Below are 1,153,433 nucleotides of genomic sequence, written 5' to 3'. Positions count from 1 at the left end.
TGCAGGGCTTGAAACTTGAAGGGTTAGAGCTCTCGCCCAGCTCTGGTGGGGAGGGACCAGCCTGAAGGATGTGGGGCAGAAACCCCGGAGGATGATAGCAGTTATAACAGCCACCTTTTCTCCAAGGCCTTCTGTGAGCCCTGTGATCTGTCCAAGTCATAGCGCTGAATTCCTCAACAACCTTGCGAACGAGAGACTCTTACCAGTTCCACATTACATGTATCGCAGATGAGGCTGCTGAGGCACAGAGAAGGAAGAAATTTGCCGAAAGCCACACAGTCGGCGTGGCAGTCTGGAATGGGACACAGGCAGGCTGACCCTTGAGCCCCTGTTCTTCCCACCCCATCCAAGGGCTTCCAGTAATAACAATAGCACTTATGTAGTGCTTCCTATGTGCCAGACATACTTCTAAGTGTTTCATATATATACATATATATATATATATATATATGAAAATAAACTTATTTTATCTGTATGCAACCCTAAGAGGTAGTTACCACGATGAGGTACAGATGAAGACACTGATGCCCAGAACATTCTAGTAACTTGCTCCTAGAGTCACAAGTTAACACATGGAGGAATCAGGCCTCACAATTCGTGCTGTCTCCACCACACTATACAACGCTATATAGAAGGAACCTCAGTATACACACACACACACACCCTATTCGCCCCACATCCCACACCCCTCAGTCTGAGCCCTTGCTCTCTCCCAGGCGGTTGTTTAGGATTGTGTGGCCTAGGACAAATAAATCACTTCACCCTCATCTCTCTGGGCCTTGGTTTTCCCCTAGACACTGGGGTGATTGGACCAAGTGATCTGTAAGGACCTCCTCTACTCTGCCATATTATTGAGCCTAGACTTGATCCCCATGCCTCTGGCTGGGGCTAGGGCCTCAGGGCACCTCTCTTCTTTCCTCCACCCTCTCTCCTTCCCTAGGAGTTAGTAGTGGCTCAGGCCTGGGCTTTGCAGAAACAAAGGAAATTTAGTCCAGCCTGCCCTAGCCTAGGAAATGAGAGAAGGGTGGCACTGTGACCCACCAGGGTCCAGACCTTCTAGCCCCCAACCACCTCCTTACCTGTCATCCTGTCTCCTGGCCCATGTGAGGGTCTGCCAAGCCACTTTCCAGTCTCAAAACCTCAGGGCCCAGTTTCCCAAGCCCCTTTCTTCCAGTTGCGCAGCAGCCTATCTCCCCAGCTCTGTCTGCAGCTTTGATTCATTGTTGCACCTGGAACCTGGGGCCAGCAGCTGTCCGGCCAGCGCGACCCCTTTCTTGCCCTGAGCTGCTAACAATGCTGGCAGAGTCGCTAACACATAAGAATGTGCTTATTGCTGTGAGAGGAACATTCTGGGCACAGCAGCACAAAGAACACAGTCTGGCTGGAGAATGGCAAAATATCACCCTGGAGCTCAGCTTGGTCACATCCTAGATGTTTAGCTGGGTCAAGTTCCTCAACTTCTCTGAGCTTCTGCTTCCTCATCTCTACAGTGAAAAGCAGAATGACTCTCTCACTGAGTTGTTGGAAAGATTCAGTGTTACAGCAGATGACCATCTTAGGGCACAGTGCCTAGACTGCAGTAGTAAGAGGTCAACAAATTAGACTTAGCTTTGAATCCCACATCTGTATGATCTTAGGCAGGTCAATGAATCTCAGTTTTCTGAGCTCAGAGGCAAGTATAAAAATTCTTGTCCAGTGAGATTTTTATAAGGAAACAATGAGATAATGAATGTAAAATTCCTAGCATGGTGTCTGGCAGATGGTAAAAGATCAAAAATACGTTACCCTGCTCCACCTAGCTCCATGCACAGAGATGAAACTATTTGCCCCCAAACATACATAAATGCACAAAACTCGATGTGTCTTATAACATCAATATTACACAAATCCTCCCAGAGAATACAAAAAGAAGGAAATCTTCCCGACACTTCTTATGAGGCTAGCCAAATAACTAGACAAATCTTGATACCAAAACTAGGTAAAAACATAGTAAGAAAGGAATATTTCAGCTTAATCTCTCTTGTAAACATGGATGAAAAAACCCAAAGCCAAAATATTAGGAAACGAAATAAAAAAACATATTAAAAGAATAATGCATCATGACCAAGTGAGGTATATACCAGGATTTCAAGGGTGAAAAATCAGTGGAACAAAAAAGCTGATTCTTTGAAAAGATCAATAAAATTGACAAATCTCTGGCAAGACTGACACAGGAAAAAGAGAGAAGATACACATTACCGATATCAGGAATGAAACAGAGGATATCAATACAGACCCTGCAGACATCAAGAGGACAATAATGGAACACTATGAACAACACTACACACAAACTTGACAACTTAGATGAAATGGATTAATTCCTCAGGAAGCACAAACTACCACAACTCATCCAATATGAAACAGATAATTTGGATAGTCCTATAACTATCAAAGAAATTGAATTTGTAATTAAAAACATCCCCCCAAAGAAATCATTAGGGACATATGGCTTCACTGGAGAAGTCTACCAAAAGTTTAAAGAATAATGAACACTAATTCTAATCTCTTCCAGAAAACGAAAGAGGAGCAGAGACTTCCCAATTCATTTTATGAATCCAGCATTACCCTGATACCAAAACTGGATGAAGAGAGTACACAAAAAGGAAACCAAGACCAATATCCCTCATGAAAATAGACAGAAAAATTCTCAACAAAATATCAACAAATAGAATTCAGTAATATATAAAAAGAAGTATACCCCATGACCAAGTGGGGTTTATCCCAGGAATGCAAGGCTGGTTCGATGCTTGGAAATCAGTCAGTGTAATCCACCATGTTAACAGGCTAAGAAAGAAAGATCAGTGAACTTATCAACTGATATAGAAAACCATTATACCAAATCTAACACCCTTTCATTAAAAAAAGCACTCAAGTATTGAGAAGAGAGTAATTTCTTCAACTTGATAAAGACCATCTACAAAATTCTACATTGTATTTAATGGCAAAAGACTGAATGATTTTCACCTTAGATTGAGAACAAAGCAAGGATTCTACTCATTCAAAATAGTGATGGAAGTTCTAGTCAGTGCAATAAGGAAAGAAGTAGAAGGAGCAAAGAAAGTAAAAGAAAAAAGAAAAGGCATATAGATTGGAAGGGACGAAATAAAATGGTTCTCATTTGCAGATGATTTGATTGTCTACATAGAAAATCCCAAGGAATCTACAAAAAAATCTCCTAGAACTAATAAGTAAGTTCATCAAAGTCACAAGATACAAGATAAACATACAAAAAAGTCACTTGTATTTCTTTATACTAACAATGAACATGTGAACACCAAAATTTTAAATGCAATTCCATTTATAGTCTCTCCAAATATTAAAAAAATAATTAGGTATAAATGTAACAAAACATGTGTAGGACTTGTATGCTGAAAATTTTTAAATGCTGATAAAAGAAATCAAAGAAGATGTAAATAAATAGACACCCAGGTGTTCATGGATCGGAAGAATGACACAGTAAAGATGTCAATTCTCTCCAAATTGATATATAAGTTTAATGCTATTCCTATCAAAGTTCCAGCAAGCTTCTTAAATAGATATAGACAAGATTATTCTAAAATGTATATGAAAGGCAGAAGAACTAGATACAGTGTGAGGAATAACTCTACCTGATTTTCAGACTTATTATATAGCTACTATAATCAAGACTATGCAGTATCGGCAGAAGAAGAGATATACAGAACAGTGGAAGAAAAATAGATCCCAGAATAGACAGAAAAATAGAACCCAGAAACAGATCTGCACCAAATATGCCCAACTGATTTTTTGACAAAGGTATAAACGCATCTCAGTGGAGGAAAGATCACCTTTTCAACAAATGATGTTGGAGCAATTGGGCATTCATAGGCAAAAAGATGAACCTTAGCCTAAATTTCACACATTACACAAAAATTAACCAAGTGAATCACAGAGTTAAATATAAAACATAACACTAGAGATTGTTTGGAAGAAAACACGGGAGAAAATCTTCAGAACTTAATTATTGGTGAAGAATTCTTAGATATGAACCAGAAGCATGATCCATAAAAGACAAAAATGGATAAATTGGATTTCATCAAATCAAATATTTTTGTTCTGTAAAGAAATTGATGAAAGGACAAGCTACAAACTGGGAGAAAATATTTGTAAACCATGCATTTGACATGGGACTTGTATGTAGAATATATAAAGAACTCTTAAGACTCAACAGTAAAACAAGGGCTTCCCTGGTGACGCGGTGGTTAAGAATCTGCCTGCCAATGCAGGGGACACGGGTTCTAGCCCTGGTCCAGAAAGATCCCACATGCCACAGAGCAACTAAGCCTGTGCACCATAACTACTGAGCCTGCACTCTAGAGCCCACGAGCCACAACTACTGAGCCCGTGTGCCACAACTACTGAAGCCCGCATGCCTAGAGCCCATGCTTCGCAACAAGAGAAGCCACCACAATGAGAAGCCCGGACACCGCAACGAAGAGTAACCCCCTCCCACCTCAACTAGAGAAAGCCCGCGCTCAGGAACGAAGAACCAACACAGCCAAAAATAAAATAAATAAATAAATTTACAAAAACAAAACAGAACAAGACAAAACAAAACAAATAATCCAATTAGAAAATGGACAAAGGACATGAAGAGACAGCTCACCGAAGAGGATATACAGATGGCAAATAAGCACATGAAAGGTTAGTCAACATCATTAATGCAAATTAAAACCACAATGAGCTATAACTACATAGCTATCCAATTGCTAAAATTTCTTTACAAAGTGACAATACCAAATGCTAGTGAGGGTAGAGAAACCAGATCATTCATACATTGCTGGTGGGACTGTAAAGTGGCACAGCCACTCTACAAAACCGTTTGGAGTTTCTTATAAAACTAAACATTCAAGTACGATATGACCTAGCAACTGCACACTTGGACATTTATATGAGAGAATTTAAAACTAAGGTTCACACAAAAATTTGTACATGAATGCTTATGGCAGCTTGCTTTCTAATAGCTCCAAATGGGAATGGCCCAGATGGCCTTCAATGGGTGAGTGGATAAACAAACTCTGGTACATCCACACCATGGAACACTACTCAGCAACAAAAAGGAATATACGACTGACACATGCAACAGCTTGGATAAATCTCCAGAGGATTTTGTTGAGTGGAAAAGCCAATCCCATATAGTTACATACTTAATGACTCCATTATATAATGTTCTTGAAAAGACAAAATTATAGAAATGGCGATGAGTGGTTGCCAGGGGTTAAAAAGGAGTTGGAGCAGGAGGGAAGTGGGTATAGCTGTGAATGGGCAACACGAAGGATCCCTGTGGTGATGGACTGTATGAATGTCACTATCCTGCTGGTGATAATACTATATTTTTGTAAGATATTTCCATTGGGAGAAACTGGTTAATGTGTACATAGGACATCCCTGTATTATTTCTTACAATTGCATGTAAATCTACAGTGATCACAAAATAAAAAAGTTTACTTTAAGCAATTAACAAATGGAATTCAGCGATATATTAAAAAATAATTCATCATGACCAAATGCTTTTTAATCTGGGAATTCAAGAGTGGTTTAGCAATCAAATAAACAGAACCTAACACACCATTGTAAAGCAATTATACTCCAATAAAGATGTTAAAAAAAAAGAGTGGTTTACCAATCAAAAATGAATCCTTGTAGTTCACCTAGGAGGAAAAAGGATTAAAATTATGACGGATGCCTAACAAGTGCTTTACAAAATTCAACACCCATTCATGATAAAACTCTCAGCACACTAGGAAGAAGGAGATTCCTCAACCTGATAAAGGGCATCTATCAAAACCTTCAGCAAACAACATACTTAATGGTGAAATATTGAACGTTTTCATACACTGAGACTAGGTGTGAGACGAGAATGCTCACTCTCACCATTTCTATTCCATATTGTACTGGAGATCTTAGTGCAGTAAGGCAAGCAAAAGAAATCAAAGATTTGAAAGGAAGAAGTAAAATTGCCATTATTTGCACTTGATATGGTAGTGTATATAGAAAGTCCAGAAGAATCTATAGACAAACGATTAGAATTGATAAGTGAATTTAGAAGTATCACTGGGTATAAAGTCAATATGCCAAAATCCATTGTATTTCTTTATGCCAGCCAAAAAATAGAAAAAGAAAGTTTTAAAAACCCTACCATAGCATAAACATCAAATATTTAGGAATAAATCAAATAAATGATGTGGAAAGCCTCTGCACAGGAAACTAAAAGGAATATTATGGAAAGAAATGAAAGAAGACAAGTAAATTAAGGGATAAACCATATTCATGTATTAGAAAAGTCTATATTATAAAGATGTCAGTTCTTCCCAAATTAATCTACAGAGTCAATGTGATCTCACTTAAAAATCCCAGCAAGTTTTTTTTTTTTTTTTTGGTGATGGAAATTGACAAATTAGTCCTAAAATTCAGATGGGAATGCAAAAAGCCAAGAATAACCCAGGTAATCTTGAAGGAGAAGAACATAGCTGGAGGATTCTAACAGATACCAAGACCTAGAAATTTATAGTAATTAAGACATTGTGGTATTGGCATAAGGATATAGAAACCGACATATGGGAAGAATAGAAAATTCCAAACCAGACCCACACATACACAGTCACCTAATTTATGACAAAAATGACACTGTAGTACATTGGAAACTTTAAAAAAAAATGGTGCTGGGTCAGTTGGATAGCCATGTGGAAAAAAAATTTATCTTGACCCCTACCTCACGTCACACACAGAAATCAGTTCCAGATGGATTGTAGCTATAAATGTGAAATTCAAAACAATAAAGCTTTCAGAGGAAAATATAGGGGAACAACTTTGTGCACTTGGAGTAGACAAAGATTTCTTAAATAAGATGGAAAAAATGCTATCCATGAAGGAAAGAGTTGATAATTTGGACTATGTAAGAATAAAGAATTTCTGTCCATTCAAAGACTGTTTTCAGAGGGTGAAAAGAACACCCGCAGAAGAGGAGAAAGTGTTTACAACAGGTATATCTGACAAAGGACTCACAATCTAGAATAGATTAGGCAACCCAATAGAAAAATGTGCCAAGGACCTTGACAGACACTTCAGAAAATAAAGAATATTAAGGTGGCCAATAAACATACGAAAAGGTGTTCAATTTAATGAGTCAAAAGGAAAATACAAAATGAGATCATAATGAGATGCTACTGTACACCTACCAGAATGGGTAAAATGAAAGAAAATGGAAATGACCAACTCTTTGTGAAGATGAAGAACAACAAAAACTATCTTGCATCGCTGGCGGGGGGGAGTATAAACTGGTACAAATACTCTGGAAAACTGAGACATATCTACCAAAGCTGAACATAGGCTTATCCTACAACCCAGCAATTCAGTTACCAAAGGACACGTATGTGAATGTTTATAGTGGTCTTATTGCTAATAGCCAAAAACTTGAAGTTATCGTGAAGTCTAAACATTGGGGTCACCTGGGCAGCTGCGTGGAGGCCAAATTGGAGATGGAGAGACAGAAGACCGAGAGAGCAGGAGGAGGCTGTGGCGTGAGTCCAAGCAGGAAATGGTGGTGGCAGCATTGAGTGGCAGTGGCAGTGGGGAGGGCAGGAGCGCCACACGGAGACAGAGCCCACGTGACCTGGAGATGGGTGGGATCTGGGGGGTGATGGGGAAGCGAGAGCCCAGCTCAAGGCCCTCAAATCAATGCTTCCAAGAGGATGGCCGTCCATTCACTGTGGAAAGAAACCCCGGAGGAGGGAGAGGTGTGGGGTGGGTGTGGAGGAGGAGCTTGGTTTGGTCAGCTCGAAGGTTAAGGTGCCTGCGGAACCAGGAGAAAAGGCAATGCAGCGGTGTGTGGCGCTCCCTAGCTCCGACTCCTTTACCCTTAAGTCACTAGAAGGTAGTGGGCAATTGTCCTAATGAGAGGAGAGGTGGGCTCGAAGATGGGGGCCTGATCCAGGGCCACATGGAAGGCAGATGGCAGTCCAAGAAGCAAGACCAAGTGCTCTGTTCTGTAGTCCTATGGTCTGCCATCACTGGAGCAGCGCCTTTACATTTCCAGACCCCAGGCCCCAGCTCTGTTCCTTGCATTCTCTGGATTGGCTTTTGGTACCAGTGACGGGTGTCTCCTCTCTCTCTGCCCTTTCCCATAATCCCTCACTGCTCAAGGAGGCTCTCCACTGACCGCCCCCCTCCTCTCCAGACTGTGTTTTGAGGCCCTGCCCCCTGAAGAGAGAATCTGATCCATCCCCTCCCTCCCATCCCGTTCACAGAGTAAATACGAGATCTTCTAGCTTAGCTCTTGGAGGACACATAAGTTAGAGCCTTCAGTCTGCAGATGGGTAAACTGAGGCCCAGGGATAGGAAAGGACTTGTTGAAGGTTACTCAGAGAGAACGAATAGGGGGAAACTGGCCAGAACTTAGGTCTCCTAATGCCCAGGCCTTGATTTCCTTCTCTTCTGAGAAAGAGGAAAAAGGAGACATAGAAATAGAGAAAAAGGAGAAAGGTGGCAAGAAAGAAAGAATTAAAGAGGCACGGGGGGGCTTCCCTGGTGGCGCAGTGGTTGAGAGTCCGCCTGCCGATGCAGGGGATGCGGGTTCGTGCCCCATCCGGGAAGATCCCACATGCCGCAGAGTGGCTGGGCCCGTGAGCCATGGCCGCTGAGCCTGCGCGTCCGGAGCCTGTGCTCCGCAACGGGAGAGGCCACAACAGTGAGAGGCCCGCGTACCGCAAAAAAAAAAAAAAAAAAAAAAAAGAGGCTCGGGGAGGCAGAAAAGGGACAGGGACAAACTCCAAGAGCCAGATGAGAGAAAGGGAGGAGGAGGGAGGGGGGAGGAGGAGGGAGGGGGGAGGAGGAGGGAGGAGGGAGGAGGGAGGGGGGAGGAGGAGGGAGGAGGGAGGGGGGAGGAGGAGGGAGGAGGGAGGGGGGAGGAGGAGGGAGGGGGAGGAGGAGGGAGGGAGGGGGGAAACAGAGATACAGAAAGAGAAAGAACAAAAGAAGGAAAGAGGGAAAGAGAGAGAAAAGGAGAAAAGAGAGAAAGTGGAAAGAATGGGGCTGGCAAGCAAGTAGAGTGGGCTGGGCTTCCTACTTCTGCAGGGGCTGGCAGGAGCTGAGCCCACAGCCCTGTGGAAGGCAGAGATGGGTGGCCCCAGAAATCCTTACCTGCCAAACCCCATCAGCCCTCAGAGGCCCAAACCAGAACTGAGCAGTTGATCTAAACAGAAAACAAACAGAGCAAAATGAAAACACACTGGCTGTCCCCCACTCCCACACCCCCGCCCCGGCTGTGGCTCTGTGCATTCATTGGCCGCCGGGTGGCCACTGGGAAAGCAAGGCGCAGCTTTTGTAACCCTCCTCTCTCTGTGCACCCCCCATCCCACAGCCACCCCCCACCAAGAGCCAGAGACTCAGCCTTATTCAAGACGCCATGGTGGGAAGGGGGCAGGGTTCGTGGGCCCTGGGGGGCTGGAGGGGGCCTCGTGTTCCCTGCCCTTGGCCCGGCAGAGAAACAGCAAGGCGGATGGGGGGCTGTCAGGGAGGGAAAACAGTGGGGAGACAGAGTTCCACTCCCTCCCCCACACAGGGCTGGGGGTTCTTAACCAGCCCAAAGCCTGTCCTGCATGTGGCGGCGCTGAGAAGGCGGGCAGGAGGAGAAGGGTGGCAGACCATGATCAGGAAAAGGGCACACTGAACACCCACTGTTAGCCCCATGTGTTACTTTCTTTCTCCAGTCCCCACTAGGCTCTGGAGCTCGAATCCGTGAAGAGAGTTTCAGTTTACATGGTAACTGATTATTAATAACAGTACAAGTGATAACTAGTATGGGTCTTGTGCTTGGCCGTTATCAAACGCACACAGACAAACTCGCTGAATACTCAGCACTACCCTGCAGTATGGAAACTAACTCTATTTTACAGAAGGGAAAACGGAGGCCTGAGTAGATGAGAGTAGGCCAGTGGACTCTGGCTGGGAGGGAATGACCAGAGAGAGTGTTTTAGGGTAAAAAAGTGCCTCTTGAGACTCAGGGGCATTGCCCAGCCCGAGAACCTTCTCACATCATCCAAGGGAGCAGACAGTCGCTAGTGGTGTGGGTAGGGGAGGCTGGGAGACGGGACGCAGGGCATGAGTGACTATGGGCAGCTGGCAGGAGTCCTGGGAAGGGCCTACCCCAAGATCCAGGAAGGTGCTCAGGGGCTGGCATCTCCCCTCAGGGTTGAAGTGGGGAAGGCTCAAACAAAAGTATGTAGTCAACAAATATTTATTAGTAAGTACGTACAGTGAGAGCGGTTAAGGACACAGGCTACCTGGGTTTAAATTTTAGCTTCACTACTTACTGTGTGACCTTAGTCTAGTGTTTTAAGTTCTCTGTGCCCTGCTTTCCTCATCTGTATAATGGGGATAATGATAGTAACTACCTCAAGGAGTTTGTGAAGATTAAATGTGCTATTCCAAGTAAAGCAGTTGGAAGAGTGCCTGGCACATGGTAAGCCTCAAATATTAGCTCCTGATGTCCTTGTCACTGTTGGTTATTCTCCAGGCCTATCCTGAGCACTAGGGGAGCCTCAGTAAGCAAAAGCGGCTGTGGTCCCTGTCCTCATGGAGTGTGGTGAGGAAGTGGCCATTATCACAAAGTACACAACAGAAGTAAAATTGAATTAGTGAGAAGTGCTTTGGAGGATACGTCCCCGGTGCCTGGAGAGTGAAACACTGGGGATCATGTCTAGCCAGGGTGATACAGAGAGGTTTCCCTAAACAAGAGACACTTGAGCTGTGTGCTGAAGTAGAAGTACGAGGAAAACAGAAAAAGGGAAAGAAAATTATCCCAAGCAGAGGGCACAGCATGTGCAAAGGCCCAGTGGCAGGAGGGAGCTTGGTAAAGGATGTGGATGGAGAGGTAGGCAGGGATTATACAAGAGCAGACCCTGTAATCCGTGTCCAGCGGTCTTGCCTTTATTGTAAGAACAAAGGCAAACCATGGGAGGATTTTAAGGAAGGAGTAACATGATCAGAAAAAGACAGGGCCTAATGCTAGGTTAGGAGGGGTCTCCAGATGGGATGTGGGGAGAAAGACCACATACAGCAGGGTGGCTGGAGACTGCCATTGGTTCCCTCAACGTGTGGCCTTGGGCAAGTCCCTTCCCCTCCTGGTCTTCAGTTTCTATCTGTAATCCAAATCGTCTTTGAAGCCTACTTTAGGGGTCATCTTGTTCTTTTCTGTCCGTCCTTGGTCCCTATCCCTCATTAAGAGGAGGAGAAGGCAGGGAAGATGTTGTAAATAGGGCACAACCCCTCTCCCATCTTCCCCTCCTCTCGACACCACCCTGATGTCTGCCCTTCACACACATTCATCCAGGCTCTGTGCACAGGAAGGGCATTTGGAGGTCAAGTTCTCTCCTCCTTCTCCTCATCCACCCATAGCTTATCCCTGCCAGACTCAGGGCATTACAGGATGGGGTCCGCTCTCGTCTGGGACTGGAGAAGCTCAGAGGACCCCCATGGTGGTTGCTGGTGGCGCTGGAAGGCCCAGAACCACAGGCAGCTAGGAGAGGCTGCCCCCGCCAGGATGATGGAGTGGGTGTGACATAAATTTCTCAGGACAGGCAGCAAAAAAACATTTATAGCCCCTCCTTGCCAAGTCTGGTTCCAATCAGGCCCCTGGCCGGCCTGCTCTGCTCCCTACACCCGCCACACCAGGCTGGCTCCTCTGAAAGCCAGAGTCACTTAGGGCTTTTGTCTTTCTCCCTGCTTTCCTTACTGTTTAAGAAACATACCCAAAGACATACACACATACACGGCCCCCGCCCTTCCAGGCCTCTGCGTACCCACATGAGTGTATACATACGCACGTATCCATACACACAGATGGTCCCCTGGGGTTCTGTGTCCCCACACACATAGACAGATGAACAGATATACACACATACACACATACACACACGTGTGCGCATGCACGCACGCGCGCGCGCACACACACACACACACACACACACACACACACACACTGGAGACCAGCCCTGGGTGGGCTGAGGAAGGCCCTATCTTCAATTGCCAGCCATGAGCCCTGGACTGCAACATCCCCTCAGACTGGGCACCAAAGAATCCAGGAAGTGCCTTCCTTCAATAACAACCCCCAGGCCACTTCTCTCCTGCTCCTCTTCTCAGTCCCTGGGCTGCCATGGCAACGGCCTGCCAGCTCTGCCATCCCAGGCACAGGAATGCCTTCCCTGAGCAAGCACCGAGGGAAGCTGAGGCTGACTGAGGGTGCCTTGGAGGGCAGCCCCGCCAGGCACAGGAGCCCCAGCTCCCACTCAGCCCAGATGCCCGGGGGCCTCAAGCGAGCCCTACTCCAGCTCAACAGTACCTTCATTCCCAGGCTAATCTGGTACTCCACCCTGTTCCTGCCCTCAGCCCACGCCACCAAAGGCCTCACCTAGCCACCCAAGAAGTAAGTCTCTCTTTTTTTTTTTTGCGTTACGCGGGCCTCTCACTGTTGTGGCCTCTCCCGTTGCGGAACACAGGCTCCGGATGCGCAGGCTCAGCGGCCATGGCTCACGGGCCCAGCCGCTCCGCGGCATGTGGGATCTTCCCGGACCGGGGCACGAACCCGTGTCCCCTGCATCGGCAGGCGGACTCTCAACCACTGCGCCACCAGGGAAGCCCAAGAAGTAAGTCTCTTGATCTGAGCTGAACGAACTTTTCCTTTCACAGGCCTGTCTTGCCTACCTGAATGCTCAGGCCATTTGGTTCCTCCCGGTGAAGCCAGAAGGGGCCCTCTTGTTTACTCTAAATGCATAGATCTGGTCGTTACCCAGCAGGCCCTAGAAGCCAGGCCCAGCTCCTCCCCACCTCAATGGTCTTACACCTGTTGGCAGGCTGGGCAGCGGTGGGAGGGGAGTCACTCCAAGCACAGCTTGGGGAGGATGTGGGAGCTATTGGAATCCAATGACCGCTTTGCTCCTTCTCTTCCCAAAACAATCAGAATGGTGACCCTTAAGAACCTTAAAGGAGAGGCTGCTTTACATGGGAGGGTATCATCTTCCCTCCCTGGGAAGCAGCATGATGCAAGGCAAGATGTGGGCTTGAGGAAGCCAGACCTGGGTTCAGATCCCTCATTACCCAGTGCCAGCTGTGTGAACTAGGAAACCAAGTCGAACCTATTGATGGGGTTCTTGTCAAGATCTAACCTGCCCAGAACATGGGCCAGTAAATACTCAATCCACGCCCATTCCCGTTGCTTTCCACTGGCGTGGAGAGCCCCTGGGGAGAGGGACAGAAAGAAGAAGGGAACTGCTATTTGGTACAGTCCAGGCTTTGTACGTTCATCACTTCACTTAACACTCCGTGCATCTCTATGAGGTAGCTACTATCAGCATTCCAAGTTGGTTTCTGAGCTTACATGGGGACATTGTCCCATGCCAGGGAGATGGCAGAAGGGGGTTGCTGGGGTAGGAGGGTGCTTTAAACGCTGCTTTTGAGAGTGTTTCATCCTGGGGGAAGAGGGCTTGTCAGGCTCCCCCAGCCGCCTCCTTCCTCTTTGGACTTTGAGCAGACCAGCTGGCTGCCAGGGCCTGGCCACATGCTGGCTCCAGAGTGACTTGGAGGACGACTTTATGAGGAAGAAAATCCAGCATCGTCTCCTGGGAGCAGCAGCAGCAAAGTAGCTGGTCTGGCTTAGAGTGGAGGAAACCCCATCCCTACTGCCCAGATAGCACAGAGCCTGAGCGCATCTGGTCCCAGGCATTTCTCAGGTTCCTTGGGCAGGGAAGTCTCCAAGAAATGCTCCAGGGAGGCAGCTTTTAACCGAGCAGAAGGAAAGTCAGAGCTCCGCAAACCTGGACCAGTTGCTTGGAGGGGAGTGAGTCCCCCATCCCTGTAGGTATGTGAGCAGAGGCAAGCTAGGAAAGGGGTTAACCACTGACACAGGCCAGGGCTTCTTAGCCTGCAAGTGGCCTATGAAAGGGACCCACGAGGTTAAAGGGCTTCCTGAAATGATGTGCCACGTTTTGTGTGCTTTTATAGGAGATGGGCTCCTTGCTTTCACTGGGTTGTTCAAAAGTATGCAACCCCCAAAGTTACAGAGCTAAGGAGCCTTGGAGAGAGAGATAACCTCTTGGCTTCCTAACCGGCACATGGTTCCACACTGTTTTCCAAGATACAAGATACTGTTCCATCATAGTGTGGGTGTCTCTTGATTCTCAGGACAGCCCAGTGAGATGGGTACTCTTGTCGCCATCTTCCGGAGAAGGATTCTGGGGCCCAGAGAAGGATTTCGGGGCCCAGGGAAGGGAAGGGCCTTGCTTTGGTCCCACAGTCAGTGAGAGGAGAAGCTAGGACTAGATCCCAGGTCTCCTATTGATTGTTTTTCCCAAACAACTCCAACTCCGTGGCCTCTGGAAGGCTACCAAGCAGAGATGCCTAAATTGGGGTCTTATGTTCCTGCTCCAGCTCGCAGATCTCAAGACGCCTCATCCGCTCTTCCTTCTCTCCATATCCTGCAGGCCGGCCTCCCCATGCTGCCCCACAATTGTATTTGGGACAGGGGCCAGGGCTTGGAGAGGGCATGGGAAGAAGGGTGGAGTGCCAGCCGCCCCTCCCCTCCAGAGAACTTCTATTTCTATTTGAACCATGCTAGCAGCTAGTGTGACCCCCAAAGTGTGGATGTCCTGTGTAATCAGTAGTGGAGCAGCAGGATGCTGATCTAGGCAGGGAAAAGACGGGGCAGTGTCCTTTCCAGAGTCAAAAGTTCCAGGGCCCAATGTAAACGGTTCTGCCTATCTCCCTATACGCGGCCACCTCTCTGTTAGAACTGAAACACTAGCATCTTTGTGGAACCCCCAGAGACAGATGCTTTAGGACAAATGTCCTCCTCTGCTCCCACCTTTTGCTATGTCCCTGAGATCAGGCTGACAGGGGAAGCCCGACCACTGTCAGCCTCTGCTATTCCAGGGATAGGCTGTGGAGGTATGTGTCCAGAAAGGAGCTAGCAATGTGGGCCTTCCATGTAAGGGGCAAAGGCCAGAAAGTGTGGAGGTAGGCCATTAGCCAGGAGGTTCATCAAACAGGGGTAGGGACAGGCCCTGAGTGGGGGGCTATACCCAGACAGGCTAACAAACAGAAGATCACAAGGACCAGAGCCCTGCCCTCCAGGAGTACCACAGTCTATACAAACTGTGAAGTAAAGCTATCTCCAGCTGAGCCTGGGAGCCTCTGTGACCCAGCAGTGCAGTTTAATTTTTCTTAAAATCCCTGTGCGTTTTTGTTCTGATTACAAAAGCCAAAACTACTCAGAGTGGAGAATCCAGAAAATGATAAGTACAAAGCAGACAATGACCAACTGTGTGACCCGGGGCAAGTCACTCACTCTCTCCGAACCTCAGTCTCCTCATCTGTAAAATGGGGATTATACAGTGTTTATCTTGGAGGGTAGTTGTAAGGAGTAACCATACTTAAATCTATGTAAAAAGTGCTGAGAGAAAAGCTCCTGGCCCATCATAAGTGCTATTCAAATGTTGGCTTTTATTATTATAATCTACTACAATCCCACTACCTGAGTCAGACGCTACTAACAATGGGTTGATTTCCTTCTAGACTTTTTATTTGAATATTTATAGTTTATAAAAAATAATCAGGATTATACTGTATACATGAATTGGTATTTTGCATGTTCTAGCTTAGCATTATAACATGAGCGTTTTCCACATTATTATATGTTCTTCAAAACATCCTTAGAGATTGTATATAATTCTGTTTATTCCATTTTCTAATGTTGGACATTTAGCTTATTCCTGTTGTTTATGAATAGCTTTTATATACATTTTAACCCAAATTTGCAAGTATTTCTTTGGTACAGATTCCTGTCAGGGGAATTATTGGTTCAAAGTGTATACCTGTCAAAGCATATACAGACCTTGATATTTCCAAATTGCCCACCACAAAGGCTATACCAATTGACACTTCCACTGGTAGTGTGTGATATTGCCCATCTCACTGCAACCTTGCTGGCACTGATAACTATTTTTCTTTAAGTTTTGCTGAACTGAAGACAAAAAGTTATGTTCTTTATATTCCGCTTGACTGGAGTCAGGAATGAGACTCTGGATTGTGGGAAGGTCTGTGAGGTGAGGTTGGCCACGCAGGTTAGAGAACCTACTGAAGGGGCTGAGGAGCAGCAGGTCAGGACTGGGCCCAGATGTACTGCCTACCGGGGGAAAGGGCACGAACAGAAGAAAAGCTGTGCTCATGTGAGGTCACTCTAAGAAACTGAGAAAAAACCCCAGTGCTAGGGGAATGAGGCCCCTGGAGATGTGATTGCCAGTTCTTGTTGCAGCCGGCCAAAAGTCCTCCCCTAAATCTGTGTGGAGTGTACCCCCCTTCCCCCACCACACGCCAGGCTAGAAAGAATAATTATAATGTAAATTGGGCTTTGGAAACGCAATGTCAGTGCAAAGCTGGATGGAGTGACCTGGCTTCTGAACACTAGAGTCCTGGTGACTTGGGACCCTGGATGAAAAGGAATCACAGAAGCTTTCGGAGAAACAGAGGATGGGGAGGCCATAGCGCTCTGAGAGTAGCTGGGCAAGCTGTGGAAGGCAGGGTGGCCACTGGGAAAGAACGTGGAGCTGGAAGGCCCCAAGGAGGTACTGAGCAGGGAGGGGCTGCTCCCCAGATGGGGTGGGCCTCCTGGGACTGCGCAGATGCAGCCTGCGGCCTGGAGCTCAGGGCTGGAAGTAGAGGGAAAAATCTGAGCCCGTGTAACCTGAAGGCGAATGGGCTGGCCTGGGGAGGGTGTGAACCAATGAGCACAGTACCATCAAGATGCAGACTGACGTTATCAAATAGACTCCAATTCTGTTTATGGAGCGCCAACTCTCTGTCAGTCACCAAGGGAGGGGTGGATAGCTCTTACTGTACCTGGGGAAACTGGCACAGAATGAATAAGTAATATGTCCAAAGTTTTACAGGAAGTAACTGGCAGAGCCAGGAGCTGAGCCGGGCTCTTTGAACTCAGGCCCCTTTAGGCAATAGGTCTGGGCCCATCTTACTGATCTCCTTGGGTAGAGTGCGTGGCAAGGTCTCTTCATCCTTGTCTTAAGTATAGGAGTAAAGCTGGCTGGGGCTCCTGAAGGGATGTTATCTGAAGAACACTGAGAAATTGTCTGTATAAAATCTGGAAGGCCAACAAAACTAGAAAGAATGGGCTTAGCTAGCAGCAAGAACTTAGGAGAGACACCAGGAAAAAGTTCCTCAGAGCAAGAATCCTTAGATGCAGTGGGTACCAAGGAAAGCCAAGGGGCCTCTCTCTATTCTCAGCAGTTACCCTTTCCCACACTTTTCCCTCTCCTAACATCCCCCCACACCAGGAGTCCCCCATCTTTCATGTTCATGGTCAGTACTAGCAGGCTCAGAAATCCAAGGTCACTTGTGGGCAACGGAGCAGCTGGGATCCAGTGAAAACCATGGGTGATGTCTAGCTCAAGCCAGGAGCAGCCTGAACTTTTGTTACCCACATCTCTTGCCACTTTCTGCCCACTGTGCTCTGCTGTTTCATTCAGTGACCTTCCTAGCAGCCAGAGGGTTGGTCAGGGAAGCATCAGAGAGGGTAGGCTATGAAAAAGGCCGAGGGGTGCAATGGAAAGAGAAAGGACGTGTGTCATACAGACAGCATATCTTTTCGGCTACTACTGTTTGTGTGACATTAGACGAATGCATTCACCCCCCTGGGCCTCACTTCACAGCTCTGTAAAATGGGGCTGGTAATAATCTCTGTCTCATTGGGTTGCTGTGAGGAGGCCAGTGAGATTGCTTATTTGGTCACTAAGCACTGCTGGAGGACCTGTGTTCTGCCACGCCCAGTGCTAGGCAACTGGGGAGCACAAAGATGGAAAGGAAATCCAATGAGGGGGCTGATGTGAGTAACTGCACGCCCAACACAAAAGGGGCCTGGAGCAGGGGCTCAGCAGTATCACTTTCCTGGCTTTGTCTCACATGTGTGTAGTGTTCATGGTCTGCAAAATGCTTCCCTCACATCTGCTCATTTGATATGCACAACATCCCGGACCCTTGATGTTTTAGATGGGGAAATCGAGGCCCACAGTTGTCCAGATGGTGAATGGCAGAGGCTGGGTGCAGGACTGGGCCTCACTGGGACTACTTCCACTGAGGTTCCCCAATCACCTCCTGGCTTGTCCCTCAGACCACCCCCACCCCTCTTTAGGGAAGCTCCAGCCACTTCCACCTTAGCTACGTGGAGGGCCCCCTGGTGTTCTTGACCAGCCACCTGACCCATCCCTAGCCTGATTTTTCAAAAAATCATCAAATCCCCTCTAAGCTGCAGGACTAAAGGCCCTAGTGTCAGTGAGCTTGGAGGAGGAACGGGGAGGGGACTAGGAGAGCCCCTGGGTCCCCATCTTGGCCTTTTCTATGGAGTCCTGCCTTCAAGTATCCAGCATCTAGACTTATGGGATGAAATGTCTTAAGCTTTCTGTGGTGTGAAATTCTGGGTATATCTTTTAAAACCTCCATATTGCCAGAATGTCAGAAGAGGGGTTATCTTTACCCTAGCGAGCTCCCTAGGTGTGTGGACAAGAGACGTTGGGTTGATCTGAGCTGGTGGGTGCAAATGAGGAAGGCTGTTGCTCAGCCATTGGGTTCAGGGCCTATCATTCATCTGTTGATTCAAGTATGGGAGAAAGAGCCCTTCTTGGTCCTCCTTGCCCTGAGACAGAGAGCTTCTGGATCCCCAGATTCTCGACCTGAGAGGAGGTTGCTCTCAGCGTCTGCCTAAAGAGAAGGGGAAGAGAGAGCAAGCATGGCAAGGACCATGCCAGATGCGTTCACATCTGTGAGCTCCTTTCTTCCTCAAAACCATTCTGTGGGGTGGACGGTATTCCTATTTTATAGATGAGGAGACTGAGGCTCAGTGATGGGAGGGAGCTGGTCCAAGTTCCCCAAGCTAGAGCGAGGATTAAAGCCTAGATCTCAGTAGACTGCAGAGGCCTTGCTCTTTCCTCTATACCACACGCTTGGGAGAGAGACAAGACTTTGCGAGCGCTCCTGAGGTCACCAGTGGTGACAGCGACAGCCCGGGGTGGGCCAGGTTCCCACCTCAGGTGCATCCTCACCAGCTTTTCCTCAGCCATCTGTCTCTCCCCTTCGTAGAGTAAGGTTCAGAGGAAATGCCTCACCGTCCTCCAAGCACCCACTGGAGGCTGAGGATTTGTATCTAATAGGGGCCGAAAGAGGGCAGGTGACCTCAGCCCAGAGGAAAGCCCCTGCTTGAGCCCATCTGACCCTCTGGGCTCCCTCCCAGAGCTTCCCTGGAGCCCCTGGCAAGCTTCTCTGCTGGGGTTTTTCCAGAGGTCCGGGAAATTCCAGGAGTCAAGGATGTCAGTGTTTCTCACACGCAGTCACAGCATCTCACAAATGTGCTCAGTTGATCACACTCAGCTACAGTCTCTCTTTTGAATGTGGGTGTGTGAGCAGGCCTGTGGCACAGTCGTATACACACACAATGTGAGTGACCCACTAATTCCACAAGGCACCCGCAGAAGCCCATATCCTCTTTTCCTGTTTACACTTCAGTGAGTCACACCTCACGCTGCCCTGAGTGTGTGCAGGGGTCACAGTGATGCTTAGAGACCAGCTTCTGCCAAGGCCAAGCCTGGAGGCATTATCCCCTCCTCCTCCGATTTCTCTCTCTTCCTTTCTTCAGCCTCCCTCTTTCTCCCCCACCCTTTTTCTCCTCCCAGACAGAGTTGCCTCCCTCTTCCAAAGACCACCCGTGCTTAGCCACCCCTCACCTCAACACACACACATCATCACCACAGGTCCCATTGTCACAAAGAATAAAGCTGGGAGCTGAGTCTGCTGGAGGTGGGTGGCCATAGGCCCAGATCAACCAGGAGCAGCTGCTCCATTTGCCAGGCAGGTTGTAGGGAAGTGGGTGAGAGGAAGCATTTTACAAGCAGTAGGCCAGGCCAGAGAGCTCTGTTGGGTACTATGGGCCTAGGCAAGAGATCTACTTCCAGAAGATTCCATTAAGGAAATAAAGCTAAAGGCGATACAGCATCGTGGTTGAGAGCAGACTGGAGCCAGATTGTCATAGGACATAAGACAGTTACCTAATCTGTTTGTATCTCATTCTCCTTACCTGTAAAATTGTGAGAATGATAGTAACCTACCTCACTGGGTGGTTTTGAGGATCAGATGAATTGATCCATGTTAAATGCTTGCACAGGGCCTGACACAGAGGAAGCACTACACAAAGGTGTGCCGTTATTTTAAGGATCAGACATCAGCATCTCCCCACGACCCATCCCCACATAATCCACACATTTGCTCCTGCCTCTGCAGACATCAAATCAGCCAACAGATCTACAAGCCAGTCCTGGTAGAGGCCATATGACTTAAGCAGCATCACTCGTCCTCTATCTGCTGGCATTCAGCTTTACTCTCTTTCTAGCACTGCCCACTGATCAGGCTCCCAGGTTGCCCCTGGCCTCGTAGCTTTCCCCACCCCTGTACCCCTTGGTTCCCAGCCCCAGTCTTTTGCTCTTTTTAGCCTCTGGCCAGTCTCTCTCCAAGAACAAAACTCCTAATCCTGACTCCAAGACCAGAGCAGGGCTCACATTGGCTCAGGAGAACTGTTTGTGCACATGTCTTCCCAAATCCATGTTCAATGATGTCATGTTGATAGCTTGAATCCAGCCACTGTGGGAGTATTTACACCACGGTAATTGGCAAACACTGCAAATCAGGGCTTTTCTCCCTCTCAGTGAACAAGTTGTTGAACATTTACCAGCACAATCCCACTTGTACCAACCCTGGGGCCCTTCCCTAGATGATGATTGCACTTTTCCCAGACACTAGATCCACCTATAGCAGACTGCCTGCAGCAATGTTCCCCATCTGATTAATATCCAATGGTTATTTCCTCTTGGAACCTCGGGACTCACTGATGACTGAGTCCTGAGGTTTGCCCACTTGGAAGCTCCCTTCACTGACAGCCAGGCTTACTTCCCAACCTCCATCCTAATGGAGGATGGGAGTCTCATGCCAGGCCCTTCCACTTCTCTGCCTGCACAGTGTTGCCCCAAGGAGCCAGCAGCCTCATACCCAGACCCCGAGCAAGCCAGCATAAGGCAGATGCTATAGTCTGAAAAGCAGAGTCTAAGATTCAGCAAGTCTTATTGTTTGCTGTGCTTGGAAGTAGGAAGCCTAGCAGGGAGTCTAATCCAGGGCAGAAGTTGCCTTCTGTAGCTGGCTCTGAGTGAGCCAGTTCATTATTATTGTTCATGTATTCTTAAAATAAAAGCTGGGCTTCCCTGGTGGCGCAGTGGTTGAGAGTCCGCCTGCTGATGCAGGGGACACGGGTTCGTGCCCCGGTCCGGGAAGATCCCACATGCTGCGGAGCGTCTGGGCCCGTGAGCCATGGCCGCTGAACCTGTGTGTCTGGAGCCTGTGCTCCGCAACGGGAGAGGCCCCAACAGTGAGAAGCCCACGTACCGCAAAAAAAAAAAAAAAAAAAAAAAAAAAAAAAGCTGCATGATGGCAAGGGTTTGATGTCTGTTTGGTTTTCTGCTGTGTTCTCAGTGCTTGCATCAGTGCTGGGCACATAGTAAAGGTTCAAGAAAGATTGGTTGAATGAATGAATGAACGAATTTGGTCATTTAACAAATGCTTCCCCAAGCTTCTGTTCTGTACCAGGCCATCTGGGACCTTGGTGATACACGAACAAGAAGATATGTCCCCTGAGCTCAAGAAGCTTCTAGTCCCATGGGCCATGGAAGTGAACATTAATGGAGACCGGAAGTAACTGCAGGATGGCTTGTGAACTTGGGTGCTGACTGGAGTAGGGAAGAGGCTCACAGCTTCCAGGCGAGATGAGGCGCCGTGTGGGCCAGAGGAGGCCCAGTGTTTGTTTGCACTTGTTCAGTGGACTGTGCTGCCTGCTGGCTGAGGTGGCCGCCCAAGGCCTCTTGGCCAGGACGCAGCCCCCACTCCCTCCCCCCAGCCCCACCCACGCGAGGGAACTGAGCTGCTGGCCAGGAAAGAGGAGTCAGGCAGGGAATCCCAGCCCCTCCCAGCCCCAGACTGGGCCCAGAAGGGCCTGGCATGCTTCTAATATCAAGCAGCAAATTCAATCAGGCAGATGAGAATTCCTATTATTTTAATATATTTAGAAGAGAGTTTAAGGTGGATTTCGTTCCACGCTGTATATTTTTACAACATGAAGTCAGGCTGCTTTGATAAATGCTGTAGTGCAGGCGGGAGGGGGCCTTGGGAAAGGGTGAGTGAGAGAAAAAGTTAGGAAGGGGTGGGGGGAGAGACAGAGACAGAGACAGACAGATATACAGAGAGAAAGAAAGCCACAGAGACAGAGAGAGACAGTCAGAGGGAGAGAGAGCGAAGGAAAGGCTCTATGTATGTCTTGGATTTGTCTTTTGCACATGTGTCTATGACTCCATGTGTGTTTCTGTGTCTGTTTGTTGTTTGAGTAGACAAATCCATTTGGGGATAAATAGGATGATTTTTCCACCTGCAGGAAGCGAGGCAGCCAAAGGCTGATTGGGGCTGCTCCACTCTTCAGCTCTCAGAAGACCTTGGGCTGGAACTCATGTTGCTCCTGAGGCCAGGCCTCGGGCTCTGCTTAGAAATTGAGATGCAGGCAAGCTGCCAGAAAGGCAGGGGCAGTTCCCAGGAGCCTTAAAGGCCCTACTCTGAGGTAATCCTCAGCAGGAGAGAGGCCCTGGGCCCCCAGATGCCCCTCTGGCTCTACCATGTGGCTACTTCCTCACCATCCCCAGAGGGTTCCCCGTCCTGCTCTCAGAAGTCAGCACACATGGTTCCTAAGCTTTCCTGGGAAGGTGGCTGAGGCAAGCTGCCCAAGACCAGTGCCGCTGGAGCACAGGGACTTGCAGGTCCTTTCTTGAGACCGGAATGCATAAGCATGGCAGGAAGGGGTGGGCTACCAGGTTGAGAGAAAAGGTTTCCAGTCTGGAGACTGGGAGATGGATATGCTGACCTTCGGAGGGTTTCAGCAGTACAGAAATATTTGGCTGAAGGAAAGTTTTCTCCCACTGTCAAGACTGGGGGAAGAAGATTGGACGGGATTCGGCTTCTGGAGGACTTTCCCAAGCTCAGAGTCCCAGGGTAGCACCCAAGTGGCTGAAGCTGGCATTGAAAGTGCCCTGGTCCAGCGTGGGCCTGACAGGTGACCTGGGGTGCCACTGACTCCGCCCCTCTGCTTCTGGACTTGTGTACACTCATACAAACCAGCATGGCGTTCTCTGCCCTTGGGGCCTTAACCAGGATCCAGGAAGTCACCTCCATTGAAGTGACTGAGATGGGGTCAGCTTTGTAAACCTTTCCTCTGGGGAGGCAGAGGGATCTCCATCAACCTCCTCTGCCTCAATCCTTAGCTCCATGGGGCAGCCAGGTCACAGGAGGAACAGATCTGTCCCAATTACTTTTCCAGCCTAGCTTGGTGGCCTTTTCCCCCCGTTTTTGGAGGAAGGCCAGAAAATTGCCACATAAAGGACTAGAGGACAGAAAGAGTAAGAAGGAGAGAAGGAGAGAAAGAAGAGGAAGACAAAGGCCATATTTTTATCTCTTCCAAAGCACTAGATGCTTCTTTAAGCTGGATGACTGTCTGGCTTGCAGTCACCTCTAACTACGAGTGTAACCTTGGGATAGGCTTGGCGGCCTGCAAACAAAACTTCCGAGGCAAGGGAGACCTGTCTTTACTCCTACACGTCACCAGAAGACGGCATGTCGTTCTGTGGCTTGTCCTACCTCCCTTGCCATCTGCCCCATGCCATCATCCTGAGGATCAGACCCAACCACCCTCAGGGATCACATATGTGCCGAGGGCAAGTGAGCTGGCCAGCTCTTGGCACCTTAGAAAACTTTCGGCTGCCAGCATTCGAGAGCTGGGGATCAGGAGATATTCAGCTTCATGATTTCTTTTTCTAAAAAAAATTTTATTGAAATATAGTCGATTTACAATGTTCTGTTAGCTTCAGGTGTACAGAAAAGTGATTCAGTTATATATATATATATAAAAAACTGTGCTATAGAGTAGGTCCTTGTTGGTTATATATAGTAATGTGTATATTTTATATGTAGTAGTGTGTATCTGTTAATCCCAATTCCCAATTTATCCCTCCCACCTTTCCCCTTCGTAACCATAAATTTGTTTTCTATGTCTGTGAGTCTGTTTTGTAAATAAGTTTATTTGTATAATTTTTTTAGATTCAACATACAAGTGATATGTAATATTTGTCTTTCTCTGTCTGACTTAGTTCACTTATTATGATAATCTCTAGGTCCCTCCATGTTGCTGCAAATGGCATGATTTCATTCTTTTTTATGGCTGAGTAATATTCCATTGTTTGTGCGTGCGTGCGTGCGTGCGTGTGTGTGTGTGTGTGTGTATACATATATATATCATACACCAAATCTTCTTTATCCATTCATCTGTCGGTGGACATTTATGTTGCTTCCATGTCTTGTCAGCCTTATTATTTCTGTCTCTGTTACACCATCAACAAGCTTGCATCAGTGTGTCTTGTATACCATCGGGAAGGGAGACTTTAGCAGAGAGGGTAGGGAATGCTTAAGAGAACCCTCTCCAGGCAGAGGAAGTGTCTGGGTAGTGGGCTTACTGCAGAGGCCTGGAGCCAAATCCAGGGCAAAACGGGAAAAGGCCACATTGGGGTCTGGGTTACTGTGGCTGAATGGTCATGAGTTACAGTAAAGAGCTTGCTCTAGGAGTCGACAAATGGCCAGAAAGTCCCCTGGGCAGGGACCACTTTGTGGAGGGGAGTGGCAGAGGAGACTGGGGTACTCTTTAGCCTGGGCTTTTGTTGTGGCAGGTAGAAAGTCCCCCACAGTGTGGCATGGATGGCAGAAACGGGGACTAGGATGCCAGGTCAGAGGGGTCTGTGTAATTTGGTCCAGGCCAGGCCCCTGGGCTCTGGGCTAGAAGGACCCTGGAGGCATTGCAGCCTCTGACACTATGGCCTGGAGGTTTCTTCATACCCAGAGAGTATGCAGGTCTTCCCTCAAGCGTAAGCAAGACAGCTCCTGCGTGCAACGTGCGTGCCAGTTTCCTGTCTACGCACCAAAGGGGGCATGGGCAGCTAACCCTTGCCTGCAGCCTCCACAGTCTGTCAGAGCCCAAGAAGGTGTAGTGATGCCACCACCTGCCCAGCTCAATTCCAAACTTACAGCTCAGAAGCCACTGCTCTAAAGACGGTCCCCAGAGTGGGGCTGCCTAGTGTCTCCCTCCCACTTTACCGGCCTCTGAGGAGCCAGAGTATTTCTGTTTGGATCTCTGGGCAGTTTTCCGGAGTTCGGATCAGACCAAGCTCTCTGGAGACCCAGCCTGATATGGTCCCTTTACAGCTACTGCCTTAAACAAGTGTCTCTCTTCCCAGGGCTCCTAGTCATCTTGCCCTCCCTGTCCCTGTCCCCTGCCCTCTCCTCTTCTCCAGCTAATAGCTCTTCCCAACAGCCATCCAACCTATAGTCAGGCATCCTGTCATCTTTCAGTTTGGTGCCCCAGCTTCTCTCAGTGGCTGCCAACACTTTCTACCCCCTCAGAATTACCTCTCAGCCTCTGCCCACACTTGCCTCAAGTTTCTCACGTCCAATTCCTCCAAAGATCACCAAAGTCTAATTGCTCTCGCAATTACTGCTGCTGCAGTCTGCCCTCAGTCCTCTGGGTCGCCAGCAAATAAGAAAGATTTCTCTTCATGTGGTGACAAAGGAGTCCCAAGATATCTTTATCTCATTGTCATCTCTTTTCTTTAGGAAGCAGACCTTTGTGCCAGAAAGCCATGGCCCAGGTGTTAAAGCCCTGGGTTGCGGTCCCAGCTCTGTCACTGCCTCACCGTGTAGCCTTGGGCAACTGTTTCCCCTCTCTGCGCCTCCTGCTTCCCCAGCTGTCGTATGTTGGGACTGGACACAAGCATTTGCCATCGTCTTTTCAGCTCTGAGATGATCTCGGTCTGTCTGCATGGAGGGCGTGCTAGCCATGGCCATCACCCTATGCTGACTGTCACTGACACCAGTGCCTTTCTGACTCTCGGAAAGGCCCACATCATGGCAGAGGCCTGAGGCCCAGAGGAGGCAGCTCCCAGCCTGCTGGCTGCCGTGCCCGGGCCTCTTCAGTTCCGGATTCCCGGCTCCCACCCTCCTGTGCACCCCTTCCTGGCCTTGCTCCCCAGCCAGCCCCTGGCTGCTTTACGGGAACCCCTCCCTCCATCTGGCCCGTCTCCCTTCGCTGGCCCCTCACCTCAGCACGCCCTCCTGAAATGCTGGGCCCTGCCAGGGATGCACGGGCTCCTTCTCCCCCTCCTTTCTGGTGTTTCACAAGCCGGGAATTCCTTTGGAAACAGAGCCTGGAAATCCTCCCATCTTTGGGAAGCGCTGGCCACTACCCTGGCGGCCCAGCTGCCGAGCCCAGGCCTGCGGCAGGTGTGTGTGTGTGTCAGTGTCTGGCCCTGGAGATTTATAACCTGTGGCAGCAAGGAGGCGCTGCCTTTGGAAGCAGTTCTTCTGTCCTCAAACAAAGGCCCGTGGCCAGGGCCCCCAGGAGAACAAACAAGCACGGAGGAAGCAACAGGCCTCGCTCTCACCTCTCCCCTCACCGCCAGCCGCTCTTTTCTCCCAGCCTCTGCCTGGGCACCTGTCTCCTTCTGGCTGGCCCCCTCTGGGCTTGCTTCTTCACGTGGTGGCTCTTTCGCTCACCCTTGTACTTTGCTTCCCCTCTCCCGATCCCGCCCTTCCTATCACCGAAATGTCTCACATCTGTCCCCTCTTTCCCATGCCCATTGTTCCTCCTCGGGCCTCCTTCCTAAGCAGCCTCTCCTCACTACCTGTCCTCGATGTTGATAATATTGATAATATCGCCAGAGCGACCTTCCTAAAATGCAAATTTGATTATGTCACTCCTCTGCTCAAAACCCTTCAAGGGCTCCCTGTTGCCTACAGAGTAAAGTCCTGACTGATTCAGCTGGTACTCAGGGCTCCAGGCTTCCTTCCAGCACCATCCCCCAGCCTCTACAGTGATGAACTCTACACTTGAGCCACAAAAGGCTTCCCTTGTCTTCCCCAACAGGAACCTTTGCTCGATGCCCCACAGGCACCTAAGACTTTGTGTCCCAAACCACCCCATCCAGCTGCTCCCCCTCCATGGCATCCTGCCCCCTCAGTGGCCTCCTCACTCTCCCCCACACCGGGCATCTATTTGGGGCCCAAGCCTGTCAATCCATTATCTCTGCCATCTCCTAACGCACCCATACCATCCCCACTGCCACCACTGCAGAGTAGAACAGGATCATTCATCTCTTGCCTGACAAGTACAGTGGTCTCTCCTTGCAGCCTCATCGAGGTTTCAAACCAAGCTCTGATCCAGTTCTGTCCCTCCTTGAAGTTGACCACCTAGAGGACCCACTGTCTTCCCAGTCTTGCTTCCTAATTTACCCTCAGTTCTTGCCAGACTGAGCCCCTTGCCTTCTCTGAACCTGACTTACAATATCCTATTCCCTGTTCTTTGCTTCCACTATTACCTTCACTTAGAATGCCCTCCTATCTCTCTGCCTGTTCAAGTTCCCTGCAAGGCTCTTTGAAAATGCCACTTCCTCCAAGAAGCCTTCCCAGAGCCACCCTGTTGGAAATACCTGTCTCTCGTCTAAACCTTTGCTGAGCTTTCTGGCCAGGTTTAGTGTAGCAGTTAAGAGCACAGGCCCTGGAGTTAGCCTCCCTGGGTATGGAACCCCAGCTCGGACATTCCTTAGTTCCTAAGACAATTTACGTAACCTCTTCGAGCCACAGTTTCTTCACCTATAAAATGGAAATAGTTATAGTTACTGCCATACAGGGCCCTGATGAGGAGGAAATGATTAATCTGTGTGCAGTGCTTAGGAAAGTACCTGCCACTGAGCGAGTGCGATCATGGCATTATTATTGCTATTATTTAGTAATATGACTCTCTTTACTGGTCTGCCAGACCCACAAGGGCAGGAACCAAGTCAGACCCCTTTAGTCTCTCATATCAGAGCCGCTCAGAGACGTTTGTTGACTGAACCGAGGTGACATCTCCCCCTGCTCCCCACCACCTCAGGCCCCTGAAGTGCCCAGAAGGAAGGAGGGAGGCTGAGAGCCACAGGAAATGTCTTCCCCTTTCTGATGTTAGTGGAGCCTGGGGAACAGGCCAGCCCGCTGCAGCCCCCAAACCACCCCTCTCCTTTGAGGCCACTGTGCAGTTGAATGTCCCTGAACATGGGGGTGATGGAGACAAATTGAAGGAAATTCAGAGAAGCAAAGTCCCTGAGCCCTTGGGAAAGGGCAGGCCCAGCTGACAAGGGAGATGAAAGCAGTTCTATGTGTGTGGCTTGGCTGAAGGACAGCGCTGGGTGTGTCGAGGGACATGATAACTGGAGACAGGGATTCCAGCCGTGCAAACGAGCAGCAGAGGGGGTGGCGGGGAGCTCGGTGGGGCTGCTCTACTGAGGCAAACGGACGACTGAAATGCAAGCCTGAGGCTTCCTGCAGCCCCTCTTCCTACTGGACTGAACAGAGGACGCTCCACACTGGTTCCCAGGGCTGGCATTTCTGCCTGGCTGTGCAGTCCTGGCCCTGGGAGGGAGGCCAACCCCTTCCCTTGTCTGCCCATCGCTGGCTGAGGCTGGGCCCGGGGTGGGCTCAGCTGAGGCTCTGAGGTCCAAGCACTTGGCCCTCCCCACCAGTCTGCACCGCCCCACTCCGGGGGTGGCGTCCATTACCTGCGAGCCCATAACAAGGCCTGTGGGCCCTGAGCCCTCCCTCTCCCTTCTTCCCCTTCACCCATCCTCCCCCGGCTGAAAGCCATTGTTTTCAGACCATCGACCTCTGCCCTCTCCTCCCGGGTACTAAGGGGCATCTCAGGGGCATGGAGAGGCCGGGAGGAAATATTGGAAATGGCCTCTCCATCCTCCCCTCAGATCCGGGCTTCATCGTCCCTGGGCCAAGATAAATAAAGCAAGCGAGGGAGAGGCCTCTGCACACTCCGCACTGATGGCTAAAGCGGCCTGGTGGTGGAAGTGGCGGGTGGAGCGTCCAACTACCGAGGGCTGCCTGCAACCCTCCTCCGAAAGGAATGTGGCAGAAAGGTGGCCAGGCCAGATGCCCAGAAGTCAGCGGTCTGAGGAGCAAAGCAGAATCAGAATACCCCCCCAGTGCCCCTACCCTGGCACAGAGTTTTCTCGGAGTGCTGAGTCTGAGCGCTCTGGAGGGAGAGCCAGGGAACTGAGGAGGAAGGAGAAGTATGGAGATGGGGGCATGGGGGGGCGGGTAGAGTAGCAGGGGGCTGTTCCCAGCTAGATCCCCCAGACTCTGCTGGCATCTGGCTTGGTCTGGGCCCCAGGTCTGCTTGCTGTGGTCAGAGAGTCTGAGGGCCCTCACGGTGGGGAACCTGGAGGACCAACGTTCCAGAGCCCTCAAACTCAGGGTTCCCTGGTGGCCTCTGCTGGTCTCCTTCCACCTTGACCCCTAAGGGGGTCTCAGATTGCACCCTTAAGGTCATACCTTAGCAGAAAGAGCACGAGTCTTGATGAGATAGAGCTGAGTTCAAAACCAACTTCTGTGGTATATCATTGATGAGTCCTGGACAAGCCCCTTACTTTACAAGTAAAGCCTGACTTTCCCATATCTAAATGGAGAGCAAAATCTCCACCTCACAAGACTGTTGGCAGGAGTCGACGGGATGATGATGTGCAAGGGTCTGGTCCATGGTAGGTATGAACTAGTTTTCCTTTCCCTGCACTGGACGTGGCCCCCAGGCCACAATTTGGGGCATGAAACGACCATGCTCTGGAGGGAGGAGTTCTTGGCTGGCTATGACTCCTTGGGTCCTCTCAACCCAAGGTCATAGTGCGAGTCTGAGGGCACACGGTCCTTGCCACCTGGGCTAGGTGGACTCGCCTCTCTGACTCTCCAGGCACAGAAGTGTTTCTGAAGGAGGTTCTCCCCAAGTAGACCCCCAGCCCCTGGGCTACCCCTCTGTCTGCAGCCATCTCTGGCTTCCCAGCCTGGAGCATGGCCCTATCTGTAGTGTTGGGCAGGCCCTCTGTCAGCTCTCTGACTGAGTTTTGGCTTTGCCTGTGGAGCTCTTTCTTTGGGTTCCATGTTGTCAGGACCGTTGTTTGTCTTTTGGACTGCCACACTACCTCTATCCCATTCAAAGCTAAGAGCCCACTTCTGGGTCTGCTCTGTCCCCTGATTCATTTAGGAAGTCATTGGAACAAAGGATGGCCGGCAAAGGTCTGTCTATAATGGTGAGGGCCAAAGGAAAGAACTTGGCGGTGAAGTTCAGGAGATCTCAGGCCCAGTTCCAACTCCGCTACTCACTCCCTGGGCAGTCTTCATGAGCCACTTCTTCTTTGGACCTCTGTTTTTCCATCTACAAAATGGAGGTCCTATTTCTTGCATCTCAGGACTATTGGGAAGTGCTCAAATGTTAATGGACATAGGATCCTTCAAAGAATGTTTTGGCTTGAAGGCCTGGAGTTTAACCTTTTGTGCTTGGCTAGCTCAGTGCTATGGTGGTGGAAGATGTACAGAACAGGCAGGGACCACAATCCCAATTATTGTCACTCAGCTATTTCCATTTGGTAAGATGCCAAGATCCCCAGCTTTTTGCAGGTCACTGGTTCACCTCAATTCTTTGTGAGAAAAATGCTTCACTGATTCCAAATGTTCACCATTTGGGAATCCTATGTGATGAGCCCAAATCCTTCCTGCTATGGTTCCAACTGTGGTCTACACACCTCAGATACCTCCTAGCCTGCCTTTTCTTTCCTCTCCCCATCCACTGTTGTCCGATACTGAGATGGGAGTGTAAGGTTGAGGGCGAAGTCTGGCCTTGTACCTGGTCAGAGGGAATAGACCATGGGGGCAGCATCACTCTTCCAGAAGCCCTTCAGCGGCTCCACCCTCCTCAGCCTCACCCTTCTCTCACCCTGGCCCACACCAGCCCAGCTGGAATACTTGTGGTCTCTCACCACGCACTGGAACTAGGGCGCCAGTCTTGACTTTAATCTCCCCTGGCAGCTCCGTGGCATCGATAAGCCCCAAGTTTGTGGCAGAGGAAAAATGAAACCCACATTACTCCACCAGGGTCCAGCCCCCCACCCAGCAGAGTCAAGGATGTCCTCCAAGGGGCAGTGAGATTCTCCCACACAACCCGGCTACCCCCTTAAGGCATATGGAGTGGAGGTGGGGTTGCGTGGGAGTGAGTGGTGCTCCTGTGGTGAGCAGTACTTTCTTCCCTGAAGGCACAGGAGCAAACCCCCCCCCCTCCGCCTCCAGTCCTCCAGGCCCTGCATCTCTCCTCTCTCAACCAACCAACCGGGAGGGCTTCCCCCGGCATTTGCAATGGGGGCAGCTCCCTCCTGAGTTTGAGGTTAAAGGGGACGCCTTCTCCAGGAATCTGTAGCCAAATTGCTGAGCTGTTCACAGTGACCTGGAGATGATGTTTGGAAATCTGATTTGTGATAACATAATGTTCCTTTTAAGTAATGCTGGCTGGAGAGGGAAGGAGGAAAAAACGACCAAGAAAAACAACCTTATTGAGGTTTAAAAGGGGACGCTGTCGTGGCCGCCTCCTTAATCTCTCAAATCGTTTTCCTCTCTTCCCCCTCCTCCTCCAGCCCCAGACCTGCTTTTGTTTATAACAATCTCTTGGAAAGAAGATTGAAAGTGAAATCTGTTTCCTTGCTTAAATATATATATTTAAAGGAGGGAAGAAAGCCTTCTTTCCCCACCCGCCGCCTGCCCCTCGCCTGAGCGCTGTGGGTAATTGGAGGGCTGCCTGCTCTGGGCTAGTCGGTCAGCATGGGCTCTCCAGTGCCCACTCATCACCCCATCACAGAAGCATCATTAAGGCAGAAAAACAGGCTGGGGGTGAGATGCGAAACCTAGAGGAGGGGCGGCAAGGGCACCACTTAGTCACTGACTCCAGGCGCTATTTATGTAGTGGTTCATGAACAGCAGTTTGCTATCATCTCCAGAGGTGAATAAATACTGTATGAGGGGACAAAGTTAGACACAAGGCAGGACTGCCACTTTCATTGTTTAACATGCAGTGCGCTTGGCCCATGTAGTGAAGAGCTGAGAAATTTTAGCTGCATCCTCTGCTGAAGGAGTCACCCCACTCCCCACACCTCTCTGGGCTAGGACTTATTTTGTGATAGAGGGAAGTGAAATATCTGTATCACAGCAGGAGAGGATGGGGTGGCAACTGACAGGGCCTCTCATTGAGGAGGAGATGCTTGTGTGTAAAGATAGACCCAGTTCGGGGCAGGGGGTGGATATGCAGGGAGGGACCATCACACCTAGTAGAGGCCATCATGGCTCTTGTCCTACCAGCACTCCCCCCTCTGCTCCCCACCCCAACACACACATGTGCTCACTCTGCTTCTCTCCTCTGCTCTGCCAGGACACGTGCCTGACACCTCAGGTGGTACGTTATGCACCACCCACTCTCTGACCCTCACCCTAGCGTTCCACTGCTCCTGGCCCAGCCTGAAGTCAGCCAACAAGCTTAGTAGGGCAGGACAGGGCAGGCTGAAGGCAGAAGGAGGTGCCGAAAGCCTGCCATGCAGCCAGCATGGCTGCCTGCCAGCCCAGGATGGATTCCTCTAACCCCAGCTTCTCAAGAACACCTACTTCATTGGGCCTGGTGCTGGGACCCGCGCCTGCTGGGGGCAGTGCTTCAAGAGGAGGAACAGAGAGGATTTTTTTGGTGTTCTTTTCAGGGGGCCTTGCTCCCCCCTGCCCATCCAGGGCATGTTATTACTATCAGAAATATCAGACGTTTCAACTCAAATTAAAGTCAGGTTAAATGTCTCCACTGCAGAAATTCCACACAGTTCCAGATGGAGAGGAGGGACTCCCTCTCGGCCTTCTGCCTTCTCTCCCTCCCTCCCTAAGAGTGGAACAAAAGCATCAATTTATAGTATGCTTTTCAGACCATACAATCCAACCTTCTCAGCTTATAGATGGGGAAACTGAGGTCTAAGGTGAGAAGTGGGCTTGCTCCAGTTTACTCACAAAATTAGTGGCAGAGCTAGGACTAGAATCCACGTATCCTGATTTCCATCCCACAGCGTTTTTTTCACAGCACACATTGGCAACCCTGCCAGACCCACAACTTCCCTTGACCTTGAAAACTTCAAAATTGCCACCAGAGATGTCTTAGCATCTCTGATGCTAGGACAGAAGCAGGAGGCAGCTGCTCATAACTCCTGGCCTGCAAAAGTCACTTAATATTGCCTGATACCAAGGCCACTGAATCATGGGCTAGTGCCTACCCTTCTCAGGGTCTCAATTTTCTTAACCGTAAAATGAGAAATGCAGCAGACCATTGTTTCTACCTGCTCAGCATCCATTCCTTCTCTTCTAATAACAGCACCCCACATTTACATAGGAAACCACCTCTCCCACTCATGTGAGCCAATCAGAGCATTCCATCACACTGGATAGAGTGATTGGTTTATGCAGAGTCATGTGAGCCCAGCTTGGCCAATACAAATCTTCCCTGGAACTTTTGATAAAAGTATAAGGAAAGAGACTCTGGGGATTGATCAGCCAGAAGACATAATCCTAGAGTTTCGGGAGCTCTGTGAGAAGAGTCTACCTGCGAATGATGCCTACAGGGAGAAATGGGCTTCCAAGACATGGATAGACTTTATTTGGGTCTGGGATCTAGCATTGCCTGGCCAGACTACTCTTGTACTTTTCATTTATGTGAACTAACACGATCCCATTTTGGTTTAGACCAGTTTGAGTTGGGTCCCTGCCATTTGTGACCAAAAGGGGCCTCACTAAATTAAGAGAGATTGGAGATACCCTATATCACCAAACGGTGGAGTTAGAAGAGACCTTAGGTGATTGTCAGGTAGAGACTTAGGGAAAATGTGTTGAATGAATAAATGAGTCTGGGATAATCATGCCCTTCATGGGCTAGTATAACATCTGAGCCATTTTGTCAGCTGCATTCCTCCATCCCTTTTCCTGTAGTAGACAGAGTATAGGCTTTGCAATCAGATAGACCTGGCTTTGAACACTGGTTTCTCCATTTCCCGTCTATAGAGTCTGGGGCATGTCTGCTGTCTACACCCCAAGTTTAACCAAAACAGGTGTCAAAGAGCTGATTGGTCTAAACCAAGGAGCGTGGGATAAGGCATTATGACAAGACAAGACTTGGAATGTTAGGACAGCAGACATTTACTGGATGATTTGTAAGGGCAAAGGGATTGGCAAACGCCATTACAGGTAGCTGGGGCAGGGCTGAGTGGGGACACCTCCTAGGGTCGTGTTGCACAATTCCAGGGGTCGCCATTCACATAGTCTATGATGAGAAGGGAGTGCCCTAGAGCTGTGTAGTCCATAACCTCTACAAACTGACATGGTAGCCCTGGGGCTGAGGCCCACTGAAATTGACACCTGTGTCTTCTTCACTGAAGGCGTACTCAGTTTCACTGTTTTTTTTTAAACATCTTTATTGGAGTGTAATTGTTTTACAATGGTTTGTTAGCTTCTGCTTTATAACAAACCGAATCAGCTATACACATACATAATTCCCATATCTCCTCCCTCTTGTGTCTCCTCCCACACTCCCTATCCCACCCCTCTAGGTGGACACAAAGCACCGAGCTGATCTCCCTGTGCCATGCTGCTGCTTCCCACTAGCTATCTATTTTACATTTGGTAGTGTACCTATGTCCATGCCACTCTCTCACTTCATCCCAGCTTACCCTTCCCCCTCCCTGTGTCCTCAAGTCCATTCTCTACGTCTGCGACTTTATTCCTGTCCTGCCCCTAGGTTCTTCAGAACAATTTTCTTTATTTTTTTAGATTCCGTTCATATGTGTTGGCGTATGATATTTGTTTTTCTCTTCCTGACTTACTTCACTCTGTATGACAGAGTCTAGGTCCATCCACCTCACCACAAATAACTCAATTTCGTTCCTTTTTAAAATTTTTTTATTTATTTATTTTTTACAAAATTGTGCTAGTTTTATTTACATTGATCTAAAGGCTTTCAATAGACCAATATTCCTTAATACACACATTTTCTTAAAATTATCTTGCATATAATACAATCTAGTAGAGTTATGTTACTTGCAGCATAATTATAAGAATATTATTAATTAAAGCCATTATAGGTGTTGTGATCCAATACTGAGACACAGTTTAAAATTGTATAACTAATGTCTTCTCTTAATACTGTCAGTGGTTGTACCATTAAGGATCTGCCAAACTAAAAACATCTTGGTAAATTGGATCATACAAAATCCCCAAGTCACTTTACCACTTTGAATATAACTGAGTAACAGGCACTCCAGAACACTACTTAGCTGCCATGGAAAAAAGGCAGTGACACTACCAGTGATGATCAAAATGAAAACTTTCCAACGATACTGCCGTGTTAATGTAGACCGAGAGGCAGCAGCTTAGCAACTAGGCCAAGAGAAAGCACAATAAGTGCTTCTGATAGTCTTGTCTATGTGTGTTTTTTTTTGTTTGTTTTTGCTTTTTTTAAAACTGTTTCCTTTTTTTGGCTGAGTAATATTTCATTGTATACATGAGCCACATCTTCTTTATCCATTCATCTGTCGATGGACACTTAGGTTGCTTTTATGTCCTGGCTATTGTAAATAGAGCTGTAATGAACATTGAGGTACATGACTCTTTGAATTATGGTTTTCTCAGGGTATATGCCCAGTAGTGGGATTGCTGGGTCCTATGGTAGATCTATTTTTAGTTTTTTAAGGAACCTCCATACTGTTCTCCATAGTGGCTGTATCAATTTACATTCCCACCAACACTGCAAGAGGGTTCCCTTTTCTCCACAACGTCTCCAGCATTTATTGTTTGTAGATTTTTTGATAATGGCCATTCTGACTGGTGTGAGGTGATACCTCATTGTAGGTTTGATTTGCTTTTCTCTAATGATTAATGATGTTGAGCATCCTGTCATGTGTTTGTTGGCAATCTGTATATCTTCTTTGGAGAAATGTCTATTTAGGTCTTCTGCCCATTTTTGGATTGGGTTGTTTGTTTTTTGGATATTGAGCTGCATGAGCTGCTTGTAAATTTTGGAGATTAATCCTTTGTCAGTTGCTTCATTTGCAAATATTTTCTCCCATTCTGAGGGTTGTCTTTTTGTCTTATGTTTTCCTTTGTTGTGAAAAAGCTTTTAAGTTTCATTAGGTCCCATTTGTTTATTTTTGCTTTTATTTCCATTTCTGTAGGAGGTGGGTCAAAAAGGATCTTGCTGTGATTTATGTCATAGAGTGTTCTGCCTATGTTTTCCTCTGAGAGTTTTGTAGTGTCTGACCTTACATTTAGTTCTTTAGTCCATTTTGAGTTTATTTTTGTGTTTGGTGTTAGGGAGTGTCCTAATTTCATTCTTTTACATGTACCTGTCCAGTTTTCCCAGCACCACTTACTGAAGAGGCTGTCTTTTCTCCATTGTGTATTCTTGCCTCCTTTATCAAAAATATGGTGACCATATGTGTGGGAGTTTATCTCTGGGCTTTCTATCGTGTTCCATTGATCTATATTTCTGTTTTTGTGCCAGTACTATACTGTCTTGGTTACTGTAGCTTTGTAGTATAGTCTGAAGTCAGGGAGCCTGATTCCTCCAGCTCCGTTTTTCGTTCTCAAGATTGCTTTTGCTATTCGCGGTCTTTTGTGTTTCCATACAAATTGTGATATTTTTTGTTCTAGTTCTGTGAAAAATGCCGTTGGTAGTTTGATATGGATTGCACTGAATTTGTAGATTGCTTTGGGTAGTAGAGTCATTTTCAAAATGTTGATTCTTCCAATCCAAGAACATGGTATATCTCCATCTGTTTGTATCATCTTTAATTTCTTTCATCACTGTCTTATAGTTTTCTGCATACAGGTCTTTTGTCTCCTTAGGAAGGTTTATTCCTAGGTATTTTATTCTTTTTGTTGCAATGGTAAATGGGGGTGTCTCCTTAATTTCTCTCAGATTTTTAATCATTAGTGTATAGGAATGCAAGTGATTTCTGTGCATTACTTTTGTATCCTGCTACTTTACCAAATTCATTGATTAGCTCTAGTAGTTTTCTGGTGGCATCTTTAGGATTCTCTATGTATAGTATCATGTCATCTGCAAACAGTGACTGCTTTACTTCTACTTTTCTGATTTGGATGCCTTTTATTTCTTGTTCTTCTCTGACTGCTGTGGTTAAAACTTCCAAAACTATGTTGAGTAATAGTGGTGAGAGTGGAAAACCTTGTCTTGTTCCTGATCGTAGAGGAAATGGTTTCAGTTTTTCACCATTGAGAACGATGTTGTCTGTGAATTTGTCATATATGGATGGCCTTTATTATGTTGAGGTAAGTTCCCTCTATGCCTACTTTCTGGCAGGTTTTTTGTCATGAATGGGTGTTAAATTTTGTCAAAAACTTTTTCTGCATCTATTGAGATGATCATATGGTTTTTCTCCTTCAATTTCTTAATATGGTTTATCACATTGATTGATTTGCGTATATTGAAGAATCCTTGCATTCCTGGGATAAACCCCACTTGATCATGGTGTATGATCCCTTTAATGTGCTGTTGGATTCTGTTTGCTAGTATTTTGTTGAGGATTTTTGCATCTATGTTCATCAGTGATATTGGCCTGTAGTTTTCTTTCTTTGTGACATCTTTGTCTGGTTTTGGTATCAAGGTGATGGTGGCCTCGTAGAATGAGTTTGGGAGTGTTCCTCCCTCTGCTATATTTTGGAAGAGTTTGAGAAGGATAGGTGTTAGCTCTTCTCTAAATATTTCATAGAATTCGCCTGTGAAGCCATCTGGTCCTGGGCTTTTGTTTGTTGGAAGATTTTTAATCCCAGTGTCAATTTCAGTGCTTGTGATTGGTCCCTTTATATTTTCTCTTTCTTCTTGGTACAGTCTCGGAAGGTTGTGTTTTTCTAACAACTTGTCCCTTTATTCCAGGTTGTCCATTTTATTGGCATATAAATGCTTGTAGTAATCTCTCATGATCCTTTGTATTTCTGCAGTGTCAGTTGTTACTTCTTTTTCATTTCTAATTCTATTGATGTGAGTCTTCTCCCTTTTTTCCTTGATGAATCTGGCTAATGTTTTATCAATTGTTTTTATCTTCTAAGGAAGCAGCTTTTAGTTTTACTGAACTTTGCTATTGCTTCCTTCATTTCTTTTTCATTTATTTCTGATCTGATCTTTATGATTTCTTTCCTTCTGCTTACTTTGGGGTTTTTTGTTCTTCTTTCTCTAATTGCTTTAGGTATAAGGTTAGGTTGTTTATTTGAGATGTTTCTTTTTTCTTGAGGTAGGATTGTATTGCTATAAACTTCCCTCTTAGGTCTGCTTTAGCTGCATCCCATAGGTATTGGGTAGTCGTGTTGTCATTGTCATTTGTTTCTAGGTATTTTTTGATTTCCTCTTTGATTTCTTCAGTGATCCCTTGGTTATTGTTTAGCCTGTATGTGTTTGTATTTTTTACCGAGTTTTTCCTGTAACTGATATCTAGTCTCATAGTGTTGTGGTTGGAAAAGATACTTGATACGATTTCAATTTTCTTAAATTTGCCAAGGCTTGATTTGTGACCCAAGATATGATCTCTCCTGGAGAATGTTCCATGAGCACTTGAGAAGAAAGTGTATTCTGTTGTTTTTGGATGGAATGTCCTATAAATATCAATTAAGTCCATCTTGTTAAATGTATCATTTAAAGCTTGGGTTTCCTTATTTGTTTTCATTTTGGATGATCTCTGCATTGGTGAAAGTGGGGTGTTAAAAGTTCCCTACTATGATTGTGTTACTGTTGATTTCCCCTTTTATGGCTGTTAGCATTTGCCTTATGTTTTGAGGTGCTCCTATGTTGGGTGCATAAATATTTACAATTGTTATATCTTCTTCTTGGATTGATCCCTTGATCATTATGTAGTGTCCTTCTTTGTCTCTTGTAATAGTCTTTATTTTAAAGTCTATTTTTTCTAGTATGAGAATTGCTCCTCCAGCTTTCTTTTGATTTCCATTTGCATGGAATATCTTTTTCCATCCCCTCACTTTCAGTCTGTGTGTGTCCCTAGGTCTGAAGTGGGTCTCTTTTAGACAGGATATATATGGGTCTTGTTTTTGTATCCCTTCAGGCAGTCTATGTCTTTTGGTTGGAGCATTCAGTCCATTTACATTTAAGGTAGTTATTGATATGTATGTTCCTATTTCCATTTTCTTAATTGTTTTGGGTTTGTTATTGTAGGTCTTTTCCTTCTCTTGTATTTCCTGCCTAGAGAAGTTCCTTTAGCATTTGTTGTAAAGCTGGTTTCGTGGTGCTGAATTCAATTTTACTCTTTATATCTTTAATGAAATGGAACTTCAATAATATTACCATGAAGCCATTGTTGGAAATATAGTGCAATTATTGTTCGCTTGTGGCCAAGGGACGTGGGAACACCAAAATATTGCCCCAGACCAAAGCCGGCCCTCCCCACAAGGTTCCCAGGTGGAGATATACTCACACAGAACAATAACAATGGAAAGCAAAGTAGCACTTCATGGTTAGTTGGGCTTTGGGTCTCAAACCTCAGTACAAGCCCTGATGCACTTGGCTGGATCTTGTGGACTCTAGACTAGAGATCTCTTCCTACTGCAAGGCCAAACCTGAATCTCGGCTCTTAGCTCACTCTTATTGGCTTTGGGAAAGAAAGAGACAAAAAAGAGTCATGGCTGATCAAAAGCTGTTTCTAAGCTAGCACGTGGCTCCAGCTACATGGGCAAAAGAGAAAAAGAAAAATTGACACCTTTATCCTGACTGTGCTGCATAGTGACTTGACCTAATGATTGGTGGCCCAATCTGTGTCCCGATAATTGACAAATCTTCCCAGTGGTGACAGGGGAGCATAGAAAGGGATGGTAGAAGGGCAGTTTTCCCAGCCCTGGTCCACAGAGACCTGAGGTAAGAAACAGGTATGGGAGAGTAAAATGATGGACTGAGTAAACCTAGGACTCCTCATATCCCATACCTCTAGAAATGAAATATACTATGTATTTTAAAATATTGCCATTCTGGAATATACTTGACCAATACAAAGAGACCATGAAGAGAGTGAAATAAAGGCATTTTCTCGAATAAGTACTCAGAAATTTTATCAGTCACGAATCATCTCTGAAGTAATCAATAGTGGATATGTACAACTAAGAGACACCTACACAAGTAGGGTGTAAGAAGCAATGAAATCAGTCAATATGTAAGAGAAGATATCAATACAAGAAGTGATTAGGGTGGCAGCATGGGCAGTGGCTGGTAAAGAGGCAGCAGAGGTAAGAAAATGCAAATTATATTTCTTGCCTTGTTTAGAGGGAGACTAGAGATACAGATTAATGCTAAATGTTGACAGAAAATGTGTATGTCTTAGTATGTGTATTAATAATGTACAGGTAAACCTTAGAAAGAAAATGTATACTTTTTAAACCATTTACAAGACATGTATGTAAAACAAAATTACACAAAATGGTTGAAAATAAAAGAATTGAAAAATATACTCGAGCCATTACAAAGAATACAGATGTAGCAATATTAATGTCAGACAAAACAGAATTCAAAGCAAAAAGCATTTTAAAAGATAAAGGATATTTTATTGATGATAGGTACATGCCACCACAAAGATTTATGTATAAGCCTTTACAACATAGGTTTAAAATGGAGACCAGCAAGACCACAATTGTAGTGTGAAAAACCCAACTTCTTCAGAAATTGTCACATCAGGTGCTGACTTACTAACTAAACTACTAACTAAATAAGGACATATGGGAACATATGTAGATGTATAACTGATTCACTTTGTTATAAAGCAGAAACTAACACACCACTGTAAAGCAATTATACTCCAATAAAGATGTTAAAAAAATAATAAATAAAATAAAATTTAAATAATACAATTAACAAACTTGAACATATGTATGCTTTGTTCTAACTAACAAAATGCACACACTTTTCAAATGCACATTGAATACTTCCAAAAATGGATGATATATTAAGCCCAAAGGGAAATCTCAACAAATTCCAAATAATAAAAATCATATTAACCACAGGGGCAATAAAATTACATTTAGCAACAAAATAATGGTTTGAAATCCATGCCCCTGGAAATAAGAGGGGAAAGACACACTTCTAATCTGGTCAAAGACAAAATCAGATTGAAAATTACAAATCAATACAAGATGAAAAACAATAAGATCTATATATATCAATACCAGTGAGGTGTAGCCAAGTAGTACTCAGAGGAAAATGCATGGTCTTAAATGCATTTATTTTAAAAAAACAAGAAATATTGAAGAGAAGTAAATTAAGTTATTAAGAGCTAAGAAAAAAACACAAATAAGCTAAACAAAAGTAAAAAGAAGTAATTAATGATAAAAGCAGAAATCAATGGAAGAAAATACAAAAAATAGTTGAACAATAAATTAAAAACTGGTTCTTTGAAATGATCAATGAAATAGATGAATGTTCTTTCTGATAAAGAAAAAAAGAAGTAAGACATACATAATAATAGGAATGAACTTCAGCTCCAGAGAAAATTGTTTTATTTTACCAATAAATTTGAAAACCTGGATGAAATCACTTGCTAAGAAATCATAAATCATCAAAATTTTCTAAGAAGTATAAAACTGGTTAAACAATAACCATAGAAGGAACTGAAAGTATAGTCAAAGATCTACCTGTAAAAGTTGTGATAGACAGCTTCTAAAATGGCCCACAATAATCCCTATCTGCTCCTATTCACACCTTTGCTTAAGTTCCTTTCCTCGAGTATAGACTGGACCTTGTGACTTGTTTTTAGTAAATAGATTGTGGCAAAAGTGATGGGGTTGTCACTTCCATGATTCGGTTAGAAAAAGATTAGGTCACTTCTGTGTTGCTGGCACTCTTTGTTTTTTCGTTGCTGGCCTTGATGAAGCAAGTTGCTATGTCGTGAGCTGCCATGCCCTATGCAGAGGTTCACATGGCGAGGAACTGAGGAAGTCCTCTGGCCAACATCCAGTGAGGAACTGAGGTCCTTAATCCAACAACCCACAAGGAATTGGATTCTGCCAACAGCCACATGAGTGAGCTTGGAAGTAGATCCTTCCCCAGACAAGCTTTGATATGACTGCAACCCCAGTCAACACCTTGACTGTAGGTTGTGAGAAACCCTGAGCCAGAGGTATCTAGCTAAACTGTATCTGGTTTCTTGATCTATAAAAACTGTGAGATAATATACATCTGTTGTTTTAAGCCACTAAGTTTTAGGATAATTTATTGTACAGCAATATATAACTAATACAAATATAGACAACAGATATCTTTATTATATAAACTGTTTCTGAGCATAGAAAAAGATGGACAGCTATCCAACTCACTATAGGAAGTTAGCATAACCCTGATTCTGAAGGTGGACAAAAACAAGATATGCAAAGAATATTACAGCTAATCACACCAATGAAGAAGCCATAAATACATATTTAGTAAACAAAATCTAACAACATGAATCATAAGCCTGTAGAATTTACCACCAAGAAAGCAATAATTTTTAATAGTATTTAGTACTTATTATGTACTAAGATCTGTTCTGGGTTATAGTTTGTTTATATAATATATATTTTGTGTAATAAATTTATGTATGTGTGTATGTATGTATTTATTAATATTTTCTGCACAACAGCCTCATGAGGCAGCATCTATTGGTTAGAAAACTGAGGGTAGAGGTTACGTAAATTCACAGCTAGTAAGTGGAGGAAAAGCTGGGATTTAAACCCACTTCCCAGTGCTGATCAACATCAGAAATATGTATCAAGTAATTCACTATAATGTCATATTAAAGGGGAGTAATTACACCATTACTTTAATAGATGCTTTTTAAAAAAAGTTATAACATTGAATAGTCATTTCTTATTAAAACAAAACAAAACTCTCAGAAAATTAGATGAAACCAAAAATTTACAGCAAACATCACACCACACATAGTGGTTAATTATTAGATGTTTTCTTACCCAAATCAAGAACGAGACAAGTTGCCCACCACCATCATTCTTCTTCAACATTGTACTGAAGATCCCGGCCAATGTAATATAGTAAGAAATATAAATTTAAAAGTATAAATATTAGAAAACAATATATAAATTATCACTATCTGTTTGGATGATATTATTGTCTACCTAGAAAATCTAAGAGAAACAACTGAAAAATTATTAGAACAAGTAAAAATTCAGCTTTACCAAACATATTAAAACATTAAGATTAAAAAATCAATAGATAAGACTCAAATATTTGGAGATTACACAACACACTTCTAAATGACACGTGTCAGTCAAGGAAGAAATGTAGGGCAATTTAAAATTTTTTTGAACTAAATAAAAATGAAAATAAAGCATATCAAAATTTTTGAGATACAGCAAAATTGGTGGTAAGAGGAAAATGTATAGCTTTCAATGCATATAACAGAAAGGAAGAAAAATCTAAAATCTAGAATCTAAGCTTCCATCTTAGGACACTAGAAAAAAGAGGAGCTATTTAACCTAAAGAGAGAAGAACAGAAATAATAAATATTAGAACAGAATCAATGAAATTGAAAAATGGAAAACAACAGAGAAAATCAACAAAACCAAAAATTGGTCCTTTGAAAATATCAATAAAATTGCTAAACATCTAATCAGGCTAACATGAGAAAATACAAAATTACAAATATCAGAAATGAAAGAGGGATTACCACTGCTGATCTCACATACTCTTAAAAGTATAATAAAGAAATACTATGAAAAACTCTATGCCCACAAATTTGATAACTTGGATGAAGTGGAAAAACACATATCTGATAAAGGGCTTGTATCCAAAATACACAAAGAACTCAAAATGCAAAAATAAAACAAACCAATTAAAAATGGGTGAACAATTTGAACAGACAGCCTCATTAAGAAGATCTATGGATGGCAAATAAGCATATGAAAATATGTCCAACATCATATTTCATTAGGGAATTGCTTAAAACAACACGACACACCTATTAGAATGGCTAAAATTCCCAAACTGACCATACCAATTGCTGATGAGGATGTGAAACAATAAGAACTCTCATTGCTGCTGGGAATGCATAGCTTAGCAGTTTCTTACAAAGCTGAAGATTGTCTTAGCGTATAATCCAGCAATTGCACTCTTAGGTATTAACTGATTTGAAAACTTATGCCCACACAAAAATTTGCACACAAAGGTTTAGAGCAGCTTTATTCATAATTGTCCCAAACTGGAAGCAACAAAGATGTTCTTCAACAGGTGAATGGATAAACAAACTGGGATACATCCTGACAACGGAATATTATTTTGCTAAAAAGAAATGAGTTATCAAGCCACAGAAAGACATGGGTAAATCTTAAATTCATATTGTTAAGTGAAAGGAGCCAGTATGAAAAGGCTACATACTATATGATTACAATTATATGACATTCTGAAAAAGGCAAAGCTACAGTGACTGTCAGAGTAAAAAGGTCAGTGGTTGGCAGGGGTTCAAAGGATAGGGTAAGAGTTGAATAGGTGAAGCCAGGGGACTTTTAGGGTGGTGAAAATACCTGTATGATATGTAGTGGTGGATATATAACTGCATTTTTCAAAACCCATAGAACTTTACAGCACAAAGAGGGAATCTCAATGTATGCCAATTAAAAAAATCATTCAGGGGATTGGGGATCCCAGGATGGAATGCAGAATGTTACAAGAGAATCTAACCATACTGCAAACATATGAAACAATTTCACTGAAGGACAGTGAGGGGAAAAGGTATTGACCACAGTAACTTTGGAAATCAGCATAGTCTGTAAGACAATGTAAACAAACAAAAAAACAACAAAAAACAACCCTGTACATAAGCACTATACTCCAGTTGATAAAGTTGTTTCCCACAAGGGTATATGGGTTAACAATTCTAATACCACGATACATGTATAGTGTATGGGAATATATATATATATATGTATATACCCCAATATATATATACTGTACTCCCAAATGGTACAATATGGAAAGGGGGGAAAGTAACTTTACAGTGGAGAAACCTGGAGTATCTTATTGTTTCAGAGCCTTGTCAGCAATTGGTATGGTCAGTTTGGAAATTTTAGCCATTCTAATAGGTGTGTAGTATGGTAATCATCCATGTGGCAATGGATTAGAGTTGAGGACACCAGTGTGAACTCATGTTTAGCTTGATATATAGATCTGGATGGTTACATATAGAAATATTTATAGATATGTGTATACACATGGGCTAGTATACACACAGGTATTTCTTTGTTCTGTCAGCTGCGTGAGCCTAGAGGCAATGATACTTTGGTAGCAACGAGCACACCTAGTGCCCAGATCTTGTTTTGTAATACCATCCTCCAATAAAAGGAACCAGACATCCTTGAAGAAATGGCTGACTTCAGGGCTGGTGCAGGAATTATACAAGATAAACCTGGAGCATCTTATAGTATCAGAAAGTAAGATAGCACCAAAAAAACCCAAAAACCCAAAACAAGAAAACAAAACCCATACATTGTTGGGGGGATGTCAAAGGAGCACAAGAGCCAACTGTAAGAGTGACCAATGGACAAAGTAAAATTATGAGCAACAAAACAAAGAAAGTAGTATTGGATTTTACAACTCAAAGTATAAAATGAATATCTATGAGTCCATACTGATAGATATAATGACTGAATAAATTAATAAATGGAGAGGAGAGAAATCTCTTGGGCACAAGAATTCCGAATATTTTACATAAGTACTCTGCCCTCGAGGAAATGGATCATAGCTCCCCACACTTTAAGTATGGGCTGCCCGTAGTCATGTCTCCCAAAGGGTACAGTGTGGAAAGCGGGGACAGTAACTTTACAATGCGGAAAACTGACAAACATAAGTCAGCTAGATGGTCACAGTTAACATCAACAGTGGGAGGTCTTATTAATTGTTCCCTTTATATGTTGGATGAAAATGGCACTTTACCTCTGTGTGTTTCCTCCCCAAGACACATAACCGCAGTCTAATCAAGAGAAAAACATTAGGTAATTCCCAACTGAGGGACATTCTATAAATTATCTGACCAGTACTCCTTGAAACTGTCCAGGTCGTCAAAAACAAGGAAAGTCTGAAAACTGTCACAGCCAAGAGGAGCCTAAGGACACATGACAAGTAAACGTAATGTGGTGCCCTGGATGCACTCCTGCAACGGGAAAAGGACATTAGGGAAAAACTAAGGAATTATGAATGAACTCTGGACTTCAGTTAATAATAATGTACTAATATTGGTTCATTAATTGTAACAAATGTACTGTAGTCATGTTAAGTTGTTAAAAATAAGGAAAATGAGGTGTGAGGTATATGAGAACTCTCTTTACTATCTTTGGAATTTTCTATAAATCTAAAACTGTTTTAAAATGAAGTTAATTTGAAAAGAAATCAATAGAACCCGGCAACAACCAACTAGAAATAAAAGAGATAAATGGGCTCCTTTCACAAAAGCAACAAAACTGTAAAATATCTAGGAAAATCCAAACAAGAAGTATGCCAGATGTATAAAAAGAAGACTATAAAATTTTACTGAAGAACTTTTAAAGAGATCTAAATAAACGGAGAAACATACATGTTCCTGGATGGGAAGACTCAATATTGTAAAGATATCAATTCTTTCCAGGCTAATCCATAAATTTAATTCAATCACAGTCAAATTCCCAGCAGGAGTCTTCACAGAACTTGACAAATTGATTAGAAAATTCATGTGTGAGAGAAAATGTGCAAGAATAGCTAAGACAATTTTGAAAGGGAAGAACCATGAAAAGGGCGACTTGCTTTGCCACATATCAAAATATTTTATACATTTTGGGGAATGAAAAGTGTGTGCTAGGGCTCTTGTTCAAGATGGATAACAATGGGTGTGGCATAAGCTCAGACCAGTCAGAATGGACAAGGGCCCTGAATAGCCAATTTAGCCTCAGGCAGGATTACTGGCCTAATAATCAGACCTAGTGCAGGGATAGAGATGTAGAACAAAGCAACTGAATAGAGACCAGAAACACGTCCATGGGTACGGGGTAATCTGGTATTTAATGAAGGTGGCCTTTCAAATCAATAGGGAAAGAATGGTCTATTCAATCAACGGTATTGAGGCAATTGGCTATCCATTTAAGAAAAAAATTGGATCCTTTCTTCACACCACTTAAAAATCAGATTACAGACAAATTAAAAGCAAAAATGTAAAACACAAACTATGAAGCTATTCTAAAAATATTGAAAAGTATGGTTATAATATTGATGTAAGGGAAAATCTTCTTTTAAAGAAACCACAAGAAACAGAAGCTGTAAATGAAAAAGACATAAATTTGATGGCATCAAAATTCTGAAATGTCTATGTGAGAATAGACAACATAAACAAAGTTAAAACAAGTGACAGATTTGGAGGAATGATGGGCAACTTTTATTCACAGTGGTCTTCCTCCTGTTCCTCTATCACTCCTCCTTTTTTTTTTTTTCCACTTTAGCACATCTACAGTTGCTATTTCTGGTGTCCGAAATGGTACATCTGTCCCCAAATCCTCCTGAGGCCTGAATGACTCAAATTTCACCTTCTCAGACCACCAATCCAAAGAAGCCACGCCCACATTTCACAATCCATCTTGTCACCTTCTTGTCTTTTCCTCAGAGCACTTACTCTTATCAGAAAGCAGCGTGTCTGTGTATTTGTTCACTTGTTCCCTGGCCCCACTTAGATGTGTGCTCCGTGAGAGCGAAGACTTGGCCTATCTTGTTGCCTGCTGTATCTCCAGCACTTACCACATGTGTGGAATACAATAGGTGTTCAATTAATATTTGTTGAATGAATTAATGTATGGACCTATAATTTATAATGAACTCCTAGAAATGAATGTTTAAAAAGGCAAGCTGCCCAAAAGAAAAATAGGCAAAGATTTGATCATGGAATTTATAAAAGAGGAATTACAAATATGACCAATAAACATGTTAAAAGGTATTCAACCTCACAATGAATTAGGAAAATAAAATTAAAAAAAAATTTTGTGAATGTACATAGTTTGAAAGGCTTATAACAAAAACCAGATCTCTTCCCTAGTACTTTCTATACCCAATTCCCTCTCCTCGGAGGCAAATATTTTCATCCCTTTTAGCTGAAAAATATTTTTCTTATCTTCTTCTCCATTATTTCTAAATTATGTTCTGATATATCTTGATTTTTCAGGTTTAGATATCATCTATTGACCTTTCATTCTAGAAGACAAGGATTTCACTCTCTTCTCGTCAACCTGACTACACATAAGCACTTCCCTTCTTCCCATTGTCCTGATGTAGCTATATCAATCTTCAGTGCTGACATTAACATAACTATAAACCCTGAGGTGTCCTATGATTACATGCCCTTTATTGAATAAATTTTGTATTTCCCCAGAATTAATAACTGTCTCAATTTTGGTGTGTGTTTGATTGATTTTCTGTGTACTTATAACTAATCCATCGGCAAACTGTCTGCCAGAAGAGTAAATCTCATCTCAGTCTGTTCAAACATCTTTCCCTTGGAAGCACCTCTTCTGGAAGCCTCCAGAAAAGCAGGATGGTAGAATCACACAGTGACTCTCAAAACTTCTGCTCAAAAGCGGGACATGTCAATTCCACTCACCTTACATTGACCAAAATAAGTAACATGTCCAAATCTGATGTCAACAGTGCAGGAAATATAGACAGGCCTGATGGACATGGGTAACAAATATTTTGTCAATACCAGAAACTATCAGAATTCATGTTCGATGCTGTTCTGATCCTTGAGACTTTGTATGCACCTATTTTTTTTCTTTCTGGAAGTTTTTAGGACCTCTTTGTCAAGTGTACTAAAATTTCACAAAGGATGTGCCTTGTTATTGTCTTTTTGCATTGACTGTGCTGGATACTTGTGCCCTCTCAATTCAGAAATTTATATCCTTCCATCCTGAGAAATGCAATTGAACTATTTCATTACTAGTTTCTTATTCTTTCTTGTCTCTTTTCTTTCTTGGTGGTATTCCTTTTATTCAGATATTGGAGTGTTCTAATTTTCTCGATTTTTCATTCCTTTGTCTTTTTGCTGTCAACTTGATCTTCCTAACCATTTATTTAATTTTGTATTTATGTTCTCATATTGGTAATTTATAAACTCTCTCTCTCTTTTTTCTTTGACTGTCTCCTGGTTTTGTTTCATGAATTCTGATATATTCTGGTATTGACAAAATATTCGCTACACGTGTCCGTCAGGCCTGTCTATATTTCCTGCACTGTTGACATCAGATTTGGACATGTTACTTGTTTTGGTCAATGTAAGGTGAGTGTAATTGACATGCCCCACTTTTGAGCAGAAGTTTTGAGAGTCACTGTGTGATTCTACCATCTTGCTTTCCTCTCTGCTCTGAGCCTGATGATACCCCAGATAGCAGCTGCTCCTTCGATTCAGACCCTGGAGTGAAGACCACATAGAGCAGAACTTTAGTCAACATGCATATAACATATGACATGAGCAAAAGGTCATTTGCTGTTCCAAGCCACTGAGATGTTGTGGCTGTTTGTGTTTAGTTTTCTTCTGCTCCCTGCATTGTTTCTAATTTCTCTGAATTCATTTTCTGTTTGTTTTGCTTTCTGTCTTCTACATTAAAAGGTTTCCTCAAATGTCTGGTGATCCCTAAGTGTCAGCTCATTTTTAAGAGTAAGGAACTAAGAAGGCTGATCACAGTAGACTGAGTTCTCTGGTCTTTTTAGGGAACATCCAAATATCAGATTCCCCAGAAAGAAAGCCTCCAATCTCTTGCAGGGGAGTAGAAATGACATAGCATCATGGCTGCCAGTGTTCTTGGACTGGAGTGAGGAAGAGTATGCTGGAGACCTCACTGTTCAGCATGTCGGTGATCATCTTATTCTCCTGTTTCAGTGATGCATCCCTATCTTCAGCTGAGGCCGGCATCTCCACATCCAGCCTCTCTGGAGAGTAGATCTCTGGTGTTCTGCCAATGTGGAAGGAGGGATTTGGAAGTCTCATTTTTCTTACACAGACCTTCAACCAATCCACTTGTTTTCAGCCCCAATACACCACCACTTCCAGAGGTATCTGGTGAACCTCGTTCCTAAGCAGTTCTGGAGTTTTATGGAACAAATCAGTCTGCTTCTGGGCTTCCCACACTGCCACATTGGGTTTCCCCTTTCTCTGGTCCTCTTCTATCTGCTTGCCAACTTTCAATATTTTGTTGCAGTTGTCTGCCTCCTCTGCTATTCTCTTAGTCTTTTAACTTAATGTCTCTTCGAAATCTCTTTACTGTCATTTTAGTGGGACTTGGGGAGGGAACAGCACTAAATGTATTTATTCGATCTGCCATGTTTAACCGGAAGTCCTGAATGACGAATGAGCAGGAGAGTGCAAAAGAAAACAATAGTGAGATACAGTTTCTTACCTATCTTATTGGTAACATGCTTGATAAGTCTTTGTAAGACTCGCCCCAGATCACGTTAATGGCTCACAGCATAACCATGAATAACATACAAGGAAAATGGTGTGCTCGTGGTCTGATGAAGACAGCCGATCTGCCCTTCCCTCTGCAGATTGCAGAGATGAGGGTGATGGTGTCTGCAAAGAATCAGGTGGTTGCTAAGAAAGGAGGTCAGAGATAGTTTCAAGATTACGGGGAATCTCCACGGAAGGGAGTGAGGGTTTCAAAGGAATGAAAGGGCCGGTGGAGAGTCTGGTGAAGAATCAGCAAGAGGGAGGACAGGGAGGTTGGGAAGGCATATTGTTGAATGGGAATAAGGCTCTTGGGGGAGGATTGTGCCAGGAGGGCAGGGAAGGAGAGAGTGGAGGACAGAGAGGGAGGGTGAAAAAATGGTTTCTACTTGTTTTCCAGAACTGGGATGGGCCCAAGCTTTGGACTCTGTCTGTCCCCAATTCCTGTTCCTCAGTCAGGACCCTGACTCTATACATTCCCCTAAACTTGCTTCCCTACTTCTAAGATGGGAGTGATCCTGTTCGAGCAGGAAGGCAAGGTGACCATTTCTCTTTCTCCCATGACCAAGCAATGGGATGGCCAACATTCACACTCATGGTCAGTCAGCGAGGCTGAGAGGGGAAGGGCCCACCTGCACTTGCGCGTATGTTCTGGAGTCCCGGATTACTTTGCAGGGACCTGGCTGAGTAGGCAGATCAGATGTGCCCACCCATCCCCACCCCTCTCCTCCTCCCACCATCCAACAGAATTCCTTACCCCCTCCTCTAGACTGCCACAGCACTCTTTGTTTATTCATTCATTCATTCATTCATTCATTCAGTGCCAAGTGAGTACCAGACACTGTTGTAGGTCCTGGAGGTACAGCAGTGAACCAAACAGGCAAAAGACCCTACCTTCCTGGAGCTGACAGCCTTAGCCTCGGCTGGAGGGGCGGGCCAGGTCCTGGGAGCAGGTGGGGGCTGAGAGGGACTAAGAAGGGTATTCTGATACTGGGATACACTGTGTGTATTATTCTCACTAAAGAGGAAAGGTTGCCACAGCTCATTCTGGATTTGGTGGGGGAATCTGGACCTAGATTGTCAGAGTAGAAAGGGACTATGATGCCAGTTACTCCTCACAACCTCCACTGCCATGGTCTGAGCTACCATCACCTCTTGCATCGATGACGGCCATAGGTGGTGCTCAGAACAATACCTTCACTGGTCTCCCTGCTTCTCTCCTTAACCCTTCCTCCTGCAGCCTGTTTGCATGGCAGCAGCCAAAGTGCTCCTGTTAAAATAGTGGGCACTACCCTGTTCAAAACCCTGCACTGGCTCCCATTTAACTCACAGGAAAACCCAAAACCTTTCCCTGTCTGGTACAGCCTTGCCTGCTTTCCTGCTTGTTCCCTCTTCGTACTCATGTACCACTCCTATTCCCTTTGCTACACCTGCTTGGCCTTTTTTCTATACTTCAACACACCAAATACCCCCCAGCCCCAGGGCTGTTCCCGCTGCCTGGAATGCCCCTCCTCCAACTATCCACGTGGCTCGTTCCTTCATCTTCTTGAGGTGTTGACTTAAATGTCACTTTTCCAGGGGAGCCTTCCCTGACCACTCTAGTTTTCAATTGCAACCCCACTTCATGTTCATGCTTATCATTTGCTGTTTTATTTTTCTCCAGAGCACTTATTGCCATCCAATAGACTCTCTATATAATCTGTCTTTATTGTCTGTCTGCCTTCACTAAAGCACCAGCTCCACAAGAGCAAGGATTTTGTCTATTTTATTCACTGTTGTGTCCTCATCACTTAGTCTAGCCACATAGTAGGTGCTCGTTTGGTATTTGAATGAATGAATACACGAATGAATGAATTGAGGTGGAAGGTCACGTTGGCCTTGGTTGGTCACTTTGAAACTTTGTTTCAGCAGCAGATGCCAGGGTTGTCTGATCCCACCAGGCCCTTTTGCTGTGCCCTTCCACTTGGTGGGGAGAACTGGGAGGGGGTGAAACAACAGGCCTGCTCCTGAGTGGGGAGATCACTCGTGCCCGGGGAACCCCTCATCTGAATGTCCAGAGGACACAGACACACAACCACTTTCCAGCTGGAAGTCTCTGAGCCTTTGAGGTTATTTTTTCAAAATGGCAATAGTTTCATTGCTGTTTTCTTCTAATTATTAAAGTAATAAATGTTCACAGTAAACAAATTTCAAATATGAATGAGTTCCCCTCCCCAATCCTGACCCTCCAAGACCTCCTCTCCCAGAGCCCACATACCTGCAGTGTGGCAAACTGCTTTGATTCCCTTAACAACTGTATCAGGAATCTCTTTCCATATCAATACCTAAAGAGTGACATCATTGTTTTTAATGGCTGCTGTGTATGAATATGCCATAATTCATTTAAGCAAGCCCCTGTTTTTCACTATAATGAACAGCCTGAAAATGAACATCCTGGTACATACATCTTTGCTTTCTTGACCCATTATTTCCTTAGGATGAATTCCCAGAAGTGAAATTTCTGGGTCACAAGGGCTCCCCATATTGGAAGATTCCTGATACTATTGTCCACATGTGGGAGGACGCCAGTTCTAAAGGGATTGGGGCAACCCTCTGCCCTGTATTTCCCCCACACAACTCCCTCACCTCTCTCACACTCTGTTCTCTAATTGGTGCCCACGGAGGGCACATAATACTCACATAATACTCCTTCCGCATGAGTTATTGTATACTGTGTGGTGTTCTAGGCGCTTCACATATATCAACTCCTTGAATCCTCAGAATAATCTTAGGAGGTATGTACTATTAGCAGCTCCACTTTCCAGATGAGGAAACTGCGGCTAAGAGAGGGGAAGTAACTTGCCCAAGCTCACGTGGCTGGCAGGGAACCAGGGAGAGATTCAAAGCCGGTTGTCGCGGAGAACTTAGACTCTTAACCCCTCACTTTGCTATACTGTCTCCAAAGCCAGGGCTTTCGTGTACGATGGACCTGGGTCCCAATACGGCTCTGGGCGTCCTAGCTGCATGCTATTAGGCAAAGTACTTCACTCTCTGAGCCTCGGCTTTCTCAGTGTAAACCAAGTGTGAGCATTCCCACCTCACCTGGTATGTAGGAGGCGTCAGTGTGGAAACGTACAAGAGGCACAGCACAGAGTCAGTGCTGCAGAAATGAGCTGCAATCCCTCCCCACTCCCTGACCTCTCACACCTCCTCTCCCGGCCCCCATGACTGGAAATCCCGTGGGAAAGAAAAAGCAAGCTTGACTCTTCCCCTGAGGTTTCCGAGCCTTGTGTTCCTGGCTCTTTCTCACGACATCTCCCCCACAGGCCAGAGCCCAGGAAGCTTGGATTGCAGAAACTCTGCCCCTACCAGCAGCCAGATAACCCCGTGGTGGCAGACTGGGCCGACGGGGCAGGCCAACTCACACCCCCTTCCCAGCCTCCTGCCTTGGAGGTGGGGCCTGGAGGATGGCTGGCTCCCCTCTCCCTGCTCCCACCTTTCCTGCTCCCTAGTCCATGGGCCCAGCTCGCCTCAGATTCCAGGCCTCTGAAATCATTGCTCCAGCCCACCGGACTGGGCCCCAGGCCAGCTCCTCCAGCCCCAGGCTTGCCGGCAGAGTCTTCGCCTTTGCTCCCTGAAGACTAATCACTGTCCTGTCAGCTTGGCCCTCTTCCCCTGTATTATTGTACAGAAATAGCCCTGGGCCCAGCTCCCCCTCCCTCCCCGGCCCCCCCTGGCCCCAGCTCTCCACCACCGGACTCATCGTATTTCCTCCTCCTCCCTCTTCTCTCCTCTCCTCTGCTCCTTCGTGGCTGCGATTTGACCTCTACCTCCTGGAGCCAGGCACAAAGTAGATCGGGTCTGCAGGGCCGAGGAGCAGCTCCCAGCGCTCCTCCCCACACTCCTTCCACCCGCTAGGCTGGGAGGGGGAGGTTGGAGGGCATGCCAGTGGTGGGCAGAAGGCTTTCCTGGCTCAGCCTAAGCACTCAGCCATTGTACTTGGGTGTAGGAAACTCCTTATTTCTTTTTTCTCATGGTGCGGTGCCTTACCTACCCAACAGAGAGGAGAGCAGAGGAACCAGGTCTTTCCTGGGCCCGACAGGCTCTCTGAAGGACGGTGGCCCCAGTCAGTAGTAGGGGACCTGCAGGGGGCCATGGGATCTGCAGTCCCACAGGAAGTCGGAGGAGGACATGACCAATGGTAAAACGTCCAAGGGCAGGTGAGGAGGGAGTGGCAGGACCCCAATAGGGGCCGGGAGGCTGAATTCTAGTCCTTGAGAGGAGCAGCCAGGGCAAGGCAGAGCTTCCTCAGGGCTTTAGGGGACTGGGCAGGTCACCAAGGCATTAGAAAGGGTACCCAGGGACCAGAGCAGGGGTGAGCAAGGTTGGGACTGGGACACTGTTACCAATCAGAGCTCAGAACCAGGGTAGGAGATCAAGGTCAGACCCCAGGTCCACAGCCGCTAGCCTCACCTCTCCCAGTCCAGCCAACCTGTGGTGCTGGCCACAGGAGGATCAAGACCTCTGGGGGATTCACAAAGCAGGCCCGACAGTCAGACCCAGTCAAGGCCCTACCATGTGAGACTGAGCAGGGGTTGTTCCTGGTTGTAGGGAAGAGGTACTTTCGTATACAACCTTGCTGGAGTTTTCTTATTGCCCCGTTTTATAGATGAGGAGACTGAGGCTCAGAGGGATGAAATAGCTTGCCCAGGGTTCCACATATAACCAGTGAGTGGCAGGGCTGGGCTTCCTGGAGCTCTGCTCTGTCCCTCGGTCCATCAGAGGAGAAACTCAGGAAGCACCTCAGCTAGTCACCCAGATGGCTGCAAAACAAAATTATCTGGGTTCAAGTCAGGATCTGCCACTTATGGTACAACTTTGGGTAAGCTCCTAAACATCCCTATGCCTCAGTTTCCTCATTTTAAAAGCAGATACAGTGATAGTACCCACCCCGTGAAGCATTTGAGAAGAATTTTGAGGAATGGGGCTCCGGGCCTTTGGGAAGGCCTCCTTACTCCTCAAACCCACCCCAAGTGTGGCTGAGGAAATTCATTGTTTCCCCCAATCCTTCCAGTAATTTCTCAAATTCATCATTCCTTACTAGCAAGAAGGAGCCAGACCACAGTGGTTTGGAGGCAGGTCAGACCCTCATTGTAGCTTTGGGGGGCTTTGCCCAAATCTGTAAGCATGATCCTCCTTCCCTGGGACACCCCCCACTCCTCCAATCCCCCACTCTGCCCTGGATCTTCTAGCCAAAACATTTCCCCTCCTGAATCCCCAGCCCCAGGCCTTGCATCTCTAGATCTGGAAGATGGAGGGGCCCTTGCCCCAGCCTCTACAACCTCGGCATAACCAGCAAAGGGGGAAGAGAAAAATAAGGACGAGGGAAGCTGAGGGAGGTGGGTGGGGGAGGAGAGGGGAGGACAGCTCCAGTAAGAAGGGCTCCCGTCCTCCTCTACTCCTCCCCACCAGGAGCAGCCAGGGAACTTTGGTTTTGTGACTCTGGGCTCACCCTTAACCAAAATGAGCATGTGCTCCTGGATTGTTTCAAATGCCAGCTCTGCTTCTTCTGAGCCGTGTGTGCTGGACGGGGAACTCGAGTTTTCTGAGCCTAAGTCTTCTCATCTCTAACAAGATCACACTAATAGCTGGCATCTCATTGGCTCGAGGTAGGGTTTTAAATGAGACAAAACGTGTGTGTAAAGTGTCCAGATCTTTACTCTGCAGAGAGACTCGCTCAACAACAGCTACTGTTGTTGTTTTGTTGTTACTGGACCTTCTGGAATCTGGAACCAGCGACTCGCTTCACTGACGAGGACGTGAAGTGAGAAGACAGAGGGTAGCGGGCAGTGTTCCATGGGCTCTCTGCCTTCTATCAGTAGGTTAAATAATGTATGACTCATGAACTATCCGTATCCCTCTGGTCTGAGAAACATAGAGCTAGGGTCCTGCACCAGACATTGGCCAGGGGACTTTGGCCCTTTCCTCTCACAGGGCTTGGGGGGGCTGTGTCCCTCAGCTGGGGCAGCTTAGTGCCTGCTCCAACTGCCCTCTCTCGAGCTTATGAGCCCTGGCTTGGCTTGACATAGCCCTGCACCCTGCACTCCCGCCTTCCAGAGAACCAGGAGTAGGGGGCTCAAGCCCCTGGACGTGGCCAGGGCAAAGGGAAGGAGGAGCCCGGTTTGGGAAATGGGTTTGATGAGAAAACTAACCACGCCTTTGGTGGCAGCCCAGGTCCCAGTGCCCACCCGCCCTGACTCTCAGGGACTAACTCACCTACTGCTGCAACTTCTCTCTTTTGTCTTGCTACCCAGGAAGTCTTGTAAGTCCTACGGGATAAGAGAGGTCAGCCGGCCAGCTCAGCCTGCCAGCCCAGCACAGCTCAGGGAGTGGCTAATCCATGTTCCTTGACTGACTCAGCAAATAAGGGAACGGCTGGGGGACTGCTCCATGAGGGAGTACTACCAGAGACCGGCTCCGAAGGCCTCCAGTTTTCCTCCAGCCCCGAGAGAAGAGGAGTGTATGACTTTGACGTGGAAATCAGGCTGCTCCCCACAGCCCAGGCACTCCACCTCTTTTACCTTTATTCTGAGATTCTTCAGGACTCTGACCATATTTTGACCTACTTCCCAAACTCTATATAGAGATCAGTTTCTCTGTCCCTTTAGCATTTCAGGGTTAGAGCCTCCCCCTGGGCTTCTGTAGCCCCCTGGAATCGCCTGCACACAGGGCCATCCTGTGCGAGCCGTACACCGCCCCCCACCCCCGATGGGGAGCTCCTGAAGGGGTGGGCCCTGGATTCAGGACCTGGCACACAGAGAGCTCTCACTCCCACATCGAGTCCTGTTAGCTCTACTTTCCAAGCGTATCCAGAAGCCCTCCACCCTGGTCTGTGCCAACACCATCCCTCACCTGGGCCACCATCCGGCTTTTCCCCTTGCCCGTAGTCTATTCTCAGCTCAGCAGCCTAGACGATGTCTTAACATGGTTCCATCAGGTCGTGCCCCTCTCCTGCCTCCAAATCCCGCACTGGCTCCCATATGACTCAGAGAAAAAGCTAAAGTTCTTAGAATAGCCCACCACTCTCCTCATTGCTCTATCCAGCCAGACCCACCTCCTTGCTGCTCCTCAAACATGCCAGTATATCACCACCCCAGGGCTCGTGCACTTGAAGTTCCTTTCACCTGGAATGTTCTTCCACCGGATACGTGCATCGGTCACTCCCACACCTCCTTCAGTCCCTTGCTGAAGTGTTACTGCCTCTGTGAGATCCCTTACTACCCTATTTCAAACCTCTCTCCTCCTCCACCCCTCCCTTCACTATGCCCCTTCCCTGATTTATTTTTCCCCTTTGCCCTTCTCACTCTCTGTCTATTCTACATAACACTTCTGTTTATTATCTGTCTCCCTGACTGAGATGTCAGCTCCATGAGGGTAGGGATTTGTGTCTGTTTCTTTGCAACCACATCCCCAGTGCCTGGAACATAGTAGCCCCGCCAAGGCAATGGCCCAGGTGATTGTAACCCGGCTGGGAGTAGGCTTCGGGCTCAGACCTTGGCACCCAGCCCCTAACTGCCCTCGCTTCCCCTGTCTGTGGCTGAACAGGGCCCTCTCATGTGTCCTTTCTGCAGAGTTCCGCAGCAGCACGGCACTTCAGAGGGCTCTGGCTTCTTAAGCAGGATCCCAACCGACAGCAGCGTCAACTGTCTGGTCCCACACCCTTCAGCAGGAGGGGAGGGGTTTTCTATCCCAGGATGTGTCTGCACCTGACATTGTTCCTGACCTTCCCTCGCCCCCGCACCGTCCGGGACAACAACAAAACGTCTCCAGCCCCCCTTTGGAGTTGGTGCCGCCACCAGCCCCCCGCCTTGATTACAGTTGAAAGGGCTGGGCAGGAATGCCTGGCTCCAGGGCCTCTGCTCACATGACTGACAAACACTGTCTGGCCAAGTCAGGGACCCAAAATTACTGCCCAGTGTTGGAATGAGGCCTGTGCCCACTCGCCCCCAGGCAGGAAAAGCAGCGCCAGACTGGACCCAGGGCTCTTCCATGGAGGAAGGAAAGGAGAGAGGAGAAGGCCAAAGAGAGGGAGAAGGAAGGGAGGGAAGATGAGGCAGAAAGGGGGGTATGTGAAGAGGAAGCAGAGGCGTCTATTCAGAGATTGCCGGACCTGACAATGCCAGTGGTTTTCAAACTCTGTTCCTTGGAGGCTCCAAGATGCCTCCAGGACCTCTGGGGCACAAGTGGGAGCCCAGTGGGTGGGACTATAGGATTCTGTTGCCTCTGACCAGAACAAGGCCTCCATTACCTAACCCAACATTGGGCTTTCACGTAAGGTTTTGCTTGCTGAAAAGTTTCTGCTGCGAATACAGGAAGGAAGGGAGGGAGGGAGGGAAGGAGAAAGAGGAAGGAAGGAAGGAAGGGAGGGAGGGAGGGAAGGAAGGAGAAAGAGGAAGGAAGGAAGGAAGGGAGGGAGGGAGGGAGGGAAGGAGAAAGAGGAAGGAAGGAAGGAAGGGAGGGAGGGAGGGAGGGAAGGAGAAAGAGGAAGGAAGGAAGGAAGGGAGGGAGGGAGGAAGGAAGAAAGGAAGGGAGGGGAGGGGGGAAAGGAGGACGACTTGGGGTATGAGGGTTGGCTACTCGTCCATCCTCTGTGCTCAAACAGGGAGCTGAGTGAGGGGCTGGAGAGGAAGGCCTCCGCTCCCCTCCCTTCTGGCCCTGGCCTCTCCTAAAAGACTGTGGGCAGCCAAAGGAACAGGAGAAAAGAAGGTGCATTGCTTCTCTTGGGGAGGTTTTGGGGAGAGTTGCTGGAGAAGGAAGCTTTACCTGATATTCTAAGGAGCTCTGGAGGGTCTAGGGAGATGCTTCTAGGGTTCCACCCAAAAAGAAATATTTTCTACCACACTATGAAGACATAAATAGTCTGAGGAACTAATCAATTGTTTTGTTTTTGACTCTTTGACTTACTGGAGTCTTAATTCAGAACTATGTTTTGAAAAAGGGAAAGAAAAAAGCTTGAAAGCTACAGCTGCGGCCCAGCGCTCTCGGTGAACAGCTCATGAGAGGCAGCACCAAGGTCGCACTGGATTCCGCACCCTCCACTGCCCCTTCCTGCACCTGGGGTCTGAATAGTGGTGCCTGGGGAAGTGGCTTTGTAGAAATACAGCAGCCCTGCCTGAGACTTTGGGCAAGGAGAGCTGGGCATTGGACATTTGGCTGGAAATGGGAGTGGGGCGAGGGGGGATGGGGTAGGAGCACGTGGATAAGTGGGGGCTGCCTGGAGTTGGCGGGGTTGAGGAATCCAGGCTAGCCCTTGAAGGGAGGTTCCCCAGCCTAGTGGCTGTTGCTCGGCTGGCCAGCAGGCCTGGCCTCTCCAGCGTTGCCATAGTGCTCTGTGGGTCTTCCCAGCAGCCTGCCAGGCGGAATGTGGCCTGGACGGTTTCCCAAGGAATGTAATCAAGATGTAAATGGGGGGCCAGGAGGAGCTGGTCGATAGGGTTGTCACCTCTTCAGGCCTGTGTAGAGTTGGAGTGAGCATGGACTGGCCTAACCGGGAAAATCTCCTGGTTGGGCTCTGCTCTGGGGCAGAGAGGCTGTGAGTGCCAACTTCCCCCTCGGCAGGCCCTGAGAAATGGGAGATGCCTAGCGGGGTAAGCCCCGGGGTCCCACGTGGGCCCTCCTGCCCACCCTTTTCCCAGCACCCAGCGGGACATATCTCTCCCTGGGTGTGGGAGAACCGGGGACATCTGACAAAAATTTGCAGGGGCTTCAGGACAGCTTGGCCTTATTAGTGGAGTTCAAAGGAAAGCTCCCAGGAGGCCCAGCACTCACAAGTCCAAAGGCGTAAGGCAGGGGTTGCCCCAACCAGGACTGCCATCTTGGGTTCATCTGCCTGTGTCGGTGGGGACCAAGGCACTGGACTGTGGTGCTGGTTGGCACGCTCAGGCAGCCCTTTGTCTCCTCTGTGAGAGGCACGGCATAAACTCCTGGTCTTCCTGCTGCCCGGTGAGACACTGCTCCTGGATGAAGCTTGGGGAGGCACCTTGAGCCTGAGATGTCAGTGACCAAGGTCGCTGATTCCCCTTCATCCCCAGACCCTAGGACTGGCAGCTTTCAAGGGTCAACGTAGCAGTTATGCAGGAGGAATCTTCTGAGACAATCCCAGAAAGGCCTTCCTCGGAGGCCAGGATTTGGGGAATTAAAATGTTGAAGGCCTTTCTGGTGCCCCTGAACTCCCTCTGTGAAGCCCCCATCTGAGTTATTTCTCTGTTCCAGTCTCTGTCCTGTCACTTACGAGGTTTTGTGGCCCCGGACAAGTCAAGCCCTTTTCCCTCTCAGACACCATTTTCCTCATCTTTCGACTGAGGAACTAGGTTAGAACCCGACTGCCCTTGAGGCCGCTCCTGGCTATCACACTCCCTGTCAGACATTACTTGGGACTTGCCAGGCATGGGACCTCTGACCCCTCAGCCCTTTCTCTCCAGTAGGTCGGGGATTAGAGTCATCAGCCCTGTAACCAGACAGACCTGGACTGAAGTCCCACTGGCAGTTTCCTGGACGTGTGACTGCGGGAAAGTCACTTTTCCTCTCTGAGGGTCACTTCCTCCACTCTAAAATGAAGCCACTGAAGCTCTCTTGAGTGGTTTTGAGAATGAAAGGGAGCCACGTGTGGAGTAGCTAAATCAGTGCCGGGCAAAGAAGAGGCTCCTGGAGGTAGGAGCTTAGGGGGCATCACCACCCCCCACCCTCCTGAGGCATGGGGCAGCCCTGTGTCAGGCCTGGGAAAGAGCTCGCTTCCGTAGAAAGTGTAAAGGCAGCAAGGTCTCCCCCAGGCAGCAGTGTCTGCCTCTTGCTGCTCACCAGAGGATGAGGGCCTGCCCCCAAGTGGCCTCTAGCCAGTGCCCACAGCCCTGCCTCACCAGGCCTGGGACCAAAGAGGAAATGATGCCCCAGGCCTCAGACTTCTGGCCTTCTCATTTTGCTCTGCATGCAGATGGCCCACGGTTTGGCTGGAGCAAGCTTCAGCCTCGCCATCTCATCACCAGGGTGGGCACAAGCAGAGAAGGAGACAGAGGGGACCAAGGGCGCTGGCCGTATGCAAACACTTGATTCTTTTCCTCCCACGTCCTTCTCTCTCACTCACTCTCATTCCCTCCCCCTCCCTCCCCCTTTTTACTCTTTCTTCCTCTCCCATCTGTCTTTCTTCTCTGCACTCTGCCTCCCTCTCTGCATGATCTGTACCTGCTTGTCTTTGTCTTGACTTTGGCCCGTCTGGGTTTTCTTTAGCCCCTAGCCTTCCATGTCTGTACCTGGCCTTCCCTCAGAGTAAACACGTGGGAAGTGGAGCCAGTCCTGCTCCGGGCAGCAGGACCAGTGCCAGATGCTGGGCCAGCATTCTGGGTAGCAGGAGTTTCAGGGGCTCACAGACTCCAAAGGACAGCATGAGAAAAACAAATACGCACAACTTTCTTCATGGTACAGAGGACGTGCTCAAGAGATGTGAGTTCCATTCCTACCTTCCTTCTTAAGCCTTCCTTTTCTGGTATTTTGGTCCCTGAACTAGGCTCAGGCTTGGAAAATCTGAGGACTCACCTTTAGTCAAAAATCTCAGGGGCAGGCAGGGCAGTTTTTAGGGCATCAGACTCTTTGAACTTGTCTGTTCAGCTGCCACCCAGCTTCTCCCTGCAGGAGATGGGGTGAGATGAAAGGCAGAGAGTCATGATTTAAAAAAAGTCTCAGCTCTGAGCCAAGATTGGGAGAACAAGGGCCCTTGCTCTCTCTCCACCAAACTCTTGGTTTCCTTTTTTTTTTCTTTTTAATATCATCGGCACCTTGTAGAAGTTCTTGAACTTTAAATTTATTTATTTATTTGTTTATTTTTGGCTGCGTTGGGTCTTCGTTGTGGTGCGGGGTTTCTCATTGCGGCGGCTTCTCTTGCTGCGGAGCATTGGCTCTAGGCGCGCAGGCTTCAGTAGTTGTGGCACGTGGGCTCAGTAGTTGCGTTTCACAGGCTCTAGAGGGCAGGCTCAGTAGTTGTGGCACACGGGCTTAGTTGCTCCGCGGCATGTGGGATCTTCCCAGACCAGGGATCGAACCTGTGTCCCCTGCATTGGCAGGTGGATTCTTAACCACTGCACCACCAGGGAAGCCCTCTTGGCTTCCTTTTGCACATGGCCATCCCTGGACATAGATCACTGGCCTTTACTTTATCCATCCTTCTCTCCTTCCTTGGAAGCCCTTGCCCTCTTCTGAGAACACGTGTTAGAAAGTTCATCCATTCCACAGGGATTTAAGGGGCATCCGCTCTGCGTCAGGACCCATGGGCAGAAATAACCATGGCTCTGCCCTCATGGAGCTTCCTGTCCAGTGGGGGAGACAGACATTGGACAAAAAGTTACACCTGGATGAGCATTTCACTAGAGCATGACCAGAGTGCCCTGGTATTGAGACTGAGAGGCCTGTCCTAGGCTAAGGCTGAGAGGTGGCTTCCTAGAGGAGGTACTATTCAAGCTGAGGCTAGAAAAGTCAGCAGAGGCCAGACTGAGAAGGGTTCTAGAATTAGCCCTGTGTCCTAATAGTACAGTTTTGTGCCAAGCCCCAATTCAGTGTCTTACAACTCATTTAATGTTCTCAACTACCGTATTATTAACCCCATTTCTTAGATGAGGACACTGAGGTTCAGAGAAGTAAAACTGCTTACCCAAGGTCATGGTGCAATGTCACAGAAGGTGCAGAAGCAGGAGTCCAGCCAGTCTGGCTACAGAGCCTGATCTCTGTGCCAGACACTTCCTGAAACAGGGGGGAACTAGAAGCAATGGTTGCCACCGAAGGCTTTAAGCAGGGGCAGAGGTCTCATCAGTGATATGCCGATAAAAGCACCCCTGGCAGTGTGGGCAGTGGTCTGTAGGGTGGAAGGAGTGGAAACAGGGTGTCCAGTGAGAAGGCCACTGCAATGATCCAGATGAAACATGGGTGTGGCTTGGGCTAGAGCGGTGGCAGCAGAACGGGGACCAGGAAGATGGGTTTGGGAGTGATTCTGGAGGCAGGATTGACAGCACAAATGGTAATGTTTGCATAGCACTTTCCAGGTTACCCCACACTTCCATGGCATTATTTCCTTTAATCTACTCAAGGTCCCTGTCAAGTGTCCCTGTTCTAAAAGTAAGAAAAGTGAGGCATAGCAATTTGTTCAAGATCACAGCTACCCATGTGTGTGTTTCAGCTAATGCATGTGTTCCTAAGAGCGTGTGTGGGCATCTGCACCCATGCAATAACATGTGAAAACATGCCTGCACCACGCAGGTGCACAGGTTTGTGCTGGCACGTGTGCATGCAGGTGTATACATGCACCCTGTGTGTCTGTTACCTTAGGTTGGCTCCTGAGCTACTAACTGTGCCCTCGGTGGGCTCTTGGGAGGCTGAGTGTGCAAGAAGGGCACAACCAGCCGTGCCCACTGATGAAGACATAGGATTCACGAAGGAATCTGGGGGTTGCGACCACGTTCATTGGGAGTTGAGGATCCATGGCCCCTGGGGTGGAATTCAGGGGGCTCTGGGGTTGGTGAGTCCAACATAATAATAATCTTTAAAGTTATTGAGCACTTACTATGTGTCAGGCCCTGCACTCAGCCTGTTGCCTGTGTTATATCAGTTCATCCTTCCAACCCTGCAAGGTAGCTACAATGATCTCCATGTATACATGAGGAAACAGAGGCTCCGAGAGTGACTCAAGCGCCCAAGGTCATGCAGCTGGGCTGTGGAGTCTCAGACTTGGACACTTGTGCCATCTGACTCCGAAGCTCATGTTCTTTAACCACTCTACTGCTCCACGCAAGCACCCGCACGGACACAGACGCACAAGCGCCCGCATCCACAGACGTGCACGGAGACATACAGGGAACTGGCCCTGCGGGGTAACCTAGAAACAACCTCCAGAGCAGGGCACCACTCTCACCTCCGTGCATGGGGGGAAACAGGGCTGGAGCCCAGAGGTTCGGCAGCCCCGTGCCCGTCCCCCTACCCAAGGCCCGGGCCCTGAACCTGCTGCTCCTGCGATTGGCTGTCTTGGGACTCGCTCAGGTTTCCGGCCTCTGGCCTCCAGGCTCCGGGCTTCAAGCAGCCAGTGAAAATTTATGGCTTGAGAAAGTTCTTGCAAGTCCAATCCCTGCATCCCCCCCGTTCAACCTTGCATGGTTTATCAAGATACTGTGTTCCCCTCCACCTTCTCCTCCTCCTCCTGCTGCTGCCGCCTCCCTCCCCTGGCCCTTTGTCTCTGGCCAAGGCAATCCCCTTCAGCTCCCCCCTCCCTGCCTGCTGGCCTTGCCTACCTCGGTTGAACCCACTGCACAGCCTCAAACGGCAGATAAAATTCCTTCTCTCTTCCCCCTCGTCCTGGCCATGAACGCTGAGGAAGGGGTGCGTGTGTGAGACTGTGTCTGTGTGCCTGTGTGTCCAGCAGGGCTGGGTCAGAACCACGCCGGGTAGGGGATGTGCATCTGGGCTCTGGTGGAGAGGAAGCATTGCAAATATGTGGAGGGTGTGTCCTTTCATGTTGGTGGGGCTGGCACTGGGCCTGGGCCACTGAACACGAGCACTGATACTTGTGGCCTAAGTGTGTATGTGCTGGATGTGTGTGTATGAGCACGTACATCTCTCTCGTGGCTGTGGGGCTGTGAGCTCAGCCCTGATTGTGGAAGAAGCTGCAAGCTCTAGTCAGACAGGCAGTATGTTAAAGGGGTCCAGAGCATGGACCTTGGGCTGGATGGCCGTTTAGTAGCTGCACGACCTTAAAACAATAACTTCACCTTTCTGTACTTCAGTTTCCTCGTCTGTAGTATGAAGGTGGTAATAATAATGCCTCCGTCAAAGGCTGGCTGTGAGAAATATAAGAATACAAATGCTTCCGGCAGTGCATGGTACGTCGTAAGTGATCCGTAGTTGTTAGCTATTACTGTGCGGATGAGGGAGAGAAAATTCACACTGACCGGGCTCTTGCCACATGCCGGGCGTGGAACTTAGCACTTCACCTTATCATCTCATTTAGTTCCAGCACTTAGTACTGTGCCTGGCCCATAAAAATTCTTTTGTACGTATTCGCTGAATGAATAAGTGAAGCCTCATAAAACTCTACGAAGTGAGGATTATTACAGATGGGGAAACTGAGACTAAGAAAGGTAAGTTCCATGCAGAGTCGGCCTGATGCCTGTGGCTTTCGGTCACAGGAATGTGCTTACAACTGCTTCAGATAAACCGTGTGGGAGGAGGGGGTCAGGAAGTGACTTTCCCTCTCCTGGCACAGATAAGAATATGGGTAGAGGTGGAGATATGCATGGGCGCACACACAACACACACACTTAAGTGGCCCAGGCTCCCCCAGAAGTGGAGGAGGTTCTACGAAAGGTGAGAGTTGGTTCAAATTTGTACAGTCGAAGAGAGTTACTTCACAGGGAGGGAGGCCAGTGCGGGCAGCAGAACGATTGGCCCAAAAGCCCAGAGGTGGGAGAGTGACTTAGGATCAGCGTTCTCCTGGAATCTGGGCAAAGAAAACCAGAACCTGGAATATAATCTCCAACTGCTGGAATTTCACAATTGGAAGCATTCTTGGAGTTCACCAAGACCACCCTCCATCAGATTATTGATGAGGAAACAGAGGCCCAGAGAAGGCAAGGGGGTCAGACAGTAGGTTGGAGACATCCAGGCTCAGAAATGTCAGAAAAAGTCAGGTTCTGGGTCCTGGCTGGAGTGGTCATCCAAGGGAGAGAGGACAAGGGCTGGGCCCTGTCTGCATCAGCTAGAGACAGGCCTCGTCCCCAGGCCTGGCCCGGAGACCAGAGGTAGACGCCAGCATGGCTTTCCCTTACATCGAGGCCCAGGTCTTTGAAGGGAGAAGGGCAAAGTTGGGGGCAAGGGGCCTCAGCAGTTGCCCAGAATCTACCTCGGCTCACCCAGGGTCCCCAGGGGCACTGCCTGGCCCTGGCAGCCCGCACAGGGCTGGGGCTGCCCTGGCCTTGTTTGTTGACTCTCACTCCTGCCAAGGGGAAGCTGTTCTGGATGGAGACACAAGAGAGTGATTTGTCACTGGTTGCCCCTGGCTCCCAATCTGATCTGCCAGCCAACAGGGCAGCTTCCTGCTCCACACTTGCCCCACCTGCGAGGCCGCTGTGGTAACTCATTCCCTAGAGGGCCCGGAGCCAGGCCCTGGCTGCATTGCCCCTTGCTGGAGCGTCAAATATGGAGGCTTTTGCTCCCCCTGCTACTGCTCCTCCATCTTCTTGCACCCACGAAGTGGCCAAGCTGAGAGGTACCTCAAAGACCATTGGCACAGCCACCTCCAGCCCCACTTCCACACCACAGACAGGATCAGGGACTCAGCCAAGGGCACACGGAGTCCCCGGCACATCTGGGACGGGCAGCCAGGCTACCAGGCCCCAGGCCACAAAATTCCTGCTCCTAGAGCCGGCTACTCCTGGTGCTGAAGCCCCAGTCCCTGAGCTCACTGCCTGGGCCAGCCTGAGCCCCCGTGAACCCGGCTCCCCCAGGCCTGCTGTGGAGCACAGGGAGGAGCCCCGGGGGTGACATGGACCCCTGCAGTCCCGGCCCAGCTCCCCCGGGGCGGGGACTCCCTCCACCCCCTCTGCCCCCCCAGGCACGGGAGCATCTGGGCTGCTCTGGGGGGATTTGGATCTGGGCTAGGCCAGATGGGGCGGGGGAGATATGGGGAAATGGAGGCGGGAGGAGTAATAATAATAGCCCAATGTATTGAGCATCTACTATGCTCCAGGCACGGTGCTTTGCACACATGATCTCATGGCAAGGCTCCCAACGGCCAAATAACATGACCAAATAAGCTGGGGAGTGGGTCTCAATCAGCTCAGACCGACTTCCTGTCTATTGTTCTTTCCACTATATCATAAGTTTTCATACATTCTGATGACTGGCTGACGGGAGATTTGAAGTGTCAAGTAGTCCATGCTCCTGACCTCCAGCTTGCACACACTTGAGTCACCCAAGGACACAGAGACTGGACCCTGTCATTCCTGGGAGCTAGCACCAGATTGCCACTGCTTCTACACATACAGAGCAGAGCTGTCCCTGTGGGTGTCTCCCAGGAGCCAACCAAGCCCCAGTGTTCAGGGAGCTCACTTTCTGAGACAAACCATCCCTGAAACAGAGGGCAAGAGTCAAATGCCAACCGAGCCCTTGGTGGGTCAGTTTTTGACTGTAGGGGCAGCTCCTTGTGAACCAATGATGATGCTTTTGAAATCATCCCATCTTCTGACCCCTCAGGCCTCTGGGCTACCTGAAAGAGGCTTCACCCAGGAGGATTTAGAAGTGGGGAGGAAGCAACTTAGCTATGAGGATGTGAGAAAATATTTCAGACCTAGAGAGTATGAGAAGGAAGAGAGGGGAAGGTGTCCAGTGGGCCAATCCTCAAAGCAGGCTGGGGGCAAAATGGTTCCAGCCAGTGGGATGGAGAGAGGGCCAAAAGTGAGTGTTGCTGAGGGACATCTCTTGAGAACGGTAAAAGCCGACTGAATCATAGTGGTTTAGAAGGGGAGGGCAAGGTGGGCTGGCAAGGCAGAGGCTGAGAAGACGAACGGAGGTCTCGAGGCTGAGACGATGTTTCATGTCAGGCCATTGGCACCCATTCTGAATGGTTCTTCTGCTGAGAGAACGAGAGCCCAGGTGGGGACTAGGGAGAAGGGGATGAGGGAGAGGAGCTAGTGAGAGCGAGGCCCACCTGGTGGGGTTCAGATCTGGGCTTCACCTCTAGCAACAAGCCACAAAACTAATATCCATTTCCTGGACAGGGGGCGGGCATTGGGGGACGAAGATGCCAAATCTCACCCTAGCCTGGGCACAGTGCAGCAGAGACTCCTGGGAGTTCTGGTCCCCACTTCATCTCCCTTGGCCCTTTTTTGAACCAGTATTTCCCTACCTATGAAATGGCAAGAATAATAGCTACACTCACTGAGTACTTACTGAATTGCTTTACTTGGATTAAACTTCTCAACAACCCACCAAGGTAATTATTCCTACTATTCTGTTGTGCAGATGGAGACACTGAGGGACAGAGATGTGAAGTTACTTGACCTGAGGTCATCCAGCTAGGAAGCAACTGAGGCTGAGCTTGGATGTCTGGCACCAGAGTCCGTGTCCTCCACCACCGCACTACAGTGCCCCATGAGGATCAAACCAGGTGGCAAGTGTACAGCACTCAGCCCCATGCCTGGTCCAAATAATGTCCTTAAATGATGGTAGCTGTTCCAATTAAATGTTCACTACCTCTTGACCCCTAGCAGCTGCTGAGATGAGAGAGAGACCACAGAGGATGCAGGAAAGAGTGGCCCTGTTCGTAGAGCAGAGACTGAAATTCAGAGAGAGAGGCCCACCCCAGAAAGCCAGGGGCAGGATTTCAGAAAAAGCAAGATTCTCTGAGAGCAGAGGTCCTGGTGCAGGTGCCCAGAGATGATGGACTGATCAGGGCAGTTGAAAGTTGGTGACAGTGGCCCGTACCTACAGGAGGCCCTGGGGTAGGTAGCACCAGGGCCAGCTGTCCCGGAGACATCAGACAGGTCCCCTAACCTTTGGGTGGGGAGCAGTACAACCTGGAGCTGGGGACTAGTCAAAAAAAGCACTCTGGCCTCAAGAGTGCTGCTAACAGGCCTGGAGGGAAGCTCTGGCGGCCTCTCTCTGTGGTGGGTATAAGAGGGCAGAGAGGGTGCCCTGCGAGGAGCTGTTGTACCTGCCAGGACCAGCTCTCAGGTCCTGCCCAGCCTCCCTCCCACCACTCTCTTCCCTGACCTAGCTCCTATCCATTGGTTTCTTTGGACTTCCCAGCCCTGGGATGTTAGCTCTGTTTATTATCCCCATTTTTCAGAATAGGAAACTGAGGTCCAAAGTCGGTGATGGGGTGGCCAAGCTGGGAATTGAACTGAGGTCTGTCTGCCTTCCAGGCTGCTGCTTAGCCAGGGCCTGCTATTTCCTCCCATCCGTAGCCCACAGCCGGCCACTCAACCAGAGAACCCAGGTCACGTACTCCCAGCCCCAGCTCTGAGGTTGCGGCATGACCCTGGACAAGGTCTTTCTGCTCTCTGGGCCTACTTCTCCCAGGTGTACTCAGGGGGTTGGATGAGCTTCCCTGCAGCTTCCAGAGGCAGCCAAACTGTTCTTCCTTGTAGCCTCATGATTACAACATGTCCAGTTCCTGCCATGCGATCCCTGAGTACATAAACCATGGCTTCCAGTGAAAGGCAGAAACAGCCTTGGGGTAAGCCCTGCCCTACCACTTGCCTCTGAGGAATCTTAAGCAGGTTATTATCCATCTCAAGGTGCTCTCCCCATGCCCAGTGGTAGTGAGTCCTGCTTCAGCTGCACCCTCCAGAACCACTGGAGGCCTCACAGACAATGGGGGTGGATGCAGGCTTTGAACACTGTAAAGCACCTTGCCAGAAGCAGGCACTGGCCCAGGGTAGGCACAGTCACTTTCTCTAGCCCACATCTTCCCCCAGCCAAGGGTCACCTGGGTTGGTTCCCTGGATGCTTTAGTCCTGCTCTCTCTGAGACTCTGCCCCCTCCCACCTGCACCCAGAGGTCCCTGAGCCCAGTGCTGCTTTATTTTACTGTGGGATCAGGTTCAATCAAGCGTTGGTAGGGTCCCTGACATCACTGACATAAGGTAACCCAAAGACCTGGGGATAGGGCATGACAAACCCTGCCAGGCTGAGCCAATAATCCCACAGCGTTAGCCACATCTGCTGCGGCCCACAGAATTTACGCATGCTGATCCCTCTGCCGAGACCACTGTTCCTTTCTGCCCTGTCTTCTCCTGGATAATGCCATCTCACCTTTCTGTTCCCAGTTTAGATATCATCTCCTCCAGAAAGCCTTCCTGACCTCACATCTGGGTTAGTTCTTCTCCACTGAGCTCCCATAGCTCTCTGACCAAACTGTATTGTCATTATTTACCTGTCTTCCCCACTAGATAGGGAGTCTCTTGAGGGTGGGCCCTGTTTTACTCACAGTTGTATCCCTGGCACCTAGCACAGGGCTGGGCACATAGTAGAATTATTAGTGAATGAATGAATGGATGGATGGATGATTGGTTCCCCTCTGGGAGACCTGGGCTTTCCTCTAAGAGTGGGGAATTCCTGACCTCAGATCTTTTCTGGGCTCCCTCCACAGCTCAGATTTTTGGGTATCTGTTTTTCCCATAAGCAATTGGCAGGGGGGGCTGCCTTCTTCCACCCAGAGTTTGACCTCCATTCAGGGCTACCCAACCCATTTCCCAGTAGGCTTATCTGAGCAGGCCTAGGGCTATTGCCCTTCCCCCCACCAGAGTTCTGCTTCTTAACACCCTGACTCACTTCCTTGTCCCAGGACAACACCCTCCCCAAGCCATTTTGCCAGGCCCCACCTCACTCTCTAAAGCCCATTCACAGACCTCCTTTGGGACAGCAGCTCTCCAGGGGTGCTCCAGGGAATAGTGGTGGTCTGTGGGGCCTGTAAGTGGTCCATGGGCAAGTCCAAAATTCAAGGCATGCAAAAATGTGTGGTGGGGTGTTTGGGTTTTTTTTTTTTAAGTATATTTTCTATGGCAGATTCAAATTCGTATTTAAAATACCAACAATAGCTAGCTTTTCCGCACATTCACAATAATAGTTATTTACTCAGTCAAAGGGCCATCAGACCATTTGGCAATTGGGGCTGTGCCAGCACTTGAAAAGGTCTCCAAAGAAGCCCCTGAAACTAGAACATAAAAGCTCCAAGAATATTGCCCCCATTTTGCAAGTGGAAAAACTGAGGCTACAGTGCAGGCAAGGAGCTGGTCCCAATGAGCCTAGTCAACCAAGCCCTGTGGTAGGGTCGGCCCCAAAAGACATTTGTCAAACATCCTCCTAAGAGGGACTGTGGTGGCCTCAGTAATTAATTCTAGGACTGAAGTACACAGAGAATATATATCTGTGCTCCCACCCCAGATCAAAGGCTCTAGTGGTAGAGATGCCACAGGCTGCTGCCCTCTCTTTGGCCTCAGCCCACAGCTCACCCAACAGCCCTCAGAACTGTGGCCCTTTGGGGGATCCTCCACCGCCAGCTCCAGGCCAACCAGGCAGGCAGGCCCTCCCTTCCACACACACACACACAGACACAACCTGCATTCTTGAACAGCTGCCACAACTTCATTGGCCTCAGCCCCAAGAAAGAGTGTGGAATGTGCTTCCCTGAGCCATTAGGGAGTGGGTAGTATGGGGTGGGGGGAGATCCTGCAGGGAAGGAGCTGAGAATAAAGAGACAAGCTGTAGAAGAAGAAAGATGATCCCAAGAGACAAAGCCTCTGGGGGTGGGAGTCCATAGGCAGTGGCCCCAGGGCAAGGCCAGGAAGGATGGCCTGGACTTTTTCGCTGTCCCCTGTGCCCATACTCACAGGATAAAGGAGGTCGAGATACCAAGGTTCTGTGGGCACACCCCTAAGACTGTCCCCAACCAGAAATGGGGTAGGCATGGGTAAGGGGAAAGGCTGGAAGCAACTTTAGAAGGTGGGAGGAGATTGATCTCTGCAGGTATTAAAATGAAATCACTGTCCCAGCCTCCTCCTTTCTGAGAATTACAGTCTAGTCCTTCTCGGTCTCATTGTCAAGACACTCTGGGTGTTATGAGCTATTTATCACTCACTAATCATAGTTAAAGAGTTGAAGATTGTAAATTATTTCCTGTCTTTTCCTCTTTCCTTTTGTAAAAGCCAATTAGAGCAGATTCATGTTCTCCCTATGGCCTTTCTTAAATGGGATAAAAAGGTAGTAACAAAGGGGGACTTCTTCCAGATGAGAGGAGTAGACAGCCTTCTCCTGATTCCTCCTGCTAAGTACAGCTAAAAACTCTGGATGTCATACATAAAACAAATATAAGAAGATTCTGAAAGGCGGCGAGAAGAAGGCAGGCCAGCTAAGGAACTCAGGAACCAAAGAACAACATGGTGGTGAGTTCCCTGGATGCCAGGGAAGCCAGCAAACAGAAATACCAATGGGCACAACAACAGCAAACAACAACAAAAAAAAAAACAACAGAAAAAAAAATTAAAACATAGACCCAACAAATGCCTGTTCTCTTTTAGCCAAAGGACAAGAAAAGGACAGTATAGCAAAACAGTAAACTTTTAGACAATAACCACTCTACTCCAACCTAACACTATAGAAGAAACTGTGGAGGGACTTCCCTGGTGGTCCAGTGGCTAAGACTCCGTGCTCCCAATGCAGGGGGCCCAGGTTCGATCCCTGGTCAGGGAACTAGATCCCACATGCCGCAACAAAGAGTCCTCATGCCGCAACTAAAGATTTTGCTAGCCACAACTAAAGATCCTGCATGCCACAACTAAAAGATCCCGCATGCAACAACTAAAGATCCTGCATGCCACAGCTAAAAAGATCTTGCATGCCGCAGCGAAGATCCTACATGAGGCAATGAAGATCCCGCATGCCACAACCAAGACACGACACAGCCAAATAAATAAATAAGTATTTTTTAAAAAAGAAAATGCTGTGGCTCTACCCCCACTATGACAGCAAAGGCTGAGTAGGGAGCCTAGACTACAGCTTTTACCAGACTGTAACAAGATGTCCTAGTCCTGCCCCCTCACCCCTGACTGGGACGGTATCAGAGAAGGCTGAGTGGGCAGCTAGGACTTTTATCCCTACCTGGCAGTAACGAGGCCTTTCCTGCTCCTACTGTCAGTGGAGGTCTAGTGGGGAGCCTAAAATCCTATTATCTATCTAGCAGTAATGAGGCACTCCTTTCCACCTTGGGGTATCAAAGGAGGCAGAGTGGGGAAACTGGACTTTCACCCCAACCTGGCAGTAAGGAGGTGGTATTCTTCTTCCTCTACTAGTGCAGTGTTAGAGGACTCCTGCTAATAAAGAATATTTAACTAAATCCAGAGTCCCATAAGATAATATACAAAATGTCCAGGTTTTAATTTTAAAAAATCACCTGGCATACCAAGAACCAGGAAAATTTCAACTTGAATGAGAAAAGAAAATCAAAACTTGGATGCAAAAAATGACTTGAAACTGATATTAAAATTATCTGACAATAATTTTAAAGCAGTCTTCGTAAAAATCATTCAACAAGGAATTACAAACATACCTAAAACAAATGAAAAAATACAGTCTTAGCAAAGAAACAGAAGATATAAAAAAGAACCAAATGGAAATTGTTGAGTGGAAAAATACAATTAAATGAAAAATTCAATGTATGGGCTTAAAAACAATGGAAGAGAGAGAGGAAATAATTGAACTTGAAGACAGAGCAATAGAAATTATCCAATCTGAACAATGGAGAGAAAAATATATTGAAAATAATGAAGAGAGGTTCGGGGACCTGTGGGACTAGAGCAAAAGATCTAACATTTGGGCTTCCCTGGTGGCGCAGTGATTGAGAGTCCGCCTGCCGATGCAGGGGACACAGGTTCGTGCCCCGATCCGGGAAGATCCCACATGCCACGGAGAGGCTAGGCCCGTGAGCCATGGCCACCGAGCCTGCGCGTCTGGAGCCTGTGCTTCGCGATGGGAGAGGCCACAACAGTGAGAGGCCCACGTATCGAAAAAAAAAATCTAACATTCATGTCACTGGAATCGATGTCATGGAAGGAGAGGAGAATGCAGATGGGACTGAAAACCTACAAAAAATAATTAATGGCCCCAAGTCCCCCAAATTCGACAAAAGACATCAACAAGCTGAGTAAATCCCAAATGGGGTAAACCCAGAAAAATCCATACCAAGACACATCTAGTCCAACTTCTGAAAACTAAAGACAAAGAAAAAAAAATGTTAAAAGTAACAAGAGAGGAATGACACATTAGTTATAGGAGACAACAACTCAAATGGCAGTGAGTTTCTCTTCAGAAACCATGGAAGCCAGAAGGAAGTAGCACAGTATTTTCAAGAGCTGAAAGAAAAGACCTGTCAACCCAGAGTTCTATATCCAGCAAAATTATCATGCAGGAATGAAGAGTAAAAGAAGACATTCTCAGATGAAGGAAAACTAAGAGAATTGGCTGCTAATAGGTCCACAGTAAAAGAATGGCTAAAGGAAACTCTTAAAATGTAAAAGAAGTGATAAAAAACAGATATATTGGAATATCAGGAAAGAAGAAAGGATGACTGAAAGAGTAAAAATATGGGTAAATACAATGGCCTTTCTTTTTCCTCTTAAATTTTCTAAATTATATCTGAGAGTTAAAGCAAAAATTATAAAATGTCTAATGTAGCTCTCAGTGTAGGTAGAGGAAATATTTAAGAAAGTTATACGATGAATGGGAGAATTTTGAGGAACATAAAAGGAGGTAGGTTTTCTACACTTTACTCAAAACGGTGAAATGTTCACACCAGTTGATGACGATAGGTTATGTGTGTATATAGTACATTGAACTGAAGAAAAACGAAAACACAACATAAATCAAAATCTGTATAATGCAGCTGAAGCAGTGCTAAGAGTGAACTTTATAGCACTAACTGCTTACATTGGAAAAGAGAAAAAATCAAATCAATTATCTAAACTCTCACCATAAGAAATTAGAAAAAGAAGAGCAAACTAAACCCAAAAACAAACAGACGGAAGGAAATAATAAAATAAGCAGAAAACAATAAAATTGAAAATAGAAAAAAACAACAGAGAAAAATAATGGAATAAAAATTTGGTTCTTTGAAAAGATCAATAAAATTGACTAACCTCTAGCAAGACTGATGATTAAAAGGGAAAAGACACAAATCACCCCATATCAGAAATGCAATATGGGATACTACCACAAAACCTGAACTAATCAAAAGGATGAAAAGAGAATACTATGAACAATTTTAAACTCATAAGTTTGACAACTTAGATGAAATGGGCCAATTCCTAGCAAAGCACAGACTACAACAATACACACAATATGAAACAGATAATTTAATTAGCCCCAAAACTATCAAAGAAACTGAACTTGTTATTAAAAACTTCTCCCAAAAGAAGTCTCCAGGCCAAAATGGTTGTACTGGAGGGTTCTACCAAACTTTTAAGAAAAATCAACACCAAATTCTATACCATTTCTTCCTGAAAATAGAAGATTCTTACCCAACAAGGCCAATATTACCTTGATCCCGAAACCAGACAAAGAAAGCACAAAAAGAAAACTACAAATCAATATCCTTCATACTATAGAAACAAAATCTTTAACAAAATATTAGCAAATAGAATTCAGCAATGTTTTTAAACATATAATTACCAAGTGGGGTTTATTCCAGGGAGGCAAGTCTGGTTCAAAATTTGAACATCAATCAGTAAAATTTATCACATTAACAGGCAAAAGGAGAAAAATCACATAGTCACATCAATTGATACAGAAAAAGCATCTGGCAAAACTCAATACCCATTCATGATAACAACTCTCAGACAACTAAAAATAGAGGGGAATGTCCTCAACTTGATAAGGAACATCTACCAAAACCCTATAGCTAACATCATACTTGATGGTAAAATACTGAATGCTTCCCTCCTGTGATAAGAAACAAGGCAAGGATGCCCACTGTCTCCATTCTTACTCAACATAGCACTGGAAGTTCTAGCCTGCACAATAAGACAAAGAAAAAAAATAACAAGTATGTCAATCAGAAAGGAAGAAATAAAACTGTCCCTATTTGCAAGTGACCCTATGGTTGACATAGAAAACGCCATGGAACCTAAAAAAAATACAGAAACAAACTTCTATAACTAATAAGTGAGTTTGTCAAGGTCTCAGGATAAAAACTCAACATACAAAAAATCCAATTGCATTTCTATGAACAATTAATGAGCATATGACACAGAAACTAAAAATATAGTACTGCTTACAATCACTCAAAAAATGAAACACCTAGGAATAAATCTAACAAAACATGTATAGGACTTATACGTTGAAAACTACAAAATGTGCATGAAAGAAACCAAAGAAGATCTAGATAAATGGACAGTCACAGTGTGTCCATAGATTGGAAGACTCAACATGGTAAAGATGTCAGTTCTCTCCAAACTGAAATACAGATTTAATGCAATTCCTATCAAAATACCAGCAAGATATTTTTGTAGATATATAAAAGATTACCTTAAAATCCATATGGGAAGGCCAAGGAACTGGAATAGCTAAAATAATTTTGAAAAAGAAGAATATAGTGGGAGGACTCACTCTACATGATTTTAAACTTATATATGAACAGTAATCAAGACTGGTGCTGGTGGAGGAATAGACACATAGATCAATGGAACAGAATAGAGACCTCAGAACTAGACCCACGAATACATCCCAGTGATTTTTGACAAAGATGCAAAAGCAGTTCAACCCTGAGGAGCTAAGAGTTCATGTCCCACATCAGACACCCCAACTGTTGGGACCTGCACTGGAGACACAAGCCCCCAAAATGTCCAGCTTTGAAAACCAATGGGGCTGACACTCAGTAGGCCTAAAATGCCATGGAGAATGGAAAGCCTGCTCTTAAAAGGCTTGTACATAGACTTACTAGAAACTAGAAAACTTTTAAAATAAAACACAGGAGATAATCTGCAATATTTAAGGCTTGGTGAAGAGTTCTTAGACACAACGGCAAAAGCACAGTTGATTACATTAAAAAAATGGATAATTTGGAATTCATCAAAATTAAAATCTTTTGCTCTACAAAGGTCCCTGTAAAGAGGATTACAAGACAAATTACATTGTGGAGAAAAATATTTGCAAACCACATATCTAACAAAGAATTTCTATTTAGAATATACAAAGAAGTCTCAAAACTCAATAGTGAAACTCAAACAATCCATTTAGAAACTGGGCAAAAACATGAGACATTTCACTGAAGAAGATATGTGGATGGCAAATAAGCACATGAAAAGATGTTCAACATCAATAAGAATTCGGAATTACAAACTAAGGACATGATGAGAGATATCACTCCACATCTATTAGAATGGCTAAGATAAAAATTAGTGACAATACTAAATGCTGAAGAGGATGAAAATAAACTAAATCCCATACATTGCTGGTAGGAATGTGTAATGGTACAGCCACTCTGGAAAATAGTATGGTGGCTTCTTGAAAAGCTCAACATATACTTACAATCCAACTCATCGATTGCATCTCAGAGAAATGAAAACTTGTCCACACAAAAACCTGTGCATTATTATCCACAGCAGCATTATTTGTAATAGCCAAAAACTTCAAACAACCAAAATGACCCTAAATAGGTAGGTGGTTTAACAAACGTATATTTATACCATTAAATACTACTCGGGCATCAAAAGAAACAAATTCTTGATAGATGCATGGATGAATTTCTAGGGAATTATGTTGATAAATCCAATACCAAAGGTCTCATGGTATGTGATTCCATTTATATAACATTCTCAAAAGGACAAAATTACAGAGTTGGGGAGTAGATAAGTGACTGCCATGGGTTAGGGATAGTGGGGTAAATGAAGGAGGGTGTGACTCTAAAGAGGTAGCATGAAGATCTTTGTGGTGACGGAAGAGTTCTGTGTCTTGATCACGGCGGTGGTTACACAAACCTACATGTGATAAAATAGCATAGAACTATATGCATGCATCGTACCAATGTCAGTTTCCTGGATTTCATATTGTACTATATTTACGTAAGATATAGTCACTGGATGGAGGGCACATGGAACCTCTCTGGACTCTGTTTTTCTTATACAATTTTTATTGAGATATGATTAATATACCATAGTATTCACCCTTTAAAGTGTGCAATTCAGTATTTTTAGTATATTCAGAATGTTGCACAAATATCATCACTATCTAATTCCAGAACATTTTCATCACCCCATAAGGAAACTCAGTACCCATTAGCAGTCACTCCCCATTTCCTCCCAAATTCCCAGGGCCTGGAAATCACTAATCTACTTTCTGTCTCTATGGATTTGCCTATTCTGGACATTTCATATAAATGGAATCATATCATTTGTGGTCCTCTTGACTGGCTTATTTCACTTAGCATGATATTTTCAAGGTTCATCCATGTTGCAGCATGTATCAGTACTTCATTCCTTTTTATGACTGAATAACATTCCCTTGTATGAATATATCACATTTTTTTCTATCCATTCATCAGTTGATGGACATATAGGCTGTTTCCACATTTTGGCTATTATAAATAATGCTGCTATGAACATTTATGTACAAGGTTTTGTGTGAACATATGTTTCCAATTTCCTTGGATATCTACATTAGGAGTAGAATTGTTGGGTTGTACGGTAACTTATACTTAACATTTTGAGGAATGGCTAGACTGTTTTCCGAAAAGGCTGCACCATTTTACATTCCCATTAGCAAAGTATGAGGGCTTGAATTTTTCCATATCCTCTTCAATATTTGTTATCTGAATTTTTGATTCTAGTCATCCTAGTGGGTGTGAATTGGTATCTCATTGTTTTGATTTGCATTTCACTAATGACTAATGATGTAGAGCATCTTTTCATGTCTTATTGGTCATCTGTATATCATCTTTGCAGAAATGGATATTCAAATTCTTTGCCCATCTTAAAATTGTGTTTTCTTTTTATAGTTAACTTTTAAATGTTCTTTATAGACTCTGGATGTTAGTCTCTTATCAGATATATGATTTACAAATATTTTCTCCTATTCTGTGGGTTGTCTTTTCACTTTCTTGATAGTGTCCTTTGAGGCACAGAAGTCTTTATTTGGATCAAGTCTAATTTATGCTTTCTTGTTGTTGCTTTCCCTTTTGGTGTCATATCTAAGAAACCACGGTCTAATTGAAGTTCAAGAAGTTTTACACCTATGTTTTCTTCTAAGAGTTTTATTATTTTAGTTCTTAAATGTAGGTCTTTGATCCATTTTGAGGTATTTTTTTGTATATGGTATGAGGTAGAGGTCGAAATTTATTCTTTTGCAAGTGGATATCCATTTGTGCCAGAACCATTTGTTGAAAAGGCCATTCTTTTTCCCTGTTGAATGGTTTTGATGCCTTCATTGAAAATTAATTAAACATAAATTTATGGGTTTATTTCTAGACTCTCTATTCTTTTCTGTTCATCTACATGTCTATCTTTATGCCAGTACCACAGAGACTTGATTTAATGTAGCTTTGTAGCAAGTTTTGAAATTAGGAAGTTTCAAAGAACCAACTTTGTTCTTTTTCAAGATTGTCAGGGTTCTTCAGAGAAACAGAATTAACAGGATATAGATATAGATATAGATATAGATATACATATAGATATACATATACATATACATATTGGCTCATATGACTATAGAGGTTAGGAAGTCCCACAATCTGCCATCTGCAAGCTGGAGACCCAGGAAAGCTGGTGGTATAGTCCAAAGGTCTGAGAGCTGGAGAGCCAATGGTGTCCTTTCTAGTCCAATCTAAAAGACTGAGAACCAGGAACACTGAAGGTAGGAGGAAATCGATGTTCCAGCTGAGCAGTCAAGCAGAAAGTGAATTTGGCCATCCTTTGACTTTTTGTTCTATTCAGGAACTCAACAGATTGGATAATGCCTGCCCACATTGGAGAGAGCTGTCTGCTTTATTCAGTCCATCATTTCAAATGCTAATCTCTTCCAGAAACACCTTCACAGACACACCCAGAAATAATGTTAACCAGCTATCTGGGCATCCTATGGTCCACTTAAGTTGACACATAACGTTAACCACCATGATTGTTTTAGCTATTCTTGGCCCTCATATTTTCATTTGAATTTTAGTATCAGTCTGTCAACTTCTGCAAAAAAGGCAGTTGGGATTTTGTTAGGGACTGTATTGAATCTGTAGATCAATTTGATAAGTATTGGCATCTTAACAATATTAAGTCTTCCCATCCATGAACATGGGATGTCTTTCCATTTATTTAGGACTTAATTTCATTCAATATTTTGTAGTGTTCAACCTTACACATCTTTTGTTAAATTGATTCCTAAATATCTTATTCTTTTTGATGTTATTGTGAACAGTACCATTTTCTTAATTCTATTTTTAATTTTTACTCCAAGTGCATAGAAACAAAATTTTTATATTGATCTTGTATACTACAACTGTGCTGAACTTGATTATTAGCTCTAATAGCTTTTGTGTGTGTGTGTGTGTGTGTGTGTGTGTGTGTGTGTGTATGTGTGTGTTCCTTAGGATTTTCTTGAGTCAGTTTCAGTAGTTTGTGCCTTTGTAGGAATTTGTCCAATTTGTCATCTAGGTTTTCTAATTTGGTATAATACAATTGCCCATAGTATTACCATATAATCATTTTTATTTCTGTAAGGTTGGTAGTAATGTACACTCTTTCATTCCCAATTTTAGTAATTTGAGATTTCCAACTTTTTTTCTTGGTCAGTCTAGCTAAAGTTTGGACAATTTTGTTGATCTTCTCAAAGAACCAATTTTTGGTTCCTTTTATTTTCTCTGTCATTTTTCTACTCTCTATTTTATTTATTTCTACTCTAGTGTTTATTATTTCCTTCTTTCCACTTACTTTGGATTTAGTTTTATCCCTTTTTCTGGTTTCTTAAGTTGGAAGTTTAGGTTATTGATTTGAAATCACTATTTTTATATAAAACCATCTTCATTTATAAATTTTTCCTTAAGCTGCACCTCATAAGTTTTGGTATGTTGTGTTTTTGTTTTTATTTATCTCAAAATATTTTCTAGTTTACCTTGTAATTTTTCTTTTGACTTTTTGGTTATTTAGGAGTGTGCTGTTTAATTTTCATATATTTGAGATATCATCAAACTTCTTTCTGCTATTTATTTCTAATTTCATTTTATCATGGTTGGAGAATATAATTTGCATGATCTAAATTTTTCTAAATTTCTTGAGACTTCTTCTATGACTCAACATAGAGCCTATGTTGAGAATGTTTCATAGACATGAGCAGAATGTGTATTCTGCTGTTGTTGGGCAGAGTGTTCTATAGATATCTTTAGGTCTAGTTGCTTTATAGTGTTGTCTTCTATCTCCATGTTGATCTCCTGTCTTGTTCTATCCATTATGGAAAGTAAGGTATTGAAGTTTCCAACTATTATTTTTCCCTTCAATTCTGTCAGTTTTTGATTCATGTGTTCTGGGGTTCTCCTTTTAGGTGCATATATTTTTATCATTGTTATATTCTCTCGATGGGTTGACACTCTTTTATCATTATAAAATAGTCTTCATCTCTAGTAACAAGTTTTGTCTGTTTTGTCTTATATTAGTATAGCCATTCCAGCTCTCTTTTGGTTATTGTTTGCATGGTATATCTTTCTCCATTCTTTTACTTTCAATCCATTTTTGTCTGATTCTAAAGTTTGTCTCTTGTATATAGCATATATAGCTGGATCCTGTTTTTTTTTTTTAAATCCATTTTGCCAATCTCTCCCTTTTAATCAGAGTATCTAATCCATTTGTTTTAATGTAATTACTGACATGCTAGGATTCATATCTGCCATCGTGCCACTTTTTCATATATATATATATATATATATATATATATATATAAAATGTCTTTTTGTTCCTTTATTCCTCCATTGCTGGCTTTTTTTGTGTTAAATAGGTATTTTCTGGTGTATCATTTTAATCCTCTTTTTGGTCTTTTTTTACTATATATATTTTTAGTTATTTTCTTATTGGTTGCCCTGGGGATTATAATAAACATCTTAGTTATAACAATCAAGTTCAGATTAATACAACTTAATTTCAGTAGTATACAAAATCTTTGCTTCTATAGAATTCCATTCCCTCCTCCCTCCTTTATGCTTTTATTGTCATACAAGTTACACTATTATATATTGTATACCCATCAACACAGATTTATAATTATTGTTTTTTTGCAGTTGTCTTTTAAGTCAGATGGGAGAGAAGAAACATTGCAAACAAAAAATACTGGTGTTCCTTATTTCTTCATGTGGATTCAAGTTACTGTCTAGTGCCCTTTCATCAACATCTGTATTATTCTCTTTAGTATTTCTTACAGGGCATGTCTGGTAAAGATAGATTTTCTCAGTTTTTGTGTATCTGAAAATATTTAAATTTTTACTTCATTTTTTGAGGGATTGTTTTGTTGGATATAGAATTCTTGGTTGGCAACATTTTTCTTTCAGCACTTTGTATATGTTATCCGACTTCCTTTTGGCCTCCATTATTTCTAATGAGACATCAGCTCTTAATTTTATTGAGAATTCCTTTTATGTGATGAGTCACTTCTCTCTTGATGCTTTTGAGATTCTGTCTTTGGCTTTGGTTTTTGACTGATTACAAAGTGTCTAGGTGTGGATGCCTTTGAGTTTATCCTACTTGACTTCATTAAGCTTCTTGGATGTGTAGATTATTGTTTCTCCTCAAATTTGAGAAGATTTCAGCCATTATTTCTTCAAATATTCTTTCTGCCCCTTTCTCTCTCAATTGTCTTTCTGGGACTCCTATCATGAATATGTTGATATGCTTGCTGGTTTCCCACAGAACTCTGAGGCTCTGTTCACTTTTCATTATTCTTTTTTCTTTCTCTTCTTCAGACTGAATAATCTTAATTCACCTATCTTCAGCTTCGCTGATTCCTTCTTCTACGTGCTTAAATCTGATGTTGACCCCTTAGTAAATATTTCATTTCAGTTATTATAACATATATTTGGTCCTTGTATATAATGTATCTATTTTTATATTCTCTATGTGGTGAGACATCGTCATTATATTTTTCTCTAATTATTTAGACTTCATTTCCCTTAGTTCTTTGGACATATTATAAAAGGCTTTGTCTAGTGAGTGCAATGTCTGGGCTTCCTCAGGGACAGTTTCTATGAACTGCTTTTTTTCCTGTTTATAGACCATACTTGTTTCTTTGCATGTTTCATTTTTTTTGTTGCTCAAAACTGAACATTTTAAATAATATGATATGGCAACTATGAAAAATCAGACTCTCCCTTGTCATCAGGGTTTGTTGCTGTTGCTGTTCACTTGTTTAGTGAGTTTTCTGGAACTAATTCCAGAAAGTATGTATTCTTTGACATGTGTGGCCAGTGAAGTTTCTGCTTGTTTAGTGGTCAGATAATGATTAAACAGAAAGTTTCTTAAATGCCTGGAACTAATAAATTTCCCAGTCTTTGCCACAAGGTTGGGGGCACATCTTCAACATTCAGCCAGGCGGTTTACAACTCGACCTTATCCTTCACTTCCTGCTTGTGCAGAGCTTCAAAGTCAGCCAGAAGTGAATGTTTAGGACCTTCTCAATTATTTCAGTAACAGGTGCAAAGCCTGTGTGTCCTTCTAGATTTACAAGAATATATGAGAGATCTTCCAAGACCCTTATGGGCATATCATTATTTAGCTTTTCCTTTTAAGTTTTTTGGTTAGCCTATCATTTGTTCCAGATCTTATCTACTACCTCAGATAGCCATGATATTAAACAATTAAATGATTTCCACTGATTTTTTTCAACAAATACTTCTGAGGAAAAAGCTGTTTGCACTGGGTGAACTCTTAGTCTGGTTAAATAATGACAAGCCTTGCAAGCGGTGTCTTCATGTGAACCACCAGATAGGTCAAACAATGACAATTCTCGGAGAATGAGGTTCCGACCCTATTCTTCCTTCTCCAGTGGTTGCCAGGTTGCTGGTTTTCACTGTGATTTCAGGCTGTTCATCTTCAAGGCTACTGTAGATCTGGGGAGCATGGGTAGGAATGAAGCAAGTTATAATACCAAAAACTTCACTGTTCTTACCAAGATTCAGTCTCTTTTCTTCAATTAACACTCCCTGGATTGCTGAAAACCTTTGGTTAATTTCCAGAGTTGTAAAAAAGTTGATCCTGACTGTTTTGACCAGTGTTTTTGTTGTTTCTATGGAGGAGTGGTTTTTTGGAAGTCCTTACTCTGCCATTCTTGCTAATGTCTCTGTACTGTCTTTGTAATGCGACTATATGATCATTTCAAAGTAAAAAGCTAAACAATTGTTAGGGGAAAGCTAGGAGGTAGGTAAAATACCAAATGACCAGTCACCTGGCTTAAGCAATCAGTCTATATGATAACCCTATAAAGTGGACATTCCTAGGCCCATTTAACAGCTGAAGAAACTGAAGATCAGAGAGGTTCAATGATTTGCCCAAGGTTACAGAGCTAGAAAAGACTGAGCTGGAAATTCCAATCTATATGGGACCAATTCTCAAGCTTCCTTTCTACTGCTTTGATTCATTCACTTATCTAACAAACATTTATAAAACATCTACTATGTTCCAGGCACTATTGTAGATGCTGGAGACACAGCAATAAACAAAACAAAACACTATCCCTCATGGAGCTGATACCTTAGTGAAGGGAGACAGACAAATAAATAAATGAATAAACAAACAATATGCCTGATAGTGATGAGTGCTATAAGGAAAATGAGGCAGGGCAATGGTCAGATAGTAATAGTGGTGATGGATGGTGCTATTTTAGCTTGGGTGAATAGGGAAAGCTTCTCTGAGAAGGTGACATCTAAGCAGGAATCTGAATAAAGTGAGGGAGCTGGACATAGGTAGCTCCACAGGTAGCTGGAGATAAAGCAACTCAAGCAGTCAGAGCAGTAAGTGCAAAGGCCCTTGGGTGGGAGTGTTCCTTGAGTGTTTGAGGAACAGCAAGGGCAGTTTCTGGAGCAGGGTGAATGGGGGGAGAGTAAGAGTTAAAGTCAGAGAGGTAAGGGGGGAGGTGGAAACCGATCACAGGGGCAGTGGTTCTCACCAAAACTCATCTGGGGAGCTTTTTAAACTTCCCACACCCAGACTGCATCCCAGACCAATTAAGCCAGAACCTCTGGGGATGAGATTCAGGTATTGGTATTTTTTTTTTAAAAACTCCCTAGATGGCTCTGATGTGCAGCCAAGATTGAAAATCCATGATTTTGTGTCTATAAGTCACTATAAGACCTTTGGCATTTACTATGGCTGTTGAGAAGCCAAGGGATGGTTTTGAGCAGAGGCATGACAGGATGTGGTATATGTTTTAACAGGACCCTGCTGGCTTTTGTATTGAGAGTAGACTGAGGTGAGAAAGGGTGGAAGCAGGGAGATGAGTCAGGGGCTAGTGAAGTCATCCAGGTAAGAGATCATGGAGGCCAGGACTGTGTCATGGTAGAAATTCAAAATCTGAAGGTCAAAGAGAGGGAGGGACTGGCCCCGGTATTCATGGCCAGTCATCGGCAGTGTGAGAACAACATCCAGGCCTCTTGCCTCCCTAGGCATTCTGCACAGCTCCTAGTCTGCCCACCTGGGAATCCTCAGAAGGTGAGGCCAGACATGGGGTCATTTTCCAGCTCCCTTGATGCAGGGAATGCAAGCGGGGCTGGCCCACAGTCTGACCAAGGAAGCAGCCTGGGCAAGGCCATTGGGAGCTGGCAGGTGGGCTGGAACCCATGGAGAATTCCCAGGGTTTTTGCCCTCTGATTCCCATGAACGTGATTGGAAAGAAATTGCCAGAAGGCACTGACTCAGGGTGGCCACCCCTCCCTGGTCAATGGCAAATATCATTTTAAGAAACACAAGGGCAGCTGGCTTTTGTGACCAGCTCAGGTCACTGCTGTAAGTGCTGAAGGCTGGACTAGGGAAGAGGACTGGGGAAGGGCTCAGTCACCTGGGCCTCAGGATATGGGAAGAGGTCAAGTCACCTATGAAATAACTCCCAGGCCAGAAGCGGCCAAGTCTCAGCCCATAACTGCCAGGGCTCCTTTCTAGTTCCTCAGCACAAAAGGGTATGAGATTTGAACTCCCACTGTGTGCCAGAGAGTTCACTCCCTCTTGGGCCAAACCCTTCAAAAGCACCCTGTCAGGTAAGGACTATTTTACCGCTGAGGAAACTGAGGCTTAGAGAGGCTAAGGTTCAAGGTCACACAGCTGGAACTTGGCAGGGCTGAGATTTAAATGGTAGTCAGTCTGATGCCCACACCTGTGCTCTGTTCCCTACACCATTATCACCTACCCTTAAGTTGCTTCGGGGCTACTCAAGAGCATATGCACACACCAATCACTAATAAAAGACTGACTAGGGGCTTGCCTGGCGGCGCAGTGGTTGAGAGTCCGCCTGCCGATGCAGGGGACACGGGTTCGTGCCCCGGTCTGGGAAGATCCCACATGCCGCGGAGCGGCTGGGCCCATGAGCCATAGCCACTGGGCCTGCGCGTCTGGAGCCTGTGCTCAGCAACGGGAGAGGCCACAACAGTGAGAGGCTCGCGTACAGCAAAAAAAAATAAAATAAAAAATAAAAAAAATAAAGACTGACTAGGCAGCCATGGGAGAGGATGAAAAGAATGCCAGTGGGATTCCAGGGCAGAGGACATCAGGAAAGCCTGCCTGGAGGAAGTAACATGGGACAGCTGAAAGCCTTGGAGGCTGGGTAGGGTTTGGCTATGCAGAGAGAGTGGTGGAAAGGTTAGGGTAAGGGTTAGGGTTTAGGGAACCGAGTGAGCAGAGAAGCCTGGAGATGGGCATAGATCAGGCAGGTCCACATATTGTTTTTGTATCTGTTTAACAACGCTAATATGGCCCTTGCTCTGTGCCAGGCACTGTTCCAAGGGCTTTACGTAGAGTGACTAATTTAATCCTCACAATAATCCTATGGGGCAGGAAACCAATCTTTGATGAGTTCAGGTTGACTAAGGCATAAGATTTATTAGTGGGAAAATGGAGTCAAAGCTGGAAAAGTGGATTCGAGCTTTATGTAGAAAGCCCTGTATGGCAGGCTGAGGAGTTTGTACTTCATTCAGCAGACGGTAGGGAGTCACTGAGGCTTTCTGAGCAAGTGTGCAATAGGATCCGAGGTGTACATTTGGAAGATTCATCTGAAACCCATCGAGGGGGCTGAGGCAGCCAGTCTGGGTAGGGGGAGTAGAAGACTTGACCCCAGGGAAGGCACAGAGAGAATGCGGAGGTGCTGATGTATAAGCGGCGTATCTAGGAGCCAGAATCAACAGGCTAGCAGGGATGAGGGAGAGGGAGAAGCCCCAGGGATGGGATTTTGCTCCAGCTGAACAGACCTAGGAGTCAGTAAGCTGGGTCTCAAGGCCAGAACTGTCAAGAGCCTACAGTATGGTCCTGGACACATCCCTACCCTCTCTGGGTCTCAGTTTCCTCATCCACACTGTGGGAGGGCTGACTATGTTTATCACTGACAGCCTAGCCAGGGCTGATGTCCTTTGCCTGTGGTTCTAGATGTCAGGGAAGTGTGTCAAACTGTTGTCCAAGATGGGGCCTCTCAAAATAAAGAGAAGCTGCTGCTTATTTGGTGGTTAAGTGCTTGGGCTCCAAAGTGGGACCTCTTTGGATTCAGTGCTCACTCAGTAAACTGCCCAGTAGCCCAGGCTCCTCTTCTGTAAACTGGGGCAATAAAAACAATCCCTGCCTCAGAGGGCTATAGCAAAGCTTCAGTGGGATAGTGCAGCAGACAAACTCAGCAGCCGCTTACTATGTACAGTGGCTTCTCTCCTCATTTGCTCTCCTTCCTCTGGCTGGTGGGAGTGGAGGATATGAGAACCGGGCTCAGAGGCACTCAGGACAGGAACCCCCAGGAGCTGATGGATGACTTCCCAGTCCCGAGCCCCAGGGGCCCAGCACAGCACTTCTCAGTTTACAGGATTATTTTTCACCCCAATGAGCCTAGGAGGTAGAAATGGTGATGACCATTTTAGAGATGAGGCCTGGCTAGGATGTCAAAGAGGGAGAAACTAAGTGATGTATGACATGGGCAATTCTGTCAGTGCCCCAGAGCTGTGAAGGCCCCTGGAGAACCACCAGGAAACCCCTCGTGGTGCATCTGGGGAAACTAAGGTCTTCTTGGCCATCCCCAGAGCCACTGGGGATGCTGGACCCTGGGCAAGAGCAGGTGGCACCAGGAGCCCAGGCCTGGCTTTCATTTGCCACTGGGCTGGGTGCCATTCAGCTTGCCCAGGGCCATGATTTGGGCCCAAATTGGGGTGTTTGGTTCCTTTCTTTATGTCTCCTCTTGTAACTCCAGCTTAACATTCCCCAGATGGCCATTCCTGCCGGCTCCCTGCCCACTCCACCATTCAGATGGGAAAACAATCATTTTGCAGCCCCATTAATTAAAGACTAATTGCTGATTGGAAACACATTGACTGGGCCCTGAGCGGTTGTGGGCCCTCTGGCCCTGGTGAAGGCCTGGCCCTAACGAGCCTCTGGACCCCCAGCGACTTGCTCGCTCACTGCGCAGCAGCAGAATTGGGCCTGGACTTAGGCTAATGAGGTGTCAGCTGACTATTAGAACCACATTGATGGGGGAGGCTGGCGACTGGACCAGATAGAAGCTGCCACATGCAGCAGCCATTAGCTCTGAAGTTGCCCCCCGGGGGGCCACGTCTGCCCCCAACCCCTTTCCAGCCACTTAGCAAGGGGCTCATCTTCCAGCAAGGCCTCTCTCTGAGAAGGCCAGTCTCCCCTGACCCATGGTCTCCAGACCCCCCATTAAGCCACCAAACTCCTACTTGGTGCCAAGCCCTGGGGCTACAGAAATGAGTAATAATAGCTGTGTTTATTGAGCACTTACTGTAAGCTGAGCACTGTTCTAAGTGCTTTATGTGGACCCTCTCCTTTCTTTCTCACAAAAGCCAGGTTGATGCTATTATAATCCGTATTTTATAGAAGGAAAGTGAGGCATAGAGTGGCAAAGGGACTTAGTCAAGCGCCCACATCTACTACATGGCAGTTCCAGTGTTCAAAGCCAGGCAATCTGAGTCCAGAGTGCATGCTCTTAACCACTGCACCCTACCGGCCTTCGGTCCTGCCAGGGAGGAAGGCCGGTCTTGCAGGAGACTGCGAAGGAAGGGACTGTTATTGCAGGGTGCACAGGAAAGGACCATGGTGGAGGTGAGCCCAGAGAGTTCTGAGAATCCAGGGCAGGGGCGCCTAAACCAGCTATGGGAGGAGAGAAGTCAGGACAAGCTTCCAGGAGAAAGTAGCACGTGAACTGAGTCCTAAAGGATGTAAGGAGTGAGCTGGGCACTGAAAGGCGTGGAAGAGTGAAAGGACAGAGGCAGAAGCTGATGGGAAAGCAGACCCTTCAGGCGACAGGGAGTTGTTTGGAGAGTTCCCAGCAAATGAGTGGCTGTGAGCATGGGGTGGGGGTGACACAGTCAGCTCTGACCCTTTGGAAGTTCACTCTGGCTGCGGCCGGAGAGTGGATGGGAAGAGAGAAAGAAAGTGAGCAGGGAGACTTAGGTGGAAGATTCCTGCCATGGTCCAGCTGAGAGGAATGGGAGGGAGTCTGGATAAAAGGCAAGGCAGTGGGGATGGAGACCTATTTAGGAGGTGGGATCAACAGGCTTGGAGAGTGTAAGCTGTGGGGGGAGGAGGTGGAAGAGACTGCAATTCCCCTCCCATATCCCCTGGGCCACCTCCCTGTGGCCCAGAGGGCATGACAGACCAGGCCACTCCCCTGCTGAAAGCCTTCTCTGGCTCCCCAGCCCGCTGTCTCTCAACATGGACCTGGGGAAAATTCCAGCTCTTCCACTAGTTGTGCGGTTTGGGGCAATGGCCCAACCTCTGAACCTCAATTCACTCATTTATAATGACTGCCTCTGTAGTCTCGGGTTCACAGGATTGCTGTGAGAACTAACTGAGCTACTGCAGGCATGTCCTTCACAGGGTGCCAGGCAGGGACTAGGATCTCCAGAGATGAAGGGTCAGCAAATGTTAGTTCCCATCCCCTCTTCCACTGCTCCCCTCCATCACCCCAAGACCCAGCTGTACTCAACCATTCAAGTGTCCCAGCACACAACACGGACACGGCCACCTCCTTGCCTTTGTTACTTGTGTTGCTAACTGTACCCTCCCTTCCGCTCCCATCTCCATTCATCCAAAAGCCTGCCTATCCTTCCAGGCTCAAATGCAGCCTCTTCCTGGAAGCTTCCCCCGATTTCACTCTGGCCAGAAGAAATGCCCCTGTCCTCTACCATCCCAAAGCCCTTGATTTATGAGCAAAAATCCTGTCTGTGTCCCTGTCTTAAGTCCTGTGCTAGATGGGGTGGAGATAGAGAGAGGCCTGGGTGAATGAGCTGGAGGATAGATGAATACATAGCTAATGTTGGAGAGCTCATGTGGGTAGACAGCCACCTTGGCCCCCAGCCCTTCCCTAGGGCTCCCACTCTTCCCCAGGAGGCATTGGCTCAGATGCCCATTCAAGTGACAGGAAGCCACGGGGCAAGCAGTTTGCGGAATGGCAGCTGGAGCTCCAGCAGGGAGTGCTCAGGGCTGGGGTGAAATGGAGGCAACGTGCCCCATCTCCTGAATTTTTAGAGAGGAGCAGAAAATTGGGATCTTTACATAAAATCATCCCATTTTGCAATCTTGATGACTAATCTTAAACTTCCTAGAAATATTGTACAAGCTAAGCAAAACCTATATCTAGGCTGAGTTTGGCCTCTGGGCTGTACCCCATTGGGTACTCGACTCTGCCAGGCACTGCTGGACGCCGATTGACAAACAGACACAGGTCTCAGGGAGCTTAGGTTGCTGTGGGAGAGACCATGTCCACAGACCCTCAGAGGCCATGGCTTAGAGCGGTTATGAATGTGGGCCTCAAGTCAGACAGCTGTGAGTTCACGTCCTGGATCTGCCATGTACTAGCTGTGTGCCCCTCGGTAAGTTGCTCAACCTCTCTGAGACTCAGCTTTCATCTGTCAAGGAGGAAAAAGGTTAAAAATATCCATCTCCCAGGATTGTCATGCCTGCCAAATGAACTAATGGCTGGTGAGTCCTTTGTGAATCACGAGCTGTGCAGGTGTGTGTGGATGTTCCAAGGGGCTGGGATTAAAGGGCTGGGGCCATGCCTGGAACGGAGCTGAGCCTCTGATGTGCATCCAGATGTGCATGTGCATCTGGAAGCTGATGAAGAGCACTCTGGGTAAAAGAGGGCGAGAAGCCCCAGTTCAGATCCAAGTGGCAAGATACTGCCCACTGCCTCTTTCTGCCACCGTACTGGCAGTGTGTAAGGATTTCCTGACCAGATGCTGGGACAGGCAGAGATCCAGAGAAAGGAAAGTACCCTCTTAAGGTGGGGCAAATCCTAGGAACCCAGAAAGTCCATCTCAACTCCTCAGCCACCATCCTACTACCAATAACAACCGGCACTTATGCAGCACTTACTCTGCGCCAGGCACTGCTGTGAACACTTTTACATACATGGGCTCATTTAATCTCCCCATGAGCCTGTGAGCTACATACCACTGTTATCATCCCTAGCTTCCAGATGAGGACACTGAGGCACAGAGAGGTTAAGTAACTTACTCAAGTCAAACAGCAAGTAAACAGCAAAGCCAGGACCTGAAGCTGGGCTGTCTGACTCCTGAGTCTGTGCTACCCGATTAACCCCTGGATGAAACTTCCTCTGTGGAAAGACCTAGGATGGTTTCTGTTTTCCTGACTACATTTCGACAGACACAGTCCCCATCCGTGCTGTGGGGAAAGTGGAGTTGTCAGAGTGCTTTGATATGAATATCCCTTCCTGTTCTGATGGCAGCAGCCTCTGCCTGATCCCAGGCCCCCAGGAACACCATCATGCCAGGTCTCGGGGTCCTGGACTAGCGCGTGCTTACCTCTCTTACAACGGTCTTGAGGGAGAGGCTGCAAACCGGGTGGGAGTGACAAGGAGACTGAAGCTGCAGCAGAGAGGCAGGCGATCTCTGATGTGGGCTGCAGAACTGGGCCAACAGGTGTGCCCAACTTGGGTAGGGCAGGCTGAGGTCAGCTGGATCAGCAGAAGGGCCCAGAGGTTAGCCCGTGCTCCAGAACCTCACACACCCATCCCCACTCACAGACACATGCACACACCCAGCCCACTCCCATCGTGCATCAGGCACACGCATGCTCACATGTACTCACTCCCCGCCCCGCCGCAGTTTTACACACACACAGACATCGGTAAATACAAACGAGTCCAGACAGATACACACAGAAGCTCCTACAAACGCTGTCCTCCCCACACCTCGTTCGTCCAGACGTATGTGTGAGAACACAGGCACACATATGTGTGAACAACCACAAACATGTGTGTACCTTTCGGGGAGGCTTGGGAAGGATTGTTCCAGCCCAGCCCACAGCACTCCTTGCTCAGATCTCTCCTTTAGTCTTTGAGGGATGAAGACACTTACTGAATGGAAAAATGCCTCCAGCAAATGCCACCCACTTGTCGGCAGCTCAGCCTCCTTTCCTGTCCTCTGCCATTCAGGACACGGGCTGGTGTGAAAGCGCCAAGTTTCTACTTGGAAACATGCAAGTGGGGGAGGGGATGAGGCAAAAGAACATTTTTTTTAAATGAAGATAAAATCTAAAGACAATGGCCGACCTTCAGAGCCTGTGTGAGCTTGGAGTGCTAGGGTGGAAACTGGGGAAATGTGGGACATGTCAGAGGAATCGCTGGGCTATGAGTCAGGTGTGTTGGCGCAAATACGAACTTCACCGCAAACTTGCTGTATAAGTTTGGGAAGTCGCTCATGTCTCTGAGTTTTGTTTTCCTATCAGCATAGGGGTTAAGAGCACAAACTCTGGAGCCAGGATGCTTCAGTTTAAATGCCAGCTCTGTCTGTTATCAACTGTGTGACCTTGCGCAAAGTTATTTGACCTCTCCTGTGCCTCGATTTCATCACATGTATAAGGGGGATGATAACAATATCTACCTCATAGGATGGTCGTGAGGGTCAAATGATGCTCGTAAAGCTCTGAGAATAAGTGCCTGCTTTATAGTAAGCAACATGCAAGCTGCAGCTATTGCTACTGTTGTTGTAAAACGGGGATGCAAACATCTACTGCACAGCATTGTGGGAGGACTGTGTAAGACAGTCGCTTAGCAAGGGCTCCATAAGCTCTAGGATGAGTCTATATGTTCAGCCTGCACCTGGCCCAGAATTACTGGCTGATTTGAGGGCTGGGGTGGGGCTAGATGCTTGGCCTGAGCAGAAAGGACTCCATGCACATCTTAGGGCTCCCCCTGCCCCTGCATGTGTTCGGTGGCCAGCTCACGTCTGTCTGACCTTTCTGTGGCCACCCCTCTGCTTGCCAGCTATGATGACACCTCCACGGCCCCTGCCTACCCGCGCAGATTTTTAGAGCACACAAAACCCATCATCCTAGCTCCTCTGCCACTTGATCGGTTTGAGCTTGCCAGGATCACTGCGGTAGCCTCCTGACTGGTTCCCTGTCTATGCCCCTGCCCCCTCCAGACTCCCCCACTAAGGAGCCCATGAAGATCCCCTTACAACATAGCTTGAGATCCTCCCAAGGCTCCCCATCGCACTCAGAGTAAAAGTTATCTTCCCTACACTGGCCTCCAAACCTTCTGCAATCCTATCCTCGGCATCTCCAGCCCCTCGTCCACTGGACTTCAGCCACACCGGTCTCCTGGCTGTTCCCGAACCATGCCAGGCACACTCCCACCTCACAGCCTTTGCACTGACTGTTCCCTCTGTCCAAAACGATCTTCTCCCAGATAGCTGGATGGCTAATTCTCTTACCTCCTTGAAGTCTTTGCTCAAATCTCACCTTCTAGATGAGGCCTACCATGACCACCTTAAGTAATTCTGCACCCTGCCCCTCACTCTAGCATCCCCAATCCTTAGTACTTTTCTACTTTGATTTTTCCAAAATGTGTACCAGCTTATAACATGCCATATAATTTACTTATTATATTAGTGCTTGTTGTTCATCTCTTCCTGCTCCACTGTTAGCTCTTTGAGGGAACTTGGTTGTGTTCACCGATATATCCCAAGTGTCTAAAACTCTACCTGGCATGCAGTAGGACCACAATGAACTTCCTTGAATGAACACAGCTTTTTCAAGCTCCCTTGGCTGCAGTGAGGACGTGGGCCAGATGGGTGAACCTAGAGGCAGGAGAGAAGTGAAGAGGCTGCCAGAGTCCTGCCTGGGGCCTGACACAGAGCAGTGGCAGAGAGGGCCGCGTCGAGAAGGTGGGACCCATGTGGGCAGGAACCTGGTCCCGTTTGCTCATGGCTGGCTTCCTGAGGCCGGGCATGGAGCCTAGCAGAGTCCAGGCTCCATGACTGTTTGTCGAGTGAGCCGTTAAATGCACGAGCCATTGCAACATCTGCCAACTTGATTGGATGTGGGGGAAGAGGAATCATCCAAAGAAACCCCCCTTAGCTTGAGCCTGGGTAACCGAGAAAGTAAGTGGAAATGTTCCCAAGTGCTGGAATCAGACACCCAGAGCAGATTTCACACATCACAGCTTCAGACATCAGCCCAAACACCTCTTCCTCTTGAACATCTTTCCTGCTCCCCCAGATTAAACCAGGTCCGCCTGATTGACTCTCCCACAAGCCCATGAAGTTGGCCTTCTGAGTGCTGACCTCACTTGGATTTACTGTATCTCCAGGGCCTAAAAGAGTGTCGCAGGACTCAGGCAAGCCCTCCGATTGGCCCTCCATGCTCCACGCTTCCTCTCCTCCTATTCCTCTTTCTCCTCTTTCTCTTCCTCTTTCCCCTCCTTCTTTTTTTTCCTCCTTTCCTCCTGCTTCTCCCCTCTCCCCTTCTCCCCCTCCCACTCCTTCTCTTCCCACTGCTTCTCCTCTACCTCCTCCCACTCTGGTCATCAGAAGCCGAGTATTCAGGGAACTTCAGTTGATGGTTTGGATTAAACTGCAGGAACTGCAGGATGACCTGACCTACAGGGCAGGGGTGGAGTGGGAAGTGGGACAACTTATACAAGAATTTGGCCCCAATTCACCTGAAATTGGATACTCCCGGATCTGAGCTACAGGCACTGGGAACTGGGTTTGGGGTTTACGAACCTCACGCCACACAGGTCACAGCCTCCCAACAGACACATACACCTAGTAACACACAGCGTATCCCCCACTACACACCAGCACCGTGACACCCAAGTCTCCAAGAAGCCAAGTGTGAGGCAACCCCCCACAGCACCGCCACCTAGTGAGATAACACACCCATCAGAGCACCCACCGGACCCCAGACCACTGGCCCAGCACGCATCTGAGCCACAGCATGAGCACACACGGGACATAACGATACCTGACACACACAGCACACCCACAGCGTGACAGCCCTCCAACCTCTGGCACACAACACACGGAGTAAGTGCTTGGCGCTTGTACAGCACAGTGACAAACGAACAAACACGCCTGTGGCACCCAGCACTTTCTGACACAGTGACACAATACATACATTACCACCACCCCCGCTCATCTCCACACACACACACACACACACTGAAAAGAGAAAAAGAGCTTTTCTCCCCTCGCCCTCCCTCCCTCCCCATGTCTTGGCCACTGGGCCATGTCAGGCCTGCCTTAGGACCCTGGCTCCAGAACACAGGAGAGCTGGTGGGCCCCATTTCCTAGAAGGCTGCGGATTTGGCCTCAGCTGATCAAACACAGGCTAGGAGGTCCACATGTGAACTCTGGCTCCAGGGGCGGCTGGTAGTGGTCCGCACCAATGAACGGCAGTCAGCAGCTGACTGCCGTGGGACACTCACAGGGAGGGACCAACTGGACTGAGCTTTGATGTTGGGGGCCAGGCAGGAACCAAGCTGACTTGGGGTGAGGGGGCGTCCCGCGTTCAGGCTGCTTGTGGTGGGAGGAGCGCAAGGATGCCTCTGCAGCAGCAGGGGCCTGAGACAGAAGCTGAGTCAGGAGGTGAGAGGAGATGCTATGGTGGAAAGACAGGAAGACTGGTGGAGGGGAGACGGGTTGGAAGGACAGCCTCCATGCCCCTCTAGCCCGCCCTCAGGGAAGTGACAGGCAGGGGCTGGGAAACGAGGCAGGAGGAGCCAGAGCCAGAGGCTCGTACAGGGGCTTGGAAATGAGGCTTTCAGAGAAGAGCAAGAGGCTGAGGGTGGGGTACACAGGGAACAAAGGATAGAGAAATGTAGAGATGTACTTGGAGGCTGTGTCATCAGACTGGGGCATGTGTCAGGCATGGGCACCCTTGCTGCCCAGAAGTGGGAGTGGAGAATTAGACATTGGTCGGGAAGAAGAGGACCCACTGATGAGAGCGGAAAGTGTGAAGGAGTCGGCCACTATGGAGAGAAAGAAGAGTGAGCTGTTGATGAGGGAAGCCAGGGGGAAGTACACATGGGAGAAAGGAGACCATGGTGAGGGCTGTCATGCCACCAACACTGGGTTCACAGTCATGCAGGCAGAGGGTACCGCAAAGGACTGGGCCCCATCAGAGCTCCCAACGCAGCCAAAAAGCCCTACTCTGACTCTAGGCCACTCCGAAAGGCCTGGCCCATGGTTTCCTGTGGCAGGTGGGGAAGGACTGGCAATTTCAGATACTGGTCAAGTTCTGGCCTCAGTAGAGCCAGAGGGTGGGAGGAAGGAATGGAGGGAGGCCTTTGGCTTTTTGGGATTGTCATCTGGCTCAAGACGTCCCCAGGCAGTTGACTCAAACCCCATAATTGACATATTTACCTGTGACTTATGCCAAGGGACATAAATGAACGCCCCCTGTCCCACTTTACCCAAGCTGAACACGGATGGTCTCATGACTAGATTCCAATTTTATGTCCCCAGCCACCCCTGAGCCCCTGAATACTTTGGCCCTGGTATCCCCAAGGGGAAAAAAACCTGTGAGTTGGGCACTAACCCAGTCTCTAGGGACTAATCCTCTCCTCTTGCCATCCCAGACTAAGCTAATAAGCCCCCCATGTATCCAACACTTTGCATTTCCCAGAGCATGATCTCATCTGAGTCTCATTAAAACCCTGCGAGGCCAGCAGAGCAGGAATTATTACCTCTATTTTCAGATGAGGAAACTGAGGCCCAGAGAGGCTAAGCAATGATCAAAGTCACACCACTAGCAAGTCCTCTGACTCCAAACCTAGCACCCAGGCTGGAAGGGGTGCCTGCCCCTTTAACCTTCTGCAGACTTTCCCAGTCTCATGGGGAATGTGAGGAGGAGGCTCAGATGGCAAAGCTAGATGAGAAGGGTCTGTGCTCAGGGAGCCTGGAAATGGATTAGGCCATGCCTACTCTCTCCCCTTCGAAAAGGGATGAGGGAACAGGCAAGGAAAACAAATGCTTCTTGAACATCCACTAGGTGCCAAGTAGAATATTAGGTACCTTACATACATTATCTCATTTAATCCTTATAAAACTCTGGGAGGTAGGTCCTCATTTTACAGTGAGGCTCAGAGAGTGGCACCACTAGGTCTAAAGTCACACAGTGATTAAGTAATGAAGTTATGACTTGGCCCTTGTTCTGATTCTAAAGCCCATGCTATTTGGGCAACATTCTGTGCCCTCTTACCCTGGCATTGACCATTGCCTTGGTACCCATCCAGTTGCTACAGGAAGCTTATCCCTGATGGGCTTCAGTGAACTGCCTTCAGAAATCAGGGAACTGAGAGGAGGGAGGGGAAAGGAAAACTGTGGGGGACGTAAGAGCTCCAAGAGTCTGTGGGAGAAAGCAGATTCCTCCTGGGAACTGTGAGCATTGTCCCTCCCTCTTTCCTTCCTCTCCCTCCTTCTTACCACAGCCTGGCTGGGGTATGGGAACCATGGTCCTGAAGGGCGGCCTCTTGGCAGTCGCAGGCTGAAGGCAGTGCCACAGAGGCCCACATCCTGGGTCACCTCCCACTCAGAACCACAAGGAATCTGGACGAGAATGCCAACATTTCTGTAAACCACCAGATTACATTGCTTCTTCCTTTCCCAAACCTCCTCTTCTCATCTCCTAATCATTCGCTTCAGAGATGGAACTCCAGGGTTCAATAGACAAATCCACCTCCATTCCCTGCCTAGTAAGCCAAAGAATCAGACTCTTGAAGTTGGCCTGACCTACAGAGACCCCTTCCGTCCCGCCTTTAGGCATGATTCGTGTATACCAATGGGGGGTCTCTCTCTTGTTTTGCACTATCTCAAAGCTAGGACATTCTATAGGCTTCCTTGGGTAAATTTTCAGCATGGCATTCCTCACTGTTAGGATGTTCTTCATAATACCTAACTTTAGCCCATGATGCCAAGTCCTTGCTGTTTTGAATTTAGTGGAAATGGGGAAAGTCACTGCCTGAATTATGACTCTCCCAATGACAAACGAGACTGGGAGACCCAGCTACTCTTCTTGAAACCAACGGCTGTACAGCATCTTTACTGGTTGGCCCAATTTTCAAATTCTCCAGAATTTCAATGGAAAATAAGCTAGAGCTAAGATGGAGGGTATTGGAAGAAAAGTCCAGAATAATGTAAAAAACATTAGACCTTGTGAGTAGACCTATTGGACTCTTGGCTATCATAAATGTCATCACCGTCATCATTGTCAGTTGCTCCAGTCTTCATCACCATCACCATCACCGCTGCCACCACCATCTCCACCCCCATTGCCACGTTTATTGCTATCACAGCCATCAACATCACCATCCTCACCATCACCTCCACTACCACCTTCACCACCACTGCTTCCACCATTAGTCTCAACATCACTAACTCCTCCATCAATCACCGCCATCACCACCTCTAATATCACAAGCACCACATCTACCATCATCACCACCTTCCCCACCATTATCACTACCTCCACATTACTATCTCCACTTCCATCATCATCACTAACATTACCACTTCAACCATCATCACCCTCATCCTCTTCCTCGTCACCATTTCTATCTCTAACAACCATCACCACCTTCATCATTATCACTACCTCAATCACCATTACCAAGTCCATTAACACCATTGCCATTACCACATGTGCCATCACCATCATCACCTCTATCATCACCACCTCTATTGTCCTTCTCACCTTTACCTTCATCACTGCCATCACCGTCAACGCTATTATTGTTAACACCTTCCTTGCCACCATTGACACTGTCACTATATTCATTGGCAGTAATATTATGATCACCACCACCACCATTTTTATCATTAATGAAATATATTGTTGTGGTTCATGCCTTCAAGGACCCATAGACAATTAGTAGGTACTCAGGCAGAAAGTAAAGAGCATAAGGACAGAGAACAGAAGTGTGGGAATTTTGAAGTCCCCAGATGTCCATCTGAACTGTGGCCAGAGAAGTGTCCCCATTCAGGGGTGAAGCTCTGTCTTGGAGAGTGAGGGAAGCAGGACAGGACTTCAGACCTACAGTAGCAGATGGTAAGGGCAGCCAGCCACCACCTCCCAGAGTACATGGAAAGTCAGCCCCAGCTGAGCCTCAGAAATGACCAGGGCCAGGCCAGGCAAGATGGTGCCCTGAGAGACAGAAGCCAAAGGCCAGGGCATAGGGGTAGGCTAAAAATGCCATGGAAGGGCGCTAGGGAGATATAGACTGGTTGGCTCTTAGACTCAGTCCCTGGTTGAGGAGCATTTCTTCAACATATCCAGATGTCCCTGGATCACCCTGGAGTTTTGGTCACCTTCCATGTTCTCAGTCACTGGAGCATGGAACGGCCCTAGGACCAGCCTCTGTGATTCACTGAGAGGCTGCAACACCCAGCCTAAAGGAGATTCCACTAGACCCAAGGAGAGGGAGGAGGTGGCTTTCCCAGTGCCATTGCTTTCCTCTTCCCTCCCCTCCCTTCCAGAGCCTCCTGTTCTCTCCCTTCTTCTAATACCCCCTCCTCTCTCAACCCCTTCTCCCACTACTGCCTGCACACCTGGCACCATTCCCAGTCTCCCCTCCAGCCTGCCTCCCAGCATCTGCTCCTTAGTTCCCTGCTGTTTCTTCTCCATCTTCCCAGCTTTCTCTTATCCTCTGCTGGACAGGCAGGGCTTTGAAATGCATTGGGTGAGGACCACATAGCATCCTGGAAGAGACTGTTTCTTAAGCTAACAGGCTGCCCTGTTGAGGGCTGTTTCTTGAATCTCTGGATAAACTGTCCTTTGCCCACTTTCATGCCATGAATCCTGATGCTGAGAGGGGAAGAGGCTTCTTAAGTCATCAGCTCCATGCATCCAAGTCTAGGCTTCTCTCTGTGCATGTGGCCTTTGTTCCTGCTTCCTTCCAGGGGGACATCCCCAGGGTCTGCCCAACACCTCCAGCCTCTCCTATCGGGTCTTCCTTCACACACTCGGCCCCACACTGGCACGTACATGCGCATACTCACGCTCCCCAAACAGCAAAGGTGACCCTGACAGCCAAGCTCTCCACATACCAATTATCATCATCATCATCTTGTACACTCACCATGGGCTAGGTCATGTACTAGGACTTTCATCTACTTTCACACATTTCCTGCTATGTCCCTGTGAGTTGGGCATTTGTACCCCCTCTTTCTACAGAGGAAACTGGGACTTAGATAAATTCGGGGACCCATGTACCACCATACAAAAAGTGTAGAGCTGGGATTCCAACCCAGGTCTGTCTGACTTCGGAGTTTGTGCCTTGAACTCCAAACTACCGCACTCTCCTGCCTGCATCCGCTCCTGTGTAGACATACACAACAGCACGCCATATCCTCTTGCTCACATGTTAAACACATGTGGTACACATGCTCATAGAGCACACACTCCATACCCAAAGTGCACACATTTCATACACTATACACACACACACAGAACCCACCCCCAGGAAGAACACACCTGTTCAACCTACTCATTTGATAAACACTGATTGAATACCTACTGCGTGCCCACCCAAGTAGCTCTGCCCAACATCAAGCACTGCACTCACCCGAGAGAGGAAGAAAATGAGCAGTCCTGAGCGCCTACCATATGCCAGACCCCGTGTCAAAGGGAGTCCATGGTGTCAAAGGAACATGCATGAGCCCGCATATACCTGTGTGCACGCACACATGCACACACACATGCTCGCTCTAGCTAGAAGTAGTCCTGGGCCTGCCACTCCTGGGGCCCTGAGACCCAAGGCAGACAGAGGAGACGGGAATAGAACGTGATATAGGTACCGAGGGGAGGTGGAGAGGCTAGTGGTTACTGAACCCACTGAAATGAAATCTGAAGACTCCCAGACTGCGCAAGCTAGGAGGAAAGGACCTCAGAGGTCTTCCATTCCTGCCCCACCAATGAGTTATACTTGTTAACAAAGGCAGCCCAAACTGGGAAGTACTGTGTCCTGCCAGCCTTCACAGGCTCTGGAGCCCAAGCTACCTCTCTGGGCTCCAGGGACCCTGGGCGAGCATCTATCAGCTTTCTCGTGCTATCCCACCACTTTTGGCATGACTTCGCTCTACTTAGCTCCCCAGTAAGGGAAACAGACAGGAAATTAGAGATAACTAGGCAGTTTGAGAGGATTAAGGATAAGGGAAAGCAACATAATTATGTCATAGTTGCTATTGGACAGGAGAGCAGACCAAGGGAAATGTAAATGGCCTAAACCAGCCCATTACAAGAACAAAAGGGCAAGGCCAGCAAGCAGATAAGAGTCTTGAGCATATGGGACAGAAACATTTAATCACCCAGCAAGGCTGCAACCCCAGCCCAGCCTACCAGGGCAATGGACCCAAGTATAGAAAGTCAGAGAAGGATCTTGATGGGCTCGCATGGGGCAAAGAAGCTGCTCTGTGCCAGCTGACCTGGCAGAGCCTCTGACACAGGGAGAGAGGTGGGCTTCGTAGCTGGCATCCCTTTGGTCTGGGAGCTAAGCCAGTTCCTTCCATGTCTTGAAGGAAGAACTTTGAGCCCAAGGACTCCAAGCATAGGGGATCTCTAGTCAGTCAACGTCATGTACTAGAAAGGTCCCTGAACTGGGAGTCAATGGGCCTGGGTTCCACACCCAATCCTGTACCATCCTAGCTATGTGGCCTTAGACACCCTCTCTAGACTTGTACCTCCATTTTTTATTACAGCGAATGGGCTTTTAGAAGAAAATCAATTTCATAGTACTGGTTTTAAATCTTTTTTAAGTTTATTTTTATTTTAACCATCTACTTTTATAGATTCTTTTTCAGAAGTTTAAAATTTTGTACATACGTACATGTACATATTTGTTTAGTTTGGGTTCATTTCTATAGTATTTTGTAAGAATTAAAATAAACATTTGATCACCTGGCTAAAAAAAATAGAAGAAGGAAACGTATTGAAATAATAACAGCTCACATTTAGTGAGCAATTCCTCTATGAACTAGCACAGAGGTTGGCACATATTTTCTGTAAGGGGCCAGGGAATACAATCTCTGTTGCAACTACTCAACTCTGTTGTTGTAGCACAAAAGCAGCCAGAGACAATGGGTAAACAAATTAACCTGGCTGGTTCCAATAAAACTTTATTTACAAAAAGCAAGCAGAGAGACAGATGTAGCCTGCAGGTTGTAGCTTGCTGACCCTTGAACTAAACACTGTACTAACCGCATGAGATATTTACATGATCTCATCTGATCCTCAAACAACCTTGGGAAGTAGACACTACTCTTATTATCCCCATTTGTTAGATGGGGAAAATGAGGCGCAGAGAACGTAAGCAACTAGCCCAATGTCATACAGCTGGAAAGTGGCAGAGCCTGTCTTTGAACTCCATCAGTTTGGCTCCTGAACGCATGGTCTTAATCTGTACCACATGCCCTTCCAGGATAGGAACAATGGTAATATAACAATACTAATTATTACTTGCATTTCCATAGGACTTAAATGGTTGCAAAAGACCTACCAGAAACACCAGCCATTCTCCCTGAGGCGCTGTGACCATGACCCACTGGTGTGTCACAATCAGTTGCACGGTGTGTCGAAAGTCATTTGTTGCTAATAATAGCCTTAAAAATGATTTACGGCTATTTTAATAAACTAGAGTTGACCCAATGTTATCCCTCTAATAACGTCCCTCTCGCTCACTTGCATTCAGATATGTTTCCTGGAAAGAGCGAAAGGGCTGGAGTTCCAGCCGCCTTGCCAGGAATGCCTGGAGAGGATGGCGGTCAGAGGCTCGGCATCTGTCAGTTACTGGGAGAGAAGCAGGGGGCGGGCGAAGCACGGCTGATACGGCCAACTGCCCTGGATCGTCATCAAGGCTCAGGCAGTCAGGATAATTATTCCCATTGGACAGCTGAAGAAACCGAGGCTTATGGAGATGTAGCGAGGGGCCCGAGGTCACATAGGTAAGAATGTCAGACATACGCTATTGTGAACGGTAAGAGTCAAATATTACATTAGAGAAAAAGGCAAGGAGCCAGACAGAATGGTGTTCAAATCCTGCCTCTAGCACTTATGTGACCAGAATCTCTCTCGTTGGGCCTCAGTTTCCATATCTGTAAGATGGGGATATAGACACCACCACACATGACAGGTCTTGTTGGGAGGCTCAAAAATGAGATAATAAGGAATGTCTGAGGTTGCTGGGTTGTTTTGCCTGGACGAGTGAAAACTCAGAGAGAAGAAAGGGGGTGAGAACTCACCTTTAAGGAGCGTATACTGTGGGCCAGGAAAGCTCCCAAAGCTATCTCAAAAAATCCTCCTGGCAACTCGGAGGTGAGAATAGCTATCTCCATTTTACAGATAAAGAAATTGAGTCTTGAGGTCATCTGGCTGGAAAGTGTGGTAGACTGAGCTGTGAGTCCGGAGTACTCTGCGCCTCAGCAGACTTCAGTCATGTGGGTGGAGCACCAGATGGGAAAGCAGAGGGGTTCATGCAGTCATAGATATTGCTTGAGAGCTTGCTATGTGCCAGGCATTGTTCTAGGCACTGCGGATACAGCTCAGAACAAAACAAAGTCCCTGTCCCCATGGAGCCAGAACTCTGAAGGGCAACTATGCACACTTTGGGCTTTCTCCCATTTTGTGGTACCATTCCAGCTCCGCTATGATCCTGGGCCAAGTGTCTGCTCTCTTCCTCAGTGTACCCCCATAAACTCTTCCCAAGGGAAAGAAAAAGGAGCACTGTCTACCCCAAGCCCTCACCCCAGCAAAACATGGCATCCTGAGTGGCTGTCTGCCCAGCCAAGAACAAAGGCTGGAGGAGACATCATGTGCCTCATCCCAGGATGTGAGGGCTCAAGACACCATCCTGGCCTAGACCTGACCCTGGTGAGCTGTCCTTGGGAACAATGGTTCAGAGGCGTCTTCCCCAGGACTCCCACCAAGGATGGGAAGTAGGGTTCGGGACAGGCTGGCCTGGGCATTGTTTAGAAGGCACGTTTCCTGGCTGACTCGGCAGTCAGAGTGCCTGGGGTACTGGAGTGGGCTCAGGAGGGCCTACATCTTTCCTCCTGTCCTCCAGAACAAAGCCACTATTTCTACGATCATCTTCCTGCTCTTGGAGGAGGCTGCAGGGGCTGCAGAGCTGAGCTCTACCTCCTCTGGCCCAGGACACAGGCTTGCACGCGCCCACACTGCCACACAGGAGTTGCTGCCCTGAGCCAGGAGTCTGAGAGATTCAGACCCACCCACAGCACAGGCCATTTCTCACACACGCTGGAAGCTGGCGAGTGCCAGGCGGTGGGACAGCGGGATGCCTCACATAGCCAGGCCGCGGGCAGCTTGCCGGCAGGGCAGTCCTCCAACAGTGAGTCCAGGAAGCTCGTGGCCCATGGGTACACACACAACAGCGAGGTAAGGTGGCAGTCAGCTAGGAAGGGCTCTGACAGCTGGCCCAGCAAGTGATCCGCCAAGCGCTCACTAGCCAGGTAAGCAGCCTGCCCTTCGCTCACACTAGGTCTGAGTGGGGGCTACAGGCACAGGCCCCCGGTGAACACTGGGGAGGGGGCAATATCGAGGCATCCAGGCAACCAAGAGAAAGCACTAAACCCTCAGCAATGCAAAGAACTCACCCCCCACCCCCTGCCCCACCCAATGTTGTGCCTTTGATCACACACACAGGCCAGCCCTGGCCCTGCCTTCCACATGTCCACATTTCTTCTGCACATCTGGAAAGGGTGCTGGGCCTTTGGGCCTCACCTCTGTGTGAACCTCTTCTTTGATCACACCAGCCACAGGGAGAGAGAGAGAGTTTGGGAGGGGAGTGAGCAGAGAAATTCTCCCTTTCTCTGCCCCTCTGTACACAGCTCACTAAGGCTCAGAAAAGTCAAGTCACTTGCTGAAGGTCCTCCAGCAAAATATGCAACCACCGTTCTAAGTCCTGACCTTCCATGGGCCGAGGCCTCAAGGAATCCCATGGTATCAAGTGGAAAGGACTGGGGAATGTGCCCCCGGATGACAGAAAAGCAGAGAGCCACCTGTTTCTTCTTCTCCATCTTAACCATGTAGATAAATATAACACCCCTCCTGTTACAGCCCTTGGCTGTTTCCAGAGTGCTTTCAACTTGTTCCTCCATTTAATCCTCCCAACAGCCCTGGGAGGAGGGTATTCTTCTTCTCCCCATTGTATAGATGAGCAAACTGAGGCTCGTTCAGGCAAAGTGACTTGCTTGTCCAAGGCCACTCAGCATGGAAGAGTTGGCATCGGGATTTTAGATCAGATCTGTGGTCCGTAGAACACTTGAGTGGCCCCTCCACTTCCAGAGGAAAACTCTAAGGCTATAAGCGAGAAGGTCTGAACTGCTGCAAACAGGGTTTGAGCTTGAAATGGAATAGGTACTTACTGATGGGCTGCTTCCTAGGGTATTGTCATGTCCGACTGTTGATGCCAGCCTGCCAGGCCTCCCATTGATCCCCAGCCGTGGCACCTTGTCTGCAGTACTCCCAGCCCCTGTGGATGCTACCTGGCTGGCACTAGGAGCAGGGGCCTAGGCCTGCCTACCCAGCTCCTCGAGTCAGGCCGCCCCCTAGCTCCTCTCCCTGCTCTGCCTGTGGCATGGCTCAGGGGCTGGGGGTGGTGCTGGGAGGGAAGCCTGAGTTATCCTCAGGCCAGGAAGCACAATGTTTGGCAAGGTTCCTAGGCCCAGCTAAGGAAGGAGCAGGAGCATTGAGTTACAGAGGCCGCCTAGGGCAAGGGGGAGGCAGTGTAGAAGGGATGTCGGTGAGTCCGTGGAGATGGGGCACCCACAGCAAACTGAGGTCCACAGGCTCCAGCCAGGGAAAGGACCCAGGGAGCACTGGGGCCACCTGTCAGGGGCAAGGCACAGATTGGCCAGGGAGACCTTTATTCTGTCCAGCCCTCCTTCCCAAGCCAGGACCTCCAGCCAGGGCCCTCTCTCCCAGAGGAGCTGTGTGACAGCCAGGACCCTTCCAGAGGAGGGATCCCCTCAATCCCACCAGGGGAGGGTGCCACCTCCCGCCGCCTCCCTCCACCTCTTCCTGTCCCGTCCTTGGCCAGCAGTGTTTCAAAACTTACTGGTTCTTGGCTGGCTGTTTACCTAGGAGTCAGAAACATCAAGTTTCAAATTCATTCCCACAGCTTCAGCTCTCACCTCATATCAGACCAGGCCAGTCCAAACTGCTCCTTGAGCTCCAGGCCCACAGACTTGACAGCTGACTCGATATGTCCTCTGGGGTGACCTCCCATACCTCCAGCTCAACTGGGCCTAATCTAAACTCATCTGTCCCCAGCTCCGAAGATAAAATCCATCCTTTGTCTCCAGGAGTAATATCACCTTCCGTCAGCCATGCATCATTCTCGACGTGCCTCTCTCCTTCCTTCCTCCGGTGTTCATTGACCACATGCCAGTGCTGGGCACGGAGCTGGGAGACAGTGGTGAACAAGTGATTGCAATCCCTGCCTGTCTACAGCTGACAGAAAAATCCCTGTCCAGGTGACTAAGGGCTGAGATAAGAGCTGTCCAGGGGGTTGAGGGAGTCTGTAAGAGGAGTGGGGATTGTGGAGGACCTCCCAGAAAGCTGAGGCCTGATCAGTGAGGAGGCCGGAGCCCAGTATGTGGGGTTGTCGGGCTGGGGGAGGGGTGGCAGGGAGGGCACACTGGAGTATTCCAGGTGGAGAGGAGCATGTGCCAAAGGCAAGGGTAAGGGAGCGTGTGCAGCTAGTGGGGGACCGGGAGAAGCTGCATATAGCATACCTGGGAGGAGATGGAGTTGGAGAAATGGCTAAGCACCAGGGCACCTGGGCCTCGTAGGTCACTGGAAGTTTAGACTTTATTCTGAGAGCCGTCAGGAGCTGTTAGAATGCTTTAAGCAAGTGAGTGAAACTCTGATGGGAGTTTCACTCACTTGCTTACAGTCTTCCTCACGCTGACATTCAAGTAGTACAGCTCCACAATGGCTCTCTGCCACCTTTGATGCCTTCTGTCATCAACCTCATGGGCCTACACCCAGACTATTGCACTGGCCTCCATATGGCCCCTCGTTTTCAGGTCTTGGACCCTCCCATGCCCCAATCCAGCCTCCAACCGTGAGGGGAAAAAAATATTACATCTGTCAAATCAGATCATATCACTTACCCTGCTTCAAGTACATCCATAGCTCCCCATGGATTTCAGGATAAAGTCAGGTTTCTCATCCGGGTGAATACACAGACCTTCCGACTCCAAGCAGGCCCGCCCCCCGCCCCGGCTCTGTCATCCTTGGCCTGCTCACACCATGTGTTCTATCCACAAGGCCCAATGTGCCAGCTCCCCAAAACAGCAAACCTCTGGGCATTTGCCTCCACTTGTCCTCACTTGATTACTCTTCTCTGTCTTCTGCAATTTCTCCCTTGTGCTTCAGGGTCTTACTCCAATGTCACCAGCCTGCCATTTCCCATCCCCCTTCCTTTGCCCTCACCAAATCAGGGCAGTCAGCATCTCGCTGCAGTGCTCTCGGGAGCCTCACCTGTCATTTTCAGAGAGCTCCTTCCAGGGTTAACTCTGTGCAGCACGAATCTGCCTCTCAGCTTCATTCTGTTGGTGCCTCTGCTCTGTCCCTCTGGAAATGGCTTCCCAAGTTAGGCCTCAGGAATTGGCCCCGAAGTCCAGATCTGGCCTAACTTACTCACTTTCTTGCAGGCTTACTGTCAAACCCTGGCTGAACTGTGGCCTCTCCCATCTTGAATCCCAGCAGCTCCTGGGCTGGAGAAGTCTTCCTGGTCAGGGTGTTCCATGGAAGCGTGCTCTCTCCAGCCTCCCCTCTTCCTAGCGTTCTGTGGCTAAGCAGCATTGGCTGGCATTGCCTAGGCTGGGATCAGGGCTTGCGTGGCCCTGGAGAGCAGTGGAGGTGGGCGGGGGCTCTCCCTGGCGAGGAAGGCCCACAGTCTGCTATGGACACCTAAGGCCATCTTGGGGAGGGAATGGGGGAGCCAGGCTGGGTCTGCCCATTGAAGTCACCATTTTAGAGGGAGAGGTTAAGTTTGTCCCATGGCAGAGAAACCCATCTTTCCTCACCTACCCAGCTCCTTCCTTTCGCCGGACAGGGGGCCTGCTTAGGCCCAGGGTTGATCGGATTCAAGAGGTGTGGAGACCTTCACACACATTCCCCAAACTAGGGCCAGCTCAGGAAGCTATGGGCTCCTGCCCCTCCTCCCCAACTTCCACACCGCTGAGCCCCTCCTTCCACATCAGCTTGGGGCCTCTGGGTTGCTTTCAGGAAGGGGGTGCTTCTCTCTACAACACAGCTTGGAAGGGGGAGAAGGGGGAAAGATGGCTTGATATGGATTTTTGTGGTCGGAGGTGATTGGAATCCCAGCTGTGCTCCCCAGCCCCTCCCCTCTCCTTCACCAGCGCCCCTCCCCCTTCAGAGATGGGCAGGGGAGGGAAGGGGGAGAAGAGGGGCTCTGCTGTCCCCTCAGCGCTCTGAAATACCTCATGAGCGCTGCAGCCAAATTGGCCAAAATGACCAGCAGGCCCCGGGACCTGGCTGTGGGGCAAAATGTTTGAGGCAAAGACTATCCTGGGTGATTTCGGGCCTAGTGCTTCGGAAGCTTTCCCCAGAAAGTAGGCTCTAGTCAGAAGGTTCCCAAGGCTGGCTTCACATTAGAATCACCTGGGGAAGACTATTAAAATGCTGATGCCTGGGCCCCAGCCCAGAGGTTCTGTTCTAATTGATCTAGGCTGGAGCCCAAGACTTGGGTGTTTCTAAGGTGCACGCAGGGCAGAGAACCCTTGCTTCAGAGCAGAATTTCTCAACCTTGACACTACTGACATTTTCGGCCGGACCATTTTTGTTGTGTGGGGCTGTCCTGTGCATTTGTGGGGTGCTTGGCAGAATCCCTGGTCTCTACTTACTAGGTGCCACTAGCAGTTAACCTCCCTCCCCAGTCCCTCATATGTGACAAGCAAGAATGTCTCAAGGCATTGGAAATTATCCCCTGCGGAACAAAGTAGCCCTTGATCGAGAACGACTGCTTTAGCGTCAGGGACAGCTTTGAGGTGGAAGCAAACATCCTCTACAAGGGTGGAGCCTCCTTCAGAGCAGCCCCAGGGTCCTGCTGTCCTCCCCTGAGCCCCTCGGGAGGTCAGTGGTGACACAGCCTCTCTGATCCCTTGGAATCTAACCTCATTCTTTTCCCCTGGGGACAGAACTAGGAACCAAAAGTCACAGCCTACTTGGGGATCCAGGGACCCTAGAGGGGCCTCAGACTTCCTCTGTGACCATATATGCTTCGAACGCAATTTGACAAACATTTCTCAACCACCTGCCAACCAGTGGCCATTGTGCTGGGTGCTGAGGGCCCAGCAGTGAACCAGACAGACGCTGTCCTTGCCCTCGTGGGGGCACATGGTCTCGAGCAGGGGTCAGGAACCTTTTCCATAAGGGCCACATAGTATTTATTTGGGGCTTTGCAGTCAACTCTGCCGCTGTGGTGTGAAAGCAGCCTTAGACACTATGTAAGGGAATAGCCATGGCTGTGCTCCAATAAAACTTTATTTACAAAACCAGGCAGTAGGCCAGACTTGGCCTGTGGACTGTAGTTCACCAACCCCTGGTCTCGTGGAAGAAACAAATAAGTACCCAAGTATGTACAACCCAGGATGAATGATATGATACAGAGATCCACAGGGCAATGGAGGACGGTGGTAGAGGGGGGATCAGAGCCCACAGGAGGGGCATCTGACCTAGACTGGGGTGGGGGGGTGGAGAGAAATTCAGGAAGACTCCCAGGGAAGAGGTGACACCTGAGTTACATCCTAAAGGACACATATAGATTGATGTATAACCTGAGATCCAGAGGTTGAGGAGGAGTTAGCCAGGTGAAGGGTGAAAGGACAAGTGCTTGGGTCTGGGCAAGGCTCAGGAGCAGAAGATGGCCTGGCACACTCAACATGGCAGGGAAGGAGGAGAGCAAGGTGAGATCCTACAGGCTCTTGAATTTTATTGTTGACTCCTGGGATTTCTGAGCATGGCAGTGATGTGATCTGATTTGTCTTGGCAAACACTCCTTCTGACCACCTTATGGGTAAACAGGCTGGTGGTGGGGGGCAGAGTGGAAGCAGGAAGAGCGGAGGAGACAACCACAGGCAACAGATGGTGACGCCGAGACCAAGGTGGAAACCATGGAGCAAAGTGGATTAATTCAGCCTGTGTTGGAAGTAGGGTGGGAAGGACTTGCTGGTTGATTGGTTGTAATAGGCGTCAGGGGAGAAAGGTGTGGAGGATGCCTCCAGGATTCTGGTGGGGATGTAGTGATGCCATCCATTGAGAGAAGAGACACTGGAAGGAGTGCAGGCTCAAGAGGATGGCGGCTGCTGGATTTAGTTGGGACATGTTGAATTTGAGGTATGTAGGTAGGGGACATCCTGGTGGAGATGACCTGTAGGCAATTAGAAATGCTGTCTTTAAGGCCTTATCATAGATGAGCTCCCCTAGGGTGAGAAAAGTGGAAGAGAGAGGGGAGGGGCAGGGAGGGTCTGAAGTCCTGAGAGCCTCCAGTAGGAAAGAGATTATGAAACAGTGGCCAAAGGGTTGAGGAGAAAAGCTGGAGAGTGTTGGAGCCCCTTCCTCTCTCTGGTTCTTCTAGACTGCTCCTCAGAGCACTGAAAGGGTTCTCCTCACTCACCTCCAAGATCTCTCTCATTCTGTGGGCACAGCATCTAAGGACACAAGACAAGAGTGCGACAAAGTCTTCTGGGAGCACAGGAAGCCCTTCAGCTTTCAGGAACCAGAAGAGGCATCACAACTTTGAAGAATAAGGAGGTTTTCCACAGGCCCAGGAGGTGAAAAGGGATGGAAGTGGAAGGAGTGGGGCCGGACAGGGTGGGCTAGACATTCCACGCCAAAGGAGCTGGGTGGGAAAACACCCAGAGGCAGGACCACATAGAAACTGCTGCGGAAATCCTGAGCGGCTAGTCTCTCCCAGCGGGGACCCAGGATGCTGGGGGGAGAGTGGGAGGAGGTAGGGTGATGATAAAGAAGACTGAAGGGAGAGTGAGCACCTTGTGAAGTTGAAGCCTGTGTCAAGCCCACAGCTGTGTGACCTTTGGACACGTCACTAAACCTCATCTGCACTAACACTTTCCCATCCCTCTGGGGAGAGGATGGAAGAAAAGCCTTTTAGGCTGTGGAGTTGGTGTGTCTTCAACCCCTAGCTGGTTTTCTAGAAAGATCTCATAGATGGAGAATGTCAAGAAACTCCAGGCAGCAGCCAGATCTGGCCACAGAGTCACTCACGGGGACCCTGGCCCTGCCCCTACTGCCCCTTCCTGTCTTTGATGACAACTAGGTTTCCCAGCCTACGGGAAGGAGCCAGGAGAAAAAGAGACTGTACTGGGCTCAGGACAAGCCTGATGGAGGCTTCCCAAGGCGTTTTCTATTCCCACCCTTGCCAGCCACCATCTGCCTCACTTGGGTAGCCTTGGAGAGAGAAGACAGCAGGAGGGGCCTTCCATTGCCTGGGTGCCCACCGTGGACCTGACCTGGTGCTTTTTCACAGCTGAGTAAACGGCTAGGGAGCCAGGAAGCAGCGGGACCAGGACTGAAACCCAGTCTTCCTGACTCCCAAACCCATGCTTGCCCTTGTCACCCCAGCAACTGCATGAATTAGTTCTAGGAAGGCCTTATCTGTGGCCGTGTGTCTGGAGCAGTCTCTGCTGACTCCCTTTGCTCAAGATGGTCCACGGGTTCCCCTCAAAGCCTTCCCTCTCCTTCCCTTCATCTGACCTGTCCTTCCCTGGCACATACTCCCTGCAGCCTGCCACTCCCTGCGGCCAGTGGCTGCCCACTCCACTAGGACCCAGACAGATGACGGTGGAATAATTGAAGTGTGCTTCCCATGACCTTGAGCTCTGGCATAGCCAACTTCCCTTGTGGTGTTGGTGTTGATGACAGCTGAGTGGCAAGAGGACACAGAGAGACGGGCCACGTCAAAGTGGGCATGGCCAGGATATCCCAGCCTCCTGACAGGGCAGCTGCCTTCCCCTCCTCATGCAGACAGCTGGGAATACCCCCTGTCAAGTGACAGGGCTCAGCCACTGTCCTCCTCCCCCTCAACCAGCCGGGAACACCCGTGCCAACTGATGGGGCACAGTCATTTCCTACTGCCTTAGACAGATCCCCACGTCACCCCTGGGATATAGCCACCTCCTCCTGTTTCTGTTAGGCACCAAGGGATACCTCTGGCAGCCACACACAGACGTACACAACATTGGGGGCTTGCATGCAGAGCTGTGAGAGACACACGGGGCTCCCAGGAACCCTGTGAGGCTATAAAGATACCAGATTCCCTTGGGCTTGTGCACTGATGAACACAATTACCACCAGGCCCACACGCTGGGTCCTCACTGTGGACCACTGTAGCCAGTGCAGGGAGGAGGCTGCCTGAATGTATATGAATAATCCGGACCCCTCCATGGCCCAGCCCACTCTTCCAATTTGGGCTGCAGGTCCATGTGTGCATACACACATCCCCACACGCCCTTGCTCTCAGCTACCTCAACACACAAGTTGTGATGCCAACTCTGGGCAAGGCCCTGGGCTGGGACCTGGGGTAACAGAAAGGAACCAGGAAAGCCCCCCCACCCTCACAGAGCTCACAGGATAGGAAAGACCCTCTAGGTGATAAATCCGATGGGAACTTAGGTTCAACTGCAAGAACCATTGCGTGTGGAAGGAGCAAGGTGATATTCTGGCCCTCTGCAGCCTTGCCAAGACCCCACCAAGGGGACTGTGTCCAGTTATGGACCCCACACTAAGGGGTCACAGACCAGGCTCTTTGAGAACAGTCAGAGCTGAAGGGGCTATTTGGTTAGACTCAGGGGAACTTGAACTCTGAGTTCAGACCTCCAAGGGGCTGTCACAGGGAAGATGAGGTGTATGGCCCCAGGAGACAAAGCTAGGACCCATTGATGGAAGCCATAGGGAGACCGATTTCAGATGAAACTTCTAACAGATGGCTATGCTGAGATAAAACAAAATGTTATTAGAGGAAGCGAGCTTCCCATCACTGGAAGTATGCAAGCAGAATTTAGGTGATCACTGTGTAAGATGCTGCAGAGGGATTCAAGCTCTGGGTGGGGGTTCAGACTAGATGGCCACTAAGGGTACTTCCAACCTCAGGAGCCCATGTCTCTGGGATTCTAATCCAACCCCTTTATGCTACAGATGAGGAGACTGAGGCCCAGAGAGAGGCAGGGTTATGCTTAAGGTCACACAAAGAATTAGTGGTCTCAGAGGACTAGACCCAGAATTCCTCACTCCCCATCTTGGATCCCCCCCACTCCTCAGAAACTTCCTTGGAGGATCCGGAAGCTCCCCTCCCCACCCCACATCCTGGGTGGCCTGATACCCTGTGGTCTTCTTTCCCAGCTCCAGCCTGGGCTCAGCTGATGGATGAGCTCCTGGTTTGACTGCCTCTGGCTCCAGCTCCGGTTCCACAGGTGGACACTCTCGGGCCGGCTAGCTGAAAGGAAATCCACATTTGACCCGGAGCCAGATGTAGAGCGAAGGAAAATGGGGAAACGGGAGATCCAGAGCCTGGAGGGAGACTAGAGCCTGGGGGCCAGGCTGGGACCCACAGACCTTGCCAACCCTTCAATGCCTAGGTGTTGCTGAGTGAGGCAGGGAGCGTCTTCTGGAGCAGGGGCATTAGAAAGTCCAGTGGGCAATGCTAAGGGCCCCATAGACCCCAGTAGAAATTCCAAAGATATGGGAAACTTTCCTCATTCATTTCAGGCTTCCCTAGACCTCACCCTGGATATCCCCCAGACCTTTCTTCTTTGAACAGAACCCTACAATTCAGTCCTTTCCCTCTGCCTTCATCCTGCCAAACACAGAGGACTTCTGTCCTACCCATCAGGACATGGCAGGGCAACTTGCTAAACCAGGAAATTATATCTGTGGAAGAGGTTCTTCTTCTTGTCATTAAGAATGTTGTGGGCCCTCCCAAAAAAGAATCTACCCATGCATGCAACCCTTCACATTTCAAAAATTAAAAAAACAGAGGTTTGGGATTGGAGAGTGGAAAGGGATTGGCCAAGGTGACCCAATGACAGGATGGAACACTGACCACCCATCTCCTGTTCTGAAGATATTCTCACACCATCCCTTAGCATGTTCAGGTTAACAAACTACTTTCTGTGTCCTCCTGGGTCCTTTGCACTTACAGATGAGGTAAGCATGATTACCTTCATTTTAAGAAAAAGGAAACCGAAGCCAAGAGACTCTCAGTGACTTTCCAGCTACCTTTCATGAACAACCAATGATGTAACACGTGTTAATTGTGGGGGAGGAGGTACTACGGATGACGACTTAGAAAAGTGACCCTAATAGTGGACTTTCAGGCACCATTTCAGGCCCATGAGGGAGATGTGTGGAGCAGTCATTCCAAAACACCACCCTATAGATAAGAGCCTAAGAATCACCTGAGGAATTAACAAATATATGGTTTTGTGTGTGCATGCATGTGTGCACATATGTATTCTTGGGCTCTGTTCTAAATGATTTTGATTCCATAGCCATTAGGTATGCCCAGGAACCTTTATTTTTTTAATTATTATTTTTTTTTTTTAGTTTTATTGCTCTTTATGTTTTTTGAATATTTATTTATTTACTTGGCTGCGCCGGGTCTTAGTTTAGGCATGCAGGATCTTCCCTGCCGCTTGTGGGATCTTTGCTGTTGCATGTGCTATCTAGCTCCTGCCTTGGGAGCGTGGAGTCTTAGCCACTGGACCACCAGGGAAGTCCCTATTGTTCTTTTTTTTTTTTTGAATTTTATTTTATTTATTTTTTGTACAGCAGGTTCTTATTAGTTATCTATTTTATACATATTAGTGTATATATGTCAATCCCTTTATTTTTAACAAACACCTCAGGAGAATCTGACGTGTAGCCAGGATTGGAAGCAACTGCTTTAGGAGAGCCTTACGTTCTAAGGGCAGGGCGGAAATCTCTGGAGGACACATGTTTAAACCCCACTCCTGGTGCTAATATGAAAAAAAGGGTGTGTATGGATATTGGGTAGCTGACAGCAATTTGCCACCATTTCCTCTTTTCTATCAGAGCCAGAGCATGGGAAGCTGGGCTACAGGGGTTGAATCTTGGTTAGTCTAAGCCTATTTGACTCGCTTGGAGGGCTTTTAAAAAATATTGGTAATCAGGCCCCACCTCCAGAGATTAAATTGATCTGGGAGTGCAGTGTGGGTACCGGTAATTTTTAAAAGCACCCCAGGAAATTCTCATGTATAGCCAAAGTTGAGAATACTCCTCTAAGCCAGTCACGGTAATTCCAACCTTTCTACTGTGTGGTTGGGTTCAGCTTGGGCACGTGACACAATTCTGGCCAATGAGAGGCATGGACAGAGAGCTGCTAAAGAGGACATAAGGGAAGGTTGTTATGTCTTCCGGTCTTTGGATTTTGTTCAATTAGAGTGTGATACTCAGAGCTGCCACAACCACCTTATGACCATGAGGAGGCAGACCTAAAGACAAAAGCCAAGGGCTGTGAGAATGGTGGAACAGAAAGATGGGAAGAACTGGAGTTCTTGATTCTTAATAAATCAACCATCAAAGCACTCATCTTTAGGACTTCCCCTGTGGGATAATAAAAGTGCTTATTGTGTAAGCCATTTTGAGTGTGTATTCTGTTACTTGCAGCCAAATGCTATCCCCATTTCATGGGAGAGGAAACTGAAGATCAGAGAGATTAAGTTACAAACCAAGATCACAGAGCTAGTTAGTAGCAGAGCCAGATGAAGGCTATACCCTTTACTACTATCAAATACACACACACACACACACACACACACACACACACACCCCAGCCCTCAAACCCTAGGTGGTGTAGTATATTGGAAAACGCATTGAGCTATGAGAGGAGGCCTGGGGTGGAGAGATGGGGATAGAGGCCACTTAGCAGTGATTATCAGGTCAAGCATCCTGTGGGTGTCCCCTGCCTCCCAGCAGGGGGGTGGCAGCTGGTGCCTGTTCTGGCTCCATCAGCCATTAATTAAAACTTGACAAGAAGATTAATACGCAGGGGACAGTTTTAATTAGAGACTCCTGGAACGTTAGAGCTGGCACGGCCTTAAGAGACCAGGCATGTCAGTCTCCTTATTGTATAAATGGGGAAACTGAGGCCCGGAGAGGGGGAGGGACTGGCCTAGGGTTCCTCAGGGAGTCTGTGACTCAGGAGTCCAGGTGCTCTGTGTGACTCCCTGGCCAAGCCTCTTTCCTCTAACCTGGGATGCCTCACATATGGGACAGCTATAATTAACTTATTATCCCATTCAATTTGTCACTGATTCTCAGGGCCCCAGCAAAGGCCTACAACTAAAGCCCCCTTTTGTGCAAATTCTGCCTGGCTCCAGGGGGTTGATAGGATAAGGACAACCATTGAGGAGCCCAGGGCAGCTGAGTTTGACCACCTACTTCCCAGGGTTCGGCCCGACCAGGGCTCCGCACCTGGGAATAATCAGCGCTGAGACATTTCACTTTTTCCTCTTTCACAGGAGGGGTGGAAATATCACTAATCAGTTATCCTAACCTCTCAATTTGCAAAGTGCTGCCTATTATCTCATTGATATTCACATCAACACTGAGCATTAAGGTTTTCTTCCTTTTAAAAATACTTCTATTATTTTTTCAACAAAACATAGTCATTGTAGGAAAATTCACACCATGCCTGTGTATATGGCAAACACTAAAGTTCTCCTCATCCCCTATCTCTCCCCAGCACAACCACTGTTGACAGTTTGCCATCTATCTCTAGACTTCACACACCTGTGCGTGTGTGTGCGCGCGCACGCACACACACACACACACACACACACACACACACACACACACACACACACACACGCAGGTTGCATTTCCCCCTACTGTTATAATCTGCCCCACCTTGACGGGAACTCCAGGGCATAGCAGGGAAAGGTCATGGAGGGACCCTCCTCAGAAGCCTCCTGGAGAATGATTGCCTCTCCTTCATGCAGGCATCTAATCAAGGCCCCCAGGTAGCCCATATGGTGCTTGGTGACAATTTGAAAAAGGTGCCCCTCTGGGTAGACAGTTTAGAAATGGGTGCCCCCTACTGAGGGCAGACACCACTCTACGCCGGGACACACAGCTTGGCAGGAAGAGCAGGAGCAGAGCACTGGCTCTGTCTTCATGTCCTTTGGGGCTTCCCCCATCTCTGCCCCTTTCTGTCCACAGCCACTGTCACTGCCCTAAGTCAGGCTCCCACCACCCCTCCCTGGGATTCCAGCTGCCCTAGCCTTCTCACTAGTGTCCCTGTCTCACATCTGCCCCTCCAAGTCCCCTCCTCACTGCTGCCAGACAGATTGTTCTCAGGCAAAGCAGAGGCATGTCCCTCCTAGGCTAAGCCCCTCAGTTACTGCCTTTTGCCTCAGGATCAAGGCCATGCTCAAGGGTGGCACTTAAGGACCGTGGCACTAGCTGGCTTGGGTATGAATCCTGGCTCTGCCACTTACCAGCTGATGATCTCGGCCAATCCATTTACCTCTCTGTGCCTCAGTTTCCTTATCTAGAAAATGCTGATGATAATGACAGTATCTACCTCCTGGGATTGGAGGGAGGAGTAAATGAGGTAATACAGATAACAGAGCTCTGGACAGTACCTATGAGCTGAGGCACCAGCAGCGATAGAGCACTTGTGGCTCAGGCCCCAAAGAGGCCTCAGCCTGAGTGGGTCTCAGCCGCAACTCCATGCAAGTCAGAAAATGGAGCTGGAGGTGGAGGGAGGGAAGGAAAGTGCTGTGAGAGAGCCTGAACATGGCCTCATTTTCAGGGGCTGATAGGAAGATCTGGCCTTGGCTAGGCAGTTCACAGAGGGCAATGGAACTGTAAGCACAGGTTCCCAAGGCCCCTGCAGTCCCTGAATCCGGTCCTGGGAGGGAGAGAAGGAGGCTGGAATGCCCAGGGGCTCCCTGGCACCTCCTCAGCCTCAGTTTCCTCATCTGCAAAATGAGGGTTCAAATTACTTCATGGAGTAGCTGTGAGATTAAGGGAATAATGCAGAGAACCCCCAGCATAACACTTGGAGCGTCACAGGTACTCAAGAAACCCTTGGGGACGGGAGAAAAGAGGAGGGTGCAGACGCCTAGGCCGCAGCAGAGAGCCCAGTGCTTCCTGTCCATCCACCAGCTCCATAGGGGGTGAGAAGATGGGACACACCCCAGGTACTGCAGGAGCGTTGCTGGGCTTCTGTCGGAGCCAGTGTGGTGAGGGAGAAGGAGGTTTGGCCGCACCCCAGTGCCTATCAGGCATTGGAATGAGGGCAGCCAGGAGCCTCACATCTCTGAGCCTCAATCCCCTTAACTGTAAAGTGGGGATAATACCACCAGGCACCACAGGGTTACTGTGAAGCTGAAATAAGCTAATGAACAGAAAACCACATCATACAGAATGTGGGCAGTTTTCGGTTTATCATCTATGGAAGAATCAATTTAGAATCAGGGTTCAGAGCCTTGGCTTTAGAGTAAGACTGATTTAGGTAAAAGTCTGCGTCTCCCCTTCCTAGATATATAGTCTTAGGCAGATCACTTAACTTTCCTTGGTCTCAGTTTCCTCATCCGTAAAATGGGAATAATAATAGTGCCTACTTTACGGGATTTGTGAGGAAATTCACTGAGATCATTTCAATACACTTCGCAACCCATGTAAACATTCAATACATATTATTTTTTAAGATAATATTATTCCTCAAGGACAGAACCCAGATCTTCAACGTCTAAATTTCTGTCTCCAACCTCACCATTTAGCCCCAGTATACTCGATCTGGTACTCGATAAACCCGTGTTAGCTAAGAAGTCCTTAGCTCTCAGCCATTTTATGGCATAATGGACTATCAAACCTGGAGGAACCGTTGAATATTCATTATTCTAACCACTTCATTATACAGATGGGAAAACCGAGGCTCAGTGAGCGGAAGTGATAGGCCTCAAACAAAGTACATGAGTGTTGCATCTTAATCCAGAGGCAAGGTCTCCTGACCAGACTCCAACACCCCATGCCCACCAAGGTAGCCCCTTCTCTGGAGTTCTTTCTAAATGTGAGAGATGTCCCCCAAAGGCAGGAGGACACCTGCTATGGCTTGCCCAGAATCCTGCCAGCTTAGGACCTCTTCATTTCACTTTGCTGGACTTGCCCCAGGCCACACCTAGCTGGTGGCCTATCCCTGCCTCCGCCTGCCCTCCCTCCACTCTGAGCTCTTCGGCAGCCTAGGCCGGGTGGTCCGTAATTGCTTCCTGTCCTCACAGGCTCTGTTTGTTTGCTCTGTGGCTGCTTCCTCACACCCCAGCACACCGGAGGCGCTGACCAGCAGTGCAGGACTCCTGGGGCCAGGCCCCCAGCCAGCTCTCAGATGTTGGGCCAGCCCTCCCCAGACCCACCACCTGGAGCCCAGGAACCCAGCAAGGCCCTGGAGACACCCTCCCTCAGCACTTCCCCCAGCTTCCGCAGCCCGCCCCCGCCCCCCAGCAGCTGGTCCTGCCCCCAGCTGGGGGAGAAGCCAAAAAATCAACAGGTGGCGGTCCAGGGTGAAGCCCTGGTAGGACTTGGGCTGAAGGGGACGAAGCCCCCCTTGCCCTAGCCCACCCCCACTTGCAGCCCCTGCCCAGAGGGACTTGGACATTAGGTCCCAGTGACACCACCTCACATCTAGACTTTGAAACTCTGTTGAGGTTGGAATGTGTGTAGGGGAGGAGGTTGGCGGGGGGAGGGTTACTAAGTTTGACCCTGAAGGTCTCTGAGTCTAGGATACAACAACTCAACGCAGTGAAATAATAGACCTGGGCTTCAAACCTGCCCCTCGCTGTGTGACATTAAGGCGAGTTATTTACATTTTCTTAGCTTCCATTTTCTCCTCTGGAAAATGGGGCTGATACACTCTACCCCCTGCCCAGGATTGTTGTGAGGTTGACGGGAGCCATCCTGTGCACACTGCTTGGTAGGTGGGGTGGGTGGGGAGGGTGACCAACTGGTTTACCTGGGACTGAGGCGTTTCTCAGGATGTAGAACTTTTAGTGCTAAAGTCTCCACAGTCCTGAGCAAGCCAGGATGGGCTGGTCACCCTCAGAGCAGGTGTTAGGTGAATGTTCGTTCCTGAAAGCAGACCCCACCGCTTACCTCTGAAGACCCTCTCGCTTCTCCAAATAACTCCACGGCACTTGATATTCCTCAAAGCGTCTTCTCCCAGATCTGCCCTGATGCTTCTTCAGGAAGCCTCCCGGACTCACGTCATTCAGCACCGTCTTCTGCTTCCCCTTCCTCAGCAGTTGCGTCCACAGCCTCTCCCATGCTATCGGGCCTTCTCTCCTCCAGCCCCTCTGCCACCGGAACCCATTGTCTCTCCTCTGGACTCTTGTACCAGCTTCCCCTCCAAGCCCCCCGCATCCCATCTCGTCCCCGCCCCCAACACCCACCCTCAGACAAATGATCTCTTTTCCACTTTGTTGAGGCTCCCAGCCCCACCCATACCGCCACACACAAGCACCGTACACCATACACATCCCAGGACACCCACGCTGTCTGAGTCTCAGTACGAAGGATTTCAGGTTGATTTAGGAACCTTTTGACAGTGGGATAAGGCCTCAGAGGAGCTGAGAGGGGGAGGTCGATAAACTTTTCCCCTGAGGGTAGGGATTTTAAATATAGAACAATTGCACAGGGCTGGGTGTTGTCTGGATACAGAGGCACGGCTGCGATGATCTCTAATGGGTTCTTGCATCTACTGCCTTGTTTCCAAGGTCCCTGGGGTTGTTCCCGTTCCCAAAGCCCCTGCCCTTGAGGCCTACGCAGGCCAGGCCAGGAGAAACAGAACTGAATTCCACTTAGTTCGCTCCAGGCTGTAGATACTGCAGGGAAGTGTGTGCATTGTGTGTGTGTGTGTGTGTGTGTGTGTGTGTGTGGTGGGGGGAGTCGGTGGTGAGTAGGCAAAGCTGGGTGAGCAGTCCCTTGTGGTCTGTTCCTTTTTTCCAGCTAGGGAGACACTGTGCGCTGGCTGAGGGTCTGGGAAGGCAGGAGCATGAGCATGGAAAGGACACTGCCGTCTCCTTGGGGCCCCTGGCCGCCAGCTCACACTGCCCCTCCTCAGCCCCCGAGGAAAGCGCTGTCAGCAGAATTCCTCACATCCTGCTGCTGGGGCCATGTTTATCCAGTATAGCAAACCTCCCCAGAAGTGTCTTGTGGCAGCCTCAGAAACCCAGACTCAGAGCAGGCCCAAGAGCATGAGGGAGGGAGGCCCGAGGGAGAAGCTGAGAAAGAGACAAGAGAGTGAAGCTCAGAGATGGAGGGCAAGAGACATAAGCTAAGAGGGCACCCCTCTGGGGCAGCAAGATGGTGATGCAGCAAGATGGAGAAACAGGCAGGACTCAGGGGCTGAGATGGGAAACCAGACTGTGAGGGAGAACGGGGGCTGTGCAAGAGAGAGAGATGATGACAAAACCAAGACGGCAACAGAAACGGAGCCAGGTGTAGAGCAAAAAAAAAAAAAAGGAGGAGAAGGGAGAGGGAAATAAAGGGGATGGGAACAGAAGGAGTGGTGGGAAGACAGAAACAGGACTGCGGTGGTCAGAGGGCTAGGCAGGGAGGGGAGCAAAATGCAGCACTGGAGGCGGCGGGGTGGGCTGGATGGGGGCGGCCACAGTGCCCCCTCCACGCACAGACATACGGCCAGCCCAGCCCCAGCCAGGGCTGTTTGCAGAAGGAAGCCAGCTCTGTGGTCAGGGCGCCCCAGGCCCGGCGGCAGCCGCCCCCTGCACTTAATGAGATTCTTGTTCGGAACTGCGGGAGATGGGGCCGGGCCACAGAGGCCCCGCAGCGCCTCTGCTCTCACCCGAAGGGAGCCTGGGCCGGGGCTGGGGCCCGAGAGGCGGTAGGGGCTGTGCAGGAAGGCAACCAGACAAAGCCTGGCCGCTGAGGCTACCAGGCCTCAGGAATAGAGGGAATGGCAATGGCAGAGAGGCCTTGCAGCCTCTGCAGAGCTCTGGGGAGGAGGGTGCATGGGAAAGGGCCAGGGCTGGCCAGCAGGAAGAAGGCCTGGGTTCTAATCTTGACTCACTCTCCAACCCTGGCTGGGTGACCTTGGGCAAGTGCCCTCCTTCCTCTCTGGACCTCAGTTTCCCCATTTGTCCCCATGAAGGACCAACTCGGGCAGGTGTGGACCGTGGAGAAGCAGCGTATGTGCCCTGGCTAAGAGGGCAGCTGCCACTCACCTCCAGCTGTAGCCTTGTGAGAATGTGGACCTGGTGTTACTAGATCTTCAGATTTTTTAGACGTTATAAATCTGGATTTCTATGTAAAGCTCTCCTGAATTTTAAATGATGGCAGCTAATTTCTTCTCAATGTAGGTACTGCATGAGCCAAAGAAAACACTCTGAGGGTCTTAAGTGGCCCATAAGGTACCTGTTTATGTACAGGTACCTCAAAGGCACACACCAGCTCTGACAATTGCCACATCTGTGACTCCACCACCATCCTGAGTGGAGTCCAAACCTCACCCAAATCTCATGGTCTTGGAGAGCGGCCAGACGTAACACGAGGAGGAGGCTGCCGTGCCCTGGCATTGGGTGGTGGGGGGAGACATGACCCGAGAAGCTAGGCTTCTAGATGACCTGTTTACTGGCTGGTGATTTGCTTCCAAAGCCCCCACCTCTCCCTACCTCAGCTGAGCCCTTCAAGGCCTTCCTCTGAGAACACATCCTGCCTGCACCTGAACCAAGGACCAGGCAAGGTACTATGTAAAGCCCTCAGGACCAGGCTGAAGAGAGGCAGTTCCCCAGATGCAGGTGTGTCCTTCCTCTGCCACTCTGACTCCAGGGCCCGGGCTTGGTAAGCACCACCCAGGCCAGGGATTGGGGAAGATGGAGAGGGGGAAGCGGGGAGGGGGGGAAGGGGGTGGAGCGTCCTGGTGTATGCGGCCCCGCCCCTTCCCACTCCACAGTCCCTGAAGCCCAGCCAAGCATGACAAGGGTTAATTGGATACCCACAGCTGGAATCATAGAATCATAGGGCTGGAACGGACCTTGGAGGTCATCTGTCAGGGGAAGAGGAGAGATTTTAATTACTCAATTCAGCTGGGTTGGAAACACCCCCAACCCAGGTTGTTTACCTAGGAGGAGGGAAAGCTGGAAAGAGCTGCTAGGCTGGGAGCCTCCCGAAGGGTAGGACCTGGCCACTCGGGTCACATTCCTGTCAGTGCCACCCCCACCCCCAGCCGCGCTTCACTCTGAGGTGGGCACACAGACCTTGGCTGAATAATTGACTAACAGGCAGGACTCGTAGTACCAGGAGAGATCATGAGTGACAAGACCCTGAACCAGGAGGCAAATGACCGGAGCTCTAGGACTGACTCCGTTCAAGGTCACAGGGCTAGGAAGAAGCTGCACTGAGCACTTTCCCATGATGCTTCTTTTCGCAGGACTAGAGCAGGGACTTCAAGAGCAGCCAGGAGGAAGAAGCCAGCCACCTCAGCTCCCACTTCAGCAGACTCTGAGCCCCTTCAGGCTTCCTGGTCCAGCCAGTGCTTCCCAGTCTTCTAAGCTCCACTCATAGTATGATTTTTAAATAAGAAAACTTCCCCTCATGATTCTCTGCACAGAATCAGGAAAAAAATGAGTTGGTTACAACAGGAAGGCTTAAGGTCAGACACCAGGAAGAACTTCCTGAAGGTGGAACCCCTGAGAAACAGCAATCCAGGTGGACTCTGGAGTCTCCTGACCTGAATAGGAAGTGCAATAGGTGGCGGGGGGGGGGGAGTAACATTCAGAACTGGGCAAAGGCTGGCTGAGTGACTTTTCCACTTGTATCCCTCAGCCTAGAGCTCAGCGTTGACAGGTCGGGGGAGCTCCCCAGATCGGGGCAGGGGAATCAATTCACCTCATTTCCTATCACTAGTCATGAGCTAATGGCACCTAGGAATGCTCCCAGTCTAGCTCTGAGGCTGCTGATTACAGGTGGAAGCTCGAGGCCACCACAGCCTCTTTCTCCCCATAAGCCATCCAAGAACCCAGCTGAGGCAGACAGACCCAGGCCCCATCGTCTGTCTTCACTACAGAGAAGCCCAGAAATCAATGGTGGCCCCTTGGCTGAGAGCCCAAAATGTGGCTAGGCTGGAGGATAAAGAAGGGAACGGCAGCCATGACTGTAGACACAGTGTGGGAGGGGGGTCAGGGGTGGTGGAAGCGGCGGATGGGGGAACCACATGTCTCCATCCTAAGGCAGAGGGGACCGAGAAAGACACAGAGCTCCCTTGGGAATTCTCAATAGCTCTTTAAAGGGTGTTCATAGTTACCTTGCTCTCTGCTTTAGAAGTCCAGAGGGTTTAATAACACTTTTAAGTGGCATCTTCTGTGGGGAAGTTCCCCTTGGCTATAGGCCCAGCCTGTGCCATTTCCATCCCAACCCCTTCTCCACAGCCAAAAGGTAGATGTATCCCAGCCCCGGAATCGAAGTTCAAGCACTCTAGTTCCCCTTGATATCTATCCTTCATCCTTCCTGCTTCAGTACCCAGCTCTCTTTCCTTTTGCCCTGCCCCCAAATGGAAATGAAGTCCTCTTCGGTTCCTGAATGGACAAAGCTCAAATTAGAAAACCTCCTGCTGTTCAGGAGGTCATCCTGGCACCCTGCCACCTGTCATTCCCCACCACTCCCATCCCCAGCACATTCCCTCCTGGGAACTGGCCTAGGCTACAGGGACTAAAGGAAGTGTCTAGGACAAGTCAGGCTGAGAATCCGTTCCTGAGGATCTCGGGGAGAAGGGAAAGAAGGAGGGAGGGGTGGAACTCGGTGGCCTTTGGGCTAAGTCAGATAATAAACGTAAGCCACCTGCCGTTTGAGCCCAGAGTATAAATCGCTAATCGGTTTGGGATTGCACATCCGCTAATGAATTTCTCTCTATTCCCAGAAGGTCTCTCTGGAGCCGCCTCACTGGCAGGGAGCCAAGCAGGGAGTTCCTGGGGCTGGGGGCAGCTCTTTGCATCCTTCAGCCCTGCTTCTCCTATCCCCCATCCCCTTTCAGCCCCTCCCAGCCCCTGTCCTCCTTGCCGCTTGCCAGGTCGGAAAGCTCCAAGGGAGAGGGGAGAAGAGGCGATCAAAGACAGCCAGGGCTCCAGGGGCCCCAGATGAGGGCTCCCAAGCTCAGCTCTCTCTTTTCCCTGCACCACCCCAACGGCAAGCAGCTTTCTAAGTCTCTCCGAGAGGCTCATAGGGGCAATGGATAGAGCACTAGCTACGGGGTGAGGCCAACCTAACTAGGCTCCATCCCAGCTCAGCCTCTTGTCTCTTGCATGGCTTTAAGGGAATAACACAACCTCTCTGGGCTTTGGTTAATCCAGCTGTGAAATGGAGACCGTCATGCCTGCCTCATGGGGTTGTACGAGGATTAAATAAAATCATGTAAGAGAAGCCCCTACCCTAATGCCTGACACATAATTGGTGCTCAGTTCATGAACCTTATCTCCTTCTTCTCCTCTAATATCATCCAGAGACAGGGGCCAGCCATTCTTGGCCTCCAAGAAGGAATTATCAAAAGTGGAAGCTGAATGAAGTTGGGTGAGAAATGAAAATCTTCCTGACCAGGCCTGTCACCCCACCCCCAGCTTTGGCTTTTAATGTTAGCAGTTCCCACTGCCACCTGCCTGGACTTCAGAAGGGGCTATTGGCTCCAGAGGTGAGGGCTGGATGGACCAACCTCTCCCCTTCCAGTGCATCCTGTGGCCTAAGGCCTATGCGCACAGCCCTCTGGGCAACTCCTGGGTGCACAGGGGCTGCCTAGGAAAGGACCCTGGTCGCCACCACTGGGGAAGAGCTCCTCCAGTGTTGGAACACAGAGGGCCACAGCTGTGGGCTCCGGGCCATGGCTCTGCCTGCTTGCTCTGCCCATGCCCCTCCCTGTCTGGTACCCCTTGGTCCACACAGATTCTGACACAAAGCTGTGCCCCTGATGTGACATATGCAGGAGACAAGCAGAGATGCTACAGAAACTGTAAGCTGGGGTCCCCAGAGAGCTTGCATTTTGGCAGAGGGCAGGCCAAAGGAATCTAACTGAAGGACAGTATGCATCCTGGGAAGGACACCGATGTGGGCAAATCAAGGCCTCCCCATTGGCCCTCAAGCCAGCCACTCCCTCTTTGTGAGCTCAGCTCCAGGCTTCTTTGCAGGTGTATCTGGTGGTGCTGCTGGAGGAGGGGCAGGGGTTGGGCTCCCCATCTAGGCCTCCAACTATACAGTTGATGTGGCTAAAAATGTTTTCAAACCTTTGACTTAGAATAACCTCTCCTGGTGCCTTTCTGCTCTGACACTCTAAGATTTGATGAGCTTAGGGCCTTGCCAGGAAGTTCATCTACTTATCTAAACTCTATCCCATGCAGCCTCTGATTCTACTCACCCATAATCTCCAGAAAAACTAGAATAGAACCAATTGATCATTGCATCCCACCCAGTAATGTGGAAGAGATGGGCAATGTGAACTAATCCTTTCTTCCCTCCTGGCCTCTGTGTCTCCATCTGTACAATAGGAAGAATTGGATTCGATATTTTCTGAAGGCCCTACCACGACTGAGTTCCTCCTGCAGGCAAGAAGAGAGCCAGTCTCGAGGACTGGCAGGAACCCCATATTAGGTGCTGGTTCTGTCTTTATAAAGCTAAACTGAGTAGCTGGTTCTGAGCCAGAATAAGGTGAAACTAGTTCTGCCCAGTGCCAGGCTCTGGCGGGCCAGTCTCTGCTCCCTGTGACTCTCCCAGCAGGTGCCAAAATCAAATGCTCACATTCTCCAGGGTGTTGATAGATGCAACCCAGGCCCACAGAGGGCTCTCTGTGCAATGCAGCCCAGCCTAGCCCTACTATGGCCAGAGGCCCCACCAAGCCAGCGCCACACGAGAACCCATCTGGGCCTCAGCCCCAGGGGGGAGGGTCTGCTGGAGGAAAGGGTTGAGGACCACAAAGACAAAGAAGTCACAGGAGGAGTTCCCAGCTCCTCCATGGGTAGTATCCACCTTCCTTCCACCTGTATTCATAGAGACCTCAAGACAATCAGAGCTGAAAGAGGATATCTTGTACAGTCCCCCATAGTACAGGAGAAGAAAGTAAGGCCAGAAACAGGGGAAGGGACTTGCTCTGGCCTCTCGACATTCCTGCAATAATAATAGCTGATGTTCACGGGGGACTTCCCGTGGCTAAAGTCCTGGCGTGTGCACTGAACCCCAATGTGCTCAGTGAGGCCACACAAAAGGGTGATAAAATAGATTCTACTATTATCCCCATTTTATGGATGGGGAAGCCAGGACTCAGAGAGGAACTGGCTGGCCCAAATCCAGGCAGCCTGGAAGTGGCAAAATCTGGCTTTGAGCCTAAGGCTGTCTGCTGCCTACTTACGCTCTTAGCCATTGTTGTTCCAGGGCCCCTCCTGGATCTATCCCCACACCTACACCTGTGAGGCCGTGGACCTGCTGATGCACCAGGTACAAAGAGAAGCCTGGCAGAAACTCGAAGCTCTCCAAGTTCAGATCCCTGCCTTCAGGGTAAAGTAAAGAGCAGTGCAAAGACTACTTAATGATATAGAGAGATGCTTACGGTTTAATGATATATGGGAAACTCGGGGAACAAAACAGAATGGCCAAAAGAAGACATCCAAATGGCCAACAGGTACATGAAAAGTGCTCAACATCCCTCATCATCAGGGAAATGCAAATCAAAACCACAATGAGATATCAACTCACACCTGTGAGGATGGCCATTATAACAACAAGAGCGACAGAAAATAACAAGTGTTGATGAGGATGTGAAGAAATTGGAACCCTTGTGCACTGTTGGTGGGAATGTGAAATGGTGTAGCTGCTGTAGAAAGCAGTATGGAAGTTCCTCAAAATATTAAAAATAAAACTAACATATGATCCGGTAATTCCACTTTTAGGTATTTATCCAAAAGAATTGAAATCAGGATCCTGAAGAAATATTTGCACCCCCATGTTCATAGCAGCATTATTCACAATAGCCAAGACATGGAAACAACCTAAGTATACATCAACAGATAAATGGATAAAGAAAATGTGGCACCATGCACACAATGGAATATTATTCTGCCTTAAAAAAAGAAGGAGGGGCTTCCCTGGTGGCGCAGTGGTTAAGAATCCACCTGCCAATGCAGGGGATATGGGTCCAAGCCCTGGTCCAGGAAGATCCCACCTGCCGCGGAGCAACTAAGCCCGTGCGCCACAACTACTGAGCCCGCACTCTAGAGCCCGCATGCCCCAACTACTGAAGTCCACGCCCCTAGAGCCCGTGCTCTGCAACAAGAGAAGCCACCGCAATGAGAAGCCCGCGCACCTCAACGAAGAGTAGCTACCACTCGCCACAACTAGAGAAAGCCCACGCACAGCAACAAAGACCCAACACAGCCAAAAAAAAAAAAAAAAAAAAATTAAAAATAAATAAATTAAAAAAAAAAAAAAGAAGGAAATCCTGCCATTTGCAACAACATGGATGAACCTGGAGGACATTATGCTGAGTGAAGTAAGCCAGACACAGAAAGACAAATACTACATGATTCCACCTGTATGAAATAGCTAAAGTAGTCAAACCCTTAGAAATGGAAAGTAGAATGGTGGTTGCCAGGGACAGGGGTGAGAGGGAAATGAGGATACTGTTCAACGGGTATAAAGTTTCAGTTATGCAAGATGGAAAAGTTCTAGAAATCTGCTGTACAACATGCCTATGTTAGCAATAATGTATGTGTTTTTTACCACAATTAAGGGAAAAAAAACCCAGAATAGCCAATATGATCTCTTGGGTAAAAACAGGGATTGTGTGTATGTGCAGAGGAAAAAAGAAAACAACTAGAAAGAAAGATACCCCAAGTTAATAATATTTCTCCCTGGTTACTGGGATTCTAGGTGACGTTTTCTTGGTAATACTCTCTGTGGTTCTCAAATTATCTACAGTGCATACGTATGGCTTTTATCACCCTCCTCTCCTTCCTCAAAATGAGAAAGACTAAAAGAAACAGGAAAATTGGCAGATGCTTTGAAGCCTGACACACAGAGGGTCGTGGCCGTGCCTCCACCAGCTGGGGGACTGTGGACAAGCACCCAGGCTCTCTGAGTCTCAGCTGCCTCCCCTCTGAGATGAGCGCTGTGATCTCGCATTTCCTTGTCTTTGCTGTAGAGTCAACTTATCTTTTCTTTTGATCCCTCAAGGGAGATCAAGAACAAAGGTGGAGAAACTGGCATCCTTATCCCCAGACAAAGTCACCAGGATGCAAGCAAGTGCTGATGTGGCCCTCAGTCTCAACCAGAACCGCTTTCTCCTGCCAAATTAAGAGAAAGGGGAGGATGTGGCTGGGACCTCTTTGTGGTCTCAGTTTATCAACATGGAAAATGAGAGCACTTTGCGCAGGTCCGAACCCCGTGCTTGGAGCTGGGGAGGGGAATGCTCCTGGGTTGGGCAAAGCCTTCCTCACCAGGCCACAAGAGCCCCACTGAGAACAAGACCTGCACCCTGCGGGACTGGGAGTGGGAGGGGCGGGCGGGCCTGCAAGATGAGGTGGAGGGAGGAAGCACAGAGCACACTGGAGAGGACCTGCATGGGGAGACCCTCGCTTCTGCCGCAACTTGCCAGCCAGACAGATGCTCTGTCATCTTTGTTGCCACACTCCAGGTCTCTGGCGCTTGGGGCGGTGGCTGTGTAATCTCTGTGGGTCCCCACTCCAGCAGCACAGCAGGATGACAGGGCTCTGTTAGCCCTCCCCAAGCTGGCCTACTGTTGGGAAGCAGCGCTGGCCCCCACCACCTTCCTTTACCTTTTTTTTTTTTTTTTTTTTTTTTTGGTACGCGGGCCTCTCACTGTTGTGGCCTCTCCCGTTGCGGAGCACAGGCTCCGGACGCGCAGGCTCAGCGGCCATGGCTCACGGGCCCAACCACTCCGCGGCATGTGGGATCTTCCCGGACCGGGGCACGAACCCGTGTCCCCTGCATCGGCAGGCAGACTCTCAACCACTGTGCCACCAGGGAAGCCCTTCCTTTACCTTCTGATGGAGCTTTCAGTTGCTCGAGCAGGGTACAAGACTGTGTCTCACAGTGGCCAGGACTCCAGGCTGTCTAGGGGAGGCACAGCCATTGGGGTACCCAACCCCTACCCGGCAACCGTCCAAATGCCTGTAAGCAGACTAGTGGGGGCTCTGCAGTGATCCTAGGTAAGCCCAGTTCTCCTCTGCCCACTGGATCCTTCCTCTGCTCAGGACAAAGCAGTCCTCCTGCAGAGCTTTCTTCCACCCCCCGACTCTCAGACATCCAGTTGCGCTTTCCCCCAGAGACTGAGAATCTAACTTTTTAGCCTTCTCTACAGAAAAAATAAATATCCATACAGAGACTGGAAATTCTCAGCCTGTGCATTTCTGCACGTTGAGGGATCTCATTTTCTCCTGCCTTTCCTTAGACGAATTCTAGAACATTAGATGTGGAAGAGATTGTTAAATTCAACTCCCTGGCCCTAACCCTCCCAGACACACCCATTTTACAGAAAGACCTACTGAGGCCCCAAAAGGAGAAATGCCCAAACCCAGGTTCGAAGCTAAGTGGTGGTAGAGCTGGACCCAGAATCCAGAGCTCCTAAGTCAGGGCCCTTTCCTCAGCCTGGGTGGCTACGCCAGCCCTAGGGCCCCCCTTCTAGCACACTCTTAGCCCCCCTCTGAAGCAGCAGGGGAGTGGGACAAGCCCCAGGGGCTTCTGACCGAGGAAGTCAGGGACTCTGAAGTTCTGACCCCACCTCACCCATCTCCTGTACCCCAAGGGGCTCAGCCTTGCCCAGCGCAGGCCTTCTTCCCCCAGTCCTGCATCCCATGCCTTGGTGGGGAAGTAGCAGAAGGAAAAGTGAGTTGCTCTCCACCTCTGGTTTACAGCGGCACTCACACTCGCCCTCTCTCTAGCTCACAGACACCTTGAGGGCTCTCTCCATCTCTCTCTGTCTCAGTCGTCTCACAAATCTTGCTCTTGCCCTCATCTGTCGCTCAGTCCCCCTGTCTCTGTCTCTCACACATGCTGCCAGTCTCTCCCAATTCTCAGTTCCTCTGCCTTGGTACCCTCTGCCTCTCTGTATCTGACACTGTTTCCCTTTCTCCCACTTTCCCGGTCTCTGTCAGCTGGTGGAGGTTTCTCTCTCTGTGTCTGGATCTCTGGATCACACACCCTCTTTGTGTTTCTCTCTCTCTCTCCATCCCTCGATGAGTGCCGAGGATGACCATCACCTTGCCCCCTCCCCAGAGTGAGCGAGGGCACGTGGAACAGGTGCAGGTGATGCTTTCAGAGCCCCAGACTCCCGACCCGCCCAGGGCCAAGCTGAGCAGTGGCGGGGTGGGGACTGGGGGCAGCAGGCCCGGCTCTGCTTGGGAAACCCCTCCCCCCATGCCAGGCCCTTCCTGAGTCAAGTCCTGGGAACAACCACCCCAATTAAACCCTAGGGCCAGTTGAGAGGGAGGAATGGGCCTGGCACCCAGTCGGCCCTGGGGGCCTGGGAGTTAGTGCCATCCACTCCCCACTTTACAACCGGCCGAGTACTCTGATAGCCTCTGAGTTGATCATCACTGGAAACCTCTGGGGGGGCAGAGCAAGAGGTTCCTCTGTCTGCTTCATAGACAAGACCCCTGAGTCCCAAGAAGTCAAAGGACTTGGCCCAGGACATACGGCCCATGACAGATCTAGAGCAAGGGTAAAAACTGCCAAGCAAAGCTCAACAGCTCTGGATGTCCCACCCAACTCTGCTCCCGGAACCGTGGGCGTGCTGGGCAAAGGAGTGAGCAGGCGCTCTCTAATGCAAAGGCTCTGACACTGAAGACCCACTTTGAGCAAGGACCCAGGGAAATGCAAAGGCAGACACGAATAAACTAATCTCTGGAGAGAGCTTGACTATTTCTGAAGTACTCTCTCATTTGCCACCTTCCTAATAACCAAGGTAAGTGGTGATTAACCTTATGCCCACTGTCGGCTAAGGAGTAGATGACAGACAGAGGGTCAGAGCCTAGTGTACACCCCCTACTCCGGGGCTCTGTCTACCATGCCCCTCTTGGCAGCAGGGGGCCCAAGCCCCTACAACTGGGAAGGTTGGTGTTGGCCATGGATGGGGCTACACCAGGGCCAGCTCAGGCTGTACTCACAGGGCAAATCTCGGTCCACCTCAAGCAGGCAGAGCCCAGTAGTCAAGGTAGGACAGCATTCCCAGTCCAGGAACCAGACCCGAAGAATTGGTCACTGCATTCTAGCCTGAAATTCTGAACCAAGCCCAAGGTGGCCTAGAGCTGGCTGAGGAGCTGCTGTGAGAGAAGGGCATAGGGCTCCTCTCTGAGAGCAATGTCAGGGAGGAGAGGTCCTGGCATGGCCCAGAGAACCCTGGCCTTCCTTCCGGCCCCCATCCTCAAACTCTGGTTTATGATTTATACCTGCTTACTGTCTCTCTCTACCCTCACTATAATGTCAGCTCCATGAGGGCAGGGGTTTTTGCATTTTGTCCACTGCTCCATCCCCAGTGCCTTACAACAGTGGCTGGCACATAGCATGCACTCAATAAATCACTGAGTAATTATTGCGTGAATAAATGAATATTGAGTGAATAAATGAATGAATGTTATACCCCGTAAACGGGGAGGGGGAGGATTGCATGGCCTAGAAGATTTGCCCACCTCCTTCTCCTGGGCAGAACGGGAGAGGGCATCCCTTCTGCAGAGTTCAGACTCTGCTTATCCCAGAGCACCTGGCACAGACCCCTGTAACACCCCACTTTCTCCTGAGGACTCAGCCAGGCCTGAGAGGAGAGGAACAAGGGCTTCCCACATGTTCCCCCAGAACGCAGCCAACAGCACACCCTGTCCTAACTCATAGACTTGTAAGGTGTCTGGCTGCCCGAGCCCATTCCACAGTTGGGGAGACTGCGGCCTGCAGAGAAGAGTAAAGGAGCAGACCAAGGTCACTCTGGGTCGGTGTGGAGATAGGCTCAGAGGCCAGGGCTCCTGACTCTCCTGCTGGACTCTGGGAGGGATCTGGGAAGGGAAGGGGAAGGTAGGAAGGATGCCCTCAAGACTCCCCATCCTGGGTGCCCATGTCGGACCCACCATCTTTGGCATATTCATCACCCTCTATTTCAGACCCACATCACCTTTCGCCTTTCCTTAGGAGCTGGCATAGGGGCCAAAGTGGCTGTGAATAGGGACTTCCGTTTTTTTCGGGCCCCACTCTTGTCCCAGCCCTAGCCACACATCCCACCTTCCCACTCCCCTCCTCAGATGGAAACTCTATCTCCACTCACACTTGCTCCCTTTATATCTCTCCCCTCAGTTTTATGGGGTGGCTGTGGCAAGAAAGAATTGGGGGGGGGGGTGCTGTGGCTCAGAGACGGTCCTTTATTAGTTCTCTCTTCCCGGAAAATGAGGGGCTGCAGCTGGCCGGCGATATGGGCGGGGTGAGCTGGACTCTGGCTGCTGGGAAGACTGCACATCTGGGGGTGGGGGCCTGGAAAGGAGTCTGAGATGAATTATCTGTGTGTGCTAGGAGAATCAATTGGGCATGCGGGCACGCTGCCTGCCCCGCTGGAATTAGGGACCAGGGCTGGGGGCGCCAGCTGGGCACGTGGGAGCAGGTGGAGCCCCCAGAGAGGGGGCAGCAGGGCAGGCAGTATCAGAGCCTTGGAGAGGAAGCCCAGCCTCCCTGAAAAAGAAGAAAGAGCTCTTCTCAAACTCAGGGGAAAATCTTGATAAATGGAGCCTGCCATTCTCCATGGCACAACCTTCTAGCCACACTACCAGAGCCCCATACTACCCACTCCCCTCCCCACCCATCCCAAAGCCACTTCCAGCTGGGCCCTCCCGTCTCTGTTCCTCTGCCCAGATGGCATGGGTGCTCTGTGATGCATCCTGGCCCCTCGTCTGACATGCACGTGCACACGCACCCACAGGCAGGCACACATGCATTTTCACTTTCTTTCAAAACATTCCTCCCTCCCTGCCCCACTCCAAGGACATCGTTGACAACTCTGCCACTTATTAGCCAAATGTGACCTCAGTTTTCCTCATCTGCAAAATGGAGCAATCCTTCCAAAACAGAATGCTTTGAGCTTTGGAAATCATTAACGGGTAACACCTGGCCCTCAGCTTGTGTCCGTGGCTGGCAGTGAGGTGAAATGGGAAAAATATAGGAATGATAATACCCACCTTGTAACACGGCTGAGAGAACCTATAGTGAACATGTTTGGAAGAGTGAGTCCTTTCGCAAGCTGGGAAATGTGCTTCCAGGAGGTAGGACCCTCTCCCCATGATCCCCTCCTCCCTGCCCTCTACCCAGTGTCCTTGGAGGCCACCACAGGAATACACCCCCTCAGCTCCCAAGGCTCCAGGAGAGCTAGGAGGCGGCTAGGGGTCAGGAAGCCAGGTGGGCCTACCAGGGCCTGGGCCTTGAAGGTGGCTGCCTGCCTAACTGCTGAGGACAGTGGAGATAGCCCCCTCCTTCCCACACCTTCCTGCCCCCACCCCCATCTCTGCAGCCTTGCGTTCGGGTCCCTTGCGCTCCAGGAGACAGCCTCCTCTCTGACATCGTCTGCAGTCAATTCCCCTCAGGGCCATCCCAATTTTCATTTCCTTTCACTAATCCTCACTCACAGTCCCTTTGCACAGCCCAGAACAGCCTCTGTCCCAGAGCTGGCCCCGCTCACCAGATATTTGTTGCAACTCACAAACCTAGGTTTCTCAGCTGGAAGGGCCTTGCTGAGTTCATCATCTCTCGTCCCCTTCCTTCAACGCAAAGACTGGGACAGGACGTGGTGGAGGTGGTGGGAGGAGAGCTGGGACCCCCTCCCACCCATTCAGCACCTCTGTGCTAATTAGAAAAGGGCATCCCTTTAGGCAGATGCAGCCTGCACCAGTGCTCACATGATTGGTAAAGAGAAGGCAGGCTGGCTGTCAGCCCCCACTCACACCCTTGGCCAGACACCCTTGTGCAGTTTGCAACCTGTACAACCATACATAGTGGCTCTGGGAGATAGCCTGAGCCTTCTAACGCATGCTCAGAGAGCCTGGACTGGGCTCTTTTAGAGACCTTGCTTCAGGAAAAGCCAGGAAGGTTATATTAAGTCCTGGAGCCGTTCAAGAGATGGAAAAGCACCAAAGGGAGGTGATCTGCTCACTCCAAAGGCAGCCACGTCTGAAGCAAATGTGCAGATGGCAAGGGCATCTCTGGGACTCTGGTGGTTAGAGAGGGGACGCAGGACTGAGGGCATGCTGGCACAGCAGGCTCATAAATAAAGTGCACAATGAAAACCAAAGGGCTAAGGCCTGGAGTTCCGTTTGGAGAACAGGAGTCGAGGGCTGAGGTCCAGGTTCCAGCAGTGCAGTTAGGGCTGAGGATTGATGGAGGAATGGAGAGGTCAGTGCTGCAGATCTGAGGAGAGAGCGAACCTGCAGTCCTGTGTCAGGTCAGATCACTATCAGGGTAGGGGCAGTGGGCGGTGGCCCAGCAGGTCTGCGTGTGAGCGGGGCCCATTTGCCCAGCCCAGCAGTTCCCATTCATCTGCCTCCTTCTAGCCCCAGGATCCCAGGGTTGTAAACAAGCATTAGGACATTAAAACGCATTGGTTTAGCGCTTTCGCATTCCAGTTCCTCTGTGCCTTGAAGGGAGCAAATGTCTAGCCCCCTCCATCTTTACCCTGGCAGAGCCCTATTCATCTTTCAAGCCTAGTTCAAATGTCACTGCCTCTGTGAAGCCTCCTCTGAGCCCCTGCCCTGAGATCCTCTCAGCTCTCGCAACTTCTTGGACTCCAACTGTCACCACATGGATCTCATTGTACTGTATTCTCTCAGTTTTTTGTCTGTCACCCCCACCAGACTAAGGGCCCCTGAGAGCAGGGCCTCTGTCCAATTTGCCTTTGAGTCCCCAGGGCCTGGCACTGATCCTGGTGCTGGGAGGAGCTTAAGAAATGCATATTGGGAGGATGAATGAAGCAAAATGGATACACGTCACACACAGGTCACTGGTCGCCGGGTCTGGGAAGGACAGTGAACTCAACAACTGGGCCAGGGAGTAAAGATCCGTGACTGTTCTCATTGCAGGCCTCCAGGCCGTGTGTGGATCAGAATGAAAGCATGCAGCAGGGGCAGGGGGATGGGATGGGGCGGGGGCCATGGAGGGTGATTCCTGCTCATCACTGTCCCATCCTCCTGACTATTCCTCCCTCAACCTGGCCTCAAGCTCTGGACAAGCTCCAGGAAGCCAAGGCAGAGGATATCCAAGTGACATCTGACCAACCCTTCTGGTGGGCACCACGCCAATGTCCTGTCTTGCTTGGGATGTCAGAACACACCCAGCCGCCCCTTCTTCTCTGGCCATCTGGGAGGGCTCCATCTCTCCCACTACTCAAGTTCCTAGAGCGCCCTCACCGGGGGCTCAATCCCTGCTCTATATGACCCCTCCCACTCCCTTCCCGCCAAGCTGGGATGGGGACAGCACTACCAAGCCAGGTGAACTGAGGCCAGGGGGACCTGGCCTCTTGGATTCTTGATGTGGCTTTGCCATCAACCTGTCGGGTGACTGTGGTCCCATGTCTGGCCCCTGCTGACCCAGGATTGTCCCTGCTGGGGTCTGAAGGTCCCCAGGAGGGATAGCGGCTCCTAGGAAGCCCAGTGGAGAATTGACTTTGCTGCAGAAACATGGCTCTCACCCCCCCAGGGGCATCTGAAGGGCTTTTAAGGAAGAGAGCAGGACTGGGCATGGATGGTCCCACGGGCGGGACTTAGGCGAGCGGTGTCCGGCGCCCGCCAGTCCACCCGCCACCCGCCTGCCTGCCCGAGCCTGCACCCGCCTGGCCACAGGCTGAGGAAGCATAATCATGCTGGGCTATTTCAGACCCATTATCTCAGCTCAGCTCCTGCTTCCTGAGCAGGCCCCGAATTAGCCTGGCTCTTTGTTCTCAAGTGCATTTGTCAGATCGCTTGGCCTGTACCTCGGGAAGGAGGGAGAGGAGGGAGGGGAGGGCAGGGGCGGGGAGGGGGCGGAGAGGGAGCCGGAGGAGGAACTCGACGCTAATTAAGTCTCATTTAAAAAAAAGAAGGCAACAATGAGGAATAGGAGAAGAAGAAAGAGAAACGAAGTGGAGGGGGGAGGGAAAGGCTGCTGAGGAAGCAGAACAGCCGCCGGGAGAGACACACACACAGAAATGCACAGGCACACACATGCCCACAAAAAGACACACAAACACACACAGCTCTCCCTCCTGGCAGCCTGCAACCATCTTCTCCGTGCTCAGCCCTGCCTTGGCCCAACCTGGCCAGGTCAGAGGTAGGCACAGAAACCCGAGCCTCCCTTCTAGTGCCCAGGGTTGCAGGGCTAAGGACCAAGTTCAGCCCAGCTTCCAGTCCTGGCTAGGCAATTCAGGAGCTCTGTGGCCTTGGGCTAATCCCCTCTTGGGATCACATGCGACACATGAGGTGAATCCTTAGGCCCACTTTGCAAGGCTGGTGGGATGAATCGGGAGAACTCTGTGCAGAACCTGGGCACAGATGGGCTCCTCTACCACCAGCCTCTGCCTCTGGCCAATGTCCTCCCAGACTCAGACCCGGCTGAACTATTCCCAGAGCACTGCACGGGACCTGGGGGCCTGCTGGCCTGTGCCCCATCACCAGCACAGGCAGCCTTAATGGACTATTGCTTGGGCAACAGACAAAGCTGCCCGGGGCACGTCGGCCCCCCGTGTCTTTACAAAGGTCCCAAATATTCCTAATGAACTAACTCTAGCTCACTCACTTTCTCTCAGAATTCTTGGTCTCTTAGTAACTTACCTCTCCCAAAACAGGAGCCCAGCTCTGTGCCAAGCTCGCCTTTCACACTACTCCAGCCCAGCCTTGGGGGGGATGTTCAGAATGTCTACCCCATTCCTCCTCACTGGCTGACCTCAGCCTTCCCATCTGCAAGACATGTGACCTGCGCTCCCCTGCCCACCCGGGGGCAGGGGCTGCCATCTCCAGGCAGAAGAGTACTTCACGGGACGTTTGCCAGCTCCCAGCAAGTCTTTTGAAGATTTAACTTCATACAATATTCCTCTTTCTCTGTCTGACTATATCCTATATGTGGAATCTAAAAAGAAATGATACAAATTCACTTATTTACAAAACAGAAACAGACTCACAGTCTTAGAGAACGAACTTACGGTTACCAGGGGGGAAGTGTGGGGTGAAGGGATAGTTAGGGAGTTTGGGATTGACATGTACACACTGCTGTATTTAAAATGGTAACCAACAAGGACCTCCTGTATAACACACGGAACTCTGCTCAATATTAGGTAACAACCTAAATGGGAAAAGAATTTCAAAAAGAATACATACATGTATATGTATAACTGAATCACTTTGCTGTACACCGGAAACTAACACAACATGGTTAATCAACTATATTCCAGTATAAAATAAAAAGTTTAAAAAAGATTTAACTTCAATCTTTGCCTTTGGGGCTGGCATTGACACTCCTCCTAAGTTCGGAGGCATGAATTAGATGCCATTTCAAAAGCTCTCAGAGCCCGAAGCATTCATAAGAACAGCTTAGTGGCAAGAATCTTCATCTGGGAGTCAGATGGTCCTGGATTCAGATCTCTGCTCTGCAAATCACTGGCCATGAGACCTTGAGCAACTTAACTCTCCTTTCTGAGCCTTAGTGTCCTCCTCTGTAAAATGGTGTTAATGACCACAGCTGCCTCGTGGTATGCCTGCGAGGATGACACGAGATCACGTGTACACAGCATTTAGAAACCGTGCCTGGCACGTGCTAGATGCTCAATATATTGGACTATTTTTAAATTGAGATATAATTGACATATAACATTGCACTCGTTTTAGGTGCACAACATAATGATTTATTTACAGACATATATATTGTAAAATGACTACCACAATAAGTTTAGTTAACATCCATCACCACAGTTACAATTTTTTTTCCTTACGATGAGAACATGTTGGGCTATTATTATCACTCCTCTTGCCTCCATTTCCCCATATCTCCCCCACCCCATCTGGCCTAGCCCAGATCCAAATCCCCCCAGAGCAGCCCAGATGCTCCCGTGCCTGGTGGGGCAGAGGGCGTGGAGGGAGTCCCCGCCCCGGGGGAGCTGGGCCGGGACTGCAGGGGTCCATGTCACCCCCGGGGCTCCTCCCTGTGCTCCACAGCAGGCCTGGGGGAGCCGGGTTCACGGGGACTCAGGCTGGCCCAGGCAGTGAGCTCAGGGACTGGGGCTTCAGCACCAGGAGTAGCCGGCTCTAGGAGCAGGAATTTTGTGGCCTGGGGTCTGGTAGCCTGGCTGCCCGTCCCAGATGTGCCGGGGACTCCGTGTGCCCTTGGCCGAGTCCCCGCTTCTATAGGGGTGTCAGCTGGCACCCCTTCCCCAGCGGTGAGGCAGCAAGATCTCCAAGGCTGCAGAACTGGAGGTCACTGCTAAGGCCTTGCCCCGCTCAGTGCGGTCAGTCGGCAGAGGTCAGCTGGCATGTCCCATTCCCACTGTCCGCCCCTGCCCCCGCACTGCTCCTCTCCCCTCCCTGGCAAAGCTTTTTCTCGAAGGCTCTTCTGCAGCGCGCCCTCCGAGCCTTTCCGCCCGCATTCCTGTGCAAGCCTTCCAGCAGTCCCAGACTGAGCTGGGGGCTCGGATGGGATATGCACTGTGAGCTGAGTTCCCATTGTCCACAAATCGGGACCAGCTGTGAGCAGCCTGAGAGCCCCGGGCTCGTGGCCACCCCCACTCCCACTGCAGTTACAGAAGAAGGGAGTGGAGTGAGCCCACCGCCTGCCGGCCTGCCCAGGGCTCCCCCAACCCCAACACACACAGCATGATCGGCTCCCTAGCCAGGAACAATCAAGCATTATGAATAAAGATGTGCAGCTGGACAGAGAATTCCTCCACACCCACCTGGCCCACCCAGCAACTCCCAGCCTTCCTCCCCCATGCAGGCCCTTTCCACCTCAGGGGTACCCCACCCTGGCATGCATGCGTGCAGAGGCCAGCTTCTAGGGGCGGAGGACTGCTCCCGCCTGGCACTGTCTTCAGAAGAGCACCCTGGTCCTCTGGAAAGAGGTCGTTTGACCCTGTCATGTCATAAGTTGGGTGGGCTTGTGTATAAGGCTTGCTGTGACCTTGGCCATCAGGACTGGTGGGGAAGAAGGAGGCCAGACCCTGGGGAAGCTGAAGCCAGGAACCTGATTCCTGAGCAGGAAGCTTGGTCCAGTGGGGTGTAGACCCTTAACTTGGTCAGACTCAGTATTGGGGCATGTCCAGCGACAAGAAGCCAGGGGGTGGGTGCGTCTGTTGGTAGCAGAGTCAGAGGATTCTAGATACTCTGCACTGACAACAGCATTCTAGCCAGGGTCTGAGCACACTGGAAATAGCATCCAAGGCTTTGGGTGGGGAGGGCGCTTTGGGAAGAGCATCAACCCTGGGAGGAAGAGATGTGCTCCCCTGGACAACAAATCATAGGGTTTGGACCCATGTATGCCTGCGGGGTGGGGCGGAAGGGAAGCCACGCCGGACACAAGTTTGGCCCAGGATTCTGCTGTAGTGTCTGCCTAGCCCCAGGCACTACAGCCTATATAATAAGAGGAATTCCATATCCTTTCCCATCGCACCACTCCTCCCCTACTCCTGCCCCTGTGTCCTGACTCTATCCCAACCTCCATTCCCCACTCCTATCCCAAAAACCCAGTGGGACTGAGGTGGCCCAGGTCAGGATTAGCTTCAGACCTGAGGGCTGGGTCTCTAGGTCAGTGGTCTCAATCCTGGCTGCACTATTGAATTACCTAGGGAGCTTCGAAAAATCCCCAAGGACCAGGCTATACCCCAGACCAACTGAGTCGGGATCTCTGGGGGTAGGATCCAGCCATCAATAAGTTTAAAGCCCGCCAGGTGAGTCCAATATGCAGCCTAAGTGGAGACCACTGTTAGAGGCAAGGGCCCAGCAGAAGCAGAGCGGTTAAGAACGGGAGCTCAGAAAGCAGAGAGCCTGAGTCAGAATCCCAACCCTGCCGCTTCCTTGTGTGGCAGATTACCCAACCTCATCAAACCTCAGTTTCCTCATCTGTAAAATCGGACCTCCATGATTGTTGTGAGTATTACACAAGAAAATACACACAAAGATCTTAGCATGGTACACAGGAAATACTCAAACGATGTTGGCTATTATTATTATTAGCCGAAAGGGCTGATTCCGGCAGAGGCTGACACGTAGGTGGAAAAGTCATTCCCTCTTCATCCAGAGGCCTGTAAACTTGGGTTACAGGTTGGCAATGTCAATGGCGTCCCAGAAGAGACGGGCAAATTCATCAATGGTGGAGGAATAAAGTATCAGGACTGAGGCATTAGAAACCATTCACTCATGTTACAAAAATGGAAACCAAGGTGCAGGAAGGGAAAGAGACCAGAAAGCTGGTGTCTCGACTCTCATGTGTGTGCTCAGGTCAATGTACGTTTATCTACTATGTAGGTAAACACACAGTAGGGCATCTACTATGAAGCAGGAATTGTGTTGGCATGGAAGGAGCACAGAGGTGAATATGGCAGAGTCCCTGCTCTCAAAGGGCTCAGAGCCAGGCTTGTAGATCTGTTAATCACAAAGGATGGGAAGCGATCAGTTCCACCTAGACAGAGAAGTTGTATCCAGTTGGAGAATTCCAGAGAAGGCTTCAACAGCCAAAGGTGGGCCATGGAGAAGGCATTCCAGGCAAAGGAAAAGACATGGGTGAAGACACTGAAGGTTTTGGAGCAGGGTTAATCTTTCTAATCTTTCCAAAGAATAACTTAGCTTCTGCGTGGAGGATGGAGGAAAACGTAGAAGTAGGGAGGGGACCACTGCTCTAGCTCAGGGGACAATTGATGAGGATATGATTCAGTCCTTCTGTTTCTTCCCCAGTCCCCACCCCTCACTGTTGATAACCTCGCCTCATTATGTATTGAGAAAATGAGCGCCATCAGACAGGAACTTCCTTTTCTCCCCACAAATTCTATAGTCCCATTGCTCCTTCTTCCCCCATCACAATGGAGAAGGAGGCCTTCCTCCTATCTCAGACCAACCTTTCAAACTGCCCACCCTTCTCACCTTCCCAAGGCGTTTTTGGGTAGCCCCTTCCACTCTCTGTCTCATTCCCTTTAACAAAGACACAAGTTCTGTAACTTCCTTCTTAACAAAAACAGGCGGGAGAGGGGAGGGGAAGGGAAGGAAGAGGACAGAAGGGGAGGGAAGGGGAAAAGGGGACACTTTTTAAAGACTAGACTTTCCTTTGATCCACATCTCCCTCTAGTTATGGCCCCACATCTATGCTTTCCTTCACAGGGGAATTTCTCAAAAGAGCCATCTACACTCCATCTCTGCTTCCTTAGCGTCCATTCATCTGTCAACCACTGCATTCTGGCTTCTACCCTTGCCCCTTCACTAAAATCACTCTTGTCAAGATCACCAACAACTGCCGGATGGCCAAATCCAGCAGACACTTCTAGGAGCCGATATTATGACAGGCAGGACAGTGTGGTGGTTAAGACAGGGCTTCTGGAGAGAGCCTGCTTGCATTTGAACCCTGGCTCTAACACTACCCAACTGGAGGACCTTGAGAAAAATACTTAACCTCTCTGAGACTCAATATCCTAACCTCTAAATTGGAGGTGATAATCATAGCTCCTATCTCATAGAGTTGATGTGAGGAGTCAGTGAGGTAATACCTAACCCCCTGTGCCCAGCACTTGGCACACAGCAGGTGCTCCACATGGGTTTGTTCCATCCAGGCTCCATCTGACCTGACCTCTCAGCAGGTGTCCCAGCGCTGATTGACTTCTTCCTTCTGTGAAAAGTCTCTTCTCTCAATCCTGGGAGAACACGCTCTCCTGTTTTTTCTCCTACCTCACTGGCCCCTCCATTCACTCCTCCTCTATCCAAACTCTCCTCTCCTCTTTGCACTCTCTCTCGAGGTGAGCTCATCCATTCCTGTGGCTTCAAATGCCATGTATATGCTTGTCACTCCCAAATGTTCATGTCCATCCCAAACCCCCCTGATCTCCAGCCTCATTTAACCAACCACCTACTTGATATCCTCACTTGAACGCTTAAAGAAAACTCCAAATTAAACAGGTCCAAAGGAAAAATCTGAATTCAGCAGGAAGCCTGTTCCTCCCGCAGTCTTCCCATCTTAGTAAATGGTACCATTTACGAGTTGCTCAGGCCCAAACCCCAGGAGTCTTCCTTGGTTCTTTCCTTCCCCTCACTCCCCGCGTTCAATCTATCGACAGATTGTGTTCTACCTCAAGTATATCTCATCCATCCACGTCTCTCCACCTGCCCCACCATAACCATGTCTCTCTCCTGGACAGCTGCATAGGCCTCCTCGCTGCTCTCTTGCTCCTCTCTTAGCCTGTGGCAGTCTAGTCATTGGTTTTCGAAATGTGTTAGGAGACTCCTCCTCTCCCTAACTTAAAACCTTGCGGTGGTTTTGGATTGTACTTGGAATCAAAGGTAAGCTTCTTTCTCTGGTTTACAGGGCCCCGCAAGGTGTGGTCCCTGCCTCCCCCTCTGACCACATCTTGTCCCATTGACCCCCTCTTTCTCTTCACTTCAGCCGCAGTGGCATTCTTTCTTCTCCACAACACACTTGAGCTCTTTCTGGCCTCTGGATCTTTGCAGCTGTTGGTTCCTCTGCCTGGAAAGTTGACTCCTTAGCTCTTCACATTGCTGGCTCTTCGTCAGCCTCCAGGTCTTAGCTTAAATAAGGCCTCCTTAAAAAGGCTTCCTCTGAACAGCATACCTAAAATAGGTGGCCCTGTTGTTCTCTATCACAGCCATGCATTTACTGCCTTCCTAGCTCCTTATGTATTTATTCATTTGTTTCTTCACTACCTGTTTCCCTCACTAGAATGAATGTGTCATGAGGACAGACACCTCGACTGTCTTGTTCACCATGGATTCCCCAGAATCTGACACAGTGACTGTCACAGAGAATTCAATGACTGCTGAATGAATGGATAAATGAAGCAAAACAGAAAATAGGCCTGGAGAGAAGGGGACAAACTGGAGAGATATTGAGGAAGTAGACATGATAAAACTTGGTGATGGATTGGATGTGGGGGGTGAGAGGAAGGAAGGAGGCAGCGACGACTCCCAGGTTTCTGGCTTTATTAACTGAGTGGATGGTTGTACCATTTATGAAACTGGACAATAAGAAAAAAGACCAGTTTGGAGGAAAAGATGATACCTTCAGCTTGAGGCATTGAGTTTGAAGTCCCTGTCTGACATAAAATGAACATGCCCAGTAGGTACCTTGGGGCTTGAATTGAGTCTGGAACTGAATGAATGATCAGGGCTAGTGATGATAAATAATGGAATGTGATGAGAATGGCTGGAAGCAGGAGGATGGACATGACTGCTCTGGAGAGAGCATAGAGAGAGAAGAAGACAAAGACAAAAGTAGAGCAAAACTGGCCCATGTATGGCAAGAGTAGAGAGTAAAGGAGCTGCAAGATGCAAGAGACCTGAAGCCATTCGGTGTCTCCAAAGCCAAGGGAAGAGAGAATGGCAGGCAGGAAGGGGCGCGTGGTAGGGTCAGATGTGAGGATGGAAAAAGCCCACTCGATTTGGTGACAAGGAAGCCATTGGTGATCTTTAAAGAGCAATTTCAGGCAAGGGGGACAGAGGACCATAATGCAGTAGACTGAGGAGAGAGTGGGAGGTGAGGATGCAGAGGTAATGAGGGGAGACAATGCTTCCAAGAAGTTTGGCTGAGAAGGGAAGGCAAGAGAGAAGATGATAACTTAAGAGGGAGGCAGGGTCAAGGGAGGGTTTCTTTGAAGGATGGGGGAGAGCTGAAAATCCTTGTAGGCTGAGGAGGAAATAGCACTCAAACGAGGGGGAGAGATGGAGATATGAGATAAAGAGAATAATTGATGGAGTTAGAGGTTAGGTATGGAGCAGAGGGTAGACATGTCTTCCTAGGAGACAAAAGGGAGAGGGAGAAAGAGAGGGAGGGAGGGAGAGAGGGAAGGAGGGAGGGAGAAGGAGGAGAGAGAGAGACTGGGAGGGAGGACATACAGAAAATTTCTGAGATGGACAGCCTTTGTCTTAGCAAAATTGGAAGCCAAATATTAGGAGGTGTGTAGCCGTGAGGCTGGAATGTAAGAAAAGTGGAAGATGGGAATGGCAGTCCCCATGGGATGAGTTAAAGGATTGTGGAACATCAGTATCAGTAAGGGCCTCCTGTTGAGGCTGGCAAACTTGTAAGTTCTAGGAGCTAACCGACCAGGGCTGGGGGCAGCAGCAGAACCAGCAGAGGGTGTGCAAAGCTTGAATGGCTTTAAGCCACGAAGGTCATGGCTGGCATCAGGGTCTAGAGTAGACAACGCAGGGAGGTGAGGGAGGCCTGAAGAGGACTGAGGGCTGGTAGAACGGGGTAGGGAATTGCAATGAGAGACTGAAATGCTCAGGAGTGGGGGGACCAGTTCATTTTTTTTCATTAATCCAACAAATGGTTACTTAGCCCAGTGCCAAGCACTGGAACCAAGACCAGGTTTAGGAGGAATGAAGGAGCCAGTCATCTGAGGGGTGGGGGTAGAGGAGTGGAGGATCGGAAATCTTGGGCCTGAAGTCTTCCCAAGTAATGACAAGGCTGAAGATGTAGCCAAGTCAGTGGGAAGCTTCTATAGAGAGGATGTGTAGATGAGGTCATGAGCATTGTAGGATGGCTGGGGGTCGGGCTGAGGGGATGTCCATGAAGATGCTGAAGGCAGTGGAGAAGGCAGCAGTAGCCAGAGTGGAGAGAAAGGCCAGGGGCCTAGTGCTGTGGGAACTGAAGAGCAACCAATATTTTCTGGTGGGCAGTGGGGCTGAGAAAGGGGAGAGGGGTTTCTGGTCGATAGCATGGCTTTCTATGGAAGAGCGGGTGTTGGAAGTAGGCATGGGAGCCCTGGGCCATAAACAGCAATTGCAAACCTGGACTACAGCAGTCTCCCTACTGCTTCTAGAAGCCAAGCTGGGCAAAGGTAAAAGCAGGGCGTTCACTGGAGAGAGTTGCTGAAGGCAGACACAGGTTTCAGTTCTGATCTGAGGGTAAAGGGGGGATGATTTTGGAGGAAAGATGGAGGCAGGTGGCTTTGTGGCCAATAGAACGGTTTCCATGGAGAGCACTCAGGGTGTTGATGGGGTAAGATCAGACCTGGAGAGAAGGACGAGTGACTGGGCGATTCCTGAGAGAACCCTTTGTCCTTGGAATGTCATCACAGGTGGCAGGACCCGGGGTCAGGGAATGGGGCAGCCAGGGAGATGAGACTGGCCTCTGGGAGCATGACCACAGCAGCTGGTCCACCCTCTACTCCTCCCAGCAGAACCATGTGCAAGAGGCAACAAAGAGTAAGGCTGCCTGGGTCCCTGAGGCTGATCAGCACAAAGTGTGGCAAGCCTCCTGCCTTTTCCTGGAGGTTTCTCAGCTCAACCAGCCAACTCCACTTCACTTGTCAAGAAGTTGGCCCTAATATCTCCTGAACAGAATTGAGGTCAGGTGTTTGGTGGTGTAGACAGAGCACTGTATTGGCCCAGGACAGTAAGCAGGCCTGCGTAAGTTCTATTCTGCTGCTTTGTTCTCTGCACTTCATCAGTTTCCTCACCTGAAAAACCAGGGTAACATTGCTTTCCTCACAAGACGGTTATGACAATTAACTGAGAGAATGCTCTGATAAGTTTTTGTAAACCTTTAGTCACTGCAGAGATATCAGTTGGAAGCATCTCATTACCACTGGGAGGAGGGCTGTGGGCCCGAGGCACTCTGATGAAGGCCAGCGGACCCATTAGTTTGTCTGGCTGTCCAGCAGCCCATCTTCCCACTTGTCAGTACAGGAAGCTGGCCGTTAAGGACCTGTACCAACCTAGGCACCTGCTGCTCCTGGGCAGGTAGGAGTCCAGTGGAGAAAGGGATGGGACACCAGAATGCGGGGAGAGGGAAGCATGGGAGGATCAAGAGGAGGCATTCAACTGGCTGCCATCTAACCCTGTTCCCTAGAGACACCAGGACCTATTTGATTCCTATTTCTTGCCTTTCTGGCTAGTTGGGACCTCAGGCTGGCCAACTGGATGCTGGGCAGGAAGCCCAGCGGACCAGCCTGAGCTGGGGGGCATTTCTACAGGGGACCCTCGGGGACCTAGAGAATGCAGTGGGAGAGCCCTAGACTGAGCAGGGAGGGGCCTGCAGCCCCAGACTCATCCTGCCCGGGAGGGAGGGGATGTGAGTAAAACAGCTGAGCTGGAAATTGGGGAAATCAAACATAAACCACCTCAATAAACCTGTCAAGGCCAACAAACTCCCTCCTTTGTTCCCATTGCATGACCTGTACTTGGCTTATAAAGGCACAGCAAATTAACTCTGGTTTTGAGGCAAGGCCTCTGGTACCACTCCACCCGGGTTGGAATCCCGGCTCTACCACTTACTAGCTGTGAGACCTTGGACAGGTAAGTTAACCTCTCTGTTCCTTATCTGTAAAATGGGGTGTTGTGGGATTAAATGATTTAATATTGGTAAAGCAGTTAGAATGGTATCTGGCACAGAGTAAGCACTCTTTTTTTTTTTTTTTTTTTCGGTATGCGGGCCTCTCACTGCTGTGGCCTCTCCCATTGTGGAGCACAGGCGCTCCGGACGCGCAGGCTCAGCGGCCATGGCTCACGGGCCCAGCCGCTCCACAACATGTGGGATCCTCCCGGACCGGGGCACGAACCCGTGTCCCCTGCATCGGCAGGCAGACTCTCAACCACTGCGCCACCAGGGAAGCCCAACACTCTTAATGTTTCTAGAACACTAGAGTCTGGGCAGCAGAGGTTCTATGGAAAAAGCATTAGACTTGGATTCTGACAGATCTGGGTGCAAACCCTCCATATCTCACTTGACCTCTCTGAGCCTCAGATTCCTCATCTTTAAAGGAGGTGGTGGACTAACTCTTAGCCCACAGGACAGACTATAGATCAGATGAAGAAATGCCTATAGTTGTGTCTGGCCATCCCCAGCCCTTAGTAAGTGCTGAGTAAACGACAGCCTCCTGAAATCTCCCAAACACCTAGCACCATTTCCCAGAGACTATCCCAGATGTGTAATCACCAGTACAATGCAGGATCCCTTTTAGACGCTGCGGCCCGCCTGGTACCTATCTTTGCAGGGGTTGGGGCAATTCAAGGGCCTGAGACTTTTCTGCAAGTGCTTCCTGCTTCGTGTGTCTTAGAGCAACAGTGCTTCTCAAACTCTAGAGCCTATCGGAACCCCCTGGAGGACTTATGGAAACACAGATTGCTGGCCCTACCCCTAGAGTTTTTGATTTAGTAGAACCAGGGTGGGGCCTAAGAATTTGTATTTCTAACAAGTTCCGGAACTGCTGATGTTGCTGGTCCGGGGAGCACACTTTGAGCATCATTGCCTTAGAACAGCAACTGTGATGTGCAGACAGAGCACCTGGGGAAGTTGTGCAGCCGTGAATTCTGACTGAGTGGATCTGGGGTGGAGCCTGGGATTCTGTATTTCTAAGAAGCTCCCAGGTGCTACTGCTGCTGCTCCACTGACCACACTTTGGGTAGCTAGGCTCAGAGGAGTGCTTGACACTTAGTTCATCACCGGCCCTTCCCAACCGAGAGGCTAGCAGGTTAGCAGAGGCAAACAGACCCGGGGAGGGGAGTGCAGGGCTCACAGTCAGAAGTTCAGCCGAAAGGCAGTATCAGAGAGGAGGTGACAATGGAGAGCTTTGCTGGCAAGGTGAGAACAACACTGAGGGCAACAGGGCTTGATTCCAGGAATGGCGGGCAGCCTGCGTTTAAGGCGCTAACAGTGGCGTGTGCTCATCCGTGTGCACACACGAGAGAGAAAGCACAAAATTTTGAAATAATTTGATATTTGTTTTTCAAGCATCAAAGTAGTATCTTGGGAAAAATCAAAACTTTGTTGGACTTCTTTACATGTACTTTATAGGCTAGTATTGTTTTTAAGTTTAATTATTTATGGACAGTGGGGGGCAGGGGGTGTGCAGTCTGTTCAGAGCTTAAAGCCTCGAAAGTTCTTAAAACCCAACCCTGGTGGCCACTGAAGTCTCTGTCCCTGAGCTTTGGGGCGTAAGGTTGTGGCCAAGTGTGTGTTCTGCTGGCTGTCCCTCACTTCTCCCCCAGGAACTGCAGAGGAGATTCAACTTTCTTAGATGGAATACAAGTCATCATCAAAGGGGATTCAGGATTTGTAGATGGGGCACCAGATGTCACACCAGAATAAAGAGGGTCCAAGGGCCTAGAGAGGCATCAATGTCACTGAATCAAGGAACAAAGGAAGGGCACAGGTTCCCCGTGGACATTCCAATCAGCAGCCTCCCACACCAGCAGCTTGCTCCCCTGTACCATGAGAAGTACCCCCAGCCCTCCCAAAGGCAAAGAGGCCAAGGATTCCAAGTCACATTGACCAGCACGTGAAGCCCAGTTCCACCTCTTCTTAGCTGTATGACCCAGGACGAATGAACTTTCTATTCTCAGCCTTGGTTTCTTAATCTGTAAAATGGGAATAATAATAGTTTCTACCTTATAGGGCTGTTATGAGAACTAAATGAGTTAATATAAACAAGATGCTTAGAATATGCCTGGGACCTAGTGTGCTCTCAAAAATCATGGTTACTATAATTATCTAATAGTAGTCCTTATCATATTAATAGCACCATCTCAGTAGAAACAGAGATGAGTTTGGGCAATGGGAAACATCTGTTCAAGGAGACAAAGGGGCAGACGTGAGAGGTGAGTTGTGTTCAAGATGTGTCTGAAAGGAGCCTGCCAAGATTTCTCAGGGCCACCACCCACTGCCCAGTCCTGCCAAGTCACATGGGGTCCAGTGAGACCATCAGACAAAACCCAGAATTGTCCTGAGGGACCCAAAAACCCCAGTAATGGAACTGAAAACCTTGGGGACACAGGTCCTATTTCCATCTCTTCTCCTAGTTGAAAGTTGTTAAAACAGAACAGCAATAAGAGTTGGAGCTCGGTGTTCCCTCTCCAGACTGCTGTGGGCCTATAAGAATAGTGTCTGACCCACTAGTCAACACCAAAATGCTAGCATAGATCCCAAATACCCAAGGCCTTCCTTTTTCAAAAGAGCACACCTGCATTCAGATGTACTTGGGAGCCGTGAATCAGCTGAACAGTTCCCATTCCATCCCCACCAGGACACAAAAGTTGGCTGCAAAGGCGGTTTCAGGGAGTGATAACCTGGTCCCCACCTCCTCTCTCACCTGTGCCAGCCCGTCCAGGCCAGTGGGTCTCCCAATTAGCATCACTGGGAATCTCTTTCACCAGCTTCTTCAGGCTTTGAAAGATTCATTCTCCCAAACACTCAGAATTGGAGGCATAACAATTTATTTGTCTTCCTGGTTTTATCATACAGACATCCTGGGCTGCCAATCGAAGCTTCTGGCCAGCATGAGATTGGCCAAGAGCACACCGAGCTGCCATTGGAATGACAGCCCAGACCCGGGACAGGCCACCTGAAGTGCTGCAGCTGACTTTCAGATGCCTCTCCAGCTCTTCTCTTCACGGATGCTGGCTTGGGATGGGAACCATGGATCCTGCCCCATCCCTTCACATCCCCAAAATGGCCAGGGACTAACCTAAGGGTGTACAGGGATTTCTGGGAAGAAAAGCCAGGTCTTGGGCCTTCCGGCTCTTATAGCCATGTTACCGGACTGCCTCAAACTTTCTCAAACCTACCTCCAACTGTGCACGCAGTGCCTATTAAATCAGTCTTCTTGGCCTGGCCAAAGCCCTCCTCCCCCTTCCTCCGGGCCCTCCATCCTGCCTCACAGACCCCCTCCCCTCCAGCTTCAGGGCCTAATCCCAAAGTGTCCTTTTCACATCTGCACCCCTCCCCTCTCCCAGCCTGTTCTCCATAGGAATGGGCCTCCCTCAGCCTTCCCATCTCCTGCTTCCCACCCCCCTCACCCCCAGCACTATAGAGTGTCATAAATTCTAACGAAACCCCATCAGGGGAAGAAAAGGAGCAAAAAGTGCCTAATTGGCAGGGGCCTCGAAGCTCTTGGTCCCCGTGGTGGGATTGATAAGGTTCCTGGGAAGCAGTAGGGGTTTGGAGAGAGAAGGGGGGAGGCTGGGGGCCTGCCTGCCAAATGTAGCCAATTAATGTCAGTGCTGCCTTTCATGCCAGCCAATTAAGTCCCACATACTTGTCACCAGCCCTGGGAAGGGGGGCAGGGAGGGCGGGGCAGGGGGTTTCAAGGGAACAACTAATTTCCCTGCAGCCAGGATAATGCAGCCTTCAAAATGGGGAAAGGGTGCAGGGGGAGTTAGAAGGTGTCTGGGGGTCACCAGGGGCAGGCAGCTGGGGAGGGGGCAAAGTGCAGAACACTGGGGCTCTGTGGGGACTTTGTTTGGGGCCCTGGGAGAAATGGAAGCTGGGATTGGCTTCAGGGGCCAAGAGCTGCTGGGAACTGGAATGGGAACTCACTTTCTCACTTTGTGCCCTGAGCTAGCAGAGCCGGGCACTTGCCAGTTATGCCATTCAGTTTGTACAACTCCTGCGCAGCTCAGAGAGGTTAGGGAACCTGCTCAAGATGGAACAGCTATAAACGGCCAGAGTAACAAGGTATTGACCTGCCAAGGTCCACGGTAAATGTTCCCTAAGACCCCTGTAAAGCAGAGACAGTGGCCTAAGCATCCAGGAGCCCTAGCCACCTCCCTCCTCACCACCACCAACTGGACAGAGGATTCTAATGGAGGGCAGCACAGTCCAGGCTCCTAGACAGCAGGTTAGCCTGGGAGATGGTGAAAGATCTTTCGAGGCAGGGAGAAGGACGTTGGAAGGGGCACAGGAAACAGCGTCTCAGTGAAGGAATATCCTTGTGAAACTGGGGGTGCCCACTGTTAGCCCTCCAAGGATGCAGCTGGCTACAGATAGAAGAGATATTTCCAGACAGTCAGAGGTATCAAGAGGGTCTTGGAAGCTCTTCCCTTGGAAGGCCAATGCTTAGGAAAGTTGCCTTCTTGCTGGCTTGGGGGAAAATTCTGAGAGCTCCTGAAGGAGGGTCCAGTGGCTCAGGAGCAGGCCGACAGGGGGCTTCAGGGCTGGGGGAAAAAGACCACCCAGGGGTCCCTGGGAGCGAGCAAGTCTCTTTGGGGCAGCCTCTGGCTCAACATCAACCACTTACCCTCAGGAGCAAGTCAGGCTTCCCCCAGGCCTCCCCCGGGGAGAAAGTGAGTGAGTGAGACAGAGCCGAGTGCCGATCTTGGCTCCACCACTTGTGAGCTGAGCGACCTTAGGGGAGTCCTGGACCCTCTCTAAGCCTCAGTTGTCTCATCTGTGAAATGGGGTTAAGCAGAATCCCTACTGCCAGGGCTGCAGTGAAGCTCCCAGAAGAGATTGGATGGGAAAGGGTTTGTAATCTATGACTGACTAGCTAGGTTGGAGGTGCTTGTGAGCAGGCAGCTGGGGTAGGGGCATGTGCCCAGGAGCGGGGCTGCACAGTGCCGCCAGCTGCCCCTCTGCCCCGGGTGCAGGGCATAATATATGCATTGTCATGCAGATGCTTTTCTGGGCTGCCCACCCCCAGTGGGCCTATAATGACCTTGAGAGCTGGTTGGAGGCTGGGGCAGGCTAATTACATGGCCCCAAGCCCGCCAAGACCCAATAATTACACATCAACTTGTACAGAGAGGGTGGCTAATTGTGTGACAAGCTGTGAGGGGAGGGCCAGGGTGCCCCCCAAGCTAATGAGCTTCCCCCACAGTCCATGGAGCAGGGCCAGGGTGAGGGGATGTGGCATGCAGGCCCTTCCCATTCCCAGCCCCCCATGGTGCCCAGCTCCCTGGAGGGTGGCAGGGAGCGCAGGAGGGAGGCAAGCAGTGATTACGAGCAAAAGCTCACCTTAGGCCTGTCTCCTCTTGCCAAGTCTTGCTCAAAGACGCACCTGGTTGGGTGCTATGGGCCTGCTCTCTAAGGAGAAATGCCCCCCCACACGCCTCCCTCACCCCAGGATGGCTCAAGCTCTTCCAGGCTTGCCTTCCGCCCCTGGCCCCGACTGGCTGGCAGACTGGCCGTGACAAGGAGTAAAAGACAGGTCTGGGAAATCCTTGACCATCAGAGCTGGCAGGATCCACCAGGATCCCTCAGTCCAGCTCCTGCTTCTCACAGGGGTGGGAAACCAAAGCTCAGATCAGCCAGAGCCCTGGCGAGCTGGTGAGCTACTCTCAGGCCCACCCGACTGGGCTTCTTATTTCTTTTTCATTCAAAGTAGTCCTAGGTACTCTGAAGGCCGTGCGGTCGGCCATTTCTATGTTCAATTTTCTTTTTTAATATTTATGTATTTGGTTGCACCAGGTCTTAGTCGCGGCACATGGGATCTTCGTTGCCGCATGCGGGATCTTCAGTTGCAGCATGCAGGATGTTTAGTTGCGGCATGCAGGATCTCTTTTTTTTTTTTTCAGTTGTGGCATGCAGGATCTAGCTCCCTGACCAGGGATCGAACCCGGGCCCCCTGCATTGGGAGTGCAGAGCCTTAACCACTGGACCACCAGGGAAGTCCCTCTATGTTCAAATTTAGCCCTTTCACTTTCGAGCTGTGTGACTTTGGGCAAGTCACTTTACCTTTCTGAGCCCCAGTTTCCCCACCTATAAAATGACAAGGTTACGAGGATAACATGAGTTAATTCCAGTGAGTGAAACCTAGTGCCTGGCACCATGTGACCCTATCTAGTGTCCTCTTCATGCAGGTTCTTGACATCCCATCTGACGCCGAGTGCCACAGAACAACTGGCCCCACCCCCTTACAGCCACCTCCACCTCCTTTCCAGGCTCAGACTCTACCCCTATCCACCAGAGGTCACCCTGACTGTCCAAACCCACCCCAACCACTAATTCCTGCCTGGATACCTCTCTCTTTTCCCTGAGACTGGAGCAAATTGGAAGGGGCAGGGGTGTGAGGGCAGGGGACAAATTAGGCCGTCTCTCTTTCCTTCAGATGTGACACCCTATGGAGGTAAGGCTTCAAGGTGGAGAGAGGCCTGGGCATCTCCTGTTTCTCAGATGACCTCCACCTGTCTAGCTTGTCCCTCAACTCCTGACACTTTTGGACACCCCCCCCCCCCAAAAAAAAGCAAGCAGGAGGCAGAGGCATTGAAGTGGCTGCTGACAAGTTGGAACAGCTTAACAAATTACTCCTAATAAACTACTGGGGGAAAGAGGAGGGGAGGCCGGAAGCCAGCCTGCTCCCAAACGGCACCTCCATCTGTGCCCTAGCGGGCCTCGCGACTCCCAGGACAACCAGAGGCTTTCTTGCAGGGAGGCCTACACAGGCAACCTCTCCAGCCACTCCCACCCTGACCAGCCCCAACCCTGGGATCTGTGGTTCCCCAGGCCTCAGAACCATGGGGCTCCCCCAAGTCAGAGAGGCTTCTCACCTTAACTGAAGCCCCGGGCCTCAGGCCCACTCTGCTGGGCACAGAAGGAGAGGTAGCAAGGCCAAGGGCTCCCACCCCCAGACTGTCGGGTCCAGGGCCTCAGGTTGGAGGCCCCCAGCTTATCGGTACCTGACCGTTCTACCAGCATGTGTGTGGACAGGATTCCCTTTGCGGATCCAGCTCTGGCCACTGGCTGAGGCAAATCATCTCTTCTCTTGGACTTGCTGTCTTTCTTGTCTTTCACATGAAGGCTGTAAATCCCCCAAGGCCCCAGATAGCCCTCCGAGGGCTATCCTAGGCATTAAGTAAGATCATGGACAAGAAAGCACTGCCTCAGTTTTAAAGTGCCACACACGGGTTGGTTGTTGGAATGGCTGTTGATTATGACTGTTATTAGTTCTTGCCCCTTCTGTATTCTTCACTTCTTCCCGTAGTTGGACTGGACCACTGGGAGGAAACGGATGATGGACCCTCCCATCAATAAGGAACACTTGCAAAGCGCTTTCACTTACATTTTGTCTAATCCTCACATCAGTGCCTCAAGGGAGGAGTTACTATCCCCTTTCACGAAACCATCAGGTGGGCAGTTGGCCTCTGACCAGTATTGGCTACTGCCCCAGACACTTTAGGTCCTCTCCCAGGATTCCTTTCAGCATCACGGCAATACTTCTAAGCTCAGTAGGCAGGCTGGGGAAGAGACTTGGGCTAGGATGGAGGGGAAAAGGCAGGGCATAGACAGGAGCCTGAACACTCGGGCTCAGAGAGGTTATAGATAACTTACCTGAGGTTACACAGCTAAGAAGTGCTGTCTCAACCGCAAATCCATGCCCTTCCAATCAGCTCACTTTGTGGGCCTGGACCTGGCTAAGCTGGACAGGCAGGGGGTCTCCACGGTGGAGGCTCAAGATGCCAGGTTTCAGAGTGGGTCCTGACCAGAGGGTGTGGGCTCCATCCTGGAGAGCCCTGGAATGGGGATGTTCTCGAGGGGGAGCTGGGCACTGCTGGGACTGACCATGTGCCAAGGCCTGTAATCTGATTAAGCCATTAGAGTCTCTGCCCCAAGCACGTGCTGCCAGGCCGCCAAGTCCTTCAATTAATCCCCAGATTAATCTGCTCCTTGACCCTGTGCCCGCATCTCCACCACACCCCTGCACCCCCAGCCCCAAGAAGTTCATTACAGTCTGGAGGGGGAGGGAGGCCAGCCCCTGGGGCTTGTGGAGCTGCATCAGGGGCACTAGACAACCTCCCTCGGTTGCCATCACTGCTGCCCCTCAGAGAAGGGGGCCCGAGCTTCTCCGGCCACCTTACCTTTGGTCCGTCTTCCCCTGCAACCCACATCAGACCCTCTACTCCTTAAAGTTCTGCATTCATTCAACAATTGGTTGAGCACTTAGTATGTGCTAGGCACTGATCTTGGGGTCTAGTGGTAAAGAAGACAGACAAGGCCCCAGGGGCCCCCAGTGCAGGAGAGGAGAGAGAGAAATGCACGGGTGCTGACAGTCTCATGTGCTCCATGCTGCAGCAGGGGGCCCAGCAACTGTTGTTGAAGGAGGTCAGAGAAAAGAAGAGGGTCACTCTAGGCAGGGGAAATGTGTGCAAAAGCACAATGACTGGTGTGTAACACACAGCCTTTTTGAGGAAGGTGGCTCAGTTGGGATGGGGATGGAGAGGCAAAGCCTGGTGGAAGATGAGTCTGGGAGTGGGCTGTGGCCCATGGTGAAGGCTCTGCACGTGTAGGTATAAGATGGTGTGAGCCATGCATCGGTGTCCATGTGTGCACATTGCTGTAGACATGAGTGTGCATCTCAGCTTGTGGGCATGTACAATGATGACCACTTTGGCGATGGACTTTCGTATCTGAATGTGTATCTGAAGGCTCTTCCTTTGCTGATGTGTGAGTGTGTGTGTTTGGTTTCCTCAACCACACTCCCAGCACCCCGGGGACAGGACTGCGGATGCCACTTCTATAAATTACTTGCCCACCGAACGCCAAGGACTCGTAGTTTCCAACAGAGCATCACTAGATCTAAATCTTCATCAAATATGCCAGATTCCTGATGGGTAGGAACTTCCAGACCTGGATTCATACTCCCTTCTTAGACAGGGCCCTTCACTCTGCCCTGACTAACAATAGCCGGGGCCAGGCAAGCCTGGGAGGCTGGCAGTGATGGGGTCTTAAACCCGCCTCTCCACTGCCACCCTGGCTAAGCTCCCTTCATGTCTCACCAAGGTTGCTCCTCACTGCTCTCCAGCTTGACCCTGCCAAAGTCTAGTATCCATATAACAGTTTGGGGTGGGGGGAGGGTCCATTAAAACTAAGATCCTGTCATTCCTCTGTTGCAAGCCCTGCAGTGGCTCCCACCTCACTCAGAATAGAAGCCACCATTCCTTCCAAGGCCCTTACCACAACACTACAAGATGTGCCCTCCCCGCCCGCCATCACTTCTCTGACCTCTTCTCCTAACCCTCTTGCTCACTGCCCTCCAGCCACACACTTGTCCTCCAGCAACCAGGCCTTCTCCTGCCTCAGGGCCTTTGCACCTGCTGCTCCTTCTGCCCGGAGGACTCTTCCCTCAGATATAAACAAGGCTCACTGCCTCTCCTTCGTTTTTTGCTCATATGCCTCATGTCACCCTCTCAATGAGGCCCGCCAGGACCACTCTATCTAAAATTGCAGATCACCACCTACCCCATCCTGGCGCTCCCTATTCTCTGTAATCTGGTCCTTTTCCTCTCCACAGCACTTATCACATTCAAACACACTGCATGATTTACTCATTTATTATGTTTAGTATTTGTCTGTCTCCCCTCACTAGAATGTAAGCTCCATGAGATCTTTGTCAGAGCTAATCACTGATGTCTCCCAGCTCCTAAAACATTTTCTGGCATCTAGTAAGCACACAATGAACACTTCTTGAAAGAATGCCTCCTGTGGGAGAAGCCCCAAGGGTCAAGTTCTTCCCAAAGCTTGCTCTGAGCTCCAGGAGTTCCAGTCTTCATTCCCAATACTACCCAACCCCTTCTCCTCCCACCGAGATGCCATTAGATTGCTTGAAGCCCCAAATGGGATTAGAGTGATGATACACACAAATGCACGTATGTGTGGGCGCGAGCACACACACATTGCCCAGGTATGGCCACTGAAGTCAGGTTCTTTGCTTCCATTGCTGGCCGACAGAACTCCAGAGAGCCCCCAGGTCCTGCCCTTCCCCTCCCAAGTTTCTCTCAGCTGCTGCTCTTGTTTCCCCAACGACTCCCTTTTCCTCTCCAGGCCCCCTAGCCTCTGTCTGTCTGCCCTCTAGGTCTTCCTTGTTCCTCCTCTGACCCTCCCTCTGTGTCCCCAGGCCTTACCCCCTCCCCTTACTTGTCCCCATAGCCCCAGTGCCTCAGCCCTTGGTGTGCCTAGATCTTGGTCCTTCCCCTCATCCCCCGCCCCAGCCTGTGTGCCTCTGCTCTCAGGGTTGTCCTTTCAGCAACCCCCGTTATCCCTGCCCTTCTCTGCTTGGTGCCCCCAAATCCAGCCCTCTCCCTGCAATGCTCTCCCTCCCCGCTTACTGGCAAACACCCAGGCTTTGGCTCTCATAGCCTCTATGTGTTTCTGCCTGGCCTTTGTGCCACCTGCAGGCCCAGCGTCCCCAAGGGCTCTCCACACAGCCACTCACTAATTAGGTCAATTATGAGGTCAATTATCTAATCCTCTCCAATCCAGCTCTGCATTGCTCCACACACTCGCATCCTCAGGCATTTTCAGAGGCCCCAGGCAACAGATGCTCCAGCCCTTGCTACCTCTCATGTAGATGCCCTCCTCCTGGCCCCCTGGCTGAGCAGGTTCTGCTCATCACAGAAAATTTTGGAAGGGGCACTGAATGGTGGCTAGAAAGGCAGTGATTCCCAAGAGCAATGTGTAGGCAGCACCTCCCTAGGCAACACTGAGGTCACCATTCCAGGGATGTGACTTCATTTGGAGTCAATCCACAGTGCCTGGATTTGTGTGTGTGTATGTGTGGTTGGGGACTGGAGAATGGATCCTGCCTGGAGACAAGGGGAGGGACAAAAAGACCTCTAGGACAAGGCTCCTTAATCTTTTCCTGAAGTCACATGACTATTGAGCATCTTGATAGAAGAACTGGACTGGAGAAAGACACATCCACACCCGTTTGCAATTCATTTCAAAGAATTGGTCCCCAGACCCCTGGAAACTGTCCAGAGATCCTGGCCATAAACTTGGATCCAGAAACTCTGATCCAATGGCTCTTCCCAGAATAGTGCCACTCTCTCTCAGGAAAGATCACCCCTTCAGGATGAGGTCAAGAAATCCTCAACCTTCCCTGCCTCTTCCCAGAGCCTCAGTTTTTACTTCAGGAGCGCCTTGCCTGCCCACTCAGTTACCTGACAGCCAGTGCCACGAAAGCCCAGTATCACTGTAGCCTCTGGGGCAGCAAGAACTGCCCCAAGCCCTGGTGTCCATGGCAGATCTCTGCTGGAGCACTCCACCTTGCAGTCAAGGCCACAGCTCACTGGCAGTCTGACTGACCCAGTAAGAGAACCAAGGAGAAGCAGACCAGAGGAGGGGCAGGCAGAAGTGAGGAAATGAAAAAGGGAAATAGGGAGTCTAGGGAGGGAAGGAGATGGAGGCCAGAGAAAGACACTAAAGAGAATGAAAGCAAAGAAAACACTCAGAGAGAACAGTGTTTACATTGCCAGGGAAAACCCAAGAACTTCACCAAGTCTGATTTCCTCCACTGTACAGATGGGTAGATTCAGGCCCCAGAGAGAGAAAGGGACTTGCCCAAGACCCCACAGCCTGTCCCTGGCAGGGTTCCAAACACCCAAGGGGTGGACAGGCATAGGGCTGACAGCCTCCAAATCTCTGTCTCACTGGCCACATAGATATTCATTACAATAATCAGTATAATAGGGATATTTTAAAAATAACTTGAATATCCAACAATAGGGGATTGAGTATACAAATTCTAGTTTACCTATAGTGTTGAATGCTTTGTAACAAAAAGCACTTATAGATTAAATTTAGTATCAGAAAATGTTTACAGTACACTTTAAAGACCAGTTTATAAAACCAAACCATTAAATACATGCAGGGGGAAAAAAAAGGACCAGAAACAGGAAATACACCAAAATGTTAACACTTGTTATCTCTGACAAGGATATTGGAAATTATTGCTGTCTTCTTTTGGCTTGTCTACATTTGCCATGTTTTCTTTAATAAGCATGTATTACTTTTGCAATGAGAAAAAGCAGTAAAATGTTACATGTAAAGTACTTTTTAGAACCTTCATCTCCAGCTCAGACTTCTCTCCTGACCTCCAGGCTCCAAAACCCACTGTTGGTTGTCCCACCAGCTAGAGTCAGAACATGGGGCCGCAGGCTCCTCTCCCTCCTATGGCTTATCAACATTAGCTGTCCCTTTAGCTGTCCCCACCCTAAGCCCTTCCCAGCTTCCCCACAGCCACACCCAGGCGGGGCTACTGCAGCCTCTGCAATCACGTCTCTCCCACCTGCAAAGTGCCCATAGGAAAGGACCTATGGGCCTGCAGCTTCTTTGCAAACCTCATTTCCAAGGTTCCTGTCCCCAAAAGAGGAGGAACACACACACACACACACACACACACACACACACACACACACACACTTCCCACCTTTGCTCCTACTTGGCAAAAGCCCTACCAAGACTCTCCCTGTGCCACCCTCCCTACACACATGCCCTTTATTCAACTCCCAATCCATTTCTTCTGTCTGCCCTCATTTGGGCACTGGGTTCATCTTCCCTGGCCAGCCAGAGGCTGATTCTTGTGGTTCAGCAGTAGACTCTACTAGAGCCCAGCCTCCTGATGGAGGCAATTCCAAAGCGCAGCAAGGTGAGTCACAAAGTAGGGGCTGGGTGTGGGGCAAAGAGGACCGTGGGACTGTCTCATGGGACTGTAGAGCTCAGAATACATATGCACACGCAGCCCTGCACAGTCTGCACTCTCCCTCGTAGTAGCCGGCCCGTGCCTCCCCCAGTGCAGGGAGCTCTCATACTCGGCAGTAAGTCCACCAACATGCACCTCCCACAGCCTCTACCCACACGCACACCCCCAACACAGAATGTGCACATTTTCTCCATTCAAAGAAGCCTCTCCCCAGCCCTATCTTTCAGGGGTTAAAGACTTGGGGTGCACACCTGGAAACAAGCACACAACCTCACACCCTAGGATCTGCCCACCCTACAGTGGATGGACCCCGCTGCATACCAGGTGAGAACCGTTCAGTGTGGTAGTAAGAGCTGGGATGCGGGGCCACACCAGCTACCTGTACTCTTACTAGTGTGTGGCCTGGCGGCAGGTTACATCACCTCGCTGAGCCTACTCAACTGTAGAATCGGAATAATAGTAATGCCTACCTCAGAAAGCTGTTGTGCAGAGGAAATAAGTATGTATAAATACGTAAAGTGCTCAGAACAGTACCTGTCATGGAGCGTTATATAAGTGTTTGTTGTTATTATTATTACCTGTCATAAAAATATATACCTATATCCACACAATTCAGAACCTTTTTGTGAGAATGAGAGAGATGTGTGCATGTGTGCATGTGTGTGTGTGTGTGTGTGTGTGTGTGTGTGTGTGCTCTCACACATGTGCACATGTGACCTTATGAATAAGTGATTACCGAAGTGGTATGATTTAGAAGGGACTACCCACACCTCCACCCTTAATCAACACCATTGCCCGAAATTCCACCAATATAGTATATATCGTCTGAGTCTTGAAGGCCAGTTCTTTTCAACAATCTCCTATTAAAATGCACATACCCCTTGGGGGGTGTTAAGCCTTATCAACTAACACCTTAGTTGTCATCTAACACCTTAGTTATCAGCTAACACCTTAGATATCAGTTAACACCTTAGTTGGCAGCTAACACCTTAGTTGACAGCTAACACCTTAGTTGACAGCCAGCTGAGAGTAAGACCCTGCAGGACTGGATTTTGGAAGAAGGAGGACAGGGATAGTAGAAATAGAGGGGCTTGGAGAGGGTGGAGAGGAGGGCACCAGGGCCAAACCCCACCAAACTACCAATCTTGTCCTGCCCTGTAGCGTATGGAAGGGATGGAGTCCTTCCTTCCAGCCGATGTCACCAGGTGTGTGTGGGGGGGTGTGAGGCAGAAGGATAGGGAGATCATATGCCAGACATTCCCCACAGCAGCTGGTGAGTGTTGGCACAGCCAGCCCGAGACTTCCTGGGAAGGTGGGTGGAGGTGGGGAGCTGGAAACTTTGCATCCTACTGCCTCTCCTGCAATTCCCGCCCCTTCTCTACACACCAATCTCCCTCCAGGGGCTAATTGAAGGGAGTTGAAAGGAGGGAATACAGGTAGATGGTCTCGGTGACCTCCCCACCCCGAATTCCCACCACCCAGGACTGCCACTCTGGAAGCCCAGGGCTAGTCGCTGATTGGGCCCTAAGGGGCCACTTCCCTCCCATTGACCTTAGAGGTCAGCACCGCCAGCTTCTGCTCAGAGCCTCTGGCATTTATCATTCCATCCAAAGCCATTCCTGTTTCCTGCCTGGACCACTCCCGTGTGTAATGAAAGCCATAAGCTCATTAAGTTGGGGTGAGGAAGGACTTCCTTTGATTTGTCCTCAATTTACCTCCCTCAGACTTCAAAGAGGCCTCCCACGTGCACAGGGCTGAAGCTTCAATGGGCCAAGTAGAGGACCCTGTGTTCGCAGTGCTCACAGTTGGAATGGTTAAACTCCATTCATTTCTACAAACTTTGGAGACCCAGGATTCTTGGAATGTCAATGCTAGAAAGATGATCAGAGATCATCTAATCCCCTCTCCCCTCCCCCCAGCTCCCACACATTATTCAGATAAGGAGACTGAAGCCCAAAGAGGTTATTAGTCCCTTATTTAGGTCCACACTGGTAGGGTGGACAAAGCTCTTTCACGTGCATTCCCACATGGCATCCTTGGAACAATCCTGTAAGTAAGGGATGATTCACATGCCCAACTCAGAGAAGAGGAGATTGAGAGTCAGAACTGCCTAAGAACTTACCCAGGATCTCAGAGCAAAGATGTGGCAGATGTGGCCTCCAACCCAAGCCTTGTCTCAAAGGCACTTTCTCACACAAGGGAGGGTTAACAGCATGGGCTTTGGAGCCATACAAATGTGGGATTGAGTTCCAGTTACACCACCTCCAAGGGTGAGGACTTGGACTTTCCCAAAGCCTCAGTTTCCTCCTCTGAAAACCGGGGGTTACAGCTACCACTCTCATGGGGTTGTCGTCAGGATGAAGGGAGCTGATACATTGTAAAGTGCTTATTCATTCCGTCCACAAAGATTTAGTGAGCATCTACTATATGCCAGGCACTGCTCTAGGCCCCAGAGATATAGCAGTAAACAAAAAACAGACAAGCCCTGCTTTCACGGAACTTACTTACAGTCTCGCACAGTAGAGAAGCGTGTGAAGAAGCAAGTGAACAAGATAACTTCTGGTAGTGATGAGTGTTGGAAAGGAGATAAAACAGTGCTATGGGATAGAGCACACCTGGAACGGAAGCGGGAGGTGACTTTAGACTGAGGCGATGTTTGAGCTGAATGAGGACTGAGTGCTGGGCAGTGTCGGAAGAGCAGGTTCAAAGGCCCAAGGTAAAACCTCAGATCTCCTCCACGTTTATATCTCGTGCCCTGACGGTTGTACTGAGCTCCAGACAAGTGCCTACCAGTCACCCCTGCTTAGATGTCTAATAGGATCTTAAAGTTGACACGGCCAGAACAGAGATCCTGAGTTCCCCCAAACCTTCCTTCCCACAGTGCACCCCAGCTCAGTAAATGGTATCATCACTCTTTGTCCAGATGCTTTAGCCCCAAACCTGGGAGTTACCCTTGAATCTGTTTTTCTCACCTCCTACATCCAATCCATCAGCAAGTCCAGCCACTCTACTCCCAAAATATATCCTAATCCATCCACTCCTCAGCACCTCCCCCTCCACCAACCCGTCTCAAACCACCATGCTCACTCACCCCAAGAGATCTCCCCTCACCCCCACAGTCTATTCTCAACGCAGAGACCAGAGTGTCTTTTAAAAATGCAGATCAGATCAAGTTACTCTCTTGCTTACCGCTGGCCTCTCAATCTGACTTAGAAGAAAACCCCGAGTCCCCCACCCCTAGCCTACAGGGCCCTGGCCCTGCCTGTGTCTCCCACTCAACCCTTACTACTGCCTCCCTTGTCTGTTCACCTCCAACCCCACTGACCTCCTTCTTGCTGAGCCCTCCAACATGACAAAGCTCTTAGAATAATCACTCAGAAGATGTGAGGTGGTGGGTAAAAAGAAGGAGAAGCCTGAGAAGGTCTAGCAGAGAGAAAGGAGGACACAGAGGGCAGTTCTGAAGAAGCCCAGTAAGAAGGGGCCTGACAACTGTGTCCAAACTGGCAAGGGGGTGTTGTCCAAGCCCAAGTGGGGAGGAGATGACCTTTAGTCATCCAGACATCCTCGGCTTTTGCAGTGAGAAGGGAATGTAAGGCAAGCCAGACCAGAAGACAGTGAACGTGGATACTCAGCTGTGCAAGAGGAGGCAAGCAGGAGGGCGGGAGCTGGAGGAGCATGGAGGACAGGATTTTTTCAGGGGAAAACTGGAACATATTTGCAGGCTGAGGGCAGGGAGCCAGCAACAGAGAGAAAATTACTGGCGTGTGGTCCCCTGGGGAATGGGCTGGTTAGACTCAGGAGAAGGAGGGGAAGAGGGCAGTTGGGAAGGGGGAAGGGGGGAAAGGGGGCTCAAGCTCGTGGCCAACAGCCTCCTGTGTATCCCTTCGTTTCCTTGCCCTGCCAGGCTTTAACCACCAAGGGCAATGCCAGCCAGCAGTTCCAGCTCTGGCATTTACATTTAAGGGATGACAGGGGGCGGGGTGCCGGGCAATGAAGTGGGGTGCTAAAACCACCCCTTTGTTCTGCCCCGGGGCCTATGGGCAGAGTTGGCTCAGGTGACCAAGACAAGTGGAACCCATACCTGGTGTGGCCTTTCTCCCTGGCTCCTTTGTCAGATTTCCAAGTCCCAGACCAGTACCTTCACCAATCCCCACGCCTATCACCTTAACTCACACCCCTGCCTGAACGTGCAGGGGGAGCTAAGACTGGTCCTGAGACTAGGGACACTTTCGGGGATGACGCTACCAGCCCCAGCCCAATGGTCTCATGCTATTCTAGGCCCACAGGCTCTGTGCCAGGACTTTTGCATACATGAGCACCCACAGTTAATGCCCCCAAAGATCTTACGAGCAAGGTAGTTTTATTATGCTTGTTTTACAGTTGAGGGAACCGAGCCTAAAGAGATGCCATCAATTGCCTAAGGTTACCCACAGCCATTAACCAAGGGGAAAAGTCCCCCGGAATTGGGGACAACAGTCACTGAAGCAGGAAAGGCCCTCTGAGCTCACCTTAGGACAAAAAGTCCCAGGACAAACGGGAGAACGGAGGACCTGGCAGGGAGAGCGATTTGCGAAGGTCACGTGGTGAATGGAAGTCAGGCTCTGTGTCTCTCAGCTACCTGGCCTGTTGAGCTACCAGAGTGAACCGGCAGCACCAGGGCCAGCCACCAGCCCAACAGGGCCATGGAGGAGGCAGGATCTGTGAAACCATGGAGAAGGACACCCAAGAACGCACTAGGTTCAGTAGTCTTGGAGGCCAGGGACATATCTGCCTGTTTGGTGTCCTGATAAAATGCTTGGCGTGAGAGTCACGGCTCAGTGAATGTATGTGGGATAGATGGATGGAAGAATGGCTAGGTGGATACATGTCCGGAACAAACCCAGAGGAAGGCCCAGCCAGGATACTCCACACCGGTCCTGAATCCTCTCCCGGAGCCAAGACCTCACTCCCCACCCCACTATCTGGAGGCCGGAACCCAGGGATCCGACTCCGCCTGAGCTGGAGAGGCGTGGGGAGGAAGCTCTGACAAAAACTGGCCTGGGGTTTTGATTGAAAAGCCTGAAGAGTCACCATCAGTGCATCCCTCGGCCTCCTTTCCCACCATCATTCAAGGAACCCCTTCTGAAGCCCTCCTTGATCCTGCTGATGAAGCAGAAGCCCTTGCCCCTATACAAACACACACAGCCCACTGCCCTCCCGAGTTGGGCGCTAATAAAGCAACCCCCTTCTCAGTTCCCGGGGCACACAGGGAACAGCTTTGTGGCTGGGGCTGACACATCTGGTCTTCCTGTCTATCAGACCCCCAGGCCCGCTCAATTCTCTAGGGCCCACTCTCTTTCCCACTCTTCCCATCACCCTCTCACTCACCTTACCTGTTTCACCTGCCCTCCAGCATGTGCTCCAGGGGAGCACATTTCTGCTCAGAAGCAGAGAGCAGTAGGAACAAGTCCTCACACATGGGCACCAGCCCACAACCTTGCGCACACACACTCACAGGCACACACACTGCCCTGGTTATTCACACTCACGCCTATGTCACTACACACACATACTGGCATGTGTAGATAACCATGAACACATACAGGCTTGTACCAAAGATAGACACACATTTGAGTAGACCTAGGTATACACCTCTCCTGCCAGGGCCAGTCTGTGAGGTTTCTTTCCTGGGTGGACCCATCTGTGTTGAGGTGGAAGAGATAAGAAAACGTAGAGGCCGGGCAGGTATAATTGTGTATACCTGCGGGTATAATTGTGTCTCTTGTGGTTGGAAAAGGTTCTAGGGTCCAAAGAAAATGAGCCAGTGTTTGGACCTAACTCCCCCCAGCCCCCCATGCCCCAACCTCTGTGTTGGACTTATTCCCGAAACTCAGCTGCCTGCCCAGTGCCCAGCCTGGTGTTCTGGCCTGGCCCTGCCCCGCACGGTCCTCTGGGGTCCAACCATGTGCCCAGGGCTTAAGAGACTGGCCTTCTCATGCCCAGCCTGGGAGGCTGCTCAGTTGTGGAGGAAGACCCCTCCAGGCCAGAGGTCATCTTGCGCTCCCCTTCCTGAGAGAATGCAGCCCAGAGGCCTTCCCCAAAGAGAAAGCAGGAGGTTCCCTCAAGGAGGAAGCCATACTTCCCAGTATCAACAGGCCCAGCGTGGATCCTGCTAAGAGGAAGTGGAAAAGAGGCCATTGCAGCCAGCAGAGCTTCAGGTAAAGGGTCGGCTGCACTTCCTGACCCCTGCTCTACTGAGCCCCAACCAGGGATTCCCTAAGCCCCTCACTGCCCTCCCTGCCCGCCATACCATGTCTCTCCCATCCTGACTCTCCTCTCTCCACCATCCTTCTCCTGATCTTCTCATGAAAAATGGATGGAGCTTTTATTAAACTGTTTTCTCTTCAAAGGAGCTTTCAATTTTTAATGCTTTGCTGGGGTCGGGGAGACAGACTGGCCCAGACAGACCATGGGGAGGGGGCAGAAGAGGTCTGACCTGGAGTCGGGGTGGGAGGAGGGAGAAAGGGGGCTCTAGGCTTGCCTGAGGGTCAGGGAAGCGGGAAGCAGAAGAGATTAGTTTCTGGGGTGGAAATACTTTCCCAGGTGGGACACAACTCTGTCCTTTTCCCTCTCCTCCCCACCTTGGGCCGGGAGATCTGCAAGGGAAGTGGACCAGCTCATGTTGAACACCTACTGTATGACAGGGCAATGAAGTGGGCTGCTATAACCACCCCTTTGTTCCGCCCCGGGGCCTAGGGGCACATTTGATGTACAGATGCCCCATTGGCTCATGACACCAGCTCAGTCATGGGAGACAGTAAAACAGAGTGACAAAGAGCAAAGACTCCAGAGTCAGCCCGCCTGGCTTCAAATTCTGACATTGTTTGCTTGCTGTGTGATGCTTGGCCAATCACTTAATCTCTCTGGGCCTCAGTTTTCCCACATGTCAAATGGGGGAAGGAGTACCTGCCTTGCAGGGTTGCTACGGAGACGCAATGAGATCACATATGTCAAGTGCACATACCTATCTAACACTCAGTAAGCCCTAGATACGTACTTATGGTAATGGTATGATTACTTATGGTAATGGTATGATTACTTATGGTAATGGTATGATTATTAATGGTAATGGTACACATTACACATCTCACAGATGATGAGGCTGAGTCTCTAGGAGCTTAAGGGCTGACATTCAAAGTTTCATGGCCGCTAAACGGTTGAGCCGCACATCATACTGCCTCTCAAAGGGTAGAATTCTGCCTTCTTGAGCACTCCCCACAGCTGGCACATAGCTGGCAGTCAGAAAACCTGTGCTGAATAATCTCTCCCACCATCTTCGATTTTGCTGTCTTATCCCAACCTAGCCTTAATTTACTATGTGTCCCCTTAGACGAATCACTTTACTCTTCCGGTGATGGAGACCGAAGACCCCTACCTCCTTCCCTGGCTCTCTTGGCAGATATAGCCAGTGTGGAAAGGGGAGGGATGGGAGAAGCCCAGTTACTAGCTGGGAGAGTAAGCCCCCAGTAGGACCAGACAGCCCAGGACAGGGACCCACAATCCCAACCACAAAGTGCCTATCACAGTGTCAGATATGTAAGTTTGGTTCTGCATTTAGAGTATGTACTTTCATACTTTCTATTGCGGGATTTCAAAAGTAATGCGTGGTCATTGTAGGAAATTTGGAAACTTTGGAAAATTTTGGCAGACCTCTGAAAGAAGAAATCTACTTTGAATCCATAACAGCTATAGGGTTGATTTGACCTCAGTTGGTCCACACACAACTGTGAGAATTCAGAATTCTCTGAATTCTGATTCAGTATGGATATTGTGGTGAATGTGTGTAGACAAAGGCGACATAAGGCCCAGCTGAATTCAATTCAACCATGGACCCAGCGGCGCTCTGGGCAACTCCAGGGAGAAGGAGATGAGGACCTTTGTTCCAACCCATCTGGTCTGGCTCCAAGTGAAATGACAAAAAGGCTGGTTTTAAATGATAAACTAGAGAGAAATTCATACTCCCAGTCACTGGTTTTCCACATATTGATCATTTTGACTTACTGGGAGATACTTTAACAGATTCTTTGACAACGTAAAGCGCTTTCAGTGTATTGTCCATGCTGAGGGGAGGAGTTTGGTTTTTAGTCGTGGGGTGTTATCTCTGGCTCATTTAAACTCCTATTCTTCCTGGCCAGCTGCATTGGGGACGTTATCTCATTTTGTTGCAAAGATCAGTGTGTGCAGGGCCACTGGAGCAACTACTCTGAGCCTGGAATCTATACTGCTGCCACCCAGGAGAGGGGCCCAAACCAGTTTTTGAGGGAGGGCCCGTGTTGGAAGCACCAAGTGGCTAGGACAACATAGACCAACACTGAGGTGGCAGTATGTGGGCTGCAATGAACCATATGCCCTGATTCCTTCCAAGGGCTTCAGATGCCTCCTTCACCTCACACCCCACCTGGTGTGCCGTGTGTGTGGACATTAGGTCCACTGGCATTTTCCTTGCCAATATTTTCAAGCACCATTACACAAACAAAGCTCAGCCTAAGCCTGTCCCTGTCCCAGAAACCACATAGCACTTCAATTCTGACAGCGAGCAGCATTCCCAGTGGGAGCAAACGATTACCACAGAACAGTCGAGAAGATAGTAAGCGAAAGCCGCTTACACTGAAAAGGGGTGGACATTGAAATTGGTGAGAATATGGGCTGCAGAGAAAGTTGGCATTACTGGCAAAAACACTTATTTGAAAAACTTAAAGGCAGATCACTTGGAAAGCAGATTATATTGCATTTAAAGGTTATATATCCATCCTCAGTTGCACAAACTTAGGGAAGCCGGAAGCAGCAGATGGAAACTTCAGTTTCAACTTGTTGGCTTTTGGGGGCAATTTACTTAGAATCAGAGGTAAGATTTCAAAGTTCAGGGAAATACTTCTGAACCAACAGAGCAGGAAGACGAGTTGAAAATGAATTCCCAAATTATTCTCCCCAAAGATAAAAATGGAAGATTCCAGAAAACAGGCAAACATTCTCAAAGACTACAAAAAACTTCCCCACGGTGCCTGGAAATTACTATTACATGGAAAACCAGTGACTGGAAATATTTCTTTTCAACCAATTTATAATTTCAACTCATTTGCCATTGTCACCGCAAAGTTGTTTGACAAGTTTGTCTCTGACATGCTAGCAAATCCTCGAAGGGCTCCTGGTCTCAGGCCTGCAATGAGGAAGCAGACAGTACACTTCCGGGCTTCATACCCTGTGAGCCAACCACTCCCCCTCTCTGAGCCACAGCTTCCTTTTCTGTGAAATGGGGAGAAATGACCCATCCAGGCTCATTTCCAGGGCTATTACAGGGACCACACGAGATAGGGGAGTGTTAAGAAAGTGTGCTCAGGAATCGGTCTGCCTGGCTCTGCCACCTAGAAGCAATTTACTTAAACTTCCTGGGCCTGATTTTCCCCATCTACAGAATGGGGCCACACCTTCCTCAATGACATCTTGACATCTTACATGTAAAGTGCCTGGCATATAGTAAATGTTCAATAAATGTCTGTTATCACTATGGATGGAAAAGTCCGCTTTGGAGACTTGTGAGGCATTGTCACTTTTATATATGTCTCCCGACACAGTGCAGGAGTTGGGGGAAGGCAGGGACTTCTGCTGACCCAGATCCACCTCTAGGTATCTCCTAGAGAACAGCCGTTGGGTCCCTGGAGCGTCTTCTCCTTCCGTGGACACCTCTTTCCTTCCTTGCCAGGTGAACTCACCTGGGAAAGAAGGAACTTGTTCTACAGGTGCTGCAGACTGGAGCGAGAGGGGGTGGGGCGAGATGGGCAGGAAGCCAAGAACGGCCATCTCTCTATTCCCTCTTTCCTCTGAGAGGCTGCTGTGGGCAGGGGGAGCCCTAGACCAGCACAGGGGGTAGGGGTGGGAGGATCTAAGGTAGGCGTTGGGCATGGGGATAAGACCGCCAGGCTTGGCATCTGTCAGGGACTGGCTGCTGTATGAACTAACCTCCCTGGATGTCAGTTTACTCATCTGGGAGGTGGGCGGGATCTCCATCGTTGAGAGGATCAGAGGAGGTTATGGGTGAGAAAGTCCTCTGCAGGCTGTAAATTGCTGTGCCCTGAGCACATGCATACATGTACACGGAAGCCTGCATCCCAGCATGCTTTGGGCCCCTCCCGTCTGTCCTAATGCTCACACTTGAATGTGCATCAGAATCACCTGGAGGGCTTGTTAAAACACAGATTGCTGGGCCCCACCCTGAGTGATTCAGTAGAGCTGGGGTGGGGCCCAGGAATTTGCATTTCTGACAAGTTCCCAGGTGATGCTGAGGCTGCTGGTCCTGAGACCACAGTTGGAGATCCATGTGCAGAGGGTGTCACGTGCAAATGCTATCTGTGCATGTCCTTGCTGTGTGTGTTGCTCTAGGTCACAGTTCCCGTGAACCACAGGCACCCCCCTCCAGCTCTCACAGGGGCCTGCCAGGGAGAAATCACTTAGCTAGCTTGCCCTGTTCCCCAGGCAGCCCCTGTGCAGAGCACGAATGAGCAGTCAAGAGTTAGCCAGGAACCCCTCCCAACACACATTCAAACATATTCACACGTATAACCACAATGTACACACACTCATCTCACACCTGTATAACCTAATGGCTACATAACAAAGACTGAACAAAACTGCCCAAATCAGCCAGCTCCCCCGCTTCCTAATGTGTGACCTTGGACAAATCATTTAACCTGGCTGTGCTTCAGTCTCATCAGTAAAGAGAGGGGTAATAAGAATGCCTCATAGGGTTGTTGAGAGACTCAATGAGATAACAAATGGAAATCTCTTGGAAGAATGTTAAATGTTAGCTATTTTTAGCAGTGGGCTCCAAGCCCCCAAAGGAAGCCTCAGTAGCAAAACAAAAAATCCAGGGCAGTCCATAACCATGAACAAACCCACTCGGGTCAAAGCAGCCTCCTGGCTCCACCACAACCCCCTTGGAAGCCAGGAGACCTAGACCCCAGGTGTTTCTAAGTCACTCCCTGTGTGCCCGTGAGTCAATCCCTTTGCCCTCTCTGGCCTCAGCATCCCCATCTGTCCCATAGGGGCTAAGCTGGATCATTTGTCAGGGCTTTCTTCCAGCTCTGCCACATGGTGGGTTCATGCCCAGTGGTGCATGGCAGAGGCAACAGCCGCAATGCCACAGGCCCAGCCCATGGCCCAGTTTCAGCCTTTCTGGAGCTGAGAGAAGCTGCTCGCCCTCCCCGGAGCAGGAGACTGTCAGCAACTCTCCCACAGCCATCTCTTCCACTGGCTTCTCAGGCGCAAAGAGCCTTAGGGCTGCCAGAGGCCTGGGAAGGGATGCCAGAGAGAAGATTCGTGATAACCCCTTTAACTCTGGGCCCTGCCTGTCAGACTACAAACACTGTTGTGCCCATCATCTCACCATGGCCGCAGGAGGCAAGGAGCACAGGAAAAAATGGAGGCTCCGAGAGGTGGTTTCCTGCCCAAGGTACCAGGATTTGAACCCAGGACTACTAAAGCCCAAGTCCACTGGCCTGGGCTATGAAAGGCTGTGGGAATCAGACATGGGAAGAATCCCCATATAACCTCTGCTTTCTGCCTTCACGTTTTTAGTGAAATGTCAACATTCTCAATAAGGTCTCAAGCCAGCCCCACCCTGACAATCCTGACCCTCCTAATTGTGCTCTATTTTCTCTTCTTCTGTAGCTCAAATCACCTTCTAACATAATATATAAATTCTTTATTTATTATGTCTAGTGTTTATTGTGTGGCTCCAAGGGCAGGGAGCTTTGTCTATGTTGTTTATTGAGATATCTCCAGTGCTTACAACAGTGTCCGGAACTTAATAGGTGCTCAATAAATATTGGCTGAGGGCTTCCCTGGTGGCGCAGCGGTTGAGAGTCCGCCTGCCGATGCAGGGGACACGGGTTCGTGCCCCGGTCCGGGAAGATCCCACATGCCGCGGAGCGGCTGGGCCCGTGAGCCATGGCCGCTGAGCCTGCGCGTCTGGAGCCTGTGCTCCGCAACGGGAGAAGCCACAGCAGTGAGAGGCCCGCGTACCGCAAAAAAAAAAAAAAAAAAAAAAAAAAAATATTGGCTGAGAGAGCAGCACATTCTGAGTAGTGGCTCAGAATGGGGCAGTGGAAACTGAGTCTTAGCTGGTCTCCTGGCCTTGGCCCCGCACACTGCTCTGAAGATGTGGATGACTTTCCAAAACACCAAAGCTGATCAGGTCCCTCCCCTGCTTCCAACCTTTCCAGGACTCCTCATCAGTCCTGAGGTGAACTCCAAACACCTGGACCCTTCATGATTTGGCCTTCTGACCCCTCCAGCTTCATCTCTTAGGCCACCTGACATACCTCTGCCTTCCAACCCGAATAGATTATTTGTAGCTTCTCCAGAGTGCCCTGGTCTCACCTGCCTTTGTGCCTTTGCCCATGTGATTCCGTCTGCCCTCTGGCACCTCTACAGCCTAGCAAACTCTTAATCATCCTCTACCCCTAGCTCAACTCCTCATCTTGGAAGCATTTCTCAATGAGATGATGACTTAAATCATTTCCTGACTCTCACTGACCTCCTGCTTCCCACCCCTGGCTGCCTCTGTACTTCCCAAACACCCTGGAGAGGCCTGGGCTCCAGGATCTGTACCCGTGATTTCTAGTCTTCATGTATGTCTCGCTCAGTGAGTCAGGAGCCCCTTGATGGTTGGGGACCCATTGTGCCTTAGTTATCTCTGTGTCCCCAGTGCCCAGCCACAGAGTAGCTGCACGAAGGATGCGCGCATGAATGAAGAGGGGTCTGCAAAGGCATTAATGAACAGCCATGAGTATCTCAATTTTCAAAAGCCCTAAGGGAAAATGAACATTTCCTTATGGTAGGATTGCTCAGGCTAAGATATCAAGTTCTTTTTGCCTTGGGCTAGAATTATATCACCTCCATGAGGCAACCTTGGTTATCTTACGGAAAAACCAATCATATCTTTCATCTCACTCTCCGTCTGCCACCTATGTCTATCTTACCTGCCTATATTTATTTATCTAATCTGTCATATATATATTATATCCCCTAGATACCTGCCTATCTATCAGAGAGAGGCACACAGTGGAGTGAGGGTATAGATCCGGACTCGGATGGTAGAGGTTCCTTCCCAGGTCTACCAAGGTGTATGACCTAGGGTGAGTAACTTAGCCTTTCTGAACCTCAGTTCTCTCATCTGTAAAAGAGAGATGATAATAATGGTCCCTTTCTTATAGGGTGATTGTGAGATTAAGTAAGCTAATTCTTGGTAAGCACTGGTAACAGAAAACATTCACTAAATGATGATGCCTCTTACAACCGTAATTTATATCACAAGTTATTCATCAAAGAATTTGGGACAGCTGAACAAATGCCATAAAATAGAAAATGATAAAATGTGTACTTGAGAGAAATCAAGATAAAGAAAAATGAGGCAGGAAAATAGTAAAGCCAGAAGTAAGATTAACACACACACAAAATGCCTTCTCTAAAGTTCTATAGTTACTAGAGTCTGCATTTGGCTCTCAGCTCCCCTGGTAGCCACATGAAAGAGGGAAACATCATCAGCTATAAGCTTCACAGCATCTGTAACATAAAAATGAACCAAGTGTTCCAGGGAAGCATGGCTTTTCCTGGTCAGAAAAGAAATCACATCTTTCCCTTGGCCCTTCACAAAGAGGACCCTGGGAGAAGCGACCACCCTGTGTCCTCAACAACATCCCTGAAGCCAACGAGGACCAGGCTGACTTTCTCACAATGCTCCCTCCAGCTACCTGTTATGAGGACGCAGGGCAACTCTCCAAGAATAAAAATAAACAATAATAGCCACAATTTACTATGTGCCAGGCATAGAATCCCCCCTAAATCAACTCAGGAGGTGAGCATTGTTATTATCCCCACTTTACAGATGAGGAAACTGAGCGTCAGGTGAAATCACTGGCCCAAGGACGCACAGGCGGGAAGTGGTAGGGCTAGACGCAAACCCAGGTCTGTCCGTTACCAGAACCAAATTCATGATCACTATACTCTCCTCCCTCCGGAAAGACCCCAGTGTTGCTCTCCCAATACCCAGCCCTCTGATGAGCTGCCTTAAGCTAAGGATAATAAAAGACTCCAGGAGATAGGTGGACAGTCTGCTCTGTAGACAGCCGACCATAAATATTAGTTCTCTGGAATGAGCTCTTGATAAGGCTGGGGCATCAGGGGCTTCGAGGCTGAGTTATCTGGAGGGATCCCAGAGTGCCACAGTGGTGAGTCGCTGATGCTGGGCAGAGCCCCATGCTTGTTCAGAGAGCCCAGCAGATGGGAGGGCTTAGACGGATCAAGAGGGCCTAAGAGCGATTCTCACAGAAAGGCCCAGAAGGTTCCTACGGGTGAGGGCAGCGTTCCCCTGAAAAGAGTTCTGAATCTCCTCCAGTGTGCAAAGTTCTCCGCCATGGAGCCAGGCCTGCAGCCGTCTCTGTCTGGAACGTTTTCAAAGCAGGCGTTACCAATTGCCTCTGTGGCCATTTAAAAACTCTCAATAAAACACCCTGAGAACATCTAATTTAGGCAATATAGCTTCCTGGTGAACCCTCCAAGATGAATTAGTTGCAAATTGCACCCCCAGGTAACTGAATGATTTGACCTGTTGTATTACATTGTTGGAGAGAAACCAATTGGATGCCAGGGGCTGTCTGCCAATGCTGATGATCTGGGTTTTCGGGTAGTTGATCTTTAGGCCTGCTTTCTGAAAATAATTGAACAGTAGGATCAATTGTCTGTTGCAGTCAGTCCTAGGCCATGACAATAAAACCATACCAACAGCAGAGAGAAAAAGACTGATCTTTCTGTTCTCATTTGCAGGGTGCCGAGCCCTGGCATCTGGTTTGCCCAGAAGTCGCATCGAGTCATTCAAACTCAGGTTCAGAAAAAGCGGGGTCAGGAGAGAAGGTAAAATCCATACACCTCTCAAATGTGGTATCTGATTTCCCAGGAGACCAGCCTTCCCTGCTGGTTCTGTTGTATATTTTTTAAATGCAGAGTGTATGGTAGACAAGGTCTTTCCAAGCCTTCAGATTGAGCACGGGGGGAAGAGAGGAGTGGGGAGGAATAATTCAAAAGGACAGTCCTAGATGGTGAAATGGTTAAGGACCAGTGGCTCAGGGCACCTCTAAGGCCCCATTTAGCCTCATGAGGGTGGTCAGACCTGAAATGTCCCTCTAAACCTTCTCCCCCACAACTCCACCCCGCACATACACACACAAACCCCGCCCCTCCAGGTGCTTACTTTGAACCCATTGGCTTTGGAGATGAGTTAAACACCTGGAGAGGTGGGATTTGTGTGTATGGACATGCAGGGATTTTTTTTTGTTTTTGTGTTTTTTTGGTTGCTGTGGGGAGAGGTCATTCCAAGTGGGGGAAACTGCCTAAGCCAGGGCTTGGAAGCAGGTGAATTCTCATGGTGTTCCATTCTCAAGGTGATTTGTAGTGTGAGGAGGAGGAGGGGTGGGAGAGCCTCGAGTGGCGGCTTAAGGAATTTAGACTTTATCCTGTAGGTACTGGGGAGTCACAGACTGTTTCTAGGGAGGCAAAATGGCCAAGTGGGTGAGGTCAAACTCTGGAGTCAGACTATATGGGTTCAAATGCTTGCTCAACAGGGTACTGGCAAATGGGAGCTTTGGCAAGTTGCATAACGTCGGTGTGCCTCAGCATATCCATCTGTGAAATGGAAATGATAGTAGCAATACTTACCGTGGAAAACTGCACTGGAGATTAAATAAACTCTCACACATGAAATGCTTAGAACAGTGCCTGGCACACAGCAACCCCTCACTTGGTGTTAGCTTTTTTCATTATTAGCAGATTGGATGATGACAGAGGGCTTCCTCTGCTCCAGGCATGGTCCTATGTGCTCTATGTGCATGCTCTCAGCTCTTCCTCACAACCCCACGAGACAGGTCTGATTTTTATCCCCATCTTACAGAGGAAGCTGAGGCATAGAGAAGCTCTGTAACTGGATCTGGAACTGAAGGTCAGGCTGGCTTCAGTGTAGAAGATGAAGGCAATGTGGGACTAGGGAGGAGGCAGAGGCAGGGGACTGAGTGAGAGGCTGGGGGACTAGGGCACTAAGAACAGCGACAGGGAGATAGCAGAGACGGAGGGATGACAGGGGCCCCTGCTGTACAGGGAGGGCTCAAGATCTCACAAGTCCTGTCTAGGCATCCATTAGTCTTGAGGTAGTTGTGTCCCAGAAGCCTCATGACTCCCTATAAAATACAGTGGGTCTCAGACCCCACCATGGGGCTGGATGCGAAGACGGAGTAGCCCCACATGTTAGCCCTCTGGCCAGGACTGTCCAGCCAGGAGATGGAGGGGATGGGAAGAGCTGTCGGAGCCAGGGGCCACTGACTGAATCAAAGCCTTAGTCTCCTTATCCAGGGCCCTCGGTTTACCCAGTGATGAATTGGAAAGTTGGCTCCAGGGTGTTTCTGAACAGCGTCAAGCCAAGGTGCATGCCAGAGGATCTAGGAGAGAGGGGAGAGGGGGAGGAAAGGGCCAGGTGGGAGAGTGAGGGGAGAGGGACACACTTCACCGGCCTGCCCCTCCTCAGCAAAGCCAGACTGCTGTCAGGCACTGATCAAGCCTGCGTCCCGCCGCTGGGAGGAGGGACAGAGGACGGGGGAGGATTGTGTCCCTGACACCCAAGGGCCTTCCCCTCCTCCTGGCTACTGAGAATCACAGTGGCAAAGGAGGAAGCAGCTGCCAGAGGTCCACACACCTTTCCCTAGGGTAGGGCTGGCTGAAGGCAAATCCTTTCTGGCCCCCAGCATTGACCCCAACCCCTATCCCTGCCGTCCCCACCCCAGCTCCTGGCAGAGAGCTCTTGCTGCCCAGGATCCCGGGTAAAGACTGAACAAACGCAAGCAGCTGTGCCATGTGTGGGTGTCTGCGGGTCAGGTCAGAGGGGGGTGGCATCCAGCAGTCCCTTGCATGTAGCTGTGGTGGGAAACCGCTCTTACTCGGAGCTGTCCGCAAGATGGCAAATGGAAGGGGTTTTCATCTGAGGGTCAGAAGACCTGCGGCCAAGTCCCATATTCACCGCCACTTTCCCATATGGATGTGGGTAAGCCTTTTCTCCTCTCTGGACTGTGAGATTCAACTAAAAGGTCTCAGCTCATTTCTGCCTAAAAATCCATCACACTGTGCCTATCAGTGGGTCACATCCCCATCCAAGCATCCAGGGACTGACACTGTCCTTGGCAGATCAAGGTGAGGAGTGGAGAGAAGAAGACCCTTGGAAGCAGAAAGCCGAGTTTGAAACCCCAGAGCTGTCACTTAAAGCCTGTGACGCTGGGCGAGTCCTGTGGCTTCTCAGACATACCACGCCCATCAAAAAACAGGGATAATACCACCTCCTCATAGGATGATGGTAATGAGGATTTGATGAGGTGATACATTCAGAGAGCCCACAATGCCTCAGAAATCGCCCTCCCTGCTCAGCCTGCCACATCGCAGCGTAAAATGTTCCTGGGCCAAAGAGCCAGCCTAGCAAAGCAGGGGCTGGTGATGGCCAGGAGGCTGACCAAGACTGGGGAGGTGGGCAGAGGGCAAAGCAGGGAGCTTGGATGGGGATGGAGAGGGGCAGACAGGGTCTGGGGAAGGGGAGATGGAAGAAAAGGGGAGCCTCTGAGTGGGAAGGAAGGGAAAGGGGGGCAGGAGAGAGGAAGTTTATTATTCTTCCTGCAGACCAATCATGGGGCTCCTGGAGTGTCGAATTCCAGCTCCTGCAGCCAGATGTGACCTGTTCCTGTTATCGTGGAATATTAATCAGAGGGGCCCTTGGGTAATTGGGGAGTTTTGATTAGAGAAATAGCCCTTACAATAATAAGCAGGCAGGAGCTTGGGGAAACCCACCCCCACTCCTGGTCGCCCACCTCTTAGGCTCCATACTTCTGAGGGCTCAGGGACCCAGAGTGAAGAGTTGGGGAGTGCAGGAAGGGGGGTGGAACCAAAACTGGTTGTGGGGACCAGGATTGGACCTGGCGGGTGGGGAGAGGGGGGTGCAGGGATAGGTGGCTATGAAGGGGACTAGAGACTGAGGGATCTGGGGCCTGGCGCTGGCGTGGCTTCACTCACCTCCCCATCAATCATCACATTAGCTGTTCCTGGGGCTTCTCCCTCGCCAGGACCCCTCCCAGTCAGCCCGCAGCAGCCAGCACCGCTGCCTCAGCCTCTGGTCCTGCTGGGACCCCAGCTCTGTTGCAGGCTGCACATGGCCCCTGGGCTCTGTATATTTAGACGGTTAATGAATCTTCCTGTTTGGCTGGGCCAGGCTAGAGTTTGAGATGGAGGAAATGAGGGCAAGAATGGGGAGGAGGGGCAGCACAACTGCCCGAGCCCTGGAGATCCTCTGACCACAGGGACCCCAGACCCAAAGTACAGAAACAGCCCAGGCAGTTCAGCTCAAGGAATCCGGGTAGTTGCCCCAATCCTCAACTGTACCCCCAAGTCCCCAAGGGACCACAGTTTGAAGACAGAAGACCTGAGTTCTAGGTCCAAATCTTGCCTTGCCCTCTCCTGGGCCTCGGCTGCCTCTTCCCCATGTTGAGGACTTTGGACTAAATTTCTTTTCACCAGACTCACTCAGCAGCTACTATGTGCCAAGCTCTGTACCGGGCCCTGGAGGTTCAGAAAGAAAAAAAAAAAAGAGAACATAGTCCTTACCCTTCAAGACATCATGGTAATGACAGAGGCAGTCATGTAACTATCGCACATGGAGATAGTAATTGTAATTACAATACTACAATAGTGTTGACTGAACAGTCATGACATGCTGGGCCCTGTGCTAAGCGTTTCCATGTCTTATCTCGTGGCATCTTCTCAATGACCCAACGTCATTGGTAGTATCAGCAGCCCCATTTTACAGATGAGGAAACTGAGTTACTGAGAGGTGAAGAACCCAGTAAAAGGGTACCATTTTAGACTCTTGAGATATATATATATATATACACACACACACACAAATATAATTTTATATATATGCTATATATTGTATATTATATATAATAAATCATATATCATATATATGTGATATATAATTTACATATATACATATATATTGTTACCTAAGTGGCCTTCCAGAAAGGCTGTACCAGCTTAAACATCACCAGGCTAATGAGTGTAGAAAGAAGCCAGTTAGTGTAGCATCTTTCTTTCCAACAGTACCTGGAAACTCCAGTGTCTCTGCTTCGGATCTGGGCCTCTGGCTGCTGGAGCCTGGCTGGGGTTGAGCATGGATTCTGGGTGGGAGAGACACTCACTTATTCATGTGTTTATCAGCTCTTTACTGAGTGCCAGGTTCACTGCCCCAAAGGAACACACATTCTGATGGGAAGTGGTAGCTCTTTGCATCAAGGTATACTTGCTGCTTTTTACAAAGCAGTTTTGCTTACATCATTCCGTTCCCAATAAATGAAGAAGAAACCCAGGCCTCAAGTATGAGTGGCAGAGTCAGGCCTCAAATGCAGGGCTTCTGACTCTGACTCCAAGCTCCTGTGGGGGCACAGCTGACTGGGTGTTCCTCCCCTTTGGTTTACAGGAGTCAAGGCCAGGCCAGCCAAGCCCTGGGGCCTTGAGCTTGAGATGCAGGGAATGAGGGAAAGAATGGAGAGGAGGGGCAGCACAACTGCCCTGGCTCTGAAGATCACCTGACCACAGGGACCCCAGACAGAAAGCATGGAAAGAGCCCAGGCAGTTCAGCTCCAGGAATCAAGGAGGCTGCCCCCCCTCACCGCTGGACTTTCACTGGGGGCCATAGCGACCCAGGCCGAGGCTGAGGCCGAGGCTGAGGCCCAGAGAATCTCTGGTCACTGAGCCTCTGATTAAAGTGGCCACTCAGAGACCAGCCTGGAATGGTCTTGGCTGCCTATGGCTGGGTGACAGGAAGAAAGGCTGCCTCCGGACTCAGAAGCTAGCCGATGCCATGTACTGAGCAATCACCAGGGCCCTGTTCTCAGGGCTTTCTGTGTGTGCATTCACTTCATTCTCACTTCAGTCTCATGAGATGGCTGCTACTCTCAGCCCCATCTTACGGAAGAAGAAACCAGGAACACAGAGGGGTTTAAACGACTTGCTCAAGAATTCATAGCTAGACAGTGGTAAAGCTGGGATGTAAACCCTGGCAGCCTGATCCCAGAGTCTGGGCTCTGCACTACCGTATTAGACAGCCCCTGAAGCCATGTGTCTGACATCGAGGGTGCAGGCCACAGGACCCCACCTCACTCTCTCCCCATGCTGGTACCACCACCTCACGCCCCTCAAGCACCTAAGCGTTTGGACTCTGGATTCAGGCTTCTTGATTTCAAATCCTTGCTCTACAACTTCCTAGCCGTGTGCCCATGGGCAAGGTACTTTCCCTCTCCGAGCCTCCATTTCCTCATCTGTAAAACAGGGCTAATAGTGGTTCTACCTCAGATAAGGACCTCCCTTATGAGGCTCATGAGACTTGCGGTGTCCATGGAACAATGCATGTGACTAAGTTTTGAGCACGGTGCCTGGCCCGTAGTAAGTACTCAATAAATGTTTGCTTTCATTGTAGGGTAATATAATAAGGCGTTGACTCTGCCGATTGGCTGGACAGTAATGTGAGTAGGTAGAGGGCAGAGACAGAGCCCTGGGATGAGGTTCCAGCCCAGCTAAGCCCATTCAAGTGGACAGATGTTTCAAAGGTTCATTGATATTGCTCTGTGCTCAGGTCTGTTCTGGGCCCCACTCTAGGTAAGACACAGAGGTGGGGCACAGTTCCTGCTCTCCAGAAACTCCCAACCTATTGGGGGAAACAGACACAGGCACACAGTATAAGCAGAAGCACTGCGAGAGCTGAGAAGAGTAGCAACTTTGCCTGGATTTGAGGGTCAGAAGTGTCCATGAAGGATGCACAGGAGTTTGCAGGCCAGGGGCAAGGGGATGGGCATTTCTGGCTGATGGAAGTGCAAATCGAAAGACTCAGAGGCTTAAGGGTGCCTGTGCTGGTCAGGGACCCGTGAATAGGCTTGTGTGATTGGGGTGTAAGTTGAATGTGGTGTTGGAGGGGTTGAGGTGAGACACTTAAGAGGTGGGCAGGGGCCAGATCAACCAGGGCCCTGACTGCCATGATGAGGAATTGAGGGATGACTGACAATGTGAAATGGAAACTGAGATGACAAGATCAGGATGGAGTTTGGGAAAAATCACTTTGGCTGCTGTTTTGCAAGAGAGACGGACAGATGGAGGCGGGGAGAGAAGTTGGGAGGCGATTGCCATAGTCCCGGCAGGAGGACCGGAGTGTTGGCACTGGGGGTGGTCAGAAGTGGGCAGAGTCAAGAGATGCTGCAGAGGCAGAACTGAAGGATAACCCAGAAGTTTCTAGCTCAGGCCCATCTGTGGCAAGACCTCAGCTGAGCTGGGAGCAGACACCTGTGCTCTGTAAACTGGTCTCTTTTCCCCCTTTGGTGTTTATTTTCATTTCCTTGTAAAGTTCAATTCAGAAAATTCCGATCTTGTTTCAGCTGAACTGAAGAGAAGGAAGGTTTTTCCATACCCCAGATGGGATCTGGGTTCCTGGGGCCTCCCAGGGCCTCCCAGGGCCTCCCAGGGCCCAGGCTTTGCTGGTGGCAACTCCAGCAGGGTGATGTTACACAAAGCTGGGAAGATCTGTGGGGCTAGAGCCCAGGAGAAGGCTTGGCATGGCTTGGCAGGACTGCTGTGGGGGATGAGAGCAGTTTAGCCAGGATCGGGGGACTGGAGGGGGCTGTGCACAGAGAGAGAAGCGAGCAAATCCTGCCTGTTGCCTCTTTGAAAGGAGAAAGGCTCCCTTCCCTGGGCAGTGCCCCTAAGTCATGGACACCTCTGGCCTTTTCTTTTCTGGATTCCACGCTCCCAGGCTCCACTGAGGGGTGTCTTGGATGAGTGTCTGTGCTAGAGGGAGGGATCCCAGAGCCCACAATCAACAGCCCTGGATGGGTGTGGGGGTGGGGTGGGAGAAGGGGGATTGGGAGGCTGTGAGGTAATGTGAAGAGGCAATGGGCTGAAAGTCACAAGACCTGGGTGAGGGCCAGTCCCGGTAAACTCTCTGTGTGACTCTGGGCAGTTCCTTCTTCCCTTCTCTGGGCCTCAGTTTTCCCATCCATCCAACTAGGGGGCTGGACTAGAAGGTCTCTAAACGCCCTAACAGCTTGAAAGATTCCATTCTCTTCTCTGAATCTGCCCAGGGGGAGGCGTTGGGGGCTGGGGCACCGGCAGGGGCTGAGAATTCCATAGCAATTTGCATGTGAAAGCATGTTACTGCCATGGCTATTAGTGTGTGCAGGGGGGCTGAAGACAGGGCAAGGACAGCTAACTGTCAGGCTGTCCAGAAAGGCCCGCTGCCTGGGTGGGGGAGGGAGGGAGGGAGGGAGGCCCTGGAGGTGTGCAAGGGAGGCTGGACCACCACCTTGGGTTCCCAGGGAAGGGTGAATCCCGAGACCTTTAGGGACCCAAGCTCGAGATGCCCAATCCTGGGTCTGGCCCCTACAGGGACCTCCAAGCTGTCGTGTCGAGGAGTGACTTCAGAGCTGCGTGAGGTGCCACAGGAGAGGGGCCCCCAGGGAGGGGGACAAACTATTAGTGCATTTGCTTTTCCGGGTCTGCTCTTACCAGGCCTAAACCTCCCAGGACCATATTTTCCTCAGGTTTATAATGTGACCTTTTGGTAATTGCTTTGTATAAACTTACATAGTTTGTCAATATAAATACTCTGTGTGTGTGTGTGTGTGTGTGTGTGTGTGTGTATATATATGTTTGTTAGGTTCACTCACACAAACTCCTGGGGATTCTGGGAGAACAAAGCAGCTGTGTGCAAAAAGGGCTCACAGCTGTGGCCTGTGAGGAAAGAGAGGTGGCTCTGTCAGCACTCCCTGTGTGCCTTTAAGTCCCTTCCGGTATCTGGGTCTCAGTTTCCCCATAAGGGGTTTGATCTGGAAAGGAGCTCTCAGGAAAGTCCTAGCTCTGCCATTTCCTGGCCTCTGACCTCTCAGATTCTACTGAACAGGCATGAGGGCAGCAAGGGAGGCCACCAGCCAGTCCCCCCTGAGAACAAGGGCTCTTCCCCGCAGAATCCAGCTGGTGGAAAGGCCCTGGTGCAGGGTGGCTTCCACGGTCTCGGCTGCTCCTGGTACCCTGGAAGCAAAGGAGCCACCTGGAGCTCCTCCCTAGGGCCCTGGTCAGAAGCCAGGTCTTTACCCACTGCTCCTGCGGAGGCTGAGAGAGACCAGCCCACGGGGCCACAGGGGTAGGTAAGGGCTGAGGACACACACCTCTTCTACTTCGGCTTTGGGAGGTGTTTATCATGGGTATATTTTGCCCAGCCCCCAGTCCAGGTGGGACTGGGGCTGGGGGAGGCAGACTGGGATTGAGGCCTCAAGATAACTTCTGATGAGGATGTTTAGGAACTCTGTAAGAGGCCGGCTTTGGTCAGGGATGATGGGAACAGCCAGGGCTTGGGGGCCACTCTCAAAGCAAGAAGGATCCCTGGGAAGCCCAGCCCCAGAGTCCAACTGCCCACTCCACACCTCGTGAGAGAAGCAACAGCTATCACTTATTGGTGCCAGGCATGCAACACTTGTTTAAAAACTATGGATGAATGAACAAATGGAAGGCTAAGTTTAGTACCCAAGCTTTTAATCTGTGTATCCTCCATTCTGCCTCTCACATCACCACACAAGAACTTTAAGAGCTAATCAGGCACTTAAAGGCCAGTCTAGAATGTGAGGTCCCTGGGAGCAGGGACCTTGACTATCCTGTTCATCACTGTACCCTAGTGCCCAGATTGCTGACTGGCGTATAGTAGGTGCTCAGTAAATATTCTCTGGATAATTGAAGAAATCTAATCCCACTCCTCATTACCCAGACAGGGAAGTCGAGGCCCAAAGAGGCAGGGACCTGCTTGCAGCTGGTCAAAAAGTCACGGTAGACCTGGGACAGGCCCTGGGCTCCAGCCTCTCAGCACAGGGCTCTTTCCCCTGTACCAAAAGGCCCCCGTGGCAAACTCCTCCTGCCCTTCCCTATCCCTTCACGAATTCCTTATTCCCCGCACCCCCAGCTTTCCCTCTTTCCTTTCTCTTTGCCAGCTGGATAATTAACCACTGGAAACAAAACCTGTAATTACTGTCCTCCCCATGCCCTTAAATTGCTTTCAGTTTGGGCTCCATGACCCCCGTCCTGGGTGGGGGTTGGTCTCCCCCTTAGCAGCCTCCCAAAGGGGGAGTCAACCTAACAAGCACCAGCTGAGGCCCCAGCCCCCCAGATCCAATGGCCAGCTGTACAGGAGGCCGGCAGCAGATGGGCGAGGAGGGTCCCCTGGCAGGCTGGGGCTGACTCAGCTGGGGTGTCAGTGGGACTGTGACGTGCCCGGGCAGGACAGGAGGCCAGGCAGGCGGGCCGGATTTCCGAGAGTGATTGATGCCAGGTGGCCAAAGGGCCGCTGGCTCAGCAGGGACCAACTTAGGATGGTCCCAGTAGAGCCAGGTCTTTTCTTGGGTTCTTCAGCTCACCCTCATGCCCCTGCCTAGAGGGTGCCAGGCCATCCACATCCCTGGTGCCTCCGGGAGGCCTCCTGGGAGCTTAAAATGGATCAGCGCAATAAGTCCCAAGAGCCCTGGCCTTCCAGCTCCACAAGGCCCATCCCTTCGGGGAAACTGAGGCCTGGTTAGCACCTGCTCAACTTGGCTTCGTTGGTGATCTGGGCTCAGCCTGTGGAGGAAGCGAGGCAGCTCCACCCTCACCTGGGAAGCATCCTCTATCCCTGACTCACCAGGAGTTTGGGCCCAGCTGGGACAGGAAGGAGAGCTGAGGGTGGGGCCAGTCTGGGGCCCTACCACAGGAGGCTCACAACCCCTGCCTCCAGCTAGCTAAGCTTGTTCCGTTCCTGACCCACACAGAGGCTAAGGGAACGGCGGGGGGATGGTTCCCGTTCTTCAAGAGCCCCAAGGAAGCACGCTTGCTCAGTCCCACCCAAGACGGGGCAAGGAGCAGGGCGGTGGGCCGGAGGAGAATCACCTTCTAGCAACTTCTGTTTGCTCATGGTAGAGTAAAAACACCTGGACTTAAAGCCGCGTGCTTGCGTTCACTTGATGTGTGTTCTTGGGCAAGTCACTGCCCCTTGCAGAGGGTCTGTTTCCTCACCTCAAATATGGGGCAAAGAATTCCCCACCGTCCACCCTCACAGGGAAGCTTATGAAAGTCAATGAGATAACATGTGTAAGTGTTTTTATTTTTAAGTGGCAGGCACTGGCCGGGTGAAGGACACTGCCACAAGGGGCTACTGAGCAGTGCTGTGTGGCCGGCACAGCAGACACGGAGCTCAGACGAGCAGCGGCCACGGTGCCCAGGCCAGGGCACGTGACAACAGCAGTCACAAACCTTCTGGGCTGTTGGAGAGGCTGCCTTATACTCTGCTTTGCTGTCTCCCAGAGATTTTACTTCACACTCCTCACAGCTACTCCCAAGGGGCCCCCAGAAACTCGATCCTCCACTGAGAGGGTGGGGGCAGCCGTGTCCTGGGCTGGGCGGGGGACCACCCAAGGACACTCATTGGTGATGTGTGGGAAGGGCTCTACCCAACCCAGATCAGGCTCCCCCTCAGTTAGAGACATCAATCTGGCCTGAACCAGCCCTGAGTAGAGACCCCTGGCCCAGGCAGGGGCCCCCGCTCTGGGCAGGCAGTCAAGCAGCAGAGGCCCCATCTGATCCAGGCACTTCCTTTGGTTAATGAGAAACCAAATAAACAGCCTCTGCCCCAGCTGGCTTCGGGAGCACCCCAGCCGGGCCCAGCCCTGCCTGCTCCAGCCAGCCTCCCTCCCTTTCACCCTGCAGGTCCCGTGACTTTCCTCCCTTGCCTCCTCCGTGCGCTTCCCACTTCCCTCACAGCCCTGCCTGCTCCTTGGCTGGTGCGCTGGGGCTTCCTGCTCTGGATCGCTAACCAACCCTCCCCTTCCTTCCTCCTCCTCCTTTCCTCTAGTGCCTTCTTACCCATTTTTAGCTGCTGGGATCCCACTTGTCCTCCTCTCCTGACATCTGTCTCAGCCATCTCCATAAGGAGGGAGTCCCCCGCCCAGAAGACCTGCGGGCTGCTCCGGGCCTTGCCAGCCTGTGTCTCTGCTGTGGCAATGAGGCCAAACCCTCTTCAGGGCCCTCACTCCACTCTCAGACCATCAGCCTGCAGGAGGGAGATGCTCAGATGCTTGGGTGCTCGGGGCTGCTCTAGCTCGAGGGCTTTGTCAGCCGGAAGTCCCCGAGTGTGCCATGGTGAGAGCTCTGGTGTGCAGGAGAAGGAAGGCTCTTCTGGCTAAGAAGCGAACTGGACAGCCTGAAGCAGCCTCGTTACCCAGCGGGCCACAGCTGAGGCCCAGCTCTTGGGAAGTTATTTCTAGCCACCTCCAGGTGTCTTGAGGCAGGGCAGGGCTGGGCCTGCCAGCAGGTCCCAGATCTAGCCCCAGTGAGGTGGTGGCAGTACTTGCGGACACACCCAGGTCCCCATGGAAACACCTCCTCCCCCATCTACTCTCTCTAGCTGAGTCTAGTGCCAGACGGGGCAGATGCCCATGGCCTATGCCACAGTGGTGATAGGATAGACAGGGGGCTATGGTCACAGGGTCCAGCAGAACAAGAGGGTAGAAGAACTTGTGACGAAGAAGGGCACAGAGCATTTTCAACATCTTGCTCCACTAGGACAGCCACCATCTTCCCATACCAGACCAGATCACCAGTGTTTTGGGCACATGAAAATCACACACACGCTCTCTCTCTCTCTCTCTCTCTCTCTCTCTCTCTGTCTCTCTCTCTCTCTCTGTCTCTCTCTCTCTCTCTCTCCCTCTCTCTCTCTCTCTCTCACTCATATACTCACTCATACACTCACACGTCATTCCCCAACATCACGACACCATTTTACACCCATTTCTCCATGTGGTTAATTTTTTTTTTTTAGTTCTCATTTTTTCTAAGAAAAAAGCAACAAGAAAATAATTCAGAGTTTATACAAAACATCTTTACATTATTTTTTTTCCAAAAAAGACTAGTATTTACACAAATGGCAACAGAAACAAAAACAAAAAAAACCTTTCGACTGCCACCTGGAAGGGACTGGCTGTTCCGCTCCCTCTCCCACCTGGCAGTGGGGTGGGCACCTGGCCAGGAGGCAGTGTGGAAGTGGATGGTGGGAGGCCCAGCTCCTTCCATGGCCACTCTGGGAGTGCCTGCAAGGCGCTTGCTAGTGGCAGTCTGTTAGCAGCCGTGCTGGCAAGGAGCCGGGGTCAAAGTGCACGGCGTGCTGGCCCAGCCCTAGGCAAGCCTCTTCCTCTTTCCAAGCCCCAGCCCAAGACTGGGGGGCTAGCGGGAGCTGGGTTAGGGGGGCACCCACCTGAGCTAGAGCCCAGAAAAGAAGCAGGCTACCTGGCCTTATACCCGCTTAGTTCTCCGCCCTGGGCCTCTGTTTCCCCACCAGGCCGAAGGGTGCCAAAGGTGAGGGGAGAACAGGGCAGAGCGGAGAAGGGGGAACTCCCAGCTCTGCAGGGCAAATAGCCACCTGGGTACCTCACCTCCCTCCACCCCCCATGAGGTCATCTGCCTGCAGCAGCTCTCCTGTTCCCCAGGCAACAGCCAATTAAGACATTAATAACCGTGAGAGTGAGGGAGGCAGGATATGCCCAAGTATCCCACAGGAAGTTTTTTTTTTTTTTTTTTTGGTGGAAGGGTGGCAGCCACTACCCCATTGCCAAGATCAGCACTGTAGAAGGAGAGTCAGTGGGGGAGGGTGAGACACCTTGCCCAATGGCACTCTTGTCTTCCCTCGTGGGCAAGCACAGCCCTGGCCTGTCCCCTCCCCACAAAAAATACGCCAACAAGTTTATAAAAGAAATGCCATCCTATGCTTCCCGGCTGGCCACATCCTGCCCCAGGCCCCTGATACTGCGGAAGGCTGGGCTCAGAAAACCTGGGGAGGGGCTGTCTTTTCCATTTTTCCATTTTTCTTAAAAAAAAAAAAAAGAGAACAGATGAAAATGAGTTGACAGCTAAAAAAATGAACACAAAAACATTAAAAACAGTGATGATAGCGGACAAGAAGTCCTGGGAAGGGAGAAAGGGGGCGAGGGGGCACAGGGCCAGGGGGGGCGTCTCCCTGCCTGCTGTCCATCAGCGTCCGACCCTGCCCTCCAAGAAGGGGTGCCCCCGCAGAGCCCAAAGGCCTGGCCAGAGGGGGAAGGCACAAGAGCATGGGGGCTGGGGGCACAAGCACCCCCCTCTGAAGCCCAGGGGGCGGGGCAAAAGGGGGATTATAAAAGCCAAGAAACTACAAAACTAAATACAAAGATGGGCACAGCTGGCAAGGGGAGGGACGTGGGTGAGGATGGAGAGGTGCAGTCCCGGCTGACTGTCCCTCAGGGCCGAGGCTGCCAGGGCCCTCAGACCTTGTAGTAGATGTTCGCGGGGCTCTGGGGCGGCATCTCCTGGACGATGTAGACAGGGTGCCCGTAGTCCCCACTCACCTTCTCATAGTGGGGGCAGTAGTTGTTCTCTGTAGTCCGTAAGGGGATGATGATGTCGCTGGGCTCGGTGCCCGCCGTGCCACTGCCCCCCTTAGGACTGGCCAGGGTGCTGAGCGAGAGGGCGGGCGCCCGCTGCTGCGTGTGCTTGCGGTGCCGCTTGCGCAGCTTCAGCAGCAGGATGGTCAGGAAGATGATGATGAGCAGGAAGATGACGCAGCCGGCGCCCACGGCCGCAAACAATGCCACCTTGGAGTTGAAGAAGCTGTCGGGGTCCCCGCTGCTGCCTCCACTCCCACCGGAGCCGCTTTTCTCATCCTGGTTCACAGTCTCTGTGGACGGGGGAGGGAGGCAAGGGAGGGGAAGAAGGTCAGCCAGGGGTCCCAGGGACACATAGCAGATCTCGGGCCACGCCCTGCCTTCCTTCAGAGCTAGGGCCTGAAAGGGCAGCCGAGCAATGGCTTCTGCCCTCTGGGAGACTCCCATACACTCACCGTGCTTGCCGTCAGAGTCACCCAGGGAGCCCCGACCACTGGGGGCCTGTGTAGCCATCTTGATAGTGTTGTCTGCCTCCTTGCTGGGCCGGCTGGTAGTCAGCTGCTCGGGCGTCACAGCATTGGGGTCTGGGGGTGGGGAGAGAACAAGTGAAGGGGGAACTCCGGCAGCGTAGGTGCCTCAGTTACATAGCTCCCACCGGCCAAGAATGGCCCGGATACTGGACCTCAGATCCCCTATCCCTACTGCCCCCTCTGCCACTACTCCCCACGCCACCCCCCGCCACCCAGTGAGGAGCATCTGTCGCAAAAGCCTAGCTGAGGAGCCCTCGGCCTGGGTGCTCACCTTGCCCAACCTTCATGACAATCTTCATGGTGCGTGTGCGGCACACACCTCCCTCCCGGTTCTCCAGTCCCTCCAGGCTCCCATTGGATGTAGCTGCAGCAAGAGGCCAGAGCAGTCAGGAGGAGGAAGAGGTCTGCCAGCATTACCCAGAAGCCCTAGTGACGTCTAAGCCCTTAAGAATAGAACTGGGAACCAGGGAGTTGCAGGCAGCTCCCACCCACCCGTGAACCTTTCTACTTCTCTCCTCCCACTAGGAACAGAGTCCAGGAACTAGCCCCTCCCATGAGGATGCTGCTCCCCTACCATGACCAAGGCCACAGGCCCTTCTTTCTCAGTGGAAGCTACATGTGTCTCCTCATTGGGTGACGTTGCTCAGAGGCCAAGCAATCAGAACTGGCATGGTGAGGAAGACTTCTCCACAGACTAGAAGGAATCCTAGATTAGGTGTCAGGAGAACTGGGTTGGAAACCCAACCCGCTCCCTAACTCTCTGTGTGATCTAGGGCAAGAAGCCCCTTCACCTCTTGGGGCCTCCATTTCCCATGAAGAGAAAGGCTGAAGCTTTGCCAATTCTGCCATTCCCAAGGTTAGATCTTAGGTGGGCAAAGAAAATAAGAGAGAGAGCACCACGAATCAGAGTCGTCTCCCACCCAGCTCCTAGAGCCAGGGCGAGCTGGCAGCGGAGGCCCCTTGGTAAACGCTGGGGCCGGAATTCCAAGGCCACACTACGAGGAGAGCACGCCACTCTTCAAAGGGGACTGGATCAGGCTGGGCCTGAACTGTGTGCGGTCTCAGTGCGCTACTCAGAAGTTCCCACTGCTACAGGACAGGAAAGAACCATGCGGTGGGCAGGGACTCACAGGTAATATAGTAATCGTGGTGCTTCTTGAACTCCAGGCCCATGTAGTTGGGGCTGAACTCCTGGAACTTGATGGTGAAACGGATTTCCTGCTCTGGCCTATTGCAGGTGACCAGCACGTTGGGGTCGAGCACGGTGCTGCAGGCAGCTGCCTGCTCAGGCCGCACCAGGTACAGCTTGTAGTACTCATAGGGCCGCCCAGCTTCTGCTCGGGGGCAGATGATGTCCAGCTTGTCTCCAATCTTTGGGTAGATCACCAGGCCCTTCCCACTCAGAAACCTGCCCAAGAAGGAAGAGATGGTTAGCCTCAGGGTTGGGGGTCTCAGGCCATCCCCAGAACCAGGGGAGCAGACAATGAGGGCCAGGCTGGGCACACTGGGTGGAGATGGCGAGGACAGGCATTCTGTCCTTTTTCCATCCTTATGCTGGGGGTGGGGAAAGAGAACCATGCTGCCAGCAGGGTGTGGAAGGGGTGGCCCATGGGCAAGGCTGCCAGGCTTTGACTGCTCGGCAGGGTGGGGCACTGCCTGGCTGGGGGAGCCCTTTGTCCTAATGTGGCATTTCCGCAGGGGGGCTGACGTGGCAGATGGGCTGGGCACCTAGATGTCAGGCTTGGGTTGCCTGGATGTGGCGGCCCTGTCCTCCTCGCACTCCCAACATACTCACATTCCTTCACAGCCTCTGCTACCGGCCCTCCAGCACACACGCGTGTACATGCGCTCATGCGCACAGACACACACAAAGAAGCACACACACAATGAGCCCTAGAAACCACCCCCACAGCTCCCAGCCAACGGCTGGGGATGCACAACCTATCTTGGCCCCATGCCTTCTCCCCCATCCTTGCTAATCTTGGGCATGATGGGGAGATAGGAACAGGCCTTGCCTAGAGCCAAGGGATAATGGGCACAGTCTCCAGCCAGGTACAGCTCCACACAGCTCTCTCCACTCCCCACTCCCACTGCCTGGCATCCTACCAGGACTCATCCCACCCCCATAATGCAAAAGCCTGAATCCCCAAATCTGGCCAGTCTCACTGCAAAGGATAACAGAGAAAGGGGAGAAGAGGCCTGAGCAGGAACAACAGATCATACAAGACAGAGCCCCAGGAACCTCGCTCATCTGCCTTCTAATCCACTCCCACCACACACACACACACACACACACACACACACACACACACACACACACACACACACACACACACACAGCCTCTGCTCCCCATCCTGAGAGGAGATGGACAAATGCCTCCCGAGCCAGGTTCATCTTCTAATCCAGAAGGCCAGGCACTGGGAAATAGCAGGGGGAGGGCAGCTGCCTGGGGCCACCGATTCACATCATCCTGTCCTTGCCTAAGCACAGTAAGCGCTCTCGGCCATTTCTGAGCCTGGGAGCAAGTCGGTACAATGTAGGAGAAAGAAGACAGACTTTGGAATCAGATGGATGGTGGCCCTTACTAGCTCTGTGACCTTGGATGAGCTGCCTGATCTCCCTATCTTTCAGTGTCCTCACTTATAAACTGGGGATGGGAAGAGGCCCTCCTCCAAGGATGGTGGAGGGGAGGCATGATGGCATGTATAGAGCACATAGTTGGCACTCAACCGTGATTCCTGCTTAGAAATAGCGTGGTCTGCCAAGAGGCAGGAGGCCAGACACTAACACCAAGGACCTATGAGCCCAGTCTCGTTTCTTGGGTGGGAAAGAGGAAAAGATGATACAGCTCCATCCTCAAGGACTCTATTGTCCGGTGTGGTTCAGAAAAGTAAATGGCCCATGCCGCAGCAATGGATAGCACCAGGCTATCTGGAGGCTGTGTGAGAGGATGGTGGCTCAAAAGGCAAGGGCTGGACGCAGAGAGAGGAAGGAGACAGCTCATCGGACAGGACAGTCAGAAATGGTCCCACAGAAAGAGTGGGATGAAAGCAGATCCTGGGGGAGGAATAAGAAGTCAACATCCAGCAAGAGCAGACAGCAGTGGTTGGGACAAAAAACCCAGGCCAGTGACTGGCCCAGTGATGGGTAGAGAGGAGCAGAAGAAGAGGGGGTAAAGCTCAGCTGGGGCCAGACTGAAAGGCCAGGGTCACAAGAAGCAGTGTGGGTTTCATCCAGTGGGGGACAGACTCTCTAGCAGAAGGGACAATGAAGGGCCGAAGGCAGTGCTTCAAGGGAATGAAGCTAACGGTGGAAGAACATGGTTCTACTCCCTGAGGGCCCATTCCACAGTGGGGGCTACAAGGCACAAGGGCCTCCTGGGAGCCCAGTATCCTCACCGGATGGAGGGAAATGATACCCAAGGAGGTGACTAAGGGAACTAGACCAAGTAGATGGAGTGGATGAAGAACAGCAGCCCTCTCTCCACGTCCAGGGAAGCTCCACTAAGCTGGGACCTGCCATCCTTCTGTGCAGGAGGCTAAAAGCAACAACAAGGAGGTCTCACCCACCTTAGTACCTAGCTTTACCACACTCCAGAAGGCCAGAAAGGAAGCAGGCATGGGATGGAGGCCCACACAAACATTTGAGAGAAAACACCCCCAACTCCATGCGCTACAGAAAGCCAAGAAGTTTCACCAAAGCCTCTATAATTCCTAAGGCATTTTTCACTTTCCAATCTTCATACTGGTTCCATCCAGGCAGTAGGATTAGACAACTTCTAACATCTTAGAGATAGAAGGAACCTTCGAGACCTACTGAGTCCAGGCTCCTCATGTGAGGGAATGAGTAACCAGGTGAATGTTCCTGTTGAAGAGGGGTGCTCAAAGCCAACCCGAGGAGCCTAAACTCACCCAGGATGTTAACTCCTAGGGGTCTAAGAGTACCTTAAACATTGGCTGAATCCTTATAGAGCTGCACCTCCATAAGACCGTAACTGGAGATGACAGCAGGTAGAGGGCACGCAAAGGGGTACAGGCCAGCTCACTTTTCTAACCACTTGGCCCGCCTTACTCACCAGGGAGTCTTGTCTACCCTGAGCAGTCTCCCATCACCATTCAGGTTCTGGAGCCCTGGAACCCAGAGACAACCGAGGAAACAGATGTCTACATAGTGGGTGGGGGAGGGGGAGGAGAGAGGACTATTGCCCCCAACACCCCTCAGACTCTCGTCAACCTCAGAGAACAGAATTCATAAATATTCATGAGTTAATTTGCATAGCAGCTGGCAGAGGGAAACTCACCTTCCCCTAAAGTGCAGAAGGGAGAGGAGCCTGATGAGACCCACCTTCCCTGACCCTGGTCCCCCATGATGGTACCTTCTCAGCTTCTTCCCCACCACTGTGAAAAGTGCCTCTGGGCCTGTGAGAAGCCCCAGAAAGTGGTGAGAGGCCACGAGGTGTGGGTATGCAGCCCGTGAGAGTGAAGCCCAAGGTCAGGTATGACGCTAGTCATCCTGTACAGCGGGGACCCTGCTGGTCTCCCCTCGTACCCACCAGGTTAGGAGTAGGGGCCGACAGGAGGAGGAAGAGAGTACCTAGTTAAACTCTTTACCCCCCAGTTTTCAAAAACTACTACTCCCCCCATTATCAAACCAAGCTTTCCTGCCTGGGGCCACCCCCAGACAAAGCCCTTTTCTGGAAAATAAGGGGATTGACATGGCCCAGCAGGAAGCCTGCAGCAGGTCGCCATGGTAACCCCTGAGGCCTTCCCTCCTTAGCCTCTGATAGCTCCTGGGACCCCAGGGAGCCACCCCAGGGAGTAAAAGGACTTAGGGAGGCAGCCTGCCATTCAGTCTCTGTCTGTGGCCTGCCTCTTCCCCTCTACCCTAGCCCAAGTCTCTCCCCCAGCCTGCCTACTGAGCTTAGAAGTATCACCATGACTGCTGAAAAGAATCCTGGGAGAGAAGAAGCCTGAGGGTCTGGGGTAGTGGCCAGTGCTGGTCAGAGGCCAACTGCCCCCCCCCCGCTTCTTTGTCCAGTTAAGCCCCTATCCACCCATACACAGACAATCTATAGCAGAGAGAGTTTGGAGCTATGGGGGTCATGCCTAGAAAGCTGCCCACGTTCCACCACACTTCCTTCCCTCTCATCCTTCCCTCAGGCTCTAGGGACTTGCGGTCAGAGAGTGGCCAAAGGGAGAGCCTGGTCCTAGGCCATGCCAGCCCAGGTTTGGTAGAAGACTCTAGCCACAGCTTTGATTCAGTGACTCCGGCACCACTGCGCCTGCACCCCAGGGTGGCAGGACCAGCGGAGGACAGAACCCAAGCTGGAGCTCAAGTGTGCTCTCATCCCAGCAAGGGTGGGGAGACCCCAAATTAAAGGCTCCTCTTTCACTCCCCCAGCTCCACCCAGCCCCCGAGGCAGCAGGAGCAGGCCTGGCATGTCCCAGCAGTGCCCGCCCAGGCGTGGGTGGGCAGGAACAGCAGCTGGGTCCTGGCACACACACAGCACTGTCGGAGGCAGGGAAGCCAGGAGAGCCCCAGAGGAAGTCCCCCCCACACCTACACTGAACTATGCCTCCCCTCTGCCCCACCTGGCCAATGCTAGGGCCCACTGAGGGCTTAACAGCCCCTTCCTTGTTGTCTGCTTTCTGTGGGGTCCCTGAGAGGCAGTGAGATTCCTGGCCCAGAGAGGAACCAAGGCTGCTATTCAGAGCCCGGGAGGGAGAGTGCCAGGCATCGAGCTGGCTGCCTCTAGATCAGGTCACCCCGAGCAAGCGGCCCTCAGACGTAGGCCTAGTAAAATCAAATGAGGAAGCTGGAGCACTGCTCATCCCACGTGGGCAGGGCCTGAGTCACAAGGACAGATGCACACACACCTGTGAGGTGAGAGCGAAAGCCGGGGGCAAAAGCCAGCGCCTCCTCCGAAACCCAGTCTCTCCCAGATTCCAAGGCAGTGGGATGGTGTGGAAAGAATGGCACAAGGCACAGCTCTCCCCACTACGAGCTGACTGACTTTAAACAAGTCATTTTCCTTTTCTGGGCAAATGCCTCCTCGTCTGGAAAATGGGCAATTCCAACTTCCCAGGGCTGTTGGGAACATCCAGTGAGTTCATATCTGAGAATGCTTTGGAGGTAGCAAGGTACTGCCCAACTGTTAGTTAGCACACCAAGCACAGTACCATTTAGAAGAAGCTGAACGAGCTGACTACACTCCTGGCTGCTAGCACCGCCACCCAAAACAGCTACAACGAGAACCCACCCAGGAGGGGCTGCTACAGAGCCCAGGGCAAGGAACCCAGAACATGGCTGGTGAGCATTCCCTTACCTCAGCTCCCCTAATAATCACAGGGTGGACCCTCCCCGCAAACCTACTGTTCCCATGGCAACCAGCGGCCTCCTGGCTGGCCCACCCACTCCATACTCCCAACACCAGGAAACAGTGATGCGCAGTGGTATCCAGGGCCCACTCATCCCCATCCCTCATAGTTGGTGAGGCAGTGGAGAGCCTGAGGGGAGAAAGGAAACCCTGGATTCAGCCTCCAGTCCAGCCTCACCAGGCCCTTCTTGCCCCAGGTCTGGCTGCCTGGGGGTGGGGGAGGGAGGGAGGGGAACAGGGAACTTTAGAGGAGCTGCTGGCTTCCCATCACTTCCAGGCCCCCACCTGTGGCCAATCAGCCACAGAGTAGAAGAGGTCAGGTCCCTAGCCACCCCGGAAAGGGGCCCCCTGAGCTGGCCTCCCCAGGACTGTGAGCTGGAACAGCTGTGAGGGGGCTGGGACCTACACTTTGGCTTGTAACAGGCAAGCCTGGGTTGGGGTCTGCAGCTGCCCCCACCCATGCTGGATGGAGTCAAGGGTCCTGGATGCCAAGCTGAAGCCCCCACCCCCGCCCCTTGCAGGGAAGGTGTAATATGATCTCAGGCACATTCCCACTCTCTGGAGGTGGAGGAACCTGAGTGGGGGGCAGGAAGGGGTCAGAATGGGACTGAGAGACTGAACTGCAGCAGCTGGACTTGGCTGAGGACTCAAGTATGAGGCCTGCCGGCTGCCCCAAGTTCTCAGGGGAGGAGGCTGGAGGAGGGGTCTGCCCTGGGACCTTCCATCACAGCCCCCCCACCCCACACAAGCATGCCCATGTACTCTGGTTCCTCCCAACCTCTAACGGGCCCAGACCCACCTTCCCACCCTACACTTATCGGGCAAATCTGACAAGGGGCCAAGCTCTTGCCACCCAGGGACTACCACCCTGGAAGGCCACAGCACCAATTTGGGAAAGAGGCTGGGAGTCTGGAGTCAGCCCTTCCGGCTCCCCTCTCCCGGTCAGGGCTGGGGCTGCCCGTATCCTGGAACCTGGAAACATACCCCCAGCCCCACCACTTCTTTATTTTGATTTTTTACCAAGGAGGAAGCAATTAAGCAGGGTTTATAGGCGCTGGGAGATTTCGGGGGGGGGGGGTTGCCAGCTCCTGACAGGACTGAGGCGAGAGACCAAAAGCTGGGAGGAAGAGGGGAGGGAAGAGAGAAAATGAGCCTGTGAGGGAGAGCACGGGCATGTGCGAGAAACAAAAGGACTCGAGAAAAAGAGGCAGAGAGTGACTAAGAGTGAGAGGGAGTGTGAGAAAGAGGGAGAGCGGGCAAGCAGAGCTGGAGAGGGGAGGTGAACGCGGCTCACACAGGATGTGAGAGGGCGAACCGACAAGGGCCTGAGAGGGAGAAGTCAGGCAGGAGGAAAAGAGGGAGAGACGGACAGGAAAAGACCGTTGATTTGAAAGGCTGTGGCAGTCCCAGGCTGGGCGCAGTGGCAGAGACAGCCTCCCCGAGCTCAGAGTGAAGCTGAGGGCAGTGCCTTCCTCCTGTCCTCCTGCCCCCCCAAACCCGTGCCAACACACACAGACAGGCTGCATTCCAGACCCCTGAGCATAGACGGAACTCTGGAGGGGGTGCTGCGCGCAGGGGCACCAGTATGAGTCCCCCACCATTCCCAGGATCTGCTCAATTACAGGATGGAATTCGTGCAAGTCCTATTGAGGCCTCAGCCACCACTCCCACCACCCCCAGGATGCCTACCCTCAGCCTGAAGTGGATCGGGGAATGGGGCAGATCTCAAAAACCTGCAAACCGTTCCAGAGCACTCAGGCCTCAAGACACAAAAAGGGTGAAGCTCAGGGAGATCTTGTTTCTCCCAGCCACCCCCGACCTCACTCTGCAGGAGGGCTCCTTTCCAGCTGTGGAGCTGCCTGCTATCTCTGGTTAGAGACCCGAGAGAGCAATTAGGTCACTCCCATGAGCCCCTAGGATGGGCTACCCCAGGCTGATTTCAGCTCTCCTGGCTCAAGAGAGAGCATTTCCAGCCTCCACCTTTACAGGAGGGAACTGGGCACTTCACAGCCTTTCTCCTTGGTGTGAGCAGCCCGAGGCCCCCAGACCATTTTGAGTCCCTGCTGTTAGGAGAGCACTGGGCCCAGTTTGGCTTCTGGGTTAAGGAAAAATCGTTGTCAATCCCTTTCCTTGTACCCTGACCCTGGTTTAGACATCCCACTAACCAATAAATAGGACCGTACCTTAACCTAAGGAGAAGAGAAGTAAAGAAGCTGCCCTCTCCCACTCCAGGGCTGAGAGGTGCATGACCCCTGGAACCTAAGAGGTCAAGACAGGCAGGAGCTCGGGAAGTTAGCGGGGAGCCCATAAGAGTGGACAGGAAGAGATTCCAGGTACAGGAATCATAGAGCACAGAGGACAGGCCAAGGGCCCCCAGTTTCCCACTAAGTGGGGTGTCCGCACACTGCTGGGACCTCCAGAAAACAAGAAGGAAGAGCAATTTTGACCCTGGGTTCCAACCTGAGTCCTGGATGCCAAAAGAGAAAAAAGGTCCAGAGGTCACTACACAATCCAGCGACTCCCCACTAACAGCCCAGAAACCACTGAGCCACCGCCCTGAAAGGTGTGTGTGTTGTTGGGAGGTGGGGGAGGATTGTGAAGGGTAAGGAGGAGGGAGAAAAGAAAGGATCTCCTCTACATAGCTGCCTCCCCAACCCCTTTGGGAAAGCTAAGCACAACTCCCCAATCTGAGGACAGAAGGTGGGGGGGCCAGTGGGACCCGCCTGGGCAGGAATCCTTTGCTTGCCACCCACTTCCCTAGCCACCTCGGCCGCCACTCTCCACCCCGGCCAGCCCTGGAAGCTCTGCCACCGGCTCCATTGGACCCCCGACGAGCGCTGGATCGACACCCCCCCCCCAACAAAACCTCTCTCCCACTCCGCCCCTCTCCACCCGCCGCCTTTGTGAGCCTGGGAGCGGCGCCCGCCCTTCCACGGACCCAGCAGGGAGAAAGTCGGGGGTGGGGGGAGGCTAGGAGAGACGGCAAAGCGAAAAGCTAGGGAAGCAAACTGGGAAGAAAGAGAAATGAAAATGAGAGAAGCCCGAATGGAGATACAGGCACTGCCACCCGCCCCAAGCGCGAAGTCCCACGCCACGGTCCCTTCACAGCTAAACAAACGGGGAACCTGTGTTCCGGCCTCTTCCCCCGCCCAGGTCAAGCTCGCCCACCCCCCGCCCCCAGCGGCTCTTGGCGAAAACCGCCACGTTCCCAGGGGCCCCAGAGGGGGCTGCTTTCTCTCCCCGACCCAGCTCTCCGGTGCGCTCAAAGGCGCTCAGACTCCCAGCTCCGCCCGGCGCGACCACCTCGACTTGATCCGGGACGTGCGGAGGAGAGGGCCGGGAAGCTGAGGGGTCACAACCCAGCCAAGTGCCCCCACCCAACCCCACCGCACCCTTCCCCGCCCGGCCGCAGGGAAACACACTCGAAAAAGCCATAGACAAAATGGGGCGCCGCTCCTCCTCCGAACACCTTCCCACAGGCGCTCGGGGGCGCGCGGCCTCACCCCCAGGGACCAGAGCAGATAAGTTACTCACTTGGGGTTGAGGGAGCTCCAGGACACGGGCTCTAGATTCTTGGCCAGCGGGGTGGCGAGCCGGCACAGCGCCAACACGACCATCGCCACAAGCCACTTGCCGAGCCAACGCTGGCCAGGCCGGGCCATCTTCCCTGGGGCAGGCTGCACTTCGGGATGCCCTGGCGCCTCCTCAGCAAAGCTGGCCTCGCCTTCCCGTGCCGCGCTGCGCTCCGAGAAGCTCAGGCGCCCATCCTCCGCAGCCGCCGGCCTTGAAGTGCTCCCCTCCCGCCGGCTTCGGTGTCGCTCTTCTCCGCCCCGCCGGCCAGGAGGACTCACTGGGCAGCCGCCCCCAACCCGAGCATGAGCTGTGGCCTCCGAGGGCTCGCTCCACTGGCCTCTCCGCCGCACGAAGCACGACGGGGGCTCTGCGCCCCCGGGTGATCCCGTCCGATTCCGCTCGGCTCCCCGAGACTGTTTGGGACTGTGCGACCTCTCCCCGACGGGGTCTCACCGCTGGGGACTCGGTGGCCGCCCGGACGCCTCGACCGCCCCGGGATCGGCACCCCTGGGAAGAAGTGGGAGTCTCCCCACCACACGAGCTCGGTCTGGGGGCTCCCGACCGGGCCGCCCTAGCACGGGCTCCGTTCCTCCAGGCCACACTGGGACTCCGGGCTGCGCGCCCCCCGACAGCTTCGACTTCAGCGCGGGGCCCGCTCAGTGTACTTAGAAGAGCGCGGAGACACTGCCGAGCGAGCTAGTCCCATCAGTTTGCGCCTCTGAAGCCTAGGCCGGGTGGCCCGGCAGCCCAGTCGCCGAGTCCTAGCTCCCTGGCGATTGCGCCCGAGGCTCTACGGTCAGTGCGAGGCTCACACACCTCCCACTGCTGACCAGCGCGCATACACTCCCTCCGCCGCCGCTGAGCTGTCTACTCCCCTGCTCAGGCGTACGCAAGGCCAACCCTACGCATCTTAGCCAATAGCAAGCTCCGTCACGGGGTCCTTGCCCTGCACCACGCCCCCAGAACAGGAAGGAGGCGGGGTTTTAGGGAGCTCTTAAGGACGCCGCGCTCTCGATGGCACCAATCTGAGTGTGCGGCTCCTGCGGTTATGGATGGATCCTGCCTAGTCCTGTTCCCAGAGCGCTCAGCCCGTGGGAAGTTGGCGCTCCTCTAGAGCTATCGGCCTGCTCTCCTCCCCGAGCGCCTGGTCGACACTCCGGCCCACTGACCTGGGCCAAACAGGCTCAGTACTTTTCCCGGGAAAGTACTACCATTCTTTTTGTTACACACGCGAGCCCTGAAGTCCTTGCTCGGTGCCCACCTCCGTGACAAGGATAGCTTGTTTACTCCTGGTCCCATCTCGCATAGGGCTCTGGTGGGCTTTCCTCCTTCCGCCCTCGCCGTGCAGTGTCCGCTTGCACATGGACCCGGACCCGGAGTCCTGAACAAACGGATAGCGGTGGGCGGTGGCGTCTCAGAGGGGTCAAGTACGGGAAAGTTGGGAAGATGAGTTCTTGGCCCCTGGGGAGCAGGCCTTGGGAATCTCAACTTTGGGGAAGAGACTTGTGGGACACCAGGGGCCCAGATTTCGAGTCTTGTCCTGTCTGAAGGCGCGGGCAAGGCCCTGGGATAGGCCAGTGGGGATGAGAGGGCACCTCGATAAAGAAAGACACCTCGAGGGCAAAGAGGGAAGGGCGTAGGGCAGAGGAGCCTTTCGAAAAAGTAAAAGTTGGCGCCCTGGTCCCAAGACGCCGGACTCCAGCACCTCCCGGCCTCGCCATCTGGGTCTTTGTCTCCCAGCCCCTTCTCCCCGCCCCTCCTTGCTTCCTTGCTTATAACTTTGGCTCCAGCCCATAGCGCAGACCCTCCCGGTCCGACCCGCTCTCCCCAGTTGGACCTCGGCAGATGTACCCACGTGCTAATGTCTCCCCCTACTGGTCTTCTATAGCACCGCGGGTGCCTGGGACAGACTGAGAGCGCCCACTCCAACGGGAGCGTGGCACACACGAGCCTGGCACACGCGCTCGAGCACAAGACCCGGGACAGGGGTGGTGACCTTGGCTAGAACCGCGGCCCGGTATGGGGAGGAGGCGGGAGCACTAGGAGTAAGATCTGGGTTTGGGGTTGGCTCGGCGACTGCCGAGGACATAAAGTCTCCTCGCTGCTTCTTTATGGAGATAATTCGGTGAGCGACATTCCCAAAGTGCTCGCCATTTACACAGTTTCCTGTCCGTCTCTCACTTAAGTAGGAGGCTGATCTACTGAGTTCCTCACTGGATCCTCTGATGATCTCTTTGGTTCATAGAGTGGACCTCTGTTTGGGGGGAAATAAAGAGGGAGAAGTGTGTTCCTCCCACTTTCAGGGACAGAGCCCGGAGGATGAGAAGGATCTGTGTAGAAAGAGAAGAAGAGGAGCTGTTTAGGGTCTCTCAGCTCCCAGCTGGACCCCTTATTGGGGTGTGAGCAAGGAGAGACAAGAACAAGGTGCAGGGACACACCAATAGTCCAGCTTGGAGACTAGGATTGCCCGAAGTGCATGGCAGGACAGCAAAACCTGAGAATGGAAAACAGCCTGCCACTTACTGAGTGCCTACTATGTGCCAGGAACCATGGTAGAGGCATTTCCCTTCACAATCCTTTGAGATGAGTTCCACAATCCCTATTTTATGTAAGAGGGAAAACTAAGGCTCAGGGGGAAGTGACTCATCTGAGGTCATGGAGCTGATCGGTGGTAGAAGCAGGATTTGGCCCCAGACTTCTCTGTCTCCTAAGCCTGTGCCCAGTTCCCTATACCCTACTGACTCGCCACATTTCCAGCACCTTCTTGCTTACTTGCTTACTTAATTAATTCCTGGTTAAAAGCTCGTTCATGCCTGGAAAGCAGCAACCTTCAGGACGGCCAGGACTCCACTCTTCACTCACAGTCCTCTGAGAGGTTTCTAGGCCTAGGAAAGTTCATCTGTGTCCCTGGCCATGCCCCCAAGTTCCCAGCTAGAGTCACCACCACCAAGCCCAGAATCAGCCTCAGATTCCACTGCCAACATGTCCAGTGCCCCTCGGGAGGTGAGCCCAAGACCAGGTGGGAAATGGGGCCGATGAAGCTATGCTGCCAGACTTGGGAAGCCTGGGAAGACAGCAGCAGCTCCTGAGTGTGCCAACGCCTCATCCTGGGTGGGGAGGGCACAGAGGAAAGAAGAGAGGACTCTGTGTCTAGGCCTGCCCCACAAGCTGGTCACCCCTGGTCACGACATAGCCTTTCTGCCTCAACCTGCCTACCGGAGCCTCAGTAGCAGGGCTGGGCCTACTCCCTGCTGCAGCCAGGGCCAATGACTCCAGGCTCCCACCTCCTGCCCCACCCTAGCAGGGCTTCTGATGTAGTGATTCATGCCCCTGAGGTAGGGAAAAATTACTCCTCAGGGAAGCCAGAGAGGAAGTCAGGATCTGTGGGGGATGTTGGCCCTCTCTTATCCAAGCTCTCCCTATTCCAGTGGGAGTCACACCCCTCCCCAAGCCTCCCAGATCAGTGTCACCGAACACACACATCCCTCAGGGTTCAAGTCCACCAGCGTTTCCTGAGCACTGATCCTGTGCTTGCCTCTGAGCTGGGATCCAAAGAGGAGCCCACCAAGCCCTGCCTTCAAGGAGCTCCAAGCAGATGGAAATCAGTATGTGGGGGCCTCCTGGACCCAGGGATGCAGAACAACATCTAGCAGCTGCGGGAGGCCTCGGGTACCATAACAGCCCCCGGAGAGCTCAGCCTCCCACACCAATGGGAGGCAGGGGGAGTATGAACTTCAGAGCCATAGAGTTCACTGCTTATCAGTTGTGTCTCTTTGGGCAAGTCGCTTCCCCTGTGTGCTTCAGTTAACTCTTCTGTAACCTGAAGATCATCTCTTCTTCACGGAGCTGTGCTGAGTGGGGAGTGAGATATGCACAGAAAGGGCTTAGCTTCATGGCTGGCCCACCACGGTGCTTACTAAATGGAAACTATTATACCTCCGCAGAGCCTCCCACAGAGACATCCTCATTCCCGGTCACACATGTTCTCACCCGTTCACACATGCTTTGTGTGCCATGCACACATTTTTTAGCTCCTCTCGTTTTCTCACACGTGTACATATTCATACATGAACTTGCCGTCTTCCTCCCCTATCAGTTCACGCAGCACCAGCTGACAGGCTTGGTTCCTGCCTTCACGGGACGTGGAGCATAGTCCCCACATTTCCTCAAGTCACTGTCCTGCTCACGTGCATGGACATTCACACCCCCTCTCTATTACTGTGGCCCTTGTCCTTGACCTCTCCTTGCCTGCCTTGTACTCTCAGATAAGAGAAGTGAACTCCCTCACCTAAGGTCACACAGCCAGGAAGCAGAAGAGTCAGGATCCAAACCTGGGCCATTGAGCTGCACGACTTGAGCTTCTACACATGACTCTACTCGGACACCCCAGGGCTCTGGAAAGGAATGTGTGCCAAAGGGTGGACCTTGCACACTGAGGGCAGGAAGCCTGCCCCAAGGCCCGGGGCGATGCCAGCTGGGACCACTCCATGAGGCTAGCAGCCCTCTCTCCTACCTACAATCATCTCTGGCCTGTCCTAAGCCTCCTGTCTGTCCCTTCGAAGACCCACAACCTCTGCCTGCATCCTCCTCACAGATACACACGACCACTCCCTACAGGGCAAGGGAGAGCCATGTTTCTTGAACAACTTCTGTATGCCAGGCACTGTAGCCAGGTACTCTCACCCTTGGTCCTATGCTATCTTTGCTTAATTCACAGAACATCCCTGAGGTTGATATTGATAGGCCTATTTTAGAGAAGAGGAAACTGAGGCTCCAGGCTCAATCTGCCTGCATCCCCTGCCCCCGCCAACCTCAGCCTGCAAAGTCCTCTCTTGCCCAGCCAGATTTGTCCCGCCGCCCGCTTCTCTCCTTCTCTCCCTCTGCCTTCACTGCCCTCTAGCTGAGACCAGTTGGGGTCTGTGTTGAGCCCAGGCTGTCCTCCCTCCCCCACGAATACCTTGCTCTTCCCAAGTCACTCTATCTCTGGGTCAGGCTCAGGACAAGCCCAGGGTGGGACCTGAGCCCTCCTACTCCTCCTCCTGCCTGCTGGCTGCACCACATCCCAGATCAAGCCCCAGGTGGGTAAGCCCTGCTAGTCTAGTTTCACTGCAGCCATGGAGATTCTCAGTGGCTGGGGAAAGAGGGGCTGGTCCCAAAGGCCAAGGGTTCAACCAAACGTTCAACCCCCCCACCCCTCCCTTGTCCTTGCCCCAGCTTCATGCCTGGTTTATGGGTGTTTGCACTGAGATCACCTTGATCTTCCAAGTGTCAGTCACCAGAGATAGGAGGAGCCCTTCTCTTCCTGAGGTGGGCCTGCCCCGTCCCTCCCTCTCTCTTTATCCCCTCCTTATACCTCGTTACGCTTCCCTGGACTCCTAGAAATCTGTCCCAAGCCCATGGGCCCCACACAGGCAAATGGCCTCTGCCCCTGCTCCTCAAAAGAGCCTAGAGCAGAGCATCTGAGGGCCAGCGCATGGCTCAGTGTGGCATAGCAGGTGGCACAGGCTCTGGACTGCAGCCGGGACCCTCGGCTCCTTAGAGGCTTCATCTTTGGATATCCGTGCCCTGCTGTGTATCACTGATCTGGGCTCAACTTCCTCTAGCAGTCCCTCCTGTTCTCACTCTCCAGCCCTGTGGGGGACAGCTATGGGGGAAATCCTGCAGCACTCCAGCCCGGCCCACCTGTCACTCCCTCAACTCTGGTTACCTGGGGAGTGTGCAAAGAGGGACTGGGCCATTCATCACTGTCAGGGGCTCAGGAATTCAGGGGTGGGGGGCAGCCGTTGTCACCACCTGTCTCTGACCCCAGCCTAGCTCCCCATCTCGGAGAGCCAGTAAGCCCAGGGAAGGATGACACTGGCTGCAGAAATGACATCTTTGCCCAATTCTGCTCTTGGCTCCTTAGAGAACACACTGGACTTGTCAGGCCCCATAAACACAGGGAATAAAGTTCCCCTGGAGGAACACCCCAAGCAGACCAAATATTTGAACAACACGAGGAGCTGAGGGAAGGGGCAGTGCTTCTTCCTCTCTCCAGCCCTCCTAGCTCTGACCCCTCACTAGCCTATGAGATAACTTCCTGCCTTCCAACCTACCATAAATGCTAAAGGGTCAGGTTCTGGGCTTTCTCGACTGATAAACCCAAGCCTACTGTTACAAAGGTCATAAACCCCTGGGGGCATCCTGAGGATAGATAAGGGGCTGGACCCAGCTGGCCAGATAACCAATGGCAGATATATGGTACCCAGGCTCGCCACCCTCCAGCTGCCCCTGAGCCAACGGAGCCAGGATCTCTGACATTGAAACCTCTGCTCCCCACACGCACGACTTAGTCCAGCTTGGTTTAGAGACCTTCCTTCCCACCTTTTATCATCAAGGTCCCAGTGCCTGAGCTCAATGTACCTCCCAGTGCCCAGTTTCTTTCTAAGCCTTTAGTCTCCCCACCAACCTCTCCCACCGCGCCCCTGCCATACCCCCGCCTCCCCAGCGCTGCCCAAGTTGGAACTGGGGTGAGACCTCAATTGACAAACCACCCATCATCTTCCTCATGAGGAAGCCAACCCCCTCAGAAGAACATAAATTTCCCTGGCCTGGCTTGTTTTTCTTTCACAGCTGCTCTCCTGGACACAAACCAGAGACTATGGCAGCCTCTGGCTTTAGCCATGAGAGGTGGGGCTGGGGGTGGGGATGTGGAGAGGGAGGGAATTTTCCTCCTTAGACTGGTGTTCTGGGCAGGGGTGGGGAAGTCAGGAAGCTCTGGAGAGCTAAGAGTGTCTCTCTCGGGGGGATTAGGGCTCTATAGACGGTGGAGGAAGGAGGAGGGAATTTCAGAGGTAGGGAAATGAGACATTAGGCAGGTTGTTCAATCAAAGGGGTAGAATCTCCAAGGAAATCTGGCCCCAGTAGCCTCCATATTTCTCAATCTCTGTCGACCCCCAGTGGCCAGCCCAGTATTTGCATTCCAAAAGCTGACCCAGCACTGAGCCTGACCCCCAACAGCCCAAAGGGAGATGAGGGACACTCCCAGCTTCGGGTGCTGGCCTGCGCTGAGCTAAGCCAGGAACACCCTTTATCCTCCTCCCCCTCCTCCTCCCAGTACTAGAAATTCAATCTATCCAGGTCTACCGTAGCACCCACCTCTTCTGGGCAGCCTTCCTAGAAGGCCCTAGCCCACAGATCTGTTCCCTCCTTTGATCTCCATATCCTGACCGTATACCTCTTACTGGCACTTGGATTTTCAATATTTGTGTGTATCTGAGCTCTCCCACTACATGCTAACCTGGAGCAGAAACCACTGACTGCTTCTCCTTTATCTTCTGCATCAAAGCCAAGCATCAGGATGGGCATACAAGAGGTGAACAATAAATGCTAATGGTGTTGGAGTTGATGATGGTGGTGATGGTGGTGACAGGTACCATCTGCTGAGCACCTACTACGTTCCAGGTACTTTGTATCCATTCTCTCATTCAAAGTCATTTTATGCACAGATGAGAAAACTGGCGTTCTCAGAAGTCAAGTGACCCAAATAACATCTCATGTCTAGTAAGTGGCAGACCTACGTGCTAGACACTGCCTTTACCCCTGGAAGGGACACAGGGATGACAATGACACAGGTCCTGACAACATGGCACGGTGTGGGCCACAGCAAAGACCATAGCTCCATGGAGCACAGAGGGACTAGCTTTGCATCCGTCCTCCTTGTCCTCTTTCTCATCTCAGGGTACTTCTTCTCTAGTTTGCTCATTTGGCAGAAGGACAGATAGCTCACCCCAGATGGGCAGTCTCTCAGGTCCTGTCACCTAAGGAGGCTGTGGCCAACTAGGAGACTCCTATAGACAATGGACACCTGAAAAAGTCAAGAATCCAGGATCACAGAAGGAGGGTCCATCAGAGGTTGCTACTCATGAAATACCCAGACCCTCCCAGGAACCAACATGGGTCAGTTCAGTTTACGAACACTGCTGGGCCTCCCCTGGGAGCCAGCCAGGTGCTGGAATCTGAGAGCAAACTGCCCCAGGTCAATACGCACCATTGAGTAGAGGGCCCATCGACCTGAGCCTTACTCTTGTCCGTGGCCTCCCTGAGTCATTTCGCCTTTCTCCAGCCTGGTGACCTTGGTGGAAATCGAGGCACTCTTTCCTCTCCCCTTCCCCAGGTAAGCCACTCACCTGAGACTCTCTTTCAGTCACTTGGTTCTTGGTGTGAAGAATGCCTGCCCGGACTGAAAAGGAAAATAACCTGTTGAGGGGATCTGAGGTAATTCAACCCACACTCCCTTACCTGCGCCCACCACTAGGGTTCTCACAAGGCCCTGGCTTGGAGTTGACAGCTCTGGAAAGCAGGCAGCCTATTCCATTTCCCAGGCACATTCTCCAAGGAGAAGAGCTTGCAGGTTTCAGGTTGGACTTTCCCAGGGGCACTTCATGAAGGGATTTTATGGCTAAAGTGGATCGGTAACACCTGTTTTTAAAAAGGTCCAGACCGAAATGACCAGAGCCAGGTAATAAGGCACAGGCTTCTGTGACTCTGATTACACATTTTTCCTCATGTTGGTGCAGAATAGAACTGCTTCCTGCAAGAAATCTCAGCCCTGCCAGAAGGGCCTCCCAGGGCCCACTTCTGGGCAGAAGCACAGCGGTCTTCCTCTAGAAGCAGACGTGCCTTAGCCAAGCAACCCACCTTTCATCAGTAGCTGACAACCTCCCTCCCAGGCTAGCTGATTGCTAAGGCTGATTGGTGTGCATGGACCCCACCATACAGAATATCTGTACTACAGGAGCTCATTAGGGAAGATGAGCTCACATGCTGCCACCTAGCACATAGCTGAACCGTCATCACCATCACAAACATTTTTTGAGTGATTACCATATGCCAAGCTCCATGCTAAGCCCTTTATGGATATTATCTCATTAAAGTGGCCCAACCCTCTGAGCTGTTACTATTATTATCGCCATTTGCCAATAAGGAAGCTGTGGTACAGAGAAGTTAAGCAACTTGCCCACACTCACAGAACCAGGAAGTGGTGGTGCCTGCTTACTAGCTATATGACTTCAAATCCAGTATCCCTAACCACATCCATCAGCTTCTCCCTCACACAGTCCCGGGGATTGGGATTCAAGGTGCTGCAGTGGTTTTAGAAGCATCCTGATATGACTGTTCAGAGCCCAGGCTTTGAGATCAAATAGGCTTGGGTTTCAATTCTGTTTCTGACCCTTATTACTTTTGCAACCTCCCTGAGCTTCTGTTTGCTCTATGATGAATTGGGGAAAAACCGTTCCTTCATTCATAAGTGCCTACCATGTGCCAAGAAAATAACACTTACTTATGGGGGTGCTGTGCATCTTGAACTAGCTGATATATATATATATAAATCCCCTGGCCCATACTACATGCTTGCCAAATAGTGGCTATTATTATTGTTGTATAGTTGCAGTTGTTGGAGAGAAAGAGACAAAGGGGGAAATGACCAGGAGGTGTCCCATTTGGAGTGAGACCAGAGGCAGTCCCCAAGACCTAGGCTGATTCAAACGCCAGGGAGGCAATGGCACAGGCAGGCGGAGAAAGGCTAGGATCCTTGGCCAGGTTAGTAGAAGAAGGCTCTGCCAGCAGGGCCTTAGGCTGTAATCTCAGGCTGAATTTACACAAGGCGAACACACGAGGGCATGCGCCCCTCAAAATGGGCTGGTTCAGAGACTCACAGAAGCCAGGGCTCCTGCTCCCTGTTTTCACCTCTAGGGCAGCTGGCCCTGGCTCTGAGACTGAGAAGGAGGCTGAGGGAGGGAGGAGACATAGGAGATTAACAAGGTCCTCTCTGGGGCACAAAAGAGCAGATACAGGGTGTCGACCCCCTGAAGAGAATAAAAGGGGAAGTAGAACAGACTCAGCAGATCTGAAGGTTGAGGGGGGAAAGAAGTCACAATACAGGAGATCAGAATGACCTCTTAGCCTGGGGACCAGGCAAGTAAACAGCATCAGTCTGTTATTCTCTGTTTCTCTCTGTCTCTCTCTTTCACACACACACACACACACACATAAACACACACACACACACACACACACACACACACACACACACACACACACAGGTGTTATGAGGCAGTCCCAGATTTGGAGAAAGGAGCCTGAGTGAGGCATGAGATTGTCCAGCCAGGGGCATTTGGGGTCAGACACGATCTCAGTCTTCATGCAGTGATTATGAAAAATAAAGCGAGCAAAACTTTGTGTCTCTAAAGGGTCAGTTCGTGGGAAAGGCTAACTTGATATCTCTACTGAGAAAGGTCCAATGAAATCAAGCCAGTCCCAAGGTTAGGAATCTCAAAGAACTTCTAAAGCCTGAGCAGGATGGTTTAAACTTCAGAATGAAGGGAGAGCAAGGGATGGTAGCAAGATGCGCCAGCCTCGGTGTCAGGCACACTCACTACGCACTTGCTGGCAGTGTGGCCTTGGGCAAGTTACATAAACTCTCTGAGCTTCCTTCATCTTTCAAATAGGAATAATAATAATAGTACTACTAGGTAAGAGTTAAGTAAGATACTGGGTATGAAAGTGTCTGGCACACAGCTGGTGCCTAGAAAATGCTGGTTCTGCAGCTATCCATAAGGGAGTCTTGAGAACCAACTGAAATGGGAAACTTTGAGGCAGGTTGTCCTACCTGGGGGCAGCAGCTTACTGTCAGGAGGTGAAACCTATGTAAGATTGGACCTGGACTAGATAACCTTTAGGAACATTCTACTCCTGACACTCCATGGTCTGTCAGTCAGCAAATGCGATATGTAGGGCATTGTGGGAGATACAGAAAGATCCAGATTTGATCAGTCAGGTCTCAGCTCAATTGCCACTTCCTCAGGGAAATTTCTCCAACCATCCAGATGAAATTAGTGCCGTTCCCCCAACCCTTGTCTTCACCTAGGCCGTTAATTTATTTTATTTTCTTCATAAGTTCTCAGTCTAAAATGACTATTTTTCTTATGTGTTGATTTTCTGGCATACACACACACACAAATAATCTCAGTAAAATGTGTTGCTGTGATGTATAAGAAATGGACCCTAGCATCAAAGAGCTTATGAGATCGGTATGGGAGTAGTTGAGGGCTCATGTGTCAAGGACAGGGGCTCACTTCTAGCCAAGAGATATGAGTTCCAGGAGTTGTTGGGTCTTGAGCGAGGCTTTGAAGGATGAATAGCGTTGGAAAAAGTGGAGATAAGTGAGGGGAGAGGAGTCGATGAATGACAACAGAAAACGCAATTCTCATTTTCCGAACACCACAAGTTACCAGACCTGGTTCCCAGTCCTGCAATAGAGCAGTGAACAAGCCAGAGGAGGCTCTGCTTCTGGAATGGTACTCGCATCCCAGCAAGAGAAGACAGGACACGTTCAGATCATAATCAATACTATGGAGAGGATAATGCAGGGTAATGGGATGGAAAGAGGTCGAGATAGAAGTGGCAGGGGTTCCTTCAGAAGTGGGTATCACATCATCACGGGACCTTTGAAGTGGCCATGTCTGAGCTGAAATCAGCATGATTAAAAGGGTCAGGCATCCAGAATCCAATCCATCCTTTTACACATGGGGCTAATTCCCCCCACAATCAGCCCCTGCTACGTCTTCTCTTTCTCTGCCTTCTTCTGATCTTTCCCCAGAGCTTTCTTTGCTTTCTCTGGTCACTCTCTACTCTTTTTACTGTAAATCGGCCCTGACTTTCAAGGCCTCTTTCAATTTTCCTTTAGTCATTACTACCAGTTCAACAAACCAAAAGGCCCCAAATCAAGCCAGAAAACCCAAGAAGCTTTTTAGAAGTGGGAGGAGAATGGGGAAAGACAGTGAATCCTTAAGTCTCATTTTTTCCCCTGTCACCCTGGTGAAATTGAAAATAAGGAATAGCAACCTGACAGGAATGCTGTGGGGATTACCTTACGAGTACATAGCATGTACTCAGAATATGTTAATTCTCTCTCTCCTCTTTCTTGATATTTTAAAGCATGAAGTGTCTGACGTTAATTACATGTTCATCATAGAGTGTATGGAAAGAGCTGTAAAGCAGAAGAAAAGAAAAATATGAAACGATCTCCCTCACAAAACCCCACAACTCAAAGTTAACAACCACTTGTTAAATTTTTGGTGTGTTTCCTTCCAGGATTTTTTATACGTTCCTTTTTTTTTTAAACAACTCTATTGAGATATCATGCAAATCATAAAGTTCACTGTTTTAAAGTGTACAATATAATGTATTTTAGCATATTCCCAAAGTTGTGTGACCGTCATCACTAACTAATTTTAGAACATTTAATCACCCCAAAAAGAAACTTTATACCCATTAGCAGTCACTCCCATTCACCTCCACCTCACCTCCTGCCCTAAGTAACCATTCACATACTTTCTGTCTCTATAGATTTGCCTATTCTGAGAATTTCATAAAAATGAAGTCATACAATATGTGGCCTTTTGTGTCTGGCTTCACTTAGCATGATTTCAATGTTCATCCAAGTTGTAGTATGTATCAGTACTTCATTCCTTTTCATGGCCAAATAATATTTCATTTTATGTATATAGCACATTTTTTATCCATTCTTCAGTTGATGGGCATTTAGGTTATTTTCATTTTTGGCTGTTATGAATGATGCTGCTATGAACATTCATATACCAGTTTTTGTGTGGATATATATTTGGATATATACCTAAGAGTGGATATATACCTAGGAGTGGGCCTGCTGGGTCATATGTAACTCTATGTTTAATAGTTTGAGGAACTATCACACTATCAACATTTCTTTCTTCACAGTTATGGTGATGCTGTAATACAATCACCTATACTAGCTTTCTGAGACTATTTGATTTTCCCTAGTTTCTTAGTGAAATATTTTTTCAAATGTCCTTTAAAAACACATTCAATTCAATAAGGCATGGGATAAGCCCTGGGAATATAAACACGAATAAAAGCTGGCCACTGCCATCAAGCAGCCCACAATCTAGTGGGGAAAGCAGACTCAACAAGTTAAATCCCATGTGATCTGTGCTATAGTAGAGCAATGTACTAAATGCTTGGACAGCACAGGGGAAAGGGCAAAAATCTTCCTGTGGGGTGGTAGGGAAGGCCTCCTAGGGAAGGTGACATTTGCAGACTCTGGGAAGATGAGTGTGGCTTCATCAGGGAGATGAGGAGGAAGAAGAGGAGGAGAAGGAGAGGGGGAGGGAGAGGGGAAAGTCAAGCAGAGGCAACAAAACGTGCAAAAGCATGGAAGCATGAAAGAAAATGGTACCCAAGATGCTGCAAATAGATTGATGTGACTAGCGGCCCAGGTACTTTAAGGAAAAGAGCAGTAATGATGCTGGTAATGTAGGTCGGGGCCAGATGTTGAAGGGCTTTTAGTGACAAGGAAATAATTTATAGTTTAACATGTATCATTTGAAGGGGGGAGCCTTAGAAGGATTTGAGGCCAGGAGGGGACAGAGTTAGAATTACAGAGTTTAAAAAGTACTTTTGAAATCAAAATATTACACATGTATATGGTTAAAAATCAAAGAGCAGAAGTGTTCAATATAACAACCAACCATCCCTTGCCCCATCCTTTCCCATGCCAGACCTTCTCTTTTAGTGGTTTCTCCTGGTAATTAGTTTCCTCATTTATTCCTAATTTATATACATAAGCTGCTATTTCTTTATTTTTCTTCCAGTTTTATTGAGATATAACTGACATACAGCACTGTATAAGTTTAAGGTGTAGAGTATAATGATTTGACTTACATGCATCATGAAACAATTACCACAATAAGTTTAGCGAATACCCATCATCTAATACAGACACAAAATTAAAGAAATAGGAATGTTTTTTTCCTTGTGAAGAGAACTTTTAGAATTTACCCTCTTAACAAGTTTCATATATAACATACGGCAGTGTTAATTATATTAATCATGTCATACATTACATCCCTAGTACTTAATTTATCTTATAACTGGAAGTTTGTACCATTTGACCACCTTCATCCAATTCTCCCCCACCCCCAACCTGCCCCATTAACCACCTCTGGTCACCACAAATCTGATCTCTTTTTCTATGAGTTTGTTTGTGTTTGAAGTATAATTGACCTACAACACTATGTTAGCTCCTGGTGCATGATACAGTGATTCTATATTTCTATACATTTCAAAATGCTCATCACGATAAGTCTAGTTACCACTGTCACCATACAAATATATTACATAATTATTGACTGTATTCCCTACACTGTACATTTCATACCCATGACTCATTTATTTTGTAACTGGAAGTTTGTACCTCTTAATCTCCCTCACCTATTTTTCATTCCCTAACCCCTTCCCTCTGGCAACCACTTGTTTATTTTCTGTTTCTATGACTCTGTTTCTGTTTTGTTGTATTTGTTCATTTGCTTAGTTTTTTAGATTATACATATAAGTGAAATTGCAGAGTATTTGTCTTTCCCTGACTGACTTATCATAATACCCTCTAGGTCCATCCATTTTGTCATAAGTAGCAAGATTTCATTTTTTATGGCTGAGTAATGTTCCATTGTGTATGTACACCACATCTTCTTTATCCATTCATCTATCAGTGTGCATTTAGTTTGCTTCCACATCTTGACTATTGTAAGTAATACTGCAGTGAACATAGGGGTGCATATATCTTTTCAAATTAGTGATTCCGTTTTGTTTCGATAAATACCCAATAGTGGAATTGCTGGATCATATGGTAGTTCTATTTTTAGTTTTTTGAGGAACTGCTATACTGTTTTTCATACTGGTTGAACCCATTTACATTCCTACCAACAGTGTACAAGGGTTCTCTTCTCTCCACATCCTCTTCAACAATTTGTTATTTGTTGTCTTTTTGATGATAGCCATTCTGACAGGTGTAAGGAGATATCCCATCGTGGTTTTGATTTGCATTTCCCTGATGGTTAGTGATATTGAGCATCTTTTCATGTTGGTCACCTGTATGTCTTCTTTGCAAAAATGTTTATTCAGATCCTCTGTCCATTTTTTAATTGGGTTGTTTGTTTTTTGATACAAAGTTATATGAGTTCTTTGTGTATTGGGGATATTAACCCCTTATTGGATATATCATTTGCAAATATCTTCTCCCATTCAGTAGGTGGTCTTCACAGTTTTTGGATAGTTTCCTTCATCATGCAAAAGCTTTTTAGTTTGATGTAGTCCCATTAGTTTATTTTTGCTTTCATTTTCCTTGCTTGGGAAAACATATCCAAAATATATTGCTAAGACCAATGTCAAAGAGAATACTGCCTGTGCTTTCTTCTAGGAATTTTATGGTTTCAGGTGTTACATTTATCCCTCGAATCCATTATGAGTTTATTTTTGTATATGGTGTGAAAAAGTAGTCCAGTTTGATTCCTTTGCATGTAGCTATCCAGTTTTCCCAACACCATTGATTGAAGAGACTGTCTTTCCCCCATTGTATATTCTTGCTTCCTTTGTCATAGATTAATTGACCATATAAAGGTGGGCTCATTTCTGGACTCTCTATTCTGTTCCATTGATCTATGTGACTATTTTTGTGCCAATATCATACTGGTTTTGATTACTGTAGCTTTGTAGCATAGTCTGAAGTGAGGGTGCATGATGTTGCCAGCTCTGTTCTTTTTTCTTAAGATTGTTTTAGCTATTCAAGGTCTTTTGTGTTTCCATACAAATTTTAGAATTATTTGTTCTAGTTCTGTGAAAAATGCCATTGGTATTTTGACAGGGATTGCATTGAATCTGTAGATTTCCTTGGGGGGAATGGTCATTTTATCAATATTAATTCTCCCAATCCATGAGCACAGTATATCTCTCCATCTGTCTATGTTGTCTTCAATTTCTTTCATCAGTGTCTAATATTTTTCCAAGTACAGGTCTTTCATCTCCTTAGTTAGATTTATTCTTTTTGATGTGATTATAAATGGTATTGTTTTCCTAATTTCTATTTCTGATAATTAATTGTTAGTGTATAGAAACACTACAGGTTTCTGTATATTCGTTTTGTATTCTGCAGCTTTATGAATTCATTGATGAGCTCTAGTAGTTTTTTGGTGACATCTTTAGGATTTTCTATGTAGAGTATCATGTCATCTGCAAATAGTGACTGTTTAACTTCTTCCTTTCCAATTTGGATCCCTTTTATTTCTTTTTCTTGTCTGAATGCTGGGGCTAGGACTTCTAATACTATGTTCAATAAAAGTGATGAGAGTGGAATTAAGATAATTTAAAAAAACAAACCAAAAAAATGTGGTGAGAGTGGGCATCCTTGTCTTCTTCCTGATCTTACAGGAAATGCTTTGAGCTTTTCACCATTGAGTATGATGTTGCCTATAGACTTGTCATAAATGGCCTTTATTATGTTGAGGTATGTTCCCTCTATAACCACCTTGTTGAGAGACTTTATCATAAATGGATGTTGAATTTTGTCAAATGCTTTTTCTGCATCTATTGAGATGATCGCATGATTTTTTATTCTTCAATTTTTTTTTTTTTTGCGGTACATGGGCCTCTCACTGTTGTGGCCCCTCCCGTCGCGGAGCACAGGCTCTGGACGCGCAGGCCCAGTGGCCACAGCTCACGGGCCCAGCCGCTCCGCAGCATGCGGGATCTTCCCGGACCGGGGCATGAACCCGTGTCCCCTGCATCGGCAGGCAGACTCTCAACCACTGCGCCACGAGGGAAGCCCTCTTCAATTTTTTAATGTGGTATATCATATTGATTGATTTGTGGATGTCAAACCTGGGATAAATACCACTTGATCATGGTGTGTGATCATTTTGTATTTGGTTTGTAATATTTTGTTTAGGATTTTTGCATCTATGTTCATCAGAGATACTGGTCTGTAATTTTCTTTTTTTGTGATATCTTCGTCAGGTTTTGGTATCAGGGTGATGCTGGCCTCATAGTATGAGTTTGGAAGGGTTCCTTCCTCTGCAATTTTTTGAAATAGTTTGAGAAGGACAGGTGTTAACTCTTCTCTGAATGTTTGGTAGAATTCACCTGTAAAACCATCTGGTCATAGACTTTTGTTTGTTGGTGATTTTTTTGTTTGTTTTGTTTGTTTTTAATGATTCAATTTCATTCCTGGTAATCAGTCTGTTCATATTTTATATTTCTTCCTGGTTCAGCCTTGAGAGATTATATGTTTCTAGAAATTTGTCCATTTCTTCTAGGTTGTCCATTTTATTGGTGCATAATTATTTATAGCCATCTCTTATGATCTTTTGTATTTCTGTGGTATCAGTTGTAACTTTTCCTCTTTCATTTCTGTTTCTGTTTATTTGGATCCTCTCTTTTTTTTTCTTGATGTTTCTGGATAAAATTTTATCAATTTTTAAAATCTTTTAAAAGAACTATTAGTTTCATTGACCTTTTATATTTTTTTTGACCTTTTATATTTTTTATTCTCTATTTTATTTACTTCTGCCCTGATATTTATTATTTCTTTCCTTCTACTAACTTTGGGTTTTGTTTGTTCTTCTTTTTCTATTTTCTTTAGGTGTATGGTTAGGCTGTTGATTTGAGATTTCTCTTGTTTCCTGAGGTAGGCTTGTATCACTAAAAACTTTCCTCTTAGAACTGCTTTTGCTATGTCCCATAGATTTTTAATTGTTGCATTTTTGTTTTCCTTTGTCTCCAGGTATTTTTCTTATTTCCTCTGATTTCTTCAGTGATCCATTGATTGTTTAGCAGCATATATTTTAGCCTCCACATTTTTATGTTTTATACAGTTCTTATAGTTGATTTCTAGTCTTATAGCCTTCTGGTCAGAATAGATGCTTAATATGATTTTAATCTTCTTAAATTTACTAAGACTTGTTTCATGGCTTAGCATGTGATTTAAAATCTTGGAGAATGTTCCATGTGAACTTGAAAAGATGTGTAATCTGCTGCTTTTGGATGGAATGTTCTCTCTCTCTCTCTCTCTCTTTCTCTCTCCCTCTCTCTCTCTCTCTCTCTCTCTCTCTCTCTCTCTCTCTATATATATATATATATATATATATATATATATATATATATATATATATTCCTAGTATGTATGTTAAGGTTTTCTTTATCATGAAATGGTGCTGGATTTTGTCAAATTCTTTCTCAGCATCAATTGAGATGATCATGTGGATTTTTCCTTCATTCCATTAACATGGTATATTATAATTTTTTTTGACATAGAAAACAAATTTATGGCTACCAAAGCGGAAAGGTGAGGGGGAGGGATAAACTAGGAACCTGGGATTAGCAGATACACACCACCATATATAAAACAAACAACAAGGACCTATTGTATAACACAGGAACTACAAAATACTTAATATTTTGTAGTAACCTGTATAAGAAAAGAATATATATATGTATAAATGAATCACTTTGTTATATACCTGAAACTAACACAACATTGTAAATCAAATATATGTCAATTTTAAAAATTAATTAATTAAAAAAATACTTAAAGAGAATACTTACTTTTAACATATAGTCCTGATGTACCAAACCATTACTTCAAACAGCTGGATATTTTAAACAGTTATCTCCCCAGTGCCCTCCTACTGTTCTAAAAATCACCTCTCTTAAATAAAGAGACAAATAGGTCTCCTTTCTTGAGTGTGTAATTTTTATAAATTGCATCAGACCCGCAGTGAGTGTCTTTCTGGGAGTTTCACCAAAACCAAGAAGAAGTTCTGATATAAAACTGCAGCAGGAAATCAGGGAAAGTGTGTGGAACTGCAGGGTCATAGAACTGACCTGCGAGCTACCCTCAGCCAAACCCACAGATCGATACCCCAGGGGTGTGAGGGCCCTGGGGGCCAGCCAACAGCAAGGCTGGCCCTATCTCCCCTGCAGAGGTCTCAGGTGCAGCTCGCGTTCCAGCTGCTGGGCAATCAGGGTGCCCTGGATGGCCCCACAGCCTGGGTTGAACACGGAGTACCCGCTTTTCCCCCCTCTGTCTTCTCCTCAGGGCCTCATTTCCCCACATGCATCCAGTAGAAGAGGGACAGGACAAAATAGGCCAGACCAAATTCCAGTTCCACAAACAGTCCCAGCAGGACCAACCAGAGGAGCACCTTCAAGAAGGTGATGTCGGTCAGGGGAGACTGGCCCCCCTAGGGCAAGGGCGGCAGAGGTGGTGGCTTGGCTGGATTCCGCGGTGGCTGTGACATGCAGTCTACAGGCTAAGCTGCTCCCTGAGCAAGGCTGGGCTGGGCCTGGGCACTCAAGGGCCTCGGTTTCCACACCAAGAACTGTTTTAGCCAGCCTAGGGCTGCCTTTGGAGTTGCAGCTGCTTCCGCCTTCTCTCCCGAGGTTTGTGCACAGTAGCTCTGAAGTGCTGGGTTCTGCCGCCAACCTGGCTGGTTTCTGGGCCCTACCTCCAACTCAGCTAACCGCTGCTCCGTGGCACATGCCCTGTTCTCTGTGTGCCCAGGAGTGCATGTGCCCATGCTGGTGTATTATATTGATTGATTTTTATATGTTGAAAGACCCTTGCATTCCTGGCATAAATCACTCTTGGTCTTGGTGTATAATACTTTTAATATACTGCTGAATTCAGTTTGCTGGTGCCTTGTTGAGAATTTTTGGATATATATCCACAAGTGATATTGATCTGTGGCTCTCTTTTAATGTGATATATTTGTCTATCCTTAGTATCAGGGTAATGGTGGCCTCATAGAATGACTTAGGAAGTGTTCTCTCATCTTCTTTAGGAAGATTTTGAGAATTGGTGTTAACTTATTTTTAGGTGTTTGGCAGAAATAACTAGTGGAGCCATTTGGTCCTGAGCTTTTCTTGCTTGGGAAGTTTTTGATTACTGATTCAATGTCTTTATTCGTTATTGCTCTAATCAGATTTTCAATAAGCTATAACAATTATGAACATATATGCACCCAACAACAGATCCCCAAATATATGAAGCAAAAATTGACAGAATCAAAGGGAAGAATAAACAATTCTATAATAATAGTTGGAGATTTCAATACCCTGCTTTTATTTTTTTATAAATTTATCTATTTATTTATTTTTGGCTGCACTTGGTCTTTGTTGCTGTGCACAGGCTTTCTTTAGTTGCAGCAAGCAGGGGTTACTCTTTGTTGTGGTGCGCAGGTTTCTCATTGCGGTGGCTTCTCTTGTTGCGGATCATGGGCTCTAGGTGTGTGGGCTTCAGTAGTTGTGGCACGCAGGCTCAGTAGTTGTGGCTCACGGGCTCTAGAGCACAGGCTCAGTAGTTGTGTCACGTGGGCTCTGCGGCATGTGCTATCTTCCCAGACCAGAGATCAAATCTGTGTCCCCTGCATTGGCAGGCAGATCCTTAACCACTGTGCCACCAGGGAAGTCCCTCAATACCCTACTTTTAATAATGATAGGACAATCAGATAGAAGATCATTATGGAGATAGAGAATTTAAGCAACACTATAAACCAACTAGGCCTAACAGACATACACAAATCCTCCAACCAACAACAGCAGAATGCATATTTTTCTTCCAATTGCAGGTAGGACATTCTTCACAACAGAACATATGTTAGGCCACAAATCAGGTGTTAATAAATTCAAAAAGACTGAAACCATACAAAGGATATGCTCTGAACACAAAGAAATGAAACTAGAAATCAATAACATTAGGAGAACTGGAAAATTCCAAATATGTGGAAATAAAACCATACATTAAATAGCCAATGAATGAAAGAAAAAATTCAGAAGGGAAATCAGAAAATACTCTGATACAAGTTAAAATTAAAAACACAATATACCAAAACTTACAAGATGAAATGAAAGCCATGCTCAGATGGAATTTTATAGCTGTAAATGTCTACATTAAAAATGAAAAGAAATCTCAAATAAGCAACTTATCTTCATACCTTAAGGAAGTAAAAAAAAGAAGAGCAAATTAAACAAAAAATTATCAGAAAGAAAGAAATAATAAAGAATGGAGCTGAGAATAACAAAATAGAGAATAAAAACATAATAGAGACAGTCAATGAAACTAAAAGTTGTTTTTTTAGAGATTATTAAAACTGACTAACATTTATCTATACTTACCAAAGAGAGAGAGGGAGAGACAAAGAAGAGAGAAAGAACTAAATTTCTAAAATCATAGGCGAAAGTGGGGACATTGCTACTATACCTTACAGAAAAAAAAACTTATAGGAAAATATTATGAAAAATTGTTTGCCTACAAATTAGATAACCTAGATGAAATAGACAAATTTCTAGATACAAACTACCAAAAGTGATTAAAGAATAAATAAACATCTTAAATTTGTACCAATTAGTTTGAAGTAGTACCAGCTTAGCTTCATTACTGTACAAAAATATTGCTCTTATGCAGCTCCATCCCATCTTCCTCATGCTGTTATTTTCACAAATCACATCTTTATACATTGTATACCTATTAACATAGATTTGTAATTATTGTTTTATGTGTTTTTCTTTTAAATCGTATAGAAAAAAAGAGGATTTATGAGGTAGAAATCAATAATACTGGCTTTTATGTTTACCTACATAGCTACCTTTACCTTTGTTTTTTATTTCTTTATATGGCTTTGACTTACTGTCTAATGTTCTTTTATTTCAGCCTGAATTAGTACCATTAGCATTTCTTGTAGTACAGGTCTACCAGTGACAAACTACCTCAGTGTCTGTTTATCTGGGATTGTCTTGATTTCTCCTTCATTTTTGAAGGATATTTTTGTTGAGTATAGAAGTTTTGGGTGACAATTTTTTTTCTGTCAATATTTTAAATATGTCATTCCACTGTTTACTAGCTTCCATGATTTTTGATAAGAATATATATTCTGGGCTTCCCTGGTGGCGCAGTGGTTGAGAGTCTGCCTGCCGATGCAGGGGACACGGGTTTGTGCCCTGGTCCAGGAAGATCCCACGTGCCGCAGAGTGGCTGGGCCCGTGAGCCATGGCCGCTGAGCCTGCGCGTCCGGAGCCTGTGCTCCGCAACGGGAGAGGCCACAACAGTGAGAGGGCCGCATACTGCAAAAAAAAAAAAAAAAAAAGAATATATATTCTTCCCAAGTGCTCCTGGAGCAATTACCAGGATAGACTATTTAGTAGGCCATAAGAAAAACCTCAGTAAATTTAAAAAGATAGAAATCATATAAATTATGTTCTCTGACCACAGTGAATTGAATTTAGAAATAGAAAGATATTTCAGGAACTCACAAATATGTGGAAACTAAACAACAAACTCCTAAATAACCACTTGGTCAAAGAAAAAACTCAAAAGAAAAATTAGAAAATACTTTGAGATCAATGAAAATGAAGATGAAACATTCCAAAACTTAAGATGTGGTTAAAGCAGTGTTCAGGGGGAAATTTATAGCTGTAAATACTTATGTTAAAAAAGAGGAAATATTTCAAATCAGTAACCTAATTTCCACCTTAAGACACTGGAAAAAAAGAATAAACAAATGTAAAACAAGCAGAAGGAAAGAAATAATGAAGTGCAAATTAATGAAATAGAGAGTAGAAAATAGAGAAAATCAATGAAACCAAAAGCTGGTTCTTTAAAATGATTAACAAAATTGACAAACTTATAGCTATATTCACAAAGGGAAAACCATAGATGACTCAAATTACTCAATCAGAAACTAAAGAGAAGACATTCCTACAGATATTACAGAAATACAAATGATTAAAAAGGAATACTCTGAACAATTGTGTGTCAATAAATAAGACAATTCAGATGAAATCGAAAAATTCCTAGAAAGACACAGACCACCAAAACCAATTAAACAAGAAACAGACAATAAGAATGGATCTATAACATGAGTTGAATTAGTAATTTTAAAAAACAGCTACAAAGAAAGTATTAGCACAGATGGATTCATTGGTGAATCGTACCAAACATTTAAAAAAGAACTAATACCAATTCTTCAGAAACTCTTCCAAAAAAATAGAAGCGGAAGCAATATTTCCCAATTTCCCAACTCATTCTCTGAAGCCAGTATTACCCTGATACCAAAACCAGACAAAGAGATCACAGGAAAAGAAACCTAAAGACTAGCATCTCATAATAATAAAGATGCAAACATCCTCAACAAAACACTAGAAAAGAGACATCTATAGAACATTCCACCCAACAACAGAATATATATTCTTCCCAAGAACATATGGAACATTCTCCAGAACAGACCATATGCTAAGCCATAAAAGAAAACACTGACAAACCAAATTCAGCAACATAAATGATTTATACACCATGGTCAAGTGTGATTTATCACAGAAAAGCAAGGATGGTTTAATATCTGAAAAATAATTAATATACCATATCAATGGAATAGAAAATGAAAATCACAGCTATCTCAGTAGATACAGAAAAAAAACAGTCAACAAAATATAACACCCTTTTATGATAAAAACACTCAACAAACTAGGAATACAAAAGAACTTTATTAAGTATATAGAAGACATGTAAGATATCCCCGCATCTAACATCCATAAGATCAGTTATGAGACAAAGATATCTGGTCTTACCACTTCTATTCAACATGGTACTAAAGGTTCTAGCCTGGCTAATTGGGCATAAAAAAAGCAATAAAAGGCATCCAAAATGCAAAGAAGAAGTAAACCCATCTTTATTCACAGATGACAAGATCTTATACATAGAACATCCTAAGGAATCCACTAAATACCTGTTAGAACTAATAAACAAATTCAGTAAGGTTGCAGGATACAAGATCTATATACAAAAATAAACGGTATTTCTATATACTTGCAATGAACAATCTGAAAATGAAATTAAGAAAACAATTGCATTTACAATAGCATCAAAAAGAATAAAATATTTAAGAATAACTTTAATAAAAGGAGTGTAAAACTTATACATGCTCTAAAAACTACAAAATTTTGTTGGAAGAAATTAAAGATCTAAATACACATAAAAACATCCTGTGTTTGTGGATTAGAAGACTTAATATTTTTAAGACGGCAATACCCCCCAAATTGATTTACAAATTCAATGCAACCCCTATCAAAATCTTCGCTGCCTTATTTGCAGAAATTGGTAAGCTGATCCTAACATTCATATGGAAATGCAAGGGACCCAGAATAGTCAAAACATTCTTGAAAAAAGAACAAAGTTGGAGGTCTCACACTTTCTGATTTCAAAACTTACTACAAAGCTATAGTAATTAAGAACATATGGTACTGGCATAAGGATGGACATATAGATCAATGGAATAGAATTAAGAGTCCAGATATGAACTTATATGTCTATGGTTAACTGGTTTTCAACAAGGGTTCCAAGGTCATTCAATGGGAAAGAATAGTCTTTTCAAAAAATGGTACCATGACAACTGGATAGACATATGCAAAAGAATGAGATTGAACACTTACCTCACACCATATACAAAAATTAACTCAAAGACCTAAATATAAGGGCTAAAATTATAAAACTCTTAAAAGAAAACATGGAGATAAATCTGCATGACCCTAGGTTTAGAAACAGAATCTCATATATGACACCAAAGCATAAGAAACACAATCAAAATATATAAATTGAACTTCATCAAAATAAAAAACATCTGTGCTTTAAAGGACACTATCAAGAAAGTGGAAAAACAATCCCCACGATGGGAGAAATGTTTTCAATTTACAGGGAACTTGTATCTAGTATCCATAAGCGACTCTTAGAACTGATTAATAAAGAGACAACCCAATTTTAAAAATGGGCAAAGTATCTGAATAGACATTTCTCCAAAGAAGATATACAAATGACAGATAAGCACATGAAAATGTTCTCAGGGGAATGCATATCAAAACCACAATGGGATACCACTTCACTTCTACTGGAATTGCTATAATCAAAAAGCCAGATAATAACAAGTGCTGACAAGCATGTGGAGAAATCAGAACCCTCATACACTGCTGGAGGGAAAGTAAAATGGTGCAGCCACTTTGAAAACAGTTTGGCAGTTCCTTACATGGTTAAACATAGAGTTATCATATGACCCAGCAATTCCAATCCTAGGTATATACCCAAAAGAAATGAAAACATACATTCACACAAAAACTTGTTCATGAATGTTTACAGCAGCATTATTCAAAACAGCCAAAAGGTGAAAACAACCCAAGTATCTATCAACTGATGAATAGATAAATTAAATGTGTTATATCTGTACAGTGAAAATTTATTCCGCAATAAAAATAAATGAAGTACTAATACATGCTACAAGATGGATGCACCTTGAAAACATCACATTAAGTGAAAGAAGCCAGTCATACAAAGCCACTTATAGTATAATCCCAATTACATGAAATGTCCATTATAGGCAAATCCACAGACACAGAAAGTTGATTAGTGGTTTCCAGGAGTTGGAGACAGGGGGAAGGGGAATGCCTGCTAACAGGTATAGGATATCTTTTTGAGGTGACAAAGCATTCTAAAGTTGACTGTGGTAGTGGTTACACATATACTAAAAACAGTTGAATTGTATGCTTTAAATGGATGAATTGTATGGTATGTGAATTATATCTCAATAAAGCTGTTCTTTTTAAAGGAAGCTCCACTTCGAACATTAAAAAAAGAAGCTGTGATCCACTCAGACCAACTCAATTAGTGAAAAATTGGGAAAGAAACATGGGACTTGAAGAGACAGAACCTTAGGATGATCTGGCCTCATGGAGGTTGGAACTGAAGCCGAAGCTATTCTGGAGACCTCTGCAGCAGAACTTTATTCACTCTTAGCCTTTTTTTTCATTTTTTCAGATTCAACTCCCAGTTGAATCTCCCAGTCAGCTTCTTGATTTTCTCTAGTTCCCAGTTCAGAATCGTTTTTGCATAGAAGTTCCTGCCAGACAACTTTCAAGGCACCACCAAGCAGACTGCCCTTTGGTCAGATGGACAACTTGATCCAACTAACCATGCTCACCCTTACCCCACCTCACTGGATTCAATTACTTCCTCTTCTCTCCCTTGCTCCAACAGCACTCTGAACCTCTGTCTATTATATACTTTAGCCTCTTGGGTTCTGGCCAGTAACTATACATTTCTCTCCCAGAAACCTGGCCTAATTTTTCTCTACTTCCTGCAGGGCATCTGGTACAGCCAGGTACAATATATGTACTAAGAAAAAAGCATTCAAAAATAATGATAGGGCTTCCCTGGTGGCGCAGTGGTTGAGAGTCCGCCTGCCGATGCAGGGGACACGGGTTCATGCCCCGGTCCGGGAAGATCCCACATGCCGCGGAGCGGCTGGGCCTGGGAGCCATGGCCGCTGAGCCTGTGCGTCCGGAGCCTGTGCTCCGCAACGGGAGAGGCCACAGCAGTGAGAGGCCCACGTACCGCAAAAAAAAAAAAAAAAAAAAAAAAAATAATGATAATAGCACTTACCAAGTGTTTACAATGTGACAGGTATTAAGCCCTTTTCATGAATTAACTCATTCAATCCTCACATCAGCCCTATATGGTAAATACTATTATTATCCCCACAGTACTGATAAGGAAACTGTGGCTTTAGAGAAGTTAAGTAGCTTGCCTCAAATCACACAGCTAGTAAGTGGCAGACCATGGAATGAAGCACAAGCATCCTGGCTCTTGAGAATTTGCAAATTACATACAACCCAGAGGACTAGCAGATCCCTAGGATTATAGTGATTCAAGCTTCAGAGAGTTCTCTACAGGCTGAAATGATGAGTTGAAATGTTCTAGCACCAAATGCCCCAATCCAACTGCACAAGTCTAGGAAGAGGAAGATGGGCTTAGCAGCAGCAAATTTGGAAGCCCCTTTGAACTTTCCCTTTTCCCCTCAACCATTTGCCAAGTGAGGTTGCGGTCACTTCCATGATATTTGCCCCACCTTTGCCCTACTCTCCATTCTCACTGACTCTGCCCTAGTCTAAGACACCACCATCCCTTCCCTAGACCACAGAAAAGTCTCCTAGGTGACATTGCCTGCAGCCACCCCTTTCTCCACACCTAGGCAGATTATAAAACCCTACTTGGCACACTTCCCCTTTAAGACTTCTATCTATCCTTACTAAATTGTGAGTCCTTGAGGTAGAGTCCAGATTTGTTTATTTTTGTATTTCCCACCACCACCAAAAAAAGAAACACACACACACAAACACAAACACACACATACAATGTGCTCAGTGCCGTGCCTGGTATGCTGAATGCTTCTTAAGTTTCCTGGGTCTACCTAAGAGGGCAGATTTCTATTTCCTCACTGAGGATGGTAGGGGAAAGGCCTGCACCACCACCACCCTCATGTCCCTGTGCCCCCAACCTACCGTGACCCTGAGCATTGTTACCAGCTGATGAGGAAGTATCCTTTCCCTCCTTGTGTTGGGTCACCAGCAGCTCTGTATGTCAGATACAGACTCATCTTATCAACAATTAGGTGAAACCACTCAGAGTTTTATCCAAGGGCCAGACATACAGATGGCTAGTGGAGCTAAGTTGTTTCCACCTCTCAGGAAAGACTACACCAGGGTGGCATCCACCAAGGGCCTTGATACACTGCTGTAAGCTTTCCACGTCATTTTTATCTTTAAAAATGCTGTAAGGGAGGTAGGGCAGGGGCTTCATATTTCAAATGGGGAAACTAAGGCTCAGAGAGTGAACTGCCCCGAGTCAGCGAGGCTGCCCATGCAATCCTAACTCCGACACACACACGCAGTGCTGGAGCACGCTTGTGGATACATTAGCAGCAGTTTCACTCACAAGCATTCCTGCCATCCTGATAAGTGCAGGGACCTGAAATAGCAGATACAATCTGCATTGGTTAATCAGACTTGTTGGTCACACCACTGAAGAGCACCAGTCTCAGCTGAAAGGAAGTAAGGTGAAGCATGACACATAAGCCACCAAGAAGTAGCTCTGGGACTGTGACGGTGGATGTGCTATTTCTATGTGTGTATGTGGTGAAGGCAGGGGCTGAGTGGGACATGGGAAGAGATGGGACTGCAGGCGCCGTGCAATTCCAGGATCAGCCCAAACTCCAGGGTTGCCAGTTTGGTCGCTGGCTCCTCATTATAGCCTCCCTCCACTTGGAGGCCTGTTGGGGAGCTTGCTATTGCTCGCACCGCCAGTCCCCTCTACAATGTCCCCTCACCACAGGAAAGGCTTCTAACCTCCTGCAGGCCCATGACTCCCCTACTTGTAATTGAAACATATGCCCCTTCTAGCAACTTCTTAACTCCCTTCCCTCCTTAATTTTTCTCCATATATATATAACCATCTAGCAGTCTATAAATTTTATTTATTTTGCTTTTGGTCTGTCTCCCTTCACTAGAATGTGAGCTCCATGAAGGAAGGGATTTTTTTTTTAATTGAAGTATAGTTGGTTTACAATGTTGAGTTAGATTCTGGTATATACATACTTTTTCAGATTCCCTTCCCATTATAGATTATTATAAGATATTAAATATAGTTCCCTGTGCTATACACTAAATTCTTGTTGTTTATTTTATGTACAGTAGTTTGTATCTGTTAACCCCAAGCTCCTAATTTATCCCTACCCTCCTCTTTCCCCTTTGTAACCATAAATTTGTTTTCTATGTCTGTGAGTCTGTTTCTGTTTCATAAATATGTCCATTTGTGTCAATTTTTAGATTCCACATATAAGTGATATCATATGATATTTGTCTTTGTCTGTCTCACTTACTTCACTTAGTATGATAATCTCTAGGTCTACCTATGTTGCTACAAATGGCATCATTTCATTCTTTTTAATGGCTGAGTAATATTCCTATATATATATATATATATATATATATATATACACACACACCACAACTTCTTTGTCCATTCATCTGTCTATGGACATTTTTGTTACTTTCATGTCTTGGCTATTGTAAATAGTGCTGCAGTGAACATTGGGGTACATGTATCTTTTCCAGTTAGAGTTTTTGTCTTTTCTGGATATAAACCCAAGAGTGGGACTCCTGGATCATATGGTAACTTTATTTTTAGTTTTATAAGAAACCTCCATATTGTTTTCTATAGTGGTTGCACCAATTTACCCACCAACAGTGTAGGAGGGCTCATGAGGGAAGGGATTTTTGTATGTATTTGCCTCTTATATTCACTGCCGAGTTCCTCAGTGTATAGAATAGTGCCTGGCATAACATAGGTGCTCAACTAATATTTATGCAGTGAATGAGGTCTCACGAATCTCCCTCTGCCAGCCATCCAGGCTGCAAAATACCCCGGTGTGCAAAAGCACACAGCCAGCCTCCACAGTGGGGAATGAGCAGTGTGGTTACAGAGAACCATCTGGTTTGCTTGAAGAGCTAAATCTGGTGTCTTTCCTTCAGGTCTCCATGGCACAACACCCACCCACACCTGTGGCCTGGACCGGCTTCCCCTTCTCTCAACTCATGTAATCCTTCCTAGCAAGAACTTTGGCTTCCAGCCGAAACTCTGCTCCACTACCTCAAACTCTTTTCTAGTCCTATGCCGTTTCATTGACATCCCCATCTACTGCTTCTTTCCTGGATAGCAATTCAAGCCGATAAACATTGGCTTACTATGTATAAGGTACCAAGCCATTTCAACATTCATTCGACACACATTTATTAAGCACCCATATATAAAATGCCATACAAGGACAAAAAAGACATAATTCCTGTCCTCAAGGAGCTCCCAGTCTAGTGCGGGAGTCTGGAATGTAACCAGATAAATACAAGTCAGTGTGATCAGCTCAGTCACAAAGAGACACCCAAGGGTTGTGGGGACCCAGAAGAGGAACCGCCAACCCAGGCTGGCTCCCAGAAGGAGAGGTTGTATGAGACGAGGCTCAAAGGATGAGAAGGAGTTTGCCAAGTGATGAAGTAGGAAGAAAGAAGATGTTTTAGGCAGAGGAGGCAGCATGTGCCAAAGTCTGGAGATGGACAAGAGCTGTTTTGTAAGATAGGAGTGTTGCCATCTACAAGGGAAGTGGAAGAGATGAGGTTGCAGAGGAAGGCAAGCACCAGACCACACAGGGCCTTGGAGACCATGGAGAAGAGTTTGGACTTTAACTGGGGAGCACTGTTGAGCCATTGAAGGGTCTTTCAGGGGTGCGGAGTATGGGTTGGAGAACTCAAGCGTGAACTCAGGGAAACAGGAGGCACTATGTTATTCCGGTTGAGGGAGCAGGGAGAGGTAAATTAGGAGTTTGGGATTAACATATACATACTACTATATATAAAATAGATAAACAACAAAGTCCTACTGTATAGTACAGGGAACTATACTCAGTATCTTGTAACAACCTATAATGGAAAAGAATCTGAAGAAGAATATATATATATATATATATATATATATATATATATATATATATGTGAATCACTTTGCTGTACACCTGAAACTAACACAACATTGTAAATTAACTATACCTCAATAAAAAGAATATGGACGGGTGAGTGCTGAAAGATGATGATGGTGTGGTAGTAGCAGTGTGGATATGGAGGTGGGGACAGACTCAAACGTGAATGGTAAGGAGGAGAGAAAAACCCCTGGACTTGGGGACTGATTGACCAGAGGATCTGGCTCAAGAGGGAAGAGATGCTGAGTTGGGGTAGAACTATGGTGACTTTGAGGTGCTGATGGGACATCCAAGGGGAGATATCCAGCAGGCAGGGAGACTTATGAGTGCCAACATTTCCCTCCAGTAGCTCTGTCCTGTCCATCTTTGGATTCTCCCTTCTCTCATTTTCACCCCTTCGCCCTGTCATTTCTACCAGATCTCTTTGTTCATACCTCTCTTCCCTCTTCTTTGTGAGGCCATCTACTAGTCTGCCCACCTCCTTCCTGTTACCTTATTCTCTGTTCCACCCCAACTAAATATCCCTAAGTATGTCTGAGTACAACTGCATATTTCTAATGAATACATTACTCTTTCCTGTCAGTCAGTTTCTTCCCCATAGTGAATTTTTAACTGCAGATATGCACATTAACTCTTGACATAGCATCATCTGATCAGAGGCTTTTGGGTTACTAAATAGAAAGGCCCTTGGAATGTGAAGCTCAGAGAGGGGAATTGAATTGTCAAGGTCACACAGTGAGTCCATAGCAGAGACAGACTAGAACCTGGAACTTCTGTAGCCCAGGCTGGTCCTTGAATGCATAGAGCAGATTCTTCCTAGAATAAAACGGGTTCTTGAGATACTGAGCAAACACAGAGGGCGTCCACTTACCATGAAGACATGAAGAGGAGCTAGGAAATCTCGTCTTCCAAACTCCTTCAGCAGAGAGTCACTCTTCAGTTGACTCTGGCTCTCCTGCTTCAAGACAGGGGTTGTACTAGGCTAACCTCTGCCCCCCCCCATGTGTTCTCACTGGGGTAAATGTCACCTAGCAAGTATTAGGTAAGCTATTGGGACCAGCCCTTTGGAGGACAATGGAGACAGGCATCTTCTTCGCCGACAGTATCTCATTCAAGTAGAGACATCGGTGCCTTATCGGCCAGTTCAGAGATCACCTGGAGATGACACCCTTGTTCAAACAGTGGCTGCTGAGAGCCAAGAGCCCTATGGAGAGCAATGAAGGTTAATTATCCACAAGGACAGGTTCCATCTCTTCCAGACCTACCCTAGGGAGAGGGAAGGCATCACAATGGGAGTAGGGAACCCCTGGGGCCTCTAACCCACTTGGTGACCTCTCTGAGACCTGGAATCTGTTCCAGGATTCATCCAACTGACACAGAACTGCCCGTAATTATCACCCAGGGGCAGACCTGGAGCCAGATTTCTTCTCCAAGACTTAGTAGCTGAGTGATCTTGGGCAAGTTACCTAAATTCTCTGAACCCAATTTCTAACTCTGTAAAATAGAAGTAATTCGTGTCCACCTTACAATGTTGTGAGATGCTTAAAGAAGAGTGTGAACATGAAAGAGCTCTATAAATTATAAACCACTGCACAAATGAGAGGAAGTTTTATTGACAGAAATCTTCCTACTGTCTGACTAGCAACCCACCTCTATCATGAATGCCCCTTGTTGTAGTTTCAGCCCATACCATCTTGCTAGTCCTTCTTCTTCAAAGTGGAATGAGGTGTTGTCCAAACGGTACAACTGCCTTCCTGAATCTTGTGAAGCCCCCATATTCCTTTTACTTAAAAGTCAAGACTCAAGAGGACATGGTCTCTGACTTTATACCTTGAAGGTGTTGTCACAAGCAGAGCTCGTAGATGTGATCTTGGTGGCCCCAGGGTGGGAGAGGAAGGACCTATGCTCAAAATTTGCTTCTTCTCCCAGCTATCCTTCTTCTGATAGCAGAAAACCAGTCCCACAAGACCACCTCAGGAATTTGCATTTTGAACATGCACCTGAGATGATTCCAATGAAGAGTACCTCAGACTGGGCTTTAAGGACAGCTGCCCAAATTCCTCTACATGGCTGGAGCCAGTAATTAGCCCGCCTGTGTTTTTTGCAACTTAACACAAGGCAGTAATTTATCCCAAATGGTGGCAGTGAGACACTGTGAGTGACAGGTGGGAGTGGTATTTGGCATCCAGCCTCTCCACCTCTCTCAGGTGGTACCTCATGCATGTGACCACACGGGCCCATAGGTGCCTCTGCTACAGCTCAGCCTGGGGGAGCTGTGACCACCCTGGGAAGCACAGATCATGGGGAGGCAAAGAGTCAATTTTCACGAGCCTGGGAAGAACACACAGAGTGACTTCATGGAGGAAGACAGCAGGAAGCCCCTTTCAGAAAGGACGAAAGAGGAGTAAAGGAGATGGAGCAACTGAGAGAGATGGTCAGAGGGGCTCTGAGCCCAGGATGCATGTTCAGGGAAGTGTCTTTGAGGGGAGACCGATGGGAGCACAGGGCAGCGGACTGTGTGAGGGTGAGGCATGATACGATTTGCAAGCAGCTTGAGGGGAGTGTCACCCAGTTCCTTCCCTCCATGACTATATCAGTGACAGCAGAAACTGGTGCTATGTATGGTAACAGTGTCATCAGATACACACCAGACAGAGAGGCAGGAATACCAGGTGTGAGTGGCACCCCTACTATAGATGCATTAGGGACGGGGAGAGGGAAGGTATCTATGAACACGTTGCAGCTCTGCGTTTGCAGCCAGTGCAAGGACCTCCAGAAGAGCTGGAAAGCACTTGTCAAGGGTGCTGCACAAAAGACCCCCAATGCAAAATAAATGTGGAATCAGAAAACTTTAAAGTTTTTCTCAACCCTAAGTGTCTGTTTCTGTACCTCTATGCTTAATCCAATCAAGTTTTAGGAGATTTTCCAGGTGGGAGATAATAGTAAAAATCTAACATTCATTGAATATATTAATATTTTATGCTCCAAACTGTTCTAAGTCCCTTATGTATTGCTCTATTTATTCCTTATGCCCACAGGAGGTTGAGACTTTTATGAACCCAATTTTACAGACAAGGAAACTGAGACACAGAAAGGTTAAGTAACTTGCCCATGATTTCTATTTTAGGTAGCACAGGCCAGATTAGGCTACAGTAATAAATATCACCCAAATCTCAGTGACTTCAAAAGAAAGTTTACTCTCACTCATCTTATATGTCTACCGTGGTCAGCAGGAGGGTTCTAAGACCCAGGCTGGGGAGACAGCAACCATCTTATGACACCACATCTCCATGTGCACTTGCCCCATCACCAAGACTGTGGAAGAGAAAGATGGAGAATTGAAGACCTACAATTAAATGCTTAGGTTCTGATGTGACCCCTGTCACTTCTGCCCTCACTTCTTTGGCCAGAACAAGTCACATGGCCAAATCTAACTTCAAACAAGTGTGAACATATAATCCCTGTGTACCTGGAAGTACAGAGAACTTGACATTGATGAACCCTTGATGATGCCCATCACAATCCAAAGCTGACAAAGATTCAATCCCAGGCTGCCCAGTTTCCAAGCCTCCCTCTTTATCACTGCTCCACTGCTCTCCTCTGCACACCCGGGAGGAATGGCCAATAACCCCTCCTGTGAGACAGCCAGCAATGGACATGGCTTGGGGAAAGTGGGAGGGGTGGGAGATTAGGGCCTCTCCCTGACTGCTCAGTGTCTCTCCCATGACTCTTGCCACCTAATCCCTTATGGTCCCAGGGTGCTCTCTACCCCCACTCCTGGAAGAAGTCCCAGTCCAGTGTCCTTCTATTCTCTGACCTGGGAGAGGTAGGAGTACATAAGCTTCCAGGAAACCACACCTCACCCCTACCCTGTCACTAGCTCAGGTTCACAGAAATACTTTTCTGTTGTGTCCTCAGAGCTAAGTGATAGAGCAATGCAGACAGAAAAGCCAGAGGGAATTGGAAGCTCTTTGTCCTGGTGAGCAGAGGACATTAGCCAAAGTTCAGCTTGAAGTCTGAAGCTCCTACTACATCCTACCAAGGTGATGTCAGGAAGCTGAGGGGGGGCTGGTGTAAAGGAGTCTAGGGTGACATCGTCCTGGACTGCAGCAGGAGAGAAAGTTAGATGCTGAGGACTTCCTGATGACAAAGGCAATTCTTTCTTTATGCCTGTCTCCCTACTCCTTGAAGAAGAAACCGTTAAATTCATCTCTATATCCTCAGCACCCAGCAAAGGCCTGGAGCAGAGCAGGTGTTCAGAAAGTACTGTGGGGAAGGGCCACACTAGAAGCAGATTTTTAAGAACAAGGTGGAGATAGCCAGGCAGACTCAGGCCCCTTCCAGGTTAAAGACTCTCCCACTAAGTGCTCATATACCACGGGTTGCTCGATGAAAGGCAGAGCTGGGCTTAGGCCTGGGGAAGCTTGACAGGCTACTGTTGCTGTAGGAACTGAGCGGCTGGTTTCCTCTGCGGGGCTTCACTCTCCCCCCTTCCAATGGAGCCTGCAGTCCCTGACCCTTGGGTACCTGAAAGAGGATTAGGAAGAAACAAATCCTGCAGGGATCAATTTGCAGGATCAATCTCTTGCCCCAGTCATACCAGTCTCCTAATTCTTTAAGCATTCTAATCTCTTCCCCATCCTGAGGCCCTAGCTTGGTGTAGTTTCTCTTTCTGGAACATTGTTCCCTGCACTTTGATTTGGCTAACTCTTACGCATCCTTAAGTTCTTATTATGGGGTCTTTTCCTCATAGGGGATTTCCTTGACACTTCCCTCCCCACTCCCCGAATCTGAATTTGGCTCCCCTTGCTATACACTCTCAAAGCCACTTTAATTTTTTTCAGAGCATTTATCACACTTTGTAATTCGAGATCAATTTGGGGAATGATTTGCTTTATGTCTGTCTTTCCCAGTAGACTGTAATTTCATGAGGTCAGAGATTGTGGTTTTTCACTCTAATATCCCCAGTACCTAGCCCAATGCCTGACATAGTATGCTCGACAAATGTTTCTTAAATAAATGGATAAAATTATGAATAAATGAATGTCAAACTCTAAAGTCTTTGTTCTTTCCATCAAAGACTTCCCTTTGGTGCTTACCATGGCACCTGGCACATAAGTGAAGTTCAATAAAAATTTCCTCCCTTCCTCTCTCCCTTCTTTTTTCCTTCCCTCACTGACCCATTCCCTGGGAAACTTCTGCTTAGATATGTGTCTTCTTGTGCGAACTTCAGGCACTAAGACTCCAGATGAGTCAGCGGGAGAAAAGAGCGTGGCTGGGCCACCCCAAGCTCAGAATAGGCCAAATTAGGAGGCAGACAACAGGCTACCTGATCCCCAGCATCTCCCACTTCCACCAGGCTCAACTGTAAGAGTGGGCAGATGCCAAACCACAATAGGCTTCAGTGTCCAAGGCTGATCCTTCACCTAGCAACCAAGGCTACACTGAGGGTAGGGACTCAGGTGTACGGGACAGGTAGGGAGAATGACAGGAATATTAAAATGTCTCTCTGGACCACCCAGTAGCCCCAGGGGAAGCTTGTTGACCTGGCTGGGGAACTGCACTCCACTCTCCATCTATGGGGGAAATCTGTGGGGTTGTCTCTGGAGAAAGCTGGGCAGAATATCCATATCACAGCTCTCAAAGCAGAAAAGGACATGGGGATCCACCTAGTTCCTCTCCATGTCCACTGCCACTGGTATCCGATGCCCCAAACTCCTCTACAGCTTCCCCAGCAAGTGTTCTCACAGTGTCTGCTTGCACATCCCCAGCCACAGGGCACTCACTACTCCTGAAGAGGGAAAAACCTGGACACTCTGCTATTTCATCCAGGTGTCTCTCCCCACTGGACCATTCGGTCAAAGCTCAGATCCCATCTTGGGGATGGTCTTGATCCAGGGTACTGGTCTGTCCCTCAGTCAGGGGATATGGAGGTGTGGAGGGCTAGAATCTTTTGTCAGACCTCCAAAAGTTTGATGGACCTTGCTTAAGACCCTAGTATACAGGTCCAGCCAGAGGCCAGACAGAGCGGACTGTACAACCTGCCAACCTGATGGGCAAGGTGCTTATAGACACAAGAGCTTTTTGAGGGTGGGGACAACATCTTTCTTGTTCACCATTCCTATCATATGGCTGTTGCCCAGTAAAGGATAGGATTCAAGCTGTATTCATCTTTGTGACCAGCACAGTGCCTGAGCTTGTCTGTCAAATGAATGGAGGGATGAGTTCTCCTCCTTGGGTAAGTTACTTCAGTTCTCTGAGATTCATTTTCCTTATGCTTCAAATGAGCATCATAATTCTTGTCTCACCTAGCTCCTGAGGATGGTCGTTGGGAGGGGGAATGCAAAGTCAGTTGGCATACTTTGGAAAGGATCTGAGAAATCCTTGGTATTACCTGTCCTTTTATCCACCTTTTATTTCCTTCTATTTGCAGAGGAGTGTCGACCTCTCCTAACTGGTCCTCCTGTCTCTGGCTCCACACCTCTCCTCAGCAGGACCTCCCTCCCGCAACTTTCCTCCACCTGAAGCTTACAGGGGTCCCCCAGCCATGAACAAAAGACTCCCATCTCAAGGGCCCTCTTCCACCATTCTTGACCCCATAGTCTGGCTTCAGCTGCCCTTGCCCCCGCTCATTTCTGGAAGGATATGGTTTCCCACTGGGCCCTGGAAGGTATCCCTAAAGCTATTCTTGTGAGCCTCAACAAAGATTACTTCTTGGCAGCTACCACAGTGGTTGACAAGACAGGAATTGGGATTTGTCACCAAGAAGGCTAAAGCTATAAGCAGCCTGGAACTGGAAGGAAGAGTGTGTCAGCTCAGAGAGCAGACAAAAGTAATCCTAGCTATCGCTGAAATAAACTTCTCAAGGAGAACAAAAGCGACCCCCTTGGAGAGAGAATTTAGCACAAGATGAACTTTAAGAGTGCATATCAACAGTCTCCCTGCCTCTGTGCTGGGCTACCTTGAAACCATCTCAGGCTAAGGAGACTCTCTGCACTGTTTAAAACTTGGCAGTTTAAATTGGAAACAACCTAAACAGCCAACAATAGGGGGTTGTTTAAATTAATACAGCTCACCCACAGGATGGAACACTGGACGTTATTTTTTTGGAAGCTCCTTAATGGTATACTATATATAATATATAATATAATATCATAATATATGAAAGCCTGAAAAGAAATACACTAAAATGTGTACACTGATTTCCCGGGATGGTGGAGTTAAATATGATTTTTATTTTCTTCCCTGTACTGTCACTACTTAACAAATTTTATCCATTAAATATATGTAATATTGAAGTACTGATCCAGGCTACAACATGAATATACCTTGAAAACAACATTTGGGGGAGTGGCTTCCCACAAACTACAAAGTAAATACTCAGCAAATCTCTACTGGGTACCTAGGACCGAAGTAAATAATGAGTCCCGTGCCCCCGATGGATCTTGGGAGGGGAGGTGGAAAGCTTATTTGGTAGAGGAACGAGACTAGTCCCAGCTCTGCCTTGATCTCTCTGAGTTACCTCGGGGGCACAGTATTTGAAAACTCCCAATTCTCCGAACTGAAATGGGCTCTTAAATACCCTCTAGTCCAAAGAGCGTGGATAGGTGGCACATGTGCTATGCCTCCTCTCTCCCTCATCCATGGCAGATATCACTGGTCCAATCATGGAACTCTTTCTCCCTTAGTACAGATGCCCTCAAAATCTGCCTCCAGACAGTGTTTCAGGTAGCCAGTGCCTATTGGGCAAATTTTTCTCCCTAATCTATAAAGAAGATGTGATACGCAGTGGAATACTACTCAGCCATAAAAAGAATGAAATCTTGCCATCTGCAACAACATGGATGGACTTGGAGGGTATTATGCTAAGTGAAATAAGTCAGACAGAGAAAGACAAATACTGTATGATATCACGTACATGTGGAACCTAAAAAATACAACAAACTCTTGAATATAACAAAAAAGAAGCAGGCTCACAGACATAAAGAACGAACCAGTGGTTACCAGTGGGTGGCGAGGGGCAATGTACGGGTAGGGGATTAGGAGGTACAAAACAAGCTATAAGGATATATTGTACAACATGGGGACTATAGCCAATATTTTATAACTAAAAAGGGTATATTATTAATTATTAATGTTAATTAATTATTCATATATTTTATAACTTTAAAATTGTGAATCACTACATTGTACACCTATAAATTATATAATATTGTACTGCAACTCTACTTCAATAAAAACCCTTTTATCTCCAATCTGATCTAATCCCCTCATTTTACAGTTAAGGAGAAAAGTTTCTCAAAGCCACAGAATGAGTAAGTAGCCACACCAGGACTTGCACCTGGGACCCCTGCATCCCTGACCAATGTGTGTTCCACTTACCATCTCCCTCTCATAGTACTTCTCTATACAACTGGGGTTGGGAGGCAAATAAAATAATTTATCTGAAAGTACTTTCTAACTGTTAAATGTAATACATATATGTGGGAGAAGGATGACTGTTATTACAGAAATTTGATGACTTATCAGTCCATAGATATGGACTGTATATATATCAGTGTATGTATGTATATATATATCAGTGCCCAGGCTGTGCAAAGCTTTCTGGAGGATGAGAAATACACAGAAGAACACATGATTCTAGGAGAGGAGCTAGTGAGCAGAGGTGGCCAGTGAGAACAGATTCCAGACATGCAAATAAGCACCAGGCACAGGTCCAGTATCTGAAATAAATCAGGTGGTACGTGAGGATTTGCTGTTTCTCTGCTTCGTTTCTTCTTTGCTTTCTGTCTCAGCTTTTCACGGTCATGACTGCCATAGGCTGGGGCCATTCTGGAGTTCTGGAAGTATCTGCTACAGGAAATATACACATAAATTATTACAATTTGAAAGTTGGAGTAATTTGTATATACTTGCAGAGAGATGAATACACAGCCACCAGACTTGTGGCTCCCACTCTGGACCAGCCCCATTTCTTCTGGGCAGGATGCACCACTCCTTTATAAATTGTTTTGAAACATCTTTATGGTTTGTGAATATTTGTCTGCATAAGGAGCTTTGGTAATATTGTGGTGGTGTCCTCTCAGAAGTGTTTGGTAAGCGGCTGAATCCCAGGGTGTGCTTCGAAGGCACGTGCAGCCTTTAGGGCAAGGCTCACCAGACACAGTGGGCACCACCACCCATGGCGAGCAGAGGGTGTCTCTTCTAGACCAAGACTCTGAAAGGTGAGAGGGCCTGGGCCCTTCTGCGATAATAGAACAACTTCTCCCACAATGCACTGGGACCTGATCCCCAGGGTGGGAGCTTGAGCCTCAGGCTGTTTCCTGTTTTCTACCTTCCCTTCCTTTTCAAAGGCCTTGGCATTCTCATCTGCGACACGGGGATACTGACACTGCCCCACAGGGTAGCTGTCAAGGTCCAAAAGAGAAGGTGTCTGGAACACAGAGTACAGGGTTGCCTGTGGAGGGGCCGCAGTAATTGACCACTTCCTTTCCTTTCTCCAGGGACAGAGCCACTCAAGGGCCTTTGCTTCCCTAAACTGCAGCCTCACTCTCTAAGAGAGCCAGCCAATGGACGTGAGGAAACCAGCAAGTTACCGTCAGGTCTTAGTCAAGAGATTTTACTTCCACTGCCAGAGGCTTTTTTTTTTCTCTTCAGAGTTTTTATTAAGAATGAATGTTGAATTTTTTCAAAGGCTTTTTCAGAACTATTAATGTATTAATATAGTAGTTTATATTAATAGATTTTCTACTATTGAATCATCCTTGCATTTCTTCATAAACCCTCCTTGGTCATGATGTTTTCTTTTCTTTTCTTTTCTTTTTGCGATACGCGGACCTCTCACTGTTGTGGCCTCTCCCATTGCGGAGCACAGGCTCCGGACACGCAGACTCAGTGGCCATGGTTCACGGGTCCAGCCGCTCTGCGGCATGTGGGATCCTCCCGGACCAGGGCTCAAACCCATGTCCCCTGCATCGGCCTCTACTCCTCCCCCCACCCTGTTCTGTGTTGGGTTTGGCCAATGGGAGGCACTGGTGGGAGACTAGAGGACAAGACTAATTGGGTCTTTCTCCGCCTCTGTTTCTGCCTGGGGTGGTGGCTCTGGCAGTAGCTGTGTCTCTCCTCTATGCTCCATCTCTCACCGGACAACTCTCTGTGCTTCTAGCTTCCATTGGATTGGCCCAGCTTCCAGGTTCAAGTAACCCCCCTTTTCCCATTGTTCCCCCAGCCTAGGGGTGATAGCTGTCTCCTGCTGCTGCTAAACTGTGGGCTGCCTCACTCTCCCTTGTTTGGCTTCTCAGCTTTTCTGTCCTCTATGTAACCCAGTCCCCATGTTAAATTCCCTCTGTTTGGAAGACACAGAGTGGGTTGTTTTCTTAACTGGACTCTGCCCAATATACCTTCCCTATTGGTCTCTCTGAGTTGGCTCTTGCCTTCTTCCAAACCATCCTTTCCACAGAAGCCAGAATGATCTTTCTAAAATGCAAATCAAACCATGCACTCCCATGTACAGAACCTTCCAGTGGCTTCCTGTTGCCCTTAGATTCAAGTCCAGTCTCTGCCACGGCTTTCATGAGCTCTACCTGTCACATGTCCTCTGCTAGCCGTCTCTTCTGCTTTCACTATGCTCTAACCACATCGGGCTTCTAAAACACTCCAAATGTTTCCAGCCTCAGGGCGTTTGCCCATGCTGTTTCCGCTGCCTGAAACAGCCTTCTCCTGCACACCCACCCACCCCACTTTTACCTAATTAATTCCTGTTCATTCTTCAGATTTCAGTTTGTAACATTTTTCCGGTAAGCCTCCCTGGCCCTCCAAGGTAGGTTTGTTCTCCCTATGCATGCTTTCATTATGCCCCATCATTTCCCATTATAGAGCTCACCACAAATAACTGTAATTAACCATCTGACAGATTTACAGCTTGTCTCATCCTCTACTGTAAATTTCATAAGGGAGAGGGGCCACATTTCTTTTGTTCATCACTATATCCCCTGTGCCTAGCGCAGGAGAGACACTCAAAAATATTTGTTTGGATGAAAAAAGGGACCGTCCATCTCCGACTTTCCTAATGAGGTCAGGATGGCAGCGCCAGCTGGGCCTTTTTCAGCTTTTCTTTTTTGCCCTGCCTGTTGAGGCCTGGGGCAGACAGGGTGGGTGCCTGGCACCTGACAGCAGGAAAGTCCTCTGATCCTTCTTTCTCCCTCTCAGCGGTAACTGTTTCCTGACTCTCTGGGAGAGAAAGAAGCTGGCAGGGTCCCGAGGCTCAGCTGGCACTGTGGGACCCTAGACAGGCCTGGCTTCTTAAGTTCCTCTCCCAGTCTGGAGAGGCAGCTGGGAGCACCTGAGGGAGGACAAAGGAAGAAAGCTTTAAGAGCAATTCAGACAGGGCTTCTGAGTGTATGTGTGTGTGTGATTGTGAGCATGTGTGTATGAGCTCCAGTATGTCTCTGTGTGAGGCCTTGTGTCTCTGAAGGGCTGAGGTGTGTTGGCAGCTGCATGTGAAGGTTAGTGCATGGGGGGAGCAAGACCTCATGTGTATGTGTGCGACAGTATGTGAATGAGGGCATCTGTGACTGTGTGAGAGCAAGGAGGATGGGAGGGAGGGAGGCGGGAAGATGAGTGAGAGGCTGGCCTGTTTGCTGTCCCAGAGAGTTTGAATTATGGAAGGTTGGTCACCAACAAGAGGGGTGCTTCTGCCAGAAGAAGGTGCTGCTGCAGGGGGGAAGGAGAGGAGAAGAAATATGTTGACTTCTCTCCACTCCCCTTGTTGCAGCAAAAATAGAAATGAGACTTTTCTGATAAACAAGGAAAATAAGGGAACAATAAACAGGCTGGGGAAACCGCATAAACAGGCCTTAAAGAGTTAAGCAATCTTGGTTATCCTTTAGCTGTTACTACTAACAAATACTTGTAGCTAGACTTGTCCTTCACAAAGCAAATTACTCTCTGACTCCATATGAATTACACTCAGCACCTGGCATTCTTCTCCCCCTACACTCCCTTGTAGCACTCTTCATTTCAGAAAGGTCACAGGCCAAAAACTTCAGGGACACCAGACCCGGTTGCTGAGCCACCTGACAGCAACTTTGGCCGTGAATTTACAGAAGAAAAGGAAAAAAATGCAAGACCTTCATTACTCTGAGCCTTATTACCTACCTCAGACCATGAACGCTGGCTATAAAAACCTTTCCCTATTCCCCAGGGAAGGGGGGCACGGTCCTTGAGGTGCTAGCCTGCTGTGTTCCCTCTTTGCCTGGCAAAGAATAAAGCTACTCTCTCTTTCCTCCAAACTCTGTCTCTGCTTCTATTCGACATCAGTGCACAGAGAGCGAAGATTTTGGCATCACCCTCCCATCCCCTGCAGGTGCCTCCCATTGACTGAACCCAACAAGAGCCCAGAGGGCCAGGCAGACAGGTGATGTAGTCCCTAAGGGTCACCTGCCCCCTGCTTCCAGGGGGTAAATAGCAGGGGAAAGAATATAGCTGGGGGAGGGGGTTAGGAGCCAAATGGAGTTAATCAAAAAAGGCTTGCTGGAAGAAGTGAATTTTGAGGGAGAGGATAGGGAGCCAGCCCCTGAGAGCCTAGCAGTTGAGTTCAGATTGAGTGGAGTGAACAGGAAGTGTCAGGTTTGGGCCACTAGCCTAGTTCTGGGCAGGGTTGCGTAGAGGTCAATAAATGACACCATGCAGTCATATATTTGGGGGGAAGTTCTGGTCACTGTGCAGAGTGGGAGATGTCAGGGAATGCAGGCAGAGCTGTGCAATGGGGTGGGGCATCTCCCTCCAAGAGGGAGTCATCAGAGCAGGCCATCTGGGTGGGCACTGCTGGGCTGCACAGGGATTGCTCTCTCTCTGAATAAGAGCATCCTCCAGAGGTCTTAGAAAACCCTGGAATGCCAGCCAGAGAGAGAAGTACACGGTGGGAGATGTGGATGGAGATGTGGATGGAGCAAGTACATTCAGTTTCTCTTTGCTGCCCCGACACTGAAGTCACTTTAGGAATAAGACAGACTGGGACCTGGGACCCTTTACTGGAGTGCTTGCATCTGGGTAAATATCTCCTTGAGCAACAGAATATAAAGAAACTATAAGGGACTACAGATAACTGCATGCAAGCACAGTTGGGGAAAATTATGAACAAGATACAAAAAGGCCAAAACCCAACTGCCGCTTCTGAGGTGCTGGGAGCAAAAGCAGGCTACTGAGTGTGATCCCTGCACAAAGCACCACCAAGGGGGTGGGCAGACCACCTAAGCCACCCCTCCACCCTGACCCACTGATTCGCCCCACCTTCACGCCATTTAAGTAACCAGCTCGCCCCACACCCCCCAGGGAGCAAGCAAGGGCAACTGTTACTTGTTCTTGCTCCTTCGTGCTGTAGCACAAGTCCCAATAAAGCCTTGCCTGAATTTCTTGTCTGGCCTCTTATCAACTTCAAACACTGAAACAGTCACCCATGAGAGGGTGTGGGAGCTTGTGCCTGGAGGAGATGGCCTGCTGCTAGTAAGTCCACACAGAACCGGGAGTCAGGGAGCCTGCCTTCTGGGACCGGTTTCGCCACTGACTCTGATCTTGAAAAAAGTACGTTCTGGCCTTTGAACCTCAGTTTCTCCATTTATAACAGTGAAAGCTGTTCACTGTTATACCTTAACGAGTTTTATAAGGAGGAAATGGTGAATGGATGAGGAAGTATTTTTAAAACAATGAATCACCAGGTAAATCGGAAGTATGGTGAGAAACAGTAATCATACTGACAGGAGGCCCTGGGATCTCTCTGAGCAGGGGAACATATGTGTTCACCGGATGAATGAATGTCTCTGTATAGACACACATTTCTGTGTGTACCGAAACCTGAAGTATTCATAAGTTTGAACGCTCTACGGGCGTGGGGAGCATTTTGATCTAGAACGTATATACACTCTTGGGTGGAAATCTCTGTGAGAGCTGCAGTGTCTGGGGAGGGAGCAGCGTGGAGGAAAGAGACGCAGCCTGCTCAGAGCCAGCCCCGGAGGCACACACTGTGTTCAGTCTTATTGAAAACCTCACTGGAAAAAGCCAAGTGGCAGGCAGGGTCCCACAGCCAATTCCATCCTGCCTTAGCCGCTCTTCTTCCAGTTTGCCTTTGAGCTTCTCTGGGAAATGCATTGCCTTACTACGATTTGAGGCCCTGCCTGGGTTTGAGGAAGAGGGCTTAGATGTGAAAGTGAATGAGATATCATGTTATAATCAAAAGACCACTGGACCGGGAGGCAGAAATTCCTTTCCACTCCTGTTGTGCCATGTAACCTGGGCTAAGCTCCTTGCCCTACGTGGGCCCCTGTCTGAGAAGGTAGGAGAGGTTCTAAAGACCAAGTGAGCTGAGAGCAGCTGAGACTATCGCACAGTGAGGCCGAAGAAACCAGAATGTTGGAGTTTGGAGCAGAGAAATGTTTATTGCAGTGCCATGCAAGGAGATGGGTGGCCCAGGGCCCCAAACCCCCGAACTCTCCGAAGGGTTTCAGCAAAGCATTTTTAAGGCAAGGTGAGGGAGGGGTATGGTTGGTTGTTGCAAACTTCTTGGTATAGGAATCCTTTGTTTTTGCAGCTGTCCATGTAGGTTAGGTCACTCTCTGCTCTGCAACTTTTAATCTCTATATGGATGGAAAAGTGTTATACCCTTAAAGGCCAGAGCCTTGAGAATGGGCTATCCTGTACATTTCGGGCTATAGAAAACATTCGTAACTGGAGGCAAAAGGAATAGAATACAAAAGTTAAAGTAAAATAAACAGATCTAATATGGAGTCAGATTTATTCTTCCCTATTACAAGACCAGATAGGGAAGGGCCTGGAATTCCTGCCTGAGAAATGAGGCAGGTGAAGGTGAAGGGGAGCCCTGGATGCATTTGTCGAGGCGGGGGGTGGGTAGTACCTGCTGCACTTAGGAAGATGTGAGCTTCCGCATGGCCCCTACTTCTTCCTGAGTCTGTCCGCTGGAGATGTGGAAAGGGAGTTACTGACAGACTGTGGGCTCTGTGAGAGGCTGAGAGCTCCAGGAGAAGGTGTCCAGAGCAAATCCCCATCAGACTCCCACACTAGCCTTTAATTCACTTTGGGATGCCATCTGAGTCACTGACTGCTCCAGAAATTGGGCTTTCAAGCTGGATATTCAGACTATGCCTGTACACAGGCAGGCTTCCCTGCTGCCCTCCTCTTCCACCATCTAAGCAAGTAGCCAGAGATGCTTCAGTGCTCTCTCCACTTCAACACACTGCCTCCCCAGAGAGGCCTGCTCCTCTCGCCCCTCAGTGTCCTCTCCCCCTCCACTAGGGGTCTTATCAGCCACATGTGGTCTCTAGGCCATACAATTTGAGGCTGTAAAGGGGTTCACAGATCATCTAGGATAGTGGTCCTCAGTCCTGCTTGCACATTGGAATCGTCTGCAAAACTTAAAAGGAATACCGATGCCTGGGTTCCACATCCAGAGACCCTGATGTCATTGGTTTGGGGTGTGACCTGGGCATCCAGTGATTCTGATGTGTAGCCAGGGCTGAGAGCCACTGATCCAGGGTTTCCTAAACATCCCTGGTAAGAATCACCTGGGTTACTTGTTAAACATCCACATTCTCTCACTTTGTCACAGCTTACCCTTCCCCCTCACCATATCCTCAAGTCCATTCTCTAGTAGGTCTGTGTCTTTATTCCCATCTGACAAAGTGAGAGAGTGGCATGGACATATATACACTACCAAACGTAAAATAGATAGCTAGTGGGAAGCAGCCGCATAGCACAGGGAGAACAGCTCGGTGCTTTGTGACCACCTGGATGTGTGGGATAGGGAGGGTGGGAGGGAGGGAGACGCAAGAGGGAAGAGATATGGAAAGATATGTATATGTATAACTGATTCACTTTGTTATAAAGCAGAAACTAACACACCACTGTAAAGCAATTATACTCTAATAAACATGTTAAAAAATAAGACAGAGGAAAATAACAGTCAAAAAGCTCAGAGACTTTACAAAATCTGTTTCCAAAATCTTCTTTGGAGAAATGTCTATTTAGGTCTTCTGCCCATTTTTGGATTGGGTTGTTTGTTTTTTTAGTATTGAGCTGCATGAGCTGCTTGTAAATTTGGAGATTAATCCTTAGTTAGTTGCTTCACTTGCAAATATTTTCTCCCATTCTGAGGGTTGTCTTTTGGTCTTGTTTATGGTTTCCTTTGCTGTGCAAAAGCTTTTAAGTTTCATTAGGTCCCATTTGTTTATTTTTGTTTTTATTTCCATTCCTCTAGGAGGTGGATCAAAAAGGATCTTGCTGTGATTTATGTCATAGAGTGTTCTGCCTATATTTTCCTCTAAGAGTTTGATAGTTTCTGGCCTTTCATTTAGGTCTTTAATCCATTTTGAATTTATTTTTGTGTATGGTGTTAGGGAGTGTTCTAATTTCATACTTTTACATGTACCTGTCCAGTTTTCCCAGCACCACTTATTGAAGAGGCTGTCCTTTCTCCACTGTATATTCTTGCCTCCTTTATGAAAGATAAGGTGACCACATGTGCGTGGGATTATCTCTGAGATTTCTATCCTGTTCCATTGATCTATATTTCTGTTTTTTATGCCAGTACCATACTGTCTTGATTACTGTAGCTTTGTAGTATAATCTGAAGTCAGAGAGCCTGATTCCTCCAGCTCCATTTTTTGTTCTCAAGATTGCTTTGGCTATTTGGGGTCTTTTGTGTTTCCATACAATTTGTGAAATTTTTTGTTCTAGTTCTGTGAAAAATGCCAGTGGCAGTTTGATAGGGATTGCATTGAATCTGTAGATTGCTTTGGGTAGTAGAGTCATTCTCACAATTTTGATTCTTCCAATCCAAGAACATGGTATATCTCTCCATCTATTTGTATCATCTTTAATTTCTTTCATCAGTGTCTTATAATTTTCTGCATACAGGACTTCATTTCTAATTGTATTAATTTGAGTCCTTTCCCTCTTTTTCTTAATGAGTCTGGCTACTGGTTTACCAATTTTGTTTATCTTCTCAAAGAACCAGCTTTTAGTTTTATTTTTCTTTGCTATTGTTTTCTTTTTTCTATTTCATTTATTTCTGCTCTGATCTTTATTATATCTTTCGTTCTGCTAACTTTGGATTTTGTTTGTTCTTCTTTCTCTAGTTACTATAGGTGTAAGGTTAGATTGTTTATTTGAGATTTTTCTTGTTTCTTGAGGTAGGCTTGTATAGCTATAAACTTCCCTCTTAGAACTGCTTTTGTTGCATCCCATAGGTTTTGGATCATCGTGTTTTCATTGTCATTTGTCTCTAGGTATTTTTTGATTTCCTCTTTGATTTCTTCAGTGATCTCTTGGTTATTTAGTAACGTATTGTTTAGCCTCCATGTGTTTGTGTTTTTTACATTTTTTCCCCTGTAATTCATTTCTAATCTCATAGCGTTGTGGTCAGAAAAGATGCTTGATATGATTTCAATACTCTTAAATTTAATGAGGCTTCATTTGTGACCCAAGCTGTGATCTATCCTGGAGAACGTTCCGTGTGCACTTGAGAAGTGTAATCTGTTGTTTTTGAATAGAATGTCCTATAAATATCAATTAAATCTATCTGGTCTATTGTGTCATTTAAAGCTTCTGTTTCCTTATTTATTTTCATTTTGGATGATCTGTCCATTGGTGTAAGTGAGGTGTTAAAGTCCCCTGCTATTATTGTGTTACTGTCGATTTCCTGTTTTATAGCTGTTAGCAGATGCCTTATGTATTGAGGTGCTCCTCTGTTGGATGCATATATATTTATAATTGTTATATCTTCTTCTTGGACTGATCCCTTGATCATTATGTAGTGTCCTTGCTTGTCTCTTGTAACATTCTTTAATTTAAAGTCTATTTTATCTGATATGAGTATTGCTACTCCAGCTTTCTTTTGATTTCTATTTGCATGGAATATCTTTTTCAATCCCCTCACTTTCAGTCTATATGTGTCCCTAGGTCTGAAGTGGGTCTCTTGTAGACAGCATCTATATGGGTCTTGTTTTTGTATCCATTCAGCAAGCCTGTGTCTTTTGGTTGGAGCATTTAATCCATTCACATTTAAGGTAATTATCGATATGTATGTTCCTATGACCATTTTCTTGATTCCTTTGAGTTTCTTTTTATAGGTCATTTACTTCTCTTGTGTTTCCCACTTAGAGAAGTTCCTTTAGCATTTGTTGTGGAGGTGGTTTGATGGTGCTGGGTTCTCTTAGCTTTTGCTTGTCTGTAAAGCTTTTGATTTCTCCATCGAATCTGAATGAGATCCTTGCCGGGTAGAGTAATCTTGGTTGTAGGTTCCTCCCTTTCATCACTTTAAATATGTCATGCCTCTCCCTTCTGGCTTGTAGAGTTTCTGCTGAGAAATTAGCTGTTAACCTTATGCGAGTTCCCTTGTATGTTATTTGTCGTTTTTTCCCTTGCTACTTGCAGTAATTTCTCTTTGTCTTTAATTTTTGCCAATTTGATTAATATGTGTCTCAGCGTGTTTCTCCTTGGGTTTAACCTGTATGAGACTCTCTGCACTTCCTGGACTTGGGTGGCTATTTCATTTCCCATGTTAGGGAAATTTTCTACTATAATCTCTTCAAATATTTTCTCTGGTCCTTTCTCTATCTCTTCTCCTTCTGGGACCTCTATAATGTGAATGTTGTTGCGTTTAATGTTGTCCCAGAGGTCTCTTAGGCTGTCTTCATTTCTTTGCATTGTTTTTTCTTTATTCTATTCCACAGCAGTGAATTCCACCATTCTGTCTTCCAGGTCACTTATCTGTTCTTCTGCCTCAGTTATTCTGCTATTGATTCCTTCTAGTGTAGTTTTCATTTCAGTTATTTTATTGTTCATCTCTGTTTCTTTGTCCTTTAATTCTTCTAGGTCTTTGTTAAACAGTTCTTGCATCTTCTCGATCTTTGCCTCCATTCTTTTTCCAGCGTCCTGGATCATCTTCAGTATCATTATTCTGAATTCTTTTTCTGGAAGGTTGCCTATCTCCACTTCATTTCATTGTTTTTCTAGGGTTTTATCTTGTTCCTTCATCTGGTACATAGCCCTCTGCCTTTTCATCTTGTCTATCTTTCTGTGAATGTGGGTTTTGTTCCACAGGCTGCAGGATTGTAGTTCCTCTTGCTTCTGCTGTCTGCCCTCTGGTGGATGAGGCTTTCCAGGAGGCTTTTGCACGTTTCCTGATGGGAGGGACTGGTGGTTGGTAGAGCTGACTGTGGCTCTAGTGGGCAGAGCTCAGTAAAACTTTAATTCACTTGACTGCTGATGGGTGGGGCTGGGTTGCCTCCCCGTTGGTTGTTTGGTCTGAGGCAACCCAACACTGGAGCCTACCTGGGCTCTTTGGTGTGGCTAATGGCAGACTCTGGGAGGGCTCACACCAAGGAGTACTTTCCAGATCTTCTGCTGCCAGTGTCCTTGTACCCACAGTGAGCCACAGCCACCCCTCGCCTCTGCAGGAGACCCTCCAATACTAGCAGGTAGGTCTGGTTCAGTCTCCCCTGGGGCCACTGCTACTTCCCCTGGGTCCCCATGTGCACACTACTTTGTGTGTGCCCTCCAAGAGTGAAGTCTCTGTTTACCCCAGTCCTATCGAAGTCCTGCAATCAAATCCCACTAGCCTTCAATGTGTGATTCTCTAGGAATTCCTTCTCCCGTTGCCGGAACCCCAGGTTGGGAAGCCTGACATGGGGTTCAGAACCTTCACTCCAGTGGGAGGACTTCTGTGGTATAAGTGTCCTGCAGTCTGTGAGTCACCCACCCAGCAGATATGGAATTTGATTTTACTGTGATTGCACCCTTCCTATCATCTCATTGTGGCTTCTCCTTTGTCTTTGGATGTGGGGTATCTTTTTTGGTGAGTTTCAGTGTCTTCCTATCAATGATTGTCCAGCAGCTATCTGTGATTCTGGTGTTCTCACAAGAGAGAGTGAAAGCACGTCCTTCTACTCCGCCATCTTGGTTCAGACCCCTGAACTATGTTTCGGTGCATAACTCTTTTTGAAGTATGGCTTTCTCAGGGTATATGCCCAGTAGTTGGGATTGCTGGGTCATAGTGTAGTTCTATTTTAGTTCTCTATGGAACCTCCATACTGTTCTCCCTAGTGGCTGTATCAGTTTACATTCCCACCAACAGTGCAAGAGGGTTCCCTTTTCTCCACACCCTCTCCAGTATTTATTGTTTGTAGATTTTTTGATGATGGTCATTCTGACCGTTGTGAGGTGATACTTCATTGTACTTTTGATTTGCATTTCTCTAATGATTAGTGATGTTGAGCATTCTTTCATGTGTTTGTTGGCAATCTGTATATCTTCTTATTACTGTAGTTTGTAGTATAGTCTGAAGTCAGGGAGTCTGATTCCTCCAGCTCCGTTTTTATCCCGCAAGACTGCCTTGGCTATTCGGGGTCTTTTGTGTCTCCATACAAATTTTAAGATTTTTTGTTTTAGTTCTGTAAAAAATGCCATTGGTAATTTGATAGGGCTTGCATTGAATCTGTAGATTGCTTTGGGTATTATAGTCATTTTCACAATAGTGATTCCTCCAATCCAAGTACATGGCATATCTCTCCATCTGTTGGTATCATCTTTAATTTCTTTCATCAGTGTCTTATAGTTTTCTGCATACAGGTCTTTTGTCTCCCTAGGTAAGTTTATTCCTAGGTATTTTATTCTTTTTTGTTGCAATGGTAAATGGGAGTGTTTCCTTAATTCCTCTTTCAGATTTTTCATCATTAATGTATAGGAATGCAAGAGATTTCTGTGCATTAATTTTGTATCCTGCAACTTTACCAAATTCATTGATTAGCTCTAGTAGTTTTCTGGTGGCATCTTTAGGATTCTCTATGTATAGTATGTCATCTGCAAACAGTGACAGTTTTACTTCTTCTTTTCCAATTTGTATTCCTTTTATTTCTTTTTCTTCTCTGATTGCTGTGACTAGGACTTCCAATACTATGTTGAATAATAGTAGTGAGAGTGGACATCCTTGTGTTTTTCCTCATCTTAAAGGAAATGCTTTCAGTTTTCCACCATTGAGAATGATGTTTGCTGTGGGTTTGTTGTATATGGTCTTCATTATGTCGAGGTAGTTTCCCTCTATGCCCACTTTCTGGAGAGTTTTTATCATAAATGGGTGTTGAATTTTGTCAAAAGCTTTTTCTGCATCCATTGAGATGATCATATGGTTTTTCTTCTTCAATTTGTTAATATGGTGTATCACATTGATTGATTTGCATATATTGAAGGATCCTGGCATCCCTGGGATAAATCCCATTTGATCATGGTTTGTGATCCATTTAATGTGTTGTTGGACTCTGTTTGCTAGTATTTTGTTGAGGATTTTTGCATCTATGTTCATCAGTGATATTGGCTTTTAGTTTTCTTTCTTTGTGACATCTTTTTCTGGTTTTGGTATCAGGGTGATGGTGGCCTCATAGTATGTGTTTGGGATTGTTCCTTCCTCTGCAATTTTTTGGAAGAGTTTGTGAAGGATGGGTGTTAGCTCTTCTGTAAAGTTTTGATAGAATTTGCCTGTGAAGCCATCTTGTCCTGGGCTTTTATTTGTCAGAAGATTTTTAATCACAGTTTCAATTTCAGTGCTTATGATTGGTCTGTTTGTATTTTCTACTTCTTCCTGGTTCAGTCTCGGAAGGTTGTGCTTTTCTAAGAATTTGTCCATTTCTTCCAGTTTGTCCATTTTATTGGCAAAAAGTTGCTTGTAGTAATCTCTCATGATCCTTTTTATTTCCGCAGTGTCAGTTGTTACTTCTCCTTTTTTTTTTTTTTTTTTTTTTTTTTTTTTTTTTTTTTGCTGTACGCGGGCCTCTCACTACTGTGGCCTCTCCCGTTACAGAGCACTGGCTCCGGACGCACAGACCCAGCGGCCATGGCTCATGGGCCCAGCCGCTCTGCAGCATGTGGGATCCTCCCTGACTGGGACACGAACCTGCGTCCCCTGCATCAGCAGGAGGACCCCCAACCACTGCCCCACCAGGGAAGCCCAGTTACTTCTCCTTTTTCATTTCTAATTCTATTGATTTGAGTCTTCTCCCTTTTTTTCTTGATGAGTCTGGCTAATGGTTTATCAATTTTGTTCATCTTCTCAAAGAACCAGCTTTTAGTTTTATTGATCTTTGCTATTGTTTCCTTCATTTATTTTTCATTTATTTCTGATCTGATCTTTTTGATTTCTTTCCTTCTGCTAACTTTGCGGTTTTTTTGTTCTTCATTCTCTAATTGCTTTAGGTATAATGTTAGGTTGTTTATTTTAGATATTTCTTGTTTCTTGAGATAGGATTGTATTGCTATAAACTTCCCTCTTAGAACTGCTTTTGCTGCATCCCATAGGTTTCAGCTCGTTGTGTTTTCATTGTCATTTCTTTCTAGGTATTTTTTAATTTCCTTTTTGATTTCTTCTGTGGTCTCTTGGTTATTAAGTAGTGTACTGTTTAGCCTCCATGTGTTTGTATTTTTAGGGTTTTTTCCTGTAATTGATATGTAGTCTCATAGCATTGTGTTTGGAAAAGATACTTCATATGACTGCAATTTTCTTAAATTTACCAAGGCTTGATTTGTGACCCAAGATATGATCTCTCCTGGAGAATGTTCCATGAGCACTTGAGAAGAAAGTGTATTCTGTTGTTTTTGGATGGAATGTCCTATAAATATCAATTAAGTCCATCTTGTTAAATGTATCATTTAAAGCTTGTGTTTCCTTATTTGTTTTCATTTTGGATGATCTGTCCATTGGTGAAAGTGGGGTGTTAAAGTCCCCTACTACGATTGTGTTAGTGTCGATTTCCCCTTTTATGGCAGTTATCATTTGCCTTATGTATTGAGGTGCTCCTATGTTGGGTGCATAAATATTTACAATTGTTATATCTTCTGTTGGATTGATCCCTTGGTCATTATGTAGTGTCCTCCTTTGTCTCTTGTAATGGTCTTTATTTTAAAGTCTATTTTGTCTGATATGAGAATTGCTACTCCAGCTTTCTTTTGGTTTCCATTTGCATGGAATATCTTTTTTCATTCCCTCACTTTCAGTTTGTATGTGTTCCTAGATCTGAAGTGGGTCTCTTGTGGACAGCATATATATGGGTCTTGTTTTTGTATCCATTCAGCCAGTCTATGTCTTTTGGTGGAAGCATTTAATCCATTTACATTTTAGGTAATTATCGATATGTATGCTCTTATTACCATTTTCTGAATTGTTTTGAGTTTGTTATTGGAGGTCTTTTCCTTCTCTTGTGTTTCCTGCCTAGAGTAGTTCCTTTAGCATTTGTTGTAAAGCTGGTTTGGTGGTGCTGAATTCTCTTAGCTTTTGCTTGTCTGTAAACGTTTTAACTTCTCTGTCGAATTTGAATGGTATCCTTGCTGGGTAGAGTAATCTTGGTTGTAGGTTTTTCCCTTTCATCACTTTAAATATGTCCTGCCACTCCTTTCTGGCTTGCAGTGTTGCTACTGAAAGATCAGCTGTTAGCCTTATGGGGAGTCCCTTTTACGTTATTTGTTGTTTTTCCCTTGCTGCTTTTAATATGTTTTCTTTGTATTTAATTTTTGATAGTTTGATTAATATGTGTCTTAGTGTGTTTCTCCCTGAATTTTTCCTGTAGGAATGGGACTCTCTGTGTTTCCTGGACTTGGTTGACTGTTTCCTTTCCCGTATTAGGGAAGTTTTCAACTATAATATCTTTAAATATTTTCTCAGTCCCTTTCTTTTCCTCTTCTTCTTCTGGGACACCTATAATTCGTATGTTGGTGTGTTTAATATTGTCCCAGAGGTCTCTGAGACTGTCCTCAATTCTTTTCTTTCTTTCTTCTTTATTCTGCTCTGCAGTAGTTATTTCCACTATTTTATCTTCTAGGTCACTTTTGCATTCTTTTGCCTCAGTTATTCTGCTATTGATTCCTTCTAGAGAATTTTTAATTTCATTTATTGTGTTGTTCATCATTGTTTGTTTGATCTTTAGTTCTTCTAGGTCTTTTTTAGAAGTTTCTTGTATTTTCTCCCTTCTATTTCCAAGATTTTGGAACATCTTTACTATCATTACTCAGAATTCTTTTTCAGGTAGACTGCCTATTTCCTCTTCCTTTGTTTGGTCTGGTGGGTTTTTACCTTGCTCCTTCATCTGCTGTGTGTTTTTCTGTCTTCTCACTTTGCTTAACTTACTGTGTTTGGGGTCTCCTTTTTGCACGCTCAGTTTCGTAGTTCCCGTTGTTTCTGGTGTCTGCCCCCAGTGGCTAAGGTTTGTTCAGTGGGTTGTGTAGGCTTCCTGGTGGAGGGGACTGGTGCCTCTGTTCTGGTAGATGAGGCTGGACTTTTTCTTTCTGGTGGGCAGATCCACGTCTGGTGGTGTGTTTTGGGGTGTCTGTGGCCTTATTATGATTTTCGGCAACCTATCTGCTAATGGGTGGGGTTGTGTTCCTGTGTTTCTAGCTGTTTGGCATAGGGTGTCCAGCACTGTAGCTTGCTGGTCATTGAGTGTAGGTAGGTCTTAGCGTTCAGATGGAGATCTCTGGGAGAGCTTTTGCCATTTGATATTATGTGAACCCAGGAGTTCTCTGGTGGACACATGTCCTGAACTCAGCTCTCCCATGTCAGAGGCATAGGCCTGACACCTGGCTGGAGCACCACCACCCTGTCAGCCACACAGCTCAGAGTAAACAGGAGGAAAAAGAGAAAGAAAGAGAAAGAAAGAAAGAGAGAAAGGAAGAAAGAAAGAAAGAAAAGAAAAGTTATTAAAATAAAAAATAATTATTAAAAATTAAAATGTAATTTAAAAAAAGAAAAGAAAGAAAGAAGAGAGCAACCAAACCAAAAAACAAATCCAACAGTGATAACAAGTGCTAAAAAGTATACTAAAAAAATAAATAAATAAACTGACAGACAGAACCCTAGGACAAATGGTAAAAGCAAAGCTATACAGAGAAAATTACACAAATACACATACACACTCACAATAGGAGAAAAAGGGAAATATATATATCATTGCTCCCATAATCGACTGCCTCAATTTTGGGATGATTCATTGTCTATTCAGGTATTCCAGAGATGCAGTATACATCACGTTGATTGTGGAGCTTTAATTCGCTGCTCCTGAGGCTGCTGGGAGAGATTTCCCTTTTTCTTCTTTGTTTGCACAGCTCCTGGGGTTCAGCTTTGGATTTGGCCCTGCCTCTGCACGTAGGGCATCTGAGGGTGTCTGTTCTTCACTCAGACAGGACAGGGTTAAAGTAGCAGTTGATTTGGGGGCTCTGGCTCACTCAGGCCAGGTGAGGTGGTGGAGGGATGGGTACGGAATGCGGGTGAGACTGCGGTGGCAGAGGCCGTCATGACAGCGTGATGTTGCTCCAGCCTGAGGCACATCGTGTTTTCTCCCGGGGAAACTGTCCCTGGATCATGGGACCCTGGCAGTGGCGGGCTGCACAGGCTCCCAGAAGGCCAGCTGTGGATAGTGACATGTGTTTTCACACAGGCTTCTTGGTGGCTGCAGCAGCAGCCTTAGTGTTTCATGCCTGTCTCTGGTGTCTGTGCTGATAGCCGTGGCTCGCGCCCGTCTCTGGAGCTAGTTTAGGTGGTGCTCTGGATCCCCTCTCCTCATGCACACCTAAACAATGGTCTCTTGCCTCTTAGGCAGGTCCAGACTCTTTCCTGGACTCCCTCACAGCTAGCTGTGGTGCACTAACCCCCTTCAGGCTGTGTTCATGCAGCCAACCCCAGTCCTCTCCCTGGGATGTGACCTCTGAAGCCCAAGCCTCAGCTCCCAGCCCTCACCAGCCCCGGCAGGTGAGCAGAGAAATCTCTCAGACTGGTGAGTGCTGGTCGGCACCAATCCTCTGTGTGGGAATCTCTCCGCTTTGCCCTCTGCACCCCTGTTGCTGCACTCTCCTCCATGGCTCTGAAGCTTCCCCCCCACCACTCCCCCCACCGTCTCTGCCAGTGAAGGGACTTCCTAGTGTGTGGAAACTTTTCCTCCTTCACAGCTCCCTCCCAGTGGTGCAGGTCCCATCCCTATTCTTTTGCCTCTGTTTTTCTTTGTTCTTTTACCCTACCCAGGTACATGAGGATTTTCTTGCCTTTTGGGAAGTCTGAGGTCTTCTACCAGTGTTCAGTAGGTGTTCTGTAGGAGTTATTCCACATGTAGATGTATTTCTGATGTATTTGTGGGGAGGAAGGTGATCTCCACGTCTTACTCTTCCACCATCTTGAAGCTCTCCCCCATATTGTGGTTTTAATTTGCATTTCCTTAATGACTAGTGATGTTGAGTGTCTTTTCATGTACCTGTTGGCCTTTCATATATATACTTTGGAAACTGACTATTCAGGTCCTTTACACATTTTTTAATTGGGTTATTTGTTTTTTTGCTGTTGAGTTGTATGTGTTCTTTATATATTTTGAATATTTACCCCTTATCTGTTATATGGTTTGCAAATATTTTTTCCCATTCTGTAGGTTGTCTTTTCACTTTGTTGATTGTTTCTTTTGATGTATAGAAGCTTTTTAGTTTAATGTAGTCAAAGTAAACAAGTCAAACTTGTTTATTTTTATTTTGTTGCTTGTGCATTAGGTGTCATATCCAAAAAAATGTTACCAAGACCAATGTCAGGAAGATTTATTCCCATATTTTCTTTTAGGAGTTTCACATTTTCAGGTATTACATTTAAGTCTTTAATCATTTTGAGTTAATTTTTGTGAGTGGTGTAAGTTAGGGGTCCTGTTTCATTCTTTTACATGTGAATATCCAATTATCCTGGCACTATTTCCTGAAGAGACTATCTTTTCTCTGTAGGGTATTCTTGGCTCCCTTGTCATATATTAGTTTACCATATATGCTTGTGTTTATTTCTGGCATCTTGATTCTTTTCCTTTTTTTTTTTTTTCTGTTTTTATACCAGTACCATACTGTTTTGATGATTATAGCTTTATATTACAACTTGAAATCAGGAAGTGTGATGCCTCCAGCTCTGTTCTTCTCTCTCAGGATTTCTTTGGCTATTCGGGGTCTTTTGTGGTTCCATATAAATTTTAGGAGTGTTTTTCCTACTTCTGTAAACAGTGTTATTGGAATCCTGACAGGTATGCATTGAATCTATAGATGACTTTTGGTAGTATTGACATTTTAACAATATTAATTCTTCCAATCCATGAACTCAGGATACCTTCCCACTTATTTGTGTCTTCTTCAATTTCTTTCATTAATGTCTTATAGTTTTCAGAGTAGAGCTCTTTCACCTCCTTGGTTAAATTTATTCCTAAGTATTTTAATATTATTGATGTTATTGTAAATGGAGTCAATTTCTTTCTTTTTCAGAAAATATGTTGTTAGTGTATAGAAATGTTACTGATTTTTGTATGTTAATTTTGTATCCTGCCAAAATTATTGAATTCATTGATTAGGTCTAACAGTTTTATGCATGAGTCTTTAGGATTTTCTATATATAAAATTATGTCATCTGCAAATAGAGGCAATTTTACTTCTCCCTTTCTAATTCTGATAACTTTTATTTCTTTTTTGCCTAATAACTCTAGCTAGGACTTCTCGTAGTATGTTGAACAGGAGTGGTGAGAGTGGACACACTTATCTTATTCCTGATCTTAGAGGAAAAGCTTTCCACCTTTCACCATTGAGTAGAATGTTAGCTGTGGGCTTTTCATATATGGCCTTCAGTATGCTGAGATATACCCCCTTTATGCCTAATTTGTTAAAAATTTTTTATCATGAATGGATGTTTTATTTTGTCAAATGCTTTTTCTGCATCTATTGAGATGATCATATGATTCTTTCATTCTATTAATGTGATATATCACATTGACTGATTTGTGTATGTTGAGCCATTCTTGTATCCCAGGGATAAATCCCATGTGATCATGATGCATGATCCTTTGATGTGTTGCTGAATTTGATTTGCTAGTATTTTATTTAGAATTTTTTATCTATATTCATTAGGGATATTGGTCTATAGTTTTCTTTTCTAGCAGTGTCCTTTTCCGGTTTTGGTATCAGGTTAATGCTGGCCTTGTAAAAGGAGTTTGGGAGTACTTCCTCCTTTTTGGTTTTTTGGAAGAATTTGAAAAAGATTGGTGTTAATTTTTCTTTAATTGTTTGGTAAAATTCACCAAGGCAGACATTTGGTCCTGGGCTTTTCTTCATTGGGAGATTTTTGATTACTGATTTAATTGCCTTACTAGTAATTAGTCTATTGAAATTTTCTATTTCTTCCTAATTCAATCTTGGTAAGTTGTATGTTTCTAAGAATTTTTCTATTTCTTTTAGGATGGCCAGTGTGTTGGCATATCATTGTTCATAGCAGCCTCCTATGATCCTTTGTATTTCTGTAGTATTAGTTATAATGTCTCCTTTGTTAGTTATAATTTTGTTGATTTGGGTCCTATCCCCTTTTTCCTTGGTTAGTTTAGCTAACAGCGTGTCAATTTTATCTTTTCAAAGAATCAACTCTTAGTTTGGTTGATCTTTTCTGTTGTTTTTCTGTTCTCTATTTTATTTATTTCTGCTCTCATATATATCAGTTCCTTTCCTCTGCTAACTTTGGGCTCAGTTTGTTTTGCTTTATCTAGTTCCTTAAGGTGTAGTGTTTGGTTGTTTATTTCGAATCTTTGTTGCTTCTTAATGTAGGTGTTTAATGCTATGTACTTCCCTCTTAGAATTGCTTTTGCTGCATCCAATAAATTCAGGTCTATTGTGTTACCATTTTCATTCATCTCAAGAAAGTTTTTCATTTCCCCTTTAATTTCTTCTTTCATCCCTTTGTTTTTCAGGAGAGTGTTTAACTTCCATGTATTCATGAATTTTACAGTTTTCCTCTTATTAACTTCTAGTTTCATGCTATTGTGGTCAGAGAAGATACTTGGTATGATTTCAATCTTCTTGAATTTGCTGAGTGGTTTTGTGGACTAATATATGTTTTATCCTAGAAAACGTTCTATGTGCACTTGAGAAGAGCGTGTATTCTGTTGTTGTTGGATGGAATGTTCTATATATGTATGTTAGATACATTTGGTCTATAGTGCTATTCAAATCTGCTGTTTCCTTATTGATTCCCTATCTGGATGATCTATCCTTTGTTGAGAGTGGGGTGTTAAAGTCCCCAATTATTGTTGTATTGCTGTTTATTTCTCCTTTTAGCTCTGTTAGTTTTTGCTTTATATATTTAGGTGCTTTGATGTTGGGCACGTAAATATTTACAATTGTTACATTTTCTTGATGGATTTGACCCCTTTATCATTTTGTAATGACTTTGTCTCTTTTTAATATTTAAAGTCTATTTTGTCTGATATAATTAGAGCTACCCTGATTTTCTTTATTACCATTTTCTTGAAATGGCTTTTTCCATTCCTTCACTCTGTCTATTTGCATCTTTAAGGCTAAAGCAAGTCTCTTGTAGGCAGCATATCGTTGGATCTTATTTTTGTTTTTTTTAAATCCATTCAGCCATTCTGTGTCTTTTGATTGGAGAATTTAATCCATTTACATTTAAAGTAATTATTGATAGGTAAGGACTTACTATTGTCGTTTTGTTCATTGTTTTCTGGTTGTTTTCAAGAACTCTTGTCTTTTTTTTTTTTTTTTTTTTTTTTAGATCTCTTGTCTTTTATTTCTTGTCCTGATATCTTTTTATCATGTTTTGATGTATTTTGGTATTAGTACGCTTTGATTTCTTTATTATGTTCTTTTGTGAAATGTTCTTTTTGTGTAAAAACCTGTAGAGGTTTTTCCCTTGTGGTTACCATGAGGCTTATATAAAACATCTTAAACTTGTAATACCCTATTTTAAGCTGATAATAACTCATGGATAACAACTAGCTATGGTTATACTTACTACATTCATTTTTTTACTTTTAAACTGGAGTTGGAAGAGAATTATGCACCACCATTACCAATTACAGGATCTAACTTGGGATGTCCTATTCAAATAGAACTTGATAATAATACTCTTTTTTCAAGCTGAACATGTAATGGTTTGATTTTAGACCTTATAAAAATATCTTTGTGTCAAATACACCCATTAAAGCAGTCAGAACAAAATATTCCTGGTGTCCAAATGCATTCATCTAAGTAGCCAGGTCAAGATGTTATGTACGTGTGTGTGTGTGTGTGTGTGTGTGTGTGTGTGTGTCTGAGCCTCCGAGTGAGTATATGAGTGTCACTGACTACATGCTCTCTTTTGTGAGCATTTGGGCCAGGCCAGGTACCTGTAGGCCTGGGGACCTTGCTCAGTGTACGCAGAGTGTGTCCATGTGGAGAAAGGTGCCCATTGCCATTGCCTACAGCAGTAGCCTGTCAGAGTGCTTCCACACTTGACCAGAGTGTGGAAGTGAGGCTAATCCATGAGAAGAAGCACCCTCCTCACTGTCCAGCTAGCCTTCCCAACAAAATCCGTCCAGTGGGAGGTCATAAAATGCTTCGTAAAAGAGAAGGAAGCCTGGGGCCAGTTGTTCTCAGACTGCAAATCCTATTAGGGAGAAATGGAATTGAGGACTGTGGGCCTTGCGGGACCCCAGTCTTTCAAGATTTTAAGATGGAGAGAAGCCAGGAACCCAACCTCCTCGAGTGTCAGCACTGGCATCCTGGGCAGTCTGGAGGAGCTGGGGCTGGAAAGGTAGAATAGGGCTGGTCAGGGAGAGTGCAGGCAGACCTAAGGTAGGACTGGGCTGACAATGAGGGCTCAGTCCTGGGCTGTGGGCAGGCTTCAGGGTGCATGGACTGGGCCAATTCAAAGATGAGACAGGTTCCAATGCCACTCACCATCCCTGTTGTATCCCTGCTATGGGTGGGACCCTTAATTCTTCTGCCTAGATGATTGCAGTATCTCCCCTGATCTTCCTGAAGCTCTTCTTGCCCTCTCCAGTCCACAACCCACACAAGCATCCAGAGTGAGCCTTCCAAAACACTGGCCCAATCTTGTCACTCCCAGCCTGAAACCCTCTGCTGGTTCCCTTGAGTCTATGGCAGCAGTTCCCAAATTATGTGGCCTGGGATGATCATTGGGATCTGGTGACAAAAGGGGTTCCAAGGGCAAATAACTTAGGAGAATGCTTCCTTCAACAAAGTAAAACAGATGTCTTTGTTGTAGAACAGATCAGCATCTGTACTATGCTAATGTGTATGTCATCTACCACATCTTTCTCATAGGACATAGTGTTCAAAAGAACGCAGTTTGAGAAACACTGGCTCTACATGCCATATACGACCTGGTGCTTGCATGTACCTCCAGCCCCCTTGTCTTCACTCATGCTGTCCCCTAAACTAGAATGCCTTCCTTGGCCCTCCCATTGCCTGCCTAATTCATACTCACCTTTGAAGACTTTTAGACTGTGCCTCCTCCAGGAAGCCTACCTTGGCTTTCCCCACCCACTCCGCATCCTCACTCTCCAGGCTGTGCTTATCTCTGGCTTGTGAATTACTGCCATGTATTGAAACAATTTCCATATTTGCCTCCTTCATGGGATTTTGAGCTCCTTGTAGGCAGAGTCTGGGCTTTATTCAACTCTGGGCCCAGAGCCCAGCACAGGGCCTGCCAGTTCTCAGTGAATGCTGGATGGAGAGATGGGACAGAAACAGCAACAGAGAAAGAAGGAGAAAGAGAGTTTAAGAAGAGTAGAAAGAGGGAATGAGAGAGCAAAAGCAAGTATATGAAAGCTTTTGTCAGGAAGCACTCAGAATGCCCCAGGTTCTATGTGCCAAGCTAATGGACTTGAAACAGAAGAACAGTACATTATATAAGATGCTCTATGCAGCTTTACTAGAAATGGCTTATTGGCATCCAATGAGGCTGCAGCCCACACACAACCTTTCCACTCAAGCCAGCCCTCATGGGCCCTTCAGCACACCCACTGCCCAGGTAAGCCTCAAGCTCAGCCCTGCCCTTGTCCCTGAGTCTTCTCTGGCCTTTGGAGCCTCTTTGGCTCTCCCTCCCTGGTTCTTTCAGGACCTTTCCCTGGAGTGGCTGTGAGTGGTTTCTTTCCTTCTGGATGAGGGAGCAAGATGGAGAGGAGATAAGAAAAGGCTCAGCGAGTGTTGGGAAAGGCAGTCTCCTGCAGCTGTCCACCTCCCACCCCTGCTGGGCCTTGGACCTGGAATACTGTGCTGGGCTTACGGCCTCGTGAGGGACTCTCTCTCTGTTCTGGGCTTGATGTAGATTCCTTTGTTCTGCTTATGCTCCCACGTCAGTGGTCCTCAGGCACGCCCCCAGCTTTCTGTATTTCAGACCCTGGAGAGGGAGAGGGGAAGGATGTTGTCCTTCTTCTACAGCACGAAGTGGGGCGCCTGTAGTCACACTGCACGAGTTGGCTGCAGAACAGAACTTCCGGCCCTGGGGGACCCACACTCTGCAAGTTCCTGGATCTTGTGCAGTGTCTTTCTCCTCTGTTGCTGTAAGTAAAACCTGGTGTGCCTGTCCTCTGTTTTCAGCAACCTGGAATCACACGCTGGTCTCTTCCCCCAGTGGCACTTATTTGCCTTTTAACCTTGGCCACTCAGCCTGAGCACCCTGCGAACAATGACACAGTGAGACCCCTTCACACATTAGTTGGTGGTTTTCGCCCTTTGTATGTGGACGAACCAGGACAATGCAAGGCTGAAGGCCTGGGAAGCCCCCACTCAGAAGGAGATGTCACCTCAGATGTCCACAAAATTCTTGGCTACGTTGACAGGGCAAATCTGTGACACTTTCCTGGAGGCTGTCTAGGATGAGGGCTGCAGTCTGGGGGAAGGCTGGCAGGAGACCATGCCTCCGACTGCACCCCACCTGAGAGCTAGGCCTCCTGCCTGGGCAGCGCCGGCCTGCTGCACCACCTTGCTGAGGCTTACCTCCTCGCAGGAGGCTGGTTGGCAGTAAGCTCACACAGCTGCTCCTGGACACTGTCTTGGGGCTGAGATCCTTGTACGTTCTGTAAGTTCTCGATCCTATCCGCCCTTCTCCCCACAATTGCTCCAGCCAGGGAACAAAGAATCTGGAGTGTGTGTGTGTGTGTGTGACTTTGTGTGTGCGTGACTTTGTGTGCGCCCACATGAGTATGTGTGTGCAATGCACATGTCCCTGGACATGAGTGTGTATGCACAGGCCTACCTGCACCCAGGAGAGGGCCAGGGACTTCTTCCCAGGGAACAGGATCCCAGAAGCCCCCAAGTCTAGCCCCTGGGACTGGTGGAGGGCGTGGAACACATACCCTGGTTCAGCTTCCTAGACCCTGTGGGCTTGGAGGAAGAGCCGGGTGTGGGGGTCTTGCTCAGAGCAACAGAGCTAAGACCCCCCTATGGCTCCTGCTTCATGGAGCAGTGTTTTTTTATACTACCCCAGAGCAGAGAGAAGCATCTTCATCCTGCCTCTCCCTGGAGCACTGATGAAGCCCACAGGAGCCAGTGGACAGAGTGAGACTTGGTTAGATGTAAAGGGCCATGTGGCTGTGAGAGGTGACTCTGAGGCATTGTGTCTCCCTGGGTGCCTGGCAGAGTGTTGAGCCCCGGGAGGGCACTCAGTCCTGTCTACTTGCTTGCCCCTTCTAGGCACCTGCTCGACAAGTCTCTCCCTACATAGCTTCACTGTCTGGGAGGTCGGCTTTTTCAGAGCTCTGAGAGCAGGGCTGCATGGTACACAGTCGGTTCCTTATAGCCCTCCTTTTCTTCTCCCTTCACCTTCTCACTCTTGATCTCCTGGCTTTACAGACTTTGGTCACACTGGCCTTGGCCTGTTAACCCCAATCACGGCTGGAAGGCTTTGGGTTAGACCAGGGGTTTTCACCCTGATGTTTGGGGTGGTGAAATTCTTTGTTGTGGAGCCTGTCCCGTGTCCTAAGCAGCAGCATCCGTGGCCTCTCTGTGCCATTCTGTGTGTCACTAGCACACGCCTCCCCTCTGCCCCCTAGTTGTGACAACCAAAAACACTTCCAGATATTGTCAAATGTCCCCTGAGAGGCAAGATTGCCTTCTGTTGAGAAGCACTGGGTTAGACTGAAGGCAGCTACTGTGGTTCTGCCTCCCTTTCCTGGGAAGGCCGCCATGTGGGTGGTGAGCTAGTCCAGCTGCAAAGCTCCCAGTACCTCTTTGAAGCCCCTTCCCTGCCATGTTCCTTGCCTGGTTGGCACTAAATCCCATAACTCCAGGGCCAACATTTGGTGGCTAGGCCTGGGCACTCCCATCCATACAAGTCCTGAGGACTCAGAGGTTGCCTGGGGTAAGAGCTGGTAGGGAGGGAAGGGGGCAGAGGCTGGCGGAGGACACTGGGGCTCGCCAGTATATCAGTAGCGAAATTGTATGTGTTTGTAATGCCAAGCCCTAGGCCAATGCACCACTTACTTTTTGTACCCCAGCTGGGTCTTTTTAAGACTTTGCCTATCCTGCTAGGTGCTCACACCACTGCCGAGCCCGACAGCTCCTGGCTTTCTCCTCTCGAGGCTTTCTGCCATCACTGTGGGCAAGACCAGTGCCTCCGGGTGTGTCCCTGGGCTCCACCCTCCAACTCCTCTGCTGTCAGGGACCTGGAATGTGACAACATCAGTGGCCCGAGCAACTCCATTCTCAGCCTCCCTGCCCTTACTGCCCACCCTGCTTTACTACCCCTTGGGCACTTTCACCTTTCCAGTCCTGTGCTCGCAGGGCAGGAGTAGCCAAGGTTTTGAGTTTGTTCTTCCAGGGAATCTTGGAGGGACCTTGGCAAGTCAGAGCTCTGGGATGTTTTGGCCGAAGGGCCCTTGGAGAACCGAAGCCCAAATCCCTTACTGTGCAGATTGAAACACTGAGGCCGAGAGAAGGGGAGGGACAGTGACTCACTGGCTGTGCTTTTGTCGAGAACTGATGTCTCTTGGCTCCCTGGCCATGACTTTAACCTTCTCTTTCCAGGAGTCTTAGAAACAGCTTTCTCCTTGGGTTTTCTGTCTCCAGACCCTCCCCTTTCTCCCCTCCCCCCCACCACGCTGCCAGGTTTATCTTCCTTGGGCACAGCTTTGGCCAGACTCCTCTCCTACTCAAAAACCTTCAGTGGCTCCTAGGGAGTTCAAAGCAAATCTCCCTCTGGGCATGTAGGGGCAAGCCTCTGCTCCAGACCCATCCCCTCCTCTCTCCCTGCCCCCACTGTGTTCTCCTGCGAACCCAGTTCCTCAAGTTCCTCAGGTTCAACCCAGTTCCTCAAGTTCACCTCCCGTGCTTTCCTGACTCCAACCCTAGCTCACACTCTTCCGTCCTCCATGGTACCTCCTCCCATCCTCCTGATATTGTCCCCACATTTGCAGTTGTACCCACTCTTCTAGCCTCTTCCAAATGCTACCTTGGAATGAGGCCCCCTCTGCACTATCCCATTAGGTTGAAACCTTGCCCTCCTCTAAACACTGCCACTTGGCACATCTCCTGTGTTTCCTTTCATGTTCTAGTCCTGTCTGAGTCTGTTTCCCTGGCCTGTATGATGGGGCTCTAAGCTCTCAGCACATGGGACTGCTGTGAGATTCAGACCAAAGCAGCCTGTGTAGCATGAAAGTGTTTGACCGCGGTCTCCATCATCCTTCCTCATCTCACAGTCCCCAGCGGCCCAAGGCCTCAGCTGATGAGGTGCCTAACTCAGTGATGCTGTAGCGCTGTACACTGTACCACAGCCCCCATCTCGTGGGGGGACAAGAGCATGCAAATATTTCCAAGGGGCTGGGCCTCTCAGACCTGGACAGAGTAGGATGTAAGTTTGCCATTCAGGTGTAAACAGTGAAATACACAGTTGGGGGACAGACCTGGCCTGGGATGGGGAAGACAGTGAGAGGAATCTGGTGCTGGGGGCTCAGGCCCATTTCTTCTCCTTCCACCTGTAACTGGGAGCTGGTCTCCGAAGGAGAAACTCAGCCCTGCTGTTTGAGACAATTTAAGTCCTTGCATGTCCTCCCCAAAGTCTGATTCAATCTCCAAGCCTCAGGGGAATCATTTTAGACAGCCCCTGCTTCCAGGCAAGATGCTGCCAGGTAAGTGGTGCTTTAGTGATCCACAGAATGAGGAAGTGCTTCCCAACATCCAACCCCAATCTCTCCAGCCACTCCCTAGACCTACTTCCTCTCTTTCCTTCTGGACATGGAAACTTCTAACCACCCCTCTGGGTGAAGAACAGTCTCTGGCATTTGAGGTTCCTTCTTTGACTGGGCTCCGTCTTCAGCCCTCTCGCTCTGCCGAGTATATCCCACTGCGTCAACGCCCACTGCCCTGCCCAACCCCAGTTCCTCTTTGGTCTTTAGAGTCTGACAAACCAAGGTTCAAATCCAGGGTCTCTCATTGGCTAGCTCTGTGACCTCAGGGAGGTCCCTTCACCTCTCTGGGTTTCAATTGTCCTCATCTGTAAAATGGGGCTATTCATCACAGGAGTGTTGTGAAGAGTGAACGAGCAAATACACTTAAAGTACTCAAGCCAGTGCCTGTCATAATCAAAGCACACTAAGCACTAGAGGAGGAGAGACATGTAAAGTATGTAAGCGGTGCTTGGCATATAGTAAACATCAGCTACTAGTATGCTGATACCCACCCCAGAGTATTTTGGAAACAAATCAAGTGTACTTTATGGGAAACAGTGCAGATAAAAGGCTCTCCTGCCTCACTCACCCCCACCTCTCTGCCACCACCTAACTGACTGAGCTCTTCTCACCCACCCAACACTGAATCACACAGACCCAATTTGTTCAAATCTAACTCCACCACTAACAGAGAATCCCTAGTTGGGTATGATGTTGGGCAAGTGCCCTCCTTCACCTCTCTAAGCCTCAGTTTCTGCACCTCAAAAGTGGGGATAAAAGTGTACCTACCTTCAGGGTTTTGTGAACATGTAATGAGAAAACAGGTAGGCGAGCTGTGTCAACCACACCGAAGAGGGAGGGGCTGGGTTTCATTTCTGTAGTTCCCCCTCCTCGCCCTGGGCCCTGCCTCCCTTCTCAGCACCTTGCCCCCCACCCCCCATCTTTCACTCCCCTCATCTCTGCTTCCCCTTCTCATAAAGCTGTCACAGGCCAAGACATGGCCATTTCTTCTGCCTACATAAGCAGTGCTTGTTCATGCTGGTGTTCTTCTGTGACCTCTACAACATGTCCCACTCCAGGGACAAGCTGGAGCCACTGGTTCAGCTGACCCCCCCCGGGGGGCTGGTTGGAAGGAGGCCAGCCTCAGGTTGGGCCCAGCTCTTCCCCGGCCCCTCAGAGGAGAGGAAGCTGGGAACCAGGGGCTCTGCCGCCCAGTCAGGAGCCTGGGGCGATAAATCGCTCTCATTTGCCAGCAAGAAGTCGGTCCAAGGCCATAGGAGCCAGTTAGAGGCCCTGACAGGAACGTGCTTGCCTCTCTGGACTAGGAAGCATAGCTGAGGTGGAGCTGGGAAATGAGAAGCGGTGTCCACATTCACTCGTGTTCAATGCGCCCAAAGTGAATTGTAGAGACGGACACCCAGCTGCCCAGGCCTCAGGACCTCTCTCCCTCTGAGCAGAGTTGTTTTTACTCATTTATAGCTTCTGTGCTGCCCTCTGCCAGGGCCAGCTTATTGTTAGTTGTGTAGGTCCAGCATCTAGGGCCCAAGAAAATGTTTTAATTTTAATTTATTTTAACATCGGAAGAAAAAAATGAATATAATAACAGTGAATATATAATGATTAGTTCAGCCCAGAGAATATTTGAGTTTATACCAATGTAGTTGTAAAATATATATTAAAATATTGTTTAGGAAGGAAGGGCCTACGAAGGCAAAAGTAGGCAGGGCCATGAAAGCTCATATGCGGCCCTGGTCTCCGCACAATCACAGACCTTCCCCGTTGGCTTGAGACACCATCTGCCTGTCTAGAGGCCGTGGCAGCCCAAGGCCACCCTAGGGCCCTTCCTGGGCAGGGCAGGAATCCTAGGGACAGGGCAGACCAACCCCCAGCAGGCTGCGGGGGTGGCCTGGGGCAGAGAAAGGCAGCCTCGATGACCAGTGTGCATCCCTGCAGTCCTGCCCCTCTGCCCTGCGTCCTGGTCTCAGCTTTCCTCAAATGCTTTTCCTCCCTTGTTCAACAGCTCTCACACCTTCCACTCCCGGTTCCCTCCCCACTGTTCCGGCAGACACGCTGACGCTACCAGCAAGAGGTGGGAGCATCCTCTCCCTTCACTCTGGATGGCAGTGGGAAGAAGACAAGTTTGGGAATCTGGGCAGAAGTTCTAGCTCAACTGCTTGCTTGCTGTGGACCCCAGGGCAAGTTTCCTTGCCTCTCAGACTCTCAGATCTCCATCCAGGGAAAGGGGGTGCTAACACCGCCCAGGGGACTTTTGAGGTTAAAGGATATCCTGCGTGGGAAATACATGGCACAGGGCCTGGTATAGAGTCAGCGCTCAGTATCCACGTGCTCACTCCTGGGTGGCAGAAGTTTGATGCCATCCTCACTCACTCTTCCCCAGGTTCCTTTAAGCTCCAGGGCCCCTTTCCATCCTCACTGCCCCCATCTCATGTTCTCTCATGTCTCCCTGCTCCTACACACAAATATTTAACTGCATTCAGCACACACTCCCTGAGCTCCCTGACACTGGCTCTTCTAGACCAGATCCGGTGCTGGCCACTGGGGCTACAGAGATGCCTCTCACCTGGTCCCTGTCCTGGATGTCGTAACCTAGATGAGGAGATGAGCTTGTACATTTGATGTTAGTTTTATGTGACAAAATTCCACTCAAAAAGTACTTCATGAGCTCAGGGGCAGGTTGGTTGGGAGAGGCTGGCTGAGCCTGGAAGGGGGCAAACCTAGCTGGTGGGGGGGCTTGTAGCGCAAGGGCTTGGAGTAAAGGAGGCTACACAATAAACAGTGATGACGTGCTCCCTTTCTGCCTAGGACTGTACTGGGCACTGTGCTGGGTAGGTGGGTTCCTCACAACACCCTAGAGAGGTAGGCATTCCTGTACCCATTTTACAGATGAGAAAACTGAGGTTCAGAAAGTCAAGTTCACACTGCCAAGAAGTGGCAGAACCAGGACTTGAACCCACTTCTGTGTCTCCAGATGCCTTCCCTGGGCCTCCCTGCCTCCTCGAGCTGGGCACTATGAAGGACTCAGTGGTGAACCCCACCAGGATCCTGATCCCAGGTGCTCCCAGACTACTGGGGATACTGGCAACGTGACTGGTGCCCAAAAAACCCTAAGAGGAGGCATCAGTAAGATGGAGGTCTTAGATGCAAAGGGCAATGACAAGTCAGAGGAGGGATAGAACAAACCTTGCTGGAAGTTTTGGGAATGACTTCATGGTGGAGACATATTGGAATTGAGTATTATTGCCAGACTGGTGAGGTTGGACGGTGATAGCACTTTGCAATAATCAACCTACCTTGCTAAGTAATTCACACATCTCTCTGAACCTCATTTTAGTTATGTATGGGGAAACTGGGGCCCTGAAAGTTTAAATAATTTGCCCACAGCCCCACAGCTAACCACTGCCAGAGCTGAGACTTGAACCTGGGTCCTCTGAGTCCAAGACAGTCCTACTTCCACTCCTGGCAAAGGGAACTAAGGGAGCGTGCCTGGAACACAGCTGGAGAACAGAGGGTAAGGGGGAAGAAACTTGGTGGACAGGTCAAGGCTGCATTGTGGGGGGAGGGGAAGTGGAGGCATTGACAGTTTTTGAGTCAGAAAGACAGGGTGACACTCGACTTTAGAAAGATTGACCTGGTACTGGGTATAGGTGGAAAAGGGTGGGAGAGGAGAGACAAGAGATGAGGGCCTCTCCCGAATATCCAGGTGGAAAGGAATGCAATGTGAACTGGGCTCCTGCAGACACTGGGTCAGGGGCTGGAAGTGGGGACACCGTGCAAGGAGACTCAGCAAGACATGGCTACTTCCCCATTAGGCCCACGTGACCTGGCCCTACCTCTCTGACCCCATCTTCTCCCACTCTCCCCTGCTCCCTGCACCCTAGCCACTCTGACCTGGGAATGCCAACTTTGTCTCCACCTTAAGGTCATTATACTTGCTCAGTATTTCTTCTGCCCAGAACTCTTTACCTTAGATCTTTGCATAGCCCATTCATTTTCCCCAGGTCTTAGCTTCCATGTAACCTGCTTAGAAAGGCCATCTGTGACCACCCTATTGGAGCAAGTGCTCAGTCACTACTACCTCAGCCTGCTTTATTGCCTTCATCACCCTTATAATAGCTGAAGTTAGCTTGTGTGTTTATCATCCACCTCCCTCCACTCACCCATCTACTAGAATGTGCACTAAAGGCAGGTGAGAATCTTATGAGTCTTGTTCACTGATGTATTCTCTGTGCCTCAGCAGAGTCTGGCATCAAACAGACGTTCCACAACCACTTGTTGAAAAGCAGAATGGGTGAGAATTTGAATGGATGGATGGATGGATGCATTGGTTGAGAAGGAAGGTGGGATCATGGCTGATTTGGGGATCTGAGCTGTGCAGCCAGGAAGATAACATGTACCATGAACTGAGACAGAGCAGGCAGCAGGGAGAAGACTGTGTGTGGGAAGATGGTGAGTTTGCCTTGGGCCTGTTAATTTTGATATGCAGGTGGGGCCTTCAGGTGCAAAGGTCCATTCACGCAGTGATAAATACTGGCCAGAGCCAAAGGAAGTGATGGGCATCTTGGTAGTGATGGGGCGGGGGACGGCATCCGCACAGAGGTGTAAAGTGAAACAATGGATGTCAGCGAGGTCCCTAATGAGCAAGATGAGGCAGAGAGGACAGGATAAGGAAGGAAGGCTTCAAGACTAAAGCTAAGGCCATGGGGCCAAATTCTCAAGGAGGAGGTAGAGTGAAAACCAATCAGTAGTTAGGATGTAAAGAGGTCACTAGGATATTTAGAGCCTGGTGAAGGGGTAGCTGTGTCCAAAATGGTGTAAGCCGAAGTTGTGGTGGTCTGGCAGCCAAAAGGGTAGGTAGGGCCTTGATGCGAATCAGGAAATGATATGCATGTGCACCCCACTCCCACCCACCTAAGTCCAAGCCTTCCACGGAGTCTGGCAGGGAGGCGGCAGGGCAGGGGAGACTACCATTTATTCATGTCCGCCATGTCCTAGGCACTGTGTAGCCATATTCACAATCGCTGGCTCATTTAACCCTGATGACACCCTCGAGGAAAACCAAATCAGAAATGTTACATGTGCCACTTAAGGTCACAGAGCCAGGTGATGATATAGCTAGTTCTGAGCCTGGGTCTGTCTACCATCTACCCTCAGCCACTCTGGCAACAGGGCTCTGGAGACTAGAAAATAACAGATTGATGCTCGTGGACAGATTGTTCAGTTCCCACGTGGGATTCACCCACAGCCTGGTTTCACTGGGTCGGGGGAAGCATAAGAGTAGAACGTACAGGCAATGGGGTTGGGAATTTGAGGGTGAGAATTCTCTGGCACCAGGGAAAGGCCAACTCAAGGTGGATCAAGGTACAAGACTGAGGGTTAGAAATGGCCATGGGTGGTGCCTGCCATGTGTGGGAGTGAGTGGCCTGGGCGGCCTCATCATCGTGATACCCACTCCGATGTCTATAAGCCATGGCAGTCCATTCACAGACTGCATGGTGGGCCAGGCAGAGATGCCAGGATGGAGGAATGGAAGCTTCTGCTTTATGCAGGGGGGTAACACTGCATAAAGGCCCAGAGCAGCTCCCCTGCTTGGTACTACCTCTCCTAAAGTGCCAAACATAGAGGAGCCACGCTGGGCAACTGGTCCAGGGCCTCGGAGTCCAGAGCTGAAACACGGGAAATTCTCTGGCCCTTCCAAGAACCTCCTCCATAACTCTTTTCTGTCTCCTGGCATTTTCATGCCACCCATGAACAGCATGCTCAACCGTATCCTCTGTACCATCACCACGGCCTTCTTCCATGACCAGGTGGGGCAGTACCTGTGCCAAAAGTTCCCCTGGCTGCCTGCCTTGAAAAGTACTGGCTCGAGTTTCACACCGGTGTCCCCTAACACTAGAGCTGCTTGAGTGATCTCCCATCCTACATCACACACGGGGTGCCTTCATTGTTTTCCCAAAGTCAAGGGGCTGACAGGTTCTCTGCTCCACCTCACTCCCCTCCAGGTTTAGCCAAGACCCCCAGGCAGCAGCAGTGAGGAAAGGCCAAAGGCATGTAGGTACAGCTGAACCCAGAAGAAGAGACTGGAAGAAAGTGACAGAGAAATGGGACTTGACAGACACCGAGTGTAAGTGCTGAACACTTACTGAGCCAGACTTGTGATGAGGTGATCACTGGACTGTTTGGCCCAAGAGGAAGCTGAGGTTCAGAGAAAGAGAAAGAACAGGACTTGTTTACCCCGGGCTACTCAACAGCACTCAAACGATGCAAACAGATTGATTGCAAAGCCTGTACTCTCTCTCTAGCTGCCCCTCGGAGCTTGGGGATTTTATGGCTATAGCAATGTGGCAAAGAAAGCAGGAAGTCTATATGAGGGGCCTCTCTTTGCCGGCCACTGGAGCCAGGCCAGGGGCTGCCTTGAGGCACTGAGACCTGTATCAGGCTGGCTTATGGGTAGAACAGGGTCCCCAAGCCTCTTGAGCCTGGGTCTCCATTCTTCATCCTTCAGCTTGAGCCATGTGCAGCAGGGGAAGAAAGGACAGCATAGCAAAGGCATCCCTCCATAGGGCTATCGTCAGGATGCATGAGGTCATGTTGGAGGCTGCTCAGATAGGGGACCTGGTCAGGTCAGGGAATAGGGTTTGCGGCTTCTGCCCAAGCCCTGGCTTCTCAGAATCCTGCCTCTCCCAGCCCCAATCATCTCCCGAAGAGAAAGGCTGAGGCCCTTCCCCATTTCTCCTGCGGCCTCCCTCAAGTCCTACGTTGGTAACACGCACAACCTCTGACCCTAACACCGAAACTGCATCGTAATTTGCCTCTTGTCCCTGGCCCATCGTCTCAGCAAAGACAACCACACAGACAGAGTGCATCTGTAGGAATGCTTTATTGTTCCACTAGGGGTGGTCACATGGACCATGCTCTCCACCTCCCCTGTCTCATCTTAAGTGCCCTTCCCGCCGAGGCTTTCCAGACCCCTGCCCCCACCCAACAGATTATGGTACACTAATGATAGAATACGTGTGTGTGTGTGTGTGTGTGTGTGTGTGTGTGTGTATAGATGTGTGTGTGTGTATATATGTATCTATATATATACACAAATACATTTTTTATATTCTGACTGTACAGTATTTACAGATACAAATAAAATAGATAGGTTTAAACATTACAACTGACTGGCTGGAACCCATCCCACTCCAGTTTATTCAGCCAAAAACGATAATAAAGCACCAGCTGGCGTTTGGCATTTGACTTTGCACGTGAACCAAGATGGCTGGTGGGTGGGATAGGTCAGGTTTGGATCAAGCCCCAGCAGGCTGAGATGACATTATGCCCTTCCATCTGACTAGCTGGCTGCTTGAACCAGGGGCCAGGTCTCTGCTGGAGGAAGGGGCTGTCATATCAGCCTGCTAACGCAGGCAGGAAAAGCAGGAAAAGCGACGCGGACATCGATAGTGTCTCCTCACCACCATCTGCTTTTGCTCAGCCCGTGTGGTGGGAGCGAGGCTGTTTACCCTCTAGACATGGCAGTGCGTGGCCAACGGCTACACAGGACCCCAGGGAGTGGCAGATAAAGTATGGGGCCCGAGTCAGGGGAGATTGGTTCATTGGTCTCTTGAGATCTGAGAAAGGAAGGTTCCCCCCACTCTCACATCCCAAGCTACCCCAAATCGTCATGTCACCTACTGGGACCCATCAGTGCCTCCTCTTTAAATCAGCCTCATAAAAATCAGCATCATATTTACACAAATCAAACAGCTCATGGTGGCTGGGGCTGCTCTGTGCTCTGCCCCTGTGCCTATCCACTCCGGTCCAAATTCTCTGCAAAAACCAGTTTAGGACCAATGTTGGGCCCCAAGGCACTACCAGAACCTCCTGTCCAAACTCAAAGGGACCCTAGCACCAAACAGGATGGCTTGGCCTCTCAGAATGGCAGAGTGCTAGGAGCACACACTACTCTCTGCCTCCTCACCCCGCAGGCGGAGGAGCTGGGAAGGCTTCAGACTGACCGGTGGCTCCTTGGACTTGAAGGGCAGTAGCCGTCTTCCTGCTCCAAAAGTGACTCCTCTCTCTCGGGAGGGCAGAACACAGGTTTGGGGGTGGAGATGGAGTGGAGACAGGACACTGAAATTCTCTCTTCCTTCCCTGTACCTATGGAGGAGCTTCAGGAAGTAAGGGCGACCGCATGGCCTTGCCTCTACCCTTGGAAGCAGCAACCATCCGAGGGCGGCTCTGCTCTCATTCCCCCTCACTGAGGTGGTGCCAGGGGGCCTGAGTGGTGCCAATCTGGGACCAGGCCAAGGCTCACAACTTTGTCTCAGGGCCAGCTGCCTGCAGGGTCGGGAAGGAATCCCGGATCTTTGCCACCTCCATGGCACACAGGTGCCCGAAGACTTTGTTGTACCAGTCAGGAGAACGGCCCCTGGGGAAGTAGAAGCAGGAAGCCATGAGCCGTGGGTACTTCCCTGGAGCCCCTGCCAGGGACAAGGAAGACAGGACTTGCCCCCCAGGATCAGGGGCATGGGGTAGAGGTGGGGGGGGCGCGGGGCTGAGGTGGCCTGGTACCTGAGGTCAGCGCGGCAGATGTGAGTGAGCCGGGAGCGGCCCAGGCCGCAAGGTTCCATGAGGTACTGGGAAGTGAGCATCAGGGCCCGCACCCCCGACTCCGGCACGGGTTGCTCAGGATCCAGGGACTGAGAGACGAGGAGGCAACCCCCACGGGGCAGGTCAGAGCGCCACATCCTGTGGGGAAGGGACACACACATTCAGCTTCCTAGCGCCGGTCCCCACCCCACCTCCTCAGTCCCCCAAGTACAGCAGGGTGACAGCTCAAGCCCCTCACCGGAGCACCACAAAGTCGCGGCAGGGATGGGGCGCCATGCTGTCGGTGACGTAGTGGTACAGCTCCACACCCGGCATCAGGGCTTCCAACACCTGGGCCCGCAGAAGGTCCTCATCCCAGAGGGCCCTCTCCCGCAGGACACGGTGTAGCACCACGGCCGGAGGGGCAGCCACTTCTGTGGATGCCTTCCACACACACAGCGGGTGCCCGTCTGGTGCCTGCGAGCCACAGGAGTGGGGACGGGGGAAGCTGTCAGGGCTGGAGAACTCCCAATCCACCCCTGGGCCCCGGCCTGCCCTCACTCCAGCCCCCAACAAGGGAAGGAGGCAGGACTACTCCGCTAACCCCAGCCAGATCCAGACAGGCCAGCCCTGCGCTCCCTGTCCTCTTTCTCCTTTCCAAATTTCTGCTCCTCCGCCTGCTCAAGGGCACAAAGAGATGACAGGACACACATTCTCTGAGGCCTACTAGGCTCTACCAAGCAATGGGCACAGTGCTTGGAATTTCTGGAACTGAATATGGTGGTCATCCTCAAGAAACTCCCCGTCTAGTGTGGGAAGCGGAACACGTGCATGGCAACAAAAGCCGCCACTTCCTGAGCCTTTTGCATGTGCCAGGCCCTGTGCAAGCTTCTCACCCTGACCCTGTAAAGAAGCTTTTACTATGACCGGTTTATCCATGGCAAACCTTGGGCTTGCAGTGTTACTTATAATCAGAATCCGAGAAAGAACATGGCTAGTGCCAAGAGAAGGACAGAGAGAAGTCACCTCCAGCCTGGGGTATGACTGGAGGCTCTGAATGGAGGAGGGGCGTATCAAGCTGGGGCTGAAAATGGCTGCGGAAATATAATGCTTGGGGCAGGTCCAGGCAGGAGGACAGCAGGGGTGGAAGCACAAAGGTGGAAACGTGAGGAGCTCAGCGTGACTGCAGTGCAGGTAGGGATGGCAGGTGAGGCTCTAAAAGTAGTGACATGTCTGGAGTGGGCTTTCGGGAAGATAATTCCGGCAGGTGCTCCCTGAGAGAGCGAGCCCTGGTCTCATTTGCTTCTCACTTCCTTAAGGTCCTCGCTCTGCTGGCTGACATTCTCCAAGTATCAGGCGGAAGCACAGCGAGACAGGCGGGGGCAGCTCCTTCCCTGAGGATCCCTGCACACAGCCTGCACTCTGCCCTCTCCCGGCCCCATGGTCACCCTGGGCAGTGTGGTCCTCACCTTCTTGCAAGCCAGCTCCGTGTTCTGGGGCCCTGGCACACTCATCCAGCCCTTGAAGCGCTCAGCGGCATCGCGCAGCAGCTCCTGGATGCTCTCTTCCATGTAGAGGCACAGGCTCATGCCAGAAGCTCGGGCCTGCCGCAGCTCAGCCAGGGCTGGGCCCGGAGGGCTGAGCTCAGCTGCACTGTAGGAGCCACACAGTTGTAGCACCATGTCCTGGGGCACCTGGGAGAGCACACACACACCAGGCTGGGGGCCATGGGAAGCAGCAGAGTCAGGGACGCCCAGTCCCAGAGCCCACGGGGTCTGCCAGGTTCATTTTAAGGGAGCGGAGAGACCTGGCTACTGCGGTGTGGTAGATGAAAAACTTTGTAGGGGAAGAGCTGAAAGTAGGACATTGAAGCATTATGTGTCAAGATGCGCCCTATCCCTGACTTAGGGTGCAAAGGTCAGGCATGTTGGTTCTGCCGGGTCTGAGAAGTAGGCACCATGGCCTAGAGTGACTCACCTGGAAAAGTTTCTTGCAGTCACTGATCATGTGTGATAGGCCCTGGGTGGCAGCCATGTTCTCACTCAAGTCCTTAGGGCCTGGCCGGCCAACCAGGCTACGTTTGCTCTTGATCCTGGAGGGAAGGGCCAGGAAGAGAGGATGGCACGAGGGCACAAGTCAAGCTCCCCAGAAGCCTGTTTGCCAGTCCTGAACACAAAACAACCTTCTGCTTCACACCATCCAACCAGCCCAGGGCCCCTGAGGAGTCAGGCTGGCCCCTTGTGGTGATGCCTGGGAACTGCAGTGCCGAGCACCCAGGGCCAAAAAGCCAATGGGGCCCAAACCCTTCCTGCTTGGCCCTGCCATGCCTTGCCCTGTCTCACCTGGGGGAGGGGTTATCCTTCTTGGAGACGTTGAGGTGGAAGATGGAAGGTGCCAGGCACACAGCCAGGTTACCAGCTGTCATCTGGTTTTCCTCAGCTGAGGCAATGTCGCTCAGGAAATAGAGCAGGGTCTGTAGCACCTCTCGGTTCTCATCGGGGAGCAGCAAGGTGGCGGCTTGCGCGGCTGCCAACCATTGATCCTTGGGGAGGACTGTGAGGAAGGCAGACAGAAGGGCTTCCTTATTCCCCAAGAGCCTCTGGCAGCAAGCTTCCTGCTTCCAGGAATGCAGAAGGCACAGTGGTCCCAAGGGGAAGTTGGTGAGGGGGAAGGTGGACTCTGGGAGGTCTCTGGGTGCTAGATCAAGCCCGGCTGTAATGCGAAGCATGAGCTTGGGGAAGTCCCTGCCATTCCTCAGGGCCTCAGTCCATATAATGGGTTTGGGGAATAGAATGTGGTCTCTAAGGACCTTTCCAACTCGGCATAGTAAATCTTCCACTGAGCCCATTGGCGCAGCTACACTTGCCTGCACAAGGTTTATCCTCCACAAGCCCTAGGATTCAGGGAGGCCGAGAACCTGGCAGGTTACTGAGGATAGGTGCAGGCGACTCACGCTGGTAGATCTGTAGGAAAGTGGTAGTGAGCTTGCTGGTGAAGATTGGCTCAGGCAGGTCCCGGAAATACTGCTTCAGCAGGTCAGCCACATCATAGGCAGACTGGCCCTCGTAGCAGACGTTGTCGGGGGAGGTCTCGTTCATTTGACGCAGGTTCTGGATCCTGGACTTCACCCCGGATTTGCGGAAGATGCCCACCTGGCCCATGCAGGGGAGGGAGAGAGGGAGACATGCAGGGGTGGGAGGGAGACTGTGAGGCCAGCCCTAGACCGTGTGCGTTAGGAGTGGAGGCCACCCCAGAGACATCCAAGCCTGGCAAGCTTCCTGCTGGGCAGGGTAGGAGAGAAATGGCAAAACCAAAGAGCCTTGGGGCCAAGGAGAAAGATGGCTTTAGTGGAGATGAGTAGGAAAACGAGGACCTAGGCTAAGGCGGGCTCCTGGAAGGTGGGGGCTAATGCGCCTGGGCCAGAAAAAAGCTGGCACAGAGCCGGGCAGAAGGGAGCTTTGGGTCCATCCTTGTTGGGCCTTCCTGAGGATAGGAAAAGCTTCTGGTGGGCCAGCCCAACCCAGGGGGAAGGCCAGAGCAGCTCCCCTCCCTAATCCCTCAGCCTTGGACTTCCTTCCCATCACCACCTCTCTTCGTGCTCCCCAGAAGGCCTCACCTGGTCCAGGCACTGGCTACGCAGGTAGCGCATGGCTTGCTGAATGCTCTGGGGTAGTGGCTGGCCCGTGCGCTGCACATGGATGAGGGGCGGCACCCCAAACACATGCTGACCCCGGTAGTCCGGTGTCTTGCTCCTCTTCATGAACTTGGGCACTGACCTGTTTGGGGGAGGGACAAAAGATCAGGAACAAGGATGGGGTAGGCCCAGACACAGCTTGGAGACTCTGTCTGCAGTCTTGGGGGACTCAGGTGTGGGTGAGCAGGGTAAGAAACATGCCATCTCCCCACAGGCAACATTCATTGAGCACCTGCTCTGGGCCCAGTCCTAGGGAGTCCCAGAGGAACACAGGGAGCTCTCAGTCTGGTCAAGGAGATGACCGCACTGACAGGCAGTGACAATACACGTGGCCAGGAGTGTGCCAAGAACTTAGGGGAAGACCCACGAGGGAGGGGAATTGTATGTACCTAGGGGGTCAGGGAAGGCTTCAGAGAGAAGGTGGAAATTCAGCTGGCTCTTAAGGGATGGGTAGGCCTTGTCCCAGAGGATAAATGGGAAAAAGACATTCCAGGCAGAGAGAACAGCATGGGCAAAGGCAAAGAGGCAGGAACAAGAGCACGGTGCATTCAGATAAGGGTGACTAGTCTGCTGGCCTGTATGGTGGTGTTGCTTGGGTATGGCGGACTAAAGAGCCTGACAGATGAGGCGGGGTTGGAACGTGAAAGGATCATGATGGGAAGGAAACTGGACCGTATTCTTTGGCAATGGGGAGCCACAGGAGGGTATCTGTCAGGAGAGTGACCACCAAAGATGCATATTAGGACAATCTCCCTGGTGGCAGCATGGAAACTGGGATGGAGGAGGTATAGCTGGGGGGCCTGGGATCCCAACCCCCACCCCAGCCCTCCTCATTCATGGCACACACTCATGTGAATCCCATGTGCATCCCCCACAGACATACATTTGCCACCCAGAGCCACACTGACCTCTCCGGCCTCCTGGCGCATCCCACCACTCCATTGGCCTAGGGGCTCCACCTGCCTGCACCCACCTTCTGAGGGTGACCCTCCCAGGGCCCTGGAGTGGGGGCAGAGAGGGATCCAGGACTTGGATGAGCAGCTTGGTGCCCACCATGGCCCAGGACTCACCAGACCCAGCCCTGTTTGTGGGGGACAGTGTACTTCTCCATGAAGGCGGTGAGCCGCAGCAGTGAGCCCTTGTGCAAGAGGTGGATCTGGCTGGCAAACTGCCGGTTGATCTCCAGCGACTCTGAGTTGAGGCTGGGCCGGTGGGAGTTCTGGAAGCTGTGCCAGCGGAGCTTCCTGGTGAGGGGTGAGGGGGTAGAGAAGGCCAGAGGAGCAGGTTTCAGTAAACCTTAGTAAAATTGTGTTCTTCTGGTCTTTTTATTTTTCCCCAAAAGAAAAAATATACAAGGAGAAGGGACCACTGTCAGCAATGACGCTGGGCCCCAGGGTGGAGAAAGCTTAGTCTTGGTTTCCAGGGCTGCACAGCGGCCAGATGCTGTCAGAAAGGGTGGCACCGAGCTCAGGCCCATCTAGTGCCAGCAAACAGTATCAGTCCCCCTTCCTTTCAAGACTGCAGTGGAGGGGCTGCTCTGAGAAACCCAGAATAGTGAAGCTGGGGATCAGAGACCATCTCCTGTGATGCCCTTGATTTACACACGGGGCAACTGAGACCCAAAAGGAGCCACAGTTTGCGCAAGGCCATGGCAGAGGCGGGTCCTGAACCTCACATTCCAGATTCCTGATCCCATTACTCTTTCTATTTCTCTTCTGGGACTGGATTCCCAGGGGCAATCACTCAGCCCCTAAGAACTTGCCCCTGCGCCTTGTGATGAAGCAATTGGCTTGGGGGAGTGAGGAGGGAAAGAGGAAGGGAAGAGAGAAACGGGGTAGGGGAAGAGATGAAGGGAGGGAGAGGGGCAGGGAGATGGGGGAAAGAGAGAGAGGGACAACAGAAGCCCTGCCCCAACCCTACCCTGAACTCCCACCTGTAGGGTCTGGTAAGTGAGGCCCCAACACCTGAATCTCGTCGTTCACGGGGTGCTGATGCCTGGAGTCCAGCCAGGGACCCTGTGGCCTCAGTCTCGTTTGTGGAGTTCCCGCTACTGTCCAGCTCACTGGAGGAGGCCACAGTGTCAGAAATGGAGTGTCCTTCCACAGACAGACTGGAGGCAGAGGTGGGCTCCCCGCCTGAATTTGCCTCCTGCTCATGATCCTGAGCCAAGCCGGGGGCCCCGGCCTCTGCCAGTGCCAGAAGTTCAGCCTCAGCTGGGGCCTGAGCCTGAGCCGGGACTCCTGGCTGGACATCCGCCTGGCCCGGGGCTGAGGACTCCCTGCGGGCTGGAGCCTCTCCCTGGGCCCGAGCCTCATCGGTCTGGCCTTCCACTCCACTGGTGGCTATTTCTACTGATGAAGCGGCTTCCTCCTCTTCTTCCTCTTCCTTATCTCCAGGCCCCAGGTCTGGGTACATGGCCTGAGACCAGAGCTCCACCCGCTGCTGCAGCCCCCACACGTGCTGGAGGATGTCATCCAGGTGAGTATGGCTGTCCCCACCCTCCTCCTCCTCTTCAGCCTCGGCACCAGCCAGGACAGGCTCAGCTGGGTACAGCTCAGGCATGTTGTCATAGGTGCTGGCGTGGCTGCCCGTGGAGCCACAGGAGCCCCGGCGCCCTTCATAGCCCCAGCAGCTACCTGGCTGCCGATCTGCCAGGTGGTGTCCATCCTCAGGGCACAGGCTCTCAATGGACAGGGAGCGAGGGAATGTGCCTGGTTTGTGGTCCCTGGGCACGTGCACCAGGCAGTCACCCCAGTGTGCCCGCTGAGGACGCTGGAATGTGGCCACAGGCCAGGCCTCCCAGGCCCTCTGGGTCTCAGTGCCACTGCCACTGGCTGAGGTGGCCGCCCGGTTCTTGGCCCTGTAGAGGAAGCCACGGCGACTTCGGAAAGAGGCGGCTTTGGTGGCCTTCTCCGAGGTGGCTGAACTACGCTCTGGCTCTGCTTGCCGGCTGCCACCCTTTTCCTTCCGCCTCAGGGACTCAAGGTGCTTGAGGAAGCTCCGGGAACGGTGCTTCTTGGCTTTGCCTTGTGGAGTCTCCTGGTCCTGAGTGGGGCTGAGGAAGGGCCGGCCACTTGGGCTGGGAGCACAGCCTAGCAAGGGCAGGCCCACTGGCTCGGGTGGTAGGCTCACAGTGATGGCTGGCAGGGAGGTGGCACTAAGCTCAGTGAGGACGCTCTCACAGCTGGAGGTCACTGGCAGGCCAGGGCTCGGTGGGGCCAGCAGGTCAGAGGAGCCCACATGAGACCAGCGCTTACTTTCTCTCTGGAAGGCCCAGTGGTTGTTGATGGTACAATGCTCTTCCTCCTCTGAGTCTTCATTCTGGGAAGGGCGCCACAGGGTGGGGTCAGAGGTGTCCAGCCCACGAGCCCTTGCTTGGGCTCCACTCTCTGCCTCCAAACTCTTGGGGGACTTTGGGACAAAGGGCCCTGCTCTCTGGCTGAGAACACGTCCTAGGAGGGGGGAACTGGCTCTGGGATTGCCAGAAGAAGCTAGGAGTCATGGAGGAAGCCCAGATGGAGGGTAGTGGTCATCTGATCAATCAAATTCTTCCCCATTTTATAGATAGGGAAACCCAAACAAATGAGAAGCCACTTGCCCAAGGTCATACAATGTCTGCACTAAGTCGGTGACAGGGCCAGGGCTAGAATCCAAGCATCTTGACCTCCTGTTCTCAGCAGCCTCCCAGTGAGTCTCTAGCCTATACTCTTAGATTAGAATCCCAGAATGGCAGAGCTAGAAAGGATATTTTAGATTTTCTAGTTTTCTAATTTGCAAAGTGGGGAAACTGAGGACCAGAGACGGGAAGAGGCTTGTCCAAGGTCACTGAAAAGTCAGTGCAAAGCTGGGACCAGCCGCCAGGTGTCTCCTGCTTCCCGGGCCAGTGCTCTGGCAACTTGGAGATGGCAGGACTCTGGTAGGAAAAGCTCCAGAGAAAAGCCACAAAGCCTGACCCCGGGAAGGATGGGTTCATCCGGCCCACATTCCAGGGCTACATGCAGACCAAGAGCCCTCTCCGTTTCTACAATCGCAGATTGGCGGAGTCAGAAAGGCCTTTGGAGACTATTAATGCCACCCCCAATTCACTGCAGAGATGGAGAAAATGAGGCTCAGTGGGGTAAGACCCTGTGGGGTGAGGTTGGGGATCCTGACTTCTAAGACCATACAGGCCATGATTTTCCATCACATTATTCTGTCTCTGCCCCCTAGTCAAGGAATTTTTGCCATCACAGAGCAGTGTAGGCAGATGGATTTCCCTGAGGGACGGCCATCACTAGGTCAGGTTATTAGTAAGTCCAGGAGGTAGGGGTGGGCTGAAGGGGGTGGGTAAGGCTGCAGGCCAAGGTACTTGTTCTCACACCCCAACTTTGAGACCAGGCTCACCAAAACCCAACAGCCTCATACAGCCCCCTACACCCCACTCCCAGGCTGGAGCAAGGCACTGCTCCAGACAGCCCAGACTCACAGGACACTGGAGCTAGTTTCATAAGTGGTTTTTCTTTGACCTGGGTTCCCCACAAGACCACAGAGCCTACTCTTGTCCTAACTCACCTGCTTGCATTGAAAATGAACCTCCAGTTTCATCGAGGCACAACTGTTCAAGGTCATCAGCCTCCTGCAAGGAAACAAAGCAGGGTTCACTCAAGGGTCCCAAGCCCCAGAGCCTGCAGGGCATAGCCTGCCAGGACACTCCCAAGATGCCACCCACTGCTTTGCGTGCCCAAGACATCAAAACTTCTCCCAAGTCCCCATGTTCATGAAGGTTTCAGTGCCAGACATGATGCTGTGGAGATTATGGGCTCTGCCCTCTGGGAACATATAGATGTGGGAAAACCCACTACAGAGATGGGACATGTTCAAAAACAGAGTAGACAGAAGGCACAGCAGGCACACAGGGGGTGGGACAAGGAACTTCCATGAAGGCAGGGGAATGCAGTCAGGGAAGACTTGCTGGAGAACAGAAATAGGATTCAGAGGGAGAGAGAAACAGGGACTCATATACCAGGCTTCGATAAGAGCCTGTGACAATGTAGAGAGGGAAACGGTCAGTAAACAGACCAGTGTGTGTGTGAGGGGAGGACTGAGGCTGATAAGGTCAGTCAAAGCCAAGTTGCAAAAGGCCTCAGGTGTCATGCTGAAAAAGCTCTGGACTTCTCCCTGCAGACAGCGAGACATTTGAAGCATACGAGTACCCACTGGGAAGCTGACTCTGGTGGCTATAGGGACGTTGGATCACAGCAAGGAGGGGAATGCAGAGCGGGAAGGCCCGAAGGCCAGTTAGGAGGATGAATCCAAGAAGTCGTGGTTTGGCCTCAAACAAGTAGAGAGGGGACAAATCAGAGGAATGTTCGGAGGCTCTAACTGAAGGGAAGAAAGAATCAAGGCTAGACCTTGGCTTTCTAGTGCCTGGGTGGGTGAGGACGTCACAGACACAGTCGACAGAGTGAACAGCGTGACTGCACCAGATGACCTTTGTTAATAGGCAGGCTCCTCCTCTGTCAGAGGGGACAAGGATTGCTTTTTCCCATGAGGAAGCCCCAAGCCAGGCCCCTGACCTCCCAGGCCTGGCCCTTAGCACCCCTACCTGCACAAGGCCCCCAAAGAGTCCTCGTCCAGAAAACCGTGGTCCTTCTTCACAGAGCCAATATCCACAGGAAACGAACCTTCTGTATGCCAGAGAAAAGCCAAGATGAGTCGAGGGTGGCAGGTTAGAAACTCAGTGCCAGCGACCCTTGAGCGAGAAGAAGGGGGCCCAGGAAGCGGGGAGGCAGGCAGGCAGGAGAAAGGCTGCAGCGAAGAAGGGGCCCAGGGAGCTCATGGTTGGCCGTTGGGGGAAGGTCAAGGAAAGGATAGGAGGGTCAAGCTGGACAAGAGGACCCATCAGTCAGTTTTGGCAGGTCCATGGGGGACGGCAGGCTCGAGGCCCTGAGTGGCTGCCCAGAGCCCATGTGGGCTCCTCCAGTCCCCTCTGCATCTTGGGCTGCTCAGACAGGGAACCTCTTCCCTGACCCAAGGTGAACCGGGGAGACCAGGGAGAGAGCAAGGACAGTGTGCATGTGCAGCCAAACAACACCTCGCTTCCACTACCGCTCAGAGCAAGGGCACCCACTCCCTTGGGTCTGGGAAAGAGGAAGGAGTGGGGGAAGAGGAAATAGCATCCCCAAATCCCACACCTCTCTGCCTTACTGGTAAAACAAGCCCATGGACTCATTTACTATTATTAATTGAGCATCGACTTTGTGCCAGGCACTGGGGACACAACAGTGAATGAGACTAGACTGATCCAAGCCTACATGGAGTTTATATTGTCACAGGGGCAACAGACAGTGAACAATATGTGAGAGAAACAAACTATGCAGTTATAAATGCTAGCAAAGACATGAGCCAGGGTGACGGGGTAAAGAGAGGCCTTGCTAAGGTGGTGACTTCTGAGCTGAGCCCTGAAGAGCGAGAAGGGGTCAGCCGTGCAAAGAGCCTGGGAGAAAGTCCCAGGCAGGACCAAAACTAAGGCTCCAAGGAGGGCTAGAGCCTGGTGTGAGCAAGTGGTAGAAAGCAGCCCAGAGAGTAGTGAGCAAAGCAGAGAGAAGTATGTGGAAGCTGGGTGATGCAGTCTCGTTGGCGGGAACAAAGTGCTGACACTCACTTCATTCTGGGTGTGCTATGAAGCCAGCGGAGGAGTAACACAGAGCAGAGTAACCGAGTAATGTGGTCAGGACTGCACTTCCAGGGTCCCTCCAGCTGCTGTACATTCAGAGTAGAGGACGGAGCACAGAAAGGAGGCTGCAGCACTAGGCCAGGCGAGCGGGTCACACCTATGTGGCAGTGAAGGTGGTAGGAAGTGGATGGATTCAAGATATATTCTGGGGCTTCCCTGGTGGTGCAGTGGTTGAGAGTCCGCCTGCCGATGCGGGGGACGCGGGTTCGTGCCCCGGTCCGGGAAGATCCCACATGCCGTGGAGCGGCTGGGCCCGTGAGCCATGGCCGCTGAGCCTGCGCGTCCGGAGCCTGTGCTCCGCAACGGGAGAGGCCACAACAGTGAGAGGCCCGCGTACCGCAAAAAAAAAAAAAAAAAAAAAAAATATATATATATATATATATATATATATATATATATATATATATATATATTCTGGAGGGAGAAGGGACTTGCTGGAGGGTTAGATATGCGGACGAAGGAAAAGAGGAACGGAGGATGATGCCTGGATATGGGGTGCCATCAGGTGGTGACATCTGAGACATCTGTCAGACAGCTAAGCAGAGATACTGAATTCGGAGTTGAAGAGATGAATCTGGAGCTTGGGACTGAGGTCTGGACAGAGAGGCATTGGGGAGTCATCAGAATATATATGGTACTTGGACAAGGATCTCCTGGGAGAGAGATGTCGAGCGAGAAGAGGGGCCAGGATGGAGCCCTGGGACACCCTAACAACTAGGAGCAGTTAGAGGAAGCCAAGTCAGCTAAGGAGACTGAGAGCGGCAGCCAGAGAGACAGCCGGGAGAAGAGGACATTCTAGGAGCTGAAGTGAGTGGCCAACTGTGCTGAATGCTATTGAGAGACTAAGTCAGGACTGAGAAGTGACCGCTGAATTTGACCACGTTGGAGATCTCTGGTGAGCTTGACAAGGGCTGTTTTGTTGGCAAGGTAGGGATGAAGCCAGGGTACAGTGGGGGTGTGGGAAGAAGAGGGGAACTGAAAACAGCAAGTATGAACAACTCTAGAGAAAAACAGAAAAATGAAGGAAAGCAAAGAAATAAGGCCATGGGGAGGAAAGGTGAAAGCAGGGCTGCCAGGGTGCACCCTCCATGTTGCATCTATGTAAATAGGGTTCTCAGAAACAGTACAAAGCAGATGTGGTGGTACAAAGCAGCGGCCTGGCTTGAGACAAGATACTTTAACACACGGGTGACTGCAGAGCTTGTGAGAGCTGATGAGCATGCAGGAGATAGGACAGGATGGTGTAGGAGAGAGGTTGTGACTACGGGAGCAGGGCCAGGGTATGCAGCTTTTTGTGTGGTTGAAGAAAAGATCTGAGGGACCCCATTTTCCAGCTGAAAAATGGAGGGAGAAGGCAAGTTTGGGGATGGGGAGGGGGAGCCACTGAGTGGCCTTACCTTCAAAAAGCTGAGCATACTGAGGGAATCCTGTCGCTCGGAGCCACCTGCATGCGTTTTTGGCCTCAGCTTCTAAAACAGATGAGGGGGAGAGAGACAGAGAAAGGAGATTAGGGGGTGCTGGCGCCAAGCCGCCCTGGTGTGCGCCCCTGCACCTCCAGTAGGGAGGTACCTACAGCTCTGGTGACCTAGAAATGACAACAGAAGCACAAACAGGCTGGCACATTCACTCCATGTCACAGCTAGGATTTCCCCTCTGCTCCCCAAGCCCTACTCCCAGGATGTGCTGGGACACCTCTCTTATGCTTCATTACCTGTCCCAATCCCCCTCCCACTCTCCCACCCCTGCCCAAGAACAGGACCACCAGCAGCAGCAACTCCCAGGAACATCTGGGGTCAAGGAATACTACCAGGGGAAGAAACCACTGCTGTGTCTTCACCTCCCACCACCCCCGGGGAGCTACCCCCTTCCATGACCCAAGTAGACCGTCCTAGTACAGCTAGGGATACGCAATGTTCAACAGCTATTATTCTCTTTCCTATCATCATACCTAACATTCCCCAGCACTCTGATAAGCAAATCTCATTTAACACACACCATAAGCTGCGCAGATTTTAATATGCCCATTTTACATATCTCCAAACAGGCTCAGAAAGGAAGGGCTCGTCTACAAGTCTCGCACTTGACAAAGTAGAGTGCAGGGGCCGGAGTCCAAGCTCAGTCTGACTCCTGCTCGGGGTTCCGACCCCTTCTAACATGGCAGCTTCCCCAGTGCACTCCCTCCTCCCCCATTCACCAAGTCCCAGCCCTCCCTCCCCACGGGGCCTCCCAGGACTGTTCCGGCACTCTCCCGTGGCTTGGCCTCTTTGTGGCACAACTCAATGCTGCTTGCCAAGCTGACAGTGCTGGCCTATGGGAGTCTTGAAGGGCAATGGCTGGGTTAGCCTCCTACCTCTGCTCTGAGAGTGCCTGGCACAGGGTGGGGCACCCCTGCCAGCCTCAGTGGAGACTTGCAGCTGGACTGAAGCCACAAAGGAGGTCCTCCTGGCCATGGTAGGCTGAGTACCTGCAGCAGAACCCTGGGACTGCCAGTTCCCTACACAGGTGGTACCAGGAAGCAGTGGGGCTGGGAACATGGGACCTGGCATTGTGGTTGGGGGCACAGAGAGGCTGCTGGCTCAGCAGAGCTTCTCTGCCCATGGAGTCCTGCCCCCAACATTTCTTCTACTTCCTTAGTGCCTGTGACCAGGAGACTCCAAGGAGACTGGGGGTGGGGGGCGTTCTCCAAGACAGGAAGAGCTCTCTCCCCAGTGTTCTCCCACAAGGAAATACAAGATGAGATTCTGGTAGCCAGGAATCATAAGTTAAAGGACAAAAAGGTATTTCAGAGATGCTAGGTGGGTAGACAAGGGAGGGAACAGTGCGGGAAGGTGGAAGTCGGTCAGAAGAAATAACAGGCTCCTCAAGGGTCGCACACTAGTGAGGATTCGATGGGGAGAAGAGAAGGCTCTGAAGCTTCTGGAGCCCCTGAGGGCTTTGGGGGCAAACGGGTGGGGCGGGGATGAACACTTGTGCATTTCTGAAAGCATGTGCGTTGGTCGCTGCTGTCCCAGCATCTGTCTCTGCATGTAACTGTAGCCAAGTTTCCTCATGTCCATGATCCACATAGATCAGCATGGGACCATGAACCTGTGCACACTCCCCCACAGGCCCCTCGGTCTGTGCACGCACCTGCACCTGCATCTGTGTGCACATGTGTGTGTTTTATGTTACTACAACCTTCCAACCTACGATAGAAATCTAGGAATCACCAGGACCTCTGAGAGGTACTGGAAAGTGTTTGTTCCCGCAGAGCCCAGCTAGCAATACCTCAGCCCCTCTGGCAGGGGGCAATGCAAGCCCAGGAAATGATCCAGGTCTCTAGGCCAGTGATGATCTCCGGATGTGGTAAAAGTAGCCCAAAGGGACTTCACACCAGCCCAGGCAGCATTTGAGGGACATGGTTTTGCTGCTAGGACAGTTGAGCCGGCTGCCACAGCCACTTCCCTGTCTCCTGCTCCTACCACGCCCTCGTGAAAAGGCCCATCCCTGTCCTCAGAGCCCCTCCAGGCAACCAGCTCTGCTTTCCTGTCATTAGGACAAAGGGGAGGTGCCAAAGGAAGGACCAGGTCCGAGTTTCCAGAAAGGCAGACACAGAAGGAGACAGTGACCTCTAAAGGGCCACAGGTCTAGAATGGCCACCCAAGGCAGAGGAGCCAGTCCCCAGGAACAGGTCTGCATGTCAAGAACACACCCTTGAAGACCACTGCAGCCCTCGGTCACTCGTGGCTAGAGGCAGAACAAGGAGGAGGAGGGGGAGGAGAGAGGAATCTGACTGCCCTTCCTGAGCCTGGAGGTGGCGGAAGAGTGCAGTGATGAAGTCCTGATCTTACACATCTGTGCCTCCTGCCTGAGTCACAGGTCCCGTGGGAGAGGGGCAGGCTGCCCACTCCCCTAATGCTCGGCAGCGGCCCTGGCCAGGGTTGGCGGAAAGGGGACCAGCTCACTCAGGTGGGCGCCAAGTTTTTTCATTCCTATGTAGAGGCCTCTAGCCCCTGCTATTCAAAGCATGATCCCTGGACCAGCAGCAGCACTGGCATCACCTGGGAGCTTGTTAGAAAGGCAGAATCCCAGACCTACTTAATCAGAACCTACATTTAACTAGGTCCTCAGATGATCTGCATGCACATTAAAGTTTGAGAAGCGCTGGCATAAATCACCTACCTCAGGGCTTTTCACCCTTCGATGCACGTTAGAGTCAGCTAGGAAGCTTTGTAAAAATACCAATCCCCCGGGGCCCCGTCTCCGGAGGCCCGTTTAATTGATCTGTGGTGACACTCTCCAAATCAGTATTTTTTTAAAAAGCTACTGTATGGACTGGAAAGGGCCCAAGGGACTTTACCAAGTCACAGAGTTAAGTGTCACAACTGAGACTACGACCCTGATCTTTTAATTCCACGTCCAGCGCTCTTTCCACTGCATTATGGCACCTTCCTTCAGATGCCAGATAAACAAAGGGCTTAGACTCAAAGGAACCAACCCCAGGCCCCCAGACTTTTTTCTGCCCCTTCTGGTCTAGTGGAGTTACAAGTCTGAGTTCCAATCCTGGTTAGTCACTAGCTCTCTGACTAGCCCGTCACTAGCTCTCTGACTTTGGGCAAGTTGTTTAACCTCTCTATGACTCAGTATTCTCCTCTGTAAAATGAGAATAATAGAATCCACTTCTAATAGCTACTGAGAACATTAAATGAAATACCACACATTGTACCAAGCATTCAACAGAGAGTTCCTTCCCCACACTGACTGAAGGGTCCCAAGGAGAAAGAGAAAATGGGAGGAAGAGACTCAGCTAGTGTTCCCTTCTGGGTCTGGAGAGTGGCTGCATCTGTATCTCTGTCAGAATTGGAGCCAGATGGCTCAAGGAAGTGAGATTAAGAGGCAGAAGTTTCAAAGAGGCCACAATAGCTCCAAAAGACAAAGGAGCCAAGGAGTTAGAAGCAGGGCTCCGAATGAATCCCCAGCAGCCCTCCCTGGCAGGAATCTGGAGAATGTAATGGGTTATTACCCAACAGGATGTCAGGGACATTGGCTCCTGACAATACACCACCTCATGGAAGGCTGAGAGGCCCTGAGGCTCCCTCCCAGATGGAGCAGTCAAGGACGTAGGTCTCGGTGATTAAGGGCTGAGCTAAGGTGCTTTGCTTTGTCCCTCCCGCCCATCCCAGCCTGCCCAGGCCGGGGCCAGGAGTGACCACCTACGCCCAGGAGAGTCAATCCACCTGGGGCTGGGGCCCAGGCAGCCCAGACTGAGGATTGCCTTATGTGCCTGGCGGGAAGAGTGACACTGGGCAGGCTGAGGCGAGTGATGGAGGAATGTCTGTGGCCCCTGGTCCTGCCTCTGTGTCCAGATGTGCAGATTCCAGCAGTTTCAACCACTATGTTCTGCAGGCCATGTGCTGGCCAAGGCTAGGGTGATATGCCAGGACAGGTCAGGGACGGCACTCAGCTGGCACAAGCTGGATTCCACTGAGATTTAACCCCAGACTCTCTCCCTGGGGAGAAGCCCAACTGATCCCCTTAGGAGTTGGGGGAGACAACATACTAGAAAGCTCCAGAGTCAAATCAGGCCTCAGGGCCACACCCACAGGTCTCCCAGAGGGAGTGACAAAGAAGGAATAGCCGAGCAGCAGCGGATTGTCTCGGGGGTCAATGACAGTATCTACACCTACACTTCCACAGGCCACGTCCAGGGATCCTCTTAGCATGGCACATTTTTCTATGCAAAGATGGACAGAATGAGGAGAAATGCAGGGCTTCTGTTTTTGAGAAATGCTATATGAATGAGGGAAGAGTTTATGCACCCAGGAAAAGGGCAGCAATGTTTTCCACTGAGGAAATACAATAATGCCCAAAGATGACAACTGAGTTGGAGAAAAAGTTTTGTCCAATCACGCTGACTCCCCCACTTGCTGCCTAAGTCATCTTAGGCAAGTTGCTTTACTCTCTAAGCTTTGGTTTCCAAATCTATAAAATGGGGACTAACAACTTTCCTGCCTACCTCTGAGGTTACTGTGTGCATCTGGCTGGCTTCTGTCTGGTTTTGAAAGCAGCTCTATGAAAGTTATCGTCAGAGAGGGCTGTTTTGTTAAGACAACTTGAAATCTGCATTCACAGTCTTTAAAGTTCAGTTCCGATTGTGTCCTAGGTGTAAAGTGAGAAAGTAAGTGAGCTAGAAGGAGAATAAAAGGCAATCGGCAACAAAGCTGCCAGCGCTTAGGCCTCAGCCAGCCACTCTCTTCCCTCACCAATCCCCCCCACTTCCCTTCACACCACTATTGGGGAACTCAAGCCCTTTACACCTTTTGGTCACTCAGTGGGCTGTGAGACAGCTGCTGCCCAGGGCCCGGTTCAGCCTGCTCCCTCCCAACTCAAAGTCCAGCCCAGGCCTAGGGACCAGGCAAGATCCAGGGCCCAGATCAAAGTGTCCTTGTTACTGCTGGAGCAGTCACCTCTCGACGCAGGCTATACATTATAATCTGGGGAGCTTTAAAATGCCAGTGCCTGGGCCCCAATTAAATCATGACCAATTAAATTAGACTCTCTAGGGATAGAGTTAGTTTTTATGCTTTTGAGAGCTCTCCAGGTGATTCGAAAGCACAGCCAGGGTCAAGAACCGCTGCCCTAAACAGACACGACCAGCTAAAAAGCCACAGCATAGGTCTTTAGGAGGATTCTAGCTGGAGGCGATACTCAGGCCCGTTCTCATCACTGGCCTGCGTTTTCTCCGGGCCCAATGAACAGTGATCTGAACGCATGTGGTAGGACAGGAGAGGGCACATCTGTGGGTGTTTGTGAAGGTAATTTATTCAAAGCTTACTTACTCCATGAGGCAGCTTTCAACAAACATGTTGGTTTCCTTTCCCTTACTTAGTTGCCTATTTGGAAAGGTGTCTCCGCTGTGGCCCTCACTGCAGGATGGGTGTCTCCAGCGTGATCTCTCTCACCTTCAGTGAACCCAGAAGGTAGCGCCAGTGTTCAGAGGGGTAAAGAAAGACCTGGGAGGCAGCTGTCTATGTGACAACCCAAGTTCCGAAGGTGGGCTCTGAGGCCAAGCTGGTAGCCAAAGTAGGCAGAGGGGCCGCCTACCACTCCAGGTCCTGCTGCTGCACCTGGGAAATGCCAGGTTCTGGCAAACAGCTTCTCAGATCATTTCTCTTGGTTGATGCAAGTCTCAGTTCCTCTGCCCACCCCCACTCTTAGAGAGGGACCCCGCTTGAGGAGGAGATGTTGGCCTTCCAGCAGAGGGCTCATATCTCAGTTGGCCCCAAGTGCTCATGACCAGCTCCTTTCACCCTCCCATAAGGTTACACTAAGGGGCCTTGGCCACGAGAAGAGTGCCCACCCAGCCCCAAGGTGGTGTCTCATTTGAATCTGCACAAAGGGGTCCTCGAGTTTGGTAGTGACCCTGGCATAGGTGCTGCAACAGGTGACCACCTGGCTATGCCACCTCTCTCTCTGGGGGACTGAAGGAGAGGGGTCTTCACAAGGGCCGGTACTAAGAGCTGTCATGGATGCCACGACTGCCAAGCCTTCCCCTCCTGACCTTGAAGCGGACATTCAGGGGGGTCTACCATGCACTGTCCTCTGGGAGGTCAGGTGCACCCATCATCTCTCCTGCTCCTGCTGCTCTTAGCTGGAATCACAACTTTAACTAGATTGTTCCAGGGGAGGGAGGGAGAGGGAGGAAGGGAGACTGAGACCAAAATAGCTCTCATCCCACATTCCAACCCTCGCAGGAGGGGAGCCACAGCAAGGGCTGCCGATGTCAAGCGGCTGAGCTTGACAGTGCTGGACGCTGACCAGCCTCTGGCTTGTTAGGTCAGAACTCGGGGCCCCTGCTGCACCTGTTCGGATGCAATCCTTGGTCTCTCATCTGGAGCTACGGCAGGATGCCAAGGCCCTGGGCCCACGTGAGCAGCACTTTTGGAGCCTCCCCATCACAAGTGGGGCACCACCGAGGCAAATGGCCCAGGAGAATACACTACTGTGGGACTGGGTGGCAACAAAATGAAGACATCAAATCTTCTTGCTAGCCAGTAGCAGGTTCACACATGCAGCCCTCCCTCCTTAACACTCCATATCCATGTCACGGCCACAGGGCCACAGGGATTCTCAACCAGAGACAATTTTACCCTCCCCCCGGCCCCAGGAGCCCTTTGGCAATGTCAGGAGACATTTTTGGTCTTCACAACTGGGGGAGGATGCTGCTAGCATCTGCCAAGTAGAAGCCAGGGATGCTGCTAAACATCCTACCGTGCAAAGGACACCTCCCACAATAAAAGAAAGGCTGACTCCAGACCTGAAGTGCGAGACCAGGAGAGGCACTTTCCTTCCACCTTACCTGGGGGCCTCAAGTACCTCCAGGCATCCCCAGCCCACCTTGGGGATGTCCTGAGGAGTGAGGTGAAGGATGGATACAGTGTTCACTGGAGGTCCCTTGTCTTTGCACACTGTGGACCCCTTGCAGGGTCAGCCAAGGGGAGGTGACAGTTCTCGTTTTTGGAGTTTTTATAAATAAATACGGAAGTGACACAAGGAACCCTCCACTGTGTTCCCACACACAAACACAGACTGTGGCCTGAGCTCTAGTATGCAGCTGTAAATAGAGGAGGGTCATGAGGGCCCTGTGGCTAACCCAGACCTCTGGCTTGCTGGGGCTGCTTGACAATTTGGGTCCAAGGTTGGCCCAGCCTGTGGTCTCCTAGGCAAGCACTTGATGTAGCAGAGCCAAAGCAGGCAGCTGACATTCCTGCTTGGCCCAGGGCTTCCTTGTGAAAGCGAAGGTCAAAGCTGTCACGTGCTCTGCCGCAGCGGCTCCATTAGCTTTCTTGCCCTCAGGGGATCCTGTCCCAGGTGCTCTGACAAGGTCATGGTGACAAGGAAAGACAGGTGTTTTAATAATCCACGTGCTACTCCATCACTTCCAGTCTGGAGCCTGGAGGCAAGAGATGCCAGCCTAACCGGTCTGGGGCAGATGGAACCGCTCTCCACTGTGGTATGGGTGGAAAGAATATTGGATTGAAGGTCAGGACAACTACATTCTGGCCTTAGCTCCACTAGGAACTTGTCGGGTGACCTTGGGCAAGCCAGTACCTCTGTCTAAGTTGCAGTTTCCCCATCTTCTCATGGCCACTCACCAAAATCTAGACCCGGAACAGAAGTACGTGTAATTGGCAGTGGCTGGTTCGGTAGAGAGGGGAGCCTCTCCTGCACGTTCTCTTCTGGGAGACTCAAGAGAGGACCCTCTGTAGGGACCAAGAACAAACCCATCTTTCCCTCCCAATCCAGCTCTCCTGAGTTCCTGCCTCCAAAGGCACCAAACATCGAGGCTTAAACCTCCAGTCAGCCTGGTCCGTCCTCTCTCCGCTTGTGTATTTAGCCACCAACTCCTATCAATTTTTCCATCCAATGGTCACGGTTTCCCAGGCCCAACCATGCCCTAGACTCTCATGCCTGGATTACTTCAGCCCTGTAAGTTCCCAGCCTCCAGGCTCTCCTTTCAACAGGTCATCCTGCTAGCTTCTTCTCCCAAGAGCCCAGCTCTGACCTGGCCACTCTCCTACTCTGCAACCTAATGGGCTCCCCACTGCCCACTGCCCAGGGCAGACGTCAGACTGTTTTCCACCTCCACACTCTAGACCCAGCCTGGCTTGAAGCTGCAAATTCCTATTACTCCTCAAGATGGAGGTCAAACACCACCTCCCATGAAGCCTTCGTTCCCTGACCTCTCACCAACCCCCTACCACCCAATGGTTTAGTTAAATTAAGTGGCCCCCAGAGCATTTCCCATACCTTCTTGGCAGCACATAACCCTGTCTCCCCCATTCAACTGGAGCTACACCGCACTGGGGTCCTTTAGGTCTCAGTATCCCCACTGCTGTGTGGTATGGGCTACTGAATATTCTTGCAACACCTAGATAAGAAGTCCTGCTTCCCAACTCAACAGGGTGAAGACCTCTGACTGCACCCCCTCCTCTGGTATCCCCGTAGTGAGGACACAGAACTGAGCACACACCTGCGACCCAGCAGACTGGCTGACTGGCAACCCACCTTGCCCCAGGGCAGAAACCACACGGCCAGGAACCAAGACCCAGAGATGTGAGAAGGGAAAATGAACTCTGCCTGAGGGTGGAGGCATTCTGGCCTCAAGGAGCACTTAGTTCTCCCATGCCAAGCTCCCGTGAGGGCATCCAAGCTCACTTGAGAGCAGGGCTATGTGCCATCTCCTGCTTCCTTCTCCTGGCCTGCAAAGTCTTGGCGCTCGCCTGTTTTGACCCTGGGCCACCACATCTACATCCCACCCCCACTTCCTAGTCCTACTTCCCTTTCCTTTGGCTGAGGCCAAATATAAACTCCCGTGCAGGAAATGCCTTGGAGGAGCCTGGCCCCACCCTGAGATCCAGAGAAAATTGTCTCTGACAGAAAGGAAATGGGCTTGAGGGAAGTAGCCTCCTCAGGTGGGGCCTGCTCTCCCTCTGGAAGCCAGCAGACACAAGCCCGCGCGGAGCCCCACAGCAGCCAAAGGGAGGGCCAGGACGAGGAGCACAAAGGAGAGGGTCGGGGCAGGGGTGATGACAGGCATGCTCAGGCCATGATGGGGTGAAGGGAAGGAGAACCCAAAACAGTGGTCTAATGGCTGTGTTAAGACCTCAGAGCATAGAGGTTCTGGGGTACAGTGAGTGGGAAGAGTAACAGGCTAACGATCTGAAGACTTGGCTTTTAGCCCTGGCTCTGCTACTTCTCAGCTGTGGCTGTGATCATTATTGACAACAATATTTATGATACTAAATGTAATTATTAAGAATAATTCATAATAGACACTAATATTTACTGAGCACTTACTATGTGCCAGACCCTGGGCTAAGGACCTTACACAGATCATACTGTATAAGACAACTTCTCTATGCCTCAGTCTCCTCATCTGTCAAATAGCGTTACGATCATAGTACCGACAACATGAGGTATTTGCAAGTATAAAATGAGATAATAATAATAACAGCCAAAGGGTACAAGTCATCATTATGTCCCAGGCATTACTTTAGGTACTTTTTAGATGATTTATGTTACTGAATCTTCACAACAACCCTGTGAGGTAAATGCTCTGACAATATCTCTATTTGACCAATGAGAAAACTGAGGCCCACAGCTATCAGGTAATTTGCCCAAGATCAGCAGTGAAGAAGTGGTGGGCCAAGATGTACATCTAGGCAGTCTGGCTCCAGAGTCAGAGCCACTAAGTTAGAATCCTCCTCATTAAATAGGAGAAATCGCCTAGGCTATAGACACAAAAAACATATACCAGGGCTTTTGCAGCATGAACCCTTAACCTGAAGTAAGTTCAGAGTAGTGGAGAAAGCACCTAATCATCCCATATCTCTTTGGTCTCCACAACAGCCTTGTCCAAAGCAGGCCTGCCACACAAATGGGGAAACTAAGGCTATGGAAAGGCCAAGTGGCTTCTACTGGACTACAGATGGAGCCAGGAGCCTGCCTAAATACCCACCGCCCTCCTGTTGATCTGTTCCCATGTCAGCCTCCCCAGGCTCTCCCCTCCAAATCCACTCCCCCTTGGTTTTGTACTTATTCAACCACTACTACCTGAGCACATACTCCACACCAGGCCCTATGGTAGGCACCAAGGTCTGAAAACTGAACAAATGTTGAACTCTCCTGGAGTACTTGGCCAGAGCTGCTACCACACCCATCCTTCTCAAGGAGGCAGAGGCTAAGATGGAATGTCCTTTGAAGCACCCCCTGGAGCTTGTTTGGAGGCAAGTAACAGAGAATGAGCTCGAAAGCAATGGAGCTGGCAACTGGTACAGCCTGAGGGAAGGACGCCTGCAGCACCCAAGAGCCCTGAGGTGGGAACATTGTGGGGAGGACTAGAGTTTCCAGACAAAAGCCCACCACACACATACCCAATTTTAGCATGGGCCACACCAGCTGGAGGGCTCACAAAAGTGAATCCAGACAGCCTCCCGCCTGCCCCTAACCTTCTAAATAATGCAACCTGGTTGTGGAGATAGCTCATTAAAATGTCTCTTCTCCCCTGATGCCACCCAGCAGCCTGCTCTGTGCCCTCAGTGCTGGAAAGTGCTAACGAGGCAGGCCTGCTGCTGACATCGGAACAACCCCCAAATCCCTCCTGCACACACTCCCCCACCCCAGTGAAGCTCTGCTTTAGAGCATGGATACCCAGCCCTCAGTGTTTTCTTTGCTCTCCATCTGTCCACCTCGGGGGTCTGGGAGCAGGCAAGGGCCTGGGGACTGTCACTGCAACAGCAGTGACTGATTGCTGGTGGGTGCGGGGAGCAGTCAGGGGTAGAAGGGAGACCCAAGCTTCAGGTCGTGCCTCCCAGCCAGGCATGTGGGAAAGGGAAGGGGGAAGCATGACACAGTCACTAAGGGTGTGGGTGGTGGACTCAGACTGCCTGTGTCCTGATCCCAGCTCCATCATTCCCGAGCTGCTGGAGTGACCTTGAGGAAGTTCTTCTTTTAACCTCTCCTTGCCTCGGTTTCTTCATACATAAAATGGGGGTGACGACAGCAGTACCTACTTTGCTGAATTGTCATGGGAGCTAAGTAAATTCAAATGTGTGAAAAATTGAGAAGAGTTCACTATTATTCTTGGTGTTATCATCATTACTACAGCCTCTTGCAGTGTCATAAATGCCACTAAGGAGGCCAGAGGAAGGGAACCCTGTAGGCGGCCATGGCCAGGAAGAGCTTTTCGGGAGGAGGTGGAATCTGAAGTGACAGAAAAGTCCAGACCTATGCCCAGGAGGTGGCAGGTTTGTGCACAGCATGTCCCCAGGTCAGTGAGAAACAGTGAAGTGACAAGGTGGCAGAAAGTACTACTAAAAAACAATAACAGTGAGAGTACTACTTATATTATTGGATTTCATATTCAGCAACCCATGAGGTAAGTACATATCTCCATTTTATAGCTGACAAAATGGAGGCTCACAGAGATTACGTAATTTGCCCAAAGTCACCCAATGCTGCATTATACCAGAGTCCCCAGTCTTCACCATGACACTCTCCTGCCCCAGGCTCCGTGTGTACACTTCGGGGGGTGTTTTGCTTCGGCTCCACTCTGGCCACTTTCCCACATGCCCCTCTTTGTTGTTCCCATTTAGAAGGCCCTACTCAGGTGAGGGCGGCTCAGACCAGATGTTTGGGGCAAGGTGCTTCCCAAGCTCGCTGCCCCTGTCCCTCCTGACTTGACTTCAGCCTGGAGCAGAAAAGCTGGCTGCAAGTGCCTATCTCACACCTCAGACAGGCCTGCCTTTGGCCAGTCCAGATAAAGGACAGGAAATCCTCGGGCACCTCCCCTGGAGGTCACTCCCTCTACCATGGGAACAGAGTTGCAGCTTGGGCAGAGGTTCCTCTGTGGTGGGGAAGCTGCCAAGTCAGCCCCAGCCGCCCTGGCTGCCGAGTGTGGTTTGGGGGAAACAGGGAGGGCTGAGCGTCAGAGACCTGGGTTCCAAATCCTCCCTCCCTGGAGACTGTGTCCTTCCTCTCTCTGGGCCTCAGGTGGGGATCAGCCAGGATCGCACTGGGGGGATCACACTGTCTATCTGACTGGGCTCCTCTGAGAACAGAATGGGATCGTGGAACTGAAAGTGCCTTGGAAACTTTAAAGAAGTGGGAGGACGTGTCAATGTCATCGTCATCAACTGCTAGAGGCGTGGCTGAGTTGGTGTTTCTCCCCGTCTGATTCACCCTTCTAGGCCCCACTGTGGGCATGGCTCAGACTCATTTCCAGCTTCGATGCTCCTTAAAATATCCCCTTCCTCCACCCCCCGACCAGCTCAAGAGGCAAAAGCAAGTCACAGAAAAGCGGGCTATACGGGCACCCCACACACAGTACAATGCAGTCGGCCCATCCCAGTGAGCACCTCCTCCCCTCAGGCTTGCCCTCTGCTGTGGGAGCACTGAGAAGAAGGCCCTACCCTCCCAGGGCACCACAGTCATGGGAGCTGGCTGGACCGGAATGACAAACAAATCAGAGAGAACCGTATGAGGTGTTTGGACCCAGGACTCCTGGGGTTCAGAATCTACCTGAGATTCTGGAGTCAACCAGGAAAAGGTAATGGAGAAGTCTTCTGGAAAAGTTCAGGCTACAGAAAAACAGAGGAGACTGAGGAACTTCCAGAGCCCCATTTCGTGCCCCAGAGCCACAAAGGGTAGCGTGTGCAAAGGACAGTAATGAGGCTGGGAAGGGGACTGGTCCCTGGTCCCCTGAGGGTCACTTGGAGGAGCTGAGGCTGTTTGGCCTGGGGAAAACACAGGGGAACTTGGGCTCTGTCCTCAGACACCTACAGATCAGAGAGAACAGATAGGATCTAAGTGGTCCCGGGGGCAGAGCTGGGACTCAGGGGTAAAAGCCATAGGGAGACAGAGATCAGCTCAACATCAGAAAAAACTTTTGGAGATTACAGGGATGTAAGCAACCACCTTGAAACATTGCACTCCCAGTTATTGAAGATGGGTGACAGGAGCTGCACAAGTACTTGGAGGGGGAAGACCCGAGCTTCAGAAAGAGAGTCAGACCCACTGCCCTCTAAAGGTTCTTCTTCCCCAAGCTCTGTCTGCTTCCCACCTCTGGGGTATTGTGGGAGAAGCATAAAGGTGACTGGAGCTGGCTAGGCCCTCGGCTGATTCCCACAGAGACCTGGGATCTCAGGAGCACCTTGGGCTGGTACTACCCAGGGGGAGCAGGTCACTCATTAACTTGTGGCTGAATGGGTCAGAGGGTGGCCACCTGAGACAGATGGAAACATGAGGAGGGGCGAGAGAGCAAACTGCACAAAAGCCCATGCTCAAGGAAAACCCAAGCTCTGGCAGCTCAAGGCCCCGGCAGCCCTAACTGACGAGCCGGCTAAGAGTATTTAGTGATTGGCCCTGGCAGAATTTGAAGCCAGCTCACCTTTGCCTTGTGGATAAGAAAATGCTCTTGACTGGAAACGCATACTCTCATGGCTAAAAGGAAGCCTGGGAGACCACTGAGTCCATGCCATGGGCCCTGCATTTTAAAGATCTAGGTCCAGAGAAAGCAAATGTCTTCTCTGAAGTCACTCATGGAGAGGTAGCTATAGAGAGACACAACCAGAAGCCAGGTTTCCTGACCCTATCGTAGGCCCACAGGGTTCACTAAATGTTGTTTCCTTCCCGTCTCACTGAAACTGCAGAAAGCTTCTTGTGGTCTAGAGCTTTCTAAATTGGACCTGGGTCCTAGCTTGACCCTTCCCAACTCCCACTGCTTGTCAAGATACAGGTTCTCTGAGGAAGGTCTCCTCCTCCACTATGGAGGTCTCAGGCCTCATGTCCCAACCTGGTGTGAAGGGACCTACAGTGGACTGAAAACACACACACACAGCTCCACCCCAAAACCCAGTAATGGCAAACCCTTTGGGTGGGCATTTCTTGCTCTTTTAGACTTTCAGATTGAGATGAGGGAGTCAGCTGCTCCTGGAAACACCCCAACCCCCTTATGACTCCGATGCCTAAAAAAACCCCAAAAAACTCCTACCCCACTGTCCATCTGAATCCCTATTAACTCAACTCCCTGCCCCTCTCTGTAATACCACCCAAGTTGCATATGTGTCCTTCAAGCAATGTGAATGACTACTTCTGTTTGCTCAAGTGAAAACAGAGGAGCAGAAGTTTAATTGGCCCCAGAAGTTCCCATGACTGAATGTTCATTAATGTCCCCTTGGGGGAAGGTAAGGGCTCAGAAATGGGGTCCCTTTAAGGCCTGGGGTGGACAAAGAGTTAGTTAATGGCCATCCCTAGAGGTGACTTTCCAAAGTGGTTATTATGTGGCTCAATCATTAACCAAGCAGTGGCAGGACCCCAGGCTTGTTGGAAAGGAGCCACTCCTTTCCCAAGGACAGCCCAAGAGCAGGAGACTCTGGGGCAGCAAGGCCTGGATGAGGGAAGCTCTCTCTCAGCTCCACACAGGGGTGGAGGAAGGCTGGCCCGGATATGGAGGAAGTCAGCACACCCTTACTGGAGTGGGAGGGAAAAGCGAGACAGTGAGGGTTTTTATCATGAATGAGAGAGGAAGCTCCAAGCTGGGTCATGGTGATTAGATGACAAGCTGGGAAAGACGCTCATCCTGAATGCATCCTGTTTTGCTCTGAAATGGAACTGGCCTCAGGGGCCAGGGGCAGGGGAGGGGCCAGGAGGCAAGCAGCCTCCCAGGAATTCTCCCAGGCCTGCCGACCTCAAGATCCTGGGTGGCCCTGGAACTGGGGAGGCCAGCAAGAGAGTCAGAACTCTCATTTACTACTAGAGAACCAAAGCACGCATGTACTTTCCACAAGAAGCCTCCACAAGTCAGCCTTGGGAGCCCGAGCCCCAGAGCCAGAGCTTCAGAGATGGCAGCAGGCACTGTAAAACAAGGGGATAGGGCTCCATAATCCCTCCAGCTCAGACCTTTCCTGGGCCTCTCTTTCAAGGTTCAGCTCAAATGTCACTGCCTCTGTCAGTCCCTTCCCCTCAGTCAAAAGCCACTGCTCCCTGGTCAGGCCTCCCAGGGCAAAATATCCTCCTTAACAATTGGAAATATGAACACTGTTAGGATATTTGATGATATTAAGGGACTGTTTTAAAGTGTGATAGTGGTGCAGTGTCTATCATTTAAGTCCCTATCACATATATATATAATATATACATATATATTATATATATATGACTATTTATAGATAAATCAAAAGGTGTCTGGGATTCATGTCAAAATAACAAGAAAGAGAATGAAGTAGATGAAGGCATATACAGGGAAGGATTGGCCATGGGCTAACGGCTGTTGAAGGTGGGTGACAAGCACATGGGACCTTATTACATTAATCATCTCTACTTTTATGTATGTTCGAAATTCTCCATAATAATTTTTTAAAGCCCTCACTGAGGTAAAGACTTAGTGTGTCATGTATCATTCATGCCACTAACCCCCATCTACTAGATGGTAGGTTCCCTGAAGGTGGGGGTTACACTTTGTGTCCTCCACAAGACCTAGTACCAAGAACTTAATGACTAATAATTTATATAGCACTTGGTAGTTCACCAAGCACTTAGCCATGGATCCTCTTGTTTAATCCAGTAAAGTGGAAAAAAACGGGGAAAAATTAAGAGTCTGAGAGATTGAGTGGAGCAGCAGAGCCTGGATTTAAACCTCCATGAGTCCTGCTCCCATTCCCCAGTTCTTGGCCCCACACCATGCTGGACTCCTGAGGAACTTAACCTCCAGTTCTGCAGTCCCTGAGAGGTCTCGGGTAAATAGGGACAGCAACAGTGGGCATGCAAGTTCCCAAGGTGGCAGGCTGGGCAAGAGGAGACTCAACACACAAACACAGCACTTCAGACTGGTGACAAGGGCCCAGACTGGTGCCTCCTGTCCACTGATTCAAATTTACTAGGACCCGCTCCCCCTTAATATACACACATAAACCAAGGCCCCGGGTCACAGATGAATAAAGCTGTAATAAACACTTGACACCAATAACTGTGTTTCCAGCCCTGTGCTCAACTCCTCTGTTTAGGGTTGCAGGGTGGGGGAGTTCACACATCCCATCCTAGAGCCCTTGCATCTTTCAGATCCCCTATCTTTACTTTATCTGATAACAGCCTTCCAAAGGCCCAGGGCCATGACACTTCATCTTACCCAAACTGGGAGTCCAAGAAAAAAGTTCTCCTTATCCTATTCAAGCCAGAGGCAACTCCTTCTTCCAGTGAGAGACCCTATGCCCCACCTTCCCCAAGAAGGTGGAGGCACAGCCTGCCTTTGTTAAACCTGTCATCTGTTGAAACTGAACTTTCCAAGGCTGGAACAGGGAGCTCCAGGAGTCTCCGGGCAGAAAAGCACTGACTGCTGCCACAGCAGCCCCATTAAAGACTCGATCCTCTAAGGGAGGCCTTCCGGACTTTCTTGCTTTTGTGTTGCTGCTGTTATCCCTATACCCGGCTCCAGGGGTCCTCTGTTCCCTCTCCAATCTACAGCAATCCCGCTACTGGGCATATACCCTGAGAAAACCAAAATTCAAAAAGAGTCATGTACCAAAATGTTCATTGCAGCTCTATTTACAATAGCCCGGAGATGGAAACAACCTAAGTGCCCATCTCGGATGAATGGATAAAGGAGATGTGGCACATATATACAATGGAATATTACTCAGCCATAAAAAGAAACGAAATTGAGCTATTTGTAATGAGGTGGATAGACCTAGAGTGTGTCATACGGAGTGAAGTAAGTCAGAAAGAGAAAGACAAATACCGTATGCTAACACATATATATGGAATTTAAGAAGAGAAAAAAATGTCATGAAGAACCTAGGGGTAAGACAGGAATAAAGACACAGACCTACTGGAGAACGGACTTGAGGATAAGGGGAGGGGGAAGGGTGAGCTGTGACAGGGCGAGAGAGAGTCATGGACATATACACACTAACAAACGTAAGGTAGATAGCTAGTGGGAAGCAGCCGCATGGCACAGGGACATCGGCCCGGTGCTTTGTGACCGCCTGGAGGGGTTCGGATAGGGAGGGTGGGAGGGAGGGAGACACAAGAGGGAAGAGATATGGGAACATATGTATATGTATAACTGATTCACTTTGTTATAAAGCAGAAACTAACACACCATTGTAAAGCAATTATACCCCAATAAAGATGTTTAAAAAAAAAAGAATGGAATTTTTAAACCTCAAGAAGACAGACAGTGTCAAAGTTTGGACTTCTCTGTGCCACTTCCTTCACTCCTCTGTACAAACTCAGGAAGTGTTGTCTTCTGTCTTCCCCGCAAGACTCATGCCACCCGCCCCCGCCCCAGGACTCAAACAGGGTACACAGCCCTTTAGTGCAACTTCGGCCTCTTCTTGCCCTAAACACCTCCAGATATCATCTCCCTCTCCTCTCCAGATCAGGGAGAGGAGCTGCAGATGCACAGAGAGGTTTAGCATACTTCTCCAAGAACTGCTTACGGAGGGGAGAAAAGGCAAGCAAATAGGGGAAACCAGACTCTATCCATGTGGTGTTTTCTAACTACAGAGGTCCAGGGAATAGAAATTCCAAATCCCAAATCCAGAACATAGTTGGACAAAGGCCAAATCCTGGAAATGAGGACCAGCCCAGAATGTCCAGCAGTATGGTAGCTGTAGCTTTAGGGTGAAAGAATCCCCCACCCCTAAAACCATCATTCCCATCACATTCTTTTGGTTCACTCCATCAACCACTCAGAAACCACCTGCAGTCACCACCTTCTCTACGCCCTTGGGCTGCCTGCCCTCTCATTCCCCCGACAAGAACTGTCTCTCTTCTACTCCAGGAGGATGAAAGTGAAGGGAAAATTCAGAGAGCAGTAAGACAGACGGTGGGTGGGGACATCAACCCCTAGAGTGGGAGCAGGAACAGGTCCACAGTAGGAGTCAGGGTTTGAAAATAGCCCTGGGTGTGATTCATCACCGTCTCCTTCGGGGTCGGCAGACGTGGGTGCTCTGAGTGAGATGGAGACATGCCAGGGCCCTCCAGCCCAACCTCTGGGGCCCAGGGCTCTGCATTGGCCCCACAACTCCCCACCAGTCTGGCTGCTGTCCTGCTTGCCCTTCCCAACACCACTAGTTTTCCAGCTGGCTTAGCTGCATAATCACCACAAGGCTCTCCATCTGCAAAGCTCCTGTCGCCCCAAGCATCTCAGAAACAACCCTTTACCTGCCAGTTTAGGAGCCTGGACAAGTCACCAGATGTCAGGGTGGAAGAGACTGGCCCTTTAGATACCGAATTCCAGCCCACCACCCAAGGTGCAGTTGAAAACACTGTGGCCCACAGAAGTAGCATGACTCGCCTAAGGTCACATGAATTAGTGGCTGAGCCCTGGTTCCCTGAGTCGTAACTCAGTACTTTAAAGAGTTTGGGAGAAGAGAAATGGAGAGAACCTCAGACTATCTAATTGGGAAATCCCAAAAACTTCCACTAAAAGGCCTTTGCTCAGAGGTTCTCTAATCTAAACCCATTTTGGACTTCATGGGGAAACTGAGCCCTGGAAGAAGCGACTTATCCAAAGGTTTTCGCTTGATCCCCGCTGCCACCTCAATACCAGGAAAGTCCGGGCGTTTCTCAGAAGGAAGGCAGTGGCCGAGGGGAAAGCCCATGCCGCCCAACCAGGGGCTTCCTGGAAATGCGCTCAAAGCAGAGGAAGGAGGAGAGGAAAGGAAAAGCGGCGTGACCCGACCGCAAAGCCCAAGCCCCGCCACCTCGCCCAGTTCCAGCCCGTCTCCGAAGCCCCTGAGCTACGGCTCCGGGCTCCAGTCAGGCCCGGGGGTAATGGGCGGACAGCCGCCTTCCACCACCCCACTCCCGAGGCTTCCTAGGGAGAAGCGCGGCTGGCGGGCTCCGGGGTTCCCCCAATTTCGGCGACAGCGGCCTCAAATCCTGGGGACGCAAATGGCTCGGCTCGCTCCCTCCGCGTCTCCCGTGGACGCCGCGCAGCCGAACCGCTAAGAGCGGGGGCCGGAGCGCGCCGGAGAGGTGAGGCGAGGAGAGGCGAGGCGAGAGAGCCCCGGCCCCCCGCCGGCCCCGACCTCCCCTGGCCGTCGCCCCAACTCCTACCTGGAGGCCGCGTCCGTCGCTTTGGGTTCGAGACCCCGACGCAGCTGCCAGCGGGCGGGAGGCACGCGCGGAGCCTGGGGTTGGGCGGGGGTAACGGTGCCAGCCAGAGGAGCAGCTGCCGCGGCTGCTTAGCTGTTGTCAAGCCGCGGCCACTCTCTGCGCAGGTGGGGAGGGAGCAGCGGCGAGTCGGGGGGCGGGGACGCCCCGCCCACCTACGGGACCTTCGACCAATGAGGGCGCAGTCCGGCCCACCGAACTCCCCAGAAAGCGGCCCAAATTGTGGTGGGCGGGGCTCTGCCTTCGAGTTCTTCCAATCCCCGCGCTGCTGCCACTTCCTCCGGTCACACCAATGCGGGGGGGCTGGGACAAGGCACAAGCCCAGGGCCAGCAACTAAGGGTGAAGGAACCGGGTGGCCGGGCACGCAGACTAATATCTATTGAGCTCTGTAAGTGACTGGCACCGTGGCGGGGGGGGGGGGGGGGGGGGAATTTAAATACTTACGCCATGTGCACGGGAAGGTTCAGTGGCTTGCTGAGGATAATTTACAGGGAGTTCAGAAGACACAACTTTGGTGAGATCTCCAATTAGTTGGGGCAACCAAGAGAACATTAGATATTTGAGAAGGAAGTTGCCATTCCCACCTTGTTCAGGCCTCAGCATTCTGCAACTCCCCCACTCTCTGTCCCGTGTCCAGACTCTACCTCTGCAGAGAAATGCACGGAAAACTTGGGGCGTTTGCATTAATCATAGTAGGAGAGGGCTCCCAAGAGTTGTGACAGCAAGTACCACCAGAAAACCTGTTTAAATTCAGTAAGAAACCGAGTGTTAAGATTTGATTTCTCTCTTGCCTTTCCTCACAAGGGTCCAGCACAAGTTCACATTTTGATTTCATTGTTGACTTGGGGACTCCTATTAGCCAGGGATGGAAATACCCAAGACCCCATGCCATCCAATCACCATCCTCCACATTTACAAATACAGAAACTAAGAAGAGATGACTCACTCAAGTTTCCCCAGCAAATCCATGTCAGTAACAATACCTGCACACCGGTGTTCTAACAGATGGGAGATTTCATACCTAACAGATGGGAGAAACGAAGCTGAGATTCCTAGAAAGCAGGGACTGCATCCAACTTGTTGCCTAGGGTACCCAACACTGAGGAGAGCAAAAATTAATGTTTCTTAGGACTACAACTTTCTTAAGGTCGTCCGAGGCAATGGTAGAGCCAGACCTAGCCCCAGGTGACCCCTCTTGTCTGGCCTTCAGTACACTAGGCCAAATTGGAATTCTTCCACCTTCCTTCCCTGCCAGCCCTGATGAGAATCAGAGGAGAAACGGTGAAGCAAGGCTACCTCCAGTGTGTACTCCTCTTTTCCTCTCAATGGCATAACCACACACAGCTGGCACTTTGCTCCAGATGAGCCATGTCCCCTTGGGTCTTGGATGTGGATGAGGCCTGTATGCCAGAACTCACTCCTGGAAACAAAATCCTACCCAGAGTCCGAAACTTTTATGATGGGTGGGAAGAAACCTTTATGATGGGTCACTCAAGATGACCTTCCTGAGACTGGGCTGCTATATTTGTAAGTATCCCTAAGGCTCTGAGTTGGAGCCCAACTTATCTTGCTTCTGGAAAAGGCTAGAACAATATAAGAGTGTGGGTCCTGCAATGATCCTAGAGCTTCCCTAAGGGCAGGAAACCATGTCAGAGCAGATTCCATCCACCGCATGACACCAAGCACAGTGCCTACAGTAGCTTCTCAATAATGTTTGCTAATGGGTGAATGTATGTTAAAAGATACTCAAGGGACAACCACGAATAAATACAATCAAACGAATGATGAGCAAAAAACCCAATTTACCTTTTGGTATATACATTTAACTGAATCAGATATGATGGGTTCTGAGATACCCAATTCTTTAAAAAAAAAAAAAAGGCAATCAAACCTGAAAACTGCAAAAGAGAAAACTGCAGGAAGTACAAAAACTACAAAGAGTACAAAAACTACAAAAGGAGCAATTGCTATAAATAATGAGAACAAGAGCTTCACAGTGCCTGGCATAGACTAGGCACTCAATAAAAACATCTGGGGCTTCCCTGGTGGCGCAGTGGTTGAGAGTCCGCCTGCCGATGCAGGGGACACGGGTTCGTGCCCCGGTCCGGGAAGATCCCACATGCCGCCGAGCGGCTGGGCCCGTGAGCCATGGCCCTTGAGCCTGCACGTCCGGAGCCTGTGCTCCGCAACGGGAGAGGCCACAACAGTGAGGCCCGCGTACCGACAAAAAAAAAAAAAAAAAAAAAAAAATCTGGTAATGAGTGAACACAATAGTCAGCGAAAGCTACAATCCTAATATTTGCCATGCACACTGTGACATTCTGAAATGGCCCAAGCAATGTCTAGGCTATTTCTCTAGGTGTTTTTTGATCTTTCCCGTATCCCATGAGCTTCAGAAAAGCAAGGAGAGCTCAGCCTTGTCAGGAAAACAAAGATAGTTCATCTCCTTCAACCACCAGCAGCCCTTGTTCCCCAAGCCCCCCACCCCCAACCTAAGCCAGAGTCTTGCATAGAACAGATATTCGGTAATGGTGCCTGGAAGATGAGAACATGGTACCTTTTCACAGGTTCCTTTCTGGGCTGCAACTTGAATGACTCTAGAGATAACTGGAGCCTCCAGGTCTTTGCCATCCCTTTTTCCATAAACCCCCCTATTTCCTGTGTGTCCTATAGTGCTGCTGCCGCCCCGGATGTCAGCTCAACCATCAGGCAGAGAAATGTAGAGTCTTCATGGGGGTAGGCTGAGGGCAGCTGAAAAAGCCTCAGTGTGAATGCGTGTGTTTCTATGCCTGAGGCACAGCGCTTCCCTCATTCTACCACTACCACAGCCCAACTGTGTCATACAAAAGGCAGTACAATGGATTCTGGAGCCAGACAACCTGGGTACAAAGTGCAACTCTGCTACTTACTAGCTGTGTGACCTTGGGCAAATTACTTTCCAACTTTCCGTGCCTCAGTCTCCTCATCTGTAATGTGTGGACGATAATCATAGTCCTGACCTTATTCTGCTGCTAAGCAGATCCACTGGACTAAGTGACACTTAGAACAGTGGCTGGCACCTAGACAGTGCTTCTAAGTGTTAGATATGGTGACAGAGGCACTGAGCAATGGTAGAGTGAGCCCTGGATCAGGAAGTAGGAGAGTTGGGTGCTAGTCCCAGTTCTACAGCTTTCTGGCTGTGCCACCCAGGGAAAGTCATTGTGCCGCTCCAACCATCAGTTTCTTCATCTGTAAAATGAGGGGAGAGTACAATCCCTAGTGGGCAAAGTTGAGACAATGGATGTGAGGCTGTACTGTAAAAGGTGACAGGTGACAGGATAGCACTGAAGGTGTTGCAGAGCTAAGCTTTTTGCCAGGGCCAATCAGCTCTTTCCTTCTAGGCAGTGGCAGAGCGAAACTCTATATGCCCTTACCCTGAGCCTCACTCTGAGACACTTGCATCCCAATAAGCACCTATCTGAGGACTTAAAACAGTCCCTACACCCCTCCCTGCCCAGGATGGGGGTTCCTCAGGCTGTTGCAGGTAGACCCATAGCCCCACTCCAGAATGGCCCAGGGTAACGTCAGGTAGGAACCCAACAGACTCTTCCACTACTCTTTTCCATGCAGCTGAAGGTGCAGCAGCAAATAATTCCAGGGAACTCAGCTGGGAAGAAAAAAAGAGGAGTAGGAGCTGCGAGGGGAAAATCAATTGCCCTCAGACCAGCCCTGCCCAGCACAAGACCATGGGTGCCCTGACACACGCACTCACACTTGCACACATATTCCTGCAGGCCTCATGGAAAGCCCACCCATCAGGCCTGGGAGGGTAAAGGACCGCTCCCTGGTGGTTTAGGGCCCCCACCCAGCCTCATGAAAAGGGGCTATTGATCAGGCTGCCACAACGTGGGATTGTGACAGGTGGTAAAAAAAAAAATTCCTGAGGAGCTGTGGCCATGTCAGGGGAGTGTGCACTAAGGGGGCAGCTGGAGTAGGGCCAGATGTGGGGAGGGGAAAATGTAGTGGTGGGAGGGGCTTGCAAAGGTGAGGGGCACACAGACACCTCACTGAGCACTGCCAAGCGGGGGTGGGGGACAGAGAGCTATGTCCTGGGAGGAGCACAAAGACCCCCTGCCAGCTCACAACCCAGGGGTCTGCCATGGCTGTGCTCACCCCACACCCCAGAGCATTCTGCAGCAGGGAGCTCTGTGTTGGGCTGGGAGCCCTGGGCTGGCTGTGAGGGGAGTTGGAGCACTGGCCAAGCCAGGCACAGGCCAGGGGAGTTTCAAGGGTCACTTTTGCCCTTTCTGGGCTCTCCCTCCTTGAGCTAGGACACAGAGGCACTCATTCCCTCCCACCTTCCTTCTGCAGCCATCAAGAGGAGAGTGTTGGGGCAGCTCATGACTGCCTCCAGACATTTGGACTAGACAGCTGCAGGCAGAAAACCCAGGCCTACTCAGTCCCTGTCCGGGGCTCTTCCTCAGACATCCGAGAGCCTGTCTCCCTGTTCCTAACAAACACCAGATATAGTGTCAGCTTGATGGCATCCTGCAGCATCCACACAACAGACCCAGCGATGGGCCCCTTTCACACCCAGGATAGGACCCCTGCCTGGCTTTACTGGCCTATCTCAAAGGAGCTAGAGGTTTTCTGCTGCAAGCAGATGGTGCACCACCCCACAGTACTCTCCCCACCCCCCACCCCATTCCCTTGGGGAAGTCGGCCTGCCTTGGGCCAAACGAAATAGGTGGGGTCACACTGGGCACGGACACCCGGAGCAGGATGTCCACCCCCAGCCCCCACACCCCATGCCATTCCTGTCCTTCAGAGGAAGGTCACAGTGTGCTGAAGGGAAATGAGCAAAGGCAAGCCCACTTCCAGCTCGAACCCCTCACCTTGTCTCGCACCCTCCCATGCACACATACAAGCAGCTGAGGTCAGAGAAAAGTCCCTCTAACCTCCCCAACAGCTCCCTCTGCCTGATCTAGTTTCAGCCCTCAACTTGCTCCTTCCTGTCTAGGCTCAGTTTCCTCATCTGGAAAAACAGGGCTGGGTCCGGGTTTCTACGGTCCCTTCTTTCCAGATAATTCTCTGCTCCTGTGAGCTTCTCTGTGTGTCCCCAAGGGGTGGGGCTCCCAGAAACCCTACATGCATGGGGCTTCTGTAAAGGAAGGGGTAGTGGGGTGTGAGGGTCCTCTGAGGCTGGGGGTTAGCAGGCAGCCAGGTGAGAAAGAGCAGAGGAAAGTGCAATAAAGGAAGGGGTAGGGCTGAGGTGAAATGCAGAGAAAGCGAGGGGGCTGAGGCCAAGCTGGTCCAGATGGCTGGAGACCCGTCCTCTGCCTCCAGTGCTGTCCTCAGCTCACCCTGCAGCAGACACCCAGAAACCCTGAACAGAGCTCAGGATCCTGCCCCCTTGCCTGGGACCCTTCCACATGTCCCTCCCAGGAAGCAGCTCCCAAGACAAACTCTGGGAGGGTGAGGAGGAGATGAAGGAGGAGGAAAGAGGGGACTCTTCCTCCCCACCCACAGGCTCCACCACCAGCCCACCACAGCCTGACCTCATGCTGCAGCCCACAAAGTTGGAGGGCTGCTGGGGTGAGGGGGAGGATGGGGGCGGAGAGTAGCTTTTACAGGTCCTGCCCACAGCCTGGCCCAGACCAACCCTGTGATTGTGGGTCTCTGGGGCTTGGCAATCTCAATTCAGACAGACAGTGCCTGGCCCCTGGCCACCCATCCACCCTGCTTCCTTCCCCTGAAGGATAGCCCTTAGAGGCCCCAGGATGACATCAGAGAGGGCAACGGATGTGTGATGTGGCTCCAGGGCCACTCAGCAAAGGGTGTGGGTTCTCCTTGGCCTTGGAGTCCCTGTCTCATCTCAGTGGGCCCTTCGGCAAGCACAGCTCTCCCCCTCCTCAACATCCCTACACACACACACACACACACACACACACACACACACACACACACAAAAGTTCTGATCTGACCCTGAGCCAGCACCAGGGCTCCCCTACGCATACACATCAACCTGTCAGTCAACATAGACATCCAGGCACTGACAGGGGCTTGCGTGGGGAACAGGGTAGATAGGCCCAACAAGGGTCCCTACCTTCCTGGAACTCCCATGTCAGTGTAGGAGGCAATAGCAGCCCCGGATGGAGAATGCTCAACCCAGGCAGATGGGCAGCCAGGTTAGGTCCCAGAGGACAAGGAGACAGGAGGGGACAGCAAGGCTCCCAGGTTGCATATCTGATGTCTCTGGATCAACTGATCCCCAAGAAACACCAGGAAAGCAGCTTCTGGGTCCCACTCTCATGAAGGCTCCTGGATCAGGGGACAGGACACTGCAACTCTGGCTTCTATGCTGCTTCTACCACAGAGACGCTGTGTGACTGGACTGAGAGTCTTGCCCTCTCTGGGCTTCAGTGTCCACATATATACAATCAGAGGGTATGGTCTGAGGATCTCCACAGCCCCCATCCTTCAATGCATTGAAGTTCCATGACAAATCTAAACCTGGTTTGCTATTCCCTATATGCCTTTTGAGTGGGAGCAAGGGGAAAATTACCAGGGAAAAGGAACAGGCAGAGCCTGGAAGGTTTTTTTCCATGCTCAAAGAAACATATATTTTTTCCATTTTATTTTATTTTTTTAATTTTTTTTTTTTTTTTGTCGGTACGCGGGCTTCTCACTGTTGTGGCCTCTCCCGTTGCGGAGCACAGGCTCCGGACGCGCAGGCTCAGCAGCCATGGCTCACGGGCCCAGCCGCTCGGCGGCATGTGGGATCTTCCCGGACCGGGGCACGAACCCGTGTCCCCTGCATCGGCAGGCAGACTCTCAACCACTGCGCCACCAGGGAAACCCTATTTTTTCCATTTTAAAAAAGACAAAGTGACAGGGACTCTTGGAGGCCTGTTGGAGTGTTAACAGGCCCTGGGATGGAGCTTTTAAGCTTTACCAACTGACTAAAATGTGCTGCCAGGGTGGCTGGGCTGTGTCACACAACTAGGGGACAAAGTGGGGCAGAAAGGGGCCCTTGGGGTGATGGGGAGTGTAGGGAGCTACCGGCTAGGTAGTAAGACATGGAGACAAAACGTGGGATAGAAGGAAGGACAGATATTCGAACGAAGAGGTAAAAATACAGACCGAGGGTCAGACATATAGTGGAACAGGAAAACATAGAGGAGGGTGCAAGCGCCACGCCAGAGGCAGCGACAAAGAAAGTGCTGGAGGAATAAGGGGCCAGGAACATACTGTTTATTAAAACTGCCTACTATGTGTTAATAACCATAGTAGCCTGTTTTTGTTCTTTCTGAGAGGAGGATGCCCACACAGGGAGAGAGGTGGGTAGGAACGAAGCCAGTCAGACCATAGGGATCAAAGGATGGTGCACCCAGGGACTGAGAGAGCTGGCTAAGAATTAGAAGCAAGCAGGCTGCGGGGGTGGAACGTCTGAAAAAGGGGGCTGCCAGCCAGGCGCGGGGTTTAGACAAACGGACAGATGAAATCCACGAAAACGGGACTGGAGCAACAGACGAGGCGGCGAGGGGGCCGGGAGTGCAGAGCCGGCGGGTGGCAGCACGGGGACTCTGGGCTCAGTGCAGCCGAGCCCCGACCTCCCGCAGGGTCCGCCCGGCTCTGATCACCTGGTTTCCAGCTCGGCGGGTCCCAGCGGGTGTCCTTCACACCCCGCGGCGTCCACGTCCGGAGCTTTGGGAGCCGCAAGGCCTGTCCCCAGCCCTGCGCCTGGGCCATGAGTCCGCGGCGGCTCCGGCGCCTCGGGTGGAGGCCCCAGGACTGAGCCCGCGGCCGGGCAGCGCCGAGGAAGGGAGGGAGGGGCCGAGCTAGCCCCGCCCCCAGGGGCGACTAGAAAGTTCCCCGCCCCCACCTTGAGCAGAAACTCCCCCTTCTCTGTCCTACACCAGCCTCAAGTCATTTAGCTCCACTTCTCAGCCTCCCCATCGCCATCGGGCCTCCTCTTTGGGGTTGGAGTGCCCCTCCGGCCTTCTCCACCCGGGCCCCCTATTTGAGAGGTGTCTCACAACCCATACCACTTCTCCCACCCCAGTTCGAGATACTGAGGGTCTTTCTAGTCACCAGGTCAGCCCCTCCACCTCCTGTCCACTGGCCATCTCACCAACCACGTGACATAACGGCAGACCTTGTGCGACATCCAGATGCAGAAGGAAACAATGGCTCTTGCCATCTTGGCTGACTGACTCACTCCTGGGCCTCCTCCACCCCCATAGTTCTCGTTACCCCCCAACCCCGTTTTCTGTCTGTCTGACAAGAGCAACGGACCCTGGGTTCCAACAAGGACCCCTTGAAACCCTTCTAGTGCCAAGAATATCCTGGACCTTATGAGCGGAAGCATTCCTTAAAGACTTTCTTGTGTTACAAATCCAAAACTGAGGCCCAAGAATACAAATGACTTGGCCATCATCTAAGCAGGGGACAATTATCTCTCTGTTGCAGGACAGTTATGAGGATGTAAAGGGGCTGATCATGGTACCTGGCACAGAGTACAGTCTCCATAAAGAAAGGTTTGCTTTTATTCTCAAAGAGATCAGCACTGGGCATCCACCACCAAAAACAGCCTGGACCCAGGACCCTAAATTGCATAACCCATTCCCTTACCCCTAACCTCCATCTATGCCCCCGAGTCCCCGTGCTGCCACCCGCCGGCTCTGCACTCCCTGTCCTATCCCGCTTTGCTGATAATGGAGGGAAGGCAGTAAGATGCCAGTTCTCAGACCTGGCCATTTCCACTCCACTTGTGGTGGTGGCTAGTAAGGGGGTGGAGAGTCTAACAGTGGCTCTACGCTAACCGCAGCATAACCTGGGCCCATTTCCTCTCTGAGCCTCAATTTCCTCATCTGCAACATGAGGATAACAATCCCATGACACATGAGAATAAGGATAAGGGGATACACAGGTGAAGTTCACAGCCCCTCCCTCTACTGTCTCCTTCCCTTGTGCCACAAGACAAGGGCTTAGCAAACCCATATGTGAGGGACAGGCTGGGAAAAGGAAGAGAGGTTTGTGAATTGATTTGTTCTTATTTGTCTGAAATTTGCACCCACTTTTTATAGACTCAGTGGCAGAGCTGGAATAGAATGCGAGATTAGCATGTTGATGATCTCCATGTCATTTGCCCTTTCCCAAGGCAGTGCTGGCACACAGTAGGTGTTTACAAAATATTTATTGAATGAATGTATTCTTTACATGGGGAAGAGAACTTGCCCAAGGTCCCACAGTGAATTCATTTCAGAATCGAGACAGATCTCCTGTCTACTCCTTCCACTAGGCCATTCTGTCTCATGGAATTCTTTTTGTTTTTCTCTCATATGATCACAAACCAGTGGGGAGCCCATTCCTCTCTCCTAGCACCCTCTGGCCTATCAGGAGTCCCCATCCTGGATTAGCTCAGCCAGGATAAACAGCCATCAGGAGGCCCCTCTCGGTGCCCAGCTTAGTGCTTCCAAGCCTTTGACTTTTGAGTTTCCAGCAGCCATTACACAGTACCTGCCACAGGGGCAATTTCCCTTCTGAGGAAATGGAGGCCCTGGTCGGCTCCTTCCAAGCACAGGAGTTTCCCTTTTGCTCTCTGGTGGGGCGGGAGTGCAGGATACAGCCCCTTGCAGCAGCAGCCTAGAAGGAAGGGTGGCAGCAGCCATTTCCTACCCTGCTAAGGCATCTTCCTCCCTGGCCAGTCCCTCCCCTGTTTCCTGAGTTCCGCTTCTTGAGTTCCAGCCAGAACAGTAATATGAAAAGGCTCCAAAGTTTAACTTGAATCATAGGACCTGGGAACTGAGAAGGACCCCAGAGGTCATTTATTCCCACCTCCTCCCCACTGCAGTAATGCCCTCTGTTAATAAAGAGGAGGGGGCATCTGACTTAATCTCTTACAGCTTCAACTTCATGCCTCATCACATGGACAGGATGACACCCACCTGGCAATGTTGTTGTGGGAGGAAATGTGAGAATGGATTTAATAAAAGCTAATGTGTATTGAGCACTAACTATATGCCTGCCATTGTTCTAAGTGCTTTTTGCATACTAATCTATTTAATTCTTACTACAACCAGATAAAGCAGGTAATCATCATCATCATCACACCCATTTTACAGATGAAGAAACTGAGGACGACAAAGATAATGTAACTGGCTAAGTTCACACAGCTAACAAGTGGCGATGGCAGAATCTGAACCCTGATCCTCAGTTTTCACCCATATGATGCAGTGATCATCCTTACCCCGGGGAATGATGCATCATAAAGGTCCTGTGAGCTCACATGTGTTTGTGTGGCTGGAACTTTTGTACCCAAGGACCCTTAAGGCTGAGGGGGAAGAATGTGTAGAAACCCCGGGGGCTGAAGATGTAACCTGAAGCTTTGTCTCCAAGCAGGGAATGTCTTTAAAATCCCTGCTCTTAAACATCTACTTGAATTTTCCAGTTAACTCCAGTGTGCATCCATATTGTTTTCATATAAAAATGGGTGTTTTTCTCCTTTAAGCCTTTAAGGAAAGTTGACACTCCAGGAAGATGAGCCCCATTGGTCCTGTGCATCCATATGCCTCTAGGCCACTGCCTTTGACCCCAGGGGTTCCAGACACCTGACACACGGTAGGCCCTCAGTCACTGAGAATAGCTAACAACACTTATGAGGCACTTGTTATGTGAGTCAAAGTTCTAAGCACTTTCCACTTACGCTTGTGCTTTAATCATCGTGACAACTCTGTGAGGAGGTCAAGTTATTATCGTTGCCCTCATTTTTGGCGGGAAAACTGCAGCACAGAGAGATTAAGTAATTTGCCCGAGGCAGCGCAGTTGGGAAGTGACCACTGGGCTTTAAACCCAGACAAGCCTGTCAGCTTTGGCTAGTAATCACTATACATACTGCCTCTCCAGCCACAACAGAGCTTCTCACCCACACATCTCCACAACTTCAAACCAGGAAAATTCAGTTGATTCTTAGCAGAAGCAGACCTTATTCCAATGAGATGAGCAGCTCCTTGAGGGCAAAGATGTAGGGTCTCTCCCCCCAACTCAGCCTTCCTTAGATGGATGCTAAGCCAGGAGCTGGGCTGTGCAAAGGGCTGGCTCTCCATTCATGTGTGGCAGCTGACTGCTTCTTGGCTGGTGGCAGTCTCTTGGACCCAGCACCTGTTGGGCTGGTGAAAGAGCACTAGCATTTCACACAGGAGTCCTCTGCCACCCTCCATAGCAAAGATCCAACTTCAGAAAGGGCTGCCCGTCATCTACAGGGACAAGTTCACACTTCTGAGGTTGACATTCATAATTCCACACAAGGTCACCCAGCCAAAGCAGCTGGCCTTCCCAGAACACACTAAACGTCATTAACCCTCCCAATGTGTTACATGTGCTCTTCTCTCACACACACACAAAGAATGCTTATCCTTATTTCCTTGACTCATTTCACAAACGCTTACGTGGTGCTTTCAATGTACCTGGCACTATTCTAAGCTTTTTGCACATTTTAACTCATGGACTCATCACAGAAACCATGTAGGTACTATTATTATCCCATTTTACAGATGAGGAAACTGAGGTACAAAGAGATTAAGGTATTTGCCCTATCTCCTGCACCTGGCAAAGTCCCACAGATCCTTGTAGTCACTCCTATGAATAGCATAAGCCGTTCCCTTTCCAATTGCTCCTTCAGCTCAGTTTCATCAGCAATAATTCTATATTGAGTCGAGTTATCTGTATGTCTTCCTGTCCAATAAGAGTTTGGAAAAAAAAAAAAAAAGAGTTTGGATCCTCTGAGACCAGTGACTGAGTTTTATTATTTATGGCATATTCATTGATCAGGAAGGAGCTTGGCACAGAGTTGGCACTTAGGGAATATTTGTTCAAGGACTGAACGAATGACCCAGAAGCAGCCTTGCCCAAACTCAGTGGTGGCAGAAAGATTTGGGGTCTTCTTTCCCCAACATCACTGGGGTAGAGGAATGTCAAGATGGCTCGGTGACCAAGCATGAAATGCAACCACATTTGGTGAGAGGGGAAGAGAGAGAAGGCCCTTCCACCCTTTCGTGCCCTTTGTGTGGTTGACTCAAACCTGGCACCCTGACCGCAAAGCCATTTGGGCTGATGGGGCATCTACATCTAGCAAGCCACGAAAGCTGGCAGCTCCGGGGTCTGCTCCAGAGAACTGACCTCACTGGCTTCTGTGTTTCCCTCCCAAGGGCCCCATGACTCTGTGCAATTCAGAGGTTCATATGGAAAAGAGCAAAGGGTTTAAATGTCACCCCAGGGAGTTGGGGTTTGCTGCTTTGGGTCTCAAACATTATGCTTCACCCAATTTGCTCTAGCCTTCCCATGCTGGCCAAATGCACTCTGTGGACAACTAGAGGGCAGTTTGGGCACAACTCTGGCCTCAAGTCCTAGTTCCACCATTCAGTAGCTGTGTAACCTTTGGCAAGTTATTGAACCTCAGTTTCTTCACCTAGAAAATTGAAATATTTTTTTCTCTGCCCCACAAACCTCAAGATAATGGATCTGAGAGCACTTTTTAAGTGGAAAATGACCAGACGTAGGGAGAATAGCGGTGGAGTGCTGCTCGGAGCAGTGTTCTGCAGCTTTCCGACTAAAGGCAGAAAGGTGAAGGATGGAGCCTCAGTCTTTCCCATCTCCACCTGGCTGTGTCTGACTATGGCCCAATCATTAGCCTTTTCTGGGCCTTAGTAAAATGGGAAGGATCATTCCTAGGTCCTTGCAGCCAAGTCTTAGAAGAGCTACTGGATGGGCAGCAACAGTGTGTATGTTCTCCAGATTTTATCAGCTCCAGAGAAGGGGCCCTTAAGAACTGCAACTCTCAAAGCAGCCTGGGGTTTGAACTCCAGCTTCAACACTTACTAGAAGACACATCATATCACCTTTCTGGGCCTCAGTTTCCTCACTATTAAAGGGAGACGGTAACACCTACTTCCCGAAACTGTCATGTGACCCAAATGAGAAATCACTGATAAGATGCACTTGTCAGTGGCAAACTCACCCGTTAGCCTTTCGCCTGCCTGGCTACTTCCTTCCTGTCCTTGTGTCATGCAGGCTGCTCAATTTCATGTCTACTAATTCTTTTTGCCTTTATCTGGGAAGTAGTTACAGCACCCACCCACAGCTGCCCCTACTCCCACTCCTGGGCCTTAGCACACACCCCTCACCCTGATGGAACTTGCAGAAAGCCTTCCTCCTCTCCCCATCACCTGGCAAGGTGCAGCACCACCCAACAGGAACATGGACTCTGCAGCCCAGCTCAGGGATCCAGGGCTCGGTCCATTTGAGCAGCTGGCCCGGCCATGAACAAAAGCAGCTTTTGTGTCAGAGAAGGAGTTTGCAGTTTGGCAGCGGTGGTGGGGTGGGTCAGTCATCTGCCTCCTGCATCATCACCCTTGTGTGACTTGCCACGAGGGCTGGCAAGCCATGGCAGTGAACAGGCTTTGTCTGTATCTGTCACTTGGTGTGTTCCTTTAGGATTCCAGGCCACTGTGTGACAGAGTGCCCAAGTAGCTGGGGCCTCCACAGAAGCCCAGCCTGGAGTTGATGGGCCCTCAGAGAGCATCTGCTCCACCCCCTCATTATACAGATGGAGATCCTGAGGCCTGTGCAGGGAGGGGCAAGCAACTTAGGGCCCTGCACCCAGGTTTTGCCCTTCAGTATTTGCCCCTGACTTGCCCTGCCCTGCAGATTCAGTCATCTTCCAGAGGTCTTACGGGTCTAACTGGCTCAAACTATCAGGTCAGAAGGGATTCCAGAGAAGTCCCACAGTTCTCTAGGAGGAACATTTCTCCTCTGTGTGGTATCCTCAGGTAACCCACGCCAAAGTCTGAAAACAAAAACTGGCCACGCGCGGGTTCTTAGATAAACAGTGGTGAGTCTTGAACAGAGGGGGGCGTCCACACACATAGCAGTGAAAGGGATGGTGAGCCAGGCTGTCCCTCTGTACTTCCTTGACAACAATGCGTTGGAAGCCAGGCTGCTGTCCTGGAACCCCGAAGGAGAAGGAGCCTTGTGAAAATGTTCTCTCCCACCAAGAGTTCAATCAGAAGGCCTGAATGGCAGGATTTAGCCCCACATCAGCTGCATCCCCCAGACTGGAGAGCTCAGGGACAGGGACCACGTCCTTGTCAAAACAGAACCCCACACCCTGTGTAGTGAGAGGCTCCATGAGGACAGGACCTTGTCTTGTTGTCTTGAAGTCTGGGGTAGCCCCAGCCTGATAGGAAGGTCCAGAGGGGCTCTTCACACTCAGGGCCCAGGGGCAGGGCCTCTGGGTCAGGGTCTCCTCCCCTCCTGCTCACTCCTCCTTTCCTGGCTCTTCTCCACCCAAGCCTGGAAGTTCTATGTTCTAGTTTAACCAAGGAGGCTGTTCTCTTTGACCAAGTTACTGTCCTCCATGCCTGGTGGTGCCACCCATGCTCCCTTCTGCCTTTGACTTGCTGTATAACCTTTGGGCATGTCACTTGCCCTTTCAAGTCTAATGATATCTTCATCTGCGCATAAAAAGTTAGATGGACTAGGTCAGCAGGCTTGCAAATTGTGCCTCACAGTGGCTGGGGAGGAGCCTCAAGGCCTACCATGGGGATGTTGGGGGAGGGGAGAACAAGGGAAGGCTGAGCCTGGAAGCTCAGGTTCCCATCCCTACCCCACCTTGCTTCAATCAGAGCCATGTTGCTTTTTATCTGTTTTACACATTGAGCTTCCACACAGGATTCGGTTTGGGGGAAAAAAAGTCTGCGTCTAAGAAAAAGCAAATGGACTAGACATGTCCTTACACCTGGGCCTCAGTTCCCTTCTGAGTGATCATTGCAGGCCATAAAACAAGTCAAACATTTATAGCAGTGCCCAGCACGTAATGACGATGACAATAATAGCTACCATTTATTGAGCACTGTATGCTGGGCATCGCTTAAAGGCTGTACCAGGGTCAACTCATTTGCTCCTTCCAAATCTTCTCAAGAAGGCACAATTGATACCTTCATTTTACACATAGGACACTGAGGCACAGAGAAGTTAAGCAACTTGTCCAAGATCACACAGCTAATGGGGAGTACAACTGGGAATCAAATACAGGCATTTTGGCTCTAGTGCCCTCCTTCTTGATCGGTCCAACTATTGGCTCTCCATACATATTTAGTTATTTTTGTTATTCTTATGGTTATTTCCATTGGTATGTTCTCTTACGCTTCATCTGAAAGCTGCGCTGAGTTCACCTCTCAATGTGACTGTGCACCTAAAACCAGACCGTGGCTGTAGAGTGGGTACATTCCTGTTCTGACAGCCAGCCAGGCCAGGCTTCAGGGTGCCCTTGCCCCAAATCTGCAGAGATAAAGCCTATGGTCTGGGGCCACTTCCCCAAACAGTGGGCAGTGGGAAAAGACTGAGTTTGCTAAGAAAATAATGGACTTGAGGATATGGGGAGGGGGAAGGGTGAGCTGTGACAAAGTGAGAGAGTGGCACGGACATATATACACTACCAAACGTAAAATAGATAGCTAGTGGGAAGCAGCTGCGCATAGCACAGGGAGATCAGCTCGGTGTTTTGTGACCACCTAGAGGGGTGGGATAGGGAGGGTGGGAGGGAGAGAGACGCAAGAGGGAAGAGATAGGGGAACATATGTATATGTATAACTGATTCACTTTGTTATAAAGCAGAAACTAATACAACATTGTAAAGCAATTATACTCCAATAAAGATGTTAAAAAAAAAAAAAAGAAAAGAAGAACTGGCTCGCATGCTCAGAGCCTAGAAGAAGCCAGGGAGCAGACCGGTGGGAACCTGTAAGGTGGCTGGATGTCCCACAGGTGACAAGGCTCTGCTGACTTGCTCAGTTCAGCCCTTACTGACCCATCACTCTAAATGTCCTCCATTCACCCAGGTCAGCCTTCCTTCTTATATTTCTTCTTTTCTGGCCCCCTCTGTTTTTCTCTTCCTCTCCCTTCCCTCTCCTTGCTCAGCAAGGCTCATAATAACTTGCTAAACCACAACCCTCATATTTCTTATATTTCCACTTACCAGGGAAATTTCTCAGCTGGTCCTGACTGATTCTTCTAATTGATCCTCCCACTCTGGCCACATTCATCTCTTCTCGGGCCCCACCCATCTTCCCCAGGCTGGATCCCCTAACTTGAATCCTCCAGCCCAAAGCCTTGCTCCTTCTCCCTACCTTTACTTGGCTGTCAGAGCCACTAACTCCCTGGGTGAGTCCCTTCCCTTTTCTGGGTCTCAGTTTGTCCATCTGTTAAAGGTTGAAGGGGAGCAGTGATTGTACTAAATGATATCCGAGGAGTTTTCTAGCTTTAATTTGCAACCATTTTATATCTGGTCCATTTAGAAAATTGAATCTTCTTGGCCACTTTCCTCTCTCTCTCTCTCTCTCTCTCTCTCTCTCATATTTATATCTATGTATATGCACACACACACACACACACACACACACAAATGTGTGTGTGTGTGTGTGTGTGTGTGTGTGTGTTCTGAGAACTCTGAAAACACGCCCCACCTGACAGTCACCTCTTGCCTGTTCCAGACAAATTGTCAGAACTAGGGGCAATGGGGACCCAGCCCCAGATGGACCAAGGTTTCTGTTCTCAAGGTGCTTACAGTCAAATTGCAAAGACAAGCATGGAGATAAATAGAGCATCCCTTAGAGTTTCCAAAATGCTTTCATTTCTTTTGTCTCATTTGGTCCTTACAACAACCCTGTGAGATAGCAGGAGAGGAGCTGTTATCCCATTTTACAGAGCAGAGGACTGAGAGTCAACGAGAAGACAGATTTCACCCTAGCTGATCTGACCGACAAGTGGAGAGCTGAGACACAAACCCAGGTGTTTAATTTCTAGAGCCAGTGGTCCCTCCAAAGCATCATGCTCTCTCGCATTTTCAATAGCTTTGACAATAGAAGCTTTCTGGAAACTACCGGAAAAACTTCCTAAAGTTGGCTAATTCTTAAAAGTGGGAGTTAGGAGTTATAGGACTTTGGCTCTCCATTTTATATCCAGATATTCAGGTTAAAGTCTCTCCTCAGAGAATGTAGTTTATTTCTAATCCTTATGTGAAGGAAATAGCTCCAACACAGGCAGAACATGATCGGTGCTCTAAGGCAGATAAACAGTATGCAGAGGATTTGAAGGGGGGGAGGGGACAGTATTTGAACTGACTGTCAAAGAACGGCAAAGGTCTGAACAGATTGAGATGGGTGTGAGGAGTCTCAGAATCCCAGGGACCACAGCAGCTCTCCAGCCCAGCAGCTGTTGCTGACTTCTGCGACAGCAGCCCTGCCTAGAAGGAATTTTTCCTGAACAATTAGGTGCATAGAGTGGACAGGATTTCCTGTTTTCTTTCCTTTCTTCATTTTATATTGTGAGGTACCTGGCCCTGAGTCCCAGCCTTGGGAAACACCTGCTTCACCCACCTGCCCCTCACCTGGAACGTGATCACAAATTGCCCTGGAGATGGGCCAGTCCAGCCAGACCCAGGCAGAAGGAGCCATAGGGACCAGGAGGCAGAAGGGGTCCCAGCCAGGCCTCCCCACACTACTTTTCACTATATTCCAGGATTCAGTATCAAACTATCAGATGATCAGATTGATCACATTTTTGGAAAAACAAGGTCAAACCACTTTCCGATTAAGGGCCATACAACCATAGTGTGTAGGAGATGGAAGGGCCTTAGAGGTCACTCTATCCAATCCCCTCATTTTAATGATGGGGAAGTTGGGGCCCAGAAAGAGAAGATACTTGCCCAAGGCCACAGAGCTGCTAGCCACCAAGCCATCGTGCCTGATTGTAACTTTAGCCCAGCTGACGTGTGACCCTTGCTGTGAGCCAGGCCTCCACAGGGCTCATTGGCAGATATGAGAAAGCAAGCCCATCTGGTCTTTGGAGACTGGAAGTATACAGAGGCACGTCTGATACCTCCATCACTCTGCTCGAAGCTGCCTATACACACTGTCTCCCTGGAGTGGACCCCAGAGCCATTCAACCTGGGCCCTCCCCATCAGAGAGGCCCAGGGACTCATTCTTGAGGCCTCAGCTCCTGCCTTCTTAATCTCAAGTCACACTTCTGGACTGGAGAAAACATCTCTCCCTTCCCCCACTCTCCTGCTTGGACTGGTCATGATGGTCACGTTTATAATCATTTAATAACTATTATTTGTGTATTGCCTGGGAGATTATAGAGCCGTCTCACTCCCACTATCACAGTTAGTTCCCACAACAACCCAGGAATTGGGTGTTTGGATCTTTATTTTCAAAGTGAGAAAACTGAGGCTCAGAGAGGTGATCACATAGCTGATAAGTGACAGAGTCAGAATTCAGACCCAGAGCTGTCTGAGTTCTTCAGAAACTGAGCCCTTTTCATCAGCCTGAAGCCACCTTTTTCACTGGTTTCTTGGGGAGGATGGATAGGCTGATAGAAGGATGGAGCAAACAGTTCTTGAGTACTCTCTCTGTATTAGGCATGAGGATGCAGAGAGGAATGAGACAAAGTTTCTGCCCTCAGGGAGCCTACCAGTTCAGTGAGTGCTTCTCAAACTTTTGCACCAGAGTACCCCCAAACGACTGAACAGAATGAACTCGTTCCCCACACAGCCCCAAAGAGCCGGGGAGCCCATGTAGCCAGCCATAAGTGAGAAATTTCTTGGAAGTCTCCACTTTTATCTTACAAATTCATGTGAATTTTGCATGCTATTCCGTTACATATATTTATGCTTGTTCTAATTTAAAAATGATGTTTTCCCCCCAGATCTTTTAGGGAGAATGAGCTATTCCATACAGATGCTCTTGGAAACATCTGGGAAGAGGTTCTGCTTACCTCTGGCCCAAGGGGACACAGAGACCCCTTTGAGAAGCAAGAGACAGTAGCACGTTTTTGTGTGGTGAAGGTTAAGATTTTGGTGAAGAGGCTGTATGTGTGTGTGCATGCATTCACATATGTGACACATATAGAAGCTCTGTAGAAGCTTCAGAGGTGGCCAGAACTGTTTCTTTTGCAGGACCATGTTTCTCTGGCACCCAGATGATCCGCACTTCTACCCTGTCAACTAGCTGTGAACTAGCCATGTTCCTCAGCCCAGAGACCAGAACTGGAAAGGACACTAGGTGTTCTGGAAGGTTTTTTTTTTCCAAAAGACCTTTTGCTTTGGCCATTTTGGTAACTGTGGTTGGGAAACAAGATAGCACCCACTTCCCAGCAACAGAGAGCTGAGAGGGGAGAAAGTCAGGCAAATTTACAGCAGCTCATGTGGGGCAATGAAGTAATTATCCTGTGAGATACTTAGGGATTGGCAAATTGCTTCCCTGCTTTTGCTCGTTTTCTCAAGACAAGAAGCATGTACTTTGCAAAGTCTGAATGCTGTTCTGCCATTTGCATGTTCTGTTAATGAATTCATTATTCATTCTGGGTTTTTTGGCTTGGTTTTAAAGGAAGGTTCTAAGTGCCAGCCTACTTTGATGATCCTCAGGGAAACAAGAAAAGGTTCTTGGACCTTCTCTTGGGCCATAGGTTAAAGGGAACAGGGCATCTCTGGGGGCCAGATGTGCTGATAACAGCAGTGAGATCAAAGTATGATCAAAGTGCCACGTGGTAGATGCGGGGGGTGGGGGTTGGTGGCGGGGAGCATTGGAGATTCTGAAACAACTGCCCCTCCCCTCCTTAAGGGTCTCCTTTGGCCATTTTCTTTTTCCAAACCTTGAAGGGTTTTGTATTTTGTTTTTAATAAGGAGGCCATTCCCTTCCCCTGTGGAATGTATTCCCTGAAATATCCTGCTCTAGGGGCACATGGACACAGAGTTGGAAGCCTCTGTTCTCAGGAGCCCTACTTCCTATGTTTTCATTTTTCTTCTTGAAACGTAAACCAAATCAACTCTTCCTGTTTCTGGTTTGGGGATGTGGAGGGTCACACAGCAGGGACCCTCTAGCAAACAGGTCAGAAGGGGCCTCTGAAAGCTGCCCCTTGGCTGCCCTGCCATGGGAGGAGGGCTATAGGAATGGAATTTAGTCCCACGGAAAGAGGAGGAGAACAGCATCCAGGCTGTGATGAGGAAACAGCTCTGCTTGCGATGCCAGTTTGCTCGCCTTTGCCCTTACCTCAGGCTGATGGAAGCCTGTACACCACGGAGCTTTCACCAGCTGAGCTGCTGATCTTCAGCACTTGGGTACTGTCAATTGGGAGTAAGTTTAGGGAAGAGTCATCAGGACTGTGAGAAATTAGGAGTGGGAGCTGTTCATCCTGTGGAAAGACAGATTCTGGGAGAATAGTATACATGAGTGGGGACTTGGGTTCTGGCCTCAGTTTTACTGCTAAGTGCTCTCTGCTGTTTTTCAGATCACCTACCTTCTCTGAGCTTCAGGTTCACCAACTGCAATGGGAGTATTGGACTGTATGAGCTACAAGGTTCCTTCCATCTCAGACTTTGGGAAATTCTAAATGACATCAGATTAGTCATAGGGGAAGAATGAATAGAACAACTTCATGAGACTCCAAGGGGTGAAAACAAGACCACTGGGTGGAAGTTGTGAGGCAGATTCTGGCTGCATATAGAGAAGAACTTTCGACTGAGTACAGGATGAAAAGGGATGCTTGACGATACCTGGAGAGTTTGGTCTGAGCCTGACTGGGCACATAGCAGGAATGGTATAAAGGGAGCCTGTTAAGCAGGTGAGCACTGGACTAGAGCAGCGGTCTCCAATATCCACTTTTATGTGGCCAACTTCAGTCTCCAAATGAAATCTTTATGGAACTTCCAAGAGGTGAAATAGATTGGTTGAGTGAAGCAACCCCCCCCAAATCTGTCCTCTCCTCACATCTCCCAGTAAGTCTCTGGGGACTCTACAGTTCCTCGGGTCTCAGTTTGTAAGCCATTGATTAATACGAATACGGTCCTTAGGTGCCCTTCTTGCCCTGAGATGTAGGCAACCTCCAAGTTTCAAGGGTTTGGTGGAAACGTGTTTTACATGGATCTGTACCATTGGCTGCAACTGTTAAGCCCCTCAAAGCCCTGTCTCAAGACAATTTGTCATCTGGAGCCAGTGGGGGCTCTGTGTTCATCTGTAATAGCTAGTTCAGAGCTGAAATGATAGGGAAGAAAGTCTGCTGAGAAAGAAGTCACTAGTCTAATCACCAGAAGTTCCTTTGCTACGCCATCAAAAATAAAAGACAGTCCTTGGCAGATTCGTTGTTTATGTGAGGCCCTGTGCTTAGTTCTCGGAATACAGAGGTCAGTCAGATATAGTTATTGTACACGAAGAGCTCATGGTCCATGGAAGATACAGGAAAGAAAAGAAGCAAATGCAGAACTGCATGATGTGTTATAATAGAAATATGGACAAGATGGGCTTGTCCAGAGGACCAGAAGATGGCTTGACAAGCCAAGTAGAAGGACTGGCAAAGACACCCACAGTGGAGAGTCCAATATGAGAGTTCATTGTATGCGTAGGAAATTCTGAGTTGTCCCATGGGGCTCAGAAATGTGGGGATGTGGTGTGAGATGAAGTAAGAAAGATAGGTTATTAACTTGTGAAGAACCTTGATTGCCAACGCAAAAAATCTGGACTTTGACAAAAGGTAGGGAACAATCAAAGTTTTTTGAGCATGACCAAATTTTTCTTTTAAAGAGAGAACTCTGGCAGCAGTATGGGAGGTGGACTAGAAGGGAAAGCATGCTGGCAGGGAGACCAGTTAGGAACTGTAGCAACCATCCATGTCAGAGATGCTAAGGGCCAAGATGCAGGGCTATGGCAGTGTGGGTGGAAAAGAAGGGGCAGATTTGAGAAACATTACAGAGAAGTTTCATGGGCTTGATTTGGTGACTGCATGGTAGCGAATGAGATAGGGAGGAGCCCAAGCGATTTCCATGATTCTTGCTTGAGTGACTGGGTGGATGATGGTACATTAACCAAGCAAGAGAATCCCAGAGAAGGAGAAGGTTTCCAGGAGAATGATGAAGAACTATGCTCTTTAGTGTTGAGTTTGAAGGATTCATGTGACCTTCTGGTGGAAGCATCCAATAACGCTTTCCAGACCTGTCATTCCATCTGCAACTCCCATTCCCTCCCCAGCCCCTGGGTAGCTGTCCATGCCACGCAGCCCTTGCTCTGATCTTCTGGATTGGCCCAGGCTGTGAAAATGGCCAACTAAGCTGTGCCTCAGGACATTTGCTTGGCTCGTATCGGTAAGCCTGGACTTGGCTTTCTGTTTTGTACTCCTGACAGCAAGCATCGGGGACCTGGACTTCCCAGCCCATTTTGACCCCAAAGGAAGCTGTTACTCTCCTCCGTGGGTCTGGAAATCCTTCCCCTATCCCAAAGAACATCTTGAAACTGCCCTTTTCACTGACCTTATCCCTGCCTCTCCCTCCTTTCAGCCTGACTCTGGCAGGGACAGGGGGTGGAGGACGACACAGAGTAGAGTGCAAAGGACCTTGGGACCGTCTAGTTCAACCTTCTCATTTTTCATACAAGGAAACTGAGGTCCAGGCAGGGGAGGCAACTAACTCAAGGTCACAGAAGGAGTTAATGTCAGACTTGGGATTAGATCTTAGAATTTTCAACTCACAGTCCAGTGTTTTTTACCTTGGCTGAATTCACTGCAGACCATGGTTGAAAGATTTCCTGTCTCAAATGATAATCAATTCCAGATACCCCCTAAGTCGGTTTTTATACTATTCCAAGTTGCTGGGTAAAATATCTGTCAAATGCTAGATAAGCTATGCCCTGCAAATGTTCTTCATAAAATGGCAAATGTTAAATGGCCAGATCTGTCAAGAATTAGTTACAGTAATGATTTGGTCATTTTCAAAAGAGAGGAAGTTAATTGAATTATTATTATTCTGATGATTTTCATAGACTCAGTGTTTTGGGCTATTCTCCTCTTGAGCCTTAGAAGTGACGTCTAAGAGCAACTTAAATAAATGCATTTAAATAAATGTATTAGTTTCTATTTTTTCCCTTTTGAACTAGTCTCTCTGCCCTCTCAGAACTGGAGAGAGGGGTCTGGGCAACTGATGGACAAAGTCTGGTGCTGAGTCCAAGCCTGCAGCCAGGCTGGAGCCAGTTGGGTTGGGGAGCCAGGGCTCTTGTTACAGGCCAACTATTACCCCACAGGTCGCCTCAGCCACTTCAACAAGAGAGCTTGAAGAGAAGCCCTGAATGGCTCCAGGCAACAAAAGGAGCCTTGTGCACTGGGAGCAAGGGGCCTCAGGGAGGATTTGGTGCAAGGGCAATGGGAGGGAAGGTCAGCAGCCTTCTCACCTCTGTGGACTGCTGGGAAGGGGAGCTAATGAGTTAAACAGAAGTGTAGGGTCTGCAAGTCAAGAAGTCGTTGAATTTCAGAGCAGCAAGATACCTTAGAGGTCATTTAGACCAGACTCTTCATACTATAGTTGGGAACAGGAAGGCCCAGAGAGGGGAAGGGGCAGGCCCAAAGTCACACAGCTGGTCAGGGGCAGAGCCAAAACTGGAACCTAGAACTTCTGGTGCTCTACTCAAGTGTTCTCACTTCAATACCTGTGAGGCAGTTCAGAATTGTGGATTTTGTTTGGAGGGAAGGGGCTCCTTTTAGGTTCCAGAACCTATTTCCATCTCAGGAGCAATTCATCCCTAAGTAACACAGCATAAGGAGTATGGAGTGATGCAGGGAGCCCGGGAGCACCTAGTGAGTCTTGGAGTGAGCTCCAAAGGTCTAAAGGCCTTCTTGACCTGCCGGTTTGTGTTACCGCTACCTCTGTGGTTTCCAATGCTGGGTATATATGCATGGGATGGTTTGGAGTGATACACTGATGTTTTGAATTGTGATAGATATATTTTGAATTCAATATGCATTAGGAAAGCTGTAACTAGTACCTCAACCCCTCATTTCATAGATATTTACGGCTTAAAGTGAGGTTATTGTTTAAAATCGGGTTGAGTTAAAGAAACATAATAAGTACATAATGGCACAGGACGAAATAATGGCAAAAATTGTGAAGCTGGTTCACCAATAAGTGAAATTTGGGAAACATTGTGCTAGTGGATTCTTGGGCCATGATAGCAGGACGACCAAAGTTTATTCAGGCTATCCTCCTGGGCCTGGGCAGCATTACATATGTTGAAGCCAGTGGACATTCCTAATGTTCTCCTGTGCAGATGGTGCCAAAGGTTTGCTCTGTCAATGAAACCACTAGGACAAAAGCAGTAGTGTGGCAGAGAACCCTTTGATTGACTAATCTTAATAGGAAGAAGATTACATATGAAAAGCATACTCAATTATCAGCTTTGAGTCAGTGTATTGGCTTCTCCTTCTCTAAAATGTCCCTGGTCAGTCTTCCCCTCCACCACTTCTGCTCTACTCTGGTGGAACTTGTAAGACTGGCATATGAGAACACAACAGGCTCAATGTACAGATAGAACACTGAGAGTTAGAAAGGGGAAGGTTCTTAAGATCATTCAGCCATGAGTCATACAGTCAAGACTGGATCCCAGGTCTCTTGATTCCCAAACAAATGCTTATTCCACCACTGCTCCACATTTCCTGCCCCGCAATTCCTTCTCCATTGCCCCCCCCCTTTTTTTTTTCCGCGGTACGCGGGCCTCTCACTGTTGTGGACTCTCCCGTTGCGGAGCACAGGCTCTGGACGTGCAGGCTCAGGGGCCATGGCTCACGGGCCCAGCCGCTCCACGGCACGTGGGATCCCCCCCGGACCGGGGCATGAACCTGCGTCCCCTGCATCGGCAGGCGGACTCTCAACCACTGCGCCACCAGGGAAGCCCCATTGCCCTTTTTGCACACTCCCCTCAATCCTACTCCCAACCCAAATCAGGCATCTATCTACAGCCTCCACTGAAGTCTTGGCTAGTACAGCTCACTTCCTCTAGAGCTTCAAAATTCATCAAGGGCCCAAGAAGCTGGTAACATTGGTCACATCCAAGAGGATTGCTGGGTGGTGGAGAGACAGAAGTGGGGAGATTTTTATTTTCATACCTCCTGAATTTTAAAACAGGTGAAGTCATTAGCTAGTCCAAAAAATCAATAACTGAACAAACCAAGAGTTATCTCCCTCCTTGAGCTGTATCTCAAAAATAATCACATTTGCTCAGCACTTTGATGGGGTTTTATTGTGGTTTTTTTTGCCGTACGCGGGCCTCTCACTGTTGTGGCCCCTCCCGTTGCGGAGCACAGGCTCCGGACCCGCAGACTCAGCGGCCATGGCTCACAGACCCAGCCGCTCCTCTGCATGTGGGATCCTCCCGGACCGGGGCACGAGCCCGTGTCCCCTGCATCGGAGGGCGGACTCTCAACCACTGCGCCACCAGGGAAGCCCGTGCTTTGATGTTTTAATGCTCTACCTCTTGCGATCCATGCAAGACCCCCATGCAATAAGCTCCATTTTACAGATGTGGACACTGGTCCAGAGAGAGGAAGTTTCATGCCTGGGTCCACGCAGTGAATTGGTTATGAAATTTGGTATACAATCCAGGTCCTTTGATTGTCAGTGCCTCGCTGCTTCCCCTGCCACATCCGCATAAACTCTTAATTTGTACCAGATTGTCTTTGGATCAGCCTGAGACAATGTGTTCACACTTGTCCTTAAATAGACATTTTCAAACTTTAACCTAAAGAAGTAGCACAAAAATCAGTCCCAACTCAGTTCTGCAGGTGGCAATCTCTTCTGCCTGACCCTGCCCTCTAAAAGACACTCCTCTTTCCTCTAGAAACCACAGACCACCCGACCACCTGGTGCCCACCCTCCCGGGATTCAGCACTGGCAACTCGTCCTGGCACAGACATTCTAATGAGGCAACTTGGCAGTTGCTGAGAGTGCTTTTGTCTCGGGGGAGGGGGGGGGCGTCACTATTTCAGGGCCTGAGGGTTTCTTTTTAGCCTTTGCAGCTGGTGTCTCTGAAATGGAGAAGTTTGTCCTGCCCCCGGTATGGGCAGCCCAGAGATCTTGTGCCCCCAGAAGTCTCTATTGCAAAGCAGGAACTGTGCTCAGCAAGAAGCCCTGGAATGGTGACAGGGGAGGCTTGGGAGGGGGTGCGGCACAGAGAAACAGATGTATGCTGTATGCTGATCAAAGCAGTGTTCCTGCTCCAAAATAGGTCCCCTCTCATCTGCTGTCATGGCAATGTAAATAAACACCTCGCCCTGCTGGCTCTTCTTTTTGAGTCGCCACCACCCAAGAACTCAGGGTCCGAGGTGGAAAAGTCCTTGAGGGATAACCAGATCCCCTCTCTGCCTCCTGCTAAGACTGTGTCCAAACCAGCTCCAACAACTTGAGGAGGTGATCAGGAGCGAGGGCTCGGGTTGTCTCTTCCAACATCTTCCCAAGATGCCTCGCACAGGCGCTTAGCATGTCGCTTCTTAATTGGTGTCTTTCTGTTTCCATGACCCCCCAGCCCTAAGTGCTGTCTAGCAGCCATGCTCATTCAAGTCCTGAACTCATCCTGCTGAAAACCTGAAGCCAGTGGAAATGGCTGAGATCGGGCTGAAGCCAGGAGGATGACCTAGATGACCTCAGCAGAGCCTGGTTGATGCCAGGAGTCCAGGCTCTGGCAGCAAATTCATTCCTGGCCAACATCCTTCTTTCTCTTCCTCCCCAAAGAAGTCATCCCCCTCTAGACAACTGTGCCCTCTTCAATGGAAGGGAGTTGCTCCAGAATGCCACCCACTTGTCCACACCCAAGTAGGACACCAGAGGCAGAAGGCAGATAAGCAGTCAGCCCCAAAGAAACTTGTTAGAGAGGAAAGGGAAGGATTTTTCTCTCTCAAGCCTATATATATATATATATATATATATATATATATATATATATATATATATATATATATATATTTATCCCTTCAGTCCTAACTAACCCTCTTGGTAGACTTCCACACAAGGTAAGCATTGGAAATATCACACACTGAACTCCAAAAGCCAAGTCTCTTTCCTTCACCCTCATCTTACCTGTTCCCTTTCCCAACATATCTCCCACCCTAATATACTTCCCAGTAGAAAGAAGGCATCTGAGAACAAGGGAAGCATATGGGTGGCTGCCACTTGCTGATAGCTCTGTAGGGAGATCCTCCCCTGGCTCCCTGGCTGGAGAAAACCTGAGAAATACAGAAGTTCTGCATACCCACTCACTTCCAAAAGACCAGGCTGAGGAGCCCAGGAAATGCCCACTGGAGGGAGACAGAGAACATCTCCAGCTTCAGCATCTAGGACATCGGCTCCACGGCCCAGGGACCCGATCAGCTAGTCTGTGAGGACCACTGAGAAGCTCAGTGCCATTGCGTGCCACTTCTGAGCCCTACCTCATGCACTTACCGGCATTCTTCCTCCCCTGCAGCAATGGGAAGCACTGTAAAGGAAACAGAGAAGAAATTAAGGCATTGCAGAGCCCTACACAATATCAGAACTGGAAGGAATCTATGAAGTCAGCAAGTTCAATCTACCCATTTTACAGGAAGACACATGGAGGCCCACAGAAAAGGAAAATGGAGTACAAGTAGGGAGCAAAGTGGAGCTTAGAAGCCCAGACTCCTGACTGCCCACTGCATACTACTTTCTCCCACTCCACTGGCTGACTCCTCTGTTTCATGTCATTCTCATGGAATAAGAGCACCCCCAAGTCAGGAGATCAGAGGCAGTCTGTGCAGGTCACAGTACTGTTCCAAGGCCTGACAATAAAAATTATCAAAGAATCAGTCAGCATTTGCTTGGAACATGCCATCCTTGGTATAGCATCAACCAGGTTAGAAGCAAGGTATGTTGGTGGGAAAAGCAGTAATTGGAACTGGAAAGCTGAAGTTCAGGGCCACCTTCCCCTATTTATTGGTTATATAACATTGGACATCACCCATAACCTCTTGAAACTCACTTTCTGCATCCATAAGTCTAGGATAGTAATAATCCCAACGTCACAGATTTTGTGAGAAATTGATATACACAAAAGCATTTTTAAATGATAAACAATATTATAAATTAATTTATTCAACAAATATTTATAGAGCACCGATGCCCTACAAGACACTATAATAGGATGCTAAGGATATAGCATAGATTTAGACAGATAAGGTCCCTGTCCTCATGGAGCAGGGACAAACAATAAATAGGTAAACAAATAAATCAATAAGGAAATCACAGACATCTCTAAGAACCAAGAAGGAGAAACTTTAAAAAACATGATGAAGTAGAGAATGATAGGGTAGACAGAATAGGTGGGGATTGCTTTAGAAAAGGTGACCAGAAAGCATCTCTCAGGGGAGCTGAACTTTGAGCAAGGCCTGGGTGACAAGAAGGAGCCAGCGATGTGACTATCTGGGTGCAGAACGTTCCAAACAGAGGTTGAGAGAGTCAAGGACCAAATTTTGCAGGATTTTGAAGGCCAGGGTGAGGATTTTGGCTTTGATTCAAACGATGGTAGGTAGCCATTGGAAGGCATAGAACAGGAGAATGGCAAGATCTTACTTCCATCGTAGAGAGATCACTCTGGCTGCTGTGTGGAGAATGGATTTTGGAGCTACAGAGGAAGCAGGGAGGTCTCTTAGGAGGCTTTTGCAGTAGTGCAGGTAAGCAATGTTGGTGGCTTGGGCTAAAATGATAGTGGTATAGATGTGAATTCAATAGTTAAGGAAAGAAAGAAGGGCTCCTCTTAGAGGTAGAAGGGTTTTCTTGCCTATTCTCCTGGCTTCATGCAGCTAGTCTCTAAGCCAACCAAAATATTATAAGGAAAGGAGTTGCCACAGTACTTTTTATCTGTCTTATCACTGCACAATGATCGTCACACCAGGTGCAGACACTTGACTACAATGATTTCTAGTCCCAGGACATTAATCTCAGCTCTAGATCACTCTGAAATGACCAAAAGTCAGATCCACCCTTGTAGACCACACGACAAAATCTGGTGAATCTCCAACCCACAATTGGCCACAAGAGAGTGTAGGGGTAGGAGGTGTCCCCTCTGACTGTTCATTGGAAAAGTCCACAAGGGATGTTAATGTGAGGGACATGGACAGTTCTAGAATGAGATAGGTGTGAAGAGAGGGGAAAGACCAATCGAGAAAGAAAGATATGAAATTCTCCTATAAAGTTCCAAAGTGGACCCATGATTAAGCAAGTCAATATAATTCTCAGTGGTGGACAAAAGGGGAGTTAAAAAAAAAAAGGCTGAGGCGGTGGGAGGGAAGGTGGAAGCAGGGCCTTGTGAGGTTCTAAATGTGACAGTTCTGGAATATTAGGAGATGAACTGATGGGTAGGGCACACTGTTACTCTGTAATCCTGTTCTAGTCTTATTAAATTCCCTCGTCTCCCACCCTACCCCCAACGCACCATAGGTTTAAGAGAATTAAAGATCGTTCAGGAGCTAATTAAGCTTTAAATTTACACAGGAATTTACAGGTTACAAATAAGTAAACGTGTTTGGCTATCACAAACATGGTAGGTTTTCTTATACTCATGTGACACATAAAGAACATGAGGCCCAGAGAAGAGAAATGACTTTCCCAAGGCCACACAGCTAGTAAATGGCAGAACCAAGTTTACAGTTTAGGCTTATGGGGCTCCCAGTTTTATTGCATCCTATTCTTTTTCACTCTGGGTCCAGGATAACCTGGCCTAGACCAGGACCATGAAACCCACTTGTCTTTGGGCCCTGATCTTGGTGCTATTTTGGTAGCTGAGAGGCTTACAGGGGAAACTGAGGTATGAACTTTTACATCAGAGAATTTTGCTACAGGGCAAAGGTTCTTTTTGTTTCTGGGTTGTAGAACATATTCCTGTCATGTGGAGATTCTGGACAGAGGAGCCAGGAGTCCAGCAGTTGCAGAAATAGGCACTCTGGAACAAGGCCGGGATTGGTGGTGACAGTCTTCCCATCCAGTGTGCCATTCATTCATTCATTCGTTCATTTACTATGAGCCTCTAAAGGCCAGGCCCTTTGATAGGTACCCAGGGATTCAGATAAATTAAACATGTTCCCCGCCCTTGAGGAATTCACAGCCAGGTGGGGACAAGGGGGTAGGCCACAAGTACAAATCATCACAATTCCATGTAAGTACTGGAAAAAAAGCATGGCCAGAAGAGCAAAAAAAAAGTCAAAGAGGTGTGGAAGCATGAGGTTTAAGGAACTGTGTATAGTCTGGCTGGAGAGCAGAGTGCCAGACAGAGAGTAAGAACTATGTGTGGAGCAGTGGTCAGGGCCAGATCATGAAGAACCTTGTAGGTCAATGTGATAGAACTTGAACTTTATCCAGAGCCCAGTGGGGAGCTCTTGAAGGGGCCTAATCAGGGGAGTAACAGAGTCAGGTTTATGTTTCAGAATGTTACTCTATCTGTTGAGTGAGGAATTCATTGGGAATGGGGGTGGGGAAGGTTAGGCAAAACTTGACACGGGGAGGCTGGAGCAGATAGGGTCAGTGGCCTTTGGGATAGAAAGGAGGGGACCAGTATATGAACTGTCTATATAATGGAACCACAGTAAATGACAGGATATGGGAGTTGAAGAGAGGAGTCAAGGATGAGTCCAAGCAAGGTTTCTGGCCTGGGCAACCAGGTGGATGGAGGTGCTATTAACTGAGGTCAGGAACAGAGCAAAAGGCCTGGTTGGGGGTAAGTGGGAGGGGAATCTTCCTTTTGTAATGAATCTGGCTCTGAATCTCTTGGATTTGAAGCCTGTGTGCAGCATCGACTCAGAACTATGCAGTAGGTCCTGTGGTGGACCTGCAGATACAAACTTGCACAGAAGCAGATATGGACCTTACGCATGAGGCGCTTGCCATCTAGTGGGAGACAGAGTGGCTAGACAGAAAGAGACAGATCCAGAGTTTTTGACAGAAAAAGGGAATCCTGTTCAAAGAGTGAAAAAAGAGGGCCACAGCCCAAAGGGGGATGGAAACAGGAAGTTGGTTGCTGGGTGAGAAGTTGCGGGATCTGAGAGGGGTGGTTGGAGTAGCAAAGGCTACTGACAGGCTTTGTCCAGACCTGAGGAGTCCTCAGCATCATTGGCGGGTTTGGAGCTTGCTCTCCCAGCATCCTCTATGCCCAGCCCTTACCCTGCTATCTGAGCACAGGCTGGTGGGGACTTTTCGTCCTTTCCTTGCCTGGCTTCCCTGCTCCCCCTCAACCCCTGGCCAGCCCTGTGCCACAGGCCCCAGCCTGGATCTGGTCATGAGAGCACGTTCTTGACATTCCAGCCTCCCCCAGTCCTCTCAGCTGGGCCACACAGAGCCCTATTCACAGCCTGACCCCTCCCTCCCTCCTGAGTGGGCTCTCACTGCCCTCAGACCCAGCCTGTGTGTTGCCAACACAGACTATGGCCACTGTGAGAAGCAGACTCCCCTGATCCCTTGGTAGCTGATTCCTCTGTCTCTTGGGGTCTCTCCGTCGGGAGAAGGTGCAGTGGCTTTGGCTCCTTGTATGTGCATGAGAGTACATATATATTCTATGCACTCAGCCAACTTCCTCTAGGCTGGGCCTAAAATAGAGGCTGTGTCGGACTGGACACAGGGGTGGATAAGACACAGGCTGGGTCCTTAAAGGAGCTCACAGTACAGCTTGAAGGTAGCTGGGTACATGGACTGCAGTGTGCATGCTGGGGCTGGATTGAGCCTCAATTGGAGTATTAGTGTCATGGTGTCACTTTTAAACCCCATTCCATGGCCTGGGAACATGTGCTCATGTTCAGGGTGTGATATCTGCTGTGAGTGAGATGCTACAGCCCTGAGGGATGCCAATCTCTCCCCTGGGAAGGACAGGGGAGACATGGTTTAAAGTGGGACTGAGTGACATCAGGCATTCTGGGCCTGACCACATGCCTTTGACCAGTTCTTTGCCGGGCCTCAGACTTGTTGCCTGTAATAAGTGGGTCCCTGACCATTCTTATCCTTCCATCACAAGGAATAGGGTGAGGGACAGTCCCAGCTGGGAAAAGACACTGGAAGAAATGACTTCGAGATGGCCTTTGTAGAACTCAATCTGGGACAGCACTTTGAGGAATCCCCAGAGGGGATTTTTTTCCCTTCTCTGAGGGTGCGAGCTGTCCCAGACTAGCTTGGAATGTGAGCCTCTCAGAAGTCCTGACTCTCCTTTCCCACCCACCAGAACTACCATGGTCTAATACCCCACTCATCCACCCCCAAGAGGGGATCCGACCTGTAGCCTTAGGAATGCTGATCTGTATATCATTTTATAACTCACCCTGTGACAGATAGCCTGCTGCCTTGGGCTCTTTTTGCCCTGATCCCTTCCTGCCAGTCCTGGTGGGGTGTCCTTTGCTCCTTCCCCACTCCCCACTCCTCACCTGGCCTGAAGGGCCACTCCAGGCCTGGCTCCTTGCCTTTGAGCCCCTTTCCCCCCAGCCTTCTCCAGCCTCGTGACCTACTGCCCTCCCCTCCTCCACAGCAGGCAGAGAGCGGGCCAGAGAGGAGAGAGAGTGCAGCTGCAACCCCCAGGGGTTCTCTGGATAATCTCAGGAATGTCACATCCCAAAGACTTAACTTTCCCACCAGCCAACAGGGACCCTCCTTCCTGCCCAGAGCTTGGGAGTCCTTCTAGGAGAGGGGCCTTAGATGGGGTGAGTGCAGGAAGGGACTTGGAGGGAGGAGACGCAATGGTTCCAGGGTGGAATGGGGACTCTCTCCCAGACTCTGAACTAATTTGGCCCAGGGTGGGAGTAGGGGTGGGGATAGGAGGAGTGAGGGGAACGGCTTAAACAACTCACTTTCAAAGCCTCAGTGTAGTAACATCAGTGTTTCCTACTGTCTTTATCTCCACAGGATGTCCCCAAATCTAGGCTCTCCTCAGGCAGGTAGAATTTCTCCCTATTCTATGGATGAGGAAACTGAGGGCCCAAGCTATGAACCCAGAATCACCTAGAGCAACCAATTTTGAAGTGGAGACTATTATCCCCATGTTGTAGATGAGGAAACCGAGAGTCAGAGAGGGAAAGAAGAGGCCGAAGCTGGGCTTGTGGGTCAGCATTCCATTTCCGGCAGCTACTACATTGTATCATTATACCACATTCTTCTCTCAACTCTCAGGGGGACCGAAGCCAGAGTAGCTGGAAAGGCCAGGGAAAGTCCTCAACCCATGTTCATTTCCAGGGCCTCAAGCCCTATTCCCCAAATGCAGAACTTCCTTTCCTCTGTCCCTTGGCAGCTGCAGCCTTGGAGCTGCTGGTCTAGCTGGACTCCAAGGTCCCTAGCGGCAGCGGCAGCTCAGGGGTGGGCCAAAGGGATGCAGTCAAGGAGCTCCACTCCCCAACCCCACTGTGAAACCTCTGACCCCACATCCCAGCACAGACTGCCTGAGCTGCTGCTCCCTGTTATTGTTACTAGTGATTTGGAAATGCAGGCCAGGCCCTGGCTCCCAGAGCTTCCCAGCCCTCCAGCTCTTCTCCGGCCCTAGGAGCTGCTGGGAGGACCAGCCTCCAGGGCAGTTTCATTTCTCCGAACCTGGGCTCAGCTCCACTCCCCAGGGACCTTGAGTAGAAATCACTGACATTTGGGAGCAGTTCTTTTTTTCACTTGGCTTAAAGGTTCAGAGAAGAAACGCACAACCTAAAAGTTGAGAATTACGTTTTATTTGGCAGTCTTTCTGAGGACTTCAAGCCTGGAAGACAGCCTCTCAGACAGTTCTGAAGGACTGTTCTGAAGAGGTAAGGGAGAACCCTGGCTATATGGGGTTTTTGCAACAAAGAAGTTGGAACATCAAAGGATTACCGTTAATTAAAGAAAACCAGACATCTCAAGTTAATGCATTTAGCACTTTTCTATGTATGGGAAGATGCAAGAGTCCTGCTTTTTTTTTCAGTCAACAATATTAAATATAATGAGAGTACCGGAGCTGGAAGGACTTTCAGAGATAAATCAATCTAACCCCCTCATTTTATAGGTGGAAAAAACTGAGGCAGAGATTACATAAACATAGTGGATAGAACACGGGTTTTGGACTTCGATTACCTGCGTTTAAAATCCCAAGTTTATCACATAATAGCTGTGCGACCTTGGATAAGTTTCCTAAAAGTTCTGTGCTTCAGTAAAATGAGGATGATGAGAATAATAGTACTCACCTTGCAGAGTGATTGTGATGGTGAAATGAGTTAATATATGTCAAGGGCTTGGAACAATGTCTACCACATACTGTGTGCTCTATAAATGTAGCTAATATCAGTTCTAACTTTCTATAGGGCTTTGGGCAGGGGAAAAAAACCCTGGCACTGCCAATCTGCAGGCTTTTCCACTTCTTCTGCCTCCACCAGCCATATCATCAGGCCTGTCCTCTACCACCAGCAGCCCCCACTCATACTCCTTTTGGTACCAAAGAAGCTAAAGGCAAAGTAAGAATTTGTGTCCAACACATGAGTCAGAGTCAAAGCCTTGCTTCCTGCTCCCCATCTTACCTTGCCAGTGCCCATTGCCATCCTTTTGCCTTGAGGACTAGGTGGTTTTGCGCACACAGGAGGGGGTGCTTTAGAGTGTGTCCTTGGGTGAACTCAGGAGAGCCCTTGTGCACATCTGCAGTCATATGCCAGGCTGTGTGAGCACATGACTGGGGAAAAGCATGGTGTCGCTTGTTGGACTATAACTGGGTGGCCAACCTTGACAAAGCTTCCTAGTTTACAAGGGAATTTTCTATCTGTGATTTGCTTTGTCTCCCATAGAAGCAGTTAGGTGAGACAGGGTTATTACCACATGCCTTTATGTGCATGTGTGTGGCATGTCCCGCTGGTATTGCTGTTATATTCTACCAGAGACGAGCTGGGTTTGGATTTTGCCACAGAGCAGTAGGGAGACTACAGTCTACTACGCAGACCGTGTGTGGATCCAACTATGTCCTGACACCGTGTGTGACCTTGGGCACATCTCTTCCCCTCTTTGAGCCTCAGTTTCCTCATCGGTAGTTTGGAGGGAGGAAAAGGGATGAAGGAACAGATGACCTCTATGGACCTTGCCATCTCTGATATTGTGTGACTATCTACCTCTGTTATAAGGGGAAAGAACTGAGGGCCAGCAGGGAGTATTGTCCCTCTCAAAGTCACCTAGAGGTCATGGCTGAGATGGAGCTCCAGCTGGATTCTCTACCTGCCAGGCCAGTACCCTCCAGGACTTGATATGCCCACCTGATACAAAGACAGTAACATGAAAGAGTATCCATGTTCCAGGCACTCGTTATGTGCATCACACCATGCTAGTTGCTGGAATGGGGCAAAAGGACACATCAGAGAAACGGTCCCGTGTGTACGCGTGTGAGTGTGAAGCTGGGGGGACTCGCATGCATATATGGTACTCTGCTGAGAAGTCATGGATACCTTCTCAACACTCATTGGTGTCCAGGGAAGATACATCAGACACGGACGGAACTATTTACACTGGGTTCATCTCACATCCAAACGCCTTGCCCCTTGGCTACCCCTAACCCCAGTGCAGCTCAAAGCAGTTCTGGGCCTTGGCCTGACCTCTCGCCACCTTCCCAGTATCACTGAGGTGTCATCCTTCCGCTCCCAAACAGGTTGTTTCTGGTCCTGGAGTCAGACAGGGCCAGAGGAGAGGGCTGAAGGGGAGTTGTGGCAAAGGAGAAGACAAGACCTGAGACCTGAACCCTGGAATTGCCAAACATGGAATAACCTTGTTCTTTGCTTTGACACCCCCGGTGTACAGTTCTGAAATCTGTTTCCAACAAGTCATGTGTGTTGACCACCTACTCCACGCCAGGCACTTTAAAGACACAACCTCCCCGAATCCTCAGATCATCTCTGTGAGGCAGGCTCCGAATAGTGTCATTTTGCAGGCAAGGAAGCTGAGGCTCAGAAAGGACTTGCTCAAACGCACACAGCTAGTATGTGTGCTTGTGTGTATGGGGTGGGGGCTGGGATTCTAAGTTTCTCTGCTTCCTCCCTCCTCAAACCTCCTCAGTTGATGGACAGCTCCATGTGGTGCAGGATGCTGGGGGCTCGGTTTCCCTATTAGGACCACGAGAAGGTCGAATGAGACGTCTGAGATGGCCCTTTCAGCTATAGCAGGCTTGGCCACAGCCATGCCCCTCTCTGCAGGCAGCTCTTGCATTTGCCACAGCTCCCCTCCCGCACAGCCATGCAATTGCTCAGGAGGGGAGCCGGCTCAGAGAGGGAGGGTGGCTCAGAGCAGCCCATGCCCCTGAGGCCTCAAAGCAGCAGCGTTGGAAAAAGAGACACAAAACTCAAGGTGTGCGTTAGTCTGGCAGGCTGCCTCTTACCCCTGAGATCTAACCATGTGTTGATTCGCATCTGCCACAACACTGTGTGTGCACATGTGCCTTTCCACCGTGTGCATGCTTCTGTATGCCTCCATAATTGTGTGTGTGCCTGCAAGCTCGTGCATGGGAGGGTATGTATTTGTGTGCGTGCGTGCCTACCTCTGTATGTGCATGTGGGCACGTATGTGAGTCTACATGCTTGTGGATATGTAATATCTGTGTGTGCATATGTGATTGTGTGTGTGTTTGTCTCTATGTGCATATGTGTGTGTGCATACGCTTGAATGGCGTGTCTATGCATATGTGTGTGTAGCTGAGAGTGTGCAGAAACGCATGTGTAGGCTCCATCTTTGTGGACATGCACATGAGTGAATGTGTGCATGTGTGCTAGTGTCTGGGACCTGGGATAAAGGGCCCTGACTTTCTCTTGGGGCTGTCCGGCCCCAACAGTTTCTAAGAGGCTGACATGGGTTGGGAGCATTTGCTGGGAGTCTGACAGATTGGAGTAATGAGTGCAAAGGGATTTAAATCCATGCCAAGCACCCAGAATGGTTCTCCAGAGAGTGGACAGTGGTGCCAGTCTGGCATCCAACCTCACGGGTACTTTCACTTCCCACTTGTCCTGTTCTTATCATTAGACCCATCCCCCATCATCCCCTCCCCACCCATCCCCACTGCCATCGCAGCCACCTTCCTGGCCTTTGCATCACTACTTGGGCCCCTCCACACCATTTCCATCCAAGGCTGCTGGAGTGCTATTCTTAAAACTGTCCCCTTAATTATATCCTTACTTTACTGAAATCCCCCCATCCCCTAAAACAGCAGTCCCCAGACTCTGGAATTTCATGAACGAGGAAGATAATTTTTAAATAAATGAGGAGGGCAACAGTCAGGGTGTTGCAAACTTTTTTATTTTGCTGAGGACAGGTATTCTAAAAACCTCACACTCCTATTTCATAAGAGAAAGATCATTTGAACCCCACCCCTGTAAGAAGGTCATTATAATCTCTAAATAAGAATAGTCCTTTGAGTTGAATTAATTTAGCTTTCTGAAAACTGCACTGCATCAGCCCCATTCTTCTCCCGTTTTACCGCAGATGAGTGAAAAGCTCATTTGGGACCCTCACTAGGTGAGGACGATGAACACACAGATCAATTCCAAATTGTATGGGAGGCAGCCCCTGGTTCCCTCTCTCTAGCTCCTCTCCCCTCGAACCCGGCACTTAAGGCACATGATGAAACCAGCCCCTCCCCCAACCCAGAACTTGACTGCCTCCAGACTCTTGCTTATGAAGTTCCCTCTGCCAGGCATGCCTGGAATGCCCTTCCCCCCTTTTTGGACTGACAAACTTTTCTCTTCCTTCAAGCTCAGCCCAAATGTGACCTCCTGTGAAACCTTTCCAAGTCCCTCCAAGGATCCCAGCTTGACTTTCATCCTGTCTTGTATAGTCAGGCTAGTTGTTTAAAAGTCTCCCTACCGAGTCCAGCTGTGGGAAGCCATATACTGTCAAGAAGAGTATGGACTTACTTAGGAGTTCAGATCCCAACTCTGCCAGTCATATCTGAATGACCTTGTAAATATTTCTTAATCATTCACAGTGTCCATTCCCCATCTATAAAAGCAGAAAAACAATGGCTTGTGGTGAAAATCACCACCACAGTTTACGGACTGAAAGTGCCTGTGTCTGATACATACCAGATACTAAATAAATATCAGCTCCCTTGTTTTCTAGAGCAGAAACCATGCCCTCCACATCCTCATGGGTGATGCTGTGCTCGTATATTCCCCGTGTCCAGGATACAGCAGGCACTCAGCAAACATTTATTGGCCCACTAACCGTCTACCAGAGTGTCTGGCATATGGTAGGTGCCTGATAAAGATTTGTCATTTTCTTACCTCCTTTCTGAGGACAGAAGTCATGACCCTTTTGTTTTTTTGTGTAACTCCTATGGTGCCTAGACAGAAGCCATGTCCCTTTTGTTTTTTGTGTAACTCCTATGGTGCCTAGCACAGAGTAGGTACTTCATATATGTTGAAGGAAATTAGTAACAATAATCATAATAATAGTTACCATTACTCACATGGTATGGATGCCACATGCCAGGCATTACGCTAGGAACTTTACACATATTATCTCTTATATTTGAATACATTTAATATGTAAGCAATAACACCAACCTCACCACCCTATAAGGTTGGTGTCTCTATTGTCTTTATTTTAAAGCTGAGGAAACAGAGGCTCAGAGAGGTTAAGATTCTTGCCTTTGTGACAAGGCCAGGGAAGCAACAGAGGTAGGTTTTAGAAGAAGAGCCAGCTAGCCGACTTATTTTCGTGGGAAAGCAGCAGAAGATCACAGAGCTGGTGACAAAGGCAAGACTTGAACCCAAGCCTTTCTAGCTCCAAGGTAGTCTCAGAAGCCCATCTGCCTTCCAGCCAGCACACAGTGGTCCCCAGCTGCCTCCTTCAAACCAGAGCAGTGGGCTGGGCTGGGTCTGGGTAGCCTCTTACCTTCACTTTCCTGAAGCAAGCCCAAAACACGTCCAACAGAGGCATGGTGGGGTGAGGGGAGCTGGCAGGGCCCAGCAGAGCTCTGCTGGGCACAGGCCTCTCCCTCTCCGGGGACCAGGCTACCCGGGACCAGGGTCTCGGCAAGAGCCAGCCCTAGCCCTGCGCTCCATCAGCCAGCTCAGCTCGGAGAGGGAGGAGGCGGAGAGCAGCGGCCTGAGCTCAGCTCGCCTGCACTCCAGGCGCCTCCTGGAGGGCCCGAGGGAGGGAGGAAGAGAGGCTGAGGAGGAGGGACCAGGAGGCGGGTCACTGATTCAAACTCGGCACCGTTAACCAGTTGGCTGGGACTGGACAGCAATGCCAGTTGAAATTCCCCAAACATTACAGTTCCGAAGCTTGGAGCGTCCGCCCACTGTGGCTCACCCGCCGGTCCCGCCACCTGCACGCTGCCTCCTGCAAATGACACACCAGCCCTTCCTGGGGGCCTCTGGGTAGAACCCAGACTGCACAGGGGCATTGGAAAGAGTGCCAAGGAAAAGGACCCAGGGAGGAGAGCCCTCAACCTGGGCAGGACCCAGGCTGGTGTGGAGACAGTCACAGAAGGGGAAAGTCTGTGGCCTTAGGAAACCTTCTCTGACAGGAGGCTCTGGGCCCTGGGTCCCAGGGTCATTCTCCCACCCCGCTCTAACGTCATGAATCATGAGTCACTCTGGCACTTTGGGGAGACCCCTCCTTACTGGGCCTCAGTTTTCCCAGCTGTACAATGAGAGGCGGGCTCACAGGTTGCTAAGTGTCAAGTTTGTTGTATGGCGCCTGTTTGGAGTTAGGTACAGGGCAAGTCTGGAAGAAAGTCCCTTCTGGACAGTTACTGCTCCTCTCAGAACTAGTGTGCTGCCCCTGGGCATCCATGGGAAGCCAGGGAATGCCCCAAAGAGAATCCCAGCCCTCAAAGGTCATTTCCTCCATCCCCCTGCCTCAGGGCAACACAGCTCTCTCCCAGATCAGATAGCCTGGCTATATGTCCTTTTCTGAACATCTTCTAAGGCGATGATGGCTTCCCTTCCTTATCTACTCCCATGCTCAGAACTCTCCACATTCAGTTTAGCCTGGAATCTGATCTTAAACCCTCTGGATGCACTGAAGTCAGCTCTTTCAGTGGAAACAGAGTTAGCATCAGGCACTTCTAGAAGCTTTCTGGGCAGGAAGCCATTAAGAAGCAGTGATCCCCCCTGCCCCCAAGCCTCAGCAGGCAAGGTGCCATGGCTGGTGGCCAGAAGGCTCTCAGGGACCCCATGGCAGAGGGCCGGGCTTGGGTCTCTTGGGGCACATGTCATCACAGTCCCAGAATAACTTACTCCCTCTGGCCTCGCTTCCCTTTCTAAGACTCTAGCTGGTTAGGCAAAGGGCCAAATCCTGGGGCCCTAGAAGATCTTAAGCCTGCTTTGAGCAAGGCTCTGCCTATGTTTGAGGACTTTCCTCATCTGTGGTTTGGTCCAAAGGTTTGTCTTGAGGGTCTGTAAGGATCCCTCCACCTCTGCTTACAACTTACTCTGTGGCCCTCTGTTTCCTCATTTGGACCCTGGGGAGGTTGTGATAACGAATCTCTCACCTTCTCTCTAGCCTCTGGGCCGTCTCAGATGTTTGTTCTTTTGGGCCCTGTCAGAATGATAGTCAGTCAGAGGCAAGGCAAGTGGGTCCTTCCCACCTACCTCCAACTGCACACACGCTTATGAGGGGAAGCACCCTGCCTGGGGCAGGCGAGTAACACAAGGACCAAGAGTGGAGCAGTGTTCCCTCCTTGGAAGCGTATCTCCTCTTCCCCCACAGCCAGATGTTTGAGGATGGAGAGCCATGGAGGCTGCATGGCAGGAACCCAGGCCTCCTAGAATGACCCCCTTCTTTAGATTCAGGCCCCTGGGGGGCGGTGCACCAGCTGTGCCTTTGGACATTCATTCAGGAGGCAATAATGCACAGCATACTGACCTGAGAGACCAGGAGACTTTGGTTGCAGTTCTGGGCCTCTCACGCCAGTTTAGCCTTGAGGATATTAGCATGCATTGGTTAAGCCCACGAACTGTGGCGGTGGACTGCCTGGATTCAAATCCAAGTTCTGTTACCTTCTAACTGGGTGACCTTGGGCTGCCTTAGTTTCCCCACCTGTAAAATGGGGGATAATAATAGTACCTATCTGGTTGGGAGGTTTAAATTAAATGAGTTAGAGCACTTAGTATAGTGCCTGGCATACAGTAAGTTCTCAAGAAATGTTGTTCGGTATTATTGAAGAAGCTGAGGCTTTGGAACCAGACAGACTTAGATTTGAATGCTGGTTCTGCTACCTTCTAGCAGTGTGCCCTCAGGAAAGCCACCTCATTTCTGTTTCCTCTGTTTCCTCATCTGTAAATTGTGGGTCCCCCTTTTCCTCACCACAGAGGCCAGACACAAAAGACTGGGAATTCCTTATCCATTCCTCTCCCAGAGACAGAATACTACCATTTTAAATGAGGAGTTTTGGCAGATGAAAGGCAGCTAATCGTCTCTTTGCTACAAAATGCCCCTTGCCTTGGCAGGAATTTCCTCCTGCCCAAGGGAGGGGCCCAGAGATGGTTGGGAAATGGGATGGAGACTAGGGTTCTGTGTGTCACAGGACCATTAACAAGCAGCCAGAGACTGAGGCAGGCCTGAATATGATCTCCAGAAAAGCCATTAGATGCCCCTTGGAGAAGTGAAATTCCTGCTGTTAGAAAGTCTGGTCTCCCAGTCACCAGGGCCTCGGGTGGGAAATACAGACTTCCCAGCTCAGGAACGCAGTGTCCCTGCCCACTGCCACGGTGGCTCTGCCCATAAGTAGGTCAGCTTGGCACCTCCTAGCTCCTGTGGCCCCTACCCCAGCCAGCTTGATAGGCTGAGAGTCAGAGGCAGGGCAGGGGACACGAAATTCCCCAAGGACCAAGCTCTGCTACATTTCCTAGCCAGGCCCAGCAGAGCTCACCTTGGGCCAACCCACTCCACCTCTCTGGAGAGGCCTTCGGTTTCATTTCTAAGTGTGACGGCCGCTCAAGGCCACCACTGGCTTGGCAGGGCCTCACAGGAAGTAGTAGCGACCAAGGACTGAATCCCACGAGCATCTGATTATCAGCAGGGTTGTTGGTCATTATCGGCCCAGCACATGAGCAATTTCCTACATGAAGTAGTAGCTCCAAATGCTCTGACAAAAGGGCTGCTGTCTTGGCCCTCACAGGTCAGAGAGAAGCTGGCAGGGCTAAGCACAGGGTGGAAAATTGGCCAGCAAGGGAGGGGAGGGAAAGGGAGAAGGAGTCACAGATGAGGGTAAGGGGACTGAGAAACAGGGCAGGAGAAAGAAGAAAACAGGCTTGGAACAAGTTGTGGGCCAATGACACAGCGGAGACCTCCTAGGGCTCCAGGATGGCCCATAGACATGACTCAGGGAGACCCTGTGTTAGTGGCAGTGAATGCTTTAGAACTTCTTTGCCAGGCTTGGTGGGTGAATGAAATTCTTTGTCATGGGATAATGGCTTCAGCAAACCTGGATGCCCTGAGAGATGGCAGGACCTGGGCAGGCACTACAGGGTAAGCCTTGCTACACTTGCAGGAAAGCAAGCAGGACGGGCTCTCTGGGGAGCTGAGGCGACAACCAGGAGTGGGGACTCTCAGGGAGGCAGTGGAGGTCTTCAGTCTCATACAGTGTCTTGGGGGAGAGCATGGCAACTGAAAAGGAGTCCACGGGCAGGAAACGCGAAGTACTCTAGGGGACGACTGAAGATGTGGCAGCTGGAGTGGGGTGTCTGTCTGCAGTGGCAGGATTCCAGCAGGGGAAAAAGGGCCAGACTCTAGTCTGTGAGGGGACCAGTAAAGGCAAAGCAGGGCTCAGCTCTCAGGTCACCAAGGATGGAACCAGGGATCAAAGTGGGGACTTGGTCACTGTTACTAGTCAGAGCCCTGTGACTTGAACCAGGATGCAGGGCCAGGGCCAGGCCACAGCAAGGCTCTGATGTTGACTCCAGCAGGTGCGCCTGGGGCTGCCCAGTGCCTGGAGAAATGCCAGAGATGGGGCTCGGCCTACAGCTGGGATCAAAAGGTCTCAGCCTTGCAGGAAGGAGATCAGTAGTGTCCGGGTCCTGGGCAACATTAGATAGTAGACCCCACAGCACCAAGTCTAGCCCAGAAGTGTCGGTCTCCTTGAGCTTGGCACCACTCAGCTTGTGCAGCTTGACCCAGAGTCTGCCACAGTGGCCAAAAGGTCTCCCACGAGTCCCAGGCTCAGGGAAAGCAAGAAGCTGTGGTCTTCTTGGTAATTTGGTGAACTCTGAGACCTCGGACAAGCCACCGCTGGGCTTCTGGGCCTTCATTTCCCCATCTACCATGCATCCTTAGGGCTGGAGGAAGAAAAATACATGCAAGGAGAAGAAACCAAAATAAGAGTAATAATAATGAGGAGGAGGAGGATGAAATAAAATAAATAACAATAGAACAATAAGAAAAAAGTATAATGACGAGTTCTAACAAAATAACCACAATCATAGCTAACAATGCATTAAGCACTTACTTTGTGCCAGACACCCCTCCAAATGCTTTTCATGGATTGCTTCATTAACCCTCACAGAACTCCTGAGTGGTAGGTAGAAATGAGGAAACAGAGGCAGTTCAGTGACGTTTGCCTGAGGCCATATAGTTGGCAAGTGGTGGAGCCAGCTTTTTAATCCTGGCAGGTTGGCACCTGAACCTGCATAAGTAACTCTTATGCTCAGCGGTCTCCCACAAGGAGGCTCATGGGGAGAATAATAATAATAAAAAACAAACCCAGCTCCTCCCTCTAGCCCAGCAGCAGTTAGTAGGTGTGTCTCCACCAGTAGGCATGGCTTGGTTGTCATCCATGTTTATTTGTCAACAATAAACAAGTAAACATGTAATAAAAATTAAATAAAATGCCAGGTAGTGAGAGGGGCTATAAAAATACAACAGGGGAAGAAGATGAAAAATGATAGGGCTGGGAGGGCAGAGAGGCGGTTGTTTGCACTAGGGTGGTCAGGAAAGCAGGGGAGACGTGGGGATAATGGCCCCTTTAAGGGCTGTTGTTGAGGCTCAAAATATAAAGTGGTTAACGACTGTGGAAGCACTTTGGAAATTGTAAAACTGCCCAAAGGGGAGGAGTGGTTCCTACTTATCCTTAGTGCCGGGAGGGTCTGTTCTTTGCCTTTTACTTTTTGTCTTAACAGAGACTCCTTTCTTTCTCCCAGTTCCTGTCTCAGGAGTGTTTCCCTTCCCCTTGCCAGTCCTGTGATGGTTCCTCCCCAGGTGCCTCCGAAGGTCTCTTTTATAAGAAGGATGCTTCCCAAGGAAGGAGGCAGAGCAGATAGCAGGGACCTGGGGTGTGCTGCCCATGCACAGGGGAAGTGGCACTCCAGAGCTTCCATCTGGCAGGGTCAGAGAGTCAGGGTGGGAGCAGGGAGGACAGCAGGGGAAGGACCCTCCCTAGATAGCCAGCGTGACTCCCGGGAGTAGAGTAGAAGAGCTTGAAGGCGGGTATGCGGTGGGCTTGCCCTTCCCATGGGCAATGGGAGTCCCCTCGCTAGCCATTAGGAACAGAAGTTCAAGTTTGCCTGTCTTTCCTCTCCCTGCTCCCGTCACCCTGGGCTCTGGGCTCATGAACAGTAGTGCTGACCCCTGGTGGCAAGGCCAAACAATGGGTAGAGAGACTAGTTTTCTCCTAAGTTCCTGGAACTCACTAGCAGTGAGCTCCTCAGCTTACAGATGGGGGTGAATCTGTACCCCATTCAGAACGTCAGGCAGTCAGCAATTTTTTGAGCATCAGCCACCGTGGGTTTACCCAAGATGAATTAGACACAATCCTGCACTCAAAGAGCTTGCAATCTAGTCTCAGCAACAGAACAGACATTTCTATTGGAAGGGAAGGAGCCCTAGGCTGAGAGGCGATGCAGGTACCTTGTAGCCCAAGCGCAGTCCCAAGAAGCTGAGTAATCTTGAGCAAACCTCTGCATCACTCCATGCCTTGGTTTCCGCTCCTGAAAATCTGGATGACAATCTGTCTTGCTAGGATTATTTTTAAGATTAAATGATAGGATGGATGTCAAAGTACTGGGGCTCTCTAAAGTGCCATGCAAATTGAAGGGGGTATTTATCCTGGTCTGAACAACTAAGCTGGCTGTAGCTGAGGTTAACTGAGACAAGGGGAGTGTTGTGCTTTTCAACTCATTTACACTTTTTAAAAAAATTAAAATGGAACTCTTTATGAAAGCAGCTTGGCTTTCACAGCAACCTCTACTAAGTTAAATATTTAAATCAAATGCACAATTCACACATGGTTTTTAAATACACAAACAGATACAATTCTGTACTTTTCTCACTGGTCTTCAGCTGTTCTTAATCATAAGGATTAAAGTTAATACATGTGAAATGTTCTCTGTAAATTGGAAAACGTGATGGAAATGTGCTATTACTATCAAGTGTAGGCTCTGTTACATCTCCTAGACTCCTCTAATTTGAAATTAGGCATTCCAGTAGGGCTTAATTGTCTGGCAGCTCAGGTCATTTTGGCATCAAAGGTGAGCGCATCTTGTCATAGTGTTAGGATAGGATGGGTTCCTTGGACCCCAAGCTGCTACCAAGCTGCAGTTGATTGGGTCATAGTGGGGAGGGGGACTGACTGCTTCCCCACAGACAGAGAGGTCCTCAGAAGGAGAAGGATTTTGATGTGGTAGCATAAAGAATATAAGACCTTCAGTTCCCTCCTTGGCATTTGGAGTATAAAGACCAAAGAGTACAGGACCAGCAGGCTTTAGAGACAACACACAGCTTGCTGTGTCCACGTCTGTGCGCAGACTTGTCTCTGTTGGGAAAGGATTGGGGAGAAGTGGAAGGATACAGGTGAAATCTCAGGAGCTCCAAGGCTTCAGGAACTCCTCACTAATCTCTCCTGCTCAATTGTTCTCTCTGCTTGCAACTTCCCCACTTCTGAGAAATTCTTCACCCTCCTTTTTTTTTTTTAATGAAATCTGCCTAATTCCAAATTAGAGGATTCTAGAGGGAAATGTAACGGAGTCTACATTTGATGGTAATAACACATTTCTGTCATGTTTTCCAATTTACAAACAACATTTCACACTCATTAACTTGTTTAATCTTCACGATTAAGAATAGCTGAAGGCCAGTGAGAAAATAATAGAATTGTATCTGTTCATTTAAAAATTGTGTGTGAGTTTTGCGTTCTTAGATACCTAGTACTACCACTGCCTCTCAAAACATACTTCCTGACCATAGCTTATCAATCCAGAGACAGGTCTACGGATGGTTAGCTGACCTAAGCCTGGACCATCTAATTCTACCCTTTAACTTTTGTAACTGGAGCTTGGGAAAGGGATTCAGTCACTCTCAGGTTATGTGAGGCACAGAGGCCATGTTATCACGTGAAGAGGGCCAGTCTTGTCTTGTGTAGGAGAGACTGAAGATGGCATGCAGAGAGAAGCTGATAAGTGAGATACAGCTAGATTCAGGTCCTGGCAGTGTTCAAGAGCTCGGATCCAGTGGTTCCTGAGGCCCGGCTGTATCCCTGTCTCTCGAGTTTGGTTGTTCAGCCCTACATTACACTTTTTTGGCCTAAAGTTACTTTGAATTGAATTGGTCAATTTCTAACAAAATTCTCTATCCTTGGTTTTTCATCCTCAAACCTTTTATAGGCAGCACTGTCAAAGAGCCCTGAGAGAGAAACCAAGGCAACTCACTTTTTGGTCATTTTCTTATTTGACATGTTTGCTACATTTGACTATTGATTACTTCCTCTCTCTTGAAACACTTCTTATGTTGAAGACTCTTCATTTTCCTTAATCTCTTCTTCTGTCTCTGGTTCAGCCCTTCCCCATCTCCTTCAGGAAAACATCTTGCTCTGCCTATTCCACAACCACTGCTTTTCTCTAAAGTTCTATCCTAGGTTCACTCTACTCTCCCTAGATGACCTCACTCATTTTCAAGACATCAACCACAATTGATGTGCTGATGACTCCCAACCTTTGTTTTCAGGCCAGATCTCTCCTTCAGCTTCAGACCCATGTATACAGTTGTCTACTCAACACTGCTTCCTGAATGTGTCACAGGCACCTCAAATGCAACACATCCAACATTGAACTCCTCATTTTGTACTTTCATTTATTCCTCACCTTAATGAATAGCACCCACACATAAAAACCTGGGAATCCTCCAAGCTTCCTCTAATATCCAATCACCATGTTCCATTGTTCCATCAGTTCCACCTGCTCTCTCAGTTTTTCAGTTGTCTTCCTTTACTTAGTGTTAAAGGTAAGGGAGTTATCTGTAGTAAATTAGAATTAGAAATGGTCCCCAAAATGCCTCCTCTTACTGACAAAATTGTAACACTTTGTAATTAGCTATCTGAGTTATTATCATGATTGGTCTACCAAACATACCACATACAACTAATTCTAGAATCTTCTCAGCCTCTCAATTCCTACCATCCTTGGGCTGGATCAGGCCTCATCCTCTACCTGGGGTGGGCAGAAGGGTTCAAAGTCCTCTGATATGGAAGCATATCAGGCCACCATGAGGGGGAGGGAAAGTGTCAGAAGATAGGGCTCTAGACCCCACTCCTGCATCAACAGTCCTGATCAATTAGTTGATTCCTTGATTTATATACTGGGATCCAGGAAAATTTCATGGAATAAAGGGTTCCTACTGCCCAAGAAAAGAGAGAGAGAGAAAGAAGAAAGGAAGGAAGGGAGGGAGAAGAAAGAAAAATGAAAACCATTGAACTAAATATTGTAACAGCTTCCTAACTGGTCTCTCCACCTCCAGTCTCTACCTTTCCAATCTGCTTTCCAATGTTGCTTATAAATTTTTGTTTATGCAATAATGTTTTTAAACATTTTTAAAGGATATATACTACAGAATATGGCTCAGCACCATTGACATTTTGGACTGGATTCTTCTTTGCTGTGGAAGCTGTCCCATGCCTTGTAAGTTGTTTAGCAACATCTCTGCCTCTGTCTGTTAATTGCCAATAGCACTCTCCCAGTTGTGACAACTAAAAAAAAAAACATCTGGAGACATTAGCAAATATCCCCTGGGGTGAAAAATCTCCACATGTGGAGGACCACTGCTAAAGAGTAAAAAGTGTGCATGTCCCCCTTCACCTCTTCCAATCCTACTCTCCTCCTCAGAGATGATTCTTAGTATCAGTTGACATCTGTCATTCCAGAACTTTTATATATGCAGTTGACCCTTGAACAACAGGGTTTGAACTGCACAGGTCCACTTATTCACAGATATTTTTCAATAGTAAATATTACAGTACTACATGATCCACAGTTGGTTGAACCATTGGAACAGTGTATATGGAGGAACCGTGTATACTGAAGAATCACAAATATGGAAGACCAACTATAAATTATACTTAGAGTTTCGACCGCATGAGGGTCGGTGCCCCTAACCCCAGCTCCCACGTTGTTCAAACTGTTATCGAACCAATCCTGGACCTGCTCGCCTGCACCCAGTAAAGCCAATCTACTGATACCAGGTTGTGGTGAAGGAAAGTGCAGCATTTATTGCAGGGCACCAAGCAAGGAGTCCAGGCAGCTAGTGCTCAAAAGACCTGAACTCTCTGATGGCCTTCAGGGAAAGGTTTTTCAAGACAGGGTGAGAGAGGGTGATTGTGGGGTGCATGGTCAGCTCATGGACCTTCTTCTGATTGGTTGGTGGTGAGGTAATTGGGAGTCAACATCATCAACCTTCTGGTTCCATTCGGTCTGGGGTCTACATATTGGTGGGCAGCATACAGTTAACTTCTTCTACTTGTTGGGACTTTCAGTATCTATAAAATAGTTCATAGGATATGGCTAAGAATGTTATCTATCATCTTTGAGGAGTAACTAAAGGTCCTTGACTTTGTTTAATGGCTAAACTATTATTATTTTGTCTTGCTTGACTGTTTTCCTTTCTGCATTTTTTTCACTTCTCTGATTAAATGTATTCCTTGGAACTTGGGGAAGGCCTAGGTGGCTAAAGTTTTACTACAGACAAGAGGTAGGCAGAGGATATTTGGGGGAGGGGGGGTTGTTTTCCTGGGAAGGCCCCATAAGGTCCTGCTCAGTTACAAAAGCTCAACTGTACTTGCATACATATATATAAACATAGCGATGTGATCTTTCAAAAATGCAGATCTGATTATTAGTTCTCTGATCCAGTTTCTCCCAAATAGTTTGTAGAAGAAAATGTAAAATTCTTAGCCAGACATATAAGACTTTCAGAACCTGGTTCCTTCAGGCTCTTTTCCTGTCACCTCTCCCTGTGGAAGAGCCTCCCACTATAAAGTCTGAAAACTCCATATACTCACCTTCCCTCCCTCCCTTGCATTTAGGGCATGGGCAGGGGGGACTGGAAGGGGTGTCTGATGGGTAGCTTCAGGGAAAAGTTTTCCTGCCTACTAAAAGGACACAAGTGGAATGAAGTGGTCCTCCTGTTCTTCACTGGATGTAGCTATGCCTGCATGTGACAAAATAACCATCTTGCAATCCAGAAGAGAGACATTGTTGACAAAGCAAGGATGATAGAGAAGAAGGATAAGAAAGCCTCTGGGTCCTTGATGACAACATTGAACCACTGAACTTACCTGGGAACCACCTTTGGACTTTTTGTCATGTGAGATAATAAACCAACTATTGTTCATGTGTTCATGATACTTTTAGTTGGATATTCACTTACAATGGAAAGCATCCTAACTAATACACACCATACTCAACAATTTATAGTTGCCAGGACACACTAGTACGTGCCTTTGTGCATGCTGGTTCCTCTGCCTGGAATGCATTCTCCTGTATGTGCATAACAAATACTCATATATCAAATCCCATCTTAAGTGTCACCCTCTTCACTATGAAGCCTTTCTAACCAGCCACTTATACCCAGAAGTGGTGAACATCCCTCCTTCATGAATCTATTTAACCTTGCTCATATTTTATTATAAAATGTATCACACTGAATTGCAATTTATTTATGTCTCTCTCCCATTAGACTGAGATCCTTGAGGGATGAGATTATATCTGATTCCTTTCTAAATAAATATGCTCATCACAAGACTAGGCATAGAGCAAGGGACTTAGTAAATGTTTACTTAGTAGATACATGGTTAGATGAATTAGTGAATGAATGAAGAAACAAGTGAACTAACCAGGGAGGGGGGAATGGGGAATGGTAAATAGTCCATTTCTCTGAATTCCTTGCTTCAGCCCATGCTGGTTGGGACCCTCAAAAATCAGGATAGGGGAGGGGTGTATGGATAGGAGAGGTCCTCACAGGACCTCTGTCTGTTCATTCTGCAACTCTGCCACCACTTCCCTGACCAGAGTAGGTCACTATCCCTTTTATTCTCACTACCAGACTCTGACTTTTAGTTGAAGTAGAGGGGCATAGCAGTCAGCCCCTTGTTCCAGAAGAAGTAATCATCTCAAGGCACATGATTCCAGTGAGGTCATCTAGCCACTTGTTCCTCAAAGTGCCCAGGAGTGTGTTAGAAATGCAGAGTCTCAGTCTCCACCCTTGACATTTGAATCAGAATCTGCATTTTAACAAGGTCCCCAAGTGATTCTTATGCACACTTAAGTTTGAGGAACATGGCAGTCCATCTCTCCATGGAAGGAACATGGCATTTGCTCAAATGCAAGCAAGTAGGACTTCTCGTATTCACCAAGACCTCTGTGGAAAACCATTCCATAACTTGTCTTCATCACAATCTTAAGATGTCTTTTCAACTTCTCTGTTCAAGGTGTTCTTCATAGCCCATCTACCGCCATGGTTTGCCATGCTCCAACCTGGCACTGTTAGGAACTGCCTGATAACTGCAGGGCCCAAAGGAGCACACATGCCTAGCAATCGCTATTTACATGTATCTGAACAAGCTGCCCTGGAAAGGAGTGAGCACTGGCTGAGGCATGACTCTCCAGGTCCAGGGAAGGAGAGTCTTCTAGGTTTTTCTAAGAGGATTGGCCTTCTAGAAATCCTGGGTAATAATAACAATAACCATCAGATAGTGATACTCTAAATATTCCACAACTGCTGTGGCCCAAGCTCTGACCAATCAGAATGGACCCCATACCAGTGTGAACTCACAGAATATCAGACTTGACCATGAGTGATATTTGTGGAGTAGTGAACACTGTCCTAACCCCTTTCACATATCTTCTGTTGCTTGATCTTTACAACATCCCACAAGGCAGAAGATATCTATGTTTTCTGACAAGTAAAGTAAGGCTCAGAAAGGTTATGCGACTTGCTTAAAATCACAACAGCTGAAAAGTGGTGGAGCCAGAATTTGAATCCATTTGTCTGCCCCTCAATTCTTTCTTTCCCCCACCATGCCATAATTCTTCCTCCCTTCCTTGCCTGCACACATATACCTCATTCTTCTAAGGTACTTGCTCAGTTTCAAGGACAGGGCATTCACATGGTGCCTAATTGGGGGAGCTGGAGAAGGGGACAGGTAGGGCAGAAATGTCTCCTCATATCACATACCAAATGGAAGAATTGGAATATACTCTTGAGAGGAAAGAGGCTGAGCATGGTCCGTAGAACCAGAAAGGACTTAAACTCTTTTAGTGAGTCTCACCAGTGGTTTTACATCTGCGGAGCATTGAAGACTGGGCTGACTTTTGAGAGAATTGAAATTGCTTCATTCTGTGATCCTAAATTTTATATTCACTGTATTCCCTAAAGCATACCTTAATAAATATTTTATGACCAGAAAAATTTAAAAAATCATTTAGTTTAACATCTTTTCCTGTCACTCCCATTTTATAAATAAGAAAACAGTGACCCAGAGAGAACTGACCTGGCTGACAGCGCAGGGTAATGACAGAGCTAGGGCTTAAATCCAGGTCTCCTTATGGATTCGAGTCACGGCTCGCTCTATAATTCCATTCTGATCTCCTAGACATTAATTTCGCATAACAAAACAGGAGACTCCATCTATGCCATAAGAAGCACTTTTAAAAGGAGTCTCGCTCATTGCTCAGCGTTAATTGGAAAGGAATATTGCTGAAAAGGTCCTGGTAGGAGAATAAAAAGAAAGAGAAACACACTTCACAAAGCCTTCCACTTTCTAACCTTTTGGAATTTTAAATCCATTTGATCCTGCCTCATTTTTATTCGTCATCTGGAATTTTCCAAAAGGGCATTTCACATTGTAGTCAATTATGTTACTTTTAATGCCACCTTGTATAACAATCAGACAATTCCATTTTCCTTACCCATGGAGAAATGCTGACTTTTGGACAGTTTGCAGCTTTCTTCCTTGAATTGTTTTCCATTCCACCTTTTCTATCCTCCTTTCCTCCCCAGTATGTAAGAGCCAGAACCAGGGCTGATCAAGGGAAGAGAGGGGAAAGGAGGAAAGATACAGACCCACAGCCCCAGCCTGGAGCCTTCTCATAGACCCAAGCCCCCTAATCTACGCCATAGGATAAAAATTCTCATATGGAGAGAGCAGCAGGGGCTCACAGGCATCTCCAGAAAACCGTACAGTATCAATCTCCCTCTGGCTCTGGAGCCTGGAATCAGGTTCGTATGGCCTTGGAAATAATATCTGAACTCTGCCACTCACATTCAACTCTCTGAACTTCCATTTCATCATGTATAAAATAAGAGTAAAAATGTGCATGGGGTTGTCATGTTGAGACATGGCAATAGCACGTGTGAAAAGTATGTGGTGAATAGTATAAAGGAGTCACACTTCTATGAGATGCGTCACATCTCTTGGTGTATATGTGTCTCTGCTGGCAGGGAAGTGGGATGGAACTGGGTCAGGTTTAACTGAATCTCTTAGCCCTGCTCCAGGCTGACATACAAAAGGAGCAGTACCCTGAAACCTCACCTTACTGGGCTCACTGCTGCCCCTAGGGGACCACTCCTAGTCCTCTGAACCAGCCTTCCTGGGGGCTACATTTATATTTGGAGGGATGGAGGAGGGAGGGGGAGTCTGGCTATGAATCCCAGGACCCATTCTGAAACAAACACATACTGGAAAAATGGAGAGAGGCTTTCCCTTGGCTAGGTTGAGGGCAAATGACTTGTGTGAACTCTTTTAGATCTCTCTGCAGGCTTCTTGTTCCAGGAATTCCCTACTACCATTCTCCTTTCCCCCAGGTAGGCAGGAAGGAAATAGCACAACAGATAACTATATAGAACAAAGGAGAAATTATCTAAATATTATCAGTATGTCCATGTAAAAGTTAAACTACAGATGGCAAAGTTGGGAAGAAATCTGAAGTAAAAGGTAAGGGAGGATTTTTTTTTAACAACTTTAATGGAGTATAATTGCTTTACAATGCTGTGTTAGTTTCTGCTTTACAACAAAGTGAATCAGTTATACATATACATATGTTCCCATATCGCTTCACTCTTGCATCTCCCTCCCTCCCACCCTCCCTACCCCACCCTTCTAGATGGTCTCAAAGCACCGAGCTGATCTCCCTGTGCTATGCGGCTGCTTCCCACTAGCTATCTATTTTACATTTGGTAGTGTGTATATGTCCATGCCACTCTCTCACTTTGTCCCAGCTTACCCTTCCCCCTCCCTGTATCCTCAAGTTCATTCTCCAGTAGGTCTGCATCTTTATTCTCGTCTTGCCCTTAGGTTCTTCTGACAATTTTCTTTTCTTTTCTTTTTTTTTTGTTTTAGATTCCATATATACGTGTTATCATACGGTATTTGTTTTTCTCTTTCTGACTTACTTCACTCTGTATGAGAGTCTCTAGGTCCATCCACCTCACTACAAATAACTAAGTTTTGATCTTTTTAATGGCTGAGTAACATTCCATTGTATATATATGCCACTTCTTCTTTACCCATTCATCTGTTGATGGACACTTAGGTTGCTTCTATGTCCTGGCTATTGTAAATAGAGCTCCAATGAACATTTTGGTACATGACCCTTTTTGAATTATGGTTTTCTCAGAGTATATGACCAGTGGTGGGATTGCTGGGTCATATGGTAGTTCTATTTTTAGTTTTTTAAGGAAGCTCCATACTGTTCTCCATAGTGGCTGTATCAATTTACACTCACACCAACAGTGCAAGAAGGTACCATTTTCTCCACACCCTCTCCAGCATTTACTGTTTGTAGGTTTTTTGATGATGGCCATTCTGAGCGGTGTGAGATGATATCTCCTTGTTGCTTTGATTTTAACTTCTCTAATGATTAATGATGTTGAGCATTCTTTCATGGGTTTGTTGGGCAATCTGTATATCTTCTTTGGAGAAATGTCTATTTAGGTCTTCTGCCCATATTTGGATTGGGTTGTTTGTTTTTTGAAATTGAGCTGCATGTGTTGCTTGTATTTTTTGTAGATTAATCCTGTGTCAGTTTATTCATTGGCAAATATTTTCTCGCATTCTGAGGGTTATCTTCTCGTCTTCTTTATGGTTTCCTTTGCTGTGCAAAAGTTTTTAAGTTTCCTTAGGTCCCATTTGTTTATTTCTGTTTTTATTTCCATTTCTCTAGGAGGTGGGTCAAAAAGGATCTTGCTGTGATTTATGTCATAGAGTGTTCTGTCTATGTTTTCCTCTAAGAGTTTGATGGTGTCTGGCCTTACATTTAGGTCTTTAACCCGTTTTGAGTTTATTTTTGTGTATGGTGTTAGGGAGTGTGCTAATTTCATTCTTTTACATGTAGCTATCCAGCTTTTCCAGCAACACTTATTGAAGAGGCTGCCTTTTCTCCACTGCATATTCTTGCCTCCTTTATCAAAGATAAGGTGACCATATGTGCGTGGGTTTATCTTTGAGCTTTCTATCCTGTTCCATTGATCTATCTTTCTGTTTTTGTGCCAGTACCATACTGTCTTGATTACTGTAGCTTTGTAGTATAGTCTGAAGTCAGGGAGCCTGATTCCTCCAGCTCAGTCTTTCTTTCTCAACATTGCTTTCGCCATTTGGGGTCTTTTGTGTTTCCATACAAATTGTGAAATTTTTCGTTCTAGTTCTGTGAAAAATGCCAGTAGTAGTTCGATAGGGATTGCATTGAATATGTAGATAGCTTTGGGTAGTAGAGTCATTTTCAGAATGTGGATTCTTCCAATCCAAGAACATGGTATATCTCTCCATCTATTTGTATCATCTTTAATTTCTTTCATCTTTGTCATAATTTCCTGTATACAGGTCTTTTGTCTCCTCAGGTAGGTTTATTCCTAGACATTTTATTCTTTTTGTTACAATGGTAAATGGGAGAGTTTTCTTCATTTCACTTTCAGATTTTTCATCATTACTATATAGGAATGACAGAAATTTCTGTGCATTAATTTTATATCCTGCTACTTTACCAAATTCATTGATTAACTCTTGTAGATTTCTGGTAGCATCTTTAGGATTCTCTATGTATAGTATCATGTCATCTGCAAACAGTGACAGCTTTGCTTCTTCTTTTCCGATTTCATTTCCTTTTATTTCCCTTTCTTCTCTGTTTGTTGTGGCTAAAACTTCCAAAACTATGTTCAATAATAGTGGTGAGTGTGGGCAACCTTGTCTTGTTCCTGATCTTAGTGGAAATGCTTTCAGTTTTTCACCATTGAGGACAATGTTGGCTGTGGGTTTGTCATATATGGCCTTTATTATGTTGAGGAAAGTTCCCTCTATGCCTAATTTCTGGAGGGATTTTATCATAAATGGGTGTCAAATATTGTTGAAAGCTTTCTCTGCATCTATTGAGATGATCGAATGATTTTTCTCCTTCAGTTTGTTAATATGGTGTATCACGTTGTTTGGTTTGAATATATTAAAGAATCCTTGCATTCCTGGGATAAACCGCACTTGATCATAGTGTATGATCATTTTAATGTGCTGTTGGGTTCTGTTTGCTAGTGTTTTGTTGAGGATTTTTGCATCTACGTTCATCCGTGATAATGGCCTTTAGTTTTCTTTCTTTGTGACATCTTTGCCTGGTGTTGGTGTCAGAGTGATGGTGGCCTTGTAGAATGAGTTTGGGAGTGTTCCTCCCTCTGCTATATTTTGGAAGTTTTAGAAGGATAGGTCTTAGCTCTTCTCTAAATGTTTGATAGAATTCGCCTGTGAAGCCATCTGGTCCTGGGCTTTTGTTTGTTGGAAGATTTTTAATCACAGTTTCAATTTCAGTGCTTGTGATTGGTCTGTTCATATTTACTATTTGTTCCTGGTTCAGTCTCAGAAGGTTGTGCCTTTCTAAGAATTTGTCCATTTCTTCCAGGTTGTCCATTTAATTGGGATAGCATTGCTTGTAGTAGTCTCTCATGATCCTTTGTATTTCTGCACTGTCAGTTGTTACTTCTCCTTTTTCATTTTTAATTCTATTGATTTGAGTCTTCTCCCTTTTTTTCTTCATAAGTCTGGCTAATGGTTTTTCAATTTTGTTTCTCTTCTCAAAAAGCCAGCTTTTAGTTTTATTGATCTTTGTTCTCATTTCCTTCATTACTTTTTCATTTATTTCTGACTGGATCTTTACGATTTCTTTCCTTCTGCTAACTTTGGGGTTTTTTGTTCTTGTTTCTCTGTTTGCTTTAGGTATAAGGTTAGGTTGTTTATTTGAGGAGTTTCTTGTTTCTTAAGGTAGGACTGTATTGCTATAAACTTCCCTCTTAGAACTGCTTTTGCTGCATCCCATAGGTTTTGAGTTGTTGTGTTTTCATTGTCATTTGCTTCTAGGTATTTTTTGATTTCCTCTTTGATTTCTTCAGTGATATCTTGGTTATTAAGTAGTTTGTTGTTTGGCTTCCACGTGTTTGTATATCTTACAGATTTTTTCCTGTAATTGACATCTAGTCTCATAGTGTTGTGGTCGGAAAAGATACTTGATACAATTTCAATTTTCTTAAATTTACCAAGGCTTGATTTGTGACCCAAGATATGATCTATCCTGGAGAATGTTCCATGAGCACTTGAGAAGACTGTGTATTCTGTTGTTTTGGGATGGAATATCCCATAAATATCAATTAAGTCCATCTTGTTTAATGTACCATTTAAAGCTTGTGTTTCCTTATTTATTTTCATTTTGGATGATCTGTCCATTAGTGAAAGTGGGGTGTTAAAGTCCCCTACTATGAATGTGTTACTGTCAATTTCCCCTTTTATGGCTGTTTGTATTTGCCTTATGTATTGAGGTGCTCCTATGTTGGGTGCATAAATATTTACAATTGTTATATCTTCTTCTTGGATTGATCCCTTGATCATTATGTAGTGTTCTTCTTTGTCTCTTGTATTACTCTTTGTTTTAAGGTCTATTTTGTCTGATATGAGAATTGCTACTCCAGCTTTCTTTGATTTCCATTTGTATGGAATATCTTTTTCCATCTCCTCACTTTCAGTCTGTGTGTGTCCCTAGGTCTGAAGTGGGCCTCTTGTAGACAGCATATATATGGGTCTTGTTTTTGTATCCATTCAGCAAGTCTACGTCTTCTGGTGGGAGCATTTAATCCATTTACATTTAAGGTAATTATCAATATGTATGTTCCTAATCCCATTTTCTTAATTGTTTTAGATTTGTTATTGCAGGTATTTTACTTCTCTTGTGTTTCCTGCCTAGAGAAGTTCTTTTAGCATTTGTTGTAAAGGCTGGTTTGGTGGTGCTGAATTCTCTTAACTTTTGCTTGTCTGTAAAGCTTTTAATTTCTCCATCAAATCTGAATGACATCCTTGCTGGGTAGAGTAATCTTGGTTGTAGGCTTTTCTCTTTCATCACTTTAAATATGTCCTGCTGCTCCATTCTGGCTGCAGAGTTTCTGCTGATTGATCAGCTGCTAATCTTATGGGGATTCCCTTGTATGTTATTTGCTTCTTCTCCCTTGCTGCTTTTAATATTTGTTTTTTGTATTTAATTTTTGATAGTTTGATAAATATGTGTCTTGGTGTCTTTCTCCTTGGATTTATCCTGTATGGGACTCTCTGTGCTTCCTGGACTTGATTAACTATTTCCTTTCCCATATTATGGAAGTTTTCAACTATAATCTCTTCGTATATTTTCTCAGTCCCTTTCTTTTTCTCTTCTTCTTCTGGGACCCCTATAATTTGAATGTTGGTGCGTTATTGTTGTCCCAGTGGTCTGTGAGACTGTCCTCAATTCTTTTCATTCCTTTTTCTTTATTCTGCTCTGCAGTAGTTATTTCCACTATTTCATCTTCCAGGTCACTTATCCATTCTTCTGCCTCATTCTGCTATTGATCCCTTCTAGAGAATTTTTAATTTCATTTATTGCGTTATCCATCTCTGTTTGTTTGCTCTTTACTTCTAGGTCCTTGTTAAATGTTTCTTCTATTTTCTCCATTCTATTTCCAAGATTTTGGATCATCTTTACTATCATTATTCTGAATTCTTTTTCAGGTAGACTGCCTCTTTCCTCTTCATTTGTTAGATCTGGAGGGTTTTTGCCTTGCTCCTTCATCTGCTGTGTGTTTCTCTGTCTTCTCATTTTGCTTAAGTTACTGTGTTTGGGGTCTCCTTTTTGTAGGCTTCAGGTTCGTAGTTTCCATTGTTTTTGGTGTCTGTCCCCAGTGGCTAAGGTTATTTCAGTGGGTCGTGTAGGCTTCCTGGTGGAGGGGACTAGGGCCTGTATTCTGGTGGATGAGGCCGTATCTTGTCTTTCTGGTGGGCAGTTCCATGTCTGGTGGTGTGTTTTGAGGTGTCTGTGGCCTTATTCTGATTTTAGGCAGCCTCTCTGCTAATGGATGGGGTTGTGTTCCTGTCTTGCTAGTTGTTTGGCATAGTGTTTCCTGTACTGTAGCTTGCTGGTCATCGAGTGGAGCTGGGTCTTGGCATTGAGATTGAGATCTCTGGGAGATATTCACCATTTGATATTATGTGGAGCTGGGAGGTCTCTTGTGGACCAGTGTACTGAACTTGGTTCTCCCACCTCAGTTGCACAGCCCTGATGCCTGGCTGGAGCACCAAGAGCCTGTCCTCCACACGGCTCAGAATAAAAGGGAGAAAAGGAGGAAAGAAAGAAAGAAAGAAGAAGATAAAATAAAATAAAGTAAAATAAAATTATTAAAATAAAAAAATTATTATTAAGAAAAAATTCTTTTAAGTAATTTTAAAAATGGACAGACAGAACCCTAAGACAAATGGTAAAAGCAAAGCTATACAGACAATGTCACACACAGATGTATACACATACACACTCACAAAAAGGGAAAAAGGGAAAAAATATATATATTGTTGCTCCCAAAGTCCACCTCCTCAGTTTGGGATGATTCGTTGTCTATTCAGGTATTCTACAGATGCAGGGTACATCAAGTTGATTGTGGAGATTTAATCCACTCCTCCTGAGGCTGCTGGGAGAAATTTCCCTTTCTCTTCTTTTATCTCACAGCTCCTGGGTTTCAGCTTTGGATTTGGACCCGCCTCTGCCTGTAGGTCGCCTGAGGGCATCTGTTCTTCGCTCAGACAGGACGGGGTTAAAGGAGCAGCTGCTTCGTGGGCTCTGGCTCACTCAGCCCTGGGGGAGGGAGGGGTATGGTTGCGGGGTGAGCCTGCGGTGGCAGGGGCTTACATGACGTTGCACCATTCTGAGGTGCACCGTGCATTCTCCCGGGGAAGTTGTTCCTGGATCACGGGACACTGGCAGTGGCGGGCTGCACAGGCTCCTGGGAGGGGTGGTGTGGATAGTGACCTGTGCTTGCACACAGGCTTCTTGGTGGCTGCAGCAGCAGCCTTAGCGTCTCATGCTCATCTCTGGTGTCTGCGCTGATAGCCATGGCTCACGCCCCTCTCTGGAGCTCCTTTATACGGCACTCTTAATCCCCTCTCCTCATGCACCAGGAAACAAAGAGGCAAGAAAACTTCTCTTGTCTCTTCGGCACCTCCAGACTTTTTCCCAGACTCCCTCCCGGCCAGCTGCAGTGCAGTAGCCCCCTTCAGGCTGTGTTGATGCAGCCAACAACAGTCCTCTCCCTGGGATCCGACCGAAGCCAGAGCCTCAGCTCCCAGCCCCCGCCCGTCCCTGCGGGTGAGCAGAGAAGCCTCTCAGGCTGGTGAGTGCTGGTTGGCACTGATCCTCTGTGCAAGAATCCCTCTGCTTTTCCCTCCGCACCCCTGTTGCTGTGCTCTCCTCTGTGGCTCCGAATCTCCCCACCCCTATGCCACCAGCAGTCTCCGCCTGCGAAGGGGTTTCTAGTGTGTGGAAACCTTTCCTCCTTCACAGCTCCCTCCCACTGGTTCAGGTCCCATCCCTATTCTTTGTCTCTGTTTCTTCTCTTTTCTTTTACCCTACCCAGGTATGTGGGGAGTTTCTTGCCTTTTGGGAGGACTGAGGTCTTCTGCCAGCATTCAGTAGGTGTTCTGTAGGGGTTGTTCCACATGTAGATGTATTTCTGATGTTTTTGTGGGGAGGAAGGTGATCTCCGCATCTTACTCTTCTGCCATCTTGAAGCTCCCCTCTGTCGCATTATTTTTTTCCTTTTTTTTTTGCGGTATGCGGGCCTCTCACTGTTGTGGCCTCTCCCGTTGTGGAGCACAGGCTCCGGACGCGCAGGCTCAGTGGCCATGGCTCATGGGCCTAGCTGCTCCATGGCATGTGAGATCTTCCTGGACCAGGGCACGAACCCGTGTCCCCTGCATCGGCAGGCAGACTCTCAACCACTTTGCCACCAGGGAAGCTCCCCGTCTGTCACATTTTAACTTGCCTTATTGCCATACCCCCTTCCTAGTTCCACAGTAGCGTGAAAACCAACAGCCTATTATCACAGTGAAACCAGAAGCCTGGCAGCCAATGGAAGGGGCAGAACAGAGTTGGAGCTCTAGTCTCTACAGGAGTAACATTTTTGTATACTATTAAAGTTAAGTAGATATTAACCTGTAATACATTGTTTTAAGGTAAGATGGAACTATAATCCCCAGGGGAAAAAAGTAAGAAAATAGCCCAAAACTATAGTAAAAGTGATTACAAAGGAATTAAAATAGTACACTGAAAAATATATATTTAATATAAAAGAAGACAGTAATGGAAGACTAGATCCACAAAAACACACACAAGACACATAAGAAAAAAATTGCAAAATGACAGATGTAAATCCTACCTTATCCATATTTACATTGAATGCAAATGATTAAAACACTTCAATCAAAGGCAGAGATTACAGAATGGATAAAGAGAAACATAATGCAACTATGTGCTGTTTATAAGAGATATATTCTTTGTCCAAAAACACAAATAAGTTGAGAGTAAAGTGATGAAAAAGATACACCATACAAAGAGCAAGCAAAAGAGAGCTGGAGTGGCTATGTTAATATCAAACAAACTAGAGGAGAGAAAAATTGTTACTAAAGACAAATATTTTATAATGATAAAAAAAGAGTTAATCTATCAAGAAGATATAATTATTATAAACATATATGCACTAAAAATGATGTCCCAAAAATACATGAAGCAAAAACTGATAGAATTGAAGAAATAGACATTTCAACAATACCTGTTGGAGATTTCAATGATCCACTTGCAATTCCATATAGAACAACTAGAAAGAAGAGCAACAAGACCGTAGAAGACTTGAATAATACTATATGCCAGCTATACATCTTACAGAACACTCCATAGAGCAACAGAAGAATACAGGTTTATCTCAAGTGCACATGGAACATTCACCAGGATAGATCATAATGTTATGGTATAAAAAGTCTCAATAAATTTAAAAGTATAGAAATCATACATAGCATATTCTATAACCACAATAGAATGAAATTTACAGAAAGAACTTTGGGAAACACATAAATATGTGCAAATTAAGTAACATGGTTCCAAATAACCAATGTACCAAAGAATAAATCATAAGAGAAATGAGAAAAAATCTTTGAGATGCATGAAAAAAAAAGGACAAAACCTATAAGATATCCTCTCTGGGGTTTCTTTTACAAGGACACTAATAGCATTATTGAGGGCTCCACCCTCATGATCTAATCACCTCCCAAAGGTCCCACATGCTAAATACCATCACACTGACAGTTAGGATTTCAACATATACATTTTGAGAGGACAGAAATATTCAGTCTATAGCACAAAATGAAGCTAAAGCAGTGCTTAGAGGGAAATTTTTAGCTATACAAATCTATATTAAAAAAAATAAAGAACGCAAATCAATAAACTAAATTTCCACCTTAGGAAACTGGAGAAAGAACAGCAAACTAACCCCTGCCCAACAGAGGAAGAAAATAATAAAGATTAGATAGGAAATAAATGTTATAGAGAATAGAAAAACAATAGAAAAATATCAGTAAATCCTAAAGTTGGTCCTTTACAAACACCAAAAGTATTGACAGACATTTTACTAGACAGACGAGAGAGAGAGAGAGAGAGAGAGAGAGAGAGAAACTAAAATTATTCGAATCCGACATGAAAGAGGGGACGTTACTACCAGTGTTACACAAATAAAAAGGATTATAAGGGAATACTATGAACAACTGTATGCCCAAAAAATACATAACTTAGATGAAATAGACAAATTCCTACAAAGACACAAACTACCAAAAACAACTGAAGAATAAATAGAAAATCTGAACAGAACTATAACAAAGTGATTGAGTTAGTAATGAAAAAAAAAACCTGGCTATGGATGGAATTTTGTCTTCTCAAAATTCATATGTTGAAGCCCTAACCTCCAGTGTAACTATATTTGGAGATAGGCTTCTTAGGAGGTAATTAAGTTCAAATGAGGTCATAAGAGAAGGGTCATAATCTGATGGGTTTGGTAGCTTTATAAGAAGAGAAAGAGAGAGTGAGAACTCTCTCTCTCTCTCTCTCTCTCTCTCTCTCTCTATTTCTCATATTCCCCATAAACACACACACACACACACACACACACACACACACACACACACACACCGAGGAAAGGCCATTTGAGCACTTAGCAAGAAGGTGGCCATCTATATGCCAGGAAGAGAACTCTCACCAGAACCTCACCATGTTGGCACCCTGACCTCAGACTTCCAGTTTCCAGAAGCATAAGAAAATTAATTTCTGTTGCTTAAACCAGTCTACAGTATTTTGTCATGGCAGCCCAAGCAGATTAAGACATGAAGACACATCATAGTTAAACTTCTGAAAATTAAAGACAAAGAAAAATCTTGGTAGCAGGGGGAGAGAAATGACACCTTACCTGTAAAAGGAAAATGATTGGAATGACAACAGATTTCTCATTAGAAATCTTGGAAACCAGAATTAAGTGGGGTAACATTTTTCAAGTGTTGAAGGAAAAGTACTGGCAAACATAAATTCTATCTGCAGCAAAACTATCCTTCAGGAATGAAGGGGAAATTAAGATAGTCTCAGATTATGGAAAACTAAGAGAATATTCACCAGGAAACTTACCCTTAAAGAATTGCTAGAGACAGTTTTCTAGACAAAAAGGATATGATAAATGAAGAAATCTTGGAATATCAGGAAGGAAGATAGAAGAAATGGGAAAGTGAAAATATGGATATATATGATAGAATTTTCTTTTCCTCTTGTGTTTTCTAATGTGTGATTGATGGTTGAATTGTGTTTAATGACTGAATGTTTCATGATTTAATGATTTGGTGAGGTTCTCAATATATGTAAGGAAATATTTAAGACAAGTATAATATAAATGAGGGAGGGTAAAGAGATTTAAAGGGACTTCATTATAATTGGTATAATGTCAACACCAAAAGCCTGTGCTAACTTAAATATATACAGTGTAATATACAGAGCCAGCACTAAAAATGTCTATACAAAAGTATACATTCAAAAACACTAAAGATAAATGGAATTCTAGAAAATATTACTTAATGATTAAGAAGCCAAGAAAAATAAAACACTATAATAAAAAACAGGGGAAGCAAACAAAATAAAAAATAAAATAAAATAGTAAAATTTAAAAAATAGTACTGAGAGACCTTCAATATGGTGGAGGAGTAAGACGTGGAGATTGCCTTTCTCCCCACAAATACATCAAAAATACATCTACACGTAGAACAACCCCTACAAAACACCTACTGAATTCTGTCAGAAGACCTCAGAAACTCTCAAGACTTCCCAGAGTCTGAGCTGGCCCCACAGAGCCAACAGCAGGTCCAGAGACCTACCTAGAAGTATCAGAGGACTTCCTGGGTAGGCAAGGATTGGCTGTGGCTCACTGTGGGGGCAAGGACACTGACAGCAGAGGTAACAGGAAAATATTATTATTATTACTACTTTTTTAAAATTTTGTTCTGTTCTTTTTTTATTATGCTTTTAATTTTTTATTTACTTTTTCTTTTCTTTTTTATGCTTTTATGTTTAATATATTTTTATTTTATTTTCTTCTTATTTCTACTGGACTTTTTTGTTATATTGTTTTTTCCTTGTTTTTGTTTTTTTCTTTGTTTTGCTTTGCTTTTATCTTATTTTTAACTATATTCTATATTTTTCTATTTTTACTTTTGTTGTTTTGTATTTTTTCTTTTGTTTTCATCTTTCTTTTGTCTTTACATGTTTTTGTTGATCATTTTTGTGTGTTTGTTTTATGCTTTCTGTTTGCCTTTTTTCTAGTTTGCTTCTGCATTTGATTTGGTTTTGGTTTTATGTTTTTGTTAGTGTAGTTTTTAGTGTTAGTTTTATTTTGGGGGGTTGTTTATTGGTTTTGTTGCCCTCCTCTTTTTTGTTTTCTCTTCTTTTTTCTTTCTGTGAGTGTGTGTGTTTCTCTGTGTGATTTGTCTGTTTAGTTTTGCTTTTACCATTCGTCTTGGGGATGTGTCTGTTCGTTTTTCTTGTTGTTTCTCTTTTTTTCCTTCCTTTTCTTCCATGCTGGGAGGCTTGCAGGGTCTTGGTGCTCCAGCTGGGGGTCAGCCCTGAGTCTCCAAGGTGGGAGAACTGAGTCCAGAACATTGGACCACCAGAAAACTCCCAGCCCCACAGAATATTAATTGGCAAGAGCTCTGCCAGAGGTCCCCGTCTCAACACTAAGACCCTCCTCCACCCAATGACCAACAAGTTCTAGTTCTGACACCTCACACCAAACAACTAGCAAGACAGGAAAACAACCCCACCCATTAGCAAACAGGCTGCCTAAAGCCATACTAAGCTCACAGACATCCCAAGACACACCACCGAACACAGCCCTGCCCATCAAAGGGACAAGATCCAGCTCCACCCACCAGAACACAGGAACAAGTCCCCCCCATGAGGAAGCCTACACAAGCCATTGGACCAACCTCACCCACTGGGGGCAGACACCAGAAGTAAGAGGAACTATGACTCTGACTCAAAGGAAACCCCAAACACACTAAGTTAAACAAAATGAGAAGACAGAGAAATATGCAGCAGATGAAGGAGCAGGGTAAAAACCCTCCAGACCAAACAAAGGAAGAGGAAATATGCAGTCTACCTGAAAAAGAATTCAGAGTAATGTTAGTAAAGATTGTCCAAAAATCTCAGAAACAGAATGGAGAAAATACAAGAAACATTTAACAAGAACCTAGAAGAACTAAAGAGCAAACAAACAGTGATGAACAACATAATAAATGAAATTTTAAAATACTCTAGAAGGAATCAATAGCAGAATAACTGAGGCAGAAGAACGGATAAGTGATCTGGAAGATAAATAGCGAAAATAACTTAACTTCCAAGGAGCAGAATAGGAAAAAAGAATGAAAAGAATTGAGGACAGTCTCAGAGACTCTGGGACAACATTAAACACACCAACATTCGAATTATAGGAGTCCCAGAAGAAGAGAAAAAGAAAGGGTCAGAGAAAACATTTGAAGAGATTATAGTCGAAAACTTCCTTAACATGGGAAAGGATATAGTGACTCAAGTCCAGGAAGTGCAGAGAGTCCCATACAGGATAAACCCAAGGAGAAGCACGCCAAGACACATATTAATCAAACTATCAAAAATTAAATACAGGGGATGGAGTCAAGATGGCAGACTGGAAGGATGCAGAGTTCTCATCTCCACACAACTAGGACACCTACCAGGCACTGGTGGGGGACCACAGACATCTAAGGGAACGGGAGGAACACCAGCAACTGGTTGTTTCAATTATATTTTTATTTTTCATAATATATGTTTTATCATTCTAATTTTATTTTGTTTTTTTATTCTTAGTTATTGTATACCTCCTTTTTATTCTTTTCTTTTGCTGTGCCGCATGGCTTATGGGATCTTGGTTCCCAGGCCAGGTTTTGGGCCTGAGTTCCTGTGGTGGGAGAGCTGAGTCCAAAGCACTGAAGTAACAAACAACCTCAGACCCCAGGGAATATTAATTGGAGTGAGGCCTCCCAGAGGTACTCATCACGGCACCAAGACCCGGCTCTACAAAACTGCCTGCAAACTCCAGGGCTGGACGCCTCAGGCCAAACAACCAGTATGACAGGAATACACCTCCACCCATAAAAAACAATGAGACGACAAAAATATATGTTACAGGGCTTCCCTGGTGGTGCAGTGGCTGAGAGTCTGCCTGCTGATGCAGGGGACACGGGTTTGTGCACTGATCCAGGAAGATTCCACATGCCATGGAGCGGCTAAGCCCGTGAGCCATGCCCGATGAGCCTGCATGTCCAGAGCCTGTGTTCCTCAATGGGAGAGGCCACAACAGTGAGAGGCCCGCATACAAAAGAAAAGAAGCATATATATATATGCTTATATATATATGTTATGTTATATATATATGTTATATGTTATATATATATAACATATATATATATATATATATATATATATATATATATGTTACATACAAAGGAGTGGGGTAAAATCCTAAAAAGCAAAATAAATGAAATTAAAAAATTTTTTTTAAAAAAAGCAAAATAAATGAAGAGAAAATAGGCAGTCTACCTGAAAAGGAATTCAGAGTAAAGATAGTAAAGATGATCCAAAATCTTGGAAACAGAATGGAGAAAATACAAGAAATGTTTAACAAGGACCTAGAAGAACTAAAGAGCAAACAGTGAAGAACAACATAATAACTGAAATTAAAAATACTCTAGAAGGAATCAATAGCAGAATAACTGAGGCAGAAAAATGAATAAGTGAGCTGGAAGAGAGAATGGTGGAAATAACTGCCACAGAGCAGAATGAAGAAAAAAGAATAAAAAGAATTGAGGACAGTCTCAGAGACATCTGTAACATTAAACGTATGAAAATTCAAATTATAGATGTCCCAGAAGAAGAATAAAAAGAGAAAGTGTCTGAGAAAATATTTGAAGAGGTTATAGTCAAAAATTTCCCTAACCTGGGAAAGAAGATAGCCACCCAAGTCCAGGAAGTGCAGAGAGTCCCATACAGCATAAACCTTAGGAGAAACACACAAAGACACACATTAATCAGACTAACAAAAATTAAAATCAATGGAAAAATATTAAAAGCAGCAAGGGAAAAGCAACAAATAACATACAAGGGAATCCCCATAAGGTCATCAGCTGATTTCTCAGCAGAATTCTGCAGGCCAGAAGGCAGTGGCAGGATATATTTAACGTGATGAAAGGGAAAAACCTACAACAAAAATCAGTATACCCAGCAAGGATCTCAATCAGATTCGACTGAGAAATCAAAAGCTCTACAGAAAAGCAAAAGCTAAGACAATTCAGCACCAACAAACCACCTTGAATGTAAATGAGTTAAGTGCTCCAAGCAAAAGACGCAGACTGGCTGAATGGATACAAAAACAAGACCCATATATACGTTGTGTGCAAGAAACCCACTTCAAACCTAGGGACCCATAGAGACTGAAAATGAGGGGATGGAAATAGATATTTCATGCAAATGGAAATCACAAGAAAGCTGGAGTAGCAATACTCATATTGCAGAAAATAGACTTTAAAATAAAGACGGTTACAAGAGACAAGGAAGGACACTACATAATGATCAAGGCATCAATCCAAAAAGAAAACATAACAATGATAAATATTTATGTACCCAACATAGGAGCACCTCAATACATAAGGCAAATGCTAACGACAATAAAAGGGGAAATTGACAGTAACACAATAGTAAAGGGGGATTTTAACACCCCACTTACACAAATGGACAGATCATTCAGACAGAAAATAAATAAACCCAAGCTTTAAATGACACAATAGACAAGACAGACTTAACTGACATTTATAGGACATTCCATCCAAAAACATCAGACTATATTTTCTCTCAAGTGCACATGGAACATTCTCCAGGACAGATCACAGCTTTGGTCACATATCAAGTCTTGGTAAATTTAAGAAAATTGAAATCATATCAAGCATCTTTTCTGACCACAATGCTATGAGACTAGATATCAATTACAGGAAAAAAAACTACAAACACATGGAGGCTAAATGATATGCTACTAAATAACCAAGAGATCACTGAAGAAATCAAAGAGGAAATCAAAAAATACCTAGAGAAAAATACCAATGAAAACACGACGAGCCAAAACCTATGGGGTGCAGCAAAAGCAGTTCTATAAGGTATGTTAATAGCAATACAATCCTACTGAAAGAAACAAGAAAAATCTAAAATAAACAATCTAAACTTCTTTCCCTAGGAACTAGAGAAAGAAGAAAAAACTCAAATTTAGTACAAGGAAAGAAATCATAAAGATCAGAGAAGAAATAAATGAAATAGAAACAAAGAAAACAATAGAAGGATCAATAAAACTAAAACTGGTTCTTTGAGAAGATGAAGAAAATTGATAAACCTTTAGCCAGACTCATCAAGAAAAAGGGGGGGGGGACTCAAATCAATAAAATTACAAATGAAAAAGGAGAAATTAAAACTGACACTGCAGAAATACAAAACATCATAAGACACTACTACAATCAACTATATGCCAATAAAATGGACAACATGGAAGAAATGGGTAAATTCTTAGAAATGTATGACCTTCCAAGACTGAACCAGGAAGAAATAGAAAATACAAACAGATGAATCATAGGTAATGAAATTGGAAGTGTGATTTAAAATCTTCCAAAAAACAAAAGTGCAGGACCAGATGACTTCACAGGTGAATTCTAGCAAACATTTAGAGAAGAGCTAACACCCATCCTTCTCAAACTGTTCCAAAAAATTGCAAAGGAAGGACACTTCCAAACTCTTTCTCTGAGGCCACCATCACGCAGATACCAAAATCAGACAAAGGTATTACAAAAAAAAGAAAAAAAACAGACCAATATCACTGATGAATATAGATGCAAAAATCTTCAACAAAATACTAGCAAACAGAACCCAACAACACATTAAAAGGATCATACACAATAATCAAATGGGATTTATCCCAGGGATGCAAGGATTCTTCAATATACACTAATCAATCAATGTGATACACTATATTAAAAAATTGAAGAATAAAATCCATATGATCATCTCAATAGTTGCATAAAAACTTTTGACAAAATTAAACACCCATTTATGATAAAAAGTCTCCAGAATGTGGGCATAGAGGGAACCAACCTCAACATAATAAAGGCCATGTATGACATACCCACAGCAAACATCATTCTCAATGTTGAAAAACTGAAAGCATTTCCTCTAAGATCAGGAACAGGACAAGGATGTCCACTCTCACCACTACTATTCAACATAGTTTTGGAAGTCCTAGCCATGCAGTCAGAGCAAAAAAAGAAATAAAAGGAATATAAATTGGAAAAGAAGAAGTAAAACTGTCACTGTTTGCAGACGACATGATATTACACATAGAAAATCCTTAAGATGTCACCAGAAAAGTATTAGCGCTAATCAATGAATTTGGTGACGTTGCAGGATACAAAATTAATGCACAGAAATCTCTTGCATGCCTATACACTAACAACAGAAGATCAGAAAGAGAAATTAAGGAAACAATCCCATTCACCATTGCAACAAAGAGAATAAAAATCCAAGGAATAAACCTACCTAAGGAGGTAAAATAGCTGTACTCAGAAAACTATAAGATACTGATGAAAGAAATCAAAGATGACACAAACAGATGGAGAGATATACCATGTTCTTGGATTGGAAGAATAAACATGTGAAAATAACTCTACTACCCAAAGCAATCTACAGATTCAATGCAATCCGTATCAAATTACCAATGGCATTTTTCACAGAACTAGAACCAAAAAATCTTAAAATTTGTATGGAGACATAAAAGACTCCAAATAGCCAAAGCAATCTTGAGGGGAAATAAATGGAGTTGGATGAATCAGATTACCTGACTTCAGACTATACTACAAAGCTACAGTAATCAAGACAGTATGGTACTAGCACAAGAACAGAAATATAGATCTATGGAATAGGATAGAAAGCCCAGACATAAACCCACACACCTATGGTCAACTAATCTATGACAAAGGAGGCAAGGATATACAATGGAGAAAAGACACTCTCTTCAATAAGTGGTGCCAGGAAAACTGGACAGCTACATGGAAAAGAATGAAATTAGAACACTCCCTAACACCATACACAAAAATAAACTCAAAATGGATTAAAGACCTAAATGTAAGACCAAATACTATAAAACTCTTTGAGGGAAACACAGGAAGAACACTCTTTCATGTAAATCACAGCAAGATCTTTTTTGACCCACCTCCTAGAGTAATGGAAATAAAAACAAAAATAAACAAATGGGACCTAATGAAACTTTTACACAGCAAAGGAAACTATAAACAAAATGAAAAGACAACCCTCAGAATGGGAGAAAATATTTGCAAATTAATCAATGGACAAAGAATTAATCTGCAAAATATATAAACAGCTCATGCAGCTGAATATTAAAAAGAGAAACAACAGAATCAAAAAATGGGCAAAAGACCTAAATAGACATTTCTCCAAAGAAGACATACATTTGGCCAAGAGGAACATGAAAATCTACTCAACATCACTAATTATTAGAGGAATGCAAGTCAAAACTACAATGAGGTATCACCCCACATTGGTTAGAATGGGCATCATCAGAAAATCTACGAACAGCAAATGCTGGAGAGGGCGTGGAGAAAAGGGAACCCTCTTGCACTGTTGGTGGGAATGTAAATTGTTACAGCCACTATGGAGAACAGTATGGAGGTTCCTTAAAAAACTACAAATAGAACTACCATAGGACCCAGCAATCCCACTACTGGGCATATACCCTTAGAAAACCATAATTCAAAAAGAGTCATGTACCAATATGTTCATTGCAGCTGTATTTACAATAATCAGGACGTGGAAGCAACCTAAGTGTCCATCAACAGATGAATGGATAAAGAAGATGTGGCACATATATACAATGGAATATTACTCAGCCATAAAAAGAAAGGAAATTGAGTTATTTGTAGTGAGGTGGATGGACCTAGAGTCTGTCATACAGAGTGAAGTAAGTCAGAAAGAGAAAAACAAATACCGTATGCTAACACATATATATGGAATCTAAGGAAAAAAAAAACCGGTAATGAAGAACTTAGGGGTAAGACAGGAATAATGACCCATACCTACTAGAGAATGGACTTGAGGATATGGAGAGGGGAAGTGTAAGCTGTGACAAAGTGAGAGAGTGGCATGGACATATATACACTACCAAATGTAAAATAGATAGCTAGTGGGAAGTAGCTGCATAGCACAGGGAGATCAGCTCGGTGGTTTGTGGCCACCTAGAGGGGTAGGATAGGGAGGGTGGGAGGGAGGGAGATGCAAGAGGGAAGAGATAGGGGAACATATGTATATGTATAACTGATTCACTTTGTTATAAAGTAGAAACTAACACACCATTGTAAAGCAATTATACTCCAATAAAGACGTTAAAAAAAACTTTAATCTTTGAAAAGAAAAAAAAAAGATGTGGTCCATATATACAATGGAATATTACTCAGCCATAAAAAGGAACGAAATTGGGTCATTTGTAGAGGTTTGGGTGGACCTAGAGAGTGTCATACAGAGTGAAGTAAGTCAAAAAGGGAAAAACAAATATCATATATTAATGCATACATGTGGAATCTAGAAAAACGGTACAGATGAACCAGTTTGCTAGGCAACAATAGAGACATAGATGTAGAGAACAAACGTATGGACACTGAGGGGGGAAAGGGGGAGAGGGATGAATTGGGAGATTGGGATTGACATATATACACTAATGTGTATGAAATAAATAACTAATGAGGTCCTGCTATATAGCACACAGGGAACTCAACTTCACTGTACAGTAGAAACTAAAACAACATTGTAAAACAACTATACCCCAATTTAAAAATATAAAAATAAAAAAATAAATGAATAATATAAAAAATAATACTAAGCCCTAACATATCACTAATTGCATTGAATGTAACTGTTGTAAATACCCCAACTAAAAGACAGAGATTGGCAGAGTGAATTATATATGATTCAACATTATGGTGCCTACAGGAAACTCACTTCAGGTACAATCCATAGGTATGTTGAATGTGAATTGATGGGAAAAGATATACTATGGAAACAACTGAAAGGAAGCAGGAGTGACTATATTAATTAAAGATAAATTAAGGACCTACTATATAGCACAAGGAGCTATACTCAATATTTTATAATAACCGGTAAGGGAAAAGAATTTGTAAAAGAATATGTATATGTATAACTGAATCACTGTTCTGTACACCTGAAATGAATACAGCATTGTAAATCAACTCTACTTCAATAAAAAAAGATAAAGTAGACTTGAGCACAATAAAATTACTAGAGATAGAGAGCAACATTACATATGATGAAAGGGTTGATTCACTAAGAAGATATAACAATCCTAAATGTGTATGCACCAAACAACAGAGCTGAAAAACATTTAAAACATTCAAAGTAAAAAAGTCATTAACAGACTGATGACAGGAAAATCTCCACTCACTTAGAAACTGAAAAACACCCTTCTAAATAGTCAATCGGTCAAAGAGTATGTCTCAAAGGAAATAAATATATTTTGAACCGAATAAAAATGAAAATACAGCACTAAAGTTTGTGGGACCCAACTAAGTCAGTCTTGGAAAATTCATAACACTTAATGTTTATATTAGAAAAGAGGAAAAGTCTCACATAAATCTACACTAATCTACACTATTCCTTCAAGAAATTAGAAGTGAAAAATAATTCCAAAGCAGAGCAAAGTAAGGAAATAATAAAGAGTATAAATCAATGAAAGTGAAAACAGAAAAACAATAGGGAAAATTAATAAAACCAAGAGCTGATTTTTTAAAATGTCCAATAAAATTACCAATCCTTTGGCAAGACTGACAAAGAAAAAAGAAAGAGAAAACAAATTACCAGTATCAGGAATGAAACAGAGGGTATTACTACAAACCCTGTGGGCATCAAAAGGATTATAAAAGAATACTACAAACAACTCTACACACATCAATTTGACAACTTAGGTGAAATTGACCACGTTCTTGGAAAAGAAATTACTCCAACTCACCTAATATGAAACAGATAATTTGAATCACTCTATAACTATTAAAGTAACTGAATTCATAATTTTAAAATTCCCCAAAATAAAATATTCAAGCCTAGATTAACTTGAGAACTATACCAAGCATTTAAAGAATTAACAATTCTACACAACATCTTCCAGTAAATAGAAGAATTAACAATTCTACACAACATCTTCCAGTAAATAGAAAACACTTCTTAACTCATTTTATGAGGGCAGTATTACCCTGAATACAAAACCAGACAAAGTACAAAAAAAGAAAACTATCGACCAATATTTCTCATAAATACAGACACAAAAATCCTTAATAACATATTAGCAAATAGAATTCAGCAATATATAAAAGAGATTATGCACCATGACTATGTGAGGTTTAATTAAGGACCACAGGGATACAAGACTGGTTCAATATTTGAAAATCAAATAATTTAATTCACCTTTTAACAGGCTAAAGAAGAAAAATCACAGGATCACAACAGTTGATGCATAAAAATCATTTAACAAAATTCAACATCTATTCATGATTTTTTTTAAAAAAAGCTCTCAGAAAAATAGGAATAGAGGGCAACTTCCTCAATTTGATACAGATCATCTACAAAAAACCTATAGCTAACATTATACTTAATGATGAGAGCTTAAATGTTATCCTTCTAAGACCAGGGAAACTCTTACCACTTATTCAACATAGTTCTAGAAGTCCTAGCATTAAGGCAAGAAAGAAATAAAAGGCATATGGATTACAAAGGAGAAATTAAACTGCCTCTATTTTCAGATGGCATGATTGTCTACACAGAAAATCTCAAGGTATCTAAAAAATAATCCTAGAACTAATGAGTGAGTTCAGCATGGTCATAGGACATAAGATAAACATAAAAATCAGTTATGCATCTATATACTAGCAATGAACATGTGGAATCCAAAACCAAAAAATACAATACCATTTACAATTACTCAAATATGAAATACATAAGTGTAAATCCGACAATGTGTGCCTTTTGTATAAGGCTTTTTTTCCCCCATTCATCGTATTTTACAGATTTATCCATTGTTACATGCATAATTTTATTCCATTTTGTTGCTGAATAGTGTGTTATTGTATATCACAGTTTGTTTATCAGTTCTCATGTTACAGACATCCGGATTATTTCCAGATTGGAGCTATATGAATAAAGCTGATGTGAGTATTCATGTTCATGTCATTGTGTGGATATATATTTAAATTCTTCTTGAGTATATACTTAGACGTGGAATTGCTGTGTCATAGGGAATGCATATGTTTAACTCTAAAAGAACTGCCAAACTGTGTTTAAAGTGGTTGTATCATTTTCACTACCCGTTTATAAGATTTACAGTTGCTCTGCATCCTTCAAAAGATTTGGTATTGCAGTGTTTTTAATATTAACTATTCTGGATGGTATGTAAAAGTATCTCATTGGATTTTTTCTAACTGAGATATAATTGACATAATATAAAATTCACAATTTTAAAGTTTGTACTTCAGTGATTTTTAGTATATTCATTATGTGCAACTACCATCACCACCATATATACACGGAACATTTCTTTTACCCCATACGTATTAGCAACTAGTCCCAATTACCCCTCCCTACATCCCTTGGAAACCATTAACCTATGCTCTGTCTCTATGGATTTGCCTATTCTGAACACTTCATATGAATGGATCACATAATATGTGGCCTTTTTATCTGGCTTCATTTACTTGGCATAATGTTTTCAAGGTTCATCCGTGTTGTAGCATGTAACAATACTTCATTTCTTTTTACGGATGAATAACATTCCATTATATGGATTTACCACATTTTGTTTATTCATTCATCGGTTCATGGACTTTTCAATTGTTTCCACTTTTTGGCAGTTATTAATATTGCTGTTATGAACATTTGAGTAAGTTTTTTGTTTGAACATATGTTTTAAATTCTCTTCATATATATCTAGGCATGGAATTGTTGGGTCATGATGTAATTCTGTGTTTAATTTTGAGGAATTGTCAAACTGTTTTACACAGTGACTACACTATTTTACATTCTTTCCAGCAATGTATGAGGGCTCCAATTTCTCAGCATCTTTTCCAACGCTTGTTATTGTCTTTATTTTTGATAATAGCTATCCTAATAGATGTGAAGTGGTATCACATTGTGGTTTTTATTTGCATTTCCCTAATGGCTAATGATGTCAAGCATTTTTTAAATGTGCTTACTGGTCACTTACATATCTTCTTTGGAGAAATATCTATTCAAATCCTTTACTCATTTTTATATTGGGTTATTTGTCTTCTTGTTTATTGTTGAGTTGTAAGTTTTCTTTATATATTTTGGTCACTTGATACTGATATATAATTTGCAAGTATTTCCTCCCATTCTGTGGGTTGTCTTTTCACTTCCTTGATAGTTTGCTTTGGCACACAAGTTTTTAATATTGATGAAGTCTAATTTATCTATTTTTTCTTTGATTGCTTTTACTTTGGGAGGCATATCTAAGAAAGAGTTGCCTAACTCAAATTGACTCAGATTTGTACCTATGTTTTTTTTCTAAAAGTTTTATAAGCTTTAAATATTACATTTAGGTCTTTGATACATCATAGGTTAAATTTTATATAGGGCATGAAGTAGGGATCCAAATTCATTCTTTTAAATCTGGATATCCATTTGTGTCAGCATCATTTGTTGAAAATACTATTCTTTCCCACTGATTGATCTTGGCACTCATAAAAAATCAAAATTTATATATTAAAGTCCTAAGCCCCAGTACCTCAGAATGTGACTACATTTGGGTTTTTAAAGAAGTGATTATGTTAAAATGAGGTCTTAGTGTGGGCCTTAAGCCAATATGACTGGTGTCCTTATAAGAAGAGATTTGGATACGGACATACAGAGAGAGAAGACCATGTGATGACATAAGTTGGAGGTGGCCATCTACAAGCCAAGGAGAGCAGCCTCAGAAGAACTCAATCCTGACAACACCTTTATTTCAGACTCCAAGCATCCAGAATCATGAGAAAATAAACTTTGGTTGTTCAATCCATGCTTTCTCTGATACTTTATTATGGCAAACTAACACAAGTATAAATATATAGATTTATTTATGGACTTTCAACTCTATTCTATCAGTCTATATATCTTTCCTTATTCCCGTACCACACTGTCTTGCTTACTACAACTGTGTAGTAAGTTTTGAAACTGGCAAGTCAGAGTCCCCCAACTTTGTCCTTCATTTTCAAGATTGTTTGTCTATTTGGAATCCTTTGCTATTCCATAAAAATTTTAGTTTTTACAATATTCTATTATATGTATATACAACATTTTCTCTATCAATTCATTTGTCAATGGAGACTCAGGTTGTTTCCACTCTTTAGCTATTGTGAATAATGCTTCAATGAACATGGAAGAACAAATATATCTACAAGATCTTGTTTTCATGTCTTTTGGACAAATACCCAGAAGTAGGATTGCTGGATCATCTGCTAGTTCTATTTTTATTTTCTTGAGAAACCTCCAGACTGTTTTTCATAGCAGCTGCACCATTCTACATCCTCACCAATCAATTTCTCCATGTCCTCACCAACACTCATTGTTTTCTGTTTCTGTTTCTTTTTTAATATAGTGGTCATCCTAACAAGTGTGAGGTGATATCTTGTGGTTTTAATTTGCATTTCCCTGAGGATTATTGATATTGAATATTTTTTCATATAACTGTTGTCCATTTGTATATTTTCTTTGGATAAATGTCTATTTAAGACCTTTGGCCACTTTTCAATTGGGTTATTTGTTTCTCTACTATTGAGTTGTAGGAGTTCTTTATGTATTTCAGATACTAACCTCCCATCAGATATATAATTTGCAAATATTTTTTCTCATTTCATGGATTGCCACTCTGTTAATTATTTTCTTTGCTGTGCAGAAGCTTTTTAGTTTCATGCACTCCACCTGTCTTATTTTTGCTTTTGTTGCCTGTGCTTTTGATGCCATATCCAAAAAATAATTGCTAAGACCAATGCTACAGAGCTTTCCCCCTTTGTTTCAGAATTTTACAGTTTCAGGACTTATGTTTAAGTCTTTAACCCATTTTGAGATGTGTCTTAGTGCATTTGGGCTGCTATACCAAAATACTACAGGCTGGGTGGCTTATAAGAAACAGAAATTTATTTCTCACAGTTTTAGAGACTAGAAGTCCAAGATCATGGTGCCAGCATGGTGGGATGAGGGCCTCTTCTGGGTTTCAGACTTCTTGTTGTATCCTTACATGGTGGAAGAGGGCAAGGGAGCCCTCTCAGGCCTCCTTTGTAAGGACATTAATCCTATTCCTGAGGATTCCACACTCACGACCTGAGCACTTCCCAAGGTCCAGCTTCCTAATACCATCACACTGGCTATTAGAATTTCAACATATGAATTTTGAGGGGAAACATTCAGTTCATAACATTCTGTCCCTGTTCCCCATCCCCAAAATTCATGTCCTTATCACATGCCATCAATTCAAAAATCTAAATCCAAAGTCTCATCTAAAGCATCTACATGAGATATGGGTGAGATTCAAGGTAAAATTCATTCTGGGGGAAATTCCTATTCAGCTGTGAACCTATGAAATCAAACAAGTTATGTGCTTCCAAAATACAATGATGAGACAGGCATATGATAGACATTTCCATTCTAAAAGGGAGACATAGGAAAGAAGAAAAGAGAAACAGGTTCAAAGCAAGTCCAAAACCGTAAGGACCACTCAGGCAAACGTACCTTCTGGACACACTTGAGCAGTGGTCCACCACAGTTTTTAGCAGCCCTTTGCCTACAGCTTTGATGGGCACAGTTCACTCTGCAGCTCTAATGTGTTGGAGTCACATGCCTGCCACTCTCCCATGCTAGAATCACACACACACACAGGTCACCTACCAGTCTGCAGTTGTAGGTATAGCCTAGCCCTAGAGTTCCATTAGGAATTGCCTTAGCAGAGTATGTTTGCAGTAGCCCTCTGACTGGGTCATGCACCTGTGGCTCCAGATGGCTCCATCCTTCAAAATCTAGGTGGAGGTAACCATGATCCAATAGCTTACACACTCTGTGCACTGGCAGAGATAACACCTCACCTATGAAGCCAAGTTATACCATCTACCTCCAAATGGGTAGATAATTTTAGGACAGGAATGGGAGGAGCAGAGTCGTGAAATCATTCTGCCCACAGGCCCTTTCACTATGGGCCTATGATGGGAGAGGCAGCACCAGTGGCCTCTGAAATGCCTTTGGGGTTATTTTTCTACTGTCTTAGACAACAGTAGATCCTAATTTCTGTTTAGATGTCTGACTAATCTCCCCATTTTCTTGATGAATAGCACCTGGCTTGCATTGATATGCTGATGCGTACTAATCTTATCAAATTTGGCCACAACCTTTGTGCTCTCTCTTGACAAGCTTTCTAATTCCTTTCAACATGAATAGGGAGATCAGTCTGGGAAGAACCAGCATCTTAATAATATTGAGTCTTCCAATCCGTAAATGTGGTATATATCTCCATTTATTCAGGTCTTCTTTAAGTTTTCTTAGCCATGCCTTGTAGTTTTCAGCATAGAGATCTTGTATGTCTCTCATTAAATTTATTCCTAAGGATTTTTATGTTTTTGATACTATTGTATACAAAATGGTTTTGTATTTAATTTTCAAATTTTATACAAGTAGTATATAAAAACACATTTGATGTTCTTACATTAACCTTGTATCCTCCAAACTTGCTAAATTTGCTTAATAAGTCTAGTAGTTCTTCTGTAGATTCCTTAGGATTTTCCATGGAAACAATTATGTAATCTGCAGATTAAAACAGCTTAATTTCTTTCTTTATAATATTTGTTCCCTTTATTTTTCCTGCACTATTGCACTATCTAGGATCTCTAGTGAAATTTTTAAAGGTAGTGGTAGAGTGGCATTGTTGCTTTTTTCCCAGTACTAGAGGGAAGCATTGACTAGTTTTGTTTTCCCTATTAAGTTTTTGTTTTCACTACTATCATGTTCATTGTAGATTTTTCATAAATGCCCTTTACCAGCTTGAGGAAGTTCCTTCTATTGGTAATTTGCAAGAGATTTTTTATCATTGGTGGATAGTGAATTTTGTAAAACATTTTATCTACATTTATTGAAATGCTCATGTGCTTTTTCTCCTTTATTCTGTTAATATGGTGAACAAGATTGGTTGATTTTCTAATGTTCAGCCAATGTTGTATTCCTGTGATAAACTCTACTTTGTCACAATGCAAATCCTTCTAATATATTGCTGAATTTGATTTGCTAGTACCGTTTTTTTACAAATGACCAAAACTTTTATGTTAACAGTACACTGAAAAGTTTATATTTACTTCCATATGTTTTGTGAGGAAAATCTCTACTTCTATTTCTATATAGGTGCTCCAAAGAAAACTTACAATTTTGTTAGGTAAAGATGTTTCTATCTTCAAGCTGTATAATGGTTCTAGGCATTTAGACAGAAAAAGAAATTTAAGTAACCTGAGAAACAACCTTTGTGAAAGTCCTGGATCCATTACTTCAACTTTAAACCATCTTTCACCATTATTCACACACTGCCTATGAAGATGAGTCAAATCTCAAACGACCTAATTCCTCCCCCCACTACTCACCAGTCACAACTTTAGAAATCACTGTGGAAATTTAATCTTTAAAATGTAATAAATGAACCTCAACAGTGCTTTTCCTTCTCCTCTTCCCTTTGAAAGCATCGAGAAACCTCATATTATTATAGACCAAACTCTACGGCCAGCAGTGGATGCCAAGGGGTCACAGAAGCAATGCAGAGGTTTAAGATGTTCTTGGACAAAGTAGTTATTTCTTTCCTTTCAGTTCATCTTTTACCTTCCATAGGACCAGTTCCATGCAGGCAGTTGCATTTTCACTTCAATTGTGACCATCATCCTGAATGATTCTCCGCAGGTAGTCAGCCACTAGACTCTTAAGGGATCTTTTGTGACGTAAACCTAGCCAATGAGAAAACATAACTGTCATGTCCACAACTGAAGTATGAATTAACTTAAGTGCATAGAGACTATGTTCAAAACTATGTCCAATTAGTACAGTGTCAGCACTGAACAGGTTCAACAAGATGGCTTGCACATCATGGATTGAGGTTTTTGTGTTCTTCAAGTCATCTTCAACCACACCAGAGAACCTAGTGTTATAGTCAATGACTTCATCTGGTTTCACAAATGTATCATAGACCACCTGGAGGATCAACCACTGTCACTCGAGTAAGTTCCAAACCTTTGACTGTATAGCACATCTCATAATTCACAGCAAATACACTGTGATACCTGTCGGGGTGTGGGAACTTAACAAAAGTCTTCACAAAGTCCTCTAGGTTTTCTTTTTGATCATGAACGTGAAACTTGGCAACCTGGCACATGGGGGATCCAAGGACACCTTCAAAACAGCTGTACTGCCTTTCTAAGCCACCAAGAACTTTATGACTCAACACTTGGCCAAAGTGATAATGACATTTTTCTACCCTGCTGTGTTTGCCTGTGGAAGTCACGCCATAGATCTTCCCACATCGACAGCACATTCATACTAATATTCTTAGAAGGATCATTTACAAGAATTTTTTGTCATGCCTGAGTTTAAAAGAACACTTCCTGGCTTGTCAGGGTTGGGTTGGGGGTAATTGTTTCCATGTAACTGTTCTTCAGTTAGAAGGTAGTCTTTAAGATGTCTGTAGAGAATAATTCCTGTGAGCACATTTTTCTTTTCATTCTTTTTCAATCCAGTTGTCTTTTTGTCGTTACTGCTTCCAGACACATCTTGGCCTCTCAGCTTCTTAAGAATATTTATTGCTATGTTCACATATATATTTTGACTGCCACAGTGTTTGTAAGTGGCCTTTTCTCCTATTTTAGCCTTGTTAAAAGCCTCATCCTCCGTTTTATAAAATCTCAAATACTTCTCAAAAAGGGAGGTGGACAGAGCATTATCTTACTTCATCAGGTACTTTGGACAAGGATTCTGATGTTCCTAAAGCCTGCTTTGGATGAGCCAAGTTATATTTCAACATCTTTACAGGAAAAGAAGCAATACTTTTCACAGGAAAGTGTGATCTATTTGGCCTTGCAGTTGGATTTTCCTTTGAAGAACTATATCCACATGAAGGCTGTTTGATGTACATGAATTTTATCCTGAGGCTTTCCTTTGGATCTGTGAGGCTGGACATGCAAATGTACTTTTCTTCTGTCCTGAAGTGGCAGCAACAAAAGCCTGATCACCTTTAATGGCAGCCATTATCTGCACTGACTGTTGCTGGGCTTGAAGGATTCCAGTGTGACTAATTAGTGGTGGGACTGGTCCCCTGAATGGGCCAGTGATATCTCTACTGATTGGAACATCAAACTTGGCAGTGTGTGCCATTCCTCTTTTTCGTCCAGAAATTTTCTGGTAATACAGCATATCTAATTCTATTTCATTTCCTGAAACCTACTTAGCAGTCTCTCCCTTATGAGCTTTGCTTCGTGTGAACTCACTGAAAATTCGAAGACATTCCTTCATAGTGTCATCAGAATCAGAGGGAGTGTCATTTTCAGTACATTCTATTTCAAAATCAAATTCAACTAATCTGCTGTCTTCAAAAGTAGTGAAGCCCTTACTATCATCTTGTATTCTCAAAACTTTGCCTTTCACACGGTTAGCTTGGTGAATATCACCATTCAGTTTCTTCTTTCTGAGTATCAATTGTTTTTACACATCTTGTGCTCTTTGGATAACTTTCATTATGACTTTCCTTCTGTATTTCTTTGTCATTAAGAGGTGCATAAGATATACTTTCTTCTGAAATACAGACATACTTTTTCTCACTACCAAAGCTTCCCATCTTAGAAATGTGGTTTTTAACAGCACACAAGTTTTGTTACCTTTAATACCTTAATCATTCTTTTGGGAGCAGGCTATTTTCAGGAAAACCTTGTCTCACATTTGTGTCACTCAAGGAGTCCACAGGGTTTTGCAATAGCTCTTCAAGTGCTAAAGTAAACCTGGAGAGCCTCTTCTGCTTTTCTTCAACTTCAGTCTTGATTGACTCCATTTCTTCATTGATACTTTCCAATTCTTCCATAGTTGTGCCCATGAATTCAACATGGCTCCTCTGCACCCCAAGCACCTCCAAGCTGCTGCAGCCACCTGCCTCACTCAGTTCCCACCACATTTCCTGGTGTCTGAACTGGCAGTACAAACGCTAGCACCAATGCCCGTGGCTGTCATAAGGACATGGAAAATGGCAAAAGTAACACTTGGAGGGTAGCATGGGCCATTGCTCAAGGCCACCTCCTCTGGCTCTGAAATTGTGCACACTGATGGCAAAACCAGGTGAAGGTGAAAACCTGCCCTGCTGATTTTCTAGTACTTTAAGTATTTTTGCATCTATGATCATGAGTGAGATACACATCTAATTTTCTTGCAATAATTTTACCTGATTTTGGTATTAGGGTTATGCAATCTCATAAAACAATTAAAGAGTTGTTCCTCCCTCCCCTATTCTCTGAAAGAGTTTGTGTAATATTGGTGTTATTTCTTTCTGAAATGTTTGAAAAAATTCAAAATCATCTAGACTTGTAGTTTGCTTTCTGAGATAAATGTTGATCTTTTTTTCATTCAATTTATTCTGAATTGACAATACCTTTCAATTTAAATATTATTCATGTATTTCTTCATTTCTGAGAAATTCTCTTCTTTTTAAAAGTTATTGCTTCACATCCATTTTATCTATCTTCATTTTTAGGAATCGCTATTTTAAAAAGTTTGAACCCATAGGAGCACCTCAATACATAAGGCAACTGCTAACAGCTATAAAAGAAGAAATCAACAGTAATACAATAATAGTGGGACACTTTAACAACTCATTTACACCAACGGACAGATCATCCAAACAGAAAATTAATAAGGAAACACGAGCTTTAAATGATACAATAGACCAGATAGATTTAATTGATATTTGTAGGACATTCCATCCAAAAACAGCAGAATACACTTTCTTCTCAAGTGTGCATGGAACATTCTCCAGGATAGATAACATCTTGGGTCACAAATCAAGCCTCAGTAAATTTAAGAAAATTGAAATCATATCAAGAATCTTTTCTGACCACAACGCTATGAGATTAGAAATCAATTACAAGGGAAAAAAAACAACACACAAACACATGGATGCTAAACAATACATTACTAAATAACCAAGAGATCACTGAAGAAACCAAAGAGGAAATCAAAAAATACCTAGAGACAAATGACAATGAAAACACGATGATCCAAAACCTGTGAGATGGAGCAAAAGCAGTTCTAAGAGGGAAATATATAGCAATAAAAGCCTACCTCAAGAACCAAGAAAAATCTCAAATAAACAATCTAACCTAACACCTAAAGGAGCTAGAGGAAGAAGAACAAACAAAATCCAAAGTTAGTAGAAGGAAAGAAATCATAAAGATCAGAGCAGAAATAAATGAAATAGAAACAAAGAAAACAATAGCAAAGATCAATAAAATTAAAAGCTGGTTCTTTGAGAAGATAAACAAAATTGATAAACCATTAGCCAGACTCGTCAAGAAAAAGAGGGAGAGGACCCAAATAAATAAAATTAGAAATGAAAATGGAGAAGTTACAACAGACACCACAGAGATACAAAGCATCCTAATAGACTACTACAAGCAACTCTATGCCAATAAAATGGACAACCTGGAAGAAATGGACAAGTTCTGAGAAAGGTATAACCTCCGAAGTCTGAACCAGGAAGAAATAGAAAATATGAACAGACCAATCACAAGTACTGAAATTGAAATGTGATTTAAAATCTTCCAACAGGGCTTCCCTGGTGGTGCAGTGGTTGAGAGTCTGCCTGCCGATGCAGGGGACACGGGTTCATGCCCTGGTCCGGGAAGATCCCACATGCTGTGGAGCAGCTGGGCCCATGACCCATGGCCACTGAGCCTGCGCGTCCGGAGCCTGTGCTCTGCAACGGGAGAGGCCACAAGAGTGAGAGACCCACGTACCGCCAAAAAAAAAAATCTTCCAACAAACAAAAATCCAGGACCAGATGGCTTCACCGGTCAATTCTATCAAACATTTAGAGAAGAGCTAACACCCATCCTTCTCAAACTCTTCAAAAAAATTGCAGGGGAAGGAAAACTCCCAAACTCATTCTATGACCTCACAATCACCCTGATACCAAAACCAGACAAAGATACTACAAAAAAAGAAAATTACAGACCAACATCACTGATGAATATAGTTGCAAAAATCCACAACAAAATACTAGCAAACAGAATCCAACAACACATTAAAAGGATCATACACCATGATCAAGTGGGATTTATCCCAGGGATGCAGGTATTCTTCAATATACACAAATCAATCAATGTGATACACCGCATTAACAAACTGAACAATAAAACCCATATGATCATCTCAATACATGCAGAAAAAGCTTTTGACAAAATTCAACACCCATTTATAATTAAAAAATTCTCCAGAAAGTGGGGATAGAGGGAACCTACCTCAACATAATAAAGGCCATATATGACAAACCCACGTCAAACATCATTCTCATTGATGAAAAACTGAAACATTCCTCTAAGACCAAGAAGAAGACAAGGATGTCCACTCTCACCACTCTTATTCAACATAGATTTGGAAGTCCTAGCCATGGCAATCAGAGAAGAAAAAGAAAGAAAAGGGGGGAGGAGCTTCAAGATGGCAGAAGAGTAAGACACGGAGATCACCTACCTCTCCACAAATACATCAGAAAAACATCTACATGTGGAACAGCTCCTACAGAACACCTACTGAACACTGGCAGAAGACCTCAGACCTCCCAAAAGGCAAGAAACTCCACACGTACTCCCCACGTAGGACAAAAGAAAAAAGAAATAACAGAGACAAAAGAATAGGGATGGGGCCTTCCCCTCTGGGATGGAGCTGGGAAGGAGTGAAGGTTTCCACACACTAGGAAGCACTTCGCGGGTGGAGACTGTCGGTGGTGGAGGGGGGGGGGCTTCAGGGCCACGGAGGAAAGCACAGCAAAAGGGGTGCAGAGGGCAAAGCAGAGAGACTCCCGCACAGATGATCAGAGCCGACCAGCAATCACTAGCCCAAGAGACTTGTCTGCTCACCCGCCGGGGCGGGCGGGTGGTGAGACCTGAGGCTCCAGCTTCGGAGGTCGGATCCCAGGGACAGGACTGGCATTGGCTGCGTGAACACAGCCTGAAGGGAGCAAGTGCGCCACAAATAGCCGGGAGCCAGGAGGGTGCCTGGGCAAAAGTCTGCATGTGCCGAAGAGGCAAGAGACTTTTTCTTTCCTCTTTGTTTCCTGGTGCCCAAGGAGAGGAGATTAACAGTGCCACTTTAAGGAGTTCCAGAGACAGGTGCGAGCCACGGCTATCAGAGTGGACCACAGAGACAGGCATGAGACACTAAGGCTGCTACTGCCACCACCAAGAAGCCTGTGGGCAAGCACAGGTCACTATCCACACCTCCTTTCCTGGGAGCCTGTGCAGCCCGCCACTGCCAGGGTCCCGTGATCCAGGGACAAATTCCCTGGGAAAACACACGGTGCACAGCAGGCTGGTGCAACGTTATGGTGGCCTCTGCGGCCACAGGCTCACCCCACACTCCGTACTCCTCCCTCCCCCAGGCCCGAGAGAGCCAGAGCCCCTGAATCAGCTGCTCCTTTAACCCCGTCCTGTCTGAGTGAAGAACAGACGTCCTCCGGCAACCTACATGCAGAGGCGGGTCCAAATCCAAAGCTAAAACCCAGGAGTTGTGTGAACAAAGAAGAGAAAGGGAAATTTCTCCCAGCAGCCTCAGGAGCAGTGGATTAAATCTCCACAATCAACTTGATGTACCCTGCATCTGCGGAATGCCTGAATAGACAACAAATCATCCCAAATTCAGGAGGTGGATTTTGGGAGCAGAAGTATATATACATATATTTTTTCCCTTTTTCTCTTTCTGTGAGTATGTATATGCTTCTGTGTGTGATTTTATCTGTATAGCTTTGCTTTTACCATTTGTCCTAGGGTTCTGTCTGTCCGTTGTTTTGTTGTTGTTGTTTTAATTTAATTTTTTTCTTAATTATTTTTTTATTTTAATAAATTTATTTTCTTTTATTTATTTTCTTTTATTTTTTCTTCCTTCTTTCTTTCTTTCTTTCTATTTTTTCTCAATTTTATTCTGAGCCATGAGGAAGAAGGGCTCTTGGTGCTCCAGGCAGGCTTCAAGGCTGTACCTCTGAGGTGGGAGAGCCAACTTCAGGACACTGCTCCACAAGGGAACTCCCAGCTCCACATAATATCAAACGGCAAAAATCTCCCAGAGATCTCCATCTCAACAACAACACCCAGCTTCACTCAATGACCAGCAAGCTACAGTGCTGGACACCCTATGCCAAACAACTAGAAAGACAGGAACACAACCCCATCCATCAGCAGAGAGGCTGCCTAAATCATAATAAGTCCACAGACATCCCAAAACACACCACCAGAGGTGGATCTCCCAACAGAAAGACAAGATCCAGCCTCATTCACCAGAACACAGGCACAAGATCCCTCCACCAGGAACCCTACAAAACACACTGAACCACCCTTAGCTACCAGGAACAGACACCAAAAACAATTGCAACGAAGAACCTGAAGCCTGCAGAAAGGAGACCCCAAACACGGTAGAGTTAAGCAAAATGAGAAGACAGAGAAATACACAGCAGGTGAAGGAGCGAGGAAAAAGCCCACCAGACCTAACAGATGAAAAGGAAATAGTCTACCTGAAAAAGAATTCAGAGTAATGATAGTAAAGATGATCCAAAATCTTGGAAATAGAATAGAGAAAATACAAGAAATGATTAACAAGGACCTAGAAGAGCTAAAGAGCAAACAAACAGTGATGAACAACACAATAAATGAAATTAAAAATTCTCTAGAAGGGGTCAATAGCAGAATAACTGAGGCAGAAGAACGGATAAGTGACATGGAAGATAAAATAGTGGAAATAACTACTGCAGAGCAGAATAAAGAAAAAAAGAATAAAAAGAATTGAGGACAGTCTCACAGACCACTGGGACAACATTAAATACACAAACATTCGAATTATAGGGGTCCCAGAAGAAAAAGAAAGGGACTGAAAAAATATTCGAAGAGATTATAGTTGAAAACTTCCCTAATATGGGAAAGGAAATAATTAATCAAGTGCAGGAAGCACAGAGAGTCCCATACAGGACAAATCCAAGGAGAAAGATGCCAAGACACAAATTAGTCAAGCTATCAAAAATTAAATACAAAGAAAAAATATTAAAAGCAGCAAGGGTAAAACAACAAAAAACACACAAGGGAATCCCCATGAGGTTAACTTCTGATCTTTCAGCAGAAACTCTGCAAGCCAGAAGGGAGTGAAAGGACATATTGAAAGTGATGAAGGAGAAAAATCTACAATCAAGATTGCGCTACAGTGCAAGGATATCATTCACATTTGATGGAGAAATTAAAACATTACAGACAAGCAAAAGCTAAGAGAATTCGGCAACACCAAAGCAACTTAACAACAAATACTGAAGAAATTTCTCTAGGCAGGAAACACAAGAGAAAGAAAAGACCTACAATAACAAATAAAAAACAATTAGGAAAATGGTAATAGAGACATACATATCAATAATTACATTAAAAGTAAATGGATTAAATGCTCCAACCAAAAGACATAGACTGGATGAATGGATACAAAAAGAAGACCCATATATATGCTGTCTAGAAGAGACCCACTTCAGACCTAGGGACACATACACACTGAAAGTGAGGGGATTGAAAAAGATATTCCATGCAAACGGAAATCAAAAGAATGCTGGAGTAGCAATTCTCAGATCAGACAAAACAGACTTTAAAATAAAGACTATTGCAAGAGACAAAGAAGGACACTACATAATGATCAAGGGATAGATCAAAGAAGAAGATATAACAATTGCAAATATTTATGCACCCAACATAGGAGAACCTCAATACAAAAGGCAAATACTAACAGCCATAAAAGGGGAAATTGACAGTAACACAATCATAGTTGGGGACTATAACACCCCACTTTCACCAATGGACAGATCATCCAAAATGAAAATAAATAAGGAAACACAGGCTTTAAATGAAACATTAAACAAGATGGACTTAATTGATATTTATCGGACATTCCATCCAAAAACAACAGAATACACTTTCTTCTCAAGTGCTCATGGAACATTCTCCAGGATAGATCATATCTTGGGTCACAAATCATGCCTTGGTATATTTAAGAAATTTGAAATTGTATCAAGTAGGTTTTCCAACCACGAAGCATTGAGAGTAGATATCAATTACAGGAAAAAAAAACTTAAAACATACAAACCCATCGCAGCTAAACAATACATTACTTAATAACCAAGAGACGACTGAAGAAATCAAAGAGGAAATCAAAAAATACCTAGAAACAAATGACAATGAAAACACGATGCTCCAAAACCTATGGGATGCAGCAAAAGCAATTCTAAGAGGGAAGTTTAAAGCAATACAAGCCTACATTAAAAAACAAGAAACATCTCAAATAAAAAACCTAACCTTGCACCTAAAACAATTAGAGAAAGAAGAACAAAAAAAAACCCAAAGTTAGCAGAAGGAAAGAAATCATAAAGATCAGATCAGGAAGAAATGAAAAAGAAGTGAAAGAAACGATAGCAAAGATCAATAAAACTAAAAGCTGGTTCTTTGAGAAGATAAACAAAATTGATAAACCTTTAGCCATACTCATCAAGAAAAAAAAGGAGAAGACTCAAATCAATAGAATTAGAAATGAAAAGGGAGAAGTAACAACTGACACTGCAGAAATACAAAGGATCATGAGAGATTACCACAAGCAAACCTAAGCCAATGAAATGGACAACTGGGAAGAAATGGACAAATCTTGGAAAGCACAACCTTCTGAGACTGAACCAGGAAGAAATAGAAAATATGAACAGACCAATCACAAGCACTGAAATTGAAACTGTGATTAAAAATCTTCAAACAAACAAAAGCCCAGGACCAAATGGCTTCACAGGCAAATTCTATCAAACATTTAGAGAAGAGCTAACACCTATCCTTCTCAAACTCTTCCAAAATATAGCAGAGGGAGGAACACTGTCAAATTCATTCTATGTGGCCACCATCAACCTGATATCAAAACCAGACAAAGATGTCACAAAGAAAAAAACTACAGGCCAATATCACTGATGAACATAGATGCAAATATGCTCAACAAACTACTAGCAAACAGAATCCAACAGCACATTAAAAAGATCATAAAACATGATAAAGTGAGGTTTATCCCAGGAATGCAAGGATTCTTCAATATACACAAAGCAATCAATTTGATACACCATATTAAAACTTAAAGGAGAAAAACCATATGATCATCTCAATAGATGCAGAGAAAGCTTGCGACAAAATTTAACACCCTTTTATGATAAAAAGCATCCAGAATGTAGGCATAGAGGCAACTTTCGTCAACATAATAAAGGCCATATATGACAATCCCACAGCCAACATTGTCCTCAATGGTGAAAAACTGAAACCATTCCCACTAAATCAGGAACAAGACAAGGTTGCCCACTCTCACCATTATTAGTCAACATAGTTTTCGAAGTTTTAGCAACAGCAATCAGAGAAGAAAAAGAAAAAAAAGGAATCCAAATCGGAAAAGGAGAAGTACAGCTGTCACTGCACATGACAGGTTTCAATAAAGAGATAATCCTAAAGATGCTACCAGAAAACTACTAGACCTAATCAATGAATTTGGTAAAGTAGCAGGATACAACACTAATGCAGAGAAATCTCTCACATTCCAATACATTAATGATGAAAAATCTGAAACAGAAATTAAGAAAACATTCCCATTTACCATTGCAACAAAAAGAATAAAATATCTAGGAATAAACCTAACTAAGGAGACAAAAGACCTGTATGCAGAAAATTATAACACTGATGAAAGAAATTAAAGATGACACAAACAAATGGAGAGATACACCCTATTCTTGGATTGGAAGAACCAACATTGTGAAAATGACTCTGCTACCCAAAACAATCTACAGATTCAATGCAATCCCTATCAAACTACCACTGGCATTTTTAAGAGAATTAGAACAAAAGATTTCACAATTTGTAAGGAAACACAAAAGACGCCGAATAGCCAAAGCCATCTTGAGAAAGAAAAACGGAGCTGGAGGAATGAGGCTCCCTGACTTCAGACTATCCTACAAAGCTACAGTAATCAAGGCAGTATGCTACTGGCACAAAAACAAATATATAGATCAATGGAACAGGATAGCAAGCTCAGAGATAAACCCACACACATATGGTCACCTTATCTCTGATAAAGGAGGCAACAATATACAGTGGAGAAAACACAGCCTCTTCAATAAGTGGTGCTGGGAAAACTGGACAGGTACATGTAAAAGTATGAAATTAGCACACTCCCTAACACCATACACAAAAATAAACTCAAAAGGAATTAAAGACCTAAATGTAAGGCCAGACACTATCAACTTGTTAGAGGGAAACATAGGCAGAACACTCTATGACATAAATCACAGCAAGATCCTTTTTGAACCACCTCCTAGAGGAATGGAAATAAAAACAAAAATAAACAAATGGGACCTAATGAAACTTAAAAGCTTTTGTACAGCAAGAGAAACCATAAACAAGACCAAAAGACAACCCTCAGAATGGGAGAAAATATTTGCAAATGAAGCAACTGACAATGTAGTAATATCTCCAAAATTTACAAGCAGCTCATGCAGCTGAATATGAAAGAAAACAAACAACCCAATCCAACAATGGGCAGAAGACCTACACAAACATTTCTGCAAAGAATATATACAGACTGCCAAAATACCCATGAAAGAATGCTCAATATCATTAATCATTAGAGAAATGTAAATCAAAACTACAATGAGATATCATCTCACACCGCTCAGAATGGACATCATCCAAAATTCTAGAAACAATAAATGCTGGAGAGAGTGTGGAGAAAAGGGAACCCACTTGCACTGTTGGTGGGAATGTAAACTGATACAGCCACTATGGAGAACAGTATGGAGGTTCCCTAAAAAACTACGAATAGAACTACCATACGACCTAGGAATCCCACTACTGGGCATATACCCTGAGAAAAGCATAATTCAAGAAGAGTCATGTACCAAAATATTCACTGCAGCTCTATTTACAATAGCCAGGACATGGAAGCAACATAAGTGTCCATCAACAGATGAATGGGTAAAGAAGATGACTCTCATATATACAATGGAATATTACTCAGCCATAAAATGAAACGAAATTGAGTTATTTGTAGTGAGGTGGATCGAACTAGAGGCTGTTATACAGAGTGAAGTAAGTCAGAAAGAAAAAAACAAATACCATATGCTAACACATATATATGGAATCTAAAAAAAAATGGTCATGAATAACCTAGATGCAAGATGGGAATAAAGACACAGACCTACTGGAGAATGGACTTGAGGATACGGGGGGGAAGGGTAAGCTGTGACCAAGTGAGCAAGAGGCATGAACACATATACACTACCAAACGTAAAGTAGATAGCTAGTGAGAAACAGCCACATAGCACAAGGAGATCAGCTCCGTGCTTTGTGACTGCCTGGAGGGGTGGGATAGGGACGGTGGGAGGGAGGGAGACGCAAGAGGGAAGAGATATGGGAACATATGTATAACTGAATCACTTTGTTAGAAAGCGGAAACTAACACACCATGGTAAAACAATTATATTCCAATAAATACGTCAAAAAAAAGAAAAAAGAAACAAAAGGAACCCAAATTGCAAAAGAAGAAGTAAAACTGTCACTGTTTGTAGAGGACATGATACTATATGTAGATAATCCTAAAGATGCCACGAGAAAGCTAGTAGAGCTAATCAGTGAATTTGGTAAAGTTGCAGGATATAAAGTTAATGTACAGAAATCTCTAGCATTCCTATACACTAATGATGAAAAATCTGAAAGAGAAATTAATGAAACACTCCCATTTACCACTGCGACATAAAGAATAAAAATATCTAGGAATAAACCTACCTAAGGAGACAAAAGACCTGTATGCAGAAAATTAAAGGACACTGATGAAAGAAATTAAAGATAATACAAATAGATGGAGAGATATACCATGTTCTTGGATTGGAAGAATCAACATTGTGAAAATGACTATACTACCCAAAGCAATCTACAGATTCAATGCAATCTTTATCAAATTATCAATGGCATTTTTTTACATTAGTAGAACAAAAAATCTTAAAATTTGTATGGAGACAAAAAAGACCCCGAAATAGCCAAAGCAGTCTTGAGGGAAAAAAAACGGAGCAGGAGGAATCAGACTCCCTGACTTCAGACAATACTACAAACCTACAGTAATCAAGACAGTATGGTGATGGCACAATAACAGAAATATAAATCAATGGAACAAGATAGAAAGCCCATAGATAAACCCACGCACCTATGGTCAAATAATCTATGACAAAGGAGGCAAGGATATACAAGGGAGAAAACACTCGCTTCAATAAGTGGTGCTGGGAAAACTGGACAGCTACACAGAAAATAAAGAAATTAGAACACTCCCTAACACAATACACAAAAATAAACTAAAAATTTATTAGAGACACTATAAAGCACTTAGAGGAAAACATAGGAAGAACACACTTTCTTTTTTTACATCTTTATTGGAGTATAATTGCTTTACAATGGTGTGTTAGTTTCTGCTTTATAACAAAGTGAATCAGTTATACATAAACTTATGTTCCCATATCTCTTCCCTCTTACGTCTCCCTTCCTCCCACACTCCCTATCCCACCCCTCCAGGCGGTCACAAAGCACCAAGCTGATCTCCCTGTGCTACGCGGCTGATTACCACTAGCTATCTACCTTACGTTTGGTAGTTTATATATGTCCATGCCTCACTCTCGCTTTGTCACAGCTTACCCTTCCCCCCACCATATCCTCAAGTCCATTTCCTCGTAGGTCTGAGTCTTTATTCCAGTCTTACCCCTAGGTTAATCATGACAGTTTTTTTCTTAAATTCCATATATATTTGTTAGCATACAGTATTTGTCTTTCTCTTTCTGACTTACTTCACTCTGTATGACAGACGCTAGGTCTATCCACTTCATTACAAATATCACAATTTCGTTTCTTGTTATGGCTGAGTAATATTCCATTGTATATATGTGCCACATCTTCTTTATCCATTCATCTGATGATGGACACTTAGGTGGTTTCCAACTCCAGGCTATTGTAAATAGAGCTGTAATGAATATTTTGGTACATGACTTTTTTGAATTATGGTTTTCTCAGGTTATATGCCCAGTAGTGAGATTGCTGGGTCATGTGGTAGTTCTATTTGTAGTTATTTAAGGAATACTCTATACTGTTCTCCATAGTGACTGTACCATTTCACATTCCCACCAGCAGTGCAAGAATGTTCCCTTTTCTCCACACCCTCTCCAGCATTTTTTTTTCTAGATTTTTTGGTGATGGCCATTCTGAGCAGTGTGAGATGATATCTTCTTGAAGTTTTGATTTTAATTTCTCTAACGATTAATGATATTGAGCATTATTTCATGGGTTTTTTGGGTAATCTGTATATCTTCTTTGGAGAAATGTCTATTTAGGCCTTCTGCCCATTTTTGGATTGGGTTGTTTGTATTTTTGTTATTGAGCTGCATGAGCTGCTTGTAAATTTTGGACATTAATCCTTTGTCAGTTGCTTCATTTGCTAATATTTTCTATCATTCTGAGGGATGTCTTTTGGTCTTGTTTATGGTTTCCTTTGCTGTGCAAAAGTTCGGAAGTTTCATTGGTCCCATTTGTTTATTTTTGTTTTTATTTCCATTTCTCTAGGAGGTGGGTCAAAAAGGATCTTGCTGTGATTTATGTCATAGAGTGTTCTGCCTATGTTTTCCTCTACGAGTTTGATAATTTATGGCTTTACATTTAGGGCTTTAATCCATTTTGAGCTTATTTTTGTGTATGGTATTAGGGAGTGATCTAATCTCATACTTTTACATGTACCTGTCCAGTTTTCCCAGCACCACTTATTAAAGAGGCTGTCCTTTCTCCACTGTACATTCCTGCCTCCTTTATCAAAGATAAGGTGACCATACATGCATGGGTTTATCTCTGGGCTTTCTATCCTGTTCCATTGATCTATCTTTCTGTTTTTGTGCCAGTATAATACTGTCTTGATTACTGTACTTTGTAGTATAGTCTGAAATCAGGGAGCCTGATTCCTCAAGCTCCATTTTCCATTCTCAAGATTGCTTTGGCTATTCGGGGTCTTTTGTGTTTCCATACAAACTGTGAAATTTTTTGTTCTAGTTCTGTGAAAAAAGCCAGTGGTATTTTCATAGGGATTGCATTGAATCTGTAGATTGCTTTGGGTAATAGAGTCATTTTCACAATGTTGATTCTTCCAATCCAAGAACACGGTATATCTCTCCATCTATTTGTATCATCTTTAATTTCTTTCATCAGTGTCTTATAATTTTCTGCATACAGGTCTTTTGTCTCCTTAGGTAGATTTATTCCTAGATATTTTATTCTTTTTGTTGTAAAGGTAAATGGGAGTGTTTTCTTGATTTCACTTTCAGCTTTTTCATCATTAGTGTTTAGGAATGTCAGAGATTTCTGTGCATTAATTTTGTATCCTGCATCTTTACCAAATTCATTGATTAGCTCTAGTAGTTTTCTCGTAGCATCTTTAGGATTCTCTATGTATAGTATCATATCATCTGCAAGCAGTGACAGCTTTACTTCTTCTTTTCTGATTTGGATTCCTTTTATTTCCTTTTCTTCTCTGATTGCCATGGCTAAAACTTCAAAAACTATATTGAATAAGAGTGGTGAGAGTGGGCAACCTTGTCTTGTTCCTGATCTTAGTGAAAATGCTTTCAGTTTTTCACCATTGAGGATGATGTTGGCTGTGGGTTTGTCATATATGGCCTTTATTATGTTGAGGAAAGTTCCTTCTATGCCTATTTTCTGCAGGGTTTTTTTTTTTATCATAAATGGGTGTTGAATTTTGTCGCAAGCTTTCTCTGCATCTATTGAGATGATCATATGCTTTTTCTCCTTTAATTTGTTAATATGCTTGATCACATTGATAGATTTGTGTATATTGAAGAATCCTTGCATTCCCGGAATAAATCCCACTTGATCATGCTGTATGATCCTTTCAATGTGCTGTTGGATTCTGTTTGCTAGTATTTTGTTGAGGATATTTGCATCTAGGTTTATCAGTGATATTGGCCTGTAGTTTTCTTTCTTTGTGACATCCTTTTCTGGTTTTGGTATCATGGTGATGGTGGCCTCGTAGAATGAATTTTGGAGTGTTCCTCCCTCTGCTATATTTTGGAAGAGTTTAGAAGGGTAGGTGTTACCTCTTTTCTAAATGCTTGATAGAATTTGCCTGTGAAGCCATCTGTTCCTGGGCTTTTGTTTGTTGGAAGATTTTTAATCACAGTTTCAATTTCAGTGCTTGTGTTTGGTCTGTTCATATTTTCAATTTCTTCCTGATTCAGTCTTGGCAGGTTGTGCATTTCTAAGAATTTGTCCATTTCTTCCAGATTGTCCATTTTATTGGCATAGAGTTGCTTGTAGTAATCTCTCATGATCTTTTTTATTTCTGCAGTGTCAGTTGTTACTTCTCCTTTTTCATTCCTAATTCTATTGATTTGAGTCTTCTCTCTTTTTTTCTTGATGAGTCTGGCTAGTGCTCTATCTATTTTGTTTATCTTCACAAAGAACCAGCTTTTAGTTTTATTGATCTTTGCTATTGTTTCCTTCATTTCTTTTTCATTTATTTCTGATCTGATATTTATGATTTCGTTCCTTCTGCTAGCTTTGGGGTTTTTTTTTGTTCTTCTTTCTCTAATTACAAGGTTAGGTTGTTTATTCGAGATGTTTCCTGCTTCTTAAGGTGGGCTTGTATTGCTATAAACTTCTCCCTTAGAACTGCTTTTGCTGCATCCCATAGGTTTTGGGTTGTTGTGTCTCCATTGTCATTTGTTTCTAGGTATTTTTTTATTTCCTCTTTGATTTCTTCAGTGATCACTTCATTATTAAGTAGTGTATTGTTTAGCCTCCATGTGTTTGTATTTTTTACAGATCTTTTCCTGTAATTGATATCTAGTCTCATGGCGTTGTGGTCAGAAAAGATACTTGATACAATTTCAATATTCTTAAATTTACCAAGGCTTGATTTGTGACCCAAGATATGATCTATTCTGGAGAATGTTCCATGAGCACTTGAGAAAAATGTGTATTCTCTTGTTTTTGGATGGAGTGTCGTATAAATATCAATTAAGTCCATCTTGTTTAATGTATCATTTAAAGCTTTTGTTTCCTTATTTATTTTCATTTTGGATGCTCTGTCCATGGGTGAAAGTGGGGTGTTAAAGTCACCTACTATGAATGTGTTACTGTCGATTTCCCCTTTTATGGCTGTTAGTATTTGCCTTATGTATTGAGGTGTTCCTATGTTGGGTACATAAATATTTATAATTGTTATATCTTCTTCTTGGATCGATCTCTTGATCATTATGTAGTGTCCTTCTTTGTCTCTTCTAATAGTCCTTATTTTAAAGTCTATTTTGTCTGATATGAGAATTGCTACTTCAGCTTTCTTTTGGTTTCCATTTGCATGGAATATCTTTTTCCACCCCCTTACTTTCAGTCTGTATGCGTCTCTAGGTCTGAAGTGGATCTTTTGTAGACAGCATATATAAGGGTCTTGTTTTTGTATCCATTCAGCTAATCTGTGTCTTTTGGTGGGAGCATTTAATCCATTTACATTTAAGGTAATTATCGATATGTATGTTCCTATTCCCATTTTCTTAATTGTTTTGTGTTCGTTATTATAGGTCTTTTCCTTCTCTTGTGTTTCTTGTCTAGAGAAGTTCCTTTAGCATTTGTTGTAAAGCTGGTTTGGTGGTGCTGAACTCTCTCAGCTTTTGCTTGTCTGTAAAGGTTTTAATTTCTCCATCAAATCTGAATGAGATCCTTGCTGGGTAGAGTACTCTTGGTTGCAGGTTTTTCTCCTTCATCACTTTCAGTATGTCCTGCCATTCCCTTCTGGCTTGTAGGGTTTCTGCTGAGAGATCAGCTGTTAACCTTATGGGGATTCCCTTGTGTGTTATTTGTTGTTTTTCCCTTGCTGCTTTTAATATGCTTCCTTTGTATTTAATTTTGGACAGCTTGATTAATATGTGTCTTGGCGTATTTCTCCTTGGATTTATCCTGTATGGGACTCTCTGTGCTTCCTGGACTTGATTAACTATTTCCTTTCCCTTATTAGGGGAGTTTTCAACTATAATCACTTCAAATATTTTCTCAGTCCCTTTCTTTTTCTCTTCTTCTTCTGGAACCCCTATAATTCGAACGTTGGTGTGTTTAATGTTGTCCCAGAGGTCTCTGAGACTGTCCTCAGTTCTTTTCATTCTTTTTTCTTTATTCTGCTCTGCAGTAGTTATTTCCACTATTTTACCTTCCAGGTCACTTATCCGTTCTTCTGCCTCAGTTATTCTGCTATTGATCCCATCTAGAGTACATTTAATTTCATTTATTGTGTTGTTCATCATTGCTTGTTTCATCTTTATTTCTTCTAGGTCCTTGTTAACTGTTTCTTGCATTTTGTCCATTCTATTTCCAAGATTTTGGATCATCCTTACTATCATTATACTGAATTCCTTTTAAGGTAGACTGCCTATTTCCTCTTCATTTGTTAGGTCTGGTGCATTTTTATCTTGCTCCTTTATCTGCTGTGTGTTTTTCTGTCTTCTCATTTTGCTTATCTTACTGCGTTTGGGGTCTCCTTTTTGCAGGCAGCAGGTTCATAGTTCCCGCTGTTTTTGATGTCTGTCTCCAGTGGCTAAGGTTGGTTCAGTGGGTTGTGTAGGCTTCCTGGTGGAGGGGACTAGTGCCTGTGTTCTGGTGGATGAGGCTGGATCTTGTGTCTCTAGTGGGCAGGTTCACGTCTGGTGGTGTGTTTTGGGATGTCTGTGGACTTATTATGATTTTAGGCAGCCTCTCTGCTAATGGGTGGGGTTGTGTTCCTGTTTTGCTAGTTGTTTGGCATAGGTTGTCCTGCACTATAGCTTGCTGGTCGTTGAGTGAAGCTGGGTGCTGGTGTTAAGATGGAGGTCTCTGGGAGATTTTCGCCGTTTGATATTATGTGGAGCTGGGAGGTCTCTTGTGGACCAGTGTCCTGAAGTTGGCTCTCCTACCTCAGAGGCAGAGCCCTGACTCCTGGCTGGAGCACCAAGAGCCTTTCATCCACGTGGCTCAGAATAAAAGGGAGAAAAAGTAGAGGGAATTAGTAGAAGTATGAGGAAAGAAAGAAGGAAAGGAGGGAAGGAAGGAAGGAAGGAAGAAAGAAAGAAAGAAGCAAAGAATGAAAGAAGGCAAGAAGGAAAGAGGGAGGGAGGGAGGGAGGGAGGAAGGAAGGAAGGAGGGAAAGAAGGAAAAAAGACAGAAAGAAAGAAGATACAGTAAAAATAAAATAAAGTATAATAAAGTTATTGAATTAAAAAAATACTTATTTAGAAAAAAAAAGGGACGGATAGAACCTTAGGACAAACGTTGGAAGCAAAGCTATGTGTATGCTTACACAGAAGCATACACATACACCCTCACAAAAAGAGGTAAAGGGGGAAAAATCATAAATCTTGCTCTCAGAGACCACCTCCTCAATTTGGGATGATTCCTTGTCTAAAGGAGGGAAGGAAGGAAGGAAAGAAAGAAAGAAAGAAAGAAAGAATGAAGGTAAAGTATAATAAAGTTATTAAAATTAAAATTAATTATTAAGAAAAAATTTTTTAAAAAAACATGGACGGATAGAACCCTAGGACAAATGGTGGAAGCAAGACTATACAGACAAGATCTCACACAGAAACATACACATACACATTCACAAAAAGAGGAAAAGGGAAAAAAATCATAGCTCTTGCTCTCGAAGCCCACCTTCTCAATTTGGGATGATGTGTTGTCTATTCATGTATTCTACAGATGCAGGTACATCAAGTTGATTGTGAAGCTCTAATCTGCTGCTTCTGAGACTGCTGGGAGAGATTTCCCTTTCTCTTCTTTGTTCTCACAGCTCACAGGGGCTCAGCTTTGGATCTGGCCCTGCCTCTACGTGTAGGTCGCCTTAGGGCGTCTGTTTTTTGCTCAGACAGGACGGGGTTAAAGGATCCGTTGATTCGGGGGCTCTGGCGCACTCAGGCCAGGGGGGAGGGAGGGGCACGGAGTGCGGGGCAAGCCTGCGGCGGCAGAGGCCAGCGTGACGTTGCACCAGCCTGAGGCCCGCCATGCATTCTCCCGGGGAAGTTGTCCCTGGATCCCAGGAACCTGTCAGTGGCGGGCTGCACAGGCTCCGCGGAAGAGGGTTGTGGAGAGTGACCTGTGCTCGCACACAGGCCCCTTGGTGGCAGCAGCAGCAGCTTTAGCATCTCCCGCCCGTCTCTGGGGTCCGTGCTTTTAGCCGCGGCTCCCGCCCGTCTCTGGGGTTCGCGCTTTTAGCCACAGCTCATGCCCGTCTCTGGAGTTCCTTTAAGCAGTGCTCTTAAACCCCTCTCCTCGTGCACCAGGAAACAAAGAGGGAAGAAAAAGTCTCTTGCCTCTTCGGCAGGTGCAGACTTTTCCCCGGACTCCCTCCCGGCTAGCCGTGGTGCACTAACCCCTTCAGGCTATGTTCAAGCCGCCAACCCCAGTCCTCTCCCTGCGCTCCGTCCAAAACCGAAACCCGAGCCTCAGCTCGCAGCCCCGCCCGCCCCGGCGGGTGAGCAGACAAGCCTCTCGGGCTGGTGAGTGCCGGTCGGCACCGATCGTCTGTGCGGGAATCTCCCCACTTTGCCCTCCGCACCCGTTGCTGTGCACTCCTCCGTGGCTCCGAAGCTCCCCCCTCCGCCTCCCGCAGTCTTCGCCCGCGAAGGGGCTTCCTAGTGTGTGGAAACTTTTCCTCCTTCACAGCTCCCTCCCACTGGTGCAGGTGCCGTCCCTATTCTTTTGTCTCTGTGTTTTCTTTTGCCCTACCCAGGTATGTGGGGAGTTTCTTGCCTTTTGGGAGGTCTGAGGTTTTCTGCCAGCGTTCAGTAGGTGTTCTGTAGGACTTGTTCCACGTGTAGATGTATTTCTGGTGTATCTGTGGGGAGGAAGGTGATCTCCGCGTCTTACTCTTCCGCCATCTTCAAGGTCCCCCGGGAATTGACTCTTGGATTAATTTCCACTCACAAAGGGCCCCTGCACTGGACTGGCCTATGGAGAGGGTGGCTGACCTCAAAATCACCTTAAAACAATGCTCAAACAAAGGAGAAACTACACTCATACCTGGATGAGAAGAAGACAACAGCAGAAGTAGACAGCTTGCCCAAGGTCTTGGACCTGACTCATATGATCATTTATAATGTTTTCTTGACTTCTTGGACCCTTGCATATGAATCAAATATTTTCCCATCATGGGCATGATCCTATGCTTGTTTTAAAAAATCAATCCAATTGTTGGGTTTGTGGCCAATTACCTGTGTCTAGTACTTCTGTGTTACCTTGGTGTATTTCTCCACTTGATGGCTCTAATTGGTTGGCTCTTAGAAAATGTATTCTAGAAGAAAGAAATTATAGTCCTGTTTAGGCCACTAGTGATATTACTAGGTGGGATCCCCTCACCTAGCCAATTAATAATACCTGCTCCGACTCTGGCCATAAATATGAATTTTCCTCTATTACTCAGGCTCAATCAGAGCAACAACCAAAATTTCAGCCAAGGAATAATACCTCCCACAATTATGGGATGGATTTATGTAGTTAACACCAGGCTATGGTAATTTAAGTAATTTAAATTTAAGCCTTTAATTAAAGGCTCCTCTATACTGGGGACAATTAAATCCATACTAGAGATAACCAGCCTAGTAACACTAGGAAACTGGGCTGGGTGCCTTATGGACAATGCCAATATATAATTTCCCTTAACGATAAGGATCGGTACAGAACAGAGTAAGTCAGATGACCTGGGATATACTGGGTTGCACCTAATGGAAGTTCTTGACATATATTCTTACTTATGACCTTACTAATCTGCTAGCTATATTGTTTTTTATATTGCCTGTTTTACAAAATTGTTGTTTCTTACATTACCAAATGTGTGACTGAGCCTCTGATAAAATGATGATATATAGTTTCATGTAAGATCAATGATGGTAATGATGTAACTCTAGATACGGGAAGAAGCAACAACAGCAAATATTTTCCTGGACCGTAAGAGAATAGTAAGACAGGTGGTCCAGAGACTTTTGGCTACTGTGAATAAGGCTTAGTCCAGGAATAGCGCATTGAGTGACCCAGCAGTGAAATCTTTGCCAGACCTGGGAATGAGCATTCCTGGCACCATGGGATGAAATGGTCATGAAATGCCCCCCAAACCATGATCAAATTTATGAACCTGAAGGGGCCCTGCCAACTGAAAATTGACACTTGCCATCTGCCTCTGCAAGGATTAGGTCAATGGGCATGGCAGCCACTGACCTTCAACACCCCCTGAAAGGAGCTCAGGGAGGAGATCAGGAATGAGGCACTCTGTGCTCTGGGAAAAACTGGCAGAAGAGGTCTTCAGATAGTTAGATACTTTCAGGAGAAGCTTTTATGACCCCAAGTTCTTGCATCTTCTCATATCTAAAAAAGCACTAAAATCATTAACAGTGACATCTGCTTTGGCCATTAAGGAGAGAAATGCAACTGAAAGTCAAAATGGAGTAGCTGTGGTTCAGACATCCAAGGAAATAACCAGGTGACACTATGGGTGTGATTTCAGACAAGTCAAGTCCTTGTATTGCTAAGAACTTGAGTTTTCTGAGCTGTGTCAGACTTGGATGACACCAGCCAATCTCAAAACAATGTGTGCTGGCAGCTGTCAACTGCAACCTTACTTTTTAAAGGTGTCCTCTTGTAACTATTACATTTTTAGACAATGAAATTGTTTTAGATCATACATTAACAAAAAGAATAAACATGTATGATGACCAATAGCACTTGTTATCTATGTATAAATACCACATTAAAAGTTAAAACCTACTTAGATAAAACTAGACAACTGGTCACCTGGCTACAAGGCTCCCCAAAGCGCCAGGTCCAGACTGGGTTTCAGGCTTACTCTCCTGAAAAGAAATGAGATTTATTTTGTCTATTAAAATTCCAGTTGTCACTCCTCCAACTACTTTTAATTTGGTCTGTTACACCAAAATGGCAGACCAAGGGATTGAGATTTTAATCATACGAGACTAAGATCCAGGACTTGGAACTCAGAAATATTTCCAATTCAGTGTCTATTCTCCAAACTGAGGCAGCACTATGCCTCATTTTAACAGGAAGATGCCAGAGCCGTCGTTGCCCAGTTCCCTGAATTAAAACTGAGCAGGACTTTGTGGGGCTCCAGAGTACAAACCCTTTCTGTGCCCCCTGTTTCCTGTTTGTAGGATATAGACTTCATTCAGCCTCCTAGACCTTCCCTGAGTTCCAAAGGGCAGATTCAAACAGTTTCTAATCAGGGAAGGGAAGGGATGCAGAAATGGGAGGAGCAGTCAAATGGTGGTGCAGCCTTGGGGCAGGGTCCTGGTTCCTCCTCAAGGAATATGAATAACAATATCTTTGAGTCCTTCTGCAGAACTGGGGCCGCCACTCAGGTGGAGGATGGTAACTTCAGGCTGAGCACAAGATTCCTGGAGCACCACCCAGTTACCATGCCACAAACCAATCAGAAGAAAGTCACACACCCTGCAGTCCACATCCCAAATTTTGCCTTCCTTTTCTGGGCCTGGTGATGACCATCCTGTTAGGCCTCTTGTTTGGCCCCTGTCTGTTTCAACTGCTTACAAGGTTCATCTCCAACAGGGTCCAACAGTTTCAAGCTAAATTGTTACTACAAGGGTGAATGCTGGTTTCAGGCACAGAATACCTCGATTTAGATCAGGTGGAGAGAGACTTCTACTCTACTAGGCAGGACTATGCCCACTCTCAGCAGGAAGTAGTTACAAAAGAAACAGACCTCCGCCCCGATTCCCAAGAAGTATCTTGAGTATGAAGTCTCAGGTGGGAGTTGTTAGAGGAAACACTGACTGAAACCGCCCACCCTGGCCAGCACTACAATAACCATTTGCATGAGTTATTTTATGACAGGAGGTCCTGGTAAGGAACATGGAACTAACAAGCCACCACCAACAGGAAAAATTCGGGAAACGTCAAAAGGAGACACCAGTCCATATGTCCTACCAACCTCCCAGAATCCTCCTCGCTGGAATTCAGCTTTGCTGACTGATGTGTGCGCCACCAGGAAGGACCCTGAGTCAGAATGACTGGCCAGAGACAACCTGAAAACTAACCCCACCATCATAAAACCTGAGACTGTGAGCCACGTGGAAGAGCAGTCCTCCTGGGTTCCCTTACCTTCCTGGTCTCCACCCAAGTGCCCCTTCCCAATAAAGTCTCCTGCTTTGTCAGCACAGTGTCTCCTTGGACAATTCACTTCCGAGTGTTAGACGAGCCCACTGTCAGGCCCTGGAAGGGGTCCCCATTCCTGCAACAAATCCAGATGGATGATCAAGCCTCTACAGGACCTGAAGCTTTTATTCAAAAAGGACAAAGAAACATCACAGACCCAAGAATGCAACAACTCCAGCTTCAAATGATGCTACGCCAGGGATTCCAACCCATCCCACCTGACAAAGGGGACCATCAACACCTGCTGGACAAAGTTGTTGCCTCCTTCTACTCCCCACTCTCCACCTCTGTCAACAATCCCAAGACCCCTATCTCTGACAGATAGTAAGGAGATCTGGACCCACAGGTAGGGACAACACCCATGCTCAGCTTGAAGCAGTTACATAAGATGGACCGTTGGTCCCTCTGCCTCTTAAAAGATTTTAAGGGTCCCAGACTCCTTGAGAGGGGAATGTTACAGCAGGCAGTAGCTAGATATGAGCAGAGAAATGGAGGCAGGGGCCTGATGGCAGGAAATCACACATCTTGTAAACAGTGAGGGTCCATGGGCAGACACCACAAGAATATACAATGGCGAAAAGACAGCCTCTTCAATAATTGGTGCTGGGAAAACTGGACAGCTACATGGAAAAGAATGAAATTAGAATACTCCCTAACATCATACACAAAAATAAACTCAAAATGGATTAAAGACCTAAATGTAAGGCCAGACACTATCAAACTCTTAGAGGAAAACATAGGCAGAACACTCTATGACATAAATCACAGCAAGATCCTTTTTGACCCACCTCCTAGAGAAGTGGAAATAAAAATAAAATTAAACAAATGGGACTTAATGAAACTTAAAAGCTTTTGCACAGCAAAGGAAACCATAAACAAGACCAAAAGACAACCCTCAGAATGGAAGAAAATATTTGCAAATGAAGCAACTGACAAGGGATTAAACTCCAAAATTTACAAGCAGCTCATGCAGCTCAATATTAAAAAAACAAACAACCCAATCCCAAAATGGGCAAAGACCTACATAGACATTTCTCCAAAGAAGATATACAGATTGCCAACAAACACATGAAAGAATGCTCAACATCACTAATCATTAGAGAAATGCAAATCAAAACTACAATGAGGTATCACCTCACACCACTCAGAATGGCTACCATCAAAAAATCTACAAACAAATGTTGGAGAGGGTGTGGAGAAAAGGGTACCCTCTTGCACTGTTGGTGGGAATGTAAATTGATACAGCCATTATGGAGAACAGTATGGAGGTTCCTTAAAAAACTAAAAATAGAAATACCATATGACCCAGCAATCCCACTACTGGGCATATACCCTGAGAAAACCATAACTCAAAAAGAGTCATGTACCACAATGTTCATTGCAGCACTATTTACAATAGCCAGGACATGGAAGCAATCAAAGTGTTCATCAACAGATGAATGGATAAAGAAGATGTGGCACATATATACAATGGATTACTCAACCATAAAAAGAAACAAAATTGAGTTGTCTGTAGTGAGATGGATGGACCTAGAGTCTGTCATACAGAGTGAAGTATGTCAGAAAGAGAAAAACAAATACCGTATGCTAACACATATATATGGAATCAAAAAAAAATAGTTCCGAAGAATCTAGGGGCAGGACAGGAATAAAGACGCAGACGTAGAGAATGGACTTGAGGACACGGGGAGGGGGAAGGGTAAGCTGGGACGAAGTGAGAGAGTGGCATGGACTTATAAATACTACCAAGTGTAAAATAGCTAGCTAGTGGGAAGCAGCCGCATAGCAGAGGGAGATCAGCTTGGTGCTTTTTGACCACCTAGAGGGGTGGGATAGGGAGGGTGGGAGGGAGACGCAAGAGGGAGGAGATATGCGGATATATGTATATGTATAGCTGATTCACTCTGTTGTACAGCAGAAACTAACACACCAATGTGGAGCAATTATACCCCAAGAAAGATGTTAAGAAAGCAGGAACCTCCAGACTGACAGTAAACCACACGTTTTGGGTGATAAGTGTCCTGGAAGCAGACAAAGAAAGGTGGGGAAAGACAGGAACCTCCTATGTCCGAATGTGACCTGTTGCTCATTATGCTCTCATTACAATAAAATTAGCCTTACAGATGAGAAGTACCCATCATGCACTGACACCATGATACTTCTGATCTAAGCCAAATAAGAACAGAAATCCCTCCTCCCCTCAGGAAGATAGAGCTGGGATGAAAATCAGGGAATACGACCCCCAAACCCCTCCTTCCCCAGTGAATACTCTGCCCCTTTATTTGTATGCCCCTCATAACCGGCTTGCCAGAGAAACCCAGGGCAGCAGCTCCTCACCCATTTGTCTGCTCTCCCTCTGAGAGCGTATTCTTGCTTAAATAAATCCTCACTTTACTTTCTTAACTCCCTGCTTGTCTCCGAATTCTTTTGCGACAAGGCAAGAACCTTAAATTCACTGGGAGCAGTACTGTTCATAAAACGGCTATTATAGCATCTGGTAAATACTTGCTCAGTAAATGTGACTTCCTAACTTGCTACCTGTGCAATCCTACACAGCATTCAATATTTTCTGATGACAATATATCTGAAAACAGTATGCAGGAAATATCCCCATGCCTTTCAGCACAAGAACCGGCACGTGCAAATTCTCCTTTTCCAGTGTTTTTTATTTGCACATTTAATATTCACAAATCATTTTACAGATTTATTCTTTTCACAGGTTCTTTATTTATAGGAAAAATCAGGATTAAAACAGAGCATCGAAGAGGACCAAGAAATTACCAGCAGAGATGGTGCAGAATACAGAGGCTCTAAAAGAGAACAGAGTGAACAAGAGCAGCGTGTAGCCACTTCCTACCAGGCTGGAACACTGACTTCATTAAGGCAAAGCCTTTATTTACTGTGTTATTTCTTTACCCCACCTAGTTTAACCCAAATAGAAAGGCATTCTATTTTCACACTACTGCTCTCTGAGGTCTTAGGAATATAGCTGGTACTACATGTGACCAGTGGCATCCCATGACTATAAACACCTGAATAGACACGTTAAATTTTGATGTGTTAACCATCCCACTGGGAGAATTAAAACGAAAGAGGCAGAAGCTGCTTGATTCTTAAGACTTTGAGAAAAAGGGGAGGGGTGTATGTGTCTGGTGGTGGGAGGAGGGGAAAGAAAAGGGGCTCAAGGAGGAGTGAGGGCAGCAAACCTAACTCTTCCCAATGTATAACCGCTGTGTCTTTCTCAGATGCTAATATAGTATTCTAGTACTCAGAAAAAAACGAGTTATTGACCTCCAGTGAGCTGTACGTTGTAATGGCTAGTAACAGGGAACATACCCTGGGGAGGAGGTGTATTCATTTCATACGTATAACAATGCAATTCAAAACTGTGTCCTACTATGATCTCAGCTAATGTGTTTTCCTATTTTAAATATCAATTCACTGTGTAACCTTGGACAATTTACTTAACCTTTCTGTGCCTCAATTTTCTACCAGTGAAATGAGGATTGTACCACTTTATGTTGAAGATTGGAGGAGATGCATAAAAAGCACTTAAGAATAGTGCCTGGCCAAATCCACAGAGACAGAAAGCAGACTGATGGTTGCCAGGGGCTGGGGAAAAGGGAAAAAGAGGATGACTGCTAATGGCTTTGGGGTTTCTTTGTGAAGTGATGGGAATGTTCTAAAATGAGACAGTGGTGATAGTTGCACAATTATGTGAATATACTGAAAAATCACTGAATTGTATATTACTTTAAAAGGGTGAATTTTATGGTAAAGTATATCCCAATAAAGCTGTTACAAAAAATTCTTAAAAAAATAGAGTAGTGTCTGGCACACAGTAAGTGCCCAATAAATGTTAGCTATTATTTGTAGTAATATTATTGTCACATTATTATTTAGCCATCTTATGACCTAAGTAAATCCCTAGAAATTCTTTATTTTTAATAAAAGCCCATGAATCTAAAAAAGTATTTCTAATTTACATATATGCATTAACATTCACACATTTATTTCTATCCAAATTGTCTCAGAAATGAACAGTTTAATTAAGAAGCACAATTTCAGTATTTTACTCTGGAATAAAACAACTGCATGCAATGGATGTCTGATCATATCATGATAGGCCTTAGATAAATTTCAATGACTTGATGTTATCCAAGAATTGGAAATGATGGGAGATTTTCATTTTCATCTCCAGGAATAAACAGGAAGTTCAAATACAGTAAGTACTTAGATTATATAACGTACACAATTAAACCTTCAAATATAGGCTTGTCAGCCTTCTAATCACATTTTGGGGGACACTTTATAAAAAGACAAATACAGTAAACAGTAAAATGCTTACTAGCCCCATGCCCTGTGACCCCCTCACCTTGCCCAAAAGAAAATCCCCACAATGAAAAGATACAACTCAACTCATGTAATAAGCCACTTAAGAGGCAAAAGACTTGACGATTAATGATTGACTTTTAAGACTACACTGCAAAAAAGATGTTCATATCAATTGAGTATTTATAATCTGAACAGCAATTAAATCCAGTCTTCACCTTTCCTATTGCTAAAGAATATGACAACGGAGTCTCAATCTCAGAAGCAGGAGCAGCAAGTGATAAGCCACGATGGCAGTAATGCACATCACATGCTTGAATTTCATCTAAAGCGTGAAACCTTCCAATTCCCGGAACAGGGTTTCCTTTGCTGGAGTCCCCTTCCCTTCTAGTCTTCCTTTCTATAATTAGCCACGTGCCTCTGCAGCAAATCAGGGAAAGCTGTGTTGAGGGTTACAACTTCCAGATACTCAGGTCTTCTGTGACAGAAAGCAATGCACTTTTTTGAATATATTAAGAAAATATTTATTTATACCCTCAAATTGACCATTTTCAGAAAGATAATTAAATCTCCATCTTACCCGCCTTCATTTAAATCAAATAAAACCATTCCCTAAGTCACCCAAAAGCAACAGATTAAAACACAGAACAAGTTGCCTTAACACCCAATATGTATAATACCCCCCTCACACACACACAAACCCCACCAAAGTTGTGGCCTTAGGAATTTCTGACCAAATATTTAGCCTGAGTAAAATTCAGTGAAGATTTAATTCCCTTTTGAGAAGCATGATTATTTCTTTAATTTTACATTATAATCATTGGGATAGATTACAAAACAACTTTGGAAGAGATGTTTTTAGTGGGAAGTTAGAAACTTTCAGACAATGGAAATGGATGATAATTTAGGACCAATTTTAAAATCAGAACCAGTTTCAAAATATTTTATTTATCAAGACTGAAACATTGGCTTTGTCCTAACAGGGTTTATTTTGAAATTTAAAAGGGAAATTGAAACAAATACAAATACATAACCAAAATATCTAGACAATGCTGAGACAGAGGGGACCAATTTTGTAATGCTCTGTAATTGAATATCATTCCAAGTACTCATTTGTCCTAGTATTGTTCATTTGGTTAATCTGGGGATGGAGAAAGTATATTTTAAAAATTATATATCTATGCATAGGTCATCTTTAAATACCAGTGAATAAATATTTAAACTCCATGATAAAGAAAAGATGTGGAATAAGAAATTCCTATTTTTATAAGTAACTATATTTACAATGAATGTTTTCTGCCTGACTCCTAATCTTTGTCTATTAAGAGTTTTTCACTGTGCAATTTATAGAAGGCAGCAGCTCATATTACCTTAAAAGAACCCTGATTAGCTCAGAATCAGCCTGTCCCAGACACTCTGCTCCCTGAAAAGCCTTCACACTTGTGTGCATAAATAGCTGAGAATACAAGTAGGTGCACATGTGCAAAAAAGTACTTCTCTAAAGGAGAGCTAATTGGCTTTACAAATAAAGTCTAAAACCAAGAAAACAAACTGCTATCCCCAACCCGAAAAACACACCTAATGAAAAAACTGCTAAGCCCACTATGAAAAGGCGGCAGCTGTAAACTCAACTCATCCTACCTCATGCTCTTAAGCATCTAGTTGTTCTGTGAAATCAGCCATTAGAACACTAAATCCCTCCATGTTTACATGGTTAAATGCAGCCTTTGATTTAGCTTTACTTTTTAGTTAGAGGTCAGACTACACAGAATAGCAAGAAATTCCTTACAGCTATGCTGTATCCAAACTGCCTCATTCTACCCTTAAGAGAAGCTGCCCACATGATAATATGCATTAGGGACCTACCAATCTAAATTTCTGAGGTCTTCTACTTGGGTAAGTTCAATCATTGGTCCACTGAGAGCTTCAGTCAAAGGAAAATTACAAGTTGACTGCTAACACCTTAGCTTGCATATGCAGAACTGGGAAGTAAGATTAAAAATTAAGAGTGTCCAGGCATAGAAAGAAACGAAATTGAGTTATTTGTAGTGAGGTGGATGGACCTAGAGTCTGTCATACAGAGTGAAGTAAGTCAGAAAGAGAAAAACAAATACTGTATGCTAACACATATATATGAAATCCAAGAAAAAAAAAAAGGTCATGAAGAACCTAGGGGTAAGACGGGAATAAAGACACAGACCTACTAGAGAATGGACCTGAGGATATGGGGAGGGGAAAGGGTAAGCTGTGACAAAGTGAGAGTGGCATGGACATATATACACTACCAAACGTAAAATAGATAGCTAGTGGGAAGCAGCCGCATAGCACATGGAGATCAGCTCGGTGGTTTGTGACCACCTAGAGGGGTGGGATAGGGAGGGTGGGAGGGAGGGAGACAGACGCAAGAGGGAAGAGATATGGGAACATATGTATATGTATAACTGATTCACTTTGTCATAAAGCAGAAACTAACACACCATTGTAAAGCAATTATACTCCAATAAAGATGTTAAAAAAATTAAGAGTGTCACTGAGCTGCTATTAAGCATGGCAGAAAGGTGACTATACAGAAAGACTAAAAAAGCCTATGTTTTAGATGTCCTTTGCTTTTTTTTAAGCAAGTGCAGAATTTTCTCTAGTCAAAATCTGAATTTTGCTTAGATGTTTTCTCCTCCCACATCTATGTACCCCTTTCCCAACCTCTCTCATTGTCTTTTTAAGCTTAAGAGAAGTAAAATAGACTATCCCTTATTATTTATGAAAAGAGAGGCATATTCTAATAGTCATAAGGCAATATGTTTAAGAGCTGCACCTGAACTGGTATTCTCAAAACTGAAAATATAGTTACCAACTCTATTCAACTTGCAGGATGTATCCATGTGCTTCCCAAGTCATTGGTTGTCACCCAAATGGACCACAGTGACCCCATCATGCCTTAAGGAGGCATTATACTGTGTGTACTATGCACACATATTTTAAAGAAATAACATTAAGAAGGAAAGGACGGCCTTTCAAACATCAGTTCCTTACAAAAACGGTGACGGTGCTTTATGGTTTCCTTTTAATCTCCTCGTATACCCAGTTACCAAATACCTCCAAAATTAGACAAAAGAGGGCCAAAGGCAAAACTCCACGGTGAATTGCATCTTTGAAATGAGCTTTGAATTCCCTGGTTTTTAATTTCCATTTCCTGATTTACTGAGGAGTGAAGGTGAGAATCATCCAACTGATGACAAAGTAAAACAAGAAAACAGGATAAACAGCAAGGGCTTTGCGGTTTGGAGGCTGGCTATCAGCAAGGAAAGCTGTAGAGGCTAAACAAAGCAAAACAAGACAACAAAAAGGAATATTTAATACAATAAGACTGTCACAACTACTAACATTTACTAAACTTGAAGGGGCCTGACATAGTCTGGGACACAGAATTATATACTATAAGTTCAGTTACATTTGTGATCCTCAGAGAAAAAGGCATTTGGCAGCATAGTTTTCTGGACAGCTGAGGGCTACCTGTTTCAAGTATGAAAGCTTGGAAAGGTTTCAACCATTTAAGATGGAAACCTTTCTAAAAGGGGTTTCTTACCCTTTTCTGAGAAGTTACTGAACTGTGCTAAATAGGCTTACAAAACTCCTATGGCAAATGGCTTCACACTGCTGTGTTTTTTGAGTACTTGTTCTTAATAAGTTATCAGCTCTTTTAGATGCCAATCCTCTTGTCCATCCAGGAAACATATACTCATCTTTTTACTCATCGATAATCACCCTTCAAGGAAACCTTTCCTGAACAACCATCTGGTATCCTGCCACCCCAGGTAGAACTGCCCACTTACCTCTTCTGTGTCTCCACTATACACTGTATAGACTTCCATTGCCCACCTGGAAAACTTTTATGCCTAGATTGTGAACTCGGAGGATAGAGACCATGCCTAGCACAATGCCTGACACACAGTCTGTGTTTAGTACATATTTGCTGAATTACAGGAACTTCTCTCTCATCTAAGATTCTACTTGCTGAACCACTGTGGGCCTGGACACTTGATAACTAAGTTATTCAGAACTACATGTACGGTAAATTATCAGACTCTAAGTGAGGGAATGAGGGGCTCTTCCATGGGTAGTTAAAGCACCCAAGCTTAATACAATCCTTGGAATATCAATTCTGGCATTCTCAGACCTTACTTTTGGATTACTTCTTGGCTTTTAACCATGTTCCAAAGAGATGTTATTGCACACAAAAATATTAGGCAGTCTGTCTATCCCATTAAAAAGAAGCTAGTGAACACTTCCAGTTTAAGGTGGAATTTTAAGAGAATTTTAGGAAAGTACAAACAATGAGCAAATAGCATTCATTGCCACTGCTACAGGCTCTCACTAATCTTTAGCAGAATTTTCTACTGAAGCAGACAAGTACTATGATACTTACCAACCTATACTGGGAGGTAGTATAGTACATTTCTAAACAGGTATGTGATCTGGTTGGGTTTGAAACTTGATTCCCCTATTCACTAGTTATGTGTCCTAGGGCAAGTTGCTTAACCTCTCTGGGTCTGTTCCTCATCTATAAAGATGGGACCAATAATAACTTTTTTTATTTATTAGGGTTGTTGTGAGGGTTAAATGAGATAATATGTATGAAGTACTTATGACAGTGCCTGGCCTACAGTAAGCAATTGGTAAATGCTGGCTATTATTATGATTAATTTGTCAGGAAAAGGCTCAAGCCATTTCTCAAGTCACCTATGCCTCCTATATGCCAGGACTAAGCTAGGTCTAGTGTAATCTCCTTTTTCAACCCTATCCACTATTTAAGGATTGAAAAGAAAAAAAGACGTGACTCTCCACATCTCGGAAGTCCAGATAGCCAACTCAGATAAGATGAACATTATCCCTACTGAGAGAAGACGGTTCTATGGATGACACTGGCAAGAATCATATCACTCATATGTAACTTGTAAGTTACACTCCTCCTCATCTGATCTTCATCTCTAACTCATGTTTCGGTCTGCTCTGTTACTGTAGAGATAAGTACGTTCTTACCTACTATAGACCAGGCAAACATCACGATCACCACAAAAAGCCGGACCATGAAGTTTATTGGTCCTGGCTCGGTCAAAAGTACCAGCCGGCAAACCAGCATTGCCACCGTCAGGGGAAGTATACAGTAACCCAGCACACAGAGGCTCTGAAAAAAAGATCTAAAAAACAACATACATCCATAAAGATCATAAATATAGCTGATCTGTATCATGATACAGTTTATTACACAGATTTCTATGTATCATGGATCATTACCTTCCTTCAGATACATAATACCTATACCCTAATGTTGATTTTATAAGGATAGGCCTCTGTATTAAACATGTGCTTTAGTTTTGCTCTCCCCATACTCTCCTCCTCTCTGCTTAAACTCCTTAAGAGTCAGCCATCTAGTATCTAGATGATCTGCTCTAATTCCTAGAGACCTCCTTCTCCCACTGAACCTCTAAGAATGGTGTTTCTTAATCTTTTGTGGTTTACAGACCTATTTCAGAATTTGTTGAAAACTATGGACCATCTGTTCCCAAAGACAGACATAATCTTCTAACACAAAAAATTCTGCCTATGATTTCAGGGGCTGGAGCGAGAGCACTGAAGCTTATCAAAGGACCCCAGATAATTTAAGGTAATTTAATTCAACTAGGTTATCTCTGTTCAGTGGTTTTAAGAGAACCTTCTTTTTGGCTCTCATTTATTTTGATTTTTCTTTTTGAAAAATATATAACTAGCCAGACTTCCTTAAAAATCTAAGATATGCAACCTGGCAAGGGAAAAGGGATGCATTTTAATAATACTCACATGTTTCCTCCAAGAAGTTTTGAGTTGAGGGTGATGGTAACTGCACCAAACCAGACAATGACAAACACTTCTGCAAACTGGGGCCCTCCATCTTTTTCGCTATCTACAGAGCCTCTCTGAAGCATTCTGTGACAAGGAAATGGCATGAGAATTGCCTAGTCTTTTATTTAGAGCAACAAAGTTACAGCATGGGTTCTCAAACTTTGAATCAGGGAGCTGCCCTAAACCTCACCTGAAGATCTATAATATGTAGGCTGTACAAAAGTAAAATGCCTGAAGTATATCCCTTATTTCAAATTCCAAATGCCTCAGGACTACAAGAGGTGCTCCATTTGACCTCATGGGAATGCTTAAATGGATTACCGAAGACCTTTTTTAGTTAAGCAGAGGGTATAAACTGAAGGGCTAAATATGGCTCACAGACATGAGGTTGTTGGTCTATACAATACTTAAAATGGTCTTAAATTCAAGTTGATGTTATTTTAAAATTGGGAGGTATTTCTGGATTTTCTTGAAAAATCATAAGAGTTTCCAACACTGGACCCGCATTCCTACATGGCAACAATTGGGTGCAGTTGACACAGCAGCAGATTCCTTCACAAGGGCTTCTGGTAACCAATTCGCAATGCATGCATGTACACATTTGAATTTGTAATCCTTGGGTTAAGGTTCTAGTTCTGGCATTTAAAAATGGAAGCAGTCTATAAACCTATTTAGTTGTTGATTTTTTAAAATCAAAACATACAGATTATCACGAAAAGGCTTTACTTTGAAACTGAGTAATTGAACAGTCACTTATATCCTCTCTAAAAATTTTACAGATGTAAACTGCTTTGAATTTTGGACTCAGAACACTTGTACTCTGTGTCATTTTTTTCCAGTAACAGAATAAGTAACATCAAACTCACAACCTCTTATTACAAAGTATAGAGAAGTCACACAGTAAGTCTTGTCCTGCTATGCTATGTGCCAGTACAGGCTTTTGTATTCTATGGTTCTGCATGCTCTATTCCAAGTCCTGACAATCCAGTGCAAAGAATGCTGGTCCTCATCACTTGTTGTCTGGAACTCCTATTGCTTCAGCATGGTATGATAGAAAGAACATTAACTGGCCTGGAAGGCAGGAGACTCAGATATTGATCCTAATTCTGTCACTAGATATGGAAACTGGAGCAGATCACTTGATGTTCTGGGACTCCAATTTTCTTCTCTGCAAATAAGTGGTATTAAACTCCATAATCTCTAAGGTTAATCTTTCAAAACTAAGAAAGTATATGCTCAGAGCTTCTAATATAAACCCTTTCATCAAGGCACTGGATTGTTTCCCTTGATATGGTTATTAAAGGCATAAGATAGAGCACTCCACGTTTTTACCTAGATTACCATGTGCTTGACTTACATTTAAAAATGGGTAAAGAAGCCAGTAAGAAACTTGAATTTAAAATCATGAAAGGTTCGGCCTGGAAAGGACCCTCAACCATCTCCTTTTATAGATATGGAAAAGGAGACCCAGAGAGGTTACGTGGGAAGAGATGTGTAATAATTGCAGAGGTAGAGAATGGGCAGTCAAGGAAACCTGAGGTTGAATTCCAGGTCTACCACTGAATATTTGACCTTGGTTCAGTCCTCAATCTCTTTGAACCTGAGCTTGTTCGTCAAAAGAGGAAAAATATTCACTTCTTGTCATGAGGATAAGAGAAGGTATTTAAAAGTTTTCTGTAAGCTAAGAAAAATCATTATACAAATTTTGGTTATTAGTGGCCGAAAGTCACTCTGCTGATAGCAAAGTTAGGATGAGAACTCGGAACTGAATCCTAGTGCAGTATTTTTTCCACTCTACCAGTGGTTATATTCCCCTCTCCAGCGGAACTTTGCTTTCCTTCTTCTGTCCTTTCCCTTTACATACAATGCATACGGAAAACATAACACTTTGAAACATGATCTTGCTTTGAACTCTACCACTTCTACTCTAATTTATTCTCACTTATACTTTTAGTAAATTTTTAAAGAATTATGTTTGCAAATAAACAGTGCTTAAACCTACAGATACTTAATTCACTTAGCTTAATGAGGTACATGAGTGTGAATAAATGTTGAACAGAAATGGCTAAAACAGGATAAGAAGTCATTGGTAAATGAAGGTGGGCATAATTTTCACATCTTTAAATTCCATCACTCTTTGAATTGATCTAGAAAACTACTTGACTTTTTAGATTTAAATACATAAGGAGTACAATATGTCATAGAAGTCCTAAATGAAATATTCAGTCAAAATCCCCTTCAATTTTGAAACTCCATGAAAAAAATCTAATCTATGTCAAATGACAAAGAAAGGAAATATAAGTACTTACAATGCAAGCGTCACACAAAGGATCAAAGGGCCCCATAAATCCCCTACAAGAAAAGACAGAAGACTGTTAAGACACAACCATGTAGTGTTTTCTGTCTTTATTCCAATATGTACATCTCCCACTCTTGGAATTCAGACATCAAGGCTCTCCCTGTCTGCCCAAGCCTTCCGACCTCTGCTATCCCTCTGCTGACCCTCCCTGCTCCCTAATTCTGAATGCCCTTCTTCATATATCCTTTAAGTTTTGTTCACTTCACATCCCACAAATCACCCCTCTCCCCACCTACTAAGCCACATTCCAGCATGCTACAGTTAAAGACCAACGAGCAAGGAGTCAAAAGACATAAGTGCCCTACCCTGCACCACCAAAAAGAAGACTAAAGCCAAGTCACTTTACCTATCTGAGACTACATTAGACAAGGCAAGTATAATCAGGTTCACCTCACAAATATGAAAAACAAAGCTGGGAAGAAGTGACATGCCCAAGTTTCCGTAAACAGTTAAGTGTGGGGGTGGGACCAGAACCTAGAACCAAAACCAGAATCTTCTGATTCCTACTACAAAGTCCTTTCCACTCTGCAATACTGTTTCCCTTTCATAATTACTACATTGAACTAGCATAGAATTGCTGTTCTTATAGGTGAAAAACAGCCCAACACTGGTAATTTCATAGGGTTAAATGTTAACAAACAACATGAAAACTTTTTGAAAACTATAAAGGCTCTGTCAACATTAGGTCTAATCACTGTGGTTCTCAATCAATAGCTGTTGGGTGATTAATAAACCAACAGTTCAGTAACATACAGCTTAAAGCACAATTATCTTCCTCAAGTAATATGAAAAAAGGTACATATACCACTTCTAACTTTAACCTCACTTGTACATAACTTTATGTGAAAGAAGTGTGCATATGTACATACTTACGTCTTTTTTTTAAATAAGTAATTTTGACACCACTGTGGAAAGTTTGTTAAAGATGTAAAAAAAGAAAAACCATAATCCTAACACTCTAATAAACTACTGTTAATTAAATAAGCAATAAATTGTTAAAATTTATCAACTGAAAAGCTGAATTCAAGTACAACTGACATTAATACGCTGTTTTTTTAATGCAGTGAAGACTGTTTTTAATTTGTAAAAGATTCATAACAGTATTTTAAAACTATTCTTATTCTTGTGAAATACATAAAACACAAAATTTACCATTTTAGTCACTTTTAACTGTACAGGCACGGAGTATGTATATTCACTGTTGTGCAAGCAACACACCATCCATCTCCAGAACTTTTTCTTCTCCCAAACTGAAACTCCAACCCATTAAACAATAACTCCTCAATACCCCCTCAGTCCCTGACAACCATCATTTAACTTTTTTTCTCTATAAATCTGACTACTCTAGGTACCTAACATAAGTGGAATCATGTATGTCCTTTTGTGTATGGCTTATTTTACTTAGCATAATGTCTTCAAGGTTCATCCAAGTTGTAGCATGTATCAGGAATTTCACTCCTTTTTAAGGATAATAACCCATTCATATATGGCATACACCATGGTGTATATAACACACTTTGTTTACCCATCCATCCACTGATAGACGTAAGAGTTGTTTTCACCTGCTGCTATGAACACAGGTGCAAATAACTGTTTGAGTCCGTGCTTTCAATTCTTTTGGGTATATACCCAGAAGGAGACGTGCTGAATGAATCATGTGGTAGTTCTATACTATAAATTTTATATACTATAAAATTATGTGGTAATTTTTTGAGGAACCACCATGTTGTTTTACACAGTGGCTGTACCATTTTACATTCCCACCAGCAATGCACAAGGGTTCCAATTTCTCCACATCCTCACCAACACTTGTTATTGTCTGTTTCTTTGACAATAACCATCCTAATGGATCTGAATTGGTATCTAATTGGATAAGACAGCTTTTCTGAGGAAGAAACTTCAACCTCAGAAAAGTTAACTGTCTTATCCAAGATCACACACTATTCAAACACTGATTTGCCCATGCTCTTTCCACTACATACGAGCTGTAGCAAATCATGTGTCAGCTTCAACCCACAATGTACTATGTTGAAAAAGATTCTGACGCTGCATCCAATTGCCACACAGTGATGGCACATTTGCCACATATTTGACATCCTTATATTACAGCTGAAATGCTGCCAAAATAGAAGGTACACTCATGTACAACATCATTGTTACTACTCTCAAACAATAGATTCAATTTTTTTCTGACAAAGGGTACTAAGAAAAACCAAGAATGCTTGAAAAGAAAAGGTCTAACAATTTTAAGAATAAATTCTAAATAACAGCAAAATTTTCTGCAAACACTGTTTTGGAACTCCTAAAGAAAGCAGTCAACAGACTAAATGATCATTCTGAAAATAGAAATGTCAATAAAGTACTATTAATTTGTTAAACCTTTAATGGGTATTAGCTATTATTCTAATTTAACATTTACACATTTTGCCTTTCCCTTGGAAATCATTAGCTCTTTGGTTGAACAAAGTCCCTATGTCTTTGCCACTTCCAGAAATATTCTTTGCAGCGTCTATTATAGCAGGTGAAAATATACAGTCTATATTTATTGATGAGGACAATATATTCAGCAAAATCTTCCAATCTCTGAAATTCCATCCTAAATTTTTAACTTTTTTCAAAAACTTCATTTATGTATTTTTTCATCCTGCAAAATGACATCAGTTTTATTACCACAGAGCCTTTGCCTTATAAAATACTTATGATAATGTATGATGAGAAACAGCAAAGCCTCAAAATCCTTATATACTTACAATCTCTCAAAAGAGTATTGCTTTTCCTTGGGTACAAAACATGCATGAATTTTTTCCCAACAGCTTTTAGATCACGCATCTGAAAGATATAAACAACTTGTACTGTGATGACCAAGGTTGCCAAGCAGCCCCCTCACTTAATTTGCTAAAATTTCTTTTATTTCAATCTCCTGGGAGCCCTTCATTGAATTTTAGAGCTATAACTCCAGTTTAATTCCTTCACTATACAAACAAACCAGAGAGGTGGGGTTTTTCTATTAACTCCTTTTTCTATTAACTTTTCCTATTAACTCCTTAAGCCAACATCTAACTCTTTACCACATTCATCAGTTCTGTTTTGAGTTTTTAAACTCCACAGAAGAGAAACATAGCCCTCCTCATATGTTACTTAAAGAAACGAAAATAATAGCACTAGTAAAATCTGCTCTGCAAAACACAGCACCTAACTTTCAGTTCATACATGATGAGGTCACAAGGGGCAATCAGCCTGCTCCCAAGCTAACACATTCTTCACAATGTGTAAAGTCAATTAATTTTCAACATTCCCATACATTCTGGCAAATGAATCCTAGAAGCCAGATTTTAAAAAATCAAGACATTTAAAGAAGGGTGCAGTCATATAAACATAACCTCTCAAATTATAGTTGAGGTAATTCTGTCCTAATTTAGAAATTTCTTCATGTCATTAATAGTTCTTTGTAAACATGACTTTTAATGGTTGTTTACCATTCTACCACATAGATGTAACATAATTTACTTAACCGATTACTCTTCTTTGCAACTTTCTCCCATTATAAATATTGCTGTAACAAACGTCTTTGTATAAACATTTTTCTGTATTTTTTAAAATACTTTTGTATTAAAAATTTTTTTTCCTTATACTATACCTAGAGAAGTGGGAATTATCACCTCAAAAGGATTGGACATTTTAAGTTCCTTAATATCCATTACAGCCAAACTGCTTTCCAAAAAGGCTGTACCAAATTATTCTCTAGGGGAGAACCTTAAATTTCAATAAATAAAATACACTGAAAACCAGTGAACCAATCAAAAATATTACAAAGTGCTATTAGCTATTTAGCCCCATGACACTGAACAGAAGTCCTCTCAACTTGTCTAACTTACAATGGTATTCTGAACAGATTCATTCAGTGTGGAGCTGTCAAATTCCCGAATGCGAGATCTCATGGGAATGGTGATTTCTCCTTCCACAGGGATGTCTTGTGAGATAGATATATCTGAAAGGCCTGCAAACTGAGAAGAATTAGGGACAAAAATTTAAAGCCTGTAATAAACTGTAGGATTCCCCCAAAGACATCATCATTTCCCAGAGAGCAGGACCATGTCTTTTTGTAGGGTTTTATACAGTTTTTAAAATAAGGTGTTAGCTCACCAGACATCGAAAAATGCAGTTAGCTAAAATTCTCAAACGCTTATTTCTTTTAACTTAAAGAAGGAGATGGCAAACAATGGAAAACATTATAAAGTAAATGGCATAGACTTTCTTGCCCTCAAATATCTGGTTTCTTTCAAGCATGAAATCTTTTTTTTATATCTTTATCAGAGTATAATTGCTTTACAATGTTGTGTTAGTTTCTGCTGTACAACGAAGTGAATCAGCTATATGTATACATATATCCTCATATTCCCTCCCTCTTAAGCCTCTCTCCCACCCTCCTATCCCACCCCTCTAGGTCATCACAAAGCATCAAGCTGATCTCCCTGTGCTATACAGCAGCTTCCCACTAGCTATCTATTTTACATTTGGTAGTGTATATACATCGATGCTACTCTTTCACTTTGTCCCAGCTTCCCCATCCCCCACAGCCGTGTCCTCAAGTCCGTTCTCTGTCTGCGTCTTTATTCCCATCCTGCCACTAGGTTCATCAGTACCGTTTTTTTAGATTCCATATATGTGTTAGCATACGGTATTTGCTTTTCTCTTTCTTACTTCACTCTGTATGACAGGCTCTAGGTCCATCCACCTCATTACAAATAACTCAATTTCACTCCTTTTTATGGCTGAGTAACATTCCATTGTATATATGTGCCACATCTTCTTTATCCATTCATCTGTCAAAGGACATTTAGGTTCCTTCCATGTCCTGGCTATTGTAAATAGTGCTGCAATGAACATTGGGGTGCATGTCTCTTTTTGAATTATAGTTTTCTCAGGGTATATGCCCAGTAGTGGGATTGCTGGGTCATATGGTAGTTCTATTTGTAGTTTTTTAAGGAACCTCTATACTGTTTTCCACAGTGGCTGTATCAATTTTCATTCCCACCAACAGTGCAGGAGGGTTCCCTTTTCTGCACACCCTCTCCAGCATTTATTGTTTCTAGATTTGTTGATGACGGCAATTCTGACCAGTATGAGATGATACCTCATTGTGGTTTTCATTTGCATTTCTCTAATGATTAGTGATGTTGAGCATCTTTTCATGTGTTTGTTGGCAATCTGTATGTCTTCTTTGAAAAAATGTCTATTTAGGTCTTCTGCCCATTTTTGAATTGGGTTATTTGTTTTTTTTGATATTGAGCTGCATGAGCTGTCAAGCATGAAATCTTAACAGGATAGAAGCTAGTAAGATTGCAGAACTTTTAGTGACATTTCAGTGATCACATCTTAGCACAGCCACAATTCTGTTGCACTTCTGCTCCTTAGTGGGCTCCAGTGGCCTCTGCTGGCTAAAACAGAGCATTATGCTGGCTAAAACTGGAGCATTATGTGAAATCTAAAGGGAAACTGGGAAGAACATGGAAATAGCAAAACACATCATTATTTATACTCTTTTTACCAGATTACTGGCAACCACAGATCAAATAACATTTCCAAAGTGAACTGCAAGATTGCAAACTTTTAAACTCTTATGTTCATATGCCAAATTTGATTACTGTGACTGAAACTCTAGAATCTTCAAGTTCCTAAGAAAACAGAAGCAATCCCTTCTCATATGGTTTTTGGCCCAATGTTTAGTGGGCAATAGTTACAGGTAAATGAAATACAAGACAGTATACTAAAATTTTAGGAAGAATAAGGTTGTTCAAAGAACTTATGAAAAGCAGCTTCTCAATCACACTCTTAATAAGGAAATGCAAATTAAAGCTACTTGAAAATTCTTCACCTGTTAGACCGGCAAAAATCCAAGTTTGACCACACATTCTGCAAGTGAAGCTGAGGGGTAAAAGCACTCACACACTGCTGCTGGGGAGGTAAAATGGTACTAGGCCCTATTGAAGATTAATCTGGCAATATCCAGTAAATTTACATATGGATTGCTCACCACTTTTAGGAGTCTAAAGTGGTAAAAATACAAAAAGTCATATATATATATATATATATATATATATATATATATATATATATATATACACACACACACACAAACACACACACAAGGCTCTTCATTACAACACTACCTGTAAAAGCGAAAAACCTGAGAATAGCCCAAATGCCCATCAACAGAGAACCAGTTGAATAAAGCATGGTATGTCCACATAATGGAGTGCTATGCAGCTGTAAGAAGGAATGGGTATATCTCTAAAGAACTATTATGGAGTGTTAAATTAAAAAATAATGTGGAGGAAAGTCTGTATACATGCTACCATTTATCTGAGAAAAGAGGGGGTACAAATATATATATACATATCTGAATATCTTTTAAATATAAGAAATAAGTCATGTAATGTGACCTGTCACATGTAATGTAAGAAATGTCATAGATTTTTTTTAAAAGAGGCTTCCTAATTAGGAAAGGAGGGAATAAGGTGGAGGAAACAAGTAGAGAAGTTAGTCTTCTTGGAACACACATTGTTCTGTATATATAACTTGAAATCATATAAATAACTTCACAGAATTATGAGACAAAATTAAAATTTAAAAGCAGTCCCAAAAACTGAAAGAAAAATGAAACAAATGAACCTACTGAATTAAATACACAACCACACAGAGAGCAACTATTTCAAGTGACTTTACAACACTGTAATTTGACTTCCAATTAGGATGTAGAAAGCTGGAATGAGCATCTCATCCACTAGAACAATGAGAAAAAGCTAGACTAACTACAAAATCATAACTTTCCTTGAACCCATCAGAGAGCTGAGGTTGTAGGGCAACCAAGCAGCATGAATGAAATCTAAGGAAAGACAGGCACTTACTTCCAAGAAGAGATGGGACATGAGCACTGGCTCATCTGTAGCAAAGCACGAGAAGACAACAACACGGGGCATCACACAGATGATTAAGAATTCAGCTAAAATTTAAAAATGAATTGCTAAAGACCAAGTGTTGACTAGTGTGAGAGTACAGTGTCCCTGGAAACATTAGACACAGGAGGCATTCACACCCACTTGCAGGCTCTTCTCCACAGACTTCCATTGGTCCAGGTGTAAGGGGAGTAGCTGCCTCTTCTGAGAAAAGCACAGAGACCGGCTCAGACCCTTCTCCCCTACAGAAAAAGAGACTTAAAGCTGCTGGGGGAAGATCAGCAAACTCTGTTGTCTCCAGAGCACAGGTGAAAACCCACTGTGGCTGGGGAAAGGGAAAAGACAAACCTCACTACTCCTGGAGGAGGGGTGGGAAATCATCCTGAGGCCAGACTATTAGAGTCTCCCTTCAGCTGGGGGAGAGACAGGATCACTGAGAAAGTCTCACCCAGGAAGACTCAGGGACATATGACCTACCTAAGGCAGAGGCTGGACCAAAACAACAAAGAATCTCCACCTCCCAGGTACCCACCACAAGGCTAGCAAGTATGCAACAACAAGCAATAGCAGTCTAGTGCTAAGGGAGGGGCTAGAGCTTGGAGAGAAACCAACTATCTTATGCAGGGGCAAAGGGAATACAGAAAACTAAGCATGGAGGAGGAACATTAAGAAAAACACTGGGAAAACCTAGTGCCCACCCTAAGCACAAGGTAATAGGGGAGGAATTTGAAGCTGATGATGCATTGAAGGTTCCCATATCAAGTACAAAACCCAAATACAGTTCAACTCCTTACTATATTAACTTAACCCCCATAGTAACAACTTAGCAGAAAAGATGTGCCATTTCCAGGCAGTCTCTACTGTTATACACGATGGCCAGTGATCAATAAAAAAATTACCCCTTCCCCATACACACACACACACACACACACACACACACACACACACAGGGAAACAACCTTCTGTTACAAGACAAAGCAATTAAACCAGACTCTGAGGTGACCCAGATGTTAGAATTTCAGAAGAAAAATTTACCATGAATACAATTAAAAAGTTAAAAAAGGCTCTAGTAGAAAAGATACATGCATGAATGATGATGAATTTCTGCCAAGAGATGGAAACTGTAAGAGTCAAATGGCAATGCTAGAAGTAAGTGAATACAGTAACAGATGAAGAATGCCTTTGACAGCCTTACCAGCAGACTCAACAGAGCCAAATAAAGAAATCGGTGATAGGTCAGTGAAAATTATCTAAACAAAAACAAAACAAGAAGAGTTAGAAAATTTAAAATTACACACATCAAATCATTGTATTGGGGCTTCCCTGGTGGCACAGTGGTTGAGAGTCCGCCTGCCGATGCAGGGGACACGGGTTCATGCGCCGGTCCAGGAAGATCCCACATGCCGCGGAGTGGCTAGGCCCGTGAGCCATGGCCACTAAGCCTGCGCGTCCAGAGCCTGTGCTCCACAGCGGGAGAGGCCACAACAGTGAGAGGCCCGTGTACCGCCAAAAAAAAATAAATAAATAAAAAATCATTGTACATCTTAAACTTGTACAATGTTATATGCCAATAATATCTCAATAAAACTAGAAAATAACAAAAAAGAACACCCCAAAACAGAACAGAGCATACAAGAACTGTGGGTCGATATTAAACAGTCTAATTTGTATATTACTGAAATCCCACAAGAGGAGAAAGATAATGGATCTGAAAAAAATATTTGAAAAGGTAACAACTGAATTGTTTTCCAAAAATAACGAAGACATCAAATGACAGATCCAAGCCCAGAAAACCCCAATCAAGATAAATACCTCGGGCTTCCCCGGTGGCGCAGTGGTTGAGAATCTGCCTGCCAATGCAGGGGACACGGGTTCGAGCCCTGGTCTGGGAAGATCCCACATGCCGCGGAGCAACTAGGCCCGTGAGCCACAACTACTGAGCCTGCGCATCTGGAGCCTGTGCCCCGCAACAAGAGAGGCTGCGACAGTGAGAGGTCCGTGCACTGCGATGAAGAGTGGCCCCCGCTCACCACAACTAGAGAAAGCCCTCGCACAGAAACGAAGACCCAACACAGCCAAATAAATAAATAAATAAAATTTTAAAAAATAAATAAAAATTATATTAAAAAAGATAAATACCTAAAGACAAAAGCAAAAATCCACAAACCTAAACACATTCACACTACTGAAAACCAAAGATAAAGAGGAAAACCTTAAAGTCTGCCAGAGAAAAAAGACATTGCAATCAGAGGAAACAGGTAACAGACATCTCACCCAAAACTACACAAGGCAGAAGAAAATGGACACACCTTTAGAGTGCTGAACAAATAAAACTGTCAACCCAGAATTCTAAACCCAGCAAAAATAGCTATTAAAAATGAAGGCAAAACAATGACATTTTTCAGATGAGCAAAAGCTGAAACATGCACTATAAGAAATGTTAAAGTATGATCTTCAGAAAGGAATATGATATCAGAAGGAGATTTGGATTTACACAAGGAAATGAAGATAACCAGAAGTGGTTTAAATGATGGTAAATATAAAAAATATTTTATTTTTAATTATTCTAAAAGATGACTGCCTAAAGCAGAGGTCACCAAACTTCTTCTGTGAAGGACCCAAATAGTAAATATTTTAGGTTTTGAGAGCCAAATGGTTTCTGTTGCAGTTGCTCAACTCTGCCACTGTAGCATGAAAGCAATCAAAGACAATACATAAAAAATTATGTTTGGGGGCTTCCCTGGTGGCGCAGTGGTTGGGGGTCCGCCTGCCGATGCGGGGGGCACAGGTTCGTGCCCTGGTCTGGGAGGATCCCACGTGCCGCGGAGTGGCTGGGCCCGTGAGCCATGGCCGCTGGGCCTGCGCGTCCAGAGCCTGTGCTCCGCGGCGGGAGGGGCCACGGCAGTGGGAGGCCTGCGTACTGCAAAAAAAAATTATGTTTGGCTGTGTTCCAATGAAACCTTATTTACAAAAATAGGTAGTGGGCCAGACTTTAAATTATAAAAATATAACATTTAGGAGATAACTGGAAATTTGAACACCGACAAGATATTTGATATTAGGGAATTATTGATTTTTTAGATGTACTAATGATATTGTGGTTATGTTCTTTAAAAACAGAATCCTTATCTTTTAGAGATACATATCAAATATTTACTAATGTAATGATGCTGGGGATTTGCTTCAAAATAGTATAGAGAAAAGCGGGTAGGGCTATAGAAGAAAGAAGATTGGCCATAAACTGGTAATTATTATTGAAGGTTGGGTACCTGAGAGTCCACATTACCATTCTACTTTTGTGTGTTTGAAATTTTTCTTAATAAAAAGTTAAAAAATAAACAAAAAATTCCTAATTTTAGGGACCATCTAAGTTCTTTTTCCTTTTTGCCTCCCCTCCCCAGGCCAAAATGAATCTAAATATAATCAAGCCTCTGGATCTTAAAGTTTACAGGCAATATGTGGACAGAGGCACATACTAAAAATACCACAAGGATACAATCAGCCAAATACAGAAAGTGGAGAATTCTACAAGAGAAATGACTGAATTTAAACAAACAAATTACATTAAAAAGAGAACACATATATTAAAAGAGACTTATTGGGACTTTCCTGGTGGCTCAGTGGTTAAGAATCCACCTGCCAACACAAGGGACACGGGTTTGAGCCCTGGTCTGGGAAGATCCCACATGCCGCAGAGCAACTAAGCCCATGCACCACAACTACTGAGCCTGCACAAGCCACACCTACTGAGCCTGCGTGCCACAACTACTGAAGCCCACGCGCCTAGAGCCCATGCTCACAACAAAAGAAGCCACCGCAATGAGAAGCCTGTGTACTGCAACAAAGAGTAGCCCCTGCTCGCCGCAACTAAAGCCTGCATGCAGCAACAAAAACCCAACACAGCCAAAAATAAAATAAATTTTTAAAAAAACAAACAAACAAAGGAAAAGAAATGTTCCTTTAGAGAAAAGAGAGACTTACTAACCAAATGCAATTTGTTGACCTTGTTTGGATCCTGATTTGGACAAATTGTAAAAACACATTTTTTTTTTTTTAGAAAATTGGGAGGTGAATAGAGATTAGATGATATTAAGGAGTGATTATTATTATGTTATGTGTGATAACAAAACAAAAGTCCTTACCTATTAGGGAAACATACTGAAGTATTATGGGTAAAGTGATATGTCTCAGATTTGCTTTAAAACACTCACAAAAGATTATGAAAGACAAGGAAAGACTGAAGAACGATTACAAACTGAAGGAAACTAAGGAAAAATAACAGCTAAATGCAATGTGAGATCCTGGATAAGATCCTGGAACAAAAAAGGACATTCGTGGAAATCCTGATAAAATTCAAATAAGATCTGTAGTTTAATAGTGTTGTACCAATGTTAACTTCCTGGTTCTGATCACTGTACTATGGTTATATACAATGTTAACACTAGAGGAAGCTGGGTGAGGGGTATACAGGAACTCTCTGTACCATTTTTGCAATTTTTCTGTATGTCTAAAATCAGTTCAAAATAAAAAGGTTAAAATAATACTCCAGAAAAAAATATGGTGGGGAAATAAAAAAGAATAGCAGAATGTTGATAGGTATATGGGTTTCGTTATACTACTCTTTATTTACATATTTGAAAGCTTCCATAGTAAAATGGTAAAATATATCACTTCCTTGTTTCGGCCATTCCCTCAAACTACTCTCCTTCCTCTCATCTTCTCTGATCAAACTGCTCTTCACTCTCCCACTCTCTTAATCCTTTGTAGTCTACACTAGTCTTCCCACAACTTTACTGATAGTGCTAATAGTGACCTCATAATCAAGAAATAAAAGAATCTGGGGACTTCCCTGGCAGTCCAGTGGTTAAGACTCCGTGCTTCCAATGCAGGGGGTGCAGGTTCGATCCCTGGTGGGGGAACTAAGATCCCACATGCCCCGGGGCATGGCCAAAAAAATAAAAAATAAATAAATGAAAGAAAACCTGCAAGCAAAAAAAAGAAAAACAAAAGAAATACAGGGCTTCTGGAAGATGGCGGAAGAGTCAGACGCAGAGATCACCTTTCTCCCCACAGATACACCAGAAATACATCTACACGTGGAACAACTCCTACAGAACACCTTCTGAACACTGGCAGAAGACCTCAGACCTCCCAAAAGGCAAGAAACCCCCCCACGTACCTGGGTAGGGCAAAAGAAAAAAGAATAAACAGAGACAAAAGGATAGGGACGGGACCTGCACCAGTGGGAGGGAGCTGTGAAGGAGGAAAGGTTTCCACACACTAGGAAACCCCTTCGCGGGCAGAGACTGCGGGTGGCGGAGGGGGAAGCTTCAGAGCCGTGGAGGAGAGCACAGCAACAGGGGTGCGGAGGGCAAAGCGGAGAGATTCCCGCACAATGGATCGGTGCCAACCGGCACTCACCAGCCCGAGAGGCTTGTCTGCTCACCCACCTGAGCGGGCAGGGCCTGGAGCTGAGGCTCGGGCTTCAGTCGGAGCGCTGGGAGAGGACTGGGGTTGGCGGCATGAACACAGCCTGCAGGGGGTTGGTGCAGCACAGCTAGCCAGGAGGGAGTCCGGGGAAAAGTCTGGACCTGCCGAAGAGGCAAGAGACTTTTTTCCTCCCTCTTTGTTTCCTGGTGTGCAAGGAGAAGGGATTAAGAGCGCTGCTTAAAGGAGCTCCAGAGACGGGCTCGAGCCGGGGCTAAAAGCGCGGACTCCAGAGACGGGCATGAGACTCTAAGGCTGCTGCCGCCGCCAACAAGAAGTCTGTGTGCGAGCACAGATCACTACACACCCCCCTTCCGGGGAGCCTGTGGAGCCCGCCACTGCCAGGGTCCCGGGATCCAGGGACAACTCCCCCGGAAGAACGCACGGCGCGACTCAGGCTGGTGCGACATCATGCTGGCCTCTGCCACCGCAGGCTCGCCCCACACTCCGTGTCCCTCCCTCCCCCCGAACCTGAGTGAGCCAGAGTCCCCGAATCAGCTGCTACTTTAACCCTGTCCTGTCTGAGCGAAGAACAGACGCCCTCCAGCGACCTACACACAGAGGAGGGGCCAAATCCAAAGCTGAGCCCCTGGGAGCTGTGAGACCAAAGAAGAGAAAGGGAAATCTCTCCCAGCAGCCTCAGAAGCAGCGGATTAAAGCTCCACAAACAACTTGACGTACCCTGCATCTGTGGAATACATGAATAGACAACGAATCATCCCAAATTAAGGAGGTGGACTTTGAGAGGAAGATTTATGATTTTATTCCCCTTTTCCTATTTTTGTGAATGTGTATGTGTATTCTTCTCTGTGAGATTTTGTCTGTATAGCTTTGCTTCCACCATTTGTCCTAGGGTTCTATCCGTCCGTTTTTTGTTTGTTTTTTTTTAATTCTTTTTCTTAATAATTCTTTTTTATTTTATTAACTTTCTTTTATTTTATTTTATCTTTTTCCTTACTTTCTTTCCTTCCCTCCTTCCCTCCTTAAGACAACGAATCATCCCAAATTGAGGAGGCGGACTTTGAGAGCAAGATTTATAATTTTTTCCCCTTTTCCTCTTTTTGTGAGTGTGTATGTGTATGCTTCTGTGTGAGATTTTGTCTGTATATCTTGGCTTCCACCATTGGTCCTAGGGATCTATCCATCCATTTTTTCTTTTTCTTCTCTTAATAATTATTTTTTTATTTTAATAACTTTATTAAATTTTATCTTACTTTATATTATTTTACTTTATCTTCTTTCGTTCTTATTTTCCTTCCTTCCTCCTTCCCTCCTTCCCTCCTTCCTTCCTCCCTCCCTCCCTCCCTCTCTCCTTTCTTTCTTTCTTTCTTTCTTTCTTTCTTCTACTAATTCTTTCTTTCTACTTTTTCTCCCTTTTAGTCTGAGCCGTGTGGATGAAAGGCTCTTGGTGCTGCAGCCAGGAGTCAGTGCTGTGCCTCTGAGGTGGGAGAGCCAACTTCAAGACACTGGTCAACAAGAGACCTCCCACCTCCACATAGTATCAAACAGCAAAAATCTCCCAGAGATCTCGATCTCCACACCAGCACTCAGCTTCACTCAACGACCAGCAAGCTACAGTGCTGGACACCCTATGCCAAACAACTAGCAACACAGGAACACAACCCCACCCATTAGCAGAGAGGCTGCCTAAACTAATAATAAGTCCACAGACACCCCAAAACACACCACCAGAGGTGGACCTGCCCACCAGAAACACAAGATCCAGCCTCATCCACCAGAACACAGGTACTAGTCCCCTCCACCAGGAAGCCTACACAACCCACTGAACCAACCTTAGCCACTGGGGACAGACACCAAAAACAACAGAAACTACGAACGTGCAGCCTGCAAAAAGGACACCCCAAACACAGTAAGATAGGAAAAATGAGAAGACAGAAAAACGCACAGCAGATGAAGGAGCAAGATAAAAACAAATGAAGAGGAAATAGGCAGTCTACCTGAAAAACAATTCAGAATAATGATAGTAAAGATGATCCAAAACCTTGGAAATAGAATAGAGAAAATACAAGAAACATTTAACAAGGACCTAGAAGAACTAAAGATGAAACAAATAACGATGAACAACACAATAAATGAAATTAAAAATACTCTACTCTAGATGGGATTAATAGTAGAATAACTGAGGCAGAAGAACGGATAAGTGACCTGGAAGATAAAGTAGTGGAAATAACTACTGCAGAGCAGAATAAAGAAAAAGAATGAAAAGAACTGAGGACAGTCTCAGACACCTCTGGGATAACACTAAACGCACCAACATTCAAATTCTAGGGGTTCCAGAAGAAGAAGAGAAAAAGAAACGGACTGAGAAAATATTTGAAGAGATTATAGCTGAAAACTTCCCTAATATGGGAAAGGAAATAGTTAATCAAGTCCAGGAAGCACAGAGAGTCCCATGCAGGATAAATACAAGGAGAAACACACCAAGACACATATTAATCAAACTGTCCAAAATTAAATACAAAGAAAACATATTAAAAGCAGCAAGGGAAAAACAACAATAACACACAAGGGAATCCCCATAAGGTTAACAGCTGATCTTTCAGCAGAAACTCTGCAAGCCAGAAGGGACTGGCAGGACATATTTAAAGTGATGAAGGAGAAAAACCTGCAACCAAGATTACTCTACCCAGCAAGGATCTCATTCAGATTTGATGGAGAAATTAAAACCTTTACAGGCAAGCAAAAGCTGAGAGTTCAGCACCACCAAACCAGCTTTACAACAACTGCTAAAGGAACTTCTCTAGGCAAGAAACACAAGAGAAGGAAAAGACCTACAATAACGAACCCAAAACAATTAAGAAAATGGGAATAGGAACATACATATCGATAATTACCTTAAACGTAAATGGACTAAATGCTCCCACCAAAACACACAGATTGGCTGAATGGATACAAAAAAAAGACCCATATATTTGCTGTCTACAAGAGACCCACTTCAGACCTAGAGACACATACAGACTGAAAGTGAGGGGATGGAAAAAGATATTTCATGCAAATGGAAACCAAAAGAAAGCTGGAGTAGCAATTCTTATATCAGACAAAATAGACTTTAAAATAAAGACTATTAGAAGAGAGAAAGAGGGACACTACATAATGGTCAAGGGATCGGTCCAAGAAGAAGATATAACAATTGTAAATATTTATGCACCCAACATAGGAGCACCTCAATACATAAGGCAAATACTAACAGCCATAAAAGGGGAAATCAACAGTAACACATTCATAGTAGGGGACTTTAACACCCCACTTTCACCAATGGACAGATAATCCAAAATGAAAATAAATAAGGAAACACAAGCTTTAAATTATACATTAAACAAGATGAACTTAATTGATATTTATAGGACATTCCATCCAAAAACAACAGAATACACATTTTTCTCAAGTGCTCATGGAACATTCTCCAGGATAGATCATATCTTAGGTCACAAATCAAGTCTAGTTAAATTTAAGAAAATTGAAATTGTATCAAGTATCTTTTCAGACCACAACGCTATGAGACTAGATATCAATTACAGGAAACGACCTGTAAAAAATACAAACACATGGAGGATAAACAACACACTACTTAATAACGAAGTGATCACTGAAAAAATCAAAGAGGAAATAAAAAATTACCTAGAAACAAATGACAATGGAGAGATGATGACCCAAAATCTATGGGATGCAGCAAAAGCAGTTCTAAGAGGGAAGTTTAAAGCAATGCAATCCTAACAGGAGACATCTCCAATAAACCACCTAACCTTGCACCTAAAGCAATTAGAGAGAAGAACAAAAAAACCCCAACGTTAGCAAAAAGAAAGAAATCATAAAACTCAGATCAGAAATACATGAAAAAGAAATGAAAGAAACGATAGCAAAGATCAATAAAACTAAAAGCTGGTTCTTTGAGAAGATAAACAAAATTGATAAACTCAACAAGACTCAACAAGAGTTGAGACTCAACAAGAAAAAACTCATTAGCCAGACTCAACAAGAAAAAAAGGGAGAAGACTCAAATCAATAGAATTAGAAATGAAAAAGGAGAAGTAACAACTGACACTGCAGAAATACAAAAGATCATGAGAGATTACTACAAGCAAATCTATGCCAATAAAATGGACAACCGGGAAGAAATAGACAAATTTTAGAAATGCACAACCTGCCAAGACTGAATCAGGAAGAAATAGAAAATATGAACAGACCAAACACAAGCACTGAAATTGAAACTTTGATTAAAAATCTTCCAAGAAACAAAAGCCCAGGAACAGATGGCTTCACAGGCGACTTCTATCAAACATTTAGAGAAGAGATAACACCTATCCTTCTCAAACTCTTCCAAAATATAGCAGAGGGAGGAACACTCCCAAACTCATTGTACAAGGCCACCATCAGCCTGATACCAAAACCAGACAAGGATGTCACAAAGAAAGAAAACTACAGGCCAATATCACTGATGAACATAGATGCAAAAATCCTCAACAAAATACTAGCAAACAGAATCCAACAGCACATTAAACGGATCATACATCATGTCAAGTGGGGTTTAATCCAGGAATGCAAGGATTCTTCAATATATGCAAATCAATCAACGTGATACACCGTATTAACAAGCTGAAGGAGAAAAACCATGTGATCATCTCAGTAGATGCAGAGAAAGCCTTCGACAAAATTCAACACCCATTTTTGATAAAAACCTTGCAGAAAGCAGCCATAGAGGGAACTTTCCTCAACATAACAAAGGCCATATATGACAAACCCACAGCCAACATCATCCTCAATGGTGAAAAACTGAAAGCATTTCCACTAAGATCAGGAACAAGACAAAGCTGCCCACGCTCACCACTCTTATTGAACATAGTTTTGGAAGTTTCAGCCACAGCAATCAGAGAAGAAAAGGAAATAAAAGGAATAAAAATGGGAAAAGTAGAAGTAAAGCTGTCACTGTTTGCAGATGACATAGAGAATCCTAAAGATGCTACCAGAAAACTACTAGAGATAATCAATGAATTTGGGAAAGTAGCAGGATACAAAATTAATGCACAAAAATCTCTGGCATTCCTAAACACTAATGATGAAAAATCTGAAAGTGAAATCAAGAAAACACTTCCATTTACCATGGCAACAAAAAGAATAAAATATCTAGGAATAAACCTACCTAAGGAGACAAAAGACCTGTATGCAGAAAATTATAAGACACTGATGAAAGAAATTAAAGATGATACAAATAGATGGAGAGATATACCATGTTCTTGGATTGGAAGAATCAACATTGTGAAAATGATGCTACTACCCAAAACAAACTACAGATTCAATGCAATCCCTATCAAACTACCACTGGCATTTTTTACAGAACTAGAACAAAAAATTTCACAATTTGTATGGAAACACAAAAGACCCCGAATAGCCAAAGCAATCTTGAGAACAAAAAACGGAGCTGGAGGAATCAGGCTCCCTGACTTCAGACTATACTACAAAGCTACAGTAATCAAGACAGTATGGTACTTGCACAAAAACAGAAAGATAGATCAATGGAACAGGATAGAAAGCCCAGACATAAACCCACACACATATGGTCATCTTATCTTTGATAAAGGAGGCAGGAATGTACAGTGGAGAAAGGACAGCCTCTTTAATAAGTGGTGCTGGGAAAACTGGACAGGTACATGTAAAAGTATGAGATTAGATCACTCCCTAACACCATACACAAAAATAAGCTCAAAATGGATTAAAGCCCTAAATGTAAGACCAGAAACTATCAAACTCTTAGAGGAAAACATAGGCAGAACACTCTATGACATAAATCACAGCAAGATCCTTTTTGACCCACCTCCTAGAGAAATGGAAATAAAATAAACAAATGGGACCTAATGAAACTTCAAAGCTTTTGCACAGCAAAGGAAACCATAAACAAGACCAAAAGACAACCATCAGAATGTGAGAAAATATTTGCAAATGAAGCAACTGACAAAGGATTAATCTCCAAAATTTACAAGCAGTTCATGCAGCTCAATAACAAAAAAACAAACAACCCAATCCAAAAATGGGCAGAAGACCTAAACAGACATTTGTCCAAAGACGATATACAGACTGCCAACAAACACATGAAAGAATGCTCGACATCATTAATCATAAGAGAAATGCAACTCAAAACTACAATGAGATATCATCTCACACCAGTCAGAATGGCCATCATCAACAAATCTAGAAACAATAAATGCTGGAGAGGGTGTGGAGAAAAGGGAACCCTCTTGCACTGTTGGTGGGAATGTAAATTGATACAGCCACTGTGGAGAACAGTATGGAGGTTCCTTAAAAAACTACAAATAGAACTACCATATGACCCAGCAATCCCACTACTGGGCATATACCCTGAGAAGACCATAATTCAAAAAGAGTCATGTACCAAAATATTCACTGCAGCTCTATTTACAATAGCCCAGAGATGGAAACAATCTAAGTGTCCATCATCGGATGAATGGATAAAGAAGATGTGGCACATATATACAATGGAATATTACTCAGCCATAAAAAGAAACGAAATTGAGCTATTTGTAATGAGGTGGATAGACCTAGAGTCTGTCATACAGAGTGAAGTAACTCAGAAAGAGAAAGACAACTACCATATGCTAACACATATATATGGAATTTAAGAAAAAAATAAATGTCATGAAGAACCTAGGGGTAAGACAGGAATAAAGACACAGACCTACTAGAGAATGGACTTGAGGGTATGGGGAGGGGGAAGGGTAAGCTGTGACAAAGCGAGAGAGAGGCATGGACATATATACACTACCAAACGTAAGGTAGATAGCTAGTGGGAAGCAGCCGCATAGCACAGGGAGATCAGCTCGGTGGTTTGTGACCACCTGGATGGGTGGGATAGGGAGGGTGGGAGGGAGGGAGACGCAAGAGGAAACAGATATGGGAACATATGTATATGTATAACTGATTCACTTTGTTATAAATCAGAAACTAACACACCATTGTTAAGCAATTATACTCCAATGAAGATGTTAAAAAAAAAAAGAAATATAAGAATCCTTCCTCAGTTTCACCCTTTGAATATTCTTCAGCACTTAATGTGTAAACCAACCTGTTTTGAAGTCATTATTCTCCCTTTACTGCTACGATACTGCCCTTTCAAGCTCCAGGATTGCTTGTTTTGAGCTTTCTTGCTGCCTGCTACTGCTAGGGTAGACGGGGCAGTGCAGAAGGAATGGCCTTTGAAGCCAAACGGGCCTTTGCCCTCCCTTGGAAACAACACTGCTACAAGAATTAGATAACACCTGCATGTCACCTAGCACATAGTCAATGCTCAACATGTGGTATCTGGATAGCCTTGGTTAAGAGTGCAAGCTCCTGGAGGCAGGCAGCCTGAGTTCCAATCCTAGCTCCATCATTTACTACCTGTGTGACAATGAGCAGGTTCCTTTTCCTCTCTGTGCCTCAGTTTCCTCATCTGTAAAATTGAGATGATGGTACTATCATCACAGGGTTGTCCTGAGGAAGAAATATATTAATACAAGTAAACCACTTAGTAGCAGGCTCACAGAAGGGGACAGATACATGTCAAGAGCTCAGGTTCAAGATTCCCAGGGAGTCGATTCAGGTTCTGTCACTGCTGTAGAATAAAGTATTTGGCTAGCCTTTGTCCTTTGTTCCTGGGAGGTAGCCTCTAAACTCCTGGGATTTCCTAAATGATAGTAATATTTTTGTTATTCATAGTGGGCCCTAATAGTTTAGCTAACAGGTGAGCCCTGGTAGACAGCTAGTTTATGTTAATGAGATGACAGCATGGTGGCTAACCACTGCTAAAAGACCAAACACAAGATTAGAGGATTGGGGGGTTTGAGTCCTGTGATACAAACCTGGCCTCTTGGAAGCGGAGGAGGCAATGATCCATTCAACCACACCTACATAATGAAAACTCAATAAAAACTAGATATGTGGGTGACCTTTCCTGGTTGGCAATATTCTGCATATTGTCACACATCAATGTATCAGGAGAGTAACAGGGTCCTGTCCTGACTCCACAGAGAGAAGACAAGGACATTTTGTGTTAGGGACCATCTCAGACCTCAACCTAAGCATCTCCCCCTTCTGCTGGTTTCTGTTGTATCCTTTTGCTATAATAAAAGTGTAATTTTAAGTACAGCATTGTCCTGAGTTCTGTGAATCATTCTAGGGAATTACAGAGCCTGAGGGGATCACGGGAACTCCTGAATTTGTAGCCAGTAGGTCAGAAGTGAGGGTGGTCCTGGTCCTTCAGCTGGTATCTGAAGTGAGGACATTCTTATGGAAGACTGTGCCCTTAACTGGGGAAGTTTGGCCTAACTCCAGCTACTTGGTTTCAGAAGTCACTGCAGTCACTAAAGTGCCATGTGATTCCCACTCATCCCCCATCCCAACCCTTCCTCAGTATCTCTTCCCCAGAGAATCAGTGACATTGCTCAGCGAACTGAGGCAGGATCTGTGGCTCTCTAGCCCCATATATGAGACAATACCACCAGGACCTCAGCTAGTGGACCCTGCTCTGACTAGCCCCTCAGTGGAGATGAAAGGTGACTTGGACCCCATGTCCCTCCCCTTCCTCTGTGCAGGCAGCCTTGTGCACATACATACACATGTGTGCACATAAACACATGTGCACACTTTGCTGCCTGGCTTGGGCCAATGAGGGGAGGAGATAGAGGCAGGGCCAAAAACACACAGTAAAAGCAGGGACTGCAGCCTTAAGAAAGTGGCTGGGAGCAGATGGTTCATACTATTGACCAAAATCCTAAAGAGAGAAAGGAGTCAACAAGGTGGAGGGAGAGGTGGGGTGGATCAAGCAGGAAACAGTTCAGTCCAAGAGGTGGAGGTCGGGGCTTAGTGGCATGGTCTCTAGCCAGCACCTTCACCTGGGACCAGCTTCCTTCCAGACCCCAGGCTACAGCGATTATTATGGCTCTTTTTCCTGCTCCTTAAACAGACAGGCAATAGACAGGCATTACCCAATATTCTGTATTCTCAACTCTATGCAGATGACTCCTAAATCAACCTTTCTAGTCCTGACCTCTTGTGAGCCCTTAAGTCCAGATTTCAGTGTCCAACTACCTGTTGGATATCTATTGGATGGCCTGCCAATATCTCAAACTAAACATTTCCAAAAGTGAATTAATCAACTTTTAGGGCCCTCATTCTCCTCTTCTGTATTTCTGTTCAGGGTATCACTTCCTCCCATTTGTCTATAGTCTTGTTTTTCAAAATGTGATACTGGGAGGAGCAGCAGCAGCACCACCTGACAGCTTATTAGAAATGCAGAATCTTAGGCCTCATTCCAGACCTACTAAATCAGAATCTGCAATTTAACAAAATACCCCAGATGACTGCTATGCACATTAAAGTTTGAAAAGCACTATGTAAGACACATTCTCCCTAGCACTGCAAACCCTCGAGCATTCCGCCTTACTCAAATCTTCACATCTGCTACTGCTGTAGTCCAAACAGTCATCAATTCTTCCTGGAACTACCGCAAACACTTGCACTGGTATCCTAGATTCCAGATACTCCCCATGGTAACTCCTCTGTTATGTTGTCAAATTCATGATTTAAAACGCTTCCCTCCTCAAAAATTTCCAGTGGCTCCTTGTTGCCTATTAAACCTCCCGGCATAGTAGTCAATAAGAAGAAATAACACTACATGATTATTATGTGCCAGGCACTCTACCAAGTGTTTTACATGTTTTAACTCATTTAATCCACCGAACAACCCTGTAAGTATTACTTTATCTCCATTTTACAGACAGGGAAACTGAGGCATGGAGGGGTTTGGTAATTTCCCCAATATCCTACAGTTAGTTAAGTGACAGAGCATAGAACCAAACCTAGACGACTTGACCCCAGAGCACACATCCATAACCACTGTTCCATATTGCCTCCCTAATTTAGTAGCCTTATCTTTTAAGGTTTACCTCCTAATACTTCCCTGTGCTTCAGCCAAAGTAATCTCTCTGTTGTTCTGCAAATGCATTAGCACCCCCTAACCTCTGTACCTTCACCAATGAGAGGATCTGTAGCATTACTGGAAATAGTCTTGGTTTCAGAAGCAGACCTAAGTTCAATTTTCAGCCTAGCCACCCTGGGGAAATCATCAAATCTCTCTGAGTCTCATCCCCTCACCTGCAAGTAAAACATAGTTCAAAAACCACCTGAACTAGCTGCTGTGAAGTTTAGAAAATATGCAGAGGATGTTTAGTACAATCCTGGCACATAGCAGGTGGTCAATCATTGATAGCTCTTATGCTCACCTGCAATTCAAATCCTACCCATCCTCTGAGGCCCCCTCAAATGTAACTTCTACCATGTAGCTTGCTTCATCACCCCAACTAGACATGATAGCATCTTCTTTTAAATTTTGTTAATATTTTATGTGTAACTTTCTTATATAGTGTCTTATTTTAGCATTATACATTTGTCTTATCCCTACAAATTAGACTGTAAGCATAAGGAAAGGCCATTTGTATTTCCTAAAGCAACTAGCATAGTGTATTACACACTGTGGGAGTTCAATAAACATTGTTGAATAGAAGTGGACTGGATACTGAGTAATGAGTAACCAGAACCACTAAAATTAATTGGGGGAAAGCTTCATAAAAGAGAAGTGGGTCAGTTTAGACGAAAGGAACTAAAAACACCTAAGCACCTGTAACTACGTCATACCAGGCACTATGCATATATTAGTTCATTTAGTACTCTAATTCTGTGGTGACTTACTACCCTCATTTTCCAAATGAGGAAACTGGGGTTCAGAGTGACTTCCTCAAGGTCAGAAGTCTTCCATGAGAACTTGGACCTACTCACTCTCTTTCACTGTTGTACCTTCAGTGCCTAAAAGAGTGCCTGGAACATAGCGGATACTCAATAAATATCTGTCAAATGAAGTGATGAACAGAGCTAGTAAGCAGAACCAAAACTAGAATCAGTTTCACCTGACTCACAGGTCAGTCCTCTACTATGTTAAGTTGCCAATTTAAAACAGAGAAAAGGGATGTACCATTTATTGAGCAACTACTATATAATTAAACACTATTTGGTATATAACTAAACGTTTGGGAGGAGGGATTGGGGGGCAGAATGTTGAGCTGACTACACTCAGTTATGGCACTGATTGTGTTAGACACTTCACATAATTTGTCACTACAACTTTGTAAAAACTCTTTGAGGCAGGTATTTTTAACTCCATTTTACAGATGAAAAAACTCTCCATGAAATGACTTGCCCAAATTCACACAAGCGGCAGAGTGGGTGATAACTTTACCTCCAAGTTAACTTTAACTCCAAAGCCTGTGTTCTTAAATACCTGTTCAGGCTTTGGAATTGTAGTATTTGCAGTAGAAATCCTATCCTCTGCAGAGACAGGAGCAAGAGAGCATTGAAGAGGACTGCAAGGAGCTGCGACAGGGAGGGCAGGGATAAAACCAAGACGACTGGGGGTCACTGAGCAAATCAACAGTCAAGTTATAACGTCCCATGGGAAGTAATCTCTCATTAATCCCAGAATGCTGCTACTCCAACAAGGGCTAGTGACAAGTCTCCATAAAATGAGGGGACAGCAGATGCAAAGATACTTAAATCGCCTAAAGCTCAGCATTTAACAAAATGCAGGGGACGAGGATAAAAAGGAAAGTGAATGAAAGTTTCACAAGAAGGCGTGGAAACAACGCGGGTGGGGGGAAGCGGTTAGCCCAAAGAACAGGCGCAGTGTTGGGACCTGGCATCGGGTACAGGAAGGACCTGCCGTGAGGAAGGGATTCCGGCTCTTTCACGCCACGAGCCCGTCGCCCGACTTCCTTAAGGGGCATCTGCCTCACCCTCGGTCCCTTCTGTCGCAGAACCCAAGCTCACCAGGGGCCTGGGCGTTGCTGTCCCTGGGTCTCCGGGAGACTCCGCCGCTTCCGCCATCTTGGCCCTCCTTCTCCCGGGTCGCTCCCACAGGCCTTTGCGGAACCTGAGACGTGGAGGCCGCGCCCCGTCAGCGCGTCTGCGCGTGGCGGCCGCGTCACCGAAGAGCGCCTAGCAGCTGCTAGCGGCCCCGGCCCTCGGCCCTCCTCCCTTGTCCTCTGGGTGGGGGGCAGGGGTTCGCGTCGCCTCGCTTCCCTTCTTCTGGGCCACGGGTCTCGCTGGACACGCTCCCTTTTTAACACTCCACCCCGATCCTCAGCGCACTCCCGTCGGCCGCGGGGCCGCCACTTCCTTCTCTCCCCCTCCCACCTCTTCGCGCCCCGCCCCCGCCAGCGTCTGCTTCCGGCTCTCTGGAGGAGGCTCGGGGTGCCGCCTCCCACACCAGCACTGCACCTTAGGGAAAAAGCCTGCCCCTCCCCCAGCGGCCGAGAGACTTCCTTTCCCAGTTGCTGAATAAAGGGATGAAGCGCACCTTAACAACTGCTCCCTCCACTGTCGCCCTCGCCTGGATGATTACCTGCGCTTCTCATTCCGCTGCTTAGCAGCTTCCCACTTACTGGACTGTTACAAGCTTTCATACTGTCTCCACACCGACCTCCGAAATTGCTTTTCTCCCTCACCCCCTTGGGGTCGGGTGGGGGGAACTTCTCTGTATGCATTGGCCAACATTTTAATCCCACCACAATTTACCACAGTTTACAAAGTTGCTAAGCGATTTAGGGCAAGTACTGAAGATGTTCAAGGCTGAAAGAGGGCGATTATTGTAAGAATAACTTTTTAAAGAAAACTGCATGTCCCTATCTCGTTTTCCTGTCCTATCTCGGGACTTTCTCTGTGTTTCAGACTCCATTTCACCTCACCTCAGGCTAAAATGAGCTCAGGCAATACATCCATTGTTGATGCAAGCAATATGCAGGGTACTGAGTGCCCACTGGGGCAAATAATTACCAGTTTTCCACTTTTAACAAACAGGGTAGGGGATGATGTGAACTAGCCTTATTTTTTTGGATGGGCAATCTAGGAAAGCACACAAGTAGTAAACTTAAGAAGAAAGAATGTGGCTGTAGTGTGAAGAAATTCCCAAACTAATGAGATGTGTGTGTGTGTTTGTTGTTCTGTTTTGTTTAAATATTCTTATAATTCTCCTTCTCAGACCAAGCACAGTTTCAGTACTTGTGCAAATACTGATGGGAATAATATGAACATTTAGGCCAGTAGATATGAAACTTTTTTTAATGTTACAAGAGATTATTATGTATTGAATACAATTCCCCAGGCCCAGCCTCAGCTTCCCACACCTGCTCCACCCCTCCCACTACCATTCCCACCCTCAATGCCACCCCTACCCCTGTCCTGACCTCAGCACTCATTATCAGATTACCAAATCCGTTCCGGCTTCCCTGAGGCCATTAATAACCTCTTCTATTTCCTTGTCAACCTCCAAAATTAGTTATCTCTCCCCAACTGAAAACCACAACTTATACCACCCAGCCTCATCTCTTGGCCTCTTTACCACTCATTTCAAGATGGCCTTGATGCTGGCTTCAGAGGACAGGCCATAAAACAATTGTTGAGGCAGTCAGTATTTGGCTTACCTAAGCATTATTTCAGTCTAAAAATGCCAGTTTTCCTTATTTAACTAATAGGGTACAGGTTGAGTGTGAGTTAATATGTTATGAAGAGAAACTCAGGAAGGAAGGTTATAGAGGAAGGGGTGGCATAGGGCTAAGCTCCTAAAATAGTAATTATTTTATGTTTTTAGTTGCAAGTATATCTCAGAAAATTGCCAAACTCACTCATCATTCTTTAATACACTACAATCATCACCCTCTGTTAGACTATGAACATTTACCACACAGCACGACTCACGGGACTTGCCCAAAATTGCTTAGAAAGTTTGTAAGTGTTAGAAGAGGGATTAACATTTAGACCAATAGGTATGAAGAACTTTGTTAGTTGTTCTAAATTACAAGACAATATAACGTACAACTCTGAAAACAACTGGAAAATATTGAGGAAACAGGCAGTTTCCTGGAGAAATGGTCAAAATTAACTCAAAAAGGAAGCAAGATATTTCGTGAGGACAAAATTTTGGAAGAAAACAATATATAAAAAGCAAGGTGCAGAACAGTTTATATCGTATGCTAACATCTATGTAAAAAAGTAGAAGGAAATATATATCCATATACTTGAATATTCACAGACTACGTCCCAATGACTACACAAGAAGCTGGTAACAGTGGTTGCCTCTGGGGGAGAAACTGAGGGACTAGAAATAAGAGATGAGAGGGACTATTTATTGACTTTCAAGGGAGGGCTATTCATTGTATGACCTTTCATGCAGTTTGAAATTTTTACTATATACATGTGTTACTTTAAAAAAAAAAAGTTGCCAAAGAGCTATCCTCCCCTCCCACCCCCAAGGTACTGGATGGTTTCCAAGGCTATCGTCAGGGGAGAAGAAATTTTCCTCTACCCATCTACATTCTTCTGGCTTGTCTAAGAATTAAATTGACATGAGAAAGATTAACAGGAGAAAATCAAACAAGATTTAATAACGTATACATGGAAGAGACCCAGAAAAACTGAGTAACTCACCAAAATAGCCAAAGCCCTCACCTTAAATACTATCCTCAGCTAAAGACAAAAGAGGATTTTGAGGGTGGGGAGCGTCAGTTATGGGAGGTTACCGGGAAAAGCACCATAAACAAGGGTGATTATGATGCAGATTTAAGTCATTCATATTTATGACCATGGTCAGAGCAAGTATGATTGATTGGCCAAGTGAAGGGGTCCCATCTAGCAATAACAAAAGTGGCTCGAACAAAACTATAACTTCTTTCTTCTAGAATAATTTTCCTAAGGACCATCCAATTAGAGCCTTGGAGAAATCCACCAAGAAGTACTTGGCATAGGTAAATGACCACAAATCCAACAATTGGATTAATTTTTAAAGTCTACATGGGACTTGTGCCAATGATAGAAAAACATTTGAGTTATGTGCAGAAGCCAAAGAAATGAAAAAACACAATAAATAATCATATGGATCAGGTCCAGCATCTTGGGATAGCTGTCTCGTTCTGATGTCTTCTTCTCCTCCTGGGGTGGGAGTCGTTTTTCCTCTGTTTGAGCATTGTTTTAAGGTGAGTTTGAAGTGAGCAGTCCTCTCTATGGACCAGTCCAGTGCAGGGGCCCTTTCAAGTGGGAAATATGAATCCAAGAATCAATTCCCTTCAGTTATGCTGTGCAAGAGCTAATTAAGAGTATCTGACAAGGGTCCTGTAATCTAGGTTGGAGAGAGTCCTTTCAATGATGTCTTTTCCAGTGTACATCATCTCCTGGTTGCAGGCCATGGGCCACCTGATCTTCATCCAAAGATAAGTTGATGTGATAAGCTTCAGAAACAATCTTAGTATGTCCTTTTAATAATTCAATTAAACTTTTGTGATAATGCAACATAGTAACAAGAAGCCATCCAGGAAGTGAGTCTTAAGCAGTAAATACAAAACCTCAAAGACAACAACACTAGAACCCAACATCTACAGAAACAATCTTTTTCTATCTAAAATTACCCTCATTTCTACAAAATATAGCCAAGTTGACTAATTTGCTTGCAAAATAAGTCTGGTTTCAATAAACTTTGCCTGATTATTTGCATAAGAGTAATTGATCACACAAGCTACTTTAAATTGGCTGTGCTGGAACGTTTCATAAGGAATCTCAGACTGAACTTTAAAAGGCCTTTCAAGGCCAGTAAAGCCACGCCAAGTGCTTGTCATCAGATTCGCCTGTACTACCTATATATAGATTGGGTGAATTCCTCCCTTCTCAAGGTCCTCAAAATATTTCAAGGTTCTGGGGCGGCCAGGAAGTGACCTTTCTTATTTACCTGGTAAGGCTGCTGGGCTCCTTGTAAGCAAGGTACCAGATTGTTTTTCCAAGGGGTTTTATGGCTCCATAAAGTTCACCTTAGTTCTTTAAAGCTATCTGATCATATCTGATTCTGTGCAATTTCTCAAATATGACATTCCAGTCAAAAACATGGTAACATAACCAATGTTTCCAATATGTCCTGTTATAAGAACAGACTCTTATCGAACTTATGCAAATAGCTACATTGCCATAAAGATAAGAATACTCACTGAGTTCCCAAATTCTGGAGGAATCAAGTAGTGAGAAAAGATGAATGCTACAATTCTGCTTACAAAGTTATAATTTACCAAATTGCTATAAGTCATAATTAACTTAAAGTGAAGGGTTTCCTTATATTTGGACAACCAAGATTAAAAACTAGTAATATTTCAGACAGAAAGTTATACAAACTAACATTCAGCCCTATGTAACTAATTCTTGTTGATCATGATCTTCTGTTAACAGTTTTATGAAGTCATCAGGGTTTCCATTAGAATTCTTTATTTTTTTAAATTGGGGTATAATTGTTTTACACTGTTGTGTAGGTTTCTACTGTACAGTGAAGCAAAGTAGAGTTCCCTGTCCTATACAGCAGATTCTCATTTGTTATCTATTTTATACATATTAGTGTATATATGTCAATCCCAATCTCCCAATTCATCCCACGCCCCCCTTCCCCCCTTGGCGTCCATACGTATGTTCTCTATGTCTGTGTCTCTATCTCTGCCCAGCAAACAGGTTCATCTGTACCATTTTTCTAGATTCCACATATATGCATTAATATACGATATTTGTTTATCTGTTTCTGACTTACTTCACTCTGTATGACAGTCTCTAGATCCATCCACGTCTCTACAAATGACCCAATTTCATCCCGTTTTATGGCTGAGTAATATTCCATTGTATATATGTACCACATCTTCTTTATCCATTCATCTGTCGATGGACATTTAGGTTCCTTCCATGTCCTGGCTATTGTAAATAGTGCTGCAGTGAACATTGGGGTGCATGTGCCTTTTTGAATTATGGTTTTCCCTGAGTATACGCCCAGGAGTGGGATTGCTGGGTCATATGGTAATTCTATTTTTAGTTTTTTAAGGAACCTCCAGACTGTTCTCCATAGTGGCTGTATCAATTTACATTCCCACAAACAGTGCAAGGGGGTTCCCTTTTCTCCACACTAGGAAAACTGGACAGCTACATGTAAAAGAATGGAATTAGAACACTCCCTAACACCATATACAAAAATAAACTCAAAATGGATTAAAGACCTAAATGTAAGGCCAGAAACTATCAAACTCTTAGAGAAAAACATAGGCAGAACACTCTTTGACATAAATCACAGCAAGATCTTTTTTGACACACCTCCTAGAGAAGTGGAAATAAAAACAAAAATAAACAAATGGGACCTAATGAAACTTCAAAGCTTTTACACAGCAAAGGTAACCATAAACAAGAAGAAAAGACAACCCTCAGAATGGGAGAAAATAGTTGCAAACGAATCAATGGATAAGGGATTAATCTACAAAATATACAAACAGCTCATGCAGCTCAATATCAAAAAAACAAACAACCCAACCAAAAACTGGGCAGAAGGCCTAAATAGACATTTCTCCAAAGAAGACATACAGATGCCCAAGAGGCACATGAAAAGATGCTCAACATCACTAATAATTAGAGAAATGCAAATCAAAACTACAATGAGGTATCACCTCACACCAGTCAGAATAGTCATCATCAAAAAAATCTACAAATAATAAATGCTGGAGAATTCTTTAATTTCTTAACCTGTTCACTGTTATGAGCTGAAAGTTATCAGAAACGTGTATTTGTCAAAAGGTTCTTTCTATGAATCTTCTGGAAGATGAAGCATTTTTACAGAAGCATCAGAGTACAAAAATAACTGTCTATAAAAGAGAAAAGACTTAAAAAGCAAGGTTAAAGACCTGTTTACAAAGCAATTGTCAAAGAAATTTGTTGTTTTAGTGGCATACAATATTAAAACAATAATTAGAATTATGACTGATGATACTACATGAGGACATATTTAAATTTTAGAAATTTCACATAATTTCTAGAACATTTATATTAATGACAATTATCTATACTCTACAACCTAAGAAGGTTTATCACCACTCATTTAACAACGCTTCCCATGTAATTTAACATATAAAATTAGCCTAATTAGTTTAATGTCTTTCTTTGATAAGGAGAGAAAACAAATCTTGAGGTGCTCCGGAGGCATTCTGGAAAACCTCAATGTTATCTACAGGTCAAAAGAACTTCATTTAGAATTTGATTTTGGGGAAGTTTGTCAAATATATTAAAAAGGGTTTAAAACACTTGGTCAAATAGGATCATAGGTCACTATGTAACAGTACTTAGTTATCCACCCAAGCAAAGTGACAAAAGATTTCAAAAGCAAAATACAGAAAGTTGCAACAGTTTACTTAAAAGGTAAAAAATTGGGCTTCCCTGGTGGCGCAGTGGTTGAGAATCTGCCTGCCAATGCAGGGGACACGGGTTTGAGCCCTGGTCTGGGAAGATCCCACATGCCGCGGAGGAACTAGGCTCGTGAGCCACAACTACTGAGCCTGTGCATCTGGAGCCTGTGCTCCACAACAAGAGAGGCCGGGATAGTGAGAGGCCCGCGCAACGCGATGAAGAGTGGCCCCTGCTTGCCGCAACTAGAGAAAGCCCTCGCACAGAAACGAAGACCCAACACAGCCAAAAATAAATAAATAAATATTTTTTTTAAAAGGTAAAAAATCTTTACTATCTGTTATCAAGAGCATATCAATATCCCATTAAAACTTCGTGCTCTTAACAGAGAGAAAACCAAATTCAGGTTTTGCACCATCTTACAATTTATTCTAATCTTAGCCAGTCTTGATCACATACAGAACTCTATTCTCAAGGCTTCTCTTTGACAAAACTTCTATAACTTCCTTTTTTTTTTTTTTTTTTTGGAGGTACGCGGGCCTCTCACTGTTGTGGCCTCTCCCGTTGCGGAGCACAGGCTCCAGACGTGCAGGTTCAGTGGCCATGGCTCACGGGCCCAGCCGCTCCGTGGCATGTGGGATCTTCCCGGACCGGGGCACGAACCCGTGTCCCCTGCATCGGCAGGCGGACTCTCAACCACTGCGCCACCAGGGAAGCCCTAACTTACTTTTTTTTTAACCTTTAGATTTTTGTCCTATGTTTTCCTTTTCTCTCTCTCTCTTTTTTTATAGGATTTCATTTTACTTTAATTTTTTTATTTTAAAAAATTTATTGTATTCAAGTATAGTTGATTTACAATGTTGTGTTAATTTCTGCTAAACAGCAAAGTGATTCAGTTTTATGTATAGTCTTTTTCATATTCTTTGCCATTATGGTTTATCAGAGGATATTGCATATAGTTCCCTGCGCTAGACAGTAGGACCTTGTTGTTTATCCATTCTATATATAGTAGTTTGCATCTGCTAATAAAAATATAGAACACTTCACAAATTTGTGTGGCATTCTTGTGCAGGGGTCATGCTAATATTCTCTGTGTCATTCCAATTTTAGTATATGTGTTGCGGAAGCCATCATTCTCTCTCTCTTTTAAAGCTATCTTTAGGACAAAATTACTTTCTCTTCCCTGAACTAAGTGTATTTCCATTCCTTATACCTTCTTTTTCCTTGCATACAAAGATGTTTTCCTTATTAATTTTTAGTGGTTTTAATTACATATTTTAATTATAATTCTTAAACGCCTTCATTTGTAGCAAAAACTAAGAAGTAAGCAATTATGAACTGTCTTTTACATTAGCATTCTGTAGATTGGCAAACTTCTAAATACTATTTATAATTTCTTTTAAATATGTGCTTTCTTATAGAAAATGTCTCCATGTGGAACCAAACATATTTATTAATAGTCCTAAATATCTTTAGTTTCTCTGTAAAAGGAAGCCTATGTTTAGTAATTAATGTTTCAGTACCTTATTTTATTTGGGAATGATCTAGATATTCAATAAGCTTCCATCATTTAATTTAATTTAGCAAAACCCTAAAGTTTGAAGTTGCCAAAAAGATTTGGAGAAACGATTTCTAAGTAGACACACCATAAAACATGATTATTCTTAAAGAGTTCACCTAAAAACTCTTAACCCATTTACATTTAATTTACTTATAAAAATTTTATTATATCAAATCATCTTTCTGGCTGACAAATTTTGCAACAGATATAAGATCTTATTTAACTTCTAGTAAATCTAGGTACAATAAAAGTATTATGTTTAATGTTGATGACTCTAAAGACATTAATAATAAACTAACTTTAATACCAAATATTAACTTAGTACTGAATATTTCCCAGTCCATGTGATCCTGAAATTCATTTTAGTTTCTTCCATATTTCTGAGGATTTATCTAAATGCTTAATTTTCTTTAAACCAACTAAATAGGACTCTTTTACAAATTAATTTTGGCTATATCACACGTCTACAACACACACACATATATGTAGACACACACAAACACACAAACAGAGACCCCTTAGTTCTCATTTCAAATTTTCAGCCTTAAATCAGGTACAATAACACAAAACCCATCAGTTACAGAAAAGTCTGTTCAAATTGGGTTTCTGGCAGATGGAAGAAATCAAGGTCACTTATTTAGATGGCTAAACCTTTTCTTACTAATATTTATGGAGAAGACACTGAAGATTATTTATATTTGTCCTTGACACGGCAAGTTCCAAATGACCTATCCCCCTTTTCATTTTCTTTTGATAAGGGTTACCTTTCTTAAGTTTGCATTTTAAAAAGATGGCCTAGATAAGAGTTCCTCGAGAAGACTAGGTAGAACATTTACCTCTCAAAGGCTCAGGGAGAGAAATGCAAGTGCCTCCTAGGAGGACTTTTGTTCCCATAAGGCCAGAATTTTTTTTCAATACTTACAAGCCTCTTAAGATAAATAGGGGGAGGTTTCGGGGAGTGGAAAAAACGATTGATGGGCTTTGAATTGTTTCTGGAGCTACATCTCTGGTCCTGGAAAGAGTAGACTGCTGTTTTTAATTCCTCAAGGAATTGGGTAGCCACATAAATGATATCAAAGGATGGACATACTGATCCACTTATGTTGGAATGTTTTTCTTCCCTCTGGGTATATTTAGCTTGGGGGAGAAAGCCAAAAAAATTTCTATCAGGTTCTGAATATCAGCTATGGTCACTTGTTTAGTCAGACCAATGGCCTCCCATCTTGGTAATCCATTTACAAAAACTTTTGAGAATCCTCTCTGGGTTTAAGAAATTCTTTAACTATGGCCCTCAGTTCAGCCTTTGACCTGAAGAGGATTGCCTACAGCCTCAAGTGGTCCCATTTCTAAAGGTAACTGTTTAATAGTCTCTTCAGAGTGGAAAAGCAATTCATACAGAGGATTACAAGAACGAGTACTCAAATAAAGCAGGATAGAGGGGAGCAGTAGGAACTAAGTCAATCTTATAGTCTTTTGTTTTAGGTACGTTTTATATCTTTAATCTTTCATTAGCCTTCTACAACAAATCCGTCAATTAAGCTATTTTGGAAATTAGAAGTGCATACCAATTAAAATAGGTACAAGTGTTTAAGATGAACCCTTTCTAAAATTTTAACAATTTTGAAGTCTTTCCAATTCAGAGGGCTCATCATTTGTCTATTGATGAACAGGATCTTAATAGTGACTCAAACCAATAAACCTTTTTATGGTTAAACCAAGTATGTAAGAGGCATCCTTCAAGAGACTGCAAAGCATGCAGCCCTCACAAGATGCAGAAATTTCACTCCCAAGGACATTCTAAAGAAGTAGAGACCTTCATTGTACACATGGAAACAACAAAGGTTGAGATGACCAAAGCCCCTTATGGACTGAGATCACTTATGACAAACTCCCCTGAGAGCTGACACTCTCAGACAAAGAACATTCAGTTTATCTGACTGACTGCCAAATGTACATCAGTATATGCACCTTCTGTATGGTGGAAACCAGAAAGAATATTCCCGTTGATCAACAAGTCAAGTTCTCAGGAAAGGAAAACCTAACCAGACCAAGGAGGACTGGTTTTCCTCCTTATGACCAAAGACACAAAAGACAAAAACAACAACAACAAAAATCAGTGACCATCTCTGGGAGGAAAAGGATTAACAAATCTAGAATACTCTTCCAAACTTCAAACCAAAAGTCACTGAGTCCAAAGAGCTAGCCCTACAGAAATTTATTCCCACTAATCTAATTTTAGAAAAGAGAAAAACTCTTACCACTCTAATTTCCAGCAGATCCTGCAGGCAGAGATCAAGGAAACTGACTAACATGGTAAGAATTCTTACCTTCTGAGAGGTTTCTCTAACTGCATGCACAGAAACCAGTTTTGGAATGTCAAAAGAGGCCCATCTTGGCCATTTCAGGGCAAGAGTTCCTTTAATTCACAATTTAAAAGGACTTGCAAGTATAAGTTCCAAATATACATAAACTCAACTGGGGTGCTAAGTCAGAAGTTTTCTGACTCCTCTCATTTCTCTGTTTGGGAAACTCTTCCCCATTTTAAAGTTGGTTTGTTGGAATGAAATTGCTAATGAAATTATGTGGTGGACCCATGTGTTGTTTGTGAATTTAAGTCCTCTAGGTGTCACCCTAGAGTCATTTCAGCTCTTTTATGTGTCTTAGCTTCTCCCTCTGTCAATCTAAAATCACATGGGTGCTCAGAGTACTGCGTAGCCAACACTTATATTGTGTGTCCCTGGGCGAGCAAGTTTTTAATTAATGAGTGGAAGTCCCTATTGGACCACTGCATAGTATGAGGACTTGCCTTCACCACTTCCATAAATTTCTCAGTTGTCTGAGAAAGCCATAACTGTCCAGGAGAAGTTGTGTCCCTTTTCTTTGGAGCAGAGAACTCTCATATGGTATCTTCACTGTTATTCTGACAAATTCTGTTAAGGTAGCCAAATTGAGAAAAGACATCAGGCCAGTCTCCTACCTAATCACCCAGTCCAAACCACTCAGTGTCTTTCAACTGAGCAAATCTTCCCAGTGTTTCTCAACCAGGCCCTTTTTCCCAGTGTCTCTCAACTGGGAAAATCCTCCTCAGTGTCTCTCAACTGAGGAGTCAGGTACCTTTTTATCCACAGCCAAATAAAACTCAGGATTGTCAACCAATAATCAGAAGATCTGAGACCAAGAGACACTTATTCAAATTCATCTGGACTTGCTAAGGAGGAGGATGGACACAGGACCAAGGCTCCAATTCCTCACAGAGTTCAGGTGAAGGAGAGAAATCTGCTCTGGGTCCCTTCATGGTTGCCAAAACTGTCAACAACAAAAAACTCTGAACAATGTGAGAACTGCAAGTTTCAGTTTTATTTTGGGACTTACTGAGGACTATAGCCTGGGAGACAGCCTTCCAGATAGCTGTAAGGAACTGCTCCAAAGAGGTAGGGGAGGAGCCAATATATATATGATTAGGGGCGGGGCGCTGAGAAATACATGTAGTCAAGCATACATCTTGGTAAAAAGTTACTGCTAGTCACGAGCATCAGATATATCAGTTAATGATTTTAGTGCTTCTCTAACTATGGGAAGATGCATGAATCTGGGGTCATTGAAATTCTTCCTTAGATATGCATTTAACTGTCTAGGGGCCCATTCAAAACAAGGAATGCTTCATCTTGAATTCCTTCAGTGTGTGTTCTAGGTCAGCCACTGCAACAGCTAATGACTTGATCCCTGTAGAACTCGAATGGTGGGCAATATCTTTTGTTTACAAAATAAGTATATTAATAAAGAGTGAATAGAAGTGTACTTACTTAACATGATAAATAAATCTGTATCAAACCAGAAGCCAACCTCACGCTATACCTGGCATTCCCATTACACCCAAGAACAGGAGAAGAATGCTTATTATCACCACTATTTGACATTCTTTTGGAAGTGCTAGGCAATGCAATTAAGACTTTCCTCCCTTTGGGGCTAAGGCCAGCCTTGCTTATTCTCTCTGAGGCCATTGGTCCCCCTGGATATCCTCACCCATTAACCCCATCTTAACCCTCTCTCTCTAATATACAAGCAAACTTCCAGCTGTATAAAATTCAGGCATTGTTTCCCACTTTCAATATTTCCCTTTCTTGGCACTTGCCTCTCCCAAAGTATAGCATTTCTCTGTATAAACATTCCACCCTTCCTGATGTAAACATAGTTTCTCTCTTCTCCTGTTGTAAAGAATTAGTGATAAACCCCTCCTTAACCTCTCTATTTACCTCTACCTCTTTCCCTGTTGTTGTCCTGGCCCAGCCCTTCCCTTATTCCGTTCTCTAATCCTCTCCCACTTCCCTGAGGTTTTTATAATTTTTATCAGTACACCAGTCTCCAAAATAAGTTATCTCTCTAACTCCTCCACCATGTACTTTTTCCCTGGGCTTTCTCAGAGCTTCTGACAATGGGCTAGGGAGAGGTCAAGTTATAATGCAATTGTAGATTCAGTCAGTATTCAAGTTACCTAGAGGCCCTTTCAGTCTACACACACCTGTTCTCTGTTTAACAAACAGGGTAGAAGATTGGTATAAGACGAACTAGAGGGCTTTATATTTTTGGATAGGTGATCCTTAAAAACTCCAAACTTACTCTTAAGATAAAATATGTGAAGACATGAACAAACTTACAGAATAGTAATTGCCATGATATCTTTTTTCAGTTAGAAGTATATCCAGCAACATTTATAAATGTGTATACCTACATTAATTATTCTGTTTCAAACCATGATATTTTCAGTAGAGCAGTTGATATTTGCTTCTTTAATCCATAAAATTACATTCAGACACTTAGTATGTGTCCTAATTGTAATTTTATAGCAAAATATATTATTTTCAATTTATTTTTTCATACTTACACATTTGTACATATTATTCAATTTGACTAATACTTTTGCCAGCATTTTACTATGAATATGTTCAAATATATAAAAATGTTCAAAGCATAGTAGACTAAAGTGTGAAAAAATAGTGCAGTGAGCAACCATATACACACCACCTGGATTCTACAATTCACATTTTGCTGTTTCTGCTTTATCACATCTCTATCCATATGTCCATTCATGCATCATTTGTTTTGTTCTTTATATGTTTCAAAGTAAGTTTCAGACATTAGTATACTTCATGCCTAAACATTTCAGCTTGCAGTTTTGAAAGGATAACATAGATATTTCTGTACTGACATATAAAGATGTCCATGTTATAGTAAATGAAAAAAAGCAGATTATAAAAAACACCATTTATGTTAAATGTAAACATTATGTAGACATAAGAATTTAATTACCTAAACAATATACATTTACACCTTATTACTTCTTATCAGGGCCCCACTTTTGTTCAGTGTGGCAATGTGCCCAGGCCAAGTATTGAATTATAACTGATTCAAGTCAATCACGGCAATCTTATTTTCTAATTTTCCAGCTTCTTTCCTTACAGGGATGGCCATATGGCTAATGAGAACAAAAAAGAAGTCATCCAGGGAGGCTTCTTGGAAAGTGTTTGCTTGATTAGATAAAAGAGAAAAATTCATCTTGCATGGCTTGCCCCTTCTCACCAATCTTCCTGCCTTGAATGCAGACATTATATGTGGAGGTGCAACAAACATCTTGCAACCATGAGAAGAGAAAGATGAGGACAAAAGCCCATGAACTAAGGATAGTCTTCTCATATTCTTTGTAATATTTTTAAAGCAATCATTCACATGTATTATTGTAATATATGAACAAGAATATCTTATTTAAAATTGGGATACAATAACAGCATTTACTTAATTCAAAGCAAATTTTGGAGGCTTAAATGAGGAAGTGTGTGAGAAAGTAGCAAAGTGTGAAAAATAAAGTTAAATACAACTTATTGGATTAGTAGTCTGTCTTATCCTGAGAAAGCAGAGCCTGAGACAAGGACTTTCATATACATGTTGATGTTGGGAAGTGATCCCAGGCAACAGGAGTAGGATACTGGGAAGAATGAAGCAGAAATGGAAGGAAAGTTATTAGAAGGGTATGTTTTCGGCTGCAAAACTGGAGGTAGATCCCACTGAGGAGCCACATAGAATGTACATGCAGAATCGCCCTCTGGAGGGACATGAGAGTGGAATGTTTCTCTACCACTCCCATATCCCATTGGTCGAGGGTCACTACATGGAGTGTTCAACCCCTTGCACTTCCAAACTTATGCATGCTTAAAAATGGCAGAAAAGGGGCTTCCCTTGTGGCGCAGTGGTTGAGAGTCCGCCTGCCGATGCAGGGGACATGGGTTCGTGCCCTGGTCCAGGAAGATCCCACATGCCACGGAGCGGCTAGGCCCGTGAGCCATGGCCGCTGAGCCTGCGCGTCCGGAGCCTGTGCTCCACAACGGGAGAGGCCACAACAGTGAGAGGCCCACACACCGCAAAAAAAAAAAAAAAAAAAAAAAAAAGGCAGAACAGATTCTTACAGGCCTATGACAGAAAGTGAGATATATCACAGTGTAGACAAGTGATGCCAGGTTCAACCTGCTTGAAGAATGTTAAGGTTGAGAGGATGTGAGGTGGGGCATGAAAGGTGTTTGATGCCCAGTCCACACACAAGATGATAGATATCTGGAAAATAGTGGTGGCAGTAGCAGTGCCAAGGAAGAAAATTTTCTTTCATTTTTCTTTAGTTTTAATATTGACATTTATAAAAAGAGAGGCAACTTTGTGAAGTAAATAGGCACACAAACTCTGGAACCAGAATACCTGGTTATGAAATTCAACTCCAACATTTACTTTTCACTTGACTTTTATCAAGTTACAAAACTTTTCTGTGCCTCTGTTTCATCATCTGTAAAATGGATACAATAACACTAGTTACCTTATAGAGTTGTGAGGACTAAACAAGTTAAATGTTAGCTACTAATATTTATAATAGAAATACAGTTTTGTTGTAAAGAATCAGAATATATAGATATATAAAATACAAAGTTCTGTCCTTTATCTGTTAGAACACTTTTGTTTTCAAGTAAGAGAAAACAAACCCACACTGCCAGTGAAGGGTTGGAGAGAAAGGCCCATGAAAAGGATATTGAGATGGGAAGCTTTAGGCTCACACAGTTGGAAGGGGACATAAAGCTATTCTGTCAGCAAAGTAAGGTCAAGAGGTTAAGGGAAGCTGAGGAGTGAAATGGAACTCAGACAAATCGAGTGGTGAATGTTAGTATCTAGCTACCCAAGGGGAGATGTTCCTTCCCTTACCTCCTTCTGTTATTACTTCTGCCTCTTTTTCTGGTGCTTCACTACCTTGCTTCTTAGCAGCAATACCTCCTCTTTTGTAACTAGGACAATGGAGAATGTAGGGCTACTGTGGAAGAATTTTTTGGCTCAGTTGACAAAAAGAACTAAAAAAAGTAGGATGTCTAGTCAATGTTTGCTCTGAATAAGTTCATCTGAAAAATGCACTTTTGAAAAGAAAACAAAACCTATACAATTAGATTGCCATTAAATTACAACAGAACAAAAAGAAATATGCGTGTAGGACTATGCATTTCTTCCCACCTTTCCCCAACATCTCTTTCTCAGAAAGGAAGATTGTGAGTAAGGAAAGAAGGAGGAAGAAAAGAAAAGGATACACTGAGGAGTATGAAGCAGCACCTCTTCTCTTACTTTAAGTAAACTACAATATGAAAAACACCATATAGGAATCATTCTAAAGTAGGTTTCCTCTATAACAAGGTTGGGAAAAGAGAATGGTGTGAGTGGATATAACAAAGGGGGACAGTGGCCACTGTTTTTCCTAGACTTTGTTGTCCCTTAAGATGAATACATGATTCACTAATATCTGACCTATTGTATGTAAATTTAAAATATAGTTAATTCTTCACACCAGCCCGCCAAATTATTTCCTACCTCTGTTTGTGTGTGAATTATTATAAAAGGTCACTTCCCCAATGTATATGAAATGAGCAAGAAATTAAAGCCCAGGGAGAAACAAGACCAGCTCATTTCTTTTATCCTTTGATCCTGTTGGGAACTACAAATCATTGATGTACCAATATTTTACTGTCCTTCATCCAACTGATGTCCTCTCTTCCCTCCTTATTCAGTTTAAGTTCCATTGATAATAGCTACAGTCACTCCTTCACAACACTCTCAACTACTTTTCCTCACTTCTGCTTTATGACACTTACTTGGCAAAAGTCCAATCCTGGTTAAACCCAATGCCTGCACAGTCAGCTAAATGTGACTGAAACAAAGCGTAACTATGTGGTCTGGTCTCACTTTAAATGGCTACAAAGCTTCAGGGACCCTTAATGCTGCCTGGTGATCACACATATTTCTTATGTCCATTCACCAACCCACTCTCCTAGATCATACCTTCTTTCTTCTTAAAACTTCAACAATTCCAGAAGCAAGAAGAACTACAATCCTACAGCCTGTGGAACAAAAACCACATTCACAGAAAGATAGACAAGATGAAAAGGCAGAGGGCTATGTACTAGATGAAGGAACAAGATAAAACCCCAGAAAAACAACTAAATGAAGTGGAGATAGGAAACCTTCCAAAAAAAGAATTCAGAATAATGATAGTGAAGATGATCCAGGACCTCAGAAAAAGAATGTAGGCAAAGATCAGGAAGATGCAAGAAATGTTTGACAAAGACCTAGAAGAATTAAACAAAAAACAAACAGAGATGAACAATAAAATTACTGAAATGAAAAACACACTAGACAGAATCAATAGCAGAATAATGGAGACAGAAGAACGGATAAGTGACCTGGAAGACAGAAAGGTGGAATTCACTGCTATGGAACAGAATAAAGAAAAAATAATTAAAAGAAATGAAGACAGCTTAAGAGACCACTGGGACAACATCAAATGCAACAATATTTGCATTATGAGGTCTTAGAAGGAGAAGAGAGAGAGAAAGCACCCAAGAAAATATTTGAAGAGATTATAGTTGAAAAATTCCCTAACATGGGAAAGGAAATAACCACCAAAATCCAGGAAGCACAGAGAGTCCCAGGCAGGATAAACCCAAGGAGAAACACACTGAGACACATAGAAATCAAACTGACAAAAATTGAAGACAAAGAAAAATTATTAAAAGCAACAAGGGAAAAACAACAAATAACATACAAGGGAACTCCTATAAGGTTACCAGATTTATCAGCAGAAACTCTACAGGTCAGAAGGGAGTAGTATTATATATTTAAAGTGATGCAAGGGAAGAACCTACAGCCAAGATTACTGTACCTGGCAAGGATATCATTCAGATTTGAAGGAGAAATCAAAAGCTTTACAGACAAGCAAAAGCTAAGAGAATTCAGCACCACAAAACGAGCTCTACAATAAATGCTAAAGGAACTTCTCTAAGTGGAAAACACAAGAGGAGAAAAGGACCTACAAAAACAAACACATAACAATTAAGAAAATGGTAATAGGAACATACATATCGATAACTACCTTAACGTGAATGGATTAAATGCTCCAATGAAAGACGCAAGCTCGCTGCATGGAAACAAAAACAAGACCATATATATGCTGTCTACAAGATACCAACTTCGGACCTAGGGACACATACAGACTGAAAGTGAGGGGTTGGAAAAAGATATTCCATGCAAACAGAAATCAAAAGAAAGCTGGAGTAGCAATTCTCATAACAGATAAAATAGACTTTAAAATAAAGAATGTTACAAGAGACAAGGACGGAACTACATAAATATCAAGGGATCAATCCAAGAAGAAGATATAACAATTAGAAATATATAAGCACCTAACATAGGAGCACCTCAATATATAAGGCAACTGCTAACAGCTATAAAAGAGGAAACCAACATTAACACAATATAAGTGGGGGACTTTAACACCTCACTTACACCAATGGACAGATCATCCAAACAGAAAGTTAATAAGGAAACACAAGCTTTAAATGACACAGTAGACCAGATAGATTTAATTGATATTTATAGGACATTCCATCCCAAAACAGAAGATTACATTTTCTTCTCTAGTGCACACGGAAAATTCTCCAGGATAGATCATATCTTGGGTCACAAATCAAGCCACAGTAAATGTAAGAATATTGAAATCATATCAAGCATCTTATCTGACCACAACGGTACGAGATTAGAAATCAATTACAGGGGGAAAAAAACGTAAAAATCACCAACACATGGAGGCTCAACAATACGTTACTAAATAACCAAGAGATCACTGAAGAAATCAAAGAGGAAATCAAAAAATACCTAGAAACAAATGACAATGAAAACACGACGACCCAAAACCTATGGGATGCAGCAAAAGCAGTTCTAAGAGGGAAGTTTATAGCAATACAATCCTACCTTAAGAAATAAGAAACATCTCAAATAAACAACCTAACCTTACACCTAAAGCAATTAGAGAAAGAAGAACAAAAGAACCCCAAAGTTAGCAGAAGGAAAGAAATCATAAAGATCAGATCAGAAATAAATGAAAAAGAAATGAAGGAAACTATAGCAAAGATCAATTAAACTAAAAGCTGGTTCTTAGAGAAGATAAACAAAGTTGATAAACCGTTAGCCAGACTCATCAAGAAAAAAAGGGAGAAGACTCAAATCAACAGAATTAGAAATGAAAAAGGAGAAGTTACAACAGACACTGCAGAAATACAAAGCATCCTAAGAGACTACTACAGGCAACTCTATGCCAATAAAATGGACAACCAGGAAGATATGCACAAATTCCTAGAAAGTTATAACCTTCCAAGACTGAACCAGGAAGAAATAGAAAATATGAACAGGCCAATCACAAGTAATGAAATTGAAACTGTGATTAAAAATTTTCCAACAGAGGGGGGAGCTTCAAGATGTCAGAAGAGTAAGATGTGGAGATCACCTTCCTCCCCACAAATACATCAGAAATACATCTACATGTGGAACAACCCCTACAGAACACCTACTGAACGCTGGCAGAAGACTTCAGACCTCCAAAAGACAAGAAACTCCCCATGTACCTGGGTAGGGCAGAAGAAAAAAGAAAAAACAGAGACAAAAGAATAGGGACGGGACCTGCACCCCTGTGCAGCTGTGAAGGAGGAAAAGTTTTCACACACTAGGTTGCCCTTTGTGGGCAGAGACTGCGGGTGGCAGAGGGGGGAAGCTTCGTAGCCATGGAGCAGAGCACAGCAACAGGGGTGCAGAGGGCAAAGCGGAGAGATTCCCGCACAGAGGATCAGAGCCGACCAACACTCACCAGCCTGAGAGGCTTGTCTGCTCACCCACCAGGACGGGTGGCAGCTGGGAGCTGAGGCTCAGGCTTCAGAGGTCAGATCCCAGGGAAAAGACTGGGGTGGTCTGAGTGAACACAGCCTGAAGGGGCCTAGTGCACCACAGGTAACTGGGAGAGAGCCCAGAAAAAGTCTGGAGCTGCCGAAGAGGCAAGAGACTTTTTCTTGCCTCTTCATTTCGTGGTGTTCAAGGAGAGGGGATTAACAGCGCTGCTTAAAGGAGCTTCAGAGATGGACATGAGTCACAGATTTCAGCGAGGACCCCAGAGACGGACATGAGACACTAAGGCAGCTGCTGAAGCCACGAAGAAGCTGGTGAGCAAGCACAGGTCACTCTCCACACCTCCCCTCCCCAGAGCCTGTGCAGCCCACCACTGCCAGGATCCCATGATCCAGGGACAACTTCCCCAGGAGAAAACATGGCGCTCCTCAGGTTAGTGAAATGTCATGCTGGCCTCTGCCTCTGCAGGCTCTCCCAACACTGTGTACCCCTCTATCTCCCCAGCTTGAGTGAGCTAGAGCCCTTGAATGAGCTGCTCCTTTAACCCTGTCCTGTCTGAGCAAAGAACAGGCACCCTCAGATGACCTACACGAAGAAGTGGGGCAAAATCCAAAGCTGAACTACCGGAGCTGTGCAAACAAAGTAGAGAAAGGGATATCTCTCCTAGGAGCCTCAGGAGCAGCAGATTAAATCTCCACAATCAACCTGATGTACCCTGCATCTCTGGAATACCTGAATAGACAACAAATCATTACAAATTGGGGAGGTGGACTTTGGGAGCAATGATATATATATTTTTTCCCTTTTTCTCTTTTTGTGAGTGTGTATGTATATGCTTCTGTGTGTGATTTTGTCTATATAGCTTTGCTTTTACCATTTGGCCTAGGCTTCTGTCTTCCCTTTTTTTTTTGTAGTACAGTTTTTAGTGCTTGTTATCATTGGTGGATTTGTTTTTTGATTTGGTTGTTCTCTTCTCTCTTTCCTTCTTTTTATATTATGTTTTAATATTTTAAAATAATTATTTCTTATTTTTTACTTTAATAATCTTATTTAATTTTATTTAATTTTATCTTATTCTTTCATTCTTTCTTTTTTCTCCCTTTTATTCAGAGCCGTGTGGATAACAGGCTCTTCATGCTCCACCAAAGATTCAGGACTCTGCCTCTGTGGTGGGAAAGCCAAGTTCAGGACATTGGTCTTGATCTCCCAGCTCCCCGTAATATCAAACAGTGAAAATCTCCCAGATATCTCCATCTCAACCCCAAGACCCAAGACCACTCAACGACCCACAAAGTACACTGCTGCACACCCTATGCCAAACAATGAGCAAGAGAGGAACGTGACACCATCCATTAGCACAGAGACTGCCTAAAATCATAATAAGGCAACAGACACCCCAAAACACACTACCAGACATGGAAATGTGCAACAGAAAGAAAAGATCCAGCCTCATCCACCAGAACACAGGCACTAGTCCCATCCACCAAGAAGCCTACAGAGCCCACTGAACCAAACTAAGCCACTTGGGGCACACACCAAAAACAACAGGAACTATGAACCTGCAGCCTGTGAAAAGGAGACCTCCAAACACAGTAATTTAAGCAAAATGAGAAGACAAAAATGCACACAGCAGTTGAAGGAGCAAGGAAAAAAGCCACAAGACCAAAAAAATGAAGAGGAAATAGGCAGTCTACCTGAAAAAGAATTCAGAATAAAGATAGTAAAGATGATCCAAAATCTAGAAATAGAATGGAGAAAATGCAAGAAATGTTTAAGAAGGACCTAGAAGAACTAAAGAGCAAACAAACAATGATGAACAACACAATAAATGAAATTAAAAATACTCTAGATGGGATCAATAGCAGAATACTGAGGCAAAAGAATGGAAAAGTGACCTGGAAAATAAAATAGTGGAAATAACTACTGCAGAGAAGAATAAAGAAAAAAGAATAAAAAGAATTGAGGACAGTCTCAGAGACACCTAGGACAACATTAAACACAACAACATTCGAATTATAGTTGTCCCAGAAGAAGAAAAGAAAAAAAAAAGGGTCTGAGAAAATATTTGAAGAGATTATAGTTGAAAACTGCCCTAATATGGGAAAGGAAATAGTTAATCAACCCCAGGAAGAACAGAGAGTCCCATACACCATAAATCCAAAGAGAAACACACCAGGACACATATTAATCAAGCTGTCAAAAATTAAATACAAAGAAAAAATATTAAAAGCAGCAAGAGAAAAATAACAAATAACATGCAAGGGAATCCTCATAAGGTTAACAGCTGATCCTTCAGCAGAAATTCTGCAAGCCATAAGGGAGTGGCAGAACATATTTAAAGTGATGAGGGAGAAAAACCTGCAACAAAGATTACTCTACCCATCAAGGATCTCATTCATATTTGAAGGAGAAAGTAAAACCTTTACATACAAGCAAAAGTTAAGAGAGTTCAGCACCACCAAACCAGCTTTACAACAAATGCTAAAGGACCTTCTCTAGGCAGGAAACACAAGAGAAGGAAAAGACCTACAATAACAAACCCAAAACAATTAAGAAAATGGGAATAGGAACATACATATTGATAATTACCTTAAATTTAAATGGATTAAATGCTTCAACCAAAAGACATAGACTGGCTGAACAGATTCAAAAACAAGACCCATACATTTTCTGTCTACAAGAGACCCACTTCAGACCTAGGGATACATACAGACTGAAATTGAGGGGCTGGAAAAAGATAGTCCATGCAAATGGAAATCAAAAGAAAGCTGGAGTAGCAATTCTCAAATCAGACAAAATAGACTTCAAAACAAACACTATTACAAGAGAAAAAGAAGTACACTACATAATGATCAAGGGATCAATCCAAAAAAGTAGATATAACAATTGCAAATATGTATGCACCCAACAAAGGAAGACCTCAATACATAAGGCAAATACTAACAGCCATAAAGGGGGAAATCAACATTAACACAATCATAGTAGGGGACTTTAACACCCCTCTTTCACCCATGTACAGATCATCCAAAAGGAAAATCAATAAGGAAACACAAGCTTTAAATGACATATGAAACAATATAGACTTAATTGATATTTATAGGACATTCCAAACAAAAACAACAGCATACAATTTATTCTCAAGTGCTCATGGAACATTCTCAGGAGAGACCATCCCTTGGGTCACAAATCAAGCCTTGGTAAATTTAAGAAAATTGAAATTGTATCAAGTATCTTTTCTGACCACAACACTCTGAGACTAGGTATCAATTACACGAAAAATCTGAAAAAAAATGCAAACATATGGAAGCTAAACAATACACTACTTAATAACCAAGAGATCACTGAAGAAATCAAAGAGGAAATTTAAAAATACCTAGAAACAAATGACAATGAAAACACGACACCCCAAAACCTATGGGATGCAGCAAAAGCAGTTCAAAGAGCGAACTTTATAGCAATACAATCCTACCTTAAGAAACAAGAAACATTTCAAAAAAACAACCTTATCTTACACATAAAAGAATTAGAGAAAGAAGAACAAACCCCCGCAAAGTTAGCAGAAGGAAAGAAATCATAAAGCTCATATCAGAAATAAATGAAAAAGAAATGAAGAAAATGACAGCAAAGCAAAAAAAACTACAAGCTGATTCTTTGAGAAGATAAACAAAATTGATAAACCATTAGCCAGATTCATCAAGCATAAAAGGGGGAAGACTCAAATCAGTACAATTAGAAATGCAAAAGGAGAAGTAATAACTGACACTGCAGAAATACAAAGGATCATGAGAGATTACTACAAGCAGCTATATGCCAATAAAATGAACAACCTGGAAGAAATGGACAAATTCTTAAAAAGTATAACCTTCCAAGACTGAACCAGGAAGAAATAGAAAATATAAACAGACCAAACACAAGTAATGAAATTTAAACTGTGATTAAAAACCTTCGAATAAACAGAAGCCCAGGACCACATGGCTTTACAGGAGAATTCTATCAAACACTTAGAGAAGAGTTAACACCTATCCTTTTCAAACTCTTCCAAAATATAGCACAGGGAGGAATGCTCCCATACTCATTCTATGAGGCCACCATCACCCTGATACCAAAACCAGGCAAACATGTCACAAAGAAAGAAAACTACAGGCCAATATCTATGATGAACATAGATGCAAAAATCCTCAACAAAATACTAACAAACTGAATCCAACAGCACATTAAAAGGATCATACACCATGATCAAGTGGGGTAATATCCCAGGAATGCAAGCATTCTTCAATGTATGCAAAACAATCAATGTGATACACCATATTAACAAACTGAAGTAGAAAAACCATATGATCTTTTCAATAGATGCAGAGAAAGCATTTTACAAAATTCAGCACGCATTTATGGTAAAAACCGTCCAGAAGGTAGGCATAGAGTTAACTTACCTCAACATAATAAAGGCCATATATGACAATCCCACAGCCAACATCGTCCTCAATAGTGAAAAACTGAAACCATTTCCACTAGGAACAGCAACAAGACAAGGTTGCCCACACTCACCACTATTATTCAACATAGTTTTGGAAGGCTTAGCCACAGCAATCAGAGAAGAAAAAGAAATAAAAGGAATCCAAAACAGAAAAGAAGAAGTAAAGCTGTCACTGTTCGCAGAAGACATGATACTATACATAGAGAATCCTAAAGATGGTACCAGAAAACTTCTACAGCTAATCAATGAATTTGATAAAGTAGCCAGATACAAAATTAATGCACAGAAATCTCTTGCATTCCTATACATTAATGATGAAAGTGAAATTAAGAAAACACTCCCATTAACCATTGCAACAAAAAGAATAAAATATCTTGGAATAAACCTACCTAAGGAGACAAAAAACCTGTATGCAGAAAATTATGACACCGATGAAAGAAATTAAAGATGATAAAAATAGATGGAGAGATATACCATGTTCTTGAATTGGAAGAATGAACATTGTGAAAATGACTCTACTACCCAAAGCAATCTACAGATTCAATGCAGTCCGTATCAAATTACCAGTGGCATTTTAACAGAAGTAGAACAAAAATCTTAAGATTTGTATAGAGACACAAAAGACCCTGAATAGCCAAAGCAGTCTTGAGGGAAGAAAAGGGATCTGAGGAATCAGAGTCCCTGACTTCAGACTATACTACAAAGCTACAGTAATCAAGACAGTATGGTACTGGCACGAAAACAGAAATATAGATCAATGGAACAGGATAGAAAGCCCAGAGGTAAACCCACACACCTATGGTCAACTAATCTATGACAAAGGGGGCAAGGATACACAATGGAGAAAAGACAGTGTCTTCAATAAGAGGTGCTGGGACAACTGGACAGCTACGTGGAAGATAATGAAATTAGAACACTCCCTAACACCTTACACAAAAATAAATTCAAAATGGATTTGAGACCTAAATGTAAGACCGGACAGTTTAAAACCCTTAGAGGATAACATAGCAAGAACATTCTTTGACATAAATCACAGCAAGATCTTTTTTGAATCACCTCCTAGAGTAATGGAAATAAAAACAAAAATAAACAAATGGGACCTAATGTAACTTAAAACCTTTTGCAAATCAAAGGAAACGTTATACAAGACGAAAAGACAACTCTCAGAATGGGAGAAAATATTTGCAAATGAATCAGTGGACAAAGGATTAATCTCCAAAATATATAAACAGCTCATGCAGCTCAATATTAAAAAAAACAAGCAACCCAATCAAAAAATGGGCAGAAGACCTAAATAGGCATTTCACCAAAGAAGACATATAGATGGCCAAGAAGCACATTAAAAGCTGCTCAGGGCTTCCCTGGTAGTGCAGTGGTTGGGAGTCTGCCTGCTGATGCAGGGAACGTGGGTTCGTGTCCCAGTCCAGGAAGATCCCACATGCCGCAGAGCGGCTGGGCCCGTGAGCCATGGCCGCTGAGCCTGTGCATCCGGAGCCTGTGCTCCGCAACAGGAGAGGCCACAACAGTGAGAGGCCAGTGTACCACAAAAAAAAAAAAAAAAGCTGCTCAACATCACTAATTACTAGAGAAATGCAAATCAAAGCTCCAGTGAGGTATCACTTCACACCCATTAGAATGGGCATCATCAGAAAATCTACAAACAACAAATGCTGGAGAGGTGGTGGAGAAAAGGGAACCCTCTTGCACTGTTGTTGGGAATGTAAATTGATACAACCACTATGGAGAACAGTATGGAGGCTCCTTAAAAAATGAAAAATAGAATTACCATATGATCCAGCAATCCCACTACTGGGCATATACCCAGAGAAAACCATAATTCAAAAAGACACATGCACCCCAGTATTCATTGCTGCACTCTTTACAGTATCCACCTCATGGAAGCAACCTAAATGCCCACCTACAGACCAATGGATAAAGAAATTTTGGTACATATATACAATGGAATATTACTCAGCCATAAAAAGAACAAAATTGGTTCATTTGTAGAGGTGTGGATGGATCTAGAGACTGTAATACAGAGTGAAGTAAGTCAGAAAGAGAAAAAGAAATATCGTATGTTAACGCATATATGTGGAAACAGAAAAATGGTACATGTGAACCGGTTTGCAGGGCAGAAATAGAGACACAGATGTAGAGGACAAACTTATGGACACAAAGGTGGGAAAGTGGCATTGGAGGTTGGTGTGGTGTGATGAACTGGGAGATTGGAATTGACATATATACACTAATGTGTATAATTTGCATAACTAATGAGAACCTGCTGTATAAAAAAATAAATAAAATTTAAAAAAGAAATTAGTATATACTGAGCCACTTAAATATATTAAAGAAAAAAAGAAAAAAATTTCAACATTTCTTCTTTCATCCTGAATTTCAGATGACATCTTTGCCTTCTACGTGACTGAGTACATAAAAGAAATCAAAAGAGGGCTTGCGGCTTTCACTGCCATATCTACCCTCTTGTGAACATCTGTAACCACATTCTCTGCCTATGCTCCTCACAACTGTCTTTACTATCTAAGGAGAACCCCATCACCTGTGTACTAGATCCCATCCGCTATCTCAAGAAACGTCAGATTAAAAGGAAAGATCTGGGCTTCCCTGGTGGCACAGTGATTGAGAGTCTGCCTGCCGATGCAGAGGACGTGGGTTCGTGCCCCGGTCTGGGAAGATCCCACATGCTGCAGCGCGGCTGGGCCCGTGAGCCATGGCCGCTGAGCCTGCGCGTCGGAGCCTGTGCTCTGCAACAGGAGAGGCCACAACAGTGAGAGGTCCGTGTACCACAAGAAAATAAAGGAAAAGTCCACCTAAATAAAATGACTTGGTATTAAAATAACTTAGCAGGTTAAAAATAACTAGCATCTGCATGAGTTCTACTATTTTACAAACCCATTTCACGTACATTATTGCATTGGATCCTCACAAAAGTTTTGTGAAGTAGGTTTTATTATTATCCCCATTTTATAAGAAAATGAGCTTCAAATGAGATAAGTGACTTGCTCCAAATTGTCCAGAAATTTTGTTACTGGTAAAGCTGGGATTAAAATTTAGGCTAAGAGTAATAATGGAGAAAAAAATTTACATGATGGTACTATGTACAACTCTATGCAAACAGGTTTGAAAACATCAAGGAGATGGACAAATTCTTAGGAAAATATAAATGATCAAAATTGATCCAGGAGCATTTGGAAAACCTCATCTGAACAGCTATGTAAAAACATATTTAAATGGTCAGAGAAATTAGAGGTTAAGAAATGTTTTCTGTTAGAGAACAGATAGAAATATTTTAGACTTTGTGGGCCACATATTTTCTCTGTTGCATATTCTTTTTTGTTTTGTTGTGTTTTTGTTTGTTTTCCTTTTTTTACAGCCCTGTAAAAATGTAACTCAATTTCGTTTCTTTTTATGGCTGAGTAATATTCCATTGTATATATGTGCCACATCTTCTTTATCCATTCATCTGTTGATGGACACTTAGGTTGCTTCCATGTCCTGGCTATTGTAAATAGAGCTGCAATGAACATATTGGTACATGACTCTTTTTGAATTATGGTTTTCTCAGGGTATATGCCCAGTAGTGGGATTGCTGGGTCATATGGTAGTTCTGTTTGTAGATTTTTAAGGAACCTCCATACTGTTCTCCATAGTGGCTGTATCAATTTACATTCCCACAAGCAGTGCAAGAGTGTTCCCTTTTCTCCACATCCTCTCCAGCATTTATTGTTTCTAGATTTTTTGATGATGGCCTTTATGACCAGTGTGAGATGATATCTCATTTTCGTAGTGAGGTGGATGGACCTAGAGTCTGTCATACAGAGTGAAGTAAGTCAGAAAGAGAAAAACAAATATCGTATGCTAACACATATATATGGAATCTAAGAAAAAAAAAAGTCATGAAGGACCTAGGGGTAAGATGGGAATAAAGACACAGACCTACTAGAGAATGGACTTGAGGATATGGGGAGGGGAAGCGTAAGCTGTGACAAAGTGAGAGAATGGCATGGACATATATACACTACCAAACGTGAAATAGATAGCTAGTGGGAAGCAGCCACATAGCACAGGGAGATCAGCTAGGTGGTTTGTGACCACCTAGAGGGGTGGGATAAGGAGGGTGGGAGGGAGGGAGATGCAAGAGGGAAGAGATATGGGAACATATGTATAACTGATTCACTTTGTTATAAAGCAGAAACTAACACAGCATTGTAAAGCAATTATACTCTAATAAAGATGTTAAAAAAAGAAAAATGTAATGTTTTTCTACATCACTACAAATGTAGTGAGAAATTTATTTCTCACAGTTCTGAAGTCTAGAAGTCCAAAATCTAGGCATCAACATGGTTGCATTCTCTGGTAATAGCTTCTCTCTGGTTCAAAGCTGGTGCCTTCTCACTGTGTAGTTACATATTGGAAGGGACCAGAGAGCTCGGTGGAATCTCTTTTCTAAGAGCATTGATCCATACATGAGGGCTCTACCCTCATGAACTAATCACCTCCTAAAGACTCCACCAACTAATACCATCACCTTTGGGATTAGGATTTCAACAAGTGAATTTGGGGAGGGACACAAATATTCAGAACATAGCATGTACCAATAGAAAACATTCTTAACTCAGGGTCAATACAGGGGCAGGCTGCATTTTGCTTGCAGGATATAGTTTGTCAGTCCCTGCTCTACATCTAGCTACCAGTTTACAAGAAATACAGAAGACAGAGGAACATGTTCAATGACACCATGCAATCAGCAAAATCCAAACTGAGAGAAACCAAACTACAAACAACCATATTTGTGGCATACCCTCAAAACGTCAACATTTCCTCTCCACTACTGACTTTGCAAATAAATTGCAAGGGGGAAGTTTTCACAGTAAATTTCAAGGGCAAAAAATCAATTGCAGTGTATGAATTTTATTTGGATCCTGATCAAAAAAGGCAAACAGTTGAAAAAAATTTGAGGCAATCTGGATAATTTGAATGATATTAAAGAATTGTTTAATGATATTAAAGATATTTAATGATATTAAAGAATTGCTTTGCTTCATTTTGTTTTTGTTATGAGAGTAGCTTGTCTACATCTATAAAAAATCTTGCTGGGATTTTGACTGGAATTGCAATTAATCTATAGATCAATTTGGGAAAGACTGACACTTTAATGATACTGCGGCTTCCAACACATGAATATAGAGTATATCTCTCTAGTTATTTACATCTTTGATTTCTTTCATCAATGTTTTGCAGTTTTCAGCAAAATTTATATACTTTTTTAGATTTATACTTAAGCATTTTATTTTATTTCCAGTGCTATTGTACATAGTATTTTTAAAATTTCAAATTCCACCTGCTTGTTGTCAGTATGTTTATTGACCTTTTATCCTGCAATCTTGCTAAACTCATTTATTAGTTTTAGGAGCTTTTTTGTGGATTCATTGGAATTTCTGGGTGCACAAACATAGTATCTGTGAATGAAGACAGTTTTATTTCTTCCTTTCCAATCTAGATGCCTCATTTCTTTTTCTTGTCTTTTTGCACGTGATAGGACTTCCACTATGATGTTGAATAGGTGTGTGAGAGAGCACACCCTTGCTTTGTTCTTAACCTAGGTAAGTATGATGTTAGTTGTAGATTTTTCACTGATGCTCTTTATTACATTATGGAAATTCCTGTCTATTTCTAATTTGCTGAGAGTTTTTATCAGGATCAAATGTTGAATTTTGTTGAATATTTTTCTGCATCAATTGACATGATCATGTGGCTTTTCTTATTTTTTCTGTTAAAATGGTGAAACACATTGATTAATTTTCAAATGCTGAACCTATCTTGCTATCCTAGGATGAACTCAACTTGGTGGTATTGTACTATCCTTTTTATATATTGCTGGATTTGATTAGTTAATATTTTGCTGAGGATTTTCATATGTATGTTCAGAAAGGATTTTGCTCTGTAGTTTTCTTTTAATACCTTTGTTTTCTTTTGGTATTAGAGGAATGCTGACCTCATAGAGTGAGGTACAAAGTGTGAAGCCTCCTATTTTATGAAAGGAAGTGCACAGAATTGGTATTATTTCTTCTCAAACATTTGGTAGAATTCACCAGTAATGCAATTTGGACCTGGATTTTTCTTTTTTGGAGGTTTTTTTTAATACTGCAAATTCAATTTTTTACTATTTCTTCTTGAGTGATTTTTGACAGTTTGTGTCTTCTAAGGAATTGGTCCATTTCATCTAAGTTGTTTAATTATGGGCATAGAGTTGTTTGTAGTAATTCTTTACTATTCTCTTAATATCTGTGAAATCAGTACAGATCTCTTTAATTTCTGGTGTTGGTAATTTGTCTTCCTTTTTTTCTTGGTCAGACTTGCTCGAGGTTTCTCAATTGTATTAATCTTTTTCAAAGAACCATTTATTTTCCTTTTTTTCTGTTTTCAATTTCATTCATTTCTTCTTTAATCTATATTATTTTCTTCATTCTGTTTATTTTAGGTTCAGTTCTCTTCTGCTCTTTTTTTCTCTAATTTCTTAATTTGGAGACTTAATTTACCAATTTAAGATCTTTCTTCTTTTCTAACTTAAGAATTTAATGCTATAATGTTCTCTCAAAGCACTTTTATAGCTGCATCTTAAAAAATGTGGTATGTTTTATTTATTTTCATTTACTTCAAAATATTTAAAAATTTCCCTTGAGACTGTCTTTGATGCACTAGTTATTTAGAAGTATGTTGCTTAATTTCCAAATATTTGGACATTTTTCAAGATTTAATTTTGTTATCAATTTTTAATTTAATACCATTGTGGTTTAATAACTCATTTTGTATATTTGTATTATTTTAATTTTTTTAAGATTTGTTTTATGACTTAGAACATGTATATGTTGGTGAATATTTCAAGTGGAAAGAATGTCTCTTCTGCTGTTATTGAGTAGAGTGTTCTATAAATATCAGTTAGGTCAAGTTGATCGATCATGTTGCATATGCCATCTATATTCTTTACAGATATCATGTTTACTTGTTCTATCAATTACTAAGAAAGGAGTGTTGAAATCTCCAACTATACCCATGAGTTTATCTATTGCTTCTTTCAGATCCATTTTTGCCTAATATATTTTGAAGGTGCATACACATGTAGAATGTTATGTCTTCTTGGAGAACTGACCCTTTTTTCATTATGTAATATCTCTCTTTATTTCTGATAATATTCCTTGTTCTGGAGTCTACTTTTTCTGAAGTTAATATAGGCACTCCAGCCTTCTTTTGCTTAGTGTTTGCATGGTATTTCATTTTCTATCTTTTTACTTTTAACATAATAGATTTTTATATTTAAAGTAACTTTCTTATAGACAGCATATAGTTGGATATTTTTATTTACACTTTATTATCCATTCATGTTTAAAGGGATTATTGATATGGTTGAAGTTACATATACATCATCTTGCAATTTGTTTTATATTGGTTCCATCTGATTTTTGTTTCCCTTTTCCTCTTTTCTCCAACTTCTTTCTGATTGAATTTTTTATTATTCCATGTTTTATCCTTTTTTGACTTACTAGCTATAACCCTTTGCTGTGTTAGTTTAGTGGTTGCTATTGGGTTTGTATTAAATACCTGTAATATATCACAGTCTACCTCCAAGTGATTTATACTGCTTTATTTACAGTATGAGAACCTTATAACAGCATTCTCCCATTTGTCACTCCCATTTGTCACCTTGTTTTCATATATCTTACATGTACATATGTAATAAACTCTGTCATATATTGTTGTTATATTTTCTTTAAACAGCTATCTTTTAAAGATATTTAAATAATAGAAAAGAAGTTTTCATATTCACACATGTAGTTACTTTTTCTGGTGCTCTTCACTCCTTGGTGTAGATCGAAGTTTTCAACTGGTAACATTTGTCTACCATTTTAAGGAATTTCTTTAATATTTCTTGTAATGTGGGTCTACCGATGATTAATTATTTCAGCTGTTTTCTGTCTGAAAATATCTTTATTAAAGCTTCAAGAGGGTTTGAAACAGTCTATTGAGATATAAATCACATATCCTATAATTCACCCATTAAAAATATATAATTTATTGACGTTTAGTATATTCACAGAGTTATGCATTTATCACCACAATCAATTTTATAACACTTTGATCACCCCAAACATAAATCCTGTACCCCTTAGTTCATGGACATTGGGGTAGTTTTCTTTTTTTAGCTATTATGGATAATGCTGTTATGAACGTTTGCATACAAGTTGGAATATAGACATGAGTTTTCATTTCTCTTGGATATATACATAAGAGTGGAATTGCTGGATCATATGAAAACTCTATGTATTAATTTTTGAGGAACCACCAGGCTATTTGCCAAAATGGCTGCAACATTTTGGCAAAAATTACCACCAAAGGTTTATGAAGGTTTGAAATTTTCCACATCCTTGCAGACACTTCAGTTTTTCCTGTGTCTGTGGGTATATACGTATAGTTTTTATATTATATATAATAGCCATCCTAGTGGGTATGATCTGAAACCTAATTGTGGATTTGATTTGTATTTCCTTAACAACTATTGATGTCGAAAATCTTTTCATTTCTCTCATTGGCCATTTACATATCTCCTTTGGAGAAATGTCTATTCAAATCCTTCATCCAGGAGGAGCTTCAAGATGGCGGAAGATTAAGACACGAAGATCACCTTCCTCCCCACAAATAGATCAGAAATACATCTACATGTGGAACAACTCCTACAAAACACCTACTGAATGCTGGCAGAAGACCTCAGACCCCCAAAGGGCAAGAAACTACCCACGTACCTGAGTAGGGCAAAAAAGAAAAAGAAAAAAACAGAGACAAAAGAATAGGGAAGGAACCTGAACCAGTGGGAGGGAGTTGTGAAGGAGGAAAGGATTCCACACACTAGGAAGCCCCTTCCTGGGTGGAGACTGCAGGTGGTGGAGGAGGGAAGCTTCATAGCCACGGAGGAGAGCGCAGCAACAGGGGTGCGGAGGGCAAAGCAGAAAGATTCCCGCACAGAGGATCACAGTCAACCAGCACTCACCAGCCCGAGAGGCTTGTATGCTCACCAACCGGGATGGGTGGGGACTGCAAGCTGAGGCTTGGGCTTTGGTCGGATCCCAGGGAGAGGACTGGGGTTGGTTACGTGAACACAAACTGAAGGGGGCTCTTGTGCCACAGGTAGCAGGGAGGGAGTCCGGGAAAAACTCTGGAGCTGCCGGAGAGACAAGAGACGTTTTCTTGCCTCTTTGTTCCCTGGTGCGTGAGGAGAGGGGATTAAGAGCGCTGCTAAAAGGAGCTCCAGAGACGGGTGGGGGCGGCGGCTAACAGCGCGGACCCCAGAGACGGGCATGAGATGTTAAGGCTGCTGCTGCAGCAACCAAGAAGCCAGTGAGCAAGCACAGCTCACTATCCACACATCCCTTCCTGGGAGCCTGTGCAGCCTGCCACTGCCAGGGTCCCGTGATCCAGGGAAACTTCTCCTGGAGAATACATGGTGCGCCTCAGGCTGGTGCAATGTCATGCCGGCCTCTACCGCTGCAGGCTCGCCAGGCATCCGTACCCCTCCCTCCCCCCAGCCTGAGTGAGCCAGAGTCCCTGAATCAGCTGCTCCCTTAACCCCGTCCTATCTGAGTGAAGAACAGATGCCCTCAGGCGACCTACACACAGAGGAGGGCCCAAATCCAAAGCTGAACCCCGGGAGCTGTGCAAACAAAGAAGAGAAAGGGAAATTTCTCCCAGCAGCCTGAGGAGCAGTGGATTAAATCTCCACAATCAACTTGATGTACGCTGCATCTGTGGAATACCTGAATATACAAACAATCGTCCCAAATTGAGGAGGTAGACTTTGGGGGCAACGACATATATATTTATTTCCCATTTTCTCTATTCATGAGTGTGTATGTGTATGCTTCTGTGTGTAATTTTGTCTATATAGCTTTGCTTTTACCATTTGTCCTCAGGTTCTGTCTGTCTGTTTTTGTTTTGTATTGTTTTTTTCATTACTTAGAAAAACATTTTTTCTTAATTATTTTTATTTTAATAATTTATTTTATTTTACGTTATTTTATTATATTTTATCTTCTTTCTTTTTATTCTCCTTTTATTCTGAGCCATGTGGAGGACAGGGTCTTGGTACTCCAGCCAGGCATCAGGGCTGGATCACTGAGGTGGGAGAGCCAAGTTCAGGACACTGGTCCACAAGAGACGTCCCAGCTCCACGTAATATCAAATGGAGAAAATCTCCCAGAGATCTCCATCTCAATGCCAAGACCCAGCTCCACTCAACAACCAGCAAGCTACAGTGCAGGACACCCTATGTCAAGCAACCAGCAAGACAGGACCACAACCCCATTCATTAGGACAGAGGCTGCCTAAAATCATAATAAGGGCACAGACATCCCAAAACACACCACCAGATGTGGATCTGCCCACCAGAAACACAAGATCCAGGCTCATCCACCAGAACACAGACACCAGTTCCCTCCACCAGGAAGCCAACACAACCCACTGAATCAACCTCAACCACTGGGGACAGACACCAAAAACAACAACAACTAAGAACCTGAAGCCTGCAAAAAGGAGACCCCAAACACAGTAAGTTAAGCAAAATGAGAAGACAGAGAAACACACAGCAGATGAAAGAGCAATGCAAAACCCCACCAAGGCTAACAAATGAAGAGGAAATAGGCAGTCTACCTGAAAAAGAATTCAGAGTAATGATAATAAATATCATCCAAAATCTTGGAAATAGAATGGAGAAAATTCAAGAAACATTTAATGAGGACCTAGAAGAACTAAAGAACAAACAAACAGTGATGAACAACACAATAAATGAAATTAAAAATTCTCTAGAAGGGATCAATAGCAGAATAACTGAGGCAAAAGAACGGATAAGTGACCTGGAAGATAAAAGAATGGAAATAACTACTGAAGAGCAGAATAAACAAAAAAGAATGAGAAGAATAGAGGACAGTCTCAGAGACCTCTGGCATAGCATTAAATGCACCATCATTCAAATTATAGTGGTCTCAGAAGAAGAAGAGAAAAAGAAAGGGACTGAAAAATTATTTGAAGAGATTATACTTGAAAAGTTCCCTAATATGGGAAAGGAAATAGTTAATCAAGTCCAGGAAGCACGGAGAGTCCCATACAGGATAAATCCAAGGAGAAACACACCAAGACAGATATTAATCAAACTATCAAAAATTAAATACAAAGAACAATTAAAAGCAGCAAGGGAAAAACAACAAATAAAACATAAGGGAATCCCCATAAGGTTAACAGCTGATCTTTCAGCAGAAACTCTGCAAGCCAGAAGGGAGTGGCAGTACATATTTAAAGTGATAAAGGAGAAAAACCTACAGCCAAGATTACTCTACCCAGCAAGGATCTCATTCAGATTTGATGGAGAAATTAAAACCTTTACAGACAAGCAAAAGTTAAGAGAGTTCAGCACCACCAAACCAGCTTTACAACAAATGCTAAAGGAACTTCTCTAGGCAGGAAACACAAGACAAGGAAAAGACCTACAATAATAAACCCAAAACAATTAGGAAAATCGTAATACAAACATACATATCGATAATTATGTTAAATGTAATTGGATTAAATGCTCCAACCAAAACACATAGACTGGCTTATTGGATACAAAAAGAAGACTCATATATATGCTGTCTACAAGAGACCCACTTCAGACCTAGGGACACATACAGACTGAAAGCGAGGGGATGGAAAAAGATATACTATGCAATTGGAAATCAAAGAAAGCTGGAGTAGCAATTCTCATACCAGAAAAAATAGACTTAAAAAAAAAGACTATTACAAGACAAAAGGAGCACACTACAGAATGATCAAGGGATCAATCCAAGAAGAAGATGTGACAATTGTAAATATTTATGCACCCAACATAGGAGCACCTAAATACATAAAGCAAATACTAACTGCAAGAAAAGGGGAAATCGATAGTAACACAATCATACTAGGGAACTTTAACACGCCACTTTCACCAATGGACAGATCATTCAAAATGAAAATAAATAAGGAAATGGAAGCTTTAAATGATGCATTAAACAAGATGGACTTAATTGATATTTATAGGACATTCCATTCAAAAAAAGCAGAATACACATTATTCTCAGGTATTCATGGAATATTCTCCATGATCGCTCATAACTTGTGTCACAAAACAAGCCTTGGTAAATTTAGGAAAATTGAAATTGTATCAAGTATCTTTTCCGACCACAACGCTATGAGCCTAGATAGCAATTACAGGAAAAAATCTGTAAGAAATACAAACACATGGAGGCTAAACAACACACTACTTAACAACCAAGAAATCACTGAAGAAAGCAAAGAGCAAATAAAAAATACCTAGAAACAAATGACAATGAAAACACAACAACTCAAAACATATGGGTTGCAGCAAGAGCAGTTCTAAGAGGAAAATTTATAGCAATACAATCCTACCTTAAGAAACAAGAAATATCTCAACTAAACAACCTAACTTTACAACTAAAGCAATTAGAGAAAGAAGAACAAAAAAACCCCAAAGTTAGCAGAAGGAAAGAAATCATAAAGATCAGATCAGATGTTCATGCATCTCAAAAAAAAAACAATCCGATCCAAAAATGGGCAGAAGACCTAAAGAGACATTTCTCCATAGAAGATACACAGATTGCCAACAAACACATGAAAGAATGCTCAACAGCACTAATCATTAGAGAAATGCAAATCAAAACTACAATGAGATATCATCTCACACCAGTCTGAATGGCCATCATGAAAAAACCTAGAAACAATAAATGCTGGAGAGGGTGTGGAGAAAAGGGAACACTCCTGCACTGCTGGTGGGAATGTGAATTGGTACAGCCACTATGGAGAACAGTATGGAAGTTCCTTAAAAAACTACAAATAGAACTACCATATGACCCAGCAATCCCATATTGGGCATGTACCCTGAGAAAACCATAATTCAAAAAGAGTCATGTACCAAAATGTTCGTTGCAGCTCTATTTACAATAGCCAGGAGATGGAAACAACCTACGTGTCTATCATCTGATGAATGGATAAAGAAGATGTGGCACATCTATACAGTGGAATATTACTCAGCCATAAAAAGAAATGAAATTGAGTTATTTGTAGTGAGGACGATGGACCTAGAGTCTGTCATACAGAGTGAAGTAACTCAGAAAGAGAAAGACAAATACCGTGTGCTAACACATATATATGGAATATAAGAAAAAAAATGTCATGAAGAACCTAGGGGTAAGATGAGAATAAAGACACAGACCTACTAAAGAATGGATTTGAGGATATGGGGAGGGGGAAGAGTAAGCTGTGACAAAGTGAGAGAGTGGCATGGACATATATACACTACCAAACGTAAAATAGATAGCTAGTGGGAAGCAGTCACATAGCATAGGGAGATCAGCTCGGTGCTTTGTGACCACCTGGATAGGTGGGATAGGGAGGGTGGGATGGAGGGTGCCACAAGAGGGAGGAGATATGGGAACATACGTATATGTATAACTGATTCACTTTGTTATAAAGCACTAACTAACACACCATTGTAAAGCAATTATACTCCAGTAAAGATGTAAAAAATAATACTCATCTGAGTACTTTTATATGGCATATGTAAAACTGGATAAAATGTCTTAAATGACGTACTAAGCTGTTTTCTAATTATTATTTTATAACTATTTAATTTTTCTATCTTAATTTGAAGTGTAATCTGAAATTAATGTCAATGGCTGTTTAGACTATAATATTATATAGTAATTTCTAAGTCAAATTAGCACTGCCATCTAAATGTGACAAAAATAGATCTGCTATTTTCCTGGCCTTTTACAATAATTAAATGTATTGTGACACATAGAAGTGAGTTTAGGAGCTTATAAGTAGTTGTTACTTACCATTGATAAATATTATACAGGATATAAGAATACTGTCTGAATAAATTCTTTAGAGAACACACATACAAAAAAAGATCAGATCTGAAATAAATGAAAGAGAACTGAAGGACCTGATAGAAAAGGTCAACAAAACTTAAAGCTGGTTCTTAGAGAAGAGAAACAAAGTTGACAAACCATAAGCCAGACTTATAAAGAAAAAAAGCGAGAACATTCAAATCAATAGAATTAGAAATGAAAAAGGAGAAATAACAACTGCCACTGCAGAAATACAAAGGATCATGAGAGATTACTACAAGCAACACTATGCCAATAAAATGGACCACTTGGAGGAAATGGACAAATTCTTAGAAATGCCCAACCTTCTGAGACTGAACCCAGAAGAAATAGAAAATATGAACAGACCAATAACAAGCACTGAAATTGAAACTGTGATTACAAATCTTCCAACAAACAAAGGCCCAGCACCAGATGGCTTCAGAGGCAAATTCTGTCAAACATTTAGAGAAGAGCTAACACCTATCCCTCTCAAACTTTTCCAAAATATAGCAGAGGGAGGAACACTACCAAACTCATTCTACGAGGCCAACATCACCCTGATACCAAAAACAGGCAAAGATGTCACAAAGAAGGAAAACTACAGGACAATATCACTGATGAACACAGATGTAAAAATCTTCAACAAACAACGAGCAAACAGAATCCAATAGCACATTAAAAGGATCATACACTATGATCAAGTGGGGTTTATCCCAGGAATGCAAGGATTCTTTAATATATACAAATCAATCAACGTGATCCACCATATTAACAAATTGAAGGAGAAAAACCATATGATCATCTCAATAGATGCAGAGAAAGCTTTCGACAAAATTCAACACCGATTTATGATAAAAGCCCTGCAGAAAGTAGGCATAGAGGGAACTTTCCTCAACATAATAAAGGCCATATATGACAAACCCACAGCCAACGTCATCCTCAAAGGTGAAAAATTGAAACTATTCCCACTAAGACCAGGAACAAGACAAGGTTGCCCATTCTCACCACTTTTATTTAACAGAGTTTTGGAAGTTTTAGGCACAGCAATCAGAGAAGAAAAGGAAATAAAAGGAATCCAAATCGGAAAAGAAGAAGCAAAGCTGTCACTGTTTGCAGATGACATGATACTATACATAGAGAATCCTAAAGATGCTACCAGAAAACTACTAGAGCTAATCAATGAATTTGGTAAAGTAGCAGGATACAAAATTAATGCAAAGAAATTTCTGGCATTCCTATACACTAATGATGAAAAATCTGAAAGTGAAATCAAGAAAACACTCCCATTTACCATTTCAACAAAAAGAATAAAATATCTAGGAATAAACCTACCTAAGGAGACAAAAGACCTGTATGCAGAAAATTATGACACTGATGAAAGAAATTAAAGATGATACAAATAGATGGAAGATATACCATGTTCTTGGATTGGAAGAAACAACTTATGAAAATGACTCTACTACCCAAAACCATCTACAGATTCAATGCAATCCCTATCAAATTACCACTGGTGTTTTTCACAGAACTAGAACAAAACATTTCACAATTTGTATGGAAACACAAAAGACCGTGAATAGCTAAAGCAGTCATGAGAAAGAAAAACAGAGCTGGAGGTTTCAGGCTCCCTGACTTCAGACTATACTACAAAGCTACTGTAATCAAGACAATATGGAACTGGCAGAAAAACAGAAATATACATCAATGAAACAGTATAGAAATCTATGAGGTAAACCCACGCACATATGTTCACCTTATCTTTGTTAAAGGAGGCAAGAATATACAGTGGAGAAAAGACAGTCTCTTCAGTAAGTGATGCTTGGAAAACTGGACAGCTACTTGTAAAGAATGAAATTAGAACACTCCCTAACCCTGTACACAAAGATAGACTCAAAATGAATTAAAGACCTAAATGTAAGGCCAGACCCCATCAAACTCTTAGAGGAAAACATAGGCAGAACACTCTATGACATAAATCATAGCAAGATCCTTTTTGATCCACCTCCTAGAGAAATGAAAGTAAAAATAAACAAATGGGACCTAATGAAACTTCAAAGCTTTTGCACAACAAATGAAACTATAAACAAGACCAAAAGCAACCCCCTCAGAATGGGGCAAAATATTTGCAAATGAAGCAACTGACGAAGGATTAATCTCCAAAACATACAAGCAACACATGCAGCTCAATATCAAAAAAACAAACAACCCAATCCAAAAATGGGAAGAAGACCTAATTAGACATTTCTCCAAAGAAGATATACACATTGCAAACAAACACATGAAAGAATGCTCAACATCAATAATCATTAGAGAAATGCAAATCAAAACTACAATGAGATATCTTCTGACACTGGTCAGAATGGGCATCATCAAAAAATCTACAAACATTAAATACTGGAGAGGGTGTGGAGAAAAGGGAACCCTCTTGCACTGTTGGTGGGAATGTAGATTGATACAGCCACTATGCAGAACACTCTGGAGGTTCCTTAAAAAACTAAACATAGAACTACCATATGACCCAGCAATCCCGCTAGTGAGCCTATACCCTGAGAAAACCATAATTAAAAAAGTCATGTACCAAAATGTTAATTGCAGCTCTATTTACAATAGTCAGGACATGGAAGCAACCTAAGTGTCCATCAACAGATGAATGAATAAAGAAGATGTGTCACATATATACAATGGAATATTACTGAGCCATAAAAAGGAATGAAACTGAGTTATTTTTAGTGAGATGGATGGACCTAGAGACTGTCATACTGCCTGAAGTAAGTCAGAAGGAGAAGAACAAATACTGTATGCTAACACATATATATGTAATCTAAAAAAAAATTAAAAAGTGGTCAGAAGAACCTGAGGGCAAGATGGAAAGAAAGTTGCAGACATACTAGAGAATGGACCTGAGGATATGGGGAGGGGGAAGTGTAAGCTGGGACAACGTGAGAAAGTGGCATGGACATATATACACTACCAAACGTAAAATAGATAGCTAGTGGGAAGAAGCCACATAGCACAGGGAGATCAGCTAGGTGCTTTGTGACCACCTGGAGGGGTGGGATAAGGACGGTGGGAGGGAGGGAGTTGTTAGCAGGAAGAGATATTGGTACATTTGTATATGTATAACTGATCCACTTTGTTATAAAGCAGAAACTAACCCACCAGTGTAAAGCAATTATACTCCAATAAAGATGTTAAACTTAAAAAATAAAAAAAAACAAATCCTTGGCCCATTTAATAATAACTTATTTGTAAGTTTTATTGTTGAGTTGTTTTATATATATATATATATATAAGCTGCACTGTGTGGCATGCAGGATCTTAGTTCCCTGACCAGGGATCAAACCCATGCCCCCTGCATTGGCAGTGTGGATTCTTAACCACTGGACCACCAGTGAAATCCCTATATATTATTGATACATGTTCCTTATCAGACATATGATTTGCAAATATTTTCATCTATTCTGTGGGTTGTCCTTTCACTTTCTTGTTAGTACTATTTGATGTACAAAACGTTTATATTTTGATAACATCTGATTTATATTTTATCTTTTGTTGTTTGTGCATTTTGTGTCATAGCTAACCCAAATTCAGGAAGATTTGCTTTTATATTTACCTTTAACAATTTTATAGTTTTAGCTCTTACTTTTAGTGCTATGATCTATTTTAAGTTAAATTTTCTGCATGATGTAGATATTTATTTTTCCACATTTAAATCTCATTTATCTAAAACCATTTGTTAAGTTCTGCCTTTTCCCATTGAATCACCATGCACCTTAGTAAAAGACCATTGACAAAAGATGTATGGATCTATTTCTGTGCTCTCTATTTTGTTCTATTTACCTATGTGTCTATTTTTTAATCAATACCAACTGTTTTTATTACTGTATGTTTATATCTAATCTTGAAACCATTACAGGTAAGTCCACCAACTTTGTCCTTTTTAAAAATGTGTTTGGTTATTCTAAGTGTTTTGCATTTCCATAAAAATTTTAGAATTGTTGTATTAATTTCTAAAAAATAAAAAGCCTGTGAAATTTTTGATTGAGATCTCACAAAATTTATAGATCAATTTGGGAAGACTTACCGTCTTAACAATATTGAGTCTTCTAATCCATGAATATCATATTTAGATCCTCTTTAATTTATCTTATCAATATGTTAAAGTTTCTACTGTACATATATTAGATGTCTTTTATTAGATTTGTTCCTAGCCATTAAATATTTAATATATTTGCATTTTTATAAAAACTTTCAATTTGTTATTATATAGAATACAATTAATTTTTTCTATTAATCTTATATTCTATGACCTTACTAAATTCATTCATGTGAATTATTATTCTAATAGTTTTTAAATTTTTATTAGACTTTTTCCACTCTTGTGGGTATGTAGCAGTATCTCACTGAAGTTTTGATTCACATTTTTGACAATTAATAATGCTGTGTACATTTTAAATTTTACTTTCTTTTTATTCGGATATATTATGGTTCATATTTATAATAAGCTTTTTTCTTCAGTTTTCTTTTCCAGTTTTATTGACACAAAATTGAGATACATCACTGTATAAGTTTAAGGTATACAGCATAATAATTTGACTTACATATGCAGTGAAATAATTACCTCAGTAAGTTTATTTAACATCCATATTATCATATAGATGCCAAAAAGAGAAAAAGAAAAAAAGTTCCCTTGTGATGAGAACTCAAAATTTACAGTTTAAACAACTTTCATATATATCATACAACAGCATTAGATATAATCGTGGTTTTGTACATTACATCCCATTCATAGATTTTTAAAAATTGAAGTGTAATTGACATACAATGTTATATTAGTTTCATTTGTGTGACATAGTGATTGGACATTTATTTGCACTATGAAATGATCACCAGGATAAGCCTAATTACCATCTGTCACCATTTAAAGTTATTATGATATTGTTGGCAATATTCCATATTCTGTATAGTATATTCCCATGACATTTATTTTATAACTGGAAGATTGTGCCTTTTAATCCCCTTCACCTACTTCACCAATCCCCCAACTCCCCTCCTCTCTGGCACCCACCGGTTTGTTCCCTGTATCTATTAATCTGTTTCTTTTTACTTCTGTTTGTTCATTTGATTTACTCTTCAGATTCCACATATAAGTGAAATCATATGGTATTTGTCTTTCTCTGTCTGACTTATTTCACTTAGCACATACCCTTAGGTCCATCCATGTTATTTCAAGTGGCAAGATTTCATTCATTTTTATGGCTGAGTAATATCCCATGAGTAATATATGTATATACATATGTTTATCCATTCTTGTATCAATGGACACTTTGGTTGTTTCCATATCTTGACTATTGGAAATAATGCTGCAGTGAACAAACGGGCACATATATCTTTTTGAATTAGTGTTTTCATTTTCATTGGGTAAACACCCAGAAGTGGAATTGCTGGATCATTCAGTATTTCTATTTTTAATCATTTGAGGAACCTCCATAATGTTTTCCATGGTGACTGCACCAATTTACATTCCACCAAGAGTGAACAAGAGTTCCTTTTTCTCCACAACCTTGCAAACATTTGCTATTTTGGTCTTATTGATGATAGCCATTCTGACAGGCATGAGGTGATATCTCATTGTGGTTTTGATTTGCATTTGTTTATTTTTGTATTAAAGTATAACTGATTTAAGTATATTAATTTCAGGTGTACTGCATAGTGATTAAATATTTTTATAGATTATACTCCATTTAAAGCTATTACAAAATAATGGCTATATTTCCCTGTGTTATACAATATATCCTTGTTCCTTATCTATTTTATACACTACTTTCTACCACTTAATCCCATACCCCTATCTTGCCCCTCTCTCCTTCCCTCTCCCCACTTGTAACCACTAGTTGTTTTTCTATATCCACGAGTCTGTTTCTGTTTTATTATGCACTTGTTCATTTTATTTTTTAGATACCACATATAAGTGATAAAATACACTATTTGTCTTCTTGTCTGATTGATTTCATTAAGCGTAATACTCTCTAGGTCCATCCACATTGTTGCAAATGGCAGAATTTTATTCTTTTTATGGCTGAATAATATTCCATTATATATATAAAATATGTATAAACATACACACATATATATAATACATATATATAGCAGCATTATTTACAATATCTCATTGTGTTTTGATTTGCATTTCTCTATTAATTAGCAATGTTGAGCATCTTTTCATGTGCCTCTTAGCCATCTGTCTTCTTTGGAAAATGTCTATTCAGGTATTCTGCCCATTTTTTAATCAGGTTGGGGTTTTTTCCTGATATTTATTTATAAGAGCTTTTTATATATTTTTGATATTAACCCCTTATCAGTCATATCATTTGCAAATATTTTCTCCTATTCAATATGTTGTCTTCTGATTTTGTCATTGGTTTCTTTTGTTGTGCAAAAGCTTCTAAATTTAATTAGATCTCATTTGTTTATTTTTGCTTTTATTTCTTTTGCTTTAGGAGACAGATCTAAAAAATACATTGCTACAATTTATGTCAAAGAATGTTCTGCCTATGTTCTCTTCTAGGAGTTTTATGGTTTCAGGTTTTACATTTAGGTCTTTAATTCGTTTTGGGGTGATTTTTGTATATGGTGTGAGGAAATGTTCTAATCTCATTCTTTTACATGTAGCTGTCCAGTTTTCCCAGCACCACTTACAGAAGAGACAGTCTTTTCCCCATTGTATATTCATGTCTCCTGTGTCATAGACTATTTGTAAGTGTTGGCTTATTTCTGGGCTCTCTATTCTATTCCCCTGATCTATGTGTCTGTTTTTGTGCCAGTACAATACTGTTTTGACTACTGTAGCTTTATGTTATAGTCTGAAGTCAAGGAGGGTGATACTTCCAGCTTTGCTCTTTTTGCTCAAGATTGCTTTGGCTATTTGGAGCCTTTTGAGATTTCATAAAATGCTTAGAATTATTTGTTTTTGTTCTGTGAGACATTTCATAGGTATTTTGATACAGAGTGCATTAAATCTATAGATTGTTTCTGGTAGTATAGACATTTTAACAATATTAGTTCTTCCACTCCAAGAACATGGGATATCTTTCAATTTCATCAATGTTTTATAGTTTTCAGAGTATAGATCTTTCACCTCCTTGGTTAAGTTTATTCCTAGGTATTTAATTCTTCATGATGTGTTTTCTTGCTTTCTCTTTCTGATATCTCATTGCTAATGTATAATAAAGCAACAGATTTCTGTATATAAATCTTGTATCCTGAAACTTTACTGAATTCATTTATTAGTTCTAACAGTTTTGGTGGAGACTTTAGGGTTTTCTATATATGGTATCATGTCATCTGTGAATAGTGTTAGTTTTACTTATTCCCTTCCAATTTGGATGCTTTTTGTTTCTTTTTCTTCTCTGACACCTGTGGATAGGACTTCAAATACTATGTTAAATAGAAGGGGTGAGAGTGGGCATCTGTGTCTTGTTTCTGATTCTAAAGGGAAACTTTTCAGATTTTCACCATTAAGTATGATGTAAGGTGTGGGTGTGTCATAAATGACCTTTATATAGGTTGAGATATGTTCCCCCTATACCATCTTTGTTGAGAGTTTTTGATGAATGTATGTGGAGTTTCTCAGATGCTTTTTATGCATCTGTTGAGATGATCATGTGATTTTTATCCTTCTTATTGTTAATGTGCTGTATCGCATTGATTGATTTGCAAATATTGAGTGATCCTAGAGACCCTGGAATAAATCCCATTTGATCATGATGTATGATTCCTTTTACATATGACTGGATTTCGTTTGCTAATATTTTGTTGAAGATTTTTGCATCCATATTATCAAAGATACTGGTCTGTATTTTTTATTTTTGTAGTGGCTTTGTCTAGCTTTAATATCAGGGTAATTACAGACTCATAGAATGAATTGGAGAGTGTCCCATCATCTTCAGTTTTTTGGAATAGTTTGAGATTGCTGGGTACTATTTTTTTTATATATGTTTGGTAGAATTTCCCTGTGAGGACTTCTGGTCCTGGAATTTTGTTTACTTAGAGTTCTTTAAATTCAATTTCACTCATAGTGATCAGATCGTCTGTTTTTCATAATTCTATCTTGGCAGGTTGTATGCTTCTAGAAATTTCTCCATTTCATATAAGTTGTCCAATTTGCTGGCATATAACTATTCACAGTATTCTCTTCTGATTTATTTTATCTGTGGTATCAGTTGTTATTTATCTCTTCTTTCATTTCTTATTTTGTTTATTTGGATACTATTTCTATTCTTCTTGATAAGCCTGGCTAAAGTTTTACCAAATTTGTTTATTGTTTCAAAAACCTGCTCTTGGTTTCATTAATCTTATATATTGGGTTTCTTTTTTTTTTGGTCCCTATTTATTTCCTCTCTGATTTTTTTTGATTTTTTTTTTTACGTCTTTATTGGAGTAAAATTGCTTTACAATGGTGTGTTAGTTTCTGCTTTGTAACTAAGTGAATCAGTGATACATATACATATGTTCCCATATCTCTTCCCTCTTGCATCTCCCTCCCTCTCACCCTCCCTATCCCACCCCTCTACATGGTCACAAACCACCTAGCTGATCTGATCTCCCTGGGTTATGCGGCTGCTACCCACTAGCTATCCATTTTACGTTTCGTAGTGTATATATGTCCATGCCGCTCTCTCACTTTGTCACAGCTTACCCTTCCCCCTCCCAATATCCTAAAGTCCATGCTCTAGTAGGTCTTTAATCCCACCTTACCCCTAGGTACTTCATAACCTTTTTTTTTCTTAGATTCCATATATATGTGTTAGCATTTGGTATCTGTTTTTCTCATTCTCACTTACTTCACTCTGTATGACAGACTCTATCTCGATCCACCTCACTACAGAAAACTCAATGTTGTTTTTTATGGCTGAGTAATATTCCACTGTATAGATGTGCCACATCTTCTTTATCCATTCATCCAATGATGAACACTTAGGTTGGTTCCATGTCCTGGCTATTGTAAATACAGCTGCAATGAACATTTTGGTACATGACTCATTTTGAATTCTGGTTTTCTAAGGGTATGTGCCCAGTAGTGGGATTGCTGGGTCATATGGTAGTTCTATTTGTAGATTTTTAAGGAATCTCCATACTGTTCTCCATAGTGTCTGTACCAATTCATATTCCCACTAGCACTGCAAGAGTGTTCCTTTTCTCCACACCCTCTCCAACATTTATTGTTTCTAGATTTTTTGATGATGACCATTCTGACTGGTGTGACATGATATCTCAATGTAGTTTTGATTTGCATTTCTCTAATGATTAATGATGTTGAGCATTCTTTCATGTGTCTGTTGGCAGTCTGTATATCTTCTTTGGAGAAATGTCTATTTAGGTCTTCTGCCCATTTTTGGACTGGGTTGTTTGTTTTTCTGTTATTGAGCTGCATGAGTTGCTTGTAAATTTTGGAGATAAATCCTTTGTCACTTGCTTCATTTTCAAATATTTTCTCCCATTCTGAGCGTTGTCTTTTGGTCTTGTTTATGGTTTCCTTTGCTGTGCAAAAGCTTTGAAGTTTCATAGGTCCCATTTGTTTATTTTTGTTTTTCTTTCCATTTCTCTCAGAGGTAGGTCAAAAAGGATCTTGCTGTGATTTATGTCATAGAGTGTTCTGCCTATGTTTTCCTCTAAGAGTTTGATAGTTTCTGGCCTTATATTTAGGTCTTTAATCCATTTTGAGCTTATTTTTGTGTATGGTGTTAGGGAGTGATCTAATCTCGTACTTTTACATGTACCTGTCCAGTTTCCCAGCACCATTTATTGAAGATGCTGTCCTTTCTCCACTGTATATTCCTGAATCCTTTATCAAAGATAAGGTCGCCATATGTGCGTGAGATTATCTCTGGGCTTTCTATCCTGTTCCATTGATCTATCTTTCTCTTTCTGTGCAAGTACCATACTGTCTTGATTACTGTAACTCTGTAGTATGGTCTGAAGTCAGGGAGCCTGATTCCTCCAGCTCTATTTTTCGTTCTCAAGATTGCTTTGGCTATTTGGGGTCTTTTGTGTTTCCATACAAATTGTGAAATTTTTGATTCTAATTCTGTGAAAAATGCCAGTGATAGTTTGATAGGGATTGCATTGGATCTGTAGATTGCTTTGGGTAGTAGAGTCATTTTCACAATGTTGATTCTTCCAATCCAAGAACATGGTATATCTCTCCATCTATTTGTATCATCTTTAATTTCTTTCATCAGTGTCTTATAATTTTCTGCATACAGGTCTTTTGTCTCCTTAGGTAGGTTTATTCCTAGATATTTTATTCTTTTTGTTGCAGTGGTAAATGGGAGTGTTTTCTTGATTTCACTTTCAGATTTTTCATCATTAGTGTATAGGAATGCCAGAGATTTCTGTGCATTAATTTTGTATACTGCTACTTTACCAAATTCATTGATTAGCTCTAGTAGTTTTCTGGTAGCATCTTTAGGGTTCTCTATGTATAGTATCATGTCATCTGCAAACAGTGACAGCCTTACTTCTTCTTTTCCCACTTGGATTCCTTTTATTTCCGTTTTTTCTCTGATTGCCATGGCTAAAACTTCCAAAACTATGTTGAATAAGAGTGGTGAGAGTGGGCAACCTTGTCTTGTTCCTGATCTTAGTGAGAACGATTTCAGTTTTTCACCATTGAGGATGATGTTGGCTGTGGGTTTGTCATATATGGCCTTTATTATGTTGAGGAACGTTCCCTCTATGCCTACTTTCTGCAGGGTTTTTATCATAAATGGGTGTTTAATTTTGTTGAAAGCTTTTTCTGCATCTATTGAGATGATCATATGGTATTTATCCTTCGATTTGTTAATATGATGTATGACATGGATTGATTTGCGTATACTGAGGAGTCCTTGCATTCCTGGGGTAAACCCCTCTTGATCATGGTGTATGATCCTTTTAATGTGCTGTTGGATTCTGTTTTCTAGTAGTTTGTTGAGGACTTTTGCAACTATGTTCATCAGTGGTATTGACCTGTAGTTTTCTTTCTTTGTGACATCTTTGTCTGGTTTTGGTATCAAGGTGATGGTGGCCTCGTAGAGTGAGTTTGGGAGTGTTCATCCCTCTGCTATGCTTTGGAAGAGTTTGAGAAGGATAGGTGTTATCTCTTCTCTAAATGTTTGATAGAATTCGCTTGTGAAGCCATCTGGTCCTGTGCTTTCGTTTGTTTAAAGATTTTTAATCACAATTTCAATTTCAGTGCTTGTGGTTTGTCTGCTCATATTTTTTATTTCTTCCTGGTTCAGTCTCAGAAGGTTGTGCATTTCTTCCCAGTTGTCCACTTTATTGGCATAGAGTTGCTTGTAGTAATGTCTCATGATCCTTTGTATTTCTGCAGTGTCAGTTGTTACTTCTCCTTTTTCATTTCTAGTTCTATTGATTTGTGTCTTCTCCCTTTTTTCTTGACGTGTCTTGCTAATGGTTTATCAATTTTGTTTATCTTCTCAAAAAAACAGCTTTTAGTTTTATTGATCTTTGCTATTATTTCCTTCATTTCTTTTTCAATTATTTCTGATCTGATCATTATGATTTCTTTCCTTCTGCTAAATTTTTTGTCCATCTTTCTATAATTGCTTCAGGTGTAAGGTTTGGTTTTTTATTTGAGATGTTTCTTGTTTCATAAGGTAGGAATGTATTGCTATAAACTTCCCCCTTAGAACTACTTTTGCTTCATCCCATAGGTTTTGGGTCGTCGTGTTTACAGTGTCATTTTATTCTACGTAATTTTTGATTTCTTCTTTGATTTCTTCAGGGATTACTTCGTTACTAAGTAGTGTATTTTTTAGCCTCCATGTGTTTGTATTTTTACAGATATTTCCCTGTAATTAATATGTAGTCTCATAGTTTTGTGGTCGGAAAAGATACTTGAAACATATTCAGTTTTCTTAAATTTGCCAAGGCTTGGTTTGTGACCCAACATACGATCTATCCTGGAGAATATTACATGAGCACTTGAGAAAAATGTGTATTCTGTTGTTTTCAGATGGAATGTCCTATAAATATCAATTAAGGCCATCTTGATTAATGTATCCTTTAAAACTTGTGTTTTCTTATTTATTTTCATTTTGGATGATCTGTCCATTGGTGAAAGTGGGGTGTTACAGTCCCCTACTATGATTGTGTTACTATCGATTTCCCCTTTTATGGCTGTTAATATTTGCCTTGTATATTGGGATGCTCCTATGTTGGGTGCATAAATATTTACCATTGTTATGTCTTCTTCTTGGATTGATCCCTTGATCATTCTGTAGTGTTCTTCTTTGTCTCTTGTAATAGTCTTTATTTTAAAGTCTATTTTGTCTGAAATGAGAATTGCTACTCCAGCTTTCTTTTGATTTCCATTTGCATGGAATAACTTTTTCCATCCCCTCACTTTCAGTCTGTATGTGTCCCTAGGTCTGCAGTGGGTCTCTTGTAGATAGCATATATATGGATCTTGTTTTTGTGTCCATTCAGCCAGCCTGTGTCTTTTGGTGGGAGCATTTAATCCATTTACAGTTAAGGTAATTATCGATATGTATGTTCCTATTACCATATTCATAATTGTTTTGGGTTTATTATTGTAGGTCTTTTCCTTGTCTTGTGTTTCCTGCCTAGAGAAGTTCCTTTAGCATTTGTTGTAAAGCTGGTTTGGTGGTGCTGAACTCTCCTAACTTTTGCTTGTCTGCAAAGCTTTTAATTTCTCTGTCAAATCTGAATGAGTTCCTTGCTGTGTAGAGTAATCTTGGTTGTAGGTTTTTCTCCTTCATCACTTTAAATATGTCCTGCCACTCCCTTCTGGCTTGCAGAGTTTCTGCTGAAAGATCAGCTGTTAACCTTATGGGGATTCCCTTGTGTGTTATTTGTTGTTTTTCCCTTGCTGCTTTTAATATGTTTTCTTTGTATTTCATTTTTGATAGTTTGATTAATATCTGTCGTGGAGTGTTTCTCCTTGGATTTATGCTGTATGGAACTCTCTGTGCTTCCTGTAGTTGATTAACTATTTCCTTTCCCATATTAGGGATGTTTTCAACTATAATCTCTTCAAATATTTTCTCAGACCCCTTCTTTTTCTCTTCTTCTTCTGGGACGCCTATAATTCGAATGTTGTTGCGTTTAATGTTGTCCCAGAGGTCTCTGCGACTGTCCTCAGTTCTTTTCATTCTTTTTTCTTTATTCTTCTCTGCAGTAGTTATTTCCACTATTTTCTCTTCCAGGTCACTTATCCATTCTTCTGCCTCAGTTATTCTGCTATTGATCCCATCTAGAGTATTTTTAATTTCATTTATTGTGTTGTTCATCGTTGCTTGTTTCATCTTTAGTTCTTCTAGGTCCTTGTTAAATGTTTCTTGCATTTTGTCTATTCTATTTTCAAGATTTTGGATCATCTTTACTATCATTATTCTGAATTCTTTTTCAGGTAGACTGCCTATTTCCTCTTCATTTGCTTGGTCTGGTGGGTTTTTACCTTGCTCCTTCATCTGTTGTGTGTTTTTCTGACTTCTCATTTTGCTTTTCTTACTGTGTTTGGGGTCTCCTTTTTGCAGGCTGCAGGTTCGTAGTTCCCGTTGTTTTTGGTGTCTGTCCCCAGTGGCTAAAGTTGGTTCAGTGGGTTGTGCAAGCTTCCTGGTGGAGGGCACTAGTGCCTGTGTTCTGGTGTATGAGGCTGGATCTCATCTTTCTGCTGGGCAGGTCCACGTCTGGTGGTGTGTTTTGGGGTGTCTGTGCCCTTATTATGATTTTAGGCAGCCTCTCTGCTAATGGGTGGGTTTGTGTTCCTCTCTTGCTAGTTGTTTGGCATAGGGTGTCCAGCACAGTAGCTTTCTGGGCGTTGAGTGAAGCTGGGTGTTGGTATTAAGATGGAGATGTCTGTGAGATTTTCACCATTTGATATTACGTGGAGCTGGGAGGTCTGTTGTTGACCAGTGTCCTGAAGTTGGCTCTCCCACCTCAGAGGCACAGCACTGATTCCTGGCTGGAACACCAAGAGCCTTTCATCCACATGGCTCAGAATAAAAGGGAGAAAAAGTAGAAAGAAAGAAAGAAAGAGTAGAAAATAAAATAAAATAAAGTAAGATAAAATAAAATAAAGTCATTGAAATATAAAATAATTATTAAGCAACACATTTTTTTAAAGTTAAAAAAAAAAGCAAAACAACGGACGGACAGAATCCTAGGATAAATGTTAAAAGCAAAGCTTTACAGACAAAATCTCAGACGCATACACATACACACTCACAAAAAGAGGAAAAAGGGAAAAAATAATCTATCTTGCTCTCAAAGTTCACCTCCTCAATTTCGGATGATTCGTTGTCTATTCAGGTATTCCACAGATGCAGGGTACATCAAGTTGATTGTGGAGATTTAATCCTCTGCTCCTGAGGTTGCTGGGAGAAATTTCCTTTTCTCTTCTTTGTTCACATAGCTCCCGGGATTCAGCTTTGGATTTGGTCTCGCCTCTGCACGTAGGTCGCCTGAGGGTGTCTGTTCTTCGCTCGGACAGGACGGGGTTAAAGGAGCAGCTGTTTCAGGGGCTCTGGCTCACTCAGACTTGGGGGAGGGAGGGGTGCAGATGCAGGGTGAGCATGCGTCGGCAGACGCCGGCATGACGTTGCACCAGCCTGAGGTGCGCTGTGCGTTCTCCCGGGGAAGTTGTTCCTGGATCCCGGGACCCTGGCAGTGGCGGGCTGCACAGGCTCCCAGGAGAGGAGATGTGGAGAGTGACCTGTGCTCGCACACAGGCTTCTTGGTGGCGGTGGCAGCAGCCTTAGCATCTCATGCCCGTCTCTGGGGTCCGCGCTTTTAGGCGCGGCTCGCGCCCGTCTCTGGAGCTCCTTTAAGCAGCGCTCTTAATCCCCTTTCCTCACGCACCAGGAAACAAAGAGGGAAGAAGAAGTCTCTTGCCTCTTCAGCAGGTCCAGACTTTTTCCCGTACTCCCTCCCGGCTAGGTGTGGTGCACTAACCCCTTCATGTGTTTTCACGCTGCCAACCCCAGTCCTCTACCTGCGATTCCACCGAAGCCGGAGCCTCAGCTCCCAGCCCCCGCCCGCCCCGGCGGGTGAACAGACAAGCTTCTCGGGCTGGTGAGTGCTGGTCGGCACCGATCCTCTGTGCGGGAATCTCTCCTCTTTGCCCTCTGCACCCCTGTTGCTGCACTCTCCTCCATGGCTCCGAAGCTTCCCCCCTCCGCCACCCGCAGTCTCCGCCTGCGAAGGGGCTTCCTAGTGTGTGGAAACTTTTCCTCCTTCACAGCTCCCACCCACTGGTGCAGGTCCCATCCCTATTCTTTTGCCTCTGTTTTTTCTTTTTTCTGTTTCCCTACCCAGGTACGTGGGGAGTTTCTTGCCTTTTGGGAGGTCTGAAGTCTTCTGCCAGCGTTCAGTGGGTGTTCTATAGGAGCAGTTGCACGTGTAGATGTATTTCTGATGTATCTGTGGGGAGGAAGGTGATCTCCGTGTCTTATTCTTCCGACATCTTCCTCATCTCCCCTCCTCTCTGATTTTTATTACTTTCTTCCTTCTGGTGACTTTGGGCTTTGTTTGTCCTTCTTTTTCTAATTCCTTTAGGTGGTAGTTTAGATTGTTTATTTGAGATTTTTCTTGTTTTTTGAGGAAGGCCTGTATTGCTATCAACTTCCCTCTTTGAACTGCTTTTGCTCTATCCTGTAGATTTTGGAACCTTTTGTTTCCATCTTCATTTGTCTCAAGGTAATTTCTGATCTCCTCTTTGATTTTTTTATTGATCCATTGGTTTTTAGCAGCAGCTTCTTCGGTCCCCACATGTTTGTGCTTTTCCCTTTTTCCTTCCTATAATGAATTTCTAGTTTCATATAGGTGTTGGAAAAAATGCTTGATATAATTTCTATTCTCTTAAATTTGTTGAGTCTTGTTTTGTGGCTTAGTAAGTAATGTATCCTGGAGAACGTTCCGTGTGCACTTGAAAAAATGTGTATTCTGCTGTCTTTGGACGGAATGTCCTTTAAACATGTTAGATATCTCTTAAGTTCAACTGGTATATTGTGTCATTTAAGACCACTGGTTCCTTATTGATTTTCTCTCTGGACGATCTGCCCACTGATGTAAGTGGAGTGCTAAAGTCCCCTAATATTATTGTATATTGTCAATTTCTCCCTTTACGTCTGTTGATATTTGGTTTATATATTTGGGTGCTTCTATATGGGTTGCATATATATTAATGAGTGAAATATCCTCTTCTTGTATTGATCCATTTGTCATTATATAGTGCCCCTCTTTGTCTTTTGTTATAGACTTTGTTTTAAAGTCTAATTTTTCTGTTATGAGTATTGCTACCCCTGTTTTCCTGTTGTTTACATTCGCATATAAATGAAATATATTTTTTAAATATATTTTTCCATCCTCTCATTTTCAGTCTGTGTGTTTTAACTCTGGAGTGAGTCACTTATGAGCAGCATATAGACGGGCCTTGTTGTTTTAACCAATCAGCCACCCTATGTCTTTTTTTTTTTTTTTTTTGCGGTACACGGACCTCTCACTGCTGTGGCCTCTCCCATTGCGGAGCACAGGCTCCGGACGCGCAAGCTCAGCGGCCGTGGCTCACGGGCACAGCCGCTCTGCGGCATGGGGGATCCTCCCAGACCGGGGCACGAACTCGTGTCCCCTGCATCAGCAGGCGGACTCTCAACCACTGCGCCACCAGGGAAGCCCCACCCTATGTCTTTTGATTGTACCATTTAGTCCATTGACATTTAAAGTAATTATTGGTAGGTATGTACTTATTGCTATTTTGTTACTTGTTTTCCAGTTGTTTATGAGTTCTTCTCTGTTCATTTCTTCTTTTTATTTCTTCCCTTGTGGCTTGATGATCTTTAGTGCTATGCTTGTTTTCCTTTCTTTCTAGATTTTGTGTATCTATTGCAGGTTTTTTATTTGTGGTTACCATGGGGTTCATATATGTTGACCCATATCTATATCTACTAGTTTTAAATTGGTAGTCATTTACGTTGAAACACATTCTAAAAGATATACATTTTTTACTTCCTTCATCCACATTTTGTGTTTTTGATGTCATATTTTACATCTTCATGTTTATCCCTTCACTGTTTATTCTAGTTATAGTTACAGTGCCAACTTTTTGTTTTTCAAGCTTTGTACTAGCTTAAGTGGTTGATCTTCAGCCTTTACTATATATTTGCCTTTCCTAGTGGGATTTTCCCTTTCCTATAGATTCTTCTTATTCTTCCTATAGCCTTTTCTTTTCCACTTAGAGAAGATCCTTTAACAATTCATTTAGGGTAGGTTTAGTGTTGCTGAACTCTTAGTTTTTGCTTGTCTGAGAAGTTCTTTATTTCTCCTTCAATTCTAAATGATAGTCTTGCTGGGTAGAGTATACTAGTTTGCACGTTTTTCCTTTTCATCACTTTGAATATATCATGGCACTCGCTTCTGGCCTGAAAAGTTTTGGCTGAAAAATCAACACATAGTTTTATGGAGTTTCCCTTGTATATGACTCTTCATTTTTCTCTTGTTGCCTTTAGAATTTCTCTTTATCTGTAAATTTTGCCATTTAATTATGATATGTCTTTGTGTGGGTCTGTTTGAGTTCATCTTGTTAGGGACCATCTGTGCTTTCTGTATTTGGATATCTGTTTCCTTCTTCAGGTTTGGGAAGTTTATAACCATAATTTCATCCAATACACTTTGACCCTCTTTTCTCTCTCTCTTTTCCTTCTGGGACCCTTATAATGTGAGTGCTTGTACACTTCATGTTACCCTAAAGGTTTGTTAAACTGCTCTCATTTTCTAAAATTTGTTTTTCTTCTTGCTGCTCTGATTGGGTAATTTCTCTTATTCTATCTTACCGATCACTTATGTGTTTTTCTGTATCATTTAGTTTGCTACTAATTCCTTCTAGTGCGTTTTTCATTTCAGTTATTGTATTCTTCATTTCTAACTCATTCTTCTTTTATTTTCTATTTACTTTTAAAATTCTTACTGTATTCATCTATTCTTTTCCCTAATTCAAATATCATTCGTATTACTAATGCTTTGAATTCTTTATCTGGTTGTTTATTTCTGCTTCATTATTTATTTTTTCAGGGATTTTCTCTTCTTTTTTCAGTTCAGACCAGTTCCTCTGTCTTCTCATTTTGCTTAACTTTCTCTGTCTCTATGAATTTAGGTGAAACGGTTACCTATTGTGGTCTTGAAGGGGTGTCCTTAGGTGGGAGCATCCCTATGCAGACTGCTTGTGCCCAGTGCCTTTGGTGGGAGAGCTGGATTTGATGTGAACACAAGTCATATCTTTCCTCATGGTGTGCTGGAAGCTATCACCTTGGTGGTAAGTTGGGCTGGAGATGAAGGGGTTTGTGCTAGAATCAGGTGTGAGGCAGGGCTTCCCCTCTGCCCAGTGGCTGTAACCATCATATCAGGGGTGGGGTGAATTCCAAGTTGCTGGAGCAGAGGCCCTGAGTGTTGGGTCTAAGCTGGCTCTGTTCCCTTTAAGTGTATGCTCTAACCTTTTCCAGCACCAGCACCCTTACCCCACAAGGAAGCAGTGGTGGAACAAGAGGGGCCTGAGTGGGCTCTTGGCATGGTCTGTGGCCAGCCAGCTACAGACAGAGGTGTGGGCTGCTTCCAATTTGTCATCTGTGCAAGTGACAGCAAAGGCTGCACCCCCCCACCCCGCTAAGACATGGCTTCTGGACTGGGTCTTCTTTGTCTCTCACAGCCAATGACTCCCCCCAGCCTCTGCCACCACCCTTCCCCCCCACAAATTAGAGCCATGCCACAGGGCTGATGGGGTCCATGTGGGCCCTCAGCATGTATTAGGGCACTGGTTGTGGCAGTCCAGCTGCCCTCAGAGATAAGGACTGTCCCTGATGCACTGCCTGTGTGAGCAATGATCGCTCTGCCTCGGGAGCAAGCCAGCATGCACTGTTCCTCAGAAGTGGAGTCCAGCTAAGGTGGAGATGCTGTGTGCTTTTTAATGTGCTTATCTCCCATTTCTATATCTACATTTATAAGTTATCTGTTAAAATATTTTGTACATTTTAAGTTAAATTGTTTTTCCTTTATTATTGAGGTTATTACTCCTCATATATTCCAGACATCATTCCTTTGGAAGATATATGTTTTGTATATATTTTTTCGAGTCTGTGGCTTGTTTTTCAATTTTCTAATATCTTTTGATGACACTTCTGTATTCTCACTATGATGGCTCTTGTTAAGTATTTATTTACTTTCCCTATTTTGAATGGTGAGGCCTTTTAAATCTGTTCATTGACATACTCATCAATTCTGGAAGATCTCAACTATTATGTCTTTATAGTACCAATCTCTCTGTGTCATCCCCATTTGTCGTCAAATTAAGCATAAGCTAATTTGACAACATTGAGCTCTCCATATCTCTTACTTTCCCTTCTGCCTGATCTTTATGTACCACTTTCTTTTACTTTTATTTACTTATTTATTTATTTAACATCTTTATTGGGGTATAATTGCCTTACAATGGTGTGTTAGTTTCTGCTTTATAACAAAGTGAATCAGCTATACATATACATATGTTCCCATATCTCTTCCTGCTAACAACTCCTTCCCTCCCACCCTCCCTATCCCACCCCTCCAGGCGGTCACAAAGCACAGAGCTTATTGCCCTGTGCTATGCGGCTGCTTCCCACTAGCTATCTACCGTACATTTGGTAGTGTATATATGTCCATGCCTCTCTCTCACTTTGTCACAGCTCACCCTTCCCCGTCCCCATATCCTCAAGTCCGTTCTCCAGTAGGTCTGTGTCTTTATTGCTGTCTTACCCCTAGGTTCTTCATGACATTGTTTTTTCTTAAATTCCATATATATGCGTTAGCATATGGTATTTGTATTTCTCTTTCTGACTTACTTCACTCTGTATGACAGACTCTAGGTCTATCCACCTCATTACAAATAGCTCAATTTCGTTTCTTTTTATGGCTAAGTAATATTCCATTGTATATATGTGCCACATCTTCTTTATCCATTCATCCGATGATGGGCATTTAGGTTGTTTCCACCTCCGGGCTATTGTAAATAGAGCTGCAATGAACATTTTGGTACATGACTCTTTTTGAATTATGGTTTTCTCAGGGTATATGCCCAGTAGTGGGATTGCTGGGTCATATGGTAGTTCTATTTGTAGTTTTTTAAGGAACCTCCATAGTGGCTGTACCAATTCACATTCCCACCAGCAGTGCAGGAGTGTTCCCTTTTCTACACACCCTCTCCAGCATTCATTGTTTCTAGATTTGTTGATGATGGCCATTCTGACTGGTGTGAGATGATATCTCATTGTAGTTTTGATTTGCATTTCTCTAATGATTAATTATGTTGAGCATTCTTTCATGTGTTTCTTGGCAATCTGTATGTCTTCTTTGGAGAAATGTCTATTTAGGTCTTCTGCCCATTTGTGGATTGGATTTTTTGTTTTTTTGTTATTAAGCTGCATGAGCTGCTTATAAATTTTGGAGATCAATCCTTTGTCAGTTGCTTCATTTGCAAATATTTTCTCCCATTCTGAGGGTTGTCTTTTGGTCTTATTTATGGTTTCCTTTGCAGTGCAGAAGCTTTGAAGTTTCATAGGTCCCATTTGTTTATTTTTGTTTTTATTTCCATTTCTCTAGCAGGTGGGTCAAAAAGGATCTTGCTGTGATTTATGTCATAGAGTGTTCTGCTTATGTTTTCCTCTAAGAATTTGATAGTTTCTGGCCTTACATTTAGGTCTTTAATCCATTTTGAGCTTATTTTTGTGAATGGTGTTACGGAGTGATCTAATCTCATACTTTTACATGTACCTGTCCAGTTTTCCCAGCACCACTTATTGAAGAGGCTGTCCTTTCTCCACTGTACATTCCTGCCTCCTTTATCAAAGATAAGGTGACCATATGTGCGTGGGTTTATGTCTGGGCTTTCTATCCTGTTCCATTGGTCTGTCTTTCTGTTTTTGTGCCAGTACCATACTGTCTTGATTCAAAAGATCATGAGAGATTACTACAAGCATCTCTATGCCAATAAAATGGACAACCTGGAAGAAATGGACAAATTCTTAGAAATGCACAACCTCCGAAGACTGAATCAGGAAGAAATAGAAAATATGAATAGACCAATCACAAGCACTGCACTTGAAACTGTGATTAAAAATCTTCCAACAAACAAAAGCCCAGGACCAGATGGCTTCCCAGGCGAATTCTATCAAACATTTAGAGAAGAGCTGACACCTATCACTCTCAAACTCTTCCAAAATATAGCAGAGGGAGGAACACTCCCAAATTCATTCTACAAGGCCACCATCACCTTGATACCAAAACCAGACAAGGATGTCACAAAGAAAGAAAACTACAGGCCAATATCACTGATGAACCTAGATGCAAAAATCCTCAACAAAATACTAGCAAACAGAATCCAACAGCACATTAAACGGATCATACACTATGATCAAGTGGGGTTTATTCCAGGAATGCAAGGATTCTTCAACATACGCAAATCAATCAATGTGATAAACCGTATTAACAAATTGAATGAGAAAAACCATATGATCATCTCAATAGATGCAGAGAAAGGTTTTGACAAAATTCAACACCGATTTATGATAAAAACCCTGCAGAAAGTAGGCATAGAGGGAACTTTCCTCAACATAATAAAGGCCATATATGACAAACCCACAGCCAACATCATCCTCAACGGTTACAAACTGAAAGTATTTCCACTAAGATCAGGAACAAGACAAGGTTGCCCACTCTCACCACTCTTTTGGAAGTTTTAGCCACAGCAATCAGAGAAGAAAAGGAAATAAAAGGAATCCAAATTGGAGAAGAAGAAGTAAAGCTGTCACTGTTTGCAGATGACATGTTTCTATACATAGAGAATCCTAAAGATGCTACCAGAAAACTACTAGAGCTAATCAATGAATTTGGTGAAGTTGCAGGGTACAAAATTAATGCACAGAAATCTCTGGCATTCCTATACACTAATGATGAAAAATCTGAAAGTGAAATCTAGAAAACACTGCCATTTACCATTGCAACAAAAAGAATAAAATATCTAGGAATAAACCTACCTAAGGAGACAAAAGACCTGTATGCAGAAAATTATAAGACACTGATGAAAGAAATTAAAGATGATACAAATAGATGGAGAGATATACCATGTTCTTGGATTGGAAGAATCAACATTGTGAAAATGACTCTACTACCCAAAGCAATCTAAAGATTCAATGCAATCTCTATCAAACTACCACTGGCATTTTTCACAGAACTAGAACAAAAAATTTCACAATTTGTATGGAAACACAAAAGACCCCGAATAGCCAAAGCAATCTTGAGAACGAAAAACGGATCTGGAGGAATCAGGCTCCCTGACTTCAGACTATTTATTTAATTTATTTTTGGCTGTGTTGGGTCTTCATTGCTGTGCACAGGCTTCTCTAGTTGCCGCAAGCAGGGGCTACTCTTCATTGCAGTGTGCAGGCTTCTCATTGTGGTGGCTTCTCTCGTTGTGGAGCACGGACTCTAGGTGCACGGGCTTCAGTAGTTGCAGCACGTGGGCTCAGTAGTTGTGGCTCACGGGCTGTAGAGCACATGCTTAATAGTTGTGGTGCATGGGCTTAGTTGCTTCATGGCATGTGGGATCTTCCCGGACCAGGGATCGAACCTGTGTCCCCTGCATTGGCAGGCGGATTCTCAACGACTGCGCCACCAGGGAAGCCCTATGTGCCACTTTCTGTATAGTTTCTTCTAATTTGCTTCCAGATTACTGATTTTTTTCTTAACTCCTTAATCCGTTATTAAACCTGTTCACTGAGTTATTTTTTTCCCTTTCCCTTTTATTTTGAAACAATCTCAATCTTATATAAAAGTTGAAATTACTGTACATAGCTGTTTTTTCTGACCTGTTTGAGGTCATGTTGCCAACAAGATGCTCAACCAGCTCTCAGTGTTTTAGTGTGTTTTCATAAAAACAAGGACATTCTCTTACACAACCATAGTATAACTATTAAAATGTGGAAATCATCATTGATACATTACTACCATCTAATTCCCAGACCCATTTCAAATTTCTCCAGTTTCCTAATATTGCTCCTTAGAGCTAAATGATTCAGTGCAGAATCATGTGCTGCATTATTTGTTTCTTTATTTTTTTTTCAGTCTGGAACAGTTTCCCAGTCTCTCCTTGACTTTCATAAGCTTGATAAGTTTGAAGGTTAATGAATGGTTACGGTATAGAATGTTCCCTGATTTGGGGTTTTCTATTTTTTTTCATGATTAGATGTTTATTATGCATCTTTGGCAGTAATATCACAGAGATAATGCTATATTCTTATTGAATCCTATGAGGGGTCACTTGATTTTTATTTGTTCCACTACTAATGATTGAAAAACTGAAAATAGAGTTACCATATGATCCAACAATCCCATTCCTGGGCATATATCCAGAAAAGATGAAAACTCTAATTCAAAAAGATTCATGCACCCCAATGTTCAGAGCAGCACTATTTACAGTAGCCAAGACATGGAAGCCACTTAAATGTCCATTGACAGATGAATGGATAAAGAAGATGTGGTGTATATACACGTTGTAATACTACTCAGCCATAAAAAAGAATGAAACAATGCCATTTGCAGCAACATGGATGGACCTAGAGATTATCATACTAAGTGAAGTAAGCCAGACAAAGACAACTACCATATGATATCACTTATATGTGGAATCTAAAAAATGATACAAATGAACTTATTTACAAAACAGAAATAGACTCACAGGTATAGAAAACAAATTTATGGTTACCAAAGGGGATAGCAGAAACAGGGGAGAGATAAATTAGGAGTTTGGGAGTAGCATATACACACTACTATATATAAAATAGGTAAACAGTAAGGACCCACTGTATAGCTCAGGGAACTATGCTCAATATCTTGTAACAGCCTATAATGGAAAAGAATCTGAAAAATAATATATATATATGTATATATATATGCATAACTGAATCACTTTGTTGTACACTTGAAAGTAAGACAACATTGTAAATTAACTATATTTTAATTTAAAAAAAAATACCTTATAAATCTCTCCTGTATTTCTAATAACTGGTCAGTAGATACTTCAAAGTTATTTTTATAGAGACAAATCATCTGCAAATAATAACAGTTTTATGTATTCTTTGGTAATCCTTAGCAATTTATTGATTGTTCTTGTCTTCTTTTGCTGGTTAGAACTACGAATAGGAAGTGGTGATTGTGGGCCTCATTGGCATTTTTCTAATTTTAGAGGCAATACTCCCAACATATCTCCTTCTAAGACACTGTTTGTTGCATGATTTTTGTTGATTCCCTTTTTTCAGATTAGGAAAGTTCCCTTCTATTCCTGGTTTGCTAGAAGTTTTCAAGTAAAAAAAAATGTGCTGAATTTTTATCAAATACTCTTGTACTTATAACCTTACGGCTTTTCTCATTTATTCTAACATGTAGTAAATGTCATTGAGAGATTTCTTATTATGAGTTTATCTTTGCATTGCTGGAATAAGCCCTGTTTGCCAATGGCATATTGTACTTTTAGACACTGTAAGATTTAGTTTTCTAGAATTTCATTTAGACTTGATGTATCTATATTAATAAGTTAAATAGGCTTTTGCTTTTCCTTTCTTGTACTGTTCCATTGTGGTTGTGATATCAAAACTATTCTAGTCTCATAAAATGAGAAACTGGAAGATTTGGCATAAAATTGGAATGATCTTTTCCTTAAATGTTAGGAAGAACTGTCCTATAATACTATCTGGTTTTGTGTTTTCTTTGTGGGACGATTTTAAATTCCTGCTTCAAATTTTAAATAACTCTATAGATCTAGTTGGAATTTCTGTTTTTTTCTAGAGTGAGTTCCATTAATTTCTAAAAAGTGTTCCATTTCATGTGAGTTTTCAAATTTATCTGTAGTTAATCCCTTCTCATTCATACTATTATTTCTTTATGTTTCCTTTTTATTTATTTTATTTTTTTATTATTATTATTTTTACATCTTTATTGGAGTATAATTGCTTTACAATGGTGTGTTAGTTTCTGCTTTATAACAAAGTGAATCAGTTATACATATACATATGTTCCCATATCTCTTCCCTCTTGTGTCTCCCTCCCTCCCACCCTCCCTATCCCACTCCTCCAGGCGCTCACAAAGCACCAAGCTGATCTCCCTGTGCTATGCGGCTGCTTCCCACTAGCTATCTACCTTATGTTTGGTAGTGTATATATGTCCATGCCTCTCTCTCGCTTTGCATGTCTCCTTTTTAATCTTTATTTTTTCAAAAAGTTTATATTCTTGGTTAGTTTGTTTAAAAACCAAAATTTGGATTTGTGTTTTTCTCTTTTATTACTTGTTTGCTGGCAGTATTTAAAACATAAATTAGTCTAGAACTTTATTAAATGTATTATTAGAGTCATATGAGTTAACTCATTTAGACTATTAATACGTTAAATTATATATACAGGTTTCATGATATTGAATCATCCTTCTATTCCTGGGAAAACTCATAGTTGATCATAGTGAATGATTTTTAAAATATATACTCTAGTTGGTTAATTAATAATTTATTAAAAAATTTTGCATCTATACTCAGTGAATTGGGCTAACACTTTTTCTTACTTTGGTTATAGTTTTGGAATCTATAATATTAGTGCCTTATAAAATGAACTGGGCAGATTTTGCTCCTTTTTAGTGGAACGACTTGTATATAATAGGAATTTAGAGATCTACAAAGTTTGGTGGAACTTGCTTGTAAAACAGTATGGACCTGGAGATTTATGAGAGGGAAAATTTTTACTACCACTTCAGTTTTGTATGTGTTAGTTATCTTTCTTTTTGTGCCTAATTTGGCATTTTATAGATTTCTATGTGCTTATCTATTTCATTTGTGTTTTCAAATCTATTAGCATGTAATTTTTCACAGTACATTTTTATTATTTTTAATCTCTGTTGTATCTTATTTAATCTTCATTTTATTTACTTGAGCCTAATTCTTTAAAAAATTAGTTTTGCCAATTTCTATCTTCTTTTTTCAGAACCAATTTTCATTTTTTAAAACTTATATGTTGTTTTTTCTCTATTTTATTTTTTTATTCTTATTATTCTTTCTTTATATTTTCTTTCTGAACTTTTTTTCCAGTTTGTGAGTTGAATGTTCAACTTTTTTTTGTTTTTAACATTTCTTGTTTCCTGATCAAATAATTTAATACCATAAATTTTGACCTATATACCTATATAACATTTTCAGGTATGGCCCCCAAATTTTGGCATGTACAGTTTTATTATCATTCTATTCTAGCATTTCTTAATTTTATTTGTTTCCTTTTTAAGCAAAGGGGTTATTTATTAATATGTAATTTTATTCCAAATATATATGAAGCTATTTGCTATCTTTTAAAATTAATTTCTAATTTTAGTGCATGAATTTTCATAGCAGCATTACTCATAATAACCCCAAAGAGGAAACAATCCAAATGGCCATTAACTGATGAATGGATAAACAAAATGTGATATGTCTATACAATGGATTTTATTGGGCAGTAAAAAGGAATGAAGTACTGATTCATACTATAAAACAGATGAACCTTGAAAACATTATGCTATGTGAAAGAGGCCAGACAGAAAAGGTCACATATTATATGATTTTACTTATAGGCAATGTCCAGTATAGGCAAATCTATAGAGGCACAGTAGATTTATGGTTGACAGAAGCTGGGAGGTGGTGGGTTTAGAGGGAAATGGAGAATGACTGCTAATGAGTACAGGGTAATTTTTTTGAGGTGATGAAAATATTCTAAAATTTATTGTGGTGTTAGTTGCTCAATTTTGTGAATATACTAAAAAACATTGTATCTGTCCTATTTTAGGAAAGCAAAATCTCTGAGTGGTGTTGATTGGCTGGGCTTATCTGAGTTTGTGGGTTAGATAAACACTGGGCTGGCTGGAGGTGGTCTGTTTGTATAAGTAGGCCCCCATCTGGATTATGGTGCTTAATGGGGTCTGTGCCCATGTCCGCAGGATAAGTCAAGGTTTACTTTGGGATATGAAATCACTTTAGTGGGTAGTGACTAAAGATATTTTAAAAAATGAAATAGAGGGCTTCCCTGGTGGCGCAGTGGTTGAGAGTCCGCCTGCCGATGCAGGGGACACGGGTTCGTGCCCCGGTCCGGAAAGATCCCACATGCTGCGGAGCGGCTGGGCCCGTGAGCCGTGGCCGCTGAGCCTGCGCGTCCAGAGCCTGTGCTCCGCAACGGGAGAGGCCACAGCAGTGAGAGGCCCGCGTACCACAAAAAAAAAAAAAAAAAAAAAAAAAAAAAAAAAAAAAAAAAAAGAAATAGAATAGAATAGAAAATAGTAGAGCACAGTGTATGCAGTATTTTGTGAAACTTGTTTTAGTAATTTATATGTATGCTCTGATCTATGATGTACTGTATTTCTTACTATGTTCATGGTCTAAAAAGTTCTAATGGTACTGAATTAAATGATGCTTCTTGAGTTTTTGTTTTTTGTCTTAATTTCGTTCTTAATAAGATATGCTCATAGTAACAATTCAAACTGTTCAGAAGGGTGTAAAATGAAAAGTCCCACCCTCCCGATCCCATTTCCACTTCCCCAAATCAAGACCATTAAGATTATTTGTGAATAAATACATATACAAATGTACCCATTGCCATTTTTATTGATACAATTTATATATACTACAAATTATAATACAAAATACACAAAATGATCATACTCTAGATACTAATGTGAAACTAGTTTTCAACCAGTTTTATTCATTTACATACCTTGGACCATCCTAATTCATTCTCTTTATGTGTGCATAATCTCCCACTGCATGGGTGTACATTATTTGTATATCCAGTCCCATAATGGTCATTTCAGGGATTTCCAGATTGGCTACAACAAAATAATGCTATAGTGAATATGCTTGTCCATATCTTTTCATGCTTCTGTGGTGAAATCTATAGCACAAATTCCTAAAAGTAGAACAGTTGGGTCAAGGGGAATATGCATTTAAAATTCTGGTAGATCTTTCCAAATTGCCTTCCGAAACGTTCATACCAGTTTCCATTCCCACAATCCGTCTACGAGAACGCCTGTCTCTCCTTGTCAACACCAGTGTTTAGCAAGATTTTAAAGTTTGTCCAATGTAGTGAAAATGATATATCAGCACAGAGGCAGGCTAACATTAAGAGTGAGATGCTGGGGTCCCAGCAGCTAGATTTGATTCCCAGCTCAACCACTTCCAAGCTGTGTGACTTTGGACAAATTACTTCATCTTTCTAAGCTTCAGTTTCCTCATCTGAAGAATGAGGAATGACATTCCTGCCTCAAGGGATGATTGTAGTTAGAATGGTTAAGTAGGTGTTTTGGACATAATAAATGTTAATGTATTCTCTACCTTTCAGTATTTAACATTAACTTAAAATTCAAAGTTGTTCTTCTTAAGACTAAGAAGTAGAATAACATAGTGGCCTAATCAAGACTTTTGAAGGTTGAAATGTGAATTCACCCACAATTCATTTTTAGTAAGTTTCTGAAACCACTTTCCTTCCTGTGGTAACGTTGGTTTAACAAAGAGAGAAAATTAATGATTGGCATGTACTGGGTCCTTGCTGAGTATTGTCGCCATGCTGTTGCCTTCTTTAGACAACCACCTTGGTGTCCATTGTGTGCTATGTCCATTTATAAAACTACTAACGTTAAATTACTCCTAATTTTGGAAAAAGAACAAATTTACATTGTTCTAGAGTACTTTATTAAAATATTTTATATCTTAATATTTTACTTTAAGTATGAATGCATATTCATTTGCAGTCAGTGACATGTTATTCTGAACATTTGTCTACTGCTTCTTTTATTGATGAAAAAAATGAAGAGATTTAAAGATTCAGAAGAATTGCATGTTTTATCTCATGTTGTTTACTTAAAGAGAAACTAAAAGAACTTTGCTAGGCTCAATTGTCTGAAGGCTTCTTCATGGCTTATCACCCTCGAGACCTGAAACCCGTTGGAAAATATTTTGATTGTTTCATTTTTCTCAAGTTATCATTCTAGCAATTCTGTTAAAAAGTATGTAAAGTAATATGTGCTATGAGTAAAAATGACCACATATAAAATGTTACACACACAAAAAAAATATGTTACACAAATGCCACAGTTATTTAATCACGTTAATTTAAGTATTAGCTTAAAATCAGATGTAAGATGAACTAGTATGGAAGCCAGAAAGCCTAACTGTTGCCAAAATGAGGAGTGGAAACTTCTACTCATGTTATTAATCAAAATCACTGTTGTATGAGGACTCTCATTTCTCAACCAGTGTTTAATAGATAAAACCCTATATCAATGCATAAGACTGGATGACTGGGTTGTGGACTCCCTTCATCAGAATCATGTGTGGTACTTGCTTAAAATTAAAATTTCCCAACGACTCACCTAAGTTCCCCTTACCCCCATTTTCTTATTTCTTATTATGTCTAGGCCTCAGTCCATATTACCTGGCCTCAGCCCATACCTGAATCCATACCATATCATCAGACTCACTGTGAGAGACGGGTGTAGGAGAATCTACATTTTCAACAAGCACCTTAGGTGATTCTTATGCAAGCCAAAATTCAAGGATCATTAGTAGAACATTATGATTTATGTTCCACTATTTAGTAGGAGCTTCCAGGAATGGTTGGTAAGTTTCTGGCCTCTCAGAAGATCATACTACCTTCTAAGATGCTGGAAAATGGGATGTACAGCAGGCTGTACTGGGATGGCAGTATAAAAGTATAGAAGTTTCTGGGAGTATAGAAGTATTCAGACATGCTTTCACCAACCTTATAATGTGGCTAATTGGGAATCAAAATGGACACATAAAATGGCCACAAGGAGAAAATCCCCAGGTTCTTACAAACAGACAGCTTTAATATGGACTTGCTAATATGAAAGTGTGATGAAAACAGTGAATCCTATGAATAAAACGTTTTGGTGGATAATCACATAGATTAAAATAGATTACATTATTAAAGCTAAATTTCATGAATTTTTTCCACCAAAAAACATCATAAGGGGAGACCTGAAGGGAGAGGATAAGTGGAGAGTTGCATGTACAGAAACTATGAAAAAGAATTTTCCCTTCCTTCAACCATTTGTCACTTATAGCTCCTAAAATCTTGGCTTAGGCTAAGGAAAGAAACTAGGCCAAGTCTAGTCAAAGCAGAGAAAGGGCCAGAGTCAAGAGTGGGGCTGGGAATGGGGCCAATATTAGTACAGGATTTAAGCGAGGCTAGAACTAGGGGCAAGGCTGGCCATGTGGTGGGGTTGGGGGGAGCTGATATGCACATTGTCTTATGTTCTATGCATTGCAAGTCTGGAAATTCTAGAGGGTTGGACATATATAGCATGAGAGCCAGAAGTGACAGCTAGCTCTTCAGAGATGTTAAACATAATGGCCTTGTTAACATTAAACCTGGGATAACTTAAAATAATTTGCTGCAATTATCAATGACCCTGAACTATTTTTTTCCGTATTGTGGTACTAAGTACATCCAGTCACATAAGCAGGAGGGAATAGAGATTAGATATTGATGTATTAGACTGGAAGGCATTATAATGCAATGGCAAAAATGGCTTCAGATTCAGACCTGGATTTAAATCTCTGGGATATCATATATTTTCTGGGTGACCTTAGCCAAGCAGCTTACCTTCTCTGAGTTTCAGTTGCCTCATCTGTAAAATGAAGGTGACAGTAGAACCTTCCTCACTGAGTTGTTATGCAAAGTAAGCAAGATCATATATGTAACATGCCTGGTTTAAGAGAAATCATCCATCTATGCTGCCCCCTCTCCCTCCACTTCTCATCCCTATTTCCCCTCAGTCTCTCTTCTTGTTACTGACATAGGCCAATTAACTTCTGTATCTTCTCTACTTTTTTGTGAAAGAAGGATTGTAACATCTTAGGACAAAAACCTTCAAGATTTGTTATAAGAAACACAGGGGTTATAATATATTACTTTCTGTCTTTAGGATAAAACTCTTTTTAAACACATCTCATAAATTACTAAAGCCTAAAAAAATGTCATTTGGAAAATTACCTTTCTTTGCAGTCTCCCAGACCCTTTTAAAAAGAACTCATTTTACTTTTTCATGTGTGGAGAAGAGCAAATGATTAATGAGCACTGCAAAGAAATGTTTTAATGAAGCTAGCTGTGGTCTCAGATGGGAGAGATGAAACAGAAACCGGCATATTAAGTTAATATTGGATATTTATTTGGTTTTCTTGGGCAAGTACATTGCCTTTCCTAAAAATCTATAACATCTGATTTCTTTACTTTCCCTCACTTCTGATTCCCTCTGGTTCTGATTCCAGCATGAAGGATGGACAGACAGACACATGAAGCTGATAAGCTCCTATCCTGCATGACCTTAGCTGAACATTGTTGAGACTTTCAGCTATCCTGCAACTCCACCTCAGAGTAACCCCCTAAAATGATTAACTCCAGAATTTCAGATTCTAGTTCTTAAACCCTGAGAGTCTTGGCCATGTTGCAAAGCTGCAGACCCCATGAGTGGCCTGAAATTTGAGATAGCATATTAACTATACCACAAACTAGACTAGAGTTTCTATGTGAGTTGAAATGTAAATTACTCTGGAGGACTTTCCTGGTCGTGCAGTGGTTAAGAATCTGCCTGCCAATGTAGGGGACATGGGTTCCACCCCTGGTCTGGGAAGATCCCATATGCCGCAGAGCCCATGCACCACAACTACCCAGCCTGCGTTCTAGAGCCTGCAAGCCACAACTACTGAGCCCTCGTGCCACACCTACTGAAGCCCGCGTGTCTAGAGTCCATGCTCTGCAACAAGAGAAGCCACTGCAAGGAGAAGCCGGCACAGCACAACAAAGCGTAGCCCCCGCTCGCCGCAACTAGAGAAAGCCCACGTGCAGCAACAAAGACCTAACGCAGCCAAAAATAAATAAATAAAAGCAATAAATTTATTTAAAAAAAAGTAAATTACTCTGAACATGGCTTTTTAGTTTCCTATGATGATAATGAACAGGGATCAAGTTCTGCTATCATATACATAGTAATGTTTTTCTAGGAATATCATTGTGAGTAATCTGACTCCTCCGTGCCTCTGGTACTGTCCATCAGAACAAGCACAATGAAAAAGCATTAGATTCAACCAACATTTGTTGAGGAGTTATTATGTGCCAGGCACTTCCACATACATCATCTATGGTTAAAACTTAGAAAAGTTTGTGAAGAAGACACTATTCCAAGGAGAGTTTACATGACTTGCTCTAGGTCACAGAGCTTCTAAAGGGTGGAGTCAGACTCAACTTCAGGTCTGTATTACCTGTATTTCTTCAAACTCAGTATTCTTTCCACAGCGTCACAGCTTAAATAGAATGATTCTTTAGGGAAGAGATATTTGTCCTGAATTAAGACTGTGGAGGTGGTGTTACCTTGACATACAAGAAGCAGGGGAAATAGAATTTCTGTCCCCCCACAAAATTTTAAAGTCTTTATTTTTAGAGCAGTTTTAGGGTTACAAAAATTGAGAGGGAGGTACAGATATTTCCCATATACCCCTGCCTCCAACACATGCATGACTTCATCTCATTATCAAGATCCCCCACCAGAGTGGCACATTTGATGACCCATACTGAAACTACATCATAATCACTCAAAGTCCATAGTTTACATTAGGGTTCACTATTGGTGTTGTACATTCTATGGGTTGGACAAATGTATAATGAAATGTATCCACCATTATAATATCATACAGAGCATTTTCACTGCTGTAAAAATCCTCTGGGACTCCACCTATTCATTTCTCTCTCCCCTCCCCACAACCCTGGCAACAACTGATCTTTTTTTTTTTTAACATCTTTATTGGAGTATAATTGCTTTACAATGGTATGTTAGTTTCTGCTTTATAACAAAGTGAATCAGCTATACATATACATATATCCCCATATCCCCTCCCTCCTGCATCTCCCTGTCTTCCACCCTCCCTATCCCACCCCTCTAGGTGGTCACAAAGCACCGGGCTGATCTCCCTGTGCTATGTGGCTGCTTTCCACTAGCTAGCTATTTTACATTTGGTAGTGTATATATGTCAGTGCTACTCTCTCACTTCGTCCAAGCTTACCCTTCCCCCTCCCCATGTCCTCAAGTCCATCCTCTACGTCTGCATTTTTATTCCTGTCCTGTCTGTAGGTTCTTCATAACCTTTTTTTTTTTAGATTCCATATATATGTGTTAGCATCCAGTATATGTTTTTCTCTTTCTGACTTACTTCACTCTGTATGACAGACTCTAGGTCCATCCACCTCACTACAAATAACTCAATTTTGTTTCCATTTATGGCTGAGTAATATTCCATTGTATATATGTGCCACATCTTCTTTATCCATTCATCTGCTGATGGACACTTAGGTTGCTTCCGTGTCCTGGCTATTGTACATAGAGCTGCAATGAACATTGGCAACCACTGATCTTTTTATTGTCTCTGTAGTTCTGTCTTTTTCAGACTATCACATAGTTGGCATCACACAGTATGTAGTCTTTTCAGATTGGCTTCTTTCACTTAGTAATATGTGCGTTTAAGTTTCCTCCATGTTTTTTCATGTCTTGATAGCTCATTTCTTTTTTTTTTTAATTTTTACGGGAGTATAGTTGATTTACGATGTTGTGTTAGTTTCTGCTGTACAGCAAAGTGAATCAGTTATACGTATACATATATCCACTCTTTTTTAGATTCTTTTCCCATATAGTCATTACAGAGTATTGAGTAGAGCTCCCTGTGCTATACAGTAGGTCCTTATTAGTTATCTATTTTATATAGAGTAGTGTGTATATGTCAATCCCAATATCCCAATTTAACCTTCCCCCCATTTCCCCCGTGGTAAGCATAAGTTTGTTTTCTACATCTGTGACTCTATTTCTGTTTTGTAAATAAGTTCATTTGTACCATTTTTTTTTAGATTCCACATATAAGTGGTATCATGATAGCTTATTTCTTTGCTGAATGATATTCCGTTTCATGGATGTACCACAGTTTATTTATCCATTCATCTACTGAAGGATATCTTGGTTCCTTCCAAGTTTTGGTAATTATGAATAAAGCTGAAAGGGAACCAGTTTCCAAATCATCAAATTCCTTTAGTACTATTTGCTAAAAATGATTTGCCTTTCCCACCTCTTTTTCCCAGTCTCTAAAAAGAAAAGCATACTTTTCAAAGGTCAGGAATCTTACTGTGATACTTTGACCCAGCCTGTAAAAACCCTTGGGTCTAAATAAAGCAAAAATTTCAAATATTCATGTCTAGAAATCTTCTTTAACTAAAGGCCCTGTAACCTACCTCTTCTTCATCCATCTCGCTAACAGACGTATTTCAAATAAAATTTTATGCTTTATGTTTAATAATAATCACAATGTATAATACCTTCATGCTATTTTTACCGATTATGTATGCATAATAATTGCAACTATAACTGAATCCAGAGGACTTGTTATACTTGGAGACTCGTGGTCACGAGAAAATAAAAATAATTCAATTTCTATTTATGGACGTATTTTGTTGCAGAGAAATTCAATATGGAGATCAATAGAGGACTTTCAAGTATAAAAATATTATAGATTATGATTCTGTAAGGAGAATGTAATGGATATTTGATTTCAAGATGAAGAAAGAAACCATGTATATTTTCTGAAGGTTAAAGAAAAAGTTTACACTTTTGTGTTTAATGTTTGATGGTGGGCATCAAATTGCCTTGGTTTCTAGAATCCAATGAATATCTTTAAACATGTAATATAACAGTTTTATTTTAAATTGTCAATATGTATAGTATGCTAGAAATTATACCTCTTGCAACTGTTTAAACAAGATGAAAAAAATCTAGATGTCAACTTAACATGTGAGGGAGTACATAGCTTCTCAAAAAACTTTTAGGAGTTATGTGAATAAAAATTTGAAGACCCCAGTCCTATCATGTTGTCAGGTGTTGGGTATAACATGTGCAAAGCATCTAGAATAACACTCAATTAATGCTGCTATTATCTGAAGGACTGAGTTCTAATTTTACCCTCTTTCTTCCTTGGTATTTGGTCCAGGGCACTTGTATTTCTCTGCACTTTAGTTTCATTGTCTAGATAAAGGATAACATGGATGACTATAAAACACTTTGAGTATAGGGAGGTAGATGATACCTAACATCGATAATGTCAATGATAATGTTCATGATGATGAAAATATAGGCATAGGCTGTATAAGTCAAGGCATATAGCAGGTGTTCAATAAATGTTTGTTGAATTAGTTAATGAATGCTATAGGGAACTTTCCTAGAATGAAAGACCATGTACCCATTCATTGGGCATCTTCCCTTAGTACCTGCATTGGTGTTTATAAAGAAAATGGACATTTTCTCTTAAAAAGAGTAGGAAGTAAAATCCTTTCCTGGCATGTGGCCGCCTATTAATGCTCAGAGAGTGTTTTCCTCATTGGACTCTTGACCATTACTGCGATATAGTGTAGTGGTTAAGAACAGGGTTGGCTCAAGTTCAAACTAGCTGTGTAGCCTCGGGCAAGTCACTTAACCTCTCTTCAACTCAGCTATCTCATCTTTAAATGGGTATAATAATAATAATACTGACCTGATAAGATTGTTTTGAGGAATAGTGAGGTGGGTTATGGGATTATAGATTGTGTGGAAGGTAAAGAATGTTACCCCCATAGTTGTCCATGTCCCTAGAACCTGTGACTCTGTTATCTTACATGACAGAAGGACTTTGAAGATATAAGTTAAGGATCTTGAGATGAGGAAGATTATCCTGGGTTATTCGGTGGGTCCTTATAAGAGAAAGAGGGAGGCAGGAGAGTCAGTGTCAAAGTGATGCAGTGGGAGAGAGACTTGATAGGCCATTGCTGGCTTTGAAGATGGAGGAAGGGGGCTATGAGTCAGGGGATGTAGACAACTTCCTGAAGCTGGAAAAGGCAGGGAAATCGGTTTTCCCTTAGAGCTTCCAGAAAGGAACACAGTCCTTCTGACATCTTGATTTTGGCCTACAGAGGTCTATTTTTAATTTCTGACTTCCAGCACTGTAAGATAATACATTTGTGCTATTTCAAGTCATCAAGGTTGTGGTAATTTGTTACAGCAGCAGTAGGATACTAACACAGGTGGGGTAGCCATTATTACTCTGTTTACAATCCTCTTCAGTTCTGGCTTTTCTTGGCTTTCTTCACAGGGCAATGTAATCTAAACACTTCTCCAAAATTAAAATGAATCTTTTTGCCCGTGTACACACTATTTTCCAGCCCCTAGCTACTCTTAGTCTCAAGGCAGCCACCTGTAAAAGTAGCCCCAGTTCTACAATAGACAATGGACAAGAAGTCTCTCAGGGAAGCTGCAAGACAATTTATAACATCCTCTTCATAGCTTTTTCACTTACATATGGAAAATCATGTGCTTTAATCAACAGCCGATGTGATGAGTTGGATCACAAAAACCACGTATTGAGGTCCTATTCAGGGAAAAATGAACTCCTAGTTATTGCCTCCCTTTCTCTGGCAGGAGGTTCTGAGCTTAACATGGAGATCCAAGGGCAGGAATCAACCCTTCAGGTAGAAGGCCCATGGGAATTAGAGCTCTAGGACCCGTAGAAATGGGAAAGGGAAGAGGAAAAGAAGTGGGTTGGTCAGAGGGAGTCTGGAAAGAAAGGAAGGAAAACCCACAAACAATCCAAACAATGAGAAGTGAGAGAGAGCCTCCCACAATTGATCACTCCCGGGTTCTTGCTCGCTCCAGTTTTGGAAGCTTTCCAGGTAGACTCTAGTGCGGTGCACCTGCCCCTTGAGGCTGGGCCGGGACAGCTATTAGCTGGGGAGGGCTGGGAATGCCTTTCGGCGAGAGCCACCGCCCTGGCGGGGTGGTGAGGAGATCGCAGGGAGGAGTCACCGGGCGTGAAACGGAAAGACTACATCTCCCAGGCCGCCACGCTTTCCAGCTGGAGTCTAGGGCGCTGACTGCTCCCCAGTTTCCGTAGGGAAGCGTCGGGCTACTGCAGCTATTGTGCGTCGCGCTGTTGCCCTCCTCTTCCCGCTTGGGCGTCTTTGGAGGAAGGCTACGTTTCATTGCCGCCCCGTCTTAACCCTTCCGGAGCTTAACAGGACAGCAGGCCGGCTCCCTTGGCCCAGGAAGAATTTTGGGAGACGGAGGACTCTGGTAACGAGACCCTAGGGTGCAAGTAAGATACAGCTGAAGGAACCCAAGTCCCCAGGCTCGGTACGAGGGCTTCACCGGGGCAGGGCGGAAGCGCTGGCTTTAAGAAGGGGGAGGGGACAGTGCAATTAGGGTTGCCCGCGGAGTTCGGCAAAGGAAATCTTCAGCTGGCTCCGCCGCTGGGAGCAAGTAGAGGCACCTCCCACCCCCGGCGCTCACCCCCGCCCACACCCTGGGCGGGCTGAAGTGTCACGTTTACAATTGCTCAGGAAGGATCCGGCCGGTCTCCGGAGGAGAGCTGAGCTGCAGTTTCTGTCGCCTGTCAGGGGGGCGATGACTAGGGGGCCAGCTGCTTGCTAGGGAGCACCCCGCCGGGATCCGACTGCGTTAGTTAGCTCTCCCAGTCACCTGAAGCAATCGCCAGGCCGCCCGTTTCCGGTACAGACAAGCCAGCTGTCCCCAGGAATCTCATCTGAACAGGTACCTGTCCTCCAAAGGGAGGGAGGCTACAGCTTCCTGAGCGGGTCCTGCACTCTGCGCACCTCATCTTCTCCCTGTACTGTGCCACTGATGCTCTTGGTCTTTGTGTCTTTCCTCTCTCCTTCCAATCCCCGCCATCAGAACCATGGGGCACCCCCCGCTGGAGTTCAGCGACTGCTACCTGGACAGCCCTGATTTCCGCGAGAGGCTCAAGTGTTATGAGCAGGAACTGGAGAGGACCAATAAATTCATCAAAGACGTGATCAAAGACGGCAACGCGCTTATCAGCGCAATGAGAAGTAAGTGGAAGGCTTCGATGAGCAGTTTCCTCGAGCCAGTGGCTCTGGCCTTTGAGCTCTTCCACACCACGGGGAAAGTGGGGATTTAGGGTGATTCTCAGCCCAGGTGTCTGAGGCGAATGGGTTTCCGGACACTTTGGAGTGGGGTCAGTAGAAGTGGAAGGTGGTGGCTGCAACTAGAATTGGGGCTTTTCCCTTTAGTGTCCTTGGCTTTATAAGACAGGATCTGTAGCTGTCCCAGGGACCGTCTTGTTCTGCAACTATCCTTTCTTGTCAGACTGTTGTTCCGAAGGGACAGTCTGCTTGTTCTGTCGGACATGTTTCTACCCATGTATGAGGCAAAGGGACATCCAAGCTGACTGAGGAACTGCCCTAGGACCTCCTAGAGAATTGGGAATTCAGGCCAGCAGCTTGAGTCAGGGTTTTGTTCCTGCCTGGCCTCTGGTTGCTATAGGTAAGTATGGGGGCAGTAATAAAAAAATTTCAGATGGCAAGTTATTTTCTAAGGAAAGCACCTTTGCCCCAGTGATTTCTTTCTTTAAGTTACTGAGTTATGGTTTTGGTCAAGGTCTGTGTAAGTTCAGAATTATTAAATGACCTCACATGCCACTGAATTCTCCTCGAGGGTGGAACAAAGACCTGCCTAGTCCCTGGCAGGAGGAACCCGGCCCCCTGGGAGCATAGTAGAGAGCTCAGGTTGGGAGTTATCTGGCTGAAGGAACCTCACCTAGCTTGGCTTTCCCAGTGGTCACGGTTAACAGCTGTGGGACCCTCCCCTGCTTCCCCACTGTGTATGGAGTTTTTATTTCTGCTAGTTGGCAGAAGGCTTGGAGTAGGAGAAAGAATAATAAACATCCCCAACAAGAGTGCAGGCAAACCAATCCATTGTGCCAAAGAATATACCCAGAAGAATGGAGGTTAGTGAATGGGTTTATATAATTCATTTTTTCTCTTCTTGGTTGAAAGATGTTTATGAAAAATAAAGTCAAAGTCACTGGCAAATATATTCTGTATGCCTATAACTTTTTTCTGAGTGGATTTATCCCACAAATACTGTGTCTGGTCCAGCGTGGGGACCTTAAGGCAAATGCAGCCAACCAAGAGCAGGGAGAAAGGCTTGGGAGCCGCAGCGCAGGGGTATTTGTTGTGCAGCTCTCCTGATTTGCCCCTTGGAGTCTGTGCTTTCCCTGCATATGTTGTCTGCCCACTTTGGTCAGAATAGAAGTTTTCCAAGTTCCTGCTGGTTGTTTGACTGAATTCGATCATATAATGGTTTGTCCTATTGCAGTCTGAACAAGAGTTAACTCTTGGCAGCACCTTAAAGATGGGGTATTTGAAATGCTGATCCTTAGAAACTTTAGGCCAGGCTTTAGGGTGTGTTGCCACTTAATAGAGTTCATTGAGAGGTTAAAGATATGCAGGTTGTGCCACAAAAGTACTTAGAAAGGTAGGGGTTCCTGAAAGGAAAGGGGGAATGTTTGGATTTTCTTTTTATTTACTTGTTTCAGTAAACTGCTTGGTGCAGTATTCATAGTCAAATGAAGCTCATCTAAGCGCCTGGAAGGGACTGGCTTTGTGAAGTTTAGGGTAAGCTGAAAGTGTTTGTGCTAAAAAATGATCAGCTGAGGAGTATCAGAGAGATTAAAATTCTTAAGAGAAAATAAACAGTTCAGTAAAATGTTTGAGGAAGGGCAAAAGTTTTCTAAGTGAGGGGCAAGTTGCGGTTTTTATTCTTTCCTTTTCTGAGATTAAATGTGGTAAGAGTCAACAATTATGCAGGCTTAAACCTTTGCGTATGGGCAAAAGATCCAAGAGTTATTTTGGTTCAGGGGGCTTCTTGATATTTATGGTGGTTTTGCCTTTCTGAGTATATATAGAAAGCCCAAAATAGGACAGTTAGGAAATAAAACCCAGCAGCTAACCCACACTCCATTTCTTTCCTTTAAGTTGCATGATTCTAAAAATGTGATTAGCTAGAGGCAAAGGTGGGATGTTTCCCACTGTCTTGACCACAGTAATGTTTATACTCCCACTCTGTTTCCTCACACTGGGCTAGCTGGGCGACTTTTTGAGAGTGAGGTAGACGCAAAACAAAGGTATACTCTTGCTTTGTGTGGAGGAAAAAGGAAGAGAGAACACTGGAAGTGGATTTAGAAGACCTGGGCTACAATCTTGGCTTCACCATTTTGGGATAAGAAGGCACAAATCATTTACTTCATATATAAAATGGGGGTAATTATACGCACCTCACAGAGTTGCTTTGAGGCTCAAAGGAGTTAATGGATTATGAAAGTATTTTGTAAATGGAAACGGCTAAATATTGTAAGTTGTTGATAATACATCTTCAGGTTAATAATATATCTGCTGGTGAATGTGTACTTTTCGGTAGATTTCTAAAGGAAAATACATAAGCAGAAGTAATTGGAAACATATTTTTTGCTGTCATCTTGTTGGAAAATGTCATTCCCTACATTGGTGTGTCTCAGCAATTAATTTTGTATACATGTGTGTGGATTCATTTTGTCATTTGGAGTCTGGCATTAAAAGTAAAGAAGAATTATTGGCACCTTTTTATTTAACTTATTAAATTGACCGTCAAATCAACTGGCTAGTGTTTCTAGGAACCAGTGAAACCTAGTGCATCATGCCACAAAAACCAGCTGCAGTTTTTGTTAAAGTTGTTAAGCTAGTTGGAACTTGATTTCGTGCTTGTGTCTGATTTTGTACAGAGCTCTAGATAAGGTTTTAGTCACAACTGTGTATGATGATTAATTTATAAATATAGGTCCTGTTTGGATAGTCACATTTTCTTAGATAGATTTGTGCTTAGAGGTAATTGATGTTATGAATGTTCAATATGTCTTCCTTGGGAAAGTGATTCATTCCCTCCCCCCTTAAATGTGATCTATTCATAATTGTTGGAGTACAAAATGGTGATTATAACTTAAGCCAGTGAAAAATAAAAACACTGGCACTCTTAAAGGTGAATATACTGCACACTTTTCTGTTTGTTCTTTGTTTTTATATAGGCAGCTTTGGTCCCTAGTGTTGTTTGAATATTTTCTACGCACTTAGGCTAGGTATTATTTAGAACAAGTGATATAGCCTCTGCTTAGAACACATATCATTCATTCCGTAAATACTCGTGCACATACTAAATTCAAGCCATTGTTCTCAGGGCTGTCACAGATGTGACAGAGTAAGTCACAGATGGGATCCTGCCCTCAAGGAGGTCCCAGACTAGTAGGGGAGGTAAGATATATGTAGAGATCACCATCATATAAGGGAGTAGATATGGATCAGAGCCATAGAGTGAGACAGGTGGACCCCATGGTATGCGACATTAGAGGGAGAGGTCATTTCCCTGTGGAAGGACAAGGAAAAGCAAAGGAGGAAGTAGCATTGTAATTGGACAGAATTAATAACACTTGTCACTTGTTTAGTTGTTCCTATATGCCAGGAATTAAAATCTTGTAAGAGCCTTATGAGGCAAGGATTATTATTCCCACTTTATATATGAAAAAACTGAAGTTCAGAGGCATTAAGTAACTTTCTCAACTGATAAGGGCAAGAGTGAATTAGAGCTCAGACCTTACTCTAAAAGCCCTGCTTATTTTACTGCATTGCACTGTATTCAGGACAGGGCATTTAATGTAGTAGGAATGACATAGAGAATGTAAAAGGATAGCAAATAATTCAAGTCATCTGGAATATATGGTGCAGGAAGAGAAGTTTGGGAGATAAGGTTGGAATGGAAGTTTGAGGTCTTGACTGTGCAGGACCTGTTAAGTACTTCAGACTTTTCTTTATAGGCAGGGAGTATTAAAAACATTTTTGGTAGGAGAGAGACATGGTCTGAGCTGTGTTTTAGGAAGATTCATCTGAGAGTGATGTGTAAGATGTTCCAATTCTAAACAAATATTTGTGACTTTTTCGCAGTTTATTAGGAACTTTAAATTTTCTTTGATATAGCTCAGGGGTCAGCAGACCTCTTCTGTAAAGGGCAATATTTTAGGCTTTGAGGGCCATTCAGTCTCTGTGGCAATTATTTAACTGCCATTGTTGTGAGAAAGCAGCCATAGGTAATATGTACATGAAACGAGAGTGGCTGTGTTCTAATAAAACTTTATTTATTGACATTGAAAAGTGAATTTCACATAATTTTCACGTCACAAAAATAGTGTTCTTCCTTTGAATTTTTCAACTGTTTATAAATATAAAAACCATTCTCAGCTCACCTGGGGCGGTGGCATACAGAAATGGCCGTGGGCTGGGTTTGATTCATTGGTTGTAGTTTGCAGACCTCTGATACGAGTAGTTAACCTAAATGGATTTTTTTATTGGTAAGGCAGTGAATATAGTTATTGCTAAAACATAATGCCATATTTCACATTTTCCACCAACTAATTTTACTTTGGTGTGCTGCTACTTATGCCTGTTCTGCATTCAGGGTTTGCAGGCCCAAATGCTGTCAGTGGCCAAGGAGAAAACAGAAAAGCATGAAGCTATTGGAAGTGGGTTAATAGGGCTGGAGTGATTGGGGTAAAATACAGCAGCCTCATCCCTGTAAAAAAGCCTTCGCTTTCTTTAAAAATGTGATAGCTAAATGAAATATGTTTACAGCCTGGATTCAATCAGGTTGCAACTCCTGAGCTAGATGATCTACTTCTAACAGTCTAGGAGTCTTGGATTCTAATGGGCTAGGAAAATGGAAGGTGATAGTCTCCAGACAGAGATTTCTCTGGGGAAACATACTAGATGCTGCAAATGAACAGAGGCAGAATGATGGTGTAGTGGGAAAAAAAACCTAGACATGATGGGTATGGTGATGGTTCTGCTACTAATGGGGTCTGTGACCTTGGTAAGTCATTTGCTGGGGCCCTTGGTGAGGGGCCCAAAGGTGAGGGTGGGTAGGGGATCTATAAGCCCACTTTCAGATCTAACATTCCATGATTTTTTTTCTGCATATTGTAGTTTAACCATTTGGGAAAGGAATGAGTAACCTCATTATAGGATCTTAATTTATACCTACATAAATTTTTGCCATTATATTAGTATGTTGACAGTATTAATTAAATATAAAAATTTAAACAAAATTTTAAAATAGCCTTTCAAAAACCAAGGATAACATGCTTTATATGTATGTATGTTTATATGTATAAAACAGATGTCAGAAAAAAGGAATTTTATCATTAAGCCCACACATACACATGCACAACCACAAATACACAGGCTGTCTTGGACTAATGAAAACTTATATCTTAAAAGAATGCAAAAATGTCACTTTCTTACATTCTGTACTTTTAAAGACAAGAGTTTTAGATGTTTACGTTAAGGATACTTTTTAGGGTACCTTTTCAGCTCTTGCTTTGGCAACTGGGGAATCTATTCGGTAAGTAATTGCTTTTCTGAAAGGATGGGTCTTTGAGGCAAATTTGATATTGAATATACTTAGTGGAGCCATCTCTAGCTTTGCACACAGGGAACCTGGGTACTAGTTCCAACTGTGCCACTTCCTAGCTGTATGACTCTGAGTAAGTCTTTAGTTTTGCAAACCTAAGTTTTCCCGTTTCTAAAATTAGAAGTTTGGTCAGTGAGCTTTAGGGTTCCTCCTGGCTTTCTCATTCAGTTTTCTGGGCTGCCACTGTCTTGCACAAATAGTCAAGCAACCTAAATTGATTCCATCGTAAACTTTGGAGCCAGTTCATCGTTACTCTGGGAGAGTGGGCGAAGGGAAAATCCAACTGATATGTCCAGTATGAGTAGATGACTTGAATCATGCTAGCCTATTTGATTATCTGCTTGGTGAATGCTTCTTGAGAGGTGCCAACCTGGTGTCCTTCAGTTCTGTCCTGAATAGCTCTATAGTGAGGGAGACCAAAGCTTTTAATCCCTTTGGACTGAGTGTAGTGCTATGGTGTGCAGGGAGAAGTTGGTGATGTAATATACATTCTCAGTCAGCAGATATCCTGTCATTATCCTGGTGATAGTTAATCAGTGACTTGGAGGACATGGAGTTGCAATCGGCTCTCTGTATCTGCAGGTTCTGCATCTCTAGATTTAACCAATGGGGGATCGAAAATTCCAGAAAGTTCCCAAAGCAAAACTTGATTTACCACATGCTAGCAACTGTTTACATAGCATTTACATTATATTAGGTATTATAAGTAATAGGAGGATGTGGGTAGGTTGTATGCAAATACTACACCATTTTATATAAGGGACTTGAATATTTGTGGATTTTGGTATCCACAGGGGTCCTGGAACCAATTCCCCACACATAATGAGGGAAGACTGTATTTTAGATATTCTGTAGAGTCGCTCAGATCAATGTAATGAGTATGTCGTAGGGTACTGCTGTTAGTAGATATGAAGCAGTGTCAAATGGAATTTGGTGGAGGCAATATTACCATATTCATAGAAGGTCCTCAGAAGACCAGATTCCAGAGTAGCTGGACTGGAGTGCTGTGGGGACTAGGGTGGAAAAGTGAACCAAGCCAGCCTTTCAGTGTGACCACTTACAAGAAGCTGGTAGGTTTTTACTTTTTTTTTTTATGGATGGTGAATGGTATAGGGGTAGGGTAGGGAAGATTATGGCTTGATCTTATTAAGAAAAGTTTTTCAGAGTTAAGAGTTATGAAGGAAAATTACTTTTCAGCTTCATTTTTATAGCATCATTTTTTAAAAGCATAACCCAAAACTTCTGTTTAATCTGGCACCTGCTTCTCTAATCAGTAACTATAGAAGTTTCCTAAAAGCCCACGATGATCTGGAAAAGATACATGCTTTTCCAGGAGAGTATCCTGGAAATCTTGAGCTGATTTTTTTTCTAGTGGGGTGGAGGGCCCTCATGATACGTTATTGGGCTTGTATCAAGTGCTAAAGCCTTACATGTTGTAAAAATAATTAATTTTAATTCAACAAGGATTTACGAAGCACGCACTATGTGTCAGACAACTGGACAACTGGAGATATAATGGCGAATAAGGCTTATATGGGCTCTGCCCTCTTGGAGCGTACTTTAAACATCTGATTACTCACTTAAATAATTGAATTACAGTTGTGAGAAGAGCTATGAAGAAGTTCAGGATATGGTATATATTCTATCACATGTTATAAAGTGGGTCTTTGTCGGGGGAAAAATGAGCTAGACTGTGGAGATGCAACTGTCCATAGGAAAAAAAAAACTGAGAAGGAAGAGTTCCTAAATCAAAGCTATCTGTTTTACTACTGTGGTAGTTAATGGCCCTGATAATGAGCAAGATTCTTTAAGCGAATGGAGAGTTTGTCAGAAATAGGGTGTAGTATATCTCCTGGGGTCTTTGGCTGTGCTGTGCGGCTTGTGGGATCTCAGTTCCCCAACCAGGGACTGAACCCGGGCCATAGCAGTGAAAGCCCAGAATCTAACCACTAGGCCACCAGGGAACTCCCCTCCTTCTTCTTTTATAAGTATATTAAAAATGTTTTTTGAGTAAGTAACGCATGAACATGGTACAAAATTCAAAAGGTCCTCCTCTTGTGTCCCAGTTCCCCAGTTCTTCACACTAGAGGCAACAACTGGCAACTTTTTGCTTACCTTTTAAAAAGAATTTTCCTGGTGCTTTTTTCAACTTCTGCTTCCACAGGAATGTGTTCATTGTGGGCAAATTCTCAGCCACACTGGGGCAAGATTTCTTTAGGATAGTACTTGGAGCGAATGGTAAATTAAAGACCTCATAAAATCAGCTCCTCCATAAAAGCAAAAAGGACACTGGCAAAAATTGTCAAAATCAACTTTCTCAGAACTCTGTAAATTAACCAAAAGGCTTGCAACAATCTGAAGAATGTTTATTGATGGAAACATGTTGAACCTTTGTAACAGCAAGTTTTGTGGCATTTTAACTTACCCTGCCTCCCATTCCCTTCTCCAGAGCTTTGTGGAAGCCTTGAAAACCTACAGCCCCATAACCATAGTAGCTGTGGAAACCAGTAGCCTTTAGCATCTGAGGGAGAAGAATGGGTTTGTAGTTCCTCAAAGACTCACAGACCTATAGTCTTGTCACTATCTAACCTGTCTCAAAGCTACCTAGAAAAGCCCTATTCACATAGCTTCTCATTACTTCATCTGATTTAGAGTTAGCTCAGTGGGAAAAGTTCTAACCCCAAGGTGTTTAACATCACAGGTGACTTAGACTAACTGACACCAGTCAGGGCAAGCAAAATCCTGGCCAAAAACATAAAAGGGGAATGAGATGTCTACTGGGGGCTTTGAAAAGCTCTGACATATTCCAGCAGATCTAGAAGGCCATGTGCATGCCCAGGGCTGTGCATGTGCCTAGAAAATACCTGAGAGGGCCCCAATTTCTCTCCTATGGCTGAACTTGAGGCAGAGTTATAAACTGCTTGGCTGAGTGTTGAAGAAATGACCCAGCATGCACACAGAACCCCTCAGAAAAAAGTGGAAGACTTAATGGTTCAAGACATTTAAGGAGATCTCTGAACAGTTACCAGCTGGCTACTAAACTAACCAAGCAGAGACTTTAGGGGCCACACACTACAAGGAATACAGACATTACAGAATTTGTCCAAGAAATATGATAAACAAACAAACAGCAACAAAAACAATGACAAAAACAACAATAACAACAGAACCTGGGGGAATCTGATTTCCAGAAGTACCACATTACATTGTCTAAAATGTCCCATTTTCTACAAAAAATGATTAGATATGCAAAGAAACAGAAAAGTATGGTTCATACACAAGAAAAAAGCTGTCAGTAGAAACTGTCCCTGATGGAGCCGAAATGTTGGAATTTAGACAAAAAATTAAATCAGCTAATATAAATATATTCAAAGAACTAAAGGAAACCATGTCTAAAGATTTAAAGGAAAGCCTGAGAACAATATTTCACCAAAGAGACAAGGAAAGCCTGAGAACAATGTTTCACCAAAGAGACCATATAAAGAGATAAAAATTATAAAGAAGAGCCAGATAGAAATTCTAGAGTTGAAAAGTAAAATAACTAAAATGAAAAATCCATTAGAGAGGTTCAACAGCAGTTTTGAGCTAGCAGAAGAGTCATAGAACTTGAAGATAATCCAGTCTGGGATTATCCAATCTAAGCAAAAGAAAGAAAAAAATGAACAGAGTCCCAGAAATTGTGTGACACCATCAAGTGTATCAACATATGTGTAATGAGAGTCCCAGAAGGAGAAGAAAGATAGAAAAAAGCAGATAGAATATTTGAAGAAATAATGGTCAAAACTCCCCCAATTTGATGTGCAACACTAATCTCCAGATCCAAGAAGCTCAAAAAACTCCAAGTAGGATAAACTGAAGAAGATCCATACCTAGATACATTATAGTCAAACTGATGAAAACCAAAGACAAAGAGAGAATCTTGAAAGAAGGAAGAGAAAAACAATTCATCTGGTGAACAGAACCCTCAATAGAATTAAGAGCTGATTTCCCATCAGAAACCATGGAGACTGGAAGGCAGTGGACTGACATATTCAAAGTGCTGAAAGAAAAATAATGTCAATCAAGAATTCTTTATTCATCAAAACTATTCTTTTAAAACAAGGGAGGGGCTTCCCTGGTGGCTCAGCAGTTAAGACTCCATGCTCCCAATGCAGGGGGCCTGGGTTCGATCCCTGGTCAGGGAACTAGATCCCGCATGCCCACAGCTAAGAGCCTGCATGCTGCAACTAAAGATTCCACACGCTGCAACTGAAGATCCCGCATGCCGCAACTAAGACCTGGCGCAGCCAAATAAGTAAATAAATAAATATTTTTTAAAAAAGGGAGAATTAAGACATTCTCAGAATTAAAACAAAACAAAACAAAACTGAGAATTGGGGCTTCCCTGGTGGCGCAGTGGTTGAGAATCTGCCTGCTAATGCAGGGGACACGGGTTCGAGCCCTGGTCTGGGAGGATCCCACATGCCGCGAAGCAACCAGGCCCGTGAGCCACAACTACTGAGCCTGCACATCTGGAGCCTGTGCTCTGCAACAAGAGAGGCCGCTATAGTGAGAGGCCCGTGCACCGCGATGAAGAGTGGCCCCCGTTTGCCACAACTAGAGAAAGCCCTCGCACAGAAATGAAAACCCAACACAGCAAAAATAAATAAATTAATTAATAAACAAACAAAAAACAAAAACAAAAAAACACTGAGAATTGGTCACTAGCAGAACTGCCTTATAGGAAATACTAATGAGAGTCCTTCAGGATGAAATGAAAGAATGATGTATGGTAATTTAAATCTGCACCAGTAAATGTAACTACATAGGTATATATGAAAGACACTATAACTGTCTGTTTTTTAGTAACTCATTTCTTCTCTATTTGGTTTAAATGACAGCTGTGTTGTATAAAAGTTATAAAACTGTTGATCTTATGATATATAAAAATGAAATATGCATGCAGTACTGTACAAAGGATATGGAGGAAGCAATTATATGGTAACAATGTTTCTGTATGCTTTCTAAGTTAAGTTAAAATTAATCTGAGCCATATTGTAATTTTAATCTTGAGGTCAGCCACTAAGAAAATAACTAAAAAATATATAGTGAAAGAAATAACACAAGAATCAAAATAGTACATTAGACAATATCTATTTAACACAAAAGGTAGTAATGGAAAAATAGAGGGAAAAGATGACAGCTAGAAAACAAAGTAAATGGCAGACATAAATCCTATCTTATCAGTAATAGTAAATGTAAATGGAATACACACTTCAGTAGAAAGGCAGAGATTGGCAAAGTGGATAAATTGATCAAAAATGGATTAATTGATTGAAATGTATGCTGTCTTTTAAGAGCCACATTTTGTGTTCAGAGACACAAATAGGTTGAAAGTGAAAGGATAGAAAAATATACCAGGCAAATAGTAACCAAAGAGACTTAGGATGGCTATATAAACATCAGAATATATTTTAAGACAAAATTTTTATGACATTCAAACAAAAACATTGTATAATGGTAAAACTGTCAATATATCAGCAAGATATCAAGTTATAAACATATGCACCTAACAACAGTGCCCCAAAATACATGAAGCAAAAGTGGACAGAATTGAAGGGAGAAATAGGTAATGTAACAGTAATAGTTGGAGACTTCAATACTGTACATTCAATAATGGGTAGAACTACTAGACAGAGCTCAGTGAGTAAATAGAGGAATTGAGCAACACTATAAACCAAGTAGATCTTCTACAGACATCTGTGGAACACTCCACACAACAGCAGAATACAGTTCTTAAGTGCACATGGAACATTTTCCAAGACAGACCCTCTGATAGGCCACAAAACTTGCCTGAATATATTTATTTATACAAATTATGTTCTGTAGCCACAGTGGGATGAAATTACAAATCAATAGCAGAAGGATATTTAGGCAGTTCATAAATATGTGGAAATTAAATATCACACTCCTAAGTAACCAGTGGGTCAAAGAAGAAATCACAAGGGAAATTAGAAAATACTTTGCAATGAATAAAAATGAAAACACAACATGCCAAAACTGATGGGATGCACCAGAAGCAGTGCTTAGGGGAAAATTTATAGCTTTAAACACGTACGTTAGAAAAGAAGATCATAATTCAATAAGCTGACCATCCACATTAAGAAACTAGAAAAAGAACAAATGAATCCCAAAGCAAATAGAAGGAAAAAAATGATAAAGTTAGAGTAGAACTAAATGAAATAAAGAATAGGAACATCTATTTTCTCTATTTAAAATAGAGAAAATTAAAAAAAAATCAAGATTTGGTTTTTAAAAATAACATTGAGAAACCATTAGCTAGACTGACGAAGACAAGAGAGAAAAGACTCAAAATATTAAAAGTATGAATGAAGGAGGAGACACTACTACCAAACTTACAAAAATAAAAAATGAATAAATGGGAATACTATGAAAACTGTATGCTGATAAATTATATAATTTAGATGGAATTGACAAATATCTAGGAAGACACAAACTACCAAAATTGACTCCACAATAAATGGAAAGTCTGTGTAGACCTATAACAAATAAAGGCATTGAATTAGTAATCAAAATACTACCCACAAAGAAAAGCCCAGGCCTAGATGGCTTCACTGGTGAATTCTTCCAACCTTTAAAGAAAAATTAATACTCATCCTTCTCAAACTTCCAAAAGTTAGAAGAGGACACTTCTTAACACATTTTCTGAGGCCACATACCAAAACCAAAGATATCACAAGTAAACTCTTGACCAAATTCCCTTAAGAATGTAGATGCAAAAATCCTCAACAAAATACTAGCAAAACCAAATCCAGCAACATATAAAAAGAGTTATACACCATAACCAAGTGGAATTTATTCCAGGAATGCAAAGTTAGTTTAACATCTAAAAATCTGTCAGTGTAATAGTATAATATACCAAATAACTAGAATAAGGGAAAAAGCATTATTATATCAATAGATGCAGATATTTTAAAAAGTCCACTACTTTATTATGCTAAAAACACTAAACAAACTAGGTATGTCAGGTTAGTGATTGTCTAAGGCTGGGGGAGAGGATCAGGGCATGTTGTGACTAGTAATGGGCAAAGGATTTCTTTTTGGGGTTGTAAAATTTTTCTAAAATTAGATTGTGATGTTAGTTGCACAACTCTGTGAGTATACTAAAAACCACTTAATTGTACACTTTAATAAGTGAATTTTATGGTATGATTGTGCTTGGAGAAACAGAGGTGCTTGGTTTATGTACTGATACCTTCCTTTGGCTCTTCCTTATAGAACAACAGAACTGGGAATTTGTTTAGAAAGCTTCACATCCACTCTGTTGAGTTTATATCCAGGGAAAGGAAGCCAAGAGAGAGAACTGACTCTTCCAGAGATCTAGAGCTAGAGCCTGAATTGGGACCAGAATCAGATTTTCTGGTTTCCCATTCCAAGGCTCTTTCTGCACTGTACTCTAAAGCAGGTACCTTGCATTAAAACCGTGTGGATGTTCTTTATTGGGGCTGGGGGTTCTTTTGTTTGAAGTGACCCAGTTGGCAGTGAAGAACTGTGCTAGTGGAAAGTTTCCTTTCATTCTCTTTCCTCCATTATCATGGCTGGGATCAGGTGGTTTCCATGTTGAGCAATCTAGCCCCATTTTAATTAGGGCCTGGTTATGTTTTATTTTTGTCACAGAAGAATGACAGTATATTACATCTTGGTGGTGCGCCACCTGTCCTCTTTGTTTCCTGCTCCAAGAACCTACACCAGCTGGTTGGGCAGTTCCAGAGGCCTACGCTCTTCTCTGCTCACCTGTTGACTTCTTACGGCAGATGCAGCTGCTTTTCATGTAGCGGATAGTGTATATTGGGAAATATGTGGCGTCACTAAAGGGTGACAAAGTCCTCCCTCCATATTATTTTTATCCCTAGGCACCATGGAATTTCTCACTAGTGGCAAGCAGTAGGCCCAGCACTATAGTACCATATTAGGAACTTCAAGGCAGTTATTTGCAAGAGGTTTTCATTAAGGACTTCCCCAGAAGCAGGAGGGCCACATTTCAGCTTCCAACTCTCCAGCGCCAGGCTCTCGTGGAAAAGCCTTTCCCTGTGATTGGAAAAGTATGTATTATGCATGTGGCAGTTGACAGATGGAGACTAATCCTGAATTCATCCATCCTGAATTCATTAGGTGGGGGGAGGAGGGTGGGTAACAAGCCAGCGAGGTGTTTTATAGCTGCCCCTTACAACTTTTGCTTAAAGCAGGAAAAAAAAAAACTGGAAAGAGAGTTCTGAAGAGAATGTCTCTGTTACCATTATCACCATGCTGAATTTCTCTTTTTCTTAACATGGGAAATATTGATATCTTTCCATATTTGGTTTATCTGGAGTGATTTGTCTTCTAGAATCCAAGCCCAGTGTTTCAGGGTTTTTGGAAGGGGTACCAGTGTGCTAATTGGGTAACAGCTCAGCCAGGGAGTGTATGGCTGCACCAGCAGAATTAAAGGGGAGGGAAAGCTGGGCTTTCTTGGCATTTTGTTTGCGTTTCCTTTGTGAAAAGCAGATGCTGTTTAACTGTTCCCTTTTCTTTTTGATTAATGGGCAGTATCTTGCTGGGAATGGACTCATAGAGTTCTAAGGGACTTAAGAGAACATTTTGTTTAACTCTTCAATATTTCAGATGAGGAAGCAAACCTAAGAGGGGGTGTTTCTTGTCCAAGGTCACTGAGACAGTTAATCACAGAGTCAGTACGGGAACCCAGTAATCAGTCCCACTCTTGGGCTCTGTGCAATGTCACTGTGCCTTACGAAAACAGTCTCTACCCTTCACCAATCTCTTTTTGCTGAGCCAGTGATTTTTTTCAGAATCACTTTCAGCTTGTGAAAGAAAAGAATTGTTTTCTCTTCACTGCCTCTGGCCAAGAATGCACCTCCAGTGTTGGTCTGAAGGCAGCCAAGCATTTCACAGACCTGCAGGAATGGAGTAGGGGAAGGTCAGGAAATCTGAAGTCACTGCTGTACTTTTTCTGGTTGGCCCTTGCCTAGTAGGAACTTGATGAAATAGAAGATCAAGAGACAGACCTTCTATAATAGAACACTTACCCCTAGATATGTGGAATTTAGAGAATGAAATTATGAATGAGGAAGAAACAACTGTAATACAAATTGAGTTGGGATTTAGGTTTGGTAATGTTTGTGCTGGGCAACAGCAAGGCTGGGATTTGTGAACGTGATCTCACTCAGGTTGACCAATTACCTGGATGTGGGCACAGATATAGATATGGGCATATGCTAATATTTACAGAGCACTTTATAATATACAAGGCACTTTCACATACATTATATAACTTAATCTGGGAAGAAAAGTGTTATCTCTATTTTATAGATGAGGAAACTAAGACTTACAGAGTTTAAGAGCTTTCATGCTACTAGTCAATAGTAGAGCTAAGACTTAGATTTTCTGAATATTTCCACTGTTCCACCTTGATTTTATTTCCTTTAATGATGAAAGAGAATATAAGTGCTGTTCAGAGCAACAGGTAGTTCAGAAAGTAGAGTTAATGAAGAAGAGATATGGGGCCTTCCGTAGAGAAATGGGAACAGCCATTAGTACGCATCTCCACAGGAAGTGGCCATTAGGAAAGGTGTGAAAGCTGGAGAATAGCAGTAGAGGAGTGGGTAGCTAACAGGACCGATACACCAGAGCTTGTGGTAGAGTTTCTGGCGTCATCAATCTTGGGCTATTCTGTGAGCTCCTGTGGGGAAGACTCTCTAGACCAAGGTAGAAGCTTAAAAGCAGAATTCTCTGAAGCCAACGGAGGCGGTTAAAAGGAATTAGGGAAGCTTCATATTGTGATGAGGGAGAGTGTGACCCTGGGCCTTTTTAATTACATCTTTAGGATGGAAAATAAACCTAAAAATTGTAAATTAGTTAACAAGGAAGAAAAATAGGGACATATTTTAATAGGCTGCTCAGTTTTTGATTCTGAAAGTTTCATAGGTGGTACAGACATTATTTAGCCCAAGTTATCCGTGAATGGTGAATTTTGGGGCTAATACACATCTTGTTTAAAACCAGTTTCATTCTCAGATGGAGTTATGTATTTGAACTGATGCCATACATAATACTGCTTCATAAAAATAATGAAAATATAACATCTTTCATAGTATTTTTCAGTTCACCAAACAGTTTGACCTATGATCTCAATTTGATCTTTAACAACAACCCTATGAGCCAATCAGGCAGGGTACTATTAGTGTTCCTCTTATGTAGGTGAAGTAACAAAGGGAAGTAATGGTTTCACAGTTTTACAGATGAGGAAATTGAAAATCAGAAGTTGCTCAGAGTTACTCAGCAGTGTGTGGCAAATAGGGGTCAAAACCCAGATCTTCTGGCTCCTAAGGGCAGCAAATTTTCTACTGTATTCCGATGTATGCTCTGTTGAAGGGGGTCAGTGCTTATGCCTTGCAGGGTGAGTATGGGAAGTCTGTGCCTCTGGGCTTTCCTGTATGGTCCCTTCCTGTGGTAGTTACCTGATTCTTCCCGATGTCTGTCTCAGCTCTGACCTGGCTTTGCACTCAGCCCTCTTCTGCTCCTTGAGCCTTTCCTCCTAACACCATCTCATATGCAGCTCACTGTAAAACCCTCAGTGTTGCCTGTTGCCAGTTGCCATCTCCTTCACCCTCCCTCTCAGAGACCTTTTGCCTTAATGTGCCTTGTTTTTTTGCCTGGTCACCTGTCCTTGCTCTGATGACTCACCTGCCATTCTCCAAATTGTGATTTAAATTCTTTTGGACCCCCTCATGCCATGTGTTAGGCAGCCCCCATTCAAAGGAGCTCATAAATATTGGTGTGCCATGGCGATATTTAGGACCAATCCATTTGCCTTTCTCTTACCCCTGTGCCTTTAATCAGCTTCTGCTCCCCTGCCAGTATGGAGATGTCATGTTTCTTAGGCAGAGCCCATTATATAGATTTCCTTTACAGCAGGCAATTTTGCCCTAGTCCATATCTGGCATTATTACCAAAGCTATTGCTGTTGTTTCGTCAGGTCTAACAAGTCCAGCAGGATCTGACTGATTGAAGCCTTAAACCAACCACTGGGTAAGGAGGCACTTGCTTGGCAAGTCTCTCTAGAGAGAATTCTTTTCTTTTTGTAGTGGTCTCACCCTCAAGGAGTTAGTAGCCCCTTTCAGGACTGACTTTCCCAAAGTTTGGCCCTCCAGGAGCTTCTAGGTGTTCTGAAGGCTGCTGGCCAATTGTGGCTTTGATGTTTTTTATGGGATGCTGTCTGAGTTTCTGCACCAGGCAGGAATTAATAGCATGATGTTTAATAAAAACCATGTGTCATCCCCCTGGCACACCAGAGAAGGTATCTCTGGTCTCTCCACTAGACGAGTGAAGAGTTTTATTTTCTAATGGTGACAAGTACAAGTAAGTAGAATGGATATTCACAGGTCTTGTTTACTTTGAAGTGTTTTGTAGCCTCTAATTTTGAGAATAACTGATTGAAGGAAACTTTCTAGCCTTGCACCTTTGCTCTTTGTTCCTTCTCAGGAGTCCTGAGAAGAAGGGTGAGGGAAAAAGGAATAGTAACTTGATTTCTCAAAGCGGTCTCCTTGCTTTATATGAACTAAAGCAGGGGTCAGCATACTAGGGCTCATGGGCCAAGTCCTGCCCACCACCTGTTTCTGTAAGTAATGTCTGTTTTTGTAAATAACATTTTATTGGCACCTAGCCACACCTACTTGTTTATATACTGTCTACAGCTGCTTTTGCCCTAAAATGGAGGAGTTGAGGGCGAGTATAGCCCTTAAAGACTAAACTAAGCTGTTCATTAATTGGCTGTTGTTGAGTACAGCAGGGCATTGAGTTCCGTGAGTGTTCCTTGGACCTTCTTGTTGTCCAGCTTCAGCTGAGTGTGTGTAGAGAGGTATGCAAGGAAATGGTTTTGGAAATAGCCTACTTCCTCATACATAATGAAGATTTTAGAATCCATATGGTGCTACTAGGTGTTTTCCTGTTTGAATGGGCAAAGTCTCCATTACCAGTGTTGCATCCCTAGTACCTACCCCAGGGCCTGACACAATCTCAGCTCTCGTATCAAGAAGTTATCATCCAGGGGTTGTGCTTTCCCCAGTGGCCAGTCAGAAACACACAGTTTGCCCTTTTTGATTGTCTTTTGATATTTGGTCATGAACCCCTGTTTCTTTCCCATTATAGACAGTCATTGGGATTTTTTACAAAGCCCCTGAATAGTTTATAAGCATTTGTTGATTTTGAATTAGTATATTATGCCCTAAGGTATATGGTACAACTAAGTAATACATAAGTAATGTATGGCTCTGCTGGAAGGGAAACCCATGATTTTTGACATATTATTTATCATAAGAGATAAATAAGATAACAGGAATCTCTTTCTCTCTGTCAGATTTGGGAACTTCTGGTTCATTAAAGGGGCCAGACCAGCATTTCCCTTTATAGTTAATAATGATGTAATATACCAAGTGGTGAAGGCCACAGGACAGGAACCACAAAAGTCACAACAGGCCATGTTGTCCAGTCAGACTTTCTCCAACTGGTCAGATATTTCACTGAGGTCTAAAGAAATGAAATGTTATGAACAGGAGTACCTCTCAGCTTTCCTGGTTCTTATTTATTCCTTGTGATTGATTGGTATGATTCTGGTATTTTACTATGATTATTTTGGTATGATTTAAAAGGAATTTTTAAAATGTGGCAGTTGTTAGATGCAATTTCATGTTATTGGTGGTACTTTTACTAAAATGGATTAACTTGGCATCTAAAACCTAGTTTTATAGTTTTAAAAACTATAAAGGTTCTCCTATATAAGTAGGGCAAAGAGAATAAGAACTATAGTGTTAGAGGGGGTCTGGGTGTTCATGGAGTCAACTGCTTTGTTTTCCAGCCATCTAAACCAGCCAAGATAGGTAAGAACTAGAGAAAGAATGGAATTAGATTGTTGCCTTGGGGATGTTTTTCATCATTAACTTCTGTCGTTTGGGAGCACTAGAAACTAGTTAGGGAAAATATAACATTTGGACCCCAGAGCTTTAATTAAGTCTCCTATTTTTTTTTGTTTGTTTTCAATCTAACCTGCATGACACTTGGGACTAAGGGGTTAAAGATAGTCTTGGTTGAAGCTATCTATGTTACTGAGTTTAGCTTTCAGCATATTCTCTATCTAGGAAGGAGAGCTCATCAGCAAGGCAGTATGGTGAGGCTTAGCACAGTGGTTGCTGCTGTGGGAATAAGTGTTGTCATTGGAGGAATACAGACCTGGTTTCAAATTCCATATCTGCCATTGACTAGTTGGGTGACATTTGGCAAGCTACCAGCCTCTTAAAGTCTCAGTTTCCTCAACTATAATTGGAGACAGTAATACCAACATTGGCCATTGAGTGTATTAATAAAATAACATATTTAAAAGTAACATGCCTTTAATAAGTCTCTGTTATCTAAGAGTTTTCTTAAAAAACATATTTTTTATTAAAGTATAGTTGATTTACAATATCATGTTAGTTTCAGGGGTAAAGCACAGCAATTTGGTTTTATATATATATATACATACACACGTATACACACATACACACACACACACACATATATACATATATATATATTCCTTTTCAGATTCCTTTCCCTTATAGGTTACTGCAAAATACTGAGTATCGTTCTCTGTGCTATACAGTTAAAAAACATATTTATGGCAATACTTGTGCCATAAATAAATTTTATCAGTAGTAGTCAGCAACTTGTTTGGAGTTTCAATGTGGGTGATTTCTTGAGAATTCAAGAATACGTTTTACAAAGAGAAGAGCAAAGAATGCATCACATTGCTTTCTGTCATACAGCTCTGCAGATACTCTAATGAGAGTAAAGTAGGGACTGATCAGAAAGCCTTCTAGGCTGGCTTATGAAAGCAGTTTCACTCACAAAGAAAATATCAGTGTGCCTGGTCTTGGTCTCTTTTTCTATAATAACCATTTGAGAAAGATTAGCATTGTTATTTGTCATGTCCTTGAATGTGATGTTGTATCTTTGCTTTGATTCTACTGGCACTGAGAAAGGGAATACTAGTTAGGTCTGGTCAAAGTGCCTAACACAGTGCCTGGCCCTCAGTATTCTCTAAGTATTTTATTTAAATTGAATAATGAGATCTTATTTTATAGCAGATAAATTGAGACACAGAACAGTTAAGTGGCTTATCCAGGGATTAACCTTGTGGCCTTGTCCATATGGGACCTGGTCTCCTGCCTTGGTTTCTTAACACAAACCCTTCCCTTTCCCACCTTTCTCTTGCTCCAAGCATATTGTGCAGTGTAATGTAAAGACTTACTTCCCTCTTACCAGCTGGTGATATGCTTCTACCTAGATTAGGAGAGTGGGTTAAAAATGCAGTGAGAGTGCCATATGGCAATTCAAATGTTTTATCTAGGATTTCAATAGTTGTTGAAATTACAACAAATAGGGAGGACTCTTTTTTTTTGTCTGTTTCATCAGAGCTGAAGCTGAACAAAGGGGCTTGGGTTGGGGTGTGGGGAAGGATGGGTGGCCATGGCATAAATTTTATAGGCAGATGGTGTTGGCTTGGAAGAAAATCAAGCTAACAGTGATTTGTGGATGTGGGTATAGAGAGTATATCTCCTTCTACAGCCTGAATCTTTGAATCTGATTACATTCCTCAGGGACTTCACATTGATTAACAAAGTTCATTATTCTGATAGAGAAAGTCATGGCGCAAGGCTAATGTACATTAGTGGAGCTGTGTGTAGAAACCTCTCCCTGAATATACAGACATCCTCTGTCTCTAGAAAGCTGGCCTCTGTTTGAACTTCTCACTATGCCCCAGTTGTTGCAGAAGTAATTTAGAAACCCCAGAAGAAATACGTAAACAAGGTCTGTTACACACTGGGCTTAAACAAGTTGGAGAGGAATAATTTCACATTTAATGACAGGCTGTTTGGCTTGTTTGTCTTTCCTCTCCTTTTGCTTCCTGTCTGGCATTGAGTCACTGCAACAGCTCTTTATGATTGTAGGGAGCCTTGGCCAAGGAGGAAATAGAGCCCAGGTATTTTGATTCCTGATCTGACATCTGGACTACCTTTAGAATGCTTCTGGAACTTGTATAAATGAAGAAATGCTTTGAAGATTAATACTAGACAAAAAATAAACACTTCCACATGAAAAGCCCGCTTTAGTTGCGTAGTTGTTTTCTCCCCTTTTCAGGTCCCAAGTGCACAGCTGAGATGGGCTTATTATCTTTCTTTCTATGTACTGTTTTAGACAAGTTCTTCTCTGTTTATAAAATTTCCTTCTGATTATCAATACTCCTTATGAGGTCAGGAAAGAGGTATGTTTAATAGAGTCTGAAAAATAATTTGAAAATTATTTTTAATTGTGGTAAAATATATATAACATAAAATTTACCATTATAACCACTTTAAGGATACAGTTCAGTGGTATTAAATAAATTCACATTGTTGTGCAACCATCACTACCATCCATCTCCAGAACTCTTTGCATCTTCCAAAACTGAAGGTCTATACCTATTAAATAGTAACTCCCATTCCTCATTGCCTCAGCCCCTGGCAACCACCATTCTACTTTCTGTCTCTATGAATTTGACTATTCCAGGCACTTCATTTTATGAACTTACACAGTATTTGTCTTTTTGTGACTGGCTTATATCACTTAGCACAATGTCTTTAAGGCTTATCCATGTTGTAACATGGATCAGAATTCTCTTTCTTTTTTAATTGAAGTATAATTGAATTACAATATTATATTTGTTTCAGGTATATAGCATGGTGATTTGATATTTTTACACATTACAAAATCATCACCACAGTAAGTCTAGTTGCCATCTGTGACCATAGAAAGTTATCACAATGTTATTGACTATATTCCCTATGCCATACATTAATTACATCTCTGTGACTTATTTATTTTATAAGTGGAAGTTTCTGCTTCTTAATTTCCCTTACCTATTTCATTCATATCCCCACCCCACTCTCCTCTGTCAACTACCAGTTTGTTCCATGTATCTATTAGTCTTTTGCTTTGTTGTATTATGTTTGTTCATTAGTTTTTTTTTTTTAGATTCCACATATAGGTGAAATCATATGGCATTTGTCTTTCTCTGTCTAACTTATTCCACTTAGTATACTACCCTCTAGGTCCATCCATGTTGTTGCAGATGGCAAGATTTCATTCATTTTTATGAGTGAGTAATACTCCACTGTATGTATATTACACATCTTCTTTATCCATTTGTCTGTTGATAGGCACTTAGGTTGCTTCCACATCTTGGCTATTGTACATAATGCTGCGGTAAACATGGGGTGCATATAGCTTTTGAAATCAGTGTTCTGTATTTTTTTGGAAAAATACTGAGAAGTGGAATTTATGTACAGTATGGTAGTGCATTTTTAATTTTTCGAGGACCCTTCATATTATTTTCCACAGTGGCTTCACCAATTTACATTCCCACCAAAAGTGTATGAGGGTTCCTTTTTCTCCACATCCTCGCCAACACTTACTTGTTGTCTTTTTGACAGTAGCCATTCTGACAGGGGTGAAGTGATATCTCATTGTGGTGTTGCATTGAATTTCTCTGATGATTAGTGATGTTGAGCATCTTTACATGCGTCTGTTGGCAATCTGTATGTCTTCTTTGGAAAAATGTCTTTTCAGGTCCTCTGCCCATTTTTTAATTGTGTTGTTTATAGTTTTGATGTTGAGTTGTATGAGTTTTTTGTTTATTTTGGATATTAACCCCTTATCAGGTATATTGTTTTCAGATATCTTCTCTCATTCACTAGATGGCCTTTTCATTTTGTTGTTTCCCTCGGTGCAAAAGCCTTTTAGTTAGATGTAGTCCCATGTGTTTATTTTTATTTTTGTTGCCCTTGCTTGAGGAGACAGATCTAAAAGAATATTGCTAAGAATGATGTAACAAAGCTGCCCATGCTTCCTTCTAGTTTTATGGTCTCAGGTCTTGAGTTTTTTTTTTTTTTTTACATGTTTATTGGACTATAATTGCTTTACAATGGTGTGTTAGTTTCTGCTTTATAACAAAGTGAATCGGTTAAGCATATACATATATTCCCATATCTCTCCCCTCTTGCATCTCGCTCCCTCCCACCCTCCCTATCCCACCCCTCTAGGTGGTCACAAAGCACCGAGCTGATCTCCCTGTGCTATGCAGCTGCTTCCCACTAGCTATCTATTTTACGTTTGGTAGGGTATATATGTCCATGCCACTCTCTCGCTTTGTCCCAGATTACCCTTCCCCCTCCCCATATCCTCAAGTCCATTCTCTAGTAGGTCTGTGTCTCTATTCCTGTCTTACCCCTAGGTTCTTCATGACATTTTTTTCCCTCAAATTCCATATATGTGTGTTAGCATACTGTATTTGTCTTTCTCTTTCTGGCTTACTTCACTCTGTATGACAGACTCTAGGTCCATCCACCTCATTACAAATAGCTCAATTTCGTTTCTTTTTATGGCTAATATTGCTTTGTATATATGTGCCAAATCTTCTTTATCCATTCATCTGATGATGGACACTTAGGTTGCTTCCATGTCCTGGCTATTGTAAATAGAGCTGCAATGAACATTTTGGTACATGACTCTTTTTGAATTGTGGTTTTCTCAGGGTATATGCCCAGTAGTGGGATTGCTGGGTCATATGGTAGTTCTATTTGTAGTTTTTCAAGGAGTCTCCATACTGTTCTCCATAGTGGGTGTACCAATTCACACTCCTACCAGCACTGCAAGAGTGTTCCCTTTTCTCCACACCCTCTCCAGCATTTATTGTTTCTAGATTTTTTGATGATGGCCATTCTGACTGGTGTGAGATGATATCTCATTGTAGTTTTGATTTGCATTTCTCTAATGATTAATGATGTTGAGCATTCTTTCATGTGTTTGTTGGCAGTCTGTATATCTTCTTTGGAGAAATGTCTATTTAGATCTTCTGCCCATTTTTGGATTGGGTTGTTTGTTTTTTTGTTATTGAGCTGCATGAGCTGCTTATAAATTTTGGAAATTAATCCTTTGTCAGTTGCTTCATTTGCAAATATTTCCTCCCATTCTGAGGGTTGTCTTTTGGTCTTGTTTATGGTTTCCTTGCTGTGCAAAAGCTTTGAAGTTTCATTAGGTCCCATTTGTTTAGTTTTGTTTTTATTTCCATTTCTCTAGGAGGTGGGTCAAAACGGATCTTGCTGTGATTTATGTCATAGAGTGTTCTGCCTACGTTTTCCTCTAAGAGCATGATAGTTTCTGGCCTTACATTTAGGTCTTTAATCCATTTTGAGCTTATTTTTGTGTATGGTGTTAGGGAGTGATCTAATCTCATACTTTTACATGTACCTGTCCAGTTTTCCCAGCACCACTTATTGAAGAGGCTGTCCTTTCTCCACCATACATTCCTGCCTCCTTTATCAAAGATAAGGTGACCTTATGTGCATGGGTTTATGTCTGGGCTTTCTATCCTGTTCCATTGGTATGTCTTTCTGTTTTTGTGCCAGTACCGTACTGTCTTGATTACTGTAGCTTTGTAGTATAGTCTGGAGTCAGGGAGCCTGATTCTTCCAGCTCTGTTTTTCGTTCTCAATATTGCTTTGGTTATTCGGGGTCTTTTGTGTTTCCATACAAATTGTGAAATTTTTTGTTCTAGTTCTGTGAAAAATGCCAGTGGTAGTTTGATAGAGATTGAATTGAATCTGCAGATTGCTTTGGGTGGTAGAGTCATTTTCACAATGTTGATTCTTCCAATCCAAGAACATGGTATATCTCTCCATCTATTTGTATCATCTTTAATTTCTTTCATCAGTGTCTTATAATTTTCTGCATACAGGTCTTTTGTCTCCTTAGGTAGGTTTATTCCTAGATATTTTATTCTTTTTGTTGCAATGGTAAATGGCAGTGTTTTCTAGATTTCACTTTCAGATTTTTCATCATTAGTGTATAGGAATGCCAGAGAGTTCTGTGCATTAATTTTGTATCCTGCTACTTTACCAAATTCATTGATTAGCTCTAGTAGTTTTCTGGTAGCATCTTTAGGATTCGCTATGTATAGTATCATGTCATCTGCAAACAGTGACAGCTTTACTTCTTCTTTTCCAATTTGGATTCCTTTTATTTCCTTTTCTTCTCTGATTGCTGTGGCTAGAACTTCCAAAACTATGTTGAATAAGAGTGGTGAGAGTGGGCAACCTTGTCTTGTTCCTTAACTTAGTGGAAATGCTTTCAGTTTTTCATCGTTGAGGATGATGTTGGCTGTGGGTTTGTCATATATGGCCTTTATTATGTTGAGGAAGTTCCCTCTATGTCTACTTTCTGCAGGGTTTTTATCATAAATGGGTGTTGAATTTTGTCGAAAACTTTCTCTGCATCTTTTGAGATGATCATATGTTTTTTTCTCCACAGTTTGTTAATATGGTTTATCACATTGATTGTTTTGCATATATTGAAGAATCCTTGCATATCTGGAATAAACCCCAGTTGATCATGTTGTATGATCCTTTTAATGTGCTGTTGGATTCTGTTTGCTAGTATTTTGTTGAGGATTTGTGCATCTATGTTCATCAGTGATATTGGCCTGTAGTTTTCTTTCTTTGTGACATCCTTGTCTGGTTTTAGTATCAAGGTGACGGTGACTTCGTAGAATGAGTTTGGGAGTGTTCCTCCCTCTGCTATATTTTGGAAGAGTTTGAGAAGGATAGGTGTTAGCTCTTCTCTAAATGTTTGATAGAATTCGCCTGTGAAGCCATTTGGTCCTGGGCTTTTGTTTGTTGGAAGATTTTTAATCACAGTTTCAATTTCATTGCTTGTGATTGGTCTGTTCATATTTTCTGTTTCTTCCTGATTTAGACTTGGAAAGTTGTGCATTTTTAAGAATTTGTCCATTTCTTCCAGGTTGTCCATTTTAGTGGCATAGAGTTACTTGTAGTAATGTCTCATGATCTTTTGTATTTCTGCAGTGTCAGTTGTTACTTCTCCTTTTTCATTTCTAATTCTATTGATTTGGGGCTTCTCCCTTTTTTTCTTGATAAGTCTGGCTAATGGTTTATCAATTTTGTTTATCTTCTCAAAAAGCCAGCTTTTAGTTTTATTGATATTTGCTATCGTATCCTTCATTTCTTTTTCATTTATTTCTGATCTGATTTTTATGATTTCTTTCCTTCTGCTAACTTTGGGTTTTTTTTATTCTTTTTTATCTAATTACTTTAGGTGCAAGGGTTGGTTGTTTATTCGGGATGTTTCCTATTTCCTAAGGTAGGATTGTATTGCTATAAACTTCTCTCTTAGAACTGCTTTTGCTGCGTCTGATAGATTTTTGGTCATCGTGTCTCCACTGTCATTTGTTTCTAGGTATTATTTAATTTCCTCTTTGATTTCTTCAGCGATCACTTCGTTATTACGTAGTGTGTTGTTTAGCCTCCATATGTTTATAATTTTTACAGATCTTTTCCTGTAATTGATATCTAGTCCCATAGCATTGTGGTTGGAAAAGATACTTCAAACAATTTTAATTTTCTTAAATTTACCAAGGCTTGATTTGTGACCCAAGATATGATCTATCCTGGAGAATGTTCCATGAACACTTGAGAAAAATGTATATTCTGTTGTTTTTGGATGGAGTGTCCTATACATATCAATTAAGTCCATCTTGTTTAATGTATCATTTAAAGCTTGTGTTTCCTTATTTATTTTCATTTTGGATGATCTGTCCATTAGTGAAAGTGGGGTGTTAAAGTCCCCTACTATGAATGTGTTACTGTCGATTTCCCCTTTTATGGCTGTTAGTATTTGCCTTATGTATTGAGGTGCTCCTATGTTGGGTGCATACATATTTACAATTGTTATATCTTCTTCTTGGATCGATCCCTTTATCATTATGTAGTGTCCTTCTTTGTCTCTTCTAATAGTCTTTATTTGAAAGTCTATTTTGTCTGATATGAGAATTTCTTCTCCAGCTTTCTTTTGGTTTCCATTTGCATGAAATAGCTTTTTCCATCCCCTTACTTTCAGTCTGTATGTGTCTCTAGGTCTGAAGTGGGTGTCTTGTAGACAGCAAATATATGGGTCTTGTTTTTGTATCCATTCAGCCAATCTGTGTCTTTTGGTGGGAGCATTTAGTCCAGTTACATTTAAGGTAAGTATCGGTATGTATGTTCCTATTCCCATTTTCTTAATTGTTTTGGATTTGTTATTGTAGGTCTTTAACTTCTCTTGTGTTTCTTGCCTAGAGAAGTTCCTTTAGCAGTTGTTGTAAAGCTGGTTTGGTGGTGCTGAACTCTGTCAGCTTTTGCTTGTCTGTAAAGGTTTTAATTTCTCCATCAAATCTGAATGAGAACCTTGCTGGGTAGAGTAATCTTGGTTTCAGGTTTTTCTCCTTCATCACTTTAAATATGTCCTGCCAGTCCTTTCTGGCTTGCAGAGTTTCTTCTGAAAGATCAGCTGTTAACCTTATGGGGATTGCCTTGTGTGTTATTTGTTGTTTTTCCCTTGCTGCTTTAATATGTTTTCTTTGTATTTAATTTTTGACAGTTTGATTAATATGTGTCTTGGCGTATTTCTCCTTGGATTTATCCTGTACGGGACTCTCTGTGCTTCCTGGACTTGATTAACTATTTCCTTTCCCATGTTGGGGAAGTTTTCAGCTATAATCTCTTCAAATATTTTCTCAGTCCCTTTCTTTTTCTCTTCTTCTGGAACCTCTATAATTCGAATGTTGGTGCATTTAATGTTGTCCCAGAAGTCTCTGAGACTGTCCTCAGGTCTTTTCATTCTTTTTTCTTTATTCTGCTCTGCAGTAGTTATTTCCACTATTTTATCTTCCAGGTCACTTTTCCGTTCTTCTGCCTCAGTTATTCTGCTATTGATCCCTGGATTATTATTCTTTATATAATATCTTATTGCTTCCCTTAGCCCATTATGTCCTAAAAGTTTAGGAAAAATTTCTTGGGTGAAGGACGTACATAAAATGAATTAAAGGACAAAGATGGGAATGTGGACACTCTTTCCTTTGCACTCATGCACTCACCTCAGGTTGCTTGCATCCTCTGTGAAACCTCACCTACCATGTCGATCTGATGAAGATAGAGATCAGTTATTCTACAGCAGCCTCTGCTTTCAACAAGGTCGGGATTTGGGCCCCTCCCAGCTCTTCTGCTGACATCTAGGAAATCCCAGGCATGTACAATTCTGATGTCAGCTATAATATAGGAGTGTGGCTGTGCCAAGATAGAGAAGAAAGAAAAGAATCTCAGAGACTGTAATGAGTGCAATAGGGGGATAGATGGTCAATAAGCAAATAGTATTCATTTATGTACAACTTTATTATTTCAAAGTAAATAATATGTAGTACTTTTATGATCATGTTTGCATCTCATACCAATTCTCTGAAATAGGTAGGGTTGTTATCATTAACACTGTTGTACAGATAAAGAATCGAAATGACTTAAATATACACAGTTACCCAGTGGTGGAGCTGAGACTTAAATCCAGGTCTTCTGACTCTGCATTCAGTATCTCATTTCCTCCTTATTAGTCCCCTGCTTGTGCCATCCCTCCGGTGCTCTTGAGATGTGATTATGGTACTTGCCTTTAAGAATTTTCCTTGATCCTACGTGGCACAGCTGTACCCTTTGCTCAAGAAATGCCCCACCCATCAGGCATTGTGTCTGGTACAGTTCCTGACTTTGTAGAGGTCAGAATGCTGCCTCAGTTGAGATTCATCACTGCTCCTTTGCCTTGTGCTCTTGAGCCTGGGATTGCTTACAGGGCATATATAAGGAGGCAGCCAATTGGCATAGCTCTTTCAGCAATAGGGAGTTTTCCTTTTTTAGAGTTGAAATGCACATTTGGTCTTTGATTTAGATGCTGAGCACTGAGTCTCCCCTTAGATTTCTGCAGATTTAAAGCAGATATCATTTCAACATCAATTCCTCCAAAAATATCTTATGTCTGCACTCATGCAAAATGATTGCTGATCTGTAGGGAAGAGTGACAGTTTGAAAAAAAAAGCAAATGATTTTTATATTTCAATTGTAATAATAAACACTATCCTTCTCTCTGGGAATGCTTCCTATGAGGAGTTGTGTCTCCCTGATTTGAGTTTTTTAGATTTGGTTTTCGTTTTATTTGGTGCCTTTTTCTCCTTCTGTAAGGATCATCTCAGTAACGTATTGTGCTAAGGTTAAAGGCACTTGACACTGGTTCTGTATCTGGGCTCTGAGGCAGTGGTGTGAAACCTTCTAAGATAACACCTCTGAGTCATAGATTCCTGAATAAAGTGTCCTGCTGGAGTCTGCAAACTTGAAACATTTGGTGCTGTGCTCCTTTTCCTATTCAGCACACAGGAACAGTTGGCAGCTTGGATTGTATCTTAATTCTCTGTCCTAGACTTTGTTTTCTTCATCATCTTTCCACCTCACCCACTTCATGCTGGCCTGTTCAAGTTCCATCTTCTAGGAAACTGTCATTTTTCTAGGCAGGCTATCAATATGTTCAATCTTTAGAATTTTGTGGAAATCCCCCAATTTTATATTGTAATGTGTGAGTATGTGCTAATGTATGTTTTTCTCAGGGAGCAAGTCTATAGTGTTCAATCAATTTCCAATGTTTAAAAACTACTGGCCATATTCAGAAGGGAGTGGTATGATATATGTAAAGTGATGAGAGGAAAAAAACCTACAGCCAAGAATATGTACCCGGCAAGGTTTACATTCACATTTGAAGGAGAGATCAAGAGTTTTACAGGCAAGCAAAAATTTTAAAAGGTCAGTACCATAAAACCAGCTTTATAAGAAATGTTAAAGAAATTTCTCTAAGCAGAAATGAACAGGCCACAACGAGAAATATGAAAATTATGAAAGGAAAAATCTTCTTGGTAAAGACAAATATACAGTAAAGGAAGGACATCAACCACTTGTAAAGCTGGAAGGAAGGTTAAAAGACAAAAGTGGTAAAGTCATCTATATCCACAATAAGTAGTTAAGGGATTCATAAAACAAAAAGATGTGAAATATGATGTCAAAAACATTAAACATGGTTGGGGGGGCAGTAAGAATGCATTTGAACTTAAGAGATCAGCAACTTAAAATAATCACATATACATACATATTGGTATATGTAAACCTCATGGTGACCACAAACCAAAAATGTATAATAGATACACACACACAAAGAGTAAGGATTTTAAACATAACACTGAAGATAGACATGAAATCACAAGGGAAGAGTGCAAAAGAAGAAGAGAGGAAAAAAAAAGAAGTACAATACAACCCCAAAACATGTAACAAAATGACAATAAGTACATACCTATCAATAATTATTTTAAATGTAAATAATAGACTAAATTCTGTAATCAAAAGACATAGAGTGGCTGAATGGATACAAAAGCAAGACCCATCTATGTGCTGCCTACAAGAAACTCACTCCAGAGCCAAAGACACACACAGACTGAAGTTAAAAGATGGAAAAAAGACATTCCGTGCAAGTGGAAACCAAAAGAATGTTGGGGCAGCAATACTTATATAAAACAAAATAGACTTTAAAACAAAGACTGTAGCAAGAGACAAAGAGGGTCATTACATAACAATAAAAGGATCAATCTGAGAAGATATAACAGTTATAAATATATATACACCCAATGTAGGAGCACCTAAATGCATAAAGCAAATATTAGCAGACATAAGGGAGAAACTGACAGTAACACAATAATAGTAGGGGACTTCAACACCCCACTTACATAAATGGACAAATAATTGAGACAGAAAATCAATAAGGAAATACTGGCCTTAAATGACACACTAGATGAGATGGACTTTTTATATATATGTATAAAACATTCCATCCCAAAGCAGCAGAATGCACATTCTTTTCCAGTGCACATTGAACTTTCTCAAGAATAGATCACATGCTAGGCCACAGAACAAGGCTCAATACATTTAAGAGATTGAAATCATATTGAGCATCTTTTCTGACCATGTTATGAGACCAGAAATCAAATTAAAGAAAAAAATTCCAAAAACACAAACATGTGGAAGCTAAACAATATGCTATTAAACATCCAATGGGTCACTGAAGAAATCAAAGAAGAAATAAAAAAAATACCTGGAGACAAATGAAAATGAAAACACAATGATCCAACATCTAATGGATGCAGCAAAAACAGCTCTGAGAGGCAAGTTTATGTTGATGGAAGCCTAACTCAGAAAACAAAAATTTCAAATAAAGAACCTAAACTTACATCTAAAGGAACTATAAGAAGAACAAACAAAACCCAAAGTTAGTAGAAGGAAATCAATAATAAGATCATAGGAGAAACAAATGAAATAGAGACTAAAGCAAACAGTAGTAAAGATGAATGAAGCTAAAAGCTTGCTCTTTGAAAGATAAAATTAAAAATATTTAGCCAGACTCATCAAGGAAAAAAAGAGAGTGGGCACAAATCATAAAATCAGAAATGAAATAGGTGAAGTTACAAGTGACACAACAGAAATACAAACGATCATGGGGATTACTATGAATAATTATATGCCAATCAAATGGACAATGTAGAAGAAATGGACAAATTCCTAGAAATGTATGATCTCCTAAGACTGAACCAGGAAGTAATAGAAAATATGAACACACCAATTACCAGTGTGAAATTGAATCAGTAATAAAACAACTCCCCAGAACAAATGTCGAGGACTTGATGACTTCACAGGTAAATTCAGAGAAGAGTTAACACCTATCTTTCTCAGATTATTTCAAAAAACTGCAGAGGAAATAATGCTTTTGAACTCATTCTGTGAGGCCAGCATTACCCTAATACCAAAAGCAGAGAAAGATATCACAAAAAAGAAATTTAGAGACCAATATCACTAATGAACATAGAGGCAAAAATCTTTAACAAAATGCTAGCAAACCAAATTCAACAATACATTAAAGGGATCATACACCATAATGAAGTGGGATTTATCCCAGGGATGCAAGGATGGTTCAGTAGCTGCAAATCAGTCAAAGTGATACACCACATCAACAAGTTGAAGAAGAAAAATCATACGATCATCTCAATAGATGCAGAAAAATTTTTTGAGACAATTTGACATCCACTTAGGACAAAAACTCTCACAAAGTCAGTATACAAGGAACATATCTCAACATAATAAAGGCCATATATTTCAAGCCCACAGCTAACATACTCAACTATGAAAAGATGAAAGCATTTCCTCTAAGATCAAGAACAAGACAAGGATACCCTCTCTAGCCACTTTTATTCAACATAGTATTGGAGGTCCTAGCAATCAGACACAGCAGTCAGACAAGAAGAAGAGAGAAAAGGAATCCAAATTGGAAAAAGGAAGAAATAAAACTGTCACTATCTGCAGATGACACTATACTATATATAGCAAATCCTATAGGCGCCATCAAAAAACTTCTAGAAGTCATCAATGAATTTGGTAAAGTTGCAGGATACAAAATTAATGTACAGAAATCTGTTAGTTTCTATGCACTAACAATGAAGTATCAGAAAAAGAAATTAAGAAAAAATTATAATTTACAATTGCATTGAAAAGAATAAAATACCTAGGAATAAGTCTAAGGAGGTAAAAGACCCATACGTGGATTACTGTAAGACACTGATGAAAAAAATTGAAGGAGACACAGATGGAAAGAAATGATGTGCTCATGGCTTGTAAGAATTAATGTTAAAATGACTATACTACCCAACACAATTACAGATTCAGTGCAATCCCTATCAAAATACCAACGACAACTTTAACAGAACTAGAAAAAATAATTCTAAAATTTGTATGGAAACACAAAAACTGCAAATAACCAAAATAATCTTGAGAAAAAAGAACAAAGCTGAAGATATCATGCTCCCAGATTTCAAACTACATTACAAACGTACGTAATCAGAACAGTATTGTACTGGCACAAACACAGAGACATAGATCAATGGAACAGAATAGAGAACCCAGAAATGAACCCACACTTATGTGGGCAATTAATCTATAACAATGTAAGCAATAATTTACAGTTGGGAAAATACAGCCTCTTCAATAAGCGGTTTTGGGAAAACTGGACAGCTACATGAAAAGGAATGGATCTTGAACACTATCTTACACCATATACAAAAATAAACTCAAAATGGATTAAAAACTTAAACGTAATAAATGAAATCATAAAACTCCTAGAAGGAAGCATAGGCAGTCAATTTTTAAAAATCAGTTTTACCAATACTTCTTATGATCTGTGTTCTCAGGTAAGGGCAACAAAAGCAAAGATAAACACATGGGACTACATCAAACTCAAAGGCTTTTTCACAGCAAAAGAAAATATGAAGAAAATGAAAAGGCTCTCTACTGAATGGGAGAAGATATTTTCAAATGATATATTTGATAATGGGTTAACTTCCAAAATATACAAAAATCTCATGCAACTCAACATTAGAAAGCAAACAACCTAATTAAAAATGGGCAGAAGAATTGAATAGACATTATCCCATAGAAGACATACATATCGTTAACAAATACATGAAAATATGCTTAACATCACTAATTATCAGGGAAATGGAAATCAAAAGCACAATGAGATATCACCTCACACCTGTTAGAATGGCTATCATCAAAAAGAAGACAAAAATCAAATGTTGGCAAGGATGTGATGAAAAGAGAACCCTCATGATCTTTTGGTGGGAATGTAAATTGTTACAGCAATTATAGAAAAGAAAATGGAGATTCATCAGAAAGTTGAAAATGAACTAACATACTATCCAGCAATTACACTTCTGAGTATTTTTCACAAAGAAAACAAAAAACATTAATTGGAAAAGATATATGCACTCCTATTTTCCTTGCAGCATTATTTACAGTAGCCAAGATATGGAAGCAACATAAGTGCTCAGTGATAGACAGATGGATAAAAAAGATGTGATAGGGAGTTCCCTGGTGGTCCAGTGGCTAGGAGTCCATGCTTTCACTGCTCAGGGCCTGGGTTCAATCCCTCGTTGGGGAACTAAGATCCCACAAGATGCATGGTGTGGCCAAAAGCAAAGAAAAAAAAGATTAAGAAAAAGAAGATGTGATAAATGCATACAATGGAGTGTTACTTAGCCATAAAAAACAATGAAATCTTGCTATTTGTGACAACACGGATGGACCTAGAGGGAATTATGCTTAATGAAATAAGTCAGACAGAGAAAGGCAAATACCATATAATTTCACTTACATGTGAAATTAAAAAAAAACAAAAGAGCTGAACAAGCATAACAAAACAGAAGCAGAAAACAAACTGATGGTAGCCAGAGGGGAGCAGGATGGTAGAGGAGGTAAGTAGGCAGGGAGGTTAAGAGGTACAAACTTTCTGTTACAAAATAAATGAGTCACAGGCGTGAAATGTACAACACAGGGAATTTAGTCAATCATAATTGGAATATCTTTGTATGGTGACAGATGGTAACTAGACTTATCATGGTGATTATTTTGAAATGTATAGAAATATCAAATCACTATGTTGTGTAACAGGAACTAACATAGTGTTGTAGGTCAATTATACTTCAAAAACAAACAAACTCATAGAAAAGAGATCAGATTTTTGGCTACCAGAGGTGGGATGAGGGGGAGGGGGAATTAGATGAAGGTAGTCAAAAGGTACAAACATCCAGTTAAAAGATTAGTAAGTACTAGGGATGTAATATACTGAATGAGAAATATAGTTAACATGGCTGTTTGTTATATATGAAAGTTAAGAGAGTAAATCCTAATAGTTATCGCAAGGAAAAATACTTTTTTCCATTTCTTTAATTTTCTATCTGTATGAGATGATTGATATTCATTAAACTTATTATGGTTATCATTTTGTGATGTATATATCAAATTATTATGCTGTACCCCTTAAAATTATCCAGTGCTGAATATCAATTATATCTCAATAAAACTGGAAGAAAGAACCATAATACTAACCCCCCCACACCCTGCCACTGGCGCTATGTGGAACCTATCTTGGCCCTTTTCATTATGAAAATGTGTGGAATTATTTGCAAACTTGATCTTATAAGAAATCATCTGAATATCTTATCAGGGCGTATTTCTTTGGTCTCTAGTTCTTATTGGGCTGTTTGAAGAGAACAGATCATGATGCCTGTCGATGTAAGGTATGCAACAGGATTTATTTATACCTGGGGTTTAACGTTCTGATTTATGCTGACATTTACTCATCATTTACTTTGAGTCAAAACCCAGCTATGCATTTTCCCCACATCCTGCTGACTTCCTTATTTTGGTTCATGGCATCCCCAATCCTGCTAGTTGGCCAGATTTGAAACTTTAGACAGCTGCTCTTTCTTTCTCCCATGAACCTCACATCCAATAAATGACAAAGCCTGGGAGGTTTATTTTCAGCAGTGTCTTTTGCATTTATCTCCACCTTTCTCTTGCCTTCCCCCTCACACCACGTTTCAAACCACTTTTTCTTTTTGCCTGAGCAAAAACTGGTCCCCAACTGTTTATCTCTTTTTCGTTTAGTTCATCCTATAGCAGTTCCAGATGAATAATTCCAAACCAAAGCACACATCATGCCATTTCCTGTGCAGATAGGTTAAGTGGCTTCTCATTCTGTGAACTTCTTTTTTTTTTTTTAAAAAAAGGAATGTTCAGCCTGACCTTCAGGGTTTTCCAGATTATGCACTCAACTGTCTTTTTCAGCCTCATCTGCTACTTCCATTTCTATCCTTTGCTTTCAAGCTAAATTGGACTCCTCCGTGTTCTACAAACCTGTGCTCAGCTGTGTTCCACTTCAGTCCTTTTTGCTCAGGCCATTTATTTTTCCTGGAATGCTGTTACCTCCATCCATCTCTGTTGTAATCCTTCCATCTTGCAAGGCCCATCTCAAATCTCACCTTTTTGTATTCATCCCAGGTACTCCCAACTGAATGTGATTTTTTCCTCATTTGAGTTGACTATCTATGTCACATGATGCTTGTGTGAGCCTTGATGTTAGGTATTTATATACTCATCTTCATTGCTACATTGGTTACTGTCCTTGGAAGACAAGAGTTGTTTCTTAATAATCTTTGTATTACGGAACAATATGAGGCCTAGACCTTGCATATATCCAGAAATTATTTGCATATAAATTATTTGCATATATCCAGAAATATTTCTTTCAGAAATTATTTGTGCAACTGAGTAGAATTTTCTTTATTGTTTAAATAGTCTTTCTCGAGTCTTTGTAGACCAGTCCCCAATACCACTTTCCCAGTTAGAACTACTACTCCCCCCTTGATGGTCACTTATATGTTGTTTATACAGTCATATATCTTGTTAGCCATATTTGTGAATATCTTCCCTACCTTCCTGGGGGGGGGTAGTTCTGACTAATTTTTATATATCTCATGCCACTTAGCACAGTACCTGGCTCACAGAAAACATTCAGTGACTTAGTTGAATTGAGTAACTCAATACAATTATCTTAAAGTTTCTATTTTGTTCTCACGTTTCTTTTTAACATAGGTATTCTTGTGACCAATGAATTTAGGTGAAACAGTTACCTATTGTAGTCTTGATGGTTTGTCCTTAGGTGGGAGCATCCCTGTGCAGACTGCATGTGCCCAGTGCCTTTGGTGGGAGAGCTGGATTTGATGTGGACATAAGTCATGTCTTTCTTCAGGGCGTGCTTGCAGCTATCACCTTTGTAGGGGATGGGGCTGAAGATGGAGGGGCTGTAGCTGGATCTAGGTGTGAGGTGGGACTTCCCCTCTTCTCAGTGGCCATCACCACCCTATCAGGGTGTAATCTGATCCCAAGTTGCTAGAGCAGCAGTCCTGAGGGCCAGGGCTGAGCTGGCTTAGTTTCCTTTAAGTGTGTGCTTTCCCCTCTCCCAGCACTGTGACCCTTGCCCCAGAGTGAGTAGTGCTGAAGCAAAGATGGCCCATGTGGGCTCTCCACTCATGTTGGCTGTAGACAGAGTTCCAAGCTGTCTCTGATGTGCTGCCTGTACAGGCGCCAGCAGTTGTTTCCCTCACTCTGTTCAGGTCCAGCCTTGTGTCCAAGTCCCCTTTGTCCCTCACAGCCAATCACTCCCCCCAGCCTCTGCCACCCCTGCCCTGTTTGGAGCCGAACCACAAGGCAGGTGGACCCCACGTGGACTCTCGGCCTATAAGGGGTCATGAACTGTGGTGACCAGCCACCATCAGTGTTCTGGGCTGTTGTTAGCTCTGCTTGAGTATGTGCCAACAATGGCGGCTGCCTCCTCACCCAGATGCTGCCCCAGTACTGAGTCGCCTCTGTGTTCCACAGCTGAGATTTTTCCTTGGTCATTGCAGTCCTAGATCCAGTGCTGTGCTGTGTTGTTAAGTAAGCAGGACTGGGGTGTTTGCTGGGGTGTGCTCCGAGGCAGTCACAGGTACCCTGGCAGCCACTAGAGCAGTCTTCAATCTGCCCTGTCTGCCCTGCTTCTGGGGGAAAGCTAGCATGTTTATGCTCCTCACAAGTGGAGTCCAGGCTTCCACAGCCCTTCTGGTAGTCCCGGTGGCCCTCCAACCAGCCAAGGGAGCTCATCTCCCCTGTGTAGGACCACAGGACTGGGGCACCCAATTTGTGGCTCGAACCAGTCACACCCCAGGGCGTGTCTCTGCCCGTGTAATCTCCCTTTTCCTCTGAGTCCCCTCCAGACTGAGCACAGGTGCCAACTTGATTGCTTTTCTTCTCTTCCTACCTGATTATGTGTGGATTTTTCTTGCAGCCTTGGTTGTACAGGAGTCCTTCTGCCAATTTCCAGTTAGTTTTCAGTGAGAATTGTTCCAAATGCAGATGTATTTTTTGATGTGTTTGTGGAAGGAGGTGAGTTCCATGTCCTCCTACTCTGCCATCTTGATCAATTTCCCCTAAGGTTTATTTATTTTTTATCATGATGCATGTCCTTGGAGGTTTGGCTGGGCACTCTGCCTATCAGGGACTGAGGCTGATGGAGCTCCATTTTGATACATGCTTTCATGATTACTGGGGCAGGGGAAAAAGAACATGAGGGTTTGCTTTGTGGCTCTTAAAGCTTCTACTAGAAATGACACATATCACTTCTGCTCATATTTTATTGGCCAAAGTAAGTCACATGGCCATATCTGCCTTCATAGGAAGTGGGGAAGTGCAACCCTAGCAGATGACTTGATGGAGGAATCAGCAATATTTGGTAAACAGCACTAATATCTACCACATATGGTAATAACTTCATGAAAGGAATATCACGAAAACCTAATTCAGGATGCTTGGGAAAGGCAGGGGAGACAGATAAGAAGTGTTTAGCTCAGTCGGAACTAAGTCCTTAAGAAGTACTTATCGAGCACCTTTTATATACTAGGTGCTGGATAGTGTGGTGAACAAGACTAACATGGTCTCTGCCTTCAGGGAATGTATATTCCAGAGGCAGGTAAACAACAAGTAAGCAAACAAATAAAATAATGGTAAGTTGTGGTAAAATTGTGAGGGGAATAAACAAAGCCTGAGAAAATAACAGAGGAAGGCTTTCTTTTCATAGTGTGGTTGGGGAAGGCATCTTAGAAGAGGTGATGTATTTTTTTAAAAATATATTTATTTATTTTAAAATTTTGTCTATTTTAACATTTCTTTTTCTTTCTTTTTTAACATCTTTATTGGAGTATAATTGCTTTACAATGTTGTGTTAGTTTCTGCTTTATAACAAAGTGAATCAGTTATAAATATACATATATTCCCATATCTTTTCCCTCTTGCGTCTCCCTCCCTCCAACCCTCCCTATCCCACCCCTCTAGGTGGTCACAAAGCACCGAGCTGATCTCCCTGTGCTATGTGGCTGCTTCCCACTAGCTATCTGTTTAACATTTGGCAGTGTATATATGTCCATGCCACTCTCTCACTTTTTCCCAGCTTACCCTTCCCCCTCCCTGCATCCTCAAGTCCATTCAGAAGAGGTGATACTTAAGTTGAGAAATGAATGTTAAGAAGGCACCAACCACACAAAGATCTGAACAGGGTATTAGGAAGAACATTCCAAGCAGAGGGAACAGTGTATGCAGAGACTCTGAGGCTGCAAAGACTTGGGTTTTTTCCCTCTTCAAGATACTAAAAGAAAAGCAGTATAGTTGGAAGGGTAGGCCAGGTAGGGAGATATAGTATGATCCCATCAGAGGGTTTAAAGCAGGAATATTTAAGTGATGTGATTTATATATACATATATATATATATATATATATATATTTTTTTTTTTTTTTTTTTTTTTTTTTTTTGCGGTACACGGGCCTCTCACTGTTGTGGCCTCTCCCGTTGCGGAGCACAAACTCCGGACACACAGGCTCAGCAGCCATGGCTCACGGGCCTAGCCACTCCGCGGCATGTGGGATCTTCCCAGACTGGGGCACGGACACGTTTCCCCTGCATCGGCAGGCGGACTCTCAACCGTTGAGCCACCAGGGAAGCCCGTGATTTATATTTTGAGCTTACTCTGGTTGCACTGTGGAGAGTAACTTCAGGAGGGGCAAGAATGGATGAGGGGAGACTGATTATTAGGTGGTAGTTGCAGTAGTACATATGAGAGATGATGATGTCTTAGATTAGGGTGGAAATGGAGAAAAGTGTATTAGAGATATATTTGTGAGTTTAAATCAATGGGATTTGGTGATGGATTGGATATGGAAGGTGAGGGAGAGGGAGATATCATGGATGACTACCTGGTTTCTAGATGGGTGGTGGGGCCATTCTATGAGATGAGGGATTCCTGGAGAGGACCAGTTTTGTGGGGAAAATTGGACATTTGATTTTATATATATTGAGGAGTCTTCCCAAATCACAGTCTGAGGCAGCACACTGTCTCTTGCTTAGCACTGTAGCTCTCTGATATTGCATAAATGTTACCCTCATTCAAGGCAGGGGTACCAGAGCAAGTTACGTCTTTACAAGCCTGGCAGCCCTATGTTTCTATGTGGTTTCTTCTCTACCATTAAATGCATCGTTGCCACAGGAATGGAACACATAGAAAGAGTTGGAGAACATTTTTGTGGGTTTGAAAATTTCAAGTGAAAAATATTTCCAAATATTTCATATTTGCAAACCATTCCATAAGGTTATTATAGCTGCAGCTGACATCAATTAATGGAGCAGCAGATGAAAATCCAAAACATCTAAAGATTGTTCAAGCCCTGGGGCCCTGTTGAAGAGGGTGATCTTTAGGTGGACCTTTCTCCCATTGGATAGAGCATAAGTTGAGGAAAATATATACACATGCAGTCATGAGCAGCTATAAAAGTATCTCCTAAAAATAATAGCAAATAAAAGCTAGTAAATGGAGATGGAGAGAAAAGGCAGGAGGCAACATAAGGTCATAGTCAGCTCCAGTTTCTTTGCAGTACCTTGTACCCCAATCTGGTAATTTTCGTGCACATGCTATAGTCTGGAAACAGCTGGCTTCTCAGTCTTTCTTCAGATGCCCCCCTCCCCCTGCAACCCCAAGCAAAATCATTGAATTATATTTTTGTTAATGTTACAGGATAGAAGGAGCCTGATCCGAGAAGAAGAAAAAAAAAGTAGCAAGGAAGAGCAATGTTAGATATACCAGTGCTAAAAGAAAGATGGTGGTGATAAAGAAAAAAAAAAAGCCTTGGGAATTACGAAAGGGTTAACTAGTTAACCTAACAGAAAAATAAAAAGCCAAAAGAAACAGGCTCTCCGGCTGTGTTGAGGCCACAGTGTGGAAATTCATCAGGTTGCCTGAAAATCTGCAGATTTGCAGTGAAATGTAATTGGCTTCACTGATAAGAGTCCTGGGGCACTGGGGGAAGCCTATTTTGTAAACTTGTTGGGAATCCTTTAGCAGAAACCTGTGGTCCCTAGTTTACAGCCAATTAGAAGTTAGAAGAAAAAAACCCAAAAATGAACATTGTTAACCTTGCTATGATTTTGTCTAAATAGAACTTGCATTACAGGTAGAGAGAAGATTAAAGAAATCTGGGTGAACTGTGCTGGAGGCTGTTCCAACACAGCTTTTGCTAAGCAGTCTTGGTATTGTGCCCAAGGTGAGAGCTACTCACAATGGGAAGATAGTTTTCACTAGCCACACAGAGAAGATTAACCACAGGTTCGAGTTATTTGCACTTTCCATGAGCCCTTCAGTCTAGAGACAGTTACATGCTTCTGGGGGCAAGTTCCCCTGAGAAGGTGGGGAGTGATGGGTAACCCTCTAGCCAGTTACTATTGACTGGGTGCTCAACCTGCAAGACAAGGGTGTTCATTAGTGTTCAGAGTCAGGAACTCCCTAGCAGTCCCTCACACAAAGTCTCAAGCCCTAGATATGAGGAGAAGGCATGTGGATTTACCTAGCCTCCCCAGCCTTGATGCTTATTGGCTGTACAGGGAAGTCCTGCCTTATTCTGTCTCAGGGAGGAATGGCAGAGGGTCCTACCAGCCAACCTCCACCCTCAGTAATCTTTTGGTTTGAATCCTTGAAATGCCTTCAAAGAAGGACCCTAGACTCCTCAGGTATCCTGAAATCATCCTGAAATTGCCTTCATATAAAATACTAACAATCAGAACATATAATGGAAGGAAAGACCCCATTTAATTATCAACAGACAGGAGAAAATACCTAAGAATAAACTTAACAAGCAATATACAAGTTCTACATGAAGGAAAAAAAATATTAGTGAGGAACACCAAAGAAGACTTAGACTAATAGAAAGACACATTATATTCTTAAATGGAAAGATAATATAAAAATATCAATTCACTTAAGTAAATAGGATAAATTAAACTCAGTTCAAATAAAGATACATATTTCTGTTAATATGGTTGTAAAATTCATATGTAAAAACAAGCAAGCATGAAAACCTAGAGAAATTAGGAACAGGGGAGTAGTTAGGGGAAATTAGTTTTATCAGAGATTAAGAATAAAATGTCATTAAGCTGCAATAGTTAAAACAGTGTGGTACTGGTACATCTGATAAAGATGGCATTTCAGATTAGTGGGGAAAAAATGAATTATTTAACAAAGGTTGTTGGGACACCTTGGTAGACATTTGGGAAGAAGAGTTATTTCCATACCTCATACTTAACACGCAGGTAAGTTACAGATAAATGAAATAATTAAATGTGAAATATAGGGCCATAAAACTACAAAACATGGGAATGGTTAAAATTAATTTTAGAGTGGGGAAGGATTTTAAAAATATGTTATAAAATTAGGAAGCAATAAAAGGAAAAGATATCTCTGAGAGCATGAAACTCAAACTTCTGTATGGAAAAAGAGCATTATGAGTAAAGTCAAAATTGAAATGTCATTCACACATTGCTGCAGTAGAAATTGGCACCTCTGGGGAGGGAGTTTGGCAGTTTAAGTCAAAATTTAAAATGCACATACCTTAACCCAGGAATTCTACTTACTTGATTTTATTCTATAGCTATACCCAATATATCCATACATGTGCAAAAATATATATATGCAAAGATCATCTCCATTGCCACTGTAACAAATTACCACAAACTTAGTGGCCTAAAACAACACAGATTTATTCTCTCATAGTTCTGGAGGTCATAAGTCCAAAATTAGTTTCACTGGGCTAAAGTCAAGGCATGAGCAGGGCTGGAACTTTTTGGAGACTCTAAGGGGAGAGTCTGCTTCCTTGCCTTTTTCAGCTTCTAATGGATACCTGTATTCCTTGGCTTGTGGGCCCTACCTCCATCTTTAAAGAGCATCACTCCATTCTCTACTTCTGTTGTCACATCGCTGCCTTCTCTCCCATTAACCCTCCTGCCTCCCTCTTAAAAAGATCCTTCTGATTATATCTGGGCTCATCAATCAGTGACAATCAGTGATAAATGCCCCATCCCCAGATCATTGAATTAATCACATCTGCGAAGTCCCTTTTGGCATGTAAGGTAAGATATTAATAGGTTCTGGGGATTAGGACATGAACATCTTTGAGGGAACATTATTCAACCTACCATAGACATGCTCTTGCATACTCTATCTCTAGAAGAAGAAGAAATTGCTAATGATAAATGCCTTTTAGAAAGAGGAACCTGCGGGCTGAGGGACAAGAGTGAGACAAAGACACTTTACTGCATACCCCTTGTACTTTTTGTGTTTATGTATTTGTATTCTCTATTTTTCAAAAAGTGCCATATGCTCATTGTAGAAATTGCAAAAAAGAGAAAAGCATAAAATATTAATCAAAATCCAACCATACAGGCTGAACAACTGTTAATATTTTTGGTATATTTGTTTCTATCATCTTTTTGTATTCATAATTATGTCTGTGGTAAACAGAATAAATGGCTTCCCAAAGATGTCCAAGTCCTAATCTCCAGGATCTGTGAATATGCTGCTACACATGGCAAAAAGGACTTTTGTGCTTGTAAGTAGAAATTGTGAGGTAGGAAGATACTCCTGGATTATCTGGGTGGGCTTAATGTAATCACAAGGATCCTTATAAAGGTGGGGGCAGGAGGGTAAGAGAGGGAGAGAAGGTGATGTGTAAAGGGAACCAGTGGTCCAGTTATGCATCCAGGAGCCAAGGAATGTGCACAGACTTTAGTAGTTGAAAAATGGAAGGACTGAATTCTTGGACTTCTGACCTCTTTAAATGATAAGCATTTCCCCACGTGCTTTAACGTTTTTTGTGCACACTATAATGACTCCTTACTTTAATGTTATTACTTATTTCTTTATTAGCCTTCTTTTCTAGACTATAAGTTATACAAGGGCAAGGACCATTTATGTCTTTTCCCCCCGCTTTATTGAGATATTATTGACATATATGTATGTTTAAGGTGTGCAACCTGATGATTTGATACATGTATATATTGTGAAATGATTACCACAATAAGGTTAGGTAGCACCTCCATCTTCTCACATATTTTTTTTGGTGTGTGGTGATAACATTTAAGATCTACTCTGCTCACAGCTTTCAAGTATATAATACAGTACTGTTAATTACAGTCACCAGGCTGTCCATTAGATCCCCAGTATTTATTCATCTTATATCTGGAAGTTTGTAGTCTTTGACCAACATGTCCTCACTTCCCCCAACTCCTAACCCCTAGTGACCACCAATCTACTCTCTCATCCTTTTTTTTAAGTGACACATCCAGCTGTATTAAGTCAGGAACAGGTGAATTCATATTCTGACACTTTTTTTATACCCAGTAGTTTGTACCTCTTAATCCCTTTCCCCTATTTTGTCCCTCCCCTCACACCTAAACCCACTGGTAACCATTAGTTTGTTCTCTATATTTGTGAGTCTGTTTCTGTTTTGCTGTATTCATTCATTTGTTTTTTTTTATGTTCCACATATAAGTGAAAACAAAGTATTTGTCTTTCTCTGTCTGACTTACTTTGCTAAGCAAAATACCGTGCAGGTCCATCAATATTGTTGCAGATGGCAAAATTTTCTTTTTTATGGCTGAGTACTATTCCACTGTGTGTGTCTCTGTGTGTGTGTATCACATCTTCCTTATTCATTCGACTGTTGATGGACACTTAGTTTGCTTCCATATCTTGGCTATTGTAAATAATGCTGCTATGAACATTGGGGTGCATATATCTTTTTAAATTTGTGTTTTCATTTTCTTTGGGTATATACCCAGGAGTAGAATTTCTGGATCATATGGTACTTTTACATTTTTGAGGAACCTCCATACTGTTTTCCACAGTGGCTGTACCAATTTACATTTCCACCAACAGTGTACTAGGGTTCCCTTTTCTCCACATCCGTGCCAACATTTATTGTTCGTTGTCTTTTTGATAATAGCCATTCTGACAGATGTGAGGTGATATCTCATTGTGGTATTGATTTGCATTTTCCTGATGATCAGTGATGTTGAGCATCTTTTCATGTGCCTGTTAGCCATCTGTATTTATTCTTTGGAGAAATGTCTATTCAGGTCCTCTGCCCATTTTTTAATTGTGTTGTTTTTTTTTTGATATTGAGTTGTACGAGTTCTTTATATATTTTGGATATTGACCACTTATTAGACATATCGTTTGTAAATATTTTCTCCCATTCAGTAGGTTGTCTTTTCATTTGTTGATGGTTCCTTCACTATGCAAAAGCTTTTAAGTTCATTAGGTTCTATTTACTTATGTTTGAATTGACTGAAGAGACAGATCCAAAAAAAAATATTGCTAAGACTTAATGTCAAAGAGTGTGCTGCCTATGTTTTCTTCTATGAGTTTTATGGTTTCTGGTCCTACATTTAGGTCTTTAATCCATTTTCAATTTATTTTGTATACGGTATGAGAAAATATTTTAATTTGATTCTTTTACATGTAGCTGTCCAGTTTTCTGAACACCACTTATTGAAGAAAATGTCTTTTCCCTATTGTATATTTCTGCTTCCTTTGTCATAGATTAATTGATCATATATATGTGAGTATATTTATGGGCTGCCTCTTCTGTTCCATTGATCTTTTGTAGGTATTTTATTCTTCTGATGTGATTTTAAATGGGACTGGTTTCTTGCTTTCTCTTTCTTATTGTTCATTATTAGTGTATAGAAAAACAACAGATTTATGTATATTAATCTTGTATCCCACAACTCTACTGAATTGGTTTATTAGTTCTAATATGGTGCATATTTTAGGGTTTTTTATATATATATTTATGTGTATATATATATATATATATATATATATATATATTATCATGTCCTCTGCAAGTAGTGACAGTTTTACTTCTTCCCTTCCAATGTAGATGCCTTTTATTTCTTTTTCTTGTCTGATTGCTGTGGCTAGGACTTCCAATACTATATTGAATAGATGTGGTGAAAGTGGGCATCCTTATCTTGTTTGTGATTTTAGAGGAAAAGCTTTCACCTTGTCACCATTGAGTATGATGTTAGCTGTGGGTTTGTCATAAATGGTCTTCAGTATGTTGAGATATGTTCCCTCTTTTACCACTTTCGTTGAGAGTTTTTATCATGAATGGATGTTGAATTTTGTCTTGTGCTTTTTCTGCATTTATTGAGATTATCATGTGATTTTTATCCTTCCTTTTTTTTTTTTTTCAAATTGGTGTGGAGGTGGCATTGGGAAGGCAGGGAGAGAGCAGTTGGGTGACTTAGTGATCTAGAGTTGGTGTTATTTTATTTTATTATTTTTTTGTGGTACGTGGGCCTCTCACTGTTGTGGCCTTTCCTGTTGCGGAGCACAGGCTCCGGACGCGCAGGCTCAGTGGCCATGGCTCACAGGTCCAGCCGCTCCGCGGCATGTGGGATCTTCCCGGACCGGGGCACGAACTCGTGTCCCCTGCATCGGCAGGCGGACTCTCAACCACTGCGCCACCAGGGAAGCCCTATCCTTCCTTTTGTTAATGTGGTGTATCACATTGATTGATTTGTGAATATTGAACTATCCTTGTGTCCCTGGAATAAATCCCACATGATCATGGTGTATGATCCTTTTTGTATATTGTTGAATTTTGTTTGCTAATATTTTGTGAAGTTTTTACTGCTATATTCATCAGAGATATTGGCCTCTAATTTTCTTTTTTGGTAATGTCTTTGTTTGTTTTTGGTGTCACAGTAATCGTGGCCTCATAAAATGAATTTAGGAATGTTTCCTCTTCAATTTTTTTGCAATAGTTTAAGAAGGAGAGGTATTATGTTTTCTTTATATGCTTGGTAGAATTCCCCTATAAAGACTTTTGGTCCTGGACTTTTGTTTTTTGGGAGTTTTTTGATTACTGATTCAATTTCAATCCTAGTAATTGGCCTGTTCAGATTATGTCTTTCTTTTTGATTCAGTTTTGGAAGATTGTATGTTTCTAGGAATTTATCCATATCTTGTAGGTTGTCCCATTTGTTGGCATATAACTTCATAGTATTCTCTTATGATTGTTTGTACCTCTGTGATATCTGTTGTAATTTCTCCTCTTCCATTTATTAGTTTGTTTATTTGGTTCCTCTCTCTTTTTTTCTCAATGAGCCTAGTTAAAAGCTTATCAGTTTTTTTTTTTTTTCAAAAACACAGCTCTTGGTTTCACAGATCTTTTTTTGTTTTTCTTTTTTTTTCTTTTGGTCTCTTTTATTTATTTCCACTCTGGTGTTATTTCCTTTCTTCTGCTGACTTTGAGCTTTGTTCTTCTTTGTTAATTCCTTTGGATGGTAGGTTAGGTTGTTTATTTGAGATAGGCATGTACTTATTGCTATTTTGTTACTTGTTTTCTTGTTGTTTTTGTAGTTCTTTTTTTGTTCTTCTTCTTTTAGTGTCGGTCCCTTGTGGCTTGATGATTTTCTTTTGTGTTATGTTTGTGTTCCTTCCTCTCTAGTTTTTGTGTATCTATTGTACATTTTTGATTTGTGGTTACCATGGGGTTTTAAACTGAAAATCCTTTAAGTTCAAACACTTTCCAAAAGATCTACATATTTTAGTCCTGCCCCACATTTTGTGTTTTTAATGCCATATTTTACATCCTCATGTCTATCCCTTAACTGTTTATTGTAGTTATAGTTGATTTTACAGTTTTTGTCTTTTATCTTTGTACTAGGTTATTTAAGTGATCGATCCACAGTTTTTACTATATATTTGCCTTTACCTGTGGGTTTTTTCCTTTCTTATAATTTATTTCTTGTAACCTTTTCTTTTTCACTTAAAGAAGACCCTTTAACACTTCTTGTGAGGTGGTTTAGTGTTGATGAACTCTTTTAGTTTTTGCTTGTCTGAGAAGCTCTTTATCTCTTTTTCAATTCTAAATCATAATCTTGCTGGGTAGATTATCCTAGGTTGTACATTTTTTTCCCATTCAGCACTTTAAATATATCATGCACTCCCTTCTGGTCTTCAAAGTTTCTGCTGAAAATTCAGCTGATAGCCTTATGGGGGTTCCCTTATATGTGACTTTCTGTTTTTCTCTTGCTGCCTTTAAAATTCTCTCTTTATCTTTTGCCATTTAAATTATGATATGTCTTGGAGTGGGTCTCTTTGGGTTCATCTTGTTTTGGACTGTCTGTGCTTCCTATACCTGGATATCTGTTTCCTTCTTCATGTTTGGGAAGTATCCAGCCTTAATTTCATTAAATACATTTTCTATCCCTTTCTCTTATCTTCTTTTGGGACTTCTATAATATGAATGTTTGTGTGCTTGATGTTGTCCCAGAGGTCCCTTAAACTATTCTTCAAAAATTTAGTTTTCTTTTGCTGTTTTGATTGGGTCATTTCAAATATTCTATCTTCTAGTTCACTTATGCATTCTTCACTATTACCTAATCTGCTGTTAATTCCTTCTTGTGAATTTTTTAATTCAGTTATGGTATTCTTCAGCTCTGACTGGTTGTTTTTATATTTTCTAATTCTTTGTTAAAATTCTCACTGTGTTCATCTATTCTTTTCCTCAGTTCAGTTAGCATTCTTATTACTATTGCTTTGAACTCTTTTATGTATCTGTTTCATTAGGGTTTTTTTCAGGTATTTTCTTGTTCTTTTGTCTGAAATTATTCCTCTGTCTTTTCATTTTGTTTAACTTTCTCTGTCTCCATGATGTTAGGTGAAACAGTTACCTATCCTAGTCTTGAAAGGTGTTCTTTTGTGGGAGCATCCCTATGTAGTCTACATGTGCCCAGTGGCTTTGGTGGGAGAGCTGGATCTTAAGTGGGCACAGACTGCATTTTTTCCTGGGGTGTGCTGGCAGCAGGTAGGGCTGGAGTTGGAGCAGCCAGAGCCAGAGGCAGAGCCAGGTGTGAGTCAGAGCTTCTCCTATTCTCAGTGGCCATTATTGCCATATTGGGGAAAGTGGCAGGGCCTGAGAGGCTGGAACAGGAGCCCTGAGGGAGTTGGGTTTCTCCTGGGTGTGATGGTAGTCTCTGCCTTGGTTGAGGTCCTGGTTGGGGCTTGAGGGCTTGGGGCTGCACTTTTGTGCTGGTTTCACTTTTTCTCTGGTGTGTGTGCCTTGGTTAGAGACTGGGTTGGGGCCAGAGGAGTTGGTGCCACACTAATGAGCTGGTTTCCCTTCTGCTGAAGATGGCAGTCTCTACCCTGGAGCTAGGTTTGTTTCTCTGTAATCTTGGTAGGGACACATGCACTGGCAGTGGCTGCCTCTGCCCTGGTTAGAGGCAAGGCTGGGGTCTAAGCTGGCTGCATTCCCTTTAAGTGTGTGCACACTCATTGGCAAAGGCAGCCTCTGCCTTAGTCGATAGCAACATCGGAGAAAGAGGGCTGGGACAGGATCCTGGTGTGGGCTGGGTGTGTGTAGTGGGACAGTCCTAGCAAGCTGCCAGAGCCCCAGGCAGTTTTCAATCTGCTGCTTCTGTGTGCACGTTCTTCAGTTTCTTCTAGCCTTTTGGTAAGCCTCACTGGTTTTCAAACCAGTTAAGGGGACTCATCTTCCCAATGTTGGATCCTGGGGCTGGGGTGCCTAATATGTGGCTCAAACCCCTCACTTCCCAGGGAGGATCACAGAGCCTGTGATATCCCCTTCCTCTTCTGGGTCTTCCACCATGGGTGCATGTCCTGACCAGATCACTTTTCTTCCCTTTCTACCTGTATGGATCTTCCTTTACAGTCTTGATTGTAGGAGAGCTGTTCTGCCAGTACCCAGGTCAATTTCACATGTAGTTGTATTTTGGATGTGTTTGTGAGGGGAGGTGAGCTCAGCCTCCTCCTGCTCAGCCATCTTGATCTCTCTCCCTTACTCTCTATTTCTGAGTTTGCCTTTTTAGATTCAGCATATAAATGAGAGTATATAGTATTTGTCTTACTCTTTCTGACTTATTTCACTTAGCATAATGCCTTCAAGGTCCATCAATATTGCTGTAAAATGCAGGATTTTGTTCTTTTTAAATGGCTAATTAGTATTACATTATATTTATACAGGCAACATTAGGTTGTTTCCATGTCTTGGCTATTGTGAATGAAATGAACATGGGGGTGCAGATATCTCTTTGAGATAGTGATTTCATTTCCTTTGGAAAAATACCCAGGAGTCGCATTGCTGGATTGTATGGTAGTTCTATTTTTAATATTTTGAGGAATTAAATAATGTTTTCCTAAGTTGCTGCAACAATTTACATTCCCACAAACAGTGCACAGGGGTTCCCTTTTCTCTACATCCTCTCCAACACTTGTTGTATTTTGTCTTTTTTTATAATAGCCATTCTAATAAGCATGAGGTGATATTTTATTGTGGTTTTGATTACATTCCATGATTAGAGATATTAAGCAGGTTTTTCATGAAATGTTGGGTATTTGTATGTCTTCTTTGGAAAAATATCTGCTCAGGTCCTTCGCTAATTTTTTAATCAGGTAACTTTTTTTGCCTATTGAGTTGTTTGAATTCATTATACATTTTGGATATTAACTTACCTGATGTATAGTTTGCAGATATTTTCTCCCATGCTATAGGTTGTCTCTTCACTCTTTTGATTGTTTCCCTTGCTTTTGCTTTGCAAAACTTTTTTAGTTTGATTCAGTCACATTTGTCTAGTTTGCTTTTTTTGCTTTCAGTTTTATTGTCATATCAAAAAAATGCTTTTAAGACCAATGTCAAGGAGATTTTCCCCTCTGTTTACTTCTAGTAGTTTTACAGTTTCAAGTTTACATTCAAGTCTTTAAGCCATTTTGAGTTAATTTTTGTGAGTGGTATAAGATAGGGGCCTAATTTCATTCCTTTGCATGTATATATTATTTTCCCAGCACCATTTATTGAAGAGACTATCCTTTCCCCATTGAGTATTCTTGGCTCCTTTGTCAAATATTAGTTGACCACATATATTCATGGGTTTATTTCTGGGCTCTCAGTTCTGTTCCATTGGTCTATGTGTCTGTTTTTTTGCCAGTACCATTCTGTTCTGATTACTATAGCTTTGCAATAAAGTTTGAAATCAGGTATTGTGATGCCTCCAGCTTTTTTCTTTTATCTCAGGTTGCTTTGGTTATGGGGGTCTTCTGTTGTTCCATATCCTAAAAAACAATTTTAGGATTGTTTTTTTCTATGACTCTGTTTATGACTTTGGGTAGTATGGACATTTTAATAATACTAATTCTTCCAATCCATGAACAGGAGATATATTTCCATTTATTTGTGTTTGTCAGTTTTTTCCTCAGTGTCTATAATTTTCAGTGTAGAGGTCTTTCATTTTCTTGGTTAAATTTATTCCTAATTATTTCATTCCTTTTGATGCTATTGTAAATGGGATTGTTTTCTTTATTTCTTTTTCAGTAGTTCATTGTTAGTGTATAGAGATGTAACTGACTTTTATGTAGTGGTGCACACAGCTGCCTTCTGTTTATGTCTTGATCAGCATTATAGTTCCACTGTCTTTTCCACAGTGGGCCCTTAATAGCTGTTCATTTAATAAGTCAATGAATTTGTCATATCTTACCATTATTTTAGATATTAAGATATTAGATATTTTTTCCAATGTTTTGCTTTTTTTAAGTAGCTCTAGCCAAATACAGATGATACTACTACTACTACTATTACTATTAATCTCTTAAGTGCTTTAATTATTTTATTTCAGCTTAATCTTTACAGAACCCTTATGGGTTCTGTAAAGATGCTATTATTCTCTCCCTTGTCCTGGGTCACACAGTAAGTGGCAGAAACCTAGTTCTGTCAGACTTCAGATCTAGCACTATTGATTGCTCCATCCTACAGCCTGTACAAAAAATTGGATCATACTGTATATGCTCATTTTGATAACTTGCTTTTTTACTAAATTAGACATCATAAGTATCTCCCCATATCATTACAAAATTTTTACCATCATGTAAAAATGTTGGTTAATATTTCATTGTATGTATCTACTATAGTTTATAGGTCCAAGATCTTATTACTAAATATTTTAGATTTTTCCATTGCAAATGTAATTAAATTTGTTTCCAGTTTTAACACAGAAAATTTTTAATATACACAAAAGTAGAGAGGATAACATAAAGAACACCTATGCACCCATCAATCAGCTTCAATGATTACTAACATATGGCCTATCTGTTTTATCTATAATCCTCACCCAGGCCTGGATTACTTTGAATCAGATTTGCAGACTGTCATTTCATCTGTAAATACTTTAGCATTAAACACTTTTTTTTTTTTTTGTGGTATGCGGGCCTCTCACTGCTGTGGAGCACAGGCTCCGGACATGCAGGCCCAGCGGCCATGGCCCACGGGCCCAGCCGCTCCACGGCACGTGGGATCCTCCTGGACCAGGGCACGAACCCGTGTCCCCTGCATCGGCAGGCAGACTCTCAACCACTGCCCCACCAGGGAAGCCCCTAAACACAGTTTTTATACTATACAATTATAGTGATAGTATCCTAGTAGCTTACTAATTTAAGTTACTCTAGAAATGAGTATTCAGAGACAACCTGGAAAATGAGTAGAGTTAATGATCTCACTTGGGTTGGGAAAAGCACAGCTGGATGTCCATCATCAGTGATTTGCAAATGATAATTTTGTGTATTACAAGAGGGGAGAAAGTCCAGATCTACAGTTCTTAAACTTGGCTGAACATTGGAAATACCTGAGGTACTTTCAAGGTACTGATGACTGAGCCACTCCCAGAGATTCTGATGGAATTGGTCTAGGATGGGGGCCTGGCACTGAGAATTTTTTGTAATTTTGGTAGAATATACATAACATAAAATGTATAATTTTAACCATATTTAAGTGTACAATTCAGTGGCATTTAGTATATCCACAATGTCATGCAACCATCACCAACCCACATTTCCAGAACTTTTCATTATCTCAAACAGAAACTCTGTACCCATCAAATAATAACTTCTTGTTTCCCTGTCCCCTCAGCCCCTTGCAATCAACATTATTCTTTTTGTCTCTATGAATTTGCCTATTTTAGGTAGCTAATATAAACTGGAATCATATAGTATTTGTCCATTCATGTTAGACTTGTTTCACTTAGCATGATATTTTCAAGGTTCGTTCACATTGTAGCATGCATCAGAATTTCATTCCTTTTTGAGGCTGAGTAATATTTCACTTATGTATCACCACATTTTGTATATCTGTTCGTCTGTTGATGGACATTTAAATTTTTTCTGCCTTTTGGTTATTGTGAATAATGCTTCTTTGAATATTGGTGTACAGTTATCTGCTTGAATTCCTGCTTTCAGTTCTTTTGAGTATGAGCCCAGAGTGGAATTGCTGGATCATATGGTAATTCAATGTTTAGTTTTCTCAGGAACTGTCATACTGTTTTCTACAGTGACTGCACCATTTAATTTTCCCACCAGTAATACACAGGGTTCCAATTTCTCCACATCCCTGGCAATGATTGTTCTTTTCTTTTCTTTTTTTGATAGTAGCCATCTTAATGGGTATGAGGTGGTATATCTGGTTTTGATTTGTATTTCCATAAATGGCTAGTGATTTCAGAGTCTTTTCATGTAGTTATTAGCTATTTCCTATATCATTTTGAAGAAATATCTGTTCAAGTCCTGGGCCCATTTATGAATTGGACTGTTATGTTTTTTAAAAAAAATTATTGGAATATAGTTGGTTTACAATGTTGTGTTAGTTTCAGGTGTACAGCAAAGTGAATCAGCTATACATATACATATATCCACTCTTTTTAAGATTATTTTCCCATATACACCATTACATAGTATTCAGTAGAGTTCCCTGTACTATACAGTAGGTTCTTATTAGTTATCTATTTTATATATAGCACTGTGTATATGTCAATCCCAGTCTCCCGATTTGTCCCTTCCCTTCTTATCTCCTCGTAAACATAAGTTTGTTTTCTACATCTGTGAGGCTACTTCTGTTTTATAAAAGAAGTTCATTTCTACCCTTTTTTTAGATTCCACAAATAAGTGATAACACATGATATTTGTTGTTCTGTGTCTGACTTACTTCACTCAGTATGACAATCTCTAGGTCCATCCATGTTGTGGCAAATGGCATAATTTTGTTCTTTTTTATGCCTGAATAATATTCCATTGCATACATGTACCACATCTTTATCCATTCCTCTGTTGATAGAGATTAAGGTTGCTTCCATGTCCTGGTTATTGTAAATAGTGCTGCAATGAACACTGGGGTGCATGTGTCTTTTAAAATTATGGTTTTCTCCAGGTATATGGCTAGGAGTGGGATTGCTAGGTCATATGGTAGTTCTATTTTTAGTTTTTTAAGGAACCTACATACTGTTTTCCATAGTGGCTGTATCAATTTACATTCCCACCAACAGTGTAAGAGGGATCCCTTTTCTCCATACCCTCTCCAGCATTTATTGTTTTTTGACTTTTTGATGATGGCCATTCTGACCGGTGTGAGGTGATACCTCACTGTAGTTTTGATTTGCATTTCTCTAATAATTAGTGTTGTTGAGCATCTTTTCATGTGTTTGTTGGCCTTCTGTATGTCTTTGGAGAAATGTCTATTTAGGTCTGCTGCCCATTTTTTGATTGGGTTGTTTGTTTTTTTTGATATTGAGCTGCATAAGCTGCACAATTGTATATTTTGGAGATTAATCCTTTGTCAGTTGCTTCATTTGCAAATATTTTCCCCCATTCTGAGGGCTGTCTTTTCATCTTGTTTATGATTTCCTTTGCTGTTCAGAAGCTTTCAAGTTTCAACAGGTCCCATTTGTTTATTTTTGTTTTTATTTTCATTACTCTAGGAGGTGGGTTATAAAAGATCTTGCTGCGATTTATGTCAAAGAGTGTTCTGCCTCTGTTTTCCTCTAAGAGTTTTACAGTGTCTGGCCTTACATTTAGGTCTTTAATGCATTTTGAGTTTATTTTTGTGTATGGTGTTAGGGAGTGTTGTAGTTTCATTCTTTTACATGTAGATATCCAGTTTTCACAGCACCACTTATTGAAGAGGCTGTCTTTTCTCCATTGTATATTCTTGCCTCCTTTGTCATAGATTAAGTGGCCATAGATATGTGGGTTTATCTCTGGGCTTTCTATCCTGTTCCATTGACCTATAGTTCTGTTTTTGTGACAGTACCATACTGTCTTGATTACTGTAGCTTTGTAGTGTAGTTTTAAGTCAGGAGCCTGATTCCTCCAGCTCCATTTTTCTTTCTCATGATTGCTTTTGCTCTTCTGCATCTTTCATGTTTCCATAATATTGTAAACATTTTTTGTTCTAATTCTGTGAAAAACGTCATTGGTAATTTGATAGGGATTTCACTGAATCTGTAGATTGCTTTGGGTAGTATAGTCATTTTCCAAGTATTGATTCTTCTAATCCAGGAACATGGTATATTTCTCCATCTGTTTGGTCACCTTTGATTTCTTTCATCAGTGACATATAGTTTTCTGATTACAGTTCTTTTGCCTCCTTAGGTAGGTTTATTCCTAGGTATTTTATTCTTTTAGATGAGATGGTAAATGGGATTGTTTCCTTAATTTCTCATCTTTCGTTTTTAGTGTATAGTATGCAAGAGATTTCTGTGTACTAATTTTGTATCCTGCTTTACCAAATTCATTGATGAGCTCTAGTAGTTTTCTGGTAGCATCTTTACGATTTTGTATGTATAGTATCATGTCATCTGCAAACAGTGACAATTTTTACTTCTTCTTTTCCAATTTGGATTTTTTAAAAATTTCTTTTTCTTCTCTGACTGCCATGGCTAGGACTTCCAAAACCATGTTGAATAATAGTGGTGAGAATGGATATCCTTGTCTTGTTCCTGATCTTAGAAGAAATGCTTTCAATTTTCACCATTGAGAATGATGTTTGCTGTGGGTTTGTCATATACGGCCTTTATTATGTTGAGGTAGGTTCCCTATATGCCCACTTTCTGGAGAGTTTTTTATCATAAATGGGTGTTGAATTTTGTCAAAAACTTTTTCTCCATCTATTGAGATGATCATATGGTTTTTATTCTTCAGTTTGTTAATATGGTTTATCACATTGATTGATTTGCATAGTTGAAGAATCCTTGCATCCCAGGGATAAATTCCACTTGTGATTTTGTTGTTGTTGTTCTTGTTGTTAAATTGTAGGAGCTTTTAATATATTCTGGATATTAATCACTTATCAGATAAATGATTTGCAAAAAGTTTCATTCTATGGGTTGCCTTTTCAATGTCTTCATAGTGTCTTTTAATATACAAAAGTTTTAAATTTTGATGAACTCTGTTTTATCTATTTTTTCTTTTGTTGCCTGTACTTTCTGTGTCATATGCAGGAAATTGTTGCTAAATCTAGTGTCATAAAGATTTCCCCCTGTGTTTTCTTCTAAGAATTTTATGATTTAAGTTCTTACCTTTAGGTCTTTGATCCATTTTGATATAATTTTTGTATATAGTGTAAGGTAAGGGTCTATCTTCATTCTTTTGTATGTGGATATCCAGTTTACCCAGCACCATATGTTGAAAAGACTGTTCTTTCCCCAGTTAATGCTCTTGGCATTTATATTGAAAATCAGTTGACCATATATGCAAAGATTTATTTCTGGGATCTGTATTCTGTTCCATTGGCCTGTCCATATGTTTGTCCTTATGCATGTACCAGATGGTTTTGATTACTCTACCTTTGCAGTACGTTTTGAAAACAGTAATTATGAGCCCTCCACATTTATTCTTCTCTTTCAAGAATTATTTGGCCATTTTGGGTTCCAAATTGAGGCCATTCAGATCTGTTATGGTTTTTTTTCTGTTTATGCAAAAACAATACTATTGGGATTTTGATAGGGCTTGCATTGAGTCTGTAGATTGCTTTGGCTAGCATTGCTATCTTAGCAATACTACATCTTTCAATCCATAAGACTTATTGCTCTTCTTTAATCTCTTTCAGCAAGGTTTTATAGTTTACAGTATAGAAGTCTTTTACCTCCTTGGTTAGGTTTATTCCTAAGTATTTGATTTTTTTGATGTTATTGTAAGTGGAATTGTTTGCTTAATTTCCTTTTCATGTTGTTCATCACTAGTATTTAGAAATGCAACAGATTTTTGCATGTAAATTTTGTATCCTGCAACTTTGATGAATCTGTTTATTAGGTCTAACATTTTCGTGTGTGGAATCTTAGGATTCTCTCGATATAAGATCATGCCATCTGTGAACAAAGATAATTTTACTTCTTCTTTTCCAAATTCAATGCTTTTAATTTCTTTTTATTCCCTAAATGCTCTGGCTAGAGCTTCCAGCATTACTTTGTTTTTTTGTTTTTTACATCTTTATTGGAGTATAATTGCTTTACAGAGGTGTGCTAGTTTCTGCTTTATAACAAAGTGAATCATATATATATATATATACACACACACACACATATGTTCCCAAACCTCTTCCCTATTGCGTCTCCCTCCCTCCCACCGTCCTTATCCCACCCCTCCAGGTGGTCACAAAGCACCAAGCTGATCTCCCTGTGCTATGCGGCTGCTTCCCACTAGCTATCTACCTTATGTTTGGTAGTGTATATATGTCCATGCCTCTCTCTCGCTTTGTCACAGCTTACCCTTCCCCCTCCCCATATCCTCAAGTCCATTCTCTAGTAGGTCTGAGTCTTTATTCCTGTCTTACCCCTAGGTTCTGCATGACATTTCTTCCCTCAAATTCCATATATATGTGTTAGTATACGGTATTTGTCTTTCTCTTTCTGACTTACTTTACTCTGTATGACAGACTGTAGGTCTATCCACCTCCTTACAAATAGCTCAATTTCGTTTCTTTTTATGTGAGTAATATTCCATTGTATATATGTGCCACATCTTCTTTAAACATTCATCTGATGATGGACACTTAGGTTGCTTCCATCTCCGGGCTATTGTAAATAGAGCTGCAATGAACATTTTGGTACATGACTCTTTTTGAATTATGGTTGTCTCAGGGTATATGCCTAGTAGTGGGATTGCTGGGTCATATGGTAGTTCTATTTGTAGTTTTTTGAGGAACCTCCATACTGTTCTACATAGTGGCTGTACCAATTCACATTCCCACCAGCAGTGCAAGAGTGTTCCCTTTTCTCCACACTCTCTCCAGCATTTACTGTTTCTAGATTTTTTGATGATGGCCGTTCTGACTGGTGTGAGATTACACCTCATTGTAATTTTGATTTGCATTTCCCTAATGATTAATGATGTTGAGCATTCTTTCATGTGTTTGTTGGCAGTCTGTATATCTTCTTTGGAGAAATGTCTATTTAGGTCTTCTGCCCATTTTTGGATTGGGTTGTTTGTTTTTTTGTTATTGAGCTGCATGAGCTGCTTGTAAATTTTGGAAATTAATCCTTTGTCAGTTGCTTCATTTGCAGATATTTTCTCCCATTCTGAGGGTTGTCTTTTGGTCTTGTTTATGGTTTCCTTTGCTGTGCAAAAGCTTTGAAGTTTCATTAGGTCCCATTTATTTATTTTTGTTTTTATTTCCATTTCTCTAGGAGGTGGGTCAAAAAGGATCTTGCTCTGATTTATGTCATAGAGTGTTCTGCCTATGTTTTCCTCTAAGAGTTTGATAGTTTCTGGCCTTACATTTAGGTCTTTAATCCATTTTGAGCTTACTTTTGTGTATGGTGTAAGGTAGTGTTCTAATCTCATACTTTTACATGTACCTGTCCAGTTTTCCCAGCACCACTTATTGAAGAGGCTGTCCTTTCTCCACTGTACATTCCTGCTGCCTTTATTAAATATAAGGTGACCATATGTGCGTGGGTGTATCTCTGTGCTTGCTATCCTGTTCCATTGATCTATCTTTCTGTTTTTGTGCCAGTACCATACTCTCTTGATTACTGTAGCTTTTTAGTATAGTCTGAAGTCAGTGAGCCTCATTCCTCCAGCTCTGTTTTTCGTTCTCAAGATTGCTTTGGCTAGTCAGGGTCTTTTGTGTTTCCACACAAACTGTGAAATTATTTGTTCTAGTTCTGTGAAAAATGCCAGTGTTAGTTTGATCGGGATTGCATTGAATCTGTAGATTGCTTTGGGTAGTAGAGTTATTTTCCCAATGCTGATTCTTCCAATCCAAGAACATGGTATATCTCTCCATGTATTTGTATCATCTTTAATTTCTTTCTTTAGTGTCTTATAATTTTCTGCATACAGGTGTTTTGTCTCCTTAGGTAGGTTTATTCCTAGATATTTAATTCTTTTTGTTGCAGTGGTAAATGGGAGTGTTTTCTTGATTTCATTTTCAGATTTTTCATCATTAGTGTATAGGAATGCCAGAGATTTCTGTGCATTAGTTTTGTATCCTGCTACTTTACCAAATTCATTGATTATCTCTAGTAGTTTTGTGGTAGCATCTTTAGGATTCTCTATATATAGTATCATGTCATGTGCAAACAGTGACAGCTTTACTTCTTCTTTTCCTGTTTGGATTCCTTTTATTTCCTTTTCTTCTCTGATTGCTGTGGCTAATACTTCCAAAACTATGTTGAATAAGAGTGGTGAGAGTGGGCAACCTTGTCTTGTTCCTGATCTTAGTGGAAATGCTTTCAGCTTTTCACCATTGAGGATGATGTTGGCCTTGGGTTTGTCATATATGGCCTTTATTATGTTGAGGAAAGTTCCCTCTATGCCTAGTTTCCTGAGGGTTTTTATCATAAATGGGTGTTGAATTTTGTCGAAAGCTTTCTCTGCATCTCTTGAGATGATCATATGGTTTTTCTCCTTCAGTTTGTTAATATGGTGTATCACGTTGATTGATTTGTGTATATTGAAGAATCCTTGCATTCCTTGAATAAACCCCACTTGATCATGGTGTATGATCCTTTTAATGTGCTGCTGGATTCTGTTTGCTAGTATTTTGCTGAGGATTTTTGCATCTATGTTCATCAGTGATATTGGACTGTAGTTTTCTTTCTTTTTGACACCCTTGTCTGCTTTTTGTATCAAGGTGATGGTGGCCTCGTAGAATGAGGTTAGTCGTGTTCCTCCCTCTGCTATATTTTGGAAGAGTTTTAGAAGGACAGATGTTAGCTCTTCTGTAAACGTTTGATAGAATTCGCCTGTGAAGCCATCTGGGCCTGGGCTTCCGTTTCTTGGAAGAATTTTACTCACATTTTCAATTTCAGTGTTTGGTCAGTTCATGTTTTCTCTTTCTTCCTGATTCAGTCTCGGCAGGTTGTGCATTTCTAAGAATTTGTCCATTTCTTCCAGGTTTTCCATTTTATTGGCATAGAGTTGCTTGTAGTAATTTCTCATGATCTTTTTTATTTCTGCAGTGTCAGTTGTTACTTCTCCTTTTTCATGTCTAATTCTATTGATTTGAGTCTTCTCCCTTTTTTTCTTGATGAGTCTGGCTAATGGTTTATCAATTTTGTTTGTCTTCTCAAAGAACCATCTTTTAGTTTTTATTGATCTTTGCTATCATTTCCTTCATTTCTTTTTCATTTATTTCTGATCTGACTTTTATGATTTCTTTCCTTCTGCTGACTTTGGTTTTTTTTTGTTGTTCTTTCCCTAATTGCTTTAGGTGCAAGGATAGGTTGTTTCTTCGAGATGTTTCCTGTTTCTTAAGTTAGGATTGTATTGCTATAAACTTCCCTCTTAGAACTGCTTTTGCTGCATCCCATAGGTTTTGGGTCCTTGTGTTTCCTTGTCATTTGTTTCTAGGTGTCTTTTGATTTCCTCTTTGATTTCTTCAGTGATAACTTCGTTATTAAGTAGTGTATTGTTTAGCCTCCATGTGTTTCTATTTTTTACAAATCTTTTCCTGTAATTGATATCTAGTCTCATAGCGTTGTGGTTCGAAAAGATACTTCATACAGTTTCAATTTTCTTAAATTAACCAAGGCTTGATTTATGACCCAAGATATGATCTATCCTGGAGAATGTTCCATGAGCACTTGAGAAAAACGTGTATTCTGTTGTTTTTGGATGGAATGTCCTATAAATATCAATTAAGTCCATCTTGTTTAATGTATCATGTAAAGCTTGTGCTTCCTTATTTATTTTCATTTTGGATGATCTGTCCATTGGTGAAAGTGGGGTGTTAAACTCCACTACTATGAATGTGTTACTGTCGATTTCCCCTTTTATGACTGTTACTATTTGTCTTATGTATTGAGGTGCATCTATGTTGGGTACATATATATTTATAATTGTTATATCTTCTTCTTGGATCGATACCTTGATTATTATGTAGTGTCTTTCTTTGTCTCTTCGAATAGTCTTTATTTCAAAGTGTATTTTGTCTGATACGAGGATTGCTACTCCAGCTTTCTTTTGGTTTCCATTTTCATGGAATATGTTTTTCCATCCCCTTACTTTCAGTCTGTATGTGTCTCTAGGTCTGAAGTGGGTCTCTTGTAGACAGCATATATATGGGGCTTGTTTTTGTATCCATTCAGCCAATCTGTGTCTTTTGGTGGGAGCATTTAGTCCTTTTACATTTACAGTAATTATCGATATGTATGTTCCTATTCCCATTTTCTTAATTGTTTGAGTTTGTTATTGTAGGTCTTTCCTTCTCTTATGTTTCTTGCCTAGAGAAGTTCCTTTAGCGTTTGTTGTTAAGCTGGTTTGCTGGTGCTGAACTGTCTCAGCTTTTGCTTGTCTGTAAATGTTTTAATTTCTCCATCCAAGCTGAATGAGATCCTTGCTGGGTAGAGTAATCTTGGTTTCAGGTTTGTCTCCTTCATCGCTTTCAATATGTCTTGCCACTCCCTTCTGTCTTGCAGAGTTTCTGTTGAAAGATCAGCTGTTAACCTTATGGAGATTCCCTTGTGTGTTATTTGTTGTTTTTCCCTTGCTGCTTTTAATGTTTTTGTTGTATTTAATTTTTGACAGTTTGATTAATATGTGTCTTGCTGTATTTCTACTTGGATTTATCCTGCAAGGGATTCTCTATGCTATCTGGACTTGATTAACTATTTCCTTTCCCATATTAGGGAAGTTTTCAAGTATAATCTCTTGAAATATTTTCTCAGTCCCTTTTTCTCTTCTTCTTCTGGAACCCCTATAATTCAAATGTTCGTGTGTTTAATGTTATCACAGAGGTCTCTGAGACTGTTCTCAGTTCTTTTCATTCTTTTTTCTTTATTCTTCTCTGCAGTAGTTATTTCCACTATTTTACCTTCCAGGTCACTTATCCGTTCTTCTGCCTCAGTTATTCTGCTATTGATCCCATCTAGAGTATTTTAAATTTCATTTATTGTGTTGTTCATCGTTGCTTGTTTCATCTTTAATTCTTTTAGGTCCTTGTTAAATGTTTCTTGCATTTTGTCTATTCTATTTCCAAGATTTTGGATCATCTTTACTATCATTATTCTGAATTCTTTTTCAGGTAGACTGGCTATTTCCTCTTCATTTGTTAGGTCTGGTGGGTTTTTACCTTGCTCCTTCATTTGCTGTGTGTTCTTCTTTCTTCTCATTATGCTTATCTTACTGTGTTTGTGGTCTCCTTTTTGTAGCCTGCAGGTTCGTAGTTCCCGTTGTTTTTGGTGTCTGCCCGCAGTGGGTAAAGTTGGTTCAGTGGGTTGTGTAGGCTTCCTCATGGAGGGGACTTCTGCCTGTGTTCTGGTGGATGAGGCTGGATCTTGTCTTTCTGTTGGGCAGTTCCACGTCTGGTGCTGTGTTTTGGGGTATCTGTGGCCTTATTATGATTTTAGGCCACCTCTCTGCTAATGGGTGGGGTTGTGTTCCTGTCTTGCTAGTTGTTTGGCATAGGGTGTCCAGCAGTGTAGCGTGCTGGTCTTTGAGTGCAGCTGGGTGCTGGTATTGAGATGGAGATTTCTGGGTGATTTTTTCCGTTTGATATTATGTGGGGCTGGGAGGTCTCTTGTCGACCAGTGTCCTGAAGTTTGCTGTCCCACCTCAGAGGCACAGCACTGACTCCTGGCTGCAGCACCAAGAGCCTTTCATCCACATGGCTCAGAATAAAAGGGAGAAAAAGTAGAAAGAAAGAAAGAAAGAAGGAAAGAAAGAAAGAAAGAAAGAGACAGAGAAAGAGAGAGGGAGGGAGCGAGGGAGTGAGGAAGGAAGGAAGGAAGAAAGAAGGGAGGGAGGGATGGAGGAAGGAAGCAAGGAGGGACGGAAGGATAGAAAGAAAGAAAGAAAGAAAAGGTAAAATAAAGTTAATAAAATAAAAAATAATTATTAAGAAAAAAATTTATTTTTAAAAAGAAGAATAAAAAAACAGATAGAACCCTAGGACCAATGGTGGATGCAAAGCTATACAGACAAAATCTCACACAGAAGCATACACATACACACTCACAAAAAGAGCAAAAGTGGGAAAAATAATAAATCTTGCTCTCAAAGTCCACCTCCTCATTTTGCGATGATTCGTTGTCTATTCATGTATTCCACAGATGCAGGGTATATCAAGTTGATTGTGGAGCTTTAATCCGCTGCTTCTGAGTTGGCTGGGAGAGATTTCCCTTTCTCTTCTTTGTTCTCACAGCTCCCAGGGCTCAGCTTTGGATTTGGCCCCTCCTCTGTGTGTAGGTCGCTGGAGGGCATCTGTTCTTCGCTCAGACAGGATGGGGTTAAAGGAGCAGCTGCTTCAGGGGCTCTGGCTCACTGAGACCGGAGGGAGGGAGGGGCACAGAGTGTGGGGCGAGCCTGCGTCGGCCGAGGCCAGCGTGACGTTGCAGCAGCCTGAGGCGCGCCGTGCGTTCTCCCAGGGAAGTTGTCCCTGGATCCCAGGACCCTGGCAGTGGCGGGCTGCACAGGCTCCCCGGAAGGGGGGTGTGGATAGTGACCTGTCCTCTCACACAGGCTTCTTGTTGGCGGCAGCAGCAGCCTTAGCATCTCATGCCTGTCTCTGGGGTCCATGCTTTTAGTCACGGCTTGTGCCCGTCTCTGGAGCTCCTTTAAGCAGCGCTCTTAATCCCCTCTCCTCACGCACCAGGAAACAAAGAGGGAAGAAAAAGTGTCTTGCCTCTTCGGCAGGTCCAGACTTTACCCCAGACTCCCTTCCGGCTAGCTGTGGTGCACTAACCCCCTGCAGGCTGTGTTCACACGGCCAACACCAATCCTCTCCCTGCGCTCCGACTGAAGCCCGAGCCTCGGCTCCCAGTCCCGCCTGCCCCAGCGTGTGAGCAGACAAGCCTCTCGGGCTGGTGAGTGCCAGTTGGCACCGATCCATTGTGCAGGAATCTCTCCGCTTTGCCCTCCACACCCCTGTTGCTGTGCTCTCCACTGTGGCTCCGAAGCTTTCCCCCTCTGATACCCGCAGTCTCCGCCCGCGAAGGGGCTTCCTAGTGTGTGGAAACCTTTCATCCTTCACAGCTCCCTCCTACTGGTGCAGGTCCCGTCCCTATCCTTTTGTCTCTGTTTATTATTTTTTCTTTTGCCCTACCCAGGTACATGGGGGGACTTTCTTGCCTTTTGCGAGGTCTGAGGTCTTCTGCCAGCGTTCAGTAGGTGTTCTGTAGTTGTTCCATGTGTAGATGTATTTCTGGTGTATCTGTGGGGAGGAAGGGGATCTCTGCGTCTTACTCTTTCGCCGTCTTCCCCTTAAATCCCAGCATTACTTTGAATGGAAGTGGTGAAAGGAGACATCCTGGTCTTGTTCCTCATCTTAGAGGAGTTTTCAGTGTTTTCATGACTGAGTGTGACGTTAGCTGTGGGCTTTTCTTATATGCCCTTTATCGTGATGAGGAAGGTTTTTTCTACCTCTATTTGTTTGAGTATTTTTATCATGAAAGGGTGTTGAATTTTGTCACACTTTTTGCATCAGTTGAGATGATCATATGTTTATTTCTTCATTCTTTTAATGTGGTGCATTGCGCTGATCGATTTTTGTGTGTGTTTAGATATCCTTGCATTCCAGGAATAAAACTTATTTGGTCATGGTGTATAATCCTTTTAATATGCTGTTGAATTTGGTTTGCTTGTGTTTTGTTTAGGAGTTTTGCATCAATATTCATAAAGGATATTGGCCTGTAGTTTTCTTGTAGTGTTTTTATGTGAGTTTGGTATCAGGTTAATGTTGGCCTCCTAAAATCAGTTAGGAAGTGTTATCTCCTTTTCTATTTTTTGAAGAGCTTAAAACGGATTGGTCAATGAGCATTTTAAAAGCTCCCCATGTGATTCTAATAGGCAGCCAGGGTTGATAACCAGTGCTGAGCAGAGTGTGGTCCCTGTGCCAGTTGCATTGACATAACATGGGAGCTTATTAGAAATGTAGAATGTTGGGTCCCACCCCACACCTACTGAGTCAGAATCAGCAATTTAAACAAAATTTCCAGGTGACTTCTATGCATATTAAAATTTGGGATGCTGGTGTTTATTAGGATTGTGACAGGTGTCCCAGATTACCTGATAAGACTCATGGGGTAATTGTTTCCCAGGCCAAGGTAAGATTCACTGAATCAGATTCTGGAGGGGAGGAGCCTGCAAAGCTCTCTTTTAAAGCATTTTAAAAAGCACCGCAGGCAATTCTTATTTTCTGTGAAATTTTGGAAAAACTGCCTAGGTGATGGAGCTTAGCAGTGCAGTGATTCTCAACCTTGGGCATTCTGGAGCAAAGGGACATAGTTGAGGGACGGGTGGTGGGAGGTAATTGGGGAGTGGCTGTAGTTCTTGATGCAGGGGATGGGAAGAGTGACATGCTTGTAACTCATACCCTTCTGTACAGGTTGAGTATTTTTCCCCCCATGAACATGTATTGCTTTCAAAGTAAAAAAATCCAAAAAAACCCCTAAAAGATAGGTTGTTTTACTTATATTCTGAGAGGTTTAGATTCAGTAGTTCTGGGGTGGAGCTAGAACTCTATGGTGTTTAAAAAAAAATCTCGCAACTGAATTGGTAGCAGTTTTCAATTGTTCTGCCTACCTCCAGTTTCTTCCCCACTTTAGTGCACTCTTGCTCCTGTTGCCTGGGTTATCTTCCTAAAAAACAAATCTGATCAGACCCTCAATAGATATTTCTTGAATGGATGAATCCCTTTTACTCTTTGCTTGTAGTTGACTCCCCATTGTCTATAAGAATTAATACCAAACTTTTTAATAAGGCATGTAAGACCCTTTATAATCTGACTGCAGCCCACATCTTCAATCTTCTTTTCCTATCATTTTCTCATCTCTTTCTATATATTTTCTATTCCACCCACCAAACTATTTACTGTTTCCTGAACATAGCTAGAATTCTTGTGCCCCATATCCTTGCTTAAGACTCCATTCTTTGCCTGTGTTTTTCTCTTTTCCTGCCATGCCACATCACACATTTTCTCATTCTGGAGTATGCACTTACTCTTCAGGTTACAGCTCAAGTTTATTCTCACCTGTGTAGCTTTCTGCATCTCACCCAAACACAGTTAGGAGACTACTCTATATTCTTCTAGTGCCTTCCAGTGATCTATCCTTTTTTTATTGCATTCACAGCATTGTATTGTAATTATTTAATGTCTATGTCCCTCCTATGAGCTCCTCCAGGTCATGGACCGTGTCTTCTTTGTCTCTATCACACATAGCACCTAGCACAGTTTTGTCAGATAAGTGTTCACTGACAGTTTATAGAATAATCATTTATTCATTCATACTGAAAATATTTACTGAACATCTCCTGTATGCCAGGCACTGTTCTAGGTGTTGTAGATACAGTGGTGAAAGAGACAGACCAAGTCCTTTCTCTATGGAGCTTGAATTTTAAAGGGGAGAGACATAAAATACACTAGTAAAAAATTAAGATATTTTTTGATAGTTATTAGTTCTATGAAGAAAATACAACAGGATAATGGGATAGAGAATATGATATATTTTATATTTTTAAAAGATAATTCTGGCTTCTGAGAGTTTAATGGATTATAGGAGTAAGAATGGAAGCAGAGAAATCAGTTCCAAGGCTATTGAAATAATCTGGACAGGAGGTGATGATGGCCTGGACTAAAATACTGGTGGAGGTGGTGAGAAGTGCCTCGGGATTCAGGATGTACTTAGAAAGTGGAGCCATCATTGCTTATTACTTGCCAATGTATTAGATCGGGGGGGGGGGTGTGGGGGGGGAAGGGGAGGGAGAGGGGGAGAGGAGTCAGGGATGAGTCATAAGTTTATTTGGCTTGAGCACCTGGATCCTGCGTGTGTGTGTGTGTGTGTGTGTGTGTGTGTGTGTGTGTGTGTGTGTGTGTGTGTGTGTGTGTGTTTGAGAGAGAGAGGGAGGGAGAGAAGAGATATTGAGAGTTCTGTTTTAAAATTTGAGATGCCTATTTGAAATGAATAAAACAATGTTACCTTTTGTCAGTCTAAAATTTCTATCAGCTGTGTAGCATGAGGAAAACTTCATTCCCCTTTGCTTATTGTTCTCTGATTTGTGAGAGCAGAGGTGAGCGAAGTAAGCATATTGACAGTTAAAAATCAGTTTGCTGAGGCATGAAAGTTGCTAGAGTTTACCTAGGTTTTTCTTATATCGTACCCTTTGCGAATATTAAATGGAGACAAGATGTTGTTTGCCCCTCCCCTTCCTTATTCGGTTTACAAAATAACCTGACCCACACAACTAGCCTTTAACAAGGGCTATGTATCAATAGGTCTGTGAAGGTTAATAACATGTGGATAGAATTAGTTAGGATAGGTTAACTGGTGTGTGGCAAGGAAAATAGCTGAATTGTCAGAGTCAAATATGGGTATTATATAGTTCCCCCAGTATAGATGAGAATTTACTGGTAGCAAAATATTCTTAGAAGTTAGACACTGCTAAACAGTAATGATGATTATCCAGTATTGGGTTTGGCCTTATTTGAAACATTAGACCCTAGAGTTTGGATACCAGCCCAGTGAGGCCACTGGCAAGAACTACTAGCACAGACACAGGAGTTTTAAATTTCTGGGACTCGAGGCTATATTCTAGGAGACTGCTGCCAAGGTGGGGCTGGCCACAGAGGTCTGCTTTTTCTACCACAGAAAATAACTGCTTTTTGAAATACATCCTTAAAAGGAAAGGATGGATTTTTTCACTATAACCTCTTGGCTAGTTTCAGGAAGGGGTTAAATTTGGCTTAGATAAGTAATGGGTTTGGATGGAGTTATTACAATTTGTGTCCAGAAAAATCAGAAGACCTATTTTTTTCTCAAAGCATCTTCTCAAAAGATTCTATTTAGCAGTTGGCCCTTCTATTGGGGTGTGAGAGGCTTTGATGTTCTCTCTCTGGCTGCTGGTATTGTATCAGTGAGTTAATTGCCACTTTACAACAGTTTGTAGTTAAGATCCTGGGATTAGAATTTTTATTCCAACTGATTTACTTTCAGATTGTTAAGAATGAGACACAAAGAGTTCATTGTTTCTAATCCATAAGGCAGAGTACACTATGCAGATTTGTGGGAAGAATTTCAGAGCAGGCATTAAAAATAGTAAATTATATTAATAAGCAAAGCCTCTTCAACTCCACCCTCTTGACTCTTGGGATGCAGCTGATAAACAACCACTCACACTTTTTTTTTTTTTTTTTGAAATTGCACTGAAACACATGGATCCAGCAGGGTGAACATTTTGCTGTTTTATGAATACTTTAACAAACTTCTCTTACTTGCCCCTAACTCAGACTCACTTGGATTTCAAATGTGAACAACAGTCTAATGGAATTCACTGTTTGTGTTTTTTTAAACAAATGGTTGTTAAGGAACATCTGGTTACAGTTAATAAAGTTCCTTGTGTATGTGTGTGTGTGTAATATGTCTCCAGTTGTAAGGTTCATTTCATTGCCAGACTCAGATCTTCTTATTGCACTGGGTTCTAGAAAAGGTTTTGTTAGTTACACATTTTAGAGCATGATGAAATGCAGAGTAAAATTTTCTTTTTCTTTTCTTCTTCTTTATCAAGCAAAAGATGACTGATGTTTCCCCATTCTTCAGACTTAATAGGACAATCACAGTGTAGCGGTATTCTTTGTTACATTGGCCAATGGGAAAAAGGATTTTAGGGGTTGATGAGATATTAATTATTTTATCCAGTTATTTCTGGGAGGGGCGAGTAATATACTCTTGACATTTTGGACAGCATAGTTCTTCATTGTGTTTGTCTATGTTCTGTACATTGCTAGATGTCAAGTATCCTAGCTGTCCCTCCCTCCCCTGCAAAAAATGCCAGTAGTGTCCTCTGAGTCATGATGCCAAACCAAATCACCTCCACACCTTTCCAGATGCCCCCTGGGAGTAATGCTACCTTGAGATTGAGAACTACTGCTCTACTTTAAACCCCTCATATTTCAGAGGAGGAGACTGAAGACCAGAGAGACCTGCTTAAGGTATACAGCTATTGACAAAACTGGACTGAAACCCAGCTCCCCTGAATCCTCGCCTAGTGTCCTTTCTTGCAATATATTTTGAAGGGCTCATTTGAATACTTTCATGCTGATGCCTTTAGTGGTTTTAGGGAGTTTTGACTGGTGGTAAGGTATTCCTAGGCATACATATTGTCAAAGGACAGTAGAATCTGGAATTTAATTAAAGAATAATATACTCTAATTTTATTCATCAAAGAAATTTTGTGCATGTCTGTTGTGTGACAGTTTGGAAAAATGGTACCTCTCATAAGTCTCTACTCTTGAAATAATATAAATGGGAAGGGCTGGTGATATGAAGAAAATTCCTGAAGTATCTAGACAGTGATCTATTTTAAGTTAATATGCAATGAAATGCTTACAATCCATTTTCTCCTTTCCTCTCCGAAGGTCCTTCCCAGTATTCACTAGGAATCACTAGCATTTTTTCTTCAGTTATTCCTCCTCCATAAGTTGTAGATGATGTACAGATTTCTCCTTATTTACTAGTTATTTAGTCCAGGTCAGAGTGTGGACTGATCAGGTGCCTGGCAAAGACTGTGGCTTTTGGGTCCTGGCTTTTTCACCAGTAAAACTGAGGCAAAAGGACTTCCCTGGTGGCGCAGTGGTTAAGAATCTGCCTGCCAATGCAAGGGACACAGGTTTGATACCTGGCCTGGGAAGATCCCACATGCTGTGGAGCAACTAAGCCCAGCACCACAACTATTGAAGCCTGCATACCCTAGAGCCTGCACTCTGCAACTACTGAGCCCACGTGCTGCAACTACTGAAGCCTGCACTCCTAGAGCCCATGCTCTGCAACAAGAAAGAAGCCACCACAATGAGAGAGCCCATGCACCACAACGAAAAGTAGCCCCCGCTCACCACAACTAGAGAAAGCCCATGTGCAGCAACGAAAACCCAACACAGCCAAAAAACAAAACAAAGAAACAAACAAAAAAACTGAGGCACAGAAGTAAACACAGAATAGTCTTCTGTATCATGAGGTTTCTGCCTGAGATTATTAAATGTGTTTAGATCTCTCATGGAGGAGAGAAAGAATTGAAAGTACAAGTTGGAGCTTTCTGAGGATCCCTGGGGACTTATCCTCTTCTGGACAGCCTGCTGTTTTTCTGTTTCTTTTTTCCTTGTTTTCCATGTTGAGCTTCCCTTTGGAGGATTTTTCTCTAACAGTTCCTGTTTAGTTCCTTTCTGATCATGCTGAAACTTTTCCTGAGTGGACTTAGGCAGTCTGTATTTGGTCTGAGATGAGAGGTGATCTGTGTTTCTCCCCCTTCATCTCTGATCCCATTCAGGAGCATTTTCAGTGTAAGTTCCATACTTAGTATGATGACTCTCCCTCTTCCTAGGTGGGCCAAACACTACAAAGATCTTGCCTGCCACGAGAAAGGAAAGTAAACCTCATGGATTCTATAGGCTTTGAGCAAATAGTGTTAATAACTTGATTTTGAGGAGAGACATTTTTATGTTCTACCTTCTGTTCCAACTCATCAATAGCTCCAAGGCCTATTCTTTTTTGGCAGTTAATTTTAAAATAGCTTTATTTAGATATAATTCACCTACTTATCATGTACCATTCAGTGGCTTTTAGTATATTCATAGAGTTGTGTAACCATCACCGATCTTAAAATATTTTCATCTGTCCAAAAAGAAACTGTGTACCCATTACAAAGGCCTACTTTTTAGCCTAGGTCAGTGTCAATAGTAATAGCTAATATTTGGTGAGAGCTTATTCTGTGCACTGGGCTGAGTATGTGCATGTGTTATTTCATTTAATACTTGACACAACCCTGCAAGGTAGGGACTGATATTACCCCCATTTTACAGATGAAGAAACTGAGGCCAAGAGACATTTAAAACAGTTTATAAGGATTCAAACCCAGGCTATCTGACTCCATAGCTTTTTAAAAATATTAATTAATTAATTTTTGGCTGTGTTGTGTCTTCACTGCTGTGTGTGGGCTTTCTCTAGTTGTGGCGAGCGGAGGCTACTTCTCGTTGTGGTGCACAGGCTTCTCATTGCAGATGGGCTCTAGGCGCACAAGCTTCAGTAGTTGTGGTGCATGAGCTTAGTTGCTCCACGGTATGTGGGATCATCCTGGACCAGGGCTCGAACCCGTGTGCCTTGCGTTGGCAGGTGGATTTTTAACCACTGTGCCACCAGGGAAGTCCTGACTCCACCGCTTTTAACAGCTCATCACACTGTCACGTTTTGGTCATGTGATAGGACCAAGCACAGTTCTCCCTCCTTTTCATCAATATGAACTATGATTTGAGATGTTCTATCATAAACAGGTGAGTGATTCATTATTTATTGATTAGACACTGTGACAGAAGCAATGTGGCATGCAGAGAGAACTAAGAGATTGTGTCCTCTAGAAGCTTGACTATTTTTATAACATAGGGCCACACTTGAGAGATGCCATATATGCACCACAGATGGTCGATATTTTTAAGCTCAGTGGAAGGAAATATTAATGTGGACTGGAATGATTAAAAAAGACTTCCAGAAAGAAGTAGGTTCTAGCTGAATCTGGATGGGAATAAGATCAAAGGCATAGGGTTGGGAATGCCATGAAGCATGTTGGGAGGACCTTGAGATAGGTTGGAGATGGGGGAGGAGGGGTAGACCATTGTAGAAGTCAGACTGTGAAGTGCCTTGTGTGTCAGGCAAAGAGTTCATTCATTTATTTAACAGATGTTTTCTGAGCACTTATTATTTACCAAGCACTCATATAGACACTGAGGGTAGAGCAGTGAGCAAAAGACAAAAATCCCTGTCCTCAAAGAAATTGAACTGTATTTGGGGAAGTAGATGAAAAACGAGTCAGTTTTATGACCAGATGGTGTGATCAAAGAAAGGGGGATAGGGGGTGTCAGGTATAGTGGATGGTGGCTGCAGATTTAAAGAGTTTGAACTTTTTCCTATAGGTAGCAAGCAATCATTGACAAAATTCACACCTCATATTTTGGCATGGTGTTTATCCTTGGGATTGCCTAAGAGAAGAGTGCTTTAGAAGTGAGATGTGAGAGGCCTGGAGGCAGGTAAGAATGTCAAAGGCAAGTGGGAGCTAGGCCTGACTTCTCTGAGTCTAGCAGCTGTGGTATAGTGGAAAAAGCACTGGATTTGGATCCATATGGTTTATAACAAAGTGAATCAGTTATAAATATACATATATTCCCACATCTCTTCCCTCTTGTGTCTCCCTCCCTCCCACCCTCCCTATCCCACCCCTCTAGGTGGTCACAAAGCACCGAGCTGATCTCCCTGTGCTATGCGGCTGCTTCCCACTAGCTATCTATTTTATGTTTGGTAGTGTACATATGTCCATGCCACTCTCTCACTTTGTCCCAGCTTACCCTTCCCCCTCCCCATTACTCAAGTCCATTCTCTAGTAGGTCTGTGTATTTATTCCCGTCTTACCCCTAGGTTCTTCATGACTTTTTTTTTTCTTCTTAGATTCTATATATATGTGTTAGCATACGGTATTTGTTTTTCTCTTTCTGACTTACTTCACTCTGTATGACAGACTCTAGGTCCATCCACCTCACTACAAATAACTCAATTTCGTTTCTTTTTATGGCTGAGTAATATTCCATTGTATATATGTGCCACATCTTCTTTATCCATTCATCTGTTGATGGACACTTAGGTTGCTTCCATGTCTTGGCTATTGTAAATAGAGCTGCAATGAACATATTGGTACATGACTCTTTTTGAATTATGGTTTTCTCAGGGTATATGCCCAGTAGTGGGATTGCTGGGTCGTATGGTAGTTCTATTTGTAGTTTTTTAAGGAACCTCCATAGTGTTCTCCATAGTGGCTGTATCAATTTACATTCCCACCAACAGTGCAAGAGTGTTCCCTTTTCTCCACACCCTCTCCAGCATTTATTGTTTCTAGATTTTTTGATGATGGCCTTTATGACCAGTGTGAGATGATATCTCATTGTAGTTTTGATTTGCATTTCTCTAATGATTAGTGATGTTGAGCATTCTTTCATGTGTTTGTTGGCAATCTGTATATCTTCTTTGGAGAAATGTCTGTTTAGGTGTTCTGCCCATTTATGGATTGGGTTGTTTGTTTTTTTGTTATGAAGCTGCATGAGCTGCTTATAAATCTTGGAGATTAATCCTTTGTCAGTTGCTTCATTTGCAAATATTTTCTGCCATTCTGAGGGTTGTCTTTTGGTCTTGTTTATGGTTTCCTTTGCTGTGCAGAAGCTTTGAAGTTTCATTAGGTCCCATTTGTTTATTTTTGTTTTTATTTCCATTTCTCTAGGAGGTGGGTCAAAAAGGATCTTGCTCTGATTTATGTCATAGAGTGCTCTGCCTATGTTTTCCTCTAAGAGTTTTATAGTTTCTGGCCTTACGTTTAATATGGTTTAGACTCTGCTGGTAACCTTAGGTCACTTCACTTTTCTAAGCTTTTTTCCTCTTCGGTATTTTAGGGACAGAAATACCTAACTAACAAGAGTGTTATTAGGATTACTTGAGGTAATATGAATGAAAACTTCGTTAGTTGTATAATACTTTACGAATGTGAAGAGTTACTATTATCGAAAGTGCCTGTGAAAACTGCATTTCTGTTCTTTTCAGTCATTCCAGTATTCTGATAGCAATTTAATTTTTTGTGTCAACTAAATCATAAATTAGAATTTAAAATAACAAAGTACAGTTTGTGCCAGGCATTCTCTAAGAGGTACTGGGCTAGACACTGGGAGTGCAGTGGTAACCACAACTGCGTTTACCTCAGAAAGTTTTCTTTCTGCTTTGTTCAAGACTGCCAGCATGAAAGAAGGGAAACTTGCTTGTGGAGGAGGTACTACATGTAGAAATGGCCACATTTCTCCTGTAGCCTTGCCCTGTATAGCCACCAGTCCTCCCATCACACACTAAACTGTGTATCACTGAACCCTAATATCTCTTTCAGTCTCTGTCTCTCAGTATTTGTCTCTCTCTGTCTCTCTCATTCATTCATTTGCACATATATTTCCTTCTGCCTGAAGTGCCCTTCCCTGCCATATTTTCCTGACAGACTCTAATTCCACATCCTCAACTCATGTCTCTCCTCCTCTAGAAAGACTTCACTGATGTCTTTCTCACTGTTGTTACTGCGCTGAATTGTAGTTGTTCCATGTGAGTGTCCATCACCAGAATGAGCTCTTTGAAGCCAGGATTATGCTTTGTCTCTCTCTGGGTCGCTGGTGCTTAGTACTGGGAGTAACGTTAAGGAAATGCTTACTGACTGAATCATAACTATACAGATACTTAAACCTGACCTAGGAAATCCTTCAAGAGGTCTATGTTTTAAAAAATGTTTCCAAAGTGGTTGTATTATTTTATATTTCCACCAAAAATATATGGGAATTACAGTTGCTCCACATCTTCAAATTTACACTTGTTATTGTCAGTCTTTTTTATTTTAATTGAATACAATATTATATTAGTTTCAGATGTTCAACATAGAGATTTGATATTTATATACATTACAAATTGATAACTACAAAAATCAACTAGCCATACACCATACAAGTTATTATAATATTATTGAGTGTATTCCCTATCCTGTACATTATGTTCCTGCGACTTATTTATTTTATAACTGGAAGTTTGTACTTGTTAATCCCCTTCACACACCCTCTTGCCCCCTTCCCCTCTGATGACCACCAATTTTTTCTCTGTATCAGTGGGTCTGTTTCTGTTTTTGTTTTGTCTTGTTTTTTAGATTGCAAATGTAAGTGAAATCATATGGTATTTGTGTATCTCTGCCTGACTTATTTTATTCACTTAGCATAATACCCTCTAGGTTGATCCATGTTGTTGCAAATGGCAATATTTCATTCTTTTTTCATGGCCGAGTAATATTCCATTGTATACATATACCATATCTTCTTTATCCATGCATCTGTTGATGGACAGTTAGGTTGCTTCCATATCTTGGCAATTGTATTGGGTTTGCGAAAAAGTTCGTTTGGGTTTCCCATAAGATGTTATAAAAAACCCGAGCGAACTTTTTGGCCAACCCAACAAATAATGCTACTATGAACATTGGGGTGCATGTATCTTTTCCACATTTTTCTTGATATGTACCTAGAAGTGGAATTTCTGGGTCATATGGTAGTTCTATTTTTAGTTTTTTGAAGAACCTCCATACTGTTTTCTGTAGTGGCTGCACCAGTTTACATTCCTACCAACAGTGTACAAGGGTTACCTTTTCTCTACATCCTTGCAAATATTTGTTGTTTTTAGACTTTTTGATAATAGCCATTCTGACAGGGGTGAGGTGGTATCTCATTGTTGTTCTGATTTGCATTTCTCTAATAATTAGTGACGTTGAGCATCAATTAGTGATGTTGAGCACCTTTTCATGTGCCTGTTAGCCATCTATATGTCTTCTTTGGAAAAATGTCTATTCAGGTCTTTTGTCCATTTTTTGATTGAGTTGTTTGTTTTGTTGATATTAAGTTGTATGAGCTGTTTATATATTTTAGATATTAACCCCTTTCTGGTTACATTATTTGTAAATATTTTCTCCCATTTAGTAGGTTGTCTTTTGACGTTTATATATAGCAGTGTGTATACATGTATATATGTATATATAATCATATATGTACATACGTGATTATTTTAAGTTGCTGATCTCTTAAGTTCAAATGCGTTTTAACAACCCTACATTTTTACTCTCCTCCCCTCAACAATTACTGACATCATATTTTATATCTTATTTTTTTTATACCTTAACTCTTATTGTAGATATAGATGATTTTACTACATTTGTCTTTTAACCTTCCTACTAGCTTTTTTTTTTTTTTTTTTTTTTTTTTTTGCGGTACGCGGGCCTCTCACTGTTGTGGCCTCTCCCGTTGCGGAGCACAGGCTCCGGATGCACAGGTTCAGCGGTCATGGCTCATGGGCCCAGCCGCTCCGCGGCATGTGGGATCCTCCCAGACCGGGGCACGAACCCGTGTCCCCTGCATCGGCAGGTGGACTCTCAACCACTGCGCCACCAGGGAAGCCCCCTACTAGCTTTATATATGGTTGATGGAGATGGAGGGGATAGTGCCAGTGCCAGTGCCAGGTGTGAGCCAGGGCTTCCCCTCTTCTCAGGGGCCATTGCTACCCTATAGGGGCAGAGTAAGGTCCTAAGTTGCTGGAGCAGAAGCCCTAAATGGTCTGGTCTGAGCTGGCTCAGTTCCCTTCAAGTGTATGCCCTTCCCCTTCCCAGCACTGGCACCCTTGCCCCAGAGGGGAGCAGCAGTGGAGCAAGAGGGGCTGGTGTGGGTATTCACCATGGGTCAGGGCACATGCTGTGGCACTCTGGCCATCGTCAGAAATCTGTTCTGCCTCTGATGTGCCACCTGTGCAATAGCCAGTATTGCCCTCCTCCTCCCTGCTCAGATGCCACTTAGGGTTTAGCTTGGGTGATTTGCACTACTCTCTCTTCTAGATAGCTTATTTGCTTTCTGTATTATCTAATCTACCTTTGGTTCCCCTAGTTTATTTTTCTTTTTCAGTTATTGTATTCTTCAACTCTGATTCTTTTTTATGTATTATAACTCATTTTTGAAGTTTTCACTGTGTTCATGCCTTCTCCTAAATTTGGTGAACATCTTTATGATCATTATGTTAAACTTTTTATCAGGTAGATTTATTTTCTTCAATTTGTTTAGGTCTTTTTCTGAGATTTTGTCTAGTTCTTTCATTTGAAACATATTCCTCTGCCTCCTCATTTTCCTAATTCTCTGTGTTTATTTTTATGTACCTGGTAGGTCTGTTATATCTCTTGATCTTGTAGATGTGGCCTTATATAGGAGACGTCATGTGGGGCCCAGCAGCATACTTCCTTATGGCCACCAGAGCCATGTCCCCTATGTTGGCTGTGTGTGCCCTTCTGTTGTGGTGAGGCCGACTGCTGCAGGTGTGCTGATAGGTGGGGCTGGCCTCTGGCTGAGGGTTGTGAGGCCCTCCTTTGCACAGTTGCTGCAGGCATGTTGGTGGGTGTTGCAGGCCCCCGGCATGACTGAATGTGATGCGTGGTGGCACACAACTCTCATGGGTGTGCTGGTGAGTGAGGAAGGCCCCTAGCGCAGCTTGTTGCATGACCTGGTGGTGCATGAGTGACACAGGCATGCCGTTTGGTGGGCTACACTTCTGGCGCATCTAGCTATGCAGCCTGGTGGTGCGTGCGTGTTGTGGGTGTGCTCGGTAGGTGGAGCAAGCCCCCAGTACAGCTGATTGTGTGGCCTGACTGTTTGCAACTACTTTTTGTGCACTGGCGGGCAGGGTAGGCCCTTGGTGCTCCTGGTCGTGAGTCCCAGCAGTGCGTGATTGTTGCAGGCATGCTGGTGGGTGAGGCAGGCCCCCAGTTCTAATAGATTAGAGAGAGGATTCCTAAATAGTTCCCAGCAGTGCCAGTATGGTAGAATGAGATCAAAAAATGGCTGCTGCCAGCATCTTAGTCCCCAAGGGTAGTAGCAGCTGCCTCTTGCCTCTTTGGGAGGCTTCCCCAAATCAGCAAGTGGCTCTGACCCAGGTGCCTTTCATACTGCTGCCTCTGTGTTGGGAGTTGGAGCATGTGAGATTTTGGGTGGCCCTTTAAGAGTGGAGTCTCAGTTTTCCTACAGCTTTCCAGCTTTCCCAGACATAAGCACCACTGGTTTTCAAAGTGAGACGTTCTGGGAACTCATCTTCCCTGTGCAGAACCTCTGGGCTAGGGAGCCCAATATGGGGCTCAGATCCCTCCCTCCTCAGAGAGGACCTCCACAGTTTGCGATATCCCTCTCTCTCTTGGGTTGCTGCACCGGGATTGTGGATCCAGAGTAGACCACGTCCCCACCCCTCCTATTCATATTGTGTTTCCTTCTTTATAACTTTAGTTGTGGAAAATAGTTTCTACTTATGTTCAGGTCATTCTCACAGATAGTTGTTCTGTAAGTAGTTGTAATTTTGGTTCCCATGGAAGGGGGTGAGCTCAGCGTCTTCCTACTCTGCAATCTTGATCTCTTTCTCTATATTTATATGTATTTAATGAATTTATACATAAATCAAAGGCTTAATAAATGAAAAGCATATCAGAGAGATGCTGTAGAATATAGTATTAAGGCTATATAACAGTGATCAGAACATAATTCTAGAGCCAGACTACACTGTATCTCCTTCACCTGCTAGAGGTGGGACCTGGAAGCAAGTTCTTTAATCTCTCTCTGTCTCAATTTTCTCATGTATAAAATGAAGATCATAATAGTCCCTACCTCACAGAGTTGTTCTGAGAATTACATGAATCATATATATAACGTGCTTAAGACAGATCCTGGAACATAATAAGCACTCTGTAAACATTAGCTCTTTTTACCTGAATCAAATAATCAGGCATATCATGGATAAGGCAGTTTGGGATAAGGCTGATGATCTCTTTAATTTCAATATTACTGAAAACAAACAATTCTTGAGTGCCTGCCATGTGCTAGGTACTAACGCAGAGTTGGATAAAACTTGCTGTGTGATGCCTTCAGGGGCCTTTCCTTCATGTTTTAAAAGATTTTCCTGGAGAAAGTCCTTGACATTTTAAGATTGTAGTCACACATCATATTAGCATCTCTACTAAGAGTTTCTTGTAAAAGTCTCAATAGTTCACTCAGAAAAGAATTCCTGTTATCTTTGTGCATATAGCTACAAGCATATTTCTAGGTTTTCCTTAGACAGGTCTCAATTTCAAAACCTTTCACCCCAGACAACCACTGATCTATTCTTTATCTCTAAATTAGAGAATATTATATAGATGAATCATGTAGTATGTGACTTTTTGAGATTGGCTTTTTTTCCCACTTTTTTTAAAATGCCCTTTCGATCAATCCAAGTGTAGCAATAGTTCATTCCTTTTTATTGCTGATTAGTGTTACCTTGTAAGGATGTACCAGTTCGTTTATTCATTCTCCAATTGAGGGATGTTTGGATTGTTTCTAATTTTTGGTGATTACAAATACAGCTGCTTTAATCGTTATAATACAAGTTTTCTTATGAACAGAAGTTTTATTTTCTAGAGGATAAATGCCCAGGAAGGGACTGTGGGCTCATATATATACGTGTATAATTTTCTAAGAAAATGCCTAGCCATTTTCCAGTGTGGCTGTTCTAATTTATATTCCCACTAGCAATGTATGATAATTCCAGTTTCTCTATATCCTTGCCAGAACTGGGTACTGTTAACTATATTTTATTGTAACCATGCTAATAAGTGTGTAGTGGTATCTCATCTGGGCCTTAATTTGCTTTTCCTTAATGGCTAATGAGGTTGAACAACTTTTCATGTGTTTATTTGACATCTGTATATTTTCTTTGGTCAAGTATCTGATCAAGTATTTTGCCCATTATCTATTGGGTTGCTTATTTTCTTACTTTTTGGCTTAGTGAATCCTTTATGTATTCTGGATATGAGTCCTTTGTTGGATAGGTAATTTGCAAATATTTTCTTCCAGTCTGTAGCTTATCTTTTTAAAAATCATCTTATTAGGGTCTTTCACAGAGCAAAAGTTTTAATTTTATGTAGTCCAATTTATTTACTTTTTCTTTATGGATCATGCTTATGGAGTCATGTGTAAGAAGATGTCACATAACCCTATGTCACTAAGATGTTATCTTATGTTTTCTTGTAGAAGTTTTATAATTTTAGGTTTTACATTTAGCTCTATGATCTATTTTGAGTTTATTTTTATATAAGGTGCAAGGTTTAAGTTGAGCTTTTATTTTTATTTATTTGGGTTTTTTTGACCTATGGGTGTCCAATTGCTCCACACCATTTTTTGAAAACCTCTGCCACTTCTTAACTGTGACATCTTGGGAAATGACTTAACCTCTCATGGCCTCAATTTTCTTTTCTCAGAAATGGGGATAATAATAGGTCCTACCTCCTAAGGTTGAAGTGAGGATTTCAGACTATATGTTTAACTGCCTAGTACACAGTAGATAGTAGTAGCCATTATTATTATTTATTTTATAGAGTTTCAAATTGTGAGATTTTACTTTATGGTTTATAAAATTTGAGAACATATAATACATTATTCCTTTTAATCCCTTCAAAGGATGTTAGGGTGCATGGGTCAGTGCTGAGGTAGGGTTCTGGCAGATGGGTTCTATTGAGGTGATGACTGAAATCACTTATAGTCAGGAAGTGATAGCAATTTCCAGTTGGGAGGGGAGCTGAGCCCAAGGCCAGTTCAATACTGTATAAGGCAAGAGTGTGTAGCAAAAAACAGGAAATGAAAAGTGAATTCAGATGTTGTGGAAGTCAGGAGGAATTCAAGAAGTTCTTCCTGATTAAATAGGTAAGGGCAAAGGAGTTTTGGACCCTGAGTATGAACAAAGCAGGATATTGAGGTACCCTCTTGTGGAGTGCTTGCCTCATAGCTTAGTTTAAATGTGTTGGCCTTGGTTTTTTACTTTAGGATGGTTTTCACTAGCTATGTAGGAAGCATTTTGCCCTCTGTTCTCGAAACGAATCTAGTCCAAGACTGCATTTTGCTGTGAGCACAGTTGTTTTGGTGCCAATAGCCTGGTCATGTGCCAGGTTCCCTTTGAGTAGCATTTCTAAAACATACTGCTCAGGAGAGCTGAAAAGGCTGAAGAACCATCTCAGGAAGTTGATTGTGCCTGTGGTAGGTCTTGGTCTGGGAGCCATTTCAAAAGCTGCATACCACTGCCACTTTGTTGATCCTTACTATGGTCTCTGGCACTCCATGCCATGTTGGCTCCCCAGGAAGTCTCCTTAGTCTCCCTGAGAAAGAGCTGGCAGCTTCAATGTTTGTTTGTGTGTGTATGTGTGTGTGTGTGTATTTTACTTCCTCTTTGATCAGTGTTATGAGATCCTTAGGTGAATTAATCTTTTGTGACAAGCATGTGCAGGATACCTTGAAAGAAAGTATGCTCTTAAATGGAAAAGTTGTAGTCACAACCAGTCTGAGCAGAGATCCTTATCAGTCTGGTCAAGTGTAAAGTTTTACCGCTTGGAGTGGTGTCATTGGAAACTGACAGTGCTATTGAAATTACCTCTGAGCTGCAGGATATGACAAAACACATATGTTTTATTGCACAGTGCTGAAGACCAGCTTAATGTAATGGTTTATGTATGAATCTCCAAGATAATAATAGCACTTGACTTTAGCCCTTTGCAGTTTAGAAAGCCCTGCACTGTTCTTTATTTAATTTGATCCTTACAACAAGTATGAGAGAGGGAGGACAGGGATTATTATTTATATTTTACAGATACAGTGCTGTCAGTGTGTTCCAACTGGAGGGGCCTGGGATATCATCCATAGTTGTCAAGAGCATAAGCTCTCAGGCAGATTGCTTATTTAAAACATTTAAAAAATTTTGGTAATATATATATATATAACATAAAATTTACAATTTTGAACATAAGTGTACAATTCAGTGACATTAATTACATTTGACATGTTGCATAACTATCACCACTGTCTTTTCCCAATTTTTTTTCATCACCTCAGACAGAAACTCTGTAACCGTTAAACAACTTCCCATTGCCCTGTCCCCTCAGCTCATAGTAACTTCTGATCCACTATCTGTATGAATTTGCCTCTTCTATATATTTTATATAAGAGGAATCATATACTATTTGTTTTTTTAATATATGGCTTATTTCACTTAGCATAATGTCTTCAGGGTTCATCCATTTTGTAGCACACTTCTTATTGCCAAATAATGGATATTTTATACACACATAGCCATGCACCACATATTGTTTATCCATTCATCCATTGATAGGCATTTAGGTTGTTCTATATATTGGCTTTTGTAAATAGTGCTGCTATAAACATTCCTGTACAAATATTTGTTTGAATATGTTTTCAGTCCTTTTGGGTATATACCTAGCAGTATATTTGCTGGGTCATATGGTAATTCTATGTTTATGGTTCCTTAGCAGCTGCAACATTTTACATTCCCACCAGCAATGTACAAGGTTTCTGACTTTTCAATATCCTCACCAACATTTATTATTCATTTACTTGATAATTACTGTAGTAGTTATGAAGGGGGTATATTATAGTTTTAATTCTCATTTCCCTAATGATTAAGGATGAGCAGCTTTTCATATGTTTATTGGCCATTTGTATATCTTTTTTGGAGAAATGTCTATTCAAATCCTTTGCCCATTTTAAAATTGAGTTACCTACGTATTTGTTGTTGGGTTGTATGAGTTCTTTACGTATTCTGGGTATTGACCCTTACCAGAATCATGATTTCCAAATATTTTCTCCCATTCTGTAGGTTTCCTTTGTACTTTTCTTCACAAGAAAATCACATTTTGTTTATTAATTTCCATTATTGATATAAAAGAAATGATTCATTGGCTTTTTTTGGCACTTTCTTGATGATGTTCTTTTGTTACCAAGTCCAAACACATTCTGCTCACTGCACAACAGGCCAATAAATCGGGAGATGAGGTGTTGTGGCAAGGAATAACAACTTTATTTATAAAGCCAGTTGACTGAGAAGATGGTGGACTAATGTCCTAGAGAATCATCTTACCCAAGTCAGAATTTAGGCTTCTTTTATATACTAAAAGGGGAGGGGGTGTGGTTGGTTGTTGCAAACTCCTTGGTGTCAGAATCCTTTGTTCTTGCAGCTGTCCATGTAGGTCAGCTCACGATGTTCCTGCAAACCTCGGACAAGACAAATGTTATTCTCTGTTCTGCAACTTTTTATCTCTAGATGAATGGAAAAGTGTTACACCTCTAAAGGTCAGAACCTTGAGAATGGACTATCCTGTATATTTCAGGCTATAGGCAACATTCTTAACTGGAAGCAAAAGCCATAGAATGCAAAGGTTAAAGTAAAAGAAACAGATCCAATATGGAGTTCTTCCCTATTATACTTTGATGCATGAAAGTTTTAAATTTTGATGGAGTACAGTATATATATTTTTCTTTTTTGCTCATAATTTTGTTACCATATTATTCGTTTTTATGGATGAATAGATAGATCCATTGTAGATATATACCACATCTTCTTTATGCATTCATCCATCAAAGGACACTTAGATTTTTTCCACATATTGGCTAACAAACAATTTTGCAATGAACATGTGGTGCAGATATCTTTTGAATTAGTCTTTTCATTTTCTTCAGGTGAATACCCAGAAGTGGAATTTGCTGGATCATATGGTAGTTCTATTCTTAATTTTTTAAGGAACCTCCATACTGTTTTCCCTAGTGGCCGCACCAATGTACATTCCCAGCAACAGCTCATAAGGGTTCCCTTTTTTTCACATCCTCACCAACACTTGTTATTTCTTGTCTTTTTGATAACAGCCATTGTAAGTGTGAGGTGATATCTCATTGTGGTTTTGATTTGCGTTTTTCTGATCATTAGTGTTGTTGAGCATCTTTCCATTTGCCTGTTAACCATCTGTATGTCTTTAGAAAAATGTTTATTCAGATCTTCTGACCATTTTTAAATCAGATTGTTTGTTTTGTTTTTTTGCTGTTGAGTTATATGAATTCTTTATGTATTTTGGATATTAACCCTTTATCAGATATATGATTTGCAAATATTTTGTCCCAATCAGTAGGGTGCCTTTTCATTTTGTTGATGATTTCGTTTGCTGTGCAGAAGTTTTTTAGTTTGATATAGTCCCACTTGTTTATTTTTCCTTTTGTTGTCTTTACTTTTAGTTTCAGATCCCAAAAATCATTTCCAAGATCAATGTCAAGGAAATTACTTCTAGGAATTTTATGGTTTCAGATCTTACATTCAAATCTTTAATTCATTTTGAGTTAATTTTTGTGAATGGTGTAAGGTAGTGGTTCAGTTTCCTTCCATCACATGTGGTGGCTCAGTTTTCCCAGCACCATTTATTGAAGAGACTGTCCTTTCCCCATTGTATATTCTGGACTCCTTTGTCATAAATTAATTGGCCATAGATGTATGGGTGTATTTCTGGGTTCTCTCTTCTGCTCCATTGATCTATGTGTCTGTTTTCATGCCAATATTATACTCTTTTGATTACCATTTACATGAATAACTTTTTTCCATTCTTTATTTCAGTGGATCTATTTCTGTCTTTGGATTTAAAGGAAGTCTGTTGTGGATAGGATATAGCTGGATCCTGTTTTTCAATCCTTTCTATGAAGCTCTGCCTTTTTATTGGGGTGTTTAATCCATTTATACTTCAAAAATTTTTTTTTAATTTTTAAAAATTAAAAAAAAATTGTATTGGCGTACAGTTGATTTACGTTATGTTAGTTTCAGGCGTACAGCAAAGTGAATCAGTTATACGTATACATATATCCACTCTTTTTTAGATTCTTTTCCCATATAGGCCACTACAGAGTATTGAGTAGAGTTCCCTGGGCTATACAGTAGGTCCTTATTAGTTATCTATTTTATATATAGTAGTGTGTATATGTCAATCCCAATCTTCCAGTTTATTCTTCCCGCTTAATCCGTTTACACTTGAGTAATTATTGATAGGTAAGGACTTAACTTCTGCCATTTTGATATTTATTTTCTGTACGTCTTACACGTTTTTGTCCCTCATTGTCTCCATTACTGCCTTCTTTTGTGTTTAGTTGTCTTCTTTTGTGTTTAGATTTTTTGTAGTGAACCATTTTTATTACTGTCTCATTTCCTTTTATGTATATTTGTTACATATTTTATTTGTGGATACCATGGGAATTACATTGAACGTCCTTAATTTATAACAAACAAGCTTGAATTTATACCACCTTAACTCTAGTAGCATACAAATTTCTGCTTTAAAGTTCTGTTCCTCCTCTGTGTATTGCTGTTGTTACATATTACATCTGTATACACTGTGTATCCAATAACATAAATTTATAATTATTTTTATGCATTTGTCTTTTAAATTACATAGGTCATAAAAAGGTGGAGTTACAAATCAAAAATACCATAATTGTAGCTTTTTTATTTTCATATAGTTACCTTTACAGGAGATCTTTATATCTTCAAATGATTTTGAGTTATTGTCTAGTGTCCTTTTATTTCATCCTAAAGCAGGGGTCCCTAACCCTTGGGCCATGGACCGGTACTGGTCTGCGGCCTCTTAGGAACTGGGCTGTGCAGCAAAAGGTGAGCAGCAGGCAAGCAAGCTGCTCCCCATCACTCCCCATCGCTCGCATTACTGCCTGAACCATCCCCCTGCCTCCCCCCAGCCCCCGTCGGTGGAAAAATTGTCTTCCAGGAAACCAGTCCCTGGTACCAAAAAGGTTGGGGACTGCTGTCCTACAGGACTCCCTTTGGCATTTCTTACAGAGGAGGTATAGTGGTGATGAACTCCCTCACCTTTTGTTTATCTGGGAATGTTTTATTTTCTCCATCAGTTTTGAAAGGTAGCTTTGATGAATGTAGAATTCTTGGTTGACAGTTTTCTTTTTGTTTTAATATTTTGTGTCATCCCACTGTCTTCTGACCTCCCTGGTTTCTGATGGGAAATTGGATGTTAATCATAATGAGGATCCTTTCTACATGACCAGTCAATTCTCTTTTGCTGCTATCAAGATTCTCTCTATATTTTTGGCTTTTGGAAGTTTGATTACAATGTATCTCACTGTGAATCTCTTTGAGTTTATCCTTCTTGGAGTTTGTTGAGCTTCTTGGATGTACAGATTTATGTCTTTGATCAAATTTGCCGTGTTTTTGGCTATTATTTATTTAAATATTCTTTCTGTGCTTTTCTCTCTTTACCTTCTGGCAGTCCCATAATGCATATTCTCCTCTGCTTGATCATGTCCCACACATCTCTTAGACTCTGTTCATGCTTTAATTTCTATATCTTTAATGTATTCTCATTTTGTTCATACATCATACTCCTGATTTTCCTTAGTTCTGTATGTTTTCCTTTAGCATATTTAAGACAGTTGTTGTTTTGAAGTCTCTGTCCGGTAAATCTGATATGTGGATATCCTTAGAGACAGTTTCTGTTGGTTAATTTTGTTCCTTTAAATGGGCAATACTTTTATGTTTCTTTGTGTTCCCTAAGATGTTTTTGTTGTTGTTGTAAACTGAATGTTTGAATATTATAAGGCAGTATCTCTGGAAATAAGTTTCTCTCCCTTCCACAAAATTTTCTCTTTCCAGTTTTATTACTACTTTGGCAAAGACTATATCCTTTGTCCTTCGCCCGAGGGGTCACCGAAGTCTCTGTTTCTTAGCTTATATTCAGCTAGAATTTTGATACAGATTTTCTTGTCTGCAGGAGGTAAAAACAAATAAACAAACATCTCTCCAAGTTTTTCCAGATTGTTTCTGTGCCTGGATCATCCTTCAATGGTTAGGGAGGCTTCCACTGAGACTAGGGATTGGTCCAAGGTGAAAGCTTATGGTCGTCTCAGTTTTTTTCTGAGTATGCATCTTACCCTGGGCACGCATGTGGTTTCTTAAATTCCTCATATACACAGTCGCTTTTAAATATCCTAATTTTCTTATTTTTATATAGCAGTTTTTTTTTGTTTGTTTGGTTTTTTTTTGCGCTATGCGGGCCTCTCACTGCTGTGACCTCTCCCGTTGCGGAGCACAGGCTCCGGAAGTGCAGGCTCAGCGGCCATGGCTCACGGGCCCAGCCGCTCCGCGGCATGTGGAATCTTCCCGGACCGGGGCATGAACCCATGTACCCTGCATCGGCAGGCGGACTCTCAACCACTGCACCACCAGGGAAGCCCTATATAGCAGGTTTTTATTAGTTATCTATTTTATACATATTAGTGTATATATGTCAATCCCAATCTCCCAATTCATCCAAACCCCCCCCGCCCCCCAGTTTCCCCCTTTGGTGTCCACATGTTTGTCCTCTACATCTGTATCTCTATTTCTCCCTTGCAAACCGGTTCATCTGTACCATTTTTCTAGATTCCACATATATGGAAGCTCTCTTCCCTTAATCTCTCTTTCTGATCTTTCATTGTTAGCATATAGGAATGCAGGAGAGTTCTGTGTATTAATTTTGTATCCTGCAACTCTAGCAAATTCACTGATGAGCTCTAGTAGTTTTCTGGTGGCATCTTTAGGATTTTCTATGTATAGTATCATGTCACCTGCAATCAATGACAGTTTTACTTCTTCTCTTCCAATTTGGATTCCTTTTATTTCATTTTCTTTTCTGATAGCCATGGCTAGGACTTCTAAAACTATGTTGAATAAAAGTGGTAAGAGTGTACATCCTTGTCTTGTTTATTATCTTAGAGGAAATGCTTTCAGCTTTTCACCATTGACACCAGTGAGTATGATGTTAGCTGTACGTTTAGCCATATATGGCCTTTATTATGTTGAGGTAGCTTTCTTCTAAGCCCACTTTCTGGAGAGTTTTTACATAAATGGGTGTTGATCTTTTAGTTTTACTGGAGTATAGTTGCTTTACAATGATTTGTTAGTTTCTGCTGTACAGCAAAGTGAATCAGCCTCACATATACAGATATCCCCTCTTCCTTGGATTTCCTTCCCATTAAGGTCACCATAGAGGATTGAGTAGAGTTCCCTGTGCTATAGAATCTGTTCTCATTAGTTACCTATTTTACACATAGTATCGATAGGGTATATATAACAATCCCAGTCTACCAATCCATCCCACCCCTGGTAGCCTTCCCCCCTTGGTAGCCATATGTTTGTTCTCTATGTCTGTGTCTCTATTTCTGCTTTACAAATAAGTTCATCTATAGCATTTTTCTAGATTTCACAGATGTGCGTTAATATACGATATTTGTTTTTCTCTTTCTTACTTCACTCTGTATAACAGACTCTAGGTCCATCCATGACTCTACAAGTGACCCAATTTTGTTCCTTTTTATGGCCAAGTAATATTCAATTGTATATATGTACCACATCTTCTTTATCCATTCTTCTTTTGATGGACAATTAGGTTGCTGCCATGTCCTATCTATTGTAAATAGTGCTGCAATGAACATTGGGGTGCATGTATCTTTTTGAATTATGGTTTTCTCTGGGTATATGCCCACAAGTGGCATTGCTGGGTCATATGGTAGGTCTATTTTAGTTTTTTAAGGAACTTCGATACTGTTCTCCATAGTGGCTGTATCAGTTTACATTCCCACCCACAGTGTAAGAGGTTTCCCTTTACTACACATCCTCTCCAGCATTTATTGTTTGTATATTTTTTGATGGTGGTCATTGTGACCGGTGTGAGGTGATACCTCATTGTAGTTTTGATTTGCATTTCTCTTATAATTAGTGATGTTGAGCATCTTTCCTTGTGTTTGTTGGCCATCTGAATGTCTTTTTGGAGAAATGTTTATTTAGGTCTTCTGCCCATTGTTTGTTTTTCTAGTATTGAGCTGCATGAGCTGTTTGTATATTTTGGAGATTAACCCCTTGTCAGTTGCTTCGTTTGCAAATATTTTTTGCCACTCTGAGGGTTGTCTTTTCGTCTTGTTTATGGTTTCCTTTGCTGTGCAAAGGCTTTTAAGTTTCATTAGGTCCCATTTGTTTATTTTTGTTTTTATTACTCTAGGAGGTGGGTCAAAAAAGATCTTGCTGCGTGATTTATGTCAGAGTGTTCTGCCTATATTTTCCTCTAAGAGTTTTATAATGTCTGGCCTTACATTTAGGTCTTTGCATTTTGAGTTTATTTTTTGTGTATGGTGTTATAGTTTCCTTTTTCTTACATGTAGCTGTTCAGTTTTTCCAGCACCACTTATTGAAGGACTGTCTTTTCTCCATTGTATATTCTTGCCTCCTTTTCAAAGATTAAGTAAGCATAGGTGTGTGGGTTTATCTCTGGGCTTTGTATCCTGTTCCATTGATCTACATTTCTGTTTTTGTGCTGGTACCATGCTGTCTTGATTACTGTAGCTTTGTAGTGTAGTGTGAAATCAGGGAGCCTGTTTTTCACAGCTTCATTTTTCTTTCTCAAGATTGCTTTGGCTCTTTGGGGTCTTTTGTGTTTCCATGAAAATTGTAAAATTTTGTTCTCATTTGATAGGGATTGCATTGAATCTGTAGATTGCTTTGGTAGTATAGCCATTTTTGCAATATTGATTCTCCCAATACAAGAATGTGCTATGTCTCTCCAACTGTTGGTGTCATCTTTGATTTCTTTCATCAGTATCCTATAGTTTTCTGAGTACAGCTCTTTTGTCTCCTTAGGTAGGTTTATTCCTAGGTATTTTATTCTTTTCATTGCAATGGTGAATGGGATTGTTTCCTTAATTTCACTTTCTGATCTTTCATTGTTCGTGTATAGGAATGCAAGAGATTTCTGTGCATTAATTTTGTATCCTGCAACTTTATAAACTGATTGATTAGCTTTAGTATTTTTCTGTAGCATCTTTAGGATTTTATATGTATAGTATAATGTCACCTGCAAACAGTGACAGTTATATTTTTTCTTTTCTAATTTGCATTCCTTTTATTTCTTTTTCTTCTCTCATTGCCGTGGCTAGGACTTCTTATTCTATGTTGAATAAAAGTGGTGAGAGTGGACATCCTTGTCTTATTCCTAATCTTAGAGGAAATGCTTTCAGTTTTTCACCATTGAGAATGATGTTTGCTGTGGGTTTATCATATATGGCCTTTATAAATTTGAGGTAGGTTCCCTTCTATGCCCACTTTCTGTAGAGTTTTTATCCTACATAAGTGTTGAATTTTGTCCAAAGCTTTTTTTGCACCTATTGAGGTGATCATATGGTTTTTATTCTTCTATTTGATGTATCACATTGATTGATTTGTGTATATTGAAGAATCCTTGCATCCCTGGAATAAATCCCACTTGATCATGGTGTATGATCCTTTTAATGTGTTGTTGGATTCTGTTTCCTAGTATTTTGTCTAAGATTTTTGCATCTATATTCATCTGTGATATTGGTCTGTAATTTTGTTTTTTTGTGATATCTTTGTCTGGTTTTTGTATTTAGGGTGATGTTGGCCTCATAGAATGAACTTGGGAGTGCTCCTCCCTTTGCAATTTTTTGGAAGAGTTTGAGAAGGGGAGTTGTTAGCTCTTCTGTAAATGTTTGATAGAATTCACATGTGAAGCCATCTTTTCCTGGGCTTTTGTTTGTTGGAAGAGTTTTAATCACTGTTTCTATTTTATTACTTGACTGGTCTGTTTATATTTTCTATTTCTTCCTGGTTCAGTCTTGGAAGATTTTACCTTTCTAAGAATTTGTCCATTTCTTCCAGGTTGTCCATTTTATTGGCATATAGTTGCTTGTAGTAGTCTCTCATGATCCTTTGTTTTTCTGCTCTGTCAGTTGTTACTTCTTTTTCATTTCGAATTTTATTGATTTGCATCCTTTCCCTTTTTTTTTTTCTTGATGCGTCTGGCTAAAGGCTTACCAATTTTGCTTATCTTCTTAAAGAACCAGATTTTAGTTTTATTGATCTTTGCTATTGTTTTCTTCGTTTCTATTTCACTGATTTCTGCTCTGATCTTTATGATTTATTTCCTTCTACTAACATTGGGTTTTATTTGTTGTTCTTTCTTTAGTTGCTTTAGGTGTAAGGTTAGTTTTTTTATTTAAGATTTTTCTTGTTTCTTGAGGTAGCATTGTATTGCTATAAAATTACCTCTTAGAACTGCTTTTGCTGCATCCCATAGGTTTTTGTCATCGTAGTTTTGTTTCTAGGTATTTTTTGATTTGCTCTTTGCTTTCTTCAGTGACCCATTGGTCATTTAATAACATATTGTTTACCCTGCATGTGTTTTTGTTTTTTACAGTTTTTTTTCCTGTAATTGATTTCTAATCTCAAACCATGTTGGTCAGAAAAGATGCTTGATATGATTTCAATTTTCTTAAGTTTATCGATGCCTAATTTGTGACCAAAGAGTCTTGTATCCTGGAGAATGTTCTCTGTGCACTTGAGAAGAAATTTTTTTCTGCTCCTTTCAGATGGAATGCCCTATAAATATCAATTAAGTTTATTTGGTCTAATGTGTCCTTTAAGGCTTGTGTTTCCTTATTGATTTTCTGTCTGGATGATCCATCCATTGGTGTACATGGAGTGTGTTAAAGTCCACCACTATTTTTGTAGTACTGTTGATTTCTGCTTTTATGGCTGTTAGCATTTGCCTTATGTATTGAGATGTTCCTGTATTGGGTGCATATATATTTACAACTGTTATATCATCTTCTTGGATTGATCCCTTGATCACTATGTAGTAACCTTCCTTGTTTCTTGTAACAGTCTATAGTCTATTTTATCTGATATGAGTATTGCTACTCCAGCTTTCTTTTGATTTCCATTTGCATGGAATATCTTTTTCCATGGATTAATATTTGGAGCATTTAATCCATTTACATTTAATGTAATCATCAATATGTATGTTCCTATTGGCATTTTCTTAATTGTTTTGGGTTTGTTTTTGTAGGTCTTTTTTCTTCCCTTCCTCTTTTGTTCTCTTTTCTTATGTTTTCCCCCTAGAGAAGTTCCTTTAGCCTTTGTTTTAAAGATGGTTTGGTGGTGCCAAATTCTCTTAGCTTTATTGTCTGTAAAACTTTTGATGACTCCGTCAAATCTGAATGAAAGCCCTGCTGGATAGAGTATTCTTGGTTGTAGTTTTTTTCCCTTTGATTACTTTAAATATATTCTGCCACTCCCTTCTGGCCTAAAGAGTTTCTGCTGACAAATTAGCTGATAACCTTATGGGGATTCCCTTGTATGTTATATTTTGCTCTTCCCATGTTGCTTTTAAATTTTTTTCTGTGTGTTTAATTTTTGTTAGTTTGATTAATATGTGTTTCGGCATGTTCCTCCTTGGGTTTATACTGTATGGGACTCTCTGTACTTCCTGGACTTGGGTAACTGTTTCCTTTCCCATGTTAGGGAAGTTTTTAGCTATTATTCTCTTGAAATATTTTTTATTGCCCTTTCTCTTCTTTTTCTGGGACCCGTATAATTTGAATGTTGGTGCCTTTAACGTTGTCCCAGAGGTCTCTGAGACTGTCCTTATTTGTTTTCATTGTTTTTTCTTTATTCTTTTCCATGGCAGTGATTTCCACCATTCTGTCTTCCAGCTCTCTTATCCATTTGTCTGCCTCGGTTATTCTGTTACTGATTCCTTCTAGAGTATTTTTCATTTCAGTTATTGTATTCTTCATCTTTGTTTGTTTGTTCTTTAGTTCTTCTAGGTCTTTGTTAAACATCTCTTGCATCTTCTCAATCCGTGCCTCCATTCTTTTTCCAAGATCTTGGATCATCTTTACTATCAGTATTCTGAATTCTTTTTCACATAGATTGCCTATCTCCTCTTCATTTATTCATTCTTATAGTTTTTTATCTTGCTCCTCCGTCTGCAGCGGATTTCTCTGTCATCCCATTTTGTCTCACTTATTTTGTTTGTGGTCTGCTTTCTGCAGGCTGCAGGATTGTAGCTCCTCTTCCTTCTGGTGTCTGCCCCCTGGTGGGTGAGGTAGATATTGGGCGGGATCTCCTCTTTGCTCTGTGGTTGTCAGTTCCCTCTCAGGGGCATGGTGTGCTCCCTAGTTGTTGAAGTAGTGGCCCTGAAATTTATTTCTTAGTGATATTTCTGATCTGCAGTGCCAGGTAGTTTGGATTGGAGCACTCCCACTAGGAGAGAAGACTCTGAGTATTCCTCCTCTGGGGCTGTTCACATGTGAGTTTGCTCTGTTGTGTCCCATTTCACCCATTGTGCAGGCTCACAAAGTACACTGTTGTTGGCACTGCTCTTGCTCCCACCATAACTGTGGATATGGCGGCAAATGGCCCTGGTGGCTCTCAGATGTTGTTTTTACCAGGCCACGAGTGCAGTTCCACTGAGGTCAGTTGCAGTAGTCATGCACCTGGTCGCCCTGTGGGAGCTACGGAGGTGCCTCAGACTCTGGCCTGCCCTGACTCTTGTATGTGCCCACAAATCCACACCTTCTAAAGCAGACCCATCTCAGCTGCAAGAGCACTTGTTTTCCATTCAGATGTTCTGCAGGCACTGAATTTAGGAAGCCGTCATTAGAGGTGTAACTCCACAGTTTGCATAGCCGCGAGGAGAAATTTCAGCTTTTCTTCCTTTTTTTTTTTACATCTTTATTGGAGTATAATTGCTTTACAATGGTGTGTTAGTTTCTGCTTTATAACAAAGTGAATCAGTTATACATATACATATGTTCCCATATGTCTTCCCTCTTGCGTCTCCCGCCCTCCCACCCTCCCTATCCCACCCCTCTAGGTGGTCACAAAGCACCGAGCTGATCTCCCTGTGCTATGCGGCTGCTTCCCACTAGCTATCTACCTTATGTTTGGTAGTGTATATATGTCCATGCCTTTCTCTTGCTTTGTCACAGCTTACCCTTCCCCCTCTCCATATCCTCAACTCCATTCTCCAGTAGGTCTGTGTCTTTATTCCTGTCTTACACCTAGGTTCTTCATGACATTTTTTTCTTAAATTCCATATATATGTGTTAGCATACGGTATTTGTCTTTCTCTTTCTGACTTACTTCACTCTGTATGACAGACTGTAGGTCCATCCACCTCATTACAAATAGCTCAATTTTGTTTCTTTTTATGGCTGAGTAATATTCCATTGTATATATGTGCCACATCTTCTTTATCCATTCATCCGATGATGGACACTTAGGTTGTTTCCATCTCCTGGCTATTGTAAATAGAGCTGCAATGAACATTTTGGTACATGACTCTTTTTGAATTATGGTTTTCTCAGGGTATTCACCCAGTAGTGGGACTGCTGGGTCATATGGTAGTTCTGTTTGTAGTTTTTTAAGGAACCTCCATACTGTTCTCCATAGTGGCTGTACCAATTCACATTCCTACCAGCAGTGCAAGAGTGTTCCTTTTCTCCACACCCTCTCCAGCATTTATTGTTTCTAGATTTTTTTTTTTTTTTGCGGTACACGGGCCTCTCACTGTTGTGGCCTCTCCCGTTGCAGAGCACAGGCTCCGGACGCGCAGGCTCAGTGGCCATGGCTCACGGGCCCAGCCGCTCTGCGGCATGTGGGATCTTCCTGGACCGGGGCACGAACCCGTGTCCCCTACATTGGCAGGTGGACTCTCAACCACTGCGCCACCAGGGAAGCCCTGTTTCTAGATTTTTTGATGATGGCCATTCTGACTGGTGTGAGATGATATCTCATTGTAGTTTTGATTTGCATTTCTCTAATGATTAATGATGTTATCAGCTCTTCTTCCTTATTTGCTCAGCCCCTGGGGCTCAGCTGTGGTTTCAGCCCCACCTCTGTGTGTGTTCTTCCCACCAGCATCTGCTCCTGATGCTGCCCCAGAGCACAAATGTCCACACAGGCTGGCAGGGGCAGAGGTGTCAACGGGCATGGCCGCTGGGATCTGCATGGCATGTGGAGGCTTTTGCGGTGGCAAAGCTTGGGCTGCCAGGACCAGCGTAGCCTGAGGAGGCTTTTGCAGGGGTAGCAGTCAGACCTGCTGGGACCCGCGCAGCCAGAGGCGGCTTTGGTGTGGGTGGTGCTCGGGCCTCCAGGTAGAGGAGGCTTTGCCTTGAGGGGTGGATGACCTGCTTAGGCAGACACTGCTGCTAGTGCCTGTGGAGGCAGGGGCCGGCGGGTGGGAAAGGGGATTGCAGTGGTGGCCCAGCCCCTTGCATGCCACTGAACAATGGTGCTCTGTTTCTACAGTGGTCTGGGCTTCTTCTGCAGACTTTATCCATTGTGGAGCTCTTTAGTCCCATCCCTTCAGGCTATCTCTTCACAGCCAACAGGTTTCCCCTCCCTGGGTCTACTCTCCAAACCCCAGTTTCCAGCACCCAGCTCCCCTCTGCACCAGGAGATAGACAACTCAGCCTGGGGTGCACAGGGCTGTGGAATGGACCATGAGCATAGGTCTTACTCTGTCCTGCCTTTCACAAACCAGTTGCTGCATTGCCCTCTGATCCTCTGAAGGTCCTTCTCTGTCCCAGCTGATCTCCCTGCTGTTAGGGGCTTTTCTGTTTGTGGGAACCTCCTGTCTGCTTCAGCTACACTCCAGGGGTCTTGGCTTGTCCCATCCCGTTTCCTCTTTTCTTTATCTCTTTCACATCTTTCCCAGTCGTGTGGGGATTTTTCTTGTCCTGTTAGGTGTCCAGGGTCCTCTGCTAGTGTTCAGTTGGTGCTCTGTCTGTGAGTATTGTTACATTTGTAGATGTATTCTTTTTTTTTTTTTTTTTTTTTTTTGGTGTTATGCGGGCCTCTCACTGTTGTGGCCTCTCCCGTTGCAGAGCACAGGCTCCGGACGTGCAGGCTCAGTAGCCATGGCTCACGGGCCCAGCCGCTCCGCGGCACGTGGGATCCTCCCGGACCGGGGCACGAACCCGTGTCCCCTGCATCGGCAGGCAGACTCTCAATCACTGCGCCACCAGGGAAGCCCTGTAGATGTATTCTTGATGTACCTGTGACGAGAGGCGAACTCCGTGTCCTCCTATTCCTCCATCTTGACTCCTCCCACAATTTCCTGTAATTTTATGTACCACTAAGAAAGGAAAAATGTCAATTAACATATGACATAACGTTGATAGTAAGGTGTACCTTGATTTTAGAGATTTTAAAATATAAAGCTATGTCTTAGAACTGATGAAATATGGTATCATCATCAGCAGCAGCATCATTGTGATCGCCAATCATCATCTGGTTCAGTCTTCATATTTTGTAGGCAGGGCAACTGAGACCCAGAGAGTGTAAGAGACTTTCTAATGCATATGTTGGAAATTATGTCTTATCTAAATTTGGAATCCTGTCTTCATGATTGCTACTCCAGTTATTATGCCTTCAGGGGCCTGGCTGTCTCTTGAAACTAGCAGTTTGCCTTATGAGTAATGTCCTGCTAATCTTTCAGTGTTATAATTATGTTAGGTGTTTGTCAGCAGTGTGCTCAAAAATGGAAAGAAAAGGAGGACATAGAATTTTGTGGCTATCTTTTAAAGTAAAAATTTGCTAAAAGCTAGAAGGGTGAGTTGGGTGTTTTCTAAAAGCATAGGTTGTGGGACTCAAAATCAGCTGTCATTTTCTATCTATGAGATCTTGGGCATCCATTTAACCTCTTTGAGCTGAACTGTTTTAGAAATCTCAAACATGGGAATAAGTGCTATTCCATAGAGTTGTTTAGAGGGTGAAATGATATAATTTCTAAGTATAGTGATTGATAGACTGTAGATAGCCACTAAATGTTAGTCCTCTTTTCTTTTGTTACCGAGTGAAGCTCTCTCTGCTTGCTGCACAACAGGCCAATAAATCGGAGACGAGGTGTTGAGGCAAGGAATACGACTTTATTTGGAAAGTTGGCAGACCGAAAAGATGACAGACCAAAGTCTCCAAAAAATCATCTTATCAGGGTTTGGATGCCAGTTTCTTTTATAGAACAGAGATGGGGAGGAGGTGAAGAAGTAAAGTAAAAAGGCCGTAAGATTTGCAAATGTCTGCTGGAATGGCCAGCCTTGGGTTGAGGATGATTTAATTTCTTCTTTCTTGCAGCCATCCACAGGTGGACAGGGTCAGGATGCTTCCCTGAATGAAGGACATTGGTTTAACATTCAGGCAGAGGGACAGGGTTCCCCAAGGCAGGCCATTATGTATAGACAGTATCCTTTTAGTGAACAAAAGCAATGGGAAGCACAGGTTAAAGTAAAAGGAACAAATCCAACATGTAGTCAGATTTGGCTCTTTCTTGTTTCACTATTTCTTGGAGAGAAGTTGATTCACTGACTTTCTCCCGTCTCAGCTCAAATCTTGTTTATGATTATGATTTTGTAGAATTAGATCAGCCTTATTGCCTCTGGTGAATTTATCTGTAGCTGTACCTGAAAAGCTCCTGCATATTCTTCAAGCTTCTACTCAAATGTCACCTCCTTTGTAAAGCCTCCTTAGATAACCCTTTCGGAGGAATACCATTCTTCCTATACCTGGAATAGCATATTATAATTCATTTGTTTAAGTGCATTCCACTATTAGAAAGTATGTTCATATGAGGGCAGTAACCATGTTTAGTTCTTATTTTTTTCTTTTTAGAAAATGTAATGTTTAAAATTTAAACAAATTTATACTTTTTTTTTTTTGGCGGTACGCGGGCCTCTCACTGTTGTGGCCTCTCCTGTTGTGGAGCACAGGCTCCAGACGTGCAGGCTCAGGGCCATGGCCCACAGGCCCAGCCTCTCCGTGGCATGTGGGATCTTCCTGGACTGGGGCACGAACCCGTGTCCCCTGCATCAGCAGGTGGACTCTCAACCACTGTGCCACCAGGGAAGTCCAATTTATAAAATTTTTAAAGGATACTTTCCATTTACAATTATTAAAACATATTGGCTATAATCCCTGTGTTGTACAGTACATCCTTGAACCTACCTTACACCTAATAGTTTGTGCTTCCCACTCTCCCACCCCTATAATGGAGTTTGTTTGTGTTGCCCCCCTCCCACTGGTAACCACTAATTTGTTCTCTATATCTGTGAGGCTGCTTCTTTTTTGTTATAGTCACTAGTTTGTTGTATTTTTAAATTCAATATAAGTGATATCATACAGCATTTGTCTTTCTCTGTCTGACTTATTTCACTTAGCATAATGCCTTCCAGGTTGCTGCAAATGGCAAAATTTCATGCTTTTTTATGGCTGAGTAGCATTCCATTGTGTGTGTGTGTGTGTGTGTGTGTGTGTGTGTGTGTATGTTTATGTATGTGTGGATATATATATATATATATCACATTTTCTTTATCCATTCATCTGTTGATGGACACAGGTTGCTTCCATATCCTGGGAATTATAAAAAATGCTGCTATGAACATTGGGGTGCATGTATCTTTTCAAATTAATGTTTTTATCTTTTTTGGATATATACCCATGAGTAGCATTGCTGGGTCATATGGTAGTTCTATTTCTAGTATTTATTTATTTATTTAATACATCTTTATTGGAGTATAATTGCTTCACAATACTGTGTTAGTTTCTGTTGCACCACAAAGCGAATCAGCCATATGCATACACATGTCCCCATATCCCTTCCATCTTGAGCCTCCCTCCCATCGTCCCTATCTGACCCCTCTAGGTCATCACAAAGCACTGCGCTGATCTTCCTGTGCTATGCTGCTGCTTCCCACCAGCCAACTATTTTACATTTAGTAGTGTATATACGTCGATGCTACTCTCACTTCGCCCAGGCTTTGCCGCCCCACCACATGTCATCAAGTCCATTCTCTATGTCTACCTCTTTATTCCTGTCCTGCAACTAGGTTCATCAGTACCTTTTTTTTATTTTTTTAGATTCCATATATATGTGTTAGCATACAGTATTTGTTTTTCTCTTTCTGCCTTACTTCACTCTATATGACAGACTCTAGGTCCATCCACCTCACTACAAATAACTCAATTTCATTTCTTTTTATGACTGAGTAATAGTTCATTGTATATATGTGCCACATCTTCTTTATCCATTCATCTTTCAATGGGTAGTTAGGTTGCTTCAATGTCCTGGCTATTGTAAACAGTGCTGCAGAGAACATTGTGGTGCATGTCTCTTTTTGAATTATGGTTTTCTCAGGGTATATGTCCAGTAATGGGATTGCTGGGTCATATGGTAGTTCTATTTTTAGTTTTATAAGGAACTTCCATACTGTTTTCCATAGTGATTATATCAATTTACATTCCCACCTACAGTGTAGGAGGGTTCCCTTTTCACCACACCCTTTCCAGTATTTATTGTTTCTAGCTTTTTTGACATTATGACTGGCGTGAGGTGATACCTCATTGTAGTTTTGTTTGCATTTCTCTAATAATTAGTAATGTTGAGCATCTTTTCATGTGCCTCTTGGCCATCTGTATGTCTTCCTTGGTGAAATGTCTATTTATGTCTTCTGGCCATTTTCTAACTAGATTGTTTTTTTGATACTGAGCTCAATGAGCTGTTTGTATATTTTGGAGATTAATCCTTTGTCTGTTGTTTCATTTGGAAATATTTTCTCCCATTCTGAGGGTTGTCTTTTTGTCTTGTTTATGGTTTCCTTTGCTGTGCAAAAGCTTTTAAGTTTAATTAAGTCACATTTGTTTATTTTTGTTTTTATTTCTGTTACTCTAGGAGGTGGGTCAAAAAAGAACTTGCTGTGGTTTATGTCAAAGAGTGTTTTTACTATGTTTTCATCTAAAAGTTTTATAGTGTCTGGTCTTATATTTAAGTCTTTAATCCATTTGGAGTTTATTTTTGTGTATGGTGTTAAGTAGCATTCTACTTTCATTCTTTTCCATGTAGCTGTCCAGTTTTCCCAGCACCACTTATTGAAGACTCTGTCTTTTCTCCATTGTATGTTCTTGCCTCCTTTGTCATAAATTACATGCCCGTATGTGCATGGGTTTATCTCTGGGCCTTCTATCCTGTACCATTGATCTATATTTCTGTTTTTGTGCCAGTACCATACTGTTTTGATTACTGTAGCTTTGTAGTATCGTTTGAAGTTGGGGAGCCTGATTCCTTCAACTCCGTTCAAGATTGCTTTGGCTATTTGGGGTCTTTTTTGTTTCCATACGAATTGTAAGATTTTTTGTTCTGATTCATGGTATATTTCTCCATCTGTTTGTGTCATATTTGATTTCTTTCATCAGTGTTGTATAGTTTTCAGAGTACAAGTCTTTTGCTGCCTTAGGCAGGTTTATTCCTAGGTATTTTATTCTTTTTGTTGCAGTGGTAAATGGGAGTGTTTCCTTATTTCTCTTTCTGATTTTTCATTGTTGGTGTATAGCAATGCCAGAGATTTCTGTGCATTAACTTTGTATCCTGCAACCTTACCAAATTCACTGATTAGTTCTAGTAGTTTTCTGGTGGCATGTTTATGATTTTCTATGTATAGTATCATGTCATTGGCAGATAGTGACAGTTTTACTTCTTCTTTTCCAATTTGTATTCCTTTTCTTTCTGTTTCTTCTCTGATTGCCATGGCTAGGACTTCCAAAACTATATTGAATAAGAGTGGTGAGAGTGGACATCCTTGTCTTGTTCCTGATCTTAGTGGAAATGCTTTAGTTTTTCACCATTGAGTATGATGCCTAATGTGGATTTGTCATATATAGCCTTTATTATGTTGTTAGGTTCCCTCTATGCCCATTTTCTGGAGAGTTTTATCATAAATCAGTGTTCAATTTTATCAAAAGCTTTTTCTGCATCTGTTGAGATCATCATATGGTTTTTATTCCTTAATTTGTTAATGTGTATCACACTGATTGATTTGCGTATATTGAAGAATCTTTGCATCCCTGGCAGAAATCCCACTTGATCATGGTGCCTGATCCTTTTAATGTGCTGTTGGTTCTCTTTGCTAGTATTTTGTTCAGGATTTTTGCATCTATGTTCATCAGTGATATTGGTCTATAATTTTCTTTTTTTGGGATATCTTTTTCTGGTTTTGTTATCAGGGTAACGGTGGCTTCATAGAATGAATTTGGGAGTTTTTCTCACTTTGCAATTTTTTGGAAGACTTTGAGAAGTATCGGTGTTAGCTCTTCTCTAAATGTTTGATAGAATTTGACTGTGAAGCCATCTGCTCCTGGACTTTTGTTGGAAGATTTTTAATCACGGTTTTAATTTCATTACTCGTGATTGGTGTGTTCATATTTTCTAATTCTTCCTGGTTCAGTCTTGGAAAATTGTACCTTTCCAAGAATTGGTCCATTTTTTGTGGTTGTCCATTTTATTGGCCTATAGTTGTTTGTAGTAGTCTCTTGTAATCTTTTATATTTCTGCAGTGTCAGTTATGATTTCTCCTTTTTCACTTCTAATTTTATTGATTTGCATCATTTCCCTTTTTTTCTTGATGAGTCTGGCTAAGGGTTTATCAATTTTGTTTATCTTCGCAAAGAACCAGTGTTTAGTTTTATTGATCTTTGCTATTGTTTTCTTCATTTCTATTTCATTTACTTCTGCTCTGATCTTTATGATTTCTCTCCTTCTACTAACTTTGGGTTTTCTTTGTTTTTCTTTCTCTAGTTGTTTTAAGTGTAGGGTTAGATTGTTTATTTGATATTTTTCTTGTTTCCCGAGGTGAGATTGAATTGCTATAAAGTTCCCTCTTAGAACTGCTTTTGCTGTGTCCCATAGGATTTTCGTTGTCGTGTTTTCATTGTCATTTGTTTCTATGTATGTATTTAATTCTTCTTTGATTTCTGCAGTGATCTCTTGGTTATTTAGTAGTGCAGTGTTTATCTTCCATGTATGTGTGTTTTTTACAGTTATTTTCCTGTATTTGATTTCCAAACTCATAGCATTGTGGTCAGAAAAGATGCTTGATATGATTTCAGTTTTCTTAAATTTTCCAAGGTTTGAATTGTGAAGCAGATGTGATCTATCCTGGAGAATGTTCATGTGCACTTGAGAAGAAAGTGTATTTTGCCAGTTTTCGGTGGAATGTTCTATAAATATCAGTTAGACCTGTCTGGTGTTTTGCATCATTTAAAGCTTCTGTTTCCTTATTTATTTTCTGTCTGGATGATCTGTCCATTGGAGTAAGTAGGGTGTTAAAGTCCCTTACTATTTTTGTGTTACTGTTGATTTCTCCTTTCATGGTTGTTAGCATTTGCCTTATGTATTGAGGTGGTCCTATGTTGGGTGCATAAACATTTATAATTGTTATATCCTCTTCTTGGATTGATCTTTTGATCATTATGTAGTGTCCCTCCTTATCTCTTGTTACAGTCTTTATTTTATTTACTTAAATTTATTTATTTTTGGCTGCATCAGGTCTTTGTTTCTGAGCGCGGGCTTTCTCTAGTTGCAGCGAGTGGGGGCTACTCTTCATTGCAGTGTGTGAGCTTCTCATTGTGGTGGCTTCTCTTGGTGCAGAGCACAGGTTGTAGGCTCACGGGCTTCAGTAGTTGTGGATCGTGGGCTCTAGAGCACAGGCTCACTAGTTGTGGCACACAGGCTTAGTTGCTCCGTGGCATGTGGGATCTTCCCAGACCAGGGCTTGAACTCATGTCCCCTGAATTGGCAGGCAGATTCTTAACCACTGCGCCATGAGGGAAGCCCCCAGTCTTTATTTTAAAGTGTATTTTATCTGATATGAGTATTGCTACTGCAGCTTTCTTTTCATTTCCATTTGCATGGAATATCTTTTTCCATCCCCTCACTTTCAGTCTGTATGTGTCCCTAGGTGTGAAGTGGGTCTCTTGTCGACAGCATATATATGGGTCTTGTTTTTGTATCCCTTAAGCTTTGCTGTGTCTTTTCATTGGGACATTTAATCCATTTACATTCAAGATTATTATCGATATATATGTTCCTATTACCATTTTCTTAATTGTTTTTGGTTTGTTTTTGTGGGTCTTTTTCTTCTCTTGTGTTTCCTGCTTAGAGAGTTTTCTTTAGCAATTGTTGTAAAGCTGGTTTGGTGGTGCTGAATTCTCTTAGCTTTTGTTTGTCTGAAAGGCTTCTGACTTCTCCATTGAATCTGAATGAGACCCTTGCTGGGTAGAGTAATCTTGGTTGTAGGTTTCTTTCTTTCATCACTTTAAGTATATCCTGTCACTCCCTTCTGGCCTGCAGAGTTTCCACTGAGAAGTCAGCTGGTAACCTTATGGGGATTCCTTTGTATATGACTTTTTGTTTTTCCCTTGCTGCCTTTAATATTTTTTTCTTTGAATTTAATTTTCGTTATTTTGATTAAATGTGTCTTGGTGTGTTTTTCCTAGGGTTTATCCTGTATGGGACTCTCTATACTTCCTGGACTTGGGTGATCATTTCCTTTCCCATGTTGGAGAAAATTTCCACTATAATCTCTTCAAATCGTTTCTCAGACCCTTTCTTTTTCTCTTCTTCTTCTGGGACCCCTATAATTCGAATGTGGGTGTGTTTAGTGTTGTCCTAGAGGTTTCTGAGATGTCTTCAATTCTATTCATTCTTTTATTGTTTATTCTGCTCCTCGGCAGTTATTTCCACCCTTTTGTCTTCCAGCTCACTTATTCGTTCTTCTGCCTCCGTTATTCTGTTATTGATTCCTTGTACTGTATTTTTCATTTCAGTTACTGTCTTGTTCATCGCTGTTTGTTTGTTCTTTAGTTCTTCTAGATCTTTGTTAGACATTTCTTGTCTATCTGTGCTTCCAGTGTATTTCTGAGATTCTGGATTATCTTTACTGTCATTACTCTCAATTCCTTTTCATGTAGATTGTCTGTTTCCTCTTCATTTATTTGGTCTTGCAGGTTTTTACCTTGTTTCTTCATCTGTGACATATTTTTTTGCCGTTTCATTAGTTTTTAATTTTTATGAGTGGGATTGTGTTCCTGTTTTACTGGTTGTTTGTCCTGAGGCTTCCAACACTGGAGTTTGTAGGCTATTGGGCAGAGCTGGGTCTTGGTGCTGAGTTGAGGAACTCTGTGAGACCTCAATCTGATAATATTCCCTGGGGTCTGAGGTTCTCTGTTAGTCCAGTGGGTCAGACTTGGAGCTCCCACTGCAGGAGCTTCCCCCTGACCCCAGGCTCACGAATCAACATCCCACAAGCCGTGTGGGGCAGCAAGAAAAAAAAAGGGGGAACAATAACAAAGTAAAAAATAAAATTAGACTAGGAAACTAACATATATGTTAGAATGAATGTAAAAATAAAAATAAAGATGAATCAACAACCAGAAGATGCATCAGTACCACAATAGTAAAAAAGTGGAGGAGAGATAAGAAAAAAAAAAGGCAGGGGGTGTGAGGCCTTGGCTGTGGCGAGCAGGGCCTATGCAAGGGTGATGTTTGGGTGGTGGGCAGGGCCAATGCTCAGGACCAACTGTGCTGGAAAAGGCCCTGGGTTTGTGGGGGGTGGGGTTAGGCTCAAGGAACAGAAGAGGCCGAGGCGTGCCCCCCACCCTTGGTCTCAGAGGGCAGGGGAACTCACCTGGGAGCCTAGCAGGCTTCCTGGGCTCAAGTGGGTGGGGCAAATGCCCTCCTCTCCTCTACTGGTCCTCTGTTCTGAGATCTAGGAGGGCCACCCTGCCTACCTTTCCTGATTTTGCTGGCCTCCCTCCTATGCCTCCAGGACCCATGTGGCCTGGATGGGGCTTTGCGGGGGGAATGGCTTGGGAGCTCAGCTCCCTGGCCTGACTGGGCCAGGCAATCGCCCTCCACTCCTCTCCTGCTCTTCCTGCAGCATCCCTCCCACCTGCCTCTCCTGATCTCCCCAGCCTCAGGGGCGCCGATCTTGTCTGGCTTCCACTTATCCTCCTCCTCGGTCCCCCTATGTCCTACTGGTTCACTCTGGGGTTCCTACCGTCTCATTTGGGGTCAGAGTTCCTCACCAGCGGCCGGCAGACACCCTAGTTGTGGGGAGATGCCTAGTCCATGTCTTCCCACACTGCCATTTTGACTCTTCTCCCCCTATTTTTAGTTTCTTTGAGAAACCTCCTTACTGTTTTCCACAGTGGCTGCACCAATTTACCGTCTCACCAACAGTGCACGAGGCTTACCTTTACCCCACATCCTCGCCAACATTTGTTGTGTGTGTTATTTTTGATGATAGCCATTCTGACATGTGAGGTAGTATATAATTGTGGTTTTGATTTGCATTACCCTGATGATAAGTGACGTTGAGCATCTTTTCATGTGCCTGTTAGCCATCAGCATTTTGTCTTTGGAAAAATGTCTATTCAGTTCTTCTGCCTATTTTTTAATTGGGTTGTTTGTTTTTCTGATGTTGAATTATACGAGCTGTTTATATATGTTGGATATTAATCACTTATCGGTCATATTTGTAAATATTTTCTCTCATTCAGTAGGTTGTCTTTTCGTTTTGTCAGTTGATTCTTTTGCTATCCAAAAGCTTTTAAGTTTAATTAGGTCCCATTTGTTTATTTTTGATTTTATTTCCTTTATGAGACAGATCAAAAAAAATATTGCACGATTTATGTCAAAGAGTGTCTTGCCTGTGTTTTCCTCTAGGAGTTTTATAGTATCTGGTCTTACATTTAGGTCTTTAATTCATTTTGACTGTATTTTTGCATACAGTGTTAGAGAATGTTCTAATTTCATTTTTTTTTACATGTAGTTGGTCAATTTTCCCAACACCAATTATTGAAGAGACTGTCTTTTCTACATTGTATATTCCTGCCTCCTTTGTCTTAGGTTAATTGACCATAAGTTCATGGGTTTATTTCTGGGCTCTCTATTCTGTTCCATTGGTTTATGTGCCTTCTTTTGTGCCAGTACCATACTGTTTTGATTACTATAGCTTTGTAGTATAGTCTGAAGTCAGGGAGTGTGATTCCCCCAGTTCAGTTCTCTCTCAAGACTGTTTTCTTTGTATTATAGTTGCTTAGCACATGCAACAATAATAATAGCTAAAGTTTACCATTTTACCCATATACATACACTCACTAATCCTCATACTCACCCTGTGAAGTAGATACTGTTGTCACTCACATTTCATAGATGAGGAAGTGCAAGGATTAGATAATTTAGGTAAATCACCCAAGATCACAGAGTTGGGTGGTTGAGGAACATGTAGTGGAATTTTGTTCTGACTCTAAAGCTTGTGAACTTAACCACTGTGCACTAGATTGGTGCAGTCCAGTAGAATTTTTTTTGATAATGGAAATATTCTCTACGTTTGATTTCCAATATAGTAGCCACTAGCCACATATATCTATTGAGCACTTGAAATGTGGCTAGTGTGACTAAGGAACTGAATTTTTAATTTTATTTTATTTTAGTGAATTTACATTTAAATAGGCGCATATAGAAAACTGAACTCTCATCCTTTAAAGGCTGCCTGGGATTTTCTCTTAGCTCTCAGTGGTTCTCTCAGCTGTTCTTAGTTGACCAGTTATTCTATTAAAGAATCTGAATTTCATCCTGATAGAAAGAGAAAACTCACCTTTTCTGAAGACAGTCATATTTATATTTGAGCAGTCTATCATTATTATTTAGACTTGATGTTAAGATTCTATAAATTGCAAAGATTGTTTTTGAGAATAAGTGTTCTTTGCCATTATGTTAAAATCTGTGTTCCACTATTTAGCTGTAAAACACAAAGATGAAATAGATTGCAGTAGATGTTCAGAGAAAAATGTTTTTGCTCTGTCTAAAACACAAACATATAGGAATAATTATCCCAATGGAAGTTTAAAATCACAGAGATACTACAGCCTGGAAGCATCCCATGAAAGACACTTACTATTGGGCTGAAGTAATAGGAGATTATGAAAACCACCCCGTGACCAAAGTCACTGCTCACATGTCAAGAGTTCCCAGAGAAGAATCCATAGCAGGTGCTTCTTGTGAGTGGATATTAGAGATTGAGGGAGAATGTCTGTTTATTAATTATTGTGAAAATCCAGCTTCCCACACAGCACATGCATTGAGTAAGTGTGGGCATATTCCAATCTCCAGAATCAAGAACCTTAGGGCTGGAAGGAAACTTTGTGCTCTTCTGGCATTTTAATCCACATGTATTTTAATTAATCAATTAATTAATTAAGCTGCACCCTGCTGCTTGTGTGATCTCAGTTCCCTGACCAGGTATTGATCCTGGGCCACAGCAGTGAAAGCCTGGAATCCTAACCATTAGGCCACCAGGGACCTCCCTAATTAACACATATTCAAAGAAATTTTTCTTATGGAAAATTTCAAACATACAGAAAAACCATAGTCTGGTATAATGAACCTAATGTATCCATCACTCAACATTTTTTCCAATCTTATTTCACATATCTCCCCTTAATCCTTCGAACACACATGCTGATACATTCTTGCATACGCACAGAGTTTTTTTCTGGAGAATTTTAATGTAAATCCCAAGTATGTCATTATACCCATAATGATTTCAGTGTTCATCTCTTACACTTTTTAAGTATATAGAACCACTGCAAACCATCATACTCAATACAAATTGCAAGTAATTTCTAATATCATCCACAACCCAGTCTATATTTACATTCTCCTGGTTCCTTCAATCTCTCTTTTTAATTAATAGATTTTATTTTTTAAAGCCGTTTTAGTTTTACAGAAAAATTGAGTGGAAAGTACAGAGAGTTATCATATGCCCCTACCTATCCTCCACCACCTTTGCCCTATTATTAATATATCACGTGTACTTAAGGGTTCACTCTTTATGTTGTACTTGCTCTGGGTTTTAACATGCTCTAGACATATAATGACATATATTCACCATTGTAGTAGCAAACAGAATAGTTTTGTTACTCTAAACATCTCCTGTGCTCCACTTATGCATCCTTCCTTCCCTCCTTTAAGTCCCTGGAAACCACTGATATTTTTCCTGTCTCTGTAGTTTTGCCTTTTCCAGAATGTCATTGTAGTTGGAATCATACAGTAGTAGCCTTTTCAGATTGGCTGCTTTCACTTAGCAATTATGCATTTAGAGTTCCTCCATGTCTTTCCATGGGTAGAAGACTCAATTTTTTTTGCTGAATAATATTCCATTGTCTGGATATACTATAGTTTATCCATTCACCTACTGAAAGACATATTGGTTACTTCCAAGTTTTGGCAATTAGAACTAAAGCTGCTACAAACATCTGCATGCAGTTTTTTTTGTGTGTGTGGGCATACATTTTTAACTCATTTTGGTAAATAACCAGGAGAGAGGGTGATTGCCAGATCATATGATAAAAGTATATTTGGATTTATAAGAAACTGCCACTGTATTCCAAAGTGGCCATACTATTTTGCATTCCAATTAGCAATAATTAAGAGTTCCTTGTTGGGGGGCACCTTCAAGATGGCAGAGGTGTAAGACGTGGAGATCACCTTCTACCGACAAATACATCAAAAATACGTCTACATGTGGAACAACTCCTACAGAACACCTACTGAACGCTGGCAGAAGACCTCAGACTTCCCAAAAGGAAAGAAAATACCCACGTACCTGGGTAGGGCAAATGAAAAAAGAAAAAACAGAGACAAAAAATAGGGATGGGACCTGCACCTCTGGGAGGGAGCTGTGAAGGAGGAAAAGTTTCCACACACTAGGAAGCCCCTGCACTGGTGGAGACGGAGTGTGGGCAGGGGGGAAGCTTCAGAGCCATGGAGAAGAGTGCAGCAACAGGGGTTCAGAGTGCAAAGGGGAGAGAGATTCCCACACGGAGGATTGCCTCTGACCAGCACTCACCAGCCTGAGAGCCTTGTCTGCTCACCTGCTGGGGCTGGTGGGGGCTGGGAGCTGAGGCTCGGGCTTCAGAGGTCAGTTCCCAGGGAGAGGACTGGGGTTGGCTGCATGAACGCAGCCTGAAGGGAGCTAGTGTACCACAGCTAGCTGGGAGGGAGTCCGGGAAAACGTCTGGACCTGCGGAAGAGCAAGACCATTGTTTCAGGGTGCACGAGGAGAGGGGATTCCTTCCCTGTCTGCCCACAAAAGGCAGAGCACTGCCTAAACGAGCTGCAGAGATGGGTGCAAGCCATGGCTATCAGCTTGGGCCCCAGAGACGGGCATGAAATACTAATGCTGCTGCTGCAGCCACCAAGAATCCTGTGTGCAAGCACAGGTCAGTATCCATACCCCCTTGGGAGCCTGTGCAACATGCCACTGCCAGGGTCCTGTGATCCAGGGACAAATTCCCCGGGAGAACACACAGTGCGACTCAGGCTGTTGCAACATCATGCTGACCTCTGCCACTGCAGGTTTGCCCTGCATGCCAATTATAACTACCATTCCCCTCCCTACCCCTGGCATGAGTGAGCCAGAGCCCCCTAATCAGCTGCTCCTTTAACCCCATCCTGTCTGGGCGGGAACAGATGCCTGAGGGCGACCTACATGCACAGGTGGGGCCAAAACCAAAGCTGAACCCCAGGAACTGTGTGAACAAAGAAGAGAAAAGGAAATTTCTCCATGCAGCCTCAGGAGCAGTGGATTAAATCCCCACAATCAACTTGATTTATCATCCATTTATGGAATACTTGAATGGACAATGAATCATCCCAAAATTGAGGTGGAGGACTTGGGAGCAACTGTAGACATGGGATCTGCTGTGTGCGACTGATTTGTTTCTGATTTTTATGTTAATCTTAGTATAGTTTTTAGCGCTTGTTATCATTGGTGGATTTGTTTATTGGTTTGGTTGTTCTCTTCTTTTTTATTATTATTAAAATTTTTTTCTTCTTTCTTTTTTTCTCCATTTTCTTCTGAGCCGTGTAGCAGACAGGGTCTTGGGGCTCTGGCCTGGTGTCAGGCCTGAGCCTCTGAGGTGGGAGAGCCAAGTTCAGGACACTGGAACACCAGAGACCTTTTGGACACATGTAATATCAATCGGCGAGAGCTCTCCCAGAGATCTCCATCTCAGTGCTAAGACCCAGCTCCACCCAACGGCCAGCAAAATCCAGTGATGGATGGCCCATGCAAATCAACTAGCAAGATAGGAACACAACCCCACCAATTAGCAGGGAGGCTGCCTAAAATCATAATAAGGCCACAGACACCCCAAAACACGTTACCAGATGCAGCCCAGCACACTGGAAAGACAAGTTCCATCCCTACCAACCAGAACACAGGCAACAGTCCCCTCTACCAGGAAGCCTATGCAAGCCACTGAACTAACCCTACCCACCGGGGGCAGACACCAAAAACAATGGGAACTGTGAACCTGCAGGTTGATAAAAGGAGACCCCAAACACAGTAAGTTAAACCAAGTGAGAAAACAGAAATATGCAGCAGAAAAAGGAACAAGGTAAAAACCCACCAGACCAAACAAATGAAGAGGAAATAGGCAGTCTACCTGAAAAAGAATTCACAATAATGATAGTAAAGATGATCCCAAATCTTGGAAGTAGAATGGAGAAAATTCAAGAAACGTTTAACAAGGAACGAGAAGAACTAAAGAGCAAACAAACAATGATGAACAACACAATAAATGAAATTAAAAATTCTCTAGAAGGAATCGATAGCAGAATAACTGAGGCAAAAGAACGGATAGATGACCTGGAAGATAAAATAGTGGAAATAACTACAGCAGAGCAGAATAAAGAAAAAAGAATGCAAAGAATTGAATACAGTCTCAGAGACCTCTGGGACAACATTAAACACACGAACATTTGAATTATAGGGGTCCCAGAATAAGAGGAGAAAAAGAAAGGGTCTGAGAAAATATTTGAAGAGATTATAGTTGAAAACTTCCTAACATGGGAAAGGAAATAATCAAGTCCAGCAAGTGCAGAGAGTCCCATACAGGGTAAATCCAGGGAGAAATACACCAAGACACATATTAATCAAACTATCAAAAATTAAATACAAAAAAATATTAAAAGCAGCAAGGGAAAAGCAACAAATAAAATACAAGGGAATGCCCATAAGGTTAACAGCTTATCTTCCAGCAGAAACTCAGCAAGGCAGAAGGAAGTGGCAGGACATGTTTAAAGTGTGGAAAGGGAAAAACTTAAACCCAAGATTACTCTACCCAGCAAGGATCTCATTCAGATTCCACAGAGAATTTAAAACCTTTACAGACAAGCAAAACGTGAGAATTCAGCAGCATGAAACCAGCTTTACAAGAAATGCTAAAGGAACTTCTCTAAGGAGGAAACACAAGAGAAGGAAAAGTCCTACAAAAACAAACCCAAAACAATTAAGAAAATGGTAATAGGAACATACATATCGATAATTAGCTTAAATGTAAATGGATTAATGCTCCAATCAAAAGACATAGACTGGCTGAATGGATACAAAAACATATATGTTTTTGTATACATACATATATATGTATATGTTGTCTATAAGTGACCCACTTCAGACCTAGGGACACAAAGAAAGTGAGGGGGTTGAAAAATATATTCCATGCAAATGGAATTCAAAATAAAGCTGGAGTAGCAATTCTTATATCAGACAAAATAGACTTTAAAATAAAAACTATTACAAGAGACAAGTACACTACATAATGATCAACAGATCAATCCCAGAAGAAGATGTAACAATTGTAAATATTGATGCACCCAACATAGGAACGCCTCAATACATAAGGCAAATGCTAAGAGCCATAAAAGAAGAAATCGACAGTAACACAATAATAGTAGGGGACTTTAACACTGCACTTACACCAATTGACAGATCATCCAAAATGAAAATAAGTAAGGAAACACAAGCTTTAAATGACATATTAAACAAGATGAACTTAATTGATATTTATAGGACATTCCATCCAAAAACAACAGAGTACACTTTCTTCTCAAGTGCTCATGGACCATTTTCCAGGATACATCATATCTTGGGTCAGAAATCAAGCCTTGGTAAATGTAAGAAAATTGAAATGATAACAAGCATCTTTTCTGACCACAAGGCTGTAAGACTAAATATCAATTACAGGAAGAAAAAACTGTAATAAATATAAACACATGGAGGCTAAACAATACGCTACTAGATAACCAAGAGATCATTTTCACCACTATTATTCAACAGAGTTTTGGAAGTTTTAGCCACAGCAATCACAGATGAAACAAATAAAAGGAATCGAAATCTGAAAAGAAGTAAAGCTGTCCCTGTTTGCAGATGACATGATACTATACATAGAGAATCCTAAAGCTGCTACCAGAAAACTACTAGAGCTAATCAATGAATATAGTAAAGTAGCAGGATACAAAATTAATGCACAGAAATCTCTTGTATTCCTGTACACTAATGATTGAAAATCTGAAAGAGAAATTAAGTAAACACTCCCATTTACCATTGCAACAAAAAGAATAAAATACCTAGGAATAAACCTACCTAAGGAGACAAAAACCTGTATGCAGAAAATTAAAAGACACTAATGAAAGAAATTAAAGATGGTACAAACAGATGGAGAGATATACCATGTTCTTGGATTGGAAGAATCAACATTGTGAAATTGACTCTACTACCCAAAGCAATGTACAGATTCAGTGCAATCCCTATCAAACTACCACTGGCATTTTTCACAGAACTAGAACAAAAATTTTCACAGTTTGTATGGAAACACAAAAGACCCCGAATAGCCAAAGCAATCTTGAGAAAGAAAAACGGAGCTGGAGGAATCAGGCTACCTGACTTCAGACTACACTTGGAAGCTACAGTAATCAAGACAGTATGGTACTGGCACAAAAACAGAAATATAGATCAATGGAACAGGATAAAAAGCCCAGAGATAAACTCACGCAATATGGTCACCTTATCTTTGATAAAGGAGGCAAGAATATGCAATGGAGAAAAGACAGCCTCTTCAATAAATGCTTCTGGGAAAACTGGACAGCTACATGCAAAAGAATGAAATTAGAACTTGCTAACAGTGTATACAAAAAGAAACTCAAAATGTATTAAAGACCTGAAAGTAAGTCCAGATACTATAAAACTCTTAGAGGAAAACATAGGCAGAACACTCTATGACATAAATCACAGGAAGATCCTTTTCGCTTAGAGAAATGGAAATAATAACAAATGCAAGTTAATGAAACTTAAAAGCTTTTGCACAGTAAAGGAGATCATAAACAAGACGAAAACACAATCCTCAGAATGGAAGTAAACATTTGTAAATGAAGCAACTGACAAAGGATTCATCTCCAAAATATATAAGCAGCTCATGCAGCTCAATATGAAAAAAACAAACAACCCAATCCAGAAATGGGAAGAAAACCTAAATAGACGTTTCTCCAAAGAAGATATACAGATTACCAACAAACACATGAAAGGATGCTCAACATCACTAATCATTAGAGACATGCAAATCAAAAGTACAATGAGATATCATCTCACACTGGTCAAATTGGCCATCATTAAAATCTACAAACAATAAATGCTAGAGAGGGTGTGGAGAAAAGGGAACCCTTTTGCACTGTTGGTGGGGGTGTAAATTGATACAGCCACTATGGAGAACAGTATGGAGGTTCCTTAAAAAATAGAAGTACCATACGACCCAGCGATCCCACTACTGGGCATATACCCTGAGAAAACCATAATTCAAAAAGAGACATGTACCACAGTGTTCAATGCAGCACTATTTACAATATGCAGGACATTGAAGCAATGTAAGTGTCCATCGGTAGATGAATAGATAAAAAAGATGTGGCACATATATACAATGGAATATTACTCAGCCATAAAAAGAAACAAAATTGGACTATTTGTAGTGAGGTGAATGGACCTAGAGTCTGTCATAGAGTGAAGTAAGTCAGAACGAGAAAAACAAATATCGTATGGTAACACATATATATGGAATCTAAAAAAAAATGGTTCTGAAGAATCTAAGGGCAGGGCAGCAATAAAGATGCAGACATAAAGAATGGACTTGAGGACATGGGGAGTGGGAAGGGCAAGCTGGGACGTAGTGAGAGAGTAGCATTGACATATATACACTACCAGATGTAAAATAGATAGCTAGTGGGAAGCAGCTGCATCACACAGGGAGATCAGCTCAGTGCTTTGTGACCACCTAGAGGGGTGGGATGGGGAGGCTGGGAGGGATACCCAAGAGGGAGGGGATATGGGGATATATGTACACATATAGCTGATTCACTTTGTTATACGGCAGAAACTAACACAACATTGTAAAGCAGTTATCCTCCAATAAAGATGTTAGAAAATAAGGGAAAAAAATAGGGAAGAAAAAGTAGTTTCTTGTGTCCCATTTATTCACCAGCATGTGGGCTTGTCAGTGTTTTTGGAGTTTAAACTTTTTAATGTGTGTGTAGTGGTGTCACATTATTGCTTTGATTTGCAATTCCCCAATGATACATATTGTCAAGCATCTTTTCATAAGCTTTTTGCCATTTGTACACCTTTATTTTAATAAATTTATTTATGGGTGCGTTGGGGCTTCGTTGTTGCACTTGGGCTTTCTCTAGTTGCAGTGAGTGGGGGCTACTCTTTATTGCAGTGTGTAGGCTTCTTATTGCGTTGGTTTCTCTTGTTTCAGAGCACAGACTCTAGGCACGCAGCTTCAGTAGTGTGGCACGTGGGCTCAGTCATTGTTGCTTGTGGAGTCTAGAGCACAGGCTTAGTAGTTGTGGTGCACATCCTTAGTTGCTTCACGGCATGTGGGATCTCTCTGGACCTGGGCTCGAACCCGTGTCATGTATTGGCAGGCGGATTCTTAATCACTGCATCACCAGGGAAGTCCCTGTAGACCATTTTTGTGTAGTGTCTGTTCAGATCTTTTGTACAGTTATATTTATCTATTTTAAAAATTTTAACTATTTTTTAGAAGTTTTATTGGAGTATAGATAATTTACAATATTGTGTTAGTTTCAGGTGTACTGCAAAGTGAATCAGTTATACACATACATATATCCACTCTATTTTAGATTCTTTTCCCATATAGGCCATTATAGAGTATTGTGTAGGGTTCCCTGTGCTATATAGTAGGTCCTTATTAGTTATTTATTTTATACATAGCAGTGTGTATATGTCAATCCCTATCTCCCAATTTATCCCTCCCCTCCCCCTTTCCCCCTTGATAACCATAAGTTTGTTTTCTGCATCTGTGACTCTTATTTCTGTTTTGTAAATACGTTTATTTGTACCATTTTTTTTTAAGATTCTACATGTAAGGGATATCATATGATATTTGTCTTTCTGTGTCTGACTTACTTCACTCAGTATGACAATCTCTAGGTCCATCCATGTTGCTGGAAATGGCTTTATTTTGTTCTTTTTTTATGGCTGAGTAATGTTCCATTGTATGTGTATGTACCACATCTTCTTTATCCATTTCTCTGTTGATGGACATTTAGATTGCCTCCACGTCGTGGCTGTTGTAAATAGTGCTGCAATGAACATTGGGGGTGCACTCATCCTTTCAGTTTACTGTTTTTCACCAGATATGTGCCCATGAGTGGGATTGCTGGGTCATATGGTAGGTCTTTATTTAGGGTTTTTAAGGAACTCCCATACTGTTCTCTGTAGTGGTTGTACCAATTTACATTCCCACCAACCATGTAGGAGGGTTCCCTTTTCTCCACACCCTCTCCAGCATTTAATGTTTGTTTTTGCCTATTTTAAAATTGAGTTGTTTGTTTTCTTATTATTGAATTTTAAGGGTCCTCTGTATATTTTGGGTGGCTGTCCATTATCAGATAAGTGTTTTGTAAAGATTTTCTCCCAGTTTGTGGCTTTTTATTATTCCTAATAGTGTCCCTCACAGAGCAGATATTTTTGATTTTAATGAAGTCCAGTTATCAATTGTTTCTTTCATAAATTATGTTTTTGCTGTTACATCTAAAAAGTCTTTGCCAAATCCTGGCTACTTAGATTTTCTTCTATGTTATCTTCTAGGTTTTTTATAGTTTTGTGTTTTACATTTATGTCTGTAATCCATTTTGAGTTAATTTTTGTGAAAGGTGTAAGGTCTGTTTCTAGATTCCTTTTTTTTTTTTGCTTCTAGTTGTTTTTTGCATCTAGTTGTTACAGCACCATTTTTTGAAAAGACTGTCACTTCTTTACTGAATTTTACCTTGATCCTCTGTCAAAGATCAGTTGACTATGTTTATGTGGGTTTATTTCTGGGTTCTGGGTTCTATGCCATTGATCTATTTGTCTGTTCTTTTGCCACTGTCACACTGTCTTGATACTGTAGTTTGTAGTCAGTAAGTTGGGTACTGTCAGTCCTCTGGCTTTGTTCCCCTTCAATATTGCATTGACTATTCTGGGCCTTTTGCCTTTTCATATGAACTTTAGAATCACTTTGCATTAAATCTATAGATCAAGTTGGAAGAAGTAGAAAATGATAATATTGAGTCTTCCTATGCACATAGTGTCTCTTCATTTATTTAGGTCTTTGATTTCTTTCATTAGAATTTTATAATTTTACTGGTAAATCTTGTACATATTTTGTATATTTATGCCTAAATATTTCAGTTTTTGGATGCTAATGTAATGTTTTAAATTTCATATTCAAATTGTAAACTGCTGGCATATATAAAGATGGTTGACTTTTATTAACTTTGTATTCTTCAATCTTGCTATCATTGCTTATTAGTTTGAGGAGATTTTTCTTCATTCTTTGGGTTTTTCTACATAGATAATAATGTCATCTGCATACAAAGATAGTTTTATTTCTTCCTTGCCAACCTGTATACCTTTTATTTTCTTTTTTTGCCTTATTCAACTACGACTTCCAGTTGAAAAGTAGTGTTGAGAAGGGACATGCTTGCCTTGTTCTTGATCTTAGTGGGAAATGTTCTAGTTTCTCACCATTAAGTATTATGTTAACTCTAGGTTTTTGTAGATTTTCTTTATCAACTTGACATTCTCAACATGCTGAGAGTTGTTTTTTTTCGGTACGCGGGCCTCTCACTGTTGTGGCTTCTCCCGTTGTGGAGCACAGGCTCTGGATGCACAGGCTCAGCGGACATGGCCCACGGGTGCAGCCACTCCGTGGCATGTGGGATCCTCCCGGACCGGGGCACGAACCCGTGTCCCCTGCATCAGCAGGCGGACTCTCAACCACTGCGCCACCAGGGAAGCTCAGGATGGAATATTTTAAATTGGTGCTTTTTCATATTTTCTGGGACAATATACAGATCAATTGGAATTTTGCAATTCTATTTTGAGAGCACCCCTGAATGTACAGTCAGTGGTGAGAAAAGAGAAAATAATGCTACTGACTTCCTAGCCTCTATCTTCCTCCTCCTGTGACATATTCATGTGGTTGAAATCTGGTTGAGGGAACACGGAAAGAATCTCTGATAAATAAAGAAGTCAGTAAAATATAATATGTGGGCTAAGGGATATGAAAATATGGCAGAGGCAAACTTACACCTAGGTAACACTTGGCATGTTAATGGCTCTTCTACCATTAAAATATGATTTGGTTATTCTTTGGTTCATAAAAGCTTTTGTAGGTTGAAATTTAAATTTCTTTGTGTGGTATTCAAGGCTGTTCACAATTTTTCTTCTATTTATAATACTTCTCCAGTTTTATTTCCTGCTACTCCTCCCCATACCCCCTACTTGCCAACTGTGTTAAGTTCTCAGAATATTTCTGATTTTTTCCCCAGATTCATTGTCTCTTTATTTGCTATTTCCTCTGCCTGTAATTTTGTCCTCCCAGATTCATTGTCTCTTTATTTGCTATTTTCTCTGCCTGTAATTTTGTCCTCCCAGATTCATTGTCTCTTTATTTGCTATTTTCTCTGCCTGTAATTTTGTCCTCCCTTCTCACCTGGGTGAATATCTCTTTATCCTTGAAGTCACAGCCAAATATAAATCACTCTTTTGTGAAGTCTCTCCTGTGCCAAAACAGTTGCCCTCTTGTTTATCTTTGTAGCCCTATTACCTGTCACATTTCCTGACACAAAATAGATGCTGAGTAAATAAACATTTTGCATGAGGTATATTCTTTTTCCCACTATAATAATAATATTAATATATGCTCACTAAGAAAATTTGAAAAATACACAGGAGTATAAATAAAAAAGTGACAATCATGGACAGTCTCAGTAAAAACCACTTTTTTTTACATTTTTTACCAGTCTTTTTCTCTATGCATATCATATATTTTGTAGACAGTTTGTGGTGATTATTTTGGTAAATGTTTAATAAACTGCTCCTTCTATTATTTCTTTTCAGTTTCATTATTCCCCTAATAGGTTTCTTGCTCTGGTCATGTTCATATAGGTACTTTCTTTCTTTCCTCTCTGTCTTCCACTTTCACATTTGCTAGTTCCCTCCTCAAAACTTAATTAGATGCTCTTCTTTCTGCCAGCTGTGCCCTCCACCTTCATTAGCCTTATTTTTCTTTAAAACCGGTTATAAAGCCAACACTCAGAATAAGTTTTGCATGATTGAATCCATCTGCTTCTCTACCTTGTTCTGATAGAGATTAAATTTGGATGTTTTAGCTGGAAAAAATTTTGGGGAAAATAGTTGTCCCCTGACATTTTAGGTAACTCATGTGCCTGCCACGTAGTAGATGCTCAGTGAATGTTAGTGCCCCCCTTAATCCTAGCCTCTTGTTCCTATTAAGGTCACACGGCTGGTAATTGGCAGCCTCAGGACTAGATTCCCCGGCCAACATGTATTTCTTGACAGGTTACTCTGTTAAAGTGTTGTTTGGTTGTTTAAGATCTCTTTTGTCTCCAAAATTCACGTGCCTTTTCCCTCACCAAAATTCCTTGCAAAATTAGTGTTTCCAAATCTTAGCTTGACTGATCAACTGACCCAGTGTAGAATGGCTCCTTCCTTTGGAACTTCCTCAGGCACATCCAGAGAACTTTTTAGCAGTGCTAGTAATAGAGTTCATAACTTTGGACTCCTAGATTTTGAATTTAGGCCATGAGGGCCAGCTGGTTGCTCTGAGGAAGGTTCCTAATTTTCTCATAAGGAAATACACATTTGAATATGGAGGTGTTGAAGGTTTGATTATGGCAGTGTTAATTTAGTGTTCACAGAATCTGCAGCCCCCTCGTTTACTGATAAAGGAAATGAGGTGCAAAGTTACTTAGCTATGAATGGCAGAGACAGTACTAGGAGGTCAGGCCTCTTGCCATTTGTACTAAAAGACACTAGAGAATATGTCTAGGTAGGAGCCAGGGGGTAGGTAAAAGAGGTGGGCTTTGGATATGTGTCCTTCCTCTGACATATTATAGCAACTATCATATTGAAAAATGTGAAGTGGTCCACAATTCTGCATTTGGATCTTATACTCTGGTCCTATCTTGTATATACATATGAGAAATTATTGCAAGGTAAAGAACTTAAGATTGTTTTCCCAGAATAATTCTCTGGAGAGAAATTGAGATTACATTGCCAGATTTTTATAATGAACACAATTTGCAGTATAATGTTTTGAGGGCTTTAGATTCCCCTTGTAAAAATAGTAACATTCTTAGCATACAGCACTTTGGGGAAAGCAGCTGGTGTTTGTGGAAAGAGATCTGGCCTGGTATTAGGTTTTAGAACTCATTAAGCCAGAACTCACTGTGGACTTTTCATAAGGCCCTTCCTCTTTTCTGGGCCTTGGTTTCCAATTGTGTACAATCAGAGATTACATTAGTTACTCTCATGGGTCTTCCTGTGCTGATATTCTAGGTTCTAAGGGCATTTTTAGCATTCTGCTGAAGCAGCCACTTCTCCCAGCCACCTGCTGCATTCCAGGAAAGACCCCCATTCTCTCCTTATTGCCTAACTTGATTGTTTCATGTTACAGGCTATTGGACATGTTGTGCTTGTCATTTCTACAGATCCCTTTGATTTCTCTTGAATTTCACAGTTGTTTCTTTGCTTGTTCATTTCTCTTAGGACTCTATTGTTCTCCTATTAATAGTGGTTTGTCTTCTTGGTCACCTCTCTCTTCAGCTCATCAGTTCTGAGAACTATGCCTTTCATTCAGTGCTCAGGGTACTCCACTCCTTTTTCATTTTAGCTGGGATGGCTCCAGATATAACAGTATGTGTGTTTCAAGGTCATACAGTTTGCACCTCTGCTGATAATAGTCTCTGTGGTTTCTTTAAAAGGGGTATTTATTTATTTACTATTAAAATACTAGTAATAACAGTGAAAACTATTTTTACCCATAAAATTAGCTTTTAAAAATTTTTATGTTCTTATCTAATTTTACTCATATGTGTTTTATTATTTGTTTTTGAATGCTTTTTTCCCCCAAATAAGGTAATGTAGCTACATAAAAATTCTTGGAATTAAGAAGAGGAAAAGGAATCACCTCAGAATGCCACCACTCTAATTTAAACACTCTTAATACTATGGTATACCAAAAAAAAAAACAATTAGATTAAAAAATGGGCAGAGGATCTGAAATAGACGTTTTTCCAAAGAAGACATACGGATGGCCAATAGGTACATGAAAAGATGCACAACATCATTAATCATCAGAGAAATGTAATGCAAAATCACAATGAAATATCACCTCATGCCTCATAGAATAACCTTCGTAAAAAAGACAAGAGATAAATGCTACTGAGGGTGTGGAAAAAAGGGAACCCTTGGTGCTGTTGGTGGGAATATAAGTTGGTGCAGCCACTATGCAAAACATTATGGATGCTCCTAAAAAATGAAAAGTAGGGCTTCCTTGGTGGCACAGTGGTTGAGAGTCCGCCTGCCGATGCAGGGGACACGGGTTCATGCCCTGGTCCAGGAAGATCCCACATGCTGCGGAGTGGCTGGGCCTGTGAACCATGGCCACTGAACCTGCGCATCCAAAGCCTGTGCTCCGCAATGGGAGAAGCCACAACAGTGAGAGGCCCACGTACCGCAAAAAAAAAAAAAAAAAAAATAGAAAAGAAAAGTAGAACTACCATAGGATCTGGAACTCCCATGTCTGAGTATTTATCCAAAGAAAACTAAATCACTATCTCAAAGAGATAGCTGCACCCTCCTGTTCATAGCAGCATTATTTACAATAGCAAAGACATGGAAGCAACCTAAATATTCATTGGTGGAAGAATGGATAAAGAAGTTGGGGTGTGTATACACACACACACACACACACACACACACACACACACACTAGAATATTATTCAGCTATAAAAAAGAAGAAAATTCTGATAGAGATTGGCCAAAATGGTAGAGTAGAAAGACACTGAGCTCACCTCCTCTCATGGGCACACCAAAATCACAACTATCTTCAGGACAATCATTGATGAAAAAGACCAAAAGCTACCAAAAAAGATCTTCTACAACTAAAGACATGAAGAAGGAAACACAGTGAGACAGGTAGGAGAGGCAGACTCATGAAATAGTCAAGTGCCATACACCTGGGCAGGTGACCCACAAACTGTAGAATAATTACATTGCAGAGGTTCTTCCAAAGGAGTGAAATGTCTGAGCACCATGTTAGCCTCTGTAGCCCAGGGGTCCAGCACTGAAAATATGAGCCCCCAGAGCATATGGATTTGAAGGCCAGCAGTACTTACTTTTGGGAGTCCTAGAAGGTTGAGGGAAATAGAGATTTCACTCTTAAAGGGTGCACACAAAATTTCATACACTCCGTGACCCAGGGCAGAAGCATTAATTTTAGAGAAGACTGGTCCAGACCTACCTGCTGATCTTGGAGAATCTCCTGGAGAGGCAGGAGGAAAGCTCACCTTGGAAACAGACCCTGGTGGCAGCCATTACTGGGAGCTCCTTCTACCATGTGGACACCGGTGCTACAAGCACAATTGTGGAATCCTCCCTCTAACTCATTAGTGCCAAGACCTGGCCCCATGCAACAGCATGTAGGCACGAGTGCTGGGATGCCTCAGGCCAAGAAAGTAAATGGCCAGGGACACAGCTCCACCCATCAGCAGACAGGCTGTCTTAAGACCCTCTGAGCCCACAGCCACCTATGGACTCAGTCCTGCCCATCAGAGGGTTCAGGACCCAGCTCCATCCACCAGTGAGCAGGCGCGAGTCCCAGAATCCCCTGGGCCCTGACCCTGCCCTCCAGGGAGCCTGCTCAAGCCTCTGGACCAGCGTCACCCACAAGAGAGCAGACACAAGGCTGAAGAAAACCACAATCCTGCAGCCTGCCTGTCAGCAGGGCAGACCCTGCCCTGGGGCCAGCTGGGTCCTGGCCCTGCCCATTAGCAGGCCAGTGCAAACTTCAGGACACACTGGACACTGTACCCCACTGTGTTGGCAGTCAGCCCCCTACAGCAACGATCCAGCTCTTGGACCCCTGGATTCTGCAACCAGACTCCAGGACCCAGCTCTGCTGCCAGTAGACCAGTACTAAACCCAAGACGTGGCTTCACCCACCAGTGGGCAGGCAACAGCCTTGGAGTCTTTGGGATCTTGACTCTGCTCACCTGTGAGCCAGCATAAGCCCTGGGGCCCCCTGGGGTTTGGCAATCACCTGCTTCGTGACCTGGTCCCATCAACCAGTGGCTGGCAGCTTCCGCACAAGGCAGGGACTGGCTAACAACTGGACTGGGGGGGCAAACAACTGGACCAGGGTCCAAACAAGCCTACCAGACTGCCCACATAGCCTGCCACAAGAGAAGGATACATGCAGCCCTCATAGGGGGAACCCCTACAGCATATAGCTCAGATGACGAGTGGAGAATGTGCTGCTGGGACGTATAGGATGTCTCGTACAAAAGGCCACTTCTCCAATGTGGATAATGTAATCAAACTACCAGAAACATAAAAATAAAAAAAGCACGTTCGGCAAAATGAGGTGACAGAGGAATATGTTAAAAGGAAGGAACAAGATAAAACCCCAGAAGAAGAACTAAGTGAAGTGGAGCTGGGCAATCTAACTGAGAAGGAGTTCAGGATAGTGATCATAAAGATGATCAAAGAACTTGGGAGAAGAACGTATGCACAGAGCAAGAAGTTAGAAGTTTTTAACAGAGTTAGAAAATATTAAAGAATGATGAAACACAGATGAAGAATACAATAACTGAAATGAAAAATACACTTGAAGTGATCACCAGTAGACTAAATGGTACAGAGGAATGGATCAGTGAGCTAGAAGACAGAGTAATGGAAATCACTGATGCTGAACAGAAAAAAGAAAAAAGAATGAAAAGAATTGAGGACAGTTTATGACCTCTTTGACAATATCAGGACTTATTTATATAAATAACAGTAATCCAACAGCAATATTTTATAATAACCATAAATGGAGTAGAACCTTTAAAATTGTGAATCACTATGTTATACACCTGTAAATTGTATAATACTGTACATCAACTATATCTCAATAAAATTTAAAAAAGAAGGAATTACTGCCACTTGCAACAACATGGATGGATCTTGAGGCCATCGTGCTTAATGAAATAAGTCAGACAGAGAAAGACAAATGCTCTATGATCTTGCTTACGTATGGAATCTAAAAACCTGAACTCATCGGAATAGAGAATAGATTTGTGGTTGCCAGAGATGGGGGTGAGGAGTGGGGAAATTGATGAAGATGGTCAAAAGGTACAAACAAATATATGGTGTGTTTCATTCCAGTTTTTTAAAAAAATTATGTAGTCATTGTAGAAATAAAATTTTGAGATTTTTCATGAATTTCACATTTTAAAAATATATTTATTTTATTTATTTATTTTTGGCTGTGTTGGGTCTTTGTTGTTGTGCACAGGCTTTCTCTAGTTGTGGCAAGCAGGGGCTACTCTTTGTTGCGGTGCACGGGCTTCTCATTGAGGTGGCTTCTCATTGCTGAGCATGGTCTCTAGGGGCACAGGCTCAGTAGTTGTGGCTCACGGGCTCTAGAACGCAGGCTCAGTAGTTGTGGCACACGGACTTACTTGCTCCATGGCATGTGGGATCTTCCTGGACCAGGGCTCGAACCCATGTCCCCTGCATTGGCAGGTGGATTCTTAACTACTGCGCCACCAGGGAAGCCCCATGAATTTCACATTTTTAAGTAGTTGCAGATTTATAGAATAATTGCAAAAATCATACAAAGAATTCCTGTATAAACTTGTTATTCTTTACCTAGGTTCTTCAAGTGGTGACATTTCCCACACTTGTTAAAAATCATTCTCTCTTTCTTTTCTGAAACATTTGAGAGAAATTGCAGACATATTATGCCTCTTTACCTCTAAATACTTCAGTGTGCGTGTCCTAAAAACAATGAAATTTTCCTATGTAACCACAGTATAATTATCAAAACCAGGAAATTATCATTGATACTATTATCTAATATACAGATTTTATTCGAGTTTCCCAATCTTGAGTTATTTAAAACAACTTATTCTCATTTTGAAAACCCATCGCTGCTGAGATTATTTCTGAATTAAGCTGTGTTTTGGCACATTTAGATTGCTTTTCTTTTTTTTTTAGATGTCCGATAAACACTTTATTGAATAAAAAACATAAAATATGAGTATCATCTTTTCTGGAAACCTTGGGGATCCCAGCTCCCCCAAAACATTAAGCCCGTAATAAATGACTCTCTAATGGAGGGATTTAAGACACCATGATGGGAAAAGAGTTGTATTTCAGTGCCAGGAGGATTCCTGGCAGCTGCTATTTTTATTCCACTTAAGCCACCCTTGTTCACTGACCAGCTGCTGGCAAAGAAGAGCTACCTCAGTCCATTCTGTCCAGAACCCTTCAATTCCATACACGTTTATTGAGTGCCACCTACACGTAGACAATGCAGGGAAGGGTAAACTTTACATGGTTATCTCTGTTTGTAGGGTTAAATTCTTAGCCTGGCATTCAAGACCTTTTATATTTTGGGCACAATCTAAGCTCCTCCCCTGCCAGCTCTCCTTTTATTCCACATCCAGACACCGCCCACCACATCAAGCAATGGGACCCATTTTACAGATACGCTGTGCAGTTTCACACTTCCATGTTACCCCTTGCCACCTGTGGGCCACTTACTTAATCTTTAGTGCCTACTGCAAATGCCAGTTCATCAATTCCTCCATTCATCCATTTATTTGCTCATTTAATAAACATTTCCTAAGCAAGTCATGTGTTGAATGTTAGGGTCACTGAGAGGATCCAGAAAGGAACACTGTTCTGAAGATATTAGCAGTCTGGGAGGGGAGGAGGATGTGTCCACATAGATTGCATTGCACGGTACCAAGTGCTCAAAAGCCATGGGGTGGGGCCATAGATCCAGCCCATAGGGTCAGGGATGGCGTGTTGGACAAGACTTGGAGTTAATTTGGATGAAAGGACCTGCCAGAAGGCTTTCTCTGGCCACCCTGGCTGAAACAGGAGCCCACCTCACTTTCTCTTCCTTGCCAGCCTTTATCTTTATTTTTATTTTTTTACATATTTATTGGAGTATAATTGCTTTACAATGGTGTGTTAGTTTCTGCTTTATAACAAAGTGAATCAGTTATACATATACGTATGTTCCCATATCTCTTTCCTCTTGTGTCTCCATCCCTCCCACACTCCCTATCCCACTCCTCTAGGTGGTCAGAAAGCACCGAGCTGATCTCCCTGTGCTATGCGGCTGCTACCCACTAGCTATCTATTTTACGTTTGGTAGTGTATATATGTCCCTGCCACTCTCTCACTTTGTCACAGCTTACCCTTCCCCCTCCCCATATCCTCAACTCCATTCTATAGTAGGTCTGTGTCTTTATTCCAATCTTACCCCTAGTTTCTTCATCAACTTTTTTTTTCTTAGATTCCATATATATATATGTGTTAGCATACGGTATTTGTCTTTCTCTTTCTGACTTACTTCACTCTGTGTCACAGACTCTAGGTCCATCCACCTCACTACAAATAAATCAATTTCATTTCTTTTTATGGCTGAGTAATATTCCATTGTATATATGTGCTACATTTTCTTTATCCACTCATTCGATGATGGACACTTAGGTTGATTCCATCTCCTGGCTATTGTAAATAGAGCTACAATGAATATTTTGGTACATGCCTCTTTTTGACTTATGGTTTTCTCAGGGTATATGCCCAGTAGTGGGATTGCTGGGTCATATGGTAGTTCTATTTGTAGTTTTTTAAGGAACCTCCATACTGTTCTCCATAGTGGCTGTACCAATTCACATTCCCACCAGCAGTACAAGAGTGTACCTTTTCTCCACACACTCTCCAGCATTTATTGTTTCTAGATTTTTTTGATGATGGCCATTCTGACCAGTGTGAGATGATATTTCATTATAGTTTTGATTTGCATTTCCCTAATGATTAATGATGTTGAGCATTCTTTCATGTGTTTGTTGGAAATCTGTATATCTTCTTTGGGGAAATGTCTATTTAGGTCTTCTGCCCATTTCTGGATTGGGTTGTTTGTTTTTTTGTTATTGAGCTGCATGAGCTGCTTATAAATTTTGGAGATTAATCCTTTGTCAGTTTTGTCATTTGCAAAAATTTTCTCCCATTCTGAGGATTGTCTTTTGGTCTTCTTTATGGTTTCCTTTGCTGTGCAAAAGCTTTGAAGATTCATTAGGTCCCATTTGTTTATTTTTGTTTTTATTTCCATTTCTCTAAGAGGTGGGTCAAAAAGGATCTTGCTGTGATTTATGTCATAGAGTGTTCTGCCTATGTTTTCCTCTAAGAGTATGATAGTTTCTGGCCTTACATTTAGGTTTTTAATCCATTTTGAGCTTATTTTTGTTTACGGTGTTAGGGAGTATTCTAATCTCATACTTTTACATGTACCTGTCCAGTTTTCCCAGCACCACTTATAGAAGAGGCTGTCCTTTCTCCACTGTACATTCCTGTCTCCTTTATCAAAGATAAGGTGGCCATATGTGTGTGTGTTTATCTCTGAGCTTTCTATCCTGTTCCATTGATCTATCTTTCTGTTCTTGTGCCAGTACCAAACTGTCTTGATTACTGTAGCTTTGTAATATAGTCTGAAGTCAGGGAGCCTGATTCCTCCAGCTCCGTTTTTCGTTCTCAAGATTGCTTTGGCTATTCGGGGTCTTTTGTGTTTCCATACTAATAGTGAAATTTTTTGTTCTAATTCTGTGAAAAATGCCAGTGGTAGTTTGATAGGGATTGCGTGGAATCTGTAGATTGCTTTGGGTAGTAAAGTCATTTTCACAATGTTGATTCTTCCAATCCAAGAACATGGTATATCTCTCCATCTATTTGTATCATCTTTAATTTCTTTCATCAGTGTCTTATAATTTTCTGCATACAGGTGTTTTGTCTCCTTAGGTAGGTTTATTCCTAGATATTTTATTCTTTTTGTTGCAATGGTAAATGGGAGTGTTTTCTTGATTTCACTTTCAGATTTTTCATCATTAGTGTATAGGAATGCCAAAGATTTCTGTGCATTAATTTTATACCCTGCTACTTTACCAAATTCATTCATTAGCTCTAGTAGTTTTGTGGTAGCATCTTTAGGATTCTCTATGTATAGTATCATGTCATCTGCAAACAGTGACAGCTTTACTTCTTCTTTTCCGATTTGGATTCCTTTTATTTCCTTTTCTTCTCTGATTGCTGTGGCTAAAACTTCCAAAACTATGTTGAAGAAGAGTGGTGAGTGTGGGCAACATTGTCTTGTTCCTGATCTTAGTGGAAATGCTTTCAGTTTTTCACCATTGAGGATGATGTTGGCTGTGGGTTTGTCATATATGGCTTTTATTATGTTGAGGAAAGTTCCCTCTATGCCTACTTTCCTGAGGGTTTTTATCATAAATGGGTATTGAATATTGTTGAAACCTTTCTCTGCATCTATTGAGATGACCATATGGTTTTTCTCCTTCAGTTTGTTAATATGGTGTATCAGGTTGATTGATTTGCGTATATTGAAGAATCCTTGCATTCCTGCAATAAACTCCGCTTGATCATGGTGTATGATGCATTTGATGTGCTGTTGGATTCTGTTTGCTAGTATTTTGTTGAGGATTTTTGCATCTATTTTCATCATTGATATTGGCCTATAGTTTTCTTTCTTTGTGACATCCTTGTCTGGTTTTGGTATCAGGGTGATGGTGGCCTCGTAGAATGAATTTCGGAGTGTTACTCCTTCTGCTATATTTTGGAAGCGTTTGAGAAGTATAGGTGTTAACTCTTCTCTAAATTGTTGATAGAATTCACCTGTGAAGCCATCTGCTCCTGGACTTTTGTTTATTGGAAGATTTTTAGTCACGGTTTCAATTTTAGTGCTTGTGATTGGTCTGTTCATATTTTCTGTTTCTTCCTGATTCAGTCTTGGCAGGTTGTGCTTTCTAAGAATTTGTCCATTTCTTCCAGGTTGTCCATTTTAGTGGAATAGAGTTGCTTGTAGTAATCTCTCATGGTCTTTTGTATTTCTGCAGTGCCAGTTGTTACTTCTCCTTTTTCATTTCTAATTCTATTGATTTGAGTCTTCTCCCTTATTTTCTTGATGAGCCTGGCTAATGGTTTATCAATTTTGTTTAACTTCTCAAAGAACCAGCTCTTAGTTTTATTGATCTTTGTTATCGTTTCCTTCATTTCTTTTTCATTTATTTCTTATATGATTTTTATGATTTCTTTCCTTCTGCTACCTTTGGTTTTTTTTTTTTGTTCTTCTTTCTCTAATTGATTTAGGTGCAAGTTTAGGTTGTTTATTCGAGATGTTTCCTGTTTCTTAAGGTAGGATTGTATTGGTATAAACTTCCCTCATAGAACTGCTTTTCCTGCATCCCATAGGTTTTGGTTCATCGTGTCTCCATTGTCATTTGTTTGTAGGTATTTTTTTATTTCCTCTTTCATGTCTTCAGTGATCACTTCATTATAAAGTAGTGTATTGATTAGCCTCCATGTGTTTGTATTTTTTACAGATCTTTTCCTGCAGTTGATGTCTAGTCTCATAGCGTTGTGGTCAGAAAAGTTACTTGATACAATTTCAATATTCTTAAATTTACCAAGCCTTGATTTGTGACCCATGATATGATCTATCCTGGAGCATGTTCCATGAGCACTTGAGAAAAATGTGTATTCTGTTTTTGGGTGGAATGTCCTATAAGTATCAATTAAGTCCATTTTGTTTAATGTATCATTTAAAGCTTGTGTTCCTTATTTATTTTCATTTTGGATGATCTGTCCATTGGTGAAAGTGGGGTTTTAAAGTCCCCTACTATGAATGTGTTACTGTCGATTTGCCCTTTTATGGCTGTTAGTATTTTCCTTAGGTATTGAGGTGCTCTTATGTTGGGTGCATAAATATTTACAACTGTTATATCTTCTTCTTGGATCGATCCTTTGATCATTATGTAGTGTCCATCTTTTTCTGTTGTAATAGTCTTTATTTTAAAATCTATTTTGTCTGACATGAGAATCGCTATTTCAGCTTTCATTTGGTTTCCTTTTGCATGGAATATCTTTTTCCATCCCCTCACTTTCAATCTGTATGTGTCTCTAGGTCTGAAGTGGGTGTCTTGTAGATAGCATATATATGGGTCTTGTTTTTGTGTCCATTCAGCCAGTCTGTGTGTTTTGGTGGAAGCATTTAATCCATTTACATTTAAGGTAATTATTGATATGTATGTTCCTATTCCCATTTTCTTAGTTGTTTTGTTTTTGTTATTGTAGGCCTATTCCTTCTCTTGTGTATCTTGCCTAGAGAAGTTCCCTTAGCATTTGTTGTAAAGCTGGTTTGGTAGTGCTGTACTCTTTCAGCTTTTGCTTGTCTGTAAAGGTTTTAATTTCTCCATCAAATCTGAGTGAGATTCTTGCTGGGTAGCGTAATCTTGGTTGTAGGGTTTTCTCCTTCATCACTTTAAATATGTCCTGCCAGTCCTTTCTGGCTTGCAGAGTTTCTTCTGAAAGATCAGCTGTTAACCTTATGGGGATTGCCTTGTGTGTTATTTGTTGTTTTTCCCTTGCTGCTTTTAATGTGTTTTGTTTGTATTTAATTTTTGACAGTTTGATTAATATGTGTCTTGGCATGTTTCTCCTTGGATTTATCCTGTAAGGGACTCTCTGTGTTTCTTGGATTTGATTAACTATTTCTTTTCCCATATTAGGGAAATTTTCAACTATAATCTCTGCAAATATTTTCTCAGTCCGTTTCTTTTTCTCTTCTTCTTCTGGGAGCCCTATAATTCGAATGTTGGTGCATTTAATGTTGTCCCAGAGGTCTCTGAGACGGTCCTCCGCTCTTTTCATTCTTTTTTCTTTATTCTGCTCTGCAGTAGTTATTTCCACTATTTTGTCTTCCAGTCCACTTATCCGGTCTTCTGCCTCAGTTATTCTGCTATTGATCCCATCTAGAGTATTTTTAATTTCATTTATTGTGTTGTTCATCATTGCTTGTTTTATCTTTAGTTCTTCTAGGTCCTTGTTAAATGTTTCTTGCATTTTCTCTCTTCTATATCCAAGATTTTGGATCATCTTTACTATCATTATTCTGGATTGTTTTTCAGGTAGACTGCCTATTTCCTCTTCATTTTTTAGGTCTGGTGGGTTTTTATCTTGCTCCTTCATCTGCTGTGTGTTTTTCTGTCTTCTCATTTTGTTTATCTTACTGTGTTTGGGGTCTCCTTTTTGCAGGCTGCACGTTCTTAGTTTCTGTTGTTTTTGATGTCTGTTCCCAGTGGCTAAGGTTGTTTCAGTGGGCTGTGTAGGCTTCCTGGTGGAGGGGACTAGTGCCTGTGTTCTGGTGGGTGAGATTGGATCTTGTGTTTCTGGTGGGCAGGTCCACGTCTGGTGGTGTGTTTTGGGGTGTCTGTGGCCTTCATATGATTTTAGGCAGCCTCTCTGCAAATGGGTGGGGTTGTGTTCCTGTCTTTCTAGTTGTTTGGCATAGGTTGGCCTGTAGGTTGCTGGTTGTTGAGTGAAGCTGAGTGTTGGTGTTGAGATGGAGATCTCTGTGAGATTTTCGCCGTTTGATATTACGTGGATCTGGGAGGTCTCTTGTGGACCAGTGTCCTGAAGTTGGCTCTCCCACCCCAGAGGCACAGCGCTGACTCCTGGCTGCAGCACCAAGAGCCTTTAATCCACATGGCTCAGAATAAGATGAAGAAAAAGTAGAAAGAAAGAAAGACGGTAAAATAAAATGAAATAAGATAAAATAAACTAAAGTTATTAAAATAAAAAAAATTAAGAAAAACACTTTTTCTTTAAGTTAAATAAACAAAGCGGATGGACAGAACCCTTGGACAAATGGTGAAAGCAAATGGTGAAAGTAAAGCTGTACAGACCAAGTCTCACACAGAAGCATACACATACAGACTCAGAAAAAGAGGAAAATGGGAAAAAATAATAAATCTTGCTCTCAAAATCTACCCCTTCATTTTTGGATGATTCGTTGTCTATTCAGGTATTCCACAGATGCAGGGTACATTAAGTTGATTTGGAGATTTTATCCGCTCCTCCTGAGGTTGCGGGGAGAGATTTCCCTTTTTCTTCTTTGTTCTCACAGATTCCAGGGCTTAGCTTTTGATTTGGCCCTGCCTCTGCATGTAGGTCTCCGGAGTGCGTCTGTTCTTGGCTCAGACAGGAGAGGGTTAAAAGAGCAGCTGATTCAGGGGCTGTGGCTCACTCAGGCCGGGGGGAGGGAGGGGAACAGATGCGGGGCAAGCCTGCAGCAGCAGAGGCCACCATGACGTTGCACCAGCCTGAGGCACACTGTGCGTTCTCCCGGGGAAGTTGTTCCCGGATCCCGGGACAGTGGCAGTGGCGGGCTGTACTGGCTCCTAGGAGGAGCGGTGTGGATATTGACCTGTGCTTGCACACAGGGTTCTTGGTGGCGGCAGCAGCAGCGTTAGCGTCTCCAGCCCGTCTCTGGGGTCTGTGCTGTTAGCCGTGTCTCGCGCCTGTCTCTGGAGCTCCATTAGGCATTGCTCTTAATCCCTCTCCTCACGCACCAGGAAAGAAAGAGGGAAGAAAAAGTCTTTTGTCTCTTCGGCAGGTCCAGACTTTTCCCTGGACTCCCTCCTGGCTAGCCGTGATGCACTAACCCCTTCAGGCTGTGTTCACGCCTCCAGTCCTGTCCCTGGGGTCTGACCTCCGAATTCGGAGCCTCAGCTCCCAGCCCCACCTGCCCCAGCGGGTGAGCAGAGAAGCCTCTCGAGCTGGTGAGTGTCAGTCGGCACTGATCCTCTGTGCGGGAATTTCTCCACTTTGCCCTCCGCACCCCTGTGGCTGTGCTTCCTCCGCAGCACCGAAGCTTCCCCTTCTGCCACTCGCAGTCTCCACCCGCGAAAGGGCTCCTACTGTATGGAAACCTTTCCTCCTTCACAGCTCCCTTCCACTCGTGCACGTCCCGTCCCTATTTTGTGTCTGTTTATACTTTTTTCTTTTGCCCTACCCAAGTACGTGGGGAGTTTCTTGCCTTTTGGGAGGTCTGAAGCCTTCTGCCAGCATTCAGTGGGTGTTCTGTAGGAGTTGTTCCACGTGTAGATGTATTTCTGGTGTATCTGTGTGGAGGAAGGTGATTTCCACATCTTACTCTTCTGCCATCTTCCCCAAGACCTGCTTTTCATTTTTCATTTTGCTATTATGAGTAATGCTGTGATCAATTTTTAATATATAGATTTATAATCTCCTTTCAAAATATTTACTTAAGATGAAAAGTGCCACTGAGTTTTATTTGGCCAAAGTATATAGACATTTTGGAGGTATTTGCTAAGCAGAACTTCACTGTCTTGAGAGGAAATTTGCCTAGTGGTTGGATGCAGGAGTGTTGTAGTGTAATATACCAGGGTTACAGTCCTGGCTGTACCACTTACTAGCTCTGGGGCCCATGTCAAATGTTTCCCTTTTCTGAGCCCTACTTTCTAAATATTGATATATATATTTCAGGAATGAACGTCATAGGTTATGATAATTCATGACACCAGCGTTGTTTTGAGTGTATATGTATTTTCCTGCAGTCTTGTAAGCATTGGATTTCTTTATTAAAGGCAAACTGGACCTGTCACTCCCATCAGGAAACTTGTACAAGCCTCTTAGGTAGCCTCATCCACCAGAGGGTGGACAGCAGAAGTAAGAAGAACTACAATCCTGAAGCCTATGGAGCAAAAATCACATTCACAGAAAGACAGATAAGATGAAAAGGCAGAGGGCTATGTACCAGATGAAGGAATAAGATAAAACCCCAGAAAAACAACAAAATGAAGTGGAGATAGTAAACCGTCCAGAAAAAGAATTCCAAATAATGATAGTGAAGATGATCCAGGACCTCGGAAAAAGAATGGAGGCAAAGATTGAGAAGATGCAAGAAATATTTAACAAAGATCTATAAGAATTAAAGAATAAACAAAAAGAGATGAACAATACAATAACTGAAATGGAAAATACACTAGAAGGAATCAACAGCAGAATAACTGAGGCAGAAGAACGGATAAGTGAACTGGAAGACAGAATGGTGGAATTCACTGCTGTGGAACAGAATAAAGAAAAAAGAATGCAAAGACATGAAGACAGCCTAAGAGATCTCTGGGACAACATTAAATGCAACAACATTTGCAGTATAGGGGTCCCAGAAGGAGAAGAGAGAGAGAAAGGACCTGAGAAAATATTTGAAGAGATTATAGTCAAAAAATTTCCCTAACGTGGGAAAGGAAATAGGCACCCAAGTCCAGGAAGCCCAGAGCATCCCATACATGATAAACCCAAGGAGAAACACGCCGAGACACATAGTAATCAAATAATTGGCAAAAATTAAAGACAAAGGAAAGTTACTGAAAACAGCAAGGGAAAAAGGACAAATAACATACAAGGGAATTCCCATAAGGTTACAGATGATTTCTGAGCAGAAACTCTACAAGACAGAAGGGAGTGCCATGATATACTTAAAGTGGTGACAGGAAGAAACTACAACGAAGATTACTCTACCCAACAAGGATGTCACTCAGATTCAATGGAGAAATCAAAAACTTTACAGACAAGCAAAAGCTAAGAGAATTCAGCACCAACAAATCAGCTCTACAACAAATGCTAAAGGAACTTCTCTAAGTGGGAAACACAAGAGAAGAAAAGGACCTACAAAAACAAACCCAAAGCAATTGGGAGGATACCTATTGATAATTAACTTAAACATGAATGGATTAAATGTCCAACCAAAAGACACAGGATTGCTGAATGGATACAAAAACAAGACCAATATATATGCTACAAGTGACCCACTTCACACCTAGGGACACATTCAGACTGAAAGTGAGGGGATGGAAAAAGAAATACCATGCAAATGGAAATCAAAAGAAAGCTGGAGTAGCAATATTCGTATCAGATAAAATAGACTTTAAAATAAAGAATGTTACAAGAGATGAAGAAGGACACTATATAATGATCAAGGGATCAATCCAAGAGGAAGATATGTATTATAAATATATATGCACCCAATATATGAGTACCTCAATATATAAGGCAAGTGCTAACAGCTCTAAAAGAGGAAATGAACAGTAACACAATAATAGTGGGGGACTTTAACACCTCACGTACACCAATGGACAGATCGTCGAAATAGAAAATTAATAAGGAAACACAAGCTTTAAATGACACAACAGACCAGATAGATTTAATTGATATTTATAGGACATTCCATCCAGAAACAGCAGATTACACTTTCTTCTCAAGTGTGCAGGGAACGTTCTCCAGGATATATCACGTCTTGGGTCGCAAATCAAGCCTCAGTAAATTTAAGAAAATTGAAATCATATCAAGCATCTTTTCTGTCCACAACACTATGAGATTAGAAATGAATTACAGGGGAAAAAACGTAAAAAACACAAACACATGGAGGCTAAACAATACGTTACTAAATAACCAAGTGATCACTGAAGAAATCAAAGAGGAAATCAAAAAATACCTAGGGACAAATGACAATGAAAATACGACGATCCAAAACCTATGGGATGCAACAAAAGCAGTTCTAAGAGGGAAGTTTATAGCTATACAAGCCTACCTCAAGAAGCAAGACGAATCTCAAGTAAACAATCTAACCTTACACCTAAAGGAACTAGAGAAAGAAGAACAAACAAAACCCAAAGTTAGCAGAAGGAAAGAAATCATAAAGATCAGAGGAGAAATAAACGAAATAGAAACAAAGAAAACAAGAGCAAAGATCAATAAAACTAAAAGCTGGTTCTTTGTGAAGATAAACAAAACTGATAAACCATTAGCCAGACTCATCAAAAAAAAGAGGGAAAGGACTCAAATTAATAAAATTAGGAATGAAAAAGGAGAAGTTACAACAGACACCACAGAAATACAAAGCATCCTGAGACTACTATAAGCACCTCTATGCCAATAAAATGGACAACCTGGAAGAAATGGACAAATTCTTAGAAAGGTATAACCTTCCAAGACTGAACCAGGAAGAAACAGAAAATATGAACGGACCAATATCAAGTAATGAAATTGAAGCTGTGATTAAAAATCTTCCAACAAACAAAAGTCCAACACCAGATTGCTTCACAGGTGAATTCTATCAAACATTTAGAGAAGAGCTAACACCCATTCTTCTCAAAATCTTCCAGAAAATTGCATAGGAAGGAATACTCCCAAACTCATTCTATGAGGCCACCATCACCCTGATACCAAAACCAGACAAAGATACAACAAAAAAAGAAAATTACAGATCAATATCACTGATGAATATAGATGCAAAAATCCTCAACAAAATACTAGCGAACAGAATCCAACAATACATTAAAAGAATCATACACCATGCTCAAGTGGGATTTATCCCAGGGATGCAAGGATTCTTCAATATATGCAAATCAATCAATGTGATAAACCGTACTAAATAATTGAAGGAGAAAAATCATATGATCATCTCAATAGAAGCAGGAAAAGCTTTTGACAAAATGCGACACCCATTTATGATAAAGACTCTCCAGAAAGTGGGCATAGAGGGAACATACCTCAACATAATAAAGGCCATATATGACAAACCCACAGCAAACATCAGTCTCAATGGTGAAAATTGGAAAGCATTTCCTCTAAGATCAGGAATAAGACAAGGATGTCCACTCTCGCCACTATTATTCCACATAGTTTTGGAAGTCCTAGCCAAGGCAATCAGAGAAGAAAAAAATGAAAGGAATACAAACTGGAAAAGAAGAAGTAAAACTGTCACTGTTTGCAGATGACATGATACTATACATAGAGAATCCTAAAGATGCCACCAGGAAACTACTAGAGCTAATCAATGAATTTGGTAAAGTAGCAGGATACAAAATTAATGCACAGAAATCTCTTGCATTCCTGTACACTAATGGTGAAAAATATGAAAGAGAAATTAAGGAAGCACTCTCATTTACCACTGCAACAAAAAGAATAAAATACCTAGGAATAAACCTACCTAGGGAGACAAAAGACCTGTATGCAGAAAACTATACGACACTGAGGAAATAAATTAAAGATGATACCAACAGATGGCGAGATATACCATGGTCTTGGATTGGAACAATCAATATTGTGAAAATGACTATAGTACCCAAAGCAATCTACAGATTCAATGCAACCCCTATCAAATTAGCAATGGCAATTTTTTACAGAATTAGAACAAAAAATCTTAAAATTTGTATGGAGACACAAAAGACCCCAAATAGCCAATGCAGTCTTGAGGGAAAAAAATGGAGCAGGAGGAATCAGACACCCTGACTTCAGACTATACTGCAAAGCTACAGTAATCAAGACAATATGGTACTGGTACAAAAACAGAAATATAGATCAATGGAACAGGATAGAAAGCCCAGAGATAAACCCAAGCACATATGGGCAACTAATCTATGACAAAGGAATCAAGGATATACAATGGAGAAAAGACAGTCTCTTCAATAAGTGGTGCTGGGAAAACTGGACAGCTACATGTAAAAGAATGAATGAGAACACTCCCTAACACCATACACAAAAATAAACTCAAAATAAATTAGAGACATAACTGTAAGACTGGACACTATAAAACTCTTAGAGGAAAACATAGGAAGAACACTCTATGACATAAATCACAGAAAGATCTTTTTTGAGCCACCTCCTAGAGTAATGGAAATAAAAATAAAAATAAACAAATGGGACCTAATGAAATTTAAAAGCTAAAAAAAACAAAATAAATCAATAAAAGACAAACTGCTATTTCAGTGTGTTCTTAAGTAATCTATATTTTATGTGCTTATTATTTCATTTTTTTGAGAGAATATATATTTATTATTTTAAGTCACTGAAACAATATTGCTATTATGCAGCGATAGATTACCAGCAGAGGAAGCGTATGTTCAACCTTAGTAGAAAACACCAAAGATTTTTTCCAAATTTACCCACACACCACCAGTGTATAAAAGTTTTAATTGTTCCACATCCTTGGCAATATTTGGAACTGACAGTCTTTTCATGTATAGCTCTACAGGTAGGTGTGTAATGGTATTGCATTGTGGTTTAATTTGCATTTCCCTGATGATTAATGAAGTTCATTAGATGACTAGTAAACTTTCTTATGTTTATTGGACTTTTGGACTTTTGGATATCTTATTTTTGGCTTTGGTGGAATCTTTTGTTTAGTTTTCTATTAACTTCTTGATTTTTAGGAGTTTCTTATGTGTCTCGGATATGGTCCTTTCCGTGGTTAAAAATACCTTCTCCTTATTTATAGGACTTGCCTTCTTGCTCTTTTTTTTTTTTTTTACATCTTTACTGGAGTATAATTGCTTTACAATGGTGTGTTAGTTTCTGCTTTACAACAAAATGAATCAGTTACATATATACATATGTTCCCATATCTCTTCCTTCTTCCGTCTCCCTCCCTCCCACCCTCCCTATATCACCCCTCCAGGTGGTCACAAAGCACTGAGCTGATCTCCCTGTGCTATGTGGCTGCTTCACAGTAATTTACTACCTTACGTTTGGTACTGTATATATGTCCATGCCTCTCTCTCGCTTTGTCACAGCTTACCCTTCCCCCTCCCCATATCCTCAAGTCCATTCTCTAGTAGGTCTGTGTCTTTATAACTGTCTTACACCTAGGTTATTCATGACATTTTTTTTCTTAAATTCCATATATATATGTTAGCATACGGTATTTGTCTTTCTCTTTCTGAGTTACTTCACTCTTCATGACACAATCTAGGTCTATCCACCTCATTACAAATAGCTCAATTTCGTTTCTTTTTATGGCTGAGTAATATTCCATTGTATATATGCGCCACATCTACTTTATCCATTCATCTGATGATGGACACTTAGGTTGTTTCCATCTCAGGGCTATTGTAAATAGAGCTGCAATGAATATTTGGTACATGACAATTTTTGAATTTTGCTTTTCTCAGGGTATATGCCCAGTAGTGGGATTGCTGGGTCTTATGGTAGTTCTATTTGTAGTTTTTTAAGGAATTTCCATAGTGTTCTCCATAGTGGCTGTATCAATTTACAATCCCACCAAGAGTGCAAGAGGGTTCCCTTTTCTCCACACCCTCTCCAGGATTTACTGTTTCTAGATTTTTTGATGATTACCATTCTGACTGGTGTGAGATGATATCTCATTGTAGTTTTGATTTGCATTTCTCTAATGGTTAGTGATGTTGAGCATTCTTTCATGTGTTTGTTGGCAATCTGTATATCTTCTTTGGAGAAATGTCTGTTTAGGTGTTCTGCCCATTTTTGGATTGGGTTGTTTGTTTTTTTGTTATTGAGCTGCATGAGCTGCTTATAAATTTTGGAGATTAATCCTTTGTCAGTTGCTTCATTTGGAAATATTTTCTCCCATTCTGAGGGTTGTCTTTTGGTCTTGTTTATGGTTTCCTTTGCTGTGCAGAAGCTTTGAAGTTTCATTAGGTCCCATTTGTTTATTTTTGTTTTTATTTCCATTTCTCTAGCAGGTGGGTCAAAGAAGATCTTGCTGTGATTTATGTCATAGAGTGTCCTGCCTATGTTTTCCTCTAAGAGTTTGATAGTTTCTGGCCTTACATTTAGGTCTTTAATCCATTTTGAGCTTATTTTTGTGTATGGTGTTAGGGAGTGTTCTACTGTTAAGGAGTGATCTAATTCATACTTTTACATGTACCTGTCCAGTTTTCCCAGCAGCACTTATTGAGGAGGCTGTCCTTTCTCCACTGTATATTCCTGCCTCCTTTATCAGAGATAAGGTGACCATATGTGCATGGGTTTGTCTCTGGGCTTTCTATCCCGTTCCATTGAGCTATCCTTCTGTTTTTGTGCCAGTACCATACTGTCTCGATTAGTATACCTGTGTAGTATAGTCTGATGTCAGGGAGCCTGATTCCTCCACCTCTATTTTTCGTTCACAAGTTTGCTTTGGCTATTTTGGGTCTTTTGTGTTTCCATACAAATTGTGAAATTTTTTGTTCTAGTTCTGTGAAAAATGCCACTGGTAGTTTGATAGGGATTGCATTGAATCTGTAGATTGCTTTGGGTACTAGAGTCATTTTCACAATGTTGATTCTTCCAATCCAAGAACATGGTATATCTCTCCATCTATTTGTATCATCTTTAATTTCTTTCATCAGTGTCTTATAATTTTCTGCATACAGGTCTTTTGTCTCCTTAGGTAGGTTTATTTCTAGATATTTTATTCTTTTTTTTACAATGGTAAATAGGAGTGTTTTCTTGATTTCACTTTCAGATTTTTCATCACTAGTGTATAGGAATGCCAGAGATTTCTGTGCATTAATTTTGTATCCTGCTACTTTACCAAATTCATTGATTAGCTCTAGTAGTTTTCTGGTAGCCTCTTTAGGATTCTCTATGTATAGTATCATGTCATGTGCAAACAGTGACAGCTTTACTTCTTCTTCTTTGATTTGGATGCCTTTTATTTCCTTTTCTTCTCTGATTACTGTGGCTAAAACTTCCAAAACTATGTTGAAGACGAGTGGTGAGAGTGGGCAACCCTGTGTTCTTCCAAATCTTTGTGGAAGTGCTTTCAGTTCTTTACCATTGAGGACGATGTTGGCTGTGGGATTGTCATATATGGCATTTATTATGTTGAGGAAAGTTCCCTTTATGCCTACTTTCTGCAGGTTTTTTTTTATCATAAATGGGTGTTGAATTTTGTCGAAAGCTTTCTCTGAATCTATTGAGATGATCATATGGTTTTTCTCCTTCAATTTGTTAATGTGGTGTATCATGTTGATTGATTTGCGTATATTGAAGAATCTTTGCATTCCTGGAATAAAACTCACCTGATCATGGTGTATGATCTGTTTAATGTGCTGTTGGATTCTGTTTGTTAGTATTTTGTTGAGGATTTTTGCATCTATGTTCATCAGTGATATCGGCCTGTAGTTTTCTTTCTATGTGACATCCTTGTCTGGTTTTGGTTTCGGGGATGGTGGCCTCATAGAATGAGTTTGTGAGTGTTCTTCCCTCTGCTATATTTTGGAAGAGTTTTAGAAGGATAGGTGTTAGCTCTTCTCTAAATGTTTGATAGAATTCGCCTGCGAAGCCATCTGGTCCTGGGCCTTTGTTTGTTGGAAGATTTTTAATCACAGTTTCAATTTCAGTGCTTGTGATTGATCTGTTCATAGTTTCTATTTCTTCCTGATTCAGTCTTGGCAGGTTGTGCATTTTTAAGAATTTGTCCATTTCTTCCTTGTTGTCCATTTTAGTGGCATAGATTTGCTTGTAGTAATCTCTCAGGATCTTTTGTATTTTTGCAGTGTCAGTTGTTACTTCTCCTTTTTCATTTCTAATTCTATTGATTTGAGTCTTCTCCCTTTTTTTCTTGATGAGTCTGGCTAATGGTTTATCAATTTTATCTTCTCAAAGAACCAGCTTTTAGTTTTATTGATCTGTGCTATTGTTTCCTTCAATTCTTTTTCATTTTTTTCTTTACTGATTTTAATGATTTCTTTCCTTCTGCTAACCTTGGATTTTTTTTGTTCTTCTTTCTCTAACTGCTTTAGGTGCAAGGATAGGTTATTTATTCGAGATATTTCCTGTTTCTTAAGGTAGGATTGTATTGCTATAAACTTCCCTCTTAGAACTGCTTTTGCTGCATCCTATAGATTTTTGGTCGTTGTGTCTCCATTGTCATTTGTTTCTAGGTATTTTTTTATTTCCTCTTGGATTTCTGCAGTGATCACTTCGTAATTAAGTAGTGTATTGTTTCTCCTCCATGTGTTTGTATTTTTTACAGATCTTTTCCTGTAATTGATATGTAGTCTCATAGTGTTGTGGTCGGAAAAGATACTTGATACAATTTCAATTTTCTTAAATTTACCAAGGCTTGATTTGTGACCCAAGATATGATGTATCCTAGAGAATGTTCTATGAGCACTAGAGAAAAATGTGTATGCTGTTGTTTTTGGATGGAATGTCCGATAAATATCAATTAAGTCCATCTTGTTTAATGTATCATTTAAAGCTTGTGTTTCCTTATTTATTTTTCATTTTGGATGATCTGTCCATTGGTGAAAGTGAGGTATTAAAGTCCCCTACTATGAATGTGTTACTGTCTATTTCCCCTATTATGGCTGTTAGTATTTGCACCTATAATATGCACCTATATTAGGTGCATAAATATTTACAATTGTTATATCTTTCATTTGGATCGATCCCTTGATCATTATGTAGTGTCCTTCTTTGTCTGTTGTAATAGTTTTTATTGTAAAGTCTAATTTGTCTGATATGAGAATTGCTACTCCAGCTTTCTGTTGGTTTCCATTTGCATGAAATATCTTTTTCCTTCCCCTTACTTTCAGTCTATATGTGTCTCTACGTCTGAAGTGGGATTCTTGTAGACAGCAAATATATGGGTCTTGTTTTTGTATCCATTCAGCCCATCTGTGTGTTTTGGTGGGAGCATTTAGTCCATTTACATTTAAGGTAATTATCGATATGTATGTTCCTATTCACATTTTCTTAATTGTTTTGCTTTCGTTATTGTAGGTCTTTTCCTTCTCTTGTGTTTCTTGCCTAGAGAAGTTCCTTTAGCATTTGTTGTAGAGCTGCTTTCATGGTGCTGAACTCTGTCAGCTTTTGCTTGTTTGTAAAGGTTTTATTTTCTACATCAAATCTGAATGTGATCCTTGCTGTGTAGAGTAATCTCGGTTGCAGGTTTTTCTCCTTCATCACTTTAAATATGTCCTGCCACTCCCTTCTGACTTGCAGAGTTTCTGCTGAAAGATCAGCTGTTAGCCTTATGGAGATTCCCTTGTGTGTTATTTTTCCCTTGCTGTTTTTAATATGTTTTCTTCGTATTTAATTTTTGACAGTTTGATTAGTATGTGTCTTTGCATATTTCTCCTTGGATTTATCCTGTATGAGACTCTCTCTGCTTCCTGGATTTGATTAACTATTTCTTTTCCCATATTAGGGAAGTTTTCAACTATAATATCTTCAAATATTTTCTCAGTCCCTTTCGTTTTCTCTTCTTCTTCTGGGAGCCCTATAATTCGAATGTTGGTGCGTTTAGTGTTGTCCCAGAGGTCTCTGAGACTGTCCTCAGTTGTTTTCATTCTTTTTTCTTTATTCTTCTCTGCAGTAGTTATTTCCACTATTTTATCTTCCAGGTCACTTATCCGTTCTTCTGCCTCAGTTATTCTGTGATTGATCCCATCTAGAGTATTTTTAATTTCATTTATTGTGTTGTTCATCGTTGTTTGTTTCATCTGTAGTTCTTCTAGGTCCTTGTTAAATATATCTTGCATTTTGTCTATTCTATTTCCAAGATTTTGGATCATCTTTCCTATCATTATTCTGAATTCTTTTTCAGGTAGACTCCCTATTTCCTCTTCATTTGTTACGTCTGGTGGGTTTTTATGTTGCTCCTTTATCTGCTGTGTGTTTTTCTGTCTTTTCATTTTGCTTATCTTACTGTGTTTGTTGTCTCCTTTTTGCAGGCTGTAGGTTCGTAGTTCCGGTTGTTTTTGGTGTCTGTCCCCAGTGGCTAAGGTTGTTTCAGTGGGCTGTGTAGGCTTCCTGGTGGAGGGGACTAGTGCCTGTGTTGTGGTGGATGAGGCTGGATCTTGTCTTACTGGTGGGCAGGTCCACGTCTGGTGGTGTGTTTTGGGGTGTTTGTGGACTTATTATGATTTTAGGCCGCCTCTCTGCTAATGGGTGGGTTTGTGTTCCTGTCTTGCTTGTTGTTTGTCATAGGATGTCCAGCAGTGTAACTTGCTGGTCATTGAGTGAAGCTGGGTTCTGGTGTTGAGACAGAGATCTCTGGGACATTTTAGCTGTTTGATATTATGTGGAGCTGGGAGGTCTCTTGTGGCCCAGTACTGAAGTTGGCTCTCCCACCTCAGAGGCACAGCACTGACTCCTGGCTGCAGCACCAAGGGCCTTTCATCCTACGGCTCAGAAGAAAAGGGAGAAAAAGTAGGAAGAATGAATTAGTAGAAGTAAAAACAAAGAAAGGAAGAAAGGAAGAAAGGAAGAAAGAACAAAAGAAATGGAGGGAGGGAGGGAGGAAGGAAGGAGGGAAGGATGGAAGGAAGGAAAAAATAAAGATAAAGTGAAATAAAATAAAATAAGTTAAAATATAAAAAGTGATTAAAACAAAAAAAATAATTATTAAGAGAAAAAAAAGGACGGATAGAAACTTAGGACAAATGGTGGAAGCAAAGTTATACAGACAAAATCTAACACAGAAGCATACACATATGCACTCACAAAAAGAGGAAAAGGGGAAAAAATATAAATCTTGCTCTCAAAGTCCACCTCCTTAATTTGGAATGGTTCGTTGTCTATTCATGTATTCCACAGATGCAGGGTACATCAAGTTGATTGTGGAGCTTTAATCCGCTGCTTCTGAGGCTGCTGGGAGAGATTTCCCTTTCTCTTCTTTGTTCTCACAGCTCCCAGGGGCTCAGCTTTGGATTTGGCCCCGCCTCTGAGTGTAGGTCGCCGGAGGGCGTCTGTGTTCGCTCAGACAGGATGGGGTTAAAGGAGCAGCTGCTTCGGGGAATATGGCTCACTCAGACCTGGGGGAGGGAGGGGTACAGACTGTGGGGCGAGCCTACGGCGGCAGAGGCTCACGTTACGTTGCGCTAGCCTGAGGCTGGCCGTGCATTCCCCCCGGGGAATTTGTCCCTGGATCACGGGACCCTGGCAGTGGCGGGCTGCACAGGCTCCCCAGAAGGGGGGTGTGGATTGTGACCTGTGCTCGCACACAGGCTTTTTGGTGGCGGCAGTAGCAACCTTAGCGCCTCATGCCCGTCTCTGTGGTCCATGTTTTTAGCCATGGCTCACGCCCGTCTCTGGAACTCCTTCAAGCAGCGCTGTTCATCCCCTCTCCTGACGCACCAGGCAACAAAGAGGAAGAAAAAGTCTCTTGCCTCTTGGGCAGGTCCAGACTTTTCCCCAGACTCCTTCCCGGCTAGCCGTGGTGCACTAACCCCCTGCAGGCTGTGTTCACACCGCCAACCCCAGTCCTCTCCCTGCTCTTTGACCAAAGCCTGAGCCTCAGCTCCCAGCCTCGCCCACCCCGGCGGGTGAGCAGACAAGCCTCTCGGGCTGGTGATTGCTGTTCGGCACCGATCCCCTGTGTGGGAATCTCTCTGCTTTGCCCTCCGCACCCCTGTTGCTGTGCTCTCCTCCGCGGCTCCAAAGCTTCCCCCCTCTGCCACCCGCAGTCTCCACCCTCGAAGGGGCTTCCTAGTGTGTGGAAACTTTTCCTCCTTCACAGCTTCCTCCCACTGGTGCCAGGTCCCAGCCCTATCCTTTTGTCTGTGTTTATTCTTTTTCTTTTGCCCTACCCAGATACGTGGGAACTTTCTTGCGTTTTGGGAGGTCTGAGGTCTTCTGCCAGCGTTCAGTAGGTGTTCTGTCAGGTTGTTCCATGTGTTGATATATTTCTGGTGTATCTGTGGGGAGGAAGGTGATCTCTGTGTCTTACCCTTCCTCCATCTTCCCCTCGTCTCTACTTATTATTTCTTATGTAAATTGTTCATACACTTTGCTTGCAGCTTTTTTAAAGTGTGCAGCTGAGGAAATAGCCATTGTTTGGTCAGGAAAAGGGGCTGGATTTTCATAGAAGTTTTGTCTTTCCATTCTTAGAATGATTTTTAAACAGGTGCAGTGTCACATATATTAGGCTACAAATTTTACCTTTCTGTAATTAAGGTTAATCTGGCCACAGCTTTGGAGAGTCGTCACATTCCTATGCTCTTGCCTCGACTTTCTCCTCAATGATGAGCTGGCTATATCAGTGCTTTTTAAGCTTGAAGGCGTATACTAAACACCTGAGAACTGTTAAAATGAAGACTGATTTAATAGGTCTGGGGACCACATGTTGAGTGAGGATATAGATCTCTCTTCAAGGTGAAAAGGTGAGAAAGATCAACAGCTATGATAGGTTAAGGGTTAAGGGTTCTTTTTTTTAGGATGAGAAATATTAAGTATGTTTATTGGTCTGAAGAGGTGATAACTATTCTGTTGGTCCTTGAGTTACAAGAGCTAAATGATGTGGCAAATAGTGCTTCTCTATATACAAAACACTTCCATATCCATTGTCTGAGTCAATGTTTCATAACCTTTTCTTCATTATTATCCCCCTAAGGAGCCATGAATTTGTTTTAATATTGCAGCTTTATTGAGATAAATTCACATAGCATACAATTCACCTGTTTAAAGCGCACAATTCAGTGGTTTATAGTGTATCTAGATTTGTGCAACTATCACCACAATCAATTTTAGAACATTTTTGTCTCCCCGAACAGAAACTTCATACTCATTAGCAGTCCCTCTCTTTCTCTTCAACCCCCACAACCCTAGACCACCACTAATTTATTTTCTATCTCTATGGATTTGCATATTCTGGATATTTCATATAAATGTAATCAAACATTATGTAGTCTTTGTAATTACCTTAGTTTTTTTACTCCAACTTTAAAACATTTTTATATATTTACATTCATTTATTTCAAAAAAATTTATTGTGGAAAAATTCAGACATATTCAAGTAGAGTTCACATATAGTGAACCCAATGTGCCCATCATCCATGTTCCATAAGTATCAACTCATGGCCACTTTTGTTTGTTGTACACTCAATTTTCCTTTCCCAACTGGATTATTTTGAAGCAAGTTTCAAGACAACATATTATATTTTAGTATTTACCTCACAAAATGAGAATTTTAAAAAACATAACCACAATCACATATCACACCTAAAATAATTAAAATATTTCTTTAATATCATCAAATAAAGATTAAATATCCACATTTCCTGATTGTCTTCTAAATTGTTTTTTTATAGTTAGCCTATCAAGACTCAAACAAGGCCCATCCATTGCACTGAGTGGGTATGTCTCTTAATTATGTTTTTAAAATTTCCCTTTTTCTTCACTTACAGTTTACTTGTTGAAGAAATTGCTTGTTTGACCTCTAGCCTTTCTCATAGTATGATTCCATGGACTTTACTGATTCCATCACCATGCTGTTATTTAACATATTCCTCTAGGAATTCCTGTAGGCTTGCAGTTAGATCTAGATGTTTGATCAGATTTAGGTTCATTTTTTGTGTGTATTGTGTTTTCTATTGCCTTACATCAGGAGGTACATAATACTTGGTTGCCCTTTGGTGTGTGTGTAATTTTGAGGTTGTGTGTACAGAGGTTTTTCAGCTTGATACTTCCATTGTAAAATTTATTATCAGCTTGTCCCTCACCTAATGGTTTTAGCAGCTATTGCCTAGATCTGTTGTTTAATAATGGTTTGAAAAATGGTGATATTTTAATTGTCAGTCCCTCAATTTTCTTAGTTGGAATTTTTCTATAAAGAATAACTTGTTCTCATCACTATTTGGTTATCTTGAAATATATTTGTATTGAAAAGGCAGAAAAAGTGCTTGATTTTTTTCCCCTTTATTTACCAATTTTCAGATAATGACTTGATTCTCTAACATCCTGCATAGGTGACCAATTAGGAGGATGGGCATTATAGAACTCATTATAAAACTCACGGATTTTCCTATTTGATGAGTTTCAATTCATTGAAATTATTATACTTTATAATGTTCACATTGCCCTGCCTTTGGTTAGTGGGAACCCATTCAAGTTATTTCAAGTTTGTTTTATAGAAGAACCAAATCTCAAAAAGTTGTAATTTAGTTAAAGAACTCTTTGGTGTACTTTGCCCTATCCTCCATTTTTAAATCTGAAAGTCTTTTGCACTTTTCCACCTTTAGGCCTTTGTTCACACTATTTTATCTATTAAAATCCAAGGCCTAATGAATGAGGTAATTATTGAATTTGGGGAAGTGAGGGCACATGGGGGTTTGTCATTCTATTCTATTCACCGTTTAATAGCTTTATTGATATATGTCACATACTATAAAACTCACCCATTAAGTGTGTGTGATTCATTGGTTTTTAGTATATTCCTGAGTGTATAACCAACTTTACAACATTTTCATCACCCCAAAAAGAAACCCCATACCATTTAGCATTCATCCCATGGCTCTAACCATAGGTAACCACTAAGCTTAATTTCTATCTCTAGATACTGGCCTATTCTGTATATTTCATATAAGTAGAATTATAAAATAAGTGACCTTTTGCCACTGAGTTCTTTCCTTTAGCCTAATGTTTTCAAGGTGCATCCATGCTTTAGCATGTATCAGTACTTCATTTCTTTATATTGGTGAGTAATATTCCATAGCATGGATATACCACATTTTATTTATTCATTAGTTGATGGACATTTGGGGTGTTTCCACGTTTTACCTGTTATGGACAATGCTCCTATGAACATTCATGTACAAGTTTTTGAGTGACATACATTTTCATTTCTCAGATACATATTTATATATACCTAACAGTAGAATTTTTGAGTCATATGGTAACACTATGTTTAACATTTTAAGGAACCACTAGGCTGTTTTCCAAAGTGGCTGCATCATGTTATACTCCTACCAACAGCATATGAAGGTTCCAGTTTCTCCACCAATGCATCCCCACCAATGCATGTTATTATCTGTCTTTTTACTATAGCCATACTAGTGGGTGTGAAGTGGTATCTCATTATGGTTCTGATTTACATTTCCCCATTGGTTTTTGATGTGAAGCATGTTTTCATTTTTTTATTGGTCATTTTAACATATTCTTTGGAGAAACGTTTATTCAGATCCTTTGTTCATTTGTAAATTATTTTCCTTTTTATTACAGAGTTAGATAAAAGTTCCCTATCAGATACAGGATTTGCAAATAAATATTCTTTTCCATCATGTAGGTTGTGTTTTTACCTTTTTTGATGGTGAGCTTTGAAGCACAAAGGTTTTTAATGATTTCAGCTTATCTGCTTTTTCTTTTTTTGCTTGTGCTTTGAGTGTCATATCTAAGAATTCATTGCCTAATCCAAGGACATGAAGATTTATGCATATGTTTTCTTTTAAGAGATTTGTAGTTTTACATCTTGCATTTGGGTCTGTGATCCATTTTGACTTAACTTTTGTGTATGCTGTGAAGTGCGGGGTCCAACTTCATATTTTTGCAGGTGATATCCATTTGTGCCAGTAGTATTTGTTGAAGAGACTATTTTTTTCTGCATTGTGTTGTCTTGAGACCTTTGTTGAAAATCAGTTGACCACAAATGTGAGGGTTTACTTCTGGACTCTCAATTCTATTTTATTCATGTTTATGTCTGTCTTTATGGCAAGACCACACAGTCTTGATTGCTGTAGCTTTGTATTAAGGTTTTAAACCTAGTATGTGAATCCCCAAACTCTGTTTTCCATTTTCAAGATTGTTTTGAATACTCTTGGTTTCTTGAATTTCCATATGAATTTTTGGATCAGCTTGTCAATTTCTGTAGGAAAGGAAATTTTGGTAGAGATTGCAATGAATCTGTAGAACAATGTAAATATTTCCATCTTAACAATATTGTTTTCTGAACATAAACATGGACTGTCTTTCTACTTTAGTTCCTCTTTAATTTCTTTCAACAATGTTTTGTAGTTTCCAGTGTATAAATTGCACGTTAATGTGTTAAATTTAGTGCTAAGTATTGTTTTTGAGGTTATTTGTGATATTGTGATTTATAAGGAATATATAATTAGTTGGTCATTCAGATAACCAAAATATATTTATCACATATGTATTTGGTCTTCATGTGTGGTTCCTGTTTCACAGGTCCCCAAATCCTTCAAATTTCCTGAGTAATAAGAACACTGGGAGCATCTTTTGTTATAGTTTGTCTCTTATTCACAGTTCCTGAAATGCATGTATTGTTATTCATAACAAAAGCCTTCCCACCCAGTTGTGGAACATAAACATAACTGGGTTTATGTTAATGAGGTGACTTTTGGAAAGCACCTGAGGATGAGGTCTGGTCTGGTTGCCAGGGGAACCTTCCATGATTAGACCGTTAGAACTTTCAGTTTGATTTCTGGAGAGGGAAGAAGGGCTGGAGGTTGAATCAATCATAAATGGCCAATGATTTAATCAATTGTGCCTATGTAATGAAGCCTCCGTAAAAACACAAAATGAGAGATTTTGAGAGCTTCCAGGTTAATGAACCAGAACACTTCCACATGGGGTACTTGTTGGGTCCCAACTTCCACCATGATAGTGGCTCCTTTGTTCAGGACCCCGCCCTATGTATCTCTTCATCTGGCTGTTGATTCATGTCCTTTAATATCCTCTGTAATAAACCAGTAGTCTAGTGAGTAAATGGGTTTCCTGATTTCTGTGAGCTCCTCTCACAAATTAATCAAACTCAAGAAGGGGGTCATGGGAACATTTGATTTATAGGCAGTTGATCCAGAAGTACAGGTAACAACCTGGGCTTTGTGATTAGCATCTGAAGTGGAGAGTAGTCTTCAGGACTGACCCCTTAGCCTGTGGAATATGATGCTATCTCCGTGTAGATAGTGTCATAATTAAATTCTTGTTGATGTGGGAAACCCCTCCAACACACACACACACACACACACACACACATACACACACACTGAAGTTGGGTCCAGATTCCTTTACTATTGTAAATTAAACTTTTTTCTTAATTTCAGTTTTGGATTGCTCATTGCTCCTGTATAGAAATACAGTTTTTTTTTTTAACATCTTTATTGGGGGTATAATTGCTTTACAATGGTGTGTTAGTTTCTGCTTTATAACAAAGTGAATCAGTTATACATATACATATGTTCCCATATCTCTTCCCTCTTTCGTCTCCCTCCCTCCCACCCTCCCTATCCCACCCCTCCAGGCGGTCACAAAGCACCGAGCCAATATCCTTGTGCCATGCGGCTGCTTCCCACTAGCTATCTACCTTACGTTTATTAGTGTGTACATGTCCATGACTCTCTCGCCCTGTCACAGCTCACCCTTCCCCCTCCCCATATCCTCAAGTCCGTTCTCCAGTAGGTCTGTGTCTTTATTCCTGTCTTACCCCTAGGTACTTCATGACATTTTTTTTCTTCTTAAATTCCATATATATGTGTTAGCATATGGTATTTGTCTTTTTCTTTCTGACTTACTTCACTCTGTATGACAGACTCTAGGTCTATCCACCTCATTACAAATAGCTCAATTTTGTTTCCTTTTATGGCTGAGTAATATTCCATTGTATATATGTGCCACATCTTCTTTATCCATTCATCCGATGATAGGGACTTAGGTTGATTCCATCTCCGGGCTATTGTGAATAGAGCTGCAATGAACATTTTGGTACATGACTCTTTTTGACTTTTGGTTTTCTCAGGGTATATGCCTAGTAGTGGGATTGCTGGGTCATATGGTAGTTCTATTTGTAGTTTTTTAAGGAACCTCCATACTGTTCTCCATAGTGGCTGAACCAATTCACATTCCCACCAGCAGTGCAAGAGTGTTCCCTTTTCTCCACACCCTCTCCAGCATTTACTGTTTCTAGATTTTTTGATGATGGCCATTCTGACATGTGTGAGATGATATCTCATTGTAGTTTTGATTTGCATTTCTCTAATGATTAATGATGTTGAGCATTCTTTCATGTGTTTGTTGGCAGTCTGTATATCTTCTTTGGAGAAATGTCTATTTAGGTCTTCTGCCCATTTTTGGATTGGGTTTTTGTTTTTTTGTTATTGAACTGCATGAGCTGCTTGTAAATTTTGGAGATTAATCCTTTGTCAGTTGCTTCATTTGGAAATATTTTCTCCCATTCTGAGGGTTGTCTTTTGGTCTTGTTTATGGTTTCCTTTGCTGTGCAAAAGCTTTGAAGTTTCATTAGGTCCCATTTGTTTATTTTTGTTTTTACTTCCATTTCTCTAGGAGGTGGGTCAGAAAGGATCTTGCTGTGATTTATGTCATAGAGTCTCCTGCCTATGTTTTCCTCTAAGAGTTTGATAGTTTCTGGCCTTACATTTAGGTCTTTAATCCATACTGAGCCTATTTTTCTGTATGGTGTTAGGGAGTGATCTAATCTCATACTTTTACATGTACCTGTCCAGTTTTCCCAGCACCACTTATTGAAGAGGCTGTCCTTTCTCCACTGTACATTCCTGTCTCCTTTATCAAAGATAAAATGACCATATGTGTAAGGGTGTATCTCTGGGATTTCTATCCTGTTCCATTGATCTATCTTTCTGTTTTTGTGCCAGTACCATACTGTCTTGATTACTGTAGTTTTGTAGTGTAGTCTGATGTCAGGGAGCCTGATTCCCCCAGCTCTGTTTTTCATTCTCAAGATTGCTTTGGCTATTTTGGGTCTTTTGTGTTTCCATACAAATTGTGAAATTTTTTGTTCTAGTGCTGTGAAAAATGCAGGTGGTAGTTTGATAGGGATTGCATTGAATCTGTAGATTGTTTTGGAGTAGAGTCATTTTCACAATGTTGATTCTTCCACTCCAAGAACATGGTATATGTCTCCATCTATTTGTATCATCTTTAATTTCTTTCATCAGTGTCTTATAATTCTCTGCATACAGGTCTTTTGTCTCCTTAGGTAGGTTTATTCCTAGATATTTTATTCTTTTTGTTGCAATGGTAAAAGAGAGTGTTTTCACTTTTAGATTTTTCATCATTAGTGTATAGTAATGCCAGAGATTTCTGTCCATTAATTTTGCATCCTGCTACTTTACCGAATTCATTGATTAGCTCTAGTAGTTTTCTGGTAGCATCTTTAGGATTCTCTATATATAGTATCATGTCATGTGCAAACAGTGACAGCTTTACTTCTTCTTTTCCGATTTGGATTTCTTTTTATTCCTTTTCTTCTCTGATTGCTGTGACTAAAACGGCCAACACTATGTTGAATAATAGTGGTGAGAGTGGGCAACCTTGTCTTGTTCCTGATCTTAGTGGGAATGGTTTCAGTTTTTCACCATTGAAGGCGATGTTGGCTGTGGGTTTGTCATATATGACCTTTATTACGTTGAGGAAAGTTCACTCTATGCCTACTTTCTGGAGGGTTTTTTTTAATCATAAATCGATGTTGAATTTTGTTGAAAGCTTTCTCTGCATCTATTGAGATGATCATATGGTTTTTCTCCTTCAGTTTGTTAATATGGTGTATCACTTTGTTTGATATGCGTATATTGAAGAATCTTTGCATTCCTGGAATAAACCACAATTGATCATGGTGTATGATCCTTTTAATGTGCTGTTGGATTCTGGTTGCTAGTGTTTTGTTGAGGATTTTTGCATCAACGTTCATCAGTGATACTGACCTGTAGTTTTCTTTCTTTGTGACATCCTTGTCTGGTTTTGGTATCAAGGTGATGGTGGCCTCGTAGAATGATTTTGGGAGTGTTCCTCCCTCTGCTATATTTTGGAAGAGTTTGAGAAGGATATGTGTTAGCTCTTCTCTGAATGTTTGATAGAATTCGCCTGTGAAGTCACCTGGTCCTGGGCTTTTGTTTGTTGCAAGAATTTTTCTTTTTTTTAAATTTTATTTATTTATTTATTTATGGCTGTGTTGAGTGTTCGTTTCTGTGCGAGGGCTTTCTCTAGTTGTGGCAAGTGGGGGCCAGTCTTCATCGCGGTGCGCGGGCCTCTCACTATCGCGGCCTCTCTTGTTGCGGAGCACAGGCTCCAGACGCGCAGGCTCAGTAGTTGTGGCTCACGGGCCCAGTCACTCCGCGGCATGTGGGATCCTCCCAGACCAGGACTCGAACCCGTGTCCCCTGCATTGGCAGGCAGATTCTCAACCACTGCGCCACCACGGAAGCCCTGTTGCAAGAATTTTAATCACAGTTTCAATTTCAGTGCTTGTTATTTGTCTGTTCATATTTTCAATTTCTTCCTGATTCAGTCTTGGCAGGTTGTGCATTTCTAGGAATTTGTCCATTTCCTCCAGGTTGCCCATTTTATTGGCATATAGTTTCTTGTAGTAATCTCTCATGATCTTTTGTATTTCTGCAGTGTCAGTTGTTACTTCTCCTTTTTCATTTCTAATTCTATTGATTTGAGTCTTCTCCCTTTTTTTCTTGATGAGTCTGGCTAATTGTTTATCAGTTTTGTTTATCTTCTCAAAGAACCAGCTTTTAGTTTTATTGATTTTTACTATCATTTCCTTCATTTCTTCTTCATTTATTTCTGATCTGATCTTTATGATTTCTTTCCATCTGCTAACTTTGGTGTTTTTTTTGTTCTTCTTTCTCTAATTGCTTGAGGTGCAAGGTTAGGTTGTTTATTCGAGATGTTTCCTGTTTCTTAAGGTAGGATTGTATTACTATAAATTTCCCTCTTAGAACTGCTTTTGCTGCATCCCATAGGTTTTGGGTCATCGTGTCTCCATTGTCATTTGTTTCTAGGTATTTTTTTATTTCCTCTTTGATTTCTTCAGTGATCACTTTGTTATTATGTAGTGTATTGTTTAGCCTTCATGTTTGTATTTTTTACAGATCTTTTCCTGTAATTGATACCTAGTCTCATGGCGTTGTGGTCAGAAGAGATACTTGATACAATTTCAACTTTCTTAAATTTACCAAGGCTTGATTTGTGACCCAACATATGATCTATCCTGGAGAACGTTCCATGAGCACTTGATAAAAATTTGTATTCTGTTTTTTTAGGACAGAATGTCATATAAATATCAATTCAGTCCATCTTATTTAATGTATCATTTAAAGCTTGTGTTTCCTTATTTATTTTTATTTTCGATGGTCTTTCCATTATTGAAAGTGGGATGTGAAAGTCCCCTCCTATGAATGTGTTACTGTCGATTTCCCCTTTTATGGCTGTTAGTATTTGCCATATATATTGAGGTGCTCCTATGGTGGGTGCATAAATATTTACAACTGTTATATCTTCTTGGATTGATCCCTTGATCATTATGTAGTGTCTTTCCTTGTCTCTTCTAATAGTCTTTATTTTAATGTCTATGTTGTCTGATGTGAAAATTGCTACTCCAGCTTTCTTTTGGTTTACATTTGCATGGAATATCTTTTTCCATCCCCTTACTTTCAGTCTGTATGTGTCTCTAGGTCTGAAGTGGGTCTCTTGTAGACAGCATATATATGGGTCTTGTTTTTGTATCCATTCAGCCAATCTGTGTGTTTTGGTGGGAGCATTTAATCCATTTACATTTAAGGTAATTATCGATATGTATGTTCCTATTCCCATTTTCTTAATTGTTTTGGGTTTGTTATTGTAGGTCTTTTCCTTCTCTTGTGTTTCTTGCCTAGAGAAGTTCCTTTAGCATTTGTTGTAAAGCTGGTTTGGTGGTGCTGAACTCTCTTAGCTTTTGCTTGTCTGTAAAGTTTTTAATTTCTCCATCAAATTTGAATTTAATCCTTGCTGTGTAGAGTAATCTTGGTTGCAGGTTTTTCTTCTTTATCACTTTAAATATGTCCTGCTAGTCCCTTCTGGCTTGCAGAGTTCTGCTGAGAGGTCAGCTGTTAACCTTATGGGGATTCCCTTGTGTGTTATTTGTTGTTTTTCCCTTGCTCCTTTTATATGTTTTCTTCGTATTTAATGTTTGACAGTTTGATTAATATGTGTCTCGGCGTGTTTCTCCTTGGATATTTCGTTTATGGGACTCTCTGTGCTTCGTGGACTTGATTAACTATTTCCTTTCTCATATTAGGGAAGTTTTCAAGTATAATCTCTTGAAATATTTTCTCAGTTCCTTTCTTTTTCTCTCCTTCTTCTGGAACCCCTATAATTCGAATGTTGGTGCGTTTAATGTTGTCTCAGAGGTCTCTGAGACTGTCCTCAGTTCTTCTCATTCTTTTTTCTTTATTCTGCTCTGCAGTAGTTATTTCCACTATTTTATCTTCCAGGTCACTTATCCGTTCTTTTGGCTCAGTTATTCTGCTTTTGATCCCTTCTAGAGTATTTTAAATTTCATTTATTGTGTTGTTCATTGTTGCTTGTTTCATATTTAGTTCTTCTAGGTCATAGTTAAATGTTTCTTGCATTTTCTGTATTCGATTTCCAAGATTTTGGATCATGTTTACTATCATTATTCTGAATTCATTTTCCAGTAGACTGCCTATTTCCTCTTCATTGTTAGGTCTGGTTGGTTTTTATCTTGCTCCTTCATCTGCTGTATGTTTTTCTGTTTTTTCATTTTGCTTATCTTGCTGTGTTTGGGGTCTCCTTTTTGCAGGCTGCAGGTTCATTGTTCCCATTGTGTTTGGTGTCTGTCCCCAGTCGCTAAAGTTGTTTCAGTGGGTTGTGTAGGCTTCCTGGTGGAGGGGACTAGTGCCTGTGTTTTGGTGGATGAGGCTGTATCTTCTCTTTCTCATGGGCAGGTCCACGTCTGATGGTGTGTTTTGGGGTGTCTGTGGCTTTATTATGATTTTAGGTAGACTGTCTGCTAATGGGTTGTGTTGTGTTCCTGTCTTGCTAATTTTTTGGCAAAGGGTGTCCAGCACTGTAGCTTGCTGGTCGTTGAGTGAAGCTGGGTGCTGGTGTTGAGATGGAGATCTCTGGGAGAATTTCGCCATTTGATATTATGTGGAGCTGGGAGGTGTCTTGTGGACCAGTGTCCTGAATTGGCTCTCCCACCTCTGAGGCACAGCACTGACTCTTGGCTGCATCACCAAGAGCTTTTCATCCACATGGATCAGAATAAAACGAATAAAATGTAGAAAGAAAGAAAAGATAAAATAAAATAAAGTAAGATTAAATAAAATGAAGCTATTAAAATAAAAAATTATCAGGAAATTTTTTAAAAAAAAAGTTAAAACAAACAAACAGAATGGATGGATAGAACCCTAGGAGACAGATGGTGAAAGCAAAGCTATACAGACAAAATGTGTCACAGAAAGATACAGATACACACTCACAAAAATAGGAAAAGGGGCAAAAATAATAAGTCTTGCTCACAATATCCACCTCGTCAATTTGGGATGATTCGTTGTCTATTCATGTTTTCCACAGATGCAGGGTACATTAGTTTGATTGTGGAGATTTAATGTGCTGCTTCTGAGGCTGCTGGGAGAGATTTCCCTTTCTCTTCGTTGTTCGCACAGCTTCCGGTTCTCAGCTTTGGATTTGGCCCCGCCTCTGCGTGTAGGTCACTGGAGGGCGTCTGTTCTTCGCTCAGACTGGACGGGGTTACAGGAGCAGCTGCTTTGGGTACTCTGGCTCACCCAGGCCGGGGGGAGGGCTGGCTGCGGATGCGCGGCGAGCCTGAGGCAGCAGAGCCTGGTGGGACTTTGCACCAGCCTCAGGCGCGCCTTACGTTCTCCCAGGGCAGTTGTCCCTGGATCATGGAACCCTGGCAGTGGCGGGCTGCATAGGCTTCTGGGAGGGGATGTGTGGATAGTGACCTGTGCTTGCACAAAGGCTTCTTGTTGGCGGCAGCAGCGGCCTTAGAGTCTCATGCCCGTCTCTGGGGTCCGTGCTGTTAGTTGCGACTCGCGCCCGTCTCTGGAGCTCCTTTAAGCAGCGCTCTCAATCCCCTCTCCTCGCACATCAGGAAACAAAGAGGGAAGAAAAAGTCTCTTGCCTCTTCAGCAGGTCCAGACTTTTCCCCGGACTCCCTCTCGGCTAGCCGCCAACCCCAGTCCTCTCACTGCGCTGTGTCCAAAGCCCGAGCCTCAGCTCCCAGCCCCGCCCGCCCCAGCAGGTGAGCAGACAAGCTTCTCGGGCTGGTGAGTGCTGGTCGTCACTGGTCCTTTGTGTGGGAATCTCTCTGCTTTGCCCTCCTCACCCCTGTTGCTGTGCTCTCCTCGGTGGCTCCGAAGCTTTCCCCCTCCGCCACCCGCAGTCTCCACCCGCGAGGGGGCTTCCTAGGTTGTGGAAACCTTTCCTCCTTCACAGCTCCATCCCACTGGTGCAGGTCCTGTCCTCTGTGTATTGTTATTTCTTTTGCCCTACCCCGGTACGTGGGGAGTTTATTCCCTTTTGGGAGGTCTGAGGTCTTCTGCCAGCATTCAGTAGGTGTTCTGTAGGAGTTGTTCCACGTGTAGATATATTTCTCGTGTGTCTGTGGGGAGGAAGGTGATCTCTGCATCTTACTCTTCACCATCTTCCCGCTCTCTCCCGCATATATTCTTTATTATATATCATTCACTATCTTTTGATTCAGTTATTTAATCAATTCAGATTTAATGTTATTATTAATATAGTTGGATTTACATCTGCCATTTTACTTTTTTTATATTTCTCATGTCTTTTTTGTTCATATATTCCTCACTGCTTTTTCTGTATTAAATGCTAGTATTGATATTATAGTTATATATATTGTATTTGTATATTTAGAAAACTAACAATACATTGTTATAATTGCTTCTAAGATTTAATTAATGTCTTTTTAAGAAGTTGTGAGAAGAAAGGAGAATAGGCATAAATTTATGGAGTTTGTTATATTAATCATCTTGGGTGCAATTTCTGATTCTCTTCATTTGTTTTTTTGGATTTAAGTTACCATTTTGTGCCACTTACTCTATTAAGGCTTTGCTTTCACCCTCTTTCTTTGTGATTTTATTGTAAAAGTGATATTTCCTTGTGTTACGGGTCACAAAATGCAATTATATACATATAGTTTTATACGTTTGTCTTTTTATATCAGTTAGGAGAAGAAAGGAAAATGAATTATAAATGCATAATCATTTAAAATTACAGAATTACTACTGCAAGAGATCTCAGTTTTTCAAGTGAATTTGAATTACCTTTGATGGCCCATTGCCTTTTTTTAACTTTAAAAATTCATTGAAAGATAAACATACATATATTTTTTTCTTCCAGTTTTATGAGATGTAATGGACATACAGCACTCTACGTTTACGGTGTACAGCATAATGATTTCAGTTCCATACATCATGAAGTGATTATCACAGTATGTTTAGTGAATATTCATCATATCATATAGATGCAAAACTAAAGAAATAGAAAGAGAATTATTTTCTTTGTGATGAAAACTCTTAGGATTTGCTCTTTTAACAACTTTCATATGTACATACAGCAGTGTTAAATATATTTATCATGTTGTACATTACATCCCTAATGCTTATTTTTGCGTGTGTGTTTGTAATTAAAACTTTATTTGTAGAACAATCATGGTTTTATTTTAGTGACAGAGCATGCAGCAAATAGTATTGATTATAGACTAATACAGAAAGTGTCACTTTATGTATTAGATATAAAGCATCTTCTTGGCATATTGTAGAAAGTGGCCATGAATCACTTCCCATGAACATCAGAGATTAACTTCACATTTATTTATTTATTTTAATTAGTTGTTTAATTAGAGTATAGTTGATTTATAATGTTGTGTTACTTTCTGCTGTACAGCAAAGTGAATCAGTTATACATATACATATATACTCTTTTTTTTGGATTCTTTTCCTATATAGGTCATTACAGAGTATTGAGTACAGTTCCCTTTGCTATACAGTAGGTCCTTATTAGTTATCGATTTTATATATAGTAGTGTGTGTACGTCAATCCCAATCTCCCATTTAACCCTCACTTCCTTCCCCCGGTAATCATAAAATTGTTTTCTACACCTTTAACTCTATTTCTGTTTTGTATATAAGTTCATTTGTACCACTTTTTTTTTAGATTCCACATGTAAGTGATATTATGTGATATTTGTCCTTCTCTATCTGACTTACTTCACTCATTGTGACAATCTCTAGGTCCATCCATGTTGCTGCAAATGGCATTATTTCATTCTTTTTTATGGCTGAGTAATAGTCCATTGTGTGTGTGTGCATATATATATATATATATATATATGTATTCATATATATATATCACATCTTCTTTATCTATTTCTCTGCTGATGGACATCTAGGTTGCTTCCGGGTCCTGGCTATTGTAAATAGTGCTGCAATGAACACAGGGATGCATGTATCTTTTCAAATTATGGTTTTCTTCATGTATATGCCCAGGAGTGGGTTTGCTGGATCATATGGTAGCTCTATTTTTAGCTTTTTAGGAACCTCCATAATGTTCTCCATAGTAACTGTACCAATTTACATTCCTACCAATGGTGTAGGAGTGGCAACCACCATTTTTTTCTCTGAGTCTATGACTGTTTCTGTTTTGTTATTTCATTTATTTTGTTTTGTAAATTCCACATATAAGTGAAATCATGCAGTATTTGTCTTTCTCTGACTTATTTCATTTAGCATAATACCTTCTAGGTGCATCATGTTATTGCAAATTGCAAGATTTCATTATTTTTGTGGCCGAGCAATATTCCATTGGATATATGTACCACATCTTCTTTATCCATTTATTTATTGATGGGCACTTAGGTTGCTTCTATATCTGGGCTATAGTAAATAATGCTGCAATGAACATAGGGGTACATATATAATTTTGAATTAGTGTTTTGTTTTCTCCAGATAAATTCCCAGGAGTGGAAGTGGATCATATGGTAGTTTCATTTTTAATGTTTTGAGGAATGCCCATACTGTATTCCATAATGACTACACCAATTTACATTTCCACTGACAGTTCACAAGGGTTCCATTTTCTCCACATCATTGCCAGCATTTGTTGTCTTTTTGAAAATAGGCATTCTGACAGGTGTGAGGTGATATCTCAGTTTGGTTTTGAATTGAATTTCCTTGATGATTAGTTATGTTGAGCATCTTTTCATGTGCTTGTTGGCTATCTATATGTTTTCTTTGGAAAAATGTCTACTCTTCTTCCCCTTTTTAAATTGGATGTTTTTCTTGATGTTGAGTTGTTTGAGTTCTTTGTATATTTTGGATGTTAACCACCAAATTTGTGAGAATGGGCATCTCTGTCTTGTTCTTGATCTTAGAGGAAATGCTTTCAGCTTTTCATCATTCTCTATGATGTAATCTGTGGGCATATCATATATGGCTTTTCTCACGTTGAGTTATGTTCCTTCTATACCCACTTTGTTGAGAGTTTTTATCATAAATCTATGTTGAACTTTGTCAAAAGCTCTTTCTTTATCCTCTGAGATGACCATATGATTTTCATTCTTCAATTTGTTAACGTAGTTATAAATCAAATCATAAGGGAAGAGAGTGAAAGAAGAAAGGAACCAAAAAGTTCAAAAACAATCAACAAAATAGCAATAAGAACATACTTATCAATAATAACTTTAAATGTAAATGGACTAAATACTGAAATCAAAAGATATAGAGTACCTGAATGGATATAAATAACAAGGCCCATCTATATGGATACAAAAACGAGACCTGTATATATGCTGCCTAAAAGAGACTTGCTTCAGATCCAGCAACACACAGACTAAAAGTGAGGAGATGGAAAAAGAAATTCCATGCAACTAGAAAAGAAAAACAAAGCCGGATTAGCAGTACTGCTATCAGAAAAAAAAATAGACTTTTAAAGAAAGAATGTAACAGCAGCCAAAGGAGGACATTACATAATAATCAAGGGATCAATCCACGAAAAAGAATCAACAATTATAAATATATATGCGGGCTTCCCTGGTGGCGCAGTGGTTGATAGTCCACCTGCCGATTCGGGGGATACGGGTTTGTGCCCCTGTCCAGGAAGATCCCACATGCCGTGGAGCGGCTGGGCCCGTGAGCCATGGCCACTGAGCCTGCACGTCCGGAGCCTGTGCTCCGCAATGGGAGAGCCCACAACAGTGAGAGGCCCGCATACCGCAAAATAAATAAATAATAAATATATATGCACCCATCATAGGAGCACCTCAATACATTAAACAAATATTAACAGACATTAAGGGAGAAATTGATAGCAATTGATAGATATTAACAGACATTAAGGGAGAAATTGATAGTAACACAATAATAATAGGAGATTTAAACACCCCACACATATAGATGTAGATATAGATATGCGTACAGATTTATATGCCCCACTTACATCAATGAATAAATAATCCATACAGAAAATGACAGACATTAAGGGAGAAATTGATAGTAACGCAACAATAGGAGATTTTAACACCCCACATATATAGATGTAGTTATAGATACAGATATGCATACAGTTTGATATAATCCCACTTACATCAATGGACAGGTAATCCAGACAGAAAATGAGCAGTGTGCTGATCTTTTAAATTCAAGTGCATATTAATAACCCTGTATTTTTGTTCCACCACCCCATTTACTGTTTTTGACGTCATACTTTACATCTTTTTTTGCGTATCCCTTATCCACTTATTGTGGATGTCGATTATTTTAATACTTTTGTCTTTGAACCCTCCTACTAAGCTTTATACATCCTTGATTTACAACCTTTACTGTGTATTTGCCTTTACCAATGAGATTTTTCCTTTCATAATTTTCATATTTCAAGTTGTAGCTTTTTGGTATTGTTTGTAGAAGTCCCTTTAACATTTGTTGTAAAGATGGTTTGGTGGTGCTGAAGTATTTTAGCTTTTGCTTGTCTGTAAGATTTTTTTATGTCTCCGTCAAATCTGAATGAAAGCCTTGCTGGGTAGAGTGTTCTTGGTTGTAGATTTTCCCCTTTCATCCCTTTAAATGTATTGTGTTTCTTCCTTCTGGACTGCAAGATTCTGCTTAAAAGTCAGCTGATACCCTTATGGGAGTTCCCTTGTATGTAATGTGTTGCTTTTCCTTTGCTAATTTTAATATTTTCTCTTTAATTTTTGTAATTTTATTTAGAATGTGTTTTGATTAAGTCACCTTTGGGTTGATCCTGTTTTGGACTCTGTGATTCCTGGAACTTGATGTCTGTTTCCTTTCCCAGGTTTAGGAATTTTTCAGGTACTGTGTCTTCAAATATGTTCTTTGCCCCCCTTCTCTTTCTGGGACCCATACAATGCAGACATTAGTAAACTTGATGTTGTCACAGAAGTCTCTTAAGTTGTCCTCATTTCTTTGCATTCTCTTTTCTTTTTCCTCTTCAGCTTCAGTGATTTCCACTACTTTGTCTTCCAGGTCACTGGTCAGTTCCTCTGTATCATTCAGTCTACTGTTTATTCTTTCTAGTGTATATTTTTAAAATTTCCATTATTATATTCTTCATCTCTGTTTGGTTTCTCTTTCTATTTTATAGCTCTTTGTTAAAACTTCTAACTTTCCCTCTGTTCCTCCCATCTTCTGAATTCTTTGGATATCTTTATGTTCATTACCTTAAACTCTTTATCAGGTAGTTTGCCTATCTCCACTTCACTTAGTTCTTCTTCTGAGGTTTTATCTTGTTCCTTCTTTTTAACATATTCCTCCGTCACCTCATTTTACCAAAGTTGCTGTTTTTATTTTTATGTATCTGATAGGTTGGTTATATTTCCCAACCTTGGAGAAGTGGCCTTTTGTAGGAGATGTCCTATGCATCCCAGCAGTGCATTTCCCACTTGTCACCTGAGCTTATGCTATAGCAGTGTCTCCTATGTAGGCTGTGTGGGTCCTTCTGTTGTGGTGGGCTGACTACTGTGGGTTGTCTAGTAGATGTGGCTCGCTTCTGGTATAGTTGATGCCAGGCCTTGCCTTGTGCAGAGGCTGCTGGCCACTGGTTGGTGGGACAGGTCACAAGGTGGCTGGCTGTGAGGTCTTTGGTGGTCCCAGGGCTAGTGCTGGCCCATTTTTGGGTGGAGTTGGGTTCTGGGATGGGTGGTTGTGGGTTTGGGGGCTCTGGGACTAGTGCCAGCCTGCTGGTGGGCAGGCTGACTTTTGATACCACTGGTTGTGGAATTCAGTGTATCCCAAAACTCGTGAGTGGTGCTGGATCCAGGGGCAGATGACTGAGGTTTGCAAGGTGTTTCACAGATGGTCTTGGCCTGCTGGTGGGAAGTGCTGGTTTCTGGGACCACTGACTGAGGGTCCCAAGGTGTCCCAGAGCTGGTGTTTGCCTGCTGGTGAGTGGGGCCTGGGCTTGGTGAGTCCCTGGGCTGATGCCTGACTGGTGGTAGGTGAGACCACAGCTCAGTGGATCCTGGTGCTGATGCCCATCCAGTGGTATGTGAAGCTAGTCCTGGGGCTAGTGCCAACCCACTCATGGGTGGAGTCGGGTCCCGGGGTCTCTGGTTGCAGGACCCTTGGTTTCCTGGAGTTGGTATCAGTCTACTTGTGGGTGGGTCCATGTCCCAGTACCTGACTGCAGATCCTAGGTGGTTCCAGGGCTGTTGCTTATGCACTGCTGTGTGGGGCTGGGTCCTGGACCCTCTGGTCAACAGGGCTGGCTCCTGGTATGACTGTGGGCTAAAAGGATCTTCAGGTTGGTGGACTGCTGGAGAGTTGTGCTGTGTCCCTGTCTGGAGAGCTTCTTGGCCTCAGGTGGCCCACTACTTAACTTCTTCCACCTGGTGGGAGTTTCAGTATCTGCAAAACAGCTTGTGTGTCCCTTGATGGGGAACAAGGACCTTGCCCCAAGGCTGCACTATTGTTTCTCTTGGCTGTTCCTCCCTTGTCTCCCCTCCCTTCCCTAATTAACAACTGTTGGTACTTGCTCTTTGGAACTCAGGGAAGGTCCTGGAGGCTGAATGCAGCCTATTTCCTGTAATCAAAAAATGGGGAACACAGGAAGACTTTTGTACCCAGGAGCCCTGCAGAGTCCTGCTTGGTATCAATGCCCCTTTGTAAACTATTAAGCCTGTATGCATATGTAAGACATCATTATGAACAAGAGAAAGTACAATTTATTGAGCATTTATTCTGAGCCAGGAACCCTGTACATGTTATCTCATTTAGTCCTTAACTGCTTTATAAGTAGTGATAGAATTATTTAGCAATCCAATTTATTTATCAACTGCATTGGAATCCAAACATTGAAATCCAAAATTAAAATCCAATTATATCAAAATCCAACTACACTGAAATCCATCTATATCAAAATCTAACTACATAAAAATTCAATTACATTATAATCCAATAGGAGAGGTAGATGAGGGATGGTGTTTATTAAAATACTAAGAGCGTTTTGTTGTGTTCTCCCACCTCCTCACCAAGAAAAGCACAAAATCATTTGTCTTAGCCTGTTAAAATTTAGCTCTGATACTACACTAATTATTTTTGTGATTTAGGGGAAATCATGCTTCCTTCCTGGACTTCAGTCTTTTCATTTTAAAATAAGCAGTTTTACCAAAAAATATTTAAAATATCCTTTATAATTTCATCTGTTAGTTTAAGATGTGCTGTTAGGTGTGAAATTTAGTGATTAGTAAAAGCTATAAGAACTGCTTTCCTAGTGAACTTTAAGAATTAGAGAAGCAAGTATCTTTCTGGAATGGATTAACTATCAGCATCAATGTCAGATTAAGACTTATTGGACTGGAGTAGAAAATGACAGTTGAATTAGAGAAAATTTCCCTGTTGATATTGGTCCTTAGGAGTATGATTGGAGGCTCTTAAAAGTCAGAGGAGGTGGTTAGTCTCAAATTAATGATACTTGTTTTCTTATATAGAGTTACTCACTGGGAATTTACTGTCAATGTGAAGGTGCTCATTTTATATATTTTATCACAGTCCTTTCATATATAGGGTTGTGAGTGTGTGTACACATGTGTTGTCGACTTAAAAAATTATTTACAGGGCTTCCCTGGTTGCGCAGTGGTTGAGAGTCCACCTGCCGATGCAGGGGACACGGGTTCATGCCCCGGTCCGGGAAGATCCCACATGCCGCGGAGCGGCTGGGCCCATGAGCCATGGCCGCTGAGCCTGCGCGTCCGGAGCCTGTGCTCCGCAACGGGAGAGGCCACAACAGTGAGAGGCCCGCGTACCGCAAAAAAAAAAAAAAAGAAAAGAAAAGAAAAAAAAAATTATTTACAACCTAAAAGTTGGGAGTTATGTTTTATTCAGCAGGAATTTTTAGGACTTCAAGCCCGGGAGGTAGCATCTCGAGTAACCCTGAGAGAACTGCTCCAAGGAGGTAAGGGGGGGAGCCAGGTTATACAGAAGTTTTGCAACAAAGGGAAGGTTGTCTAAACATCAAAATATTATTTTTAAAGGAAAACCAGATATCTCAAGTTAAGGAATTTACTGCTTTATTATGTATAGGAAGATGTAGCAGTCTGGGCTCACTCAAATCATTCCTTTGATATGCACCTCAGCTATCTGGGGCCAGTATCCCCTGTTTTCACATCCTGAGTTTCCTCAGGGCCTACTGTATGGAGTGGCTGCACTCTGATGGATGCTAGATGGCAGGTATTCTTTCCTTCCTTAGTTTCCTCAGGGATCACTGGCTCACGTTGCAGGGCTGCAGTCTGCCTGTGCAGCCTGCACAGGATGACTGTGACATCCTCTGTTTACTGATATGGCAGAAAATATTCCATTTCTCTGTGTGTACACATGGATATATGCTTTGAGTTACCAGTCTTATTGGCTATATATTACTACAGTATATGTAGTACTTTATGCATTTCTTGGCTACCATTATGTATATGTAATATAATTGTGATTTATCAGGGGCTAGAATGTGAACTTGAAGTTTTAGCATTTTGGTTCTTTTCTCTGTAAGATTGAATGGACTAGCTGATGATGGAGTGGTCAGTCGCTGAAGAATATTGTCTTCCTGTGTTAAAGAAACAAATTTGGCCCCAAGGGACATTTTCTATTGTTTCTGCATCCAGGCAGCAGAATCTGTTCACTTTACCTCCTATAGATCTGTATATAGGCATAGCAGCAGCCTATGTACTTATGATTTGAAGGGTTTAATCTCTCTGCTTTTTAAAAAAAATTCTACAAGTGACCAATTAGAGTAGGAAAAATGATAGAGTGGTTATAAAGATTCCCTCTCTGTCCCTTTTGGCCCAGAGGTCTACTGCTTTATTTTCTCAAAGGCTGAGTCTTTTGCAGAGGCTCTGCTGAGGAGAATTGGAGTTTTCCCTTGGGAATCAGAAAAGGGACCAGTACTCAATAAATCTGAAAAAAGGAAAGCTTTTCAAATGTTAATAAGTCTAAGCAGGACCTAGGAAGCTCTGCATTCTGGGGGGGCAGATTAAATACACAGGCAATATGACCTTTCCCTGGCCTGTAGCCAGGTTCTTACTAGTGTTGGTGATAACTGTAAGAAAGGATCACAAAAGTAGAATTCCCCCCGAGGGCATCACTCTGAACTTGGAATTCAATGCAACTCCCAGAAGGTCCCAGTGAGTGAAAAAGCACGGACAACAACAGGCAATTATTTGGGTGCCAGCTTTTCACATTTTCTTTGGTTTTCCCTGTGTCTCTAACCTTGGCTGTTAGTGAGTGCTGAACGGCCAATTGCTGCCACAAACATTATGTAGGAAACTTGGGGGGAAAAGCTCTGCTTTGGAAAGAGCACAGGAGCCACAAGGAAAACGAAATTACTTATTTTTATTATTATTATCACTACTTCTATTAATGCAATTTCTTTTTTACTTTCACATCCCTTTTATTTCTTTTTAACATCTTTATTGGAGTATAATTGTTTACAATGGTGTGTTAGTTTCTGCTGTATAACAAAGTAAATCAGCTATTCATATACATATATCCCCATATCTCCTCCCTCTTGCGTCTCTCTCCCACATTCACTATCACACCCCTCTAGGTGGTTACAAAGAACTGAGCTGATCTCCCTGTGCTAGGCAGCTGCTTCCCACTAGCTATCTATTTTACATTTGGTAGTATATATCAGTCCATGCCACTATGTCACTTCATCGCAGCTTACCCCTCCCACTCCCCGTGTGCTCAAGTCCATTCTCTACGTCTGCGTCTTTATTCCTATCCTGCCTCTAGGTTCTTCAGAACGATTTTTTCTTTTTTAGATTCCATATATATGTGTTAGCATACGATATTTGTTTTTCTCTTTCTGACTTACTTCACACTGTATGAAAGAATCTAGGTCCACTCACCTCACTGCAAATGACTCAATTTCGTTTCGTTTTATGGCTGAGTAATATTCTATTGTATACATGTGCCACATCTTCTTTGCACATTCATCTGATGATGGGCACTTAGGTTGCTTCCATGTCCTGTCTATTGTAAATAGAGCTGCAATGAACATTTTGGTACATGGCTATTTTTGAATTATGGTTTTCTCAGGGTATATGCCCAGTAGTGAGATTGCTGAGTCATATGGTAGTTCTATTTTTTAGGTTTTTAAGGAAACTCCATACTGTTCTCCATAGTGGCTGTATCAATTTACATTCCCACCAACAGTGCAAGAGGATTCCCTTTTCTCCACACCCTCTCCTGCATTTATTGTTTGTAGATTTTTTGATGATGGCCATTCTGACTGGTGTGAGGTAATACCTCATTGTAGTTTTGATTTGCATTTCGCTAATGATTAGTGATGTTGAGCAATTCTTTCATGTGTTTGTTGGCAATCTGTATATCTTCTTTGGAGAAATGTTTATTTACGTCTTCTGCCCATTTTTGGATGGGGTTGTTTGTTTTTTGATATTGAGCTGTATGAGCTGCTTGTAAATTTTGGAGCTTCATCCTTTGTCAGTTGCTTTATTTGCAAATATTTTCTCCCATTCTGAGGGTTGTCTTTTCGTCTCATTTATGGTATTCTTTGTTGTGCAAAAACTTTTAAGTTTCAATAGGTCCCATTTGTTTATTTTTGTTTTTATTTCCATTTTTCTAGGAGGTGGGTCAAAAAGGATCTTGCTGTGATTTATGTCATAGAGGGTTCGGCCTATGTTTTCCTCTAAGAGTTTGATAGTGTCTGGCCTTACATTTAGGTCTTTAATCCATTTTGAGTTTCTTTTTGTGTATGGTGTTAGGGAATGTTCTAATTTCATTCTTTTCCATGTACCTGTCCAGTTTTCCCAGCACCACTTATTGAAGAGCCTGTCTTTTCTCCACTGTATATTCTTGCCTCCTTTATCAAAGATAAGGTGACCATATGTGCATGGGTTTATGTCTGGGCTTTCTATCCTGTTCCATTGATTTATATTTCTGTTTGTGTACCAGTACCATACTGTCTTGATTACTGTACCTTTGTAGTATAGTCTTAAGGCAGGGAGGCTGATTCCTCCAGCTCCGTTTTTCTTTCTCAACATTTCTTTGGCTATTTGGGATCTTTTGTGTTTCCATACAAATTGTGAAATTTTTTGTTCTAGTTCTGTGAAAAATGCCAGTGGTAGTTTGATAGAGAAGGCATTGAATCTGTAGATTTCTTTGGGTAGTAAGTATAGTCATTTTCCCAATGTTGATTCTTCCAATCCAAGAACATGGTATATCTCTCCATCTGTTTGTATCATCTTTAATTTCTTTCATCAGTGTCTTATGACTTTCTGCATACAGGTTTTTTGTCTCCTTAGGCAGGCTTATTCCTAGATATTTTATTCTTTTTGTTGCAGTGGTAAATGGGAGTGTTTTCTTAATTTCGCTTTCAGATTTTTCATCATTAGTTTATAGGAATGCAAGAGATTTCTGTGCATTAATTTTGTATGCTGCTAATTTACCATATTCATTGATTAGCTCTAGTAGTTTTCTGGTAGCATGTTTAGGATTCTTTATGTATAGTATCATGTCATCTGCAAACAGTGACAGCTTTGCTTCTTCTTTTCAGATTTGGATTCCTTTTGTTTCTTTTGCTTCTCTGATTGCTGTGGCTAAAACGTCCAAAACTATGTTGAATAATAGTGGTGAGAGTGGGCAACCTTGTCTTGTTCCTGATCTTAGTGGGAATGGTTTCAGTTTTTCACCATTGAAGGCGATGTTGGCTGTGGGTTTGTCATATATGACCTTTATTATGTTGAGGAAAGTTCACTCTATGCCTACTTTCTGGAGGGTTTTTTTAATCATAAATCGATGTTGAATTTTGTTGAAAGCTTTCTCTGCATCGATTGAGATGATCATATGGTTTATCTCCTTCAATTTGTTAATATGGTGTATCACATTGATTGATTTGTGTATATTGAAGAAACCTTGCATTCCTGGGGTCAACCCCCCTTCATCAGGGTGTATGATCCTTTTAATGTGCTGTTGGATTCTATTTGCTAGTATTTGCTGAGGATTTTTGCATCTATATTCATCAGTGATATTGGCCTGTAGTTTTCTTTCTTTGTGACATTTTTGTCTGGTTTTGGTATCAGCATGATGGTCGCCTCATGGAATGAGTTTGGGAATGTTTCTCCCTCTGCTATATTTTGGAAGAGTTTGAGAAGGATAGGTGTTAGCTCTTCTCTAAATGTTTGATAAAGTTTCCCTGTGAAGCCATCTGGTCCTGGGCTTTTGTTTGTTGGAAGATTTTTATTTTTATTTTTTTTGCGGTTCTTGGGCCTCTCACTGTTGTGGCCTCTCCTGTTGCAGGGCACAGGCTCCGGATGCACAGGCTGAGCAGCCATGGCTCATGGGCCCAGCCACTCCGCGGCCTGTGGGATCTTCCCGGACCGGGGCACGAACCAGCGTCCCACGCATTGGCAGGCGGACTCTCAATCACTGCGCCACCAGGAAAGCCGTGTTTGAAGATTTTTAATCACAGTTTCAATTTCAGTGCTTGTGATTGGTCTGTTCATATTTTCTATTTCTTCCTGGTTCAGTCTCGTAGGGTTATGCATTTATAAGAATTTTTCCATTTCTTCCAGATTGTCCATTTTATTGGCATAGAGGTGCTTGTAGTAATCTCTCATGATCCTTTGTATTTCTGCAGTGTCAGTTGTACCTATGCTTTTTCATTTCTAATTATATTGCTTTGAGTCTTCTCCCTTTTTTTCTTGATTAGTCTAGCTAATGGTTTATCTATTTTGTTTATCTTCTCAAACAACCAGCTTTTAGTTTTATTGATAATGGCTACTATTTCCTTCATTTATTTTTCATTTATTTCTGATCTGATCTTTATGATTTCTTTCCTTCTGCTAAAGTTGGGTTGTTTTTGTTCTTTCTCTAATTGCTTTAGATGTAAGGTTAGGTGGTTTATTTGAGGTGTTTCTTGTTTCTTGAGGTAGGATTGTATTGCTATAAACTTCCCTCTTAGAACTGCTTTTGCTGCATCCCATAAGTTTCAGCTCGTTGTGTTTTCATTGTCATTTCTTTCTAGGTATTTTTTGCATTACTCTTTGATTTCTTCAGTGATCTGTTGGTTATTAAGGAATGTATTGTTTAGCCTCCATGTGTTTGCATCATTTACAGTTTTTTTTTTCCTGTAACTGACATCTAGTCTCATAGCATTGTTGTAGGAAAAGATACTTGATATGATTTCAATATTCTTAAATTTCCCAAGGCTTGATATGTGATCCAAGATATGATCTATCCTGGAGAATGTTCCATGAGTACTTGAGAAGAAAGTGTATTCTGTTGTTTTTGGATGGAATATCCTATAAATATCAATTAAGTCCATCCTGTTTAATGCATCATTTAAAGCTTTTGTTTCCTTATTTATTTTCATTTTGAATGATCTGTCCATTGGTAAAAGTGGGGTGTTAAAGTCCCCTACGATGGTTGTGTTACTGTTGATTTCCCCTTTTATGGCTGTTAGCATTTGCCTTATGCATTCAGGTGCTCCTATGTTGGGTGCATAAATATTTACAATTGTTATATCTTCTTCTTGGATCGATCCCTTTATCATTATGTAGTGTCCTTCTCTGTCTCTTGTAACAGTCTTTATTTTAAAGTCTATTTTGTCTGATATGAGAATTGCTACTCCAGCTTTCTTTTGATTTCCATTTGCATGGAACATCTTTTTCCATCCCCTCACTTTCAGTCTATATGTGTCCGTAGGGCTGAAGTGGGTCTCTTGTAGACAGCATATATACGAGTCATTTTTTTTGTTACATTCAGCCAGTCTATGACTTTTGGTTGGAGCATTGAATCCATTTATATTTATAGTAATTATCGATATGTATGTTCCTATTCCCATATTCTTAATTGTTTTGGGTTTGTTATTGTGGATCTTTTCCTTCCCTTGTGTTTTCTGCCTAGAGAAGTTCCTTTAGCATTTGTTATAAAGCTGTTTTGGTGGCGCTGAATTCTCTTAGCTTTCGGTTGTCTGTAAAGGTTTTAACTTCTCTGTCGAATCTGAATGAGATCCTTGCTGGGTAGAATAATCTTAGTTGTAGGTTTTCCCCTTTCATCACTTTAAATATGTCCTGCCACTCCCTTCTTGCTTGCAGATTTTCTGCTGAAAGAACAGTTGTTAACCTTATGGGGATTCCCTTGTATGTTATTTGTTGTTTTTCCCTTGCTGCTTTTAATATTTTTCTTTGTATTTATTTTTTGATAGTTTGATTAATATGTGTCTTGGTATTTTTCTCCTTGGATTTATCCTGTATGGGACTCTGCACTTCCTGGGCTTGATTTAGTATTTCCTTTCCCATAATAGGGAAGTTTTCAAGTATAATCTCTTCAAATATTTTCTCAGTTCCTTTCTTTTTCTCTTTTTCTTCTGGGACCCCTGTAATTCCAGTGTTGGTGTGTTTAATATTGTCACAGATGTCTCTGAGACTGTCCTCGATTCTTTTCATTCTGTTTTCTTTATTCTGCTCTGCAGTAGTTATTTCCATTATTTTATCTTCCATGTCACTTGTCCCTTCTTCTGCTTCAGTTATTCTGCTATTGATTCCTTCTAGAGAATTTTTAATTTCATTTATTGTGTCATTCATCATTGTTTGTTTTCTCTTGTGTTCTTCTATGTCCTTGTTAATCATTTATTGTATTTTCTCCATTCTATTTCCAAGATTTTGGAGCATCTTTACTATCATTGCTGTGAATTCTTTTTTAGGTAGACTGCGTATTTCCTCTTCATTTGTTTCGTCTTGTGGGTTTTTACCTTGCTTCTTCATCTGCTGTGTGTTTGTCTGTCTTCTCATTTTGCCCTAGTTTACTGTGTTTGGGGTCTCCTCTTTGTAGGCTGCAGGTTCGTAGTTTCTGTTGTTTTTGGTGTCTGCCCCCAGTGGTTGAGGTTATGTCAGTGGCTTGTGTAGGCTTCCTGGTGGAGGGGACTAGTGTCTGTATTCTGGTGGATGAGGCTGGATCTTGTCTTTCTGGTGCACAGGACCATGTCCGGTGGTGTGTTTTGGGCTGTCTGTGACCTTGTTATGATTTTAGGCAGCCTCTCTGCTAGTGGGTGGCATTTTGTTCCTTTCTTGCTACTTGGTTGGCATAGGGTGTCCAGCACTGCAGCTTGCCGGTCGTTGAGTGGAGGTGCTTCTTAGCATTGAGATGGAGATCTGTGGGAGAGCTTTTGCCATTTGATAGTACGTGGAGCCAGGAGGTCTTTGGTGGACCGATGTCCTGAACTTGGCTCTCCCACCTCAGTGGCACAGGCCTGACCTGTGGCTGGGACACCAGACCCTGTCAGCCATGTGGCTGAGAAGAAAAGGGAGAAAAAAAGAAAGAAAACAAAATAAAATAACGTTATTAAAGTAAAAAGTAGAAAATATTTGTTAGAAATAAAAAATTAGAAAGTAATAAAAAAAGAGAGAAAAAAAGAAAGAAGAGAGCAACGAAACCAAAAAAAAATACACCAGTGATAACAAGTGCTAAAAACTATACTTAAAAAAAAAGAAAAATGGACAGACAGAACCCTAGGACAAATGGTAAAAGCAAAGCTATACAAACAAAATCACACAAAGAAGCATACCCATTTACACTCACAAAAAGAGAAGAAGGAAAAAAATATATATTTATCATTGCTCCCAAAATCCACTGCCTCTCTTTTGGGATGATTTGTTGTCTATTCAGGTATTCCACAGATGCAGGGTACATCAAGCTGGTTGTGGAGATTTAATCTGCTGCTCCTGAGGTTGCTGGGGAAAATTTCCCTTTCTCTTCTTTGTTCATACAGCTCCAGAGGTTCAGCTTTAGATTTGGACCGCCTCTGTGTGTAGGTCGCCTGAGGGCATATATTCACCACCCAAACAGGGCTGGGTTAAAGTAACAAATGATTAAGGGGCTCTGGCTCACTCAGGTGGGCAGAAGGTGGCGTACAGAATGTGGGTTGAGCCTGTGGCAGCAGAGGTTGGCGTGATGTTGCAACAGCCTGAGGCATGCCATGTGTTCTACCCGGGAAGTTGTCCCTGGATCATGGGACCCTGGCAGTGTCGGGCTGCACAGACTTCCGGGAGGGGAGGTGTGGATAGTGACCTGTGCTTGCACATAGGCTTCTTGGTGGCTGCAGCAGCAGCCTTAGTGTTTCATGCCCGTCTCTGGTGTCTGCACTGGTACCCACAGCTCGCACCCATCTCTGGAGCTTGTTTAGGCTGTGCTCTGAATCCCCTCTCCTCCTGCACCCTGAAACAATGGTCTCTTGCCTCTTAGGCAGGTCCAGTCTTTTTCCCGGACTCCCTCCCAGCTATCTGTGGCGCAATTGCCCCCTTCAGGCTGTGTTCACACAGCCAAACCCAGTCCTCTCCCTGGGATCTGACCTCTGAAGCCCGAGCCTGAGCTCCCAGCCGCCCTCAGCCCTGGCAGGTCAGCAGACAAGCCTCTGGGGCTGGTGAGTGCTGGTCGGCGCCAATCCTCTGTGCAGGAATCTCTCCACTTTTGCCCGCTGCACCCCTGTTGCTGTGCTCTCCTTTGTGGCTCTGAAGCTTCCCCCCCTGCCACCCCCGTGTCCTCCAGTGAAGGGGCTTCCTAGTGTGTGGAAACTTTTCCTCCTTCACAGCTCCCTCCCAGTGGTGCAGGTCCATCCCTATTCTTTTGTCTCTGTTGTTTCTTTTTTCTTTTGCCCTACCTGGGTACGTGGGGAGTGTCTTGCCTTTTCGGAAGCCTGAGGTCTTCTGTCAGCATTCAGTAGGTGTTCTGTAGGAGTTGGTCCACATTTAGATATATTTCTGATGTATTTGTGAAGAGGAAGTTGATCACCACATCTTACTCTTCCGCCATCTTGAACGTCTCTTATGAATGCAAATTTTAAAGTACAGAGGGTCATATAAAAATCATTGTTGGACCTACCCCTGAAGATGAACATTCTGTCATATTTGCTTCATTGCTCTTGTTCACTTAAAAAAAAAAAGCACAACGTGAGAGTTACAAGTTTTATTTGGGACAAAATGAGGACTGCTGCCCAGGAGACAGCATTTCAGATAGCTCTGAGAAACTGCTCCAAGGAGGTGAGTGGCAGGGAGCCTGGTTATATAGAAGTTTTGTAACAAAGGGCAGGTAGACTAAACATCAAAAGATTATTGTTAATTAAAGAAAACCAGATATCTCAAGTTAAGGAATTTAGTGCTTTTTCTATTTATGGGGAGGTGCAAGTGTCTGGGCTCACTGAAATCATTCCTTTGATATGCACCTCAGCTATCTGGGTCCAGTATCCTGTGTTTTCACATCCTGAGTTTCCTCAAGGCTCACTGTAGGGAGTGGCTGCAGTCTGATGCCTGCCAAATGGCAGGTATTATTTTTGGCCCTGTGTTTCCTCAGGACTCACCAGCTCACATTGGCGGGATGCAATCGTTGATGACTGTGACATCCTTTGTTTAAATATTCTATATATCAGTCCCTTCTCTTGGTTGGAAATTCAACCAATGTTTGGGAGACATTTCATGACCAAATTTTGTCCCACAGTACTGGGAGGCTCATCCTAGATCAGGCGAAAGTTCTTGTTGCTATCCCACACCAGGTGTTAATTTCTGGATTAGGCCCTGTTGACAGTTAAAGATTCTCTGGGTCCTCTGTCTTACTAATCTACTATGACACAGGAAATATTTTCCTTTGTTGCTTCTTCCCATATCTAGAATCACACTATTAAAATTATTTTATGAGTCACAAATGTGATCTATTTTCTCAAGATGTTTAGCCATCATCAAATTTGTTGGAGGCCTGGTTACACATTGAGTACTGTAAGAGACAACCATCTTATAAAATAGACAGGATATAAGTAATGCAGTTAGTAATATTGACAAAGACATAGTGCAGGAGGGAGACACAAATCATCAACAATTTGGAAACTAAGAGCAAATTAAAACAATTATTAGGGGACTTCCCTGGTGGCACAGTGGTTAAGAATCCGCCTGCCAATGCAGGGGACAGGGGTTCAATCCCTGGTCTGGTAAGATCCCACATGCTGCAGAGCTACTAAGCCCGTGTGCCACAATTACTGAGCCTGTGCTCTAGAGCCCGTGAGACACAACTACTGAGCCCACATGCCACAACTACTGAAGCCTACGCATCTAGGGCTCGCCTGCCACAACTACTGAGCCCACATGCTGCAACTACTGAAGCCTGTGTGCCTAGAGCCCATGCTCCACAACAAGAGAAGCCACCAGAATGAGAAGTGCGAACACCTCAATGAAGAGTAGCCCCCCACTCGCCACACCCGGAGAAAGCCTGTATGCAGCAATGAAGACCCAACACAGCCCAAAAAAAGAAAAAGGAAGAAAAAAACTGATTAGTTGTAATTCAGTTGCAATAAACCATCAAGTTCATAGGAGAGCCAGGTGGAGAAGCCAAATTCTGGCAGGGTTAGGTAGAGAGAAAAAGATAAATGTTTTATCTTTGTTTTACAAAGGTATACTTTATCAACTTGTAGGTCTTAACGTAAGAGAAAAAGTTTTTCTGAAAAACAAAGAGTAAAGCTAGTATATTTCCCAAAGTCATAAAGTTATAAATTATATTCATCAGTTCATTCAGTTCCATGTAATTGATTCCTATTGATATGGATGAAGTATTCAGGTTTTCTGTCATTTGTTATACAGTTCAGTGGTATTATTTAAAGGCCATCAGAAACTTATGTTTGTTACAAAAAGTTCTTTTTATGAGTCTTCTTGAAAATCTTCATTTTGTAAAAGCATCCAGACAAAACTTAAAATAGCAAGGTTTAAAAATTAGAATACAATGCAATTAGTAGGAAACTTGGATATTTCTGTGACATATAACATTTTAGAATAAATAGAATTTTGACTGATAACATTATATCAGGGCATATCAGATGTTAGGAATTCCATATCAATTTTGGAATATCTATATTAATGACATTTATCCATACACTACAACCTAAGTTTCATCTCCAATCACTTGACAAATTTTCTGAAGTAATTAAACATACCAAATAAACTTAGTTTAACATTCCTCTTTAAGATGTCTCAGAGACGTTCCTTCAGAGCAGCCCAGAATCAGCTGGAGGCTAAAAGAGCTTTAGTTGGAGTTTAATATTTGGTAAGTTTGTTAAAAATATCAAAACGGTTTTAAAACACAACAGGTCACTCTGAAACAATACTTATTCATTTAACCAAAGTCTAAAAAACATTACTTAAGGGCACAGAAACTCACAAAATCTATTACCAAAAAGGAGCACTCTAAGAAACTTTGTTCAAATCCCAGTCTTGTACCAGCTTACTTAACAACAAAATCTATTTACTTAGTTAACTTCAATCTAAATTTAATTAATCCTGACCATGCATAAAACTTTTTTTTCCCCTCGTGGTTTCTTTCCACAATCTTTCATCACTTTCTGTTTTCATATCAGCCTGTCCCTTATTTTTCTATCCAAATAAATCAAGACATACTTTCTTTCTTTTCCCTCAATAAAATGTAATTCCATTCCTCATATCTTCTTTACTAAAAACACACATTCTCTTTTCCTACTGTACACTGAAGTGTTTCCATATTATTCGTATTAACTTTAATTATGTGTTTAAATTAGAATCCTCAACTCTTAAAAACTTAATTTCTAGTGAAAGTTAAGAAGTAAGCAATTGTGAACTGTCTTTTACATTAGTATTCTGTACATTGATGAACATAAATACCAGTGATAATTTCTAAAAACATTTGTTTTCTTATAGAGGCTATCTCAGGGTGGCACCAAACATTGTCATTAATAGTCCTAAATACCTTTAGTTTCTCTACTTAGTAATTGATGTCTCAGTATCTCATTTTTTTTGGAAATTATCTAGCTATTCAATAAACTTTCAGCACTTAAATTAGCACAACTCTAGAAGTTATCAGATATCTGAAGAGATAATTTTAAGTAGACATTTCTAAAATCTATTTTTAAAGAGTTTACCCAAAAGCTCTCATCTCATTTACATTCAGAGACTCATCATATCAAGTTATTTTTCTTGCAACAGACATAAGGTCTTATTTGACTTCTATTAAACCTAGGTACAATAAAGTATTATACTTAATATTGATGACTCTAACGGCATGTCTATATTAATTAGATCAACAAACAAACTTTAATACCGGATGTCAACTTAATATTGAATATTTCCCAGTTCACGTGAACCTGAAAGTCATTTTGGCCGGTTTCTTTATTTGTAAGTGCTTTTTAAAAAATATTAAATAGAGCTCTTATAAATTCAATTTTCATAATACTTTCCAGAGGTAGAGATATATCATATGTATAATGTGTACACAGACATAAACAGGCAAAACTAGAGATCTCATGGCTTCATTAAAAAAAAACTTAGTTATGAATCAGGTATTACAATATAAACTTACTAGTTTACAAAGAACAGTTGGAACACATTAAAGTTGCTTGCTTAGATGACTAAGGCTTTACTGTTTGTAAAGATTGGCTGAGGGAGCATTCCCGGTGGTTTGAATTTTAAAAGTGCCACTTTGCCATTGTTTTCCCCTTGGTTTCAGGTCTTGCCAGATTGACCTAATTAGGCTCAGTCTCAGGTCCTTGTGGCCTGGTTTGTAGAGATTTGCAAGAGAAAGATGGTTGCTTTTAGTTTCCCAAAGAACAGGTCTGTCACCCATAAGATACTAAAAGATTTTATCAGTGACAAGATTTCTAACTTATTTTATGAGTTCTATGTTGTAGAACTTTAGAGTTTAGTTTATCATGCCTTCAAAGGTTTGTATAAGGCATTCAGCAAAGACCTTCTTTCTGAGTTTACAAGTTAAACCCAGAGCAAAATCACTATTTTTATTTTTATTAGCTCTTTAATGTTAGTTCCCAGTTTTCCTTATTTGTATGGCTCAAGTAACCCTATTGGTGTCTTTTAGTACGTTCAATTAATATTTCCTGAGGGGAAGATTTATATGCCTTGTCTTATAAGTCCATGCAGGGGAAGTATTTCCCAGTGAAACATGCCTATCCCCCAATATAATTAACCAAAAAAGATGTATCCATCTTATATAAAGCTCATTTATATATACCAATTTTATATACTTTCATCTCATTTCTGTCAACTTTATACCTTTAACTTTACTTTTCATTAGGGTCCAATCAACAAGCTTACAGGAGGAGTTCTAGGAGTTTTTCTTCTTTTTGTTCCCTGTCCATTTTATCTATTTTTATATAAAAGTCTTGTTACCGAGTCCTAGCTCGCTTTGCTTGTTGGCCTGGCACAACAGGCCAATAAATCAGGAGACGAGGTGTTGAGGCAAGGAATAGTGACTTTATTTGGAAAGCAGGCAGACTGAGAAGATGGCGGACTAGTGTACCCAAAAAAACATCTTATCAGGGTCTGGATGTCAGATACTTTTATAGAACAGAGAGGGAATGGAGGTGAGGGAGTAAAGTAAAAAGGCCATTTATCTTGCAAGATATCTCCTTGCTTGGTCTACACTGGTGAGGGGATACGTTAATTTCTTCTTTTCTGCAGCCATTCACAGGTGGGCAGGGTCAGAATGTCTCTCTGAGAGCTGAACAAAGGCCTTTTAGTTTAACAGTCAGGCAGAGGGGCAAGGTTCCCTGTTGCAGGCCATTATGTATGCTTACAGCTATAGACAGTGATTATAATACTAACAAAAGGAACAAAAAGCAAAGGTTAAAGTAAAAGAAACAGAACCAACATGGAGTCAGAATTTGCTCTTCCCTGTTACAGGCTCTGGGATCCCCAGAGTGGGCTTGAGCCAATGAACTCAGACCCTTTGGCCTAATTGTTGTCCCAAATAATCGTTGGTCAGGTATCTTGGTGTAAAGAAAAAATTTTTTTCTAGCCCCTTAAATATATTTTAAAACTGGGATAAATAGAACAGACTTGTTTGGCTTTTAATGTTGGGGACTAGTATGGGGTTCCTTCTGGCCCATTTAACCTTAGGTAATGTAGTAATATCAAAACCTTGTGTTTTAATTACATAAACGTCCATTTTATTTATCCCATTTTAAATAACCATCTAAATATTTCTTTATTCGAGATAATTCCTTTAAAATTTCTATCTTGTTGGAAATAGTATCTAGATTTTCCTTACAGGATTTTTCCTGTTAACATTAATTATTGTAATGCTTTTATTAGCATCTGTAAGACCCATTGAGGGAAAGCACAGACCACAAATGAAGCTTCCCAAACCAGTTTTTCTTACTTGTTTTAAACTAAAGAATTTCTTAGGTTAATCATTAGATATATTTCTTTTTTCCACCTTTAATTTGATTTTTTTTGTTTTTATAGGTACCAATAAAACAGCTGTTTATAATGAGAGTGCTCTAGATTCACAAATTTGTTAGTTTCTCCAATTTTAAAAGGATCCATCATTTGGCCATTAATAAAGTATATATATACTGATTCAAACTATTAAGATGCAAGAGGCTTCCCCATAAGAGAGTGGGGGAGAATGTAATCTAAGTAAAATCTGGAGAGTTTACTCTCAAACAGTATGGCAGAGGTCAAGTTTTCAAAGCACATACATACACACACACACACACACACACACACACACACAGGCACACACACACAGGGAACGTACTAGAAAGATCAGGTAGAACATTTACATCTGAAAGACAGTAGGGCGAGATTTCCTTTAATTTCCAATTAAGTAAATACCAATTGATATAAAATTGAAAACCCAGGCTTATAGGTCTGGATGGTTAACTCACATTCCTTAGCAAATTCCAGTGGATCCTGACTCAGATCCGGAAATTCTTTAGCCAAGGCTCTAGGTTCTGCTCAGGTCCATGATGTGTACATAAGCACCGAGGATGGCTCACCTCTCCCTGTAATAGGTTTCTCATTAAAGGGAGCTATAATCACTTCTGACTTTTTTATCTTCCTTTGCTGGGGAAGAGGGAGCAGCAGGAGGTGGAAGAGTTGGAAGAGAAAAAGAGATAGCATCTGGGCCAAGCAATTCTGATAGAAGAGGATACATGGGAGGAGCAGAGGGAGAGACAGAGTCAGAGACAGGGTGCTAGCAGCCTTTTTTAGTTCTGATATTGTTGCAAAAAGTTACTCTATCATTTCCTCTATTAGAAGCTTCTAGGTACCAATCAAAATAAGCATTCCATTCAGTCTGTTTGATCTTGTGGCAGGCTTTTTTTAACTGTGTGCGCAAAAATAGCAATTTTGGAATATCAGAAGAACCCCAATTTGGCCATTTTAGGTTCAGATCTCCTTTAGTATAATTTCCCCAGTTAACTAGGTACTTGCAAGTATGAGCTCCGTACAGTGTTATACATGAATCTGTCTGGGGTGTTAGTCGGAGGTTGGTTTTCTGACGCCCCTTGTTTCTGTGTTTGAGAGATTCTATTTCCCATTTTAAGTTGAATTTTTCAGGGATAAAATTTACTAATGAAGTTGTGTGGTGGGCCAGTGTGCTGCTTGTGAGCTTGAGTCCTCTAGGTATCACCCTAGAGTTGTTTCAGTGCTTTTATGTGTCTCAGTGTCTCCCTTCAGTGGTCTAAGACCACTGGGTGCTCAGATTTCTGAATGGCCAATTCTTATCTGCAGCCCCTGGATGAGCAAGTGTTTTTTGTTTATTTTTTAAAATTTTTGTGCGGTACGCGGGCCTCTCACTGTTGTGGCCTCTCCCGTTGCGGAGCACAGGCTCCCGACGCGCAGGCTCAGCGGCCATGGCTCACGAGCCCAGCCGCTCCACGGCATGTGGGATCCTCCCGGACCGGGGCACGAACCCGTGTCCCCTGCATCGGCAGGCGGACTCTCAACCACTGCGCCATCAGGGAAGCCCTAAGCAGGTGTTTTAATTAATGAGAGGGTTTCCCTATGGGACCACTGCATGATATGAGGCCTCTGCCTTCACCACTCCCATAAATTTCTTAGTCGCCTGAGAAAGCTGTAACCGGCTGGGAGGAGTCTTGTCCCTTTTCTTTGGAGCATTGCTTTCATGTTATATCTTCATTTTTATCTTGACAAATTCTATTAAGGCAGCTGAACTGAGGAAAAGTGTCAGATCAGCCACTTACCTAACCACTCAGCCAAGACCACTCAGTCTCTTAAAACTAAGCAAACCCTGATATCTTTCAACCAGCACCTCCCTCCCCAGTATCTTTCACCTGGGTGGGTATTCCCTGGTATCTTTCAGCTGCTCCCCCCACCCCAGCCCAGTATCTTTCAACTGGGCAGGGGTAGGTACCTGCTATATACCACCAAATAAAACTCAGGATGATCAACCAGCATTGGAGATCTGAGAACCAGGAAAGACGTACCCAAATTCGTCTGGACTCTCCAAGGAGCCCGACGGGTGCAAGGGGCCTCTGCTGGTACCAAGGCTTTGATTCCTCATAGAGTTCAGGTGAAGGAGAGAAGTCCACTCTGGGTCCCTTCATGGTTGCCATAATTGTTGACAAAAAATGCACAACGTAAGGGTTGCAAGTTAAGTTTTATTCGGGGCAAAATGAGGACTGAAGCCTGGGAGACAGCATTTCAGATAGCTCTGAGAAACTGCTCTGAGGAGGCTAGAGGGGGGAGCCAGGTTATATAGAAGTTGTGCAACAAAAGGCAGGTAGACTAAACATCAAAAGATTATTGTTAATTAAAGAAAACCAGATATGTCAAGTTAAGGAATTTAGTGCTTTTTCTATTTATGGGAAGGTACAAGAGTCTGGGCTCACTGAAATCATTCCTTTGTTATGCACCTCAGCTATCTGGGGCAAGTTTTCACATCCTGAGTTTCCTCAGGGCTCACTGTAGAGAGTGGCTGCAGTCTTATGGCTGCTAGATGGCAGGTATTCTTTTTTTTTTTTTTTTTTTTAGCTGAAGGTACAATTTTTTTTTTTAACATCTTTATTGGGATATAATTGCTTTACAATGGTGTGTTAGTTTCTGCTTTATAACAAAGTGAATCAGTCATACATAAACATATGTTCCCATATGTCTTCCCTCATGCGTCTCCCTCCCTCCCACCCTCCCTATCCCACCCCTCCAGGCTGTCACAAAGCACCAAGCCAATATCCCTGTGCCATGCGGCTGCTTCCCACTAGCTATCTACCTTACTACGTTTGTTAGTGTGTATATGCCCATGACTCTCTCTCGCCCTGTCACGGCTCACCCTTCCCCTTCCCCATAACCTCAAGTCCGTTCTCTAGGAGGTCTGCGTCTTTATTCCTGCTTTACCCCTAGGTTCTTCATGACATTTTTTTTCTTAAATTCCATATATATGTGTTAGCATACGGTATTTGTCTTTTTCTTTCTGACTTACTTCACTCTGTATGACAGACTCTAGGTCTATCCACCTCATTACAAATAGGTCAATTTCGTTTCTTTTTATGGCTGAGTAATATTCCATTGTATATATGTGCCACATCTTCTTTATCCATTCATCCGATGATGGGCACTTAGGTTGTTTCCATCTCCGGGCTATTGTAAATAGAGCTGCAATGAACATTTTGGTACATGACTCTTTTTGAATTTTGGTTTTCTCAGGGTATATGCCCAGTAGTGGGATTGCTGGGTCATATGGTAGTTCTATTTGTAGTTTTTTAAGGAACCTCCATACTGTTCTCCATAGTGGCTGAACCAATTCACATTCCCACCAGCAGTGCAAGAGGGTGCCCTTTTCTCCACACCCTCTCCAGCATTTATTGTTTCTAGATTTTTTGATGATGGCCATTCTGACTGGTGTGAGATGATATCTCATTGTAGTTTTGATTTGCATTTCTCTAATGATTAATGATGTTGAGCATTCTTTCATGTGTTTGTTGGCAGTCTGTATATCTTCTTTGGAGAAATGTCTATTTAGGTCTTCTGCCCATTTTTGGATTGGGTTGTTTGTTTTTTTGTTATTGAGCTGCATGAGCTGCTTGTAAATTTTGGAGATTAATCCTTTGTCGGTTGCTTCATTTGCAAATATTTTCTCCCATTCTGAGGGTTGTCTTTTGGTCTTGTTTATGGTTTCCTTTGCTGTGCAAAAGCTTTGAAGTTTCATTAGGTTCCATTTGTTTATTTTTGTTTTTATTTCCATGACTCTAGGAGGTGGATCAGAAAGGATCTTGCTGTGATTTATGTCATAGAGTGTTCTGCCTATGTTTTCCTCTAAGAGTTTGATAGTTTCTGGCCTTACATTTAGGTCTTTAATCCATTTTGAGCTTATTTTTGTGTATGGTGTTAGGGAGTGATCTAATCTCATACTTTTACATGTACCTGTCCAGTTTTCCCAGCACCACTTATTGAAGAGGCTGTCCTTTCTCCACTGTACATTCCTGCTACATTTATCAAAGATAAGGTGTCCGTATGTGCATGGGTTTATCTCTGGGCTTTCTATCCTGTTGCATTGATCTATCTTTCTGTTTTTGTGCCAGTACCATACCGTCTTGATAACTGTAGCTTTGTAGTATAGTCTGAAGTCAGGGAGCCTGATTCCTCCAGTTCCTTCTTTCGTTCTCAAGATTGCTTTGGCTACTCGGGGTCTTTTGTGTTTCCATACAAATTGCAAAATTTTTTGTTCTAGTTCTGTGAAAAATGCCAGTGGTAGTTTGATAGGGATTGCATTGAATCTATAGATTGCTTTGGGTAGTACAGTCATTTTCACAATGTTGATTCTTCCAATCCAAGAACATGGTATATCTCTCCATCTATTTGTATCATCTTTAATTTCTTTCATCAGTGTCTTATAATTTTCTGCATACAGGTCTTTTGTCTCCTTAGGTAGGTTTATTCCTAGATATTTTATTCTTTTTGTTGCAATGGTAAATGGGAGTGTTTTCTTGATTTCACTTTCAGATTTTTCATCATTAGTGTATAGGAATGCCAGAGATTTCTGTGCATTAATTTTGTATCCTGCCACTTTACCAAATTCATTGATTAGCTCTAGTAGTTTTCTGGTAGCATCTTTAGGATTCTCTATGTATCGGATCATGTCATCTGCAAACAGTGACAGTTTTACTTCTTTTCCAGTTTGGATTCTTTTATTTCTTTTACTTCTCTGATTGCTGTGGCTAAGACTTCCAAAACTATGTTGAATAATATTGGTGAGAGTGTGCACTCTTGTCTTGTTCCTGATCTTAGAGGAAATGGTTTCAGTTTTTCACCATTGAGAATGACGTTGGCTGTGGGTTTGTCATATATGGCCTTTATTATGTTGTGTTTGGTTTCCTCTATGCCCAGTTTCTGGAGAGTTTTTATCACAAATGGGTATTGAAGTTTGTTGAAAGCTTTTTCTGCATCTATTGAGATTGTCATATGGCTTTTATCCTTCAGTTTGTTAATATGGTATTTCACATTGATTGATTTGTGTATATTGAAGAATCCTTGCATTCCAGGGGGAATCCCGTCTTGCTCATGGTATATGATTCTTTTAATGTGCTGTTGGATTCTGTTTGTTAGTATTTTGTTGAGGATTTTTGCATCTATGTTTATCAGTGATATTGGCCTGTAATTTTCTTTTTTCATGACGTGTTTGTCTGGTTTTGGTATTGGTGTGATGGTGGCTTCAAAGCATGAGTTTGGGAGTGGTCCTCCCTTTCCTGTATTTTGGAAGTGTTTGAGAAGGATGGATATTAACTCTTCTTTAAATTTTTAATAGAATTTGTCTGTGAAGCCACCTGGTCCTCCACTTTTGTTTGTTGGAAGATTTTTAATCACAGTTTCAATTTCAGTGCTTTTGAGTGGTCTGTTTGTATTTTTGATTTCTTCCTGATTCAGTCTTGGAAGGTTTTGCTTTTCTAAGAATTTGTCCATTTCTTCCAGGTTGTCCATTTTATTGGCATATAGTTGCTTGTAGTAATCTCTCATGATCCTTTGTATTTCTGTGGTGTCATTTGTTACGTCTTTTTCATTTCAAATTCTGTTGATTTGAGTCTTCTCCCGTTTTACCCTGATGAATGCAGCTAATGGTTTATCAATTTATTCATCTTCTCAAAGAACCAGCTTTTAGTTTTATTGATCTTTACTATTGATTCCTTGTACTATTTTTTTTTTTTTTTGGTACGCGGGCCTCTCACTGCTGTGGCCTCTCCCGTTGCAGAGCACAGGCTCTGGACGCGCAGGGTCAGCGGCCATGGCTCACGGGCCCAGCCACTCCACGGCATGTGGGATCCTCCCGGACCAGGGCACAAACCTGCGTCCTCCGCATCGGCAGGCGGACTCTCAAACACTGCGCCACCAGGGAAGCCCTCCTTGTATTTTTTAACTACAGAAGGTTTAATTGGCTCTTTTAAAAATATCTCCAACACTCTATTTTTATTTTTTATTTGGTGACACATCATTCTTATTCTCTCCTTTAGTTATTAGGCATGGTTTAGTTTAATTCTTTGAACATATTTAAAATAGCTAATTCAAAATCTTTTTTTTTTGAAAGTCCAGTGTCTGGGCTTCCTCCTGAATAGTTTCTATCGATAACCTGTTTTTTTTTCTTGAGTATGGGGCAGTATTCTCTGTGTGACTCCTAATTTCTTGTTCAAAAGGGTACATTTAGAAAAATATAATGTGACAACTCTGAAGATTAGATTCTGTCTCCCTCCCAGGGTTTGTTATAAGTGACTCTTATTGTTCTTTGTTTTTTGACCTCCTGGACTATATCTGTCTTAAAATCTGTACTTTTTGTTGTGTGAAGCCACTGAAGTCTTTGATAGCTTAGCTTAGTGTTCTGCTAATGATTGGACAGTGATTTTATTAAACAATTTTCACCAGTAAGTCTCCCAGCTTTTGCTGAAAGGCTTTGTGTGTGTTTTAAGGCATGCCTTCAACATTTGGGCAGTAAATTTACAATGCTGCCTTACCATTCTCTCCTTGCTTGTACAGGGCCTCAAATTCAGGCAGAAGAGAGAGATTAAGGCCTTTTCAAGTCTTCTGTGGGCAAACACACAACCCAGAGTGTGCATACATTTCTTTGCATGTATGTGTCTTTCTAGATTTCTTGGAATAGTTTTCAGCTTTGCAAAGACCCCTATGAGTATGTCTTTCTCTAATTTGTCATTCTTTTTTTTTCTTAGCAGGTGTTTTGTTCAGCCACTTTATAAGTCCAGTTTGTACATCACTTCAGGTCACCACAATCTTAAACAATTTCAGATGATTGTTTTTGTAAATGCTCCAATGGCAGCATAGTTTACACAGAATGAACTTTGCATTAAGAGAAGCAAAGACAAACTCTAAGAATGGAGCTTTCTGTACCTGTCAGACTGGACAAATAGTAATCATTCTCTGAGAGTGGGGCCTTGTGAACCTCCAGCTCAGTTCTGCCCTCTCCAGTGGCTGCTAAACTGTTGGTTTTCATAGATACTGTAGTTGTGAGACTGTTGGTTTTTAGCGTTATTGCAGAGATTGCAGAGCTGGAAAGAAGGTGATTTGATTAGAATAACTTAATATATCACAAAATTCACTGTTTTTATGAAGATTCACTCTTTTGTCTTGAATATACAACCCTTAGATTGTTAAGCTTTAGTTAATTTATATAGTACTTGTGAGATAGATATATATATATATATATATATATATATATGGGACAAAATACTTGGATCCAGAATATATAAAGAAATTTTATAGCTCAATAATAAGAAAATAAACAACTCAATCATAAAACAAGCAAAAATTTGAACAGACCCTTTGTAAGAAAAATTATTACAAATGTCCGATAAGTACATGATAAGATACTCAGCACCATTAGTCATCAGGAAAATGCAAATTAAAACTATAGTGAAATACCACTACACACCCATTAGAATGGCTAAAATTAAAATTAAGAAGTAAATAACCAGATGCTGGAAAGTATGTGGATCAACTGAAATTCTCATACATTGTTGATAAGAATACAAAATGGTACAATGGCTTTGGAAGACAGTTTAACCTTTTCTTATATAGTTTAATATACATTTAGCAACTAACTGTAAAACACATTCATTGAGCTCCTAGGGTGCACTCCTTGGGAGAAGTGAAAACATATGTCTCAGAAAGAATTTTACATGAGTGTTTATAGCAGTTTTTATTCATAATAGTGAAAGGCTAGAAACATCACAAAAGTCCGTGAATAGATGAATGAATGAATTATGGTATATTTACACAATAGGATACTACTTAGTAACAAAAAGAATGAATTACTGATTCATGAATTACCAAGACATCCTGCAGACTTAAATAAGTTGGAAATAAAAGAGGATATTCCGTATGATTCTGTAGAAAACTATAATGATAGAAACCAAATTGGGATCTATATAATATGAATTAGTTAACTAATCGATCCCGTTTATATTCTGCCTCATTCCCTGGAAGCTTCAATTGCCTAAAAGTCACTATCCAACTACATTCTAAAATGAGCTAGGAAAAGATGAGGGAAAAACATCATAGAAGACACACGAATAAATAAGAAGGTGATTGAGGGAGAACTGACAAAGATAGCTTGAAAAATTATGAGATAGTGGCCTTGTGGGTGGGGGTGGGGCAGTATCAGGGAGGATATAAGGATGAATTTACATGGTTTCGAGTGGTGCAGCGAATTTTAGGACGATAAAGAAATAAATGTCCCATCCATGATAAGCATTTCTAGGTTATGTGTTGATTCTTTGTAGTCAGGAAGTCACCCAACACATTAATCTAAACTATATGTCTTTCCTGGCATTTCCCTCAGTACAGAGGCCAAATAAATGAGACCTTCTTTCCATGAAGAGCTGTTAATTTGTGTTTGTATTTTTGTGCATGTGATTTGCTTCATGGTCTCATTTTTTGGGTTTGTTTATAAGGTGAGGATAGTAATACCTACCTTTAGGTACTTGGGAAGAGTAAATGAAAAGTGTTTGTGCAAAGTCCTTCATAAACATTTTCAGGCTCTGTGCAGATGTAAGGTAGTGTTTTGAAGTCCAAGAAATCTGGAGAAGAGTGTTGGTGCAAATAATGAGAAAGGGAATGAATATAACTCCTTTCTCACTCCATGCCTTTACTTACAAAATACTATAAATGTTGAAAATCATAATATTTGTGGTGTCTAAAATGTTCATATAATTCTAAATGAGGAGTGATTTATAACTGTACCTTGCTCAGCTCAATTTACGAAATCCTGGTATTTGTGAAAGGACAGTACAATGAATATCATATATAATTTCCCTGAGTAAAACAGAGCACATGGGAAACTCTGGCCTTGCATTTTTTTTGCTGCTGGCCAAAGAGGCCAGAGAAAAGTTTTCCAGATATGGAGGCAGTTTTGTGTTCTCTTTGCTGATGAAATGTGGAAGGCAGGGTGTGCATGCTCCTCTCACATTTATATGGCCTGATTTGAAGTGGAAAATGTGATTCTAAAATGTGGAAGTTTGAAAACAAATGGTAACCTGGTCTGCAGTCTCCAATCTCTGTAAAGTATTATTATTATTGTTGTTATTATTGCCAATTATGTGTTCAGAGGGTCAAGGATCTAAATACTAAAAATAAGTACTCCTGAAAATGGGACATAGGCAAGAAGGTAATAAAATTCTTGGCATGTTTATCTGCTCCAGACAAATGCCTAAGCATGTTTTATTGTTTTTAACCATGATAGCCTAACCATGATAACTTTTCATTGAAAGGACTGTTGTTTGCATTGTCTCCCTTTCTGTTAGAGTGAGAGCAGAAACTTTCAGTAGCTTGTATATCTGATAGATATGAAGGTGGAGGATGATGAAGCTAAGGAGTGAAAGAAGAAATAGGAAAAGGGGGCCAAAAATTACCAAGAAGCTTGATCTTTCGTAGAATATGGTCTTAATGTGTTACTTTAGTTGGTGACAGCAGTGCTCCTCAAACTCTAAAGAGCATATGAATCCCCTAGGGATTATATAAAAATGCAGTTTCTGATTTTGTAGGTCTGGGGTGTGACCTGGGAATGTGTATTTCTATCAAGCTCCCAGGTGATGATGATACTGCTGGCCTGAGAACCACTCTTGGCATAGCAAGATTGGAGGTTTGGCTGGATATACCGGTGAATGTCATATTTTAAAAATTTCAATAAGGATAATTTGTCAAAAGCGTAGCTAATTATGATTTAATTTTATATCATCATTAAACTTCTGTGTAATAAAATTCAAAATCATTGACCAAAAATAAAAACATCTGTCTGGCCATACCACCCTCAATTTTTCATCAGTTATCTCCTTATTTTAGGTCCCTTAGTGCATACTCTGTGAGCAAGTTAAATTTGTCCCTCTGCCGGATAGTATCTTAACCCAGGCTGCCATCTGGTTAATGTGTAAAATGTCCAGCTGTTACTACCTATGTTGTCATGGGAAATGCCCTAGAGATGCAGACAGACCACCGGGCTTCTAGTTACAGCTCTTCCAGATAGCTCTGGAACCTGGAGCTATTTTTTTCTTTGTACAATTATTGTGGATATTTCTTTGGTAGAGGTAAGAAAACGTCTAGTCCATTGTCCATAATAGGCACTCAATAAAGCTTAAGGAGACTCTCTTAGGAGTACAACTAAGTAGCTTTAGGTCTTACAGACTTTGGGTAGAACAGGTCATATAGGACAGGGATTGAATATAAAACATGTACCATGACTTAAACAAAGGACTTCACTAAGCTGCCCTACTTCATCTTTAATGTGTGGTTTTAGTTGCTCAAATTTTCTACTGAAGGTCTGGTCTTTGGTTTAACGTCTTGCAATGCAACTTGCTACCTGCTAGGAGCACTTCCCTTTGTTTTTCTCCTGTCTGCTCTAACAGAGATGAGGAAATCAGACAAAAGGCAGCAGTATTGACCATTTCTCCTGTTTCCCTTCCTTTACAGATTACTCCTCTGCTGTTCAGAAATTTTCCCAAACGTTGCAGTCCTTTCAGTTTGATTTCATTGGAGACACTCTGACTGATGACGAGATTAACATTGGTAAGTCTTCAGCTACATATGGCCATGTGCCTCTCATAGCAGGTCTGAGAAAAAGCAGCTTCCTTGGTCTGTGGGTATAGAAAACTTGGGCATCTTTAATCCCTGTTGTCCCCTGTTGTGCCAAGCTCCTGGGAGGCTGCTTAAGAAACATAAAGAAACATTCCCTTGTAGTCCCATTTCCTACTTACACAAAAGCAATCAAAAGATATCCCTTAAACCTCCACTGAGGTCTTTGACTCTGTCTGCAGGGGAATTTTTCTTTAAAGAATCTAACACACGAAAATAGATGTTTTTGTGAAGGATAAAGAGTGATTTTTTTTTGTTTTTTTTCGCAAAATAATTTAGAGTAAGGTTCTTCTAAGGAACAAATTCCCCGAGAACGTTTAAAATTAGCATTTATATATGTACAGCTTTTAAGGCAACAGGAGATTTGGCATCTCTCTTTGGGAGCTGAACTTAATAACTCGCTTTGTGAGCTGCATGATGTTGGACAAGATATTTCCTCTCTCTGAGCCTTAGTCTTGTCCTCTCAAGGATGTTACAATTAGGAGATTGAACAGTGGAAGTAAGAACTTTGTGTTTGTTATGAAGTTAATTATGGCCCTTGGGCCAATCTTCTCTGCCACATTTTTTTGTAAATAAAGTTTTGTTGGAACACAGACTTAACTGGAACACAGTTAAATATTGTCTGTGGGTGATTTTGTAGTACAACGGCAGCATTGAGTAGTAGTGGCAGAGACTGCATGACTTTCAAAGCCTCAAATATTTGCCCTCTGGCCATTGAAAAAAAAAGTTTGGTAACCACTGAGTTAATTGTCGTGGTCCGAAGGTGCATTGGAAAAGAATTTCCAGACACAGGGCAGAATGTAAAGAAGGTAGAATTTATTAGAGGGAAAGGTCGCTGCCAGAACGGCAGCCCGACTTCCTAGTAGTCTGGGAGAATCGAGCCGGAACATGTGCTATTGATTAGTTTTTATAGCCAGAAAACAAAGGAATGGTCCGAGGTGAAAATTTCATTTACTTATTGGTCGAGGCACATATACCTTCCTTCTATAGGGTGCGAGTGAGGCAGGGCATATGCCTTTCCTTATTTGGGACAGGTCCAGTTGCCCAGGTGGGCGTCGCCCAGGTGGGCTCAGGAATTTTGTAACCATCCTGACCTGGTGGGGAGGGAGACTAAGAGTCGGGTAGGGGGTGTAACGCTGAAACTTTTTCAGGCAGGATTGTCCTTTGTCCTTGAAGCACCATTGTCCTTGCAGTACCACATTAAAGAGTTAGTGTAAAGCATTTGCTAGATGAGAGCACAGAAATAGTGTGAACGATCTAATGTCACCGAAACAATTATATTTATGAGCCCAAGAACTAAAATATAAAATGTATTATTATTATATTAAATGCTCTTTGCAGTAAATATGAATAATATATAAAAATATAAAGTTACCTGTAATAATAAGATATTTCAGCACAGAAGCAATGTATTGGATGTATTGGCGTATTGTCTTTTAACTCTCTTTTGTACATGTATCTGTTTTGTGTATGTGTAATTTAGTTCATACTAAATACATAATTTTATCTAATTTCAACCTGACATTTCATCAAGTATTTTCTCATGTCATTTAAAAATTTTCATAAGCTTCATTGCATGGGACAAGGACATTGTTTTGTTCATTACTATTTCCCTAGCATGTAGAGGAGTACCTAGCATATAGTAGATGCTCAATACATGTTTGTTGAATGAATGAGTAATGGATGCATTTGAGTTTCATTATTATAGGAGCTATACTTTATATAGTCTTCAACTGTTGTTAGAAATTTAACTTTTTTCCAATTTTTCATGTTTATAAATCATACTGCAATGAGTATTTTTATGAGGTTGATGACTAATGTTTTGGATAAATGTGGCAGTGTAACTAGTGAGGCAGACATTTGCATTTGGATTATTTCTTTATTCACTCCACTTCATTCTACTTCTGCAAATCTGTCTTGGTCTAAGGGCATGGCTTATTTAAAAGTTAATATTGTGAGAGTCAGATAGTCCAAGTTTGAACTCTAGCTTTGCAGCTTATTAGCTGTGTAATCTTGGAAAGTGACTTCACCTCTCTAAGTGTTACATTTCTCATCTGTAATATGGGGATGAGGTGATCAATGCCATGTGTGCACAGTGCCTAAATAAATGTTAGCTATTTAATCATTATTATTATTATTATTTTAATCATTATTACTAATATAAGGTTTTGTTACTTTGTACCTTGCAATGGACTGAATGTTTTTGTGTCTTCCACAAATTCATACGTTGAAATTCTAACCTCCAATGTGACGGTATTAGGAGGTGGGGCCTTTGGGAGGTAATTAGGTCATGAAGGTGGAGCCCTCATGGATGGGATTAGTACCCTTATAAAAGAGACTCCAGAAAGCTCTCTCACCCTCTTTCCATCATGTGAGGATACAGTGAGAAGTTGGAAGTCTGCAACCTGGAAGAAAGCTCTCAGGAGAACCTGACCTTGATCTCAGACTTCTAGCCTCCAGAACTGTGCAAAATAAATTTCTGTTGTTTATAAGCCGCACAGTCTATGGTATTTTGCTATAGTGTCCTGAACTCAGTTAAACACGAATTGGTACTGAGAAGTCCGGGGTGCTGCTATAACAAACACCTAAAAATGTGGAAGTGGCTTTGGAACTGGGTAATGGGCAGAAGCTGAAAGAATTTTGAGGTGCATGACAGAGAAAGTCTAGATTGCTGTGAATGGAATTTTAAAGGTGATTCTGGCAAGAGCTCTGAAAGAAGAAAGAGTGGTAGGGAAAGCTTCAGTCTTCTTGGAGAATACCTAAGTAATCATGGACAGAATATTGGTAGAAATATAGATGGTAGAGTCCATTTTGAGGAGGTCTCAGACAGAGAGGAGGAACATGTTATGGGACAATGGAGAAAGGTGATCCTTGTTATAGAGAGGCAAATAATTAGGCTGCACTGTTTGTGTTCTAGTGTTTTTTTGGAAGGTGAAACTTGCAAGCAATGAAATTGGATATTTGGCTAATGTGGTTTCTAAGCAAGTGTTAAAGGAGTGGCTTGGTTTACCCTGACTGCTTATACTAAAATGTCAGAGGAGAGAAATGAAGAGAAGGTGAAATTTTTAAGCAAAAAGGAACCAGAACTTAAAGATTCATCCATATTACAAAAAATGAGAAAGTGTATTTGGAAGAAAGCACTAAAGGTATGGTAGACGTACCATTTGATAAGGAGATTAATGTGGGTGTGAACCATGGATTTAATCAAGTATCTCAACAAAAGCTAGGAATAAAGATGGGATTATACCAGCAGAAACACTGCCAGCTAGGACTAAAGGAAACAGAGAAAACAAGACAAAATGAAGGAAAACTTATTAGATCCTATAGGACCAGACCATAGAGCAATGTGAACCTGCACTATTCTTCTTCAAAACAAGGGAAGAAGGACCCTGAAGGTGATTCAGAGATCATCAGGGCTGCCACTCCCACCCCAGGTGTAGGGGTACGGCCACTCTGCAGAATCCTGAGGATACACACAAACCTCTCTCCCCATGCCTCTTCCAGACAGAGAACCAAAATGTGTGGGGCCACTGCAGAGAGCCACAGTGTGGGCAGCCCTCCACCAAACTGTGGGGGTGATGTTGCTACTCCAGTGGGTCCAGAAGGCTAGACTGCTGCCACAGTGGGTCTAGAAAGCAGAGCATCAAGCCAAAGAGCATTGTTCTCAAGACTTAAGATCATATGGAACTTGCCTTGCTAGATTTTGGGCTTGCTTGGGACCTATCGTTCCTTCCTTCTTTCTTTTTGGAGTGGGAATGTCTGTCTTATGCATGTCCCATCATTGTATTTTGGAAGCACATAAGTTGTTTGTTTTCACAAGTTCACAGCTAGAGAGGAATTTTGCCTCAGTATAATTTGTACCTTGAGTCTCACCCATATTTGATTTAGATATTTAGATGAAATTTTGGACTCTAGACCTAAAAGTTGATACTGGAATGAGTTGACTTGTAGGGCTGTTGGGATGGAATTAATATATTTTACATGTGAGAAGGACATGAATTTTATGGAGCAGGGGATGGAATGCAACAGACTGAATGTTTGTATCTCCCCCAAATTCATGTTAAAAGCCAATCCCCAAAGTGATGGTGCCAGGAGGTGGAGCCTTTGGGAAGCAGATAGATCATGAGGGTAGAACCCTCATGAATGGTTTTAGTGCCCTCATGAAAGGGACCCCAGAGAGCTCTCTAGCCCTCTTTCCATCATGTTAGGATACAGCAAGAAATCAGCAGTCTATAAGCTGAAAGAGGGCATGCTCCAGAACCCAACCATGCTGGCACTCTGATATTGGACTTCCAGCCTCCAGAATTGTGAGAAATTTCTATTGTTTATACATGACCCAATCTATGGTATTTTATTATAGCATCCCAAACTAAACATATTTCTTTCTTAAAAATAACTACTACTTGCCTATCAATTGGTAACCTTGAAGACTGCAGATGCATGGTATGTGGAATTTCATAAATATGTCTTTTTTCTACTAAAAAAATGTCAGACTAGGCTTCCCTGGTGGTGCAGTGGTTGAGAGTCCGTCTGCCGATGCAGGGGATGCGGGTTCGTGCCCCGGTCTGGGAAGATCCCACATGCCGCGGAACAGCTAGGCCCGTGAGCCATGGCTGCTGAGGCTGTGTGTCCGGAGCCTGTGCTCCACAACGGGAGAGGCCACAACAGTGAAAGGCCCGCATACCACAAAAACAAAAACAAAAAAAGTCAGACTTTGAACATGTGCCCATTTTCCCTAAAGCCAACCAACAGATCTGAGATGTGTCCCATATCTTCTTTTATGTTGAACTTTGTGCTTCAACTCTCTCACCCCTCTGAAACCCACCATAATTGTCAACTAGTACCAGCAGCATAAAAGAGTGTGTGAGCTTGAGCATAATGGCTTATAAACAAAAATAAAAATGACCCCCTGGTGCTGCCAGGTTCTTGTTGATGTCTGCTGGCTGTGACACATTTGCTTCTTAATGTATGCTTTACAGTAACCCTTTGACTCAGTTATCATTTGCCTGCCAATTCCAGAAACTCCTAGTTATCATCTGACCATTGCTTTTAGTGATGCTGACTCATAAACTAATGTTTATTGATGGGGACTGAAAAGAGATTTTGAGAATTTCAATGGCCTGTCATAGTCATTGGCTTTGTTGATTTTGTCATTTTGAAAGCTGGGACGTGTGGTGTTAGTGAGGCGAACAACCGATGCTCCACCGGCTGAGGCTGAAGCTCCTTAGAGGCTCTGAGAAGCAATCTTGGAGATCCTACTGGGAGGCTATTGTTGGGAAAGAACAGTTGCTTTGGAAGTGGAAAGAACAGAGTGTGCCATGCCCTCCAATTGCCAGTACTACTGGCCCTTCTGTTTCACTGGAAAAACTGGTAAAGGTACAGTTAGGATGGAATTTTGGGCTGAGCTTTTAGATTTCACATTACATGTGAAGAGGGCCTTGCAGTTCTCCCCATAATAGATTTTTCATGGTTGCTGCAAGAGGTAATCAGTAGCATTAACCCCATTGTAGATTCCAGTTGTGTAACAGAGATGGTAGTGATTCCTAGGGGATGTAAGGGAAAGCCTGAAGCTTCTCTGAAGAGTTCCTTCCCTTGATGGTCAGCTCTTGGACCTCACAGTCTGTGTACAACAGAGACAAGTGGGAGGAAGTATCTCACTGCCCTGACCATGACATTTGTCACTGCTTTAGAGTGCGACATCTGTGCTTTCAATTAGCATTGCCTGGCCTTTTCTCTACCTCTATGGCCCAGTAACAAAAGGAAATGACAAGTGTTTAGGTAGTGTTGTATCTCCTTCAGATTTGAGTTTTATTTATTGGCTATGAGATCTTGGCAAAATTACTTGAGCTTGTTGGGTCTCTGTTTTCCTCATTTGTAAAGTAGGCAGTATAACCTACTTCCCAGAATTGTGAGGAGTAAATCAGATAAATACATGTATACATGTATCAGAGGGTGTATATAAATCATTTGTCTCAATTCCTGGTGATCCTACTAGGAAGGTGGTAGAACCTAATTTTTGGAGAAAGCTGTTAGTTTGAAACTATATTTCCCGAGTTAACTACAAGAGAAAAATGTAAAATGAGATGTCAGTGTTTACAGGGATCTAGTTCAGTTATTCCTAATATAGCTTTGTATCAGAATTACCTGGAGAGCTTGTTGATCCAGAGTCTCAGGACCCGTGTTAGGTGAAATGAATCAGTTTGCTTGTTTATGCCTGGAGAAAGAAAATGCAGTGATTTTAAATCTCAGACTGCAAATCAAATTTCTAGTCTAGTCATCAACATATTTGAAGAAACTCCTTTGTGGACCAAGCAGATTGATTTAAGGTCAAACTTGCAGGTAGAAAGTTCCATGAGCCACCCATTACTGCTTTATAGGAGCAGAGGACTCAGGTAAAATTCTACATTATCTATTACCCCAGCCCCCACACTTTTATTCAACATGAATATTATTCATTGCTGATAGTTCACAGGCAATCATAAACCTGATTGGGATGCAGCAGGGCTTAAGAAATAGTTGCTTGAGGACTTTTGTTGGTGTTTTTCTGACCACCTTTTGAGGTTGCAAAGGTCAGTTGTTTTAGGGTCCTGAAAATCAGACATCCTAAAAGAAGAGGTATACCCTAAATGAGAAAGAAAAATATTAATATAAAAGTTAAAATTTTTTTAAAAATTTTATTTATTTTTTATTGAAGTATAGTTGATTTACAATGTTGTGTTAGTTTCTGGTATACAGCAAAGGGATTCAGTTTTATACACACACACACACACACACACACACACACACACATATATATTCTTTTTCATATTCTTCCATTATGGTTTGTTACAAGAAATTGAATATGGTTCCCTGTGCGGTACAGTAGGACTTTGTTGTTTAACACAAAAGTTTGTATTAAAGAAAAGAGCCAGGAGTTGAACACTGAGGGTCCAGTGATTTCTAAGTGGTCAGTGGTGGAAAATTTTTTGATTATGTAGTGCCGCTCATTGGAGTTTCTTGAACCTCTCAAGGTGGGATGTCAGTCCTCTTTGTGATATTGTCCACATTCCTGGCAATCTTTCATATAAGGGCATATATGAATTGAGCATTTCACCTGACTTCCTTAGTCCAGACAGTGGTTTGTCCAGGGAAAATTCTAGCCCAGTGCATGGTCTGCTGTGGTGGTGAGCACTTAGAGGTTTATATCAAGTCATTGGGTTTCAGTTCACAGGTCTTCTTCATATCATGGGGAAAGGGTCAGTTACAAGGTGACCTGGAATCCTTATAGGGATATGGATCATCAGGTCTTAGTTCTCCATGACTCCAGATCATATGGGAAGGGGAACATTGGAATTGCTAGTTTGGAGGATTATAACTAGATATTGGAAAAAATAGAAGGGATTGAAAATTTGCTAAATATTTACAAATTGGGAAAGTTGGCTGGATCCAGTTCAATTTACAGATAGATACCAAAACTGTTTTTTTTGACAAGAGGAGGAAGTCCTTTAAATCTCAACCAGATAAGACAGGGTGTGCATGTTTGTAAGTTACCCTCAATTAACAAGAGATGCAAAAGTTCAACTAGCTCTAAGACAACAGGGCAAAACTCTGATAATCCAAAAGGGTGTGCTATAGACAATGCATCATTTTCCATTGAAACACAAAAATTCTCCCTTTTGATGAAAGTTAATCTCAAAGAAAAAATATTCTTGATTTAAAAAATAAGGCTGGTCTCATGAGATTTCGCCTAATTATTTGTACTCACAACAAGGATAATTATTTGCCATATGGGTCTATTTAAGTTTGCTTTGCTGGAAGTTTTCAAAAAGAATCTAAGATTGGATTTTTAAAAGCCCTTTGAGGCTAAGAAGCCAAGCCAAGAATTATCCACCAGATTTCACCTGCAGTACCTAAAAATTTGGGTGGATTCTTCTCTAGATACCCAGCATATCCTAAAGTTTTTGTGTCTGCCAGGAAGAGAGTTTCCTTACTCACCTATAAGGCCAAGAACTCTGTAATACAGGTGTCAGCCTGGTTTTTCCACGAGGGCTTTGTGAGCATTGTTGGCTCCGTAAAGTCAACCTTTCTCCTTAAAAGTATCTGGTCATATCTGATTCAATGAGCATCATTTTCATATATGTCATTCCAGGTAAGGCCTTGGTTGCAAAAACCAGTGTTCCAACTCTTTCCTGATAATAAAAAGGACAGACTCTAATTAAACCTATGTAAATAATTTTATTGTTATGGAAATAAGAATAATATGAGTTTCTGAATCCTAGATGGGATTAGGCAGAGATAATGCCACTTACAAATGTCATTTACAAATGAATGTCATTTCATTTCAACTTACAAAAACATAATATTCTAAATTGTTATGAGTTATAGACAACTTACAACATAAGAGAAATGGGTTCCTTATATATTCAAAAAATAGAACATTATAACATCAGTAATATTCCAAACAAAACCCTCAATCATCCTTCATTAGTTCATTCAGTCCTAAGTAGTTCTTGTTTTACTAGACCTTGCATTAGCAAACTCATGAATTCATTTGATTCTCAGAGTTCTCAGAATCCTGAATCAATTCACTGGTATGATCTCAAAGGTCATTAAAGGGTGCCATCAGAAACCTGTACACAAAAGGATTGGTACAGTGCTATTCTCTGGGGTTCTGAGAAAGTTCTTCTTTGTTAACAATGAAGTACTCTGCCCTGTAGACAATTACAAGTGCTTTTAGGGTTGCATTAGAATAAAACATAAAGTATCTATAGATGAGGAAGAGATTTACATAGCTGTGACTAACTTACTACTGGTAATTTTCAAAAGTGAAAGATATGATGAGAGTTCATTATAAGAATAATAATGCAACTGTCAAGGACATGTGGCTATTTCTGTGGTATGCAGAACAAGATAAATATTAATCCAGAAAAGGTATTGGACAAAATATTTGTAAACATAATGATGTCTATGTCCAAAGAAGAGTGGATATTACATCTAATTTATAAAAATGGATGAATACAATATTTACAAAAAATCTTCAGATATACGGTAATTATAGTGGCATAATATGCCAGCCATATAGTTAGAATATACCAAGAATACATTAAGAATATCATGTAATGAGAAAAAATGATCTGGAGTACTCCTAAACATCTCTATATTAATAAGATTCCAAAGGTAAGAGAAATGAGTGCCCAATTAAAACCACTGATTTGAAGATGCTGATTTCAAGTTAAAGAATTAATGTTATAATTAAGCTACCATTTAAAATAAATTGCAACTAATGACACTATACTGTTTTGTAATATCAGGCAAGGTAGCACCAGGATTCTGATAAATAGAAACATATCATGGACAATGAGGGCATTGACAATTTTCTAGGAGCTTCCTGTACAGCATATAATATCTATAATATGTGTATTAAAACATTTTACCTATCAGATTTAACCCAGGGAAGGCTAAGAATTTCTTTTGATTTGACAGTGCTTCCTGTGCAACTCAAATGATAAAATACAAAGTACCAAAACTGTGCACTAGCTAGTTTAAGGAGTTCATTGTATTCAGACTGTTACCATAGGGAAAACCTTCATTAATGAGGAATATTTTAAAGAAAAGGAAGGAAACTTGGGGGTATTATAGAGGCAGATAAACAAGGAAGTCATCTGTGAGTCTTATGGGAGTCATGAGGGAGGATGGAGATGGTCCTTTGTGGTTTACTTGTTTTTCAGAACATGAAAGGGTGTTTCTTAATAGTCTCTGCTGTCCTGGAGCCCAGGGTTCAAAGTAAGTTCAGCATTGTCAGTGATCTAGGATTCACAAAGCAGGGCATAACCCAGAGTGCTTTCAAAGAGAAGTGTCAGCTCCCAGGGCCCTCTGAGTTCTTCCCATGGAGGTGTTGATTGAAAAGATGACACCCATGCAGAATGAGGAGACTGCAAGGCATGAGTGTCACCCTCTCCAATTCTCATGAACTTTTCATACCCTCCTGCCATGCTTCCCATCTAACTTATCTGTAGACTGCTGCTTAGGTGCCAGCTAGCATTGAGTATGTGGTCTAAAACAATCCCAACACATTCCTGATTGTGGACTGTGAGATTAGGTGAAGTGAATGTCAGTTTCCCAGGAACGTCCTTCAAGAGGCTCAGGCTTCAGGCCTGCCTGCCATTCACTCCTGCCCCATCATAAAGGTCACATAGACTCTTGTAATTGCACTCTCTGAGCTTTGCTCTCTATCTTGTCTTTGCCACTATCTTATATCCCTGGTAATGACCCTTCTAACACCTTGGCTCACTGGTTCTCTATGGAGAGTTGATAGGAGTTAGGCACATGGTCTTTTAGGTGGCTGGATCTGGGTACAGATTTTGACCTATCCATTTGTTAGCTATGTGATCTTAGTTTTCATTTTTTTAAAAAAATATTGAGTTTATTGGCATTTCTGCATTATAATAAAAATGTGGAAAAAGAGAACACAGAATATTAAAAGTTTCATTTGCTGAGTACCTACTATGCGAAAATTGTTTGCATGCATTATCTAATATTCAGAGCAATTCTTAAGAGGTTGACTGAGGCTAAGAAAGGTTAAGGGACTGTTTGCAGATGACATGATACTATACATAGAAAGTCCTAAAGATGCCACCAGAAAACTAGTAGAGCTCATCAATGAATTAAGCAAAGTTGCAGGATATAAAATTAATATACAGAAATCTGTTACATTTCAATACACTAACAATAAATTATCAGAAAGAGAAATGAAGGAAACAATCCCATTTACCATTGCATCAGAAAGAATAAAATACCTAGGAATAAACCTGTCTAAGGAGGTAAAAGACCTGTACTCGGAAGACTATAACACACTGATGAAAGAATTTGAAGATGGCACAAACAGTTGGAAGTATATGGACTGGAAGAATTAATACTGTCAAAATGCCTATACTACCTGAGTCAATATACAGATTCAATGCCATTGCTATCAAAATACCAGGGACATTTTTCGCAGAACTAGAACAAATAATTTTAAAATTTGTATGGAAACACAAATAGCCAAAGAAATCTTGAGAAAGAACAACAGATCTGGAGGAATCATGCCTCCCGACTTAAGACTATACTACAAAACTACAGTCATTGGCACACTATGGTACTGGCACAAAAACAGACAAATAGATCAATGGAACAGTATAGAAAGCCCTGAAATAAAACCACGTGCTTATGGTCAATGAATATATGACAAAGGAGACAAGAATATACAATGGAGAAAAGACAATCTCTTTAATAAGTTGTGCTGGGAAAACTGGACAGCTACATGTAAAAGAATGAAATTAGAGCATTCTCATAACACCATATACAAAAATAAACTGAAAATGGGTTAAAGACCTAAACGTAAGACCGAAACCATAAAACTCCTAGAGGAAAACATAGGCAGACCACTCTTTGACATAAATCATAGCAATATTTTTCGCATCTATCAACTCCAGCAAAGGAAATAAAAGCAAAAAAAAAACCAAATGGTCCTTAATTAAACTTAAAAGCTTTTGCATAGCAAAGGAAACCATTGACAACATGGAAAGTCAACCTACCAAATGGGATAATATATTTACAAATGATATGCCTGATTAGGGATTAATATCTAACATATATAAACAGCTCATACAACTCAACATTAAAAAAAAAATTAAAAAAGAGCAGAAGAACTGAATAGACATTTTTCCAAAGAGGAAATGCAGATGGCCAAGAGGCACAGGAAACAATCTCAGCATCACTTACCATCAGGGTAATTGAAATCAAAATCACAATAAGATATCACCTCACATCTCTCAGAATGACTATCATCCAAAAGAACACACATAACAAATGTTGGCAAGGATGTGGAGAAAAGAGAACCCTTCTACACTGTTGGTGGGAATGTAAATTGATGCACCACTTTGGAAAACATTATGGAGGTTTCTTTAAAAAAATGAAAAGTAGAACTACCATATGACTCAGCAATTCCATTCATGGGTATACATCTGAATAAAAAGAAAACACTAATTTGAAAAAATACATGCACCGCAAAGTTCATAGCAGCATAATTTACAATTGCCAAGTTGTGGAAGCAACCTAAGTGTCCATCAACAGATAAATGGGTAAAGAAGTTGTGGGGTATGTGTGTACACACACAGAAACACACACACGCACACAAAATGGAATACTACTCAGACATAAAAAGAATGAAATTTTGCCATATGCAGCAACATGGATGGACCTAAGGATATTACGCTAAATAAAATGAGTCAGAGAGAGAAAAACAAATACTATGTGATATTACTTATATGTGGAATCTAAAAAATACAACAAATTAGTGAATATAGCAAAAAAAGAAGCAGACTCACAGATATTGAGAACAAATTAGTGGTTAACAGTGGGGAAATGGAAGGGGGGGCAATATAGGTGTAGGAGATTAACAGGTACACGTTATTAGGTATAAAATAAGCTACAAAGGTATATTGTGCAACAGGGCATATAGCCAGTATTTTATAATAAGAATAAATGGCGTATAACCATTAAAAACTGTGAATCACTGTATCCTACACCTGTAACTTATGTATTGTACATCAACTATACTTTAATTAAAAAAAAAAGAAAAAGAAACTTGCACAGGTTAATATAGCTAGTAATTAGCATAAGTGGGATTTTAAATCAGTTCTTCTTGCATCTAAAGTTTATATGTATATATACATATAAACTTATGCCTTCCACTCAAAGAACCACAATTGTGGTCTGAAGGAACAGCTGTGAGACCTCTTTACATGGCTCCCTGTGAGCAAGTGAAACTAGACTAAGAGCAAAGGAATAAAAGGACATCAGAGTCCAGGAGTCTATGTGACCTGGTGGGACCCCTTGCCCAGGAGCTCCCTTGCCTTGCTTATGCCTGAGAGGAGCTGGGTGCAGCACTTCTCCACACGTCTGCCCACAGAGCTGAGGTGTCAGCACAGCCATTTCACTGTGCTAGGAACTCTGGTCTAAAGTGCTAGCAGCAAGGCTTCTGCACACAGCACCCTATAGACAAGTGAAACTGGACGAAACACAAAGAAGAGAGCCCTTGGAACTGACTGTCCTCACTCCTGTTTCCTGTGAAGAATCCCAGAATTTAACCAGCCCTCTGGCCAACTAAGCCTCTCCATGCAGAACAACTGAACAACTGCAGAAGAAGCTGGTTATTTGGGCCATCTGGATGTTTTACCTGAAGAGCAGCCAGATCAAGTTGGCCAGGGTCCATCTGAGTATAACAAGTCAGCTCACTGGGCCAAGCAAATCCTTCAGTTCAATTTTGCTTTCTGCATTTGATTTGTTTCTGGTTTTATGTAATTGTTAGTTTAGTTTTTAGTGTTTGTATTCGTTTTTGGGTTTCTTTATTGGTTTGGTTGCTCTCTTCTTTGTTTTCTCTTTTTCTTTTCTTTCTGTGAGTGTGTGTATGTTTTTGTTTTTGTTTTGTTTTGTTTTGTTTGCGATACACGGGCCTCTCACCATTGTGGCCTCTCCCGTTGCGGAGCACAGGCTCTGGACATGCAGGCTCAGTGGCCATGGCTCATGGGCCCAGCCACTCCGCAGCATGTGGGAATCCTCCCGGACTGGGGTACGAACCCGTGTCCCTACATCGGCAGGCGGACTCTCAACCACTGCGCCACCAGGGAAGCCCTAGTGTGTGTATGTTTGTCTTGGAGTTTTGTCTCTCCGTTTATTTATTTTTCTTCTTCCTTTTATTCTACGCCGTGCAGCTTGCAGGGTCTTGGTGCCCCGGCCGGGGAAAAGGCTTGAGGCTCCAAGGTGGAAGAGCTGAGTCCAAGATATTGGGCCACCAGAGGACTCCCGGCTCCATGGATATTAATCATTGAGAACTCTCCTAGAGATATCTGTCTCAGCACTAAGACCTGGCTCCACAAAAGGGCTGGCAAGCTCCAGTGCTGGACGCCTCATGCCAAACAACTAGCAAGACAAGAACACAATGCCACCATTAGCACACAGGCTACCTACAGTCATACTAAGCTCACAGACATCCCAAAATACACAAACGGACATGGCCCTACCCATCAGAGGGAAAGGATCCAGCCCCACCCACCAAAACAAAGGCACCAGTCCCTCCCACCAGGAAGCCTACACAAGCTTCTGGACCAACTTCACCCACTGGGGACAGTCAACAGAAGTAAGAGGAATTATGACCCTGCAGCCTGGGGAAAGGAGACATCAAACACAGTAAACTAAACAAGATGAGAAGACAGAGAAATATGCAGCAGATGAAGGAGCAAGGTAAAAACCCACCAGACCAAACAAATGAAGAGGAGATTGGCAGTCTACCTGAAAAAGAATTCAGAGTAATGACAGTAAACATGATCCAAAATCTTGGAAATAGAAGGGAGAAAATGCAAGAAACGTTTAACAAGTTCCTAGAAGAACTAAAGAGCAAACAAACAATGATGAACAACACAAGAAATGAAATTAAAAATTCTCTAGAAGGAATCAATAGCAAAATAATGGAGGCAGAAGAGTGGATAAGTGAGCTGGAAGATAGAATGGTGGAAATAACTGCCATGGAGCAGAATAAAGAAAAAAGAATGGAAAGAATTGAGGACAGTTTCAATTGAAGACAACATTAAATGCAAGAACAATCAAATTATAGGGGTCTCAGAAGAAGGAAAGAAAAAGAAAGGATCTGAGAAAATATTTGAAGAGATTATACTGGAAAACATCCCTAACATAGGAAAGGAAATAGTCAAGTCCAGGAAATGCAGAGTCCCATACAGGACAAACCCAAGGAGAAATACACTGAGACACATATTAATCAAACAATCAAAAATAAAATACAAAGAAAAAATATTAAAAGCAACAAGGGAAAAGCAAGAAATAACATACAAGAGAATCCCCATAAGGTTATTAGCTGATTTTTCAGCAGAAAGTCTGCAGGCCAGAAGGGAGTGGTAGGACATATTTAACGTGATGAAAGGGAAAAACGTACAATCAAGATTACTATACCCAGCAAGGATCTCATTCAGATTAGACAGAGAAATCAAATGTTTTACAGACAAGCGAAAGCTAAGAGAATTCAGCACCACCAAAACAGCTTTACAAGAAATGCTAAAGGAACTTCTCTAGGCGGGAAAAAGAAGAGAAGAAAAAGAGCCATAGAAACAAACCCACAACAATTAAGAAAATGGCAATAGGAACATACATATTGATAATTACCTTAGATGTGAATGGATTAAATGCTCCAACCAAAAGAGACAGACTGGCTGAATACATGTAAAAACAAGACGTGTATATATGCTGTCTACAAGAGACCCACTTCAGGCCTAGGTACACATACAGACTGAAGGTGAGAGCATGGAGAAAGATATCCCATGCAAGTAGAAATCAAAAGAAAGCTGGAGTAGCAATACTCCTATCAGACAAAATAGACTTTAAGATAAAGACTACTACAAGAGACAAGGAAGGACACTACATAATGCTCAAGGGATCAATCCAAGAAGATATAACAGTTGTAAATATTTATGGAAGCAACACAGGAGCACCTCAATACATAAGGCAAATGCTAACAGCCATAAAAGAGGAAATCGACAGTAACACAATAATAGTAGGAGACTTTAACACCCCACTTACCCCAATGGACAGATCTTCCAAACAAAAAATAAATAAGGAAACACAAACCTTAAATGACACATTAGACCAGATAAACTTGATTGATATTTATAGGACATTCCATCCAAAAACAACAGAATACATTTTCTTCTCAAGTGCTCACGGAACTTCTCCAGGATAGATCACATCTTGGGTCCCAAATCAAGCCTTGGTAAATTTAAGATAATTGAAATTGCATCAAGCACCTTTTCCGACCACAATGCTATGAGACTAGATATCAATTACAGGAAAAAAAAAACTAAAAAATACAAACCCATGGAGGCTAAACAAAATGCTACTAAATAACCAAGAGATCACTGAAGAAGTCAGAGAGGAAATCAAAAAATACCCAGAAACAAAAGACAATGAAAACACGATGTTGCAAAACCCTTGGGATGCAGCAAAAGCTGTTCTCAGAGAGAAGTTTATAGCAGTAGAATCCTACCTCAAGAAACAAGAAAAATCTCAAATAAACAACCTAAACTTACACCTAAAGCAATTAGAGAAAGAAGCACAAAAAAAAAAAAAACACACACAATGCTAGCAGAAGGAAAGTAATCATAAAGATTGGATAAGAAATAAATGAAAAACAAATGAAGGAAACAAGAGCAAAGATCAATAAAACTAAAAGCTGGATCTTTGAGAAGATAAACAAAATTGGTAAACCATTATCCAGACTCATCAGGAAAAAAGGGAGAATGCTCAATTCAACAGAATTAGAAATGAACAAGGAGAAGTAACTGATGCCTCAGAAATACAAAGAATCATGAAAGACTACTACAAGCAACTATGTGCCAATGAAATGGAAAACATGGAAGACATGGAAAGATTCTTAGAAAAGTACAACTTTGCTGTACTGAACCAGGAAGAAACGGAAAATGTGAACAGACAAATCAAAAGCAGAAAAATTGAAACTGTGATTAAAAATCTTTTAGGAAACAAAAGCCCAGGGCCAGATGACTTCACAGGCGAATTCTATCAAGCATTTAGAGAAGAGTTAACACCTGTCCTTCTCAAACTCTTCCAAAATGTAGCTGAGGAAGGAACACTTCCAAACTCATTCAACGAGGCCACCATCAGCCTGATATGAAAACTAGACAAAGATGTCCCAAGAAAAGAAAATTAGAGGCCAATATCACTGATGAATACAGATGCAAAAATCCTCAACAAAATAATAGCAAACAGAACCCAACAGCACATTAAAAGGATCTTACACCATGCTCCAGTGGGATTTATCCCAAAGAATGCAAGGATTCTTCAATATACACAAATCAATCAATGTGATACACCATATTAAGAAACTGAAGGATAAAAACCCTATAACAATCTCAATAGATGCAGAAAAAGCTTTTGACATAATTCAACACCCATTTATGATAAAAACCCTCCAGAAAGTAGGTATAGGGGAAACTTAACATAATAAAGGCCATATATGACAAACCCACAGCCAACATCATGCTCAATGGTGAAAAACTAAAACTATTTCCTCTAAGATCAGGAACAACAGTGGGTGCCCACACTCACCAATATTATTCAAAATTGTTTTAGAACTTTTAGCCACAGGAATCAGAGAACAAAAAGAAATAAAAGGAATCCAAATTAGCAAAGAGGAAGTAAAACTGTCACTGTTTGTGGATGACATGATACTATACATAGAAAATCCTAAAGATGCCATCAGAAAACTATTAGAGCTAATCAATGAATTTGGTAGAGTAGCAGGATATAAAATTAAGGCACAGAAATCTCTTGCATTCCTATACACTAATGATGAAAAATCTGAAAGAGAAATAAAGGAAATATTACCACTTACCATTGCAACAAAAAGAATAAAATACCTAGAAATAAAACTACCTAAGGAGACCAAAGACCTGTATGCAGAAAACTATAAGACACTGTTGAAAGAAATCAAAGGCGATACAAACAGTTGGAGAGATATACCATGTTCTTGGATTGGAAGAGTCAACATTGTGAAAATGTATATACTACCCAAAACAATCTACAGATTCAATGCAATCCCTATCAAATTACTAATGGAAGTTTTCACAGAACTAGAACACAAAATGTTGCAATTTGTATGGAAACACAAAAGACCCCGAATAGCCAAAGCAAACTTGAGGGAAAAAACGGAGCTGGAGGAGTCAGGCTCTGTGACTTCAGACTATACTACAAAGCTGCACTCAACAAGACAGTATGGTACTGGCACAAAAAAAGAAATATTGATCAATTGAACAGGAGAGAAAGCCCACAGAGAAATCCGTGACTGTATGGTCACCTGATCTTTGACAAAGATGTCAAGAATACACAGTTGAGAAAAAAAGTGGCCTCTTCAATTAGTGGTGCTGGGAAAACTGGACAGCTACATGGAAAAGTATGAAATTAGAACACTTCCTAACACCATACACAAAAATAAACTCAAAACGGATTAAAGACTTAAATGTAAGGCCAGATCCTATAAAACTCTCAGAGGAAGACAGAGGCTGAACATGCTGTGACATCCATGACACCAAGATTCTTTTTCACCCACCTCCTAGATTAATGGAAATAGAAACAAAAATAAACAAATGGGAAATGAAACTTAAAAGTTTTTGCACAGCAAAGGAGACCATAAACAAGACCAAAAGACAACCCTCAGAATGGGAGAAAATATTTGCAAATGAAGCAACTGACAATGGATTAATATCCAAAATATACAAGCAGCTCATGCACTTCAATATCAAAAAACCAAATAATCCAATCCAAAAATGGGTGGAAGACCTCAATAGACATTTCTCCAAAGAAGATATACAGATTGCCAACAAAAACATGAAAGGATGCTTAACATCACTAATCATTAGAGAAATGCAAAACAATACTAAAATGAGGTATCACCTCACCCTGGTCAGAATGGCCATCATCAGAAAATCTACAAACAGTAAATGCTGGATAGGGTGTGGAGAATAGGGAACCCTCTTACACTGTTGGTGGAAATGTAAATTAATACAGCCCCTATGGAGAACAGTATGGAGGTTCCTGAAAAAACTAAAAATCGAACTACCATATGACCCAGCATTCCCACTACTGGGCATATATCCTGAGAAAACCATAATTCAAAAAGAGTCATGTACCACAATGTTCATTGCAGCTCTGTTTATAATAGTCAGGACATTGAAGCAACCTAAGTGACCATCAACTGATAAATGGGTAAAGAACATGTGGCACATATATACAATGGAATATTACTCATCCATAAAAAGAATTGAAATTGAGTTATTTGTAGTGAGGTGGATGGACCTAGAGACTATCATACAGAGTGAAGTAATTCACAAGGAGAAAAACAAATACCGTATGCTAACACATATATATGGAATCTAAAAAAATAAAATGGTTCTGAAGAACCTAGGGGCAGGACAGGAATAAAGATGGAGACGGAGAGAATGGACTTGAGGACACGGTGAGGGGGAAGGGTAAGCTGGGACGAAGTGATAGAGTGGCATGGGCTAATATATAATATCAAATGTAAAATAGATAGCTAGTGGGAAGCAGCCGCATAGCACAGGGAGATCAGTTCATTGCTTCGTGACCACCTAGAGGGGTTGGATATGGAGGGTGGGAGGGAGTTGCAAGAGAAAGGGGACGTGGGGATATATGTATACATATAGCTGATTCACTTTGTTGTAGAGCAGAAATTATGACAACATTGTAAAGCAATTATATTCCAATAAAGTTGTATTAAAAAAAAAGAAATAAAACAATAGGAGATACCATACACACAGAAAAAATAACCTGAACTATTTTGATATGTTTCCTTCCAGTGCTTTTTTGGGGGCCTGAACATAATTTTCTATACATATTTGTAGTTATGTATACTTTTGTGTACATTTTTTTATTCTACTTTTTCATATAATTTTTCACCATAGGCATTCTGCTTTGTTCATAAGTTTGTGTACTGCTTCTTTTTGATGGGTGTTATAAAATCCATTAAATTGGTGTACTTAGGCTTTCCCCAATCACTGGACATTTTATTTGTTTTCAATTATTCATTATCATTAATACTGTTGAATGCTTATCTTTGGGCATAAAGTTTTTCCCCTGTATCCACGATTATTTTTCAGACACGGATTCCCAGAAGTGAATTTACTGGGTAAAAGGAGATAAACAATAGTAAGTGTTTTGGTCAATATTGTTAGCCTTCATTGGAAATTTACAGCTCCTTTGGAAGACACTGTATTATTTGACCTTGCTGAACCTCAGTTTTCTCTTTAATAAAGTGATAATGATAAACAATAGAAGACTTGAGAAGCATCTAGTGTAGTGCCTTTCCCTTCCTCTCCCCTTTCTTAAGTTTTTGCTCTTTTCTCCCTTGAAATTTTCTGAAGATAGTTAATTCTTGCTGGGCTATCTTTTTAATGCTATAGGACTGCTAGACATTATTGAAGAGCATTGCATTCAGTTTTGTAAGCCATGCTTTTTAGTGCTGGTAGTGCAGGCAATGTTCTTGTTGATGGTCGTGGTGATGACAGTGGTGGTTTTGTAGGCCTGTTTTCTTCCTTCTCTAGCCAGGTTTCTTAGTTACCCTTCCTCTCATCTGAAGAGAGGGCAAGCGTTCAACTCCCTCTCCCTGCTCTTTATTCTCTCCCACAGCACTCTAATGGATAGTATGATCTTACTAAAGCTTTTGTTTTTATTCCATTGACACTAGAGAGCCATTTGCAGGGCTATCTCTCAGAAGGGGATGTAATATTCCATGAGTTTGGTTAAAAATATACCAGTAAGGGGTCTTACAGGACTCCATGACTCTAAGCTATAAGTAACTGTGGTCCAAACTTCTTGATTTAGCCCTTGAAGCATTTCTCAACTCACTATATACATGAGCAAAGAAGAATGAATATGAGACCTTTCGGGTAAGGAAAACACTATTTGTGGTGCAATTAGATAGAGAAAAGTATATTACAGAGGTACTCTGGTTGTGACTGGAGACACATTGTTATCTTAAGGCGGTTAGAGCAAGCATTCATTTAAGGTTCCTTTATGACCGTACAGCTAGTTGTGTGACCTCAGGCAAGTCAGTTCCCATCTCTGGACCCCAATCTCCTTACAAATAAAATGAGGTAGGTAGAAAAAGGTAGAGGATCTGTAAAAGTCTGAGCCTTTTAGATAGTAGGGGACCAGAAGGCAGAAACTACCTTGACTTTGCAAATCCTTCTTGCCTGTTGTCATATACCTCAATGAGCTTTTAAAGTCTTCTGATCATCAATATTTGGCCTTATATTAAGGCCTTTTAGAAACCAGATATTGAACAGTGATATTTTCCTTGACTCAGTAACTTAATTGATTTAACAATTATTGAAGTTCTTGTTAATTGAAAGTAAGGATCAAAAAGCTCTGACCTCAGTGGAATTGGTTAAGACATGACCTCAGAAAAGCTGCTCCTACATAAAAGCACTCAAAACACTGGCAAAAATTGCCCAAAACAACTTTTTAAGACCTCTAGAAATTAGCAGAAATTTGCAACAATATAAGGTGTGTTTATTCAGGAAAAATGCTAGATAATTGAAAGAACAGTGAACTCTGTGATGTTTTAATTTCGTTTATTCCCACCCCCTCTCTCCAGCTCCACAGCACCATTGAAACTAACAGCTGCATAGTCATGGAAGCTGTAAAACCCATCACTCTAGCAGCCATTGGTGAGCGCAGAATGGGTCTGAAGTTCCTCTAAAGCTGAAAAGTATGATTTTAGGTCTTCTCTTATTTGAATTACCTCAGAGATGACTAACTGCAAATAGAATTTTTTCAGGGCATTTTCAAAAACAATTAGTGATAATTGTTTAGCACCACAGCTGCCTCAGGCAGCAAAAAGAATAGTAGCAAACATGAAGCTGAAAAATTAACCTGTCAGGAAAAACTGGAGAATGAGATGTCCCTGGAGAGCTTGGAAAGTTGCAACATATTTCTGGAAATATAGAAAGTCATGCACATGTGTAGGGCTTTGCTCATGTCCAAAGAGACTTGAGAAGGCTCTAATATTTGACCTCTGGCTGACTTTGAAGCTCTGTACAAGCTGGAAGTTAATACTAATGCAGAGTTATAAACCAACTGGGTAACTATTGAAGGTGTACAGCAACACACACACAGAGCCCTTCAACAAAGGCTGGGATCTTTATTGGTTTAAACCATTTAAATAATCTCTGTCCAATCATTAGCTGACCACTAAGCCATCTGACTAGAGATTTCAGTCGCTTTACATGACAAAGAATACAGATTTTATAGAATTAGTGCACAAAGTCAGTAAATGAACAGCGACAACAAGAAAGGAGGGGGGTTCTGATTTCTAAAGTTGTCACATAGTATTATTTAAAATGCTAACTTTTCAACAACAAAAATATGAGACATGCAAAGAAATAAATCATGACCTATCAACACAGAAAAAAAATTAAATAGAGACTGTCCATGAGGGAACGAAATCATTGGACTTCATAGAAAAAGATTTTCTTTTTTTTACAATTTTTGAATTTTATTTTATTTATTTTTTTATACAGAAGGTTCTTATTAGTTATCCATTTTATACATATTAGTGTATATATGGCAATCCCAATCTCCCACTTCATCACCCCCCCACCACCACTTTCCCCCCTTGGTGTCCATACATTTGTTCTCTACATCTGTGTCTCTATTTCTGCCCTGCAAACTGGTTCATCTATACCATTTTTCTAGGTTCCACATATATGCGTTAATATACGATATTTGTTTTTCTCTTTCTGACTTACTTCACTCTGTATCACAGTCTCTAGATTAATCCACGTCTCTACAAATGACCAAATTTCATTCCTTTTTATGAATGAGTAATATTCTATTGTATATATGTACCACAACTTATTTATCCATTCATGTCTTGATGGACATTTAAGTTGCTTCCATGATCTGGCAATTGTAAATAGTGCTGCAGTGAATATTGGGGTGCATGTCTCTTTTTGAATTATCGTTTTCTCTGGGTATATGCCCAGCAGTGGGATTGCTCGGTCATATGGTAATTCTATTTTTAGTTTTTTAAGGAACCTCCATATTGTTCTCCATAGTGGCTGTATCAATTTACATTCCCACCAACAGTGCAAGAGGGTTCCCTTTTATCCACACCCTCTCCAGCATTTGTTTTTGTAGATTTTCTGATGATGCCCATTCTAACTGGTGTGAGGTGATACCTCATTGTAGTTCTGATTTGCATTTCTCTAATAATTAGTGATGTAGAGCAGCTTTTCATGTGCTTCTTGGCCATCTGTATGTCTTCTTTGGAGAAATGTCTATTTAGATCTTCTGCCCTTTTTTGAATTGGGTTGTTTGTTTTTTTAATATTGAGCTGCATGAACTGTTTATATATTTTGGAGATTAATCCTCTGTTGATTCACTTGCAAATATTTTCTCCCATTCTGACGGTTGTCTTTTCATCTTGTTTGTAGTTTCCGCTGCTTTGCAAAAGATTTTAAGTTTCATTAGGTCCCATTTGTTTATTTTTGTTTTTATTTCCATTACTCTAGGAGGTGGATTAAAAAAGATCTTGTGATTTATGTCAAAGAGTGTTCTTCCTATGTTTTCCTTGAAGAGTTTTATACTGTCCAGTCTTACATTTAGGTCTTTAATCAATTTTGAGTTTATTTTTGTGTATGGTTTTAGGGAGTGTTCTAATTTCTTTCTTTTACATTTAACTGTTCAGTTTTCCCAGCACCACGTATTGAAGAGACTGTCTTTTCTCCATCGTATATCCCTGCCTCCTTTGTCATAGATTAGTTTACTATAGGTGCATGGGTTTATCTCGGGGCTTTCTATCCTGTTTCATTGATCTATATTTCTTTTTTTTGTGCCAGTGCCATATTGCCTTGATTACTGTAGCTTTGAAGTATAGTCTGAAATCAGGGTGTCTGCTTCCTTCAGCTCCATTTTTTCCCCCTCAAGACTGCTTTGGCTATTCGGGGTCTTTTGTGTCTCCATACAAATTTTAAGGTATTTTGTTCTAGTTTGGTAAAAAATGCCATTGGTAGTTTGATAGGGATTGCATTGAATCTGTAGATTGCTTTGGGTAGTATATCATTTTCAAAATATTGATTCTTCCAAACCAAGAACATGGTATATCTCTCCAACTGATTGTATCATCTTTAATTTCTTTCATCAGTGTCTTATCATTTTCTGCATACAGGTCTTTTGTCTCCCTGGGTAGGTTTATTACTAGGTATTTTATTCTCTTTGTTGCAGTGGTATATGGGAGTGTTTCCTTAATTTGTCTTTCAGATTTCTCATCATTAGTGTGTAGGAAGGCAAGAGATTTCTGTGCATTAATTTTGTATCCTTCAACTTTACCATATTAATTGATCAGCTGTAGTAGTTTTCTGGTGGCATCTTGAGGATTCTCTATGTATAGTATCATGTCATCTGCAAACAGTGACAGTTTTATTTCTTCTTTTCCAATTTGTATTCCTTTTACTTCTTTTTCATCTGATTGCCATGGCTAGGACTTCCAAAACTATGATGAATAATACTGGTGAGAGTGGACATCCTTGTGTTGTTCCTGATCATAGAGGGCACGCTTTCAGTTTTTCAGCACTGAGAATGATGTCTGCTGTGGGTTTGTCATATATGGCCTTTATTATGTTGAGGTAAGTTCCTTCTATGCGCACTTTCTGAGGAGTTTTTTTCATAAATCGGTTTTGAATTTTGTCAAAAGCTTTTTCTGAAACTATTGAGATGATCATATGGTTTTTATTCTTCAATTTGTTAATATGGTGTATCACACTGATTGATTTGCGTATATTGAAGAATCCATGCATCGCTGGGATAAATCCCACTGGATCTTGGCAGATGATCCTTTTAATGTGTTGTTGGATTCTGTCTGCTAGTATTTTGTTGAGAATTTTTGCAGCTATATTCATCAGTGATATTTGTCTGTAATTTTATTTTTTTGTAGTATCTTTGTCTGGTTTTAGTATCAGGGTGATGTTGGCCTCATAGAATGAGTTTGGGAGTGTTCCTTCCTCTGAAATTTTTTGGAAGAGGTTGAGAGGGATGGGTGTTATCTCCTCTCTAAATGTTTGATAGAATTCACCTGTGAAGCCATCTGGTTCTCAACTTCTGTTTGTTGGAAGATTTTTAATCACAGTTTCAATTTCATTACTTTCGATTGGTCTGTTCATATTTTCTCTTTCTTCCTGGTTCAGTCTTGGAAGGTTATACCTTTCTAAGAATTTGTCCATTTCTTCCAGGTTGTCCATTTTTTTGGCAGTTGCTTGTAGTATTCTCTTAGGATGCTCTGTATTTCTGTGGTTTCTGTTGTAACATCTCCTTTTGCATTTCTAATTTTATTAATTTGATCCTCTCCCTCATTTCCTTGATGAGTTTGGCCAGTCGTTTATCAATTTTGTTTATCTTCTCAAAGAAACAGCTTTTAGCTTTATTGATCTTTGCTATTGTTTTCTTTGTTTCTATTTCATTTATTTCTGCTCTGATGCTTAAGATTTCTTTCCTTCTGCTAACTTTGGGTTTTGTTTTTTCCTCTTTCTCTAGTTCCTTTAGGTGTATGGTTAGATTGTTTATTTGAGTTTTTTTTTTTGTTTCTTGTGGTAGGCTTGTATTGTTATAACTTCCCTCTTAGAATTGATTTTGCTGCATTCCATAGGTTTTGGATCATCTTGTTTCACTGTCATTTGTCTCTAGGTATTTTTTGACTTTCCCTTTGATTTCCTCAGTCATCTCTTGGTTATTTAGTAACATTGTTTAACATCCTTGTGTCTGTGTTTTTTATGCTTTTCCCCCTGTAATTGATTTCTAATCTCATAGCATTGTGACCAGTAAAGATGCTTGATATGATTTCAGTTTTCTTAAATTTTCTGAGGCTTGATTTGTGACCCAAGATGTGATCTATCCTGGAGAATGTTCCATGCGCACTTGAGAAGTGTAATCTGCTGTTTTCAGATGGAATGTCCTATAAATATCAAGTAAATCATCTCGTCTATTTTGTAATTTAAAGCTTGTTTTTCCTTATTAATTTTCTTTCTGGATGGTCTTTCCATTGGTGTACGTGAGGTGTTAAAGTCCCCTAGTATTCTTGAGTTACTCTCGATTACCTCTCTCATAGCTATTAGCACTTGCCTTATATATTGAGGTGCTCCTATAGTGGGTCCATATATATTTATAATTGTTATATATTCTTCTTGGATTGATCCCTTGATCGTTAAGTAGTGTTCTTCCTTGTTTCTTGTAACATTCTTTATTTTAAAGTCTCTTTTATCTGATATGGGTATTGCTACTCCAGGTTTCTTTTGACATCTATTTGCACATAATACCTTTTCCTGTCCCCTCATTTTCAGTCTGTATGTGTCCCTAGGTCTGAAGTGGGTGTCTTGTACACAGCATATATATGGGTCTTGTGTTTGTATCCATTCAGCGAGCCTGTCTTTTGGTTGGAGCATTTAATCCATTCACGTTCAAGGCAATTATTGATATGTATGTTCCTCTTACCATTTTCTTAATTGTTTTTGGGGTTTTTTTGTAGGTCCTTTTCTTCTCTTGTGTTTCCCACTTATTGACGTTCCTGTAGCATTTGCTGTAGAGCTGTTTTGGTGGTGCTGAATTCTCTTAACTTTTGCTCGTCTGTAAAGCTTTTGATTTCTCCATCGAACCTGAATGAGACCCTTGCCGGGTAAGAGTTATCTTGGTTGTAGGTTCTTCCCTTTCATCACTTTAAATATGTCATGCCACTCCCTTCTGGCTTGTAGTGTTTCTGCTGAGAAATCAGCTCTTAACCTTATGGGAGTTCCCTTGTATGTTATTTGTCATTTTTCTCTTGCTGTTTTCAATAATTTTTCTTTGTCTTTATTTTTTTCCAATTTGATTACTATGTGTCTCAGCATATTTCTCTTTGGGTTTATCCTGTATGGGACTCTCTGGCTTCTCGGACTTGGGTGGATATTTCCATTCCCATATTAGGGAAATTTTTAACTATAATCTCTTGAAATATTTTCTGTGGTACTTTCTCTCTCTCTTCTCCTTCTGGGACCCCTATAATGCGAATGTTGGTCCATTTATGTTGTCCCAGAGGTCTCTTAGGCTGTCTTCATTTCTTTGCATTCTTTTTTCTTTTTTCTGTTCTGCAGCATTGAAATCCATCATTCTCTCTTCCAGGTCACTTATACATTCTTCTGCCTCAGTTTTTCTCCTGTTGATTCCATCTAGTGTATTTTTCATTTCAGTTATTGTATTTTTCATCTCTGTTTGTTTGTTCTTTAATTCTTCTAGGTGTTTGTTAAACATTTCTTGCATCTTCTCGATCTTTTTCTGAGGTCCTGGATCATCTTCACTATCATTATTGTGAATTCTTCTTCTGGAACGTTGCCTCTCTCCACTTCATTTAGTTGTTTTTCTGGGGTTTTATCTTGTTCCTTCATCTGGTACATAGCCCTCTGCCTTTCATCTTGTCTGTGTTTCTGTGAATGTGTTTTTTGTTCCATAGGCTGCAGGATTGTAGTTCTTGCTTCTGCTGTCTGCCCTCTGGTGGTTGAGGCTATCTAAGATGCTTATGCATGTTTCCTGATGGGAGGGACTGGTGGTGGGTACAGCTGGCTGTTGCTTTGGTGGGCAGAGCTCAGTAAAACTTTAATCTGCTTGTCTGCTGTTGGGTGGGGCTCTGTTCCCTCCCTGTTGGTTGTTTGGCCTTTGGCCACCCAACACTGGAGCCTACCTGGGCTCTTTGGTGTGTCTAATGGTGGACTTTGGGTGGGCTCATGCTAGTGAGTACTTCCCGGAACTTTTGCTGCCGGTGTCCTTGTCCTCATGATGGGCCACAGCCAGCCCCCACCTGTGTAGGAGACCCTCCAACATTAGTAGGTAGGTCTGGTTCAGTCTCCTATGGGGTCAGTGCTCTTTCTCCTAGGTCCTGACGTGCACACTATTTTGTGTGTGCCCTCCAAGAGTGGAGTCTTCCTTTCCCCCAGTCCTGTCATAGTCCTGCCATCAAATCCCGCTAGGCTTCAAAGTCTCATTCTCTATGAATTCCTCTTCCCATTGCCGGACCCCCAGGTTGGGAAGCCTGATTTGGGGCTCAGAACCTTCACTCCAGTGGGTGGACTTCTGTGTTATAAGTGTTCTCCAGTTTGTGAATCACCCACCTAGCAGTTATGGGATTTGATTTTATTGTGATTGCGCCCCTCATACCATCTCTTTGTGGCTTCTCCTTTGTCTTTGATTGTGGGCTATCTTTTTTGGTGAGTTCCAGTGTCTTCCTGTCAATGCTTGTTCAGCAGTTAGTTGTGATTCCAGTGCTGTCGCAAGAGAGAGTGAGAGCACATCCTTCTACCCTGCGATGTTGAACCAATCTTGAAAAAGATTTTCAATTAGCTATTTCAAATATATAAATATATTAATATAAAAATTAAATTGTAATTTATTTAATTAGTAAATAAGAACCACCACTGGAAAATTGTGTGGTTGAAAAGTACAGTAACTGAAATGAAAAATTCACTACAGGGTACAGGCAGAAAAGAGAATTGGTGCACTTAAACACAGATGAATTGAGAATATTCATTCTGAGGTAAAGAAAGAAAAAATAATTAAGAAAATGAACAGAATTTCAGAGGTCATGGAATATCATTAAACATAACAGTACATGTATAATGGGATTACCGGAAGAAGCAGAGGGCGTGCAAGGGCACCAATGATTATTTGAAGAAGCAATGACCAAAAGCTTGACCTGCAAAATATGGTTCTAAACCATTAATATTCTCGTCCAACAAGTTCAACAAACTCAAAGGAAGACAAACTCTAAGAGATACATGCTTAAAGCCGCCACAACCAAAATGTCAACAGACAACAGCAAAGAGAGAATCTTTTAAAAAATTTTATTTATTTAAAGAAATTTTATTTTATATTGGATTATAATTGATTTACACTGTTGTGTTAGTTGCAGGTATACAGCAAAGTGAGTCAGTTTTACATATATCTATTCTTTTTCAAATTCTTTTCCCATATAGGTTATTGCATAGTATTGGGTAGAGTTCCCTGTGCTATACAGTAGGTCCTTGTTGATTACCTATTTCATATAGAGTAGTGTGTATATGTTAATCCCAACCTCGTAATTTATCCCTCCCCCCACCTTTCCCCTTTGGTAAGCGTAAGTTTGTATTCTAAGTCTGTGACTCTGTTTCTGTTTTGTAAATAAGTTTATTTGTATCATTTTTTTAGATTCCATATTTAAGTGATATCATATGATATTTGTCTTTCTGTATCTGACTTACTTCACTTAGTATGATAATCCCTAGGTCCATCCATTTTGCTGGAAATAGCATTATTTCATTTTTTATGGCTGAGTAATATTCCATTGTATATATGTACCACATCTTCTTTATCCATTCTTCTGTTTATGGACATTTAGGTTGCTTCCATGTCTTGGCTATTGTAAATAGTGCTGCAATGAATACTGGGGTGCATATACCTTACTGAAGTATGTTTTTCTCCAGATACATGCCCAGGAGTGGGATTGCTGGATTGTATAGTAGTTCTATATTTAGTTTCTTTAGGGAACAACCGTACTGTCCTCCATAGTGCCTGTACATTCCCACAAACAGTGTAGGAGGGTTTCCTTTTCTCCACACCTTCCCCAGCATTTATTGTTTGTAGACTTTTTGACCAGTGTTAGGTGATACCTCATTACAGTTTTGATTTGCATTTCTCTAATAATTAGAGATGTTCAGCATCTTTTCATGTGCTCTTTTGCCATCTGTATGTCTTCTTTGTAGAAATGTTTATTTAGATCTTCTGCCCATTGTTTGATTGGGTTGCTTGTTTTTTTGATATTGAGCTTCATGAGCTTTTTGTATATTTTGGACATCAATCCCTTGTCAGTTACATAATTTGGAAATCTTTTCTCCCATTCTGTGGGTTGTCTTTTCATTTTCTTTATGGTTTCATTTTCTGTGCAACAGCTTTTGAGTTTCATTAGGTCCCATTTGTTTATTTTTTTGTATGGTGTTAGTGTTCTGATTTCATTCTTTTACATGTGGCTTTCAAGTTTTCCCAGCACCTCTTATTGATGAGACTGTCATTTCTCTATTCTGTGTTCTTACCTCCTATGTCATAGAGTAATTGCCTCTAGGTGTGTGGTTTTATTTCTGGGCTTTCTATCTTGTTCCATTGGTCTGGAAGTCTTTCTTTGTGCCAGTACCATCCTCTTTTGATTCTTTTAGCTGTATAGTGTAGTATGAAGTCAGGGAGCCTGATTCCTCCAGCTTGGATTTTGTTTCTCAAGATTGCTTTGGCTATTCGGAGTCTTCTGTGTTTCCATACAACCTTTAAGATTTTTTGTTGTTGTTGTTCTAGATCTTCAAAAAATGCCATTGGTAATTTGGTAGGGATTGCACTGAACCTGTAGATTACCTTGGGTAGTATAGTCATTTTGACCAAGTAGATTCTTCCAATCCAAGAACATGGTATATCTTTTCATCTGTTTGTGTCATGTTCAGTTTCTTTAATCAGTGTCTTATAGTTTGTGGAGTGCAGGTCTTTTGCCTCCTTAGGTAGTTTTTTTCATATGTATTTTATTCTTTTTGATGCAATGGTAAATGGGATTGTTTCCTTAATTTCTCTTTCTGATATTTTGTTGTTAGTGTATAGATATTCAACAGATTTCTGTGTATTAATTTTGTGTCCTGCCACTTTACTGAATTCATTATGAGCTCTAGTAGATTTCCAGAGGCATCTTTAGGATTTCCCGTGTATAATATCGTGTCGTCTGGAAACAGTGACAGTTTAATGCTTCTTTTCCAATTTGGATCACATTTATTTATTTTTCTTCTCTCATTGTTGTTCCTAGGACTTCCAAAATTATGTTGAGTAAAAGTGGTGAGAGTGGGCATCCTTGTCTTGTTTTTGATCTTGGAGGAAATGCTTTCAGGTTTTCACCATTGAGTATGATGTTAGCTGTAGGTTTGTCATATATGGCCTTTATTATGTTGAGATAAGTTCACTCTATGCCCACTTTCTGGAGAGTTTTTATTATAAATGTGTGTTGAATTTTGTCAAAAGATTTTTTGCATCTATGGAGAATATTGTACGGTTGTTATTCTTCAATTGGTTAATGTGATATATGACACTGATTGAATTTTGGATTTTGAAAAATTTGTTCATCCCTGGGATAAATTCCACTTTATCATGTTGTATGATCATTTCAGTGTATTGTTGGATTTGGTTTGCTGGTAGTATGTTGGAGATTTTTGCGTCTATATTTATCAGTGATATTGGCTTTTCATTTTCGTTTATCTGGTATATTTGTGTGGTTTTGGTATCAAGGTGATGGTGACCTCATAGAATGAGTTTGGGAGTGTTCATTCCTCTGCAATTTTTTGGTATAGTTTCAGAAGTATAGGTGTTAACTCTTCTCTAAATCTTTGATAGAATTCACCTATGAAGCCATGTGATCCTGGACTTTTGTTTGTTAGGAGTTTTTAAATCACAATTTACATTTCAGTATTTGTGATTGCTCTGTTCACATTTTCTACTTCTTCTTGGTTCAGTCTTGGGAATGTTGTGCCTTTCTAAAAATTTGTCCATTTCTTTTTGGTTGTCCATTTTAATGGCATATATTTGCTTGTAGTTTTCTCTTATGTTACTTTGCATTTATGTGGTTTCAGTTGTAACTTATTTTTCAATTCTACTTTTATTGATTTGAGTCCTCTCCCTGTTTTTCTTGATGAGTCTGGCTAAAGGTTTATCAATTTTGTTTATTTTTTCAAAGAATCAGCTTTTAGTTTCATTGATCTTTTCTATTATTTTTTTCATCTCTAGTTAATTTATTTCTTCTCTGGTGTTTATGATTTCTTTCCTTCTACTAACTTTGACTATTTTTTTTCTTCTTTGGTTGCTTTAGGTGTAAATTTACCTTGTGTATTTGCGATTTTTTTGTTTCCATAGGTAAGATATTATTGCGGTAAACTTCCCTCTTAGAACTGCTTTTGCTGGTCCCATAGGTTTTGGATTGTTGTATTTTCATTGTCATTTGTCTCTAGGTATATTTTGATTTCCTCTTTGATTTCTTCAGTGATCCATTGGTTGTTAAGTAGCATATATTTTAGCCTCCATATGTTTGTGTTTTTTACAGTTTTTTGTTGTAGTTGATTTCTGATCTCATAGCATTGTGATCTGAAAAGATGCTTGATATGATGTCAATTTTCTTAAATTTACCGAGGCTTGCTTTATGGCCCATCATGTGATGTATCCTGTAGAATGTTTCATGTGCACTTGTAAAGAATGTTCATTCTGCTGCTTTCAGATGGAATGCTGTATAAATATCAATTATGGTCTAATGTGGTTTAATGTGTTATTTAAGGCCTGTCTTTCCTTACTGATTTTTTGTCTGGATGATCTGTCCATTAGTGTAAGTGGGGTGTTAAATTCCCACACAATTATTATTTTACTGTCTATTTCTCCTTTTATGGCTGTTAGCATTTGCCTTATATACTGAGGTATTCCTATGCTGACTGCATATATATTTATAAGCTTTATATCTTCTTCTTCTTGGATTGATCCCTTGATAATCATGTAGTGTCCTTCTTTGTCTCTTTTAACAGTCTATATTTTAAAGCCTATTTTGTCAGAGATGAGTATTGCTCCTCCAGCTTTCTTTTGATTTATTTTTGCCTGGAATACCTTTATCCATCCTCTCACTTTCAGTATGTGCCCCTAGATCTGAAATGGGTGTCTTATAGACAGCATATATATGGGTATTGTTTTTGTATCCATTCAGTCAGTCTATGTCTTATGGTTAGAGCATTTAATCCATTTACATTTAAGTTAATTACTGTTATGTATGTTCTTATTGCCATTTTGTTAATTGTTTTGGATTTGTTTTTGTAGGTTTTTATTCTTTCCTTCCTCTTTTTCTCTTCTGTTGTGATTTGATGACTATCTTTATTGTTGTGTTTGGATTGCTTTTTCTTTTTTGTGTGTATATCTATTATAGAATTTTGTTTTGTGGTTACCATTAGGTTTTGGTATTGCAGTCTCTCTATATATACTGGATTTTTTTATGTTGCTGGTGTCTTAATTTCAAATTCCTGCATTTGTACTCTCCTCATGGTGACTGGTTTTGATACCTTATTTGTGTGTGGATGATTTTCTACCTTTACTGTATGTTTGCCTTTACCTGTAAGCTTTCCCATTAACAATTTTCTTCTTTCTAGCTTGGCCTTTTCTTTTCTGCCTCAAGAAGTTCCTTTAACATTTGTTTTAAAGATGGTTTAATGGTGCTAAATTCTGTTAGCTTTTGCTTCTCTGTAAAGTTTTTGATTTCTCTGTCAACTCTGAATGAGAGCCTTCCATCCCTCCTGGCCTGCAAATTTTCGGCTAAAAATAAGCTGATAACCTTATGGGGAAATCCCTTGTATGTTATTTGTTGCCTTTCCCTTGTTTCTTTTAATATTTTCATATTTTCATTAAGTTTTTTCAATTTGATTCCTATGTGTCTCGGCATGTTCCTCCTTGGGTTTATCCTGCCTGGGACTCTCTGTGCTATCTGAACTTGGGTGACTATTTCCTTTCCCATGTTACTGACATTTTCAGCTATTATCTCCTCAATTATTTTCTCAGGCCTTTTCTCTCTCTCTTCTCCTTCTGGGACCCCTATAATGGTGGCAGGGGGGAACTTGTGCCTGTCCACTGATTGGTAGAGCTGGGTCTTGTCCCTTTGGTGAGCAGGGCCAAGTCATGGGATGTGTTTAGATGCTGCTGTGGGCTCAGGAAGACCTAAAGCAGGCTGTCTGCTGATGGGTGGGGTTGTGTTCTTACCCTGCTGGTTCTTTGGCCTGATGCGTCTCAGCACTGGAGCCTATAGCGTGTTTGGTAGGATCAGGTCTTGCTGACAAAATTCTGGCTTCCCCAGGAGAGCTCACTGCAATGATCACTCCCTGGTACTTCCACCACCAGTGTCCTTTTCCCCCACAGTGATCCACAGCCACCCCCAAGCTCCCCAGGAAACCCACCAAGACCAGCTGGTAGGTCTGGCCCAGGCTCCTATGAAGTCACTGCATTTTTCCTGGGTCCCTGTGCACGCAAGACCTTGTGTGTGCCCTCCAAGGGTGGAGTTTCTGTTTTGCCCAGTCCTGTGGTGTTCCTGTGATTCACCTCTACTGGCCTTCAAATAAATGCTTTGGTGGCTCTCTTCCTGATGCCTGACCCCCATACTGGGGAGACTGATGTGGGGCTCCAAACTCTCACTCCTGTGGGAGAACCTCTGCTATATAATTATTTTCCAGTTTGTCGGTTGCCCACCCAGTTGGTATGGGATTTGATTGTATAGTGAGTGTGCCCCTTCTACCATCTCGTGGTTTTTTCTTTGTCTTTATATGTAGAACATCTTTTTTGGTAAGTTCCAGTCTTTTTCTCTTGTTGTTCAGCAGTTAGTTGTGATTTTGGTGTCTTCATGAGAGGAAATAAGCTCAAGTCCTTCTACTCTGCCATCTTGTCTCCAACCTTTATATCTTTTATCATTTTAATGCTGGTCATTTAAGAAGCATGAGTTGATAACTCATCATGGTTTTGATTTGCTTTTTCCTAATGATTAGTGATTCCAAGTATCTTTTCATATACCTGTTGGCTGTTTCAATATCTTCTTTGGGAAAATGTCTATTCAGTTCCTTCATCCATTGTTAATTGAATTATTTGTTTGTTTTTGCTATTGAGTCGATGAATTCTTTATATAACCTGGATATTACTCCCTTATTAGTTATAGGATTTGCAGATGTTACCTCCCATTCCACAGGTTGCCTTTTCATTTCGTTAGTCATTTCTTTTGTTGTGCAGAAGCTTTTTAGTTTGATGTAGTCTCACTTGTGAATTTTAAAATTTTGTTGTTTGTGTTTTAGGTGTCACATCCAAAAATTCATTGCCAAGACCAATGTTGAGAAGATATTCCCCTATATTTTCTTCTAGGAGACTTGACGCTTCAGTCTCACATTTAGATCTTTAATCCATTACAGATTAATTTTTGTGAGTGGTGTAAGATAAGGTCTAGTTTCATTCTTTTACATGTGAATATCCAATTTTCCCATCACCATTTATTGGAGAAACTGTCTTTTCTCCATTGAGTATTCTTGGCTCTCTTGTCCAGTATTGGCATGGGTTTATTTATGGGCTCTCAAATTTGTCCCATACGTGTCTGTTTTTAATGCCGTGTTGTTTTTATTACTATAGATTTAAAATACAGTTTGAAATCAGGAAGTGTGATTTCTTCAGCTTTGTTCCTCTTTCTCAGGATTACTTTGGCTATTTGTGGTCTTTTGTGGTGCCACACAAATTTTAGAACTGATTTTTCTACTGCTGTAAAAAAATGCCAGTGTGATCTTGATAGAGATTACATTGAGTCTGTAGATGTCTCTAGGTAGTATTGTCATTTTAACAATATTAATTTTTCCAATCCATGAACACAGGATGTCCTTACATTTATTTGTGTCTTCTTTTTCTTTTGAAGTTTCTTTTAGTTTTCAGTGTCGAGATTTTTCACTTTCTCGGTTAAATTTATTCCTACGTATTTTATTGTTTGATATTATTGTAAATGTGATCAGTTTCTTTATTTCGTTTTCAGATAACTCATTGTCAGTGTATAGAAATTCTTCTGAATTTTGTGTGTTGGTTTCTATCCAGTGACTTTACTGGATTTGTTGATTATATCTAACAGTTTTTTGGTGGAATCTTTAGGATTTTCTATATATAAAATTCATGTCATCTGCAAATAAAGACAATTTACCTTCCTCCTTTCCAATTCTGATGCCATTTATTTTTTTTCCTTGCCTGATTGCTCTGGCTAGGACTTTCCGTACTGTGTTTAATAGGAGTGGTGAGAGTGGGCACCCTTGTCTTCTTCCTCATCCTAGAAGAAAAGTTTCAGACTTTCACCATGGAGTATGATGTTAGCTGTGAGCATGCCATACATGGCCTTTATTATATTCAGGTATGTTCCTTCTGTACCTAATTTGTTGAGAGTTTTTAATGACAAACAGATGTTGTATTTTGTCAAATGCTTTTTCTATACCTATTGAGATGAACATAATTTTTGTCTTTCATTCTATTAATGTGACGTATCAGTTTTATTGATATTCATATGTAAAACTACCCTGGCATCCCAGAGATGAATCCCACTTGATCATGGTGTATTGTACATTTAATGTACTGCTGAATTCTGCTTACTAGTATTTTTTTTGAGAATTTTTGCATCTATATACATCAGGGATATTGGCCTGTAGTTTTCTGAGAGTTCTTTCATATCTGATATTTCATTTAATCCTTACAGCCACCCTTAGGAGTAGCTAGGATTTCCCTCATTTCATAGACAAGCAAAGATTGGGGGAGAAGTAATGGATGTGCTTTGTAAAGAAAAATGGTGCAAGAATCCTGAGAACTGAGTTTGGTTCCCTACTCCACACTACTCACCGACCTAGACAAATTACTCTCAGTTTATCCGTTTAATGCCTCAATTTCCTCATCCATAAAATGAGGATATTACTAATTGTTACTTCAGAGTGGTTATGGATATAGAATGAAATAATTAGTTTCCAGCAGATTTTATAAAGTGTTAAGTGTCATTTTCCTTGTGTTAGAAGCACTGTGTTTGAATAAAAAGCACATATGACTTACTAGCTCTGTGACCTTTGGCAAGTTACTCAAATTCTCTGAATCCCACTTTCCTTACCTAGAAATAATACTTCCTATTTCACAGGGTTGTTTCATGATTAAATAAGATAATACATGCACAACTCCAAGCACACAGAAAAGCCTTTTAAAAAATGTTAGTTTTGTTCTTTCTTGAATGTAAGGCAGACATACTCAACCCTGGCTACACGTTAGAATAATCTAGGGAACTTAAATAACAAGGCTTCATCCCTCCTCATAACAATTAAACCCAGATTCACCTGCTAAGTGTCAAAAATCCTAGTTGTTGTGACACAATACAATTGTTGAAGTGCACACCCAGAGGTTGAGTTAGGAAATAAATCTTAATTACCTGAGAGTGTGTTCTTATATTGAACAAAAAAATTGTTGAACAAAGAAAATAACAATAAAACTATGTTTTTGTAGTACAGAGGGCAGTAAACCCCAGCTAGTCTCTTGTTATTACTTTTTTAAATTTTTAATTTTTTAACTTTAAATATTTTTAAAAAAGTATTGACTTTTGTCTTCTTATTATGTTTCACTACCAGTTCCTTGACCCAGTTTTATCAGGATTTGGACAACAGGTCCAAAAACAAACAAAAAAATAAATATATTGGTTCATAGTAACAGAGGGGACTCAGATGGTCGTAAACAGCTCTTCATGCAACAGCTACCATTAGCAGCCATCCTGCTCACACACCTCTAGTGACAATAGTGGTAACCAACTTATCTAGGTGTGCCCAGGACTATCACAGTTATAAAACTGAACAACGCACATTCCAGGAAAACCTCCAGTACCTGTTTGCCCAGGACTGTTAGTCACGCTAAATGACAGGGGCACACTCTCTCCTGAGGCAGGCCATTTCTCACTTTCAGTATCCACTTCCTTCATATTAATCCTAGAATCATCTCCCTGCATTCTGGTTTTGTTTCTCCTTGGGTTCCTGAAGAGCTTTTGTGGGACTGTAGATACGAAAGGCATGTGGTATGTGAGAGAGAACAATAGATGGGCTAAGAGATGAGGAGGATTCTAGTTTAGGGGACAAGACAGAGAAATATAAGGAGTATGACTTTTAGAGAGAGAAAGACCCAGATTTTTAGCCTCATTCTATCATCTTCCTGCTGTGCGATATTTGATGACTGACTTGACCCCTTTGAGCTTCAGTTGCCTAACTTCTCAGGTAGGCCTGATGATAAACCTGAGAGTGTTGTTGTAAGGACTAAATCTTTAAGAAGGTAAATGTAGAGTGCCAACGCATAGTAGATAATAAACATTATCCCTTCTCCCCCATTGCAAATTTCTGCTTTTCTAGTGTCAGTTCTGCCACTTATTGGAAAGGTGACTGAACAAGTCACTTCTTCCTCCTTGGACTTCAATTTATACATATATAGATAAGCTAAATATTCTTTTGTACTCTTTCAAACTCTAATAACTACTATTTAGAAGTCCCTAACATTTTACCAAAAATAGGAAATATATTCTCAAATGGTATATGAAAGAGAAGATACTGAAAGCCTAGAAAAACAAATGCATTCATATTAATATTTTAAATCAAAAATAATTTTTTCTTCCTAAGAGACCTTGACAACAAATCCAGCATTCCTATTACCAAGGAAGCTAAGTTCACGATCAATGCAGGTCATCCGACAATAGCATTTCTTAATTCTGAGGATTAAGTTGCTGCACACACTTAGGAAAGTCACTGTTGCAAACACGGCAAATTAAAAGCTCAAACTCAGCATAAAGAAGAAAAATACCCTAATCAGAAAGAATAAATAGGAAAAGATGAAAATATTCACTGATCTCCTGTCTCCAAATAATTTATGCTACAAAAGGAGTCAGAGATATATTTTTGTTATTCTGGCACTTTTCCGGGGAAGATCAGTTTGCCTCTAAAGGAAATGTCACAAATGCATATAATATTGGAACATTTAAATGAAAAGTTTGACTTCTTGAAATGTAATTGTGTCAAGCCCTTTGACTCAGGGTTTAATCCTCACAATAAATTTGTTAGGAACATGTAATTATCCCTAATTTGAATCGGAGAAAACTAAGGCTCAGAAGAGGCTAAGCAACATGTTTAAGGTCATACAGAAAATAAATGTCAGAACTAGTTTTCAAATTCAGATCCATCTTGCTGGCAGAGCTAAGGTCTTGCCACTCACACTGCCCACACCTCCAGGTAGAGGTAAACAAAGAATAAGTTACTAAATAGCATCTGAATAGATGATCAAACAGAGATGGCAAGAGCTGCTACTACTGGAATATAGGCTTTAAAAATGAATCAGCCTTCATTATTCATGAGGAAAAAACCCTCAAAATTCAACAATACTAAGGATGGATCTCAGTGAGCTTTGGCTAAATGATTACATTATTTTATAAATTGAGATATTATTCACACATAAAATGCACGATTTAAAAGTGTGCAACTCAGTGGCTTTTTTTTTTTATACACAGAAAACTTCCCATTATTCCCTGTTCAGTGGGAGTTCAACTTGGAGGTCCATTAGCCTCTGAGAACCCATGAGCCTATGACTACTCCATATATACATACACGAATAAACCCTTAGTCTCCTCCATTCACCCTCTGATCTTGGCGTCTTCTCTTTGATTTTTGTTTCGTTTTTACATCTTTATTGGAGTATAATTGCTTTACAATGGTCTGTTAGTTTCTGCTTTATAACAAAGTGAATCAGTTATACATATACATATGTTCCCATATCTCTTCCCTCTTGCGTCTCCATCCCTCCCACACTCCCTATCCCACCCATCTAGGTGGTCACAAAGCACCGAGCTGATCTCCCTGTGCTATGCGGCTACTTCCCACTAGCTATCTATTTTACGTTTGGTAGTGTATATATGTCCATGCCACTCTCTCGCTTTGTCACAGCTTACCCTTGCTGCTCCCCATATCCTTAAGTCCGTTCTCTAGTAGGTCTATGTCTTTATTCCTGTTTTACCATTAGGTTCTTCATGACTCTTTTTCCCTTAAAATCCATACATATGTGTTAGCATACGGTATTTGATTTTCTCTTTCTGACTTACTTCACTCTGTATGACAGACTGTAGGTCCATCAAACTCATTACAAATAGCTCAATTTCATTTCTCTTTATGGCTGAGTAATGTTCCCTTGTATATATGTGCCACATCTTCTTTATCCATTCATCCGATAATGGACACATAGGTTGTTTCCATCTCTGGGCTATTGTAAACAGAGCTGCAATGAACATTTTGATACATGACTCTTCATGAATTACGGTTTTCTGAGGGTATATGCCCAGTAGTGGGATTGCTGGGTCATATGGTAGTTCAATTTGTAGTTTTTCAAGGAGTCTCCATACTGTTCTCCATAGTGGCTGTACCAGTTCACATTCCCACCAGCAGTACAAGAGTGTACCCTTTTCTCCACACCCTCTCCAGCATTTATTGTTTCTAGATTTTTTGATGATGGCCATTCTGACTGGTGTGAGATGATATCTCATTGTAGTTTTGATTTGCATTTCTCTGATAATTAATGATGTTGAGCATTCTTTCATGTGTTTGTTGTCAGTCTGTATATCTTCTTTGGAGAAATGTCCATTTAGGTCTTCTTCCCATTTTTGGATTGGGTTGATTGTTTTTTTCTTATTGAGTTGCATGAGTTGCTAATAAATTTTGGGGATTAGTCCTTTCACAGCTGCTTCATTTTCAAATATTTTCTCCCATTCTGAGGGTTTCCTTTTGGTCTTGTTTATGGTTTCCTTTGCTGTGCAAAAGCTTTGAAGTTTCATTAGGTCCCATTTGTTTATTTTTGTTTTTATTTCCATTTCTCTAGGAGGTGGGTCAAAAAGGATCTTGATGTGATTTATGTCATAGAGTGTTCTGCCTATGTTTTCCTCTAAGAGTTTGATAGTCTCTGGGCTTACATTGAGGTCTTTAATCAATTTTGAGCTTATTTTTGCATATGGTGTAAGGGAGTGATCTAATTGCATACTTTTACATGTACCTGTCCAGTTTTCCCAGCACCAATTATTGAAGAGGCTGTCCTTTCTCCACTATACATTCCTGCCTCCTTTATCAAAGATAAGGTGACCATATGTGCGTGGGTTTATCTCTGGGCTTTCTATCCCGTTCCATTGAGCTACCTTTCTGTTTCTGTGCCAGTACCATACTGTCTTGATTACTGTAGCTTTCTAATATAGTCTGAAGTCAGGGAGCCTGATTCCTCCAACTCCATTTTTCGTTTTCAAGATTTCTTTGGCTATTCAGGGTCTTTTGTGTTTCCATACAAATCGTGAAATTCTTTGTTCTAGTTCTGTGAAAAATGCCAGTGGTAGTTTGATAGGGATTGCATTGAATCTGTAGAAGATTGCTTTGGATAGTAGAGTCATTTACACAATGTTGATTCTTCCAATCCAAGAATAAGGTATATCTCTCCATCTATTTGTGTCATCTTTAATTTCTTTCATCAGTGTCTTATAATTTTCTGCATACAGGTCTTTTGTCTCCTTAGGTAGGTTTATTCCTAGATATTTTATTCTTTTTGTTACATTGGTAAAGGGGAGTGTTTTCTTGCTTTCACTTTCAGATTTCTCATCATTAGTGTATAGGAATGCCAGATATTTCTGTGCATTAATTCTGTATCCTGCTACTTTACCAAATTCATTGATTAACTCTAGTAGTTTTCTGGTAGCACCTTTAGGATTCTCTATGTATAGTATCATGTCATCTGCAAACAGTGACAGATTTACTTCTTCTTTTCCGATTTGGATTCTTTTATTTTCCTTTTCTTCTCTGATTACTGTGGCTAAAACTTCCAAAACTATGTTGAATAAGAGTGGTGAGAGTGGGCAACGTTGTCTTGTTCCTGATCTTAGTGGAAATGCTTTCAGTTTTTCACCACTGAGGACGATGTTGGCTGTGGGTTTGTTATATATGACCTTTATTATGTTGAGGAAAGTTCCCTCTATGCCTGCTTTCTGCAGGGTTTTTATCATAAATGGGTGTTGAATTTTGTCGAAAGCTTTTGCTGCATCTACTGAGATGATCATATGGTTTTTCTCCTTCAATTTGTTAATATGGTGTATCACGTTGATTGATTTATGTATATTGAAGACTCTTTGCATTCCCGGAATAAACCCCACTTGATCATGGTGTATGATCCTTTTAATGTGCTGTTGGATTCTGTTTGCTAGTATTTTGTTGAGGATTTTTTCATCTACGTTCATCAGTGATATTGGCCTGTAGTTTTCTTTCTTTGTGACATCCTTGTCTGGTTTTGTTATCAGGGTGATGGTGGCCTCGTAGAATGAGTTTGCGAGTGTTCCTCTGCTATATTTTGGAAGAGTTTGAGAAGGATAGGTGTTAGCTCTTCTCTAAATGTTTGATATAATTCGTCTGTGAAGCCATCTGGTCCTGGGCTTTTGTTTGTTGGAAGACTTTTAATCACAGTTTCAGTTTCAGTGCTTGTGATTGGTCTGTTCATATGTTCTCTTTCTTCCTGATTCAGTCTTGGCAGGTTGTGTATTTCTAAGAATTTGTCAATTTCTTCCAGGTTGCCCATTTTATTGGCATAGAGTTGCTTGTAGTAATCTCTCATGATCTTTTGTATTTCTGCAGTGTCAGTTGTTACTTCATTTTCATTTCTAATTCTGTTGAGTTGTGTCTTCTCCCTTTTTTTCTTGATGAGTCTGGCTAATGGTTTATCAGTTTTATTTATCTTCTCAAAGAACCAGATTTTAATTTTATTGATCTTTGCTATCATTTCCTTCATTTCTTTTTCATTTATTTCTGATATGATTTCTTTCCCTCTGCTACTTTTTGGGTTTTTTTGTTCTTCTTTCTCTAATTGCGTTAGGTGCAAGTTTAGGTAGTTTATTCGAGATGTTTCCTGTTTATTTAGTTCGAATTGTACTGTTATAAACTTCCCTCTTAGAACTGCTTTTGCTGCATCCCATAGGTTTTGGGTCGTCGTGTCTCCATTGTCATTTGTTTCTAGGTATTTTGTGATTTCCTCTTTGAGTTCTTCAGTGATATCTTCGTTATTAAGTAGTGTATTGTTTAGCCTCCATGTGTTTGTATTTTTTACAGATCTTTTCCTGTAATTGATACCTAGTCTCATAGCATTGTGGTCAGAAAAGATACTTGATAAAATTTCAATTTTCTTAAATTTTCCAAGCCTTGATTTGTGACCCAAGATATGATCTATCCTAGAGAATGTTCCATGAGCACTTGAGAAAAATGTGTATTCTGTTGTTTTTGGATGGAATGTCCTATAAATATCAATTAAGTCCACCGTGTTTAATGTATCATTTAAAGCTTGGGTTTCCTTATTTATTTTCATTTCGGATGATCTGTCCATTGGTGAAAGTGGGGTGTAAAAGTCCCATACTATGTGTGTGTTACTGTCCATTTTCTCTTTTATGGCTTATAGTATTTGCCTTATGTACTGAGGTGCTCCTATGTTGGGTGCATAAATATTTACAATTGTTATATCTTCTTCTTGGATCGATCCCTTGATCATTATGTAGTGTCCTTCTTTGTCTATTTTAATAGTCTTTATTTTAAAGTCTATTTTGTCTGGTATGAGAATTGCTACTCCAGCTCTCTTTTGGTTTCCATTTGAGTGGAATATCTTTTTCCATCCCCTTACTTTCAGTCTGTATGTGTCTCTAGGTCTGAAGTGGATCTGTTGTAGACAGCATATACATGGACTTGTTTTTGTATCCATTCAGGCATTCTGTGTCTTTTGGTGGGAGCATTTAGTTCGTTTACATTTAAGGTAATTATCGATATGTATGTCTGTATTCCCGTTTTCTTAATTGCTTTGGGTTCGTTATTTTAGATCTTTTCCTTCTCTTGTGTTTCTTGCCTAGAAAAGTTCCTTTAGCATTTGTTGTAAAGCTGGTTTGGTGGTGCCGAACTCTCGCAGCTTTTGCTTGTCTGTGGAGATTTTAATGTCTCTATCAAATCTGAATGAGATCCTTGCTGGGTAGAATACTCTTGGTTGCAGGTTTTTCTCCTTCATCACTTTAAATATGTACTGCTAGTCCCTTCTGGCTTGCAGAGTATCTGCTTAAAGATCAGCTGTTACCCTTATGGGGATTCCCTTGTGTGTTATTTGTTGTTTTTCCCTTGTTGCTTTTAATATGTTTTCTTTGTATTTAATTTTTGACAGTTTATTTAGTATGTGTCTTGGCATATTTCTGCTGTGATTTATCCTGTATGGGACTCTCTGTGCTTCTTGGACTTGATTAACTATTTCCTTTCCCATATTAGGGAAGTTTTCAACTATAATCTCTCAGATATTTTCTCAGTCACTTTCTTTTTCTCTCCTTCTTCTGGAACCCCTATAATTCGAATGTTGGTGCCTTTAATGTTGTCCCAGAAGTCTCTGAGACTGTCCTCAGTTCTTTTCATTCTTTTATCTTTATTCTGCTCTACAGTAGTTATTTCCACTATTTTATCTTCCAGGCACTTATCCATTCTTCTGCCTCAGTTATTCTGCTATTGATCCCATCTAGAGTATTTTTAATTTCATTTATTGTGTTGTTCATCATTGCTTGTTTCATCTTTAGTTCTTCTAGGTCCTTGTTAAATGTTTCTTGCATTTTGTCTATTCTATTTCCAAGATTTTGCATCATCTTTGCTATCATTATTCTGAATTCTTTTTCAGGTAGACTGCCTATTTCCTCTTCATTTGTTACGTCTGGTGTGTTTTTATCTTGCTCCTTCATCTGCTGTATGTTTTTCTGTTTTTTCATTTTGCTTATCTTACTGTGTTTGGGGTCTCCTTTTTACAAGCTGCAGGTTCATTATTCCCATTGTTTCTGGTGTCTGTCCTCAGTGGATAAAGTTGGTTCAGTGGGTTGTTTAGGCTTCTTGGTGGAGGGGAGTAGTGCCTGTGTTCTGGTGGATGCGGGTGGATCTTGTCTTTCTGGTGGGCAGGTACACATGTTGTGTTTTGGGGTGTCTGTGGACTTATTATGTTTATAGGCTGCCTCTCTGTTAATGGGTGGTTTGTGTTCCTGTGTTGCTAGTTGTTTGGCATAGGGTGTCCAGCACTGTAGCTTGCTGGTCGTTGAGTGAAGCTGTGTGCTGGTGTTGAGATGGAGATCTCTGGGAGATTTTTGCCGTTTGATATTATGTGGAGCTGGGAGGTCTCTTGTGGACCAGTGTCCTGAAGTTGGCTCTCCCACCTCAGAGACACAGCACTGACTCCTGGCTGCAGCACCAAGAGCCTTTCATCCATATGGCTCAGAATGAAAGGGAGAAAAATTAGAAAGAAAGAAAGAAAGAAAGAAAGAGAGAAAGAGAGAAAGATAGAGAGAGAGAGAGTGAGAGAAAGAAAGAAAGAAAGAAGGGAGGAAGGGAGTGGGGGAGGGAGGGAGTGGGGGAGGGAGGGAGGAAGGAAGCAAGGAAGAAAGGAAAGAAAGAAAGAAGATAAAGTAAGATAAAATAAAATAAAGTTATTAAAATAAAAAGTAATTATTAAGAAAACTAATTGTTTTAAAAGAAAGAAAAACAAATAAACAAAATAACTCAAGAAACTGAAAACAAACAAACAAACAAAAAACGGACTGATAGAACCCTAGGACAAATGGTCGAAGCAAAACTATACTGAAAAAATCTCACACAGAAGCATACACGTAGACATTCACAAAAATAGGAAAAGGGGAAAAAGTAATAAATCTTGATCTCAATGTCCACCTCCTCAATTTGGGATGATTCGTTGTCTATTCATATATTCCACAGATGCAGGGTACATCAAGTTGATTGTGGAGCTTTAATCCACTGCTTCTGAGGCTGCTGGCAGAGATTTCCCTTTCTCTTCTTTGTTCTCACAGCTCCCGGGGCTCAGCTTTGGATTTGGCCCCGCCTCTGCGTGTAGATTGTCGGAGGGCGTCTGTTCTTCTCTCAGAGAGGACGGGGTTAAAGGAGCCGCTGCTTCGGGGACTCTGGCTCAGCCAGGCCACGGAGAGGGAGGGGTACGGCGTGCGGGGCGAGCCTGCGGCGGCAGAGGCTAGCGTGACGTTTCAGCAGCCTGAGGGGCACCATGCGTTCTCCCGGGGAAGTTGTCCCTGGATCACGGGACCCTGGCAGTGGCGGGCTGCACAGGCTCCCACGAAGGTGTGTGTGTATTGTGACCTGTGCTTGCACACAGGCTTCTTGTTGGCGGCAGCAGCAGGCTTAGCGTCTCATGCCCATCTCTGGGGTCCGTGCTTTTAGCCGCGGCTCACGCCTGTCTCTGGAGCTCCTTTAAGCAGTGCTCTTAATCCCTCTCCTTGCGCACCAGGAAACAAAGAGGGAAGAAGAAGTCTCTTGCCTCTTTGGCCGGTCCAGACTTTTCCCTGGACTCCCTCCCGGCTATCCGTGGTGCACTAACCCCTTGCAGGCTGTGTTCACGCCGCCAACCCCAGTCCTCTCCCTGCGCTTGACTGAAGCTTGAGCCTCAACTCTCAGTCCTGCCTGCCCCGGCGGTTGAGTAGACCTGCCTCTCGGGCTGGTGAGTGCCGGTCGGCACCGATCCTCTGTGCGGGAATCTCTCCGCTTTGTCCTCCGCACCCCTGTTGCTGTGGTCTCCACCGCGGCTCCGAAGCTTTCCCCCTCCGCCACCCGCCGTCTCCGCCCATGAAGGGGCTTCCTAGTTAGTGTGGAAACCTTTCCTCCTTCACAGCTCCCTCCCACTGGTGCAGCTCCCGTCCCTATCCTTTTGTCTCTGTTTATTCTTTTTTCTTTTGCCCTACCCAGGTACGTGGGTACTTTCTTGCCTTTATGGAGGTCTGAGGTCTTCTACCAGCATTCAGTAGGTGTTCTGTAGGAGTTGTTCCACGTGTAGATGTATTTCTGGTGTATCTGTGGGGAGGAAGGCGATCTCCGTGTCTTACTCTTCCTCCATCTTCCCCTCCAGCCTCAACTCAGTGGCTTTTAGTATATTCACAGAGTTGTGCAAGCATCACTGCAATACAATTCCAGATCATTTTCACACCCTCAAAAGAAACCACAAATCCATTAGCATCAGTCCCTATTCCCACCTTCCCCCTACATTCAGTGAACCAGTGATTTACTTCTTGTCTCTCTGGATTTGCCTAGTCTAGACATTTCATTTAAACAAAATCATACAATATGTGGCTTTTTGTGACTGCCTTCTTTCACTGAGCATAATGTTTTTGAAGTTATTCTATGTTGTATTGAGTATCCATCCTTTGTTTCTTTTCGTTGCCACACATTGTTCCATTGAATAGCTGTATCAGAACTGTTTAACCATTCAGCAATTGAAGAACACTTCCATTCTTTCCATTTACTGGCTATTACGAATAATGCAGTCAACAACATTTGTATATAATTGTTTGTCTGTATATGTTTTCAGTTCTTTTAGCAATATACCTAGGCATGGAATTGCTGAATCATGTGGTAACTCTATGTTTAACATTTTTTTAATCTTACGCTCATTTTTTTTTTTTTACCGTTTGCCAAAATCCCCTTAAACTTATACCGTGTTATATGTTGATTATATCTCAGTACAACTGGAGCAAAAAAAATTGGGGTAGGAACATTAGCAAAATAAAAACAAAAACAAAAGAAGAAAAAGGAAATAACTATGCACCAGGTACTGAACTCCTTCTTTTGTTGTCCTTAGATTTGACACCTTCCTCTAGTGGTCATATCATCTTGGGGCACTGGTCTCTACCTCTTTTCCCATAGATTTCTGCCCACTTGCCTCTCAGGTACCATGATTAATTTGGTTTATCTTTTATTCTGTCATTTCAGCTGAATCCTTCAAGGAATTTGCCGAATTGCTCAACGAAGTAGAAAACGAGAGGATGATGATGGTAGGTCAATAACACTGGGCCTAGAACCAAGATCATCTCTGATCTTGGGAAGTTTTCTTGTCCTCATTGGTTGGAGTGACACTATGTTGTTTCAGTTTCTGTCTCATCATTACCTGGGTACTGTAAAGACAGGGAATTGATCTGGTTATTCTATCTCAAGTTCCCATCCTGAGAGTTTAGCATTAGGTAGAGGGAAATTAGTCTATTCATTTCAGTGAGATAAGATCAGAGGACGTTAAATTCGACTGTCGAACATGTTGACAAAAATTGTGGTCTTTAGTGTTCTTAAACAAATTATCTATTTATGTGCTTATGTGCTTTTAGAAGTAATAATGTGGGCTTTATTTATGACATATGATTGTTTTATTTAAATATATGTGAAAACTTTTTTTCATTACATTTAAAGTCTAATTTATTAATATTAATAGACTTTAATATTTAGAGCAGTTTTCATTTTACAGAAAAGTTGAGTGGAAAGTGCAGAGAGATTTCATATACAGTTGCCCTTTGAACGTCACAGATTTGATCTGTGTGTGTCCACTTATATGTGGGTGCTTTTCAATGAATACTACAGTACTACATGATCCGAGTTCAGTTGAATCTATTGTTGTGGAACCTCAGATACTGGAAGACTGACTGTAAAGTTATATGCAGACTTTTGACTGCACAGTGTGTGTGGGGGGTCAGTTCCCTTGACCCTTGCACCGTTCAAGGGTAAACTGTACTCCCTTTCTTTCCCCTCTCCTCCCCATACAGTTTCCTCTATTATCATCTTGCATGTGTGGTACATTTGTTTCAGTTAATGAACCAACATCAATGCAATATTATTAAGTCCATAGTTACATTAGGGTTCACTCTTTATTGAATATTTTATAGGTTTTGACAAATGCTTAATGACATATATTCACCATCAAAGTTTCATCATAAAGAATATTTTCATTGCCCTAAAAATCCCCTGTGATTCCCCCTTCCTTCTCTGATATCCAAATCCCTGGCAAACACTTATCTTTTTACTGTGTTTTGCCTCTTCTAGAATATCATACAGTTGGAGTCATACAGTATATAGCCTTTTCAGATTGGCTCCTTTGACTTAGTAATATGCGTTTAAAGTTCCTCTATGTCTTTTCATGGCTTGAAAGCTCATTTCTTTTTGTCATTGAATAATATATATGCATATATTATAACCTATATTCCATCATATGGATGTACCACGGTTTGTTCATCCCTACACCCATTGAAGGATATCTTGGTTACTCCCAAGTTTTGGCAATTATGAAAAACCTACCATACACATTTGTGTGGATATTTTTGTGTGGATGTAAATTTTCAACTCTTTTGATTAATTTCCAAGGAATCCAATTGCTAGATTGTGTGATATGTCTAGATTTGTAAGAAACTGCCAAACTGTCTTCCAAAGTGACTACCATTTTGCATTCTCACCAGCTTTGAATGAGAGTTATTGTTGCTCCACATGCTCACCAGCATTTGATGTTGGCTGTGTTTTGGATTTTACCCATTTTAATATGTGCATGTAATGGTATATCTTTGCTGTTGTAATTTGTGTTTTCCTGATGACATTTGATTTGGAACATCTTTCCATATGCTTATTTGCCACCTGTAGATCATCTTTGGTGAGGTGTCTGTTCAGGTCTTTTGCCTATTTTTTAATTGGTTTGTTTGTTTTCTTATTGTTCAGTTTTAAGATATCTTTGTATATTTTGGATGCCAGTCCTTTATCAGAAATGTGCATTGCAAAAAAATTTCCAGTCTGTGGCTTATCTTTTCATTTTCTTAACAATGTCTTTTGTGGAGCAGAATTTTTAAATTTTAATGAAGTCCAGCTTATCAGTTCTTTCACAGATCATGCTTTTGGGGTTGTATCTAAAAAATCAGTGGCAAACCAAAGGTCATTTAGATTTTCTCATATGTTATCTTCTAGGAGTTTTATAATTCTATGTTATACCTTTAGGTCTATGACCCCTTTTGAGCTAATTCTTGAGAAAGTGTAAGAATTGTCTCTAGATTCCTTTTTTTTTTTTTCCATGGGGAAGTCTGGTTGTTTCATCACCATTTCTGAAAAGACTGTCCTTTTTCCATTGAATTACCTTTGCTTCTTTGGCAAAGACCAATGGACTATATTTGTGTGGATCTATATCTGGGCTCTCTATTCTGTTCCATTGATCTGTTTGTCTATTTTTTCAGCAATATCACTGGATTTTTTTTTACAAAATTTAAAAAAATATTGAAGTATAGTTGATTTAAATATTGTGTTAGTTTCAGGTATAACAGTAAAGTGATTCATATATATATGTATATATATTCAAATTATTTTCCATTATCAGGTATTACAAGAAGTTGAATATAGCTCCCTGTGCTATACAGTAAATCCTTGTTGCTTATCTATTATATATATAGTAGCTTGTATCTGTTAATCCTATATTCCTAATTTATCCCTCCTCCCCTCCCATTCCCCTTTGGTTACTGTAAGTTTATTTTCTATGTCTGTGAGTCTGTTTCTGTTTTGTATATAGATTCATTTGTCTTATTTTTTAGCTTCCACATGTAAGTGATATCATATGATATTTGTCTTTCTCTGTCTGACTTACTTCACTTAGTATGATAATCTCTAGGTTCATCCCTGTTGCTGCAAATGGCAATATTCCATTCTTTTTTATGGCTGGGTAATATTCCATTATGTGTATGTTTATATATAAATATATATGTGTGTGTATATTGATATGTGTGTGTGTATATATATATATGTGTGTGTGTGTGTGTGTGTATGTATCACATCTTCCTAAGCCAATCATCTGTTGGTGGGCACTTGGGTTGTTTCCATGTCTTGGCTATTGTAAATAGTGCCACTGTGAAACTTGGGGTGCATGTATCTCTTCAACTTAAAGTTTTAATTTTTTTCTGGATATATGCACAGGAGTGTGATTGCTGGATCATATGGTAGCTCTATTTTTAGTTTTTTAAGGAGCTTTCATACTGTTTTCCATGGTCACTGCACCAATTTACATTCCCACCAACAGTGTGTGAGGGTTCCCTTTTCTCCTCATCTTCTCCAGCATTTATTATTTGTAGATTTTTTAATGATGGCCATTCTGACCAGTGTGAGGTGATACCTCATTGTGGTTTTGATTTGCATTTCTCTAATAATTTGTGATGTTGAGCATCTCTTCTTGTGACTGTTGGCCATCTGTATGTCTCTGGAGAAATGTCTATTTAGGTCTTTTGTTCAGTTTTTAATTTTCTTTTGGTATTAAGTTGTATGAGCTGTTTGTATAGTTTGGATGTTAACTCCTTGTCGATCACATTGTTTGCAAATATTCTCTCCTATTCCGTAGGTTGTCTTTTCATTTTGCCAATGGTTTCCTTTGCTGTGCAAAAACTTTTAAGTTTCATTAGATCCCATTTGTTTATTTTTGCTTTTATTTCTTTTGCTTTGGGAGATTGATCTAAGAAAATATCACTATGATTCATGTCCGAGAATGTTTTGCCTATGTTCTCATCTGGAAATTTTATGGTGCCATGTCATATTTAGGTCTTTAAAACACTTTGTGTTTATTTTTGTATATGGTGTGAGGGAGTGTTCTAATTTAATTGATTTACATAGCTGTCCAGCTTTCCCAACACCACTTGTTGAAGAGACTGTATTTTCTCCATTGTATATTCTTGCATACTTTGTCATAGATTAATTGACCATATGTCTGTGGATTTATTTCTGGGCTCTCTGTTCTTTTCCATTGATATATATATCTGCTTTTGTGCCAATACCATGCTGCTTTGATTACTGTAGGTTTGTAATGTTGTCTGAAGTCTGGATGGTTTATACCTCCAGCTTTGTTCTTTTTCCTCAGGATTGCTTTGGCAATTCTAGGTCTTTTGTGGGTCCATATAAATTTTAGGATTATTTGTTCTTGTTCTGTGAAAAATGTTATGGACCAATACCACACTATCTTGATTACTGTAACTTTGTAGTAAGTCTTGAAGTAGGATATGAACTTCAGAACCTGTTTATCAATATCCGCAAAACAAATTGCTGGAATTTTGATTGGAATTGCATTGAATCTATAGATGGGACAAACTGACATCTTAAAAATAGTGTCTTACTATTTGTGAACATGGGTTATCTCTCCCATTTATTTAGACCTTCTTTGATTTCTTTCTTCAGAGTTTTATAGTTTCCTCATAATGATCTTATATGTATTTTGTTAGATTTATTCCTAAGTATTTATATTTTTTTGTGAACTCTATTTTAACAGTTGAATAAATAATCTTTTTGTGTGGTCCCTAGACTTGTACCACCAGTGTCACCTGGGAAATTGTTAAAAATGAAGGTCCTTGGCCACACACCAGAGCTAGCTGAGACTTAAATGTGGAAGTACCTATGTTGGTCAATATTTATTTTTATTAGGAGCATGTGGGTCAAGTGGAAACAGTGTTAAGGACAACAAAGTGGTCTATCTTCCCTTCCTCTCATTGGATGACTTTGTATTGGCAACTCAGTTTTGTTAAACCCATTTATTCCAATAGCAAGAGTTCTTTAATCTGTAATCACTCTTCCTTTTCAACAGGGTGGTACTGGCTTCTCAGAATACTGCTACCATTTAATCTCAGCTCCTAGAGAGTTAGGATTGAAGGCAGGGCCCGTAAATCTGGGAAATTAGATCTTTAGGTGCTAATAGTGGCTGTGCCACTAACTTATTTGTGACTTCACACTAATCACTTTATTTCTTCTAGTCTCTCTTTATATGTAGATGAGAAAAAATTCCCATCTTCTAAGTTCATTGTAAGTACTCCAAATGATAAAATGAATATGGTAGTGTTTTATAATAGCAAAAAGCACTGATTATATAAATGTTTCTAGTTATCTTTTGTTGCCCCCAAGATTTGGCTTGTGGAAATTTGACTTGGGAATTTTCTTCATTTAAGAGATTTGCTTATAATGATAGTTAAGAGAGGCCAATATGGGTAGTTTTCCCAGAGCCTGTTAGATGCCCCACTAGCTAATCCACACTCTACTAAATATTTTCTTCTGTTATAAGAGTTTGTGGACTGCTACCAATGTTGATCTCAAAGACATTCACCCCTATTTCATTCAGATACCACTAGAAATGTCAGCTGTACAACTCTTCAGCCCTAGTTGTTTCTTGATCTCTTTTACTTACCCGATTACAGAGCTCTAAAATATTGAAGAAGGATTCACCTTTTGAGATGTTTTTCTCACCATAATTGCTGGCTGTTTTCCACAGGACTGACTCATTTTCTTCTGTCTTTAATTATGTTCTGCCCTTTTGTTCCCTCAATTCTTCAGTCATGTCTTGAGTATTGGCTCCCTATTTCCTATTTAATTACAGGAATTCTGTGTAGGTTAGGCTCAATTAAGGCCTTTTACAACATGCCAGGGATCGTTCTTGACTGCACCTCTCTCATTTCCTGGAACTGTGGTAGAAGGACTCTTGTACCTCAATATGGTAAATGTTAAACAGCTTTCTATAATTTCTATAAAAAGAGGCCCAAAGAAGCTTTAGTAGAACATGAAGGAAGTTCATAGCCCTAGCATGTGACAACTGCAGATGTCTAGTCATTCTCATAATGAATTTTAAATTGTTGAAGAAACTATGGAGGGAATAAATGAAGAGGAGCATCCCCGCTTTTATTTCTTAAAAAGTACAGTGGGGGAGGTTGTAGTACCTCTGAAAGTGGCCTTTAAAAGTCTGGGTAACAAACTTTCTCTATGATTAATGATAAGAGGCTTGCCTAGATGCCTTTCTAACTCTGAAGGGGACTCTGTTGGCAATGGCAAGGTCTTTCTTTGAGGACTGCCAAGAATGACCTAAAACAGTGTACCCTCAATGCCTTCTTTTGGTAATTGGTTAACCATCAAAGATTCCTGAGCAATATTTCACTAATAGATTGAATGCCATCTCTATTTTAGTAAGTGGCCTATCTAGTTTGGTTTTATTCAATCAGAACCAGATTTTAGATAAACTCACTAATGTGTTTAGAATGTCACTTATGCTGGGGCTTCTACTGTGATATAGTAGGCAGGAGCTTTTGTCCTAGAGAGCTCACAAAATGAATGCAGTGATAAGAAAGGGAATAAAGGCCAAGTTTACTTAAAAGGGCTTTTCTGAGTAATTGTTAGATTTCTAAGGAGTTTAAAGGTAAAGCTGAATGGGAAAGAAAAAAGAGCCAATCCTCAGTGCGACATTTTCCTACATTTCTAGCTCTATGTTCTGGCAGAAATTAGTATAATAACCAATGAATGTTAAAGAGAGGAAAAGGTTCAGAGAATCTATTTGTGTTGTAGGAGACAGGGAGCAGTATTTCCAATGCAATTAAGGAAAACTCTCGACTCCAATTTAAGTGAACCATGTGCTACTTTTCTAGACTGGGACAGAGCCAAACGTAAAAATAGTAGCCTTATGAACTCTGTGAGAAGTTACTGGCACACTTACTTATGCAAGAAAATCCCCCATGGAACATGAAAAACTGGCACCTGTACCATCCTTGGGGTGCCTGCATATGCAAGGGCTCAGCTGAATATCCATACAGAGGCTTGACACATATTACTCTCTTTAGAAGTGACATGTTCACTTCTTATTCAAAGACAAACTTCCTCAAGGTTTCCCAGTTGGCTACTTTTGTGTTATCTTCGTGAAACTGGAAATAGTTTTTCTAATTATCTATTGCTACATAACACCCTATTCCAAAACGTGGTGACTTAAACTATTTAATTTTATCTCATGATTTTGTGGGTCAGGAATTCATGCAGGGGTCAGCTCAGAGATTCTTCTGCTCTATGTGGTGGTATTCACCTTGGAGGTGGGGTGATATGGATGGTCCAAAATAGCTTCACTCACATATCTGGCACCTTAGTGAGATGACTGCAAGGCTGGGCTCAGCGGGTCTTTTGACAAGAATGTCTACATTTGGTCTCTCTAGCTTGGTAGTCCCAGGGTAGTCCAACTTTTTATATTGTGGCTCAGGGCTCATGAGGAGTGTTCCAAGGGAACCAGGTGGAAGTTACTGGCCTTTTATGACCTAGCCTGGGATGTCATGTAGTATCCCTTCTGCTGTACTGTGTTTGTTCAAAGCAGTAACAAACCCACTCATATTCAAGGTAGAGGGGATGGAGACCTTCCTTCTCAATGTGAGGAGTATCATAGAATTTGTGTCCATGTTTTAAAACTTCCACAATAGTAAAGAAGAAAAATTATTCCCTGTATGTAATCTATGACACCAATAACTTAGTTTATTTCCAGGTGGGTACACAAAGTTGATAGCACATAATTCACAATCCATGGAAATGTAGAGTGTATTGGGCAAAGGAGACAGGCTGGTACTTTTAGTAAGAGAATTATTGTTTTCAATCAAGGATAGTCACTGGTGTCTATTTTTGATATCATGGAGCTTTGATTGGGTGAGAGTTTGCCCATTTAGTTGAACGTTGAATCATACCTGGATAGAAAATAAGAGGTCCAAAGTGCCTGTAGGACTTGGATACAATATGTATTAATGCCTCAATTCGTGTTGCTTTTTGTTGGTAGTTTAAAAATTGCTTCTTACTCTGGAGAATACAGAACTGGTCAAAACTGGCTTTCTACTCTCTATTCTATTTTTGTCATAAAGACATATCTTGTCTTACTGACACTTTGTCTCTTCTGATAACGAAGCCAGTCCCTCATTTTCTTGTCTTGTAATGGATCAAAATTAAATTGCAGCTAATTCGTACCTCTGAAGAAACAAACCCCACTTGTTGCATTGGATAGATGAAATCTCCCAAGAGGTTTACATGAAGACAAAGCTTTGTATGTCCCTACCTGCCCACTGTGCAAGGGATTCAATTTGGATATGATGTTTTTATATTTCCAACACCATATTAATGCCAATATTTTTAGTACCTGGACAGGCTGTTCCTGTCAGGTTCTGAACTTACAGTTAGGTTGTTAGAAGGCCTGGTCCAGTATTCTCTGTGATGCTGTAATACACTCCTAGTTCTGAGGGAAATGTTCTGGTTTTATGACACACCAGGGCAGGGCTGGAAACAATTTATACTGGGATTTTTCCTGATGCTATTCCTGCTAACTCATTTGCCTCCCATGAAATGATTTGCACTTGGTGCAATTGGCCTTTTCATGTATTTTCCCTTCCCTTTCTCTTCTCTTTTCCACATATACTTCAGGCTTCCTGTGTCTGTTTCTGGGCATGACCCTGGATATTTATCGATTAAAAACTCAGATCAGACTACCAGTAAAGTTACAGAGAAATGCCCCTAATGTTCCTTCTTTCATTTCCTCTCACAGCATTTGATTTTTTTTAAGGAGGAAAAGTTTACTTTTTCAAATTAAAACTTGATTCCACACCTCTCCAACTTTGGTATTAATGTTATCTCTGATTTTCACAGATTTTGATTTCCATGTACAGTTATGTTAATTCCCAGACACATCATAAATATTGAAAGATTTGAAAGCATCAACTTAATCCCAATTTGCCATTATATTTTTAATGCAAGAATGAAGTTTTGGTGAGTAGTTAAGGAAATGAATCCAAATGTCTAATTATACCAATAGCTCCAACTTAAAACAAATTAAAAAGCTAGAACAGTGCTTTTAAAACTTGAGTGTACACACAAATTACCTAGGGCCCTTGTTAAAATAAGGATTCTTATTTGATAGGTCTGGGGTGGAGGCTGAGATTCTGCATTTCTAACAAGATCCCAGGTGATGCTGCTGCTGCTGGTTAGGGGGCCATATTTTGAGTAGCAAGGACCCAGAAGAGTTTTTGAAACCTTTGTTAATTTAAGCGAAATGTTCACTTTAACATTTCTTCAGAAACCAGTTTGCATAAAGCTAGGTCAGTTACTCAACTGCTCCAGGGTTAGGGAGTAATTCCCTCATTAAATCCAAGATGTCATTGATTGTTAGATGAGTCATTATTTTATGTGCTGCTAAGAAGGGAAAACACTGACAAACTATGATGCATGGTGATTTCAGAAATGTTAAAATATGAATCTTAGAATTCAAGAAATCGGATGGTTTCTCTGACTCCTTCCCAGTTTCCACAATGAGTGTTTACTCTGTGCTAGGTACTTTGTCTACAAGATAGGTGCTGTGATGATCCTATTTGACAAAGGTTTGGAGTGGCAAATTACCTTAAGTGGCACAGCTGGAATTTGAACCCTGGTCTCTATGACTGGAAAACCCACACTCTCATCTTCTCCCCCACAGGAAGGGCTCTTGTCCTTGAGAAAAATGCTCCCCTGTGCTATCTCCCATGGTATTCACTTAAGGTAATCGTCAAAGCATTTGATTTTAAAAGACCAATATGGGAAACACAGTAACAAAACTCAACAAACCAGCAAACTAGTTAACGTTTTGCAGGATGGTGTATTACAAGGAAATACCCTAGTAACAATGAATGTTGAATCTGAACCTTGCTAATCTACAAGTTATTTTGCGTGTTCTTTCTTTTTCTCTAGGTACACAATGCTAGTGATTTGCTGATCAAACCCCTGGAAAATTTCCGGAAGGAACAAATAGGCTTCACAAAGGTACATTTTCTCTACATGTATAAGATATTTTTTTATAGCAGTTGAGTAGTTGTTTGGGCTACCACCCTTCACTCTTCAGGGGTGAGGAGGATTCGTCTCTATAGGAAAACTCATTATCAAAAAATGTGAGACAATCTGGATTTGGCTCCTGACTCTGCTTCCAACTAGCTCTATAACTGTGGACAAGACATTTCTTTTGGAGCTTCAGTTTCTCCATATGGAAAATGGGGAGCTTGATAAATAGCTATTATTTAAAGGTGACTTACCATGTGATGAGCCCTGGGCTAGGTGTTTTACGTTCATTCTCTAATCAAAACAACCCTGTGAGGTTCTGGTATTATCCGCATTTTACAAATCATGCAACTGAGGTTTGAACAAGATAAAGAACATGATCAAAGTTATAGCTATATAGTTAGTAATTAACAGTTGACAAGATTTAAACCTGGGAATCTATTTAGCTTCAAATCCCACATTCTTCCATTAAACTATAGTCTAGATCTATGCTGTCCAATATGGTAGCCACAAGCTATATAAAGAAAATAAAATTAACAACTCAGTTTCTCAGTCATGCTAGTCGCATTTCAAATGCTCAATGAGTCACATGTGGCTAGTGGCTACTGTATTGGACAGGGCAGCACTGTACCAGATAATGTCAGTTCCCATGGATCTCTCTGATTCCCCAGTGTCTCATGAAGGGGTATGAATAATTGTCAAGTTTATTCTTTACAACTAGGTGTAGGCCTATCTTGTAAACTCCAATATGTATGTAACATGTGACCAAGACAGCCTACCAGAACTAAATGTAGGTTCTTGACCAAGCATCTGGCCCTTTTAGGACTAAGAACACACTGCACAGTGGTTATCATATGGAATACTTTGACAAGCATTTTGGATGAGGCTATGAAAGTAGCAAGTTATGAGAAGAAAGAGCAGACTAGTGGATGTGCTTTCCATTGCCTGGTATCATCAGTCAGGTTGACATGGCATTATGTGAGTAACTGGCATTCAAGCAAAGTGAGTTCTCTGGATAGGCCAGCAATTCTGGATTCCACTCAGTCCATCATTGAATACTTAATTGGGAAAATGTATAATTGAAGGAAAAAAGAGCCTTTAAAACCACAAGTGTGGTATGAAAATAATTAGCTACTTGTTAAGTGCCATGACAGTTGTTAACATAACACTGATTAAGTGGATGAAGAAGGACAGATGATGGGAAAACCCTTACATCTGGTTTTCTTTCATTCCCGGTGAGAATAGGAAAAATGAAAGTAAGAATATGCTGCAGTGGTTGACTTCATGTCATCTAAGGGAAAGGAAAAAATTTTCTGTTATGTAATTCCTATGTCCCATGCCTAGGCTGGGGATTTTACATATTCAGTCTTCCTTAATTCTTACAGTAAACCTGTGAGGTAGTATGTACATTATTCACTATCCCAATGAAGAAACTGAGCCTCAGAAAGGTGAAATTTCTATTAGTCTTTTTTTTAAAGTGGCTACATACAATATAATATTCCATTAACTAGCTGTGCCATAACCCATTTATGCATTTCTCAATTGTTGGTCATTTAGGTTTTTTCTGATTTTTTTTACTATCATAAAAAAATTGTAATGAACATCCTTTTACATACAGATTTTGAAACTTGTCTAATCATCTCCTTAAGATACATTCCTGAAGTGATATTGATGGATCACATGCATGTTTCTATTTTTGTTTTCAAAATGCACTGTTTAAAAAATTTTTTTTTATACAGCAGGTTCTTATTAGCTATTTCATACATGTTAGTATATGTATGTCAATCCCAATCTCCCAATTCATCCCCCTACATTCCCCCCTTGGTTTCCATACATTTGTTCTCTACATCTGTGTCTCTATTTCTGCCTTGCAATGTGGTTCATCTGTACCATTTCTCTAGATTCCATATATATGAGTTAATGTACGATATTTGTTTTTCTCCTTCTGAATTACTTCACTCTGTATGACTCTAGCTCCATCCACGTCTCTACAAATGACCCAATTTCGTTCCTATTTGTGGCTGAGTAATATTCCATTGTATATATTTACCAAAACTTCTTTATCCATTCATCTGTCAATGGGCATTTAGGTTGCTTCCATGACCTGGCTATTGTAAATAGTGCTGCAATGAACATTGGGGTGCATGTGTCTTTTTGAATTATGGTTTTCTTGGGGTATATGCCCAGTAGTGGAATTGCTGGGTCATATGGTAATGCTATTTTTAGTTTTTCAAGGAACCTCCATACTGTTCTCCATAGGGGCTATATCAATTTACTTTCCCACCAACAATGCAAGAGGGTTCCCTTTTCTTCACACCTTCTCCAGCATTTGTTGTCTATAGATTTTCTGGTGATGCCCATTCTAACTGGTGTGAGGTGATACCTCATTGTACTTTTGATTTGTATTTCTCTAATAATTAGTGACGTTGAGCAGCTTTTCATGTGCCTCTTGGCCATCTGTATGTTTTCTTTGGACAAATGTCTATTTAGATCTTATATCCATTTTTTGATTGGGTTGTATGTTTCTTTACTATTGAGCTGCGTGAACTGTTTATATATTTTGGAGATTAATCCTTTGTTGATTTGTTTGCAAATATTATCTCCCATTCTGAAGGTTGTCTTTTTGCCTTGTTTATAGTTTCCATTGCTGTGCAAAAGGTTTTAAGTTTCATTAGGTCCTATTTGTTTATATTTGTTTTTATTTCCATTACTCCAGGAGGTGGGTCAAAAAAGATCTTGCTGTGATTTTTGTCCAAGAGTGTTCTTCCTATGTTTTCCTCTACGAGTTTTAAAGTGTCCGGTCTTATATTTAGGTCTTTAATCCATTTTGAGTTTATTTTTCTGTATGGTGTTAGGAAGTGTTCTAACTTAATTCTTTTCCATGTAGCTGTCCATTTTCCCAGCACCATTTATTGAAGAGACTGTCTTTTCTCCATTGTATATACTTGCCACCTTTGTCATAGATTATTTGACCATAGGTTTGTGGGTTTATCTCTGGGCTTTCTATCTTGTTCCATTGATCTATATTTCTATGTTTGTGCCAGTACCATATTGTCTTGATTACTGTAGCTTTGTAGTATAGTCTGAAGTCAGGGAGCCTGATACCTCCAGCTCCGTTTTTTTCCCTAAAGATTGCTTTGGCTATTCGTGGTCTTTTGTGTCTCCATATAAATTTTAAGATTTTTTGTTCTAGTTCTGTAAAAAAATGCCATTGGTAATTTGATAGGGATTGCATTGAATCTGGAGATTGCTTTGGGTAGTATAGTCATTTCTCAATATTGATTCTTCCAATCCAAGAACATGGTATTTCTCTCCATCTGTTTGTGTCATCTTTGATTTCTTTCATCAGTATCATATAGTTTTCTGAGTGCAGGTCTTTTACCTCTTTAGGTATGTTTATTCCTAGGTATTTTATTCTTTTTGTTGCAATGGTGAATGGGATTGTTTCCTTAATGTCTCTTTCTGACCTTTTGTTGTTAGTGTATAGGAATGCAAGAGATTTCTGTGTATTAATTTTGTATCCTGCAACTTTACCAAATGCACTGATTAGCTCTAGTAGTTTTCTGGTGGCATCTTTAGGATTCTGTATGTATAGTGTCATGTCATCTCCAGTGACAGTTTTACTTCTTTTCCAATTTGGATTCCTTTTATTTATCTTTTTTCTCTGACTGCTGTGGCTAAGACTTCCAAAACTATGTTGAATAATGGTCACAAGAGTGGATATCCTTGTCTTGTTCCTGATCTTAGAGGAAACGCCTTCAGTTTTTCACCGTTGAGAATGATATTTGCTGTGGGTTTGTCGTATATGGCCTTTGTTATGTTGAGGAAGGTTTCCTTTATGCCCACTTTCTGGAGAGCTTTTATCATAAATGGGTGTTGAATGTTTTCAAAAGCTTTTTCTGCATATATTGAGATTATCATATGTTTTTTATGCTTCAATTTGTTATTATGGTGTATCACATTGATTGATTAGCGTATACTGAAGAATTCTTGCATCCCTGGGATAAATCTCAATTGAAATTGGTGTATGACCCTGTTTGCTAGTGTTTTGTTGAGGATTTTTGCATCTATATTCATCAGCGATACTGGTCTGTAATTTTTTCTTTTTTGCTGTATCTCTGTCTGGTTTTGGTATTAGGGGGATGGTGGCCTCGTAGAATCAGTTTGGGAGTGTTCCTTCCTCTGCAATTTTTTGGAAGAGTTTGAGAAGGATTGGTGTTAGCTCTTCTCTAAATGTTTGATATAATTCACCAGTGAAGCCATCTGGTCCCGGACTTTTGTTTGTTGGAAGAGTTTTAATCACAGTTTCAGTTTCACTGCTTGTGATTGGTCTGTTTATATTTTCTATTTCTTCCTGGTTCAGTCTTGGAAGGTTATATCTTTCTAAGAATTTTTCTGTTTCTTCCAGGTTGTCCATTTTATTGGAGTAGACTTGCTTGTAGTAGTCTCTTATGATGCTTTGTATTTCTGTGGTGTTTGTTGTAACTCCTACTTATTCATTTCTAATTTTATTGATTTGAGTCCTCTCCTTGTTTTTCTTGATGAGTCTGGCTAAAGGTTTATCAATTTCGTCTACCTTCTGAAAAAAAACAACTTTTAGTTTTATTGGTCTTTGCTATTGTTTTCTTTGTTTCTATTTCATTTGTTTCTGCTGTGATCTTTATGATTTCTTTCTTTCTACTAACATTGGGTTTTGTTTGTTCTTCTTTCTCTAGTTCATTTAGGTGTAAGGTTAGATTGTTTGAGATTTTTTTTTCTTTCTTGAGGTAGGATTTTTTTGCTATCAACTTCCCTCTTAGAACTGCTTTTGCTGCATCCTGTAGGTTTTGGATCGTCGTGTTTTCATTGTCCTTTGTCTCTAGGTATATTTTGATTTCTTCAGTGATCTCTTGGATATTTAGTAACCTATTGTTTAGCCTCTATGTGTTTGTGTTTTTTATGTTTTTTTTCCCTGTGATTGATTTCTAACCTCATAGAGTTGTGGTCGGAAAAGATGCTTGATACAATTTCAATTTTCTTAAATTTACCGAGGCTTGATTAGTGACCCAAGATGTGATCAATCCTGGATAATGTTCTGTGTGCACCTGAGAAGAAAGTGTAATCTGCTGTTTTCAGATGGAATGTCCTATAAGTATCAATTAAATAATCTGGTCTATTTTGTAATTTAAAGCTTGTGTTTCCTTATTAATTTTCTTTCTGGATGATCTGTCCATTGGTGTAAGTGAGGTGTTAAAAGTCCCCTAGTATTCTTGTGTTACTGTCAATTTCCTCTTTCATAGCTGTTAGCATTTGCCTTATGTATTGAGGTGCTCCTACGTTGGGTGCATATATATTTATAATTGTTATATCTTCTTCTTGTATTGATCCCTTGATCATTATGTAGTGTCCTTCCTTATCTTTTGTAACATTCTTTATTTTAAAGTCTCTTTTATCTGGTATGATTATTGCTATTCCAGCTTTCTTGTGATATCCATTTGCACAGAATCTTTTTCCATCCCCTCACTTTCAGTCTGTATGGGTCCCTAGGTCTGAAGTGGGTCTCTTGTAGACAGCATATATACAGGTCTTGTTTTTGTATCCATTCAGCCAGTCTGTGTCTCTTGGTTGGCACATTTAATCCACTTACATTTAAGGCAATTATCGATGTGTATGTTCCTATCGCGTTTTTGTTAATTGTTCTGGGTTTGCTTTTGTAGGTCCTTTTCTTCTCTTGTGTTTCCCTCTTAGAGAAGTTCCTGTAGCATTTGTTGTAGAGCTGGTTTGGTGATGCTGAATTCTCTTAGCTTTTGTTTGTCTGTAAAGCTTTTGATTTTTCTCTCGAATCTGAATGAGATCCTTGCCAGGTAGAACAATCTTAGCTGTAGGTTCTTCCCTTTCATCACTTTAAATATGTCATGCCATTCCCTTCTGGCTTTTAGAGTTTCTGCTGAGAAATGAACCGTTAACCTTATCGGAGTTCCCTTGTATATTATTTGTCATTTTTCCCTTGTTGCTTTCAGTAATTTTTCTTTGTCAAGTTTTGTCAATTTGATTACTATGTTTCTCAGTGTGTTTCTCTTTGGGTTTTTCCTGCCTGGGACTCTCTACATTTCCTGCACTTGGGTGGCTATTTCCTTTCCCATGTTAGGGAAGTTTTATATTATAATGTCTTCAAATATTTTCTCACGTCCTTTCTCCCTGTCTTCTCCTTCTGGGACCCCTATAATGTAAATGTTGGTGCATTTAATGTTGTCCCAGTGGTCTCTTATGCTGTCTTTATTTATTTTTATTCTTTTTTCTTTATTCTGTTCCATGGCATGAATTCCACCATTCTGTCTTCCAGGTCACTTATCCATTCTTCTGCTTCTGTTATTCTGCTATGGATTCTTTCTAGTCTATTTTTCTTTTCAGTTATTGTATTGTTCGTCTCTGTTTGTTTGTTCTTTACTTCTTCTAGGTCTTTTTTAAACATTTCTTGCATCTTCTCGATCTTTGCCTCCATTCTATTTTCAAGGTCCTGGATCATGTTCACTATCATTATTCTGCATTCTTTTTCTGGAAGGTTGCCTATCTCCACTTCATTTAGTTGTTTTTCTGGGATTTTATCATGTTCCCTCATCTGGTACATAGTCTTTTGACTTTTCATTTTGGCTATCTTTCTGTGAATGTTGTTTTCGTTCCACAGGCTGCAGGATTGTAGTTCTTCTTGCCTCTGCTGTCTTCCCTCTGGTAGATGAGGCTATCTAAGAGGCTTGTGCAGCTTCCTGATGGGAGGGACTGGTGGTGGGTAGAGGTGGGTGTTACTCTGGTGGGCAGAGCTCAGTAAAACTTTAATCTACTTGTCTGCTGATGGGTGAGGCTGGGTTCCCTCCCTGTTGGTTGTTTGGCCTGAGACAGCCCAGCACTGGAGGCTACAGGCTCCTTGGTAGGGCCATTGGCTGACTCGGTGAGGGCTCACACCAAGGAGCACCCCCAGAACCCCTGTTACCAGTTTCCTGTCCCTGTGGTGAACCGCAGCCATCCCCCGCCTCTGCAGGAGAACCGACAACACTAGCAGGTTGTTCTGGTTCAGTCTTCTGCTTCTTCCCTCTGGGTCCTGATGCACACACTACTTTGTGTGTGCCCTCCAAGAGTTGAGTCTCTGTTTCCCCCAGTTCTGTTGAAGTCCTGCAATCAAATCCCACTAACCTTCAAAGTCTGATTCTCTGGTAATTCCTCCTCCCGTTGCCTGACCCCCAGGTTTGCAAGGCTGATGTGGGGCTCAGAACCTTCACTCCAGTGGGTGGACTTCTGTGGTTTAATTGTTTTCCGGTTTGTGAGTCACCCACCCAGTGGTTATGGGATTTGATTTTCTTGTGACTTTGCCCCTCCTAACATCTCATTGCAGCTTCTCCTTTGTTTTTGCACGTGGGGAATCTTTTTTGGTGAGTTCCAGTGTCTTCCTGTCAATGATTGTTCAGCAGTTAGTTGTGATTCCGGTGCTCTTCCAAGAGGGAGTGAGCGCCTGTCCTTCTACTCCACCATCTTGAGCCAATCCCTCTTCCTATCGGTCTTTTTTCCTACTTCTCTAACAGTGGGACCATCCTGCACACCTATAAGGAAGGTAAACAGCTCAGTGTGAGAGTAGTTTTCAAGAAACTGTCTAGAATTCTCCCAGTTGTGAAATTTAAGGTAGTAGAAAAAGCACTGAGCTAAGTACTAGAAACTGTAGCTTCCAGTCTACCCCTGTATGTTATCAATTTATGGCCTCTTAGCTCCAACCATCTTCAATACCTGTTCTGTTAAAATGGACAGAAATCCTTTAAGCATCTCTCTTTTACTATAAGAAAGATATTAAGCATTCTCAGTAGAGGGTGCTGGAGGGATATTGCAGGAGGAGTGATTGTCCTGTAGTTTCTAGCTGCTGCATAGGTGGGTTGGTAGAGAGGGAGTGAGATATCCAGTGGGGCTCTGATCCAGCCATACACCCACAATACAGGGTCCCTCAATGACCTTGAAACCTCCACCTGGCCTGGTGATAACCTTTCTATAGGTCTTTCAATATATGTCTGTCCCTGAAGGCTTTTCCACTCATGCTATCCTCGAGCTTCCTTCTGTAGGACCCCCACATAGCCTACCTGCTGACTGAAGGTTTATAACAGAGGTGCTGCTCTCCGCTTCCTCTGCCACCCCCCATTACCGTCTGCTTGTGCTCTGGAAGGTTCCTACTGGCCCTGTGAAACTTTCCTGAAACCTAGAGTGTTCCCATCCTCTCTATCTGCTTCACTGGTTGCTGATTCTCTGCTTCCCACCCGCCCTCTGGACTTGCCTCCTGCTTACTTAGTGACTGTGGACTACCAGGCCAAAACAGCAAACTTCTCTGCTGTTTAGTGACTTCGATTATACCTTTTCCAATGAGATCTGAACCCCTTCCACATTTGTCCTTCTTTGAGTACCTTCCTTCAGCCTTAGGGTACCATATATAGTTTCCTTATATCTTATGGTTAGTTTATTTTAGTTTAATAATTTTATAGTTCAGTAATTCTTTATACTGGTTTCTACCTCTTGACTAGGCCTAGACTGATGCCCCAGACTGATACACTGCTGCTAGCTGGATCTGTGATTTTACTGGTATGTGCTTTGTTAGACCCTTACAAATATATGTTCTCATCTGAAGCCCCGGACAACCCTGTAAACTACAGGTTATTATCCCTTGTTTAGAGATGAGGAAACTAAGGTTCAGTGACCTGTGGCGTCTAAGGTCACTCAACAGGGAAGTGACAGAGCTTGTATATGAATTCAGTTCTCCTGGTTATAAGTTTATGTCTCCTTTCAGTGTATGAGAGATAGCACTTCTCCCTGGGCCTCCGTTTTCTCATATGTACAATAAGAACAATGGACAAATAACTCATAATCTAATATTCTGTTTGAGATTCTAAAGGTACTTAACTAAATGTGCATCTATTGAGATGTACAAATTAGCTAGTCAGAATTTGGTGTGCCATAAATGTAAAATATGCAGTCGATTTTTAAAAATAAAATTTTATTGGAGTATAATTTACAATGCTGTGTTACTTTCCGCTATATAGTGAAATGAATCAGTTATACATATATATATATCCACTCTTTTTTAGATTCTTTTCCCATATAGCTCATTAGAGAGTATTGAGTAGAGTTTCCTGTGCTATACAGTACATCCTTATTAGTTATCTATTTTATGTACACTAGTGTGCATATGTCAATCTCAATCTCCTAATTTGTCCCTCTCCCTCTTTCACCGGTGATAACCCTATGATTGTTTTCTACATCTGTAACTCTATTTCTGTTTTGTAAAAAAGTTAATTTGTACCATTTTTTTTAATTCCACATATAAGAAATATCATGTATTTGTCCTTCTCTGTCTGACTTACTTCACTCAATATGACAGTCTCTGGGTCCATCTATGTTGCTGCAAATGGCATTATTTTGTGTTTGTTTTTTTTTTTACAGCTGAGTTATATTCCATAGTATAAATGTACCACATCTTCTTTATCCATTTCTCTGTCAATGGACATTTAGGTTGCTTGCATGTCCTGGCTATTGTATATAGTGCTGCAGTGAACATCACAGTGCATGCATCTTTTCGAATTATGGTTTTCTCCGTGGATTTGCCTCAGAGTGGGATTGCTGGGTCGTATGGTAATTCTATTTTTAGTTTTTTAAGGAACCTCCATTAATGTTCACCATAGTGGCTGTACCAATTTACAACCCTGCCAACAGTGCAAGAGGGTTCCCTTTTCTCCACACCCTCTCCAGCATTTATTGTTAGTAGATTTTTTGATGACCATTCTGGCCATTGTGTGGTGATACCTCACTGTAGATTTTATTTGCATTTCTCTAATAATTAGTGATGTTGAGCATTTTTCATATGCCATCTGTATGTCTTCTTTGGAGAAATGTCTAATTAGTTCTCTGGCCCATTTTTTGATGTGTGTTACTGTTTTTTTGATATTGAGCTGCATGAGCTATTTGTATATTTTGGAGATTAATCCCTTCTCAGACGCTTCATTGGCAAATATTTTCTCCCATTCTGTGGGTTGTCTTTTTGTTTCGTTCATGTTTTCCTATTCTGTGCAAAATGTTTTGATTTTAATTAGGTCCCATTTGTTTATTTTTGTTTTTAATTTCATTATTCTATGAGGTGGGTCAAAAGATCTTGATGATTTATGTCATAGAGCAGGGGTCCCCAACCCCCGGGCCATGGAGCAGAAACTAGGTTTATTCCTAGGTATTTTATTATTTTTGTTACAATGGTAAATGGGATTGTTTCCTTAATTTATTTTTCTGATATTTCCTTGTTAGTGTATAGGATTGCAAGAGATTTCTGTGTATTAATTTTGTATCCTGCAGCTTTACTAAATTCATTGATGAGCTTTAGTAGTTGTCTGTTGGAATCTTTAGGATTTTCTATATATAGTATAATGCCATCTGCAAACAGTGACAGTTTTACTTCTTCTTTGTCAATTTGGATTCCTTTTATTTCCTTTTCTTCTCTGATTGCCATGGCTAGGGCTTCCAAAACTATGTTGAATAATAGTGGTGAAAGTGGGGACCTTTGTCTTGATCCTGATTTTAGAGGAAATACTTTGTTTTCACCACTGAGAATAATGTTTGCTGTGGGTTTGTCATATATAGCCTTTATTATGTTGAGGTTGGTTCCCTCTATGACCACTTTCTGGAGAGTTTTTATCATAAATCGGTGTTGATGTGTGTCAACATCTTTTTCTGTATCTATTAACATGGTCATATGGTTTTTATTCTTTAATTTGTTAATATAGTATATCACATTGATTGATTTGCATATACTGAAGAATTCTTGCATCCCTGGGATAAGTCCCGCTTGGTCATGGTATATGATCCTTTCAAAATGTTGTTGATTCGATTTGCTAGTATTTTGGTGAGGATTTTTGGATCTATGTTCATCAGTGATACTGGCCCATAATATTCTTTTTATGTGATATCTCTGTCTGGTTTTGGTATCAGGGTGATGGTGTCCTTGTAGCATGAGCTTGGGAGTCTTCCTTGCTCTGCTATTTTTTTGGAATAGTTTCAGAAGTATAGGTGTTAACTCTTCTCTAAATGTTTGATAGACTTCGCCTAGAGTCCATTTGGTCCTGGACTTTGGTTTGTTGGAAGTTTTTAAATCACAGTTTCAATTTCAGTACTTGTGACTGATCTGTTCATATTTTCTATTTCTTCTTGATTCAGTCTTGGAAGGTTGTGCCTCTCTAAGAATTTGTTCATTTTTTCTAAGTTGTCCATTTCACTGGCATATATTTGCTTGTAGTTGTCTTTTAACATCCTTTGAATTTTTGTGGTGTCAGTTGTAACTTCTCCTTTTTCATTTCTATTTTTATTGATTTTAGTCCTCTCCCTTTTTTTCTTGATGAGTCTGGCTAAAAGTTTACCAATTTTTTTTATCTTCTCAGCAAACTAGATTTTAGTTTCATTGATCCTTGCTATTGTTGTCTTTGTCTCTATTTTATTTATTTCTGCTCTGAGCTTTGATTTATTTCCTTCTAATAACTTTTGGTTTTGTTTGTTCTTCTTTCTCCAGTTGCTTTAACTGTAAGGGCAGGATGTTTATTTGAGATTTTTCTTTTTTCCTGAGGTAAGATTTTATTGCTGTAAACTTCCCTCTAAGAACTGCTTTTGCTGTGTCTTATAGGTTTTGGATCATCATGTTTTCATTGTCATTTGCCTCTAGGTATTTTTTGAGTTCCTCTTTCAGTTCCTCAGTGATCCATTGGTTGTTTAGTATCATATTTTTTAGACTCCATATGTTTTTTTATAGTTATTTTTTTCCTGTAATTGATTTCTAATCTCATAGTATTGTGTGTGGAATGTACTCGGTTTTGAACATAGTATGAAAAATGTAAAATACCTCAGTATTTTATATTGATTACATGTTGAAATGAGACTATTTTCAAAATATTGGGTTAAATAAAATATATTATTAAGTTTGCCACAGAGTGCAGTGTTGGGGCTGGCAATGCAGTTGGTAAAAGTATTTTCTGAGTTAGAAGCGAGTGTAGAAAGTGACATTTTTTGAGTACACTGCAAGGGAGCACCATATGAGACCAAGAGGGGGTCTGCCCCAGGGGAGAGAAACTGGGCTTCTTTTATGTTTCATTCTGGTCACCCTTAGGTTAGTGATCCACCCATATGGTTGTTTGGGCTGCGTGTGTTGTATCTCAATTTTCCTGGAATGCCAACTGCTTTTGACTGCTGGTAATTTCACTTGCAGGGAGGGTGCTATTTTCTTATCTTGAAAGGACCTCCCCAGCCTAAGATGGCTGTTCTATTCTTAAGCTCCACAAGTTAATTTCACCTGTGTTTCCTTTTTTAATGTGACTACTAGAAATTTTAAAATTTATAGATGTGGTTTGCATTTTATTTCTATTTGATAGCACTGAACTAGTCAAAGTAGCTACCTTTGGTAGAGAGCTCCTGCCGTTGCATAGGCTCTCCGGGTCTAAAATGAACCGGAGGCAGCATTTGAAGAAAATTATATATACATAGATATAAAATTAATTAAATTATTTAACATATATAAAGTTCTTAGAACAGCACCTGGCAATAATAAGTGTTAAATAAGTGTTTCCTGTGGTCATCACTGTCGTCCTCTTCCTCCTCCTCATCATCATTGTTATTACTGCCCGCAAAACAGGGAGAATAGAATATTCCTCATGAAATTATCCCATTGATGATGGATTTACTCTGATTTTAAAAATTCAGAAAAGAAATTTATGAATGAGGCAGAAAGAGAGGGGTAGGGGCAATGACTGTTTCCCAGATGACTACTGGTATATGGAGAGATTTCATGTCACTAGGTGTTTAGACCTCTGTCTGGCTCCGCAGGATGTGGTAGTTGTCTTTTTGTCATAGAAACAAACAAAAAAAAGATGTAGAATAAGAGTTCTGGGAGGTAAGAAGGGACACATTCTGAGTAAACTTATCCTGTTGTTCAGATGGGATTATCCTCTTCAAATTACACTGATGCTACAAACTCTTGAAATAATAAATGTCTTATGTGTAATTTGTGGAAAAGTGATGGGGCAGGCATGATGGGGAGTGACTTTTGATACTCGATAATCTCCTGTTGCTCCTGTATGGACAGATTTTGAGCTGCTGTTCAGGGATGGTTTTGGTGGCTTATGCAATTTGCCCTGTTTGCAGAGTTCATTTACAGGCCAGTCACATCTGTTGTTAGTTCAACTTGGGTGATTAGGCCCCAGTAGACAGGATCTTTCAATAATATGAATCTCAGAAGGCTATTTTGTAACTCAGTCATTTCATAAAGACAACAGTTCCCATAAGATTAGCCAATCTGTGATACCTTGGGCACTAGCTTCTGTTATACAATAGCTTATAAGTGGCTGTCAGATGGTTCATTTTCCTAGCATGGAATCATGGCCAGGTGATGTCACAGGTATCATCTCTATCGGAGGTTTTTTCCCAAGGGGAAACTTTTGATTGGGGCTCCTAATTCTCTACTTCAGGCACAGCAGTTTTCTTTGGATCTGTTTTATATAGGGGATTTTTGGGGGTAATATTTCTTTTAAACAGGACAATATTAGTTAAAAAGTTAGTAAACCACTTCTTTATGCTAAAACTTGATAGATCTCACTTTTCCAGTTAAATACGATTTGTCTTTCAACTTCTGTGTGGTAGTTTGGGTATTTATGCAATTAGGTGGGCATTTGTTTTCTTCTAATTTTAATGTGTAATATACAGTTTTATCAGACTACTATTTTACAGTGCTTAGCTTTTGAAAATGTAATGTTTGGTTTTTGCGTTCTGAAGATGGAAATTATATACAGTGTGCACACACATATATAATTTAAAGTGAAATAGTATTGTTGACTGAAAAAATGCACCACCTAAAAGTTGAGAATTATGTTTTTTTGATGGAATTTCTAAGGACTCAAGCCTGGGAGGCAACCTCTCAGATAGTTCCGAGGGACTGCTGTGAAGAGGTGAGGGATGAGCCAAGATATATAGGGGTTTTTGCAACAAAAATCAGGTGGTTGGAACATCAACAGATTACTGTTAATTAAAGAAAACTAGACATCTCAAGTTAATGCATTTAGCACATGAATTTTTTGTGTATGGGAAGATGCAAGAGCCTGGGCTCATTGAAATCATTCCTTTGACATGCATCTTAACTATCTAGGGCCAGTATCCTGTTTTTCTCCATCCTGAAACCCCTCAAGGTACACAGTTGCTGGTGGATGCAGTGGCTGATGGCTGATGGCTTAATGGCAGGCATCCTGCCTGTTTCCATCCTGAGTTCCTTCAGGGCTCAACTTTGGGGTCGGCTGTAGTGGCTGATGGCTTGACAGCTGCAACAGCCTTTGTTTGCTGATATGGCAGGTGGCATTCTTAGTCCATAGTATGATAGGATCTGTAAAGAAACTCAGAAATCTCCACTCCTTAACTCCTTCTCACAGGCATCTTTTTTTTCTTTTCAATTATGGTTTGTAACAGTGTTTTATAGTTCCCAGTGCTATACAATAGGGTCTTGTTGTTTATCCATTCTATATATAATAGTTTGCATCTGCTAGTCCCAAACTCCCAATCCAGTTCTCCCCAACTACCCCTCCCCTCTTGGCAACTATAAGTCTGTTCTCTATGTCTTTGAGTCTATTTCTGTTTTGTATATAAGTTCATTTGTATCTTATTTTAAGTTTCCACATATAAAGTGATATCATATGGTATTTGTCTTTCTCTGTCTCACTTACTTCAATTAGTATAATAACCTCCAGGTACATCCATGTTGTTGCAAATGGCATTATTTCATTATTTTTTATGGCCAAATAATACTCCAGTGTCTGTGTGTGTGTGTGTGTGTGTGTGTGTGTGTGTGTGTTTGTGTGTACTGCATCTTCTTTATCTCTTCATCTGTTGGTGGACAATTAGGTTATTTCCATGTCTTGGCTATTATAAATAGTGCTGCTATGAACTTAGGAGTGCATGTATCTTTTCAAATTATAGTTTTGTCCAGATATATGCCCAGGAGTGGGATTGCTGGCTAAAATGGCAACTATATTTTTAGTTTTTTGAGCACCCTCCATACCATTCACCATAGTGGCTACACGAATTTACATTCCCACCAACAGTGTAGGAGGGTTCCCTTTTCTCTACAGCCTCTCCAGCAGTTGTTATTTGTAGACTTTTTAATTATGGCCATTCTAACCAGGGTGAGGTGGTACCAAATTGTAGTTTTGTTTTGCATTTCTCAGAGGCATCTATTTTTAACCAGTTTTATTTGTATCCTTTAGTGGTTATTTTCCTATTTAAAAATATACTTGTATTGCTATTTCTTCATTTATCCAATTTAGAAATTACTTCTTCATGCTATGAATACAAGACAGCATTGTTCACACCTCTCTTTCCCTCCCTTTCTAATTTTTGGAGTAATTATAAAATCCTTTTACTTCTTCTATTGCTTAACTCTGTTACTTTATTATTTTTCTAACATATTTATTGGAGTATAATTGCTTTACAATGTTGTGTTAGTATCTGTTGTATAACAAAGTGAATCAGCCATATGTATACATATACCCCATATCCCCTCTGTCTTGCATCTCCATCCCACCCTCCCTATCCATCCCCTCTATGTGGTCAAAAAGCACCGACTGATCTCCCCATGTGATGCAGCTGTTTCCACTAGCTAGCTATTTTACATTAGGTAGTGTATATATGTCAGTGCTACTCTCTCACTTCCTCCCAGCTTATCATTCCCCCTCCCTGTGTTCTCAAGTCCATTCTCTACAGCAACGTCTTTCTTCCTGTCCTGCCACTAGGTTCATCAGAATTTTTTTTTTTAGATTCCATATATATGTGATAGCATATGGTATTTGTTTTTCCCTTTCTCACTTGTCTCTGTATGACAGACTCTAGGTCCATGCACCTCATGAAAAATACCTCAATTTTGTTTCTTTTTATGGCTAATATCCAATTGTATATATGTGCCACATCTTCTTTATCCATTCATCTGTCGATATTCACTTAGTTTGCTTCCATGTCCTGGCTATTGTAAATAGTGCTGCAATGAACATTCTGGTACATGACTCTTTTTGAATTATGGTTTTGTCAGGGTATATGCCCAGTACTGGGATTGCTGGGTCATATGGTCGTTTGATTTTTAGTTTTTTAAGGAGTTTCCATACTGTTCTCCATAGTGTCTGTATCCATTTACATTCCCACCAACAGTGCAAGAGGCTTCCCTTTCTCCACACCCTCTCCAGCATTTATTGTTTGTAGATTTTTTGATGATGGCCATTCTGACCGGTGTGAGGTGATACCTCATTGTAGTTTTTTTTTTTTTTTTTTTTTTTTTTGTGGTATGCGGGCCTCTCACTGTTGTGGCCTATCCCGTTGCAGAGCACAGGCTCCGGACGCGCAGGCTCAGCGGCCATAGCTCACGGGCCTAGCTGCTCCGTGGCATGTGGGATCTTCCCGGACCGGGGCATGAACCCATATCCCCTGCATCAGCAGGCAGACTCTCAACCACTGTGCCACCAGGGAAGCCCCATCATTGTAGTTTTGATTTGAATTTCTCTAATGATTAGTGATGTTGAGCATCCTTTTATTTGTTTGTTGGCAATCTGTTTATCTTCTTTGGAGAAATGTCAGTTTAGATCCTCTGCCCATTTTTAGATCGGATTGTTTGTTTTTCTGATATTGAGCTGCATGAGCTGCTTGTATATTTTGGAGATTAATACTCTGTCAGTTTCTTCATTTGCAAATATTTTCTCCCATTCTGAGGGTTGTCTTTTGGTCTTGTTTATGGTTTCCTTTGCTGTGCAAAAGCTTTTAAGTTTCATTAGGTCCTATTTGTTTATTTTTGTTTTTATTTCCATTTCTCTAGGAAGTGATTCAAAAAGGATCTTGCTGTGATTTATGTCAAAGAGTGTTCTTCTTATGTTTTCCTCTAAGAGTTTGGTAGTGTGTGGCCTTACATTTAGGTCTTTAATCCATTTTGAGTTTGTTTTTGTATATGGTGTTAGGAAGTGTTCTAATTTCGTTCTTTTCCATGTAACTGTCCAGTTTTGCCAGCACCACTAATTGAAGAAGCTGTCTTTGCTCCACTGTATATTCTTGCCTCCTTTATCAAAGATAAGGTGAATATATGTGTGTGGGTTTATCTCTGGGCTTTCTATCCTGTTCCATTGATCTATATATCTGTTTTTGTGCCAGTACCATACTGCCTTGATGACTGTAGCTTTGTAGTATAGACTGAAGTCTGGAAGCCTGATTCCTCTAGCTCAATTTTTTTCCCTCAAGATTGCTTTGGCTCTTCGGGGATTTGTGTTTCCATACAAATTGTGCATTTTTTTGTTCTACTTCTGTGAAAAATGCCCTTGGTAGTTTGATAAGGATTTCATTGAATCTGTAGATTGCTTTGGGTTGTATAGTCATTATGAAAACATTGACTCTTCCAATCCAATTACATGGTATATCTCTCCATCACTTTGTATTATCTTTCATTTCTTTCATCAGTGTCTTATAGTTTTCTGCATACAGGTCTTTTGTCTCCTTAGGTAGGTTTATTCCTAGGTATTTTATTCTTTTTGTTGCAGTGGTAAATGGGAGTGTTTCCTTAATTTCCCTTTCAGATTTTTCATCATTAGTGTATAGGAATGCAAAAGATTTCTGTGCATTAATTTTGTATCCTGCTACTTTACCAAATGCATTGATTAGCTCTAGTAGTTTTCTGGTAGCATCTGTAGGATTATGTATGTATTTTATCATGTCATCTGCAAACAGTGACAGCTTTACTTCTTCTTTTCCGATTTGGATTCCTTTCATTTCTTTTCCTACTCTGATTGCTGTGGCTAAAACTTCCAAAACTATGTTGAATAGTAGTGGTGAGAGTGGGCATCCTTGTCTTGTTCCTGATTTTAGAGGAAATGGTTTCAGTTTTTCACCATTGAGAATGATGTTGGCTGCGGGTATGTCATATATGGCATTTATTATGTTGAGGAAAGTTCCCTCTATGCCTACTTCCTGGAGAGTTTTTATCATAAATGGGTGTTGAATTTTGTCAAAAGCTTTTTCTATATCTGTTGAGATGATCATATGGTTTTTATCCTTCAGGTTGTTAATATGGTGTATCACATTGATTGATTTGCGTATATTGAAGAATCCTTGTATTGCTAGGATAAACCCCTTTGATCTTGGTGTATGATCCTTTTAATGAGCTGTTGGCTTCTGTTTGCTAGTATGTTGTTAAGGATTTTTGCATTTATGTTCATCAGTGATATTGGTCTGTAGTTTTTTGTGTGTGACATCTTTGGTTTTAGTATTAGGGTGATGGTGGCCTTGTAGAATGAATTTGAGAGTGTTCTTCCCTCTTTTGTATTTTGGAAGAGTTTGAGGTTAGGTATTAGCTCTTCTCTGAATGTTTGATAGAATTCACCTGTGAAGCCACCTGGTCCTGGGCTATTGTTTGTTGGAAGATTTTTAATCACACTTTCTATTTCATTGCTTGTGCTTGATCTGTTTATGTTTTCTATGTATTCCTGGTTCAGTCTCAGATGGTTGTGCTTTTCTAAGAATTTGTCAATTTCTTCCAGCTTGTCCATTTTATTGGCATATTGTTGCCTGTAGTAATCTCTGATGATTTTTTGTATTTTTGCAGTGTCAATTGTTAATTCCCCTTTTTCATTTTAATTGTATTGATTTGAGTCTTCTCTCTTTTTTTCTTGATGAGTCTGGCTAATGGTTTATCTATTTTGTTTATCTTCTCAAAGAACCAGCTTTTAGTTTTATTGATCTTTCCTACTGTTTCCTTCCTTTCTGTTTCATTTATTTCTGAGCTGATCTTTATGATTTCTTTATGTCTGCTGACTTTGGGTTTTTTTTTGTTCTTCTTTTTCTAATTGCTTTAGGTGTAAGGTTAGGTTTTTTATTTGATATTTTTCTTGTTTCTTCTGATAGGTTGCATTGCTGTAAACGTCTTTCTTAGAACTGCTTTTGGTGCATCCCATAGGCTTAAGGTCATTGTGTTTTCATTGTTATTTATTTCTATGTATTTTTTGCTTTCCTCTTTGATTTCTTCAGTCATCTCGGTTATTTAGTAGCGTATTGTCTAGCCTCCATGTGTTTGTGTTTTTTACAGTTTTTTCCTGTAATTGATATCTAATCTCATAGTTTTATGGTCAGAAAAGATCCTTGATATGATTTCAATTTTCTTAAATTTGCCAAGGCTTGATTTGTGACCCAAGCTATGATCTATCCTGGAGAATATTCCATGAGCACTTGAGAAGGAAGTGTATTCTGTTGTTTTTGGATGGAATGTCATATAAATATCAATTCAGTCCATCTTGTTTAATGTATCATTTAAAGCTTGTGTTTCCTTGTTTATTTTCATTTTGGATGATCTGTCCATTGGTGTAAGTGAGGCATTAAAGTCCACTACTGGTATTGTGTTACTGTTGATTTCCCCTTTTTTGGCTGTTAGCATTTGCCTTATGTATGGAGGTGCTCGTATGTTGGGTGCATAAATATTTACAATTGTTATATCTTCTTCTTGGATTGATCCCTTGATTATCATGTAGTGTCCTTCCTTGTCTTTAGTCATAGTCTTTATTTTAAAGTCTTTTTTGTTTCATATGAGAATTGGTACTCCAGCTTTATTTTGATTTCCATTAGCATGGAATATCTTTTCCATACCCTCACTTTCAGAGTGTCTGTCCCTAGGTCTGAAGTGTGTTTCTTGTAGACAGCATATATATGGGTCTTGTTTTTGTATCCATTCAGCCAGTGTATGTCTTTTGGTTGGATCATTTAATCCACTTACATTCAAGGTAATTATCAGTATGTATGTTCCTATTACCATTTTCTTAATTGTTTTGGGTTTGTTTTTGTAGGTCTTTTCCTTCTCTTATTTTTCCTGCCTAGAGAATTTCCTTTAGCCTTTGTTGTAAAGCTGCTTTGGTGATGCTGAATTCTCTTAACTTTTTCTTGTCTGTAAAGGTTTTAATTTCTCCATCAAATGTGAATGAGATCCTTGCTGCATAGAGTAATCTTGGTTGTATGCTTTTCCCTATCACCAGTTTAAATATGTCCTGCCTCTCCCTTCTGGCTTTCATAGTTTTTGTTGAAAGATCAGCTGTTAATCTTATGGGGATTACCTTTTATGTTATTTGTAACTTTTTCCTTGCTGCTTTTAATATTTGTTCATTGTGTTTAAATTTTGACAGTTTGATTAATATGTGTCTTGGCATGTTTTTCTTTCGATTTATCCTGTATGGGGCTCTCTGTGCTTCCTGGACTTTATTGACTATTTCCTTTCCCATATTACGGAAGTTTTCAACTATAATGTCTTGAAATATTTTCTCAGACCCTCTCTTTTTCTCTTCTTTTTCTTGGACCCCTATAATTCAAATTTTGGTGCATTTAATGTTGTCCCAGAGGTCACTGAGACTGTCCTCAATTCCTTTCATTCTTATTTTTTTATTCTGCTCTGTGGTCGTTATTTCAACTATTTAATCTTCCAGGTCACTTATCCATTCTCCTGCCTCAGTTATTCTATTGATTTCTTCTAGAGCATTTAAAATTCCATTTATTGTGTTGTTCATCATTGTTTCTTTGCTCTTTAGTTTTTCTTGTTCCTTGTTAAACATTTCTTGTATTTTCTCCATTCTATTTCCATGATTTTGGATCATCTTTAGTATCGTTCCTCTGAATTGTTTTTCAAGTAGACTATTTCCTTTACATTTGTTTGTTCTGGTGGGTTTTTACGTAGCTTGTTCATCTGCTGAATATTTTTCTGTCGGCTCATTTTGCTTAACCTACTGTGTTTGGGGTCTCCTTTATGCAGGCTGCATGTTCATAATTCCCATTGTTTCTGGTGTCTGCCCCTAATGGGTGAAGTTGGTCCAGTGGCTTGTGTCGGCTTCCTGGTGGAGGTGCATGGTGCCTGTATTCTGGTCGGTGGGTCTAGATCTTGTCTTCCTGGTGGGTATTGCCATGTCTGGTGTTGTGTTTTGGTGTGTCTGTGAACTTAGTATGATTTTAGACAGCCTCTCTGCTAATGAATGGGGTTGTGTTCCTTTCTTGCTAGTTGTTTGGCATGGGGCATCCAGTACTGGAGCTTTCTGGCCGTTGGGTGGAGTTGGCTCTTACTGTCAAGATGGAGATCTCTGGGAGAACTCTCGCCGATTGATATTACATGGGGCTGGGAGGGTGGTCCAATACCCTTTACTCGGCTTTCCCACCTCAGAGGCTCAGGCCTGATACCAGGCCACAGCCCCAAGACCCTGTCAGCCAGATGGCTCTGAATTAAAGGGAGACAAAAAAAAAGAAAAAGGATAATAATAAAATAAAATGAAATTATTAAAATAGAAAAAAATTAAAATTATTAAAATAAAAAATTTAACAAGTAATGAAAATAAAAGAGAGAGCAACCAAACCAATAAACAAATCCACCATTGATAACAAGCACTGAAAACTATACTACGATAAACATTAAAATCAGAAACAAGTCAGTCACAGATTGCAAACCCCAAGTCTACAAGTTAGTCGCAGATAGCAAACCCCAAGTCTACAGTTGCTCCCAAAATCCACTGCCTCAATTTTGGGTTGATTCATTCTCTATTCAGGTATTCCCCAGATGTAGGGTACCTCAAGTTGATTGTAGGGATTTAATCTGCTGCTCCTGAGGCTGCATGGAGAAATTTCCCGTTGTCTTCTTAGTTTGTATAGCTCCTGGGGTTCAGCTTTTGTTTTGGCTCCACCTCTGCATGTACGTTGCCCTCAGGCTCCTGTTCCTACCCAGACAGGTTGGGGTTAAAGCAGTGGCTGATTAGGGGGCTCTATCTTACTCATGCTACGGGGAGGGAGGAGTTCGGTACTTATAATTGGAACGCAGGGCGAGCCTTCAGTTGCAGAGGCCAGCATGACATTGCAACAGCCTGAGACGCACCATGTATTCTCCCCGGGAAGTTTTCCCTGGATCATGGGACCCTGGTAGTGGCAGGCTGCACAGGTTCCCAGGGGTCTCAGGTGTTTGGATAGTGGCCTGTGCTTGCACACAGGATTCTTGGTGGCTGCAGCAGCAACGTTAGTGTTTCATGCCCATCTCTGCCATCCGAGCTGTTAGCCTGGCTCGCGCCTTTCTCTGGAGCTCGTTTTGGTGGTGTTCTGCCTTCTGTGGGCAGACATGGAAGGAATCCCCTCTCCTCGCGCACCCTGAAACAACAGTCTCTTGCCTCTTAGGCAGGTCCAGATTTTTTCCCAGACTCTGTCCCAGTTACTTATGGCATACTAGCCCCCTTCAGGCTGTGTTCATGCAGCCAACCCCTGTCCTCTCCCTGGGATCTGACCTCTGAAGCCCGAGCCTCAGCTCCCAGGCCCCACCCACCCCGGCGGGTGAGCAGACAAGCGTCTCAGGCTGGTGAGTGCTGGTTGGCACTGATCCTTTGTGTGAGAATCTCTCCCCTTTGCACCCCTGTTGCTGTGCTCTCCTCGGTGGCTCTAAAGCTTACCCCCTCCTGTCCCCACCAGTGAAGGGGCTTCCTAGTGTGTGGAAACTTTTTCTCCTTCACAGCTCCCTCCCAGAAGTGCAGGTCCCATCCCTATTCTTTTGTCTCTCTTTTTTTTTCTTTTTTCTTTTGCCCTACCCAGGTATGTCGGGATTTTCTTTTCTTTTGGGAAGTCTGAGGTCTTCTGCTAGTGTTCAGTAGGTGTTCTGTAGGAGTTGTTCCACATGTAGATGTATTTTTGATGTATTTATGGGGAGGAAGGTGATCTCCACGTCTTACTCCTCCACCATCTTGAAGGTCCCCTGTTACTTTAAAAAATGTACTTAAACCCCTATTTCCTACTCATTAACTTCTCTTTTGTGTGTGTATCAATATTTATTATTTTTTAAAAAAAATATTTATTTTTTAAACTTATTTTTGGCTGTGTTGGGTCTTCGTTGATGCGCGTGGGCCTTCTCTAGTTCTGGTGAGTGGGGACTACTCCTCATTGCCGTGCATGGGCTTCTCATTGCAATGGCTTCTGTTGTTGCAGAGCACAGGTTCTAGGCATGCAGGCTTCAGTAGTTGTGGCATGTGGGCTCAGTAGTTGTGGCTTGCAGGCTGTAGAGAACAAACTCAGTAGTTGTGGAGCATGGGCTTCGTTGCACCTCGGCATATGGGGTCTTCCTAGACCAGGGCTAGAACCTGTGTCCCCTGCATTGGCAGGTGGATTCCTAACCAGTGTGCCATCAGGGAAGCCCAAAATTTATTACTTTTTAGTACCTTTTTTCTTCCGGTTTTATTGAGATACAGTTGACATACAGCACTGTATAAGGTGTACAGCATGATTTGACTTAAATCATGAAATGTGTTTCACAGTAAGTTTAGTGAATATCAATCATTTTATATAGATACAAAATTAAAAAAAAATAGAAAACCTTGTTTCCTTGTGATGAGAACTCTTAGGATTTACTCTCTTAACGATTTTCATGTATAACATACAGTAGTGTTAATTATATATATCATGTAGTACATTACATCCCTACTACTTATTTATCTTATAACTGGAAGCTTGCACATTTTGACTGCCTTTATCCTCCCCGCCCCCCACCCACAGACTCTGATAGCCACAAACTTGATCTTTTTTTCTATGAGTTTGTTTGTTTATTGGTTAGTTTGTTTTTGAAGTATAATTGACCTACACCATTGTCTTAGTTTGTGCTGGATATTGATTTGATTTTTCCGTATGTTTCACAAAAATCACCACGTTAAGTCTAGCTTTCATCTGTCACCATACAATGATATTATATAGTTACTGACTATATTCCCCATACTGTACATTTCATGCCCATGACTCATTCATTTTGTAACTGGAAGTTTATATCTGTTAATCTACCTCACCTATTTCTTTCCTCCTCCCACTTCCCTTCCCTCTAGCAACCATCTGTATGTTCTCCAGATCTATAACTCTTAATTTCTGTTTTCTTATGTTTGTTCATTTGTTTTGATTTTTAGATTCCACATATAAGTAAAATCATACAGAATTTGTCTTTCTTTGTCTGACTTATTTCACTTATCATAATACCTTCTATGTCCATCCATGTTGTCATAAATAGCAAGAATTCATTCCTTTATTTAACTAAGTAATATTTCATTGTGTGTATATACCACATCTTGTTTATCTATTTATCTGTTGATGGACACTTAGGTTGCTTTCATATCTAGGCTATTGTAAATAATACTGCAAGGAAAATAGTGGTGCATATATCTTTTCTAATTAGTGTTTTTCACATTCTTCAGATGGATACCTGGGAAAGGAATTGCTGGATCATATTGGAAGCTCTATTTTTAAATTTTTGAGTTATGTCCATTGTGTTTTCCATAGTTGCTGGACCAATTTACCTTCCTACCAACAATGCATGAGGGTTCCCTTTTCTCCATGTCCTCACCAACACTTGTTATTTATTGCCTAGAAATCATCAATGAATTTGGTAAAATTGCAGGATACAAAAAATAATGTACAAAAATCTGTTGCATTTCTATACATTAACAATGAACTATCAGAAAGAGAAATAAAGGAAATAATCTTATTTATAATCACATCAGAAAGAATAAAATACCTAGGAATAAATCTAACTGAGGAGGTAAAAGACCTGTCCTGTGAAAACTATAAGAAGCTGATGAAAGAAATTGAAGATGATGCCAACAGAGGGAAAGATATACTATGTTCTTGGATGGGAAGAATTAATATTGTTAAAATGTCCATACTATCCAAACCAATCTACAGATTCAGTGCAACCCCTATTAAAATACCAATGGTATTTTTCACAGAAGTAGAACAAATAATTCTAAAATTTGTTTGGAACCACATAAGACCTCTCTAGCCAAAGTAATACTTAGAAAGAAGAATAAAGCTGGAGACATCAGACTTCATGTTTTCACACTGTACTACAAAGCTATGCAAATCAAAACAGTATGGTACAGGTACTAAAACAGACACAGATCAATGGAACAGAATAGAGAGCTCAGAAATGAACTCACACTTATATGGTCAATTAATCTATGACAAAGGAGGCAAGAATATAAAATGGGGAATAGACAGCATCTTCAATAAATGGTGTTGGGAAAACTGGGCAGCTACATGCAAAAGAATCAAACTGGAGTACTCTCTCACACCATGCAGAAAAATAAATAAATTCAAAATGGATTAAAGACTTAAATGTCACACCTACAACTATAAAAGTTCTAGAAGAAACCATAGGCTCTAAGTTCTTTGGCATCAGTCTTGGTAATATTTTTTTGCATATGTCTCCTTAGGCAAGGGAAACAAAAGCAAAAAATAAACAAATGGGACTACATCAATTTAAAAAACCACTATCCATCAGGGAAATGCAAATCAAACAACAGTGAGATATCACCTCACACCTGTCAGAATGGCTGTCATCAAAAAGACTACAAATAACAAGTGTTGCCAAGGATGTTCCATCAACTTTTGACTTGTGGCTTTGTAAGATGAAGAAATTAGCACTTCTGTCTTCCTTTAACACATTTTAACCCTCAACTTATGTCAGCCACACCTTCGCTTTTCACTTGGGGTTGATAACATTATTATTTTAGTTTGAACTTTAATTAAATCTTGTTGGTGGTTATTATTAGGCTCATTTTATAGTGGCAAAAGCAAGTAATAAATCCAAGATTTGAACTCAAGTTTCTTGCCTCTGAGTCCATGAAGTTTGAAATTTCTTGTATTGGGTTAATTAATTTCTCGTGGCTGAGACAGATCAAGGATGATCCCCTTCTTTACCTTTTTCTCCTAATTTCTTGTCTACTAGGCTCAGAGTTCTTTGTCCACCTTCTCTAGACTCCTGTTTCATTAACTCCTTCTATCCTCACCTCTCAAAAGTTCCAGCACATGCAAAGTTTGTGAGTCCTCCCCCATGTCTATATTTTAGCTATTACTTGATTGGCAGACTCCTTCCCACCACTATTCCCCTTCTCACCACCATGCAGCTTATCCCTGCCCCTCTGCCCCAAGGTCCAGAGAGGACAAACAAGGCTCAGTCCAGCTCTTTTCATAATGGGTCTTTCATCCCACACTGTAGAATGCTGGGCTGTTGACTGGAGAGGACAAAATAAAGATTCAGTCATCCTCCATAGTCACATGACAGGGAGAGTATTTTTACCCTTTGATTCATATCTTTTTGGGTCATGTTAGAGTTGCCCACAGTATGATATTTTCAGTTCTCTTTCAAGGATGCCTTTGCCAGAGAAGAACCACCACTGAATGGAGCCTTTGTGTACACTCTGGTGGGACCAGGGCCAAACTGTCTAAGATATCTGAGTCTGCATTTAACCCATTTTGGGGGGAGTTGGAGCTGGTGTCGAAGCTATGATATAGTGTATTCTCACCCAACAGACAGTAGGCAAGAAAGCATCGACAGCAAGACATCGGGTTTTCAGTCTTATTGCTGTTTGTTCTCCACGAACAGAGATCAAAGAAAGAACTTCAGGAAAAGGGCCTATTCTGGAGGTAGATGGGGTTGAACAAATGCAGAAGATGGAAGAAGGCACAAAACTGATATTCTGGGTAGATGAAGACAAGGATATTAGTGTGCCCTGTATTCCAAATGTCAGTGTCCTGGGAGAGAGGGGAAGAAAGCAGCAGCAAATCACCATCAACAGCTGCAAATAAATTGAATTTTAGATGGCCCCTAGTTCAGTTTGGGTCTCAATGGCCACAGGAATACATTAGCAGGAAGAATCTAGTAGTCAAGGTGCCTAAGAGCTAAGCTTTCTGAGAGTAATCCATAAATGATTTTTGAGCCATAATTGAATATTTTACAAGACTTATCATAATAATTACCACCTACTTGCTACTTGCTATATGTTATCTCGGTTAAGCATTATTATCCACATCCTATAGATGAGAAAGTAAAGACATAATAGTCAAATAGCTTTTCCAAGGACACACAGTTATTAACAGAAGCAAGCTTCAACCAGATTTGTGTTGCTCCACAAACTATATTCTTTCCACTATACTGCACTCTGAACCCAGCTTTGTGGGACTGCTATGGATGGATTAAAAAAATGATCAATAAAGTCTTTCAATAATTGAATGGGTGATAAAATTCATATTACTTTAGCCATGAGAATGAATGAACTAGAGTTGTTGTACACCACAATGGATGAATCCAACAAATACAAGGTTGCGAGGGAGAAAAGCCAATCACAAAAGATTACTTTCTGCATGAGCCCATTTCTGTACAGTTCAAAAACAGACAAAACTAAGTGATGGTGTTAGAAGCCAGGATAAGTGTTCCCTCAGAGTGGGGTATTAGTGGCAAAAATAGGCACAAGGGGGACTTTACCAGTGTTGGTAATGTTTTCTTGATCTGACTGCTGATTACACAGCTGTGTTCAGTTGGTGAACATTTTTATTGAGACTTGTGCAGAGTATTTTTTCAGAGTATATGTTATAATTTTTTAAATTCAAAAACATTTAAAATATTAATATTTCCTGTAGCAAGTTTTCCAGTGAAAATCTGGTGTGTATGTATTGGGCTGGCCAAAAGGTTCCTTAAGTTTTTAAAGTAAAAATGAAACACATATTTTTCATTTTCACCAAGAACTTTATTGAACAATGTATTCACCCTTTTGTTCTACTACCTTCTGTCATTTTTCGGGCAGCTACATAATTTCATCTTCCCAAAACTTTTTATCTTTTTGAGCAAAGAACTCTTCCAGGTGCCTTTTAAAGTCTTCCAGGTCATTGAAATTTTTTCCATTAAGAGAATTTTGTAAAGACTGAAATAAATGAAAATCCAAAGGTGCAATGTTTGTTGGATACAGCAGATGAATCAGAACTTCCCAGCCAAGCTGTAACAGTTTTTGCCTGGTCATCAGAGAAACATGGGGTCTTGCATTATCCTGATGGAAGATTATGCATTTTCTGTTGACTAATTCCAGATGCTTTTCGTCGAGTGCTGCTTTCAGTTGCTCTAACTGGGAGCAGTACTTGTTGGAATGAAGCATTTGGTTTTCTGGGTAAAGCTCATATAATAGAGGACTCCCTTCCAATCCCACCATATACACAACATCACCTTCTTTGGATGAAGACCAGCCTTTGGTGTGGTTGGTGGTCGTTCATTTCGCTTGCCCCACGATCTCTTCTGTTCCACATTATTGTACAGTACCCACTTTTCATTGCTCATCACAATTTGTTTTAAAAGCGGAACATTTTCATTACGTTTAAGTAGAGAATTGCATGAGGAAATACGGTCAAGAAAGTTTTTTTTCACTTAACTTATGTGGAACCCAAACACCAAAGCGACTCACATAACCAAGCTGGTGCAAATGATTTTCAATGCTTGATTTGGATATTTTGAGTATGTCAGCTATCTCCTGTGTGGTATAACATTGATTGTTCTCAATTAATGTCTTGATTTTGATCGCTATCAACTTCAACTGGTCTACCCGACTGTGGAGCATCGTCCAGCAAGAAGTCTACAGCATGAACCTTCGCAAACCACTTTTGACATGTTCGATCAGTCACAGAACCTTCTTGTTACACTGCACAAATCTTTCTTTACGTTTCAGTTGTGTTTTTACCTTTCTTGAAATAATAAAGCATAATATGCTGAAAATGTTGCCTTTTTCTTCCATTTTCAGTGTTAAAATGGCTACACAAAAATTCACCAATTTTGATAAGTTTTATTTTAAAATGCATGCTAATATGACAGCTGTCACAGTACAGTTTAACAAAATTGTTTTGAATGAAGTTAAAGACAACTAAGCACTGCTAGAGCCATCTTTTGGAAAAATCCAAATGAAGTTTTTGGCCCACCTAATATATACAAGGAGGCAGTGGTTGAGATAAGCTCTGTGGGTTTATCCTCCTAATTATCTTTACATATAGACCTTTCTATCCTATTATGACTTTCCCTTCCTTTTCTCACATATGTGAATTTCCCTAAGCAACACATAATATTATTTTATATAGTATAGTGGTTTAACTGTGGACTGTGGAGCTAAACTACCTGAGTTTGCATCGCAGCTCTTCAGTTTACTAGCTCTTGAGCTTATGGAAGTCACTTAACTTCTCTGGGCCTTAGTTTCCTTAACTATATGGGATAAGTAATAGTACCTACCTTATAGAATTTCCCTTAGGGCAGAGATTGAAAGCCAGTGACCTCACGTGTCTTGGTTGTCTGGGAAGTTGCTGAACTGTGCCATCTCCTTTTTCCTAATTTTTCCTTAATTTAAAGATGGTACTGAATATGAATTTAGTATGTACTGTTGAAGGTTAATCTTACAGTATAGTTTTGAGTTTTCTAATTTGTTATGTTTATTATTTCTTCTCTGAACCCCCAGAAAGAAATTATTAAATCTTTGCTGTTGCCCTTGTGGAGAAGGGCCTGAGTGTATTGCTAAATGCCAGAGTCCCATGTCCTGTGGACAGAGTACTCCAGTTCAATTCTGTTGAACTTAGCTGTCCAGTTTTCCCAGTACCATTTATTGAAGAGGCTATCTTATCCTCATTGTATATTCTTACTTCCTTTGTTGTAGATTAATTGCACATATAATTGTGGTGTCATTTCTGGGCTCTCTGTTCCATTCCGTTGATCCTATGTAACTGGTGGGTTTTTTTGTCTTTCTTCCAAGTGGGTGGAGGAGGTTATATAACTTAACATCCACTTCCAAGTGGGAGGAGGAGAAGGTCAACAGCTGCCAGCTCCACAGCTGGTCTTGCCAGCCCAGGTAGTCCCAGCCTTATTTGGCCAGAAGAGCCTCCTCGGCATGTAGAGGGGAGATTTGCTGAACCAGAACCAATGTCTTAAACCTGGCAATTTATGTTAACATCCTCTAGCTAGGAACAAAGATTATTTTGTGTTGATTATGTACCCTGCAACTTTGCTGAATACAGTTACTAGCTATTGTAGCTTTCCAGTGGATTCCTTAGGATTTTGTATATATAGGATCATGTTATCTATGAATAGAAATGGTTTTATTTCTTCCTTTCCAATATGGATGCATTTTATTTCTTTTTCTTGCCTAATTGCCCTGGCTAGAACTTCCAGTACAATGTTGAATAACAGTGGAGAAACCAGGCATCCTTGTCTTGTTCCTGACCTTAGAGGGAAAGCTTTCCGCCTTTTGCCATATATATAATGCAATATAAATGCCCTTTATTATGTTAAGGAAATTCCCTTCTATTCCTAGTTTTCAGAGTTTTTTGTTTTTCTGTTTTTTTTTTTTTTTTTTTTTTTGGCGGTATGCGGGCCTCTCACTGTTGTGGCCTCTCCCGTTGCAGAGCACAGGCTCTGGACATGCAGGCTCAGCAGCCATGGCTCACGGGCCTAGCCACTCCGCGGAATGTGGGATCTTCCTGGACCAGGGCACGAACCCATGTCCCCTGCATCGGCAGGTGGACTCTCAACCACTGCTCCACCAGGGAAGCCCAGAGTGTTTTTATCATGAAAGGATTTTGAATTTTGACAGATGACTTTTCTGCATCAATCAAAATGATCATGTGTTTTGTTTTTCCCTTTCATTCTATTAATGTGGTTTATTACATTGATTTTCTTATGTTGAACCACCCTTGTGGTCCTGGGGAAAAACCCACTTGGTCATGGTGTATAATCATTTCACTATTCTCTTAGCTTCAGTTTTTTAGTATATTGTTGAGGGATTTTACATCTATATTCATAACTGATATTGGTCTATAATTTTATTTTCTTGTGATGTCTTTCTCTGACTTGGGTATCAGTGTAATGTTGGCCTCAGAAAATGAAGTAGAATTCACCAGTGAAGGCCTGGACACTTTTTCTGTTGGGAGGTTTCTGATTACTGATTCAATCTTTCTACTTCTTAGAGGTGTGTTACAATTTTCTATTGCTTCCTGAGGCAGTTTAGGTACTTTGAGTGTTTCCTGCAATTTGTTCATTTCATCTAGGTTGTCTAATTTGTTGGCATACAACTTTTCATCATATTCTCTTATAATCCTTTTTATTTCTGTAAGGTTGGTAGTAATGTCCCCAGTTTCATTTCTAAATTTAATTTGTCTCTTCTCTATTTCTTAGTCAGTTTGCTTAAAGCTTTGTCAATTTTTTTTCCAAGGCACTGACATTTTGTTTTTGGTTCTCTCTATTGTTCTTCCTATTATTTCATTCTCTTCACTCTAAGTGTTATTCCTACATTCTGCTATCTTTGGGCTTAATTTGCTCTTCTTCTTCTAATTCCTTGAGGTGTATATGAAAGTTTTTTTTTTTGAGTGGGAAGATGTGTTAAATATATATATTAGGACTTTAAGGTATTTTAAATATACAACATGTTTTTACACTGATGTGGTTATGGGTTTTTTTCCTATAGTTTTATAGTTTTATTGAGGTATAATTGACACATAGACTATAAGTTGAGGTATAGAACATAATGATTTGACTTCTATACATCAGGAGATGATTATCACAATAAGTTCACTGAACACCTATAATCTCATGCAGATCCAAAATTAAAGAAATAGAAAAAATTTTTTCTTTTGATGAAAACTCATAGGATTTTCTCTCTTAACAAATTTCAGGTAAAATATACAGTAGTGTTAATTATATTTAATGTGTTGTACATTATGTTTCTAGTATTAATTTATCTTATAACTGCAACTACCTATCATTTGACTACGTTCATTCAGTTCCCCCTCCCCTCACCCCATGTCTCTGGTAACCACAAATGAGATATCTTTTCCTATGACTTTGTTTGTGATGTATAATTGACCTACAACACTATGTTAGTTACTAGTGAGCAACATAGTGATTCCACATTTTTATAGAGTTCAAAATAATCACCACCATAGGTCTAGTTATGATATATTACCATAAAAATACATTACATACAGAGAAAGCTTTTGACAAAATTCAACATCCAATTATGATTAAAAACTCTGCAGAAAATAGGCATGGAGGGAACATTCCTCAACATATTAAAGGCCATATATGACAAATCCACAGCCAACATCGTCCTCAATGCTGAAAAAGTGAAACGATTTCCACTAAGATCAGGAAAAAGACAAGGTTGCCCACTCTCACGACTATTATTCAACATAGTGTTGGAAGTTTTAGCCAAAGCAATCAGAGAAGAAAAAGAAATAGAAGGAATCCAAATCGGAAAGGAAGAAGTAAAGCTGTAACTGTTTGCAGATGACATGATACTATACATAGAGAATCCTAAAGATGCTACCAGAAAACTACTAGAGCTAATCAATGATTTTGGTAAAGTAGCAGGATACAAAATTAATTCACAGATATCCCTAGCATTCCTATACACTAATGATGAAAAATCTGAAAGTGAAATTAAGAAAATACTCCCATGTACCACTGCAACAAAAAGAATAAAATATCTAGGAATAAACCTACCTAAGGAGACAAAAGACCTGTATGCAGAAAATTATAAGACACTGATGAAAGAAATTAAAGATGATACAAATAGATGGAGAGATATACCATGTTCTTGGATTGGAAGAATCAACATTGTGAAAATGACTCTACTACCCAAAGCAATGTACAGATTCAATGCAATCCCTATCAATCTACCACTGGCATTTTTCACAAAACTAGAACAAAAAATTTCACAATTTGTATGGAAACACAAAAGACCCCAAATAACCAAAGCAATCTTGAGAGAGAAAAACGGAGCTGGAGGAATCAGGCTCCCTAACTTCAGAATACACTACAAAGCTACAGTAATCAAGACAGTATGCTACTGGCACAAGAACAGAAATATAGATCAATGGAACAGGATAGAAATCCCAGAGGTACACCCATGCACATATAGTCACCTTATCTTTGATAAAGGGGGCAAGAATATGGAGTGGAGAAAAGACAGCCTCTTCAATAAGTGGTGCTGGGAAAACTGGACAGGTACATGTAAAAGTATGAAATTAGAACACTCCTTAACACCATACACAAAAATAAACTCAAAATGGATTAAAGACCTAAATGTAAGGCCAGAAACTATCAAACTCTTAGAGGAAAACATAGGCAGAACACTCTATGACATAAATCACAGCAAGATCCTTTTTGACCCACCTCCTAGAGAAATGGAAATAAAAACAAAAATAAACAAGTGGGGCCTAATGAAACATAAAAGCGTTTGCATAGCAAAGGAAACCATAAACAAGAGCAAAGGACAACCCTCAGAATGGCAGAAAATATTTGCAAGTGAAACAACTGAAAAAGGATTAATCTCCAAAATATACAAGCAGCTCATGCAACTCAATATCAAAAAGACAAACAACCCAATCCAAAAATGGGCAGAGGACCTAGATAGACATTTCTCCAAAGAAGATATACAGACTGCCAACAAACACATGAAAGAATGCTCAACATGATTAAGCATTAGAGAAATGCAAATCAAAACTACAATGAGATATCATCTCATACCATTCAGAATGGCCATCATCAAAAAATCTACAAGCAATAAATGCTGGAGAGGGTGTGGACAAAAGGGAACACTCTTGCACTGTTGGTGAGAACATAAATTGATACAGCCACTATGGAGAACAGTATTGAGGTTCCTTAAAAAACTAAAAATGGAAGTACCATACGACCCAGCAATCCCACTACTGGGCATATACCCTGAGAAAACCATAATTCAAAAAGAGTCATGTACCAAAATGTTCATTGCTGCTCTATTTACAATAGCCAGGACATGGAAGCAGCCTGAGTGTCCATCAAGAGATGAATAGATAAAGAAGATGTGGCACATATATACAATGGAATATTACTCAGCCATAAAAAGAAACGAAATTGAGTTATTTGTAGTGAGGTGGATGGACCTAGAGTCTCTCATACAGAGTGAAGTAAGTCAGAAAGAGAAAAACAAATACCGTATGCTAACACATATATATGGCATCTAAGAAAAAAAATGTCATGAAGAACCTAGGGGCAAGCCGGGAATAAAGACACAGACCTACTAGAGAATGGACTTGAGGGTATGGTGAGGGGGAAGGGTAAGCTGTGCCAATGTGGGAGAGTGGCATGGACATATATACACTACCAAATGTAAAATAGATAGCTAGTGGGAAGCAGCCGCATAGCACAGGGAGATCAGCTCGGTGCTTTGTGACCACCTAGAGGTGTGGGATAGGGAGGGTGGGAGGGAGTGAGACGCAAGAGGGAAGAGATATGGAAACATATGTATATGTATAACTGATTCACTTTGTTATAAAGCAGAAACTAACACACCATTGTAAAGCAATTATACTCCAATAAAGATGTTAAAATAATTAGAAAAATAAATAAATAAAAAAGAAGACATTATATAGTTATTGCCTGTATTTCTCACATTGTTTTTTTTATACCTGTGACTCATTTATTTTGCAAGGAGGTTTGTGTCTCTAAATCTCATCGTCTATTACTTTCCACACTCCACTCCCGTGCCCTCTGGCAACCACCTGTTTGTAATGACTCTGTTTCTGTTTAGTTATGTTTGTTCATTTGTTTTGTTAGTTAGATTCCACATATAAGCAAAATCATAGAGTGTTTGTCTTTGTCTTATTTCACTTAACATCATACCCTCTAGGTCCATCCATATTTTCACGAATGGCAAAATTTTTTTTTTATGGCTGAGGAATCGTCTATCGTGTGTGTATATATATATATACAACATCTTTATCCATTAATCTATTTCTAGGCACTTAAGTTGCTTTCATATATTGGGTATTGTAAATAATGCTGCTATGAACATAGGGGCGCATATATATATTTTCTAACTAGTGTTTTCGTTTTCTTCTGACAAATACCCAGGAGTGGAATTGCTGGATCGTATGGAAGCACTATTCTTAAATTTTTGAGGAATGTCCATACTGTTTTCCGTATTTACTGCACCAATGTACATTCCCACCAAAAGTGTACAAGGGTTCACTTTTCTCCACATCCTTACCAACACTTGTTGTTTGTTGTCTTTTTGATAATAGCCATTCTGAGAGGTGTGAGGCAATATTTCATTACAGTTCTGATTTGAATTTTCCTGATGTTTAATGATGTTGAGCATCGTTTTATGTGCCTGTAGGCCATCTGTATGTCTTCTTCTTTTTTTTTAAGTCTTTATTGAACTTTTTACAATATTACTTCTGTTTTATATTTTGTTTTTTTGTCTGCAATGCATGTGGGATCATAGCTCCCCTGACCAGGGATCAAACCCCCACCCACTGCATTGGAAGGCGAAATCTTAACCACTCGACTGCCAGGGAAGTCACTGTATGTCTCCTTTGGAAAAATGTCTTTTCAGACCCCCAGCCCATTTTTTAATTGTATTGTTTGTTTTTTTGATGTTCAGTTTTATGAGCTTTATGTATATTTAGGATATTAACCATTTATTGGATATATTGTTTGCAAATATCTTTTCCCTTGAAAGCAGGTAGCTTTTCATTTCGTTGATAGTTTCCTTTTCTGTGCAAATCCTTTTTAGTTTGATGTAGTTCCATTTGGCTATTTTTGTTTTTGTCTCCCTTACCTGAGGAAACATATCCAAAAAGTATTACTAAGACCAATGTCAAAGAACTTACTATCTATGTCTTCTAGAAGTTGTATGGTTGCAGGTCTGACATTTAAGTTTTTAATCCATTTTGAATTTATTTTTGTGCACATTGTGAGAGAGCACTCCAGTTCGATTCTGTTGAACTTAACTGTCCAGTTGTCCCTGCACCATTTATTGAAGAGGCTGTCTTATCCACGTTGTATATTCTTGCCTCCTTTGTTGTAGATTAATTGCCCATATAATTGTGGTGTCATTTCTTGACTGTTCAATTCCATTGATCTTACATAACTGGTGTTTTTTTTTTCCATTACCATATTTTCATTGCTGTAGCTTGGTACAGGATAGTTTGAAATCAGGGAGCATTAAACCTTCAGTTTTGTTCTTCTTTCTTAAGACTGGCTTGGCTTTTTGGGGTAATTTGTGTTTCCATACAAATTTGCAAATAATTTGTTCTAATTCTGTGAAAAATGCCATTGATATTTTAATAGTGATTGCATTGACTCTGTAGAGTAGCTTAGGTAGTATGTTCTTTTTAACAATATTAATTCTTCCACTCCATGAACACAGTATATCTTTCCATGTTTTAACTCCTTAGATTTATTCCTATGTATTTTTTTCTTTTTGATGCAATTTTAAATGGGATTTTTTTCTTAATTTATCTTTCTGATAGTTAGTTGTTAGTGTATAGAAATGCAATGGGTTTCTGTATATTAATTTTGTATCCTACAACTTCACCAAATTCATTGATGAGTTCTAATAGTTTTTTGGTGAAATTTTTATGATTTCTGTGTATAGTATCATGTCATTTGCAAACAATGACAGTTTTACTAATTTCTTTCTTTCCACTTTGGATTCCTTTTATTTCTTTTTCTGGTCTGATTGTGGTGGCTAGGACTTCCAATCCTGTGTTGAATAAAAGTGGCGAGTGTGAGCATTCTTGTCTTCTTCCTGATATATATAGTGTTGTCCTCCTGGTAGATGGGGCCAGTTCCCAAGGCAGCTGGCTGAGGGGCCCAAAGAGTCTCAGAGCTGGTGTTGCCCTGATGCTGTGTGGGCCTGTGTCCCAAGGCGACCTAGGGCTGATGATGCCTATTGGTGGGTTATCTGGGTCCTGACATCACAGGCTGTGTGTCTGGGGTGGTCCTGGGGCTGGTGTCTGCCTGCAGTTGTATGGGGCTGGGGCCCAGGAGATTTCGGGACTGGTTACCCACTCACTGGTGGGCAGTGCTCAGTGTTGGGGACTTCGTCTGTATGGCATGGATATCCTGGAGTTGGTATTTCTGCTCACTGTTTGGTGGGGGCAGGTCTCAGGGGGTTCTGTCAATGGTGCCTGCCCACTGGTGGGTGAGACTGGCCCAGGTGCTAGTGCCAGCACACTGGTATGTGGGGCTGTGTCCTGGGCCCTCTGGTGGGCAGGACTGGGTTCTAGAGTGTCTGTGAGCTCAGGGATTCTGTGGCAGCCAGTCTGCTGGTGGGTCAGGGCTGTTTTCCCACACTGCTAGTTGCTTGGCCTGAGCCATCTCAGTACTGGTGCCTAAAGGCTGATGGGCAGGTTTGTTTCCTGGTGCTAATAAGCTAGATGGAGTATTCCAAAATGGTGCTTGCCAATACCATTTTCCTTGTGGTAGAACAAGCTCCCTAAAATGGTTGCCACCAGTGTATGTGTCCTCAGGATAAAGTCCAATTGCCTCCTACCTTTCTGGGAGGCATTCTCAGATTAGAATGTGGGGCTGACCCAGGCTCCTTTCAAATTGTTGCTTCTGCCTGGGTTTCAGAGCATGTGAGATATTGTTTGCCCTTTGAGAGTGGAGTCTTTATTTCCCGTAGCCCTCTGGCTCTCCCAAAAGTAAACCCCACTGGCCTTCAAAGCCAAACATTTTGAGGACTTGTTCTTCCAGTACAGGACCCCCAGGCTTGGGAACCCAGTCTGGGGCTTGGACTCCTCACTCCTTGGGGATAACCATACAACTTTAATGCAATTTTAATTATCTTCCTGTCTGTGCGTCACCAGGAGTATGGGTATTGACTATACTGCATCTCTTCCCTCCACCCCTCCTACCAGTTTCATTGTGGTCGCTTCTTTATATCTTTAGTTGTAGAAAATTTAACTGCTAGTCTTCCAGTCTTTCTCATCAATAGTTGCTCTGTGAATGGTTGTAATTTTGCTGTGCCCATACGAACAGGTGAGCTCAGGGTCTCTTGCTTCACATTCTTGGCCATATCTTTGACAGCTATTGATTTTACATCTTTCTTCTTTTTTAATATATGCATTTACAACTTAAATTTCACTCTGAACCTGGCCTTTGTTGCATCCCATAAGTTTCTGTATGTTTCATTTTCATTTTTATTTATCTCTAAGTATTTTCTAATTCCCCTTGTGATTCCGTTTTTGTCCCATTGATTGTTTGAGTGTTAATTTCCACATATTTGTGAATTTTACAGTTTTCCCTTCTGTTACTGATTTTGAGCTTCATTCCATTGTGGTTGTTTATTTAGACTTATTTTGTGTCCTGACATATTGTCTATCCTGGAAAATGTTCTGTGTATACTTGAGAAGGATGTGTTTTCTGCTCTTGCTATGTAGGGTGTTTTATATGTCTGTTAGATGTAGATGGTTTATAATGTTGTTCACGTCTTCTGCTTCCTTATTGATCTTCTGTCTAGATGATTTATCCATTATTGAAAGTGGGTATTCAAATCTTCAGCTACTATTGTAGAATTGTGTATTTCTTCCTTCATTTCTGTCAATATTTGCTTTATACACTTGAGGGCTCTTTTCTTTGGTGCATATTTCTTAGTAATTTATATATATTCTTTATGAATGTCCATTTTATTAATATATAATGTCCTTATTTGTCTCATAACACTTTTTGACTTAAAGTTTATTTTATCTGGCATTTTACCCAATAAAGTCACCTCAGCTCTTTTTTGGTTTCTATTTGCATGGAGTATGTTTTTCCATTTGTTCACTTCCAACCTATTTGTGTCTTTGGAGCTGAAGTAGAGTCTCTGGTAGACAGCATATAGGGGATCATGTTTTTCAAGGTAATTCAGCCAATCCATACCTTTTGATTGGATATTGTAGTCAATTTACATTTAAAGTAATTAATGACATGTAAGGACTTACTTCTGTCATTTTGCTATTGTTTTCTTTGCATCTTATGTCTTTTGTTCCTTAGTTCCTCATTACTATATTATTTTATCTGTATTTGAATTTTGCCGTGAACCATTTTGATTCTCTTGTCATTCCCTTTTGTGTTTATACAGGCATATCTCAGAGATATTGCAGGTTCAATTCCAGACCACCACAATAAAGTGAATATCACAATAAAATGAGTCACACAAATTTTTGGTGTTCCAGTTCATATTAAAGTTATGTTTACACTATACTGTAGTCTATTATGTGTACAATAGCATTATGTCTAAAAAATTAATGTACACACTTTAAATTAAAAATACTTTATTACTAAAAAATGCTAATCATCTTGAGCCTTCAGCAAGCCATAATTTTTTTTGCAATAATAGCATCAATGATCACTGACCACAGACCACTATAATAAATATAATATAGTGAAAAAGTTTGAAATACAGTGAGAATTACCAAAGTGTGACACAGAGACACTTAAGTGAGCAAATGCTGCTGGAAAAATGGCACTGATAGACTTCTTCAATGCAGGGTTGCCACAAGCCTTCAATTTGTAAAAAAAAAAAAAAATGCAATATCTGTGAAGAGCGATAAAGCCAAGTGCCATAAAATGAGGTATACTTGTATTTTAGATATCTTATTGTTGTTACCATGGGGATTACCTTTAACATAGTAAATTCATAACAGTTGAGCTTGAATCTTTACCCACTTAACTTCAGTAGCATACAAATACTTTACCCCTTCTATTTGTATTTTTAAAAAATTACATTTTTTACATTTTGTGTCCAGTAACATAGATTTATAATTACTTTATGCATTTGTCTTTTAAGTGATATAGTAAATGAATAATTGGAGTTACAAAACAAAAACGCAATAATCCTGGCTTTTATATGCATTCATAGTTACTTTTACTGGGTAACTTTATATTTTCATATGGCTTAGAATTATTGACTAGTGCCATTCCATTTCAACTTGAATGGTTCCCTTTATTATTTATTGTAATTTTGTAAATTTTGTAAATTCTACTGATAATGAATTTTCTCAGCTTTTGTTTGATTGGGAATGTTTGAATTTTCCATAGTTTTCAAAGGGGATTTTTGCCATATATCGAATTCTTGGTTGACAGCTTTTTGTTTTGTTTTGTTGTCAGCACTTTAATATGTCATTCCTCTGTTTTCTGACCACCATGGTTTCTGATGAGAAATTGGCCGTTAATCTTATTGATGATTTTTTTTACATGACAAATTGCTTCCTTCCTGCTGCTTTCAAGAATGTCTCTGTTTTTGGCTTTTGAAAAAACTTTTAAAGTGTGTCTCAGGGTATATATCTTTGAATTTATCCTATTGGAGTTTGTTGAGATTCCTGGATGCATAGATTCATGTCTTTCATCAAATTCAGGAAGTTTTTTTGCCCTGAATTCCACATTAAGTGACACAGAAATGGATGCTTTCATTAGTCCTTCAGGTAGTCCCCAGACAGTTTAGAATAGACATACATAATTATTTGTGAATGAGGTCTGCTCTGCTCCTCTGCAAACCAGGGACCAGGGTCCAACAGTGGCAATGTGGTCTGCCATCTTCAAGATGGCCATCAAGCTAACTAGCTGCTGTGTGGACAATGTAGTAGGAGGGCTAAAGTGCTATCAGCTATCCTATTTAGGAAGCTACTGCAGTAATATAGGTGAAAGATGATGGCAGTCTTGGCTTGAGTGGTAGCAGTAGAGATGGTGATAATCATGTCTTTCTATCACTGTAGATGGGAAGTGAATCTATAATGCCTACAACAACTTAGTGATTTAGAAGTCTACCTGTTCAATCCCACCCGCTTTTCTTCAAAACTTTTAGTATGAAGCAACTATCCCTTGCTATACTGAAAAAAGTAACTATTGCTAGAATTTTTTTTTTTTTGAGGTACGCAGGCCTCTCACTGCTGTGGCCTCTCCCATTGCGGAGCACGGACTCCGGACACACAGGCTCTGGGCGCGCAGGTTCAGCGGCCATGGCTCACGGGCCCAGCTGCCCTGCAGCATGTGGGATCCTCCCGGACCGAGGCACAAACCCGCATCCCCTACATCTGCAGGCGGACCCTCAACCACTGCGCCACCAGGGTAGCCCCCTAGAATTTTTATATCGTACAATCAAACTGCAATGTTGAGAGATATAGGCACAAAATATTTTTAAAATTATTTCTCTATTTCCTTTTAAAGAAATTTCTGTTTTTTAATGAAATTATATGTACTCACTATTTTTTTAAAAAGACATATAGTATACTAGAAAATATAAATCAGGAAAAAACCTTTTACTTGAAATCCTATTATCAAGAGCTAAACAGGTTGACATTTTGGTGAACCTCCATTTAGGCCTGCTGCCCCGACCCCCTTTCTTTCAGTGACCACTCCTCAGTTGCCTTTGCTTGTTTCTACTATCTACCTGATAACTAAATGTTAACATAAAGTATATATGAATGCCCATACACACAAATGCTGGCATATGTGCATAATTATGTATAATTTTACATAAATAAGATCATATGCCATGCTGCTTTGTAAGTTTTTATTCTACTTACCAATCTCATGGACATGGGTGTATGTTAATAAATATAAATAACATAATTTTTAATTGCTCATGTTATTCTATTTTATAAATAAATTATAATTTAGAAACAAGCTGTTTTCAGGTTTTGTTTTATTTTTCTTATTAATAATGCAATAACAGACATCCTCATGATAAATTAAATTAGTGAAATAGATAAGACAGCAACTGCATTGGAAAATTTTACATGTGCCTCTCAGAAATCAATTGTAATAGAGAAAAATAAGCAACAATACCAAAGTCTTAATAATACAGTAATGTTGAGATGTTGGATATACATAGAGGATAAAGAGAAGATATATATTCTTTACGAGTATACAGGGAACATTTACAAAAATAGATTACGAATTAGGCTATAAAGGAATCCTCTAAAATTCCAAAGGATCAATATTATGTAAACTGTGTTCTCCAACCATGACAATAAAACTGAAAATTAATAATAAATGTTAAAACATTCCATGTTTGGGAACTATAACATCATGTTTAAAATTCTTTAGTTAAAAAATACATTTGAGGATGGAATAATGAAGTCACTATACATCAGCATTTATGGAAAACTATTTATTCCTTGAAATATATTGGTCATCAAAGACAGAAAACAAACGTGATGAGGATTTAATTCAAGAAATTGGAAAGAGCAGAGCATACACAATGTAACAAGACAGGCTCTTAACATATAAGAATTAAGGGTGGAAATTAAATAAATTAAAGAATAACTGTAACAACGATAAAAATGGTAGAGAATATTAACAAAACCAAAACATGAAAGACTGAAAAGGTTAACCAGATAAACCACTGGTAGGACTGATGCAGGAAAGAGAAGATGCAAAGAAGCAAAATACAGAATATAGAATAAAATAAGTGTAAAGTTACAGACACAACAGAGATTTTTTTAAAGACAAAAGAATTATAAACAGCTATATGCTAATACATTTGAAGAATTAAATTCCTCGAAAAAACAAAAGACCAAAAATGGCATAAGAAAAAAAGATACTCAGTAGACTAATACATTTTATTTTATATTTTATTTTATTTTATTTTTATTTTATTTTACTTTTATTGGAGTATAGTTGCTTTACACGGTTGTATCAGTTTCTGCTGTACAGCAAAGTGAGTCAGCAATACGTATACATAGATCCCCTTTTTTCGGATTTCCTTCCCATTTGTTCCACACCGAGTACAGTTCCCTGTGCTATACAGTAGGTTCACAATGGTTATCTATTTTATACATAGTAGTGTATATATGTCAATCCCAATTTCCCAATTCATCACACCTCCCCTATCCACCTTGGTATTGATACCTTTGTTCTCTACATCAGTATCTCTAATTCTGCTTTGCAAATAAGATCATCTTTATTATTTATCTAGATTCCAGATATATGCATTAATATATGATATTTATTTTTCTATTTCTGACTTACCTCACTCTGTATGGTAGTCTCTAGGTCCATCCACATCTCCCACAATTTGGTTCCTTTTATGGCTGAGTAATATTCCATTGTATATATGGACCACATCTTCTTTATCCATTCTTCTGTTGATGGATATTTAGGTTTCTTCCATGTCCTGGCTATTGTAAATAGTACTGTAATGAACATTGGGGTGCATGTGTCTTTTTGAATTATGGTTTATTCAGGGTATATGCCCAGTAGTAGGAGTACTTCGTCATAAGGTAGCTACATTTTTAGTTTTTGAGGAACCTCCATACTGTTCTCCATACGGGCTGTTTCAATTTACATTCCCACCAACAGTGTAAGAGGGTTCCCTTTTCTGCACACCCTCTTCAGCATTTATTGTTTGTAGATTTTTTGATGATTGCCATTCTGAGTAGTGTGAGGTGATACTTCATTATAGTTTTGATTTGCATTTCTCTAATAATTAGTGATGTTGATCATCTTTTTATGTGCCTCTCAGCCATCTGTGTGTCTTCTTTGGAGAAATGTCTATTTAGGTCTTCTGCCCATTTTTTGATTGTGTTATTTGCTTTTCTGATATTTTGCTGCATAAGCTGCTTGCATATTTTGCAGATTAATCCCTTGTCAGACGCTTCATTTAGAAATATTTGCTCCCATTCTGTGGTTTGTCTTTTGGTCTTGTTTGTGGTTTCCTTTGCTGTGCAAAAGCTTTTAAGTTTCAGTAGGTCCCAGTTATTTATTTTTGTTTTTATTTTCATTACTCTAGGAGGTCTGTCAAAATAGAACTTGATGTGATCTACATCAAAGAGTATTTTTCCTATGTTTTCCTCTAAGAGTTTTATAGTGTCTGGTCTTACATTATGGTCTTTAATCCATTTTGAGTTTAATTTTGTGTATGGTGTTAGGGAGTTGTTCTAATTTCATTCTTTTACATGTAGCTGTCTAGTTTCCCTAGCACCACTTATTGAAGTGACTGTCTTTTCTCCATTGTATATCCTTGCCTCCTTTGTCATAGATTAGGTGACCATAGGTGTGTGAGTTTACCTCTGGGCTTTCTATCCTCTACCATTGATCTATATTTCTGTTTTTGTGCCAGTACCATACTGTCTTGATTACTGTAACTTTATCGTATAGTCTGAAGTCAGGGAGCCTGATTCCTCCAGCTGTGTTATTCTTTCTCATGATTGCTTTGGCTATTTATGGTCTTTTGTGTTTCGATGAAAATCGTATTTTTTTTCTAATTCTATGAAAAATGCAATTGGTAATTTGATAGGTATTGCATTGAATCTGTAGATTACTTTGGGTAGTATAGTCATTTTCACAATACTGATTCTTCCAACGAAGAACATGGTATATCTCTCCATCTTTCTGTGTTATCTTTAATCACTTTCATCAGTATTTTATAGTTTTCTGAGTACTGGTCTTTTCCTACTTAGGTATGTTTATTCCTAGGTATTTTATTCCTTTAGTTGCTATGGTAAATGGGATTGTCTCCTTAATTTCTCTTTCTGATCTTTTGTTGTTAGTATATAGGAATGCAAGAGATTTCTGTGCATTAAATTTGTATCCTTCAACTTTACCAAACTCATTGATTAGCTCGAGTAGTTTCTGGTGGCATCTTTTGGATTTTCTATGTATAGTATCATGTCATCTACAAACAGTGACAGTTTTACTTCCTTTCCAATTTGGATTCCTTTATTTCTTTTTCTTCTCTGATTGCCATGTCCAGGACTTCCAGAACTATGTTGAGTTACTAGCGGTGAGATTGGACATCCTTGTCTTGTTCATGATCTTAATGGAAATGGTTTCAGTTTTTCACCACTGAGAATGATGTTTGCTGTGGGTTTGTCATATATGGCCTTTATTATATTAATGTAGGTTCCCTCTATGCCCACTTTCTGGAGAGTCTTTATCATAAATGGATGTTGAATTTTGTCAAAAGCTTTTTCTGTATCTAGTGAGATTATTATATGTTTTTTATTCTTCAATTTGTTAACATGGTGTATCACATTGGTTGATTTGCATTTATTGAAGAATACTTGCATCCGTCTGGTACGTCCCACTTGATCATGGTGTATGATCCTTTTAATGTGTTGTGGGATTATGTTTGCTAGTATTTTGTTGAGGATTTTTGTGTCTATGATCATGAGTGATATTGGTGTGTAATTTTTTTTGTGTGTGACATCTTTGGTTTTGGTATCAGGGTGATGGTGTCCTCATAGAACATGTTTGGGAATGTTCCTCCCTCTGCAAGTGTTTGGAACAGTTTGAGAAGGATAGGTGTTAACTCTTCTCTTAATGGTTGATAAAATTTGCCTGTGAAGCCATCTGGTTCTGTACTTTTTTTTGTTGGAAGATTTATTTTTTTGTTTTGGTTTATCGTGTGTGCCATTTATTTGAACATTCAGAGCAGCTCCTGCTTGTCTGTGAGTTGATGGAGGGGACATGGAAACACTGGGGTGTCTGTGTTTTCTGGCTCATTCATGGCTTCATTTGACAATGCTGGTTGAATGCCCACCACCTCACAAGGCAGGCATGACACTGTGTGATAGGTGTGCCATCAGACTTACTCACCGTTTGATCCATGCGTCTAGCCATGACTTCCACCGTGGCAAGTGTTACCTGTCTTTGAGGACCTTCTCTCCTTCCAGAATATTTTGGGGGATTAATGCTCTGTAATCTTCTTCAGAGCATTCAGCCTTGCAGGTCTGTCTTCCTGGCTGTATGATCCCCATTGTGGGCCTGGAGCATGCCAGAGAGCAAGAGCAGCACGAGGAGCATGCTGCAATGCACGGTCATCTTCCCCACTGTGCCGTGCCCTGGAGGCCACTCCCCGCTGCCACTCCTATCGCGCTGGTCTGATCCCTGGAGGCCACTCCCCGCTGCCACTCCTATCGCGCTGGTCTGATCACTGCCACTGCTGCCACTCGAGCGGGCCCTGCACCTCCAGCCAAGCTGTGCTGCCGCGAATGCCGCCCATCTCCGGGAGTGAGGCCAAGTCCGGCCAGCAGCATGCTCCCTCAGGCTGGTGAGTCCACCAGTCTCGAAGCTGCCCAGACCTTTCTGTTGGAAGATTTTTAATTACAGTTTCAATTTCATTTCTCATGATTGGTCTGTTTATATTTTCTATTTCTTCATGGTTCAGTCTTGGAAGGTTGTACATTTTTAAGAATTTGTCCATTTCTTCCAGGTTGTCCATTTTATTATCATATAGTTACGTGTGGTTGTCTTTTATCATCCTTTGAATTTTTGTGTTGTCAGTTGTAACTTATCCTTTTTCATTTTTAATTTTATTGATTTGAGTCCTCTCCCTTTTTTTCTTGATGTGTCTGGCTTAAGTTTTATCATTGTTTTTGGCTTCTCAAAAACAGCTTTTAGTTTCATTGGTCTTTGCTGTTGTTTTCTTCATTTCTATTTCATTTATTTCTACTCTGATTTTTATGATTTCCTTCCTTCTACTAACTTTGGTTTTGGGGGTTTTCTTTGTCCTTGTTTCTCTATTTGCTTTAGGTGTAAGGTTAGGTTGTTTGTTTAAGTTCTTTCTTGTTTCTTGAGGTAGGATAGTATTGCTAAAAACTTCCCTCTTAGAATGAATTTTGCTGCATTCCATAGGTTTTGGGTCATCGTGTTTTCATGCCGATTTCCACTTTATGACTGTTAGCACTTGCCTTATGTATTGAGGTCCTCCTGTATTGCGTGCATAAATATTTATAATTATTATATCTTCTTCTTTGATTGATCCCTGGATCATGATGCATTGTCCTTCCTTGTCTTTTGTAACATTCTTTATTTTAAAGTCTATTTTATCTGATATGAGTATTGCTCCTCCAGCTTTCTTTTGATTTCCATTTGCTTGGAACATCTTTTTTCTTCCCCTCACTTTCAGTGTGTATGTGTCCCTAGGTCTGATGTGGATCTCTTGTAGACAGCATATATATGGGTCTTGTTTTTGTATCCATTTAGCCATTTTGTGTCTTTTGCTTGGAGCATTTGATCCAATTACATTCAAGGTAATTATCGATATGTGTGTTCGTATTGCCATTTTCTTAATTGTTTTGGGTTTGTTTTTGTGGGTCTTTTTCTTCTCTTCTGTTTCTCACCAAGAGAAGTTCCTTTAGCATTTGTTGTAAAGCTTTTTTGGTGGTGCTGAATTCTCTTAGCTTTTGCTTGTCTGTAAAGCTTTTGATTTCTCCTTCAAATCTGAATGACACCCTTGCTGGGTAGAGAAATCTTAGTTGTAGTTTTTGCCCTTTCATCACATAAAATATATCCTGCCACTGCCTTATGGGCTGCAGAGTTTCTGCTGAAAAATCAGCTGATAACCTTATGGGGATTCCCTTGTATGTTATTTGTTGCTTTTCCCTTGCTGCTTTTAATTTTTTTTGTATTAATTTTTGATAGTTTGATTAATATGTGTCTTTGTGTGTTTCTCCTTGGGTTTATCCTATGAGGGGCACTCTGCACTTCCTGGAGTTGTGTGGCTATTGTCTTTCCAATGTTAGGGAAGTTTTCAACTATAATCTCTTCAAATATTGGTTGGTGCCGATAGATTTGCTTAACACAGGGTTGCAACAAAACTTCAATTAGTAAAAAACATAATATCTGTGAAGCACAATAAAGCAAAGCACAGTAAAACAAGGTATGCCCATAGTGGAGAATCCTCAATACTGAAGAATTGGCAGCAACAGAAACCTCTGGAGATTGGACTAGGGGTAGGACTAAGGAAAAAAAAGTGTAAATATTCCAATTTTCCTTAAAAATGGATCAGTGAAATGAAGCACAGAGGTAACAATCCCCATATATGCAACTTGAACTTTCATTTAGCTATCTAGCTCCCCACTCTTCAGTCATCATGGGAAGTCCCTCGCAGTCAAGCAAATTCCTGAACATGAAAGAAAGAGGCTAAAACAGATCCAAGGCAAGTAGAAGGCAATAGCAGGAGATAAATACTTAAAATCTATATCTTTGCTCAAAATATATAACTTTATATGTCAGACAGAGAAAGAAAAATATCATATGATACTGCTTATATGCAGAATCTAAAAAATAAAAATGAACTTACATACACAACAGAAACAGACTGACAGTTAGAAGATGAACTTGGGTTACCAAAGGTGAAAGGTAGAGTAGGATAAATTAGGAGTTTGGGATTGACATTTACACAGTACTATATTTAAAATAGGTAATTAACAAGAACCTACTGTATAGCGCAGGGAACTCTGCTCAATAATCTGCAACAACCTAAATAGGAAAATAATTTGGAAGAGAATAGATACATGTGTATGTGTAACTGAATCACTTTGCTGTGCACTTGAAGCTAACTCAATGGGGAGCTTCAAGATGGTGGAAGAGTAAGACATGGAGATCACCTTCATCCCCACAGATACATCAGAAATACATCTATATGTGGAACAAATGCTACAAAACACCTACTGAACTCTGGCAGAAGAACTCAGACCTCCCAAAAGTCAAGAAACTCCCCACGTACCTGGGTAGGGCAAAAGAAAAAAGAGAAAACAGAGACAAAAAAACAGGGATGGGACCTGCACCAGTGGGAGGGAGCTGTGAAGGAGGAAATGTTACCACACACTAGGAAGCCCCTTCACTGGGAGAGACTGTGGGTGGTGGAGAGAGGAAGGTTCAGAGCCACGGAGGACAGCACAGCAACAGGGGTGCAGTGGGCAAAGTGGAGAGTTTCCTGCACAGAGGATCAGTGCTGGCTAGGACTCATCAGACCGAGAAGCTTGTCTGCTCATCTGTGAGGCGTGTGGGGCTGGGAGGTGACGCTCCGGCTTCGGAGCTCGGATCCCAGGGAGAGAACTGGGGTTGGCTGCATGAACACAGCCTGAAGGGGGCTAGTGCACCACAGCTAGCTGGGAGTGTGTCTTGGAGAAGGTCTGTAGCTGCCAAAGAGGCAAGGGACTTTTTCTTGCCTGTTTGTTTCACAGTGTATGAGGAGAGGGGATTAAGATTGACACCTAAATGAGCTCCAGAGACAGGAGCAAGCTGTGGCTATCAGTGCAGACACCAGAGATAGGGGCATGAGATGCTAAGGCTGCTGCTGCAGCCACCAAGAAGCCTGTGTGCAAGCACAGGTCACTATCCACCCCTCCTCAACTGGGAGCCTGTGAAGCCTGCCACTACCAGGGTCCCGTGATCTAGGGACAACTTCCCATGGAGGACACACGGTGTGCCTCAGACTCGTGCAACATCACATCAGCCTTTGCCTCTGCAGGCTCGCTCCACATTCTGTGCACATCCCTCCCACTGCCTGAGTGAGGAAGAGCCCCCTAATCAGCTGCTTCCATAACCTCCTCCTGTCTGAGCGAAGGACAGATGCCCTCAGATGACCTACTTGCAGAGGCGGGGTCAAATCCAAAGCTGAACCCCAGGAGCTGTGTGAACAAAGAAGAGAAAGGGAGATCTTTCCCAGCAGCCTCAGGAGCAGCGGATTAAATCTCCACAATCAACTTGATGTACCTGCATCTGTGGAATACCTGAATAGACAAAGAATTATCCCAAATTGAGGCACTGGACTTTGGGAGCAATGATATATATATTTTTTTTTTCCCCTTTTTCTCTTTTTGTGAGTGAGTGTGTATGCTTCTGTCTGTGATTTTGTCTGTATAACTTTGCTTTCACCATTTGTCCTAGGGTTCTGCCTGTATGGTTTCTTTGTTTTCTTTTTGTTTTTTTTTAGTATAGTTTTTAGGGCTTCTTAACATTCGTGGATTTGATTTTTGGTTTTGTTGCTCTCTTCTTTCTTTCATTTTTATTACTTAATTTTTTTTGTTTTTAATAATTATTTTTTGTTTTAATAAGTTTATTTTCTTTTCCTTCCTCCCTTCCTTCCTTCCTTCGTTTGTTCCTTCCTTCCTTTCTTTCTTTCTTTTCTTTCTTCTCTCCCTTTTATTCTGAGCCATGTGGATGACAGGGTCTTGGTGCTCTGGCCAGGCATCAGACCTGTGCCTCTGAGAGGGAGAGACGAGCTCAGGACTTTGGCCCACAAGGGACCTCCCAGCTCCACATAATATCACCAGCAAAAATCTCCCAGAGCTCTCCATCTCAACAGCAAGACACAGCTCTACTCAATGACCAGCAAGCTACAGTGCAGGAAACGCTATGCCAAACAATTAGCAAGAGAGGAACACAACCCCACCCATTAGCAGAGAGTTTGCCTGAAATCATAGTAAAGTCAGAGACACGCAAAAATACCACCAGACACAGACCTGCCCACCAGAAAGACAAGATCTAGCCTCATCCACCAGAACACAGGCATTAGTCCCCTCCAACAGGAAGCCTAGGCAACACACTGAAGCAACATTAGCCACTGGGGGCAGACACTGAAAACAACAGAAACTACGATCCTGCAGCCTGTGAAAAGGAGACCCCAAACACAGTGAGTTAAGCAAAATGAGAAGAAAATGAAACACACAGCAGATGAAGGAGCAAGGTAAAATACCCACCAGACCAAACAGATGAAGAGGAAATAGGCAGTCTACCTGAAAAAGAATTCAGAGTAATGGTAATAAAGGAGATCCAAAATCTTGGAAATAGAATGAAGAAAATACAAGAAACATTTAACAAGGACCTAGAAGAATTAAGAGCAAACAAACAATGATGAACAACACAAGAAATGGCATGAAACATTCTCTAGAGGGAATCAATAGCAGAATAACTGAGGCAGAAGAACGAATAAGTGACCTGGAAGATTAAGTAGTGAAAATAACTATTGCAGAGCAGAATAAAGAAAAAAGAATGAAAAGAAATGAGAACGGTCTCAAACACGTCTGGGAAAACATTAAACACACCAGCATTTGAATTATAGGGGTCCCAGAAGAAGAAGTGAAAAAGAAAGGGTCTGAGAAATATTTGAAGAGATTATAGTTGAAAACTTCCCCAATATGGGAAAGGATATATTCAATCAAGTCCAGGAAGTGCAGAGAGTCCCATACAGGATAAATTCAAGGGGAAACATGCAAAGACACATATTACCCAAACTATCAAAAATTAAATACAAAGAAAAAAATTAAAAGCAGCAAGGTAATAAAAACAAATAACATACAAGGGAAACCCCATAATGTTAACAGCTGATGTTTCAGCAGAAACTTTGCAAGCCAGAAGTGAGTGGCAGGACATATTTAAAGTGATAAAAGGGAAAAACCTACAACCGAGATTACTCTACCAGGCAAGGATCTCATTCAGATTTGACGGGGAAATTAAAAGCTTTGCAGACAAGCAAAAGCTGAGAGAGTTCAGCACCACCAAACCAGCTTTACAACAAATGCTAAAGAACCTTCTCTAGGCAGGCAAAACAACAGAAGGAAAAGACCTACAATAACAAACCCTAAACAATTGAGAAAATGTGAACAGGAACATACATATTGATAATTACATTAAATGTAAATGGATGAAATGCTCCAACTAAAAGACATAGACTGGCTGAATGGATAAAAAAACAAGACCCATATATATGCTGTCTACAAGAGACCCACTTCAGAGCCAGGGACACATACAGACTGAAAATGAGGGGATGGAAAAAGATATTCCATGCAAATGGAAAGAAAAAGAAAGCTGGAGTAGCAATTCTTATATCAGACAAAACAGATGTTAAAACAAAGATTATGGGGCTTCCCTGGTGGTGCAGTGGTTGAGAGTCCGCCTGCTGATGCAGGGGACATGGGTTCATGCCCCAGTCCGGGAAGATCCCACGTGCCATGGAGCAGCTGGGCCCGTGAGCCATGGCCGCTGAGCCTGCACGTCTGGAGCCTGTGCTCCGCAGCAGGAGAGGCCACAACAGTGAGAGACTCGTGTACAGCAAAAACAAACAAACAAAAAAAAACTATTACAAGAGACAAAGAGGGACAATACATAATGATCAAGGGATCAATCCACGAAGAAGATAAAAAAATTGTAATATTTTTTGCACCCAACATAGGAACACCTCAATACATAAGGAAAATACTAACAGACATAAAATCCAAAATCAACAGGAACACAATAATAGCAGGAGACTTTAACACCCCACTTTCTCCAATGCACAGATCATCTGAAATGAAAATGAATAAGTAAACAGAAGCTTTAAATGATACATTAAACAAGATGGACCTAATTGATATTTGTAGGATATTCCATTTGATCCCAAAACAACAGAATACACTTTCTTCTCAAGTGCTCATGGAACATTCTCTAGGACAGATCATATCTGAGGTCACAAATGAAGCCTTGGAAATTTTCAGAAAATTGAAATCGTATCAAGGACCTTTTCCAACCAGAACGCTATGAGACTAGAAATCAATTACAGGAAAAATTCTATAAAATACAAACACATGGAGGCTAAACAATAGACTGCTTAATAGCTAAGAGATCACTGAAGAAATAAAGAGGAAATCAAAAAGTACCTAGAAACAAATGACAATGAAAATATGATGACCCAAAACCTGCAGCAAAAGCAGTTTTAAGAGGGAAGTTTCTAGCAATAAAATCCTACCTTAAGCAACAAGAAACATCACAAATAAAGAACCTAACCTTACACCTAAAGCAATTATAGAAATAAGAAAAAATCCCCCCAAAGTTAGTAGAAGGAAAGAAAGCATAAAAATCAGATTAGAAATAAATGAAAAAGAAATGAAGGAAATAATAGCAAATATCAATAAAACTAAAAGCTAGTTCTTTGAGAAGATAAACGAAATTGATAAACCATTAGCCAAACTCATCAAGAAAAAAAGGGAGAAGACTGAAGTCAATAGAACTAGAAATGAAAAAGACTTAACAGCTGACACTGCAGAAATACAAAGGATAATGAGTGATTAGTAGAAGCAACTGTATGCAAAAAAAAATGGGCAAATTGGAAGAAATGGACAAATTCTTAGAAAAGCACAACCTCCTGACTGAACCAGGATGAAATAGAAAATATAAACAGACCAGTCACAATGACTGAAATTGAAACTGTGATTAAAAATCTTCCAAAAGACAAAAGCCCAGGACCAGATGGCTTCTCAGGCGAAATCCATCGAACATTTAGAGAATAGCAAACACCCATCCTTCTGAATTTCTTCCAAAATACAGCAGTGGGAGGAACACTCCCAAACTCATTCTACAAGGCCACCATCACCCTAATACCAAAAGGAGGCAAAGCTGTCACAAAGAAAGAATACTACAGGCCAATATCACTGATGAATACAGATGCAAAAATCCTCAATAAAATACTAACAGAGTCCAACAGCACATTAAACGATCATAAAATATAATTAAGTGGGGTTTAACCCAGGAATGCAAAGTTTCTTCAATATACGCAAATCAATCAACGTGATACACCATATTAACAAATTCAAAGGGAAAATCGATATGATCATCCCAATAGATGCAGAGAAAGCTTTTGACACATCTCAACACCCATTTATGATAAAAACCCTGCAGAAAGTAGGCATAGAGGGAACGTTCCTCAAAATAATAAAGGCCATATATGACAAAGCCACAGCCAACATCATTGTCAGTGTTGAAAAACTGAAACCATTTCCATTATGATCAGGAAGAAGACAAGACTGCCCACTCTCACCATTATTATTCAACGTAGTTTTGGAAGTTTTAGCCAAAAGAATCAGAGAAGAAAAAGAAATAAAAGGAATCCAAATTGGAAAAGAAGAAGTAAAGCTGTCACTGTTTGCAGATGACATGATACTATACATACAGAATCCTAAAAGTGCTACCAGAAAACCAATAGAACTAATCAATGAATTTGGTTAAGTAGCAGGATATAAAATTAATGCACAGAAATCTCTTGCAATCCTACACACCAATGATGAAAAATCTGAAAGTGAAATTAAGAAAACACTCCCATTTACCATTTCAACAAAAAGAATATCTAGGAATAAACCTACATAAGGAGACCAAAGACCTGTATGCAGAAAATTATAAGACACTGATGAAAGTAAGATGATACGAATAGATGGAGAGATATACCACTTTCTTGTATTGGAAGATCAAATTTGTGAAAATGACTCTACTACCCAAAGCAATCTCCAGTTTCATTGCGATCACTATCAAACAACCACTGTCATTTTTCACAGAACGAGAGCAAAAATTTTCACAAATTGTATGGAAACACAAAAGACCCCAAATAGCCAAAGCAATCTTGAGAACGAAAAACAGAGCTTGAAGAATCAGGCTCCCTGACTTCAGACTATACTACAAAGCTACAGTAATCAAGACAGTATGGTACTGGCACAAGAACAGAAATATAGATCAATGGAACAGGATAGAAAGCCCGTAGATAAACCCATGCACCTGTGGTCACCTTATCTTTGATAAAGGAGGCAAGAATATAGAGTGAAGAAAAGACACCTTCTTCAATAAATGGTGCTGGGAAAACTGAACAGCTACATGTAAAATAATGAAACTAGAACACTCCGTAACACCATACAGAAAAATAACCTCAAAATGGATTAAAGCCCTAAATATAAGGCCAGACTCTGTCAAACTCTTAGAGGAAAGCATAGGCAGAACCCTCTATGACATAAATCACAGCAAGATCCTTTTTGAACCACCTTCTAGAGACATGGAAGTAAAAACAAAAATAAAGAAATGAGACCTAGTGAAAGTTAAAAGCTTTTGCTCAGCAAAGGAAACCATAAAGAAGACAAAAAGACAACCCTTAAAATGGGAGAAAATATTTGCAAATGAATCAACAGAAAAGGATTATTATAAAAAATATACAAACAGCTCATGCAGCGCAATATCAAAAAAACAACCAACCCAATCCAAAAATGGGCAGAAGATCTAAATAGACATTTCTCCAAAGAAGATACACAGACTGCCAAAAAACACATGAAAGAACGCTCAACATCACTAATCATTACAGAAATGTAAATCAAAACTACAATGAGGTATCACCTCACAACTGTGAGAATGGTCATCATCAAAAAATCTAGAAACAATAAATGCTGGAGAGGGGGTGGAGAAAAGGGAACCCTCTTGCACTGTTGGTCGGAATGTAAATTGATGCAGCCAGTATGGAGAACAGTATGGAGGTTCCTTAAAAATTAAAAGTAGAACTACCATATGAGCCAGCAATCCCACTACTGGGCATATACCCTAAGAAAACCATAATTCAAGAAGAGTCATGTACCACAATGTTCATTGTAGCTCTTTTTACAATATCCAGGACATGAAAACAACCTAAGTGTCCATCAACAGATGAGTGGATAAAGAAGTGGCACATATATACAATGGAATATTACTCAGACATAAAAAAATGAAACTGAGTTATTTGTAGTGAGATGGATGGACCTCGAGTCTGTCATACAGAGTCAAGTAAGTTAGAAAGAGATAAACAAATACTGTATGCTAACACATATATATGAAGTCTAAAAAAAATCAAAAGAGAAAATGGTCATGAAGAACCAGAGCAGGACAGGAATTAAGATGAAGACCTACTAGAGAATGGACTTGAGGACACGAGGAGGGGGAGGGGTAAGCTGGGGCAAAGTGAGAGAGTGGCATGGACATATATAGACTACCAAATATAAAACCGACAGCTACTGGGAAGCAGCCCCATAGCAGAGGGAGATGAGCTCGGTTCTTTGTGACCACCTAGTTGGGTGGGATAGGCAGTGTGGGAGGGAGGGAGATGGAAGAAGGAAGATTTATGTGCATATATTATATATATAGCTGATTCACCCTCTTTTTTTCTTAACATCTTTATTGGAGTATAATTGCTTTACAATGGTATGTTAGTTTCAGCTTCACAACAAAATGAATCAGTTATATATATACATATATTCCCATATCTCTTCCCGCTTGTGTCTCCCTCCCTCCCACCCTCCCTATGCCACCCCTCCAGGCAGTCACAAAGCACCGAGCTGATCTCCCTGTGCTATGCGGCTGCTTCCCACTAGCTATCTACCTTATGTTTCGTAGTGTATATATGTACATGCCTCTTTATCGCTTTGTCACCATTTACCCTTCCCCCTCCCCATAGCCTCAAGTCCATTCTCTAGTAAGTCTGTGTCTTTATTTCTGTTTCACCCCTAGGTTTTTCATGACATTTTTTTTGTTTTAAATTCCATATATATGTGTTAGCATACGGTATTTGTCTCTCTTTCTGACTTACTTCACTCTGTATGACAGACTCTAGGTCTATCCACCTCATTACAAATAGCTCAATTTCGTCTCTTTTTATGGCTGAGTAATATTCCATTGTATATATGTGCCACATCTTCTTTATCCATTCATCCGATGATGGACACTTAGGTTGTTTCCATCTCTGGGCTATTGTAAATAGAGCTGCAATGAACATTTTGGTACATGACTCTTTTTGAATTATGGTTTTCTCAGGGTATATGCCCAGTAGTGGGATTGCTGGGTCATATGGTAGTTCTATTTGTAGCTTTTTAAGGAACCTCCATACTGTTCTCCACAGTGGCTGTATCAATTTACATTCCCACCAACAGTGTAAGAGGGTTCCCTTTTCTCCACCCTCTTACACACCCTCTCCAGCATTTATTGTTTCTAGATTTTTTGATGATGGCCATTCTGACTGGTGTGAGATGATATCTCATTGTAGTTTTGATTTGCATTTCTCTAATGATTAGTGCTGTTGAGCATTCTTTCATGTGTTTGTTGGCACTCTGTATATCTTCTTTGGAGAAATGTCTATTTAGGTCTTCTGCCCATTTTTGGATTGGGTTGTTTGTTTTTCTGTTATTAAGCTGCATGAGCTGCTTATAAATTTTGAAGATTAATCCTTTGTCAGTTGCTTCATTTGCAAATATTTTCTCCCATTCTGAGGGTTGTCTTTTGGTCTTCTTTATGGTTTCCTTTGCTGCACAAAAGCTTTTAAGATTCATTAGGTCCCATTTGTTTACTTTTGTTTTTCTTTCCATTTCTCTAGGAGGTGGGTCAAAAAGGACCTTGCTGTGATTTATGTCATAGAGTGTTCTGCCTATGTTTTCCTCTAAGAGTTTGATAGTTTCTGGCCTTACATTTAGGTCTTTAATCCATTTTGAGCTTATTTTTGTGTATGGTGTTAGGGAGTGATCTAATCTCATACTTTTACATGTACCTGTCCAGTTTTCCCAGCACCACTTATTGAATAGGCTGTCCTTTCTCCACTGTACATTTCTGCCTCCTTTGTCAAAGATAAGGTGACCATATGTACGTGGGTTTATCTCTGGGCTTTCTATCCTGTTCCATTGATCTATCTTTCTGTTTTTGTGCCAGTACCATACCGTCTTGATAACTGTAGCTTTGTAGTATAGTCTGAAGTCTGGGAGCCTGATTCCTCCAGTTCCTTCTTTCGTTCTCAAGATTGCTTTGGCTATTCGAGGTCTTTTGTGTTTCCATACAAATTGCAAAATTTTTTGTTCTAATTCTGTGAAAAATGCCAGTGGTAGTTTGATAGGGATTGCATTGAATCTATAGATTGCTTTGTGTAGTAGATTCATTTTCACAATGTTGATTCTTCCAATCCAAGAACATGGTATATCTCTCCATCTATTTGTATCATCTTTAATTTCTTTCATCAGTGTCTTATAATTTTCTGCATACAGGTCTTTTGTCTCCTTAGGTAGGTTTATTCCTAGATATTTTATTCTTTTTGTTGCAATGGTAAATGGGAGTGTTTTCTTGATTTCACTTTCAGATTTTTCATCATTAGTATATAGGAATGCCAGAGATTTCTGTGCATTAATTTGTATCCTGCCACTTTACCAAATTCATTGATTAGCTCTAGTAGTTTTCTGGTAGCATCTTTAGGGTTCTCTATGTATAGGATCATGTCATCTGCAAACAGTGACAGCTTTACTTCTTCTTTTCCGATTTGGATTCCTTTTATTTCCTTTTCTTCTCTGATTGCTATGGCTAAAACTTCCAAAACTATGTTGAATAAGAGTGGTGAGAGTGGGCAACCTTGTCTTTTTCCTGATCTTAGTGGAAATGCTTTCAGTTTTTCACCATTGAGGATGATGTTTGCTGTGGGCTTGTCATATATGGCCTTTATTATGTTGAGGAAAGTTCCCTCTATGCCTACTTTCTGCAGGGTTTTTATCATAAATGGGTGTTGAATTTTGTCAAAAGCTTTCTCTGCATCTATTGAGATGATCATATGGTTTTTCTCCTTCAGTTTGTTAATATGTTTTATCACATTGATAGATTTGTGTATATTGAAGAATCCTTGCGTTCCTGGAATAAACCCCACTTGATCATGGTGTATGATCCTTTTAATGTGCTGTTGGATTCTGTTTGCTAGTATTTTGTTGAGGATTTTTGCATCTATGTTCATCCGTGTTATTGGCCTGTAGTTTTCTTTCTTTGTGACATCCTTGTCTGGTTTTGGTATCAAGGTGATGGTGGCCTCGTACAAGGAGTTTGGGAGTGTTCCTCCCTCTGCTATATTTTGGAAGAGTTTGAGAAGGATAGGTGTTAGCTCTTCTCTAAATGTTTGATAGAATTCGCCTGTGAAGCCATCTGGTCCTGGGCTTTTCTTTGTTGGAAGATTTTTAATCACAGTTTCAATTTCAGTGCTTGTGATTGGTCTGTTCATATTTTCTATTTCTTCCTGATTCAGTCTTGGCAGGTTGTGCATTTCTAAGAATTTGTCCATTTCTTCCAGATTGTCCATTTTATTGGCATAGAGTTGCTTGTAGTAATCTCTCATGATCTCTTTTATTTCTGCAGTGTCAGTTGTTACCTCTCCTTTTTCATTTCTAATTCTATTGATTTGAGTCTTCTCCCTTTTTTTCTTGATCAGTCTGGCTAGTGGTTTATCTATTTTGTTTATCTTCTCAAAGAACCAGCTTTTAGTTTTATTGATCTTTGCTATTGTTTCCTTCATTTCTTGTTCATTTATTTCTGATCTGATTTTTATGATTTCTTTCCTTCTGCTAGCTTTGGGGTTTTTTTGTTCTTCTTTCTCTAATTGCTTGAGGTGCAAGGTTAGGTTGTTTATTCGAGATGTTTCCTGCTTCTTAAGGTGGGCTTGTATGGCTATAAACTTCCCCCTTAGAACTGCTTTGCTGCATCCCACAGGTTTTGGGTCGTTGTGTCTCCATTGTCATTTGTTTCTAGGTATTTTTTCATTTCCTCTTTGATTTCTTCAGTGATCACTTCATTATTAAGTAGTGTATTGTTTAGCCTCCATGTGTTTGTATTTTTTACAGATCTTTTCCTGTAATTGATATCCAGTCTCATGGCGTTGTGGTCAGAAAAGATACTTGATACAATTTCAATTTTCTTACATTTGCCAAGGCTTGATTTGTGACCCAAGATATGAGCTATCCTGGAGAATGTCCCATGAGCACTTGAGAAAAATGTGTATTCTGTTGTTTTTGGATGGAATGTCCTATAAATATCAATTAACTCCATCTCATTTAATGTATCATTTAAAGCTTGTGTTTCCTTATTTATTTTCATTTTGGATGATCTGTCCATTGGTGAAAGTGGGGTGTTAAAGTCCCCTACTATGAATGTGTTACTGTCGATTTCCCCTTTTATGGTTGTCAGTATTTGCCTTATGTATTGAGGTGCACCTATGTTGGGTGCATATATATTTACAATTGTTATATCTTCTTCTTGGATCGATTCCTTGATCATTATGTAGTGTCCTTCTTTGTCTCTTCTAATAGTCTTTGTTTTAAAGTCTATTTTGTCTGATATGAGAATTGCTACTCCAGCTTTCTTTTGGTTTCCATTTGCATGAAATACCTTTTTCCATCCCCTTACTTTCAGTCTGTATGTGTCTCTAGGTCTGAAGTGGGTCTCTTGTAGACAGCCAATATATGGGTCTTGTTTTTGTATCCATTCAGCCAATCTGTGTCTTTTGGTGGGAGCATTTAGTCCATTTATATTTAAGGTAATTATCGATATGTGTGTTCCTATTCCCATTTTCTTAATTGTTTTGGGTTCGTTATTGTAGGTCCTTTCCTTCCTTTGTGTTTCTTGCCTAGAGAAGTTCCTTTAGCAGTTTTTGTAGAGCTGGTTTGGTGGTGCTGAACTCTCTCAGCTTTTGCTTGTCTGTAAAGGTTTTAATTTCTCCATCAAATCTGAATGAGATCCTTGCTGGGTAGAGTAATCTTGGTTGCAGGTTTCTCTCCTTCAACACTTTCAATATGTCCTGCCACTCCCTTCTGGCTTGCAGAGTTTTTGCTGAAAGATCAGCTGTTAACCTTATGGGGATTCCCTTGTGTGTTATTTGTTGTTTTTCCCTTGTTGCTTTTAATATGTTTTCTTTGTATTTAATTTTTGACAGTTTGATTAATATGTGTCTTGGCGTATTTCTCCTTGGATTTATCCTGTATGGAACTCTCTGTGCTTCCTGGACTTGATTAACTATTTCCTTTCCCATATTAGGGAAGTTTTCAACTATAATCTCTTCAAATATTTTCTCAGTCCCTTTCTTTTTCTCTTCTTCTTCTGGAACCCCTATAATTCGAATGTTGGTGCGTTTAATGTTGTCCCAGAGGTCTCTGAGACTGTCCTCAGTTCTTTCATTCTTTTTTCTTTATTCTGCTCTGCAGTAGTTATTTCCACTATTTTATCTTCCAGGTCACTTATCCGTTCTTCTGCCTCAGTTATTCTGCTATTGATCCCATCTAGAGTACTTTTAATTTCATTTATTGTGTTGTTCATCGTTGCTTGTTTCATCTTTAGTTCTTCTAGGTCCTTGTTAACTGATTCTTGCAATTTGTCCATTCTATCTCCAAGATTTCGGATCAACCTTACTATCATTATTCTGAATTCTTTTTCAGGTAGACTGCCTATTTCCTCTTCATTTGTTAGGTCTGGTGGGTTTTTATCTTGCTCCTTCATCTGCTGTGTGTTTTTCTGTCTTTTCATTTTGCTTATCTTACTGTGTTTGGGGTCTCCTTTTTTGCAGGCTGAAGGTTCGTAGTTCCTGTTGTTTTTTGTGTCTGTCCCCAGTGGCTAAGTTTGGTTCAGTGGGTTGTGTAGGCTTCCTGGTGGATGGTACTAGTGCCTGTGTTCTGGTGGATGAGGCTGGATGTTGTCTTTCTGGTGGGCAGGTCCACGTCTGGTGGTGTGTTTTGGGGTGTCTGTAGACTTATTATGATTTTGGGCAGCCTCTCTGCTAATGGGTGGGGTTGTGTTCCTGTCTTGCTAGTTGTTTGGCATAGGATGTCCAGCACTGTAGCTTGCTGGTCGTTGAGTGAAGCTGGGTGCTGGCGTTGAGATGGAGATCTCTCGGAGATTTTTGCTGTTTGATATTATGTGCAGCTGGGAGGCCTCTTGTGGACCAGTGTCCTGAAGTTGGCTCTCCCACCTCAGAGGCACAGCACTGACTCCTGGCTGCAGCACCAAGAGCCTTTCATCCACAGGGCTCCTTAATTTGGGATGATTGGTTGTCTCTTCAGGTATTCCACAGATGCAGGGTATATCAAGTTGATTGTGGAGCTTTAATCCGCTGCTTCTGAGGCTGCTGGGAGAGATTTCCCTTTCTCTTCTTTGTTCTCACAGTTCCCAGGGGCTCAGCTTTGGATTTGGCCCCGCCTGTGCGTGTCGGTCGCCGGAGGGCGTCTGTTCTTTGCTCAGACAGGACGGGGTTAAAGGAGCCGCTGATTCGGAGGCTCTGGCTCACCCAGGCCGGGGGGTAGGGAGGGTCACGGAGTGTGGGGCGGGCCTGCAGCGGCAGAGGCTGGCGTGACGTTGCAGCCTGAGGCGCGCCATGCATTCTCCCGGGGGAGCCGTCCCTGGATCCCGGGACCCTGGCAGTGGCAGGCTGCACAGGCTCCCCGGAAGGGCGTGTGGCTAGTGACCTGTGTTCGCACACAGGCCTCCTGGTGGCAGCAGCAGCGGCCTTAGCGTCCCATGTCCGTCTCTGGGCTCCGCACTCTTAGCCGCAGCTCGCGCCCATCCCTGGAGCTCTCTCAAGCAGCGTTCTTAATCCCCTCTCCTCGTGCACCAGGTAACAAAGAGGGAGGTAAAAGTCTCTTGCCTCTTCGGCAGGTCCAGACCCCTCTCCGGACTCTCTCCTGGTCAGCCGCGGCGCACCAACGCCCTGCAGGCTGTGTTTACGCCGCCAATCTCAGTCCTCTCCCGGCGCTCCGACAAAAGCCGGAGCCTCAGCTCCCAGTCCCGCCCGCCCCAGCAGGCGAGCAGACAAGCCTCTCGGCTGGTGAATGCCGGTTGGCCCGATCCTCTGCGCTGGAATCTGTCCGCTTTGCTCTCCGCACCCCTGTTGCTGTGCTCTCCTCCGCAGCTCCCAAGCTCCCCCACTCCGCCTCCCGAAGTCTCCACCCGCGAAGGGGCTTCCTAGTGTGTGGACACTTTTCCTCCTTCACAGCTCTCTCCCGCTGGTGCAGGACCCATCCCTATCCTTTTGTCTCTGTTTGGTTTTTTCTTTTGCCCTAACCAGGTACGTGGGGGGTTCCTTGCCTTTTGGGAGGTCTGAGGTCTTCTGCCAGCGTTCAGTAGGTGCTCCGTAGGAGTTGTTCCACGCGTAGATGTATTTCTGGTGTATCTGTGGAGAGGAGGGTGATCTCCGCGTCTTACTCTTCCGCCATCTTCCTGGAAGTCTGATTCACCCTCTTATAATGCAGAAATTAACACACCATTATAGAGCAATTATACTCCAATAAAGATGTTTAGAACAGAAAGAAAAAAAAAGAAAGTAACATAACATTGTTAGTCAACTATATTTCAATGTAGAATAAATCAAATATTTAAATTCAATATTTTAATATTTTCAAGTAGATGACTGCATCTTAATCAAGAACTTCATGTGTGTAACAGAGAATGAGTAAGAAAGTTTCAAAATTAAAAAAAAATATGATAGCGAAGTTGAATAACTGAGTAGAAAGTTTGGAAGGCAAAGTTAAGAAAAAAATTTAAAGTAGGACAAAAAGTGAAAGTTATGGAGGATTAAGAAGAAAATAGAAAAGTAAAAGTTCTGTCTTAGGAGATCAAAATAAAAGGAAGTGTGTAAAGATAAAATAGTGGGGAGGAAGTTATACATGAAACGACTGAAAGGTTTTTCTCAGAACTGAAAGAGCTGCATCTGAGGATTGAAAGGGTCCTCCAAGTACCCACCAAAATGGATGGAGCTAGACTTTACTTAAGGACATCTTCAGGAAATCTGACACCATCAAAATATCTGGAACCAAGACTCAATCCTGCCAATCTATCATTCAGTATTTAGCCAAAATACCAATCAAATAGGAGGATAAAGAAAATTTTGCATATTGAAGGTCTCAAAAACTGACATATGTACCCTTTTCTAGAAAGCTACAGGTGAATGGGTTCATCATAAAAAGTGAGCAATGAAAGAAAAATGAAAACAGGTAATACTGGGGGAAAAGTATACCAACATATTAGAGTTTCAAATGGAATACCCCAGGATGAATGTGGAAGAATGTTCCAAAATGACAACTAGGAACTATGCATAAAAGGCAAAAAATTTCAGATTAGAGCTACCAGAAGGTTCCAGGTTGTATTGAAATGATATGAATGGATGTTTTGAGAGGAGATTTAGAGAACTGGAGTAGCGTTAGAGATTTAATTCTACGTGCATTCAAAATTACCAACCAAATAAAGCAAAACAGAAAAGATAATAGGCACCTTTACATTATATAAAAATTGTACAAGAAAATAAGATTACTCATATTCCATTATATACATCAGTTATAAGTTGTATTTAGATAGTCATAATAATGAATATAGATACTTAATATGAATCAAACCAAAATTATAATAAGAGTATATTGGAAATATGGGGAAGTGTGTTTGGGTAGGGGAGCAAAGGTGGTGGTGGTAGTAATGAGATGGTGAGAAGAAATGGAGCTAAATTCTCATCTTCTTTACTGATACATATGCTAATAGATAATGCATAAAACTTAAAAGTTAGTAACAGCAATATAAACATTTATTTTGAGATACTAGAGATTTGGATGGAAATTCTAGAATAATTGGCTTAAAGAGATGAAAGTGGTTGCTTCTGGGAAAGAAGAAATAGGAGAAGGAGGACTGGGGATTGCTGCTTGTCTTAACTTACTACATGGAGCTAGATGATTATTTGAATAACAAAAGAGTTTTAAAAAATGTCTTATCCTTGAATGCTACTTATGTGGTTATGTGAGCATTATGCGTGTAATGATGCAATCAAATTCCTAGGCTCTGTTTCCTCTCTTCTGTCTGTGATTCTGTATAAATTTCTATTCAATATTAGAATTTAAGAAATTAAACCTAGCATTCAGGGTTGATATGAATATTTCAATTAAATAACATATATTGAAGAGCATCACATACTGCTTGGAAAATGTGTCTTTTCAACATAGTAGTTCTTTCCCTTATTCATCAGTCCAGAACTGTCTTAATGCAGCATTTTGACCTGAGTATAGAAGTGATTCTTGATTGGAACCTCTGTTACATTTGGTACTTGCAGTCAAATTGACCCTGAAATGAAAGTTCTTCTTTACTTAATTGAAGTATATTTGAATTACAATATTATATGTTACAGGTGTACAATATAGTTATTCACAATTTTTAAAGGTTATGTGTCATTTATAGTTATTATAAAAATTGGCTATATTTCCAGTGGTGTACAATATATCTGAGTAGCTTATCCATAATAGTTTGTACTTCTTAACCTAATACCCCTATATTACCCCTCCCACTCCCCTCTCCCCACTGCTAATAACTAGTTTGTTCTCTGTATCTGTGAGTCTATTTCCTTTTTGTTATATTCACTACTTTGTTTTATTTTTTACATTCCATGTATAAGGAGTATCATACAGTATTTGTCGTTCTCTGTCTGAAGAGGGAGTACTATATCTATTTGCAGATTATCTTGTATATAGGAAATCCTAAGGAATACACAGACATACACATACATGTGCACACACACACACACACACACACACAGTTAGAACTAATAAATGGGTACAACAAGGTTGCAGGATACAAGATCAGTATACAAAAGTACATTGAAATTCTAGACACTATTAATGAATAACTTGAAAACTAAATTAAGAAAACAATCCCATTTACAGTAGTATCAAAAAGAGTAAAGTACTGAGGCATAAATTTAACAAAATAAGTCCAAGACTTGTACACTAAAAAGTACAAAACATCATTGGAAGAAATTAAGGAGGACCTCAATAAATAGAAAGAAGTTCCATGTTCATGAATCAGAAGACAATATTGTTAAGATGGTAATACAAAATATATATAGATTCAATGCAAATATCTAGTAAAATATCAGCTGACCATTTTGTAAAAATTGATATGGTGACCTTAAAATCCAAATAGAAAGAACCAAATGGAAAAAGAAATTTTGAAAAAATTCACAATTTTTAATTTTAAAACTTACCACAAACCTATAGTAATCAACACAGTGTGGTGCTGACATAAAGATACACTTATAGATCAATAGAATAGAACTGAGAGTCCAGAAATAAACATATATGTTTATGGCTAATTGATATTTTAAGAGGTTACCAAAACAATTGAATGGGAAAGAATGGTCTTTTGAACAAATGATGCTAAGTCTACTGGATATTCACATGCAAAAGAATGAAGATGGGGCCCTAGATCATACTGTGTTAAAAAAATTAAAACTGAAAATTGGATTAGAGCTTCAAGATGGTGGAAGAGTAAGATGCGGAGATCACCTTGCTCCCCACAGATATATCAGAAATACATCTACATGTGGAACTGCTCCTATAGAACACCTACTGAATGCTGGCAGAAGACCTCAGACCTCCCAAAAGGCAAGAAACTCCTCACGTACCCGGGTAAGGCAAAAGAATAAAGAAGAAACAGAGACAAAGAATAGGGACGGGACCTGCACCAGTGGGAGGGAGCCGTGAAGGAGGAAAGGTTTCCACACACTAGGAAGGCTCTTCGCGGTCAGAGACTGCAGGTGGCGGAGGGGGGAGCTTCGGAGATACGGAGAAGAGCCAGCAATAGGGGTGCGGAGGGCAAAGCGGAGAATACCCACACAGAGGATCAGTGCCAGTCAGCACTCACCAGCCCTAGAGGCTTGTCTGGTCTCCTGCCGGGGTGGGTGGGGGCTGGGAGGTGAGGCTTGGGCTTCAGTCAGATCCCAGGGAGAGGACTGGGTTTGGCTGCATGAACACAGCCTGAAGGGGGCTAGTGTGCCACGGCTAGCTGGGAGGGAATCCGGGAAAAAGTATGGAGTTGCCAAAGAGGCAAGACACTTTTTCTTGTCTCTTTGTTTCCTGGTGTGCGAGAAGAGGGTATTAAGAGCGCTGCTTAAAAGAGTTCCGGAAGCGGGCCTGAGTCGCGGCTATCAACGCGGACCCTAGAGACGGGCATGAGACGCTAAGGCTGCTGCTGCAGCCACCAAGAAGCCTGTGAGCAAACACAGGTCAAAATCTACCCTGCCCCTCCTGGGAGCCTGTGCAGCCCGCCACTGCCAGGGTCCTGTGATCCAGGGACAACTTTCCCAGGAGAACGCACCAGGCACCTCAGGCTGGGGCAACGTCATGCTGGCTTCTGCTACTCCAGGCTTTCCCCTCCCTCCCCCCGGTTGGAGTGAGCCAGAGCCCCAGAATCAGCTGTTCCTTTAACCCTGTCCTGTCTGAGCGAAGGACAGATGCCCTCAGGCGACCTACACACAGAGGTGGGTCCAAATCCAAAGCTGAACACTGGGAGCTGTGCAAACAAAGAAGAGAAAGCGAAATTTCTCCCAGGAGCCTCAGGAGCAGCAGATTAAATCTCCACAATCAACTTGATGCACTCAGCATCTGTGGAATACCTGAATAGACAATGAATCATCCCAAATAGAGGAGGTGGAATTTGGGAACAAAGATATATTATTTTTTCCCCTTTTATCTTTTTGTGAGTGTGTATGTGTATGCTTCTGTGTGTGATTTTGTCTGTATAGCTTTGCTTTTACCATTTGTCCCAAGGTTATATCTGTCTGGGTTTTTTTTTTGTTTGTTTCTTTTTTACTTTTTAAAATTTTTTTGCTTTCATCATTTGTCCTAGGGATCTGTCCATCCATTTTTTTTTAATTTTAAAATTGTTTTCTTAATAATATTTTTTATTTTAATAACTTTATTTTACTTCAGTTTATTTTTTCCTCTTTCTTTCTTTCTTTCTTTCTTTTTCTTTCCTTCTTTCTTTCTTCCTTCCTTCCTTCCTTTCTCTCTCTCTCTCTTTCTTTCTTTCTTCCTTTTCTTTCTTCCTTTCTTTCTTTCTTTCTTTCTTTCTTCCTTTCTTTCTTTCTTTCTTTCTTTCTTTCTTTCTTTCTTTCTTTCTTTCTTTCTTTCTTTCTATTTTTCCTCCCTTTTATTCTGAGCTGTGTGAATGAAAGGCTCTTGGTGCTCCAGCCCAGAGTCAGTGCTGTGCCTCTGAGGTGGGAGAGCCAACTTCAGGACACTGGTCCACAAGGGAACTCCCAGCTCCACATAATATCAAACGACGAAAATCTCCCACAGATCTCCATCTCAACGCCAAGACCCAGCTTCACTCAATGACCAGCAAGCTACAGTGCTGGACACCCTATACCAAACAACTAGCAAGACAGGAACACAACCCAGTCCATTAGCAGAGAGACTGCCTAAAATCATAATATGGCCACAGACACCCCAAAACACGCCACCATACGTGGATCTGCCCACCAGAAAGACAAGATCCAGCCTCATCCACCAGAACACAGGTACTAGTCCCCTCCACCAGGAAACCTACACAACCCAATGAACAAAGCTTAGACAATGGGGACAGACACCAAAAACAGGAACTATGAACCTGCAGCCTGCGAAAAAGAGACTGCAAACACCGTAAGTTCAGCACAATGAGAAGACAGAAAAACACACAGCAGATGAAGGAGCAAAGTAAAAACCCACCAAACCTAATAAATGAAGAGGAAATAGTTAGTCTACCTGGAAAAGAATTCAGAATAATGATAGTAAAGATGATCCAATATCTTGGAAATAGAATACAGAAAATTCAAGAAACGTTTAACAAAGACCTAGAAGAACTAAAGAGCAAACAATGATGAACAACACAAGAAATGGCACTAAAAATTATCTAGAGGGAATCAATAGCAGAATAACTGAGGCAGAAGAACAGATACGTGACCTGGAAGATAAAATAGTGGACATAACTACTGCAGAGCAGAATAAAGAAAAAAGAATGAGAAGAACTGAGGACAGTCTCAGAGACTTCTGGGACAACATTAAACACACCAACATTCGAATTATAGGGCTCCCAGAAGAAGAGAAAAACAAAGGGACTGAGAAAATATTTGAAAAGATTATAGTTGCAAATTTCCCAAATATGGGATAGGAAATAATTAATCAATCCAGGAAGAACAGAGAGTCCCATACAGGATAAATCCAAGGAGAAACACGACATGACACATATTAATCAAACTATCAAAAATTAAATACAAAGAAAACATGTTAAAAGCAGCAAGGGAAAAACAACAAATAACACACAAGGGAATCCCCATAAGGTTAACAGCTGAACTTTCAGCAGAAACTCTCCAAACCAGAAGGGAGTGGCAGGACATACTTAAGGTGATGAAGGTGAAAAAACTGCAACGTCTAGTCTACCCAGCAAGGATCTCATTCAGGTTTGATGGAGAAATTAAAACCTTTACAGACAAACAAAAGCTGAGATAGTTCAGCGCCACCAAACCAGATTTACAACAAATGCTAAAGGAACTTCTCTAGGCAGGAAATACAAGAGAAGTAAAAGAACTACAATAACAAACCCCAAACAATTAAGAAAATGGGAACAGGAACATACATATCAATAATTACCTTAAATGTAAATGGATTAAATGCTCCCACCAAAAGTCACAGACTCATTGAATGGATACAAAATCAAGACACGAATATATGCTGCCTACAAGAGACCCACTTCAGACCTAGGGACACATAAATACTGAAAGAGAAGGGATGGAAAAAGATATTCCATGCAAGTGGAAATCAAAAGAAAGCTGCAGTAGCAATTCTCGTATCAGACAAAATAGACTTTAAAATAAAGACGATTACAAGAGTTAAAGAAGGACAGTGCATAATGATCAAGGGATCAATTCAAGAAGAAGATGTAACAATTGTAAATATTTATGCACCCAACATAGGAGCACCTCAATACGTAAGGAAAATACTAACAGCCATAAAATGGGAAATGGAGAGTAACACAATCATATTAGGGAACGTTATCTCCCCACTTTCCCCAATGGACTGATCATCCAAAATGAAAACAAATAAGGAAACACAAGCTTTAAAAGATACATAAAACAAGATGGACTTAATTGATATTTATAGGACATTCCATCCTAAAACAACAGAATACACACTGTTCTCAAGTGCTCATGGAACATTCTCCAGGATAGATCATATCTTGGGTCACAAATCAAGCCTTGGTAAATTTAAGAAAATTGAAATTGTATCAAGTATCTTTTCCGATAACAGCATTATGAGACTGGATATCAATTACAGGAAAAGATCTGTAAAAAGTACAAACACATAGAGGCTAAACGGCACACTACTTAATATCCAAGTGATCACTGAAGAAATCCAAGAGGAAATCAAAAAATACCTAGGGAGAAATGACAATGGAGAAACGACGACCAAAACCTATGGGATGCAGAATAAGCAGTTCTAAGAGGGAAGTTTATAGCAATATAATCCTACCTTAAGAAACAGGAAACATCTCAAATAAACAACCTAACCTTGCTCCTAAAGCAATTAGTGAAAGAAGAACAAAAAACCCACAAAGTTAGCAGAAGGAAAGAAATCATAAAGATCAGATCAGAAATAAATGAAAAAGAAATGTAGGAAACGATAGCAAAGATCAATAAAACTAAAAGCTGGTTCTTTGAGAAGATAAACAAAATTGATAAAGCATTAGCCAGACTCTTCAGGAAAGAAAGGGAGATGACTCAAATCAATAGAATTAGAAATGAAAAAGGAGAAGTAACAGCTGACAGTGCAGAAATTAAAAGGATCTTGAGAGATTACTACAAGCAGCTCTATGCCAATAGGACAACCTGCAAGAAATGGACAAATTCTTAGAAATGCACAACCTGCCAGGACTGCACCAGGAAGACATAGAAAATATGAACACCCCAATCTCAAGCACTGAAATTGAAACTGTGATTAAAAATCTTCCAACAGGCAAAAACGCAGGATCAGATGTCTTCACAGGTGAATTCTTTCAAACATTTAGAGAAGAGCTAACACCTATCCTTCTCAAACTCTTCCAAAATACAGCAAATGGAGGAATACTCCCAAACTCATTCCATGAGGCCACCATCACCCTGATACCAAAACCAGACAAAGATGTCACAAAGAAAGAAAACTACAGGCCAATATCACTGATAAACATAGATGCAAATATCCTCAACAAAATAGTAGCAAACAGAATCCAACAGCATATTAAAAGGATAATACACCATGATCATGTGCGTTTTATTCCAGGAATGCAAGGATTCCTCAATATATGCAAATCAATCAATGTGATACAGCATATTAACAAATTGACGGAGAAAAACCATGTGATCATCTCAATCGATGCAGAGAAAGCTTTTGACAAAATTCAACACCCATTTATGATAAAAACCCTGCAGAAACTAGGCATAGAGGGAACGTTCCTCAACATAATAAAGACCATATATGACAAACCCACAGCCAACATCATTCTCAATGGTGAAAAACTGAAATCGTTCTCACTAAGATCAGGAACAAGACAAGGTTGCCCACTCTCACCACTCTTATTCAACATAGTTTTGGAAGTTTTAGCCATAGCAATCATAGAACAAAAGGAAATAAGAAGAATCCAAATTGGAAATGAAGAAGTAAAACTGTCACTGTTTGCAGATGACCTGATACTGTACATAGAGAATCCTAAAGATGCAAACAGAAAACTACCAGAGCTAATCAATGAATTTGGTAAAGTAGCAGGATACAAAATTAATGCACAGAAATCTTTGGCATTCCTACACACTAATGATGAAAAATCTGAGAGTGAAATTAAGAAAACACTCCCATTTACTATTGCAACAAAAAGAATAAAATATCTTGGAATAAACCTGCCTAAGGAGAAAAAAGACCTGTATGCAGAGAATCATAAGACACTGATGAAGGAAGTTAAAGATGATACAAATAGATGGAGAGATATACCATGTTCTTGGATTGGAAGAATCAACATTGTGAAAATGACTCTACTACCCAAAGCAATCTACAGATTCAATGCAATCCCTATCAAACTACCACTGGCATTGTTCACAGAACTAGAACTAAAAATTTCACAATTTGTATGGAAACACAAAAGACCCCGAGTAGCCACAGCAATCTTGAGAATGAAAAATGGAGCTGGAGGAATCAGGCTCCCTGACTTCAGATTATACTACAAATCTACAGTCATCAAGACGATATGGTACTGTCAGAAAAACAGAAATATAGATCAACGGAACAGGACAGGAAGCCCAGATTTAAACCCACGCACATATGGTCACCTTATGTTTGAGAAAGGAGGCAAGGATATACAGTGGAGAAAATATAGCCTCTTCAATAAGTGGTGCTGGGAAAACTGGACTGGTATATGTGAAAGTATGAAATTAAAAAACTGCCTAACAGAATATACAAAAATAAACTCAAAATGGATTAAAGAACTAAATGTAAGGCCAAACACTATCAAACTCTTAGAGGAAAACATAGGCAGAACACTCTATGACATAAATCACAGCAAGACCCTTTCTGACCCATTATTTTATTTCCTAGAGAAATGGAAATAAAAATAAACAAATGGGGCCTAATGAAACTTAAAAGCTTTTGCGCAGCAAAGGAAACCATAAACAAGACCAAATGTCAACCCTCAGAATGGAAGAAAATATTTGCAAATGAAGCAACTGAGAAAGGATTAATCTCCAAAATTACAGGCAGCTCATGCAGCTCAATGTCAAAATAAGAAACAACCCAGTCCAAAATTGGGCAGAAGACCTAAACAGATATTTCTCCAAAGAAGATATACAGATTACTAACAAACACATGTAAGATTCACTCAACATCATTAATCATTAGAGAAATGGAGACCAAAACTACAAAGAGATATCATCTCACACCCGTCAGAATGGCCGTCATTAAAAAATCTAGAAACAATAAATGCTGGAGAGGGTGTGGAGAAAAGAGAACACTCTTGCACTGTTGGTGGGAATGTAACCTGATACAGCCCCGATGGAGAACAGTCTGGAGGTTCCTTAGAAAACTAAAAATAGAACTACCATACGATCCAGAAATCCCACTACTGGGCAAGTACCCTTAGGAAACCATAATTCAAAAAGAGTCATGGGGCTTCCCTGGTGGCGCAGTAGTTGAGAATCCGCCTGCCGATGCAGGGGATGCAGGTTTGTGCCCCGGTCCAGGAGGATCCCACGTGCCACGGTGTGGCTTGGCCCATGAACCATGGCTTCTGAGCGTGTGCACCCAGAGCCTGTGCTCCGCAATGGGAGAGGCCACAACAGTGAGAGGCCCATGTACCACAAAAAAAAAAAAAGAATCATGTATCAAAATGTTCTTTGCAGCTGTATTTACAATAGCCAGGATATGGAAGCAACCTACGTGTCCATCAAAAGATGAATGGATATAGAAGATGTGGCACACATATACAGTGGAATATTACTCAGCCATAAAAAGAAACAAAATTGAGTTATTTGTAGTGAGGTGGATAGACTTAGAATCTGTCATACAGAGTGAAGTAAGTCAGAAAGAGAAAAACAAATACCATTTGCTAACACATATATATGGAATTTAAGAAGTAAAAAGGTCATGAAGAACCTAGGGGTAAGACAGGAATGAAGACACAGATGTACTAGAGAATGGACTTGTGGATATGGAGAGGGGGAAGGGTAAGCTGTGACAAAGTGAGACAGTGACATGGTCATATATACACTACCAAATGTAAAATAGCTAGTTGGAAGCCACTGCATAGCACAGGGTGATCAGCTCTGTGCTTTGTGACCACATAGAGGGGTTGGATAGGGAGGGTGGGAGGGAGGGAGATGCAAGAGGGAACAGATATGGGAACATATGTATATGTATTACTGATTCACTGTGTTACAAACTAGAAACTAACCCACCATTGTAAAGCAATTATAGTCAAATGAAGATGTTTAAAAAAACCCTGAAAATTATAAAACTCTTAGAAGAAAATATAGGTGTAAACCTTCATGACCTTAGATCAGCCATGTTTCTGAGATATGACACCAAAACACAAGTAAGCAAAGAAAAAAATTTTCCAGCTAGATAGACTTCACAAATTAGAAATATTTATGCTTCAAAGGGCACTACTAAGAAAGTGCCAAGGCAACCCAAAATATCTTTTCATGTGCTTTTGTCCATCTGCATTTCTTCTTTGGAGAAATACAGAGATTAAACCAAATTTAAAAATGGGCAAAATAATTCAATAAACATTTCTCCATAGAATATACAGTTGACCGTTGAACAACATTGGTTTGAACTCCATGGGTCCACTTATACGTGGATTTTTTCAATAGTTAATATTATAGTAGTATGCAGTCTGTGGTTGGTTGAATCTGCAGATGCAGATCTGTGGATATGGTGGATCCATGTGTACGGACAGTGGACTATAAGTTATATGTAGATTTTCAATTATACGGAGATTTGGGATCCCTAACCCCCATGTTGTTCAACAGTCAACTGTAAATGCAAAGGGTCAATCAACAGGGATAAACGTTGAAAACATTATTTTAAGTGTAAAAAGAGAGTCACCAAAGGCCACATATTATATGATTCCAGTTATAGTAAATGTCTAGTGTAGGCAAATTCACAGAGACACAAAGTAAATTGTGGTTATTGAGGGGAAGGACGGAGGAACAGGGAATGATTACTAATAGGTATGTTTTTTTTTTTTTGAGGTGATTGATAGAAATATTTTGAAATTAGATAGCAGTGATGGTTGTGCAACTTAATTAATATACTAAAAACTGAATTATCCACTTTAAAATGGTGAATTTTATGATACATGAATTCTATCTCATAGTTTTTATTTTAAAAATGGAAGTGGAAGAGAAAGTGACCCACAGAGCTTTATTCCTAGAGAAGTCCCTGACATTTTCTGTCTCCCATGCTTTCTTCAAACAGTTGCTACTTTAAATAAATTCAGTACCTGAAGGAACCATTTCCCCTACTATCTTTTGTGTGAAATTTTGTATCTCAATTGCTTTGGTATCTTAGTTAGGGCTAAGACTATAGACAAGGTTCCCTGATTATTCATAAGCCTCCTGAGTGTAATTCCTTGCATGATCATCTGGGCCCTATTTGACTATGTAGAATAAATCAGACTTGTATGCTATATGACCTACAGCAAGTTAGTTCACCATTTTAGAACGTTAATTTCCTTTACAGTATGTACTTTTCAGGGTTGTGAATACTAAATGAGATATAGATTTTAAGTACCGAACACGGGAGATTGGTTCAAGATGGCGGAGTAGAAGGGTGTGCGCTCACTCCCTGTTGAGAAAGCACCAGAATCACAGCTAACTGCTGAACAGTCATTTATAGGAAGACACTGGAACTCACCAAAAAATATACTCCACATCCAAAGAAAAGGAGAAGCCACAATAAGACAGTAGGAGGGGTGCAACCACAATAATATCAAATCCCATAATGCCTGGCTGGGTGACTCACAAAATGCAGAACACTTATACCACAGAAGTGCACCCACTGGAGTGAAGGTTCTGAGCCCCACATCAGGCTTCCCAACCTGGGGGTCCGGCAACGGGAGGGGGAATTCCTAGAGGATCAAACTTCGAAGGCTAGCAGGATTTGATTGCAGGGCTTCAACAGGAATGGGGGAAACAGAGACTCCACTCTTGGAGGGCACACACAAAGTAGTGTGTGCATTGGGACCCAGGGTAAGGAACAGTGACCCCATTGGAGACTGAACCAGACCTACCTGTTGGTGTTGGAGGGTTTCCTGCAGAGGTGAGGAGTTGCTGTGTCTCACCATGAGGACAAGGACATTGGCAACAGAGTTTTGGGAAGTACTCCTTGGTGTGAGCCCACCCAGACTCCGCCACTAGCCCCACCAAAGAGCTGGGTATATTACCTTGTTGGGTCGCCTGAGTCCAAACAATCAACTGGGAGGGAACCCAGCACCACCCATCAGCAGACAAGTGGATTAAAGTGTTACTGAGCTCTGCCCACCAGAGCAACACCCAACTCTACCCACCACCAGTCTATCCAATCAGGAAACTTGCACAAGCCTCTTAGATAGCCTCATACACCACAGAGCAGACAGCAGAAGCCTCATACACCACAGAGCAGACAGCAGAAGCCTCATACACCACAGAGCAGACAGCAGAAGCAAGAAGAAATACAATCTGCAGTGGAACAAAAAACACATTCACAGAAAGATAGACAGGAGGAAAAGGCAGAGGGCTATGTACCATAAGAAGGAACAAGATAAAACCCCAGAAAAACAACTAACTGAAGTGGAGATAGGAAACTTTCCAGAAGAAGAATTTATAATAATGATAGTGAAGATGATCCAGGACCTCGGATAAAGAATGGAGGCAAAGATCGGGAAGATGCAAGAGATGTTTAACAAAGACCTAGAAGAATAAAAGAACAAAGAAACAGAGATGAACAATACAATAACTGAAATGAAAAATACACTAGAAGGAATCAGTAGCAGAATAACTGAGGCAGAGAAACGGATAACTGATCTGGAAGACAGAATGGTGGAATTCACTGCTGCAGAAAAGAATAAAGAAAAAAGGATGAAAAGAAATGAAGAAAGCCTAAGATACCTCTGGGACAAGATTAAATGCAACAACATTCACATAATAGGGGTACCAGAAGGAGAATAGAGAGAGAAAGGACCCGAGAATATATTTGAAGAGATTATAGTCAATAACTTCCCTAACATGGGATCAGAAATAGTCAATGAAGTCCAGGAAGCACAGAGAGTCCCAGGCAGGATAAACCGAAGAGGAAACACACTGAGACACATAGTAATCAAGGTGACAAAAATTAAAGGCAAAGAAAAATTACTGAAAGTAACAAGGGAAAAATGACAAATAATATACAGTGGATCTCGCATAATGTTAACAGCTCATTTATCAGCAGAAACTCTACAAGCCAGAAGGGAGTGGCATGATCTATTTAAAGTGATGAAAGGGAAGAAACTACAACCAAGATTAATCTACCCCGCAAGGATCTCATTCAGATTCGATGGAGAAATCAACAGCTTTACAGACAAGTAAAAGCTAAGAGAATTCAGCACCACCAAACCAGCTCTACAGCAAATGGTAAAGGAACTTCTAAGTGGGAAACACAAGAGAAATAAATGACCTACAAAAACAAACACATAACAATTAAGAAAATGGTAATAGGAGCATACATGTCAATAATTGCCTTTAACGTGAATGTATTAAATGCTCCAATCAAAAGACACAGGCTTGCTGAATGGATACACAGCAAGACCCATATATATGCTGTCTACAAGAGACCCACTTCAGACCTAGGGACACATACAGACTGAAAGTGGGAGGATGGAAAAAGATATTCCATGCAAATGGAAACCAAAAGAAAGCTGAAGTAGAAATACTCATATCAGATAAAATAGTCTTTAAAATAAAGAATGTTATGAGAGGCAAGGAAGGACACTACATAACGATCAACAGATGAATCCATGAAGTAGATATAACAATTATAAACATATATGCACCCAACATAGGAGCACCTCAATACATAAGGCAACTGCTAACATCTATAAAAGAGGAAATCGACAGTAACACAGTAATAGTGGGGGACTTTAACACCTCACTTACACCAATGGACAGATCATCCAAACAGAAAATTAATAAGGAATCATAAGCTTTAAATGACACAATAGATCACATAGATTTAATTGATATTTATAGGACATTCCATCCAGAAACAGCAGATTACACATTCTTCTCAAGTGCACACGGAACATTCTCCAGGATAGATCATATCTTGGGTCACAAATCAAGCCTCGGTAAATTTAAGAAAATTGAAATCATATCAAGCATCTTTTCTGATCACAACGCTATGAGATTAGAAATCAGTTACAATGAAAATAATGTAAAAAACACAAATATATGGAGGCTAAACAACACGTTAATAAATTACCAAGAGATGACTGAGAAATCAAAGAGGAAACCAAAAAATACCTAGAAACAAATTACAACAAAAACACGATGATCCAAAACATATGGGATGCAGCAAAAGCAGTTCTAAGAGGGAAGTTTATAGCAGTACAAGCCTACCTCATGAAACAAGAAGCATCTCAAGTAAACAGTATAACCTTACACCTAAAGTAACTAGACAAAGAAGAAAAAACAGAACCCAAAGATAGTAGAAGGAAAGAAACCATGAAGATCAGAGGAGAAATAAATGAAATAGAGACAAAGAGAACAATAGCAAAGATCAATAGAACTAGTAGCTGGTACTTTGAGAAGATAAACAAAATTGGTAAAGCGTTAGCCAGACTCATCAAGAAAAAGAGGGAGAGGACTCAAATCAATAAAATTAGAAATGAAAAAACAGAAATTACAACAGACACCACAGAAATACAAACCATCCTAAGAGACTACTAAAAGCAACTCTATGCCAATAAAATGGACAACCTGGAAGAAATGGTGGGCCAATTCTTAGAAAGGTATAACCTTCCATGACAGAACCAGGAAAAATAAGAAAATTTGAACAGACCAATCACAAGTAATGAAATTGAAACAGTGATTAAAAATATTCCAACAAGTCTTCCCTGGTGGTGCAGTCGTTGAGAGTCTGCCTGCCGATGCAGGGGACACGGGTTCGTGCCCCGGTCCGGGAAGATCCCACATGCCGCGGAGCGGCTGGGCCCATGAGCCATGGCCACTGAGCCTGCACGTCCGGAGCCTGTGCTCTGCAACAGGAGAGACCACAACAGTGAGAGACCCGCGTACCGCAGGAAAAACAAATCTTCCAACAAACAGAAGTCCAGGACCAGACAGCTTCACAGGTGATTTCTGTGAAACATTAGGGAAGAGATAACACCCATCCTTCTCAAATTCTTTGAAAAAATTGCACAGGAAGGGTCACTCCCAAACTCATTCTATGAGGCCACCATCACCCTGATACCAAAACCAGACAAGGATACTACAAAAAAATAAAATTACAGACCAATATCACTGATGAATATGGATCCAAAAATCCTCAACAATATACTAGCAATCAGAATCCAACAACATATTTAAAGGATCATACACCATTATCAAGTCGGATTTATCCCAGGGATTCAGGGATTCTTCAATATATGCAAATCAATCAGTGTGATACACCATATTAACAAACTGAAGAATAAAAACCATATGATCATCTCAATAGATGCAGAAAAAGCTTTTGACAAAATTCAACACCTATTTATGATAAAAAGTCTCCAGAAAGTTTGCATAGAGGGAACCTACCTCAACATAATAAAGACCATATACGGAAAACCCACAGCAAACATCATTCTCAGTGGTGAGAAACTGAAAGTGTTTCCTCTAAGATGAGGAAGAATACAAGGATGTCCACTCTCACCACTATCATTCACATAGTTTTGGAAGTCCTAGCCATGGCAATTAGAGGAGAAAAAGAAATAAAGGTATTCAAATTGTAAAAGAAGAAGTAAAACTGATACTGTTCGCAGATGACATGATAGTATACATAGAGATTCCTAAAGATGCCACCAGAAAACTACTAGAGCTAATCAATGAATTTTGTAATGTTGCAGGATACAAAATTAATGCACAGGAATCTCTTGCATTCCTATACACTAATGATGAAAAACCTGAAAGAGAAATTAAGGAAACACCCCCATTTACCATTGCAACAAAAAGAGTAAAATATCTAGGAGTAAAACTACCTAGGGAGACAAAAGACCTGTATGCAGAAAACTATAAGACACTGATGAAAGAAATTAAAGATGATACAATCAGATGGAGAGATATTCCATGTTCTTGGATTGGAAGAAGCAATATTTTGAAAATGACTATACTACCCAAAGCTATCTACAGATTCAATTCAATCCCTATCAAATTACCAATGGCATTTTTTAGAGAACTAGATCAAAAATATTAAAATTTGTATGGAGACACACAAACGACCCCAAATAGCCATATCAGTCTTCAGGGGAAAAAACGGAGCTGGAGGAATCATACTCTGTGACTTCAGACTATACTACAGAGCTACAGTAATCAAGACAATATGGTGCTGGCACAAACACAGAAATATAGATCAATGGAACAGGATAGAAAGCCCAGAGATAAACCCATAAACCCACGCACCTATGGTCGACTAATCTATGACAAAGGAGGCAAGGATATACAATGGAGAAAAGACAGTGTCTTCACTAAGCAGTGCTGGGAAAATGGACAGCTACATGGAAAAGAATTAAGGTAGGGGCTTCCCTGGTGGCGCAGTGGTTGAGAGTCTGCCTGCCGATGCAGGGGACGTGGGTTCCTGCCCCGGTCCGGGAAGATCCCACATGCCACGGAGCAGCTGGGCCCGTGAGCCATGGCCGCTGAACCTGCGTGTCTGGAGCCTGAGCTCCACAACAGGAAAGGCCACAACAGTGAGACGCCTGTGTACCACAAAAAAAAAAAAAAAAATTAAGTTAGAACACTCCCTAACACCATACACAAAAATAAACTCAAAATGGCTTAGAGACCTAAATGTAAGACCGGACACTATAAAACTCTTAGAGGAAAACATAGGAAGAACACTCTTTGACATAAATAACAGCAAGATCTTTTTTGATCCACCTCGTAGAGTAATGGAAATAAAAATATAAATAAAGAAATGGGACCTAATGAAACTTCAGAGCTTTTTCAGAGCAAAGGAAACCATAAACAAGATGAAAAGACAACCCTCAGATTGGGAGAAAATATTTGCCACCAAATTAATGGACAAAGGATTAATCTCCAAAATATATAAACAGCTCATGGAGCTCAATATTAAAAAAAACAAAAAACAAATCCAAAAATGGGCAGCAGACCTAAATAGACATTTCTCCAAAGAAGACATACAGATTGCCAAGTAGCTCATGAAAAGCTGCTCAACATCACTAATTATTAGAGAAATGCAAATCAAAACTACAATGAGATATCACCTCACACCAGTTAGAATGGGAATCATCAGAATATCTACAAACAACAAATGCTGGAGAGGGTGTGGAGAAAAGGGTACCCTCTTGCACTGTTGGTGGGAATGTAAATTGATACAGCCACTATGGAGAACAGTGTGGAGGTTCCTTAAAAAAACTAAAAATAGAATTACCTTATGACCCAGCAATCCCACTACTGGTCATATACCCAGAGAAAACCATAATTCAAAGAGACACATGCACCCAATGTTCATTGCAGCACCATTTGCAATAGCCAGGTCATGAGTGCAACCTAAATGCCCATCGACAGACTATAGAAGATGGATATAGAAGATGTGGTACATATATACAATGGAATATTACTCAGCCATAAAAAGGAACAATATTGTGTCATTTGTAGAGACGTGGATGGATCTAGAGACTGTCATACAGTGTTAAGTAAGAGAGAGAAAAACAAATATCGTGTATTAACCCATATTTGTGGAACCTAGAAAAATTGTACAGATGAGCCGGTTTGCAGGGGGCATAAATAGAGGCACAGATGTAGAGAACAAACTTATGGACACCAAGCGGAGAAAGTGACGGGAGGGTGTTGGTGTGGTGAATTGGGAGATTGGGATTGACATATATACAGTAATATGTATAAAATGGATAACTAATAAGAACCTGCTGTAGAAAAATTAAATATATAAGATTCAAAAATTCAAAAAAAATAGTAAGTACCTAATGTCCTGCCTGGCCTGATGTATGCCTCAGTTAATGTTAGCTTCCTCTTTTACTTTTTTCCCTCTGGTGAAAAGCACATTCCTTACAGATCAGAGGTCCCTCAGTTCTGTGCTGGCTTCTTGCCCAGCAGCAGATTGCCTGTAGAAATAAACCATGGGTGAGGTATTTTTTTCTTTCTGTCTATGTGTTCCCCGTGCTGCTTCTTCGAATACCTGGCACACTGTAGGGGCTCAGTGAGTTTAGATTTCATATGTGACAACACAAGCCTTTTACGTGAATTTCTCAACGTGGTGCTGAGAGGATTGCCGAATGTCAGCCTTAATCTGTGACAAACTAGTATTCTTAGTGCTCCTTTGGAGACTGTGTGATTTCTTATTGTGCTGAGAGGCAGAGAGCTTAATTAAATTTCATACTTGAAGAGAGTGACGACTGAGTACTCCATCCTTCATAAGGCTTTTCAACTCTTTATTTTCAGTTAAACCTTCTGGGATTTTTTCCTCATCTTTAACATCATCTTTTAATATGCAATACTCAAATGCTTGAACAATATCAAAGAACTCCTCATTCACAGAGGCAGTCTTAGGTTCCAATTGCCTTGGAGATATTTTACTTAGTATTTGGCTGTCTAAATGCACTGTAGATTAACATTTAAAAGGTATATTCACTGTTCACTATTGTGTTCCTTCTTTGTCCTTTAAAAAATTAATGTAGTTAATGAATGTGAAAAATATTGAGAAGAGAAGGTAACCTGCACACAGGTGTGTTTTAAGTGCCATTCTCTGAGCAGCAGCTCCCAGAGCCTTTAGCTATACCAATAGGAACTACCCTTTGTGTAGTTGGAATTTTTCAAGGTTATGTTTGAGGAAGCCGAAATTACTGAGACCAATGCAGAAATTAATTCTCTCTTGCCTTTTTTTTTTCCTTACTGGGAACTAGAGAGATTGACCACATGAAACCTGACACTGTGTTATGCATTCTCATTTCTGAGCAGACTGAACTAAAATTGTAGACATGTTAATCTGTGCCTTCTCTCCCTCCTCTAGGAGCGGAAAAAGAAATTTGAAAAGGATGGAGAGAGGTTTTATTCCTTGCTGGATCGGCACTTACATTTGTCTTCCAAAAAGAAAGAATCTCAGTTACAAGAGGTATGCTCAAACAGCCTGCCCTGCCTTCTATTGCCAGCTGTGCCTTGATACATGGCAACTTCCTATTGCAAGGCTTTCCTCATACCCTGCCTCAGCAGAGAACCATGTATAATAGTTGTGCTTGCAGATAAAACCATGGACAATGACTCAGGAGCCCTGAGTTCTCAAGCCACCTTCTCCACAAACTCACAGTTTGGATATTTCTTTTTTGTCCTCAGTTTCTCTATCTATCAAAGGAAGAGTGGTACTCAAAGATCTCTAGAGTCCTTTTCAGTTCTAAGTTTCTGATTCTAGATTACATATTAGGATAGAGTTAAACTAGCGCTGTATTTGATAGATCAGGAGTAGATCTACTTTTTTCCCATGAGATGTTCCAATGGTAGGGTTTGTTTTTTTTTCTTTTTGGTCCTACACTGGGACTACAGCTTATATGGCACTTCCACTGACTTCAGTTCAAAGAAGCCACTACTCAGTGAGTGCCTACCACATGCCAGGCACTATGCTGGTTGCAACAGGACTACAAAGACAGTAAGACGTACTTCCTGCTCTTCTGTAGCTTACAGTTAGGATGCTAAAATGAGAACACACATGACTCTTATATAAGTAGAATTTTTTTTACATAATGTAATGTGTATGTGGTGTCCTTGTAGGGATATGAAGGTATTTGGAGAATAAAAAACTTACATTTGGACGTGGAGAATTGCCTTTGTGGAAGAATGTTGCCCTTCTAAATTTGAGGTGGTAATGTGATTATATGTAAAGTGTTTGACAGATAGAAATATAGAAATGGACCTTTCAAGTGGAGGGCAGTGGCCCCAAGGATGGAAAACAATGTTTGGCTAAAGGTTTGACCAGAATTTGCATTACTATTGGAGGATAGTGGAGGGCAGTGGCCCCAAGGATGGAAAACAATGTTTGGCTAAAGGTTTGACCAGAATTTGCATTACTATTGGAGGATAGTGAAAGACAGGAAAGGATCAGGAAAGTTGTAGAGATACTGTGGTGTAGTAGGCTCAGGAGTTTGCTTTAATTCTGTTGACCGTGGAAGAATTATTGAAGGCCTTTGGTTGTGCAAGCAATATGAGTACAATTCTATTTTAGGAATCTTAAACTGGTTGAAGTTGTAGGATGAATTAAATCCGGGAGAGACGGGAAGCAAGAAAACCAGTTTAGGAAACTATTGCAATGATCTAGGGGAGAAGTTCTGAGTCAGAAAAAGTGGCACTGGGGAAGGGAAAAACAGGAATTAACTGATTAAGACTTATTTACTGGTAGAATGGATCTATGTTTTGGATAAAAGATCCAGTAAGAGATAGAGATATTGAATGTTCAAGTATAAAAAGAGATACCCAACTGAATGAAGTCATAGACACGAGCTTAGAAATCATCTTGTCCATGGTCACACAGACTGTGGCAAAGCTGAAACTCATCTCATGACACCTGATTTAGTGAGTATCCATCACAGAATGTGAGGTACTTGAAGGTGATGAGTCAAGAGACTCAGTGGTAGATGGAGTTAGTGTTGAAAGGTTGAAGGACTGCTTCTCTTCCATAAACTGGAATGAAGTACTAGTCTGGGGTCATCTGCCATTTTCCTCTTGCACAATTTTGCTTTCTTCCTTTTCCTTCTATTCTGTGCCAGGGTTCCTATGCAGAAAAGAGTTAACATAACTGGCCCAAGACTTCTATGCTTAGAAAAGTCTGCTTACAAGATTAGCTCTTTTTTTTTAACATCTTTATTGGAGTATAATTGCTTTACAATGGTGTGTTAGTTTCTGCTTTATAACAAAGTGAATCAGTTATACATATACATATGTTCCCATCTTGGCTGGTCTCTGGGAACTTGGTTGGTAAACAGTACCCTACACTGATATAAAAGTTTCCCTAAGTGGTAAGAGTGACTCCTTGTGCCTAGACTGCCTGTACAAACCATGTGGTTTATACTAAACACCTTATTTTCTTCTGGGAGTCGAGAAGTTTGGTACATGCTCAGCAGAGGGAGCCTGTGTACAGCAATCAATTTAATACCTAGGGCACTTAGTATCTAATGAGCTTCTCTGGTACACAGCATTTCATGTGTTGTCATAACTTGTTGCTGGAGGAATTAAGTATTTCCTGTGTGACTGCACTAAGAGAGAACTCTTGGAAGCTTGAACCTAGCTTTCGCTGGACTTCATCCCATGCATCTTTTCTCTTTGCTGATTTTGCTTTGTATCCTTTCACAGAAATAAATCTTAACCATGTGTATGACTATATGTGGAGTCCTTTGAGTCCTCCTAGAGAATTACTGAACCTGTGGGTTTTAGAAGCCCAGACACAGTCCAAACTTTATTCTTTTAGAGCCTTTTGCAATGAAAGCTTCTAGCGTGTCCTAGCAGTTTGGTGCTGTATCTAGATGTCCCTGGTGGCTTTTCTAATGAGCAAGAATGCAGCCTTTGTGTTTGTCTAATCAAAACAAAGCTGGGGGACCTTGGATCACTCACTTCTTTTTTAATATTGAGACTATTTTTAGAGCAGTTTTAGATTTAAAGAAAAATTGAATGATAAGTACAGACAGTTCTCATATATTCTTAATCCCCTGCATACAGTTACCCCTATTATTAACATTTGCGAGATACATTTGATACAGTTGATGAGCCAATGCATTGCACATTCTATAGATTTTGATAAGTGTATAATGACATGAATCCATCATTACACTATCATACAACATAGTTTCACTGCCCTAAAGATCCCTAGGCACCACCTGTTCATCACTTCCTCGTTCCATACCCCGGCTGACCCCTGGTAGCCAGTGATCTCTTTATGGTTTCCATATTATTGCTTATTCCAGAATGTCATATAGTTGGAATTATATAGCATGTAGCCTTTTCAGGTTGGCTCCTTTCACTTAGAAATGTGCATTTAAGGTTCTTCTGTGTCTTTTCACAGCTTGATAGCCCATTTCTTTTTAGCACTGACTAATATTTCATTGTGTGGATGTATTACAATTTGTTTACCTATTCACCTATCAAAGGACATCTTGGAATCCTCCAAATTTTGTCAACTACTATTAAAGCTGCTATAAACATTTGTGTGCAGGTTTTGTGTATATAACTTTTCAAATAATTCAGTTAAATATCAAAGACCACAATTACTCAACTGCATGGTAAAAGTATATTTTGCTTTTTAAGAAACTGCCAAATTATCTTCCAAGGTGGCTGTACTATTTTTTTATTTCTGCCATCAGTGAATGAGAGTTCTTCTCGCTCCACACTATAGCCAGCCTTTGATGTTGTCTATGTTTTGGATTTTAGCCATTCTAGTAGGTGTGTAGTGATACCTCATTACTTTTATAATTTGCATTTTCTTAATGCCGTGTGTTGCAGAATATCTTTTTATATGCCATCTGTAGATCTTCTTTGGTGAGGTGTCTGTTCAGATCTTTTGCCCGTTTTCAGTTGGGTTTGTTTTCATATTATTGTATCTTAAAAGCTATTTGTATATTTTAGATACCTGTCCTTTATCAGATATGTTTTACAAAGATTTTTTTCCAGTCTGTGGCTTATCTTTTCACTCAACAGAATTTTTCACAGAGCAGAAGTTTGTAATTTTAATGAAATTAAACTTATCAGTATTCTCTTTCATGGATCATGCTTTTGGTGTTATATCTAAATCGTCATCACCAAATCCAAGGTCACCTAAAATATCTCTTATGTTATTTTCTAGGAGTTTTATAGTTTTGTGTTTTACATTTACTTCTATAATCCATTTTGAGTTAATTATTATGCAAGGTGTAAGGTCTGTCTCTAGATTCTTTTTTTTTTTTTTTTTTGGCATGGGGATATACAGTTGTTCCAGCACCATTTTTTGAAAAGACTATCATTTCTCTATTGAATTTTCCTAGATCCTTTGTCAAAGATCAGTTGAATATGTTTATGTGGATTTATTTTAGGCTCTCAATTCCATTCCATTGATCTATTTGTTTTTTTCTTTCACCAATACCATACTGTTCTGATTACTATAACTTACCAGTAATTTGAAGTCAGATAGTGTCAATATTTTGATTTGTTTTTCTCCCTCAGTATTGTGTTGGCTATTCTGGATATTTTTGCCTCTCCATATAAATTTTAGAATCACTTTGTTGATATCTAGAAAATAGCCTGCAGGGATTTTGAATTGGACTACATTGAATCTATAGATCAAGTTGTGAAGAACAGACATGTTGATAATATTGTCTTCCTATATTTATACGTGGACTATCTCTCCATTTATTTAGATCTTTGACTTAATTCATTAGAGTTTTGTAGTATTCATCAATGTATCTTGTACATATTTTTTTATTTATACCTAAATACTTCATTTTTTTCTTCTAATGTAAATGATACTGTGTTTTAAATTTCAAATTCTGAATGTTCAGCGTTAGCATATAAGAAAACAATTGACTATTGTATATTAACCTTGTATCCTGAAATTGTGCTATAGTTCATTAATAGTTCCAAGAGATTTTTGTATATTCTTTAGGGCTGTCTACATACATAATTGTGTCATGTGCAAAAAAGGACAGTGTTAGTTCTTCTTTCCCAATGTATATACCTTTTATTTCATTTTCTTGTCTTATTGCAATAGCTTGGAATTCCAATATGATTTTCATAGTTATTCCTAATCTTAGAGGCAAAGCATCTAGTGTCTCACCATTAGGTATGATGTTAGCTGCAGGATTATTGCAGATGTTCTTTATCAAGTTGAGGAAATTCCCATATATTCCTAGTTTGCTGAGAGTTTTTATCATGAATGAATGTGTGTTGGATTTTGTCAGACGCTTTTTCTACGTCTCTTCGATCATATTATTTTTCTTCTTTAACCTCTTGATGTGATTAATTACATCAACTGATTTTTGAATGTTGAACCAGCCTTGCATTCCTGGAATAAATCCCACGTGGTCCTGGTCTATAATTATTTTACACCTTGTTGCATTTGATTTGCTAATATTTTGTTGAGAATATTTGCCTCGATGTTCATGAGAGAGATTGGTTGTACTTCTTCTGTATTGTAATATCTCTGTCTGGTTTTGATAACAGGGTCATGTTGGCCTTAGAGAATGAGTTAGGAAATATTCCCTCTGCTTCTATTTTCTGGAAGAGAGTGTAGAATTTAGTATCATTTCTTCCTTAAAATGTCAGGTAGAATTCACCAGTGAACCCAGCTGGGCCTAGTGCTTTGTTTTTTGGAAGGCTATTAATTATTGATTCAGTTCCTATGTGCTGCTTTCACTGAATCCCACAAATATTAAATTGTATTTTCATTTTCATTTGAAAATACTTTTTAATTTTTCTTAAGGACTCCTCCTTGACCCATGTGTCATTTAGAAATGTGCTGATTAATCTCCAAGTATTTTGGTGTGTTCCAGCTATTTCTGGTTTTTGATTTCTGTGTAATTTAACTGTGATCTGAGAGCATACTTTGTATGATTCCTGTTCTTTTAAATTTGTTCAGATGTATGTCCCAGAATGTGATTGATCTTGGTGATTCTTTTGTGTTAGCTTGAAAATAAGCTGTTGTTGGATGAAGTGTTCTATAGATGTTGATTACATCTACTTGCTGATGGGGTGTTCAGTTCAATTATGTCTTCATTAGCATACCTCAGAAATATTGTGGGTTTGGCTACAGACCACTGCAATAAAGTGAATATTGCAATATAATGAGTCACATGATTTTTTTGTTTCCCAATGCATGTAAAAGTTATCTTTACATTATCCTGTAGACTGTTGAGTGAGCAATAGCATTATATTTTTTAAAATGTACATACATTAATTTAAAAATATTTTATTGCTAAAAATTGCTAACTATCATCAGTCAATGCAGTGTTGCCATAAACCTTCAATTTGTAAAAAACACAATATTTGCAAAGCACAATAAAATGAAGCACAATAAAATGAGGTATACCTGTACTGATTTTCTGCTTCTTTGATCTGTCAACTATTGGTAAAGGAATGGTGAAGTCTCCAACTCTTAATAGTAGACTCATCTATTTCTCCTTGCATTTCTATCAGATCTTGCCTCACGTGTTTTGATGTTCTGTTATACATAATAAGGGTTGATATATATTCCTTCAGAATTGACCTATTTATTATTATGTTATGCCCCTTTTTTTTCCTGATAGCTTTCAATTCTCTGAAGTCTCCTTTTTTGGAAATTAATATAGCTACTCCAGCTTTCTTTTGATTTTTGTTGGCATGGAATATTTCTTCATACCTTTACTCTGAAAAATGTTTAAATTTTTAAAATTATTTTTTAATTGAAGTATGGTTGATTTACAATATTATATTAGTTTCTGGTGTACAACATAATGATTCAGAATGTTTAAAGTTCTACTCCATTTAAAGTCATTACAAAATAATGGCTATATTTCCCTGTGATGTACAGTATATCCTTGTTGCTTATTTATTTTATACATAGCAGTTTGTGTCTCTTAATTCCATACCCCTATATTGCCCCTCCCCCTTTCCTGCTCCCCACTGGTAACCACTAGTTTGTTCTCTATATTAGTGAGTTTGTTTCTGTATTGTTATATACATCTGTTTATTTTATTTTTTAGATTCCACATATAAGTGATAACATAGAGTATTTGTCTTTCTCTGACTTATTTCACTAAGCATAAAACTGTCTAGGTCCATCCATGTTGTGGCAAATGGCAGAATTTCATCCTTTTTTATGGCTGAGTAATATTCCATTGTGTGTGTGTGTGTGTGTGTGTGTGTGTGTGTGTGTGTGTGTGTGTGTGTGTATCACATCTTATTTATTCTTTCTTCTTCTGTTGATGGACACTCAGTTTGCTTCCATATCTTGATAGTTGTAAATAATGTTGTTATCAATGTTGTGGTAGATGTATCTTTCTTTTTCTTCTTTTTTTTTTTTAACATCTTTATTGGGGTATAATTGCTTTACAATGGTGTGTTAGTTTCTGCTTTTTTTTTTCATAGTTTCTGCTTTATAACAAAGTGAATCAGTCATACATAAACATATGTTCCCATATGTCTTCCCTCTTGCGTCTCCCTCCCTCCTACCCTCCCTATCCCACCCCTCCAGGCTGTCACAAAGCACCGAGCCAATATCCCTGTGCCATGCGGCCGCTTCCCACTAGCTATCTACCTTACTACGTTTTTTAGTGTGTATATGCCGATGACTCTCTCTCGCCCTGTCGCAGCTCACCCTTCGCCCTCCCCATAACCTCAAGTCCATTCTCTAGGAGGTCTGCGTCTTTATTCCTGCCTTACCCCTAGGTTCTTCATGACATTTTTTTTCTTAAATTCCATATATATGTGTTAGCATATGGTATTTGTCTTTTTCTTTCTGACTTACTTCACTCTGTATGACAGACTCTAGGTCTATCCACCTCATTACAAATAGCTCAATTTTGTTTCCTTTTATGGCTGAGTAATATTCCATTGTATATATGTGCCACATCTTCTTTATCCATTCATCCAGTGATGGACACTTAGGTTGATTCCATCTCCGGGCTATTGTGAATAGAGCTGCAATGAACATTTTGGTACATGACTCTTTTTGACTTTTGGTTTTCTCAGGGTATATGCCCAGTAGTGGGATTGCTGGGTCATATGGTAGTTCTATTTGTAGTTTTTTAAGGAACCTCCATACTGTTCTCCATAGTGGCTGAACCAATTCACTTTCCCACCAGCAGTGCAAGAGTGGTCCCTTTTCTCCACACCCTCTCCAGCATTTATCGTTTCTAGATTTTTTCATGATGGCCATTCTGACTGGTGTGAGATGATATCTCATTGTAGTTTTGATTTGCATTTCTCTAATGATTAATGATGTTGAGCATTCTTTCATGTGTTTGTTGGCAGTCTGTATATCTTCTTTGGAGAAATGTCTATTTAGGTCTTCTGCCCATTTTTGGATTGGGTTGTTTGTCTTTTTGTTATTGAGCTGCATGAGCTGCTTGTAAATTTTGGAGATTAATCCTTTGTCGGTTGCTTCATTTGCAAATATTTTCTCCCATTCTGAGGGTTGTCTTTTGGTCTTGTTTATGGTTTCCTTTGCTGTGCAAAAGCTTTGAAGTTTCATTAGGTCCCATTTGTTTATTTTTGTTTTTATTTCCATTACTCTAGGAGGTGGGTCAGAAAGGATCTTGCTGTGATTTATGTCATAGAGTGTTCTGCCTATGTTTTCCGCTAAGAGTTTGATAGTTTCTGGCCTTACATTTAGGTCTTTAATCCATTTTGAGCTTACTTTTGTGTATGGTGTTAGGGAGTGATCTAATCTCATACTTTTACATGTACCTGTCCAGTTTTCCCAGCACCACTTATTGAAGAGGCTGTCCTTTCTTCACTGTACATTCCTGCCACCTTTAGCAAAGATAAGGTGTCCATATGTGCATGGGTTTATCACTGGGCTTTCTATCCTGTTCCATTGATCTATCTTTCTGTTTTAGTGCCAGTATCATACCGTCTTGATAAATGTAGCTTTGTAGTATAGTCTGAATTCAGGGAGCCTGATTCCTCCAGTTCCTTCTTTCGTTCTCAAGATTGCTTTGGCTACCCGGGGTCTTTTGTGTTTCCATACAAATTGCAAAATTTTTTGTTCTAGTTCTGTGGAAAATGCCAGTGGTAGTTTGATAGGGATTGCATTGAATCTATCGATTGCCTTGGGTAGTAGAGTCATTTTCACAATGTTGATTCTTCCAATCCAAGAACATGGTATATCTCTCCATCTATTTGTATCATCTTTAATTTCTTTCATCAGTGTCTTATAATTTTCTGCATACAGGTCTTTTGTCTCCTTAGGTAGGTTTATTCCTAGATATTTTATTCTTTTTGTTGCAATGGTAAATGGGAGTGTTTTCTTGATTTCACTTTCAGATTTTTCATCATTAGTGTATAGGAATGCCAGAGATTTCTGTGCATTAATTTTGTATCCTGCCACTTTACCAAATTCATTGATTAGCTCTAGTAGTTTTCTGGTAGCATCTTTAGGATTCTCTATGTATAGGATCATGTCATCTGCAAACAGTGACAGCTTTACTTCTTCTTTTCCGATTTGGATTCCTTTTATTTCCTTTTCTTCTGATTGCTGTGGCTAAAACTTCCAAAACTATGTTGAATAAGAGTGGTGAGAGTGGGCAACCTTGTCTTGTTCCTGATCTTAGTGGAAATGCTTTCAGTTTTTCACCATTGAGGATGATGTTGGCCTTGGGTTTGTCATATATGGCCTTTAATATGTTGAGGAAAGTTCCATCTATGCCTACTTTCTGCAGGGTTTTTATCATAAATTGGTGTTGAATTTTGTCAAAAGCTTTCTCTGCATCTATTGAGATGATCATATGGTTTTTCTCCTTCAATTTGTTAATATGGTTTATCACATTGATATATTTGTGTATATTGAGGAATCCTTGCATTCCTGGAATAAACCCCACTTGATCATGGTGCATGATCCTTTTAATGTGCTGTTGGATTCTGTTTGCTAGTATTTTGTTGAGGATTTTTGCATCTATGTTCATCAGGGATATTGGCCTGTAGTTTTCTTTGTTTGTGACATTCTTGTCTGGTTTTGGTATCAAGGTGATGGTGGCCTCGTAGAAGGAGTTTGGGAGTGTTCCTCCCTCTGCTATATTTTGACAGAGTTTGAGAAGGATAGGTGTTAGCTCTTCTCTAAATGTTTGATAGAATTCGCCTGTGAAGCCATCTGGTCCTGGGCTTTTCTTTGTTGGAAGATTTTTAATCACAGTTTCAATTTCAGTGCTTGTGATTGGTCTGTTCATATTTTCTATTTCTTCCTGATTCAGTCTTGGTAGGTTGTGCATTTCTAAGAATTTGTCCATTTCTTCCAGATTGTCCATTTTATTGGCATAGAGTTGCTTGTAGTAATCTCTCATGATCTCTTTATTTCTGCAGTGTCAGTTGTTACCTCTCCTTTTTCATTTCTAATTCTATTGATTTGAGTCTTCTCCCTTTTTTTCTTGATCAGTCTGGCTAGTGGCTTATCTATTTTGTTTATCTTCTCAAAGAACCAGCTTTTAGTTTTATTGATCTTTGCTATTGTTTCCTTCATTTCTTTTTCATTTATTTCTGATCTCGTCTTTATGATTTCTTTCCTTCTACTAGCTTTGGGTTTTTTTTGTTCTTTTTTCTCTAATTGCTTGAGGTGCAAGGTTAGGTTGTTTATTCGAGATGTTTCCTGCTTCTTCAGGTGGGCTTGTATTGCTGTAAACGTCCCCCTTAGAACTGCTTTTGCTGCATCCCACAGGTTTTGGGTCGTTGTGTCTCCATTGTCATTTGTTTCTAGGTATTTTTTGATTTCCTCTTTGATTTCTTCAGTGATCACTTCATTGTTAAGTAGTGTATTGTTTAGCCTCCATGTGTTTGTATTTTTTTTTTTTTTTTTTTTTGCGGTACGCGAGCCTCTCACTGTTGTGGCCTCTCCCGTTGCGGAGCACAGGCTCCGGACGCGCAGGCTCAGTGGCCATGGCTCACGGGCCCCGCCGCTCCGCGGCATGTGGGATCCTCCCAGACCGGGGCGCGAACCCGTGTCGCCTACATCGGCAGGCGGACTCTCAACCGCTACGCCACCAGGGAAGCCCGTGTTTGTATTTTTTACAGATCTTTTCCTGTAATTGATATCCAGTCTCATGGCGTTGGGGTCAGAAAAGATACTTGATACAATTTCAATTTTCTTAAATTTGCCAAGGCTTGGTTTGGGACCCAAGATATGATCTATCCTGGTGAATGTTCCATGAGCACTTGAGAAAAATATGCATTCTGTTGTTTTTGGATGGAGTGTCCTATAAATATCAATTAAGTCCATCTTGTTTTATGTATCATTTAAAGCTTGTGTTTCCTTATTTATGTTCATTTTGGATGATCTGTCCATGGGTGAAAGTGGGGTGTTTAAGTCCCCTACTATGAATGTGTTACTGTCGATTTCCCCTTTTATGGCTGTTAGTATTTGCCTTATGTACTGAGGTGCTCCTATGTTGGGTGCATAAATATTTATAATTGTTATATCTTCTTCTTGGATCGATTCCTTGATCATTATGTAGTGTCCTTCTTTGTCTCTTTTAATAGTCCTTATTTTAAAGTCTATTTTGTCTGATATGAGAATTGCTACTCCAGCTTTCTTTTGGTTTCCATTTGCATGGAATATCTTTTTCCATCCCCTTACTTTCAGTCTGTATGTGTCTCTAGGTCTGAAGTGGGTCTCTTGTAGACAGCATATATAAGAGTCTTGTTTTTGTATCCATTCAGCTAATCTGTGTCTTTTGGTGGGAGCATTTATTCCATTTACATTTAAGGTAATTATCGATATGTATGTTCCTATTCCCATTTTCTAAATTGTTTTGGGTTCGTTATTATAGGTCTTTTCCTTCTCTTGTGTTTCTTGCCTAGAGAAGATCCTTTAGCATTTGTTGTAAAGCTGGTTTGTTGGTGCTGAACTCTCTCAGCTTTTGCTTGTCCGTAAAGGTTTTAATTTCTCCATCAAATCTGAATGAGATCCTTGCTGGGTAGAGTAGTCTTGGCTGCAGGTTCTTCTCCTTCATCACTTTCTGTATGTCCTGCCACTCCCTTCTGGCTTGTAGGGTTTCTGCTGAGAAATCAGCTGTTAACCTTATGGGGATTCCCTTATGTGTTATTTGTTGTTTTTCCCTTGCTGCTTTTAATATGCTTTCTTTGTATTTAATTTTTGACAGTTTGATTAATATGTGTCTTGGCGTATTTCTCCTTGGATTTATCCTGTATGGGACTCTCTGTGCTTCCTGGACTTGATTAACTATTTCCTTTCCCATATTAGGGAAGTTTTCAACTATAATCTCTTCAAATATTTTCTCAGTCCCTTTCTTTTTCTCTTCTTCTTCTGGAACCCCTATAATTCGAATGTTGGTGCGTTTAATGTTGTCCCAGAGGTCTCTGAGACTGTCCTCAGTTCTTTTCATTCTTTTTTCTTTATTCTGCTCTGCAGTAGTTATTTCCACTATTTTATCTTCCAGGTCACTTATCCGTTCTTCTGCCTCAGTTATTCTGCTATTGATCCCATCTAGAGTACTTTTAATTTCATTTATTGTGTTGTTCATCGTTGCTTGTTTCATCTTTATTTCTTCTAGGTCCTTGTTAACTGTTTCTTGCATTTTGTCCATTCTATTTCCAAGATTTCGGATCAACCTTACTATCATTATTCTGAATTCTTTTTCAGGTAGACTGCCTATTTCCTCTTCATTTGTTAGGTCTGGTGCATTTTTATCTTGCTCCTTTATCTGCTGTGTGTTTTTCTGTCTTCTCATTTTGCTTATCTTACTGTGTTTGGGGTCTCCTTTTTGCAGGCTGCAGGTTCGTAGTTCCCGCTGTTTTTGATGTCTGTCTCCAGTGGCTAAGGTTGGTTCAGAGGGTTGTGTAGGCTTCCTGGTGGAGGGGACTTGTGCCTGTGTTGTGGTGGATGAGGCTGGATCTTGTCTCTTTAGTGGGCAGGTTCACGTCTGGTGATGTGTTTTGGGGTGTCTGTGGCCTTATTATGTTTTTAGGCAGCCTCTCTGCTAATGGGTGGGGTTGTGTTCCTGTTTTGCTAGTTGTTTGGCATAGGGTGTCCAGCACTGTAGCTTGCTGGTCGTTGAGTTAAGCTGGGTGCTGGTGTTAAGATGGAGATCTCTGGGAGATTTTCGCCATTTGATATTATGTGGAGCTGGGAGGTCTCTTGTGGACCAGTGTCCTGAAGTTGGCTCTCCTACCTCAGAGGCAGAGCCCTGACTCCTGGCTGGAGCACCAAGGGCCTTTCATCCACACGGCTCAGAATAAAAGGGCGAAAAAGTAGAGGGAATTAGTAGAAGTATGAGGAAAGAAAGAAGGAAAGGAGGGAAGGAAGGAAGGAAGGAAGAAAGAAAGAAAGAAGCAAAGAAGGAAAGAAGGCAGGAAGGATAGAAAGGAGGGAGGAAGGAAGGAAGGAGGGAAAGAAGGAAAAAGACAGAAAGAAGATACAGTAAAAACAAAATAAAGTATAATAAATTTATTGAATTAAAAAATTCTTATTTAGAAAAAAAAAAGGGGACGGATAGAACCTTAGGACAAATGTTGGAAGCAAAGCTATACAGACAAAATCTTACACAGAAGCATACACATACACCCTCACTAAAAGAGGTGAAGGGGGAAAAATCATAAATCTTGCTGTCAGAGACCACCTCCTCAATTTGGGATGATTCGTTGTCTAAGGGAGGGAAGGAAGGAAGGAAAGAAAGAAAGAACGAAGGTAAAGTATAATAACGTTATTAAAGTTAAAATTGATTATTAAGAAAAAAATTTTAAGAAAAAACCATGGACGGATAGTACCCTAGGACAAATGGTGGAAGCAAGACTATACAGACAAGATCTCACACAGAAGCATACACATACACACTCACAAAAAGAGGAATAGGGAAAAAAATCATAGATCTTGCTCCTAAAGTCCACCTCCTTAATTTGGGATGATTGGTTGTCTATTCAGGTATTCCACAGATGCAGGGTATATCAAGTTGATTGTGGAGCTTTAATCCGCTGCTTCTGAGGCTGCTGGGAGAGATTTCCCTGTCTCTTCTTTGTTCTCACAGCTCACAGGGGCTCAGCTTTGGATTTGGCCCTGCCTCTGCGTGTAGGTCGCTGGAGGGCGTCTGTTTTTTGCTCAGACAGGACGGGGTTAAAGGAGCCACTGATTCGGGGCACTCAGGCCGGCGGGGAGGGAGGGGCACGGAGTGCGGGGCGGGCCTGCGGCGGCAAAGTCCGGCGTGACTTTGCACCAGCCTGAGGCCCGCCGTGCGTTCTCCCGGGGAAGTTGTCCCTGGATCCTGGGAACCTGGTAGTGGTGGGCTGCACAGGCTCCACGGAAGAGGGGTGTGGAGAGTGACCTGTGCTCGCACACAGGCCCCTTGGTGGCGGCAGCAGCAGCCTTAACGTCTCCCGCCCGCCTCTGGGTTTCGCGCTTTCAGCTGCGGCTCCCGCCCGTCTCTGGGGTTCGCGCTTTTAGCCGCGGCTCGCACCCGTCTCTGGAGTTCCTTTAAACAGCGTTCTTAAACCCCTCTCCTCACGCACTAGGAAACAAAGAGGGAAGAAAAAGTCTCTTGCCTCTTCGGCAGGTGCAGACTTTTCCCCGGACTCCCTCCCGGCTAGCTGTGGTGCACTAACCCCTTCACGCTATGTTCAAGCCGTCAACCCCAGTCCTCTCCCTGCACTCCGTCCTCAGCTCGCAGCCCCGCCCGCCCCGGCGGGTGAGCAGACAAGCCTCTTGGGCTGGTGAGTGCCGGTCGGCACCGATCCTCTGTGCGGGAATCTCCCCGCTTTGCCCTCTGCACCTGTTGCTGTGCACTCCTCCACGGCTTCGAAGCTCCCCCCTCCGCCTCCCGCAGTCTCCGCCCGCGAAGGGTCTTCCTAGTGTGTGGAAACTTTTCCTCCTTCACAGCTCCCTCCCACTGGTGCAGGTGCCGTCCCTATTCTTTTGTCTCTTTTTTTTCTTTTTTTCTGTTGCCCTACCCAGGCACGTGGGGAGTTTCTTGCCTTTTGGGAGGTCTGAGGTCTTCTGCCAGCCTTCAGTAGGTGTTCTGTAGGTGTTGTTCCACGTGTAGATGTATTTCTGCTGTATCTGTGGGGAGGAAGGTGATCTCCGCGTCTTACTCTTCCGCCATCTTCAAGGTCCCCCAGATGTATCTTTTTGAATTAGTGTTTTTGTTTTCGTTAGGTATATACCCTGCAATAGAATTGCTGGATTATATGGTAGTGGCAGCCTTCGGTCCAGTGTGGAGCTGTTACTTCAGGCAAATGATGCTGGAGTCTTCTCTTGGTTCAGGCTGGTGTGTGCACCTAGGTAGTCACAGGAAACTAGTCAGTGAGACACACAGTTTCAGTCGGCCCTTTCTGCCTTGCTTTAGGAGCAAGCAAGCATTCATGTGCTCCTCAGGAGCAGAATCCAGGCTTTCTGCAGCCTTTCTGATAGTCCCACTGGTCCTCTGACCAGCTAAGGGGGCTCGTCTTCCCTTTGTTGAGCCCCAGGGCTGTGGGGCCCAATATGTGGCTTGAACCACTCACTCCCCAAAGAGAATCCCCACCAGTGTAATCTCCCTTTTCCTCTGAGTCCCCTCCCAGGGGCATGAGTCCTGACCTGATTGCTTCTTTTCCCTATCTACCAAGTTCTGTGTGTGTCTTTCTTATAGCCTTAGTTGTACAGGAGTTTTTATGTTAGTCTCCAGTTAGTTTTCAGTGAGAATTATAGATATATTTTTGATGTGTTTATGGTGGGATGAACATACTCCTACTGTGCCATCTTGATTCAAGTCTCTTCATAACTTTACTTTTAATCTATCTTTGTCTTTTATATTTAAAGTGATGTCTTATACATAACATATAATTAACTCTTATTTTTTATGTGTCCTCACAGTCTCAGCTTTTTAATTGGTGTATTTAAAGTGATTATTGATATAGTTGGATAGATATCTACCATGTTTGTTACTGTTTTCTATTCATTGCCTCTGTTCTTTGTTCCTTTTTTTGTCTTCCATTCTTGTTCTGCATTCTCTTTTTTTCAATTGGAAATTGTAATATGATTCCATTTTTTGTCCTTTCTTAGCATATCAGTTGTACTTTTTAAAAAAAAAAAACTTTCTTCGAGGTTATCCTAGTGTTTTCAATATGCATTTACAGTTAAGCCATGTCTACTTTCAAATAACATTATTCTACTTCATTGGTAGTACAGGAACTTTATAACAGAGTATTTCCAATTTCTCCCTTGAGTCCCTGATAATATTGCTGTCATTCATTTCACTTTTTCATAATCTCTAATCACCAAATACATTGTTGCAATTATTATTTTGGACAAACTCTTATTTGTAAGATCAGTTAAGAATAAGAAAAATATAAGATTTTATTTTTATTTTACCTTCATTCATTGCTTCTCTAGTGCTCTTCTTTATGTTGGTACACATTTCTGACCTATGTCATTTTCTTTCTTAAGAACTATAACACTTCTTGGACTCAGAGTCTACTGGCAACCAAATCCTTCAGTTTTTGTGTTTTTTGTGAAATTGTTTAATTTTCCTTCACTTTTGGAAGATAATGTCACTGGATACAGAATTCTAAGTTTGTGATTTTTAAAAATTTCAATGCCTTAAACATTTTACTCTACTCTCCTCTTTTTGCATTTTTTTGAAAAAAGAGAAGTCTTATCCTTACTCCTCTTTGAGTAAGGTGTTTTTTTCTCTTGCTTCTTTCAAGATTTACTCTGTGCCTTTTACTTTCTGTACTTTCAATATGACATGCCTGCATGTAGATTTTTTGGTATTTATCCTGCTATTGTTCTCTGAGCTTCCTCAATCTGTTGTTTGTAACTATGTTTAACTTTAGAAGGTTTTCAGTCATCATTACTTTAAATATTTCTTCTGTTTCTCTCCTTCATTTCCTTCTGGCATTCCTAGTATGCATATCTTATACCTTTTATAATTGTCCAACATTTCTTGAATAATCTACTCTATCTTCTTTATTCCATTTTGTCTGCATTTCAGTTTTTGAAATTTCTATTGGCATATATTCAGTTCACTGATTCTTTCCTTAGCCTTGCCCAGTCTGTTGGTGAGCCCATTAAAGGCATTCTTTATTTTTGCTAGTGTTTTTGATTGCTATCATTTCCCTTTGATTATTTCTTCAAATTTTCATGTCTGCTTATATTATCCATCTGTTCTTGTGTATTGTCCTCTTTTCCATAACAGCCTTTAGCTGTAATCCCTGGTTCTATGATTTCACCATCCACCATCTCTGCCTTCTTTGAGTCTGATTCTGATGCTGATTCTTCAGACTGTGTTTGTTGGTTTGTTTTTCCTTTTTGCATGCCTTGTAATATTTTGTTGAAAGCTGAACATGATGCCCTGGGTAAAAGGAACTGAGGTAAAAAGGCCATTATTATGAGGTTTTATGCTTATCTGACTAGGATTTAGGCTGTGCTTAGTTTGCTGTAGCTGTTCTTGTCAGAGGCCAAAATTTCCTCTGGTATCTTTGTTTTTTGTCTTCCCTATTGTCTTTGGATTTCTTCAGAGAGATATTCTTAAATAAGGTTTGATACTGGTTACAGCAACAGGCTTCTACTTCTGGGCTTCTGCTCTGGCAAGCTTGGATTCTCCATATTCAACTCTCTATCCAATTTTTGAGGCAGTGGTTTTTCCTCTGACTTCAATGCTCTGTTGGTTCTAAGAAGAGTTGTTGATTCTCAGCTTAGCTTTTCCTTATATGAGGATGGTCACAATAACTTCCAAGCTTCTTACTTGTTAGGCCAGAAACTGGAAATCTTGCATCAGTCACTTTTTCTATCTTGGCTTTATGTTCCCTATCTGTAAAATAAAGGGATAAGATCACTGCTTGGTGGCACAATTCTCCTCCAGCCCTAACATTCTGTTGAATCCGTAAGAACTGACTTACATGAATGACTATGCTGTTATGTGACATTTGTTACCCTTCTTCTACAGGCAGACCTCCAGGTGGACAAGGAGAGACACAATTTCTTTGAGTCGTCCCTTGATTATGTTTATCAAATCCAGGAAGTTCAGGAGTCTAAGAAGTTCAATATTGTGGAGCCAGTAAGTTCTATCTGTTGATGAATGGTCTAAAAATATTTACCAAATCTCAGGTAAATGTGGAGAACTTTGATTATAAAATTGGAGTCTCCAAGAATATGAAGGATAGTCAGTGCTTAGTAATGAATGTCACAGAAGTAGACACACTGGCTTATGTTACTCTTGCTCTCTCACTAATATTCTCTCTCTCACTCTTCTTTTCCCTCCCCCACACTCCTTCCTCCCCCATTTCTCTCTATAGCTATGATTTTTTCTTTAGCTTTCTTTTCCTCCTCTCCTTCCTTCCCTTCCTTGATTTCTCTGTCACCTTTCATTTTACCTTGTTCTCCTCCCTTCCTTCCTCTCATACTTTCATAAGGTTTATGAATGTACTCATCATATCCCAGACACTGTTCTAGGAACTCATGTTCCTTGCATTCAGTGACTTCCCATTCTACTATTTTTACTTCCATCTTTTGAAAATTTTTCTAATTAAATAGCCTTAATTTATTATAAAAGATGACGGGCTGTGGTTTGACAACTATGTTGAATTTTAACAACTTTCTTTTTTATTATAAAATAATGTAGAAAACAATGTAAAAAACAATTGCAGAAAAGCTATAAAAACTTATATGTAGAACAAAACAAATACAACAAATCTCCCATACAGAGATGATCACTGTTAATATTGTGGCATTTTTCCTCCTAAATTCCCTATGTATCTGTTATATTCCTTTCTCTATCTATTGTGCATGTGTACTTGTAGAAGTGTGTACACATGTGCATGTGTGTTTACACATGTTACACATGAATATGTATATATCTGTGTACATGTGTATCTGTGCTCACAGTTGTATATATCTGCATATGTATATGTGCAAACAAGTATTTATTAATTTATCCAATAAGCATTTATTGAGCTTCTGTTATGTGCCAGGCACAGTGCTAAACACTGGGTATCCTATAGTGAAAAAGACAGACTCAGTTTCTGTCTTTATGAAGACTATACTTTCATGGGGTAGACAGAAGGGAAAGAAGGATACACATAAATAAAATAACTATAAGTTGTGATAAGGACTAAAACAAAGAACAAGAACAGACAGCTACTTTAGATCAAGTGGTCAAGGGGCACCTCTGAAAGTGTCATTTAAGATGAGATCTAAAGAAAGAGAAGATGAGGCAATGTGAATAATGGGGAAAGAACATTCCAGGCACAGAAAAACACATGTGCAAAGTCCGTAAGTTAGAAAAGAATGATGTGCTCAAGGAATGAAAAGATTAATGCCTTTAGATACTGGTGAGAGTGGCAGGAAACAATATCTGACAGGAAGGCATAGGATCTGTAAGCATGGTGAAGGGGTTAGGTTTTAGTCTAAGTATAGTAGAAAAATCACTGACGGGTATTAAATAGGATATGACATGCTGATTTTGTTGTGTGGAGAAGGACTTGGAAGTGGGCAACAGTGGGATTGAGGAAACCAGTTCGGAGGCTACTGCAGTGGTCTAGGCAAGCAAAAATGTTGCTTTGGGTTCAGATGGTGGTAGTAGAAACAGAAAAGAATGATTGGATTAGAGATATATTTTAGAAGCAAAACTGACAGGAATTACTGATTGATTAGATTGAGATGTGAGTGAAAGAAATCAGAATACTTTCTGGCTTGATTGACTGAGTGGGTGGTGGTGTCATTTCCTGAGATGGGAAACCTTGGAGAGAAACAGGAAGAATGTCTATATAACTGTGTGTGTGCTACACACACTCATATGCATTTAGATGTATGTGTACATATATATGTACATATATATAACTATATATGTATATATACATACGTGTATAGTACATAAATGTGTACATAGTTTTTATATGTTTATGTATATATAGTTTGTGTTTATGTACATATATACACACATATTTATGTGTTTGTATGTATATATGTGTGCACATATTTATATGTACTCACCTGTTTACTTTCTAAAAAGAACAGAGCAGTTTTTACTACTTCCTATTACACTCTACTATTACCAGCATTGAGCATTGCTTTTAAAATGTTTGTATTTGATAGATGAAGATTGTATTTTCTTTTGTTTTTATTTGTGTATATTTGATTTTTATTGGGGTTGAACATTTTAAACATTAAAAATATATTTTATTGATCATTTCTACGTCTTCTTCTGCAATGTCCCAACCCCTCCCTGAAACATTTCTAACTTGAAAATTGGTTTTCAAAAAAAATATCCTTGGATCTTTTAGCATTATGACAGTCTTCATTATGCCATTTAGCCATTTTAATTTATTGAGTACCTATTCTGTGCCATTCCTGAGGATATAAAGACACAGTCTATTCCCACATTATGTCCATATTGTCCACATTATGAATGGTTTTATATGCTATCTGAAAAGGGTATTGATGAATAAATTTGGTAATAGTTCTTATTTTGTAGATCTGAGTCCAGTGTTAATGTTTAACCTAATAAAAGAATAGCTATGTGTAGACCTGTTTGTGTTTGTGTTACTGCTTTTAACACTATACTCCACTGTGTGGAGTTTCTTTTTGTGCATCTATTTCCTTTATTTGATTAATGAGAAGGTGCTGGTGATAAAGTTATTTTTATACATTTTTCCCTAGGTCTTGGCCTTTCTTCATAGCCTCTTCATTTCCAACAGCTTGACCGTGGAGCTCACACAGGATTTCCTCCCATATAAACAGCAACTCCAGCTCAGTTTACAGAATGTGAGTTTACATGTGGGTTTCTTCACCTGTCTCTGCATTCCAATTGGATTTCAGCTCTAATATCTTGACCTTGGAGTTCTAGGTTATTACATCCCAGATAATTTGTCAGGACAGACTGGTATGGATCACAAATGTTTTAGTGTACTAGATTGTTCTTACTCTTCCAATTTCAGCTCTTCCCTGTGTTTGAGGCTGACCATTGTTCAAACCCACCCTTCTACCCACTGACGTGTCTATCTATCCAATATTTATTAAATGTTGCTAGTTTGTTATATCTCTCCCAGATCAGAAACCACCTATGCGCTTTTTAAAGCACAGGTCTTATGCTCCTTCCCTGCTAGTTAGTCAGGACACTCTCTTTGTAGGTTTTATTACCACAAATGCCCATTTTCCCCTCTTTTCCTTTTCTCACTACTTTTCTGATTACATTACTAGAGTTGAATAAATTATTTTTAAAGATTGTCTCCACCTTCTTTCCCATGCTGTTTCTTTTTTTTTTTTTTGCGGTACGCGGGCCTCTCACTGTTGTGGCCTCTCCCATTGCGGAGCACAGGCTCCGGACGCGCAGGCTCAGAGGCCATGGCTCACGAGCCTAGCTGCTCCACGGCACGTGCGATCTTCCCAGACCGGGCCACGAACCCGTGTCCCCTGCATTGGCAGGCAGACTCTCAACCACTGCGCCACCAGGGAAGCCCATCCCATGCTGTTTCTTATAGATGGGCATAGGCACACCCTTCCCTTCCTTGTCACATATATTATTTTTCTCATTTACTTATTTAACCCACATTTAACAAATACTTAGGTATGTAATGAGCATATACTCTGTGCCAGACATTGTAAAATGCACTGGACATACCATAATGAGGCATGTTAGTTTTTGCCTTCAAGGAATATATAGTCTCTTGGAGCCGAGAGATATAAACAGAGATATATCATAATTACTTATGAAAAGTGCTAAAATACAGTTAAGACCAAAAAAGTTAAAGCATAGAGAGTGGAATAATTGACTATCTGGTACAGTAAAAGAAGGCATCACTGAGTTAGTGACTTTGGACTTGTTACATTGCATAAAATTTATAGTTGTATTTTTAGATGGAAACGGTAAGTTGAAGTGGAAATAAACTTTACTTGGTTGTTTAGGAGAATGCTGATTTACAGGTATTGTTAATTCTTGTTTTTCTTTCTGGGTACTGTCTTTCACCAGAATGTGAGCGCCCCTCTCTTCTGCTGATTTACAAAATATTCCTATAACCAGGAATATTTAGTTGTGTACTTTTAAATATATTACTTCTTAACATTAGCTTTTGCTATTCATGGGCATGAAAACATAGGTTTTCCATTAACCTATGTTCAAAGAGAGCACCCTGTCATATCCTTTATTCTAATGGCCTGGATTTGATTCAGAGACAAGTAGGCAGTAGCTTTACTTGAGGCAGAATGTAGAAGTTGCCGTGATAATATTATCTTTGGGAACCTTCTTTATAGCCTCCCTTTTCGTAAGGCAGGGGTCAGTCTGATGCTCAGAATTCTTAGAGCCTTTATTTATTGGAGACTTTTGTCATTTTCATTAGAAAATGTCTCCCAGATGTGGTTTTATGGGTACATTGGTATTTATGTTTCCCTCTCCCATTTAGACTTTAGTACTGTTAAACTCCACTAAACTGTTTTCTAATTACTATGCCATTCAACATTTGTTTTTTGCTATGTTGTAGCACATGGTGAAAGCCAAGAAAACTCTGCACTGGGTCTCTGACCAGTGAATGCTTATTCATCATGATGGTGATGATGATAATGATTATGATGATAATGTCTTACAGACAAGAAATCATTTCTCCAGTACCCGAGAAGAGATGGAAGAACTTAAGAAAAGGATGAAAGAAGCTCCACAGACATGCAAACTTCCAGGACAGCCAACCATCGAAGGCTATCTCTATACACAAGAGAAATGTATGTGGGAATACAGGGATAGCTACTGGGTTTCAGTAGGCTGACACCAGCTGCCACTTGGCTTCTCCAAACTCCAGGCACCCATATAGTTCATAGACCCCTGCCAGCTATACCTATTTGGAGAGTAGTGTGGGAACAGAGAAAACAAAAAGGAAGGAGAAATTGGAGGAGGAGGTTAAGGATTTGTCTTACAAAGGCTGTGGGATGATAAGACCTAAGGTTTTCTCTGAGATTCAAAATGGGGATTGTTAATTGCTTAATCCTTTCAATGACTCTTTGGGGCTAAAAGGGAGGTAGGAGAAAGGAGACATAAAATAATACTTATTATACCTACTATATTCCAGGCATGGTGGTAAGTGCTTTAAATATACTACCTCATGAAATCTTTGAAACCACCTTATCATACCCATTTTACACATGAAGCCACCGAGGCTTAGAGAGATCACTAGTTGAAAGTCACCCAACTATCATGTATCAGGGCTAAGTGTAAATTCAGGTTTGGGAAATGCCAAAACCTATGCTCCTACAGCTATACCCTATACCTTCCACTGCCTTAGGATGATAAACTTGCCCTTAAAGCACTACACAACCATTGCGATTTCAGTGAGCAACACAGTTGTTCATTGCTAACCAAGGAAAATGGGTTAACTTATCTGGTCACTGAATATCGCAGAGGGTTCAAGCTTTTCTACCTCCTAAATAACATTATGTAAACCTGTATGTGCTATTTGATTTTCCTTTTGAACTATGACCCAATGTCCCCAAAGCCTGTGATTTCATTCCCTGACCAGAATTATTCTACCTGGTGAGTAGGCAAATGAGACTACCCAGAGGTTACCAGTGGCAAAACCCACTGAAATCCACAAAACATGGTATTTCAGCAGTGATATTATCATGCTTTTCATCCCTTAGAGCAACTCACTTTGATGGTTTTCAAAGATGTGTTCTTCTATTTGTCAGGTTCATCTCTTCAACTCTCCATTGCAGGATCTCTCAGTCTCAGTGGTATTGACATTTCAGGCTGGCTAATTCTTTGTTTCGAGCAGTTATCCTATGCATTATAAGGTGTTTAGAAGCATCTATAGCCTCTCCCCACTTTATTCTAATAGCACTTCCCAGGTGTGATAACCAAAAATGTCTCTAGACATTGCCAAATGTCCCCTGGGAGGCAAAATTGCCCCTACTTGAGAACCACTGTTATATTATAAGAGAGGCACAGAGTAATGAGTATGTAATCTTGGCTCTAATATCAACTAACTATGTGATCCTTCTACGCCCCAGTTTTCTAATTTGTTAAATGGATATGACATTCCTACTCAGTTGAATGTACGCTTACTAAGAATCCTTTTTGCCAAACAATATGCAATGCATTGGGGGTACAAAAAATGGATCAAGCTTGGTTTTTGCCCTCAAGAAGTTCACAGTCTGATTAAGACACAAGTATATCGAGAACTATAATGAAATGTGTTGAGCACTGCATTTGGGGCATATATCTAAGGGCTTCACTGAGGAAGTGATATATGAACTGAAACTTGAATTATGACTGGGAGTTTGACAGGTAAAGAAAATGGCAAAGAAAATTCCAGGTGTATACCACTGCATGAATAAAGGCACAGAGGTGTGTGAGGTTATAGTTTGTTTGTAGGGTCTTGGTTTTACAAGGACAGTCCTGGTTTATACTTGTTGTCCTGATATAATTAGTGATAGTGCCTTATTCACTCTTAAGTATGTCTTGAACTTGGTCTATATATTATATTGCCACCTATTTTTTTGGTAGCTGAATATAATTCCATGAGACAAGAGCATAGAGGTGAGGGTGGCAAAAGACAAAGTTGGAAAGGTAAATACGATCACATTATAAAAGGCTTTGTGAGCCAACCTAAGGAGTTTGTAGAGAGTGGGAAAGCCATGGGTGGTTTATAATAAAAAGAATGATATAAATAAACCTATAATTAAAAAAATATTTCTCTAACAAAAGAGTAGAGAATGGGCTAGAAAGGAGTGATCACAGATAGGGGAAACCAAAGAGAAGGCCACTGAAAGAATTAATTGGAGAAATAGTGAATTTTTGTTTTGTTTGAAATAGCTCATAAAACATTTTTTAAAAAGTCAGAAATAGGGTCCTGAATGAATTCAGTTCTGAAAGGGGTGAAAGGAGAGACATGTAGGGGATTGAAGGGCAGGTTACAGGGAAGGAGGAGCAGAAGATTACAGATGTTTCCAGATCATACAATAGGATATATAATGGGAGCATTCACAGGGAACATGGCAAGGAGAGTGGTTTGGAGCAAGCCAGAGCAGATGTGGAAAGCAGTTGATGATGATTAGGTTATCCATCTGTGTAGTGGGCAAGTGGTACTGCACGGCTGGAGCTCAGGGGAAAAGTAGCACTAGATCTGGATCATGACCATGAAGAATAATCTGTACACAGCTTCTGTCTTAGGGGTGGACTGACCATGAAGACAAAATACTTATTCTATCAGCTCACTGTTGCCTATCTTTGTAGGGGCTTTGGGAATATCCTGGGTGAAATACTACTGCCAATATGAGAAAGAGACCAAAACGCTCACCATGACACCTATGGAGCAGAAGCCAGGTGCTAAGCAGCAGGTCAGTTCTTTTATGGGCCACATTTTTTTTGAAATACATCTGTGACTGCATCTCAGAAAAGAGTATATGTTGACTTTGTGTCAAAGAATCAAGTCCACCACTGTTGTGTGAAGCCATGACTTCATATGTTCTTTGTGGCCTAAGTTTGCATTGGGCCAGATACTACTCAGTTGAGTGAAAAATCTGTGTTAATGATTCTAGGCCTTCTGAAAGTGCCTGTACTCTTTTAGATCATTATTACAAGAGTCTATCACATTGTACAAAGAAAATTTGCAAAAAAATATGGTTAAATTGGAGGAGAGTATTACTTGCTTTTAAGAAGGCTCTACTATAGGATTCCTTTAAATAGTTAAGACTTTAAAATACAAAACATTTTCCAAAATTCCTTTTTTCAAGGAGTATTCTGTTGCCTAAAGTTGGAATAATCTATACCCCACATTGTATGTAATGCTCAAATATCTTTAAACAGTTAATGCATCTTCTTCTGCCCTCCAAACTTTCCCCTACTCTCCAAAATGGCAAGATGAGTTTAACACACTGAGAAGATAGTTCACTAACCTGGAGGAACCTGATCTTATATATATATGTTATATTATGTTATACATTATATATTATTTTTTATGTATGACCACCCAGCTAAAAAAATTATTCTGTTATCTCACTTTTGCCTATCTTGGTAGGGGCTTTGGGAACACATGCACACACACACACACACACACGCACACATGTACACACACCTGAAGGTTTCTTAAGATAAAAGCTGATAGACTGACTCTTCATATTCTAAAAGTAGTTAAGTGTGTCCCTTTAACTGTTTCTCAGACAGGGTCTTAGGGCATATTTTTAAGGATTTCCCTTATTTACAAATTGTTTATAAAGTGAAAAAAAGATTTACTTGTTAGCATTGAAAGTTGTGGTGCATGAAGACCCAATTTCGATAGGCAGAAATTTGGAGACTTTTTCTCCGTTGCTGGTGCTTTCCATGGAAGATCTCTCTTATGTGGCTTATTCATAGGAAATTAGTGATGATTGAGATTTGGTGGCAGACTGTTGAAAAACTGCTTTTCTTTTTTGTCATTAACCACAAGTTTTGCCACTCTGCTTTGAATGTGGATTAGACATGGGATGCACCTCTAACAGAGCATACCATATTGGGTCTCCACAACCCTCATCCATGTTTCTATGCGGGCCAGTTATTCATCCATGAATCCAAAACTCTCCTTAGTTTCCAGTCTGCCAATTGCCAAAGAACCTTTCAACGTGGTTCCAATAAATTGTGCTGTAGCACAGAATTTGTCCCATTTCTGTCAGAACTTAGCTTATGTATCTGACTGGCAAGTGCTTTTAAGTAACACTGTCCTGTAGTCTCTTTCTTTTCTTTTTCTACACACATTACTTTCCAAACTTTGGACTTCAAAGTTCCTTTCTTAGGCAGGTCCTACTGCAAAGCTGAGGCCAGAGGCAGCAGATACCATGTTCATAGGTTCTTAGCAGATGAGAGCAAGCCCTTCTTTTAGTTATTCTTTCCCCCTGCCCTTTTAATTGAGTGGCTACTTGCAAAACTGCAGTAAGTGTCAGCCTAAGCAATTTAAATATGGGACTCTTTATGGAATGGAAAGAGGAACTTGCTTGACCATTTACAGCAAAGGGGAGGTGGAAGTAGTTACTTTAATTTCCATAAACTGAATTGGAGATGGTTTCTTCTTATCATTTCTCTCAGTTCCTTTTACTAGTTTGTGTTTTAGAAAGGTAAATAATACAAATAAGTGAGACTATAATAATGATAACACCATAAAAGCCACTATTTATTCAATGTTTGCTGTTCACCAGGCTCTGAGCTAGACATTTGCTGCCATGGGCCATTTACTTTCTCAGCAGCACTGTGAAGTATCATTAGCCCAATTTGGAGTTGGAAGAATTAGCTCTCTTTCTGACTGTGATACTTACAAGTGTACTCTAGTAGTTCAGCTTATCAACTTCCATTTGGGTTGTACTGCTTACTTTACAGAGCACAATCCCAAATACTATTTTATAAGATTCTCATCCCTTCCCTTTCAGGTAGTTGTAAGAGGCAAGAGAGCTACATTTTGAATCACAATAACTAGTTTTACCTATTTATTCATTTACTTATTCCTTCATTCATTCTTCATATCAAATATTTTTCCCTTCCAGTTATACTGAGATATAACTGACATACAGCACTGTATAAGTTTAAGGTGTACAGCATAATGATCTGACTTACATACAATATGAAAGTATTATCACAATAAGTTTAGTGAACACCCATTGTCTTATACAGGTACAAAATTAAAGAAAAATTTTTTTTCTTGTAATGAGTACTCTTAGGATTTACTCTCTTTACAAATTTTCATATATAACATACAGAAGTGTTAATTATATTAATCATGTTATACATAACATCCCTAGTATTTACTTATCTTACGATGGGAAATTAGTACCTTTAGATGCCTTCATCCAATTCCCTATTCCCCCAGCTTCCACCTCTGGTAAGCACAAATCCAATCTCTGTTTTCTATGAGTTACTTTGTTTATTTGTTTGTTTATCAAGTATAATTGACCTGTAACACAATGTTAGTTCCTGATGAACAACATAGTGATTCGGGATTTCTATGTATTATAAAAGGATCACCATGATAAGTCTAGTTATTCTGTCACCATATAAAGATAGTACATAATTATTGATTATATTCTCCATACTGTACATTTCATACCTGTGATTCATTTATTTTGTAACTGGAAATTTATACCTCTTAACCTTTCTCACCTATTTTTCACATCCTGCCCCCCCTTTCCCTCTGGCAGCCACCTGTTTGTTCTCTGTACCTATGATTCTATTTCTGTTTCATTATGTTGGTTCATTTGTTTTGTTTTTTGGATTTAACATATAAGTGAAATCATATGGTATTTGTCTTTGTCTGACTTGTTTCACTTATCATAATACTCTCGAGGTCCATCCATGTTGACGCAAATGGCAAGATTTCATTCCCTTGTATGGCTGAGTAATATTCCATGGTTTTTATATACCACATGTTTTTTAATCCATTTATCTACTCGTGTGCACTTAGATTGCTTCCATATCTTGGCTATTGTAAGTAATGCTCAACATAGGGGTGCATATATCTTTTCTAATTAGTGTGTTTGTTTTCTTCCGACAAATACCCAGGAGTGGAATTGCTGGATCATATGGAAGCTTTATGTTTAAATTTTTGAGGAATCTCCATACTGTTTCCCACAGTCGCTGCACCAATTTAAATTCCCACCAAGAGTGTACTAGGGTTTCCTTTCCTCTACATCCTCACCAATATTTGTTATTTGTGGTCTTTTTGATGATAGCCATTCAGTCAGATGTGAGGTGACATCTCATTGTGGTTTTGATTTGCATTTCCCCAATGATCAGCGATGCTAAGCATCTTTTAATGTTCCTGTTGGCCATTTGTTTGTCTTCTTTCAAAAAATTCAGGCCCTCTGTCTATTCTTTAAATAGTTTTTTTTTAACTTTGAGTTTTATGAGTTCTCTGTATATTTTGGATATTAACCCTGTATCAGATATATCATTTACAAATATTGTCTCCCATTCAGTAGGTGGCCTTTTCATTTTGTTTATAGTTTCCTTCGCTGTGCAAAAGCTTTTTAGGTTGAAGAAATCCCATTTGTTTATTTTTGCTGTTGTTGCCCTTGCCTGAGAAGACAGATCCAATAAAATATTGCTAAGCCTGATGTCACAGAGAGAACTGCCTATGTTTTCTTCTAGGAGTTTTATGCTTTCAAATCCTACACTTAAGTCTTTAATTCATTTTGAGTTTATTTTTGTATATGATGTGAGAAAGTAGTCCAGTTTGATTCTTTTGCATGTAGCTGTCTAGTTTCCCAACATCATTTATTGAAGAGACTGTCTTTTCCCCATTGTATAGTCTTGCATCCTTTGTCATAGATTAATGGACTACATAAGTGTGGGTTCATTATTGGTCTCTCTGTTTTGTTGCATTGATTTATGTGTCTGTTTTTGTGCCAGAACAATAATGTTTTGATTACTGTATCTTTGTAGTATAGTTTGAAATCAGGGAGCATGTTAACTTCAGCTTTGTTCATCCTTCTCAAGATTGTTTTGGCTACTCAGGGTTTATGCATTTACATACAGATATTAGAATTACGTGTTCTAGTTCTGTGAAAAATGCCATTGCTAGTTTTATAGTGATTACATAGAATCTGTAGATTACCTTGGGTAGTACGGTCATTTTAACAATGTTAATTCTTCTAATCCACAAGCATGGAGTATCTTTACATTTGTTTGTATCATCTTCAGTTTCTTTCATTAGCATCTTATAGTTTTCTGAGTACAGGCATTTTACCTCCTTAGATTATTCCTAGGTATTTTATTTTTTTATGAGATTATAAATGGGATTATTTTATTAATTTCTCTTTCTGATAGTTTGTTGTCAGTGTGTACAAATGCCACAGATTTCTGTATATTAATTTTGTATCCTGCAACTTTACTGAATTCTTCAATGAGTTCTAATAGTATTTTTGGTAGCATCTTTAGGATTTTGTATATGTGGTATCATGTCATCTGCAAACATTGACACTTTTACTTCTTCCTTTCCAATTAGGATTTGTTTTCTTTTTTCCTTGTCTGATTGCTGTGGCCTGCAATGCCAATACTATGTTCATTAAAACTGGTAAGAGTGGGTATCCTTGTTTTGTTTCTGGTCGTAGAGGAAATGCTTTCAGCTTTGCACCATTGACTATGATGTTAGCTGTGGGCTCATCATATTTGACCTTTATTACGTTGAGGCATGTTCCCTGTATATCAATTTTGTTAAGAATTTTTTTTATCATAATGGATGTTGCATTTTGTCAAAAGCTCTTTCTGCATCTCTTGAGATGATCATATGATTTTTTAGTCTTCAGTTTATTAAGTGGTGTATCACATTGATTTGTGGATATTGAACCATCCTTGCATCCCTGGGGTAAATCCCACTTGATTATGGTATATGATCCTTTTAATGTACTGTTGAATTGGCTTTCCTAAAGTTTTGTTGAGGATTTTTTTCATGTATGTTCATCAGTGATATTGGCCTGTAATTTTCTGTTTTTGTGTTGTCTTTGTCTGATTTTGATATCAAGGTGATGCAGGCCTCACAGAATAAATTCAGAAGTGTATTGCCACTATAATTTTTTGAAATAGTTTGAGAGGAATAGGTGTTAGTCTTCTTTAAATGTTTGGTAGAATTCACCTGTGAAGCCATCTGGTTCTGTACTTTTGTGTGTTGGGAGTATTTCTTTTAATTACTCATTCAGTTTCATTACTGGTAATTGGTCTGTTTGTATTTTCTATTTCTTCTTGATTCAGTTTTGGAAGGTTGTACATTTATCTCTAGGAATTTCTCTTAGGTTGTCCATTTTATTGGTGTTTGATTGATCATAGTAATCGCTTATGATCCTTGGTATTTCTGTGCTGTTGGTTGTAACTTCTTTTTTATTTCTGATTTTATTGATTTGGGCCCTCTCTCTTTTTTCTCAATGACTCTGGGTAAAGATTTATCAATTTTGTTTATGTTTTCAACCATCTCTTAATTTAATCTATCTTTTCTATTTTTTGTTTTTTAGTCTCTATTTCATTTATTTCTGCTCTGATCTTATGATTTCTTTTCTTGTAGTGACACTGGCTTTTGTTTGTTCTTCTAGTTACTTTATGTGTAAGGTCACGTTGTTTATTTGAGATTTTTCTTGTTTCCTGAGATAGGCTTGTATTGGTGTAACATTCACTTTTAGAATTGCTTTTGTTGCATTCCACAAATTTTGGATTGTTTTGTTTTCATTTTCATTTGTCTCCAAGTATTTTTGATTTCCTCTTTGATTTCTTCAGTGATCCTTTGGTTGTTTGGTAACACAGTGTTTATCCTCTACATGTTTATAGGTTTTTTTGCAGTTTTTTTCTTGTAGTTGATTTCTAGTCATAGTGTTGTGGTTAGAAAAGATACTTGATATGATTTCTATCTCCTTAAATTTACCGACACTTGTTTTGCATCCTAGCTTGTGATCTATCCTGGAGAGTGTTATGTGCACTTGAAAAGAATGTATATTCTGCAGCTAGCTTTTGAATAGAATGTCTTACATATAAAAAGAGGCCCCTCTTTTGGTGGGGCCTACTATTATGGGCAAACTGGTGGGCAACCCCCCGTGGTTGGTTGCCAGGCCCTGCCTACTGCTGAAGCTACCACCTGCTGGTGGGCTGGTCTGCATTCCATTGCAGTTGGCTGTGGGGCCCAGGGAGTCCTGGAACTGGTTATTTCCCCATGGTAGTTTAGGCTGTGTCCTGGTCCTTACCCACTGGTGGGCTTGGCCAGGTCACTGGTTGGCTTCTTGTGAAGCCCAAAGGAAGGGTCCCAGAGCAGGTGTCAAGCTGCTGCTGGGTCAAGCAGGGGTCTAAGGACTGGTGTCAGCCTGCTGTTTGGTGGGGCTGGATCCTGGGTAAGCTGGCTGTGGGGCACAGTATGTCTCAAAGCTGGTTTCAGCACACAGCTGGGCAGTGTTGGAGCCCATTGTATCCTGGGGCTGTTGCCTGCCTGCTCCAGAGTAAGGCCAGTGCCTGGAGCTTTTGCCCACTTACTGGTGAGCAGGGCTGAGCCCTGTGCTCTCTGTTAGATGACACTGGGTCCTGGAATGGCTGGGTAGTCCAGGGGGACCTATTGCTGCTGCTAACCTGATGGTGGATGGGGCTGTTTCCCTCTGTGGCTGGACTAGCATGTCCTAGGACTTTTTCCAACTAGCTGGTGGGTGGGGCCAGGTCTGACATTAATAAGCTACAAGGGGAACTCCAAAATGGTGCTCCTCAAAATGGCTGCCACCAGTGTCTATGTCCCTAGGGTGAGTTCCAGTTGTCTCCTGTCTCTCTGGGAGGGTCTCTAATACCAGCAGGTTGATTTGACCCAGGCCCCTTTCAAATTACTGCTTTTGTCCTGGTTCTCAGAGCAGGTGGGATTTTGTGTGCACCCTATAAGAATAGAGTGTCTATTTCCTATAGCCCTCTGGCCCTCCTGAAAGGAAGCCCTGGCTTTCAAAGCCAGATGTTCTGAGGCCTTGTCTTCCCAGGTCAGGACCCCCTGACTAGGAATCCCATATGGGGGTCAGTTTATCCCTTGCCCCTTAGGGATAAACTCTGCGATTGTAATTATCTTCCTGTTTGTGGATCATGTACCCAGGGGTGTGCGCCTTGACTATACCATGTCTGTGCCCCTCCTACTTGTCTAGTTGTGGTTCCTTCCTTATACCTTTAGCTGTAGAAGATCGTTTCTGCTAGTCTTCAGGTGATTCTCATCATTGATCATCGCTCCGTAAATAGTTGTAATATTGGTGTGCACATGGGAGGAAGTGAGCTAAGGGTCATCCTACTCCACCTCTTGGACACTCTTGTCTCAAGAACTAGTCTTAAGTCCTAGTTCTGTGGCCTAGTAAATTGTGATCTTGAGTAAATTACTTAATGTTGCTCAGTATCATTTTTCTCAGAAAAAATGGCAAGGATGATAATGTAGTTTATATTTATTGAGCACTAACTCTTTACTAGGTACTAGAGATATAAAGATAAATAAGACACTGCCCACATCCTTGAGGAGATCTCAGTCAAGTGGGGAAATCAGACATGAAAAAAAAAAGCTTTAATACAATGCAGAAAACACATAGCAGACAGTATATGGTATTGGGGAAGGATTTTTGAGGAAATGAAAGCTGAACTACAAGTTGCAGAACAAGTTAAGAGTTTAGCCAGTCAAAGAATATAGATAAAGTCAATTTGGGTGGAGGAAACAGTATATGCAAAGTTGGAGTCATGAAAGAGCATGATACATGTGTGAAATAAGAGTACTTTTGCACTGATGGGACATAAACTAGATGACGGTGTCTGGAGGTGAACCTGGAGTGGGGGGCAGGGTGTTGTCCCCCAAGCTTTGACATCACCTCACCAAATCTGAAGGAGTTGAGAGTTTAAAGGAGGGTGAGTACACGATACTGTTAATTACTCTCATCTTGCAAGGCTAACAGTGCTTGATATCCTAAGTGTTGGGGTTGGGAAGGCAGATTGAAAGGTAAATATAGAGTTTTGTTTCTATAGTGCAGGAACAGGTAAAAGGATAGACCTGCAAAGGGCTTGAGTGTGACAATGAGAGGGAAGTACTGGATGATCAGCTTTATGGACCAGTTTGGATGGTATAGTGCTTAGGCAGTATTTCTGAATTCGAGACAGCAAGGTGGGTAGTATTATTCCTATTTAATAGGTTGTGAAGTTTATATTCAGAGAGGAAGAATATTTACTCTGGGCCACATAGCTAGTAAATTGCATAACTGAAACAAGACCCAAGGTTTTAAACTTCTTAGTTTATTGCTATTTCTGCTATATCGACTTGGGTGACTTCGGGTAAGCCATTTTACCTCTCTGCGGTTCACTTCCCTCTGAATGTTGTTATTGAAGAAAAGTGGTTTAAAAATACCTAGCATAATATGTGGCACATAGTAGGTGATCCATAAACATTACTTCTCTTTCCTATACCCCACTGTCTCTGTTGAGATAATAGAAGGGAACTGAACTATGTTGGGATTTGGGGAATTTTAATCTGTGGACACAGTGGATTTCTATGGCCTTGTTACATGACCACAAGACAGATGGGCCACACTATCCTGCACATATGAAATACCAAATGCCACCTTGACTATTACACAAATATGCCTATTTTCCCTACTCCTGCCCTATCTTTGGAGATATTGCTTTTGTAATTCCCATCATCTTAAAGACTCTGGAAGTGGGGAACCAAAAATATTTTTCTTCCCCTCTTCTATCTGCCACTTTAATGCAAGGAAGATGCAGAAAGCCACTTACTCATTGCAAACTCCCTACCTAGAAGCCTCACGAAATTTTATTTTGTACATTTATTTTGTACACTTTGGGCAGTGCATTTCTCCTGAATTCCCCTTTACATGTTGTATAATGAGTTTCCTATTTAATATATCATGCTTGGAAAAGAGCAAGGGCTTATCCTGAGCATTTTCTCCTGAACTCAGCCATTGATTTTTGGAGCAGAGAGAAACCATCTGCCACCTTGCTGCAACTACCATTTGAGGGGACAAGCTTCTCAGTGAGGCTAAACATTGTTCCCGCTGCCCTGAGAGATGCCTTCCAAGTGACACTGAGAACGCTGCAGTAGGCAGAAGAAGCTTCTATGTATTTTTTTTCAAGCTGGCTATTAATCCTTTTCTTATATCAGGGACCCTTGGACTTAACCCTGAAGTACTGCGTGAGAAGGAAGACGGAGTCTATCGACAAGAGATTCTGTTTTGATATAGAAACTAATGAAAGGTAAGCTGTGCTGATATGAATTGACAATGTCCCCATGTGCCAGATGCTGAGCCTGGGTAGGTATTTTATTTTCCTCTGTCATCTCTCGTTGATAAAAATGAGCAAAATTATTCATGACATCATTGTCTTGGCTCTTCTGGCTGCCCTTTCAGGGATCCCTGTTAGAGCTGGCCCAGAGCTAGTTCTCTCTATTCAAGGTTCAGTCAGCTTTGCCTCACTTGCTTTAGGCAGAAGTTACTCCTAGGATTTAATTTGCTATTATATATGCAAAAGGTCAACATTTGGTGATGCTACAAAAGGACAGGGTAACAAAACTCATTCTTTTTTATTTCTTAATATACAAGAACAAATGAATTGGAACACATATTTAAGGGGAGGTAGATTGGATGGAGGGTGGTAGTGGTATTGGGGAGTCTTTTTTCCCCGTTTGGTACAAATATGATACAGATTTTCCTACTTTGCAGATATTTATGTAAAGTGGAAATAGTTTGATTATCAACTTTCTGGTTTCAGCAAAAGCTTGCAAACTTTGGACTTCGTTGCATTTGTTTCTCTCCAGTGCCCTCTTTTTTGTTTTTTCAACCTGGGCAATTTTATCAGAGGGAAATTTAACTGTTAAATTTTAAAATGAGAATATTTGGAGTTACTTTGGAAAAAGGCATGTTATATAGTTGGGAGGTTGATCCAAAATTCAGTGAGTAAATGTGTTGATTTTATTTCAGTCCATTATTTCCATGTATTAGGCACTAAGTAATACAGTAGAATTTAACAAAATGATCAGATTGCTAGAAAGGAACTTGAAGGTTGAATTACAATATCATATGAACAAAACTATTAGTGACTGGAGTCATACAGATCAGATTAAGAAAATAAGCCATTTTTTTTGTCTGGGAATAAGTAACTATTAGTCCATTTCCCCATTTTAAATTTCTGTTTGTGGAAGGGCAAGCTGGGGAGAAGTTGAGAGAGTGGCATGGACATATATACACTACCAAATGTAAAATGTAGATAGCTAGTGGGAAGCAGCCATATAGCACAGGGAGATCAGCTCAGTGCTTTGTGACCACCTAGAGGGGTGGGATAGGGAGGGTGGGAGGGAGACGCAAGAGGGAGGGGATATGGGGATATATGTATACGTATATCAGATTCACTTTGTTACACAGCAGAAACTAACACAACATTGTAAAGCAACTATACTCCAATAAAGATGTTAAAAAAAATTCTGTTTGTGAATCTATATGCATTCTTTGTTAAGCATGGATGGTCCTGGACTTCCCTGGTGGCACAGTGGTTAAGAATCTACCTGCCAATGCAGGGGACACAGGTTCAAGCCCCGGTCCAGGAAAAGCCCACATGCCACGGAACAACTAAGCCCGTGTGCTACAACTCCTCAACCTGCGTACCACAGCTACTGAAGCCCGTGTTCCTAGAGCCCCTGTTCCACAACAATAGAAGCCACCACAATGAGAAGCCCACGCACTGCAACAAAGCATAGCCCCCGCTCACCGCAACTAGAGAAAGCCCACTGCGCAGCAACAAAGACCCAACACAGCCAAAAAAAAAAAAGAATGGATGGTCTCAATCAAAGATGGCTGTAACTGTAAACATTGTTACTGATAACCAAAAGGCTGTCACTCATTTCCCCCACAGCTTCAGGCCCAGTAGGAAGGGGAAAGTGACTGTTGACTGTCTTCTTTTCATGAACATTTAGTGTCTTTGGCTCTGCAGCATCAATGTACATAAACGAAATAAAAATTTTCTGTGTCTAGTTCCATTCTGTTTCACTTTTCAGCTTAAATTTGCCACCCACTTGCAAGTAATATTGCCATAGACTCAAAGCATTTGCAAACAGTTTGGCACTAAGGTTACGGACTAAGACCAACTCATCTTTATATATCTTGCATCTATTCCTGTGTATAGCTCATGTTAGATACTGAATTTGGTATTCATTTTTAAATGTGTTTTTCCCTAACCAAAAATGCTGAGGAATTCTGAGAATAGAACCCAGGAATTAAAGTTTCAATGTATCTATGATTTTACTTGCCACATCTAGGGCATTTTATTTTTATTTATTTATTTATTTTAAATGTTATTTTATTTTTTTTTCTTAACATCTTTATTGGAGTATAATTGCTTTACAATGGTGTGCTAGTTTCTGCTTTATAACACAGTGATTCAGATACACATATACATATGTTCCCATAACTTTTCCCTCTTGCGTCTCCCTCCCTCCCACCCTCCCTACCCCACCCCTCTAGGTGGTCACAAACCACCGACTTGATCTCCCTGTGCTATGCGGCTGCTTCCCAGTAGCTATCTATTTTATGTTTGGTAGTGTATATATGTCCATGCCACTCTCTCACTTTGTCACAACTTACCCTTCCCCCTCCCCATATCCTCAAGTCCATTCTATAGTAGGTCTGTGTCTTTATTCCCATCTTACCCCTAGGTTCTTCATGACCATTTTTTTCTTAGATTCCATATATATGAGTTAGCATAAAGTATTTGTTTTTCTCTTTCTGACTTACCTCACTCTGTATGACAGACTCTAGGTCCATCCACCTCACTACAAATATCTCAATTTTGTTTCTTTTTATGGCTGAGTAATATTCCATTGTATGTATGTGCCACATCTTCTTTATCCATTCATCCAGTGATGGACACTTAGGTTGCTTCCATGTCCTGGCTATAGTAAATAGACCTACAATGAACATTTTGGTACATAAAGTTTTGAATTATGGTTTGCTCAGGGTATATGCCCAGTAATGGGATTGCTGGGTCGTATGCTAGTTCTATTTTTAGTTTTTTAAGGAACCTCCATACTGTTCTCCATAGTGGCTGTACCAATTCACATTCCCACCAGCAGTGCAAGAGTGGTCCCTTTTCTCCACACCCTCTCCAGCATTTATTGTTTCTAGATTTTTTAATGATGGCCATCCTGACTGGTGTGAGATGATATCTAATTGTACTTTTGATTTGCATTTCTCTAATGATTAATGATGTTGAGCATTCTTTCATGTGTTTGTTGCCAATCTGTATATCTTCTTTGGGGAAATGTCTATTTAGGTCTTCTGCCCATTTTTGGATTGGGTTGTTTCTATTTTTGTTATTGAGCTGCATGTGCTGCTTGTAAATGTTGGAAATTAATCCTTTGTCAGCTGCTTCATTTGCAAATATTTTCTCCCATTCTGAGGACTGTCTTTTGGTCTGGTTTATGATTTCCTTTGCTGTGCAACAGCTTTTAAGTTTCATTAGGTCCCATTTGTTTATGTTTGTTTTTATTTCCATTTCTCTAGGAGGTGGGTCAAAAAGGATCTTGCTGTGATTTATGTCATAGAGTGTTCTGCCTATGTTTTGCTCTAAGAGTTTGACAGTGCATGGCCTTACATTTAGGTCTTTAATCCATTTGAGTTTATTTTTGTGTATGGTGTTAAGGAGTCTTCTAATTTCATACTTTTACATGTACCTGTCCAGTTTTCCAGCACCACTTATTGAAGAGGCTGTCTTTTCCCCACTGTATATTCTTGCTTCCTTTATCAAACATGAGGTGACCATATGTGCGGGGTTTATCTCTGGGCTTTCTATCCTGTTCCATTGATCTATATTTCTGTTTTTGTGCAAGTACCATACTGTCTTGATTACTGTAGCTTTGTAGTATAGTCTGAATTCAGGGAGCCTGATTCCTCCATCTCAATTTTTCTTTCTCAAGATTGCTTTGGCTACTCGGAGTTATTTGTGTTTTCATACAAATTGTGAAATTCTTTGTTCCAGTTCTGTGAAAAATGCCAGTGGTAGTTTGATTGGGATTTCATTGAATCTGTAGAAGATTGCTTCGGGTAGTAGAGTCATTTTCACAATGTTGATTCTTCCAATCCAAGAACATGGTATATCTCTCCATCTATTTGTATCATCTTTAATTTCTTTCATCAGCATCTTATAATTTTCTGCATACAGGTCTTTTTTCTCCTTAGGCAGGTTTATTCCTAGATATTTTATTCTTTTTGTTGCAATGGTAAATGAGAGTGTTTTCTTAATTTCACTTTCAGATTTGTCTTCATTAGTATATAGGATTGCCAGAGATTTCTGTGCATTAATGTTGTATCCTGCTACTTTGCCAGATTCATTGATTAGCTCTAGTAGTTTTCTGGTAGCATCTTTAGGATTCTCTATGTATTGTATTATGTCATCTGTAAACAGTGAAAAGTTTACTTCTTTTCCCATTTGGATTCCTTTTATTTCTTTTTCTTCTCTGATTGCTGTGGCTAAAACTTCCAAAACTATGTTGAATAAGAGTGGTGAGAGTGTGCAACCTTGTCTTGTTCCTGATCTTAGTGGAAATGCTTTCAGTTTTTCACCATTGAGGACGATGTTTGCTGTGGGTTTGTCATATATGGCCTTTATTTTGTTGATGAAAGTTCCTTCTATGCCTACTTTCTGCAGTTTTTTTTTTATCATAAATGGGTGTTGAATTTTGTCAAAAGCTTTCTCTGCATCTATTGAGATGATCATATGGTTTTTCTCCTTTAGTTTGTTAATATGGTGTATCACGTTGATTGATTTGCGTATATTGAAGAATCCTTGCTTTCCTGGAATAAACCCCACTTGATCATGGTTTCTGATCCTTTTAATGGATCAGTCCAAGAAGAAGATATAACAATTGTAAATATTTATGAACCCAACATAGGAGCACCTCAATACATAAGGCAAATACTAACTGACATAAAAGGGGAAATTGACAGTAACACAATCATGGTAGGGGACTTTAACACCCCACTTTCACTAATGGACAGATCATCCAAAATTAAAATAAATAAGGAAACACAAGCTTTAAATGATACATTAAACAAGATGGACTTAATTGATATTTATAGGACATTCCATCCAAAAACAACAGAATACACATTTTTCTCAAGTGCTCATGGAATATTCTCCAGGAGAGATCATATCTTGGGTCACAAATCAAGCCTTGGTAAATTTAAGAAAATTGAAGTCCTATCAAGTATCTTTTCCGACCACAATGCTATCAGACTAGATATCAATTACAGGAAAAGATCTGTAAAAAATACAAACACATGGAGGCTAAACAATACACTACTTAATAACCAAGTGATCACTGAAGAAATCAAAGAGGAAATCGCAAAATACCTAGAAACAAATGACAACGGAGACACGACGACCCCAAACCTATGGGATGCAGCAAAAGCAGTTCAAACAGGGAAGTTTATAGCAATACATCCTACCTTAAGAAACCGGAAACATCTCAAATAAACAACCTAACCTTGCTCCTAAAGCAATTAGAGAAAGAAGAACAAAAAAAATCCCCAAAGTTAGCAGAAGGAAAGAAATCATAAAGATCAGATCAGAAATAAATGAAAAAGAAATGAAGGAAACGGTAGCAAAGATCAATAAAACTAAAAGCTGTTTTTTTGAGAAGATAAACAAATTTGATAAAGCATTAGCCAGCCTCATCAAGAAGAAAAAGGAGAAGACTGAAATCAATAGAATTAGAAATGAAAAAGGAGAAGTAACAACTGACACTGCAGAAATAGAAAGGATCATGAGAGATTACTACATGCAACTCTATGCCAATAAAATGGGCAACCTGGAAGAAATGGACAAATTCTTAGAAATGCACAACCTGCTGTGACTGTACCAGGACGAAAGAGAAAATATGAACAGACCAATCAGAAGCACTGAAATTGAAACTGTGATTAAAACTCTTCCAACAAACAAAAGCCCAGGACCAGATGGCTTCACAGGCGAATTCTATTAAACATTTAGAGAAGAGCTAACACCTATCCTTCTCAAACTCTTCCAAAATATAGCAGAGGTAGGAACACTCCCAAACTCATTCTATGAGGCCACCATCACCCTGATACCAAAACCAGACAAAGATGTCACAGAGAAAGAAAACTACAGGCCAATATCCCTGATGAACATAATTACAAAATATTGTGCACTTTAAAAAACATTCCCTCATTTAACAGTGAAGAGATTAAGACTTGTATATATTTAACTGCCTTCCCTAATCAAAGTCACATAGTAGCAAAGCTGTGCTCAATCCCTGGTCTGTAGGCCTCCACACCCCACGTTCTTTTTATTTTTATTCCATTGTCTATTATAAGGAGAATAAATATGTTCTGAAATAGAGGGTCAAATATATTAACAGATGCTGAGGTACCTCTGTGTATGTGGAGTTTTCTGAGTCATGTGACCTCTGCATTTGCTTTCCTTCCTTGTCAGTCAGATATAAGGGGCAGAGGCAGGCCTCCCAGTAGACATCAGGCACCTTTACTCATGTTCTCTGTGGGATAGAACAAAGGACTCTTTGAGTCCCTTTTTCTATTTCCAGAATAGAGGATAACTTTTTTATTAGTGTTCCTACCAATATTTGAAGCCATAGGCTCATAGGCCATCAGAACTTGAAGGGCAATAATAATAGTAATAATGACAACAGTGACGATGATGATGACAACGACAACTGCTAACATTCTCTGAGTACCTCTATGTGCCAGGCACCATTCTCAGCCTTTTAAGTGTATATTTTCCTTTAGTCTTCATCAGTCACATGAAGTAGGGGGTGTTACTATCCCAATTTCACAAAGACAAGGAGACAGAAAGTAGTTAAGCACTTAGGTTATACAGTTATTAATATTAGAGCTAGGATCCAAATCCAGGAATACTGGTTTCCAAGTCATACTCTTAACCACTGGACTCTACTGCAAATATGCTGTATATGCCTTTTTGTTTTAGATGCGTGACTCAGACCTCAGGGTGGGCAAAGGATTTGTCTAAAGTCATAATGGAAAAGCCTGTACTCTCTACTTTGTCATCTTGTTCTTAGCAATATTTTTCTTTGAATTTGAGTTTCGGTAGCACCCAAGAATCTCCAAATGCTTATTGAATAGTCACTTATTTATTCTTTCAGTTTCTCCGTATGGTCAAGAGAGGACACATACCAGCTTATTGGTTTCCCATGTAGGGAAACTGAGTCTAGAATGGGCTTAACATCTTATCTAGTCTACAGCATGTGCTTTTATGTTTGTTGCCCATTTGCTTGCTCTCCTTCCTTCTGGCTTCAGGATTCAGCTGTGTAGCTGTTTTTACAAAGATTTCTGGACTTTCTAGCCCCATAAGTTATATCCAAATGGTTGGATGTTTCTTAGAAAATGGTAAACTTGAAAGAATCCAGTGCCCAAAGCCAAGTCCTGGTTTTCAATTGATTCTGGCTTAAAGATCATTTGGGGGCTTTTTTTTTTTATTTAAGGGTTTAGTCTTATTTGAATATTATAATTTGAGTCTGTGAGGAAAAAATTGGCATGGGGTCGATAGGTGGTCACAATGCTTATAAGCTCCTGAGGACACCTAGAATTCAGAATTCCTTTTCATTAACTGATGACAATGTTAGCTAATATCCCTAGTTCAGTAGCAAATCCTGTAAAGTGTAATTGTGCCCAAACAGCTAAAGAGCAGAAAAAAGAACGATTCATTCTAGTTAATGAATTGCTTTTTCTTTTTTTTTTCTTTCCTTTTTTAAGGAGTACTTTAATGGAATAAGAGACAGAAGGACAGGTAGAACAGGAGTCTCGATATCGGAACTGTAAAGGACCTCACAGCTTGTCTGCTCCAACATTTTTATGGATAAAGAAACTGAGGCACAGTGACTTTTCCACTGAACTCTCTTGTAATTGCTCTTATCATTTCATGACTCTGAGAGAGGTCTCATCTTAACATAGAAGGAGTGAGAGTAACAAGCATCTCATAATGGCACAACTACACAGAGAATGGAAGAGACCTTATACCTGCAATAATGTGGTCAATCCCCAAATTCCAGTTTGGCTTTGAAGGTCTAAAAAGAACATAGTATACCAAATTGGGGTATCTCTGTGTATGTAGTTATAGTTACTGCAAGTAAATAAAATAAAATTGGATTTGAAGTCATCTGCCATGCAGAAGAGGCCTTATAGTGTATTAGTTAAGAAAGAACATGGCTGCTGGACCAAAATTCCTAAATTCAAATCCTGGCTCTATATTTACCCACTGTGTGAACTTAGGTAACCTCTCTGTGCCTCAGTTTCCCCTTCTATAAAATAGGGATTACTATAGTTCCTGCTTTATAGCCTTCCTGTATAGATTAAATGAATTAATACCTATAAAGTACTTAGAAAAGAACCTGGCATCTGGTGAGCATTCAATAACTATTAGTTGTCATTGTTATTCATAAGATTGCTTAAATCAGCCAAAAGGCCTCCTCCATGTGGCTGAGCCATTGTGCATGTTGTTGACTTATTTCCAACTGAAATGCTCCTTGGACATCCTGGGTGGTAAAAGTAGCAAGCCATTTTCCTGATAGATGAACGTGCCCATAATGAACATGCTCAGAAACCCTAGAGCCCAGACCAAATGGCTGGCTTCCAAGAGAGAGAGGCAGGGCGAGCCTCAGTTTGGCTCAAGCACAGTGAGGCCAGTTTAAGTGTGTATTATGGTGAGGTGTCAGTATCTGCCTTCCTATTTCCTTGTCCAACTCTGGCATGAGGCCACCAAGATACCACCTCCACCAGTGTCTCCAAAGTTACTGTTCTCTAAGTTCCATTGTTTTTCTGAGTAAAAAAGATTATGAGAAGTTGGAAATCTATATGCCTGTGCCTGCTCAGTCTGATATCTCCCAGGGCTGAGGAGGACCCTAGATCACAAGACTCCATTCTCTCAGGAGACTTTTCTGCTCTCAACTTGTCATTTTTTTCCTTAGGCCAGGAACCATCACTCTGCAAGCCCTTTCAGAAGCTAATAGAAGACTATGGATGGAGGCCATGGATGGGAAAGAACCTGTAAGTTATCCTAGGGAAACCTCAGCAACATAATCCAGTATATGAGTCGCTCTAGTGGTAGCAGTGGGTCCAGGATAATTAAATGGTGATAGATCTTTGATACTCAAAATTTTAGAGGTAGAAGGAATTGTTGAGTTGACATTTCTTGTTTAACAAGTTAGGCAACTTGAGTTCCAGAGAGGGTGAAAGACTTCTCTAGGATCACTCTCAGAAAGGCATCACAATGGGCCTAGAATCCAGGTCTCTCAGCTTCCTGCTCTGGTCTTAGATTATGCAGCCATGCCCACAAAATCTTCTTAAGAAAGAAAATTAAGCCTTTTTGCAGTTTATAATATTAATATGTGTTCATATATAAGGATGGAAAATAATTTCCATGGTTGTGAACAAGCCATTTATTAAGATTTTATTCAAAATGGTTTTGCTGCCCCTCCCTTACATCCCCAAGTCAGCTTGTTCTCTTTAAGGGCAGGAGATGGTATTGCCATCCTATATCTCAGGATGCACTACTCCATTTAGAATACTGTTACATATGATGACAAGTAATACTTTTAAAGGCTAGTAATTATCATAGAAAGATCAATATGAACAGTCAGAGGTCACTGAAAAGCATTTTCTCTCTTCAGTATCTTCTGCGTAGGTTTCTTCTCGTGGCGTATGAAATAGCATCAGCTTCCTAGTGTTGGAATCCCAAAAGTTTAGATTTGGATCTGGTTCTGCCATTCAATGGTTCTGTGACCTTGAGATAGTTATTTACTCTCTGAGACTGTTCTCTTAAGTAAAATGGCTTTAATAATATCTGTTCTACCTACCTCACAGAGTTGATTTGAAAAATCAATTGAAAGCTAGTTTGTCAACCATAATGTACTGTATTAGTTTGAGGTGCTTCTGACTGGTCTGAAGTTTGGGTACAAACCTACTGAAATTCAACAGTGTTTGGATACAGTCCAATCTTCTTGCTTTATGCAAGGCAAAAACTTGCTAAGAGGGGAAATATATTACAGGGCTTTCTTTCTGTGTGTTTTCAGTGCCTTGGAGACTAAAGAGGAGTGCCCAGATGCCAGATTGCATTAATAGCAACCAAGATGGTAGCAGGAGAGAAGTGGTGTTGTGAGGACTGTCATCCAGAAAATAGGCCAGGGCCTTTCTCCCCTTCCTCCCCTCCCAGAAACCTGGAGCTTAACTATTACATGCCTGTGATATTTCTTTAGGAGGATAGTAGGAAGCTCCACAAGGCATTTTATTCTTTTTTTGTTTTTGTTCATATTTCTTTCTTCTTACTTTTTAAAATTGAAGTATAGTTAATTTACAATATTGTAAGGCATTTTACTTTTAATTCCCTCTCCTGAAATTGCTCTCCCTTTAGGGTTTTAAAAATCAAAGGATACAGATGGCTTTTCGTGGAGAATGATGTTAGAACATGGGCCCACTGCATGTGGATCCTTACCAACTTGATTATGAGAGACGTTTCACAAATATCTTTTTTATAGCAGTGGTGAAAAGGGGCTGGCCAAGCACAGAAACCTCTCTCACTGAAATATCCATTGGCATACACACATAGGGAGAAACTTTTCTTTTAAAAGGAGAGCTTGTTAAAGCAAACTATACAGATGGCATATAGAGGACTTATTTCCTGCAGCCTCACATTACTAATGTTGTCACTGCTTTATTAACCCCCCCAATTCACTGATCTTATACATAGTATGCTTGCCTTTGCTTAAAGTGTCAAAGAAGATCAGGACTTGAAGGAACATCTACTCCAACCCTGATCGTTTTAGAGATATGAATTTTGAAGTCTAGAGAATGAAAAGGACACGCCTAAGTTTCATAATGAGGTAGAGGTAGAGCCAAGATTAGACTTCAAGAGTCAAGGATCTCTTCTTTGGTCTCTCACATAGCTATCACAGTGCATACTTCAAGATGGCTCAGAGAAATCTTGGTGAATGCATGAATCTCTTTCACATGGGCACTTGCCTTTCTACAGGGAAACACCCATTAATGTCTCTGGGTGGGGAGGTTGGTATTAGGAATATTTAAATTTTACCATCAATGCCAATTACCCAGGTATCCATGAGAAAATCACTTTCTTTCTCTCATGCTCTCTTGCTCCATCAGAAAAATTCTCTAAGCTTTACATAAGTAAATGTCTAAGATGAGTAGGCTAAAACTGCAGTGAACTGTATGAAATCCAGTGTAATCTTCAGGGATTGTTAATCCAACTGTTCCTAGGGCCCTAGGCAAAGATGATTCTGTTTAGCCCACTTTCTTTCTTGTTAAAGCCTTAAAGTCACTAATGGTTTTGATGGCTTATTTGGGGAAAGCTATTTAGTATTTGCTGTACTTACCTATAGTGATTCACAATAACCATTGCTCTTTCTCTCTCTTTTTTTGTAGATCTATCACAGCCCTATAACGAAACAGGAAGAAAGTGAGTCAAATTTCTGATCTACTGATATTATGAACTGTTAGCTGTCCTAATCACAGTAAATGTTATCATCAATGATATGTAATATTGATGCAAGTGTATTTGTGGATACCTCTGTATGGAATGAAATTCAGGCCTATTTTTTTAAAAGGTGTTTATTGATTGAATTAAGGAAGTCACTTTATCTTAGCTTATGGGTGGGATAGTAGTAGTAATATAAAGAAACACGTTATATCCTTCTTTTTCTAGACACATGATAGAAATTGTGTGCATTTCCAGCCTCACATTTCACATTTGATGTAGCTCGTGCCTAAAGCAGACATAATGCAGAGGGTCAAGTAAAAGAATTTTGTGTTATAAGAGTAAAATCTCTAACCACCCTCTCCCCTGAATGAGGAATCTTTCCACCTAAGGCTGATTGAAGAAGAGCAACCAAACCCCTAGTTCTCTCACTGCAGTCTCTTAGCAAGATCATTGAATGCTTGGTAGGTGAGGCTTATTACAGCAGAATCTAACTCTGCTTTTTTTGCTTGAAACAGTGGAGCTGAACGAAGTGGGGTTCAAGTTTGTTAGGAAGTGCATCAATGTCATTGAAACCAAAGGTAAGATATGAACCATAGCGTTAGCAGTGTTTGAATCTGGTCATTCTTTTTTTTTAAACATAGTTTTATTATTTATTTATTTAAGTTTTATTGACGTACAGTTGATGTACAATATTATATGTTACAGGTATACAACATAGTGATTCACAATTTTTAAAGGTTATACTCCATTTATAGCTATTATAAAATATTGGCTATATTCCCTGTGTTGTACAACATATTCTTATAGCTTATTTATTTTATACATAATAGTTTGTACCTCTTAATTCCCATCCCTATTTCGCCCCTCCCCTCCCCCCAACCCCACTGGTAACCACTAGTTTGTTCTCTATATCTGTGAGTCTGTTTCTTTTTTGTTATGTTCACCAGTTTTATTTTATCTTTTAGATTCTACCTGTAAGTGATATTATACAGTATTTGTCTTTGTCTGATTTATTTCACTTAGCATAATACCCTCCAGGTCCATCCACGTTGCTGCAAATGGCAAAATCTGGTCATTCTGAATTTTTCCTGGGCAATTTTTCTAAAGGAACAATGATATCATCTATTAGTCAGGACCCGTTTTAGGAAAGGAGACTGTTTATAAACCTTGAGTACTAGACACAATGTTTAAAATTTCCTCAAATTTCAAATCAGTGGTATTTAACCATGTTTGGATAATTTGTGGTTTCCTGCCTTTAAAGATAAAGAGCTTCAAATGGCTTATAAAATATTCTCAAATACTATCTGGCACTCTTCAAATAGTGTTATGATAGTTCCATCCTAAATAAACAAGAGTTCAATTTCTGCCACAACACATATTGATTTAAAATTTTGGGGGGGCAAAGTTAAATTCAGGCAAATGTGGCATCAGCATTCTTCCAGGTTGACGATACTCTCTTTTTTCTCTCTGAGAATATTTTGAATGTAGGCAAGTGTAGTTTATGAGCCAGGCCTCTTTTTAAGTTGCTTCAATCTTTCTCCATGCAAAAAATGGCTGTTTGCTTCATATCTGCCACACTCTAGGCCTCTCTTACTTCATACCACTGCTCAGGGGCAATTTGAAGGTTCATATTTCCTCCTTTATCAACTAAACCCTAGTTCCTTGATGAGATGGTAATACCATTCTCAGCCATCCGCTGCTACTCACCTGAGCATTTTCTTCTATTTACTATAGAGTGTGTTCTTTTCTGTTCAGGTTAATAAGGGCTTGGTACAATCCAAATGGAAGTATGAAAAGAATAATTTGCAGAGATGTTTCAGGACTGTTCCCCTATTGCAGGGGAGGGCTGGAGAGATTGGAGAGAGTAGGGAGACCCTTTCCTGTTTGAACTGACTCCATTGTGTAAGTACCTACTTTCTCTACCCTGAGGGAGATGAAAGCTCTAGTTATATAAATAAAACTGACTTGGTTTTCTTTCCCTAGGGATCAAGACAGAGGGATTGTACCGTACCGTGGGCAGCAATATTCAGGTTCAGAAGTTGCTGAATGCCTTTTTTGGTAACAATTTTTATTTCATAATTCTTTTTGGGAGTTGTCTGTGTATTAGGAAGAAATGTGGCTATAAGAGAAAGGAGACATTGCTAAAGAAGGTTGTAGAATATATTTTTTAAAATATTTTCAAACATACAAAAATGTACATTTATTTGCCTATCCTGCGTCAGAGACCATCTTGCCTTGAAACATCTTATTCACTCCTCAAACCCTTTGCAATCTGGATTCTACCCTAACCTCTCCATTGGAACTACTCTGGCCAGGCTTAGAAGGCACCTTCTTGTGAAATCCAGTGGACTCTTTTCAGTCTCTATTTTGCTTGATATCCTTGTTGACCACTCTCTCTTTTTCTAAACTTTCTCCCTACATGACTTCTGTGACTCAATGGTCTCTTGATTCTTCTAACATCTTGTATTATTCCTTTCAAGTGACTCTTGTCAGGTCCTTTTTCTTTTTCTTACCTTTTAAATCTTGTCTGAGTATTTCCCAGCATGCTGTCTTTGCCCCGCTTCATTTCTTCCTCTACATGTTTTCTTAATGATTGATTTTTTTCCTGACTATGGATCACATTTTTCTTTTATACATATGTCTAGTAATTTTTGTTGGACACTGGACATCGTGACTTGAGTGTTTCAATTTCGTTGACTTCTTTTTAAGAGTGTTGAATTTTGTATTGCAGGCAGTTATTTATGGAGCAGCTTTATCCATTTGAGGATTATTTTTAAGCTTGTTAGGATAGATATAAAGTATCCTTTCCTAGCTAGTTTAGCCTTACATCTAAGGTCTGACTTCTTTTGTCTCTTCATTCTTAGTTATTGGAACTTAAACATTTGCCAGCTTTGTGTGAGTTCTGGGTATTCTTCAGCTTAAAGCTTCTTGGTATTTCTTTGCCTAGACTAATGGATTTCCATCCTAGGCACTAGGATTTATATTCAATAACAGACTCAAGGGGACCCATAGCTAGGGGTTTTCAGTTCTTTTTTTACATAGCTCCCTCTTCTCTGGTACTCTGCCCTGCAAATTCTAGTTTCCTCAGCCTCTCTGAACTCTGAACTTTGATCTCTGTCTCTTCAACTGAGCAAGACTTGCATGCTCAGCTTGAGCTCTCACTCCCCATGCTACCATCCAGAAAGTGTTTTCAGGCAGCAAGCTATGGCGATAGTAGGGCTTATTCTTGTTTTTTCCCATCTTTCAGAGTCATAGTCTTATACTGTATGTTGTTCAATGACTACAAACAGCTATTTCATATATTTTGTCCTGTGTTCTAATTGTTATAACAGGAGGGAAGTCTGGTCCCAGTTACTCCAACATGGCCAGGAGTGGAAGTTCCTCTTTGTGGTTTTTACTAGCACCTCTTTGCTTTCGGCACTCAAAAATCACTAGTCCAAGACATCATCTCATGAGTTCTAAAATCATGGATTCAGTTTCCCACTGGACCTGTGCTTCTCAAACATACTTAGGTCATGGCACACATTGGAATGATCATATCTGTGTAGCACACTCTGATAAGTGGACAAAACTGATCATGGCTGAGGCAGTAAGCTCCAAAGGCTGAGGAAGTCAGTATTGGAATTTTTGCACAAGATCTCTGTACATAGATGTTCCACAGGTACCTATGTTTTACATGTCCAAAACTAAACTCATTGTTTATCTCTTCCTGAAAACTTGTTCTTCTTCCTTTTGTGAATGATGGTGAACTATCTGGTAAGCTCAGTTCTCATAAAGTGTCAGAGAACAAATTGAGTGTGGAAAGCTGCAGTTTGGATAAAGCATATATTTTTGGTCTTTTCTGTGGTGCATACCTTACCTTCCGCAAACCTGCAGGCCTGACATCCTAATCTATTAACACTTGAGGGTGCTGCAGCATCCAGTAAGAACAGTTATGGAGATTTTGCATTGTGGATTACATCATTGGTACCTCAATATCTGTTTCTCTTTATCATTTTACACTGTTGGCTTTTAAAAGTTTAAGCTGTGTTATTCCTGGCCAATTTACATTGCATTTTATAAGCTAAAGGACACTTTTCATATATAAAACAGTTAACAGCATGGCCCAGGATATTTAGTCTCTAAAAAATTATTGAACTATTTAGAATTCTGTTTCCAGTATCACTACATTCTTCTACCTGATGTATAATAAGCTAAAAGAACCACCATGCTGGGCATTCTACTGATTCTGTTACAGGACTGAATAGGACTGAAATGGTTCATTCAAATCACACATGACAGTACAATTCAGTTAAAGTATCATGGAAAGTGGCTGGGCTGGTGTAGTGCATGTGTTCAACATCAGTCTCCAAATATCAGTACTCATAAGAATATCTGAAAAATAGACAATAGTCTATTACATTCAGAATATTTATATTCTGAATAAAAATATTTATAAGTATTTTATAAAACAGTGTTAATTTACTTATGTATGCATAAAACTGGTAAACACTGATCCCTGTCCCAGATCTAATAAATTCTAAATCTGGTGATGATCCTCATTCATTTATTTATTCATTAACAAATATTTGAGTATCTACAAAGGGCCAGACATTACGCTCAGGGCTATAGATTAAACACTGAACACACCACTTATATTTCCTACCTTTGTGGGACTTACATTCTATGGAGAAGACTGTCTGTCAGCTAGCGTATAATCTATAAATATGTAAAGAGACCTCCCTTCTAAGCTTCTTTCGTGTTACGTCTTCTGGAGATTCTCACTGAGATACTCAAAATTGCCCTGCTTCTTTTGACCTATCCTGATCTTTTCCCATACCACTACGAATTGGCTGCCTTGGCTTCATGTAGGCTCACCATGATTTATCCAGGAGAAAGAGCATTCATTTCCTTTTGCCAGCATGATATCTTTTCCTTACTTCTTTCCTTAGGTCTCATGCTCTTTGCTAGTCAAAAAGACACTTCCAGCCACTTTTTTTAACCCAAACAATCTGCGGACTGCAGACTACTTTCTCTATGGCATCTCCCATAACACTTGACTGTGGACTTTCTTCTGTTGTTTACTAGAGCCTTCCATACTTCCCCTACCTGAAAATCTGTCTTTTTGGCAAATATAATATAACACTAAGTCAAAGGGGATATATCCACAATTAATAATTATTTTTCAATCAGTCTGTTGGTTGGTTAGTCACAGTTCTCCCCTACCCTCGATTGTTGCATGATGCCCTATGTTAATAGATCCTACCAACTGTGAGGAATAGTCTTCACTTGTGCTGGATCCATCAAAAACTACCTTGGTCACAGAGAAACTAATTTGATTACCTCAGAGGCAGTTTGGTACCACATCTAAGAGTTCTGCTTCTTCACCCTTTACCAAGTCATAGGCATTTCATTAATGATAATGCCTACTGTTATCATTGTAATCTTGATAATCATAATTATGCTCATGATAATGCCAATGTACCTAGCACATTGTGGTAACTCAGTAACTGTTCCTTCAATGGAACTCTGAGATCATGTTGTGCTTCAGAGACTAAGTGTTTTACAATGACTGGAGCAGAGGGGTGAAATGGGGCATGGAGAGCAAAGAGACTGGATATATTAACAGAAGTCCTTGATGAAGTTGAACCTAGCTAGGAAACCATACACAGAAAAGCATTGTTCCTACAATACTATTACCATGACAGAGGCCTACTGAGCCAAACAGAGGAGAAGTTGGCATGGTGAGTGAAGTAACTAATCACTAAGATGTTATTTAGTTATTTAAATTTCTCCTTTCACATTCATGCTATTAGAAGAAAATACATTTTATTTTCAGAAACCAGTGGAATATCACCTAATATAATCATAGGTAGAGAGTTAAATAGAGTAGAAACATGCACACATGGATGATAGTAGACATTTTTTATTGCCATACTTAATGCAAAGTATTCAGCACCTGAAAACTTAACTTTAGTATTAAACTCACATATATTTAGACAAAAAGATAATAAGTATATATTAAACAGAAGCAACTTCAAATTATATGAGCTCTTTGGCTGAAGGAGAAAGAAGTTCATTAGCAAATAAAACAAAAGCATGTTACACTCCACTTCAGTAGTCCCCGAACTTGAACTCTGCATTAATCTTTAAAGCAATTCTATATGTTAATAATTTTTATTATACTCTAGAATAGTGGGGATCTTTAACTTTCAATACATATCAAAATGCTTTTATTCCTAAGTCCAGATCTGTGTGTGTACATATATTTTAAAAATTTATGTAGGTTCTATACATTAATCATGACTATACTTACTAACCTAGATACTTTGATTATTCTCAGATTATGCTTCCTTTGAACCAGTACTGCTGGAGGCCAAAAGAATTTACCATCTATATGTAATGTTGTCCTTTAAAAATTATTTCTTATTTTTCTTTAGTTTTGAAGCTGACTTCAAAAACTTTTAGAAATAAAGTTTGTAGACTGAATATTTTTTCTATTGTTTTCTCAAGATCTGAATATCTGAGGTCAAATTCATCTTTAGATCCCAACGAACATATTGCCCTTTCTTAGCATTTCTTTCAATATATGAAAGGTGGGATAAGAATTTTTGTTTCAGGGGTATTTTAATGTACAGAAAATAAATTAAAGCTGACATATGAATCTGGCAACCCCCTCATCCAACTTGCTCCATGCTGCTGGGTTTCTGATATATGGACAGTCTTTCAGTTATCTCACCATGAGTAAGGAACCAGGGAATGGTTCACATTAGTGTCCTATTGCTGCTGTAACAAATTGCCACAAACATAGTGGCTTAAAACAACACAAATTTGTTCTCTTATAGTTTAAGAGGTCAGAGGTCTAAAATCAGTCTTATGGAGCTAAAACAAGATATTGGCAGGGTTGGATTCCGTCTGGAGGCTCTGGAAGATAATCTGTTTCCTTGCCTTTTCCAGCTTCTAGAGGATGCACATTTTCCTTGTCTCCTATGTGCTAAGCACTGTATTAGGTGGTCAGTACACAGCAGAGAACAAGGCAGACAAAAATTCCTTTCCTCGCAGAGCTTAGAGTCTTGCAGCAGCTTTAGTTCATGGACATAGTCATACATTTTCCTCTCAGAGTAACCTCTGGAATATCCCAGATACAGGGTCCTGTTGATGTCTGCTGGCAGCACAAGGACATAAAACAGTATAAAAGAGAAATCACAGTATTCCCCTTGGAATAAAATAGCCTGTTTCTTGAACCAAGATCTTTCATATATTTCTACGATGCATGTAAGGAAAATATATTAACTTAGGGATAATGTAAAGCTATTCCTTTTCCTGATGTGGAGTATATACCTCATTTCCTCTGTCTAAACTCAATTTTTTTTTCATTTTCTTACAGGTCTTATTGTCTTCTGCCTCCTTCTGTCTTGACTTATCAACACTTTTCTCCTTTTCTTTCTTTCTTTCTTTTTTTTTTTTTTTTTTGCGGTAAGCGGGCCTCTCACTGTTGTGGCCTCTCCCGTTGCGGAGCACAGGCTCCGGACACGCAGGCTCAGCGGCCATGCCTCACGGGACCAGCCGCTCCGCGGCATGTGGGATTTTCCCGGACCAGGGCACGAACCCATTTCCCCTGCATCGGCAGGCAGACTCTCAACCACTGCACCACCAGGGAAACCCTCCTTTTCTTTAGACCAGTCTTACAATTCTCTCCATCTCATTCATTGATTCACCCAGTGTTTATTGAGTGCCTAGTATGTGATAGACACTGGTGTTTATGGCTACTGTTTATCTCTCTTTATTTGTTCTTTTATCCCATTCTTCCCATATCCCTTGCTTTCTATTCTTTTCTTTTTTAAGCAATGCTTTTATTTTTTTTTAATTTTTAAATTTTATTTTATTTTTTTATACAGCACATTCTTGTTAGTTATCTATTTTATACATATTAGTGTATATATGTCAATCCCAATCTCCCAATTCATCCCACCACCACCACACCCTTGCTGCTTTCCTCCTTTGGTGTCCATATATTTGTTCTCTACATCTGTCTCTCTATTTCTGCCCTGCAGACTGGTTCATCTGTACCATTTTTCTAGGTTCCACATATATGTGTTAATATACGATATTTGTTTTTCTCTTTCTGACTTACTTCACTCTGTATGACACTCTCTAGATCCATCCACATCTCTGCAAATGACCCAATTTCATTCCTTTTTATGGCTGAGTAATATTCCACTGTATATATGGACCACATCTTCTTTATCCATTCGTCTGTCGATGGGCATTTAGGTTGCTTCCATGACCTGGCTATTGTAAATAGTGCTGCAATGAACATTGGGGTGCATGTGTCTTTTTGAATTGTGTTTTTCTCTGGGTATATGCCCAGTAGTGCGATTGCTGGGTCATATGGTAATTCTATTTTTAGTTTTTTAAGGAAGCTCCATACTGTTCTCCATAGTGGCTGTATCAATTTACATTCCCACCAACAGTGCAAGAGGGTTCACTTTTCTCCCTTGCTTTCTATTCTAATGTACTATGACTATTGATTCGCTTCCATAAAATCTCTCCCATTAGCTCATATTGGAAACGCTTCCAGATACAAGTAGCAAAATAATCAGAAATGAAAGATTAGTCTTCCCTAGATTAAACCTAGCCATCATCTGGGAAAATTGCATTTACTGAATGCTCAGGTAGACAGTACATGCCCTAGCATTTTTCTATCTATGTTTCTTCACCAGATGCCTGAATCTCTAGGAATCTAGTATGCAGCACAGTGGCTGACACAGGAAATATTTGTGGAATGAATGAGTGCTGTAGTGAATTAACTAATAATATCCCCAAACTAATAACATAATGTAGACCACAGCAAAATCCAGCTATAATTCCATATTTGTATATTCCCCATGTGTCCCTAATAATGGTACAAGAAATTGATTGCCAGTTACTTTGAGCAAAGTTCCACATACTTTTTCAATTAAAAACAAAGCAAAAATTAGAAACCAACACATTTGTAGAATAAGAATCCTCAGCGAGTCCCACTATCATGTGAATACATGTTCTAAATTGATTTCATGAGTTGATCAGTCTATACTTGCACTCACAATTTTGCATTCCATGGTGGGTATATCTACTGTTAAAAGATAAACTGAGGCATATTAAAGTTTCTAAAAGTTTATTTGAGCAAAAATTGATTTGAATCAGGCAGCACCCATCTAGCAGATAGAAAGGAGCTCCAAGGAGCTGTACAAAATGAAGCCTTTTATAGGGAATGGGGAGCAGGAATAAGGAAATATTACTGGTAAAATAGTGGGTTGGTTATTACAAGGTTAATTTCCTTTAGGGGGTAACAGGGATCTATCAGGTAGATTCCTTAACTAGTGTTGATCATGTGATTCCTGACTGACCAGATTAAGATTGCATTTCTGGGAGAGCAGAAATTGTAATTATGTCTTAGTTTGGTGACATGAGGCTTAGCATAAAAGACTCCATTTTGGATCTGTTGTTTTTTAATTGTACAAAATGCTGTACAATATTGAGAACAGAACAAATAAGTCATGAATGAAAGCATAAAACCCATCAATAATGGACAAATTTAGCAATAAGGATTTTTTTATACCTCAGAATTAAAGTAAAACAATAAATGTTTCACTCTTTTATACTAATTTCCAATGTTGAACACATTTTTTGTACCTATCGCCTATCACATTCTATTGAAATTATTTCTTCATGCATGTTCTCCCATAATAATTCCTTTTTCTCAGAAACAGGTACTATTCCATATATGGCTTACTTCATACTATTGCACAAAATTCCTACCTTATATAGTTTCACAAAATATAGCTTCTATGAATCTCTACAAAGAGCATTAGTACCATTAAGTTATTTGAACTGACATGTAATTAATATTTGGGCATAACAGATAGTAATTAGCAAGTCATTATTTATTTTTTTCGTATGGAGGCCAGAATTCTCAAAGATGCCTAAATCCCAATCAGAGGCAATTCTTCATTTAAACCATGTAGATGATAATGGGCAAAGGGGAACTGTAGCTCCTTTTCTCTATTTGAGGACATCTTTTATTTGTTCTTCCTGTTGCCCTCATCACTCCCTCACTGCTGTTCCTTTGCTGTCCAGATAATCACATCCAGCTTTCCTGAAGGGTCTTCTTACCTCGGTAGTTAGTTCAGTTTTGATTCTTCTCCCCATCCCATTCATGTTTTTTTCTTTTTTCTTTTTTTTAAGCATCTTTATTGGAGTATAAATGCTTTACAATGTTGTGTTATTTTCTGCTGTATAACAAAGTGAATCAGCTATATGTATATATGTATCAACATATCCCCTCCCTCTTGTTTCCCCCTCCCAAACTCCCTATCCCACCCCTCTAGGTGGTCACAAAGCACCAAACTGATCTCCCTGTGCTATGTAGCTGCTTCCCACTAGCTATCTGTTTTACATATGGTAGTGTATATATGTCCATGCTACTCTCTCACTTCTTCCCAGCTTACCCTTCCCTCTCCCCATCTCCTCAAGTGCATTCTCTACATCTGTGTCTTTATTCCTGTCCTGCGCCTAGGTTCATCAGAACTGTTTTTTTTCTGATTCCATATATACGTGTTAGCATATGGTATTTGTTCTTCTCTTTTTGACTTACTTCACTCTGTATGACAGACTCCAAGTCCACCCACCTTACTACAAATACTTCAATTTTGTTTCTTTTTATGGCTTAGTAATATTCCATTGCATATGTGTGCCACATCTTCTTTATCCATTCATCTCTCGATGGACACTTAGGTTGCTTCCATGTCCTGGCTATTGTAAATAGTGCTGCAATGAACATTGTGGTACATGTCTCTTTTGGAATTATGGTTTTCTCAAAATATATGCCAAGTAGTGGGATTGTTTGGTCATATGGTAATTCTATTTTTAGTTTCTTAAGGAACTTCCATACTGTTCTCCATAGTGGCTCTATCAATTTACATTCTCACCAGCAGTGCAAGAGGGTTCCCTTTTCTACACACCATTTCCAGCATTTACTGTTTGTAGATTTTTTGATGATGGCCATTCTGACTGGTGTGAGGTGATACCTCATTGTAGTTTCAATTTTCATTTCTCAAATGATTAGTGATGTTGAGCATCCTTTCATGTGTTTGTTGGCAATTTGTATATCTTCTTTGGACAAATGTCTATTTAGGTCTTCTGCCCATTTTTGGATAGGGTTGTTTGCTTTTTTGATATTGAGCTGCTTGTATATTTTGGAGAGTAATCCTTTGTCAGTTGCTTTGTTTGCAAATATTTTCTCCCATTCTGAGCATTGTCTTTTCGTCTTGTTTATGGGTTCCACTACTGTACAAAAGTATTTAAGTTTCATTAGGTCCCATTCATTAATTTTTGTTTTTATTTCCATTTTTCTAGGATATAGGTCAAAAAGGACCTTGCTGTGCTCTGTGTCATAGAGTGTTCTGCCTATGTATTCCTCGATGAGTTTGATAGTGTCTGGCCTTACATTTAGGTCTTGAATCAATTTTGAGTTCATTGCTGTGTATGATGTTAGCAAGTGTTATAATTTCATTCTTTTACATGTAGCTGTCCATTTTCTCCAGCTCTACTTATTGAAGAGGCTGTCTTTTCTCCATTGTGTAATCTTGCCTCTATTGTCAAAGATAAGGTGACCATATGTGCGTGGGTTTATCTCTGGGCTTTCTATCCCATTCCATTGATCTATATTTCTTTTTTTCTGCCAGTACCATAGTGTCTTGATTACTGTAGCTCTGTAGTATACTCTGAAGTCAGAGAGCCTGATTCCCCCAGCTCCATTTTTGTTTTTCAAGATTGCTTTGGCTCTTCGGGGTCTTTTTTGTTTCCATACAAATTGTGGATTTTTCTTTTTATAGTTCTGTGAAAAATGCTATTGGTAGTTTGATATGGATTGCACTGAATCTGTAGATTGCTTTGGGTAGCATAGTCATTTTCACAATGTTGATCTTCCAAACCAAGAACATGGTATATCTCTCCATCTGTTTGTATCATCTTTAATCTCTTTCATGAGTGTCTTATAGTTTTTCTCATACAGGTCTTTTGTCTCCTTAGGTAGGTTTATTCCTAGGTATTTTATTCTTTTTGTTGCAGTGGTAAATGGGAGTGTTTCCTTAATTTCTCTTTCAGATTTTTCGTCATTAGTGTAAAGTAATGCAAGAGATTTCTCTGCATTAATTTTGTATCCTGCTACTTTACCAAATTCATTTATGAGCTCTAGTAGTTTTCTGGTAGGATCTTTAGGATTCTCTATGTATAGTATCATGTCGTCTGCAGACAGTGACAATTTTACTTCTTCTTTTACGATTTGGATTCCTTTTATTTCTTTTTCGTCTCTGATTGCCATGGCTAAAACTTCCAAAACTACGTTGAATAATAGTGGTGAGAGTGTGCAACCTTGTCTTTTTCCTGATCTTAGTGGAAATGCTTTCAGTTTTTCACCATGGAGGATGATGTTGGCTGTGGGTTTGTCATATATGGCCTTTATTATGTTGAGGAAAGTTCCCTCTATGCCTACTTTCTGCAGGGTTTTTATCATAAATCCATGTTGAATTTTGTCGAAAGGATTTTCTGCATCTATTGAGATGATCATATGGTTTTTATTCTTCAATTTGTTAATATGGTGTATCACATTGTTTGATTTGTGTATATTGAAGAATCCTTGCATTCCTGGGATGAACCTCACTTGATCATGGTGTATGATCATTTTAATGTTCTGTTGGATTCTGTTTGCTAGTATTTTGTTGAGGATTTTTGCATCTATGTTCATCAGTGATATTGGCCTGTAGTTTGCTTTCTTTGTGACCTCTTTGTCTGGTTTTGGTATCAGGGTGATGGTAGCCTTGTAGAGTGAGTTTGGGAGTGTTCTTCCGTCTACTATATTTTGGAAGAGTTTGAGAAGGATAGGTGTTAGCTCTTCTCTAAATGTTTGATAGAATTCACCTGTGAAGCCATCTGGTCCTGGGCTTTTGTTTGTTGGAAGATTTTTAATCACAGTCTCAATTTCAGTGCTTATTATTGGTCTGTTTCTATTTTCTGTTTCTTCCTGGTTCAGTTTCGGAAAGTTGTGCTTTTCTAAGAATTTGTCCATTTCTTCCAGGTTGTCCATTTTATTGGCATATAGTTACTTGTAGTGATCTCTCATGCTCCTTTGTATTTCGGCAGTGTCATTTGTTACTTCTCCTTTTTCATTTCTAATTCTGTTGATTTGAGTCTACTCTTTATTTTTCCTTGATGTGTGTGGCTAATGGTTTATCAATTTTGTTTATCTTCTCAATGAACCAGCTTTTAGTTTTATTGATCTTTTCTATTGTGTTCTTCATTTCTTTTTCAGTTATTTCTGATCTGATCTGTATGATTTCTTTCCTTCTGCTAACTTTTGGGGTTTTTTTGTTATTATTTCTTTATTTATTATTTTCTTGTTCTTATCTAGATTTTTTTAGTAGATCATTATTGGCGTATAATTACTTCACAATATTGTATTACTTTCTGTTGCAGAACACAATGAATCAGCCATATGCATACACATGTACCCATATCCCCTCCATATTGACCCTCCCTCCCATCCTCCCTATTCCACTCCACTACGTCATCGCAAAACAGCGAGCCGATCTCCCTGTGCTATGCTGCTGCTTCCCAGCAGCCAACTGTTTTACGTTCGGTAGTGTATGTATGTCGATGCTTCGCCCCAGCTTTGCCCTCCCACCCCATGTCCTCAAGTCCATTTTCTATGTCTGTCTCGTTACACCTGCCCTGCTACTAGTTCGTTATTACTTTTTTTTTTACATTCCATATATATGTGTCAACATATGGTATTTGCTTTTCTCTTCCTGACTTATTTCACTCTGTATGACAGACTCTATGTCCATCTACCTCGCTACAAATAACTCAGTTTCATTTTTTTATGGCTGAGTAATATCCCATTGTATATATATGTCACATCTTCTTTATCCAGTCATCTATCAATGGACATTTAGGTTGCTTCCGTGTCCTGGCTATTGTAAATTGTGCTGCAGTGAACATTGGTGAACATTTTCAGGTATTAAGGGTGTGAAGATTCTCTCTAAGCATACTTAACGCGATTCTTGTTAAAACTGAATTCTGCAAGGACAGACACTGAAGCCCAAAGCCGAAGCTTATTTGAGAAGAGGTCTCAGAAGATCCTTACTAAAGTTTTCTCAAAGAGAGAGTCCACGGACTTCCCTGGTGGTCCAGTGGTTAAGACTCCATGCTTCCACTGCAGGAGTCACGGGTTCGTTCCCTAGTTGGGGTACTAAGATCTCACATGCCACACAGCACAGCCAAAAAAAAAAAAGATTTAAAGAAAGAGTCTTTGTCAGTCCCTTCTGTTGATCAAGGAAATAATAGACATTCTTTTATTTTAAAAATTTATTTTATTGAAGTGTTGATTTACAATGTTGTGTTAATTTCTGCTACATAGCAAAGTGATTCAGTTTTTTATATATATATATATATATATATATATATATATATATATATATATATATATATATATATATATACATTCTTTTTCGTATTCTTTTCCATTATGGTTTATCACAGGACTTTGAGTATAGTTCCCTGTGTGGAATAGACATTCTTTTCTCCTTTGAACAATACAAGTCCATTTCCCATTTGGTCACCTTTCATTCATTAAGGAGCAGCTGAACCATCTGTTGTGATTTAGCAGTAGGCCAGCTAGTTTAGAAGATTCCTAGGTGTTGAGCTCAAAGCATTCTGTATGGGATACACAGCAGCAACTCAGTATGTGAAGATTGCCTATACATGACCTGTTGTGGTGATTTCTTTGAGGGTTTTATCAAGCCGCCCACCTTCAGCTTGCAGGACTTTGGGAAGAGAGCAGTTTTAGTCCTAAGTGATGCCAAGTCAGGAGGGTGGGAAAAATTGGAAATGTTAATTTACAGAGTTGTTAGCCAGATATTGAAGGAAGCTAGAAGAATTGAGAATTTGGTATGTACTGACAAAATGTGCATGATGGCAGAATCCAGTCCAAGTTATAGCCTGATGAAATAGAAAGTAAAATGTCGTTTACCAAGAGGTGAAAAAATAGCTCAAAGATAATGAACAGGACTAGAATCTAATGACTCATATGGGTGTGCAATAATTTTCCATTGAAACATAAAATGTCTCTGTAGAGTCATCCCCCTTTTTGATTCTTGTTTAGAAAATAAGTGTAGTCTCATTAGATTTTGCTTGATTATTTACATAAGTGCAGCAAGAATGATAATTGACTATATAGGCCTTTTAAAGTTTGCTTTGCTGGAACTTTCCATAAAGAATCTCATATTATGTGGATATCCAGTTTTCCTAGCATCATTTGTTGAAAAGACTGTCCTTTCCCCATGAATGGTCTTGATACGCTTGTCAAAAACCATTTCACTACATATAGGAGGATTTATTTCTGGGTTCTCTGTTTTTTTCCATTAGTCTATGTCTGTCTTTTTTCAGGTACCACACTGTTTTTTTCCCCAGAGTTATTTTTTTTTTTCTTGTGATGAGAAGTTCTAAAATCGACTCTCTTAGTACCACACTGTTTTGATTACTGTGGCTTTGTCCAAGACAAGATGCACCAAACAATTAAGGGGATGGTTTTATTCAGGCTTTTGCAATAGCCAGAACCTTTATTAATGAGGAATATCTCAAATACATATCATAGAATAGGAAAGAAATTTGGGTTTTTGTAGAAGTAGGTAAGCAATGGAGTCAGCATGAGTTTTGTGTGAGTTCTGCAGAAGGACAGGGGTGTGTCTTATATGCAAGGGCAGGGTGGTCCTTTGAAATTAGTTGTTCTTCTGGACACAAAATTGATGAGGGTGATTTCTTAAACATCCCTGTTTCCTTGGATCACAGGGTTCAGGTAAAGTTCAACATTGTCACTGTACTTAACTCCTTTTTCTATGCCAGAATTTGGGTTAAGTTACTATCCTGGATTTTGAACAGAAAATGTTTCAGTTTTTAAAGATATTTATTTAGATATTTAAATAGGAAAAACCCTGCTTTGGCTTAAATAGTTACATTTCTTTCTTAATCATGCTATAATTTTTTTCCAACCAAATACATTAAACATATAACCAATTATGTACTGAAATAACTGCCTTGCAAAATAATAGTTTGTGTGTGACTCAGAAGACAGTTTGGGGTTTTTTTATGTACTTAGGTGACATAATTAGTAGGCTTACAGTATAAAGTTTGTTTTAAAACTCTCCATTTTAATTGTTGAACCAATCTCACACATAGTGATGCTTATATCTACATTATTCAGGGCAGAATTTCTAATTTTTTCACGTGATTCTGAATAGTTTATAGTTTCTGTGGTTTTAGATGAATCATTCCTAGCAAGACAGAGCTTAATTTTTTCTCATCCTAAATATTAAAGTTCTATTTTTAGAATAAGTCCAAAGGTAATCTTCATAACACATAAGGCAAAGTCCAATAACAATTTAAATTACAGGGCTATAACAAAAGAATATAACTGCATAGTTAGAAAGTGTGTCTTTAATAGGAAAAAAAGAGTCCGCCACTTCTGATAGTAAGAATGTGGTTTCAGTGATTCAAGAATAGGCTTTGGGCTCTTATTCACCCATTTTTAAATTGAGGTACAATTAATGGACAGAGATATACACAGATCTTAAATGTACATTTTAATGGACACTTTAAAAAATATCCATTCATGCACTAAAGTGCAGAAATCTCAATAAATTTTCACAAAGTGAACAAACCTGTTTCACTAGTACTGAGATCAAGACAATAGAACATTACCTGCATACAGAAGTCCCCTTCTGACCTTTTGTAGTCACAACCCCATAACAGAGGTTAACCATTATTATGACTTCCAACAGTATAGACTAATATTCTTTATTATTGTTTTTATATAAATAGAATAATACATTATATACTCTTTTGTGCCTGGCTTCTTTCATTCAACATTAAGTTTGAGTGATTCATCTCTATCATTGTTTGTGGTTGTAGTTTGCTCTTTCTCAATGTTGTATAGCATTACAAGGTATTAACATATTATATTTATCCATTCTGTGTTGATAGACATTAGGGTTGTTTCCAGTTTGTGGTTAGCACTACTCTGATTATTCTTGTACATGCCTTTAGGTGAATATACACATGCATATTGTTACAGATATATCTGGGAATGAAATTGCTGGTTCACAGGGTGTGTATATGTTCAGTTTTTTAAACTCATTCAGGATTTTTTTTCATATCATAAAATCACTGATTTCAAGTATACAATTCAATGGTTTTTACTAACTTTAGCCAGTGGTGCAGCCATACCATAAATCAGTTATAGAACATTTTTATCCCTCCAGTAAGATCCCACAGATGCATTTATAGTTGATTCCTGTTCCTAACCTCAGCCCTAGGCAACCAATAAACTTCTTTCTGTCTCTATAAATTGGCCTTTTCTGGGCATTTCATAAAAATGAAATCATATGATATGTTTTCTGTCGTGTCTGTTTTCTTTCACTTAAGATAATGTTTTTGAAATTCATCTGTAATATACCTATGCATCAGTAGTTCATTCGTTTTTATTGCTGAACAGTATTCCTTTGTATGAATATACTACATCTTTCCATTCTTAAGTTGATGAACATTTGAGTTGTTTCTAGTTTTTGAATATTATAAATAATGCTGCTATGAATATTTGTGTCCAATTATTTGTGTGGACATACATTTTCCTTTCTCTTCGGTAGGTAACTAGGAGAGGAATTGCTACATCATACAGTAAATTAGTAAATTTCTATTTAACTTTTTGAGAAACTCTTCGAGCCTCTGCCCATTACCCAGTTCCATAGCCAGTTCCATATTTTTTTGATATTTGTTACAGCAGCACCCCATTCTTCTTTACCAATTCCTGTCATAGTTAGTTTGGGCTCCTATAATGAAAATATCATATACTGGGTGACTAAAACAGCAAACATTTATTTCTAACAGTTCTGGAGGCTAGGATGTCCATGCTCAAGGTGCTGGTAGATGGGATGTCTGGTGAGAACCCAGTTCCTGGTTCATAGATAGCTGTCTTCTAACTGTATCTTCACATGGTGAAATGAAAGCGTTCTCTGGGGTTTCTTTAATAAGGGCACTAATCCCATTCATGAGAGCTCCACCCTCATGACTTAAATGCATCCCAAAGGCCCCACCTCCTAATACTATCACATTGAGGTTTAGGAGTTAAACATGTAAATTTTCAGAGGAACACAAACCTTCAGTGCATAACAGTCTTCCAGTCCATGAAAATGGAATGTTTCTCCATTTATTTAGATCTTCTTAATGTTTTTAACAAAGTTTTGTAATTTTCAGTGTGTTAGTCTTGCACTCCTTTTGTTAAATTTGTTTCCAAATATTTCATTCTTTTTGATACTGTTGTAAATGCAGTTGCATTATTCATTTTATTTTCATATTGTTCATTATTCATATATAGAAATACAGCTGGTTTCTGGATATTGATCTTGTTTCCTGTGACTTTGTACTGAACTCATGTGTTAGCTCTAATAGTTTTCTTGGGATTTTCTTCTGTGTAACCATGGACCATGCAATTGGTGAAAAAAAAAAATGGTTTACTTCTTCCTTTCCAATGTAGATGATTTTTATTTGTATTTCTTGCTGCATAGTACTGGCTAGACCCTTCTATCCTATGGTAAATAGAAGAGACAAGAGTAGATATCCTCATCTTGTTCCCAGTCTGAGGAGGAAAGCATTTACTCTTTCACCATTAGGTCCTTTATTAGGCTGAGGAAGTTTCCTTCTAATCTACGTTTGTTAATAGCTTTTATTATAAATGGATGTTGGTTTGTGTCAAGTACAGATGGTCATATATTTTTTGTCTTTTATCCTATGAATGTGGTTTGTTACATTAATCCATTTTCAAATGATAAATCTTGCATTCCTTGAATAAATCCCACTTGGTCACAATGTGTAATCTTTTAAAATGTTTTAGATTTCTTTTCCTAATATTTTGATGAAGATATTTGCATCCTTATTTATAAGATATATTGGTATATAATTTTGTTCTTTCTTCTGATATCTTTTTTCTGGCTTTGCTATGATACTGTCCTTATAGGAAGAGTTGGGAAGTGTTCCATTTTCTGGAAGAACTTTTGTAGTATTGGCATTAATTCTTCTTTATATGTTTGATAAAATTCACCAGTGAAACCATCTGGACCTGGGCTTTTCTTTATAGCAAAATTTTGAATTACTAATTAAATTTTATAATCTTTTTAACTTCTTAGGGGTCAGTGGTATTGTTTCCTCTTTAATTTCTTATTTTTGTGATATGTGTCTTCTCTGTTTCTTACATAATCTAGCTAAGGATTTGTTGATATTTTCAAGAATAAACTTTCAGTTTCATGAATTTTCTCTATGATTGTTCTGCTTTTTCTAGTTCTTTAATTTATGCTCTAATTTTTATTGTTTTATTGCCTTGGCTTGATTCAGTTTGATTTTGTATTTTTTTCTAGATTTCTAGGATAAATGCTTAGATTAATAATCTGAGATTTTTATTATTTTCTAACATAAGCATTCAAGATTATAAATATCCCTCTAAGCATCAGTTTAACAATGTTCAATAAATGTTGATATGTTGTATTTTTATTTTCATTCAGATATAAGTAATTTCTATTTTCTTTTAATTATTTTTTGATCTACAAATTACTTAGGGATATAGTATATAATTTCCAAATACTTGTGGATTTCCTAAATTTCTATCTTTATTTTGATAATGTAACTCCATTGTAGTCATATAATATACCTTTACGATTTAAATTTTATTAAATTTATTAATACTGGTTTTATGGTCTAGTATATGGTCCATCTTGGAAAATAGTCTGTGTGCTCTTAAAAAGAATAGGTAATCTACTGTGATTGGGTTTTTATACAAATGTCTGGTAGGTCAAGTTGCTTGATAGTTTTGTTCAAGTCTTCTATATACTCATTGATATACTCATTGATTTTCTGTCTAGTTAATCTATCAATTATTGAAGTGGGGTATTAAAGTGTCTAATTATTATTATTATGCTGTCTATTTCACCCTGTACATCAGTCATGAATTTTTAAAATGTTTCTTGTATTTTGAGGCTCTGAGCTTAGATGCACCTATGTTTACAATTGTTCTCTCTTCCTGTTAAATTGATCTAATTATCATTGTAAAATGTCCCTTTTTGTCTCTAATGACAATTTTTGTTTTAAATCTCTTTTGTCTGATATTATTATAAACATTATGGCTCTATATGTTTGCTATTTATATCGTATTATTCCCATCCTTTTCCTTTTAACCTGTTTGAACATTTGCATCTAAAGTGTGTCTCCTGTAGACAGCATATCATTAGATGATATATTTTTGTACTTCATCCTGCCAGTTTTTGTCATTGGTATTTAATTTATTTACATTTAATGTAATTACTGGTAAGGTACAATTTATATCTATAATTCTCTTTTTTTTTCTTCATGAGACCTTTATTTGAAGATTATGTCACTACTTTCTGTTACTAGTTGTCAAGTTTTTTTGTTTGTTTTTAAATCTTTATTGGAGTATAATTCCTTTACAATGGTGTGTTAGTTTCTGCTTTATAACAAAGTGAATCATATATATATGATTATACATAAACATATGTTCCCATATCTCTTCCCTCTTGTGTCTCCCTCCCTCACACCCTCCCTATCCGACCCCTCTAAGTGGTCACAAAGCACCGAACTGATCTCCCTGTGCTATGCGGCTGCTTCCCACTAGCTATCTATTTTACGTTGCATAGTGTATATATGTCCATGCCACTCTCTCACTTTGTCACAGCTTATCATTCCCTCTCCGCATATCCTCAAGTGCATTCTCTAGTAGGACTGTGTCTTTATTCCTATCTTACCCCTAGGTTCATGACATTTTTTTTCTTAAATTCCATATATATGTGTTAGCATACGGTATTTGTCTTTCTCTTTCTGACTTACTTCACTCTGTATGACAGACTCTAGGTCCATCCACCTCATTACAAATAGCTCAATTTCATTTCTTTTTATGGCTGAGTAATATCCCATTGTATATATGTGCCATATCTTCTTTATCCATTCATCCGATGATGAATATAGAAATATAAAAAATGAAAAATAATTATTAAGAAAAGCAATTAAAAAAAGAAAAAACAGAGGGACAGAACCCTAGGACTATTGGAGAAAGCAAAGCTATACAGAGCAAAAGCTCACACAGAAACATACACAAAAACACTCACAAAAACAGGAAAAGGGGAAAAAATAATATATCTTTCTCTCAAAGTCCACCTCCTCTATTTGGGATGATTCGTTGTCTCTTCAGGTACTCCACAGATGCAGGGTACATCAAGTTGATTGTGGAAATTTAATCTGCTCCTCCTGAGGCTGCTGGGAGAAATTTCCCTTTCTCTTCTTTGCTCACACAGCTCCCAGGGTTCAGCTTTGGATTTGGCCCTGCCTCTGTGTGTAGGCCGCTGGAGGGCATCTGTTCTTCGCTCAGACAGAACAAGGTTAAAGAAGCAGCTGATTCAGGGACCCTGGCTCACTCAGGCCCGGGGGAGAGAGGGGTACAGATGCGGGGCGAGCCTGCGGTGGCAGAGGCCCGCGTGACACTGCACCAGCCTGAGGCGTGCCGTGCATTCTCCCGGGGAACTTTTCCCTGGATCACGGGACCCTGGCAGTGGTGGGCTGCACAGGCTCCCGGCAGGGGAGGTGTGCATTGTGACCTGTGCTCACACACAGTCTTCTTGGTGGTGGCAGCAGCAGCCTTAGTCTCTCATGCCCGTCTCTGTGGTCCGGGCTGAATATCTGCAGCTCGCGCCCATCTCTGGAGCTCCTTTAAGCAGCGCTCTTAATCCCCTCTCCTCATGCACCAGGAAACAAAGAGGGAAGAAAAAGTCTCTTGCCTCTTTGGCAGGTCCAGAATTTTTCCCGGACTCCCTCACGGCTAGCCGTGGTGCAGTAACCCCTTCCGGCTGTGTTCACGCTACCAGCCCTCTCCCTGTGATCCAACCGAAGCCCGAGCCTCACCTCCCAGCCCCCGCCCACCCCGGCGGGTGATCAGACAGCCTCTCGGGCTGGTAAGTGCTGGTAGGCTCCTATCCTCTGTGCGCGAATCTCTCCGCTTTGCCCTCTGCACCCCTGTTGCTGTGCTCTCCTCCGCTGCTCCGAAGCTTCCGCCCTCCGAGTCCTGCAGTCTCCGCCCACGAAGGGGCTTCCTAGTGTGTGGAAACTTTTCCTCCTTCACAGCTCCCTTCCTCTGGTGCAGGTCCCATCCCTATTCTTTTGTCTCTGTTTATTATTTTTTCTTTTGCCCTACCCAGGTATGTGGGGAGTTTCTTGCCTTTTGGGAGGTCTGAGGTCTTCTGTCAGCATTTAGTGGATGTTCTATAGGAATTGTTCCACGTGTAGATGTATTTCTGATGTATCTGTGGGGAGGAAGCTGATCTCCGTGTCTTACTCTTCTGCCATCTTCCCCCTCTCCTGTTGGAAGATTTTTAATCACAGTTTCAATTTTATTACTTGTGATTGGTCTGTTCATATTTTCTGTTTCTTCCTGGTTCAGTCTTGGAAGGTTACACCTTTCTAAGAATTTGTCCATTTCTTCCAGGTTGTCCATTTTATTGGCATAGAGGTGCTTATAGTAGTCTCAGGATGCTTTGTATTTCTGTGGTGTCTGTTGTAACTTCTCCTTTTTCATTTCTAATTTTATTAATTTGAGTCCTTTCCCTCTTTTTTTTGATGAGTCTGGCTAATCAGTTTTGTTTATCTTCTCAAAGAACCAGCTTTTAGTTTTATTGATCTTTGCTCTTGTTTTCTTTGTTTCTATTTCATTTATTTCTGCTCTGATCTTTATGATTTCTTTCCTTCTGCTAACTTTGGGTTTTGTTGGTTCTTCTTTCTCTAGTTCCTTTAGGTGTAAGGTTAGATTGTTTATTTGAGATTCTTCTTGTTTCTTGAGGTAGGCTTGTATAGACCACAGCTCTATGAGAATAGATATCAGTTACAAGAAAAAATTCTGTAAAAATTACAATCACATGGAGGCTAAACAATACACTACTTAATAACCAAGAGATCAATGAAGAAATCAAAGAGGAAATCAGAAAATGCCTAGAAAGGAATGACAATGAAAGCACGATGACCCAAAAGGTATAGGAGGCAGCAAAAGCAGTTCTCAGAGGGAAGTTTATAGGAATACAATCCTAACTCAAGAAACAAGAAACATCTCAAGTAAACAAGCTCACATTACACCTAAAGCAATTAAAGAAAGAAGAACAAAAAAAACCAAAAGTTAGCAGAAGAAAAGTAATTAAAATGATCAGATCAGTAATAAATGAAAAAGAAATGAAGGAAACAATAGCAAAGATCAGTAAAACTATAAGCTGGTTCTTTGAGAAGATAAGCAAAATTGATAAAGCATTAGCCAGACTCATCAGGAAAAAAGTAAGAAGACTCAAATCAATAGAACTAGAAATGAAAAAGGAGTAAAAACTGACACTGCAGAAATAAAAAGGATTATGAGAGATTAGCACAAGCAGGTATATGCCAGTAAAATGCACAACCTGGAAAAAAAGGACAAGTTCTTAGAAAAGCACAACCTTCCAAATCTGAACCAGGAAGAAATAGAAAATATAAACAAGCCAATCACAAGCACTGAAATTTAGACTGTGATTAAGTATCTTCCAACAAACAAAAGCCCAGGACCAGATGTCTTCACTGGCGAATTCTATCAAACATTAGAGAAGAGGTTACAGCTATCCTTCTCAAAAGCTTCCAAAATATAGCAGAGGGAGGAACACTCCCAAACTCCTTCTATGATGCCACCATCACCCTGATACCAAAACCAGACAAAGATGTCACAAAGAAAGAAAACTACAGGTTAGTATCACTGATGAACATAGATGCAAACATCCTCAACAAAATACTAGCAAACACAATGCAACAGCACATTAAAAGGATCATACAGCATGATCAAGTGGGGTTTATTCCAGGAATGCAAGGATTCTTCAGTATACACAAATCAATCAACGTGAAACACCATATTAACAAATTGAAGGATAAAAACCTTATGATCATTTCAATAGATGCAGAAAAATCTTTTGACAAAATTCAACACCCATTTATGATAAAAACCCTCCAGAAAGTAGACATAAAGGGAACTTACCTCAGCATAATAAAGGCCATATATAACAAACCCACAGCCAACAACATTCTCGATGGTGAAAAATTGAAACCATTCCCACTAAGATCAGGAACGAGAGAAGGTTGTCCACTCTCACCACTATTATTCAACATAGTTTTGAAAGTTTTAACCACAGCAATCAGAGAAGAAAAAGAAATAAAAGTAATCCAAATCAGAAGAAGAAACAAAGCTGTCACTCTTTGCAGATGACATGATTCTATACATAGAGAATCCTAAAGATGGTACCAGAAAACTACTAGAGCTCATGAATGAATTAGGTAAAGTAGCAGGACACAAAATTAATGCATAGAAATCTCTTGCATTCCTATACACTAATGATGAAAAATCTGAAAGATAAATTAAGGAAACTCTCCCATTTACCACTGCAACAAAAAGAGTAAAATACCTAGTAGTAAACCTACCTAAGGAGACCAAAGACCTGTATGCAGAAAACTATAAGACACTGATGAAAGAAATTAAAGGTGATACAAACAGATGGAAAGATATACCATGTTCTTGAATTGGAAGAATCAACATTGTGAAAATAACTATACTACCCAAAGCAATCTACAGATTCAGTGAAATCCCTATCAGACTGCTAAATGGCATTTTTACTAAATGGCATTTTTCACAGAAGTAGAACCAAAAATTTCACAATTTGTATGGAAACACAAAAGACCCCCAATAGCCAAAGCCAATATTGAGAAAGAAATACGGAACTGGAGGAATAAAGCTCCCAGACTTCAGACTATACTACAAAGCTACAGTAATCAAGACAGTATCGTACTGACACAAAAACAGAAATATAGATCAATGGAACAGGGTAGAAAGCCCAGAGATAAACCCACACACATATGGTCACCTTATCTTTGATAAAGGAGGCAAGAATATACAATGGAGATAAGACAGCCTCTTCAATAAGTGGTTGTGGGAAAAGTGAACAGCTACATGTAAAAGAATGAAATTAGAACACTCCCTAGCACCATACACAAAGCTAAACTCAAAATGGGTTAAAGACCTACATGTAGGGCCAGACATTAAAACTCTTGGTGGAAAACATAGGCAGAATATCTGTGAGATAAATCACAACAAGATCCTTTTTGACCCACCTCCTAGAGAAATGGAAATAAAAACAAAAATAAAGAAATGAGACCTAATGAAACTTAAAATCTTTTGCACAGCAAAGCAAACCATAAACAAGACAAAAAGACAACCCTCAGAATGGGAGAAAATATTTGCAAATGAAGCAACTGCCAAGGGATTAATCTCCAAAATTTACAAGCAACTCATGTAACTCAATATCAAGAAAACAAACAACCCAATTCATAAATGGGCAGAAGACCTAAATAGACATTTCTGCAAAGAAGATACACAGTTTTCCAACAAACACATGAAGGAATGCTCAACATCCCTAATCATTAGAAAGATGCAAATCAACACTATAATGAAGTATCACCTCACATCTGTCAGAATGGCCATCCTCAAAAAATCTACAAACAATAAATGCTGTAGACAGTGTGGAGAAAAGGGAACCGTCTTGCACTGTTTGTGGCAATGTAAATTGATGCAGCCACTATGGAGAACAGTATGGAGCTTCCTTAAAATCTAAAAATAGTACTACCATACGACCCAGTGATCCCACTACTGGGCTTATACCCTGAGAAAACCATAATTTAAAAAGAGTCATGTACCACAATGTTCATTGCAGCTCTAACAGTAGCCAGGACATGGAAGCAACCTGTTTCCATGGAGAGATGAATGGATAAAGAAGATGTGGGACATATATACAATGGAATATTACTCAGCCATAAAAAGAAACGAAATTGAGTTTTTTGTAGTGAGGTGGATGGACCTAGAATCTGTCATACAGTGTGAATTAAGAAAGAGAAAAAGAAATACCATTACTAACATATATATATGGCATCTAAAAAAAAAGTTCTGAGAACCTAGGGGCAGGACAGGAATAAAGACATAGATGTGGAGAGTGGACTTGAGGACATGGGGAGGTGGAGGGGTGGGCTGGGATGAGGTGAGAGTGTGGCATGGGCATATATACACTACCAAGTGTAGAATGGATGGCTGGTGGGAATCAACCACATAGAACAGGGAGATCAGCTTGGTGCTTTGTGACCATCTAAGTGGGTGGGATAGGGTGGGTGGGAGGCAGACGCAGGAGGGAGGAGTTATGAGGATATTTGTGTATGTATAACTGATTCACTTTGTTGTAAAGCAGAAACTAACACACCATTGTAAAGCAATTATACTCCAATAAAGATGTTAAAAAATACTAATTTAAAGAAGATAGTAATAAAATACCATATGTTATATGATTGATTTTATATAGAATTTCTGTAATAACCCAATCCTTAGAGAAAGAAAGTAGATTAGCATTTGCCTATGGTGGTGGGGGGTAGGGGAAAGAGGGAATTGGGTAGTGAGTACTAAAGTGTATGGGGTTTCTTCTACGAATAGTAAAAATATTGCATAATTAATTGTGGTGATGGTTGTAGAACTTTGTGAATTGACTAAAAGCCACTGAATTGTACAGTTAAATATTTATATATGTGTGTGCATGCAAGTACTTCTGTTATGTTTTTTTCTTGGCTTCTTCCCTCAGATATTCTGATTTAGTAGGACCTAAGATGGGAGTCTGCATTTTAAACAAGGAACCAATTCGATTCTAATGCAGTTGGCCACAAAATATTATTTGAGAGACACTGTCTTAGGCAAGATTGTATTCCTTATTTTACTTTCTTCAAGAAATTTGTGATGAAGTACAGAGGATGCGTATCTTTATCCTAGGTATATGCTAATACCTTGCCCTCCTTTATCATGGTTATATTTTGAGCTAAAATTTTCAGATCTGGGTAATGTTGACATTTTCTTTGTATGACAGGCCATTGCTACTTTAGGCAGATTATGACAGTTGCAGTGGGGTACTCAGATGGCTTTATCTTCTCAGTTGAATTTTTTTTTTGCATTTTTTTTCAAAAAGAGAATTGGTATTTTCCATAATATTCCCTCTGCCATAGGTTTCAAAGTAATTGTAAAACCTCTTTCTCTACATTATCCTACTCTTCCTATTTCATGATATGCATCTCAAATGGTTGGTTGGCTTATCTAGTGAGATATTTGAAAGATAGCCTACATAGGCCAGTGTATGTCTACATGTGGTGGTAGATAACCTGTGTCTGAATCATCTAGAATGTTTGTTAAACTTCCGGAGTCCCAAGCTTCAGAGTCTCTGAATGTGGAGCCTAAGAATCTGGATGAATATTATGCATACTAAAGTTTGAGAACCACTGACTTAGGTAGTGATCTTTGTCTTTGAATTTTCTAATATACAACTTGAGAAGAGTTTTAAATTTCTTCTAATTTTTCTTATATTATTTATTATATTTGTTATTCCTGGGAAGGTTAGAATTTTGCTTCCACACTTGAAAGTCCTGGTTTTTTTGTTCGACTTGATCTTTCTGTTTTAATAAAAAATGTACTTTGCACTGTCTAGCTATGCTTTTGGTCCTTCCCACTTCTTTGCCCTGATTTCCACACTGATTAATTTGGTCAGTATGTAATTCATCTTGTTCTATGGACAAAAATTCTATAGTGTGTGTGTGTGTGTGTGTGTGTGTGTGTGTGTGTGTGTGTGTGTGTGTTGTGTACACTATTGTTGCTGCTAAATTTCTACTCATCTTTGGTTGTTCCTGGAAAGCCCTAAAACTATAGGGATAGCAATATTAGAATTGTAAGAATCTTTAATATCTGGTCTTTCATATACTATGTGCAAGTTATAGTAATACTGACTTGAACATATCTAAATTGCTATGAATTCTGACAATTCCCAGGAATCTGAAAAGGTATGGGACTTTTTATTGCATTAGTAAAGCAGTGACTAAGAGCTGTGATTTCAAAATAAGAATTGTAATAGACTGATTACAAAATGTACACTCTGAAAAGCTAAGCTTCATAATTATGGGCATACTATGTGCATTCTCTATCAAATGTTAAATATGAGAAAATTGCCCTAAAAGAGATGAAAAAGAGTTGACATAATTTTAACCAGTAGAGTATACTAATATAACTGTTTATTGCTCCTAACAATGGTATACTGTCCTTTAGTTGTTATATTTATTTGGATGCTATTTTTATTTATTGTTATTAAAATAATAATAATCATTTATGAAGTAATTCTATGAGTGAAGGGCTTTTATAATCACTTAACATATAGCATCTCATTTAATCATCAGAAATTCATTAATCATATCAATTTTCTAGACAAGGACGCCAAGCTTCAGAATGATTACATAACTTGACAAAGATTAATCGGTAGTAAGTGGCAGTGCAGACATCAGGCACCTGGTTTGCCTTAAAGAAAATCCTGTGCTGTTTTCTTTTTCCAGTTTTATTGAGATATAATTGACATACAGCACTGTAAAATTTTAAGGTGTGTAGTGTAATGATTTGACTTAAGTACATCATGAACTGATTATCACAATAAGTTTGCTGAACATCCATCATCTCATACAGATACAAAATTTAAGAAATAGAAAAAATATTTTCCTTCTGATGAGAACTTTTAGGGTTTATTTTCTTGACATCTTTCATCTATAAAATACAGCATGTTAATTACATTTATCATGTTGTACATTACATCCCTAGTACTTATTTATTCCATAACTGGAAGTTTGTACCTTTTGACTGCCTTCATCCAATTCCCTCTCCCCCAACCTCCCACCTCTGGTAACCGAAAGTGTAATCTCTTTTACCATGAGTTTCTTTGTTTGTTTATATGTTTTTGGAGTATAATAACCTATAACACTATGTTAGTTACTGGTACAACATAATTATTTGATATTTCTGTACATTTTAAAATGATCACCATGGTAAGTCAGTTAACATACGTCACCATACAAAGATAATACATAAATACTGACTATATTCCTCACACTGTATTTTTCATACCCATGAAGTATTTATTTTGTAACTTGAAGCTTGCACCTCTTAAACTCCCTCACCTATTTCTCTTCCACCCCCATCCCTCCCCTCAGGCCATCTACTGTTATCTGTATCTATGGCTCTTTCTAAAATTTTTTTTACGTTTGTTTATTTGTTTTCTGGATTCCACATACAAGTGAAATCATGTAGTATTGTTTTTCTCTGTCTGACTTACTTCACTTATCATAATACCCTCTGGGTCCATTCATGTTGTTGCATATGTGAAGATTTCATCTTTTATGGCTGAGTAATATTCCATTGTGTGTGTATACATATATATACATCCCATCTTCTTTATTCATTCAATTATTGATGGGAACTTATGTTGCTTCCATATCTTGGCTATTGTATCAATACTTAAGCTGCAATGAACATAAGATTGCATATACCTCTTTTACTTAGTATTTCTGGTTTCTTAGGATAGTAACCAGGAGTGGAATTGCTGGATCATATGATAGGTCTACTTTTAGTTTTTTTTGAGGAATCCTCATTGTTTTACACAGTGGCTGAACCAATTTAGATTCGCACCAACAATGTACGAGGGTTCTCTTTTCTTGGCATCCTTGCCAACATTTGTTATTTGTAGACTTTTTGATGATAGCCATTCTGACAGGTGTGAGGTGATATCTCATTGTGGTTTTGACTTGCATTTCTCTAATAATTAAGAATGTTGAGCATCTTTTCATATGCCTCTTAGCCATCTGTGTGTGTCTTCTTGGGGAAATGTCTATTCAGATCCTCTGTCCATTTTTAATCAGGTTGTTTGTTCTTTTGATGTTGAGTTGTATGAGTCCTTTGTATATTTTGGATATTAACACCTTATCAGATACATTGTTTGCAAATATTTTCTCCCATTCAATAGATGGCCCTTTCATTTTGTTGATAGTTTCCTTCACTGTGTAAAAGATTTTTAGTTTGATGTATTCCCATTTGTTTATGTTTGCTTTTCTTTGTTTCTTTTGCTTGAGGAGACATATTAAAACACATATATTACTAAGACTGATGTGAAAGAATATACTGACTCAGTTTTCTGCTAGAAGTTTTGTGGTTTCAGATCTTAAATTTAAGCCTTTAATTCATTTTGAATTTATTTTTCTGCATGATGTTAGAGAGTGGTCCAGTTTGATTCTATTGCATGTAACTGTCCAGTCTTTCCAACACTAGTTATGAAAAAAGGCTGATTTTTCCCCACTGTATATTCTCACCTCCTTTGTCATAGATTAATTTCCCATTGGTTCTGGCACTAGTGCCTGCTCGCTGGTGGGAAGATACGTGTCCTGGGGTCTCTGGCTGCAGGGCCCTGGGGTTCATGGAGTTGGTGTCAGCCCACTGGTGGGCAGGGTTGGGTAACAATGTCTGGCTGCAGTACCCCAGGATGTCCTGGGGCTAGTGTTAGTGCACTGGTTTTCAGAGCCAAGTTCTGGGCCCTCTGGTGGACAGGCTTGTACCAGGGAAGCTGTGGGCTCAGGGCATCTTAAGGGTAGCTGCTTGGCCTGAGGCATCCCAGTACTAGTGCCAACAGTCTGTTGGGTGGGGCTGGGTTGCAGCACTAATAAGCTAGAGTGAGGATACCAAAATGAAGCTTGTCAGCACCAGTCTTCTCCTGGTATGAGGTCTCCAAACGGCTGCTGCCATTGTCCATGTCCCTAGGGTGAGATCCAGTTGCCTCTTGCCTCTCTAGGAGGCTCTTCAGTATTCTCAGGTGAGTCTGACCCAGGTTCCTATCAAATTACTGCTTCTGCCCTATGTTCTGGAGCACGTGGGATTTTGTGTGCACCCTTTAAGAATGGAGTCTCTATTTCCCAGAGCCCTCTGGTTCCCCTGAAAGTAAGCCCCGTTGACCTTCAAAGCCAAATGTTCTGGGGGTTTATCTTTCCAGTACAGGATATCCAAGCTGTGGAGCCAAGTGTGGGCTTCAGATTCCTTGCTTTTGGGGAAGAACATCTTCAACTGTAATTATTCTCCCGTTAGTGGGTTCCCCACCCAGGGGTATGGGTCTTGACTCTGCCACATCTCTATCCTGCCTACCCATCTTGTTGTGGTTCCTTCTTCATATCTTTAGTTGTAGAAAAATATTTTCTGCTATTCCTATCTTTCTCACCATCAATAGTTGCTCTGTAAATAGCTGTAATTTTGATGTGCCTGTGGGACAAAGTGAACTCAACATCTTCCTACTTTGCCATCTTGGTAACTCCTCGAAAATCCTGTTCTTTTAAACATTATTATAGCTTGACACTAGGTTTAATGAATAAACCTGTGGTGTGTGAATAAACACTCACTTCATAACACATTTTAGTTATAACATTAGATATTAGCTAGTAAGGATATAAACCCTATTATCTCCAATTATCTGTATGAAGTTAGAGATGACAAAGCACATTAGGTAATGGAGGATTGTGCCCTGGAAAGAACAGTGAGCTTGACTACTAGCTAGCACAATGAAATAATAAAATTAAGTAAAAAGTAAAACTGGGAATAGTGAAACATTTTGTCATAATTTACAATACTATCCTGAGATCAAATCATTTTTTAATTAACTTTTTATTGTGGTATAAACACTTCACATGTGATCCATCGACTTAAATTTTTAGGCGTACAGTGCAGTATTGTTAATTTTAAGTACTGTGCTGTACAAGCAGATTTTGAACACATATTCATCATGTAAAGTTGAAACTCTATAGCCATTGAACAATAACTCCCCATTTCCACTTCTTCCTAGCCCCAGGCAACCACCATTCTACTTTCTGCTTCTATAAGTTTGATTATTTTAGATACCTTATATAAGAAGGATCATGCAGTGTTTGTCTTTCTGTGTATAGCTTATTTCATTTTGCAAAATGTGCTCTAGGTTCATCCATGTTGTCACTTATGGTGGAATTTCCTTCTTTTTTTAAAGGCCAAATAATATCCCATTGTGAGTATATACCACATTTTCTTAATTCATTCATCTGTTAATGTACATTTAGGCTGTTTCCATATCTTGGATACTGTGAATAATACAGCAACGAAAATGGAAATAAAAATATCTCTTTGAGAGTTCCCTGGTGGTCTCGTGGTTAGGATTCCGGTCTTTCACTGCCATGGCCCAGGTTCAATCCCTGGTTGGGGAACTGAGATCAGTGCAGCCACACACACACACACACAAAATCTCTTTGAGCTCCTGATTCAAATCTTTGGGATATATATCTATAAGTTGGATTGCTGGATCCTATGGAAGTTCTATTTTTAATTTTTTTGTGGAACCTCCATATTGTCTTCCATAGTGGCTTAATGATTTTATATTCTCACCAATACTATATAAGTGTTACAATTTCTCCACATCCTTACCAACATTTGTAATCTTTTTTTTTGTAATAGTCATCTCAACACGTGTGAAGTGATAACTCGTGGTTTTGATTTGCATTTTCCTGAGAATGAATCATGTTGAGCACCTTTTATATACTTGTTGGCCATTTGTATATATTCTTTGGAAAAATGTCCAGTCAAGCCTGTTGCCCATTTTTTAATTAGGTTATATGTTTTTTGCTATGGACTCAGAGGACTTCCTTATTATTTTGGATATTAACCCCTTATCAGATATAGGGTTTGCAAATATTTTCTCCCATTTCATAGGTTCCCTTTTCATTTTGTTGATTCTTTTTACCTTTGCTGTGCAAAAGCATTTTAGTTTGATGTAGTCCCACTTATCTATTTCTTTTTTCGTTACTTGTGCTTCTGGTGTTATATTCATACAATCATTGCCAATACTAATGTCAAGAAGCTTTTCCCTTATGTGTTCTTCTAGAAGTTTTAAAATTTCATGTCTTTGGTTTAAGTCTCTATTGCATTTTTTTTTTCAAATTTGAAATTATCTGTGTATTTTATTTTATTTTTTAACATCTTCATTGGAGTATAATTGCTTTACAATGGTGTGTTAGTTTCTGCTTTACAACAAAGTGAATCAGCCTTACATATACATATATCCCCATATCTCCTTCCTCTTGCATCTCCCTCCCACCCTCCCTATCCCACCCCTCTAGGTGGTCACAAAGCACCGAGCTGATCTCCCTGTGCTATGTGGAGACAATTCTTTGCCTGTTGTGTATTCTTGGCTCATTCGTTGAACATCAGTTGACTATATATATGTGGGCTTATTTCTGAGCTCTCTATTCTGTTCCATTAGTCTGTATGTCTATCTTTATGTAAGCACCATACTGTTTTAATTACTGTAGATTTGTAATATATTTTGAAATCAGGAAGTGTAGTGCCTCCAGCTTTGTTCTTTCTCAAGATTGCCTTGGCTATTTGGAGCCTTTTATGGTTACATTTGAATTTTAAGATTGTTTTTTCTGTTTCTTTAAAAACTGCCACTGGGGCTTTGATGAGGATAACATTGAATCTGTAGATCACTTTGGGTATTATGGACATTTTAAAAATATTAGGTCTTCAAATCCATGAAAAAAATGTCTTTCCACATATTTGTGGCTTTAATTTTTTTCATTACTGTTTTGTAATTTTCCGTGTTCAAGTCTTTTACCTCTTTTGTTAAATTTACTCCTAAGTACTTTAAATACTTTATTCTTTTTGGTGGTATAGTAAAGGAGATTGTTTTCTTTATTTTTTGAAGTATAGTATCTGTACAATATTATATAAGTTAGAGATGCACAATATAGTGACTCACAATTTTTAAAGGTTATGCTCCATTTATAGTTATTATAACATATTGGCTATATTCCCCATGTTGTACAATATCCTCTTGTAGCTTATTTATTTTATACCTAATAGTTTGTACCTCTTACTCCTCTACCACTATATTGCCCCTCCCACTTCCCTCTCCTCACTGGTAGCCACTAGTTTGTTCTCTATATCTGTGAGTCAGCTTCTTTTTTGTTATATTCACTAGTTTGTTGTATTTTTTAGATTCCACATATAAGTGATATCATACAGTATTTGTCTTTCTTTGTCTGACTTATTTCACTTAGCATAATGCCCTCCAATTCCATCCATGTTGCTGCAAATGGCAAAATTTCATTTTTTATGGATGTGTAGCATTTTATTGTGTGTGTGTGTGTCTGTGTGTGTATCTCACATCTTTATCTATTCATCTGTTGATGGACACTAAGGTTGCTTCCATATCCTGGCAATTGTAAACAATGCTGCTATGAACATTAGGGTACATGTAAGTTTTCAAATTAGTGGGTGTTGTTTTTTGTTTATATACTGAGGAGTAGAATTGCTGGGTAATATGGTAGTTCTATTTTTAGCTTTTTGAGAAACCTCCATATTGTTTTGCACAGTGGCTGCAGACCAATTTACATTTCCACCAACAGTGTACCAGGATTCCCTGTTCACCACATTCTCACCAACATTTATTATTTGTGTTCTTTTTGGTGACAGCCTTTCTGACAGGTGGGAGGTGATACCTCATTGTGGTTTGGATTTGCATTTTCCTGATGATTAGTGATGTTGAGCATCTTTTCATGTGCCTGTCAGCCATCTGCATTTCCTCTTTGGACAAATGTCTACTTAGTTTTTTCTGTCCATTTTTTAATTGGGTTGTGTGGGGTTTTTTTGATGTTGAGTTCTATGAGCTGTTTATATATGTTGGATATTAATCCCTTATCAGTCATATCATTTGCAAATATTTTCTCCCATTCAGTAGGTTATCGTTTGATTTTTTCAATGGATTCTTTTGTTGTGCAAAAGCTTTTAAGTTTATTTTGGTCCCATTTGTTTATTTTTGCTTTAATTTCCTTTACTTTAGGAGATAGGTCCAAAAAAAATAGTGCTGTGATTTATGTCGTAGAGTGTTCTGCCTGTTTTCCTCTTGGAGTTTTATAGTATCCAGTCTTATATTTAGGTCCTTAATCCATTTTGAGTTTATTTTTGTATGTAGTGTTAGAGAATGTTCTAATTTCATCCTTTTACATGTAGCTGTCCAATTTTCCTAGCACCACTTATTGAAGAGACTGTGTTTTCTGCATTGTGTATTCTTGCCTCCTTCATCTTAGATTAATTGACCAGAATTCCATGGGTTTATCTCTGGACTTTCTATCCTGTTCCATTGATCTATATTTCTGTTTTTGTGTCAGTTCCGTACTGTCTTGATTAGTGTAGCATTGTAGTATAGTCTGAAGTCTGGGAGCATGATTCCTCCAGCTCTGTTCTTCTTTCTCAAGTTTTTTGTATTTTTTTGGATATTCAGGTTCTTTTGTATTTCCATACAAATTTTAAATTATTTGTTCTAGTTCTGTGAAAAATACCATTTGTATTCTGATAGGGATTTCATTGAATCTATAGATTTCCTTGGGCAGTATACTCATTTTAACAATATTGATTCTTCCAATCCAAGAACATGGTATATCTTTCCATCTGTTTGGGTTTTTTGCCTCCTTAGATAGGTTTATTCCTAGGTATTTTATTCATTTTGATGTGATGGTAAATGAGATTGTTTCTTTAATTTCTCTTTCTGATCTTTCATTGACAGTGTATAGGAATGCAACAGATTTCTGTATATTAATTTTGCATCCTGCAACCTTACTGAATTCATTGATGAGCTCTAGTAGTTTTCTGGCAGCATCTTTAGGATTTTCTATGTATAGTATCATGTCACTGTAAACAGTGACAGTTTTACTTCTTGCTTTCCAATTTGGATTAAAGGAGATCGTTTTATTAATTTCCTTTTCAGATAGTTCCTTGTTAGTGTAGAGAAATTCAGCTGATATGTTTATTTGTATGTTGATTTTGTATCCTGCAACTTCGCTGAATTAGTTTGTCAGTTCTAACAGTTTTTTGGTGGAGTCTTTAGGTTTTCTGCACATAAGAAGATGTCATCTGCAGAGACAGTTTTTCTACTTCCTATCTGTTTTGGATGCTATGAATTTCTTTTTCTTGCCTAATTGCTCATCTAGGACTTAGAGTACTATTTTGAATAGAAGTGGTAAGAGTTGGCATCCTTGTCTTTTTCCAGATCTTAGAGAAAAAACTTTCAGATTTTCAGCATTGAGTATGATGTTAGCTGTGGGATTTTCCTATATGGCCTTTATTATGTTGAGTTAATTTCTATACCTAGTTTGTTGAGAGTTTGTATTTTGTTTGTTTGTTTGTTTGTTTTGTTTTGTTTTTTTTTTGCGGTACACGGGCCTCTCACTGTTGTGGCCTCTCCCGTTGCGGAGCACAGGCTCCGGACACGCAGGCTCAGCGGCCATGGCTCATGGGCCCAGCCGCTCAGTGGCATGTGGAATCTTCCCAGACCGGGGCATGAACCCGTGTCCCCTGCATCAGCAGACGGACTCTCAACCACTGCGCCACCTGGGAAGCCCTGTTGAGAGTTTTTAATCATGAAAGTGTGTTGAATTTTGTCCAGTGCTTTTTCTCTGCATGTATTGAAATGATCGTATGATTTTCATCTTTTATTTTGTTAACATGGTGTATCACATTTATTGATTTGTGTATATTGAACCATCCTTGCATCCCAAGGATAAGTTCCATGTCCATCACAACTGAAGGGAGCAAGGTACATTCACATAGAGAGATTATAAGAAAAATTATACTGGTCGAAAATTCTGAGCCTTCAGGTCACTGGCTTCATACCTGCCATGAACGATATGCCTGGAGGTTAATTTCATGCATGTTGGCTACAATTTTGGTATAGCTTCTCATAAGTTGGTTTCTTCTACATTCATTAGAGCCTACCACTCAAGGATATAATAATAATTATTTTGACTATTTGCAAGGGATTTGGAAAGGTAAGCATATGTGGTGATTTTTCATTTGGCTGAATCAATTATTTCAATTGTATGGGTTCCAAGGCTGAAGCTGTAGGAGCAAGGAATTATTTAGTGGCATGAGTCTGGCAGTGTCTTAATCATCAATCTCAAATGTGGTTTTGTTAGTCTTCATAATAATATTCCTAAATTTGGGAATTTTCACAAAGTATCTGCAGGGCCAAATTATGGTTTCCAATGGCCATATGTACTTTTGCTTTAATAAGCCACTTCTTCCATACCAATATTAAAAGTTATATTTTATGACTGTTTTAGTATCAAGACAAATATTATACAGACTGGATTATATTAATGTTTTATTTTCATTTTAAAAGAAATTAAAATATTTCATAAGCCTCCAAAAGTATCATGAGCCCTAGACATAATGCTTACTGTGTGTAGTCAATGTCAGCCCTGGGTATTTAGACACATTCCTCAGGATATTTTATAGCCCTTTCAGAGTTTTATTGTCATTGACTTATGAATCTTAACAGTTACAGTGATGAGTTCCTCGTAATAATATTCTTTACAACTACTTTGAATTGTCTACCTTATATAGGTCATATTAAACTTGCCTTTTTTCATCAGTTTCATCATGGACTCAAAACTATTTTACAGTCTCAGCTTGTTCCATTTCATTTTCATTTTCTATTTAATACCCTGCTTGTCACCATTTGAGGTCTCAGATGTTGGGAAGACCTTCTCAGATCAGGCCTTTGGGTTAGCATATTACTTTTTGGTTAAATATTTTTCAAAGGATTAAGTTCAGTGTTCATTTAATGTCCACTGGCAGCACTGAGGAGACATGACAACACAGGCTGGAAAAGAAAAAAATCACACAAGATTTTTTAAAATAGTGAAAAAATGGAAGAAATAAAAATGTCTATCAGCATTTTATAAATTCACACAATGAAATACTATGCAGTGATTACAGTGAATGAACTGTTATAAGAGTTGGCAAACTCTATAAAGGGCCGGAGAGTAATAGTTTAGTTATTTACAGCCATATCATCTCTGTCTCAACTACTCCACTGTGCTGCTGTAGTTAGAAAGCAGCTGTAAACAATATGTCAGCTAATGAAAGTGGCTGTGTTCCAATAAAACGTTATTTACAAAAACAAGCAGCAGGCTGGTTTTGGGCCAAGGATAATAATTTGCTGACCCTTAAACTAAAGCAGGATATATCAACATGTATAAATATCAGAACTGTAATTTGAGTAAACAAAGTAAGTTGTAGGATTCATATATTTTATTGCCATTTGGATAAAGTTTAAAGACCTTCAAAATATTATGTTTATGGATGTGTGTGTGACTGCATGTATGCATGCACTTGTGTGTGCACGCATGTGCATGTGCATGGGGATGATGACCATTGTATTCATGATAGCTGTTATTTAGTAAATAGAGTGAATCAATTTAATTAATTTCTTTATAAAAGCTATCTGATGGAAATATAGTATATTAAAATATGATTAGTACATGGGTGTTTGCTTTATTTTTTCTTTGTGTCTTCATGTTTGAAATATTTTACAATTATAAAACAACACTGGCAAAGCCAATCAAAACATGTTTTCAGGCTGAATTTGACTGAGATTCCATCACTTTACCACCTCTGCTGTTTATGCATCCAAGCATTCTAAAGAATATGAACATGGTAGAAAATGATGAGTCTTTATGTTAACAACTTGGAATCTATTCCATATATATCTGGAGGCTTTTAATGCAATAGCAGTTCATGATAGGTGATCTGGATATTAACCAGCATGTAAGCTGCTTTTCCTCAACATCAATATAACCTTTCTCTTTCTTTACAAAATCGTTGCATAACTTCTTGACCATATATATATATAAAAATATATATATATATATATATATATATATACCATAATTCCTTTTTTATGATCTTGTTCTCTAGAATAATTCTTATTAGCTTTCCATTTCCTGTGTCATTTTGTGGACTCTTAGACTCAGCTTGTTCCAGTTAGAACTAATTATTTCATAATCCAATTGACCAACTCTCCTCATCATGGAAGCCTTTCTTCAGACTTGCCTCTAGACATCCCAGCACTATCCTAGAAAACTTGGAAAGCACTGTGCCTTTTTAACAATATGATGTTCTATAACCTTTCTTTTTCTTGTTCCAAGATCAAGGCTGGCATGCTTTTTTGTTGACCTTGAACTCGTTAAGTAAAGAGTCATGAAATGATCCATATTTTGAGCTCTATGAAGGCAGAGATTTTGCTTTATTTCCTGCTATCTTCTTAGCACTTTGAAACAGTATTTGGCACAGAATAGCTATTCAATAAACATGTGTTGAATGAAAAAAATTAATGATGTTATTCCTTTCAGAGGATATAGTTCTACATGGGTTCTGGTGGGATGTGGGGTTATTCCAAAGGCAGCTTTAGATACCGCAGTGGAAGAGGGAACCTTTCAAAGTCCTGAATTTGTGATTGATTAACTTCAGTTTCACCCCAGTTCCCTAGCTTTTTACTTCTTATTTTAGTATAGTTTTATTTCTAAGATTCCAATGTTTCCTTTTTACTTTTTTTCATATACAACATACATATATCAGATTATATATAGTATGCTATGTTTTACTTCACCCAATTTCATGTATTGAATATGTTTTATAAACCTTAACATGTAAATGCCAACTTGTGGTTTCTTTACTTAATTGAAACTTGCTTGTGTGACTACGCGAACTTTCTTTATACTTAATGCTTATATCTGTGATATTGTCATTTCAGTATCATTTTAGTACATTACTTTCTATAATTGCCACCCATTATGGTACAGTGCACCTAGTCAGTGTCAGTTGAGTTACCTAAAGACTAAAAAGGAAATTATATCTCTCCCTGAACAAGTCCTGAAAATGTACCACCTATATGCATTGGGGGTCTCAAAAACTAACCCCGGTTTGGTCATTTGCTATAAGAATTCAGCATATAGTCATACTCATAGCTATGATTTATTATAGCCAAAGGATATAAAGCAAAATTAGCAAAGGGAAAAGGCACATAGGTTAAAGTCTGGAGGAAACTTGGCACAAGGTTCCAAGAGTTCTCTCCCAGTGTAGTCACACAGTGTGCACTTAATTCCTCCAGTATTGAATTGTGACAATACATATAAAGTGTTGTCTACCACAGTAGCTCATTAGAGACTGAGTGCCTAAGGTTTTTATTGGTGGCTGATCATGAAGGCAACTTCTGCCCAGCATGTACCAGAATTCTAGATTCCCAGAGGAAAGCAGGTGTTCAGCATAAAGCACAGTGGTTGTACCGGCAGTCTGGGCACAATGAGCCACTTTTATCTGTTCTGGAAGTGATGGGAACACTTCCAAAATTCCATGTTCCCAGACACCAGCCAAGGTCACACCTTGTGAGCAGGTCTTAAGGATAGAAGTCTCAGGCCTGCTATGTTAACTTCTTTCTGGACACCATATGAATACAATTCTATATGGGTTTCCCTAGGTGACTAGCATAATAGAATAAGGCTATTTTGGCATACTGCCTACCCCAGCATTCTTGGGACGATAAGTGAAAGGGAGAAGATAGAAATTCATAACACACAAAAATGTTTGTAAGGTAAATGAATATTAAATAACATTGATTGGTTTGTTGGTTTATGAATCTATCCAGGCCCTTTTTCCCGTGTTTTAAAATTTCAGGGACTTCCCTGGTGGTCCAGTGGTTAAGACTTCACCTTCCAATGCAGGGGGTGTAAGATCCCACATCCCTCATGGCCAAATAACCAAAACATTAAACAGAAGCAGTATTGTAACAAATTCAATAAAGACTTTGAAAATACAGAGTTGAGGTGCACTCCAGGAACTTTCATTTTAAAAATAAATAAAATTTCAGAAGTGGTGATTATCTGTCAGCTTACAGTGGCTGAAGATGTAGGTATGCTTTAATTTAGACTACACTGATTCTCCCATTTTGGTGCTGTCAGTATGATCCCAGCAATGGTACATTTCCTGACCTTTCTCAGCTGCAGATGGGCCCTTGTCATCACCAAGCACCAGTTTCCCAAAGATGAAGAAATCCAATTTCATTTTGTTGTCACATAGTGTCTTTTCCTTCCCCCCCTCCCCGCCTGGATAGCTTCAGCTCTATGCCTTTACCCCTAAGCATAACTTCAAACTTCCTCTAATGAGCTTCTCTCTTTAACTAATGTGAAGATTCTTTTTCCTACCTCCTGTCCCAGAATGCAACTTGTTGGTTTTATATTTAGTACATCATTACATATACAATATGTTATTTAGAAAGTTTCCACTGAGGCCAAGCACTGAGCAGTTTCTCTCTGCACTCTGGTTATGTACCAGAGATAGGGTACAATTCCCAAAAATATTAACATATCTTGTTTTCTGTAGGTACTCTTGGGGCTTCCAGAATCTTCATTGATAGCCCAGATTTCCTGAGCAAAAGAGGTTTTTCAAGTTTGAATCCAAGATAAAGGAACTTACAGAGAAGACTTGTTCTATAGGGGTCTTAATATAGAGGATAGCAGGCCTCAAACCATGTCCATCAAATAATATGGGGAAACTAAGCAATTGAAATCTGGCAAGACAGAAAGATCCTTACAGGAGAATGTGTACCAAGAACAGGGCCTAACTCTTCATCCAAGTTTTTGAATGAAGTTTTGAATAATCCTTTCTCATTTTCATTTGTGTAACACCTAAACACCTGTGCAAAAGTCAGCATGCCTTTACAAGAATTTCCCAGGGTATTTGTGACCTGGAAGATTGCTGGTTTTGTCCTAAATCCTGTGTTAGCACCATCTAAGACATGGACTAGGCACACTTAGACTTCAGTCAGCTGAATAGATGTTTAATCAACATTTGAAAAACCATGATAGAGAACTAGGGGCAGCGGACAATGTCAGGACTTGAGGTCCTGTTTGCCAGGGGCCAAGTTGTGGGCGTCGTCTCCAGGACTGTCCACACTCACAGGCAACTCTCTGCCATTTTTAACTCTTCCGAGCTTGCCTTTCTAATTCCTTTTTTTCTGAGCAGCACCATGTTTTCTGCTATTAAATTGTCACCAACTTCATCTTCTCTCCCTCTTTTGGCTTTTCCTTTCCTGGCCAGAATGTTCTTCTGGTTTCTTCTATGGACTTTCTTGTCCAGAAGTCTCAGCCTCTGACCCTCTTTATGAGATACTATATCCCCGGTGGGAAAGAATCAGTCCAAACAAACATAAACATCATATTTCATTGAGTCTAAGAATCACACTTTTTTCACATTTTAAATTTGGATTCATCTCATAATTTGATGTATGTCACAGTATAACTGGCAGAGTTTTTTTTTTCTTAATAGTATAAAAATGATGGTGGAAATTCAATTAGAGGCATCTTAGATTTGAAGTAGCAGTGATTTAAAAGTATACAAAGTCACACTGGTAACCTACACACACAAATTTTGTTTGCATGTGGTTTCTGTTTTCTTCCCTGACCTCACCACATTGCTTCATGCTGGCCTGTTAAATCAGAATGACAAATAGCCTTCATGCTGGCCTCTGAGTGTTCCCTGTTATATAGGTCTCTCTTGAGTCCGCCAGTTTAATGTTTATTGCATATCTACTACATGCCAAGCATGGTGGTAAGTGCTAGGGAGAGAAAGATAAGAAAAATCAGACATAGTTTTTGCTTTTTTGATTATAGAGTCTTTTAAGATAGTGTTAACCATTAGCATTATAAATTGGTCTGATCATAGGCCAGATCATTCAGTTGTTCCTGTGGTGTCTAGATTCCTCAACCTTTCCATCTTTCATAAGGAAGGAACTATTCTGGGTGATCATTTTGGACTTGTGTCCAACGAACCTGTAAAGGTACGTCAGCAGTTTGGGTTGACCACTTCAAGCTGATTTATCTCTTCTGTGGCATCATCAGTTACATCTCTAAGGTTTTCTTCCTAGTGTGCAGATACAATCTGTTTCATCTGTCTTTGTTAAACTTCCAAAGGAAATATAACGAGTTCAAATGGAATTTGCTCAGGGTTTAATTTTTCTGTTTATGCATAATAATTATTTTAAATAGTCCCAAGGAAGATTGCACTGAGAATGTGTCAGCTGGCACTTGCTCTGTCCTACAGGGAACCTGTTACTTCCTCCTTTGTAGTTAAGTTGTCCTCAAGAGGTTGGTGTCTGTATAGATATACCTCAGTGCCCTACCTGTTTTCTTAGACTTCTATGCTTGAATTTATTAATATAACCACCTCCTCTTGAGACAGCAAGTAGCCAATATGCACTATCTTGCTATGGCCTTACCCTCAATGAGGTTTTGTCTTTTCTTTTTCACCTTTTTAATTGAGATATAATTAACATATAACATTGTGTTAAGTTTAAGGTGTACATTCATTGTTTTGATACATTTATGTATCACAATATGATTACTACAGTAACATTAGCTAACAGCTTTATCGTGTCACATATTTATCATTTCTTTTTGTTGTTGTTGAGAACAGTTAAGATTTAGTCTCTTAGCAACACTGAAGTTTATAATACTGTATTGTTGATTATAATCACTATGTTGTGCATTAGAGCTACAAAACGTATTTATCTACTAGTTGTAAATTTGTACCCTTAAACATCTCCCCGGTTCCTCCACCCACCAGCCCCTGGTAACTGTCATTCTACTCTGTTTTTATAGGTTCCGTTTTTTTAGATTCCTGTTAGGATGGCTTTTATCAAAAGGCAAGAGGTAAATTCTAGTGAGGATATGGAGAAAGTGGAACTCTTATACACTGTTGATGGGAATGTAAATTTGTATAGGTATTATGGAAAAACAGTATGGCAGTTCCTCAAAAAATTAAAAATTGAACGACTATATGATCCAGCTCTCCCACTCCTGTGTATATATCAAAGAAATTGAAATCAGTATCCTGAAGGGATATCTGCACACCCATGTTCACTGCAGCATTATTCAGTATAGCTGAGACATGGAAACAACCTAAGTGTCATCAACAGGTGAATGGATAAAGAAGATGTGAGATATGTATAATTCAGTCACGAGAAAGAAGGAAATCCTGTCATTTGTGACAACATGGATGGAACTTGAAAGCATTATGCTAAGTGAGATAAGTCAGACAGAGAAGGACAAATACTGTATATCACTTATATGCAGAATCTAAAAACACTGAATATGTTTTTCTTTTAAAAACTACAAAAGGTAAACTGTGTAAAGGAAGTTTCACCCCAGCCTCCAGCCACCTAATTTCCATCCCAGGAAGCAAGTACAGTTACTGATTTCTCTACCTCTCAGTTCTTTTTAAACAGTATGGAAAATTTCAAACATATATGTAAGTAAAAAGTACAGTATATTGAACCTCCCTGTATCCAGCACCTTGCTTCAACAAGTATCACCAAGTGGCCAGCCTTGTTTCAGCTATATCCTCACCCACTTTCTCTTCCACCCACTGGATTATTTTGAAACAGATTTTAGATGTCCTATTATTTGATCCATAAATATGTCTGTATCACTAAAAGATAAGGACTTTTAACATAGCCACAATACCAATTTCACACTTAAAAAGCAACAATAATTTCTTAATATCATCACATTCAAAAATTTCCCTGTTGGTCCCATTTTCTTTTTTACAGTTTGATTGTTTGAATCAGGATCCAAATCAGATCCACATATTGCATCATTGCATTTGGTTAAAACTCGTCTCTTTTAACCCATAGCTCCCCCACCCCCAGCTCTTTTTTCTTTCTTTCCATTTATTGTGGAAATAACTGGGTCGTTTATCCTGTAGAATATTCCATATTCTTCAAATTTCATCACCAAATACAGTGTGTCTATAACCAAATACAACCTGTGTTCTATAAACTGGTATTTTGATTTAGAGCTTTGATCAGTGTGGTAGGTTCAATTTATGACATATGCTTTATAGGTGTCTGTATTCAGTTTTAATATTATAGATAAACCAGGAAAATTCCCTGTTTCTGTTTTATTTTTATTTATTTATTTTTTATAACATATTGGTTAAATACATGGGTTCTGTGACCAAACTGCCTGGGTTTGTATCCCAGTGCCACAGCTTAGTGACTGTATAATCTTGGGCAAGTAATTCCACCTCTCATTGCACGTTTCCTCATTTGTAGATTGGGGATAGTAATAGTACCTAATTCATAGTGTTATTGTGAGGAATAATGAAGTTAAATATGTGTACTGCATTTAGAATAGTGCCTTGCCACAGGATAGGTGTTTAATGCATATTAACTATTACGTTATTATATTTTTATTTCGGTATCATCTGATATGGTATAGCCAGGACTTCCATATTGCCACACTCCAGGGATCACCATTTATGTCTTGGGCATTGTGAATGATGGTCATCCTGGTGGAGTACATTGCACAGTCTGTGTGGCCATATGTGGCAGCCCTAGGTGTAGCATCACATCTTTCAGCTATTTTATGTTTTTTGGTAGCAAGATTTTGTAAACAGGATTTAGTCTCCATCTGGATTTCCTGTTAGCAAGCATGTATATCAACTACCTTTTTGTTTCTATCCTCCTCTTCCCTGAAATGTGCATGTGTATGCACCCACAGATACATATCACATATACCTTTAAAGTCAGAGCTAAACAGTAGTCCTCATACAACCTCTCTAAAAGTCTAGTGATTTTAAAATCAAATGTCTTTTGGTGTATGCCACTTACCACTCCATAGTACACATCCATGGGGAGTTGAGGATCTTAGTCAGATACCCACAAACCAGAAGTCAATCAAGTAGCTGTATTCCTGGGGGCCATGTAGGCACGTTCAGCAATCTCATGATTTGTTTCTGTATCTGTCCTTGGAATCTGGCCAAGGGTGCTTATATTTTAAACAATACAAGATAGATGACTTCAGAATGAAGACCCTGTGGAGTGGCCTATAAAAATCTGGACTTCTTAATTGTTGCCAAGCTTAATTGTTTCTCTGGGAACAATTTCCTTTTTTGTTTTTCCTCAGATCTGGCATGGAAGCCATGAATGGAAAAGTATATCTTTCTAGATTGCTCTCAAGAGGGCGAGTGAGAGGGGAGAAGGAATTATTCACTAATAAAATGTTAGTCATATCCTTTCTAATTTAATAAAAAGGCAATATAATTTCCATAGATGTGACACCAAAGAATTAAGGAATACAGGATCCTGATTTTTGGAGTTTTCTAATTCACAACTAATTCCTTATGTACACACACATACATACATACATGCCCAACTACCCAAATAATACATAGTTACAATAATCCTTTCATAAATAGTACAGATGAACCAATTTTCAGGGCAGGAATAGAAACGCAGATGTAGAAAACGGACGTGTGGACACAGTGGGGGAAGGGGAGGATGAATTGGGAGATTGGGATTGACATATATACACTACCATGTGTAAAATAGATAGCTAGTGGGAATCTGCTGTATAGCACAGGGAGCTCAGCTCGGTGCTCTGTGATGACCTAGGTGGGTGGGATGGGGGCTGGTTGGGAGGGAGGTCCAAGACAGAGGGGGTATATGTATACATATAGGTGATTTGCTTCATTGTACAGCGGAAACTGACACAGCATTGTAAAGCAACTATACCCCAATTAAAAAAAAGTCAGCTGTGGTCTTAGTTGAGCTAATAGAAGATTTAGCTTATGGGGTGGTTTAGATGGAATGTGCCTAGAAAGGTCCGATTACACAGAGCCTTTAGGAAGAACCCAAGAAACCTCTGGTAATTTAATTATCCTATTCTGTCTAATTAACATTAACCATCAATCAGTGTCAGATTGGACCAAAATATGCTTGATCTTGAAGTAGGGGTTGTATTTGTTAATCTGTATTCTCTAAGGTCACCATACTGTTGACTGAGGTCTGCTCGTGGGTCATGAACCAATCAACTCTTTACCCAAGCTTATCCAGGTAAACAAATGCAAATTCAAATTCTAAGATGCTCTTTATAAATCAGCCCCTCTTGTCTTCCTTTCCCATGATTTAATTCATTTTTTAGTGATATAGGCTTAGTTAGTATTGAATATTACCTATAACCATTCAATCTACCAAAGATTTGCTGTTGTGCTTTGTCAATACAATGGAAATTGACAGAGTTAGCCCTGGCAAATATAGAAATCACTGTAATGTCTTGGCCCATCCTGCCTCATATTATATCACCCTCCTCCCAATAACACACCTCATATTCATAGTAGATATATTATTATTCAAGAAGTTTTATACAGCATAAAGTTTTTATACATATTTACTCATCCATCATAGCAGTGGCACTGGTACACACATAGACAATATACTGAAAAATTCTGAGCCTTCTTCAAGACATTGGCTTGAAATCTTCCAAACACATGGTTCTCAGAAACTTTTTGTAAAACATTTATTTCTTTTTATTTATTCATACTCTTTTCCCTGATTCAGGTTCAGTTGTTGGCATCTAGTGACATATTCAAAATATAATCAACCAATTTGCCACTGTGATTTAACAACACAAAGAAATAACACTGCTTTAACACTTACTATATGCAATGATCTGTGCTAAGCATTTTGTATATGTAAACTCATTTAAGCCTCACATCATGTCAACGAATCAGATTTTATTATCCCATTTTGTAGATGAAGTAACTAAGCCACAAAGTTTAAGCAGGTTCCAGAAGTTAGAACCAGGATTTGAACCCAGCCTTTCTGAGTCTAGTGTACATGCTTTTAACACTACCTTATATAATATACTGCCGCTTTTACTTCTAAAATTGTGACTTGTTAGGCTTGCCTTTATTTCTTTCTATTACATCTTGGACAATAGGATCTAGTACAGCATGGTCCAAAAGAACTTTCTATGCAGATGGAAATGTTTTTTATCTGTTCTGTCCAATATGGAATCCACTAGGCACATGATGCTATAGAGCATTTGAAATATGGCTGGTGAGAATAAGGAACTGAACATTTAACATGCCACATGTGGCTAGTGGTGACCATATTGGACAGCACAGGTTTTAGCACAATACCTGGCATACAGATGACATGCAATAAGCATTTGTTGAATGAAGGAATGACTCCCAGATTTATTTCTCCAGCCCAGATCTCTCCCCTGAAGTTCATACTCATGTATCCAATTTCCTATTTGGCATCTTCCCTGAGTTTCTATTAAACACTTCCAAGCTTATCATGTCTAAAATTAACTCCAGATTTACCCCTCCAAATCTATTCTTTCCACAGTTTTCTCCATTTCAGTTTCTTGACTCGCTCAAGCTAAAATCTTTAGAGTTGTCTTTGACTTCTCTTTTTCTTCTTCTCACGTCTAATCCATGAACAAATTCTGCAGCTCTTACTTCAAAATCTTACCACTTCTAAGCACCTCCACTTTTGTATGGCTGAATAATATTCCATCATATACCCACATTTTGCTTATCTACTCATCAGTTGAGGGACATCTGGTTTGTTTCCACATTTTAGCTATTGTGAACAGTGCTGCTATGAAGCCTGCTGTGAGTTCGAAAGGGATCACATTGAATCTGTAGATCAATTTGTGAAGTGATGTCATATTAACAATATTAAGTTTTCCAATTGATGAACATGGCCTGTCTTTCCATTCGTTTGGATATTCTCTTCTGACAACGCTTTGCAGTTTTCAGAAATAAGTTTGGTACTTTTTTATATTAAATTCATTCCTAAGGATTATATTATTTTTGATGCTATTATAAATGGAATTGTTTTCTTAATTTTTTTCAGTTTAATAGTCACTTTTTTACTTAAAAATATATTTACATTTTTTTAATCTTGAAAAAGTATAGATTTCAAAAACAACCTACATTTTTTCCTGAAAATTGATACATGATTCTTTTATGTGTTTTAAAGGAATTGTCAATTTAATAACCTTAATTGATTAAGTAATTTCTACCCGATATATAGATGCTTAAAATATTGGGCTTAATTTTGAATAATAAGCATAGTATTCTTCAGTAGGTGAATTCATTCCATTCACATGTATTGTGATTACTGAAAAGTTCTACCATTTTATTTTTTCAATAAATTGCTTTCTTGTATTCTTTTTCTCACCTTCTGATGGTTTCATTGTCTTCTGTGTTCCATTATTTTTTCCACTAAAGGTTTGAAAAATTTACATAATATTCTATTCCGTTAGTGGGAACCCTTATATTTTCCCCAATTTTTATTATATTGGTTGATATTTTGCCACATTTGCAAGTGCTGTCTCTATTTCTGTCATGCTATCTATCTATATTATTTATATATTTATACATCTATATCTTATTTTATATTAGAGGGAGAGAGAACATATATGCATACACACACACACACTTCACTCTCAAATACTTCAGCATGGAACTCCTAAGAATAATTTGCTTACATAACCATAATATCATTAACTGAAAAAATTATTTCCAGAAGATAATCCGATATCAAGTTCATAATCAGATTTACCCAGTTGCACAAAAAATTTTCTTACATCTGTATCTCTTTTAATCTAGAACAGTCCCTTTACCTTTTTTTCTATGACATTGACTTTTGGCAGAGTCCTAGCCAGTTTTCTTGGAGAATGTCCCATGTTCTAGATTTTTCTGATTACTTCATCATTTTATATAACTTGTTCTTATATCACCCATGTTTCCTGCAAATTGGAAGTCAGGTCTAAAAGACTGAATATATCAGCATGAACATTTTTGGCAGGAATGCTTAATGGGTGAGACTGTATACTTCTCATTGTATCATATTAAGAGAAACCTTCTTTTACCTGTATTAGTGATGCAGTTTGATCTCCTGCATGAGGTAGTGATTGCCAGATATCTCCACTGTAAAAGTGCATTTCTCTTTTCTAGTTGGTAATTAATTTATCAGGTGATACTCTGGCATCATATGAATAGTCTGCTTCCCAACAACCTTATTCCCAATAGCCTTACTATCCACTCATGATCCTGGCTTGCCTGAATCAATTATTATATTGGGGGTGGTACTCATATATTTTTAACCCACTTACTTAAACTTATATTTTTGATAGGTTTCAAAGAATATTAAGTCCTTTTATCTAAATTACTCAATTGCTCATATTTAAAAATTAACTTCTTCCTAAGGAGTCAGGAAACTTCACCTGTGAGCTGTTGGCTCCTTGGTTACATGGAGATATGTTTTTTCTTTTACTTTTCTAATAGGTATCCCTTAAATCAGCAGTATACCATAATGATTGAGGGTGCAGATATTTTCAAATCATAGTTCCTCTACTTACTAGTTGTGTGTTCATAACAAGTAACATAATTTCTCAGAGCCTTGGTTTCTTTATGAGTAAAATGGGACACTTAAGATTACTTGTTTCATAGAGTTTCAAGGATTTAATAAGGTAACATATGTAAAATACTCAGCAAATTTTCTATCTTATAGTTAAACTCTCAATACCTGTTAGCTATTAAAAATAATTGGTTATTAGCATTATGATTTGGATTATAATGAATATTGTAACTCCCTCCTGATCTTCTCTGGCTTGTTTATAATCTTTCCTTTCCCAGAACAGGTATACTTTTTCTTTTTTTTTTTTAATTTTCTTTTCTTAGAGACTCATTTACCTTTTCTTTCTGTTTTAGGTTATAGACATGTCTCTTAAATATTTTGAGTTTCTTTATCCTCTGATTCATTCTAGTGATCCAGAATGTAATATAAATATTGAAATGTTAACATTCTGTTGCTAACTCCAATACTAACTCTGATAACCTCCCTAGGGTCCTGGGCAATGTAGACAAGACTAGTCTGCTTTTTAGTTTCTTAGAAAAAATTACTGACTTCCTGCATGTCTTACAGAAAGGTTTATAGAGCTTATACCTCTGTGTTTATTACAATAACTTTTTCAATTCTCTCCCAATTCAACCCCATCTGGCATAATAAGGGTAGCAAAATAAATGGTGATGGAGAGAGGTCGACATCTTTCTTGAGATTCCTCTTATCTTATAGACTTCTTCTATCTTGTGATGTAAGTCATCTGCAGTTAATACTAACAGACGGAACTGAATGCTTCTCAATCTAAGTTCCTAAGGATGTTACTTAGATTCATATCTGTCCTGCATGCAGATATCAGAATGAAGAGTGCCAAGTGACAGGAATTCTTCTGAGAAATTAGTGAAAGATCTAACTAGGTCTAACTATATAAGTAGAATCAAATGAGGAGCCTGAAAAGATATGCTAAGGCAAGATAGAATATAAGGTCAAGATGGCAGAATAGGAGGACATGGAGTTTGCCTCTCCACACGAATACATCAAGAATACATCTACAAATGGAACAGTTCTCACAGAGCACCTGCTGAACACTAGCAGAGGATCTCGGACACCTAAAAGGACAAGAAAAATTCCCTTGAACCAAGTAGGATGAAAGAAAGAAAAAAAGAAAAGAGGAAACGGGACAGGACCCATACCCCTGGTGGGGGGAGCTGAAGGGAGAGGAGAGGTTCCTGCACTCAAGGAAACCCCCTCACCAACTGGAAGATTGGCTGGGATAGAGAGGGACCTTCAGGGCATTGGAGGAGAGTGCAGCAACTGCCCAGTGTCAGGCAGGACAGAGTAAGACCTACGTGGATGGTCTGTGCCACACCCCTGTGCACCCCAGCCTGAGTCATGTGTCTCCTGTTGCAGAGGGAGTCTGGGTGCTGGAACGTGGAGTTTGGATCATGGATCCAGGGAGGGGACAGCTGTTGGCTGCGAAGAGACAGCCTGAAGGGATGAGACTAAGAAGCTCCACAACTGGGAAAGATTGTGGAAGAAGTCCAGGCCACAATAGAAGCAGGGTGACATGGTGGAGTGGCACAAAAGGCTCAGGGCCACCATTGCAGCCCCCTTCCCTATGTGCCAGCCCTTGACTCCATGGGCAGTAGGAGGGGCACCTGCCTTGGCAGGCTCACCTGCCCCTCCAAAGCCTCCTCCACCCAGGCTGGCTGAGGTGCCCATGCAGCACTCCTTGCCAAAGCCTCCTCTAGCCACGCTGGCCCTGGAGGTGCCCACACACCACACCCATCACCACCCTTACCCCTGCCAGCCTGGGTGGGCGCCTGTGCTCTGGAGCAGACATGAGTGGGAGGAACACATGGAAAGGTGGGGATGAAACCACAGCAGAGGGCCATGCAAATAAGGAAGAAGAGCTGAAATCTCTCCTCATGACTCCCCAGTCATGACTCATGACTCCCCAGTGAACCATGGATTCACACCCCAAATGCTGGCTTTGTAAAATCAGCACCTGCAGAATATCTGAATGGCTGAGTGCTCCCACAGCTGACATGGGTCTAGCTTTAACAGCTGTGGGCTTTGTGGGCACGCACAGGTGGGGATTGAACTAGGTCAGAATCGAGCTGCCTCCATATCTCACACAGGGAGTTCAGGTACACAATTACTGCAGTCCTGGGACCTGACTTTGGTAGAGACACCAGGGCCAATTACCAGCATACCCACAGCTAAGGTGGAGCTGAGAGCAGTTCCAACAACAGTGTAATTTGTGAGCCAGCATAATGGGTGAAAAGTGACACAAGAGAGCACAGTCACAGGTGAACAGCTCCAGAGGAGGAAAACTCAGTGACTTCTCTCAGTGGGAGTGCTCCAGTCCCACCTACCTCACACCACAGAGCAGAAACACAGCTCTGAAATAGATCTGGGAGCCTCTACACCAGCAACTAGGGAACAGACCCTGCCCTGACAGGGCTGTAACAATCACATAACAAAGGGGAGGTCCTGCTCAATATCCAGGGCAGGCTTAGGTCACCACATCATCAGTCGCACCTCCAATCAAGGGTATAACACCCAGCATACACTGAAGAAAGAGGGTCAGACATCCATACTAAAAACCACCCTTGTACCAAAAATATAAAACACACAAGGACTACATAGGGATGTTCCCACATAAAGATATCCCTCTAAGACAGTCTGAGGGTCAGGCATGGGGAGAAAGAACCCCAGAGCATATGCTTTGAAGGTCAGCAGGGCCTGAGTGTAGGAGCTCCGAAGGGCTGGGATAAACAGAGACTCCAGTCTTGGAAGGGGCACATAAAACCTCACATGCATTAGGACCCAGCACAAAGAATTACCTCTGTAGGATCCAGGAGTAAACCTAACTGGGGGCCTAGGAGGGTCCCTGGGGAAGTGAGGGTAGACTGTAGCTCACTGTGGAGGCAAGGACACTGGTGGCAGAAGCCCCAGAGAATACTGATTAGCATAAGCTCTCCCAGAGGCCCCTATTTTGACACCAAGACCAAGCCCCACCCAATAGCCTACAGGCTTCAGAGTTGGAACGCCTCAGGCCAAACAACCAGCATGATAGAAACACAACTTCCTTCCAACAGCAGGAAGGCTGCCTAAAGTCATACTGAGCTCACAATTTCTGCAAAACACATCTTGACACAGCCCTGCCCATGAGAGGGACAAGACCCAGCTCCACCCACCAGAGGGAAGGCACCAGTCCCTCCCATCAGGAAGCCTGCAAAAGCCACATGACCAACCTCACCCAACAGGGGCCAGACACCAGAAGTAAGAGGAACTACAATACTGCAGCCTGTGGAAAGGAGACCACAAACAAAGAAAGTGACACAAAATGAGATGACAGAGAAATATGTTGGAAACGAAGGAACAAGATAAAAACTCACAAGAACAACTAAATGAAGAGGAGATAGGCAATCTACCTGAAAAGAATTCAGAGTAATGATAGTAAAGATGACCCAAAATCTCAGAAAAAGAATAGAGGCATGAATGGAGAAGATACAAGAAATTTTTAACTAGCAGCTAGAAGATTTAAAGAACAAGCAAACAGAAATAAACAATACAGTAACAGAAATGAAAAATACACTAAAAGGAATCAATAGCAGAATAACTGAGGTAGAGGAACGAATAAGTGAGCTAGAAGACAGAGTTGTGGAAATCACTGCCACAGAACAGAGTAAAGAAAACAAGAATGAAAAGAAATGAGGACAGGCTAAGAGACCTCTGATACAACATTACACACACCAACATTCACATTATACAGGTCCCAGAAGAAGATGAGGAAAAAAAAGAGGCTCAGAAAATATTTGAAGATATTATAGCCAAAAAATTCCCTAACATGAGAAAGGAAACACTGAAGTCCAGGAAGCACAGAGAATCCTATACAGAATAAACCCAAGGAGGAACACGCCAAGACACATATTAGTCAAACCAACAAAAATTAAAGACAAAGAAAAAATATTAAAAGCAACAAGGGAAAAGCAACAAATAATATACAAGAGAATCCCCATAAAGTTATCAGCTGATTTTTTTAGCAGAAAATCTGCAGGGAAAAATGTAGTGACACGATATATTTAAAGTGATGAAAGGGAAAAGCCTACAACCCAGAATACTCTACCCAGCAAGACTCTCATACAGATTTGATGGAGATATCAAAAGCTTTACAGACAAGCAAAATCTAAGAGAATTCAGCACCAGCAAACCAGTTTTACAACAAACGCTAACAGAACTTCTCTAGGTGGGAAAGAGAGCAGCAACTGAAAACAACCTTGTACATATACAAACTGCTATATCAAAACCTCATGGGAAAAGCAAACCAAAGAACTCAATGGATACACATACAAAAAAGAAAAAGCAGCCCAGACAGAAAACCAAAGATAGTTATGAAATCACAAAAGAAGAGAACAAAAGAGGAAAGGAAGAAAAAAGACCTGCAAAGACAAACGCAAAACAATTAAGGAAATGTCAGTAGGAACATATATATTGATAATTATCTTAAATGTAAATGGATTAAATGCTCCAACCAAAAGACATGGACTGGCTGAATGGATACAAAAACAAGATACATATATATGCTGTCTACAAGAGATACACTTCATATCTAGGGACAGATACAGACTGAAAGTGTGGGGATGGAAAAATTTATTCCATGCAAATGGAAACCAAATGAAAGCTTGAGTAGCAATACTCACGTCAGACAAAATAGATGTCAAAATAAAGACTGTTACAAGAGACAAGAAAGGACACCACATAATGATCAAGGGATCAACCCAAGAAGAAGATATAACAATTATAAATATATATGAACCCAACATGGAGCACCTCAGTATATAAGGCAAATGCTAAGAGTAATAAAACAGGAAATTGACAGGAACACAATAATATTGTGGTGGACATTAACACCCCAGTTACACCAATGGACAGATCATCCAGAAAGAAAATCAATAAGGAAACGCAAGCCTTAAAATGACACATTAGAAAAGAGAGAGTTAATTGATATGTATAGGACATTCCATTTGAAAGCAATAGAAAACACTTCTCAAGTGCACACAGAACATTCTCCATCATAGATCACATTTTGGTCCAAAAATCAAGCCTTGGTAAACTTAAGAAAATTGAAATCATATCAAGCATCTTTTCTGATCACAACACTATGACATTAAAAATCAATTACAAGAAAAAAAACTGTAAAAAACACAAGTGCATGGAGGCTAAATATGTTACTAAACGATCAGTGGATCACTGCAGAAATCAAAGCGGAAATGAAAAAATTCCTAGAGGAAGATGACAATGAAAACACAATAGTCCAAAACGTATGGGACACAACAAAAGCAGTGCTAAAAGGGAAGTTTATAATAATACACTCTTAACTCAGGAAACAATAAAAATCTCAATTAAACAACCTAACCTTGCACCTAAAGCAACTAGAGGAACAAGAAGAAACAAAACCCAAAGTTAGTTGAGGGAAAGAAATCACAAACATCAGAGCAAAAATAAATGAAATATAGATGGAAAAACAATAGCAAAAATCAATGAAGCTGAAAGCTGGTTCTCTGAGAAGATAAACAACATTGATAAAGTTTTAGCCAAACTCATCAAGAAAAAAAGTGAGAGGACTCAAATCAATAAAAATAGAAATGGAAAAGGAGAAGTTACAACTGACACCACAGAAATTTAAAGGATCATAAAAGAATACTACAAGCAACCGTATGCCAGAGAAATGGACAACCGAGAAGAAATGGACAAATTCTTAGAAAGGTACAACCTTCCATGACTGAACCATGAATAAACAAGATATGAACAGACCAATCACATGTAATGAAAGTGAAACTGTGATTAAAAATCTTCTGACATACAAAAGTCCAGGGCCAGATGGTTTCACAGGCGAATTCTATCAAACATTTAGAGAAGAGGTAACAACTACCCTTCTGAAACTCTTCCAAAAAAAATGCAGAGGAAGGATCACTCCCAAGCTCACTCAACGAGGCCACCATCACCCTGATAACAAAACCAAACAAATATATCACAAAAAAAGAAAATTACAGGCTAATATCAATGACGAACATATTGAGATAATCAAACATCTATTTGATTATCTCAGTAGATGAAGAAAAAGCTTTTGACAAAATTCAACATCCATTTATGATAAAAATTCTCCAGAAAGTGGACATAGAGGCAGCCTACCTCAACATAATAAGGGCCATACCTATATGACAAACTCACAGCAAACATCATTCTCAATGATGAAAAACTGAAAGCATTTCCTCTAAGATCAGGAAAAAAAGAAGGATGTCCACTTTCACCACTTTTATTCAACATAGTTTTGGAAGTCCTAGCCACAGCAATTAGAGAAGAGAAATCCAAATTGGAAAAGAAGTGAAACTGTCACTGTTTGCAGATGGCATGACATTATACATAGAAAATCCTAAAGATGGCTACCTAAAGGAAACTACTAGAGCTTATCAATTAATTTGGTGAAGTTGCAGGATACAAAATTAATAAACAGAAATCTCTTGCATTCGCATACACTAGCAATGAAAGATTAGAAAATTAAGGGAACAGTCCCATTTATGATTGTATCAAAAAGAATAAAATAGAAAGGAAGCAAGATGGCAGGCCTTTAGGATTTGTTAGAAAGAAGACCCAACTGCAACTGCTGTATTGCTGCAAGGCTGAGGGATGAGAATGAGGCTGGCCACCATTCAGCACCAGACCATCTCAAGATTGTATACTTGCCCTTGCTCCTCTTGATTAACCATGGGCGGAAGCAGGAGATGGGCTCAGCAGCAGCCAACAGGCCATGATCTAGGAGGCAAAGTGAGGGATAGAGCTGCTGCTGTGTGGCTGACAGGGTCTTGGTGTTCCAGCCAGGTGTCAGGCCTGAGCCTCTGAGGTGGGAGATCCGAGATCAGGATGCTGGACCACCAGAGATCCCCTGGCCCCATGTAATATCAATTGGTAAGAGCTCTCCCAGAGATCTGCATCTCAATGCTAAAACCCAGCTCCACTCAACGACCAGCAAGCTCCAGTGCTGGAAACTCCATGCCAAACAATTATCAAGACAGGAACACAACCCTGCCCATAAGCAAAAACCTGCCTAAAACCATAATAAGTTCACAGACACCCCAAGACACATCACCAGACGTGGTCCTGCCCACCAGAAAGTCAAGATCCAGCCTCATCCACCAGAACACAGGCACCAGTCCCTTCCACGAGGAAACCTACACAAGCAACTGAAACAACTTTACCCACTGGGGGCAGACACCAAAAACAAAGGGAAAGATGAACTAACACCTGTGAAAAGGAGACCCCAAACAGAGTAAGTTAAGCAAAATGAGAAGACAGAGAAATACACAGCAGAAGAAGGAGCAACCTAAAAATCCACCAGACCAAACAAATGAAGAAGAAATAGGCAGTCTACCTGAAAAAGAATTCAGAGTAATAATAGTAAAGATGATCCAAAATCGTGGGAACAGAATGGAGAAAATACAAGAAAACTTTAACAAGGAACTAGAAGAACTAAAGAGCAAACAAACAATGATGAACAACACATAAATGAAGTTAAAAATTCACTAGAAGGAATCAATAGGAGAATAACTGAGACAGAAAAGCAGATAAGTGACCTGGAAGATAAAATAGTGGAAATAACTACCACAGAGCAGAATAAAGAAAAAAGAATGAAAAGAATTGAGGACAGTGTCAGAGACTTCTGGGACAACATTAAATACACCAACATTCGAATTATATGGGTCCTAGAAGAAAAAATGGAAAAGAAAGGGAGTGAGAAAATATTTGAGGAGATTATAGCTGAAAACTTCCCTAATATGGGAAAGGAAATAGTCAACTCCAGGAAGTTCAGAGAGTCCCATATGGGATAAATCCAAGGAGAAACATGCCAAGAGACGTATTAATCAAACTATCAAAAATTAAATACAAAGAAAAAATAGTAAAAGCAGCAAGGGAAATACAACAAATAACATACAAGGGAATCCCCATAAGGTTAACCGCTGATGTTTCAGCAGAAACTCTGCAAGCCAGAACGGAGAGGCAGGACATATTTACACTTTTGATAGGGAACAGCCTACAAACAAGATTACTCTACGCAGTAAGGATCTCATTCAGATTAGACGGAGAAATTAAAATCTTTACAGAGAAGCAAAAGTTAAGACAATTCAGCACCACCAAACCAACTTTACAACACAAGCTAAAGGAACTTCTCTAGGCAGGAAACACAAGAGAAGGAAAAGATCTGCAATACCAAACGCAAAACAGTAAAGAAAATGGTAATAGGAACATACATATCCATAACTACCTTAAATGTAAATGGATGAAATGCTCCAACCAAATGACATAGACTGGCTAAATGGATACAAAAACAAGGCCTGTATATATGCTGTCTATAAGAGACCTGCTTCAGACCTAGGGACACATACCGACTGAAAGTAAGGGGATGGAAAAAGATATTCTATGAAAATGGAAATCAAAAGAAAGCTGGAGTAGCAATTCTAATATCAAAAAAATAGACTTTAAAATAAAGACTATTACAACAGACAAAGAAGGACACTACATAACAATCAAGGGATCAGTCCAAGAAGAAGATATAACAATTGTAAATATTGATGCACCCAACATAGGAGCACCTCAATACATAATGCAAATGCTAACAGCCATAAAAAGGAAAATCGACAGTAATACAATAATAGTTGGGCACTTTAAACCTGACTTTCACCACTGGAAAGATCATCCAAACTGAAAATAAATATGGAAACACAAGCTTTAAATATTACATTAAAAAAGATGGAATTAATTAATATTTATAGGATATTCCATCCAAAAAAACAGACTACATTTTCTTCTCAAGTGCTCATGGAATGTTCTCCAGGATAGATCATTTCTTAGTTCACAAATCAAGCCTTGGTAAATTTAAGAAAATTGAAATCATTTCAAGTATCTTTTCCAACCACTATGCTATGAGCCTAGATATCAATTGAAGGGAAATAACTGTAAAAAATACAAACACATGGAGTCTAAACAATACACTACTAAATAACCAAGAGACCTCTGAAGAAATCAAAGAGGAAATCAAAAAATACCTAGAAAAAAAAATACCTAGAAACAAATGACAATGAAAACATGACGACGCAAAACCTATGAGATTCAGCAAAAGCAGTTCTAAAATGGAACCATATAGCAATAAAATCCTACATCAAGAAATAAGAAAAACCACAAATAAACAACCTAAATTTACACAAAAAGCAATTAGAGAAAGAAGAACAAAGAAAACCCAATGTTAGCAGAAGGAAAGAAATCATAAAATTCATATGAGAAAAAAATGAAAAATAAATGAAGGAAATGATAGCAAAGATCAATAAAACTAAAAGCTGGTTCTTTGAGAAGATAAACAAAATTAATAAACCAAAAGCCAGTCTCATCAAGAAACAAAGGAAGAAGACTCAAATCATTAGAATTAGAAATGAAAAAGAAGTAACAAGTGACACTGGAGAATTACAAAGGATCATGAAAGATTACTACAAGCAAGTATATGCCAATAAAATGGACAACCTGGAAGAAATGGACAAATTCTTAGAAAAGAATAACCTTCCGAGCCTGAACCAGGAAGAAACAGAAAATATAAACAGACCAATCACAAGCCCTGAAATTGAAACTGTGATTAAAAATCTTTGAACAAACAAAAGCCATGGACCAGAGTGCAATCCCTATCAAACTCATGAGGGAGGGGATATTGGGATATATGTATATGTATAGCTGATTCACTTTGTTATGAAGCAGAAGCTAACACAGCATTGTGAAGCAATTATACTCCAATAAATATGTTTATAAAAAATAGAATAAAATACCCAGGATAAATCTGCCTAAGGACGGAAAATACCTGTACTTGACTGTAAGATACTGATTAAATAAATCAAAGGTGACACAAACAGATGGAGAGATATACCATGTGCTTGGATTGGAAGAATCAATATTATTAAAATAAACATACTACCCAAAGCTGTCTACAGATTCAATGCAATCCCTATCAAATCGCCAATGGTGATTTTCACAGGATTAGAGCAAAAACATTTACAATTTCTATGGAAACACAAAAGACCCCGAATAGCTGAAGCAATCTTGTGAATGAAAGATTGAGCTGGAGGAATCAGCCTTCCTGGCTTCAGAATATACTACAAAGCTATAGTAATCAAAACAGTATGGTCCTGGCCCCAAAATAGAAATATAGATCAATAGAATAGGAGAGAAAGTCCAGGGATAAACCCACGCACCTATGCTCAACTAATCTATGACAAAGAAGGCAAGAGTATACAGTAGGTAAAAGTGTCTCTTCAGTAACTGGTGCTGGGGAAATTGGACAGCTAAATGTTAAAAATGAAATTAGACCACTCCCTAGCACATACAGGAAAGTAAACTCGAAGTGGATTAAAAACCTAAATGTGAGGCTGGATACTATAAAACTGATAGAGGAAAATACAGGCAGAACACTTTCTGACATAAATCACTGCAAGATCTTTTTTGACCCACCTCATAGAGTAATGGAAACAAAAACAAAAAGAAAAAAATAGGACCTAATTGAACTCAAAAGCTTTTGCACTGCAAAGAAAACCATAGAGAAAGCAAAAAGTGAACCCTCAGAATTGGAGGAAATATTTGCAAATGAAGCATCTGGCAAGGGATTTATCTCCAAAATATACAAACAGCTCATGCAACTCAATAACAAAAGAACCAACAACCCAATCAAAAAATGGCTGGAAGACCTAAATAAACATTTTTCCAAAGAAGACATATAGATGGCCAACAAACACATGAAAAGATGCTCAACATCACTGATTATTAGAGAAGTGCAAATCAAAACTACAATGAGGTATCACCACCTACCGGTTGGAATGGCCATCATCAAAAAATCTGCAAACAATAAATGCTGGAGTGGGTGTGGAGAAAAGGGAACCCTCATACACTGTTCGTGGCAATGTAAATTGATACAGCTACTATGGAAAACAATATGGAGGTTTCTTAAAAAACTAAAAATAAAGTTACCGTATGACCCAACAATCCCACTACTGGGCATATACCCCGAGAAAACCATAATTCAAAAAAAACATGGAGCAATCATACTCCAATAAAATTTTTTTAAAAAATAAAAGAATTAACTCCTTTCCCTCCACCAGTTTGGAAGGTATACATTTTATTCCTTTTGTTTTATTGATCATTCTTAAATTTTATAATGCATTTTTGGTTTCAAAATTATTTAATATATTAATTGGGTACAATAAACATACAATAAACTGCACATATTCAAAGTACAAGAAAATGCTTAACATCATTAATTATCAGAGAAATGTAAATCAAAACTACAATGAGGTATCACCTGACACATGTCAGAATGGCCATCATCAAAAAAATCTACAAACAATAAATGCTGGAGAGGGTGTGGTGAAAAGGGAACCCTCCTACATTGTTGGTGGGAGTGAAATTGGTACAGCCACTGTGGGGAACAGTATGGAGACAACTGAAAATAGAGCTAACATATGACCCAGGAATCCCACTCCTGGTTATATACACAGAGAAAACCATAGTTCAAAAGATAAATGCACCCCTATATTCATTGCAGCACTATTTACACTAGCCAGGACAGGGAAACAACCTAAATGTCCATTGACAGATGAATGTATAAAAAACAGTAGATACATATATACAATGGAATAGTATTCAGCCATAAAAAAGAATGAAATAATGCCATTTGCAGCAACATGGATGGACCTAGAGATTTTCATACTAAGTAAGTCATACAGAGAAGGACAAATATCATATGATATCACTCATGTGGAATCTAAAACATCATAAATGAACTTATTTATAACACAGTAATAGATTTATAGATGTAGAAAATAATCTTGTGGTTACCAGGGGTGAATAAGGGGAGGGAAAATTGGAGATTGGGATCGACATATACACACTACTATATATAAAATAGATAACTAATAAGGACCTATTGTATAGCACAGGGCACTCTACTCAATACTCTGTAATGACGTATATGGGAAAAGAATCTAAAAAATAGTGGATATATGTATATGTATAACGGACTCCCTTTGCTGTAAAGCAGAAGGTAACACAACATTGTATATCAACTATACTCCAATAAATATTAAAATAAAAGATAGAATGTAAAATGCCACCGACTAACCTCATCTCAATGGAAGGGACTATCTATCAAAAGGCATTAATCAGAAAAAGGAAAAGAAAGATTATTACAGACAATGTTTTCTCTTCTTTAGACAGCACAGCTTATTCCAGTTCACTTCTTTTTTTTTCAGGCTCCCCTCTCAGATATATATATTTTTTTTGAGTGAGGCAGAATATGGAGTAGAGTGTTCACATTCTGGTGACATACTGCTTGTCTTTAAATCCTGACCCCATTACTTATTAGTGGTGCCTCTTTGGGCATTTTTCTTAACCTCTCTGGGCCTTTGCCCATTTTCAAAATGAGGAAGGTAATAAATAGGAAATAGGACTGTGGTGAAGATTAAATGTGATAATGCAAGTAAAATCTTTTGATCAGTCTGGCATATAGTAACTGTCAAATTTCACTAAGATAATAATACAAACCTTTATTGACTCCTTTTAACTATGAATGCTTTTTTGAATGTTACCCACATTCCCTCAGATATTATCATCTAGAGGTGGTGTGTATGGATTGATGGACAACTCTATGCATGGGGAAATGAAGCCTCTTAGTTGCTTCATCTTCTCTTGGAGTTACCATTTCTTTTGCCTTCCTTAAGGAAGTTCTCCCTTCCTTGACATTTTATGTAATCTGGTTTTGCGATGTTTCCACCATATCTGTCTTCTTGGAATTAATGTAGAGATCCACATACTCTAGAATGGAGTTTTGGTTTTAATTCCTATCTTTTGGTAGACTGGATGTCCACCATTTTTCCCCTCTCATCTCTCAGTAAACTTATTGCCACCTAAGGAATGACAAGCAAGTGGAAGGTGTTGAAAATCAGTGTTTGCTGACTGTGTGTTAGAATAAATTAGAGAGTCCTGTAAAAATACAGATTCACTGGTCCCATCCCTAGAGATTCTGATTCAGTCTCTCTGAGGCAGAGTCTGAGAATCTTTATTTTTTAACGTTCTCCAGACAATTTTGATGCCATGATATATAGTCATTCTTTTAGAAACTTGTTTAAAATGATGATTAGATTATTGGTCAGAGAATCCTGGGAGATTCCAGTCGCTACTTCAGCCAGTTTCAACCACTTTGGCAGTCACATACACATACCTATATGCCCAAATTCCCATATATGCATATATCCGTACATACTCATATATGTGAGTATTCATGGTTATGATTCCAAAGGATGCCAAGATATTCAGAACAGGCTAGGTTTATTTGCCTGGGATTTCCCATGCCTCAGCATTTGCTATCTTGAATCAGAGGAACTGAAACAAAAATTAAAATTCACATGAATAAATATTAAAGGAATTTATATAAGCTTTCAAATGCTTTTTGTACATTTGTAACATTTAAACTTCTGATGATACTGAAGCTAAAAAGTATACTAAGACTTTTGGGACATACTATATATGCACTTTTTTTCTGAAGAATTTGAGAGTTTTCTAAAAACAAGGAAATGATCTTGCATAACCACAGTATAATTCTTAAAACAATGAGATTAACATTGATATGATACTATTATCTAATGTACAGATCTTATTATTAATTCAGCTAACTGAAAGGGAATCTTGGTTCATCTGTTGCCTTTGATTGTCACATTACTTTTTTGTAGTAAACATTTTTTAAATTTTTTTAACTTTTTAAATTAAACTTTTTATTTCAGTATAACAAACGTACAGAAAAGTGTACAAATCTTATGTGTAACATGCAATGAATTTTTAAAATTGATCACACCTCTATAACCACCACCCAGGTGAAGAAATAGAACAGTTCTTGGAAAACCACTCTTTGGGGCCTCCCCCAATCATTATTCCCATTCATTCTCTCCAAAGGTAATCACTAACCTGACTTCTAGACTAGTTTAGACTCTTTTAGAATTTTAAATAAATGGAATTACAGTATGTATTCTTTTATGTCTGGCTTCTTTTTCTCAGTATTATGTTTCTGAGATTTAGCCATGTTGTCTGAATTGCAATAGTTTGTTCATACTCGTTGTATAGGTTTGCATTTAATTATTTTTAGATTAGTAATTGTAATCTTATTTATGGAGTTAACAGACTCAAACCTACATTAGATTAAAATCACTGCTCACATTGATATTAAAAGAACATCAGCAGATTGCCTTCAATCATTCATTAAACTAGATAATTTAATCCTTTTGCTTATCTCCCTTTATATCCACAGTTAAATGGTACACTATCTTAAATCCTTTTTGTAACAAGGAAGGGAATGAATAAAAGTTGGGATGCTAGATGTGTGATCCGAAGCCTTCACTCTTCAGGAGAAGGTTCATACCAGAGTTCAGGGTTCCCTCCTGACTATACGGTATTATGCTGGGTGGAGTGACTGGTTTACAGTGAGAGTATATCTCCATCTTTCCTGCCAAATTCCATGTGGATATTTTCTCATTTGCCCAATATATAGGAGTCACTCAGCTAGTTTCTGGATTTCTCTCAGAGGGAATTGCTGTGTGTGTCTGTGGGAGGAGGGACGTTTAGTAGACTCCTATGTCACCATCTTGGTCTCCTCTAAATCTATATGTTTTTTTAAAAAATTTTATTTTATATTGGAGCACAGTTGATTAACAATGCTGTGTTAGTTTCAGGTGTACAGCAAAGTGATTTAGTTATATATATACATGTAGTTATTCTTTTTCAAATTATTTTCCTATTTAGGTTATTATAGTATGTTGAGCAGTATTCCCTATGATATACAGTAGGTCCTTGTTGGTTATCTATTTTAAATATAGCAGTGTGTACCTGTCAATCCCAAATTCCCAATCTATCCCTGCCCCCTTTTTTTCCCTAGTAACCATAAGTTCATCTTCTAAGTCTGAGTCTGTTTCTTTTTTGTAAATAAGTTCATTTGTATCATTTTTTAAGACTCTGCATATAAGCAATATATGATATTTGTCTTTCTCTGTCTGACTTACTTCACTTAGTATGATAATCTCCAGGTCCATCCATGTTGCTGCAAATGGCATTATTTCATTCTTTTCTATGGCTGAATAATATTCCATTGTAAAATTGTACCACATCTTTTTCCATTCATCTGTCAATGGCCATTTAAGTTGCTTCCATGTCCTGACTATTGTAAATACTGCTGCAAGGAACATTGGGGTACATGTATCTTTTTGAATTATGGTTTCCTCAGGGTATATGCCCAGTAGTGGGATTGCTGGGTCATATGGTAGCTCTATTTTTAGTTTTTTAAAGAACCTCCATACTGTTTGTTCTCCATAGTGGCTGTATCAATTTACATTCCCACCAATAATGCAAGAGAGTTCCCTTTTCTCCACACCCTCTCCAGCATTTATTGTTTGTAGATTATTTGCTGATGGCCATTCTGACTGGTGTGAGGTAATATCTTGTATTTTTGATTTGCATTTCTATGATAATTAGTGATTTTTGAGCATCTTTTCTTGGGCCTCTTGGCCATCTGTATGGCTTCTTTGGAGAAATGGCTATTAAGTCTTCTGCCCATTTTTTGATTGGGTTCTTTGTTTTTTGATATTGAGCCACATGAGCTCTTTGTAAATTTTGGATATGAATCCCTTTTCGGTCACATCATTTCCAAGTATTTTCTCCCATTCTGTTGGTTTTCTTTTCGTTTTGCTTGTGCTTTCATTTGCTGTGCAAAAGCTTTTGAATTTAATTAGGTCCCATTTGTTTATTTTTGTTTTTATTTCAATTACTCTGGGAGACACATTGAAAAACATATTGCTGCGATTTGTGTCAAAGAATGCTATGCCTATGTTTTCCTCTAAGTTTTATAGTATCTGGTCTTACATTTAGGCCTTGCAGGGCTTTTTAAAATTTATTTATTTATTTATTTATTTTTGGCTGTGTTGGGTCTTCGTTTCTGTGCGAGGGCTTTCTCTAGTTGCGGAGAGCGGGGGCCACTCTTCATCACGGTGTGCAGACCTCTCACTGTCGCGGCCTCTCTTGTTGCGGAGCACAGGCTCCAGATGCGCAGGCTCAGTAGTTGTGGCTCACGGGCCCAGTTGCTCCGTGGCATGTGGGATCTACCCAGACCAGGGCTTGAACCCGTGTCCCCTGCATTGGCAGGCAGATTTTCAAACACTACGCCACCAGGGAAGCCCAGTCTTGCAGTTTTAAATTGCATTTCCTTACTATGAGAGAGGTTGGTCTTCTTTTCATATGCTTAATGGTACACACACATATACACAGATGTATACATACTATGTATGAAAATTGTCTGTTCATGTCTTTTGACATGTTTTTATTTTTATTTTTTAAGCATCCTTATTGGAGTATAATTGCTTCACAATGGTGGGTTAGTTTCTGCTTTATAACAAAGTGAATCAGCTATACATATACATATATCCCCATATCCCCTCCCTCTAGTGTCTCCCTCCACCGCTCCGTATCCCAGCCCTCTAGGTGGTCACAAAACACTGAGCTGATCTCCCTTTGCTATGGGGCTGCTTCCCACCAGCTATCTATTTTAGATTTGGTAGTATATATTAGTTGATGCCACTCTCTCACTTCGTCCCAGCTTACACTTCCTCCCACCCCGTGCCCTCAAGTCCATTGTCTACATCTGCATCTTTATTCCTGTCTTGTCCCTAGGTTCTTCATTACCTTTTTTTTTTTTTAGATTCCATATATATGTGTTAGGACATGGTATTTGGGGTTTTCTTCTGACTTACTTCACTCTGAATGACAGAGTCTAGGTCCATCCAACTCACTACAAATAACTCAATTTCATTTCTTTTTATGGCTGAGTAATATTCCAATGTATATATGTGCCACATCATCTTTATCCATTCATCTGTCAATGGACACTTAGGTTGCTTCCACGTCCTGGCTATTGTAAATAGAGCTTCAGTGAACATTGTAGTACATGGCTCTTTTTGAATTATGGTTTTCTCAGTGTATATGCCCAGTAGTGGGATTGCTGGGTCGTATGGTAGTACTATTTTTAGTTTTTTAAGAAAACTCCATACTGTTCTCCATAGTGGTGATACATACATTCATATATACACTTACATTCCCACCAACAGTGCAACAGGGTTCCCTTTCCCCACACCCTCTCTAGCATTTATTGTTTGTAGATTTTTTGATGATGGCCATTCTGACCCATGTGAGTTGATACCTCATTGTAGTTTTGATTTGCATTTCTCTAATGATCAGTGATGTTGAGCATCCTTTCATGTGTTTGTTGGCAATCTGTATGTCTTCTTTGGAGAAACGTCTATTTAGGTCTTCTGCCCATTTTTGGATTCGGCTGTTTGTTTTTTTTTATATTGACCTGCCTGAGCTGCTTGTAAATTTTGCAGGTTAATTCCTTGTCAGTTGCTTCATTTGGAAATATTTTCCCCCATTCTGAGAGCTGTCTTTTTGTCTCGTTTATGGTTTACTTTGCTGTGCAAAAGCTTTTAAGTCTCATTAGGTCCCCGTTGTTTATTTTCATCTTTATTTCCATTTCTCTAGGAGGTGGGTCAAAAAGAATCTTGCTGTGATTTATGTCATAGAGTGTTCTGCCCATATTTTCCGCTAAGAGTTTCATAGTGTCTGGTCTTACATTTAGGTCTTTAATCCATTTTGAGTGTATTTTTGTGTATGGTGTTAGGGAGTGTTCTCCTTTCATTCTTTTCCATGTACCTATCCACTTTTCCCAGCATCATTCATTGAAGAGGCTCTCTTTTCTCCATTGTATATTATTGCCTGCTTTATGAAAAATAAGGTGACAATATTTGTGTAGGTTTATCTCTGGGCTTTCTATCCTGTTCCATTGATCTATCTTTCTGTTTTTGTGCCAGTACCATACTGTCTTGATTACTGTAGCTTTGTAGTATAGTCTGAAGTCCGGTAGCCTGACTCTGTTACCTCCATTTTTCTTTCTCCAGATTGCTTTGGCTATTCGGGTTCTTCTGTCATTCCATACAAATTGTGAATTTTTTTGTTCTTGTTCTGTGAATAATGCCATTGATAGTTTGGTAGGGATTGCATTGAATCTGTAGATGGCTTTGAGTAGTATAGTCATTTTCACAATGTTGATTCTTCCAATCCAAGAACATGGTATATCTCTCCATCTGTTTGTATCATCTTTAATTTCTTTCATCAGTGTCTAATAGTTTTCTGCATACAGGTCTTTTGTCTCCTTAGGTAGGTTTATTCCTGGTATTTTATTCTTTTTGTTGTGATATTAAATGAGTGTGTTTCCTTAATTTCTCTTTCATATTTTTCATCATTAGTGTATAGGAAAGCAAGAGATTTCTGTGCGTTAATTTTGTGCCCTGCTACTTTACCAAATTCATTGATGAGCTCTAATAGTTTTCTGGTAACATCTTTAGGATTCTCTATGTATAGTATCGTGTCCTCTGCAAACAGTAACAGCTTTACTTCTTCTTTACCAATTTCGATTCCTTTTATTTCTTTTTCTTCTCTGATTGCTGTGGCTAAAACTTCCTAAACTGTGGTGAATAATAGTGGTGAGAGTGGTCAAACTTGACTTGTTCCTGATCTTAGTGGAAATGCTTTAATTTTTCACCATTGAGAATGATGTTAGCTGTGCATTTGTCATACATGGCCTTTATTATGTTCAGGTAAGTTCCCTCTATGCCTACTTTCTGCAGGGTTTTTATCATAAATGGGTGTTGAATTTTGTAGAATACTTTTTATGCATCTATTATGATAATCATATGGTTTTTCTCCCTCAATTTGTTAATATGGTTTATCACATTGATTGATATGCATATATTGAAGAATCCTTGCATTCCTGGGGTAAACCCCACTTGATCATTGTGTATGAACTTTTTAATGTGCTGTTGGATTCTGTTTGCTAGTATTTTGTTGTGGATTTTTTCATCTATGTTCATCAGTGATATTGACCTGTAGTTTTCTTTCTTTGTGACATCTTTGCCTGGTTTTGGTATCAGGGTGATGGTGGCCTCTTAGAATGAGTTTGGGAGTGTTCTTCCCTCTGCTATATTTTGGAAGAGTTTGAGAAGGATAGGTGTTAGCTCTTCTCTAAATGTTTGATACAATTCTCCTTTGAAGGCATCTGGTCCTGGGTTTTTGTTTTTTCAAAAATTTTTAATCACAGTCTCAATTTCAGTGCTTGTGATTGGTCTGTATATATTTTCAATTTCTTCCTGGTTTAGTCTCAGAAGTTTGTGCTTTTCTAAGAATTTCTTCCAGCTTGTCCCTTTTATTGGCATAGAGTTGCTTGTAGTGATTTCTTATTATCCTTTGTATTTCTGCAGTGTCCATTGTTACTGCTCCTTTTTCATTTCTAATTCTATTGATTTGAGTCTTCTCCCTTTTTTTCCCGATGAGTCTGTGTAATGGTTTATCAATTTTGTGTATCTTCTCAAAGAACCAGCTTTTAGTTTTGTTGGTCTTTGCTATTATTTCCTTCATTTCTTTTTCATTTATTTCTGATCTGATCTTTATGATTTCTTTCCTTCTGCTCACTTTGGGGTTTTTCTATTCTTCTTTCTTTAGTTGCTTTAGGTGTAAAGTTTGTTTATATGAGATGTTTCTTGTTTCTTGAGGTAGTATTGTATTTCTATAAACTTCCCTCTTAGAACTGCTTTTGTTGCATCCCATAGGTTTTGGGTCATCATGTTTTCAATGTCATTTGTTTCAATGTATTTTTTTATTTCCTCTTTGAATTCTTCAGTGATCTCTTGGGTATTTAGTAGTGTATTGTTTAGCTTCCATGTGTTTGTAGTTTTTACAGAGTTTTTCCTGTAATTGATATCAAGTCTCATAGCGTTCTGGTGAGAAAAGTTACTTGATACAATTTCAACTTTTTGAAAATTACCAAGGCTTGATTTGTGACCCAAGATATGATCTATCCTTGAGAATGTTCCATGAGCACTTGAGAAGAAAGTATAGTCTGTTGTTTGTGGATGAAATGTCCTATAAATATTAATCAAGTACGTCTTGTTTAATATATCATTTAAAGCTTCTGTTTCCTGATTTCTTTTCATTTTCGATCATCTGTCCATTGGTGGAAGTGGGGTGTTAAAGTCCCCTACTATGATTGTGTTACTGCTGGTTTCCCGTTTGCTGTTAGAATTTGCCTTATGTATTGAGGTTTTCCTATGTTGGGTTCATCAATATTTACAATTGTTATATCTTCTTCTTGGAATGGTCCCTTGATCATTATGTAGTGTCCTTCTTTGTCTCTCATAATAGGCTTTATTTTAAAGTCTATTTTGTCTGATGTGAGAATTGCTACTCCAGCTTTCTTTTGATTTCCATTTGCACGGAATATCTTTTTCCATCCCCTCACTTCCAGTCTGTATATTTCCCTAGGTCTGAAATGGGTCTCTTGTAGACAGCATATATACTGGTCTTGTTTTGCTGTCCATTTAGCCAGTCTATGTCTTTTGGTTGGAGCATTTAATTCATTTACATTTAAGGTAGTTATGGATATGTATATTCCTATTACCATTTTCTTAATTGTTTTGAGTTTTCTATTGTAGGGTTTTTCCTTCTCTTGTGTTTCCTCCCTAGAGAAGTTCCTTTAGCATTTTTTATAACGCTGGTTTGCTATTGCTTAATTCTCTTAGCTTTTGTTTGTCTGTAATGTATTAATTTCTCCCTCAAATATGAGTGAGATCCTTGCTGGGTAGAGTAATCTTGGGTGTATGTTTTTTCCTTTCATCACTTAAAAAATGTTCTGCCACTCCCTTCTGACTTGCAGAGTTTCTGCTGAAAAATCAGTGGTTAACCTAATGGAGATTCCCTTGTAAGGTATTTGTTGTTTTTCCCTTGCTGCTTTTACTATTTTTTCTTTGTATCTAGTTTTTGATAGTTTGATTACTATGTGTCTTGGTGTGTTGCTCCTTGGATGTATCCTGTATGGGACTCTGTGTGCTTCCTGGATTTGATTGACTATTTCCTTTCCCATATTAGGGAAGTTTTCAACTATAATCTCTTCAAATATTTTCTCAGTCCCTTTGTTTTTCTCTTTTTCTTCTGGGAACCTATAGTTCGAATATTGGTGCATTCATTGTTCCCAGAGATCTCTGAGACTGTCCTCAATTCTTTTCATTCTTTTTTCTTTATTCTGCTCTGTGGTAGTTATTTCCACTATTTTATCTTTGAGGTCACTTTTCTGTTCTTCTGCCTCAGTTATTCTGCTATTGTTTCCTTCTAGAGAATTTTTAATATCATTTATTGTGTTGTTCTTCATTGTTTGTTTTCTTTTTAGTTATTCTAGGTGCTTGTTAAACATTTCTTGTATTTTCTCTGTTGAATTTCCAAGATTTTAGATCATCTTTACTGTCATTACTCTGGATTATTTTTCAGGTAGACTGCCTATTTCCTCTTAATTTGTTTGGTCTGGTGGGTTTTTACCTTGCTTCTTCATCTACTGTTTGCTTCTCTTTCTTCTCCTTTTGCTTCACTTACTGTGTTTGGTATCTCCTTTTCGCAGGCTGCATGTTTGTAGTTCCCATTGTTTTTGGTCTCTGCCCCTAGTGGCTAAAGTTGGTTCAGTGGGTTGTGTAGGTTTCCTTGTGGAGGGGACTGGTGCCTGTGTTCTGGTGGATGAGGCTCGGTCTTGTCTTTCTGATGGCAGGACTGCATCTCGTGGTGTGTTTTGGGGTGTCTGTGACCTTATTATGATATTAGGTAGCCTCTGTGCTAATGGGTGGGGTTTTGTTCCTGTCTTGCTTGTTGTTTGGCATAGTGTGTCCAGCACTGTAGCTTGCTGGTCATTGAGTGGATCTGGGTCTTCGCATTGAGATGGAGATCTCTGGGATATCTTTTTCCAGTTGATATTATGTGGAGCTGGGTGGTCTCTGGTGGGCTAGTGGCCTGAGCTCGGGTCTCTCACCTATGAGGTACAGGTCTGACAGCTGGCCACAGCACCAACACCCTGTCAGCCACACGGCTCAGAAGAAAAGGGAAGAAGAGAGAAAGAAATAAAATAAAGTTATTAAAATATTTTTTTAATTATTAAAAGTTAAAAATATTAAATAGTAGTAAAGAAAGAAAAGAAAGAAAGAAGAGAGCAACCAAATGAAAAAACAAATCCACTAATGATAACAAGCACTAAAAACTATACAAAAAAACCCCAAACAAACAACAAAAAAACGGACAGACATAACCCTAGGACAAATGGTAAAAGCAAAGCTATACAGACAAAATTACACAAAAAAGCGTACACATACCCACTCACAAAAAGAGAAAAAGGATAAAAATGTATATATCTATATCTATACAAAAAGGAAGAGATTAACCATATCAATAAACAAATCTTCCAATAATAATAAACTCTAAATTCTAAACTGAGATAAACATAAGACCAGACACAAATTAGATGGAGAAAGCAAACCTGAAGTCTACAGTCACTCCCAATGTCCACTGCCTCCATTTTGGGATGATTCATTGTCTATTCAGTTCTTCCAGAGTTGCAAGGTGAATGAAGTTGATTGTGGAGGTTTAATCTGCTGCTCCTGAGGCTTCTGGGAAAAAATTCCCTTTCTCTTCTTTGTTCACAGAGCTCCTGGGGTTCAGCTTTGGATTTGACACTGCCTCTGCCTGTAGGTCGCCTGAGGGCATCTGTTCCCTGCCCATGCAGGACAGGGTTAAAGTAGCAGCTGATTAGGGGTCTCTGGCTCACTCAGACCAGGGGAAGGGAGGAGTACAAAATACGGGGTGAGCCTGCAGTGGCAGAGGTCGGTGTGATGTTGCAACAGCCTGAAGCGTGCCATGTGTTCTCCCAGGGAAGTTGTCCCTGGATCATGGAACCCTGGCAGTGGCAGGCTGCACAGGCTCCCGGGAGGGCAGGTGTGGTTAGTGACTTGTGCTTGCACACAGGCTTCTTGGTGGCTACAGCAGCAGCCTTAACATGTCACGCCCGTCTCTGGTGTCTGCGCTGGTAGCCGCGGATTGCGCCTGACTCTGGATACTCATTTAGGCGGTGCTCTGAATCCCCTCTCCTTGCGCACCCTGAAACAATGGTCTCTTGCCTCTTAGGCAGTTCCAGACACTTTCCTGGACTCCCTCCCGGCTAGCTGTGGCACACTAGCCCACTTCAGGCTGTGTTCACATAGGCAACCCCAGTCCTCTCCCTGGGATCTGACCTCTGCAGCCCAAGCCTCAGCTCCCAGCCCCCACCCGCCCTGTCGGGTGAGCAGACAAGCCTCTCAAGCTGGTGAATGCTGGTCGGCACTGATCCTCTGCGCAGGAATCTGTCTGCTTTGCCCTCTGCGTGCCTTTTTGTGCTCTCCTCCGTGGCTCCAAAGCTTCCCTACCACCACCCCTCTGTCACCGCCAGTGAAGGGGCTTCCTAGTGTGTGGAAACTTTTCCTCCTTCACAGCTCCCTCCAATAGGTGCAGGTCCTGTCCCTATTCTTTTGTCTCTGTTTTTTCTTTTTTTTTTTTTTTTTTTTTTTTTTTGCCCTACCCAGGTACGTGGGGAGTTTCTTGCCTTTTGGGAAGTCTGAGGTCTTCTGCCAGCATTCAGTAGGTGTTCTGTAGGAGTTGTTCCACATGTAGATGTATTTCTGATGTATTTGTGGGGAGGAAGGTGATCTTTACGTCTTACTCCTCCATCCACCTTGAAGGTCTCTCTCAAGACTGCTTTTTGAAGACTGCTTAGAACACCTTTCCCTAAGTGCTCTGATCTACCCTGACTGTCTTTCAGTATTTTTACACTTTCTGTAGACTTTGTCTTTCTGGTGCTAGCTTTAGATTAATCTTAGACCTCTAGTCCTCTTTATTTCTCATGAATGAACTTTGCCCAGCATTGCCCTTGTTTTCTACAAGGGTTTGTGGAGGGGGACTATGAGTGATACCTCACTGGGATTTGGTGTTTATTTTCCTACTTACAATTAATTTGGAATTTGGGTGTTCTCTGTGTTTTCATGTGGAGGGCATGGCTTTGTGTACTTTTATGTGTTTCTAGTGGTTCTGTGTTGATTTATGGAGGATGTGTAGGGAGATTTAATTTTTCATGGCCACAATTACCTCAACATAAGCATTTCCTATATGATTAAAAATGCTTTGCAAATATTTTAATGGCTGCATAATATTATGATAGACAAAAGAACCAAAATTTATCAGATCATTTCCTTCTTATTGAGCATTTTATTTGTCTCCTTTTTTGTGATTACATAATTTGTGGATGAAGTCGTTCTAATGTTTACTTTGCATAGATTTGCTGAAGTAGAATTATTTTCTTAAGGTTATAAATATTATTAATAATCTTGATATAATTTGAATCCAGGGAGAACCAGTAGATCACATATGGATTTATTTTAATCAGCTAACTAAGGTTGCTTCCATCTTTTTTTCAGGTAGCACCCCTGTCTTCTACATATATAGCAGGAACCAGGTCTGAAATAGCTGGGAGGCATCAGTGTGGCTATTTCTGGTGTTTACAACCAGTATCTCTGCTTATTGATGGAACCATGTGCCATTATTGGTTATTAAATATTTGAAGATCTCCTGCAGCCGTAGTTTATAATATTTGTTTTCCTATGAGTGTATTGTCTTTTATCACTCTACTTGGGACACATACATATACAGCAACAACAAAAGGACAAGTGACCTTTATTTCAGCTCTCCTTTAGTCTGCCATTCCTGGGTTTTATAAGTGAAGAAGGGAGATAAGCAAGAGACTGAGCTGGCAAGGCTGTAACTTGGTGAACCTGATCAATCCTCACATTAATCATTACTGCCTTCATGACTTGTGTCAGAGACTGATAGTCTCATTTTTCCTCCACTTTCTATTAGTGACTTCTCTTTCTTCCTCTCAGTCGATCAGTTTTATCAACTGCAAGTAATCAAAGCTTATCTTACTATTAATGCAACCAGAATTTTCACAGTAATATCATATTACTCATGTTTTCTTCATTAGTTGGTACACTCTGACATGACTCGTGTGTTTTAGAGGAGCCACTATGACCTTGCTATTGTGGGGGTATTTTTGTTGTTGTGTTTTTTTTTTTTTTTCTGCCTCTAAATGTGAGGGAAATAAACATTGTGCCCTCATTTGGAGTGGTAGTTAGAACTTTGACCAAGATATTCCTATGATTATTTTTACTCCCAATCTTATTATCTATCACATAACAAAACACAACAGGAAAACAGCCTCACCCTAGAATCACATTTGAGAAGTTGTTATTCAAAAACAAAACAAAACAAAACAAAACTTCCCAGGCCTAACCCTGGACCCAATGAAACAGTCTCTTGTCTTGGGATCCAGGAATCTGTATTTCACAAAGCTTCCCTAATGTCTCTGGTGCCGTTTGTCACCTGACTATAGGCTCATTTTGGGGATGCATAGTTTCAGTGCATATTCTACATCAAATGATGACCCCAATATAGCTGTCAAATGGTCATCTCTGTTCCAGTTTCTAGAACTTGTTAACCTTGCTGTATATTCATGATGTGCTCCAGGGTGCATACAAAACTTCATTTTCTAATATGCTCAGAATGTCATTCCCAAACCAAGAGCCTATAAAAATTCATTTGGTTTTCTGCGAATTGAATGGTTTTTTTTACATGTTAATTCTTCTGTTAATTTGAAATTGAATATGTTTGGTTGTGAAATAGGGATCTAACTGAATTTTTTCCAAATTATTAATTTTCTATGCTCCATTTATTGAATGTCTTCTTTTTTCACTAATTTATAATGCTGCTTTTATTGTATATTAAGTTCTTATATTTACATGATGATCTTTTCATGAGCTGTTCACTTTTTCCATTTGTTATTCTTGTACTAGTATGACCTTGTTATTGTTGTAGCATCTTTAATCATTTTCCTATCAAGTAGCACAAATTCTCCCCAATTATTCTTCTTTAAAAAAATGTTTAAACCATTTTTGCCAACTCATTGTCCCATGTAAACTTTTTATCATGTTCCAGAAAACATAAGCTTTTTGACATTTTTATTTGAATCCTATTAAATCTAAAACTTAATTGGAGTCAAGTTGATAACTTTTCAATATTTAGTCTTTCTGCACAGAATCACAGTATATGTTTTCATTTATGCAGTTTTCTTTTTATATTTTATACTTTTTTCTAGATAAGTCCTAAATGTTTACGTATATTTATTCCTAGGTTTGATTATAAAAATAACATATACACACACACACATGCACAGAGTACCATTTTTCCTATTATCAATAAATTTTTGAACTGATTATTGCTAGTGTATAAGATGCTTATGATTTTTGTATCTTTATTTTCTGACCAAGGATTTTAACAAGATTTCCTGTGAGTTTTAACAATTTTTTAATTGTTTATTTTGGGTTTTTCGGGTGGACAATTACGTCATTGATAAATAATTCTTACTCTGTCTCCTTTCCAACAGCTCTAAGTTTCCTATTCCTTGTTTAATTACATTAAATGTCCTAGCTGTTCACTGCCTTTGCCATTCATTAAAATCATCTGGAGAATTTAAAAAACAACCAAGACTCACCTCCAGAGGTTCTGATTTACTTTACATGGAGAGGAGCCTGGACATTGTTATTTTCAAAGTTTCTCAGAGATTTCTAGAAGTTAGGTTTGAGAATCATTGTTCAAAACACTCTGATCCAATGATAAGTAGTAGTGGTGAAAGAAGGATTCCTTTCTGGCTTCTGATCTTAAGCTTTAACTATGATATCAACTGATCATTTGAGACAGATTCAGTGGTGTACTGGATGTGCTCATACTGGCTCATGAGACCTGACTTTGCACATCTTTTCCCAACTTCAAGTTTATTGACATCGTGGTAGCTTGGAATTGGCCCCACTCCACAGAATTTGGCAAATGCTGCAAATCAAGGCTCCCCTCCTCTCCCAGCATACTATTGTAAATATTTCCTTCTATTCCTAATCTAAGGGTAATTTTTATCTTCATTACTATTTGAGTTTTATTGAAGCCACCTTTCATCATATTGACAACTTATCACCAAAGTTTTAAAACTTTCTATGTCTTGCAGTATTTTTTTTTCAGATGGATGCCTGTATTCTGATTCTTCAGAGTGTTTCCCTTATTTTGAGCTACATTGACTTTTCCTGGCCCTAATAACTTTTCAGTTTGTTGTTTCTATTACATTATAGACAAGGAGGAGTCAAATTTGGGTTTGTAAGATATTGGTTTGAGTTCTTGCTCAAACTTTCAGGTCCAAATGAGTAGAAAAGCGAAACATTACTCCAACAATCACTGCTGTGGTAAACCTCAGATTCAGAGGGTAGTTCGTTTGGGTGGAAAAGAAAATCTCAGTCACTAACTTAGAGGAATATCTTGACTGCATGTTTCTCCAATAATTCTCTATAAATACTATCTTGTCACAAAGATGTGCATAAGAATTAGGCAATATAAAGCTGAAATTGGCATTCTCTGAGAAGTAATTGGAATTCAGAAATCATAGTCATGTCAGTTACATGCAGACCCATATGTTTTACAATCAAATGAGCTGAAATTTGGGTAGATAGGTTCTTTTGAAGATTAAGAAGCCTAAATGCGACACATGGCTAAATTTATGGCCACTTTACTTTCACTGAGAATGGACAGGCCTTGGGCAGGGCCAAGATTTTACACAAATAAGGCTGCAGTAATCTTCAGAATATACCAATTACCAATTTATATAGGAGGATATTATTCTCATTCAAGCAATTGAAGTGTTGATTCTATAGCTGGGAATCTTTTGCCTTTACTTAGTGCAAAAGGATGAAGCTTACCTACTATATGCCAGACACTCTTCTGAGAGAAAAGGATTATATAAGGGGAAGCACAGGCACAAGCTTAAAGTGGTTGCCCCTCTGGAGGGCATAGGCACTAAACCTTGTGGGCATCACTGCAGCACCTTCTCTGCCAGCATGCAGAGTGCAAGAGCTATGGAGGTGTGACTACTTCCACATGTATTTTGATGGGTGGAGGCAAAGGGCTGTTGTAAGCCATGGCCACCACAGAGAGTCCCCACTGGTGCAATGCCAAATGGAGCTGTGGGAATGGGGCTGCCTCCATTACCCCGGACTAGTAGAACCACATGTATGCAGTTTCAGCCTGGGAGTCACCCGCACTGAACTCTGACCCAGGAGAGCTGCAGAATGTGCTGTGCCGACCAAGCCATGGGAGCAGGGCCACCCAAAGCCTTGGGGACAGGACCACTACCCCAGTGTGTCTAGAAGGCAGGATCCCCATGCAAACTGGCCTTAAGTTTTGGGACTTGCTCAGTACCAGTACCCCTTTCTATTTTCTTATTTCTTCCTTTTGGAATGGGAGTGTTTGTTCTATGCCTGTCCCATGTTTGTATTTTGGAAGCACCTAACATGCTTGATTTCGCAGGTTGCCAGCTGGAGAGCAGTTTGCTTCAGGATGAATTATCTCACCAGTATCTGATTTAGATGATATTTAGATAAGACATTGAACTTAGACTTTTTTTTAAATCATACACTTTATTTAACCCTATATATTAAGAATATTACCAATTTAATATGTAATATAACAAATTATTAATGAGATATTTTACATTCCTTTTTGTACTAATTCTTCAAAATGTGGTGTCTATTTTATACTTACAGAATATCTCAACTCCAACTAACCGCTATTTTTCCTTCCATTTTTATTGAGATATAATTGACATATATATGTTTAAGGTGTACAAAATAATGATTTGACTTACATACATCATGAAATGATTACCACAATAAGCTTACTAAAAATCCATAGTCTCATATAAATATAGCATAAAAGAAATAGAAAATAAGATTTACTGTTTTAACAACTTTCATATACAACATAGAGCAGTGTTAATTATCTTTGTCATGTTGTAAATTACATATCTAGTACTTACTGATCTTATAACTAGAAGCTTGTACCTTTTGACTACCTTCATCTAATTCCCCCTTCCCCCATGCCCTGTCTCTGATAACCACAAAGCTGATCTCTTTTTCTCTGAATTTGTTTGTTGGTTTTTGAAGTATAATTGACCTACAGCAGTGTGTTAGTTCCTGGTACACAAGATAGTGATTCAATATTTCTGTACATTTAAAAATGATCACCATGATAAGTATAGTTGTCATCTGTCACCTTACAAAGATATTACATAATTATTGACTATATTCCCCACACTGTACATTTCATAATGTAACTAGAAGTTTAATCTCCCTAACCTATTTCTCTCCTCCCCTCAACCACTACTCCACTGACAACCACCTGTTTATTCTCTTTATCTGTGACTCTGTTTGGTTATGTTTTCACGTTTGTTTTGTTTTTTTTAGATTCCACATGTAAGTGAAATCATACAGTATTTGTCTTACTCTGTCTGACTTATTTCACTTAGCATAATACCCCCTAGGTCCACCCATGCTGTGACAAGTAGCAAGATTTCATTCTTTTTTATGGCTGAGTAATATTCCACTATGTATATATAACATATATTCCTTATCCATTCATTTGTCGATGGACACTTAGGTTGAACCTAACATATGGGTGCATATATCTTTTAAAATTAGTGTTTTCATTTTCTTCACATAAATACCCAGAGTGGAGTTTCTGGATTTTATGGTAGTTTTATTTTCAATTTTTTAAGGAATCTTCATATTGCTTTCCATAGGGGCTGCACCAGTGTACATTCCTACCAACAGTGAATGAGTGTTCTTTTCTCCACATCTTCACCAACACTTACTATTTCTTGTCTTTTTGATAATAGCCATTCTGACAGATGTGAGGTGTTAGCTCATTGTAGTTTTGATTTGCATTTCCCTAATGATTTTGAACATCTTTTCATGCGCCTGTGGCTATCTGTATATCTTCTTTGGAAAAATCTCTATTCATGTCCTCTGTCATTTTTAAAATTGTGTTGTTGGTTTCTTTGAAGTGGAATTATATGATTTCTTTTTTATATTTTGAATATTATATATATATATATTATCCTTGTATATATCCTTGTTGTGTGTGTGTGTGTTGTATATGTGTGTGTGTGTATACATATATATATATATATATTCTTGTTGGATATATCATTTGCAAATATCTTCTTGCATTCAGTAAGGTGGCTTTTCATTTTGTTGATAGTTTCCTTTTCTGTGCAAAAGCTTTGTAAGTTGATGTAGTCTCACTTTTTTTTTGCTTTTATTTTCCTTGCCTGAGGAGACATATTCCAAAAAATATTACTAAGACTGATATCAAAGAGCCTACCACTTATGTTTTCTTCTAGATGTTTTATGGTTTCAGGTCTTGTATTTAAGCGTTTAATTCATTTTGAGTTTATTTTTGTATGTGGCATGAGAAAGTAGTCCAGTTTGATTCTTCTGCATGTAACTAGCTGTCCAGTTTTCCCAAACCATTTATTGGAAAGAGGGTCTTCTCTCCATGGTATATTCTTGCCTCCTTTGTCATAGGTTAATTTACTATATAAGCATGGGTTTATTTCTGGATGCTCTATGCTGTTTCATTGATCTATGGGACTGTTTTTGTGCCAGTACCATACTATTTTTATTACTGTAGCTTTGTAGTATAGTTTGAATTCAGGACATGTGATACGTCTACTTCTGTACTTCTTTCTCAAGTTTGTTTTGGCTATTTGGGGTCTTGTTTTTCCATACAAATTTTAGAATTATTTGTTCTACTTTTGTGGAAAATGCCATTTGTATTTTGATAGGAATTTCATTGAATATTATATTACTGTTATTTCTTTCTAGTTTAATTTCATATTGGTGTAAGGTTTTATTCTTTTGAATTTATTAAGGTCTGTTTTATGGCCCAGAATGTGGTCTATCTTAATGAATGTTCTATATGAACTTTAGAAGAATGTGTATTCGCTTTTGTTGGATGAAGTAGTCTATAAATGTCAATTAAATCCAGCTGATTGATGATGCTGTTCAGTTCAATTACTTACTGATTTTTTAACCATTGTATCTGTCAATTACCAATAAAGGGGTGTTGAAAAGCACATGTTTCAATGCTTTTTTGTTGGATGCATATCTTTTAAGGATAGGTATGTATCCTTGGAGAATTAATCCTTCTATTTAATGGCCCTCTTTATCCCTGATAATTTCCTTGATCTGAAGTCTGCTTTGTTTGAAATGAATAGAGCTACCTCAGCTTTGTTTTTGATTAATGTTAGCGTGGTATATCGTTCTCCGTCCCTTTTTTAATCTATATGTCTCTTTATATTTGAAGTCGGTTTCTTGTAGATAATATATAATTAAGTCTTATTTTATAATACACTCTGACAGTCTGTGTATTTTCATTGGTGTATTTATACCGTTGACATTTAAAGTGATTATTGATATAGTTGGATTAATACCTACCATACTTGCTACATTTTTCTGGTCATGGTCCTTGTTCTTCATTTCTCTTTTCATTTTCCACTCTTTTTCTGCCTTCTCTGGGTTTAACTGAGTATTTTTTATGATTCTATTTTTTCTATTCTGTTAACGTATAAATTATACTTTTTTAAAACTCATTTTTAGTGGTTGCCCTTGCATTTGCAACATACATTTACAATTTATCCAAGTCCTCTTTCAAATAATACCATACCACTACACTGTTAGTGCCAGTACTTTATAACAGAATGTTTCTAATTCCTCTCTTTAATCCCTTATAACATTTTTGTCATTCATTTCACTTTCCATAAGCTATAATCACTGAATACATTGTTGCTATTATTTTAAACTTTTATCTCTTAGACCAGTTAATAATAAGAGTAATAGTGTTTTGTTTACCTTCATTTATTCCTCCTCTAATACTCTTCATTTCTTTATGTAAATATGAATTATTGACCTATAGGTTTCTCTGTGAAGAACTTCTTTTAACATCCCTTGCAAGGGAGATCTACTGGTGACAAATTTTCTCAAATTGTAGATTTGTAGATCAAACAATTGTCCTTGTTTTTATTTCCTCTATTGTCTTTTGTTTATCTGAGAAAGTATTTATTTCTCATTCATCTTTGAAAGGTAATTTCTTTCTTTCAGGCTGGTCTTTTTTTTCCTTTTAACACTTTAAATATTTCATTCCACTCTCTTCTTGTTTACATGGTTTCTTGAGAAAAGTTGGAATAATTCTTATTGTGCTCTTCCTTCAGTAAGGTGTTTTTTTCTTCTGGCTTCTATCAAGATTTTTTCTTTGTCTTTGGTTTTATTCAGTTTGATTGTGGTATACCTAGGTGTAGATTCTTTTGATATGTATCCTGATTGGTGTTTTCCAAGATTCCTGGATTTGTGGTTTTGTGTTTATTATTAGTTTTCAGAAATTCTCAGTCATCATTGCTTAAGATATTTCTGCTGTTCCTTTTTCTCTTTCTTCTCCTTCTAGTATTCCCATTGCATGTATGTTACACCTTTTGTTATTGTCCCACAGTTTTTGGATATTCTCTTCTGTCTTTTTCTTTCTTTCTTTTTTTTCCTCATTGCATTTTATTTTTGGAAGTTTATACTGACATATCTTCAAGTTCACTGATTATTTTCTCACCTGTGTCCATCAAAGGAATTCTTCATTCTGTTATGGTGTTTCTGATTTCTAAAATTTCCTTTTGATTCTTTCTTAAGGCTTCTATCTCTCTGCTTACATTAATCCAACTCCTTTTTTTAATGTTGTCCACTTTACCCATTATGGTCCTTGGTATATTAATCATAGTTGTTTTAAATTCCTAGTTTGATAATTATAAAGTATCTGCCATATCTGAGTCTTATTATGATGCTTTCTGTGTTTCTTGAAACTTTTTTTGTCTTTTAGTGTTTTCTTGTAATTTTTGTTGCAAGCCAGACATTATGGGTAAAAGGAACTGAGGTAAATGGGTCTTTAGCATGAGGTTTTATTTATCTGACTAGAGTTTAGCTTGTGTTTTTTGGTTGCTGTAACTGTAGGTCTCAGGGGCTAAACTTACCTCTGGTGTCCTTGTTTTTATTTCCTCTCTTGTCTTTTGTTTTCCCTAGAGACTTCTTAAATATTGTCTGAGAAGAATAATTCTTTTAGTCATATTCCCTTGTTATTATCCAGGAAGCCTGTTGATATGGTGGTAAGGTGTGAGGGCAGGGGTAGTGTTCTACAATTCTACAGTTATGTGTCAGTATTTTAGTGAACCTGTACTTCTGGCCTGTGACTTTCACAAGCATTTCTCAGTTTTGTTTCAGTTTTCTCCCTTGGAAGAGACAGGAAGGGATTTCATATCTGGAATTGGGAAATTTCCCCCTTCCCAGGTCAGTTAAGCTCTGTTAAAGTAGTTTCTCTTGAGGGTAGGCCTTATTAAGAAGAATGAAATGCTCTGTGCATATTTTTAAATGGCTAATTTTCTTATCCCCTTCTCAGAATTACAGTAACATGAGGGAATTTTTCTCAGATCTTCACTGTGAGAACCTGATAGGGCTCCTGGAGGTAAAACTCACAAAAACTTGGGAGTCCCCTAGGACTGGGCCTGCTTAAAATTTTTAACTCTCAATCTTGTCCACACTGAGCCACTAGCAATTTGCCAATTACAGATTGGGTTTTCCTAGCCCTGTACTGTTTCCCAAGGAGTTTTCTAACCTTGGGCTTCTGCTCTATAAGTTTTGATTTTCTGTATGTGCCTGTCTGTTTATTCAGTTTGCCCTATGACCTCAGTTCTCTGATGGAACTAAGAGGAGTTGACTTTCAGTTTGTTACATTTTTTTTTCTTATTGTGTGAATGAAAGAGGTGGCTTCCAAGCTCCTTACATCCCTAGCTGGAATATAAGGGAATTTTTGAGACCTCAAAAACATGTTTGTTGTAAAGTTTTCATCTTTTGAAAACTGGTTAGAGTAACCATCTTTTAATTAATGCACTTTAAATGTAAGATAAAATGTAAGATCTTGTGGAATGTTAACTTATTTCTCATTTTTTTCTTCTCAAATAGATCCTAAATGTCCAGGAGATGTTGATTTTCATAATAGTGACTGGGACATTAAGACAATCACCAGCTCCTTGAAATTCTACCTCAGGTATATCTGATATGATTTGGAACATTCCTTTTCAGAGTTGATGAAATATTTCTGGATGGAGATTGGAGTTAATGTGGTCCCAATTTTGGGAGGTTGGATAGGATTGCTAAAGAAAAAAATAGTGAAAAAAATTTCTGTCAAAGAAGAATGTGCATTAGGAGACTTTTTAAAATTTGGGAATTTAAGCGAGGGAAGCATTAAAATAATAGAATAGTTATTGAAATATGGCTTTTTTGAAGAAAATTGGCTTTAAAAAAGATTATTTAAAAATCACACCCTTAAAATAATTGAAGTTTTGCCATTGTGCACAGATAGGGTGATGTCACAAATGGACTCACTAGTAAAATCAAGAGTTGTGACATTTCAAGGTTGTTAACATGTTTTGGTGGATAATAACCATTTTGAAACATTAAATTGCATTTACACAAACATAATTTGTGTATTTGTATGTCTTTTGTTAAAATGGCAATAAAAACCAAAAAACTACAACCATAAAAATGTTAGAACTGAATGAAGTGATGGCAGTCGGGAAAAAAATTAACTTACAAGCAAAATTTGGGGATGCACAATGATGATGAATATATCATTCAGTTTATTGGCATAGATTTATATTACGTAAAAATATTTGTGACATATGCACTTTTTAAAGTCATTCATTTCTTACCATTTTCTATGTCCCATGTATGCACCATACTTTATGTGGTAAAATGTCTTCTTTTCAATTACTGTACTCTTTAGACATTAAGATAGGTACTTTAGCTATGGGAAATGTCATTAATCCAAAATAGATTGGGTCCCAGATATTGCTATTAAATGACCTTCTGCTGTAGCATCATCTTAGAACTTTAAGTAAACATGAATGCTCTTTCCAGGGGTATTTCTCCTGCATATGCCGAAGAAGAAAAGCACTGGTGTTGGAGGGTTTATTCTGTGCTAGGCTGTGTTCTAGTTGCTTACGTTGACAATATCATTGTTTTTTTCTCACAATAATCTTATAAGGTAGGTGTTACCATACTCATTTTACAGATGAAGAAATTAAATCATATCCCTCCCCCATTAAGTGATATTCATGATCGTGGCTCATATTATTTGAACCTAAGTATCTCTGACTTATAAGGCCACTGGTATTGGAGCACCTTATTCCCCTATTCCCCACTGCCCAGGGGCTGTGGCCTTCTTGGAGTTGCTTGGGTAATTTAAGAAAGACAGAGCAATCTGCTATGCATACTTTCAGGAGACTCGTGATGATGAGAATAATGCAAGTAAATAACTCTGTGTCTCTAGCCTCCTTAAAAGGAGTTAGTTTTTTCAGAGATTTATATAGAGTAAGTCCCTCCCACATTACGTCTTTCCCAGCTTATCCCATAACAAGCAGTGTAGCTCTTTTGAAAGATGAGAAGATCGAGCCTGAAAGTTTGAGTGGCCTGTACCCCCAATAAGAGATATTTGTTCTTAAGTGTCTTATCCATGAACATTTAATATGTACTAGCCAGTCAACACCCTTTAGATTTCTTAAATGTGTCAGTATTTTCATAGTGGACTTCCTCCATCTGTGTTCTAGGCACCTAACTCACCCCTTGTCTCCAACACTTCTAGAAAATTACTGTAAAAAACATCCCTTCTCTCTTCTGTATCTTTACCCTCTCTCATTCAACAGGCTTTTTCCTCTCAGCATGTAAATATGCTCCAACATTACACATCTCTTTGCATTCATTTATTCTACCGTTCACTAAACCATTCAGTAAACATTTCCTGACCTACTCTATGCCTAGCATGGTGTCTGGCAGTAGCCATACAGTTGTGAGTAGATATGACCTTATAAAGGTTATAGTCCAGTGAAGTGGACAAAAGACAAATAATTATACAAATATAATGTGCTATGATAAGTTCTCTGAAGGAAAAGTGCAAGGTGCTATGCAGTCATATAATAGGAAGGCCTAACTTATTCTGGTTTTTAGTTTGGAATGATGTTTGAATTATAACTTGGAGTCAACTGGGGATGGAGGGAGGCATTTCCAGACAGAAATAACTTCATATGCAAAGACTTTGAAGCAAGAGGAAGACCCTTTTAAGAAACTACATGTACCAGTTTACGTGGAGTATTGAGTGTAGACAGGGAGGGAGAGATATGTAGGGGCCAGATCATACAAGGGCTTTTAGGACATTTTAAGAATTGGGGTATGAATTTGTATTAAAAGGAATGAGAATATATTGAAAGATTTTTAAGCAGGAGGTTATATGATGAGATTTGCATTTTGAGAAAAACATAGAGAGATGAGATTAGAGAGAGGCAAAATAAGTAGAGGTGGAAACCAATTAGCAAGCTATTGCTGTGGTCCCGGAAAGAGATGATGCTTCTGTGTGGACTAGGGAGTAGCGGTGGGGATAGATAGAAATAAGCATATTCAAGAGATTTAGGGAGTAAACTTGGATATGAAGATGGAGGAGAGGGAGATAAAAGAATGGCTTCCACATTTCCCACCCATACAACCAAATGATGGTCATACATTTACTGATTTGGGAAACATAAGAAAATGACTAAATTTGAGGGATATGACAAGTTAGGTTTTGGATATGTCAAATTTGGGTGTCTTTGAAGAAATCAGGAGAATTTTAAGTAGGCAATTTGATATATAGGAAATATATAGGAATGAAACTCAAGAATTCTGGGCTCGAGCTAAAAAATTGAGAATCATCAACAGTGTAGATGATAATTGGAGTCAGGAGCTTAGATGAGATTGCCTAGTGAGATATTTCACCCCTTCCCAATCTAGCTTCAGTGTATGAAGTAATATACACTCCCTGTCTCTGCTTCTTAATGTCCCAGTTTACTCCTTAACCCACTGCAGTCTGACTCCCGCCCCCTCTGCTCTACTGAAGCTGCTCTTGCCAAGGTCACCAGTGATTCCCTCAATTCTAAACACAATGGACAATTGTCAGCCTTTACCTTATTTGACCTCTTTGTAGCATTTGAAGCTGTTAACAAGCCCTCCTTGAAACTTTCTTCTTTTCGATTCTGCTAATCCATTGCTTTTGGATTTTCTCTCACCTCTGACAATTTTTAGAAGTCCCTTTTATGGACTTTCTACCTGGTATTTCCTAGGGCTTTCCTCTCTTTTTACTACACTGAGGGGATGGAAAATTCAAATATCCACAAGAGCCAGGACATGAAAATGACTGAAGTAGACTGCTTTTATGTTAAACATGTTGCATATAAAACCTTTACTTGCATAGCAATCCCTTTGTTTATATATAAACAGCAATATTCTTTACTTCCACAAATAACCATATGGACCCAATATAGACAGATCTTTCAGTTTTTCAATAGAGGCAGACAATATTGACTTTTATGTGTAATATACAATTTTTTCGTATTCTGATGACTCATTCAATTCCATTTCTTTTTTACACACTACTCTGGACAGGGAAGAATTGTTGAAAGGTCTCATGTAGCTGTTGGCTGCCAGTTTGTCATCTTTCCTTGAGCAGTGGTATCTGTTCTCATGGTTCTAATCACCCTCCTAGGCTCATGATTTCCACATCTACTTCTCAGATCTAGAAAGGCACTCCATCCATCTTCCTAATAAACATCTGCCTTTGGCTATCCCAGAAACCCTTCTGACATAGCATCTCCACTTCCCTCTCAATCAATTTCTAATCTATTCAGTCACCCAAACCAGATTACTCTCTCCGTCACCAGCATATGCAATTATTGAAGCTCTGTCTTTAATGTCTTTCAAATGACTCTTCTCACATTTTCTTTCTATCCCTAATGGCACTATTTTCGTTTAGGCCTTTATTATTTCTCACCTAGATTACTACAATAATAGCAGTGGCAAGCAGTATAAAGTAGTGATTAAGAACATGGACTTGAGACAGACTGCTAAATTCTGCCACTTACTAATTGTGTGGTCTAGGATGAACTATTTAACTTTTCTGAAGCTCAGTTTCCTTATCTATAAAGTGGAGATAATAACAATATCTACCTTACAGGGTTGTCATGAGAATTAAGTGAGTAAATATATATAAACCACTTAGAACAGTGGATAGTTTGTTATTATTATTATTAGTGTATTACTTCCTTCCTCTGAGCCATGCATCACCTACATTTTGTATATGGAACTCTCCTCAACTAGACTATTAGCTCCTCGGAGGTTTAGACTATGTCTAATTCATCTGGATCCCCAATACCTGGCACAATGCCAGTCACGAGTAGGTGCTCAGCCAACATTTTTTTTTTTTTGGCTGCACCACACAGCAAGCGGGATCTTAGTTCCCCAACCAGGGGTTGAACCCATTCCCCCTGCAGTGGAAGTATGGAGTGTTAACCACTGGACCGCCAGGGAAGTCCCTCAGCCAATATTTTTTGACTAAATAAAGAAACCTATTTGAGGCTCAATTTCCTTCTGCATTAAATGGGTATTTGAATTACTGCTTCACCTCACAGGATCTTTGGAAGGATCAAATGGGAGGACAGATATAAAAGCACTTTGGGGGCTTCCCTGGTGGCGCAGTGGTTGAGAGTCCGCCTGCCGATGCAGGGGACGCGGGTTCGTGCCCCGGTCTGGGAAGATCCCACATGCCGCGGAGCGGCTAGTCCCGCGAGCCATGGCCGCTGAGCCTGCGCATCTGGAGCCTGTGCTCCGCAACGGGAGAAGCCACAACAGTGAGAGGCCCGTGTACTGCAAAAAAAAAAAAAAAAGCACTTTGGAAACTGAGGAACTATCCAACTGTAAGGACTTCATAGTAGCATTCATAGTGGGTCCACTTTGGAATTTTGCAGGACTGATTTGTGTCTCTTTTCACTTTGGGGAACTAATTGGAGACCCTGCACAAGGTCTCAGCTCATACTTTTATAGGTCTTCTGTCAAATTACTAGCAACTAGGATTCCTCTGACAAAGTTTCAGATGAAGAGAGAAATGTATGTAGTCATTAATCTGTGGAGCTCAGAAACTTCAGCCTTGCTGCTCACAGAACTGCGCATCTAAGGCCTTGCTACTCCCTCCCCAAAGGAACTTACAGTCTTCATTAATTTCAGGAATCTTTCTGAACCTGTCATGACCTATAGACTTCACAAAGAGCTGGTCTCTGCTGCCAGTAAGTATTTATGTTACTTAGTTAATTGTGTTGTCCTCGCTTTTAAGTAATATTTACAGCAACAAGCCTAGAAGACTGCTTGAGGGAAAGTGAGGGAAAAAACAAACATATACACAGATTTTGTCCACTGTCAAATGAGAGTATTCTTACTTGCTAACTCAAGTGTTGTATTATTTTTCATAAATCAATGTTAGTTGAGTGAAATGGAGAAAACTGGCTAACGAGGGATATGACAGGTCTGAGGATTTTATTGATCGATTTTGCCTCTTACATCAGAACAAGATGGCTCACATTGCCAGGGGACAGCAAAATGTTTCCATTACAGTTACTATTTCAGCATGTTTTCAGCACTTTGCCTTTTCAAATGCTTTTCAATTGTGTTGTGAATTATTATTCCTAATCTTTTAGTGCTAGCATCACATTTTTTTAGATGATAAGACCAATGGTGAGGGTGGAAGGGTACACAGGAAATAAGGCATATGGAATCACTTAAAAAGTTGGCAGCTGAAGAAGCATTAAAAGTTTTGACTGAGGCCACTGTATGAGTATCCCTCCCTACCTTGATGTGACTCTTCTGCATTATGCCTTGTATGGTATTCAGGAAAATGATTCAGGGGATTTGTCTTCATAATGAATATTTGTTGAGGCAAGAGAGCTTTGATCTTTACTCTGAGGTCTCTCAGTGATTTTCATAGGAACCCAGAGGCAGAAGCATACCTCCTAGTTCCACAAGGAAAGTGGGTGGGCAAGGGATTCCAGCTGGAAGTTTACATGTGGAACTTTAGGAGCAACCTGCTGTATCCAGAATTCTGACTTGCTCTGAGACAGTCTTGTCTTCTCTACTCACATTTCTTTTCTCTTCTCTCTTCTAATTCTTCATCTTTCTAGGCCTATTTCTTTGTTTTCAATCTATGTTTTTATCTTTTAGTCAGTCTCTCTCCCTCCCTCTCTTTCTTTCAGTGTCTGTTTCTTGGTCTCTCTTTGTCATTGTGTCCCTGTGTCTATATATCTCTCTCTTTCCATCTATTTGACTCTATGTGTCTCTGATTGTGTCTGTGTGCACATGTGCACATGTGTGTGTGTGCCTGTGTGTATATGTATGAGAGTTTGCTTGATCCAGTTGCCCAGAAGGCAAAACTATCTCTCTGTTCTCTCTCAGAGTCTGACAACCTGGATTATCGGCTGGGAGCTATTCATTCCTTGGTATATAAGCTACCGGAAAAGAACAGAGAGATGCTGGAACTTCTTATAAGACACTTGGTCAAGTAAGTAACTTCTAGGTTTTCAGGAAGAGTTCCTATTAGAGGGCTGGCCCACATGGTAGCACTGCAGATTAACTGTCTGTCAGCTCATTAAGTCTCAGCCCCCAACTGCTTCATCCTGGGCAGTCTGAGTGCTCTGTGAGAAAGTCAGTTTTCCCTTTACCCTTATATATATCCTCTCAGGGTCATCATGCATCTTAGTTGAGGGGTTGTCTCAGTTGAATGGTAACACCAGGTAGAATGGTGGCTGAGCACAGGCTTTGCTGTCAGATAAACGTGGGTTCAAATCCCAGCTGTGTAATCTTAGGAAAACCTCTCTTAACCTGTTTGATCATCTATAAAATGAGAGTAGTATTCCCTACCACATAAGACTGTTGTGTGGATTTGAATGAACACAGGTGAAGTACGTGGCACATAGGAAGTTCTCAAGACATGGGAGTTATGATTATGGTCACCTTCTTTGCTTGGGTGTGGCATGTAGGAACAGATAGCAGCATTCCAGAGAGTAGGTCTGGTGATAGGCTCTAAGATGGGTGGGTGTAAGGGCATGTGTGCCCCACTGTGGTGCTTCCTGGCATGAAGGTTCAATGTTGTGAATAAAGATGAATTTACTTGACTCATAAAAGGCTAGCTGCTCTAAGGAAACAGTATGGTGCAGCAGAAAATACTCTGTCCAGGAGTCAGCAAACCTGGGTTCTAGTGTCAGTTCTGCTACTAGCTTTCTTGATGACCACGGGCAGGTCTCTCTTAAGACCACTCCTGGTGTATTAAAAAGTAAATAAGTGAGACAACAAGCTTAGAAAAATTGTGATGCCTTTTAAGTGTTTGTGTTTAACAAAATAAAGCTATCAGCACACTCATAAATGCATTGATGAGATATTTTAACCTCATTTGGAGAATATCTCAAAACACCTAAAATTGAGGCCCGTAGTGAAGGTTAAATGGCCCTCTTTGCCTCCTGCTGTAATAAATCCTGATCACTCTGTACCTCTGGACCTCAGGTTCCCCTGTGATATGATAATATCTCTCCAAGATCTGACCAACTCTGACATTCTAAGTTTTTGTTTTGGAGTTTTTTTTAATACGTCTATAGCCAATATTGCAGACAAATAGGCAGAATTAACAAGACAATAGCTTTTATATTTATTGCCAATGTTTGTAATTTGGGCTAATAGCAAACATTAAAAGGCATTTTCTTTCCAAAAAATTGTTTATGATAATCTCCGTAAAGTACAAAAATCAGCACATGTTGTTAATTTGAAGTTGCCCGGGGAAAAGGGACTTTGGGTTCAAATTTCAGCTTTATTGCTAATTTGCTATGAACCTAAAGAAAGTCCATCCTACTCTCTGGGCCTCAGTTTGGTCATCTATAATATGAGGGGACTGGAATAGCTAATCTCAAAGTGTTCTTCCAGCTCTTACTTTCTAAGAGTCTTAATATGTGACATGAGCCAAGGATTCAATTGAAGATTCTCCTACTAGCAGTTAGTGAGAGACACCTACCTCCCTCCACCAAAAGGCTGGCCATCTACCTTACTTGAAGAATCTTGCTCCTCAAAATCCTTAGAACAAAAGGAACAATAGACACAGACACACAAAACACAGAACTAGAATGACAAATAACCTTAAATATGTGAAAAACTGTGCAAGTTAACTTGTAATAAGAAAAATGCAAATTAAACCTACATTGAGATACCATTTATTGGCAAACCCTAAAGCTTGACCACATTCTGTTTATGAGACTTTGGGGCACAGGGAGTCCAACACATTGCTGGTGTTAATGCAATACAAACACAGACGTACAGGACGGGAATTTGGCAATATCTAACAAATCTGCATTTTCAATTATCCTTTAACCCAGCAACTCCACTTTTAGGCATCTACTCTGAAGATATACCTCCACAAATACAAAACAACATATGCACAAGTTTGTGTCAGTGCAGTGTAATTTTTAGTAACAAAATATTGGAAGCAACATAAATATTCAACAATAAGTGACTAGTTTTGTAAATCATGGTATATTCAAGCAATGTGGTATTATATAGTCATTAAAAAGAATGAGGAAAATATGAATTTTGTTTTTGAAGTGATTTCCAGATGCATTACAAATTTCTGTACAAAAACTTGTACACAAATATTCATAGCAGCATTATCCATAGTTGTCCAAAGGTGGAAACAGCCCATATGACCATCAAATGCTGAATGGAAAAAATAAAATATGGTATAAACATACAATGGAAAATTATTCAGCCATAAAAGGAATCAAGTATATGGATGAACCTTGAAAATATTATGCTAAGTGAAAGAAGCCAGACACAAAAGGCTACATATTACATTACTCCATTTTTATGAAATGACCAGAAAAGACAAATCTATAGAGGCAGAATGTAGGTTAATAGTTGCCTAGGACTGAGACATGGGAAGTAACAGCTAATGGTTACAGGGTTTCTTTTTAGAGTGGTGAAAGTGTTCTGGAATTAGATAGTGATGATTGTTGGACAACTCTATGAATATATTAAAAACCACTGAATTGTACCTTTTACAAGGGTAAATTTTATGGTACATGAAATATATCTCAATAAAGCTGTTATAAAAACAAACTAATGAAAATGGTTACTATGGAGGTGTTGACCTGAAATAGACTACCAGATATTTCTTCAGCAAAGGTGGGTTTATTTGGGATGAGCAGAGATTTGTAATTTGGAATCTGCAACCATGCCAAACAATGGGCAAGTCCTCACCTGACAAGGGAAGGACAATGCTTTTATAGAGGGGAAAAGGAAGTTGGGAGGGCTATAGTAAACAAAGAGTCCATAGCTTTTCATTGGCTTGGGTCCTTGGCAGGAAAGAAAAATCTGTTTTCTTCCTGTTGGGCTCTGCTATCATGGCAGGGTATAAGAGCTCCCCCTTCTGGTCTCCTGACTATATTTAATTGAGGCTTCTCTTTTTTTTTTCTTTTCTACAGGGGATAGGTGGTGACTAGGGTGGAAGGGCCAAGGATGAGAGCTAGATTCCTCTGAGTCCTCCTTCTATGGTTTTGACTTTTGAGCCATATTAATATTTTAGGTATCCAAAAAGTAAAATTAAATGAAAAGGAAAACATTACAAACCCTAAAATGGAATGCAAAAAATCAAATGAATCTAAATGTTTATCAAATTCATAGCATAGTCATACAGAGAAAACAGTTATTTCATCTAACTTGTCAACACAGCCTCTGATTCATGCTAATGAAATATATTCTAAAAACAGGAAAAACTGCAAAAAAAGTTGTAAGCATCAGCCAGTAGGTTTATTAGTACTAGTAATATTATAATTATAACTTGAAATTATTTTATGTATATGTATCTCATAAGGATAAAATAAAAAATAGTAAATATATTAATATTATCAGAAGCCAAGGTTTATGGTGTAAGAAAAAGAGATGTGGATACAAAATTCAAGATGTAAAGAAAAAAAAATTCTCTAATGGTAAAGTTGAATTGAGAATGCCAATATGAACTCATGATTTAAAAACAAAACAACAAAATCTTCTATTCACTTAACGAGTCTTGAGATGATTCTACCCAAGAAAGCAATAAACACATGTAGTGCCCAGATCTTTTGTCTCTAAATAACATTCCCTTCTCAAAAGTGCCAAGTCTTCTTAGAGAACTGGCTGATTCCAGGTCTGGGGCAAGGAAAATACAAGGTGAGTCTTGGATCAAGTATACCTTTGTAAGCAAAGAAGAGCTCATGCACTAATAGGGTCATGTCACAAAGATTCAGGAATCTGCTTGAAAAGGCTGACACTGATTACATCTGGAGCAACCGAAACATCAAAAACAATGAGTGCTGTATTTGATAATAACATTTTGAATAAATAAAAATCCATGGGAGGTAGTTAGAGTAAGGAAAGCCCTTTATTACTGAAGAATACCAGCTAATAAGTGTGGGAGGAATGATAGAATTAGAAAAACTAGTTTTCAAAAAGCTACAGTAATCAAAACAGTGTGTTCTTGGCACAAAAACAGACACATGGATCAATGGAACAGAATAGACAGCCCAGAAATAAACCCACACACCTATGGTCAGTTAATCTATGACAAAGGAGGCAAGAATATACAATGGAGAAAAGACAGTCTCTTCAATAAATGGTGCTGGGAAAACTGGACAGCAACATGTAAGAGAATGAAATTAGGACATTCTCTAACACCATACACAAAAATAAACTCAAAATGGATCAAAGACCTAAATGTAAGAGCAGATACTGTAAAATTCTTAGAGTGAAACATAGGCAGGACACTCTTTGACATAAATTGTAGCAATGGTTTTTTTGATCTGTTTCCTAAGGCAAAGTAAACAAAAGCAAAAAAAAAAAAAGAACAACAAAAAAAATGGGACCTGATTAAACATATAACCTTTCACACAGCGAAGGAAACCATTGACAAAATAAAAAGACATTCTACCAAATTGGAGAAAATATTTGTAAAAGATATGACCAATGAGGGGTTAATAGCTAAAATATATGATCAGCTCATGTAACTCAATATTGAAAAAACAACTCGATTAAAAAATGGGAAGACGTGAATAGATATTTTTCCAACAAAGGCATACAGATCACCAGACACATGAGAAGATGCTCAACATTGCTAATAATCAGAGAAAGCAAACAAAACCACATTGAGATATTACCTCACACCTGTCATGGGGGTGGTGGGATGAATTGGGAGATTGGGACTGACATATATACACTACTATGTATAAAGTAGATAACTAATGAGAACCTACTATATAGCACAGGGAACTCCACTCACTGCTCTGTGGTGACCAAATGGGAAGGAAATCCAAAAAAGAGGGGATCTATGCATACGTATAGCTGATTCAGTTTGATGCACAGCAGAAACTAACACAACACTGTAAAGCAACTATACTACAATTAAAATTATTAAAAAAACATGGACAGCACCAGATGATTTTGATGTTGTAAATGGTAAGGACAAAGTGTCATGCAGCGTTGATTAAGTGAAAGGTACTCATTGCAAAAGCAAGGGTGTAAGGATGAGTAAGAGGAAAATAATTTTTAATTGATAGCTCAGAAAAGTATTAATTTTATAATCTCATGTTTTGAATCAATCAAATGTGACACATTATAACCTGCTACCACTTTTCATACAGAGAAGGTAGCATTTGGCAGAGTTTAAAAATCAGAATTCAGCTTTTATAGAAAAATAAATAAGGCTTTGGATATGAGTATAAGCTTGACATAACTAAATATTTTTGAGAAAAATTAATAAAAAGGAATTTTAAATGGATGCTCCAGTTCCTACTTAATTTGTAACTTTTTCCCCTAAGTTCAACAGTATATCATAAGAATAAGTGGAAACATTCTGGAGCTAATTTTGGAGTTAAGGGATAATTTTGACCATGCTCTGCAAGTAAACACTACTGATCTGCTACCAAATGAGGCCAACTCCAAGGAAACCTTTGCATTCAAACCAGGAAATATCTCAGAAGAAAATGAAACCCACATATTCATTGCCATTCAAAATGTGGATTAAAGCAATTTGACATCAAAAGTATCCAACTTTACACAAGTAGCTTTGTTTATTTCTCAAGCAGATCACCAGTCGTGGTGAAAGTCATCCAAATCCCAGAGTTAACATTTCTACCTTGGTATTGTCAGTGGTTGGATCTGTTGCAATTGTTAGTGTTATTTTAAGTGCCACTATTTATATTTTAAAGAAGAAAAGAAATGCAATTAGATCGAGGACTGGATTTTAATAAAATAAACAAAATTGAAGGATACTGTGAATTTTTAAATTCTGTGTGGATCATTAGCTCATGAAAATAATTTTAAGAAGTCTGAATGGATACGTAGATTAAATATAAACACCCAGAGATATTTGAAATACTGTAAATCAATATTAAAAGTATAATTTTATTTACTCATTGTTTCATTTATCATCCATAGTGATAAATAAAACTCTTTTCTTCTTGCTAAACAAACAAACAAACAAAAAGAATGACTGTCATCAAAAAGGAATCCTAGTATGCTGCTGGTGAGAATGTAAATTGATGCAGCCACTATGGAAAATATTTGGAGGTTCCTCAAAAAACAAAAACTAGAATTACCATATAATCCACTCCTGGGTATATATACAAAGAAAACAAAACACTAATTCAAAAATATACATGCACCCCAGTGTTCATAGCAGCATTATTTACAAAAGCCAAGATGTAGAAGCCTAAGTGTCCATCAACAGATGAATTGATAAAGCAGCTGGTATATATACATACAATGGAATATTACTCAGCCATAAAAGGAATGAAATTTTGCCATTTGCAACAACATGCATAGACTTGGAGGGTATTATGCTAAGGAAATAAGTCAGGCAGAGAAAGACAAGTACTGTATGTTGTCACTTATATGTGGAATCTAAAAAATGAAACAAACGAATGTACATAATAAAACAGAAACAGGCTCACAGGTGTAGAGAACAAACTAGTGGTTACCAGTGGGGAGAGGGAAGTGGAGAGGGGTAAGATAGTGGTAGAGGACTAAGGTACAAAGTACTATTTATAAAATAAATAAGCTACAAGAATATATTGTACAGCACAGGGAATATAGCCAATATTTTATAACTTTGGATGGAGTATAATCTATAAAGATATTGAATCACTATGTTGTACACCTAAAACTAATATTGTAAATCAACTACACTTAAGAAAGAAAGTAAAAAGAAAAACTTCGAGTTTGCAACCTCAGCACCCTGTTTCAGGCATGGATCAAAACCACTGAGTAAAAGAATTTTCAGGAACAAGATATTCATATAGTTTCAAAGTATTACCCACAGATTACTTACTAATTACAAATGGAAACTATATCTTTACAATGAAGTTATCTGGCAAATACCACCTTAATTAATTGATCAAATTTAGCATCACTAATAATGATACAAACTGACCTTATCTACCTTCTGATGGGATACAGTAAGAAGTATACAACATAAACAAATATTTTTGCCAAGAATGTTTAACCCCAATCAAATTTAGCCTTTTAAGTTTACAGGAAATACAGGGTATAGAAAAATGCAGAATTTTGACATTCTTTTAGACAACTGGCTTGGAATTTTTATAAAAGTCAATGCCCTGGGGAAAAAAGGTAGTGGTACTGTTTTGTATTAAGAGGCTAAAGAAACAGAAACAAATGCAGTGTATGAACTTTGGATCTAGATTTGAAACACCCACCTATAAAATAATTTTTTCATGATATTTGAGAAAATTTGAATATGGACCGGATATCAGGTGATATGGAATTATTATAAATTTTCCTCGGTATAAAAATGTTATTGTGGTTTTGTAGGACAGCATGCTTATTATTTGGAGATGAATACTACAATATTTAGGGTTGAAACAATTTACTTCTAAAGGGCTCAGAAAAAAAATATACAGAGAGAACAAGCAAATGTAGGAAAATGTTAATTCCTGAATTTAGGTATAGACAGTATTATTTTTCATAGTACCATTCTTTCAACTTTTTTGTATCTTTATAACCAAGAGTTATAGGGAAAATGCAAATAAAATAGGCTTAGTTCCAACAGGGAAATTTACACAGGAGAAGAAAATCTATGTGCTTTCAAAATTCACATAATTTTTCTGCCTGCCAACCACTGCTTTCATAAGCTATATGATAATCATAACTTATGCCTTCTTAGTGTGTTCCCACTGCTGGCCCATTTTCTAGGCTAATTACTGGCAAACACAAATTGACATCAGCCAATTTGAGATTCCCAATTATTCCATTCTTTTTGCTTTTTACCTATTGCTTCCATTAATCTGAAGTAGGAGAACGGTACAGGTTACCTCCCCCACAATCTCATGACCAGTGGCATATACAATGCAAGCAAGCCTCAGGCCTAATTCTGCCACTCACGCAGGTATTTATCTCGAAGCAGATTCAAAACAGTTGTACAACCTGTTCTGTAAACTCAGTGAAGTCTCAGCTCTCTTTCCTTTCAGTTGCTCTGACTGCATCATGCATTAAAGTTTAAATTGAAACAGATGAGATAATAATACAGCAACGCAATTGTAGTTCAGGCAATAAAATCCCATGATCTAATGCCCAAATGCAAGACCAAGACCCCTTTGCAATCCTAGGCTTCGGCTACCATTCTATAGGGTGTGAGCTCTTAGGCTTATTAGAATCTTCTTACTTTTGTAATAATAGCACTTGTTATTTCTGAAGCAATACCATTGCATTGTAGAGATTGGAAAATATAGAAGAACAAAACAAGTCAATAAACAAAAATAAAAGCTTTCTATTTTCAGCATCCAAAAGTCACTACTATTAATATATTCGTGCTTTTTCTTCTGGATCTTTCACATTTACATTTTTTACCAAATTGAGGTTATGCTGTTCAGTAACACCAAACTTTTTTCAGTTCAACAATTTCCACCTTTTTTCAGTTCAACAAGTTCTACCTCTCCAGAGCATATTAACATTTCCTTAGTTGACCCAAAAATTTGTTTTTCTGTAGAGTCTTTTTTGTTTTTTTTAACATCTTTATTGGAGTATAATTGCTTTACAATGGTGTTAGTTTCTGCTTTATAACAAAGTGAATCAGTTATACATATACATATGTTCCCATATCTCTTCCCTCTTGCATCTCCCTCCCTCCCATCCTCCCTATCCCACCCCTGTAGGTGGTCACAAACCACCGAGCTGATCTCCCTGTGCTATGCGGCTGCTTCCCACTAGCTATCTATTTTACGTTTGGTAGTGTATATATGTCCACACCACTCTCTCACTAGTTTTGTCTACTTTCGTCATTGTATTTTTCAGCTTGTTCCCCTATTTTCTTTATTTCTTATAAAGTAGAGGTTGTATTTTAAGGCTAGATGGATTCAAGTTAACTATTTTGGGGATAGAACACATCATAGGTGATTTTGTGTACCTTATGCTGCATCACATCTGAAGATTCATAATATTAGTTGACTCACCTTACTGATGTTAAGATTGATCATTGCTCTATTCTAACCTGTCAATGAAAGCTTGAGAATGTCTATACAATATTTCTAGCCAATCCACAATCCATTTATCTTGACACATCTAAGCAATGAGAAGTCAGTTTGCCACCAACCATGCTAATTAACAGAGCCATTGGTGTTGATTGGAGATGAGGTTAGCTGAAGCTTATAGTAGCCCCTCTGGCTTCTGATTAGAGTCTTTTAAATACTAATTAATCAGCCCTAGAGTATGTAAATATGCATTTAAAATTAGAATACTACAACCATAACTGACCTGTCCTAGGGTGTGCATGAAAACTAACAAACACATATATCAAATTTTATCCATTCTAAAGGGCACTTTTCTTTTTCAAATTGTAACCTGAATTCTGGATGCATCTTAGAATCAATTGTTTCTTAAAATCACTGTTGTCAGATAGCAGTTTTTATCTAATTATCATAACGTCTACATGCATGAACATGATCATAGCTGCTCATGTTGTAGTCATTTTAGTTAAATTATGTTCATTGTTGAGTTTATTTTCTATTTAAAATGTCTTCAAAAATATTACATAATGATTTGACAGTGAAAGTTTCTTCTTTCTCAGTGGTACATACTAAAATAATGGTGTGATTGCAATTGATGACATTGATGAAATTTAGGACATTGTACTGGCTATGTTGCAGTATTTAAAGTAAATTATGAATAATATAACACCAATGGTTGAAACCAAAGCTGTCTGCCCTTAAGGGCATCATCTTCAGGAATTGGGATGTTACCAAAAGCTCAGCTTCTCTGTATACCAGTGCCGAATCAAACCTTGGAGAACGAGTTTTGGGTGAATAGAAAAGGATAGCTTTATTATTTTGCTAGGCAAAGGGGGACACAGCTGGTGCGTGCCTGAAAAACTATGTGTCACAACCCCAGAGGATTTGATGAAGGGTTTTATAACAGTGGTTCAACGGTGGGGTCTCTGACAAGATTAGGTTATGTGTAGGGCCTGCACTCCTCTAATCTGGTCTCAGGTAATCATCTTGATGAGCTTCTCTGGTTCCTTTAGTCTTTCCTCAGGTGGTTTTCTGGCTGCTTCTCCCTTGATTAGCAGCTGTTCAAACCCTCCCTTTGGAACACAGGGAAAGTCATGCAGGCTGGAGTCTTGCCTACAAGAAACGGGGAGGCCTGGGAGCCCCACAGGGCCCTGCTTGGTCTCACTCCCCGCTTTTTACTTGATCCTCCTCAATCTTGAGGAGAACAGATATTAGATTAGAAAGGGAACAATCATTTTGGATAGAGATGTTAATCATAAACTCAGCAGAGGAACTTGGTTTTAGGGGAACTCGGTTTTAATCCCCACTTTGGTTTTATCTTTCCCCAAATCTTTCAGGGAACTGGGTGATGACCATTCTACTTCCTGCTGAGATGGGGTGTCTAAATTTTGGGGAGTAGATACCAAATTTACAATATTTGAGCTCCAAGTCCTGGATCCGAGTCTTATGTGATTAAGATCTCAATCCCTTGGTCTGCCATTTTGGTGCAACAGGCCCAGTTAGAGGTAAGAGGAATGACAACTGGAACTTTAGTAGACAGAAAAGATCTCATTTCCTTAGGAATTCAAGGGAATAAGTCTGAAGCCTAGTGTGGAACTGGTACTTCAGAGAGACTTGTTGTAGCCAGTTGTTTCCAAACCATTTCCTGTATGGGGAAAACCCATTAAGGCAATCCTGAAGACCCAGAAATAGGAAGCTGACCACATATCTGGCAGTTAGAATTATCAAAAGGATCAGCATATGGATGTATAACTTTGTACATAAAAGGTATGAGAAAGAATAAGAAAACAGAACTTTCATTCTGCTTGTCAGAACAAATACTTAAAGTTTCTGAGTAGTAAGAAGAATGTCATAGGATCCCTTCCATTTTTCTTCAAGCTGCTGCTCAGATCCTTGCTCTTTTTTTAAAATTTATTTATTATTTTTGGCTGCGTTGGGTCTTTGTTGCTGCATGCAGGCTTTCTCTAGTTGCGGTGAGCAGGGACTACTCTTTGTTGTGGTGCGCAGGCTTCTCTTATTGTGGAGCACAGGCTCTAGAGCACGTGGGCTTCCGTACATGCAGCACGTGGGGTCAATTGTTGTGGCTCTTGGGCTTTAGAGTGCAGGCTCGGTAGTTGTGGTGCACAGGCTTAGTTGCTCCGCGGTATATGGGATTTTCCTGGAGAAGGGCTCAAACCCATGTCCCCTGCATTGGCAGGCAGATTCTTAACCACTGTGCCACCAGGGAAGCACCCTTGCTCTTTTGCACACTTTCAGCAGCACTGGGTCTCCTGCTTTAAAGGGATGCAAGGGAGCTTCCAGGTGAGGGGGAGACCTGTGGAATACAAACTCATGCAGTGGTTAACAATTGACCAATCTGTTGTACATACTGTTTAATTTTTGCCTCCTGTGTTAGAAATGTTTCTCTTTCTTTACTCTTAGGAGGTAAGAGTGGTATCCTGTATACCTAGCCCGCTTCTAGGGGCCACCAGTGTACAAAGGAGAGCAATCAGCAAGACCTTTTTCCATTTTAGATGAGTTTCCTGGCATCGTTTGGCGAGCATTTTCTTCAGAGTGTGGTTCATCTTCTTACCCTTTCTGTAGATTGCAGTGTCCATGCTGAGTGAAGTTTCCATTTTATACCTAAACCTTTATTTGCTGTTTGCATTATTTCTGTGATGAAAGCAGATCCATTGTTGCTCTGAATAGTAGAGGGAAGGCCGTACCTAGGAATAATGTCCTTAAGAAGGGTTTTTGTCACTTCAGATGCTTTTTTCCGTTCTGGCTGGAAAGGCCTCTACTCAACCTTGATCCAGGTATAATCCTCTTAAATCTTTAACCAAAATCTTGTGAAGGAGGGTGGGGGACTTTTTAAATCCTTGTGGCATCCTGAGTCTGAAGGAATAGTATAAGGAACTCTCATATGCCTGTAAGGAACTCTCATGTGCCTATCACCCAGCTTCAACAATTTTCAACACGTAGCAAACCTTGTTTCATCTATATCCCTATTCATTTCCCCTCCTCCTATATTATTGTGAAGCAAATCTAAGACATTATTTTATCCATAAATATTTCAGTATGTATATTGAAAAATGAAAATTCTTTGTACATATAAACACAATATAATTATCACATCTGAAAACAAACTGTTAATAATTACTTAATATCATTAAATATTCTGTGTTCAATTTTCCAGTAGTCTCAAATATGTCATATATATATATATATATATTTTTTTTTAATAAGGATCCAAATAACGTCCACACATAGGAATCTTTTCAGATGTTTTTTAAGTCTCTTTTAATCTCTAGCAGAGGTCAGCAAATGTTTTCCAGAAAGGATTAGATAATACATATTGAAGGCTTTGTGAGCTATATGGACTCTGTTGCAGCTACTTAGTTCTACCTTTATAATACAAAAACAGCCATTGATAATATGTGAATGAATAAGCATAACAATACTCCAATAAAACTTTATCTACAAAAACAGGTTGGATTTGGCCCAAGGGCCATAGTTTGGTGATCCCTTATCTATAGCAGTAGTTCTCAATCTTTTGTGTGTATCAGAATCACTTGGAGGGCTAATAAAGAACACAGAGGCCAAAGTTTGATAGGATAGGGCCTCTGTGTTTTTACCATGTTCCCAATCTGTAAGTTTCTTCTTCATCTCTTTCTTGTTTCTTATAATTTATTTGTTAAAGAAAACAGGTCATTTGTCCTTTAAAGTTTCCCATATTTTGAATCAAGAGGCTTGCTCTGATTCAAGTTCTTTTTTTTTAATTTGTTTTTTGGGGATTTGGGGTGGGTTTTTTTGGTTATTTTGGGTATTGGGGGCGTGGTCTTTACAGTGGGGAGGGCAGACATACTTAATAAATGGTTCTATGTTCTTCCAACAGTAGACGTGTAATGTGTGACTGTTTCTTTTTTCCATTATTTTCAAGGGAAGGACTTTCTTAGAGTCACTGAATGGCAGAGCTGAAAGACTCTTTAGATTACCCAATAACCACCTCATTTTATAGGTGAGGGAACAGATATCCAGGGATGGAAAAAGATAGGCCCCAAATCATACAACGTGTTAGTGATGGAACCAGTTTAATGAACTTATTCAGTTTTTATTTTTATTTGTTCATATTTGTTGAGGTATAATTGACAAATAAAAATTGTATATATTTATGGTATATTACTTATATACCATAATGATGTTTGGTATATGTATATGTTGTGAAATAATTGCCACAATATAGCTAATTACTATATCTATCACCTCATATAGTTACCGTTTTCTCCCTTCCTTCCTTCCTTCCTTCTCCCCTCCCTCCCTCCTTCCCTTCTTTCTTTCTTTTTCTTTCTTTCTTTCTTTCTTTCTTTCATTCATTCTTTCTTTCTTTCTTTCTTTCCTTCCTTCCTTCCTTCTTTCTTTCTTTCTATGAAGAACACTTAAGATCTACCCTCTTAGCAAATTTCAAGCACAAAATACAGTATTGTTAACTATATTCATATTGCTATATATTAGATCTCTAAAACTTACTCATCTTATATAACTGAAAATGTGTACCTCTTGACCAACATCTCCCCCATTTTCCCCTCCCCCAGCCCCTGGCAACTACCATTCTACTCTGTGTCTGGCTTATTTCACTTAACATAATGTCCTCCAAGTTCATCCATGTTGTTGCAAAAGGCAGGATTTCCTTCTTTTTTAAAGCTTATTGATATTCCATTGTGTGTATATGTTTATCTGTTTGTCCATCTAAGGACACTTAGGCTATTGTGACTAATGCTGCAATGAATATGGGAGTACAGATATTCTCTTTGAGATACTGATTTCATTTCCTTTGAATATATACCTAGAATTGGGATTGCTGGATCATAAGGTAGTTCTGTTTTTATAGGCATTTTAATTTATGACCTCTGATCTAAACCATCTAATCAAAATTATTTTTTCCTAAACTGGAGGCTTTTTATAACCTCTCTCTACTCTGGTTTAAATTTTGATGTTCAAGAAGTTGTATCCATTGAGAACATGGGGAGGGGGAAGGGTAAACTGGGATGAAGTGAGAGAGTGGCATGGACTTATATATACTACCAAATATAAAATAGGTAGCTAGTGGGAAGCAGATGCATAACACAGGGAGATCAGCTCAGTGCTTTGTGACCACCTAGAGGGGTGGGATAGGGAGGGTGGGAGGGAGATGCAAGAGGGAGGGGATATGGGGATATATGTATATGTGTAGCTGATTCACTTTGTTATAAAGCAGAAACTAACACACCATTGTAAAGCAATTATATTCCAATAAAGATGTTAAAAAAAAGAAGTTGTATCTATTTTCTTTAGTCTAAGTGGACTAAAGAATTTAAGATTTCTTTGCTTCCAAATCATATTACAAACTCCCACCTAATTAACTACTCATGATGCCCTTATTTTTGGTTTCATTCATCTTATTAACCCACAATTATGCCTCTTAATGATTTTCAAAATGTATAATAAAAAAGGAGAGATGTCAAATGGAAAGAAACCTCCCCAAAGAATAGATTACCTTTCAAATCTCATAAGAAGACTAAGAATGAAAAGAGTGTCCTAAATGGAATACCTTGAACCTCCATCAGAGAAACAGAAGGTGGCTTTTGCCTAAAGGGGCCCCCATAGGGGCTGATTTCTTGACAGGAACTAGACAAGCAGGCAGTGGGATGCAATGGGATGACTGTAAGACTTGGAGCCCAACAGATATGGGTTTGAATCCCTGTATTGCCATGTATTCACAAACTGTTTGACTTTAACTAAGTTCTTTACCCTCTGTGAAACTAGGCTTCAGAGATAATATACTCTGCCTTTTGGAGTTATGCGGATTAAGTGAGCTCTGGCATATTCAACCAAAGTCACTTTCTTTCAAAGCTCAAAAAAGGAGATAAGCATTTACACATGCTGGAGGCTGTTGTCTCACAAGTGTCCTTGCCTTGTTACTAGTGGTTTAGCCATTCTGGATCTCGGTGGCAGCATGGAGTTGCTTTTCCATTTTAACATCTGAAATATTCTGTCACTAAAGAATAAGGGTTAACTGCAGAAGTATTTAAACTGTTAAAAGGGATCCATCATCAGTCTAGCAATACCAAAGGCCTGTGAATAGTTGCTGTTCATTATCATCTGAATGGCACCCAACCTTTGTCATGGGCTTAACAGACCTCATTAGAATTTGTCTAAGGATTCTGTCCCTGTCAATTACCTTGTTAGTGACAGGAGCCTGCCTATTAATGGGGTCAGTCTCTCAAGGGACTTGACCTGGGCAGGTTTTGAAAATTAGTGTTTGTGGCGGGCTGTTCCATTCCCTTATCTCCCCACTCCCACAGCCAAACTGACCAAAGCGCTGTACACCTTTTACTTAGCTGCCTCCAGTACTATATGAAAGAGTGCTAGAGGCTCTCAGTTCTATTAAAAATAATTAATTAGTATCTACTCTGTGTGAGGCACACACACTTGGAAGTTGTTTACCACCTAGTAGGAAAGGCAGATAAGAAATAGAAAATTGCAATATACTCGACTTGCCAATGGTGTCAATCAAGATGAGGACAGTGGGCTGTGAGAGCCCTGAAGGAGATGTCACCTAAAGTGAATCTCAAAGGACAGACATTCTTTGGATCTAGGAGTATGGAGACATTCTAAACAGAGGGAATGGCATGAGCAAAGATACGGAGATCTGTAACAGCATGATATAGCCAGAAAACTTCATCTAAGCAGTGTAGTATATAAGAGTGTCAGACATCAGCAGTGCCTAAATGGAGGCTCCTGGAGAGGTCATTTTAACAGCAGATACTTCTAATGGAATATTTCCAGGATACCATGCTAAAGCAATTTAGCTCTATTTATTTCACAACCGTCTGAGGTGGATACTATTTTTGCAAGTGGGAAAACTGAAGCCCAGAGAAGTTAGGTCAGCAACATTCACTGTTGCACGGCTAATGGGTGGCAGAGTTGGGATTCAAACCCAGGTCAGCTTCAGAGCCCAAGCTGTGCATTGGGATTGGAAATATGTGTCAAGTTACTGAAGACTTTAATTGCTACTTTGAAGAGAATTGGCAGTGTCCTATAAGTGATAGGAAGCCACTTAAGGTAATTTAAGTAAAGAAAGTGACTAGGGACCAGAAAATTTGGGATTAGAGGCCCTTCTCTAATCAGGCTAACTGACTGTGGCTTCAGCCAAATCTCTTTCCTTCTTTGGACCTCTGTTTTCTCATCTGTAATGTGAGGACAATGAAAAAGTGCTAATCTTAAGGATCTCTTTTGGCTCTTTGAGTTTTTTGCCTCTCTAGCTAGGGCTGGGGAAGAGACTAGATTCCTGACTGGTGAGACTGGTAGGCACTTTCTCTATGTGCTTTGTTCTTTATATATGCTTTATACATGCTGTACCTCTTGCCCTGGAATACCTTCTTGCTTCCCTCCTGTCTTTCCAAATACTATAGCCATCCGCCCCTCTTCTCATGACTTCTACAGTGCTACAAACTAAGTTAGCCATGGCTCAGTTTGGCCCCTAATTATATGCTATCTTGTATTCTTTGCTAGTTGCTTCCTTTGTAATCTTTTCTTCCCATATATATTTTGGGCCTCTCCTCTTCTTCTACTTTTTAGTTTCTCTTACCCCCTAAAGCATCTAACACAGTCTTGGTTACAATGGGGTCTTGGAGAAAATCTTGTTAATCATTTTCTTTCTCTTCTGGCAGTGTGTGTGAGCACAGCAAAGAGAATCTTATGACCCCCTCTAACATGGGGGTGATCTTCGGGCCCACTCTCATGAGAGCTCAGGAGGACACTGTGGCTGCCATGATGAACATCAAATTCCAGAACATTGTGGTGGAAATCCTAATTGAGCACTTTGTCAAGGTATGTATTTCCTATCTTTACCATCACTCCTCCAACCATGTGACACTTTCCTCTAGCCAATTTTTAGAGTTGTGTCTTCTTTCTGGCTCAAGTTATAATGGAAGGAAAATCCATATGACACAATGACATTTAATATCATTTCTGACCCTGTGAAATTCATTCTTTCAGCAAACATTGCTTGAGCATGCAACTATTTTATTATCAGACCCCATGCAAGATGGTATAGAAGAAAAATATCATTGTACATGCCTTTAAGGAGTTAATAGTATAATATGGAGACAACCATGTAAACAAAGGAAAATGATAGGTATAAAAGTGGTATATGTACAATTAAACCATAAGGAAAGCAATACTTATTAAAACCCCATAACATTCTAAAGAATTTAAGGTGTTATATTTATATGGTATGTAAAATATGAGGTAGTGTACATTGTAATTAGATCAAATGAAAAATCATGATACAGATAGAAAATGAACCCAGGAATGAGGCTAGACAAGAAATATTTAATGACAAGTCCTATACACTTGCTACGGATGGTCCTACATTTGACTCTAGGCTTTCTAGCAGCCAATGCCATCCTAGCAGAACATAATTCAATACAAACTTTTCTTCAGGGGGAGGGGACTGGTGATATAGTCCAGGTGGTATGCACAGTTCAAATCCAAGCTCTTCCACTTACTAGCTGTATTAGGTAAGATACAGGTTAGGCTGCTAAGATACCACAGTGGCTCCAACACAAGAGACATTTATTTCTTGGTTTGGAACAGTTCAGCAAGGTGGTCCAGGCCTGATACAGTGACTTGACAAAGGCTAGAACCCAGCTTACTTCTTTGTTGTTGTTCCATCATCCCTAAGGTGCTGCTTCATCTGCATGACCAAATATCTTCTACATTATATCAATTGGGAAGTATGAAAGAAAGAAAGCTGAGGATATAACCCTTTCCTTTAAGGCAATGACCTGGAAGTCATACATATCACTTTTATTTACATACCATTTATCAGAATTTAATCTCATGGTCAGATCTAGCTATAAGAAAAGCAGGGAAATTTAGTTTTTGTTTGGGGCAGCCATGTGCCTAGCTAAGACTTTAGTTCTTTTACTAAAAGAAGGAGAGAATGGATATTGGAGAACAATTGACATTCTCTGCCATATTATCTGTGTTACATTGAGCACTGTAACTTCTCTGATAGTCATTGTGTTTCAGCTGAAATGTGAAGATGATAATAAACACATGCTATGTGAGAGTTACATGCCCAAGGCCATTTAGCTAGTGAGAGAGCTAGAATTTAAATCCATGTACGTGGCTCAGAGTTGAAGTACTTAATCACTATACAGTGCTGCCTTACCAATCATTTTGGTACAATGATATTATTGGGTATATACAGGACACTTTGGGATTATCAAGGTTGGGTACTTGCAGAGAAGTACAACCTATGTCAATACTTAAAGTGGGAAAGAAAGGGAAATAGGGAAAAGAAATTTCAAGGAGATGGTTCAGCATGAACAAAGGCCCAAGGACCTAAAACCCCAAACCATTTTATATTGTTGGAACATGAAATGGAAATAGGAGTGGCAAGAGATGTGACTGGAGGCAGACGGTGGCCATGTTCTAAAAGGACTAGGCTTTGTCTAATTAAGGAGTTTGGAATGTTTGAAATTGTTCTTGCAGGCTTGGGAAAGCCTTGCTTCAAATTAGAGTAGTATGATGAATAGAGTTAAATTTGGGTGACTGTGTGGATGGGGCTCTACTTCATACATATAAGAAAGATGGAGCAAAAGCTCAGTTTGGGGCAGATTGGATTTGAGATTTCTGGAATATATCGAGAGAGCAATATCTAGGAAGTAGTTGACTATGAATCCAAAGCAGGGATCGGTGAACTTTTTATTGAAGAACCATATAATAAATATTCTAGGCTTTGCAGGTCATAGATGTGTGTCACAACTACTCAACTCCACCTTTGTACTGGGAAAGCAGTCATAGATAACATAAACAAATGAATGTTCTAATAAAACTTTATTGACAAAACTGGCAGCAGACCTGTGGGCTGTAATTTTCTGACTCTTGGTCTATAGCCCAGATATCATTTATTGATTAACTGATTAGTTCATTCATTCAGAAAATATGTTTTGAGTATCCACATTTGCCAGGTACTGTTTTAGGCATGGGGATACAGCCCTCATATAATTTAGAAAAACAGTATCAATATAACTAAAATATATAATATATTAAATGGTAATGAGCATTAAGATGAACAGTAAAGCAGAAAAGGGGAATAGGGAGGGTTGAGAAGTGGTTTTCACATTTTAAATACAGTGGCCAGGAAGACCTCATTGAGAAGGACTTTTGAGCAGAGACCCATAGGAAATAAAGGAATTGTTCATTCAGATATCTGGGGGGAAATCATTCTAGGCTGAAGAAATGGTAAGTGGAAAATCCCTGAGGCAGAAATGTGTATATCATGTTCATGGTACAAAAAGGAGGCCAGAAGGATTAATCAAAAGAGGAAACAGAAGAAGATGGTTCAGGGAGGAAATGGAGAGGGAAAGCTAAATAGATCCTATAGGGACTTAGACCCATTGGAAGGATTTTGACTTTACTATCTGAGTAGAATGAGGTTTTTGACTAGAGAAATGACATGATTTGACTTATATTTAATAGGACTATTCTGGATGCTGTGTGGATAATAGCTGTAGGGGGACAAGGGTAGACACAAAGAGTCTAATTAAGAACCTGTTTCAATAATGCAATCAAGAAATGGTTTGTACCTTGGATGGCGGTGGTAACAGTGGATATGGTGAGAAAGTGGTCAGATTCTAAATAATTTTGAAGGCAGAGCTGACAGGACTTGCTAACAAATCATGTGGAATGTGGGAGAGAGAGAGGAGCCATGGATAACTTCAAGGTTTTATATCAGAGCAACTAGAAGGATGAAGTTTCCATTTACTGTGATGGATAGGCTGAGGGAGAAGAAGATTTGAAAAAAAAGAGCAGGAGTTCAGTTTGGGACAAGTTAAGATAGATATGCCTATGAGACATCTGAGGTCAGAGAATAAAACAGGATTAGGGAAATAAAGTTGGCCTTCCATAGCATAGAGGCAGTGGTTAAAACCATGCAAGTCTTGCCTAGGGATACTTGTAGCAAGACAATAAATGTTAGACCAAAGATTGAAATCTAGGGAGTGCCAATGTTTTAAGGGCCATTAGAAAAGACCACAAAACAGATCAAAAAGAATGTTCAGTAGCATGAGAATGAGGAGATAGGGGAGCCATAGACTCCTGGAGAGGAGATAGTTTTTGGAAGAAAGAGTGGACAGTGGTTTCCATTTCCCAAGACAAGTCATCTAGGACAGGAACTGAAAAGTATTTACTGCTTTAAGTGTTTTTTTTTTAAATTTTTAAATATAAGCAATACATATACATGGTAAAAATTTCCAACCATGAAGAAAGTATAGAATGAAAAATAATTCCACCCTTTACTTATTCTCAACTCCTAGTTCCAAACGTCATTTCAATAATTTCTTCTTTGGCATTCCAGCAAAGAAAAACAATACATATATATACATACACATGCATTAATATATTTGATAGATTTTAATATGCATATTTTATTTCTCTACTGAGAAAGCCTAAAAACCCTAGACATTATATGTAAAAGCAACACAAAACAGAAAAAGCCTCACAGACTTAGAGAACAAACTTATGGTTACCAGGGGGGAAGGGGGGGAGGGATAGATTGAGAGTTTTGGGGTTTTTTTTTTTGTGGTACATGGGCCTCTCACTGTTGTGGCCTCTCCCGTTGCGGAGCACAGGCTCTGGACACGGAGGCTCAGCAGCCATGGCTCACGGGCACAGCTGCTCCGCGGCATGTGGGATCTTCCCAGACCGGGGCACGAACCCGTGTCCCCTGCATCAGCAGGCGGACTCTCAACCACTGCGCCACCAGGGAAGCCTGCAGATTGGGAGTTTAAGATTGACATGTACACACTGCTATATTTAAAATAGATAACCAACAAGGGCCTACTGTATAGCACAGGGAATGCTGCTCAATATTCTGTAATAACCTAAATGGGAGAAGAATTTGGAAAATAATAGATTATGTGTATATGTATAACTGAATCACTTTGCTATACACCTGAAACTAATGCAACATTATTAATCAAGTATGCTCTGATATAAGATAAAAATATAAAAAAGAAAACTTAAAAAACAAACAAAAAATGAAGACTCTGTAACATGAAGGGAACAAGGCACACCAGACCATGTACGGACCTTGGGACCTGAGGAATGACATGGCCACAAGTCATCAGGGTTTTGATTTGGCCTCATGTCTTCCATATTGAGTAGTGTAGAAGCTGACAACCTAAGAACACCAACGGGTGCAGTCAAAAGAGGTCCCAGCAAAAGCCTGCTCTCTCTGTCCAAAGGAACTGGAAAGGAACAGCCTAATGACAAAAAAATTTAGATAATAACCCCTTCACCACAAAATGCCACCAAAAACTTGAGGCCTCACCCCCACCCTCAGAAAATGCTGAGTGGAAAGACTAGACTTCTATCTTTGCCAGTCTGTAACAAGGCACCTCAACCAACCTCTTCCTGCCCCATGTGGTTGTGTCAAGGAGGCCAAGTGGGGAACCAGACTTTCATCCTCACCTGAGGTAATGAGATACCTTCCCCCACTCCCTATGGTGTCAGTGGAGACCACATAAAGCACCTGGACTCCCATGACCATTTAGCACTGGAGTAGTGTCAGAGGAGGCCTGGCAGAAATACAGGACTTTACCATTACTCTGTGGTAGCAAGTCTACTACACTGTGGTATCAGTTGAGAGGAGACCATGTGGGGAACCATAATGAGACTTGCTTCTTCTCCAGCCAGAGTGGTATCAGCAGGGCCTAGTGAGGAGCCTAAACTCCTACATTTGCCTAGCACTAACAAGGTAGTGTTTCCTTCCCTACCTACTCCTAACAAGGAGTCTTTCCTTCCCTTTGGGATGTCAGTGGAGGCCAAGGGGAAAATCTGGACTTCCACTCCATCCTCGCAGTAATAAGGTAGTGCACTCCTCCCCTGCAGTGGCACTGTAAAAAGAGGTCTGCTCTAACAGAAGGTATAAGTAAGAACAAGATTCTCATAATACCCAAAATGTACAGGCTTTAGTTGAAAATTATTTGTCATACCAAGAACAAGGAATATCTCAACATGAATGAGAAAAGACCATCAAAAGACATCAACATCCAGATGACACAGATGTTAATTATCTGACAAGAATTTTAAAGATGCCATCATAAAAATGCTACAATGCACGATTAGGAATACATTTGAAACAGATGGAAAAATTTCAGCAAAGTTATAGAAAATTTCTGCAGAGAAATACACAGACTCGGCAAAGAAATAGAAGATATAAAGAAGAAACAAGTGAAAAATATAGAACTGAAAAATGCCGTAAGTGAAATTTTAAAATTCAGTGGATGTACTCAACAATACAATAGAGAGAACAGGAGAAAGAAACAGTGAACTTATAGAATAACACAAATTATGCAATCCAAGCAACAGACTACTAAGAGAATTTGTTACAGCAGACCTATCCTAAAATAATGGCTAAAGGAAGTTCTTTAAACAAAAAGGGCACAATTAAAGAAGGGATCTTGGAATAGCAGGACAGAAGAAAGAACAACAGAAAGACCAAAATTATGAATAAACATCATAGACTTTTATTCTCCCATTTAGATTCCTCAATTACATTTCTTTTTTTTTAACATCTTTATTGGAGTATAATTGCTTTACAATGTTGTGTGAGTTGCTGCTCTATAACAAAGTGGATCAGCTATATGTATGCATATATCCCCATATCTCCTCCCTCTTGCATCTCCCTCCCACACTCCATATCCCACCGCTCTAGGTGGACACAAAGCACTGAGCTGATATCCCTGTGCTATGTGGCTGCTTCCCACTACTAGCTGTTTTACACTTGGTAGTGTATATATGTCCATGCCACTCTCTCACTTCATCCCAGCTTACCCTTCCCCCTCCCCATGTCCTCAAGTCCATTTTCTACCTCTGCATCTTTATTCCTGTCCTGCCCCTAGGTTCATCAGAACCATATACATTTTTTTTAGGATTCCATATATATGTGTTAGCATATGGTATTTATTCTTCTCTTTCTGACTTCACTGTGTATGACAGTCTCTAGGTCCATCCACCTCACTACGAATAACTCAATTTTGTTTCTTTTTATGGCTGAGTAATATTCCATTGTATATATATATGTGCCACATCTTCTTTATCCATTCATCTGTCGATGGGCCCTTAGGTTGCTTCCATGCCCTGACTATTGTAAATAGAGCTGCAGTGAATATTGTAGTACATGACTCTTTCTGAATTATACTTTTCTCAGGGTATATGCCCAGTAGTGAGATTGCTGGGTCGTATGGAATTTCTATTTTTAGTTTTTTAAGGAACCTCCATACTGTTCTCCATAGTGGCTGTATCAATTTACATTCCCAACAACAGTGCAAGAGGTTTCCCTTTTCTCCAGACCCGCTCCAGCATTTACTGTTTGTAGATTTTTTGATGATGGCCATTCTGACTGGTGTGAGATACTATCTCATTGTAGTTTTGATTTGCATTTCTCTAATGATTAATGATGTTGAGCATTCTTTCATGTGTTTGTTGGCAATCTGTATAAATTCTTTGGAGAAATGTCTATTTAGGTCTTCTGCCCATTTTTGGATTGAGTTGTTTCTTTGATATTGAGCTGCTTATATATCTTGGATATTAATCCTTTGTTAGTTGCTTCGTTTGCAAATATTTTCTCCCATTCTAAGGGTTGTCTTTTGGTCTTGTTTATGGTTTCCTTTGCTGTGCAACAGCTTTTAAGTTTCATTAGGTCCCATTTGTTTATTTTTGTTTTTATTTCCATTTCTCTAGGAGGTAGTTCAAAAAGGATCTTGCTGTGATTTATGTCATAGAGTGTTCTGCCTATGCTTTCCTCTAAGAGTTTGATGGTGTCTGACTTTACATTTAGGTCTTTAATCCATTTTGAGTTTATTTTTGTGTATGATGTTTGGGACTGTTCTAATTTCATTCTTTTCCATGTAGCTGTCCAGTTTTCCCAGCACCATTTATTGAAGAGGCTGTCTTTTCTCCACTGTATTTTCTTGCCTCCTTTAAAAAGATAAGGTGACCACATGTGCGTGGGTTTATATCTGGGCTTTCTATCCTGCTCCATTCATCCATATTTCTTTTTGTGCCAGTACCATACTGTCTTGATTACTGTAGCTTTGTAACATTTAGTCTGAACTCAGGGAGCCTGATTCCTCCAGCTCTGTTTTTCTTTCTCAAGATTCCTTTGGCTATTCGGGGACTTTTGTGTTTCCATACAAGTTGTACAATTATTTGTTCTAGTTCTGTGAAAAATGCCATTGGTAGATTGATAGAGATTGCATTGAATCTGTAGATTGCTGTGGGTAGTATAGTCATTTTCACAATGTTGATTCTTCCAATCCAAGAACATGGTATATCTCTCAAACTGTTTGTATCATCTTTAATTTCTTTCATCAGTGTATTATAGTTTTCTGCATACAGGTCTTTGGTCTCTTTAGGTAGGTTTATGCCTAGGTATCTTATTCTTTTTGTTGCAGTGGTAAATGGGAGTGTTTCCTTAACTTCTCTTTCAGATTTTTCATCATGAGTGTATAGGAATTCAAGAGATATCTGTGCCTTAATTGTGTGTCCTGCTACTTTACCAAATTCATTGGTCAGCTCCAGTAGTTTTCTGGTAGCATCTTTAGGATATTCTATGTATAGTACCATGTCATCTACAAACAGTGACAGCTTTACTTCTTCTTTTCCAATTTGGATTCCTTTTATTTCTTTTTCTTCTCTGATTGCTGTGGCTTAAACTTCCAAAACTACTAGTGGTGAGAGTGGGCAAACTTGTCTTCTTCCTGATCATAATGGAAATGTTTTCAGTTTTTCACCATTGACAATGATGTTGGCTGTGGGTTTGTCATATATGACCTTTATTATGTTGAGGTAAGTTCCCTCTATGGCTACTTTCTGGAGGGTTTTTGTCATAAATGGGTGTTGTATTTTGTCAAAAGCTTTTTCTGCATCTATTGAGATTATCATATGGTTTTTCTCCTTCAGTTGTTTAATATGGTGTATCACATTGATTAATTTGCATATATTGAAGAATCCTTGCATTCCTGGGATGAACCCCACTTGATTATGGGGTATGATCCTTTTAATGTGCTTTTGGATTCTGTTTGCTGGTATTTGGTTGAGGATTTTTGCATGTATGTTCATCAGTGATATTGGCCTGTAGTTTTCTTTCTTTGTGACACATTTATCTGACTTTGGTATCAGCGTGATGGTGGCCTCGTAGAATGAGTTTGGGAGTGTTACTCCCTCTGCTATATTTTGGAAGAGTTTGAGAAGTATAGGTGTTAGCCCTTCTCTAAATGTTTGGGAGAATTCACCAGTGAAGCCATCGGTCCTGGGTTTTTGTTTGCTGGAAGATTTTTAATCACAGTCTCAATTTCAATGCTTGTGATTCATCTGTTTATATTTTATATTTCTTCCTGCTGCAGTCTCAGAAGGTTGTGCTTTTCTAAGAATTTGTCCATTTCTTCCAGGTTGTCCATTTTATTGGCACACAGGTGCTTGTAGTAATCCATCATGATCCTTTGTATTTCTGCAATGTCAGTTGTTACTTCTCCTTTTTCATTTCTAATTCTATTGATTTGAGTCTTCTCCCTTCTTTTCTTGATGAGGCTGGCTAATGGTTTATCAATTTTGCTTATCTCCTCAAAGAACCAGCTTTTAGTTTTATTGACCTTTGCTATCATTTCCTTCAGTTCTTTTTCATTTATTTCTCATCTGATGTTTTTGATATCTTTCCTTCTGCTAACTTTGGACGTTTTTTTGTTCTTCTTCCTCTAATTGATTTAAGTGTAAGGTTAGGTTTTTTATTTGAGATATTTCTTGTTTCTTGAGGTAGGCTTGTATTGCTATAAACTTCCCTGTTAGGACTGCTTTTGCTGCATCCCATAGGTTTTGGGTCATCGTGTTTTCATTGTCATTTGTTTCTAGGTAGTTTTTGATTTCCTCTTTGATTTCTTCCCAGATCTCTTGGTTATCTAGTAGTGTATTGTTTAGCCTCCATGTGTTTGTATTTTTTACAGATTTTTTTCCTGGAATTGATATCTAGTCTCATATTATTGTGGTGGGAAAAGATACTTGATATGATTTCAATTTTCTTTAATTTACTGGGTCTTGATTTGTGACCCAAGATATGATCTATCATGGAGAATGTTCCACAAGCACTTGAGAAGAATATGTATTCTATTGGTTTTGGATGGAATGTCCTATAAATATCAATTAAGTCCATCTTGTTTAATGTATCAATTAAATCTTGTGTTTCCTTATTCATTTTCATTTTGAATGATCTGTCCACTGGTGAAAGTGGGGTGTTAAAGTTCCCTAATATTATTGTGTTACTGTTGACTTCCCCTTTTATGGCTGTTAGCATTTGCCTTATGTCTGGAGGTGTTCTTATGTTGGGTGCATAAATGATTACAATTGTTATATCTTCTTCTTGGATTGATCCCTTGATCATTATGTAGTGTCTTTCTTTGTCTCTTGTATTAGTCTTTAGTCTAAAGTCTATTTTGTCTGATGTGACAAAAGTTGCTACTCCAACTTTCTTTTGATTTCCATTTGCATGAATATATTTTTCCATCCCCTCGCTTTCAGTCTGTATATATCCCTGGGTCTGAAGTGGGTCTCTCTTAGACAGTATATATATGGGTCTTGTTTTTGTATCCATTCAGCCAGTCTGTGTCTTTTGGTTGGAACATTTAGTCCATTTACATTTAAGGTAGTTATTCATATGTATATTCCTATTACCATTTTCTTAATTGTTTTGGGTTTGTTATTGTAGGTTATTTGCTTCTCTTATTTTTTTCTGCCTAGAGAAGTTCCCTTCTCATTTGTTGTAAAGCTGGTTTGGTGGTGCTGAGTTCTCTTACTTTTACCTGTCTGTAAAGCTTTTAATTTCTCCATCAAATTTGAATGAGATCCTTGCTGGGTAGAGTAATCTTGGTTGTAGGTTTTTCTCCTTCATCACTTTCAATATGTCCTGCCACTCCATTCTGGCTTGCAGAGTTTCTGCTGAAAGATCTGCTGTTAACATTATGTGGATTCCCCTGTATATTATTTGCTGCTTTTCCCTTGTCTCCATTACGTTTGATGCTTAGAGCAAAAAATAAACTTTTCCAACTTTATTGAGATGAAGCAAAAATTATGGTATGATCTGATGTGGTTCTCAGTGTATGTGAAGAAAATGCTTAAGACAGTGGTATTAATGGAGCATAAAAAACTTCAAATGAAGAGAGATTTAAATACATTTCACCAATGACATGAAATGTTGACACTAGTAGCCTATGATAAGTTATGTATTTACAGTGTAATACGTAAAACAACCACTAAAAACCTTTAAAAAGTGATGCACTCAGAACAGATAAATCAAATTGGAATTCTAAGAAATGTTTAAGAAATCATAGCTATCCTAAATGTCTATGCACTAAACCAAAAAATGTATATACTTTAAATTAGATGATGCAAAAACTTGTGGAACTGATAGGAGAAATACAAAATTCATAATTGTACTTGGAGACTTTAGCAACCTTCTCTCTCAAGAACTGAAAATGCAACTAGACAGAAAATCAGAAATACAAGAAATCAAGGGCTTCCCTGGTGGCGCAGTGGTTGAAAGTCCGCCTGCTGATGCAGGGGACACGGGTTCGTGCCCCAGTTCTGGAAGATCCCACATGCCACAGAGCAGCTAGGCCTGTGGGCCATGGCCGCTGAGCCTGCACGTCCGGAGCCTGTGCTCTGCAACAGGAGAGGCCACAACAGTGAGAGGCCCGCATACTGCAAAAAAAAAAAAAAAAAAAAAAAAAGAAAAAGAAAAGAAATATAAGAAATCAAGAGCACCATCAACCAACAGGATCTGATCAACATTGATATAATACTACACCCAACAGCAGTAAAATATACATGATTTTTAAGTGGCCATGGGGCACATACCAAGATAGTCAATATTCTAGTCTATAAAATGAACTTCAAAAATGTTTACAAATTGAAATCATGCATGTGTTTTCCCTGACTGCAATGGAATCAAACAAGAAATCAATAACAGAAAGGCAACATGAAGCTTGGCAGAAAAAATGGTGGTGTTAGAGAGTCCAGCTTCTCTGTCCCCCCACAAGAACAATGATTGGATAGCTATCCATGAACAAAAACACCTCTAGGAGGCTTCTATAGTCTCCTTCAGAAGTTTTAGAAACACACTGGAGCAACAACAACAACAACAAAAACAGGAGAGAAGGAAGAAATTGCATTTTGTTTACATCATCCCCATCCTTCAAGTCAACATTGTTTAGTGCCACGAAGGAACTTCCCAGCTAGGAAAAGTTCCTCTTGCCTGGAAGGGAAGAAGGGAGTGAATGACCAACTTCTCCAGCCTCTCAGGGCAGTATGTAAATGTCCCACTTCAGTTTCGCACCACCCAGACCAGCAAAGCTGAGATGTGTACAGCTGGCTAGGAACAAAGATGAAAAGCAGTGGCTATTATTAGCAGACATGCAGTGGGACTGATTAAAGTCCACAGAGACCTCTGCAGACAAACTCAGCAGATTTCACCACTGATGAAGCCAGTGGCCAGCACAGCTGCTATTAACCCACTGTAGGTCTTGACCAGCTTTTTCCCCACAGGTATTCATGTTCCCTAATGGCAGCCAACTGAGTCCATCTCCACTCTCTCCACCCACTCACCCCTGATGGTGCCTAGGAACCACCCTGGCAGCCATCCAAAATCTCTGCAGCTGCACAAGTGTAAAAGACAAGCTGCCCAAGACCCTCCCCACCCCCGCTGGAGCCCACGACCCATGCCTGCAGGCAGTGTGGGCCTCTGCAGCTGTGTGAGTGGGCCTCTGCAGCTGTGTGAGTAAGGCTGGTTTAGGACACCAACCTACAGACACTAGGCTCACCACCACTACTCCGCTAGTAGTGGGCTAGCCTACCCAGCTGTGCACCTGCACACCACTGGCCTGACAACCATCTTTGGCCTCTACCACAGCACACACATCCTGGGGGGAGAGCGTGCAGCCATGGATGACAACCACTTGTGCACCTGGCTCAGGCTCTGCCTTCTGTCACTGGCCAGCACCACTGCCCACCCATAACTAGCCCCTCCAGCTGTGTGCCTGCGTGCTCCCAGCCCAACTCCCACCACCAGCCACCACTGCGGTGTGAATGCCCAGGAGGAGATTATGCAGCTGCAGGAGTGTACACTAACAGCCAGGGACCCCACAGCTGCATATGGGCCCAGATCAGGCCATGCATTCTGTCACTGGTGAACACAACAGCACTCACCATTCCATCTCTGCACCTGCACACCTCTAACAACTCTGTCACCAGCCTCCTTTGAAGTCCGCATACCTGGGGAGAGAGTGTGCAGCCATAGAAGGTCATTCTGACATCCAGGGCCTCTGCAGCTGCCAGTGTGCTCATAGTTGGCCCTGACCTTTGCTACCTGCCCTAGTTCCCATCACTATATGTCTGTCTGCAACTAGCCCTTACTTATAAACAGGCACCTGCAGTTGGCCCCTATAGCGGAGTGTCTGTACACCACCAGCTCCAGCCACCACAGCTGCCTGCACTGGTCCCTAGCTTTTGGACCTGGAGGTGCCACTTAGGACCCCAACAGCCCTTGCAACTATGTTGAACCCCCACAGTACCCACCAAGGACCATGCAGTTGATGATACTGTGGACCCCAGTAGGCTGAGCCAAAGAAAAATCATGCCCCCATGGTGCCTGACACATGCTTCAAAACTTAGCACCCTGTACTACCAGACTGAGGGTTGTAGCACAACTCAGCATGCCCCCACTCACAGGAGAAAGGCTTCCCTTACCGAAGTCAATCCATAAAGTCTGGAAGTTGTGACTGCTTCTTCAAATGAGCAGACATGTATGAAAGGCTACACAGAATCCTGAAGAATCTGAGAAACATGTCTCCACCAAAGGAATATGGTAAACCTCCAAGAGTTGGCCCCAAAGAAGTGGAGATCAGGAATTGCCTGACAAAGAATTCAAAATGTTCTATAGTTCCCAGAGAGCTACAAGAGATAACAGTCAAATAATTTAACAAATCAGGGAAACAATATGAGAACAAAATGCGAAGTTCAATGAAGAGATAGAAACATAAAAAAGAAACAAATTTGGGGACTGAAGAATATAATGACTGAATTGAAGAATTCAATCGAGAGCTTCAACAGCAGACTTGAACATGCAGAAGAGAGAATTAATGAGTTAGAAGACAGACCAATTGAACTTATCCAATGAGAGGAGCAAAATTTTTTTAAAGTATGAAAAGTAATGAAGAAAGCCTACAGGACTTATGAAACAATATCAAGAAAAATAATGTACTAATGATTGGAGTCCCAGAAGGAGCAAAGAGGGAGAAATGGTTTTAAAGTTTATTTAAAGAAATAATGGCTGAGAACTTCTTACACCTGGACGTCCATGTTCATGAAGGTAATAGATCACCTTGAAATTTCAATCCACGACAGTATTCTCCAAGACACATAATAAAAAAAACTGTCTAAAACCTAAGATAAAGGATTTTAAAAGCAGCAAAAGAAAAGAAATTCTCTCATACAAGGAAATGCCCATAAGGCTGTCAGTGGATTTCTCAGCAGAGGCCAAAAGATAATGGGATGATATATTCACAGTGCTAAAAGAAAGAAACTGCCAACCAAAAATACTTCACTCAAGAAAGTTGTCCTTCAGAATTGAAGGCAAAGTAAAGATTTTTCCTAATAAACCAAAGCTGAGGGAATTCTTCATCACTAAGCATGCCTTAAATGCTGAAAAGATTTATTCAGGCTGAAACAAAGGATGCTAATTGATAACATAAAGACACTTATATGAAAATATACAATGGACTGGTAAAGGTGAGCATATAGTCAGATTCGTAATACCCTAACACTGTAATATGGTGATGTGTGAACTACTTAATTCTAGTACAAAGGGTAAAGGACAAAAGTACTAAAAATAGCTATAGCTTCAACCATTTGTTAATGGATAACAATATAAAGAGCTGTAAATGGTGACATCAAAAACATAAAAGGGGGAGTAGAGTAAAAAGTATTTCCATGAGATCAAACTTAAATTGTTAGTGTAAAATAAACTGTTTCCACACACTAGGAAGCACCTTCATGGGCGGAGACTCTGGGTGGCGGGGGGTGGGGGGGGAGCTTCAGAGCCACGGAGGAGAGTGCAGCAACATGGTGAGGAGGACAAAGCGGAGAGATTCCTGCACAGAGGATCGGTGCCGGCTGGCACTCACCAGCCCGAGAGGCTTGTCTGCTCACCCGCTGCAGTGGGCAGGGGCTGGGAGCTGAGGCTTGGGTTTCAGTCGGATCGCAGGGAGAGGACTGGTTGCGTGAACACAGCCTGAAGGGGTTAGTGCACCACAGCTAGCCAGGAGGGAGTCCGGGGAAAAGTCTGGACCTGCCAAAGAGACAAGACTTTTTCTTCCCTCTTTGTCTCCTGCTGCGCAAGGAGAGGGGATTAAGAGTGCTGCTTAAAGGAGCTCCAGAGGCAGGCGTGAGCCGTTGTTAAAAGCGCAGACCACAGAGACAGGCATGAGGCGCTAAGGCTGCTGCTGCCACCACCAAGAAGCCTGTGAGCGAGCACAGGTCACTATCCACACCTCCCCTCCCGAGAGCCTGTGCAGCCCACCACTGAGAGGGTCCCGTGATCCAGGGACAACTTCCTCAGGAGAACACATGGCATGCCTCAGGCTGCTGCAACGTCCTGCCGGCCTCTGCTGCTGCAGGCTCACCCTGTACTCTGTGCCACTCCCTCCCCACGGCCTGAGTGAGCCAGAGCCCCAGAAGCAGCTGCTCCTTTAACCCTGTCCTGTCTGAGCCAAGAACAGACGCCCTCAGGCGAACTATATGGAGAGGCGAGGCCAAATCCAAAGCTGAGTCCCGGGAGCTGTCTGAAGAAAGAAGAGAAAGGGAAATTTTTCCATGCAGCCACAGGAGCAGCAGATTAAAGCTCCACAATCGACTTGATGTACTCTGCATAGGCGGAATACATGAATAGGCAGCAAATCATCCCAAATTGAGGAGGTGGACTTTGAGTGCAAGATATATTATTTTATCCCCTTTTCCTCTTTTTGTGAGTGTGTATGTGCATGCTTCTGTGTCATATTTTGTCTGTACAGCTTTGCTTTCACCATTTGTTCTGGGATTCTGTCTATACAATTTTTTTTTACTTTAAAAAAATTATTTTCTTAATAATAATTTTTTATTTTAATAACTTCATTTTATTTTATTTTATCCTCTCTCTTTCTTTCTACTTTTTCTCCCTTTTATTCTGAGCAATGTGAATGAAAGGCTCTTGGTGCTTCAGCCAGGAGTCAGTGCTGTGCCTCTGAGGGGGGCGAGCCAACTTCAGGACACTGGTCCACAAAAGAGCTCCCAGCTCCATGTAATATCAAATGGTGAAAATCTCCCAGAGATCTCCATCTCAACACCAACACCCAGGTTCACTCAACGACCAGCAAGCTACAGTGCTGGACACCCTATGCCAAACAACTAGCAAGACAGGAACACAATACCACCCATTAGCAGAGAGGCTGCCTAGCATCATAATAAGGCCACAGACACCACAAAACACACCACCAGACATGGACCTGTGCACCAGAAAAACGAGATCCAGCCTCATCCACCAGAACACATGCACGAGTCCCCTCCACCAGGAAGCCTACACAACCCACTGAACCAACTTCAGCCACTGGTGACAGACACCAAAAACAACAGGAACTATGAACCTGCAGCCTGCAAAAAGGAGACCCCAAGCACAGTAAGATAAGCAAAATGAGAAGACAGAAAAACACACAACAGATGAAGGAGCAAGATAAAAACCCACCAGACCTACCAAATGAAGAGGAAATAGGCAGTGTACTTGAAAAATAATTCAGAATAATAATAGTAAAGATGATCCAAAATCTTGAAAATAGAATAGAGAAAATGCAAGAAACATTAAACAAGGAACTAGAAGAACTAAAGATGAAACAAGTAATGAAGAACAACACAATAAATGAAATGAAAAATACTCTAGAAGGGATCAATAGCAGAATAACTGAGGCAGAAGAATGGATAAGTGACCTGTAAGATAAAATAGTGGAAATAACTACTGCAGAGCAGAATAAAGCAAAAAGAATGAAAATAACTGAGGACAGTCTCAGAGACCTCTGGGACAAAATTAAACGAAAAGACATTCGAATTATACGGGTCCCAGAAGAAGAAGAGTGAAAGAAAGGGACTGAGAAAATATTTGAAGAGATTATAGTTGAAAACTTCCCTAAAATGTGAAAGGAAATAGTTAATCAAATCCAGGAAGCACAGAGAGTCCCGTAAAGCATAAATCCAAGGAGAAACACACCAAGACAAATGTTAATCAAACTGTCAAAAATTAAATACAAATAAAACATATTAAAAGCAGCAAGAGAAAAATAATACACAAGGGAATGCCCATAAGGTTAACAGCTGATCTTTCAAGCCAAAAGGCCTCTGCAAGCCAAAAGGGACAGGCAGGACATATTTAAAGTGATGAAGGAGGAAAATCTACAATCAAGATTACTCTACCCAGCAAGAATCCCATTCAGATTAGATGGAGAAATTAAAACCTTTACAGACAAGCAAGAGCTGAGAGAGTTTAGCACCACCAAACCAGCTTAACAACAAATGCTAAAGGAACTTCTCTAGGCAAGAAACACAAGGGAAGGAAAGACCTACAAAAACGAACCCAAAACAATTAAGAAAATGGGAATAGGAACATACATATCGATAATACCTTAAATGTAAGGGATTAAATGTTTCCACCAAAAGACAGAGACTGGCTGAATGGATACAAAAACAAGACCCATATAGATGCCATCTACAAGAGACCCACTTCAGACATAGGGACACATATAGACTGAGAGTGAGGGGATGGAAAAAGATATTCCATTCAAATGGAAACCAAAAGAAAGCTGGAGTAGCAATTCTCATATCTGAAAAAATAGACTGTAAAATACAGACTATTACAAGAGACAAAAAAGGACACTACATGATGACCAAGGGATCGATCCAAGAAGAAGATATAACAATTGCAAATATTTATGCACGCAAAATAGGAGCACCTCAATATATAAGACAAATACTAATGGCCATAAAAGGGGAAATCGGCAGTAATACATTCATAGTAGGGGATTTTAACACCCCACTTTCACGAAGGACAGATCATCCAAAATGAAAATACATAAGGAAACACAAGCTTTAAATGATACATTAAACAAGATGGACTTAATTTATATTTATAGGACATTCCATCCCAAAACAACAGGGTACACATTTTTCTCAAGTGCTCATGGAACATTCTCCAGGATATATCATATCTTGGGTCACAAATCAAGCCTTGGTAAATTTAAGAAAATTGAAATTTTATCAAGTATCTTTCCCGACCACCACACTATGAGACTAGATATCAATTACAGGAAAAGATCTGTAAAAAATAAAAATACGTGGAGGCTAAACAATACAGTAGTTAATAATGAAGTGATCACTGAAGAAATCAAAGAGGAAGTCAAAAGGCACCTAGAAACAAGTGACAATAGAGACACAACGACTCAAAACCTATGGGATGCAGCAAAAGCAGTTCTAAGAGGGAAGTTTATAGCAATACAATCCTACCTTAAGAAACAAGAAACATCTCGAATAAACAACCTAACCTTGCACCTAAAGCAATTAGAGAAAGAAGAACAAAAACAGCCCAAAGTTAGCAGAAGGAAAGTAATCATAAAGATCAGATCAGAAATAAATGAAAAAGAAATGAAGGAATCAATAGCAAACTCAATAAAACTAAAAGCTGGTTCTTTGAGAAGTTAACAAAATTGATAAACCATTAGCCAGACTCATCAAGAAAAAAAGGGAGAAGACTTAAATCAATAGAATTAGAAATGAAAAAGGAGAAGTAACAACTGACACTGCAGAAATAAAAAGATCACGAGAGATTACTACAAGCAACTCTATGTCAGTAAAATGGACAACCCAGAAGAAATGGACAAATTCTTAGAAATGCACAACCTACCAAGACTGAATCAGGAAGAAATAGAAAATATGAACTGACCAATCACAAGCATTGAAATTGAAGCTGTGATTTAAAGTCTTCCAACAAACAAAAGCCCAGGACCAGATGGCTTCACAGGCGAATTCTATCAAGCATTTAGAGAAGAGCTAACACCTATAATTCTCAAATTCTTCCAAAATATAGCAGAAGGAGGAACACTCCCAAATTCATTCTATGAGGCCACCATCACCCTGATGCCAAAACCAGACAAGTATTTCAGAAAGAAAGAAAACTACAGGCCAATATCACTGATGAACATAGATTTAAAAATCCTCAGAAAAGTACAAGCAAACAGAATCCAACAGCACATTAAAGTGATCATACACCATGATCAAGTGGGGTTTATTCCAGGAATGCAAGGATTCTTCAGTATACACAAATCAATCAACATGATACAGCATATTAACAAATTGAAGGAGAAAAACCATATGATCATCTCAACAGATGCAGAAGAAGCTTTTGACAAAATTCAACACCCATTTACGGTAAAAATCCTCCCAAAAGTAGGCATAGAGGGAACTTTCCTCAACATGATAAAGGCCATATATGACAAACCCACAGCCAACATCATCCTCCATGGTGAAAAACTGAAAGCATTTCCACTAAGATCAGGAAAAAGACAAGGTTGCACACTCTCACCACTCTTATTCAATGTAGTTTTGGAAATTTTAGCCACAGCAATGAGAGAAGAAAAGGAAATAAAAGGAATCCAAACGGAAAAGAAGAAGTAAAGCTGTCACTGTTTGCAGATGATGTGATACTATACATAGAGAATCCTAAAGATGCTACCAGAAAACTACTAGAGCTAATCATTGAATCTGGTAAAGTAGCAGGATACAAAATTAATGCACAGAAATCTCTGGCATTCCTATACACTAATGATGAGAAATCTGAAAGTGAAAGCAAGAAAACACTCCCATTTACCATTGCAACACAAAGAATAAAATATTTAGGAATAAACCTACCTAAGAAGACAAAAGACCTGTGTGCAGAATATTATAAGACACTGATGAAAGAAATTAAAATGATACAAATAGATGGAGAGATATACCATGTTCTTGGATTGGAAGAATCAACATTGTGAAAGTGAATCTACTACCCAAAGCAATCTATAGATTCAACGCAATCCCTATCAAACTACCACTGGCATTTTTCACAGAAGTAGAACAAATAATTTCACAATTTGTATGGAAACACAAATGCCCCCGAATAGCCAAAGCAATCTTGAGAACGAAAAACGGAGCTGGAGGAATCATACTCTGTGACTTCAGACTATACTACAAAGCTACAGTAATCAAGCCAGTATGGTACTGACACCAAAACAGAAATGTAGATCAATGGAACAGGATAGAAAGCCCAGAGATAAACCCACACACATATGGTCACCTTATCTTTGATAAAGGAGGCAGGAATGTACAGTGGAGAAAGGACAGCCTCTTCAATAAATGGTGCTGGGAAAGCTGGACAGGTACATGTAAAAGTATGAGATTAGAACAGTCCCTAACACCATACACAAAAATAAGCTCAAAATGGATTAAAGACCTAAATGTAAGGCCAGAAACTATCAAACTGTTAGAGGAAAACATAGGCAGAACACTCTATGATATAAATCACAGCAAGATCCTTTTTTGACCCGCCTCCTAGAGAAACAGAAATAAAAACAAAAATAAACAAATGCACCCTAATGAAACTTCAAAGCTTTTTCACAGCAAAGGAAACCATAACCAAGACCAAAAGACAACCCTCAGAATGGGAGAAAATATTTGCAAATGAAGCAACTGACAAAGGATTAATCTCCAAAATTTATAAGCAGCACATGCAGCTCAATAACAAAAAAACAAAAAACCCAATCTAAAAATGGGCAGAAGACCTATATAGACATTTCTCCAAAGAAGATATGCAGATTGCCAAGAAACACATGAAAGAATTCTCACCATCATTAATCATTAGAGAAATGCAAATCAAAACAACGAGATATCATCTCACACCAGTCAGAATGGCCATCATCAAAAATCTAGAAACAATAAATGCTGGAGAGGGTGTGGAGAAAAGGGAACACTCTTGCACTGCTGGTGGGAATGTGTTGGTACAGCCACTATGGAGAACAGTATGGAGGTTCCTTAAAAAACTACAAATAGAACTACCATATGACCCAACAGTCCCACTACTGGGCATATACCCTGAGAAAACCGTAATTCAAAAAGAGTCATGTACCAAAATGTTCATTGCAGCTCTATTTACAATAGCCAGGAGATGGAAGCAACCTAAGTGTCCATCATCGGATGAATGGATAAAGAAAATGTGGCACATATATACAATGGAATATTACTCAGCCATAAAAAGAAACAAAATTGAGTTATTTGTAGTTTGATGGATGGACCTAGAGTCAGTCATACAGAGTGAAGTAAGTCAGAAAGAGAAAGACTAATACCATATGCTAACACATATATATGGAATTTACAGGGAAAAAAATGTCATGAAGAACCTAGGGGTAAGACAGGAATAAAGACACAGACCTACTGGAGAATGGACTTGAGGATATGGGGAGGGGGAAGGGTGAGCTGTGACAGGTCGAGAGAGAAGCATGGACATATATACACTACCAAACGTAAGGTAGATAGCTAGTGTGAAGCAGCCACATGGCACAGGGATATCGGCTCGGTGCTTTGTGACCACCTGGAGTGGTGGGATAGGGAGGGTGGGAGGGAGGGAGATGCAAGAGGGAAGAGATATGGGAACATATGTATATGTATAACTGATTCACTTTGTTATAAAGCAGAAACTAAAACACCATTGTAAAGCAATTATACCCCAATAAAGATGTTTAAAAAAAAAAGACACAGACCTACTAGAGAATGGACCTGAGGATATGGTGAGGGGGAAGGGTAAGCTGTGACAAGGTGAGAGTGGCATGGATATATATACACTACTAAACGTAAAATAGATAGCTAGTGGGAAGTAGCCACAATGCACAGGGAGATCAGCTCGGTGCCTTGTGACCACCTGGAGTGGTGGGATAGAGAGGGTGGGAGGGAGGGAGACGCAAGAGGGAAGAGATATGGGAACATATGTATATGTATAACTGATTCACTTTGTTATAAAGCAGAAACTAAGACACCATTGTAAAGCAATTGTACTCCAATAAAGATGAAAAAAGAAAAAAAAGAGAAGGGAATCAAAACATACCACTGTGGAAAATCATCAGTGTACAAAGGAGGGCCACAAAGAAAGGAAGAAAGAAAATTAGAACTAGAAAACAGCCAAAAAACAATAAGATGGCATTAGTTAAGTCCTTACCTCTCAGTAATTACTCTAAATGATAATAGAATTCTTCAATCAAAAGGCATAGAGTGGCTGGATGGATTAAAAAAAAATAAGACCCCACTATGCTGACTAAAGGAGATTCACTTCAGCTTTACAGACACACACAAGCTCAAAGTGAAAGGAGGATAAAAGATATTCCACGCAAATAGGAACCAAAAGAGAGCATGAATATCTTATACTTATATTAGACAAAATAGACTTTCAACCAGAAATGTTAAAAAAAAAAGGCAAAGATGGTCATTATATAATCATAAGGGAGTCAATTCATCAAGAATATATAACAATTATGAACAAATTTGCACCCAAGAGTGGAGCACCTAAATATATTAAGCAAACACTGACAAATCTAAAGAGAGAAACAGAGAAAAATACAATAGTAGAGGACTTTACCTCACTTTCAACAATGGACATATCATCCAGGCAGAATATAAACAAGGAAATGTTGAGCTTGAACCATACTTTAGGCCAAATGGAACTAACAGATATATATATAGGCATTCCTTGGAGGTATTGTGGGTTCAGTTACAGACCACTGCAATAAAGTGAATATTGCAATAGAGTGAGTCACACAAACTTTTTGTTTCCCAGTGCATGTAAGTTATGTTTACACTATACTGTAGTCCATTAAGTGTGCGATAAAATTATGTCTAAAAAATGTACATACCTTAATTTAAAAATTATTTATTGCTAACAAATACTAACCATCATCTGAGCCTTCAGCAAGTTGTAATCTTTTGGCTAGTGGAAGATCTTGCCTCGATGTTGGTGGCTGATGACTGATCAGGGTGTTGGTTGCTGAAGACTGGGGTGGCTATGGCAATTCCTTAACATTACGACAACAGTGGAGTTTGCCACATCAATTGACTCTTCCTTTCACAAACGATTTCTCTGTAGCATGAAGTGCTGCTTGATAGCACTTTACCCACCTTAGAACTTCTTTCAAAATTGGAGTCAATCCTCTCAAAACCAGCCACTGCTTCATCAAGTAAGCTTATTTGTAATATTCTAAATCCTTTGTGGTCATTTCAACAATATTCACAGCATCTTCACCAGGAGTAGATTCCATCTTCAGAAACTACTTTCTTTGTTCATCCATAACAAGCAACTCCCATCCATTAAAGTTTTATCATGAGAATGCAGCTATTCAGTCATATCTTCAGGCTGCAGTTCTAATTTTAGTTCTCTTGCTATTTCTATCAAATCTGCAGTTCCTCCTCCAATGAAGTGTTGAACCCCTCAAAGTCATCCATGAGGGTTGGAATGGACTTCTTTCAAACTCCTGTTAACGTTGATATTTTGACCTCTTCTCATGAATCACAAATGTTCTTAATGGCATCTAGAGTGGTGAATTATTTCCAGAAGGTTTTCATTTACTTTGCCTGGATCCGTCAGAGGAATCCCTATCTATGTCAACTATAGCCTCATGAAATCTATTTCTTGAATCATGAGACTTGAAAGTTGAAGTTACTCTTTAATCCATGGGCTTCAGAATGAAGGTTGTGTTAGCAGGCATGAAAACATTAATGTCATTATACATCTCCATCAGAGCTCTTGGGTAACCAGGTGCATTGTTAATGAGCAGTCATATTTTGAAAGGAATCTTTTATTCTGAGCTGTAGGTCTCAACAGTAGGCTTAAAATATTCAGTAAACTACGTTGTAAACAGAGAGTAGATTTAGCATAATTCTTAAGAGCCCTAGGATTTTCAGAATGGTAAATGAACATTGGCTTCAACTTAAAGTCACCAGCTGCATTCACCCCTAACAAGAGACTCGGCCTGTCCTTTGAAGCTTCAAAGCCAGGCATTGACTTCTCCTCTCTAGCTGTGAAAGTCCTAGATGGCATCATCTTCCAACATGAATGTTTTGTGTATATTGAAAATCTGTTGTTTAGTGTAACCACCTTCATTCTCTCAGCTATATCTTCTGGATAACTCACTGCAGCTTCTACATCAGCCCTCGAAACTTGATGTTTCACCTTGCCCTTTTATGTTATGGAAACAGTTCCTTTCCTTAAACCTCACAAACCAACCTCTGATAGCTTCAAACTTTTCTTCTAGAGCTTCCTCACCTCTCTTAGCCTTCTCAGAATTGAAGAGTTTGGACTTTGCTTTGGATTAGGCTTTGGCTAAAGGGAATTTTGTGGCTGGTTTGATCTTTTACTTAAACCATTAAAACTTTCTCCATATCAGCAATAAGCCTGTTTCACTTTCTTTTTTTAATTATTATTATTTTTTTATATTTAATTTGTATTGAAGTATGGTTGATGTACAATATTATATTAGCTACAGATGTACAATATAGTGGTTCATAATTATAGAAAGCTATACTCCATTTATAGTTATGATAAAATCTTGGCTATATTCCGTGCTGTACAATATGTCTTTGTAACTTATACATAATAGTTTGTACATCTTAATCACCTCCCCCTCCCCCTTCCCTCTCCCACTGGTTACCACTAGTTTGTTCTCTATATCTGTGAGTCTGCCTCTTTTCTGTTATATTCGCTAGTTTGTTGTATTTTTTGGATTCCACATATAAGTGATAGCATACAGTATTTGTCTTTCTTTGTCTGACTTATTTCACTCAGCATACTACCTTCCAAGTCCATTTGTGTTGCTGCAAATGGCAAAATTTCATTCTTTTTATGGCTGAGTAGTATTCTTTTGTGTGTGTGTGTGTGTGTCTGTGTGTGTGTATGTGTATATATATCACATCTTCTTTATCCTTTCCTCTGTTGATGGACACTTATTTTGCTTCCATATCTTGGCTATTGTAAATAATTCTGCTATGAACGTTGGGATGTGTATATCTTTTCAAATTAGTGTTTTTTGTTTTGTTTGGATATATACCCAGGAGTGGAATTACTGGATCCATTTTCAATCCTGAGAAAGAAGAGCAAAGCTGATGGCATCATGCTATTTAATTTCAAACTATACTATTTTAAAGCTATAGTAATCAAAACTATGTTACTGGCTTAAAAATAGACACATAGACAAATGGAACTGAATCAAGAGCCCAGAAATACCCATATGCACATATAGCCAACTAGTACTTGACAAGAATACTCATTGGGGATAGGATAGTTTCTTCCATAAATGGTGTTGAAAAACTGGATTACCACATGCAGAAGAGTGAAATTGGAACCCTATCTTACACTTAACTCAAAATGGAATAAAGACTTAAACATGAGATCTGAAACTGTAAAACTCCTAGAAGAAAACATAAGGAAAATACTCTTTGACATTGATCTTTGTAGTGATTTCCTGTATATGACACCAAAAGCATAAGCAACAAAAGAAAAACTAAGTGGAACTACATCAAACTAAAAAGCTTCTGCACAGCAAAAGAAATAGACAATGAAATGAAAAGGCAACATATGGAATAGGAGCGATTGTTTGCAAACCATATATTGGGTAAGGGGTTAATAACCAAAATATATAAGTGTACAGTTCAGTGGGTTTTTTCTTCTTTGTTTTGTTTTGTTTGATAAATTTATTTATTCATTTATTTTTGGCTGCATTGGCTCTTTGTTGCTGTGCACGGGCTTTCTCTAGTTGTGGCAAGGGGGACTACACTTCATTGCAGTGTGCGGGCTTCTCATTGCGGTGGCTTCTCTTGTTGTGGAGCACGGGCTCTAGGCATGCAGACTTCAGTAGTTGTGGCTCACGGGCTCTAGAGTGCAGGCTCAGTAGTTGTGGCTCACGGGCTTAGTTGCTCCACAGCATATGGGATCTTCTCGGACCAGGGATTGAACCACTGTGCCCTGCATTGGCAGACGGATTCTTAACTACTGCACCACCAGGGGAGTCCCTAACCAAAATATATAAAGAACTCATACAACTCATTAGTAAAAAAACAAACAACCCTATTGAAAAATGGGCAGAGGAACTGAATAGACAGTTTTCCAAAAAAGATATACAATTGGCCAAGAGGTACATGAAAAGATATTCAACATCACTAATCATCAGTGAAATGCAGATCAAAACTACTATAAGATATCACCTCACAACAGTTAGAATGGTTATTATCAAAAAGACAAGAGATAACAAGTGTTAGCAAAGGTGTGGAGAAAAGGGAACCCTTGTACGCTGTTAGTGGGAGTGTAAATTGGTTCAGCCACTATGGAAAATAGTATGGCGATTCATCAAAAAATTAAAAATAAAACTACCATATGATCTATCAATCTCACTCCTGGGTATATATCCAAAGTAAATAAAAACTGATTTTGAAGGGATAGCCACACCCGCATGTTCATTGCAGCATAATTCACAATAGCCAAGATATAAAAACAACCTAAGTGTCCATCACAGATGAATGAATAAAGAAGTTGTGAGATTTTACATAATCTGAGTGAATGAAGAAGTTGTGAGATTAAATATATATTCAGCCATGAGAAAGAAGGATATTCTGCTGCTATGCAATAACTGGGTGGACCTTCAGGGCATTATGCTAAGTGAAATAAATAAGACAGAGAAAAACAAATACCATATGATATCACTTATTTGTGGAATCTAAAAAAGCCAAACTCAGAGAAATAGAGAGTAGAGTGGTGATTACCAGGAACTGGGAGGTAAGGGAAATGGGGAAATACTGTTAAGGGGTACAAACTTCCTGTTATAAGATTAATACGTTCTGGGGATCTAGTGTACAGTATGGTGATTATAGCTAATAATACTTTATTATATACTGGAAAGTTGTTAAGACAGTGGATCTTATATGTTCTAACCACAAAAAAGAAATGGTAACTATGTGATGGGATAGAGGTGCTAGCTAATGCTATGGGGGTAATCATTTGCAGTATACAAATGTATCAAATCAGCACACTGTACACCTTAAACTTACACAATGTTATTTGTCAATCATAACTTATAAAGCTGGAAAAAAAGAAGGGCAATGTGAAAAATCTCCAAAGACTTAAATATTAAACACACTTCTCAATAATCTGTGAGTAGATAAGGAGTCTCATGAGAAATAAGAAATTACATTGAACTGAGTGACAGTATAAATATATCAAAATTTATGGAAAACAGCTAAATCAGTTTGTTTGAGAGGGAAACTCGTAGGATTGAATGCTTGCCTTAGAAAAGAGGAAAGGTCTGAAGTCGATATACCAAAATGTCACTTCAGGAACTTAGAAAAATAAGAGCAGTATAAATCCAAAGCAAGTAGAAAGAAGGAAATAATAAATATAAATAATGAAGATAACATAAAAATCCCTGGAATTGAAACCATAAAGACAAAAGAGAAAATCAATGAAAGAGTTGGTTACAGAGAACCAGTATCCAAAACTCAATAAAATTAACAATCTTTTAGAAGGCTAACGAAGCAAAGGAAGAGAGTAGACACAAATTACCAATATCAGGAACAAAATGGAGGATATCATACTAATCATGTGGATCTGGAAAGGATAATAAGGGAATAATATGAACAATTCTATGTGCATAAATTTGATAACTTAGTTGAAATGAATGAGTTCCTTAAAAAGTACAAACTACTAAAACTCACCCAATATGAAATTGATCATTTGAATAGCCCTGAAACTATTAAGGGTATTGAATTCATATTTGAATACTCTCTGAAAAAAGAAATGTTTAGGCCCAGATAGTTTTACTGGAGAATTATACCAAGTGTTTAAAGAAAAATTAACATCAATTTATAAAATCTCTCCTAGAAAACAGAATAGGAGAAAACACTTCCCAACACATTGTATGAAGGCAGTAATTGCCTGACACAAAAACCAGGCAAAGAAGATAATACAAAAAAAGAAAATTATAGACCAATATCCCTCATAAATATAAGTGCAAATATCACTAACAAAAAGTTTGAGGATAGAATTCAGAAAAATTTAAAAAAAAAACACTATATACCATGATCAGATGGGATTTATTCCTGGAATGCAAGGTGGTTCAGTTGATTTTAAAATCAGTGAGAGAGTGGCATGGACATGTATACACTACCAAATGTAAAATAGATAGGTAGTGGAAAGCAGCTGCATAGCACAGGGAGATCAGCGGTGCTCTGTGACCACCTAGAGGGGTGGGATAGGGAGGGTGAGAGGGAGGGAGACGCAAGAGGCAAGAGATATGGGGATATATGTATATGTATAGCTGATTCACTTTGTTATAAAGCAGAAACTAACACACCATTGTAAAGCAGTTATACTCCAATAAAGATGTTAAAATTTTTTTTTCCATATTAACAGGCTGAAGAAGCAAAATTACATAAACTTATCAATTTATGCAGAATAAGTATTTGAAAAGATCAACACACATTTAGAAAAATAAACAAAACTCAACAAACTAGGAATAGGGAATAATCACCTCAGCTTGGTAAAGAACATCTTTAAAAAAATACCCTGTAGCTAACATCATACTTAATGGCTAAATGCTGAATGCTTTTCCTTTAAGATTGAGAATAACACAAGAATGCTTGCTCTTGCCACTGCTATTCAACATAGTAATGGAATTTAGGGGAAAGGGTGGGGGAGGGATAAATTAGGAGTTTGGGACTAACATATACACACTACTATATATAAAAAGATAAATAACAAGGACCTACTGTATAGCACAGAGACCTATACTCAATATTTTGTAGTAACCTATAAGGGAAAAGAATCTGAAAAGAGTATATATATATATATATATATATATATATATGTATATATTTCATATATATTACTTCATATATATATATATGAAACTGAATCACTTTGATATATGCCTGAAACTAACACAACATAAATAAATCAACTATATACTTTAATCAAAAAATAAAGTAACTTTAGAAAGTTTAAAAAAAAGGAAATAAAACACATATAGTTCCGATAGGAGGAAATCTAACTTTCCCTATTTGCGGATGACATGTTCGTCTGCATAGAAAATCCTAAGGTGGATATAAAAAAAAAAATTTCCAGAAATAATAAGGGAGTTTATCAAGATTACAGAATACAAGGCCAACATTCAAAAATCAGTTGCAATTTTATATTAGCAATGAAGGTATGGAAAATGAAATTAAAAGTACAATACCATCTACAATCTCTCAAAACAACTGAAATGCTTAGGTATATGTCTAATAAAACATTTAGAGGATTTATATGCTGAAAATTACAGAATGCTGCTTTAAAAACTCAAAGAAAATATACACTAAGAGACATATTGTACTCATGGAGTAGAAAACTCAACATAGTAAAGATTGTAATTTCTTTCCAAATCTATATATATATAAGCTTCAGATAATTAATATCAAAACCCCAGCAAGATTTTTTGTAGATAGGGACAAGATTATACTGACGTAGGTGTATATATACATATATACACATATATATGTATATATATATATTTGTGTGTGTGTGTGTGTGTATAATACACACACATACATACACATACACAAAAGAACTAGAAGAGCTAACACAATTTTTAAAATGAAGAATAAATGGGGAGATATTGTTAATGCTTACTATATTGCTTCAGTAGTCAAACAGTGTGATACTGGCAGATGGATAGACACATAGATCAATGGAAGAGAATAGTCTATAAATAGCCTTGCAAAGTATGGCCAAATTGCTTTTGATAAAAGCACAAAAGCATTTCAAGGGAGGAAGGATAATCTTTTCAACAAATGATGGTGGAGAAATTGCATGTCTATAGGCAACAAAATTGAACATTGACCTAAACCTCACATCTTATACAAAAATTAACATAAAATCATCATACATATAAATGTAAACTATAAAACTTTTAGAAGATAACATAAGAGAAAATATGTGGACCTACTGAAGAACCTTACTGAGCAGTTTTTAGACATTACACCCAAAGCACAAACCATTAAAGAAGTAAATTAATAAATTGAACTTCATCAAAATTAAAAACATTTGCTCTGTAAATGACCCTATTAAAAAGATGAAGAAACAAGCTACCAACATGGAGAAAATATTTGCAAACTATGTATCTGATACGGGACTCATATCTAGAATATACAAAGAACTCTCAAAACTGAACCGTAAAAAAATCAGACAATTCAATTATAAAATGAACAAAAGACATGAAAAGGATGTATGTATGACAAATAAACACATGAAAAGATGTCCAAGATCACTGGCCATTAGGGAAATGCAAATTAAGGCCTCAATGAGATATCACTGCATATCCATTAAAACAATTAAAAAATAGTGATAACACCAAATGCTGACCAGGGTACACAGAAATTGGAGCTCTCCTACATTTCTGGTAAGAACATAAAATGATACAGTTACTCTTGAAAAGTTTGGCAGTTTCTTAAGAAAAAAAAATGTAACTATGTACTTATTATACAACCTATCATTTACACTCCTGGGCATTTATCCCTGAGATATGAGAACATGTTCACACAAAACCTCTACAGGTATGTACATAGCATTTTTATTTGTAATAGCCAAAAACTGGATACAGCCCAGATGTCCTTCAGTGGGTGAATGGTTAACAAATTATAGTAACTCATATTGTGTAATACTATTCAGTAGTAAAAAAGAATGAATTATTGATGCACACAACTTGGATTGGTCTCATGGGTATTATACTGAGTGAAAAAGCCTATCTCAAAAAGTTACATACTGTTTATTCCATTCATATAACATTCTCAAAATGAAAAAATTACAGAGATTTTTAAATAGTAATTTTAAACACTAATCTGTTTTTTTTAAACAGATTAGTGGTTGCAAGTGTTTAGGTGATGATAGGGGTGGAGGGTGGTGGGTATGACTATAAAGGGGTAGCATGAGAGATAATTTGAATGGTGGAATAGTATCTTGACTGTAGTGGTGGTTACGTGAACCTACACGTGTGATAAAATGGCATAGCACTGTTCATATACATTGTACTAATGTTATTTTCCTAGTTTAGATATTGAACTATAGTTACGTAAGATATCCCCTTTCGGGAGAAACTGGGTGAGAGGTATGTGCAACCTCTCTGTGCTATCTCTGCAATTTCCTGTGAATCTATTTTATTTCAAAATAAAAATTTGGAAAGTGTAAACCAACTCAAAATTTTCATATTTATTACATGTGGGAATGATAATGTTTTGGATATATTGGGTCAAATAAAGTATATTATAAATTTTTTTAAATGAAGATCTCATATGGAATGCTTTCTATTGTATACTCTCAAGTTAAAACGGCAGAGAGCAGAAGTGTATCTATACTATGCTACCCTTATCTAAGGAAGAAGGGGATATAAGGAAATAGAAATGGATCTGCTTATTGTGAAAAAGATATACAGGACAGGTAATCCAGAACCTAATGAATTGGTTACCTATAGGTGTTTGGCAGGTGTGGACTGGTAAGGATGGGATAATGACAGTGGTGTAGCAGGGATGAGAGAGGAGCAACTCTTTGAATATACTTTTTTTTTTTGTCATAGGTCTGACTTATAGAATCATAGTATTGTTTCATGTTCTCAAAACTAAATAAATATATAAGTAAAATCAACCTGACGGAAGAACCCAAAGTGAAATACAAAGAGTAAAAAATGAACCTAATTGTATTACAAATGAGGAACATAGCCATATAGAAGAGGATAGGAAGAAAAGAATTAACAAAAATAATTTTGGAAAACAGTATTTCTACTGTATATTTTAGGACTAAAGTTGAAAAAGAACTTTATACAAACACTACTCTCTTTGGTAAATGTATTGCTTACAGGGGTATGGGTTAGCAACCCTGAAATTAATATACTTATATTGTAGGATTAAATAAATAAGTAAATATATTTTGAATAATTAAAACTAGATTTCTTGCTATTGAAGAAGAACATTACAAATAAGCAAAGGAGTAAGGCTAAAATGATCACTGTGGTATTAGATTGGAATGGAAACAGTAAAATTTTTAGAACTCATATTTTAAAAATATACAGATAGATACAGAAGTAAATATAGATGTGTTTGTGTATCCATAGAATACCTAGAAGCAGTGCCACTCTAGTAACAATGAGCACACTTAGCACCCAGGCCTTGGTTTCTAAATACCATTCTCCTATAAAATAACCAGGGCTTCTTGGAGAAATAGCTGATTCCAGGGCTGGGACAGGGAAAATACAAGATGAAACTGGAATATCTTATGGTGCCAAAAAGTAAGGAAGGGCTAAAAAATATTATAGGAATGTGATGAAAGAACGTGGGAGCCAAGATGAAACTGATCCCAGTGGTCAAAATGGGAACATTTGAGCAACAAATTAAATAATGATATTATTGGATTATAACCCATAGAATAAAATAAATATCTATGATTCCAGTCTGATATAAACCAACAAATGCACACACACAATGGAGAAGGAATAGCTCTTTCTTACAGTAGAATTTTAATTAACAAATGTAAAAGAAGTGAGCAAAATAGAAAATTACTACAGTAATTTGCAGGCAGGAATTAACAAATACTAAAATTAGTGGGTGAAAAAATATGGCGAAAATCAGGATGTCTGCATAGCCTCAAATATCTTACCACAAGATATTTATTAATGATAAGGGGAAAATAATATCTTTACGGTGGAAAAGTCTAGCATCACCAGTAATAAGATATAGCAACATCTTGTATCACTAGTATGATGCACTGAGAGGGGTACAGCATCACTTCTTCCTAAAAATGTTTAACCTAAATATAATCATGAGAAGACATCAGAAAAACCCAAGCTGACTGAATCCTACAAAATAACTGACAAAGTTGTATGTACTTTTGCCTTGTAGTTTAACATGTTTACAGGTTTGGGAGATTAGGACATGGACATCTTCAGGGTCATTATTCTGTCTACCAAAGTTAACTCTCTGGCCCCAAAAGATTTACATCTATCCCACATGCAAAATACATCCATCCTATTTCAAGTTCTCCAAAAGTCTCAACCGATTATAGCATCAATCCACGTCCAAAATCTCATCTAATTATCATCTGCTCAAAAGTCCCAAATCTCATCATCTAAATCAGCTAAGTTAGGTATGGATGAGACTCTTGCTATAATTCATTGTAGGGTAAAATTCCTTACTACCTATTCACCTGTGAATCTAGAAAACAATCCTTTGGGCTTGCAGCTCCACCATCTGAATCATCCTCCCTTTTTTGTGAAAAGTAGCATGTGTTTGAAGTTGAGTAGTTTTATCAGCCTGTTTCCTGCTTGTAGAATTGTGGGGGTCTGACAGCCTTCTTTTATTTCCTCTTCTCTCTGTTCCTTTTAGGCCAAGCTGGCAGTGTTTATATTGGTATAACATCCTCAAAATTCTGTGGGTCTCCCAGGTATATCACTAAGATTAATTCCATTAGGCAAGAGGATCCTCCACAAGTCATTCCTAAATAATTGCCTTAAACATCCCCTCTCTAATTCTGGCTTCTACTGAGACAGATAAGGGGATCCATGCGTCACATACCTAATCTCTTTAAAGATCCCCCTGTATAACTGAATACTGTGATCTCCTGATCGTTCTGAACCGCTAGCAAAAGGCTGTCCAGCCACACCCTTGGATTTCTCTTCAGAGCATGCCTTCCTGACAGTGAATCTCCTAATTTTAGCAATTTTTGCAATCTGCATAGGCTGAGAATTTCCTAAATTATATAGTTCGAGAAGTCCTAGTTCCTTTTTGCTCAACAGTTCTTTCATCAATTTATCTCTTTCCTCTCACATTTTATTATAAGCACCAAGAAGAAACAACTCAATACCTTTACTACTTTGCTTGGAAATCTCAGCAAAATAACCAAGTTAATTGCTTACAAGTTCTGCTTCCCACCTAACTGTATAACACAATTCAGATACACTTTCTGCCACTATATAACAAGGATCCCCTTTCTTGCAGTTTCTAATAACATGTTCATTATTTCCTTTTGAGTCTTCATCAGCAGCACCTTTAGTATCCATATTTCTACCAACAGTCTGTTATAATGATTTAAGTGTTCCCTAAGGCACTATACGTTTTCTCTGCTGTGCTCCTCACTTCCTTCTGAGCCCTCACTAGCGGAATTGTTATTATGCACATTTTTACTAACAGTATGTTCAAAGCAGTCAAGGCTGTATCTATCACATTCCTCTAAATTTTTCCAGCATCTTCTCACTGCCCATTACAAAGCAACTTCCACAATTGTTTTTAAGTTTTGACTTGCATAATTTTTAAGTATTTCTTACAGCAGCACACTACTTCCAGGCATCACAATTTATATTAATTTCCTATTGTTGTTGTAACAAACTAGTACAAACTCTGTGGCTTAAAACAAATGAATTATCTTAATAGTTCTGGAGGTCAGAAGTATAAAATTTGTTGGCGGTGCTGCATCTCTCTTTCCTAGTCCTTTCCATCTTCTAAAAGCCTCCTGCATTCCTTGGATTGTGGACCATTCCTCCATATTCAAAGCATATAATCTGCCCCCCTTATTCTTTTTTTTAACATCTTTATTGGGGTATAATTGCTTTACAATGGTGTGTTAGTTTCTGCTTTATAACAAAGTGAATCAGTTATACATATACATATGTTCCCATATGTCTTCCCTCTTGCGTCTCCCTCCCTCCCACCCTCCCTATCCCACCCCTCCAGGCGGTCACAAAGCACGGAGCCGATATCCCTGTGCCATGCGGCTGCTTCCCACTAGCTATCTACATTACGTTTGTTAGTGTATATATACCCATGCCTCTCTCTCTCGCCCTGTCACAGCTCACCCTTCCCCCTCCCCATATCCTCAAGTCCGTTCTCCAGTAGGTCTGTGTCTTTATTCCTGTCTTGCCCCTAGGTTCTTCATGACGTTTTTTTTTCTTAAACTCCATATATATGTGTTAGCATACGGTATTTGTCTTTCTCTTTCTGACTTACTTCACTCTGTATGACACACTCTAGGTCTATCCACCTCATTACAAATAGCTCAATGTCGTTTCTTTTTATGGCTGAGTAATATTCCATTGTATATATGTGCCACATCTTCTTTATCCATTCATCCGATGATGGGCGCCTAGGTTGTGTCCATCTCCGGGCTATTGTAAATAGAGCTGCAATGAACATTTTGGTACATGACTCTTTTTGAATTATGGTTTTCTCAGGGTATATGCCCAGTAGTGGGATTGCTGGGTCATATGGTAGTTCTATTTGTAGTTTTTTAAGGAACCTCCATACTCTTCACCATAGTGGCTGAACCAATTCACATTCCCACCAGCAGTGCAAGAGTGTTCCCTTCTCTCCACCCCCTCTCCAGCATTTATTGCTTCTAGATTTTTTTTCTTTTAACATATTTATTGGGGTATAATTGCTTTACAATGGTGTTTTAGTTTCTGCTTTATAACAAAGTGAATCAGTTATACATATACATATGTTCCCATATGTCTTCCCTCTTGCATCTCCCTCCCTCCCACCCGCCCTGTCCCACCCCTCCAGGCTGTCACAAAGCACCGAGCCAATATCCCTGTGCCATGCGGCTGCTTCCCACTAGCTATCTACCTTACATTTGTTAGTGTGTATATGTCCATGACTCTCGCTCTCCCTGTCACAGCTCACCTTTCACCCTCCCCATATCCTCAAGTCCGTTCTCCAGTAGGTCTGCGTCTTTATTCCTGTCTTACCCCTAGGTTCTTCATAAAATTTTTTTCCCTTAAATTCCATATATATGTGTTAGCATACGGTATTTGTCTTTTTCTTTCTGACTTACTTCACTCTGTATGACAGGCTCTAGGTCTATCCACCTCATTACAAATAGCTCAATTTCGTTTCTTTTTATGGCTGAGTAATATGCCATTGTATATATGTGCCACATCTTCTTTATCCATTCATCCGATGATGGGCACTTAGGTTGTTACCATCTCCGGGCTATTGTAAATAGAGCTGCAATGAACATTTTGGTACATGACTCTTTTTGAATTACGGTTTTCTCAGGGTATATGCACAGTAGTGGGATTGCTGGGTCATATGGTAGTTCTATTTGTAGTTTTCTAAGGAACCTCCATATTGCTCTCCATAGTGGCTGAACCAATTCACATTCCCACCATCAGTGCAAGAGTGTTCCCTTTTCTCCACACCCTCTCCAGCATTTATTGTTTCTAGATTTTTTGATGATGGCCATTCTGACTGGTGTGAGATGATATCTCATTGTAGTTTTGATTTGCATTTCTCTAATGATTAATGATGTTGAGCATTCTTTCATGTGTTTGTTGGCAGTCTGTATATCTTCTTTGGAGAAATGTCTATTTAGGTCTTTTGCCCATTTTTGGATTGGGTTGTTCGTTTTTTTGTTATTGAGCTCCAGGAGCTGCTTGTAAATTTTGGAGATTAATCCTTTGTCAGTTGCTTCATTTGCAAATATTTTCTCCCATTCTGAGGGTTGTCTTTTGGTCTTGTTTATGGTTTCCTTTGCTGTGCAAAAGCTTTGAAGTTTCATTTGGCCCCATTTGTTTCTTTTTGTTTTTATTTCCATTACTCTAGGAGGTGGTTCAGAAAGGATCTTGCTGTGATTTATGTCATAGAGTGTTCTGCCTATGTTTTCCTCTAAGAGTTTCTGGCCTTACATTTAGGTCATTAATCCATTTTGAGCTTATTTTTGTGTATGGTGTTAGGGAGTGATCTAATCTCATACTTTTACATGTATGTGTCCAGTTTTCCCAGCACCAATTATTGAAGAGGCTGTCCTTTCTCCACTGTACTTTCCTGCCACCTTCATCAAAGATAAGGTGTCCATATGTGCATGGGTTTATCTCTGGGCTTTCTATCCTGTTCCATTTATCTATCTTTTTGTTTTTGTGCCAGTACCATACTGCCTTGATTACTGTAGCTTTGTAGTATAGTCTGAAATCAGGGAGCCTGATTCCTCCAGCTCCTTTTTTCGTTCTCAAGATTGCTTTGACTATTCGGGGTCTTTTGTGTTTCCATACAAATTGCGAATTTTTTTGTTCTAGTTCTGTGAAAAATGCCAGTGGTAGTTTGATAGGGATTGCATTGAATCTATAGATTGCTTTGGGTAGTAGAGTCATTTTCACAATGTTGATTCTTCCAATCCAAGAACATGGTATATCTCTCCATCTATTTGTATCATCTTTAATTTCTTTCATCAGTGTCTTATAATTTTCTGCATACAGGTCTTTTGTCTCCTTAGGTAGGTTTATTCCTTGATATTTAATCTTTTTGTTGCAATGGTAAATGTGAGTGTTACCTTGGTTTCACTTTCAGATTTTTTCATCATTATTGTATAGGAATGCCAGCGATTTCTGTGCATTAATTTTCTCTCCTGCTACTTTACCAAATTCATTGGTTAGCTGTAGTAGTTTTCTGGTCGCATCTTTAGGATTCTCTATGTATACTATCATGTCATCTGCAAACAGTGACAGCTTTACTTCTTTTCCAATTTGGATTCTTTTTATTTCCTTTTCTTCTCTGATTGCTATGGCTAAAACTTCCAAAACTATGTTGAATAAGAGTGGTGAGAGTGGCCAACCTTGTCTTGTTCCTGATCTTAGTGGAAATGCTTTCAGTTTTTCTCCATTGAGGATGATGTTGGCTGTGGGCTTGTCGTATATGGCCTTTATTATGTTGAGGAAAGTTCCCTCTATGCCTACTTTCCGCAGGGTTTTTATCATAAATAGGTGTTGAATATTGTCAAAAGCTTTCTCTGCATCTATTGAGAAGATCATATGGTTTTTTTCCTTCAATTTGTTAATATGGTTTATCACATTGATAGATTTGCATATATTGAAGAATCCTTGCATTCCTGGAATAAACCCCACTTGATCATGGTGTATAATCCTTTTAATGCGCTGTTGGATTCTGTTTGCTAGTATCTTGTTGAGGATTTTTGCATCTATGTTCATCAGTGATATTGGCCTGTAGTTTTCTTTCTTTGTGACATCCTTGTCTGTTTTTGGTATCAAGGTGATGGTGGCCTCGTAGAAGGAATTTGGGAGTGTTCCTCCCTCTGCTATATTTTGGAAGAGTTTGAGAAGGATAGGTGTTAGCTCTTCTCTAAATGTTTGATAGAATTTGCCTGTGAAGCCATCTGGTCTTGGGCTTTTGTTTGTTGGAAGATTTTTAATCACAGTTTCAATTTCATTGCTTGTGATTGGTCTGTTCATATTTTCTATTTCTTTCTGATTCAGTCTTGGCAGGTTGTGCATTTCTAAGAATTTGTTGTTTTCTTCCAGATTGTCCATTTTATTGACATAGAGTTGCTTGTAGTAATCTCTCGTGATCTTTTTTATTTCTGCAGTGTCAGTTGTTAATTCTCCTTTTTCATTTCTAATTCTATTGATTTGAGTCTTCTCCCTTTTTTCTTGATGAGTCTGGCTAATGTTTTATCTTTTTTGTTTATCTTCTCAAAGAACCAGCTTTTGGTTTTATTTATCTTTGCTATTGTTTCCTTCATTTCTTTTTCATTTATTTCTGATCTGATTTTTATGATTTCTTTCCTTCTGCTACATTGGAGTTTTTTTGTTCTTCTTTCTCTAATTGCTTGAGGTGCAAGGTTAGGTTGTTTATTCGAGATGTTTCCTGCTTCTTAAGGTGGGCTTGTATTGCTATAAACTTCCCTCTTAGAACTGCTTTCGCTGCATCCCATAGGTTTTGGGTTGTCAGGTCTCCATTGTCATTTGTTTCTAGATATTTTTTAATTTCCTCTTTGACTTCTTCAGTGATCACTTCATTATTAAGTAGTGTACTGTTTAGTCTCCATGAGTTTGTATTTTTTACAGATCTTTTCCTGTAATTGATATCTAGTCTCATGGCGTTGTGTTCGGAAAAGATACTTGATACAATTTCAATTTTCTTAAATTTACCAAGGCTTGATCAGTGACCCAGGATATGATCTATCCTGGAGAATGTTCCATGAGCACTTGAGAAAAATGTGTATTCTGTTGTTTTTGGATGGAGTGTCCTACAAATATCAATTAAGTCCATCTTGTTCAATGTATCATTTAAAGCTTGTGTTTCCTTATTTATTTTCATTTTGGATGATCTGTCCATTGGTGAAAGTGGGGTGTTAAAGTCCCCTACTATGAATGTGTTACTGTCAATTTCCCGTTTTATGGCTGTTAGTTTTTGCCTTATGTATTGAGGTGCTCCTATGTTGGGTGCATAAATATTTACAATTGTTATATCTTCTTCTTGGACCGATCCCTTGACCATTATGTAGTGTCCCTCTTTCTCTCTTCTAATAGTCTTTATTTTAAAGTCTATTTTGTCTGATATGAAAATTGCTACTCCAGCTTTCTTCTGGTTTCCCTTTGCATGGAAAATCTTTTTCCATCCCCTTACTTTCAGTCTGTATGTGTCTCTAGGTCTGAAGTGGGCCTCTTGTAGACAGCATATATAAGGGTCTTGTTTTTGTATCCATTCAGCCAATCTGTGTCTTTTGGTGGGAGCATTTAGTCCATTTACATTTAAGGTAATTATCGATATGTATGTTCCTATTCCCATTTTCTGAATTGTTTTGGGTTCATTATTATAGGTCTTTTCCTTCTCTTGTGTTTTTTGTCTAGAGAATTTCCTTTAGCATTTGTTGTAAAGGTGGTTTGGTGGTGCTGAACTCTCTCAGCTTTTGCTTGTCTTTAAAGGTTTTAATTTCTCCATCAAATCTGAATGAGATCCTTGCTGGGTAGAGTATTCTTGGTTGCAGGTTTTTCTCCTTCATCACTTTCAGTATGTCCTGCCACTCCCTTCTGGCTTGCAGAGTTTCTGCTGAGAGATCAGCTGTTAACCTTATGGGGATACCCTTCTGTGTTATTTGTTGTTTTCCCTTGCTGCTTTTAATATGCTTTCTTTGTATTTAATTTTGGACAGTTTGATTAATATGTGTCTTGGCGTATTTCTCCTTGGATTTATCCTGTATGGGACTCTCTGTGCTTTCTGGACTTGATTAACTATTTCCTTTGCCATATTAGGGAAGTTTTCAACTATAATCTCTTCAAATATTTCTCAGTCCCTTTCTTTTTCTCTTTTTCTTCTGGAACCCCTATAATTCGAATGTTGGTGTGTTTAATGTTGTCCCAGAGGTCTCTGAGACTGTCCTCAGTTCTTTTCATTCTTTTTTCTTTATTCTGCTTTGCAGTAGTTATTTCCACTATTTTATCTTCCAGGTCACTTATCCGTTCTTCTGCCTCAGTTATTCTGCTATTGATCCCATCTAGAGTATTTTTAATTTCACTTATTGTGTTGTTCATCATTGTTTGTTTCATCTTTGTTTCTTTTAGGTCCTTGTTAAATGTTTCTTGCATTTTGTCCATTCTATTTCCAAGATTTTGGGTCATCTTTACTATCATTTTTCTGAGTTCTTTTTCAGGTAGACTGCCTATTTTCACTTCATTTGTTAGGTGTGGTGCACTTTTATCTTGCTCCTTCATCTGCTGTGTGTTTTTCTGTCTTCTCATTTTGCTTATCTTACTGTGTTTGGGGTCTCCTTTTTGCAGGCTGCAGGTTCGTAGTTCACGTTGTTTTTGAAGTCTGTCTCCTGTGGCTAAGGTTTGTTCAGTGGGTTGTGTAGGCTTCCTGGTGGAGGGGACTAGTTCCTGTGTTGTGGTGGATGAGGCTGGATCTTGTGTCTCTAGTGGGCAGGTCCCCGTCTGGTGGTGTGTTTTGGGGTGTCTGTGGACTTATTATGATTTTAGGCAGCCTCTCTGCTAATGGGTGGGGTTGTTTTCCTGTTTTGCTAGTTGTTTGGCATAGGTTATCAAGCACTGTAGCTTGGTAGTCGTTGAGTGAAGCTGGGTGCTGGTGTTAAGATGGAGGTCTCTGGGCGATTTCACCATTTGATATTATGTGGAGCTGGGAGGTCACTTGTTGACCAGTGTCCTGAAGTTGGCTCTCCCACCTCAGAGGCAGAGCCCTGACTCCTGGCTGGAGCACCAAGAGCCTTTCATCCACACGGCTCAGAATAAAAGGGAGAAAAAGTAGAGAGAATTAGTAGACGTAGGAAGAAAGAAAGAAAGGAGGGAAGGAAGGAAGGAATGAAGGAAGGAAGGAAGAAAGAAAAGAAGGAAAGAAAGGAGGGAGGGAGGCAGGGGGGAGGAAGGAAGGAAGGAGGGAAGGAAGGAAAAAGACAGAAAGAAAGAAGATACAGTAAAATAAAATAAAGTAAAGTATAATAAAATTATTGAATTAAAAAATAATTTAGAACAAAAAGAGGGCGGATAGAATCTTAGGACAAATGGTGGGAGCAAAGCTATACAGACAAAATCTTACACAGAAGCATACACATATACCCTCACGAAAAGTGGTAAAGGGGAAAAAATCATAAATCTTGCTCTCAAAGTCCACCTCCTCAATTTGGGATGATCATTGTCTAAAGGAGGGAGGGAAGGAAGGAAGGAAGGAAGGAAGGAAGGAAGGAAGGAAGGAAGGAAGGAAGGGAGGAAGGGAGGAAGGGAGGAAGGGAGGAAGGGAAGAAAAAAGAAAGAAAGACAGAAAGGAAGAAAGAAAGGAAGAAAGAAGGTAAAGTATAATAGATTTATTAAAATTAATTATTAAGAAAAAAATTTTTAAAAAATGGATGGATAGAACCCTAGGAGAAATGGTGGAAGCAAAGCTATACAGACAAGATCTCACACAGAAGCATACACATACACATTCACAAAAAGAGGAAAAGGGGAAAAAATCCTAGATCTTGCTCTTGAAGTCCACCTCCTCAATTTGAGATGATTCATTGTCTATTCATGTATTCCACAGATGCAGGGTACATCAAGTTGATTGTGGAGCTTTAATCTGCTGTTTCTGAGGCTGCTGGGAGAGATTTCCCTTTCTCTTCTTTGTTCTCACAGCTCTCAGGGGCTCAGCTTTGGATTTGGCCCTGCCTCTGCCTGTACGTTGCTGGAGGACGTCTGTTTTTTGCTCAGATAGGACAGGGTTAAAGGAGCCGTTGATTCGGGGACTCTGGCGCACGCAGGCCAGGGGGAGGGAGGGGCATGGCGTGCGGGGCGGGCCTGCGGCGGCAGAGGCCGGCATGACGTTGCACCACCCTGGGGCCCGCCGTGCGTTCTCCCAGGGAAGTTGTCCCTGGATCCCGGGACCATGGCAGTGGCGGGCTGCACTGGCTCCCCGGAAGAGGGGTGTGGATAGTGACCTGTGCTCGCACAGAGGCCCCTTGGTGGCGGCAGCAGCAGCCTTAGCGTCTCCCACCCGTCTCTGGGGTCCGTGCTTTTAGCTGCAGCTTGCGCCCTTCTCTGGGGTCCATGCTTTTAGCCGCGGCTCGCACCTGTCCCTGGGGTCCAGGCTTTTAGCTGCAGCTCACGCCTGTCTCTGGGGATCACACTTTTATCCGAGGCTCACGCCTGTCTCTGGAGTTCCTTTTAGCAGCCCTCTTAAACCCCTCTCCTCGCGCACCAGGAAACAAAGAGGGAAGAAAAAGTCTCTTGCCTCTTCGGCAGCTGCAGTCTTTTCCCCAGACTCCCTCCCGGGTAGCCATGGTGCACTAACCCCTTCAGGCTGTGTTCAAGCCGCCAACCCCAGTCCTCTCCCTGCGCTCCGACCTAAGCCCGAGCCTCAGCTCACAGCCCTGCCCACCCCAGCAGGTGAGCAGACAAGCCTCTCGGGCTGGGGAGTGCCGGTCGGCACCTATCCTCTGTGCGGGAATCTCCCCACTTTGCCCTCTGCACCCCTGTTGCTGTGCTCTCCTCTGCGGCTCTGAAGCTCCCCCCTCCACCTCCCGCAGCCTCTGCCCGCGAAGGGGCTTCCTAGTGTGTGGAAACCTTTCCTCCTTCACAGCTCCCTCCCACTGGTGCAGGTGCCGTCCCTATTCTTTTGTCTCTGTTTTTTCTTTTTTTTCTTTTGCCCTACCCAGGTACGTGGGGAATTTCTTGCCTTTTGGGAGGTCTGAGGTCTTCTGCCAGCATTCAGTAGGTGTTCTGTAGGAGTTGTTCCACGTGTAGATGTATTTCTGGTGCATCTGCGGGGAGGAAGGTGATCTCCGCATCTTACTCTTCCGCCATCATCCCCTGTGTACTCCCTTATTCCCTTTTTTATCTTTTTTTTACATCTTTATTGGAGTATAATTGCTTTATGATGGTGTGTTAGTTTCTGCTTTATAACAAAGTGAATCAGTTATACATATACATATGTTCCCATATGTCTTCCCTCTTGCATCTCCCTCCCTCCCACCCTCCCTATCACACCCCTCCAGGCGGTCACAAAGCACCGAGCTGATATCTCTGTGTGATGAGGCTGCTTCCCACTAGCTATCTACCTTAAGTTTGGTAGTGTATATATGTCCATGCCTCTCTCTTGCTTTGTCACAGCTTACCCTTCCCCTCCCCATATCCTCAAATACATTCTCTATTAGGTCTGTGTCTTTATTCCTGTCTTACCCCTAGGTTCTTCATGACATTTTTTTTCTTAAATTCCATATGTATGTGTTAGCATGTGGTATTTGTCTTTCTCTTTCTGACTTACTTCACTGAGTGACAGACTCTAGGTCTATCCACCTCATTACAAATAGCTCAATTTCGTTTCTTTTTATGGCTGAGCAATATTCCATTGTATATATGTGCCACATCTTCTTTATCCATTCATCCGATGATGGGCGCTTAGGTTGTGCTCATCTCCAGGCTATTGTAAATAGAGCTGCAATGAACATTTTGGTACATGACTCTTTTTGAATTTTGGTTTTCTCAGGGTATATGCCCAGTTGTGGGATTGCTGGGTCATATGGTAGTTCTATTTGTAGTTTTTTAAGGAACCTCCATACTGTTCTCCATAGTGGCTGTACCAATTCACATTCCCACCAGCAGTGCAAGAGTGTTCCCTTTTCCCCAAACCCTCTCCAGCATTTATTGTTTCTAGATTTTTGATGATGGCCATTCTAACTGATGTGAGATGATATCTCATTGTAGTTTTGATTTGCATTTCTCTAATGGTTAATGATGTTGAGCATTCTTTCATGTGTTTTTTGGCAATGTGCATATCTTCTTTGGAGAAATGTCTATTTAGGTCTTCTGCCCATTTTTGGATTGGGTTGTTTATTTTTTTTGTTACTGAGCTGCATGAGCTGCTTATAAATTTTGGAGATTAATCCTTTGTCAGTTGCTTCATATGCAAATATTTTCTGCCATTCTTAGGGTTGTCTTTTGGTCTTGTTTATGGTTTCCTTTGCTGTACAAAAGCTTTTAAGTTTTATTAGGTCCCATTTGTTTATTTTTGTTTTTATTTCCATTACTCTAGGAGATGGGTCAAAAAGGATCTTGCTGTGATTTATGTCATAGAGTGTTCTGCCTATGTTTTCCTCTAAGAGTTTGATAGTTTCTGGTCTTACATTTAGGTTTTTTTTTTTCTGAGCAAGAATCTGTTAACAGTTTTCTTATTTTTGTGTTAAATACCATGGGACAGTGTTGGAAGGATGAAAAACTCAGTTAACTGCCTCACAAGGGATAAGAAAAATTCTGCCATGATATTAGCAAAGGTAAAGGGGAAAAATTACACTGTAAGAGACACCATTTCCCCACAGAATACCTCTTGACATTTCCTGAGTTAGTGGGATTAGTAATCTAAATAAATCGTATTTCAAGAGGTAACAGCAACAGATAAAATTTAAGGGGATTATTAAAATAACATTTACAAGACTCTGAACGATTCTTGAACTCTTATTAAAACCACAAAGAAAGAACAATTCTTTATTTATGAATTTCATAAAGGCCTGAATGTGCAATGACACCTGTTAGGGATGGTCTGGTGATGTTCACGCTGTCCGGGAGCCCAACAGTCAGCTCTTACTGTGCTTCTAACCATGAAACTGTTGCAGGCGAGGCCTATATGACACTGTACACACCAAGAATGGTCACTGTGGGCCACACTACCAGTGAGATGGTAGGTTAACAAATCTTTTTCTGGTCAAGAGAAAAAAGAACAAATAGCACTCTGCATGCTTCACTCTACAAGATGAATTTCCCTAGAAAGAATCCAATGAAAATGGCTGCAATTACAACAAGAAGTGAAGGAAGAGGACTGGTGACATTATCTCTGAAGAATGCAGCTGAGGTGTATCCAGGTTTATCCGAATGTGCCACCATTATGAGCCTTAAGCCTTCATCTCTCAGGTGTCGGTTTTCTTCCAATAGCTTCATCATCTCTCCCTGGAGCCTCTTGCACTCTTCCGTGACCTTCCTCGTCTCAGTATCATTGAGGGAAACACTGTGTGGCTTTGACACGGGCCCGTCCTGCTTTGCAGCGTTCAGGGGAACGACTTTGCTGGGTTCCATGTCATTCAATTTATCATTTTCATTGGACATTTCAAATACACATCTCAATTTAGAATCCATCAATTCATCGGGTTTTGCCTCTTTCCACACGGCTTCCATATCTGGAATGTTTGGTGGAGCAAAGATGGTCTGTACCATAAACTTGTGTTTACTCTTCTCATTGGGGTAATAGTCAAAAGGCTGCAGTATTACTTTAAATTTGAGGTCTGTGGGCGGGTCGAGGACCAGGATCTGCTCGTGCTTCACCATGGCCCCAGAGATGGGCGCCATCAGAGACAGCGCAGAGTGGGAGTGCGCCCGTGGCGGGTCGCTGGCTGCGGGTGGGGGGTGGTGGCGGCAGCGGCTGCAGCGCGGCTTGGCCCAACTTGATACGGGGCCAGCGCTCAGCTCACGAACCCAATGCCCGCCGCTCTGTCACCAGCTCACTGGACCACCTGCCCGTCCACAGCTCTGGGTCTCACAACTGGCTCAACCCCACACCCACATTTAGGTCTTTAATCCATTTTGAGCTTATTTTTGTGTATGGTGTTAGGGAGTGATTGAATCTCATACTTTTACATGTACCTGTCCAGTTTTCCCAGCACCAATTATTGAAGAGGCTGTCCTTTGTCCACTGTATATTCCTGCCTCCTTTATCAAAGATAAGGTGACCATATGTGCGTGGGTTTATCTCTGGGCTTTCTATCCTGTTCCATTGATCTACATTTCTGTTTTTGTGCCACTACCATACTGTCTTGATTACTGTAGCTTTGTAGTATAGTTTGAGGTCAGGGAGCGTGATTCCTCCAGCTCCATTTTTCGCTCTCAAGATTGCTTTGGCTATTCGGGGTCTTTTGCATTTCCATACAAATTGTGAAACTTTTTGTTCTAGTTCTATGAAAAATGCCAGTGGTAGTTTGATAGGGATTGCATTGAATCTGTAGATTGCTTTGGGTAGTAGAGTCATTTTCACAATGTTGATTCTTCCAATCCAGGAACATGGTATATCTCTCCATCTATTTGTATCATTTTTAATTTCTTTCATCAGTGTCTTATAATTTTCTGCATAGAGGACTTTTGTCTCCTTAGGTAGGTTTATTCCTAGATATTTTATTCTTTTTGTTGCAGTGGTAAATGGGAGTGTTTTCTTGGTTTCATTTTCAAAGTTTTCATCCTTACTGTATAGGAATGCCAGAGATTTCTGTGCATTAATTTTGTATCCTGCTACTTTACCAAATTCATTAATTAGCTCTATTAGCTTTCTGGTAGCATCTTTAGTATTCTTTATGTATAGTATCATGTCATCTGCAAACAGTGACAGCTTTACTTCTTCTTTTCCAATTTGGATTCCTTTTATTTCCTTTTCTTCTCTGATTCCTGTAGCTAAAACTTCCAAAACTATGTTGAATCAGAGTGGTGAGAGTGGGCAACCTTGTCTTGTTCCTGATCTTAGTGGAAATGCTTTCAGTTTTTCACCATTGAGGATGATGTTGGCTGTGGGTTTTTCATATATGGCCTTTTTTATGTTGAGAAAAGTTCCCTCTATGCCTACTTTCTGCAGAGATTTTTATCATAAATGGGTGTTGAATTTTGTCAAAAGCTTTCTCTGCATCTATTCAGATGATCATATGGATTTTCTCCTTCAATTTGGTAATATGGTGTATCATGTTGATTGATTTGCATATATTGAAGAATCCTTGCATTCCTGGAATAAACCCCACTTGATCATGGTGTATGATCCTTTTAATGTGCTGTTGGACTTTGTTTGCTAGTATTTTCTTGAGGATTTTTGCATCTATGTTCATCAGTGATATTGGCCTGTAGTTTTCTTTCTTTGTGACATCCTTGCCTGGTTTTGGTATCAGGGTGATGGTGCCCTCGTAGAATGAGTTTGGGAGTGTTCCTCCCTCTGCTCTATTTTGGAAGAGTTTGAGAAGGATTGGTGTTAGCTCTTCTCTAAATGTTTGGTAGAATTCGCCTGTGAAGCCATCTGTTCCTGGGCTTTGGTTTGTTGGAAGATTTTTAATCACAGTTTCAATTTCAGTGCCTGTGATTGGTCTGTTCAGATTTTCTGTTTCTTCCCGACTCAGTATTGGCAGTTGTACATTTCTCAGAATTTGTCCATTTCTTCCAGGTTGTCCATTTTATTGGCATAAAGTTGCTTGTAGTAATCTCTCATGATCTTTTGTATTTCTGCAGTGTCAGTTGTCACTTCTCCTTTTTCATTTCTAATCCTATTGATTTGAGTCTTCTCCCTTTTTCCTTGATGAGTTTGGCTAATGGTTTATCAATTTTGTTTATCTTCTCAAAGAACCAGCTTTTAGTTTTATTAATCTTCGCTATCGTTTCCTTCATTTATTTTTTATTTATTTCTGATCTGATATTTATGATTTCTTTCCGTCTGCTAACTTTAGAGTTTTTTGTTCTTCTTTCTCTAATTGATTTAGATGAAAGGTTAGGTTGTTTATTCAAGATGTTTCCTGTTTCTTAAGGTAGGATTGTATTGCTATAAACTTCCCTCATAGAACTGCTCTTGCTGCATCCCATAGGTTTTGAGTCGTCGTGTCTCCATTTTTATTTTTTCTAGGTATTATTTAATTTCCTCTTTGAGTTCTTCAGTGATCACTTGGTTATTAAGTAGTGTATTGTTTAGCCTCCATGTGTTTGTATTTTTTACAGATATTTTCCTCTAATTGATATCTAGTTTCATAGCGTTGTGTTCGGAAAAGATACTTGATACAATTTCAATTTTCTTAAATTTACCAAGGCTTGATTTCTGACCCAAGATATGATCTATCCTGGAGAATGTTCCATGAGCTCTTGAGAAAAATGTGTATTCTGTTGTTTAAGAATGGAATGCCTATAAATATCAATTACGTCCATCTTGTTTAATGTATCATTTAAAGCTTGTGTTTCCTTGTTTATTTTCATTTTGGATGATCTTTCCATTGGGGAAAGTGTGGTGTTAAAGTCCCGTACTATTAATATGTTACTGTCGATTTCCCTTTTTATTGCTGTTAGTATTTGCCTTATGTATTGAGGTGCTACTATGTTGGGTGCATAGATATTTACAATTGTTATAATTTCTTCTTGGATCGATCCCTTGATCATTGTGTAGTGTCCTTCTTTTTATCTTCTAATAGTCTTTATTTTAAAGTCTATTTTGTCTGATATGAGAATTGCTAGTCCAGCTTTCCTTTGGTTTCCTTTTGCATGGAGTATCTTTTTCCATCCCCTTACTTTCATTCTGTATGTGTCTCTAGGTTTGAAATGGGTCTCTTGTCGACAGCATATATATGGGTCTTGTTTTTGTATCCATTCAGCCAATCTGTGTCTTTTGGTGGGAGCATTTAGTCCCTTTACATTTAAGGTAATTATCGATATGTATGTTCCTATTCCCATTTTCTTAATTGTTTTGGGTTTGTTATTGTAGGTCTTTTCCTTCTCTTGTGTTTCTTGCCAAGAGAAGTTCCTTTAGCGTTTGTTGTAAAGCTGGTTTGGTGCTGCTGAACTCTCAGCTTTTGCTTGTCTGTAAATGTTTTAATTTCTCCATCAAATCTGAATGAGATCCTTGCTGTGTAGACTAGTCTTGGTTGCAGGTTTTTCTCCTTCATCACTTTAAATATGTCCTGACTGTCCCTTCTGGCTTGCAGTGTTTCTGCTGAAAGATCAGCTGTTAACCTTTTTGGGATTCCCTTGTGTGTTATTTGTTGTTTTTCTCTTGCTGCTTTTAATATGTTTTCTTTATATTTAATTTTTGACAGTTTGATTAATATGTGTCTTGGCGTATTTCTCCTTAGATTTATCCTGTATGGGACTCTCTGTGCTTCCTGGACCTCATTAACTATTTCCATCCCAATATTAGGGCAGTTTTCCACTATAATCTCTTCAAATATTTTCTCAGTCCCTTTCTTTTTCTCTTCTGCTTCTGGAACCCCTATAATTCAAATGTTGGTGTGTTTAATGTTGTCCCAGAGGTCTCTGAGACTGTCCTCAGTTCTTTTCATTCTTTTTTCTTTATTCTGCTCTGCAGTAATTATTTCCACTATTTTATCTTCCAGGTCACTTATCCGTTCTTCTGCCTCAGTTATTCTGCTATTGATCCCATCTAGAGTATTTTTAATTTCACTTATTGTGTTGTTCATCGTTGTTTGTTTCATCTGTAGTTCTTCTAATTTCTTGTTAAATGTTTCTTGCATTTCGTCTATTCTATTTCCAAGATTTTGGGTTATCTTTACTATCATTTTTCTGAGTTCTTTTTCAGGTAGACTGCCTATTTTCTCTTCATTTGTTAGGTCTGGTGCACTTTTATCTTGCTCCTTCATCTGCTGTGTGTTTTTCTGTCTTCTCATTTTGCTTATCTTACTGTGTTTGGGGTCTCCTTTTTGCAGGCTGCAGGTTCGTCATTCCCATTGTTTTTGGTGTCTGTCCCCAGTGGCTAAGGTTGGTTCAGTGGGTTGTGTAGGCTTCCTGGTGGAGGGGACTCGTGCCTGTGTTGTGGTGGATGAGGCTGGATCTTGTGTTTCTCGTGGGCAGGTCCACGTCTGGTGGTGTGTTTTGGGGTGTCTGTGGACTTATTATGATTTTTGGCAGCCTCTCTTCTAAAGGGTGGGGTTGTGTTCCTGTCTTGCCAGTTGTTTGGCATTGTGTGTCCAGCACTGTAGCTTGCTGGTCGTTGAATGAAGCTGGGTGCTGGTGTTGAGATTGAGATCTCTGGGCAATTTTCACCATTTGATATTATGTGGAGCTGGCAGGTCTCTTTTGCACCATCTTCCTGAAGTTGGCTGTCCCACCTCAGAGGCACAGCACTGACTCCTGGCTGTAGCACCAAGAACCTTTCATCCACTCCATTCAGAATAAAAGGGAGATAAAGTAGAAAGAATTAGTAGAAGTAGAAAGAAAGAAGAATTAATAGAAGAAAGAAGAAGAAAGAAGAATTAGTAGAAGTAGAAAGAAAGAAAGGAGGGTGGGTGGGAGGGAGGGAGGAAGGAAGGAAGGAAGGAGGGAAGGAAGGAAATAATGAAAGAAAGAAGATAAGGTAAAATAAAATAAAGTAAGACAAATATAATAAAGTTATTAAAATAAAAAAATAATTATTAAGAAAATAAATTTTAAAAAAAGGGGTGGATAGAACCCTAGGTCAAATGGTGGAAGCAAAGCTCTACAGACAAAATCTCACACAGAAGCATACACATACACATACAAAAAGTAGAAAAGGGGGAAAAATCATAAATATTGGTCTCAAAGAAAAGGGGAAAAAATCATAAATCTTGGTCTCAAAGTGCACCTCCTTAATTTGGGATGATTCGTTGTCTAAAGGAGGGAAGGAAGGAAGGACGGAAGGAAGGTAGAGAGGGAGGGAGGGATGGAGGGAGGGAGGAAGGAAGGAAGGAAGGAATGAAGGAAGGAAGGAAGAAAGGAAGGAAGGAAGGAAGAAGATAAAGTAAAATAAAATAAAGTTATTTAAATAAATATTAAAAAAAATTAAAAGAAACTGATGAATAGAACCCTAGGACAAATGGTAGAAGCAAAGCTATACAGACAAAATCTCACACAGACGCATACACATACACACTCTCAAAAAGAGGAAAAGGGGAAAAAATCATAAATCTTGCTCTCAAAGTCCACCTCCTCAATTTGGGATAATTCGTTGTCTATTCATGTATTCCACAGATGCAGGGTACATCAAGTTCATTGTGGAGTTTTAATCCGCTGCTTCTGAGGCTGCTGGGAGAAATTTCCCTTTCTCTGTTCTCACAGCTCCCAGGGGCTCAGCTTTGGATTTGGCCCAGCCTCTGTGTGTAGGTCGTCATAGGGCGTCTGTTCTTCACTCAGACAGGATGGGGTTAAAGGAACAGCTGCTTCAGAGACTCTGGCTCCCTCAGGCCAGGGGGGAGGGAGGGGCACAGAGTGCAGGGTGAGCCTGCGGCGGCACAGGCCGGCATGACGTTGCACCAGCCTGAGGCGCACCGTGCGTTCTCCTGGGGAAGTTGTCCCTGGATCCCGGGACCCTGGCAGTTGCGGACTGCACAGGGTCCCCGGAAGGGGGCTGTGGATAGTGACCTGTGCTTGCACACAGTCTTCTTGGTGGTGGCAGCAGCTGCCTTAGTGTCTCATGCCCGTCTCTGGGGTCCGCGCTTTTAGCCGCGGCTCACGCTAGTCTCTGGAGCTCCTTTAAGCAGCGCTCTTAATCCCCTCTCCTCACGCACCAGGAAACAAAGAGGGAAGAAAAAGTCCCTTGCCTCTTTGGCAGGTCTAGAATTTTCCCGGACTCCTTCCCGGCTAGCCGTGGCGCACTAACCCCCTGCAGGCTCTGTTCACGCCGCCAACCCCAGTCCTCTCCCTGCGCTCCAACTGAAGCCCGAGCCTCAGCTCCCAGCCCCGCCCGCCCCAGTGGGTGAGCACACAAGCTTCTCAGGCTGCTGAGTGCTGGTCGCCACAGATCCTCTGTGCGGGAATCTCTCAGCTTTGCCCTCCACACCCCTGTTGCTCTGCTCTCCTCCATGGCTCTGAAGCTTCCCCCCTCTGCCACCCACAGTCTCCGCCCACAAAGGGGCTTCCTAGTGTGTGGAAACCTTTCCTCCACAGCTCCCTCCCACTGGTGCAGGGCCCATCCCTATCCTTTTGTCTCCATTTATTCTTTTTTCTTTTGCCCTACCCAGGTACGTGGGGAGTTTCTTTCCTTTTGGGAGGTATGAGGTCTTCTGCCAGCGTTCAGTAGGTGTTCTGTAGGTGTTGTTCCACGTGTAGATGTATTTCTGGTGTATCTGTGGGAAGGAAGGTTGTCTCTGCGTCTTACTCTTCCACCATCTTCCCCTCGTCTCTGCCCCCCTTATTCTTATTCGCACTATTACTCTCACTGTCTCACTCACTTACTTGCCTTTGCCTCTGTCATCACATTGTCTTTTCTCTCTGAACCTCCTGCCTCCCTCTTATAAGGACCCTTTTTATTATGTTGAGCATACCCAGATAATCCAGGATAATCTTCCAATCTCAAAATCCTTACCTTAATCATATCTGCAAAGTCTCTTTTTCCATGTAAAGTAAGATAATAACAGGTTCTTGGGATTAGCACATGGACATCTTGAGTATCATTAGTCTGTGTACCACACCAGTACTCTTCAGAAGTCTTAAAATCATGAAAGATAGAGATTGAGGAACTATTGCACACTGGAAAAGACAAAGGTAACATGACAATTTAATGACATATGGGATCCTGGATTGTATACTAGACAAGAAAAGAAGGACATTAATGTGAAAACTGATAAAATTCAAATAAAACCTATGGATTAGTTAATATTATTGTGCTAATGTTAATTTCTTGGTTTTGATAATTGCACTCTGGTTATATAAGATGTTAACATTAAGGGAATTTGGATGAAGGTTATACAGAAAGTCGTATTATTTTTACAATTTTTCTGTAAGTCTAAATCATTTAAAACTAAAACATTAAAAAAGTTTTATCGATGTATACTGACACCATCAATATTTGGCATGTTTCCTCACATAGTCAATAAGTTCCATATTCCCAAATATTTTAATGTCATTCAGCTCATAAGTGAATAATTATATTTCACTTTTTTCAAATAATTTTTTAAATTATGAATGAGATTGGGTATCTTTTCATACATTTATTGGTTGTTGTATTAGTTTGCTAGGGTGGCAGTAACAAAATGCCATATATTAGATAGCTTAAACAACAGAAATCTAGTTTTTCAGAGTTCTAGATGCTGGAAGTCCAAAGTCAAAATACTGGAAAGGTTGGTTTCTCTTCAGGCCTCTCTCCTTGATTGATTTCTCACTATGTCCTCATGAAGACTTCCCCTGTGTGTGTGCCTCCCTACTCTCTCTCCCTTATCTTATAAGGACACCAGTCATATTGGACTAGGGCTCCATCTTTGTGACCTCATTGAACCCTGATTACCTTTTAAAGGTAATTTGGAGCCCCTATCTCCAAATACAGTCACATTAAGGGTAAAGTCTTTAAAATATGAATTTTGAGGGGATACATTTCAGTCCTTAACAGCTGTCCATTTCAGTTGAGAGATGGGGTGGCACACTTTTTTTATTGGTTTGACATTTGAATGTATGCCTATCCCTCTGATGTACCCATTTAACCTTCAATCGCTGAAAACTCCACTTTAGGATAGTGGATACATCTGTGAGAGGAAAGAGAGTACAATTGGTGAACATTGTTGATCTTAAAGTGAGTGGTAGTTACACAGAATATTTTAATCTTCTTATCTATATGGAATATTTTATAATATATCATTTAAAATATTTAGTGCGAGGTGAGGAAATGAACATCAAGTAGTTTGGTTGTAAAGGAAAGAAAAATTGGAGGCAATGGCTTTAGAGGCATTGATTCAAGAGAGAATCGTTTTAGGGCTGGGAAACATGTGCATGTTCATAAACCAGGGACAGTGGAGCTCATATGGAGGAAGATATTGAAGATCCAAGTGAGAGAGAAAATAACTGATGGAGGAAGGTCCCTGAGGAGCTTTGAGCAGATGGCCTTCAGATTATTTTATGCCCGTTTAGGGAAAGAGGAAAATAAGAATAGATGCATATAAGATTACAATCTGTGGGCATGAGGAAGCAATGTCTGTGAAAATTGAGGAGGATAATGATTGCTGCACTCCATTTTCTCAAATACAATGTAAGTTTATCTTATCTGATGAGAATAAAGGAAAATATGTGTAAAGCTGGAAGCTTGAGGAGAGTAAGAGAAGGTTTAGAACAGTCTATGAAGGGAATGGAGAGGGAGGTGACCAAGGCCATGCTAAAGGGCTGTTATTAAAGAACAATGCACACCATAAATCTAGAGTGGTACCATCCCTGATGGGCTTCACGCCTCCCCCCAAACACTGCTCAAAACCCAGTGTGTAAATATTTTCCCCCATTCTCTGGGATGTATTTTCATTTTGTTTATGGTTTCCTTTGCTGTTCAGAAGCATTTAAGTTTAATTAGGTCCCATTGTTTATTTTTGTTTTCATTTTTATTGCTACAGGAAGTGGATCAGAAAAGATTCTGCTGCAATTTCTGTCAGAGAGTGTTCTCTCTCTGTTTTCCTCTATGGTTTTATACTATCCAGGCTTACATTTAGGTTTTTAATCCATTTTGAGTTTACTTTTGTGTACGGTGTTAGGGTGTGTTCTAATTTCATTCTTTTACATGTAGCTGTCCAGTTTTCCAGCACCATTTATTGAAGAGGCTGTCTTTTTTCCATTGAATATTCTTGCCTCCTTTGTCATAGATTAGGGGACAAAAGATGCGTGGGTTTATCTCTGGACTTTCTATCCTCTTCCACTGATCTATATTTCTGTTTTTGTGCCAGGACCATACTGCTTTGATGACTGTAGCTTTGTTGTATAGTCTAAAGTCAGGGAGCCTGATTGGTGCAGCTCTGTTTTTCTTTCTCAGGATTGCTTTGGATATTTGGGATCTTTTGTGTTTCCATACAAATTGTAAAATTTTTTGTTCTAGTTCTGTGAAAAATTCCATTGGTAATTTGATAGGGATTGCATTAAATCTGTAGATTGCTTTGGGTAGTATAGTAAATTTTACTTTTATTATTGTTTGGCAATAAGCTATTTTATTTTATTTTTAAAATTTATTTGTTTAAACATCTTTATTGGAGTATAATTGTTTACAATGTTGTGTTAGTTTCTGCTGTATAACAAAGTGAATCAGCTATATGTATACATATATCCCCATATACCTTCCCTCTTACATCTCCCTCCCACCCTCCATATCCCACCCCTCTAGGTGGTCACAAAGCACTGAGCTGATCTCCCTGTGTGATGCAGCTGCTTCCCACTAGCTATTTATTTTACATTTGGTAGTTTATGTATGTCAACGTTACTCTCTTACTTCATCCCAGCTTGCCGTTCCCCCTCCTTGTGTCCACAAGTCCATTCTCTACATCTGCATCTTTATTCCTGTCCTGCTCCAGGGTTTATCAGAACCATATTTTTTTTTTAGATTCCATATGTATGTGTTAACATACGTTATTTGTTTTTCTCTTTCTGAATTACTTCACTCTGTATGACAAACTCTAGGTCCATCCACCTCACTACAAATAACTCAATTTCATTTCTTTTTATGGCTGAATAATATTCCATTGTATATATGTGCCACATCTTCTTTATCCATTCATCTGTTGATGGACACTTAGGTTGCTTCCATCTCTGGGCTACTGTAAATAGTGCTGTAATGAACATTGTGGTACATGACTCTTTATGAATTATGGTTTTCTCAGGGTATATGCGCAGTAGTGGGATTGCTGGGTCATATGGAAGTTCTAGTTTTAGTTTTTTAAGGGGCCTCCATACTGTTCTCCATAGTGGCTGTATCAATTTACATTCCCACAAACAGTGCAAGAGGGTTCCCTTTTCTCCACACCCTCTCCAGCATTTATTGTTTATAGATTTTTTTTTTTTTTTTGCGGTACGCGGGCCTCTCACTGTTGTGGCCTCTCCCGTTGCGGAGCACGGGCTTCGGACGCGCAGGCTCAGCGGCCATGGCTCACGGGTCCAGCTGCTCCGCGGCATGTGGGATCCTCCTGGACTGGGGCATGAACCCGTGTCCCCTGCATCGGCAGGCAGACTCTCAACCACTGCGCCACCAGGGAAGCCCCCGTTTATAGATTTTTTGATGATGGCTATTCTGACTGGTGTGAGGTGATACCTCATTGTAGTTTTGATTTGCATTTCTCTAATGATTAGTGATGTTGAGCATCCTTACATGTGTTTGTTGGCAATGTGTATATCTTCTTTGGAGAAATGTCTATTTAGGTCTTCTGCCCATTTTTGGATTGGGTTGTTTGTTTTTTTGATATTGAGCTGTATGAGCTGCTTGTATATTTTTGAGATTAATCCTCTGTCAGTTCCTTCAGTTACAAATACGTTCTCCCATTCTGAGGGCTGTCTTTTTTGTGTGTGTGGTACGTGGGCCTCTCACTGTTGTGGCCTCTCCCACTCTGGAGCACAGGCTCTGGACGTGCAGGCTTAGTGGCCATGACTCACAGGCCCAGTTGCTCCGCAGCATGTTGGGATCCTCCCAGACTGGGGCACAAACCCTTGTCCCCTGCATTGGCGGTGGACTCTCTACCACTGCGCCACCAGGGAAGCCCGAGGGTTGCCTTTTCATCTTGTTTATGGTTTTCTTTGCTGTGCAAAAGCTTTTAAGTTTCATTAGGTCCCATTTGTTTATTTTTGTTTTCATTTCCATTTCTCTAGGAGGTGGGTCAAAAAGGATGTTGCTGTGATTTATGTCAAAGAGTGTTCTTCCTATGTTTTCCTCTAAGAGTTTTATAGTGTCTGGCCTTACATTTAGGTCTTTAACCCATTTGATCTTATTTTTGTGTATGGTGTTAGGGAGTGTTCTAATTTCATTCTTCATATGTAGCTGTCCAGTTTTCCCAGCACCACTTATTGAAGACTCTGTCTTTTCTCCATTGTATATTCTTGCCTCCTTTATAAAAGACAAGGTGACCATCCGTGCATGGGTTTAAACCTCTGGGCTTTCTATCCTGTTCCATTGATCAATATTTCTCTTTTTGTTCCAGTACCATACTATCTTGATTACTGTAGCTTTGTAGTATAGTCTAAAGTCAGGGAGCCTGATTCCTCCAGCTCCATTTTTCTTTATCAAGATTGCTTTGTCTATTTGGGTTCTTTTGTGTTTCCCTAAAAATTATAAAATTTCTTGTTTTAGTTCTGTGAAAAATGCCATTCCCAGTTTGGTAGGGGTTGCATTGAATCTCTATATTGCTTTGGGCAGTATAGTCATTTTCACAATATTGTTTCTTCCAATCCAAGAACATGGCATATCTCTCCATCTGTTGGTATCATCTTTAATTTCTTTAATCAGTGTCTTATAGTTTTCTACATACAGATCTTTTGTCTCCTTAGGTAGGTTTGTTCCTTGGTATTTTATTCTTTTTGTTGCAATGGTAAGTTGGAGTGTTTCCTTAATTTCTCTTTGAGATTTTTCATCATTAGTGTATAGGAATGCATGATATTTCTGTGGATTAATTTTGTATCCTGCTACTTAGCCAGATTCATTGATTAGCTCTAGTAGTTTTCTTGTAGCATCTTTAGGATTCTCTATGTATAGTATCATGTCATCTGCACACAGTGACAGCTTTACTTCTTTTCTGCTTTGGATTCCTTTTATTTCTTTTTCTTCTGTGATTGCTGTGGCTAAAACTTCTAAAAATTATGTTCAATAATAGTGGTGGGATTGTACGCCACTATAGTACACCACTATTGTACAACTGTATTTACAGTTGTATTGCTGTAAACTTCCCTCTTAGAACTGCCTTTGCTGCATCCCGTAGGTTTTGGATCATCGTGTTTGCATTGTAAATTGTCTCTAGGTATTTTTTGATTTCCTCTTTTACTTCTTCAGTGATCCATTGATTGTTTACTACCATATTGTTTAGCCTCCATGTGTTTGTGTTTTTACAGCTTTTTTCCCTCTAATTGATTTCTAATCTCATAGCGTTGTTGTCAGGAAAGATGGTCTATATGATTTCAATTTTCTTCAATTTACTGAAGCTTCATTTGTGACCCAAGATGTGATGTATCCTGGAGAAAGTTCCATGTGCCCTTAAGAAGAAAGTAGATTCTGCTGCTTTCAGATGGAATGTCCTATAAATTTCAATTAAGTCTATCTGTCCTAATGTGTCATTTAAGACTTGTGTTTCCTTATTAATTTTCTGTCTGGATGATTATAAATTGGTGTATGTGGATATCGAAGTCCTCCACTATTGTTGTGTTACTTTTGATTTACCCTTTTATGGCTGTTAGCATTTGCCTTATATGTTGAGGTGCTCCTATGTTGGGTGCATAAATATTTACAATTGTTATATCTTCTTTGATTGATTCCTTGATTGTTATGTAGTGTCCTTCCTTGTCTCTTGTAATAGTCTTTATTTAAAGTCTATTTTGTCTGATATGGGTATTGCTACTCCAGCTTTCTTTTGATTTCCATTTGCATGGAACATATTTTTCCATCCCCTCACTTTCAGTCTGTATGTGTCCCTAGGTCTGAAGTGGGTCTCTTGTAGACAGTATATATACAAGTCTTGTTTTTGTATCCATTCATCCAGTCTGGGTCTTTTGGTTGGAATATTTAATCCATTTGCATTTAAGGTAATTATCAATATGTTTGTTACTATTGCCATTTTGTTGTTTCTTTTGGGTCTGTTGTTGTAGTTCTTTTTCTTCTCTTGTGTTTCCCGCCTAGAGAAATTCCTTTAGCATTTGCTGTAAAACTGGTTTGGTGGTGCTGAATTCTCTTAGCTTTTGCTTGTCTGTAAAGCTTTTGATTTCTCCGTCAAATCTGAATGAGATCCTTGCTGGGTAGAGTATTCTTGGTTTTAGGTTTTTCTCTTTCATCACTTTAAATATATCCTGCCACTCCCTTCTGGCCTGCAGGGTTTCTGCTGCACAATCAGCTGATACTCTTATTGGAGTCCCCTTGTATTTTATTTGTTGCTTTTCCCCTGCTGCTTTTAATATTTTTCTTTGTATTTAATTTTTGATAGGTTGATTAATATGTGTCTTGTCATGTTTCTCCTTGTGTTTATGCTGTATGGGACTCTCTGTGCTTCTTGGACTTGGGTGAATATTTCCTTTCCCATATTAGGGAAGTTTTCCACTATAATTTCTTCAAACATTTTCTCAGACCCTTTCTCTTTCTCTTCTTCTGTGCCTCCTATAATTCAAATATTGTTGTTTAATGTTGTCCCAGAGTTCTCTGAGACTGTCCTCATTTCTTTTCAGTCTTTTTTCTTTATTCTGTTCCATGACAGTGATTTCCACCATTCTGTCTTCCAGCTCACTTATTTGTCCTTCTGTCTCAGTTATTCTGCTATTGATTCCTTGTAGTGCATTTTTCTTTGGAATTATTGTGTTGTTTATCACTGTTTGTTTCTTATTTAGTTCTTCTACATCCTCGTTAAACATTTCTTGTATCTTCTCGATCTGTACCTCCATTCTATTTCCAAAATCTTGAATCATCTTTACTATCATTGCTCTGAATTCTTTTTCAGGTAGATTGCCTATGTCCTCTTCGTTTAGTTCGTCTGTTAGGTTTTTACCTTGCTCCTTCATCTGCAACATATTTCTCTGTCATCTCATTTTGTCTAACTTACTGTGTTTGTGGTCTCCTTTCTGCAGACTTAAAATTCATAGTTCTTCTTGCTTCTGGTGTCTGCCTCCTGGTGGGTGACATTGGTCCAGGGGCTTGTGTAGGCTTTCTGGTGAGAGGGACTAGTGTCTGCACTGTGGTGGGTGGAGCTGCGTCTTATCCCTCTGGTGTGCAGGGCTTTGTCAAGGGGTGTGTTTTAGGGTGTCTGTGAGCTTAGTAGGGCTTTAGGCAGCCTGTCGGCTGATGGGTGGGGCTGTTTTCCTGTCTTGCTGGTTATTTGGCATGAAGCGTCCAGCACTGGAGCTTGCAGGCAGCTGGATGGACCTGGGTCCTGGTGGTGAGATGAGGACCTCTGGGAGAACTCTCATCGGTTAATATTCCCTGGGGCTGGGAATTTTCTGGTCATCCAACCGCCAGGACTCAGCACTTCCACTACAGGGGCTCAGGTTTGACCCCCGGCCGAGGAGCCAAGACTCTGCAAGGTGTGCTGTGCAGCCAATGGAAAAAAAAAAAGGAAAAGAAAACAAACAGAGAAAGAGAAACCAAGACAAACAATAAAAACAATAACATAAACAAAACTACCCAAAGAAAATAAAAATGAAGAAAACAACCAAACAAAAAAACCTCAAAACCAAAACATACAATAAAAGCAAAACTAACAAAAACCAAAAAAAAAAAACTAAAACAACAAAAAAGCAAAGAAAGCAAAAAATAAACACACAAAAATGACAACAAAACAAAAACAAATAAAAGGAAAAGAAAACAGATAGACAAACACCAAGACAAACAATAAAAACAAAACTGGTTATGTGGGGATCATTTCTTGTCATTTTAGGTGTTCAGGGTCCTCTACTAGTGTTCAGTAGGCACTCTGTGCAAATTGTTCCACTTGCAGATGTATTCTTTTCTTTCTTTCTTTTTTTTTTTGTGGTACGTGGGCCTCTCACTGTTGTGGCCTCTCCCATTGCAGAGCACAGCCTCTGGACGTGCAGGCCCAGCAGCCATGGCTCACGGGCCCAGCCGCTCCATGGCATGTGGGATCTTCCCGGACCAGGGCACGAACCCATGTCCCCTGCATTGGCAGGTGGACTCTCAAGCACTGCACCACCAGGGAAGCCTGCAGATGTATTCTTTATGTACTTGTGGGGAGAAGTGAATGCCAGGTCTTCCTATTCCGCCACCTTGACTGCTTCCTCTTAAAACTGGCGGGCAGCCCCAGGGGCCAATGGGGTTTCAGCTTGTGATTTCCCTCCCAAGTATGGCAGAGGTGTGGTTGTGGGCAGGGTCGGGAGTTGCACTGCTCTCCCCTCAGGCTCTGATGCATCTCAGTAATGGTGGAGGGAAATGACGCTGAGCCAGGGGTTCCAGCTCTTCAGGGACCCAGACTCCAAGCCCGGCAGCAGGGCTGGGCTGCTTGGCCCTTAATCACTTGGGGAGGGAGGTGGGGGTGCCATGGAGGGAGCTGCCAGGAGTGCAGTATGCCACCTTGCCCCAAGGAGGGTCCTGGAAGCATGTCCTGGATGGGGTGGGGGCACCCACTGTGACCACAGCCTCAGCCAAACAATACTTAAACATCTGAGTTTGGAGCAGAGAAAGGCTTATTACAGAGCCTTGTAAGGAGAAGTTTGGCTCATGCCCCTGAAAACCCAAAAAATGTCTTTGTTGTTATTCTTTACAGCTTTTAGGGGAACTGCCAACTTCAATTTTATCAAAAAATCCATTTCTCAATGAATGACCTCAATCCCTACTGAGTTCATAAAAGTGTGATTTTGGCCAGGATATCAATAGTGTATTCTGCTGGGTAATTTGAAGAGCAATTAAAGTGCTAGTTATATGTTATTCCTCTGATCCAATAGGAGGCTACTTCTGCTAACCTGTGGTCAGCTTTTGAGTGAAGTTGTTATACCCTTGTAACCTATAAATATGTGTTAAGTGATTGAAGTCCTGACCTCTGTATGATACTAGAGATGTACTCTGATCATGTTTTCCAAAGACATGGTAACCAAGGATCTTTTCTGATTTATTAATTTATTCATATGAAACATCTTAGATGGAGATATAAAAAGAAGTACCAATTTATTATACATTTATCAAATTGTGTGTTTTGAAAAAGAGCAAAATGAAATGTGGATGAGATTGTTCCAGAAATGCTGGACCTTATGTAGGTGTAACCTCATAGGATGGTTGTGGGGATTAAAAGAGATAATATATATGAGAACTGATGCTGCTTTACAAATATCAGGGATTATATGTTCCTGCCAAGTTGTTCAGTTAATGGGATATGATTTTTCAGTTGACATATATTATAATTTCAGTAATGTGAGTTTTTTTCCATTTACACTTGCTCTTTAGTAGAAAAGGGCTTAAACAGATTGATTTTGAGTTTCTGTCATTCTCTTCCTTTGGCCTCTCTTTTTAAGAACATCCAGGGTCTGTAAATAAAATTTAAGTGCATCAGAAGTATTGATACTTAAAGGATTCCATTCCTAAGTCTTTCAAAAAGAGTATTCTAAAACAATTTGAATCATCATTTCTAAATTATTTATTTTCTAAGTTGGTACGTAGGTAAATTATGGAACAAGAAGATCTACCTATACACTGATCCGTAGACAGTGTCAATGATTCTTAAGTTCTCTTTCTTCCCGTCTCACCGAGCAGTATCTATCCAGGGTGCCTGAACCTAAGCTGCTGCCTTGAGACACAGAGGCCATTTGGACTGACAGAGGAAAGTTGACTTCTGTTTTCTGAACATTTTGTTTTGGAGAACTGTGGTGAATTACAGGGGAGGAAAGAGAACAGGTCTGAAGGCAGTTCTTAGCAATTTTGTTTTAAGGACAGTGCTTTATTTTAAAGTTAAGGGGACAAAATGTGGGATAGATCCATTTGAATATTAGGACTATAAAGGGACCCTGAAGACCTTCTGGTCAAGGCTCTTCATTTTACATAAAGTCCTTTTGTGCATACTTCAGTAGTGGTAACAAATTTGCATTTCTCTAACTCCATTCCCACTCATCTTCTCTTTGGAACTTTCGTCCGCCACCACCAACCTATCCCCACAGTTCTTCTTATCTCACTTGTGCTTTGCAAACTCATCTTCTTAGTTATACAATCTGGCATTGGCCATTTCCCTCCTTTATTACTGCTGAGATCATTGTATTGGGGCTAGAAAAAAGCATGTCTGCCTCTTAAATTTAGATCTGTATTCAGGGAACATGGAATCAGGCTATGTGCCAGTATGGGGCAATGTACTTTTATCTCATTCAGTCATTATTCTAACTCTGTGAATGATGGATATTATTGTTTCCATTTTTTTTTGGATTAGGAAACAGGCACAGAATGTGGTAAGTGACCAAGCTGACACTTAAATCTAGGTCTGTTGGGTTAAGTCTGCACCTCAGGGAATGGGGACCTGTTTTATGTGAGATGTTAAAGACAACAGCAAGTTGTACTTGTCTTTACATCACTGATGTTAACTTAGCTCTTCTAACCTCTCCTGAGTTCCTTCATTATTGACAGTCTTTCCCTTCTACTGGGTGGTAAGCTGCTTTTGAATCCTACAGGATCTTGCTTTACTGCCTTAAGTACAGTTTTCTGGGTGAATAATTATTTTCATAATAATTGGAAAATCTATTATCAATGTATGTGAAAAGGGATTTTATTCTTATCTTTAAAGATGTATGGTTGGAAACCATGGTTGAGGGAACTGAATGGTGCAGTCTTTGTTGAAGATGTAGATGCTTAAGGAAAGTTATGCCTGTAAGTTGGCCAGAGAAAGCTAGGTTGTTCTCAATGCAGAGTTTGTGGGAACTCAAATGCTGCCTATGTTCCCAAATATCCAAATGGGATCTTGTCCAGGAAAAACAATGTACTGGATCTTGTCCATTACATTGTAGCAATGTAATGGATTTGGGGAGGCAAACAAGAGTCCCTTTTAAGGACCAACTCTGATTTATGTATTTTTCAGACACCTAGTTTAGCAACCCAGAGGAAACAGAAACTTCTAGTCCTGGTCTATGCCTCCTGTTTTCTCTGAAATGTGGCTTCTGTGAATTTTGGACTGCCACCAGAGGGCAGCAAAGGAATAGATAAATGTTTCCCTCTACCTCTGCTTTCTGGAATGATAGGTAGGTAGGTAGATAGATAGATAGATAGGTAGAATAGGTAGATGATAGATATTTTAAAATATAAGTAAATATAAATATAGATTTATACTTAACAGATTTATATTTTATATATTTAAAAATATATCTCTATGTATCTATCTACATATATACATATAAGTACACACACACATGCGCACACACACACGGAGAGAGAGAATCTAATTAAACCAGGTTTATACGTCATTGCCTTTAAATTCTGAAATGATAGAGTTAAGCTAAAAGTTATTAAAAATAATATTTGTATTAGCCTGTACATGTGAGGATACTTTCAGAGTATAATATGCAGTTAACTGGGGATTTGACAAGCATTTCAAGTGAATCTTCAGAAAAAAATATCTTTAAGTAGTGAATATTAAAAGCAAAGTGTAACCTGAAGACAAATGTCTGTGCAGAGAATTATCAGATTGAGAAACTTCAGATATGTTCATTAGTCATCGTGAATCTTTGAAAACATAGATTTAAGCTTTAAGTTTTCAATTGTAGCTAAATCAAGATCTTCACACATTTCCCGAAAGACTAGTTCTCTTCATTTTGAAGTGAGGTCAGGACCTGTTTGAAGTGAATAAGCATGTCCAAGCCTGATGAGATAGTGTGATAAGTGTAGGATACAGCTGTGAGCTGGGGTTTACCCCTCAATGTTCAGAGAGCTGAAACATTCCCCATGAGTCACCCTTTTGATGCTTGTCAACCTAAGAATTATTCTCAAGACTCAGCAAAAGGCGGGAATACCCTCTCCCGTCCTTTTCCTCTTTCCAGCTGGCACTGAAACAAAAATTACAATACAATGAACAATAGTTTATCTAACAATAGTTAGATAAATGAACAATTTATCTAGAGCTTGCTATGTGCCACAGACTGTGCTAAATGTTTGACATTCAACATCTTCAACATCTCTTTGAGTCCTCATAACTTTTACGAGGTATTTCCTCATTTTACTTAGAGGTAACTGAGGTCTAGAGAGATTAGATTTGTTATGGATATCGAAGTCAAATACTTGATTTTATTGTATTTTTGAGGCTTCTGATTTGCTTGAGAGAGAGAGAATGAGAATGAGAGAATGAATATAGAATCAGAGTTTTTTGAGAATTTTAAAAGCTTTCCAAAATCATATAGCCCGTTCCCCTCAATGGCCAATGATTTTCTCATACCGTATACTTTTGCCTTTGCTATTCTCCTTTGGGTGTTCTGAGTCTCAGCTTTGAACATCAGAGTCTGGATAATACAGTTAAGACTGGGGCCACTGTGCTAGTGGGTCAGGTATGTGTACTTTGAAGTAGACTGAGTTCCTCAGTCTGGTGATACTGCCTATAGGGATTTTGGGAACCAGGAATCAGTGGAGGAGCATTGAGATTGGGTGAACTTTTTCTTTGCTCTGAGATTTTGGGACTGATGGCTGAGTCACTGCTACTTTTTTGGATTAAGACTTTTAAAAATATCCCTGAAAATGCCTAGGCCTCCTCTGTAGGTTTTCCAAGTATCCCTACAGGTGAGAATATTATAGAAAGAATGGAAAAATAGCTTTGGAAGCAGATGACCCTCAGGGTGAATCCCACCTCCGTCCTTTGCTAGCCGAGTAGTCTTCAACAAGCCAGTCTACCTCCCTGAGGCTTGTTTCCTTCATTTTAAAAATGGGGCTAATAATTAGGCTTACCTCAGTTGTTGGGAGCGTTCAACGAGGTAAATATATCAAGTACTTTGTACATAGTATTGCCCACCAAATTCTAATGCCTTCCCACCCCTTTATTATATTGACAGGAGATTAACTTTATCTTAGTGGTGACATTCTTCCATAATCCCTGGTATATATTAAGTCTTTGTAGTCAATGTGGTGTTTTCTAGAGGTCCTTAGATCATTGTTAATTCATGGTTGTTAGATGATGCAGAACTCTTCACTTCTCCAGCCTTAAAGTGTCCTAAATAGGTATAAAAGTAAAACTCCACTTGAAACCTGTCCTTCCACTCTTAGTAGAAAGCATAAATCCATGCCAAGCGGATGGAGGTGTCCTTAGCAGGATCTGACTTCATTCTTTCCTCAGTATCCTCTTCCCAAGGCAACTGGCCAGAGGAATGGACTGACAGAGCATGGATTATATTAGATATAATCAGTGGGAGTATAAAAGAGTTTCATATAAGAGGTACTGTGTTTTAAGGGGATAGGGCACCAGATTGGGGGTTAGAATTCTTGGGTTCTAGTCTAAGTTCTACCACCTACTAGCTTTGGAGCCTTGGGCAAATCGCTTCCTCTCTTTGGACATTAGTTTTCCCTTATATACTGTATGTGTAGGACTAGATAGGATTCTAGAATGTGTCCTGTAGAAGAACCTTAAAGTCTACGTGTTGCAGAGACCAAAGACAGGCCTGGTGACAGCCCTCTTTAAAAAAATGTTGGCTCTTAGTAACAACAGACATGACATTTTCAAAGTTCTGTGCATACTCTAAGATAACTTGGTGACACATTTGATGTTTAAAGTGGTCTCTGCCAAATGCTAAGAGATTATTTTTGACCCCATCACCACCTTTGTTTCTAATGAAGTTCAGAGAATAGTTTTTCTGATATAACCAGACCTCAGAAAGTGCAACACAGACTCAGCCAGAGTGTAAATGGAGACTCAGTGGAAAGCTGAGATTCATCGGGGCCAAGTCTTAAATCTTTGATTTATAGAAAGGCAAGATGCTTTTTGTACAATCTGATATTTGCAGCCTTGAAGAGGCATCTGGGGAGAATCTGGATGGTTACTCAGTTCTGCCAAAATTTCCAAGAGTTTGGATGACTGTGGATCTCATGGCTTTTGGCAATTGAAAAATGATTGTGTTGTGTTAAATTTCTTCTATTTTTCACGCCTAAAAACTTGACAGAAGAAACTGGGAGGGGGTTAATATATGATCAAACTCAGGAAAGAGTTTCATGAACCGCCTTCCCAGTGAAGGTGATACTTCTTCTGTCTGTGCCTCAAAGCACAACAAATATTGTCATCCAGATTTAGTCCTCAGGAACCTTCAGAAGAAGGATTTCCAGGAGTTGGACTCCTGACCACCCCAGACAATAGCCAAGGCCCAACGAGTGAAATAGTATCCCTTGGATATTGAGTTCTCTTAGCCCAGGCCTTTAGAATTCAACTCAGCTAATATTCACTCAGGGCTAACCATGTTCCCAGAAAAAAATATCATTGGTTTGCCCTCAGACTCTGCACTGGCTACCCTCTGTGATTTTTCCTGAAGTCACTATCAAAGACCACAAAATTCTACGTGTTCTTAACCAGTCTACAGAAAGCCAAATCAGTCTGTCCTCTTTCTGGAGTTTTGGAAAGTGGGAAAATAAGTTTGACTTGATACTGTTTCCATCCAAGGAATTACTTTTTAAATTTAAAATGTTTCCTTCTATGTTATATAGTGGAAAGAGTGTTAATCTTGAAATCAGACAAATCTGAGTTCATACCATAGCCCTGCCACTTATGCCTTCTCCTGCTACTGCTATCACTTCCCCTTTACAATGATTGCATGAGATACAGAGGAGCTAGTTTTGTATCCTGTGCCACCTGGTATTTGGCTCCATCTACCCCACACATTATGACTGTCCTATTCCTTTAGGATTTATTTCTTCTATATTCAGAGGGTATATAGTTGTTCATTTCTCAGAACATGCTTTTCATGGATACTCAAGAAGTCAAAAGAAAATTAAGTAAAACAGACAGAGTTTATTTTCTTGGGCCTCTCTTAACACTTTTTCATCTCTAAAAGTTTCCCCCTCATTAAAATTAGGTTGTCAAAATTAAGTCCAGAGATCTTGGGCCCGTCATCTATTCTTCCTCTCTTAAGAGAAACTATAGATATTTTGCCAGGTTTTCATTCCCAAGCCACTAGTTATATCTTAGTTTGTAGTCCTCTTTTCAAAGAATTGATGATACAAATTAAATTTCATAAATACTAAATTCTTATCACATACCAGGCAAAGTTCTAGGCACTGGGGATACACTTGTAAATAAAACAAAGGCCTTATTTCATGGATCTTATATTCTATCGGGGAGGGACAAATGATAGACAAGTCAATATATTTGTCAGGTGGTGATAAGTGCTCTGCAGAAAAAACAAGGTAAGGGATGGATATCTTATAGAAGGTGGTGTTAATATGATACTTAGGCAGAAAACTGAATAAAGTAAGGGTATTAGCCATGGTGGATATCTTGGGGAAGAGCAATTCCAAGAATAGTAAACAATGAGTGCAAAGATCATGAGGCAGAAGTGTGCTTGGCATGTTGAACAGCAAAGAGGCCAAAGTGGCTAAGGTTGAATGAGCAAGGAGGACATATTTACTCCATTTCTTTTCCCAAAGGGAATAGCAGTAATACATAGGTTAAAAAGAGATCTGATGTGGGGCATTTGGAGGGCCCACAGAACAGAGAGGGAGGTAAGTGTATTCTTCCTACTATAGTAATTGCCAGTATTTTCACATTAAATCTTGGCTCCAAGGTTTACATCTGTAGGTCAGCTTTGGGGAGGATGTTGCAACCCATTTTGACTGTAGGGTTATCCAGGCCATGTTTTAATTTTAGAAGGACACACAACAGGAAGTATCCCCTCTGTTTTTCTAGTCTTTTCTCATTTAGAGAAACTGTGGTTTTAAGCCTACTGAGCATCTTCTCTGAACACTGCCTATGGGCACATCGGCAGAACTGGCCTCAAAATGTTCTCAACCAATGTCTCAGTCTACCTGGAGGAGACAGAGCCTGTAGAGATGGTACCCTGTTCAGGTGCATTTGGTAGCTCTCATTACAAACCCCCAAAGTTAGTGACCCCTTATCCTTCTTGGGGCCTGGGTAGCTCCTTGAAGATGAGCAGGCTTCAAGGAAGGAGTTTGTCGATGAGAAGCAAATAATTGGTGTAACTAGAGGAGAGAAATAAAATAATTTAATCTGGCAGAGACCTTGAAGAGCTATCACATCCACAACTTTTGATTTGCATAGCACATAACCACTTCATCCCTCATTGCTTTAATCTCAACCTCCCTCTGTCCCCCAATTCCTTCCCCTTCCATCTCACCTCTCCCTCCCTCTCTCCCTGCTTCTCTCCAAGGAAATGTGAGTTTAAGTCCTTTTTAGGGTTGCAATAGTTACCATTTATAGAATGCTTAATATGTTCCAGACTAGGCTCTTTACATACGTCGTCTCATTCAATCATCACAACAACCCTATGAGGTAGATGGTATTATTATCACTATTTTGCAACTGAGGTTTGCAAAATGCAAACTGAGCCTCAAGTTTGAGGCTCATATAGTTTAAGTACTTTGCCCAAGGTTGCATAGGTAGTAAGTGGCAAAGCCTCTACACAGCTGATTCTGACTCAAAGCTACCTCTTTAATCTCTATTTTATACTCTATTTCCCCAATTCCAGTTGGAGAAGAAGCAAGTGAGAAAAATCTCTATTGTTTAATAGGCCTTGAGGGGCCTGGCAGCCAAGATCCATCCATTCATTCTAAAAAATATCATTGAGCTGCTTCCTCTTGCCTGGTGTCCTAGTAAGGGCCTAGCTTGTAGATATGAATGAGATAAAAATCTCTAGTGGCAGGAAGCTCATGTTACTGGCAGGGAATTTGGAGCAACTAACGCTCAGGGTACAGTGTAATAACTACTGTGATGAAGATGTACATCAGATGCTATGGGAGCAAATGGAAGTGGAACATATCTCTGTCATGGGAGTCAGCTAAGGCTTCACACAGTGTTAATGAATGAGTTGAGACCCCAAAGTTAAAAGGGAATGAATTAATTAAGGTACAGGCTAACTTCCTTTAACAAAGAGCACAGCAAATTCAGTGGCTTAAACAAGAGAGAAGTTCATTTTGCTTTCATATAAAAGTCCAGAGGTGAACAGTCGAAAATCGGTGGAGTAGCTCTGCTGTCCTTACCACTTGGCCTTAATGTTTGGGCCCTACATACCTGTTCCATTGGTCTTCATCAAAGAGAAGGGGAAAAGAGACAATGGAATGCAGACAATTTCTTTATAAAAAGATGATCCAGAAGTTTGCATACATCACTTCCACTTATATTTTATTGTTTAAAACTAAAGTGCATGGCCTTACTTAGCTATAAGGGAAGCTGGGAAATGTAGGTATGGGTATTCAGCTAAAACTCAGTGAGTTCTATTATTAAAAGGAAGAAGGGCAAATGGATACCGTAGTATAGGGTGAAGGTAGGAATAAATGGAAGATGAGACTGGAGATTGTAGGCAGTGGCCAGATTATAGAGCACCTTGTGTACTAACTACAGAGTTTGGACTTTGTCTCAACAATATTGTGGAGTCACTAAAATATTATAAGCAGAGGAGTAAGACAATTATATTTTGAGTTTAGTTATTGATACTTTGGTAGGTTAAAAAAAGAGTGACATGAGGCACAGAGAACAGTTAGAAGACCACTGTAGTAATATTAGAGAGACATAATGAGACTTTGAACTGAGGCAGTGTCAGGGAACAGAGAGGACAAATTAGAGAGATATTAAGGAAGTATAATTGATGGATCTTATTGACTTAATGGATATGGGATGTGAGAGAGAGGGAGGATGCTAGGGTAATAATGCCCAGATTTCTGGCTTGGACATTAGCATTATTTTAAGAAATAAACCGTTACAAGAAAAGAGTTAAATATGTTTAATTTTAGAAATGTTGAGGTTGAGATACCTCTGGGATATCCAGATGGCAATATTGAGTAGGCAATTATATATATTGGTATAGAAACTATTAGAGAAAACTGATAGTGTAGGCCATGAGAGTACATGAAATTGTTGAGAGAGAGAATGAGTCTAGATTAGTGAGATCATTAGAGGACTGAGAATACAATACTGGGGAAGATCAGCATTTAGGAAGAGCCAGTAAAAGAGACTGGGCAGTGTTCAGAGATGTAGAAATATAGTTATTCAGAAAGGTAAACAAGGATAAAGAAGATGTGGTACATATATACAATGGAATATTACTCAGCCATAAAAAGAAATGAATTGAGTTATTTGTAGCAAGGTGGATGAAACTACAGACTGTCATACAGAGTGAAGTAAGTCAGAAAGAGAAAAACAAATACCATATGCTAACACATATATATGGAATCTAAAAAAAGAAAACAAAAGGTTCTGAAGAACCTAGGGGCAGGACAGGAATAAAGACACAGACATAAAGAATGGACTTGAGGACACAGGGAAGGGGAAGGGTAAGCTGGGACGAAGTGAGAGAGTGGCATGGACATATATACACTACCAAATGTAAAATAGATAGCTAGTGGGAAGCAGCCGCATAGTACAGGGAGATCAACTTGTTGCTTTGTGTCCACCTAGAGGGGTGGGATAGGGAGGGTGGGAGGGAGACACAAGAGGGAGGAGATGTGGGGATGTATGTGTATGTGTAGCTGATTCACTTTGTTATACAGCAGAAATTAACACACCCTTGTAAAGCAATTATACTCCAATAAAGATGTTTTAAAAATAAATAAATAAAAATAAAATCACCCAGTTAGTTCTCCCTTCTCACCTGGGAGAAGGGAGAACTAACTAACACAATTTAACACATCATTTTATTCAGATATGATTTAGACACAGCATGAACATTAGCTCGAAAATTTTATTATTCCTGTATTTTTTCCAAATGACAAGTATTTAAAAATAAAATCACTCAGTTCTCCCTAAAAAAAAAAAAGAAAGGTAAACAATAAAGCATTCTTAGATCAGGAATGTCAGCTTGTATCAAGTGCTGCAGCAAAGTAAAAGTAAGGATTGAAAGTGCCCATAAGATTTGGGAATTAGGAGGTTAGTGGTGATTGTTACGAAAACGGTTACAGAAGAGCGGTGTGGACAGAGACCAGGTTGAACAGCAAATGGGATACAAAGAAGTGGAGGCTGGGGGATTGTGGAATAACACCAACAAGATGACAGTGTAGGAATTTCTAGCACGGCTCTCTTTTGCAAAATAACAATTTGAACAACTATCTGCACACAAAAATATCTTCACAATAGCTAAGGAATCCAAGTGAGGGATTACAATACCTGGTGAATCACAGAAATAAGAAAAACAATGAGGAAGAAAGATAGAGTCACCTGTCTTTCACCCCTCTCCCAAGCTCCAGCAGCCCATTGTGGAGAGACACACTCCTCATGGGAGAGGAGAGTGAAATGAGCATCTGATTTCACTGTTAACCCCAGTACTGGCTGGCCCCAGCATCAGACCTACTACTGCAGACTTAGGTGTCTCCCATGGCCCCAGGCTCCCAGTGGGCTCCTGCAAACCCAGGCCCCTAGCCCACCCAGTTATCCACCAGCTTCTGTGGCCCCAGACAGTTCCCACAGTCTCAGACAGCTCCTGTAGCACCAGGCTCCCAGCAGCTTCCTGCAAACCCAAACTCCCAAAACACCCAACATCACCGAGCACCTATAACCCCAGGCAGCTCCCAAGGCATGAGGCAACAAGTGGGCTCCCACAAACCCAGGCTCCTGGCCCACCCCATTGTCAGCCAGCTCTCATGTCACCAGGCTACTGGTGAGTTCCTATGAATGCAGTTTCCTGATCCATTCCAGAATGGGTCAGCCCCCAAAGACCTAGCCTCTAGACCAGCTCACATAGACCAAGGCTCCCAGGCTAACTCAATGCCAGGATTGCCCCTATGGCTCAGGGTCCAGGCAGGCTCCTGTCAACCCAGGCTTCTGGCCCACCTCAGTGCCAGGCAAGCACCTGTGGCCTCAGCTTATAGTCTGGCTCCCAGAGAACCAGACTCCTGGCCTGAACTAGCAACAGGCTGACCTCCATAGACTTAATCTCCAGGCTGACCCTTGAGACCCCAGATTACAGTCCATCTTCTATGGCGCTAGGCTCCAGGTTTGCCCAAAGGGCAGACCAGCCCCCATCACCCTAGGTTTTAGTCCAGTCCCTATGAAATCAGCCTCCTTGACCCATCTGGCACCAGAATAGTCCCCATGGACCCAGATGGTAGGGCCACCCCAGTGATCCCCTGAGCCTAGTCAGCCCCCATGGACCCAGATCCAGATTCATCCACATGAACCCAGATCACAGGCCCATCACTGCAGACTCAAGTGTCAGGCCTACCTCAGTGAATCCAAGCCCCATGTCCATACGCTTGGATCCAAACACCAGGCCTGCCTGCCTGCTGACCAAGGTGCCAGACCTGCCTGCCCAAGAACTCAAGCAGTAAGTCTCCTTCTGGACACCACCATATGGCCCATCCAGAATCTCAGTATGAGAATGTGGAGAAAAGGGAACCCTAGTACATTGTTGGTGGGAATGTAAACTGGTGCAGCCAATATAGAAGGCAGTATGGATGTTTCTTATAAAACTAAAAATAGGACTACAATATGATCCAGCAATTCCACTCCTGGGTATATATCTGAAGAAAATGAAGACATTAATTTGAAAAGATACATGCACCCCAATGTTCTTCACAGCATTATTTACAATAACCAAGATATGGAAGCAACCTAAGTGTCCATCAATAAATGAATGAATAAAGTGGCTGTATATATATATATATATATATATATATATATATATATATATATATATATATATATATATATATATACACACAATGGACTATTAGCCATAAAAAGACTGAAATTTTTCCATTTGCAACAACATGGATAGATTTAGAGGGTATTATGCTAAGTGAAATAAGTCAGACAAAGACAAATGGTGTATGTTATCACTTATATGTGGAATCTAAAAAATAAAATAATTGAATAAAATATAACAAAACAGAAACACTCACAGATACAGAGAACAAACTAATGGTTATCAGTGGGGTGAGGGAAACGGGGAGGAGCAATATAGTGGTAGGTGATTAAGAGGCATGTGTGTATACTATATATAAAATAAATAAACTACAAGAATATATTGTATAGCACACGGAATATAGCCAATATTTTATAATAACTTTAAATGGAGTATAATATGTAAAAATATTGAATCACTATGTTGTATACCCGAAAATAATATAATATTGTAAATCAATTATACTTTCATTAAAAAAAGAAATTCAATGGACTATAAGAAAACAAGATAAACAAGTAGACGAAATTAGGAAAGCAATGCATGAACAAAATTAGAAGTTCAACAAATGAACAGAAACCATTAAAAAAAAAAAGAAATCCTAGAGTTCAAAAATCAATGACTAGACTGAAGAATTCAATAGAGAGCTTCAATATCACACTCTACCAAATAGAAGAAAGAATCAGTGAATTAGAAGAGTCATTTGAGACCATCCATTCAGAGGAGCAAAAAGAAAAGAGAATGAAAAAGAGTGGAGAGAGTCTATGTGAATTATGGGGTCCATTAAAAGAAAAAATCTATGCATTATTGGAGTCCCAGAAGTCCGAGAAGGAGAAGAATGGGAGAAAGCTTATTTAAAGAAATAATGGCTGAGAACTTCTTAAATCTAGGGATACACTTATGAAGCTAACTATCTCAAAATGTCAACCCAAAACAGTCTTCTCCAAGACACATTATGATGAAACAGTCTAAAATCAAAGACAGAGAATTTTAAAAGCAGACAGAAGGAAAAAAACCCTCACATATGAAGGAACCATTATAAGGCTATCAGCAGATTCCTCAGCAGACACCTTGCAGGTCAGGAAAGAGTTGGATGATATATGCAAAATGCTGAAAGAAAAAAAAAACCTTCCAACCATGAATATTTTACACAGCAAAGTCATCTTTCAGAAATGAAGGAGAGATAAAGACTTTACCAAACAAACAAAAGCTGAGGGAGTTTATCAACACTAGACCTGCCTTTCAAGAATACTGAAAGGAGTTGTTCAAGCTGAAATGAAAGGACACTAGTAATGCAAAAATATATAAAAATATAAAACCTACTGGTAGAGGTAAGTATATAGTGAAATTCAGAATACTTTAATACTGCAATATGTTGGTGTGTTAATTATGTAACTCTAATATAAACTCATTCTTCTCAAGTGCACATGGAACATTCTCTAGGATAGATAATAAGTTAGGTCATAAAATAAATGTAAGCAAATGTAAGAAGCTTGAAATCGTACCAAGTATTTTTCTGATCACAATGGTATGAAACTAGAAATTAATTACAGGAAGTAAACTGGAAAATTTACAAATATGTGGGAAACAACACACTTCTGAACAACCAATGGGTCAAGCAAGAAATCAAAAGGGAGGTCAAAAACTATCTTGAAAGGCATGACAATAGAAAAACAACCAATCAAAACTTATGGATGCAGAAATGGCAGTTCTAAGAGGGGAATTTTACAGTAATAACATTTACATTAGACAAAAGAAAGATCACAAATAAACGTTCTAATTTAACACCTCAAGAAACTGGAAAAAGAACAAACTCAGCCCAACGTTTGCAGAGAGAAGGACATAAAAAAGATCAGAGCAGAAATAAGTGAAATAGAGACCAGGTAAACCATAGAAAGAGGAATGAAACTAAGTTGAGTTTTTTAAAAGATAAGTAAAACTGAAAACCTTTAGCTGGACTAATAAATAAAGAGAGAAGATGCAAATGTATAAAATCAAAAATGAAAAGAGATACACGACAGAAATACAAAGGATAATAAGAGACTACTATGAATAATCATATGTCAACAAATTGGAAAACCTAGAAAAATGGATAAATTCCTAGAAATATACAAGCTACCAAGACTGAATTATGAAGAAATAGAAAATCTGAACAAACTAATAGTGAGTGAGGAGATTGAATCAGTATTCAGAAGTCTGCCAAAAAAGAAAAGCTCAGGTCCAGATTGTTTCATTGGTGAATTATACCAAACATTAAAAGAAGAATTAATGCCAATTATTCTCAATTTAAAAATTTGAAAGGAAAAAACACTCCCAAACTCATTTTATGAGGCCAACATTACCCTCATGCCAAAGCCAGATAAGGACTCTACAAAAAAAAAGGAGGAGGAGGAGGAAAGAAAGAAAACTGTAAGCCATAGGCCAATATACCTGATGAATATAGAAGCATAAATTCTCCACAAAATACTAGCATACTTAATTGAACAGCACTTTAAAAGAGTCATAGACCATAATCAAGTGGAATTTACTTCTGGGATGCAAGGATGGTTCAACATATGCAAATCAAAAAATGTGATACACTACATTAATAGAATGGAAAATAAAAATCTCAATATATGCAGAAAATTCATTTGCCAAAATTCAGCATCCTTTCATGATAAACACTCTCAGCAAATTGGGTATGGAAAGAACAAACTTGAACATTACCAAGAACATATAGGAAAAGCCCACAGCTAACATCATACTCGATGGACAAAGGTGGACAACTGTCCCTCTAAGATCAGGAACAAGATAAGGATGCTCATTGTGACCACTCCTATTCAACACAGTACTGGAATCCTAGCCAGAGCAATTGAGCAAGAAACAGAAATAAAATACATTAAAATTAGACAGGGCTATGAATTTCTGATAATTCTTTATTGGATGCAAGACATTGTTAATTTTACCTTCTTGTATGATGGCCATTTTTTATTGCTATAAATAATGTTCTTAAGCTTGTTTCTGGGGTGCAGGTAAATTACCCAAGAACAGCTTGATGCTTTCAAGTATTTCCCTTAGGCTTTTTTAGGCAGAAAATGAATACGATTTAGTCTAGGGTTAATTTTTCTTCATTAATGGGGCAAAATTTGTCTGTGTACTGTACTCAGTACCCTATGAATTATTTAATAATCCACTGTGGCTGGTGAGGACAGGAATTCTTCCAGCCACTGTGTGATCTTCGGTAATTGCTTCCTCTAATTCTTTCATGTGGTTCTTGCATCACACGTAGGTATTGATTAGTAGGCAGCTAAATTCGGTTTTTTTAACATCTTTATTGGAGTATAATTGATTTACAATGGTGTGTTAGTTTCTGCTGTATAACAAAGTGAATCAGCTATACATATACATATATCACCGTATCTCCTCCCTCTTGTGTCTCCCTCCCACCCTCCCTATCCCACCCCTCTAGGTGGTCACAAAGCACCGAGCTGATCACCCTGTCCTATGCAGCTGCTTCCCACTAGCTATCTATTTTACATTTGGTAGTGTATATAGGTCCATGCCACTATCTCATTTCGTCCCAGGTTACCCTTCCCCCTCCCCGTGTCCTCAAATCCATTCTCTACATCTGAATCTTTATTCCTGTCCTGCCCCTAGGTTCTTCAGAACCTTTTTTTTTTTTTGGATTCCATATATACGTGTTAGCATATGGTATTTGTTTTTCTCTTTCTGACTTACTTCACTCTGTATGACAGACTCTAGGTCCATCCACCTCACTACAAATAACTCAATTTCATTTCTTTTTATGGCTGAGTAATATTCTATTGTATATATGTGCCACATCTTCTTTATCCATTCATCTGTTGATGGACACTTAGGTTGCTTCCATGTCCTGGCTATTGTAAATAGAGCTGCAATGAACATTGTGGTACATGACTCTTTTTGAATTATGGTTTTCTCGGTATATGCCCAGTAGTGGGATTGCTGGGTCATATGGTAGTTCAATTTGTAGTTTTTTAAGGAACCTCCATACTGTTCTCCATAGTGGCTGTATCAATTAACATTCCCACCAACAGTGCAGGAGGGTTCCCTTTTCTCCACACCCTCTCCAGCATTTATTGTTTCTAGATTTTTTGATGATGGCCATTCTGACTGGTGAGAGGTGATGCCTCATTGTAGTTTTGATTTGCATTTCTCTAATGATTAGTGATGTTGAGCATCATTTCATGTGTTTCTTGGCAATCTGTATATCTTCTTTGGAGAAATGTCTATTTAGGTCTTCCGCCCATTTTTGGATTGGGTTGTTTGTGTTTTTGATATTGAGCTGCATGAGCTGTTTGTAAATTTTGGAGATTGATCCTTTGTCAGTTGCTTCATTTGCAAATATTTTCTCCCATTATGAGGTTTGTCTTTTGGTCTTGTTTATGGTTTCCTTTGCTGTGCAAAAGCTTTTAAGTTTCATTAGGTCCCATTTGCTTATTTTTGTTTTTATTTCCATTTCCCTAGGAGGTGGGTCAAAAAGGATCTTGCTGTGATTTATATCATAGAGTGTTCTGCCTATGTTTTCCTCTAAGAGTTTGATACTGTCTGGCCTTACATTTAGGTCTTTAACCCATTTTGAGTTTATTTTTGTGTATGGTGTTAGGGAGTGTTCTAATTTCATTCTTCTACATGTAGCTGTCCAGTTTTCCCAGTACCACTTACTGAAGAGGCTGTCTTTTCTCCATTGTATATTCTTGCCCCCTTTATCAAAAATAAGGTGACCATAGGTACGTGGGTTTACCTCTGGACTTTCTATCCTTTTCCACTGATCTATATTTCTGTTTTTGTGCCAGTACTATATTGTCTTGATTACTGTAGCTTTGTAGTGTAGTCTGAAGTCTGGGAGCCTGATTCCTCCAGTTTCGTTTTCCTTTCTCAAGATTGCTTTGGCTATTGTGTTTCCATACAAATTGTGAATTTTTTTATTCTAGTTCTGTAAAAAATGCCATTGGTATTTTGATAGGGATTGCATTGAATCTCTAGATTGCTTTTGGTAATATAGTCATTTTCACAATGTTGATTCTTCCAGTCTAAGAACATGGTATATCTCTCCATCTGTTTGTATCATCTTTAATTTATTTCATCAATGTCTTATAGTTTTCTTCATACAGGTCTTCTGTCTCCTTAGGTAGGTTTATTCCTAGGTATTTTATTGTTTTTGTTGCAATGGTAAATGGGAGTATTTCCTTAATTTCTCTTTCAGATTTTTCATCTTTAGTGTATAGGAATGCAAGAGATTTCTGTGCATTAATTTTGTATCCCGCTACTTTACCAAATTCATTGATTAGCTCCAGTAGTTTCTGGTAGCATCTTTAGGATTCTCTATGTATAGTTATCATGTCATCTGCAAATAGTGGCGGCTTCACGTCTTCTTTTCCGATTTGGATTCCTTTTATTTCTTTTTCTTGTCTGATTGCTGTGGCTAAAACTTCCAAAACTATTTTGAATAATAGTGGTGAGAGTGGGCAATGTTGCCTTGTTCTTGATCTTAGCGGAAATGATTTGTTTTTCACCACTGAGGACGATGTTGGCTGTGGGTTTGTCATATATGGCCATTATTATGTTGAGGTAATTTCCCTCTATGCCTACTTTTTGGAGGGTTTTTATCATAAATGGGTGTTGAATTTTTGTTGAAAGCTTTTTCTGCATCTTTTGAGATGATCATATGGTTTTTCTCCTTCAGTTTGCAAATATGGTTTATCACATTGATTGACTTTACGCAGCTAAATTCTTAAATAGTACCCCTGCAAATCTTCAGAGCTCTCTGTGCAGCTATCTCCTTTCTGGTACCCTGCCCTCAAAACTCTCTCTTCCTTGCCCTCCTCCTACTTGCAACTCAGTGTCTTCAGCTAATGGAGACTGCTGGGCTTCTCTGGGTTTTTCTTCCTGTATTATGGCCCGAAGAATCTTTCCAGGCTGTAACATGGTACAGTCATGGGGCTCACCTCACCTCATTTATTTTTCCTGTCTCTCATGGATCACTGTCCTTAATTGCCAGATTTCAAATGCCTTCAGAATCATTGTTACATTTTTTCTAGTTTTTTAATTGTTTCATGCTGAAGTTGTAAATCTAATTTCTTTTGCCGTATTTTGGCTTGAGGAGAAAGTAGCTGTTATGGTCTTTTCAGAGGATAATTTGGCCTTTTATAACAGAATTTTAAATGTGTTTGTTTTTTGGCCCAGCAATTCTAGTCACTCTTCTAGTTGCTGGAGTTACAGCATGAACACAATGATATACTTCAGTATTGTATACAATCAAGTGGAGAGACAGACAACAAAAAACTAAATAAGTATTGAATACAATATACTATGTTAGAAAGTGATAAGAAAAAATGTTAAATAGGGACGGGGGATGGGAAGCACTTGGTAGAGGAAGCATGTCAAAGTTCTGATACATTTGCCTGGAAGGACTCACTGAGAAGGGTATATTTGATCGTTAATCCTACTGGAATCAAGAGAGCAAGCTATATGGATATCTGGAGGAAGAGCACTCCAGGTAGAAAAAACACTCAGTGCAAAGTCCCTGGTGTGTTTGATGAATAGCAAGGAATATTTGTAATAGCTACTATAGTGCCTAAGCAGATGCTCACAAAATGGTAGCTATTTAGAATATTATTACTAATGGTGGTGGAACCAGAAATATGACCTAAATGTATATGACCTCAAAGCTCATCTGCTTGCTACTATGTCATATTCTCTTTTCCGTATACCGTGAGACATTGAGACATATACAGCTTTATGATTCTTCTTACCTTGTTCTCTATCATTGTGCAGCTTTTACACAGGCTTGCCTTGTGTTCCCATTCATGTAAGTTTTGTGACTACAATCTATGTTGACTCTTGCCTGATAGAATGTTGGACTGTGACATTTCTCTTTGCATTAATCATTGGGGTTGATTTCATTATTGCAATGGACACTGGTCCCCTTCCTCCATCACCACATATGTGTGTCTTCCCAAAATATTTTCACTCTTCCCAAAAGTCATTCTCCCCAGGGACAGGAAGATCTTAAGTGCATATGAGACATTATATACAAATTCTAATCACAGCTCCTCCCTCACTTACCCAGCACTTTTTACATCTTCCAAGGCACTTTGTGTTTGTCCTATCTTTTTTGAATAAGTAATGCATACATGGTATGAAATTTTTAAAGATCAAAGTGATATAGGGGTGAAAAATAAGTTTCCTCCATACTTCCCTTAGCCACTCATTAGTCCTGTCTTGGGGCAAACAATGTAACCAGGTGTGTTTTTTTGGGGGTTGTATCTTTTCAGAAATATTGAATGCATGTGGGTGTTTTTAATCATTCTTCACACACCACCCCTACCCATACAATGTACCTTGACTACCCTTTTCACTTGATTCTCACTCACCACACCCTGTGATAGGTGGTGTTCCCACCAATTTACAGATGAGGAAGCTAAGGCTCAGAGATGTGAGATGACCTTTTTCTGGGTTTTGTTGGCAGAAGTAGTGACTTTTTTACAGTTTCCCAGGCAGTAAGTGGAAAATCCAGGACTGATGTTGCAGGTTTTTAAAGTAATGATCTAATTGGTTTTATTAAATGATCCATGTATTGGGCAGCATCCCATCTAATAAATAGAAGGGTGCTCTCCTGATGTTGCAGTTTTTGTCTGCATTCTTTCCTCCACACTGAGAAGTACCAGATCCTGCACCTCAAACATGATAGGAGATCTCTAAACACTTGCTGGTAGCTAGAGTGATTAAGAAAATCCCCACAATTCCTTTAGTCATATTAGAATTGCTATGGCAGACTTTAGGTGTAATGCTGATGGGCATCAACTGGTAGTTAGCATTAAGGATACAAAAAGTTGATCTTTCTAATTGTTTTCTGGAAATATTTCCCCTCTACAGATTTATTCAGGTCCACCTGAGGAAAGTACTGCACCCCCAGTGCCTCCACCTCGAGTGACAGCAAGAAGGCACAAACCAATCACAATTTCGAAGCGCTTGCTGAGGGAAAGGACAGTTTTCTATACTTCTTCCCTGGATGAAAGTGAAGGTCAGTACTAAAGTTTACCCTTAGCTTCTTAATATTGATTGGAGACAAAGAGAATATTGAAAGGAAGACATGGAGGTATAACCATCTTTTCTGAAAAGTTAGACGTTTTCTGGGTCCTGGGCCAGGCAAGCCAAGGTTTGTAAAATTTGTGCCCAGAGAGTGAATTATTCTTTTGGCAGTGGATAGGACAGAGATGAACCTGTAAAATCAGCTACCATTTTCCCTTAGCAGACCAGTGAAGGATACAAGGTGTTCTTAGATCTGTACCTCAGTACATTGAAATGAGTGAGCAATGTGTTTTCTGAATGTTCTGAGTTTTTAAATACAAATTCAGTTAACATAGAGAACTGATGGCTGAATAGGAGTTTCTAGTGCTTGTCCCTTCACAGTAATGTGAATTCAAACAACCATCCATGCATGAAAACCCCTTCATGAAATCTATGGAATCCAGATGAGAGTTCAGAGAACCTGGGTTGAGTACAGAAATAAGAAAAGGTACATTGCAGATGCTAGAAAGGACATTTTCATATTACCCATGTCACCCTTCCCCCAAGCTTACACAGTGTAGTTCAGGGAGAAATCCCCTCCACATGGAGGAAGGAAAGTGAGATGAGCACCCAACTTTACCTTGGACCCCAGCAACAGGCCCACCCCAGTAAACCCGAGCACCAACCCATCCCCCATTTTTCCAGACTCTAGGCCAGCCTCCACCAACCCAAGCTCCAGACCTGCCCCAGCACTAGGCCATTCTCTGCAGCCCCAGGCACCAGGCCTGCCCCTGAAGACCCAGAATCCAGACCCATTACATGCCAAGCTGGCCCCTGTGGCTCTAGTCTCCAGGACGTAACCATAGTTCAGCATACAGTCCAGCCTCCTGCAGATCCAGCCTCCAGGTCTGCCTCAATGCCAGGCTAGCCCCCTAGACCCAGGCTTCAAGCTCTCCCCTGTAGATCCAGGATGAAAACTTGCCCATCCGCTGACCCTGGCACCAGACCAGCCTACCCAAGGACTCCAGCAGCAAGCCCACTTCTGGAGCCTGCCAGGTGGCCTAACCAGAATCTCTGGTTGTGCTGCCTGACCAAAGGCTTTCCTTGCCAAAGCCAGGAAGATGTGCCTGTTTCTTCAAATAGGTAAACACCCACTCAAGGTCACAAGGATCAGGAATAATCAGGGAAACTTAACACCACCAAAGGAACAAAATAAAGAACAATGAACTCATCCTAATGAAATGGAGATCTATGAACTGTCTGAAAAGGAATTCCAAATAATCATCTTAAAGAAGCTCAGTGAGCTACAAGAGAACTCAGACAACTAAACAAAATCAGGAAAATAATACACGAGAAGTTCAAGAAAGTTATAGAAATCATAAAAAAAGAGAACCAAAAAGAAATTCTGGAGCTGAAGAACACAATGACTGCATTGAAAAACTCAGTAGAGAGCTTCAACATCAAACTCGAACAAGCAGAAGAAAGAATCAGTGCAGTCAGACAGGTCACTTAAAATTATCCAGTCAGAGGAACAAAAAGAAAAAAAGATTGTAAAAATGAAGAAAACCTAAGAGACCTATGGGACACCGTATACAAACCAATATACACATATGGAAGTCTCAGAAGGAGCACAGAAAGAGAAAGGGGCACAAAGATTATTTAAAGAAATAATGACAGAAAAATTCCTAAATCTGGAGAAGGAAATGAACATCTGGATCCATGAAGCCCAAAGAAACCCAAATAAGTTAAACCTAAAGAGGATTTAACCAAGACACATTGTTATAAAATTCTCAAAATTCCAAGACAAAGAGAATTTTGAATGCAGCAAGAAAAAAGCAAATCATCAAATAAAAGGAAACCCCCATAATACTGTAAGCAGATTTCCCAGCAGAAACCTTGCAGGCCAGGAGAGAATGGGTTGATATATTCAAAATACTGAAAGGAAAAAAACTGCCAACCAGGAATACTATACTGGGCAAAGCAGTCCTTCAGAAATGAAGGAGAGATAAAACGAAGGAGTTGACTACCACCAGACTTGGTTTAAAAGAAATGTTAAAACATATCATACTAAGTGAAGTAAGCCAGACAGTGAAAGACAAATATCATATGAAATTGCTTATATGTGGCATCTAACAAAAAAAGATACAAATGAATCTATATACAAAACTGAAATAGACACACAGACATAGAAAACAAACTTATGGTTACCAAAGGGGAAAGTGGGTGAGGGATAAATTAGGAGGTTAGAATTAGCACATATACACTACTATATATAAAATAGATAGCCAATAAGGACCTACTGTATAACACAGGGAAATATACTCAATATTTTTAATAACCTATAAGGGAAAAGAATCTGAAAAAGAGTGTATATATATATATATATATATATATATATATATATATATATATATATATATAAACTGAATCACTGTACTGTATATATAACTGAATCACTGTGCTGTACTCCTGAAAATAACAGGACGTTGTAAATCAACTGTACTTCAATTAAATAAATAAATAAGACATGCTAAAAGAGGGTATTCAAGTTGAAATAAATGGACAGTAACAACATGAAAACATATGAAAGTATAAAACAAATTGGTAAACATAATATAGCCTAATTCAGAATATTCTAATACTGTAATAGTGATGTGTAAACCACTTTTAATTCTAGTATGAAAGTGAAATTACAAAAGTATTAAAAATAACTATAGCTACAATAATTTGTTAATGGATACACAATCTAAAAAGTTATAAATTATGACATCAATAACATAAAATGTAGGGGTAGCAGTCGTTAAAATGTAGAGTTATTATATGTAGTCAATGTTACTTTGTTAGCTTTAAACAGACTGCTATAACTATGTTTTATGTAAACTTCATGATAAAAGACCCCAAAGCAATCTTGAGAAAGAAAAGCAAAATTGAAGACTTTATGATTTCAAAATATACTACAAAGCAATAGTAACCAAAAGAGTATAGTACTGGCATAAAAATAGACATATATACAAATGAAACAGAATAATGAGCCCTGAAAAAGTACACACATTTATGATCAATTGACCTTTGATAAAGGTGTCAAGAATACACAATGGGAAAGTATAGTCTTTTCAGTACATGGTGTTGGGAAAAATGGATATCCACATGCAGAGAAATTGGATCCTTATCTCACACAATGTACAAAGATCAACTCAAAATGGATTAAAGACATAAATGTAATACCCATAGCTGTAAAACTACAAGAAGAAAATGTGGGGGGAAAGCTACTTGGCATTGTCTGGTCTGGGCAGTGATTTTTTTGGATATGACCCCCAAAGTATAGGCAACAAAAGCAGAATGGACAAATGTGATTGCATCATGCTAAAGAGCTCCTGCACAGCAAGGGAAACAATCAAGAAAGTGAGGAGACAACCTACAGAATAGGAGAAGATATTTGCAAATCATATGTCTGATAAGGGGTTAATATTCCAAAATACATAAGGAACCCATACTACTCAATAATAAGAAAAGAGATAACCCAATTTTTAAAGGTCAAAGGACCTAAATAGACATTTCTCAGAACAAGACAAATAAATGTCCAACAGGTATATGGAAAGTTACTCAACATCACTGATCATCAGGGAAATGCAAATCAAAACTACAAGATATCATCTCACACCTATTATAGTTATTACAAAAAAATGACAAAAGATAACAAGTGTTGACAAGAATGTGGAGAAAAGGGAACCCTTGTACATTGTTGGTGGTAATGTAAATTAGTACAGCCATTATGGAAAGCTGTGTGTAGGTTTCTCAAAAAATTAAAAATAAACTACCATATAGAGTTGTCAACTGCCTGGCTGAGTGTTCAAGGCATACTCAAACATTGATACAGAGCCCCTTTGCAAACACTGGGAGTCATATTGGTTCTTAGTGTTTTAAGGCAATCTCTGTCTAATCATTAGCTGACCACAAAACTAACTAAGCCGTGTCTTTAGTGGCCACACTCAACAAAGAATACAGATTTAACATAAATGGGTGAAAAAAGTCAGTAAACTAACAATAATAACTAAAATAAACAGCAACAACAACAAACCTTGGGGAGAAGAGATAATCTGAATTTCAGAGTTGCTATATTACTTAAACTGTCCAGTTTTCAATAAAAAATTATGATATATCTAAAGAAACAAGAAAGCATGACCCATACACAGGAACAAAAACAAAAAGCAATCAAATAATTGCTACCACATAACCCAGCAACTCCACTCTTAAGTATGTACCCAAAAGAAATGAAAACACAGCTTCACAAAGACTTACATTTGAATATTTATAGCAGCTTTTTTCATATCAGCCAAAAACTGTGAGCAACCTAAATGTTCATCAACTGATGAATGAACAAACAAACTGTGGTATATGCATACAATGGAGTACTACTCAACAACACATAGGAATGAACTACTGATACATGTATCATCCCCATCCTCCAGGTATATCAGGTTCTTTCAGGACCTCAAGCATGCCCTCATAATCCAGGCCTTTGCACCTGCTATCCCCTTTGCTGGACACTCTCCCTTGGCACTTTCGCATGGCTGGGTCATTCTTATGCTTCAGGTCTCAAGATAAGTGCCACCTCCTCCAAAAGGCCCTCTTCAGCCACCAAAGTGGCTCTCCTTGGTTGTTTGCCTCTGTCCCTAGTTTGTTTCACTCATACCACTTATTAACAGTTCCTCATATTTTGTGATCTTGTTACTTCTTTTTTTTTTTTTTAAATTTATTTATTTATTTATCTTTGGCTGTGTTGGGTCCTCATTTCTGCGTGAGGGCTTTCTCCAGTTGTGGCAAGCGGGGGCCACTCTTCATCGCGGTGCGCGGGCCTCTCACTGTCGCGGCCTCTCTTCTTGTGGAGCACAGGCTCCAGACGCGCAGGCTCAGTAGTTGTGGCTCACGGGCCTAGTTGCTCCCCGGCATGTGGGATCTTCCCAGACCAGGGCTCGAACCTGTGTCCCCTGCATTGGCAGGCAGACTCTCAACCACTGCGCCACCAGGGAAGCCCTCTTGTTACTTCTTTTTGGTTGTCCACAGAACAAAAGTTACCAACTGTGTCAATGAAAAAATATAAACTACCATATGATCCAGTAATTCCACTTCTGGGAATATATCCAAAGGGAATGAAATTAGTATCTCGAAAAGATATCTGCACTCTCATGTTCATTGCAGCATTATTTACAATAGCTGCATATGGAAGTAGCAAAATGTTCATCAACAGATGAATGGATAAAGAAAATGTGAGAGATACATAGACACACACCCAGAAACACACACAGGTGCACACACACACACACAAAATGGAATATTATTCAGCCTTAGGTACAAAAGAAGGAAAACTTGTAATTTGTGACAACATGGATGAACCTGAAGGACCTTATGCTAAGTGAGATGAGATAAGGGCAGAGAGATAAATGCTGCATGATTTCACTTATATGTGGAATCTAAAAAAGTCAAACTCATAGAAGCATAACGTAGGATGGTGGCTGCCAGGGACTTAGGGGAGAGTGAAATGGGGAGGTGTTTGATCAAAGGGTACAAGGTTCAGTTATTCAGGATGAATATGTTCTGGAGATATGATACAGCATTGTGACTGTAGTTAATAATACTATATTGTATACTTGAAGTTTGTGAAAAGAGTAGATCTTAAATATTCTTACCACACACAAAATTTGAAACTATATGAGGTGATGGATATGTTAATTAGATTGATTGTGGTACTCATTTTACAATGTATTCATATATCAAAACATCACATTGTATACCTTAAATATATACAATGTTTATTTGTCAATTATATCCCGATAAAGCTGGGGAGAAAATCAGCTCACATGGATTAAGTACTATGCTAGGTGGAATTAAGACAGTCCCTGGCCTCAAGGAGTTTATAGGCTAAATGGAGATAGATAGATAGATAGATAGATAGATAGATACAGATAGATAAACAAATAAATGCCATTTAGTTGAATAATTGCTTAGTATGGATTCTGCACCCATTTTAAATGGGCCTCTCTCCTCACTAGTCTGTTGAGACCTTTTTTGTCAAGATTACCAACAATCTCCATGTGCCACTCCACTATTATCATACTCAGCCTGTGAGAAGCATTTCATTTTAGTTACTCTTCCTTCTTGAAACACTTATTCACTTGGCTTTCAGGACACCAAACTCTCCTTCTACCTCACTAGACATTCCATTTCAGTCTCCTCTTGGTTTTCCTTTTCTTCTCAATTTCTACATGTTGGAAGGTCCCAGAGTTTTATTTTGTTTTGTTCTGTTCTATTTTTCTCAGTCCACTTCTCTGTTTATATTTGTTTTCTGCGTGATCTCATTCAGTCTCATGGTTTTAAATATCTTTAAAATATGAGGATGATTTTCAAATTTATATATCAAGGAGTACTATCTCCCCTCTTCCCATCTCAAACTCCCTGTTCAACATCTCTCTTTAGATGACTCATGGACATTTCCAATTCAAAATGTACAAATACTCTTGATTTCCTATTCCTCCTCAATCTACTCTTACTCTGGTCTCCCTCATTTAAGTAATTGGCAGTACCAGTCACCCAATGGCTAAGGTCAAGAACTTTGGGATGATCCTTGATTACTCTCTTTTCCTTTTACCTTACACCTAATCCATCAGCAATTCCTTTTAGCTCTCCGTGCACATTGTATGTTGAACCTACTAATTCCTACTGTTACCTTCCTGGTAGAGCCACCATCATCTCTTACTTGGGTGGCTACAGGAGCTTCCAAACTGTTATCCTTGCTTTTCTTCTTGCCTGACTATAATTTGTTCTCCACAGCAGCCAGTAAGATGTGTATTCTTTTAAACATGTAAATCAGATCATATCATTCCCTCTGGTCCAAATTTCCAGTGACTTCTCTTCATTTTTAGAAGAAAATTTACATTTTATTCTGCATTATATGATCCTCACTTACCTTTCTGATCTCATTTCTGAACTTCACTGTCTCTCTGTACCCTTTGTTCTCTCTGCTCTAATCTCATTGGTTTTGCCATTCCTTATACATGTCAAACTTACCCAAGGTCCTTTATATTTGCTGTTCTCTTGGTTCTAAACATTCTTCCTCCAGAACTTTGCAAACTTTACTCCTTCATTCAGATCTCAGCTAAATGACGTCTCTTCATAGAGACCTTCTCTGAATACTCTATTTAAATAGGTCTTTCTCCTTCTCCATTACTCTCTATCCTTTTACACTGCTTTATTTTATTCCTATCACTTGCTACTTTGTTCACATGTTTATTATCTGTCTTTCCCATTAGAATGTCAGATCCACTTTTATCACCAGCCTCTAGAACAATTCCTATATATCCCATGTGTTCATTAAATACTTGTAGAATAAATGGCTGGGCGTATAGGGAATAATGAAGGGAAAGAGATCACCCAGTTTAAGGGATCACCTCCTTAGGAGGTGATCTGGCATTTAGGAGAAAGTAGAAGGGAACACTGAATGCCTACTCTGTTGTTCCATACTCCCATTTTAATTGGATAAACTCATTTATTTGTCTATTTACAATCTCCCCAAATACACACCAGAAAATATAATCTCTATGCCAGCAGAAATTTTTCACTCTGTATCCCTAGTGCCAGCATAGTATCTAGCATATCATAAATCCTCAATAAATGTGTGTAATAAATGAATGAACTGGGTGATAGTAGACCTGAGATATAATTTAACCTTGGCCACTAGCTTACTGAATAACTTGGGCTAGTCACTTCCTTATTCTGGGTCTTAATTTGCCCCTCTGTGTGAGGAGTTCTTTGTGCCAGAAGATCACCAATGGGATCACCCACTCTAGACAATTTTCTAACTTTTTTTTAAACTGAGATATAATTCATATGAAATAAAATTCACCCTTTTCAAGTGTAGGTCAGTGGTTTTTAGTATATTCACAAGCTTGTGCAAACATCTAATTCCAGAACAATCTTCTTCATGCTTTTTCTGCATCTATTGAGATGATCATATGGTTTTTCTCTTTCCATTTGTTAATATGGTGTATCACATTGATTGATTTGCATTTTTGAAGAATCCTTGCCACATGCCCAATCTTGTTTCATCTGTACCCCTATCAATTGCCCCAACTCAGACATCATGTCATTTCATCCATAAATGTTTCAGTATGTACCTGTAAAAGATAAGAACACTATTTTAACCAAAATCTCAATACCATCGTCATACATAAAAGAAAAGAACACTAAACAACATAGTAATTCCTTAAGATCACTGTCTAGTCAGTATTCAGATTCTCCTATTTTTACATTTTTTTTGAAAAAAACCAGGATCCAAATAAGACGCATATATTACAACTGGTTGACATATCTCTCAGGTCTCATTTAGCTGACCAGAACCTCTGTTCTTAACCACTACACTCTGATCTAGGTTTTCTATTACCAAGGAAGGTGATAATTTCCTTAGAGCAGGAGTTCTCAATCGGGGGTTCATTAACAGCTTCAGGGGGTTCCATGAATCTCTTAAAATTAGTTTTCAAAATTTTACATGTATTTGTGTAGGTTAATTTTTCTAGGGAGAATATCCTTGGCTCTCATTAGCGACTCAAAGCTTTAATTAAGAAACAGGGCAACTGAAAAGCATATACTATTGTCACAGGAAATTGTAAACCACAAAAGCTAAGGGAAAGCCATAAAGTGGTGAGTTGAGGATGTCTTTATGAGGATGGAGAAAGAAGTTAAATTCTGTTAAGTGTATTACCTTGAAATTTAAGAGATCTTTATAAATTACTTTTGAGAGAAATAGAAATAGGGATTAAATGGTACCTTATTTAAAAGTAATATAATGTACAATTGATTGGGGTCTCTTAAGTCCCTTTTTAACATATCCCTTTAAATAAAGTATCTTGGCATATTGTGGTTTTGCTGAATTGTGGTCATGAAAATAATACTCAGATCTTAAACTGAATTCCCTGTTTTATGAGACTTGTGACTCCACATGAACTGGAATGGGTAGAGACTGATTTTGTGGGATATCATTGATTTGTTCCATGACAATAGTTCCTTTGAATATGTGTATAACTTTGCAATATTATATATACAAAGGTTATCATTAATGTTTCCTCTTTGCACCATCTTTTCCTAGATGAAATCCAACACAGAACACCGAATGGTACTATCATCAGCAGTATAGAACCAACCAAGATGCCACAACACCCCAAAATGCCTATGCAGAGAAGTGGGGAAGCAGATCATGGGAGGAAATCCCCAAGCAGGCCTGTTTCAGATGGCAAGTTGGAGTCCTGCCTCGAGGTGGATGTGGGGAAGTTGGTATCTAGGCTGCAGGATGGAGGGACCAAGGCCATACCAAAGGCCACCAATGGACCTGTGCCAGGTCATGGGCCCACTAAGACCTCCTCTTTCCATGTAAAGAGACCAGCTCCTCGGCCCCTGGCTCACCACAAGGAAGGTAAGTGCTTGGGAATCCCACAGGGAAGAGAAATTACCTCAACTATTTTTTTTATATTTCCCTAGAAATTGTTCACTTTAATAATTTCATTAAAATAACATAGAATTATGCATAGGATCTTACCAATTAAAAATATTCTCCATTGAATGGATTTTATAATCTCTTACTTAGGTTTCTTTTTTTTTTTTTTATCCCACCACCACCCCGCCACTCGCTTTCCCCCCTTGGTGTCCATACGTTTGTTCTCTACATCTGTGTCTCAACTTCTGCCTTGCAAACTGGATCATCTGTACCATTTTTCTAGATTCCACATATATGCGTTAATGTACGATATTTGTTTTTCTCTTTCTGACTTACTTCACTCTGTATGACACTCTCTAGGTCCATCCACGTCTCTACAAATGACCCAATTTCATCCCTATTTATGGTTGAGTAATATTCCATTGTATATATGGACCAAATCTTCTTTATCTATTCGTCAGTCAGTAGGCATTTAGGTTGCTTCCATGACCTGGCTATTGTAAACAGTGATGCAATGAACATTGGGGTGCATGTGTATTTCTGAATTATGGTTTTCTCTGGGTATATGCCCAGTAGTGGGATTGCTGGGTCATATGGTAGTTCTACTTTTAGTTTTTAAACAAACCTCCATACTGTTCTCCATAGTGGCTGTACCAATTTACTTTCCCACCAACAGTGCAAGAGGGTTCCCTTTTCTCCACACCCTCTCCAGCATTTGTTGTTTGTAGATTTTTTGATGATGCCCATTCTAACCAGTGAGACGTGATGCCTCATTGTAGTTTTGATTTGCATTTCTCTAATAATTAGTGATGTTGAGCAGCTTTTCATGTGCCTCTTGGTCATCTGTATGTCTTCTTTGGAGAAATGTCTATTTAGGTCTTCTGCCTGTTTTTTGATTGGGTTGTTTTTTTTTTAATACTGAGCTGCAGGAGCTGTTTACATGTTTTGGAGATTAATCCTTTGTTTGTTGATTCATTTGCAAATATTTTCTTCCATTCTGAGGATTGTCTTTTCGTCTTGTTTATGGCTTCCTTTGCTGTGCAAAAGCTTTTAAGTTTCATTAGGTCCCATTTCTTTATTTTTGCTTTTATGTCCATTACTCTAGGAGGTGGGTCAAAAAAGAAATTGCTGTGATGTATGTCAAAGAGTTCTTTACATAGTTCTTCCTATGTTTTCCTCTAAGAGTCTTACAGTGTCCAGTTTTACATTAAGGTATTTAATCCATTTTATTTTTCTGTATGGTGTTAGGAAGTTTTCTAATTCATTCTTTTACATTTAGCTGTCCAGTTTTCCCAGTACCACTTTACTGAAGAGACTACCTTTTCTCCATTGTATATCCTTGCCTCTTTTGTCATAGATTAGTTGACTATAAGTGCATGGGTTTATCTCTGGGCTTTCTATCCTGTTCCTTTTATCTATATTTCTGCTTTCATGCCAATACCATATTGTCTTGATTACCGTAGCTTTGTAGTATAGTCTGAGGTCAGTCTCATTCCTCCAGCTCCATTTTTTTCCCCTAAATATTGCTTTGGTTATTCGGGGTTTTTTGTGTCTCCATACAAATTTTAAAAATTTTTGTTCTAGTTCTGTAAAAAATACCATTGGTAGTTTGATAGGGATTGCATTGAATCTGTAGATTGCTTTGTGTAGTATAGTCACTTTCATAATATTGATTCTTCCAATCCAAGAACATGGTATATCTCTCCATCTGTTTGTGTCATCTTTGATTCCTTTCATCAATGTCTTATAGTTTTCTGAGTACAGGTCTTTTACCTCCTTAGGCAAGTTTATTCCTAAGTATTTTATTATTTTTGTTGCAATGGTGAATGGGAGTGTTTCCTTAATTTCTCTCTCTGATGTTTCATTATTAGTGTATAGGAATGCAAGAGATTTCTTTCCCTTAATTTTGTATCCTGCAACTTTACCAAATTTACTGATGAGCTCTAGTAGTTTTCTGGTGGCATCTTTAGATTATCTATGTATATTACCATGTCATCTGCAAACAGTGACAGTTTTACTTCTTCTTTTCCAATTTGTATTCCTTTTATTTCTTTTTCTTCTCTGATTGCCATGGCTATGACTTCCAAAGCTATGTTGAATAATAGGGGCAAGAGTAAACATCCTTGTATTGTTCCTGACCTTAGCAGAAATGCTTTCAGTTTTTCACCATTGAGAATGGTGTTTGCTGTGGGTTTGTCGTACATGGCTTTATTATGCTGAGGTAGGTTCCCTCTATGCCCACTCTCTGGTGAGTATTTTATCATAAATAGGTGTTGAATATTGTCAAAAGTTCTTTCAGTATCTATTGGGATGATCATATGGTTTTTATTCTTCAATTTAGTAATGTGGTGTTTCACATTGATTTATTTGCATATATTGAAGAATCCTTGCATCCCTGGGATAAATCCCACTTGATCATGGTGTATGATCCTTTTAATGTGTTACTGGATTCTGTTTACTAGTATTTTGTGAAGCATTTTGGCATCTATCTTCATCAGTAATATAGGTCTGTAATTTTCTTTTTTTGTAGCATCTTTGGTTTTGGTATCAGGGTGATGGTGGCCTCGTAGAATGAGTTTGGGTGTGTTCCTTCCTCTGCAAATTTTTGGAAGAATTTGAAAAGGATGTGTATTAGCTCTTCTCTAAATGTTTGATAGAATTCACCTGTGAAGCCATCTGGTCCTTAACTTTTGTGTGTTGGAAGATTTTAAATCAGTTTCAATTTCATTACTTGTGTTTTATCTGTTCATAGTTTCTATTTATTCTTGGTTCAGACTTGGAAGGTTATACTTTCTAAGAATTGGTCCATTTCTTCCAGGTTGTCCATTTTATTGGCATACAGTTGCTTGTAGTAGTCTCTCTTATGATGCTTTGTATTTCTATGGTGTCCGTTCTAACTTCTCCTGTTTCATTTCTAAGTTTATTGATTTGAGTCCTCTCCCTCTTTTTCTTGATGAGTCTGGCTAAAGGTTAATCAATTTTGTTTATCTTCTCAAAGAACCAGCTTTTAGTTTTATTGATCTTTGTTATTGTTTTCTTTGTTTCTATTTCATATATTTCTGCTCTGATATTTATCATTTCTTTCCTTCTACTATCTTTGGTTCTTTTTTGTTCTTCTTGCTCTAGTTACTTTAGGTGTAAGGTTAGATTGTTTATTTGAGAGTTTTCTTGTTTCTTGAGGTAGGATTGTATTGCTATAAACTTCCCTCTTAGAACTGCTTTTGCTGCATCCGTATGTTTTGGATCATCGTGTTTTTATTGTCATTTGTCTCTAGGTATTTTTTGATTTCCTCTTTGATTTCTCCAGTGATCTCTTGGATATTTAGTAATGTATTGTTTAGCTTCCATGTGTGTGGGGTTTTTTTACGTCTTTTCCCCCTGTAATTTATTTCTAATCTCATAGCCTTGTGGTCGGAAAAGATGCTTGATAAGATTTCAATTTTCTTAAATTTACCAAGGCTTGATTTGTGACCAAAGATGTGATCTATCCTGGAGAATGTTCCATGTGCACTTGAGAAGAAAGTGTAATCTGCTGTTTTCAGATGGAATGTCCTATAAATATCAGTTATATCTATCTGGTCTATTTTGCCGTTTAAAGCTTGTGTTTCCTTATTAATTTTCTGTCTGGTTGATCTGTCCATTGGTGTAAGTGAGGTGTTAAATTCCCCCACTAGTATTGTGTTACTGTTGATTTCCTCTTTTATAGCTGTTAGCATTTGCCTTATGTATTGACGTCCTGCTATATTGGGTGTGTATATATTTATAATTGTTATCTCTTCTTCTTGGACTGATCCCCTGATCATTATGTAGTGTCCTTCCATGTCTCTTGTAACATTCTTTATTTTAGTCTATTTTTTTCTGATATGAGTATTGGTACTCCAGCTTTCTTTTGATTTCCATTTTCATGGAATATCTTTTTCCATCCCCTCACTTTCAGTCTGTATGTGTCCCTAGGTCTGATGTGGGTCTCTTGTAGACAGCATATATATGGGTCTTGTTTTTGTATCCATTCAGTGAGCCTGTGTCTTTTGGTTGGAGCATTTAATCCATTCATATTTAAGGTAATTATTGATATGTATGTTCCTGTGACCATTTTCTTAATTGTTTTGTGTTTGTTTTTGTAGGTTCTTTTCTTCTTTTGTGTTTCCCACTTAGAGAAGTTCCTTTAGCGTTTGTTGTAGAGCTGGTTTGGTGTGCTAAATTCTCTTAGCTTTTGCTTTTCTTTAAAGCTTTTGATTTCTCTGTCAAATCTGAATGGGATCCTTGCCAGGTAGAATATTCTTGATTGTAGGTTCTCCCCTTTCATCACTTTAAGTATATCATGCCACTTACTCCTGGCTTGTAGAGTTTCTGTTAAGAAATCAGCTGTTAACCTTATGCAAGTTCCCTTGCATGTTATTTGTCATTTTTCCCTTGTTGCTTTTAATAATTTTTCTTTGTCTTTATTTTTTGTCAATTTGATTACTGTGTGTCTTGGGGTGTTTCTCCTTGGGTTTATCCTGTATGGGACTCTCTGCACTTCCTGGACTTGGGTAACTATTTCTTTTCCCATGTTAGGGAAGTTTCCAACTATAATCTCTTCAAATATTTTCTTGGTTCCTTTCACTGCTTCTTCTCCTTCTGGCACCCCTGTAATGCAAATGTTGTTGTGTTTACGGTTGTACCAGAGGTCTCTTAAGTTTTCTTCATTTCTTTTCATTCTTTTTTCTTTATTATGTTTTCTATGTATAAAATAATATCATCTGCAAATAGTGACAGTTTTACTTCTTCCTTTCAATATAGATGCATTTTATTTCTTCTTATTGCCTAATTGCTCTGGCTAGGACTTCCAATTCTATGTTTAATAAGAGTGGTGAGAGTGGGCACCCTTGTCTTGTTCCTGATCTTAGAGGGATAGCTTTCAGTTTTTCACCATTGAGTATGATGTTGCCTGTGAATTTGTAATATATGGCCTTTATTATGTTGAGGTACTTCCTTCTATACCCATTTTATTGAGAATTTTTATCATATGTGGATATTGAATCTTGTCAAATGCTTTTTCTACATCTATTGAGATGATACATTTTTTAGTTTTCATTTTGTTAATGTGTGGTGTATACATTGATTGATTTGTACATATTGAACCATCCTTGCATCCCTGGAGTAAATCTCACTTGATCACAATGTATGATCCTTTTAATGTATTGTATTGGATGTGCTAATATTTTGTTGAGGATTTTTTCATCCATGTTCATCAGAGATATTGGCCTGTAACTCTGTGTGTGTGTGTGTGTGTGTGTGTGTGTGTGTGTGTGTGTGTTGTCCTTGTCTGGTTTTGGTATCAGGGTAATGTTGGCCTTGTGAAATCAGTTAGGAAGTTTTTCCTCCTCTTTAAGTTTTTAGAAAAGTTTGAGAAGGATAGGTATTAAATCTTCTTTGAATGTTTGGTAGAATTCACCTGCAAAGCCGTGTCGTCCTGGACTTTTGTTTGGTAGAGGTTTTTGTTTACTGTTTTAACTTCTTTGTTAGTGATCGGTCTATTCAGATTTTCTTTCTTCATGACTTAGTCTTGGAAGGTTGGGATTCAAGAATTTGTCCATTTCTTCTAGGTTGGCTGATTTGTTGGCATATAGCTATTCATAACTTTTTTTTTATAATTATTTGTATTTCTGTGGTATCTGTTATTATGTCTGTTCTTTCATTTCTGATTTTACTTATCAGAGACTTTTCTCTTTTTTCTTAGTGTCTAGCTAAAGGTTTGTTAATTTTGTTTATCTTTTCAAAGAAACAGCTCTTAGCTTCATTGATCTTTTGTATTGTCTTTTTGGTCTCTATTTCATTTATTTCCACTCTGATCTTTATTATTTCCTTTCTTGTACTGACTTTGAGCTTCATTTTTTCCTTTTTTTTCTAGTTCATTTAGGTGTAAGGTTAGATTGTTTCTTTCAGATTTGTTTCTTGTTTCTTGAGGTAGGCCTGTGTTGCTATAAACTTCCCTCTTAGTACCACTTTTGTTGCATTCCATAAATTTAAGTATGTCGTATTTTCATTTTCATTTGTCTTCAGGTAATTTTCAATTTCTCCTTTGATTTCTTTGTTGTCCCAATAGTTTTTCAGTAGTATGTTGTTCATTCTCCACGTATTTGTAATTCTTGTAGATTCTTGTAGTTGATTACTAGTTTCATTCCATTGTGATTGGAAAAGTTGCCTGATATTATTTCAATCTTCTTAAATTTATTGAGACTTGTTTTGTGTCCCAACATATGGTCTATCCTTGAGAATGTTCCATGTGCACTTGAGGAGAATATGTACTTTGCTACTTTTGGGTGGAATGCTCTATACAAATCTATCAAATCCATCTGGTCTAATGTTTCATTTAAGACTGCTATTTCCTTGTTGACTTTCTGTATGGATGATCTATCCATTGATGTAAGTTGAGTGTTAAAGTCCCCTACTATTATTGTGTTGCTATCAATTTCTTCCTTTAAGTCTGTTAATAATTGCCTTATATATTTTGGTGCTTCTACATTAGGTGCATTATATTTACCATTTATTAAGTATCTGCTATGTTCCTGGCACTGTACTAGGTACTAGCATAATATTTCTTATTCTCACAAACTTATTGTGGAAAATATATATTTTTTCTACTAGAAAACTGAGGCTCCCAAAGGTGTTAATTGCCAAAGGTTCATAGTGAGTAACTGGCAGATCTGGGATCTAAGTCTTAGCAAGTCTGGCAGGCATCAAAGTCTGTGTTCTTTCCAGTAAGGCAGAACTATCACTTTACCTTCCTATAAGAAGCTTTGAACCTGTGAACTATTGTTTTCTCATTCTTACTTTCCAGTATAGTAGAAATAGGGACAAGAGGGCACAACTGCAGCAAAACTATGGGCTTTTTAAGTTACAAATTACAAATTCAAAATGTGGCTGACTTCTGCAAATTTAATTGGCTACTAGATGGGGAGACTCATGTTGGGAGGTTGTGACTAATCTAGAGGGGACTAGGGGGAATATAATTCTATGAAAAAAGAGACTTTGATATCACAAAGGCTTAGATCCACATCCTGACTCTTTTATTTTCTAGCTAGATAGCCTTTTAAAAATGTGCCTTATGTTTTATATCATGTCCTGTTCCAAAAAATATTTAAGGCATTTCACAATATAGAAAAATATAAGAACTTAAAAAATAGTAAGAATAATTGCTGTGTAACTGGCCCCTTTCTAGGTGTTGAAGACATAAGAGTGAATAAGACATACAGGGTCCCTACTGTCTTTAAGCTTTTATAAGGACTTAGCAAACCTAAGCCTTAATTTGTTGAAAAAAAGTCAAAGAAAAATATGACATGACACGAAAATTATATGAAATTCAATTTTCCATGTCCGTAAACAGAAACATGCTCCTTCGTTTACATATTGTCTGGAGCTGCTTTCATCATGTGGGTTGTTGCATGTAACAACCTCAATATGGGTTGATGGCATTGTCTCAGAGCACAATTCAGTAAAAGCTATTCTATGGGGCTCTGATAAGATTTCTACTAAGTAACTGACTATGAATTCTCTAGCTTGACACTGATGCATCTGTATGATTACAGTTAAGTTATTTAACCTCTTTGTACCTTGGTTTCCTTATCTGTAAATGGGAGAAACAGTTCATCCCTCAGAATTATTGCTAAGGTTAAAAGGAATAACAAATAAAGTATCTGCTATATAATCAATATGCAGAATATGTTATTAATTCCTTCCCCTTTTCCTCCTCTTCATAAGATTTGCCTCTTCTCGGAAGTAACAAGTTAAGCCAGACTTCTATGTACACAACTGCTTCAATTTATAAGTCATATGTTGACCTTCACATCAATCTGGTGCATAACTGGATAACTCAACTTATATTCATCACAGTAAAGTTTGTCTTGCCTGTCGCCAAGCCTTGGGGTCAGTCAGATCTTATCAGCTCAGCCCACACAGTAACTTAGCCCTCCCTATCAGTTCCGCTTTCACCATCTTCTGCTGCAAAGTTAAATCCCAACGACATTCCACTCTTCCCCTTCCTCCTTAGTCCTGCCTCAGGCTGCTGGCGGCAGCTGCTCTGATCTAAGGGTTTCAGCTAATGCGAGTACTCATTTGACTGTCCAGTATCAGCCAGACTATCTAAATCTGGGCCACAGCACTCCCTGGCTTTGCTTTCTGCCTTAAATCAGTTAGCAACAGGCCAGTGTGATGCAGGTTTTCTCAAAGACCCATGCCTCCAGCCTTGGCTACAGGAAGTAGAACTGAGGTAGTACTCCTGCCCTTGGTGAAGAATTAGCCAAACCTCTGGTGTAGTTGCCTCTTGGAACTTTCCCTACTCCCACCTCCTCACATCTTATTCCCTCCCTTCCTCCCCATTTTGGCTGTCACTCCAGTGACAGATATTGGGCATCAGAACAAATATCAACTAAACAAAAACTGCAAACAACTCTGACCCCAAGCTATAACTAATAGTTGTTAGCCACAGGTTCTAGCCCACAGCCTGAAATGGCAATGTCAGAGGGAGAGAGCTGTCACCTTAGCTGACCCACTCTGCATCTTGTTGTTGTCACTTCAATTCAGCTCCTTCTTCAGAGCTTTGCCTGCCATCCTGAGGGTCAATGCATAGGTCTCTTTGCTTTAGTGATACAACTGTGCCACTGTCCTATCCACCATCTTCACTCCTTGCATTGATCCAACATTTGAATAGACTGGATGTGCTCCACATATTTTCTTAGTAATTAAAGATAGCAAAAACAAGGTGCATGTTAAATTGCTTTGTTCCATGACACTCAACTTGATAATGTAACCAATATTGTTTGCTGATGTAATTTTGTCAAGGGTCCTTTTCTGTTCCACACATGGAACTGGACACGTCTCTTCATCTATTGCATCTAATCATTCTGATAGGCCTTTGAGATAGGTTTTATTTTCCCAATTTCACAGATGGAGAAACTGAGGCTCAGAGAAGTGAAACAGCTTGCCCAGAGTCACCCACATTGTAAGATGTGGAGATGGGGATTGAACCTTGGCTCCCTGGGTATCACATTCTTATTTCTTAAGTGGCTTCAGCTACCTTCCCCTTTCTGTTTTCTAAGAAGCATTCACTTTTGGAGGAACAAAATTATACAAGCCAAATTTCCTGCCTTCCTTTGATGTTGCTGCCTCTTACCAGGCCTGGCTTTGGAAAGGGCATTTTTGTAGCTTCTACAAAGGGACTTAGGACTTTCCTTTGGGGAACGGAGAGGAAGGACATCTACTTACATGTATTTGTTCATTTATTCAGGCACAGTGCTGTGCAATTAGAAAGACAAAGATGAATGGCCATGTTCCCTGCCCTCCAAAGGTTCATGGCGAGGCTGGCATGTAAGCAACCAGTCCCAGTCCAGTGTCATCCATGTTCTAGTGGGAGTTAGAATACATTCCAGTAGGAGCATGGGGTAAAGAGCCCTTCACTGTGCCAGAGGTTCTGAGATAAAAATGGAGAATACATCCACACTGAGACCCTATGACATATGGGCTTAGGAGCCTCTGTCTTGACTGGAGAGAGAAGACTGCATTCTGGTAGCATGCTTTTGGGCTTGGGGAAAGGGTGCTTGTAAGGCCCTGCTCAGCCACAGGGCCATCAATTCTCCACTGGGGTGACTAATGCTATGAGTAGCATTTGCATCTGCTCTAAAAGTATTAGGCACAGACTTGCTCTTGCAGTAATGAGCTTTATGGCCATTATCCACATTTTCTTGTTTGGACTCATTATGCTTTTAATAATGTACTGTGTTTAGTTTTCATTCTCTGGCTTTCCTGGAGCCTAACTCCAAGTTGATTCACAGGGGTCAGAGGCTTTAAGGTGATCATGGGGGAATGTCGTAGAAAGAGATAGATGATTCTAGAAGTTTGAGGGAATCTACAAGTTAAAACAGCCTCCCTTTACTCTGTGCTCTCGGGTAAGGTGTAGATGGATGTAAAAAAAGGTGGAAGAAATTGGCTTAAGTTTGAATATTGATGTTCATCAAGTCCTAATAAATCTATAAATGCTAAAATTCTTTAGTTATGGTCATTTGATAGAGAATGGGGAGGGAGGGAATAGGTTGGGCTGGAGAGGGAGGTCCAAAGAGTCAAGTTGTGGACCGAAGTTAAAAATAAATTAAAAGGAAGTACAATTTGGTAAAAATACCGATAAGCTCAAAAGGCTTAGTGGAGTCTCAGATATGACTTAGGCTCCAGAGTCACTGAGATGTGAGTTTGAATCCTGGCTCTGCTTCATCCCAGTTGTGGGACCTTGGGCAAGTCACAACCTCTCTGAGCCTTAGTTTTCTAATTTGTAAAATGAAGATATTTGTGACTATAGGATTGCTGTAATGATGAAATGAGATACCAATGTACTTGGCACATAATGAGTACTAAGTAAAAGGTAGCAGTTGTTTTGCTTTTACAGGAGGCTAATTACTAACTACACAATCTTAATTAGGTGAACTTCACTTCTCTGAGCCAGTTTTCTCAACTGTAAGTGGGGACAATGCCTATATTGCAGGTAAGGTTTTTGTGGGGATTAAGTAAGATTAGGTATACAAAACATCTGGTAATATAAAAGAAGTTCAAAAAATGATAGTGGTAGTGGTTGGGTAACAACCTCTCAGGAAATGGCAGGCATGGAAGATGGTAGATATTTACTCTTCTATATTCTAGAGCCTATGAGAAGCCTCAAGCTTCAAATGTAGGTGTCATAAAAGAGCTCAGAACTACTCTTTCCACCCTCAACCTATCTCTGACAATTCCAAACACTCAGAAATAGGAGGACTGTTGATAAGGGGAAGGGGCAAGGAAGGATTCTTAGCCATCCCTCAAAGTCCAGCTAAAGTCCTATTACCTCCATGAAGCCTTTTGACAATTCTGCCCCAGGGAACTCTCCCTTACCTCACTTCTTTTGGCACCCAAGTTTGACCCTTTAATTGTGGATGCTGAGTTACTGTATTCATGCTTATTTCCCATGAGTATGACTTCATTTTCCAACTCAGTTTTAAGCCCCTAGATGGCAAAGTCAATGTCAAATCATTTGTCTGCATATGTTGTGAGAGCATAAGGCCAGGCACAAAAGCCCTCAAGGAACACTCAGTCTATTGAACACCTTTCAATTTAGATTTTAGAATAGCCCTGAAATTTGGGTATATCATGTTTGTGTTTGTCACAGATGGCACAAATGGGGACTTCAAAAGGGAAAGCTTTTTCCATTGTCCTTCTAATGGACTGAACTGTGTTTTTCTTTTCTCAATGAGTATTTATTGAATACCAGTTACATGCAAAGCAATTTACTTGGGCCCCTGGTGAATACAGAGAGGAATCCCACTTAGATCTAGCTCTCAGGTTGCTCCATTTTAATAGGGGAGATAGAGCCACCAAAACAAAGAGCCCTGATTCAAAGTACAAGGTGGTTGGTGCTGTAAGAGTAAGAGAAAGGAACTTGGAACATATTAGGCTTCTAAGAGATGTGGCACTTAAGCTGAATCTTAATAGATGATGCAAATTTGGGCATATTAGAAGGGATAAAGGGCATCTAGGAAAGAAATGATTAATTGTAGGATGTGTACGTGGAACAAGAAATAATACTGTTTCTGTGGACTATGGGATATGTAAAGAGGAAGGGTGGAAAGTTAGACCAGAAACATCAATTGAGGCCAGGTGGAAGAAGGTAGTGAATTCCAGGTTAAAAAATGTTTGAGTTTATTCTGCAGGCAACAGGGAGCTGTGAAATCTAAATCTAGTATCTATCTATCTTTCTATCTGGAGATTTTTTTCAAGCTGGTTAGGTACATGATCAGAACTGACTTCTAGAGTATTCCACTGTAGCATATAAAAGTCAGCGGGGAGAGATATAGGCCTATAGACATATCATGGACCTACTGATCTGGAAAATAGTCCAAGTTCACATTGTACAGGTAGGGAAGTGATCTGCTCAAGCTCACACAGCAAGTTAGTTTTAGTATTAAGACTGGAATCTAGGTCTTTTGACTCCCAGTTATTATTACTCTTCCATCCCTGCCTCCTCAGTTTGACACAGTGGCTATACTGTCGCAAATTAGAGGCAGGAGAGAACAACACTGGGGTCTTTCAAACAAGAAAGCCCATTGCTACTACTTCAAAGTTTGACTTAAAATGAATCATCAATTTGCAGCACCCAATAAAGAGCCTAGGAGGATGCAAGGCTGATGACATTTGTTTTCTGAGGCCTTGGGTTGATGTCTATTTGGATGTGGCTGCAACTGGGAAATGAATGGGTTTCATATTTCAGGGGGAGTCATCTGGTTCTCTCACCAAAGGAAACAGTAGCCTTAGGGTGGATACAGCTTCAGGGAGAAATGTTTTCTGGCTCTGACTGTAGCATATGCTTCCTATCCAATACCTCCTCCAGTGACCAGTAGAAATGGAACAGCATTGTCAGCTGTTATAATCTGATCTGCAGTGAGCAAGCAGCATCATGTGGCCTAGTGGTTCTCAACTCTGGCTATACATAGCATCACCTGGGGAGCTTTTAAAAATACCCATACCAAGGTGCTACCCCAATCAATTAAGCTAGGCTCTCTGGGGATGGGTCCCCAGTACTGTATAATTTCAGTGTTCCCAATGTATAGCCAAGGTTGAAAATCACTGGTACTTCTGACCACTTGGGCTTTGGAAAGCAGATGGACCTGAGTCTATTGTCAATTAACTATGGGGTTATACTTCTCATCTCTGTGTTTCTGTTTCCTCAACTATAGAACAGGCATAATGCTTCTTGTCTTTCAGGGTTAGGGCCAATGTTAAATGAGAATATATGCATAAAGTACTGAGTATATTATCATAGTACCTGGAACAGAGCAGGTGTTCAATAAAAAAGGTAGCTAAAGTTTTTTACCAGTTATTTTATTACCATTACCATTATTATTGTCATTTATAACTTTTTATATTACTACTAATAACAACAAAACAGCAGACACTGGGAAGAAAAGTGGATGCAAAAACAGGAGATATGAGTTTTAGTCCTCACTCTACCACTTACCTAACTATATGATTGCGGGTGAGTGAGTTCACCTTTCCGAACCTTAGTTTCCTTCTCTCTAAAATGGGAAAGATAAGACCCATCTGCTATTCTTTCCTCCCAAGCTTATTGTGAACATCAAATAATTAATTGGGAGAGTGCTTTGAATATTATAATGTGTTAGAAAAATTGGATTATTATTATTATTTTGGTCACTCTTTAGCTGCAATTCTGTGTACCCGACCTGGTGCTAAGGGGAATGGCATGTCCAGAAATGTAAGATACAGCCTAGTGTGTAAATGAATAGTACTTGGTTCATACCTCCATTAGAACACCAATCACACTGTATTATCATTATCTTTCTTCATATCTGTCTGCCTCACCAGAATGACTAGCTGGAGGAATTAAAAAACCCCATGGAGCAATATATAAGTACTTCATGGGTGCTTACATGGATGGAAATTACCAATGTCAGCTCAAGTGTTCAGAGGATTGAGATTTGAGCTGACTGTTTAGGGGTAGTTACAGTACAGATAAGACATGAGAACAGGGACATATATCGGGAAAGAAGCAGGACAGAGTCTAACACTTACTTATCCTTGCTACATGCTAGGTATTCTCTAACAGCCATCTAATTTAGTCCTTACAACCAGCTTGTGAGGACGGGTTATTATATCCATTTCCCAGATGAATACCTTGATAGTCAAAGAGTTGAAATAACTGCACAGGGTTCCACAGTTTGGAAGTCGCAGAACAAGGCCTGAAAGCAGGGTCTGCCCAACTCCAGACTTACTTTCCACACTGTACCATACTGTCTCATCTAGAAGAGTCAAGGGCTTGCTGCTTTGATAGGGCCGGTGAGGAGACCAGTTTAACAAAAGTAGAGCTGGTATTTAAAATCTAGCACTAGTACCTGGTTTAATAATTTGGGACCAGCTCATAGAGGGCCTTGAATTTATGTTAAGGAGTTTGAACTTATCCTGTACATTTTATAGTCACTGAGAAAATCTTTAAGGAGAAGAAATACAGTGTGGAAATACTTAAGGTAAATCTTACAACAGTATTATATGGATTAAAGTTAATATTTTTTACATTTACCTTAAAAAGTTTTGTAGAAGAAAACAATGAATATCAAGGTTTACTGACAAAAATTGAATGAATATCAAGATCTACTAACACCCTTGCATAGTTGCAAACGTGTCTATTTCCAGATGGTGTTCATCAGGCCATGAACATTTTTTGTGGACTTTTTTTCACTTAATATTATTTTATATGAATACATTTTTTGACCTAGCCTAAATCCTTGTCATTTCATGCATAATATGTATTGGTTAAATACTTGTAAGAATTGAATTGTTTGTTTATCAGCCTTTGTGGTTGGGTCTGAATTTTTGCTGTTAAGAAGCATGTTTATGTGCTACTTGTTTTCCTTATTTTTTTCTTTAGAGTTAATTTCTTTGGGCCTGTTCCCCAAAGTGGATCAACTGGATTAATGAGTATGAACTGTCTCATATATATTATTTTGCATTTCATTCACATTGTTCCAGAATTCCTTTTGTTTTGTTTTGTTTTTGTTATTTTTTTATACTGCAGGTTCTTCTTAGTCATCAATTTTATACACATCAGTATATACATGTCAATCCCAATCGCCCAATTCAGCACACCACCATCCCCACCCCACCACAGTTTTCCCCACTTGGTGTCCATACGTCTGTTCTCTACATCTGTGTCTCAACTTCTGCCCTGCAAACCGGCTCATCTGTACAACTTTTCTAGGTTCCACATACATGTGTTAATATACGATATTTGTTTATCTCTTTCTGACTTACTTCACTCTGTATGACACTCTCTAGATCCGTCCACGTCTCAACAAATGATTCAAATTCGTTCCTTTTTATGGCTGAGTAATATTCCATTGTATATATGTACCACATCTTCTTTATCCATTCGTCTGTCGATGGGCATTTAGGTTGCTTCCATGACCTGGCTATTGTAAATAGTGCTGCAATGAACATTGGGTGCATGTGTCTTTTTGAATTATGGTTTTCTCTGGGTATATGCCCAGTAGTGGGACTGCTGGATCATATGGTAAATCTATTTGTAGTTTTTTAAGGAACCTCCATACTGTTCTCCATAGTGGCTGCATCAATTTACATTCCCACCAGCAGTGCAAGAGGGTTCCCTTTTCTCCACACCTTCTCCAACATTTGTTGTTTGTAGATTTTCTGATGATGCCCATTCTAAATGGTGTGAGGTGATACCTCAGCGTAGTTTTGATTTGCATTTCTCTAATAATTAGTAATGTTGAGCAGCTCCTCATGTGCTTCTTGGCCATCTGTATGTCTTCTTTAGAGAAATGTCTATTTAAGGTCTTCTCCCCATTTTTGGATTGGGTTGTTTGTTTCTTTAATATTGAGCTGCATGAGCTGTATATATATTTTGGAGATTAATCCTTTGTCCGTTGATTCGTTTGCAATATATTCTCCCATTCTGAGGGTTGTCTTTTCATCTTGTTTATGGTTTCCTTTGCTGTATAAAAGCTTTGAAGTTTCATTAGGTCCCATTTGTTTATTTTTGGTTTTATTTCCACTACTCTAGGAGGTGGATCAAAAAAGATCTTGCTGTTATTTGTCAAAGACTGTTCTTCCTATGTTTTCCTCTAAGAGTTTTATAGTGTCCCATCTTACATTTAGGTGTCTAATCCATTTTGAGTTTATTTTTCTGTATGGTGTTAGGGAGTGTTCTAATTTCATTCTTTTACGTGTAGCTGTCCAGTTTTCCCAACAACACTTACTGAAGAGACTGTCTTTTCTCCATTGTATATCTTTGCCTCCTTTGTCATAGATTAGTTGACCATAGGTGCATGGGTTTATCTCTGGGCTTTCTATCTTGTTCCATTGATCTATGTTTCTGTTTTTGTGCCAGTACCATATTGTCTTGATTACTGTAGTTTTGTAGTATAGCCTGAAGTCAGGGAGTCTGATTCCTCCAGCTGTGTTTTTTTCCCTCAAGAATGCTTTGGCTATTCGGGGTCTTTTGTGTCTCCATACAAATTTTAAGATGATTTGTTCTAGTTCCATAATAAATGCCATTGGTAATTTGATAGGGATTGCAGTGAATCTCTAGGTTGCTTTGGGCAGTATAGTCATTTTCACAATATTGTTTCTTCCAATCCAAGAACATGGTATATCACTCCATCTGTTTGTATCATCTTTAATTTCTTTCATCAGTGTTTTATAGTTTTCTGCATACAGGTCTTTTATCTCCCTAGGTAGGTTTATTCCGAGGTATTTTATTCTTTTTGTTGCAATGGTAAATGGGAGTGTTTCCATAATTTCTCTTTCAGATTTTTCATCTTTAGTGTATAGGAATGCAAGAGATTTCTGTGCATTAATTTTGTATCCTGCAACTTTACAAAATTCATTAATTAGCTCTAGTAGTCTTCTGGTGGCATCTTTAAGATTCTCTATGTATACTATCATGTCATCTGCAAACAGTGACAGTTATACTTCTTCTTTTCCAATTTGTATTCCTTTTATTTCTTTTACTTCTCTTATTGCCATGGCTAGGACTTCCAAAACTATGTTGAATAATAGTAGTGAGAGTGGACATCCTTGTCTCATTCCTGATCTTAGAGGAAATGCTTTCAATTTTTCACCATTGAGAATGATGTTGGCTGTGGGTTTGTCATATATGGCCTTTATTATGTTGAGGTAGGTTCCCTCTATGCCTACTTTCTGGAGAGTTTTTATCATAAATGGGTTTGAATTTTGTCAAAAGCTTTTTCTGCCTCTATTGGGATGATCATATGGTTTTTATTCTTCAGTTTGTTAATATGGTTTTTCACATTGATTGATTTGCGTATATTGAAGAATCCTTGCATCCCTGGGATAAATCCCACTTGATCATTGTTTATGAACCTTTTAATGTGTTGTTGGATTCTGTTTGCTAGTATTTTGTTGAGGATTATTGCATCTATATTCATCAGTGATATTGGTCTGTAATTTTCTTTTTTTTGTAGTATCTTTGTCCAATTTTGGTTTCAGGGTGATGGTGGCCTCATAGAATGAGTTTGGGAGTGTTCCTTCCTCTGCAATTTTTTGGAAGAGTTTGAGAAGAATGGGTGTTATCTCTTCTCTAAATGTTTGATAGAATTCACCTCTGAAGCCATCTGGTCCTGGACTTTTGTTTGTTGGAAGATTTTTTTTTTGCGGTATGCAGGCTGTGCAGGTATGCATTGCTGTGGCCCCTCCCTCTGCAGAGCAGAGGCTCCGGATGCGCAGGCCCAGCGGCCATGGCCCACCGGCCCAGCTGCTCCACAGCATGTGGGATCCTCCCGGACCGGGGCATGAACCCACGTCCCCTGCATCGGCAGGTGGACTCTCAACCACTGCACCACCACGGAAGTCCATATTGGAAGATTTTTAATCACAGTTTCAATTTCATTACTTGTGATTGGTCTGTTCATATTTTCTGTTTCTTCCTGGTTCAGTCTGGAAGGTTATACCTTTCTAAGAATTTGTCCATTTCTTTCAGGTTGTCCATTTTATTGGCAGAGATTTGCTTGTAGTAGTCTCTTAGGATGCTTTGTATTTCTGAGGTGTCTGTTGTAACTTCTCCTTTTTCATTTCTAATTTTATTGATTTGAGTCCTCTCCCTCTTTTTCTTGATAAGTCTGGCTAATGGTTTATCAATTTTGTTTATTTTCTCAATGAACCAGCTTTTAGTTTTATTGATCTTTGCTGTTGTTTACTTTGTTCCTATTTCATTTATTTCTGCTCTGATCTTTATGATTTCTTTCCTTTTGCTATCTTTGGGCTTTGCTTGTTCTTCTTCCTCTAGTTGCTTTAGGTGTAATGTTAGATTGTTTACTTGATATTTTTCTTGTGTCTTGAGGTAGGCTTGTATAGCTATAAACTTCCCTCTTAGAACTGCTTTTGCTGCATCCCATAGGTTTTGGATCATCGTGTTTTCATTATCATTTGTCTCTAGGTATTTTTTGATTTCCTCTTTGATTTCTTCAGTGATCTCTTGGTTGTTTAGTAACGTATTGTTTAGCCTCCATGTGTTTGTGTTTTTTACGTTTTTTTCCCTGTAATTCATTTCTAATCTCATAGCATTGTGGTTCAGAAAAGATGATTGATGTGATTTCAATTTTCTTAATTTTACTGAGGCTTGATTTGTGACCCAAGGTGTGATCTATCCTGGAGAATGTTCTGTGCACACTTGAGAAGAAAGTGTAATCTGCTGTTTTTGGATGGAATGTCCTATAAATATCAATTAAATCGATCTGGTCTGTTGTGTCATTTAAAGCTTCTGTTTCCTTATTTATTTTCATTTTGGATGATCTGTCCATTGTTGTAAGTGAGGTGTTAAAGTCCGCCACTATTATTGTGTTACTGTCAATTTCCTCTTTTATAGCTGTTAGCATTTGCCTTATGTATTGAGGTGCTCCTATGTTGGGTGCATATATATTTATAATTGTTATATCTTCTTCTTGGATTGATCCCTTGATTATTATATAGTGTCCTTCCTTGTCTCTTGTAACATTCTTTATTTTCAAGTCTATTTTATCTGATATGAGTACAGCTACTCCAGCTTTCTTTTGATTGCCATTTGCATGGAATATCTTTTTCCATCCCCTCACTTTCAGTCTGTATGTGTCCCTAGGTCTGAAGTGGGTCTCTTGTAGACATCATATATATGGGTCTTGTTTTTGTATCCATTCAGCAAGCACGTGTCTTTTGGTTGGAGCTTTTAATCCATCCACATTTAAGGTAATTATCAATATGTATGTTCCTATGACCATTTTCTTAATTGTTTTGGGTTTGTTTTTGTAGGTTCTTTTCTTCTCTTGTGTTTCCCACTTAGAGAAGTTCCTTTAGCATTTGTTGCAGAGCTGGTTTGGTGGTGCTAAATTCTCTTAGCTTTTGCTTGTCTGTAAAGCTTTTGATTTCTCCGTCGAATCTGAATGAGATCCTTGCCGTGTAGAGTAATCTTGATTGTAGGTTCTTCCCTTTCATCACTTTAAATATGTCATGCCATTCCCTTCTGGCTTGTAGAGTTTCTGCTGAGAAATCAGCTGTTAACCTTTTGGGAGTTTCTTGTGTTATTTGTCGTTTTTCCCTTGCTGCTTTCAATAATTTTTCTTTGTCTTTAATTTTTGCCAATTTGATTACTATGAGTTTTGGCGTTTTTCTCATTGGGTTTATCCTCTATGGGACTCGCTGCTCTTCCTGGACTTGGGTGGCTATTTCCTTTCCCATGTTAGGGAAGTTTTCGACTATAATCTCTTCAAATATATTCTCTGGTCCTTTCTCTCTCTCTTCTGCTTCTGGAATCCCTATAATGCGAATGTTGTTGCATTTAATGTTGTCCCTGAGGTCTCTTAGGCTGTCTTCATTTCTTTTCATTCTTTTTTCTTTAGTCTGTTCCGTAGCAGTGAATTCCTCCATTCTGTCTTCCAGGTCACTTATCTGTTCTCCTGCCTCAGTTATTCTGCTATTGATTCCTTCTTGTGTAGTTTTCATTTTGGTTATTGTATTGTTCATCTCTGTTTGTTTGTTCTTTAATTTTTCTAGGTCTTTGTTAAACATTTCTTGCATCTTCTTGATCTTTGCCTCCATTCTTTTTCTGTGGTCCTGGATCATCTTCACTATCATTATTCTGAATTCTTTTTCTGGAAGGTTGCCTATCTCCACTTAGTTTAGTTGTTTTTCTGGGGTTTAATCTTGGTCCTTCATCTGGTATATAGCCCTCTGCCTTTTCATCTTGTCCATCTTTCTGTGAATGTGTTTTTTGTTCCACAGTCTGCAGGACTGTAGTTCTTCTTGCTTCTGCTGTCTGCCCTCTGGTGGATGATACTCTGTTCCAGAATTATTGATGGCTATCTAGTTAGAATAAGCCCAGTGTACAGTACCCCCAGCAGTGTGTGCATGCATATGTTTCACTATATTGCTGCCAGAATCATTTTATTAAAAAATTATGTGTATTTATTTTGTACTGAGTGACCTGGAAACTAGAGACATAGAGGCAGAAAGGTGAGTTAGGAGACTGCCACAATAGTCAAGGCTTAAGTGAAAATAGACTCATTTTTGGTGATGATGAATGTAACAAATTTATCATCAAACATTGACTAAGCACTTGCTATGTGCCAGTGACAGTACTAAACATATTACTACCCAAGTAAATCCTCTCAATGTCTCTGTAAGATAATATATTTTTAGTCTTGATTATATGGTTGAGGAAACTGAGACTGAGCAAATTGATGTGACATACCCTAGGTCACACAAATGTGAAGCTCCAGAGCTGAGGTTCAAACATAGACTTTCTGAAGGGACAGCTTCTGGAAGAATATATTTTTTAATCCAGAGTTGTTAGTTACCAAAAAGAAATGGGGACCAAGGGAGGTGACCATGATAGCTGCAATATTGGGTACCTGCTGAGGAGTGGTGTTCCATTTGGCTCACTGTCCAAGTTCTTGTTGTTCTCTTTTCCAGGAGACTCTGACAGTTTCAGCACAGTTCGGCCTCCAGGAGAAAAGCCAACCATCATCCGACCCCCAGTGAGGCCTCCAGATCCTCCCTGCCGGGCAACTACTACCCAGAAACCCGAACCAAAGCCAGATATAGTGACTGGCAATGCAGGGGAAATCCCATCGTCTGTGTAAGTAGAGTTGTTTTTCAACCTTGACCTAAAGTCCACCTTAGACCACTAAGAATGCTTTCAGGATCACCATTATGGTTGTGAAGGGTGTACAATGCACAACTCCAGGGTATCGTTCACTTCATAGTGTAGGGGACTGTCGCAGACCAGCTCTGTTTGGAGTGTTCTACTCAACACTTAAAGCTGGGAGATTTTTCCTAAAGGTGAGGTGTTTAAATCTTGGTACCCGATAGGAGACCCATTTTTCTTAGTCTCCCTGATCTCTCTAGGGTGATAAGATTACCGGCTGCTTTCATGCTTCTTTGCCTCTGTAAATTTTTTTTCTTATTATTACTACTGGTTTTAAAAGTAATTTAATGAACAGATTTGGTCATTTTACGTGTGCTTTGAAGCTTTTTTTTTTAAAGAGAAGGTATGATTTTTAAAAATCTTCCAGAATGACTCAGATTCTCCAGAGAGCCTCTTACAGGGTAGTAGCAGAGCTATTATCCAACCAGCCTTCCTGAGTCTGGCCTGTAAGCCAAGGAATCAGGGATAGAGCAGCTAAGGTGGGGCCACAGCAACTCTCAGGGACCAGCTTTTCTTGGCCACAAAACTAGCCTGGCAGGCCTCTCCTCAGCCAGTGCCTGGGACCCCTCTCAGTATCCTGCCTCCTAGTGTTCCTTTTTCTTGTGTCTTTTGTTTTCCATAATTGCAAAATTGAGGAAATAAGAAAAACAGAGCCTCTACTGTTTGGACTAATTAGCTAAGTGTATTTGCAAAATGTCAAAAATTATACTCTGAAACCAAGAACTTGTTTCACTTATTTCTCCCAAGAGTAATCTGAATGGGCAACATACTTAGATCATTCTGAGCCAAGGGGAAGCAAAGAGTATCAGCCATAGCCTTGGGGGTGCCTATGGTCTCTGAGCCATTTCACATTCTGATACTTGGGTTTTTCCTCAGACCCAGATCCTTTGCAAGCTAAGGCAGAGCCTGGCATTGGTGGCCTATCTGGTTCATATTTTCTTTTCCTTTCCATTGGCCATTGGTTCCCACACATATTCCAGAGCAACTCATGGGACTTGGTTGGCTTCTCTTTGCAGGGTGGCTTCCAGGACCAGGTTCTTTGAAATAGCTTCCCGGAAAACAGGAAGGTAAGAGATGCAGGTGACAGAAATGAAACCAAATAACTTTTTAATAAATGTATCATGAGCATGTCATTTGCTCTCTTAACATTGTATTTTTGTTTCTCTGTAGCTCTGTCTCTTTCTCTCTGTCTGTGTTTGTTCCTTTCTCCCCCCCAACACTGTCTCTCTGTCTCCCTGTGTCTCTGTCTTTGTCTCTATAACTGTATGTCTCTCTGCCTTTGTCACTCTTGTCCATTTGTCTCTCGCACACTGTTTCTCTGTCTCTGTAATTCTCAGTCTCTTTATGTCTCTCCTTGTGTTTTTCTACTTATGTCTCTGTTTCCCTATCTCTTTGACTCTTTTTCTGTCTCTCTCCATGTCTCTCTTTCTTTGTCTATCTCTGTATCTGTTGTCTCTGCCTCTCTGACTCTGTCTTTCCATCTCTTTCTCTCTTTCTCCTCTCTCTCTCACACATACATAGAGTACTCACAGGCCAAGTGGTATTGCAAAAACTTTATGCTCGATGTAGGTCTAATTTTTTTTGTTAGTTTACTTATTTAGACCCTATTATATTCTAAAAGGGCAGCTGATATGAATATATAGAAAGCAATATTCTAATATAAACAGCCTTAGAATAAGCATAGCCCTCATTTCAGAGGTAAACATTAGACTTAGGTGGTTGTTTTCGAACTGGCTGAACATATAAATCACCTGGAAAATTTTGAGGGAAAATAAAATGAACACAGATTCCTGCCTTCTGCTCTAGACCCACAAAAACAGAATCTCCAGGAGTAGGGCCTGGGAGTGTGGGTTTTTTAAATTTCCTTCCTTTATTTCTTTCTTCCAGTTAATTTGTTTTTAAAATCCCTCAAGTACTGGTACAGGCTTTCCAAAGCCTATCATTTGGCACCCTTTAGACTAAAACACCTGGAGAAATGATTGCTTGGCCTTCAGGCACTCTTCTGTGAGTTTATTCAATGTTGCTTATCAGAGAGTTCAAAATTGTGCTTCCTGATGGGTGACAGGAGTGTAACTCTTCCAGGTATTCAGTTAAAAGCAGAACAATGTGCCTTTACCAGCGCTGGAGCTGGGATAGGTTTGACATCATCTAGTTAAAACTGTGGGACCCGACTCACCAGGACATGATTCTGAACAGCAGGTCACCCTAGTTCTGCTTGGCAGTCAGCCACAAGGAACTATAGACTAGGCCAAATTCTCCTTAGACAATAATTTACCATTTATTCTACCATAACAAATGAAAGTGAGGTCAAAGCCCCAGATTTCTCTTACTGATAGAATGAAGATAAAGTTTTCACCTAGGACATTTTTAAAGCAGGCTTAATCAGATAGGCTTGAGGGAAAAAAAGAAAAACAGAAAGAGAGAGAATACTTTATATTCTTAATAAAGTATCTGCCTATGATCAGGACTACTTCCTACTTCCTGGTGGTTCTTCCAACTTCCCTAGGATAAACCATATGAGAAATAAATACCAGGGAAATAGAATGAAGCAAACTAGAATTAACAGAATGAACTAGGCATATCTAAAGGAAAGCTTTTTAGAGGAAGTGATATCTGAGATGGGGCTTTAAAGATGGATAGAATACACTGAAAATGTGAGGGATTGATCTGTAGCTTTGGACAGGGAACCAAGGCATTGAGAGGGATACGTACTAGGCATGAACAAAGTCCAACAGAATCTTTAAGGCAGCCTGACTTTTAATAGGGAAACTGTAGCCAACCTGGTGTTGAAAGTGTGGAAAGATTGGTAACCACTACCTGGGCTTTGTCATTTAGTTTTCAGGGAGGTCTTGGACCAACTGCAACATAGGGCACTGTGGTCAAAGCAGGCACTTCAGGCTGGAGGACAACCTAACCAATCCTATGTCCAGGCCTCTGGAACCTAAATTTAATCCTGTTCCTTATTCCCAGATTCCATCTTGGCAGGATTGTGGGTAAGGCCAAGGTGGGTACACCAGTCCTCCAATATGTAATAAGCCACCTTCCTAGGTACCCACAGGTTCCTCCCACTCAGCATCCATATAAGGAAAGCACCCCTTCTGTCTAGGCCCCAGTTTTGTAACCACCACTTGCATCAGTGCACCTACATGATGGCTACTGGTCAAGATTCTTAGACTAGCCAGTCAATCCCATCTCATCTCTAATGAAAATGATCTGTTTAACCTTTTCTCTGCCCCTTTTTGCTTCCAGTTTGTACACCTGACTCTATGTAACCTGACATTTGAATGACCTCACTTCTCATTCATCTCCCTTCTACAATACAGCAATTAAAAAAAATTAAAAACTTGAAATAAAATGAGAAGTGGCTCATCAAGAAGAGAAGGGAGGGGAAGACATTTCAGTAAGGCAGAATAGCTTATGCAAGGCAGGTTCACAAAGTGATTAGTGTTCCACTTTGGCTAGAATGTGGGGGTGAGAAGAAGGAAGCTTAGCTAGAGTTGAGGCCAAGAAGATGGATTGGGGCCAGACTGTAAACGCCTTATATGACATACTAAGGAGTTTGGTCTTTATTCTGTAGTCCATGGGGTGTCATGGAAAACTTTTCAGCATGACAATGCATATTCTAAGCTGCCTGAGTTATTTAAAAAAAAAAACACACACACATTCTGCTGTTAATGAGGAAGATAGTTGGGACAGTAAAACCTGGAGGCAGGGAGACCAGTTAGGAGGCTAATCATCCTGGCAAGAGCTGATGAGGTCCTGATGTATGGCATTGTCAATAGGAATGGAATGAAAGGACAGATTTGAGGTAGACTCAGTAAGACCTTACTGACTTTTCAAACATGGAGCATTGGAGAAAGATTAAGAGAGAAGGAAGTCTAACTTGGGCAGTTAGGTAGATGGTAACAATAATTAATCATGGAGGAATAGGTTTTGTGGGAAAGTTTCTCTGCTCAATTTTGGACACAGTTTGTATGAAGACTCTGTGGGACATCCAGATAGAGATGTCCAGTGGGTAACTGCAACTTAGACTAGTAATTGGGGCTGGATCTACGTAGGTTTAGAGGTAGAACTGTTAAGTACAGCCACTGTACAAATTTATAGGGGCATTCACATATACTACAATGTGAATAGTAACCTTTTGGGGGTGGTCTCAGTATTTGATGGGAATTGAAATCATGGATGGGAATAAGATCACTCAGGGAGTAGGTATTAATAGACTTAAGAGAGAAGAGAAAAACAATGTTCAGGATATAGCCCTGGGACAAGCTGTTGTCTGGGATTTTCTGGCCAAATTATATGGAGCTTGATTCTCCAGGATTGTCTCTTGCCTCCAACCATCCCCAGACAAGTCTACTTTAGGACCAATCTAAGCACATCAAGAGGCTGGTTTGGTCTTCAAGGCAAAGAAAGATTCATGTTTCACAAGGCACTTGCCTTCCGTCTTTGCCTTTTTCCCATTGGAGATAATCACAGAATGTAGTCTTTGGTCTTTGGCCAATTCCTCTGGTCTTCCCTTGCCTCCCATAGTATGGCACTCGAAGGATTGTGCTGGCACCTGAAAGATGTCTTTGTGTCTGGGATACTGGGCTCTCTAAATCTGGCAGAGAGGTATGCCAACCTATAAGCATGGAGTGAGATGTTTTGAAACATCTGGATGGAATCACTTCCTCATTTTTCAAATGGCCTAATTGCCACCATCCTGGAAGGGTCACCCATCCACTTGCTTTCCTTTCCAGTTCTGATTTCTAGAGTCTTAGTGAAATGTCTTTCCTCCTTTACCCACAGTTCTCAAGGCAGACTTCCTGGAGATGAGAGTTGAGGCCTCAGGTATGTAGTATCCATCCCTGATTACAAAACCTTGTTACACATATACCTTCTTTATGAGATCTGAGTTTTTGAGGACTGGAGTGCCATGTGGGTCCAGAGGGTGGGAATTCACCTCCATGCCTCAGTTCACTACCCTGTAATTACATGACCCTTAAACTTACTGCCTTTTAATTCTGAGGTTCTCTGTGTTTTTAAGTTTCATTTCTTTCTTGCTCAGCCAAACTACAGTATAGTTTTACAAATTGCCTTTGAATCAAGGTCATTAGGAATCCTAAATTGTGACATTTTGGGCAATTACATTTCCTTCTCTGGGCCTCAATTTCCCAACATGTAAGATGAAATGTTTGGAACCTTTTAACTCCGACATCCTTTGGGTCTATAAGAATATCAGTAACCTCTCATTTGATATTATAGCAGGTCCCAAGAGTCTACCTTAGTATTTGTAGGGGAACTTCATTCCTTCAGATCAAATCACAATTTCAGTCTTACCCCTTGAACCTTCATCCTTAGTTCTTTATATTTGTCTAATGCAAAGCATTTTCACGTCCATTATATCATTTAGTCCATATCAAATGCCAGAAATAGGGAAGTTAATATGTATTTTCACTCAACAAATAAAGGAACTGAGGTTCAAAGGGGATAAGTAACTTACTAAGATCACCAGAACCATGGAGATCATGGAAATTTCCTTCTCTACTAGGAGTTCTGATTGACAATCAGATTGCTGGCATGACATGAACCAATACACACATAAATCAGATCCAGGTATCTGGAGCAGAGCTTTCCATGTACTCCTCAGCCTTCCTTTTCTTCATATCACTGCCAGTCCTCAGAGGTCTATGGGTAGATAAGAGTTTTCTTATCAGCTCTCATGAAGGTGAAGTCTCAGTAAAAGGAAGTTTGGAGTTATTGTAGGGCCATAAAGGCAGTGGCCATTCAGCAAGGTGAGTAATCTCAGAGGTATCAGGCATCTGTATCTCCTGTGGACTTTTTGGGGATTAGAGTTCAGGCTTAAGGCACACAGTTTCCAGCCCTGATTTTAGCACCGTATTAGGACAGTTTCATGGGATCTGAGTTATAAGGGCCTTTTTCTACCCAGCCGCTATTGCTCAGAAGATTAGCTACCTACCAAGAGAGGGCCTACTGCTCAGTGGCTGTTAAGTGTTTAACCAGTCCTAGCTAATTCCTTACTCTCTTCTTTCCCTTTCAGGTTTCAAAAACCTTGGCCTCAGGGGACACTTTCCAGGTTCTAGAAGAGTCTTCTTCAAACCCTTGTGTGCTGAAGAGCAGATCTTTCCTGGCCCTGCACCTTCAGGCTCTGGGATGCTATAAAATAAGGGACACACATCCTAGATACAAGTTTATTTCTCCTTTGTATTCTGTCTTCATTCCCTCAGAAGGTCTATCTTGAGCTCCTATAAGACTGTGAATGGCTGAACTCCCTCAAGGCAGACTGCAGAAACCAAGCTATCCACCATCCCAAGTCGAAGAGAGGAGCTCAGTTTTCAACTCCTCTCTGAACTTCCTGCCTCCTCAAAAGGCCATCTAGCTCTGAAAGATTTGGGGCTAAAGATTGATCTCAGAAGTCTTACCCTGAACAAGAAGTTACTTGAGTTGGGGCCATTGCTTACCTTGGAAGTAGGGGAGTAGGAATGTTTGCTGAACTTTAGAGAATCTTAATATCTCTTACTGAGGATATGGACCCTGGTGCCAGTTTGGAGCTTTGGCGCTGTAATATATTGCCAAGAATGTGTCTGCTCTTATGGGACCAGACAGAATGAGTGATGCCCCCACAATCCCTCCAAGTGGACTCAGGAAGGTGGCCTTCCTGCTTTTGCATACAGCTGCTTAAGACAAATCTGCAAAGCATGTTTTACATGTCAAAGCCTAGGTCTGTTTGAATTATTCTTCCTCCTGTTTTCTCCTGACAGCTTCCTTTCCAAGCAATCAAGAAAGAAACAAAAGCTGAAGACAGTTCTTTTAAAAAAGGCAGACTGTGTTTGTTCTGCAGGAGTTCCATTTTTGGGTCAAATGCTGGGGAGAATTGTTAAGATGATTGAGGCCAGGCAGTTGTCACTGTTGCTTCATGTCTGCCTTCTGCAGATAAGCTGTTTTATCACCTGAAAGAAACAGTTCTTAACCCATTATCTATGGATTCAGGAACTTCATAAAGCCTCTGAAATGGTATGCCTTTTCAATATGCCTTTTCTGAGGAAATGGTCCATAACATTCTAGTGAATTTCAGATTGGGCCTGTGACACAATAAAGGTTAAGAACCACAGCCTTTGAGATAAAAGACTCTTTTTATGACCTATAAAATATTTGATTAGAAAGGCCTTTCAGAATTATTTAGTCTAACTCCTTAGTTTACCATTGGGGAAACTGAGGCAGAGCAAGTTAGCAGCCATGTGTAAACAAGATACCACATCCCTGGGCACCTACACAAGGTTCTTTCCATTACACCATGCTTATCTAGCAAGGGGGCTTATGATTGGTCGCTTTAATGGCCATCATTTTGAGGATCTGGCTTTTACCCTCTTTCTTGAGCCACACATATTTGCCACCATATGGAACTTCCAGACATGAGCTCCTGGTCTTCCTCATTTGCTATTTCAATCATTGGAAAGGAATTAAAACACAGTGTAGTGAGTCAGAAATCTGACGAGTAGACATTTCTGATTCCTGTTTGTTGAAAAGAAGCTGCTGGAGAAAGTGTCATCGCTTGTTTCCACACAGGTGCCTTGGCTTTAGGGTGGGCTTTAAGATAGCCTGCCTTTAGTGTCTGTGTAATTATAATGTGGTCCAGTGTGAGAGAAAGGACTTTCCTATTGGACTCTTCTAGCCAGGCCCCACTAGTGCACTGACTATAGTACTGAGAAAGAAGCATAGACATGGGGAGAGGGGAGGCGAGAGAGAGGGTAAGAGAGAGGGAGATGAGAAAGAGAATGCACCCATGCCCAAACCAACTCTGAGATGCCTTGGGAACAGTGTTACTGAAAGGCAATAGCTACTTTCAAGATTGAATTCTAAATATGGCTTATTGATGAGTTAGTAACATGTAAGCTAAACACACTGAGAGCCTTTGTGGAAGTAATTGAATAGCAATTTGATGACATTCTTAATGACGATGTACCCAGGTGGCCATATTGAACTCTCAGCTCTACCCAGTCTCAAAGGCCAAGTTGCTAAGAAACCAGGATAAAGTAAGCCAAGTGGGCACCATTCTACCTGCTGCTCTCCCTAAAAGGGAATCTCTGTGAGGCCTAATGGCCTCACTCAGGAAGTACTCATTGAGCCCCAGTCTGAGCTGTGGCCTCTCTGCTCTGTCCCATTAGATGACTAACTAAACAAAGCAGGTGTGCAGATTTTAGCCACAGAAGCAGTGGCCAATGGGGCCTCAGTACCTTTGAAGATATTAGAGACATGATTTCACTCTGGTTTCCTTGGGGGGAAATTCCACAGTCACCACTACAAATATTGAGAGATTATTGAGAACCAGAGAAAGCCACCACAATTCCAGTAGAATATGTGTCCCAGAAATGTGGCTGTGAGATTGCTATGTGTTTCCTGGGACACAGATCAAGAGCCTGGCCTAAAGAGTTGGGATCACCAGTCCGACTGGAAGCCAAGGAGCAGTGCCTGGCTGGCTCTACCCCTGCCCTGGGCTATACCCAAAGAATGAACCTCAGCACCTACCCTTTTGTTCTCTGATTTAAAGAGCAAAAGCTTCTGTGGAATGAGAATGGCTTGGCTTAGGCTTGATGGATGGATAGGCATTCAGAAGAGGCTATGGGAAGGGGGTGATAATTGAAGCGTGTCAATTGTAGGAAACTATCTGCATACCTCGGCCAACAGGTAGGAGAAACTGTCAATGGATGAACTGTAAATGTTGAGCTGACAGTGTTAACATTTATTAAGCACCTACTAAGTGCTAGATGCTTCATATACATTATATAATTTAGTCCCTACAATAATCATGCAAGTGGATGCTATCCTCCTCATTCTACAGATAAAGGATTTATGACCCAGCAGGCTAAAATTAACTGGCTCAAGTTCACACAGAAAGTAAATAACAGAATTGTTAGTCTAATCCAGCTCTCTATGATTCTGCACCCCATGTTGTTTTCCCTTTGCCATATAAAAGCCATATTACTGGAGCTGGCATACTTAACAAAATGTTAAAAGGCAAGTATTTGAGGGTAAGGAGGGGATGAAGGTCCAGTTTACAGGGGAATAAAAACTGGGCTGAAAGAGATTTCTGAGTTATGTTTTCTCCTCACCTTCAGAATGCCCATTTGATAATCCGTCTTAAAACGGATCATTTACTTTTACCTTGTGACATGAAGGATTTATTTTTTAGTTGGTAGTTTTCAAGTCCTTGGCTTAGCTGTTTTTCAAAGAAAAAAAGGTCCTTGTATATGTCTGTTAATTCACCAAGGTTCTAGCACATGCAGTTTCACCCCAAGAGACTAGTGACATCCATACATGGTTTGAGGAATAGAATTGGTCTTGGTGCTTCTGCAGGACTTGATGCCTTGGGATCAAACCCCTATTAAGGGTTTTTTGTGGGGATAGCAAAAGTTAAGAGATGATTTAGAATAATAAATATTATTGAAGTTTTTGTTTAAAAAAAGATGGAGTGTGTTGCCCAGCCACTGAGGGGCAAAACTCAGCGTCCAAATTGAATAATAAAGTGGTGTCATGTAGAGTATTTCTAAAATAAGTTGCAATTGTGGGAAAGAATCCTTCCCTTTTCAAGAAGTTCCTTAATTCTGTAATAGCTAGAACAAATAAAGTAATAGAAGTATTTCTGTGACTAGAAAAAATTGCTTTTGAGAGAATGTAGATCAATTATACTATTTTTAATGTGGCTACAGACAAATGGCCTTGACACATTACAAGCCCAGAGAAAGCTTCAGAAGCATTGAAAAATTTCAGAGAAAAGCAAGATACCTTGAAGAGATGTTTTTGATGAAGAAAAACCTTCATTTTCATAGGGAAAACAATCACTTGATACCAAGGACATTAATAGATACTAGAAAGACACATTTGTGAAGTACATATGTAACATCAGAAGAAAAAAGAATTAGATCCTGGGGTCCATTCATGTGACTTTTAATAAAGTATGCAGACTGTCTAGTATTAATGGCCTCCATCTACAGTTTTGTCATGGAAACAATCTTTGAGCATATTTTGCATGATCCACTGCTCATGTTGTCTTTTGCAATTCTAAGGAAATGTAGGCCCAGAATCTTTTTGTACCTAGGCATCTCCATCTACAGTCTATTTTGTACCAAGCCCAGTTATTCCTTCAGGCCTCACAACATCATTGTGTGACAGGTGAGAGCCCCATTCTACAGATGAGGAAACTTGAGGCTCAGGAAGATGAGAAATGATTTGCCCAATGTCACACAGTTAGGGATTGATAGAAACCCAGGACTAGAAGCTACAGGGCCGTTCCTGTTTCTAATACACCACACTACCTCCAGTGGTAAAGGAATGTTGACAATAAATGGAGAAGATGTTTAGAAATGAGATTAACAACATCTGCAAGTCTTGCTACTCCAAATATGGTCTATAAACAGCCTCAGCATCAGCATTACCTGGGAGCTTATGAGAAATGCAGATTCCTGGGCCCCATCCCAGACATCTGGAATCAGAATTTGTATTTTAATAAGGTCTACAGGGGATAGATATGCACATTAAAGTCTGAGAAGCACTGATTGTAAGGCATTTAAGACAACAAAGCAGGTTGAGGAAGGAGACCTCTTTGTGAGGCAAAGACCAAAAATGGCAGATAAGGCCAATCTGGTATGTTGGAAGTGTTTACAAAGATTGTGTCCATAGCTGCCTGCTTCTTACATTGCTTTGTACATGGCATTATACTTTGATGACATATAAATTAAGTTTTTCTACTTCAAAGAATAGTGAAACCAGCCTAGGAAATAAGACTGAAAGTTACTTGACTTTCAAACCTCTGAGCATCAAAGGCAATAGAAAGGCAACATGGAGCATTGGAAAGAGCTCCCTTCAGGAGCATTTGGAGTCCACACTCACCTCTGTCACTGCTTCTCTGTAATGCTGATCAAGTCCCTCCCAAGTTGTCTGTCTTTAAACCAAAGGGCCTTTTCAGCTTTGACATTCAGTTATTCTCAGCTATGGCTTTTACTACAGTCAACATTGTAATGAAAACATGGACAATTCTACCGGGTTTTGTCTGGCCAGAGATTAGTATCTTTAGTTCACACGAGAAGGAGTATTCTGGGAGGAAATATCAGTCATAACAAAGCAACATTAATGGGAATTGCAAGGAACTGGGAGGAGCATGACTAGTTAACAGGTTTGAAATTGGCCGGTATTTTAATTAAAGTATAACAAGGCATCCAGACTCCTTTGAGAGCCAGCTGCTTCAAACCACATACTTGGAAATCAACTCCTATATCCTGAATAAGGCATACTTTACGTGAAACTCCTACATACTTTAATAAAACTCCTCTGATTTGGGCTTTGTGGGAGATAGTTTATTGGGGGTAGGAGAGACTTGTAAAAAAGAGAAAATTTTGCTCATCCTCCATCTGCCATCTCTCCAGGTGATTCTGATGCCCATTAGCTGAAGACAACTGGCTATAATCTAAACTTTTAAAATGAAGAAACAGACTCAGAGAGGAGAAGGGACTTGGCCTAAAGTCACACACGAAAGCCAATGGCAGAAAACAGGTGCTCAGAGTACCACCCCAAGGGTCTTTCAACTCTACTTTCTTTGGGTGACTAGTTTACCAGAATCAAGATATCTGCTTCCAGCAGTAAGGCACACACTAGGGAGGATGAATAGGCCTTCCATCTGAGTACTTTGTTTCCATCACATGTTCACACTCATTTCTTCAGTTGAGCATCATACAGCCATATCACCTAGGCAGAGCAGGGATGATTACCCACATTTTATTGAAGCTCAGAGAGATGGCCTAACTTGCCCAAGGTCACACAGAAAAGAAATAGACTTGTACCTAGGTTTTCTGATTTCAACTATGCTGCACTACTTCTCCAGGAGAGAAGAATCAGCCCTCCAACCCTCAGCATTTCTCCTGGGAAATGTCAGGAGCTCTAAGCTCTTAATTGCTTCAATCCAATAGTTTCAAAACAGATCGATTTTTTTTCCCTGTTGGAGAATATCCTAACAGTTTTATAACTTGAAACTCTGCAGAGCACGCTTACGTCCATCATTTTGTTCTCATAACAGACCCATAAGGTAGGTAAGACAAGGTATTTTGCCCTCATTTGACATGTACAAAGTGAGGCCCACAAACACTGTATTAGTTTTATATTGCTGCTGTAACAAATGACTACAAATTGAGTGGCTTAAAACAACCTCCATTTATTCTCTTACAGTTTCTATAGGTCAGAAGTTTGGCATAGTGTGGCTGGATTCTCAGGGTCTCACTTAACTAAAATCAAGATATCAGTCAGGGACGTAGTTGTTATCTGGGGCTCAGGATCATCTTCCAAGCTCACTGGTTGTTGGCAGAAATCAGTTCCTTGTTGTAGGACTGAGGTCCCCATTTTTTCAACATATGGCCCCCTCTGTCTTCAGGCTAAATACTTCTGCTTCCTTTTCTGTATCTAACTTTCTCTTCTGCCTCTGTTCTTCAAGTCTCGACCTTTCATTGGGGTGATTTCATTGGGCCTGCACAGATAATCCAGGATAGTCTCCCTATTTTAAAGTCAGTAGTAACCTTAATCACATCTTCAACGTCTCTTTTGCCATGTAATCACAGTCCTGGAGATTAGGATATGGGATCTTCTTGGGGGACCATAATGCTGCATACAACAGGCACGGAGCAGCTCCCTACAGAAGCACCCCTTTTCAGCATAAAGACACATGGTTGTCCCCCACTTAATCCTGGGGAAGAAAAAAATTACCATTTACATGCCACCTACATGGGAAGTTAAAAATTCGTGTTGTTCAACTTCACCCATTTCTCAAACACACACAGACACAATCAGGCAGCACACCAAAAGAGTGGTAGCTGGAGTGCAAGGGGGACTATTTGGAAGCTGATGCTATTCCTAGATGGCACATTAATGCTGGTGACCAGTCCTTTAACTAGTAACATTCTACCTAAGATGAGGAGGGGGCAGAAGTAGTTTTCACAAAGGCCCAAGATAAGACATGTATTCCCCATATCACCTGACCAGAAGAGCTGACACTTACAGCATCTAGTACATGCCAGATGTTTGCCTAAGTGCTTTGCATGGGTCTACTGAATTTGTCAAGATAATATTTCTATGAGGTAAGTACTGGTATTAGCCTCATTTTACAGATGAGAAAATTCAGGCACAGAATAGTTACATCATTTGCTCACATTCCCACATCCAGGAAATGGTGAATTCAGGATTCATACCCAGACAAATTCCTAAACTAATTCCCTGTGGCTTCTATCAGATGGGGAAAATTCTCCTAGAGGGGAGATGGAGGCCAAGTAAAAGTCCCTTGCACCTTTGATCCTCTAAGCTTGCCCTCAGAGTCCTGGCATTCTGATAACCCAAGTCAGGACAGCTGAGCATCCTGAAGGAATCAAATTTAGAGACCTGCTGGGTTTTATGGGGCCAATGGAGTGCAAAGTGAAGGTGCCCAACATTTACTCAGTGGCTGGAAGAGAAGGAGATTGTCAGTCCAGGTAGGTGGGGTCAACATTGGTCGGCCCCAGGAATGCCCTCTGCAGAGCAGGCGGGCCTCCCTATTTTGGTTTGCATTCAAGTTGTATCATTTCCTATGAACCTCTATGAAGTCCATTTCTTGAAGACCCAGGCCCTGAGCATATACAAAAAATAGTGCCTAAAATTAAGGCTGCAAAAGAGGGTTTTCCTGGTTTGGGAGAACAGGGCTAGGCAATAGCCTTTATTATGCCTTACATTTCCCAGCCTTCGGCAAGCCTGTGGGAACTAAGTTTCCACTAGTGTTGTCAGCCCTGGATTTATTCCTCTTATTTCTGCTTCCTCAGCTATTCTCATCTAGGTACCATGATGCTGGCAGGTGCCATCCTACTGTAATTTCCAGAGCCATCAGGATGTGAGGTAGGTGGGGTGTGGACAAGCTCAGTCCTAACTGTCACTTGCCTCTTCTCCACCCCTGCTACCATCCTGCAGGACTCAGAATTCTGTCTCCCTTCTGAGGTTGAGATCTAGAGGGACTCAGTAGAGGCTGAGTTCCTCTGTTCTCCATATCTCCTTTGCTAGCCCTGGCCTCTAACCCCTCTGAAAAGAACTCAAACACCGTTATCCATATTCATGCCTCAATCACCATAGGCAAGTTACTTCACCCAAATAACCATGGTTGGCCCTTAATAAGTAAGTGCTCAATTGATATTAACCAGTGGTGGTGGTGGTAGTAGTAGTAGTAGTAGTAGTAGTAGTAGTAGTGGCTGCCTCAGTTAATATCCAGGAATGGGATCTTCTCTATCCATTCAGGGCTAGTGGATCATGCTCTGACATTCAAAATCTTCCCAGATGTTATCTATCTACCACCTGATTCTTGGATTCCTCAATACAGTGAACTGATTATCTGGAAACTGTCATGTTCCTTGGCCCTGTAACTAGCCACCCTGAACCCCAACACCCTATGGAAGCTGTCCTCATGCATGGCTCAGTCCCCCCCATACTTAGTCTCTCATGCAGGAGTTTCATGCCAATAACCCAGACCCAGCTACTCTGCCCTGTGCACTTTCCAACATTCCTATGACTTGAGGAATAGGGGCTCCTTCCTCCTATGACAGTTAAGCTCCTGGTGATGTCACTTAGGTACATTCACCCTCATGGGAACCCTTTATACTATTCTGGGAAGCAGCTCTCTTTCCCACACTCCCTTAGTCTCCCTTCCTCCTACATTTTTCACTCCTACTGTCATTACAATAGTGCTTATTGTGTTTCCTCAAAGGTATTTCGTGAGGGAGTACATAGGTCCTGAAGGGGATATAGGAGAGAAGCACTATTCTGCTGCTGGCTGATTTCACACTTAACTAGAAATTAACCTTGGCTCTTGGCTGTCCAGGGTATATTTATATCCATTAAGAAATCACATTACTTTCCCTGAAGTGAATAAGACATCACAAAATACCTTTGGAAATGGGTCTAAATATCCTTTAAATGAATTTGAAGAGCTCTGGGAAAGAAACATAAGCAGCTAAGTAGCCATACTGGTCCCACTGTGACAAAGGGGGAAAGGGACTCAGCCCTGACCAAAAGTGAACAATTTATAAGAATCATATCCAGAGCCTTTGCATAATTTGTGTTTCTAGAATTCAGGGCCTTGGAAGTTGAAACAAGCCCCACAATGGAATTGGGGTTCCCCTGGGACCAAGGGAAGGAAATAAATATTGTTGAGCATCTATTGTGTGTCAAGCATAAAGTGGGAGAGACCTGAATCCTTGAGCTTTCCCAGCAGATCTGGCATAAGAGTTGGGGTGATAACTTGGTAAAAAAAAAAAAAAAAAAGTACTACCACCTGACAGGCACATTGCATACGTTTTATATACATCGTCTCATCTGAGCCTCTTAACCACCTCATTTTAGTCCCATTTTACAGATCAAGACTTGAAATTCAGAAAGATTGTTACTTGCGCAAAGTTACATAGAGAGTAAATGGTGAAAGCATAGATAGGAATGGACTCCCGAGAATGTACAAGCATAGCATATTTTCATTACTGAAACATTCTCTAACACAGAAGACCCCAATACCCAGTGCTGAACCAGTTTTCTCATTTTTTTTTGATAAATTTATTTATTTTATTTATTTTTGGCTGCGTTGGGTCTTTGTTGCTGCGCGTGGGTTTTTCTCTAGTTGCCGCGAGTGGGGGCTACCTCGTTGCGATGCATGGGCTTCTCATTGCTGTGGCTTCTTTTGTTGCAGAGCACTGGCTCTAGGAACGCGGGCTTCAGTAGTTGTGGCTCGTGGGCTCTAGAGAGCAGGCTAAGTAGTTGTGGCACACGGGCTTAGTTGCCCCATGGCATGTGGGATCTTCCTGGACCAGGGCTCGAACCTGTGTCCCCTGCATTGGCAGGCGGATTCTTAACCATGGCACCACGAGGGAAGCCCTGAACCAGCTTTTGGGAAAGAAACTTCTCATTGTTTTTGCTGTGATGCTGGAGGTGGAGCAAGGGGAGAGTAAATAAGGGTGTGGTCAGTGTCTGAAGCAAGTTGGGATAGGAACGTTGAAGGACTACTTCTAGCTTATATGGAGCCTTTGTGTGAATTAGAGAAAGCACCCCTTGGTCAAGATACCTTATGACCATCTGCCAGAAAATTGTAATAAATACATAAATCTCTGATTAAAATGTGAGAGGCATCTCTAGATGTGGCCATCTCAACTGCATTTGATGGTCCTGGGGAGGTGCCCAGAAGTGCAAAGGAGGTGAAATAACCTTGGGACTAACTGAAGCATTAATGGGTGTGCCTCAGATCCATGTAAAGACTAGAAGGTCATTCTAAAGATCATGGCCTAAGCAATTCTAAGTGAGAAGGAATTATGGAGCTTAGTTAGTGGGAAGGAAGGGCTTTGAATTTATAGTATTAACTTACATTTTCAAAGCCCTGAAAGTTTTAGGATGCTGACTGGTAGCTGAGAGAAAGAATTGGGCAATGGAGGAGGGAAAAGCCCTCTGCAAGGCATTTTTACACTGAATTTCTCATATATTCCTCACAACAGCCATGGGAGAGATAGTGTTGTCCTAATTTTAGATATGAGAAAACTGAAGCTCTAAGGTTAAATAACTTACCTTAGATCACACAGATATTAATTGGTGGTATTAGGATTTGTCCCTGGGTGTGTCTAACACAAGAAATAGTACATTTCTCCCTTCACAATGTAACTATTGGGCATTTGGGTGTATGTTCAATCAGCGAGAAGCATTAGGCTGGTGGCAACCTTAGAGAATAAAGAAGTTGCAGAAATCATGTTAAAGGGCCCATGATCCCTGGCTGAGCAAAGGGTAATAACCAATACCCAGACCATGATGATGAAGGGCATACCTATACAGGGCAGCTAGGGTCTCCATGGTTATCATCAACTTTACCCCACTCACACAAGGGTCTTCAGTGGTAAGTGGAGATCATATTTTCCTCCCCTCCCACCCCACACTTCCAGGAAACCCTAAGCCATCCATCGACATATACACATCTATACCTGATATATATCTTTATCAATTCTGGGTCAGGAAGGTATGGCCATGGAACCACCTCCTTGCCCTTGCTAACTTGACAGTAGTGTGAAGGAATCTGAAACATATGTAGGTTTTTTTTTTGAGCCAGATAGTGTTATGATCCTGAAGCCCAGCTTACATAACCTATAGTCAAGGTTCCAGTCCTCCAGATGACTATCTGTCCATTCTTGCTATCATCTCAGCAGCCATTTCCAGATCTAAAGGTAAAAGGGAGGTCAGAGAGAGCTGGCCAAGCAAAATCCAGCTGCAGTGAGGGAACAAGGGAGGGTGGGCATAGAAATTCACCACAAGACATGGACACCGTATACTTTCTCTCAAGTTTTGCAGGTTGAGTCTCTCCAGTTCAATCAATAGCCTTAGCCTTTCTCCAGCTTTAGGAGAAAATCTGATTTCCTTCTAGGAGAGTCTGCCTCCTGATCTAGTTCCTTTCTTTTCTTCTCCAGGCCTAAGAATGGAAGAAATAAGAGATTTTAAGGGGATAGAAATGGTTCTATATTTATTTTAAAAATATATGACATTGACTCTGTATCAGACACTCTTCTCAGTGCTTTACAAATATGAATGCATTTAATCCTCACAACAACACTATGAGGTAGATACTATTATTCCTAATTTAAAGATGAAGAAGCTGAGACACAGAAAGATTAAGTGACTTACCCATGATCATACAGCTAAGAAGTGGTGGAGCTAGGATTCAAAACCAAGTTCTCAATTCTGAGGGGTTTTTTTTCTTCCTATTTATTTATTTATTTTGGCTGCATCAGGTCTTAGTTGTGGCTCTAAGGGATCTTTTGTTGTGGCGGGCGGGCTTCTCTCTAGTTGTGGCATGCAGGCTCCAGAGTACGTGGGCTCTGTAGTTGAGGTGCGCGAGCTTAGTTGCCCTGCAGCATGTGGGATATTAGTTCCCCGACAAGGGATCGAACCCACATCCTCTGCATTGGAAGGTGGATTCTTAACCATTGGACCACCAGGGAAGTCCCTCAATTCTGAGGTTTTAACCAGTATATTGTGCTGGTCACATGATACAGTAGCAAAGAATATTGGCTTTAGACGTCAAGTAGAGTCTGGATTCTGATGCCTATTCTGACACTTGTCAGCTACCTTACACCCTGGCAAGTTACTTCCCCTCTTTAAGCCTTAGTTTCCTCACCTGTAACATGTGGGTCATGACACATGCCTCTCAGAGTTGTAGTGAGGAATCAATGGAAAGTGCCCAGCCTGGAGTAGGTATTCAAATTTGTTTCCTCTTTTCATTTTCCTAAAGCTTGATACCAAACTATGATTTGATATCCAAACGCAATAGCCACATCAACTTAGACTGTGCCAGCACTAAATTAAGCAAGCACTGGTTGGCACTACAGGTAGCATTCACTCCTGCTGGAGTGCCAGATTTCCACCAGAGGAGCTGATATAACTAGCATTTCTAAAAATGGAATTCTGTCAGAATTAATTAGCTATATGGTTCTGTTTCTGCCAAGACATAGGGAAGACATGGCCAGCATGAGGGACATTTGCAGGCAATGAAAGCATTGTGCCCAGCAAAGAAGTCTCATTCACACCGCTGCATGTACCCCACAAGGTGCCACCAGAACCTTTAGTCAATGCATGGGCCAATGAGCTTAGTTGGAGATGCCTGCTTACCCCATAGAGTATGAAGTCCTAGGGCTGAAAGACACCCTAAAAGTTATATAGACCAATTCATCATCCAACTGGGTCTAGTGAAGAACCCGAACTCTAGACTCAGGCAGGCATAGGTTCAAATCCTTCCTCTTCTACTCATTAGCAATCTAGTAGGCAAGTTACTTCTCTTCTCTGAGACTTAGTTTTTTCACTTGTAAAATTGAGATCAATAAGTGTTCACATTTAGGGGTTGTGAGGATTCAATGAGATAATGAAGATTAAGTGTCTGACACAGAATATATTCAATAAATGGTAACTATTAATTCTGGCATCATCTGTGTAACAGATCAACAAACTTCAGGAGTTCCCAACTGAGAACAAAATTGGTTTGTAAAGGTTCTTCATGACCTACTCACACAAGGTCTTTCATTAAAAAGGATCATACAAGATCTGCCATGTAGACTCTGTCTCATCTTCTTCCCGTCCTCCCTCACCTCACCCACAACTTTACATTCTGTGAAAACTAGACCTGTGGATGTTCTCAGCTGTATTTGCAAGGGTCCTCAGGAAATGAAACTGACAACTTTCAAAAATGTGGGCAGGGTTAGTGGTATCAACAAGAGATGGTGAAGCATACAGGGTCTCAGAATAACAGGAAGCCATTACACCCTTGAACTGGAGGGGTAAATCAATGGAAAATTGTTACCAGCACCTAGTGAGAGCTGGAGCTGTGGAGAAGTCCCTAGTAGGAACTGTAATCAGGGAAAATTCCAGTCAGTGTCAGAAATGAGACCTAAAGCAGAGAAAGAGTGAGGAAGAAATAACAAGACCTTCTTCTTCTCCCACTCTGGATCTGTCAATGCCAAACCCAGCCAGAAGCCAGCAGACAAGTTGATGCAATTCACGAGGTCAGCCTCTTGGGACACAAGTGGAGGGAAGAGAAGGGCAGAGAATGGGTCTGGAGGTGGCAGATGATAGCCAAAAAGTAACAACTAAGTTCAGCCTTCCTACCTCCATGCCTTTCACATTTGGTTCCCTAAAACTGTAATGATCTTTTGTGATCAAATGAATACCTGTTCATCTTAAGGCCCTGTTCACATATCACCTCCCTAAGAAAGCCTTCTCCATTTCATTATAGTCACTCCTCCAGTCATACTGATTCCAGTACTGATAATACTATGTTGTAACTATGTGTATTTTTGCCTGACTTCCTGAAGAGAATATGAACTTTTCTGGGGCAGGGGCTTAGTTTTATTCAACTCTGTATTCCAAGCTCTTAGCACAGCACCTTGGCTCAAATGTACCCCAATAATGTGGGTTAAACTGAATGGATCAACTCCACCCTAAAAACTTTACCATAGGACAGTGTTTTCAAGACATCAGACACCAAGTTAATTTTCATTAACCTTCTCTAGACCCCTGTCACTGGGGGTAGCCTTTCCTAACCAGCCAGATGCTGTAGAACAAGCAGTATCCCTTAGGGTTAGCTTCATTTGGAGGCCTCACAGAAACTATCTCTTGACAGTTACCAAAAGCTTTTAAAACTAATTTTTTCCAAAGAGAATATTCCCAATACCTGCTATTTGACAAATTATAGGAAAAGCAAAGTTCTCTGAAACAGGCAATTACATTTTCCACCAAATCCTGAATGTTGCATTAGGCCTCACCTAGTGTTTTTATCCAAGCCTAGGGAGCCAAATAAGGGCAGTTGGTGTAGCAGGAAGTGGTGACAGAACAACATCAACTCAAATACTCTTCTTCAGATGGGAGCAGTATTCTTCAGGTGGCCTCCAGAGTGCCTGCAAGCCCCTCAGACATTCCATTTAAGGACAATGACTGATGTGATGGTTTGGATAGAACTGAAGAAGCTAAAAAGGACAAGGATATTTCCCATGAGTTGCTTTTCATCTGCTGTCAACATGGGTAAAGACTGATTGACTGCTCTTAGACCAGGCCAAAGTCAAGGGTTACTTCCTTTAAGAATGTTCCAACCCAGAACTTTTTTTAAGCTCAGCTTAACTAATTCCCCTTCCTTCCAGAGCCTTCAATACTTTCTGATCTCTGTAGCAGCTTCCATGAAGAGAAGTGTGAAAAGAATGCTGGGAATTTAGGCTGTAACTCCGCCACTCACTTGCTGTGGAACTTAGTCAAGTCCCCTTCTTTTTCTGGATTTCAGTTTCTTTATTTGCAAAAATGAGGAAAATGGCAGTTCCGAAATCAACCTCATAAAGTACATTGGAGAAAGTAAGAAGAGATCAATAAATCTGCCAAGCAGGAAAGGAGGATCCACAGAAAATGTGATCTTTGAATTGGGCTACATGTGCTAGGCATGGAGGTGAGAATGAGCATGGCAGGTTGAAGGACTAGCAAGCTACCTGATGCAGATGCAGCTGATGTGTGGAGGGGAGTGCATGGAGGGGAGTGACATAAAACGAGACTTAAAAGGAAGCTTTAGGCCTATGTATGAGGGACTTTGAATGCTTGAAGGCCATTGAAGCTTAAGAACCAGGGGGATGACATGGGTAGTATAGAGGAATTGTTCTCAAATATTTTGGTCTCAGGACCACTTTATACTCTTAAAAATTACTGAAGACTTCAAAGAGGCTTTGATATTGTGGTTGATATCTATTGATGTTTACCATATTGCAAATTAAAAATGGGGAATGTTTAAATTTTTGATTACTTCATTTAAAAATAATAATAATAAACCAATATTCATTAATATATTTTTATTAAAAATATATTTTCTTTTTCTTCACTTTTTAAAATTTTTATTGGAGTATAATTGATTTACAATGTTGTATTAGTTTCAGCTGTACAACAAACGGAATCAGTTATACATATACATATATCCACTCTTTTCTTTTAAGCTTATTTTCCCATATAGGCCATTACAGAGTATTGAGTAGAGTTCCGTGTGCTATACAGCAGGTTCTTATTAGTTATCTATTTTATATACAGTAGTGTGTATATGTCAGGCCCAATCTCCCAATTTATCCCTCCTCCCCCTTACACCCTGGTAACCATAAGTTTGCTTTCTACATCTGTAACTCTACTTCTGTTTTGTAAATAAGTTCATTTGTACCCTTTTATTTAAAATTCCACATATAAGTGATATAATATGATACTTGTCTTTCTGTGTCTGACTTACTTCACTCAGAATGACAATCCATCCATGTTGCTACAAATGGCATTATTTCGTTCTTTTTATGGCTAATATTCCAGTGTATACATGTACCACATCTTCTTTATCCATTCCTTGGTCGATGGACATTTGGTTGCTTCCATGTCCTGTTTATTGTAAATACTGCTGCAATGAGCATTGGAGTGCATGTATCTTTTCAAATTATGGTTTTCTCTGTGTATATGCCCAGGAGTGGGATTGCTGGGTCATACAGTAGTCCTATTTTTAGTTTTTTAAGGAAATTCCATACTGTTCTCCATAGTGGCTGTACCAGTTTACATTTTCACCAACAGTGTAGGAGGGTTCTTTTTCTCCACACCCTCCCCAGAATGTATTGTTTATAGATTTCTTGATGATGGCCACTACAAATTACCTCACTGTAGTTTTTTTGTTTTTTTTTTAGATCTGTGTCTTTATTCCGGTCTTACCCCTAGCTTCTTCATAACCATTTTTTTCCCTTAGATTCCATATATCTGTTGTAGCATACGGTATTTATTTTTCTCTTTCTGACATACTTCATTCTGTATGACAGACTCTAAGTCCATCCACCTCGCTACAAATAACTCAATTTTGTTTCTTTTTATGGCTGAGTAATATTCCATTGTATATATGTGCCACATCTCTTTTATCCATTAATCTGTTGATGGACCCTTAGGTTGCTTCCATATCCTGGCTATTGTAAATAGACCTACAATGAATATATTGGTACATGACACTTTTTGATTTATAGTTTACTCAGGGTATATGCCCAGTAGTGGGACTGTTGGGTCGTATGGTAGCTCTATTTGTAGTTTTTAAGGAACCTACATACTGTTCTCCATAGTGGCTGTATCAATTTACATTCACCAACAGTGCAAGAGTGTTCCCTTTTGTGCACTCCCTCTCTAGCATTGATTGTTTGCAGATTTTTTGATGATGATGATTCTGACAGGTGTGAGATGATCTCTCATTGTAGTTTTGATTTGCATTTCTCTAATGATTCATGATGTTGAGCATTCTTTCATATGTTTGTTGGCAATGTGTATATCTTCTTCGGAGAAGTGTCTATTTAGGTCTTCTGCCGTTTTTTGGATTGAGTTATTTGTTTTTTTCATATTGAGCTTCGTGAGTTGGTTGTAAATTTTGGAAATTAATCCTTTGTCAGTTGCTTCATTGGCAAATATTTTCTCCCATTCTGAGGGTTGTCTTTTGGTCTTGCTTATGGTTTCCTTTGCTGTGCAAAAGCTTTGAAGTTTCATTAGGGCCTATTTGTTTATTTTTGTTTTTATTTCCATTTCTCTAGCAGGTAGATCAAAAAGGATCTTGCTGTGATTTATGTCATAGAGTGTTCTGCCTATGTTTTCCTCTAAGAGTTTGATAGTTTCTGGCCTTACATTAAGTCTTTAATCCATTTTGAGCTTACTTTTGTGTATGGTGTTAGGGAGTGTTCTAATCTCATACTTTTACATGTACCTGTCCAGTTTTCCCAGCACCACTTCTGAAGAGGCTGTCTTTTCTCCACTGTATATTCTTGCCTCCTTTATCAAAGATAAGGTGACCATATGTGCGTGAGTTTATCTCTGGGCCTTCTATCCTGTTCCATTGATCATTATTTCTGTTTTTGTGCCAGTACCATATTGTCTTGATTACTGTAGATTTGTAGTATAGTCTGAATTCAGGGAGCCTGCTTCCTTCAGCTCCGTTTTTCATACTCAAGATTGGTTTGGCTATTCGGGGTCTTTTTTGTCTCCATACAAATTTTAAGATGTTTTGCTCTAGCTCTGTGGAAAATGCCAGTGGTAGTTTGATATGGATTGCATTGAATCTGTAGATTGCTTTGGGTAGTAGAGTCATTTTCATAATGTGGATTCTTCCAATCCAAGAACATGGTATATCTCTCCATCTATTTGTATCATCTTTAATTTCTTTCATCAGTGTCTTATAATTTTCTGCATACAGATCTTTTGTATCCTTATTCCTAGATATTTTATTCTTTTTGTTGCAATGGTAAATTGGAGTGTTTTCTTTATTTAACTTTCAGATTTTTCCTCATTAGTGTATAGGATTGCCAGAGATTTCTGTGCATAAATTTTGTGTCCTGCTACTGTACCAAATTAATTGATTAGCTCTAGTACTTTTCTGGTAGCATCTTTTGGATTCTCTATGTACAGTATCATGTCATCTGCAAATGGGGTCAGCTTTACTTCTTCTTTTCTGATATGGATTCGTTTTATTTCTTTTTCTTCTCGGATTGCTGTGACTAAAACTTCCAAAACTATGTTGAATAATAGTGGTGAGAGTGGGCAACCTTCTCTTGTTCCTGATGTTAGTGGAAATGTTTTCATTTTTCCAACATTGAGGAAGATGTTGGCTGTGGGGTTGTCATATATGGCCTTTATTATGTTGAGGAAAGTCCCCTCTATGCCTACTTTCTGCAGGGTTTTTATCATAAATGGGTGTTCAATTTTGTCGAAAGCTTCTCTGCATCTTTTGAGATGATCATATGATTTTTCTCCTTCAATTTGTTAATATGATATATCATGTTGATTGATTTGCGTATATTGAAGAATCCTTGCATTGCTGGAATAAACCCTACTTGACCATGGTGTATCATCCTTTTAATGTGCTCTTGGATTCTGTTTGCTACTATTTTGTTGAGGATTTTTGCATCTATATTCATCAGTGATATTGGCCTGTAGTTTTCTTTCTTTGTGACATCTTTTTCTGGTTTTGGTATCAGGGTGATCGTGGCCTCATAGAATGAGTTTGGGAGTGTTCCTCCCTCTGCTATATTTTGGAAGAGTTTTAGAAGGATAGGTGTTAGCTCTTCTCCAAATGTTTGATAGAAATCACTTGTGAACCCATCTGGTCCTGGGCTTTTGCTTTTTGGAAGAGTTTTAATCACAATTTCAATTTCATTGCTTGTGATTTTTCTGTTCATATTTTCTATTTCTTCCTGGTTTAGTCTTAGCAGGTAGTGCATTTCTAAGAGTTTGTCCATTTCTTCCAGGTTGTCCATTTTATTGGCATAGAGTTGCTTGTAGTAATCTCTCATGATCTTTCGTATTTCTGCAGTGTCATTTGTTACTTCTCCTTTTTCATTTCTAATTCTATTGATTTGAGTCTTCTTTTTTTTCCCGATGAGTCTGGCTAATGGTTTATCCATTTTGTTTATCTTCTCAAAGAACCAGCTTTTAGTTTTATTGATCTCTGCTATCATTTCCTTCATTTCTTTTTCATTTATTTCTTATCTGATCTTTATGATTTCTTTCCTGCTGCTAACTTTGGGTTTTTTTTTTTTTTTGTCTTCTTTCTCTAATTGCTTTAGGTGCAAGATTAGGTTGTTTATTTGAGATGTTCCCTGTTTCTTAAAGTAGGATTTTATTGCTATAAACTTCCCTGTTAGAACTGTTTTCCTGCATCCCATAGGTTTTGGATGGTCGTGTCTCCATTTTCTTTTATTTGTAGGTACTTTTTGATTTCCTCTTTGATTTCTTTAGTGATCACTTCATTATTAAGTAGTGTATTGTTTAGCCTCCATGTGGTTGTATTTTTTACAGATATTTTCCTCTAATTGATATCTAGTCTCATAGTGTTGTGGTCGGAAAAGATACTTGATACAATTTCAATTTTCCTAAATTTACCAAGGCTTGATTTGTGACCCAAGGTATTATCTCTTCTGGAGAATGTTCCATGAGCACTTGAGGGAAATGTGTATTCTGCTGTTTTTGGATGGAATGTCCTATAAATCGCAATTAAGTCCAATTTTTTAATGTATCCTTTAAAGCTTGTATTTCCTTATTTATTTTCATTTTGGATGATCTGTCCATTGGTGAAAGTGGTGTGTCAATGTCCCCTACTATGATTGTGTTACTGTCAATTTCCCCTTCTTTGGCTGTTAGTATTTGCCTTATGTATTGAGGTGCTCCTATGTTGGGTGCATAAATATTTACAATTGTTATATCTTCTTCTTGGATCAATCCCTTGATCATTATGTAGTGCCCTTCTTTGTCTCTTCTAATAGTCTTTATTTTAAAGTCTATTTTGTCTGATATGAGAATTGCTACTCCAGCTTAATTTGGTTTCCATTTGCATGGAATATGTTTTTCCATCCTCTCACTGTCAGTCTGTATGTGTCTCTAGGTCTGAAGTGGGTCTCTTGTAGACAGCAATATATATGGCTCTTGTTTTTGTATCCATTTAGCCAGTCTCTGTCTTTTGGTGGGAGCATTTACATTTAAGGTAATTATCGATATGTATGTTTCTATTCCCATTTTCTTTATTGTTTTGGGCTTGTTATTGTGGGTCTTTTACTTCTCTTGTGTTTCTTGCCTAGAGGATTTCCTTTAGCATTTGTTGTAAAGCTGGTTTGGTGATGCTGAACTCTCTCAGCTTTTGCTTGTCTGTAAAGGTTTTAATTTCTTCATCAAATCTGAATGATATCCTTGATGGGTAGCGTAATCTTGCTTGTAGTTTTTTCTCCTTGATCACTTTAAATATGTCCGGTCATTCCCTTCTGGCTTTCAGAGTTTCTGATGATAGGTCAGCTGTTAACTTTATGGGGATTCCCTTGTGTGTTTTTCCCTTGCTCCTTTTAATATTTGTTCTTTGTATTTAACTTTTGATAATTTCATTAATATGTGTCTTGGTGTGTTTCTCCTTGGAATTATCCTGTATGGGACTCTCTGTGCTTCCTGGACTTGATTAACTATTTCCTTCCCATATTAGGGAAGTTTTGCACTATAATCCCTTCAAATATTTTCTCAGTCCCTTTCTTTTTCTCTTCTTCTTCTGAGACCCCTATAATTCAAATGTTGGTGCATTTAATGCTGTCCCAGAAGTCTCTGAGACTGTCATTTCTTTTCATTCTTTTTTCTTTCTTCTGCTCTGCAGGAGTTATTTCCAGTATTTTGTCTTCCAGGTCACTTATCCGTTCTTCTGCCTCAGTTATTCTGCTATTGATCCCTTCTAGAGTATTTTTAATTCATTTAGTGTGTTGTTCATCATTGTTCATTACCTCTTTAGTTCTTCTATGTACTTGTTAAATGTTTCTTGCATTTTCTCTATTCTATTTCCAAGATTTTGGTTCATCTTTACTATCATTTTTCTGAATTCTTTTTCAGGTAGACTGCCTATTTCCTCTTCATTTGTTAGGTCTGGTGTGTTTTTACCTTGGTCCTTCATCTGCTGTGTTTTTTCGTATCTTCTCATTTTGCTTATCTTACTTTGTTTGCGGTCTCCTTTTTGCATGTTGCAGGTTCATAGTTCCCATTGTCTTTTGTGTCTTTCCCCAGTGGCTAGAGTTGGTTCAGTGGGTTGTGTAGGCTTCCTGGTGGAGGGGACTTGTGCCTGTGTTCTGGTGGATGAGGCTGCATCTTGTCTTTCTGGTGGGCAGTTCCACGTCTGGTGGTGTGTTTTGTGGTGTCTGTGGACTTATTATGATTTTAGGCCGCCTCTCTGGTAATGGGTGGTGGTGTGTTCCTGTCTTGCTAGTTGTTTGGCATAGGGTGTCCAGCACTGTAGCTTGCTGGTCGTTGAGTGAAGGTGGGTCTTGGTGTTGAGATGCAGATCTCTGGTAGATTTTCGCCATTCGATATCACGTGGAGCTGGGAAGTCTCTTGTGGACCAGTGTTCTGAAGTTGGTTCTCCCCCCTCAGAGGTACAGCACTCACTGCTGGCTGGAGCACCATGAGCCTTTCATCCACATGGCTCAGAATAAAAGGGAGAAATAGTTGAAAGAAGAAAGAAAGAGGATAAAATAAAATAACTTTATTAAAATAAAAATAAAAAATAATTATTAAGAAAATAAAAATTTTTAAGTAAAAAAAAAAAAAAAGAAAAAACAACGGATGGACAGAACCCTAGGACAAATCGTGAAAGCAAAGCTATAAAGACAATATCTCACATAGAAGCATGCACACTCACAAAAAGAGGAAAAGTGGAAAAAATAATATATCTTGCTCTCAAAGCCCACCTCCTCCATCTGGGATGATTCGTTGTCTATTCAGGTATTCCACAGATGCTGGGTACATCAAGTTGATTGTGGTGATTTAATCCACTGCTCCTGTGGCTGCTGGGAGAAATTTCTTTTTCTCTTCTTTGTTCGCACAACTCCCGGGGTTCAGCTTTGTATTTGGCCCCGCCTCTGTGTATGTTGCCTGAGGGCGTCTGTTCTTTGCTCAGACAGGACGGCGTTAAAGGAGCCGCTGATTCGGGGGGCTCTGGCTCACTCAGGCCATGGAGAGGGAGGGCTACAGATGCAGGGTGAGCCTGCGGCAGGAGAGGACAGCGTGATGTTGCACCAGCCTGAGGTGCACCATGCGTTCTCCCGGGGAAATTGTCCCTGCACCACGGGACCCTGGCAGTGGCAGGCTGCACAGGCTCCTGGGAGGGCAGGTATGGATAGTGACCTGTGCTCGCACACAGGCTTCTTGCTGGCTGCAGCAGCAGTCTTAGCATCTCATGCCCGTCTCTGTAGTCCGTGCTGATAGCCGCGGCTCGTGCCCATCTGTGGAGCTCCTTTAAGCAGCGCTCTTAATCCCCTCTCCTTGCGCACCAGGAAACAAAGATGGAAGAAAAAGTCTTAGGCAGCTCCAGACATTTTCCCAGACTCCCTCCCGGCTAGCTGTGGCACACTAGCCCCCTTCAGGCTGTGGTCATGCAGTCAACCCCAGTCCTCTCCCTGGGATACGACCGAAGCCCGAGCCTCAGCTCCCAGCCCCCGCCCTCCCCGTTGGGTGAGCGGACAAGCCTCTCTGGTTGGTGAGTGCTGGTCGGCACTGATCCTCTTTGTAGGAATCTCTCCACTTTTTCCTCCGCACCCCTGTTGCTGCGCTCTCCTCTGCCGCTCCTATACAGTAATTTTGAAAGAATGTTTTGATAATACCATTGATCTTATCATAAACGTTGTGGAAAACTGTCAAGCTCATGGTTCCAGATACAAATTTTCTAAAATTCTAATTTTCACTTGAAAGCTCAAATTTTGTCATTGGCAACATATACTGTCAGCTTTTTCCTTGAAGCGACAGGCTCACATTGTTCATTTGAAAGAAAATATCTGCCAAATATCCAAGTGTGAATAAACACATTTTATCTCTCAGTTGCTCTGTCAATTAAAAGTGATATTTTATGAAAAAAGCAGCTAGTTCAGCCCACAACTCACAAGTACTTTTCCCTTAGACAACCATCATACTTTGCTGTACAGCAGAGGTGTTTTATGAGTAATTTCCATTTTGTCACATAGAATATTAGAAAGTTATATACTCTAGGATTGAGATTAACAAAATTAATATTTTTTTACTGCTTAATCAAGGATAGTATAAAAGTGAATAAGGCACTTATTTTTATTTTTTCTGAGAGTTAGTGGTGGTGAAGAATCCAGTGACAATTTAGTTTTACTACCTTGATTTATGCTGAGGTGGCATCCATGCAAATATCCACACAGTGACAAAGCCAAAGGACTTTAATATGAAGATAGTAAAATCTTAGTATCATTATGAAAATAGTTTTGACTTCATGGACACCCTAAAAGTATCTCAGGGACCTCCCAGAGACCACAGACCATTCTTTGAGAACGGCTGGTAGACCAGTGTTTTGAAGGAAGGGATAATTGGAAACAAGAAGACCCATTAGGAAATGGTTACAGATAATACAAGTGAGAATGATGAGAAATTCAACTAAGGCAATCCCAATATGAATGGGGTGGCAGATATTAATGCAAAAAAAAGATTAAAATATTTAATCAATGGGATAGTGTTCCTTCTGTTGTATTTTCAGTAGCTCCCTCTAAACTGACCACTTCTCTGCAGGCCTATAAACGCACTCAAATCTCCTCCATCTTAAGAAAATTCTCCCTCAACCAATATTTCCTTCTCATTCTCTTCTATCCCTACCTGCCTCTAGTTCCTGCTCTATTGTTCTTCTGTACATAGCCAACCAAGCCTTTTGAGAGAGCTGATTGTTCTCAAAGTCTCAAATTCCTCACCTTCTCTCACACCTCAACCTACTACAATCTGGCTTCCCTTTCCACCACTTAACAAAAAATTCTCTTGCCAAGGTCACCAAGTACCTCAGTGATATTAAATCCAATAACACTTTTCAGTGTTGATTCTATTTTTCCTCTCTGCTACATTTGACTCCAGTGTCCACTCCTTACTCCTTGAAATTCTTCCCAGGACAATATCTTAGTTCTCCTTCTGCCTCTTGGCTATTTGTTCTTATTCTCCTCTTTTGGTTCTTATTGGACCTTCCTCAGAGATCAGTCTTGGGCCCTTTCCATCTCTTCCATAAACACTCTTCCCTGGAGCTTCATACATTCTCATGGCTTTAAACAGCCTCTTTTTGTCAACAAGTTTCAAATCTCTCTGTTCAGCCCATACATATATTCTGAGCTCCAAATTTACTAATCCCACTATCCATTTAACATCTCCATCTGAAAGAATCCCTGGCATCTCAAAACTAACATGTTTAAAACCAAGCTCTTGACTTATTTCCTCTCTCTTTCAGTCTAAATATGCTCTTCCTTATATTAATAAATAGTAGCTCCATCTACAATTGCTCATGCCAAAAATAACTGGGCATTATTTAAGTGGCTCCTTTTCTCTCATTCACCACTCCAGTGCATCAGTAAGCTCTGTCAATTCTGCCTGCAGAATGTATTCCCAAACTCTGCACTCTGTCCCTCTCCATAGCCTTCACTTACATCTAAGCCACCAACCGTCTCTCACTTGGACCACTTAAATAGCCTCATAACTGTTTTTCTCATTTTCCCTCATCTCATGCTATAGTAAATTCACCACACAGCAGCCAGAGTGGTCTTTTAAAAATGTAAATCAGATCATGCCCCAACCCTGTTTGAAATGGTTTTCCATTGCACTTGAAATCCAAAATCCTTAATATGCCCTACAAGACACTGCAGTATCTTCTACGATTCCTTCTCCAGCCTCATCTCACAGCATTCTTTCCCCCATGCTTATACTTCTCCAGCTACATTGGTCTACTTCCTTTTCTTCAAACATGACATTCTCCTGTCTATCTCAGGGCCATGATTTTCCTTTTGACTTGGACACTTTCTCTCCATTTCTTTGCATGGGTAACTTCTTATTTTTCAGTTCCAGCTTTCTGGTTCAATGTTAATTCCTCAGAAAGTCTTTCCTTGAGGCCCCAAACTAAACCAGATAATTTCCTTGTTGTGACCTGTCATCCCTTTCTTTACTCTTCCTTAATAGCACTTTTCATAATCTACAATTATGCATTTATTTTTGTGATTATTTAAGAGCTATCTCCCCAAAGTGCTGTGAGGTGGGCCTCCAGGAAGTTTCTCTAAGCCCTCCTTCACGTCTATCTACTTCTTACAGGATCTACAAAATCTTTGCTTTCTCTTCCTATAGAGAACCATGTCTAGCTCAGACAATCACCACCACCTCGTCTGCCCCTCCAAGTAATTCTCTATTGGAACAGAAAATTCACAATTACTTTGGATTTCAGAAATGCCAGCACCCCTGCCTCAATTACCAGATGGCTGGGGAATGTCTCTTGGAATTTGAAACTTCAACAATCAGATTCAAATACTTGCACATGATCCCAAAAACCCATGACATGTAGTCATTCATCAGTTGTCAAGGAAGTAATTAAATCAAATGTGGCATGAGTTACTTACTAATGAGTAGGGCCTGTGGCATGTTGGCATGAGTTACTTACTAATGAGTAGGGCCAGCCTCTGTAACTCAGATTGGCTCTGTAGGTCTCAATTCATAGGGAGTATGATGGCATGGTTAAATGTGTAGTATCTGGAGGCAGACTGCTTTATGTTTTGGTTTCGCTTTTTCTATTGAACCATAATATACATAAGGAAAAATGCACAACTCATGAATTTCATAGAATAAAGTCACTTATGCAACAGTGCTGATATCTAGACAGAACATTACCAGCACCTTAGAAGGACCCCCTCCTCATGCTCCCTCAGAATAAGTTTACCCTCCTCCAGTGGAAACTATTATCCTCACTTCAAACACCAAAGACTAATTTTGTCTGTTTTTGTAATTTATATAAATGGAATCATACCATATTTACTCCTTTGTCTCCAGTTTCCTTGATCAATGTTATATTTGTGATATTCAACTGTATTGTTCTAATAGTTGTAGTTGGTTCATTCTGATTGCTGTATAGTGTTCCATTATGTAAATATACAACCATATATTGATTCAGTCCATTCTGTTACTGATGATCATTAGGAAATTTCCAGTTATTGGCAATTATGAGTAGTGCTTCTATGAACATTTCTTTACATGCCTTATAGTAAATATGTGTGTATTTCTGTTGGATATATGCCTACGAATGGAATGGATAGGTCATTGTGAATATATTCAGCTTTAGTAGACACTGTCTTTTCCAAAGAGGTTGTATGCATTTCCATCAGCAGTGTGTGAGAGTTCTAGTTGTTTTAAATTCTTACCAACACTTGGAATTTTTGTATTGTTTATTTTAGCCATTCTTTTTATTGTGGTGTGTCATCTCATTATGGTTTCCTTTTGCATTTCCCTGATGACTAATGAAGTTGAACACCTTTTCTATATGTTTATTGGTCATTTGGATATCTTCTTTTGTAAAGTGAATGCTCAAGTCTTTTGCTTATTTTTCTATTGGTCTACCTGTCTTTTGACATTGATTTGCAGGGGTTATATATATAATCTGGATACACATCCTTTGTCAAATATATGCATTGTACACATATTCCTCCAATTTTTGGCTAGAGTGTTTTTATTTTTCTTATAGTCATTTGATAAATAGAACTTAATTTTTATATTCTCTATTTTTCAGATGGTTAACATTTTTTGTATACTGTTTTAAAAATCATTGCCTCCTCTAAGACTGTCTGGATTTCAATACTGGATCCACTACTTTTACATATATGACTTTGGGCAAGTTACTTAACCTCTCTAGCTTTCAGGTTTTTTACATTGGAAAATTGATTCATAGTGTTGTTATGAAGATCAAAGGACATGATGCATATAAAATAGTTTAACACCACACCAAACACATAACAAGTAATCAATGATTGCTTGTTATTTTTCATTTTATGTTATATTGTCTATTAGTATTTATAATTTGGAAGTTTATAAAGGTTTAGAGGCATTTCTCTCTTAAATATTAAGGTCTGCTTTCCTTATATTACATAGCAGTTTAAAAGTCAGACTTTTTCCATTATAGGTCATGTTTGCTTTTCAGCATTTCGATTTTTCAGAATTAAGACGATAAGAAATAAAATATTGAGCCAAAATAATTTTCAGACCATAGCGCACCATGTTTGAGTTGGTGACTAATGGTATCTCACTGATTTGTGTTGTAAGAGGTGGGGATGTGCCAGCATGGAATTCCTAAGCAAAGTTTGCAAGCAAAGATTATTAAGAATAGTGGAGGGAGTAATGGCTTGGCAGTTATGTGGGGGGAGGGGGGCGTGGGAGGCTAATGAAGTATAGCTGACATAGAATATTATGTTAGTTATAGGTGTACAACATAGTGATTCGACATTTAAATGCATTATGAAATCATCACCATAATAAGTCTAGTAACAATTATCACCACACAAAATTATTACAGTATTATTGACTATAATCTTTATACTACATATTACATCACATGACTTATTTATTACTGCAATTGTGTACCTCTTAACTCCCTTCACTTATTTTGTCCAACCCTCAACCCATCTCCCCTCTGGCAACCACCAGTTTACTTTCTGTATCTATGAATCTGTTTTTGTTTTGTTTTGTTCATTTTTAGATTCCACATATAAGTAAGATCATACAGTATTTGTATTTCTCTGCCTGACATTTCACTTAACATAATACCATCTAGGTGGATCCAGGTTGCTACAAATGGAAATATTTCATTCTTTTTGTGGCTGAATAATATTGCATTGTATACATATACCATGTCTTCTTTATCCATTTATCTATTGACGGACACTTAGGTTGCTTCCATATCTTGGCTATTGTAAATAATGCTGCAATGAACATTGGAGTGCATATATCTTTTCAAATTAGTGTTTTCATTTTCTTCTTTTTTTAAATTGAAGTATAATTTACCATATTAGGTTTATTACATTTAAAGTTATTATAAAATATTGGCTATATTCCCTATGCTGTACAATGTATCCTTGTAGCTTACTTATTTTATATATAGTAGTTGTACCTCCTAATCACCTCCTCCTATATTGCCCCTACCCCCCCTTGCCTCTCCCCACTGGTAACCACTAGTTTGTTCTCTATACCTGAAAATCTGTATCTATCTTGTTATATTCATTAGTTTCATATTTTTAGATTCCACATATAAATGAAACCACACAGTATTTGTTTTTTTCTATATGACTTACTTCACAAAGCATAATAACTTGAAGATCCAGCCATGTTGTTGTAAACAGCAATTTTTCATTTTTTTATGGCTGAGTAATATTCCATTGCATCTCCTTTATCCATTAACCTGTTGATGGACACATGTTTCTTCTATATGTTGGCTATTGTAAATAATGCTGCTATGGACACTGTGGTTCACGTATCTTTTCAAATTTGTGTTTTTGTTTTCTTTGGATAAATACCCAGGTGTGGATATATACCAGGACCCTATGGTAGTTCTAGTTTTAATTTTTTGAGGAAACTCCATACTGTTTCTATAGGGCCTGCACCGATTACATTCCCGTCAACAGTGTACTAGGGTTACACTTTCTCCACATCCTTGTCAGCACTTGTTATTTGTGGTCTTTTTGATGATAGCCATCCTGACAGCTGTGAGGTAATATCTCACTGTGGTTTTGTTCTGCTTTCTCTGATTATTAGTAATGTTGAGCCTTGTGGCCATCCATGTGACTTCTTTGGAAAAGTGTCTATTCAAGTCCTCTTCCCATTCTTTTAATCAGTTTTTTTTTTTTTGATATTGGGTTGCATGAGCTGATTATATATTTTGGATACTATCCCTTTATAGGTCATATAATTTGCAAACATTTTCTCCAATTCAGTAGAATGCCTTTTCATTTTGTTGATGGTTTCCTTTGCTGTGCAAAAGATTTTATGTTTAATTAGGTCCCATTTGTTTATTTTTGCTTTTGTTTACTTTGCCTTAGGAGACAGATGCAAAAAAATATTGCTACAATTTATGTCAAAGAGTGTTTTGATTATGTTTTCTTCTAGGATTTTTATGGTTTCTGGGCTTAGATTTAGGTCACTAATACATTTTGAGTTTATTTTTGCATATGGTGTGAGAAAATATTCTAATTTCATTCTTTTAATATAATTGTTCAGTTTTCCCAGCACCACTTATTGAAGAGATTGTCTTTGCCCCATTGTATATTCTTGCCTCCTTTGTCATAGATTAATTGACCATAAATGTGTGGGTTTATTTCTAATAAACTAGGCTATCTATTCTGTTCCACTGAACTATGTGTCTGTTTTTGTACCAGTACCATACTATTTAGATTACTGTAGTTTTGCAGTATAGTCTGAAGTTGGGGCTCATGATACTTCTAGCTTGTTATTTCTTCTCAAGATTGCTTTGGCTATTTGGAGTCTTTTGTCATTCCATGTGAATTTTAGAATTATATGCTCTAGTTCTGTGAAAAATGTCATGGGTGTTTCGATAGAGTTTGCATTAAATCTGTAGCTTGCTTTGGGTATTATGGACACTTTAACAATATTAATTCTTCCAATCCATGAGCAAAGATATCTTTCCATTTCTTTTTATCATCTTCTATTTCCTACATCAGTGTTTTATAGATTTCAGAGTATTGAACTTTCAACTCCTTGGTTAAGTTTATTCCTAGGTATTTATTCTTTTTGATGTGAGTTTAAATGGGATTATTTTCTTGCTTTCTCTTTCTGATAGTTCATTACTAATGTATAGTAAAGCAACAGATTTCTGTATATTAATATTATATTCTGCAACATTAATTAATTCATTTATTAATTCTAATAGTTTTTTGATAGAGATCTTAGGATTTTCTATATGCAAAATCATGTCTTCTGCAAATAGTGACAGTTTTAATTCTTCCCTTCCAATTTGGATGCATTTTATTTCTTTTTCTTGCCTGATTATAGTGGCTAGGACTTCAAATAGTGTGTTAAATAGAAGTGACAAGAGTGGGCATCCTTGTTTTTTTCTTGATCTTAGAACAAAAGCTTTCATCTTTTCACAATTCAGTGTAATGCTAGCTGTTGGTTTGTCATGAATGGTCCTTATTATGTTGAGGTATGTTTCCCTCTATACCAACTTTGATGAGAGTTTTTATCATGAATGGATATTGAATTTTGTCAAATGCTTTTTCTGCTTCTGTTGAGATGACCATATGGTTTGTTCCTTCATTTTGTTAATGTGGTGTATCACATTGTTTGATTTCTTGGCATTGAACTACCTTTGCATTCCTGGCATAAATCCCACTTGTTCATGGTGTATGATCTTTTTTAATATATTGTGGAATTTTGGTTGCTAAAGTTTTGTTGAGGTTTTTTGCATCTATATTTATCATAGATATTGACCTGTAATTTTCTTTTATTGTAGTGTTTTTTTCTGGTTTTAGTATCAGGTAAAGTTGGCCTCGTATAAAAAATTTGGGAGTGTTCCCTCTTCAATTTTTTGGGATAGTCTGAGCAGGATAGGTATTAGCTCTTCTTTTTATGTTTGGCAGAATTAACCTATGAAGCTGTTCAGTTCTGTACATTTGTTTTCTTGCAGTTTTTTATTACTAATTCAATTTCACTATTACTTATCAGTTTGTTCATGTTGTCTATTTCTCCCTGATTTATTCTGAGAAGACTGCATTTCTAGAAATGTGTCCATTTCTTCTAGGTTTGCCAATTTGTTGTCATATAACTGTAGTATTCTCTTTTGATTGTATCTCTGTGATATTGTTTGTTATTTCTTCTCTTTCACATCTTATTTTGTTTATTTGGATCCTCTTTCTTTTCTTCTTGGTGAGCCTGGCTAAAGGTTTATCAATTTTGTTTATCTTTTCAAATAACCAGCTTTTGGTTTCATTGATCTTTTCTATTGTTTCTTTTTTGATCCCTATTCTATTTATTTCCTCTCTGATCTTTATTGTTTCCTTCCTTGTGCTTTGTTCTTCTTTTTCTAATTCTTTTAGGTGGTAGGTTTGTTTGTTTATTTGATATTTTTCTTATTGCTTGAGTAGACCTGTATTGCTATGAAATTCCTTCTTAGAACTGCTTTTGCTGCATCCCATAGATTTTGCAAAGTTTTGTTTCCATTTTAATTTTTCTCAAGGTTTTTTCTGATTTCCTCTTTAATGTCTTCATTGACCCATTGGTTTCTTAGTTGCATGTTGTGTAGTCTCCACGTGTTTGTGTTTTTCCCATTTTTCTTCCTGTAATTGATTCCCAGTTTTATACTGTTGTGATCAGAAAAGATGCTTGATAAAATTTCTACCCTCTTAAATTTGTTGAGAATTGTTTTTTGTCCTGGCATGTGATCTACCCTGGAGACCATTCTACATGCCCTTGAAAAGAAAGCGTATTCTGCATTTTGGGGATGGGATGTCCTGTAGATATCTGTTAAGCCCAACTGGTCTAATGTGTCATTTGGGCCACTGTTTCCTTATTGGTTTTCTGTTTATTGATGTAAGTGGACTGTTAAAGTGCTCTACTCTTATTGTATTATTGTCAGTTTCTCCCTTTATATGTTAGTATTTGCTTTATACATTTAGGTGCTCCTGTATTGGGTGAGTATATGTTAATGAATGTAATACCCTCTTCTTATACTGATCCCTTTACTATTATATAATGTCCCTATTTGTCTTTTGTGATAGTCTTTGTTTTAAAGTCTATTTTATCTGATAAGAGTATTGCTACCCCCACTTTCTTGTCATTTCAGTTTGCATGAAATATCATTTTCCATCCCCTCACTTCCAGCCTGTGTGTGTCTTTAGCTCTGAAATGAGTCTCTTGTAGGTAGCATATTGAAGGGTCTTGTTATATTTATCCAATATATCCACCCTATGTCTTTTGATAAAATCATTTAGTCCATTGACATTTAAAGTAATTATTGATAGGTATGTACTTATTGCCATTTTATTACTTATTTCCAGTTGTTTTTGTAGTTCTTCTGTGTTTATTTCTCCTTCTTTTTGTTTGTCCCATTCTGGTTTGATGATTTTCTTTCATAGTATGCTTTTGTTTCTTTCTTTTTGTTTTTTGTGTTATCTATTGTAGGCTTTGATTTGTGGTTAGCATGTGGTTCTATATTCATCTATAACTTTATCTACTAGTTTTAAACCAATAGTCATTTAAGTACAAACACATTCTAAAAGATCTACATTTTTTATAACCCTCTCCCACATTTTCTGTTTTTGATGTCATATTTTACATCTTTGTGTTTATTCCTTAAATGTTTATTGTAGTTATAGTTGATTTTATAATTTTGTCTTTCAATCTTCATACTAGCTTATTAATTGTTTGATCCACAGCTTTTACTATATATTTGCCTTTACAAGTGGGATTTCCCCTTTTCTATAAAATCTTCCCTTTTTTACCTTTGCTCTTCCACTTCAAGAAGACACTTTAACACTTCTTTTAGGGTCAATTTAGTAGTTATGAACTCTTTTAGTTTTTCCTTGACTGATAAGTTCTTTATCTCTCTTTCAATTCTGAATGAAAACCTAGCTGGGTAGAGTAACCTAGGTTTAGATTTTTTCCTTTTAGCACTTTATTTTATTTTTTTTTACAGTAGGTCCTTGTTAGTTGTTTATTTTAAATACAAGAGTGTGTACATGTCAATCTCAAACTCCCAGTCTAACCCCCTTCCCACCCTTCCCCTCTGGAAACCAAAATTTCATTCTCTAAGTCTGTGAGTCTGTTCCTGTTTTTAAAATAAGTTCATTTGTATCATTTTTTTGATTCCCCATATAAGTGATAGCATATGATATTTGTCTTTCTCTGTCTGACTTACTTCATGTAGTATGATAATCTCCAGGTCCATCCATGTTGCCAAAAATGGCATTATTTTATTCTTTTTGTATGCACCACATCTTCTTTATCCATTCATCTGCTGATGGACATTTAGGTTGCTTCCCTGTCTTGGCTATTGTAAACAGTGCTGCAAGAACATTGGGGTGCATGAATCCTTTTGAACCGTATTTTTATCTGGATATATGCCCAGGAGTGGGATTGCTGGATCATACGGTGGCTCTATTTTTAGTTTTTAAAGGAACCTCCATACTGTTCTCCATAGTGGCTTTACCAATTTACATTTCCATCAACAGTGTAGGAGGGTTCCCTTTTCTCCACACCCTCTCTCCTATTGTTTGTAGATTTTTTGATGATGGCCGCTTTGACCAGTGTGAGGTCATTGTAGTTTTTATTTGCATTTCTCTAATAATTAGCAATGTTGAGCATATCTTCATGTGCCTCTTGGCCATATATATGTCTTCTTTGGAGAAATGTCTATTTAGATCTTCCACCTATTTTTTGATTGAGTAATATGTTTTTTGTATATTGAGCTGCATGAACTGTTTGTATATTTTGTAGACTAATCCCTTCTTGGTCACATTGTTTATGAATATTTTCTCCCATTCTCTGTGTTTTTCCATTTTGTTTGTGGTTTCCTTTGTTCAGTGCTTTATTTTTAAAATTTTTTCCACCTGTTTCCTTTATTCATTTTTTATTTATTTAAATTTTAAAATTTTTATTATATATTGGAGTATAGTTGATTAACAATGTTATGTTAGTTTCAGGTGTACAGCAAAGTGATTCAGTTATACATATACATGTATCTATTCTTTTTCAAATTTTTTTCCCATTTAGGTTATTACAGAGTATTGAGCAGAGTTCCTTGTGCTATACAGTAGATCCTTGTTGGTTATCTATTTTAAATATAGCAGAATGTACTTGTCAATACCAAACTCTCAATCTCTCCCTCCCCACCACCCTTTCCCCCTGGTCACCATAAGTTCATTCTCTAAGTCTGTGAGTCTCTTTGCTACTCCCTTCTGGGCTGCAAAGTTTCTGCAGAAAAATTAGCTAATATCTTTATGGGGAGTCAATTGTATGTGACTCTTTCTTTTTCTCTTGCTGCCTTTAGAATTCTCTATCTTTAACTTTTGCCATTTTAATTAAAATATGTCTTAGTGTGGGTCTCTCTGGGTTAATCTTTCTGGGACTCTCTGTGCTTCCCGTACCTGGATATCTGTTTCCTTCTTCAGGTTTGTGTAGTTTTCATCAAATACATTTTCTATCCCTTTCTCTCTTTCTTCCACTTCTGGGATCACTGTAATGAAAATGTCTTCTGACTTGTTGTTGTCCCAGAGGTCTCTTTAAATGCCCTCATTTTTTAATTTTTCTTTTTGCTGTTCTGATAGGCTGACTTCCATGATTCTATCTTCCAGACCACTTATTCATTCTTTTGTATCAACTAGTCTTCTCTTAATTCCTTCTAGTGTGTTTTTCATTTCAGTTATTGTATTCTTCAGCTCTGATTGTTTCTGTTTCATATTGTCTAATTCCTTGTTTAAATTCTCACTATGTTCATTTGTTGTTTTCTTAAGTTCAGTTAGAATTCTTATTA

At 41.5% G+C, this 1,153,433-nt stretch overlaps 5 protein-coding genes and 1 pseudogene across 12 annotated transcripts; 1 reads left to right on the top strand and 5 right to left on the bottom strand.

Moving 5' to 3' along the window:
- Window positions 1–188,034: 188,034 nt before the first annotated feature.
- EFNB1 (ephrin B1) lies at window positions 188,035–200,970 on the bottom strand. Of its 2 annotated transcripts, XM_079911423.1 has the most exons (6): window positions 200,090–200,970; window positions 191,309–191,586; window positions 190,450–190,542; window positions 190,104–190,232; window positions 189,613–189,941; window positions 188,035–189,095 (listed from the first exon to the last, which is right to left on the bottom strand). In XM_079911423.1, exons 1-6 carry the CDS (start codon window positions 200,215–200,217, stop codon window positions 189,051–189,053), a joined length of 1,002 nt encoding a protein of 333 aa, XP_079767549.1. In that variant the 5' UTR covers window positions 200,218–200,970; the 3' UTR covers window positions 188,035–189,050. The 2 variants fall into 2 exon arrangements, with proteins under 2 accessions (XP_079767549.1, XP_079767548.1); XM_079911422.1 differs by having other exon boundaries at window positions 188,035–189,941.
- A 17,977-nt stretch (window positions 200,971–218,947) lies between these two features.
- On the bottom strand, window positions 218,948–219,558 carry LOC307180589 (SAYSvFN domain-containing protein 1-like; annotated as a pseudogene). The gene has a single exon. The product of its transcript is annotated as an SAYSvFN domain-containing protein 1-like (transcript).
- A 53,862-nt stretch (window positions 219,559–273,420) lies between these two features.
- On the bottom strand, window positions 273,421–306,102 carry STARD8 (StAR related lipid transfer domain containing 8). The gene is made up of 14 exons (XM_079910369.1): window positions 305,996–306,102; window positions 286,792–286,863; window positions 284,264–284,345; window positions 283,231–283,294; window positions 280,613–282,000; window positions 279,750–279,923; window positions 278,602–278,761; window positions 277,939–278,137; window positions 277,328–277,538; window positions 276,963–277,077; window positions 276,455–276,679; window positions 275,245–275,462; window positions 274,968–275,144; window positions 273,421–274,824 (listed from the first exon to the last, which is right to left on the bottom strand). The coding sequence occupies exons 4-14, from the start codon at window positions 283,285–283,287 to the stop codon at window positions 274,707–274,709; spliced, it is 3,042 nt and encodes a 1,013-aa protein (XP_079766495.1). The 5' UTR covers window positions 283,288–283,294; window positions 284,264–284,345; window positions 286,792–286,863; window positions 305,996–306,102; the 3' UTR covers window positions 273,421–274,706.
- A 105,889-nt stretch (window positions 306,103–411,991) lies between these two features.
- On the bottom strand, window positions 411,992–446,934 carry YIPF6 (Yip1 domain family member 6). 3 transcript variants are annotated; one of them, XM_079911613.1, is made up of 7 exons: window positions 446,590–446,934; window positions 426,133–426,261; window positions 425,008–425,086; window positions 422,208–422,250; window positions 419,857–419,982; window positions 419,059–419,216; window positions 411,992–414,499 (listed from the first exon to the last, which is right to left on the bottom strand). In XM_079911613.1, exons 1-7 carry the CDS (start codon window positions 446,644–446,646, stop codon window positions 414,474–414,476), a joined length of 618 nt encoding a protein of 205 aa, XP_079767739.1. In that variant the 5' UTR covers window positions 446,647–446,934; the 3' UTR covers window positions 411,992–414,473. The 3 variants fall into 3 exon arrangements, with proteins under 3 accessions (XP_079767739.1, XP_079767740.1, XP_079767738.1); XM_079911614.1 differs by lacking the exon at window positions 446,590–446,934 and adding an exon at window positions 442,111–442,159 and having other exon boundaries at window positions 411,996–417,335; XM_079911612.1 differs by having other exon boundaries at window positions 411,997–417,335; window positions 446,590–446,933.
- Window positions 446,935–521,260: 74,326 nt separating this feature from the next.
- On the top strand, window positions 521,261–1,120,611 carry OPHN1 (oligophrenin 1). Of its 4 annotated transcripts, none has more exons than XM_079910490.1 (25): window positions 521,261–521,532; window positions 522,129–522,286; window positions 710,872–710,967; window positions 758,061–758,122; window positions 767,613–767,684; window positions 849,219–849,320; window positions 866,779–866,889; window positions 869,490–869,594; window positions 871,412–871,541; window positions 874,048–874,151; window positions 883,427–883,518; window positions 892,268–892,346; window positions 894,738–894,771; window positions 895,308–895,370; window positions 896,776–896,850; window positions 978,914–978,998; window positions 984,038–984,096; window positions 985,256–985,361; window positions 1,002,081–1,002,240; window positions 1,082,697–1,082,844; window positions 1,091,971–1,092,294; window positions 1,112,809–1,112,974; window positions 1,114,060–1,114,110; window positions 1,117,832–1,117,873; window positions 1,119,084–1,120,611. In XM_079910490.1, exons 2-24 carry the CDS (start codon window positions 522,133–522,135, stop codon window positions 1,117,863–1,117,865), a joined length of 2,412 nt encoding a protein of 803 aa, XP_079766616.1. In that variant the 5' UTR covers window positions 521,261–521,532; window positions 522,129–522,132; the 3' UTR covers window positions 1,117,866–1,117,873; window positions 1,119,084–1,120,611. The 4 variants fall into 4 exon arrangements, with proteins under 4 accessions (XP_079766616.1, XP_079766615.1, XP_079766614.1 ...); XM_079910489.1 differs by having other exon boundaries at window positions 521,261–521,570; XM_079910488.1 differs by having other exon boundaries at window positions 521,261–521,987.
- LOC307180545 (vesicle-associated membrane protein-associated protein A-like) lies at window positions 1,046,640–1,047,236 on the bottom strand (the record flags this gene model as incomplete). Its single annotated transcript, XM_079910924.1, has 1 exon — window positions 1,046,640–1,047,236. The coding sequence occupies one exon, from the start codon at window positions 1,047,234–1,047,236 to the stop codon at window positions 1,046,640–1,046,642; it is 597 nt and encodes a 198-aa protein (XP_079767050.1).
- Window positions 1,120,612–1,153,433: the final 32,822 nt, after the last annotated feature.

Source organism: Stenella coeruleoalba, assembly GCF_951394435.1.
Source record: "Stenella coeruleoalba genome assembly, chromosome: X".
Classification (NCBI taxonomy): Eukaryota; Metazoa; Chordata; class Mammalia; order Artiodactyla; family Delphinidae; genus Stenella; species Stenella coeruleoalba.
This window is presented reverse-complemented; position numbering and strand designations above follow the sequence as displayed.

What these genes read in the sequence shown, in the direction of transcription:
- EFNB1 (XM_079911422.1), bottom strand. Translation starts at nt 200,217, where the DNA reads ATGGCCCGGCCTGGCCAGCGTTGGCTCGGCAAGTGGCTTGTGGCGATG. An exon ending in CCACGATTACTATATTACCT is followed by an intron (nt 190,543 to 191,308) that starts GTGAGTCCCTGC and finishes CTCTTGCTGCAG; the next exon opens with CTACATCCAATGGGAGCCTG. An exon ending in TGACTCTGACGGCAAGCACG is followed by an intron (nt 189,942 to 190,103) that starts GTGAGTGTATGG and finishes CCCCGTCCACAG; the next exon opens with AGACTGTGAACCAGGATGAG.
- STARD8 (XM_079910369.1), bottom strand. Translation starts at nt 283,287, where the DNA reads ATGACCTTGAACAGTTGTGCCTCGATGAAACTGGAGGTTCATTTTCAA. An exon ending in GTAGCCAGTGCCTGGACCAG is followed by an intron (nt 278,138 to 278,601) that starts GTGAGGCCTTCT and finishes TGCATGGGCCAG; the next exon opens with GTGGGCATCTTCCGCAAATC. An exon ending in ACTGCAAGAAACTTTTCCAG is followed by an intron (nt 276,680 to 276,962) that starts GTGAGTCACTCT and finishes GTGCTCTCCCAG; the next exon opens with GTGCCCCAGGACATGGTGCT.
- YIPF6 (XM_079911612.1), bottom strand. Translation starts at nt 446,646, where the DNA reads ATGGCGGAAGCGGCGGAGTCTCCCGGAGACCCAGGGACAGCAACGCCC. An exon ending in CTTTGTGTGACGCTTGCATT is followed by an intron (nt 419,983 to 422,207) that starts GTAAGTACTTAT and finishes TCCTTGTCACAG; the next exon opens with AATGCTTCAGAGAGGCTCTG. An exon ending in AAACTTCTTGGAGGAAACAT is followed by an intron (nt 419,217 to 419,856) that starts GTGAGTATTATT and finishes GTTGTTTTTTAG; the next exon opens with ATCTTTTTTTCAGAGCCTCT.
- OPHN1 (XM_079910490.1), top strand. Translation starts at nt 522,133, where the DNA reads ATGGGGCACCCCCCGCTGGAGTTCAGCGACTGCTACCTGGACAGCCCT. An exon ending in TCTCTATACACAAGAGAAAT is followed by an intron (nt 871,542 to 874,047) that starts GTATGTGGGAAT and finishes CTATCTTTGTAG; the next exon opens with GGGCTTTGGGAATATCCTGG. An exon ending in AGCCAGGTGCTAAGCAGCAG is followed by an intron (nt 874,152 to 883,426) that starts GTCAGTTCTTTT and finishes TTCTTATATCAG; the next exon opens with GGACCCTTGGACTTAACCCT.